The sequence below is a fragment of the Panthera leo genome, chromosome B1 (genome assembly GCF_018350215.1).
Source record: "Panthera leo isolate Ple1 chromosome B1, P.leo_Ple1_pat1.1, whole genome shotgun sequence".
Taxonomy (NCBI): Eukaryota; Metazoa; Chordata; class Mammalia; order Carnivora; family Felidae; genus Panthera; species Panthera leo.
This window is the reverse complement of record NC_056682.1, coordinates 125,164,377-126,158,083: the sequence shown is the minus strand read 5'-3', so window position 1 is coordinate 126,158,083 and position 993,707 is coordinate 125,164,377. Positions and strand designations below refer to the sequence as shown.

Sequence of the window (993,707 nt, the reverse complement as noted above, 5' to 3'; positions counted from 1 at the left end):
TTTCACGCTTTAATCAACCGGTACGTTCAGGGTTAACTCATCCCAATCTCATTAGTTAACTTTTCTATAACTAGATAGGCTCATCTATTCCTCATTTGTTTATTGATTTGAGTCAGATTTTTTTTTCCAAGTGTATAAAGTTAAGAGGAATGTTTCTGTTGCAGGCTGTATATTGGAAATAAAAGGCAAATTCAAGTCTATTTGCTCACAGTATATTAAACTCCAGAAGCCAAACTTATAAGGGCATCAAGTCCGCATTTGACATTTTAATAGCTGCTGTTTGGTTTCTATCAATCACGTCATTGCACATTAAAATGCACCAACAAAATAAGAGATCTGTCATTCCTTCGTTAAGAAACAGTAATCCAGTACAAGATTTATAGGCTTAAGACTCAACAGTGTGTGTTCACAATAAATCCCCATTCAGTGCTCAAACCAGAAACAAGCCTCCCTGTCGTTCGGTGTTTTCTGTTCAAAATGTCCCCAATATAAGATTATCAAAGGTTTTCTTCCAGAACTACGTATAAAATCCTTTTTGCCAGCAAAAGCTTAATTTAGGTTGGCGGCTTCCCTTTTTGAGTATTCTCAGACAAGATCTTGGTTCTATCAGAAACACATAGGTACTGATGTATTATTAGCGGGCCTGGTGTTAATTAGGGAGAATTACCAGAAATAGTTTGCTTCGTGGGAATTTATTACAGAATCACACTTGACTGATGGCAGAATAGGAGTTGCTGAGAGAGAGCAGCTCCCACTCGTAACCACTAATTAATAGGGTGCCAAAATTCCGCAGAGGGGGTCTCATCCCAAGGGTGGGAGCCTCCCGGGGAAAACGGTTCCTTTGCAGTATTTAAAATTTAAAAGAGGAAAGGGGCTAGGACACATGGCTACCCAACAGAAATCTCAGACTGATACGGTTTTGTGTCGTACTTATGAATGAGAGCATTTAACTCAGGAAGCGCCAAGCCCAAAAGTTTGTCAAAGACTCCCTTCCCCTCCAAAAGTCAGAAGTAGCCTGTGTGTTTCTTCTCCTAAGGAGATATGCAAAGGTATTTTTAGTGTGGCAAGCATCTGATTACTCAACTGTTTGCTTTACGAGGAAAATCTGGAACAAACCATTTGTCTACGGTATTATATTACTGAACATTTACTCTTTATTCCATGATTTAGAGGCTGAGTAGGTGGCAAGATTACATCAATGATTAATAAGAAAGGTGTGGCTTCCACACCTTGAACCCAGAGTTGAGGAGAAACAAGGTGTGTTTAGTGATCGGCACTAAGGGCAGAGCACTGGGGGAGCCCTGGTAAATGAAAGTTGGCCAAGAAGGCCATTCTTTTCCCTGTGCTTGTAACTGCGTGTAATCACATACAATAAAGCTTGGAGCCATTGCTTAGTGTAGAAGAATAAAGCATTTCCATGTCAGAAAACCTGATCACTGACCTCAGGGAGAAAAATAAAACAATTTGTAATTCACAGAGAGTAGAGTTTTCGATTTCTCTTCAGGCAGTATAGTTCCCAGGGAAAATGACTTCTGTGCCGGGTCCGTGGATTGATTGACATGGTCTCTAATGCATCTGTGTTTCAAAGGAAAAAGTTTCTGGTTAATAATTGGGTTTCAAATTAGTTTTTCATGTTCTAATTGTCACATTTGCTTTCTAGTTCAAATATACTTAGGTTTATTTTTTCTCCCCCCGCCCTCTTCTTTTTCTCTGCTTGTACAGCACACATAGCTGGTGCCATTCTAAGCACTTGCTAAAAAATACCATTGTTTGTTTAAAGAATTTTAGTAGACTATAATATCTTCAGAGCTGTCTTTTGATTACACCCCCCCACCCCCACCCCGGTGTATCACTGATAAGCCAAACTTCCCTTGGTAAATAGGAAAGTAGTAACTTGAACTCCGGTGACCCATCATACCAATATTAATTTTTGTGTAAATAGAAGTCTTTGCTTAGGTGACCATTATTGATGTTATCTGATCCCAGAAGTTGTCTCTTATTCCTGTCTACTTGAGAATCCTTACAATCTCAAGCCTCCTTAGTTGAATGAAGTGGAGAGCAGACAAACCCATGGAGCTTTCCAAGTATGAACTTAGAAATATAAGTTAAAGTAATTCTAGCTTTATCAACTGAAACCTATCATTTATTCTGCCCTGTTAAGTTATTACACTCCTGCTTAATAGTTCTCTGGTACCATAATAAATGCTTTAGATAAAAATGAGCTCCACAAACAAGTTGAGAGGCACCAAAGTGAACCCAGGACTTCTGCCCCAAGGAAAGATATAAATCAATGATGTGACTCTATGAGTTTGCTTGTGCCTCAATATCCAAGGAGGTTCTGGATGATCTTTAACAATATCAACAAAGTATACATTGTGGAGAGTATAAGTTCATGCTTGAGGGGAAAGTGTGTTGATTACGCCTGGTGGATCAGACTGGGTCCAATCAGAAGACTGAAATCACACCTAACTTAGCAGGAGAGAGAACTCCAAGGGTATCCCAACATAGAGAGGACCCGAGGAAGAACAGATTTCCAATGAGCACCCTTCCCCATGGCTGGACATCAGATTTTGTTGAAGAAAGTGTGGTCGCAGGCCACTGAATGGCAGATAAATTCTCTGGTTGCTGAAGCCAACCAACGCTGTTCCTAGGTTGCCAGGAGCAAGAAAAAAATCCTCCAGAATGCAGGAAAGCCAAGGTTAGCTTTCCACGGTTTAGTGCGTGGGTGTGCGCAGAGAGCTGAGGGCTGCGGTGGCCTAGAATACACAGTACCCAAATCAAGAGGGTGGCAGCAAGGTGGTCGCTGGGCCTGGGCCAGGGATGTGAAGTCACCGAAAGACTGTGCATTCTGGAAGCACAGCCGGGGCAGAGCTCCAGCAGATGTCCCCACACACACGCACCGTGGATGAAGCATGCAGCTGGAGCAAGGAAAAGCAACACGCAGCACTTGGAACCAGAGAGACAAGCCCCTGGCTTCTGCAATATTCCTGTAGTTTCCTTGGCTGACAGTTGACAAAGCTTAACACTGCTCGCCGTGAAGGAACAATGCTTAGAGAGTCCAGTTCACTGTCATAGAACGGGATCTGAAAGCTGAATTTGGAACTGAAAACAAATTGATAATAGGCACATCTGGGTACAAATTAAAACTTTATGTTCTTCACTAAACCCAAACCTCCATTATCCAGAACCTGAATTGTATATTCTTGCTGAACTGGAAACCTAAACAACAAACTTCTCGTCCCTTATTGTCAAAAATCTTACAAGAATTAAATATGCAAAGTAAATATAATGTAGCATTGATTGTGTTTTTCAAAGCCTACCCCTAAACATCCAATGTAATGGACGCTCTGAATATTTAAGAGATTTGTTGGATGTATACTAAGATATAACCAAGGGATTTTTTTTTGTTTCCTACAGTTAAAAGTGACTAAAACATTCTTTTTAAAAAATGTTTATTTTATTGTTAACACAGACTGAAAGAGCTGAGTGGGAGAGAGAGAGAGAGAGAAGAGAGAGAGAGAGAGAGAGAGAGAGAGAGAATCCAAAGCAGGCTCCATGCTGTCAGCACAGAACCTGGTGCACGGCTTGATCTCACAAACAGTAAGATCAGGACCTGAGCTGAAACCAAGAGTCAGATGCTTAACCAACCGAACCATATAATTTTTGTACTTTGTACCTGTTATACTGGGTTACGCTAATTCACTCCAAGATTCTAATAACTGGAGAAACTGAGAGTCAAGTCTTTTTAACCCAAGTACTAGAGAAGGGCAAATGAACACTCAGAGAAATAATTCTCTAAAAATAAGCAGTTACTAAGTGACAAATCTCACACTTTAGACTTTCGACTAGGTTAGAGAGAACATTTACTATTTCATCCACATTGTCTTAGAGTCCCTCTTATCAATAAGGGGCAATTCTCATATATACAGTTGGTAAAAGGTGGGTTTAAGTGTTACTTAACTTAGATAGAATATGTAAAACTTCAAAGCCACATCAGTCTGACTTGTACACTTGCCCGCCACACAGATGCCAATATTTGGGAGGTTTGCGATTGGACCATCTGCTTTTCAAAGGTATTTGGGCTATGGCAGCCCTCTCTGCAATGGGCCTTTTGCTGTTCTTTGTGCTTTGGCTACGTTTCCAAGAAGCACAAGAATAATGAGAGTGGGTCTGAGGTGTAGGTAACACCCAACGTGGTACCAAACAAATGAGAAGGCCGTCGGGAATGCAGTTCAGATGGCTTCGACACACAAAGGTCGACAATACCTATTTATAAGATGTTGGAAAGCGAGTCAGGATGGCCGGCACCCAGTTCTCTGTGTGACAAAGTTAGTTCCAGGCTGTGAGTGTGGAGCATGAAGAGTGGAAAAGGTGAGACCTTGGTGAGAAACTGTACATATGTCCAATTATGCTGACAAGGCTGCCTAAGATTCTTTTTTTTTTTTTTTTTTTTGGCTCAATTGAAATAAAATCTCTCTGCTCTTTGGTAATGTCAGGCACCACTGCTAAGTCCACTAAAGCATAGCTGAAAAATCCAACTGCCCTCACATCTGTTTTGCATGACCTTTCAATCATCAGCAAATACTTGTGCCACTAGGAGTGGAAGTCTGGGTAGGATATGGCTCTGTGACTTTCTAGGCTATCACTATGGAAAACATATTGAAACAAAATTCACGCATGCCATGCGCCGTGCCCAGAAATTATAGACTTGTCTGGGTGGTGTTAAGGTTTTGACCTATCAAGAGTGCTCACACCTGCTTCTTACATTCAAGTTGTTAATCCTTTGTTCAGAAAATGAGACATATTATGAAATATGTGAATGGACTTTTATGGTTTAAGACTTAAGCGTTTAGGCTCTTAAACTGGTTCAAACTAAAATAACGTTGATGAAATAGCGTCTTTTAGACTTGTAACGATTACATTTATTACACAGCAGAAACCTGTGTGACTTAACTTTCAGATTCTTTGGGAAGTATAACTTGGTTACAGGGCTCGCTTGAGTTCCAGGTTGCAACAAAGTGTTCTGAAAGCAAAAGAGAGGGGGGGAAAGTTACTAAAGCATCTTGAAAGGATTGTAATAAAATTCACTCTCATACAAATTACAATGGGAAGCCAATGGGAACTGTGTGAATTCAGTTCATCTCAAGACCAACCTGAGCAAAGTATACGTGTCAAGTGCTTAAAGAGAGAAGACTGCTTAGGTGGTGCACAGGCACTGGCATTGACAGACCTATGTGAGTGTCAATATCAATACCCTCAGGTTGAACTTGCAATAGGTTTATACAGGCAGGCTAGTCATTTGGATCACCTCCAAATCAGTGGTGTTGCATTTTTTTTAGTTTATTTATTTATTTTGAGAGACAGAGGGGTGAGGGGAAAGAGAGAGAGAGAGAGCAGGGAAGGGGCAGAGAGAGAGGGGGAGAGAGAATCCCAAGCAGGCTCCTGGCTGGCTGTCAGCACAGAACCCGATGCGGGGCTCAAACTCAGGAACCATGAGATCATGACCTGAGCCAATATCCAGAGTTGGATACTTGACCAACTGAGATACCCAGGCTTCCCATTTTTTTGTTATTTTTATTCAACATTTAATACAGAGGGAAGGCTGAGCATTTTGGCAGGAAAAGAAGAGGTGTAGAATCCTTGGAAGCAGACCCATTTAAATGCTCTGACCCATTTAGCTCTCGCTCATGCTCATCCACCCCACTCAGCAAAGAAGTCCTGAGGCTGGAGTCAGCTGGTGTTACTCCAGAATCTCCCTTAGGAGTCTCCATCCCTGACTGTAAGCTGGGTAGCAAAGTATCCCATCAATCCCCATGAAGTCCTGTCCTCAAGAATTGCCCTAGTAAATTATCACTTTCTCTCATAATGTTTCCTACAATGTTTTAGAGCTTCTCGTGGATTGGCAGCACCTAGGGCAATTGACCAGTAGACCAACTTCTTTGACTGGTGTTTCCTCACTTAAGAACCTTCAAATCTTAGAGAAGCGACAGAACTCGTTGGAGCCTGTGTTGTTGTTTTTTCATCAGTGTGCCCTTTCACCCTCTAGGATAGTTCTCCAGTGTCTTAGAGAATTGTCACAATGCTTAAATGAGATTGTGTATGCGAACATCCAGCCCTACAAACAACCTATCCAGCCTCTTCTCTAGGAGACAGTAAGAAATATTACTCAAAAAACGGATTCAAATTGTTAATCCTTGGTTCAGAAAATGAGACCTATTATCAACATGTGAATGAGTGATTAGCTTAAATTTTCAGCCATACAAAATAAATTTGAGAATCTCTATGAACTGTCTCAGAAATTTGCGATGCACATTTAAGCTGAGTAGTCTTGCCATGAAAAATAAAAACAATTAAGTTTTAACTATGTACTTCCTAAATATGTCTGACCCTTTTATTTAAAGAAAATCTATTCTTTAAACCTTATTCTACAGAATGCAATTTGGGAAATACTGGTTTACCCTTTCTCTTTTTTTTTTAGAGTAAATGTCCTGAGTTGTGCTTGTCTTCGCATTTTAGCCCGTTGGTTTTCAAACTTTACTGAGCATCAGAATCTTCTGGAGGGCTGTTGAAACTAGATTGTTGAGCCCAAACCCACAGTTTCCGATTTAGTTGGTCTAGAGCAGGGCAAAAAATCTGCATTTCGGCCAAGTTCCTAGGTGAAGCTGATCCTGCTGGTCTGGAGACCACCTTGGGGGAAGCATCTGTTCTGGTTCTAGATCAGTGCTTCTGACCTTAATCTGCAAGTGACCTGAGGATCTTGAGATTATGATTTGGTAGGACTGAAATGGAGCCGGTGAACATGCAGTTTTGATAAGCTTCCGGTGGATGCCACTGACGCCGTTGGTCCCCAGACCAACATACTTTGGAGGAGGAGAGGTGAGGCTTCAGAGACTACTGGTAGAAACCAACATTTTTCTCACTTCTTCTTGGGTCTGAAATCAGAGACTCATGCTTCAGTTTCTGAAAATTAGATGCATGAAAATATATCTACGTGGGGAGTTTTGCTGATTTCTTTCATCCTTCTTCCTCTCCAGGATTGGTCTGGCGCTCATGGAAAGCTGAGCAGACACAGTGTCCCACACAGATGTGGCTGGTGCCTGAGCTGGAGCACCGAATGCCGGCACTGGCTGGGCACGCTTACAAACGGAGTGAGTAAATCTCAGATGGTAAGTTCATGTTTTTTTCCCCATCATTCCAGATTAGGAGTGTTAATTTTCCTGAACTTTCAAAATAAACTCCAATGTGGGGTGGCGGGTGTGTGGCGGGAGTAAGTTGGAGATTTGCTGCCCTGAGTCAGGAGTAAGGGATTTGGGTGTTTAGCCAGGTTGATTACTAATTATTTCTCTGACCCTGGAAATGGCACTTAACCAATCCTAACCAGACCTTCCTTCTCTATAAAAATTAACTGGATCAGTGGTTTGTACACTTTATTTGTTTTGGTAACTCTCTTTTGAAACATCTTCAGAGCCTCACACATAAAACAGGCAAGAGGCGAGCACTGGGCACTTGAACTTAATTTTTTAGCAGAAATACTCCTAATTTGCAAAACCATCAGAGAGACTCTGGATTCCTCGGGTTTTCAAGAGCGAGATTTGTAAATCATTTAACTGGAAGGCCGCCTAAATTTCTTCCAGTCTGACATGAAACCACCTGTGGGGATTGAAGGTCTGTGCTGATGGATATACATCCATTCACACCCCCTGCAATGACTTCAGCCTCTCCTAAACAATAGTTTGGTTTTTGTTTTTGTGTTTAATCATAATTCATTCCTTCAATGCTTTCCACTCTGAAAGTAAGGAGCAAGTTTGTTTGTTCCCCACCCCCACCCCACCCCCCACCGTTTCAAACTATTGAAAACTACTTCAGTCTGGGAGGGGGAAGGTAAGGGGAAAGGTTGTCTGCAGCCACACAGGGAGGTCTGGGAGTTGCTTTGTTTTCTTAGCTGCGCTGTGCAAATGAACTGAAGGTTTAACACTTAGGTGTTGTTTGAAGATATAATACAACAGAGCCCAGAGTAGGGAGTCCAGGAACCCATGGCCCGGCCTTGCCCAAGGCCCCTCGGTACAGCTGTTCTGAGAGCTGCAAAGCTAAAATTTGTTGCCATGGCTTAGACCCAAACAAACCCATGCCTGTTCTGGTATGTAGATTACGTTCTCCGAGGACAGCCCTGCTCACTCATTTTGTGTCCATCGGTGGGCCGAAGAGGTTTCCACCATTTCTCTGCCGGCTGCCATACTAACTCTGCACTTTGGTATATGATATGGTGCCTTTTCACTTAACAGACACCTTGGTGTTGGAATCGGCCTGTTCCTATAGCTCTTCCCTGGCTATACTGGAACCTCTATCCTCAGGGACTTTGCTGTGGGACCACCTTGCAGGCGTTAATACTTTTCCCACTAAACCTGCTTGGATGGAGGCCAACGTGAATGCTGCTCTCAACAGACTAATGGAGATTCCAGGATACCTTTGGGTTGGTTTGGAGGCAGTGTGGCACAGTATTCCCCCTCTCCTATCAGGGTCGTCCTTCTCCTTCAGCTTCCCATCTCCCCTTGCCCCCCTCCGCCAGTGTTCTGGGAGACGACTCTCCTTTTGGTTTATTCTAGTACAATGGTATTTGAGCTCTTTTAGAGTTCCGTCCATTTCGGAGGACTCAGAAGCAATTTTAAGGGCCAGGAGTTCTCCCAGGAGACAGTAAAATAACATCACTTCTAACTCCATGCAACATAATAAGGAGTTAGAAAATACATACACACGCTTGTGTCAGTAGAAAATAGAATTAGCAAGTGAAAATGGAAAAGTTTACTTTTGTAAGCAGATTATTTTATTTTTAACTTTTTAAAAACATTTATTTATTTGAAAGAGCCAGAGCATGAGGGGGGAGGGGCAGAGAGGGAGACACAGAATCTGAAGCAGGCTCCAGGCTCTGAGCTGTCAGCACACAGCCCGACGCGGGGCTCGAACTCACAAACCATGATATCATGACCTGAGCCGAAGCCGGACGCTCAACCGACTGAGCCACCCAGGCACCCCTACTGATGACACTTAAAAAAAAAAATTTTTATGTTTATTTACTTTTTGAGAGAGTGGGGGGTGGGGGGGCGGACAGAGAGAGAGGGAGGCACAGAATCTGAAGCAGGCTCCAGGCTCTGAGCTGTCAGCACAGAGCCCAATGCAGGGCTTGAACTCATGGACCGTGAAAGCAGATCATTTTAATTAGAACAGCCTCCTGAGCGTGTGCACGCACGTACACACACAGTCTTCCTATGTAACAACAATGATATCAAGTTATTTTCCTGGAAGCTAAGAGAAAGGGGCTGTGGGGTCTGTATGTAAGTTTTACAAGATGCAAATAAGTGTCACTGTGGAAGAGACTCCTGGCCCTGGATTCTTGAAGGAATTTATTGTGTTGATGCTTGTGTGAAAGACCTTGGGTAACAAAATGGCCCATGTTTTTAAACTCTGAACAGGTGGGAAAGACCATCATTTGTATAAAGTCATGTTTTATATAAGTTCTTCCTAAAACATCAAATCTCAGGACTCCTGGGTGGCTCAGTTGGTTAAGCATCTGACTGTTGTTTTCAACTCAGGTCATGATCCCACAGTTTGTTAGATAGAGCCCTGAGCCAGCTGTCAGCACCGAGCCTGCTTGAGGTTCTCTCTCTCTTTCCCTCTCTCTCTGAATCTTGCCCACTCATGCTCTCTCTCTCTCAAAATAAAAAAAAACTTTAAAAATAAAATAAAATTAAGATAAAATAAAATAAAATAAAATAAAATATCAAACCTCATCCCAGAAGACATTTCTGCAGGGGTGTTGAATGAACATGGTCCACATATGTTGGGGCCCCATCCACTCTTTCATACATTTATTTACTAAGAAAATATGTACTGGAGTGCCTAGAATTTACCATGCACCATTTTAGTCACCGGAGATTTAGCACAAGTCTCTACCCTCGGAAAGCTTACATTGTAGTCAGGAGAGACACAATGAATAAGGTAGGAATTGAATATAGAGACTACCAGATGGAAAGTGGAGTGCAATACAGAGGGTGAGAAAAAGGGAATGTAGGTGTGGGTGAAACCCAGACAGGAAGGGCTGGGACGAAGGAGCCAGGTGGATATTCAGGAGAAGGCTGTTCCAGGGAAAGGAAAAGCCTGGCACGTTCAAAGAATAGCCAAGAGTGTGGCTAGAGTAAGTGAGAGAGAGAAAGTAGGGAACACGAAAGGAGGGGATAGGCCAGGCCCCAGAGGTCCTGGTAGGTCTTTTGAAGGACTTTGGCTTTTACTTTAATGACAAATATTAACAAGTTCTTCATGTTGGTGTATATAATTCTCTCCCCCCACCCGCCTCTCTCTCAATCCCCACTCCAGAGGCAGGTCTCCAAAAACTGGTGGACCACATTGCCATGTGTGAATGAAGGAAGGAAGGCTTGAGTGTGTCAGTAGCGTTACTAACCACCTTTGACTTTTACTGTGATTTGCCCACAGGGCAGGGCTTCCTTAACACTCTATTTTCAGCTTATAAGGGAAATTATATAGTTCTCATCTTGATGAAATTTCATCTCTGGACTCCTCTAATTTCCGTAAGACAAAATTGAGTAGTCTCCAATTTTCCTTTCCTTGTTTCTTTCTTATAGTTTCTGGGCCCAGAGGAAGCTCATTCTCACAGGACCAGCCATACTATGAGATAAGCGCTTCACAACCCTATCCTCGAATCAGCTATGAGGCACTGGGAGAGGCTTCTCTCAAGAAGAATTCTCAAGGGCCAGAATGAGTGGGCAGTAGGTGAAATGACCAGACGTTCAGTTGCTGAAGGCACAGGTTAAGTAGAGGTATCTACAGCCACAGGTGACCGGAATAACCCCTGCCTCCTTCCTACAAGCCCCTGAAAAAAAAGTGTGACATTTCACTTGAAACTTTAAATCTGAGACTCTTGTATTTTATTTGTTTCACTGATCGACTTAAAGTGATTCTGACCACTATTCTAGAGACCTGCAAAACTTTGGGGAAATCATATTTTAAAGCCCACCCCAAACCTTTTTGTCCTGGAAAAATAACCACAAGGAAAGTTTAGAAGTAACAGGGAGTCTCTAAAACCTATGGTGGAAGGTGTGTGTGTCAAATGTGCGTGGCTCAGACAGTTAAGTGTCTGGTTGTTGGTTTCAGCTCAGGTCATGATCTCACGGTTTGTGAGTTTCTGTCCTACATTGGGTTCCACACTAAATCTTCTTGGGATTCTCTCTCTCTCTCTCTCTCTCTCTCTCTCTCTGCCCTTTCCCACTGGTGCTCTCCTTCTTTCAAAATAAATGAATAAACTTTTTAAAGTTTTTAAAAGTTAAGAAAAAAATGGTGTAGGGATTCAAAGACTTTGTCCTGGTGTTGGGGAGTTCGTTGCTGGTAGTGGGGGGTGTGAACTGACAGTGTGGCGAGAGCCCTCAGACCTAGTCTAGTAGCATCAATAAAATGACTTCCTTGGCCGCCCTCCTCCATCCAGCCCTTTGCTTGTCTTCTTAAGTTACAGTCCAGCAGGACAACATTCACTTTGTTCTTCAAACTTTTTTTCTGGCCACATAACCAAGTTTTCAAAGTTTTACAGACAGTTCCCTCTAAGCACACACAAGAACGTTTTATTCTCATGACAGTATTTGTTCCTTCTGGACTCAGGGCACGTTGTGTGCGTGTATGGCCGGTTCTGATGGCTGCAGAAGCCAGATGAATAATTAACAGCTGATCATTTATCCCAAATAAGAAAGGCTCACTGCTTTTGTGTCCTCTATTCCCACTGGCCCTGACCAATTAGTCATCGAAATAATCCCCCAAACACTTCTCTCTGTTTCCAGATCACTGCCTGTATGTGACATCATGGGAACTTAGCGCAAATAAATCTCCAGAGAAACCTGTACTGGACAGATATTGAAATGGATTGTTGCAGGAGGGCATTACTTATCTCCTTAGAGGGCAAGCTTTATCACTGAAGCAAGGCTTTGACAAAAAACACTCCTGGGGCTTCCTCGTACCTTGGTGTATCTACTGCATTTCACCATCAAATTTGGACACAGCCCAGAGCAAGATCTTATTAGCAATTCAGAACTAGGGCCATGTTTTGGGGTACAAGAGGAAGCAGCCGTGACAATACACCCTAGCTGTTATTATTGATGTTATTGTTGTTATTTAACCATCAGGGTAGAAGAAAAAGAGGTTCCTGGTTGTGGCTATTAAAATCGTTCCATGTTGGTATTAAAAAAGCCATCATTGAAAACATACCTTTCTTCCTTTTTTTTTTTTTTCAAGGTAGGCTTCACACCCAAAGCAGGGCCCAACATGGGGCTTGAACTCACAACCCTAAGATCAAGACCTGAACTGAGATCAAGAGTCAGATGCTTAACCAACTGAGCCACCCAGGTGCTCCCAAAATACACCTTTTTTCCAAGATTGACTTCTCCTGTGTGTCACTTTTGTATCCTGCAGGGGGACTCTATAGCTCCATCCATGGCATGATGCTTAAACCGGATCAAAATTTGAACCCTGTATAATTTCTGAGCATGGTCTCTTTTCAAAAAAATTTCACTCTTTCTAGTTGAGGTTAGAATTGGAAAATGGGAGTTGATCATTTTTAATACATTCTCTGAAATCCAGAATGAGATAAGGAACAAGAGAGAAAGAGAGAGGGAGAGAGAGAGAGAAAGAAAGAGAAGAAAGAAAAAGAAGATGAAAGAAAGAAAGAAAAAGAAAGATAAAGAAAGAAAGACAGAAAGAAAGAAAGAGAAAGGAAGGAAGGAGAGAAGGAAGGAAAGAGAAAAGAAAAAAGAGTCCTGTTGAAAGCAAAAACAAATGCTTACAGAGGGTAAGGCCGAGAGGTCCCTTCACACTGAACTGGTCTGGAAGGGGGGCATCAGAGAGTTAGACAGAAGTCAGACCTTGAAGTTTCTGCAGAATCCAGGAGAGTGGCCTGCAGAGAAAGAGACACTGGTGGAACACAAAGATGTGCCCAAAGATACCCTCCACCTGGAAGGAATAGGGGAAAGGAGGGGAACCAACCCTTTAACAACTGGAAGGTAGGAACTAGTGACTTTATTTTAAAGCTAGGGGAACTGAGGTACAAAATAGTTAAGTAACTTTTACAAGGTAGCAAGTGACGGAATCAGAACTTGTATCAAGACCTGTCTTTCTTCAAAGCCTGTGTTCTTATGCCCTCATCTTGAAATTAAGAGTGTTGGACTCAGCTGCTGATTCCAAGAACATGACGAAAAGAAAAATGTGTTTGGGGACCCTGAAATAAGTCAGAGCTATGTGACAGAATCTTGACTATCAGAACTTTTATCCAGCGGCCTGCCTGTCAGCTGGAATAGTTGTATGGTCATCAAGTTGTCAAAATTTTAAGTGTTGCCAACTATAAAAATTCTAGGGGCGCCTGAGCATGTGACTTAAGCTCAGGTCATGATCTCATGGTTTGTGAGTTCGAGTCCCACATCAGGTTCGTGGCTGTCAGCACACAGCCTGCTTCAGATCCTCTGTCTCCCTCTCTCTCTTCCTTCTCCCACTCTCTCTTTCTCTCTCTCTCAAAAATAAACATAAAAAATTTATTTAAAACATCCTAGAGATTATACACTCAAAAAGTCAGAATTCTGTCTTGTCTCAAAGATTTCCCAGTGTGGCCCTAAGGTACCGGAGCTGAGCAGCCCCATCCTCTTTTCACGGGCACAGACTTACTCTTGAGCACAGCAGGCCTGTCCCTCCTCTTCATCACCTGCTGGCCCAGCACATGCTCTGGTGACACGTCCCTGATTGAATAATGAAGAGCGACAGTGGGTTCTTAGTAGGAGAATCGGATTAAATAAGAATGTTAAGAAGCAAGAAAAAGGACACAGTGATACATGAACGTAGATCTTTAAACTGGCCACATACGGCACTTTTTGCAATTGTTAATAACCCTTGCTGTTCCCTCACCTCCATTCAAACCTTCCCATCAAGCAAGCTATTCCAGGGAGTAGAGTAGTATTTGACAGCTGAAGTAGCGAGTGAGTGTGTAATATTACTGTTGGGAGGGACTTTAGCAATTGAGGCCAAACCTTGTCTTAAGTTGAGGACAGAAAGGCCCCTCTAGGAAAAGCAATTTTATCCAGGGTTGCGAGGCATAGAGCTGTTCCCTGTTGAATACATGTGAGAAAGTTCGTTTGTTGGTAATGGTACAAAATAATGTAAAAGTGTCAGGTTTTGAGCGAAGGTCCTAATGGAACTATATATTGCATAGGTGAGCTTGATTTTTTAAAAATTCTTTTTCCTCTTTCTAAAATTTTTTTTTAATTTATTTTTTTAATGTTTATTTTTGAGAGAGAGAGACAGAGCGCGAGCAGGGGAGGGACAGAGAGAGAGGGAGACACAGAATCTGAAACAGGCTCCAGGCTCTGAGCTGTCAGCACAGAACCCAATGTGGGGCTCAAACCCACGAACAGTGAGATCATGACCTGAGCCGAAGTTGAACGCTTAGCTGACTGAACCACCCAGGCGCCCCTAAATTATTTTCCCTCTTTATTTTCCATTCAAGAAACATGAAAATCTCATAATCCCTCCTCGGTGGATTTGTACATGGTGGGCTCCCACCACGCAAACCTGTTTGCCTTGAGGTTGTGTCTGAGAATTTGTAGAAGGTTTCAGCACCCCCCTCCCACCCCTACCCCTGCAATTCTTTGACGGAGGGTAAGTTAGCTTAGTCTATATGAGAGCAAACCAGTGGTCTAGAAAATAGAAAATACAGTCAGTCTTTTGGTTCTGAGGCTTTTGGATTTTCTGTAGCATTAACATTTCCAAAAAAAGCAAAATTTAGAGGCTGCCAATTTTTAAACTTTCCACAGATTGACAACTATCATTTGCTATGGAAATCATTACATAAAGAAAGAACACTTTAACATCAAAGAAGTTGAAAGGACACAATCTCAAAATAACTGACCATTTTTCCTGAGCAAAGATGGTTGCCAATGTAGCTCTGACATAAATATATGCATTTGTTTTTATATATATAAATGTTACATATATACATTTGTCTGATCCCGCTCCGAACAAATGAACATTTTAACGTTGTCTGGTATCTGGGAACATTTGTTCTAAACAGCACCCAACTACAAACTGAAATACTTTTATCGCCACTGTGACTGAATTTTGATTATTGCTTTGTTTTCACGTTAAACCATCTGCCAAGGTTTTTCATCTGAAAGAGGCCACGAAAGCCATTCTCACAGCATATTTCTTTGCTTGTAGAAATCAACTTACAGATATGTATAGTCTGAGCTTTGCCCCTTTTGAATACATTCCCAAAACCTTAGAGTCAAGTTGCTGTCTGCCCTGGGTTCTCGAATTCACGGTTCTGTCTGTGGCTGTAGTTTGATTCCTTTTAATACAAGCTGTGCAGTGGAGGTGAATTCTGCTGGCTGGTGGTCATGGGTAAGGCAATTACGAAGTCTGACATTATTCTTGGAATGATTTTAAGCAAAATATCATAGTTCGTCAAAACCTGTCTGCAAAACGCCAACAAGTTAATAGTCATTTATGTACAGAAGGAAAAAATTATGGCTGCCAGACCACCTTCATGTGGGAGATTTGGCCATAAATTTTAAATATCCATTGTGAGAATTATATTATGTGTAAGGAAATCAGCATCCTGCAGTTTTACAAGTGAGCCTAGAAGGGAATAATACACAAAGAGAGATTTAACAAGAAATGTAAGCAGAATAGGCAAATTAGAAGGCATCTCTGGAGCTTCTGGCACCTCCTACCCAGTTTGAGGAAAGGGCACATTTCCTGAAGAGATTTTTTTTGTTGTTTTTTAAGACAAAATGGTGGCAGAAGATCCTGAATGTTTTAAACACTTAAAACTGCTACCAGTTTTGAACACTTTCTCTGTGCTTAAGTGTCTTATGCGGATTATCTGACACAGGCTTCCGAGGAGCCTGTGTCCTACATGAGGTGTAGATACTGATAAAGCTGATGTTTATTGAGAGATTGGTAACGTGCCCAAGATCTCAGCCTGGCAAGGTAGCCTGTATCTGGCCCTTGTATCAAATCCAGAAAAGGCACTAAGGGTAGACAAATTACAGAAATGGGCCCCACTGGGCAAAGGAGTTATAAAAAGATATGTGCCCCTCTGTGTCCCTATAGCCCCCAGGGGAGCTCGGCCACCAGGGCCTCTTAGAGTATAGATTTCATCTTTGTCAAGAAAGTGGTGCCTCTTCTTCACAGCAGGAAGAGCCCTATGCCAGGCATAAGGTTTGATGAGCAGTGGGACGAGTTTTAAGTCCAGTTCTTGCTTACCTGCCCCCCTACCCCCACCCCGTGGCCTTGATGCATGACAAGAGCTGCCCTGGGTTGGTCATGTGGCACAAAGAGCCTGGGAGTCAAACCCAGGCATGGTGACTCTAGAAGCACAGGTCTGGTGTGATTCTCACTCATCTTTAATACCCAGGTCAGCCCAATGGGCAGGTATCTCTGGCATATGTGCCAAGGAGCACAGCCTTGCTTCCTCCTCCTTCCCACCACCATTCTGTCTAGCTGAGCCACATATGCATTTATATCCCAATGTATGCATACATACCCTGAACCCTGCCTTCCTAGAAGTCACGTTCTGAAGACATCACACGTTCGCAAGCAATTGAATAAGCAGTTGATGCCCACAGTAAGTGCTCGTAGAGGGAACATAAAAGAAACCACAAGCACACAGGGCAGGGCACTGGACCCAGACTCAGTATCTGAGAAGACTTCAAGGGCGGCCATGGCTAAACTGGTAACTGGAAGAAGAAGGAGCTAACAGAGAGAAGGGTGTGAGTGGGAGGGTATGATGGAGATGGCAGAGGGGGCCATGGAGGGAAGCATGTGCAGATCTAGATGGTGAAGGACGTTGTGGGTTACATCAAAAGCAATTGGACATTATCCTAGGGCTAAGAGAGACCACTGAATGAATGTTTTGGTTGTTGTTTTGTTTTAATTTTAGAAAGAGACAGAGAATAAGTGGGCGATTGAGGCAGAGGGAGAGAGGGAGATTCTTAAGTAGGCTTCATGCTCACCGTGGAGCCTGACATGGGGCTTGATCCCATGACCCTGGGATCATGACCTGAGCTGAAATCAAGAGTCAGACACTCAACCGACTGAGCCACCCAGGCTCCCCATTGAATGGTTTTGAGCAAAAACATGGTTCTCTCTCAGGTTTGCCTTTTGGAAAACTTACCCTCTAAAACAACAATCCTGTATGTTCATGTAGTCGTGTTTTCATGATTTTAGAACTTTGCCTTTGCTTTGCAGTCATATTGTATAAGATCTTACCTGGCTTTTAATAATTTCAAGTCATTTTCAAAAACGAGTTCTAACCTTCCACTAACACTTAAGTGACTTACTCTGGGTGTCCAGAGTCAATTTGAGCCACCACTCTTCTTCTTCACAGCGTTTTGCACAATTCCATTTGTGACATATTTATTTCTGTGATGTTTTATTTGCTGGCTCCACACTCTGAATGTAAGCTCTGTATAGACAGGGCATTGCCTTGTTCACTCACATAGTAAATATTTAATAAATATTTGTTGAATGAATGAATGTCCCTGGCTAATGGCTATGCTACTCCCTGATATCTAGCAGCTTCCCAGCAGATAGTCCTTGAAAGCTTGAAACGAAGGCATGAACTGTGAAATCCATGTCACCGAATGAGAGTTCACACCAGGCTTTCCGGATGTACAGTTAAAACGATTTAATGTAGCCTTCCCAGAGACTGACATTATATTGTTATTGTAGTTCCTTTTACAGAGTCTCTATCCATTCACAGCCTCACTATGAACAAAGTAGACATTATTAGAGATACTCATCAACCACTGAAAACTAGGGCTTTGGCAGAGGGGTGCCCCACATCCTAAGTTTGGGAGGACCCTGGAACTGGGGCTCTCACAACCCAGAATATCTTAGCATCACTTTACATCTTATGTTTTAGGTTTCATACCAGATTACACATTGGACCTTGTCGATTCAACAAACACTTGCTCAGAACATGTATTTCCAGACATTGAATCAGGTTCTGAATTAATCAGGAGCAGATAGTCAATCTCTAAAATTTTATCTTTATTTTATCTAAAATTATTTTATCTAATTTTATCTAAAATTTTCTTTAAAGATTTTTCTTTAAGATTTTTGTTAGCCTGAAATTTTATAGTTTTCATAAAAGGAAATTATAAACTGCTTAATAAAAGTAAATTTATAAATAGTATCTGAGAGCACACACATTTTCAAACATATCTTTTAATTCCAACAGAATTTAATTTAACTTAGGGACTGGGTGTGCCCTTGGAAATACTTAAAAAGTACACTGCTCCAATTTCAGTGAGTTCAAGGATCCCATCAGCCTCGGGTGCTTGTGGTTTTTATCCAAATCTACTTTCCTCTCCCTTTGAGCCTTGGCAGAAATTGCTTTGGGACTCTTACTAGTAATCATCATGATATATTTAGGGCTCACATTGTAAATGAGACTGCACACACCCTATTCTCCCCTCTACAACTAAATTCCCATAGAATAAGACTCATTTCCTGCTGCTTCTTTCCCAACTGACTTTTGAATAATCAATTTCCCATAAATTCAAAATGAGATGCCAATTTGCCATAAAAATTTTTAAAAGATCCTTCACAGCTGCCTGAACTTGCCTTAGGGCTAGGTTCTATTACAGCCTTTCATTTCCTTTCTTCTCCTTATTGGAGAAGTCTGCCTTCTGCAGTAAGAGCTCTGTTGCTGACAACCAGCACTGAGTGTCTCAACACAAACACTTAGGTCTATGTGCATATTTTGAAAAACTTGAATAGGAAAAAAATTTGAGAATGATCAATGCAACTTAACCTTACCCTCACCCTCACCCCTTAGCACACCTGTTCACACACTCTCTGTGTCTGTCTCTGTTTCTGTCGCTGTCTCTCTCTCTCTCTCTCTCTCTCTCACACACACACACACACACACACACACACAAATATATGAAGAATTCCTTGAAGCTCAGTGCAGAAGTGAAATGCCAGGACAAAAGGATTAATGCCTTTGAGGACATTCATTCCTAGAAGCTCTGAGCTTTGGATAAGCTTGCACACCTTTGCCACAAGAACTACAAACATAAAGTACACTTGAGTGATGAAGTTGTTGTGAACAAACATGCCAGAAATTCTACATCCAATGATGGTTGGTCATCCATTCATTCACTGCACGTATAGGTATTGAGTTCAATAGATATTGTTACATGACCAGAGTTTTCACCCATGGGAAGTAAATGTTAAACACTATAACCACACAGTAACGTAGCTTACTGATTTTACAGAATAAATGGTTCCTGAAATATGACATGAGTTAGATTTTTTTTACAGTTAAGTTGTTAATGCCCTACAGGATTTAATCATTTAATTCTCCTTGCAGTAAATCTTTTTGTATAACCAGGATGTTCTAAAATGGAAGTATTGACACAAGGGTACACAACAGATTAATGGAAACAAACAGAAGGTCCAGATTCAAGTCCAAGAACACATGAAAATTTGATCTATATCAAAGTGGCTTTGCTGATCAGCTGGAGAAAATCATCTTTTCAGTACATGGCACTGCTATTATTGGTTGCCTATATAGGGGGAAAATTAAATTTGTATTTCATACACAAAAATTTATTTCAAGTGTATAAAGATGTAAATGTGAAAAGTACACCTTCAAAAACACTAGTATAAAATATAGGAAGAGGTTTTTTTTATTACTCTAAGTTAAACCATGAGTGGTTTAAAATATCACACAAAAGAAAATATTGATATATATTTTTATTAAAATTAAATAAAAACTAGGTTTATCAGAGAAATTTTTTTTTTAATTTTTTTTTTTTTAACGTTTATTTATTTTTGAGACAGAGAGAGACAGAGTATGAACGGGGGAGGGTCAGAGAGAGGGAGACACAGAATCTGAAACAGGCTCCAGGCTCTGAGTTGTCAGCACAGAGCCCGACGCGGGGGCTCGAACTCACGGACCGCGAGATCATGACCTGACCGGAAGTCGGCTGCTTAACCGACTGAGCCACCCAGGCGCCCCTCAGAGAACATTTTTAAAAGTAAAAAGATAAGCCATAATCTAGGAGAAAACGCTTGCAAAACATAAGTCAACAAATCAACTAGAAAAAATATTATATTTTATACATAGTAGGTATGTAATGGGAAAGAAACATGCATATAATACTATAAAAATACAATTTTAGGGGCTAAATATTTTTCAAAGAGGTTATAGGTATTAAAGTTCTTTTTAAATTGATTTATATATGAATTAAATGAGATATAAATCTTGTTGATCCATTACACATGAAATAATATTTTCGGGGTGCCTGGGTGGCTCAGTCGGTTGAGCGATTGACTTCGGCTCAGGTAATGATCTCACACTCGTGGGTTCGAGCCCCGCATCCGGCTCTGCACTGATAACTAAGAGCCTGGAGTCTGCTTCAGATTCTGTCTCCTGCCCCACTTGCACTCTGTCTCTCTCTTTCTCTTTCTCTCTCTCTCAAAATAAATAAACATAATATTTAAAAAAAAAGAATATTTTCAATTGTGGTTGTGAGAAGCAATTTATAATAAAGATTTAATTCAAATTTACTGGATAGAAAAATCAAAAATTCATTCTAATAGTTGCTACTACCTCTCACTGTTTTGTCCATGTAAGCTTAAATTATTTCTACTGCTGACACAGGGCTTCCTCTTTTCCTTCCTGCAGATTTCTGAGTGCGAGATTGAACAAAGCTGATTCAGGATTCTCAAAACCCCAATTTTACCATAAAGAGCTATAAAAACTATTTTTAATCCCTTTCTATGTGCTTAGCATTGTGCTAAGCATTTCGTATGGATTATCCCTTTTATTTCTTGCAAACCTAGGAGATTGTCACTATTTTTAACAACCCCACTTTACTGATGGAAAAACTGAAACTCAGAAACTAAATAATTTGCTTGCAATTAGATGTCTAGTAAGTTTTATTTTTTAAACAAGTTTAGTCTTGGAGAGTATAAACTCCCATCATTGCATTCTCTGATAGCTTAAAGTGAAGGAAGCAAGAACAGCAGCTAACTGTTGCCTCCTCAGATACATTCGTTTGCTCGATTTGATTTAGTGTCTTTGCAAAACTGCTGATCGGCCGCGAGACACATTGAATTTCTGGTTTACAGCTTTGTTTTACTTGCTTTTTTAAAAAGTAATGCTTTCTAATTTCAAATTACTAATAATGAACCGATGAGCTCCTACAGAAATTTCGTGTCGACCACAAAAAAGGGCAAAAGATAATGGCTTGTTCTGCTCTTCCCTGACTTCCTCAGGTGGGCAATCAAATTGACCTCTTTTAACACTGGGAATTTCACAAAGGAAAAGAGGCTCATTTAATGAGGCGTACTAGATGCAGAAGAATGAGGTGCCATGTGCCTCCCATTTTCCATGTGTTCTCTCCTGAAGTGAGGCTTAGCTCATATACTACTCCAAGTGGTGGCACCTGTTCCTAAGTTATTGAGACTAGTTCATACTGGTTGGGAAATAATCACTGCCCTAAGGCCCGTTGCCCCTTCAGCCCAGTGCCCTCTGTTACCCAGAAGCCTAACCCCACCTGTGTGGGCCCCCTGAACCTTTCTACGAAAAGCAGCCTAAGGGTTGAGGACTGGCACAGCAAGGTACGTATACTGAATCCTTGATCCTGAGCTACCATCAGCATCTATTCCGATCACTTGGTGCCCATGAATTGTTAAATATATATGTTGATCAGCCCCCTTGCCTCTCCCATTCTTGATCTTAAATCCCCTACATTTGGTGATTGATTCAAAGGAGCTAACTGTAGGTTTGAAGTAGAAATTAATGACTATATAAAGAAATAAATGTGGCGTTCTCGTACATTGCTACCGCACAGTCACCAAGACTTACTTCATAGTTAAGATTCCTGTTTCCCACTCGTGCATCTCCATTGACTAAGGCAGTTCAGAAGTGGGGCTCCTTTCATTGCCCTATTTCTTCCTATGACCCATTCAGAAGCAGGATCTTTATTGTTAGCTCAACTGATTTATCTTACTTGGAAAGACATGATTTGCTAGTATACAAAGTTATACCTCTGTGCTGTACCCAGACAATAATTCTTTTATTTATTTATTTATTTAATTTATTAATATAATTTATTGTCAGATTGGTTTCCATACAACACCCAGTGCTCATCCCAACAGGTGCCTTCCTCAATGCCCATCACCCACTTTCCCCTCTCCCCCAACCCCCACCAACCCTCAGTTTGTTCTCTGTATTTAAGAGTCTCTTATGGTTTGCCTCCCTCCCTCTCTGTTTGTAACATTTCCCCCCTTCCCTTCCCTCATGGCCATCTGTTAAGTTTCTCAAGATCCACAGATGAGTGAAAACATATGGTATCTATCTTTCTCTGACTGACTTATTTCACTTAGCATCACACTCTCCAGTTCCATCCACGTTGCTGCAAATGGCAGGATTTCATTCTTTCTCATTGCCAAGTAGTATTCCATTGTATGTATAAACCACATCTTCTTTATCCATTCATCAGTTGATGGGCATTTAGGTTCTTTCCCTAATTTGGCTATTTTTGAAAGTGCTGCCATAAACATTGGGATACAAGTGCCCCTATGCATCAGCACTCCTGTATCCCTTGGGGAGATTCCTAGCAGTGCTAGTGCTGGGTCATAGGGTAGGTCTATTTTTAATTTTTTGAGGAATCTCCACACTGTTTTCCAGAGAGGCTGCACCAGTTTGCATTCCCACCAACAGTGCAAGAGGGTTCCCGTTTCTCCACATCCTCGCCAGCATCTATAGTCTCCTGATTTGTTCATTTTAGCCACTCTGTGAAGTGGTATCTCGATGTGGTTTTGATTTGTATTTTCCTGATGATGAGTGATGTTGAGCATTGTTTCATGTGCCGAGACAATAATCCTTTCACTACTTTTGTAAGATGATCATAGACCGTGTTGTTATGGAAATTCCTCAGTTTCCTGTCTTCACCTCTTATGGTGTAATCATCTTTTTTTTTTTTTTTTTTTAGTAAGGCGTCTCTACAATAAAACAGAAATGAATCAGCTCTAACAGAAGAAGGAGTGGTATTCTAGGATGACAGGGGCCACTTATTGCAGACAAAACTACTGAATGAAAGTTCTAATAGGTTCTAATGGTCCCCAGTCTCACAAGTGAATGAAAACACTCATTTACTGTGTTATGTAATTTTATGTGTCAATTTGGCTAGGCCCCAAATAACAGTCCAGATATTGTTGTGAAGGTATGTTTTAGATGTGATTAACAGTTAAATCAGCAGACTTTGAGTGTGCCACCTCCATGTTGTGGAAATACCTCACCCAATCAGTTGAAGGCCTTAAAAGAAAAGTCTGGGTCCCCTGCAGAGGAAGGAATTCTGCATCCAGTTTGCCTTCTGACTCAAGACTGCATCAACTGTAGCCAGAATTTCCGGCCTATTAACCTGCCTTGCAGATTTGAGATTGGACCCCCCCCCCCCCCACAATTGAGTGAGCCAGTTCCTTAAAATAGATTTCTCTCTCTCTCTCCAATATATCCTATTGGTTCTATTTTTCTGGAGAACCCTGACTACTAATATCCACAGAGAATTTTTTTATTCAAGAAAGAGGATTGCTTTTTAAAAAGTAGTGTCAATTTTTTTAAAGTGTGAAGAATATAATTTCAAGAATATCCAGCAGATTTTAGTTTTTTTTTTTAAGTTTTATTTTGAGAGAGAGAGAGAGAGAGAACAAATGGGGGAAAGGCAGAGAGAGAAAGAGAGAGAGAATCCCAAGCAGGATCTGTGCTGCCAGCACAGAGCCAAACTTGGGGCTCCATCCCAATAACCATGAGACCACGACCTGAGCTGAAATCAAGAGTCGGATGCTCAACCCACTGAGCCACCCAGGCGTCCCAGATTTTAGTTCTTATTATGATGTCAGATGACTTTCCCTGCCTCAAGTGGCCAGGACTAAACTTATTTAACAGTGCAATAAAGCTTAAGTTTTCTGGACAGCCTACCAGCACTGGATTCCATGAACTCTCTTTAAGCAGCAAGAGAGTTGTTCCTGTATATGTTCCTGGTAGCAATTGTGTGGATGCAATCCCTCCCTCCTGCACTGGTTCCCAGATACAAATCACCTCAGAATATCAAAGCCTCTCTAGACTCCCAGTTTTCAGTTCCCAAATACTCCTGGGGCTATTGGTAACATATTCTGCTTGAGCTCCAAGGATTAAGTTTCTCTCCTGGACTTAATGGGTCTGAGAGTGGTATATGGAGGCCAACGACTTACACTGCTGTGTATTTCTCATCACTTACCTTCTCAGGTTCATATTACTGTGCTTCGTCAATACGCAAGTCAATGCAAACCAATCTATGATCATAGTATACTTCTCCAATTATTTAGGCCTCTTTAAAAGTCTTTTAGTAGTTTTATAGATTTCCACATAAAATCCCTATATAGCTTGTGTTATATACACATTTCCAGACCTTAATATGTTTACCATTATTTTATAGGATGTCTTTAAAATTACATTTTCTTACTATTTTGGGGCTTTTGTTTTGTTTTTACTAGTGAAAAAGGATAAAATGATTAGAGTGTTATTCTTTTTCTGTTGGAATATAGGGTGATTTCTTTATTAAATGTTTGGTAGGTGTTTCTGGTTAAGCTAGATGGACCTAGAGGTTTTCCTTTTTTTTCTTATCTTTGGGAAAGAATTTTTGATAATTTGATTTCTTAGCATTATAGAATACGTCGGGTAACTTTTTTTCTCCTGAGTAAATTTTGGTGGGCTACATTTTTCCATAAATGCATTCATTTCATATGTAGTTTTAGGTTCTTGTCATAAAGGGTTTGTTTGTTTGTTTTTGTTTTTGTTTTTTTTGCTTTTTTTTAGAGAGAGAGTGAGAGACAACTCAATCAGAAGATAGGGGCAGAGGGAGAGAGAGAGAGAGAGAGAGAGAGAGAGAGAGAGAGAGAGAGAGAGTCTTAAGGAGGGTCTATATTCAGTACAGAGCCCAACATGGAGCTCAATCCCATAACCATAGGATCATGGCCTGAGCCAAAATCAAGAGTTGGACGCTCAACCAACTGAACCACCCAGGCACCCCATAAAGTTGTTTTTAATATTCTTTCATTTGTTTTTGTTTGCAGATTAGGTGGTAATATCCCATTTTGATTCCTCATAGTCTGTAAGTTGTGTCTTCTCTCACTTTCGTTGATCAAAATCTCACCAGTTGTATCACTACCATGGTTTTTAAAGAACAGGCTTTTGTCTTTGTTGAATCTATTATATACTTTTCTATTTAATTGGTTTTTGCTTTTGCTTTTCTCTCTGTGACTTCTTTTGGATTTATTTAGTTACTTGTTTTCTAACTTCCAGAGATGCATATTTATCTTATTAATTTTTAGTTCGTATTTTTTTCTAATATATATATATATGTGTGTGTGTGTGTGTGTGTGTGTGTGTGTATATACATATATATATTTGAATCCCATATTTCCTTGTTTTATCCATCTATATCTGTCTTCAAAATCTGAGTGTCTTAATGATTTTCCCATTCAAAATACCTTTTTTTTTCCCTGTAAATGTGGTTTTTGTTTTTTAGATTCCACATATAAGTGACATCATATACTCAAAGAGTATTTGTCTTTTTCTGACTTATTTCACTTAGTGTAATACCCTCAAGTTCTGTTCATGTTGTCACAAATGGCAGGATTTCCTTGATGGCTAAATATTTTATTATATATATATATTTATAATATATTACATATTATATAAAATATATTTTTATTATATATAATTTTATTAAATATATTATATGTTACATGTATATATATACATACTATTTATTATCCATTCATTCATTAGTGGGCCCTTAGCTTGTTTCCATGCCTTTGCTACTGTGTAAATAATACTGCCATAAGCATGGGATGCAGATATCTTTTCAAGTTAGTGTTTTTGTACCCATATTCGTACGCAGAAGTAGAATTGCTAGCTCATAGTTCTATTTTTAATTTTTTGGAGGAATCTCCAAAGTTTTCCATAGAGGTGGCCACCATCAATCCACAAGTGTTCCCTTTTCTCCACATCCTTGTTATTATTTTGCCTTTTTGATGATAACTCATACTAACAGGGTGAGGTAATATCTCATTGTGATTTTTGATTTGCATTTACTTGATTAGTGATGTTGAGCACTTTTTCATGTATCCATCAGTCATCTATATTTCTTCTTTGGAAAAGTCTCTATTCTGTTCCTCTGCTCATATTTATTTATTTATTTATTTATTTATTTATTTATGTTTATTTATTTTGAGAGAGAGAGAGAAAGCATGAGTAGGGAAGGGCAGAGAGAGAGAGGGAGAGAGTGAGAATCCTAAGCAGGCTCCAAACTGTGAGCCTGCTGCAGGGCTCAGACCCACAAACTGCTTTTAAAGTAAGATCATGACCTGAGCCCAGGTCAGATGCTTAACTGACTAAGCCACCCAGGTGCCCTATCTTCTGCCCATTATTAAATTAGATTGTTGTTGTTGTTGTTGTTGTTGTTGTTGTTGTTGTTGTTATTGAATTATGGGTTCTTTATATATTTTGGATCTTCACTCCTTATCAGATATGATTTGCAAATATTTTCTTCCATTTGGTGAGTTGCCTGTTCATTACGCTGATGGTTTCTTTGCTGTGCAGCAGATTTTTTTAGTGTCATGTGGCTCCACTTGCTTGCTTTGCTTTTCTTGCCTTTGCTTTTGATGTTAATCCAAAAACTCATTGCCATGACGGATGTTGAAGAGTCTATTCTACATGCTTTCTTCTAAGAGTTTTGTGGTTTCAAGTCTTATGTTCAGGTTTTTAATTCATTTTTGAGTTGATTTTTGTGTATCATGTAAGACAGTGGGTCCAAGTCTAGTTTCATTCTTTTGCATGTAGCTGTGCAGTTTTCCCAATACCATTTATTGCAGAGCCTGTTCTTTTTCCACTGTAGGTTTTTGACTCCTTTATTGTAAATTGATTGGCCATATATGCACAAGTTTACTTCTGGGCTCTCTATTCTGTTCCATTGATCTATGTGTCTGTTTTCTGCCAGTGCCATATTGGTTTGGATTACTATAGCTTTGTGATATAATTTGAAATCAGGAAGTGTGATGCTCCCAGCTTTGTTGTTATTTTTCAAGATTGCTTTCACTATTTGGGGTCTATTGTGGTCCTGTACACATTTTAGGATTGTTCTATTTATGTAAAAAATTTCACTAGAATTTTGATAGGGATTGCACTGAACCTGTAGATTGCTTTGGGTTGTATGAACCTTTTAACAACACTTTCCAATCCACAAGCACAGAATCTTTCCATTTGTGTCATCTTCAGTTTATTTTATCAATGTCTTATAGTTTTCACAGATCCGTCATGTCTTTGGTTAAATTTATTCCTACTTACTCTTTTTATTATTATTCTTTTTATTATTATTATTATTGCTAGAGAGAGACAGAGAGTGAGTGGGTGAGAGGGGCAGAGGGAGAGAGAGAGAATCTTAAGCAGGCTCCCCTCCAACATGGGGCTTGATCCCATGACCCTGGGATCATGACCTGAGCCAAAATCAAGAGTTGGGTGCTCAACTGAGGGAGCCACCCAGATGCTCCTTTTCCTAGTTATTCTTAATGCTATTGCAAATGCAATTAATTTCTTTTTCTGCTAGTTTATTGTTAGTATATAGAAATGCAATTGATTTTTGTATCCTGCAACTTTACTGAATTTACTTACTCTAACAGGTTCTTGGTGGAGTCTTTAGGGTTTTTGGTATATAGTATCATGTCAGTTTTACTTCTTCCTTTCTGCTTTGGAAGTTTTTATTTTTTTGCCTAATTGCTCTGATTAGGACTTCAAATACTTTGTGGAATAAGTGTGGTAAGAGTAGGCATCCTTGTCTTAACCCTGATCTTAGAGGGAAAAGGTTTCAGATTTTCAGTGTTGAGTATGATGTTAGCTGTGGGCATTCAAGATACTCCCCAGTTTGATTTATTCTTTGACTCTTTAAGAAATTTGCTTCTAAGTGATTTATTTTCAAACACTGTAGATTTCAAATTATCTTTGTGCTATTTATTTCTAGCTTAATTGCTAGAATTTATGGTTTGAGAACCTATTCTGTATGATTTCAATTCATTGAAATTTGTTGAGACTTGTCTTATGGCCAAGATATACTTAACATTTGTAAATGTGCCATGTATCATTGAAAAAGATATATATTCTACAAGTTCTTACAGTGTGTGTGTGTATACATATATATGTATATGTATATGATGTGTGATATGATATACATATGATATGTGATCTCTACTAGGTCAAATTTGTTAATTGGGTTGTATAATCTCTTTTAATCTTTAGTTTTTGTTCATTTATTCTGTCAAATTACTCATAAAACTGTCATTTTTACTTTATTTCCCCTTTTAATTCTGTCATTTTGCTTTATGTATATTGAGGCTATATTATGTGGTACCTATAAATTAAAACTGTTAATCTTCCAGGGGAATTAAATATTTTATCTTTATGAAATTATTACCTTTACTTCTAGTACTTCTTTCTTTCTTTCTTTCTTTCTTTCTTTCTTTCTTTCTTTCTTTCTCTCTCTCTCTTCCCCTTCCCCTTCCCCTTCCCCTTCCCCTTCCCCTTCCCCTTCCCCTTCCCCTTCCCCTTCCCCTTCCCCTTCCCCTTCCCCTTCCCCTTCCCCTTCCCCTTCCCCTCCCCTCCCCTTCCCCTCCCCTTCCCCTTCCCCTTCCGCTTCCCTTTCTCCTTTCCCTTCCCCTTCCCCTCCCCCCCTTCCTCTGCCTCCTCCCCTTCCTCCGTAGTACAGTTACACCATCTTGGATACACTGCAAATACAGAGCCACATTAATTTCCCTATATAACCCAGGTGGTGTGAATTTGGACTGCAAATCCATACAAGTGTTGGTTTACCTGTTGTTCAATTTATCCTGAAGATGTTGCCCATTTGCTCCCCAGCTTGTTGTGGGGAGGATTTCCTATGAATGATTCTTTACCCTGTGTGGACCCAGTTCTCTGATTTATTCCCTCTGTCTGGCAAGGCCACTAAAGAAACGTTGGCAAACATGAAACTCTTAAAGGAAGAGGCACTAGCCATATTCCCAAAACTAAACAGATGTTGAAGTGCTTTTTAGTCTTCTATGCTACTTAAGTAAGTTGTGACTTTCATTTGAAAGTAGTTGGAAGAGTAACTGACACAACAGTGGAGTACCTGACAAAACCAATGAGTATAAGTGCTAGGTTTCCTAATTACAGCTACACAATCTTTTAATAAAAATATTTTGTATCACTAGCATGTGGTGAGCTCCGGATTCAAATTCCGAGAGCCTGACTCCAGAGCTTAGGTAAGTTGGATGGATACAAAGGAAAGTTAATCAAAGTAAGACTTCCCCCTCCTGATGGTAGAACATGGTTCTATTTCTAAATAGCATGTGCCCTTCTGGGAACACCGGTTAGAAAGCCAAGATTCTACATCCATCCTAACAATAAAGCCCTCCTTGGTTGAATTCTCTTTTTTGAAAGTCAAGCCTGATTAAAACAACTCATAAATATTAGAGAAATATTTCATATTGTCAGTAAATATTTGAACAAATGATGTGGTCTCTTTAACATTACATAAATATGTCACAAATTAACATTATTTGATTCACCAAGTATATTTATATTCTATGCAATGTGCTGTATTTGAAAGTGATTTCATTTTCTTTGCCTCATTAAGGGCACAATATGTGTTCCCTTTCTAGCTTTGTTCAAAGCAAATAAACTGTGCATCATATTTTTAGGCTTCTGTATTCTTAGGTTTCTGTTAAGGAATTTGAAGGTTTTTTTCCCAATTGTTAATTTTATCCTGAATTAAAACATCCTATCTTCAACCCTCATCTCGCAACATTTATTTTGCTTATAACGCACACCAGTGCAGGTAGGTATCATGTTTGGAATTTAAATACGTTTATTTTCTGATCCATAACTGAGCCATTTTTATAATTTTTCAGTAAGTCTGTCCTTTAGAATTTTCTTGTTTTAATTTTGGGAACTTTGGTACTATTGACTCCTGATCTAATGCTTACAAGAGAATATTTAATGGGTTGGTGGCAGTTTTATTGCCCCTTAAACATTTAATAGGTTTGCCGCATAATTTCTCAATTTCTTATTTGTTTACTTTTTTATATTTTTGGTATAAAATTGAAAACTTATGCTATTGAATTTTATGACATTGGCACAATTTTCCTCCACAGTTGCAGTATATAGTTCCACTATACTCTGATGTCTAGGGGCTAAAATATGAACTTAACAGGACAACATGGCCTTGATCCATAAAGTTTATATTTAGATCACGATTACAAATTAAACTTTTTTTTTTTATTAAACTAATAAGATTGTAGGTTCCTTTTACTTGTCAAATATATTGTCAAATATATATTACAAATGCACTGGCAAAATCTGAAACTGCATTTTATTGTAAGTTTTTAAAGTTCAACACTGGTTTGATCAACTTTGTTTTACTTGCCTAAGTATGTCCTAATGGAAATGGCACCAGGGAGGAAGGCAGGAAATTCAGGTTCTAGTCATAACACTGCCTTTCGTTTAGATGCTCTGTGATCCTAAGCCTCAGTTTGGACGAGGTCAGAGATTTCCAAATTTCTTAAGGCGAACACTCTGTTTACACAAAATCTTACAATATGAAAATCAGAACACACCATCTGGAAAAGGGTGGAATACATGATTTTTATTTAGTTAATTTACAATTTTAGGATACACGGTTTTCTTGATGAAGCAAGTAAATCCTCATGAAACTGGACAGAGACTTTTCAATTGTTTGAGATAACTAGTTTGCATTTCATGACTATTTAATTTACAAGCACAGAAATCATGAGCTTAGGAAGTAACTTTAATTTCGCAGATAGATTTGTGAAAGCTTTCAATGGGTCTGGGTAACCATTGTCATTTCTATTGATATTTATGTTAATAGTTTAGTGAACGTTCTGAAACGGGCAGTGTTCAAAAGTTCATACTTTAAATGAGAATAATCCTGAGTGGTGATACTGTAAAAGGGCTTTTAATCTGGCATTTAGACTTTGTGAGCAAACACGAATATTTTTCTTAAATTCCGTACATGAGAAAGTTCATTTCCATTTCTTCTTTTGGTCCTTTGGGAAACGCTTGGGAGGAACCTGACTGCATATCACAGTTGACTTCAGACAAGCCGTTTCATGCATAATTCAGAACCTACTTTTAAGAGACAGAATGACATTCTGTTATGTTACAGAAAAGCAGAGTGTGAATGTCCACTTTATCTTTTTGTTCTCACTCTCTGCAGTGCAGTTGTGACCAGCACTCACTTATGTCACTGGGTACTTCCTTTTTGGCAACCTAGCCCCAGCCTCCACCTGCCTGAAGCCACTCCCAGCAGGAGGCCCTGGGGCTGCCCTCTCTCTCAGGGAACAGCTCCCTCAACCAAGTGCAGGTTGCCTGGGAGATCTATTCAGGATTTCACTCATAAACCTCTGTACTCCCCTCTCCAGTTCTCTATTTTGAGCACAATTTTTAAGTTTTTGGTACCTACTCTTTTGCGCTGGACATTTCAGGCCTACTCTGGTTCCTTGCTTTGTTTTGAGTGATGCTCCACAGGCCCCAGCTTTGGCCCAGCCTAGACTTGCTCAGGCCTCGTGACCATTGTATTGCCCTTGACCTGACCCTGGGAGAAACAGCTCCATGCCCCTGCCAGCATCCTACACAGGAAAGGAGTCCCTATGGAAGTCCACCGTCCCACTGAATCAGCACCACTATAATTATGACATTTTTTTTCAAGCTGAATGAATTATAAATGAGAAATCAGTTTGTATTTTAAAGTCATTTTATATTGGCTTAGGCAAGAATCCTTTTCGTCTAAAGAAGAAAAGAAACCCCCTTAAGATTATTTTCTTTCTTTCCCTGCTGGTTTCCAAATCCACTAAAATACTATAAAAGCTTGCTTTTCCATGATCATTTGGATGAATCTGACCAAGATTAGGTAACAGTTTTGGAACTTGTTTTGTGTATATACTTAATTAATTAGTACTTAAAATTTTTATTCTTGATGCCTTAATTCGTACAATTGTAAGATGAAAGGATTCATGTAGGTGGGCAAACATCTGAACATATTGGAATAACTATGCCTTAATCTGTTCTTTCATTGTTTGATGAAACATATAAGGCATTTGTGCTCGATAGGATTCCATAAGGGGAAAGTTTGTAATCTAATGAATAGCTCAAAATAATACAAGTTCATACAAATATGTATTTTTTCCCCTTTATGCAGTTATTATATATACTTATATTTGTATTCTTGCAGTAAGGACAAAATTCCTTTTAAATATGTTGTTTTCACTAAATTGTGAAAAGTGTTTTATGGTGTAATTCCACATAAAAGCTTCAGTTCTTACACTGTAAAATATGGTATTATACCTTAAATCCTAAACATTCTTGCTTGTGAGCTGAAAATTAAGAATCAGGATCCAGTCAAGTCCTTTCAATTGCTTTTGGAACAGGTGCTGGGGCAAAGCTGTGAAAACAGAAAGTTGAGCGCCAAGAATTCCCATGGCCTTCAAGAATGGAACAGACAAAACCAAAGGGTGGTCCAACATTCATTGCCAAATGACATAGCTCACTCTAATCACTGTATATTTTGAAAGCAAATGCACTGCAATAACGAAACTTTTTTCCTTTATTTTTATATTTTGAAAAATAGGAACTAAGACAGTTGTGGAAATTCTCTGTGTTGGAAAGAGAAATTTGGGGGAGGGCTCTGAAGCTGCGCCTTTTCATTAGGAAAGCAAAAGAAAGACACAGGTCCCTGTTCCTCATGGTCCTGAGGCTCCCAGGCCTCTGTAGCCTGAGGGTCCTAGCAGCCAGGTAGAATTCTGGGAGAACATGGAGAGGCATCTTGCTGGGCTCCTACACAGCATTCCCCATGTGTGCATTACACTGGGGACTCTGGCCCCTCAAGTGCCCCCATCTTCTAGGAACTGACCTCCCCCTCCTTCCATGCTACTGGAACCCTTGGAGTCTCAAAACTGCAGGGGCTCAGTGGTCAGGAGCCTCCAATCTTTATTTGCTCCTTTGACCAGTCAGTTGGGGTCTTTGGGACTCAATTTCTTTATCTGAACACAGAGAAAATCACAGGGCATGATCAAAGAATGTATACAAATGTACTTTTAAGAGCAAAATTTTTCTGGGCATCTGGGTGGCTCGGTTGGTTAAGCAACCGACTTTGGCTTAGGTCATGATCTCAGGTTGGGTGGGTTCGAGCCTCTTGTGGGGCTCTGTGCTGACAGCTCAGAGCCTGGAGCCTACTTCAGATTCTGTTTCTCCCTCTCTCTCTGTCCCTCCCCTGCTCACTCTCTCTCTCTCTCTCAAAAATAAACATTAAAAAAAAATTTTAAGTACACGTCTGGCAATCTTGAAAAATAATTTATTGGAAAGATATTGAACAACTCACAAAGATTTAAGAAAAAACAAGGATCATACTTGGGTTGCAGCAATGACTGGAGAGTCTCTTCAGGGCACCCATCGAGGTGGTTGAAGTGCAGGGAATGGGCCCAGTGCAAGCTTTTATTTCTTCCTGCCTGGAATAAATGGAAAAGAAGAAACAGCCCAGAGATCTTACTTGTTGGAATGTCATTGTTTCTTTCAACTTTTTATTTTGAAATAATTTAGACTGACAGAAAAGTTGCTCAGTTAGTACAGAGGGTTTCCATGTAGCCTTCACTCAGCCTCCCCTCATATAACCATCTTCTATAGCTCAAGTGCAATTTTCAAAAGCAAGAAATTGACATTAGTGCAATGCTGTCAACCAAACTTCAGACCTTCTTTGGGTTTCACTAGTTTTCTCACTAATGTGTTTTTTCCTCGTCTACAATGCACACATGGTCATGTCTCCTCAGTCTCTGTCAATCTGCCACGTTTCCTCAGTTCATCCTTGTCTTTTGTGACCTTGACACTCTTAAAGAATAATGGTCAATGATTTTGTGGAATGTTTCCCAATTTGGGCTTGTCTGACACTTTCTGGGATTAGCTTGAGGTTATGCTTTTTTGGCAAAGACACCACAGAAGTGATGTACTTTCTAGGTGCATCGTGTCCATTTACATAACGTCAGTTTATCTTCTTACTAGTGATGCTAATTTTGCTCATTTGATTAATGTGGATTCTCCACTATAAAGTTACTGTTTTTCTCCTTGTTATTAAAAACTTATCTTGTGAAGATACACTTTCAGACAATGCAAATACGTTGTTTCTCATTGTGCATTTGCTCACTAAATTGGATATCCGTTGACGGTTCTTGCCTTAGGACAATGTTTGCCTGGTGGTGATTTTCTATTTGTCTTATTCCGTCTCCATTTATTAAGAAGTCCATAATTTCTCAATCAATACTTGGCCTAGGAGTGATAATGATACCATGTTCAGGAAAATATTTTTACTAAAAACAACAATTTGGTTATGGAAATCCAGGCTGAATTACTGAGGCTTCCTACAGTTAATTGCCCCCCAATTAGTGTCTAATCTACTAATTTACTGAACACATCCAACTGTTTTAGCCTTATGAAATTTCATTTAAAAATCATACAGAAGCTGGAAAAATTAGAAAACTATTTTATGACAGTTAAAAGACTTGCATGGCTAGTGTAATTTGGTATGATGAGATAAAAACTACAGAATTAGAAAACTGTTATAAGTGAGAGAATCTTGACTGAATCAGATGATGCTTGTTTAAGTCAGTTAATTGTTCAGGTTGGTTAACATGGTGTTGGAAAAAAGAATTAAATACATGTTAAAAAATAGGGTCCCTTTAAGAAACCAGAGTGCCAAATACAGGAATTGTTCCAGAAGAAGTGGCTTTCAGTGGGCATGAGGGGAGCCTTATGAAATGATTTGCCACCATTTTGATAAAAGCAGAAAGTGCACAGAGGCTCTGAGCTCTAGCCTCTAAGTAAGGAACAGCCCTGGGGGAGAAAAATTAAGAGCCTAGAGTAACCAGAAGGTGTTAAGGAGGCAATAAAACCTTTTCCTCTACATGGCAGCCAGCAACTGGCTGAAGGAGAAGGTGCCAGGGGCCATGAAAAGGTCCAATAACTTGAACCTATGGCATTATTTCAGATCACAAAGTTTAGTTGGTATGACTGATAAACACTGTACATAAAATGAAGAAAATATTCCTAATTTATAGGGTCATGGGGAAAATGAAATAAAATAAAACCCACTTAGTGATGGCTGGTATCCAGTAAACAGTGAATAAATAGTATTCATTTTCACAACAAACATCCATTGAGTCTTCATGTAGTTTTACACTTAACCATTTTGGGCCTCAGTTTTTTATACTCATAAAAGCAATTATACTAATGACTTCTGAAGTGCCTTTTAACTGAAATGCTGTGACTACATTGCCACAGGCAGGGAATTTAAAAAAAAAGAAAAACCCTGCACATTGGATTTTTATAAAGGCTGACCCAGCTGCCTTCATTTATGTATTAAATACTGGCTATGTAGCAGGCTAGAAACTATGCTAGAGGCTAGAAAATTTTTTTTTAAGATTTTATTTATTTATTTATTATTTATTTATTTTTGAGAGAGAGAGAGAAAGCACGAGTGGGGGAGGGGCAGAGGGAGAGAAAGAGCAAGAATCCTAAGTAGGCTCACACTGTCAGCTCGAAGCCCAATGCGAGACTTGAACCTATGTACCATGAGGTCATGACCTGAGCCAAAGTCAGATGCTTAGCTGACTGAGCCACCCAAGTTCCCCTAATGATTTTATTCTTAAGTAACCTCTACACCCAATGTGATGCTTGAACTCACAACCCTGAGATCAAGAGTCACACACTCCACCCCAACTGAGCCAGCCAGGCACCCTAAGGCTAGAATTTTTTTTTTTTTTTTTCCTAAGTAGACTTCATGACCAGCATGAAGCCCAATGCAAGGCTTGAACTCACAAGCCTGAGGTCAAGACCTGAGTCAAGACCAAGAATTAGATGCTTAACCAACTGAGCCACCCAGGGGCCCCAAAGGCTAGCTATTTTTAAACTAAATATACAGCACTCACCGCTGGACGTATGTCAGCCTTATATTCTGTTCTGACAGATGACCATGTAAACAAACTATGAATATGTGATAAAGTAGGATAGTTCAAGAGAGGGATAGTTTTCTCTGTGTGAGTAAAGGCTGGCCTCAGAGAACTGAAGATATGAGATCTGGTCCAAGAAGAGTGAGAAGAAACTTACTGAGCAGGGAATAGTACGCCGCAGGTAGAAGAGTTGGTTTGAACAAAGGCATGAAGGTATAGAAGTGTGTGGTGGTTTCGGGGTGAGCATTATGCTTTGGTGTGTGAAGAGCAAAGTGGTTGAATACAAGTCAAGTTGGAACAAGACTAGAGTTTAACCTCTGTGGGCAACAGGGAGACATTGAACATTTTTAAGTAAAACAGTCACATGATGGGCCAAAGTTTTACAAAGTATTTGTTAGCTAAGTAGAAAATGAAATGAGGGGCGCCTGGGTGGCGCAGTCGGTTAAGCGTCCGACTTCAGCCAGGTCACGATCTCGCGGTCCGTGAGTTCGAGCCCCGCGTCAGGCTCTGGGCTGATGGCTCGGAGCCTGGAGCCTGTTTCCGATTCTGTGTCTCCCTCTCTCTCTGCCCCTCCCCCGTTCATGCTCTGTCTCTCTCTGTCCCAAAAATAAATAAAAAACGTTGAAAAAAAAAAAAAAAGAAAATGAATGGGGAATGATTGGTGGCTGAGAAAACAGTATAAAAGACACTTAAGAGATGCAGGGGAGAAGCAGTGATTTCAACTAGGGCGGGATCCATAGGAATGGAGAGAAATGAAAGGATTCTATACATAGTCTGGAACTATGGTAGCCTCTAGGAGTTCCACATCCATACGATGGCTATCAAAGTATTTATACTAACCTTCTCACTGGAAAGAACTACAAAATGTTGTGCATGTGTCTGTGTTTCTTTAAGAATCAAAATATTGAAAAAAAATGGTAAGGAAATATCAGGCCAAAATCTACCTAGAAGGCAGTAACCAGGAAGGTAAGCAGAGTTGTTATGCTGAACCTAGCTAATTTATCAAGACTTTGTGCAGGGTGAAGGGCAGAAGACAGAGCCTTTCTAATATAAAGCCAGGCACTCTAACAAGTAAATTCCCAATATACTTGGGCTCTCAAAGGATCATGCCAAATGTATAAGGATGTATGAGGCAACTAATAGCAAGCTCACTCTGCTCCTTCCATTTCCCCAACCTCAGGAGATTGTAAGAATTGCATAGAAAGTCATTGAGCAAAGCAGGATATGGGGAAAAATAATAAGGCAATCCCTGAGAAGTTGCGACCACAGCCTTGTTCTAAAAGAATTTATAGGCAAAATTCACATCTTATGGGAGGCCCCCAAGAGTTCAAGCCTTGATTTTAACCTGAAGTGTTCCAGGACCGGCAGCACCCTATATACCTGGCAGTAGATGCAAGTTCCCTATGTGCAACCCCCTACATCCTAGGCTTCACAGATTTCCCACATAAAATCTTTCAAGGGGGGAAAAAAGAGGTAGTTCACAGTCAAAGATAATCAGGTTCACAGGAAACAAGTTACCGTGGGCAGAAATGCGAAACAACAGGCAACAAAAACACCCTTCAAATGTTGATATGAGATGCATATTTTAGTGTAAATATGAGTACAAATTTATGTTTAAAACAAATCCAATTTGAGGAACGAAAAGACAAACTTGAAAATGCCTGCAAGGGAACAAAACTATGTTTTAAATGTCTTAGCAGATTTTACAATGAACCAAACAGAACTAGACAAATTATAGTTGGAACTACAAGCTCAATAGAGAGCTTTAACTGCATCCACTGTTGATGACAGAATTAGTAAAGTTAGGGGTCAAGGAGGGCCTTAGTAAGAGCCAGAGTTTGCAAAGATCTAGGAGAAGGGTATTTCAGGCAGATGGAATAGAATAGAAGAGCAAGGAACCGAGAAGGGAATACGCTTTTGTGTTAGAGGACAGAAAGAAGGCCAGGGGTTTGGAGCATAGTGAAAGGGAGAGAGAAGGTGGGAGAAGCCAAAGCTCAGAGAAGGAGGTAGAGCCCAGAATACATAAGACTTTGGGTGTCCAGACAAAGTCCTGCTCTATGGAGATGGATATTATAAACAACGTGATGGGAACCACTGGAGAAGAGACTTTATGACAGAGTCTGAATTACATTTTAAGAATAGTTTTCTGAGGCGCCTGCGTGGCGCAGTCGGTTAAGCCTCCGACTTCAGCCAGGTCACGATCTCGCGGTCCGTGAGTTCGAGCCCCGCGTCAGGCTCTGGGCTGATGGCTCGGAGCCTGGGCCTGTTTCCGATTCTGTGTCTCCCTCTCTCTCTGCCCCTCCCCCGTTCATGCTCTGTCTCTCTCTGTCCCAAAAATAAATTAAAAACGTTGGAAAAAAAAAAAAAAGAATAGTTTTCTACTATACTGTGGGTAGATTGGATTATAAGGGGATGATAGTGGAAACAGGAAGACCATTTACGATTCTATTGCAATAGAGTCAGTGAGAGAGGAGGGTAGTAGTGATCAGTGTAGAAGATAAATACTTGAATATGTGATTTATGGTCGGGTATTGGAACACACTTCTCTACAGGTGTCTCATATTTCTGCATGTCTTGTAAGAAGGGTCACTGATAGTTTTTGTTTTGGACTATCTTTTCTAGACTATTATCCCTCTGAATAGGGAACAATCTTGGAAAACAGAGGTAGTGTCTTCCTCTGGAGCAAAGGGCAGGCATGCTGATTGGCCATTATAGAAGATTTGAGTTCTCCAAGTTCAAGTTTCTTTCCTGGAAAGTAACCCACTGTGTATGCAAGTGTTACCTGGCCTTCATTGTATTGCTCTATAGGAATTATAGCTTGAGGTGTTGATATAAGAAAGTGTTAATATTCTAGCTATAGTTATTGAGCAATAAACTCCTTGGTCTCCAACTCAAAGTTCTCATGTCTCCTACTAGCATCCACAAAATGGAGGCAGGCTAACTTGGTAGCTTGCAAGTAGGGCAAAACATCAGACCCATCACAGTTCTTGACAAGAGGTCTAGACTTACTGATGAACTGTGCAGTTTGTAGAGATCTAATAAGAAATGAAATATTGTAAGAGGTGAAATCCTGGTAACACTGACTCAAGATAAGGGATTCTTGGAAGTTTATATAAGAAAGGGCCAACCATACGAAGGAGAAATCAGACCCTGGTCAGGGCTATAAGGACAGAATTTTGTATTTGGGAAGATGATTGATAAGATCAAGATAGGACCTCAGTACTAGGAATGTACTGAAATACTACATAGGGTGTCAGAAATTACTTACAGAGAGACCATGAGAAAACCCCAGTTACATGGACTAAGGCATGCAGAGGAAGGAAAAATCACACAAGGGAGAAAAATAAATGAGGCTGAACAATGTGGTAAAATACTAGACAAAGGAGTTAATTTTTTTTTTTTTTGGTAACTTGATTTGGCAGAGTAAAAGTGGAGAGTCAAAGGAACACAATGATCACACTGAGGGAAGAATGTGGCACAGAGCTCTGACCCAGGGACACTGGCCCTGCTTCAGGTGAAAAAGGGGAAGCACCTTAATATTAAGCTATATCAAAGGGGGAGGCAGAAGCTGGCTAAGGCTGTTTAAGCACTTACTGTCTGCCTCAAATCTGGATTGATCTTCGAATTAAGGGTGTGAACTGGGCGGATTATTTGGGGAAGGTGGCTAAGAAAGCCACGGGTATTGGAGGTCACACAAGAATCAGAAAAGTCCTGCTTTGGTGATCCCATTCTCTTATGTAAATGCCTTCATGTTTCTTAGCATTGCATTCCACAGATCTTCCAAATTTGCTTCTCATTCCTACCTTTCACATGCTATAAACGCTTGATAGATACAAAGACTATGTCCTAAGCCCTTTTTGACTGTTTCCAAGACCTCTTTCCCTTATAAAAATTATTAATTGGTTTTGTTAGGAATCTTGCAACAGGAAGTAACAGGTACCCAGCTAGCCATGGCTTAAGCAGTAAAGACATTTGATTATTTCACACAACAGGAAAAGTGACAGTGGGCAGTTGTAATTTCCATGATAATGTGGCTATATCATCAAAGACCCTGGTTCTTCCTCCCTTTCTGTTCTACCGTCTTCTATCCTGGCAACAATTTGGCTGTCACTGTTCCTCATTCAGCTGGTTCAAAGCAGGATAAGATGGTGGCTATAAAAGGCCTTTGTTTCATGAGGCTCAGTCTTTTCACCTGAGAAGAAAACCTGCTTTCCAGAAGCAATGAGCTACCTCTGACATCCCTTTAGCTAGAACTGGGTCCATTTATATTAGCCAAAGCTGGGCCACATGCCTATGCCAGACCACTCTCTAGGAAAAGGAAAGGGGTTACCATTACCATGACTGACCCAGGCCAACATGTCTCCAATTTCACCACACCTTGAAATCACCCTGGGAGACTTAAATACTGATGCCTGAGTCTCCCCTCCAGAGATGCTGATGAATTGTTCTGGGGTATGGCCCAGTCATCAAATTTAAGTTTCTCAGGTGATTCTAATGCACAGCCAAGGTTGACAACTATTACCTAAAACAGTAATCATGATCCCTTAAGAAAGAGCCTAACTTCACAAGTTCAAGGGGTCCTAGCTGCCAACTGAATGAAACTGAGGTAGATAGATGGTTGCTGGTGGCCTCAGATTCATAATTCTTTTCTTTTCTTGTCTTTTCTTTTCTTTTTTCTTCTCTTCTCTTCTCTTCTCTTCTCTTTTCTTTTCTTTTCTTTTTTAGAGAGAGAGAGAGCAGGGGAGAGGGGCAGCAGGAGAGAGAGAGAGAGAGAGAGAGAGAGAGAGAGAGAGAGAGAGAATCTCAAGCAACCTCCAGGCTCAGTGAGGAACCCATCGTGGGACTCCATCTCACGACCCTGGGATCATGACTTGAGCTGAAATCAAGAGTTGGAAGCCCAACTGACTGAGCCACCCAGGTGCCCCTCATAATTATTTTCAACCTAGCCAACCCAATGGAAAAAAGTTCTCTTTGCCAATATTTCCAGTAAAAGCCCCATGGACCTGTCTTTGGGTCTGTGACATCCTTGAGCCAATCATGATTGCCAAAGGGATAGAAAATACTAACAGACCAATCTTGGGTAATGTGCCAGGAAAGGAAATATGCCAATGGAACCAAGTAGACAAGAGGAAAGAGATTGTTCCCTAAAGGAACATATAGCTGCTGTTATTAGAAAAGGCAGAGAGGAAAAAAAGAAAAAAAAACCCAGAGATGTACTAGTCCTCAATATATATTTATTGAACGAATGAAAGAAAGGATATTTACTACTCTTTTCCACTCAGTGAGAAGAGGGAAAAATTTGCACATGTCGCTCATTCAATAGGAGTCCGTTCTTCACAGAGCCTCTTTTGATTCTCAGGACATGTATCTTTGAAATATAATATAGTTTCTCTTCATTTGTTAGATAATTATTTCTAGTCTCAGGCAGTGAACTAACTTCCACTAACTGGATAATGAGGACAGTTGTAGATAGAAGGTAAGAACATGTAGTAGCAAATAAAATGGAGTATTTTGTCCAAGTCCAACCTTCTAATCATGACTGTTTTTAACTGTGCATCTACAATTGTTAAATATCTAGCGTCAGAGAATAGCATACTGCCCGATTATCAATTTTTAGTAAGCGAAAGTATTCTCACTGAAAAGTATGTTCAACCAAACCAAAGTATGACTTTGTTACTGATATGTTTAAAAAAGAAACAAGCAGGTCTTGTTGTGGCTCATTATTCTGCCTTTGTGGTCCCACTGAGCACAGTGTAGCATGGAGTTACAGCCTCTGCAAGTGCTATAGGAATATCACAGGACACATGATGAATAGTCTGAAAGAAAAAAATGTTAGGAGACCGGAAGTGGTTCACTCAATCTATATCTTGACTCTGTGACTCTCCACTTAAGGATGAACTGTTAGCTTTAGGGTAATTGCCCTGCCTGCTGAGTTGTCTCGAGAGTTTCCCAACAGATATTAAAATAACTGTGTTGATAGCAGCACCTTACATGAGGGGGCAATGATATGCATCTTACAAATCTCCAGGAAGGGAGAATGGAGGAAAAAAATCTGGTCTCAAACACCACTTGTGACTTTCAACCCCAGCCAGACTGGGGAAAGAGAAATGTTGATGAGCTCGGTGGTTTTGTTTCTTTTTTGATTTATTTATGTGTCTGATTTTTTTTTCCTTTTTTCAATTTTTTTTTTTTTTTACATCCAAATTAGTTAGCATACAGTGCAACAGTGATTTCAGGAGTATATTCCTTAATGCCCCTTACCCATTTAGCCCGTATGTGTCTGATTTTAGTATAATAGAATATATTCTTGCCGTTTGCATTGGTCAATTGACTCAGAGACAACAGCAAAGGAATTGAGGGTTTCAAGGTTTTGTTTCATTCCAAGTACCTTGAAAGGAAGGATTCCGTAGGGTCAAAGTTTTAGTACTTTCTAGGGGTATTTGTGGGGGGCATGGAGCCATGATGGGTGGTAGGAGAAGAGGCTACCACCATCCCCACACAATGGGGGACGTGGGGATGATTGAATAACAATATGTAAAAGCATCGGGATTGAATTAGGTCTTCAGTCCCTGACATTCTAAAAGTGAATCAGTTAATTCCAACCAAGTAAGTATTACACATAATCCTTTGATTTTATGTGTAGGTGACAGAACCTCAGTTTTACTTATGGTTCTGCTTCCCTCTTTTACTTTTTGTTGGTAATTTAAGAAAGATAAAAGCACACAAGAATATATCGTTTCACATTTCTGCCATCCAGGATTAACAAATCCTCACATATTTTCTTCTTTCTTTCATCCCAATTTTTCTTTCTTTATCTTCATTATTCCTGTTTCATAAAACTGATTTACAATTCATTATAAGGAACTCAAACGGCATGAAAAAGTACACAAGTGAAAGTAAAAAAGTCTAACCCCACACACCCAGAAACATCCATTATTAACATTAGTTGAACATTAGTTGCCATATATCCCTATGCATGTGGGTATGTAGAAATCCTTTTATAAAACTGGAATCATCCCAAAGATGCTGTTAGTAACATAAAAGCAGTTAATTTTACTTGAATGTAAAATAAGAAAGAAAAGCTGAAATGGAAGGGAATGAACCATTCAATGCACGCACACACAGTATACACACACACACACACACACACACCCCTCAGGATATCTTATTTTGTAAACTACGCTAAGTCTAAAAAATAATTTGCAAATAACTTTCTAAAAGTTGACGTGGTCATGATTTTTTAAAAATCTTTTTTAGGAGTACCTGGGTGGCTCAGTTGTTTGAGTGTCTGACTTCAGCTCAGGTCATGATCTCACGGTTTGTGGGTTCAAGTCCCACATCAGGCTCTCTGCTGTCAGCACAGAGTCCGCTTCAGATTCTCTGTTCCCCTCTCTGTCTCTATCCCTCCCCTGTTCACATTCTCTCTCCCTGTCAAAAATAAATAAACATTAAAAAAAATTTGAAAAGAATGATTTAAAAAAAAATCCTTTTTAAATAGTAGGAACCCATCCTTGGTTACAAAAGATGGAACATGAGCGCCCCCACAGGACCTCTTTTTCCCTCTTCACATCCTGATTTTTATTATTTATTTTATTATTTTTACATTGCCTGGGTTTCTGATGTCAACATTCTGTGCTGTAGAACACGTGCCTATTATTTTTGTTTTTAACACATGCCTATTCTTACATATTCTGGATTTACATTTACTTAGTGCTATCTTATCACAACTTTCTTATCTCTATATTCTGTATTTTGAGTTAACTCTTAAAAGGCTAATTTCATTGTCAAGTAATCTTTTTCAGAAGAGCACATATGGCTGTATTCTTAAGTTGAAGGTCTTGACTGCCTGTAATAATTATGTCATGCCTTCCTTTTCCTCAGAACTTGGCAAACATTGCTTCGTTGACTTGTAACATTGAATTTTGCTGTAAATTCGATGGAATCTAGCTGGATTTTCTGAAATTTGTGTGTTTTTTGGGGAGAGAGGTGGTCTGTAACCTGAGGCTCTATAACGTAACTGGGGTGTGGATCAGGCTTAAGATTTCTGTGTCGGGGCATCTGGGTGGCTTGGTTGGTTAAGCGTCTGACTTCGGCTCAGGTCACGATCTCACGGTCTGTGAGTTCGAGCCCCGCATCAGGCTCTGTGCTGACGGCTCAGAGCCTGGAGCCTGTTTCAGATTCTGTGTCTCCCTCTCTCTCTGCCCCTCCCCTGTTCATGCCCTGTCTCTCTCTGTCTCAAAAATAAATAAATGTTAAAAAAAAAATTTAAAAAAAAAGATTTCTGTGTCAAACTTTCCCGAAATTCAGTCTGTATCCTGCAAATATCATTTTTCCTTTATTTTAGAGAAATTTTCTTGTATTATATTACATTGAGGAGATCTTCTATTCTTTTTGTGGGTACTGCTTCAGAGACCTCAATCATCCTTATTCTGAAATTGGCTTCATGTTCCCAAGATATTAATTTTGTCTCATTTGTAGCTGCCATGTTTCTTTTTATCTCACTTTGTTGTACAATCACATCCTTGAGGTCTTTTTAATTATTAGTTTGATATTCTTATTAAGGTAGACAATATAAAGCACTTAGGAGGATTTTTTTTTTTTTTTTTTGGTGTGTTTTTAAATTTTGTATTTTGAAAAATTTTTTTTTCTGGCTGAGTGTTTTTTTGTTTGTTTCGTGTGTGTGTGTGTGTGTGTGTGTGTATGTTTTAATTTGGGAGAGAGCATGAGCGGGGGAGGGGGCAGAGAGAGAATCCCAAGCAGGATCCAGGTGCAATGTGGAGCCCAGCCCAAGGCGGGGCTGGATCCCACGGCCCTAGGATCATGGCCTGAGCTGAAATCAAGAGTCTGCCGCTCAACAGACTGAACCACCCCTCATTTTGTTTTTCTCTTTTGGGTGGTTTGTTCCTTTCCTTTTCCTTCATTTTGTTGATGTTTGGCTTTCTTCCATTTTAATGTCTGTATGTTGCAGAGTTACTGTGCTGTTTCTTTTTGTATTGTTCATGCTTCAATGATGCTCTCCACTCTATTTGCTCTGATAATATATGAGGGATTTCTTATGTTTGTTTTTTTTTTTTCCACATCCCACCTACAGGTTGAGGTTCTCTATGTTCTCACCCTTTCCTTCTGTAACCTAAAGGGATGGTGGGAAATGGGAGACATGTGCGGGCTGGATTAGATGACCTGAGGTCCTAAGATTTTCTTACATATCCTGTACAGAAGAGTTCACTCCAACTAATCAGGACTCAGTACCATTCACACTGGGGAGTACTCCTGGGCTTTGATTTGTTTTCTGTTTCACCCTTTCCTCCTTTTCAGGCCCTTTTCTACTCTTCCTGGGTCAGAAGAGGAATCAGATAATAAAACCAACTCGATTTCCTTTCTTCCATATTTGGAAGTTTTTGTGGGAATTCTCAGATGTTTGTGAACCTACCATCATGGTTTCTGGAAAGCTGACGGCTGGATTCTGAGCCAAGCTGTCTTTTCTCATCGCCTCATTCCAAAATCAGCTGTTTCTTATTGCAATAGATCATGCCTCTTTCCTTATTTGGTGGCTTGATGAGTTTTTCTTTCTGTTGACTCTTTCCATTTGTCTTAAAGTACGAAGGCAAGCTTGAGTAGAATGGATAAAGGCGTGAACTCCTGAGCTACACTGCCTGGCTTCAAGTGTCTGCCACTTGCTTGCTCTGAGACTTGGGGTCAGATGTTTGCTTCAGTGGTGTTGGCTTCCCAATGTGTCAAGTACCTTTCTAAAAGGGTTGTTATTCACTTTAATCAGTTAATGCATGTAAAGCTTGTAGAACAGTCTCTGGCATGTGCTAAACACATAATGAATGTCAGGTAATCTGTTTATTTCTTTATGGCTAACTGTATTGAGTACTCAGCAGTGGAAAATTCTTTTCAATCTCCATCTTCAACCAGCAGTTTTTGATCCTATACTTTAGGTCATCATTTCCTAATCTTTTTAAGTCTCTGACACACCTATAGCCTGACCAAATCGCTCAGTGGGGTGACTCAGAGATCCTATCAACGGGCCTACATTTTTTAGGTACCAACTCAAATCATATGCCCATTTTTTATTTTGTCTTGTCCTTTTCTCAAAAATTTTGTCAAGTGTTAAGAGTGAAGAAATCTCTGTCTTTTAGGAGTTTATGAAGCACTTAACAGTAACTGGGTTATAGTGGGAACCAATCCATGTTTAATGAATAAAGGTATCTAAGAATTACCTCACACTGGGCTGTTTTATGCTCCTCTAAGTGTCATTAGAGGCTCCTTGCTATTTTTTTATGTATTGTGCATGCTGAAAGAACCAGTTTAACTAGTCATCTAGACATCGTCTTTTATTGTGGCATAAGTTAACACGATATATTTTGAAATAGTTATCTTGGCTCTATATTTCAAAATACCTGCCCTCTGCCAATGATTCCTAAATAGTAGGCCCTGCCAGTGTGCCACAACTCGTTTCCACAGAGGCGGTGATATGGATGTCTCCTAGCAGTAGGGCCAGGTCCGGAAAGCTAAAACGGCCTGCTCTCTGGCCTTCTCTGCTTCGCCCTGCAACAATTACCATTTTTGGGGTACGCCATGGTATCGAGTAAGTTGGAGAGGGTGAATCTATGCAGTCAGAGGGGGTAAATTGTGGTGAAAAGGAGGAAACGCTAGATGGACCCATGCACCGTCAGCCCAGAAGACAAGTGATGGGTTTTAAAAGGCCCACAAAACCCCTGAAATTGTGTGCAGAGTTGGTGAGTGTGTATTTGAGGCTAGGCTCTGTAACTTTTACAAAAGCCTCAAAAACAATGTTTTCTAAAGTGTAATTTGAGATTCAGAATCACCTGACAAGAGTATTATTAGAAGTGTAGATTCCCTGGACCCCTCTTACTGAATATTAATTCCTTTAAAATAACTAACGTAAAATCCTTTCCTTGTGTACAAAATATTTGAAATTGTTTTCTGGACACATGTCAGTTATTTTTAAGGTGAGCTTAGGGGAAGTGCTTGTGGAAAAATTGAAAAAACGTCATGGTTTGTGTTTGACAGTAAGCTCTGACTGCAATGATAATGTAGAGTTGACCAGAAGTTAATAAGGTCTCATGCTTCACTAAGTGTATATGTAGAATGAGCGATATAAATTTCCTTTCATTCTTCACAAATTATATCAGGCAGAGGCATATGTTCCCTCTCAGAAACCTTGAATGGAAGTTACAGAAAAACTAATTTCAGATCATATAAAGAATAACTTTCTCTCAAATCTGCTTAATGATGGAATGGGTCATTTTTGGAGAAGGGTTTGCATCTCATGAGAGGGGTTGAACATAAGGGGCTGACTCACTTCCAGGAAGACTGTAGAGGGAATCCAAACATCAGGAGTATCGTGATTCTGCCATTATAATAATTTAACTTGCCCTTCCACCCCAATTTTAAAAAATGTTTTTATTTGACAAAAGTCACACAGACTTATTGCAGAACATTTGAAAAATATAGATCAGCAGGCAGAAAAAAGGATGAAACAACTTTAACTCTATGCCATTCATAGTTTATTGCCTCTAACATTCTATTTGAGTCTTCCAATCTTTCTTATACACATATAAATATATAGATTTTTTTCCACAAAATTTTGTGAAATTAACCTAATAGTTTATAAATTGCCTTTTCACCTAATATTAATAAAAATATTCAATGTTAGTAAATCTTACTTAGAATACAATTTCAATGTCCACCTCTTATTTCATCTTATGGGTAGTCATATGAGAGTAGCCTAATTATTCTCTGATAGTAAATGTTTAACTTTTTTCATATTCTTTGTTATTATAGACAATATCACATAGTTGAAGCTTTGTATATATCTTTTTTCTTAATTTAAATCCAAGTTAGGTAACATATAGTGTAATAATGATTTCAGGAATAGAATTTAGTGATTCATCATCACTTACATATGACACCCAGTGCTCATCCCAACAAGTGCCCTCCTTACTGCCCATCACCCAGTTAGCCCATCCCCCCACCCAACACCCCTCCAGCAACCTTCAGTTTATTCTCTGTATTTAAGAGTCTCTTATGGTTTGTCTCCCTCTGTGTTTTTATCTTATTTTTGCTTCCCTTCCTCTATGTTCATCTGTTTTGTATCTTAAATTCCACATATGAGTGAAGTCATATGATATTTGTCTTTCTCTGGCTAAATTATTTTGCTTAGCATAGTAAACTCTAGTTTCATCCACGTTGTTGTAAATGGCAAGATCTCATTCTTTTTGATCACCTGTTGCTTCCTTATTGGTGTATGGAAATGCAACCGATTTCTGTACATTAATTATATATCCTGCAACTTTGCTGAATTCATGAATCAGTTTTAGCTGTTTTTTTGGTGGAGTCTTTTGGGTTTTCCACATAGAGTATCATGTCTATAAAGAGTGAAAGTTTGACTTCCTCTTTGCCGATTTGGATGCCTTTTATTTCTTTTTGTTTGATTGCTGAGGCTAGGACTTCCGACACTGTGTTGAATAACAGTGGTGAGAGTGGACATCCCTGTCGTGTTCCTGACCTTGGGGGGAAAGCTGTCAGTTTTTCCCCATTGAGGATGATATTAGCTGTGCGCCTTTCATATATGGCCTTTATGATCTTGAGGTATGTTCCTTCTGTCCCTACTTTCTTGAGGGTTTTTATCAAGAAAGGATGCTGTATTTTGTCAAATGCTTTCTCTGCGTCTCTTGAAAGGATCATGTGGTTCTTATCCTTTCTTTTATTAATGTGATGTATCACATTGATTGTTTTATGGATATTGAACCAGCCCTGCATCCCAGGAACAAATCCCACTTGATTGTGGTGAATAATTCTGTTAATGTATTGTTGGATCCAGTTTGCTAGTATCTTGTTGAGAATTTTTTCATCCATGTTCATCAGGGAAATTGGTCTCTAGTTCTCCTTTTTGGTGGGGTCTTTGTCTGGTTTTGGAATCAGGATAATGCTGGCCTCATAGAAAGAGTTTGGAAGTTTTCTTTCCATTTCCATTTTTTGGAAGAGCTTCAAAAGAATGGCTGTTAACTCTTCTTTAAATGTTTGGTAGAATTTCCCTGGAAAGTCATCTGGCCATGGACTCCAGTTTGTTGGGAGGTTTTTTTTATATATATAATTTATTGCCAAGTTGGCTAACATACAGTGTAAACAGTATACTCTTGGTTTTGGAGGTAGATTCCCATGATTCATTGCTTACATACAACATCCAGTGCTCATCCCAACAAGTGCCCTCCTCAAAGCCCATCACCCATTTTCCCCTCTCCCCTGCACTTACCCCCTTCAACCCTCAGTTTGTTCTCTGTATTTAAGAGTCTCTTATGGTTTGCCTCCCTCCCTCTCTGTTTGTAACTATTTTTTTTCTCCTTCCCTTCCCCCATGGTCTTCTGTTAAGTTTCTCAACTTCCACATATGAGTGAAAACATATGATATCTGTCTTTCTCTGACTGACTGATTTCACTTAGCATCATACCCTCCAGTTCCATCCACATTGCTGCAAATGGCAGGATTTCATTCTTTCTCATTGCCAAGTAGTATTCCATTGTATATATAAATCACATCTTCTTTATCCATTCATCAGTTGATGGATATCTGTGCTCTTTCCATAATTTGGCTATTTTTGAAAGCACTGGTATAAACATTGGAGGACATGTGCCCCTATGAATCAGCACTCCTGTATCCTTTGGATAAATTCCCAGTAGTGCTATTGCTGGGTCATAGGGTAGTTCTATTTTTAATTTTCTGAGGAACCTCCACACTGTTTTCCAGAGCAGCTGCACCAGTTTGCATTCCCAACAACAGTGCAAGAGCGTTCCTGTTGGGAGACTTTTGATAACTGATTCAATTTCTTAACTGGTTATGGCGTGTTCAAATTTTCTATTTCTTCCTGTTTCAGTTTGAGTAGTTTACATGTTTCTAGGAATTTGTCCACTTCTTCCAGACTGCCCAATGTGTTGGTGTATAATTGCTCATAATATAATTTTGCTGGTTTGGGCTTTATTTGCTGTTCTTTTTCCAGCTCCTTTAGGTGTAAGGTTAGGTTGTGTATTTGAGACCTTTCTTCCTTCTTTAAGAAGACTAGGATTGCTATATACTTCCCTTTTATAACTGCCTTTGCTGCATCCCAGAGGTTTTGGATTGCTGTGTTTTCATTTTCATTGGCTTCTATGTACTTTTTAATTTTCTCTTTAATTTTTGGTTAACCCATTCATTCTTTAGTAGGAAGTTTTTTAATCTCCAAGTTTTCATGGTCTTTCCAAATTTTTCCTTGTGGTTCCTTCCAATTTCATAGTGTTGTGGTCTGAAAATATGGAAGGTATGCTCTTGTTCTTTTTGTGCTTGTTGAAAGCTGATTTGTGATCCAGTATTCATCTATTCTGGAGAATATTCCATGTGTACTCGAGAAGAATGTGTATTCTGCTGCTTTAGGGTGAAATGTTCTGAATATATCTGTTAAGTCCATGCACTCCAGTGTGTCATTCAGAGCCATTATTTCCTTGTTGGTTTTCTGCTTAGATGATCTGTCCATTGTTGTAAGTGGGATGTTGAAATCCCCTACTATTATGGTATTATTACGAATGAGTTTCTTTATGTTTGTGATTAATTGATTTGTATATTTGGGATCCCTTACGTTGAGGGCATAAATATTTACAATTATTAGATCTTCTTGGTGGATAGACCCCTTAACTATGATATAATGCCCTTCTTCATCTCTTGTTACAGTTTTTATCTTAAAATCTGGTTTGTCTGATATAAGTATGGCTACTCCAGCTTTCTTTTGATGATTATTGAAGCTTTGTATATATCTGTATTGTCTATTGCTGCATTAACAAATTATCTGACACTTAGTGACTTTAAATAACAACAAATACTTACTAATCCTCACATTTTCTGTGAGATTTTAGAGGCATGGCTGGGTGGCTCTGGCTTGGCGTCTTACATAGGTAGCAGGCAAGATGTCAGCCAGGAAGGGGTACCTATGTGTCTCAGTCAATTAAGTGTCCAATTTCTGTTCAGGTCATGATCTCAAGGTTTGTGAGTTTGAGCTCTGTGTCAGGCTCTGTGCTAACAGCTCAGAGCCTGGAGCCTGCTTCAGATTTTGTGTCTCCCTCTCTCTTTGCCCTCCCCTGCTTGTGCTCTGTCTCTCTCTCTCTCAAAAATAAATAAACATTAAAAAAAAGATGTCTTTTACTGTATTATATATATGTATTATATATGTATATGTATTACTGTATTATATATTATATTAATATATATTATATATTATATATACAATATATATAATATATAATATATATTAATATAATATAATATTTATATAAATATATAATAAAATATTACCTATAATCACTATGCTATACATTAGGTCTCCAGAACTTATTCATCTTATAACCAGAAGTATGTACTCTTTGATAAATATCTCCTCGTTTCCCTCACACCTCTCATCCCTGGCAACCACCATTCTAGTCTGAGTTTGGCCTTTTCAGATTCCACATATAAGTGAGATCATATGGTATTTGTCTTTCTCTATCTGACTTCCCTCAGCATAATGTCCTCAAGGTCTATCCATGCTATCACAAATGGCAAAATGTCCATCTTTCTCATGGTTAAATAATATTCCATTGTGAATGTACATACATTTTCTTTACTTAGTCATCCACTGACAGACACTTAAGTTTCTTCTATCTTGATTCAATAAACATGGAAAGGCAGATGTATCTCTTTGTGAACCTTTGGATATGTACCCAGAAGTGGGACTTCTGGATCATATGGTAGCTCTGTTTTTAACTTTTTGAGGAAACTCTGTACTGACTTCCATAGGGGCCATACCAGATACATTCCCATCAAAAGTGCACAAGCATTGTATTTTCTCTGCATGCTCACCAACACTTACTGCTTGTCTTTTGATGATAGCCATCCTAATAGGTGTGAGGCGATATCTCATTATGGTTTTGATTTTGATTTGCATTTCCCTGATGATTAGTAATGTCAAACACCTTTTTATGTAGCCATTGGCCATTTTTGTGTCTCCTTTAGAAAAACATCTATTCAGATTCTCTGCCCATTTTTAAATTAGAGTATTTGTTTTTGCTATCGAGGTGTATGAGTTCTTTATATATTTTGGATATTAACTCCTTATCAGATATATGCCTGACAAATATTTTCTTTCATTTGGTAGGTTATTTTGTTGACCATTTACTTTGCGCTGAAGCTTTTTAGTTTAATATAGTCCCACTTAGTTATTTTTCCTTTTGTTGCCTTTGCTCTGGGTGTCAATCCACAAAATCATCACCATGAGTGACGTCAAGGAGCTTACCCACTATGTTTTCTTCTAGGTTTATGGTTTCAGTTCTTATGTTCAGGTCTTTAACTCATTTTGACTTGACTGTTGTGTGTGGTGTCAGATAGAGGTCCAGTTACTTTTTGTTTTTTGCATGTGGCTTTCCAGTTTCCCCAACACCATTTATTGAAGAGTCATCTGACGTCTTGTCAGAGGCTGAACGCTTGATTTCAATGGCTGACTCTCATGGCTGGCAAATTTTAGTGTTGGAATATGGCAGTAGGCCTCAGTCCCTCCTCACATGGGCCCCTCTACAGGCTGCTTGAGCGTTCTTACAAAATGGCAGCTGGCTTCCATCCCAAAGTGATTGAGAGAAGAAGCAAGACTTTCTAAAGTCAGATAGATAGAGAAAGAAGCTGTTCTTCTTATGGTTTAGACTTAGAATTCACATACCGGTTCTCTTGGAATGCTGTGTCTGTTAGAAGTGAATCCTCACTACATCTGGTTCACATTCAAGGCAAGGAATTAGGCTTCATCTTTTGAAGGGTGGAGTGTTACAAGGTTCTGTGGATACATTTTAAAAACCACCACAACTGACCTTAGGATAAATTCCCAAAGATGGGACTTGAAGGGCTATGGAACATGCTCAGGTTTACACATATTCCTGAATTTTCCTTTCAGGTAACTTGCACTAATTTTACTCCTATAGCAGTATATGTGATTTTTATCTTCCCGAGCACTACAAAAAATTTAGCATTTTCTTTAAAATAGGCCCTCTGTTTGTCCAAAGGTTGCCATTGTCAAAATTAGAAAAAAGTGCCCCTTCTTTGAGCAGGCACTGACCCCTACCAATGTAAAACAGCTAGGCAAGAAGAGTGCAGCTAGACTTGAGCTCTCCCTGGCCTTCTGGGCTGGTAGACCTTGTGCAAGCCACAAGCTTTACAATCAAAATCTCTGGCCCTGTTGAGAGGGCTGGTTGTTGTTGTTGTTCTTGTTGTTTTCCTGAACTAAACTACAGCTCTATCTTTTCCTGCTCATTAAAGCATATTTGATTGTTTTTTCTCATTCTGATCATTGAAGAATGACCTTGTCTAATTTTGGGTTTAAATTTATCATACATACCCGGGGTTTAAAAACTTTGCCACCTTAGGGCACCTGAGTGGGTCAGTTGGTTAAGTGACTGACTCTTGGTTTTTGCTCAGGTCACGATCTCACAGTTTCATGAGTTAGACCCCCATGTTGGGCTCTGTGGTGGCAGCGTGGAGCCTGCTTGGGATTCTCTGTCTCCCTCTCTCTCTGCCTCTCCCCAACTTGCACTGTCTCTGGCTCTCTCAAAATAAAAAAAATAAACTTAAAAAAAACCCAAACACCTTACTTCCTTAACTACTCTACACACATTTTATTCATTTGGGCTGGGTGTCTTTTCTTTTTTCTTTTCTTTCTTTTTTTTTGTTTGTTTTTTATTTTTTTTAACATTTATTTATTTTTGAGACAGAGAGAGACAGAGCATGAATGAGGGAGGAGCAGAGAGAGAGGGAGACACAGAATCGGAAGCAGGCTCCAGGCTCTGGGCCATCAGCCCAGAGCCCGGTGCGGGGCTCGAACTCACGGACCGTGAGATCGTGACCTGAGCTGAAGTCGGACACTCCACCAACTGAGCCACCCAGGCGTCCCTCTTTTTTTTTGTTTTTAAGTTTACATATTTTGAGAGAGAGAGAGAGAAAGAGAAAGAGAGAAAGAGAGCGGCAGAGAGGGAGAGAATCCCAAACAGGCTTTGCGCTATCATTCCAGAGCCAGGTGCAGTCTCGATTTCACAAACCATGAGATCTTGCTCTGAGCTGAAATCAAGAGTCAGATGCTCACGTGACTGAGCCACCCAGGCACCCCTGGGCTGGATTTCTTATCCCTGCTTGCCCTCTGTCTAGCCACCCTCGTAAATAAGGATAGGACTATGTCACCATATTATGACAAAATTGTCGTAGAAGTGGTTTTCCAGTTTGTTACGATGCAAGCAAGATTGTAAAATGCTAACCAGGAAAGTTAAGTACGTACTTATAAGCATCAATTGCCCTTGACCAAATCGACAGTCTCTGCCCTGACCCCGCCCCATCTTCATTTCCTGTAAGGGGAGATGGGATAAACTACAAACCCAGCTATGAATCTTATACCTGCTACAATTTGTCATTTGGATCCTGGCACTTATACTTCATAAAATATACAAGCATATTTATGTCAGTTTACATAAAAATACACAACCTATTCACATGTTTTCTATTTAAAATATTCAAATTATGTTTTTTTGTGCTGCGTAAACCGGGCTATAATTATCATCCATTGTCATACAACCCCCTTTGTTCTCGTACAACATCAAGCATCAGTTTCTTGGTAATTTTTGGCTGTTACTTTTAATTACCATTCATTTCATGTCTTGTTAAGATTGAAAGTTTTGTTTATTAAGTGGTAAAAGAAAGATTTTAAAGTTTTAGAACCTTAACTAATATAAATGTTGATGATATTGTTAGACAATTTGACTGTTTTAAGTGATCTGATCACAGTTGTTTTTTGTATTAAATCGACCATTCAGTTTAATCATAAATAGTAAAACTATTTATGTGGTTAGCATAGTTGAATCCAGAAACATAGTTACTGTTTTTCACCTCCAAAATTTAGGTACAATATTATCATATTCAGTTCCTCATTAAATCTGTACTTGGTGGCAGGTATTAAGAAGCCAGAAGAGGGGTGCCTGGATGGCTCAATCAGTTAAATGCCCAACTCAGGTCATGATCGTGAGTTCAAGCCTGTGCTGACAGCTCAGAGCCTGGAACCTGCTTCGGATCCTGTGTCTCCCTCTCTTTCTCTCTGCCCCTCCCCAGCTCATGCTCTCTCTCTCTCTTTCTCTGAAAAATAAACATTTAAAACAATTAAAAAAAAAAAAAAAAGAAGAAGCCTTCAGCTCAGATTTAGTGCCACGGGAGTCATGGAAAGTATAATTGAAATATTACTTGAAATGTAATTGCTTTTCCATCAGAAAATTTAAAACTGAGGGTCTACTTTTCCAGGTATCAAATATGCATTGAATTTTAAAAAGAGGTGGCAAAGTCACTGACATATAAAATATATCTTTATATCAGACAAATAAAAATGATTTCCACTATCTCAAAAGTGGAAAAGCCAGCTCACTCATAAAAATATATGGTTAGCTCCAATAGATATTTGAATTAAGTAATTTTCATGAAGGGAATAACTTCTAATACGACTAAAACAGAAAGCTTACTAATGGCTTAGAATCCATTCTGAAATAGTCCCCTGTGATCATTAGATTAAGCGAATCTATTTTAATTTTAGTGGAAGTCTCAATTCTCATGATCATCGTTATTATATTGTAAGAAGTATTTCTGACTCTAAGATGTGCCTGTCCTCAGTTGTAAACCTGGACTTTACATCAGTAGAGAGAACAGTGTGAGAAAAAGCTTTAAGTGGGCCAAGAGTTTTGCTGAAATCAATTTCTGGTAAAGTGCTTTCTCATTTATCACCTCTGAAAAGACATTTAACAAAGGGCCTCTGATGTAACTTTTGTCAGAATACCAGGTAAACTGCTCCTTAAGCATTTAGCTGAGTCTAAAGACCGAGCCTTGGGGAGGGAGGGGCGGTCTTCAAACTTTAATCTGTATGAGGAAGTGAATTTATTTTGTTTAAAGTAGCGAGCTGCGTTTTCTTAAATAAAAGTCTGTCACTTAGAGCTTAACAGTCTCATGTCCAGAGTGAGAACTACAGTGTGAGGCATGATCCAAGGGATTAAGATATTTAAAGGTTAAAAAAAAAAAAATCAATGAGCAGAACACTGGAAATAGCCTTTCCAATGCAATAGTGTGAAAGGTTTCATGTGTACTGTGAACCTGGAATATTTGGATCTTGTGGGGGAAAGTTGACTTTGCTGGCAGAGTTTCCTGGGGTTTTCTTTTTCTTGCTGTTTTTAGGTTGTCTTGGTTTGTAGCCCTGAAACTGAACATCAGCGTGAAGTGGAGATTTTAGTATATGTGCTGCCGAAGCGAGCACTAAGTGGAGATTTTATATATGTGGAGAGGAAATCATTTCTATGAGGCATTTTCACAGGTTTTGTTATATTCGTATAAGAGATCAGCGTCCGAGGGCAAAACAAGAATATTTTAAGGGGAGATGACACTTTATTAAATGATCTTAATATTTAAAGTGAAGTTGTTTTGAGGGCAAAATGTATCTGAGGCAGTTCTTCCATTCTCAACATCACCTTTTTGGCAGTAACATCCTGTAGGTAGACCAAATTAGAGGTAGGCAATAAACTGGAACACGAAAGGAAAGATCATGCCTCTACCAAACCTGGCCATACAACCAATGTTTATGGGAGCTTTTTTCTTTTTTTTAATACCACTCGGGATTTGGAAGGGAAAAGAGACAATCTTTTCTGTTTTATGACTTAATGCTGAATGTAGTCAGGAACGAAGAGAGCACCCATGGGGATTTTAGTATTTGTGTTTAAATTAAAATATGAATAGAGCAAGAAAAACCTGAATGTATATCACTCTGTGTGTGAATAATGCCCTCAACCCTCTAGAAGTGGAGGTTTTACAGAATGAGGTAAGCACAGGATAGGATGCTGTATAGAGGGTACGTTTGTCTATGATTACAAAGCTCCAGGGTGAATTGCATTGACTTTTTGTCTTTGGAGTGACCTCCAGAAGTTTGAAAGGAACATCTTATTTGAGTAGGTCTCTCACGGTCTCTACTCCAGCCCCCTTCTTGATTTCTGCTGATTAGAAACTGCTTGAGGGGCTCAAAATGACAACGCTCATAATTTTGCTGAACTGTAGTCTACTGACCTTCTGAACATGGCTGCCGGTAGGTCCATGGAGGACCATATAGGCGATGCCTGGCACCACGTGAGGGAGCACTCTCTCCATGACTCCAATGTGAATGGCTCTTGCTGGAATTGTGCTTCAAGGTGGGCTTTGCTTACACATCTCTTGGATATGAACAAATGGTGCTGTATTCCCTGAGTCTATCATGTGCTGATGGCAAGTATTTTTATGCAGAAATGGGCAAAGTGCTCTTTCCTCTGTGCCCTGACTCACTGGAACACCTAACCACTGAGTAGTACTGCTTGCATCCTGTCCTTTCCAAAAACAGCAGCTTCAGCTTCTGCATACAGACTCTTCAGGCACAAGGCCCAAACAGGTGCAGTGGGACTAAGATGTGAGAAGGGTGGACTGCTGACCTCTTTTCCTAGTTCTAACCCCGTGTTCCCATGAAAAACTTTCATGCAACTCTTAAGGACCCTAGCACATCAAATTATTAGGCAAGTTTGGAATGCTCAATTTCTTCTTTGGGACCAAGCTTGGACCCTTGCTAGAATTCAAGTAAATGAAAAAATGGGTGAGGGACTGGGTTTTGGGTCTATCTTTTCCTATATATATTTCTATTTATTTATTAAAATTAGTTTGTGATGGAAAAATAATAAAGCCTGTATGTGGTGTTAGTTGCTACAGTGGAGTTCGAACCTGAGATCTCCTATTAATGTCTGTTGGAAAGATAAGTTAATTATTCCTGTGTTTTCTATTTATTTAGACCTTCTCTATATGATTGAATGGAAAAAGCTTTGAGTTTGATATAGAATTCCCACAAGTTGCTAACGGATAGGCCATTAAAAGGACAATAGAAGACAACTAAACATACTCTGTAGAGGAATTCTAATAATTTCAGTGTTCTGTTTGGCTTGCTTTAAATGATGGTTACCTAATGGTTTTTAAGGCATCTTTAACATAAAATTAAAATTAGTTTTATTTTTAAAACAAAACCTTGGTTATCTTTAAACTACAGGGAGAACTGTGGTATTGTTTTATTTTTTAAGATTTTATTTTTTATTTTTAATTTATTTTTATTTTTTTGAGACAGAGTGAGTGAGTGTGAGCAGGGAAGGGTGGAGGAGGGGGGAGGGCAGGGAGGGAGACAGAATCCGAAGCAGGCTCTAGGCTCTGAGCTGTTAGCACAGAGCCTGATGAGGGGCTCAAACCCACAAACTGTGAGATCATGACCCGAGCCGAAGTTGGATGCTTAACCAACTGAGCCACCCAGGCTCCCCAAGACTTTATTTTTAAGTAATCTCTACACCCAACATGGGACTGGAACTTACTACCCCAAGATCAAGAGTCACAAACTCCAATGACTGAAGCAGCCAGCTCCCCACACCCCAGTGTTGTTTTTTTGTTTTGTTTTGTTTTGTTTTTACTCAAGGGTGAATTAACAGTTCAAAACAACTTGTTTCCAGAAGCTATAACTCCCTGATGGGAAGTATCAGAGCCTCAAGCCAGAATGCAGTGATCTATATATATACACACACCTACTGAGCCTAAGGTCTTGCATCCAGAAAGTCTGTAGACGCAGGTTATGGAGGATCTGAAGGGATTTTGCTCTCTCATGTAGGCTCTCTTTTAAGCATAGTGGTTCTAACCAGTCTACCGTTTCTTTAATGTCTCCCAGTTTACTGTGGGGTACACCAGTGGAGCTGATTGAAAGCTTTTGAAAAGTACTATTACTGACAAGTCTAAACTCCTTAACCTGTTAACAAGGCCTTAACAATGTGGCCCCAACCTACCATTGCCACTGTTTTCTAACCTCTCTGGCTGTATAGCCTATGCCCCAGCCAACATTAAACTTAACATTATTGCTCATATACTGCATACAGCACACTTCTGTGACCTCATGCTTGCCATTCCTTCTAGAACCTTCTGCCATCTAAAACCTTCTAGAACCTTCTGCCATGTAGAACCATCTGCTCTTCTCCATGTAACATAATCTCATTCATTCTTAGTAATTGACAATCTTTAGGGCTGTTTACAGATGTCCCTTTCTCCTGCTTCCAGGGAAACACTTGGTAGGATTGCTCATCCCATTTTAGATGAAGTCATGTGACTTGCCTTTTCTAATGCATGTGAGCACATGTGCTATGTATCAGCAGAAATTCCCTGGCAGAGATATTGAAAGGGAAGAGAGTTCTTGTGTTCCCTCCCCTGCTCATCTATCAGGAAGGCATGAATTGAGATGCAGTCTCTCATCTGATTACCTAGTGACTATGCTCAGCACCAGTTCTCTGCTAGCCAGAACTAGGTGTATAATGCGCGAAAGATAGAAACTTTTGTGTCGGTGCCAAATTGACAGAAATTTCAGGGGACTTTGCTACCATGGCTTACCCTCTCTGACTGATAAACGAATGTTTGAAGTGGGTTCAGTATCTAGAACCTGTTCCACACGTCTCCTGCAAAGACAGATTAATCACAACAATGCTAGTGCTTCCATAATGCTTTGTACGTGATTGTTACACTACCCACAGTGCAGGTAGTTTTGTTTACGTGACTCTTTTCTCTGTCATACTTTGAACACCCCAAGGGAAAGACCGTATCCTAGTCCCCATTATTATCTTCTCCTGCCTTCCACACTTTCCCATTTTCTGGCATATTGCTTGGCATATGGTTGATATTTAATGAGTTTTTTAAATGAGAAAATGGATAGCAGGAAACCCACTTGCCTCTTATGATTAAAGGAGGTTTTTTTGTTTGTTTGTTTTTAATGGCTCCTTTGTTCAGAGAAAATAAACTCATTATCAGGCCATGCATTTTTTTTTTGCCCATTTAAAGCCAAGAACATATTAAATTTGTTTAAATGTCCATTTTGTCCAAGAAAAAAATCCAAAGGATAAAACTCAGTCATTTTGTTAATAATTTTGAAATATCGGTACCAAAATCTGCATCTAATCGAGTTATCTTATTTCACTCACATTAAGTTAATCATTAATATTAGTTAATCAGTTAATATTGTGGTTGCATATGAATATTTTATTCCTCAGGAAATATGTATTGACTGTGCTGTGTCTAGTACTGTGCTAAACACTGGGGAACACAGACATAAATAAATGGCAATCCCTAACACCAGGGATCTAATAGCCTAGTCAAACAGAGGTATAAACAGGTAATTGAAACACAGTGTAGTATAGGCCATGATTGAGGTACATGCAGGGCATTATTCATGAACACAAAAGCATTAGATCAACTTGAAGAGTATAAATCAGGAGAATGGAATGTCACATTCACAATCCAGCTTTTTCACTCTGGTTGTAAGATGGCTGTTTTTGTACAATGAGGGCCTGACCTTGTGCAATGGTCATAGAATAGAAAGGAGGTAAAATCGGAAGGTCTAAGTGATTGGATGGATGTGGGAGGAAGGGAAGGGAAGAGTCAGAGATGACACCCATATGCTAGTTTGTGTGATTGAATATATGATAGTGCCACAGACTGAGACCACAGGAAGAGCAAAACGTTTAGATGAAAGGTGACAGAATGATTTGGATATGTTGAATTTGAGACATGGGTAGGATATCCAGGGGTCTATAGAGATATAGGTGGGATATCCTGGGATATCTGTATCCTGCAGAAAGTTGAAGATACAAGTCTGAGCCTAAGAGATCTATGTCGGAGATATGGATTTGGAGTTGCCAGCATGTAAAGAGTGGCAGAGGATATTGGAGAAATTCAAGTATACAGTAGACCATAGTTCCCATCAAGGGTGAAGGGAGATACTGCCTCAAAGCGGGATGTTTTTAGTCATCACAGTAATTGGAAATCCTGTAGGCATTTAGTGTCCTACAATGAAAGGACAGTTCTACACAATAAAGAATTACATTCCATATGACTTTTGACTATCCTGCTGGACACTGATGCATGTAAAAGCTTCTTCTATGTCCAGAACCTGACTCCATTTTAAACAGAAGGTTTTGTTTTCATGGTTTCAATATACATTGACCTTTTCCCCCCAAAATAGAACTGCCTGATAAATAATTGCACTGTCTTATGTTTGAAACTTTACCAAGAATCGCTTACTACTTTAGAAAATCATACATTCGGGGCACCTGGGGGGCTCACTTGGTTGAGTGTCTAACTCTTGATTTTGGCTCAGGTCCTAATCTAGGGTCATGGGATTGAGCTCTGTGTCAGGCTCATGCTGAGTGTGGAGCCTGCTTGAGATTCTCTCTCTCTCTCTCTCTCTCTCTCTCTCTCTCTCTCTCTTTCTCTCCCTCTGCCCCTCCCCCCTGCACGTGCTTTCTCTCTCTAAAATAAAATAAAATATAATAAAATAATAAAAATAAAATTATACTGTTGATGACAACATCATGATATTTGAGTTACATAATTAGTATCAATTTACATTGTAATCATCACATTGGTAGTTAGAAATAGGGGTTCGAGAATCTGATTACTGAATGTTGTCTATTTAAAATTTTTTTTGAACATTTATTTATTTTTGAGAGACTGAGAGAGACAGAGCGTGAGCAGGGGAGGGGCAGAGAGCAAGGGAGACACAAAATCCAAAACAGGCTCCAGGCTCTGAGCTGTCAGCACAGAGCCTGATGCAGGGCTCAAACTCACGAACTGTGAGATCATGACCTGAGACGAAGTCGGACGCTTATCTGACTGAGCCACCCAGGCGCCCACGTTGTCTTTTAGTGTAGTTGAATACAAATATTTAAAGTGAAATATGTACTAACTATAAATTATCCTCTTCTCATACTAGAATATTTTACTGAATATTTTGAACACATGTGTTGTATAGATACATTACCAATTAATTTAACTTCAGGCTCATAAATGGGACATCAGATGATATATGTTATAACAAGGGGCACTGGGACTGAGAGATTTAGCAAGCTGTCTCCACATTTCAAAAAGGCCCACAAAGCCTCGTGCTTCTTTCTCAATGGCGGCAGATAAAGGCAACAATTTGTCCTTTATTTTTTAGATTTCCCTGCATGCTTTAAAAAAAAAAAAAATGTCCCTGATGTTGCGTACTCCTGGAGCTTCATAGGGATTGTCTCCTACCCTCTGAAGTATATGCATCTTGCACAGCAGAGACCTCTGTGTCATCTTTAAGTAAGGTTAGGAGTACAGCAGAATCTGAGATTTCCAAGGTTCACTGACTGAGATGTTCCTAATGGGCCTTGCCTCTCAGGGCCCTAAAATCAAGCTGACTTGTCATATTTGAGGATACAAGCTTCTGGACTTCAATCTCTAAGTTTAAAGCCTGATCCTCAGCTTTTTCTGCCCTCTGGCTGCAGGAGCTGAACCTCTTTCTTTACATTCTGCCAAGGATGGTCTCTAACTTTTATTTTATTTTATTTTATTTTATTTTATTTTATTTTATTTTATTTTATTTTTTAACGTTTATTTTTGAGAGAGACCCCCCCCCCCCCCCACACGCACAGCATGAGTGGGGGAGACGCAGAGAGAGAGGGAGACACAGAATCCAAAGCAGGCTCCAGGCTCTGAGCTGTCAGCACAGAGCCCAATACGGGGTTTGAACTCACGAACTGTGAGATCATGGCCTGAGCGGAAACTTGACATTCAAGCGACTGAGCCACCACCCAGGTGCCCGACAATGGATATTTTTGATAGTTCCTGAAGATATTCTATAACATGATTGTGATAGTTGTTACATTGCTATATATATTTGTCAAAACTTACTGCATTCTGTATTTAAATAGGTAAATTTTATTGTATGTGAATTCTTCAATAAAGTTGATTAAGAAATAGTTTCCACTCTTAGAGAAATGGAAAAGAAGCTCCCTATAATACATTTTAATCACAATGGGATACTGAGATGACTTTTCTACCACTAGAAAGGGAATCTCATAGTACAATTAGGTCCTCCATTGCAGAAAGATTAAGTTTCTGGTTCGAGCAAGATAATATAACAACTTGGGATCAATGTTTCTTTAATTGATTTACTATTTCCTCTCTGCTCCTTTTGATTAATTTTTAATATTAATTTTAAACATGACTTACAAAATTTCTAGGAAAATGAACTTCAATAGCACTGAACATGGATACGGTCCATATCCATAAAGTACAAGGGAGTAGAAACAGTGTATTGTATTACAGTCCCAAATAATGACACACGGCCATTTTAATCAGCCATGTTAACACGGGAAGAAATTCCGCATTAATGATATGAAGTCTGGAGTAAGAAGACTCCTTCAGATGTGATTATCTTTTATCTTCGGAGGGTTGGAGTGAGAGTGATTTCAATAAGCAAATTTGTATATTTATTTTCTTAAGTTGTCAAACCCTAAATATTAACTTTATATTATGGCTACAGATAATATCACTTAAAAATCATGTCATTTGGTTTGGAAATACAAAGAGATATGTAGTGAAAATAATCAACTATGGGAATAGATCTTGAAAGCTTTTAATATACAAGAGCAACTAAATTTGGTTTTCTAGAGTATTAGTTAATCCCGGTATTTGAAGTTCTGCTAATAATAAGATAAAATGATTTATTGGGTCTTTCCAAAAATTTATAGTAATAAGATTTTAGATATAACATGCTAAAGTAATGTAGGACCATAAATGATGTATCATGTGCTAAGTTACTGGTTCATTGGAATCTCCCGTGTTTATTTTTTCAGTAACAGAACTATATATCTTACGTATTTGTTTTCCTAGCCTTACTAGAATGCTAGCTATCAATTAATGCCTGTACACTGACTACAGGTGAACAAAATACTCTGTTGGACGTTATTTCAAGACTGGTCATTAGGCACATTGAGGGCAGCTCTTCCAAAATGGAGGTAAGAGTTATTGCCAGGAGAGGCTTTAGATCTGCTCAACAAGAACAGTTAATAGAAAATGAAACTGAGGTCCAGAGAGGTTGTGATTTGTTCAAAGTTATCTAGCCAACCAGATCTAGAATTTAGGACTCCCGCATTCTAGTTCACTTCACTTTCTAATACCTAATACTGGTCCCATGGATTTTGAAATCATCTGATGAGCATTCACTTGTTCAACAGTAAATAAATACTTAATGCACTCCTATTGTATGTCAGGAACTCTCCTAAACACTGGGGATAAAATAGTGAATGGCAAACGTACCCTACTTTAATGAAACTTGGAGTAGAAGCCAATATAGATATGTAAATGGAACAATTACTAAATTTTACTTTATTATAAAATTATTATAGGAAACATTTTTTATTACCCATTCAGTTAATTACTGCGCATTCCAGGCACTTTGCTGCCATTCATACAACCTCATTATGTCTTCACCAAAACTCCCTAAGTAGTTACTGTTACCCTCATTTTTTTGTTTCAAGTTTTTATTTAAATTCTAATTAGTCAACACACAGTGCAATACTGGTTTCAGGAGCAGAATTCAGTGATTCATCACTTACATACAACACCCAGAGCTCATCCCAACAAGTGCCCTCCTTAATACCCATCCCCCATCTAGCCCATCTCCTACCCACCTCCCTCCATCAACACTCAGTTTGTTTTCTATCTTTAAGAGTCTTTCATGGTTTGCCTTCCTTTCTTTTTCCCCCTTTTCCCTATGTTCATCTGTTTTGTTTCTTAAATCCCACATATGAGTGAAATCATATGGTATTTGTCTTTCTCTGACTGATTTGTTTTGAGCAAAACACAATACACTTTAGCTCCATCCACACTCATTGCAAACGACAAGATTTTTAAGGGTGGGGGAGGGATCTTCTGGAGGACGGGTAAATAGCCAAGGGCACTCAGCTCCTTCAATGTCCTTCTCAGAGGGTTCAATCTTCAGGTCAGCACTAGGCACCTGAGTAGTGAAGAGAGCCAGTGGTCTCTGCCTCCAGAGTGTGAACATTCATATAAGCCACCAGTTGTCCTCCCTTCATCCGGAGATCCTGTGTTTTTGTCCTTTCCACCGAGCAAGTTACCATTTTTGTTTTTAGTTTAGTTTTTTATTTGGTTTTGCAAGGTGAGGAAAGAACAGTTGCCTAAATAAGTGGGTAGGGGAGGGAAACTGGGAGTCAGACTGTTCCTTTCATTTATCTATTTTTTAAGTTCATTTATTTTGAGAAAGGAAGAAAGAGTGGGGGAGGGTAGAAAGAGAGGGTGAGAGAGAATCCCAAGCAGGCTCTGCGCTGTCAACTGGGAGACTGACTCGGGGCTCGATTCCACAAACGTGAGATCATGACTGAGCTGAAATCAAGAGTCAGGTGCTTAACAGATTGAGCCACTCAGGTGCCCCAGTCAGACTGCTCCTTAAGCGGACTTTCAACCAGTCTTCACTGAGGCTGTGGTCCTTCTACACCTGATACTCTAGATAACAGTGTGTGTGTACGTGCCCACGATTGTGGTCACTGCAGGTAAACATTGGGTATGTCTAGTTTTTTACAACCAGAAATTAAGAACATATTGTTTTATTTTATTTTATTTTATTTTATTTTATTTTATTTTATTTTATTTTACTTTACTTTATTTTATTTTATTTTATTTTATTTTATTTTATTTTATTTTATTTTATAGAATTGGTGTGCTAGAAGGGCATGAAAATTTTCAAGATTATTGTTACAGTTTGCTCTTTCTATGTTTTCTTAAAGATATCACTACCAATCATGGGATCCTGAAAATATGCTCTGTGTCTTTTCTTCACTTTTAATCTTTAATCTGTGTGTATTTTTGTAACTAAGCCTATTTTTTTCCTTCTTTCCTCTACCTTCCTGCTCACCATCCCCCCCCTCTTTCTTTTCATATGGCTAATCTATGGTTTTACCAGCACTTATTGTAAAGTCCATCTTTTCCCCACTGTTTTCAATGCAAGTTCTATTAGAAATCAAGTTTCCACAAATATACAGGTTTATGGATTTTTCGTTATGTTCCACAGGTTAGTTGGTCTACATTTTCATCACTACCAGACAATACTAGTTAGTGTAACTCTATTAATGCTACTTGGTGGACTACCCCCACACCCCCGCTCTTTCACTTGTTCTTTCTTCTTTACAGTGACTTGGCCTTTTTCACATTCATATACATTTAGAAATGGCATGTCAAGTTCTATGTACCCTGTAATATTTTAAGTCTTGATTAGAGTTGTATTTAATCTATAGATCATCTTGGGAGAAATTAACATTTTTATGATACTGAAGCAATCCATGATCATGGTTTATTTTTAAATCTTTTTTTTTTTTTTTGAAACTTTATAGTCTACTTTGTAAAGATTATTTCAGGATTTATTTCCAGATACTTTATATTTTTATGATGGTATTATAATTGGATTCTTTAAAAAATTACATTTCTAAGGGCACCTGGGTGGCTCAGTCAGTTAAGTGTCTGACTTCAGCTCAGGTCACAATCTTATAGTTGGTGGGTTCCAGCCCTACATCAGGCTCTGTGTTGGCAGCTCAGAGCCTGGAGCCTGCTTCTGATTCTGTGTCTCCCTCTCTCTCTGCTCCTCCCCTGCTTGTGTTTTCTTTCTCTCTCTCAAAAATAAATAAACACTTTAAAAAATTACATTTCTAGGAGCGCCTGCGTGACTCAGTCGGTTAAGCTTTGGACGTAGGCTCAGGTCATGATCTCATGGTTCATGAGTTCAAGTCCCACGTTGGGCTCTCTGTACTGGCAGTGTGGAGCCTGCTTGGAATTCTCTCTCTTTCCCTCTCTCTCTGCTCCTCCCCTGCTCATGCTTTCTCTCTCTCTCAAAATAAATAAATAAAAACTTTATAAATATCACATTTCTATTTGTTGCTGGCATATAGAAATATAATAATTGACTTTTACATATTTACTTTGTATCCATGTATCCACCAGCCTTACTAATCTAAAACTTCTAATTACTAATCTGAAGATTCTTTTGCATTTTTTAAAGTAGGTAATCATAGCATCTGTGAATCACTATGTTTTTCTTTCTTTTCAATTCTCATTCTTTTAATCTTTTCTCTTGCTTTATTCTACTGCCGTAGACCTCTTAGCAGTGTGCATTTTTTTAACTTTAAAAATTAAAAAAAAAATTACTTTTCCTATAAATACCTAAAATTTAGGGTATGATTAACACAAAATCACTGAACCATGATTTCTGATTTCGGAATCTGATTGATTCAGAATTATCCTATTAATTTGGAGGTCCCTATCTAAAAAAAAATTTTTTTTTAACATTTATTTATTTTTGAGACAGAGAGAGACAGAGCATGAGCAGAGGAGGGTCAGAGAGAGAGGGAGACACAGAATCCGAAACAGGTTCCAGGCTCTGAGCTGTCAGCCCAGAGCCCGATGCGGGGCTCAAACTCACGGACCGAGAGATCATGACCTGAGCCGAAGTCGGATGCCCAACCGACTGAGCCACCCAGGCACCCCTGGAGGTCCCTATCTAAAGAGACAATGGTAAATCAAATCGGATATAGCTCAAAAAACCCACATAAACTCCTATCTTTTGTGAATGTAGGAAAGTTGACATAATTTAAAACTCATTTCTAATGAAATTCACTTGACTAAAATATGTCTTTAATATATTTTGAAAAAGCAATATGCTCCTTGAATTCTTCTGTTGTTCCATATTTCTGGAATTTTCAATTGCTTTTCCTCTAAGAGGACTCTTCTCCCTTGCTTCCCATTATGGCTGCTTATCACCTCTTCATTTAGAACTTTTATGTATCCCAGAGGTAGGTATCTGCTTTACCATCACTTCATATGAGAAACCTTCACTGGTCTCCAGATTATATGCAGTCATGGAAATCTGTTCTCCAGAGTTGACGCAAATCTTTATTGTTGACTCAAATCTTTATTGAGGAATTACTGTGTGCTGTTCTAGCACATATGTTTGGGAAGTAAATACCTAATTGTGTAATTCTTTAATTGTTGGCTTCCCTAACAAACCTTAAGCTCCTTGAGTGGTAGGGTCTAGCATATATATCTGGCACATAATAAACATCTAATAAGTATTCATTAAGTGGATAAAGTAATGCATGCAAGAAGTCGTTTCGAAGTTGATAATTAGACTTTAGGCTTCGTGACCTCCGTTAATGCCATAGATTTATTTCACCCTGATTGTTTTTATCCGTGTACCTCAAAATGAAGTCCCTGAGTCAATAGTATCACTATCATCTTGGAGCTTGTAGAAATGCAGGCTCTCAAGAACTCAGAACTACTGAATTTGCATTTTAACAAGACTCCTCAGGTGATGTGAGTGCACATTCCTGTGGGAAGACTTGCTCTCCACGATGCCTGAGGGGTTACCTGATTTAGGATCCTTTCAGAAGTTTAAGACTTCTTAGGCTCTGCCTGATTCTAAAAGACTTGAAAATCCTGCTGCATTCAATTGCTCAGCTGTTGCTAATACATGCTGAATGTCCTGGGAGTTAGGTAAATCTTTTGTTTTCCTGCTCAAAGGACAAGGATTTCCTTCAGGAACACAATCAATCCAGGATGTAGATGATCTTTTTAGAGAGGCCTGAAAAATTTCCTTCCTTTTTTTCACCAAGAAAATGCTGGAAATATTTGGCAGACAGTGAGTTCAAGCTCAGCTCGGTCTGTGTGATACCAGTCTTTTGAAATGAATTAATGTTTGCATTAAGTGGTAGAACGTTGGCAATCTTTGCTGTGTGCTTGCAAATAATGTATATGCTACATTTGTTGAGTGCAAAGTTCTATATATGTTTATCAGATCATGCTTTCAGGTGGTCATGTATTCCAGGCAGTAGGAAGGAGGAAAGTAAAAAAAGGGTTTCTCCAAATTCAGCTCTCTCTAGCCTCACACAACACTTCTGCTTCTATCTACCCCAGTGGCCAGGAATTAGTCCCATCTTATGGGAACCTGGAAGATACAGGCTTTCTCTGAGTGGTGCAGTATGCCCAGGTAGGAACTGGAATTTTGTTTCTGAGGAAGAAAGAGAGGTTAGATATTTGTATGTAACTACTAGCACTTGTGACATGTGCTAAATTCCCTTTCCTCATTAACATGACATTTATGGTTTTTTTTGTTTTGTTTTGTTTTTTTGAGAGAAGACTGGGGAGAGGAGCAGAGGAGAGAGAGAATATCAAGCAGGCTCCATGCTCAACACAGAGCCTGATGCAGGGCTCGATCCCACGACCCTGGGATCATGATTCCAGCCGAAATCAAGAGGCAGATACTCTGCCGAGCCACCCACCGCCCGATGTTTCTATTACTTGTTAGCTGAAACTTGGCTCTTCTAAAAGACACTGCTTCCCCAACAATATTCTCACATAAATGCTGGCTTTCTGTCCCAAAGACCACCCACTGAGGTAGTTCAGGAGGTATGACCTGAACTGCTCTGATTTCCCAGAACTATTTCAAGACCAGTCATTAATTCTCCCTTTTCTTCTAAGACACGTTGTCCACTTAGCCATGCACTATTCAATTACATTATACTTCCTCTCAGAAACTGTCAGCTGCCAAACTCCTAATCCCTGTGCTCAAGTCGCTAAAGACTTGAGTTTCTGAGTCTTCCTCTCCACTCGCATCCTGAGCACGGTATCTTCTAACTTAATGTGCACAACAAAGCGTGGTTTTCAAAGTGCGGTCCAGTGTTCCTGAGGTTCTCAGGGACTTAACTTTTCCAGGGGGTCCATGAAGTCAAAAGTACTTTTGTAATAAATCTAAGATGTTATTTTTCCTTTTCACTGTCACTCACTCACACGTATGTGGTAGAGTTTCCGAGAGGCTACGTGATGTGTGATATTGTAACAGATTGAATGCAGAAACAGATGAGAATCCAGCTGTCTCCTATCAAGCAGCCTTTAGAGGTTCATAATAGGTAAATGGTGGTACTTTTATGTCTAATTTTGTTTTAGAAAAGATATTCTTTCATCAGGATATGTTCTTTATGTTAACATGTAATGGTTTATTATTTTGAAATGAATTAATATATATCTTGTAATTTAAAATTTCTGAATTTAAACTTCTCACACAGTGGATATATATATGAACAAAAATCTTTTTTAGGGACTTCAGCGTTTAAGAGTGTAAAGGTCTCCTGGGACCAAACAGCTTTAGAAATGCTGAGGGAAACAAAAACAAAAATACCATATCTCAGCCTCTAGTTCCTTGCCTTTATTTTTATCATATTTTTAAAGGTTTTTTATTTTTGAGAGAGTAGGGAGGGGCAGAAAGAGAGAGGGACAGAGGATCCAAATCTGGCTCCGTGCTGACAGCAACGAGCCCGATGTGGGGCTTGAACTCATGAACCACAAGATCTGCCCTGAGCTGAAGTCGGATGCTTAACCAACTGAGCCACCCAGGTGCCCCTTCCTTGCCTTTATTGAAGGCATCTTTGCCCTGTAAGAATAGTGGAGGAACGAGGGGCAACCGTTCATGTCTGATCTCCACGTTCAACTGTCCAGTATGCTTATGCTTATGCTTATTTCCTTGTTTTTTTCTGTTTATATATGTAGATTTTAAAGATTGAATGTACCTTAGTTTCAGATGTATGACGTAATAATTCAACAACTCTACACACTATGCTATGCTTCCCGCAAGTGTAGCTACCAAGGTACAGCACAGACAATATAGTCAATGGTATCGTAATAGCGTTGTATGGTGACAGATGGTAGCAACTTCCTTCTTCATATTTCCAATTAGATGTGTCATGGGCCCTTTAGGCTTATCATGTCAAAGCAAAATCTCACCACTTCCTCATCAAACAAGTTCTTCCTCCACTTTTACTGCTTCACAAAAATGGTATCATGATCCACCCAATGTCTTAAGCTGAAAGCTTGAAAGTAATCCTTGCCTTTCTTTCCTCTTAACAATTTACCAGGTTTTGTCATTTGATGCATTTGTCATGTATCTTGCTTTTTGGTGTTCACATTTTTTAATTAAAATTTTTATTGTAACTTAAATTTATTTTTGATACATAATACTGTGTAAGTTTAAGGTATAAGGCAGGTTGATTTGTTTGATTTATATACAGGACTGCAATGTGATTGCCCTTGTACCATTAGCTAAAAACTCATTTCACATCATTAGCATTTCTTTCTTTATGTTGGGAATAATTAAGATCTAGGCTCTTAGCAAGTTTGATGTTTAGAATATTGTTGTCTATAATCACTGTATTGTACTATATGTGAGATCTCTAGGACTTATCTACTAGTTGCAAATTTGTATCCTAAAATAGCATCTCTCCTATCCCAGTCCCCCCACCTCAGCTCCTGGTAACCACCATTTTATTGTTTTTATGGGTTCGTTTTTTTTTTTTTTTTTTTTTAATTCTACATATATGTGATGTCATATACTAGAAATCTTGCCATTTGTGACAACATGGATGGAGCTTGGGGATATTATGCTGGTGAATAAGCCAAAGAGGAATATTGCTAATTTCTTAGTGGCTCTGGAATCTGTCTACTGATCTCTAGCCCCAGTGTCACTACCTTAATTAAGAATACCAACATCTCAGACTCTGATTTGAGTGTCTTCCAAGTGTCTCTTTGCTCCTTTCAAATCTGTACTACAAATCTCACTTGGATTGAATGTTCTGAAACAAGTCTGGTCATGTCACTTCCTCACTAAAACTCTTTTATTGACTTCTCACTTATCTCAAAGTAAAGTATAAAGTCCCCGAGATAATTATAATTTTGTGAACATACATGATTTCCATAAAGCAGATACTATTAGAACCAAATCATCTTTTTTAAAGATAAACCAAGGTGTAGAGAGGTTATATAACATGTCCAATGTATTAGGGAAACAGAACCAGTGTGAATTACAGGATAAGGGATTTATTATAATAGTAGTATATATATGTAGTATTATGAGATATGGGAAAGAAGGTCCTAAATGAGAAACCAGAAGATTAGAAGAATCACCAGCAAGTCAGTAAGAAAAGCCAAGCAGGTCCAGCTACGCAAGTGGGACTGTGAGGGTGACTGGTAGCTAAGTTTCTGGGGGGTATTGTCTCTGTGAATCTGTAGTCAAGACATCCAGTGATTGTCCAGGGCTGCTTTGGGTCAGAAGAGCCAAAGTTGAGGAGAAGAAAAGGACAACCTGATTCCCTCCAGGCAGCTCTGGGTCTTTTCATCACTTTCGACCAAGGTCACCTTGAGAGGGTAATGGCCGCCGCTTTACTTCCACCTACTAAATCTTGCACAGTTTCCTTATCTGGCCAATGCCAACAGAACAATCCAGGGAAGAGGGTATGATATATGCTTCTCAAGATAACCAAGGTGCTAATGGGATGATTCAGCACACCTAAAGTCATCAAGACACAGCTTGTAAGTGCAAACAGGATTTTGCCTCTGTTTCTATAATGGTTTACCTTATTATACCTTCATGATTTGGCTCCTGATTCCTTTGCTCACCTCTGCCTTCTTGATTTCTGTGCTACATCCTCTCCCTCTACTAAACCACCGCTAGGGCTCTGGCTATGAGGTGGCCTCTCTGACTTTTGTGCAAGTGCACTGGAACCCTGCCTTTCCTCATTCTTTGTCTGGCTGACTGTTATTTACCTTTTTGGTCTCAACTAAGCTGTTACTGCCTCCAGAATGACTTTCTTATCCCCTAAAGACTGGTTTAAGCGCTTCTGTGTGATAGGATCTGATGTTTGATGCTATCTTAGGACTCAACACCCACCCTCTATCTGGGCAGAAGCCTGCTGCTCTTGCTCGCTGTTGTATAACCAACACCTCACACGGTGGCTAATAAATCATAAATAACCACAATGTTTAGTAAGTTGTTTAACTCCCTCTTGGGACTATAAACTCAGTTGAGACAAGGAGGTTTGTCTTACCTAATACATCCTCTGTCTGTAACATAATGTCTATATAAGATATGCTGAATTAATGAGGCCAAAAATATTGAGAAAAGCTTAACATTTAGATAATCAATTGAATGTGTTCTTTACCTGGTAAATTAGGTAGACAAAGACCTTGTCAGAATTAACTCGGGAATGAATATTCTTCAGCTCAGTTCATGAGCCTCGTTAATCACTCTTCTCTGTTCATCTCTTCAGGCACAGTTACTAAAGTAAATGTATGCCATGAAATTCTAGGTTATTCTTTCTGGTTTTAGTGACACCACAGTAAAACTGCAACTTCTTTAAAAGATTCAGAGGTTAAGCCAATAATAAAGGATGTGAATAAATTATCATTATTAGAGAATGAGAAAAACACTCTGATTTCCTTTAAAAATTCTTGCTTTTTATGCTGTTAGGCTTGATTACTGGGAGAGCTGCATTTAACAGTTCTGCTTGCTCATGAATTCTGATAAAGTCCAGGGAATGAAGTAATTATGGTCCTCGTTCAGAAGGAGGCTGCAATCCAGATGTAGTACATAGCAAGGTAGAGTTACTAATGTGTTTTCTATGAAAATACACTGGTTTCAATAGGAAAACCAAAGTGAAAGAATATGCTGTACATTAAAGTGAATCCTAAATCTTATAAATCCCTTTGAGGAAAAAAACATGGAGGAGAAAATGACATGCACTAGAGTACGATCTAGGAAAAGACATGTACTGTGTATTAATGGCTATATTGGCATGCCACAGGAGAGCGATAAGAACATTTTTTAAAGATAAAATCAATAGTATTAGCCACTTCAGCTAAACGTGAGAAGATAATCCTTTGAGAGATAGAGGAGAAAGTTTTAGATGATTAGCACATCCAAAGTTTTACTTATTTTAACAAAAATGTTAGTTGATAAATGCAACCGAAAGTGTTAATTAGCAAGTTAATGAATAAAGGTTTGTTTACATTCTTTTAGGATGAATTATTATTTGTTAGTAGAAGACTTTATTTCTCTACGAGTGTCAACACATTCAAGTGTTGGCTGAGCCTGGACGAAAGACGAGATGTTTATAATAAGCACACAATTGTAGAGGTTCAAATGCAGGACTTTTTGTTTAAACAAATGATTATGGCTAAAGTAGAAGTGTAAACAGGGCCATAATTCATGACACATCAATCCTTTTTCCTGCTGCAGCCATTAGTTTTACACCTTACCAGTAACACCCATATGACTGCAACAAAATAGACCATAACTAAAGGATTTGGTAAGACTATGCTTTACAAGAAAACAAAAACAGATACAACATTACGGAAGTCCTGTGAATTGCTGTTTCATGAGTTTCCTATACTCATGGAGCTACACTACACTATGGGGATGTCTGCTATCTGAATCTTCTTTTGCTTCCAAATCTGTTATATTAATGTTGACATATTCTACTTCTGGATTACATAAACTAGTCAAAGGACCTAAATAATATCGGAGTTAATTTTATTTTATTTTATTTTATTTATTTATTTATTTATTTATTTATTTATTTATTTTTGATGTTTATTTATTTTGGAAGGAGAGAGAGAAAGAGTGTAAGGCGGGGGGGCAGAGACAGAGGGAGACACAGAATCCGAAGCAGGCTCCAGGCTCTGAGCTGTCAGCACAGAGCCCAATGCGGGGCTCGAATCTGTAAACCAGGAGATGGTGACCTGAGTGGAAGTCGGAGTCTGAACTGACTGAGCCACCCAGGTGCCCCGATCAGAGTTAATTTTAAAGAAATGGAGATCTTGGTATCAGGCCTTTCCATCTGCTACTGTATCATGACCTAGATTATATGTATGGAACATACTTGAATAGAACCTGGTCATGGTTATATAGAAGTGAATGCTGCTTTTTAATGACATAGCAAAACTTGGGAGTCTTCAATTCAGAGCTCTATTCACTCATGAGTATACCGAGATAAAGTCTTCAAACGGCTATTCATTAATCGGGAAGTAAAGTGGTAATAGCATGGCAAGGAATTCTGAGGTTAATGGCATCTTGGTGTAATTGAGAGTAAAGCTGACTCACTAACTTTGCCAGCTCCCTGTGAGCATCATACACACTCATCATTCTATCCTCTCCTAAGCGGACGTCATCCTGAAGTGTGAAGGTCACTAAAACAATGGCAGCAGCCACAAAAAAGGTATCTTGGTTAATACCTTGGACACCTCTATGTTAATTTCATATATATTACACACTTCTCTGTTTTCACAAGTATTGGGTTCTAAATGCAACATTGTCAGGTTGCTAAGTGTAAAAGTACAATTATCAGTAATTTTGAATTTGAGTTGCAGATACAGTGATAATTCATGTGAAATGTTCTATTGAATGATTTGAAAATCACTAAAAGCCCTCACAGTCATTAACTTTTTGGTCAGTTGTCTCAATGTCTTTCCCCTCAAAAGAGTACAATGATGTGGGCAGCCTAAGGCAGCAACCTCATTAATGAGTGTTCAAACATGAAAGTTGCCTTTCTCCAAGTCGATTTCTCACTGCCCAGATATTTATTCTTCATGCCTTTTTTAAAAGTTCATTTGTTTATTTATTTATTTATTAAAGTTTATTCATTTTTGAGAGAGGGGAGGGGCACAAGTGGGTGAAGGGGAGAGAGGGGAGGAGACACAGAATCCGAAACAGTCTCCAGGCTCTGAGCAGTCAGTCTGACACGGGGTTGGAACCCATGAACCGTGAGATCATGACCTGAGCCGAAGCCAGACACTTAGCCAACTGAGCCACCCCGGGGGGGGGGGGGCCCTTAATTTTTTTTTTTTTTTTAATTTATTTTGAGACAGAGAGTGTGAATAGGGAGGGGCAGAGAGAGAGGGAGAGAGAGAATCCCAAGCAGACTGCTTACTGTCAGCACAGAGCTCAACGTGGGGGTCGAATTCACAAACTGAGATCACAACCTGAACTGAAATCAAGAGTCAGATGGTTAAACTGACTGAGCCACCCAGATACCCCCAGATAATATTCTTCATGCTTGATCACTGTCTTGTGACTTGTTAGCACCATTCAAAATACTGCCAGTGGTTTCTGTATAACATACACAGTAGACTATAGTCACCAATGTACCAGGCTTCTTGTTAGCTTTGAGACCTCTCTTTTAACAGGGCTGGAATCTGAAGGATGATCTGCCCCTATTTCAGGAATCACATTAGAGTATCAGCGTAGTTTAATTTCATGTATTCCTTAATTCTGATATCTATCTATCTCTAATACGTACAGGTCAGAAAACATAGTATGAACTAAAATGGGATTCAAATCACATGATTTATCTATCTGTTAAACATGTATGAATGTCAATTAATATGCTACAGAGTGTGCTGAATGCTGGGGAAACAAAAATGCAAATATGTAGTTTCAACCTAAAGAAGTTTAGCAACAAGGAGAAGAGAAAGATCAAATAAAAACTTAAAATTCAATGTAATTTCAGTGCTTTAAAACCTTCAACAGAAGGAAAGGAGGATGCTAATTAAAATATTTCTTCACTCCCTGGTGATGTTGCAATTTCAATCAGGCACAAACATTTTATCTTTAATATCAAATGATATTGAAAGTCCTCTGTGGTATCTGCGTGATGGCTTTGTCATTAACATTTCAGTCTGGGGCATCGTTACATCCATAGCAATGAAGTAACTTTAAGACAGTGAAACAAATGGTGAAGTATTTTTAATCACTAATTGTATATCTTTTTTTGTTTCACAAAAGAACAATCTTATAAGGTAAGTTCATGGTTCTAGAAAGATCTATCACTAACAGTGACAAGAACAAAATGATAAATTCAGCTAGAAGTATGTAAGTGAATTCATGCATTAGATTGCACTTTTAACTATAGATAAACATATGGTAGTATTCAGAAGATCTAGGGGGATGGTCTGGTTAAGAATGTGAGCTAATATCCTGGGTTTAAATATCCACTCCATCATGTACTAGCTCTGTACCTTACCAAGTTACTTAATATCTCAAAACCTCATTTTTTTTGCATCTGTAAAATGATGGCATTAATAGTATCTGTGATTAAATTAGATAACAAAGTAAATGCTATAGTACCTGGTACATGATAAGCAATGAACAATTAACAGTCATGATTTCTAGGATATTATTGTTCTTGTTATTTCAGTTCACCCTAAATTTTATTTAATCTGATCTATAATAGGAGTGTGTGTGAGAAAAATCAGTCTGTCCTTATTCTGTTTTAAGAACACTTCGTGGGTGAAACAGTAATGTTATGAAATTGATACAGAGTCATGTTAAACATTATTCATTCATTCCTCATAGATTTATCAAATTCTTAGTAAGCGCCAGGTGCCAGTTATTAATTTTGGGTTTTTGTTTTCAAGAAGCTTTCATTTGCATCAGAAAACATCTTGAAATACTCAGTATTCAGATATGGATGCCCTGAAAATCTGACCAGTAATCTTAGCAGTATATAATTGACGATCGTTTTCTATCATTTAGAGATGATAGTTGTTGTGGACTGGATGTTTGTGTCCAACACCCCACCTCTCAAATCCAGACATTGAAATCTTAACCCCTCATGTGATAGTACTAAACAGTTGGGCCTTTGGGAGATAATTAGGTCATGAATGGGATCAGTGCCCTTATAAGGGGATGAAGTAATCAGAGCTTGCTTTTTCTGCCATATGAGGATACAAGAAGAATTCAGTCGTCTGCAACCTGGAAAAGGGTCCTCACCAGAACTGGATCATGCTGGCATCCCGATCCCTGACTCCCAGTCTCTAGAAGTATGAGAAATAAATGTATTGTTTAAGCTATCCACTCTATTGTATTTGCGTTAGAGCAGCCGCATGGACTATGACAATAGCCTTTGGAATTCCTGAGTTGTTGCAAAGCAATTTTACCCCCGAGCCAGTAACTCCCAGTACCTGACCGCAATTCTATCATCTGGGCCCTTCCCATCCCATACCCAACCCAAATTACTACTCAGGTTGGTCTGGCCATTTTGTGCTAGACTCTTGCTTGCCCTGATAGTATAGTAAATAAACTTGCGTGGCTTTTTCCTTCATTAAGGTGTTTTGTTTTTTGTTTTTTTTTTTTTTTTTTTCTGTTTAAAAAGGTTTTTTTTTGTTGTTTCTGTAAATTTTCAACAAACCCCCATGTCTCCTGCTGCCTATACTTCCTATTTATAGAATGTTAATTGTTGTTTCAAGAGACCTTTTTTTTGAGTGGTCATTTCAGTTGAGAGTTTAAAGATGGTTCTAAAATTGGCCTCATTATTCTAACAGCAAAGATATTTAGAGCACCTATTATGTGCTGGGCATTGTGTTATGTGTTAAGAATATTAAAAATTATAAAATAGGAGAGTGGTAATGCAGAAGTGTGGGAAGGAGTGACTAATATGCCTGGAGAAATGAAATGTTTTATGAAAGGAAAGACCTTTGACTAGGGTCTAGAAGGTGAATGTCAGATGATGAAGGGATATTGGTCAGGGGGCCAGATAGTAAAGTAGCCAGGAGAAGTTGTCAAGATGTTTGGCAAGCAGTCTGTCAGTCTGGAGTGTTTGGCAGATTGGCTGGAAAGGGATGTTGAGGCCAGATTATCATGGGCCCCTAAGGTCCCACTGGGATACATGGATTTATTCTGTAGGCAAACGAGAACCCTACAATTTTTTTTAAGCAGATGAGTTGTAATTACATCTTCAATATTTCATGTATTCTGACTTACTATATAAATATCCAGCTCAATTTAATGAATAGTGTTACTTAACAAAATCGCAAATCTGATCTGTGTTAAACAATTCTGCTACCAGAGAGAAAAAAATACATTTTTGAATATAATTTCCTTAAATTTCCTCCTTGATCTTTTTGCTTCCTCGTTCCTGCTATTTTTTGGTACTTGGCGGACTTGTTTTCTCTTTTGGTTCTTTCCTCTTGAGATTTCAATTCTGTCCTTTCCTTTCCACTAATAGTAGCGTGAAATTTGCAGGATTTGTTCAATAGTGCCAAGGAAGGCTGTGGCTTTATTCAGCAGTATGCCCCAGAGATCATCAATTAAGCTATTTTTGTAGTATGGAAATCTATATAGTTTCAATGTTCTAGTATGAATATTTTCACAATATATTGTTTCAATACCTATGATATATTTATAATTAGAAATGTCAACAGGGAATTCTAAAATGTCTTCTTTTAATGTAGTTATAGTCAATATTATTTCTAACATTAACAGTGTTAAATCTCTGTAATTTATAAAAGGCATAATCTCTGAATTCATGAAACAGAAGTTAAATTACTTTTCTCCATGAGCATAAAACAATTCTATAATTTAAGAACATATGATGGAAAGAATAGGCTATTAATAAGAGCCAAAACCCATTTTTTTTTTTTCCAGGTAGTTTCATTGGAGATTTGTTCTTCATGTGTTTTTGCTCTTTAACTTTTCTGTTCTTTTTTCTAGTACAGAAGGAAATAGTTGCTGTATATTTCTTCCTGAGGCACACACTGTAAATATACTGTGAGTCAGGAAAACACAGAAAAGTTCCAAGGTTGGCAAATCATTTTAGAAGGAAAAAGTCATCAGGAACATGAGACTCCAAAGAAACAGATGTAAGAATTACTTTTTATAAGTTGTGTTGCAGAATTTTTTCCTAATCTCCCAGTTTTAGAAAATATGTACGTGTATGGATCAGGATGGTTCAGAAAAAAAGATACTTGGACTTTAGAAATTTAGAAAAAAATTTAAATATTGAAATGACGTTGCCTTCCAATTTCAACGGGATTAATTTATATCAGGCCCTGGATAATTTGGCAACATATAAATAGGTGGATATTAATATCTGCTTAATATCTGTTTTATTAAGAAAAACTGAATAATGTTGACAGCAAAAGAAAGCAAAATCATTTCAGCATTTTTACTTCAGGTTTTTTTCATGACTGTTCCCATTTCAGTTGAGGAATTCTGTTTCTCTTGAGCTTACATAGTGAACAAAATTAATTTGTTATTGAATTGGAATCTGTGTTATTTTTTCCTGTATATAATTACAGTTGTTTTGTATAAATAGAGGACACCAGAAAACAGAGTAGAAGTTTTAGGCCATGAGTTTGGGAGTAATTTGATGCGTATTTTAATTGTGAGACTATGACTGACATGTATCAGAGTGAATGGATAGAAATATGTTCACATTTATTTGTTGAATTTATTTAATTATACATATTAATATCTATATTTAAATGAATTATATTAATGTTGATATTTGTGTTAATATTTTGAATTATTCACATTGACTATTTAAATATAGATGCGGAGAGTAGTAAGGGGTCTTAGAGATTTTTTTAGTCTGTCCGCTCACCCACTGTAGAAACACCTTCTGTAATAGTCACCCTTTACCTCTGCTTGGATACTTGTGATGAGAATCTCACTTCTTTATGATGCAATCCACTATACAACATGAAAAAATCTGATTTTTGAGCTAAACTCACCCATTCCAATCTAGTAAAAGTGGTTGTGTTAAAAAAAAAAAAAGTGGCTGGGGGAGTAGTAAAAGACAGGGAAAGGATCCTCAGGAAGTTCACAACTTGGCAGAGGGCTAGCCAAGGGCATTAAATGCTGACCAGAGAGGGAAATTTTAAAAGCCACAAACCCTATTGCTTCCCATGTTCCTGGCATGGCCAGATCTTCCCCCAGCTGCTACCTTTCCAAGGAGCTCAGGAAACATGAAAAAAAATATAAAGGACACAAGTATTTTGTCTTTTCACACTTTCTAGGATCAGGCTCATGTATTATCTTAGATTAAAAATCTTCAGGTATTTTTGTCTAGTGTCTGTTCACTGGGTACTTAAAAAATGTTCTCACTGGTATAGAGTAGTTTAGTGCACTGAATAAGACTGAGGTCTTGCCTAAGGTTCATATCCTGCCTCTTCTACTTCACAGTATGGCTTTGAACATATTATCTAACTTCTCTGTTCCTTGGTTTCCTCATCTGTAAAATGGGAATGAAATAGTACCTTCTTTATTATGAGACCTCAGTACATTAATATGTGTGAAGTGTTCAGCAGCATGCCTAACACATGGTGATCACTCAATATGGCTCTTATTATAGAAGCTACATATTTCACCAATACTTATACCTTCTTATATTAACAAGTGAGGATTTAAATATTCCAGTTGTTGAGAGATTTAATCTCTTATTTTGTGTATGCAGAGTCAACGCATTAGCAGTGGGTTAAAAGGCAGCCACAGCTGTGTGAATTGTAGGGAAAGAAAGATTTCTTGCTTCTGCTGAAATATTTCTTTAATCTGATTCCCAAAATACCTCAAAAAAGAGACAAGTTTTTATTCCACATTTAGAGAGAAGCAATTTAAAAGCACATGCTCTAGAATGTTACTTAACATAGTATACATTAATTTAGGATAATATATTAATGGTTGTCAGTCCTTTATAGTTTTGAAAGAGGGGAGGCGGGAAAGGGAAAGATGTGGGAGTAAGGATACCAATGAAGAGGAAACAGTTGGAGAAGGGGAGCGGAAAGCCCAGAAGCACGCTCACTGTATTACTTTGTTCCTCAGGCCTGTCCTATTTAGCTGCATGTAAATTCCCCAAGTAGTTTGAGTCTAGCAGAGATGGGCAAATGTCTACCTTAATGGGAAATAAGCCTGTGAATTCTTTGAGAGTCCTCACCTTTGCTGACCTGGTATTCTCTCCTGAGATATCTGGAACTTTTATAGGATTTATTTTTACAATTAGATGAAAAAAAAAAGACATTGTGTTTTTGTTCAAATTTTGTCATTCCACCAAACGGAAACCCTCTCTCCTCTTCTTTTCAATAGCTTCCCCTACCCTGTCGTCCCTCGTGCCTTTAAAAGCACCACCATCCCAGGCTGCAAAGCAGGGAAGCAACGTCTACAACTCTACCTGAAGTGTCTTTCAAGTCTGCTATTGATCTTGGTAGCCATGTCACTATGTTGGTTCAGATCTTCACTCTACACGATTGACTCCTAACTGGTTCTGTGCTTCCATTTCTCCCTCTCTGGGTACCTCTAAATGACCTTCTGAAAACTCCATTCCAGCAATTAACTCTTTGTTTTAAAAATCACTAATGCTTCCCTATCGCCTAACAAGGAAATATCTACGTCGTTAGCATATCTGACAAGGTCATTCCTGAACCTTGCTGAACCTGAGATTCAATCTGCTGCACCTTCTCCTCCTAACTTGGGTAGCAGCACTGAGCTACCAGCTGTTCCCTGGATGCACTCTGCTGTTTTCCATGTTGTTCCCCTCTGCTTAAAATGCTTATTCTGTTTGCAGCTGCCCTTTCATCTCTAAAGACCCTTCAGGACCCTGATGTGACCACTCTGTCATTCCCAGGCAGAATAGCTGCTTTTTCTGTGCTCTAGTAGTTGTGTGTGCATGTATTGATCACTGTGCTTCACAGAATGTTCTAAAAAAAAAAAAAAAAATATATATATATATATATATATATATATATATATATATATTTATATATAATTTGTTTTTTGTCTGTTCTGTAAGTTTCAAAAAGGAATCAACAGGGTTTGAATCTCAAACACCAGTGTGTGGCATGCCATAGGTACTCAATAAATGTTGATTGTTGAATGGCTTATACCTCAGATTCCCCATCCCTGCTAATTTCAATGCTACCTTCTCAGGTCCACTTCACAGTTTCCTTTATGGTGCTCTGATTCTCTCCCATGCAGAGCGCTTTTTTTCCTTTCATGAAAAACTATACAAATTTCTTTATTCCTGTTGGAGAGTTTTTTCTATACCTTATAATTAAAAATATCTCCTTATTTATAAGTTAGCTGAAATAGAATTGTGTCCAGAGATGCCTGTATTCCCTGGATCTGTGTCTTATGTCCAGTAGATGCTTAGGATATTTGCTGAATAGAGTTAAGCCAAGAAAAGCCAATCCTTAGCACATCTTCTGAAAAGATATGCATGACCCAAACACTGCTCCACAATGTCTGGTTTCATTGTGGTTTCTGAGGACAGAAATTCTAAGAGAAAAAAACACGTTTGCCAAATAAAAATTATCAGTAATTCACACAGTACAGGGGATACATTCATTTAGATTTCTTTTCTCTTTAAACCTAGTTAATATCAGGATGGAAATGATAGGAAATTCGACCGAAGACCAGCAAAGTAATTTAGGAGCACAGAGGACTTAAAGTGAGGGTGAATTGAATGGTTTCTATTTTACGATTCTTGGGTACCAAGGACTAGATTATGAAGGTTGAATCAGGAAGGCAAGATGATGTCAATGGCAAACGCTACCTGTTCTGAAAATTTTCTAGTGTTATACTAAACAGACCTTTCTTCTTCCAGTCCAACATCAGGCACCAGAATTCAGTTTAGTCCTGATAATATTATGTATGGTTCAGGTACGTTAGGGGGCAAATATACTTTCACAGGGATCCTAAAATTTCTTTGGGGGAAATGTGTGTGTATTTCACAGACTCATCAGTAAATGCCTGGAGTACCACCTGTTCCTAACTTGGGAGCTGTATAAAATAAATTTATATACAATTGAGTTATTGATGAGTTAAAAAGATACTTAATGTCTAACAACAACAACAACAACAACAAAAACCAATGGGAATAATTTTAGAAAAGGGAGGAGTTGAAAGAAAAAGGTTTGCCAAGACAGGGTAATAAATAGGCAATAGAGACAGATGAAGAAAATTGGAAAAAAGCTAGGTCATGGTGAAATGTCATTAAGTCATTTAAATCACACATTTGGTGATGAAGGAGGAATTATCGGTATATTTACAAGATAGAAAAGTTTTTCAAAAAAAGGAAATTAATTCTGAGGATAGGCAGCTGAAAAGGCCTTGGGAGTTAAAAAAAAAAAAAAAAATTATAAGTCACAAGATATCTCCCTGGGAGACAGAACTGGAAAACCGCTGATTTAAAAAAGTTAACTCTTCTCCCCAAGTCTCCCGAAAGACTGTGGACTAGCTTAATTTATATTTACTTCCGTAGAAAATGTTTCAACACAAAGTTTTCGCAAGGAGACCAGAAAGTAAAGCGGTTACATACTTTTCCAAAATAAACACTACTAATTATAAAATTTCATCAAATATAAATGGAGGGCGTTTTCTTTTCTTTTTCTTTTTCTTTTCTCTCTCTCTTTTTCTTTCTTTCTTTCTTTCTTTCTTTCTTTCTTTCTTTCTTTCTTTCTTTCTTTCTTTCTTTCTTTCACCAGTTTCAAAATATTTGAGGAAAGGAAATAATTCATTTCCCTAGGAGGTCCAACTGTGTGTTTCAGAGTTCCTACACCCCGGCCCAGAAAAGCAGACATAATCGGATGTGTGTGCGTATTTTCTGCGAGGTGCGTCAGCATTTTATCAACTTCTCAAAAGTGTCAGTGGCCCTGAGAAGTTCAAATTCCCGGCACTAGATTGTCTTTGGGAGTCCCTTTCAGCTCTCAATGTACCGTAATCCCACGAATCTTTGTTCTTGTAACCTAGCCTGTTTTGAAACCCCTTCTTCCACACATCTAGGACTGCCATCCAAGTGATGCTCTGCGAAGCGGGCTAAGCTGTGGAAGTTCCCCCTGGACCCGGGGCTGGGGAAGGGCATGAACAGCGCAGCTCCCCGAGTCCGCTCACCACTCCTTACACAGGCAGCGGGGCTGGGGCAGCTCCAAGTGCGCCGAGAAGTGTAATCCCTCCGCTAAGTACTTGGCTCTCAGTCTCCAATCACTAGTGGGAGCTGGAGAGGGCAAGTGAAAAAAAAAAAAAAAAAAAAAAATCCAGAGGCAGCCGAGGAGCGAGAGGAAAAAAAAAAAAAGTCCCGCGGCGGCGGCAGAGCGGCCGCGGCGGCCAGAAGTTGACGGTGCGGCGGGGCGCGGGGCGCGGGGCGCGGAGTTGGCGTGGGGCCTGCGCGGGGCGCCCGGACAGTTGGGGGGCCGCGGGGACAGCGGCGCTCAGGACGCCGGTGCCGGGAGCTCAGCGGCGGGTAAGGCGCGGAGGTGGGGGGGCGGGGTGGGGGGGGGGGCTTGCGCGCGGGCTCGTCCCTGCAAGCGAGCGGGAGGCAGCGGAGCCGGCGTGGGCAGGGGGGCGGCGCGGAGCCGGTGGCGGCGCTGCGGTAAGGAGCCAGCGCGCAGGGGGAGAGGAGGAGAACGTGCAGCGCGGCCGTGGGGCGGCGCGGCGGCGGGCAGCGGGTCACAAGGTGGCCGCCTGGGCTTTGTGCGCGGGCGGCGCTGCCGGGACCCCGAAACCTCGTGCCGGCGCTGGCGGGGAGTTGGGGGCAGAGGCAGCTGCGGGCGGGACACGTGCTCCGGACCGGGGGAAGGAAGGACGCGCCGAGGCGGGGAGTCGGGACCTGCGCACCCAGGGATGGGGCGGGAGGGCGAGCGGAGGGCAGCCCGGGAACGGGGGAAATGGGCGCGAGTCCGGCAGCCTGGGAGGCAGGACCCGCAGACACCCAGCTCGGCCGAGCCACCTGCCTCGGAAGCCTCCCGGGACTGCGCTCTGCGGCGGGAGAAAGTGCGCAGCGGGCTGGTCTGGTGTCGCGGACTCGGCTCTCGGTGTCTGCCGCTGTTGCCTCTTTCCCTCCGTCTCTTTCCCTCTGTCTCTTACTGTGTCTGTTGCGTTCTCAAATGTTTCTCTCTCTCGCGTTCTCTATCTCTGCCTCTCGCCCTCTCCCCACCTCCTCTCTCTGTCTCTCCCTGGGCCTGTTTGTGTGTGTCTCCCTCTCCCCACCCCCTTTTCAGTCTCTGTGTCCCTCCCTTTCTGTCTCCTTATCTTCTTCCCTCTCTGTCTCCTACACTCTTGTCAGTCTTTCTCGTTTGCAGGCTTTCTGCTGCTCGTCTGTCTCTACTTCTGTCTGACTCTCGCTCTCAGCGCTCATCAATCCACTCGTGACCGTGTCTGTCAGGGCCCCATATTTCTGTCTCTCCCTTGCGGGGTTAGGGTTTCAGACATTAGAGAGGATCCTCCGGAAGTTGTCCAGTGTCTTATTCCTTTTGAGCTGCACCACTTCAGCTGGATCCTCGGTCCTTCGCATTTGTTCTCCATAGAATGGGAACTCTGTAGTTTCCGTGAGTTATTAGGAATTGCTCTTTTCTTAGTCACCTTTCCACCAAGGTGAGGTCAGTGACTGAGCAGCCACAGAGGTGCCAGTGAAAGAAAACAGAAGAAGAGAGCCGCTTAATTGCCTCCAACATATAAAGAGAATGTACCAAACGTATCTGCAGTGAAGCAGAACCACCTGAGAAACGTTTCTGAATTGTGGAAAGAAACACAAAGCCTCCAATCATGAGAGGAGTCAGCTAAAAAGTATTTGAAAATAATTTGAAAAGTATTTATGGAAATGTCTTGCTGTACTAAACTGATGCCAACGAATTATCTGTGTTTCTTGCATATATTTTTAGGATCCTAGTGACAACTCTCCTAATTATTGTTTTGGGAAAATTATGAGAAATGTCCTGTGTCAACTGGGACATTTGTTTTTGAGAAAATATTCCCTCTTTGTACTCTTATACCTCTTTACACTCCAGTGATCAAGAAGAATTATTTTTAACTGCAAAGAAAATAGGAAAGGATTTGTCAGTAATTTTAAAACATGAGACCTTCCAGAGATCAATAATTTCTTTGGAAAACTCTCACTGTAAGGACGTTTTGAAGGATATTACATCTTAGTGAAATATGCAAGTTATTACACACTTAGATCATTGTGTGATGCAAAACCAGGTTGTGTGCTGTAAGCAAATCATAGTAGTGATGGTTTTTTATGGGAAACATAGCTGGGAAATTAATTGCTCTGATTTTCACTGTTTTCTTTAGTCATGCATAATGTACCTTTGTTTTTAGCAAAATATGGCCGAGGGCTACAAAACTTGATACAGTGTGTTATTTGTCCAATCTGAATTACCATTTAGAAAACCACCTTTTCCTTTTGCTCACGAGATAGAAGTTGATATGATCTCATTACTCATGTGCTAGGGTCTCCTGATGAGTTTTAATGGCACTGATTTGTGATTTTAAATCAAAATGTTAGCTTTTGGTGAGTTAAAATCCTGATTTATGTCACGTCAGTGAATCATCAGTATTTATAGGGGCTTTGCCACCTTGTCTGCCAGGTGCTGCGTGGTGTTTAGCCCAGGCAGGGTTGTCTGAATTCCCTGTTAGATTATTGTCCCTCAGTGACGTGCTGCCTCTACTTGGGGTGTGTTCACATATGTCCCTCAGAATGTTCCAGTCATTAAATAATATTTATTAAGAGGAAATTGACTTAATTTTTTCCTCGTAAACTTTGAAAACTGTGTGAGATGGCCTGATAAAACATTTTTATACAGTAAATACTGATTTTATTATTTAACAGTGTAAGGTAATTTAAAATGTGATCTCTTTTGGTGCATATAGCAGCTTCCAGCAGTCAACTCGTGTTTATCATCCAAATCTAAAGTCAGTTGTCACCCACTCCAACCTGGCAAATCCCTTCCTAATTTTCCTAAGCCTCCTCATCTCTGCTGCTCCGTTTCTGGGCACACCTCTCATTGTTTCCCTCTCCGCCCTCTGGTTCCTTGCTGGGCTCTTCCACACTGGGCTGTCTTTTCATTGAAATAAAATAGTGTGTCTTTTCTTTCCTTCCCTGAATTTCAGAAGCCCAGTAAAGTACCTGCCCTACGATAGTCAAAAAATCCTTGAAGGGTGATTTGTCTTTAACTTGTGATGCTAATTCTCTGTAGGTGCAGTAGCTCAAAGGAAATGCTATAGTGTGGTGTAATAGATCACAGACGGAGGGATGAGACAGTCTCAGAAAGCATCTCCTCACACACATTAATATTAAAGATGAAGAGGATGAGGCCTAAACAATTTGAAAACCTTGTTCAACAATAGACAATGAAGCCACAGTCCTTTCCCCTGGACTCCTGCTTGCCTTCATTCGCTAGAAGTAAATCCATTACCAGGAGCTAACATTTACTATCTAACCTCTGAAGATTTCTTCCCATGCTGACCAGTGACAGTCATGCGTGAAACTGACCATCTTGCAACAACTGATAATCATTGGTTATACATAATCATGGAGGTAATAGTTGTCTTTCGAACATTGACTTCTAAGTGCATTTATGCGAAGCATTGTGCTGTGTCATCTTGGGCAGACTACTTACTTCTACCTGAATAGAAGATTCACATTCTCTGGATGAAATTTTCTCCTCTGTAAATTTCTGTGCATGTGTTGAGTGGGGGTAGGGAAAAAAGAAAGGAAGTTTGGACCAGATTAGGAGCACTTTTTGAAGTTTTTCTTCAGAGACCACCAGTTTAACTCCCAGAACAACTGCATATTCATCTGTTTTACATATCAGACTTCCCTGTGAACTTTTGTTTGAAAAAAGGCTAACACAGTTTAAAGAAAGCTTCACGACCACTTACTTTTCCAGTCTCTCTTGTGATTCTTGAATTTCATAATCAAGATAATTCCTAGCTTTTAAATCTGGGTATTTGGAGGATGGTTGATAAAGTTATCAGGATAGAAGGAGAAGCTGATTTTTTAAAAAAAGTTTATTTTTGAGAAAGAGAGAGAGGGAGCATGAGTGGGGGTGGGGCAGAGAGAGAGGGAACAGAGAATCCAAAGCAGGCTCTAGTGGGCAGCAGAGAGCCCGGTGCAAGGCTGGAACTCAGGAACCATGACATCATGACCTGAGCCGAAGTCAGACTCAACTGGCTGAGCCACCCAGACGCCCCAGGAGGAGCTGATTTTGCCTGAGAGATACTAATTTCAAGTTCTCATGTGCTGAATTTGATGTGATGGTAGAAATTTAAGTGGAAATGTTGGACTATATAGAGGCACCCAGTATTCCCAGGAGGGAGGGGATAGGGCTAGCAATATGTACTCATACTGAATTTATAATTAAAATTGAAGAAAACTAAAACTTATTAGAGATAGATAAATAAATGAAGGTTTGGGAGTGGACAGGAGGGGCATTTTGTTACTTCTGAGTATTTATTAAGGTCTATAGTATTGAGACAAAAGTAGGGTATTATATAATAATGCACATCAGGCAATAAACTGTTTTCACGATTTTTAGAGTATCTACTTTACATCCTGGTAATCTTAATTAGATTCATTTTACTTAAATGTTTGAGTGCCTCCTCTCTGCCTGGTGTTGTTATACACCTCAGGGATACTGTAGCCATAAGAGACCCCAGGCTTCTGCTGTCGTTGAACTTGCATTCTAGAAAGAGAAAACAACCAGGAGCAAGCACATGAGTAAGACCATTTCCAGGAGTGAAGATTGACATTCGGAAAATAAGACAGGGAGGTATGACAGCACGTGACTCGGGCTATTCTTTATATGGGGTAGCCATGGAAGTCCTTTCTGAGGGTGTCCCTGAATACCAAGAAAGCCAGCACAGTGGAAATCCAGGAGAACTTCCTGGAAGAGGGAATATCAAAGCTGTCTCTAAAGCAGCAGCAAGTTGGGCACACGCTTGTCATTGTGGTTGGACTCAGGCAATTAAAGGAAATGGTAAGAATGAGGTCAGAGAGATAGCCAGGCCCATGTTATGGAGTATTTTATTGAACCACCCTGGAAGATTTTATACAGAGGAGTCAATAAGTATGACTTAGCATGTCTGTAGTGTGAGCGGGGATGTCTCAAGTAAGATGATGAGGGAGGCTATGAGAAGGATCTCGCTGATAGTTCGGTGGTTTGGCCAAGGGTGGAACCCAGAGAAATTGATCAGATGTTGTTCTTATTACTGAATAAGAGTCACTGAGTTGAATCATTTCCCCCATCTTGATCAACATTGCAACAACCCACTGGCTCAATACTTGCTTTTACTCTTACATCCACATTTCATTTCCCACATGTCACCTCCTTACAGCTTCCTTCAAATATCTCCTGGGCTATAAGCGCCTTGACTCAGAGGGTGCAGTATATCCTGGCAAGGTTCTTCAGGGCAGACTCTGGGCTATGCAGGGATGCTGGACAGTTTCAACTAACATCACTTCATTTTACATACAATTTGTGTTCTGGTTACAGAGGAAAGGAAGCAAGTAAGTTAGAATTCCTTTAATCAGGCTTCAGTGGCATTTTTCTCTAGCTCTCAGCTTTGAAAACAGCAATGCTTCTGTAAGAACTTCACTGCGAAGTCCACGTTGTTAGACGTGGATCTCACCCATCCTTGTATCTCAGCCCTTTGCAAAGAATCAGTACATAGGAGGCATTCAGTACATATTTGTGGAATGCTGCTGGATGCAGTCTTCTAGAGGACCTATAGTTTTCACTCAGCTCACTTCAGTTCTCTTGTGTTTCAGCAAGTATATGGCTGCATGTGCCTGCAGCTTTAGAAGGTACTAAGTGGCAAGTTTGGAAATGATTTTTCTGAAGGTTGTATTTCCTTATTGGCTAAAGAAGAAAGAAACAATTCAGGGTATCTCTTCATAACCTTTTCTTGCCTGGCTCTCTTGAGATAAACATTTTAGTCATTTTTATAGCAGTTGCATAGACAGGGACTTAAACAAGTACAGACACATCTGTCACTAGTTAATTTGTTGATTTATGAACCTAAAATGACTCCCAAGGAAGTCTGTAATGATGGTGCCTTTGTCTAAATTAACCTATCAACAGAAATCAGTGACTTTTATCTAACTAATATATTTTACAGCCATCTTAAAAGATACGAAATTATCAGTTCTGTTGTCCAATAGACATTGAGCCATAATAGTACATATAATGAGGGATTATCCCCAAATCCTTCCTCTTATTACTGAATGTAGTGCTCTATTCAAATGGGGTTGCAAACAACTTGGAATCATCTTACTGTATCTAGCAGTTCTTTTCACTGTTTTAATCCTTTTCTGTTAGTCAAGAGGCCACATCTTCTTTTCCTTAACTCTGTTTCCTTACCTCTATTTTGTTAATTTTTTTTTTTTAACGTTTATTTATTTTTGAGACAGAGAGAGACAGAGCATGAACAGGGGAGGGGCAGAGAGAGAGGGAGACACAGAATCTGAAACAGGCTCCAGGCTCTGAGCTGTCAGCACAGAGCCCGACGCGGGGCTCGAACTCACGGCCCGTGAGATCATGACCTGAGCCGAAGTCGGACGCTTAACCGACCAAGCCACCCAGGCGCCCCACCTCTATTTTGTTAATAAAACCTCCTGCAGTATCCCATTGCCTTCTGTGTCAGGAGTGTTCTGTTTGCCTCTCCAGATCCACTTTGAACCCTTCTCCCTTATGCTCTCTGCCTAGGACAATATCTGGGTGAGCTTTTCTGATTTCCAGATGGCTTAGGTCATTGGGGAACCCCAGCAGGAGATTAAGGGGAGAGTGGAGAAGAGGCTCTTAATTTTCTTGGCTCCTTCTCTGCTAGATCAACTTGGGCTGTCTGGGTCCCTGCACTGAAAGGCACTACTTTTCTTAAGGTAGGCTTCCTTCCAGTAATCTCAGAATCTCTGCTTTTACTATCCTGCTTTACTGTACTATCCTTCAGGGTTCTTCTAAACTCCTGTCTGTACCTTAGATAAATCCTCTTATCAACTTATCAGAAGTTGTAAACGGTGTCATTTTCTGTTGATTCAGCTTCTGAAAGCCTCCTTTTTGGAGGCTTCTTGGACTGATAAGAAGAGTTGGCCACCCTTACCTGTATTGGACATCTGCTTTTCACCCCGATTTTTATTCTTCTATTCATGCAACAGTGGCATAGAAAACCTAAGTTGTTGTTATATAAATCTGTCAACAAATTTATTGGTTTAAACACTTTAATTGACAGTCATCTGTTTACCTCCTCTATATGTAATTTGTTTCATTCACTCTTACTCATTCATTAGTACAGTACATATTTACAGAGTCAGTATTTAGGGCCAGGCAGTATGCAAGGCATTGTGGATACCAAAAGGCAGATGTTTACCCTTATGTGGGATGAGGATTGGAAGGGGCAGGAAAAAAAAAACCAAAAAACAAAAAAAAAAATCCCTAAACAATATTTAGAAATGAAGTTGTGATTAAGGCTGTGAAGGAAATTAGAAGGGTGTAGTGGGAGAGAGTAGTAGGAAGAACTCTCACTTTGCTTGAGATCACAAGCAATGGTCAGGGGCTTTTGCTGACCTGCATCTGTTATCCAGGCTCTTTATGTATGAATTTTAGAAGATTTTCCTAAAGTCACAAATAATAAATCTTGGTAGGATAAGTAGAAATTGTAGGTAAACCTACATTTGCTTTATACCATTACTTAAACTTAGTATTATGGTATACATCTATATCCTCTTTAAGAATTTTTTTGTGCATTTTTATGTATTTTTAAATAAAACCAAGGTCACATAGATTATCTTGTTACTTGCATTTTTCACTTAACCAGACATTGACAATACCATTGTACATCAATCTATCATTTTAAAACATAACATTTAATGTATAACCTGATAGTTAATGATCACTGTTGGTTATATTTATTAGGATTTTTGAAAAGTTAGATAAGCATGAAGAAAATGAAAATGACTAATAATCCTACCACAAAAATAGTCTCTCGAAATTAGGAGTCTCTTGGTACTTGAGGGTATAGAAATGGCTTCAGTCAGGGGTGACTGGGTGGCTCAGTGGGTTAAGCATCTGCCTTCAACTGAGATTATGATATCACGGTTCATGGGTTTGAACCCCACATTGGGCTCTGTGCTGACAGTGTGGAGCCTGCTTGGGATTCTCTCTCTCTCCCTCTCCCTCTGCCCCTTTCTGACTCGTGCTTTCTCTCTCTCTCTCTCTCTCGAAATAAATAAATAAACTTAAAAAGAAATGGCTTAAGTTACACAGATTTTTATTTCATCAAAACTCCTTTGAATTATGTCTGATAAAACCAAATGACAACAGAGAGGGAAAACAATGTAATCAAACCTCTTTTATCTAGTAATTCTATTCCAGAAATTTTTAGGCCTAACATCATTGCTAGTTATCTCTATCTTATCACATATTAAATGAAAAATTGGAGTTTGAAGAAGTGTGGGCTATATGACTAATTTAGGAAAGCAACTTACGTATAACAGTAGGTTTTACTTTATTTCATTTCTTTCCTCAGTGTATCCCATGGAACCATGGTTTTGTGAATGTCAGGTGTTTAACTCAAAAAGGATCCCACGGGTGGCAGTGTCCCATTGCTAACTGTGGGGACTCTGGAGTTTGACTGGCTTTGAATCTTGGCTCTATTGCTTATTAGCTGTCTGACTTTGGGCAAATTACTGAACCTTGTTTGTCTCTGCATGATCTGTAAAATGGGGATGACAATAACAGTGATTACTTCATAGGTTTGTTTGAGGTTTAGAATAGTGAATATTTGTAAAGGGTTTAGAACAATGCCAGGCAGGTAGTAAACACCACAGAAGCATTTGATAAGTAAACAAATGATCAAAGAAATGAGGGAATTGCTATTTTCCAACTGCAATACTTCTGTGAACCTGTATTATGCTCCTGTGCCTTGTGGCAGTCCCCCAGGGGGTATTTGAGCACGGGACTTGTATTTTTCCTTGCATATATTCAATGCTAGTATTGAATTAGTATTCCTTAGAACATACTTTGGGAAAAATTGATATAAATAATTTACTAAACATTTCACCAGTCTATTTATTGTCTCCTGAAAGAAAGGAACCATTCTTGTTGCCGGGATATTTTTCCTCTGTCTGTCACACACATCATTCTTGGGTTTTTTTTTTCTTTTCCTTTTTCTTTTTAAAAGTAAAATGAGGGGCACCTGAGTGGCTCAGTTGGTTAAGCGGCTGACTTCGGCTCAGGTCACGATCTCATGGTCCGTGAGTTCGAGCCCCGCGTCGGGCTCTGTGCTGACAGCTCAGAGCCTGGAGCCTGCTTCGGATTCTGTGTCTCCCTCTCTCTCTGCTCCTCTCCTGTTCATGCTCTGTCTCTCTCTGTCTCAAAAATAAATAAACGTTAAAAAAAAAATAAAAGTAAAATGAATATTTTTTTTTACCCAGAGAAAGAATTTTTGCCAGTATACTTGTGAGTATACTCTGGACCTCTGGGACTTACTGAGCCCAAAGTTTACAGTCTATAATATTTTCTAGAAAGCTACTTACTGTTATTTTTTTTCTAACAGCAGAGAATATGTATTCGTTGATGTGAACTTGGGGAATGCAGGAAACTAACAAAATAAAACTCACTCAGGCTTCTACTACACGGAAATAGCCACTCTTGACATTTTGGGTCTTTTTTTTTTCTTTATAAAGTTCGGAGCATAATATAATAGAGTTTTGTGTCTTGCCTTTCTTTTTCACTTGACTTTATGTAATATTCTTAATCCAAGAAACTTGGTGATTTCTGGCTTTCAGATGATTGGTAATCTACATTTCAAAAGAGCTTCCTTCCTTTCTCCCCAAATTCTGTGGCCAGAGACAATATGAAAATAAAATGGTGTATCTAGAATGAGTTTCTCTCTCATTCGGAAATTGGAACCACCTGGTAAGCAGTTGGCAATTCTTTTTAAAAGACCTGGAGTAGGTGACCTCAGGTTGCTTCATTTTTATGAGTCATTCCAGTGTTCCAGCCAGCAGCCAGATGGACGCAGAAGAGTCCGTGACCAGACTGCTTCGGAGGCATTACTTACTCATCCCAAGTGGACTGTGAGTGAACTTATATAATCTTGAGGTTAACTAGGAAATGTTATCCAGGGAAACCTGAGTTATCCAAAACAAATTTATTTAATTTTAAGATGATAACTCTGTTTCTTTCATTTCATGTTGGAGGTAGGGCTCTCATAATATACTAATACAGAGGACAGTGTCTCTCAGTATTTTTTTTTTGTCTTACAATTTTGAGTGGGAAATAATTTTGTATTTATATGGCAGTGTATAGAGACTTGAACAATTCTAACCATTGTAAGTTTTACTCGGTGTACTTCGTAAATGATGGATTTATGCTGTAGTGATTAAAGTGCATCTTGCTCGCTAAGTCCTTTTTCATTCAGAAGTCCTTCCACAATTTTGAATCCTCATCTGACTCAAGATTAAATCAGTCACTCTTTAAAACACTTATCTTTAATATCTTTAGCAAATGAAAATATTTAAACTCTTTTTTAAAGAGGAAAACCATGCTACACTGTTTAATTGAATTAAATTAGCTTTTCATGGAAATTTACCTAGGAGCTGTTTCTGGAACCAATTTGGAAAATGATCTTTGTATTCTGTGGCATTTATGTCTGATTATGTTTTTCTTAGTAATTCTCAGTGGACCTGATTCACTCCTTGCTTCAGTCATCAAACCCTTGTGAGTTTTGTAGGCAAATTAGGCATTTCCTACCCAATAATTATGCATATTTATGGAATAATGTGTGCTTCTTCTTTAGATACAGATGGTGTAAGAAATTGTTAATTCTAGAACTTAAACTTATTTAAATTTTGTCATTTTAGCATTCTGTAGAGTATGTTAAGGCTAAGTCATATATAAACTTCTCCTGAAAAATGTTTCATAGAATGTAAGTTTTGACCCCTTTACTAATAAAAGCAGGTGCTGTTGTTTTGTAAAAATGGCAGATGATCCAAAAGTTCTTAAAAAATCTATTTCCTTGAAACCTTGTGTATTTCAGGCACATCAAAGATTTTGTATACTACATTTTCTGCCTTCTCTTAATGTTGTAATCTGTTGTTTTCCAAAGCCATGTAGAAATTGAAAACTCCTTAGAAAAACTCAGTGTTCAAGTGTTTTAGTTGTAAAACGTATCCTGTGTGATCAGCATTATGGGGACATGTTTTATATACTTTGGTACAAGGACTATAACTTAATGCCTTTATTGCTTGATACTTCATGTGTATAGCACTTTAGAAGTATTAAAAACATATTTAGCTTTTCAAAAAACTTTTGCTGAATCTGCCACAGTCTGGATGTGAGACTTGCAGTTCTTCTGTGCATACACGAATGCTCGTTTGTTTTGTGTTCTGTATACTGTCTGTACCATCCTGCTTTCCCTCCCTCTCCCCTTCTGTTTTTTCTCTTAGTTTCGCTCTTATTTTGAAAGCATCATTTCTTCGGATTACTTTTTCTGAGCCAGAGAGGTTAAAACTTGCTCATTTCTAGGATTCTGAACCTGTAGAGTATTCCCAAGGTCCTTACTAGCTTCACATCCTCTGACTGATTGGAGTTTTGACTAAGCATAATTGACATGACGATTTGATATTCTTCAGACCTAATCTTAAAATACTTTAATATCATAGACTGATAATAGCAGCAAGAGAAATTTCTATCTTGTTATGAAATCACTTATTTAACTATAATTCCACTCGGTGTTTTTATGAAATATCCATGTTTTAAACATTTTAAAAAGTGCATTCTTACAGCTAAAACTAAACATGGCATGGACATATTATACAAAATATATTGTAGGTGTTCTTATATCTAGACAGTTTTTATTCCTTTATACAATCTCTTTGATATACAAAAATCTGTAATTGCATTATATAGACTTTCTCCAGATACTCTCTAGCTTATATATTTTTTGAAATTTCACGTATTTATAATTGTGATTTGAAAGTTATTGTTATATATTAAACATTTTTCTTACAACTCAACTAGTATGCAGCTTGACTTACCATGAGACTGTAAATTCCTTTTTTGGCTCATCTCTCCTAAACCTGGAAGGTATAATGCAGTTTAACAATAATATTTTATATCTTCAGTTTGTGAATAATGTCTTTCTTACAGCTGGAATTATTAAATGTTTATGCAGTGTGAAAGAACTTGATGCGGTATGTGTCAAAGAGATAATTGAGTCTTGCTCTGAGGGGAAAGATGTTTAAAATTACAGATGATACATTACCACAAAATAAATGCTGAGCACAAGTAGACAGAGTATGGGAAAGACAAAATGAGAAGTTGATGAGAACATCTATGAAGTGCCATGTTGACTCAGTCTATTATTCTGTCTTTAGATGATGCATCAGGGGGTGTGTTTTGGGAAGGCTGGGTTGGTGTTCCATGATTTCAGGCTTAAAATTCAGACTTCTATCCTTCAAATACCTTAGTTTTTCTCAATTAAATTCCCCTCTTTTTGAAAATGCTTAGAATTTTTTTAGCTTAACTTCCTGGATTATATTTATATTTCATTTCTCAACCAGATTATGAATTCTCGTTGAAGTATGGCAGCAGTTCCTTAGCTCCATTTTTGCCATGTTCCTACTTTCCGTCATTGTAGAGAGCTTTGACATTGTAGCGAGCCTTGACATTGTAGAGAGCCTTGACATCTGTAATGCTCCCTTGTAGTCTTCACCTTTGTTGGCTGACAGAATGCTGATCTTCCTTGTTTTTTTTTTTTTTTTTTTTTTTTTCCACAAGACTCTCCTGTGGTCAACCTGATCATTTATTTTTATTTGCTTGGATTTTCCTTAGCTTCTAAATATTTTTTTCTCTTCTCTTTTTGGTGAAATTAGAGTTATAATTTCTTCATTCAGCAACTGATATTTTTGGAGTGCTAGGCTGTAGTAGACTAGAACTGCTTGTGGTATTTCAAGTAAAGATGAACTGTAAAGATGAGCTGAAGTTTTAAATGGGATGAGTACCATGATTTTTGTTCTTGAGTGATATTGGTGCCATTGTTAGCTTTGTTGGCCATGGGAACACATTCATGCAGTCTTTTAAGCTCCTTTTTATGATAACTAAGGCCCATTATCCTGAGAAGTATGGTCTGTTACTTCTTCCCCTACATGCCTAACCCTATAGTTTTCCACTTTGACTTTTATTTGATGTTTTCCCCCTAGTAACTCATAAAGTTTTGGAAATCTTGTAGGTTATCCCACTGACTTGGCATTTCATGTACTGGAAAAAGTTAGTGTCTTTTGCAGACCTGGAAAATTTAATCTACATTTCCTCTTTTACATCATTTATAAAGATGTTAAATAAGACCACTTCCAGCACCTTCCCTATTTATAGCTTTCCAGCCAAAGCAATGCCTTTTTTTTTTTTTTTTCACTTTCTTTGTTTCTCCAGCAGAAGTTCATGAAATCCTCTGGGGATACTTTTTTTTTTTTTTTTAAATAACTTTTGTGGTAGTACCTTGTCAAGGGATTCTAAAAAAAATACATGGATTGTATCCACTGGTTTTTCCCTTGAGGCTGCACACATCTTTTAATTTGCTAAGACATAATTACTGTTGAAAAAATTCAGAGCTAGCGCCCCCTCCATTGTTTGCTGAATTCTTCAGTGAAGAATGCTTTAGCATATGTAGACCTCACAACATTGCCAAATTACCAAGAAATAATTATAACACTAATTTAGAGAAATTTGAAAGACGGTGGATAAAAGAGATGAAACTTAGCGTTAATAGGGATGGTTGAAATGCAATTATATATAAACAAAAATTATATATAAGCAAAAAAGGGGGTTACTAGGGTGCCTGGGTGGCTCAGTCAGTTAAGTGTCAAGCTCTTGGTTTTGGCTTAGGTCATGATCTCATGGTTGGTGGGATCGAGCCTGAGTTGGGCTCTGTGCTGGCAGTGGGGATCCTGCTTGAGCTTCTCTCTGTCTCTTTGCCCCTCCTCCCCTGCTTGGGTTGTCTCTGTCTCAAAAATAATTAATTAAAAAAGGTGGGGGGTTATTGTGTCTGAGTCTTTCTTAAGCTCTAGACCATGTTCTAAATAAGTCCATCCTGTTTAAGATAGTAGTGATTGTCATCTCCATGTTACAGGTGAGGAATTTAAGGCACAGTGAAATTCAGGTGTAGGACTTAATCTAGATCCTAATCTATACCTAGCATAGGACCACCTGATTCTAAATCCTTGCTTGAATGTTGAAAACCTCTTAGAGCCGGATGTTGTGTTGGTTATTGATACTACAAAATTACCGTCACTCCGTCCTGGTGGTCTTGGAAAGAGCCTTGGAGAACTTGGAAAGACTCCTGAGGATGGAAGAAGCCTATGCGTAAAAACTCTTTGAGATGGTAATTGTCTGTGGTAGGTGCTGTGAGAGCATAGGAAAAGGCTGATTGTTAAGGAGTTTTCAAGATAGAGACTTCGGTTCTTTTTAGAGATTTTTTTTTTTAATGTTTTTATTTATTTTTGAGACAGAGAGAGACAGAGCATGAATGGGGGAGGGGCAGAGAGAGAGGGAGACACAGAATCGGAAGCAGGCTCCAGGCTCTGAGCCATCAGCCCAGAGCCCGATGCGGGGCTCGAACTCACGGACCGTGAGATTGTGACCTGAGCTGAAGTCAGACGCTTAACCGACTGAGCCACCCAGGCGCCCCGAGACTTCGGTTCTTGATTGTGTTTTGAGAAGAGAGATTGATAAAGAGAAAATTTTGAAAATCTTTGGGAAAACATTTTGAACCTTAAATGGTATAATCTCCTTTTTTTCTCCTTTAAGTTATGGAACATTTCTATACAGAGAGTATGGACACTGCTTTTTAGAGCAAAGTTATCACCTCTTTAGTAAAATTGACTTTGATTTGATCCACACATATTTGTGTATATGTGTGTGTGTGTGTGAGAGAGAGAAATAGATGAGGGGCATTTAACATGGGTTAAATACAGTGACATATTAGTGAATTTGGGAAATCAAATACCTCAAATAATTTGCTGAGAATATAGAGATGCAAATGATGAAAAATCATTTAAAAATCACCAGTTTATCTGAAATGATTGGTTAAATTCAAAACCTGATTTTGAAGGAGGCACCATAACGTATACCTAATAGTAAAGTGGACTCTGGGGTTTGGCAAAAGTTCAGTTGTTGCGAGGGAACAGAAGGTATATACTAAAAACACAATAAAAATCTTCAAGGCGGGGGGTGCGCCTGGGTGGCTTAGTCCGTTAAACATCGAGTCTTGATTTCGGCTCAGGTCAAGATCCCAGGGTCATGGGATTGAGTCCTGCATGGATTCTGCACTGAGTGTGAAGCCTGGTTAAGACTCTCTTTCTCCCTCTGTCTCTGTTCCTCCCTCTCTCTCAAAAACAAAACCAAAAACCTTCAAGGAGAGTTTGGTATTGAAACTCAAGTATATCATTTTTTAAAATATTGAAATGGACTCTAGATCATCATCTATAAAGAGGTATCACCTATATTTTACAACTTCTATTTTGATCTGTCAGAATGCACTAGAGTGAAATGAAATTCCTACAGTGTTTCTCCAGACTGGTTTGCAACCTGCCAGAATGGACGTTATGTGACATGCTTGCTTTCTATCTTCACACACATCTTTTCTAGAAAGAATCATAAAACCTTCCTTATTTGTAGCATAATAGTGTGTGTTTTACGGCAAAATGCAACGGGGTCTCTTGGCTGTGTCCATGGAGTTTAGCTAAGATAGTTTTTAAAGTAAAAAAGAAATCTTTAGTTTCCAAAATAAACCAGATCGAACATGTATTTTGCATGAAGACAGTGCTATGAGGAAAGCAAAATTTAAAATTGATTAAGAGGCATTATAAGTAATTATAAGTAAAATTAAATTTAAAAATTTATTATTATAAGTACTATATATGTGTTAAATGAATACATTTTTGCTAGTCAGTAATCACCATTTGATTTTTCTAAGGAGTATGGAGTATAAATAACACAAAAACATAGTAAGCTATAGTATGATTTATAACAAACATACTAAGCTATAGTATGATTTGTAACAAATAGAAATCTTCCTTAGTGACTCCTTATATTCTAAAATATAATTTTCCCATTATGGAAAATTATATTTATGTTGAACATAAATAATCAGATATTTGCTTCCCTAATGATCCAGATTATTTTAAAATCATGTTACTGGATTTAACGACATGACCTCTGTTCTGTGACCTTGTGTATTTCTGGAGGCTTGTTGTACATGTCAAGGGTATTTCCTTTTATTTGTTTTAATTTTACCTGCCATTTAAATTATTGAATGACCCTTCATAATTTTATTATGAAGCCATATAATAAGGAAGGACCAGTTGATTATTTTTTACTTTAACTTTCATAATCTCATATAATTCCAGTCTTCTTTGTGTTCTCATTTCTCAGGTCAAATAATTCTTGTTTTGCAATTTCTCATCACAGTAATGGATGGGATACACTAATATGTTTCAGTACATTTATTGTTCTCATTTTAGCATTTTACATCTGTTCTCTCTTCTAGGGGAGGAAAACAAGTAGTATGTCGAAAAGAGCACACGACTGGGAGGCAGGAAAGGCCATAATTAGTTTTGGAACCTTAGACTAATCACTTAAATAAAAGACTGGTCAAACTCCGTACGGTCTTTCTGGCTCTGAAATGCTGTGATTCTGTAACCTAAATGGGCAAATCTTATCATACTTAATAATGGTAGTATGGCATTAGTTTCTTTAGAGCAAGGCACCATAACTGTGGCGTGTTTGTATTCCCCCCTGCCCCAGGTGGTATTTGGAATTTCAGAGACAAAAGAGAATGTTCACAGATTAAGTCCTTTCCAAATGTTATCATGTCTGAGATTTTATAGTTCTTTGCATGAGAGACTGATATTTAAAACTCATATGATAATACTGTGCACCATTTTACATGCTTCTATAATTCCTTTCCTCAGGGGTTCCATATAATTTTGGTGAGTAGGAAGTAACTCTACAATCAATATCTTACTCCTTCTTTTGAATTATTTTCTAAGAACTTGAAGGCATTTGTTGAAAAGGTTTTGTTCAGAAGTCAGATTCAGTTCCATGTTTTGACTGTGTTGGATTATAATGGCTAATTTTACTAGAGATAAAATATGCAGAGCATGCCAGCAATGTAAGTTCGTTTTTGTGATTGTAACTTCACTAATCAATGAGATGATTTGTGTGCTTTATTGGTTACCCTTGTTTCTGTGACTCCCTGTACTAAGTATTGTCTTTTAAAATGATTTTTAATAGAAACAGAGACTGAATAGGTTGAGGTGTTCTACAGTTATGCTGGTTGTATGAGAATTTAATGCCCATTCTATTCCTATAATACTCTTTTTTTATATTGTTCTAGGATTGATTTAATGTTCACATTCCTTTAGAACATTTAAGCAACTTGATATAGTGTTATTTTCAAGTTGATTAGTAATTTCCTTTTAAAAACTGTATTTTCATCAGCAATCAACTCTATTATTTTTATATGTGTTAAGGTTTCCGTGGTATTTTCTATATTATCCATATCAAATTTTTAATCCCAGCATGCCTCTCTGAAACCTTTCCCTATAGTATGTCAGTATGTATTGAAAGACCCTGTAGTAACAGGTTCATTACACTTATCAAGCTAAGTAAAATAAAACTGAAAAAACAAAGAGAGACACTGGAAATTCATCTTGGAGCATTTGCTGTTAATCTAAAGCAGGAAGCCTCCACTGAAAACTATAGAGTTGGTTGTTTTACGTGAATTATTGGTTCTTAAGGGAAACAAGATAAAGAAAAAATTGAATTCTTAACAAGTGCTGAAGATGTTCATAGTGAATGAACATTGTGAAATGAGTGAGGGTTCACGATCCTAAAACTCTTAAATCAGAAGTGAGAATGAATATGAAACAGAGTAAGGCAAATCCCCCTTGTATGGACTCTTTTCTTAGAAGTTGGTTTGAAAAAAAAATCGAACTACCTTTACACCCTACATGGATCACTTATCAATTTCTCATACTGGTACTACTCTTGTGTTGTTCCCTTCTTTTGAAACCTGATTCAGAGTTTTTACAAGATATTGTATTTATCCCATTCAACTGGACTCATTTTCTTCCTTCTCTCTGCTTGCACCCTGTTGCTAATTAACTAATTTCGTGAATTGTTAGTGTAAGTGGCATCATTTTTACTGTACTGATTGCCAAAAAGTGTGTTCTGTTCCTCTCTTTCCTCCATATTTCTCAAATATGGAGTTGCTTGTTTAGTGTTGAGTGACTGAATTCTCTGTTTTTATATGGTTCTAATCTTTATTTCTTTGTAATTGTGGAAAATTTCACTTTGAGAATACGTGAGAAGCTTGGGATTTTTAAAAAATGTCATTTGTTTTAAAAACACATTCTGGGACATGAAATAGGAAAAAAATTCTCTTCTCTATTTTAATTAAAGCCAGTGTAGATGTTCGACGCTGAATTTTGGAAGTAGATACCTGGGTTTGTAGGCTGGCTGTCCCACTCAGCATCCTCATCTGTAAAATGGGGATAGTAAGAGAACCTACTAAATAAGGATGCTGGGGGAAGTAAATGGAGAACCTAGAAATCTGCCTGGCATACAATAGTTGTTCAGCAAGTGTTCATTCTTCTTTATTTTAGAGGTCTTTAAGTGGCATTGGCGCAGTAGCTTACTTTATATAAGATTGTTCCGCTAAAAATAGAATGAGGAAAATTTACAAAGTCAATTGATCAATATTTAAGAGAAAGCTTTCTTACAAAATGTTTTCAAATGCAAAATTTTAAGGTCACAGATATTCATATTAAAATATGTGTCTAGTTAGAAACAAGAAGCTCTCAGAAACAAAGTTATTTCCTTCCCTTTTTATTCAATTTGGGATTCTTCCATTTCTATTTCAAATGCTTGCTTCTAACAAGGAGTTCATATAATGAAATAAGAGGATGAATTGTGTGTTTTTATTAATTTGAATGATGTTTTCCCTTGGATGAATTATGAAAAGTCTGGCTAAGTTTAGTATTAGTGGAACTTGAAGAGATGTTAATATTGGGCACGTGTTTAGTTGCATGACATGATCAGTTTACCCTGATCCAGAACCTTAATTAAAGTTTTATTAAACTGTGTAAACCATGATCCAGTTTGGATTTGAAAGTAGATAGACATCTGTTTCAAATATTATTACTACAGTTAGAAATTAATAGCTTTTTTCTCTGAAAGTCTGAATGTTTCCCTTTTGAAACTTGTTTCTGTCTCACTATTCCCTCTATGTTAACATATTTTCGAGATGTTAAGGTTATTTTAAAAATCACATTCATAGTCTTTGTAATATCTGTACTAAGGAAAAGCAGGAAAGTGTTTAGAAGTATTTCATCTAAGAACAATAAAACAAGACTCCTCTTTGTTTTATGTTGAAAGCAGATTTCTATAGTGATGCATCAGAAGCACTTACGAGGGCTTTCTTGATTGAGGACCTTTGTGCTCTGTCCCTCCCTCTCTTGCTTTTGTTCTTTATGAAGTGAGAGCTAATTCTCAGTAAATTTTGGTGTCGTTTTGCTCAGGATAAAGAGCCATCACTTTCTTTTTTCCTTTCTTTGCCTCAATGACAGAAAATTCTTCACCAATTGCATATCTTCAGCTAATTATTGTATATGTGTTTTACCCTCAGTTCTGGAAAGAAATCTTGAACTCATATTTCACTCAGATAACACTTAATGCTATTTAGAGAAAGAACAGCAGAATTTAATTTCCTATTAAACCATGCTCACCAAAATGGGAGGAAACAAAGCTTGTGATATCCCAAAGTTCAGAATCCATTCATTTACTATATTGCTATATTGCTATGTCAGTCAGCAAGAACTGATAATTACATGAACACTTTTGATGGAAACTTTGTAAAATAAAATAGGAAGAGGTCAAAAAGGAAATTGTATTACTTGGAGTCCATTTGTTGCCTTTTTAATATATTTTCTTTGTTCTTACGTATTTTTGGATTTTAAAAAATTGGGAAATTACCATCTTAATTTTGTATTTTATTTTTGCTTAAAATTATGCTGTGGAGTTCTTCTCATGTTATTAAGTATGCTTCCAAGTATTCTAATGACTAGAAAATAATTCATTTGTTTATTTTTTAATTTCTCATCATAAATAATGCTGCAATGAATATCTTTGTGAATAGATTTTTAAATATATGAATATTATGAATGTTACGTGTAACACCAAATTGCTTTCCAATGAAGTCATTCTAATTTATAATCTTACCAGCAGGGTATTTAATTTTACCCATAGATTTAGATGTGTTAATACATATTTCAGTTATATCTGTGAAATCTCCGTAACACTCAGAAAAAGTCAAAACAAAATGTGAAAGACCCAAACAATAAGGTAGTTGGGATATGTGGGAACATGCTTCTTCTTATTTTTATTAAAAAGAGAAAAAGCACAAGTTTTTACTAATACCAATACCGACCATTACTTTTGATACATAATTTCATAAAATTTATTTAAAAAATGTAAATTAACTCCAATTATTATTATTATTATGTTTGAGCATTAATTTGTAACCATAGGAATGATTTAAGGAAAAGGCTATTAATTCGTACACAGATCCCTGAAGTCAAAGGCAGCAGTTACCTCAGGAAAAAAATTTAACCCAAATTCTTAATTGATATGCAAAATATAAGATGGTTTTGTGCTTTGCGGAAGCGCTTTCATATTATAGCAGAGCTACAGAAACTAAGTTGTCTGAGCCCTGCTCTTTTCTTGCTTGAAAAAAATGTATGTTTTTATTTACTTACTTTTTTAATGATTATTTATTTTTGAGAGAGAAAGAACATAAGTGGGGGAGGTGCAGAGAAACAGTGAGACAGAGGATCTGAAAGCAGGCTCCCCGCTGACAGTACTGAGATCACTGTGGGGCTCGAAGTCACCAACCACAAGAACATGACCTGAGCCAAAGTCTGGTGCTTAACCGAGCCACCCAGGGGCCCCCAAAATGTATGTTTTTAAATGAAACATTTCTTCCATATTAAAGGGCACAAACCTATATGTACATTTTAAGGAATAAGAATGAAAGCTTTTACATCTGCTAGTCAGCTTTTGAAAGAAAGTAATCCTTTTAAGCCTCCTATGTACTCCTCAGTCACATTTCGCTCCTTTCCTTCCCATTTGAGTGAACACCACCCTGAGCCTTGTGTTTATTGTTCATCTTTTTAGAGTTTATTTATTTTTTGAGAGAGAGAAAGTGGGAGCAGGGGTAGAAGACAAAGAGAGAGAACCCCAAGCAGGTTCTGCGCTGTCAGCACAGAGCCTGATGTAGGGCTCCATCCCACCAATCATGAGAGCATGACCTGAGCTGAAATTCAGAGTTGGACGCTTAACCACTGGGTCACCCAGGCACCCTATTCGTTTATTTTTCAAAATAATTTTTCCATATGCATGTGTATTTCTAAACTGAATTTTTGAGGTTTGTAAGAGGATCATTCTGTAATTAGTGTTCTGTGTGTTTACTCCCCCTCCCCCCACTCTCAAATTTATGTTTCTAAGATACATCCATGTTGCCTGAAGCTGCATTTCACTTACTTTTATTATGTTGTATTATTCTGAGGTGAATAGACCACAACTTAGTTTCTCATTTGCTTTTTGATGGGTTGTTTCTGGATTTTTGCTATTATAAGGAATGATGTTATGAGTTTCTTGTGTTGTGGTGCACAGCTATAAGGTACTTGGTGATTGCTTGGCCACAGAAAAGGCGCATTGCACAGTTATGAGATCCTGCCACATTGTTTTCATCCTCCCCCCTAGCAGCATATGCTATTTCCTGTTGTGGTACCTCCTAACCTATTCTTGAAGTTATCAGTTTATTAAATATTTACTGATCCATATATAACATGATATAAAGATCATAATTGATTTTTTCTTAATTGATAACGATGAACATATTTTCATGCGTTTTCTTTGTCCATTTGTTCTCTTCCCCTCACGCCACTGCCAACAGTGTGAAATGCCTGTTGATGTTTTTTGCTTATTATCTGTTATGTTGCTTGCTCTTTTCTTAGTGATTTGTACTGATTTTGTTCTTACTGTTTACTGTTTATTGTGAATATTAATTCCTTAATCAGTTAAATGAATTGCAAACATCTCCTGACTTGTAGTTTTGTTTTATCTTTGTATGGTAGTTTTTAATGACAGAGTTTTCAATTTTAATGTGGTCAACATTTTCCTTTATGGTTTATATTTTTTAGTCTTTTGTTTAAATCACCCTTGGCCATCCCAAGGTCATAATGATACTCTCTTACACCCTTATTCTGTCTGCACTTGAATTTTGTTTGTGAGGTGTGAGTTAAGGTCCAGTGTAATTTTATTTCTGTATGTTTAAACTGTTACTCATTCCAGAGTGGTTGTCCACTTATGTCAGCTCTGTTGCATATGCACACACAAGTATATATGTATATCTTCATTTCTGAACCTTAAAATTTTGTTCCATTGCTCTGTTTTTTCTTGTGACAATACTACACTGTCTTAGTTATGAAAGTTTATTGTGTGTCTTGATACCTGTTTGGGTGTGTCCCTTCCTCTTTTTCTTCTTTATGAGAATCTTGGCCCTGTGCTTTGCTCTTCTGTATAAACTTTATAATTTTGCAAGTTTTTGATTGAAATTACAGTTAATTTAAATATGAATTTGGGGAGATGTCATCTTTATGATAGTCTTTTTACTAAGAGATATGGCATATTTCACTATTTTTTAGATAGCTTTTTTATAGCATCTCACTTAGGATATGATATATTCTTTATTGAGATCTGGCACATATTTTGTTAGGTTTGTTCCTAGGTACCTTATTTATTTATTCTTTTTTGCTACTGTAAATAGTATTAATTGTTAATTATGTTTTTTAATTTTTTGTTGAATATATTCCTTGTTGAAATTATATTCCTTACGAATTATTACAGTTTTGATTCCTGCTTTCCAGTCTTAGATATTTGATTTCTTTTTCTTGTCTTAGTGTACTGGCTGAGAACTAGAATATAATATAGAATAGTAGTGATAGTGATTGTACTTTTCTTTTTCTTATAGGGCCTAAGTTTGTCACTGTTACTAGTTAATCTAGGTTTTCTATGTATACTTACCACATTAAATTCTCTTACATTTCTGATATGCTGAGTATTTTATTTTTGTGTATTCATTATAAGTCAGTATTAAATTTTATCAGATTATTTTTCTGCATCCTTGAAACTGTGAGCTTTCCTCCCTTCAGTCTCTTTATATGATGAACTACATTCATTTACTTTATAATGTAAAACTGTTCTTACCTTCTTAGGATAGACTAATTTCATTGTGATATATAATTACTGTCTTAATAAACTGCTAGATAATCCCATTTAGGATTTTTGCATATGTGTTCATAGTAAGATTAGTAAGATTAGTTTTTTTCTTCTATCATCTTTTTTATTCCCAAGCAGCCACTAATCTAATTTCTAGCTCTTTTTTTCTCTTTTAGGCAGTCTGTATAAATGCAGTTATGCAATATGTGATCTTTTGTGACTGGCTTCTTTTATTTAGCATAATGTTTTCAGGGTTCATCCATATTGTGGCATTTATCAATACTTAGTTTCCTTTTATAGCTAGATAATATTCCATTGTATGGATATACCCCATTCAGTAGTTGATGGACATTTGGGTTATTTGCACTTTTAGGCTAATATTTGTAATACTGCTATTAACATGCATGTCCAAGGTCTTGTGTGGGTATGTATTTTCATTTTTCTTGGGTATATACATAGGAGCGGAGTTGCTGGGTCATAGGTAATGCAGTGTTTAACATTTTGAGGAACTTCCAGGAAGTTCCTCAAGGTGATCTCAGCATTTTATATACCCACCATAAGTGTATGAGAGTTCTAGTTTCTGCACCTCTTCATCAACATTTATTATCTTTTTGGGTATAGCCATCCTCATGGGTGTGAAGTGGTATCTCATTGTGGTTTTGTTTTGCATCTTCTTGATGGCTACTGATTTCAAGAATCTTCTCATGCACTTATCTGCCATTTGTGCATCTTATTTGCAGAAATGCCTATGCAGATCGTTGGCCTCTTTTTTAAATTGGGTTATTTACTTAGTGATAAGTGCTCTTTGTATGTTCTAGGTACATATTGCTTCTGTGATTTGCAAATATTTTCTCCCAGTCTCTGGGTTGTTATTTTCACTTTCTTGATGGTGTCCTTAGAAGCAGAAATGTTTTACATTTCAATGTCCAGTTTGTCTATTTTTTCTTTTGTTGTTTGTGCTTTTTGGCGTCATATTAAGAGACCATTGCCTAATCCAAGATCATAAGTATTTCCATCTATGTTTTCTTAAAAGAGTTTCACCCTTGTATTTGAAAGATGGCTTTGGTGGATATAAGATTAATGATTGACTTTTTTTTTTTGAGAGAGAGAGAGAGATTGTGCATGTGTGTGCATGTGCATGTGAGCTGGGGAGGGGCAGAAGGAGAGGGAGAAAGGGAATGTTAAATAGGCTACACACCCAGTGCAGAGTCGGACAGTGGGGCTTGCCAGTGGGGCTTGATCACATGACCTGAGCTAAAATCAAGAGTCAGATGCTTAACTGACTGGCCACCCAGGTGCCTCTTGGTTGACATTTTTAAAAAGCATGTGAATATTATCATTCCAGTGCCTTTGGCTTCCATTGTCTCTGATGAGAAGTTAATCTGATTGCAGTTCTCTTGTGCATGCTAGGTCATTCTTGTTTATTTGCTTTCAGAATAGTCTTTAATTATTTTTACTATGATGTATCTGGGTGTAGACCTCTTTATGTTTATTCTACTTGGAATTTGAGGTTCTTTTTATTTTTTAAAGTTTTTTTTTAACGTTTATTCATTTTTGATAGAGACAGAGTGCAAGTGGGGGGGAGGGGGAGGGGCAGAGAGAGAAGGAGACACAGAATCTGAAGCAGGCTCTGGGCCCTGAGCGGTCAGCAGAGACCCTGATGTGGGGCTCGAACTCACGAACAGTGAGATCACGACCTGAGCTGAGGTCGGATGCTTAACTGACTGAGCCACCCAACTGCCTGGAATTTGAGTTTTTTTGGTTATTGGTTTTAGGTAGATTGAATAGTGTCCCACATTTCTCTAAAGCTCTACTTAATTTTCATTTTTTAAATGTGTTTTTCAGGTTGTGTAATCTTTGCTGTGTCTTAGTTTGCTTACCCTTTCTTCTGCCAGTTTGAGTCTGTTAAGCCCCTCTATTCAGTTTTCCATAACAGTAACTGTACTGATTATCTCCATAACTTCCATTAAAAAAGTTATTTTACAGGAGTGCCTGGGTGGCCCTGGGCCCTGGGATTACAGTGGTTTGGGCAGGTCTTTCTTTACTGTCTCTTTCTTAGATTAATTTGTGTGCCTCTGTTATCACACCTAGCTGTTAGGCTCTACTAATTTTTGAATGATAATTCTGTTGTTTATGATGATGGTGCTCTGGAGCATAAATTTCTTCACAGGTTGGTGTAATACATTTCAAACTACTTTTTAGCTTTTTAGTTTTTGAGGCCAGTGATTGATATTTTTTCTGCCTCTGGAAGGGCTCTTTGCTCTTTCCCTAGTTCTCTTTGGTAAACTAGCTGGCTAGTAGTTTAGCTTATATCTCTCATGGAGCTACCAGCCTCCTCTTAATTGCTTACCACCAGAATGTTTTTTGTTTCTTTCTAGAGCATCGCTTGAACTTCCCTACTACACTCTATGGTTTCAGCTAAACTTAGTGTGTGTGGTAAGAGTTTTGAAGCTCTGTTTTTATGGACTGCTTTATGGATTGGCAAAATCTCTGAGCTATTAATGTGGGGTGTGGGAGGGGACGATGGTCCGCTTCTCTTGGTGTGATACCACTATTTTGCAAGCATGGTGCTGGGCTGAGGTGGTAACCTCTGTTCTTCACATCTTGCCTTTCCTGGTATGGAACCATTGCACCGTGAGTGAGCTGGTGTGAGGGCCTTCGGAGCCCCAAGATCCTCTACCTGCCATGCTCAGTGTAGAGCCTTCACCCTGTGAGTGGGGGTTGGTGGAGGAAGGAAGCACCAATCTCTTAGCTACTTACATAAGGAATTCAGCTATTGCACCTGAGAGCTGGGGGGATGACAAATGCTGGTGGCCTCTCCCTTCCAGTGAGATAGAATGCCTTGAGTGAGGGCTGAGGGGAAGGGGATCCCTGTTTTCTTGGCCATATCCACGTGGAGTGGAGCTTCCCTCAAATTGAGCTGGAGGTGGAGAGAGAGGGGGCAGATTGTGGCTCAGGTGCCACAGGCTGTCAGTGTTCTTACCAAGGCTTGGTATGTTTTTTTGAATAAATGTTTCCTGAATGCATTGTACCCTTTTGACAATTTCCAGAGACTTTAAATGGTTTTTAAAAATTTTTGATTTTTAAGTAATTTTCACCAGTTATGGTTTTGACAGGGAAGTAGGTTTGCAGAGCTCCTCATGTTACTGTTCTGGAAGTGGATTATTGTGAAATTGTTTTTGATTTTTTTACTTTTATTTTCCATGAGACATTTTGGTATCAAAGGTATATTATTAGCCTGTTGGGTGAGATGGAAAATGCAACTTATTTTTCTGTTCTTTGGATGAACTTACTGTTATGGAATGAATGTGTCCCCTTGAAATTCATATGTTGAAACCTTACCCCCTGGTGTGATGGTATTAGTAGGGTGGGAGGGTGGGGCCTTTGGGCAGTGATCCGGATTAGATGAGAACATGAGGGAAGAGCCCTTGAGAATGAGATTGGTGCCCTTAGAAACCTCACAAGAGAGCTTGCTTCCTCTCTCTGCCAGGTGAGACTATAAAGAAGTTGATAGCAGCCTGAAGGAGGGCTCTTACCAGAACTCAGCAGTGCTGGAAATCCAGCCTCCAGGACCCCGAGATGAATTTCTATTGCTTCTAAGCCACCTAGTCTATGGTACTTTGTTACACTAGCCCGAACTGAGACACTTGTATAAGATTAGAATCTTATGTTCCTTGACAGTTTTATAGAACTGTATGAATCATCTGAACCTGTGGGATTAGTTTCAAACTACTGATTATATATGTGGTAGGAGTTTTCTCCTACCAAACTACTCTCCAAACTACTGATTATATATGTGGTAGGAGGTCTTCTATTTTGTCTTGAGTTAGTTTTTTCAAACTTAGAATTTTTTTTTTTTTTTTTTTAGGAATTTGCTCTTTTGTCTAAACTTGAATATATATTGGCATAAACTTTTTACAGGCATACCTTGGAGATATTGTAGGTTCTTTTCCAGACCACTGCAATGAAGCAAGTCAGATGAAAAATTTGGTTTCCATTGCATATAAAAGTAGTACTATACTGTAGTCTATTAAGTGTATAACAGCATTAAGTCTAAAACATCAATGCATATACCTTAATTAAAAATGTTACTGCTAAAAAAATGCTAACCACAATCTGAGCTTTCAGAGTCATAATTATGGATCACAGATACCTATAACAAATATAATAATAATGAGAAAATTTGAAATATTGTGAGAATTACCAGAGTGTGACACAGATATGAAGTGAGCAAATACTGTTGGAAAAATGATGCTGATGTATTTGCTTAATGCAAGAATACCACAAGACTTCAATTTGTAAAAAAAAAAAAACAAAAACAAACAAAAAAAGAAAAAACAACATCTGTGAAATGCAATAAAGCCAGGTATGCCTGTATTGGCTCTAGTTTGTGCCTCCCTAGATTCATTTGGTTCCATGAACCCCTTGGACCTCAGCTGTTTGCCTTACTTTGAATAGCAGCTCACACTATTCCCATGATTGTAAAGCTCTGGCCGTTTTCATCATAACCTCATCTTTGATGCCATAGATCATCTTAGCCTCCTCTTCTGTGCTTTGGAGTAGACTCTGTATAACCTTTGGGGTGGGAGCCACAACAAATTCAAGACTAGGTCTATGTGTACTAGGTCAGCCTTCCCCGGCAGCTGCTTAGGAGGGGCCACATAACATAGCCTGGACACATGGGAATTATCATGCAGTATAAGAGATGCTGACTAATGAGTGATGGGAGATAGGAAGAAGATGGGAGATAAAATGCTTCCATTTTATCTGGAGATGTTTGAAGTGACATTCAGCCAACTGTGATTTCTTAGAAAGCTTTGGCTAGTTTGTTAATGTTATTTTCCTTTGTGTCCTGTATCATTTTCTTTACCCTCCCTCTTCCTTTCCTCTACTCACTAGAAAAAAATAATTGGCATGTAAGCTTGGTCTTAAACTCTGACTTCTAAGGAACAGAAGTAGAAGTAGGTACTTGAAAGGGGGTTTACAGTTTGCTTACTTCTTGGGGGGCTATAATGACTGCTGGTTGTCAGGAAGCCAGCAGAGACCCCCAGCATGCAGTGGCATCACAGGGACTGCAGCTTTCAGCTGTGACTATTTGGTGTGAGGTGTGTGTGAAAGGAAAAATATGTGGCTGTTGCACTTGACACATGGGCATGGATAAGTATAAGGATTTTGATGTTTGGGCAGCATTAGAGCCCTTGAAAAAGAAAAGGATAGGCCCAGGGCACCTGAAAGGGAACTTAAGGCTCACCATGAGAGCCAGAGGGCCTCTCTAGTTGGTTTAAGAGACTCATTTAGGGGCACCGGGGTGTTTCAGTTGGTTAATAAGCATCTGACTCTTGGTTTTGCGTTAGGTCATGATCTGAGATCAAGCCCCATGTCGGGCTTTGCACTGACAGCATGGCGCCTGCTTGGGATTCTCTCTCCCTCTCTTTCTCTCTGTCCCTCCCCTGCTCTCTCTGTTTCTCTCTCAAAATAAATAAATACGCTTAAAAAAATTAAAAAAAAAACATTAAAAAAAAGGATTCATTTCTATATGCACAGACTATACTGTGTTGAAAACCAGGCTCATGATATAATTATAAGGGTAGTAGGGCTATTAAGTAGACTAAGTGTATATTTTGACTGGCCCCCTGTGTCAAATTCAGGACTTTGGTAGAGACATAGTAGGACTCTGTGACAGACCAGGAATGAAGACGTTGGGTAGATGTGTCTGACAGTATTGAACCCTCAAATTTCCCTATATTTCTTAGGGGAAAGTAGCCCTCCCTTTGGAGTCTGTTCAATTCTTACCGGAAGTGTGTACTTTCAGGGATTATGTGAACATTTGTGGGAATAGATCTTGAAGATGTTAAAAAATGGTAAGACGAGGAATATAGAGCACTAATGAGTGAGAATTCATTATTTTATAGGCACTTAACTGTGACTTGGGAGGAAGTATTCTGACCAGGACATGTGGAAATGTCAGAATTTCCTGGCATGTGGTTGAGGAATGGGTCAAAAGTCTTAGTGGGCAGGAATATTAGAAAAGATTTGCTCTGTAAGACTTAAGAAGTCACCATTTATATTCTCTGGGACGTTCCTTTCACCAGGACAGCAAGGAATGCATTGTTGAACTTTCTACTGAATGCCCATCCAACTCTAAGTAGAGTTAGGCACTGAGCTCTTGAAATGGCACTATCCAGACAACCATTGGTGGCAGATGGATTATCATGGACAGCTTTGAAATTGGAAAGGGTAGCAAATTGTTCTTCACGGAATTTATTTATACACACACACACACACATGCACACACACACACACACACACACACACCAGATAGAGGTTTTTTTAAAATTTTTTTCAACGTTTTTTATTTATTTTTGGGACAGAGAGAGACAGAGCATGAACGGGGGAGGGGCAGAGAGAGAGGGAGACACAGAATGGGAAACAGGCTCCAGGCTCCGAGCCATCAGCCCAGAGCCTGACGCGGGGCTCGAACTCACGGACCGCGAGATCGTGACCTGGCTGAAGTCGGACGCTTAACCGACTGCGCCACCCAGGCGCCCCGAGATAGAGGTTTTTTTAATTCCTCTGCCTTCAGAGACCTGGCCAATATCACCATCTGAGTGTTGAATCCACTGGCTGAATGCCTGTTAAGTTAGCATGGTACCTCTTGCTACATTTCCTTGAACTAAGGGACCTGTTTTATACTTGAGTGCATGTTCACAGGATTCACTGGTCTTACCAAGTTTTCCAACACCGCAAAGCATCTGGATAGAAGGATGGAGTAGCCTGTGAAATGGAGGAAAGGTTCAGTGAGAGCAACAGGTCGTGGACAGCTCTGGGGTTGGATGTACTGTATATATGGTGCTGATTTGATAGTGCTGAGTTGGTAACAGATGAAGATAAGTGAAGGAGTGGAAGTTAGATGTTCCTTTTACTCTCAGTCACAATGACCTACGTGCAGACTTGGGGTCTTCTGTGTCTGCAGTCTTAGGCTCTGCTACTGGGTAACAGGGTCTGATTCCTGGAGGGTGGGATGAGGAACACTTTAGACAGAGGACACAACTGACAGGAAGCTGCGGCTGCCATCTGTTAACTTTGGGCTTATGACAGTGCACCAGTGGACATAAAAGAATTATCGGGTGGACCAATTTTGAACACAAGGAGAAATTAACATTACTACCATCTATTGGGTACAAGGAGGGAACCCTAGACTTAGGGAATGCTCTGAGTCATCTTCTGCTGTTTCCATGTCCTATGGTAGCTGTAAATGGACAGTTTAAACAACCACAGCCCAAAAAGGTAAGGCAATTAGAGGCCCAAGCCCCTTGGGAATAAACACATGGGTCACCCCATAAACCCAAACCCCAGACTACCCTGAGCACTGGTCAGGGGTGAAGGAAAACTAAAATGGGAGGTAGAGGAGAGATGATAAAATATAAACGTACAGAACCAGCTACAAATGGCATAGGCTATAACTCAGTTTATTAAAAACACCTTTTCAGTGATTGGCAAGTCACTACATGAAGAATTGGACTTGCACATCTTCTGTTGAAGAAGAGGTAATGGCAGCCTTCTTCTCATATGGATCTGTGTATCTTAGGAGAGTGCAAGTCGCCTTAGTGGCACAAGGGGAGGACTGTATTAAATCCAATTTATGTGCCTTCAGGTCTCCTGGGTGCCTCCTGCCCACGTCTCAGCAGCTTGCTCTTCTACCTCTGCAGTGCAGCCCCAAGATCTCTCCTGTCGCAACTGTGGTGGCCTGTCTCTGCCATCACCTCATCTTTATCACTTCTTGTCTTAGCCTCCTCTGAGGAGATGAGGGCCCCCATATGCCTACCTCCATCAGTCCCAATGGGGCAGGAGTGTCAGTAGCTCCAGCGCTGAGGTGCCACCTGAACACAGAGGCCGTGGCTGCCTGGAAAGCTGCCCACAGGCACCAGGAAGCACATCCTGGAAGCATGACAGAGATAACACCCCGGGGTGGCAAACTTTGCCTAGTGAGAGCTGGGAGATGGGTAGGAGACAGTTGCTCATCTTTCTTTCCTTCAACAGATGGTTCTAAGATGCAGTGGTCCCATCAGACTTTCTGTGCTGTGAAGGATAAAGCTGAATTCAGCAGGTAACTGAGGCGGGAGGAGAGATACCTGCTCTTCCAAACAGAGGGCAGGAGACTCTGTGGTATTATTAAGATGGGAAAGGGCATCCCGTAATTGACCAACTGAAATAGGGCTTTAATCTGAAGCCAAGAGAGTCTATCATGAGTAAAGTATCTAAATCTCATATTTATCATCTGATATCTCTGTTAACTGGTTAGTGGTGGTGTTTGCTTTTTAGTCTAGGCTATGTTAGTTGAATTTTCTTCCTTTCTTTTTTTTTAAATTTTTCAATGTTTATTTATTTTTGAGAGAGAGAGAGAGAGACACGGAGCACAACCAGGGGAGGGGCAGAGAGAGAGGGAGACCCGGAATCCAAAGCAGGCTCCAGGTTCCGAGCTGTCAGCACAAATCCTGATGTGGGACTTGAACTCACGGACTGCAAGATCATGACCTGAGCGGAAGTTGGATGCTTAATCAACTGAGCCACCCAGGCGCCCCTGTTAGTTGAATTTTCTAATTAAACATAACTACTTGAGATACTACTGTAAAAATACAGCTTTTAGATAGTTACGTATAAATTTTGAAGCAAAATTGGTTATGGAAGCATATGCAAGAATATACAACTGTCTATAAGTCAATTCTGCATTTACCTTTTAGAAAATCACTGTCTAAAAGCAATGACATTGTTTAGAGAGTCACAAAAAAGGGAAAACATGATATAACTAATTTCTGATGGAAAGAAACCTTATTGAGACATTAAAAAAACCAGTTTGCATCTCAATTAACATTTAAAAGAAGTAAAAAAAGGTATACCACATCTGAGTGCACTAAAACATTTGGGGACTTAGATGACAATGAGCAGAACTATAGAACATTTTAGACTCAAATTGTGCTATTTGAATTTTATGTTTAGGAAATTCACGTTGCATTTGTGGAAGCAGTGATATTACTTTGCATATTTGGAGGTGGTCAGTAAATTGCTAGGCTAAGTTTACATGAGCTTTTAAAAATGTGCTCTTCTGTAGACATGCTATGTAGTGAATAGTACGTAGGTGAAGTCATGTTTGGAACAGTAGGTCTGACCCTGATTCTACTGAACAGTAAGTTTGGTAAAATTGGAGACTTGTGACTGATGTTTGTGGCATCATCATGTTTCTGAATATACTGAACAACTAGAATTAATATATGTTAAAGAAATCCATGTTCTGAACTTTTCTCAGGTTGTATACAAATAGGAAATAATTCAAGCCTTTCAGAAGAGGTTTTAGAAGATGTTTGTTTTAGGTTGACTGAAGATTAGGACTGAATGAATGGAATAAGGGATGCTATTTAAACATCCCTTTAATTGCTCTTTAATCTTATTAAAGACAGGCTTTAAGGTAACAGAAATTTTCCCCAAATAGGGTACCTTTCTGTGGTTTTGGTTCTTATGTGGTCCATGTGTCTTTATTAGGTTTCCTTGAGTTTCTACTGATTACATAGTTACGATAATTATTTTCCAGTGCTTCTTGAAATTGTGATGTGTGCTGTGAAAAGTAATAACAAAAAATAGCCTCCAAAGTAATTTTTGCTTCTCATTTATCTTAAACCTTGTAATTACAATCAGTTTAATAAGATTTGCCTGTTTATTAAATATTAAATGTAGTGTGAAACTGTATAAAGTATAGTTTGGTCTTTGTCGGAGTACTTAGAGTTCAAGATATATATATATATAATCTATATATAACATATATATATGTATTTTATTTTTTGTAAGAAGTAAATATAATTTAGTTGGAGCCATTATTTCTCTATTTCTAGAATATTTACTTTAAAAGTGCTGAGAATTTTCAGAAACATAACATATTTCTGAAAGTATTTTTTTTAATGTTTAAAAAATTTTTTTTAATGTTTATTTTTGAGAGAGAGAGACAGAGCGCAAGGAGGGGAGGGGCAGAGGGAGAGGGAGACACAGAATCCGAAACAGGCTCCAGGCTCTGGGCTGTCAGCACAGAGCCCGATGCGGGACTTGAACTCGTGGACTGCAGGATAATGGCCTGAGCCAAAGTCAGACGCTAAACCGACTGAGCCACCCAAGTGCCCCTGAAAGTATTTATTTTGCCAGCTGAAGTGGTGTGACTGCAAAATGTGTTATACAGAAGAAATGATACAACAATATTAAATATGAATTCAAAAGTTGTTGGAAATAATTGAAGCAAAAATTGTGACCAACTTTGGGCTTGGTGATAAACATTGAGGTGGATTCACTTTGGTCTGGGGTGGACTATGTAGTATTTCCCAAATTTGCTTAATAGCCAGTCTTTCCTGAGTGGTGGAGGGAGGATGTGTGTACCTTAAAACACATTTCCGGGTCCTTTCTGAAGAGATCCTGATTGAGTAGGGTTGGGATGGAGTCCGTAAGTTTGTGTTCTTAACAAGTACCCTAGATGGTTCTTTCTCACCAAGCATGTTTGGCAAATCCTCACAGGAGTTAAAGAGTTAAACTGGCAGGTAGTGTGTGTTGAGTTGCAGCTGCCACACACAGAGCAGTAATTCTACTGTTTGAGGACTGTTTGCCATGTTAGTGGGTGAATGTATAATATTGATGGTGAGAAACAACTCTAGCCGTATACCTGCATTGTTCCTTCATCATAGTAGCTAGTACTTTTTTAGTATTTAAGATACGGCAGGTATTGTTTGTTTATCACAGCGTTTGTGATTATTATTTGATATATCTCATCTAATTTTATCTCCTTTCTGAGATGAGGAATCTGAGAGCTGTGACTTGACTAGGGTCCAATTGAGTGGGCATGGTATGATTTAAACTCAGGCAGTCCAGTTGCCAGAGTTGGTAATCTTTTTTTTTTTTTAAGCTTATTTATTTATCTTGAGAGAGAGAGAGAGAGGAAGGGGCAGAGAGGTTGAGAGAGAATCCCAAGCAGGCTCTGTGTGGTTAGCACAGAGCCTGACGCAGGGCTCAGTCTCAGGAACCTGAGATCATGACCTGAGCTGAGATCAAGAGTCCGATGCTTGACCGACTGAGCCACCCAGGTGCCCCAGAGTTAGTATTCTGAACCAAAGATTAGGTGCATTGTATGCTTTGATTCCCTTTTCTTTGATAAGAGTTTACAGTTCTGAGATCCTTAACCCCAGCATCCCTGTCATAAGAAAGCAGTTCTGGTAAGAATCAGTGTTAACTATTGGGAGTTTTGTGAAGGGACTATTGCTCTTCCCAGTGAAATGTGCCCTACAGCTCTCAAGGAAGGCTTCAGTACAGAGAGAGTTGCAAGTAGCCTGACATGGTCCTAAAGCATCCCCCATTCTTACAGGTTTCCAAGTAACAGCTTAGAGTTGCACATAAAACCAACACACCGCCATTACCCCCCCAAAAGAATCTCCCATCAGGGCTCCCATGCGTTTTCTCAAGGATAGGCAGCTGAATCCTTGACAAGTGTTTTTACTTACTGACAGACCTTTGGCAGGTTAGGTGCCTCAGTCCTAAGTGATAACTTAGGTGACATCTGCCTGTCAGAGTTGCAGAGTGGGGAGCTTAATCAGGGTGCTGATAATCTGAGGTGTTGACTGGGGGAGGGCAAGAATTGCAGAGTGTAGGTTACCCTTTGAGTCCTTAGGATTATAACTACTGAAGGTTCCTCTTCCCTCATCTACCCCCTCCATGTTTGAAACCAGCATAATGTGTAAACTTCTGGAATCATTATGCTGTATGCCTGAAACTAACGTAACATTGTGTGTCAGCTGTACTCAAAAAAACAAACAAGCAAACAAAAAAACCCACCAGATTGATTCACCTTAGTTATGAGAATCTGTTCACTCATGTTGCATCCAGGCAGGAAGAGAGAAGCTAGGCAGTATCTTCAGTAAGGTATTTGGCTGATGTGAGTCACTGCGGTTTTCATATAAAATTTCCCATCAAGTATCCCAGGCATGTTTTAGTGTAGCTTCTCAGACAACTCCTAATAAAGCTTTTCTCCAATCCAGTTTGAAACAAAAGAGGAACAATGGCTAGCACTCATAATATATTTCTAGAACACGCTTTTTCAATGCAGCCTCCCCACATTCATACCAGGTGAGAACTTGTTCTTGGTTGTTCTTTTCACAGCTGAAAAGAACTTATCTTTGAGATGCCATGCTGGATAGTATTCACACTGGCTACTTTGGATAGTAATTCTGACCCATCCTTTTGCCTCCAAGGAGAGATGACTTTGGGGTATTTGTTTAGACTTTTTAGACAATGGGGAAATGAGAGCCAAGTTAAAAAAAAAAAGAATCTCACTTTTAAGTGATTTAAAATGACTGTATGGGGGGGAGGGGAAGGAAAAAAAAAGTGGGAGAGAGCCAAAGCATAAGAGACTCTTAAAAACTGAGAACAAACTGAGGGTTGATGGGGGGTGGGAGGGAGGGGAGGGTGGGTGATGGGTATTGAGGAGGGCACCTTTTGGGATGAGCACTGGGTGTTGTATGGAAACCAATTTGACAATAAATTTCATATATTGGAAAATAAATAAATAAATAAATTCACCTACAAACTTGAAAAAAAAATAAAATGTATGTTTTTAAATTTATGATTTCTTTGCGTCTGCTGTTTTGAGTCCATTTGATTCAATGGGTGTCACTTTTTCTAAGTGGAATTCAGTAGAATAGTGTAGTATTTATGATTGGAATAAGTATTTTCTGTTTAGGTACAACTGGAGGATGATCCCAGATTTCTCTTGTCATTTGCCTTTTGGTCATCTTCAGCAAAAGGCATTGTTTCATTGCTGTGTCTACAGAAAGAAATTCCAGACTTTTTCAGTACCTCATTGGCTATGTTAAGTCAGGAATCGTCCTTTTACCAAGGTTTTACACATTTATAATCACAGATACTCTTTGTGTAGGAAGAGTTTTTGGATCCAGATGTGAGATTTTATAGTAGTTAGAGTTTATATTTGAAGAGTATTGTGGGAGATGATTTATTATATGCCATTTCAGGGATTAGGAAATAGTCCAAGCATAAAACTTTAAGGATTATTTAGGCATTTTCTTGTGGTGGGAAACAAAACTATTTTAAGTTCTTTTAGTTGTTTTACTATTTCCTTTGGTCAGCAAATGGCCTTTTAGTAAAACAAGACAAGAACTATTAAGCATCTAATAGGAATCCGACACTTTGTTAGCATATATACAGGGAGCCGTGAAGGAGTGAAGTCAGCGTGCCTGGATAGTTGGGTTGGCCCTGCCACTTATTATCTCTGTGACCTCAGGCCAGTCCTCAGCTATCAAATAGAACTATCATATCGTGGACACAATTTGCTTCCTAACTGGGTTGTTTTCAGGATCAAGAGAAGCTGTTTTATTTTAAACTATAAAGTAATGACTTAAAATTAATTGGTAGTATTAATTACTCTTGTGTTTTGATATATCAAAATATATTTGATATCTCAATTCCATGTCCTTGAGGAACTTACAGTTTGTACGAATAGCATTTGTATAAAACGGATAAAAAAGAGGATAGTGTAAAATAGGATATAACCACATGCAGTTCTTTAGCAATTCTGTGTTTATAAGGAGATCAGGAAAAGGAGAGATGCATGTAGGTAGATTAGTCAGAGGAGGTTTGCAGCAGAAGATGGGGTTTGATCTGGATGTTTAAGTGTAGATAGGGCAGAGTGTGATCATGTTGGAAGGAAGGAAGTAGGGAAGCTTATCAACCTGATTTCATTCAGGTGCTGTGGAATTGGAAATTGTCTGCCTTCATATGTCATCCAAAGCTCTACATAGTGGATCCCCATGGTATCTGGGACTCAGCTTACTACTTTTCACATAATAGTTCCTCTTCATGGAATTCTTTCTTCACCCTCTAATCCATGTCCTGTATCTCCTGACTGATGAAGTATCACCATCCTGGTTCCCCTGCTGCATAGGTAAGCTTGCTCTCCTCTGCCTTCCTAGTGCCTTCTGGAGGACTCCATTACTTATGACACTTAGCATTAGCTAGTGTTAGATATGGTGCCATGTGGTTTAAATGTATCATTTCATTTTGTCATTATAACAGCTCCTCAAGTTAGGTATTACTATTATTATCCCCATTTTATAAATAATAATAAAAATCTGTGAGTCTCTGGAAATCCAAATAATTTGTCCAAGGACCTCAAGTTAACAAGACTATGTACCTCTTGAACTAAGCCTATGTACCTCTTCTTCCCAGTGATGGAAAATAGAAAGATACTGTTTTAAAAAATTTTTAAGTTTATTTATTTATTTTGAGAGAGAGAGAGAGAGAGAGAGAGCGAGAGCTTGCAAGTGGGGGAAGGGCAGAGAGAAGGAGAGACGGAATCCCAAGCAGGCTCCAAGTCATTAGTGCAGGTGCCTAATGCAGGGCTCGAACTCATGAACGGTGAGGTGGTGACCTGAGCTGAAATCAAGAGTTGGATGCTTAACCAACTGCACCATCCAGGAGCCCTGAAAGATAATTTTTAAATACTCGATTTTAAGAAGTTTTTGCATGTAGAGAAAACATGAGACAAAAATTGAATTTGGAAACTTTCCCTATTATTTTTTTCCCTACTGGATTTTGCTGGTAAAATGAACTTGATGATTAAATGAATAGAGATAAATGATGTGTTGAGATCATTAAAAGTTAATTATAACTGACTTGGGTTTTCAAGTGTTTTCTCTTTTCACCATGTGAAATTTTATATTATGTAAGCCCAAAGAATTCTTTATTCTGCTTATAGGATTCTGTTATTTCATATAATTTATGAATGAATTAATATATACCAAGGCAGGTAGATTAATTGTTTCAAAGTGATTTTGTTTATTTCCGGCTGGGAGGAACACTTTCCCTGGGGGCAAGGAATGTTTTGTGTTTGGTTGTAGCATTGTAGTCTCCTGCTGTAATTGTGTTGAGAGACAGGTGCCGTAGTCATTGCTTTTACTGGGTTTTTCACTTTCTCCCTTTTCTGTGTTGTTGTTCTGGCTGAACCCCATGTATTTGTGTTGAGGTTGGTCTGGCCTAGAGCTCTGACGCAAGAACTGTTTCCCTTGGCAGCACAGCTTGTGAGAGGCCAGGGGGCTCCAGGAGCCAGGTGAGCTGTGTCACTTTGGGAAGCTCCTCAGTATTGTTTTGCTGTCTATCTGTCTGTCTGTCTGTCTATGTATCTTTTTGAGAGAGAGTGTGAGAGCGTGCAAGTGGGGGAGGGGCAAGGAGACGGGGACAGAGGATCCGAAGCCGGCTCTACACAGACAACAGAGAGCTCCATGTGGGGCTCGAACTCATGGCCTGTGAGATCACGTCCTCAGCCGAAGTTGAATGCTCAACTTCGAATGAGTCACTCAGGTGCCCCTGTGTTTTGTTTTTTAAAGAGATCTTTGTCATCCCAGGAGTTCAGTCATCTAGCCTAAAATTATCTTTGCCCCTGGAGGTCAGTGAAGAGAGAGATCAATGAGGTAAAAATAAAAGACTTTGCGGCAAATGCGGAATTTGAGCTGCACTTTGTGGAATGGTAGGATTTACTTAGGTTGTGTTGCACATAGCGTATGAGTGTATACCTAGAACTGGCACCGTATCGAGGGTCTTAGTGGAAGTTTTGATAGGAGTAGAGGAGAATGTTCATGGGGTCATAAAATTCACTTCTGTTGCAATAGTGTGTGTGTGTAGATGTATAGAGATATATGTACTTCTTGTATACTTGATCTGTACTGTCTAGTTTGGCTCATTGACTCATTGCTTAAGAAGGGGATAAACTATTAAGCTAATCTAGATTAAAAGGTGTTTGAGTCTATAATTTAAACAGTCTCCTTGGGTAATAATATTTCTCTCTAGCAAACATTGCTTATCTCTCAGACCTCTCACCCTTTTTCTTAGTGCTTTTCCAAGATGTGACGAGATGTATGAGATGTACAGGATAGCAGATAGGTAGGGCGGAGTTCTTGACCTTCTGTCCGTTGTCCACTGCCTTTGTCCCTGGGGCCACATCTCTGCTTCCCTGGTTGCTCAGTGCCCTAATGACCTCCAGTGCTCATACTTGTGAGTCATGAACTCATGGTCCATTCATTTTCATTTTTCTTATTGAGTACTCCCTGGCTAACTCCAAACTTCTGCTTGACTTGTGCTGGACCATGAAATCCTTAGAGGTCTGGCTGTGACATCCATTTGGTCATGTCCTGAGCAGTCCACACTGTAGACCTTGTTCCAGAGCTACGTCAGTCTATGGCAGTGATCCTCCTCTGAGAAGCTTCTTGGCCAGACCCTTAGCTAGTGTGGGATGGTCTACACCACACAATAATCTGGCATGTTCAGGAGTGCTGAACATCAGTGACTCCCCTGCCTGCCCGTGAACTATAGATTATTTTGATGTGGCTCTACCCCAAGTAGAGTATCCTAAGGAGCTTGTGATCAGAGTGGACCTGTGAGAAGTTAAGCAGAATTGACATGTATCTACTCCTCTCTGTTTCTTGCTTCTCTCCTGTTTTTTTTTTTTTCTTTTCTATTCTTCTTCCCAGTCTCAGAAATAGGCAGAATTCCACCTTCCTTTTCCTTTTGGATTTTCTTTATATAGGATTCTGTGGTTTAGCTCAGCAAAGATGGCAAAGGAAAGATAAGGGCCTTATGAAATCTTCTCTCAAGATAATTTAATTTACAAAACTCTTGTCTTGATACAATTTGTATTATCTGAATGTTAGTGTATTTCTTCTGTTTTGATCCTTGCATTTGCTGTTCTGTGATAAATCTTAATCTCTCCAAGATGGAAGTTTGGGGCAGATATGGGAAAAGGTCATGTGCTCAAAAGTCTATAAAGGTAAAAAAATGACATTAACACTTCAGAGTGTGTTTGGCGGAAGTGCTAAAAAGTGACTCAGAAAATTGACCTAGGCTTTTTAAATCAGATTTTCCAAACTGTGTACCATAGAGTCAATTAATAGCATGTTTAAAATGATTCCTTCCAAAAGGGATGCATGGATAATGCATCTTGGAGATTCACAACAAATATTAGCTTATTAAAGGTTCTGAAAAGTCCTGCATAAAAAAAAAAATCTTAAGGTGAAGGGAATTAAGAGTACATATATTGTGGTGAGCAGTGAACAGTGTATTGAATTGTTGAATCACTGTGTTGTACACCTGAAATTAATATAACCCTGAATATTAATTATATTGGAATTAGGTAAATTAAAAAAAAGAAAAAAGTATCTTAAAATTTGACTATGAGGCCTAAAAATGTTAAATACCTACCAATTCTTAGGGGAAAACAGTTTTTAACCACGGCTGACCTAAATACAGGGCAGGATCATAGCAATGCCAGTTAGAGCCGAAAAACAAAGAGAAATCAGAGATCTGAATGGCTGTTCATATAGCTTGCTTTGTAATGATTGATTGATTTATTGATTGATTTATTGATTTATTTTGCCAAGGACCATTACTAAGAGAGCTTCTAATGAAGGCATTTTTCAAGGTAAACATATAGTTCAAACCTTTTCATCTAGTATTTACTTTGAATTGAACTCCAGGTAGAAATCATTTTCTTTGGAGCTCTTTTTTGGTTAAGTAGTTTGTATGATGTGGAAATGATTTTGTAACACATATGCCCAAGCGGTAGGTCTTTTAGACCAGCTAGTTAGATCCAGCTAGTTTTCTCTTCCCATTCAGTGTGACTCTGAAATGTCGTTTCACTTGGCTGTAGGCAAACAGATTCACTTGGGATCTCGTCTGTGTCAACTTTCTGCAGAAGAAGAGTATAATACTAACGATATTTCTGTTTTATAAAGTTCTACAATTCACATAGACAGAAATAGCCAGGATGTATATTTGTATGAGGCAATATGCCAACTAATAGTTCTTATTTAGGCATTTTCTGTAATCTACAAAATGAAATAAACATGTGCCTGTTAAAGGAATAGGTTGACTTAGAATTACAGAATTAAAGATATGCAGAACTTTGGAGCCCCAAAAAACTAAGTAGAGAAATGAGGCCCAGAGAAGTTAAATAGTGATTTTAAGATTCTGTAGTGTCCACTAAAATATAATATTACCTTTGTTTGGTAAGGTGAACAATCATTTAACATTTAAGAGGTAACTTTATTTTCGGATAAAATATGACACTTAAACTCAAGGAATCTGATTCCGTTTAAGATCTTAAAACCAAATGCACATTATGGATGCTAAGTCTCCCATTGTCTTTATCTATTTGATTTCCTACAAGGAAGTGTATTTGCAAAACTTCATAAATATGTGAAGAAACAGCCTTGGGTGTTAATTTATTTTGAAAATGGGAGTGTTTTGTTCGGGGTAAATGAAAGCTGCAACTTTGTTGCAGAAGTTTTTTATTCTTCAGTTGGAATGGTTTGTAACGAGCTACAATGGAACATGTTTATAATGTAGTTAGAAATCATAGTTATGCTGTTAGGAATCCTTTTCTTTTTTTTTTTTTCTTCTTTTAAATATTTACTTAGAGTGTGAGCGGGGAGGGGCAGAGAGCGAGGGTGAGAGAAAGAATCCTAAGCAGGCTCTGCACAGTCAGCGTAGAACTTAACGTGGGGCTCGTGAACCGTGAGATCATGACTTGAGCTGAAATCAAGAGTCCAGACGCTTAACCGACTGAGCCATCCAGGCACCCCTGGAAAAACATGGCTTTTAACCTAAAATGCCCTGGGAATGAATAAATCTGTTATATTTTGTCTTAAAATTTATTTTTTATTTTTAAATTTCCATATCCTAATACATAGTAGCAACTGAAAAGTTACATATAGAATGAATGAAAAAAAAATAGAGCTGGAAAATAATAGCCGATAATAGTGTAATAGAAATTTTCCATACAATTAAACACTCTCATTTTCTTATAGTAACATTTATGTAAAATTTTCATTGTCTAGATATAGTGGTAATATATATTGGAATTCACTGCAAGTCAACAAATATTTTTCCACATCTTTTCCACTTTTATAGCATTTAAAAAATTGAAAAAAGTTTAACTCCAGTATAGTTAACTTACAGTGTTACAGTAGTTTCAGGTGTGTAATATAGTAATTCAGCAATTCCATTCCTTACTCCTTGCTCATCATGATAAATGAACTCTTAATCCCCTTTACCTATTTCCCATCTCCCTATGCATCTCCCCCGTGGCAACCATCATTTTGTTCTCTATAGTTAACAGTCTGTTCTTTTTGTTAAAAAAGAGTCTTTTTTTTACTTTGTTCATTTGTTTCTTAAATTCCACGTATGAGTGAAATCATATAGTATCTGTCTTTCTCTGACTAACTGATTTCACTTAGCATTATACCCCCTAGATCCATTGGTGTTGTTGCAAATGGCAAGATTTCATTCATTTTTATGGCCAACTGAAAGTCCACTGAATACACACACACACACACACACACACACACACACACACACACACAGAGTACATTTTCTTTATCCATTTATCTATTAGTGGACACTTGTGTTGCTTCCATAGTTTGGCTATTGTAAATAATGCTGCAATAAACATAGAGGTGCATATATCTCTTCAAATTAGTGTTTCTGTATTCCTTGGGTAAATACCCAATAATGGAATTACTAGATCATATGGTAATTACATTTTTACTTTTCTAAGGAACCTCCATTCTGCTTTCCACAGTGGCTGCACCAGTGTGCATTCCCATCAACAGTAAGTGAGGGTTCCTTCTTCATGGGTTTATTTCTGGGCTCTTTGTTCTACTTGGCATCTATGTGTCTGTTTTTGTGGCAGTACCATAGTGTTTTGATTACTGCAGCCTTGTAATGTATCTCGATATCTGGGATTGTGATACCTCCAGTTTTATTCTTCCTTTTCAGGATTGCTTTGGCTATTCTGGGTCTTTTGTGGTTCCATACAGATTTTAGGATTATTTTTTCTAGTTCTGTGCAAAATGCTTGTTGGTATTTTGAAAGAGATTGCATTAAATTAGTAGATTGCTTTGGGTAATATGGCTATTTTAGCAATATTTGTTCTTCCAGTCCATGAGCATGGAATATCTTTCCATTTGTTTGTGTCGTCTTCAGTTTCTTTCATCAGTGTTTTATGGTTTTCGGAACACAAGCCTTTCCTTTTCTTGGTTATGTTTATTCCTAAGTATTTTATATTTTTGGTGCAGTTGTAAATGAGATTGTTTTCTTAATTTGTCTTTCTGCTGTTTCATTACTGATGTGTATAGACATGCACTGGATTTCTGTTTATTTTGTATTCTGTAACCTTACTGAATTCGTTTAGCAGTTCTAATAGTTTTTTGGTGGAGTCTTTAGGGTTTTCTGTATATAGTATCATGTCATCTGCAAATAGAGACAGTTTTACTTCTTCCTTACCAATTTGGATGCTTTTTATTTCTTTTCCTTGTCTGGTTTCTGCGTCTAAGATTTTTAATACAATGTTGAATAAATGTACTGGAAGTGGACATCCTTGTCTCATTCCTGATCTTAGGGGAAAAGCTCTCTGTTTTTCGCCAGTGAGTATGATGTTAACTGTGGGTTTTTCATACATGGCCTTTATTATGTTGAGGTATGTTCCCTCTTAACCTACTTTGTTGAGGGTTTTTATATGAATGGATGTTGTACTTTTTGGTGAATGCTTTTTCTGCATCTGTTGAGATGACCATGTGTTTTTTATCCTTTCTCTTATGTGCTGTCTCTTATGTTGATTGTTTTGCAAATGTTCAAGCACCCTTGCATTCCAGGAATAAATCCTACTTGATCACAGTGAATGATTTTTTTAAAATGTATTGTTGGGTTCAATTTGATAGTATTTTTTGAGGTTTTTTGCATCTGTATTCATCAGAGGTATTGGCCTGTAGCTCTCTTTTTTTAGAGTCTTTGGTTTTGGTATCAGGGGAATGCTGGCCTCATACAGTGAATTTGTAAGCTTTCCTTCCTTTTCTATTTTTGCAAGAAATACATTTTTTGAGGTGACTTGTAAATGCAATTCAATTTAGCTTTATTCAATAAAACCAATCTCTTATTACATAGATGAAACTTTCTCTTTATTGTGTCGAGTTGATCTTAAGAGAGTGTGTGTAAAATGTAAACTCATGCTGAGTTACGGCACTTTTTTTTTTTTTTTTTAGCAATATTCAATGAATTCAGTCAGTGTTGACAGTGAGTTTATATAAGTCAGGTCCAGAGTTAACATTCCCTTTTTTAAAAGTTTTATTTTTTATCCTAACTGGGAGGCTGAACAGAATTAATTAGTTGGCTCAGTCATTTACTTTGACTATGTACTCCGTTGTTTGTAACATTCTATTAGTTGCAGAACTTTAAACTAGTTAAGCTTAGGGGGGTGGGAGGGAGGGGAGGGTGGGTGATGGGTATTGAGGAGGGCACCTTTTGGGATGAGCGCTGGGTGTTGTATGGAAACCAATTTGACAATAAACTTCATAAAAAATAAAAAAAAAATAAAAAAATAAAAAAAAAAGAATAGGTAAAAAAAAAAAACTAGTTAAGCTTATAGAGATTCTTTCCTCAATAGTAAAATGATCTTAATACCTGTCTCACAGGGTTTTGATGAGGATGAAATGGATCATTTGATATGTTACCTGCCTAGCACAGTGTATGAGGAAGTTACTGGACCAGTAACTAGTCATTTCTTCCTCATTTACCTTCTTTTCTGTTATGTTACTACATTGTAGGACAAAATGGAAACAATTGAGTTGGTTGTGTTTCCAGTGCTTTTAATATGCCCTTTATTACTTCTAGAGTAGCCAGATAATATACAGGACAACTAGTTAAACTTGTATCTCTAATAAACAATGAATAATTTTTTAATATAAATAGCTTATCTCAAATAGTACATGGGACATCTTTGCACTAAAAATTATTTGTATTTACCTGAAATTCGGATTTAACTGAGTATCGTGTATTTTTATTTGCTATATCTGGCAACTTGATTACTACATGTTGAATTTTGCTTTATTAGCAATTGATACTCCTTTTCCTTGTTACATTAAGGACATTACTGTTAAATAACTTTGTAATGAATAGTAAATGTGGAGTTGCTAGTTATTTGTGCATTACAGTGTTATAGTCATGTACATTAAAATAATCAGATTTGATATAAAAATTTGGTATGCACTTTATTATAAATAAATGTGTCTTAATTCCTGAATTAAAAAACCATTGAGAGAAAGAGAAAGGTGAGAATCCAAATAGAAATCGTGAATGTATTTTTGTTCATAATTAAGTAATGAAACAAATCACACTTAGGTAATTGAGAATAATTTAATTTGACTTCAAGGAGTGAAATGTGGGAATAGCAAATCCCTGGAACATGGTAGCCATACCTGGGACATTGTGACTGGAGAGAATAACATATGATGTTTTGTAATATGTGGAGAATAGAAAGCAAATTCAATCTATAGCTACCATTATGTTCAATGGATTTTTGTATATTACTTCAGCATTTGAATAGTAAATAATAAAGAAAACTTAAATTTTTCCATTGCAATCTTGTACTAATAACATTTGTCATTTTCTATTTTGTGGTAATTTGTGATTGTCGCTTTGTAGCATTTCTAAAGTTAAGTGAACATCATACTCATTCCCAGTGCTATTTTAAAAGTTTTTGCATTTTCTTTCCTATACAACCATTGTATACTCAATATTAAAAACTTGGAATTCAAAGAAAATTCGATTCCTTACCCAAAGAAAACTATTGGCATCTTTTTGGTATTTTAGTTTTCATCTTTTTCTGTATACGTATTCTAGATGAGTCACGATTATTATATTATTTTCTAATATGGCAACAGTACATAATTATAATTTAAAAAATTTTAAAACATTTATTTATTTTTGAGAGACAGAGAGAGACAGTGAGCAGGGGAGGGGTAGAGGGAGGGGAAGGCTCAGAATCTGAAGCAGGCTCCAGGCTCTGAGCTGTCAGTACAGAGCCCGATGTGGGTCTCGAACCCACATAATTATAATTTTAGTGGCAACTTAATGTTATATCCTGTTGGTGTGCAGCAGTTTACTCAGCCAGTCTGGTACTTTGAGACATTTACTTTAATCGCAACTTTTAATTAGAAGTAATGTCGAGATGAGCAGTTTTGGCATATGGCTTTTTATATAGTCATTTTGCTTTGGGCTTTTTACTAAAGGTAGAATTTCAATAATCCAAAGAAATACATACACTATACATTATAAGATCCTAGGTAGATATTTTCAAAATTACTGTCTGAAAGGGTTGTGCTTACTTTTGTCGACACTGGCACTGAGAGTTCCTGTTTTGTTCCACCATTTCAGAAGTTTTTGCTTATTTGATAATTTAAAAAATGTGAAGTTTTACATTTCTTTGGTTACTACTCTGGTTGAAACTTTATAAATGCATTTGGCCACTGACTTCTTTTGTTCATTTTACTTTTTATCACATTTTTAAATAAAATTTTAGAGTAGCAGTATGCTGTCGGCTCATGAGAAGAGCTTAATAGATGCTTGTTGCTTGAGTATATAGGTAGAACATCATATAAAACTGTCCTTGGTAAACACTTTCCGGTTTCCCCTTTGCACCATTATAATTTTTAAAAACCCTACGAGTTCGTGTGTAATGAGGTTACTATTACCCTGTGAAGTGTACAGCCCATCAGTTCTTTCATAATGTATAAGCTTCAAGTGATCTCCCTTTCGCGTCTCCAAGGATCGTGCTAACTGTAGTCCGAGTGCAGACGACAAATACCCAATACAACTCTTCTCTTCTCTGGTACTAAATATTCTCACGTGCTTTTCCCCATTCGTGTATTTCCTTCCCTTTTGTGTACACACTGCACAGTTCCTCTCTGCCAAAATGTAGAAAAGGGAAACAGTATTTTGCATGAATAATTTTATCCTTCTCTCTCTGAAACAAATTTGTTTTACTCTTCAGAAACCTGGCCACAAATCTGAAGGACTGAAGAACACCAGTGGAAATGAGTTTATGCATAATGCTAAATACCCATCTGGTCCCTGCCAATGGCCAAGATTTGAGGCAAAAGTATAGCTAACATTTGTTTACCCATAAAGACAGGGAGAGACTCAGGTAGCAGTTGTTTATTTTACTCTAGAACCTGAATTCTTGAACTTTGTGTGTCTGTGCCACCTCTCAGTTCTCTTGCAATTGTGTAAAACCACAGAGGAGCAGGTGAATTTGTAGCTGCTTTGACCCTGGAACAGATTGGCAGTGGACTAAGATCCCAATGGACAGTCTTTTCTGTCTTCTGTGCCTTTAAAATAAAACTCTAAAGGAATAAAGAGAGAGAATTATGTAGGCTGTTGCTATCTATTGACTCTCAAGAAATAGAGCTTTTTGAGCCGTGTCCCCTTGTCATTCTACATGTTGGCATTTATTTGATTCCAAGCCAAAGTATTTTTACTGCTTTGTGTTAAAGAACTGCTATAATTTTTTCAACAGTTGTTGGGCACATACTGTCTTTAATGAGGACCATATTAACTTGATTATATTCAGAATGCTAAGCAATACATGGAAATTTGAAAAACATGTTAACTTACAACACTATATATAGGTATATAACCAAATACTGCCAGTAGTTGAAGAAGTCATTTTGTTTCTGTCTCTTGGAGTAAGCAGTATCTGGTTCCGAGATTAGCACATGAGCGTAAGGGGAGGAAGTATAAATTTGGTGTGTGAATGGGAACTAGCAGTAAATTGTGTTGTGTTATTGTCCCAAGGTCAGGAATACAGCAAGATTGGGACGCAAACCTACATCACACATTTCATCACAGGGACAAAGCAAATGCAATTTGATTTGTATTTTATGAGATGTAGAGCCAAATTAAAAAAAAAAAAGCCTATTCTCAAAATGTATATAGTGTATTTCACAACTAAATCTCTTCTATAAAGATAGAACCTAAACTGTGTGTCTTGAAACTGTTGATGGCATATTTCTTCTCTGGTTTTACTTGCAAAGTATGCAATCCTACCGAGGGGGCATTGTGTCCTTTTTACCCTTGTGTGTTGAGTGGCTACCTCAGTGCCAGGCACATAGTAGGGTAGTTAACTGCTGCTAATTGAATTAGTTTGGCATGATTCTTTCAAGCAGGGGTCAAATTATATTTATTAGCATACAGTTATGTTTCTTTTTTTTTTCAACGTTTTTTGTTTTGTTTTATTTATTTATTTATTTATTTATTTATTTATTTATTTATTTTTGGGACAGAGAGAGACAGAGCATGAACGGGGGAGGGGCAGAGAGAGAGGGAGACACAGAATGGGAAACAGGCTCCAGGCTCCGAGCCATCAGCCCAGAGCCTGACGCGGGGCTCGAACTCACGGACCGCGAGATCGTGACCTGGCTGAAGTCGGACGCTTAACCGACTGCGCCACCCAGACGCCCCCAGTTATGTTTCTTTTATAAATTGTATATAAATTGTGTTTTATAGGCTTTATATATTTTTATATGCTTTACGTATGTATATATAAAGCAGGGATCAAATATCTTACATATAAAAATTATGTATATAATGTATATGTGAAATCCTTTTAGAGTGCATAATATAGTGTTAGGAAAATTGGGTTGATTATAGTTACAAGGAAAAGTCAGATGTTTATATGATTATGAAATGAGAAAAAGAGATCATAATAGAGATGGTTGAATACTTATTAAAGTTCTCAATTTGTTAATTTTCAGACTCAGTGAGGGTAGTTAGATATGATAATGCTAACTTTGCATAACAACGTTATCTCCAAATGGATAGTACTTAACCATTAGAAGAGATGTAAGTTTTTCTTACTCACATAAAGTCCCAAACAGGTTTGGTGACCAGCGGATGCCTCTGTAATTAGTGTTTCAACAACCCATGCTGATCTCATTGCATGGCTCCATCATTTGTCATGTATAGTTTTCGTGGTGCTTATGTGTGCCAAGCCAGCGGAAGGGAGAGAGCAGGGGGATTGCTGCACGTTGGAGGATCTCATGGGTCAGGCCTGGAGGTGCTGCTCGTACTTCTGTTCACAGCCCATTGGCTGGGACTCGTGCCTAGGTCCTCACCTACCTGCAAGGGTTGAGGATACTCTGTAGTCTGTGCCAGACTACAGATAATTACCTACACCCTCGTTTTCTTAAATCACTGTTTGTTTTCGTTTGTGAATAAAATGACTTTAATATGACTATGGTACTTATTATTCCAGGCTGATTATTAAAAGAATTGATGGCTTTTTAGAAAATAAGACTTTTACTGAATATTGGAGTACAGAATTCCTAAATTCAAGAACTGCTTAGCTTTGATACCTTGGTCATGACAACTTTCTCCAGTGCCAAGGAGGGAACCTTTGAATCCAAATATTTTTTCTGTATAAAAGGCCCACCCACAATAGCATTCATTTGCAGAAGGAAATGATTTATTGCTCCCCGTGAATGAGTGCCAAAAAAAGTTTTCGACTGAAATACGGTGCCAGTGTTTCCATATAAACACAATTTTACCATATTCAGAGATGTGGAAATTTATTTTTTTCCATAGAATTTATAGGTTTTGAGAGGTAAAGGGTCCTCATAAAGTTCTTGTACAGTTTGAAATCTTGGAAGTTATTTAATTTTTAAAGTTCAAAAATTAATGTAGAAATGATAGAAACATTATCTAGAGGACATTTAAAGCTCTTTTCTTCCAGGTATGTGGTAATAATCACAATATTTGCTTGCTGGAGGATATTGTTTTATACTATCATTCATTAAACATTTAATGGGCACCAACTGTGTGCTGTGTGATGGGCACACACTGAGTCCCTGGTCCTTAAGAATTTAAAGTCAATGAGGGGAGAGAAGCTGTGACTCCATAAACTCTAACATGTGATCCATTCTGTTAGAGAGGAATTGGTGAAGGAGGAGGAGACTCATGTTTTTGACGGAGTTTGTAAAGTTTTCATAGAGAAGATACCATCTTGGCTTTGGGTAATCAATTGGTATTTGCTTAGAATGTAAAGGAATTAGAGTATTTCAGGCAAAGAATGGCATGGCCAAAATGATGAAAGTTTTGGAGATTCATGATGTGATTAGGATGCTGGGATTAGTTCCAAAATGCTAGAAATTTGGGCAGTTTGGGGAGGGATTGTGGGGTGTGTGCCTTTCCCAGTAGGTTGGACTGGTATTACAGATCATACTGAGGCTTCTGCTTTTCTTTCAGTGGTATTGGGTCGGTATGCAAGTTTTTAATTTGGGCAATAATATAATCAGATGTCTATTTTAGAAAGATAGCTCTGTTGGCTCTGCAAATGATGTGTTAACGTTAAGAAGATCAGAGGCAGTGGAGAGAGAATGAGGGCAGTCATTGGGAGTGGAGAGGCCAGCACAGCAAGGAGAGATGGTCCACAGGTAGAATTGCCAGAAGCTTGTCATCAGGTAGTTTTTGAAAGTGGTGGTTTGGCTGGTCATGAAAAATTGAAAAGATAATGATAGGTAGAACTGAGTGGCATATTCAACCCAAACTTTAATAAATTTCTTGCAAATGCAGTTTATAGACTTTGTATCGTATGTCACATCCAGGGAAACAAAAGTAAACAAAAAGTTGAAGACAACCTTTATTGCTTCTTATTGGGACAATATCTGATGATGATAAGGCTTCCTCGGAACCTTGCTTCATCTCACATAAGGATTTAAAAAAAAATTTTTTTTTAACGTTTATTTTTGAGACAGAGAGAGACAGAGCATGAACGGGGGAGGGTCAGAGAGAGGGAGACACAGAATCTGAAACAGGCTCCAGGTTCTGAGCTGTCAGCACAGAGCCCGACGCGGGGCTCGAACTCACGGACCGCGAGATCATGACCTGAGCCGAAGTTGGCCACTTAACCGACTGAGCCACGCAGGCGCCCCAAGGATTTTAACCATCGTTCTAATTTTATTAACTGATTTGTTAATTACACACATATTTAGGGAGCACCTACATGTACTCAGAGATGATCTTGGTTGTGAAGATAAATTATAGAACTCCTGCCTATGTGAGATTTAAATTCTGTTAAGGGAGACAGATAATATGTTAAATAAACAAGAAAATATGTACAATGGCATGTGATCATAATAGCTATCGAGAAAAAATAAAGCAGGAGAAGGGATGTGGTAGCAGTTGAAGGGTCTCTTATTTACCGGGGGTAGTCAAGGAGGGCCGCTCAGAGAAGGTAACACGAGGAAGCAAGCTATCTGGATTCCTAGGGGGAAGATTTCCAAGTAGTGGGAGCAGCCAGTGCTAAGACTGAGCTGAAAACCCACCAGGCCTACAGCTGGGAAACACTGGGCTTGGCAGTGTGGCTGGAGGGGTTTGACACGGGGAAGGAGATGAGGTCTGAGAGGGAGGCGGACGCCAGATCCCTGGAAACTTGTAGGCTCTTGTTGGGATTTTGCCATTTTCTCAGAATTAAACAGGATGGAGAATTTTGAGTAGAGATGTGGCATCATCTGGCTCAAGTTTTAAAGGGATAGTGTATCGGGTGTTGTGTTGAGAGTAGACTGTAGTGAGCCAAGGTGGGGGGCAGTGAGGAGATAGTTCCGTGGTATGGTGAAGACAGAAGCAGTGGCTTAGACTAGGGGTGGAGGAGGTGGAAGTGAGAAGTCACATGCAAAGCGTGCATGCTGACAGATTGTATGTGTGGGATGAGAGAGAGGAGTCAAGGGGGATGCCAGAGTTTTTGGCCTTTACAACTGGAAGAATGGAGTTGGTGACGCCAAGGTGAGGAAAGCAAGAATGTGGGGTGTAAATATGAGGAGTTTAATTTGGGAGATTTCTAAGTGCTGTGTCTGTATATATATACATGCAGGTGGAAATGCCAAAAAGGGAGTTGCCAAGTATAGACTACCGTGGACGTCTGAGGGTCAGGGTAGAAGTAAGGGTAGAATATATTGTGATTATATCTGGAGCAGAAATAGAGTTCATTTGAAACTGGTTGCAGGTAGGGGCGCCTGGGTAGCTCAGTTGGTTAAGTGTCTGACTTTGGCTCAGGTCATGATCTTGTGGTCTGTGAGCTCGAGCCACGCTTTGGGCTTTGTGCTGACAGCTCAGAGCCTGGAGCCTGCTTCAGATTCTGTCTCCCTTTCTGTCTGCCCCTCCCCCACTCATGCTCTGTCCTCTGTCTCTTTTTCTCAAGAATAAATAAATATTAAAAAAAATAAAACTGCAAATAATCCAAATACCTGTTCGTAAATATTTAAAAAGAGTATAGCATTAAAAAATGAATAAATATGTTCTGAGAAGAAAAAATAGATTGTTTTTACAAGAATGTATTTCTCAGTGACCTTTTTCTGTTTTATTCATAGTATCTTAAAATTATTTTTTAACAGATTTTCACGTTTATAAATCCACAATTTGTAAAAGAGAACTTAAGAGATGGTTTACCTTTAATTTGGGTTCAGAAAGTAAGGTTTCCTAAATCCACAGCATGTTACTGCCATACATAAACATTATGCTTACAAATTGTTTACCTATGTCCTTATTCTGCTTTCCAGTAATAAGAGTTTTTGACAGGATCACACAGTGAGTGCCAAAGAGCAGAATTGCTTCGTTGTTAAGAGCATGGGCTCTGGAACACATTTTGGCTCTGCACTTTATTAGCTGGCTGAGCTTAGGCAAATTACTTACTACCCCTCTGCCTTGTTTTCCTTATTAGTAAACGGGAGATAACACAAGTAAAGGATTATTATGAGGATTAAAGATGTTAATACATATAAAGTCCTTAGAACAGTGTGAGGTATATAGTAAGTGCATAATGCTAGCTGTTATTATCTGCTATTAATTAAATGATTAAGCTAGTACTTATACGGGGCATTCCATATATTGTATATATTTAAACTCTATTTTCTGCACGGATTGTATTTACTGAACGAAATAATAGAATTAGTGGGAAACTAAATTAAAACAATTCATGTGAACTCTGCCACCTCAAATTAATGAGGAGTCTTCATTTCTGTTTTACTTCTTTTCAGATCTGTCACCTTGCATACTTACCATACCCTCTTGTCATTTTTCCATGTTGTAATATGTGGTCATAATGATTGTACATTTTGATGTAACAGAAGTACTTGGTTGTACCTCTTATTGATGGATATTTGGACTGTTATAATCATAAATACTCTTATAATATGAATTCTGCATATTTTCCAGCAAATACTTCTCCTTTATTTGACTTATTTCACTTAATTTTACATATTTCCTGAGGTTATATTCCTAAAACTGGGAATTACTAGGAAAAGGAATATATGCTTTCTGGTTTAGAAACAGGTTGCTAAATTTCTTTCAAAACTGTACATCCTATCCTATTGATGCATAGTCAATATTGCTAATATATTTTTTAATTAAAAAAGGTTTTTTTAATGTTTATTTATTTTTGAGAGAGAGACAGAGTGTGAGCGGGGGAGGGGCAGAGAGAGAGGGAGACACAGAAGCTGAAGCAGGCTCCAGGCTCCGAGATGTCAGCACAGATCCCGATGTAGGGTCTGAACCTACAAACCGTAAGGTCATGACCTGAGCCAAAGTCGGATGCTTAACTGACTGAGCCACCCAGGTGCCCCTTGCAAATATTTTTTATTTTTCTAATTTGGTGGTTATTGGTACTTTTGGCGATATGATTTTTCACTCTGCTAATTTGAGGGAACCTTGTGGTAAAGAACATGGATGCTGCAAATAGTTCATATCCTGGAATCACACTTGACTAGATGTGCAAGCTTGGAAAAGTTACTTATTCTAAGCATCAGTGTACTGGTCTGCAAAGTGTGAAAAATGCCTGCTTAATGTGGTTATTGTAAAGAATAAGTTAGACGATGTGGATAAAAAGAGCATAGTGTCTGATATTTTATAAGGTTATTAATATTACACTGAATTTTCTTCTTGTAGTACTTTTGACTGCTGGTATGATCAGTTATGTTAAAAAGTTTTTTTTTTTTTTAACTTTCTTTTGCGGGGGGTGCCTGGGTGGCTCAGTCGGTTAAGCATCCGACTTCGGCTCAGGTCATGATCTCGCGGTCCGTGAGTTCGAGCCCCACGTCGGGCTCTGTGCTGACAGCTCAGAACCTGGATCCTGTTTCAGATTCTGTGTCTCCCTCTCTCTCTGACTCTCCCCCGTTCATGCTCTGTCTGTCTCAAAAATAAAAATAAATATTTAAAAAAATTAAAGAAAAAAACTTTTTAAAAAAACTTTATTTATTTTTGAGAGACAGAGAGATAGCACAGAGCCCAACGCAGGGCTTGAACCCATGAACCGCAAGATCATGACCTGAGCCAAAGTTGTATTTTCAACCAACTGAGCCACCCAGACGCCCCATGTTAAGCAGTTTTAATGTTTATTTACGTGTGTGTGCGTGCACGCTCGCACATGTGTATTGTCTTTTCAGAGGCCTTAGCCTGTTTTATCCTAAACCATTAGTATGTTTTTCATAGAGTGTAGTATATGTGTTGACATATTTTCTGTTCTTTTGGCATTGTATAGTTTTCTTTGGTGTATTGGTTTTCCTTTCTTTTACTTACATATTATTTAACAGTAAATATGTCATTGCAGCTCCTCATATATCTGATAAATAGTTCTAGTTGATGATGGTATTTATATAATTTGAACTGTGTTATAGAACTCTTCCTTCTGTTTGGACCTTGGTATAAAATGTAAAATATGGATCTAAATTAATATTCCTAAATTTTGGATCATTATTCTTCACTCTGCCATCATTTTTCAATAGCTCAATCTATTTTCTGTGGAAATAAAAAAAAGATAATTTGAAGTGCCTCTTAATAAAAATAGTTATCGCATTGCTTGCTGTATAGTTAATCTTCTAAAAGGTGAATTTTGCGGAAGTTAACAGTTATGTAGCTTTGAAGACTCTGTTTTTAAGGAAAACAAAGTAGTTCAGGCTCATTCCATTCTTAAAGTCTTTAGTTTGAAAAGAAAAAAAAGTGAAGGTAATTTTCTTTCTCCGTGTATGTGTGTGTCTGTGTAAAGATAGCACTTTCACACCTGTAAAGCCTTTTTGAGTGACTGGCTGATAGGGAAGAAAACAATTTAATTCTGAGAAGAATGTACCACAAAATCCCCAGAAAATTTGTTTTCAGATACTGAACTTTTCAAATATCACGTGTCACTTTCATTCACAGTTTCAGAAATTTCCTCTTTTCGTTCTTGGATGAGTTCAGATTCTGACTCCACCGTTTGTTAGGTTTGTGGCCTTTGAGATATTGGCCTTAAGGCCTCAGGTTCTGTTCCTGGTCTGCAGAATGGGAATAGGAATGTCTCCCTTGTAGGTAGGGCTGTTAATTAGCCATAAACTTTTGTTGCATTCAGCTGGTCTTCATTCTGATTGATCAATGCGTACTTGGTTGCCAACATTTGAAAAATCTTCCAGTTTCTAGGGTTACTGTGAGGATGAGAGATTGTGTCTGCTGTATGTTCCTGGGTCAGGGGGATGGTGATGGGAGATAGATGCCCCTCAAGAGAAGGTATCAGGTTCATACAGAAAAACTTCTCGGATGGATCCACCCATTTCCCTCTTCTAACTCCTTCCACTGGGGAGCTTCTCCTACTGATGGAATGTGTTATATGCCTCAAATGCATTGAGATGGAAAAGACTAAAGCCATAATTCTAGGTAGGTGGTTCTTTTTTGTTTTAATTTTTTTTCTTTAATGTTTATTTATTTATTTTTTTTAGAGAGAGAGTGTGAGCAGGGTAGGGGCAGGGCGGAGGGAGACACAGTATCTGCAGCAGGCTCCAGGCTCCGAGCTGTCAGTATGGAGCCTGATGCGGGGTTCAAACTCAGGAACCATGATATCATGCCCTGAGCTGAAGTTGGAGGCTTAACTGACTGAGCCACCCAGGTGCCCCTACGTAGGTGGTTCTTAACTCTTCTCAGGATCACTTGAGATACTTTAAAAATTAAATCAGAAACTGAAATGGGTCTTAGGCATTAGCTTTTTCAATATTAAAAAAAAAATTTTTTTAAATGTTTATTTTTGAGAGGGACAGAGAGAGAGTGAGCAAGCAGGGGAGAGGCAGAGAGAGAGAGAGACATAGAATCAATCCAAAGCACGTTCCAGCTCTGGGCTGTCAGCACAGAGCCTGATGTGGGGCTCGAACTCACAAACCGCGAGATCATGACCTGATTGAAACCAAGAGTCAGACACTTGACTGACTGAGCCACCCAGGCATCCCCAGGCATTAACTTTTTCAAAAGCTCCGCTGATGATTCTGTTGTTAACTTAGGTTTGAGGACATACACTCTGGATTATTTCTCTGTAATAAAACCAGTACTGTTCTTTGTATTCATAGTCTTTTCTGTTTATAAGGACTTTTATGTTTATCCCTGTGGTTGCTTCATTGCAGTACCTTTGTCGGTTTTTTTTTTAATTTATACTCTTAAGTTTTTAGGTTAGTCTTCTAGGCCTCCTCATTTATTCAACAAATAACAATATCTAATAGTTAATATACTGCTAACCTGTGCCAGGCACTGCTCTAAGTCCTTTATGTATGTAACTCATTTGATTACTATGACAACTACTAGGATAGGTATGGTTATCACCCCCATTTTACACATGAGGAACTGGAGGCACAGAGATGCTAAATAGTTTTCCCAGCACTATATAGCTAGTTAGAGGAAGAGCTTGATTTCATTGATGGAGTCTAAGCTTTTGGCTTCTAGGCCATTGTGTCTCTGTAGTTTAACACTTGTTATATACCAGAGACTTGCTATGACTAAAGCAGTGAACAGAACAGATAGAAATCCTATTCTTGGTGGAACATACAGTGAGGTGGAAATTCGTAAGTGTGCTCTTAACTTTAGTCAGGGTCATGTTTTAGGACATGCTTTACCACGAAGCTGTTTCCCTCACCTTATATAATTACTGATAACTATAGTTGTTGAAATAATTGAAATACATAGTTGGAATACATAGCATAGTTGAAAATACATAGTATCCTTACTTCAAGAAATGTTTTATTAATCTTGACTGATCTGGGGAGGGGGGATGAATAAGTGGACGTTTATTGAAGAAAAATACCATGCCCATTCTCTAGCCTTTCTTAGGTCTATTTAATTTTTTCTAGTTTTCTCTTAAATTGAGTTGGCCTTGGGCCAGAGGGTAAAATCTTACAGGTTGAGCTCTCTGAGTTCTCTCAGAGTAAGGGGTCCTTATATATTTTTGCCTCTTTTTCCCCCCATTAGAAAATCTCCAGTATCCAGAATGTTATTAGCACTCCTTCACCTTTACGACTTCTCATTGTGGCCGTCTCATTCTGTCTGAGCCCTGTGAAATGATACAAGTGGCTGAAGAACGAAGCTAATTTGAGCTAAAATACTGCTGACTAGTAATAGCCAAGGAGCTGCCCGTTTTGATACCAGCTGCATTTGGCAGGAGTTTCCGTGTGAGCTCCACAGAAGGAACGATGTGGGAATCCCGGGCTCCGTGGCACAGCCACTGCGAGTATTTTTAGCCCGGGGGCCCTTTCATCACCCCCTCCAGTCATGCCACTTAAACAGCTGCTTACTCCATGTGTGTGTAAACAAGTTCTTCTCCCTCCTCCCCAAGGACCTTGATTTGAGACCCTTATTCAGTCCTTCACAAATATAGCATCGGTTGTGACCTTTTACTCTAATCTGGATGCTCTTGAGATTCTCAAGTACATGCTGACAGAGATTTTATGGGAATATATCAGTATCTGGTTCATGGTGAGAATCAAACCTTTTAACAAGGAGGTCACCCAGTACTGTTCCTTTGGACACAGTTGGTAGTACCCTAACAGTGGAAGAGAATTCACCTCATAAAATTGTGTTTTTTGAAAGGTTGTCTTGAAAACATTTCATTCAGTTGTAGTTAGAGGGGTGCTTTTCTGCCAAAAGGAACAGTTCCTGAAAGAGTCTGGCATTCTGACCTTTTACTCTTTCCTGCTCATTCTCCTAGTTCTCATTCATGAGTAGTGGGTAGTTAAACAAATCTAAATTGCCTAGATTTATTATCGGTCTTTATTACAAAACTGTAAGATCCTTGAAGCCGGGGAAGCCCATCCTGTTCAGTGTATTTTTCCATACCTGCCACAGTGAGTCCATCCAGACCATCATTATATACCTATGGAAAGGTAAGCGAAGCAAGAAAGGATTTTTCTGGGGTGTTGTTAGACCTTGACCGTGTGGAACAGGAATTTTAACCCAGGTGGTTCTATTCAAAGTTTATAGTTCAACTTTATCAAAAAATCAAAATGTTTATAATGACTCAGTAATTCTATACATAACTCAGTGCTCGTTGTGATAAGTGTACTCTGAATCCCCTTCACCTGTTTCACTCATCCCCCCTCCAACCTCCCCTCTGGTAACCATCTGTTTTTTCTCTACATTTAAGAGTCTGTTTTTTGGTTTGTCTACTTTTTTTCTTTTGCTTTGTTTTCTTAAATTCCACATGAATAATGATATATGGTGTTTGTCTTTCTCTGACTTATACCCCCTAGATCCCTACATGTTGCAAATGGCAATATTTCATTCTTTTTTATGGCCAAGTAATATTCCATTGTGTGTGTATGTGTATCACACATCTTTTTCACCAAAAACTCAGTTATTAAATGAATTAAAAGCCACTGGAATAAATACCACCCACAAAAACCCTTTGTTTTCTTAGGGAACATTATAGAGCTTATGACCTGTGATTGACGAGTTGCTGTAACCTGATTGCTGTCTTTCCAGTGGGACTGTAAGCTTCTCAGGGGCAGGGAGAGGTGCTTTGTTTATTCATTGTCAGGACTATGCAGAGTGTTCCATGAACATATGTTTTAAATCTTTTAATGCCTTATGATTAAAACATTTTTTCTTGTAAAGGTACAGTAATGATGTGCATCAACACAACAGAAGCCTTTTCTCTCAGTACTTGAAAGGAGGTCCAAACCTTTTGAAAGGATACTAACTTACTCTTAAGGAGCAGTGGTACATAGGATTCTTAACTCATGTTGTAAAATACAAATAAGAGAGTCACAAATCTAGTAGATGTATTTTCAGTTCTTATAGGTGTTGACAAAATCACAGAGATACCTAATCTAAGTTATACTCAGAAATTTTATGAATTAAAAGAGTTACATGTGAACAGACTAGAAAAAGGAACCTGATTGATTGTACTTTTAGCACTAACTTCAACCAAGTTACATATGCTGCTAAAATTGGAGTGTTAAAAAAATGTGGTATTCACAATAATTAGAATAATGGATTCTAAGAGAGATCATTAGAGCTCACAATGTGCTTTAACTCTTACCAGCTGTGACAGGGCAGGCCCTTGCTATTCCTCAGATTTTGCCTAGCAGCTTTAAAAGAATCTGTTTATAAACTGGAACCAATACTTAAGTGTCACTGGATTAACACTTCAGAATTTCATGTTTACACATATATTTCACAACTCTCTTTAATATGCTTTAAAGCTGTCTGAGACTTATTTATGTGTTACACAGCTATAGTGGGTTCCATAATCTATAGCTACTTTCTTTTGAAATTAAATTTATTGCCACAGAAAATTGTGGCGAAAATAAAGCCAAAAGGTGTTGCAATCTTTTAATTGAAAACATGTATTCTGTAACTAGTAAGCATTAGTAAGCACTAAAGAGGTAGGCATTATTTAGGATTTTTGAAGTTTAATACAAAAATGATTTAAAAATATTATTGGCAAGTTTTCTCAGAATAATTTTATTTAGAATATATACATATATAACAATTTTTTAAACTTAAAACAAATCTAAGCTCTAATCTCAAACAGAACTCATGCGAAAGAGTGAAGGTATGGTTTCAGATAATGTTGGATGGGGTTGCTTCCTGTAAGGATCTTAAAACAGTCAAAATTAATGAGAATTCAGTAAAATAGCACTATACATAAGCTGTTGAAGTCAATTATGTAAAACATTCGAGTACTTACTATGTGCTAGGCATTGTGTGAGGCTGGGCATTATGGATATAGGAATGACCAAGACATATGTGCTAAATTGTATGGATTTAGTTAGAAGTGTAATAAGGACAAGGCTTATAAATGTTTTCTTCTTGTGGCCTGGGTGGGACTGTGTATCAGCAGCCAGTTAAAAACAAAACAAAACCCCAAAAGCCATCTGGGTTGCTTTTGGTGGATTCATGTCACACGCATCTATTTAGGTGTTAGGTAAGTGGATCTTCAACCCTCTCTCCTCCCCCTCTCCAACTGATGAGCTACTCCTTTCTGCGTGCTGGTGCGGAGCTCTGTGGTAGCACCTATTTGACTGTGTGGTGATTGCTTATCTGTCTACATTTTTTACTGGACTGTGAGCTCCAAGAGAGCAGAGACCACTTTTATATTTCCAGTTTAGAACTCCCCACCACATTGAGCATATTTAACTGTGTTTGGATACATGGGTAAATTTATAAGTTGGAAGGAAAGGGGGAAATGAGAGAAGAGACAGGAAAGAGTAAGGAGGAAAATGGATACGGTAGAAGAGAATGAGAAGAGGAAATGTAAGAGAGAACAGGGGATGGCTGGCCACTTCTCTCCAGTTCTCCTCAGATGAGACTAGCTGGAGTCACAGGCAGTGACACATCTGTCCCTGGGGCAGAGGGGAGGGCATGATGGCAGTGGCATTAGAGCCTGCTTTGGGCTGAGGTGAGTTTCTAAGACTTACAGAAACGTCACTTACTGTAGATCCGTACCTAGATGACTAGTTTGGGCGCATTTCAGGAATGGACTTCAAGGTAGGCAGGTGGGGGACCTGTTTTTCCTTTACTTAATGTCCTGAACAGCAGCGTTACCTCATCAGCTACTCAGCCAGTGTGAAGGATACTAATACTTTCTAGACCAGTGTTCTTTCCACAATGCCGTGATGACTTCCCTCTCTGCTCAGCTTTGGATGATGATTGCCTTTGGATGGGAAATGATATTCCTAAGATGCGTGCTTTAGATGAAATTATATTTTTGCCTCCTAGTTAAAAAGCATTTGTGTCAAAAAAGAAATGTTTTCAAGTTAATTTCTGGTATCAACGTTGGCAAACTTTTCCACAGGCTGCCCCTGTTTATGCCAAACCACAGGCTTTCCTGTTAACCAGGAACTGTTTGAAATGCTTAGTTCAAATATTTGGAAGTTATATTGTTATTGAGGTTGTGGTGCCCTTTCTCACTCAGCTCACATTTTCAAAATTTGGAGTGGAGTGGGCAAAGGGGAAGGGGTCCCTTCCTGCTGACGGGCTGATGGGAGAACTGACATAATGGAAAATCAGCTTTGGTTCCCTTCACGTCTGTGCTTCTCTCCTGAAGGGCTGCCGGGTTCTGGGGTGGATGTGTGTGAGCTGTGGGGAAAAGTTGGGGGCTGGTTTTTAGACCTGTGCTTTGGGGAGCCAGTGGCCGGAAAGTGATTCGTAGAGCAGCTAGGAGAGGAGAAAGAAATGGCGGTCACAGATGATGAAGAAAAAAATAAAAAGACCTGAGGTTACATACCAAGAGCCCTTTACTGCGTGCACACAGCCCCACTTCTCTTTATGGCAGAGTACTGGCCCTACGTTTATTTCTTGCAGTTGGTTTCTGCTTCAGATATGGAACAGAGAAAAGGTTAGATTTGCATATCTGAGCAGCCTATAGATTGAAGGACAGTGTATCTTAATGTCCTTTTAGTTTTTAAAGTCTCATTTGGTGTTTACATTTCTTTCAGAATTATAGTGAAGTAAAATCAAATGTATAATTGAGCTCTGAATTCAAGGGTTTAACAGTTTAAACCATTTTTGTTTGGACTTTGATGCATTAATTTAGCACGTACTTAGCCTGATCCTTGCCAGCGTTTTGCCCTGCCTCTGTTCAGGAGGAAACTAAGGAAACCTTCCTCACTATCATTTTTTTCCTTCCTCATGAACTTCTCAGTGAGGTTCCTCCCTCCTCTGTGCTGGTATACTGCTCTGGAGTAGCACTTTATTATGTGCAATGCTAGATTACTCTCCAGTTTCCGTTTTCTACAAAATTTTAGTCATTGAATGTTGTAGGTAGGAGTCCTTGAGTCAGCTAAACTAATGTAAATTGACATTTTATTTCATTGGCTTATCAGAGTAATTTTGCATACAAATGGAAAATTCCAATTCAAACTGACATGAACAAGAAATGAGTTTATAATCTCTCTCTCTCTCTCTCTCTCTCTTTTATCAGCAAAAATGAGTTTATTCAAGAATTGTAGAAACTTACAAGGCAGGATAAGCAGGCTATGGCAAAATCCTAGGCCAGTCTTGGGTTTACAATCTCTGAGGTGGATGTCTAGGTAGGGTGGTGTCAAAGCTGACTGATTCAGACTAGAGGCTCAATGTCATCACAGAGTTTTTGTTTGTTTGTTTTGTTTTTTGTTTGCTGTTGTTCGTCTGCAGTGTCTGACATTCTGTGTTGGCCTCATCCTCTGACTCTTAGCACCACACTCCACCTTCAGATATGAGAACATTTCCGGAAGAATAGATACCATCTTTAATTAGGTCTCTTTCCTAGTATGGAAGGAAGAAACCTTCTCCAGAGGCCCCGCAGCAGTCTTGCCCTGTCTTCTCATTGGCAAGAATTAGGCCACTTGCCTGTTCCTAAACCACCGTTGACAAGGGAAATGGACGATAATGACTGGTTTAGGCTTATTTGTGTTGAAATCAGAGCTGCTACCGTAATACATAAATCTGTGTACAAATGTCAGAGTGCTTTGCTGAATATGGAAGCAAAATGGATTTCATTGCATGTGAATGAAAATAGTTCTGTGGGAAAATAAAAAAAAAATTGTCAAAAAGACACATTACATTTGTGGAGAATTCAAAAAGAAACACCACAACAAAGGAATTTTTTTCTGGTTTTCTAAACTTCGAAACCAGGCATGTGATAACATTTCTTATTTGTTTCAGGCCTTTGCATTACGGCTATTATTTTTTCCCATGCCATTAGTTACTGGGACAGGATTTAAAAGTTTATTTTTAGTTGTGTAAAAATGAGTTTTAAAATTAGTTACATGAAAAAAAAATGAAATCATATTTTATTTCTTATTTTCTTTGATAAATGAATTGACAGGAAGGAGTACTGAATGTAGAACTTAGGTTTTTGAAGGTACGTTGTGAGGCATAAATGACATGTCAGTTAAGTAGTTGTGGACTAACTAGAAGTCTTACATTGGATTTTTGGCTGCAGTCTGTTGGTGGTGTAGTTCATAGTTTGGGAGTAATGTTAAGGTTAACTAAGGGTTGAAGGAATATTGCAGATGTTACTCCTCTCAGTCAAGGGCAGTCATTTGCACACCTGCGGCACTGGGCTCTTCTTTCAACATGCATAAAAACTCACTAGGGGCCAGACTGCTTCCAGATTTACTTCCTGCTTACTTTGTTCTCTTTCCCACTGTGCTTTTCTGCCGTGTCCTTGCTCTCATTTGTTTAAACCTTTTTTGGAGGGAAAGTTGCTCTTGTGGATTTCAGATTTTCTTGTTATATAAAAATTATGGAATCATAGAGATTCCTATGAACATGTTTTTTCTTTTTCTATTCAATTGCTGTTACCATTAGTAAGGTGATTATAAAGGGAACCTAGTAAATGTATTCTTCGGGGACTTACCAATGGAGAAACATCTGGAAAGTTCTGTACAATAATAAAAATGGAAACAGATGCATAATTGCTACCCTGACTTCTGTCAGAAGTCTCTGTTATTAGTAATTTAGGAAAAATTTTATTCTACTACCCCCAAGGAAAGGTAAATATATACTCGTAATATTGTTGAAACTGAAATGAATAATTTTATTTAGTCTTAAGAGATTTCAGTGAAAGATGTTATATTTCCAAGAGTAACAATTTTGCCAATAAAATAGAGGAATTAAAATACAGTAACTTTGATACGACTTGCCAAACAGATGTAAATTCTTTAACTAAAATAATTTATGGGATTAAAATGTAGCATATTACTGTTTTGAAAATGATATAATTATAAAAATAAGCCCCAAATATTGAATTCTAAAGAAATCTGTGAGTTTTTTAGGAAGTAATTTTTCTGGCATGAAATACGATCTAGTTTAGCTCATTAAATGAGTACTATTCCTCAAATGGCATTCTGTGTAATAGGTGTTCTCTTTACCCTATCCGCAGTCTCCTGCTGTGTTTCTCCGAGTAGCAAAAGCATCTCCTTTGGTAGGGAAAGTTTTAAGTGGTAGAACCTCCGTTCTTGATGTAACACATTATGATTATGTTATATAAGGTTTATATTACCCTGTGGAAATATTGGTGATCCTTTTAAATTAAAGTTTGTATAAAGGATTAAACTCTTTTATTGTTAAAAATATTCTTTAATGTTTATTTTTTGAGAGAGAGAGAGAGAGAGACAGAGAGAGCACGCACGCAGGGCAGAGAGAGAGGGAGACACAGAATCTGAAGCAGGCTCCAGCCTCTGAGCTGTCAGCACAGAGCCCGACACGGGGCTCAAACTCACCAACTGTGAGATCATGACCTGAGCCAAAGTCCTGAATGAGCCACCCAGGTGCCTCAAGGATTAAACTCTTTTAAACATACTGTTTGTTTCTGTGCTGTTTCCAAATTGCTGCCTCTCAGTCGCTGATCCACTAGTTCAGTAAATACACGTGGAACACCTACACGGTGCCAGTCACTGGGTTAGGTACCAGAACTGCCAAAAATCTTTTTCCTGATGGAGCTTAAATTCTTTAAATCCTGTTAAACATTCACTGATATGTTCATTTAGAATGGACTCTTTTCTTTCATTTTATTTTTCTAGTAATTCATTTTTGCAGTTCTCATGGCAGCCAGCAGTGCTTGGCTTCTAATATAGCAGTATTTGAATGTACCCATCTGTACTGTAACGTGGAAGATTTAAAATATGTATTTCCCATGCAATTTTTGGGATGAAAAGGAGAAAGAGAAAAGTTCCTCCCTAAAGTGAACAGGATGAGTATGAAAGTTACAGCAAGGCGGTGCAGTGTAATGAGAGACGACTGGAACGTTAGTCAAAAGACATGTCGTCACCCAGTTCCACGAATCGGTGACTCACTTTGCTGCTCCTTTTCTCAGTAAGACAACAGGGTAAGAGTGAAATGCCTCCCGTATCAGCTCCACTCAAGGTGTTTCTAAACACCAGATAAGATCGTGTGTGAGAGGATATTTTGACCTGAACATACTTAAAGTCTTTTATTCCATTGTTTTAAGCATTTTATTAGTAAATGTGAACAGATAAGTTGCATTTGTGGCTTTCAGTAATTCAGATTCAGAGTGATGTTAAATTATGCATTATATGTAGTTAATTGGATTAATGGTTGAAGCACGGTGTGATCTTGATATTTACTTCACACCAAGAGCTACAAAAGTAGCACGGCCAGAAATGGTGCACGTGATTGGTTGAACTGCCTGATCTGAGATTGAGAGACTGTTTTATTTGGATAGGGATCCTTAGTAAGAAGTTGGATTATTTCCAAGGGCAAAATTATTTTCTGCTAAAATATATTTTAAGGGAACAGCTAAAAAGAGTCAAATGAAGATTTTTTTCAGTGTATTCTACAGAGTATAGTGAGATGTTAATGATTTCTCTCTGATTAAAAGATTCCAGGTTTAAATAGTTTTTTTGTTAAAGTAAAAACAGTTAATTTACTGCAGAACTTTTCAGAGATTTTAATATGCTAATGTGTATAGTGAAATCTTTTTAAAAATGTATTAATTTGAGAGAGAGAGGGAGAGAGAAAGAAAGAGAGGGAGAATCTCAGGCAGGCTCCATGCTGACGCAGGGCTCCATCCTGTGACCCTGGGATCTTGACCTGAACCAAAATCAAGAGTTGGATGCTCAACCAACTAAGCCACCCAAGTGCCCTGGTATAGTGAGATCTTAAGAGGTATACAGAATGTGTAGCATTTTCCAACAGTATTTGAGAACAGATATTTTCCCCTCATGAAACATCTCTTCACAGCACACTAGGGCGTTGGATGTTGTGTGGTCCCAAGATCAGCAGCATCACCATCACCCGGGCCCCAACCCAAACCTTTTGAAAAAATCAGATTCACTGATGGTGGGGCCCAGCAGTCTGTAGTTTAACAAGCCTTCCAGGTGATTTTGATGCATGTTAGAACCACTGAACTGAGTTCCTGGAACATACTCTGGAAAATAAAAGCTAATGAACTTAAAATACTCATGCTTTTACAAGAAAGTCACTATTCTTTTCTGAGTAGTGATGTTTAGGTCTCAGGTTGTCATGCAAGGGTGTGTGTGTGTGTATGTGAAAGAATTCATCAAAGAAAAAAAAAAGTAAGTGCATTCTTGCCAAGTAGAATAGGTGTGGTAGAATGTAAAAGGTGTTGAAAGTTAATGATTCAGTATTTAGTAAAAGTGGAGTTGGATTAGCTTTAGAGTATGTATCTGACTTTATATACCACACCCTGACTGCTTCAGATTTATGCTTCTGTAAGTTGAAGAAGTGCATACTTGCACATCGTGGATTAGAAAGTACAATTCCTCAGGATTTTCATTTTCATAAGGTGCTATGCCTTTATTATTATTATTTTTTAATAAAGCATCATGTTTCTCTCAGTTTATTCTAGCAGGTCGTTATGTTGCTTTTGATTTCCTTATGATTCTGCTCTTAGGAAATTACCTCGACAGTTAACTTCTTGGCTGGATAGTAGGGGCTTGGTAGGCACTGTGCTAAGTGCCGAACATACATAGGTACATGCAGTGCTGATCATCACAGAGCTTCTAATGTATGGGAACGTAGAGGCAAGGAAGCAAGTACTGCCTAAAGAGTGAAGTGCTCTGGTAAGGAAGTTCAAGATGCTGAGGAAAAGGAGGGGCACACATTCTGGGCCTTGGGAATTAAGGGAAGTTTTTCAGAGGAAATGTAGAATAAAACATTGTGATGTGATAGTTGCAGTTTATTATATTGCATGGTGATTAACTTGAAAAATAGTGCAGGAATATTCTATGAATATATTTTTTTAAATGTTTATTTTTGAGAGAGTGCAAGTAGGGGAGGGGCAGAGAGAGAGAGCGACAGAGGATCTGAAGTGGGCTCTGAGCTGTCAGCACAGAGCCCAACACGGGACTCAAGCTCACAAACTGTGAGATCATGACCTGAGCCGAGATCAAGTGTCAGGTGCTTAATCCACTGAGCCACCCAGGCACCTCTATTTTTGAATATTTCTAAATTTTGGAGGAGAAAACAGTACTCAGTTTGGAAGCATCTCTTTAAGCTGTAGGCAGTTCATCATGTAGCATAAAATTCAGTGCATTTATCTTTTGTGCATTGAATTGTAGAAAAAACAAAGACTGTAATTATCCTGAATTTTAAAATGATAGGAAGTGAAACTTAATTAAATAAATATGTCATGATGGACTTGTCCAGTCCTGTTCTGATAAATATGTTTAGACTATCATAAGAAAATATTTCTATTAAATAAATTTGCATATTTTTGAGTTATCGTGAATTTCCTTAGAAACCAATAATAAATTATTTGAACATCTTTAAAAGGGAAAATGCCAAATTTAAAGAAAATAGTATTACACATATTTATGACTTCAAACCCTTTTCAGAAATGTTAGTGTGTAAAAACCATGTGTGACTCTATAATTCTATCCATATATGTGTTTACATCTATGTGCTTCAGTGAATATAATTATGTCTCTTCAGATGAATAAGCTATTCATACTGTGTCAAAAAAGCTAGACTTGATTTTAAAATTCTAATGTTTAAAATATTTTTGAGTCACTATTAATTACCTATTAATTATCAGCATCATAGGTAGGATTTGATTCTGTATAGTTTATAATTTTAGATTCTTCTTCCTTTCCTTTTAAAAACTTTTTCAGGTACTGTTATTACTGGGGCTTCCTTTTGGAGAGTTTACCTCTATATAGATATTGCCATAATGTCTAAAATAATAGAGGTGGATATTAATGATGTCAATATAAGTGTGAATTACTTTTTTTTTTTTTTTTTTTGATTTACTACTGGAGGTAAATGATCATCTACTCCAGGCACTGTTATTATTCCAATTAACTTGAGTCCCTTGAGTCAATAGAGGAAGGTTTATCTACACCATGGAGCAGAGGACTTACTTATTTGATTAGGTTGGTCTCAAAAATAAAGGAAGTATAAAAGTCATACTGTATGGGTCACATCCTACTCTGCACTTACACTGAGCCCATCATTTTTAACTTTTCTTTGTGTTAATAGAGGTTTGTCATCTTTAAATGTAGGTACCAGTAGCACCTGCTTCATAGTTTTTTATGAGGATTAAAAAAATTAATACGAAGTCCTTGGAATAGTTCCTAACACATAGTAGATGATCAGTAAATACTAGTAATTATCATGCTTCATTTGACTATCAGTAACCTTTCTCAGGATATAGAAAATATCCTTAACAAGGTCCATAAAATAGTCTTGTTACCTGGCCGCTATCCATTCTCCACGCTTTTGGCCCCTACACTTTCTAAGCTCCTCATCAAATTTGGGAGATTTTGTACCTGCTTGTTATTTGCTCTCCTAAAATGCTTTCTTCGTCATCTTCCCTTGGACAACTGATTGTTTTCTCATGCTTCCAATTTGAATTCAAAAGGCACATCCTTAGCCTAACCTTTGCTGGTATTCCTACCAGCCCTCCACACCCCAGGTTACATGCTGTCCCCTGTTACTAGCTATGTTCCATATAGAATTTTACACTTTATAATGATATATCTGGGTTATTTGTTGTCTATTCTGTAGCATGTTACGGACCCAGAAGTGTTCTTTAGGCACAGAAAAAATATGGGGAGTGTGCATGTGAGGGAGTGAGTGAATTATGAATGAATACATTGCCCTGTATACACTTGGGAACTAAGCATATTTGGGTATTATAAACACAGGCACCACATAATCCTGATCCAAGAGATTAGACATCTGTCATTGTTCTTGAAAGTTGAGAAAGTACATGCTTCACTGTATGCAAGTGTACTTGAGAACTTCCCGTACAGAGTATAATGTTTGGTTTTGGGATGTAAATCTCACCGGCTACTGCTTACGGGGCTGCAAGAGGCACAGTTGTGTCCCTGGCTGTGCATCTGCAGGTGAGCACCCCGAGGCAGTTGCTTGCAGGAAGTCATTGAGAATCAGAACAGGTTGGACTCCAAGGCTGCCGCATGAGTCTTACAAGTACAGATTTGTTTCAGGGGACAGACCAGTTCCTTAGGTTGTAATCAAGGTCTGTGTGGATCTTCCTTTTCTCCTGTCGCAGTTTTTCCTTATACTTGTCCTACTGTCTCCCTACTCTTAGTATGTTTCTCCTTTCTTTTTCCCGCCTTCCTGCAGCTTCCCTGCAACATTGCACACTGGAAAACCTTTGTTTTTTCTCCCCTTTACCTCTTCTTTGAAAAGCTGAGGGTAACCAACCACCTACCTTTGCAACTCCCAAGATTTTGTGTGAATCTCTGAAGGCCTCTACAGTGAAGGCCTTGGCAGTGAAAACCTGATCAAAATTAAACCCATTTAAAGACGTTAAACTTCTGTTTCACCTGGAGCTTAAGGTTTAGTGTAGGACGTGAAATTCTATCGTGTAGAACCTTATGAACCAGAACCAATAAAATGGCTCACCAGAATGGGTGTGTTTTATACTTTCCAGATCACTGATTGTCCAGTACAGAGCATTCAGCATCACCAGCAGTTTGCAGCCCTTCCACATCTTAATTCAGAAGGGGAAGGGGCAGTGCCTACTTCAGATAGTTTGATGGTAAGGGGAGCTCGTCTTCCCACCTGACTGAACCCCAACATTTCTTAAGAGTGAGGCTGTCATTAAAATCACAGAGGACTCTGTGCCGTTTGTTAGGGTTTTTTGTTTGTTTGTTTTGTTTTTTGTTTTTTGAAAATGGGATATAGGGAATAGGGAATAGGGAATAGCTTTTTCTCACCTTGATGAGGCATTGTCTATTTGACAGGCATTCACTTTTGCAGTTTCCTGGCCTGTTTTGGAAGACATGTGGATTTTATTGGTTGTCTGAGTCCCCTTTGATTATGTAGACACTTGTAAAGATCTTTTTGTGGAGCATTTTAATGTTCCATAGAACAGTGGGGGTTATCTTTACAGCAGTTTTTAAAATGTAAGACATACTTTGTTGACATTTTTTTTTTCGCAGCAGTATGCACACAAGATGTTCAACTACAAAGTTATTCCCTATGCATGCTGACACTTTGCCTGGAATTATTTTCTAAAAGAAATGACTTTTAAAAGTGGAATGATCTTCTAGTGATGTTAACAAGTTTTCAGAATTGCAGTAAATTACATCAGTTGGCAAAATATTTTACATTGTCATAGTGATAATGTCTTTGGTGGTTACGGTCAGAAAGATGCAGTAACCTTCTTTTAGATGCCAAGTTATATTGAAGATATTCAAGTATAACTTTTGTAAAACTGTACTATTTCAAGATTTTATCTCCTAATACCTACTAATTATTTAAAAAGCAAGACTACCAACCACTTAAAAGCTATCATGGTTCCTATTGTTGGTAGTTAATTGGGTAGTGATGGAACTAACTGTACGTGAAGTCATTTTCAGTAATGTTTCTTGGTATACATTCTAATCTTTGTGGAATTCCATAATGAGTCACTTAAAGGAGATGACCGCTGGAAAAATTGAAGGAGATTATCACCTACATGTGGTCCTTGAGCATGGATAGATGCTTTTTTAGGGGCTTAGTACAACAGAATATAAAAAATATTTAGCAACTTGATTTAAAATAAAACGATTTAATTTACTGGGTGAATAGGATTTTTAGGTTTTTGTACTTGGTACAAAACTGAAAAGCTGCAAAACCAAGCTTTCTCCTTGTTCCTGTCTCCCAACCACTCAGGTGCCCTTCCCAGAGACGATTGCTGTGACCAGATTCTTGTTCTTCTTCCAGAGTGTATGTGTATTTATGTATATTATATATGTGCATGCATATACACATATCCGTGCTGTACAACAGTGTATAGAGCATACATACCACATATAACATACGTGTCTTTTAAATACAACTTAGAGTAGCTGTATACACTTTGCTTTCAGTTGACAGTAAGTGTTGTCAGGTATTCCATATTAATACATACAAAGCTGCATAGTTCCTTTATTTATTTTTTCTATTAAAAATATTTTTTGAATGTTCATTTTTTGAGAGAGAGAGAGAGAGAGGGACAGAGTACGAGTCGGGGTGGGGTAGAGAAGGAGACACAGAATCCGAAGCAGGCTCCAGGCTCTGAGCTGTCAGCACAGAGCCCAACACGGGGCCGGAACCCACGAACCGTGAGATCATGACCCGAGCCGAAGTCAGATGCTTAAGCCACCCAGGTGCCCTGATTTTTAAATATTTATTTATTTTTGAGAGTGGGGGGGGGGGGAGAGAAAGAATGAGCAGGGGAGGGGCAGAGAGAGAGGAAGACAGAAGATCTCTAGCAGGCTCTGAGCTGTCAGCACAGAGCCTGCTGTGGGGCCCAAACTCACAAACTGCCAGATCGTGACCTGAGCCCCTGAGCTGAAGTGGGATGCTTAACAGACTGAGCCACCTAGGCACCCCAGCATAATTCCTTTAAATGCTGCATATAGTTCTTTTAAGTGTACTGTATGGATATAAAGTGTTTGGGTTTTCCGGTAATTTTTATTTACAGACGACACGTGCATAGAACGGCGGGAACGTCCCCTGGAGCATGGAGACTTTGTACGCCACAGCACTTGTGCTGATTTCCACGCTCAGTACAGTATGTGGTCACGTCTGTGTCCATAGATGCCACCGGTGGCTGTCTCAGCATGCTCTTAAACTTTTACGAAGCTGGCAAAGAAAAGATTCTGCCTCTCTGATGTTTGTTTTGCATTTTTCTTAGGAGAGTTCGGCATCTTTTCATATAGAAACCATTTATGTTTGATTTGATTTGATTTTTATTTTTTGGTCAAATCTTCATTTGTGTTGATTGTGACTAGTTTTCATCAGTTCATCTTTGTTCTTGTTTTTTTTTTAGGAGCTTATTATATTTGTATTTTAATTTGATATATGAGGTTTTTCTTTTGACATAGAAGCATAGGTAACTTTTTCTTTCTTTTTTTTTTTTGCCATTTACTCTGTGCCAAGCACTCTTTAAAATCCTTTAATTTGTTCTCATTAATTTATTTAATCCTCAAAAATTAAAAGTAAAAACCATGAGGAGTTAAGTGCTCAAAATCTCATAGCTACGTTGAGCTTAGGTAGTCTGAACCAAGGCCCACGTTCTAAACTATTATACTGCTAAAATCTGTTTTTCTTACGGGCCAAAAATGTAATGTTTGTGATAATTTTTCAAAAAATTCTAACTTACACGATTTCTTCGTTTTGAAATGGGACACTGATGATTAGTAGGTATCAATTTTAATTATAGTTTTTTTCCCAAATAGAAATACTGATTTAATACTGTAAAGTAAAATCAACAATTATATGTTCTTATGGTTAGAAAAACATTGTATACTTCAGCTTATATATTTGATGAAAGGAATATTAGTCATGAAAGAAAATGATACTGGGTCACTTGGCTAGCTCAGTCAGAAAAGCATGCAACTCTTGATCTCAGGGTTGTGAGTTTGAGCCTCATGTTGGGTGTAAATATTACTAAAAAATAATAAATAAAAACTTAAAAAAAGAAACTGATATCTGAAAGGTGATGTTTACAAACAGTACATTTTGATTTATCTTTTTCAGACAGAAAAAAATAGGAATACTTATTGTGATTGGATTTTAGGTGAGGTGTAAATGTTGGACTATTAGAAATATTTTTGGCATAGCAGAACCCTACGGCAGAATGCGACACATAGATGTGGAATCATGTTTTTATGGGGTTCCCAACTTCAGAAAGATGGGCAAAAAGGCCACAGGCTATTAAATACCTTAGATCTCTATTATTTTTTTCTGGATAAGCCTATTATTATTATTATTATTGTTATTTTAATGTTTATTTATTTTGAGAGAGAGAGAGAGAGAGAGAGAGAGAGAGAGAGAGAGAGAGAATGTGAGCGGGGGAGGGGCAGAGAGAGAGGGAGACACAGAATCCGAAGCAGGCTCCATGCTCAGCACAGAGCCCAACGCGGGGCTTGAACCCATGAACCGTGAGATCATGACGTGAGCCGAAGTTGGACGCTTAACCAACTGAGCCACCCAGGTGCCCTGGGATAATCTTATGATTGACCAAAAGACCTTTTGTGAACAGTTAGTTGTTTTCTGTCTTAAATGTAAAAAAAAATGTTTAAAAAAAACACCTGCTTTTTTTTTACATGCTTGCACTTAAAAGTTTTTTTGCTGTCTCAAAAACAGTATCATTTGCTGTAGGCAAGTTTTCTACTGCGATAGAAATCAGGAAATTGTGTGGGGAGTCACAGAGGCAGGTGGGAAAAGGCTTTGTGGATGAAACGGTGCCTGTGCTAAATCTTGAAAGACGAGGAGGAAGCGGCATGACACAAATAAGGAGACACACACAGAAGCTGCTATGCATTATGTGTCTGAGAGGCTATGCTGGGGTTTGGTGTGGCCGAAGGGCAGGAAAAACACAAGTAAGAGGTGAAATTGGTTGCCTTGGAACAAGGTCGTGAAGTAGAAACATAACGTGAGCGGTGTATATGATTTCAGACTTTTGGTGGAATATTACAAAAGGTTAAAAAAAAAGACACAAAGTTAATTTTATTTTATACAGAAAAGAAAAATTAGATGGGCTTTGGGGCAGAGGTTGTATGATGTGGTTTTATGTATTTATTTTCGATTTGGGAAAGAAGAGACTTAAAAATGCTTTAAGCTATAAGGAAAGATACGGAAGAACAAAATAATTCAAAATGTAGCAGACCAACTGGGGGAGTGTAGAGAGAGAGATTGGTCTTGATGGGCAGAAAGGAGAACATTTCCTATGAAACTAGCAGGAGGAGGAGGAGAAGGGCAGATAAAGATCTCTGTCTTGTTGAAAGTTTGGAAGTGTAGGAAGATTAACAACGCATTTTCAAGTATACCTTTTCAGTAACAAAAATGAAACTTTATGTATGAATGGATACCTCTATTCACTTTTCCCCGTTTATAATAATAATTAGTTTTTCACACTGAAGAAATGGGCTAGGGTTCTCAGGTTCATAGTATATAGATGTCAAAAATGGCATGAGAGAAACCAGTGCAGATTCATTTAAATTTTGGTTTGATGATTCAGGACTGACTGCCATAGACAGGGGCTTGGAAGTTTAAGCGAATTCATAAAGAAAGGGATAGACACAGATTGATGGAAATTCTTAACGTCAAGTACAAAGGAATAGTGAGGGAGAGGAGAAAGAATAGTATGTGGGGTGAGACAGAGGCATTGACTTGAGTAATAGAAAAGATCAATGGGTAATAAAATCTCTGCTCTTTTTCTCTCAATGTTTTTTCAACTTTTACACAAAAAAAATACTATGTTATAGAAAGTGCATCTCAGACTCTCTTAAACAGTGGAAGAAATGTACTGGCTCACAAAATAAAAAAAGGTTCAGGGATATCAGCTTCAGGCAAGGTTTGATCCAGAGGCTCAGGATGTCATTGGGATCCAACTTTGTTTCCTAAAATACTCTGGCCTCTGCCCTGCTCCGCATTTGTACCATCCCCAGGTGGGATGTCCTCATTGCTTCACATCTTCATTCCGTGTTGTCCAGAGTTACAGCCATGTGCATTTACTCCAGAAATTCTAGTGAGAATGCTAAGACTCACTCTGATTAGACTGCAGCTAGATTGCAAATTCCATCCCTGGCCCTGCAATTACATGTAGCCCCATTGGAAACTAGCCCTTACTGGGAAGTAAGAAAACAGACTGATGATACAGTCAGGAGTTCCCACTGGCTAATGGGAAGGGAGAGCAAACACACACCCCTGGGGCCTTGGACAAGTAGCCTGAAGCACAACTTTTAATGTCTCCTGTTTTATATTAAATATTAATTATAATTTTACACTGTCTTCCATAACATGCTTTAGTATAAATCAAAAATTTTCTTAAAATCCTTGAGTAAAATGAATGATTCTAAGCTATTGTTTGACCTGTGTTCAAACCTCCTTTGGTATCAGTAGGTGTTTGTAAACAAGTCTTACATAATCCTAAGCTAACTGTCTTCAATGTAAACACACATTTGATGTGGAAAGAGAACACTGAAAGATATTAAATACCGTATTCTAGATCTATTTTAAGCCGTGAAAATATTGTCCATTTTAAGGATAAGTTTTCCACAATTCGTCTTTATGTACAACTACATATAATCACTGGAATTAACTCCTTCTTAGGTATTGATAACCATAGTAAAAATATCTGAGGATACTTATTTTAAAAACATGCTTTGTGCTTGGGGTCATTAAACTTAGTCTGTGAATGTGTTTTGTAGCTATAATTGTAGGACATTTTAAAAACCAGAATTGAACTCTTCACCCCAGTTTTCTCTGAGGTAATTATAGGATGAAAAATAACTAAGAAAAAAAAATCTATTTATCATCATTAATGAAAGTGTCTCACGGTACTGTTCAATACCTTTTAAATTTAATGATACTTGCATTTTACGCACACACACATACACAAACATAAATACACACTTGTGCTGATCTATTTTTAGGAAATAGAGTTATCCATTTACTCTGATACCTGGATCTTGTATGAGACTTGGATAGTAAAGAAAAACTCTTAATTATTTTCAGGCAGGAATAGGGCTTACTATGTGCCAGCCACCGTTTTAATGTTTAAAATATAATCACATTCACTGCTTACATTAACCCTGAGAAAGTCAAGTTCTAGGGTGATTAAATAACTTGCCCAGCCTTATGCATGCAGCTAGTAAAGAGTCAAGCAGGAGAACCCAGGGAACTAGATTCTAGGGATCATGATCTTTACAGTGTTAAATTCTAGTTTTTAAAAATTAATTAAAAAGGAAACTTTTCCAGTTGTATCTAGGGAAGTTTACTGTGAAAGCAGTTTGTGGTGATACCATTCAGAGTCTTTCCTAGTTTGAAAGTGAACGGCCAACCCTGTGTTTGAGTTCTGGCCTCAGAGTGGGCTGTTTCCTGGAAGCTCACATCTGTGCAATACCTTTTGAAGTCATGCTTCACTGGGTCTTTGATGTGTTTCTTCTTCCAGGTTGCTTTCAGGTGTCTAACTTCAAATGAATGGTTAATGGGGCCATTCTTTACCAATAAAATAGAACTAGGGTTCTTTTATCCTTGTTGTTATGTTGGTCATAATATGGTGTATTGTTAGAGAAGTTTATTTTAACTAATCAGAATATTGAATTATAAGGTTCATCTTTTGGTTATTATTTTCTGTGCCTGTCCGTTCAGTGATAAATTGGAAACTTCCAAAAAATGTTTTTGGAAACACCAGCTGCTGTTCAAAAGAAGTGTGGTGAATGAGTTTCATTTTTGTGTTGGTAATCAACAACTGGGTGAAAGCCTTAAGATTTATTTTCTCTCTGAGCCTCATTGAGATGCATGCAACTTACCTTCACCCTTTTTATTTTGGGGACTTACTTTATGCTTCTGTCAGTTCCATGATGGATTTCCAGTCTTGTTGGGATAGTGAAGAAGGAGCTGGGACTGTAACCCTAAGACCAGAAACTTTGAAGAAATATTAAATACAAACATACCTTTCCATTTTGAATCATTAGTATGATTTGAATAATCACAAATTATTTGAATAATTATTTGAATAATTTCATTGTGGATTGTTTAATTCCACTCATCTTCCTTTGTGGCTTTTTCTTGCCCTGTCCCATTGTCACCCCAGCCCAGCCACCTGTGCTACAGTTATAGGAAACATAAGCTAATCGTAAGGACAATAGGCTTAGTGAGAGGATTTGGGGGTGGTCCAAAGAAAGAATTGAACAGCAAGGCTTTAGAATTGGAGCCACTTGCCAGTTGACCTATGTCTAGACATCCTTCAAGTGGATGACTTCTCTCTGGCCACATTCTCTGTTCACAATTACAGTGTCTGGGAGAAAGTGTGGGAGAGGACCCAAGTTAGTTCCCCACCTGACCCATCTCTGGGACAGAGGGATGGGGTGTACTGTATAGAAGAACTTGCCTCAAAAGACTGTGGGGATGGGGGTGTTGGCCAGGTCTCTCCCTCTCTGCTGTCCCCTGTCTCTCTCCCTCTGGATTCTCTGCACACTCTCAGACATAGGCAGTCTAATTTGATACAGGATTTTGCTCTAGGGAAGAAGGATGTGCTGAAAAAAGGAAGAAGTAATGGCTCTGGATTCCAAATCAATTTCATATTGATCGCTGGATAATTCTCAGTGAGACATGTTTTTCAGTAATCAGGAGTGCAAATTGATAAGATTAATGCCTGTGGCTGAGATAATAGTGGGCCAGAATTTAGAAGGCATGTACTTCACCTATGCCCTTCTTTAGAGAAGATCAAGAGAGGAAGAAAGAGGAAGAATTAGATTAGTAATTGTACTGTTCTTTTGGGTTAGCTTCTTGCAAGACTTCTCTGCTGTCACCAATTAAAATATAGCAAAATAGAATGTTAGCACTAAGGGATGAGAGAGAGAAAATCATTGCAGAATGTTGATAATTAGAAATTTTATAAAATAATATATCACAGATGACATATTTTTTTTAGGGGATTTAACTACATAATTTAAGGAGTAAATGGGTAGAAAGTTATGGGAGAATATTTTTTCTAGGCTCGTTCACTCTTTCTTTCTCTCTCTCTCTCTCTATACTTTTTTTCTTCTTCCCTGAGTGGTTACATGGATTAACTGATATAGTTCATGTCTCCTGCCCTACTCAGTGCTTGGCACATGATAGTTTGAGACAAATATTTGGTCCCTTTCATTTCCTTTTAATTCCTGGCTAGATTATAAAATCTTGGAGGGCAGAAAATTGCCTCACTTAACTTTATATCTTGTTCAGAATCTGGCGGTAATTAAGTACCTTGTGAATACTTACAAGTAGTTGCTTATTGATTTTTATTGAAGTATAGTTAACATACAGTGTTATATTAGTTTTAGGTGTACAATATAATGATTCAGTTATTCTGTACGTTACTCATTGCTCATCATGGTAATTGTACTCTTAACCCCTTTCTCTGTTTCCCCCCACCCACCTTCCCTCTGGCAGCCATCAGTTTGTTCTCTGTATTTAAGAGTCTGTTTTTGGTTTGCTCATTTGTTTTGTTTCTTGCATCGGCATATGACTGAAGTCATAGGGTATTTGTTTTTCTCTGACTTACTTCACTTAGCGTTATACCCTCTAGTTCCATTCATGTTGTTGCAAATGACAAGATCTCATGTTTTTTATGGCTCAGTAATGTTTCATGTATATATGCCTCCTCTTTACTCATTCATCTACTAATGGACCCTTGAATTATCTCCATGTCTTGGCTATTTAATATATTTGAACTTATATCTTTTAATAATTTCACTTCAGCCTCAGAAAGTTGAATTTTAAGGCAGTTCATCATAAATTGTTAAGTTAGAAAAGGTGAGACTGAAAATAAGTAGGAAGTTCTTATTTTAGGAAAGGCTATTTCAAAACTTAGAGGCAGACTCCTATTTGTTTCAATAACAGTCTAAAGTTTCTACTTTATATCCACTGTTTAAGCTTTATAAAACCAATTTCTTAAAGTTTATTTATTTTGAGGGGGAGAGAGAGAGGTGCAGAGAGAGAGAGAGGGAGAGAGAGAGAGAGAGAGAGAGAGAATCCCAAGCACACTCTGCACTAATGGTGTGGAGCCCTGACATAGGGTTTGAACCCACGAACTGTGCGATCATGACCTGAGCTGACATCAAGAGTCAAACGCTTAACTGACTGAGCCACCCAGATGCCTCTATAAAAACAATTTTTAATAAAATTCTACTTAGGTATAAGCAAAAAGTTGGGATCTAGTCCATTTACATGAAATTGTAAGAAGAAATACTGAGTGTTATTATCTGGATTTAATAGAAGCCCAGGATAGAGGCAAGGGATTTGGAAGAATTATTTCCCTCTAGGAATCTGTGCTTAAATCTTGGTTACTTTATGAAGTATATTAGAAAGTGTCTTGCAAATTGCAGGGGAAGTAAGAATAAAAATATTTAATATAGTTGAAGTAAAAAAAATATATATATAGGTGAAGTATTTGGTAAATAAATACACTTCTAGTCTATCTGTCCAAACCTTTCAGGAATTCAAAGAAATGTGAAGATAAATTTCAGTTAAACTCTTTCAGGGAGTCTATGAAAGCCATTTTATTATTTTTTATTATTTAAAAAAAAATTAATGTTTATTTATTTTTGACAGAGAGAGACAGAGACAGAGCATGAGCGGGGGAGGGGCAGAGAGAGAGGGAGACACAGAATCTGAAGCAGGCTCCAGGCTCCAGGCTCCGAGCTGTCAGCACAGAGCCCGATGTGGGGCTCGAACTCACAGACCACGAGATCATGACCTGAGCCGAGGTTGGACGCTCAACCGACTGAGCCACCCAGGTGCCCCTGAAAGCCATTTTAAAGGGGGAATTAAAATTAATTGAATTGAACTTCTGTATATAACAATTCTTCATGATTAATTCCCCAAAGCACCCAATGGAGACAGTTTTCAGTCATGGAAGTACAAAAAAGGGGGAAGATGTTATTTTAAAGAAATAATCACTGCAGTGGTTTTCATATATTAAGAGTGAGGTACCTTTTATTTTATTTTGGGAGAAGACAGTCCTGACAGAGTGAAGAACAAAGGGCAGATGACTCAAGGCAGCAATGTGACCAGTGTGCTTGAAGACCAGTGAGGAAGCCAGTGAGCCTGGAGTGGACTGATCCAAAGGGAGGGTCCTAAGTGGGTATTCAGAGAGGTAACAGATCATGTTCGGGCTTGCAGGCATTCGTAAGGACTTTAGCTTGTATTTTTAGTGATATGGAAAGTCATTGGAATGTTTTAATCAAGTAAGTAACATGAGTTGTCATTGGCTTTAAAAAGATAGTTCTGGCTGCTGCATGGAGAGTAATGTTAGGACAAAAGATAGGACAAGACAGAGACTTGTGGAGTCTATTACAGCAGCCCCAGGTGAGCCAGGGTGGCAGTGGTGGAACTGATGAGAAAAAGTAAAATTCAGAATGTATTATAAAGGGAGAGGTGGAAGAATTTGAATTATGTGTGGGAGATAAATAGACATCAAGAGAAAGTAAAGGATTTTCCCAGATTAAAGGATGAAGTTCCCATTTATGGGGCCGAGGGAGACTGAGATGTGAAAGTGTGGGTGAAACCAGAAGTTCATCTTTGGACATGTTGAGATTTCGATTAAAATGGGTATGTGAGGTGGGGAGTTCAGGAAGGGACCTGGATGGAGATAGAAATTTTGGGTTTCATTAGCATAGAGGTTTTGCCTAAAACCAATAGACGGAATGAGACATTTAGAGATTGAGTGTACATAGAAAAGAAACTTGAAGACTGTTCCTAGAGCACTCTGATGTTTGGAAGTTGGGGATATGAAGAGAGGAACCAGCAAAAGGAGGATTGGGAAATAGTGAGGTAGAAGGGCATTCAGGAGATTATGTGTACCAGGCAGCCATGTGATGAAAATATTTCAAGGAGAAGGAGTTGATAACCTTATTAAATCCTGTTTAAAGTTCAGCAACATATGGGGTGGTCAAGTGATGACCTTGACAGAAGCAGGCGGGAGTTGATGGAAAGCCTGAAGGGTTGGAATTGGAGGTAGCAAGTGTAGACAGTATTCTTGAGGAAAAAACGAGCTGAGGAATGAATGGTATTTGAAGTAGGAAATTAGTCCAAGAGAAGTTCTTGCTTTTGATTTTTTTTTTTTAATGAAAGTAATTCAAGCCTGGGAGTGCTTTAGTGGAGAGATACAAGGCAGGGGACGGGGTGAGGTTAGGTGGGGAACGGCTGTAGTGCTGTTACTGAGTTAGCCACACAAGATGGGATCGGGTGCCAAGATGGGACTGTGGGGCAGGGAGATGGGTGCTTACGTGAGTGCACAGACTGTTTATTCAGATTGGAGGAGAGGCAGTGGAGTGTTGGGGCACAGATAGAGTGGGCAGTTAGGTGTGGTGGTGCATAATAAAGTTTTTAGTTATTTAGTTTCTGTGGGCTATGCTAGGTAAAAGATTGAAAGGTATAGGAATGAGAAGTGAGGAAGGGCTGGAGAGAGAAAGCAGTCCTAGAAACATAGTAAAAGGTCTTCGGTCACTGGAGTTTTACAGCAGCTATTGCCTGTCTCAGGGTATATTGTGTTTGTTCTCTTTGTGTTTGTTCTAACCCTTCAGTCAAAACCTATAGTACATAGAGGATTGTCCCCTGGGTTGCTGCTTTTCCTTCCTCTTAGTTCTTGATAACCATTCCTTCAGGGTCGCCCAGCATCATGAACACAAGGGCTCTTGTGTGCTGCAGACTTTGACCAAAGAGTTGAGGCGATGGAAGGAAATGACAACATAATTCGTCCCATCTTTATTTTGTCTCTTATGCTTCAGAGTGGTTGCTCTTCCTTTTCTGGGCCTTGGATCCCTTTGGTTAATGAGATAGTTTTCAAAATATAAAAAACACTTCTGATATTATTTGTGAGTCTTTATTGTGCCTGAAATAAGCTCCAGTGGCAGGTCATGTAACTACCTTAATTTCAAAGTAGTTAGTAATGTAAACAGCATTTTTACAGATATCGATAATAACTGACATATGATATGAAAATGTTTGTGATTTCCACTGGTGACAAGGTTACCGGTATTGGCACTGTGATTTGTTGCCTACCTTCATAATGAAAGGAAATGCTAAATATCCTTTTGCTAGAGGTTTATAGACACAGAGATGAAATCTCTTCCCCATCCAAGTTGTAGCCTGCTTTCTGTGTGTTCACCCTCCGTGGGTCTGAGGAAGGGTGCAGGAAGTAGTGCTCCTCTTCTGTCTAAGGCTGACCCCACCATCCACAATCTAGCCTTTTATCCCCATTTTCTCTGAGACTTACTCCAAACACATATCCCAGATTGCTTTTATATCCTCATCTCTTTTTCTGCTCATGGGTGTTTCCCTTTTTTCTTGGAATATACTTGCCTTTCCTCTATCTTTCATTTCCTGTGAGAGTAATAGATAGACTTACCTTCCTGGGTGTGGCCAACCCAGTGACTAGCATACTCTCTTTATTTTTTATTTTATTTTTTTAATGTTTATTTATTTATTTTGAGGAGAGAGCGAGAGAGAGAGAGAAACAGAGAGAGAGAGGGAGACAGAATCCCAAGCCAACTCTGCGCTCAGCACAGAGCCCGACGTGGGCCTTGAACCCATGAACTGGGACATCATGACCTGAGCTGAAATGAAGATTCAGACGCTTAACCAACTGAGCCACCCAGGTGCCCTAGGACACTCTCTTTAAATATTAACTGCTGTAGCACTCTCAACAATAGCCAAATTATGGAAAGAGCCTAAATGTCCATCAACTGATGAATGGATAAAGAAATTGTGGTTTATATACACAATGGAGTACTACATAGCAATGAGAAAGAACGAAATATGGCCCTTTGTAGCAACGTGGATGGAACTGGAGAGTGTGATGCTAAGTGAAATAAGCCATACAGAGAAAGACAGATACCATATGTTTTCACTCTTATGTGGATCCTGAGAAACTTAACAGAAACCCATGGGGGAGGGGAAGGAAAAAAAAAAAGAGGTTAGAGTGGAGAGAGCTAAAGCATAAGAGACTCTTAAAAACTGAGAACAAACTGAGGGTTGATGGGGGGTGGGAGGGAGGGGAGGGTTGGTGATGGGTATTGAGGAGGGCACCTTTTGGGATGAGCACTGGGTGTTGTATGGAAACCAATTTGACAATAAACTTCATATATTTAAAAAAATAAAAATAAAAACAATTTTGAGGATAGTATTAAAAAAATATTAACTGCTGTAGAAGGTGATCACTAAAAGTTTGTTAAATAAATAGATGCTTCTGTTTGGAAATTCACAGACTTTTGTATTAGTAAATATTACAGCTGTCTCTGGCTGGTGAAAGGATGATCCTCATAGGACTAATGAACATAGTGCAAACCCCATTGGTAAACTGGTAGAGTAAGAAAATTCATCTGGCAGTCCATGCAAAAGTTAACATCCTCATAGAGGGATATGCTAGATTTCCATATTTAGACAATTTTGATAAGGACGGTTCAAATTGGCACTTGGTCAAACAAGTTCATTGGTTTCCATGAAGTCTGATAAGGATGATAATTTAAAATAATTTATAGGGGTGTCTGAGTGGCTCAGTTAAGCATCCAACTCTTGATTTTGGCTCAAGTCATGATCTCACTGTTGGTCAGTTTGAACCCCGAGTTGGGCTCTGCGTTGATAGCTCAGAGCCTGCTTGGGAGTCTCTCTCTCTCCCCCTCTCTCTGCCCCTTCCCCACTTGTGCTCATGTGCATCCTCTCTCTCAAAAATAAATAAATCTTAAAAAGAAATGATCTATAATTTGCTGAACTTTACGATTTAGTAATATGGTTAACATAAATTCTTTAAGTTGCATGTTTAAAAATATACTTCTGGTTTGAATTTTGCATTAGATTAACATGGACACACAGTATTTTAGATTAAAAGGATAGAATTGAGTGACAATAGAATTTAGTTTTGGAGAAGTATTCAATATTAGTGTTAGAACATATTTCTTATATTTAATCTGAATTTACTTTTATTCTATCATTTCCTGAATTAATTTATTTTCCTCATGCAGTAACTGATATTCTTTGAACACATACTTCTAATTTATATAGCTGTTCATCATATTTTATCTTTTAATGTTTATTCTTTTGTTATTTTTTTCATTAATGAATGGTTACTTGAATTTTTATGTATGTGTTTATGCAGATACTGAGTCAATTGAGGTAACCTAAAGCTGTCACATTAGTGCTTGACATATAATAAGCACTCTACAATAAAAGAAGGAGCCACAAACATACATAAACACAATTATTTTCTCCAACTAGATTATAAACTTTGTGTTAATAACTCTGTGAACATGGGATCTTGTTTGTCTTGTACATCTTCTTCTCCCCAGTGCCTAGCACAGAGTCTGGCCTATAGTAGGTTATTAATAAAAATTTGTTGTGGTGGGTCATATAGATTGGGGACAAAGATGAAGAAAGTAGAGATTATTTCAGTAACTTGTGTTAAGAGTGAACGCATTTCCCCCCTGTTACCTATTTATGCACGGTGACATTAGCATTTCTTACAAATACCAAGGGAGTATGGTTCTTACAGGTAGATCAAGTGTAGGGAGGTACAGAATTTAGTCCAGATGCACTGGCATGGCTGTCTTGGTTCTTTTTGGCCATTTTCCATTCTTCCTGGGTATGTGCAGGCCACATCAGTTGGACAGTGTTTTAAATATCATCTGTGGTCTTCAGTGAGTGTTTGGAAGAAAAGTAATTCAAATTAAGCTGTATAGACAAAAATATGTACACACACACGCACAGATATATATATATATATATATATATGAACATTACTATGTCTAATTTTAAGCAATGACGGAAATTTTAGCATATATTCAATATAAACCATTTACATGTTGAAGAACTTACATAAATCAGTAAGCTATGTTTTAACATTACTAAAAATAAGATATCTTAACATTTAAGATGTTGCTTTTTCTAGTTTCAAATGATAGGTGTGGTAATGAAAGTACATTATTTGGCTTTATGATATTTATGTACTTGCAAGTTTAGTTGGTAATTCAAATATTTTACAGGGTCATGAAAATCAGTAGTATTTTCCTCTTGTAATGACAGGCACCATATTAAAATTATCACGTTCCACATGCCTTATTTTTTTGATCATTGTTGTATTTGTCCTCCTTAAAAGAAAGGGCATAGCAGCTACTACACTATATAAAGGTAATTTTATACTTGCCAATTGATCTTCCCTTGGGGGCTACTGTACTTTTTATAAATAGCTTGCTGACTTCGAAGAAACATACTTCTGTTCTTAGGAACTCATCTGGAAAGGGCATTTCTTTGGGGATATGGAGACCATGTGTGGAATTTCAGCTACAGGGAAAATTCTGGGTTTTAGACAAAGAAATATTGGGTGGTTTAAAATTGAGAGTCCATTTGTGAAAAATCGGTTTGCTTTTAATAGTTCTATTTTGTTTTTAGAGCTTAATACATTATAGACCCATGGTCCCCAGTCTGGAGTGTTCAGACTCCTAGGGACCTGCAATGCAGATTGGTACCAATAGTCATATTACCCTGGTCATAAGTACTGATTTAAAGTAGTGTATGATTGATTTATTAAAAACGAGCAAATGTTTGTTACCTAAAAAGGGTAATTTGTTTACTTTACCAAACTTGGAATTCATGGAGTAAAAGTAACAGAAAGTCCCCTTCGGAGAGATTCATGCCAACTTGAAGCCTCACCGATACAGCTGTCACATATGTGAGATTGTTAACTCCAGAGATTTTTATTGATTGAATTAATAAATTCAGTTGTAAATCTAAGAATTCAAAATACTTAATAGCTGAATTTTACCTTATGGTGAATCTCAAAGTTTGGTAAACTACTTTTCATCCCCCATTACATTTTTGGATGAAAGGTGCAAGTGGTTTTATGATACTTCTGTGACGAGAATATCTGTGGGGGCTGGTGTAGCTTACATATATATGGATGTGTGATGCTGAATCCGTATTTCTTAAAGTAACTTTCATTGTATTTAGATTAAGAGGTACCCAAAATAAGCTCTGCTGTTTTCAGTGCCAGTGTTATTTTTTCTTTTTTTCCTGTTTTTCTCCCTGACTTTGGATGGTGTGGGGAGGAGAGGTCATGGTTAGACCAGCAGCACAGGCCGCCATCAAACTTGAAACGTTCTGAACAGATAGCACACCCCGCCCACCATTTCTTTCACATCACTGTAAAAGCTCCCAAGTTGTTACTTGAAGACTGAATTTTGTACAAGTTCATTTTGAAACATTTTGAACCATTAAAGTATTAAATGAATTACTATAGAATTGCCACAGTTTATGGTACAACTTAGTTTTTAACAAAGCTTTTGTTTATCACATTCTTAAATGGCTGAAGTATGCTGATAAGAAATTTCTCAGTCATTGTGGCGATTTACAGCCCTTTTTTGCGGGAGGTGTTTAAAATACCTAACCTAAATTTTTCTTAATGCAAGTTTAAGTTACTCTTTCTTATTCATTGTGTACTTGAAGGAAAGTAACTGAGTTACTTGTGTTTCCTCTGGGCTGCATTCATATGTTTGGGGTCATCTGTGAAGTTCTTTTCATGCTAGTGCTGTCTTCCTTCAAACCCCATGCTGCCTCGTCTATAACAGTCCTTGAGTATCCTGAAATGATTAAAAAAAAAAAAAATTATTTTGTTACCCTACTGTAAGTCTCTTATGAAGGAGAAATTATATGAAAGTTTTTTATGAAAGACTTTAACAGCTACATTTTCAAAAATAACAATTTCAATATGGAAATGCTTAGGCATGACTGTACCAGGAATAATGAAATGGTAGATTCTTGTACAGACATGTGGCATCACTAAGAAGACCACAGCTACAAATACAAGTTAAAAATATTTGTGTTAGCAATTCAAAAACAAGTGCTTTTAAGATAATGGGTGTGACTGTTTTAAAAAAGTTCTTATTTATTTATTTAAGAGAGATAACAGGGGGAAGGGCAGAGAGAGATGAAGAGAATCCCAAGTAGACTCCATGCTGTCAGCGTGGGCTTGACGTGGGGCCCGATGTGGAGCTCGAACTCATGAACTGCGATATCATAGCTTGAGCTGAAACCAAGAGTCAGATGCTTAACCAACTGAACCATTCATGTACCCTATGTGTCTTTTCTTAACATGTTGATTGCTTTTGACAAAGCTTCGTTTTGCTTGGAGCTTTGTCAGAAGCAATCAACATGTTAACATAGTTGTGTGTTCTTGAAGAATTCATTGCATATTAATTTTTTTCCTAAAATGCTATGTATTTATGTAAAATGGAGTAAGGTTCTAGACTCATATAATTATAAATGTGTACTTCACCCTCATGAGTCTCTAGTCATTCATTCAAAAGGTGTGAGGGACCCGGGGAAATGCTTTGTTTGGAACTCTCCTTTGTGTTGCAGTTGACATAAGTTTCTCAGCCCATAAAAAGCATGTGCAAGCCAAAAATGTGATCACTTATTTTGAAAAAGAGGACAGTCCTAGGTGCTTTTCTTGAGAACCTTTGCTCCAAGCTAAGCTTTTTTTTTCTTTTTTTAACGTTTATTCATTTTTTGAGACAGAGAGAGACAGAGCATGAATGGGGGGAAGGTCAGAGAGAGAGGGGGACACAGAATCTGAAACAGGCTCCAGGCTCTGAGCTGTCAGCACAGAGCCTGACGCGGGGCTCGAACTCACAGACCGCGAGATCATGACCTGAGCTGAAGTCAGATGCCCAACCGACTGAGCCACCCAGGTGCCCCTAAGCTAAGCTTTTAAATATAGGGCCTATTTTCTGATGCATCAGTAGTTTTTGTGTGTGTTTTTTTTTGTTTGTTTGCTTTTTTTGGTTGTTTTTTTCCTCTATTCAGTTTTTCTTATACTTTAATGTAATTGATAAGGACAAGCGATTCAGTTGTTTCTCAGAATCCATCTAAGGTGTCTTGAATGGTGCAAGCTAAAATAATCTCAGTGAGAAAATAAATCTAAGCAAATTATCCGTTGCTAGCAAATCATTGTGGGTGACTACCAAAGACATCCTTTCTTCATCTTCTTTAAGTGGAATCCCATATCATGTAAAGATTGTGTTATTTTAGAATACATGGCGGGGGGGGGGGGGCGGTGATCATGCCAAACATTTATAGAGCACTTATCTAGCAGTTACGTTACTTGCCCTATCTTTTATTTTTAAGTCTTTTAACCATCTGAGGAAGCACACATTATTCATACCTTTATTTTACAAAACAGAAATCAGAGCCATAGAGAGGTTAATTACCTTGCTTAAGGTCACACAACGATTAGGTAGTAGAGCCCGTATTTTATATCAGGTTTCTTTGACTTTACAGCAATTGCTGTTAAGTTTCACTGGTGTTCACATGAATCTTTTCAAAGGTGGATTATAACCATTAAAATGTGTCCAGGACAGACCTTCAGAGAAGCTCTCCCTATCTCTTTTCTAATAACGTATTTATCTACATTTCCTCTTTATTTTCCATTCTTTAGAGTTAGCTAGATGTGTGGGATGTGAAAGTGAGCCATATGTAGAATCTCTACTTGGTGTTATTTAAATGTCAACATGGTAATGAGAAATTGATGGGGCCAAGTACTTCAGACTTGCCAGTATCATGATGTTCATCAGTAATAAGCAAATGAGCGTGGTTAGCCTGTGTGCTCTAGAATGATAGAAAATACAAAAACACTGTCATGTACTTAGCAAAAACTATATGAGTAATAACACCCAGAAAGTAGAGGATAATGCTAATTTTTTTGGTAACCACCTTCAACTTCAACTAACAGGAAAGTCTACTTTTATTCTCCGGGTGCCAGTTACCTGTGAAGAAGAGGAATTTGCATTTCTGCATTGGTGATACTTGTGACTTTGAGATCAACATTGCCTTCTGGTCTCCTGTGTGTTGCATTCTTTTCAGCATTAATAAATTTATTTAAAATAAAGTTATGTTAGTGGATCAAATGAGTTCTTGTGCTTGGCAGTGAAATAATCAGATTCGAACTTATATTTAAAATTTAGAGAGGCTTCCCATTAAAAATAGCATTTGGTTGCATTTGCTGACATAGCCTCTTCTAATTTTCTGCTAAGAGATTAATGAAGACCTAGAAACAAACTCAGTAATGGGGGGAAAAAAAGACTGATACTCAATTGCTAGAAATTTTGATGCATTTCCCCCATCTACAAGGAACTAGACTAGGAAAAACAGGATTATCTAATGAAACTAATCAGTATAAAGTAGCAAATGTAGTTTGCTTCTTTTGTAACATCTGCTTGCTCAGACACCCACGATCTTGAAACATTGAGGAAATGGGGCAGCTCTCCATTTGCTGCAAGGGCGGCTATTTTTCTGAGGAAGCTATAATATTACCATCATTTATGCTTCTGTTCTCGTAGTTTTTCTGTCTGTCCAGCAGCTTTAAGAAGAAAGAAAACAGCAAGAACATTAAAGATTAGGGTAGTGGGAGCTGCAGACCACTGCATCCTGAAAGGAAGATGTCTCCCAGGTAATGGACTCAAAGTGGGAGTGGAGAACCGAATGGTAGGCCTTTTAGATTTCAGGTGATCCTTTTTCAGATTGGCAGTCTGTTAGGAGAAGGTTCCTTTGCCATCCAGAAGACAAGCTTTATATTAATGCCTGATGGCCACTGAGAATTGGACTTTTGACTCTTCCTATGAATCTATATCTCTGCTACAGCACTGTGAAGGGATTTCTATAACCATCCAAGAGCACAGTGAGCCAGGCCAAGCCTTCTTTGGATGGTGGACACTGTCACCAGCACAGGAAGAGGCAACAGAAAACCTGAACACCATTTGATTTGTTAACTGATACTGTACTTCAGGGTAAGGGCCTATCTTTCTGAAAATGCACGAGAAAAGCACATTTTAGGGAGTATTTACAAAACTAGAACATTTAGAAAACAGTTTAACATAACATAAGGTAGTAGGTAGGGTATCTGTGAACCTGCTGCAGACAGCTGCAAGGAGAGAACTAACTCATATTTCAGGCAAGATTGCAGGAAACAAAAAAACTGGGAAAGTGGGATTCAACTCTGCAGAAGAGGCAAGAAGGAAGAATTCATGTTTTGAAGAACTAAATCAATGATGTGAAGAACCAGCTTCAGGAACTTAGATTTCAAAGAAAGATCAAGAATAAAAAACAGATAAAAGATAATAAATATGGGGAAGGAGAACTGAAGTCCAGTCTAGGAAAGATAAATACAAGTGGCTGATAAAAATAAGAAAAAAAAATCAGCCTGTTTTGCAAAGAAATGGAAATAAAAATGAGTTTTCACTTTATGCCAATCAAATTAACTAACATATATTAAACAAGTGAACCCCCCCGTTTTTTTTAAGTTTACTTAATTGGTTTTGAGAGAGAGAAAGAGGGCACATGTGAGCAGCAGACAGAGAGGGAGAGAGAGAATCAATCCAAGCAGGCTCCACGCTCAGTACGGAGTGCAACATGGGTCTTGATCCCACAACTGTGAGATCATGACCTAAGCCAAAATCAAGAGCTGGACGTTCAACTGACTGAGCCACCCAGGCACGCCCAAAATACCCTTTTGATAGAAGCTCAGTGGAAAAGTCCTGTTTGAAATGTATAGTCATTTCGATAGTTTGGTAACATTTTCTTAAAAAGGTTAGTGCTTTATCTAAAGGTTACAATCATGGATATGTGATAAGATTTGCTTATAAGGATAACAAATAGGAAAAATTTTGATAACCTATGAGACAGTTAGTGATAATTTATAGCCCTAAAATCATGGTTTTGAAACTAATGATATGGAAATATCCTTCCAATATAATGTAGTTTCAGTGTATCCCAAGCTGAGAGCTAATAATGAAGAAGGAAGATGTATTTAGTGGGAAGTAAATGTGGAAATATGTTTGCTCTCCAGATGACTTACTTCCCAAATCATTTCTTATGAATTAAGTCCTAGTAAATGTTAGCACCTTATAGGTCTGAGAAAGCTGCCATAGATTTCTGCTAACATTGCCTAAACCTTTTTATACTGTTTTAAATACCACAGAACATTGCTTTTAGTGGAACAGATATTAACATTATATTAACATCTACCAGAAAAATGTTATTTCAATACCAGTTTGGGAAACAATATGTTAAATAAAAAAAAATATATATGTGAAATTGAAGTAAATACACCAAATAATTTAAAATGATCTCTGAATGGTGAAATTGTTATATACTTATATGTCACTCCTAAATTTTTCTTCAACAGGAATTTCTTTAATAAGAATGCAATACCTTTTTTTTAATAGAACGTACAGCAAATGTATTTAAAAAGGAGAAATTTGAAGAATTCTGCCTATAAAATTCAATAGTCATTAGAGGGCATAAAATAGAGCCATTGTGATGGAATTCATGTCGTGATTGTATGCTGTTACAGGATTTTAGAATAGACATTTATTTTTATGTATGTATATATTTTAATGTTTATTTATATTTGAGAGAGTACGAGTGTGGGAGAGGCATAGAGAGAGGAGGGAGGACACAGGATCTGAAAGCAGGCTCCAGGCTCTGAGCTGTCAGCACAGAGCCCTGTGCAGCGCTCGAACCCATGAACTGCAAGATCACAATCTGAGCTGAAGTTGGACGTCTAACCGACTGAGCCACCCAGGCACCCCGGCATTTAGTTTTTAAGGTGTAAGGAGATATTTTGACCAAGTATTCCATCTTGCACAGAATTAGTTCCTCCTTTATTGTGAATGAGTTCCAATAGACCAAAAAAGTAAGTTATCCTGAGCCAAAGTAGAGTGAAAATAGTTGTTGTTTCTTTATTTTGTTTTAATCAGAGAACTGAATACAACCCTTATCTTACTTGTCATTAACCCCAACCAAGTGAAAAATGGGACAGGGAGGTTAGTCCCTGTGATGGTTGAAAGTGTGTGTGTGTGCGAGCCTGTATGCATGCACACACATGTATGTGTGTTTAATCTTTCTTCCTCCTCATTTTCTTCATTTTTTAATACATCAAAGTAGAAGACACTGTAATCCTATCTCTTCAGAGTCTTTCTTCCACCTCTCCCAAATCAACCTAAATTCGTCTAATTATTCACAGATGAGATTAAGTCCAAAAGAATTTTTGTTCGTTGTTGTCCTGTTTCTCTTCTTTGTTTTTCTTATAGAGATGACTACCTTTCTTTTTGTGGCTATGTTAATAGATAAGCATGTTCACATAGTTGGCTATTGCCATAATCATATTATTTTATTAATGCAAGAATTTTAGACTAACAGAAGCAAATCTGGAAGTGATTTAGATCATGGCCTTTTTGAAGAATTTGAATTGTGCCCCCATCAGACTGTGTAGAGCAAGTTACATTGGGAGGTGTGAGAAGTAAGCATCAAGAGGCTATACTTTGTTGGAATGGGTAGTATTCACTGTAAGTTGTAAAGTTGAAAGAAATGCATGTTCTGGTTAATCTTTTTATTAAAAAAACGGCTTTTATATTTCTCAATTATTCAGGTTCACTGTTTTGATTTAAACTGAAGACCATAGCGCACACTGTTAATGCCCTTCCCATGAGGGATGCTTTTATACTGACAAGTCCATAAAGCAGCCTTATTTTATGGACTGTCGTGTGTTTAAGGGCACCCCCACATTAATTTGCTAGGTGAGACATAATTTCAGAATACCTTGTACACATTTATTTGTGGAACATTCAAAGATAGAAAGTACTGGAATACTCATATGGTCAACTCCTGCATTCTTGATTTGGTGAACACTTTGATCAGTGTAGTGTGGCAGTTTTGCAGACGCATCTCAAACCAGGTGGCATAAAGATGATAAACCTTAAAACAACTGGGTTCAGTATACATTTTTTTGTAGAGTTAATATGCAGCAATACTCAGTACTAATACTTAAGATATCTGTGAAAATAACAAAACATTTTTTAGTTATTTTGGCCCAGTCTGTGAGCAAATTATTTAATAAGGGTGTTGTGGTTAGGATTTCAAAAGCAAATCATTTCCATTTTATCATGAAAAATCCTTCTCTTTCTGGGTTTCCAGGCTCTTGGTTAATGATTTGTATTGTGATCAGGGTGGTTTTGGGGATTTTCATCTGTAACTAATTAGAACTTGGTTTTTTGATTTGAAATTCCACCTCCTTGGTTAAACTTCCTAATTGGGCTAAGAGAAGCACTTTTTTTTTTTTTGCCCCTTTTCTCCCTTTACAAATGATTCCCTAACACTTCCTAAACTAAGTGGAAGTACTTCTGATGAAGGTAGAAATTGAAGGTTGAAAGAATTTAATTAACGAGGCAGTTATTTCATTTTGTATATAGATGTTTTTCACCACGGGGAAATCTTTGGTTTCTTTTGGGTACGGAGGAAATAAAGTATGGTCTGAGAATTAGCTGATAAATGCTACAAACTTGAAGAGCCAAAGCTGTATATTTAGAAGCATTTGGAGATCCAGAAATATTCAGATGATGAGCAAATATTATTTCCAAAATAGTCATCAGATATTATAGAATGAGATATACATAATCTCAGGGCAGTTCTTGAAGACAAGGGCCATTTCTTATTTGTTGTTTTAATGCCTAGCTTTTGAATATCAGGTTCACATAATAGGTTTGCTTTAATTTAGATCAAGAAAATTTAAAAACTGAGGCATAAGTATTCATTTGATTAATTGAATTGTTTATATCTATCAGTCTCAGTGTAACCAGGCATATGCCTTTTTTTTTTTTTTTTTAATTTAAGAAGTTGTCTGCTACTTATCGATCTTACTTTCTTTTTTTAATTTTCAGAGGAGTTTGCTCTTCTTCCTGTTAAGCATTTAGGTTACAGCAGATTTGGTTTTATAATAGTTCAAACCAACTTTGGAATTTGGCAGACCTGGATCTTCTTGATTGTAGGCATTTCTGGTGCCATTCCACGCAACAAGAAGTTCTTGGACCAAGTCTACCTAAAGTCCAAGTTCATACATCTGTCTGTTTCATAGATCCCATTCTGTTTCATTCCATTCTGTTCTTTATTCCTTCACATAAGTGTATGTTTTTCACTTCTGGCTTGAGAGTTATAGATAGTATGGTGCAGTGATTATGGGAAAAGGTGCTGCAAATAAAGTGGGTTCAAATCCTGGTTCTGCTCTTTACTAGCTGGATGATCTAGGGTTAAGTTGTTTAATACCTCTGTGTCTCAGTTTCCTCATGTGTAAAGTTGGGATAACAGAATAACTTACCTCTCAGAGCTGTTAGACGATTAAATGTGATAATACATACGAGGTGCTTAGAACAGTGTGTGGTGTGTAACTGAATTCTTTGTCTATCTTTGAAGGCTGATTTGAACTTGATATCACCTGCTTCACCCCAGAGTATTTTCTGACCCAATTTGGTGTTTGTATTCCACTTCAACCAAGGTTGAACTTATCCTTTGGTATGCCTCACCTGCGCCCTTTGAAGTCTTGGGTACTCTCCACACAACCACCTGAATTCTGTCTACCTTGTCAAGCCTCCTGTTCTACCTTTTTCTTATTACCGAGGTAAAGACATGGTGCTTGAACTCACAAAACACATATCACCAACCTAGATTGCAAACTTTGTGACTATAGACAAATAATGATTTTTGATATTCCATAAGTACTCTTTGTTACTGCACAGAGCAAAAAAGTTACCCGGTAAACCCATGCCAGTTGTAAAATTGCAGCTAATCTATTTTCTGAATGAGAAATTTAGAAATGATCTAAATTGATATAAGTGAGCAGACTTCAGCGATTTACAGTTTCATTCATGTGTTAGGAGTAACCCGAGGTCGTTTCACATCGTGTATTCCCTGAGCCTGTTGTTTGAATAAAATAGGATTATCTTAAGCCAAGTGTCAGGCAGGTAGGTAAGCAGTTTGTATTTACTGCTTGTTAGACTTTAGTTATGAGGAAACTATATATTTCAGTGGAGATAGTAATAGTGGTAACTGTGTAGTGCCTGTGTCCACGTAATACCTATCGACCAGTACTTCATCATGGCTGAAAAAGGCTTAAAAAAAAAAAAAGAGGACTTAGAACATTGTAAATTTCAGACACATTTTTTTAATGCAAAATTTTAGTGTAGAAATGGTGCTTCTAGATAGTTGACCGACTCTCTCAGGCTCTGGAGGATATTATTTGGTGCTGGTGACCACAAGAAGTTAAGCAGGACAGTGAAGGACCCTGTTCTTGGCAACATGGAATGGTGAATAACAGTATTAGGATTTTCTTTTCCACAAACATTCTAGGATGTTCAGGCTATTCACAGTGAAACGTGAAGAAGATAGTAGTACTCAGAATTTACTTTGCAGTTGCTATTTGGTTTCTAGTTTAGGTTGTGTATTCTCCTTTAATGTTTCATTTTGACATAATATATTTTAACATGGACTTTTCTTGCAGAGAAACATTTTATGATATAATTTTTCTCAAGTTCTAGGAGACAACGTGGCTGTGTTTTATTTACTCGAATCATTTGTGATGAGAACCAGACTCAAACTTATTTCAGAAATATTGTTAATTATACAAATAAAAGGGGCAGATATCTTTTTGATTCATCTACACATTTCAGAGTTGCTCCATATTACATTCATGAAACCGTTTCTAAATAATCATACAGCATCTTCTAATATTGGTATGTATTTCATACTTGCCCATTAGAAGTTGTATTTAATTACACGACTACACAGTAATGGGTGGTTGTCAGGCAGAATGAGATTTCAGTACATGGTAATGAGGTTAAAGGTAATGGAAGGTAGATTCAAATATACATGATGAATTGTATATTTGAATTGTTTCTATACATATTATAGATTTTAGTTAATATCCTATTGGTATTTATAAAACAAAGAAAAGTAAAGAAAGATAGTAGGTCAGGTTATGTTTTTAGTTTTCAACATTTTTAATGGGCAAAATTCAAGGAATATGTGCTGCAGTAGCAATACTGCAAAGAAACAATTGTCTGTGGTTTAGGTGCCTACCACTGTAATTACTGGAATCCAGTTTTCAGAAGACCTTCTCCCATTTTGGATCTCCTTATGGCAGGTTGAGAATAAATGCTGGCAGGTGGGAAGATGTCAGAATAAAAATCAGAATTAAGGAAGATTGCAATTATTTAAAAAAAGTCAACAGCAAGGTACCCTTTAAAGGATTTGAGGTGTGGGGAAGAATAGAGATAGAGGGAGGATTGGGAAATCATTTTGGATATTAAGGTGACCTGAATCCTATAGGAAGGAAGTGCTTATTAGCTACTGTTTCTGAGCCGTTTTAGTTTTTTGTGTGTTTTTTAGAAATGGATCCTTTATTAAGAGTCAGAGTCTTATTAAAGGACTTAAATTGCACTTATGCAGATAATTTCTTAGAATTTCTTCAAGGTATATTAGGGACTTGACTTCTCTATTATTGCATTTGACAAAAGAGGTATAAGCTCAAGGTGCCTTTTTGTTTTGAAAATATTAGGGCAAGAGGATAAATGTCAACAAAAACTCAAACTTGCCTGATTCCCTTTTAGCCCGTTTACTTAAATCATGCTTAAAATTATAAATAAGGTCAACATGTAAGAAATCAACTTACTACTTTTTTCTATTTAAATACATATTTTTACATTATACATGAGAAAATAGTTTAGTGGTATTTGAGGTTTGTTTTATGATTTACAAACATTACACTTGAATACAATGTGGAGTTTTATTTTTTAAAATTTTTTTTAATGTTCATTTTTGAGAGAGACAGAGTGTGAGTGGGGGAGGGGCAGAGAGAGGGGGAGTCACAGAATCTGAAGCAAGCTCCAGGTTCTGAGGTCGGCACAGAGCCCATCACGGGGCTTGAACCTGCAACTGTGAGATTGTGACCTGAGCTGAAGTCGGATGCTTAACCGACTGAGCAACCCAGGCACCCCCTATAGTGGGGAATTTTAAGGAATGATCAGGTTTTATGGGTATATTCTCTATCAATTCAGAAAAATGTAGATTTTTATTTGTTAAAGCTAGTATAAACATGCAGCATATAGTTCAACACATGAATCTGCTCATGCTGTTTCTTAATATCTTTCAATGGTTCCCATTGTCTTCAAGATGACATCCAGTATCTGTCTTTGAAGCCTCATCTTCATTCGTTTACAGAGCTTGTGTTTTCCCCTCATCTGCTCCCTCTCCCATTTCTAATAAGGATTACGTCACTCTCTATCAACTCAAGCTCTCTACATCTGAATATCCTTGTAGCTTTTCAAAGGCTGACCATTTCTTTTCTTCAACTGCATGAATACAGGTCATGGGCCACCAGCTTTCTGCTTCATATTAACATCCACCTATATTCCCATATAGTCATATTGCCTTCCCTTCTTTCTGAGTGTAAGCCTCCTCTCCAAATTGAAATAATATTCAATGATTTTCTACTTTCACTCTCCCTTTCCCTCTTTCTCTGCTAACTCCTTTTTTTTTTTTTTTTTTTTTTTTATAAACTCTTTTCCCTTAGCAAAACCCTTCTTTGACCCATTGTCAGCTTCTAACTGCTGCCCTAACTCTCCTTCTGGAAAGAACTTGTGTGTGTTCCTGACCACCCATTCATTGTTTATTTCACTGTCTGAAGCTGGAATTGCTTTCACCAAATCACTAATGACTACTGATTTGCCAGATTCCCCAAACACTTGTTTCAGGTGCTGGCATATTCCCTGTATCCAATGAAAATGACACTTTTTATTAATATTATCCTCTCCTCATTTATTTATATGGCTTCCCCTTTGCTAGGTTCTTTTCCTGGCTCTTCCACATGCCTTGTAAATGTGTTCACTGAGGTTCAGAGAAACTGCTTTATCTCTTACTCCAGCATGATTTACTCTTTGGACTGATGCCCCATTCACAAGCACGCCTCAAAACACAGAACAGGTCTCCCACCTTAAGTCTTGACCCTCATTAAAGGCTTCAGTCTTTTTGTTTATTTCATAATACCTCCCAAACTCAGTATGCCCAATTTGAACTCATGATCAGTTCCGTAAAATTTAGTCTTTTTTTGTTGTTGTTGTTATTTATTACCTATAAGTGACATCCCTACACAGGACATTACCAGATATACAAACACTGAAACCAGGAATCTGGGAACAAATCTCTAATTCTTGCTGCCTGTAGTATCTTAATCTTGAGTCTTCTCTTTATTCCTACATTTTATGTCTTGCTTAAATATCATCTCAGTTTTCACCAAGAATAGCCTTAGTGTATCCTCCCTGCCTGCCTCTCAGGCTTTGGCTATCTATATTTTGTTATTTTTGTTTTGTTTTGTTTTGGGGCAAATTGAAAATACTTGTTTATGAACCCTTTGGGACACAAAATTTTTCATAACCTTCAGAAAGTGATTGACACATTGCTCAATACATGTTTATGGTTTAGGTATAATCATTGTAGTTTGGAAGACTAGTTCTAGTTGCATATTGAGATCATAATTTAACAGGATCATGATCTAACAGGATCACGTTTCCTTGGAAGGGACCAAGAAGTATTCTTTGTTTTCAGTGTTGAAGGATAAGCGTGACTTTAACAGTTGTACTTGAGAGAAAGACCATTCTAGGCAGAGGGAAGACCAAACACAAAAACAAAAACAGAAACAAAAAAACAAAAAACCCAACAACAACAACCGAAAAAAACCCACAAAACCCCAAAAAACAAACAACAACAACAACAAAACCCACAATGCTTAATGCCATGATAGTAATAGGCAGGGTAAAAATATTCTTGGAGCATTAGAATCAATGTTTGAATTTATGAGAATACATATGACTTATTATTAACCAAAAGTATTGGATAAGAAGGTATTTATGTTCAACTAGTGACTTTATAGTTTACTCAGACAAATATTTCATTTTAGGGATTCCTGACTTGGCAGACTAGACATGATGGATTGAATGCTGGACTTGAATTTCTTCTGTAACTTCTAATTTCTTGTTCTGCTTGTTTACATAGTGGTATGATTTGCCATGGAGTGATTATTTAAAAGTTAAATGTTAGAGCACTCTGAGGAGTATGCTAAAAATCAGAGACTGTATCTTAAATTTCTCTAGAACCTCTTTTAATTAAAAAAGCTGTAATTTGTCTAAGTTAATTTCTTACTATCTTAGAAACTGGGAATGATAATTTGTGAATTTAATTTTATTTTTTCCATACTGTAAAAGATAAAACCTCCACAGCTTTTCTTTTAAAGTCTGGATTCATTATTCATATATTGTATGAAAACAATTTTATACTTTTTTTCTTCAAACCTTTTTCCTTTATATAACTAAGCACCAGAAGAAAGTCAAATTTTTCCTGTGATGCTAAAATTTCTTCCAGATCACATGTTGAAGTACCCTTTCCTTTTTTCTTTGAGGCCTTTCTTAAGTGATCAAATGTAGACTTTTAAGTATATATGGCCAGCTCTTTAATCTGAACTACTTTGTCTAAATCTGTGCTGTTCAGATAGCATGTATCTTCAGTGTTCAGCTTTGCATCTGGGCTATACTTCAACAGGTATAAAATAGATATATTTTTCTTCCTCTTTTAGATTTGACTGAAATTAGAAGCGTGTTCCATATATATTGTGTGGGTTCAAAAGGCCCGTTTGATTTTGAAATACTCACTTTTACTCATTATAAAATAAATTGTGACTGTTTTTCTAAGTACAAAACCTTTTCCTAACAAATAACATTTTAATTTGTTATTTTCCTTGACCTCATGTGAGCGTTTCTTTTAAAAGTTTAGTTTTTAGGGATGCCTGGGTGGCTCAGTGAGTTGAGCATTCGACTCTTGATTTTGGCTCAGGTCATGATCTCACACTTCATGGGTTCGAGCCCTGGGTCGGACTCTGTGCTGACAGTGCAGAGCCTGATTGCCTGCTTGGGATTCTCTCTCTCCCTCTCTCTCTGCCCCTCCCCTGCTTTCACTCTCTCTGATTCTCTAAATAACTTAAAAAAAAAAAAGTTTAGTTTTTATAGAATGGTACATGTTTTATATATTGTCAGCCTTTATTTTTTCTAAAGGTGCAAAGCCGAATGAGTGATTATAAAGAATAGTAGCACCTCTTTCTCTTTGAGTTCTGATCAGTATTTGTGTAAAGCAGAATATCTTTCAGATTGAATAAATTATTAGTAGTACTTTCAAGTGATATTTAGCAAGCCTTGTGGGTAATAGGGTTGAAAACATGCATTGTGTGTTTCAAAAGTTATGTTACTTACAGAAGCTACAGAGAAATTTAGATTTTAAGGAAAAGAAATTTATCTTATTGTCCTTAATAATAGCCTTTTAAAATTCTATTTTTGTAAACTATGACCAGTCTTAACTAAATTTTTCTTTTAAACCTTTGGATAAAAATTCATGTTATGTGGATTCCTGCAGCATGAACTTAGTGCCGTATTTGGGCTTGTTTTTGTGATTTTCTTCCACTAAATTTGGAATGCTGTCTTGAGGAATAGGTTTTTGGCTTTCAAGGGCCATCATAGTCAAACACTAGTTCTTAATCACTGTGTCTGTGTAGTGTCTTGCTGATGTTGCTCTCAGTGTATTGACTTCCTTTTCTCTCTGTTTCCAGCCAAGATGTTTTGAAATGTTTCAACCAAACAAAAAACTACAGTGTTACCATTTGTGATAGAGAACATCTTTACTTGGTTATGCTATTTGCTGCGTGATGATTATGGAATTACTGTTATAATAGGAACCGTTAACTTTAAGCTTGTGCATGTTTTGGATTAATAGCATCCTTAGTATTTTTTTTCTCTTCTCAGTGCCTTGGCTTGTCTTGTTAGGGAAGGAAAAGAAATGATTTAATGTTTTATCATTTAATTAAACTTTTCTTGAGTATGTGAGAGTAAATTTCAGTTTTTGTTACAATGAGACTTTTGTGTTACCTTTGCATTTGATATTCTTCCAGAAAACATTATCCTCTGTTAGCACAGCAAGTTGATAATTGTTCCACCATACTTAAAGGTCTTGCATTGGATTCTGACCTTACTCTGGGAACTTTTTTCTCTAAAACTGAGATGATGCAAAGAAGGGTAACATGACTCAGTTTGGGATTTCCCATGTCAGCGCTGGAAGGTGTCCTGTGGTAGGCTCTTGAAGAGCAGTTAGGGACAGTGGAAATAGCCTTAGATGAGGGGATGGATAGCCACAGTCCTCAAGTAGACTCTAGTTTACAAGGAGTTTCAGACACTTATCTGTAAATAGTGATGATCTGTGTGTGTGTGACAGAGGTATTCTGTTATCTATTTATTACAGTACATATGAGCTAGGTATTATCCTCATTTTACAAATGAGGAAACCAAGGCTTGGAGAAGTAAGCAGCTTGCCCAAGATCATAAGGTCAGTAAATACAGAGCTGGCATTCATACCCGGGGACTATTTTGACTACAAGACTTGGCTCTTCACTGGCCTGCACTGTGTTCCATGTAAAGGACCATGTGCTTATTGTGAAGATTAAATAAATTAATGTGTATGTCTTTGTAAAGCTGTTATTCCTGGTAGGGAATATATATATATGTATATATATATATATATATACATATATATATATATATACATATATATACATACATATATATATACATATATGTACATATATATACATACATATATATACATACATATATATACATATATATATACATATATATACATACATATATATACATACATATATATATACATATATATATACATATATATATACATACATATATATACATACATATATATATATACATATATATATATATATATGTATATATATATATATTTGGAACTTGGAACTGTTGGTTTTTTCTGCTATTTCAAGGATTGGCATTGACTTCATAATTCTATATGTAAATATTTTCACCTTCAAGATTATTAATATTTGTCAGTGTTCTGCTTGTTGATTTATGATGTATATATATTATTCATATATGTAAACATATATAAATATATATGTATACACACACACACTTCTAAAAAGGGAAGAGAATCTATGTTCTTCCCTTTGTGCTGTGGATTTGTTTTTTTCTGAAAAAAAAAAAAAGTTTTACCTCAGAGTCTTCTTTTTAGGATTTTCTGGACTTCAGGATTTAATAATTTATTATATTACTCACTTATAATTGCATGCTGGAGAATAGGATCTTTAACACTCCACTGTTTTAAAAAAATAGTACAAGGTAAACACATATAAAAAAAAGATTGATTGCTTTAGTAAGGACACTGAATAGTCAAAAACTTTTCAAACAACTTGGTTTACTGTATACACAAGCTATTTTGAGTGTTGTGAATTACTGAAATACTTTAAGACCTTCTCTAGTTTGTATGCATTACTGAAATACCCAAAGGTTTGATTCTGGAATGCTTGAAAAACTTTAAATTGCAAGGAGAAAACCAATGAGTACTTACTCATGTTGTAACACTTTTCTGTAATTTCCCTCAATTTCTGAGGTTGTCCTCTGGTACCTTTTATTCACGTTAGGGATAGATTTTAAGTACTCTTGATTCCAAGTAATTTGTTTAATTGTCTTAATGCTATCTTTATAATGATTTTAAGCTGTGGCACTCTGTGAGCGAGTGCCCAGGGGCTGGATAATTGACATTCAGGCAGTGAGGTCTGCTTTCTCTTACTGGCCTCTTGGCAGCCTCTGTGACCTCACAAGGGCGTTTAAAAAAATCTTTTAACCTCTAGTAGCTTTGAAGGCAAAGCTGTAGGTTATGGTTTGGGAATTCAAAACTGATAATTTAAGTAAAACTGAATGTAAATATTTGTAGACAAAGCCTTCAGGTCTAAGCTAGTTGAAATATCTTCTAAAAGTATCAAGAGTTTTTTCAAAATTATTCTTTACAACTAACATCAGTATAGTATGAAAAGTCTCTATCAATATCACACATTTAGTAATGGTTACAAGTGTTTGTTTGAAATGTAAGTTTTGAAATTCTATTTTTTGATTAAAGTTGAAGTATGTCACAGTATTAACCTTACTTTTCAGATGGGAAATACAGAAATTTCTCCTTTGTCTTTCATAATTAGTATGAATTTGTGAATCTGCTTTCTTATCATATTTAAGATTTATCTTTTATTAACAGTTAAGTGTTTCACATAGCCTCATGTAAATATTCAGCAATAAATGATGATTATTGGTTGCCTAGATAATTACTTATATATGCTTTCTGTGAGCAAAAAACTGAACTTTGGAGGAAGGATGTAAGAGATAATTTTCTTTAAAAATTTTTTTTAATGTTTATTTTTATTTTTGAGAGAGAGAGACAGAGAACAAGCAGGATAGGGGCAAAGAGAGAGGGAGACACAGAATCAGAAGCAGGCTCCAGGATCTGAGCGGTCAGCACAGAGCCTGACACGGGGCTCAAACTCACAAACTGGGAGATCATGACCTGGGCCAAAGTCGGACACTCAACTGACTGAACCACCCAGGAGCCCCAAGAGATAATTTCTAATTTCTCTTCCTAAAACATTTGGAGTGAAAAAATTTTACCTTGATACAATTCAAAGGTAATGTAAGTCCATACTGGCTTTTCTAGGTTATATCTTCATTTTCTAGGTTTTGTAGGTCAAAGGTTTTCTAGGATATGTCTTCATTTATGGGAACCTCAACTGATTAGGTCGCCCATGGGCTCCCTTTGACCCACCTCACGTGTGCCTAGACTGTGTCTAGAAATATTCTATCTGCATTTTATTTGCCTTAAGCCAGCCTTCTGTGGTTAGCATTGAGCAGTCTTGTAACAGTTGTTCCTGATGACATCCTGTCACCTCTGGTCAGTCCAGCCAGAGCTTTATTCTGTTACCAGAGACTTGTCCTTGAGTTCTGACCACCTTACCAAATGATCCTCAATCTACTTTTCTAGTTTCATCTGGGCCACTCTACTCTTCTTTGCCTTTTCACCTGAGTATTTTCTATTCTCCAAACACCTTTGAATAGGTTGGATCTTCTACCTGAACTTTCCTCTCTTTTGCTTTTCTGAATCTTATCTGTACTTCATGACTGAATTCTGACTTCATAACCTCATGTATGTCACTTATTGTCTATGCCTTATTGCCTTAAAAATTGTAATAGAAAACACAACATAAAATTTACCATTGTAACCATTTTTAAATGTACCATTCAGTAGTGTTAAGTATATTTACATTGTTTTGCAGCAGATCGTCACAACTTTGTCATGTTGCACAACTGACACTGTACTTACTAAACAGCGCCCATCTCTGTCCTGTCAACGCGCTAACAACCACCGTTCGATTTTATGCGTTTGACTACTTTCAATAACTCATCTAAGTGGAACAGTACAGGATTTGTCTTTTTGTGACTGGCTTATGTCACTTTGTATAATATCTTCAAGGTTCACCCATGTTGTAGCATGTGACAGCATTTCCTTCTTTTTTAAGGCTGAAAATATTCCATTGTCGGTATATACCAAATTTCATTTATCCCTTCATTTTTCTGTGGGCATTTGGGTTGCTTTCACTTACATGGCTATTGTGGAAAATGCTGCTATTGTGAACATGCATATGCAGATAATTCTTTGAGATCTTGCTTTCAGTTCTTTTGGATATACACCCAGAAGTAAGATTGCTGCTCATATGGCAGTTCTGTTCTATTTTAATTTTTAATGTTTTATTTATTTATTTTGAGGCAGAGAAAGAGAGAGAGAGAGAGAGGAGGGGGAGAGAGTATCCCAAGTAGGCTCTACAACTGTCAGCTTAGAGCCTGATGGCGGGACTTGATCTCATGAATCATGAGATCAAAACCTAAGGCAAAATCAAGAGGTTGGATGCTCAATTGGGGCACCTGCGTGGTTCAGTCAGTTAAGTGGCCAGCCAGCTCAGGTCATGATCTCACAGTTCATGAGTTCGAGTCCTGTGTCAGGCCCTGTGCTGACATCTCAGAGCCCGGAGTCTGCTTTGGATTCTGTGTCTCCCTCTCTCTCTGCCCCTCCCCAGCTGGCACTCTGTCTCTGTCTCTCTCAAAAATAAATAAACATTAAAAAAGAAAAAAAAGACTTGGACATTTAACCGACTGAACCACCCAGGCACCCCTGGTAACTCAATATTAAATTTTTGGGGGACCTGCCATATTGTCTTCTATAGTGGCTGGACTATTTTATATCAGGTGTTCAAATTTCTCCACATCCTCTCTAACATTTAGTTTTAGTTTTTTTTTTAATTGAAGTATAATTGACATATTACATTATATTAGTTTCAGGTGTACAGTATGATGATTTGATATTTGTATATGCTATGAAATGATGACAAGAAACCTAGTTACTATCCATCACCATACAAAGTTACACAAGTTTTTTTTTTTTCCCCTAGTGATGAGAACCTTTAAGATTTACTCTTTTGGCAACTTTCAGAAATACACTATGACATTATTGACTAGAGTCACCATGCTGTATATTACGTCCCCATGACTTACTTATTTTATACCTGGAAGTTTGTACCTTTTCGCCTCTTCATCCGTTTCATCCATCTCCCCCATTCGCCCTTCCTGCTGGCAACCACCATTCTATCACCTCTGTCTATAAGGTTTTTTTTTTAATGTTTATTTTTTATTTTTGAGAAAGGGAGCATGAATGGGGGAGAGGCAGAGAGACAGGGAGACAGAGGATCTGAAGCGGGCTCTACACTGAGAGCAGAGAGCCAGACATGGGGCTCCAACTCATGAACCATGAGATCATGACCTGAGCTGAAGTCAAATGCTTAACCGACTGAGCCACTCAGGCGCCCGTGTTTTGTTTGTTTTTTAAAAAATTCTACATATAGGTTAAATCATATGGTCTTTGACTTGCTCTGTCTTATTTCACTTAGCATAATATCTTCAAGGTCCATACATATTGCTACAAATGGGAAGATTTCATTCATTTTTTAAGGCTGAATAGTATTTCACTGTGTGTGTGTGTGTGTGTGTGTGTGTGTGTGTGTGTGTGTGACATGGGTGTGTATGATATATAATGTATATTATGTAATGTACATTGCATCTTCTTTGTCCATTTATCTGTAGATGAATACTTAGGTTGCTTCCATATCTTGGCTGTTGTAGATAATGCTGCAGGGAACAAAGGGGTACATATATGTTTTATAAGTAGTGTTTTTGTTTTTTTGTTTTGTTTTTTTAATTTTTTTAATATGTATTTTTGAGATTAGAGAAGGAGAGAGAGACAGTGTGTGAGCATGGGAGGGGCAAGAGAGAGGGAGACACAGAATCCGAAGCAGGCTTCAGCCTCGAGCTGTCAGCACAGAGTCCAACACGGGGCTTGAACTCATGAACCATGAGATCATGACCTGAGTCATAGTCAGAGGTTCAACCAACTGAGCCACCCAGGCGTCCCATGTTTTCTTTGTATATATACTCAAGAGTGGAATTTGCTGGGTCATATAATAGTTCTATTTTTAATTCTTCAGGAACCTCTATGCTGTTTGACATAATGGCTATATCAATTTACATTCTACTTTTTGGTGGAGTCTTTAGGGTTTTCTATATATGAAACCATGTTGTTCACAAACAGTGATAGATTTACTTCTTTTTGATTTTGGTGCCTTTTATTTCTTTTTCTTGCCTAATTGTTTTGGCTAGGACTTCTGATTCTATATTGAACAGTAGTGGTGAGAGTGGGCATCCTTGGCTCGTTTCTGATCTTAGAGGAAAGACTTTTATCTTGTTGAATATGATGTTAGCTGTGGGCTTATTAGATGGCTTTTATTATGTTGAGGTATGTACCCTCTATACCCACTGTGATGAGAGTTTTTGTCATAAATGGATGTTTGGTTTTGTCAGTGCTTTTTCTGCATTTGTTGATATGATCATGGGATTTTTATCCTTTATTTTGTTAATGTAGTATATCACTTAGTGTAGTATGTATAGTTAATGTATTAATAGATTTGCAGCTGTTGAACCATCCTTGTATCCCTGAATGAATCCCACTGGATTATCGTGTATTGTTGAATCTTCTTTAATGTATTGTGGAGTTTGGTTTGCTAATATTTTGTTAGGAATTTTTTACATCTGTGTTCATCAGGTATATTGGCTTGTGTTTTTGTTGTTGTTGTTGTTGTTGGTGTGTGTGTGTGTGTGTGTGTGTGTGTGTGTGTGTGTGTTTTGGTGGGGGGTGTCCTTGTCTGGTTTGGGTCCTAGGGTAATGCTAGTCTTATAACATGAGTTTGGAAGCATTCCCTCCTCTTCTGTTTTTGGAAGAGTTTGAGAAGGATAGATATTACATTTTCTTTGAATGTTCAGTAGACTTCATCAGGGAATTGTCTGGTTCTGGACTGTATGTTGGGAGGTTGGGAGGTTTTTGATTTACTGATTCAGTCTCCTGGATAGTCTCTATTTCACTTAGTTTCACTCTGATCTTTGTTATTTCCTTCCTTTTACTAACTTTTGATTTCATTTGTTGTTTTTATAGTTTCTTTAGTGGAAAGTTAAGATTGTTTATTTGAGATGTTTGTTTCTTGATATAGGCTTGTATTGCTATGAACTTCCCTCTCAGAACTATTTTTACTGCTTTCCATAGAGTTTGGTATGTTGTATTTCCATTTTCATTCATCTCAAGGTATTTTTTAATTTCTCCTTTGATTTCTTTATTGACTCATTTGTTGTTCAATAGTATGTTGTTTAACCTCCACATATTTGTGACTTCTCATTTTTCCTATTGTAATCGATTTCTAGTTTCACAACACTGTGGTTGGAAAAGATGCTTGATATAAGTTCAGTCTTAAATTTATTGAGACTTGTTTTGTGGCCTAATATATGATCTGTCTTGGAAATTATTCCACATGTACTTGAGAAGAATGTTTATTCTGTTGCTTTTGGTTGGAACATGCTGTACATATTAAGTTTATCTGGTATCGTGTTGTTTAAGGCCAATTTTTCCTTATTAATTTTCTGTCTGGGTGATTTATTCAATGATTTAAGTGGGTATTAACTCCCTTACTATTGTATGTCTGTCAATTTCTTTCTTTAGATCTGTTAATATTTGCTATATATGTTTAGGTACTCCTATGTTGGGTGCATAAGTATTTATAAATATTATATCCTCTTGTGGGGTTGGGCACTTCATCATCAAAGACCCTTCTTTGTCTTATTGTAGTCTTTAGTTTGTTTGTTTTTTTTAAATAGACTTCACGGCTAGCATGGAGCCCAATGTGGGGCTTGAACTCATGACCGTGAGATCAAGACCTGAGCTGAGATTAAGAGTCGGAACCTTAACTGACTAAACCACCGAGGTGCTCCGACAGTCTTTATTTAAAAGCCTATTTTGTCTGTTATAAGTAAGATACCTCAGCTTTCTTCTGGTTTCTATTTGCATTAAATTTTTTTTCTATTACTTTGCTTTCAGTCTGTATGTGTCCTTATCTCTAAAGTGAGTCTCTTATAGTTCATTTACCTTTAATGTGATTATTGATAGGTATGCACTTATTGCCATTTTGGGAATAGTTTTCTTGTTTTGTAGTTCTTCTCTGTTCCTTTCTTTTTCCCTTGCTCTCTTTCCTTGTGATTTGGTGACTCTTTAGTGTTATGTTTAGATTCCTTTCTCATTATCTTTTGTACTATCTACTATAAGTTTTTGCTTAGTGGTTACCATGCAGCTCACATATAACAGCTATTTATATAGTAGTCTATTTTAAGTTGATAGCAACTTAAGTTTGAATTCATTCTAAAACTCTGCATTTTTACTCCTCCTTCCACCACATTTTATGTTTTTGTGTCACATTTTACAGTTTTTGATTTTGTGTAACCCTTAACTTCATATAGGTATTTTTACCACTTTTCATCTTTTAACTTTCATACTGGCTTTATAAGTGATTAGTCTACTACTTTTGCTAGTGAGGTTTATACTTTCATGTTTTCTGGTTACTAATTAATGCCTTTTTCCTATCTTAAAGACGTCCCTTTAGCATCTCTTATAAGGCCAGTTTAGTGGCGATAAACTCTTTTATCTTTTGCTTATCTGGAAAACTCTTTTATCTGTCCTTTAAACCTGAATGATAACCTTGTCAGGTAGAGTATTATTGTTTGGAAGTTTTTTCCTTTTAGTACTTTGAATATATCGTGCCACTTCCTTCTGGACTATAAAGTTTCTGCTTAAAAATCTGTTGATGATTTTACGGGGGTTCCCTTATCTATAACAAGTTGTTTTTCTCTAGCTGCTAGTAGGATTCTCTCTCTGACTTTTGACATTTTAATTATAATGTATGTTGGTGTGGATCTGTTTGGATTCATCTCTTTTGGAACTTTATGGGATTCTTGGATCTGGATGTCTGTTTCCATCCTCAGGATAGGGAAGTTTTCAGCCATTATTTATTCAAATAAGTTTTCTGTTCTTTCTCCATTTTCCTTCTTGGACCCCTGTAATGTGAATGTTATTCTGCTTCATGTCTCATAGGTCCCTTAGGATAGTTTCACTTTTGAAGTTACCTTTCCTTTTGTTGCCCTGTTTGGGTGAGTTCTACTGCCCTGTCTTCTAGGTCTCTGATCCTTTTCTGTGCTTCATCTGGTCTGTTGTTGAACCCCTCTAGTTTATTTTTCATTTCAGTTATTGTATTCTTCAGTCTATGATTTTTGTCTGGTACTTTCTTATATTTTCTATCTCTTTAAGTTCTCACTGTGTTAATCTATTCTTCTCTCCAGTTTGGTGAGCATCTTTTATGATCATTGTTTTGAACTTTTTATCAGGTAAATTGCTTATGTCTGTTTTGTTAAGATTTTCTTCTGAAGTTTTTATCTTGTTCTTTTGTTTGGAACATATTTCTCTGTTGCCTCATTTTTCTTGACGCTCTGTGTTTGCTTCTATGTATTCAGTGAAATAGCTACCTCCCCCAGTCTTGAAGGGGTTGCCTTGTGTAGATTAACATTGTCATTCAACTTTGCCCTGACTTGGTGATTGTCACAGCAGCCAGATTTATTCTTGATAGGTACCAGTTGTTGAGTGACCTGTCAGTTTTCCAAAGTTCAGGATCTCAGTCACTTTTAAGCTGATTAGAAGCCAGACCCTCTCAGCTAGCAGCTTTTAAAGTGTTCAAATACATAAAGTCCTGTGGGGCCACAGTTGTGAACCCTGCTGTCTTCCAGACCAGGTGATGTGGAGATGTCTGCTGAGCAACAGTTGGAAAAATCAGGGCATCGGATGAGTGTGTAAGCTCCTTTCTGGGAGGTACTGATGACATATAGTGAAACCAAGGGAAAACACAGACAGTGTCTCCTGGCCTACTTTCCCTGAGAGCATCTTCATAGTCTCTAGATATCTGGCAAAACTGAGGCCTGCTCCTTAGGCTGAAATTCCAGGACGAGTAAGTAGTCCTTTTTCACAGATACACTGGGGACGTGTGTCAGTCTGCCATCTGTGCACTGCCCTGGGGGTGGAAGCCTGCAAAGAACTGTCTCTATGATTGTTACAGTCCCAGGGAATCCAGCCCTCCTGGCCACTAGAGCCAGGTGATCAGAGTGTCCCTCATATGGACTATGTGTGCCCTGCTGGCTTTAGCAAGGCAGAGGAAGAACACTAGATTAGAATGTGCCTGCTGGCTTTAACAGGGCAATGGAAGGGTGCAGGGACTGTGTGTGCCCCCAGCACTAACAAGGTAGATGGAGAGAGCAAAAATGGCACCCACCAGTGCTTCTGGCATATGCTTTAAGATTAGCAAATGAATTTCCTTCACATATGGTCCAGGTGATTTTCAAACTGCTGCCTTTATCCTGGGCCCTACGGCAAGTGAGTCTGTGTGTGAGCTCTTTAAGAGCAGGATCTTAGTTCGCTACAGCCTTCTGGGCATAAGCCTTGTTGGTTTTCAGAGAGAGTCATTTTGAGGGCTCATGTCCCCAGTGAAGGTCCCAAGGGTTGGGGTTCCTCATGTGGAGCACAAACCCCTCACTCCATAGGGAGAAGCTCTGGATATGTGAGATCCTTCTCAAGTGTGGGTTGCTCTGCTGGTGTTGGGGTTTTGGTGAGACTGCATCTCTGCTTCTCCTACCTTTCTCAGTGTAGCCCTTTTATTGTTTGTTGTGAAGGAGCTGTAGCTAGTTTTCAGGTGTTTTTCAGAGGGAATTTTTCCATATATAGATATAGATTCAGTGTATCTGTAGGAGGAGGTAAATTCAGGATCTTCCTATGCCTCCATCTTGGGACATCTCTCTTTCCCCCACCCCTGCTTTGTTTTAATAACAACCATCCCAATGGGTGTGAGGTGGTCTATCAATGTGGTTTCAACTTGCATTTCCCTAATGGTTAGTGATGTTGAACATCTTTTCATGTGCTTGTTGGCCAAGTCTTACTATCTTTGGGGAAATGGTTATTCAAGTCTTCTGCCCATCTTTTAATTGTTTTTTTTTTATTTTTTATTGCTGACATGTAGGAATTTTAATATTCTGAATACTAAACCCTTGTCAGATAAATAATTTGCAAATATTTCCTCCCATTTCAGTGTGTCTTTCCACAATGCTGATTGTGTTATATCTTGTGCAAAAGATTTGTAATTTTGGTATGGTTCGATTTGTCTATGCTTTTGTTGCCTGTGCTTGTGGTATCGTATCAAAAAATTCATTGCCAAATCATATCATGAAGCTTTGCCCCTATATTTTTTCCAGGATTTCTTGTTTTTCTTACATTTAGGCCTTTAATCCATTTTGAGTTAATTTTTGTGTAAAGGTCCCACTTCATTCTTTCACGTGCACATACGCAGTTTCCTCAGCACCATTTGAAGAGACTGTCTTTTCCTTACTGAGTAGTGTTGGATCCTTTGTTGAAGATCATTTGACTACATATGTGAAGGTTTATTTCTGAGCTCTTTATTATTATTATTTTTTTTAATTTTACTTATTTTGTGAGAGACAGAGAGCAAGTGAGTGTGAGCATGAGTGGGGTGGGGCAGACAGAGGAAGAGAGAGAGAGAATCCCAAGCAGGCTTAGTGCTCTGCTCTGCACAGAGCCTGATGCTGGGCTCAATCTTACGATGAGATCATGACCTGCTGAGCTCTTCATTCTGTTCCATTAGTTGATATGTCTGTCTGTGTACATTTGTAGTATTGTATTGTGTTTATTAAAAAAAATCCACATATACGTGGACCCGCACAGTTCAAACTTGTGTTGTTCAAAGACCAACTGTACTTACTATCAAGAGGCTCAGCTGGCTGATATTCTGGGATAGTTGAATCCTACAAAATCTATATTCTGTCTGTGTTGGAATTAAAGGAATATAGCTGAATAGTGAAAATGAATTTTCACTACCAAATAAGCAAGTGAAGAAAACTAATTCAAGCAAGTCAGAAAACTTGTCATAATAAAAATACAAAATAAAAATTCTTAGAGATTTTTCTCTAAGAATATAAATAAAGATTCCTTAAAGAGGATAAGACCTATTCAGATATGGTATGAATTAAGATGTTTAACCAATTTCACACAAGCTTTTCTTCGGTGAATTTTTTAAAAAAATTAGTGATCTAGATTCTAAAATGTAAGAGCATAGCATATTTTTAAGGCCTTACTCAGTAAAAGATGTGTTTTTTAACATTTCTGAAAACCCTGCTGAATGGAAGGAAATATGAATATTTTGTTTTGGCTGTCTATGAATTCAGTTCTCTAAGCAAGGAGAATATTTCATGTTTTAAATCATTTCAACATAAATAGGTAAGTTAATGAATGAATGGTTGACGTTCACTTTCTTCAAATTGCATACCTGTAGTGCTCCTTGTCATTGTCAATTCTAGATCATTGGTGTTGTATAGTGGTTTAAAATTCCTGAAATTGACATTGGTTGCTATTAGATATATTCTTATGATATAGTCACGGACATTTCCATCTGGAGACTTGGTTTTTGTTCTCGTGTCCGTCACTGGGTCATGAGCATTCTGTTCCTAGAGAGGGCAGATTACCATTTGGGACTAAGGCATGGAGTTTCTCTGAGGACTCAGTGTTGATGGTGGGAGCTGTCACTCCATCACATTACTAAAACTGAAAAGTTCCTGGGATCAAGCATGCAGTCTTCAGCCTAACAGTATTGTTTGATCAGAACTGCTATTCTTTTGATTTACTGTTACTGTTTAGCCTCCATTCTTTGATGAGGTTTAGGTTTATATGAAAATGGCTGGGGGTACCTGGGTGGCTCAGTTGGTTAAATGTCCCCCTCTTGATTTCTTCTCAGGTCATGATCTCAAGGTTTGTGGGTTCAAGCCCTGCATCCGGCTCTGTGCTGGCAGGGTGGAGCCTGCTTGAGATTCTCAATCTCTCTTTCTCTCTCTGCCCCTCCCCACCCTCTCAAAAATAAATAAATAAACATTAAAAAAAAAAAGGGAAAATGTCTGAAAGACACTGGGCATACTAATCTAAGCCGTGTTCTCTTCCTTTCAGTTTCAGGGAAGGTAACTAGTTTTTCACAGTCAAAAATGATTTTTTCCTGGATTCTCTTTTTAGGGGGAGAGAGCAAAAAAAAAAAGCATCTTATGATTTGGATATTTGTGCTTGATTTTAAGGCTTTGACAAATTAAATATACTACTTGTATTCTTTGACAGACACAAGGGACAGTGTGCTTTTTAGAAAAAGGGATTATTGTGGGAAGATACAAATGAAAGGAAATAATAATTTGCTTTTTGGAAGTTGTAAGATTGGGTAATCCACTCCAAATCAAAATTCCTGGCATATAGTAGGCACTCAGTATTTGTTTGTACAACAAATACATTTTAAATGTAAATTAGACCTTGAGAATTATCTAATCTGCTTCATTAATCACACTGAGGCTAACATTCATCATTGAGTATTAGGCATTTTTGAAACACTCTGACTTTTTACAAGTGAGGGGCTTGAAGTGCAGAGGAAATTAAGTAAGTCATCTAAGGCCAGGATGAAACCTGTTTATCAGTTCATCAGTTACCAGTTACTTACAAAGTTTACTGTGTACTAAAAATATGTTTCTAGGTGAACTGGTCTCACATAGGCATTTCAGGCAAGACTGCCTACTGTATGTCAGCGTTTCAATTTGATGTTCTTTCTGGAGTCATGTGATTTATGTTGATTGTGCCATTTATTAATGAGTTTCGTATGTGATTTGAATGTTCTTAAACTTGTGGTAACTTTAAAACACAGGGTTAGTAGAAAGTAAATCAGCTAATTTCGTATATGGCATCATCATCTCATATGATTTTGTTTTCAAACTATTAAAATGTACTATTTTGTGAATGTAAATCAAGGTCTCATGATTTTGACTTAAACATAGTTGTATTCTAATAAAATTCTATGGTAACTTTATGTATGAAATGGGTTTTATTTTGCTTTGGGGTTATGGGAATCTGGTACTAATTCTGGCGGTCAAGTCACTTTGTTAATTTAATTTATATATTAATTTGTTTGCCTACATAATCTGATAACATTAGAATGGAAGATACTGTTATCTTATTTTTGACCTTATTGGACCACGCAAACATTTTGCTTCTAGTCATCTTTCTTGTTCTGTGTCTCTCTTGTTTATGTGGTTTAGCTGAAAAAACATGTTTCATACCTAACTAGTCTAATTGTAGTTTATACAGTTTTTCCTAGAATGGTATATTGGTAATATAAATACTCACAAAAGACTATGAAAATCTGGCTGTTTTTTAGAAAATGAACTTGGTTAGAAAAATGTTATGGTTCGTGCAGCTTTTATATTTACTCTTAGAAATCTGTGGCTACCCTTTTATTTAAGTAAAATTTTTGCTTTAAATAATATCCCCAAACTATAAGCTGACTGAGAGTTAATCCTTGCTTCTTTTTGGAAAGATGTCAGACATACTTCATATGCTGTCTGTAATTCTGTTACATATAGTACTATATTTTCTCCTGTTTATAAACTAAGAGCTCCAAAGTTAGGGTTTTGAGATGTTATAGTACAAATACACTCTACCCCTCCCAATTTTGTTATGTGTTATCATTGACTGCATTGAATTGGTAAAAGATCACTCACACTTTTCTCACTTTTCTCAAGCCAGTAGATTAAAACAAAGAGCAAGTCAGTTTTATCCCCTTTGTTGGCAGGGTGGAATTGAGCTAACTCTTTCTTAGATGTGAAAGCAAGGGAAGGTCATTTCATGCTTTGTTGATAAAAGTAAGGTCATAGTAATTATTAAGGAGTTTGGATGTTTGTTAGGGATCATTTTTACTTTTTGACATTCTGACTTTGTGGTATGCTGAAGTTAACAGAAAGATAATATATTTTATACGATGAATGGAATGTGCAATTGTTCCTTTAATTATCAGTAAAAACACATAAGATAAGGAAACTGGTATAAATCAACATGACAGAGTGGATGTGGATTTGTTACATAATGAGAAAGTAACTTGTGCCTTTCCTTTGAAATGTTGGCCGGCACTCTTAGTCTTTTCATCAAACATTTACACATTTGGTAATAACCTTTCCCCAAATATTGCTGATATCATCATGATAACATTTTTCAGGTTAATACAAACTAGATTACAAAATTATGCTGTTTTCCAGCAAATCCAATCCATTATACTTTTGGGCTGATAGTTCTAGTTGGCTTCACTCATTTGAGAGGACAAATGGGAAACAGGTGGTGTGGACTTCAGAGGCCTCAACCCTGAGTAGATTGCCACAGACCTTGGTGACTGTTCACTTGGAAACCTTTTCTAACCGGTTTGTCCTGTATGCATAGCTACTTCATATAATGTGCTAGGGTGTTCAAGCCATGTCACAAATGCTTCATATATATTTAGTTTATTCTTTAACATGATTCTTTGAGGACTGCTCTGTTCCCGTTTTATAGATGATAAAACTGAGCACTAGGAGGTTAAGAAAGCTGCCCAAGATTATGTGGCTAGTAGACGGTAGGGCTGCGATTAAATCATGACCCCGTGCTCTTAATCGCTATCCTGTACTGAAGACATACAACATTATTTGGACATTACTCTTTGGCAGTCCCTTGGTTATCACACATCAACTCAGAGCTCTAGCTACAGATCCACATTTGTGGCCAAATCCTACCTTTATGTAAAATTCTGTATTTCACACATATCCCACGATTCTTGACAACCTTTTCAGTCAAAAACAAATACATAAAAATTATGTCTTTGGAAATATCAGTGTAATGACTCTTCTCCAATTTAATGTCCGCAGTTCTGTTCATGTTTGTAGAGATTTAAATTGTTGTAATGACAGGTAAAGATAATATCCAATAAGAGAATATAATTTTAACCTTTTGATTAATGATCGATCATAGTTCCTTGTTTCCTTTTAAAAAATTGTTCTGGAGAATATTTGTGTCATTACTTCATATTTCCTAGAATATTTGCTCAGTATTATAAGATTAATGGTGAGTTCAATGAGGGGAAATCACTGCATAGTTCTTTGAAAGTGAAATATTTAGGAACATGAATTAGATACTTGTTGGAGTGATGAAGCTCATTTTCACAACATGGCTTGTTATACAGGCAGGAAATGTTGGTCCTAAATCTTCTGAATGGAGAATATAGGAGGCCACAGAGCTCTGAAAACCTGTATGTAAGGGCTTTGTAATTTTCAAGATTGCTTTATATTATGCTTCTATTTAAAGGCTCAGAGATGCCAGTAATTGTTTAATTGTTATGTTTTTATAGTTTTCTGTAAAATTATACTCTGCTAAAGGTAAGCTCCCTTCTGTCTGCTCTGTTTCCAAAGATGGCACCATCTATTTGGTGGCAATTAACTGAATGATAGACCGAGTACAGGGAGGAAATAAGGCTCTAAAAGCTTTCAGACCTCTCACCAATTGCACCCAAAGTGAAGAAACACCTCTCTAATGTGAGACAAAGTGTTAGATGAGGAAAAAGTACAGTTTAAAATGAATTAACAACTCTTAAGGATCTGGGGGTCAGAGAATTTGCAAGGCAGTGTAGAGAAAGTGATATCTTAATGCAACTTGAAAAGAGGAAAATAATTTTTTACTGTGTGCCATAGTGAGATTGAGCCAGTTTATTTTCCGTGTGAAGAAAATAAAACCTTAGATCAGAGAAGGTTGTGAACATTGCAAGATAAACTGCTTGATAATAACAATTCAAAGATATACTGTATTTTTCTTAAATCTTTTTACATAACAAATGAGTTGATAGAGTAAAAGTTACACTTCCTAATATGTTTGACTTTAATTTACTTTATCAAAATTTTTAATTCTTTAAATCATTACTAAATATGTTAGTAATGTTTTCAGAAACTTATTTCATATTTATGAGGTTCCATTGCTTGCTTGAAAATGATCATTTTAAAAGACAACATAATTTTAAGTAAGAACGCAGAAACAATGCACTAGGAGAAGTATTATTATCACTGTTTTTTGTCCTATCGATACAACTTTTTTTCTCCTGGGTTCAGTGTTTTAAGGTTAAATTTTCAACATGGTAAAGTCTAGAACCATACATTATGTCCTGGTACTTGACAACCTTCATTGACTTGGATATCTGAATCATGGGATTTTCCTCATGGGGAGAAATGGTGGGGGAGGAAGTCAGAAACCTGGTCTCGATCTGGTGACTGTCTCTTTCCAGAGGTTAGTATCAGGGGCTTGGGGTATGGTGTCACACATCTGCAGTACCAGAGTGAATAGTCTGGAAATGTTTCATCCATTTTTTGATTCATGCTCACAGTTGTTGACGGATTCAGATTTCAGACCCCAAAGGAGAGGGGTCTTTTACTAGGACTTGGGTTGAGATCAGAGAACTAATCAGATGGATTGGCTTCCGGGTTGGAATTTGCTGCTAGTCACTGAAACAGAATAAATCAGAAAAGCCGGGAGAACCCCAGCCTGTGGACTAGGTTCCCATAATTCTGCTGACAGAGAGGGTGCCTATAGGCTTCTTGCCTTAGAAATGAAATATATGATTAATCTAGAGCCCACCCCCAGTACGGAATGCTTTTAACTGTCTGGTTTTGTCAAGATATGCCAGAACAATCAGAGTGGGTTAGTCTGTAAAAATTGAAGTTTTAACTTCATTCATAAAACAGTGATATCAAGAAAAGTAGAAACTGAGAGGCATACATATATTTCCAGAGATACCAACTATCAAATGTATTGAATTTCACATATTTTCTAGAAATATAATATTTAATAGGACAATTAAAGCAATATTTTATTAGTGAAAACAATCCATGCTTACGGTAGAGTTAGCAGAAGGTAATTCTACCACCTCAATATTAGCATTTTTTTTAATGTTTGTTTTATTTTTGAGAGAGAGAGTGAGCGAACAGGGGAGGGGCAGAGAGAGAGGGGAACAGAGGATCTGAAGTGAGCTCTGTGCTGATGGCAGAGAGCCCAATGCAGGGCTTGAACCCAGAAACCAAGAGATCGTGACCTGAGCTGAAGTCAGATGCTTAACAGACTGAGCCACCCAGGTGCCCTTAAACTATTTTTTTTCAAAGCATGCAAGGTGCTGTTAAAGTATGTGTATTTGTCAGTTGCTAAAAAACAGAATTTTCCTAGAAGGAAAGCCTTTCTTTAAAACAGTTGAACTCTGTGTATAGGTGTGATAGGTTCTCATTCAGTAACTGGCAGAATTTCAGACACTACTTAAAAAAATTTTTTGTAACATTTATTTACTTTTGAGGGACAGAGAGATGGAGCATGAGCAGGGGGGGGGGGGTGGGTAAGAGAGGGAGACACAGAATCCAAAGCAGGCTCCAGGCTCCAAGCTGTTTATTAACATAGAGCCTGATGTGGGGCTCGGACACATGAACTGCGAGACCATGACCCGAGCTGAAGTCGGACACTCAGCTGACTGAGCCACCCAGGCGCTCATCAGAGACTACTTTTTAAATCATGGTCATCTCTATTTAGGCACACCTCTTTTTATTGCGTTTTGTGGACGGATATTGTGTTTTTACAAATTGAAGGTTTGTGACAACCCTGTGTGGAGCAAGTCTATCAGTGACATTTTTCCAATAGCATTTGCTCACTTTGTGTCTGTGTCACATTTTGGTACTTGTCGAAGTATTTCCAACTTTTTGACTATTTGTTATGGTGACCTGTGGGCGGTGATCTTTGTTATAACTACTGTAGTTGTATCAGGGCATCATGAACTACACCCATATAAGATGGTACAGTAATCTATAAACGTGTGTGTTCTCTCTGTTCCACCTATCGGCCATTTCCTGTCTCTCTTCCTTTCCATGACCTTCCTATTCTGTGAGACAGAGCAATATAGAAATTAGGCCGGTAAATAACCCTGCAAAGCTTTCCAAGTGTTCAAGTGAAAGGAGGAGTCACAGGTCTCTCACTTTAAATCAAAAGCTAGAAATGATTCATCTTAGGAAGGCATGTCAAAAGCCAAGATAGGCTAAAAACTAAGCCTCTTACACCAAAGTTAACCAAGCTGTGAATGCAGAGGTCAAGTTTTTGAAGGAAATTCAAAGTGCTACTCCAGTGAACGCAGAAATGATACGAAAGCAAAACAGCCTTATTGCTGATACAGAGAAAGTTTTAGTGGTTTGGATAGAAAATTGAACCAGCCCCAACATTCCCTTAAAAACTGAGGCTTGATCCAGGGCAACATCCTAACTCCCTTCAATTCTCTGAAGACTGGAAGAGGTGAGGAAGCTTCAGAAGAAAAGTTGGAAGCTAGCAGAAGTTGGTTCATAAGGTTTAAGGAAAGAAGCTGTCCCCATAACATACAAGTGCAAGATGAAGCAGCAAGTGCTGATGTAGAAGCCGCAGCAAGTTATCCAGAAGATCTACCTCATTCAGGAACGTGGCTACACGAAAGAACAGATTTTCAGTGTAGACAAAACAGACTTCATTGGAAGAAGGTGCCATCTAGGACTTTCATAGCTAGAGAGAAGTCAGTGCTTGCCTTCAAAGCTTCAAAGACCAGGCTGGCCCTTGTTAGGGGCTAATGCAGCTGATGACCTTAAGGTGAAGCCAGTGTTCATTTACCATTATGAAAATTTTATGACCCTGAAGAATTATATTAAATCTGCTCTACTTGTGTTCTGTGAATGGAACAATAGAACCTGCACATTAGTTTGCAACATGATTTACTGAATATTTTAAGCCTACTGAGGCCTACTGCTCAGAGAAAGAGATTCCTTTCAAAATATTACTGCTTATTGATCATGTAACTGGTTCAAGTGCTCTGATGGAGATGTACAATGAGATGGATGTAGTTTTCATCCCTGCTAACACAGCATCTGTTCTGTAGGCCATGGATCTAGGAGTCCTTTTGAATTTGGGTCTTAGTATTTAAGAAATGCATTTCATAAGGTTATGATTGCCATAGATAGTGATTCCTTTGATGGATCTGAGCAATGTCCACAGAGTGTTTCTTGAAGGGATTCACCCTTCTCCTAGGGGGGGCATCGGCCTGAGGGATGGCTCCATAGAGCTCATGGTGCACCAAAGGCTTCTGAAAGATGATGGACGATGGACATGGAGTGGGGTGCTGCTGCTGGAGGAGGGGTTGGGGCTGTGGGTGCAAGGGCACCACCTTGTGCCTCTGGACAAGGTCGAGACCATGGCCACTGGGCACTGGTTTCAGGCAGAGAAAGAGGTCCTGGCCCCACAGGTGGCCCCCTGTGGCACCTGTGGCCCCCTGCTGGCACCCCCTACCATCTGGAAGTTACCCCACACCAGCAGTTGTCAGGGCTGCACTGGGAGCTGCTTTCCTCCGTATGTCTACTCACACTGGCACACTGGGACCAGAAAATATCGCTGCTTTGCTTAGAGCACCAGTTCTCTGTAGGGGAGGATTCCAGCAACCTGAGCTCCTTGGTGACCTTGGATTGGAGAGACCTATTCTCCACCTTCACTGTCACCTACTTTCAGGAGACCATCCTGGCAGCCAACCAGCTCTAGACCAGTGCCTCCAGGCTTAAGTGGACAGCAAACAAGGGCCCGGGCCCCACACCTCAGCCCTCTTCCTCTTGGCTGGACCCTCCTGCCGTCACACTGGAGCCCATGGAAATCTGCATCTTCCTGGTTTCAGTCCAATGGGAAGAGTGTGGCTAGACATGCTGTTGGCATGTCCTTTCGCATGCCTCCCCCTCCTCTTGCTGCTGCCGCCGCCAACAAAAGCTATTAAAATGCTACTACCAAGACTTGGGTCAAGGAAAAAGAAATGGGAGACGGGTAAAAATGTCAATATTAAGGAGAATTTGGAAGAAGCTTATTCTAACCCTTATGAATGATTCTGGGGGGCTCAGTACTTGAGTGGAGGAAGTAACTGCAGATGTGGTAGAAATAGCAAGAGAACTAGAATTAGAAGTGGGGCTTGAAGATGGGACTGAATTGCTACAGTCTCATCATAAAGCTTGAATGGATGAGGATTTGCTTGTTACGGATGAGCAAAGAGTGGTTTCTTGAGATGGTACCTACTCCTGGTGAAGATTGTTGAAATGACAACAAAGGATTTAGTATATTACATAAACTTAGTTGATAAAGCAGCAGCAGGGTTTGAGAAGATGACTCCACTTTTGAAAGAAGTTTTACTGTGGGTAAGATAGTATCACGTGCTACAGAGAGATTTTTTGCGAAAGGAAGAGTCATTAGATGCAGCACACTTTGTTGTCATCATAAGAAACTGCCATAGCTGTTCCAGCCTTCAACAACCACCACTCTGATCAGCCAGCTTCCATCAAATTGAGGCAAAATCCTTCACCAGAAAAAAGATTACAGCTCACTGAAAGCTCAGAGGATGGCTACCATATTTTAACAATAAAGTATTTTTAATTAAGTTAGCACATTTTTAAGAAGCAATGCTGTTGCACACTTAATAGACTGCAGTATTATGGACACATAGCTTTGATATGCACTGTGGAACCAACAGATTCATCTGGCTTGCTTTATTGTGGTGGTCTAGAGCTGAATCTCTAGTATCTCTGAGATGTGCCTATAAATTCAAGGCAGAACAGCCAATTTGCTGTCAATACAATGAATCAAAATAATGTTTTATTTTTAAATTTTTATTATTAGAGAGAGAGAGAGTGAGTAAGTTGGAGGTGGGGGAGGATGGGCAGAGGGGGAGAGGGAGAGAGAATCCCAACCAGGCTCTATGCTCAGTGTGGAGCCCAGTGTGGGGCTCGATCCCACAACCCTGGGATCATGACTTGAGCCAGAGTCAAGAGTCAGGTGCTCAACCGACTGAGCCACCCAGGTGCCCCTCAAAATGATACTTTAATCAACTTTTGATGATAGAAGACCACCCTTTTTTCTTTTACAGGCTTGTGGGTGAAAAAGATGCAACACAAGAATTTGGCAGCGAAAGGAGCTGGGTTCTAGTTATAGGCTCAGGCAAATATTTTAATCTCTCTAGGCCTCCTTTTCTTCAGCAGTAACATAAGTCATTTATTTCACCTCAGCAATGGCTGCGGTCCCTTCCAGCACTAAAAATAATCTTTGTAAAATAGATCAAGATACCCTGAGTAGTTTGTAAGCGCAGTGAAGGACTCTTAAGGGTAAGAAAGTGTCTCAACCTTGGCTCTGCTCCTGACCAAATTTGTGAGGCTCTGAAAAATGCTCTTCTCTTTTCTAAAAGATTACAGTTCAGAACTCTGGATATTCCAGACTCAAAACTGTGTATTTTTATTTTGTTTTATTGTTTTAAGTTTGTTTTTTTATTTTGAGAGAGAGAGCACAAGAGAGAGAATGCATGCACATGGGGAAGGGGCAGAGAGAGAGAGGGAGAGAGAGTCCCAAGCAGGCTCTGCGCCATCATCACAGAGCCCAGTGCAGGGCTGGAACCTACCAACTATGAGATCATGACCTGAGCCAAAGTCAGCCGCTTAACCGACTGAGCCATCCAGGTGTCCATGGACTGTGTATTTTTTGTTTAATATATATTTTATTTTTGAGAGAGAGAGAGAGAGGGACGGGGCATGTGCAGGGGAGGGGCAGAAAGAGAGGGAGACACAGAATCCAAAGCAGGCTGTGCTGATAGCACAGAACCCGATGTGGGGCTCAAACTCATGAACTGTGAGATCATTACCTGAGCTGAAGTCGGATGCCTAACTGACTGAGCCACCCAGGCACCCCTGGACAGTGTATTTTTAAAAAGTTGCTATGTGAAGCCATTGGATAGGTTTGAACTGCTGTCATGAAAAGGGTCCTGTGTTGCTGTCTCTCACTGTTCTTTCTCCTTTGAAGGATTGAGGAGGAGGACCTCTTTCCATGGAATGTTTAATTTAAAAAAATTTTTGTTATAGAGGAAATTTTCTTAATAGCATGCAATGGGAAGTATGATAGTCTTTTCTGACAAGCAAGAACTATTGTATCATCAGATACATGTTTTCATATGGGGACACATATAGCTCTGCTTTATCTTGAAAATAAGTTTAGTTGTCTTCATCAGAGTTTAGTTTCAGGGTGGAGAATAGGAGTAGAGATGTACTAAGATTTAGCTGGAGCTTTGCCAATTTTCCTTTCCCCTTCATTGTTGTTGTTTGTCACAGTTTGCTTTCTACATGTTAGGTAGAACGCACTTAGCATACATTGTTTCATTTTATCTTGTCAACAACTCTTTACAGAAGAGTTGATGTATTTTTTTAAATGTTTCTTTTTGAGAGAGAGATAGAAAAAGAGAGACAGAACATGAATAGGGGAGAGGCAGAGAGAGGGAGACAAAGAATCTGAAGCAGGCTCCAGGCTCCAAGCTGTTAGCACAGAGCCTGATGCAGGACTTGAACCCACAAGCCGTGAGCTAAAGTCGAACGCTTAACCGACTGAACCATCCAGGAGCCCCTGTAGAATTGATATTTTAATTTGTTCCTTTTACAGATGGAGAAGGTCAGAATCAGAGACTTTACCTGTTCCAGGATAACTTTACTAGAATCAGGGTGGGGATTTGAATTTAAGTCATTTTGACTTCGAATACTTTAAAAGATATAGTGTCTGTGGTTTTCAAAAAGGGATTTTCAGACCACAAGCTTCAAGGATTAGAAGTAAAATAAACTGGGGTCACCTGGGTGGCTCAGTCAGTTAAGCGTCGGATTCTTGATTTCAGCTCAGGTGATGATATCATGACCCGACATAAGATCAAGCCCCACATTGGTCTTTGAGCTCTTAGCATGGAACCTGCTTGGGATTCTCTTTCTCCCTCTCTCTCTGCTACTCCCCCACTCAAAATAAATGAACATTTCACAAAATAAACTGGTTTTTTTTTTTAAACAGCACTTATCAGATATGATAATTATAAATATAGGAATTCATACGTTTAAAAAGTTAACATTTTTGCTGTGATTTGGTTGGCAATGCAGTTTGAGTGTATAGATCCTCACCTTCAGATTTGCTTACAGGTAGAATCACAACTGGCACCAGGCAAAATTGTGAGACACAGTGGGCTCTTTCCTCCTTTTCTTTGACCTCCTTGCCCTTCCTGTCATCCCGCCTTCCTCCCTCCCTGCCCCCTCCCATCTTGTCTTCTTCATCTTTTCCCTCCTCTGTCCTCTTCTCCTCCTTTGTCTTTCTCTTTGCCTTCCTCTTTCCTCCTTTCTCCTCCCCATTCTTCTAGTTCCCTTGGGTTTTTAGGCAGCACCCAGTTCCCAGTGCGGGATTCTGTCTTCCAGTCAGCCCTTCCTGGAAATGTTGCATAGAGATGCTGAGAAACTTGGAAAAGAGACTTAGAAAAGTAACTGTGTCCTAGTTCACCTCCCTTCTTCCACCGAAGAAAAAGGAACTGTGTCAGCTGGATTCCAGTCCAGAGCTCTTTCTTTTATAAGGTGATTGTGAATCTGAGGTAGCTTTTTGGGAGACAGTGTCTGTGAATTCTGAAACTATATGCCCTGTCTGTATATATGTTTTCTGGTCCATAACTTCATCAGAGTCTCTAGGGAGTCCGTGTCCAAAAAACAAGACAGAACAAAGTATTCACAAATTCCACATGTTGACATTCTAGGTAGCCTTATCTCATACTTTCTATCTCTTGCACCTAATCAAATATTACTATGATAGCTCATTCCTCAGGGGTTTCTTATTCATAGTGACACACATGCTCATTTATTTGTTTACAACTTTCTTCTGTTTTTACAAAGTATTTGGGATTGTTCATGTAAAACATTAACTTATTAGTAATTTTATTTCTATCCAAGCAGAATACACGTAATATGTATTTATGTATTTTCCTAATACATGTAATGTATTCCTTAATACACTTCATAAGAATTTCATTTAATATACTTAAAAATGATTTCCAGATGTAGGATTCTTCATTGAGGTCTAGTCAGTATATATAAAACCCAGAAAATTTAAGGTACAGAACATAGAATACCTATTTACACTGTATTTATTTTCTTTATAAGTTATTTTTGTGTCATTGTCATTACTGTGCCAAGTTTTAATTCATTACCATGTTTTGAATCCAGAGGTTAAAACTTTGAATGCCTTGAGGCTGGATGGGAATCGAGTGGGTTGAGGGTAGAACAACAGGAATTAGAAAAACTGTGACAAAACCGAGACTAATTGTACTGCCAAAATATTTACATTCACATTGTAGGAAAAATTCTGATAAACAGATATGGACAAGGATAGATATGTGTGACCCCTGTTCTACTCTCTTTGTAGGACTAAACATGTGTCAATAAATTGGGTACATTCGCATTTAAACAATGGTAGCAAAAGGGCGCCTGGGTGGCTCAGTCTTTGACTTCAGCTCAGGTCATGATCTCGTGGTTCGTGAGTTCAAGCCCCGCGTCAGGCTCTGTGTTGACAGCTCAGAGCCTGGAGCCTGCTTCGGATTCTGTGTCTCCCTCTCTCTCTGCCCCTCCCCCCTCTCTTTCTCCTCAAAAAAAAAAAAAAAAAAAAAACATTAAACAAATGAAACTGTGGTAGGAAGAAGCAAATGATTTTTCAGTCATACTTTGAGGAGCATGTGCTTTTTGATCCTTATCTCTGTTCTTCATTGAGCTGAAAGTTCCATGAGTAGATGGGCTAATGAGTCTCCGGAATCTGTCAGAATATTTCGCATATAGTAGGTGTGTTGAAAACATACTTAGCAGTATAGTCATGCTATAATTATTCCTTAAATCTGACTACTGCTATGTATCTCCATCATTGATACCCAGATGTAGGGCGCTGCCTTTCCTAAACCAGTGCTATAAATTATGACCTATTTTCTGATTCTAGTCTTATCCATGTCCATCTGTTGTCCACAATGAAGCCAGTGATCCTTCCAAGGATTCAGAACTAGTGATACAACTCCCCCAGTTAAAAGCCTTTAATAGACTTCCAGTGCCCTTGAGTAGAGTCTTAACTAGCTGCTTACTCTTCTAGCCTCATATAAAAACTGACCTTAAACCAACTAAATAGAGGATCTCCTTAAAACAGATAAGAGTTGTGGCCACTCTAGGTAGGTGTCAGAATTTTACATAACCTTATTCAGGCATAACAGAATTTTTAGACATTCATAAAATAACATCTCATGAAATATCAACTGCAGACTTAAGTTTTATATGTACAGATTGTGGCTTATTGATGACAAAAATGATCCCAGTCCCTCCCTGCTCCTTGTATCTATATCCTCTGCCATGTGATTTTTCAGAGTTTCCTTTTAAGTAGGTAGAGTCTTTCCCCACCTCTTGAACCTGGGCTGGCCTCGTGATTTGCCTCACCTAATAGAGTGTAGTAGAAATATGGGTGTGCCAATTCCCAGATTAAGTCTCAAGAGCCCTTGCTTGCTTTCTCTTCTCTTTTGGAACTCTGCCACTGCCATGACAGCAGGACCTGGAGTGGTGGAAGATGGACTGCCATGTGGAGCACAGCCAAATTGTTAAAAATTTGAGGCTAGCCATTCTAGACTAGCCACCAACCAGCTGACCCTGACACATGTAGGGAGAGCCCTGGTAGGAGACAAGCAGAGCCACCTATCCGTGTGCCTTGACATGCACTTGAGTGAGTGGTCCAGTGGAGACCTGAAGAATCTCCCAGCTGACCTGTAGACTCATGAGCAGTAATTAGTGTTTGGAGCTACTGAGTTTGAGGGTAGTTTATTTTTTTAGCAATAACGACAGATACACAGATACCAGTGCCTTTTCCATCCAGTCACTGACAAGAAGACTCAGTAAAAAGAATCAAATTGAAAACATTGCATGTTTTTTTTTTTAAAGAAAATCATTAGTGATGTTTAGAAGGATCTGACAAACACATCTACCTATTCTTTTTTTTTTTTTTTAACGTTTATTTATTTTTGAGACAGAGAGAGACAGAGCATGAACGGGGGAGGGTCAGAGAGAGAGGGAGACACAGAATCTGAAACAGGCTCCAGGTTCTGAGCTGTCAGCACAGAGCCCAATGCGGGGCTCGAACTCATGGACCGCAAGATCATGACCTGAGCTGAAGTCGGACGCTTAACCGACTGAGCCACCCAGGCACCCCCACATCTACCTATTCTTAAGGATTTGCATAAAAAGGTAGAGTTTGAATATTTTTATTAAAAAAATTTTTTTAAATGTTTATTTTTGAGAGAGACAGAGACAGAATGTGAGTGGGTTAGGACAGAGAGAGAGGGAGGCACAGAATCTGAAGCAGGCTCCAGGCTCCAAGCTGTCAGCACAGAGCCTGATGCGGGGCTCAATCTCACGAGCTGTGAGATCATGACCTGAGCCGAAGTCGGACGCTCAACTAACTGAGCCACCCAGGCGCCCCATGTTTGAATATTTTTCTATTCTGATATGTTTTTAAAACCATAAGGGAATACAAAGTATCTCTTTTTTAACTGGAGCTATTGGAGCTAACAAATTTATTACTGGAGAAGAATATTGTACAGAGAAAATTGCCAAAATGTCTGTTCTGTAGTTTTTGAAGGAAATGTTAAATTCATATAGAAAAGGGACACTTGACTTCCATTATGACAGAATAAATATTTTGAAAAATCAAGACATTTAAAATATATAAAAAGCATAAACTAATAGTAAATATAATTTTTAAATGCATTGCTAAGCTGGCAAGATACAAACGAAAATCTTTAGAGACCAAAAATAAGGAAAACATGAATCTGGAAAAATAACAGAGCTCTGGGTCTGACAGCCCTGGTGACCCAACGCTGTAAGAAGAAATAACACTCTAAGATGAAAAAGCATTACTACTCATAAAACAAGGTCACTACATTTTGGTATGGGATTCAAATATCCTGAAACATACAGTAATTCTTCATTGTATGGATCTAAATGCATGGCTTCATTTTTTTGAAGCTAAAAAAATTAACTGAGCTGCAGGTAGAAGTTGGCAAATGCCAAAGTTGAGGAGATGTGAGTGTAATGGTCTTTGCTATAGGTCGACCAAATCAGATCCCAAATCAGCGAGCATACAAGAGAGTGGAGCTACCCAAATACTACATTTGAATATAATGGCTCTGTGCTGTATACTGCACAGCAAAGCTGTTGAATACACATTTTTTTTTCCAAGTCAAGGAAAACGTTTTAAAAATGGCCATAGACCTTCCAGGTGGCCAAGCACAAGGGAGGGTGTTATGTAAATAACTTCCCCAGATCTCGTCACCGAATGATTTAAATTTACAACCATTAAACCTCTTTGCAGAAGTATACCCTCAATATTACTTGAAGGCAGGGGATGCTGAGATGGCAAAGTAATTGTGAGCCTGGAAGCCCGACACAGTGCTGTCCCTCTCGTCGTGCTCGTGTTGCAGGTTTGCAGCGTACAAATGCAGACTGAGTAAAGCCGTGGAGAGGAAGGAAAGGGGTATGGGCCTGGACCATAAGGAAACATTGGAGAGACCACCACCACAGAGATTAAATACAGCCCAAATCCAAGAACACTGAAAAAGAAACTGGGCAGATCAGAGCAAGACTGTAGGAAAAGGATTTCAGAGAATATTATTTGAAGGGTCAGACCAACAATTTGATGGAACAGGCTTCCAAATGTATAGTTTTTCAGGGAGAAAAAGTAAAAAGGAAAGAAGAGTCCTTTGGTAATTAGATGGTGTAGGAGAAAAGAAGGGAAAGGGGTAGGTTTGGGGCTCTTTTAGAAAGCAAAAGAAAACCATAATCTTGGGGGATCCCACACTTTCCCCTTATCACCAAATCAAATAAATAAATGATCCATGTAAAACAGCTAAAGTACCTGGACCTTGCCAGCCTGACCGAAAAGAGCATCAGAAAATATTCCAGTAACAAAAAGTGAACAAAAGGGAACTAGTATCTATACAGATCTATTGAAGACAATCAGGAAATGAATTTTCATGGAAATCAACAACAAAATCCGCTGGTATTCCACCCCGTTCTGAAAAACCACCAGGAAGCAGAAAAAAAAAAATCTACGTCTGCCCTCCCAACAGTTAAATATATTTAGCAAGTTAAATATATTTAGTTAAATATATACAGTTAAATAAATATATATACAGTTAAATATATTTAGCAAGTATTTAAGTATATGAAAACCCACCTTTAATCAGAAATTTAAGAACCAAAAGCAGAAATGAAAAAAACAAAGAAAAATGAAAAAGTATGTATGTATGGAACTCAAGAAATAAATGAGAGAAAAAGGCAAATTATGTAAAAAATAAAGATACATTGCAAAGCACCCAAGGGAAAATGGACTCAAATGGAAGTTAGTAAGAGGCATCAGGGAAATACAGGGGAAAATGCCAAGAGAATACAAATGACACAAAGCAGCAAAGTGGATCAGAGAGGAAGTAGTGGAAGTGGAAGACAGGCAATGAAGGAAAAATACCTGCATTGTCTGCTTAAGAAGAAAAATAATGTACAAAACCAATATTTAAAACTGAAATCTAAGAAAATCTTTCACAGATAGGAAATGACATTGAAAATGCTTACATGGGAAAATTAGCCCCGAACAATTAGCTCTGAGATTTATCCTGTCCCAAAGATAATGATAAAATTCCCAAGGCCAGTAGGCAAAAAGGGCAAGTAATCTATAAAAGCAAAATAATTAGGCATTAGACTTTCAGAACCAACATATATAAAGAAAGCAAGGCAGCCAAGGTACAGTTTTTATTACACTAAACTAACTGATAGAAAAAGTATGAAGCAAGAATTTTACAGCCAAACTATCCTTCAAATATCAAGGCTTTAGAAAAGCAGTGGGGAATTTTGTACCCATAGGCTCTACCTGAGGATGTCTACCAGAGGATGAACTGTATCAAACCAAATGATGAGCTAGAGGACTGGTAGTGATTATTTTAAAATAAGCAAATATACATGTAAGACTAAAACAAAGGTAGAGGTGAGATATCACAGCTAAAAAAAAAAATTAGAAGAAAGGAAAAGATGATGCTAGGAAATTAAGCTCTTTGTCATGTGGGCAATAGCAATAGCTGGTATTAAAGGTAGTGAAAAAACCCAGCATACTGTAAAAGGTTAAACAAAAAAACAAGACTTCAGGACATTAAAATTGTGCAAGTACAAAGGTAGCCACTCTAACAAAACTACAGTCCTTTGTAAATCTATGCCCAAATGTTAAAAAAAAATTTTTTAACGTTTATTCATTTTTGAGAGACAGAGACAGAGCATGAGAGGGGAAGAGGCAGAGAGAGGGAGACACAGAATCTGAGGCAGGCTCCAGGCTCTGAGCTGTTAGCACAGAGCCCGACACAGGGCTCGAACTCACAGATCGTGAGATCATGATCTGAGCCAAATTTGGACGCTCAACCGACTGAGCCACCCAGGCGCCCCTACCCCCAAATGTTTTAAAATAAAAGAACAAACAGCAAATAAAGTACACATAATTACACAAGAGTATGATACATTCAAGACCAAATATATCAGCCATAATGATAGATGTGAGTGGGGTTAACTCACCGAGTAGAAGAAAAAAAATTTCATTTTGGCAACTAAAACAAAACCCGACTATAGACACACCTAAAAAAGTGTGATTCAGAAAGGTCAAAAATAAAGGATCGACGAAAGTACATTGAGAATAGAGACACAAAAAGAGAGCAGGCCTCCTGATAGACGAAGCAGAGTCCCAGCCTCAAAGTATTAAGCATCACAGAAGATACATTCCAGTGCTAACAGACACAGTCCACAATGAAGTATGTATTTTCCAAATAACTCAGTGGCAACAGCCTTTATGAGATAAAAATCACGAGAGATGCAAGAAGACAGAGTCCATTGCTAATGGGTGACTTCAAAACACTACACTCAGCACAAGACAGATCCAGTAGACAAAAGATTAGTAGGAGATAGGAGATAGACGTTCTAAACAATATCATCAGTAGGGTGGGATTCATGGAGGGGTGTGTGTGTGTGTGTGTGTGTGTGTGTGTGTGTGTGTGTGTGTAAACTGTACACCATGAGAATAGGGATGACACATTCTTCTCAAGTGGCCTGTGACACGTTCATAAAATTGATCACCCATCAGTGAGAAAGAAGACATCGGTTGCTTCCACAAAATAGAAAAATGGCAAATAGCATTTTCTGCTCACTATGCATTAAACCTAGAGTTTCTTAACAAAACCAAAAACACATGAGGAGCTGTGAAGGAAATAGAAATGTTGAACTTCTAGAGAGGAGGCCAGGTGTGTATGCACGAAGTTTGTAGAATGATGCAGGGTGCATCTTCATGGCTTTTGAGACAATACAGTTGGGTTTAAGAGAAACCCTATCACTTAGAAGGAAAAAAAATTAATTTACCACTCCAAATGCTAAATTCAACAAATTGATTTCCCATTTTTCCTCATATGTGCCAAATGCTAGCTCTTTGGAGGTGAAAAAGAAACTCTTTCTTGCCTTGGAGAAACTCCCAGTGGAGGTGGGTAGTTATGATCATTAGTATAGTGGCAGAATTGATGAAGTACTATGGGAAAATACTTGATGTCTAAATTAATATTTGTACAGATTTTTTGCTTGTGGAGGAGCTGGGTGTTCAGAGTAGGCAGAAGGTCCCCAGACCCTGTGCTGTTTTTCTTCTACACCTTGTGTCTTGGATGATGCAAGTCTTGTTTTATAGACTACACAGTAGGCATTCAGTATAGTTAAAACCCGACTAATGATTTTCCTTGGACTCTTTTTGTAGTTTATAAGTACTTTATATCATTTTATTATTTATACTTTTTGCCCATCCTTTAAATAAAGAAGAGATTGGAACCCCACTTCATAGAGTTTTGTGAAGACCTTCGCCTGAATAGATCTTTTCTAAATGCCTCCTCACGGCGATCCCTTCTGTGACTCATTTTGGGCTAGCACTGAGGTGGTCAGTTAAGTCTTGTTTTTGTTTATCATCGTAACTTCCACTTCTTTTAATTACATGAGTTAGATTTGTTTATTTTAGACCACTTAGAAAGTATAAAATGCAAAAAGAAGAAAATATTTTCATTAATTCTGTCACACAGATGAGCCCTTTTCATACTTTGGTCTTATATTCTTCTTGTTCTTTCTCTCCTTCCCATCTTTCCAGCCCTCCTTAGCTCCTTTCTTGCCTCCTATTTCATTTGCACCCTGTACATGTACGTAATTAAAAATATTTTGTGTATCTACTTTTACACATTGTGATGGTGGTACCAGAAGTGATGGTAAGTTATGGGTGGGAGGGTTGAGAATGGCCTTCTTGGAGATGTGACTTCTGAGCTAGGCCTGAGATGACTGGGGAGGATTTTAGATGGCAAAAACGGGGAAGACGATGATGGCAGGGTAAAATCTCTTACTAACGACCCAGGAGCAGGAAAACATAGGCTGTGTTTGGCCAATGCAAGTGGTTGTGACTATATGGTTGTTCATCCTCATAATTAGTGTAAATAATAACACTGATGATACTAAGTGCTTTCTATGGATCAGGCACTGTTCTAAGCACTTGTAAACGTTTACTTTTCCACATTGCGTTATGAATTATGTTACAGATAAGGAGACTAAAGCATAGATTAGTAGTAAGTTGGTCCCAAACAAGTAAGTGATAAAGCTGGGATCAAGACAGAGGAGGGCTGACTGTAAGTTTGTCCTTGCGTCCCTAAGTAAAGTGACAGTGACCCAGTATTTCTAAGCTAGACCCAGTTTCAGATATTTTCTTGGCAGTTTATTTACATGAAACTGAATTGTTTTTTTTTTTTTGGATTTTATTATTAGAAAAGCTATCAATGACAGATCTTTAAGGAAGCCGCTTACTCTAATTTTCTTATGCTGAAAACTTGACATTTTATCAGTATTAAAACCATCGAAATTTTATCATACACAGTACAAAATTGAAATAGGATTAGTTTTAAAAACATCAAAAGTAGGCTTTAGGAGCCTTCTTTTTATTTTTCTTTGAAAAAATTTTTTAAAAAAAGTTTACTTATTTGTTTTGAGAAAGGCAGAGAGAGAGAGAGAGAGAGAGAGAGAGAGAGAAGGAGGGAGGGAGGGAGAGAGAGAATCCCAAGCAGGCTCTGTGCTACTAGCATAGACCCTGATGTGGGGAACTCATAAACCATGAGACCATGACCTGAGCTGAAATCAAGAAGAGTTGGATGCCCAACTGACTGAGCCACCCAGGCACTCCTCTTTTTTGAAAAAAATTTTAAAATCTTATTTATTTTGAGAGAGAAAAAGACTGCACCCACAGGGGAGGCATGAGTGGGAGGGGGAGGGGTGTGGGGAGGCAGAGAGAGAGAATCCCAAGCAGGCCTTGTGCTGTCAGCGCAGAGCAGGGGAAGGACTTGATCTCATGAACCGGGAGATCATGACCTGAACCTAAATCAAGAGTTGGACGCCTAATGGACTGAGCCACCCAGGCTCTCCAGAAGCCTCATTTTCCTTATTTCAAGTGTATATTGGAACCTCAGTGAATGAGAAAGAAATTTATAAAGAAGTCCTTTAATTATGTCAGTATCAGAAGTACTTGTGTGAGATCCAAGAGAGACCTCCCTCCTTATGAGTTTTTATTGTAAATAGTAAACAAGGCTGCTGTTCCAAATGTGTTATCCAAAAGGGAACTTAATAGAGTTTTAATAAAGATACTATATCTCTTGCCTTCCTATATAAATACATATTTTTATTTATTTGAGAGAGAGAGAGACAGCGTACGAGCAGGGGAGAGGTACAGAGGGAGAGGGAAAGGGGGGGGAGAGAGAGAGAGAGAGAGAGAGAGAGAGAGAGAGAGAGAGAGAGAGAGAGAATATCTTAAGCAGGCTCCAAGCTCAGCGCAGGAGCCCGACCCTGGGCTTCATCCCATGACCCTGGGATCATAACCGTAGCTAAAATCAAGAGTCCGATGCTCAACCGACTGAGCCACCCAGGTGCCCTACCTTCCTATATTTTTATCTTTGACTGTGATTAAATTTTTAAAAATAACATTATATACCTAGAATTTATAAATACCTTATACATGATAGTCATTTCTTTCTTATTTTTTTAAAATGTTTATTTTTGAGAGAGAGAGTGAAAGAAAGAGTGTGAGCAGGGGAGGAGCAGAGAGAGGGACACACAGAATCCAAAGCAGGCTCCAGGCTCTAGAGCTGTCAGCACAGAGCCTGACATGGGGCTTGAACTCACAAACTGTGAGGTCGTGACCTGGGCTGAAGTTGGATGCTTAACCAACTGAGCCACCCAGGCACTCCATGTACTGACCCAAACATTCTAAGCCTTACCACAACTCGTCATTATCTCCGTTTTCCAGATGAGGAAATTGAGACTCAGGTTACTAAAATGAAAACAAGTTATGATTGAAATTCAGGTTGCAGCTCATCTGAAGCCCATGCATACATACTCTGCAGTGCCAACGTTCTGGTTCTTTCAGTGCAAAAAGTGGTTATTGGAAAACAAAAAGTTTTGCTCTTTGTTCTGCTGGGAAGAGAGGATAGTCCTGAGCCTCCCCCAGTTTTCCTGTGATGCTGCTGTCCTGCAGAGAGCTTTCCCATACAGAATAACCATAACGTTCCACAGCCTTCATGTTCCAGAAGGGGAAACCTGAGTAGGAGCCGCAGTCTTCTGTAAGCAACAGATGGTTACTGTTTAAATGAGGGTAAACTCTGGATCTCATCTGTGAAGTGACTTTAGGTTTTTGTGGGGTGGGTGGGTTTGGAGGGCTAGTCAAGGGAACAAGCTCATAACAAGATTTAGGAGGAGGAGGAGGAAGAAGTAAACAAACCCGGTTTGTCTGTAGCGTTTTTCACTCTTAGATACTCTTTAATCACAGTCCCATGGCAGGTTGTATTTTTCTGCCCCCTCCTCCACCCCAAACAGAGGGGGAGGAATGAGGGGAGGGCATGGCAGGCTGTTGAAATTTGTAGTGTGTTGGCATCCAGCAAGTGAGTTTTGCTGTGGGGTACGTCCTGTGGCTTGTTTTCTGCCTTCGTGAATAGAGCCTTTCCATCTTTGCCAAGCCTGCAGTTAATGCGGTCAAGGGATTTATTATGAAATGTACTAAATCTTGGCATGGAGCTAATTGCATATAACAAGAAGCGTGCTAGAGGCTTGGACCTGAGAAGTGACACATGCAAAAAGCATTCTCTTTCTGATGCTGCTGAAAGAGGTTTTGTGTAGGGGAATGTCTGCATGTCTGCGCTTATTGCTAATGAGGTAACCCCTCACCCAAAGTGTATTTCTGAGTTACTTGTTAAAATAAATGCAGAGTTCCCTCCCTCCTTCTCTCTCTCTCTCAACAATTGGCAGTTGAAGAATGAATATTTATTAACCCTAACTCCACTTCTGAAACTCTTAATATATCATAAAAAACACATCAGTTAAAATAACCTGATTATCACCTAGAATCATTCTTATGGAAAGGTATAAAAGGCAGCCAGAGAAGTATTAGCTCAGTGGGCCATACCAAGATGCCATAGAGTTGGTGGCTTAAACAACAGAAATTTATTTTCTCATAGTTCTGGAGGCTCAAAGTCTGAGATGAGGGTGCCAGAATGGTTAGTCTCGTGAGGGCTTTCTTTCTGGGTTGCAAATGGCTGTTTTTTTACTGTGTCCTAATTTTGGTGGTTGAGGTGGGCAGCAAGTTGGGCCGATGGAAGGAGAGGAGGTGGGAGAACTTTCTGGTACCTCTTTGTAAGAGTATTAATCCCATCATAAGGGCCCACTGGCTATGGCTTCATCTAAACATAAGTACCCCCCAAAAGCTCCATCTCCAAATACTATCACATTGAGGGTTAGGGGTTCAACATATGAATTGGGGGGGGGGGCACAATTAAGGCCATACCAGAAGTATTTAAAGGAATAGACAAATATTGCATCTTTTTAAGCTCAGTGCATGTCTTTAAAGCATTATTTGTTTTTAAATTTGGTTTAAAAGTAATACTTGAATAATTCAGAAGTTAAAATTGAATATCTTTTATCCTTTCCTATTTTTGTGAAGTTTCGTTGTATGAATTTTTGTAAAGCTTTTGAGATACTTATTTTTATGCTGCTCGTTGCACCCTAATGGATGCACTGTGCATAGTAGGTGCTTAATACTTGTTTGGTACATTAAAAAGATGAACGCTTTTAACATTTTCCCAATGTACATACCACCTACATCTTAATTTACTGACATGTATAGAGATAAGCCAGTTAAGCCCTGTTCAATGAAACCTTTCTTGAATAATATGAGAAACATTTTCCAGCAGATAACTCTCTTCCCTTTTGATAGCAAAAACCAGTTAACCAGGTACATTTAGAAAGTAAATGTAAAGTTATATTCATATCTTCCTAGATTATAGTAATTTTTGTGTGCATGTCAAGGTAGGACCCTGATACTTGAAAAGTAAAGGGAATGATTATATTATGGCTTCCATCACATGGCTAATGCTGATGTTTTTTAGGTTCTAGTGGGTTTTGAAGTGGCAGTAATCCCGAGTTTAAAACAAAACAGTAGTGGCCACCAATTTCAGTCCTGGTGCAGCAGTAAGGAAATTTGAAATGAAAGTGTTTGTAGCATGTAGGGGGGAGAAAAGTAACATTCAGAAATAGAACAGCAAAGAGATTATTTGCATGATGCCTGTAGTACTGCAAATTCATTAATGTCTAGGGCTTACCAGATCAGTTTGAATTTTTATCAAGTGCCAGAACTTGGCATTGATCAGGGTGATAAAAACCCGATGATTTACAGAAAAGGAGTGGTTTGTTTGCTTGTTCGTTCACTCATTCGGCATTGATTTACTGAGGCTCCCCTGTGTTTGAGGCATCATGCCAAGCACTGTGACAGAGGATAGACAGATTGCTGATAGCTTGTACCTTCAAGTACTTAATTTTGTATTTACTTAACTAATACGAAATTGAGTCTCTTCTACGTATACAGCACTGTCCTGCCACTTGGGACTGAAAAAACACACATCATTAAGAATGGTCCTTTTCAAAAAAGCTTGTGTCTCATCTAGGGAAATGCACATAAACACATAATTGCTCTTAGTTATTAAGTTTAATAACTTGAGGTTTGGAGCCAGGTCTAAATAGAGGTTAACATTCAAGAGGAACATATGGCTTTCTAAACCATTCACCAAGGCTGGTGTGTGTTAGCCCAGTAGTTAAGTAGTTGCTGCCCATAGGGTGGTCTGAGAAACAGCAGCGATGTCATTACCTGAGAGAGATTACTGGAAAGGCGGAATCTTAGGCCCCACTCCAGACCTGTTGAATCTGAGCATACATTTTAATAAGCTATCCACGTGATTCATGTACCTGTTGAAGTTTGGGAACCTTCAGTACAAGGTTTGACTCATACTCGTAGTTGTGTAACATCAAATTTTATATGGTCTCAAAGCTGAGCTCTTTTATTTGCCTGTGCGTTCTTTGAACGAGCATTTCATGAACACAAGGACTTATCGAACATGTACCAGGTACTGCATTGGTTGCTGAGGACAAAAAAAAAAGTGTAATTTTTAACCACAGCTAATAGTTAAATAAATTATATGACCTATTAAAGAAGTAATTACGTCAATATAGAGAGTAAAGAAGCTTTAAATAACACATGATGTCTGAACGCAAGGATTTGTCCCAGAGAAGATACGCAAATATCTCTGTCCCAGAGAAGATACGCAGATACCAAATGATACGCAAGGATTTGTCCCAGAGAAGAGGTAGATTCTTTTCTCAGATTTCATTTATCTGTCAACTTTGAGTAGGTGAATTACTAGAAACAGGTTATTGAAAGCTTAAAAATTTTTTTTTAATCTTTATTTTTGAGAGAGAGAGAGAGAGCAGAGGGAGGAACAGAGAGAGAGGGAGACACAGAATCTGAAACAGGCTCCAGGCTCTGAGCTGTCAGCACAGAGCCCAACGCGGGGCTCAAACTCATGGACCATGAGATCGTGACCTGAGCCGAAGTCGGATGCTTAACTGACTGAGCCACCCAGGCGCCCCTGAGTGTACTCTTTCTTAAGGAGATACAATATAATGAGTATTAGAGTTCATTGTTGAGTAATTTTACACTATGAGCCTCAAGTTTTTCATCTGCCAAGTGGGAATGTTAGTTCTGCAAAGATTTTGATGAGGTTATGGGTACAAAAAATTTAGCACTTATGGAGTCTGATAGGTTGTAAGTATTAATGATGATAAGAATGGTTTATTTTTTCTTGACATGTTGCCAATTTATGTTACCAAAAGGAAAATACAGCAGTGTGATATGCTTAAAATAAAAATATTCCTCTATAAGAAATAATAATCCTCTTTCTCATCTAAGACATGAAAAGATTAAAAAATGAGAAATAATGAGTCATAATGCCCAAAAACTGGAAAAAAAAATATTTTCACCTTGAAAAGGAAACTTGGAAACTTAACATTCTTCTTTGGCTTTAGACACTGCACTTTGGTGTTTATGATCAATTCGAGCATAGGATCCCTCTATCTGTAGTACTGGGCCGTTTCAGTCCTTAATGAAGCTTTCCCCAATGCTTTTTAAATACTTGAATAGTCCATTTGTGTGAATTAGACTCTTCATCATGTTATGAGTGGGCGTCCAAAGAAGAAATACATGCATATGTTCTTAGAGAAAATATGACTTCTCTTCTTCTTCTTTTTTTTTTTTCCACAAGTTTGGGAAACACATTGAAGTACCAAGCTAATAAAGAGCAGTTGAGACTTTCTCACATAAACAGAAGTTTAAAGTGGCTTTCTCTAATTGGCGAGGAAGAGATGTTCTTTATTCAGTGCTCAGGAACTTCGTTCACTTGCTGTTCCATAGCTGGAGTCTCACATGACTTCAGGCAAACATTTTTGGTGCCTTTCCATTCCTATAAAATGGCCATCTGAGAACCACCAGTAGAAGGCGAAATGTAAATGGAAGGTATTAATCTGAAGAAAGGTGAGAATGAGGGAGAGAGCCTACTGCTGTGTGGCATAGTCGGGAGTGGATAACAACATAAAGTGGGCTGAGGTACAAAATTTGAGTCCCTCAGTGAAATGTGCTTCTCAAGGTAAACAGTCCATTTTTGTTGTCTTTGGCAGTTCTTGAGAACCTTGTCATGTTAATGTAGTTACTGAAATTGAATTTGGAAATTGTAATGTTACTCTCATATTTCACTTTAAAACAGTGCTGCTAACTCCCACCTTGAAAGGGCGCACATATATCTCATAAGCAGGGCATTGCCAATATTTTAGTAACCCCACAAGAAGGATAGTGAAATGAAATACTGGAAAAGCACAGCCGATCTGCATTTTCTTTTCCCAACTTGCTTGCGATGAGATGCATAATGTAAAAATAAGCCAGTACCAAGTTCTCTTTACAAATGTGCAAAAGGTGCTCCTTGTGTGTCAGGGATCACCCTGGGTCTCTGTGACCTTGGCGACATTTCAGGGATTACATTTTCACATGGGTCAACTGTAGTTGAAAAGTTTCTCCAATGTATTGAGCACAGACCAGCTCTTCTCAAGCAATAAGTATTTATACCTCTTTTTCAACTCTTTTTCCTCACCAAACATAGCCATGATGGCCTTTATAAAAGTGAAAGGCATTGAGAGAGAGAGACAGATGGAGAGATAAATTCTATCATTTACATAGAAATTTCCATATAGTCTCAGGGCAATGTTGTGGTACCTGATTTTGGTTCACATTTGTTCCTTTTTTTTATTTTAAAGGATTAACTCTTTAAGGATTTCCTTTTGAGAATAATTTATATTGCTTGGTGCCCCCAGTGAAATAGTGTAAAAGAGATTTATAAAACAAGATGTGTATTTTCTTTGACATATCTTTTTATCATTTTTCTAATGGGGAAGAGTTGTTGTTTTGACTTTTGGTTATTTGGGAATTATTTGAAGAAAGTAAACTTGTCATATTTCTTCAAACTTGGTAATCTTCAGCACTGAATACTGAGAGACGATGCCAGGTCTTGTGTGCTTTTGTACTGAACATTTTATCATTTTTCTTAAAATGGCTGTATAAAAAAGGGAGTTTTGATCATTACTGAGTTTTAAAAATTTTGTTAAGTCCATGATGAAACTACTGATTTCCTTCTCTTTGTTCTCTAAGGATTAGGCAGAACAGTTGTTCTGTAAGTGCCATGATACAGAAGAGTAATAGTTGAAAATAGTTAATATCAATGTCATAAATCCTTTAATGCAACTTCTCATTGGAGAGATTTGGTAGTATCATGTCCAACTGTTAATGTAAACAAGCATCCTAAAATTCTTTTTTTTTTTCTCTTGGTTTTGCCAGGTGTATAGTTGGTCCAAAACTGAAAATATGTTTGTTCTTGAAAGAAAAATATCCCTCTTAGCTTAGAGTAAGACTGCTTCGAGACCTGTTTATTCAAAGATGGCAGCAGAGACCTGAATAGGCTAAATGCTCTACATTAGAGATCATTGTGTCAGACACAACAGATGCAGCCTGTGGGTGCTTATGTAGTGCCTTCAGTTTTTCTTTGACTTGTAATCAATGAGAAAATTGAAATGTTTTGTCTCTATTTTTCTTTTTTTAAGCAAAAATAGAGTTTAGACTGTTAATTCTAAAAATCAATTCATGAAGAAGGCTCAGCCTGCTATATACTTCAGTTTCGATGTTAAATCATATATTCAGGTTCTTTCAAGCGGTGCTCCATGAGGTGGCTGGATCAAGGGAAATTATCTTGATTTTGGTATCTTAGGGGCAGTTTGCAGATATATATATATCTAATCCATTGGTTAAATTTGAACATAGGGTACTTCAAAGTAATCATTAAAAAATATCCTGGTATTTATGAGGTATATGACTTTTGTCTTTTTTCAAGGGTATCAAAAATATGCTCTATATAGCACTTAATTTTTAAATAAAGCAATCAGAATATTCCCCTAAACCTTTATGTTTCTTTTGTGCTCAGTTACTAGAAATTATCATATGAACATTCTAAAATAGGCAAAAGTGGTTGCATTGTATGCTTAATTACAAGCATACCAATCATCATACCAATTGCATTATGTGCTTAATTAATTGTATGCTTAATTACAAGCATACCAATCATAAAAGGAAAGGAAATTAACTTATATGTGGTTATCTGTAGGGTTTCTTGAGAACGCTTCTAGTTGGCCTGTGAGTTGAGTTCTATTGGTGACCTAAATGTATTTTTCATAAGGTGTTTTGTGACCACTCTCACTAGTGTAACTTTTTAGATGTAACTAGCAATCTTGTTTTTATTAAAAAAGTTTTTTTTAATGTCTATTTATTTTTGAGAGAGAGACAGAGCATGAGTGGGGGAGGGACAGAGAGAGGGAGACACAGAATCTGAAGTAGGCTCCAGGCTCTGAGCTGTTAGCACAGAGCCCAATGCAGGGCTCCAACTTACTGCCTGCGAGATCATGACCTGAGCCGAAGTCAGATGCTCAACCAACTGAGCCACCCAGGCGCCCCTGTAACTAGCAATCTTTTAAGAAGGATAGCATTAGAGACTTTGAACTTGTAGAGATTTTCTTTTAATGTTTATTCATTTTTGAGAGAGACTGTGAGTGGGGGAGGGGCAGAGAGAGAGAGAGAGAGAGAGACAGACAGACAGACAGACAGAGGATCCAAAGGAGGCTGTATCCTGACAGCAGTGAGCCCGATGTGGGGCTAGAACTCATGAACTGTGAAATCATGATCTATGTCAAAGGTGGATGCTCAACCAACTGAACCATCCAGGCACCCCTCAACTTGTAGAGATTTTTATCTAGTCCTGGTTAAAAGCTCTTTGGGGATTTGTAAAAAAATATATCTTCACTAATACTGAAGGAATAAAAATGAATATTTTGTCTATCTTTAGAGGTTTGAAAAAATGTTTATCTTTTTCATATTAATGATATGTTTGTATATATATATATATACACACACACACACGTCTATATATATATATATATATATATATATATATATATACACACACACACACACATATATAGTCATATGTATATATAGCCCATGAGTACAGTATTTTTGACAGTTAAATCTAGACTTGATAATCAAAACATCTGTTCTAGTTTGGGAGTGGAGTAGTTTTAATTGACATTTGATAGTTTTATGTGATTGACCTTTTGATGTTCTGAGTTTGCTGTATCCAAATCTGAAAGTTTAGAATTAGCTCTAATTTGAGCATGATCTTTTTTTTTTCCTACCAGTTATGATTATCATTTATTTGACTATATTCTATTTTAGGAATTTATCAAGCTCAAAACTGGTAAAAAAAAAAAAACCTCTCTTGAGTGTATTTCCACATATAAAATGCCTATGAATTGATTCTACAATCTAGAAGAAAACCATAACTTTGTAACTACAGTACACTTTTTGGCATACTTTAGGTTATATTTCAGAATTTTGCAGGAGTTATTTTTCCATTTGTCCCAATAAGTGAAATTATAGCTGTAAACAAGTATTTGGCAAAAGTGTTGGCTTTTCGACTATTAGAATATACTGTGCAATGATTAAACACCAAAACCAAGATACTATTGTATGGAGATGCTTGGGCCAAGAAATTAATATAAATTATATACTGAATCAAATACAAGTGAGATAGAGAGATGGTACCGACTTGAAAGATTGGGTGTCTCTTGCATATTTTGGGTTATGTGTAGTAGGCAATATATTTATAAAAGTTGGATTTATTTATACCTTGCTCATGAATCTGAAAAGGTTATAGGGAAACCTGAGATATTTTACCTGATAGGATTTCCATACTTAAATATCAGCCAGTCAGAAGGTTTTGAGGCCTCAGTCTTATTTTTTAAAGCTTCCTGAAAAGGAGAACTATCCACTCCCCATGGCTAGGCTTCACTCTGCTGCTGCAACATTGTCTGGAGGGGGGAGATTTAGCTCCCGTCTGAAATGGCACGATGTGGCTTTTGTCCCAGCTCTTCCTGCTTATGTAGGATGACCTTCAGTGGACTCAAAACTTTGCACTTCCAAGTGTAAATAAGTGATAGTAATATCTTTCCCAGCATGACTCACAGAGATTCAAAGTCATTGTAGATGATTGTGATGCATTTGAAGGCATTTGGGAGTTTTGCCTGGTAAGGTATTATTCTTGTATCTTCTAAACATCCAGAAAACTGGAACATTTGTACCTGCCAACGACCCCTTTTTCAGCAGCCCCCACCTTCAAAGTGTCTTGTGTGTTTTAGTAAAACTGTTCAGCAAGATTGAAAGAAGGAAAAAGTCAGCTATAATCTTCTATGTTTTTTCTGGTCTTTTTTCTATGCATTTTAAATAAGAGCAGTAATGTGTATAGTATTTTGCTTGTTGCTTTTTGCATATATTGTTGTAAGGTTTTTTCCAAATTCTTTTTTTTTTTAATGTTTGTTTATTTTTGAGAGAGCACAAGTAGAGGAATGGGAAGAGAGGGGAACAGAGGATCTGAAGCAGGCTCTGTGCTGACAGCAGCAAGCCCAGTGTGGGGCTTGAGCTCATGAATGGCGAGATCATGACCTGAGCCTAACTCGGGCGCTCAATCAACTGAGCCACCCAGGCGCCCCCCAAATTCTTTGTGATCATTATTTTGGATGGATGTATAAGATATCCAGCCAAGGTGATACAATGTGGTTTACTTACCTCTTCTTCTACATTTGGATGTTTAGGTTGTTTCTAGTTTTTTACATCATAGATAAGTGCTGTAAGGAACAGCTGAATCTATAAGATTTGATCTGATTTTGTCATGTGTTCCTAATCCTCATTCTTAGCAGTGGAATTCCTGAATCTAGGGGTAAGAGTACTTTAACGCTCTTCAGAATTACTGAGAAATTACTTTCTTGGGAGACTTTAAATATAGTTTAAAGTTGCCTCCTGGGCTAGGCTTTCTCTTGGCTTTTTACACTTGAAACACTCTTCCTTTCTCTAAGGCCTTGTCCTTTCAAAAACCCTTTCTCAGATTCCTCCCAGCACACTTGAAGAGGAACTCTCATTTTCCCCAAGTGGTGGGGAACCCCTCATCCCCGCTCCATTAATTTAATTTGAAAATTCAATATATTACCCTCTGAGATGATAGCAAACATAGTTTATAGTTTCCTGAGGCTGCTGCAGTAAATTACCATATTTTGGTGGCTTAAAACAACCGAAATTTATTTACCCACAGTTCTGGAGAGCAGAAATCCAAAATCAGTGTCCTAAGTTGAAATCAAGGACTCAGCAGGGCTGCATTTCCTCCAGATGTTCCCAGAGAGAATCCTTTCTTTGCTCTGCCGGCTTCCAGATCTGCTGGCATTCCTGGACTTGTGGCTGCCTCACTCTGATGTCTGCCTCCATGGTCACATCACCTCCTGCTTTTCTGTGTATGTGAAGTCTCCCTCTCCCTCTGTCTTATAAGGACACTTGTGGTGGCATTTAGGGTCTACCTGGGTAATCCAGGATGATCATTTCTTACCATGTAAAGTAATGTTCACAGGTTCTAGGTAATGAGACCTGATATCTTTTGGGGGGGGGGCACCATTTAGGCCCCTCCGGTGATTCATTCCTAAGATCGGTAAGGTTTTGGAATAGTTATTTGGGTTTTTCTTTAAATCTTCTGTATTATTTAGAGCAAAGCAACTGATACTTGCTGGGAAATGATATGGTTGAATATGAAGTGTAACTATGAATATAATGATGTGAAGAGAGCCCCCGTAGTGTTATCTCTCAGTAGTATTATGTGACCTACTAGCAACGGTGGTATATTGGTATTTACTAAGATAAAAGAAGACTTGATGTTTTGTGATGGGCATTTTGCAAACTTTTGATTTGAAATCAACGTGAAATTTCCTAACTCAAATTTATGAAAAATTGAGAAAACTTACTGTGGTCACTATCAAAGTTAATAAAGGTGTTAAAACTTCTCCTTCTGACATGGGAATGTTTGTACTGGAATAATAGGGCATTTTTTCCTCCTATCAGTGCCTTTGATGTCAACTTAAGTTCCCCTGTTTATCTCCACCTGGTGCAGTTAAGGTTGCAGGTGTACATTTATGACGATCTATAGCAGGCACAGAGCTTTCTACTCAAATTGCTACTGTACAGTTCCAGAAAATAGCAGGTTGTCACTTGTAGACTCCCAGTATGAGAGAGAAGCTCAGGGAAAGTGGGAGAAAAAGCAAGGGTTAGAAATAACCTGCCAGTTCTAATCTTTAGAACCTTTGCATAAACAAGATTGGAATGAAAACAGTGTTTTTTAAAAAAAATTTGGAAACTTGTAACATATCCAATCATAACATTCCATGCTGAGTACATGTACACTTTTAGAAAGACACCACACCGTAATGCACTAGGTCCCCAAATCTGCTTCAGTACTGGCTTTGTGTATAACTTAAACTTCAGACGTCAATTGGCTAGATGGTGTATTTTTATATTGCATCCAGTAAAATGGAAAGAAAAGGTAAAATAGCCAGCAAAATATAGTCAGCATTGCAGTATTAAGTTTTAAGAACATTTTACATGTTAATCAGAATGTTAGGTCCTATATTTGTAATACAGAATCATAAAAACACAATTCAAATTTTCACATGTATGTACGAATATTTAGATATTTTCATTGCTTAGTATCAGCTGAATATAACGGACATGTTGTTAAAAGCAAGAGTGGAGTTCTGAGAAAAAGAAAAGTTAACAAAAAAATTTAACTATCCTGATATCCTCAACCTTACTATTTTGTTCAAGAATGCAAATGTCTGTATTCCTGTATTGAGGCAATAGTTGGGACAGCAAGGAAGCTGTTTGTATTATTCGAATAGTAAAAGTATTAAGTCGTTTGCTTCCTAGGGAATGGAAACAATTTTGTTACATTGTTAGGGTAAATCTTGGAATTCAGTTTAGAAAGTAGAGAATGCTTTTAGGCAATTCAAAAGATGCTCCTGGTCCACATCTCTGGTATCTGAAAGATAATTTATAAAGAAACAAACAAACAAAACAAAACAAATCAACAAAAGCCCAGAATAGCTAAAGTAGCCCTTAAATATATGTTCCAAGAGTGTCACATCCCCCCAAGATCTTGTCCAGGGCACATCCATATGAAAAGTATAATGAGATCTTACAACACCAAGGGTCTGAGAGCCTGGAATCCCTTGGGCCCAATGCCAGTTAGGTATACTTTTCTATCCGTGTCTATGTGGAGTGGTTAGGTTCACTATAGCTTGAAACTCACAAGAGTATTCTCTTCTTCCTAGGTACATTGGGCTGGGAAAAGATATAATGTTTTTTAAATTGAACGTGTGGCCCATTGAAGTGGTTATATGACATCAATTTAATGGGTCTCAACTATCAATTAAAATAGAAAATATCAGGGGTGCCTGGGTGGCTCAGTTGGCTAAGTGCCTGACTCTGTTTCCACTCAGGTCATGAACTCACAGTTCGTGGGACTGAGCCCCACGTCAGGCTCCACGCTGACAGCAAGGAGCCTGCCTGGGACTCCCTCCCCCCCACTCACTGTCTGCCCCTCCCTTACTCACACACATGCTCTTTTCTCAAAATAAATAAACTTTAAAAAATAGAAAATGTCAGTGCTTCACTTCCTCATAAGGATGAGCATTGTTTTGTGGCTTTTGTGTTTCTATTCTGCAACATAATGTATAAATCTTCTGATAAACTGTTCTTAGATCTCTCTCATTGGTAGGGATGAAGTGTGTAACATACTGCCAGAGTTTTGTGTTCAGATATTGGGAGGGGTGGAGACTGTATGGCAGCTTATTGTTGCTCATAGATAAATGGGGTGGGAGCAGAAATACAGTGTGTTTAATATGATGAGGAGATTTTTCCTAATATTCTTGACCAGTTTCACTCTCCTAAAATTTATGGACTCAGTCAAGTCAAAAAAGTTGTGTATAATCTAGGAAGTAGAAACTAAAACAGCAACAGAATACAGCTTTATACCATCAAATTGACAAAAAATAACATCTGATATTTTTAACACTGGCCGGAGTGTGGCAAGAGAGGAATTATTTTCTATTATTTTGGGAAGCAATTTGACAAATCTTGGTAAAGTTGAAGATGTGTGTATCTTTGACCTTGCACCTGCCTGTGTGTCTACTCTAGAGGAAGGAACTTTCCTGCCTGTGCACAAGAACACTTGTGCCATGGTGTTCATCGTACCATTCAGAAGGTTGGATGGATGGATGGATGGGTGGATGGATATAGGCAGACTTTATTCTAAATCTAGCTATATACATATATATGAATATAATATAGAAATATGATCTCTGCTCTACTCTTGTTTCATTTCAACAATGGAATGGTTAAGAGGATAACCTGAAATTCTTTGATACTTTTTTTCTTGCTCATTCTCAGTTTACTGTCTGCAACTGTATGCGTGTGCATGCGTGTGCATGCGTGTGTGTGTGTGTACAAAGAAAACAACCTGACATTCACTCCCCTGTTGAGAAACCAAAACCAAAATGAAGTATATTTATGCCATATGCACTGTATAGCATTTGGAGTGAATGAGTTAGATCTTTCTGTACCAATGAAATGCATCCAAAAAACAAGAATACAAAAAAAAAAAAAAAAGAAAAACAGGGAAGATAGAAACAAACTGCAAAGAATTTATATAGTTTAATGCTATTTATGTAAAACTTTGACCCACAAAATATGATAGTATCTATTATATCCAGGCATCCATACTCATTAAAATAAGAAAACCTAAATGAAAATAATACTCTGAAGATTTATTTGAGAGAGAGAGAAGGGATGATACTTTGTAGTACTTGATGATGGTATTTTAGCTGTTATCTGTAGTGTTTTATCTGAAGAAAAAATAAAGATTCTGAAGCAAAATGTGCAAAATATGAAAATTTGGTAAATGTGGCTGGTACACATATGGGTGTTACAGATTTTTTCAACTTTTCTCTTTGAAATATTAATTTAAATTGTCTATTTTTAAAAGGTGGAATCCTTTAATCTTTGAGTTGTAGACTAAGAAATTTGTGGTAATTCTGTATACATTCACATGTAATTTAACATTTTGAAGGAAACTAAGCTGTTTGTTTATCTCAGTGGTCTCATTTGGTCATCGTTGCTACCCTAGGCTTCATTTCAGTGAAGGCATGGTTAGCAGTAACCTGAAAGGCTTTGCCTTTTTCTTCTTGCTTATTCTCAATTCAGCCTCTGCAAACTGTTTAATTCATTCTTTGCTTTCTCATTGTATGTTCACTAGAATGGAAACTCTGTGAGGGCTGGGATTTTGGTCTCTGGCTCTCAAGCATCTATAATAGTTAATGTCTGGCACACAGTAGGGTTCAGTAAGGTTTGGTGCACGAATGAATAAAAGGATAAATGATGAATCTCCAGCTGTGAGTGCTTTTTCACAGCCTGTTAGTTTAAGCATGTAACATGACTGGGGCATGTTACGTGCCTAGTGAATTTACTAGAAGAGACATTATGAGATGCTTCCATATTAATTCATTTTTTACTTGACTCCTGGAACTTGTCAGTTTCTTTCTCAGGATCAGCTTGTCAGCTACCCGTCTGTAAAAGATAAGGACCCAGTTACTCCCACCTTTACCCCCTTATTATACCTCTTACCCCATTTTATACCTTTATGCCTTTTTTTATGCCTTTCTGATAAATTCCTAGTTAAATTTACTGTCCATCTGGACACAGTAAGATGTTTGTTTATACCTGTATCTCTACAGTCTCTTGTGATTTCCACTTTCTGTGTTTGCTTTTTTTTTGTATAGTTGCTATTCTATTATCATGTTTCATATAGTCCTAACAGTATAAACTGCCTCAAAGTTTTTTTTTAAAAAATTAGGATGACATATTATTTCCATAGAAAATTAAATTTCTGTAAAATTGTATTTTGCTCACTTTTTTTTTTTAATGTATTCATTAAAAACATACCTGGTGCCCAATGTTTTTAACAGAATTCAGTTGTGAATTTTATGAAGCAAATACTTATTTAGTGTTATGGGATGAATTGTATCCCCCCAAATTCCCGTTTTCAAGTATTCACTCCTATTACCTCAGAATGTGACTGTATTTGGAGATAAAGTCTTTAGAGGGCTGTTTAACTTAAAATAAGGTCATAAAGGTGATCCTTAATCCAACATGACTGTCTTTTTAAGAAGAGATTAAGACACACTACAGAAGGAACACTATGTGAAGACACAGGGAGATGGTGGCCATCTAAAAGCCAAGGAGGGAGGCCTCAGAAGAAATCAACCCTGCTGACACCTTGATCTTGGACTTCTAGCACCTAGATTGTGATAAAATACATTTCTGTTGTTGAAGCCACTCAGTATGTAGTATTTCTCATGGCAGAAAACTTGAAAACTAATGCACTTGGTATTATCGTTTATTTCGTAAACCTAAATTTTAATACATAATAACCTGTCATTTATATCTAATGGGAATATGGAATCCTTATAATGAAGAAATTAAAGGATGTCATGTGTATATTCTGTACAATAATATTTTGTTTACCTAGTTCTCTATACTTTAAATACAGTGTCATACATCTTCTCATTTGATAGTAATCTGCACTTAGTGACTTGCTTTAAAATACATTCCAGTGCCTGGCAACATTTCAGTATATACATGGCCATATAACTTATAGATACACTGTTGTAATTAGTGTCTATAATAGTGACATTGTGACTAGTACCCTCAGGCACTTTGGCTTCTCAGATTTAATGTTAATTTATTCTCATGTTCTAGGAAGTGGTGAAAATGTATCTTAATATGGTAGCAAACAGGAATTTAGAATATCAGATTAGCTCAAATATCTCATTCCTTGTTTCAGTTAACTGGTAAATACTATTTACCATTGGCTTTGTTGTGAGTAGTTGTGCTGGTTTTAGTTTAGCCACCCAAGTGATTTGTGAATTGGTAGCAAGAGAAATCAAAGATTATAACATTTTGATCAGTGGTGAGCATTCTTTTGCTTCTCACATGAATGATGTGATAATTAGTAAGGCAGACATTATTTTCTTTCATAGTAAGCACGGAGGTAAGTTCTGTGATGTTTTAAGATAGATTATGAAACTTCAGTATGAAAAAGATTGGTTTTGAATCTACTCACTTTTTAGCATTGGTTTGCTTTTATTTTACAACATGGTAAATATCAAGAAGGGCCACCTGGGATTATTGCATTCCTGTGTTTTTTCTCCAATCATCCTTTAAAATTCTCTGTGTATACTTCAAATGCTACAAGAAAATAAAAGCAGTATCTTGTATAAAATAGTCTACCCTCAGTTTTGGGTACTCTGTTTTTATTAACTCAGCTCTAAAAGTTTTGGAATCTTTAATCCCTATTTTCAGTAGACACTGTAAGAATTATTTTGGATAAATTATTTTAAAATAGACTTCTTTACTTAACTGGTGTACTATTTGTGAATTCCTTTACAAACATTGTCCAAAGATGGGGACATTATTTCCACTGATTAAGAGGTCATGGTTGTTAGAATGTCATGAATTTCTCATCTAACCTAATAGCATGAGTTAATTTAAATGAATTTTCTCATTTTTATTCATTAAATAGCAAATTATATTTTTCATTGGACTGCTTTAAACAGACATAGCAAGTTTTCCGTTTTTAATCCTCTTTAGAATATATAGACTTTATTATACCATTTAGTATTACTTCTGTAGAGAGGGCACTGGATTGCTAGTGCAGAGCAGTTAAGACTTTAAAAACTGTAGCTCTTAAAATAAGCTTATGGTTTAAAAACAATGCTCAATAACTAAAAATATAGTTTACATAGGTTCATAAGTGAAAATGGAATATATTTTCTGTTGACTTGGATTTTATGAAAATCAGGCCTCTTCTAACTAATCAGATCTTATATTTACATAACCTTCCTTCAGTTTTCCCCCTTTAATTACCTCCTTTGTATATGTACCCAAAAGGTAGCTGATGTGATCATGTTGCATGTTCTGCATTCCTTTACATTCCTGGCACCTGTGATGCCCAGGGCTACCTGCACAGACTGCCTACCTACCTCTGGCTGCTACAGCTCATTACCTAAGGGCTGATTTTTTTTTTAAATCACAGCCAGGTATAGGTGCATGGGCAGGGCAGCAATGTGTCTCTGATTTTCTTGGCATTTACTCACCTGTCATGATGGAAAGTTTGCGATTTTGGTATTTACTGAGAACGATGGTACGCTTTGCAATTTAAGTGGTAGAGTTCATTTATTTATTTAGTTTTAACTATTCACCCCTGCTTTGTCGCTAATAACAAATTTATTTCCCTTTGGGGAAGTATTGAGCTACAAAGGAATACTAATAGATAATAAAATTAACAAAGTAATTTTGGTGATTTCAGAGAAGTATTTCACAGTTAAGATTTGTTTGTGATATGGGGACTTAGTTTCTGTGAGGCCAAAATTTTTCTCTTCTGAATAGTGTTTGGATGTGATTCACTTTATCTTCAGTGACCCTGCTTTTTCCTGGCTGCTAAAGCTGGGTGACCCTTTCAGATTGATATTTTCTTTCTATAGATATCTTGATGAATCAATCAGTTTCGAGGCAAGTGTAGTTGATTTGGGAACCCACATGGGTAAATGCCTTGAAAACGCCTCCACAGACCAAATTAAAATGGAAACTTTTTTTTTGGTTTTGCTTGATTTTTGTTATTTTTGTTATGTCAGAAAGCCCAGTTCAAATACCAGTGCATTTCAGACCAGACATTTGTGTTTTATATGGGCAAAAATCACATAAAATACTCACACTTGAGGGGCAACAGCCAAAAGCAAAAACATTTCATGACTCACTATTAGTCTTCCTGACTGTTCATCCAAGAAAGACAGATCCTTTCATTTTACATCTCTGGCCTGGATCTATTAAGGTTAAATTAAACACTTGAGGACAATCATATATCTTTTATTTGCAGTTTTTAGAGGATAGCTCACTTTTTGGCTTCTTAATACAAACAAGGTCTTTTGTGTTGTAATTTAGTCAATTAATGGGTTTTATGGAACAACTTTTGAATTATAATCTCTGCCAGGATTATCCCAGCCATAAGAAGTAAGGTATCTCAGTGTTTCACCTGCTGCCACCTGTGAGTTCCTCTCTGCATAATGTTCATGCCATAGCCCTCAGTTTCCAATCAGTAACAATGGGATATGTGATAGAATCATTCACCTGGGGAGGTTTTTCAGAATGAACAACCTAGATGTGTCCTACCTAGATGTACTGCTTTAGAATGTTGGTGGTTGCAGCTGGGCATGTGCAGTTTGGGAAACCTTACTGTGTATTGCGATGCAGTCCTGTGATGAAGAGACATTGATTGGAACCCCTGAAAGTGTGCCCCTGGCAGTACTCCAGGGAAGTTGCACCCGTAAACCTTGAACCAGAGATATTTGTAGTGAAAATTGCACTTTATAGACTGAATCAGAAGATTTCACAGTTTATTGGAATTCCTGAATTTTGTAAGGGTAAATGTAACATACTATTTGGTGTGCCGTGTATTTTAAATACTACATTTGAATTTGGCTTTTGGTCACTTGTTAATTCATGCAACAAGAATCATTTCAGTCTTTTTTGTAGAACATTAGTATCTCATGTCTTCTGGGATGCTCTTCTCTCCTGCTCATCTTTCTGCTCTCAGCTCCTCAGGCTCTCTTGCTTGCTTCTCATACTAAACCTCCTTAAGGTTTATTCAGATCAACTTTCTCTCTCTCTCTCTCTCTCTCTCACACACACACACACACACACACACACACACACACACACACCCCATTATCTGTAATGATAGCACCCTTTCTCAAGGCTCTCTCTACCATCTGTTGTCAATGATCCCCAAATTTTATCTTCAGCTATAATCTTCTTATTGTAGGTAGTAATTCATTTCAGTAGCTCAGTCATGAGTAAAGGGTAGACTGATGGATATCTGCAGATGAAGACAGGACTTTTCATCAAATTTAATGGTGCCTTATTAATGCATTCATGTCAGATATCTTCTTGAAAAGAATTATGAAAAACCTCTATTTGTTTTGTCAATTTCTCCATGTTTATAGTTCTTATCTTCTCATAATCTTACTCTTTGTATTGGTTTTGTACGGCTGCTTATAGAACATTACTGCTAAATTGGTGGCTTAAAGGGCAAAATTAATTTTCTCATAGTTCTGGATTCCAGAAGTCTGAAATCAAGATGTAGGTAGGGCCATGCCTCCCTCTGAAGGTCTAGGAAAGAATCCTTTGTTGCCTTTTCCTGGCTTCTCCTGGCTCCTGGCCAACCTTGGCATCCTTTGGTTTATAGCTGTGGCACTCCAGGCTCTGTCGCCATCTACATATGGGCTTTTTCTCTGTGACTGTCTGGGTGTCCCCTCCTCTTCTTAGAAGGATACACACAATTGGATTTTGGCCCACCATAATCCACTATGACCTAATCTTAATTCTTTCTGCAAAGGCCCTATTTCTAACGTTCTGAGAGGACATGAAGTTTTAGGGAAGAGCAAAAAAACGAAAACAAAAACAAAAACAAAAAAAACCAAAAACAAAACCCACCCATCACTATAGGTTTATCCATACCAAATATCCAACATGAGAGGCAGCTGTCACATAGAGTGCAAAATCTGGAAGATGACCACCAGACTCTCTGCCACTTAGTTGTGTGTGGCTTTGGGCAAGGTACTTAATTTCTGTGTGCCTCAGCCTCCGCATGTGTGAAGTGAGATAATAGTGTCTGTCTCATGAAACCGTTGTAATGATTAAAATAGCCAATGTACTTAAGGTGCCTGGAGTAACGCCTAGCGGATTTGAGCAGTAACTGCTGTCAGGGTCTTGCTTCATAGGCCTGTGAAGGTGCTTTCCAGAAAACTTTCTCCCAGCTGTATTCCTCCATCTCCCTCTGCCTGATCTTACATATTATTTAGTTGTTTCTCCTTCGCACCGTAACCATTTGTGAGGTGTTGCAAGAGGGATACGATAGAGCAGACAGCCTTTGCACACTTTCAGGGTCACTGGTGGACCAGCGCACTCAGGACCCCCTGCATGGCTGAATGACTGGAGGTTGGGGGCCCCATTGTGCCTCCAGATGCCTGTGGTTGCGTGGGATCCCTGGAATGTTAATTAATTTTCATATTTCCCTTTAAGTTGCTTCTGTAGCTGGAACAAAGCATTTCTGAGCTGAGTCCCAAAGTGGCATTCTCATTCACTGACACCCTCAGAGGAGACTGTATTTGAAGCATTCTTGTCAGTTTTAAGAGCCTGTAAAAGGTATTCTAGGTTCACAAAGGTAGTTGAAAATCTGCTCCCAGGTCAAGCACTGGATCTTTGGTGACATATTCACACTAAAGATTCTGGGGTCACTTTAGCCATACAAGGCTGAGATACTTTCATGGCACCTAAGGGACCCTGAGGTAAGGGAAGGTACTCTCGTCTTGCCTCTGAGAACCTTCTGGCCTCAATAGAAGTGATTTCACTTCAAAGCATGCTTCTTTTTATATTATTCTCTGCAGTATTTTTTTTCTCTTAAAATTAAACACACCAAGTATCTCAGGTGGTGGCAGTGGTCCAGGCTTACATTGGGACTCCAGATACATTAGTTGAGGTAAATTCAAGTCTTTTGAATTCTTTTCTGTCATCAGAGACCCAGTGGCAAAAACAAAATGAAACAAAACAAAACAAAACAACATAATCCAGCCAAGTAATTTATATATGTAAGCTCAGGTTATTCAGTTTTGCTTGTAAATATATGTTTTTTAGATGTAATTGCTTATTTCTGTTATATGTTGAAGTTAAAATAGAATATGTCAAATTTCAGATAATTCACTTTAAAAATTTATTGTTGAAGAAGACCACCCACTACATTGACTAATCTAGTACTTAACAACAATCACATATACTGTCTCCTGACTTGTTTTTGGATATTTTATACGTTCTCATTTATTAAAAATAGACTAGTTGCTTTGTACATTGGGAAGAGCTGAGAAAATTACTCACTCATTCATCAGTGGTTATTTAAAGTGTAAATTTTTCACTGGCTTGGTGCCAGCCTCTGAGACTCAAACTTTTGCATAGTGAATCTAGAAGAGAGAATGGATGTGTAGACCATTAAATTACAATATAGTGTGAAAAGGGCAAGAGATGGCAATGGTTAACTCGATCTAGGAACAAGGATGAGAAGGTTGCTAACAGGAGCTGTGTTTTGAAACATGAAGCTTGTTGGCCGATATGAACGAAGAATGTGCCATTCATTGTAAAATCTCATGGTATGTTTAAAAACTACAGGCAGTTTGGTTTTGCGAGAGTTTATGGTGCATGGTTCAGTTTCTAGTAGGTGTGGTCTTTGGTGTAGTTTGTAGAAATTCAGAAAATTTTATTGACCTCATGATACCAAATCATTTGTTCAGATAACATAATATCAAATTATTTAATATTTGCAGAAGTGAATGGAGATTAAGACCTGATAACTGATATCCCAATATTAAAGATTTAAAAACTATTAGATAATGCTACAGTCATGGTATTTTCATCTCCCTTTAGTCCTCCTGGTACATCTGTGTAGTGACATATTACTATTAATAATGAATGGTAGCTCACTGTGGCAATAACTCTTGGTCTTGGCAGTGGTAGGAGGGGATGTTCGCATAGAAGGGTATATTTGCCAAGGTCAGTGTGGTTCTTGTAGCAAATAAATTTCCAAAGACAAATGGATTAACACTCTATTTTTTGTTTCTCACCTATGTAAAGTACAGAGTAAGAGTTTTTGACTGGTGGGGCACCTGGCTGCTCAGTTGACAGGGTGTGTGACTCTTGATCTTGGGGTGGGGGTTCAAGCCCCATGTTGGGCATAGAGATTATAAATAAATAAAAAAAGGAGTTTTTGACTGGTAACAAGGTATTGGGTGGGAGGTTAGGTGAGAGGGAGTGGGCTTGGCTCCATATAGTTGCTCAGGGATCTAGGCTGATGAATGCTTGAATGTTTTCAGCTTGTGGTTTCCAAATTTGTCTTTGGTATCTCCAACCAAGTGCCATATGGGAGAAGTGACAATGTGGAGGAACTCTATCAGATTGATATCTACGTAAGCCCTGAAGTGGCATGCACAACCTCTGCTTATGTTCCCTTGGGGAGAAGTAGCCACAGGGCCCCACCTAAATGCACAGGATGGGGAGTGTAGTCACCTGCGGGACCACTGCTTCTCAGTCACTCAGTGCTATTGAAGATAACCACACATCTTTGGTGGATAGCCAGTGGTCTCTGTGGTCAGGATGTATGAAAATTTCTGGGGGCAGTAAGAGGATTTGAGAAAAATATGCAGCTTGAGAAAGCCCTGCAGGTGATTCTGGTATGTCGTCTAAAGGCATTTTTCTCTCCTCACCTTATTCCAGTACCAGCCAAATGTCTTCCAATGCAGATAAGGCTCCTGAAATTCAGGGAAGATAAGTCTTAGTGTTAAATATTGAATTTTGATTTAGTATTTCATGCATGTCATTCTGATTTTGATTTTTCTTTTTCCTTTGATTTTTCATTATGTGCATGTTTATTTATTTGCTTTTCCTCCCAGTTTTCCTTAAAATTGTTCAGAATTTTCATGACTCTTAGGAAAAATCACTTTTAAATACACTCAGAAATATATATGTATGGCTCTTGGGAGAGCTGCAAATCCTTGGATTCATGAGGATTTGATTCAATTTTTTATTTGAACGTAATCTTAGTTGCAGTTAGTAAAGATTCCATTAAGTAATAATTTGCAAGTAGACAATATACATGTATCATTTAACTCATAAGCAGAGATTGAGTGTTCTTTCTGCTTCCTATCTTCGTTTCAACAACAGATACTGTGATTTCCATTACTAACTTACAGATTTACTTATCTAAGAGGTACTAATGACTCTTCAGATTAGTAACAACAGCAGTAGCAAAAAACTCTTGGAAAGAGATGCAGAATTTCTGTCACTGCTGATAATTTTTTACTTGGAAAAACTCACCTCCTTTTGTTACCTTTACAAGGATCGGGGCCACAGCAGTAAATGAGATTCGTGGTGAGACAGGTTTGAACTATGTTTCCAGTCCTCAGAGAATCATTTGATTTAAATGTGTAGACTTTGCTTTCTCCAGAGGCTCTGTTAAAGAGTGGTAAAGAGATGTGCCAAACAATAGTCTTACCTTCATTCTCACTAATTGGTTCTGTGTGTGTGTGTGTGTGTGTGTGTGTGTGTGTGTGTGTGTGTTAATAGCTAACTATGTTTTAGGTCCTGTGATAGGTGGTGGATGGTGGGTACAAGTGCTCTCGTGGGGTTTACGTTATTACACTACATTTTAGTGTAATACTGTTCAATAGAATTTTCTGTGACTTTGGGAGTGCATGTCTGTGCTGTTCAATGTGGTAGCCACTAGGCACATGTGACCACTGAGCATTTGAAATGCAGTTAGTACAACTGAGGAACTGAGTTCTTTTATTTAGTTATAATTAATTTAAATTTAAATAGCTACATGTGCTGTCTACTGACTATCTTATTGGACAGTGCAAATTTAGAGGAAAATATACATTATTTGAACAGTCACACCACAAAATGTAAAAATGCAATACTAATAAGTAGTGTGAAGGAGACATGTATGATGCTTTCAGACATATGGAGGTTTATTTGGCTTATAGAAGCAAGTCATTAAAGACTTAAGTTTTGCTGATAGAGGTGAAGAGAAGTGGAAAAATTTGAAGGATGAGTAGGGTATAAAATGGACAGGATCTGGTGGTTGGTAAAATGGGTAAAGGTAGGTGGTTTCAAAATTATTTCCAGATTTCTTGCTTATACAACGGAAGATACGGGTGTTATTCATTAAGAGAGAGAACACTGAGAAAGGACCAGGTTTGTAGGTAAAGCAAATGAGCTTGGTTTTGTAATATTGGGTTGAATATATAGGCCTGAAACACAGAATAGAGGTTTGGGCTGGACAAATACCTTTGGTGCTTGAAGTTATGAGCAGGAATGTGCTCACTTAGAAAGAAAGCATTAATTGAGATGATGAGAGGACACAGGACTGAAATGAGGAACTCCAGTGCTTAATGGTGGGGTAAGCATATAAGGAAGAAGGACGATGGATTCTGAGAGAATTGAAGAGTCAATGAACTTGAGGTTCCAATGCAACCTAAGAATTATCTTTGTGGATATAGTTGCATAGTAGGCTTGGAGGAGAGAAGCTGATGGTTTAAGAGGTTTGAATAAATGATTCTTGAGATAAAATTTGGGGAAGATGATAATAAACAAGAGAGAGGTGGTCATGGGGATTAAGGGAAAAAGAGACTGTGCATATTAATTAAAGTCAAAACACATTTAATCTCATTTTGAGTAAAGAAGCTGTCTAAAACTCATTTAATTTCATTTTGAGTAAAAAAGCTGTCTAAAACTCTTATTAAGATTGTTAACATGTATTTCATAATGTGCATATATTTAAGTAGTAATGCATACATTATGTGAAACTCATTTGTTATGGTATATAATAAAGCTAATGATCCCATAATATCACTTAGGTTTTGATCATTTAAATTTGAAGGTTTGCTCTTGAGGGTAACTTCAGAATGATTAGAGATACTTTATTCCATTATTTAAAAAAATTATGTGACCTCCTCAATGTTGGCAGGTACCAATAATAAAATGCCTTGAATTTTGCATTTGTAGCTTTGAAAGTATTATGGTAAATTAAGTCACCTGCCCATGCTTTGAAATCTTTAAAACTGAGTATTTGATCATTCATCTGTCATTGGCATTGACTGTTGCTAGCTGCCCTTTAATTCTTCCCTTCCATTTTGTTAGCTGCCCTTTACTTTTTTCCTTCCATTTTATAATTAATTAAAACCACAACTTGCAAAGAACATGAGTTATTTGAATCCTTCTTTGAAAACAAATGCCTACGTTTTAATACCTTCAGAGAGATTGGTAGTTATCAACACCATTTTGAATCACTCTCTCTGAACCAGTACTCACCCCTTCCCCCATTCTTGCAAAAAGTACACTTAAATTGACCTTTCTAGTTTGGGCTAAGTTGTGAAATATAACTCTAAAATTATTTTAAAAATAATTTGGCTATAATTGTCCAGTTTGACAAACGTTACATCTTCTCTTGACTATAAATAAACATTTTTGAAATCAAGGCACATCTATTAGTATATTAAAGACACCAGTATAAAGAAATGATATAAATGATGGTATAAAGGAAGATACCAACTTTCAGTTATGATTTTATTTGATTATTTCTGTTACTTCACAGTTGTCACTTGTTTGTGTATATATGCAGTTACATTTGATCGTCTTATCAACTACTCCACAAATAATAACAAAAGGTTTTTTTTCCATTTAAATTTATTCTAGAATGAAAGATAGTATTTAATTTTGCTCAGATTTCTGTTGAGACAGTTCTATTAAAATTATACCTGTGTGTGTGTGTGTGTGTGTGTGTGTGTATCTCTGTATATATCGTAGTGCATTAGTAAGAAAGTTCTTTATTCTTATGTTAGCCTCATCTTACATGGTGGATATAGCAAAAGGTTAGTTTTATTATTATTCACAAATCAATGCCACTTATATCTTTAATAAATTGGACATTCTCATGAGCTTACTCTTTGCTGAGTACCTGGCTATTAAAAATATGTCCTTTCCAGTCAGTAGTATTTTAGCCTCTTCTGGATTAAGCCACTTCTGGTTGACTTGTTCTGTTTGGTATAAAATAGTCCATCTTTTATTTTCTCTTAACACTTACCATGTTACTCAGTAACGTGGTATCTGTACCTGTCACAGGGAATTTACTTCTCCTGAGACAATGATTCCACTCAGTAATCTCTCCATCATCAGTTCTCTGCTATTGGGAGCCTGATTTGATTTGAGTCTAGACATGTATAGAGGGGTAACTAGTTCTTTCTGGACTTCTGGGTCAGCAGGTAGATTTGTACCACGGAAACAACTCGGGAACTGAATTCTTAATTTTATCTGCTTCTTAATTTTATTTTATCTATTTACTTTTAGTTTTGAAAACCTCATGTACAACAATCCTGTATCCTGATCCTAGGCCTCTGCTAGCCCACCAACACTCTCAGATGGATGTGCCTCTTAATAAGACCTGTGGGAAGTTCTGAATCCCTGTAAGCCATGCCCAGACTATGGTTACCCAGAAGCACTGTCTTAGGCAGAGTTAACTGTCATCACCTTCTTCTAAGCTGAATAAATATTCCCATGTCATGTAGGTTATGGAGTTGAACTGATAGTTGGTCTTCTCTTAGGGCAATTGATTTCACACTGTTATGCTATGAACTATAATAAGAAATAGATTTAGGGGCACCTGGGTGGCTCAGTTGGTTAAGTGTCCAACTTTGGCTCAGGTCATGATCTCTCAGTTTCTGAGTTTGAGGCCTGTGTCGGGCTCTGTGCGGACAGCTCAGAGCCTGGAGCCTGCTTCAGATTCTGTTTCTGTCTCTCTGCCCCTCCCCCCCCCCCCACATGCTCATGCTCATGCTCACTCTTTCTCACTCTCTCAAATATAAATAAATATTAAAAAATAAAAAGCTCTTAAAAAAAGAAATTTAAAACTAGAGTCCAGCACGGAAGCAAAAGTTCCACAAACCAACACTTACCCTTGCTTTTTGATACAATTTCTTTTCTGTATTATTCTAATAAAGTTTTTAAAATGCTACCTGTGATGTGGTTAATGGATTTGTAATCTAATATGTCTTCACTGACGTTTGGTAAACATTTTAGAGGACTGCAGCCTTCCCCAGGTTATGTCTGAGATGTGAGTCTCTAGGTAAGATAGTCTTTGGTTGCCTTATTGGTTTGCTTACTGGATGTTTTAACAGACACTTTTTTATTTACTCACCACCATCTCCTTTGCCCCCTTCCAAAGGCTTAGGCCAGATAGTCGGATTTTATGGAGGTCACTTACATAGTATCTTCTTGCTCACCATCTGTTTCCTTCCCATCCTCTCCTGTGGCCAAAAGAGGCAGTCTCCTTCTTTCTGTATGTTGGGGACTTCCCCTTGTATCATAGGCTGAGCCATTCTATATTATTATTAAACTCTATGATCCAGTCATTCAGCCCTTGATATGGGAATGGAGATTACCAATAAAAATAGATTGTTTTAGTTTTCTAAAACTGTGACCCCCAGACCATGATTAGGACCATGTTATTACACTAGGAGATACTTTGAGTCATTTTTTTCTACAGTGGAAAAAGCTGGTTTATAAAACTGGGATGATACTGTCATTTTGCTGTCAAATTCTTTAGGCTGTTCTTGGAGAGAATTGTCTTTCAATTGTTTATGAATATTAATAATTCTTTAAACTCTGTATTGGATTATTGTGCCACTAGTAGAAAAAGTGTGTTATTGCAAATTTTCCCTGTCTTTGGGTTCGGAATTTCCAGAAGACTCTTCAAACACAATTTTATATGAGGTTAAAAACATATGTGGTAGATTTATGTATCTTATAATTAGAAATTTGTGCCTTTTGACTCCCTTTGCTCACTACCAACTCCCTGCCTCTGGGAGTCATCAGTATATTTTTTGCATCTATGAGTTTGTTTTTTCTAAGTCCTGGAGGTATAATGTTTAGCATAGTGACTATAGTTAACAATATTACGTATTTGCAAGCTTAAAAGAGAGTAGATCTTAAAAGTTATTATGACAAGAAAAAAAAGTTAGTAACTGTATATGGTGGTGGATATTAACTAAACTTAGTTGTGGTAGTCATTTTGCAATGTATACATATATTAAATCCATAATTATTTTGTCTGTCTAAAACTAATACATTGCATGTCTGTTATATCTCCATTAAAAAGCAGAATCATAAAATCAGATATGGTGGGTACAGTGAAAATAGAGGAAAAAAGATGTTAATTGTGTTTTCTATATTAGTTAAAAGGCATTCTGACAAATTATTTTAAATGTGACAATAAACCCCTCTTTCTAAAGAGCAGTTGTTACAACTTTTTTTTTATAAATGTAAAATACAACCCAGAGTTTTAAAGTTTTTTTTATTGCTTTTTGATTATTTTTATTGAAATGCTTATTGTCTCTTGTTAAATAACTACATTAATTATATAGGTAGGGCCTAGCTTCTCAACTTTTTCCAGAAGAAGCCCCCAGTTTCCACTAAAGGGTTTTATGGGGGCTCCCCACACGTCAAATTTCACATAGCCGGCTGTGTTGGCTTTTTATAAAGGACTTGGATGCAATGCCAAGGCCTCCCACTAATTGTTTTATGGGCCCTGTGTGGGATTTGCATCCCTGACTGGGGAAGCCCCTGTTAAAGGACTGTGGGAGTGAGGAGTTGTCAAACGTACCCAGAAAGAGCTCTGAAAAAACTCCTGGTTAGCTGTGCTGTTGTTGCCAAGGAGCATAAGCAGAGCACAAAACATGCCAAATGCTGACTGATTTTAAACAGTGACCCCTGTTTCAGAGAATACTCACTTCATTACATTTTTGGGAGAAAATCAAATAACTAATAGCTCCATAATTAATTTGAGTGCTCATTTCAGTTTGGCACCAGTAAATTATTGTTTTCCAAGTGGTAAAAAAAAATACAACTAAATATTTTTATGTATTCTTTGAGGGGAGATAACTCATCATGGTTATCGGTGAACATTTAGTCTTGGAGTAATGTGTTCAGAGTTGTGTGCTTTGTTTTGTTTCCCTCTAAAAGGGTTAAGGTAGTATGTTTTACCTACTGTTAACCATTAATTTGCATATATCTACACTAAAAAAAGCAACTTCTAAATTATAAAGGATTGTAGTGGCAGAGTTGAAACTCTTACTTCTTCACCAGGCCCTGACATTGGTTTTTTTTTTTTTTTTTTTTTTTTTGTCTCAAGCAATCTACTTGGCATTCTGAACCTGTCTTTCCTCTAGAGGCTGAAACAAGATATTTTTGAAGTACGGTATGACCTCAGAGAGTGCTGTTAGCTTGTTTAATGTTGACATGTGAACAGAGTTATTAGAGCCACACTTCAGTAGGCCTGGAATAGAAATACTGTATTCTGCAGGAAGATAAGTATTACCTGTCTCCTTGCAGGTTGACAGTGTTAAAATGAAATAGTATATTGAGATTTTTTTTTTTGTAAATTTTGAATTTTCTTTTGGAAGTTGGTGAAGGAGAAAAATAAGTAGAGTTCCCTTTTAGTAACCAAAATACGCTCATCTTTTAAAAAAAGGTTCTTGTGTTTCACCTAAATAGTCTTAGATTAGCAATTCTTTATGAAAAACATTTTTCATTTTCCTTTTATTATCATGTTTCTTGTATATATCTCCAACATGGATATTTCTTCTGTGTGTGGAGTGTGTGTGTGTATGTTTTACTTATTATGCTATTGTAATGTGTAAATCACAAGTAAACCATTATGTATAAAAGCAAAATTAGTTCATTTATGCAAACTACAAAAAGAATTTCAGTAGTCTGTTAATTGTTTTATTAATAAAACTGTTTTGTTGTTGTTGTTGTTGTTGTTGTTGTTTTCTTCAAAGCTGGTTACAAGATTGCAAATCTCAAGCACAGAGGGACCCTTTGTGGAAATTTCCTCATCACTGTGACTCCAGGATATTTTTATCTCAACTTTAATACATGATTACCTTTCTATATAAAATAATTTAGTCAGCCTGCTATTACTTTGTGGGAAACTATTCCTTAAAGCCAGATTTTATCTCTGGATGGTCCCTCGGTATGTCTTTATTTTGAGTAAGAATCAGTTTAATATTATGATCTATATAAAACTAACCTTACTACTATCTATTAAACATAATTGTTAAGCTACCCTTGCAGCTTCCTCTCATGAGCTTAAGTTTGTCTTTGTTATTTAGACACCAAATTATATAATCTTTTAACCATTGCCAACATTTATTCTCTAGGTTGTACTAAACTTTTCCCTTTAGTTTGAGATCTGAAAGACCAATTGCATAGAGTACTGGTCTCTGCTTCTGTGCTGCCATTATATTCTTACATTCCAATAGAACTCACATCAAAAGTGCTATTTCATTGACTCCTTCTCTAATGTGTCTCAACTAATAATCATGCAAGATGTCTTTATGTGTAAACCCATCTTTATACAGCTTTTCTTCATCAGACATCTTAGGTTGTAATTATTCCCTTGAAGATCCTTCTCTGCATTTATTTTAGATGTGGTGGTAAAACTTTAAAATGAAAAAAAAAAAAACCCAAAAAACAAAAACAATGCCAATTCACTATTTAGAATATAGAATACATAGTAGTGTTCTGAATTATTTTTTTAATGTTTATTTATTTTGAGAGAAAGAGAGAGAGAAAGGGGGAGTGAGAGAGAGAGAGGGATTGAATATGGGGTATGGGCAGAGAGAGAGAGGGAGAGAGAGAAGCCCAAGCAAGATCCATCCTGTCAGCACAGAGCCTGATGCGGGGCTCAATCCCATGAACCATGAGATGACCAGAGCTGAAATCAAGACTTGGATGCCTGGTGCCCCGTGAGTTAATATTAACAATTAGCATACATAGTGAAAACTTGGATTGTGAGTAACTTGTTCTGCAAATGTGCTACAAGGTGAGCAAATATTTCCAATAAATTTTAACATATGATCACAACTGAGCCAATGGTTCTTGAAATTCACTTTGATATATGAGTGCTTTAGATTACAAGCATGTTTCCAGAACAAATTATGCTCGCAAACCGAGGTTTTACTGTACTTAATATATTCTCAGTTCCACATGCACTTCATAGTTTTTACCTGAATCTTTTAGCATTAGCATTATTATTCCTGTTTCTAGATGATGATATCAAGTCTTGGGAGAGTTAAGAAACTATCCTATAGTTACTATCAATGAAATTGAATTAAGAATCAAAAAGCTTCCAACAACCAAAAGTCTAGGACAGATGGCTTCACAGGTGAATTCTACCAAACATTTAAAGAAGAGTTAATACTTACTCTTCTCAAGCTGTTCCAAAAAAGAGAAGAAGAAGGAAAGCATCCAAATTCATCCTATGAGGTCAGCGTTACCCTGATACCAAAACCAGATAAACACACTAGAAAAAAAGACAACTATGAGCCAATATCTCTGATGAACATACATGCAAAAATCGTCAACAAAATATTAGCAAACCACATCTAACGATACATTATAGAAGTCATCAATCAAGTGGAATTTATTCTAGGGGTGCAAGGGTGGTTCATTATTTGTAAATCAATGTGATACATCACGATAACAAGAAAAAGGATAAAAAAATATGATCATCTCAATAGATGCAGAAAAAACATTTGACAAAATAAAACATCCATTCCATGATAAAAACTCAATAAAGTAGGTTTAGAGGGAGCATACCTCAGTATAATATAGGCTGTATATGAAAAACCCACAGCTGACAATGATGAAGAACTGAGGTCCTAGCTACAGCAATCAGACAAGAAAAAGAAATTAAAGATACCCAAATTGGCAAAGAAGTAAAACTTTCACTATGTGCAGATGACATAATTCTCTATATGGAAAACCCTGAAGGGGTGCCTAGGTGGCTCAGTTGGTTAAGCATCCGACTTCAGCTCGGGTCATGATCTTGCGGTCCGTGAGTTCGAGCCCTGCATCAGTCTCTGTCCTGACAGCTCAGAGCCCGGAGCCTGTTTCGGATTCTGTGTCTCCTTCTCTGTCTCACCCTCCCCCGTTCATGCTTTGTCTCTCTCTGTCTCAAAAATAAACAAACATTAAAAAAAAAAGAAAACCCTGAAAACTCCACAAAATAATACTACAACTGATAAATGAGATAAATTGCATGATACAAAATTAGTAGAAAGAAATTTTTGCATTTTTATACACTAATAAGTAGCAAAAAGAGAAATTGAGAACAGTCCCATTCATAATTGAACCAAAAATAATAAAGTACCTAGGATTAAACTTAACCAAGGAGGTGAAAAACCTATACTCTGAAAACTGTAAATCACTGATGAAAAAAACTGAAGAGGACACAAGCAACTGGAATCCATGTTCATGGATTGGAAGAACCAATATTGTTAAAAGTGCCCATACTCCCTAAATCAGCCCTCAGATTTAATGCAATTCCTGTTAAAATACCAACAGAATAGGAACAGATAATCCTTAATTTTGTGTGGAACCCACAAAAGACTCTGAATAGCTAACACAGTCTTGAGAAAAAAGAACGAACCTGGAATTATCACAATCTTAGATTTCAGGGTATACTACAAAGCTGTAGTAATCAGAACATTATGGCACTGGTACAAAAATAGTCCCATAGAAGAATGGAACAGAATAGAGAGCCCAGAAATAAACTTATGCATATATGGTCAATAAATATATGACAAAGGAAGTAAGAATATAGAATGGAGAAAAGAATATACAATGGAAAATACCATTCAACAAATGATATTGGGAAAACTGGACAGTTACATGCAAAAGATTGAAACTGGACCACTTTCTTACACCATACACAAAAATAAACTCAAAATGGATTAAGGACCTAAATGTGAAATCTGAAATCATCAAACTCCTAGAAGAAAACACAGGCAGTAATTTCTTTGACATTAGCCATAGAAACATTTTTCTAGATATGTCTCCTCAGGCAAGGGAAACAAAGAAGCAAAATTAAACTATTGGGACTATACCAAGATAAACAGCTTTTGCAAAGCAAAAGAAACCATCAATAAATCAAAAATGCAACCTACTAAATGGGAGAAGACATTTTTTTTTTCAAATGATATATCTGATAAGAAGTTCATATCCAAAATATATAAAGAACCTAGACAACACCAAAAAACATCTGATTAAAAATGGGTAGAGGACCTAAATAGACATTTTTCCGAAGAAGACCTACAGATGACCATAAGACACATGAAAAGATTCTCAACATTATTAATCATCAGGGAAATGTAAATCAAAACTACAGTGAGATACCATTTTCCACCTGTCAGAATGGCTAAAATCAAAAAGACAACAAGTGTTGGTGAGGATGTGGAGAAAAAGGAATCCTCATGTGCTATTGACGGGAATGCAAATTGGTACAGCCACTGTGGAAAACAGTATGGAGTTTCCTCAGAATATTAAAAACAGAAATACTGTAAGATCCAGTAATTTTACTACTGGGTATTTACCCAGAGGAAATGAAAACATTGATTTGAAAAGATACATACACTTCTCTGTTTATTACAACATTATTTACAATAGCCAACATATGGAAGCAACCCAAGTGTCTGTCCATAGATGAATGTGTAAAGAAGATCTGGTACTTATATACAATGGACTATTAGCCATAAAAAAGAATGAGACCCTGCCATTTGCAGCAATGTGGATGGACCTAGAAGTTTTAATGGTAAGCAAAATAAGTCAGAGAAAGATACCATATAATTTTACTCATGTGTGGAATTTAAGAAACAAAACAAAAAAGACAAACATAAACTCTTAAGGGTGCCTGGGTGGCTCAGTCACTTGGGTGTCTGACTTTGGCTCAGGTCATTGTCTTGTGGTCTATGGGTTCAGACCCCACATAGGGCTCTGTGCTGACAGCTCACAGAGCCTGGAGCCTGTTTTAGATTCTGTGTCTCCCTCTCTCTCTGTCTCCCCACTGCCCGTGCTCTGTCTGTCTCTCTCTCAAAAATAAACTTAAAAAAAACCAAAAAACAAAAAACAAAACTCAAGTACAGGGAACAAACTGGTGGTTGCCAGAGGGGAGGTGGATAGGGGGATGGGTAAAATAGATAAAGGGGATTACTATTATACTTATCTTGATGAGTACCGAGCGATGTACAGAATTGTTGGATCTTTATATTGTACACCTGAAACTAGTATAACACTGTGTGGTAATTATATTTTAGTAAATAATTGGTTAGTATGGAGAAAAATAAAATATTAAAGGAATTATTCTGCAAGTAAGCAGGGTTGGGATATGAATGCAGTAGGCTTATGTACTCTGCAATTTTATGTTTATGAAAGCAGTATTGAAATAAAAGGGATTGTTTAGATTTTCCAATTTACCTTTTGGTAATTGGCGTCTGGTTTGCAGATATTACCTTAGGTAACTACTGATAGTAGATATATAGTAATTGTTGAATAAATTCCAAAGCCCTCAATTCAAGTTCTGGCATTTCAACTGGACGCTGATAAATTATTGAAACTTCTTGGACTTAAGCTTTTCAGATAGAAAAATAATGAATTTAGGTGTTGGGAAAACTGGATATTCACATGCAGAAGAATGAAATTGGACGCTTTATCTTATACCATACACAAAAATCAGCTCAGATTGATCTGACTTACAACCCTGAAACTGTAAAACTCCTAGAAGAGAAGATACAGGGGAAAGGCTTCATGAAATTAATATTGACAGTGATTTCATGGACAGGACACAAAATGCACAGGCAGCAAAACCAAAAGTAAACAAGTGAGACTACATCAAACTGAAAGGTTTCTGCACAGCAAAGGAAACAACAGAGGTAAAAGATAACCTGTGGATCAAGAGAAAATATGTGTAAACTATATATCTGATAAGAGTTAATCCCCAAAATATATAAAAACTTTTGCAGCTCAATATCAAAAAAACCTAATAACCCAGTGAAAAAATGAGCTAAGTACTTGAATAGACATTACTCTAAAGAAGACATACACATGGCCCAAAAAATATATGAAAAAATGCTCCATGTCATCAGTCATGGAAATGCAAATCAAAGCCACAATGAGCTGTCACCTCACACCGGTCAGGATGAATATTACCAACGTAAACCACACACACACACACACACACACACACACACACACACACACACGGTGTTGGCAAGAATGTGGAGAAATTGGAAGGCTTGCATGTTGGTGAGAATGCAAAATGGTGCAGCTGCTATGGAAAACCATATGGAGGCTCCTCAAAAAATTAAAAAGAGAACTGCCATATGATCCAGCCATCTCACTTCTGAATTGCAAAGAGGATCTCAAAGAGTTATTAGCATTTTCATGTTCATTGTGGGCACTACTCATAATTACCAAGATGTGGGAACAACCTGAATATCCATCAACAGATGAAAGATACAGAAAATGTGGTATATACATACAATGGAATGTGGTATACACATACAATGGATTATATATACATACAATTCAGTCCTAAAAAAGGAAGGGCCCTCTGCAGCATGTGACTCGATGGATGAATCTTGAGGACATTATGCTTAGTGAAGTAAGCCACTCCCAGAAAGACTAATACTGCATTATTCCACTTACATACACAAAAATAAACTCTGAAATAGTCAAAAGCATAGGATCAAAGAATGGAATGGTGGCTGCCAGGGCTGGAGTAAAGGAAATGGGGAGTTGCTAATCAGCAGGTATAAAGTTTCAGTTAAGCAAGGTGAATAAGCCCTAGAGATCAGTTTTACAATATTATCCCAGTAGTCAACAATACTGTGAAATACACTTAAAATTCAAGAGGGTAAATCTCACATGAAGTGTTTTTACCAAAATGACATGCATTAAAAAAAGAAAAAGAATATGAACCTAGAGAAAAATAACATGTTTACATTAACTGTTCTTTCAGACACAGAGCCGTTTGTTCAAATGAAGTCTTTTTCAGAAGCTGTTTTTATAGAATAGATAAAATCAGACATGTTCTTCTTGGAGATGTAACAGTGGAAGGAGGGAGTGGTGATAAAACTTACTTTGCTCTGTTTGCCCCTACCCCTGGGCAGTTTGATATGCACTAGATTAGGTGATCTTTCAACTCAGAGATAATTTGGGTTCTAAATCTCTTTGACCATGATCTTCTCAAAGGTTTGGCTTACACTTGGACTGGGTCTTAAAAAATAGTATGGAGCTAAAAAACATGAATAAACTACTCCCGAGGGGGAGTTGCTGTCAGCACTCAGTTGTTTCCAATTATTGTAGGATCCACTTTAAAGATGTTATGTCTTCACTAGCATATGCCGTTTTGGGGACTCTTTAATTTTTGGGAGAAATTCCTCTTCCTTCTGAGAATGATTTTCCTTTTCTACCCTTCCCTTAGGCTTTTAAAGCATTTACTTGACACATCTGTATTACTCCTTTTTGGAACAGTAGTTACTCACTTGTTACTTCTGGGACTAGTGAGGAAAGCTGAATTTGAAAATTGCTGAAATGACCCTCTCAGCTGAACTATGTCAGCTGATAATGTATGATGATTTCTTGTTCTTATGTTTCTAGGCAAAACGTCTTGAGCTGCTAAATTGGAGAAAAATTTTAGTTTTTTTTGCTTTACATTTTGCTTTCTCAACATTATAAAATTTGGAGGAGGTGGGGAAAGTATAAGAGTTTATTGGGAGACCTGTGCCTCTACTACCTTAATTTGGAATAGGGGTACTTTGTGGCAGTTTGCTTCTTTTCATGGTAAATATATTCTTGTTTTGCATACTGTAATCTCTCAGAACATTGACTATAAAATAGGGGGGAGGCAAAAGTCTGAGATACAGAATCAGAATGTGTCCCAGACTTGGGTGGTGGGGTGAACTATTTGGCTGCCTCCTCAGCATTCATTTGCCACTTCTACCGACAGCCCGCAATTTCCTTTTGAGTATCCATGAATTTCCAGGAGAGCTGACTTTATTTCCTGTATGTAGTTTCCATTAAGACAATCAATGCATTTCATCCTTCTGGCTGTAGTGATGTATACGGGTTGGGTGTGTGACCTAAGCCAGTTCAATCAAAGTGAATCACAGGGCTATGGTTCAGCATTTTAGAACAACAGTGCTTTCTTTCTTGGTGATTTTGAGCAAGGCAGGTATTGTGCCTCCATAATTGCTGCCCGCTGTTTTGGATAATGAGCTGAAATGGTATAGTGGGGAAATGGGTCCTTGGTTATTTCATTGACCCATTGGATCAAGCCTAACCTGAAGCTTATACTACTTCTTAACTTTTCAGTTATGGGAGCCAGTAAGGCTCCTTTATGTGTAAGTTAGTTTGAATAAATCACTGCCAGTGAATGAGTTTTGCCTGATACATCAAAGCCTTTGGTACTTTTGCCTGGATCTTCCTAATTTCATTTACTTTCCTTAGAAGTAAAATCTCCTGCCTGTTTAGACCTTAGTTCCCTCACCTATTAAGTGAAGAGTTATATTGAACTATACAAAATATATAATTTTTTCTCTCTGCTTCTAAAAAGCATAACTCAAGTCTGTTGTATCAGAAATTTGTTGACTTTCCTCTTCCTATTTAGCAAAATTTATCCTGCTACCATCCAGACCTTAGGAGTGTGGATCTTCTAATACCATGCATAGAATAGCATAAATGGCATTCTTTTAATCAGTTTCACAATCTGATTACCTCTCTTCTTTTTTACCTCAGAAATAATTTTTTCAGAGATGCAAATTTTGAGGAAGAGATGGAAATAGGACTGAGGAAGAGTGACTATCTTCCTGTTAGTCTATAATTGAGAAATAACACATGACTGTAGCAAAGCTAATAATTAATGATGCCAAAGATAAGTGGTCTGCCTCATTATAAATCAGTTAATTTTTCTGTTTTTATTTAAATAACATGCTGGCTTCCCAACTGTAGCCAACCATCAGTCGTCAGTAGTTAAAATAATTATTTGAGAATAGTTTCACAGATCAGTTCAAACCTTTGACCTAGCGGTAGAAAAACAACTCCAAGCAGTTGCCTTAAAGATATGCTAAGTTGATGTCAAATTGACATGTAAGGATAAGCACAGAAGTGCTTCAAGACATGGACAGGTTACTGGGGGGGGATTTTAATAAGAGTTTGGATATTCATGATGACTTTAACCATCTATTCAAAAAGGTAAGCTAAGAATCATGTAGATTTTTAAAGCTGAATGGGTGCCGAAGGTGGTTGGTTGGGGGTATGGTGGTGGTGGGAAATAACTTTTATTGGATCGTGCCAAATGGTGACAGGAAGCAATCAGGGCTTTATAAGAATTCAGTGAATGGTAATTTGCAGCAATCCAGTTTCATGCAGCGAAGATTACCTGCAAGGCACAAATTTAAATTTCTTTTTCTTTCTTTCTTTCTTTGTTTTGTTTTTTTGAAAATGACAGCTTTGATATGTGTGACTCAATGATGAATGACTTCGTGAAATACTACTTATAAAAAATAAGCATGCTCCCCCAGATTGCACTGCAGGACATTTAATGTCTTTTCTTCTGAACAGATGTTTTACAGATTTTGCAAATTTTCTATCAAACTCTTCTTGGTCTTCTCCATGAAGAAAAAAAAATACGTGATTATATTTAAGTCTTATATTGCTCTAATTTTTCTGTTTTGCTTGCTGGTGAGACTTTAGCAACAAGATTTCCTGCATTCTAAAGTATTAACTTAAAGATATCTAAATTTTATAATTTTTATTTAAGGCCAACCATAATATTAGCCTAGAGGAGTTTGCCCTGGGGTTCAGATGCATCTGCCATTTTGAATGGATGCTCCGGGGACCTGTCTTATTTTGTTTCTCTCAAGAACACCTTGTTAAATTTGGTGATCATGTCCAAAGTCAGCAATGCATGCTGAGTTTCGTGAGTTATTTGGCTATACATTGGGTTACATTTTTTTTTTTAAGTTGTCACTATTTTCATTGACTCTTACAGTGTTATATTGATTTATAGTTTGTGTGTGTGTGTGTGTGTGTTGGCTACATTTGCTTTTTGCAGTTAAAAAAATAGTTTAAAATAGTACCTTTGAATGGTGTTCATCAGGTGAAAATTTAGTAGATAAAATTCAGAAAACAGATGACCTCAAATTAACTTAAGTATTGGCTTTTAAAAAACATGCTTAATTTAAAGCACTTCATTTTATTTTCAAACTTAAAGGGGTAATTTTCCCTGTGGTAGAATAATAGGAGTTATTTTAAAAAAGAAATTTTCTGTCTCAAAATTGACCTAGTATTTACTTTCTTTGCTTGAGAGTTATTTGCATGTAATCCATTCATTTAAAGTTCTTAAGTTTCACTGACAATAACTGGTAAACTTGGATGATTTGCACCCAGCCAGCCCCAGTCACAGACTTGATACACTAGAAAAGGACAGTAAGAGCTCTAGTGGACAGATGAGTTTATTCATTCCTTGTGGATCACTGATGAATTAATTTGCTTTCAAATCTGCATCAGTGCATTAATATTTGCAATTAAATTCAGCAACTACTGACAGTGTTGTTACGGTCAGATCATTAGGTGCCTCTAGATGAGAAATAGTTGTGGAACATTTCTTGTTTGTCAAGGAGCCAACGGATTACTAGTGACAAAACACAGAAGCAAAAACAAACAACATTCAAGATGTATTTAGTAACTCTACAAGATATAGGCATTCTGTGAGGGCTCATGGAAGGGCTGGGTCAGAGGTGGGTGGGGAGAAATAAAATCATCATAAAGGATTTGATGTTTGAGATTATTCCTGAAGCATTAAGCAGCCTTTTTGGTGAGAGATGTGGTGAAAGGGGATTCAGTTGGCAGAAATGGCATGAGTAAAGATAGGGAGGTAAGGTAATAAATGTTGGAGAAGTGACGTTTCAGAGTAGTAAGCTTTAAATAGGTTGTGTGTGAAGAAAACTGCCATGCAAGGGGTCTTAAATGCCAGCAGTTAGAATTCTACTTAGGAAGAACTAGCATGCAATCCAGAAGTTGCACAGATAGTAAAGGGCTGAACTGCATCGTGGCAAAAGTAATGGAAAGACGCGAATTCCTGGCACATTCGACTATGTGGAATCTGTTGTATTTGGCAACTGTTTAGACAGAGAGGATGAGGGAGGTTGGCATTAAGGATAATTCCAGCCATCGTTTTGGGGCTGTGTGTCTCTGGAATTTTGGTGATTTTATTAACAGAGATTGGGAAGTCAGAAGGAGGAGCTGTTTATGGATGGAAAACATAGGAATTCGATAAAATGGACTTCACGTGTGCTTTGTTTCCATCGCCCCAGCAGAAAAAGTCTCATCTGGTAATTAGATGTGGTGTGTGTGTATAGACATCTGCAAGTCAGTCATTGTGATTGGTACATGGAGTTCTTTTATAAATTTCTTAGAGTTATATGCAGAAACCTGTAATACTGTGCAAGATGGAAGACCAATTATATTTTATTTTATTTAGTAATTTATTTTTTAAGCTTATTTATTTTTGAGAGAGAGAGAGAGAGAGAGAGAGAGAGCCAGTACATGTTCACATAAGCAGGGGAGGGGCAGAGAAAGAGGGAGAAAATCCTACACAGGTTCTGCACTGTCAGCAAGGAGCCAGACGTAGGGTTTGATCCCCACGAACTGTGAGATCACCACCTGAGCTGAAATCAAGAGTCAGACACTTAACCAAGACACCCAGATGCCCCCAAGACCAATTATATTTTAATTTTGGCAAACTAAAAACAATTCAAAGAGTTGAGATCACAATCTAATTTCTGATTGATTCTTCTGAGACAACACTTCGTGGGTCTACCTCTTACTGTGTTGTCATGCAAATGAAGTGTAAAGCCTGAATTTTTTTCTAGAAGTCCTACTGAAAGACAGGAAGAAAATACTGTTTGGCTAGATGCTGTGTAAATAAACAACTGGCTGTTACTACGGCCTTTTTTGCCTTAGATGTTAAAACATGTTTGGAGGATGTGTAAAACAGGTCTCTACTTTTGCTTTTTGTTTTTTGGTTCATACCAGTTATTTTATCTGCTTATGTCTTTTTTTTTAGCATTTTTATGTACCAGTGTTCTTTGCAAATAGTAACATGCAATTCTTTAATTTTTATAAGCTGTTACATTTCATTAAAATATTTAATGGGCAAGGAGCACCTGGGCGGCTCAGACGGTTAAGCATCCAACTTCAACTCAGGTCACGATTTCACAATTCGTGGTTTCAAGCCCCATGTAGGGCTCTGTGCTGACAGCTCAGAGCCTGGAGCCTGCTTCGGATTCTGTGTCTCCCTCTCTCTCTCTGCCCCCCCCCCCCCCCCCCCCCCCACCGCTTGTGCTCACTCATGTGCTCTCTCTTTCTCAACAAAATAAATAAACATTAAAAAAATTTTTAATGGGTGATATAAGGAGACAGGTGAACTCATAGTAAATATTTCCTGTACCGCAGTTAACGTTCAGTGATTACTTACTAAGTCACACAAAATCTATGGTATAACCTAGTTTGATATTATGTTTGTATTTTATGAGATTTACACTTGATACATTTTCTAAATATTTTAGATAGGGATAAGTATTTCCTTTAGATTCATTAAAAAAATGCCAAAATGATTTGTGACACAACTCAGTGAGTAGTTTTCATAACACATATACTTAAAACCAACCAAAACCAGTGCTGTCTACTAATTTCAAACTGAGAAACATGAAACTTGGCTAAGACAATGCTTTAACAGATTCCTAGATGCTTTACTACAATGAGTGTCCTGGAGTGCTTACCTTCCTTCCCATGAAGTTTTCAGTTGTAGTCCAAGCCATCATTAAACATTTATTTAGTATTGCTTTGGGGGTGCTGTGGCATATTTTAAAAACTTGGACAGGGTGATATTCAGTAGAGAAAAGTAAATTAGAAACATTTGGGACATTTAATAATATGTGCCAGGAGCTATGCAGAACTATTTTCTCTATTCTCACATCACATTTGCTCGTCAGTAACCTCTGTATCACTCTGTTATGGTCTCACTGCTGAAACTGTTTTTTGCAAAGGTCTTTTTCACAAAATCTCTTGGCTGCTTTTTAGTACTATTGCTGTATCTCAGGATCGTTTGAAACTGAGGGGTTCTCTTCATTTTCCTAACCTACTTCTTGCCCCCTGTGCTGCTGCTTCTCAGAGTCTTTTGCAGGTTTCTCTGCTTCCTGTCTCTCTCTGTGGATGCTGTCAGTAGTTTAGTCTGGGGCTTTCTTCTCTGGTCCTTTCAGCCTGGTTCATTCCATTCAATTTCATGACTTCATTGACCAGTACTGAAATACTGATTGTTCTCATAGCTTGTATCCCCAGAACAGGTCTCTCCTCACCATACCAGACCCTCTTGTGAGATTTCTGCTTGTCTCTACTTGGAAAGTAAACAGAAGCTCCGAGTTTGACATGCCCAGATCCTAAACCAAACACATCTTCCCTTCCCCCAACAGACTTGCTTCTCTTTCAGTGTCCTCTCTCTTAGTGAACTTCACCATTATTCTCCCTGTTGCCAAAACTAGAAACTGAGGAATTGTCCAGAATATCCTGACTACTGTCTGTTTTCTCAACTCAGTTTTTAAATCTTGCTGGTTCTGTCTTCTTAGTACTTCTCAAATATATTCTTTCTTTCTTTCTTTCTTTCTTTCTTTCTTTCTTTCTTTCTTTCATTCTTTCATTCAATGTTTATTTTTGAGAGAGAGAGAGAGAAGGGGAGGGGCAGAGATAGAGGGAAACACAGAATTTGAAATAGGCTCCAGGCTCTGAGCTGTCAGTACAGAGCCTGACGCAGGACTCAAACTCATGAACTGCGAGATCATGACCTGAACTGAAGTCGGATGCTTAATTGACTGAGCCATCCAGGCATCCACATCATTCTTTATTTTGATGACTGTAGCCTTAGTTTAGGACCTGAATCACTATACATTCTCTTAACCGGTCTCCCTGGTACCCATTTTGTTCCTTCCATTCTAGGCTCTGTCTTAAAGTCAAAGTGACTTTTGCAAAAATTCATTTTTAAATGGTTCCTCAGATTAAAGTACAAAATCCTTAGTATGGCATATGAGGCTCTTGAATATATGGTTCTGCTTAAATCCTCAGATCTTATATTTCATCACCTGTTGTGTGATTTTGATACCTAGCTGAAGCTTCCACTGAAGCTCGGATCTGTCCTGTTCCGTACTCTTCCAGATGGGCTCTGTCATTTCTTGGTGCTCCTGTGGCACAGTCTGTTGAACTCTAAGGCAGTGCATTGCAATAATTTGTTTTCTTATTCTTTCTTATTGTTATTTTACTTTTAGTATTTAGGGATAAGAGACCATGACATTTTTCCATATATACTTTTACTAATGAGTATTTAGCATATAGCTAGTATATATACAGTGGGAATGTTGAATTAATTTAATGGGTAACCAGACTAAGATCAACAAACCCTACATTTTACTCTCAAGTAGGTCACTGTATAGGTGAGAAGATTTACAAGTACCAATAATTTTTTAAAACAGCCATCAACAAAAAATAGTGTGGTATGAGCTATTAAAATTCATGTTTTCAATTAGGAAATGATTAAATGATAATATCTCAAGAGACTGTCTTTTGAGGATGTATAATAGAATTACAAAGAAAATTTCATGCCATTTAATCGTGTTTCTTTTAAATGAGGTCTTATTGTAACACTTAAGGCATTCAGAGTACTTAGAAAACATTTTTATTGACTCTAAAACTTTACCCTGTCTTTTGTTTTGTCAATTTTATGAGGACTTGAGAAAAGTGAGGCAGGATGTGTTAAATTTCTGGACATCTGTTTGGCTAGCTAGGAAGCATGAGGATCATTGCATATTTTTCTTTTCCTTTCTGAAATTACTATAATTTCAATTATCTAATAAGATTTCACATGATTCTGGCCCCTGACTTTATGCTTTCTAATTATTCACTAATTACAAGAAATACAGTGCTTTTTTCTCTGTCTAAAACAATTTAAGAGGGCTTAATACATTTTTTAAGAACTTGGACCTATTACTTTTATGAACTTTCCAATTTTAAAAAGCCATTGTGACATAATTTTCATCATCATAACGGAGCAAAATATTGTTGAAAAAAAATTAGTGACCCTTCTGACTTTTCAAGTTATAAGTGACCGCATGTCAGAGACTTTATATTGCTTGGAAGAGTCAACATAGTGCATATTAACTCTGTGATTGCAAGGGCAGGCTCTGTTTCATTTGTGTTCGAATCACATCCCTCAGGGTTCTAGAATTGTGAAGGTTGTCTGAAGTGCTGTGTGGGGGCTCTAAGGAGCAGCTGGGCGGGCCGTTGGTGAAGCTCTGCAGCCCTTTCTTGCATTTTCCGCACTCCTGTCATGTCAGCTGCTTTTATCTGTCACCTGTTGGTGTTTTTATTAACATAATATTTAAGGGTGGAAATATTTCTGAAATACCTTGAAAACCATTGGTTCACTTGAGGCAGCTATTCAAGGAAATCACCTTGTTGACACTTGAGAAAATCCATGAATGTAGAAAATGTGCAACATTTCTTTCACTAACTACTGTTTCCATGTATCATCTACAGTGACATTCTCAAAGACACTGGGGGAAAACTGTACATTTAATTTTTTTTTTAAGGTTTATTCATTTTTCAGAGACAGAGAGACAGAGCGTGAGTGGGGGAGGGGCAGAGAGAGAGGAAGACACAGAATCCGAAACAGGCTCCAGGCCCTGATCTGTCAGCACAGAACCCAATGCGGGGCCTGAACTCACGGACGGCGAGATCATGACCTGAGCTGAAGTCGGACGCTCAGCTGACTGAGCCACCCAGGCGCCCCTGTACATTTAAAAGTGCTAGACAAGCAGAGGGTTCTGTCTCATCTGTTTTCCATCAAAGACTTTCAGTCACCACATGGTATTTCCATTGTATGGTCGTTAGAACCTGTGAACCAGGGCCTGAATCGGTTTAAGGGGGAGTGTGAGGTGGAAATTTGGGGGATGGTGGGAAACAGAATTGTAATGCTTCTTAAGAGCAGGGAAAGAGTTGCTGATGTTGCCAGTGTCATGGTGTTCACATCATAATGCTAAGTACTTTTGTGCCAGGAAACTGAAGGATCAGGTCAGAATTTTATAGATTTTGGCCAAAGCCTGTTCCAAGGGAAAAGTAAATGTTTAAAGGTGTTGACCATTGACCTAACTTATTCTTCATTCTTTTGGTCCCTCTTTCTCTCCCCTGCCCCAAATAGGGTTATCCTAGGTGCGAAATCCAGGTCACTACCATAGTAACCACACAAATAGAACACAAAGGAGTGCTGTTTGCTTTAGTTTTGTGGTGGGGGAAGGAAAACTACCCATGGAGATGCTTATAGGTGGCATAGACAGTGGTACAAAAGCATGTCTGTAAGAGATGGGTTGGAATGGACTTTGCCCATAAAATAATTTGTGTCATAAAGAAGCAGAATCTAGGGAGTAACTGCATCTTTTTAAACACTCTGAAAAGTTGGCAGTGTGGATTCAAAATGCTATTTAAAAACTTTCAAAATGACATTTTGGGGGAAACTACAACTGTCAATTTGAAGGATGGGATTCTTTTCAACAGAGCTTATAAAAATATCCATTGCCATATGTGAAGCAGGTTAGGGCAGTTTATCATAAATAGATGAGTTTGTCAAATATATACGTACACACCCTGGTTTTGGCCCCAGAGGAGAAATTCCAGGGCCATCGATAAAGACATATTGTGCATTTTTACAACATGGTTTACAGATAAGTAGACATTTTATTAATACCCATATTAGTAATTTAAGAACAGAGATTAATCATACCTTGGGCAAAAAGTATTGGAGGTTATTGTGATTTGCTGGACTTGGTAGGGTTGGGGGTCTTAGTAAGTGGTTGATGAGAACATCACTCATAAGGGTCTGCCTCACCCTTTCTTCTGCTAATGATTCTGCATGGAGCATGGCCTTCCATAGTGGAAACTTCACTTGATTCAAACTATTGTAGTTGCTACAGTAGCTTCATTTCTAGTTATAAAAGTAGTATGTATTCATAATTAGAATTGTGTTTAGTTCTTCAACCCAGAGATAATCTCTCTGGACACTTTGGTGTATTTTTTTTGTGTGTGAGTATGCACATTATGTACAAAAGGTGTCTGTATGATACCTTTTTTCAATAATGTATATATATATAAATTGGAATCAAACTATACAAATGGTTTTGTCACTGCATTTTTATTTCATTCATTTAACAATTCATTGTGTGCCTGGCCTAATCTAGGGATTTTCTATCCTGTTAAATATTCCTTGAAAGTGTGACATTTAGTAACTTCATATTCCATTATATCATAATTTATTTGACTATCTTTTTATTAGACATTTACATTGTTTCTGGTTTTTTGCTGTCATAAATAATACTAAGTCATTATCTTTTTACCTCTTTATTTTCCTGTTTCAGTATATCTGATTATTTCCTGAAGAAAAAGTCCAAGAAGTATAATTATATTTTAACAATCCTCAATTTAGCGGCACCATATTTGGGGAAAATTTGATGAACTTAAGCTTTTATAGAGCCCAAACGATAGGATATTCAAGAGAACCAGTAAGACAGAGTCTCTGTGATTGCCTTTTCAGTAATCCAGCGTTCTGGATGGATTTTCAGTTGCCTGGACTTTAACATCACTTTAGTGTAGGTATATCAAGGTTCTAACATGGTTCAGTTATCCAGTGTGTAACAGATGTTTGCTATGACAAATAATGTCATTGGAAATGAAGTTATTCATTTCTCATTATTATTTTCAGACATCTGAGACAATCTCAACACCCAGTACTTATGCATAAAACAGCTTTTACACACTTCTGGATCATTGATGCTATAAAAACATTCCACTGTGCCATGACCCTAATGAACAAAAAGAAAAGGAAAAATTTAAGAGAAAAGAAGACTTCTGCACAATGCATAGGTATTCTATCGTTCTGTACGGTCAACGGAGTTTGCTTTTATTGAATTTAAAACCGTGTATGGTATTTGATCCTTTTAGATACACCTTGCAGTAGCTAATGGTTATAAGGTGAAAAAACCAGATAGTTTTCCCTCTCCTTCTCCCACCCCTACCTTTTTCCCTCTACGTGTGTGTGTGCACATGCACATGCGTACTTACACGTTTGATTTTTTTTCAAATATGTGATTTGGTTCATTTAAGTTATTTGTAGCATCCACACATATTTAGTCAAGTGTTTAATCTTCCCATGAAATGCTTCAGAGATTCGTCATATGAAATCATTGGTTTCCCTTTAGTGCTAAGTCATAGCAAATTATCATCTTCGTAGGTTGATTTTGTAGAGTGTTAAATGCTATTTAAGTTTCCCTAGATATGAAGCCATTTATTTTTCTCCTAATCACTTAAAATAGCAAGAACTAATCAACTGGAGTTTTTCTCCTTTTTATGAATACGCCAATCTACTCCTGACTCACGTGCGTGTTTCTGCCTTTAGGTCAGTGGGAACTTTTCCCAGCATGTTTTCTTTTTCCCTTTCATTCCTAATTTCTCTCAGGAACAAATGGCCACATAGTTAGGCATTAGAAACTTGTTGCTGAAGGTGCTAACCTAAACATTAGTGCCAGGATACGACGGAGACTTAATAGACTAATTAATTTGTCTCCTGCACCCCTGACCTGGGAATTACGTACAATGGGCTATACTTACGGAATCAAGGGTCTGGGATCCAGAGTGGAGAAAATGGAAGTTTTGTGTGCTTTATACCTCAACATGCAATTAGTACAGGGTTCTCTTTAGAAAATAGATTTTGAAAATGGGACTTTATTCTGTCACATGTTTTGCAAATGTGATACTGCACAATTCTGTGTACGTTTTTGTTTCAGTTTTCTTCTCTTACATTTTATAGTAGTTCTAAACAAAGCCCTCACAATGATTTGATCCACATATGCTGCTGACCTCCAGAGGAGCCCAGTTACATGGAACACCACAGTTTCTGTTTTATCTATTCCGATGTAGCTGTTCTCATAATGACCACAGTGACTCTTAGGAAAAAAAATCTGAACTTGAAGCTTCGATGACAGTTTAAAGAGTGTTTGCATTATGAATTCCTGACTATGGTAGTCATTCTCCTTTCAGTAAGAAGATTGGTTTTGTTGCCTTTTATATTCCTTTTCTTGCTGCTTCTTCATTTTAAAGGCAGTTTAAATATACTTCAAGAGCAGTTAACGTTTGACTGTCACTGAATGAATGCGCTGGATAGAAGCTGAATTGCATCTGTTCATATTTGCTTGTCATTGTAAGGCTTATGCATCTCTCTGGATCTTGTGAGCTCACCGAGGTACCAAATAAACTCTTTCCTGTTAGGATTATGTTTAGAACAGAGTTTTGATAATTTGGTAGTTTGTGGATTTGGAAGCGTTTACTAGGCCACCAAATGTCAGTTGAGCACATGGCAGGTAATCTTCTGGGCACTGGTGATAAAGTGGGGAACAAGACTGATGGTTCCCGGATCAGTAAACACATAAAGTAAACATAAAGTAAACACAGAGAGTAATAATATAACTCAAGACAAGGCTCCTTCTTATGCACATAGTGGAACAGGGTAAGAGGATAGAGAGTGACTGGAATGTGTGTGAGGTGCTATATTAGCCAGAGTATTTAGGGGATGACTTTCAGGGAGGCTGGATTACAGCTGAGCAGTACATGATGAGTCAGTAGCCTTTGGGTAGATGCTGTTATTGGCAGTCATTTCCTGAAGGAAGATGCAAGGTTTCATAGTCTTCTTGTATAGGCACAATGTGTGGACATAGTAGATCCTCAGAGGATATTGCCAGGACAAACAAAATAAATAGAGATTGGCACATGATTTAAGTGGAAAATGCTCTACCCTTCCAAAGTTATGTTGCCTCCAGTAGTGGAGCGAAAGATTTAGGTTCGGTGTGCTTTTTCTGTTGTTAAAATGTAACATGAGCCTCACGTTGAATTTTTTTTTCTGGCAGTTATTTATTATTTCTCTTACTTTATAGGTTTCAAAGTGGTCAAGTGAGTGAATGTATCTGAAGTGGATGTACCATGTGTAAATCATCAAGCGCATTGTATACTACAAATAGCAGCAGCATATTTAGTGGTTGATAGTCTAAAGCAAGTCAGATTTGCCATGATGGTATACCTCATAGAAATTAAATCATTGATATTAAGGGAAAAACCATAAAATTATTTTGTGTGTCAAGTTACATTGAGGCAATTCACCATATGTCGAACCAGGTCATATAAAGGTTAGTTAGAGCGTTAAAGCAGTAATTCGAATTCCTGGAGGGGGTGGAGGGGCGGTACTAATGAAGGCATGAAGTCAAATGGCATAGGAGCCAAACAGAAAGAAGCAAATGTAGACGGTATTTAATGCCTTTAAGTGAATTTTACTTGTACCCATTTTCAAAAGAAAACCTGATGAACAGGTATGTTTGCAGCCCCTTCACTTTGACAGGTTGGGGGTGGGCAGGGGAGATGGAATTCTGTTATCTCTGAACACATAGTGTTTGAAAGACATTCCAAGATGAGTAGGTAGATAAACATGGTTTCCACTTTAGGCTTTAAAATATTAATCTTGACCTGTTTCTTCTTGCTTATACATTGAGAACTGCAGTTTTAAAGGTAGAAAAAATATTTAATTTATTCCTGAACTAAGAATGGATTTGACTTGCAGTAAAGATTCATGTCAAGTGTTAATTTTGCTCAGAGTTCTATCCTTGGTCCTTATCTCTTCCCATTCAGTTTGTTTTCACCCATACCTGTGCTTTCAGGTGTCACGATTCCATTCCCTGTATCCCTTAGCTCACATCCTTATCATTTCTCAGTTATAATCAAAAACAGCTTCCTGACATCTGCCCATTTTTTCTTCTTTCCAAACTGTCTACCATTTCATTAGCAGAAGGGATATCTGATCCTACCATTCTATCTTCAGTGGCCCCTAGTACCTCCAGGATTATGTCTTGTGGCTTATTGGGTTCTTTCACGTCAAGTTCTTGCCTGCCATTCTGGCCTTGTCACTAATTGCTACCCTTTCTCTACCTATACTTATGGCCTATGAATTTTCTATAGCTCCTCAATTCATCAGTTTGCTCCTTCATTCATGATTCTGTTCCTTCACACTTGCTGTCCTCTCTTTCTTGAATGCCATCCCTACCTCTTCTCTTGTTTAATAGGCAAATTTTTATGTATCCTTTATGATTCTATTTAAAGGAAATATTTCTTTTTTTGTGATACTTTCCCTGGAAGAGGTAGCTACTTCCTTTCTGTCCTTCCATAATGCTTTGACTACATCTCTGATTTGATTCTCAGTTTACACCTTAAAATGTTTTTTGTGGCTCTCTCATAATGCTCTATAGACCTATCACAGACAGATACTGTCTTCTGATTTCTTTTTATCCCCAGCCCTCAGCACACTAACTAGGAGGGGTTGACTTGTCATGTGGTGAGTGAATAAATTGATACCTGCTCAGTATTTTGGCACTATGCTACTTAGAGGTGAAAACAATTGTAAAAATACGATTTAGGTCCTGTCCTCAGTGAAGTTTTGACTTTATTTGGTGGGCAATGTATAGTAAATACATTAAGTAATTAGGGAACACAAGATAAAGAATAGTATATAAATGAATTATTTATATTTTAAAGTCTAAATATTTATGCATATACATACACACGTACATTTACATACTGAGTGGGCAAAGGGCAAGTTATGGGATAGGCCCCATTGACTAGATAAGAGTTTCATGGGATAGTGAGCGAGCTGGGGTTGGAAATGGCACCATGGTGCCACTCATGGGATCTGAGGCATGAACAGTGGTGCAGCTATTGGATTGGTGAGTCCTTTTCCTGCAAATGTTTTGTTTAGCTTATTTTTAGTAAGCCTTAATTTATATAGGTTTAGTATAAAGGAAAAACTGTCATTTTTGTTTGCAAAGGGCCAAATATCAAATAAGAGAAAGGAGAGCAATGAATGAAAGCTGATGTGGGTACTGGGTATGTGTTGGAAAGTGATGAATCCATATGAAGTGAGATCTGGAGTGAATAATGAAGTCTTAGTGCAGATGTCTTGGTATAAAGTGGAATGATTGATGGTTAGAAGAATCGTACTGTGAGAGTAAGAGAAGACTTCTCTTTGGCTGTGCTTGAAGCAGTAGTTGTAAACAGTATTTATTGGGATCAAAGATGTTATGGCTAGTACACTGTTCACCCTAGTGAGGAAAATGAAAAGAAAACCAGAAATAAAAACAAAACCATGCAGACCAGATTCATTAGTTTTCAGATCAACGGTGAGAAAAGGTTTAAATTGAATAGCGCAGGACTGTTTGATAGAAGAGAAAACCAGTGAGAATGTGCAGAAACACATGATTAGCATGTCTACAGAGGCTGGGATCTATAGCCACGATATGCAACTCTACATTTCTCCCTTGCATATCAGTTCCCTGATGGCCCTGAAGTTAATGCTGACCCATCTAGGATATGTGAGGCAGAAAGAGAATGTGGGGAACTCACAGTCGTGTCACTCTTCTCAGTTCCAGAGGTCTCTCTCTGGTCAGCTTCTCTGCACTTTCCATAGTCATCTAATGTGTGTTCTGTAGGTGGTGTCCAGAGTTTTTAGTTCTATTGCCAGGAGAGATAAGAAGAAGTACTTACACTCCATCCTTGTCCAGAATCACTTCGATTTTTAAAAGTCCCTATCAGGTCCTTAGAAATTTAGGATAGGAGCATGTTGAGTTGATAGCTTTTTAAATTTGGGGAGATAGTAACTTCAACATGCTGTGGATTCTGAGACACCAAAGAAAATAATGATAATAATAACTACATTTTCAATATACCAAAACCTCTTTAAAAGTATAATTTCAGTAATACTCTATTTCTTTTTTTTAATTTCTATTTTATTTATTTGTTTTTTTGAGAGAGAGAGAGAAGAGAGTAAGTGTGACCATGTGTGTGCATGAGCAGGGGGAGGAGACAAGGGGAAGAGAGAGAGAAAATCTTAAGCAGGCTCCATGCCCAGAGTGGAGCCCATCATGTAGCCTGACATGGGCCTGACATGGGCCTGATATGAGGCCGACGTGGGTGGGGCTTGATCTCACAATCCTGACATCATGACCTGAGCTGAAATCAAAAGTTGGACGCTTCACCAAGTAAGCCACCCAGGCGCCCCAGGAATACCCTATTTCTGTGACAGCCCTATGTAGCACGGAAACTAGGGCAAAGAGCGGTTTGTGAGCTTGGCCCAAGACTTGAGACAATCTGATACCATAATCCAAACTTTGAATCACTGTGTCCCTTCTACCACTTGACAAATACAGTTTTTCTTTAAGGCCTTGACACTGTACTTTGGGGATCACCAACTTTCAGCAAAGGATTAAGGAAATTGGTGATGGAACTAAATGTTTAAAGTGATAGATTCTTAAGAGAATTCTGGATGTGAGCCAAAAAGAACTATGACTAGAAATTTAAATTTTTCCCACATTGGTCTTTTTACTCTAGAATTAATTTTACAGCTTCTGTAATTACAGAGTAACCCAACACTATGAGTTAACACCAGGGTAATAACCAAACTCTTCAATGTAAATCTAATAGTTCTTGACATTGTGGTGGTCTGTGATGTTATTGGGTTGTCATGAAAACTTAAAAACTACAATTTGAAAGTGGGCTCGAGTGCCCATCGTACTTGCATATTTGGAAATGTTCCTAGACTAATGTGGTACGCGTTTGTGCTTGGTTTTGTCAGGTTTGTGAAATCCACAACTTTGGTACTTAAAGTTGGGTCCGAAGCAACCTGGTAACTAAAATTTGATATCTAGGTGTCGTTTTCTTATTTTTTTCTTAATTCCTTGATAGAAACAATTGTGTAGAAGTGGAATATCACTAGTGCAATTTGGTAATATGTAGCAGAAAATCTCATTTGTTATTTTAGAGCCTTTAGGCGAGTGGTTATATTTTCTGATTTTTATGGTTTGATGTAACTTTTTCCAAATCTTAACCTCAAAATGTCTTGTTTTGGTTTGACACATTTTAAAGCCAAAGCCATTTTAGGATATCTTTGCCTTAGTTGAAGGAAGCCAACAATCATGAAAGTACCTGGCGAATTTCAACAGTATTCTTGTTAGTCAGTGCGGTCAGTGCTTTAACTTGAATTATTTGTTTTGAATCAGATACTATTACAAATTAATCTAATACTACCCTCCCCCCTTTTTTGGTCTAGGAAAAAGGCCAAGAATACTAATACATTTGTGTGTTATTATTATGGTGATATAAAAATCAAACATTTATGAAATAACAAAGCAAGAATTGTTCAAGATACAGTAAGACACTGGGTCTGGTTAATTTTTCCAATCTGACTCTTTATAAGTTCAGGCATTTGCAATATTGCTTAGGGGATTTTTTTTAACATGTCCTAGTCCCTGGGGATAAAAAATTCTGTGGTCTTACTAGAGCTTTAACTTTTTAAAGCCTTTTTTGTTTGTTTGTTTTTATCATGATTGTTGAACATGTGAAGAAATAATATTTACTGAGTAGTATAAAACATACAATCTGTCTTATGGGGTTGCTGGGTGGCTAGTTAATTTAGATTATTACTCACTTTAACATTTCGTTACGTATTGTCAGCTGTGGACTCAGGCCACTGTGGCTGCACTGAATTTGTTCCTCCCTGTTATGCTGAATTGAACATATTACCAAACACTATGACTTCATCCTCTGTTGTCTCCACAATTCACCCCTAAAGTTCATTTTCACTTTTAGAACCCTCTTGAAGGCTTTGTTTTCATCCTTCAGTGACTGGGTTTGGGCACAGACTTTGAACTGATTTCTCTGCTTCAGGTTTTTTTCAACCCCCTGCAGAAAAGTTGCTCTGAATTTTGAGGTACACGATAGTAGGTACAGTATAAGGATGTGGTAAATGCTTATGGGTTGGTTGGGAATGAATTCTCAGAAGTAGAAAGTCAGATAGCTTCATTTGAGTATTGGGACTTTTAATAATGAAACCCTATTTGTTTGGTGGAAAGTCTTAGGAGGTTTAACTAGGTTCTTTCTCCATGCACTTTCTGCATCTTAGTTTACAACTTGCACTGTGGCTTTCCTATAGGTGATTAAATGAAAGAAAAAAGGGCTCATTACTTACTTTGAGTGAGTACTACTTGGTAGTTCAAAATAGTAAAGCCAAAATTATTATTTTCTTTATAGATATTTTCTATTTTTATTTATGAAATATATTTAGACATTTAAAAAGATAAAATGGTGAAAGTTAGCAGGTGGTGTGGACAACATAAACAGGAGAAAATTAGCATTTTATAGGACTTTTCACATTATCTGTGAGATAGTTGAAGTGGTAATGATTCGTTGTGGGGGTCTTATTCAGGGGATTGCGCTGCATTTTCAAGAAGAAGAATAAAACGCAATCTAGTTCTAGCTGTTGCATTTTCATCAAAGTCAGTAAACTTACAGTTGTTGATGCAGAAGAGTGTGCAGTGAAAGTTATGTGAACAGAATATGCTTCTTTTGTTGTGTGTTCAAACATCACTCATCCATTTCCAACAGGTGTTCTGCCAGCTGGGCCCAGAATGTTTCAAGTGATTTAGAATCTATTTCCACACTTACCTTGTAGTGTGGCTGTTTACTGTAAAGTGGGTTCTCTGATTACACAGTTCCTAGGCACAGGCAGGAGGCCCGAGGACAGAAAAGCAAGTCTAATTTGAGGTCTACCTGCATGTGGTCATTGCTTCAGAAGAAGCAAGAAGTGGAAGGACTGGGATTGTTTTATGTGTAGCACTGGTTCTGGTAAATGGGTTTTTCTTTTAGCCTCATGTATTTTGGCATGTATATTTACATTGTGGCAAGAGAATTTAAATGGCATCAGGATATTTTTAATTTTATAGCTGTATGAAGATACAGTGAAAGAGCTTGAATTCCCAGAAATTTTAGAGCCATGTGGCCTTCTTAAATGGAGGAAAAGATATCTCTATTTTGCCCATTCAATGCAGAAGTAAAGATATGTAAGGTCTTTTCTAGCTATAAAGTTATCTGGTTAGTGATCGTAAATGACCTATTGGAAACATTTCAGACATTTCATGAATACTCACACTTTTATCAAGATATGAAGCAAACTTAGAACTTCTGAATATTTATGTGCTTCATGCAACTGAGATTAAACTAGTTTTTGTTTACTTATTATTAATCAAATAAGTCTCAATAGGCAGTAAATTAAGCAAAGCCATTTCTCATGCTGTTTAGGGTTTGCTTTCAGCTGTAAATAATCATGGTTGAAATATCTTATTTCCAAACTTTAGTTATACGTAACTGATACCATGTTTAAATGTCATCTTATAGCTGATATCAAATCGAACTGTCGCTGTCACTATGTGGTGTACTGTTCTTGGACTGAGTTCTAGCTTTAGAGCACAACTGAAGAAATAAGCAAATGCTAAGAAATGTCGCCTTAAAGTTTCACGCATAGGATAGAGTATGTCCATGCACATAAAATGGCCTTATTGGTAATGTTGAGAATATATTTGCCTTCTGTGGGCAAAATGAAACAGATTACAAGCTGCGGAAATACCTAATACTTTGTTTGCATCCACACAGTCCTGTACTGTAGAATTGCTGTCATCTAAGGCCCTGTAGTATCATCCTCCGTCATCAAACCTTCCACTACCGAATTCTGACTCGTCCCTTTTACTTGAAACTTGAAAACAACCATCTCCATCTCAAAGAATAGATGCCAATAGATGCAGTCTGGCACGGTGGTGGAAAGAGCTGGCCCTGGAGCCAATCAGCCTGGATGTGAATTCTTGTTCTTCATTCACTTCGTGTGTGACATTGGTCAAACTACTTGTCCGTTTCTCCATGTCTTCAACTCGAAGTGAGGATAGTAAGAGTACCTACTATCCAGGTTTGTTTAAAGGTTAAGTGAAATAATGTGTGTACGGTGCTTAGGACAGTGCCCTGCCTTGAGCCAGGGGGGCTTTGCTGTCATCCTTGGATGCTTGGTTCTCCCATATCTGATGACTGTAGGTTGAGAAATGCTGTTGTGGGAAAATGGAACTTCCCATGTCATCTTGTCTCATGGTCCTCATTTTAAAGTTAAGGAAACGGAAATTGAGTGTTGTTAAATGACTTGTTCAAGATTAAACAACTACTTAATGGCAGATTTGGGACTAGAATTTAGGCCTTTTTCAGTGTCCTGCATCTGCTCTGTTTTAGTCTCAAGAGTATTCAAATAATTTCAGTAGCTGTAAATTATACATCTGATCTGACGTCCAGAATATCTCTCCTCTCTGATTCAGAATTTCACTCAAATAGTTAAAATGCTCCAAATGTATAGAGTAGAAACTATTTAATATTCATACATTAATAAAATCACTTTAAAAATTCTCACTTGCAAAGTGGTTTGTATGTTTTGTTATAAAAAAAATACCAGGGGCACCTGGGTGGCTCAGTCGGTTGAGCGTCCGACTTCGGCTCAGGTCATGATCACACAGTTCGTGGGTTCGAGCTCCGCATCAGGCTCTGTGCTGACAGCTCAGAGTCTGGAGCCTGCTTTGGATTCTGTGTCTCCTTCTCTCTCTGCTCCTTCCCCACTCACGCTTTGTCTCACTCTGTTTCTCAAAAATAAATAAATGTAAGAAAAAAAAATTTTTAAAAATACCAAAATAGGGAAACTAGACTCCTCTTCCATATCTGCTAGAGTGTGAAACACCTTCACATTTTGTGCCCTAACAAGTGATAGCCGTTTCTTAATACAGATAAGCTCTTAAAATTAATAATGCATTATTGCTTTGTATTTTACTGGGGACCAGGATTCAATTCATCATGCTAAGTAGATATGTATGATAACTGAAGAGAAATTGTTTTATTTGTTTAGATGACCTTGTGTAGTTTCCTTTGAGGGCCTAATGATTTATATTGTAATTTTTGCAGAGCTTTGTGGCTCACAATAGAGTATCAGACAGTGAGATGAGGATGTGCTTTTTCTGTAGTTACAGTAGTGTGATGCTTCCTGAAGGCAGAACTATAAAGAGCCCCTAATTACCTACCCTCAGTGATTGTTTTGTTTTAATGAACTTTTTGCCTTATCGTACCGCTACCTACCATAATGTTTATGGTGCAACCCGTATACCTGCATTGACTGGAGAGATTGAATGGCCTGGCTGTCTGGACATGTAATAGATTCCAGCCTTTTTCCGTGACATCATTATTATAACAGACTTCTTTGAGAATATGAACAGCAGCTGTGCACTTTTGTGAGTTTTACATTATGAACCATAACAACCTTTTCAGCTCTATACAAGTGATAGGGCTGCTTGATGCTAACAAATGAAGCCAAACTCTGAGCTGTGAAACTGTTAACAGATCTAGTAATGACATGGGCCCCGTGTGTGGAACGTTTCATAACACAACAGGGGAAAACGGGTGACTGTCATTTAGCACATCGGCTAAAAGGTTTTTCTTTACCTCTTGTTCGGTGTAACAACTGCGCAGAATCAGTACGGAATTGAAATTTGTGCCAGTAGATGTGGCATATCTTCAGTTGAATTTTATTTTGAAACTTTATCAGATTTTCCATCATACGAGTATTCCATTTTCCAGCCTTTAAATAGAAAAGCATGGATTCTTGGTCCTTGAAGATTAAAAATAAAAATGCTTATTCTTACCATAAAGTTAAGAATCTAATGTAATGTGATGGGGAAAAAGATCTCTTGATTAAACATCTATGGTTTTTTTAAGTTTAGAAAAATACCTATATCTATTTCTAATCATTCTAAGTAAAGCAGAAATCATTTTAGCAGAGAAGTTTACTTATTTTTTTCTAATATAATTTATTGTCAAATTGGCTAACATACAGTGTATAAAGTGTGCTCTTGGTGTTAGGAGTAGATTCCCGTGGTTCATTGCTTCCATACAACACCCAGTGCTCATCCCAACAAGTGTCCTCCTCAGTACCCATCACCCGTTTCCCCTCTCACCCACCTGCCATCAACCCTCAGTTTGTTCTCTGTATTTAAGAGTCTCTTATGGTTAGTCTCCCTCCCTCTCTGTTTGTAACTATTTTTTTCCCCTTCCCTTTCCCCATGGCCTTCTGTTAAGTTTCTCAGGATCCACATATGAGTGAAAACATGTGGTATCTGTCTTTCTCCGACTGACTTCTTTCACTCAGCATAATACTTCCAGTTCAGAGAAGTTTACTCAAAGCCTACCTAAAAAGTACTTTATATGCTATACACCTCGTTAGACTTTTTCTTCTTTAATAATAATTTATTATTATGATTTGTAGTGACAAACTCTATGCCTTCCCTGTTTCTGTCTTCTGCAGTAAAACAATAGCTAATAACTTTGAAAGAATATCTTTTTCTGGGATATTGAAATTTCTGCAGAGTATTTTAAGTACGTGAGATAAAAATTCCTGAGATGGGGACATTTTTAGGAGGATGTATTTTATAATTCCCTATTTCATTATAAATCTAGACTCAGAATAACATTGTCTCACAAATATTCATGTACAATCCTTGCTAAACATAGTGCTGCCATGGAATATTAACGAGTATATCTGAGTTTTTGCTTAGAGCAGCAAACTCTAATTTCCTATATTGTTGTTGTCATCCCTACTTTTCTTTTGAGTGGGGATTAGTTGCTTCTTGTTCAGCAGTGTTAGACTATAAAATGTTTATTTTTTGGTGGGGAGGGGTTGCCTGGGTGGCTCAGTTGGTTAAGCATCTAGCTTGGGACTTTGGCTTGGGTCATGATCTCACTGTTCATGAGGTTGAGCCCCGCATCTGGCTCTGTGCTGACAGCGCTGAGCCTGCTTGGGATTCTGTCACCCTCTCTCCCAGCCCCTCCCCTGCTTGCTCTCTATATAAAATATTTATTTTTCTTTTTCAGATTGCTAGTGAAAACAAAGCCATTGTTTTCATATATCACTTTGTTTGAAGTGAGGGTTTTGTGGGTGAGGCATCTCATACACAGAGGGGAAAAAAAATAGCTGTGAGGAAAGTTCCTGTTAATATAGCTTCTTACAGAAGGCACTAGAGCAAATTTGAAATAAGCTACATATAATTGATTTTTCAGTGGCAAGAATTGAACCTGTGGTATGTACTGTTAATAATAGGTCAAAATTATGAGTTATAGATGATTGATAAATTTATAGTTTTAGCTTCATTCATTAGATTACTTTATCCAGCCAAACAGAAAAACCAGCATGAAATAAATATGCCTTTCCCTTTCAAATTCTGTATTTTGAAATTAGAATTCATAGTTTATGTCATCATATTTTCAAAAGGGTAAATTCAAGAGGACCTGACTGACTTAGTAGGAAAGTTGTGGGGCCATAATACTTATGATTAACTTGAGATTGATTACCATCACTCAAAGATGAGAGATTTAATGGTGTGTATATTGAATAAGTCTGGAAAGAAACTCTAAACACAGCCATTTTGTGAACTCCCTTAACAAGTGATACACTTTAGTTAAGAAAGTTTTAGTTATCCCTCCTCAATTGGCTAAATACTACTTATGTGCTGATCTCGTAGTGAAGGTAGCTTTAACTGGAAAAGTGAAAGATTTGCCAGTGCAAGATTAGAAGTACTGATAGGGAATAGGCCCATCTTAACAAAGAGTCACAGTTCTTTCCAGATGCCTGCTTCTCTGGGCTAATTAGTGACTATCATTCATGTGTATTCATGTTTTTCCTGTTAGATTGTAAGGTCCTTGAGGGCTGGAGCATTTGTTTACTTGCAGCCCTCCATGATCGGGAGCAGACTGGGTGTGTTTACTACAGATGTGTTAACTGAAGGAGTGTACTTGTTAGCCAACCAACCGAGGTTTTGGTATTAGGTCACCTCCCTTTGTGTGATAGGACCAACTGGATAAGTAGCCAAGGGTGGTGTAGTAAGACTTTATCTTCTGGCCTGTATTGGCTCCTTCAGCCTCAGTCCTTCTTGCAATTTCATTCTGTTCCTGGGAAAGAGGCCTCCTCCGACCTGCGCCACTCTGGCTCTTCAGGGCCTTTGTCCTGAAACGTACTTGCCCTTCCCAGGCTTCGCTTTCTTCTCCCAGTACTTAAAATTCAGGTCTACTGTTGTAATTGTTACTACTGCTGGCTGCAGTTTATTCACTGCCCGTATGTATTAAGTCCTTTATCTGTATAAATTATTCAAGTCTCCCACTCCTATATGGATTTTATATTTGGGAAGAAGTGAGTATAGACACGATGTTCACCCATGGCTTTCGGATTCCACACTTCTGCTCTTGGCCTCTTTCTGCTCATAGCTTATTTCCCCCACCAAACCAGGCACTTGCACTCCTTCACTGTAGTTGTGCGCCTATAGTTCAAACCCTTCTAAAGTGCCTTTGTCCACATAAGGTGGTAATTTCCACAGTGACAGCACCAGAATCACGCTGAAAGGCCCTAGAAAACACGCATGTCGAGGAGCATAGACAAGACCTGAAATGAGGAATATGGAGGAAAGACCAGAGCAATGCTAGAGAGAAAGCAAGAGGACACTCACCATGCCTTCAGTCTCTGCCCAGAAGTTCTCAGGTTTCTAAGTCAAATATTGTACTTAGGCACAAAACCAGTTTTTCTGTTGAAACTAAATGAGGAAGTAGGGCTTTTGAGGTACCTGGTCCTTCTCACTTAGAAGCTAAAAACAAAAAGGAGAAGAATGAGGAGCATAAAGAAGAGATGTGGCTTTGTAGTTCCTTTCCTTGAGGAGCTCCTGGCCTTTATTTTAAAAGTTCAAAGGTCCATATAACCTGACTTCTTTCTTAGCTAACTATGTAGTATTGGGCAACTCACAGAACACTCAGAGCTTAAATTCCATCATTTGTAAGTTGGAAAGTTACAGAATCCAGGCTGCACAATAGAATCTCCTGCTCTGCCTTCTTTCTTTCTTTTCTTTCTTCTACAGGTGTCTGGGTTTCAGCCCAGATTTCCTAACTCACAGTCCCTGTTCAGGCTTGTGTAGAGATTGGGAGGTGAGCTGTGCGGGGAGGTAGGCAGTAGCAGACCTTGCTAAGGATGCAGGAGTTGCTTTTAGTCAGTAGGGATACCGTGCAAGTCTTTAAGCAGTTTGTTAGTGTTCTCTGACAACAGTGAATGAAAGGTAGGCCAAACGGATGCCATCAAACAGGTGATTAAACCTGCTTTTATTTTTGAAATAGATTAAATGTATTTGTGAATGAATTGTATTCTGAAAAGAATAAAAGCTGAAGTCAGCTAAGAGACTAGCCTTTTTTTTTTTTTTTCAAGGATAGATTTATATTTCTCATTTGTCTGCAAATGAAAGTTCATTCATTCAGGAATGTGAATTGTGTGCCAGGCAGAAATTATGTTACTTCCTCAGAGAAAATAATTTAATCTTGTGGAGGTGCTGCCTCTATGTAGAATAATTGAAACAGGTTATTTTGAATCAGGAAAAGGAGCCTAGCTAGGTTAGGATTTTTTATTAAAAAATTTTTTTTTTAACGTTTATTTATTTTTGAGACAGAGAGAGACAGAGCGTGAATAGGGGAGGGACAGAGAGAGAGGGATACACAGAATCTGAAACAGGCTCCAGGCTCTGAGCCGTCAGCTCAGAGCCCAACGCGGGGCTCGAACTCATGGACCGCGAGATCATGACCTGAGCCGAAGTCGGACGCTTAACCGACTGAGCCACCCAGGCACCCCAGGATTTTTTTAACTGATAGAAAAGAAATATGCATTAACTATCTCTGCCTCTCATTTATACATTCCTCATATATTGGCATTGAAATAGAACTGTAATTTTTATAAAAATAAAAATTATATTAACCTTTTAAAAGAGAAACATTTGGTTTCATTATCAAGGGCAGAAGAATGTGCCACACACTTCTTAATATCACTTTTGCAGTTTTTGGGTCTAGTCTCCCAATTCCTGCTGGGTAGGAATATTTGGAACAGGGTGCATTTCTTTTCCAGAAATCTTGTTATGGGGAACAAACAAGTCTCATGTAGACTGTGGTTTTAGTATTTGCCATTACATTCCTTTCCTCATTGCTAAAATATTAGTTGGGATTCCCATTTATGGAACATATTTTTACAGTAAGGTAGAGGCATCTGAAGCTAGTTCAGTTTTTACTAGCAGGTGATAGAAAAGAGTGCCTTCTGTGGACTTTCAGTTAATTGGCTTTCATAAAAATCCGAGGTCACCAGGGTAAGCCTCAGATTTATGAAATTTTTACTGAATTGATTGATATTTGCAGGCTTGAGACAGGGTGGTTTAGTTGGGGGGGGGGGGTGGGAAGCAGTTCTGGATTTGTTATCCTGTCTCCAAGAGGCTTACAGATTACTAGACCTTCACCTTAACAATTTACGTAAGTAAATTTCTTAACCAAGACTCACTTTTCTCATTTATGAAAATTGATGTATTTATTCCTGTCTGATGGAGTTACAGAGGAGAAAGTGACTTCTGATAGGTAAGTATCAGACTTAAAGTATTGAATCTTAATAAATGTTATTTCCCCCCTGAGGTTTCCAGCCTCTGTATAGGAGCATGTGCCTATCATGAAGCCAAAAAGTTCTTCTAGGTTTTTGTTTGTTTGTTTGTTTGTTTGTTTGTTTGTTTGAAGAGCAGTTTTAGATTCACAGCCAAATTGAAGGAATAATACAAAGATGTCCTATATGTACCTGCTCCCACACATGCAAAACACCCACTACCAAAAGAGTGGTACGTTTGTTACAACTGATGAATCTACATTGATATGTATAATCGCCAAAGTTCGTAGTTCACATTGCAGTTAACTCCTGATGTTGCATATCCTGTGGGTTTGGGACAAATGTATAATGACACGTATAGTATTGTACTGAGTGTTTTCACTGCCCTAAAAATCCTCTGTGCTCTACCTATTCATCCCTTCCCCTCACTGTCACTGCCCCTCCTCCCCCAATGTCTGACAGTCACTAATCTTTTGACTGTCTCCATAGTTTTGTCTTTTCTAGGATACCACATAGTTGAAATCATAGTCTGTAACATTTTCAAATTGGTTTCTTTCACTTAATATGCACTTAATTTTCCTCCATGTCTTTTCATGTTTCAGAGTTCTTTTCTTTTTTAGCAGTGAGTAATACTCCATTGTCTGGATGTATCACAGTTTATTTATCTGTCTACCTGTTGAAGAACATCTTAATTGCTTATAAAATGTTTTATATTCTTGATTCTTTTTTTCCTAGTTATTTGAGAGGGATTTAAATAGTACAAATGTAAAAGTGATTAGTACAGTCAATTTTATTTTACTTAGTAATTCATTGTTCCTTTGTTTTTCTAAATATTATTCAGGGAATTTACAATATTACAAATGCAAAAATGAAACCACACTGTTTAAAATGGACTCCATGTGACCTAGAAAACTATAAGGCACTCTCATCCCACCCTTTATTCCATATTCCTTGCTTCCCCACAGTTATGGGCTCTAACATTTTGTGTTTGTAAGGGATTTTCTATTTACAGAGTACTTTTATATCTATTAATGAATTTCATCCTATTACAGTTCTATTTTAGGCATTTCTGCGTACAGTTTAGACCCCATCCATTCCTGATGTTGAACCTTCCATTGTTCTTCTCTTTGCTGCTTCTTTAATTTTTCTTTCCTGGAGAAGAGGCTCCCTTTTTCTTGTAATAAACTATTGGTGGGCTTGGCTCTTTGAAACTGTTCTATATGCTCTGGTTTTCAGGAATATCCAGTGGCTTCTTTTCCCATCCAGAACATGGAATTAAATGGGAAATGAGCTAAGATGAACTAAGTTCCCTCATCCTTTCTCTTTCTTTTTTTCTCTTATCAGAACAAACTAGTTTACTCCTCGGATCTCAGGACAAATCTTGTTCGTTACCAGATCTTGACTTTTCTGATTCCGTGTGTAAGTGAAAAGAGACTGTATTTCACATTTGACTGTACAGACTGTGCAGTTTGGGCTTAGCTATTAAGCTTTCTACCCATATAGTACAGATCATATGGTTGCCACATATCACTGCTCAGACTGTGCTCTGCACAACTCCGGGAACTGTAGTCACATACGTTACAGCATGTGAAATGTATGACTTCCTTTACAGGACTGTTATGAGAATTATATGATCTCATAAAGTGCATAGTTTAGGGGCACCTGGGTGACTCAGTTGGTTAGGTATCTGACTCTTGATTTCAGCTCAGGTCATGATCTCACAGTTTGTGGGTTTGAACCCTGCATCAGGCTCTGTGCTGACAGTGTGGAGCCTGCTTGTGATTCTCTCTTCCTCTGTCTCTGCCCTTCCTTCGCTAATGTGCAAGTGCATGCCTGCGTGCTCTCTCTTTCAAAAATAAATACATAAACTTAAAAACAATAAAGAGTGTAGCTTAACATAATGATAAAGAGTATGGACTCAAGAGCCTAAGTTCCTGGAATTACAACTCAGCCCTTCTACTTATTAGCTGTATGATCCTGGGAAAGTCATTTAACTTTTACTAAGCCTCACTTTCCTTATCTTTAAAATAGAAACAACAGTGTTTGCCTCACAAGGATATTTTGAAGATCAAGTATGTTAATATTTATAAAGCACTTAGAATAGTTTCCAGCATATAGTGAATGTCCAATATATGTTAGCTGTTTTTCGTACTGTGTGAAAATTATTTACTCTGGTGTTGATGCTCTTTGGTAGTTTTTAATCATTATGTAAGGCTTATTCTTCACACTTGTGGTCTTTCTCCATTAGGCCTTTCCTAACCTCCTTCATCCTTATCTTTCCTTCTTTAGAGTTTCATGCAGCAGGAATTATATTAGGTATGTGATTTAGCTTGGAACTTTATGCTACTTTATAGTATGTATATTTCTCTTTCTAGTTTAAGCGGAAGGTACTTGAGGGCTGAGACCCTGATCTGTACCTTTAATGTGTTGTCAGCTTTTAGCACCTCTGCCTTGCCTGGGACTGGTGTCAGTTGAAGATCGTCCATTGTCTACCCTTTTCCCCGAAGTGAGTCACTGTCCTCAGAGCTTGAGGCTTGAGAATTAGAAAGGACAGCAGAATTGGTGGATTCATGGTCTCTCCTTTGATTATATAAGGCTAGCATAGACAACAGTGAACAACTGAAAACGTAATTAAATTCTAGGTTATATGTTCCGACTACTAGAAGGCAGCAGGAGTTGAGAAGAGAGCCATGTCTGTAAGAACTGGGTCAGGAAGAAGAAGGCTTTCTGTGGGGGTGTAGCGTCAGTGGAGTTGTCTGTGAGTACATCAGGCTGGACTGGGCCTTCAGGCAGTACTGATAATTTTGATGCTTGTGTTAATACTAAGAGCTAATACTAATATTAATCCTAAGAGCAGTCATTAACACAGCATGCTGTGCTTGGCATTGCTCTTAGTGCTCTACACGTGTTAACACGTTTAATTCTTACAGTGAATCTGTAAGACGGGAACTACTTTTATCCCCCTGTTAAAAATAAAGAATTTGATGTGCCAACAGATTTTATTTAATTGTGATCATGATTACAACTTTTTTTCTTTATTTCACAGTTAGTGAAAGCTTTTACAGTTCCTCAAGATCCGATGTTTTGCAGTTATGTTCCATCATATTTTTTTTAATCTTGGCTTATAATCTTTCTTCTTAAATAAAAGATACTTTTTATGATAGTCCCCTCCTCATAAAAACATAATTATCAACAACAACACAAACAGATAAAAGGCTTTTATGTTTTGGAATGTGGGGTAGCTTATTTTGTAATTTTATAACTAATTCTATAATTTAGGTCAGGACATCAGATTTTAATGGTTTCTTATTTGTCTAATTAAAAACAACTGGTAAAGATCCTCATTTCCAGAGAGAAAAATAACAGAGTATTGAGTTTGCAAAATATTTATGGCGGTAGAGTTCTGGATTTAATTTCTAGCTACTTGGGTGCCAGTAACCTACTAGAATTTGTTTTTTAGCAACTTTGATAGAGTTACTGTGCTCTTGTCAAACTTTGTAACATAAATGGTAGATCATTGACAGATCTCATCAGTAGTTTTTTGGAAGCCCTTTGATGGAAATAGACTTTGATTTTTATTGTGTTGTTTAAGGGAAAAAATAATTTAAATGAATCTATCATTTTTTTCACTCATCAAAGGGACTCTTGCAGTTGGACTTGTTTGTAGCTAGCTCTTTTTCTTGTGAGATGTAGGCTGTATTCCTTGTGACATCAAAGAAAATTGTTCAGTTTCTAATAGAAATAGAAATTATCTAAGAGATAGCTAAAGATGAACAGGCTTGATTGTGATAAAAAGTCTTCCAAATTGTGCATTACTGTGTCTACGCACACGTCATTCAATGATTACTTTTGGCTTATTCATTTGCCAAAATAACAGATAAGCCATCAGTAGGGCAAGTGTTGTTGAGTCCTCTAACTGGGGCTCTATTTCATGTGGGTATTTACCTATCTTTCTTCCTTCTCGTTCACAGATCTTGCTGTGGATTAGTGTTAACAATCCTATGTTTGAGCACGGCTGTGAAACTCGATGCCTCATGTAGGAGGCCTGCCTTCCATGGCGGTATATGAGGTGTGATTATAAAGTGTGAGACTGGTTTCCACTTTATGGACACACTGTGCACACACAGTCTGCCTCTGCTGGGTGTTTTTTTCCTTTTGCAATGTGTTGGTGGGAGAATGTGTATAGGAATTCTTTTTTGGCTCTTCTTTTTTTCCTTTTTCTTACAAGATGGCAGGATGTTTGAAATGAGCTCTTATACCTGCCCTGCTAAGCTTGCTGTTTCACTTGCTCTCCCCCTCTCACCCCTCCATTGTCCGCACTGAAACTTCAGATGAGAAATGTTTTTCTTTGGTCTGCCTTTCTTCTTTTTCTTCAGCTCATCACAGAGATGCTTCGTGGATGATCTTGTGATCATATTATACTCAGGAGGTGATATATAACTTCCAGTTAGTGAATTAATTTCATCAACTCTAAGATATAAGGTATGTTGTTCTGATTTCAGAGATGTAAGTGTGAAAACGTGCCTGTAGTGATGGCAAAATGTTACTATCATAAGATACATTTTTTGCAAGGTTGCTGAAATGTAAAAACAAACGGGTTTTTGCATCATTGAAATATTGGGTCCTGGCTACTGTGGGTTTATCACTCACATCTGATATGAAGTCAGAAGTATATCACGGATAGAGCCAAGACAAACATGTGTGCCAGAATCCATTCTTGGAGCATTTCTGGAAACAACTCTTTTAAATAGGCCATTATTAATTGTCGAACTCGATAACTACATGCATTCTTAAAATACATATGAAAGGAAAGGAAAAAGAAAACAAAAGAAGCTTTCTATTTCTCAGTCCATCACTTCATCATCCGTCAGCATTCTACTGAAGAAGTAGGACTAGCAGTAATAATGTTATCTTTGGATCATTCACACATGGTCAGTCAAACATGGTGTTCAATATCAGGAGCCGTGGAGGAAAACGGGCCGTGGCTCAAGTTTGTGCTAGGGTCTGCTTTGAGACTCAGAGCTCATGACTTCATTTCTTTCAGTTTTGTCAGATAATGACCGCACTTTCCACATAAGTCTGTGTTGATGATTGAATCGTGAATATGAGGAAGACCCTGTACACCATGTCTGGGCATATGGCGGCTATTCGTTTGCTGGGGCCGCCATAGCAACATAACAACACACTGGGTGCTTAGAAGTAGAAATCGATTTTCTCATAGTTTTGGAGGCTGAAAATCCAAGGTCACGGTGCTGGCAGGGACGGGTTTCTTGGAGGCCTCTTTTCCTGCACTCGCAGATGGCCTCCCTCTTGCTGCTTCTTCACGCGCTTATCCCTCTGTGGGCGTGCATCCTTGATGTCGCTCTCTCTGGTGTCCTAATCTCTTCTTGTAAAACCAGCAGTCATATTGGCTTAGGGACCACCCGGCAAGAGCCTTCTTTAAACTTAGTTACTTCTTTAAAGGCCTTATCTCCAAATACAGTCACATCCTGAAGCGCTTCGGGCTTAGACATATTCATTTGTGGGGGAATGAAATTCTGACCGTTCTAGCAGGTCCACATGTTAATTGTTATTAAAAGTGTTTTTTGCTTATATAAGGATTCTCAGGTGGTATCTGGTGTTCAAAGGAGCCACACTAGTGGAGTGAAATAAGAGGACTTGGCTCAGTTTGTCGTGGTTAGGATAGGTCACATGAGAACATTAGAGTTTTAACTAGATGGTGAGGATGCTAGTGTGGGTTTAAGCAAAGGGTCACTTAAAATATGTTTTAGGGGCGCCTGGGTGGCTCGGTCAGTTTAGCATCTGACTTCGGCTCAGGTCATGATCTCACGGTTTGTGGGTTCAGGCCCCGCGTCCGGCTCTTGTGCTGACAGCTCAGAGCCTGGAGCCTGCCTCGGATTCTGTGTCTCTCTCTCCTCTGCCCCTCCCGCCTCGCCCCATCTCTCTTTCTCTCTGTCTCTCTCTCTCTCAAAAATAAATAAACATTAAAAAAATAAAAAATAAATAAAAGATGTTTTAAACATTTAAATAATGTTTAAAATACTGATTTTGGAATGCGCATGGTATAGTTGGAAATATGTGAGGAAGCTGATTTGGCAGGAAAAGAGCTTCACATTTGGAAGTCATGAGAGGTTAAGTGCCTGCAAGATAAGGAGAGAATAGATTTTAGAGTTGCTTGAAAACCAGGCTGTGATTTTTTTTTTTTTAACTCATATTAAATGTTATTGAACTGAAGGGTGACGTGAAAAAAACTTAGGATGGTCATAAACAGTTTTTTACACTATAAATTTCTGTATTTTTTAAAGTTAAAAACCATTTTTTAATGTTTATCTTTTGAGAGAGCATAATTGGGGGAGGGGCAGAGAGACAGGGGACAGAAGATCCAAAGCAGGCTCACTGCTGACAGCAGTGAGCCCGATGTTGGACTTGAATTCATGAACCGTGAGATCATGACCTGAGCTCAAGTCGGATGCTCAACCAACTGAGCCACTCAGGCGTCCCAGTTTCTGTATATTTTTAAAGTGAAAAGTCAGCATATATTCATGTATTACTCATGTACTTAAAACAAATCCCTTTGTAAAAGCATTTGTAATGATCTTGTTAGCAGTCCACGATAGTAGTTAAGACAGTTAGCCTTCCCATAATGCATGTGGAGCATCCCGAAACAGTGTGTTCAAGTGCTCTCCCCTCCCCCAGTCTCTGTGAGAACATTGTGAGGTATGAGGACCCTTCCGAGAACAGTTAGGTTGGACTCATGGTAATCCTTGAGAGAGTCAATAAGCATTTTACAGAAACTCCTGAAAGTTGAATAGTGCTTTGGATTATTAAAATATTTCTTACTTCTCACATTTCTTTTAAATATTTTTACCATTATTATTGTCTGAGCCACATTGGCTATCTTTATAAGGATAGCATTCTTTCTTGGAATGTAATATAAAATTTCATTACAAAATATGTAGTTGCGTTCCATTTCATAAAGTTAATTTACTTCACAGAGCTTTGGAAATGCTTTGGCTAGTGAAGTTTCTGATCTTTGATTATAATGTCAGGTAATAAAAATATTATGTGAGTTGAGATATATCTGAAAGAAAATCTAGGATGGAGAGTATGACTTTATTTGCAACTTGGAAAGTTTTGTGCATTATTTATTGTTTTTGAAATCCCCTTAAGAGAAAAAATAAAAAGATCAATATGACAGATAATGTAAAAATTAGTTTTCATAGATTTAAATGTTAACTGAGTTGTTTGCATGTTTTCAGCGTTGAAGTAGAAGCTTGACAGCTCTTGAATTATTGAGAGTTAGTGTCAACACATGTTGATTTACTGCATGATCCTAAGGACCAACCCCTCTGAACTTGTTAAAATTGTCCGGGAGGCTGAATTTTTATCTCTTTTTGCTAATATGAAGGGCCAGACACTTAATGCACTTTTTTGGTTCATGAAGGCAGTTTGAATCATAAATATTAATCTTCTAAGGAGAGTCAAATTATATCTTAACAAAAGGAAATATTATACCTATATTACCATCTCTAAGTGAAATACCTCTTTATTATAGTAGTAGTAGTAAGACTCTTGCTTACCTTGAACATAATTTCTACAGCATAAATGTCCCATATACTAGACTCTTTAAGAGATCTTTTTCCTCGGACGTTGTTTTTCCGACTCTTTATGTCCATGAACCATTTGCAGGGACACCAGAGTTAAGTGGGGTCAGTTTCTTCTATATTCATCTGTTTTTGGAATAGGTGAATAGGTTCTAATGTTAGAACATAACAAGAGAAAACTCTTTGGCATTCTAAGGCAAATTAGGTCTAAGGGTCTGCTTTAATTTTAAAAACAAAGCTCTACTGTTTCTGTCCAGAAAACCAAATATGTTGGAGTTAAACATGGAAAATGTTTATAGTGTTGTATAGTTTTATTACCTCAGACAGAAGGAAAACAGTTTATTGAGTAACTTTCAGCCAATAAGAAATTTTATACAGGCCAACAATCAAGAGATGAACAGAAAATATTTTCTGGTTTAGGGAGAATGAATGAAAAGGACTTCAGATACTTAGCCATTCACTTTGAAACAAGTGTGATCTCTGTTGGCTTTCATGTGATAGTGTAGAGCTAGCCAAGTAGAAAGGTTTTGTGGGTTACAGAATTGTCCTTAAAGTGAAGGGGCATGCCCTCTTTTACTCTCAGTCATTTGATGGCTGGAACTCTAGCAGATATCTTGAATCGAAGTCACATGTGGAGGATGGCGGAAAAATGATGTAGAAGGCTACTGGGTCTTTTAGGGGTGTGAGGTTGCCCTACCAAACCTCTCTGTTACTTGGGGATCTCGTTTGTGAGAGAGAAATAAACTTCTGTCTTGTTTAAGCTACTGCTATTTAAAAAAAATTTTTTTTTTTTACATTTTATTTATTTTTGAGAGAGAGAGAGAGAGACAGAGCACAAGTAGGGGAGGGCAGAGAGAGAGAGAGGGAGACACAGAATCCGAAGCAGGCTCCAGTCTCCGAGCTGTCAGCACAGAGTCCAACACGGGGCTCGAACCCACAAACCATGAGATCATGACCCTAGCCGAAGTTGTACCCTTAACTGACTGAGCCACCCAGGCATCCCTAAGCTACTGTTATTTTAGGCTTTCTGTCACTCATGGCTGAACATGCTCATGACTGATATACTCTCCCCAGCTGTCTCCGAGTCAGTAAACTATGATCTGTAGGCCACATGGAGACCCACTACCTGTTATGTTACTAAGTTTTATTGGGACACAGACACACCCATTCACTTACATACAGTTTATGACAATGACAGGCAGTGGCTGCTTTTCTGCTACAGTGACAGAACTGGGTAGCTGTATTAGAGACCATGTAGCCCACAAAGCCTAAAGTATTTATGACCTGACCCTTTTTAGAAAAAGAATGGCTCATCTCTCATCCAGTCTATTAATCATTTGGCTGCATTTATTTTTCTTTGAAAGTATCACTTTTATTTTTCTTCTTTACTGATTTGTATGGGTCCTTTACCAGGCTAGACACATTTTCACCTCCTACCTGAACTACTTTGGCTGTCTTATTGTAAACTTCTTTAAATTGTTTGTAAAGTTGTTACTTAACCATTCCATCGGATACACCGTAACATGGTAATTATGCTTTCTTAAACATAGTTCACATTATGTTGCTTCTCTAATCAAAAACTCTCAGTGACTTTCTGTTTCTTGTAGCATCAGGTCATAATATTTTTGCTGGTCTTTTATGATTCTTTATATTCTTGCCCTATGCTAGCATGCCAGCATTATTTCCTATTCATTTGTTAATTCATTCTACATAACTTTTTAAATGCCACCATGTGCTGGGAAACCTAATACAAACCGATAGTTCTAGCTGTCTTTTGCTTGTAAAAATCGCAGCAGCTTCTGATTGGTCTTTTTGCCTCTAGTCTTCTCTATTCTGGTCTTTCTTCCACATTGCTTTCTGGGTGAGTTTTCTGGAATGCAGTTCTGATCATGTCACACTCCTGATTACAACTTGCAGTTAACTCCCCATCGCCTCCGTGGCTGGCTGTGCAGGTTAAATCTCAGTTTGTAGCATGGTATACAGGGCCTTGCCTGGTTTGGCCCTTGCATGGAGGTGCAACTCCCATTTCCTCTTTGTGACAGCCACCTTTTACTTTATCCTTCAGGAGGACTTGCCATTTTTTAAATTTCTTCCCAGTTTCGATTCCTTTTGCACACACGGTGTCTGTCTAAAGTATTCTTCTTTCCTCCCTTGTCCTGCAATAAAGGGTCCTTATTAACCCTTGCTAGGTGAAGCACACATGCCACTTTCACTGTGAGGTGTTCCTGCCCCCTCCTGTGGAGTTCATCACTGCCTTTTTTGTGGTACCTCGAGCCTTGTGCCTACTTTTTATTGACCACTTATATTTGCAGTAGTTGTTGGCTCACACCATCACTTCTGTACTAGACAGTGACTCCTTAGACTGAGGTTTCCCAGTCATATGTTCTCCTTGCGTCTTACAACTTTTTGTCATGCCGGATATCATGGTTGTGTTTTGTATTCCTTTGTGTTGTTTGATTAATGTCCTAGTTCACCACCACCTGACCCGAGGCCAGACGTGCAGCTTTTTGCTCACCATTGAATTTCTCGACGTATAGCTAAGTACCTGGCATACGACACGCACTCAGTACTTGATTGTTGAATGAGTACATTAATTTGTTGAGGGCAAAGCCTTTTTTTTTTTTCTTTCATGTGTGTGTCTGTGTCACGTAGCACAGAACTCAACAATGTCAACTAATCACTAATGAAGCCTTGAAGAGTGCTTTTTTTTTTTTTTAAACACAGAAAAGGCTCTTTTCTTCAAATGAATCTTACCGGAATTCCAATATATAAAAGAGATAAAAATAGAACTGCTGTGTTTAAATACCCTTGCTCTAGTTCCCCGCTGGGCTCCTGAAGTAACTCCACAGAATCCCTGGGCATCACCTCACCGTTAGACAATGGATGGGGAACCACTGTTGGAGTGGAAATAGCATTGGCTGTCATGGCAGGTGTACAGTGTTTTTGATCAAGCCCTGGCTGTAGCTGTGTGACTGGGCAGACCATTTAACTACTCTGGGACTTGGTTTTCTTCGAAAATGAAGGGTTTGTCCTAATGTCCTTGGTGTTTCTTTCCCACTGTGTGTTTGAAAGTTTCAGGTTTATTCTAGCCTTTGGTTCTCACTTAGATATATATTCACTAATTAGAGCACGCTGTCCCTAATGCTAAATTTCTCAAGATCATGCCAACTTCTTTGGCTACTCCTTTGCTTACTGCACCTGCCACACTCACTGTCTACAGCACATAAACTAGAACTTAACATACAGAATTTTCCCAGTACAGAGTTTCCATGCACAAGCATGTTTTAGCTAGTAGACTGGCAAGATATTTGCTTATCTTAAACCACCTAATATTTTCAGACTATCAAGGCATATTCTTTCCAGATGTAAGTTATTTACCTATTGATTGAAACACTTGTAGTGTGTTTTTATTGATCAGTCACTTCAGTTAGCTTTGTCTGCTTAATCTAAAGGACCTTATCTTACACTTCTATGTACCTCTTAACCACTTACTATCTGCTTATTGATTGATCATTTGAAAATAACATACTTGTTTAGTTGCTCAAGTTAAGAGAAATAGAGGAAAATGTGCTTTGGACATTTATTTGGTCCCATTGTAATTCAGATGAGATTGTATTTACTTACACAAGGGGGAGAATTCATTAAAGTCTTCACCATCCATTTCTTACTAGGTAACAGAGCAGAACAGAAGAGAAGACCTGCTCTGTATTCAGACAGATCTGAATTTGAATCAGAGATTTGTCCACCTTAAGTCAAATTAAAACCTACCTGACTTTAGATTCCTACTTTTAAATGGGGTAATGCTTACTTTCTCAAGGTTGTTGTGAAGACTGGTTGAGTAGACACTCCACCAAGGTTTAACTGTTTATGGGATTCCTTATCACTGGGGAAATCTGAGATAAGATCCCTATGGCCAAAGAAAAAAATCTGGGTATTCAAGAGAGTCCATGCAGTTCCATTTATTTTCTGGTCTGGTTATGTAAGGTATTTCAAATTGGAGTTACAGGTGTTTTTTTTTTTTTTTTTTTTTTTTTTATTCAGGCTAATTTTCTCCCAGTTCAAAAATGCTGAAAGAAATTGGAGAAAATACAGAGAATTACTAACTTTGATTAAAGAATGTCCAAATTAAAGACTGACTTTTTTCCTTCTGAATTTATTTGGTGGTATACTGAAGAAGTGTTCTTCTTGGTGAATATGTTTCGAAGAAAATACAGTTTGATTCATAGTGAAAGGGTTAATTGTGTTTGCGTTCTCGTATTTGCATATATGCCCAGGAGTAGTGATATGATGAACACATCTTTAGGCACTGAGCAGCTCTGAACACTATTTAAAGCAATATTTAAAACAACAACCTTGTGATCCAACAAGGGAACATTTGTGGAATTGGAAAAGACAAAGAAACGTTGGAAAAGTAAGTTCACTGGCACACAGGGAAAGCATTAGCCAGCCAAACACTTAGAATGGACACATGGCCACACAGCTGTAGAAAAGAGATTTTGATTCTCTCAACACAAAGTCTTGGCTTTGGACTCCCTAAGTTTAAATATTGACATTTGAAGTGGGATGAAAGTTAATATATGCCATGTTGCAATATCTTTCTCACCACATGTTAAGTGGCAGTAACACAGCCTTGTTGGATAGCTAGTACTCTGTTGTTTCTGATTTACAGCCATGGTCATTTTTCTTGTTCTAGGAATACATTGCATGAGAACACATGTTGAAGCTAAAATTAGCTTCAAAACTACCTACATAAAAGTGAACTCTTCTCATATAACCAACTTATAAATATTTAGATTTTAAAATGGTGTTTAAATATATAGATTTAATTACTATTCTCAAAGAAATTATCAAAAGAATAAAAAAATATAAGCAAAGAAACAAAAACAGCATCAGGAGTAATTACGATGAAAATAGTTCAGTTTAGAACACTTAAGTGTGCATGAGAAAAGCCTAGTGTGAGTTTTGCTGTATGAGAAACCACACGTGTCTACTATTCAAAGGACAAAGAATATAATATACTATAAAGAAAAAATGTAAACTTTTGAAGTGGTCACAATAGTTTTTTCCAACGAGCAATCCAGTACATAGTGGATATTCTTTAAGTGAAGAACTCTTTTCACTGAGGTATATGGAAAATCTCTCAGTAACTGGGTATTCAAGAACCTTTTTGTGGCTCTGTATATATGGCATAAATGTTCTCAAGAGAGTTTGACTTAATTGTCATGCCCAAGAAATTTTTTGCATCTTATTAGCTTTAACTTAAGGTACACATAGGAGTTGAAAACCTCAAGTTTGTTGCCTAAATTTATATTATATACCATCATTGACAAGTATTTTATATGGCAGGTTTATATTGGAAAGGTTTCATGAATACAACCACTGTATCCTAAGAGATGGTGTGACGAAGTTAAGGAGGCAATTCCAGAAGTTCCATGAAGGGAATGAGGGCCCTTGGGGAAATGTTAGTCAGTCTGTAATGAAACAATTATTTATCTTGGGGGGTGATGCATAGAGGCAGAAAAACCAAGTATGTGAGATATTCTTATATGAAACTACTAAGTAGGAAGGAGATAGGAATCCGTGACAAAATGTCTCGGAAGTGGAGATATATTCAAGCTTTGTAAGTTGACAGAAAAATAAGACCATAGATTTAAGGGATAGTTTCCTGATGTTTTCGACTAAGACCAAACCTTTTTAGACCTTCCCTCCACTCTTTGTCTATGTTAAGTAGACACATAAACACCTTTAACATCGTTCTCAGGCACAGTAGTTAATCGTATTTGAATTGAGAAGGCTGCCTAGAGTCAGAGCCATTCAGAAAGTAGGGACCATGATAAATTCAACCTTATTGTTACTGATGATGTACATCAATCACGTTTACTGGAAAGTAATTGTCTGCAATTGCTTTCCATTTACTTTTTAACTTCTTTTATAGAATAGGTTACTTTTTTTTTTTACCATTTTATTTTTTAAATTTACATCCAGTTAGTTGCATATAGTGCAACAATGATTTCAGGAGTAGATTCCTTAGTGCCCCTTACCCATTTAGCTCATCCCCCCTCCCAAAACCCCTCCAGTAACCCTCTGTTTGTTCTCCATATTTGAGAGTTTCTTATGTTTTGTCCCCCTCCCTGTTTTTATATTATTTTTGCTTCCCTTCCCTTATGTTCATCTGTTTTATATCTTAAAGTCCTCCTATCAGTGAAGTCATATGATATTTGTCTTTCTCTGACTAATTTTGCTTAATATAATACCCTCTAGTTCCATCCACGTAGTTGCAAATGGCAAGATTTCATTCTTTTTGATTGCCAAGTAATACTCCATTGTATATATATATACCACATCTTCTTTCTCCATTCATCCATTGATGGACATTTAGACTCTTTCCATACTTTGAATGTTGTTGATAGTGCTGCTATAAACATTGGAGTGCATGTGCCCCTTCGAAACAGTTGTATTCCTTGGATAAATACCTAGTAGTACAATTGATGGGTCGTAGGGTAGTTCTATTTTTAATTTTTTGAGGAATCTCCATACTGTTTTCCAGAGTGGCTGCACAGTTTGCATTCCCACCAGCAGTGCAAAAGGGATCCTCTTTCTCCACATCCTTGCCAACATCTGTTTTTGCCTGAGTTACGAATGTTAGCCATTCTGACAGGTGTGAGGTGGTATCTCATTGTGGTTTTGATTTGTATTTCCCTGATGATGAGTGATGTTGAGCATTTTTTCATGTGTTGGATGGCCATCTGGATGTCTTCTTTGGAGAAGTGTCTATTCATGTCTTTTGCCCATTTTTTTACTGAATTGTTTTTTTGGGTGTTGAGTTTGATAAGTTCTTTATAGATTTGGATGCCCTTTATCTGCTATGTCATTTGCATATATCTTCTCCCATTCTGTCGGTTGCCTTTTAGTTTTGCTGATTGTTTCCTTCGCTGTGCAGAAGCTTTTTATTTTGATGAGGTCCTAGTGATGCATTTTTGCTTTTGTTTCCCTTGCCTCTGGAGACGTGTTGCGTAAGAAGTTGCTGTGGCCAAGATCAAAGAGGTTTTTGCCTGCTTTCTCCTCAAGGATTTTGATGGCTTCCTGTCCTACATTTAGGTCTTTCATCCATTTTGAGTTTATTTTTGTGTATACTGTAAGAAAGTAGCCCAGGTTCATCTTCTTGCATGTTGTTGACCAGTCCTCCTAGCACCACTTGCTGAAGAGACTGTCTTTATTCCATTGGATATTCTTTCCTGCTTTGTCCAAGATTAGTTCGCCATACTTTTGTGGATCCATTTCTGGGTTCTCTATTCTGTTCCATTGATCTGAGTTAGATTTATTCCTGGGTATTTTATGGTTTTTGGTGCAATTGTAAATGGGATCGATTCCTTGATTTCTTTTTCTGTTGACTCATTGTTGGCGTATAGGAATGCAACCAATTTCTGTGCATTGATTTTATATCCTGCAACTTTGCTGAATTCATGAATCAATTCTAGCAGTTTTTTGGTGGAGTCTTGGGTTTTCCATATAGAGTATCATGTCATCTGCAAAGAATGAAAGTTGACCTCCTCCTGGCTATTTGGATGCCATTTATTTCTTTATGTTGTCTTATTGCAGAGGCTAAGACTTCCAATACTATGTTGAATAACAGTGGCAAGAGTGGAGATCCCTGTCTTGTGCCTGACCTTAGAGGGGAAAGCTCTCAGTTTTCCCCATTGAGGATGATATTAACGTTGGGTCTTTCATATATGGCTTTTATGATCTCGAGGTATGCTCCTTATATCTCTACTTTCTTGAGGGTTTTTATCAAGAAAGGATGCTGCATTTTGTCAGATGCTTTCTCTGCATCTGTTGAGAGGATCATGTGGTTCTTGTCCTTTCTTTTATTGGTGTGATGAATTACATTGATTGTTTTGTGGATATTGAACCAGCCCTGAATCCCAGATATAAATCCCAGTTGGTAATGGTGAATAATTTTTTTAATGTATTGTTGGATCCAGTTGGCTAATATCTTGATGAGGATTTTGCATCCATGTTCATCAGGGAAATTGGTCTATAGTTCTCCTTTTTGTGGGGTCTTTGGTTTTGGAATCAAGGTAATGCTGGCTTCATAGAAAGAGTTTGGAAGTTTTCCTTCCATTTCTATTTTTTGGAACAGCTTCAAGGGAATAGGTGTTAACTCTTCCTTAAATGTTTGGTAGAATTCCCCTGGAAAGCCATCTGGCCCTGGACTCTTGTTTTTTGGGAGATTTTTAATTACTAATCCAATTTCTTTACTGGTTATGGGTCTGTTCAAAATTTCTATTTCTCCTAGTTTCAGTTTTGGTAGTTTATTTTATTGGCATATAATTGCTTATAATATTCTCTTATTATTGTTTTTATTTCTGCTGTGTTGGTTGAGATCTCTCCTCTTTCATTCTTGATTTTATTTATTTGGGTCCTTTCCTTTTTCTTTTTGATCAAACTGGCCAGTGGTTTATCAATTTTGTTAATTCTTTCAAAGAACCAGCTTCTGGTTTCATTGATCCGTTCTGTGTTTTTTTTTTTTGTTTTTGTTTTGGTTTCAATAGCATTTATTTCTACTCTAATATTTATTATTTCCTGTCTTCTGCTGTTTTGGGGTTTTATTTGCTGTTTTTTTTCCAGCTTTTTAAGGTGTAAGGTTAGGTTGTGTATCTAAGACCTTTCTTCCTTTTTTAGGAAGGCCTGGATTGCTATATACTTTCCTCTTATGGTCGCCTTTGCTGCATCCCAGAGGTTTTGGGCTGTGGTGTTAATCATTTTCATTGGCTTCCATATACTTTTTAATTTCTTCTTTAACTTCTTGGTTACCCATCCATTCTTTAGTAGGATGTTCATTAGTCTCCAAGTATTTGTACCTTTCCAAATTTTTTCTTGTGGTTGATTTCGAGTTTCATAGTGTTGTGATCTGAAAATATGCATGGTATGATCTCAATCTTTTTGTACTTGTTGAGGGATGATTTGTGTTCTAGTATGTGATCTTTTCTGGAGAACGTTCTATGTTCACTGGAGAAGAATGTATATTCCACTACTTTAGGATGAAATGTTCTGAATATATTTGTTAAGTCCATCTGGTCCAGTGTGTCATTCAAAGCCATTATTTCCTTGTTGATTTTCTGTTTAGATGATCTGTCCATTGTTGTAAGTGGGGTGTTGAAGTCCCCTACTATTATGGTATTATTATCAATGAGTTTCTTTACATTTGTGATCAATTGATTTCTGTATTTAGGTGTGCCACATTTGGAGCATAAATGTTTACAATTGTTAGGTCTTCTTGATAGATAGACCCCTTAATTATGATATAATGCCCTTCTTCATCTCTTGTTACAGTCTTTATTTTAAAGTCTAGATTGTCTGATATAAGTATGGCTACTCCAGCTTTCTTTTGGCAACCATTAGCATGATAGATGGTTCTGCATCCCCCTACTTTCAATCTGAAGGTGTCTTTAGGTCTAAAGTGGGTCTCTTGTAAACAGCATATAGATGGATCTTGTTTTCTTATCCATTGTGTTACCCTATGTCTTTTGATTGGAGCATTGAGTCCATTGATGTTTAGAGTGAGTACTGAAAGATATGAATTTATTGCCATTATGTTTCTTATAGAGTTGGAATTTCTGGTGGTGTTCTCTGGTCCTTTTCAGTCTTTCTTGCTTTCGGTCTTTTTTTTTTTTGTTTTTCCTTCATCTTTTCTTCCCTCAGAGAGTCCCCCTTAAAATTTCTTGCAGGGCTGGTTTAGTGGTCATGAACTTTAATTTTTGTTTGTCTGGGAAATTTTTAATCTCTCCTACTATTTTGAATGACGGCCTTGCTGGATAAAGAATTTTTGGCTGCATATTTTTCTGATTCAATACGCTGAATATGTCCTGCCACTCCTTTCTGGCTTGCCAAGTTTCTGTGGATAGGTCTGCTTGCAAACTTGATCTGTCTTCCCTTGTAGTTAAGGACTTTTTCCTTCCCTTGCTGCTTTCATGATTATTTCCTTGCCTGAGTATTTTGTTAATTTGACTATGATATGCCTTGTTGACGGTCAGTGTGTTGAATCTAATGGGAGTCCTCTGTGCTTCTGGGATTTTGATGTCTGTGTCTTTCTCCAGGTTAGGAAAGTTTTCCGCTATGATTTGCTCACATAACACTTCTACCCCTTTTTCTCCCTCTTCATCTTCTGGGACCCCTTTGATTCTGATGTTGTTCCTTTTTAATGAGCCACTGATTTCTCTAATTCTTAAATTGTGCTCTTTTGCTTTAGTCTCCCTCTTTTTTTCTGATTCATTATTTTCCATAAGTTTGTCCTCTATATCACTGATTAGCTGCTCTGCCTATCCATCCTTGCTGCTGTGGCCTCCATTTGAGATTGCAGCTCAGTTATAGCATTTTTTAAATTTCATCCTGACTAGATTTTACTTCTTTTATCTCTGCATAGAGGGATTCTAATCTATTTCTGACTCCAGCTAGTATTCTTGTTACTGTGATTCTAAATTCTGGTTGAGACATTTTGCTTGTATCTGTGTTTGATTAGGTCCCTGGCTGTCGTTTCTTCCTGCTCTTTCTTTTGGGGTCAGTTCCTTCGTTTCATCACTTTAAAGGAAGAAAAGGAATTAATAAGGTAAAAAAAATTAAAAAATTAAAAACAACACACACAAAAATGAAATAAATGATGCTAGATTCTAGGTCTTTTGGTCTGGGTGTTGAAAGAGCTTGATAGATTCGAGAAAAAAAGGTGGAAAAAGAAAAAGAAAAAAAGGAAAACATTTGAAAATTTGAAAAAGATGAATGCAATGAAATAGAATAAAATGATGAAAATGAAATAGAATTTGAAAAATTTACTGAGAACAAACTGAGGGTTGATGGGGGGTGGGAGGGAGAGGAGGGTGGGTGATGGGTATTGAGGAGGGCTCCTTTTGGGATGAGCACTGGGTGTTGTATGGAAACCAATTTGACAATAAACTTCATATATTGAAAAAAAAAGAAAAATTTACAAAGTAAAAAAAATAGTAGAAAAAATTAAAGAAATATTTTTAATAAAAATTGAAAATAAAAATAAAGTTTTTCTCTTTCTGCATTCAAGAAAAAGAGAAGAAACAAAAAAAATTTTGAATAGATGTCCCAGTGAACAGACTGAAATAGGATTGAAATTACATCATTCTACCCTAGAAGTCAAACAATGAAGCACTTTATAGTCCATAAACTAAGCAGGCGAGAGATCTGTGGTGTTCCTGAAGAGTGAGGTTGGCTCGGTTGGGCGGGGCTTAGTGTAACGGCTCCATTCTCCACTAGATGGTGCTGCTTAGCTTACTGGGGTGGATTGTTGTGGGGCTTGTAGGTGTGTATGTGCATGCATGGGAGGAGCGAAAATGGAGTCACCCAGCTACACAGTCTCTAGTATGGGAACTCTGTTCTCCCTGATCGGCAATTGCACCCCCATCCTTTGTCTCCGGCTTCCATCCACTCCCCGCTTTTACACTGTCGGTGACCAAGCCATCAGGTTGCTAAGCGACACCTCCCTTCTGAGTTTTATCTCAGATGCATCTGTCTTTCCCAACCCCTCATTTCTGAGGGACTGCAGCTTTGACCCGTTCTGACCCTCTATGGGAGGGTCTCACTGAACAATGGCTGGGTGCCAGCCACACCCAGGAATGTTTGCGGGACCTTGCTGTTGCCAATGCCCAGAGCCTGTGGCTGGGTGCCAGCTGGCCCCAGAAAAGGCTCACGCAGTTGTGTAGCAGCAGCGTTTCGGTGATTATGGCAAATCACAACACACATCTGGCACCAGGCTTCACCCTTAATGTCCTTGCTCCCACACCAGTGGATATGGCCCTTCTCCGAGGTCTGCTGGGAACTTTGTCTGTGGGGAGGCTGTACCACCTCTACCAAATGTCCTCCCAGCCTGGGAACCGCCTCTTCCCACGTGGCCCGAGGATCCCCCCGGACTTCACTCTGCTCCTGAGGATTCGCCCTTCCCACCAGAGCACTGCCAGATATCAAGCTGCGGATTTTCAGACTCTGTGCTACCTCTGTTTATAGAGTCTTACTGGAATTTAAACCCTTTCCTTTCTCTTTTCTCCCTTTTTAGTTCAGTCCCTGTAGCTGTTTCCACTTTCCACTTTCTCTCCAGCTGCTTTTGGGGGGGTGCTTTTCCCATACTCTCTCCCCATCTGTGCCCTTTCTCCTCAAGCAAAAACAGCTCCCTGCCTTCCATGGCTTCTTTCTCTCCCATTTACGTCTCCATGCCACGTACCTGCCGAGTTCTGTGGTTCAGGTTGTGCAGATTGTTGTGTTAATCCTCAAATCAGTTTTCTAGGTGTGCAAGATGGTTTAGTGTTGGTGTGGCTTTATGTCTTGGACACAAGATGCAAAAAAAACTTCCATGCTGTTCCGCAATCTTGGCTCCTCCCCTAGAAGAGATAACTTCTATTTGCAAGTGTTTTATCTATGTCAAAGGGATTTTCGTTTAACTATTTAATAAAGTAATAAGAACATTCAAAATTCTGATTGTAGTAGTGTAAGAGCTCAAAATAAATCTGATCCAGAAATTATTAGAGAACTTGTGACATCACATGTAATGCAATAAAGACCATATTCTTCATCTTATTTGGAGAGAGTCTCTGTAAAGGTAGCGATAATAAAATTTTAGTAGTTTAATAAATTTTCCCATTAGCTCTATCAGTATTAGCTATGCTTGTTACTTCACATCCAAGGGAATCTTTTTTTTCCCTTTTTGTCATCTTTGAACTTGCCTGGCAGCTCTCCAGACATCATTACTTAGTAATATGTGCATGGCTCATTATGCTTTGTTTAGAAAGGAAGAGGTACCTAGAGACCAGAGTGATTACACCTTGCTAGTAATGATGGCTCTTCATGTCTCATGTCTCCCTTATTTCTCATGACAAGATCTCTGCAACTGGGAGGAAGAATATTATAATGCTAATGCTAAGCTCTAGGATATGGTGAGTAATTAATAAGAGTTGGTTTTAAAAGCTGTTTTTTTTTTTATGGGTTGCACTGAAATGAAAAAGTGGAAATGCTCTATTGAGTTCTGAGCAAAATACATTTATTTAGAAATTAGATATCCTACTTTATCAGATAGAAGAATGTTACTGAGGAAATTTGCACTGCCTGTTCAGACACTGAAATGCTAGCATGGGGGAATCTTTGAGGAGTGGCAGCCTCATGTAACTTTATATTCTTTTAGTTTCAACTTTAATGTTAAAATTTTATGCTAAAACTTGAAGGCAACTTATGTTGTTGGGCAGGGGGCAGGCACAAGGCCGGTGGGCCTCTGGTGTTGAGGTAGCTCTAGGATCCATCCTGTGTGCAGTCAGTGAGAATTCTAGATCTTTCCTGGTTAGTGAGTTTTACCTCTGGCACATTCTGTTCTTGTCCCTTTGTTCTGTGTTCCCAAGTAATTAGGCCTTTGCTGTATTCTTTGGGCCCCACCTCTACCCTGTACCCCAGTTTCTGCTGCCAAATTTCCCTGATGTTCTACATTTTTTCTCAGCTTCCCTCTGTTACTTGCTTCGTGGATTTTCCAGCAGTTGTTCCTGGCAGTCATGGTTCATCTGTCCATCCCAGGTCTCCTTCGCCGACTACATTCCATCAGTCCTTGAGACTAAGTTCTGATGCTGAGAAGCTTGTTTAGAAGCCTACAGTTCCCAGGCTGCTAGACTAGGCTGTCCATTCTGTTCAAAGCCTGAAAGCCATTGTTTTAACATTGGGTGATACTCTGAGAAAACTCATAGCCCATCATAAAGCCTATTTTTTTTTCCTATTTTATCCTGACAAAGTCCTGATTATTTTTAAAGCATCCTATTTGCTGTTTAGGGTTGGGAGGCTATGTTGTTGCTGGAATAGCAGGATAAGCAGAGCAGAAATATTCCTTTTCTGCTTTAGTTCTCTCCTTTGCACTTATTACTAACATACGATATATTTCACTTTTGAATCTTGTTTATTATTTGTTTTCCCTGCCAGAATGTGGGTGCCATCTGGTCAGGGAATTTTGTCTGCTTTGTTCCCCTCTGTGTCTGCAGGTCTTATAACAGTGCCTGGCACCCAATGTATGCTCAATAAATATTCATAGACTAAAATTCTGACTTTGTCAAATAATTAAGTCTTCAAGTTTAGAAGTCAGCTAAGGAATTAATGGTCTCCGTGTTCTGGTTGCTTTGTGGTTTATATATATAAAGAGTTGTGATATTTAAAAGCTTTCATGAGTTTTTAAATATTTATTATACTTTTAAATGTTTCATTATTTACTTAAGAATTATAATTATAGATTAACTTTTTAGTTACTTGCAGACCAGGATTATGTTTTTGTTATATATGTTGTTTTATTTTTTATAGTCCCTTAAATTCAGGTGTTTTGTTTTATTTCAGTTTGTAAACCCGTTGAAATAAACCATACCTCATTAATTGATCTGAAGACATACTGTGTTAACATATTTTAGAATTACCTAATTTGGGATATATCATAGTGTCATTATATGACAACCACAGTATTTTTTTCCCTCAGTGCTACATAGAATGATGGTGTTGCACATCATATAAATGATGTTTTATATTTGATGAAATATTGTAGTTAGGTTTTGAAGTTTTGGATACTTTTGAGTGTCACCGAAGTGTAATTGTTAGAGTAATTTGTTCCCATTTGGACCACAAAGCTACTGAAAAACCTTCATAAAAACACTTTATAGTGTTCCTTCATATACTTCATATAACTCAGTTACCCTAACAAAGTAAGATTTTGGAGGGGCTTTGGTATTACTTAATATTGGATTAAAGGTCATGATTAATCACCCAGCAGTGATTTCAAGGTGGTATTGCTGACTTCACATATAACAGAAATTTTTCTATTTGCAATTTGACAATTGGAACCAGCTTAGTTGCAGAGATTCAGAGTTTTAGAACTCAACATGGCAGATTGCTGAAGAAATTGGTTCTCCAAGAGCTTCTGGATTAAGGGGCTCTGATGCTGAGAGTGTAGACAGACTTGAACATCGACCCAGGTGTTTCCTAATGCATGACCTGCTGTGTATGGTACATTTATCATCTTTTAAATAAAACGGAGGTGCCCTCTGGAGGCCTAGTCAGTTCTTGATAGCTGGTTAGAATCGTATGTTAAACAAGTATTTGTGGGGAATCTAGATATATCCCATAGGTAGGGAGGCAAGGGACATGAAAACATTGTCAGAGAAACTGTGTAGAGTTGTGAGGTTTTGGAGAAACTATTTGGTGTTTCTGATCACTGATTGACTTTGTGGAAAGTCACCAAACCCCTTTGGGCCTTAGTCTGAGTACTTGTGAAGTGAAAGAACTGGGCCATGGAATATGATAAATAAAAATAACTGTTTTCCCTTTAGGAATGGATGTGTTTTATAGAAAGGTTGTTTGATGTAAGAAAAAAAAAATTATTTGAGTGTCTGTTGGTCAAAGTAGAATGATTACATTGGTGTTTTAACTCAACATGTAACCGAATTAGTCACTGCTAGAATCTAAATCTTACCAAGGTGGTTTGTTATTCTACTTGTCAATTTAGGGAAAAACAATTTAGCCCTCCCCTCTATCCTCTGTGTCAGTTAACTGCAGTGTTAAGTTTCACACGACAAAACATGATGGATAAGTATGTACTATTCTAATTTAATTCAGAGATGCCTCAACTGCAGGCATCAGCTTCGTATCTGTTGAGCTTTCTGGTCTCATTGAGACTGGCACCACAAAGATCAGATTTCGTTACCATTTTTCTCTTATTGCTTATTTATCAATAGACTTACTACTTTCAATATTTAATGTTATGGAATAGTTTGGATTGTTTAATCCAACAAAAGTCAAGTTTTCAAGGCCTCTAATAACTTTTTATGTAAATTCTAATAATGAGACTAACATAAATTTTATTAGCAATAAAATATAATCTAATTAAAAGCACTTGCCGCGATAAAATTGTATGCCAGGATCCAATTAATCTCTTCTAAAACCCTATAGTTTTAAATTAATATAGGTAGGTTCTGTACTTAAAATAGTTCATGTCCTAGACAAATGTGCTATAAATAAAAGACATAGAATATGTTCTTATTTAAAAATAATAATTAAAAAAAATAAGGTTCCTAAATGATTTTAATATCATTTGATTTTCTTTGACAGTGTATTTTATTTGTAGTGATAGTTTGGTGATCATTAATTATAAATTTATCCTCAGAATTATTTAAGAAATTAAAAGAAGTATTCAAATGAACACTGTCACTGTGAAATGTAATATAGTATGTACAGTGTTCTATTAACTCTTTAAAATTCTGCCTTTTTTCTCCTGCAGTAAGTTATGGATAGCGTGAAGTCTTTGAAGAAACTTTGAGTCCTCTTTACAACATATTTTGGGTAGAATTAGGTCCACTTAAAACATATAATTTGTATTTAATGTCTTTTCTCCTCTTGCTGTGACTTTAGATAAGTTGCTTGTTTACTTTTTCTTTAAAAAGGTAACTTTAGAGGCGTCTGGGTGGCTCAGTCAGTTGAGCTTCCGACTTCGGCTCAGGTCATGATCTCACGGTCCGTGAGTTCGAGCCCCGCGTCGGGCTCTGTGCTGACAGCTCAGAGCCTGGAGCCTGTTTCAGATTCTGTGTCTCCCTCTCTCTGACCCTCCCCTGTTCATGCTCTGTTTCTCTCTGTCTCAAAAATAAATAAACGTTAAAAAAAAAATAAAAAAATAAAAAGGTAACTTTATTATGATCTTTTTGAATAGAAAAATAATATCTGCACATTGTGAGAATATTTGGGAAATGTAGACAATAAAAAGAAGAAAATAGATCTATTCATTATCCATCACCTCACATGACCACGAATAACATATTGGTTCCAGTTGCATTACTTATTCTACAGTTACACATACATGCATGTTCATAATAAGTATGTTGCATAAATGTTTTCATTAACTTAGCTTTTTGGTAATATTCAAATGTACCTTGAACATGTCTCAAGTTACTAAATTTTGTTTGAAAATATACTTTCTTTTTTTTTTTATTAAAAAGTGTTTATTTATTTTGAGAGAGACAATGTGAGCAGGGGAGGGATGGAGAGAGAGGGAGACACAGAATCTGAAGCAGGCTCCAGGCTCTGAGCTGTTAGCACAGAGCCCAACGTGGGGCTCAAACTCATGAGTTATGATATCACGACCTGAGCCAAAGTTGAATGCTCAACCAACTAAGCCACATAGGCTCCCCTGAAAATATACTTTCAATAATGCATGATGTTACATCACTGGTCACTTAGGTTTCTTTTGTTTCTTTGTAATAATAAATGTAATTATTTTTTAGTATAAAGACATAGTGGAGGGAGCCAAATTTTGGAGTTAGACATATGCAGATTTCAATTCTAGGTATAATTATTTTTGGATTTGTGACTTTACATTATTTAGTTTTACCATTTAGAAGATGGAGATCATGCTGACCTTGAAGTATTTAAATATTATAAGTAGTATAGTAAAAGCATTTTCATAAGACACAGTTCATAGTAACTGCTAAATAAATATCAGTGTTACAGTAATAACTGATAATTACTACTCTTTCAAGATTACTCAGAATTCACTTACTGAATTAAATTCAGTCTTTGAATTTATGACTTTTCCTTATGATCAACTTCTAAAAATTCCTACCAAAAAGTAAGCATTGACATTTTAAACTGCAGTCATGTATCCAAGTTGCTTTCCAGAATGTTTGTATTACTTCATATTTAGAGATATTGGTGTACAAGTGTGCCTTTCTCTCCACATCCTTGCCATTATTGAATTTTATCAAAACTTATACTGATTGAGTTAGCTGGAAACTCTTAGTGTTGTTTTAAATTTCATTTGTTTTATCACCAGTGGAGTTCAATTATTTTCACGGTTATGGTTCTCTTCTATGAGTTATCTCTATGTGATTTTGCCTATTATTTAGTGTTTTTCTAATCAAGTTGTGTGTACTCTAAAATACATTAGGGCTATTAAAACTTCATTATATTTCTATTTCTTTTAATGTTTATTTGAAAGAGCATGCATGAGTTGGGGAGGGGCAGAGAGAAAGGGAAAGAGAATCCTAAGCAGGCTCTGCATTGTTAGTGCAGAGCCTGATGTGAGACTCAATCTCACAAACCATGAGATCATGACCTGAACTGAATCAAGAGTAGGACGCTTAACCTACTTAGCCACCCAGGTACCTCCATTGTATTTCTAAAAAGATAACTATTCTTATTCTAATATTTATCCTTCATTTTATTTACTAAAAATACTTAGCATGCAGTTTCTGTAGGTGGAATGATTTTTTTCCATTTGAATCTTTATTCAACAGCTTTTACCAACTTTATCTAGCCTTTTTTAGATTATTATTCAGGGCTCCCTATTTTCTGGTCTTCTCATGAATCCCTTCTCCCTTTTCCAACTCTGCCCCCAAATCCCTGATGCAGTCAGATAGACCCATTATCTGCCACTGCAGATTCCATTTATGTTCATATCATATCTTTGCTGTGTCTCTTTTGTTTTGTACCTCTTCTCTGAAGCCTAAGCTAGGCTCTTATGTCTAATATTATACCACAGTTTTGTGTTTTGTTATTTTATTTTATAAATTCTTTTCTTTGTTTCCTCCCTCACTCCCTCATCTCTCTCTCTTTCCCCTTCCTTCCTTCCTTCCTTCCTTCCTTCCTTCCTTCCTCCCTTCCTTCCTTCCTTCCTTCCTTCCCTTCCTTCCTTCCCTTCCTTCCTTCCCTCCTTCCTTCCCTTCCTTCCTTCCCTCCTTTCCTTCCTTCCTTCCCTAATGAGATCAGTATTCCCAGCTGCATTAAAACTTTCTTCAGAATAGGATTTGTGGTTTATACTTTTGTATGTCCCCAAATCTCCTAGCATAGGCAGGGAACACACTAAGCACTTAGCAAACACTTGCTAATTTATAGAACTGCAGACAATTGCCTTCTTCCTCTACCTCCTGCTTCCCCAAATATGCATTTATTTTTACCTATTGATAGAGGAGCTAAGATAAATGAACTACAAACAGTTTGGGACAAATATTTTAGAGTTTGGTGCATTGTTTTCTCAGTTGTGCTCTCGTTCATAGAGATCCCATATATATCAAAAAATACTTCACTGACTCTGAAAAGCCAGCAGACTACACAGGGAGAAAGCTTCCAGATTGCTCTTTAAGGTGTTATAAAGGGTGTTGGGCTACTGCAGGCTCCAGGGTCTCCTTAGTATGTGGGCTCTGGCAAACAGCCAGGTTAGGAGTCAAATATGTCCTTGGCCAACATTGCAGATAGGACCCAGAATATTGCTTTGTTGTGAAAAAGTGCAGAGCTACTGTTGTCCAAGAATCATCCTCAAGGGTTCTCTGAGATTCAAGTCTTTGTTAGAGACTTGGGTAGTTTGATTACTGAATATGTGCATCTTTTAATTTGCCTTTGTTTATTTAATACCTTGAGGTTATATCTCACCTCTTCAGTTTTGTTTAATGATTTCACCTAAAGATTGACAATGTCTATAAAAAGTCTTTGTTTTATTCAAAGTATCTATTCCTGTTTTTAGCAACTGTAATGACACTACCCATATATGACCAAAATAAGACACAATAATTTGTGGTTTTCATTATTATTACCTTTAGCCATATAATCATTCCCATCCATTGTGGCTTAAAACTACAACTATTATCCATCACAGTTTTTGTGGGTCAGGAATTTGTATATGGTATGGTTCTTTGCTCCTGGCTCAGGCTCTTTTCATGCATTTGCAGTCAGATAAGGACTGGAGTTGGGACAGGGGGCGGCTGGAGCACCTGGGGGCTAGTCCAGCATCTCCTTCTTTTCATGTGCTTTTAAGGGCCTGTCTGTGTGGTCTGTCCAGATAGGCTAATTCAGGCTTCTTCACAGCATGGTAGCTTCAAGGCAGTTACACTGCTATCATGGTGGCTGAATGCTTCAAGAGAGTACTGGCAGAGAACACGCCGACGGTTGCCAGAAGCGAGGGGAGTGAGCAGAATGGGTGAAGGGGAGTGGGAGGTACAGACTTCCAGTTACGGAATGAATAAGTCACGGGATGAAAGACGCAGCATAGGGAATATAGTCAATGGTGTTGTAATGATGTTGTGTGGTATGGTGGCAGATGGTAGCTACCTTGTGATGAATGTAGCATAATGTATAAGCTTAGAGAATCACTGTGCTGTGTACCTGAAACCCATGTAACATTTTAGCTCTAGCTGATATAATTCTTAAAAATCTTTAGGTTTTCTTATGTATCAGTTTATAATCCATTCTGTTAGAGGAGCTAAGATGGTGGAGTAGTAGGCTTGCCTGATCCGTCCAACTCACCTAGATAAATATCCAGTCATCCTGAATACCCAATAAATCGATCTGAGGACTGACAGAACAAACTGCACAATTACAGGGAGAGAAGAGGTCACCTCGTGGAAGGTAAGAGGTGCAGAGATGTTATTTGCAGGGAAGCAGATTGCGAGTGCCACTCAGGGGAGGGAGCCCTGGTCATTAAGAGAGGAGAGAGAATACACAGGGGATCATACAGGGAAGACAGTTCTCCAAAGCTGTTGACTGGGAAAGTGAGAGACGTTGATTTTCGTGGGTTTTTACAACCACAGGGCTCAAATACTGGAGTTTTAGAGGTCCATGATGTGGCAGGTGTGGAGCCTGGTGGGTGCTGCAGCGCCGCTATGGAGGAAGAGGGAAGGTAGCCAAGGGGCAGAAGATCCTGGGCTGCACAGAAAGAGCTGGTTCCCCTTCTTGGAGCACATCTGAAAAGTGGCATTGCCTTTCCAGAGACAAAGGAGCTGGCAGGCATCGTTTCTCTCCCCGACCCCTCAGCATAAACTAACCTCAGTAAGCAACACAGTGCCAACAGTGGCGATGTAAACTGCTTACACCGAGCCCCGCCCCCCTTGAGCTCTGCAGGTGCTGCTTTTCCCAGGCAAGTGTACCTGAGAACTAGAGCAGTGGGCCTGTCCCCAGACGACCAGTACCCCCCTCCCCCACCACATACACCACATCTACTGAGCATAGAGTCTGCAAAGCTTCGGTTCTAGTGGAAATAGTATACATCTCTTTTTTATTTTTTTTTTGAAGTTTGTTTATTTACTTTGAGAGACAGAGAGCAGGGGAGGGGCAGAGAAAAGGGGGAAGAGAGAGAGAATCCCAAGCAAGTTCCACACTGTCAACATGAAACCTGATGTGGGGCTTGAACTCACAAACCGTGAGATCATGACCTGAGCTGAAGTCAAGAGTTGGATGCTTAACTGACTGAGCCACCCAGGTGCTCCAGCATCATCAGTTCTCTCTTAACAAGAGCAGAGCACACCTAGTCAAAACTCACCATACCCTGGACAGGGTCAAAACACTCCCCACTGCAGACAGGGGGAAACTCTTCAGAGGACTGACCTGAGGAGGAAGGAGCATCCAAAACACAGTAGCAGAGTGCACAGAGCATACACCAGAGACACTTCCCAAAGTGCCAGGCCCTGAACAGTGTATGACCTCTTGTTTATAAAGCCATTACTCTCAGGATCAGGAAACATAGCAGGCTTTTCTAACACACAGAAGAAGACAGAGATGTAGACAAACTGCCAAATTAGAGGAATTCATCTCAAAAGGAGGAACAAGGAAAGGTCATGGCCAGGGATCTCATTGAAACAGGTATAAGTAATGTGCTTGATCAAGAATTTAAAGCAACAATCATTAGTATAGTAGCTGGCCCTTGATAAAAACATAGAAGACCCCAGGGAGTCCCTTACCATGGAGATAAAAGACCTAAAAACCAGTCAGGCTGAAATTTAAAAAAAATGTTATAACTGAGATATAAAACTGACTGGAGGTAATGGGCACAAGGATGGAAGAAGTGAAGGAATGAATAAGTTATATAGAAGCTAAAATTATGGAAAATAATGAAGCTGAAAGAAGAGGGAAATAAAAATATTGGATCATGAATGTAGACTTGGAGAACCCGGCAACTCCATAAAGCATAATAGCATTCATATCATAGGAGTCACCAGAAGGAGAGGGGAAAAGGGGCAGAAAGTTTAATTGAGCAAATTATAGCTGAAAACTTCCCTAGTCTAGGGAAGGAAAAAAAAATCCAAATCTAGGAGGCACAGAGAACTTGATCAACTTGTTGATCAAAATCAACAAAAGCAGGCCAACACCAAAACATACCATAGTTAAATTTACAAAATATATAGATAAAGAAAAAATACTAATAGGAGAAAGAAAAAAGAAATCCCTAACTTACAAGGGCAAAGTTAGCAGCAGATATTGCCACAGACACTTGACAGGACAGAAGGGAGTGGCATGATATATTCAACATGCTAAATAGGAAAAATATGCAGAATACTCTGGATAGAGTATTCTATCCATAAAGGCTGTCATTCAGAATAAAAGGGGAGATAAAGATTTTCATAGACAAACAAAAGCTTGCAGGTTCATGACCACTAAAACAGCCCTGCAAGAAATGTTAAATGGGACTTTTTAAGTGGGAAAGACAAAAGCAACAAAGACAAGAAAGAAACAGAGAAAATCTCCAGAAACAATTAAATAACAGGTAACACAATGGCACTAAATTCATATCTGTTAGTAATCATTCTGAATGCAAATGGGCTCAATGCTCCAATCAAAAGACATAGGCTATCAGAATGGGAAAAAACAAAAGAAAACAAGACCCATCTGTATACTACCCATAAGAGACTCATTTTAGACCTAAAGACACCTGCAGATGGGAAGTGAAGGAATGGAGAACCATCTATAATGCTAATGGATGTCAAAAGAAAGCCAGAGTGGCCATACTTATATTAGACAAACTAGATTTTAAACCAAAGATTGTAACAAGAGATGAAGAAGGGTGTTACATCATAATAACAAGATCTAACAGTTGTAAATATTTCTGCCCCAAACTTGAGAGCATTCAAATATATAAATCAATTCATAACAAACATAAAGAAACTCATTGATAATAGTACCATAATAGTAGGGGGCTCTAACACCCCACTTACAGCAATAGACAGATTATCTACTCAGAAAATTAACAAGGAAACATTGGCTTTGAATGACACACTAGACCAGATGGAGTTAACAGATATATTCAGAACATTTCATCCTAAAGCAGCAGAATACACGTTCTTTTCGAGTTCACATAGCACAATCTCCAGAATAGGTCACATACTGGGTCATAAGTCAGGCCTCAGTGAGTACAAAAAGATTGAGATCATACCATGCTGATTTTCTGACCACAACACTATAAAACTTGAAGTCAACCACAAGAAAAAAATTTGGAAAGGCCATAAATACATGGAGTTTAAAGAATATCCTACTAAAAAATGAAAAGGCAAACCAGGAAATTAAAGAAGAAGTTAAAAAATACATGGAACAAATTGTAATGAAAACACGTGTCCAAAACCTTTGGGATGCAGCCAAAGCAGTCATAAGAGGGAAGTATGTAGCAATACAAGCGTACTTCTAGAAGCAAGAAAAATCACGAATTCAAAACCTAACCTTACACCTAAAGGAGCTAGAAAAAGAAGAGCAAATGAAAATTAAAGCCAGCAGCAGAAGAAAAATAATAAAGATTAGAGCAGGGGCACTTGGGTGACTTGGTTGAGCATCCGACTTCAGCTTAGGTCATGACCTCATAGTTCGTGGGTTTGAGCCTCACATCAGGCTTTGCACTGACAGTGCAGAACCTGCTTTAGATTCTCTATCTCCCTCTCTCTCTGCTGCTCACCTGCATGTGCACTCTCTCTCTCTCCTTCTCAAAAATAAATTAAGCATTAAAAAAATTAAAAACAAAGATTAGAGCAGAAATAAATGATATATAAACAAACAAAATCCCACAGTGGGACAGATCAATGAGTTGGTTCTTTGAAAGAATTAATACAATTGATAACCAAACTTACCAAAAAGGAAGGAGAAAGGATCCAAATAAATAAAATCATGAATGAGAGAGGAGAGATCCAACCAACACCACAGAAATATAAACAATTCTAAGAGAGTATTATAAAAAATTATATGCCAACAAATTGGGCAATCTGGAAGAAATGGGTAAATGGCTAGAAACATATAAACTACTAAAAGTGAATCAGGAAGGAACAGAAAATTTGAACAGACCAATAACCAGCAAAGGAATTGAATCAGTTATCAAAAATCTCCCAACAAACAAAGGTCTTAGACCAGATGCCTTCCTGGGAGAAATCTACCAAACATTTAGAGAAGAGTTAATACCTGTTTCTCTCAAACTGTTTCAAAGAATAGAAATGGAATGAAAAACTTCCAAATTCATTCTCTGAGGCCAGCATAACCTTGATTTCAAAACCAGACAAAGCCTGCACTACAAAGGACAATTACAGGCCAATATTTCTGATGAATATGGGTGCAGATATTCTCAGGTAGGTACTAGCAAATCAAATCCAAGAGTACATTGAAAGAATTATTTACCACATGATCAAGTGAGATTTATTCCTGGGCTGCAAGGGTGGTTCAATATTCACAGTTCAGTCAGCATCTAACTACATTAAGAAAAGAAATGATAAGAATCATATGATATTATCCTCTCAATAGATGCAGAAAAAGCATTTGACAAAGGACAGCACCCATTCTTGATAAAAACCTTTAACAAAGTAGGGATAGAGGGAACCTAACCTCAGAAAGACCATATATGAAAGACCCCCAGCTAATATAATCCTCAGTGGGGAAAAGCTGTGAGCTTTTCCACTATGGTCAGGAACAAGTCAGGGATATCTACTCTTACCATTGTTTTTTAACATAGAACTAGAAATCCTAACCTCAGAAAATCAGACAACAAAAAGAAATAAAAGGCATCCAAATCAGCAAAGAAGTTGAACATCTTTATAAAAAAATATTTTTAAGTTTATTCATTTTTTGAGTGAGAGAGAGAGACAAAGCATGAGTGAGAGAGGGGCAGAGAGGGAGACAGAATCTGAGCCAGGCTTCAGGCTCTGAGCTGTCAGCCCAGAGCCCAGCCCAGGGATTGAACTCATGAACTGTGAGATCATGACCTGAGGTGAAGTTGGGTGCTCAACCAACTGAGCCACCTAGGTGCTCCTCGAAGTTGAACTTTCAATATTCTCAGAAGACATGATACTCTATGTGGAAACCCAAAAGACTCCCCCGAAAATTGCTCAAGGTGATACATGGAATCAGTAAAGTTTCAGGATACAAAATAATTGTACAGGAATCTGTCGCATTTCTATATACCAATTATGAAGCAGCAGAAAGAGAAATTAAGGAATTGATCCCATTTTCAATTCCATCAAAGCCGTAAGATACTTAGGATTAAAAGTAACCAAAGATGTAAAAGATCTGTATGCTGAAAGCTATAGAACTTATGAAATAAATTGAATATGACACAAAGAAATGGAAAAACATCCCATGGCTCATGGATTCGAAGAACAAATATTGTTAAAATGTCTATATTACTGAAGGCAGTCTGCACATTTAATGCAATCCCTATCAAAATAATACCAGCATATTTTACAGAGCTAGAACAAACAATCCTAAAATGTGTATAGAACCACAGAAGACTCTAAATAGCCAAAGCAGTCTTGAAAAAGAAAAGCAAAGCAGGAGGCATCACAATTCCAGACTCCAAGTTATATTACAAAGCTGTCATGATCAAGACAATATGGCATTAGCACAATATGACATCAGCGGAACAGAATAGAAAACCCAGAAATGAACTCACAACTATATGGTCAACTTCAAGAAAGCAGAAAAGATAATCCAGTGGAAAAAAGACAGTCTTTTCAAATCATGGTGTTGGGAAAACTGGACAGAAACATGCAAAAGAATGAAACTGGGCCACTTTCTTACACCATACACAAAAACAAATTCAAAATAGATGAAAGATCTAAATGTGAGACAGTAAACCATCAAAATCCTGGAGGAGGACACAGGCAGCAACCTCTTTGATGTCAGCCATAGCAGTGTCTTATTAGATATGCCTCCAGAGGCAAGGGAGACAAAAGCAAAACTGAAGTATGGAGACTTCATCAAGGTAAAAGCTTCTGCACAGTGAAGGAAACAATCAACAAAACTAAAAGGCAGCCTACAGAATGGGAGAAGATATTTCCAAATGACAGAATCTGATAAAGAGTTAGTATCCAAAATCTATAAAAAACGTATCAAACTCAACACCCCAAAACCAAATAATCTATTTAAGAAATGGCCAGAAGACATGAATAGACATTTTTCTGAAGACATACAGATGGCCAGGTGACACATGAAAAGATGCTCAACATCACTGATCATCAGAGAAGTACAAATTGAAACCATGAGGAGATAGTACCTCACACCTGTCAGAATGGCCAAAGTTAACAACACAGGAAATAACAACTGTCGGTGAGGATGAGGAGAAGGGGGAATGCTCTTACACTGTTGGTGGGAATGTAAACTGGTGCAGCCACTCTGGAAAACAGTATGGAGGTTCCTCAAAAAGTTAAAAATAGAACTACCCTATGATCCAGCAATTGCACTACTAGGTATTTACCCAAAGGACACAAAAATACTGATCCAAAGGGACACATTCATCCTGGTGTATGTATGTATGTATGTATGTATGTATGTATGTATGTATGTATTTAACATTTATTGATTTTGAGAGAGAGAGAGAGAGAGAGAGAGAGAGAGAACGAACAAGCAGGGGAGGGGCAGAGAGTGGGAGACAAAGAATCCCAAGCAGGCTCTGGGACAAAGAATCCCAAGCAGGCTCTGATGGTGCAGACCATGAGCTCACAAACCATGAGCTCATGACCTGAACTGAAGTCCAGAGTTGGATGCTTAACCGACTGAGCCACCCAGGAGCCCCTGCACCCCTGCACATCCGACAATAGCCAAATTATGGAAAGAGCCCAAATGTCCATTGACTTGTAAGTGGATAAAGAAGTAGTACATACATACAGTGGAATAATATCCAGCCATAAAAGAATGAAATCTTGCCATTTGCAATGACGTGGATGGAGCTAGAGTATATTACGCTAAGTGAAATAAGTCAGAAAGACAAATACTATATGATTTCACTCATATGTGAAATTTAAGAAATGAAACTGATGAACATGGGAAAAAGAGAGGGAAACCATAAAACAGCTTCTTCTTAACTGTAGAGAACAAAATGGGGATTTCTGGAGGGGAAGTGAGTGGGGGGGGATGGGCTAGATGGGTATTAAGGAGGGCACTTGTGATGAGCACTGGGTGTTGTATGTCAGTGAAGAATCACAAAATTCTACTCCTGAAACTAATATTACACTATATGTTAATTAACTGTAATTTATTATTATTATTATTTTTTTTAATTTTTTAAATTTTTTTTTTTTCAACGTTTTTTTATTTATTTTTGGGACAGAGAGAGACAGAGCATGAACGGGGAGGGGCAGAGAGAGAGGGAGACACAGAATCGGAAACAGGCTCCAGGCTCCGAGCCATCAGCCCAGAGCCCGACGCGGGGCTCGAACTCACGGACCGCGAGATCGTGACCTGGCTGAAGTCGGACGCTTAACCGACTGCGCCACCCAGGCGCCCCATAATTAACTGTAATTTAAATAAAATCTTAAAAAAAAGTAATCCACTGTTAGCAAAAGCCACACCCGTAAAATTTTGCATATAATCTCTCCTTTTTCAGGGCTTCCCTATCAGGCTGCAGTTGGATAAACACCCTTAAGATTCCCTGTGTCCAGTTGTTCATCAAAGAAAGTTGGCTACATATGCCTAGAAGATCCTTATAAGGCCTTTTTTTCTGTCTTACAGGACTTATAAGGCACCACCTTAATATTCCTGAGGTGTTAATAAAGAGTACTTTTAATCACACACTTACCTTTATTTGTGGACCAGATCTTTCTGACTACACCTGCATTTTGCTTTTCCTTGAGCCTTGCCATTACTTTGAGACTCTTTTGCTCTCTGAAGTGATAGGGAATGAAAAACAGTTTTGTTTTGGAAACCCAGCAAATCCTGTCTCTTTATAGACCCTCCAAATTTTGCTGAAAAGCAAAAAAATTTTTAACTCACCATTCTCTGTACATCTCTGTACATCTCATGCTAAGTAGCAAAAGGAAGGCAGGCGTTTCTTTCACTATTCTGCTTGAAAATCTCCTTAGCCAGATCTTTGGATATCATTAGGTGCTTTTTTTATTTTCCACATCACTGTGGGCAGCAATATTGCTAAATGTACTGCAGCCATGTAACAAGAGTCTCCTTTTCTGCCTCTTCCAAAAACAAAACACTTATTTCTCTGGAACTCTCACAGTCCAACTCTTTGAGGACTGTTAGTCTTCCACTAATAGTCTCCTTCAGCTTCCATCTACGGTCTGGTCCAAAGACCAATACCGTATGTTTGGGTTTATTTAAAATTTTTAAAATGTTTGTTTATATATTGTTGAGACAGAGAGACAGAATGAGTGGGGGAGGGGCAGAGAGAGAAGGAGACAGAGAATCCCAGGCAGGCCCTGTGCTGTGGACCTCAAACTCACAGAATCGTGAGTTCGGGACCTGAACCAAAACCAAGAGTCAGACTCTCAACCCACTGAGCTACCCAGGCACCTCTGGGTTTATCCAATTTTTTATTATCCCACTTCACACCTGATATTAAAGTGTGTTCCAGTTATGTGTTGCGTTTTGACAAAACTGTAGCTTTATAACTATATAACTTAGCAACTTAAAATAGCAAAGAACAGTGTTCTTACCTGTCTTGCCTGGTATGTGTGTGTCAGCATTTGGGCAGAGCTCCACTAGGTGGTTCTGGCACAGAGTGTTTCATGCCTTTGCAGTCAGATGGGGTCTGGAGCAGGAACAGCAGGGGACTGAAGCAGCTAGGAGCTGTCCATGCACGTCTGTGCTCACTTAGTCTGGAGGCCTCTCTGATTTCCCCACTATGGGGAACTTGGGTCTCTCTTTTACGGCACTGTGTCTGTCCTCTGCATGGTGAGACTGCTAAAATGGCAACTAAAGACTTCAAGAACACAGGTTCTTAGGAGTAAGGGGGGAGTTGAATCACATGTTATCCCCTGGCCTTGAAGCACAGAGGTTCACTTTTACCATAGTCATAAGCTTATCCAGAGTTAAGGAGAAAGAGTTTAGACTTCACCTCTCAAATGGATGTAAGAAGAGCATTTGCTGTGGGCGATACTGTTGTGGGCATTTTTGGAAAATAAAATCTACCACACTCCTTTGTACCCAGCCTTTAGAGGTGAATTCTAAAGTTATAGAATGTGGAAATAGATGTTGTTAGAGATGAAGATAAAACCTTTTGTGTTAAAAAAAAAAAAGAACAAAAACACTTGAGCTGAACATCCTCGGGTTCATCTTCTAGTTTTACTAATTAAACATTCAGTGAATTTCCAGTGATAGCATGTAATGGGATTCTAAATTTGGTGTTTTTCTCTTGGCTAGGCTAAACTTATGATTGTGGGTGGTACATGTTTTAGGGTATATCAAGTTCTCAGACATGCAGAATTTATGAATGGTAATAGTTTTAACTGGCCAGCTATTGAAACCTTGTGTTTTTGTAGCAAAAGAGGAAAAATGTTCTGTAAAAGTGAAGAGAAATCCCATCTCTTCCTAAAATCTAACTCTGCATAAGTACTGACAGATTTTCCCAGTGATTCTTAAAACGGATCTTTTCAAATATCAAGAACCATATGGTTGAGTTTCACAACTGTGAAGAGCGAAGGCTTCATTAAAGGTGATGAGTGTGCAGCTGCTGGCGTCTCCTTTCTTGTTGGCCACAGCAGTTCAGTTTGTCCTGTGTCACTAGATAAGTGAGCCATGTGCGCTTTGGAAAATTTTTCGACAGTTTCAGATATTTTGTCTTTCTGTGCTGGACCCCGTTCACTGCATCTTTTCACTTCGGTTTCTCCTCTGCTTTCAGCAACAACACTATCCAGCTGGTTTTTGTGGGAGAGCCAGGCACGCGGCAGCCTGTGAAAGCCAGCGACCAGAAAACCACTGCCTACGTGAAACACGACCGTATCTTCACAGGGCTATCGAGGACCAGGCTCCATTCAGCCCTCTTAAAAGGGTCAAAGGTGATATAAAATGAATGGATCGTCACAGTTGATTGCAATTACTGTACGTAGGAGAGTACATCACTTTTTAGCCATCAGCCTGGCCCACTGATGATGAAAATTCAGTCTTCACAAGATTGAAGGCAGTGTTACTTAGTGATTTATTAACCATACTTTGAATGATCTTTTAAAATATTTGCAAAGTGTAGCTATAATATAATAAGTTGCAACATAGGGTTGCTTAGTCCGTGTCATAGTCATAATTTTGCCTCAACAGTTTGCCCTCAGGGAAATTTCTCTGCAATGCAGTCTGATTTCCAGCAAGGAGCCTAGTGAAATTGGCAGTAGGCTTGTTCATTTAATTATAACCTGATTTTAAGACTATTGAACTGTCTTTGGAACAAAGGAAGTTTCATCATAGGTACATGGCAAACCTATAAAAGTGGCAAATGATAAAATAATTGGAAAACTGGATTATAAAGTAACAAAAGTAACATGAGGTGAGTAGGTAATTGGAATGCCAGATTTTGATAAAAATATTTTCAGATTATCCCAGTTGACTTCGCATTTTAATTGTGCTGTGAAAGGTAGTAACAGTTTATTTAGCGTGTTTATTCATGACAGTTGTACTTGTCGTTCACTTTATGAAGGAATTAAAATGTCCTATTTATTTATTTGCTTTTTATGCCTTTGTTCTGCCTCTTTCTGGAATGGATCCCCCTTTGCCTCTTATCCTAGAATAATTTCTACTCACCCTATTAAGACTTAGTTCCACTATCAGGGTGCCTGGGTGGCTCAGTCAGTTAAGCATCTGACTGTGGCTCAGATATGATCTCACGGTTTGTGGGTTCGAGCCCCATGTTGGGCTCTGTGCTGACAGCTCGGAGCTTGGAACCTGCTTCAGATTCTGTGTCTCTCTCTGTCCCTCTCCACTCACACTCTCTTTCTCTCTCAAAAATAAATGAATAAACGTTGTAAAAAACAAACAAACCTTAGTTCCACTACCATCAGTACCATTGAATGAGGTACTTGTATCTCTGTATCACTTAGGCATAGCTCTTGCGTTGCTTTTATTACTGTGCATTATAGCATTTAACTGTGTGCTACCTGGAGGCATGAGTTGCGTTTCATTTACTTTTGTATGTTATAGGTGCCTGGAATATTTTAGGTATTCAAAATTGTTTGCGGAAGGAACAAGTGATTGAATGGATTTATGGTTCTATTTTATTTTTCATTTGAGTCTGCAGTCTTTAATCATCAAATCCTCTTTCTCATTGATCCACCCTTCTTGTTTGGAACATAAGGGCGCCTCTCATTTCACATTTTCATGTATTTTTTTTTTTACTTCTCTTTTAGTTTACCAAGGAGGGAGAGAATGGTAGTCAGGGCTTGGAAGTGGCGATGTATATTTGCAGAAGGTCATACCAGCACTGAGCTGTTCTGTCTTATCTTCAGCCTTGGGAGGTTGATAAGTTTTCATTATTCATTCCTTAATTAGATGTTTGCTTAACCCCACAAAGGTTGTGTGAATATGCAAAAATGCATAAAATATAGCTCCTGATTTCAGTTCAGATACTGTCTACAAGAAAAGGGAAACAAGTATGTAATGCAAGTTGGGATTGCTGTGGGTTTTCATAAAGGGACAGAAAGAATGCAAAGGCTGTTCTGAGATAGAGAGATTACCTTGGCTGGCTTTATCAGATAGAGCTTTCCGAAGAAAAGTTTTAGTAGAAGTTGTCAACCCTTTTTACTTACATTCTGTGAATTCCAGGACAAGTAGACTGTGTAGAAAATTTGTCCTTTAGAGGAAAATTGGGGGTAGTATAATATTTACATATGCACTTTTTTTTTTTTTACTTATGCAATTCTTTTTTTTTTTTAATTTTTTTTTTTTTAACATTTATTTTATTTTTGAGACAGAGAGAGACAGAGCATGAATGGGGGAGGGTCAGAGAGAGGGAGACACAGAATCTGAAACAGGCTCCAGGCTCTGGGCTGTCAGCACAGAGCCCGACACGGGGCTTGAACTCACAGACCGCAAGATCATGACCTGAGCCGAAGTCGGCCGCTTAACTGACTGAGCCACCCAGGCGCCCCTACTTACACAATTCTGATGAAGTTTTGTTTTGGGTAGATAAGTAAAGGAATATCCTAAGTTTACCTTCTGTGGAGTGGTTGGATTTTTAAGTAGAACTCCTTCAGCTGCTTAGCCTATATTAATATGTTAATTGAAACTGGAGAAGATGCTGTATCAGTGGAAATCTTAGGACTGTAGCACCACATGATAGTTCAATCAGTTTTTAGCTGCTTGGTTTGCTCTCCTGGAATGTGACCGGGACTTCCTTGCTTTTGCTTTTCTTACAGTTTAATTTAGGTTCCTTAATTTAGGCACAGTTATTGTTAAAAAAAATAAGAATTTAAATTGACCACAAGAGTTGGGAAATGAAACGTTTTACTACTATTAGGGGCTTTATTTTCTACTCAGTGCAGTACAACAAAAGGTATTCGGGTGTGTTTATTTGAACAATAGAAATGTCATCTATATCTGATAAATGTGTCTAAACATTTTAATGTGATGAGTTTCTCAGGTCGCAGCAGTGCTGGTGAATCAACCGCATTTCTCCTTAAAGATTGTTTCTTAACTCAGCTCTAGTAGGTGAAATCTTACAGAATTACGTGCCACAAAATGCTGTACCATTTACAGCAGAGTGGATCATGTGCTCATGTGACCCACACTAGAGGAATCCCATGGTCAGTCTTACAGCTCATCAAAAAGAATAATGTCAGCAAAATTCAGATACTGTTTCAAAGGTTTGTGTATTTGTTTTCCTCACAAGAGATAAGTCATTCACAAAATATAAGCAAATATATTCTAGAATTTACAGGGAGGTGCATAAAATGAATACAGTAGGCATTTCCAAAATAACTAATTTTCAGCTAAATTTAATTTTTATTTAATTTTTACTTTTTAACATTTTTTAATGTTTATTTATTTTTGAAAGAGGGAGAGAGGGAAAATGAGTGAAGAAGAGGCGGGGGGGGGGTGTGGGGGGAATCCAAAGCAGGCTCCAGGCTCTGAGCTGTCAGCACAGAGCCCGACGCAGGGCTTGAACTCGTGAGCCACGAGATCATGACCTGAGCCAAACTTAGATACCCAACTGACTGAGCCATCCAGGTGCCCCACATTTTTAAAGGGAAGTGTTTCAATAATTGCCTTCATTTTTGTTGTTCAAAAGAATTTGCTTCAGGAACTAACATATCTAAGGTGTATTGCTCCTTTTAACGAAATATCCAGGTTGAAATGAAACAGTCTAGGTACATGACAAATTTCAGTTGAAATTTTAATCTTTCAGTAGCTGTTTATGTAATTAGACTAAAATTTAAATTCTTCACCATGGCCTAAATTAGTGCTTCTCCACTGGGACTGCATATCAGAATCACATGGAGAGTTTTAAAGAATACTGATCTCTGGCTTCTACTCCAGTGATTCTGGTTTAATTGGTCTGGGATATTGCAGGATATCTGGATTTTTAAAAGCATCTCAGATAATTCCAGTGTGCAGCACAGTTTAGGAACCACTGATCTGAAACACTACATCATCCAGTCATTGTCTAATTATTGGGCTTTTTTTTTTTTTTTTTTTTTTTTTGGTCAGTTGAATACCAAGGATTCTTTTTATTCAAGTATCTTTTCATCAGCAATTCCTTCTGCCTGGAATACTCTTCCTTCAGATCTTTCTAGGCTGTCTCCTTCTCATCATTAAGGCTTCAGCTCAAAGGATTCTGCTTCAGGCAAGGCTTTTCTTAGTCCCCCTTGCCTAAACTTTTTTCCCCCCAGTATTAATCACATTATTTTGTTTCACTTTTATTATTGCCTTTTTTTTCTTATGAGATGATACCATATTTGTTTGTTAGGTCCCCCCGCCCCCCCGCCACTAGAATGTAAAGTCTATAAGGGCATGTGTGGCATACCTGCTTCACCATCATATTCCTAGCACCTAAAGCCAAGCCTGTCATATAGCTCAATAATTATTATTGCTCCATAAATATTTTTTTAATAAATGGCTGAAAATGCCGATAGAAAAATTCTTATGGGAATATACAAAATTATATCTTTTTTTCTCTTAAAAACCTCAAAACATGGGGTCACATTTTAAAAATTAGAATAAAGCCATAGGATGAAATGAGTTGAAAATGTCACCAGGCAGGAAAAAGGAAACCTAGCAATGTAGCAGCCCCCAGTACTGAGGACTGAAGGTCAGTGGTATTAGGACAGGAATAGTTACACCACTTGAGGCCTTCACTCCATGGCCATACCTTGGGTCTTACCGTCATCCCAAAGTGCCATATATTTGAAATCTTCCTGTATGTTCTGGTTAATTTCTTTTAAGAATTCAGATATCATTTCTTCCTCTAGATGCCTTCCCTGAGCTCAGTCTCCAGGAAGAGTTAGGTTTACTGTGCTTGGCTTGTTTATATCACGGTCATTGCCGTTCACTAGTCTTCTCTCTACTGTCACCAGCTTCTAGCCTTTCTGAGAATAGGGATTGTGTCTGTAGTGCCAAACCCATAACAGGTACTCAGCAACTGTTTTGCTGAATGAAAGCATAAATAAATATGAAATATTGCATAAGAACCATTAGAACTGCTAATGAAAATTATAAAATGGATTTGTCAGCAATATAAGTAAGTTGAAGTAGTCTTTCATAGAATAAAGCAATAAATAAGGGTACTCTAGGCCAACTGGGTGGTGTGATGTTATGCACACTTAGGAAATTAAGAAAACATTGTTGGTGCCAATAAGTCTGAGCATTGGCTTCCAACTGATATGTGGCTTGTCATCTGAACAAGGTTTTCATCACTCACTTGGGACTTTTTATACATTATTTACCCTTTTTGATAAACTTTTTTTCAATAGCTGCTATTCAGATGGATGCATTTTCCAGTAACACCTGATATGCATTTTTAAAATGTAGCTTTTAATTGGTATTGATTGCCAGTAAGCCCAGTGATAACTTTCATTACTGTACTTTGAACTTTGTTGTTCTGCCCAAAAGAAAATGGCAGCAATCTTTTGGGCATATAAATATTTAAAATTCTCTGTGTAGAGGCCCTGTTAGTTCCATGGATACTACTGTCATAATTTTAGCACTTAAATACTCCTTAGGATTGCTGTTTCAGGTAGTATCCTGCTTCAAATCTCTACGTAACTACTATGCATAGTTTACCTAAAGTCTAGATTAGTAGGTCTTTCAAAAGGTAAGTCATGTAGTTGAATGTATTTTCATTAATATTGTGAAATTAGTTATTGTCTCATTTTCTGTGACAAAGGAGATAAAACAGAGAAAGAGGAGTGAATACTCAGGACATAAGTGCTTATCAGGTCCCTCAGATCTTCCTGAAATGCGCAGCATATCACTGCTTTACTGGCTCGCAGCCTGGGAACTGGTATGCACTTTTCCCTTATAGTTTTAGCATTATCAAGTGCAAGCCAAGCAATTTGTCATCTTTCTAGGAAGGAAACACAACAAGCAAGGAGAGGAAGGAGTTAATACCAGAGTCACAGCATGCAATGAAATTTTCCTATTAAGTTTTTTTTTTTTTTTTTTTTTTTGAAAGAGAGAGAATCTTAAGCAGGCTCTGTGCCGAGCACAGAGCCTGACACGGGGTTTGATCTTAACGACTGTGAAATCATGACCTGAACGGACATCAAGAGTAAGACGCTTAACTGACCGAGCCACCCAGGTGCCCCCCAGTTTTCCTTTTAATCTGCATTCTCGAATAGATCCAGTTCTTCACCAGTTTAAATGTTACTTCCTAGAGATAAAGATTTAGAGGTCATCCCAAGAAAATAGACAGAAGTGTGGAAGTACACACATAACATTTCCAGTGGGTGAGCATACAGTTTGGTGTATTAGGAGCGTGTAATACAGGATTTGTGTTGTGGGCAAAGGAGAAATGAAACCGAAAGGGTAATAAGGTCGGTTCGAGATGGCAGAGAGGACTGTATTCTGTGCAGAAAAGTTCAAACCCTCTGTTGTTGGCAAGAGTGCATGTTGACTTTTTCTTTTTTGTGGCAGTGCAGAAAGTTGTTGGAGGAGGAAGGAGAGTGGTGACATGACTAGATTTCAGTATTTAAGGTTATATAAAAGCTAAATCTGAATTTTGGTGGGAACAGAGGGAAGGGAAAAGACAGAGATTTCAAAGATGGGCTCTTCATAGAGGGAGGGAAGCAAACCATAAGAGACTTAACTACAGAGAACAAGCAGGGTTAATGGAAGGAGGTGGGCGGGGGTGGTGGTGAGCTAAATGGGTGATGGGTATTCAAGAGGGCACTTGTGATGAGCACTGGGTGTTGCATGTAAGTAATGAATTACTGAGTTCTAGTCCTGAAACTAATATTATACTATATGTTAACTGACTAGAACTTAAATAAAAATCTGAAAAACAAAATAGCAAAAAACAAAGATATAGTCTTGAGTTTTAGTAACTAAACGGAATTGGGGGAGACCAGAAGTGGAATTTTGAAATTTTAAGTTTGGATGACTGTTATTACCGTGTATGTTCTGTGTATGTGTGTGTTTGCCATTATCGTCAAAAACATATATGCCCCAAACAGGAAGACTTCAGTATTTCCTCTAGGAATTCATGTTTTTTCCACAGAAAAGTAATTTCCACTAGGATATGGCCCCTCTAGTATTATTGAAAAGTACAGTAGTAAGGGTCAAGGGTTAAATGTGAAAAGACCAAATTCAGTTTCTGTCTACACTTCTTTCAAACTTTAACATGTTGGACTCTTCCTTTACCTGCTTTGCACTTAGCTTCCTTATATGTAAAGTAGGGATACTTTCTAATTGGCTCATCTTAATGAACAAATGAGATAACATATGAAAACACGTTTTAAAAATCTGAAGTGCTGGGCACCAGGGTGGCATAGTTGGTTGAATGACCAACTCTTGATTTCAGCTCAGGTCAAGATCTCAGAGTCATGGGATCAAGCCCCATGTTGGGCTCCATCATAGGCATGGAGCCTGCTTAAGATTCTCTCTCTCCTTCTCTCTCTCTCTCTCTCTCTCTCTCTCTGTCTCTCCTTCCCTTCCCCCCTCCCTCTGAACCCTCCACTCTTACATGTGCATGTGTGTGTGCACACGTGCTCTCTCTCTAAAAGACAAAAAAATAATAGAAAGAAAAGTAAAAAACAACAACAAAAACCTGAAGTGCTACATAAGTATGAGTTGTTAGTTTTGTACGTACCATTAAGAGTTGGACAGTAAGAGGTTTTACTTCATCAGCAGGGATCCCTTCATCCCGAGGACATGCTTTGATGTTCCTTTACTCTCCTTCATGTTCTCCATTGAGTTACTTAAGCATCAGGTATTAGTAGCAGTTTGTATATGCTTTTCTAAGCACAAATATTTATACAAAGCCATTTTTTTGATTCTGTGGTTCAGTACGATTATTTTCAAAATAAAAATGTAAGCAGGTTGATTATTAAATTGATGTCTTATTAGCATTATTTCATCTCTTTATTGGATGATGAAAAGAAAACTATAAGGATATTCTTTATTCTTACCTTTCGTACTTTTACCATCCACCTATCCTCAGCTCAGTTCCAGCCCTGTTCTAGGTCAGCATAGGCCAAATACCCAGAAGGAAGCAAATTACAGGAAGGGGGAAAATCACCTCAAAGTGTTCTCCTGTACAGTATTTACCTGTTCCACGGTAGTTTAATGAAATGAAAGCTGACAAAAACTAGAAAGACTGCCTTAGTCCAGGTCACAGTGTGATTTAATTCTCTCTCAGAAATAGGGGCTACTGGGTGGCTCAGTTGGTTAAGCATCTGACTCTCAGTTTCAGCTCAAGTCATGATCTCACAGTTTCATGAGTTTGACCCTACGTCAGGCTCTGTGCTGATGGTGCAGAGCCTGCTTGGGATTCTCTCTCTTCTCACTCTCTGCCCCTCCTCCTACTCACACTGTCTCTAAATAAATAAATACACAAAAAACTTAAAAAAAAAAGGAATGTATATGACAATATTCAGATCCTTTCAAATTCAGAAGTAAAATTAATATTTTTTCATTTTTAGTCTTTTTTTTTCCTTAGTTATTTTTGATACCACTTTTCAAGGAAATTTCAGGTCCTGTCAAGCAGGATAGCCAACAGAAGGAAGCACATTTTATATGACTCACACTAGAGTAGTAGATACCTCATTCATTTCTTGTTTAAAATTAGTTTGCTTTCGGGGCGCCTGGGTGGCTCAGTCGGTTAAGTGTCTGACTTTGGCTCAGGTCATGATCTCACTGTCTGTGGGTTTGAGCCCCGCATCGGGCTCTGTGCTGACAGCTCAGAGCCTGGAGCCTGCTTCGGATTCTGCGTCTCTCTCTCTCTCTGCCCCTCCTCTGCTTGCGCTCTGTCTCTGTCTCTCAATTATAAATAAACATTAAACAATTAAAAAAAATAAAAATAAAAAAATAAAATTAGTTTGCTTTATTGTTTTCTTTTTATTTTCTCTCATTTTTTTGAAATATATTTTGACTAGAAAAAGATGTGGCCTTAACATGAATAATTATATTCCTTAGTTTCATAGTTTATATCTTCCATATGAAAGCAGATTCATCATAGAGCACTAAAATAAACCAGTATTGTTTTTCTTTTCTTTTATGGATGATCAGACTTAATGTGACTGGCTATTTTCATTGCCTGTTAAATTTAATCTTTCAGTGGTATTTTTATAGGCTATTGCCATATGATTAATGAATAATAAAAAAGGTCAGCTTAATTGTGGTTGACAGGTGGTTCCCTCTCCCATTGAGTGAGTTTTTTCTGAATCCTTCCTGGCTGGGGTTTTTCACTCTCTATCGTAAGGAATGTATGGCATTAGCTTGTTTTATGGAACCCTGACCCCAATCTTTCCTACTCTCTCCTTTCAGCTGACTGAAATCCCTCTGGTGTGGGTGATTTCACGACCACCTTCCCTGCTCCTTCCCTGCAGAGGACACTTACGGCTTTCTTGAGATTCCATTTCCACTGCCCAACAAAATATACTGTAATTTTTTCCAGAAATAAGTGTTCTTCTGTTACATTAATATCATGTTGATAATTATAGGTATCTGCATGAATGAAAAGGTCTACTGAATGGGTTGTTCTTGAAAACACTATGAATATCGAGAGATAGCTACATCTTTATGATGAAAGAAAAACCGTTGTTTCAGATGTGGGATAATATCTGTCATTTGGATGTTAGAGCAATTCAGAGATTAATGGAATTAAAAATTCTCATCATCATGAAGATTCTTACTGACATTCTTAAGTTTCCATTTTGGAGTGATAGTAGAAAACTTTGAATTACTGTGAATTAGTTCTCTAGTTTTAGAAAATAAATATTAAAGATATGGTTTTAAGAACTGTACACATTTTAAAAGTAGAAAATTACTGAAATTATATTACAAATATTATGTTAAAAATCACGTTTGAGATTTTCCTCAGTATGATAAAAAATATATATGTGGTTTTAAGAGAAAAACAGAAATACTGATACATAGTTATGAGCTAAGCTATTATTATTAAGCATGAAGAAACATTAATATAGTTTTAATATAGGTCCAATTAGCAACAATGATAGTATAAAAATTAGTTTATATCCATGATGCTTTTCAGCTCTTTGTTATTACCTTATTTTATGAAATATAATTGAGCTTTATTATTTACTCTGGTTATATGTGTTCTATACACTATGAATTTCAAAACAATTTCTATTTATAAATGATAAAATGTTTTAGTTTAGTTGGGCACTAGTTGGTGTGATACCAAATGAAAGTTAAAAAGGACATGCATTCTTTGCTGTGGTTTCCTTGTTTAGTTTGCTTCTTTGCAATTTATATACAACATTGTTCTAGTTGAAAAGAACAAATGATCTGTTTATTAATTGTGCAGTCAATACTTCTCAAAACTAATGATAGATAAGTACTTAAACTAGCAGCAGTAAAGGTTAGTAGACTTGGTTGTAGGGTTAGTAGGTTAGTAGGTTGTGTGACTTTCCTGTGGGCTCCTGGGGGCCTAAAGTATTTATTACTTGGGAACAAAGAACCTTAGAGTTAAAGGTAAGTGACTCTGTGTGATGGGACTCACAGTAGGGCCTATAAAGGAGAAAACAGCCCATCCTTAGCTACTCACTAGGCACAATGTAGAGTCAATTTCCTTTCTCCAGAGTCATTTACATTGAAAGGCACCTATTCCCACAGGTCTTTTTGAAAAATGACAACAAACTTGGATTACTAATATTTTCCTTGTAGACATTTGTCCCTGAGGAGTGTCTCATTCTTTATAGTGTTGGGTATATTTGTAGTATTCATATCTGATTAAGCTTATCAACACATACTTTTAAGTCATTTGCTACTTAATCAATTTTTTGCTTTTTTACCTCTGTCTTCAAAGAAGCATGAAATTAAAGCATTAATATGATTGGATTATAAGTCCAGTTTCTGATGGAGTACTTTATTATTGATCTGATGGAGTACATTATTATGACCAAACTAAAAATATTAAGTAGGTATTTGTCATAATACTAAACAGAGGATTAGTACATTTGCTTTGTAATTGCATTTTTTAAAAAGTTTCTTTTCTTCACTGAAAATTCTATTAGACTGTATAGGAATTCGAACTAAGTTATTTGAAAATTGAAATGATATACCACTAAATCAAGTATTTTTAATTCCTAATCTTTCATTTGTTTATTAGAATATTTATTTCTTTAGCTAATAAGTTACTTGTTATGCCTGTGCCAGGTACAACTTTGCCGAGCACTTGAAAATAAGTTTTAAGTTTTATTTGGTCCTAGTGTTTTCTGAAATTATATTTACTGGAAGTAAAGAGTAAATATCCAAAAAGCCGATAAGCACTAGACAAGATACTCAATTAGTAGTCATTAGGGAAATACAAATTAAAATCACAATGAGATTCTGCTTTATATTTACAAGTATTACTGTAATAAAAAAAAAACAGATAATTGGAACCCTCACCATTGCTGTTGGGGATATAAAATGGTGTAACCACTTTGGAAAACAATTTGACAGTTCTTTAAAATGTTAGATATAAAATTACCACATTACTTAGAAATTTCACTTCTAGGTATTTATCCAAAGATAATGAAAACATATGTTTATGCGGAAGCTTATGCATGAAAGTTCATAGCATTATTCGTAATAACTCAAAAGTGGAAACAGTGCAAATGTTCACCAGCTGATGAATGGATAAGTAAAATGTGTATCTGTGCAATGAAATATTGTTCTGCGAGGCAGAGAAATGAAATACTGATATCCAGTCACACAGGTACTAATTTTAAACTCATTTTATTAATGAGGATACTAAAGTTGCATAACTTACAATGTAACTTGAGAAAGACGAAAATTCAAGTCAGCTTGACTTCAAAACACTCACTTTTATGCCATAACGAGTTGTTTGATTGTGGTGTTAAATCATCACCCTCATCTTTCTTTTCTTAATGGCCAGATTTTTGAAAGAGAGTTTCTATTTCATGTCTCACCTCCCTTGCTTACCTTCTGCCTCCAATGGAGATAGCTCAGCCACTAGTACTCTCTTTTTTTTCATGCCTGCTTTGCTGAAATATAATTCATACACCATAAAATTCACCCTTTGAGGATGGTACCATTCAGAGATCTTTAGTATCAGAGTACTTTCTGAATGTTGTGTGTAATAGGCTCTTTCAACCCCTTCATATTTGATCTTCCCATGGCAGGTGACATTGTCAGCCACTCCCTCTCTACTACTTCATCCTCATCACCCTTTTTCTCATTTTCTCATTGTTCTATTTACATTCATCATTGTTTTACAAGCTTCATGGACTTCTCTTCATTGATCTTTTATTTATTTTTAAAAATTTTTTTGGTAATGTTTTTATTTATTTTTGAGAGACAGAGCATGACTTGGGAAGGGGCAGAGAGAGAGAGGAGGACACAGAATCGGGAACAGGCTCCAGGCTCTGAGCTGTCGGCACAGAGCCTGACGCGGGGCTCAAACTCACGAACCTTGAGATCGTGACTTGAGCTAAAGTTGGATGCTTAACTGACTAAGCCACCCAGGCACCCCTTGACCTGCCTTTTATTTTTTTTTTTTAATTTTTTTTTAACGTTTATTTATTTTTGAGACAGAGAGACAGAGCATGAACGGGGAGGGTCAGAGAGAGGGAGACACAGAATCTGAAACAGGCTCCAGGCTCCGAGCTGTCAGCACAGAGCCCGACACGGGGCTCGAACTCATGGACCGCAAGATCATGACCTGAGCTGAAGTCGGCCGCTTAACCGACTGAGCCACCCGGGTGCCCCTTGACCTGCCTTTTAAATGTTGGTTTGGAGTTACTTACTATTACTGACTTCAGGAGCCACTTATGTTGGTATATGTCTCACAGATTTATGTTTTATTTATTTATATAATGCCTATTTACTGTGCATTTATTCTGTGTGAGATTCATTTTAGGCACATGAAATCTATGTTATTGAACTTAAATTCTATTGGGAAGAAACAGGCAGTGACAATAAGGAAGTTTGCAGTGTTAAATAGTATGGTGGTAGTAGGCTTCACTGAGAGGGTGCCATTTGAAAAGAGATGTGAAGGAGGTGTTTGCCATGAAGCTGTTTGCAAGAACATACCAGGGTGGGAACAGCAAATAGGAGGACACCAAGGGCAAACTTGTCAGGTACATTTAAGGAATAATAGGGGAACAAGTGGCTGGAGCTGAGAAAACGAGGGGGACTGTAGTCAGTGTTGTCAGAGACCGAATGAGAGGCAGATCAAGTAGGGATTTATGGATCATTATAAGAACTTGGACTTTTATTCTGTTTTCTATAGAAGACGAGTATTATCTGATTTTTTTAAAAAAATTTTTAATGTTTATTTTTGACAGCGAGAGAGAGACAGAGCATGAGTGGGGGAGGGACAGAGAGAGAGGGAGACACAGAATCCAAAGCAGGCTCCAGGCTCCGAGCTCTGAACTGTCAGCACAGAGCCCAACACAGGGCTCGAACCCACAAACCACGAGATCGTGACCTGAGCCGAAGTCGGATGCTCTACTGACTGGGCCACCCAGGCGCCTCTGATATCTTTAAGTGACTGCTTTGGCTTCTGTGTTGAGAATAGGTTAATGGTGAAAAAAAGTTTCAAGCAGGAAAACATGAATAGAAGGTTACTGAATTGCTGCAATCTTCATCTTTCCTATATTATAGATTAATATATTTAAGTGCTTACTGACTGTATTCACTTGGCTATAACACAGTTCATCATGTTCAAAGACTAAATGCATCTTCTTTTCTTAGCTCCCTGTTCTTTCTGTAACCTCTGCCTTGACAAAGACCCAACTCCCTGAGGGAGGAGCCACCTTTGACTTTTTCAGGACTTGGCTTTTTAATAGCAGAATAAGGTTCATTGCAAAACGGAAGGAACAGAGATTTTTCCGTATACCCTCTGCCTCTGTGCATGTATAACCTTGCCCATTATCAAGTCCCCACCAGATTGGTCCTTTGTTAAACTGATGAATCTACATTGACATATCATAATCACCAAAGTCTGTAGTTTATAATTCGGTCTTGGTGTTGGACTTGAACAACACATGTATAATGACATGTATCCACTAGTATAAAGTCATACAGAGTTTTTTTTTCCCTAAAAATCCTTTGCGCTTCACCTATTCATCCTTCCTCCACCCCACCTCCGCCCCCCCCCCCCATGTAGATTTTTCTATCTCCATAGTTTGGCCTTCTCCAGAATGTCATATGGGTGGAAATATGTAGTGATATGCATTTAAGGTTCCTTTTTGTCTTTACATGTCTTGATAGGTCACTTCTCTTTATCACTGAATAGTGTTCCTTTGTCTGGATATACCACAGTTTATTTACTTGTCTACTGAAGGACATCCTGATTTTTTCCAAGTTTTGGTAATTATAAATCTCCAAAAACATCCTGTGAAGATTTTTGTGTGGACATTTTTAACTCTTGTGGGTGAATACCAATAAGTGGGATTGCTGGGTGTTGTGATAAGAGTATGTTTAGTTTTATAAGAAGCCACCAAACGGTTTGCCAAAGTGGCTGTGCCATTTTGCATTTTCTCCAGCAATGAATGAAAGTTCCTTTTGTTCTGCATCCTCATTAGCATTTGGTGTTGTCAAGTGTTCCAGATCTTGCAGCATTCTAATAATAGATGTATAGTGGTATCTGATTGTTGTTTTAATTTGCATCTCCTTGATGACATACAGCGTGGAACATCTTTTTTATGTGTTTTTTTGCAAACTGCGTGTCTTCTTCAGTGAGGTATCTGTTATGGTCTTTGGGCCATTTTTAAAAATGCGTTTATTTTCCTATTGCTGAATTTTGGAGTTTTTGTAAACTTTGGTTAACAATCCTTTATCAGATGTGTGTTGAAAATATTTTCTCCTAGCCTATGGCTTATCTTCCATTGTCTTGACATTGTCTTCTGTAGAGTTATTAATTTTATTCAATTTTATTTATTAGAAAAAATTTTTTTAGTTTATTTATTTATTTTGAGAGAGACAGAGACAGCGTAATCAGGGGAGGGGCAGAAAGAGAGGGAGAGGGAGAATCCCATGCAGGCTCTGCACCCTCAACACAGAGCCTGATGCGGGGACCAAACTCATGAAACTATGAGATCATGACCTGGGCCGAAACCAAGAGTCAGATGTTTAACTGACTGAGCCACTCAGGCACCCCAGAGAGTTGTTAATTTTAATGAAATCCAGTTTATGGGTTATTTTTTTCATGGACTGTACTTCTGGTGTTATGTCTAAAAGTCGCTGACATACCCAAAGTAATCTAGATTTTCTCCTATGTTATGTTCTATGAATTCTATAATTTTGCATTAACATTTAGGTCTGAGGTAATTTTTGTGGTGGGTATAAGGCTTTTGTTTTGATTCTTTTTTTTTTTTTTTTTTTGGCACATGGATGTCCAATTGTCCTAGCGCTATTTGTTGAAATAAGTCATACAGAGAAAGACAGATACCATATGTTTTCACTCTTAGTGGATCCTGAGAAACTTAACAGAAGACCATGGGGGAGGGGAAGGAAAAAAAAAAGGTTAGAGAGGGAGGGAGCCAAAACATAAGAGACTCTTAAAAACTGAGAACAAACTGAGGGTTGATGGAGGGTGGGAGGGAGGGGAAAGTGGGTGATGGGCATTGAGGAGGGCACCTGTTGGGATAAGCACTGGGTGTTGTACGGAAATCAATTTGACAATAAATTTCATATTAAAAAAAAAGAAAAGAAAAAAGTGTCTTTGCCACATTTATTGACTTTGTCCCTCTGTCAAAGATCAGTTGACTATATTTGTGTGAGTCTGTTTCTGGGTTTTCTATTTTTTTCCATCGATCTGTTTGTCTGTTCTTTCTCTAACAGTATGTTGTCTTGATTACGGTAGCTTTATAGTAAGTCTTGATAGTGGGTAGTGTCAGCCCTCCAACTTTGTTCTCCTTCAATGTTGGTGTTGACTACTCTGGGTTTTTTGCCTCTCCATATAAACTTTAATATTGGGTTGGCCATATCTACAAAATAATGTCCTGATTGGGGTTGCATTGAATCCGTAAAGTTGGGAAGAATACTTTATCAGTATTGAGTCTTCTCATCCTTAATTCTTCATGTGTTCCTTACCCACCAAATTGAAGATAAAACCCTTTAAGTTCTTCTTAATAGCACATAACAGTTATTTTAATTTTCTCCATTGACTTCCACTGATTACTTTGTTAATCTCTTCTTTTTGCTACCCTATAATACTCAATATCTAGCAGTTCCTTGAGAGAAATGCAGCATACAATTCTTTCATTCCTTTCTGACTTTCTGAAGGTCCTGCTTAGTCCGCTTCCTTGCCTGACCTGGGCAGTGTCTACCCAGTTTTCAAGTGACTGATATAAAGGCAGTATGTGGTACTGGAGTCTGGTCAGACAGATTTGGGCTGAATCCCGGATCTATTAGTTAGATGACTTCAGACCATCCACTTAATAACTCATGTTCTTTATCTTAAAAAAAGGCAAAAGCATACTCATCTATTAGGGTTGTTTTTAAGTGTTAAAGTTAATATTTCTAAGCCCCCCTACTGATGGTAATTGCTTAATAAATAATAATACTTTTTCTAGAACACATGGCTTTCAGGAAGACAAGGGAAGAGATTTAAACTAAAGTCCACAGTTTTTATTAGAGCTTTGTCTTTGTGTTGTACAGTTTTATGGGTTTTGTCAAGTGCATAATGCCATGCATCTACTGTTACATGTCGTCCGGAATGGTTTCACTGCCCTGAAATCTCCTGTGCTTCATTGACTCATCCTGCACCCACCCCAAACTTCTGGTGACCACTGATCTTTTTATTGTCTCTGTAGTTTTTGCCTTGTCCAGAGTAGTGTCATATGGTTGGAATCACACAGTATATAGCCTTTTCAGACCGGTTTCCTTCACTTAACATTTTAATATATGGTTTGATGGAGTCATTGTCCAGATTTTCAGCTTGTACATAAACTCTTTATTAATATTGATCTGGCTAAGAGCAGTGGTTTCTTCATAACAATCTTTCTCTTAAAGTCACACTTTCATCTATCCCAACCTTTACTGTGATGCATTGCCCTGGCGTCATAGAAAACTTAACAATTGTAAAATTTCAGTTAATGCCATAAATTTTTCTCACAGAGAAGTATGATAAACAATAAAAGACTTTTAATTATAAAATATATTGCATAAAAATTCTATGTGGTGGTGAAATTGAAATAAAAGTAAAAAAAATGAAAACAGTAATGTAAAATTTTCAGCTGTTAGAAGATTTTATAAATTTATTATTTAAATGGATAATGGTTTCATTAAATTACTATGGATTTATATTCCATTTAATATCTTTATAACTTTTACTTTAAAATGTCCGTATTTCACCAGAGTAGAAATTAAATTCTCTGCATGTACCTATATCAGCACAGATGAAAAATTGTTCATGTTAACTTGCTAATGTGTGAGTAGTTCCATAGTTTAAAAGTCTTTTAAAGGTCTGTAACCAAAAACAGTTGAAGACTGCTAGCACGATGTATAAAACCCAAGGTTTTAAACCTGGTGTTTAAAACTTTTCATTGCTCTTATCCTTCTCATCCTTTTAAAAAAAATTAACCATTTCCTGTTTCACCTTGTGTGCTCCAGCAAGAAAGACTACTTGAAGTTCTGGATCATGTTTTTTCCTGCCTCTTTGTCTTTATCGTGTTATTCTTTCTGTCTTTGCTTCACTGCCTCCCACCCCTGCTATAATATGCAGAGACCTTGATTGAGAAATCCCCCATTGAACCCCCCGCTCCCCCCCCCCCCCCCCCCCCCCCCCCCCCGTGGAGCTGACTTTGTCTGCCCGGGAGCCGCCAACCAATGCCTCCTGCTCAGACAAAACTGTTGTTTCTCCTCTCTATACTCTCCTAGCCCCCATCCCTCCATCTATCCCACCACATTCCCCAGCCCAGACTGGAGACTGAAGGCTCTCTGAGGTCCCCGCTAGGCACAGGAAGAACGGTTTTTGAATGCATACATGGTTGGCTTAATAAACAGATAAATACATTTTCAATCTTCACATGGGATGAGGTGCGCGTGCTCCAGTACCCCTCACCGCCTCTACTGGTCTTCATCGTCACAAATGCACTGTTTTGTCATTAGCTTGTTTTTCTCTGAACTTGGACTGTAAGGTCCTTGAGAGTAGGAACTGTGTTTTATCTTTGCCTCCCCAACAGCTAGCTATGTACCTCTCCTGAGAGTAAGTTAATTTACTGGGCAAATACTAATTATTGGATGGAACAGAGGTGGATTTTAGTCGTTACAAAGTTAATTCTTGCACATAACTTTTTGCGGGGAGTCAAATTATAAAAGGTCATTTTTGTTTCATGCTGGTTATTTTTCTGGCTTTAATATTTGCCCTTCCTGGTAAGGTTTTCAGTAAAACTTCACATGAAGATAGGATTTTGAACATAAAAATGAGTTTAACAGTCACTCTTGTAATAGAAGGAGCACAGCTTAGGAGCAGTAAGACAAGGACTCTGGTTTTGGCCCTGCGGCAAACTTGTCATGTGACCATGGATAAGTTAACCAGTGTGGGGGGTCGGTTTTCTCATCTGTAAAATGAGTCAGTGACCAGATTATTTCTAAAATTTTCTTTTCTCTTGATTTACTCAAGAAACAAACTTGCAGTAAAGCAAACATATAATTATTCTAGGCAAGAAGAATAGAAAATACAGACTTTAGTTTCTAATTGTTCATACTGTGGACATTATGCGTGATATAGATAGATAATGCTGACCTCATTCATATCACCTGCAAACTATGTAGTGTCATGGCTTCGATTTTGTCCTTAATCTATAAAAATAAAGTAAAATAATTCAAGTTGTCATGATTGAACATTTAAGGGTAGTTAATATAATACGTTGAGTCATATAATTTTCAGATTATATTTTCGCTTCTTTCACCAGATATATTATTCAATCTGATTAAAATGATGGTTTTCAGTGCATTTTTATCATTCTGGAAGTGAACTTACCTGTGTTGAAACATTTTTTTTGTGACTAATTACTCCATCATAGCAGCCTTACTCAATGAGAAGCAATATTAAAAACAATTAAAAAATGCTTTCCTGTGTTTTGGTCATTCATAGTATGTAGTAATTCAGTTTCATAAAGCTTGATTAAATGACATTTAGGTGTAAGTTTTATGAAGGGGTCGAGGTGATGTTGTTTGGCCAAAACAAAGGCAGTATTTCCTTTCTTGTCTTTCACTTCACCCAGCTCTCCCTCCCTGCTTTCTTCACCTGCTTGAGGAAAACTGTTTCTTCAGACAAACCTCATAATTGCCCTTCTGTGCCTGATTTGGGCCTCAGGAAAGGCCCATAGCATCTGTAAAGCTGGCAGCAAAATGGTATTTCCAGGCAGGCACAGGGTTGCCGGGTAGTGAGCCAATCCACAGCTTTGTCTGAGCAGCTGAGAACTTTGCCGGAGTATTACCACGGTGTTCAGTAACACAGACCTGTGCCATGAGCAGCTAGCGTACTGAGCAAGTGTCAGGGTCAATATTTATAGACCACTACGTAGTTGCCTTGCAGAGAGAGAAAGCGAGAGAGAAACACGCACACGGAGGGCAAGGGAAGAAAGACTACAGTGGGGGGGGGACATTCACTTCCAGTATTTTTTCCTAAAAGGATTCTTTTTAACTGTCAGGTTCAGACTTTTGCTGAATCACAACCCTTCACCGCTGAGCAATGACAAGAGAGGAAACAAAAAGTTAAAGGAGCAAGCCTGCCATAAGTGAGGAGGTAAGTAATTAGCCAGTTCAGTCTCGCTTTGACTCGTAAACTCCCTCTCCCTGTTGGCTGCCCTGCATCAGTAGGCAAAGGGCTGTGTGGCATGCTAAAGCCAGTAAGGAGGGGCTGCCAGCTGCTTAAGAATGTTCTCAGTGGCGGTGCAGTTTTGTGTATGGCCCTTAAGGAGGCTGTGGACGATCAGAATACACGCAAGTACGGGGGTTGTGGGAAAGGTTCTCCACCGCTGATCTCATGTCGTGTCCTATCAGCAAGTTTCTGTTTCCTCGTTCTGCCAAACTTGAAGTCTTCTGATTGGTAAAGTCCTGTTTGCTTTCGTATCAGCATTAAAACAGGACTGTGAGTGAGGTTATAGTGATGAGTGGTCTAGAGTTGGAATAGGGGAAAAACTCACATGAACATGTGCAGAAGTAGACGTATCAGTGTATCATCGGTGAATGTGAACGAACAACATGGGTCCTTTCTAAAAGCACGCCCACGTCCATATGACAGTGCACAAAAGTGAATTGAGGACCACCTTTGGGAGCAGAGAGAACAGGGAATGATGAAAAGTTGAGAACAGCCTTCTTAATCCAAGATGCAAAAGACTCCGTGTTTGGCGGGGTTTATCTGTCCAGTCGACTTGTTAGTTGGTTCCTTACAAAAAAGTGATTCCCTATTAAAGTCATTAAATTAACATGTTTTGCTACACACTGGTAGTTTGTTTTCCTTTCAGCACGTTTAGCACTTTGACACGTTTCTCCGTGTGTTCAGAGTGCCGTGGGATGTTCATTTATTTGTCATTGTGTTGTGTATCCCAGATTAACATTAAGGGCAGTGGTGCTCAAGAGGACAGAAATAAATTGTTTTCTATTATTTTCTGATTTAGAACACCCATGCAATTTATAAACTTGTATGTTTTATGTCTACTACGCAGGGCATGGAAAATAAATATGTTGCTTCACTGGAAGTATGGCATTAACTAGGGGAAGCTTATCTACTGACCTAGTGAAAGCTTCCCTGTCGTTGGTTTTTAAATTATGGGACTATAAGCATTAGCATGATATTTAAAATTTTCAGGTTAGGTTATAGATGCTGATTATAGCTCCAAAGGGTTTTCTGTGTTACATATTTAAGTTCAAAACAAAGATAAAACTAAATTTTCTTGCAGGGCTGAAACTATAGGCCAAACGAGATAGAAGGACAAACTAATACTCTGGCACAGATTTCGTGTTAGGGCTAATATTCAGGAACCAGCTAATTCTAACATAGAATAAACCACATCCAGAACAGCAGGTGGAAAAAGTCTAAATGTAAAGTAAATCTATTTTAAGATGAGGACAGTCATTGTGGAATATTACTTTTATTGAATCTCCTATAATTTCTAAAGTAATGCAGAATGTTTCAAAATCAGTTCTCTGAATTCAGAAATATTTTAAGGGTAATCTCATACCTAAATTTAAACTGTATTATAACATTCATTTAGTGCTTGTTTTAGCCTCTGAATCAAGCTTTTCCTATGTCCTTTTCAAGTTCTGCCTACCAGTTTCTTAATGGGTTTGATTTTGGTTTGGACAACAGTATGTTTATTTTGAAAATGCAACCACTGTTGATCTAGAGTGGGCATTTCTCAATTAAAATTTTCTTTGCTACTGCCTTTGGGCAGTATCTTATGATCAAGATTATAATTTCAGTTCTTTATTCAATATCTTTTATTTTTTCACTTTATATATTGTGTAAATACATGATATTACTTTCTTACAGTATTTTTTTTACTGGTTTTATTTTAATTCCTTTTAGTCTTTTGTTCTGAAGTACCCTGTAGAAACTTTGGGCAGAAAACAAGCCAAATAAAATTAGCACAATAAAAAGAAACCAAAGAAAATCGTCCTTTTAACCAAGAAAGCAAATAGAAAAATTGTGACATTGGTTGACAGTGTCTAAAATGGAATATATTTTGGTTGAAGCCTAATTGAGTATTTTAAGACTTGAAATACCTTCTCAATATTAATTTTGGCTTTAATGTCAATCCTGATACTGGTTATTTATCATATTTGTAAACAACATTTTAAATATAGGCATATCATAAAGAAAGACTGTAAGACCTTTCATATCATGTGTTAACTGTCTGTTGAAGTAAGATTAGTGAATTTATTTGAAAGATTACTATTAACCTCCTTTACTACCAGTCTATCTGCTACATTACCCTTAGAAGGATCAATCTCCCACCCCAGTGAACACTTTACTTCCTACTAAAGCCCTTTCTTCCTTGGCTCTCTATTGCTCAATACAGTCTTCTTGGCACAAAGACTCTCTTCTTGATCTACCTGCTACTTTTGTTCTGTATTGATCTTCTGCTATTCTTTCTGGATTGTTTTTCGGACTCTCTTGCTCACCCATGAGTCTTCCCCTTCCCTCTGTTTCATGCTCCAGCAATATTGAACATTGTGTATTTCTCAAAACAATCTGTACTATTTTACTCCTTTCTGGAGTTGTTTATGTTGTTTCTATCTTGAAAACCTTCTTCCTGGTCTTTGCCTTTCAGCTCCAGGCACCTTGCTGGTGGTCCACTGTCAGCTTCTTTGGTTTGGCCTCTTGTATAGACCTCTGTCACAGAACTTTGCAAAGCCTTATAGAACGTTTTGTGCTGCTTTTTTGCACATGAAGTTGTAAGCTACTCGTAGCCAAGTTTTAAACTTTATTCTTTCGTGTTCCTCTAAGACATAGCATTCAATAGACACTCAAGAACTTGAACCAAAGAAAACCTTTATTGTATTTATTTTAAGCCCACTTTTCTTTATAGACTTCTTATTTTAATGTATTTCACAACTTTGATGGACAGCATTGAAGAAAAACCCCTCAAGTAAATGATAAATGCTTTTTAAAGAATAACAATGTGTTAAAAGGTTATTTTGTTTCTCTAAGTGCACCATCACAATAATGTGTGTATGTGTGTTTATCCAGCAAGTAGATACCTGTTGGACCCATAGAGTTATATTTGAATAATAAAGTTCAAAATCATATTGGTTAGCACATACAAATTCAGGATATATAGCTCAAAGATACTGTTGAATTTGATGAAATCTGTCAACAAAAACAGCTAATTGCTGCTCTTACATGTGTGATAAGTTAAATTATGCCCTAGCAAACTGAAGGCAGTGTTATCCCTTCCAAAAGGCCCAGAGAGAATATTTGGAGAGGTTGGGTCCATCCTCATGTACTGTGGAAAATTACAGAGTGGAATGGCTCCCAGTATGACTGATAAAGGTATACTTCCCTACTTTTATCTTCTGTTGTAGAGATAGTTAGGGATTTAAGGAAATAACAGAAAATAGTGGCTTAAAAAGTTTCAAAACTGAAGGGTGATATTCCATTTCAGACAGAAGAATTTGCTCCTCGAAATAGAAATGTTGAAAGAAAAGGATGTCAATGTTTAAAAAAGTAGTAGAGAAATAGCAGCTGTTTCTTTTACTTTCGATACTCAACAGAAATAGAATTTATTTGTCTTTGTATTTTACTTCTCCACCATAGATAGAAAACTTACTTTGTGTGTGAAATATTTTGTATTATCGAAACAAATACAGAGTTTTATGCACAATTTAGAGTAATTCACAACTTTTCTTATTTTGATTTTCACTTCTTAGTATACTCAACAGGCAGTTTTAAGTTTTCACTGCGTTGAAATCTCACAAACCTCTTCCACACATCACATGGGACTCTTTTGTTTGTTTAACCTTGAATTGTATCTGTCTCAGGAATGAAAATAAGATTGATATTTTCATAGGAAAGTTTGGAAGCCTTTTAATTTGCTTGAAATGGACCATAATTCAATGTGGAATTTCTTGTCAGATGTATTTTGCCCACACATGTATAGAGTAGTTAAATCAGTAGAGGAGGTGTCTCGGGAGTGATGGTTGTAAGTTATACGTCTCACTGGTATATCAAGTGATCTTCATATTGTAACACTGGAAGGGTGGGATTGTTTTTTATTTTCTTGTTTTGTTTTGTTTTGTTTTTTGGTCATAGACACAGAAATATATTTAGTGCCCATCAGACAGTGATGAGAGAAACCCAAGCTTGTCTCAGTATTACAAGATTATGGCAAAACAAACCAATAGAAGCAGAAAATACTCCTACCCCTCTAAGAGATTGAACAACTTTGAGGTCGGAGTGAGGCATAAAGGATTTTGCCAGTATGTTAAAGTATTACTATATTATTATTAGCAGCTTTACTTTCCAATCGGAGTTTTTCTGTAGGTACACATGGCATAGGATCCATAGAGCGTGAGAGCAGAAGAATAGATTAATCATGGAAGCTGAACCTTAAAGTTCTTCTACTTCACCTATTTCATTTTATAGATATGGGCAGTTGTGGTACAAAGAGGTCATGTGATTTGTCAAACATCACCTTTTAAAATGGCTAGTTAAGATTTTTATTAAAAAGAAAAAAAGGAGTGGCACCTGGGTGGCTCAGTCGGTTAAACGTCTGACTCTTGATTTTGGCCCAGGTCATGATCTCACAGTTCATAAGATCAGTTTGTGAGATCGAATGCTGTGTTGGGCTCTGCACTAAGTGTGGAGGCTGCTTGGGATTCTTTCTCTCCCTCTCTCTCTGACCCTCCCCTACTGGCACAGGCATGCTTGCTCTCTCTCTCTCTCTCTCTCTCCCTCTCTCTCAAAATAAATAAATAAATATTTTATAAAAAGAAAAAAGAAACGCACACTTATAAGGCCAGTATTTTATCACTGTGGCCTTCCAATCTGCTTATAATTGCTCTATTTTTATTTGTACATTGCATCTAAAGCCCAAGTTGTCATATCTCTGTGTTTTGTTTTGTATTGTATTGTGTTAGACTCCTTTGAATTTTTGCATAACTCCTTAAAGTTAAAGCTAATAACTATTGGTGGGATGTAGTACTTTTCCACTCATAACCATAGCACGTGGGTGTCCTTTCTAGTTTTCCTGATTTTCCCTATTCTCTTTGGTTGTGCCACTAGATTTAAGCTCCATAACTCTTCTCCTTTTCAGTACAACATGGCAGACAATTCTGAGACAAAAGACAGAAACTGCAAAAACAAATTTTTATACTTTGTATCTAAAAGGTTTCTAATAGGGAATATATGGCTATATTTTGTTTTATAACTTTGTATTTAAGTTGCTTATTCTAATTTAAAGATGGAAAAATCTTGATTAAAACAAAAGAACCAGGTGTGATTTTTCACATTACATTGACTTTTATCTGGGACTCTCTTAACAATGTAAACCCTATTAAAGGGACGGGCAAATAGGCTGTGTTGTACCTGTCGTCTTGCAGTAAGACTTGCTCCTCTGTTCTGTCCCCTGCACTTGCAGAGAAGTTGGGGCTTTTTGGGTCCTTTCCTTCTTATTCATATTAAGTTCCTGGGAAAAAATCACTAGTATATTTTAAGTTGAAAGAGTTTGGGGGCAAATACCTAAAGGCTGTTCCCATCCTCAGCCTGTGGTTTCTCTTTCCACCTCCTTCATGGCAAAACCAATATTATCTCTCTTTTCAAACTCTTGCTTGCTAAGAGATTTATAATTTTTAAGTCTTTTCTAAAATGAAAAAGCGATACTTTATATTTTTAATTACTAGTGAACTTGAAGCTGAAGGAATCATTAGTTATTAACATTTTATTCTTTATCATTAACCCATTTATATACTTATTCTTTTTTTCAGAGGCTGTATTTCTCTTACTGGTTTAGAAGAGGGTTTTTTTGTTTGTTTTTTTTTTTATTTTTTTAAAAAATCAAAGGATCTTGCTCTTTTAAAGTTGTTAGTTGTTACTGTTTTCACAGGCGTTTGATTACCTTTTGATTTTCTTATGTTTTGAAATATATATTCAATCTAATGAGTATTTTTCCATCTCCTTTGAAACTTAGAAAACTCTTTTTTATCTAGAAGTAGGAAAAGTATTTTTCTAGATATTTTGGTTTAATTTGTTTAACTGTTAATACTGTGATTCACGAAGAATTTACTAAACAAGTACTTCAGTATTTTGGTTGACTCATTATTCCGCTTTACCACTTTTTGTGAAGTCACCTTTATCTTACACTTTTGTGGTTCACATTTAAATCTTTGTATTACCTCTTAATTTATATTGAATAAAAGTTCATGTTTTTTAAAAAATTTTTGAGTATAGTTGACACATAGTGTTACATTACATTTCAGATGTGTAACGTAAGGATTAAACTTCTCTATGCTTTATGCTGTGCTCACCACAAGTGTAGTTACCATTTGTCACCATATAACGCTCTTACAGTATCATTGACTATGTTCCCTACGCTGTGCCTTTTATCTTTTATTCCTGTGACTTCTTCATTCGATAACTGGGAGCCTGTGTCCTCCACTCCCCATCACCCATTTTGCCCATACCTTAAACACTTTCCCTCTGGCAGCTGACAGTTTGTTCTCTGTATCTATAGGTCTGATTCTGCTTTTTGTTTGTTTGTTCATTTTGTTTTTTACATTCCACAGATGAGTAAAATCACATGATTTTGTGTTTCTCAGTCTGATATATCTCAGCATAATACCCTCTAGGTCCATCCATGTTGTTGTAAATGACAAGATTACATCCTTTAAAAAAATTTTTTTTAATGTTTATTTTTTGAGAGACACAGAGACAGAGCGTGAGCAGGGAAGGGGCAGAGAGAGAGGGAGACACAGAATCTGATGCAGCTTCCAGGCTCTGAGCTGTCAGCACAGAGCCTGACACGGGGCTCAAACCCATAAACCTGAGCTGAAGTCGGATGCTTAACTGACTGAGCCACCCAGGTGCACCTAGATCTCATGGCTGTGTAATATTCGTGTGTGTGTGTGTGTGTGTGTGTGTGTGTGTGTGTGTGTGTAGACATATATTTTCTGTAGACAGACATTTTCCTTAAGCATTCATCTATCAATGAACATGTAGGTTATTTCCATATCTTGGCTATTTTATTTATTTATTTTAAATTTAGATTTTTGTTTTTATTTTAGTATAGTTAGCATACAGTGTTATATTAGTTTCAGGTATACAATATAGTGATTCAGCAATTCTATATATTGCTCATTGCTCATCACTCATCAAGATAAGTGTACTCTTAATCCTCTTCACCTATTTCACTCATTCCCGCCTCCCCTGCCCCCCCAATCAACCTTCCCTCTGATAACCATGAGTTTGTTCTTGATAGTTAACAATCTGTTTTTTAGTTTGTCTCTTTTTTTTCTTTGTTCACTTGTTTTGTTTCTTAAATTCCATACATGAGTGAAATTATATGGTATTTGTCTTTCTCTGATTTATTTTGTTTAGCATTATACTCTCTAGATCTATCCATGTTATCACGAATGGCAAGATTTCATTCTTTTTTATGGCTGAGTAATATTCCATCATATGTACCTATGTGCATATGTGTGTGTTCATCTGTCTATGGACACTTGTGTTACTTTCATAATTTAGCTATTGTAAATAATGCTGCAGTAAATGTACAGAAGCATGTTATCTTTTCAAATTAGTGTTTTTGTGTTCTTTGGGTAAATATGTAGTATTGGAATTATTGGGTCATTTGATATTTCTACTTTTAATTTTTTGAGGAACCTCCACACTGTTTTCCACAGTGGCTGCACCAATTTATATTCCCACCAACAGTGCATGAAGGTTCTTTTTGTTAAATGTGATTTAAGCATTAGAACATGTCAGAATGTTGTCGGATTTAAGTTGCATGCTCCCTGAAATTATTGTAGAAAAGAAGCTTTAAATATATTACTTATATTAAAGCAGATCTAATAAGTTATGATTCTATGTGAGGAGAAATTATGCATTAATAATATTTACCATTTATCAAGTGGTTTCTTGATATTTATCTGGCATTCTCCCAAGACTTTTTAACTAATATGATTTCATTTAATCCTTTTAACACACCTTTGAATGACACATTCTCATCTCCTTTTCGCGGTAAAGAAACTGAGACCCCGAAGTGTAAAGTAGCTTGATACTCACCTAGCTAATAACTGATAGGGTCACAATCTGACTTTGGTCAGATTGGGCCAAAGTCCACCTTTCAAGAAGGCATTCTCAAATAGAGAAATTATGCTTTTTGCCATATATGGTAATAGATGTGAATCTATAGGGGTCAGATAGCAAGAACCTTCCCAACTTGCATCCATTTTTTGAAAAATGAGCTTAGGAACAGTGATTTTCAAAGTATAGAGATAAGTCAATGAAATCAGTGATATGAGGAGCCTTTTATTATTTGGGATTAGCATTGAGGATACCAAAGTTGTAGGATAGACAGAAATAATCTTATAGTTTTAAACCAGTTTGGAAGCAGCTAAAAAAGTCTTTTAACTTCTTCAAATGTTAGTATTTCTAATGGTTTTATTATTTTATTCCATCGCAAGCCAATTTATACTTCAGCTGTCCATCATATGCTGAAGACATAGCACTATTCCCTCCCTCACATACCTGCTCATGACCTTAGCAGGCAAAATGGCAAGGAGCCGCCAGTTCAGCAGGAAACGACTGTTCTGTCTGGGTTCCCATTTCCTTAACTATAAGCTTCATTCAGCGGAGAAATGAGTCTACCTAACTGGCATCCTTTGCTATCATCTCTATTTTAAGTTGCTCAGTTAAGAGACTCAACAGTTGTTGCTGTGGTATAAAGCTTCGGTATTTAAAGCGGGAAAGGAAATTCTAGATATTTTGGCATCATTAGAACTTTGTGCTTGTATACTAAATGATTACCTGGATTGATGTAAAAGAGTATAGCTTACTTTCCTATGGATGGACATACCTCATACATATGGTTTGTGTTTATAGATGTTTGTGTATGTCAATCCATACATAAAAGTTTATATAAAGACATCATTTGAAATCTTAATTGTTTATTATACATTTGGGAACCATGAAGTAATTTGTATTGTTTTCCTCTTTAACCCAAGGCAAACAATTTTGCCTAACAATGATATAGGATTTTTTTTTTTTTTTGCCTTGGATTACTCTGTCCTTTTGTTGATACATTGGTATGTCTGTGGTCAGATATACATAAACTTCATTGGAATTCTGTTTATAGCCCTGTCTGGGAACCGTTGAAAGTAAATTAATTGTATTATTACTTGGAAAATTATGCATGAGTTAGTATTTTTATTAATGAATAGTGTTAAAAAATTTAGGTCATTCACAGTATCCCTCCTTTTTTCAATCATTTTTCTGCTTTTACTATAAAGTTGGTTAGAACTGCACATTGTATAGTTGGAACATAATTCCATATATAATTTCATACTTTAATTCCCCAGATAAATATTTGCTCTTTTTGTATGTAAAACTGACTTCACTAGGAGTCTCTCTTTTACATTACTCTCTATGCCAGTTTCAACTTCACCAGTAAATTTGTCATCATTCACAGTGGTAGTTTAGCTTACTAACCTTGAAATTTATTTCTGTGTTTATTGTCAGAGGCTTGTTGGCAAATCGAACTCGACAATAATAGAGAAGGAAAGCATAATGACCTAGGACACACTGTTCTACTGAAATGATCTACGGTTCTTTGAATGTGTCAATTTTTTTTTATTTGTTTTAAACTAGCCAACATACAATGCATATAACCTTTTGAGTTACTCATTAATACTCTACATGTAATCTTTTAAAATCATTATTGGTGGAAATAGACAATTATTTAGAATGATTTTTTTTTTGTACTGTTGTAGTCTAAAGCAGACTAGTACGGCTTCCAAAGCACAATGTGAGCTTAAAATAAGTCTGCTGAAACCGTGTATTCTTAAGTAAGGGAGCTGGTTTTGTGATCATTTTGAAGTTGTCCTTATACTATATGGTCCCTCTAGTATAAAATAAATTTGATATTTATACTAATATGATTTCAATTTCTTAATAGTCCAAAGTGCATATGATCTGTCCAGAGGTTGAAAATCAATTTTTAAAATTTTGGTTAGATTTTAATAATGAAATATTTAATAACCAAATATGTTTATATGTTAACATATGGTATATGTTTCTGTTTATTAACTATATATTATCAGTGGCATTAATTCATGCTTTTAGAGACATAGAATATACCATCAAACATTTGTCCTCAAACCCTATAAGGCATGTGGAACACACAGATGGCCAATCGTCCTTTGTGCCTCTCTCATACTTACTGAAAGGTTGCTCATTTCTTTTTTTTTTTTTTTTTTTTAACGTTTATTTATTTTTGAGACAGAGAGAGACAAAGCATGAACGGGGGAGGGTCAGAGAGAGGGAGACACAGAATCTGAAACAGGCTCCAGGCTCTGAGCTGTCAGCACAGAGCCTGACGCGGGGCTCGAACTGACGGACTGCGAGATCATGACCTGGGCCGAAGTCGGCCGCTTAACCGACTGAGCCACCCAGGCGCCCCAAGGTTGCTCATTTCTACATGGGGGGCAGTTCAAACAGGCTGACCTGGGATGACCTGGTGGCCAGCACAGAATCATCATACAGCCAGAAGTCAATCATGCAATCAGTCCCCTCTCTGCTTCCCTCCTTGTCCCTCCACCCAACCCTCCACCCTCACCCCTTGTTACCATTTTCCCACTCTTTTTTCTCCCCTCTCCTCTTCCTTTGTTTCCTCGTTATTTTTTATCTTGTTCATAAGTGTCTATTGCATCTCAGCCAATTAGCCATCTATCTATACCAAGATGTTACTGCTTTTCTTTAAACTTCAACAGTTTCTTTATCTGTGGTCTTTCATCTGTCACTCAATTATGTCAGAAAACTCCTTTTTTGGTGCAATTTCAAGGAAATATTTTCTAGTCTTAACAGCAATATTAAATGCTGGGAAGTAAGAGAAACTTCCATCATAAAATGTCAAAGTGCAGTCAGTATGTTTCACAATTTCTGTAAAGTCATTTATTCTCTCATTTTATAACTAATGGTAATTTGGTCAATATTGTACGTTGGATATTTGTACATATGATAACAGTCTTATTTAACCTTGTTATTAAATCTTATTTAACCATAACTCTGTGAGATGGTTTTTATTATCCTTGTTTTAACGATGAGGAAATGGAAATTCAGAGAAGTTAAATAAGCATGCCTAAGATTACACAGCTTGGGAAGTAGGAGATGTGTGACTGGAACCCAGCTCTTTCTGACTCTGAACATCTTATGATATAGTGTATGACTTTCTTTTAAAATAGGTAATTTCTGGGGCGCCTAGGTGACTTCGTCAGTTAAGCGTCTGATTCTTGATTTCAGCTCAGGTCATGATCTCACAGTTTGTGGGATCGAGTCCCACCATCAGGCTCTGCACTGAGCATGGAGTTAGCTTGGGATTCTCTCTCTTCCTCTCTCTCTGCCCCTCCTCTGTGCGCATGCTCTCACTCTCTCTCTGTCAAAATAGGTAACTTCAGTTTTCTACTCCTACAGTTTTCTAGAAGTTGGAGAAGTAGCACAGCAGTGCAAGCTGTTCCCCAATGTGACAGCAGTCCAGACCAGGCAAGGCTCTGTTGATATTTACAAACCAAAAGATTAAATCTTAATTTTAATATATTACTCTCATTTCCTTCACGTCTCTTACTTTTGTAATTCTATCAAAGTTTCTTTCTGCAAAGAGACAACCAAATGACAAAACAAATACTTAGGAAAATACATTCTTCCAAATAAATCCATGTCGTGCTCCAAAATGTTTTTGAGGCTGGTTACATCTTCAGCTGTAATGTATACACTCTTTGATTTCAGTTTGACTCTAACAGACTTTCTCATTAGTTATAAATCACATTGGGACGGCATGAAGTTTTAGATCACACTCTTAAAAAAATAGATATTTTCGTATTGTTTGGAGATGAGTTACTTGTAGAGTAACTTCTTACCTTTGTCTTGCCTGCTTGCTTCTCAGGAGTTTTCTTAGAAACTATGTGAGGCAGGAAATGGCACTTAAACAAATACATTTTATTTTTAGTCAAGTTAAGGATTCTGTTTTTTTTTTTTTTTAAAGAAGAAATGGAAGAAATAAAAACTGTGGATCAAACTGACCTTTGGGAATTATCTGTTGATTTTTTCCATGACTCTCTTAGCCCCATATTTGTAAGATATAATTTAAGATTATAATAAATTTTAATTCATGTTTGTAAAATGTCTTACATACTAAAAACATTTCCACACCCAGTCTTTCTTTTGACGTTTGCTCCCTCAGATGCTTTGAAGCAAGTATATGCATTTTATGAATGGAGACATTAATAATATGTGAGGGTGAGTTGAAGACCCAGACTGAAAAGGCGAGTATTTTGACCTTATCAGAGTAGTTATTAAACTTGATTAGCTTATAGCATATGAAAATGTGAAGAAATAAACATAACATTATGTGATAACCCATCCCAGACATCAATGAGGAGCAGGTGCAGGTCATTTAAGGAAAAAAAAATATGAGAGTGTTAATATTGAGAAAATGTTATGAAGTTAATTTAGTTGTTGCCGAGATTGAGAAAAGAATTTAATATGATTTTAGTGGCAGAGCACCTGTAGTGAGCTTGTGGTGTTACGTGGGAATCTAGTTGAGAACCACTGAATTATCACACAAAAAAGTTCTCAATCAGTATAGAGTGTAATAGTAATATTTTCCTAAAGGTTTTCATAAGCTGTGTTGGTATGTCAATAAAGCGTTTATAAGGAACACAGACCAGTTTAAATAAACTACTGAATGTTGTCTCACACCGTATGGGGTAAAGTGATGACAGCATGACTATGGAGAGTTATGTAAACTATGAGAAAGTCATAAAAATTTGAGTGGAGTGAATTGATCAAATCGGTTTTATTTTCCCTGAACTCTCTCTGTTTCTTCCATCTCTCATCATCTGTAATGATAGACTGTAGGCTTCAGCTTCTTAATGCCTTCATACATGACACACACCACCAGCCATCGATCCTCTCTTCCTTTGAGTCTCAGTGAGCCATGAATCCTAGCTGCCAACATAATCTGCGATAAGCTGTCCATATGGAAAATTAAGATTGATCCCTACTCCCCTCATTTCATAAACAGAAACAAATTCTGTGTGGAAGAAAGACTCAACTGTGAAAAACAATACTTTAAAATATTTGGAAACGGATATGTTTTTTATCTTACAGTAAGACGGGAATTTCTTTGACTTGGTATAAACAGAGCAAACCGTAGAGAAGATTAATAAATTCAACAGCATTAAACTCAAAAGAAGACGTGTTAATCAAAGGACACTGTAAAAGAGTAAGAAAGGCTAAAAATTGGTTTAGTGCATAGAATATATTAAAGATCCTGTGAATCAATAAGAGAAGTAAAATCAGCCAGTATAAACATGAACAGGAGTTAAAATCCAAATAAACATGAAAATTTGCTGAGCCTCCTTAATAATTAGGGAAATATAAGTTAAAGCTAGAATAATATTTTATGGCCACCGTGTTGTTAAAAATATAGAAGTCTGAAATATCCTAAACAGTGTGGATATGAAGCAACAGGAATGCTCATACATTGTAATGGGAATGTGAGTTGGTACAGTAAATTGGGAAGTTGGAATTGAACCAAGTACACTCTTTTCTCAGCACCTACAAGTATGCCCTAGACAAAGTCTTGCTTGTATGCCTCGGGAAATAGGTGCAAGACTTCGTACTGTAGCCTTGTAGAGAAAACAAACAAATAGCATAATAGCAAAAACATAGAAACAAATCTGGAAACAACCCAACAGAGAGCAGACTGGATAATTTAGGCATTATTTGTATATAGTAGAGTTACCGTAATAATGAAAATGAGTGCATCTCACCCTACCTGCCTGAAACCCCAAATCATAATGTTGAATGGAAAAAAAAAAAGCAAGTCACAAATTGCAAAGAGCATGATTTCAATTATGTAAACTTTGATCAGAGGCAAAACTAATATATTTTTGTGGACTCCTTACTTATGTGATCAAGCTATAGGAAAACCAAGGGGAAATATTTTTTTTAAGTTTATTTACTTTGAAAGAGCAAGAGTGAGAGTGGGAGAGGGGGAGAGAGAGAGAGAGAGAGAGAGAGAGAGAGAGAGAATGAATGAATACCAAGGCGGAAGATTAAAACAAAATTGAGGATGTTGAGTGTTTCTAGTTGGAGGGAAGGAGTTGGGTTCAGGAAGGAGCCCAGAGAGCTCGGGTGATATATAAGTGGATAAGTGGATGATCATTAAAAATATTAAAAGTATCATTATTAACAATTATGTGTATTATTTTTCATTGCATACGCTGTACCTTCTATCCCTGTGACTTACTCATTCTATGAGTGGAAGCCTGTATTTCCCACTCCCCTTCACCAATTTGCTCATCCCCAGCTCCCCTCCCCTCTGGAAACTGTCAGTTCTCTGTGTTTATGGTTCTGTTTCTGCTATTTGTTCTGTTTTTCAGATTCCACGTATAAGTGAAGTCATATGGTATTTGTCTTTCTCTTATTACATTTAAATAATACCTTCTATGTCCATTTGTATTGTTGCAAATGGCAAGTTCTCTTTCTTTTTTATGGCTGAATAATGTTCCAGTGTGTGTGTGTGTGTGTGTGTGTGTGTGTGTGTGTGTGTGTGTGTGTGTGTATGTGTATATATATGTATATATATATCTCACATCTTCTTTATCTGTTCATCTATCTCTGGACATGTGTTGCTTTCATATCTTGGTTATTGTAAATAATGATGCAATAAGCATAGGAGTGCATATATATATTTTTGAATTAGTATTTTCATTTTGTTTGAGTAAACACCCAGTAGTGGCATTTCTGTATATTTTATTGTATGGTAGGTAGTGTGGTTTTTAATTTTTTGAGGAACCTCCATACGATTTTTCATAGTGGCTGTACCAATCTACATTCCCACCGACACTGCACGAAGGTTCTTTTTTCTTCACATCCTTGCCAACACTTGCTATTTCTTGTCTTTTTGATTCTAGCCATTCTGACAGATGTGAGGTGATAGCTCCTGGTTTTGATTTGCATTTCCCTGATGTTTAGTGATGTTGAATATCTTTTCATGTGTCTTTTGGCTATATGTATGTCTTCTTTAGAAAAATGTCTGTTCAGTTCCTCTGCCCAGTTTTTAGTCAGATTGTTTGGGGTATGTATGTATGTATGTATGTATGTGTTGAGTTGTACAAGTTCTTATGTGTTGTGGCTATTAGCCCATTTTTAGATATATTTTTTGAAAATACCTTCTCCCATTCAGTAGGTTGCCTTTTTGTTTTGTTGATGGTTTCCTTCACTGTGAAAAAGGTTTTTATTTTGGTGTAGTCCCCATAGTTTATTTTTGCTTTTGTCTCCCTTGCCTGAGGAGACATATCAGTGACAGGACTTTGAATCCCCCTCTCAGGTTTCTTTCTTCCCATAGTATTACTGGAATTCCACAGGGGTTCCCACATTTGTTTACACACAGAACAGGCTGCCTCTGTGAGCCAACACTTTGGCTTTCTCCATGGCTGCCTTTTCTGAATCCAGGCTGCCATTCTCTAGGACCACCATTATCTTGAGCGCCTTCCCACTCCCAGCTGACATAGGCCCCTTCAGTTGGAAGGTGTTACTCCCAATCATTGCTGTTTATCACTATGCTCCAGATATTTTTGTTCATTCATAAAGGTGATCTGTCCCTGACCTCTGGTATTTCCTCCTCTCCAGACTGATTGTCTGCTTGTTCTAGACCCACCAGTCCTCATTACTGCTGGGTCCCTGACAGTGTACTACACTCTTCTGCAAATTGAGAAGAGGGATAACTGCCTTCCTGCTGTTAATTGTTAATTGCTCTTGTTCTGAGGACATACAGCATGTCTGCTTGGGCCCTAAGGTATTACAGGTCTTAAGGGATCATGTTTTCTGGTTTTCCCTCTATGCTAGTGGTGTGCCCATGGATTACTAGGGGTTGCATTCCCATGCATCCAGTTATAACCAGTTCTCCTCCGAATCTCTGGTCTTCTTGCCAAGTCTAACTTGCCACCTCATTCTTTCCCTACCAATCCATTCTCTCTTAAAGGTCCTGAAAATTTGCTTTTAGAAATTCTGCAGTTCTGTTTTAGCTTCAGCCCTGAGATCGACCGATCAATCAATCAATTATTCTCATCTTTCCTTCTTCCCATCCCCCCTTCTCTTTCTCATACACAGATATCATACAACTGTAGATTCGCAGGCATTCAGACACGCTTACACATAACAGGACTCTTTCTGTGGATTGGGTTTGCACTATTTCTGAGGTGGTTCCTCAGGCCCCAGGAAAGTCTGCTGGTGTACTGTGTAGCTGGAGAGAATCGGTGGCCCTAACGTATGTGTACCCACATGTGTCAGCATCTAAACTGAACCCAGCCTGGATCTTATTAAATAGCAACAGTAACTGCAGAAAGCCTCAGTAAGGGTAAGTACAATGTATACATTATTGAATTTAAATTTCATTAAAATCTATGAGGTAGGTTTTGCATCTCCATTGTATGGGTGATGAAACTGAGGCTCAGATTGCATAAATAACCAAAATACACATAGATGGTAACAAGTAGAGCTCTGCCACAAAATAGGGCCACCTGATTTGAAAGCCTGTGCTCTTATCACTAAATTAGATAGAATGTTTCATAACACAGATTAATTTCACTACCTTCTTTAAAATGTGATTTCAGAAACAGCTTCTTATTCTGAATATATCACTGACATAATTATGTATTTTTTTTTGCAAAAATATAATTGGTTGAAAATAATCGCTTTGTGGTGTAATTTATTTTAATGAGAAATGTTCAATTTAAAAAAATTTGTTAATATTTATTTATTTTTGAGACAGAGAGAGACAGAGCATGAATGGGGGAGGGTCAGAGAGAGAGGGAGACACAGAATCTGAAACAGGCTCCAGGCTCTGAGCTGTCAGCACAGAGCCCGATGCGGGGCTTGAACTCAACGGACCGCAAGATCATGACCTGAGCTGAAGTCGGATGCTTAACTGACTGAGCCACCCAGGCGCCCCAAGAAATGTTTAATTTGATGATACTCTACTGAGTTTGATAGTACTATATACCTGAGAATCCATTCTGTAGAAATTGGATATCTTGTCTGCTAAACTGGAATCCTCAGAGGCTGAGGCTGTAGTCTTTCCCTGACCAGTAAAATCTCTTTAGTTAACGTTGAATTACTTTGTCATCAAGAAGAGTGTTAGGCTTTCATGAAATATTGTGATTAAGTGCAATATTTCCATAATTTCTCCCCCTGAATTGTAAGTTGGATATGCTTCTGGATAATAAGTAGTTTTATTTTTTGAGTGTGGATTGTTTTGTAGATTGATTTGGGGAATAATGAGACTGTTCAGGATTCTATGAGAAGAAAGATGAATCTTTACTGTCACATTGTAATAGAAAAAAAAGAAATCACCTGGATGTTTATCCACAGTAGAATATATAAATAACTATATACATAAATAACTGAATAGTTATGCAGTGAAATGAATGTATTAAATGAACTTGAGCTGGGTTTATCAACATGGGTTAATCGTTAAAACATTGAACACAAGTTAGTGATGGACACACGAATATACAATACTTATAGAAAATGTGTAAAAATTCTATAAAATGGTATATGTGGCTTGTGGGGACACACACACACACACACACACACACACACACACACATTAAAGTATACCTGACAGTGATAAATAGCACAATCAGGGTAGTGATCATCTGTAAAAGTAGGAGCAGGGCAATTCTGTTGGGATTGGGTGCATGGGAGTTGTATCAATAATGTTTGCTTCCTTAATCTTGATGATATCTATGTGGTGCTCATTACATGTTCTCTGTCCTTTTGGCATTACTGAAATATTTAATCATAAAAAACCTGAGCAAGTAAAATTTTGACTTTGGGATAGTACAGAAAAATCAATGTGCTCCTCAAAAAAGGTGTTGATGGGGCACTTAGTTTTTTTAAAATAACTCTATTTTTTTTATTTTGTTAAAAAAATGTAACAGAAGACAAAAGTAGGAAGAAGAGAAAAAATGTGGATCACGTGCTTTTCCCTTTCTATTATACTCCATTATGCTGCTGCATACTCCACAAATGGCTTCTGAAATGTCATATTTTCTCAGTTCCCTGAAGCCAACGTCAGTGTATTATTAGCTTTTTGGAGAAGGAGAAGGAGAAATTCTACTGTATTAAAAATACATACATGCATTACAATGATATATATGCATTTTAAGATTCCAATAGATGTAATGCATTAATACTACATATGTGTATGAATATAAATTAACAAAGAATAAATTATCTTTTCCCAAACTCTTGCTGGAACAATTGCTACCTACCCAATAAAACTTGAATTTGCAACAAACCTTCATATCACAGTGGAACCAAGCTCATTTTGCTCGTCTTCATTAAGTTAGTATGGGTTTTTAAAAAAATCATTTGTCAGCTAGCATACTATTTGATTGAAAGCTGTCTAGACTGCTGTTTTAGTGAAGTATGTATTTAGTTAGTGTCAGATTTTTCCTCTGTGACCTAATTACTTGAATATTCCCAAACAGTCCAGCTTTTGTACAAGAACACATTGTTATACTTGTAGCTTTAGTTGCTATTGTTGACAACTGCATTTTCTTTCATTTTAAGGTGAATTTTCTTTCACATATTACTGTTTATCTCATAAAGCATATATGTATGTTTAATGAGGTAGAGTTTCTTCTTCCCAAAGGAGAACATATAGTAGATTGAAGTTGACTTCATGGAATTGAAAAAAATATGATACTTAAGAAGCATTCATAGAGTATGTGGCCGGTTCAAGCATCAGTTTCCAGGATAATCCTGTTCTGTACTTAGATAATTTAATGAGGGAGGTTTAGTAGTTTGATAACGATGGGCTCTGAAGTTAGAGAGCCTGAGCTCTGAGCCTGTCTTCACCTCCAAGGAACTGTATGAACTGTAACAAATTTGTTAACCTTCTGGGTCTTCAATTTCCTCATTTTTCAAGTGGGATTTTTCACTTATGAGGAGTCCCTCTCTCAATATGGAGAATGGGTGAACTAGAGCTGAGCAGCCTAGTCACAGGGAGGGTGTACTATAGCTGACGGAGATCTAATGAGGATTGAGACCTAATGAACTTAAGACAGAGGCACAGGGCTGGGAAATGGGGGCAACTTTTTAAGACTTAAAAAATGTAAATCAAACAGGTTTGAGGGGCAGAGAGAAGGAATGGTGATAGCTATTTTCATGTTGGCTTACCTGGCCAAATGGATGGATACTGGAACAGTTTATCAAAATAGAAAATGTAGGAAGACCGCTTTAGAGGAAGGATGGGTACGTTACATCTCCATGCATAAGTGTAGTCATGTCAGACAGAGAAATTCTTCTCAACTTTCTTTTTTCTTTAAAATTTTTTTTTAACATTTATTTATTTTTGAGAGACACAGAGAGACACAGCATGAGCTGGGGAGGGCAGAGAGAGAGGGAGACACAGAATCTGAAGCAGGCTCCAGGCTCTGAGCTGTTAGCACAGAGAATTCAGCGTGGGCTTGAACCCCCGAACCAATAAGATCATCACCTTAGCCGAAGTCGGATGCTTAACCGACTGAACCACCCAGGCGTCCCTTTTTCCTTTTTTTTTTTAAACTCCTCAACTTTCTTAGAGCTACTGCTTTGTAGCTGTCTCTCCAGATCCATCACTACTTAGAACTGTTGACATACATTCCAGTGGATGTTTGTTCATTGGTGTTTTTTCTGCTCCTGCTGGAGTAGGTCCTTGCTTGCCCTGAAGTGGTCCCCATTCTGTTCCATCCTCAGTATCCAATATTTTTTTTTAACGTTTATTTATTTTTGAGACAGAGAGAGACAGAGCATGAACGGGGGAGGAGCAGAGACAGAGGGAGACACAGAATCGGAAGCAGGCTCCAGGCTCCGGGCCATCAGCCCAGAGCCCGACGCGGGGCTCGAACCCACAGACCGTGAGATCGTGACCTGAGCTGAAGTCGGACGCCCAACCGACTGAGCCACCCAGGCGCCCCAGTATCCAATATTTTGAAACCAGTTCTGTTTAACAACTAACTCCATCAGCTAGGACCTGATTTTGATGATTTTCCCCTTTCTTTTTAGTGTCTTGGTGTCCTTTGCTCTCAGAATCATCCCAGTGTATGCAAAACAAATCCAATATCTTGAATTTCAAAGAGAATGGGCTCGGGGGTCTCAGCTCCACAGAAACTGCTTGGTCATGTGAATAGTCTTTTGACTCCTTTCTTAGACCAGCTCTAATCTCCAGGAAATTGGGATAATCTAATTAGGCAACCAAGAGTTCTAGAACCATTTAATTCAGAGCAATGGTGTACCTTTACCTTAAATGTCTTATGGTAAGAAAACCACTCAATGTTCAGTGATAGCTTAAGGAAGATTTATTCCAGATGAGCTTTGGTGGCCACATAGATCAAAGCCATGTTAGGTTTATTACATATTATGTGATACAAGTGCTAGAGTCACCCTCATCAGGCATCAGGACATAGTATGTATGTTCAGTTTCTCATATTCTGGATATATGCTTTCTATCTTTTAGGAATTACATTTGGATGCAAGTAACAGACACTAGAATTAATGGCAGAAAAAGAGAAGTGTATGTATTTTTTTCATATAAAGAAGTGCAGAGGTAGGCAATCCAGGGAGGGCATAGCAGTTCCATAGACATCAAGGTTCTAGTCTCTTTTTGATTTTCTGCCCCACTAATCTACATTGTGACTTCAAAGACACGTCATGGTTTTGGTGGCTAGTATTGTTCTAGCTGTCACGTCCAATTTCTAGGCAGCAGGAGAAAGGGACAGATCATATGGACAAATCTCCTAGTCAGGTACCTTCTTGTAAGTAGCAATTCATGATATCTCATCTCTGGTTACATTTCACGACTAGCTTTTAATCAGATGACCACATCATGGTTTTTTAGCTGGATATATTGCTGCCCTGAGAAAACAGGATTCTGTTGCCACAAGAAGGGAAGATTGGATAATGGGTGATGACTAGCCTTCTTTGCCTCATGTACTACATAAGATGTTAAGATACTGATCGAAGTATTTCATAAATAAGTAGAACAATGAACATTACTCCTTAGTCAAAGATTTTTTGGTGCAGTTACCCCACTCTGAATGGCCCTGATGGAGACCTTTAATGTTTTCTAGCCATTTAAAAATGAAAACAAAAACAAAAACCCTGCCATTTTATTCTCATAACAAATTAAGATGCATGGCTTCATGAGAAATTTAATAATTATTCCCAGGAATATGTTAGACAATTGAGGAACGTACGGGTTTGACTACAGAAGTCTGTGTCTGGATGTACAAATATATCTAGAACATTAGGTCTGTCAGAGGAAAGGTATATTTTAGACAAAAGGAGAAAGTGAGGCAGTAATTTGTCTAAGGTCACAAGTGAATAACCTGAATTATTTCAATAATTTACAGTATTATTAATTCAAAGGAAATGGATTCTTGATATATTTGAGTCATTCCTAGTCTTAAGCATAACTATTTGACAGAGCCTCTAGGTACTTTGATATGACTGTACCTATGCTGCTTCTAATTAGTATTGATTTTGAATTAATATTATCCCAGGACAGTTATTTTTGGTGCTTTTCCAGCTGTGTAAATACCCTTATTGCATAAACAGACTAAATTTAATCACAGAATTTACTGTGCTGGCAGTATTTACAACTTCATTGTGGACCCAATGTCTTAAACATCTGTCCTTCATTTACTATATCTTAAATATAAACTTTTATAACACACGCCAAATTATAAGTATTTACGCAAAGACGCCATAACATAATAGTGCTTGGAAGAAGGAGCAAATTTCTGAGAAAAGAGTTTAAAAATTAACACAGTTTGGGTTTGTTAATGGTGTCTGTCTCCCACAAAAACAAAGGGGAGCCGATCAGAAATAAGTAAGAAAGCATTTTTAAAAGACCTCCTGGAAGGTTAAACTTTATCATAATATCAAAAATGTTGAAATTAGTTTTTTTTAAGGGGGAGATTTATGTTGTTTTTAAGTGCCTTTGTCTTGATTTAAAAATGATGCAACATTTTCATTAAATAACAAGTTCTTTAACTGGGAAAACATTGTGTGGTCTTTAAGGTAAATTAAGAGGATGTACAGAATAGAGAAACAGATTTAGTAAATCTATGACTTTGAAAAGTTATTTTTCCCACCAAACAGTATCTCTCCACCAAACTCTGTATCTCTCCAATTTGATTATGTAAAAGTCATAGTGTTTTTATAGTTAATTCTTTAGTTTGAGCCCTGCAAGGCTAGTTCCTCATGTATTTCCTCCAACTGATTTAATTTTGGATAAAATTATTTTTATCTGATTTTCCTTTGAGAAAATATGGATATTTGCTTCCTTGGCTGACTTACAGGTCCGGGGGTTGGGGGGGAGGGTACTAAAGGACCCACGTGAATAGGCTTCACAAGTAAGACAGCTGCCCCATGCAGAGATGCCTCCCAGGCTAGTATTTGTGTTCTGGAAGAGGCTGACTGGGAAAACAGGTATGGAGACTCCTCTGCTCCTTAGGATTTACGGATTGGTTTCCCCTATAATATACATGGGAGCGAACAGTGTTCTGAAAGACGAAGAAAATTTTTAAAAATGTAGACTTCTGGAACAGTACTGCTGACACATGGGGAGAAAAGAAAGTAGTGAGGGTAAAGAAGTGATGAACTACAAAAAACATTGTGTGAAGTTATCTCATCTGTTTTACCTGTTATTTGATTGTCTAAAACTAGCATTTTATTGTGCTGTTTATATATTTGTTTTATGTATGTATGTATTCTCTTTCCTAATGAGATTATAGTTGTTGTTGTTGTTGTTTGTTTGTTTTTATGGAAACTACTATCCTTTACTCTTTTGGACTCTCCTATAGCATCTGGCATCATGTGAGACACTGTAAGCCTGAAGATATTTAACTGGATATGAGTGGCAAGTCTGATAAGTAGTGGTTCCTTCATGCAGTGTTTTGAGGATTATAAGGCTGTGTCTGTGTCAGGAGAAGAAAAACTAGAGTGATAAATTAGGCCGGGGTCTCTGTTTTATATATTGCTATATATCTGGAGCTTAGAATGGTGCTTGACAGGTTGGGAGTACTAAATAAATATTTTTTCAGTGAATGAGTAAATCATTCTGCAATACTTGAGAGAGCAAGTAAGAATGGAAGTGTATTTGCTATTCTGTTACTAAATTAACTCTAAAATATCTTCTAATTCTAATCTGTGATTAGTATTAATATTTGTAAATTTAGCAGATATTATATCGGAATCCAAATTCAGAAGCTGCACTATCTTATAATTGTAGAATCTATGCAAGAGATATACAGTCAAACCTGTTAATAATAATTAACTTAATAAAAATAGGGGTTCAACTACGCTGATTTAAGAAACAATGAAAAAAACCTCACCTATATTAACTTGACAAGTCTGTGTAAAGTTTAATATTATGCTAAACTCCTATTAATATTCAATTAGTTAATTGAGTGGCATTCCTCTTCAATTTATATTTCAGTTAATATAGAGTGAAAGTTAATTAACCTGGCTCTGGAATAGGTGTGGGGATGATTGAATTCTGTTTTATGGTAAGGGTAAGATCATACTGGACCATTTATCTGATTATCTGATTTTATCATCATGACATCAAAATTCTAAAAGGGATTTTATGCCTCTTTAAACTCAATCTTTCATATAAAATGGATTCCTGGAAAGTAAGTGATAAGAATTGTAGATTTTTACTACCAGGTTTAATCAATATTCAGATCTCCTGGTTTCATATTGATGCCTTTTTGAAATGTTAGTATTTACCAATGATTTTCCCCCCCAATATTAGTGAAAGAAGAGACTCTGCCAAGAACAAAATGATTCTGTACTACATGGAGTATCATCCAGAAGGGCATGGGGTGGGGTGGGAGTGGGAGGATGTTCGTTTGACCCAATGGGCTTCTTGATACATGAGGCGAAGGAGCAGGGAGAATAATGGTCCTCAAAGTACGCCCCAAGGACCCTTGGGAGGTCTCTAAGAAACTGTTGGACATTTGCAAATTCAAAACTGTTTTATAATAATACTAAGACATTATTTGTCTTTTTTGCTGTGCTGACATTTGCTTTAGTGGTTCAAAAGACAATAGTAGGGAAAACGGCTGGTACCTTAGCACCAACCAAAGGTGGTGGCAACAGGCATTTTACCATTGTGTTCTCCATTGTCACATCCTTGAAGTAAAAAAGAAAAGTGAACATTTAACTTAAAAATGTCCTTGATAAAAAGGTAAAAAATTTCCACTTATTAAATCTCAACCCTTGTGTACATGCCTTTTCAATATTCTGTGTGATGAAATGGAAGTATGCTCTGTGCCTGCCATCGCGCACTGAAGGGCAGTGGTTTTACTCAGGAGTTGTAGTTAAATGAGTTCCTTTTTGATGGATCAGCATCTTTAATTGAAAGAGTGACCAACAAACTGTGACAATTCAGATTTGGACATTTGGTGGAAAATTTTTTTGAAAAGAAAGTGAGCCTGTTGAGGACAATAATGGACAGTATTTGAGCTGCTGATAAAATATGAACTGTTAAGTAAAAATTCAAATAAAAACTTAAATTTTGGAAACCTTGTGATTGCTGCCATGAGCCTTGAGAGTATCCAACTATTTAAAAGCTTTTTTTCATGACACTGGTGTGGATATTAGCAGATGTGATTTTTTGTTTTTGTCATTTCGTAAGGAAATGTGTTAACATTTCAAACTCTGTGGGGGTCAATGAACTGATATTTATATTTTCCAAATGATTAATGCATGATTTTATACAATTATATATGGATAAAAGATCTAGTCAAAGTAAAAGGTAGTAAAATGTATTTTAATGTAACAGAATACAAATATTTCATTGTTATGATTCAGATTCTACATTGCAACGAAACTTAAGAAACTACGATATGTTGGGGGGTGCCTGCGTGGCTCAGTCAGTTAAATGTCCAACTTTGGTTCAAGTCAAGATCTTGTGTTTCGTGGGTTAGAGCCCCACATGGGGATCTCTGCTGTCAGCCCAGAACCCTTATCCAATCATTTGCCTCCCTCTCTCTCTGCCCCTCCCCAATGTGTGCCCATGGGTGCACTCTTGAAAAAACCTACTACATGTTGAGTTTTGGTGTAGTACTAAGGAAGACTTATATCCACATTATCTGAAAAGGCTATTAAAGTATTTCCCCCTTTTCCTTTCTCTTTATCTGTGGGAGACAGGAATGCCTTCACATCAAACGAAATAACATATCATAATATATTGAATGCAGAGGCAGAGTTGAGAATCTTATTTTCCTTTAAGCTAGATACTTACCACCAAATTATTTTTATTTGAAGAAACATGATTTTCATGAAAGCTATTTTTGTGTTACAGTAACATAGTGGATTTATTAGTATTATTTTTAAATGAATATACATCTCATTAAATTTTTTTTTTTGAGAGAGCACACTTGTGCTCAGGTGGGGAGGGGCAGACTGAGAGGGGGAAGGAGAGGGAGAATCCTAAGGAGACTCCACACACAGCACAGAGCCTGATGTGGGCTTGATCTCACCACAGTGAGTTCATGACCTGAGCAGAAATCATGAGTCGGACACTTAACTGACTGAACATCACAGGTGCCCCTCATTTTAATTTTAATAAGGTAAATAAAAAACAAAATAGATGTTAACAAAAATAAACAAAAGTTCTTTTGGGTCCTTAATATTTTTTAAGAATGTAAAGGAATGCTGAGACCAAAATGTTTAATGACACTTCTCTCAACTCTAGATTAGAACAGGTGCCTCTCTACCTATAGAGTGATATTGCTTAATATGTTAGTATTGTCTCAGTACAGTTGTTACCATTTCATTTTTTCATTTGTTGATATATTCAACACGTAATTACTGTGTACCTTCTGTCCTATTAGGTCATGGGAATTATTTCAAGAAAAGATTCTATCCCCTGCTTATTTTTAAGCTTCTCTAAAGCCAGGTCTGAGTGCTATAGTTCTTTTTATTTCCCTAATTACGGTAAAGTTATTTAATATTGGTTTTCTCTTTCCTCTTTTCAACTTTATAGATATGGAAATGTGGCTTGGTATTTGTTTTCATGTTTTTGCCATTTGTTACTAGGATAGAATTTGGCTAATATTTAAACAAGTACACCATTTATCCACTTCCCTTTCTTTCTAGTACGTTTGAAATCATGGAAGAGGTAAATACCTTTCAGCATTTTGTGTATGTGCAATTTTATACAAATGGTAGGGATGAGAGACAAGAAGGGCATGGGAAAGAGAGAGAGATGAAAGTCTTTAACAAGGTGTTTGCAGAGTGTTTTCCAGATCTATCCCTCACTTTTGCAGGGGCAAGGCAAGAGTACAGACAACTGCACAGCATATGTAATCTATTTAAAAGTTCTAAATTAGGCACATATGCTATTTGCTAATTGCTCTTAGCCATCCTTTGGACCTAGGATTGCACACTCTGGTTCTTTGGGAAAAGAGTTCTGAGGTCATGGTCACGTGAAAGGAGGGATGGTAAGGTCCAGAGAGGCCTGTCCTTTGTTACCTTGGATTCCTTGTAGTGGTGAGGCATGCAGCCAAAAAGGGATTGGAGGGGATACCTTTAAAGTGCATACCTCAAGACTAGGACCTTGTTTGTCCATGTCTAAGGGCAAGACTGGTATGGGCCATATATTACTTATATTAGAATCTCCAGCAGTGCTTCTTAAAAATGCAATTTTGTAGACCCCATCCCAGACCTGAATGAATAGAGAGCAATATGGTGCAAAGGTAGGTGTTATGAGTGTCAATAGTCATAGGTTATGTTTTGAGGGATTTTTGGGGGCAGATATATGAGTTTCTGCTTAGCATCAGTTATTTCATTGTGGCTGTTAAAAATGTCTTTCTAAACATTTGATCTAATTTAATTCTCTTAACAACTCTTTGAGGTTTTTATTCCCATGTTTCAGAATGTATTCTGTAATGCCATTGGGGAATTTGAATCTTGAAATGGCCTTAGGATATTCCTTCTCTAATGCCAAGTTCCTACGTATTTTTCACCAGTATGTGCAATTAATAATGTTATGGATTAAATATACTTATGTCTACATCAAAAAGGAAAATACGTTTTGTGAAATGTTAGGCGAATATTGAAGGCCTAGGAGGGGAAATCCCTTCTGAATTTTGAAGAAAATACTATCTTTTTAATAAAATGAATTCACATTAAGCAGAATGAATTTTATTATGCAAGTTAAACCTGAATATTTAATGATGACTTATAAAGTAGTTACTAAAAATGCATGTTAGTAACTTTGTGTGCATGTAACAATATCATCACATGTGCATTATAGTGTTGTTGATAATTTGCATTTGCAGTGCTTTTTCAAAAAATAATTTTCGGGGGCGCCTGGGTGGCGCAGTCGGTTAAGCGTCCGACTTCAGCCAGGTCACGATCTCGCGGTCCGTGAGTTCGAGCCCCGCGTCAGGCTCTGGGCTGATGGCTCGGAGCCTGGAGCCTGTTTCCGATTCTGTGTCTCCCTCTCTCTCTGCCCCTCCCCCGTTCATGCTCTGTCTCTCTCTGTCCCAAAAATAAAAAAAAAAAAAAAAAAAAAAAAAAAAAAAAAAAAAAAAAAAAAAAAAAAAAATTTTCGGTTTCTAGAATAACAATATTGTCTACAGGGGTGCCTGATTGGCTTATTTAGGTTGAGCATCCACTCTTGATTTCGGCTCAGGTCATGATCCCAGGGTCATGGGATGGAGCTCTGTGTCAGGCTCCACGCTGGGCAGGAAGCCTGTTTAAGACTCTTTCTCTCTCTCTCTCTCTTTCTCTCTTTCTCTCTCTCGCTCCCTCTCTCCAACTCTCTCTCCCTGTCTCCTTTTGCCCCTCCCCAGCTCGGGTATGTGTGCTCTCTCTCTCTCAAAAAATAATACTGTCTACAGAGAAGTTATGGATCAAGTTGGGAATTGTATAAAAACACCTATATTGTTTTTGGAAAGTATTGTTTAGAAGGAGTGAATGGTCAAATTTAGAAGTAACTAATAATAGTCCTGTGAAACCAATAATGAAGTCATTTACTAACTTAAAAAAAAATTGTGGTCTCACGCCTAGAAAGTGCTATTTAGTAGCAGGGGTGAGAGGGTGGAGCTAGTTACTGCTAACCATACAGTACTGTAGTTGTTTCCCACAGTTAATATTAACTACTGCAGATTTGTAATTTATAATGTGAAAGCAGTTTAGTCCCTGGGATTACCTGGATTATTTAGTATTTTGCATCTCTGTGAAATACTGAATGGCCGCTTGTTCCTGGAATCGTATGAACTTTTTGGGCAGCTATTTTGGGAATTATTTCATACAACTGAAATGTCTTCCTAATGATACTGTTTCTTTTCTAAAAAGGAATAGCCTAGGATTCAGTTTTGGCTTCCATAGACAAATTAACATAGTGTGGTGAAGAAATGGGGCCCGAACTAGAAGAGTTAATCTTTAAGTTCAGCTTGAGCTGTGTGTGCTGATCCTTTTCTGCTTCTTGTTAATTGGCGCCTCAGACTCCCTACTAATTAATGGGAGAGCATGGGGCAGGTGGCGCCGTTTTATTTTGATAATCCTTGTCATCAATGTCCATGTAATCTTCTTGTTTAATTATAATGAATGTGCATTTGGGGTGCGTGAACTTTTAACAGCTTTTTTTCACTGGAAGTTCACTGGTCAAGGACAGTTTTGCAACTGTCAGATGCTACTACGTATTGCAAACAAAGACACTTGTTTTAGCTTTTTAGTTGTTAATTCACACAAGTGGCAGTCACTAAATGGAGGGGCTGTGTGCTTTTTAAAAACTAGACGGGAATAACTCTAGCCAGAGAAATTAAAGAAATCTGTGCTTCTTTTAATTGTGTGTGTGTGTGTGTGTGTGTGTGTGTGTGTGTGTGTGTGTGTGTGTGTTTGGAGTGAGGGTAAGAAATTTTGTTTAAATAGGGACATTTAATTTTAAGAGTACTTAATGGATAAAAATATTAGAGTAATGTTTTCTCTGGAAGGAAGAGCTGAGGCAGGAAGTCAAAATAAATGGAACTGATTTACTTAAGAATTTGCAAGTTTTAGCTGTGAAATGACCAGATAAATGATTCTCTTGGAGAGTGGATAGCTGTTAGAAAATGCATATTTTGCTCATTTCCATTTTAAAGAGACTGTTCTTGCTTTCAGGTATAAAGATGGGTTTAGGTAAAAATAAATTCAGAGTAGATTTGAAGTTTGGGGACAAGTCTTAAAATTGTGTTCCAAGCAATGCATTATTTATTTGGGGGAAGTGGGAGAAAAGGAGGGAGGAAGAAGTCAAAAAACACCTCCTTGGCTGTTAATACCTTGAAACTTAGTGGAAAGGAAATAACACCCAATTTATACGAACTCCAATGTAAACAAACAGGAGCTATGATGGGAAATAGCACCAGGGCCAATTTATAAGACTTGGTCCATGTTCATTTTTCAGATAAAACTTCCTGTACTTACTCCTACCCATTATGGGCCAGACCAAAACCAAAATAAATCTTCCTCAAATGGTATAGGGAAACATTTTAATTGGGTGATATTTTTGGAAAATCAGAAATCGTTATTTTGCTATTGGTACCTTGATAACATTTCATGTATTATTTCAAAGTGTAAATTTTTATGAACTTGGATGTTAATTATATACTTACAGTTTAATAATGATAACAGTGTTTTGGTATATAATATTTTTGTGTCTAATCAGAGAATCTTGACTTAATTTAAATTTACAGTTAAAATTAAAATCCAGATCTGTGGTCTTCACCTAAATAGGTGGTTCTCCACCTAGAGGCAGATTTCTTCCCTCTCCCCACTCAGGGACATATATCCATGTCTGGAGACGTGTTTGATTTTTACGACCGGGAGGAGGTGCTACTGGCGTTTAATGAGAGAAAATGATGGATGCTGTTAAACATCCTAAAATGCACAGGACAGCCCCCCACAAAAAGAATTATCTGGCCCAAAATATTAATATTGCTGAGATTGAGAGACCTGCCCTACCTAAATGATGCTTTCTACTGATGAAATACTACTGATTTGTAATCTGTGGATTGTGAAGATACTGGAAATTACCTGAAGAAATGCTACATTGAAGGAAACAATCATATGTAGGTATGTAAGTATTGGGTTGTATGGGATTAACTAATATATAACACCTTCCTAATTTTATTTTGTTCTCTCCCTTTCAAATGACAAATTTTTGTCCTGCAGTAAGTGATTCACTATGAGGAGCGATGATTAGTAAACTAAACGGTTAACAAAATCATGGTAATCATTTTGCAATATGTACATATATCAGAAGTGTTATGTTGTACACCTTAAACTAGTACAATGCTGTATCAATTATAGCTCAGTGAAACGGGGAACAAAAGTGTCTCATGGGGGAAATAATCTGAAATCTCAGGGGAAAGAGCAGTTACACATGTGTTGTAGGTTTTTCTCTCAGTATTGACTATATATATTCAAGATAGAAGAAAGCGCAGTGCTTACTTGGCCTGAAAGGAATGCAGTGTGGCCAGGAATGATATATGCCAGATCGCATGCTGCTGTGCTTATATAGCCTGCAACTTCCTTGGTGTGGAATAGCTGTTTGTTAGATGACTTCCTCCTCCTCCTCCTCCTCCTCCTCCTCCTCCTCCTCCTCCTCCTCCTCCTCCTCCTCCTCCTCCTCCTCCTCCTCCTCCTCTTCTTTTTCTTCTTCCTTCTTCCCCTTCTCCTCCTCCTTCTCCTTCTTCTCCTCCTCTTCTTCTTTTTCTTCCTCCTCCTCCTCCTCCTTCTCCTCCTCCTCTTCTTCTTTTTCTTCCTCCTCCTCCTCCTTCTCCTTCTTCTTCACAGAGAGAGAGAGAGAGAGCACAAGGAGGGGAGAGGCAGAGAGAGAGAATCCCAGGTGGGCTTTGCACTGTCAGTGTGGAGACCGATGCAGGACTCAAACTTTGCAAACCCCGAGATCAAGACCTGAGCCGAAACCAAGAGTCACATGCTCAACTGACTGAGCCACCAGGCGCCCCTAGAAATTTTCAGAAAGATTTTAACCTAGCAGCTAAATTCAGGCCTCAGTTCATCTGATTTGAAAAGTTTTTCCTCTTCTTTTATTCCTATGTGATTTTTGTCAACCTGTGATAAGTAGAGAAAGATTTAAACCAGGCATTTATTTATTATCAAAACAAGAGCTTGATTCCAAATTAAACAGTTTAAATTTTATTGGCTCATTATTGTTTTTCTTTAATGATAAGAATGCAACTAAATATATGCTGAGTAGTATATACCAAGTGTCCTTTTTTGGTGTTCTGCTGTTCAAAAGTTGCTAAATCAGTTCTTGTTGACTTCCTTATATCATAGGGAAGATATACAATGTAAAAAATTTAAAGTTATATAATACTTTATGTAATATATGTAAAGCATATGTAAATGATGGCGTGTAAAAATGTTTCTGAACTCACCACTGTACCTAAGAAATTTAACATTAACATTGTTAGTGCTGTTTGAACATTGGCTGAAATAGACATGTTTGCATTTTGAGCTGATCTGTTCTTAGGTATTATTGGCAAAGCATGTTGTATTTAAAGAGCTCAACAGAAAATTAATATATACTAAATATGTGAGAAGTGAGAAAGATTTCGGTTAACCTATATATTCCCCCAAAATAGCTTTCTAAAGAAATGAAAAGTAACTTGTTTGGCACATAATTTAGTAGTTTTTTTTAATGTCTTATTCCCTGGGAGAGGAGAAATGGGACCAGCGCTGAGGCCCGCAGTGCTGTAGGGAACTTGTTGGATGGCAGGAGGCTTTGTCCACAGAAACATGAGGGCTCATTCAGCTTGGTGACTGCAGTATATTTTATAAGGAAACCTATGTCTAAAAATAGATGCTGAATGAAACTTCTTTTAGAGCACAGGGCCATATGGTTGTTAAAGGGCCACTTTGTTTTATTGGAAAGAAAATATGAAAACTCCCCATTTGGAAGCAAGTCTTAGTAGTGACTGTTAGAAAATGTCTTTTTGTGCACTGTTAGTAGTAGGTAAGTATTTCAAAACAGATGTGTTTTCTAACCACATTGATTAAAAAACTACCTTAATTGACATTTCTCAGATTCTGTTACAGTGTACTTTTTTTTTTCTTTTTTCTGAATGATAGTAGCAATCATATATAATCATTGAGCAGGGGTTTTTTTCCTCTGAATTTTGGCAGATGTTTACTATTTGAAACAAAATATGAAATTGAAGAAAACTGTACTAAAGTTCCAGATGAACTTTTATTTAGTCTTTAAAAAATCACATGATATGCCCAGTCCAGAGTTTTAATGTTCTATTCTCTGACAGGAAAATATGTTTATTTCTGTGATGTTTATAAGCACGTGCCCCTATGGAGTCCATTTCTGAGGCAGCAATGCAATTTCTGAAATCTGAGTTTATAAAAATACTTTGAGAATTAAGTTCTAAATGTGACTTTATGAAACCGATACTAAAATAGTATATGTCATACAACTACCACTGTTAGTTTAAATGAATTGGAAAGATGTAATACAAAGTCTGTTTTCAGTATGATAGAGGGAAAGAAAACAACCTGATTTATTCCAGGAAGGAGTGGGTTCTGGATCACCAATAATGTCTTGGAGCTCAGGTTAAATATACACACACACACACACACACACACACACACACACACACACACACACATATATACATATATATATATAGAGAGAGAGAGAGTGAGTGGAAACTACCCTGTTAACTGGTCATACTCTGAGGTTATAATTGAGGAAAACTTGAAATGCTTTCTTTCCTTCCATAAGCACAGTGTATCTTTATAGTAAAATTGCCACTAACTTCATTCTCCTTAATGTGAGAGTATTTCCCATTTCCAATGAAAAGCCCATAGGGCTCAAAATAAATGAAACCTACCATGTTTCCGTTTAAATACACACACACACACACACACACACACACAAAACTTTCCTCCATACTCTTTCTTCTCTCTCCTTAGAGACCTCTGCCTTCTCCTATACAGCATATGACTGCCAGCAAAACTTCTAGTATGGTAAAATGTTTTAAATTTATATGTTCTTTCCAGCTCTTATGCCAGAGACCCTTGAACTTAACTTCAGTTCTAGAAGCAATGATGGCAACCTTCAACACTTACTTCTTTTAAAATGTGTTTATATGCATTTGTGTAATACATTTTCGGGTTCCCTGGCTTTGAAACATATGCCGTAAATGAAACATACCTCTCACACAAAATGTACTGTAATAGATGCATGTTTATACACATGAATGAGAAGTATATTTACAACAGGTTCTAATGTAAGGACTTTAATTTTGTGCAGTATCTTTCACATGTGATATGTCATTTATTCAGTGGGACAATATTGTGTGGCATAAGGGGATTTCCATTTTATGGCAAGAACCAATACTAAGCAGGGTTAATTGCAGGAGGGGGGAGATCTGTGACCCTTAATCTGGGGGAGATCTGTGACCCTTAATCTGAGGCACTTTCCCTCAGACCATACTAAAAATTCTATTTTAAAATCCAGCAAAATGACACAACTTATTAATAGTACTGTTGAATTCAGAATTGCTGAAACTGTCTATAATTTAGCCCACGGGGCCAACACTCTTAGCTACTTGAATAATAATGATTCTTATAGTAGCTAATATTTTAGAGTCCGTATTTGCATACTGCATATTTTTTGTGTAATTTAGGAATATGTAACAACGTATCCATCTTTTTAAAAATTTTATTTTTTATTTTTTAAAATTTACATCCAAATTAGTTAGCATATAGTGAAACAATGATTTCAGGAGTAGATTCCTTAATGCCCCTTACCCATTTAGCCTATCCCCCCTCCCACAACCCCTCCAGCAACCCTCAGTTTGTTCTCCATATTTATGAGTGTCTTCTGTTTTGTCCCCCTCCCTGTTTTTATATTATTTTTGTTTCCCTTCCCTTATGTTCATCTATTTTGTCTCTTAAAGTCCTCATATGAGTGAAGTCATATGATTTTTGTCTTTCTCTGACTAATTTCACTCAGCATAATACCCTCCAGTTCCATACATGTAGTTGTAAATGGCAAGATTTCATTCTTTTTGATTGCCAAGTAATACTCCAGTGTGTGTGTGTGTGTGTGTGTGTGTGTGTGTGTGTGTGTGTATCACATCTTCTTTATCCATTCATCCATCGATGGACATGTGGGCTCTTTCCATACTTTGGCTATTGTGGATAGTGCTGCTATGTTTATTACATGGGGGTGCATGTGTCCCTTCGAAACAGCACACCTGTATCCCATGGGTAAATGCCTAGTAGTGCAACTGCTGGGTCATAGGGTGGTTCTATTTTTACTCTTTTGAAGAACCTCCATACTGTTTTCCAGAGTGGCTGCACCAGCTTGCATTCCCACCAACGATGCAAAGAGATCCTCTTTCTCCACAACCTCGCCAACATCTGTTGTTGCCTGAGTTGTTAATGTTAGCCATTCTGACAGGTGTGAGGTGGTATCTCATTGTGGTTTTGATTTGCATTTCCCTGATGATGAGTGATGTTGAGCATTTTTTCATGTGTCGGTTAGCCATCTGGATTTCTTCTTTGGAGAATTGTCTATTCTTGTCTTTTGCCCATTTCCTCACTGGATTATTTGTTGTTTGGGGGTTGATTTTGATAAGTTCTTATAGATTCAGGATACTAATCCTTTATCTGATATGTCATTTGCAAATATCTTCTCCCATTCTGTCGGTTGCCTTTTAGTTTTGCTGATTGTTTTCTTCACTGTGCAGCAGCTTTTTATTTTGATGAGGTCCCAGTAGTTCATTTTTGCTTTTGTTTCCCTTGCCTCCGGAGACATGTTCAGTAAGAAGTTGCTGCGGGCAAGATCAAAGACGTTTTTGCCTGCTTTCTTCTCAAGGATATTGATGGCTTCCTGTCTTACACTGAGGTCTTTCATCCATTTTGAGTTTATTTTTGTGTATGGTGTAAGAAAGTGGTCTAGGTTCATTCTTCTGCATGTCGCTGTCCAGTTTTCCCAGCACCACTTGTTGAAGAGACTGTCTTTATTCCGTTGGATATTCTTTTGTGCTTTGTCAAAGATTAGTTGGCCATATGTTTGTGGATCCATTTGTGGGTTCTCTATTCTGTTCCATTGACCTGAGTGTCTGTTCCTGTGCCAATACCATACTGTCTTGATGATTACAGCTTTGTAGTATAGCTTGATGTCTGGGATTGTGATGCCTCCTGCTTTGGTTTTCTTTTTCAAGATTGCTTTGGCTATTCAGGGTCCAACTTATCCATCTTGTTTTTAGAAAACTTTCTTTTTCTTTTTGATGATGAGAGATGATTGATCTTGACAATTAAAAATATTTAATACATTTCAGATGAAAATTTTATCCGCTGGGTGAATGTCTCAGCCTTTTGAGGTTTCTCCCACTCCTAGGATTCTACCAACCATCTCTTTCTCAGGTCAGTGTGAGGGAATGCTTAAGAAGCCTCATGGTAATGGGAGAGGGGTATCCCTTCGGCCTCCTTCCTCTGTAACCCACTGTTTCTGCTGCTATGAAGGTTGCCTGCCTGGTTACTCAGTCTGTGGTCCAAGCCATTCCAGAACACAAGGGTTTATTGTATCTGTGAATACAATATGAACACAGATAATCCAGCTTCCTTTGTTCATTCCATAAATGTCAACTGTGCCTTATGTGTTCTAGGCATAGTTATAGATGCTTTGGACATTGCAACTGAGCATAACAAAATATCTGCTTTCAAAGTATCCACATTCAAGAGGAGGTAGACAACAAATACATCAATATGTAGAGAAAGATTATCCAACTAGATAGAAAGAAATGATCTGAAGAAAAAATGAGTTAGAAAAGTTGGTGGTTACTTTTCTTAGAATGGTCATGGAACTGAAATCTAAATAATGGGAATAAGATAGAGGAACAGGTATAAGGACTGTGAAAGGAAATTAGTGGTGTGTTTGAGGGATAGACAGAAAACCAGCATTCAGGGCACATTTTGGAAAAAGGGGGAAAAGATAAGGAAGTGAGGTCAAAGAAGAGGCAGAGGCCAAATTATGAAAGCCAGAGTGATGAGTATGGTTTTGTTTATAACTGGAAGTTTTAAGCAGAGAAGTAATATGTGATTTACACCTCCGTAGATGTCACTTTGGTTGCTGATTGGAGAGCTCAGTTTGTGGCAGGACATAGTGGAATCAATGAGTTAAAGAGGAAACTGTTACACAGCTGTCTGCAAGATACGTGATGGCAACTGGGTCTAGAGTTTTTGCAGTGGTAGTGGTGAGAGTGGTTCTATTTGGGATATATTTTGGATATGGTACTTCCAGGTCATGATATAATGAAATGGATATGAGACCTGAGAGAGAGAGAGGAATTAAGAAAGGCTTAATGATTTGGGAACAGAAAATATTTCTTGTAAGGATTAAAAATGGTTAATGGCTTGCCTTACTGACTGGCTTGGTTGCTTTCTTTCATTGATTCATTCATTCATTTTTGTGCAAGTGTGAGGTATCCTGATACGCTCTGCATTATGGATATTAATTGTTTCCAGAAGTTGCTTCTTCAGTGGGTTCAAATCCACTTAATCAGAGGAGAGGAAGTGGGATGAATTTCGGAGTGGATTTTTAAATTTCAAAGTGATGTTCAGAAATGCCATCTTCATTAGGAATCACTTTTTAAATATCTGTTGTAGAACTATACTCAAAATCTCAGCTCACTGGAATGGTCTTTTAGTATCTTGGTTTACCATGGTTTATCAAGAGAAAGGAAACTGCTCAAATTTGTGCTGTGAATTTGAAGCAGTCTTAATAACCTGTTTTAAGATAGCAGACACAATTGTTAAATATTTGTTTAGGTTTTATTATAACCAGCACAGATTTATGATTGCATTTTTATGTGCCTTGTATAGTCATTATGTATGGTATATCTTAGCTCATTTTATAGAACATAACTTTATGTATTATATGGAGGTAAATATATGAATCTTGTGTAACATTTTCGTCATATAGATGACCTATTTGATTCTGTAATTTTAATCAGAAATTCAGCCCCAAATTATAATATTAGGAACAATCCTAATATTACAGAAAAGTATGGACTTCAGAACACAGTTGTGAAACTGGACCTTTATCAAGTTACAAAGGAACTTTCTGTCCATACTGACTCTGTCCACTTTAAGCATGATTTCTCACCATCTCTTACTCCAGGTATTTTATATCTGATGTTCTCAGTATCGTTACGAGGATTTTTTGTTTTCCTGAAAAAATTTCCCTTTAATGTTCATATAACTGTTAGATAGCATTAGGAGTTTTCCCCAGAATGTCTGTATTATTTTAAAGAAAAATGGTAATTATCATAATTATTCTGAATCTCGTTTGTCTAAAATCTAGTACAGTGTACTGTAGTTATAGATATAAAAAAGTCTGTGCTTTTTAAATATGGATGTCAGATTTTTCTTAATACTTAAAGTTTTCCAGTAGTTCAGGTTCTTGCTTCTTTTTCTGTGGCCAATTAAAAAAAGAGCAGGACTTTTTTAAGGTCAGAAGATCAGCTTGATTTGTTTGTAAAACATAAAAAGAAATACTTGTTTCTAAGACCAGAAAAATCTGTTTTCCGGTTAACTTATTTTTTTATGTTTTGCTTTGTTAAAAAATCAAAAGTAAAGTTAGAAGTAGAAATACCATTTGATTCATGGGTTAATTTATTGGAGTCCTAAATGCTAATTTAGTTACCTGAAGTTATCGGATTAAAAACAGAGGAGGGAAAAAAAAAAAACAAAATTTCTCCATTTCTCATGACCAAATCTTACCTGCTTTTTCCTCGGTATGTGATTCTGAGGGGGAAACCCAGCTTGCTTTAGTATTCATATTTCCTTTGAACTGAATGATAAATGCTGAACCATCATGTCAAGCCTATTCTGAAGATGTCTGGAATAACAATAAACCCTTTGTGATGAAACTAGCACAGGGTAGCTATTTACCAAGTTAAACATCATGAACTTACTTATCTATATTCCAGTGTACTTTAACATCAGCTGTCATCAGCTTATATATTGGGAAAACCTGAGTTAAAATAATTACCATAAATAGAATGTACATATTTTCACTTTGTCTTGTACTTTCATTCCCAGACTGCTCATATAATTAAATTGGTAATGAGATGCCTGCTTTATGTGCACATACACATATATTGTCTAGTATGTTCTATGCTTTTTATTAGGGGTGCTAATAATTAATGATCTTTTATCTGTGTATTACTTTTTACTTCATGGTACTTTTTACTGTGTCAGAGAGATTGTCTTGCAGAGACAAACTTTCCACAGTTGGAGAGCCACCAGAGGAAAGGAAAGCACACTATTATTCAAATGAACTAACTTAATGAAGATCATTTCTTCACTGCAGAGGCAATAGGAAAGCAGGGCCAGAAGCATTTACCCCAGGAGGTTATATATAGGATGATTGGAGACATTCCCAAAGACAATGAGGCACTAGCATTTGTTTAAGAGAAAGGCTATTTCCCTCTGAGGGCTCATGCTGGAATTAACTGGTGTCATTTTGAAGGAGGGTTTTGCTAATTGGCATCTCCCAATTGTATATAATGCCAACACCTTTTTCTATTAATTATTTGCCATAAACATAGCTCAGTAAACCAAAACTCCCTGCAAACTGAAAAAGATTTAAGAGGAACTGTTGCAATTTAATTAGTTTCCAAAAGCCCTATGTGAACTATAACAGTTGGTTGGTATTATTTGTATAATGTTTTGTCGTTTGACGTTGGAGGCATTATGTTCATGTATTGTGGTGATGGCCTGCTGAGTAATTGCAAGGTTCATTATACCACCAAGACTGTCAAGGGCATTTATGGATATTCATGTGCAGTGAACCCTTGAACTTGAACTGGTCATTCTTGTCTCCCATGGCTGGAATTGTGTTTACTCTAAATGGCAGGAGAAACTTTAATTATGAAACCATAAAAGAAGCAAAATTACCTAAGTTTTAAAATGGTAAATGGGCTATTAAGAAATGTACCTGCAGTTTTTCCCCTTTGCTGTAAAAATGTTATCTGTACTCTCAAGGAAACTCATCATAATCCTAACCTTTAAAAAAAATTTGAAGACATACTGCTTGGTAGTAAATCTGTGCTTCCAAAATTGTGTTTTTATGTAAAAAGATACTAGATATCCATTATTTCTACTTTAGGAAATCCATTTATAGGCCAAATATTAAGAAAAATTGAACTTACTAATACGAAGTTAAAAATATCCAAGCATGGTGCATTGATTTGAAAACTTTTGAAAATATGAAAGAAATTTAAGAAGCAGAATTCAAGAAGTATGCATATAAAGTATACATATATATATTTATCAACATTCATCCATATATACATTAATCAACATTTAACTATGTGTCAGTGCTAAAGTATATAACACTCTCTTTATGAGTGTCCTTCCCCTAGACTTTTACGTTCTTGATAATAGAAGCATTTTCTTAATGTATCTTGTCTCATAGTACTCAGCACATGGGTCTTGTTCAATGAGGTTTTATTGAACTGAAGAGAGCTGAGACAAAAGATGGAGTATAAGAGGGTTGTAGTTGGAAGTGGAGAGTTATGTCTGGAACATGGAATGCATGGAGAATGGTGGCAAGAGATGGAATTCGAAAATTAGGTGGGGAAGATGCTTCTGTTCCCAGGTGCTTGGATCATACACAGAGGATGTTATGGGGCACTTGCAGGATTTTAAGCAGCTAATCACACTGAGAGCATGGGAGTGGATGGGAATGGGGCAGGAATAAGAAACCAACTCTGATTTGTCCATGCTGGGATATGGTATCCTTGAAGCCTGGTTTGCACAAAGGTCTTATTGTTTTTTAAGGAAAACACAATTCTTACAAGAAACTTTAATTGTGAGAAACTATACACAACACAAAACTTAATTGTTTTAATCATTTTTAAGTGTTACAGTTCAGTAGTTTTAAGTACATTCACATTGTTGGCCAGTCAATCTCTAGACCTCTGTGTCTTTGCAAAGCTGAAACTCATAGTGTGCTGAGGCAGCTATAATAATACAGTAGACTGAATGACTTCAATAATGGCCATTTATTTTACAGAGTTCAGGAGACCAGAAAGTCCAAGATCTGGGTGCAGGAAGATTTAGTTTCTGGTGAGGGCTCTCTTCCTAACTGGTAGACAGCTGCCTTCTTACTATCCTTACATGGCAGATGAAAAAGAGAACATAAGAGAGCTCACTCTTCTCCTCTTTTTCTCTTCTTGTGAGGCCACTAATCCCATTTTGGAGACCTCACTTTATGGCCTCATGACTTTACCTAAACCTAATTATCTTCCAAAGTCTCCACTTCCAAATGTCATCGCATTGGGGGTTATGGCTTCAACATAAGAATATCACAACAATACTTATTTTTTTGTTACTGACTTAATTCATTTAGCATAATGTCTTTAAGATTCATCCATTTTATAGTATGTATCAGAATTTCCTTCCTATTCAAGGCTGACTAATATTTCATTGTATGTATATACCACATTTTGTTTATCCTTTCATCTTTTGAAGAACATTTGAGTTCCTCCCAGCTGTTGGCTATTGTGAATAATGTTGCTGTGCACATGAGAGTATAAATATTTTTTCAAAACCGTGCTTTCAATTCATTTGGACATACACCCAGAAGTAAAATTGCTAGATTACATGGTAATTCTATTTTTAATCTTTTGAGTAGACTTCCTACTGTTTTCCATAGCAGCTGTATCCTTTTACCTTCCCACCAACGGTGCACAAAGTTTCAATTTCTCCACAACCTTGCCAATACTTGATGATGTTGTTGTTTTGGTAGTAGTCATCCAATTGGGTGTGAGATGATATCTTGTTGTGATTTTGATTTGTATTTCCCTAGTGGATAATTGATTTTGAGTGTCTTTTCATGTCTTATTGGCCTTTTGTATATGTTCTTTGAAGAAAGGTCTGTTCATGTCCTTTGTCTATTTCTTAATTGGGTTGTTTGTTTTTGTAGTTGTCTAGTTAAAGCTATTCTTTATATATTCTGGATAATCCCTTATTAGGTATATGATTTGCAAATTTTCTCTCATTTCAGAGATTGCCTTTTCATGTTGTTGATTGAATCCTTTGCATACAAGTTTTAAATTTTGATGTGACCCAATTTATCTCCTTGATTTATTGCCTGTACTTTTGGTGTCATATCCAATAAATCACTACTAAATGCAATAACATAAAGCTTCTTTTCTATGTGTGTTTGTTTGTTTGTAAGAGTTTTATGGTTTTAGTTCTTACATTTAGGTTTTTTATCCATTTTGAGTTCATTGTTGTATATATTGTAAAGTAAGTGTCCATTTTTTTTAAAATGTGGATACCCGGTTTTCTTAACACCATTTGTTGAAATACCGTCCTTTCCCCATCGAATGGTCTTGTCAACCTCGGTGATGATCTATACGTGCTGCTGAAGCAAAGAGAAAGGGGGACCTTTCCACATAGAGATGAGGGAATGACCTAAAAGAATCTTGGGGAGACACTAGAGACCTTCTAAAAGTCATGGAGGAATAGAATGGTGGGACACTGTCAGATTAAGAGCAAAGAAAGAGGAATCTCACGCACATCCCTCAGCCAGAAAGAACATGCCTGCAATATTTTTGTTTGTTTTTGAAGGATAGCTGAAACGGACAAGAAAGCAGGTGTTAAAAGCATGGACAAAGACAAATGACAGGCACCTTACCTCAAGGAAATGTAACATGTAGTGGGGATGATAGCATGCATAAATGATTCAAATACAGGGGAAAGAATAAATGTCATAGAAGTAATACTGATAAGATGCTGTGGACATTTAGAGGAGAAAACAGTTATTTCTTCTGAGAGGGCCAGTTGGGTCTTGCTGGGTATAGTCATCCAGATTTCTCATTTGAAAGCAACAGAAACCAATTGTGATTCATTTACATAGAAAACACAGTTATTAAGGGGCTCTTTGCTAGTTCATAGCAAATATCGCTCCAGGAAGATATGGGAACCAGGTCTTGAAGAGACACAGCCTAGAACAATAATTAAAATTTCATCTTAGGATTTATCCTGTAATAAGGACACCATTGCCACCACACTTTAGGGTAGTTGCTGACTTAGGCTGTTCCCATCAATGCTGGATCTGGATGTTGCCACTAGTACTGGCCGTGTGGCTGCCCTGCTCCCATCACTGGTCACAGTGAATGCCCTGAGGTCCTTCGCTCCATGTAAAGTTTGGGACAGGTATAGCTATTGGGAGGGCTTCAATCACATACCCGTGTCCTTGCTACAGGATGGGCAAAGAAAGTGAAAATCTGAGTTTTTAAACTTCTGTTTTGGAGAATTCTGCCTCAAACAAATGGGAAGTGCCAATATACAGGAAGTGAGAAGGGGTTAAGGCTAGTTGGCTGCAAAGTATTGTAATATCTGCAGAGTTGAGAGAGGCAAGATTTGCACTGCTGTAGGAGACCTAGTAATAGTTAAACAGGCAGTGGCAGTTGGAAATATGGGGTGGAGGTTCAGAAAAAGATTTAGCTTGGTAGTCAAAGTGGTATTAGCTGAAGCCCTGACATTCTAAGGGAACATGTTTGAAGAAGAGATCTTTGGGGAAGAATCATCACCTATATTTGTGGGAACACAAGAGGAAGAAACTTGGATGTATAGGCCCTCATCATGAAAACCAAAAGAAAAGCTTCCAGTGAGTTCCTAGTAAATTGTATTTATTCAGTTTACTTCTAACTGAATGAGGCCCTTAAGAAGGGAGTGGCTGCAGTGCTCAGTGTTGCTTAGGATGGAATGAATGAAGGCTAAGAACATTTCTTTGAATTTGTTGATCTTTGAAAGAAGAATTTTATTAGAATGCTGGGGGTAGAATCCAGAGGGCTAGAGATTTACAAGGAAGATGTAACTGGGATGACAATAATTGGTGACATCAAGGGTCAGTTGCTTTCGGAAGAGAAAGGTAGAACTTGTGAAAGGAACTACTTTCAAAAAAAGATTTATTGAACACCTACTACATAGTAACTGTTTTAAATGCTTTGAGTATGGAAGTCAGCAAAATGGACAAAGATCAGTGCCCTTGGGATCTTTATGTTCTGCAGGGAGGAGGGGCACCAGGTTGTTAATGAACATAGTAAATAAGTTAATTATAAGTAGTTAGAAGGTGATAAGTGCTGTGGGGTGAAAAAAAGCAGAGTAAGAAAAATTGACTGGATTTATTAAACTTCGCAAGAAACATCTCATTTAGAATGGTGGGAAGTGGATGTCCAGTCGGGTCAGGTAGGGTGGTTGTGGTGGTAAATAGAGCAGCAGGGTAGGCTTTGCTGAGCTGAGACTTGAGACAGGTCTAAAAGGAGATGAAGGAGGATATCTAAGGGAAGAATATTTTAGGCAGACGAATAGGAGATACAAAGCTCTGACCTGGAACACGTGAGGCATGTTGAGGAACAGGATGAGGACACGGGAGAATAGTAGGAAAACAGCCCAATGAGATAATTAGAAGCCAGTTCTTAAAGGAACACTAAGAATTATACACTACTGTAAGGACTTTGTAAGGACATCATAAGCACCTACTCTAGGATTGATAGCTCTTTGATATTTTCTATAGATTACTAAAATGAGGTAATCTACAGGTTCTTACACAGTTCAGAAAAACTTCAAGCTTACTTCGCACAAGCTATTTCTATTTGTATCAACTTCAGAAAGAGATAACGTAGAAACCCACAAAAAGGGATAATGTTCTATAACCAGTGTAAAGTGAAGCAGGATTTTTTTTTATTCAAGGGGCAGAAGGTAAAGTATCATGAATAATTTTATAACTTTTTTTTTGCCTAAATTCCTAGAGTGAGGTAAACATTTGGTGTTGTCAATTTCTGATCATATATATATATATATATATATATATATATATATATATATATACCATTTTAACAAAAAATTGAAAATCTTTTTTTTTTAAACAAGTGTTTCTAAAAGAGTACCTACTTCTTTTGAACTTCCTCTCTCTTCCTTTTTCCTACACATCTTTGGTAGAGGTGCTCATGAGATGTATTGAGGACTTTGAAGTGCTTCCACTATAAACTTTTGGGAGACCTCAGGGTAAAAATGATGGTGACTCTTTGAATCCGATTGGTCCTATTTTTTTTTATTAAAATTAAAAAAAAATTTATTTGAGAGAGAGAGAGAGAGTGTGAGTGAGCATGAATGGGGGAGGGGCAGAGACAGAGAGGGAGATATAGAATCTGAAACAGGCTCCAGGCTCTGAGCTGTCAGCACAGAGCCTGACATGGGGCTCGAACCCAGGAACAGTGAGATCGTGACCTGAGCTGAAGTGAAGTCGGCTGCTCAACCAACTGAGCCACCCAGGTGCCCTGCTGATTGGTCCTCTTAATGAGCTTTAAGTCATCTGGATAAGCATAAGTTTTGTAATTTTGGTTAAGGTTGAATTTGAATGTTTCATTTGGCATAATCCTTAAGGTAACTCACAATTTGCTCAAATTTTTCACTTTTCAGGATATTTGGTAGTTGCAGACCTAACCACTATAATAAGGGGTGACTATAATAAGACATGTAGAATGAGATGATCAGATGAAAGAATGCCTCTGTAACTAAGGCTTTTTATGTTACACAGGAAGAGTGTTACAATTTCATATATTTCCGTTGGACTAGTAGAGAATTGTTTCTGTGTCTAAATATGTCATTGGTTTTATCTTCTATGATCACTAAAGCTCATCCTCTTTACTTCCATCATTTAAGCATCTTCTGTCATGCCATGAACATTTAGTATCCTCTGATTTTGCTGTAATACTCTAGATAGAGCACACAGAAGGAAAGGGTTTCAGTAAGAGTACAGTCTGATTTCACTGTACTGTGACATTTGCTGATAAAACAGTGTCTATACGTGGAGTTTCATTGTATTTATTTATTTTTACAGACCAGTTGTGTGAACATTCACACCAACCCTTTGTCTTGTGAAAATTCTCCATGTATGAAGTCTGTTATAAAGGGCTTCCTGAGATTATCAAAAACTGCTGCTTCTCATAAAAAAAATTAAAACACTAAGCAGCTGTGCTTTATATCTGGGGACAGGTGAAGGAAGAGAAGGGAAACACACACACACACGCACACACACGCACACACACAAACACAGTATGTTTCAGGCATCCTTTTGGTATCAACCATCTGTCATTAGGAAAATATTTCAATATACACAGTTGACTTCTGGCTGGTAGAAGAGAGGAAAGGTTTAACATGTCATGAATCTAAACTGAATATCATGGCATTATTTTTTCTTTTATTAAAAATACTTTCACATGCACATAGATTTTAGATGTCACATTAAGTAAGAAATTGGCTTTCTGTAATCTTTGTAGTTTTCCTATCATCAACTTTTTAAAAATCAAGAGCAAAGTCTACTCAGTATGTAAATCCTATACTGGCAACACTATTGTTGAGGTTTTCTATGGAAAAGCTAGTATATGCTAAGTAAAAGCAAACTGTTTTTCTGTTATGAATGTCTTCTCTTTTACTTTAAGAAACTTTTTCTCATTTGATTCCTCCTATACATAGTTAAGTATTTTCCAAAGAGTGGAAAATAGATTTTCTAAGAGCTATCTTCATATGATGTATTCACTTAAGCATAGACTATTCAAGTGTTTAAATAAGAGCTATACTTTAACTCTTTTTATATTTCTTTTAGGTGTATACTAATGTGTACCTTCCTCATTTCTAAAGTATATTCAGAGGGAGTTACGAGGAAACATACACAAAAAAAATTGATGTTATCATTTCTATTTAAAATTTATTTTCCATTTACTTATTTAATATCACTTCAAGTTGGATTTGGATTAATTTAGGGTATAGTTGACTTTAGGATGAAATAAGAGTAATAGTAATCCTTTTTAAGAAATTGATTTTTTATAGTGGCTAGTATGAATTTCAAATAGTTATTTGAGATTTTGATTTTCCGCTCAGGAATGCTTTAGCTCTAGTTTGATAAAGAAGAAAATGTCCTTCAAACACCTTTGGGATAGACCCTTGGGTAAGTCAGGTTGGTAGCTTCCGTGGTTCATGATTTTCATAGTGTGTGACTCTAATTCTGAGGAGTTCACGGTCACAGTCTTAATAATTACATTACTAGGGTGTATCTGTAGTTATTTAAACAGACAACAAAACTCCTTTCTCACATAGTTGCTTATAAATGGGGCAGAGTAGATCTTCTGGAACTGCCTTCTCATGGTGTGAAGAAAATAGCCTCTTTTGTGGAAACAGACTCAGACTCATCTGACAAGGAGAGGACCACATCATGTGGTTCTGGTGACTTCACACATCGACTTTTTCTTTCTGAGGCTGCAGAGTTGCCTCACTCTTATCTCCTGAGGCACAGGGAGCTCAAGGGAAATAAAACGTCCTTCCTTAGTCCCAAGGCACCTCAAGTCATCTTCGTAACATCACTTGTAAAATACGGTTGATAATACATGCGTTGAAGGGCTGCTGCAAGAGTTAAAAAGAATGCCTACAAGACAGTGCTTTAAATTGATGATAATACATCTGTTTTACTTATGATTATAATTATTCTTATCAATAAAGAATATACATGTTCTAAAGGAGAGGTCCATCTCATTGGATCTGAAACTGCTGACCACTAAATACGTTGCTGTGGCTTCCAGACTGTCTGGTGTTCCTTCCTCTGAACTCACGGGTTTGGGATTCAGGGTATCTGATCCTTCTTTTGCTCCAGTGCTCAGAATTTCTGGCAGTTATGTTCCCTGAGTGAATCTCATCAGCCACCCCCGGCCCCCCCGAGCCTCTGAGGCTTCCATCTACTGAATGGATTATTTCTGCCCTAGTCATTTCTTTCAGAGCAAAAACATATGGGTGCTAGCTAGTGAAGTACTGGTGTCTGATCCTATCAAGACTTAGCGAGTTTCAGACCTTTTTGGCTCAGGCACATGCAGTATATATTTATCTGTAAATGGGAACAATATCGCCTACCACACAGGAAGGTAGTGAGGATTAAATGAGTTAATGTATGTTAGGTACATAGTGTAGTGTCTAACAAACTGTAAAAGCTCACCAAGTGGTATGTATTATTATCATCATTCCATATTCCCTCCAGAAATAACTATATTTGTCTTCCCTGAGTTTCTTGAATGCCAGCTCCTGCCAAGACATTTTCCTCCTGTTCAGTTTTAGTTCCTTGTCTGAGATAATCATATTTGATCAGGTGATGAATTACTCTGTAGTGATTCATGTAAAGAATAACCTCATATTCTATGTATCACCTGATTCCTTAATACCAGGGTACATTTTGACCTTATTAGCCTTTAGTTGAATAATACTGAAACCAGATAATAAACTGGACAGAGTTATGCATATATGGGGTTTTGGAGTCCTGGGGTGGTCTGGAAGTTTGTTTCATTTTGTTTTTATTTTAACTGTAGAAGTTAGCAAATTCACTGCGTTAGTTTTCATTGGTACTTTAATCATGCAAGTTGCCTTTAGTTCTCTTCTTATTCTTTAATGTTAATTGTTTTTTTGAAATTGTGGTTTATATACACAATGGAATACTACTTGGCAATGAGAAGGAATGAAATATGGCCTTTTGTAGCAATGTGGATGGAACTGGAGAGTGTCATGCTAAGTGAAATAAATCATACAGAGAAAGACAGATACCATATGTTTTCACTCTTATGTGGATCCTGAGAAACTTAACAGAAGACCATGGGGGAGGGGAAGGGAAAAAAAGGGAGGGAGGCAAACCATAAGAGACTCTTAAAAACTGAGAACAAACTGAGGGTTGATGGGGGGTGGGAGGGAGGGGAAAGTGGGTGATGGGCATTAAGGAGGGCACCTGTTGGGATGAGCACTGGGTGTTGTATGGAATCCAATTTGACAATAAATTTCATATGAAAAAATGTTAATTGCTTTTTGTGTCTAGTCTTCTTATTTTGTATGCAGGCTGCGCATATCCTCGTTATATTCATGGTCTGACATGAGCTTTTAAAAAAAACTCTGCAATCACTAAGTAAATGATATTGTCATAGATTTAAGATATCATTCTATTCTAAAATTCCACAAAGCATTTTGCTTTGATGGGTTTGGTTGTACTGATGGTCAAATTATACCCTTCAAGTACACAGTGTAACAGTGTTTTAGGAGAATCCAGTTGGGGACTTAGTTGTTCTTTTTCAAAAGCCATCTCAAATCCCCTTAATGAGCTGTTGGGAGTGGCAAGAATAAAAGACCATCAACTGAAAGCTTGTATCAGAAGAGATTGTTATGTCTATCATGTAATATTGGGGCTCTAGCCTGTTAATAATCATATTTGTATTAGGTGAAAAATGGTTTGTGTTGTTGATTAGTGCTTAAATTATATTAAGATATGTTCAGAGTATTTTGTAGCAATGTGTTTCCTCTACTACCTTTATAAATGCCTCAAAAAGGTACCTTTTATATATGATTGTCATAAAAAGTTATATTTTTAATTTTTGAAATATATCCTTAATGAACAATTATTTCAGGAAAAAAAATAGCAGCTTGCTAAAGCCATTGAAACCTGGATTATAACAAAAGTTTTGAAATTTTAAAGCCAGAGGGAGATCTAGTTGTCTCTTTATACTTGTGTGTGAATTTTTTTGTTGCTAGTGGTAACTCTAGAGAATTTTTTTTCGAACAGCACCCTTTTAATAACAATGGTCTCCCCAAATATACTGTGGCATAGCTTTAAACTTTATTAAGTCTGTCTTGCAATCCCCTTCCTCTCCCTGAGTAAATGGAAGAAAAGTTTGGCAGGCTCCATGCTGTGCACTTGATTGATGTCCAGAACATCTGAAGGACTTTTGTGTCCTGCCTGCTCTCCATGAGTGCATAATGTGTGAATACTTAAAGAAGGTCAGCCCTTATCACATGTAATCTAGGCCTGAAAGCAGATCAACAGTGACAGTCATATCCCGTAAGTAAGAACACAAATCATCCTCTACATGCTTTAGACAAGTTGTGGGATATTTTTTCTCTCTTTTTACCCCTTCCCACTCACGGGGGACCTTGGCAGAGCAATGAAAGCAGAGAGAAGACGTGCTCAGAATAATGTGTCACTGTTGGAGGGAGGAAGGGATTGTTTATTTGTAATGATGTGCTGGTCTTTCACTGTGCAGCTTGAAGGGAGCTTCGGGTTGTTGATGACCAGTGATGTGGAATGTGCACAGGAGAACAGGGTGGGGAGGCAGGCAGCCTGAAAGCGGCCGAAGTTGTGGTCTTTATAAACCCCGGAGTCAGGAGAAATGTTTTTGTACACTTGGGTTCTATTGTCCACGTTTTCCCCCATAATGGAGTCACTTTTTATACCATTGTGTGAATGTATCACACAATGTGCGAATGTGCTGAAAATCAGAGTAGTAAGATGCTTTAGCCAGTACAGTTCTGAGTGTACTTTTCTCGTTTGGGTACAACTAGTACAAAAGTTTAAAACATGTTTTCAGGCAAAACTCACTGGAATGGTAGGGACCTAAATTGCTATAGCTTACAAAAGGAAGAAGGAAATAGCTTGTTTTTATGTGCCTGTGTGTTTGAACAGAAGTTTAATTAAAAAGTTAATGTCCTTCCAAACAGTATTAGCAGGGATATTCAAATAATAAAGAAAATAACACTCACCTTATTGTTCTCATCAGGAATAATGAGGATATTGTTACATTTTCTTAGATACAAAGGAATGTATTTTTCATCGTATCATTGAAATCTTTACTCGTTTCTTTGGAAATGTAATCAGCCACAAGGAGCAGTTGTAGCCAGTACACATAATGGAAAAATAAACTGTGAAGATACCTCCTCCAGAAATGAAGGCATGGCTTCCCGTGTATACAGGACAGAAATCACAATATGAGATATGAGGCCCTTCCCACCTCTGCCATCTACTTTTCCATCCTAACGTCTCTGTTCTCCAGGCGTTTCCAGGTTCCCACGTTCTCTGCAAACACTGCTCTTTTTCTTACTCGTGAGTCTCTGTACTGCCCTTTCTCTTTGCTTAGGATTCCTTTGCCCTCCCTTCACTCAGTGAATTCCTACTTCTCTTTGAAGACCTCGTTCGAATGCCTCTCCCCCACAAGTTCAGTCCCCACCCCTGGTCAGAATTCATCTTTGTCCACTGTACTTTCCGTGTTCCTGCAGTTCCCCAGGCGGTTACTGTACTGCATTGTCATTATTTAATTGTATGTTTGTCCTCAACCTACAGGGTCAGTTGTGTCCTGAAGGCAGGTACTGTCTTTTAAGAAATGTTCGTATATCCCATTTACTAGATCCACTTCCCCAAATTCAGTTCAAAACTGTTTATATACATAAAAATCAGGAGGTTTGGGTAGTTTCTATGTAAAAATAAGTCACAAATTGAAACTGTTAGAATAGTAATCTCAAAATTTAAAATGAATTCATATACCTCTGCTGCAATTGTATGAATAGTCAATGAATTAAGTAAAAGTAAATTGACTAAAAACTTGCCTTTGCAGATATAATTTGAATTTTTAAAACCAGATTTAACATGAGACATACTTTGTATTTTTGTTTTAAGGGAGCACAGTGTTTATGATGAGAACAGTTTGGCAAAATGTTACGTTAAATAACGTTGTTAACAGGGATTTTTTTTTTGTCAGGAGGCAGGGGAGTGATTAGTGAGTTTTTTGGAAATTGACCACTTTCTGATATCCTCTTATGTTCTGGGCACCGTATTCAGTAACTAATATTCATTTACTTGTCTAATTTATATAACAGTCTTAAGTCAGGTAATGACCAAACTGTAGAAGAGAGTTTGCATGATTTGGCCACGGTTATACAGATTGCACAACTAGGGTGTCTACATCACGGCACAGGCTCCATGAATCTAGAAAGGGTGGGTCTGTTTAAGAATTGTACAGTTGAGGGGCATCTGGGTGGCTCAGTTAAGCGTCCAACTCTCGATTTCGGCTCAGGTCACGATCTCACATTTGTGCCCCGTGTTGGGCTGTGTGCTGATAGTACACAGCCTGCTTGGGATTCTCTCTTTCCCTCTCTCTCTGCCTCTCCTCTGCTCACTCACTCTCTCAAAAATAAATAAATAAACTTAAACAAAAGAATTCTACAGTTGACAGCAGTGCAAATTGTACTCATGTGGGTAGTCCTCCTTTTCTCTTTCCTTGGTCTTCTCTTGGGTATAGATCTTCAAATTGATACCTTTCTTTTAGCATTCTCTCAGAGAGCTTTCTTTGAAACCTCCTTGGGTGTATACTGTATGTGAGTGGGTTAAGTCATATGCAAGTCTGGGTGGTTTCCCTAAACCAGATTTCTGATCTACGTTATAAGAGTTTCATTAGATCTTTTGAGCCGGGTTGCCTGGAACCTAATTATGCATTTTATAAAACATGCAGCCAGCGTATATTAAACAATAAAGGCAAACTGGAGAGAATTAAGAGGGATACATTTTGAATTTCTTAATATTATCAATGGAAGGAAGAAATCTGTATTTCCACAAGGTTTGACTAAATAGAAACCTCTCCTCACACTTCTCATTTTCACTTCTCACAAAGTTGGAAATTCAGGTTCGGAGACTCATCCTATAGGCTGAAATTTTACACTTTTTTTTTTTTTTACTTCATCAAGCCAGTCACTGTTCAAAAAGCCTTTAGTTATTTATGTAATATATAGTCTAAACTCCATAATCTACGTTCAGAGTCCTGCACAGTCCGGTTCCACTCTGTCTAGGTTTCTCTCCAGCCATTTGCTAATAGGAACTGTCTGCGCCAGTAGGATTTTTCTTCTCATGCTATTACACAAATGAAATATTTAATCCTACCTCTAATCCTTGCTCATATAATTTCTTCCTTTCCGTCTCCTCTGTTGCTATATAAATTCAATTCTTATTTCAGCGTCCAGCTCTCCCTTCAGTTTTTGGCCCAGTCTAATCCATGCCTTACCCTGATTTTCCATCTTTATTCCATTTGAGGACACTTCTTCTTAAAATATGCTACCCTTTTTACGGTTCTCTATTATATAGGTTGCTTTTTTTTTGTCGCATTGTAAACTTCCTGAGTACATTGATTTCAGCGAGCACATACCATAGAGTAAGAAATGGTCGCTGATATGAATTGTTTGAACTGAATTAGGATTCTAAGGTGAGAGCTCTCTCTTTAGGCTTGGAACCATTTTTGGACGCTCATATTGGGGAAATGGAGTGGCAGTGGGAGCTGTCCCACATTTCAGCCATTCGCCCGTCCTCCCAAAGCTCAAGGCTGGGTTCCAAGTTGGCGGTGGAACCATGTTGTGATGTGGCTCTGAGCCGAATAGCAAAGGTTTGAGCAAGAGATTCTGTTGCTTGATTTTTGTCTTCTTTTCCCACATATTACTCTCTGCTCCTGATCACTCCTGTTCATTTTAGTATGCCTCAGTCTCCCTTCTTCGCTCCAAGGGATGTGGATAAATGATACTGAAAGACTACTACCCTCGACTTACAGTTTCCTGGCACGTAAGTTGCATGGTTTCTGTGAAATGCAGAATGTGTAGTTTCTTAAATTTAGGATATCCCAAGGTTACATATATGGTTAAAAGTACTATATTTCTGTTATGTTTTATTTCTCGAAAGTGCGCATTGAAGGTGTTGGATTGATAGTAGTATTTGTAAATTCATAAAAGAGCAGTTGTTGGTTTTCCGAACTAGAGAATAGATTTGAATGGCACCTAGAAAGCTAGTGCTGGGACGTACTCCTGTGTGTAGAGGGCTGCGGTGTCTCTTAAAAATGAGAAGATAGAGATTTTTTTCCAAGAAAATAATTCTTAAAATACCAAGTAAACACATTCTGATGATGTCTGAGATATAAGCATTGACATATGTCTCGATTGGGGTGCCTGGGTGACTCAGTCCGTTAAGCTTCTGACTTCGGTTTGGGTCATGATCTCATGGTTCGTGAGTTCAAGCCCCGAATCGGGCTCTGTGCTGCCAGCTCAGAGCCTGGAGCCTGCTCCAGGTTCTGTGTCTCCCTCTCTCTTTCTGCCCCTCCCCCGCTCACACTCTGTCTTTGTCTCTGTCTCTGTCTCTGTCTCTGTCTCTCTCAAAAATAAGTAAACATTAAAAAAATAAAAAAAGAAATGTGTCTGTTTTCATAATCATAAATTCTTTATCATGTAATGGGATAAATGGGATTTAATAACTACTTCTGTTTGTATCTATGGTGACATTGTATTTTCTACACATACTGTCCATTCATTTGTATTTCTTGCTGTTCTTTCAGTGTTGACAGTTCCCAGAGTCAGAGAAAACAAAATGGCCTTTAAAACAGTTTTAGTGTTAAAAGGTCACTCAAAGTGTCATCGAAGGTGAAATTTTACAAACTGTTCATAGTTGACGATGAGACACAATTATAGTTAAAATCTTAAAACAAATAACTCACGTTAATAAGATCGGTTAGGTTCACAGTACTTTTTTCCTACATAGGAAACGTCAAAGTATAGTCATTAAAAGTAGCTGATTAATGAATAGCTTAACTGAAGTATTTTAACTTGAAATATTCACTAAAGATACTCTTCACATGGGACGCTTTTTTCGTACCTGTGCCCTTGATTCAAAGCCATCTGCTTCATCCTTTAAACAGCCAGGTGAGCAAACTGCCATACGTGTGTTGCAATATCTGTATCATTTCACCAAAGAAAACATTTTTCCCCCCGTGTTTCTGCAATTCCCAGTTAACACTGTAAGCAAGACAAACAGCCTTGACACAAGAAATACACTATTTCATGACAGCAAAGTCTAGATGTGTGTTGCTTTGCAGTCCCGTCCTAACTGCCTGCGAGACCTGGGGGGCTCTGGTGCGGCCAGCGCAGAGCAGATCCCCCGCATGTGCGGGCAGCCGGGTGGGGCTCCTTTCTTAAGAAAACAAGCCAGCTCAGGGTCCCTCACCGCCCTTTGTTGTCCTCCCCACGAGGTGATCAGTTGAAGTCTCTGTGGTGACAGAACCAGTTTGTAACAGGCTTGTCTTTCACGGTCCTGTCTCAGGCTTGCTGGCAGGCTTGCCGAAGCTCTGACAAGAGTGGCAGCAGAGAAGCTTCCGTGAAAGGAGTGAAGGCAAGAAACAGGAGGCTGAAACAGGCGGGTCACATTTACTGCTCTCCTGCTGCAGTGGGTTGGCTGGAAGAACTAAACTGGCAGCTTCACATTTTCTTGCTCATTCTTCTGTCTATGCACACGAGGGGTAAGAAGATCAGTGCCCCACGGTACAGTGCAGACAGGGGGCTGCGTTAATGTCAGGTTTTGTGGCTTTTATCACAGAAGGGAAAGTTTAGGGCAGAAGTGGCTAAACATTCCCAGTCCCCATCCTCCAACTGCTCTGTAATTTTACTACTTTTTCTGTCTGGGCAAAAGCTCTCTAGATAGTGTATTAGGAGGCTTTTAAAGGCATTCAAAGTTTCTGTTTTCTCTAGTAATTAAGAATGAAATCCAGTCCAGTTTGGAACTTTGAATATGAAGTTGATTGTCAACATACTGAAGCAGTTTATATGTGAAGAATTTAAGAAAATGATTCCAGTAAACTTTGTTTTGTTCATTTTAATTTGGATGCTGTTAGATTTTTATAGGTTTAGCTAATTAACTTTGAAGTTCATTACAACTTTTATGTAGAAGCATTGAGTAAATCTCTGGGTTTATAATAGCAATAGTTATAAATTGTGACTATGTCAGATGTTTATCCACATTGAAGAACGGGGGCTTGCTCAGTGATTATTTTGTGGAGAATTATTCCTGTATGAAGTTGACCAAAGGATGGCAATTTTTAAACGTTACTTAAAAGAATTGAAACAAAAGAGTGGTTATAAAAGTAGATGAACTGTTTTCAAGACAGAGGAAAGGTAACGTAATGAAACAACTGTCTGTGATAGTGATTTGCAATGAGGGAGTCATGAGGTGGGAAATGAGGAGAAAGTGGCTATCGAATATGAAGCCAGGCGACAAAGGGAATATGTATGAGATGGAAATGCATTTACAGTTCAACCTCACGTCCTTGTGAATGCATTTTATGGAGCCAGTTTGGCAATACTATTTATTGGAGAAGTATGTATTATCAATTGGCATGTGCTTTTCATTGGCGTTTATACGACTGGTGTTTTCATGATCTCAAATATTCCATGGCACTATGAAAATATTATATGCTGTGTCAGCTCTATGAAAAAAAGCTTTTAATTTCTGGATAAGTGTAATCCCAAGGAGTTTTATGTATTGCTGTGAAGGAACAGTAGGTAGTTCACTTGCCAGATTTGTTAATTTATTTTCTGAAAATTGTTATAATATGGCACCTTCCAGAAAGGAATAGAAAAGCCCCAGGGACACTGTTTCTTAAGAATGTTTCAGGAAGCTCAAGGTATGATACTTGTGAGGTGAAATTCTTATTCCTTTATTCAATCTACTACTATCTCTTGATTGCCTGAGGGTAATTTTTCACTATCTTTTTGCATTTTCCTTGAAAAATGTGAATACCTTAATGCATTATTGGCTTATGTCAATAAAAAGCAGAGACCATATGCTACAGTGTGAATTTTTGAATCATAAATACTAGGCTTAGAATACATCTTAAAATAATACTGTATAACTGTCTTACTTTTCTTGTGAGGGGATTGAAGCCCAGGGACATTCCTTGCCTTCCTCTAGGTAACAGAGTCTTTTAAATTCTCTATGCACAGCTCTTTTGTGTGTGTGTGTGTGTGTGTGTGTGTGTGTGCGCACTTCTACTGATTTCTTCTACAGCACAGTGGTTAAGAATATTAGCTCTGCACTCAGAATGTCTGTGTTTGTATCTTAGCTCTGCCACTCAAATGAGGTATCTTATTAGTACCTCAGTTTTCTCAACTGTAAAATGGGGATAAGAGTAATACTTACCATAGGGTTGATTTGGTTACTAAATGAGTAAGTACATGTAAAGCACTTAGAACAGTGTCTGTAATACCTAATATTTTGGGAGTATCTGTTATTATTCATATTATAATAATAGTTTATGTAGGAATAGGGGACAACCAAGCTGGAAATGTAAATTGAGACATGATCTAAAAAGAATCTGATAACCCATCTTAGTGTAATTAACATACTAAACCCCAATTTGTATTCCCGCCTTTGTCACCAATGAACTTTTAATTTTTTTAAAAGGAATTTCTCTACCCGTAACATTTGATAACAGTTTTACAAACAATAAGCTTCATGGTTTTTATGATTTTGCTCCAATGAAGAAAGAATGTGCTACAGACAGGGACTATTAGTTCAACCAAGAGTAAGCAACTTTGACTATCCAAGTTAAATATTCATTGATGGCTTGTAATGCCTTATGATCATTAATTGTGCATGTCCTTCAGTGGGAATGATGGTCACAAAATTGGTAAACACAAAATACAGACAAATGAAGTGGTCATGATTCTTAAATGAATGACAAAGCCAAAGTTACTGTTCTGAGACCTTAAATTCTTGTTAAAAGTAAATGTATTTCAAAATGACAACTTGAGACTTTTGGAGAATGTGAGCTACTGGCTACTAAAAACATTTTGTTAATTAAACATACGGAAACGTGAAAGTTTTTTGTGGAAGGAATAGGTACAGTACTCCAGTTCTACCATAAATGGAACAAAGCTCTGTAGAGTCACAGTAGGCGGAAAGGAGAATTCTTCTTACTGGACCAGAGTAGCTAGTGTAACTCATCAGCCGAAATCTTATCATTGCTTAAATCTTATCTGAATGTTTTTACTTGAGGAGACACAGGCTTGAGAAAAAGGGAAACAAAAGTACATCTTGGTAGAAGTTTTGAACTTTGTGTTTTTTATATTGGCATGTTGTGATTTCTTTAGGAATGGATTTTTTAAAGCTAGGATCATGAATGTAGAATTGTCTTTTTTTCTAAAAGTGCAGTTATCACCTGTAGTGGTAAAAGTCAGCAGTGTTCACTTCTGGTTGAAATGTTTTATTTTGAGGATTGCACTGTCTATCCCAACCTGCCCCTTTATTTTCAAAACACAGGAGAAAATCACAGGCAATTGTAATGAACGCAGTGCAATGTGTCATTTTGGTCACTACTACTCTTTTTAAGTTCTGCCAAAGGAATTTAGTGAGGTTATAAACGTGATAAATTGACCTTAAAAACTAAAGGACTCTTTCTGTTTATTGTTCTAACACATTGGTGGCAACAGTGTGCCTTTCCTGATGTGGATGGGTCTCATGTTCTGGCATTAAAAAAGGTGAGATTTTTATTTAGCTTCCTGTTATGTATGTGAACATTTCTACGTGTCCCCCTCCCCCCTTCATAAAATCATGGTAATAGATTATTATAGCAGTTAGGTTAAAATCAAAATTGGCAGCCAACTTTTTGTCTTTAGGAGTAATTCTACATCAATAATGAGTTACAGGAAAAAAAGGTGAGATAGGAAGGTAGTAATCAGTTGGTTTTGAATACGGGAAAATCCCCAAACCTAGTGCACAGAAATAAGTCCCAGTCTTCACGGCTCCTATGGCTTTATATAACCAGATTTTACATTCTGCCTTTTCATTGCCAGGTCATTTTCCGTAGGTTTCCTATTATAATATTTACATTTGATCTGGTTGGCATTAACTTAAAATTAAAAAAAAATTATGTTATTAAGTATTTCAACCAAACTTAAGGCACGTAGAGAATACAGTAATGGGAGGCTAACAAACATGGCTGTGAATGTGCGGTTTAAAAATTAGAATGGTAATATTACTGTAGGGCATCAATTTTTGGTAATATTTTTAAGTGAAAAATGATCCTTGTTACCATATGGCAAAATACAGTGAAAATCTGAACTGTTAGACCAACACAGCTGTTAAATGCATCAATGTGGGTCTGTGTTTAAAATGTTTTCTACTACAGCTATTATGCAGCACGTCCAACAATTAATCTTAGGCTATTAATCGGCAGTAACTGCAAGTGGTGAGCATCACAGATGTAAGAAATTTGATCTCTGTAACTTACCTGGAGGAAAGTGGCTAAACTACAGTTCTCAACTGAAATTCTGCAGAGTATATTGGATAATAGATATTCACACAGCTATTGAGTGTAAACTCAAATCCTTTGGCTTTACCTTTGTTATGGGAATTTATACTCACCAGTGGTGGCAACCATATGCATAGGTAAGTCTTGGGTGTGTGTATATAATTTTAATTTTTAACTTGCAAATACATGAAGGCTTCTGGAAGAATAATAGTATTAGATCAGAGATCAGAGTAACTCAAATTAGATGGGGTTTTTTTTTTGTTTTTGTTTTTTTTGTCTCTATAAGCCAGTTGACTCTGAAATGACACTTTTTTTTTCTGAAATAACATTTTACAAATCTTTTATTGTCTTAGAACTGCCAGGAGATATATATATAATATATAATATTATATATTATATATATTATATATATATGACACATATATAATATATATGACATATATATATATATAATGGGATATATATAACATATATATGGGATATATAATATATATATGGGATATATATAATATATATGACATATATATATAATGGGATATATATAACATATATATGGGATATATTACATATATATATGGGATATATAATATATATGGGATATATAAAATATATAGATATATATATTTAAATTTATTTATTTTGAGAGAGGGTGAGAGAGCACGCACAAGTGGGGGAGGGGCAGAGAGGAAGAGAGAATCCCAAGCAGGCTCCTTCCTGTCAGAGCAGAGTTTGACATGGGGCTTAATCCCATGAACCCTGAGATGATGACCTGAGCTGAAATCAAGAGTCAGACACTTAACCAATTGAGCCATTCAGGTGTCCCATGAATGTGTTTTTTGTCCCCTAATTTTACAAATGCAGATCTAATTTTACAATCCATGCAGGACATTGGGAAAGTCCTTAAATAAGAGAAAGTATATTGACAATTGAATTATAGGAAAATTATCCTTATCAGTTAAATTGCCTATCAAGCTTTCTTTTGCAACATTTTAGGTTCAGACGAACTCTTAGGGTCTTGATTATTATACTTTTTTCCATTTGTAAAGTAGTTACTTTTCCCATTTTGGTGGATTTTTTTGTGGAAATGTTAACATTAAAATACCTAAAGGAAATTTTGTGACTGTGCACTCAGGATAACCTTAGTCTTGTTTTTAGATCCTGCCATTTTTTTTCTAATATTACAGAAGCTGTGGCTTTTGGATTAACTAATTTCTCTGCTTTATGTCATCTCTGTCACATTCCTTCAGTAATTAGTTAATTTTTCATATAAAATCATGTTATTAGCATTGATATTTGGGTCACAAAGAACGGAAACTTAAGTAGAGAAGTTGAGTGGAGATACAGAGAAAAGCTAAGGCAAACACAGGCCTCGTGGGACCCAGAGTCCATGAGGGTCTGAGCCTCTATTCATCTGTGACTGAGGTGGTCTCATGGACATTTACCTTCTTCTTTCCTCTGTGTGTCTCTTTCCTTCTTTCTGTTTAGAATTCTTCCATGGTGACGTCTTGCGTTTAGGGTGAAGACCAGATCTTTACATAGCTGGCAAGACTTGGTATCAGTGGGCCCCTGACTCCCAGCTCATCTCCCTAGTCATTGGCCACCATCTTAACACTGTCCCAATCATCCAAACCTTTCATCTTTGCAGGTGCTTCACATAGAGTTTTTCCACAACCTGGAAAGTTCTTTGCTTCTCTGCTCTGCTTATCCATTCTCTTAAATGCCATTAAGGTTTCCTTAGCAATCCAAAATAGATGAGAGCTCCTTGATATAACCCCTCATTGTAAGTTTTATTTTTCCTTTACAGTACATGTCATGACTTATTACATGTCACTCTCCTGCTGGAAGCTCCATTTCTGGGAGGAAAAAGCTATGCCCTTTTTATTTGTTGCTGTGTTTCCAGTGCATAGCACAATGCTTAGCACATAGAGGGTACCACTGTCCTAGGTATACTCATTGTTTTGCACATGACCCTAAATGGTGTCCTTGATATTCCAAGGCCTTTTTGTTGTTGTTGAGTTCTGTAGAGTTAACTAGCTGATCAATGTTTCACTGTCTCTTATTTCCAGTTTCTTTTTGGAGAGACAATTTGATTGGCAGCTGATCCTTGCAGTAATCAAATGTAACCCAGCTGGGGTGTGTGTAGCAATACCAAGATGGGCACCAGACAACAGACCCAGACCCAGACCCTGCTTCCAACAGAGCAGGAGAAGTTTTTCTAGAAGAAGTTTTAGATTAGTTTGACAATCAAAAACAGTTAATATAGCTGCTACTGTCATTTTTAATAGAATAGTGCTTTTTCGCTTATAAGGAATTCCTGTTGGCTACTAAATGGATTAGCTGTATGTTTAGAAAAATTATAAGAAACACTGTATAGTGGGGCGCCTGGGTGGCTCAGTTGGGTAAGTGTCTGACTTCAGCTCAGGTCACAGTCTCACCATTGGTGAGTTCAAGTCCCGTGTCGGGCTCTGTGCTGACAGCTCGGAGCCTGGAGCCTGCTTCGGATTCTGTGTCTCCCTCTCGCCCTCCTCCTCCCCCACTCATACTCTGTCTCTCTCTCAAAAATAAATGAATATTTAAAAAAGCATATTAAAAAAAAGAAACACCTTAATATTTTCATATGAACTTTGGTATCCAGGAAATGGTACTACCAAAAATAATGATCATATATTTCTGTAGTTTTTACAGAATTATTTTAACAGTAAATGAAGGGGTATAACATTTTTATTTTTGCTCTTTAAAAAAAAGATGCCATAGAAAATTTAAGATACAGGTGGTGGCAAAAATAATACATAAAACAAGTAGTGTAATCACTTGGAAGACTAGTTCTGTCAGATTGTTATATATAATTTTCACTCCTTTATTGAAAAAGGTACTTGGTAAACCTTATGTCTCACAAAGAACCTCTTGTAAATTTTGCATAATGATCCCTAAACAGACCACAAATTGTAGGCTAGTGGTATACAGTTTTTTTTTGTTCAGATTCTGAGAATTTAGTGTCTGAAATTATGCTTTTGATCCCATCTGGTGTCTAAAGGAAAATTGACATACATATCTAATTCATGAGGTTTTTCTAAACCTCACAAGTACATGCAGAAAACTGACTTTGGTTCATAGATTTTTGGTTCATAGTATCCTGTAGTACATAATGTCCTATATTTATGTTGGTATCTTCACAATTTTAACGGGGGTTTTACATATAAGGAAACAGTGACTTACGTCACCTGTGTATCATCTACGGATCTTCTGTGATGTGGGAACTTCATTGATGAGATACCAGTTGAGTGGGAGACAATTTAATATAACAAGGCATCTTACGTTCCTTCATTCCTTCAAATATAAGCTATGCCAAGGCCAATAGCAATGGAGCTTCAGAAAATCTGGGGCCAAGTTTGTTTTGCAAACTCGGCATGAAATTATCCTTCTGTTACTATGTTTGTAGAAATATTCATCATCAAACTATGTCTTTGCTGAAGTGTTTAGCTTTATTTTGCTTTCTCTCTAAAGAAAACTAAGACAATATTTTTCTCAACTATGAAAAAATAATGACTTGCCAGTTGTAACTGCGTATCATTTTAATAATCATGCACTTTCTTATGGAGCTAAATCCCCACAGCATGTTTGTCTTGGTTAGAGTTAATAAGCTCAATTGAGTATTGTTTTCACATTCCGTTTGCAAAGTCTTTTTTATGTTTCTATTTTGAAAAAGAAAAAAAAGGTTAATGTTGTAAAAGTAATATGCTGTATTTACCCTTGAACCATTAGCCCATTTGAGTGAGGGCATGTGCAGCGGCTCATTGGAGGAATATTTGAGCGGCTCTCTGAGTTTAATTTCAGCTCTGACATCAGCCGAAGCTATTGAGACCTGTGCAGTGGCCTGGAAAACAACAACAACAAAGAGTTCCGTGTGACATGGTAACAGAGGAAGGGTGGGTGCCACTTAATTGAGGCTGCTCAACAAATTGCCTTTTTACTTCCACACACACACACACACACACACACACGCACACATATGTTTCTTATATGTATGTTTTCATAGGATTATTACAGTTTATTGAAATCAGAGAATATCACTAAATATTTCCTACTTAATTTCCTATGCCCTGAGTGAAAACGTGTTCAAACTGGGGAGTAGTGGGTCTAAAGGAAAAGGACCCTTGTGCTAAATCATGTGATTTCACAGACACATGACATTCTTCCAGTAGGCATTTCTGGAGATTGTTTTTGGCGTGGATTTTATGAACATAATACTAACAGTTTATTCATAACATGCATTTTAGTAGCTATTATGAATATTATTAATCTACCCTACTTAACCTCTTCCATTGAAAAATATAATTTTCTGTCTTTTATTGTTCCGCGGACTTAATGACAAACATCTTGCAAATTAGATTTTCATATATTTCATCTCTTTCTTATGCTCAATTTAATCTATCAAAGCCACACATTGTAGAAGACATCTGGTATTGAGCTTAAGCAGCTGGGTTTCATTTGTAAAGGTTTTGAGCAAATTTTGGTGCTTGCCAACAATAATAGAGCAGTTGGCCAGTGTGTTTTCTTTGTGGCAGCTTGGTGCAGTATGGTAGAAGAGACCCGAATTCAGGATCAGGTGATATTCTGCCTCTTTCTGGCTTAACTGGCGAGACTTGAGGGTTTATGCAGGTGTTTCAGGGAGCGCTGGCTGAAGGCTTGCTCATTGGCTGTTGAAGAGGAATCAGTGGGTGAGCGATGTGCACTCATCCATTTGAGAAACAAGGAGTGTGCAGTTTTCTTGACAGCATGGTTCAGTGTATTTCCTACATCAGAAACACTAAGTCACTTTTAAGATGCTGTTCCCTCTACCCCATCCCAAATCTGCTAACCCACATATTTCAGAACTGAGCCCAGAAAGCTGCAATTGATTGAGCTACCCCAAGGGGTTTGGAACAGACTGGATTGGAGTTAATAAACTTCAGTTCATTCTTTACCTTCAGGTAGAACCTCTACATTCGCTTTTCTGACCCAAAGACAAACCTATTTTATTAGAAGAACTCTTTTATTAATGTGTCCATTTAAAAGGAATTATCAGAATTTGTTTCAAAAGTGGCTTAACCACATACCCAGTTTAGATGTTCTTTCATGAAATGCTGTATTACTGTGACCTATTGCTTAATAAAACAGTTATTCTAGCACTATTAAAATATTGCCCCTAATGATGAAGAAGGGCCAGTAAGACTTAATTTACTTGGAACAATGCATGTATGAACTGAAGGATTTCTGGGAGAGTGAAGCAGACACGAGAATACCAAATTTCCTATTTCTTTCTCAGATATGTTAATTAATCTCTGTCTCTAAAAAGTCACTGGACACCTGATAATTTCCCAGAAATCTTTTGAGTTTGGTTCTGTGAACTCCCCTCAGAAACCACCATATTGTTGTTTGGATGCTCTTGGAGCCTATACCCGCCTCCAATTACATTCACTATGTTATTCCCAATGAAAATAGTTTGTCTTTGTGGCCCATATAGTGGTTTGGGGGACTGTTTATTCTGAACATAAACTAAGTCATTACCCTCTTCTTTGCTTCTGCTAAAAAAAGTTCTCTGCCAGCATTCTTACGACCATAGTTCAGTATTCTTGTTTTGCTGGTTATTAGTTCAGAATTGAGTTTTCCAGACAAACACTTGTGAGTTCCAGGTTAATATGGAAACATAGCCAGGGAATGTGTGGTTGATGGGAGGATTGCCTCTTTGGAAGTTAATAGGTAGTGACGGTCTGTTGTTAAAATGTCGTTAACTGGAAATGTTCTTTTTACCTTATCTTGCTTTGGAAATTAGCACTCAAGATAGTCACTTTAGAGAGCTCTGCCTTGTCTCAGGGACTTGATTTAAAATAAACACATAGACACACACACACACACACACACACACACACACACACACTCCCACTTGAGGTAGGCAAGCAACACCCTAGCAAATACAACATTAAAAGAGGGTAAGAGAAGGGGCAATCCAAATGCTTCAGATCGTCTCATTCCATGATCCCTGTCATGCATGGGCTACATCTGCAGCGTTTTAAAGTTTCTGCAGGAAGCTCAGTAATGCAGCTGTCTCTAATGTACTGTGAACCTTGAAAAGGAATTTCCTTTCAAGTAAGAACGGAAGTAGTTTGTGTGTGGGATGATGGAGCTGAAGGTTTCCTTTAACAGAAAATAAAGTGCCGTTATATAAACAAACATCTATATGACCTAAAGTAAACCCAGCAGAAATATGTGATGCAGGCACCTACATTTTAAAAAGACCCAGTTAATTTTAATGATCTACTTGTGTTTTCTCATTTTTGCAAGTGAGGAAAATGAGGTGCATGGTTGTGAGACGACTTAGCTAAAGTCTCACTATGACTTCTAGAGCCGGAACCAGAATTTAGGATTCCAGTTTTAGTTTGTGTTCTTTTAGGAATGTCATTTAAATCTGACTTTAGGATTGCTATTTAGGCTGAATGTTTAGAAAGTTGAAACAGAGTCTTTGCCACATGCACATTTTATTTAAGAAACAGGTTATGAAAACACACACCACCATCGCCATGAATAAATATTTCAGTGTATGAATGAAACTCAGAACTGATAACTTCTGCTTTGGTTTTCCTATTTATTCTAATAGGAATGCTAGTATGTGAGAGGTACTCTATACTCAACCACATTTAGGCTGTCCCAATTTAGTGCTTATGAAAATGCAAATTTTACTCAGTTCTGAGCTACGGTACCTTACCATCTGAGGTGAGAAGAAGACAAAGTTAGGAATATATTTGTGTAGGCTTTTAGAAAAAATTTGCATCCTGCATTGAAGAATGGAGCATCTTTTTCCCCCTCTTCCTAAGATTTCCTGCAAATGTTAAGCTAGAGATTACTTGTAAAATATCCTGAGTAGCTAGTACTGCAAACAAGAAATGTGATCTCCAGCTTTACACCCTGAGAGTGAGTGCTAACACCTCTACAGATTTATTTCTTAAAGCTAAAATTACAAGGTTATTGTTCCTTTCCATTGTAGGATGTCATTTGTACTGGGATCCTTTAGATTTACACATTTGGTTTTATGGTTTTGGGTAGTTGCTATAGAATGTTTTAGAATAATAGATGAACTGTCTTTACCAGGTAAAATTTCTGTAGCGTTTATCCTAATTTTTCTACCTCTCCATTGGCTGTTTCTCCAGTAATTGTGAATCCAGACTGGGTTTTTGCAAACTGAATGGGAATGTCTGATCATTTGTCCTGTGGCTTTGTTTTGATTCTTGTATTTGCTTCTTAAGGGATTTTAAAGATCTGCTGAGGAGTTCATATCACCTTTTGTATTTCCAAGATACTTGAGCAAAATTACCCTTCAAAAGTTCTGTAATGTTTACTTCTTAGTCTGGATTCTTTGTTTCTTATTCCTGTGGCTTATCTACAAAATGAAAGTGTTTAGGGCTAAAGAAGAGAGTGGCATAGTTATAGTTACCTTAAATACTAATCATCTAATAGACAATCACTAACATATTTCATTTGTGATTTTATAATTCACAAATCCAAGAATACAAATGTCAGCACTCTTATGTTTTAACTTGTGAATGTCTCCTTCTGTAGATGTTAAGCAAAGAGCAAGATAGAGATACTTGTTCTTCTAGATATGAAAACTTACTAAGGTTTTACAGTTTTAGGGCTATAGTCATTACAGTGTGGTTATGGCCTAGGGTCGGCATAGCTGATGCAGCATAATAGAAAGACGTACATATAAGGAAACGATGTAGGTAAAGGGACACATGGAAAACCAGTGGGAAAAGGTATGAAAACCTCACCTGTACCACCTATAAAAATCATCCTAAGTGTGTCAGAAAGCTAAATGGAAAATTCAAAAATGGAAAATGTGTGGAAGAAAATAAGAATAGCTGTTCCAAGTTTGAAACACTTCACATATATTAACTCATTTGAAGTCCACACAATGGGAGATAGGTACTTTCATTATCCTCATTCTATAAAGAAGGAAGCAGGTTCAGAGAAGTGAAATATTTTGTTTCAGATTACAAAGTTCATGCATGGGGGAATCGAGATTCAAGTCAAGACAGCCTGGTTTTTTTGTGTCCGTTTCCATTAGCAGCTATATAATGCCACATCTCTTAGGAGAAAATGTTTGTATGATTTAAAGAAAAAAAAAAGATTTTAGTTCAACAAAGCAAATCACCAACAAGCAAGAGGATCTCCCATACACTGGGAAAGCATGTTGCAAGATGTGTCACTGAGAAATACTTACTGTCAATTTTATGTAAAGGATGTCTTCAAAAATGAGAAAAATACAAAAAAAGTGGCAGAAGACATGAGTAGGCCATCCACAAAGAAGAAGATGGAAACATAAGAAAAGAAGCTAAGTAAATGGAGAAATTCAAGTTAAAATAGTATGCCAGGTTATAGTCAACCGGCAAAATAATTGATACGTTGACATTATCAACCTTTGGCAAAGATGTGGAGAAATGGGAACCCGGCAAAATAATTGACATGTTGAGATTATCAACCTTTGGCAAAGATGTGGAGAAACGGGAACCCTTACCACTATGTTGGAACATAGTTTTAATCATATTGAAGAATGAAATGTCACTTAATGATCTAGGTAGTAATTATATAGAAATATTAATAAGATTAAGCAATAGTTTAAGATGTAACATCAAGAGCATAAGCAATAAAAAGATAATAAAATTGATCTCATCAATTAAATTTCGTGCTTCCAAGTGTATCATCAACAAAGTGAAAAAAGAGCCCACAGAATGGCAGAATACATTTGCAAATTATGTATCTGATAATGGACTTGAGTCCAGATTATATAAAAACTCTTACAAATTAATGGTAAAAAGATCATTAGCTGCACTTAAAAATGGGCCAGGATCTGGACAGATATTTCATACACACACACACACACACACACACACACACACAAGAATATATACAAATGACCAATAATCCCGTTAAATGATGCTAAATACAACTAGTTATCAGTGAAACTCAAATCAAAACCACAGGGGATTGTGCTTCCACTCAGATGGCTCTAAGCAAAAGATAATAACAAGTGTTGGTGAGGCTGTGGAGAAATTGGAACCCTCGTATACTACTTCTGGGATGTAAAATGATACAGCCATTTTGGAAAACAGTCTGGCATTTCCTCAAAGGGTTAAACATTTAGTTACCCTGAGACCCAGAAGTTTCACTCCTAGGTATATATCTTAAACAAAATGAGAACCTAGTGTCCACAAAAAAACTTGTATGTAGATGTTCATAATAGTATCATTAATAATAGACGGAAAGTGAAAACAACCCAACTGTCCATCAGCTGGTGAGTAGATAGAGTGTTGTTTATCTGTATAATAGAATATTATTACTCAGCAGTAAAACCAAATGAAGAACTGATACATGCTATGTGCTATAGTATGAATAAACTTTGAAAACATTATGCTAAATGAAAGAAGCCAGAAGCAAAGACCATATATATATTGTTTTATTTATATGAAAAGTCCAGAATAGGTAAAGCTATACAGATGGAAAGCAGATTGGTAGCCATAATTTGTCTGGGGTGGGGGCTGGGGACAGGAATGGGGAGTGATTGTTAATGGGTATGGTGCTTATTTTGGGGGTAATGAAAGTGTTCTAATACCAGCTTGTGATATGGTTGCACAACTTTGTACCTATACTAAAAAACATTGAATTGAAGATGTTGCATGGGTGAATTTTTTGGCATGTGGATTATATTTCTATAAAGCTCCAAAGTATTCCTAGAAGTGAGAAGTAGCAAAATTAGGATAACGGGGAATAAGGGAAAAAAGGGATTGATACTCATGTGGCTTTCTTCCATAATATTTTATTCTTTAGTGATAAAATCTTTAAGATTTTATAAAACTCAGTTGTAAGAACATAGTATTCTCTAACTTTTTTTGTATATTTGTGGAATTTTATATAACAAAAGAGATAACCAGAAACAAAATTAAGTACATATCCACTCCATCCCCTCGTAGCTAGAAAGCATAATGGGTTTTCCTTTTTCCCTAATAATTAAAGCCTTTGGCTCCAGAAAAGACTCTTTACAAATGAAATATTGAATTAGGGCTCCCATACTGATTATTGTTTGCTTTTTCTGGTATCAATTATAATCATATATTCTCTCTGAAATCCAAATTTTAGTGAGGCAGTTTAGTCATTTTATTAGTTGGTTTATGAGAAAATTCTTTGTGATGAAGAGGTACCATTCATTCTGGTTGAAATCAGATCATTTTTCCTTTGCTAAAAACTTTGCAGGGTAGTCCACCTGCAACCTTGCTTGCTCAATTAAGGGGGAAAAGCTTTCTTCTTGGGACAGCTGCTGTTCATAATCCTGAGTCTGGGCCTTCTGGGAATCTGCTGATTTGCTTCTGAACCTTTATCATGAACTTTCCCTCCGCAGATTACAAGATTGTCTTGGGGGAAAGAGAGCATGTCTATGATCCAGGAGGGCTCATGTCTGAATCAGAGGTGCCCATTACTTTTCTACTTGTTAATGTAGCAGAATCGCCTTTCCTGTCATGGGGTTAGAGTGGTTGGGAAATTGCCCGCACTGACAAGCCCTTCTCAGATAGGAGGAGCTCACAGTCATAACAAAAACATTTTCCCAGAATATTGTTTCATGCTTCTCCCACTCAGGGCCATGACCATTGTTAAGGCGGGAAAATGACCTCAGGGCCTTGAGGTTTGTACATCAGAGTATTAATAACAAGTGATGCTAAAGCTGGACTATAGTTGGGGCAGCATTCAAGTACAGTTGAAATACAGTTGCCCTGGAGAGTACAGGTTAACTAAAAGTTCTGTCTTTTAACTTTAGAGCCCATAGATATAAGAGCAACAGGAATAGTTTAAACAAAATCAAAGGATGGGAAGTTTGTGTGGGGGAGTGGAAATTAGCATCCAAAAACTAGATTGTGACTGGGCAGTGGTTTTCACATTGTGGACCTGTATCAGCATTACATGGGAACCTATTGAAAGTAAATTTTGGTGTCCTACCCCAGATTTACTGAACAAAAACCTCTGGGGATCGGTCCAGAAATCTGTGTTCTGACAAGCCCTCCAGGTTATACTGACGTGGGGCTGAAGTTTGAGAAGCACTGGACTGAATTATGTTGCTTTTTCAATGCCAGGTGAGTAAACTTGAACTTTATCCCATATGCAGTGGGAATTCATGGAAGATTTGTGAGCAGAGTTCTGGAATGATGAGTGTTTTAGTTAGATAGCAGAATCTTCTGCCTTACTTTTCTAGTAAAGGAATTTTAGGTCAGGAAAGTATAAAAATGCCAGTGTCTGGTGATCTGATTTGATCCACACGTCAGAAGAGTATATTAGTTTGTACTTTCTTGTGACTAAACATGAGAGTCATTTAATCATTTAATAGGACTTTGGAAGTTTCAAACAAGTGGTTATTATTCACTGAAAATTATAAAATGATGCTTTCTTTTGTATGCCATTTTAATCCCTAAACTTACAACATTTTGCAGATTTAATAGGACGTAGGTGTACTCTTAAATCCTGAAGATATTATCCACATAATTGTAGAAAATGGCTGAGGGCATTCCCCTGGTCACTTTACTGTGTAATTCTTTTCCCAACTATGTTTTGCATTTTAAGTGTTTTCATTTTTCTCCTTAATCTTGTTATGTATCAGCAACACATGATGTATTGGCATCTTCTGGAATAACACATTTGTTCCAAGTGAAAAGGACTAGGTTTAGAAAATCCAGTCGGCCAAGAAGTTTACCCGACAGACACCTATATGGAATCTAAAACTAATGTGCTCATATTTTCCATCAGAAGTCAAATGAAATGAAGCCAAGAAAGTACTATGAGAAGTTCACTGGTCTCTTCCCTGTATCAATAGCATTAACTAAATATGTCATTTAGTTTTGTAGGTAATAGACATGTTGAAAAAGATCTTTTACCTGTATGTCTGAGATGGGATGGGACCAACTACATAAAATCAGATTATATCATACCTCTCCTTAAGAGTCATTAAGATTTAAAATTCTCAAGGACAATTTTCTTTTACTTCTAGATGGTCTTATTTGTAAGTTTAAATGGAAAATTGGTATTAAAATGCCACAGGAATTTTTACTCTTTAGCAACCTAATCCTATAATATATCCTAGAGCTTATTAGGCTTATTGTCCAGGAGTTAGCTATCTGGGAAAAAGCAGTAGCCTTTTCTGATAGGAATCAGAAAAATTAAGTTTTAATTGTTGGCCTGCTACTAAATACTGATGTGACTTTACACGTAACTTTCAGTGTGTCAGAGGATGAGGTGGTGTATTAAAATATTGAAATAGTATGGAAAGATGGTTTGGGGCATGGATATTGTATCTCTAAAATAAACATATAGTGACTTGGAGAAGCCATTAATTTATTCCTTCATTTATCATACTTCTATTACATACCTAGTGTCTTCCAATGTTGTAATGTGCCCTGTGAACTCAAGGAAAATATTCCCTGGTCGCATTCTGGAGGGGAGGCAGAAAAATACAAAGAATACTTTGGGAACAGATAGATATGTATCTGACTTAAAAGGAGGGATCAGCTGAGTTGGCAACTAAAAAGTTATCTGGGAAAAGAAAAGAAGTAAACAGATTGTAGACGGAGGAACTAACATGACCAAAATCCCAGAGACACCTGAGAGAGTGTGGTGCGGCCAGAGGATTGCCAAGTTGAGCATAACTGCTGGGTTGGAGACTAGAGGTAGTGTGTGGCTAATTGGAGGTTGTAAGCAGGGGATGGAAGCTGAAGGTGTGTGTGGACCCAAGCTAGGAAGCACATACTCTTCCAGTGGATCATATAGCTCCATGACTGACATTTAAGGAGGAAGTAACACAATCCTATTTCCTGTGGTCTTCCCTTTCAGTTAATTGCGGTTCCATCCTTGTAGTTGATTAGGATAAAACCTGTGGTATTATTCTTAGCTTTTCTTTATCTCTCACATAAAACATACAGTCCATTTGGAGATTATTTTCACACTGTCTATACTGTGCACCCCTGGGTACCACTTCAGAATCCTCTTGGAACCACCCCTTACCACTGCCACAGTTGTAGCAACCAGTTCCGTGGAGGCGTGGCCCTGCTTTCTGATGGTGGATTTTGATACTGTCTTACCTCTCAGCCTCTTGCCTTGCAGCCTCTCTGATGTAGCATGGGAGACTCTGGCAGGAGCCATTCTGCACAGCTTGCAAGGAAGGGGCAGCTAGCTACCATGGGCCAGACATGACCGGTGGGGGGGGATAGGAACTGAGAGATGAGCACTTCTTTGTTCCTCAGGACGGATACACTGAAACTCATGTCACAATACCTTTAGTGGGAGTGAACTAGATAACTCATCCTCAGATTGCCATTTTCCCCTTCCCTGTTTCATAGCCTTGGTCCTGCACTCCTGCTTCCTGGGATGACCTTCCCAAATAAACTACTTCTATGCACGCAGTTGTCTTAGGCTCTACCTTCCTGGGAACCTAAGGTTGTGACAGTACCTTCAAAATATATCTTCAGTTGGACCACTTCCCATCACCTCTACTACTACCAGCCATCAAACCTCCATCAATGCCTGCCTTAATTACCACAGCAATTTTCTAACTGGTTTGCTACTTTTTTTTCAATGTTTATTTATTTTTGAGAGCGAGAGAGACAGACAGCATAAGAAGGGGAGAGGCAGAGAGAAAGGGAGACACAGAATCTGAAGCAGGCTCCATCCAGGCTCTGAGCTGTCAGCACAGAGCCTGACGCAGGGCCCAAACTCATGAACCATGAGATCATGACCTGAGCGGATGTCAGATGCTTAACCGACTGAGCCACCCAGGTGCCCCTGGCTCACTACTTTTATTTGTGCCCTATGTAGTCTGATCGTGGGATAGCAAGTGGAGTTAAAGTTTCATCCAACAAGAGGCTCTAGGATCTGACCCCACCTTCACTTCCTACTACTGTTCCTGGTGTTGGATAAGCTGGTACTCTCTGTTCCTCAAGGACTCCAGGGGCACTTTCACCTCAGGGCTCTTGCTTGTTCTTTGCTCTGTTTGGAGCACTCTTCCTCTCCATAGGTCACTCTCTTCACCTTTCCCTTCTCAAAAATTACTTCTGCACTGAGGTATTTCTGACCATCCATTTTAAAATAACAACCACCCCTAGCATATTCTCTCCCCCTTCCCTGCTGCATTTCTCTCCATAGCACCTAGCATAATTAAGATGCTTTCAGGTTTATTTTGATTCTCTCTCCTTTACTCCAGTAGCTATAAACTGTGTCAGGGCAGAGAATTGTGTCTGCTTCTCTCCACTCTTCCATCGTTGGGCCCACAGAGCCTTGATACCTGGTAGGTGCCCAGTAAATAACTGCTGAGTTAAGCAAGTGAACGAATGTGTATTTTAGAAAATGTAATTCTGGATGTAGCGTAAAGATGGTTGAAAGAAGGTGGGGCTAGAGAACAGAAATTAGGAGCTTAGTGTAGGCAACCAGGTAAAAAATGAAGAAGGCCACATTTGTCATCTTTTAACGGCATCAGTGGAGAGTTAAGGAAGGATTACAGAAGCTGTAGGAGAGTAAAATGATTGTGTTGTTGATGGATTGGGTATGATGGATCAGAGAGAGGGAGACCTGTAAGCAGAGTCTCAGGATTTTGGCTTTGGCAGCTGGGATTTCATGGTTATATTTGTCAGAGAGATGCCAAAGATGGAACAGGTGTAGATGGGAAGGCGATACGATGGAGAAACTTCAGGAAGGAGGAAGGACTTAGGATTTAAATATGTTTAGTTTGGTGAATTGGCAAGACCGCTTAGCAGGAAATGAGAGAGATCCAGGAGTCCATTGACTGTGCAGGACTACAGCTCAGAAAAGGGTACTTGGGGATCACTAGTGCCTTGTAAGGCAGTTGTGCCTTGAGGTAGTGACCTCACAAAAATCAAACCAGGAAAAACCATATATTACTCTGTGTTGCTATACGAGCATAGGAGTTCTTAACTGTTGTCTCTATTTCTTTCCTTGACTATTTTAGAAAGACTTAGGAAGAGAAAACCTTGAAAAAAACAAAAGAAAAAAATATATCCTTGATTCATTTTTGTTGGCACATTTTGAAAGAATGAAAAAGGCATTTATCTTAGGATGAAGTGTCTGAGTACCTCTGGAGTACAAAGAATTTACCTTTAGCTTCTTCTGGCCAGCCTCAGACTCTGTGTTTTACTTTCACAGCCATCTTCTTTTATTGAAAACATGTTGAAGTACTTTTTTCCCCTCTTTATTCACCGGAAATGAGTAAGTTCTTTAGTAAAACATCCAGAATGCATGTAATAAAAAAATGTCTAAATGTTTCAAGTAAGATTTCTGGCATATATTTATCTGTTTAGTAATATAAATTTTAAGTGGTTGTGCTCGTCACCAACATTTTTTCATGTATTTTGAAGCTTAGATTTTTGCCAATAGCTTTTATACCTCTGGTGATTTTTATTACCTTACTTAGTAGAGAGTTGAGTGTTTTGAACTGGTCTTTAACCTAGAAATTTATTAAACAATTTGATTTCCCAAGGGGCCAACACTGTTGGAAAAGATTACTATATACAAATCTCTAGGCCAGTAGAGGATAAGAGAGGGGAAAGATACTGCCCAAGGAAATTTATAGAAATGCAAACAAAATCATGTTGTCTGATCTGAGATCTTCTCATAGTTGGTGAGTGCACCTTAGCTTTGGAGGAAATCTTGTTATTTGAATTTAATCCTTGGTATTTAATCTCATGTTGACACTTTGCATTACACTAATAAGATGTTAATGATCTCATAGTCTTAGCTTGCATTGGATACTCACCAGGGTGCCGAGACATTATGGGCTACATTGCCTGTAACTGTCAATAGATACATGCATGAGATCTATCGCTGACAGTGAAATTATGATTCTTCATTAGCTGGAGGAAATTCTGAGAACCACAATTCAGGGGCCCAAGACACTTGGTATTTAATTAAAAGAACATTTGGGGCGCCTGGATGACTCAATCATTTGGTTAAATGTCTGACTCTTGCTTTCAGACCAGGTCATGATCTCAGTTTGTGAGTTCAAGCCCCAGGTAGAGCTCTACTCTACTCTCGGCGCAGAGCCTGCTTGGGATTCTCTGTTTCTCTGCCCTTCCCCTGCTTGCTCTCTCTCTCTCTCTCTCTCTCTCTCCCCCTCTCTCCCTCTCCCTCTCCCTCACTCCCTCCCTCTCAAAGATAAATAAACTTTAAAAAAAACACTTTACTTAAAAGAAGCCTCAGTATTTAAGGAAGCTTTGAAAACTAGAAATAGCTGTATTAGGGTTCTCTGTAGAAAGAGAGCCAAGCCCAAGATCTGTAGTCGGCAAGTTGGAGACCCAGTAGAGCCAGTGGTGTAGTTCCCATCTGAGCAACTGGGCAGGCTTGAGACCTGGAAAGAGCTGATGTTTCACTTGAGTTTGCATGCAGGAAAAACCTGATGTCTCAGCTTGAAGGCAGGGAGAATTCTCTGTTATCTGGGGAAGAGTCAGTTTTTTTTGTCCTATTGAGGTCTTCAGCTGATTGGGTGAGGCCCATTTGTATTAGAGACGGCAATCTGCTTTTTACACAGTCTATCAGTGTCAATGTTAAGCTCATCACAAAACACCCCCCACCCATGGAAATACCAGAATAATGTTTGACCAAATATCTGGGTACCCTATAACTGTGTCATGTTGGCACATAAAATTAACCATTGCAAGAATTTATTTTAAATCTGTACAAATTCATTTAATCAGTAAACATTTTAAACATGCTTTGTGGATTCAGCATAAGGTAAGACATTTTGAGTATCTAAAATAGAAGATAGGAGGCAGATAACCCCTAATAAGACCAAAATAAAGTATTATCAAATCAAGAAAAGCCAAGTTTTTTTAATACTTTCTTATTTATTTATTTTTTAATATATGAAATTTATTGTCAAATTGGTTTCCATACAACACCCAGTGCTCATCCCAAAAGGTGCCCTCCTCAATACCCATCCCCCACCCTCTCCTCCCTCCCACCCCCCATCAACCCTCAGTTTGTTTTCAGTTTTTAACAGTCTCTTATGCTTTGAAAGCCAAGTTTTTTTGATGTTAACATCCACAAAGACATTTCTCATGTATAGTGAAGCAAACTATGTGAGACTAAAATTGAGTTTCTTATTCTGAACTTTAAATTAGTAAGCAGAAATTAAGAGAAGCATATACTTTCTTTTTATTTTTCTTTCCTTTTTAACATTTATTTCACAATGTATATTCATCATGAAGGTGGTAGTATAATAATCGTAAAGTCATGAACCAGTATAAACTTAATCTTTAAAACAGTCATTATCTGGTAGATAATCACAAAAAAATCTTTAGCATTTTTTGCCTCTGAGTTGCATTATTTTATTCTTCTCTCATAATTGTAAGCCACTGTTTTGTGCTATGTGTTTCTGAATTCCAGCAATGTAAAATGTTTTTGTTTATTGGGCATGGTAGGTAAGCAAAATTTTGGTTTCAGTTTTTATTTGAAAAAGCACGAGTGTCCTTATAAACACAATTATTTAGCCACAAAGTGTAGCCTATTAAATAGTCCTTACAAGCATCTAAGGACTCTCTTTATCCCACCTATACCCAGTCCCATGCACATTTCAGCAAGTGAGAAGTACAAGGCAATTGGGGAAATGATTTTAAGAATTTAAAAGTGTAATTTGGATTATTTTGACATTTTAGAGTCAAGTACAAAACAAAAATTATCTGGAGTGCCTGGGTGGCTCAGTCAGTTAAACATCTGACTCTTGGTTTCAGCTTAGATCATGATCTTGCAGCTTCATGGGTTTGAGCCCTGCCTCAGGGTCTGTGCTGGTAGTTCTGAGCCTGCTTGGGATTCTCTCTTTCTCTCCTCTCTCTCTGCCCCTTCCCCACTTGTGCTGCCTCTGTCTGTCTCAAGATAGAGAAATAAACTTTAAAAAAACATGAAAATTATCTGATTATTTATTAAAAAGCATTTAAATGATTTAATAATTCTGAATTTGGCTCATATTGGAAATTACAGACTAGGGATCCTATTAAAAAGCATACCGATTTTCTCAACTTAATATTTATGTCCTACCTTCTCCAAATATGATGGATGTGTTTCTTATTTATGGTTGCCTGATAATGGCAAGGTAGCTACTTTCATAATTCCTAGACTTTGTGGGGATACCTTTATAGAAAACTGTATATTTATCTTTTTTGGTTGAAGACATAAAAATACTAAGAGAAAAGTGGAAAAATTATTGCTGTATATCTGCAAGTAGCAAATACATTTTTTCCTCTTTTCTAGGTGCATTTTTTAGCCTGATTCAGTGAATCAGCTGTGGTGGGTTTTGGAGAGATTTGTTCTCAGTGAGTTAATACTGGACTTGCCAGGCCATTTGTATTTCCTAAGATGACCCTGGGGACACTGGCATTGCCATGGTGTCTTATGGCCATCTCCCTGCTTTGGCACCTAGGAAACATTTAAGGCTATGGTTTTCATCAGGAGAAATCTATCTGTGTGATAATATTCCCTGACTGCTGTATAGGATTGATGTAAAATGTAACAGTTTGGCAAATGCCTTCTTTGAAGACTCAAATCCAGTGTGAAAACATTTTTTTTTTAAATAAAGAAGGTTTGTGGCACTTTCATAATAGCTGGACCTGCCCTGTTGATTTAGATCAAAATCATTTCCTCACATCATCATAGCCATTTTACTGTTCAGTGGTGCAGAAGGCATCGTGAAGAGTTGGTGAAATGCTTTGAATCATTCAGAATTGGATGAAGGATAAAAATGGAAATATCTCCAACCGAGGTGATACTATGGAGAACCTCTTATAGGAGCAAAAATAAAAGTATCTCCACACTAAGAATTTTTTTTTAAGTTTTCTAATGATGTGAACCATTCCGATAAACGTCTAACACAATACTGAATACTTACAGTTCCACTTAATCTTTCTTCATGCTTATTCCATTATGGAGTCTTAACTATTTTCTTTTTGAGCTTTTAGGGAAAGGAAACACAACTTCTCTTGATGTTTAATGAATATTTATGAAGTCCTTTGACTATTAAGGACTCATTAACATTCATTTTAAAGGAAAAGAGTTAAGAACACTTCTAAGGCCAAAGCAGAATATTGTGGCAAGTAGAAACTCACATTTCTGTTTCATTTTTGTGAACTGTAAGTCAGAAATGCTCTGCAAATCAACTGAGATTTGGTCTTTAAAAAATGAATCTAGATAGTAGTTTGAATATAATAGACATGTTTGCTTTTTTACATGATGACTTTACTTTTGTATGGACTATTGTCTTGGTGAGTGTTGTTTTGTTTTGTTTTCTGAAGATACTAGGAAACCCTGCTTTTATATGTCACCTAATGTGTAGATCAGATTTCAGAGTCAAATTTATTATTTTATTTTATTTTATTTTATTTTATTTTATTTTATTTTATTTTTATTTATTGTTTTAATGTTTACTTTTGAGAGAGAGAGAGAGCATGAGCAGGGGAGGGGAAGACAGAGTGGGAGACACAGAATCTGAAGCAGGTTCCAGGCTTTGAGCTGTCAGCACAGAACCCAATGCAGGACTGGAATTCATGGACCTTGAGATCATGACAGGAGCCAAAGTTGGGCATTTAACCGACTGAGCCACCCAGGCGCTCCCCGAGTCAGATTTTTTGTGTTTAAATTTCAGTTTCAACTCTTTCTAGCTTTATGACCTTGAGCAAGTTCTCAGTGCCTCAGTTTCTGCATTGTAATTTAGGGGGAAATGGTGCTACATGACTCATAAGCTCGTTAGACAAATCACCTGAGTTAATACATGAAAAACACTTAGGATCGTGCCTGACACACTGGTTTTCTTGGCCTTGAGAATTTTTTCCTTTCACTTTACACTTCTTTGGCCCTTCGGAAAGGTCTTTGTTTCCCCCTGGCTGAGGTGGTGCAAAAGAATAGTTTGTGAATGAATCTTTACTTCTGATGGGTAGTGTTTTAGTTTACTTTTTTTTTTTTTTTTCAATTTTTCTCCATTCTTTATTCCCAGCACCGCAAGTCCCTGTGTCCTGCCACTTCCAGGTTCCTTGGGCTGCAGTTGTTCTCTTGGTCCAAAGATGACCCACAGAATATAAGAATGCCTTCGATCACTTTCAAAAACATAGGCTTTTATGAATGAGAAATTGCTAAAGTCGAGCTTTTTGAAGCAAGAGCAATTATACCACTTTTGCTGTTACTCCATATAAGTCATTGTTATTTGGTAATGGAAATAAATATGTGGGCATAGAATCAAATAGTGGCCTAGACATGCCTGTTCATCATTGTTTTTAAAATTGTTTTTTAATGTTTATTTATTTTTGAGAGAGAGAGAGCGAGCAGGAGAGGGGCAGAGAGAGAGAGGGAAACAGAATCCGAAGTAGGCTCCAGGCTCCGAGCTGTCAGCACAGAGCCCGATGCGGGGCTCAGATTCACAAACTGCAAGATCATGACCTGAGCCGAAGTCGGACGCTTAGCTAACTGAGCCACCCAGGCACCCCTAATCATTATTTTAAATATGAAATAGAAGTATGTGACCCTGAACATGCCAGATCTGGTCTGAAATAGAAGTATGTGTTGTGATGAGCAGAGAAGTACTAAAGCATCAATTTGTGTATTTCTCTTTCTGTGGGCTTAACATTTGGCAGATATAAGCACTGACCTGGAAACCAAACCTTGGTAGTTCTGTTGATAAATATATTCATCTAAAGAATATCCCCACTTATTCTTAAGTAATTTAGCATCCTACTTTACTCACTATGGGTTGGTCATAAGATTACATTTGTCTTTGTGAAGTACTGAGTTGCTGTTGTTTAAGTCCAAAACTTATCTTTAAAACAAGCTTCACACATTTAATAATAATTAGTCATTATTTCCACTGGAATTTTTACTGCTCTTCTCTCAGTGTATGCAAGGCATTAGATCTATTTCACAGCAACTGCGTAAACTTTCACTTCTAATAATTATTCTCTGTTGGAGAAGTGATTGGTAGATTTATGATTTTTGAGAAGATGCTGATGAATCTTCTGTGACTTATTCTTCAGTGTTTCAGATGCATCATAGGGAGGCTTTATTTTCCCTTGTTATGTGCGCATGATACAGTATTAGTAACGACCCTGATATTATATTATAATCCTTTTACCATTTAATGGCTGTTGTATACATTGGGTATTTACCCCTAGTTTTGATTGATGTTAAATTTGCCTTTACAGTTCTTAGCAATCCAGTCCTCATTTTGGAGTGCAAAGTCTTTAGCTTAGCGAGCACGACTCATTATTTCTGTATTTTCCAGGTAGGCACTCAGCGCATTGGTACTGATGAGTCTGCTTCTTGGTGTATGCCATAATAAGGCTTCTGTCTCCCGGCTCAGTGTAGTCCATAGGTTGCTTCTCCCAGCTGCTGTCAGAACCCCGATGTCCATTTGCTTTCCAGTTGAAGACCGCAAGAGCCACAGCGTCCACGATGTTAAGTTGGCTAATGCAAAGAGAGAATGAAGAGCAGACACAGATGCTGAACTGTGAATGTTCTGTGACTGTAAAACAGGCTTAATTTGTGTGTGTGTGTGTGTGTGTGTGTGTGTGTGTGTGTGTGTGAATAGCAGAATGTTCAGAGAGCATGCAGAAAGGTTTCCTAAGTTGTATGCAGAAATGAAAATGTTCAGCGAATGGGCTTGTCTCTTCCCAAGAGTCCTAACTTAATTTATAACACTCATTTCATTGTATATGTAGTAAAATTTTGGGATGAACTGGTGCTTTGCATGGAGGGACTAGCTTATTTTGTGCTTTGCAGGAATCCAGTTTGACTTCATTAGTAGTGTACTCAAGAAGGTCTTACAGTTAGCTTACCTTTTAGTCCATTATTATAATGGTTATATTTGCTCATATAAACTACTTTGAAAAGTTAGAAAGTAATCTAGTTAAAAAATTTTTTTTAAAGTTTATTCACTTTTGAGAGAGAGTGAGAGACAGAGCATGAGCAGGGAAGGGGCAGAGAGAGAGGGAGACACAGAATCCAAAGCAGGCTCCAGGCTCTGAGCTGTCAGCACAGAGCCCGATGCAGGGCTCAAACTCACAAACTGGGAAATCATGACCTAAGCCGAAGTCAGATGCTTAACTGACTGAGCCACCCAGGCGCCCCTAGTTTTTTGTTTGTTTTTTTAAATATGATTTTATACTTGAAAACTTTCCTTCAAAGATTCACAAAAGCTGAAATCAGAGTTGGATGAATATATGAGCCAGTTCGGATCAAATAATGAAATTCTTTTTAAAAAAAAATTTTTAATGTTTTATTTATTTTGGAGAGACACAGAGAGAGACAGAACACCAGCGGGAGGTGGGCAGGGAAACAGGGGGAGACACAGAATCTGAAACAGGCTCCAGGCTCTGAACTGTCAGAACAGAGCCCAATGTGGGGCTCGAACTTGGAAACAGTGAGATCATGACCTGAGCCAAAGTCAGACAGACACCCAACCGACTGAGCCAACCAGGTGCCCCAGATAATGAAATTCTTGGTCACAAATTTCAGCTAATAATAATCTAGAAATTGTTCACACTTATATGGGGCAAACTCTGCTCAAGGAACTGTTGTAACCATTTTATGTAGATGAATAAGCAAATACTGTTGTTATCCTCATTTTACTGATGAGGAAATGGAGATTCTTGGAGGTATATTGTGAGGTTACACAGCGACTCATATTTCTGTTTGGGCAATGTAACATAGATGGTGAAGGAGATGGATGCTGTTACAGGCTGGAAGATTATTATGAGCAAAGGCATGGGCTTATGGATAACATGGTGAACATAATAAGAGTAAGGTATGGACAGGGAGCAGACCATGGGAGGAGAGAAAGCTGGGAAGATAGGTTGAATCAATTCATGAAGAACCTTGAATGCCTTCTTAAGAACTTTAGAACCATTAGAGTTTTTTGCTTAGCTTTTTGGTTTTGCAAGTTCATGCATGTGTGTTGTTATTTTTAGAAGGCAGCAGTGCAAATAACGGATCATAGAAGTGGGAGAGAGATCAGAGAGTACTGCAGTAGTACTGATTAGGGACAGGGATAAAGAGGATAGAAAGGAGGGACTCCAGCCAATAGCTCATATTTTGCCATAAGGGAACATGGCAGAAATAGGAAAACCCGTCCTTGCTATGGGGGGAAAAGAAACCAAAGCTACACACAGGTGCTGAGGGTGATGATGACTGATCCTTCTTCTCCTCCTCCTCATTATTATTAAGTAGTATCATTATTATTGAGTGATTTGGTTTAAGCAGTTATGAGGAATAGTGAAAAATCTCAGCTCCACCCGAAGACCTTAATTCCAAGCCTTAGGCATTTATAAACATGGGAATAACTGTACCTGCCTTGCTGGGCTGTGGTAAGAATTGTATGAAAACAGGTGAAAGCTCTTGGAACAGTGTTTCACCTCTGGTAAGTACTCTGTAAAGAATAGTGGTATTTCTTTCATTTGTTAATTATTTCAGCCATTATTTATTTGCGTGAAACATACAAAGTACATTATTATTGCCTTTGCAGACAGGAAAGGGTTAATTGATAAGCCACTTTCTACAGTTTTCAGATTGTCTTCATACATTTTAAAGTGAGTGTCCATATTACATGTATATTCTTTTAACTCTATTCCGATTACAAAAGAGGAACTTAGAGTCCAGTGAAGTTATGTAACCAGCTTTGCATGATTCTCTATCAGTGGAAGGGCTAGATTAAATGTGGGCCAGTCGTAAAACTTCATTAACCCTTTATGTGGATGTCACTGAATGCATAGGTGTGTAATTTCTGGATCTGTTTAACACACACATATGCTCATGCGAGCGTCTGGCAAAGTTGAAGATGTTACGAAGATATGAAATATCGTTAGAAAGTAGTAGCTATTGTTACTTAGCAGTTAGTAATAACATGTAAAGTGAACTGAATGTGGCATACGAGCCAGACTGTTTTAAAGATACGTTTATAAGGGGCGCCTGGGTGGCTTGGTCGGTTAAGCGGCCGACTTCGGCTCAGGTCATGATCTCGCGGTCTGTGAGTTCGAGCCCCACGTCGGGCTCTGTGCTGACAGCTCAGAGCCTGGAGCCTGTTTCAGATTCTGTGTCTCCCTCTCTCTCTGCTCCTCCCCTGTTCATGCTCTGTCTCTCTCTGTCTCAAAAATAAATAAACGTTAAAAAAAAAAGATACGTTTGTGGAAAGTTCTCCGAGGCAAAGTTGGTCTGACATACTGAACAACCCCAACTATGAGTAAGTGATATTGGTATTCTTCATGCGACGCATATGTTTCTGTAGGGTCGTTCCTTTGAACGGCGCCATGTTTATCAGCACCCGCAGGAGCCATGCCATGGTAGTGCAATTTCCACATGTCTTTCCTTTTAAACAGTGAAATCCTTTTATAAAACAATTAGAGAGTGGCTAAAATTGACTCCAAATTGGAAGTATGAATTAGTACCAGTAGTTATTACCAGTAACGAATACCAGTAGCTCATTGATCATGCTCGGGAAAACAGACGTAGGTGTTTTTAAGACTATTTCTTAACTAGTGTATACCTTTAAATTGGTGGTGGGTTTTGGTAGTGGCTTTATACCTTATGTAATTGGAGTGAAAGGTGTATCCTTTTCTGTATTGCAAACGTCGCAGTCTTTTCTGTCATGTTTCAAGCCTGGATTTCAATAAAATGAAGTGAACTAACACTTATTGGGCATTTACTTTGTCTCAGTCACTGGCTTTTTGTGCTAAGCGCTTTATACAGTACTTCATTTAATCTGACCAACAGTCATGTGAGAAGTACACATTATTACTTCTGTTTTTAAGATGGAGACACGAAGGTCTAGAGGAACTAATGTATTTTCCCACAGACATAGAGCTACTTAGTTGAGCTGGGCGTGGTCTCAAGCCATGTGCTCCCTTCCGCAAATGCCCCCCAGGTTACACTGGAATTAGAGACAGTATTCAGAATCTTCCTCTCAAACCCAAGTTCCAATGTTATACTCCTCATTCACCCAAAATATAATGTAGTTGAATTGGCTCTGTCAAAGTGTGTATTTGAGTTTTGAAATTGTATGGATAGGGAGCAGAAGGAGTGTCAAAAATTCAGCCGAATTTTTACATTTTGTTTCCGATTTTACCAAATAGCAATCACAGTAGCGCATACACACACACACACACACACACACACACACACACACACACACCTGAGATAACATCGTAATTATAAATATATATGAGATAATTGTGTTTGTATGTTCTCTCATATTAGGTGATCCTTCAAACTTCTGTGATAGAGTAGTTTTTCTCCAGACCCAGCCAACAGAATTTATTGCATGTTTGGGAGGAGCCACACTCTATACTAGACGGTGAGGATATTGTGGTTAACCAATGAGATATAACTCCTACTCTTACGCAGTTTATATTATGGATGGAATATTCTAAATATTTCACCTGAGTGTGAAACAATAGCACATTTCAGACCTCGTACTGAAAAGATACTTTGAGACTGTCTCCATATAGTATTTGTAGGCAAGGGGGAAAAAGTTCTGCTAGGTGTATCCCTTCTTTAAAACCTTTATATGATATAAAATCTGACTTTTCTTAATTCAGAATTGGTTGTTTTCTGCAGAAGTAAAGTAAAACTGATCTATGTTTGGAAATCAGACTTAAACTGAGTTCAAATCAACACACAAACAGATGTAGTGAAAATTAGAGAAAAGCTGGTCTTCCTGTAGTCAACCTTTCAGTGTTCACTTATGAAAAAGACAAAAATCACACACGGCAGAAACAGAAAAATGCTGCCTGGGATGGCTTACAACCCCAAATCAAAGCAAACACACAAAAATAAACCAGGACCGATTAGTGCCACATTTGGAACACTTGTTTTCTCTTTTTGATTACTTTCCTGAGGATGTGAACTTTCTGTATGTGTTTGTTTCACACTCATATTAGTGAATCATTTCTTCAGAAGAGTTTGTCAGCGTTTCATAACTGGAAGCATGTCAGTGGTGCTAGGTCAGTTAAGGTTCTGTACTCTGTGCCATTTAGAGACCAGTGAAGAACATTAAAGCATAAATTGACAGTAATAATTTCTTTCACGGGTATTTGATGTACATAATACTTTTTGTGAGCAATGTGTTTCCAAGTAAACATCTCTGTTTCGATCTCAAAAGAGTCCAGTGTTTATCCATGTTTTCGTAATTGTTTTTCTTTTAAAAATCATCTTATACCCCCTTCTCTTCCACCATCCTTAAAATCTCCTAACTTATCTTAAGATATATATAATTTTACATCTAATTCTGATGACCAGTAGTTGCTCATCCAGTGTGGCAGTTATCAAAGTATGATTTTCAAGCATAATAATAATGTGTATTATTGACATTTGCAATGATGATACAGAAGAAATGCTGGGCAGAGCTGCTGGTAGAATCTTAGCACAAATCAAGACAGGGCACCAAACTGTATTTTATATTCTTCACTGCCATGTACTCACAGTAAAAACAAGCCACCAAACTGTCCAGCCAATGAAACACCAAATCAGCCAACCAAATAAACAGCTACCCAACCAACCAAACACCAAACAGAAAACGCTAGCTTCATCTAATAATATCCTGAATTAAGTCATAAAAATTATTAATTTTATTAAATTCCAACCTCTGAGTAAATGTCTTTTTATATTCTGTGTGACCAAATGTGAGGTATACATAATGAAATGTTTCAGCATACCGAACATTAATGGTGACTTTGAGACTTCTTTCATGAAACACAATTTTTACTAGAAAGAATGACAAACTGTGGTTATTTTTTTTAAATTTTTTTTTTTTTCAATGTTTTTTATTTATTTTTGGGACAGAGAGAGACAGAGCATGAACGGGGGAGGGGCAGAGAGAGAGGGAGACACAGAATCGGAAACAGGCTCCAGGCTCCGAGCCATCAGCCCAGAGCCCGACGCGGGGCTCGAACTCACGGACCGTGAGATCGTGACCTGGCTGAAGTCGGAGGCTTAACCGACTGCGCCACCCAGGCGCCCCCAAACTGTGGTTATTTAGTTATGAGTATTTACAGACATAGTCTCAGAAATGAAGGGAAATAAGCCTGTTACTTCAAGGAAAACAATGAACAGTATTTATTCCTAATGATAAAACTCAAACTTTCAAAAAAAAAAGGACTTTGGAAAGCTTGTATCTGCAGAACTGATCTGCCTAGCTGAGTGAACCAAGATTTTTCTCCAATCAGTGTCCATGTTTTATATTCATACATGTGTAAAAAATCCATTCAAAGTGCACAATAGAAAGTAGACTTTAATTTATCAGAATATGAAAATTTCATTCATAAGGTTTCAGATTCCACATTGCATCTAACTTTTAGAAGACTCCTACTTGTCCAGTTTTTATGTAGTATCAAAGAATAACCACTATTATGTGAAAAGGCTATTAAAATATCCCTCCTTTTCCAGCTATGTGTTTCTGGCTATATAGTCTTCATATATTTCCACCACAACAACATATTGTGACTTATTTAATGCAGAAGGCAGATATCCAACTTCTTCTATTAAGTTAAACATTCAAGAGATTTGAAAAAATGTAAAACAGTGCCACTTTTTGTCACTATTTAAAAAATATATACATGTTAAGGGGTGCCTGGGTGGCTTAGTTGGTTGATACTAGCTCAGGTCATGATCCCAGGGTCATGTTGGGCTCTGCGCTGAGCATGGAGCCTGCTTAAGATTCTTTTGCTCCTTCCGCCCCTCTCCCTTGTTCGTTCTCTCTCTCTCTCTCTCTCTCTCTCTCTCTCAAAAATGTCAAAACAGATTATTATTAAAACAATTTCTTTAATTGCAGCTGACACACAATGTTACACTAGTTTCAGGTGTACAACATAGTGATTCGACAACCCAATATGTTATGCTGTGCTTACCACAAGTGCAGCTACCATCTGTCATCATATGACGCTATTACAATACCATTGACTATATTCCCTGTGCTGTGCCTTTCATCCATATGCTGTGACTTACTCATCCCATAACTGGAAGCCTATGTCACCCACTCCCCTTCACCCGATTTCCCCGTCTCCTCACACCCTTCCTCTCTTGCAACCATAAGTGTGTTCTCCATATTTGTGGGTCTGTCTTCTACTTTTTTAAAACTTGTGCATTTATGTTTTAGATTCTACTTATAGGTGGAATCATGTGATATTTGTCTCTCTCTGTCTGACTTCTGTTACTTAGCAAAATACCATCTAGGTCCATCCATGTCACAAATAAGAAGTGCTCATCCTTTTCTATGGCTGAGTAATATTCCATCATATGTCTTTTTAATCCATCCATCAATTGATGGACACTTAGGTTGTAAGCATCTTGACTGTTGTAAAATAAAATGGGTTCATTATTTTAAAATGAATTACATATATTTAAAAACTATTCAGTTTTAATTTCTAATATGGTTAATATTGAAAACTGTAATTACATGAACAAAAAATTTGGTGTCTTCAATAATTTTTAATAGTGAAAGGGGTCCTGATAACAAGACATTCGAGAACTGCCATCTGGAGGAGTCCTTCTTGCTCTTGGAGACCAGAGCTTCTCTCTTACATTGGTCTGTTTCTCACTTGTTTGTTTTCAGGCAGATCACCTCTCCCATCTCCAGGTCTCTTACTCATAAAATGAGCATTTTGAAGAATACATTATATGAGATTTATAAATAATGGGGTGTAGATAAATGATTACATCTTATTTAATCCTCTCAAAACCTCCTTGAAGTGTAAATATTATTATTATGAAGTATTTGAGACCAAAAGAAATTAAGAATTTGCCTAAGGGCATAACTAATACATGGCGGAACAGGAATTCTTATATTTTATTAATATGATATTTAGTACCCTCTTTTCATGCTGTAGATATGAAAAAAGAATGAAGCAAAGTAGAAGTTACGTAGAACTAGAACGTGCTTGAAGAAGAAGGGAGGTTAGAGAACGTATCATCCTACCGTCTTTTTTTTTTTTTTTTTAAGATTTTATTAAGTGATCTCTACAACCAGTGTGGGGCTCGAACTCACAACCCTGAGATCAAGAGGTTGCATGCTCTACTGATTGAGCCATCCAGGTACCCCTCTTCTTACCATCTTATTTTCCTGGTAAAGTAATTCAGGGTGTATCAAGTACAGTGTTGGGACCCCGAAATTGCTTTGAGCCTGGCAGCATTTTAACATAATTATTGTCGTTCTTACTTAGTCTTTTTTTATTCTTCTTTGTTTGGCCAGACCCAAAGAACTCAAGTATCTTTGGCAAGAATTATGCTTACCCATGTCACATAGATGCTAATGAAAACAAACACAAAAACAGGTGAGAAAGACAGCTTATGGTAAATGACCATAACCCTCTATGACACTGGCTAATACTCATTACTTCTGTTGCAACAAAATTACCAATGCATTTTTTTTTCAGGCTGGAGGAACTCTGTGCATGTTAGAAATTTAGCAGAAGTGATTTAAAATGGGTATATGAGGGCAGACCTGATACTGTGTTAAAGCAAAAAGAACTGAAGGTGTTTGAAACAGGAAAGCGCTTATGATCAAGACCAGACAACCCATCTCCTCAGAGCAGACTAATAAGATTTCAGGATAACACTCCTGGTTTTGGTGACTCGTGGAGAGGAGGGTGTATGGTACTGTACTGGGCATGCTGACGCTTCTGCTTTTCACCTACAACCCAAAGATACCTTACAGAGGATGGAATTAAGGTTTGGTACCATCACTCTGTTATGTGTATTCCTTTTTGCCTTGCTTTACAGCCCCCATTTTATTATTCCTAAGTAGAATTTAAAACAAACTTAATCGATTGAGTTAATAGGCTGTGTCAGAATAAAATTCAACGTTTATTTAAACAGAGTTTGTGTAAATACTAAGCTCAAGAGAAATGAAAGTTGTTTCCAGACTACTCTGTTAGTTTAATTTTGGAAATTCACGACCGCTCTTCATTGTTGGCTGTTTGTCCCGTCATTCCGCCCCCACTCCCGCTGTCTCTAATACAGCATAGCCTCCTGTCAGTCTCTTCAGATCCCTGTGTCAGTAAACTCACTTTTTGCAGACTCACAAGCATAAATAACTTTATATGTATGTGATATTCCCTCAATATGTAAAAGTAAATGTCATCCTTAAAATCTGCCTGAAATTAGGTGGGTGAAGTCAGGAATATCCCTATTTACATCCATACCCCGATTCTGTGTGTGTGTGTGTGTGTGTGTGTGTGTGTGTGTGTGTGTGTGAATGGTTTCCTGTGTTTGTAGCTGGGCAACTTGGATTCATTTTTACTCTTCATGTCCATGACTAGTTACGATCTTAGGCAATGGGAGGTTATATGTCCTTTTCCCAAATTCTTTATTAAGTCAGGATAGAGGTGGAAGTAGTGAGACCTGTTATAGGGTCTGCAGTATTTTGGTTACCAGAGCAACCACTGCTTCTTGCTGCATATGATTCTTTTCTTTAGAAACACCTGTTATCACTCTCTGTTACTCATCCGGGGAATGCAATTATGGGAAAAGCAGTCAGTGTGTGGCACTACCATATTATGGTGTTGACTCAGGGTCATTTCCTTCACACTAAATTTCTAATCTAGACAGGTATGTTTGGCTGAGTCTTTGCTAGTGATGTAGTTCATTCATCGGTCTTCCTTACACAAACATGTCCTGAGAACCTGTGTTTACTGCCGACGCCTTCTTGGTGAATCATCACTGTGCTGGTGTTTTAAATAAACCTCTCTGGACATTATGGAGATTTCCAAGTCAGTAGCATAGCCTGGGCTAGAACTCATGATTCTTACACCTGTTTGGAGTCTAGTTATCCTGTTACACGTGTGACTTGGCCTATTGTAAGAATTGGTGCTTGGTTACGTGTTTTGTATATAAGTTACTACATTTTGATTTAAAGGCACAAGATAAGCACATCAGGTTTTCCTTTCAGGGTTTTTTGCCCTTTCTTTCGTACACTCATTTTCTCTTTGTCCCAAGACCTTTCTTCAGCTGGGCTGATCTAGACTGAGCAAATTACTCCTTGCTTATAACCCAGGCAGGCACGTATGATGGCAAACCATCCTCCGTGAGAGAGACTGTCATCCTGGCTGTGCATCTGGGGCTGTGAGAAGAGGTGAGGACCCAACAGGCATGCTGGGGTGGCTCCCCTGGGATGACAAGCAAGGATGAAAGCTCACGAGCAGGGAGGGGGGTGTGTTGAGTGGAGGGGGACAAACAGGGACATTTTACACCTGGTGTTTTTTATCTCACCGTGAGAGTGGGAAGGAAGAAAAGAGACATCTGGGTCTTTACGAATGTTGAAGTTTTTGAGAAGCCATTGGGGGTTGGGAGACCAAAAAAAAATTGAGAAAGGAAAACAGAAAAGGATCTCAGATCAAAAAGCATATTCTGGTTATGATGCGCACAGGTGTTATATGCAAGTGATGAATCAGTGGATTCTGCTTCTGAAACCAGTATTGCAGTACGTTGTACTGTAAGTGAATTTGAAAAGGAAAAAAAAAGCATATTCTGCACATACACTCGAGTAGAGAGAGCCCTGCTCCTGGTTTCCCCATGCGTTGTAGAATATTGTTCATGAAGGCCTCTGAGTTTGCTGCTACTAAGAAGAAAAGTCAAGCCGAGAAACTTGACGTGTGTAGACATGAAATTTCTAAGTAAGTATATCGACCGCTGTCAACACTGTGGCAGAAGTTGATTGTGCCATGGAGCATCCTGCTCTGAGCATTAGCTCTCGTTTGGGGCATCAGCATTTAGGCATTTGATGATGGTCTTGAGAAGGGGAAAAAGAAAAAAAATGTTTTAAATGTTTTGGTTTTTTGATCCTTAGCTGGGGGAGTTTATTCAGTAGTGAGACATTTTTGAGGTTTGGAAAATTCCAGGAACTTTTGGCAGGAAGAGACAGGTTTTGTGTAACATAATTTGTTACTTGTGGATCCTCACTATGGACACGTGTGGGTTGGGTGTATGAGAGAGAGGGAAGACGAAGGGTTATATAAATACTGAATCTTTTGAGTGACTGTTAATTTGACTGACAGTGAATTTTTAAGTCGAAATTGATGTGATTTTTCTGGGTCGTTAATAAACATAATCAGAAATCTGTCGCTGTTAGGTCATTTTACTGGGAGGTAGAATTTTTCCAATCTTGATTGGAACCTAGTCATTTAATGGCAACAATATCCTTCTGGCCACTCCTTTTTGTAAGAAATTAAGAATGTGTCATGTTTAAGTTGCTGTTTGTCTTTAATAGAGGTTGTGAACCGCCAGGCACACATTTTTTTTTTAGCATAAGCACTGGTAATTTCAGATCTGAAACACTACTGCCATCTTTCTCTTTCTGTCTTGTTACATCCACAGTCAAAATATAGAATGGTTTTCCCAATGCAAAAATGGCCATTAATGTGAACCAGTTATTCGTAAGCATTTGTCACCGATATCCTAACATTCAATCAAGTTTTTTGTGGCTTGTCATAGGTATCATGATATGACATGAACTTACGTCTATTGATATTGGACATTTTATTGTTGTTGAACCTGTTTTATGGTCAGTGAGAGTGGAACAGAAGAAGCGATATTGGAGAAAACATTAAAGGTTTACGAAGAGGCGGTGGTGAGTTTGCTGTTACTAGCAGAGAAGCTTGTGAACAATACTGCTAAGGAATCGATCTAATGAGATTTGGGATGTTTTTAAAAATTAGTCAGCATTAGTGTAATATTCCTGCAGGGAGCATTTGTAATGCCCACAAGAATGTGTTGGTGGAGGGATCAGATTCCAGGCTAACCTTCGGTTGCTTTCAGTAGTTGACATAATGCACACCTGTGTGTTCTCTTCCCTGACCTCAGAACTGTTTTGAAAAGCTTCTGACATCTGGGAGTGTGAAAAAGAGCAGATTTTGATTTGTTTTCTGGCAAGTAGGAAAAGTAAGTTCTAAGTGTAGTGTTTTACCTGTGTATGGTACTTGCAGTGAGGGCCTTGATTTATCTTCTGTCCTTCTAGACAACTGAAGAATAAAACCTCCAAGGTTCTGTGATGGATTTTTTTCTTAAAGCATTTTAATGTGCTGGAGGTAGATACATATATATATATATATATATATATATATATATATATATATATATATATATTTACATAAGAAATGTAAATAAATGTAAAATGGCACCCAGGTTGTATTCCTTTTTCTCAGAAGGAATCATTTAGAAATTACCTCTCCAAATAGTTAAATTTTTTGTGAGTAGGAATAGTGCTGACGAAGAAAACTCATCTAATTCAACTTTACCCTTTATATAGTGATGGGTAAAGCTCCCCTTGATAAACATACATTTATTCAACATTAATATTACTATAAATGCCACTTAAGGGAAAAGATCAATTTATCAGTAAATTTGCTTTGAACTTGAACCACACTGTGATAACTTTGGTAACTGAAGCAGTTGGCATTTTACAATACATTATGATGTATATCTTTACTATTCAAGGTATAAAATAAAATGTTTAATGTTTTTTATGTCAGTGTCCCTGGGACCCTAGATTGATTTTTCTTAAAGTTCACAGCTTTTTCTTTTCAAAATTAAGGTCACTTGGTTTGGCATTAGCAGCTTATTCCTTGAAATCCATTTAATTAAGTAGCTTCTGCTGTTTATCCTAAAATGCAGATAAATGGCTTTCAGCACACTGTTTATAGTTTAATAGTTCCTGAAGTGAGTCAACATTATCTGCTAGCGTCTACATGTCATAACTAATGATCTGTCTGCTTAGACTTTCTTGCTAGTGAGGAGACACTGAACTCAACAAAGGCAAGAGCCTGGCAGAGCTGGAGGGTGGGGGGATTGTTTGGGATGGTGCCTATTGGATAACCCTATTGGTGCTTATTGGTATGAAACTGGAAGAGAACTATGTTACCTTGACCACAATTTTAGCATGCATGAAAGCTGTCACAAAGTGCTGTGTTCTAAAGACTGGGGTGAAAATATTTCAGAAGTATCTGTTAGAGGGATTTGTTTTATTCTAGATCATCTATCTAATTAATAATTAGCACAAGTTGAATCCTATTCTGGTCAGGCTGTTTGACATGATAGAGAATGGGAGTCATCAGCAAATTTTCATATTACTACCAAGTAGCTACTGTGGTTTTAATGATTAAAGCAAATATTTTTTTGTCTGCCAAGAAAGATGGAAAGAAAATAAATAACTTTAATTATTAAGTAATCATTTATCATAAATGCAGCCTATTCATTCTGGAAGAACATCACGCTCTTTCCTTAGGGAAAAGAACAAAACAAAACAAAGAACTTCTATGAGACTTTGCTCCTAGTGAGGATCAACAGGCCTGCTGGCCATACTAGTTCAAGTTGATAAATTTTACCAATCTCTAATTCATTAAACAATAATAATTCTTGCTAGAACTTCCATACTGACTTATTTTCTGGGTTTTTAGTTAGAGAATAGGGCATTGCATAGGTAAACATTGAGAATGGTTCCGTAATAGCTGAAATACCAACTCTTACATTTTGGCGAAATATTTTGTTTGATCTCATATGTTCTTTGTGAATGTGGACAACTTTCTAACTAAACTAAGAGAGGGCCACTGTCCTTTGCTTCCATACTAGTATCACTAGTCTCTGGGAGCACTTTGGTAGTTTAAATAGAACATGAGTAAGTATATATTTCTTACCTCCTTAGTCTGATTCTGAACTTTAAGATCATATACCCAATTTATCAAAATATTTCAGAGCAAAAACATATAACACACATAGATATGTCTCCCTTGTTGTTGATGTAATTTATAATACAGAAACATCTGAAGAAAGAGTTTATGAGAGGTAATTATATTTCATCTAGCATCTGTGTATTCAGATTTTTTTGTTCTTTTTTTTTGGTTGTGTATCATAAGATCTCATACTGATAACTATTTTAAAGAGGAGGAAGGAAACGTTGTGGGCTTAGAATATAATATGTGGGTACATACATTATTAGCATAAATGAGGAGATACAAATTGGATAAAGAAGTGCAAAGGAAGAAAATTTAAAGGTAAGATCAGTAAGCGTTTTCAAAGTCTGGGCCACTGAGTCTACTAGGCTTTATACAATTAAAAAATAAAAATAATAAAATTGCTTTTGGAGAATGTTTTGAAAACTTAAGCCATTTGTTTATCAAAAGAGGGACAGCTTGAGCAGTATCAGGCCAGAATGTTCCAATGTGTGCCATACTCAGATTTAAGATAACACAATCATTGTAATAACATAGCCTCAGTTCAGATCTTTTTTCAGTGTTTCTGCCCAAAAGTCAACAAGATTGTCCTTTGGCAACCTTATTCCTATAAATCAAAGCAAAGGGGATGGTGGTTCAAAATCTCAGCATTATTTTAATGGCCAATTAAGTGTAATTTCAGAAAAAAAAATTTTCCACCTTAAAATATCATCTGTATGTTGCTAGTCATGTACATACCCAGGACCCAATTGAACCATCTTATTTTATTTTGGATGCACAAACTGGATTATGGGAATAGTTTAGGAGAAGGTTAATAGAACATGTTGTGGCATACCTCCTAAATTTTGGTCCTCCTTCAGCTGGCCTCAGAGTGTTACTTGGAACTCTAAATGCACTATTATCTCTAACACACACTCCGAATATAAGTTCTATGACTTGTCAAATTATGATTAGAGGGAATGTTTTTATGGACACATGAATTTTTTTTTTACTCTGCTGTTCCTAATATATATCATAGAGAGTTTGAAATTTTTTTTTTTTTTTTTGTAAACTGCTTGGCTTAGCAGGTAGTAAGTATTTAATCAATGAAAAAAATAAAATATTAAACATTTTCTTTAATGCATATATTTAAATTTCATTTACATTTTAAAATTGGTATATTTTCTTCATTTCATCTCTTCTCGTGTATATAAATGAATTTTTTGTTTTTATTTTTTAACCATCTGCTATTAGGAAAGGGTATCTGTTTTTTGGATAAGTTTTTTAGATTATTTATTTAAAATGGCACAGATAGTAGCCTGGGGGCCAGATGGTTTTGTGTTTATATAAAGTGTAAAAGGAAATGGAGTGTGAGCGTTGGTGTGAGTGAATGGTCAGCAGCCCTTTTATGACTAAAGCACCAGAACAACAACAGAAAGTAACTTCCATTCCACTGTTCGCTACTAGATTTTATGGCTCCTGAGCATAGCGGCCATGTTTTTCTTCATCTCGGTGAAATCAAAGTGCCTTGCAGACAATACATGTCTCTTAAATCAATTTGGACTTACTAGTAATTTCATGCTGGTTAAAATAAATATTTTATGCTCATTTAGCCATAGACGATGAATAAGCCAGTTGTGTCTCAAATGCAGATTTTATATCAAAAATTTTAATAAGCCAAATGATATGGTGGGTTTAATAAAAAGAAAAACTTAAGGGCATGCATTTGGATTTCAGTTTTCCCAACATTTTGAAAGGTTCCAAATTATAAGAGGAATTTGACTTCTAGGATTGGTAAACCTCTTTAAAGAAAGACTTAAAAATGTTTACATAGCTGATGAATCTGTGAAGCTGTGCTTATTTTAAAATAAATTTAAGGGTTGCACATTTAGGTGCCATTCTGAGTGTCAGAAGGGTAGTATCAAAAATAGATTTCTAGATATTTAAATGTCCTATATTTTTCTGCCTTGCTTATAATCAGAGGCAGCTTTTAACCATCTGGAAATGATATATAATACACTGTGGTCAGTGGCTTTTTTTTCTTTTCTTTTTATTTATTTTTTTGATTCTAAGGTTTCCTTTCTCTTTTACCTTTCCACTGTCATATGCCATGTATCCTGAACATAGCTCAATGCCTGACTGGAATAATCTGTCTTGCCAGCTTATAATCAAAGGGAGGACTGAAAAAACAGCTGAGCTGTATTAGGCAGCCACAGTCTGGACTGCATTTCTTAACTGCTGAATAACACATCACAGGTGCAGGATTAGTGCTGCCTACGGTGCTGGTCTTTTTAGTGGAAACCCCTAGCAATTCTGTGCCTCCTCCTCATGTCTCATCCCAGGGAACCTGGCAACGATCTATCAAGCGTACAGAAATCAAAAGTGAGTAGTGGGAGAAGCTTTATATCTTGCAGAGCCTGTTTTTGCCCTCCAAAAAGTGTTAGCAAGACCAGTTAAGCCAATGCCGGCACACACAAAAAAATTAAAAAAATGATAGGATTTATTCTTTCTTGGCATAGACGGTGGAATAGAGCAGTTCAAGGGGTTCAAAATTTTTATGCACAAAAATCACATGTCAAGAAAATGCGGTTTGGCTTAGCCGTCCCAGCAGTGTATATAATTTAGGGTACTTTTAAACTAAAATTTTTACAAATATTTTGTGCGGTATATGTGTTGCAGTGTGGGTGTGTGTGTTTATCCTTCCACACTTTCCAACACTGTCATGGTTAAAATCCAGTGTTGTGGCTGTGTTAACACCTTGTGGTGTAATTTAGTTGTTCGTAGTTGTGACATCGGGAATTCTTCTGTTTGCTCCGACATGTAACTCTAAATTCATAGATTATAAAGGTCAAGGTTGCTTTCTTCCAAGTTGGGTTTTTAGAAAATGCAAAACTGTGTTAAAAGTATGATTTAAATATTGGAACAAATGAATGTTTCGAAACTGTAGTTACTAAATCACTTCCTTTTGATCAAGTAGGTTATGAATTATTTTAGCGAGGTAAATACGCACTCAGAAATGAGGGCAAGTATGTTTTAGTATTCGTGTCAGTTTTGGTATCTAAGAAAGCCTTTTTATGCAGCATAACACATATATGTGAACAAAGTCATGTAGATAGCACTGTAGATTTTGAACAATTGTTTCCTTACAGTTTTTGTCTGAAAACTATGATGGCTTTATAGTACTCAGATTTTGTCTTAATACATTCTGTTGTTGGTTACCATTATTCCATATTGTTTCACCAGGGAGAAACCTTTAAAGTTATTGGTGATGATAGTAGTTGATAATAGTGAATTTTAAGTTAAGATTAAAAAAAAAAAATGTGTATGTATAGTCTCTATGTTTCATGCCTCAAATATTTAAACATTTGAAATAGCAATATATTTGTATTTTTAGGTCAATATGAACCTTAATTAATGTATCCTTAGCAGTTACCCAATTAGAGGTTATAGAAATGATTAGAAACAAAGAGATCCTAAATGCTTTCCAGGTTTTTTCCTTTGGGGAAAAAGAATAGCATGAACATGGTGCTTTGGTTTCTGATCTGTCTGCCTTTAAAACTTTAAAACTTACTCTGTCACTTGTCTCCTTTATAGGAGTCTGTTCAGAGTAGTTTTATACATCAAGCAGTCTTGGCCTTGATGAGGCTGCAGAATAAGTGTTGGTGGGGTGGCAAGTTGAACATCTACTTTGATAAGCTTCAGCATTTGCTGTAGCAGAGCACGGAGAGGAGTCACTGAATAAAACTGTAACGCCTGGTGTGGAAATCTGCCAAGTCCACGTTGATTCTTTGACATTGTTGTCACGGGGGCTGTGGTTCGGTTTCTTTTCCAACAATCTGGTTTTGAACAGAGATAAAATACAGAGACGCTTTTAATTTTTACCTCATCCCATCAGCAGTGATTATGCTATTTTACGGATATAGATTGACGTTTAATTTGTAAACACAGTGGTCACTTGCTTGTCAAGTTCATTATTTCTTATATTGATACTTTTATTAAGATACCTATCACCATGTTGTATTTTTGACTGTTTTCAAAGATTTTTAATTTATGTGAACATTTGGTTGAGTGTCTCTAAGTTCAAAAACATACTAAAAACTGAGGGAAAGGTTAACTGTTGTTCAAAAAGTATACATGTGACGTCCAAAGAGGTGTATTCTGTTACATCAATTATTGTGTTTACTCAGGCTCATAACTCTGCATTAGTTACCTACAAAACACATAAATATAAATATGTATGTTGTCTGTTCACATTTATGTAATATTTAATCTTTTCGTGATTTGCTCAAATCACAATCTAGCATCCCATAAAATAAAATACTTATGTGATTGACGCTTTCACTTTTTATCCAGATGTTTTGGGATTTCTTGGTAGAGCTTTTATGATGTAAAATGTTGAAAACATGATTATCCTACAGAACCTGAGTGATGTGGTAATGTGGATGTGTGAGTATGGTGAAAACAGAAACAATTGCCAGTAAATGGAAACATGTAGAAATATTTTGTGATAAAAGCCCTAGTTCCTGTAGAGAACCAGCACATCGCTAACGTTTTTAAACTAATATGTTTTCTTAACCTACTCAGCAGTGTCAACAATAAACCACTGAAACGAAAACCTGTCAGTATCCCTGGTTTTTGTGCTTATGTTTTCTGTAAGAGATATTGGTTCATTACTGCCACCCATAGTAATCTTCCCTCCTATGCACTCCTTCCTAGGACTTACTTATATTTGACAATTATATGTGGCATTATGACATCTATTTGATTGTTTTCATATACTGTTTTATGGTTTTCCATATGTAGTTGATTTGTCTCACCATGTTCCACATGTAGTCGATTTGTCTCAGCAGCAAGATTGTCATTTTGTTGGGGGCTTTTCAAGGGTTCTGGGCCATTGTGTTACGATGGAATGGATTTAATGATTATTTGCTAAATAATTAATGCACAACAGGAAAAAGGAAAATAAATAATATAGTAGTTAGCTTTGCACAAATTCTCGATGTTTCTTGAACCCAAAACTCTGTATTTTAAAGACTTTTTGCTCACAAGGATGAGTCTAGAAAGAAAGGGAAACTAAAAGTAAGTAAGATGAAGCAAAAGAGAGGAGAATTGAAGAGAAAGGGAAATGCAGGATGAGATAAAGAAGATGGGGAGAGAAGAAAAAGAAAGAAAAATAGAAAATAAAAATGTAGGAGATGAAGGAGTGGGGAAAAGGAACAAAAGAATTGAGGTAGAGAAAGAAGAAGGTGAAGAATGAACATAAAAATTGAAAAATAAGCTTACGCAGCACAGCAAATGACAGTGATGTACTATTATTCGCTCTTTCTACTTGCAAGGAACTATGGCAGGTCTTTCCTGGGAATATCTCATCGAGTCTTTATGGCAAACCAGTGAGTGCCGCTGCTCCTCCATGAAGGCGAAGTGACTAGCAAAGGGCAGAGAGCGAGGGAATAGTGGATATGGGTTTGAACTGTTTTGACTGTTTCATCCTCTGTCTTGGTCAAGGCTGGGCCCGCTGCCTGCTGACCATACCTGATACCGATTTTTCATCTGACATTGCATCCCCCTCTATAGTATTCTCAGGAACTCACCACGGAATCTTACCTTGTCCCTCTCTCCTCTGACTTCTGAGACTCTTGAAGGAAAAAGGCTTCCATGTGCAGATAACATTACAGCTAATAAGAGAAAGTCTACTCTTCCCTTAAAATATATGATTTTGCTTTGGTATTTTTGAATCAGAACTGTATTTGTATTTGATTACTTTTAAGAGTTTAGGCACATATCCCTTTTGTTGATGACTGGGTTTCGTTTTGTTCCTATATATTTTTCCTAAGTCCTTGTTGCAGACAACATAGAAAATTTATTTGAAAATGGCTTCGTACAATAAAAGAGGGTTTGGCAATGAATATTGAGGTCGGGCCTTTGAACTGAATTAGCTTATTAGACAGTAAATTAAGTCACTGAACTGAGTTAAAGGATTCAAGGTTTGAATGAAGACAATAAAAATTAATAAAAATTAGTTATCTATTTAAACCTATTATTTGAGATCACTAAAGTTATTTTAAATTTTTTTTTTCAACGTTTATTTATTTTTGAGACAGAGAGAGACAGAGCATGAACAGGGGAGGGGCAGAGAGAGGGAGACACAGAATCTGAAACAGGCTCCAGGCTCTGAGCGGTCAGCACAGAGCCCGATGCGGGGCTCGAACTCACGGGCAGTGAGATCATGACCTGAGCCGAAGTCGGACGCTTAACCGACCGAGCCACCCAGGCGCCCCGAATTTTAAAGATTAATATTATTTGTAAGCTCTGATTCAAATTTTATCCCTGCTTATCGTAAGCTTTTGTTTTTAACCAATGTATTTTTGTTTGAGAAAGGGAATGGACATTAGTTCACATTATTTATTATCATAACAACATGAAAGGAATAGAATAGGTCATTCCCAAAGCAATACTGGCCAGTTCAATGCTTTCAAATGTTTCTTCACTAATCTTTTCACCCAAGATACTTGAAGTGTAGACTTGTTTGATAGGAATTTCAGTTTCTCTTCTTGCTCCTGCCTGCCCTCTGGTGAAGATGGGGTATAACAGTGAAGACACTTAAAATTTTGTTAATTTTTGAGATAATGCAGAAAGCTAAAAAAGAAAAAGAAATGAAGAAAGAAGAACAAATTACTAGTAGATTCTGTGGCACAAAATAATCAGATGTCATCTGACAGTGAATTTGGAAGAATCTAATCCAATTCTCAGTGCCTTGTGTTTTGCAACTTAAGTGTCCTTAATTATCTATGTTGTTCATAAAGATTGTTCTATGGTTTCATGTGACAGTGGATTCTGCTATTCTCTTCACTATGACGTATGAAACCATCTTTTATATCACAAGCTTAAAACGGTTTTATTTATGATAATCTTGAAGTGATAAGAATGTTACTAAGAAAAAAAATTTAATATAAAATATACTTCAAAATATAATGGATGAATATGGAAGTTAAAATTTATCTCTTGGAAAGTTCTATTGTACATTCATTTTTTACATTTACTTTTATTTTTCTGTGTTTTCTGAGTTTTTGTGAAAATCTTGTTTCATTTTTCTATAAAAATCATGTGGAAGAGTACACAATAATATAAAATAATATAGAAATATTTTTAAATAATTGATTTGTTAAGCATATACATAAAAAATGAGTTATTTTATGGTGTTTATACCAAGCTACATACTAATTGTCCACTGGTTCCAAATAAGTACCTCAAAGAAACTCTTTATAACACTGCCTTATTTCCTAACTTATACAAGAAGAGATACCACAGAAAACTTGTATATAGCTATATATAAATCTATAAAGTAGCTGAAAACATATATAACTGTAATATGTTATATACCTATTATATATGTATATATATATACATATATGTATCAAGATACTCAAGAAAAATAACTTCCTATTTAAACTTTGTAATTCAATGGAAATCACATTATTATATGATGATCATTAGGTTACTTTATGAAGTTTGATTGATTTGCAAGGAATTAATTTGCAAGGAATAAATCTCTCTTAGGTATGAAAATCATAAGGGTTATAAATATAATTTAGTTGTAATTCATTAAGAACACACACACAAACACGTCTTGAACTGATCTTGTGGTTCATTTGCTCTCTAAAGATCTCGTGGTCCTCTGAAAAAATGAGAACTAATTTTAGATTGGTTTTTACAGCCCTACTTTTTATTACCATCATAATTTGGATAGTTAACTACCTTATTAACTGTAATGTAACCAGCTATGTCAAGCAGACAACATCTGAAGTGTCTGGATTCGTACTGTTAGGGCAAAGATTGGTATTAGAGAGACAGACACAGAGGAGAGGGGAGGGTAGGAGGGAGGAAGGAAAGTGAAAAATGGAATGAGCTTCTAAAGAGTAATTTATTCAGTGAGGTATTTACTTCTAAGAAATTTCTAGAAGTCAGGCTTTTCCATTTGCCCCCCTACCCCTACATTTTTCTGTCAGGTTTATTTATAATTCTGTTACTAACTATGAAAGCCATAATTGACTGGAAATCTACTGAGAAGAAATCATCACTTTTGTTGAAATTTTATTCAACTTAAGTAGAAGTCATTCACTATTTAGCTTTCCTTAGTAGAAAAAATTTTTTAATGGTTTCACCTGTTGATTTAGAAAATATGATGTACTAAATTGTACTTAATGTTTCTTTAATGATCATCTTTCAGTTGTTTTCATTGATTATCTTTTATATAAAATTTAACAAATAATCAAGTAAAATGAGGGCCTAATTAACAAAGATCTTACATTATTTGAATTAGCTGACTAAATCAAACACTGTTGTCTCTTAAAGTCTGCCTTTCTCCTTTTTCAAGTGCAGAGATACTAAAAATATAATAAATATAATAAAATATGTAAAATAAAATTTGACAGTTGTCTTAATCAGACATCTAATATTTGGGATAAATCTCCATTATTGCTATTCCTTTGTTCATCTAAATGCTCACATTTATCATATATATATATATGTGTGTGTGTGTGTGTGTGTGTGTGACACACACACACACACACACACACACATATATATCTTTGTCTTTTCTTCTAATTCTTATTTTAGCATTATGATTATCTGGCTAAATTCATGGTTTTATAAAATCATTATTCTTTATATACATATAATTGTGCTTTTTATGCCTTAGTTGCTGCTTCAGATGTTTGAAAATGTCTGGCTTATGTTTGTGAGGCTGGTTTGATTTTGAGCAAATTTAGAATGGCTTTATATGAAAGTGATTTTTTAAATAATTTTTTTCATAATGATAACAGTAGATAAAACAGTCCAGTTTATTACTATCCCTTTTTCTCAAATGGGAACTTGCTATTAAGAAGATCTTAATCAGTAAATAAAAACCTCCCAACATACAAAAGTCCAAGACTAGATGACTTCATTAGTGAATTCTGTCAGACAATTAAAGAAGAATTATTATCAATTCTTCTCAAATTCTTCCAAAAAAACAGAAGAGGAGGGAACACTTTCAAACTAATTTTATGAGGCAGGCAGTAGGACACCACAAGAAAAGAAAATTATGAACCAATATCCCTGATGAACACAGATGCAAAAATCCTCAACAAAATACTTACAAACTGAATACAACAATACATTAAAAGGATAATTCACCGTGATTGAGTGGAATTTATTTCAGGGATACAAAGATGGCTCAACGTCCACAAGTTAATCAGTGTGGTACACCACATTAACAAAAGGAGGAATAAAGATCATATGATCAACTCAAAAGATGCAGGAAAAGCACTTGACAAAAATCAACATCCATTTGTTGATTGCATCAACAAATGCATCAATAAAAAACCTCTTGGTAAAGAAGGTATAGAGAGAACTTACCTCAAATAATAAGGACCATATACAAGAAGCCCATAGCTAAAATTATATTCAGTAATTGAAAAGCTGATAGTTTTTCTTCTAAGATCAGGAATGAGACAAGGATGCCCACTCTCACCTCTTTTATTCAACATAGTATTGGAACTCCTAGCCAGAGTGGTTAGACAAGGAAAAGAAATAAAAGACATCCAAATTGGAAAGAAAGAAGTAAAGACGCCACAATTTGCAGATGATATTGTATGTAGAACACTCTAAGAGCTCAATTAAAAAACATTAGAACTAATAAATGAATTCCAGTAAAGTTGCAGGATATAAATTCAATATACAGAAATCTGGTGTATTTCTATACATTAGTAATGAAATACCAGAAAGAAAAATTAAGAAAACAATCTCATTTACAATTTCATCGAAAGGAGTAAAATAACTAGGAATAAATTTAACGGAAGAGGTGAAAGATCTATATACTAAAAACTGTAAGACATTGGATGGAAGAATTGAAGACACAAACAAATGGAAAGATATTTCATGTTCATGGATTGGAAGAATTGATATTGTAAAAATGTTCATGCTACCCAAATCAATTTACAGATTCATTGCAATCCTCATCAAAATTCAATGGCATGTTTCATAGAAATAGAACATACAATTCTAAAGTATTTATGGAACCATGAAAGACTCGAAATAGCCAAAGCAGTCTTGAGAAAGAAGAACAAAGCTGGAGGTATCATGCTCCCTGATTTCAAACTACAGTTGGTCCTTGCACAATGTGGGGCTTAGGGGTGCTGACCCTCTCCCCACCTACCCCCCCGATAGAGCAAAAAATTCATGTATAACTTTTTACTCCACCCAAACTAATAGCCTGCTGTTGATTAGAAGCCTTAGTGATAACATAAACAGTTGATTAACACGTATCTGTATTTTATATGTATTATATACTATATTCTTATAATAAAGTAAGCTAGAGAAAAGTAAATATTATTAAAATCATAAATAAGAGAAAATACATTTATAATACTGTACTGTATTTATTGAAAAAATCTACATGTAAAATCTGCATAGTTCACACTAATGTTGTTCAAGGGCCAACTGTATATCACAAATTATAGTCATCAAAACAGTATGGTACTGGGCATAGAAACAGACACATAGATCAATAGAACAGAATAGAGAGCCTAGAAATAAACGCATGCATGCATACATGGTCAATTAACTTATGACAAAGGAACCAAGAATATACAATTGGGAAAGATGATTTCTTCAATTAATGCTGTTGGGGAAAATGGACAGCCACATGCAAAAGAATGAAAATGGACCATTGTCTTATATGCAAAAATTAACTCAAAATGGATTGAAACCTTTAACTTAAGACCTATAACCATAAAACCCCTAGAAGAAAACCTAGGCATAGGCTCCTTGACTTTAGTCTTGGCAATGATTTTTTGGATCTGACCCCAAAAGCAAAGGCAGCTAAAGCCAAAAATAAACAAGTGGGACTATATCAAACTGAAAAGCTCCTTCACACAAAAGGAAATCATTGACAAAATAAAAAAAGGAAACATATTGGGGCACCTGACTGTTGGCTCAGTCAGTTAAGCTTCAGACTCTTGATTTAGGTTCAGGTCATGATCTCATGGTTTGTGAATTCAAGCCCAGCATTGGGCTCTGTGCTGACAGGGCAGAGCCTGCTTAGGATTCTCCTCTCTGCCCACCCTCCCTCAGTGAATAAATGAACATTAAAAAAAGGCAACTTGCTGAGTGGGAGAAAATATTTGCAAATCATATATCTGATAAGGTGTTAATATTCAAAACATAATGAACTCATACAACTCAATAGTAAAAAACAAAAATCTGACTTGAAAATGAGCAGAAGATCTGAATAGATGCTTTTCCAAAGAAGACATATAGGTGCCCAACAGGTACATGAAAAGATGTTCAACATTATTAGTCATCAGGGAAATGCAACTCGAAATGAGATTTAACCTCACACCTGTTACACTGGTTGTTATGAAACAAACAGATAAATGCTGGCGAGGATGTGGGGGAAAGGGAACCCTTGTGCCTGTTGTTAGGAATGTAAATTGGTACAGCCACTATGGAAAACAGTATGGAGCCCCCTCAAAAAATGTAATAAAGAACTACCATATGACCCTGCAATTTCACTTCTGGATATTTACCCAAAGAAAATGAAAATACTTAACTTGGAAGATATCTGCACCCCCATGTTCATAGCAGCATTATTTACAATAGCCCAGATATGGAAACAACCTAAGTGTCCATCGATAGATGAATGGATAAAGAATATGTGGTAGATAAATACACACTGGAACATTATTCAGCCATAAAAAAAGGAAATCTTGCCATTTGTGGCAGCATGGATGGATTTTTATGGGTCCATTATATTGAGTGAGGCCATTATATTAAGTGCAATAAGACAGAGAAAGACAAATAACAGATGATCTCACTTATATGTAAAAGCTTATAAAACAATACAAAATACAGCCAGACTCACTGATAACAGAATGGTGGTTGCTAGAGGCAGGGGGTGGGGGTGGGCAAAAGGGGTGAAGGGAGTCGAAAGGCACAAACTTCCAGTTATAAAATAAATAAGTCCTGGGGATTTAATGTGCGGCATGGCAACGGTAGTTAATAATATTTGAAAATTGCTAAGAGAGGAGATCCTAAACGTTTTCATCACAAGAAAAACAAACTAACAAATGTATGGTGACAGATGTTAATTCGACTTACTGTGATGATCTTTTTGCAATATATACAAATATCGAATCATTAGGTTGTACACCTGGAACTTATATAATGTTGAATGTCAATTTTACCTCAAGAAAAAGATCTTATGATTGTTCTTTTTAACAATGTTCTTAGATTTTAAAATGAGTCTAATCAGATTTGATCATTCTGCTGCTGCTGCTGCTGCTTCTCTACCCCCTTGTCTCCTATTAACCTGCAAATTATCACTCAACTATTTTAATTTTATCTCACAATTGGAAATATTATTAATTGTGTGATAATGAATTTCATTTCACAGGGAGTTAAACACACATAGATTAATTGACTCCTACGTAGCACTTGCATACTTTGACATAAATTCCTCCCTTGATTTGATTATTTTGGCAAAAGTAAGTGAAGAACTCTCCACTTGTCTCATTTGCATTTAACTATTAATTTATTTAATAATGCTAATTAAAGAAATCATTTTATCATCTTACCATTTTTAGTTGTTCAGGTTACATTGTATGAATGCAACCATATATGCTTATTCAGGATCTTATCTATTAACTCACTTTTAAAAAAATCCATTTGAGAGAGAGAGAGAGAGAGAGAGAGAGAGAGAGAGAGAGAGAGAATGCAGGAGGGGCAGAGAGAGAGGGTGAGAGAGAGATCCCAAACAGGCTCTGCACTGTCAGGGCAGAGCCCTATGCGGGGTTCAAACTCATGAACAGTGAGATCATGACCTGAGCCGAAATCAAGAGTTTGCTGCTTAACCAACTGAGCCACCCAGGCACCCCTGTTAACTCACTTTATAGAAATGGTAACTTTATTGTGAACTAGCAATACTTCTTTTCTCCTTTTTTTTTTTGTTCTTGTGGAATGTGTTTCTGGTAAGATGGCATATATTCTGACTGCATGTTAGTGTTAAATATTTTAGAAAGATTATGCAGCACTATTTCATTTTCACAATTTTTATAGAAAGTATGTTTCTTAACTGATTTGTCCAGTGTTTGAGAGCCAGGATTTGACTATGAAACTTGCTTGGAGCTAGTGATTCAGGTATCCTTCCATATTCATAACTGAAGTAGTTAACTTAGGATGTTCTACAAAATACCTCAAAATGGATTGTTGATAGCTTGCAATAGAGAATGAGGCACACATGTGTATACAAACACATAAAATACGGTCAACCGTAGTGGATTTAGTGTTACTACCAAGCCAATGTTCATAGGTCCAGTGGTATAGCCATTAATGAAATTTTTCTAGGGATATTTCTTGTTAGTGGATTTTTTTTTTTGGTTTTGATTTTTTGGTTTTTCCTTGTTCACTGATTTCTTTATTCCACATCAGGAGAGAAGACTAATTACTTCCCTATTTTGAACTGAGAAGCAAATTGCAAATGCTTTTAAATAGCTCCAACTACTGGGGCGCCTGGGTGGTTCAGTCGGTTAAGTGTCTGACTCATATGAGATACGTTATTTCAAAACCTGCTGTTTTTTTCTTTTAACATAAAGAGACTGCCTTCTTTTTTCTTGAAGCATCCTCCCAACTTCTCCTGTTTAGTAGGGACTACACCTATTCCTTTTTACATTTTTTTCTTTTGGTATTTTTCTCATATCTCTAAATAAATCATTGTACTACTACCTCTTGATTATTCAACTTTAGGCATTACCTTTGACTTTCCACTTTGGAAGGTTTACCACTCTCTCCCCCATTACATACATATTTCCATCCCCTATGCTATATATATATATATATATATATATATATATATATATATATATATAGGTTAAATGTTAGTTGTTTCTTTATATTCCTGTGTTTCCATCACAAATTCATTTCCAAATTCTCAGTTTAAATTTAAAATACCTGAGTTACTCTGTTAATTTTAACTTTTTGGATCTCTGTCTCCCAGAATTTTTTGACCCGAGTTTAGTCAGACCTGGTTGTTCCTTCTGTCCAGTCATAGATCTTTTCTTTTACTCTCCACCTTTACCTTTATTTTGAGAGTATGCTTCTCTGTTCTCTTGGGTGGGATCGTCTCCTATAGCAGAAATTCTTTTTTTTTCTGTTTTCTTGTTTCACACTTTAATTTGGGCAGAGCATCTCCTCCAATAGCTTCTTGAGAAAGGTGGATGAGAGGTGGAATCTTTGAGACTTTGAAAAATCTTCCGATGCCATTTTCCTTTACTCGTATTTGATTTATAATTTTCCCAGGTATTGATTTCTGGATTTGAAACACTTTTCCCTCAGAATTTTGAAGACATCACCCTATTTTTTACCCTAGTTTCCAGTTTTGCTGTAGAAAGTTCAATGCCACACTTATTTTTCATCGCTTTTATTTCTACCTTTTGTATATATACAATATGTGATATACAAACCCTCCCTTTGTCTCTGGCGTTATAAAATTTTATGATAACATACCTTGGTGTAGGTCTATATGTATGCTCTATGGTTCCTTTCAAACTAGAAAATCATGATTTTCAGTTAATGGGAACTGTACCTGACTTATTTATTTGATGATTTCCTCCCCTCTATTTTCTCAAGCCTCTCTTTCTAGATATATTCAGGTTTTGAATCTCCTGGATCGATGCTTTAATTTAGGGAGCTCTTCCATCTCTGTATTTTGCCTTGTATTGCGGGAAATTTCCTGATCTTTATCTCAGCTCACCGACTGAGATTTTTATTTAGGCAATCATATTTTTAGAGTTCCTTGTTTGTTACTTCCTTTTTGTAGCAACACATTCTTGTTTCACTGATGCAATGTATTTTTTTTATAAAGATGACAGTATTAATTATAGGTTTTTAAAGTTTTTTTCTTCCACTGTATGTTTCTTCCAAGTGGCTTTCTTCTGTGTGTGTGTTTTCAATTTTTGATGTTTGAGGTTTTCTTCATATATCTGGTGACCCTGAATTAGTGGCATATGCATATGAGAATGGATCACTATAAATGCTGACTGCCAACTCTGTTCGTTGGGTAGATTTTGTCACCAGTGGGCCTCACCATAAGACAATATTGCAGGGCTGTCTTGCTGAGAAACTTCTAATATCCCTGTCTTTAGGTATTTTCTTGTTTTTGACCTGGCCAAATTCCTGAGTAAAGAAGAGATAAGCCAGGCTGCATCATGTTCTGGAAGCCATGTAGAGGGAAAGGACGGGAGGAGTCCATAGCCAGTGTAAACGTTCACTGAATGTTTGCAGTAAAGTGGCACCCCTCCCCTCCCCTGTGCTTAGTCTTCTACAGTCCCTCACCTTTAACATTTTTTTTTTGTTTTTAAATTTTCTAGTTTTTTAATTTACATCCAAGTTAGTTAAATTAGTGCAATAATGATTTCAAGAGTAGAATCCAGTGAGTGATTCATCCTCTATGTATAACACCCAGTGCTCATCCCAACAAGTGTTCTCCTTAATGCTCTTTGCCCATTTAGCCCATCCCCCCACCCACAACCCCTCCAGCAACCCTGTTTGTTCTCTGTATTTAAGAGTCTCTTATGTTTTGTTCCCTTCCCTGTTTTTTATTATTTTTGCTTCCCTTCCCCTATGTTCATCTCTTTTGTATCTTAAATTCCACATGAGTGAAGTCATATATTTGTCTTTCTCTGACTAATTTTGCTTAGCATATACCCTCTAGTTCCATCCACATTCAAATGGCAAGATTTCATTCTTTTTGATTGCTGAGTAACACTCCGTCATATATATATGTGTATATGTATATATATGTATATATATGTATATACGTATATATATATATACATATATATATATATACGTATATACATATATATACATATATATACATATACACATATATATATGAAACACTCCATCATATATACATATATATATACACATATATGTATACATATATGTGTGTGTGTGTGTGTATATATATATATATATATATATATATATATATATATATATGGTGAACATATGGGCTCTTTCCATACTTACAGTTCCTCACCTTGATGATAAAACACAAAAATAAGGCATCTCGGTGATATGCATAATAGATTTACTCTTCCAGTCTTTGTTGGGGATGTGGGGGTAGGATGGGTGGAGATGTTGTTACCAGCCTTTGGGAATTAGAGAGGGTAACTGAACTCTACTTCTTTCTTTCTTTCTTTTTAAATTTTTATTTATTTTTGAGAGAGAGAGAGAGAGAGAGAGACAGTGTAAGAGCAGGGAAGGGACAGAGAGAGAGGGATACACAGAATCTGAAACAGGCTCCAGGCTCTGAGCTGTCAGCAGGGAGCCTGATGCGGGACTCGAACTCATGGACTGTGAGATCATGACCTGAGCCAAAGTCGGACGCTTAACCAACTGAGCCACCCAGGTGCCCCAGCTGAACTCTATCTCTAAAAGCAACTGGTGGTACCACTCATGAACCTTTTTGAGCTTAAGTGGTAAAATTGTTTTGCTTCTTGGTTTTTCTCCACCTTAGGCTTAGGAATCAGCATTTTTAGCTTTGTCAGATCAGTTACTGCTTTCCTTCTGCTTACCAGTCTTGTACTGGTCTCTTTTATATTGTAGGCTCAATTTTTTAGCCTTTTTTCTTGTTATTCTAGTGGGATGTCATAATTAAAATACTCTGTGTGGGGCTCCTGGGTGGCTCAGTTGGTTAAGCGTCCGACTTCAGCTCAGGTCATGATCTCCTGGTCCGTGAGATCAAGGCCCGCGTCGGGGTCTGTGCTGACAGCTCAGAGCCTGGAGCCTGTTTCAGATTCTGTGTCTCCCTCTCTCTCTGACCCAACCCCCGTGCATTCTCTGTCTCTCTCTGTCTCAAATATAAATAAATGTTCAATTTTTTTAAGTAAAATACTCTGTGTAATCTGCCCTTTCCAACAAAAGATAACATTTTAATATTTTTCTTGCCGATAAATATACTCCACATCAACATTTTAGTGACTCTCTTTTTAGAGATCTATCTTGTCCCCTGTTGTAAATATGGGCTGTTATAAGCAATATTGCAAAGAACCTCCTTCTAGCTAAAATTCATATGTCTTTAAATAAATTTAAAATGTGAGGAAATTCTGAATCCTTTCTTGAAATGTTTCTTACTAAATGACATCTTATTGCCAGTAGTATGAAGATGTCTCCTTTTCTAATGAAGACCATTCAGTGTAAAGATTCCATTTAGCCACTTTTGCCACCAAATGGGAAATCCTGCCTATGTTTAGTTTACCCTGTATTTTCAGTCTGTGCCTGGATCAGGAAAGGCACCTGATACATGCTTGCTAATTAGACATATGCATAATAAATTAATTTTAATTATTTTGTTTTATAACTTCAAGGAGAAGAGGTCTGGTATGAAGGCAGCAGGGTGTAGTAAGTTTTAAATATCTTATGTTCATCACTTTGAGTTACTTTGCGGTTGCTCAGGTCATAAAGTAGGAAGATTGAGAGCCAGGTTTAAAAAGAAGGAAGCCAGCGTGGCAGGGTGATATATAGGCTTATCTGCACCCAGTGCACCTGGATTGCAAGCAGTGCTGAGGCATTTATGCAGGCGAACTTGTAACAAAGGACTTTAAATATAAGATACTAACATACAATATGTTTGATTTATTTTAGTATTTAAAGATAAGCGTCCTATTGTATAGAGAAAGTATACATCTCTTGCGATAAATTATATGGTTGGATTAAGTAAATATTATTTGCTTAATCTAGTCCCGGGTTTCTCAGAGTGGAGTCTGCACATGATCTGTCTCAGAATCACATGGGATCTTGAATATTCACTTCCCTTGGCTCACCTGAGACCTATGGAATGAGGATTTGGTATGTAACAAACTCCTCATATACACATGGCCATCTACAGGTCTTCTCTAGGCTAAAATATAAGAAACTGTTGGAGAAAGTTAGGTGCACATTTTATATAAATTTGAAGAATCTAATGAATTTAGAATTAATGATTGGAGGAAATGCTGGTAAATTGATTTAACATACTTTATTGCTTTCCCCTTCAATTTTCACTAAGCATTCAGCTAATTATCTTACCATGCAAAAATTATCCCATCTTCTTTTAAAACTCTCATTTTCTGATGGAACCAGTGGCTAGAGGCATTAGTTTGTGGTTTAAGAAATTAACACTTGCATATGTATGCATGTGTATTATTGCTAAACAGAATAGCGATAGTATGCTATTGAGTATATTGCATCTTTGGCCTAGAATTTCAGTGTTTTAACCCAGCATCTTTTAGATAATTTGTTCTAATTTGATTTGTTTTAATTATAAGCAAGCTCAATTTGTGATGAGAGAGATTTTAAATCAAACATTGCTCAGGTTGACCATTTATGCAGTGACGTAGCATGTATGAGAGCTCCTGCCACAATGGCTGAAATATCATAGGTATCAGTTAATGCATGCCTCCTTTTGGAGCTTCATTACTTTTCAAAAGTGGTGGTAAAGAGGAAAAATATGAAAACCATCTTAGTCATAGGTCACCCTGTATTAATGAACCGTCTTACTATTTAAAAAGTAAAAAAAAAATAGATCCTTCCAATAATATTAGCTAACAGTAATATGTTACTACGTGACATATACACTCTAAGCTGTTGACATGAGGTAGGTGGTTGTAATAACCTCCACTTTAATGATAAGTGGAGCACAACGAGATTATTTATAAAGTTATCCAAGGTCAACCAACTGGTAAATAGTAAAGCCTAATTTTGACCTCAGAAAATCTGTCTCTAGAGATCATGTCTACTATTATGTCTTCCATCAAAGATGTACAACCATCGCTACTCTAATAGGAAGACACTTTCCATGTAAAAGCTGATAGGGAAGAGGTATCATTTGATATATATTAGAGATAACTAAGTTTTCACCATCCTACCCAATTTTGAATGTTAAGTATTTCTAATAATTTCTTTAAAAAATACATGATATACCTAAAGTAGAGAGATGGGTAGGAAGGCAGTTTTAGGGACCAGACAATCTGGGTTTAAATGCTTACCTGATGATTTATTAGGTGTGTTCAGATCACGTAAAGTCTTAGTTTTCTCCTCTGCAGATGGGAATGATAATATTTACCCATACTGTTACCATACGGAGTAGAGATAATATATATGCTAGTGTCTCATTGAGCTCTTTGCACTCAAAGACGACTATTCTAATTTAATGTGTAGGATGCTATCTTGAAAGGGTTATGAGAATTTCTGTATTTTATATGAGACATATACAATTGTAATAATTATATGATTTCTAATGTCGAAATCATTAAAACATCTGTTTTAGGGGCGCCTGGGTGGCTCAGTCGGTTAAGCGTCCGACTTCGGCTCAGGTCACGATCTCGCGGTCCGTGGGTTCGAGCCCCACGTCGGGCTCTGGGCTGATGGCTCAGAGCCTGGAGCCTGCTTCTGATTCTGTGTCTCCCTCTCTCTCTGACCCTCCCCCGTTCATGCTCTGTCTCTCTCTGTCTCAAAAATAAATAAACTTAAAAAAAAAATTAAAAAAAAAAACAAAAAACATCTGTTTTATGTTTAAATCTGTAAGTATCATAAATAGCGAATATTTTGTTTAATCTCATTGTTCTTTGGATAGCAGACTTTGGTCTATCCCACAGATACTTAAACTCTTATTCTTTCTTCTTTTCAGCAAACTTACTTGATAACATGCTTTTGCGAAGTTCAGGAAAGTTAAATGTGGGCACCAAGAAAGAGGATGGTGAGAGTACAGCCCCCACCCCTCGTCCAAAGATCTTGCGTTGCAAATGTCACCACCATTGTCCAGAAGACTCAGTCAACAATATTTGCAGGTTGGTCATATAAATTATTTAAATGTAGTTTTAACGGAGAGTCATACTTTTTAAACTACAGAATTGTAGGCTGGTGTTTTCCAAGAACACATTTTGAGGAATAGTGCCTGACTCCATTAACTTACAGGGCAGTGCCTGTGTTTAGAAAAAAATATTAAATTGCATCTTGACCCGAAATGGTGTTCTGGGATTCTTCTCCCTTGCTGCAAACATCACATATGCACATAAACATAGAGCATAGATCCCAGGCTTGGGACAAGTGTCAAGCAGCAAAAGCCAATTGTTTGCCTTCAAAAGACCTTGTCCCCCAAATAAATTCAATAGCAGAGGGTGTCAACTGTCTGATGATTTTTCTTTAACCATTCATCATGTCAGTGGTGGTTGGTCTTATGGAAAGAACACCTGCGTCATTAGGAATATTCACGGACTCTGGGAAGCAGTATAGTGATAGAGCTTACATGAGTCTACCAGATGTCAGGAAAGACATTGTAAGAGTATTGGAGAACTAAACTCCTTAGTGGATAATCATGTTTGTAACAAAACCTTATTTGGAACTGGACTCTAGCTTTGTCTTTCTTACGCATCCTTATGCAGCCACATCCATTTTTCCAAACACCATAGCCTGCATTTACACCCCTCGTGAGGACAACAGTGGGTGGAGAGGCATAGCTAATGAGGCCAGTATGCCTAGGAAGATGTGGCAGAGTAACCAGACAAGTACTGATCTCAAGAGTTAAAATGCCAGAGAAGCAGAATATCCCTTGAGAAGGGTAATGGACCAAATGGGAAAATGGACTCCTAGGTTTGAAGTCCAGGCAGAATACCTAAGTAATCATTTGGGGCCTCATTACCCAGGAAAGAACATGAAGATGAGCTGGATGCTTTTTTTTTCTTCCTGAGGAAGAAAGTGTATCCTGAGATATGCAGCTCAAGAAGTATCTACTAACAGAATGACAGAGAGGAAAGTTTGGTATGCTCATAAATATATATCTCCTTTAATTATCAGAACAACTCAGCATGGTAGGGGATGCTTATTTCTTACCATTAGGTATAAAGAATTCAGGACCCAGGGAGGTCTGTTAACTTGGCTCTTACACGATAGAACAAACTTGGATTACCGAGTCTTGTGCCATGATAAAATGATTCCAGAGCTCAGACAGTATTTCCTGGGAAACACTACCTCTTTGTAGTAAGTGGAAAAAGTATCAGGAAAATGTCAGAGTTTTCTGAAGAAAAAAAAATTATTAGGAGAAAACATATTAGGGGGATACTTTACTATTTTGCCTGGGTCTGTAGTAATTAAGAGTAAATTGTGTCATTGGATTATTGCTTATAATTGATTGCTTATAATTGATTGCTTATAATTGATTGCTTATAATTGATTATTGCTTATAATTGCCATTGATTATATGGGCAGGCTTTCCACAGTTATTCCAACTTTAAATATTTTGTCCTATTTTCCTTATACATCAGTGAAGTGTCCTAAGTTGATTTGGAAGAAAGTTCATTTGGAAGATTTCTTCCAGATTCTCTGTGTGGAAAGGAGCAACTTGGCATGTTCGAAGAAGACTGGTTTTCCTAAAGTGCAGGGAGCAGAAGGAGGTGTGGCAGTAGTTGAGTGTGGACCCGGGAGAGATTACCCATGGCCTGGTCGGCTCTATTAAGGATGTTCGTCTTATTCCTGGAAGCATTGGGAAGCCATTGAGGGGGATTTGTTTAAGCAGGTGTGGCAGTGGGTATTGATGTGGATTTAGGAAGGACAGTTCATGTGAGAGAGAATGATCTTGGACTAGGTTGATGCTGGTGCAAGAATGAGGTACATGTATTGGGGAAATATTTAGAAGGAAAGTTTTATGTTGATGAATTGGATCTAGGAAGGGGCCCAGAGAGGCTTCACCAGTCTGGATGTACATTTATATACACGGTGTAGGCTTTTAATGAAAGAGGACAGAGGGAAATAATCAAGTTCTAATCTGGACATGCTGAGTTTAAGGTTTTTGATAGCTACAAAATGGAGACATCAGAGAGTAGGCCATGGGATATGGATTTGGAGTGAAGATAGGGTTTGGGGAGAGTCTAGAGTGAGTGAGTAGAATGTGAGGCAGTTTTTGCTGTGAAATAAGTGAGCTCAGAATCATAGTAACTTACAACTAAAGACATTTGTCTTTTCATTCCTGGGTCTACAAATGGGCTGCAGCTGTGCTGGGACCTGCTGGATTAGGGTGGACTTGGCATTGGGCTGCTGCTTCACTTCCCGCCTGCTCTACATGTTTGTTCATCCTTCTTGGACCAGAAGCTAACCAGAGCATATTCTTTTTCACTTGACTGTGAGGGAGCAACCTCTTAAAACTTCTGCTTGTCCTCTAACATTCCATTTACCAAATCAAGTGACACAGTCAAGCTCAATGTCAGAGAGAAGCTATGGGTAGAGTGGAGCGTGAAGAATTGAGTACGGTAGTAAAACAATCTGATCGAACAGAGTAGGACTGAGCCTTGAGATGTTTAATGGTTGGGTCAAGGAGGCTCTCCCCACAAGATCCAGAATGAACATGAAACAGTGAGTATGGTGTCATTGAAGCCAAGTTTACCGAGGGAGGAAGTAAGGTCAGCCATGTTAGAAGCTGTCAGAGGTCAAGAGGGTAAGAACTAAAACATGGAGGTCAGATTTATTGACCTTGATAACTGCAGTTTAGAAATACTCATCCCAAAGTCCTGAATTCTTGACCAGCAGCCAACCCCTGAACTGGATCTCAGAAGAGCGAATATTCACTCTTGGGCAAAATGCACATCCTTTTTGCTAACAGGATGTTAACTCCAGTTGAGTCTCCTGTGAACTGAGATCAATCATGTGAGTCACAGGGGCTGCTTTTATTCCTGAGTCCTAAGACCTAGAATAAATTCGGGCGTCCATTCCTCCATTCCCACTATCTACTCTTTGACTTCCAAATCAATACTTCTCACACTATCTCTGGTGAAAGATGCTCCCCACCCAACCCCATAAGTTGCACTGGTATTTTTCTAGAGTACAATAAAAATGAATTACTAGAAAAATAAATATAAAAATATTTGCACCTTGCATGCTCAATTTTTTCCTATTTTTCTGTTATTTAGATCCAAGAGAGCTAAATGTATTACTCTGCAAGTTTCCATTTCTGTATTAACCTCCTCACAGACCAGTAGCAAGCAGTTTGCTGACCTGGAAGGGAACATACTTGGGGTAATATTGCATTAAATCTTGCACTCCTAGGTAAAGGAGTTCTAAAGACAAGGATATGCTTTCTTGAGCTTAGATAAGGGCTTGTCAAAACTGTGTGGCCTGAGGTCTTGTAGGCAGTTCTTAGCCAATTTGGGTATCCTAGGGAGGTCTCCTGCTCATTACCACTCCCATATTCCTGGACAGAATAATCTAAAAAGTGGCCCAGATCAGAAGTATATCATACTTAAAAGAGATTTTGAAATCCCACATAATAATTCAGAAAATATGTGTTAAGTTTAGAGGGTTTTTAATCTCTCTGTGAGTAGCATCAATCACGTTACCCACCAAACACAGAGTCATTCTTGGCCTTGATTCCCATCATGTGTGGGTGTGTCTACTTCCAAAATCCATGCCCTTTCCATTGCTTCACAGCATACATGTTAGAGGATGTTGTGCAAATAAGCTAAATAAAGTATTAGAACCTTTTTTTATATCCATAACTCAAGAAGGGAAGCTGTTATTTTATCTCCCTCAAGATAATACCTATCTTCTAAATATCTTTCCAGCTGTTATGGTACATTGTTAATCCTTCTCATTCCATTTCCAGATTTATTCCCGGGATCTTAGATAATCACTGTATGCCTTGAATGCTTCAAAGTCTCCTGGAATAACTCTTCTTTACATGACTTTCACCCTGCAAAAGTTTTGTATCATTTTGCAGCCTTGTTTGTCTGTTTTTTTCTCTATATAATCTGATCCTGCTTTACACATCCTTTCTTGTTTTACCTGTCTTTTTGCCTCTGATAGTCATTTTTGTTACTACTTACCACCTCTCTCAAGTTCATCCAGGCGGTCACACAAGTGTATCCATTTGTAAAAGTTATTTTTCACTCTTTTTCAGAGATGATTTTAAAGACTTCACCATAGTTAAATACTTACTTGTTAGGTTTGACCGAGAATTCTGCCTGGACAGTTTTCAGGGTTTACAGGTGTAGTAAGTAATTGGATGTTTGCACAAAGGATGTGCAAATGACACCAGGCTGCCTAAATGAGGAATTAGATAAGACCCCAACCGTGCCTTGCGGAGTCACAACGGGAAGAAGGGAAAGGTTAGGGGCTTGTGAGCCTTTTTATAAAGTTTGCATCAACCCAGGACTTTCAGACCTCTTGCTGAATGTGATGGTGTGAGTTTTCCGACAGGCGCTCCTGACCTAAGATCTCAGAGTGTTTAAAGTGCAAGTTGTTCTCGTTTGTTTATACATCTTCCATTGCATCCAGTTTATTCCACCATTGCTCAGACCATCTGAATATTGAGTTTTATGATCTTTAAAAAAATTTTCAGTAGATGTGAGTTAAAACCATCACACTTATGAGAATACGTTCTTCCTTAGAATTTATAATTTAGTTGGTAAAGGCAATGATTTCAGATGCACTTATGAAGATTTTTATAAGGAATAACTCTGCTTTTGTGCTTCTTAGTCATAAATGAGACTGTTAAATGGGCCCATTTGTTGTTGGAGTTAATGGAAAATGAATAGCTCGGAGCTCTTTAAACTTCTACATAGAGAACTGTTGATGATTTTAAAGCAGAGAAGGAAAATGTAAGATTTACCAGGAAGTGCTGTACAGAATTGTTTAGAGTCCAGAGGGAGGGGATGGGCAGGCCTGCTGGAAGGCAATCAGACAAATCTAAGTGAGAGACGAAGAGCATCTGCACAGGTGAGAATATACAAATGCTCGATTCATACAAAAATAGAGACAAATTCAGAAGATCTTGTACCTCATAGAAGAAAATAAACAAAATGCCAAATCACTCGGTATGGCTGCTAGAGAAGGATGTAAGATCATTACACATCCTTTTGTTTTTTAAAAATTTTTAAGTTTATTTATTTTGAGAGGGAGGGAGAAAGAGTGCACATACGAGCGAGCAGGGGAGGGGCAGAGAGAAAAGGAGAGAGAGAATCCCAAGCAGGCTGTGCACAGTCAGCACAGAGCTTGATGCGGGGCTTGAACTCACGAACTGTGAGATCATGACCTGAGCTGAAACTGAGTCGAACACTAACGGACTGAGCCACCCAGGTGCCCCGATAGTTACCCATTTCTGAAGATAAAGTAAAAGTCATTTCTCACATTGCAACTTTATCATTAATGTAACTTCACCTTCCTCCAGTTCAGTGACATCTCGGAGGAAAAATCATAGCAGGGGACCAGTAGTAGCCATATATATTTTACCCTTTATCCCTTACTACTATGGGAATCCATCTGTCTAAGGTGGTAAGGAAAAAACATATAAACTTTAGGATTCCATTACTTTGATAATTACCACCGTTCAACATCCTTCTTTGCTTTTTTTCCCCAATTCAGTAGGAAACACTTCTAGCTTTTGATTTCTGTCTTTACTGCTAGAATTTGAATCACTTGGCTTCTCCTAGGATTGTGGCATTCATAGACTATGAGCTCCTTCAAAGCAAAGGCTACATCTTCCTCACCCTGAGTTCTGGATATCTAACTCTGCCTGGATCATCGTACGCTCAATAAATGTTTGTCAAGTGAACTACTGTTAACAAAGTTGTAAGCAGCTTTCAGCTGTTCTAATTAACTAAAATTTGCATGATTTAAATAGCCGCTTTAAAATTTGTATGTATCTTTGAGTTTATCTGTGACAGAAAACTTTGAAAACTTCTCTTTATTCTCATGAATGTGAAATAGGTATTTTAGAAGATGGAATGTTCTCAAGGACTGATTTAAAATGGACTAAAACCAAACAGTCTTTCTAATCAATTCTAACTGAAACTTAAAAGAAATTTAGGAATTCTAGTATTTCTCCCATACTGACATAAAATTGGCATAAATATTGGGGCACCTGCATGGATCAGTCAGTTGAGCATCCCAACTCATGATTTCGGCTCAGGTCATGATCCCCAGGGTCATGGAATCGAGTCCCACACTGAGCTCCATGCTGAGTGTGGAGCCTGTTTAAGATTCTTTCTCTCTCTCTCTCTCTCTCTCTCTCTCTCTCTCTCTCTCTCTCTCTCCCTCCCCCTCCCTCCCTCCCTCCCTTCTTTCTTCCCCCGTCCCTCTCTTCCACTCATAATCTCTCTCTTTCACTCTCCCTCTGCCTGTCTCTCCCACTCGTGCTCTCTCTCTCTCCCTCAAATTAAAAAAAATGGCATAAATATGGAGAAGCAGTCAGTATTGACAACTGATCGCCTTTGTACGCAGCTGTTTTATTTTGTTCATTGCTCGTCTTTACCTATAACACAGGGGCAGCATTTTTAAAATATTACATCAATGGTCTTTTTTAAAACTTTTCTTTAATGTTTATTTATTTTTGAGAGGGATAGAATGTGAGTGGGGGAGGGGCAGAGAAACAGGGAGACACAGAATCTGAAGTAGGCTCCAGGCTCTGATCTGTCAGCACAGAGCCTAATGTAAGGCTCGAACCCATGGACCACACGATCATGAACTGAGCCGAAGTCGGAAGCTCAGCTGACTGAGCCACCCAGGAGCCTTTTTGTTAAATTCATAATCATTACTGTAACTAAATGATTCATCCTATATCCCTGTATACATCTCAGTACTTTCAGTTTTGTTTAAAATTATTCCTACTTTTGTTTTCTTCATGAGTCTTCATTTCTTCTTAAACACTGTGGGAATGATGAGATAATAATAATCAGTATGCAACCTTTAAAAACTAAGCCTAAACATGGCAGCCAGGCAGCAGAATGTTCAAGTAAGCCCATGGGAGGACTTAATTGCCTTTTGTGACATTCTGCAGCCCTCTCTCAGCAGAGGGAGTTGAACAGCTTTGACTCTGGAACATAGCTTTGTTTACGTTTGTGTTTGCTCAAGAATTGAAAGTTCTCAAGTGATTCTGAAGTTTCTGTAATTGTACTGCTCATTTCCAGTTAGTGTTCCTAACTAGCTGGTAATGTCAATGAGAAGCTTATAAATTTTGCTTTGTTGCAGATAATATGCACTTGAAATGGTTCTCTAACCTTTTTGCTTGTCCTCCAACTAAATATTTGATTTCTGTCTGAATTTATGACTTAGGGGACACTGACTTTTCTCCAGTTTCTCTCCTTCTCCACACCCTGTTTATATTTTTAGTTCTACTCTCTTGCAGACAAGGGAGTATATTTTTAAAGCTTGAATTTACTCTCCCTGATGTTTCTTTACATTTCCCAGGACATTGTAAGAATAACTTGCTAACAGCTTAACCAGCATTTCTTCTTCTTTTTTTTTTTTTTTGATTCTGATGAGTGCCTTTCCATATATTCAGATTTTGAGTAAGGGGAAGTCATAAATAAGGAGAATTTTTTTTTTTGTTTAGATTTAACATATTGTATCACTCTTTCTAGCCCTGTGAATTCCTAATGTCAGAAAATTAAGATGACTTTATTTCTGATAATTCCTGAATTTTACTTGTGATGAGAAAACTAAGTCACACATATGGTTTAAATGGGAAGGAAAGGAATAAAAAAAATCATCTGGGTATTGTTTGCTCATATTGCTTACATTTCTAAGGGACAGCTCTTTTATTTATTGCCTTCAGTGATTACATGCTTTAGATTTTCATAGCAATTTCAGCAAATTGGCTAAAAAGCCCCAAAGAATTGAGAGCAAGGGTTGTTCAGAGGCAGAGTCTGTATTCCACAATAATTTTCATGCATTTGACCTTAGTCAAACAAAGAGATTTACCATCGGCCCTTCCTAGCCATTCATTAGTATATTTGAACTTTGCTGTTCTAGTTCTTATAAACTGAAGTATTTTGGATCACGAGGGTTATAAACCAAGTAAACAGTTCTAAGGGTGTTGATGATAACTGAAGGGCTAATGTACGGCAGAATGCTGCTACCACTAATATAGAATAGACAAATCCACAAATCATGGCTAATGCTGTTCTCAGAGCATTCTTCCTGTGACCTTTCAGGACTACACTGCCATATCTGTCTTGGGCGCTGAGCAAGCATATGTATGAGAAAAAGATGGAGATATAGTTTAGTACTTCATTTCTTAACACACGCAATAGTGGTTGATGACATATATTAGGAGTCACCCTAACTTGTGAAGACAGTAAAGTCTGTTTGTAAATAGTTCTGTATATAATAGTTCTTGTTTTTCAGATTTGGTCCCAGGAGAGGATAGTGGAAAACGTGTGGGGATTTACCAAGAGGTCCTTGATGCAAGGCCTGATTCTGTTACTGTTTGTTCTGCAACCTTGTACAAGTTTATTAAACTCTCTACCTTTAATTTCTCATCTGTAAATAGAAATAGTATTATTTTCCATTGTTGTTGAGAGGATTGCATGAGGTAGAATAAGTGAATGTTGCCTTTAATGTAGAAAACCATGCAGAAATTTAGTTTTTGTTTCTTTGGTTTCCATGATCTTGTTAACAGCCCTTCTTTCTGTTGTCCACCCTCACCGTACCCCCGATCTAAGCCCCACCTGCTTACAACAAAGCCTGATGTTTCTCATGACAGATCAGTCCCAAAGCAGAGGGACCCAGTGGCACAGTCTCAATCACCTTGGTTATGTTGTGCTGATCCCAGCTTCTACCTGTCTTTCTTTTGGTGCCTTAGTGAGAGACAAGTTTGTTTCATTTGGAGCAAATAGAACCAACATAAATGTTCACCTGCGTGGGGTCAAACCTCTGCCTTGCCTCTCACTGTCTGTAAGGCCTTTGAGAAATTGCTCAAGCTCTCTGAGCCTCAGTTCCTTCATATAGAAGGTGAGAAAAATAGTTGTGTTTTTGGATTTGTGCAGGCGATGGAGGACCAAAATGAGTGTGTAGTAATTGGGGTATATGGTTACTAATAGTATATGTTATATGGCAAGTTTATTTCCTTCTTTCTCACAAGTTTCTAGACAGAGAAGATATTACCAAATGTTTTATGATTATTAAATCCAGTTTCATAAAAGAAAGTTTTGGAATTTTCTTAACAGGTTGTAACTTGTAATGATCATTGACTTTCTCCTTGTGTGTAGTAAAACAAATGATTAACATGTTCCTTTCCTTTTCCCCTAGACACACACACACACACACACACACACACACACACACACACTTACTTTGCCTGTTTGGTCTTCAGCACAGATGGATATTGTTTCACAATGATAGAAGAAGATGATTCTGGGATGCCTGTGGTCACTTCTGGATGCCTAGGACTAGAAGGCTCAGATTTTCAGTGCCGGGTAAGGAAGATCACATGCTTCTGCCTTGTAACTTTCATTGCTAGCTTTCAAACAGTTAGGTTTCAAGCTATATAAAAGAATTGTTTTTCTTGCCCACCCTGTTTTTAGTAAGTTGGAAAATAATCTGAAAATTGTCTCATTGGGCCAATCCTCCTTTCGTTTCAGAAGCAAGTATTATTTTTATTTTTGCTGTTAGCTTCTTGCTTAATGACTCTTTAGATCATCCTGCTCAGATTCCAGTTTAGTTAATTGCATTAATGCAAGCCATCTTCCTCAGTTTATAACTATGCACCCTGGTTATTACAAATGCAGTAGTAGTTTTGTTGAAATGCAAAAGCCGCAGTAAGATAATATATGGAAATTTGAGAGAAATTTTCTAATATAAAAAAACATTTTCAGAATGTTTCAGGAAAATTATCAGAATTTTAAGTGAATTCCCTGAATGGTGTTAGTGTCTCAAGTTTTAGATTATGTGACTTTGAGGGGGTGCCTGGGTGGCTCAGTTGGTTAAGCGTCTGACTCTTGATTTCGGCTCAGGTCACGATCTCACAGTTTGTGGGTTCGAGCCCTGTTTCAGGCTCTGTGCTGACAGTGTGGAGCCTGCTTGGTATTCTCTGTCTTCCTCTCTCTCTGCCCCTCCCCTGCTCGAGCTGTCTGTCTCTGTCTGTCTCTCTCTTTCTCTCCAAATAAATAAATAAGCTAAAAAAATTTTAGATTATGTGACTTTGAAATTTAGGGGAACCCCACTCATAGCTGTTTGGGCTCAACTTTAGGACACCCCCATTCCTCATCAGAGAAGATCCATTGAGTGCTGCACAGAGCGGAACGAGTGTAACAAAGACCTGCACCCTACGCTGCCTCCACTGAAGAGTAGAGGTAAGGAGAAGAAAGCTTTGGGGCTGGAAGAGCTTTAGCCACAAAGATAATAAAGACGAGAATTACTCTGCCTTTCCTAAATTAGTGTACCTGATCATTTTCCACTGCTGGGGCAGGGGACCAAGGCAAGATGACGTAATTCAAAGACATGGGCAAGTAGTTCTTGGAAAAGTAGTCGTATGGGGCTTCATGCTTGAGAATCTCGTTTCTTTCACTTGTCACCACTTCCCTGTGAAATCTAGGGGTTCCAGAGCTTGCAGTGTGTTTTAGAAGCATAGAGGAGGGAGACAGGGTTCTATGCCTACCTTGAAGTGTTAATCAGAAGTTATATTTCACTCGAAAACTGCCATTAGGCTAACATGCATTAAAAAAAATAAAAGATTGAATTGGATTATTTGCTGGAAAATTTCCTTTTATCTGTACTAGAGCAGCTAGTTTTTAGCCAAATCATATATCAATATATTGATAGAATGGAGGAGATATCTAGAAAATTTAATTTCAAAACTTCCACATTTAAGTGTCGCTCGTTGCAAAAGACAAATACCGCAGCTGGAAGGGCTTTTTGTTAAAAACTGCTCCCATGTTTCCTTTCTCCTCTTTACTCTCACCACAAAATAGATAATTGGAATTGTCACCGTGTCCTAAAGCCTAAGTCTTATATCAGTGGTTTAAAATGATTTCTCATGATTGATTTTACTTCTTGAGAAAATCTTCCTAACAAAATATACTGACATTTCATGGCTTTGATGATAACATTTTATAACGCTTGTTTCTGCTAAAGCCTAGAAAGCTTTAAAAGATTATTCATAATCATTCACATAAAACATTCACAGACAGATTTTTTATATAGATTGCCAGTCAACATGCTAGGTGTTAGGGATACAGAAATGGATGAAGAAAATTCTTGCTCTCAAGACGTGCACACTGGCCTGTGAGAGAGAAATATGTAAATAATTAAATTGTATTCAGTCAGGAATGTTTTAGTGGAGTCAGATTGTAAAGTGTATTAAGGACACAAACAAGTGAGTGGTTTACTGTGGGGTGGGAGGATGTCAAAAGACCTTCATAGAAGTGACACTTGAACAAGACTGTAAGGATGCATAGGAGATCACTGGATGGATAAGACAGGAATAAAAATTTTAAAAATATTATAATGGCTAACATGAGCCAGGCATGTTCAGTATCACATCATTTAACCCATTTGAGTCCCACAACAATCCTATGAGGTACTTAGACTTACTCCTTGTGTAAAGATAAGGACATTGCAGCACAGAGGGGTCACCTAACTTTCCCAAGGTTGCACCGCCTGTTAGGAGCAGTGACTAAATAGAGGCAGTAGTAAACACAGAGTTTTTGTTTGTAAGGCTTGAGAAGCATTTGCAAAATGCAGGCATAGCAAACAATGTGGTTGGTTGGAGAAAATCTCATAATTAAGTTTTCTAAAGCTTTGTTATTGAAAATAGGTCTGTAGATCAGCTCATCAGTGTCCGTCAGAACTCATTACGCGTGTGGAATCTCTGACCCCACCCCAGACTACAAAATGTATTTTTAAACAATATTCCTCAAATGATTTGTATGCACATTAAAGTTTGGGTAATACTTTTGGTAGAAAAAACACCGCTTGTGTCTCAGCATGCCTTTGACAACACCTTCAAAGAGAAGTCTGCTGATATCAAATTGTGGTCAAGTTCTAAATGTTTGCTTTCTGGTTTTTGTAGCTATTTCCTTGTGAACCAGTTGCAGAAAGTTGGCAGTCTATAGACAACATTTTGAATAGCCCTGGTATAGCGGCTTATGTACTGGGGACAAGGGAGGGAGGAGGGTGAGAAATGGCTGGAAATGAAGGCAGTGGTGCTAGATTTCAGAATCTCTTCCCCCAAGGAGGAAAGGCTTTTCACATGCAAGTGGAAGCAATGTGTCTTAGAACTTGCAATAAGTTTAGGAAAATTCCAACCCTTCTATTGCTGAAAGGGCTGCAGTGCATGTATCGTCCTGTAGATGGAGCCAGATTCTAGTTAGCACTAGGCAGATGAGGGAATTTTCTCTGAGGAGGCTGAGACTTTTAAAATAGTGGAATAAATCTCTGGAGAACTGAGTGAAACGGCTTTGAGTAGAAAGGCAGCAGCATTGAGAAGACAAATCCTTGTTTTAGAGCAGAATGGGAAAGAGGATTCAGGAATGGTTGGTGCATAATACTGAAAATTATGTAAAGTGATAGGCTTGTGTGGAGTTTATTGCTTGAAATTTGAGGATCCCCGGTAGTACCTAGGTGAGTTCTGGGCAGATTCTATCTTACCCTTCTGGTGCAGTCATTCTGGGGTCTAGTAAAAGTCACTGTAGGTAGTGGTCTGAGAGCACTAGCATTTGTAACATAGCTATGCCATAGAGCTGCTGCCTTTTTTTTTTTTTTTTTTTTTTTTTAACCTCCACCATACACTGGCCATGGCCAGTGGTTTAAAAGAAGAGTGGGATGGGACAGGTTCTGAGTGGACACATCCCCCGGGTCCTGGAGACTCATTGCTTAATGGGAAGGGTCATGGTTGGAGGGAGCCAGAGTAGGACCCTTGAAAGCTCAGAGCCCAGGCTGATTTTCTGGCCTAAGAGCCATGGGAATCATCCTCATGATTGTGATATTTGCTAATGAGAATGGAACACTTACTTTGGCTCTTTTCTAAGTACTTTACATATACATAACTACTGAATCCATATATAGTAGATTTATTATAAATCTTTATGTCAAATTGCTAGAAAGCAGAGGCTATGTTATCAAAAGACTAGAAGGCTAAAATATCGAGCTGACCATTTTCGTTGTTGTTGTTCTTGCTTCTTATATAACTGCTCTTCCAAAAAAGTTAAATGATTAACCTCATCGCAAAAGACCTGTATTACTGGGTGCTACATAATAACAAGCTTAGGCAAGGTTCTGTTATTAGAGATTAGAGAAGTACTGAGCATAGGGGTAAAAACCTACAAATAAATTGTCCTTACTAAAAACAAACAAGAAAATCTTTCCTACCTATCCAGAGGTTTCTCAGGCTCTTTTTTTTTTAAACTTAGATACATTCAGCAGGATATTAGAGATACACAATCCCATGCAATAATATTTATCAATGTTTATTTATGTCCTCGAAATTTTATTTGTCATCTTCTCTTTCAAAAAGGAAGATGAAGGACAGCCAGAATACAGCTAAATTCTTTAATGAATGCTGGGTTTCCTTTTGCTTTGTTTATTCGCTTTCAGCCCCAGAAAAGCAGAACACCCCAGGATAACATTCTTTCTCTGGAAGGAGGAAATATGGGAAGTAACTAGATCAAATGCAGCACCTGTATCATAAACACTAAAATATGATCTGGGAAGCCCAGTAACACTGCAGCTGGTGCTAAGGGTAGGAAGAGATGTCTGTTTTGATGGAGAGGCTTAAAGGGAGAGGTCGTGGTGCCCTGCTGTCTGGCTCCCTGTCTGCAGAATTGGTGATCAGGGCACCAGGATGCTGAGAGGAATGATGTGTGTCCAGACTCACAGCATCAGATGGTTTGACCAAGATATTGGGAGTAAAATGCTCTCTTGCAATTGTGTGAAGGCAGGAGAAATTGATGAGGTTTTTTACCCTTACTCCAAATTACTTACTATAGTTACTTATTTTTTAATTCCTTTAAATGAGCACTTAAAGAAGTGAATGGTGTTGAAATGAGCAGAAGCTGTTCCTTTTTTAAATGGGATCCTTTAATTTTGCTTCTATAAAATCAAAGTTATATAATTTTTTGAAATAGATATGTTCATGTGTCTAAATATAGTAATTCCTCATATATACTACATGTATACTTCATAGAAGATGTCTCAGAAATAACATTCTGTTTTGACATATGGTAATCTCAATGTAGTTTAAGTCAAATTATACTACACAATTTTCAGAGTTAAAATGTATCGTATTTCTTTTCTTAGTTAAAAAATATATTCTGAGAAGTTTACAGATTTGTTTTAAAATGCTATTGCTGGGGCACCTGGGTGGCTCAGTTTGTTAAGTGTCAGCTTCAACTTAAGTCATGATCTCATGGTTCCTGGGTCCTGCATCAGGCTCTGTGCTGACAGCTCAGAACCTGGAACCTGCTTCAGATTCTGTGTCTTCCTCTCTCTCTGTCCTCCTCTACTTACACTCTGTCTCCCTCTCTCTCTCTGTCAAAAATAAATAAACATTGAAAAAAAAAAAACTTTAAAAAAAGCTATTGCATAGGTTAGATACTGCCAATTACAAATCAAAGTCTGTAGGTAACAGATATTTAACCAATGGAACATCTTCTTTGTTCTCCACATCACAGATAGATTGAATATATAATAGTGTCAAGAATGCAAAGATGAGTTTCAGAATTTTCCTTCTAATACATATATTATGCCCATGGCAGTATGATCCAATGCATGAGTCTGAGCTAAATTTCTTGCTAGGGAGTAGCTCTAACATCTCTCGAAGTGTTCAGCTCCTAACTGTTTCTAGGTAGCTTTGTATATGAGACAGATGAAAGGAATTTAGAAATAATTAGTCCTTTTCTTTCTCATTGAACACAGTAATCTGGATATAAAAATGATGTCTTCAGAATCTAAAATACAGAGAATAAACTGGGGGTTGCTACAGGGGGAGGGAGTTGGGAGGGTGGGCAGAATAGCTGACCAAGATTAAGAGGCACAAACTTCCAGCTATGAAATATATAAGTCAGGGGCATGAAAAGTACAGCGTGGGAAATTTAGTCAATAATACTGTAATAATGTATGGTGTGCATGGTAATACACCTGTCCTTGTAAGCATAGCTTAATATATAGAACTGCTACATCACTATGTTGTACACCTGAAACTACTGGAACGTTGCATGTCAACTGTACTTAAATTAAAAAAAAATAATAAAATTACCATTAACAAAAATCTGTCTTAACCTGTTGTGCTACCAAGAAGTGTAATTGTAACTATTTTTATTCAGGAAAATAACTAGTAAATTATATCTTTGTCGTTATAGTCCATTTATTTCTAAATGTTACTATAAGAGAGAATCCCAATGTGAGATGTAAGTAAGATACTTTTGCAGTATCCCTTGTTGACCAAAATCCTCTGAAAAAATATACTTTTCAGGCGCTTTGTGCTCTATGAATAGAAAGCTGTCTTTAATTTATCCATGATTATAATTTTGAGAGCCCCAGCAGAGATATCTTTGGGCAGTCTTATTTCCAAGATCTTTCCTAGCGACCTGGTTTTTTCTTCTATGTCTTATTGCAATTAGGAACCATCCTTTGGACTTAAAAAAAAAAAAAAAAAGTCTTGCTGTTTTAAACAGTTGCAAACTGCTTACTTATCAGAGAAAAAACAAGCAGTGACAGAATGCTATTTTGTTAAGAAACCACTGGTGATTCTTACTTGCTTCTAAGAGTGAACCAGACTTCCCTGGAGGGTTCTCCGTTCTACTTCCTTGAGCAGTTGAAGTGACAGCACAGGTAAAACTCTGCTGCCCTAGAGAGAACTGTGTGCTCTGTTCCTTTCCTGATAGGAATCTGGAAGTGTTCGCTTTCCAAGACCCTGGCAGTGACTTGAATGTTTACATTGTTAATGCTCTGAGCACAGGTAATGGCAGATTCAAACATGACCAGCATGACCAACAGAAACAAAAGGTTTATTGATAAGGATCACCTGTTCGTGACAGAAGACAAGGAGGCTGCAGGGGATGGGGTTATTGGGGCAAAGAAAAGGAAAATGGGAGTAATGCTAGCCTTAGAAAGAAAGCACTTGATGGTTAAGGAAAAAATCCCTTAGATCCTTTCTAGTCTCATTGCTCTCATAAATCAGAAATCTAATAAGATGGGCAATAAATACAATGTTCTTACAGTTCAGAGTGTACTCTGCATTTGCATGGAAAGCAAAAGGCAGCGAGGCTGAGTTTCAGTACAATTAATCACTGGAATGAAAAAGTGTTCTGTGTGCATATACTGATAATACATTGTGCTTAAGTAGTTGGTTCTTCTCGTTTTAATTGAGTATCCGGCATTCTCTTGGTTTTCTGCAAGCTCAGGCTTTTTGCTCTTGTTATCCATAAAATTGGAAACACATTTTAAACTAAGTTTCCAGGGACAGTGTTTGCATGTATATGTACCATGGCATTTGTACCTCTGCGTATGTATAAACACAGTGAATTGTGCTCTCACTGGAGTAGTGTTGTGTTCACCTTGGGTTTATTGTTGACTTTGCCCGTAACCTGGTGGAGGGAAATTTGCTACGCAATTCATTGTGTAAAAACCTTGGCCTCTTTGATTTGAAAAGTCCTCAAGTTATTTTCAAGATTTCCTAAGCACCACTTGCCAGACAGTGCATGTGCTACTTTGTATAATTTCTGCTGGTGTTAAAGCCTAAATGGCTTTTTGGACCTGTCCTGCATTGTGGGTCAGGTTCCTGAACATCTTACTCTCTGGACCGTTGGCAGTGTCTCTGAAGTTGTAAATACAAAACTGCATTTCTTTAATGGTCTCTTATTTAGTCTTTTCAGATGCAGACTGCTTCCATTAATATTTTATAAGTAGTGTAGATCATGAATAATTGTTCAGCGTATTTTAGGCTGATGACAAGATTATCAGCCTAGTATGAAGACCTGTGGATTATAGTTTATAACAAAAATCCAAATATTTCAAAGTAAGATTTATTTTCAATTTCTGTATTCATGTTAATTTCCTCATTTTGACAATTTTATTACCATTTTGTAAGACCTTGTCCTTGTCCTTAGGAAGTGCATTCTGAAGTGTTTATGGGTAGGGCATTATGTCTGTAACTTTAGATGATCTTTGCATTATACATACATATGAGTAAATAAACATAAATATGAATACAAATATATATACATATTTATATATACATATTATGTATATATATGCATATATATATGTGTATATATATATGTGTGTGTGTATATATATATATATATATATATATATATATATATAAAGATGGACACACAGACACCCGTACTGAGAGAGCAAGACAATTATAAAACAGGTATGGTAAAATTTTAAAAATGGGAAATCTCTGTGAAGAACATATTCGACTTCTTTGTCCTTACAGGTTTTATATAAGACTGAAATTACTTCAAAATAATTAAAACATATGGTCACACTGATGGTGAAATATAAAGCTTTGTAATATTTTTTAAAGGACATTTTGACAATGTATTTGCAAAGCCTTGAAATATATATTGGTTGAATTAATAACTCTACTTCTGGGAATCTAGATTAAAGAAATCACCATTGACATCTGTCATGATGTACTTGTAAGAGTGTTCACAGGGTTTTGTGTATTTCAGCAAAGGTGTATTAGAGCAAAATCTTCATGGTCTTCTAAATATACAACATCAGAAGATTGACTTCGTCAAAAAATTTTTTTCTTTTAAGATTTTTTTAAAGTTTATTTATTTTTCAGACACACAGAGAGAGACAGAGCACAAACAGGGAGCGGGGGCAGAGGGAGAGGGAGACAGAGAGTCTGAAGCAGGCTCCTGGCTGAGCTGTCAGCACAGAGCCCGACGCGGGGCTTGAACCCACGAGCTGTGAGATCATGACCTGAGCTAAAGTCGGACGCTTAACTGACTGAGCCACCCAGGTGCCCCAGAAGACTGACTTTCTAATCAGGATGTGCCTGCATATATACCATGCAGTGTTTAAAACTTATGTGGAGAAAATTTTTATTGTTTTTGAAAATATTCACAGTATTATTAACGAAAACAATCTAGTTCTGAAGCAACAGTGTTTTGTTTTGTTTTTCTCCAATTTTTCTCTATGGTAAAATACACCATAGAATTTACCATTGTAACTGCTTTTCAGTATACAATCCAGTGGTACTAAATATTTTTGTAATGTTGTACAACTATCAACCTCATCCATCTCCATAGCTCTGTTCATCTTGTAAAACTGAAACTCTGTACGTATTAAACATCAGCTTCCCCCAGCTCCTGGCAACCACCACTATTCTACTCTTTCTCTTTATGATTTTGACTCCTCTAAGTATCTCGTAGAAGTGGAATCATACACAATGTTTGTCTTTAAGTTACTGGCTTATTTCACTTGGTATAATGTCCTTACGAGTCAGCAAATTGTAGCATATATCGTAACACAATAAGGTCGAATAATATTCTGTGTATGTAAGCATGTACCACAGTTTGCTCATCTTTTCACCTGTCAGTGGACAGTTGGGTTTCTTCCACATTTTAGCTATTGTGAATAATGCTGCCACGGACAAGGGTGTATATAATGCCTTCTTGTGAAATAGTTTGCTCGTAAGCTTTTTTTTCTATTCATTGAAATGATACTGCAAAAGCATGTGTTAAATGCTAATAGTAATTTTCCTAAGTAGTGAGATGATGGCGATTTTAGTTATTTCATTAGTTGGTGCTTTTTAGTTTTTATTCATGGACTATGTAATATTTTTAAGTGAAAAAAAAATGTTACATTGGGTGAGATAGGGTCCCCAGGCAAAACATTTAGGTAGCCATACAGTTAAAAGTATAGAGTGCAGTTGGAAAACCTCTTGTTCATAGCAACCAAAGTCATAAATTACAATAATACCCTTAAAAATTAAATAAAAGTAATCACTCTCTCAAGGGAGTATGGTCCCCATAGTAAGAACACTGCTAATTCTGTTACTACATAAGTGCACCTGGTTTTAGGTCAGTTTTCTCAAAATATGTTTCAGAGACTACTTGCATATAAATCATCTGGGATGATTGTAAAAAAATAAAATACTTGGAACAAAAATCTCTGAGGTTACAGTCAGTAAATATGCATTTGTATAAAGCTTTCCAAGTTTAAGAAATCATGCTGTAAGTAAATCTGATTTGTCAAGAACTGCAGTTAAAACAACATGAATAATATTTAATAATTTGTTCTATAAAAGGATCACACAATAATTCTTTGAGTAGAACATACCCATTATTTTAAAATATGATGCAATTTATGGAAAATTTAGCAATGTGGTTTTGAAAGGCATCTTTGTTTGAAGTGGTGCACATCATATCTTCTGTATTTGGCAACTTTTGAGGAATCCTGTTCCCTTGTATCCATCATAAGATGACCGTGTGTTTCATGTACAAAGAATATAGACCAGTTTTTTTATCCAAATTCATGATATGGAACACTCCAGAAATCACACGAGAAAAGCCTGTAAACCCATCAGCTGGATCTGAAATAAAGTTGAACTACCTACTTCTATTTTGGGGGTATTGATCCATTTACATTCATTCATACTCTATACTTCTATTCTGTGTCAAGCCTATTCCTTCCAGAGAGGAGGAAATTCACGCTCTTGAAATAAATGCCTAGGTGAACAATGATTCTTCACAGTAGTTGAACTTATTTAATTTGGAATACGTATATATATATATATATATATATATATATATATATATATGTATGTATTTACTATACAATTATATATATATATTAATATATACAAATATACAAACATATTATTACAAATACAGATATATATTAATACACACGTATATATTTACTATACAATATACAGTATTCTTATCAATTGGCAGATTAAAAGGATCTTTTATATCTTGTATATGGGGCTTAGCAAACGCTTTTAGGAAAGAGTTGCTTCCTAATTTTTAAGTAAAAAATATTCTCCATATTATGGCTCTCTTTCTTTTTAATTTCAGATTTTGTTGATGGACCTATACACCACAAGGCCTTACTTATATCTGTAACTGTCTGTAGTTTGCTATTGGTCCTTATTATTTTATTCTGTTACTTCAGGTAAGTTTCTGACATGTGGATGTAGAATTCTGAGTTTGAAATATGAGCCTCATACGACTGTTCCACCTGTTATTTTTCGCCGTAGCTTTCTTTGACCGAATTAAATCTTAGATTTCCCTGATACTATCAGTTACTTTTGAAAATATTTGTCCTAATGAAGCTGTTAATAGATACCTTCTCATTTCTGTTTCAGACATCAAAGCCACCCAGATAAATTTCACCCTTAGGGAATTTAGGATAGTTAGGGAATTCAGGAGCTACTTGTTACTAAGGTTTGATCATAAGTGAAGAAATGGCCATGTTGAACCTAGAATCATTCTAGTAATTCCTTATTTCCCAAGTTAACAATTTTCCCTTAATACTGAAAAATTTTAAACCACATTTTTATTAGTGATTCAGCTAAAATAAGCTCAGTTATTAAAGTTAAGTGAGAGTTACTTTTTGTTCACTAAGAACTTATTTTCTACTTTGTGAGATATCAAGGACCTTTAAATTTTTATCATTTGCTTTTTGTAACACTCATTTATGATACTGTTCTGCAAATAGGAGTTGATTCAAGTAAATTCATTTCTAATTGGAGGCATAATTATTGACAAGATGTTTCTAAAGTTTAAATTTCTTTCATTTGTCTGTATTATTGCTTTATACATTATCTTAGATGAAGTAGTTTTCTGTTATGTCTTTTGTAAACCCCAAATTTTCAGCTTTAATTAGGGACCTTAAGGGGAGAAATTTTAGGCAATGAGTAGTGGAACCATAGAAAAATATTGAACCCCTGCTGGGAAATAGGCAGTTGAATGGAGAAGAAGAATTATAGATGGTTGAGACCAAGTAAAAACATGTAGCTTACTTAAAAAATAGGTTAGCAAAATAATTATGATTTATATTTTGAAAATCATAACTAAGGGTAATAAATAGTAAGCATGTATCTTGTATTGGTAAAGAAGTACTAGCATTTATCATGTAAGGATAATAAATACTAAAATTTATCTTCTCTTGTGCTAAAATGAAATCTGCTGTGATGACTGTTTTGTTTGCAGTGTTTTACCCATCATTGCAATTCAGTATCTTAAATTATCTTCCTCTGTGCATCTTTAGGTATAAAAGACAAGAAACCAGGCCTCGGTACAGCATTGGGTTAGAACAGGACGAAACGTACATTCCTCCTGGAGAATCCCTGAGAGACTTAATTGAGCAGTCTCAAAGCTCAGGAAGTGGATCAGGCCTCCCTCTGCTGGTATGAGAAGAACATATCCTGAATTTAAAGGAAATGTCTTCTGAGAGGAAATGTCAATAAGTACGGGGTTTCATTTTACTGAAACAGATAGGGTGGTGGACAAAGAGAAGCTCTACACTATCAGTTAGACATCAGATCTCAGATGAAGGGCTTTCTGATAACATTTTGACATATTGGGGGTAAGGTGATTGTTTTTCAGTGTAAGTGTATGGTTACAATCCAGACCCTTAGACATTCTGATAAGGAGCAGATTAGAAAACATTTAAGTATGGAGCCATCTTCCCTCTGCTTTCAGTAAGGATAGTGTTACTGAACTTTGGCCTGGCTTTTGAAGGCAAAAGTATTACAACGAACTGGGATCTGAGTACTTCTCCAGGGGAAGAAGACTGCATTTCAGCTGGAGGGCTTATGTTTCAGGATGAAGTCCTGGCTTTTCCATTCATGAGAGGTATAATTTTCTGATAGTCAACATCGCCAAACTTGAAGAAAACATACAGTGAATCCAAGGCATTTGTTTTAATGAGAAAACATTTGATTCCTTTATAGACCATGCAAAAAAGATTGTTGGGATAGAAAATAACAATTATATATATATACATACATATATATATATATATGTATGTATATATATATATATATATATTTAACAAACTCTTAAGATTGATTTACCTAATCTTTATTGTCTGGTTCTGACTTTGGATATCATATTTACTTGATTGTTTCATGACCTCTTATTGTAGTACTAAAAGTTTTTTTTTAATCTCAAGTCAAGAATTATAACTTTTTTGAGATATAAAAGCTATATGTACTTAATGTATAAAAGTATATATTTCATGTATACGATTTGAAGAGTTTGGGGATAAGTATACATCTGTGAAACCATAACCCTAATTTATGCCATGAGCCTATTCATCATCTCCAAAAGTTTCCTCCTGCCCTCTTGTTATTTTGTTCTTGTTATTTTGTCTTGTTTATTTGTTGTTATTTTTTTTAATGTAAGAACATATAATGTAAGAACTACTCTCTTAGCAAATTAAATTTTTTTTTAATGTTTATTTATTTTTGAGAAGAAAGAGTGCAAGCACAAGTAGAGGAAGAGAAGAGAGAGAGACACACACAGAATCTGAAGCAGGCTCCAGGCTCTGAGCTGTCTGCACAGAGCCCGATGCGGGGCTCGAACCCAAAAACCATGAGATCATGATCTGAGGCTAAGTCAGATCATGGCTTAACTGACTGAGCCAGCCAGGCACCCTCTTAGCAAATTTTTAAGAATACAATACACTACTGTTAATTGTAGGCATTGTGCTGTGCAACAGATCTCCAGGGCTTACTTATTTTGCATAACTGAAACACTTTTCTCTTTGATTAATATGTCCTCTGCAGGTAATAGACCAGACAGAAGATAACTTGTGAGGTAGTCATTATGACCAAACTGATACTACTTAGGATGTAAATATTTATTTTACTGTAGAGGTTTTTATTATCAAATTTACTGTTTTTTTAATTGTTAGAATTTAATATGTAGCAGATATGGTTCTTATATTTTAAAATCTGTATATTATAATTTTTTAAAAGAAAAGTACAAATATGAAAATCCCCTTCAGTATTAATGAATCAGATGTTTATGCTCTTGGAACTGAAACCTATTTGTTTTCCAGTGTTTTCCTCCTTAGAAGTTATAATAAATCTCAAAACTAAAGTACATTTTAAATTTCTGAGTATAATTTAGTGACACTTTTTATCTTTGAGATAAGTTCCTATTCTTTCAAGCATTGCCAATTCCATTAGTACATTCATTAAATTACGAGAAGCTATATTATTGTTAGAAAAGAAGTGCATGCAAAACTGTTTATGTCAGAAAATGTTCTGTAGATTTCCATACACAGTGCTCTGTAACATCTGTAAATTAAATACAAAATTTCTGTAATAAATGTGGGAAGTGTCCTCCCTAGTCAGTAATTTAACTATTTGCGGATTTGTCTCTCAGCTGCTTAGTGCCCTTGGTGCCGCTGTTCCCCCATTTAGAAGTGGAAATACATTGAACATTTCCTTGAATAGCATGTTTGAACTCTTCTGGAGAGTTCCTTATTTACTTCAGGCTGAGTGGCTTAATTGCATGTCAGCAATGCTTTAATTTTTCAATCCTTCGTTTAGAAAACAGCATTAAAAAACAGATTTTATCTTTTTTCCTAAAAGCTTCTAGTCTGATATGGGTGCTGTTAATGCCTCTGGCAATGGTTAGCATGACCTCTTGAATTAATAAAATCATCCATGATGCAAAAACAGAACCGACCCTAGTTGGTAGACATCTCTGGTAGGCATAATGCCCCCCAAAATGTCCTAATCCCTGGAATCTGTTATTTTACGTGGCAAAGGGGACTTAAGGTTGCTAATCAGCTCACCTTGAGATGAGATTATTCTGGATTATCTGGGTGGACTCAGTTGTATTGGTCCTTAAAAGTGTAAACGTATAAAGAAACATTTCAACTTTACTTGATTCAAAGCACATTTCTGCTAAGAATTCATTCCAGTTTTCTGGTCAGATCTTGTGAGAGTTTTGTGTTAGGTTCTTTATATATGCCTCCCAAATTATGTAAATTATCATCAATACTTAGCCATTTCAGTGCATGGAGTTCTTACAGTATTTTCATGTGAGTACAGATGGGCCGCAGATCATATGTAAAGAGACATTTAACCCTTAGACCACTTTCCTCTCATATTTTCTTTCTCTTTGTTTCTACTGCTCTCTCTAGTTCTTTAGAGCTCTCTTCAAGCTTAACTTCCTCTCCAGATCTAACCTGCTCTTTTTCTTCTACCTGTCCATTTTACATTTTCGACTGTGACAATTAACGGTTCCACTTCAGAGTGTAATTTTCAACAATTATTTGCTGCTTCCTTCTTTTTCATTTGTCTTCTGTTTCTTTACATATTTCATACAGTGTTCCGTGGCATTGTATGTCTGAAAATTCCTGTATCTGAAATCTGAAGGGGTTCAATCTACTTGGGTTGTTTTTCTTGACTCTTATTTATAGTGGCTGTTTCTTTTGGTTTTAAGGAATTTATTCTGTGGGATCTTCTTTTCCTGTCTCCCTTCCTTCTCCCCCTTCATTTTCTTTCTTCCCTACCCGCCTCGTCTTGGGAATTTCCTGTATTTCTTTGCGAGGCCAATAATTCATTATAGTTTTTTATTTCTTACATCTTACCACGATCGAGTTGTATGGTGGCAAGTGTTCCTTCAAGGTATCTAATAGCTGGCTGTAGTGGTGGGATGAAAAATATTCTGCAAGTGATTTTCTCTGGAGAGTATTTCTGTTTGTTCTTGCTGGGAGCCATGGGGTGCTACCAACCTCAGGCAAATTTAGTGTCACTCAGTGGTCCCAGCTTAATGCCAAAGCCCTAGGTTCAGTTTCTCTACTTTTAAAGGGGTCAGAGTTTAGATTCCAGATCGCAGTGCTCATGTTATTCTTCACCCAGACAGCAGCTTGGCTTTTGTATGTGCTAATGGTTACTGTTCCCTGCTCTGGTCTCAGCTCTTCCCTCCCTCCTCCTCCCCACCCTCCTCCCTCTACCCTGACCTTCTTACTTGGAGATTTCCTTTATTTCTTTGTGTCCAACAATGCATTGCAATTGTGTTTCATTGTAATTTATCCAAGATCAAGTGTATGGTGGGTGAGTCCTTTCAGAGCGTCCAGTATCCCGCTACAGTAGTGGGAGTGAAAAGTGTTTTTATTCTGCTAGTGACGGTGAACCATTCAGGTTTTTTTCCTCTATGAGAATGATAATAGGTAGAATGAAATATTTAATAATGTAGAAGCAATAATTCAAAAATTCAGAATCCATAATCAATCTCAAAAACATTTAAAAGGGGACAGTATAAAATAATAAATAAATATAAATAATGTGTCTATGTAAAGAAAAACTACTGGCTAAATATATTTTGCATGCAGTAATTGTTTCTTCTCTGGAGGAGGAAAAAAAAAAGATTAAACAAATCTGTAGTGCTGCGAATACACTAACAGTGTGTTTTGGGATTTAACAGGTCCAAAGGACTATAGCTAAGCAGATTCAGATGGTGAAACAGATTGGAAAAGGTCGCTATGGGGAAGTTTGGATGGGAAAGTGGCGTGGCGAAAAGGTAGCTGTGAAAGTGTTCTTCACCACGGAGGAGGCCAGCTGGTTCCGAGAGACAGAAATATATCAGACAGTGTTGATGAGGCATGAAAACATTTTGGGTGAGTCGGTACAGCGGTATTCAGTGTTTCCTAGATTTCCTCTATTTTCTGTTAACATCTGCCTATTAACTCATCTGTCTAGACCTGTGATGAAATATATAGACATTTTCTTCTTGGCCTGAGCCCAAGAACGTCATAAGTTTCTACTGGGAGACCTCACAGGAGGAATGACTAAGCCACTTCTGTGAATGAATAGTGGGCTGGAAATGGAATACTCTCCAATAATTTTTTCTTCAGGGACAGGAAATGCAAATGTAATACCAGAATTTCTTAGGGTTTCTTAGGGATTTGAAGGAGCACATGTTTAAATGTTGTGAAAAGTTAGAGAAGTTTTATCTGTAGGGTGTGTGTGTGTGTGTGTGTGTGTGTGCGCGTATCCAGAGTTTATATTGAGAATTGATTTTTAAAACATTTTCTCAAGTTAGAAGTAATGTACCTGCATCATCCAAGTTGGAAAGAGTATAAGCTAATATGGAGTGTAAGCCCTGACTCCAGACCTGTTTTGTAAACCGTGGCTTATGTATACTATTTACTGTAATATAATAACGTAAATATCAATGACTGACTAGAAAGGGCTCATGTTTTCAGGTACAAACGCTTAATGTTCCTCTACCTCTACTGTTTTGATGGCCTCTGGTTGGTATTCATAATTTAATACTGTCATAGGCATAACCATAAAGCTGAACGAAATACTAAACAAAGACACCTCTGTGACAAGGAATGGTATTTGGGAATATGAATTATTCTTGATAGTATTCAGAAAACACTTGGCTTCAAACCTTTTTGTCTTTCTTCCTTTTAGGGTTCATTGCTGCAGATATCAAAGGGACAGGGTCTTGGACCCAGTTGTACCTAATTACAGACTATCATGAAAACGGTTCCCTCTATGACTATCTGAAGTCCACCACTCTAGATACAAAATCAATGCTGAAGTTAGCCTATTCTGCTGTCAGTGGCTTATGTCATTTACACACTGAAATCTTTAGTACCCAAGGCAAACCGGCAATCGCCCACCGAGATCTGAAAAGTAAGAACATCCTGGTGAAGAAAAACGGAACGTGCTGTATAGCTGACCTGGGCCTGGCCGTCAAATTTATTAGGTTAGTATTAAAGTGAATGAATACACTTTTTAATGATTCTCTTCTATCCCTTTTTTATAGATTGTACATTCTGGCATTTGGTGCTGCTAGGAAATTTAGAGGAGGAACCTTCTTAATTTTGATGTTTCTTTGGAGAGAAAAAGTAGAAACATTAATTTGAAGAAACACGTATTTGTGTCCTGTTGTTTCTGTGCTCCTCGGTGACCTGGCTTCTAGACAGTGTTTACATTAGGTTTGTAGCTGTCATGAAGCTCTTTAGAAAAGAGTACCTAATGTCTGGGATGATTTGGTGAGCATTCTGCATACGTTTGTAGGTAGGAAAAGGTTTTAGTAAAGATCTACATGTTATGTGGTGATAAAGGCCGTGGTTTTTTTTTATCTTATGCAAGAAAGATTGTTTGCATAGCTATGCCATGAGAAATGTTAGAAACTAACAAAGCACGGTCAGCGTTCAGCACTACTGTACCATGACTTAAAGTGACTAACACATAAACCAACATGTGTCATAACACAGTGGTTTCAGACCGCTGGGGCTCCTTGGAGTGACAGCAGCAGCTTGTACAGAGTGGGGAGGAAGAGTACACAGTAAGTGGGGCTCTATTTTGCCCCTAATTAGTGCAGCCCCTTTTATCTTGCAGATGATTTAGTTAGAAGAAATGATTCCTTTGCTTTGAATACAAAACAGAATGAGTTTGCAAACTGCTGGCGTAGAGGGGTCATCATAGAACTAACTACCCTTTTAAAAACTTAATCTAGGTTTAGCCTTTATTAATTCGTTGGATCCTCTCATGGATTTTTTTTTCCCCCAAAGAAGACTTGATAGAATATGGAGAAGGGCACAGTGGAAAAGCCATGGAGATGATGAAATGTTTGGACAATAAAACTCATGAGAAAAGACTAATAGATTGGTATTTTTGTAAAGACTGAGGTGTGACTTAATAATAGGCCCCCAATACAGGAAGGTCTCCACCATTTAGAGGATGGTATTGAAGTTCTCACCTTTAAAATCAAAGCAGGAGGAAATTAAGAACCTCCTGACAACATGAAAAAAATCCCTTCTCTCTTCTGAATTCTTTTTTCTAATCTACAGCCTTTTTTAAGTCTCCTCTACCAAATCAATCAGTCAATCAATCAATCAATCAATCCTATGATGCTTCTCAAATTCCCGGCCTCTCTTCGGTCCTCCCCTGTTAAATTTCTTGAGTTCCATAGAGTAATCTGCTTGCAGAATCCAGTAATTCACAATGTCTTGTGTGATTTTGTGTCTTCTCCCTTCTCTCCTGAGCTCCTGTTTTAAGGGGTACCATTGATCTTTGTCACCAGAAGCCTTTCTTATTGTCATTCCACTGTCCACAGTGTGCAAACCTTTCTTCCTGCTATTTTCTTGATGTGCCTTTATTCCACATTCATTTTCTTTGTCTGTGGGTTCTGTTCTTGGTCTGTCTCTTACATATTTCCCTACTGCTAGATTTCCTGCTGATACCTGCTTTCCTTTCTAGTTCTCAGTTGTGGTTGATCCATTCTAAAATGTGTGGTGCCTGACATTTCCTTTGTTCCTTCAGTTTTTGGTTTGCTCAGTTGAATGGATTCTCTCTCCATGATATTCCCACTAGGACTGAATCCCGTTTGGGTCTTCTACCATTTTTCTAGATTCTGGAGTGAAGCACTTTGTAGTTTTTGTAGTCTTTGTCTTTCCTATTTTTCCATTTTTTTTCCCCTACATGCTGCTGCCAGATTTATTTTCTTGAAACATAATTTTGGACAGCATAATAATTTCATGGTTTCCTATAGCTTTGGGTTCAACTGTAGTATATATTCTGAATGCTTCATTCTTTCTCACACCTTCAGGTGTTTTAACATGTTTTTATCTTTACCTGAGTGCCCAGCATCTCCTCTTTTGTTTGCATAACTACTACTTATCTTTGCAGTTTATTTCTTTGGGACACCTTTTATTATTCCCTTTTAAGTCTGACTTTTAGTTAGTCTTCTGCCCTCCGTGTGACCCTGTGCACGCTGTCATGACATTTCTCATACTCTTGTGCAATACTCATGGACTGCTTGTCTGTTATTCCCAATGAAGACTAAGCTCCATGAAGGTAGATAACATGTTTTTTTTCCTCAAATTTACATCCCTCCTGCCTTTCCTTGGTGCCCATTACACAGGTGCTGCTCCCAAATTTTGTATTAATGGACAGATACACAATCCCTTGTGAACTACAGGTTGAAGAAAAAAAGCATCTGTTCTTAGCTCCAGAGGTCCTACACACTCTGGATTAAATCTACTTTCCTGGTTGTTTTTTTTTTTTTTTTAATGTTTATTTATTTTTGAGAGAGAGAGAGAGAGAGAGATAGAATGGGGGAGGGACAAAGGGAGAGGGGGGTAGAGGATCTGAAATGGGCTCTGTGCTATCAGTATGGAGCCTGATGTGGGTCTTGAACTCATGAACCATGAGATCATAACCTGAGCCAAAGTCGGATGCTCAACCCAATGAGCCACCCGGGTGCCCCTACCTTCCTTGTTTTACGTCCTACAAACCCTCCAGTTTGTATGTGTGCTTTTGCAAAACTGATGTATTTGTTTTCTCCATATGTACTGCATGTTTACTGTGCCTTGCATAGTTTCCAGTCTGAAATGCCCCTGCTTCTTCGTGTACCTTAATCCGGTCTCAGAGCTGCCTTTAAGTCACTTTACCCATCCTCTAGCTAGGAATAATGACATCATCTTTTCTACTCCCTGGTAATTTCCCAGCCCTTGTCTGCCTGATAGTATAAGTATATTAGTACCTGCCTCATCTTGCCTATTTGTCACTGGGCATCTTGAGAGCAGGATCCGTGCCAGATTCATTAATGTATTTCCCATTTGACATGACATAGTGAATTATTTGTTATAGGTATTCCAACATTGTTTTGAAGCAATACATCTTGGCAATATCAGAGTAATTGAGGACTTTTCTTCTCTAAAGATCTTAAAATAGGCAAGGAAAGCGAGTGTTATATTTCTGAAACTCAGCTCTGCTAATATAAGGAGAATAAACTAAATGATCTTTCAAATTTCATGTGAACCCTGATTCCAGGAAGCAGAGGGGAGTGCTTTAAGGGATAATTCAGAGCTCTGTTTGGCATATATTGACTTGTTCATCAAGAGAGGAAGGCTTGAGGACACTGGCTCAGCTGTGAAACCGTGGCTGTTGGAGGCACAAATCTCATGGCTAGAGCAGTTGTGGGCCCATTTACTTTTCTGGACCTCAGTTTCCTTCCATTAAATGGAGGCTGCATTTGATAATTTCAGAGGTCCTTTTCACATTTTATTTTCTGTGTTTCAAAGGAACTTTGCTTTTCTCAATTTTTGAGCTTTACTTTTAAACCTTGTTTTATACATTTCTTTGGTTTCTGGTCTTTTCCTGATTTTCCTATTTTGGGGGCACGTGCACACACAGAGATCGTTAGAGATCTTATTACAAGTGGGGTCAAAGGTAACCCAGTGTGGAGTTCTCAGACTTCATAAGTGAACTTCCTGTGAGAATTTAATATTTACCATGGTCTCTACATGGTAAGTGTTCTCTCAGGCTTTTAAGTAATTTCTGGGAGGTTCCCAAGGAAGTTGAGAGCCACAGAGAGAGTGGACTATGCTTCAGAGATTTCCTGCTCGTATGATTTTTTTTAGGCTGTCTTCATTTTTTTTTTCATGCACTCTCTTGAAAATGACGTAAGTGCTGATGTATTTCTTGCCCAACAGAGACTTAATCCAGGTGATGCTGAAGCAGACATCATCGTAACCCCAAATCTCTCTTGGGAGGACAAAACAATGACATGTGAAATCCCTTAAAGGAACTTATCAATCTTTTCACTTTTTACTTTGGAGGATCAAGCAACCCCACTGGTCCTTCAGTGTCAGAATAATATATTTTCTTAGGGGAAAAAAAATCCTGGTTTGGAACTTCTCTGCTATTAAATTTTAAATAGAAAAACTACAATGGAGATCGGTCTGTAACACGGATCTCCCAGCTGATATTTGTCAACTTGTCCAAATGCAAAGGAGGTGGAGTGACCCAGCCCAGGGGGCACTGCATTTCCTCTGCGTCCTTCTGATGCCATTAGCACTAACCCTGCCTCTGGTTTGTGTACTTAGTGGTATATTTAAAAAGTGCCATGCCTAAATGACTCGTCGGAGTCCGAGAACTCCGCTGATTAGTGGCAGAATCCCTGCTCTCTGTCAGGGTTTTGCAGCCATGTCCACCCTCTTTTGAAGGGTTTTTAGCTTGAAAGTTCTGTTGCTCAGAAATCCTGAGATGTCTCAGGATTTAATTGTAGAAGCATTGAGTCTTTTTGAAAGTGCAGCAGAAAACTGTCCTCATTGGTTAGCATCTGACTGGGCAGAGTTCAGCGTGGCCGGCCAGCACCACTGTTACCTACCAGATGCTGTAGGAAACACCCAGGGATGTGCACAGTCCCTTCCTCTGAAGGCTCAGGAGGGTCTTTCATGCGTTGGGAGGCTGCTTCTGTCTTCCTACCAGGAGGTTCCGGAGGCTCTACTATGTTTCCCGAGTGGTTAATTTCAGATGTCATTTGCAAGCCTCAAGCAAACCATTGGCTTCCCTTACAAGTCTTATGCCTCCTGCCCTTCTTTCATTGTTCTTGGAAGTTCAGTTCTTCTTGTTTATTTATTGTTTTGGAGTAGTTTATTTTCTTTTTCTTTTTTCTTTTGAATTCAGATCCAAGTTAGTTAACATATAGTACAATAATGATTTCAGGAGTAGCCTTTAGTGATTCATCACTTACATGCAACACGCAGTGCTCATCCCCACAAGTGCCCTCCTTCATGCCCATCACCCATCTAGCCCATCTTCCCCACCGCCCCCCCCAGCAACCCTCAGTTTGTTCTCTGTATTTAAGAGTCTCTTATGGTTTGCCTCTCTCTCTGTTTTTATCTTATTTTTGCTTCCCTTCCCTTTTGTTCATCTGTTTTGTTTCCTGAATTCCACATATGAGTGAAGTCCTACGGTATTTATCTTTCTCTGGCTGACTTATTTCACTTAGCATAATACACTCTAGTTCCATCCATGTTTTGCAAATGGCAAGATTTCATTCTTTTTTGATCACTGAATTCTTATTTTTTAAACCCCTTTTTAGATTATTAAAGGTATGCGATGTTTGCTTCTCTTCCTTCCCTATTACCTTTTTATCTCCCTTCTCCCTCTCTCCTTCTTTCATCTCTCTGTTTTAGACACCAGCAACACCCAGCAGAAGACCACCTGCGTGTGACCAAAGGCTTCATGAGCCACAGCCACCTGGTTGGAGCTAACATCTTGATTCCCCAAGCTGGTTTCTCATGGCCACAGTGGGATCTTCATGTCTTTCGTGCACCTCTCCCTTCAGCCGATGGTACAGGGGGAATGTGCACTGTGCCGAACCTGTGGCTTTTTCCTTTACGCAACTCTTCTTGCAAGAATTCCTGCTATGTGTTTATAATTGGGAGGTTTAATGAACCTGAAAAATAGTTAACCCAAAACAAGGTTAAGGCGAAGACTGTGTTTTTAAAAATCTGCTTTATTATACTCTGCCACCAAAATAAAAATCTTTTGCCTGCCCCTGCTCTGGTGCGTCATGGCTGACAGTGTAAGTCGTGCCCTATTCCGCAGTCCCATGCTTTGCCCAGGCTCATCCTCCAGTTCTCTCTGGCTCCTTGCTGGAGGCTCCACTTTGAGCCTCTCTGCATTCACAGGAGCTCCACGGTTCCCTCTGCTGGTTACTTTAAGAACTGCAGTGTGCACGTGCCACTCTGGGTACCAGGGCCAGACCCAGGGGGCCACATACACAGTAGGGAGCGGCACTGTCCATAGACAATAAAACCGATTAAAATCGTCACCGTGCTCCCAAGGTTCTAAACCACGTCAGTAATGAAATCTGTCTCCCAGCAGGTCCTATTGCTTCTCCCGTGTGCCTACTTCATCAGCCCTCCTTGTCACCTTCAGAAGAGGAAAATCTTAGTATTGTATCCTTTCATTGCCTTCTCTTCCCTTCTCTGCTGCCATTGTCTCACACTGTCAGTGTGCCTTGCTGCCCTCTCCCTGCCTAAAGCAGTTGCCTTGAGGACCCTTGATCACTTTGTATCCCCGTTGGATGAGAAGGAGCCACTGAGAGTGTTCGAATGCTGGAAGGTTTGGTCTCCTCTGTAGACCTCTTACACCACCATGCTGCCACTTTCTTTATCCTACCACTGTCATCCAAATGATTTTGGTCAGAAATAGGAAGTTTGTTTTCATGCCTCTTTATGTAGTCCTAGCTGAGGGCATCCTACATTTTGAGAATCAAATAAAATTACACTTCATCAGCCCTAATCCTACTTAATACAGTAGGGAACTCGGTTTCATTCACAGCGCATCTGGGGACCCTAAGGAACTGTTTTCCTCTCTGTCCTATCAGCCTTATATCTTTGATATATGTTCTATATATATGTTTGCTATACCTCCACATAATATAGTGGCTGATTCTTTTCTTTGCCGAACACCGTCAACTCAAGGTTGAAGAGAGCTTTGCTGAGATATGTTGTAGGGCACTGTGTAAAATTTAGTCATAAAATTCATGCCACCATAACATTTTCCTGATCTTTGTTTCCTACAGAAGCTTAACATCTTGTCATGACTCTAGGTCAGAGGGGAGAACCCTTTTTCTCCCTAATTGACTTGCCTCTTTACCCCCAACCTCCCAAATTACTGTTTATTTTTTATTCAGAAAATTTTAGGTGTTTTTATTTAATCCTGTCCCAGCCCACTGTCCCTAAAGTTCATAAAGAAAAATACCCAGTAATGTAAGATTCTAAAACAATTTTTTTTCCTGGAGAGGAAGTTGCCTGACAACCCTTAATTTATTTTGTTCAAAAAAATATATTTATATTTATATTTATATTTAGATATATTTTTTTAAGTTTATTTATTTTGAGAGAGAGAAGGAGAGAGACAGCGTGTACACACATAAGTGGGGGAGGGGCTGAGCGAGAGGGAGAGAAAGAAAGAGTCCCAAACAGGCTCTGAGCTGTCAGTGCAGAGCCTGATGTGGGGCTCGATCCCATGAACTGTGAGATCATGACCTGAGCCAAAATCAAGAGTAGGATGCTTAACCCACTGAGCCACCCAGGTGTGTCATTCAAATTATATTTTTATGTTTTTTCACATTCTACTTAAGCCTGTATCATACTGGTACATTAACAGGGATGAAAGCCAGTGTTGGATCTAGTAGAAGGATTAATTATTAAAGTGTAAGTAAAAATATCTACCCCTGTAGTCCTCTAAACCCAATTTTTCAGTTATGAGCCCTTTGTGCAAATATTTCTAACTCTTCTCCATTGGAAGGCAGGAGAGATCATGTTTTCCTCTACAGTGAACGTGGCACCCATGTTTTTGATGGAATGTTTTTCCTGGTAGAAACTCATCTTCTCTACTTTGGTCCACTTTTGCTCTTCAGAGCCTTATGTTTCCAACCTATCCCTTAATCCTTGAAAGGTACATTTTTCTTGTTCCTTACCCTGCTGAATTCTTTTCCTTTATAATATATTTAATTAAAATATATTTATATATACAGAAAAGTATAAAAAATAATAAGGCACTCATGTAACAATTGTTATAATGTTAACAAAGTTAACAAGTTGCCTTATTTTTATCTGGTCTTTTTGTTTTTTTTTTTAATGCAATGTTGAAGATAGCCCTTTTCATTCTGCTCCCTATTTTATTCCCCTTTACCCGACCCGGAAGTAGCTAGTATCCTGAAGTTGGTATTTATCTTTGCTCTGAGTGAGTTTATGATTTGACCACATGTACGTGTGGCCGCTGCAGCACAGAGGATTCTTTTGTGCATTTAGAGTTCGTTTCTCCGACTCTACCCTCCTTGTACAGTATCTGTCTTTTCTCATGAACTGCCCCTTCATGGAAAAGGAAGCCAGGGAAAGCTGAAGGAGCCCTGACCTTTCCTGTTTCTTTCTTCCTCCTTGACCCCCTCCTTCAGGTACTTTATCCCCTATTCTTACATGCTCTGCATGTAAGAATCTCTACTTACCGCCTCTTTTTCTTCCTGGTCCCCCAGTGTCAATATCCCTGGCTTCTATTTTTGGTCTTGAAGATGAACAAACTTACTTTTTCTCTTCCCTAATTTGGGAGCAGCTAAGATAACGTTACTGAAAACCTGAGAGAGAGCTGCAGTTTAATTACTTTCCAATATAGAAACACTCCTGAGTGAAGAGGGGCTGGAGCTATATATGTCTTGGAGGGTCTGCCCCTTTATAATGTTTGATATGAAGTACTTATAATTGGCGTGTTTGTCATTTAAGTGTAGTGCTGAAGGCATTTGCCATTAGGTTAACAGTAATCTTTTGCAATGTTACTTTGCTTAACAAAATTTTATTTAACCTCTTAGATATTGGTAATGTCTCATTTTATGGTCTATATACAACAGAGATTTTTTAAAAATATTTTTAATGTTTATTTATTTTTGAGAGAGAGAGAGAGAGAGAGAGAGAGAGCATGAGCAGGGGAGGGCAGAGAGAGAGAGAGAGGAAGACCCAGAATGTGAAGCAGGCTCCAGGCTCCGAGCTGTCAGAACAGAGCTCAATGCAGGGCTTGAACTCATGGTCCGTGAGATCATGACCTGAGCTGAAGTCGGACGCTCAACTGACTGAGCCACCCAGGTGCCCCAGAGATTTTTTTATATTTCTCTTTAAAGTATCTATAGCAAAGTTTACTGTGGACTGGCCTTTTCTTTCTTTCAGTTAAAGTGTATTATTTACCAACCATGTGCACAGCCCATTGTGAATGGAGAGGGATCAGGACAATTCTCTTTAGGGCTATGAAATGATTATGGTAGATAGTTAGGGCTCAAGGAGTTTACACTTTTAGGTTGGAAGACAGATACTTATTCAGATATTCTGAGGGAGGGTATCTATTTACATACTACTAGGGAAACACGAAGGGTGGGGAAAGGAAGGAAGAGAGGGGACAGTCGTGCCAAGCCTGCACACTTTTTGGGAATCTGACGGACCAACCAAATCCTTGATTGTATGTTTGTTCAGTGTTTGAGGGAATGAGAGTGTAGAGATGAACTCTGTGTAGTCTACCTATCAGAAATCTTAATTCTGTCATCAAGTGACTATTACCTTTCAGTTTACAATATATTGTCTCCATGTCAGACATTCTGTTAGCCCTTCCTGACCTAGCAAATCCAAATAAAGCACAAGAAGCTAAGAGTAAGAATGGGAAGGAGTTGCCTAAAATCTTTATCAAGTGTGGTCACTATATCTTTGGACCAGATACACTCTTGTGGGGCCCATGATAAGACTGGTCTTGATTTCGTCTCCCAGTCCACGTTCTGGAATATAATTTAGGCCCTTTGCCAGTTTCTTTCCATCTGCAAGCCCCCATGTTTGTTTCTTTGTATAGAAACCAGAATTCTCTACCCAGGCCCACCACTGTCTTCCTCTAATGATTCAAAATCATAAATTAGAACACATTAATGAAGTACCTACTATGTGCTCACAGAAGAGATGTCAGTATAATTAAAAGTGGAATTTTTGTGGCATCTTTGAAATCTGATATTTTTCATTTTATCATTAAGCTGCTTCTTGGCTCACTTTCTTCCAAGTCTATATTACAGACTAATATATATTATATAACATATATATATATATATATATATATATATATATATATATATATGTGTATATATATATATATATGCATGTATATGTAAATTTATTTATTTTCATTTTTAAAAATTTACACTTTAACTTTTATTTTAAAAACAAACAGGCTTTCTCAGAGCAGTAGCTCCTAGAAGATCCTGAGGGGCCTAATGAGAATACTGGTGGCCCATCTGTTGCAATAGCTTTATATTAAGGCTTTTAGCTGGAAATGAATTTAAAATGGTTCTAAGGATGAAGCTTTATGCGTTTTAGTAAATGTTAACAGTTTGGAGATCTGCAGAGAGACATCTGCCACCCTTTAAATTTTCCCAAGTGACACTGCATAGTTTCTGTTGTAGACAGTAAAGATGGAGGCAGGGAGATCAAAGCCACAGGTTCTTTCTGAAAGCCAGTAGTGTTTGGGCAAGTTTGGCGTTATTGCCTGTGACCCAGCCTGATAAATGTGATATTTGCTCTGTGTAACTTCCTCATGGAATAGAAATAACACGTAGCTGCTAGAGAGTCAGTGGAGTGTGATGAAAAGGAGAACACGTTCCCTAGGAATTAGGAGATAGCCGGGTTTAGCCACGATCCCCCGCAAACGGCAGTTTTAACAATGACTTTTTGTGTCTTTTCTGTTTAATAGTTTCTTCACCAAAACTGGGGTTTATTGCTCTTCCTAGCTCCACTAGTGTCTGCTGAGAGAATACTAGTTAACCTCTGATACATGCTTCGGACTGTGCTGGTCGCGATTTTACATACCTCGTCTTGGTTAGTTGTCAGCCTATCAAGCAATAGTAGTTTGACTTTACACATCTCCATTCAGAACTACGGCTGCAGCTCGCAGCACTGAGGCAGTGGTTCCCAAGTGCCATTCTACAGATTGGTGTCCACCCATCGTGAATTTTCTCCCAGTCTATGGGACATCATGGTGAATGGATCACGTCCTGAAATTTTCATTCACCTACTGATACTATGTTCAGTTATTCCTTTCTTCCTTTTATTAAGAAGTACATGTTGTAGATCCTGCTTATCAGAGTAAAACATTTTCAGGTCTTTGTTGGTTCTCTTCCTCCCTCATTTTTTAACTTGTTTGCACCTCTAAAAACCTCGCGACACTTGGTTTTAAAAATACTGTCTCAAACGAACCACCTTGGCATGTGCTCATGCCAATTTTCAGAGCAAAGCTATTAAAATATGAAGGGGAAGAAGATATTTTTAGGCATTTTTAATAGATATATAGCAATTATTCCGAGTGTATATTTGATCCAGTGGCAATGCAACCTTGTATGTTGTAGCTTCACTCTGCCATCTTCGTTGGGTTTTTACGTGTGAATATATAATACAACTCCTGGCAAAACATAAGTTTCAGGGAAACGTTATTCTGTGAAAGGCTATCCCTTCCCACCTTTCGCTAAAACCCTGTTCAGGAATCCCTTCAACTTGTCATTTGTTGGTCCTGCTCAGTGCTGATAGGGCTTTGCTTTCCTTTTTCCTCAGTGATACCAATGAAGTTGACATACCACCCAACACCCGAGTTGGCACCAAACGCTATATGCCCCCAGAAGTGTTGGACGAGAGCTTAAATAGAAATCACTTTCAGTCTTACATTATGGCCGACATGTACAGTTTTGGACTCATCCTCTGGGAGGTTGCTAGGAGATGTGTATCAGGAGGTAAGTAACAGTGATGCTGTTGGATCTACTACAGATCCTTTCTGATCAGAGATCGGAGTTAGCATATTGTCCACGATTGCCTTTTATTTTCCACCTTGTTTCGGTTGATACAGTCACAGTCCCCCCAGTAAGTGATATCTGACGTCTTAGAATCATCTCGGACTGCCTCCTTCCAGCTTCTTGTCACCAACCTGCTGGGCCCCATCCCCCACTCCAATACCCCATTCCTTGTGGCTTCCTCTACGCAGATTAAGGTACAGACAGAAATGTGGGGTGGGACACCCATTCTTAACCTCCCCCCACACTTGACTTTCTATAGTTCTTCTTCATAAAGCAGTTTGAAAACATCAGTTTTTATCAAAAGGAAATGAAAGCATAAGAGTATTACTACTGGTCATGATAAGTTTCCTACAAACAAGGATTCCCTAGTAAGACAACGCAAGACATTGCTAAATATTCAGAGGCATTATTAATGCGTGTAGTATCTCGCTTACTGCTGCATCATCTGTCTTTAAATAGATTCCATCACTTTTTAGGCGAGAAGCTGAATCTTAGGCTCTTCATGATCAAGTACCCTGTTTATGGTTACTCTCATGGCTGTGCTTGGTAAGAGACCGTGCTGCTGCTCATCACGGCCAATTTAAACTCACTTTTGTGAAACCCTGAGTTTGCCCATGCTTCTGAAAGTGTGGAGAACACTTCACTGGGGCTGGGGTTCATTCTCAAACCTGCTGTTTACTATCTGTGAACCTTTGACAAGTTACTCAGCTTGATTCCAGTTCTCTCTTCTTAAGAAGGAGGTGAATTAAAGAGAATTAAAACTTCCTGGTACATCAGTAGCTTTCAATACATGTTAGCTCTTATTTAAAATTTTCATTTTGGTGGGTAGGGGCTTAACTTCTATTTGGATTCATATTTAAATATAGAGGAGAAACAGTTAATCAACAGGCATTTAGATTTTGGTGGAAAGATCACGATGCAATGCCTTCTCATCACTCTGGGAATTCTGAGCCTATTAGAAGCTTAATTTAAAATAGAACACGTTCCGTCTAAAGTGAGAGAACTGCAAAAAGGAAAGTTGACATAGGAAATGTTTCCTAACATTATATACGAAGAAGAAAAGAGCAAACCAAAATAGAAGTTAACTAACTGTGCCTTGGTTCATGATGTATAAAGAGTAGATGAGCCTATTTTTGAATACTATGCTTACACTTACGATAGGTTTGTAGAAGTTGAAGGAGTGGTAAGTAGACTACAAGACTACTTCTCTAATTACGTTTTCCTGAACATCTAAAGCAAACAAGTCCACAGGAAACCTGTATTTGGAAGCCTGTGAGCTGGAACACAGGAGAAATGATTCTCAGCTTAAAAACAAGTTAGCCTTATAAAAACAGCACGGTATTAATTGCTTTACTAGGTCTGTCTTTGCCTATGGAGATTTGAGAGGTACTAAAATGTTGCCTTTTCTCTTTATGAGATTGACATATGTTTGTCAGAGACATTCCAGTCCCAGCTCTGCCCCATACCAACTGTATGGCCTTGGGCAAGGTACTGAATCCCTCAAAACCGACTTTTCTCATCTGGATAATGTGGGTAATAATGCTACCTCACAAACATGTTTATAAAAATTTAATAAGTTATACAGCATACTTACCTACATGCCTGATATCTAGTGGGTTCCTAATAAGTGAGTTTGTTTTCTCTTTCCAGAAAGGCAAACACACACAAAACTCTGTTCTCCAACACTTTCCTTTATGAAGATGGTAGAAGTTTTGGTCTTGTCTTTCTAGTCTAGGGACTATTGGGTGACCTAGATACATCTGGATGTAGGTCTTCTAAACCTGGGAAGAAAAAGAATTTTTGAGGTTTCAGACACCATTAAATGGCAGCTAATATGGAAGTTTTGATAACTTAATTGCATATAAGGAGAAAGAAGGAAGGCCTATAGTTCAAAGATAGACTTTGATTAATTCATAATTTTATGTGGTTGGCTCTGAGTTTGCTGTGGTACATATACTTGCTTACCACCATGTTGATAACGACTCCAACATTAGGCATTGAGGAAAATATGAGATGAATAAGACAGACGTGGCCCTTGCCCTCAAGGTGTTGCCAGAGCCATTGTCTTAAGAATTAGAAAAAGAGGAAGAACTCAAATGAAGTGTGAGCATCCCCTATGCTTTAGACCCTGTGCTTTCAGTATCTCCTATAGAGATGAAACACAATGGAAGGAACTGTTAATGTAGACGACACATACAGTCATGCTCTGTGGTCTCAGCGAGGAACAAGACAGTGAGTTGGAATGGTCTGAGGAAACTGCTGAACCTTCTCGTCCTTTAGGTTTATATATGGGTTTGAGTTTGCAAGAAAGGGCCTAACACAGACTCTTGCTTTTGTCAGAGTAAACCCCAGCGAATTTAATGATGCACTGGATAACCTGCCAACCTGGCGGTATCATCTTGTTCAGATAAAAGCAATTACGCTTCTGTGATAGATGATTCAGGATGGGGAGGAAAGGTGCTCCACATAGAGTGTTCAGAGCAGTATCCTCTAAGGACAGAGGCTGCTGGTAATTATTGTGAGGAATTAATCAGATAGGACTGAAAAGAAGATATAAGTAGCCTGCTTTTCTAAAGGACAAAAGGAATAAGGTAGAAAGTAGATACCAGGAAAAATGAAACGGAATTTCTCACGCTAAGTGCCATTTTCCTAAGATGACATAGATTTGTATCTTAACCCTCCTTTATGCAATACCTCTTTTTTTTCTCAAAGTAATGCATTTCTTAGAGAAAGTTGGGTGAAACAGAAAATTTAAAGGAGAAAATAATTAAAAATCAGACAGTTCTTGCACCTAAAAAATCATGGCTAGTATTTTTAGGTGTGTATAATTTTTTGAATTTTAAGTGCGGAAAAGTGCATTCTTATGATTAAGCAGAAAAATGTAAATCTCCCGTTTTGTTCGAGTAGGACACACTGCCAAATGTATTATGAGATTCATAATCTCATATTGCAATAATAGAAACAGTCCCATATTATGCGGTATGAGTTTGGGAGGTGCCTGCCAAGTTTGCATTGAGATTTAATATAGATTCTTTTTTTAATTTGGCACACAAAACCCTTTATGAAATTGGAAATAAATTTGAGATGCTTGTTTTACTTAGCTTTGGGAAATTAGAAAAAACCTGTAATAACATGTTTCATTAGGTTTTCTATTTATGTTTTTAATTAGATTAAGTGTCATTGGGGCACATGTAGTTTTTCAAGACTTATTTTGCAGTTTTTCAGCCTACACTTGTCTTTAGTACTGACAGAACTTTTTGAGAACGGTTTGTATGTTGGCCGTTTAGGTCTACCTCATAGAAAGTGATGATAATAATAGTTCAAAAACAACTCATATTTTCAGGTATAGTGGAAGAATACCAGCTTCCCTATCACGATCTGGTGCCCAGTGACCCCTCTTACGAGGACATGAGAGAGATCGTGTGCATCAAGAAGCTACGTCCCTCATTCCCCAACCGGTGGAGCAGTGATGAGGTAAGGCTTGAGGTAAACAGGTGGCTATGACCAACTTCTAAATAGACTCTTCTCTTTTTGCTGAAATTCCGTATATTCACTGCAGGAATCCTCCTTCTTTGTTTTGATGGTGACAGAAATGGTGCTTCACTGCAGTCATTTATGTGGAGCTAAGTGTAGTATGTTAAATTACCTGTTTCTTTTCTCCAATTTGCTTTTGCTACTTCTAAACTATATTGAGTGGGTTAACACTTAGCCTGCACAGTGGGTACACATTATTTCACTTGTTTGTGATGTCCTGACATTTGCATAAAGGATGTTCCTTCTGTGTGTGTGTGTGTGTGTGTGTGTGTGTGTGTCTTTGTCTTTAAAGCATCATGATTTTCTCCATGACAAACCAGCCTGCAACAGTCTCTCATCATGAGGAGAGAAAAGATAGGCATCTGCAGAATCTAGTTTTCTTTACACTGAAGGGATACTAGTTGACTTAGTTGAGCTGCCCAACTGTGCCACGGACCTTTGTTAACAGGCCATGATATGATGCAGTCTGAACAAACCCATATTCAGCCTGGCTCTGAGGACACAGTGATGAGACCTGAGCAGGTCTGGAAGGCAGCTCTTCAGAAGGAGGAAGCAAGTTAGGTGGCCTTGCATTTCCTGACTCATCTCCTCCTCCGCTTCCTCTCCATCCACGCTCCAAGCTTGTAAATTCACCAAGTCCTGGAGTGATCGGGCAGGCTGGAACATTCAGAGAGGAGTTTGAAGCATCCCCAGGGGGGAAAAAAAAGTAACCCCCCCAAAACCCACCCCACCAAACATGTACCAAAGCCCATGCCAACAAATGGAAAGAGCACTGTATATAAACTAATTCTTGAATGCTAAATGCATTTAAAAATAATCCTTGGTTCATTGTTTTTGTGTCTCATTACTGAAATGCTAAATAATGCAGATGTTTTCCAATGAGCTATGCAGAAAACTTTATGAGATCCTGGAGTTCTGTTATTTTGAAGGTGGTTACAGGCATTGGTATTATTCAGAATCCCTTCACTGAAGATTTCTAATGAAGTGAAATTGTGCTTTTCAACAGGAAGACCAATAATTGATGTGGCACAGGAGAACACAGGAGAAAGTTTTAGCGAGGCTGTGCACAGGTCATTAATCTTGTTAAATGGTACAGTGCGATGCTCTTATTGTAGCAGACAGCTGTGATTTAGGAATAACCATGTTTGTTTGAATAGTATGGAATTAGATAAAAGATTTAAGCTCATCGAGTGTTATAAACAATGTAGGAGTGTGGAGTGGAACACAGACTCCCTGGGTATTTTTGTATTTGTTTAATACGGACTTCAAAGACACTCTTCTACAATCAGCAAAACCACCTGCTTGCTACTGTCATAAGGAATACATGAAAATGTGTTTTAGTCATTTAGAATTTGTATGAAAAAAGAATTTTTTATGGAATTTTGTCTACATGCTTTTAGGAGTATCTTTTGAAACTATATTTACAGGGTGCCTGGGTGGCTCAGTTGGTTAAGCACCTGAATTTGGCTCAGGTCATGATCTCACGGTTCGTGGGTTCAAGCCCCGAGTTGGGCTCTGTGCTGACAGTTCAGAACCTGGAGCCTGCCTCGGATTCTATGTCTCCCTCTCTCTCTGCCCCTGCCCCCTTGCGCTCGCTCTCTCTCTCTTTTTCTCAAAAATAAACATTAAAAAAATAAAAAATATATATTCAAACTTCTGAAGCCTCAGACCAAAAGCCAGATATGAAATGGCCACCTTGCTGATAATCCCTGTGTCTCGTGTTACTCCAGCTTTCCTTTCCCTTCCCACAGTGTCTGAGGCAGATGGGAAAGCTCATGATGGAATGCTGGGCTCACAATCCTGCATCACGACTGACCGCCCTGCGCGTCAAGAAAACACTAGCCAAAATGTCAGAGTCCCAGGACATTAAACTCTGATTTGAGGGGAAAAAACAAGCATCTCTTGAGAAAGCCAGTAGATACTCTTCTGTTTGTGGGCAGAGCAAAAGATGTTCCAGAAGCATCCACAGTACAAGCCTTGAACACCATCCTGCTTCCCAGTGGGTTCAGCCTCACCTCTCAGGGAGCAGCCTGGACAAAGAGAAGTTCCCAGAAACACGTTCTTACCGTGTCTGTTTGTAGGAGGGAGAAACCGCTTGGGTAACTTGTTCAAGATATGACGCGTGTTGCTTTCTAAGAAAGCCCTGTATTTTGGGATTGCCCTTTTTTTTTCTTCAAAAGATGCTTTAATTTTGCCAAAATAGAACAAATAATGTAGATGTTTTAAGGTTTTTACTATTATAGTTTAATAACAACAAAAGGTCTTCCCAGAAATTCTGCCGGAAGGCAAGTTTTAAAATACCTTTTTCCATTAGTGTAATTTTGTTGCACTCTTCAAACCAAGAGACAGTCTGTGAAGTTGGAGAACACAGAGTGGAACTCCTCTGAAAATCTCCCCGGTTCTGCCTCCTCAGACCACTTTGGCCAGCCCTGAATTTAGGGGCCGCCACAGCAATGTGAATGCACCTGGGTACAGATGCCACCTGTCTGGGACCTCGTTTGGGGGTTCCTGCAGGTGACCCTTCGTAGCTTCAGACAATATGGAACAAATGAAGGTTTCATGTGACTCTGTGAGAAGTAGTAAGTGTTGATGCTTTTCTTTAGAACCACTTTGTGTTTCTGGTTCTTTTAAGGCGTTTCTGTCACGGTAAAATCCTTTCCTTTTCATTAAACACAAACAGAGCTGTTTTTAGGTGCAGAGAACTGACCCATGCATGTTTTTGATCTCTCAAACGAAAGGATCGATATTACATAAAATTGCCATCAGTTTTGTTGTAAACAAGCCTCTTTAAAATAGAGCTAATTTTGCTCCTGTGTTGTAAGAAAAATATGTCAGTAAGGTAGAAGATGAGGCTTGGGGGTGCAAATGGCTTGTCTCTTATCTGTGCAGGAAAGCCCGCCTTAGAAGCACAAGGGAAAGTATGCCTGTCTTATTTTGTATATAGATAATGACAGTTTCTTTTTGTTATTGTCTGTCTCTTTTGTGTCTGAGTGAAGGGAAGGAGAGAAAGCATGTCATATTAATTTAACTAAATTTTAATTTAAAAGTAGAAATATAACCTCCAGAGGGGACAGCAGAAGAGAGCAAGTGGAGGGCACAAAATATTATGGCTGCTGTGATTTATTATTCTAAGATAGATATGGATTGAGCATACTCACCCTAAATGATAGTTTCACGTCTTAAGAGTGCTGACTCAGTTTATTTTATTTTCATGACGTTCAGTTCACTTGTTAATTAATTTATTTATTTTTCTTCTCTGTGGCACTTGTGCAAAGCATCTCCTCACCTACTCGGCTCTGTGGGGTTTGAACTTTTGAGGAACGTGAGTCAGATCATTGACAGGGCCAATATTCCTCAGCAACAGGAACATAAAGCTTAAAATTGTGCACACCCCTCTCACCTGTATCCGTCTACGTTTCCTTACTGTGGTTTTCTTTTGTTTCTTAGAGATTCTGCAGTGTTTAGTAAAGAGTTGGGGAAGTACTTCTTGGTCTTTTTAAACACGACGTTCCTTCCAGAATACTCCAGGGGGCAGTGTTTTATAACACATTTTCACCAGTTGGTGCCTGAAGGATGGAGGGTGTTTGAAAATGTGACAGCTGCATGAAAAATGAGAAAATATTCTCCTCACTTCTGGAGTAGGCCTGCAGCTGGTGACTTGTTCAACCTGAAAACGTCTTAGAGCACAGAGTGGTTGTGAGCTGTGCTTACAGTTGGGGAGAACATCAGGAGAGAGTGTTCTGTAGTCAGCATTCTCTTCCCAGTGCTTTAGAGCCGCGTTTTGTGTGTAACGAAGATTTTCTTAACCCTTGAATAGGAACAAAGTTTGTTTCTGCCAGATTAAAAACACTCGTTTCCAAATAGAATTGTAATCAGAAGGCTGCTTTTAGTGAGATTAAAATCACCTGAATTGCAACCCAAAGGTTCCTTTCCCTTGGGTCACATTGTATCCCCTGTGATAGCTTGGAAGGAATGCGTGCGTACAATGAAGTGTGATAATCATCTGAGCCTTGGAGAGAAACTTCAGTGCCTCTAAATTAGATAATCTACAAACAAATAAGCAAACATTGATGCCCGTTGAGTGGGGACGCAGTTGTGTTTCTTGATTTTCCCTAAATTTAAGCGAGGTTGGGCTTACCTCTTAGATAAAAATGTGTGTTATTTTTGGTAAATTTTTATACATAGGTAACTTCAATCAAAATACTTTGTGGGGAGGTGATGATTTGAAAGTAAACTAGATTTGTAGGGGGGACTTGGTTCCAATGAAGAATGGGAAGAAATTAAAATAGTATCCAAATTTCTTCTATATTATTTGTTTAGTTGTTTTGGAAAAATCTATAGCTTGCTTTCTAATCCTCAACCTGATTTACTCACTATGAACATTTAAAAATTAGTCTTGATATATTTAAAAAGACCCATTTAGTTGTTAGTGTCTTTCAATGAGATAGGCATTTATTTATGAGTAGACTTTTCTTTGTATCTTACCCAAACCCACCTTATTTAGGGAATACTAAATTGTTCTTAAAGGGACTACCTACTCACTTCCAAATCATACTTTCTGATTTTTAAATTTTTAGTAGCTCAGAAATGAATTTTGTTTTTTTCTTTTGTCTTTCAATAGAATAAGTGGGAACCTGAAAATTACTGTAGTCAGTTGTTTCCTTTCAAGACTATTTCAAAGACTAAGATTTTCTTCTAATCACTCCCTCCCCTCCAAGGGAATCCTAAAATATTAGTTGCTAGCTAATGTGAGTTTTGTATGCTAAGATGTTCAGGTTTATAGTTTATGTATGTGTGTATATAGTATATAAATATATATGTATATATAAATATTATGTTCAGTTTGGAGTCTGGCACAACTCCATTATGTGGATTAGAGAGTAAAATATTATGGATGATAAAGTACTAAATGAAACATAATATTTATTTATGAAAGCATGTAGTTGGTTAAGTCACAAGTGACAGTGCTATGAACGTCGTGTATGAGGAGACAGGGCTTGGCCTTGCCAGACAGCACCGCTCACAGGCCACTAGAGACTGTTCTGTTTATTCTTCAAACATAAAGCTTCTTAGAAAACATGCCAAGATTTTGTTTCCAGGGAATTCCTTGACACATTTCGATTGTTGTGTACTCAGGTACAGGAAATACTGAATAACGACAGAATTTCGTGTTCCTAGAGTCATGCATAGTCATTAGACGTTACGGAGGTTTACGCCGTTGGTCTGTTCTGGTTCCTCTTTGTTTGTGAGCGGGAAGGCACTGAAGGCAATTTTTTTTTTTAAACTTGAATAGTTCTGCAGTTATATCTCTTTAGAAAACTCGGTCGCATAGCAGTGGAAATGAAAGAAGTGGCATCAGAAGTGGTTTAATTTAGCAATTATGATTCCTCTTGTAAAACAAAACAAAGAACAATGCCATATTTTTTGGAGAAAAGTTGGCAATATATAAGGGGTTTTGTTGTCTGTTTCAAAAGAAGATTCATTTGTGTTCTTTTGGGGAACCAGTGCCTTATTGAATTTGTATATACTGTAATTATTCAGGACTAGGGAACAAACAATTGTATTTGTTACAAATTGTATATGGCTTTGTTTTAACATTCCCCCCTCCCCCACCACCCCCCCCCCCCCACTGAAATAAAATGGATTCTTTATCCCCTTGGAAAGAACATGTCTGTTATCTTATAGTTGTGCCTTTTTTCCATCTTTGAAAATGTCACATTGTAACAGGCGGGAAGGCAGCCGTGGAAGAAAATGATGCAGGTAAGCTTATGTGTTTGGTGGCGGGAGAGCGAGATAAATGGTCTGATGGCTTCTGTCTTCTCTGTAATTAGGAGGCACAGTCATCTGTTGAGAACGAGAGGCAAGGTAGGGAAGTGAGGGGTTTAGGACAAGTGAGACAGTTTAAAATTGCGCCGTGGAAAATTGCAGCCAGATGGTTACAGGCAGCGCCGAGGGCCCGGTTCGCGGATGGGACTGACCGTGTGGCTTAGCGGCCGAGAGGGTGGGCCTGTGGATTGCCAGGCGGCCTGTGTGGAGCCTCTCATACCCTCAGTTGTGTGACAACAGACCTGTGTGCACCTCACAGAGACTCCTTTTCTGTCCCTTCAAGTTGAGAATAATATTACCTAATGTGTGACGCCATCCTGAAGACGAAGCCCTCCACGCATCCGGCATGAAGTGAGCGCTCAGCCATTGCTGAATATTAGCTGGCGGTACAAAGTCATGGTGCCACTTTCCTGTGTGGTTTCTGTCAGTCCCGAAGCGTAGGCCTGGGGCCTGCAACAAACATTCCCTCAGGGTTGAAGGTTTTCGGGCACATGTAGTCATGGATCATGCAAAACGCGGATCACCACCATCCAGGGAGATGGCTGACGTGGCCCAGAGAAGGGATTGAAGAGGAGGCAGCTGGTGGGTGGAGGGAAACTAGGTCCAAGGAGAGAGAACCCTTCCGGGGTTGGGTGGTGTACCAGCAGTGACAGGGGCTGCAGTCCACATGATGCTTCAGAGAGAGAGCAGCAAGGCTAAGGACGGGCAGGAGGGTGCGATCACAGGAGTGCAGGGATTTAGCTAGTGGACAAGATTATCGATACCGAAAGAAGAACCCAACAGTAAGGCTTTTGGAGAGGTCTTCACGGATCCTGGGGCCCCTGAGGATGGTAGCAGTCTAAGGAAAGGAAGGCTGTGAGGCCAAGTTCTCCAGGGCCACAGGAAAATGGGGGATGGTCTATGAGGGCAGTGAGTCCGGACAGAGGCCGGTCGGGCCTGGTAGGCTGAAGCACAAAGCAGTGGGTTCCATGCAAGGGCCGCGAACGACAAACAACCCATCTTTCCTCCCAGCCGTGACACGTGGGGTATGGAAGAAGGAGGCTATTGCCTTTGTCCCGAAACGGTGTCCCCTTGGACCAGAGAAAGCCCTCTGCAAAGGGAGAGGGAAAGGATTGGGTTATTTCTGCTTGGATTGTGAATCTTGGCAGGTAGGGTAGAAAGTTTAGTTTTGAGGGGATCCGTTGGAGACTGGGTCAGGAGAGAAGCCCGGGATCGTTTGGGCACAGACAGTATAAGAATACTCCCTTAGTTACCAGGGACTCCAAAGTGTTTGTGTGACTGGCTGCATTTAGCCAGCTGCACTTGGGCCAAGGGAATTCATCCCAGCACTGGGATTCAGATCGACTTGGCTCACGTTCCGTGGTTTTCACTTTCTCACTTCTGTGGAAGTATAGAATCTGAGCACCGTTTTCTCCCCTGTATATGGGATAAAAATACCCATCTGCTTAGGGCTCTCATGAGAAGCACATGAGATGAATTTGTGAAGTACGTGAAGGCCCCACCCAGCACGTAGCAGAAGCTTTTCCTCACCGACGTGAGTTCAACAGGATATAAGCTAGCGATGTTTAAAGAATTCACAGTTCACTGTGGGCACACCTCTTCGCCCCTCTCTGTGCCCCACTTCTATATGCTATGGCCATTCATGGGACTTGAAGGGAGATGGGTAGTAAATCCCAGCTCAGGAGAACAGAACCTTCTCTTGGCACAAGTCATTTGTTACAACCCCACTCTTAGAAGGACTTTTGTTTCTGGAAAGTAATTTCTACCCTAGGTTCTGAGCTGCAGGACCTCTGGGACAGAAGAAGGTTCTTTGGTGCCTGTGTGCTGGCCCAGAAGGACAGATACAGTGGGAGGCCAGGCCTTAGAGAGCTCCGTAGTGTCCCCAGCCCAGGTCGCATGTCAGCGCCCTCACAGACTCATTTGGTAGCTCTCATAGGTTCAGCTTTCCCAACAGGGATCCCAGCTGCCAACGCTCCAGAGTAGGGGTCAGTGGACGGCATGGGGGAGTCTTACCACCCTGTGATTTCTTTGAGAAGTACCGTTTGATTCTTTAATTGTATTTTCATCTTTATTTTTTAAGTGTCTGTTTATTTTTGAGGAAGTGCAAGCGGGGGAGGGGCACAGAGAGGGGGGAACAGAGGATCCGAAGCGGGCTCTGTGCTGACAGCAGCGAGCCCGATGCGGGGCTCGAACTCATGAACCTGAGCTGAAGTCAGACGCTCAACCGACTGAGCCACCCGGGTGCCCCTGTATTTTCATCTTTTTGGATGGAGTTGAAATCTCTAGTCCAGCCATAGAACCCACTTCTGCCTTTTCTTTTCCCGAGGTTCCAGTTTTACACACAGTCACTACTTCCTTAGTCCCGACAAGCATTTGAGTTTGTGACCCCAGCTTTAAATCTGTCTGAAGTCACTGTCTCCCAGGCCTCAGGAGGGGGCGTTTTCTCAGCACTGGTACAATTGTCATCCACTCCTGTGATCCCACCTGAGCAGGGGTGGGCAGATTGCAGTCCGTCCAAGGGCACGGCTCCAAGTAGTTCTCTCACTAAGGGAGGAGCCACCTTTGATTCCACTCGTTTCATGGCCATCATCCACCGCACGCTTGGAGCCTTCTGCTGGCTCGCTCTAAAGGGGTGACGGGGTGTCCTGTACCGGTGGCATTTGCCATAGCTCTGGGCATCCTGTGTTACCGGGCTCATCTTTCATGCCCTACCGATTAGCGTAGTTGTTTGCAAACAACTGATTTCATTTAAAATCAGGTCTCTTGGGGTAGAGCCCCATATTCTTTTTATCCACAAGGTCCCCAGGACCTTCTGATGCTGCTCTAAGACTGGTTCTCCCCATTTACTGCTCACCACTATCACCTGGGGCCATTAAAAAGCTCTCGACAACCAGGCTACCCCCTAGACCTATAAAATCAGAACCTCTAGGGTCGGGAGCCAGGTACTAGTGGTGTGTTTGTGTATTTTGAGAGTGAGCTTGAGACGGGGAGGAGAAGAGAGAGGGAGAGAGCGAGAGAGAGGGAATATAAATCTTAAGCGGGCTCCACACTCAGCACGGAGCCCAACACGGGGCTCGGTCTCATGACTGTGGTATCATGACCTGAGCTGAAATCAAGATTATGGCACTTAATCAACTGAGCCACCCAGGCATCTCCAGGCACTAGTGGTTTTTAAAGCTACTCAGGTGATTATAATGTGCAGAGAGGCTTGAGAAACACTGATTCCAGAACCTTCATCCTGTCCCCAAGGGAGGCTGTGATTACCATCCTTGCGGACTCCAAGGGCTTTTGTGTCCGAAAGAAACGCAGGGTGACCCTTCACACAGGAGTGTTTTGTTATGAAGAAACAAAGGAGGTAGCACTCTGTTGCTTATAAATATAATTTATTACCTGTTTAAAAATTCTTTCTTACATTTTGTACATGTTGGCTGACAGAATAAATGCAGGCAATTTACAAACCAAGGGACTGCAGGAAAAATGGGGAGAGGCAGCAGGGAGAGAGAAGAGGCACACCCAGAGCCGGCATCCCTCACCTTCACCACACAGCGGCATGGTGGACGGGATGCCCAGAGAGCACTCCTCCACCAGGGGTTTTCTAGAAAAGGAATTGCATAGAAGATACAGCAAGAGGGAACTCCACAACAACAAAAGAAGTGTTCCGTATCTGAAAAGCCAAAGTTGTGTTGTCGTGTTTCCAAAAGAAAAATGACAAAGCACAAAATCTCAATCCGACACTTCTGCAGTTGAACTGTTCCAAAGGGAACAGCAGGTGGATGACACAGGCTCTTCAACACAGACTGCTGGGGATTTCTCTCTGACAAACACTGCCTGTCTTCTTTAGAAAGAGCGAAGCGGAAGGTCACCAACTTGCTACAGCTCAACGTTAAACTCGGTGAACATGTACAACACTGACACCCAACACACACACACTGATGATATTCCCTGCAATTGGCTGAATGCATTCTGTCTGGAGGGCGAGGGATTCGGTACCAATAGCAGATTGAGGGAAGAGTGAGGGGGAGAACGCAAACCACTCAGCTTGTTCTGATTGCTGTCCTCTTTCTTTCCCAAGGCCTGGAGGGGTACGCACTTGAACTTAAGCCCCTAGGATTACAGGCGTCATATGAGACTTTAAGAGTATAAAAAGGCAAAGGCATTTTCCACTGGCTGTAGATTTCTTGCTCTTTTAAGCTGTTCTAAAACAGGTTTGTTTTAGCCTGGAGAAGATAGCTCACGTCACGATTCTTGGATATTGCCTCACCATCGTGCCGAGGTGCAGAGGTCAATGGCTCATCAACTCCTAGGCTACCGCTCAGAGATACCGGCCTATGATTCACATTCTGAACTCCAGAAATGAGGGTTACTGCACCCTGGGTCAGCGCCATCAGGCTCAACAGCAGCTCTGATAGCCCCAATTCCAACAGATCTTTGGAATTGAAGGATGACACATAGAATTTGAGAATATTTATAATGGGCCCTGAAGTGTGATGGCCTTCGGCAATTTACAATATTGCCGAGGCACAAATCTCAAATGGCATGTTAAGAGGCTGGTATACAGTGCCAAATACTTTGGCTGGTGGGCAGCTGACTGTGTCTCAGGGCAGCTTCCTCGTTGTCTTCTGAACAACTGGTGTACCGGCCACAACTCTTGCGACATTCTGCAGAGATTCCCAACTTTGGATTCTGGAAGATCTCTTCAATCCCCGAGAGTCTAAGTGTATGGCTGGCTGGGAAACAGCCTCTTACCAACAGTGCGTTCTGACGGCTGCTGGGGTTTGTGTACCAGCACATTTGTGGAGTTCCTAGTGGTTTGTCTTGGTGATGCCTCCCTCAGCCATTCTAAAATCGGTCGAGGAGCATATGTTACATTTGGTTGAATGAGCTCATTAGTAATCCCACCACAAATCAATAGGAGGAGGGGACAAGCCTACCGGAAAAGCTGGGAGCCCTGAACTCTTCTGAAGACAGATTTTTTTTTTTAAGTAGGGTTTCTGAAAATGGGGGCAAGCACAAGGCCAGTAAGCCTGAAGGATCAGAAAGTTGTTAGTCTTAGTTCACAGGGAAAACCTACCCAGTGACATACGTTGCCATTCCCCCCTCCCCCCACCCCTGCCTTTGGAAAATAGCAGGTTTTAGGCATGAATTCTGGAAATACTTATGACTCCATTTGGCTAACTTGACCTGTATGGACACAGGTTTAAATTAACATTGGTTGCAATATATTTATTCCCCTTATGACTTATTCCATTGAAAAAAAATCATTAGAGAATGCAAGGGAAATCTTTGAAAGTGATCATTACAGCCAGAGATTATACAAATATATTTCTTAGGGTAGAGAAACAGCACTTCATTGCACAGAGTCAAAGTTCTAAGGATTTCATTCAACATTAGTTCAACAAGGTTAAAAAAAAACACACAAAAACAAAAAACCCAAAGTGTAATAGTTGGTCCTATGAGGCACTCGGAAGGTAAAAAAAATGTCTTATTACCTTGAGATAATAATAAAAATATTTTCCTTATTGGATCTATAAAATCTAATGCTCATTGACCACTATCATCTTTACAAATAATTGGCTTTAAGCAACAACATTCTGATTCACAAAAGCTCCTCTATTCTCAAAGAAGATGGATAAAACCCAGTTTCATTTCAGCTGTTTCCATGGTCATTATTCCCTCATTGGCCCTTGGACTTGTACTGAGGTCTCTATGTGAAACAGATAACTTGTCCAGAGCAACTGCTCAGCAAAAGCTAAAGAAAACTCACATTCAACTTCAAGACTGAAAATTCAACATGTAAACTTCTTCTACATTCTTTACACTTTCTTGCAGGTCCTTATATAGTTTTTATTTGCTTGACCCCATGGGGGCAGACCATATACTGGCAAAGGCTTGTGAATTCTAGGAAGTTAGTGATCACCTTACTGGCTCCCTTCCTCATACGTGGATGACAGAAGTGGACCGAAAGCATATCCGCCGTGTTCCTGACAGTCATACACACGGGGATACAAAGGACGAGAGCCTCGTTTGCTTCTCTCCAGAAGTAAAAAGTCTTGATTCCACCATCTGAATGCTTACTTTGAAGGTATCTAACTTACATGAGAAATAAATATCTTAAAAAAAAAATTACAGAGTATCTAATTTCCAGAGTGTCCTAAACTCAGTCTCCATGACTTCTTCCTAAAGAATGGCTCTACTGTTTAAAGGTTAAGAGAGTAATATCTCTAAAATAATAGTACATATGAAAATGGGCAATGGTTTTACAGTTGAGTATTGGACACCTCACCCAAAATATTGCCCTGCCTTTGAAGAACTCCTCTGAGGATGGGGATTTTTTCCTTGTAGCGGAGGTGAGTGTCCACATTGGTGTCCACACAGTTTGTGAAAAGGCTGTTCTCTGTTACATGTTTGTCATCACCCTGTGTCCAGTTACCAGTACTGAATCCAGTTTTTATTCCTTCCAGATCAGACTAAGGAAATCTGAGTGAATGTGGTGAGAATAAAATGAAAATGGGATGAGACCTCTGCCTTTAGACACCCACATTCAGCAGAAAGGAATCTTCCTTCCAGTCCTGGTTACCAATCACAAATCTCCCTTCCTTAGACACAGTTCTGTCATTTGCATATATAAAACTTATTTGTAAGTGGATTCTTCTTACATTTCCAAAAATAAATATTAGAAAACTAAATGTAGGAGATTTAAAACATCCAAATCTCAATAAAAAATGTAAATGTTAAACATGACAACTCTTCAAAAACTGTTTTATACACAGATTTATTTCTATCATTCCTATTACCCCAAACCAACTTGATACATACTGTGTGTGAAAGAGTTGGTGTACTAGCCTCATAGTGACATGGAATTTTTATGGGTGATTTAAGTAAAGAAGTGTGACAATAAGAAAACTATAGATTTGAAGTGAAAATTTACCCACGTGTGTCCTAAAGATCCTGACTCTTTAGCCATTAATTCCCTGTCAAACAACTTTACGTGAATTTTTATGTGACACTAGGATAGATTGCGTTGTGCACCACTAGATGGCACTATGCACAAATGATAAGTTTCTTTCCCCATCCCAAAGAAGTAATAAGCGCGTCCTTCCTCACAAGCTATATAGAAACCCTAGTAATCAAAGGCAGGACATGTCACATAGAATGATGGAGTGGCTCTCTATGAAATGAACTGTTGAATCTGGACCTTCTAAGTTTGAGAGCAACCTAACTGCTATTATTTTACTCCAAAGGAAAAGGAAATCAGAATTCGTAGGGAAAATTATTGGACATGAATGGTGTGTTGTACGTAAGGGAGTTGGCATTCACTTGATGGGGAACATAACAGGTTCCATGACAGATGAGTACCTCACTTACAAGGAATCAACCACTCTTTCCTTTCCACTAGGCATGGAAGTTCCTTTGAACATCCTTCAGATTTCTAATTCTTGATTTCCACAGATGACAGCTCCCCAAACCAGTATTGATGAGCAATCTTGAGAAGTTATTTCAAACTGAAGTAATGGACAATAGCAATCTTTTGTCCTCCTCTTTGTAAAAAAATATCTATTTAAAAATCTTTTTACGTAGCATACAGTGTTACTGTCTTTTGGTCAAATACGCATTGGTACAAACATTATCCACTGAACTTATTTATTACTGCAATCCCTTCCTTTCACGATAAGTGTAACATGTTTTTATCTATGGTGCAGGGGTGGCCTGAGAGAGACAGGTTATGGAAAATAGGCCCCAAACAGAAGATAAGAAACAAAAACGGTGAGAGAAGAGGCTCCATAACAAGGTATCAGTAGTTCCTCAATGATGAGGATGCCTTGAGGAATCTTGGGCGTACTAAGAAGTCACCAAAATAGAAGAGGAAATATATGGGTAAAGAAGGAGGAAAATATCTAAAATGATTTCTCGTTCAATGCTAGTCAGTAACCTCTATACCTCTAGCCCAAAAGTGAACCACGGCCATGTTTTGAAGGTTCTGATTCATACACATGGGTGCTTGTTGTTCAGTCGTGGCTTGGCTTCTGGGCTGTTGACCCTTTATTTCCCACCTGTTGAATGAATGGAGTCCCTGGGTTAAAACCAAGGGCCTGTGATAATTCTCAGGAAATACCATAGTTTACACAAAGTAGTCGTTTGACTACTTTTTGGTTAATTTTTTTTTTAATTTTAAAAACGTTTGATTAAGACAATAATAGAACATAACTTGCAACGAGTCAGGAAGGCAAGTGGTCCCCAAAGAGGAAAGAAAATGATAATAAAGGGATGCCACCTCTTGGTGAGCAGCACAAAGACGAGGCTGGGAAGCATGACAAACAGGTTACAGGTAAGGATCATCCTCTTCAAAGCTGGAACTATTTGGAAGGCATACTGTAGCCTGGGCAAGAGACTAGCTAGCTCTTTATTGATCCAGGTCAGCGTCCAGTGTGGGCCTCAGACTGATGAATGAGACTGGAGACATCACAGGAAAAGTCTAGCATTTTAGAACCTTGAGAATATCTAATACTTCCACCCTTTCATTGGACACATGGGGAAACTGAGGTCCAGGGAGGTTCAATTACTTTCCCAAGGTAGCACAGCTAGACAATGACAAAGCCAGAATGTGAACTGGTTTTCCGATTGCCAGTTCGGAGGCTGTTCCTCTATGCACACTGCCTCTAAAGTAGACAGAGTACCCTGGGGGAGTCAGTGTGCAATCACATAACTACAATATTCAGTGAACTTTAATAGAGAACGCTTCTTCCAACAAGACTCGGAGGAGAAAGACCTTGCCTGAGCGAGCTGAAAGAAGAGACTGACAAAGCCAGTGAGCACTGACTATCTTTCTGGTGCAGAAGGATGCAAGAAAGATAAAAGGTCAAGGAAGCAAAGCCTTTTAATTACACTGGTGACCACGCCCACCTTATGTGAGAAGAGTGAAGCAGGTCTAGTCAATATCTAAATACTAACAGTACTGCTAACAAAAACAGAAGCTAAAAGAAAATCCTTTTACTAGAATACCTGTAAATACTCATTAATAATAATAATGATAATAATGATACCTTTAAAAAAACACCTCAAATTGCGTATTACAAACACACATGTGGTGAAGAAATGCTTGTTTGTGTGGCTGAACATGAATCACTGTCTTCCCTGCATTGCTACAGCTTTGTTCCCGGAGGGCACCAGATGGGTGCCCTCAAGGAATAAAGAGTCTTAGTTATTTCTCCTTTACACTTAGATTCTCCACCTCCCTGATACAAACAGTAACACTGGTTCTACAAGTTCTAGAAACGGAACACCAATGGAAGGATTATCTGAGACACTTGATGCACACAGTTTGTAGCAAAAGTCTGTGATTTCTCTGTAAATTACTAATCTGAAATAGACACAACAAACCGTCCACAGCTTCAACTTCAAATGATTTAAACAAAAATAGAACGAGCCATGGACAGTGTCCGCATCCCTGTCCAATTTGATGTAAACAACGTTTGTAGAAATTGGGTTTGTTAAGAAAGTTTATCCATATACCTGGATAGCAATAAAAAGCGTTTCCTAGGAAACTGTAAGATCCTGTACCACACAGCATACAGCCCAACTAAGAGGAAAATTAGGTCGATTTCTAAATTCAAGGTACAAATTTACACAATTGTTCTTAACTCCTGTGATGATGTCCGAGTAAAGTGGGCACGTGTATCAGCAGTTGTGTTATGTTTTCCTTCTCTCTCCCGCTTGCAGTCTTGCCTTTGAAACTCATCGGTCTGGGTCCATTCTGGATTTCCTTCTCAACTGCGATGGCCTGGACGGCCACAGACTCCCTGTGCATTGCCGTCCTTCATTTCCAGTCCCAGCACGAGTCAGTACTGCCCTTCCGCTGCTAAAGACACCACTGTCTCATGCCTTCCCATTTCTTCCAGGACAGCCGCCAGCATGCTCAAATTTCCATCTGGGAAGTTCTGTGCTTCCCAGAGATCCAGGATTACGCCAGTCGGGCTCGATTTGGTAGCAAAGTAATTCAAGTACCTGTAATTGGGAATGGGAGAGTGTGCTGAAGGGTGAGATTTACAGACCTATTTTCTCTGTACTAAACCCTTCCGTCTCTCCATTTGTCTTTTAAGTATCCGGGTCCCACTGGAGAAGCTGTGGTTTACAGGGAGCCATCCTAAATAACCAGCACATGCTTAATTAGATCAGCCCCAGACAGGAGATGTGATGTTTAACTTTGTTAACCTCAACTCTGAGTAAGATAATTTAAGAGGCGAGATGTCTACGGGTCATATCCTAAACAGGAAATCAAAACACTTATGTTTTCTTTCCAAGCCAGGCTCTGATCATCTTTGACAGATCATGCCATGTCTTGTGCTTGGTGGTGATGGCAACATTCCACGAAGAAGGGCTCCTGAGGTCTCTTTATAACTCAGTATCAATGCGGTGATTAGCATGTTAATTAAGCATCAAGCATCAGCTCTTGTTCAACCGGAGTTGAGGAACAACAATTACTTTAAGTGAATGGATATATTATTTAGGGCCATTTAGCCCATCAGCTTTGCAAAGTGGATCACAAAACCTGATCCTTGTCTTGTCAGATAAGCCCAGGATATCTCTCAACAAGGTGTCTGTGAGACCAAGATGCAAGATGCAAAGAAGCCACTTAATACGGGTTTGCAGAATGACAAAAAGTAAATAGGTAAAAATAAAAGTAAACAGGTGTATGGGTAGAAAACAACAAAGGTTGCCCTAAGTCTCACGGGCATCAGCCCCGGTGCTCTGTGTCTAACAGAAACAGGAGCCCAGCCATACCCACCTGTCCAGGTTCAGCTTATGGGCCAGCATACGCCAGTCATGACCTCTCGTCTGCGGGGCGTCCAGGCTGCTACAGAGCTTCTGTCTGATAGGTGGAGGGATGCTGAAAGCGCTGGGTCCCGTCACGGTGGTGATGGTGCTCGCTGGGTCCAGCAGAGGCAGATCGATGCCAGTAGGCTCCTGTAGTTTGGGCACAGGAACAACACAGCATTATTTCCAAAGACAAAAGCAATCTCTATTGAACCAATCGACATAATGCCTTGCTTTGCGCAATAAGAAGAGAATGGCCTCTTCCTGTCCGAAAGCCGGGACCTGACCTGGCCGAGAAGAAGAGGTACCTTCTGTGCTGACTTTGCATAGCCTTGAATGTATAGGTTTTCGCTCTGGGCTGGGCTTGGTGGAAGTTCTGGTGGGATTCGATAGCAGCTTTTCTCTCATCCCGTTCAGGATGAAAGAGGGGAGAGGACTATCAATCCTCCTAAAGGTTTAGATTTCAAGAGGGGAGAAATGTTCGAAAGGGCAGTTCTTTGTGAATGAACAGATCTGAGATTAGAAGGCTGGGAGTTCAGAGCTTCTAGAAACTGTCTTGACCCTGAGGGGAATGCCCTGGGCAAATGCCCAAGTAAATTCTCTCTCTAACCTCTGCAGAAGAAGAGTCAGTTCTGCTTTTGTTGAATGAAATGGAACACAGCTCTCCTCCAAATGATATCAAATTAAGACTAATTTTTTACAGAAAATGGTGAACACAGTAGATTGCCTTAGGGCAAGCTGCTAATGGCATCCTCCAATTGCTGTACACCCTTATTTTTGTTCAATCTAATTTTAGGGGAGAAAATCATAAATTGGCTCTTAAAATAGTTTCAGCTCATAAAACAGCACAAATGCAAAATCTGAATTTCATCTGCAGGAGAAACTCTAATCATTTTCTGATCACTTCTGCTGGTTAGGAAAGCAAAAGCAAATGTTGCCTGGGAACTATTAAAGCAATAAAAGAAAATCCACTTAATCTACTTTAAATGTCATCTCTCTCTCCCTCTCTCTCTCAGAGCAGGTAACTCCTTGGTGTACATAATTAGTTGCTGGAGGATAAACTAGACACAGTTTCAGTCATCATGAAGTCTCTGGTGTCTTGCAGAGTGCTTGGCTCAGGGGGTCAGTGCCACCACTGTCCAGAGCCCCCCAAACTGCTCCTGCCCGGTGGGGATCACTGCTGTCTGTGTCCCAGTGTTCAGTGACAGTACGTTCTGTATTCTGGGGCCAACTGCCAAGGCTCACGGCTCGGCTTGTGCAATCCCACTGCACAGGGTCCATCCAGGGGCCGGGAGGGCACATTAGAGCAAAACTTTTTTTTTTTTTTTGCCATAATACACACGATGGGGTTGGCCGCCATCACAGTATTTGGCCTCAAAACCCCAAAACTGACAAACGGAGACTGAGGATTCCATTTGCTCCTCTGTGCTCATTCCAGCACATGCCAGTTAAAAGACTGGTATGAATGAAACACATTAGCAACATGTGGGATTTGGGGTCCCCCAGTGAAGACACGACTTGTAGATCTTTCCCCACATCTGACAGAGTTCCTTCCAAGGGACCCTGAAGACAGAGGAATCCTGACCTCAAGGACACAGGACTTAAAGGAGAGCAGAAGAATGACCCAGGGGCAGGTGATGGTGTTTATCAATGCATTTGTGTTGGGGATTTCTGAACCAAAGGACTTCAACACTCGTATTAGGCAAAAATGATGTATGTATGGGTTGGGAGGTGGAGGGGAAGAGAAATCACGTGGTATTTCCACAGCTTAGTGCCATCACCCGTGCTGAGATCCTGCTTGCTTCCTACCTGGACAGTAACAACAGAGCCTAGAAGGAAATGCCGCATATCCCCAGGTATGACTATCCCTTGTTGGCAGTGAAGATTAAATTTGCGCCTGAAGCAACAAGGAGTATGCTTTGTGTAGCTCAGACTTGCTTCCCCAGAGAGTATGCTTGCGGTTGGCCACATCTCCTTACTGATTACCTGTGGTCTATGCCAGACTAATCTTCCCAAAGTTCCACGCTGATGTTTCTCCCTTTTCTTTCTTATTAAAAAGCCTTAAATGCTCCTCCTACCACATGGAGTCCCGCAGTGAGGGATACCTGTGCCACCTGCCCCCTTGGGTGGTATGAGGCCTGAGGGGTGATGCCTGCATAGTACGGGTCCAGGCCTGACATGCAGTAGGGGCCCCATCCTCCCGTTCTCCCACCACTTCACAGTCCGACCCGGTCTCATGTTGCCTGGACAGAACTCAAACTCTCCTCAGACTGGACCACTCACTCTTCCTAGTGCCTTTTTAAAGGATGGACCTCTGATAGTTCTGCCCTTTCCCTTACTCTTTGCTGGGTAAATCCCTCAAAGTCTGGACCCAAACACATGTTGGGGTACCTCCCCTGAACAAACCCACCGAAAGTCACCAACCTGGGACCTCTTGCAGCACCTTTCCCGGTCCACACATCTGCTCTGGGCAGGTTGGCCATATTTATGTGTTATTTCTTTTGATTTCTTAAATTTCTTGGAGATGAGGGTATTTTTGTCATCCTCAGAATCCCCCTGGTACTCAGCACAGTGCCCTGCACACAGATGCTCCTCAATTCAAATTTGGTGAAATGAAAGAAAACATTTTTCCTCGTACAGAAAGGGGATAAAGGCCCATCCCACAGAGATCCCGACAGAGGCCCAACCCACAGAGTAGTGTGTTATGCATCCTTCCAGGTAAATGTGGCTAATAATACGGCTCTTCTCACCGTTAAATCCTGAAATAAAGGCCAGGTAAAGGCAGGCATGCCTCTCGGGAGGGTTTGTTCATGTATTCTTGTTGTCAACCTTTTCCTGATGAGTAAAAACCGTTACCACTTCATGTGGGCCTTCCAAGTCTGAGTCACCAGCCCTGTCTGCTGTGCCTATTTATTTCTGCATGGATGAAATTAGCCCAATAGGGCACAACTTTTTTGCATCTCTTACCAGATGGCTGACACCAGCCTTGGAGGTAAAAGAAAAATATACATCTATACTTCCGTTTCCATTTCTTCTAGTAACTTCAGTTATTAGTTCTTCCTTTACTTCCAGGTAAGAGTAGAGTTTACTCTTATGGAATGCTTATTACAATAATCGTTTATGATATTGGTACCATCTGTCTCTGATGTTATGATTCCCTTAGTTAGACATACGATTTTTCAACATTAGCCAAACAGCTGCTGTGGGTGACGGCACACATTTTCAGTACTGGGCGGTGGAAATAACGTTCCACTCCCATACTCTGACTCTTCTTCCTAAAGCCACTTAAAAAAAAAATGTTTTCCTGGGGTGCCTGGCTGGCTCAGTCAGTTGAGCATCCGGCTCTTGATTTCAGCCCAGGTCACAATCCCAGGGGCGTGGGATTGAGCCCCGTGTCGGGCTCCACACTGAGCATGGAGCCTGCTTGACATACTCTCTCTCCCTCTGCCCCCTCCCCCATTTGTGCCCTCTCTTTCTTAAAACAAAACAAAACAACAGCAACTAGATTTTCCTAATGATTGTTTAAACGGGTTCTAGAAAACTGAAGAGTAAGTGCATGAGATGAGTACAGCAGACTGATGTACACAAAGATTATTCTAGCAAATGTAGGAAATTATAACTGTTATTATTATCTGGAAATCTGTTAGTAAAACAATTGACTAATACTGCCTCCTCAAGTTCTACCTTTTTCAGGGTTGAAAGCTATGAACTAAAGCAAGGTATGAAAAACCAGCCTGGGAATAAAAGCTATCTCCTTTACCCTGAGGACTAATATTTATTTATTTACTTATTAAGATTTATTTTCCATTCATTTCTTTTTACAGTGGCTGGCAGAGGTTTTATTTTATTATTTTGATAAAAAGGGAATCTAAAGTTTAATTTGATGACAGATGCCACAGCTTGCAGAGGCAGAGTTTACTCAAGAATTCAGTGATCCTAATAGCATCGGTGGGAGCAGTAATGGTGAACATCAACTGAACATGTGCTGTAAGCCAAGTTCTGTTCAGTGCACTTACTACCATTCACTCGTTCCATTCTCACAACAGACCCAAAACTTCATGCTATTATTATATCAATTTACACAGGAGGAAACTGAGGCAAGAGGGGTTAAGTAATGGCCCATATCCCCATGGAACTGTCCATTTGGGAATTTCCTACCAGAGGTCTTTGCATATAGTTACAACTAAATGGAAGGTCTGAAGAGCCTTTAAATTTCCCTCTCTTCTCTACACTACTTTTTCCTCTGGTGTTGATGAATAGCTTCCCTGTTCTTACTCTGCCCATATCCCTCTTAAAAAAAAAAAAAAAAAAGTAAAACCTTTAATTACTTACATTTGGGCATGCATTCATGCCCATACTTTTACTCTTTCAGACATTTTCATTATTAAACCCCATCTCTGTGAGACTAAAGGCTTTGTCTCTCCTTCAGGAATCTCTGGCCAAAGCACCCAGTGAAGAACAACTGTCTGGCTCTTGACATCACCATGGTCTATGTCAAGCACAGCCTGGTCTCCCTGGGGGGCAACAGGTCCTTCCTGACTAGAGAGGCCAAGGGCTATGGCTTTATAAATGACTGCTGGTGACTGCCTTGAGTGGTGGGTGGCTGGGGGGCGGGGGCAGCACATTCCTGGCAAGTCAGCTCATTCTTGGAAGATAGCACTTTGGAACTGCAACCCCAGCCCACCTGCCAGCTAGCTGTGTGACCCTAGGAAGGAGCGCTGTGCGGGAGAAAGGCACCACAAATGGCGCCTTTTCTCTGTTTGGTTACGGTTTGTCAGTCACAGTGTACCCCTACTTGGAGCTTTTGATGAAGATGGGGGCTCAGGGCTCTCCAGATCAATTGTTCAGAGCCGAGCCTTGCTCCTCAACATCAGTACCCAGCCCCACGCGTCTGTCCCCCTCTGTGGGCCGCATGCACCCGCATTCAAATGCTAACCACAGCGGTGGGACTCAGTGACCCAGAAGTAAAAGCAGCAGAGTACCCCATAATACCCAAAGTCATCTGACTCCAGTCATTTCTGACCCTCCCTTGGTTATGTGAGCTTGTGGTCACGCGCGGGCAAAGGCCTCCGAGGCCACAGAAGGGATGGCCTCTCTGAGCTGACCGCCACCAAGTTGCAAAAGAAATCACCTTTCCTCTACGTTGGCACGACAAGGGAAGTCCTTAAGTTGGGCTTACACTATGCAAAACTCTTTTCCCAGCGTGGGGCTGGCGGCCCTGGGGGAGGGGCGCGCCAACAGCTCTCTTTAACTGGCGGCCGCGCCTCGTCCAGCTTTTCATCAGGCCGCGAACGTTCGCACTGAACTGAAAGCAGGCATCAAAGGAGCAGACCTCCTCGCCCCCCTCCCAAATTCCGCGGCCTTTGTTGTCCCTGGAGCTGGGCGGTTATTGAACTCTGCAGACCCGCTGGGCCCAGAAAGTGAAAACACCCTCCGGAGCCAGCAGGGGTGGTGCTGTGTGCCTGGGAGATCGGGCCTGCGCACCGGAGGGCCGGGCGGTTGCCATGGCGCCCTGACACCGAGATCATTCCTTATGAATGTCACCGGGGTCTGTGACTAAAGTTGTTTATGAGTCAAAAGTCTCCCGAAACTACAGCAGGAAGTGATGGCCGAGGCCGGGCAGGCTGTGGGAAAGGAGGCTGGAGCATCCCGGAGCGGACGGGCTCCCCCCTCCTTGGTTTGCTATGGAAGACAGCCCTCAAATGCAACATGGAGCGCGCCACACGGCGCAGGGCCACATTTCATTCGTCACCGCGCGTGACACCGCGAGGGAGAAGCCGTCTTTTAAATCACAGGCCGTCCCGCTGTAGTTTTAAAAATACGACAGTCCTGCGCTTTGTGGTTCAGCAAGCAGCGCGGAGCTGGGCTCCTCGAGGCCCCAGGAAATGTTGCCTTCTGACCATTTGCCTGATTCCTTTTCCTTTGTTCCTCCAGGGTGCAGGGTTTCTACTGTTCAAAAGGAGGACGGGGAGAGTATGGCGCTCCGAGGGGACGCTCTGGGAAAAGTTACTCCGTGTACACGCTGCTTAAATTAAACCTTACACTTGAAATTCAGATCTGTTGTAAAAAGTTAGAACACGATCCTTAAATGCATGTCACTAAATATAAAAGCCTTCTTCCTCCAAAAGGATTTCCTATTATATTCTTTTATATATCTGGCTCCCTGTGTTCATTAAAAATAGTATTCTATTAATAAATAGGACCTACAGGAAGCTTCTCAGGACTTCCCACATGGCCTATGCTGAGATACCTTTATCCTCCACACCCCCTCTCCCTCCCAAGGTCGTTCTTTCCCCTGATTTCAGAGGCAGCCAAGAAAGAGCTTCTTACCTCTGACACGGTGCAGTTTAGCTGGAAGATCTGCCCTTCTCCTTCCACCTGTCGCACGCAGAGTTTGCAAACCAGTTCCACTGTGTTCAGGCTGAATCTTTCCAAGGTGAAAGTGCAGTGGAGGTTTCTTTGAGACCCACTCCATATATGATAAAAAGGAATTTCCTAAAGGGTATACAAACGTTAACCACCAATGAGGGGCTAATACCAAAAGCGACTCTCAGACACTGCATGGCCAAGTCCTTTTCTCAGGATTACAAGTGACCTTATTTCACCCTCACAACAGGCTTAGGGGTAGGGACACTCCAACCCGCTTTTCAGATGAAAAAACTGAGGCCCAGAGATGTTAAATCTACCACCCTCCAATCCCACAGCTAGTAAGTGGCAGAGTTGAGATATGAACCCAGGGGGTCAGCCTCCAGAATCCATTTACCTAACCAGTCTGCACTTCTCTGTCATTTACAAAAGAAGCCATTGTAAGTGATTTTTCAAAAGTTTAGCAATTCCCAAAATAAAACCTACACACTCCAGTCATTGCTCATTAAAAGGAATCCCTGCCGTGGTATTCTGGAGAAAAGCAAAGAAAGTCTAAAGGGTAAACCACTGATCTAGTTCGCTTTCATGCCTATATGCCCCCTCTGCACAGGACAGGGGGGAAAGTCAGAACTCACTGCAAGTGGGAAACTGTGGGCTGCCGATTAGCTGCCACAGAAAATCCTTGGCCTAAAAAGCGCCAAGCCTCTAACAGACATAAATTTTCTAAAATTCTAGACCACCTTAAAGAGCCCATCCTAGAATCTTGTTCCCATAAAGGAAAGAAAAGGTTGATATGTTTAAAAAAAAAAAAAAAAAAAAGGGGGTGGGGGTGGGGGGAGAACAATGGTGGTTAAGAACTAAGGCTCTGGAGCCAAATTCAGTACAAATGCGAACACTCTCCCCTTGCCTATTTGGTGACGTGGGGTGAGATAATCTTTCCGTGCCTCAGTTTCCTTATCTGTGAAAAGGTAAGCGAAAGAGTAGCGTAATCATAGACCTACTGGGGTTGAATGAGATAAACCAAAGTGCAGGAGTGTCTGGAAGATGTTACAAATTCAGCCAGTTCAAGGCTTAGCTTGAACTAATAGCAGATTATCATTATTATTAAAATAGTATTTTCCATTATGATTGCACAAAGGATACAGGTCATAAAAGGGAAATATTTCTGGGGTTTTATGGCAGTTGCAAAATAAGAGAGAGAAGAAAGCAAAGGAAGATATTTAATGAGAAAGTCAAAAGCCTGATCCCTCTACCAAGTGCTGAGTTATACAGAAGGGCCTGGTATGCACCCCTTATGAAAGCTTCAGACTGTTGGCAAGCTAAGAAGTTTGTTTCCCACAGTTTATATTTAAGTACTAGATATATGAGACTAAGAATGAACTAGAAACCTTCCCTTCACTCTTAGTATGTTCACTGACTTATATCAGGAAGTCGCACCCAGCTTAGCTGCAGTGCTGGGGTGTGGGATTGGATTTGCGTGCATGTAGACACGGATTCACAGATTATCCAAGTGTGCCTGCATCTCCTGGGACTGGGTATGAGGCTAGAGATTGCGTTGCACAGCCTCCTGGGAGCTCGGGCTCAGAGATGTGGGGGTAGGGGGGCAATGAACAACCCTTGGAGAGGCCTCTGCTTTCCCCATGTATCCATGCAGTGAGATTTTGGACCAGTATTTTTATGCTCTTATTTAATAAAATCCTGACCACATTTTATTTTCAGGTGCTATTTCCACTTCCAAATTGGTGTTCCTTCCAAGTTTTCAATGTAAATGTATTTTCCTAGCAAGGCTGAGGCCTAATTTGTGTCACATGTGATAACACGGTTCTTCTGGTTTTCCTTATGAAGGCATTTTTGAGGCTGTTCTGGTCAATTCGATATTAGCATTTATTCTGAAAATGAATTGAAATGATGGACTTGGAAGTCCTTTTTACTAAAAATAAAACAATAACAGTACAATTATTTGAAGGAGAAATATGAAAAGAATTCTTTCAAATATTCTATAATATTTTTCAAAAATCCTAAACTCAACACCATTTTAGAGAAACAACTACCGATGCAGGATTAATTTCAAGGAGAGTAATATCTGATTTCTAAATAACTTTAGACCTTTTTCCTTTTTTAAAAATGTTTACTTATGTATTTTTGAGAGACAGAGGAAGGGAGAGAGAGAGAGGGAGAGAACGAACCCCAAGCAGGCTCAGCACTGTCAGCACTGAGCCCAATGCGGGCTTGAACTCATGAACCATGAGATCATGACCTGAACCAAAACCAAGAGTCAGACACAACCAACTGAGCCACCCAGGCACCCCTAGGCTTCTTTCTTGGAGCTGTCTCCAGTCCTTTGGTTCAGCCTGGGAACCTTACCTGATATTTTGCCAGCAATTTGCTTTTCCAGAGGGAATGGGTGATATCGTGAATCGACAGGCGCAGGTTGTGGGTGCTGCCTTTAAAATGAAGAGCCTTAGGTTCTTCTAGGAGCTGTCCTCCCATCTGTCTCTCAAGCTGCAATACCTCCTACAATGACATGCCCAAAGTCAAAAGCAAATTACTGAATCGTATGTCTTCTGCTGGCCGGCCGTCTCATCAAATGCGTAATGTTTCCTCACCGGGCCGCCCCCACACCACAACCAACTGGTACAGACTCCCTCTTCTGCAGCCTGGAGACCCTCCAATTGAAGCCCCTGCCAGTTTGTATGTGACTGGATCCACCTGACCATCAACAATCTACATCATATGCTGTGAAGCAAATTCAGTACAGGCTGCATTTCCCAATGGATGAGTGGAAGATTTAATCAAATCCTGGAAAACAACAATCAGAGCCCCAAATGGGAAGAACTCCAAATGAAAGAAAAAAAGAGGTAGGAATATAGATAAACAGTTGAAGTAAGGAGATTTTCAATAAACTTTTAGGGCAAAGGGCAACCCCCTAGAAAACAAACCCATGTCTTGGACCTGGTAAAACCAGCCAACAAGTAAAGACCTGGAATTCATTTTGGGCATTTTTTCAACTTTTTATAGTTTCTTTACGTACAGAAATAATAACATTTTTTGCTTAAAATTATCCATTGCACACTTCTTGATCATCAAAAATATATATACTCATTATATGTCCTATTAGAGGAAAATATACTAATACAAATTAGGAAAGTCTGTCAGCACCGAATATTGAACTAAAGAGTTACTCAAAGTTGAAAAACAATTGCCTCATCTTTCAAGAACCACGGCTGATCAAAAAATTTGCTATGTAACTTTACTTATGCTATAAAGATGTAACATGAAGACAAATTCTAAATCTACTTCCATTCCTCAAACAAGCTAATGGGAGTTAACGAAGCATTTCCAAGTACAGCTGCAATTATCCAAACAGCAGCAAACCATAAGTTACCAATGAACAAAATATCCTGAGTCTCTGTGGTTGGAACCATCCTGTGTACTTTGCTTCTCTCACGCTTTAAAAGTTTTAGTGACACACATATGTAGGCAATTTGTGATCTTTCTTTCTTCCTTCCTTTTTTTCAGCGTTCAGGAAAATAATGGATTTTATAAAAATATAAATGCAAACCACTAACTTATTTTTTTGGTGACATTTCAGTTGAAAGCATGGGGTTCAAGAACACAGGCGCTCATTCAGGTCCTTCTACGCGCACCTATCAGGCACCTACCGGGGTACCGAGCACAGATGGGTCACAGTGGAAAATTGTGAGGATGGGAACCAGATTGCCCGGAAATACATCCACGTTGCATTTGTTGAATGAATTCTAACCCATGCACATGGAGCCCCATAAGTGCAGAGCTTACCAACATCATTGATTAGCTGTAAATAGCTCATTTCTAGCTGCTTCTTCGTGGTTCTTGGCATCCATCATCTTTGAGCCAGGCCACTATTCTGAACAATGCAAGCTGCTGAAAGGTCCTCTAAGATGTAGGAAATACTAGGATCATGTGGAAAATGGTCTCAGACATGGGTTCCTCTAATTAGTGTTTAATGGAAGAGAAGAGGCAACAGCACGTTGACAGAGAGATGAGCATGGTCCAGCTGCTTCAGAATATTTACATTTAGAGTATTCCACCTTGCTGACTGATGAGTAGCTATTACTTGTGACAGGAGTCTGAGCAGTTGGCCAACTCTCAACCGGTCAAACTTCTACCAGGACACATATGTTGTGCCCTGGCTCTGCTGCACCCACAGCTCGGCGGGCTCCGAGGGTCCCCACTGAGCCACACCAACCTACCCAACCCAGCACTGCACACACGTTCCTCGTGGAACACTTCACCCTCCATTCCTCCACAAGAATCTGGCCATGTGGAAATGAAGACGAATGAGAAAAGTGAGGGTTAATTGCAGTTTCTTCTGCTTCGGCAGCAAGGCATAATGAGCTTATGTTGATCATGTTCGGTGTCTAGTTAGCATAATAGGGAAAGCTGATGTTCCCAGTGAACCTGGCACCTGACAAATTCTAAAGCTAAAATGATGTTTGTTTATAAGCCGTTAGAAGAAAAGAAACATAATTAGAAATCTTTGAGATTACAGTCATGCCAATCAATCAGTTCTAGCTTCTTTCCAGTACACCCTAATTACCTCATCAAGACGTCTAAAGAGCAATCGATAGTAATTATCTGATTACTATAGATCTTCATTATGTCCAAATTATCTCCCTGGGATGTCTAAAAGAAGATGCATTGTATTCTGGGAGGAAATTGTACCCAACAATGTATAATCCACACCCCATTCCTACAATCAACATAGATTGCCAGAGGATATGGAGAACATTATCAGTTTTCTTGGCGGGGAGGACCATTGAAAAAAACCTCAACTGCCTATTGGCCATGACCTTGGAGTCAAGAAATCTAATACCACATTTGAATGCAAAGTCTGGGTTGGAGTCAGCCCAAGAATAAGGCTCAGTCCTTGGTTTCTTTGGCCTTGACCTCAAAAGTCATGTTTAGCGTTCTCACTAGTGGGAAAAGACTGGGCTGGCTTGAGCCTTTCCCCCTCCTCCTCCTTCCTCTTCTTCTTCTTCTTTTTTGAGAGAAAGTACCAAGTAAAATGCCATTTTAAAGATAACAGAGCCAAAGAACACATCTCTACATTCTTAAGCTCTCTGATACAAACAAAGCTGCTGACCTCTCTGGGAGGAACCTAACTTTTTTGCCCTCTTTGATTCGGCATGAACCCTGGTGAAAGATAAACTACCCATCGCAATGTACTCATGCTTAAAGCAGAGGCCTCTCTGACAAGAGACCGCTGGCTCTTCACTGCTACCTCTGGGAGAAATTGGCCCTGGAATAAATGATTCAGTAAGGAATATCCTTACCAACCTTAAATTTAATGTTCCCTGAAACGTAGCAACTGATATCACACTCAGCATGTTTGACTTCAAGGAAACATAACAAAATAAAGGAGAAGACTCAAGAACCAAAGCACAAATTGAAAATATTAAAATGTGAATTAAAGATATTGTATTCAATAAATAAAACAAGTCTTTGGAAACTAAAATCATCTACAACTACATAAGTCAGAGATGACTTAACACAGAGCAAATCCCATATACAGCTGACCCTTGAGCAACACAGATTTGAACTTCAGGTGTTCTCTTACCGATTTTTGGGGGGACAAATGATGAACAGTACTGTAAATGTATTTTCTCTTATGATTTTCTTAATAACATTTTCTTTTCTCTAGCTCACTTTATTGTAAGAATACAGTATGGAAAGCATATAACATACAAAATATGTGTTAATCGCCATTCACGTTACTGGTAAGGTTTCCAGTCAACAGTAGTTAACTTTCGGGGGAGTCAAAAGTTATATGCAGATTTTCAGTTGCACGGGGGTTGTTGCCCATTGCTCTCATATTGTTCAAGGGTCAACTACATAAATTTTGTATCAGAGGGAGAAGAAGCAAGCCCACTTGATACAATGGTCAGGCTTGTGTTCCTATTGTTAAGGTCTTAAGTGTTATAATTTCAGATGTATGACTTAGCAGATCGCAGTTAAAAATATGCTGTAACTTGTATTTCAAAAAGCTTGATTTTCTGTATTCCTTCTGCATGAAATCATTTTGTTATATATATGATACACATAAGTAAGATGACATAAAAATAACAAATGTACGAATCAATAAGATATAGCTTTAGAGTTAAATGCTTTCCTCTCCTTAATCTTCCTGAGAGCATTCATTCAACATCAGTCAAACACACATGCCCTGCCGGGAAGCATGTCAGGCTCTGGGGCACACAGATGAGCCAGTCCCCGACCCTGCCTTATACCACTCACGGCGGGGAGACTGCTATGTAATTGTGTAACCCTAATGGCTGTTGCTTAGCTCTAAGACAGCTTCCAGACTGGATCACAGGTTAGGGTATTTGGACCACAGATTGCCTTTGGATCACAGGTTAGGGTATTTCACCCACCTTAAAAGAGAGCAAGAACAAAATATATTTAAGGTCAAAAGATTTAGTTAGACTTAAGAAAAATACAGTGACCTTGGAAAGAAATGCCATACTAGGAATTAGGATCATCTAGGCTCTTTGCTCTCAGAGATCTAAATGTCATCTTCTTTTACAAAGGTCGTCCCCCCCTCTTAGCAGCACCCTACCTCGGGGCCTTATTTTGGCCCTGGGTGACCACCTGTTGCTCTAATGAGCTTGCTCTGCTTCTAAGAGAAGAGGTCACTTTCTGACTTCTTTGTCACTTCTGTCTCCACCCTGCAACTTGAAAAGACTCTCTCAGGAGTCAGTTATTGGCAGAGGTGTCTCTAGCCCATCTCTCTGCGGGAACACACGCAAGACCCCAGTCGTAAAGCCACCAGGAGCAGGCCCCTGTGCGTGTGAGTCCGTGCCCACCGGGATCTGAGCAGTCCTGCAGCATGGCTGCTTCCTCAGCTCCGTGGCTGCCCAGCGCAGGCTCTTCAGTGGCCCTGAGTGAGGGCTCTATTGATTCAAGGGGCCCGTGAGGGATCGCTCGAAAGGCAGGGACACGAGATTCCACAGTAGAAACAAGCGGCTTGCACAATAACCAATTAAACCAAGACATTATCCATGCCAAGCTATTAGCCTGGGCCACTTAAGAGCCACAATAAATCTAAGCTGTTTTAAAGGCCTGTGCATACGTACAAAGGGAGCATCTCTGGCCTGTACCCAGAGCTCTCCCAGGCTCTTAGCCTTGAGGATCGGCTCTCATTAAGGCCTCACTGGGCAAGGGGAGTGGAAGGAGCCTTACAGCTCCCACACTCTGGTTTTCCTAACCCCAGAATTTTTTGTGCGGCATTATTGCTGGGGCTAGACCACATCTGCCTCCAGGCCACTTGAGTGTCAGTCTCTCAAGGAGCTCACAGGAGAGCCCCCAGGCGACAGAGCTGCTGGCACTGGAGATACTTGAAGCACTTGTTTAAGAATGTGAGAAGTCTCTGCCCGAGGGGACTTTTTGCCAGGAACTGTGTGCAGTGCTGGGGCCCTGGCTCTGCTCCCCACACTCTGTGCTCACCCTCCTCTCACTCAGAAACCTGCCTCTTCTCTCCCCAAGGCTCCCAACCATCCATACCCCCTCCTTTGTTGGAGACACTTGTTTTAGCTTCCAGTTCCTCAAGAAGTGCCATTAGCCATTAGCTCCCCCACCCCTCTCTGTTTTCCCACCTTGCCCTCCTGGCCCTCCTTTCCTTTTCTTATCAGAAATCTTACCAGCTAGAGAACGGAGGAAGCAAGTTATTAAACTCGAAGCTCCTATAACGCATTAACATTTCTTCTGGAAGAAAGAAGGTTGGAAGGAGGTTAAATCAAGGCTTTGTTTTATGTTGTCTGGCTTTGTTCTCTGTATTGTGGGGCTGTGATTTGTCTGTGCACTCTTTACTCTTGGAAACAGAAAGCCTTGAATTGGCTGTGCTTAGTGCTGCGGAGGAAGCCCGGGGACAGCGGCGCTGGGAACCCGAGCACGTGAGCCTTCTACTCCCCAGGTTTTCAGCCCCGGTTGGCCGTGCCACTCTGCAGACAGGGACCCGCACTCCACGTTCTGTCCCCAGCACCCGACCAAGCACTGGAGACTGTGTTGTGCAGTTCAAGACCCGTGCCCCGCCTTCACCACGTTTGCACCGCGTGGGCCAGGGGTCTCGAGGCCCAAACCCAGCAGACCTGCAGCCTGCCCATGCGCTAAACCTCAGAAGACCAACCCTCAAGGGTCGTGCTGGCTTGTGTTTGAGAAAAAAATCACATCTCCGTTCAGACTTCGTGGAACCTGCCTTGCTCCTGTTAATTCTTGAATTCTTTGTGAAGACCTGCCCTTGTCATCGGGGATGAGAAATTCCTCTTTTTGCTACTGAGGCTTTCTCCACGGTCGCCCCCACAGCTGTGGGCCTGCGTGCTTCCCAGCAGAGGCCACAGAGAGCGGCTGTCCTTCTCTGCTGTGCCCTGCCAGCTTTTCGGCCAAGCTGCTCTCTGTTCCCACGTGCTGACTGCTCCTCTGGCCTGCGGGCCTCTGGCTGCGGAGCCCAGTGGGGCACATCCAAGTGTCGGCCACCTCTCCCACCTGCTCGGGTCACCACCGCCTCACTTTACCACCTATTCTTCCTGCGCTCACACCAGGGTGCTGCACTCCTCCCACTGAGTTTGTCTGCCGTACTTCATCCCTCATAATAACGAGGCTGGACTCCCATGACCATGTGCAAACATTTCCCGTCAAGTCACTTGGTTTTCAGGGCTCTGCTTGCTGCTCCCGCAGCTGCTGCTGCCACGGACGCTTGGTCTGAGCTGCCACTTCCAGCCTGCCCAGTCAGGGCACCTTGTGACACTTTTAAAGCAAAACGCCAGAGTGTGGCACTCGAGGAAGTGATGGTGTCCCTTGTCCACCTCTGGGCGTACTTCTAAGGAAAAGGTGATCTCTCACATCTCCGTAATTAGCAATAGAACTTTTTAGGTTGTTCTAGAGCTTCTGAAGTCATCTTGTATTCCTTTGCACCACTGAACATGTTATTCTTTGATTTCTACATTAGTTCCTATTTTTGTAGTAAGAAATTACCATAAACCTAAATGACTCTAAACAACGCACATTTATTACTTTACAGTTGTGTAGATCCAAAGTCTGACCACCAGACCCACTGAGCTAAAAAGTCAAGGTGTTGGTAAGGCTGCCTTCCTTTTTGGAAGCTCTAGGGGAGAATTTGCTTTTTTGTCTTTTCTACCTTCCAGAGACTGACTACATTCTTGGGCTCAGGATCCTCTTCCTCCATCTTCAAAGTCACCACTGGCACATTTCTCTGGTCTCTCCTTCATGGTTATAGCTCCCTTCAACTGTAGCTGAGAGAAGTTTTCCACTTTAAAAAATTTTTTTTTAAAAAAATATTTTATTTATTGGAGCACCTGGGTGTCTCAGTCGGTTAGGCATCTTACTTGGGCTCAGGTCATGATCTCACAGTTGGTGGGTCCAAGTCCCATGTCAAGCTTTGTGCTGACAACTCAGAGCTTGGAGCCTGCTTCACATTCTGTGTGAATTCTGTGTGAATTCTGCCCCTCCCTTGTTCATGCTCCGTCTCTCTCTCTCTCAATAATAAATAAACCATTTAAAAAATTTTAATGGTTTATTATTTTTTGAGGGAGAGAGAGCACGAGTGGGGGAGGGGCAGAGAGACGGAAACAAAAGATCCTAAGCAGGCTCTGTGCTGAGAGCGGCAAGCCCAGCTGGGCTCAAACTCACAAACCTAACTCACAAATCTTGAGATCATGACCTGAGTCGAAGTCGGACACTCAACTGACCAAGCCATTCATTCAGGTGCCCCCTGAAGTTCCCCACTTTTAAGCACCATGTAATTAGATTAGACCCACCCAGAAAATCCAGGATAATCTCTTCATCTTGAAGTTCATACCCTTAATCATATTTGTGACATCCCTTTAGCCATGTAAGGTAACATATTTGTAGGTTCTGAATATTGTGTACAGGTATCTTTGGGGGCCTTTATACTGCCTATAATGACTTTCATCTTCTCTCTCTTTTCTTTCTCTTTCTCAAAAAATAAATTCAATGTGGCAGGTCATTTCTAAAATATATGATAGGGCCAGGGCCCAGTCTCATGAGAAGGTAATTAAGATTCAGTAAATTTAGATTCACCCAAAAGATCCCTGTCCCTAATGGCTGGCCAAATAGCTTGATGACAAACCTGAAACTCATCCCACAATTACATCATGATTAGATTTAATATCTTCACTGAGCCATTATCTTTAAAATACCGTTATATCCAGACGCCCATCTAGGGATAATGAACATCATCAAATATCTGTTTTGTGCTAGGAAATTTAATAACTTTGATCTCCTTGAATCTTGTAAAGGTGCCTGATGTACAGCAAATGACTGTTAAAGAGGTCAAGTTCAATGACCAGAGCCACAGACCTGAGGAGGGGCAGAACCAAGAGACTTAGCCAGCCTCACCCAAGTTTCCCTACCACACCACATTTCCTTCCATACACTTAGCAGAAAGAAAAAAAAAAAAAGAAAAAAGGAAAAACACATTTGTAACTTTATTACATTTTCTGGTATTATCTAATATTTGTGTTACATGTACAAATATGTTAATTTAATTGCATAGGCCAGCATCCTGAAAGTATAAACATGGGTCATGTTAGTTTTGAGGTTGTTTGAAGGAACCGAAAGAAAAGAGAAGGCTAATGGGGCCAATTCAACAGAGGGCCAGCCTTCATAAGCCCAGAAGAGACAGGCTTGAGGTGTTCTGGGTTGTGTGGGGTCACAGCTGCAGTGGAGGGGGCGTCAGAAGGACAGTGGAAGGCACCAGGTTCCAGGATGAAAACAAAAGCTTTTCCAGGATAGTGTCTCCAACTGCAGCCCAAGATACTGAGTATCGCATAGCCCTTGACTAGATTTCCTACTTCCTTTCATTTTCAGTATTTCTTTCATTTTCTCTTCTTTTCCACATAATATGAGAGTTCACAGAGTTTCTATACTAGACCGCAGCCCGAATCGGGGTATGTGAAAGCTGAAGAAATCCCAAGAGTCTATGCCAAATGACTACATGAAGCGAGCAGCTTATGTTAATTTACATATTTGGTCAGAAATTCATTTGTCAAATACATTTGTCAGAAATTCCAGAAGCATCATATGTGGCCCATAATGTATACAAATAACTCTTCTTTTAGGTTCTGAATCTCAGGGTTTAGTATAAATCTCTCAGAAATTGTATTTTCAGAATTGTAATTCAGGACAGTGGGACAGAAATGATTTATTTCCACATAGTTGTGGACTTCTCCGTGTTTTAAAACTTACCCAAATATCATCTTGTTCTCTATTATTTTCTGGTCTTTTAAGAAAAAATTTTTAATGTTTATTTATATTTGAGAAAGAGAGAGTGCAAATGGGGGAGGGGCAGAAAGAGAGGGAGACACAGAATCTGAAGCAGCTCTAGGCTCTGAGTTGTCAGCACAGAGCCTGACATGGGGCTCGAACCCACAAACCGTGAGATCATGGCCTGAGCCAGAGTCAGATGGTTAACAGACTAAGCCACTCAGGTGCCCCTAATTTCTGGTCTTTTGATATGAGGATTTAAGTCTCTGTAAATAATGGGAGGAAAACACCAATATCATTACTTTAATCACGTGAAGAGGAGGGAAACAGAAAAACTGATCTGTGGCCCAACTCAATCTTTGCAATAGACGGGACCTCTCTGTGTGGGCACAGAATTGCCTCTAAGCCATTTTCACAGTTCATAGCATCTTTGTCTCTCTACATGAATTCAACCTGCACATTGCTCTCCCTGTTCCTTTGAGCACTTGCACGGGAGAAAAATCCACCTGAAAGGTACATGAAAGAACCCCCTGTCTCCCAGCAGCCTTGACTTTTACTCTGGGACTCACCTCTAGCATCCTGATTCTCAGCAATGCTTCTGAATTGTTAAACACAGCTTTTAAGCTTCAGGTGACCATTTCTGCTGTGGGCTTAACAAAACTCAGGGAAATTGTCACCAAGGCTACCGAACTCAAAGAGCTAGGTGGGGACATGAAAGGATGCATCAGGGTTGCTTGAGACTGACTGATGTGGTGGTCTCCTTTTTTTTTTTTTTTTTTTTTTGCTCCCCATCCACATAGACAGTATAAGCACATATGATAAAAGAGTGGGAACTAATATTCTAGATATGTTCACTTCCAGACATCCAGCTACAGTTTTCTCTAATAGCTCTCCAGACTGTAGAGTTCTGAACCCCTGAGAATGTCCTCTGCTGAGCTCCCTCTCTGACCCAGTCCAACATTCTGGGAGGGCTTCTGCCATTCAGGAGAAATCCCCAGCACACAGTGGTAGCTATAAGAAAATATCAAGTCTGGGGAGACCCACTTTAGGGCACCATTTGCTGTGCTGGAGATGGACAGGGGTAGAGGAGTTGGATTAAAGCACAAACAAGGAAGCAGAGCTCCTTTTCATCAGAGCCCAGATGGGATAAAGGGAGGTTGAAATAAAAGGTTTGAAGAGTAAAGGACAGGAGCTAAGGGAGTGTCCCTTGAGTGGTGCAGTAGGAGTCGGGTCACTGCAAAGGACGGAAGGGTTGCCATATAATCAGGGACTTGGAGAGAGCAGGGAAGACTTGGAAGAAGCGCTATGTGAAAAGTGGTGAGTCAAGAAGGGATAAATGAAAGGAGTGTGGACAAGCAGAAAGGGAAAGCTTAGGGCAGCCATCTTGAGAGCAGCAGAGACTCAAGCAGAAATCTATCATTTTCAGAGCAACTCAACAACCTGGAGGGAGAATGGGAGGGCTTGTTCAGGGGCAGTCATCTTTAGCTGTGGAATCAGAAAAATCTACTGTAGCTCCAGTTGGCAAGAGATTTAGAGTGCAGGTGAGTTCCCTGGAGATCTGGGTAAGAACAGAGGAGGGTCTGTGAACCAGGCCACCAGAGGAGTTTGAGGGAGGTCTTCCTTAAGAACCAAAGGTGGCCTGCATGCCCTTTGTGTTCGAGAGATGGAAGGTCAGATATTGTGGTCAGAAACATGGAGCTTCGCAGGTGGAGATCTTGGCAGGTGGAGATGTTAATGAGGGTGAAATCCACAGCATGCCTAAACCGGCGGACAGATAATGTGGGATGATGTCAAGGTTACCAGAATAACTTTGGGCAAAAAACTGTGATTAGTGGTGACTTTGAATCTGAGAGATTGATAGGAATAAAATGAGTGGGAAGAAAGACCATGAGGCAGGTACTGCTAGGCTGGAGATAGGTACCAGGAGATTGGGGGCTAAGGAACAGAAATAGGTCATGAGTAACAGAGTAACAGAATGAGAATAGCAGTAGAAAAAGTCAACCCTACGAGCAGAACAATGCCCCAGAAGTGATCATGGGGTAGGAGAAGTACTGGAACTCTTCCTTTATGCCTTGTGGTTACTTAGAGGGTGTGGTCTTCACCATGGAGAATATGAGGGATGCCATGTGATGGGGAAGATCCAGTTGCCCTTAATGTGAGTAGGTGAATGAAGAGTGGAGAGGATGATTCAAAGGGTGTAGGAGAGTTTGTTCTTAGGAGGATTAAAGTTCCAAAAAGATCCATGGAAGTGTTTAGGATAATAGTTCTTAATCTTGGCTGCACAACAGAATAACCCAGGGAGTATTGAAAGAAAAACCCCAATACCCAGACCAATTAGATCAGAGCCTTTGGGTTGGGACCCCAGAGTGAGTCTTTTTTTTTTATTTTTTTTTTAAGTTTATTTATTTCGAGAGAGAGAGCGAGCACTGGAGGGGCAGAGAGAGAGGGACAGAGAGTATCCCAAGCAGGCTCCGCACTGCCAGGATGGAGCCTGATGTGGGGCTCACAAATCATGAGATCATAACCTGAGCCCAAATCAAGAGTCGGACGCTTAACCAACTGAACCACCAGGCACCCCCGGAGCAAGTCTTTTTTTAAAGCTCCCCAACTGATTCCTATATATGTGGGATGCAGAACTACTGACTTAGGAAGGGTGTGAGTGGGGAGCGGGTGGGCCAGCAGCAGGAGGAGGTGTTTGGAAAGGGCGATGCAGAAGAGAGTATTTATGGGCAACAATGGTTACAGAAGCAGGGAGAGGGCAGAGACTGCTGGGGAACACCAGCAGGCAGGGTGCCAAGAAGGCAGAATTCAGGTAACAAAGGGCCTTTCTGAAAATGAGCCCCAAGGTTCCAATTCAAGCGTGGGTGTTAGGCAGTGTTGCTGGGACTGAACTAATTGTCTCTTCAGTATGTTGGATAGACCCTTTACCTATAACTAGGATTTTGGTATTTCTGCATTATTAAAAGGCCATGAGGTGCAAGAAAGCCTTATCCATTATTCATATTTGTTTCAGGCTAAGTGCTGGATCCCCAGCTACTGAGAATTCGTAAATGTCTATTTGGAAAGCACTGACCATGATTCAAACTGCTCTTGGTGTTGTTTTTACTGCTTAATCCTGTTTGTCAATCTTTCTCAGTGTTGACCATTTGCATCTCTTTCCACTAATTAAAACAATTAAAATAGTTTTACTGAATTATTACTTTTTTGGCATGGATTTGCATGTTTCTGTTGGGAAGAAAGGTCAAGAAAGGTCCTAAGTATAAGAACTATGTGTATGAATATAAAATATGTGTATCAAACATTTCAAGTATGATGTAGATCTTCTATGGCATGCTTTTGACAATGGTTTTTCCGAGAATTGTTACAAGACGGGCCTTAATCAGATCCCATGGCTCCCTACAAATAGTTTTCCCCGTGAAAGAATTTAAGCCTAGGATGATTTCCACCCTGACAGTGTGTCAGAAGTATCACATCTGCAAGGAATATAAAAGAACCATAAGTTTCACACTACAGCTGCATGTTCACATCATTTATTCAGCATCAGAAACTCCTACAAGGTCAGCCATCAAAAACATATCCCGTGTCTCATCCCCTCCATGGACCCAACCTGCAACACTCAGGTTTCATGACCCAGAACTACTTTCTGGATGGAAACTCCAGAAGGAAATACTTTGAAATTTCAACAACAACAAAAATTCTTCCCCTGGTTTTTTCCTTGACACATTTTCTCCCACTTCTCCTTTTCCTCCCCTGGGTGCTCATCCTTGAATAGCTCCTCTGCTGGCTTCCCTTCCTCACCCCCGGCAATGGCAGGGCTCCCCTTGGTCTCTGTTTTCTAGGGTGTGGCTCCTCCAACAACCCACATTAGGGGCGAAGCCTAGACTGCAGTCCCCTGCTCAGGTGTGAAGCCTGCTCTCTCCACTCAACAGCTGTGTGACCTAGAGCAAATCGCTTAATTTTTCTGTGCCCTCAATTGAACGTCTGAAAAAATGGGGTTAATGGTATCATACAGGGTTGTTGTGAAGATTAAATGAGTTAATAAACATTTAGAACCATGCCCAGCACATAGGAAGTTGTCAGTAATGCGTGTTATTTTTAACAATGTCGTTTAACGTATCTCTCTGCTCTCCCTTGATAGTCTCCCTGATCACAGGGATGACAAATATGAGTATTGTAGAGTCGGTTCCTGAGTCTCTACTTCAGGGTCTGCTCTCTGTCCAGAGAGTCACACACACATTTCTAACTGTCCCTTGGGCATCTTTGTCCTGATGTCTAATTCATACCTCTAACTCAATATTCCGAAAGTAAAGTCACCAGAGCCACACCCCAAAGCTACCTGCCCCCTAGGTGTGTTACTATTACTGAGAGGCAGACTGGATCTTCTGCTCCATTCATTGCTGGTCACCAGGTCCGACAGGAGTTACTTGAACAGGACCTTCCACACCTGTTCCCCTCTCCTCACTCTTCTGCTATCAGCCCAGATCTACCATGCTTTTCTTCTTGACTCTATCTTTCTGCTGATGTCAGACTAATATTTCTTTTTTTTTTTTTTTTTAAGTTTTATTTATCTATTTTGAGAGAGAGAGTGAGAGAGGGACAGTGGGGGAAGGAAGGGGAGAGACAGAGAATCGTTAGTAGGCTCCACACTGTCATCACAGAGCCTGACTTGGGGCTCGATCTCATGGTTGGTGAGATCATGACCAGAGTGGAAATCAAGAGTTAGATGCTAAATGGACTGAGCCGTCCAGGTGACCCTTCGCACTAATATTTCTAACATATATTTCTGATCATGTCTTTTGTTGGTTTCAATCTCTCCACTTCCTCTCCAATAACTCAAGACACTGAATCGCAACTCCTCTCTCTGGAAGTTGAAGTCCATCTCAATAAAACTCTTACCTGTCATTTGAGGCTTACTGGAAATAATATGCTAGTATGGAACCTGTATTTACTGTCCTGTGTTTCTTCGTGCTGTTCCCTTCACCTAGAAAGTTTGTATTTTTTACCACTATGCTGGTGAAACTCTACCTTTCATTTGGGCCCAATTCAAATGTTAGCTCCTTGTCAGATCTCCTCAAAATAATATAATCCCCTCCCCCCTCCTGAACTCCCACAGAACCTGCATTCATCTATAGCATTTATCAGACTCAGACTTGTCTCCCAGTCCTTGGCAGACTTCTTTTATGCCTCCTTCCAGATCATAACTTCTTCAAAGGCACTTACGATATCCTTTAAAGCTTCAAATGGGATAAAATGAATTGCAATAATAGCACCAGGAATTAAGCTCATTTATTCTGCAAAGCAGCAGCCTGTTGTCAAATGCTAACCCTCTTTCTCACAGTCCTCATAAAAAGAATGGGAAAGCATATAAATGAAGTGGCACACAAGAGGAACATACAGTGTGAGCAATTACGCCAATTCCTTTTATAGGAAGCACACAGCTGAGATAAACATGGAAGCAGATTATTTACCATCTACGTCTCGTTGCCAAATTCTCCTACTTCTTCTAAATTTTTCATTAAAGGAAATCAAGGAAGGTAAACAAAAGTAGCCCTTGGGAGGAATCAGCACAATGGAAAACCACTCATTTATCAGCATGGCCTCAGAGAAATGTTTCTTATTTTTTTTAAACTGCATCTTTTGGGGCCGGATACTTGTGTCTGCGCACTGAGGTGCACAAACACATACACATGGTCTCTGGGTGGGCGCCGCCACACCAAACCTTGGCTTCAGTGCCAAGGGAAAGAAGGAGGGTCAGTCAGGAGAGATTTACCTTCATGGCATCCTGGGTGTCATCCAGACAGTAGACTCGAACACTGTACTCCAGAGACGAGCAGCAGAGTGGTCCAAAGATGGCTAGCTTCAGGCGCTTTGCGGCAGCTTTGGTGGTGGACTGCCCCACCAGGGCGTAGGTGCTTAGGTTCTCTGTGAGGAGGTGGCAAGCCTCTGCATCCAGCTGAATGTAGCAGGGGGTAGTGAAGTTTTCCTCCCCAACCACAACCACATCCTGCAGGACAAGAAGGAAGGAGCTGTGGTTGAGCTACTGTGGGTTCTGCTGGCCGCCATGATGGTGGCCAGTATGGCAGATAGAACAGGACCTCTTCTGCTAAGGTTTGCTCATCCTTTTCTTGTTTTTTTTTTTTTTTTTTGGGGGGGGGGAGTTGTTTTTGTCACTCTCAGGCTTTAATGTAGCTCTTTTTCCATTCTTAATCATTCTCTCCTTTACGTCCCCTTGCCTTCATACTGCCAATATTCTTTATTTCGATGGCCCTCTAGTTAGCGTTTTTGATCTGAGAATCTACCTCACTGGAATCAACATAAAATTCCAAAAGAAATCCATTAGTTATCCTCCTAATTTCAGTGTACCTGAGTTTATTACTTATGTCTGAGAATTTAATGTTTTATTTATTTATTTATTTATTGAGAATGTAATGTTTTAATCTCTAAGTTTCTTATTGTTTCCAAAAGTACTGTTTTATTTCAATGTCATGATAGTGTAATAGGTTTTCCCCCCAAAATCTAGGGGTTTGAAAAGATTTAGAGAGATTAAAGAATTACACAATACCATTCTACTGTGTTCTTCCAAACTCACCCACCAATTACTTTTCAAAAAGATACACTGCTTTTCCTCAATAACCTGGGTTACTGGACTCCACGGAAAGTACAACATAGTAAACTCAATGCCTTTAAGACACATCTCTCTGGTTACAGAGCCTATCCTTCTAGTTTTTGAAAATATTTAGCAAGAAGTAAAAATAAATACAAGTGATGAGTATTGTTAAAACAGTTACTAACTCAACCAAGTTTTGATTTATCTGAATGACTGAGGCCACGGAAGAAATCATCTGAAAGACCAAGTGTAGGACTCATAACCTAAGGGTCATAATTCCGCATGCCTCCCAGGGCAGCCAGGTATTAGGAATAAGTGCGGCAAGTAAGGCAGAAGACAATAGGGAGTGGAGGAGATTCTGGTAAAGCAGAGCACAAGTCTGTCTAAAGAGCTCGGTTCCCACTTGTTTCAGCTCATCACAGCTATGCAGGAATGTAGGCCCAGTGAGAAAACAGCCTGGAATCTTTCAAGACACACTGGAAGTTCAAAGTTTTATGTGAAATTTTCCAACTTTTAATTAATTCAAATTTAAAAGAAAACTTCATATGAGTGAGATAAAATACACATGTGGGCATGATTCTGCCTCTGCACTAGGCTACTTAATCTTCACAGAGGCAGGAACTGTGTCTGCTTTGATTCCCACTATAGCTCAGTGGGCCTGGCTCATGGTGAGCAAATGGGTTTTTGTCCAAAAAATGAATGGCTGTGTCATCATAAATTGAGTCTCAACGATATGAAAGAAGTAGCCGCCTGGGGTGGTTGTTTATTAGTTAGATCTTACAACATCAACTGAGCTATAGTAGGAGTTGGGTTGAATACCATTCATGAAATTATTTCTTCATCTGAACCTGTACTCCAAGATAAAACTTACACTGAACTGGCAAAGAGAGAAATTCAGCACCTTCAGGTTTATTTTAGCCCCGAAAGGACACATGGAAAGAAGTGCTCCCCCCCACCCCCCAGCAAGGTGAGGGTAAGCCTCAAATATCATCCAATGAGCATGTTACAGAAAGCCTCCAGTAAGATACAGTCAGGAATAGATGCTCCACGTCCCTGCCACAGGTATAAGAGTGTATTCTTTTTTTTTTTAAGCATAATTTATTGTCAAATTGGTTTCCATACAACACCCAGTGCTCATCCCAACAAGTGCCCTTCTCCCTGCCCATCATCCACTTTCCCCTCTCCCCCCCCCCCCATCTACCCTTGGTTTGTTTTCAGTCCTTAAGAGTCTCTTATGGTTTGCCTCCCTCCCTCTCTGTAACCCCTCCCCCACTCCCTCCCCCCCTCCCCCTCCCCCATGGTCTTTTGTTACGTTTCTCAAGATCCACATATGAGTGAAAACATATGGTATCTGTCTTGCTCTGCCTGGCTTATTTCACTTAGCATAATACTCTCCAGTTCCATCCACATTGCTGCAAATGGCCAGATTTCATTCTTTCTCATTGCCAAGTAGTATTCCATTGTATATGTAAACCACATCTTCTTTACCATTCATCAGTTGATGGACATTTAGGCTCTTTCCATAATTTGGCTATTGTTGAAAGTGCTGCCATAAACATTGGGGTACATGTGCCCCCATGCATCAGCACTCCTGTATCCCTTGGGGAGATTCATAGCAGTGCTATTGCTGGGTCATAGGGTAGTTCTATTTTTATTTTTTTGAGGAGCCTCCACACTGTTTTCCAGAGCGGCTGCACCAGTTTGCATTCCCACCAAGAGTGCAAGAGGGTTCCTGTTTCTCCACAACCTCACCAGTGTAAGAGTGTATTCTTAAGCATTGCCCTGTTTTACTCTTCTTGTCTCTTTATTTCATTTTATTGTTCTTGCTACTGTTATCATTACTCAAGTCCATAAATAGACATCGTATTAGGGCATTAAACAGAGAATTGTGCACACAGTTTAGGATCACTTGAGATTAAGACGTTGGGATGTTTTTGAGATAAATCATTTCAAGCTTAAATGGAATTGAGGTTAAATCTGGTTAAGTCTGGTCATAACTCAACATAAAGTTTACCCCTAGACTTCAGTCCTGGACTTTCAGCCCTCTGGCAAGGAGTGATCCCATCATGTGGCCAAGGGAACATGACCACAGAAAGGGTATCCCTGGGATACCCTTCTAACTCAAACACTACTTTTCCCTAAAATACTGAAGGCTTGAATCTGAATCTTCACATACATTTTTTTCTGAAAATTTCTTTCCTAAAAGAAAAATACCATAAGTAATCACAATGTATATAATATTTATGGATTGGATATTTTGTAATGGTGACACAAAATACAGTGGTAGCTTTCAAAACTATTAGACATTTTTTGATATATTCCTGAAATATGCTTTCTCAAGAATACTCTAAAATGTGATTTTTAATATGGCTATTTTCCATTTAAACAACAGGTACTGTCTTTCCAAGGGATAATAATGAAAACATGCAAGCTTTTTTTTTTTTTTTTAAGGTATTAGGTATAAAGTGGTCATGGTATAACAAATTCTTTTGCATGTAACTTCAGGTGCTGATGGAAGGATTCTGCTGAAAAGAACAGGATCTGTTTAAGGCACTGTCCTTAACAGGTTGTGATGGCAACAGACACACATAGCCAAGATGTCACAGGTGTTCTTCATTCTAGTGGAGCTTCAGGAATGCATTGTTTTTCTGTTTCCCCAAGTTAAGGTCAGAAGAACTATATTCCGGGTATATGTCTACAATGCCTACCATTTTCTGACCCAGTTGCAATGTTTCTTTACCTGCAAATTTAAATATATATATATATATATATATATATATATATATATATATATATATATATATCCCTTCCCAATACACTGTATGTATGTTCCAAGGGGGACTTGTGCAAGACTCTCAAGTGTACTTTCCTTAGAAGTTAGCCAATGCTTGACCATCATTTTCACTGGGACTACCCATCAGTAGCTAAAGCATTCAAGAACTAGTCTTTCCTTCTTCCTTCCTTCTCACACTCTCTGCCTCTGTCTTTTTGAGTATAAGCTAAAATTCCATTCATGTTCTGCTTTAAAAACAAAAACTTTCCCATAATTACTCCAGTTTATCTAAATGAATTGCTCTTGTGTTCCATCTTTATCCCAACAGAAGCTCACCTCCCACTGCCCCTGTGCTGCCTGGTTCTTGAGCTGTATCTTCCAGTCCTCAGTATTGGGATCTGCACAGTGATGCATAGTGAGGATGACGGGGCGGGTCAGCAGGGCTCCCGGAGGCCCACAGCTCACCACAGGGGTCAAGAGTGTCTGAGTGTCTTCCATGGGTGGCCTAGAAGAAGAGCAGAGATTGGCATGAGTGACATTTCCATAGCATGTATGTACTATGTATTCATTGAGATTTTAGATCTGAAGTTGTGCAAATTGTTTCTTCTTGGGATTTTTGCGGGGGTGGGGGAGGGTGCAGAGGCAGAATTATATGGGAAGATATGTCCTTTATACCAATACTTTCATCTTCAAGACTGGAGAAATTTATGATAACAGTGAATTTGCCAGTGTCTCTTTGATCCCCTTCCCCCAGACACAGACAGACCTGCCTTTGGTAATTTTCTTTGAATTCATGTGCAGATACCTTCAGGATGGAACAGAAAGGAATAGAGTCCTTATGAGGTTACACAACCATCCTTTCTTTTTTTTTTTTTAATTAAAAAATTAACTTTATTTATTTATTTGAGAGAGAGAAGGAGCAATTTATTTATTGAGAGAGAGAAAGAGAGGCAGGGCCAGAGAGAAGGGGAGAGAGAGAAGCCCAAGCAGGCTCTGTGTTGTCAGCTCAAAGTCCAATGTGGGGCTCAATACCATGAACTGTGAGATCATGACATGAGCTGAAATCAAGAGTCAGATGCTCAACTGACTGAGCCAGCCTGATGACCCCACAACCATCTTTTCTGATAATACTTGCCATTACTCTCACAGGGTTTTAAATACTTTTAATTTATTTTTAGGACCTAACTTGAAAAATACTTCAAAAAAAAAAAATCACTTCAGAGTAAGGACACCCTAGAGCTAAATTTCTTCCAGATGACTTTCAGGGATAATTCAGGCTAGTAAAGCAGATTCATTGTTTCACATATGACCAGGCAGAATACAGAACTGTGTTCTATAGTTCTAGAATTTAAAATGAAATATTTCTACTTGTATACTTCATACTCAGAGAATTGGGGTGGAAAGAACCTCAAAGATCTAATTTTTTTTTAATGTTTATTTATTTTTGAGAAAGAGACAGAGTGAGAGCAAGGGAGGGGCAGAGAGAGGGAGACACAGAATCTGAAGCAGGCTCCAGGCTCTGAGCTGTCAGCACAGAGCTCAACGTGGGGCTCGAGCTCACAGACTGTGAGATCATGACCTGAGCTGAAGTTCGACTCTTAGCTGACTGAGCCACCCAAATGCCCCAAAGATCCAAATTCTTTATTTCCACGTTTTTTTTTTTTTAACTTTCTTCAGTCATTTCCCTAACAAGATTGTAATCAACAAATAAATGGATAAATTAACCCAAAGCTGATATGTGAGCAAGTAGTCCCAAAGCATGGGGCAGACTGCCCAAAGTCTTAAAACTAACAAGTGTTAGCGTGGGGACTAACGCCAATGCCTTCTCAACACAATACTCAAAACTACTCTGTCAGAATAGTGTGGATAAGAGATCATGAGCTGAGTGTTTCAGAGGAGGCAGGACCCCTGGGGTCAACAAGCACCACCTTCCATACAAAGTAGGAGCCTGTCTACAATATGCTGGCTTGTGGCTGGTGCTGTAGACACATTCAAAATGGTGCTCCACTACTATTGAGGGTCACCTCACATATTATCGATTCAAACCTACAAAACGTTCTTAGGAGAAATACAATTTGTCTTCCTGATCCTTCTTTCCACATATCTTTGGCCTGCTTTCTCTCCACTTCAGCATAAGAGCCTTTCAAATATTTAGAGATTGCTATGATGCCTCTAGAAAGTCTTCTTTATTTTAGACCAAACATTCTCAGTTTTTTAACTAGAAAAGCATGGTTTCCAGATATCTCCCTATATTTCTACCTTCATCGTTATATAGATGTCCATTGGTGTTCCTATGTCTTCACTAAAGTAAGGCATCTGGAAGTGAATATCATACGCAAGTAGGCAGCATAGCAGGGCTCCTATTTTCCTTGATTTGGAATACATAGTTATATCAATGCCTAACAAAATTGTTGCCTTAGGTTGTTCTCAATCAAATAATTATTTATAAATGTTATTGCAGGCTTGAGTTACAGAGGAAGATGGAGATAATATAAAGCATTTCCTTTATAAAATGAGGCAATGAAGCCCCAAGGAGGATAAGTTATTTGTTAAAGCTAACTACCCTGTGTATTCATAACATGAAAGGCTCTTAGGCTAAGTCTCTACAGTTTTGTGGTTGCAGCAATGGCTTTTGAACATATGTACAGAAATTTACATTTGGTTATTTAATTTCACCTTAACAGTTGCAGAGAAAATTTCAGGGTATGTATTTCTTAACACTGTCTTTTCTCCAAGTATAGGCTATCTCTTCTAGTCTTTCATCCTCTGTAGAACTGATTTGCCTGCCACTTATCTTCTCGTTCCAATCACTGTTGACATTGTAGCACAAGAATAGGGCAAAGATAAAGACCTTTTTAAACATACTACTTGAAACCTCTTTCTAGTCTGACATCAATAATTTGAATTTTCTGGTTTAGCCAAATATAAACCAATTAAAATATACATTGTCCAGTTCATATCTTTCCATTCATTCACGTGGATGTTATAAGGGACATATCAAATTCCTGTATAATTGTGATGGCCACTTGAGAAGGATTTTCCTTTAGGATTTTTTTCCTCATCTATGGTTAATATATGAATATACTACACAATCTAGAAGTTAGCTTAAATCTATGGCCTACCCTAATTTAACACTCAATGAATGACAACAGCTGCTTGATATTTTTATATATAAATATATATACATCTTTAATTTATAATATACACATTTTATATACTGTTGGAAGACAGTTCTCCATGGATCTTTCATGTTTCTGCATGTCTCTTCAAGGCGATTGTATAGCAATCACCTTGGAAGGCAACGATAGTGCTGGTCTCTGGAGTACAAGGCAACCACATCCACTTCCCATTATAAAAAAACCCATGTTCTCCAAGCTCAGAGGTCCTTCCTGGAAGGCACCCACTGAGTGTGTACAGATCATCTGACCCTCTCTGCATCTCCCTTCTGGCACTGGGGTTTTGTGAACTGGCACAAAAACGACAAAACTCTGGACAGTGTTATTGCTGTAACAAACTGTCCTTTGTCTCTGCCCCAGAAGTACTGTGTCATCTATCAACATCCACCAGACTGTGGCAGCCAAGGTAACGTCAAATCTTAGAGTCCTTAGCTCCTGACAAGTATTATCCTCAGTTCTAAGAACTCAATTATACTTTGACATATTTTCTCCTTAATAAAACTGGGCTATCCCTCCCTCCTCTCATTCTAAAATGTCATTAGGATCTCACCAACTTAAGGGTTTTCTTTCTTCCTATTTAGAAAGTAAAAGCAACTTTTATCTCCTTTGTCTTTTAACATCATCTCCATCCTCACTGAATAACAGCACATTTTTATTGAATCTAAAGTTATCCAAGTACTTGAAAATGTACTTTTGGGAATAATAAGGTTATTGGCAGCTTGCGAAGTCTTTATCATCTGCTTCATCCCTTAGTTTTCATTTCCTTTTAATCCAGTTTTTCTTCCTTCATTCCAGTCTGAAATTCATTTTCTTAGTACATGAGTGACGTTTTGGTTTCATTGTGGCATAGCTGATATTATACTATCGGTCCTAAGCGATAACCTTATGCTTGCTAATTCTACTTTTCCTACCATGGCAACAAAACACAACCAAAACAAAAAACAGTGACTACATTTTCGTGAGCACAACTCTTACCTTTTGGTCACAAGAGTACCTTGAGAAGTGGGCATTAAACTTTTAAGGAAGGAGACTTAAGTGGAATCCATTTCAAGTGGTCCTTGCTATATAGTTGGAGATTGGAAACATCTGCCCCTCAGTCTGCTGTTAGCAGCCGGTGCTTGAGGCAGAAAGAGGAGGGGTTCTTCTCATCACTGAGTTGGAACAGAAGGGAGAAGCCTCCCTGCTGGGTTGGGGAGCTGTCAGACCTGTACTGTCTAAGCACACCCCTGGCATGCAATATTGATGGGCACCATTCTTGAGGGAGGGATAGCAAGGGAAGGAAGGGGCAGTAGGTGTCAAAAGAATTTATTAACCCAGTGAGGTGCAAGAATGTAATGAATAGGGAAGTGGTGAAGCGGAATCCATAACAGGGAATGAAAAACAAAGAAGAAATAATAAGAATCTTTTCGTTTTCAAGATGAAAGAAGTGGTGTTGAAATTGGAAACATTTCCAAGCCTATATGGAAGGAGTGATTGAGGGAAGATTAAGATTTAACTCCGTGAAACCAAAGGTCAGAGTGTTTAAATCCACATTAAGCACGAATATTACAATACATAAAACAAAGCTAGTAGAAATTAAATATAAATAAGCCTGATCCATGTTTTTTTGCAACGGGCTTCGCTCCTATATGTCTCATGAGTTATCTGAGATATTTAGTAAACATTCTATAAATATTAACGGCAGATGACATGGAAATGAGCACAAAGCAAAAATTAGCTGCAGAAGCAGCAATTAAGTAGAAATTTAGTAATGAACAATAATTAAAGTTTCAAAGGCTTTTCAAAGTCCAGTGAGGATACTATCATAGGAAATGCTGGATGGGTTCTGAAGCCTCTAGGACAAAGCCCTCAGAGAAGTGTTTTAGTTTCCTGTCAGAGAGATTTTCTCATCCTTTGTTTGCTGTTACCCGTGAGGAGAACTTCTCCTACACAGAAGTGCACAATTTAGAAAACTTTCATAAAAGCAATTGCATTTGCTGCTCATGGCACACCTGCAAGGGAATCAGGATAAGTATGTGTATTACTTCTTTTTCCACAAGAGAAAAATTGAAATCTGGAGACATTCACACACTTGCCTACGGCCTCAAAACTAGTAACAGGCAAAGCTAGATTTCAAACACAAGTGATGTGGTTTCTTTCACACAGTGGTGTATTTTGGGTTACTTATCAGGGTTCAGGGCCTTGAGACTTTTTTTGGTCTATTTGCAAGAGCAAGCCTAAAATTACTTCTTGAAGAGAATCTGTCTCCATCCACCTCTGTGTGGAGACAAGATGCTTTCTAGTAACATGCATGTCTTTTGTCAGGTCCCTCAGGATGACAATCCCACCGCCACCCTCCCCCCCCCCCTCCCCGAGGCTCAGCTGCCTTTTGAAGCACACGGTTTCACATATAACTGGCAACTTGAAATATTTGCACTCTAGGTATCTGACAGGGAATATCTAACTCACTTGCTATCAAAAGCTCAATTGAGCAAAAAAAAATATTTATGGAAGCCACTCTGAAGGGCGTGCCACCATTTCCCCAGACAAGCCAGAATCTATCCCTGGATTAAGCCACAACAGCTAAGTATCGTGCTCTGACTGAATTGATGAGTCCTTGTGGAATTATTTTACTGAATTTATAGTTGGGCCTTATACCATCTACTTACATTGAGGGACACTACCAGGAGTCCTATGAAAACTCACTGCTACTTCAATTTAAGGATGTTGTTAATTGTATTAACAAAAAAATGTCTTCTTTATGTGGAATGAAGGGAGAAATAATTGAGCTTCTCTTGGGCATATTTTTTCCTCATGGACACATGGATTTTATCACTTACTACATTCCCCTCTTGAAAGGTTTGGAATAGTAAATTCATGACCTATTACCAGGAAATATGCTGGGAATGACACCAAATATTTTATACTTTAACTGCTTACCTGACTTTGTTATCTTTTCAAATCTTAATTTTTCTCATTTTCTCAATCTACTTATTTACAAGTTTTTTTTCCCTCCCGTTGAAAAGACTGTATTTTCATAAATCACCTGAAATCATTTCTTTATAAGTAAGACTGCAGTATATGAACACCGTGGAGAGCAGTGAGAAAATAAGATTTACATATGCCTGCACTCCACTCTCTTCCCCCTATACCTGTAGCCTTTTATACGGCTGTATGCTCAAATAAGGACTTGAGGACTCAAAAGAGGAATGTCATTGAGTTCCACTGAGAAATAATAATGTCAAATACTGTTTTACCAACTTCCAAAAACATGTTAAAATAAATCAAAACTTTCTGCTATATGGTTACTTACATAAGAGAATTTTGGCCCGCTATCCTAACATACTACTTTATTATTTATATTCAGTACCTATATATGATAGATAGTTTACATTGCCTCACCACTAACTCGCACCTTGAACTCTTCTTATGCCAACGTCCTGCAGTTGACAAATCCAATGATTTCTTCTTCTTTTTTTTAAAATTTTTTGTTTGTTTGTTTATTTATTTATTTATTTATGAGAAAGAGAGAGAGCAAGCTGGGGAGGGGCAGGGAGAGAGAGCGAGAGAGAAATCCCAAGGAGGCTCCACACTTTCAGGGCAGAACCTGATGTGGGGCTTGAACCTACGAACTGAACTGTGAGATCATGACCTGAGCTGAAACCAAGAGTCAGACGCTTAACTGACTGAACCACCCAGGTGCCCCAATGATTTCTTTTATTCTTCTTTTTCTGTACATTTTAATTTTAAGTATACCTATGTCAACCACTTCTTTCATCTTGAACATCTCTTTACGTTTGATTGTTCTATAATACTTCCAGTCATTCATTCTTTCATTGAAAAATATTCATTGCATAGCCACTCAGTAGAAGCACCACACCAGATGTAAACTCTGTGTTGACCTGCCTTTTCCTTCCACGTTCTATTTCGTTTTGCTCATCACATCCAAACTTTAATAGGAATATTTCCTGAAGCTCTTTCCCCTGGTCTCTACTTTCTGCCTCTGCATTTTTAACCCTCAGAGGATCCACCCACTGGTGACTCCCCATCCACATCTCCGGCGTGAATCCCATATCCCTACCCGCGCACACTGCCCACATTTAGCTCAGAATTTGTCCTTCCTCCTTGAACCACTTGCACTCACAATTTTCCCAGTGCCCAAGGCTTGGTTCCTACACCTATCCTTTGTGTTTCATTACTCTTTTGTGACACTTCTAACCGGTGGTGAAATCTTCTTTCTGAAATATATTTCACTTTCCATCCTCCAGACTCAGGCCTGGTTCTTCCCTTCCCCCTTCACACCTAGTTTATTGCCATAGCCCAACCAGGCAGCCGGCCTACAGGGAGTCTTCCTGTTCCCTCCACCAACTAACTCATCCAGCCTACCTCACCAGATCAATCTTTAAAACGCACTGTTATTCTCTTATTGCTTGGTTGCTCAGAGACCTTCCATGGCTCCCCATGGTTTCCCAAAAAAGTTCTTTTTACCTTCATATGTGGAATGTCTAAGTTGACTTTCTGGCCTTTTGAGAGTATTGCTAAGCAAGGGCAGAATACAGAGAAAAGGGCAATTAACATTGATATTTTTAATTCCAATTATTTTTCAATAAGAAATGACAAAGAGCAAAATTTCAGTCTGAGTCAGACTCATTTTTTTTTTTTTAACTACTACTGGAAACAAGGCAAAAAGGTCCACATTAGTGCCATTAATCATGGAAATTGTATCCACAGGGGAAACAGACGCTTTGTGGCGTCTTCCGAGATGTGTAAAGCTGGAGAGGTAGAAATCATGAGCACGCCCTTACAGCTTTGCTCCCTTGTCAGAGACAGCATGTCCCATTGCTGCAGCTCATTTGGGCTGCTCATCTGCCATTCAGGGTTTTCTCTTAGAGCACATTCAGTAATGATAAGGCCCCCTTGTCATATCCACTCTGCCACACGTAATTAAGTTCACGCCTCCCTTTAGACAGTTCACATCAGCAGATGACCAGCTGGAAAACATCCAGCTGGAAAAATCCCCAGTTTGGGATGCAATAAAGGGAAATCAGGGAGAAAGAAAATGGAGAAAAATGATCAAACTTGTCCTATAAATGACTTGAAGGAACATTCATAGCTCCTGATGCCCTCCCAATGTCTTCCCTGTTAGAAGTTCTGTCTCCGATCGTGTGAGGGCAGAAAGGGTCTTCAGGGAGCAGGAGAAAGAAACTGTGTGTGAGACTGTACCACAGTAAGAAGCAGAGGCCCGGTGCAGTGTCTTGGTGCTATCTGTAAAAGAGGGATGGCATGGGACAGAGCAGAAAAGCTTCGCGGTGAGATCACCTGCCTGAGAATTCGGCCGTCCCTCGGCTTTTGACTGGGAAAAAATTGGCTCTGTGACTTGATTTCCCCGAGCCCTAGTTTTTCGATCTTTAAATTGGAACTCATCACAGGGTTGCAGTGCAGAAATAAATGAAAGTTAAAGTATGGTGAATAAATGGTACCATGTAGTCTATTATTAATATATCCTAAACGACGGAAAATAAGTGACGAGAAGAACTGCTCATTATTTGACACAGTCGTCTTCTTGTGTTTGTTCCTTGTTTCATGGTCTCTCGTGCATGTTTTCTTTTGAGATCTTGAGGTTTCTCTAGCTTCATTTATATAAACAGAACTTCTCTGATGCACACCAAGTTGAACAGAGTAATTCTCTCTGCACCTAACTTCAGGCAGTACGGGTGGCAAGAAATGATTTATAGTTTTTCCTTTTCTTTTGAGTCGAAGGAAAAGGAAAACTCAAAGCAGAAGCGTCTAGCTTTATCAATTTTTTGTTTTCTCTTTCTTTCATCTCATATGCACAATTATTCTTGCCAGGGTGCTGACCGCACCATGGGAAGGAAAACCACACAAGTCACACAATGCACACATCTTTCAGCCTCAGCGCGTCCCTGCAGCACCCCTTAAGGCCTGATTTGCAGCTGAAGATAGCGGTGATTACATGGACAATAAGAGACCCAGACACCTCACTGCTTCGGAGGATAAAGCACAAGCCATCCCTCATTTCTGTTTAAACAAAATGTCCATGTTGGCAAAGGCCTTGAGTGATGGATGTACTTAGTGCAAACCTTGACTTAGGACAAGAGAAAGAAGAAAAAAGTACATAAAGGGATCTTAGAGTTTGCTGATCTTTATTTCTCCTGTTGCAACAGAAGGGCGCTCTCAGGGTCTGTGAATGTTACTTGGCATGGAGAATGAAAAAAAATTTGATGTGAGTAAATACAAGCCTTTTAGTAATTTTCTGTTGCTCAAATTTAAGGCATGAATAATGCTCAAGGAACTTTATCATTTTCTTAGGTTAGTGCTTGTGTAGGTGAAAGGACACCACCCAAGGAAAAAAATGTTGGGGGTCCTCCGGATTATAAACGCCAGTATCTCTACCTGAGAGCATGATAAAAGAGCTTTTCGGCTTTTGAAGAACAAGACTAAAAATGGGTGTTTTTCTGAGGATGAGAGAGGGAAGACAAAAGGTATAATGTGTTATAATGATAAACTAGTTCAACATTTATCACTCATGCTTTGTATCTGGAGCTCAGGGCTGGAGAGCCGATGCCTTTCCCCTTGGGAAAAACAATGATAATTACATGTAAGGATCTTCATTTCAACAAAGTCTTATTTTAAGATCTCAGTGTACTTCAGAAGCATTAATCAGTCAGACCTTAAAGCACTATTTAATACATATGTTTTATGTGGGAACTAACCAAGAGAGACCATTCTTAGATTTGTTAGAGGCCCAGACTGAAAATTGAATTTAGGACATTTAAAGTCCTCTTGTTATTTTTTACTTAAAGTAACTTCATCTTTATGACTATGATACATTCAAAACAAAGCCTTTTGACTCAATCTAATTTCTATCAATCCTAGATGCATTTAGAAAGGCTCAATATGGAGTTTATAAGGGTAAACCTAAAAAGGAGGCTGATAAGGCTTAAGTTAGGGAGAGTTACAAAAAGAAGAACCCGCAGGTTAGAATAAAATGCTAGGCTGACGTGGGGGTGACAGGCCAGAGGTTAAGGGACTTTCTAATCTTTGTGACCTTTAACCCTGTAATGGGGATGGGGTGGATTCCTGAGCCAGGCCACATGAAGCTGATTCTCTGTGTCTATCCACACATCTCTCCAGACAATCTAAGGATCACATTTCTGGCCATTTTTCCAGCTATAATGGCCACATGTCCACTTGAGAAAAGATCTCTGGCCTTCGGCCCATACTCAAGATCTGCACAAGTGTCTGAAGCTTCAAAGATAAAGAGAAGCCGACGTTTTATAGGTCTAGGGAAAAAAGGGTATGCTAGAAGCAGGGCACTCGAGACATGTTGGGTTTATTCTTTCTATTGCACAATTCTCCTCCAGGTCAGACATTGATAAAGTCAAGCGCACCAGAAAAAGCATATTTACCTCATATTTTCTTTCCTGTGTACAGTCACATACATTTCGTAGACTCTCCCTTGGGGAATGGCCCCAGCGGGAATCAGCAAGCTTACTCCTGAATAGCAAAAGAGAAAAGCAGTCACATAAGACCTATGAATCAAAAGGAAACTTCACAGAATGCCTTTGAAGCAAGTGAAAGGGAATGAGGAGATTTTGTGGCCATGCAGCTACAAGCCTGCTTTTTCTCTAAAGACATGTAAATATTCATAGCTGCCCTGCTTTCCGTCCTTATTGGTCTTATTTGTTACCACAGCTCCCTCTGAACTGTTCTGGAATTACTCAAAGGAATGATGTAATTTTTTAAACTCTTGTTTTATTTAAGGAATAGACAGATGGTTTCACTGTTGTTTTCCTTGTAAAATGAGGGGAAAACCAACAACCGCTCTTAAAATTTCAAACAGCTGTAATGATGCATCGTTTCTAATTTAAGAAAAAAAAATCCCCACGAAATTCAAAGTCAGGGAAATGCTAACCTCAATAATATCAAAAAACACTTATTTCTGAAATATCTGGCCGGCATCAGTGTTTTTCCGTAACAGAATAATAATTGGTGGAGAACCTCTTTCATCACACATAACTCTAGAAAACGAACAGACAAACTACGACTAGTTTTTAGTCAACGCAGGTCAGGAGGGTGTTTACTCAGTTGCTAATGGACACCATTTTGTAGGACTAGGGGATCACGCTTTGTTCTAAATTCACTGGGCCTATCGCAGTTCTTTCCCATTTGAGCTTGTATCAGAATCACCTGCAGTGCTTGCTAAAACACAGATTACTGGATCCTGGCATTTTTGACTTATAGGGCCTACCGAAGTTGTACTTCCAGAAAGCTGTAGGGTGATGCCAATGACATGATGCCCGTGGACACACTGTAAGATGCCCGTGGACACACTGTAAGAACCACCAGCCTGCATCACTGCGGGATCATCACAAAGAATAATTCCAGGTGGGCAACAACCTGTAGACACCCGTCTTTGTGATTTTATTCCAATAAATGCAGTTTACTTTCAGCTCACTAAAAACTGACGGAGCATCGCTGTGAGTATGGTGTTTGGCAGTACTGTGAATGCCACGAAGTAAAAGACAGTGTTCCTGTCTTTGAGTAATTTATACTTTAATTAGCAAGGGAATGGAATATGACAAATGAGCACAGGGCAGTAAGGAAACTTGCCCAACCATGTTGGAAAGTCTCAAGAATGAAGAATGGAGAGTTCAGGAGGAATCGTTACTCAGAGGCGTTTGTGTAACCGGTTGGAAATGTTGAGTCACGGCCTTCTCGAGAAGGAAAGTCACATAAAAGCTCAGTGCTGTGGGAAGCGCAATGTCACAATAGGGGACAGGATGGTTTGCTGAAGCACACAGTGGAAGCAGGAAGGCCACATGTGAGGTTACCAACCCTTGGTAGTTTTTTATTTTTCCTAATGGGAGCAATAAAATGTACCTTTATGTTACAGGGATGAGATAAAGCTATGAATGTAAAGTGATAAGAATAATGCCTGATGCAAGTTAGGTAGCTTGTTATAAAGTAATGTATGTAAATCACCAATGCTTAGGACATAGAAAGTATTTAATACATGCAACCTCCCTCCTTTCCACTTAAGAAGCCTTTATAGGGGCGCCTGGGTGGCGCAGTCGGTTAAGCGTCCGACTTCAGCCAGGTCACGATCTCGCGGTCCGTGAGTTCGAGCCCCGCGTCGGGCTCTGGGCTGATGGCTCGGAGCCTGGAACCTGTTTCCGATTCTGTGTCTCCCTCGCTCTCTCTGCCCCTCCCCCGTTCATGCTCTGTCTCTCTCTGTCCCAAAAATAAATAAAAAAAAAAAAAAAGTTGAAAAAAAAAATTAAAAAAAAAAAAAAAAAAAAAAAGAAGCCTTTATAATAATTCATATATGAAAAAGTGACAGGTGTGAAAGTGGGAAGGAAAGGTAGAATCCAACAAATATCATGAAAAAAAACTGCCTTGAGAATATATAATGTTTAAACAATAAAAAACAATAGAGCATATTTTGATCTATCCATCTGATAGACTTTTAGAAATATATTTTAAATCATGATTTTAAAGAGTATACAATAGCATGAGAATTAAAGAGAAAAAGGCGAAAAAAAGCATATATAACGTATAATCTCAGCTACGTAAAATGTATAGATAAAAGGAAAAATGAGATTCCCGTAAGTATTTTAATTTATTAAAATATACTTTTAAAGGTATGGTGTGACAAACTGGCAAGGCATTGAAATAAGGGACTGAATAAGAGAAAGAATCAAAGATGAGTTCATATTCAGATCTGCAGACCAATCGGTTCTGTACATTATTTGGCTGTATGGCTATTTTTACATTATATTATTTTCTTATGCCACATGAGGACTTCAGGTCAATCAAATTGTTTCTTATTGCTGTATTGTCAAAAGAGCTAAGGTAGAGTCACAGAGGAATCCCTTAACCCTCTTATGGCCAATAGATAAAAACCCATTGCTAATACCGATAAATGAATATCAAACATTAATCAAACATTATCAGTCACTAACTTAAATTTACCATTGAAGTCCTTTATGGCACTTATGCTGTAGAAGCAGGTAACTAAATAATAAGCTGAAAACTCAATTATACTACAGATACACACTACACATAATGAGGCTGTGATTCCAAAGAGATTGATCAGAAGAGGGAGCGAGTACCTTACAAATACCTTGAGGTGGAAGATCGTATAATAAAGAGTTAAGTTAATAAATGAAGATTTGATGTCTACTATGATGTTCTCTGATCTCAAAATTAGTATTCTGAAGTATTGCTTCCTACAGTAAATTGGAAGTGAACCAACTAATATGTTTTCTAATTAATTTGTCCTTTTAAAGTGTGATGACAACGGTGAGCACTTCTGGCTTGCCGTTGCCTTCTGAAGCTCTATTAAAAAGAAGGTCAATGACAGTTCCAAATTAAATCTTGGCAGAAAGTTGTGAGTATAATATTTCTAGAGGAAGTGTTTTCCGAGTTGGCTGGAGGAAGATGAATGGTTTCGCTGATTTTGTCTGAAGTAATGTTGATCTACATCAAAAGTAGATTTGGGTTAGATTAGGCTCCAACTAACTTTTCAGGCCTAATGAAAACAAACAGATAAAAAAAAAGATTTGGGTACAAACATACGTTCTCAAGATCTATGTGATTTCAACCTCTAGGAATTACCTGAATTGGGAACAATCAGGTGACCCCCGAGAGAGTTGAAGGTGCCAAATGCAGTACAGGATGGATCCGTCTGCCTTGCTAGACTCTGATTCTTCACGTTGAGCGCCTCATTCTCCAACAAAGATTGGGTCATCTGAGGAGACAGCTTTGATGCAAACTCAGACAGGTCATCTTGAGGGGTGACAGCACCGGAAGTGTTGTACACTTTGATTTTCAGGTTGGGCAGTGGATCCAGAATTGGAGAGTTGGTCATTGGGATTTTGTCTGAGACATCATGCAAGGCATAGACAGGTCCTCTATACATGGCGGCAGCTGATGTGAGGTCTGGGGGTACCACCAGGAGATCTGAGTCAGAAAGAGAAAGGAAGTCCATTTGCATTCTCCATTCAGGTAACTTCTACTAATCAGGCTCACCTTGGTACTTTCTGAGCCAAACACAAATGAACAAATGAATATTCGAGATGTTTAGACTCTAAGGTTCTGTTGAAAACAGGGCAATGAGATAACTACAATCCATTTTTTTATTGGCTACAAATTAGGAGACGAGTTCATTCTGTATTTTGCCTTGAAGTCTACTCATTGTTCCTAAGGTATTTAGCTATTTCAACAGATTGAATTCGAAGACAGTGATCTGCATTCAATGACTTAGGTAATAGTTTTCCTTGTCTATACTGGATTTGAGGTCATCTGTAGACCACTATATTCATAGCTATGCAAGCTGTATTGTCAAAAGGCAAAAAAAAAAAAAAAAAAAAAATGGACGGGGATGTAGGAAATCAGTCAACCAATCTGTGTATTCTTTTAAAGTAAAAGTTTAAAAGTATGACATAGAAACCTTTTAAGACAAAAAAATGATTTGTGCATCTTGTCACCTCTAGTTTGTTATATGAATGAAGTCAACAGAGTAATGACCCTGATTTTGTCTGAAGTAATGTTGACCCAAATCCATGTCTTTATGGAGCTAATGCTCTGGCTAAACTACATGACTTGAAAGTCCGCGATTTTGGCACCACACAGGGATGCTGGTCACATGCATACATCACAGGTGTGGAGTGCAACGTTAACTGACCTTGTCTCGCTGCCTTGATGTTCACAGGCTGAAAGCCTCCATTGAGCGCCGAAGAGTCAATAATATCAGACTCAAAGTCACGATGATTCTTGCGATACACAAATAGGGCCACAACTACAGAAATGGCCAGGCAAACTATCACAGCTATCACAATGCCAACATACAGAGCGACATCATCTGAATCGGGAGCAGCTGGAGAGGACAAGGAAACATTGGACCAACTGCTTAGAGAAATTTCCCACAGATCACATACATATTGTCGGTAATTTTTTCCGACATTTATTGCCTTTTTTATAGGTTAATTTCAAATCTATTTCAAAAGCTATATAAAACGACTGTGGCCTTTCAGTGGAAAATTATCTCTGATTTCTTTTTGTTTCTCACTCTGCATCTACCCACCCACTAATCTATCTTAAATTGGGCAGCATAACAGACCATTTATTAGAAGGCATAAAAAGAAACTGGAACTAAAACCATCCCAACCCATAGGGGAAAAAAAGTTCATTACTAATTTCAGGTGGAAAAGTTTGGAAGGCTGCTTTGAATTCACTGATAGTTCTCTAAAAAAATAAACATCAATATCCTGTTAGAAATATCTGGCATGTTCTGAATCTGTATATTTATTGAATCAGAATATGTTTTTAAGTATCATTCAAGTCAAAAGGTTACTTCCCACAAATAACATTCTTCTCACTTTCCCCTAAATCAGTGAACAGATGGGTGAGAACGGTATATGTAACTAAGCAAAATAAATACTAGGAGCAAACACATTGGATTTTAAAGATGTGCTTTCAGAAGATTTGGAGAGCAGAGGTCATTGTTGATAACACCAGACTTTTGATACAGATTCAGTATTACCTCTGAGAACTATGAGGGTCTCATGGTCTCTGGTCAGCGATTTACATTTAGCCACTTGTTACCGAATCAAAATGTCTGTATGGTGCAGAGTAAGATAAAGGCCTGGTTCAGTGATCATAAAGGTCAGACTACCCTAGAAGGCAATTGAGCATTTGACCAACACAGTGTGCAATCGGTCGGGAGATCTGTTTCTGGGTAAAGCAAGAGGGCAATTCCTATAAATGTTCATCTTGCCTTGGGGGCATAGAACATACTTCGCTCCAACTGCAAAAGGTGATAGAAGCTGATAACTGAAACAAAACGAACAAGATTAAACCTTTCCAGAACCCCACAGACACCTTTAAGTCTCTGTTTTTAGTATTTTGTGACCCACAAAAATTTTCAGCAGAGGTAACCAAAGTTTCTCCACTCACTATAAAAGAGGTGATTTTACACTGGTATTGCAAATAGTCAAGAACAACCTTTTTGTGCTCAATTTTATATACACGTGCAGTTTGGAGGAAGGGAGTTTTCAGATATGTGAGTCCCATGGCCTCCTAAAAGCTGAAGAGCCCCTATTCTGTCCACTACGACTCACAGCCACATAGTTTATGTAGGGGAAATGACTCATCGTTTAGATTGCCAGTGGCTCACCCAAACTCTTGTGTCACGGTTTCTTTGACACGTTGACAGTTTAAAGGGATTCCCTGTTAGAAACTGCTCTCTTTCAGCATTTTGTGTTTAAATATACTCTATGTGAGAGACATTTCTTTTTTAACTATTATCTTTCCCAAAGTTTCCAGAATATCAACTTTTCCATCAACTAAGTCAATATTGACAGATCTTTCCAGAATTCTAGTGACAGCCCAAACACTCTTGGTTGTATGAGCACTGCTTTCCAAGGGCTGACCGGACGTTGCTGCTGGGTAATATCTGAGGTCCTGCAGCAGTATTCTGAACTCCAGCCAGAACATTACATCTAAATCCTTAGGGTTTTACTTTATCAGGCTGTAATTACTTACCCAACATTCGTGCTTCCTAACTCAACAGATCTGCATTTTCTCAACCCTTTACTTTTTAGCATTTGAACCCGGCCCTTTATTAGATCAGCACATTTCATGATATGGTTTGTCAGCTATTGGGACTGAAGCTTTGAATGGTAGACTGATAGATTTTAAAGCTGGCAGAGGCTTGAAATGACCCTTCTTTCTTCTCCTCGGTGGTGAAAATCTAATTTGTTTTTCATGTTAGAATATATTAGGCGCCTATTTCCTGTGTGCACATCTGTGATCTAAAGAAAGGTAAACTTGAACTGGGGGCAATAACGTTAAATGATTATTCAGCAACATAAAAACTAAACATCAAACTTACAAGAAAATCCATATTCATTCTGGGTTCGCTGTTCAGTTGAGATAGGATAAAGGAAACCTTGAAAAGAACAAAAAAATGAAACAAAAATGGGAACAAAATCAAATTAATGAGGGAAACAAAATAAGAAGCATGAAAAATGGTTTAATTAAAAGAAAAGGAAAAGAAACCTGTGGTCCTTTAAAATTCTGGTTCAGTACAGAATTATGATTTTGCATCTCCTGTCTGCTCTGGAGCCTTACCAAGAATTAATAAGTAGGCAGATTGAATTTCAGAGCAAAACTGGTCTCGAGTCACTAACTTTGGAGTGCTTAAAGTCTTTCTTTTATTGAGCATAAACTCTAATGGATCTAATTTATTTCAGACATCAAGGGTCATTAGCATAAGGAAAATCTTTTTTCCTTATCCCTGCCATATGCTTTAATTCCCAGGACATATTCAGTAAGGCTCTAAGCAGTTTTTTCTTTTCTTTTTTTTATTTAATCATAACAGCTTGCTCTTGGTCTAATAGAACTAAAGAAGACCTGTCATCATTGGTCAAAGGTTAAATACCCATTTGCTGAGCTGAGCTGAGCTGAGCTGAGCTGAGCTGAGCTGAGACCACCCTTCCTCCCTCCATCTCAAATCCACCTTTTGGATTTTTGGTTGTTTCTTGTTCCTCCGTTTAATAGGAATCCAATAGGTTTTGCCCAGGGACTGAGCAGTTTCTCAATGCAACGGAAACTGGATGCTTTTTATTTGAAATCACTCAAAAATCAATAGGGCCTAGAGGTTATAAGGTTATTTATTTCAGGGCTTCAGAGGAATAGTGTAAATTGGGAAAAATAAAAACCTCATCTCAACAATAAATGCACAGGTAACACTAGCCTTTTTTATTTTTCTTTCTTTTGAGTATATTCTAAGATATGAAGGAAGATGATGGTGATGATGATGATGATAAAAATAATGTCAAGAAGAAGGCTGGGGAAACATTTTAAAAATGTGGAATACAAATTTAAAACTTTTAATATATAAAAATTTAAAGGTATAACTTATAACTGGTACCTCCAGTTTCCTAATATTTAATATTCTATAACATATGAATTGATCAAATGATACAGCGCCATTTGGATTAATCAAATGAAGATGACACGAATTAAACTTCCTAGTAATGCTCAAGGGCAAAAACTGTAGAGAATCTGCAAGAATCACAATTAATTTGCTCAAAATTAAAGGTCTGTAATGCTCTAATACCAAAGGTAACTCTAAATCGTGCCTTAGGTAGATCTTCTGTAGTTTGCAGAACACTCAGCTCTTATAAGCTATTTACCTATTTGGGGAAGTAATTCAGGAGAAACATGCCGTGCTACCTTAATGAAAGAGAGGTTTGCTGTAGCACAGACAAGTTTGCTCTGAATTAATTTTTAATGCTTTATTTTAGAGCAATGATTGCAACCTCCTACTCAGTTTTATAAATATTATATTTCTTATTCCAGTTGTCTGAGTCCATGTATTAGGTTTGATTTTCATTTTTAAACACTTCTGTCTAGTAATAACCTTTTTCCATTTGTATTCTGTGAACTCAGTAAAAGGACATCTGGGACATATACAGGCACTAGAAGAAAGGTTATTTATTTTGAAACCTAAAGATGTAAGACAATATGAGTTCACTGCTAGCAGAGGAGAGGAGGTAACTGATGTCATCATTCTGGTAGGGAAGGTATTAAGGAGAGGGGTGTCAAAATATTCATTTCTTGCAGATTAGAGGGCCTGGCAACAACTGTAAAATAGGATATCTGGGGATGGTCCGTTGTTCATCTTGAAAATTTTGATCACAATCAGCATGGGCCTGCTGGAGTACGCAGAAGAATTGTATCTGAGAGAGGGAGAACAGAGATATAACATGGTCTGAAATTTCTCCCTGTGAGGCAGTTCTGGGTTTGCCTTGGCTTTTACCTCTACTTCCCAACAGAACGCCTGTTTTTGAAAGCAGACCAAGGAATAATAAATAAGGAACTTTATAATTTTGCTTTTAATCTCAACTTTCCCATATTTATGTAGAGCTGGACAACTCAAAAATATTTTGGTAATTTATGGCATTCATCTGGGACTATATTTCATTCTAGGCACAGAATTGGAACTCATTCATTCATTCATTCACCTAACAAATACTCTTGAAGCCTATTATATACTGGGTTCTATTCTAGGCACGGGGTACAATGACAAACAAAAATGGGAAATGTCCCTGCTTGTGTTCTAGTTTAGCGGAAAATAAGTAAAAATAATAAATAAGATCAACTCAAATGCTGAAAAATTTATTTTAAGAGATAGAAAAAAAGAATGTCATGTGATTGGAGATAAAGGGATGACCACCTTAGGATTTCAGGGAGCAATTTTTTGTTGAAATGGGATTTGAGCTGAAACTTGAACGTGAGAAAGAATCAGCCAAGTTGAAATCATGAGGGACTGATGCTCCTCAAAGAAGGGCCGTGAATGCAGAAGTCCTGACATAAAAATGGAGGGGTGCCTGGGTGGCTCAGTCAGTTGACCATCAGATTCTTGATTTCGGTTCAGGTCATGTTCTCACAGTTTGTGGGATCGAGTCCCATGTTGGGATCTGTGCTGACAGTGCACAGCCTGCTTGGGATCCTCTCTCTCCCTCTCTCTCTGTTCCTCTCTCTCTCTCTTTCAAAATAAAATAAGTAAACATTAAAAAAATGGAGTGGGTGGAGGGAAGCGATTGAAAGGAAAAGGGAGGAGGCAGGCTCAGAGGGGTGAGGGGTAGCCAGGTCCTGTAGGCCTGGTGGGCCAGGATGAGGCATTTTGATTTTATCCTAAATGAAATACAAATCCCATGATCAAATGTAATTTTGAAAAGATTGTTTTGGTTTTCCTATAGGTAATGGAGAGCAAAGGGAGCAAAGTGACAGGGCTTTATGGATGGTTTCTATGACACGTGGCTTGGGAGATGTCTATCAATAGGTGTATCAATATAGTTGATAAAGTGTTTGCTTTGAGGTTGTTCCAAAATAAAATAGAAATTAAGAAAAAAAATGGAAGTCTCACCACTAGTTATTCCTCATAGCCATTTAGGGCCAATCTAGCCAAACTGTTATTTTCCTACATGGGGAAATTTAAAACAGACCAGAGCATTAAGTATACCCACTAATGGTTCAACACCCCAATTTATTCTGTTATGGAAACACTGATAAAGAGTTTTTGGAAGGCAACTCTATAAAACTTTTTCCATCCTTTTCAGAACACTTCTGCAGCTACAGAACTAAAACATCACTTAGGAGGCTGGAAATCAGAAAAGAAGGGGATTACTGTTCCATCCCCTAAACGAGGGGAACACAGAATCACTTTCTAGAGTTTGTTTTTATGCTTCTCCATCTGATCCGTCTCTCACGGAGCAACAGGGGACATTTTCCTCGGCTAATGAGGTGACCCTGCTGAGAGCGGTCCTAGCAATAATGAAAAATAACATCTCTGGCAGAACACAGTGCAAAATAATTGTTTTTCGTGTCCCAATCAACAGCCTGGTTCATAAGTTAGGGATTTCAGTTAACTTTCCTATTACTTGAAAGTAAGGCCATCTGAAAAGGCACCGGAGCTGCTGGCCAAGGCAGTGAAATGGAGCTTTTCATTCTCATGGACTTCAGATTACATCCTCGCTCTGCCGTTTCCTTAGCTGTGAGAGCTTGGTCAAACTGTTTCACTTCTCTACGTATCAGTGTTCTAATCCATGGAAGAGGACACGGATCCTTACTCCCACAGAACTGTGGAAAGGAGAAATGAGACTTGTAAAGGGCTGATACACTGCAAGCAATTGATAAATGACAGCTCTATCAATGTCATTAGGATGTACACTGTAGGAACAGTAAGACTCTAGGTTCTTTTTTTAAGAAAGATTTTTTTTAAATTTTTTATTTATTTTTGAGAGAGCAGGAGACAGAGAGCAAGTGAGCACACACACGCATGCGCGCGCACACACAAATGGGGGAGGGGCAGAGAGAGGGAGACACAGAATCTGAAGCAGGGTCCAGGCTCTGAGCTGTCAGCACAGAGTCCGACGTGGGGCTCGAACCCACGAACTGTGAGATCATGACCTGAGCCAAAGTTGGATGCTTAACTGACTGAGCCACCCAGGCGCCCCAAGACTCTAGGTTCTTAAAGGGATTCTATTTGTAGAGTCAGCTCAGCCCATTATTTAATGAGTGACGTTAGCGAATGTGTTTGAATTGCAGGTTCCCTAGTTATTCCAGAGACAAAGAGCCCAGTTTTTGTGAGAAACCATAAGCAATGCACTTTTTAAAGTAGTGTATAGTCTTTCATGCTCTCCTATGAAAGAGGTTTATGGCCTTTGTGGCTTCTGGCATCCATGCAGTGGCATGTTTCAGAGGCAAATTTCCAGGGCCAGAGTGCAACTTGATGCTAAAACAATTTCTCAACCAGAGGTGGTGCCACTTCTAAAGTGGGGGGGAGGGCGGTGTTTGGAAACGGGGCAGGGCTGGTATGTTTTGGTTGTCATAATGATTAGGGCGTTGTTTATGGTATTTAGTGAGTAAGGGCCAAGGATACTGAATGTCCTGCAATGGGAGGAACAGCCTAAAGAAGAACTGTCTGGAACAAAACTCACCTCCATCGGTAACAACTTCCAAAACCTTCTGTCTTGGACTGAAAGATGGAGCAGAGGCCCCGGGCTCAGGGGAGGATGCAGGACTTGCCCCACTGGTTGTGGGAGCCCGAGTAACTGCACCTAGGGGAAGACACCCCCACAGCAGTGCTTCCGCCATGGGAGATGCTCGTGATCTACGACCTTCTTTTTGTTAAATGTAATTTTAAAGAACATAGATCTTTCAATGGAGAGATTTTCCTGATCTGGGAGAAAAGAGATTAGAAGAAGTCTGATTGTGGAGAGAAACTTTAAGTGAATTCTGAAACTTGAAGCAAGTTGGAAACAGTTTGAAAACCGAAGCAAGAGTAGGATGCTTTTTTTTTTTTTTTTAAATTTTTATTTGTTTTTGTTAGAGAGAGAGAGAAAGCACGTGAATGGGGAGGGGCAGAGAGAAAGGAGACATAGAATCCGAAGCAGGCTCCAGGCTCTGGGCTGTCAGCACAGAGCCCGATGCAAAGCTCGAACCCACAAGCTGTGAGATCATGACCTGAACCGAAGTCAGGACGCTTAACTGTCTGAGCCACCCAAGCGTCCCAATAGTTAGATGTCTTGAAGAGTTAATGAAATGCTCCTTATTCTAGGAAACATCTTGTAATTGCTCAAGACACCATTTTAGGGGTTATTTAGTCCAACCTTTTTCAGATTAGGAAACTGAGTCCCAAAGGTGAGAAGTGATATTTTAAAGTAAGCAGAAGTGTTGAGATTAAAATTTGGCTTCCACTCAATCATCAATTATGTGGACAGTGTGCAAGTTATGCATTGTAAGACTCTCCGTGGCTCCATTCACAGCTGTGTGGGCTGTAGATATGGATTGTTAATATAACGGTTTTCCAGCTGATGGTGGTAAAGTGACTTGGGGAAGGAGTGACTTTTTCTAATTCTCACAAGCTCATCCTCTAAACTAGAGGTGGGGTTGCCCATATTTTTCAGCTGATGTCCAACTATTATAAAAGATGAGAACCCATGCCCAAGTATCTTAAAAAAGGAAGTGAACTTTCCTTGGTTTTATACTGTAGGAAGTAACATCAAGTACTTATCCTTAAGTACATGGCTCATAATCATGTAATAATATGTCTGAACATAGCCTATTTGGTGTGTTTAAATTTGGGAAATTTCAGAAACAAAGCCAGAAACTATACATAAATCTTCATTTCTCAAATAAACAGCAACAGCTTTGATTTTTCTACTCTTTTAAAAAATTTTCTTTTCATGTGATCGAGATAATAGACAAGAGCCAAAATGATGATGAATTTATGATTAGTTTTTTTTAAGAAAGATAATATAAACTGTTTTTATAAGTAGTATACTAAGAGAAAAATTATCAAGCAAATATGCTGATGTGAGAAATGTCAGGACCTCTGAGCATCACCGGACAGATTTAAATTCATCAAAATCAAGACTATGCCCTTTTTTAAAAAAAAATTTTTTAACGTTTATTCATTTTTGAGAGACAGAGAGAGACAGATCATGAGCGGGTAAGGGGCAGAGAAAGAGGGAGACACAGAATTGAAGCAGGCTCCAGGCTCTGAGCCTACAACACAGAGCCCGACGCAGGGCTCGAACCCACAAACCGTGAGATCATGACCTGAGCCGAAGTTGGATGCTCAACTGACTGAGCCACCCAGGCACCCCAAGTCTATGCCCTTTCTAACTCCCAGGAGTTAAAACAGATCATTGATTAGAATTTCCTATCCTAACCCCTTTCTATCTGCATACTAAGGAGCCAGAGCATCAAGTGGTGAAGGGACTTGCCTAACATCACAAGGCTGGTGAACCAGAAAAGCAAGGGGCAGATCCCAGTTCTCCGGCAATAGCCTCAACAGTCTATGTAAGTACTGTCCAGGCATTAATTAGTAAATTCAAATGAGAAGAGACAAGGATGTAATAGAAAAGGGCTTGATATGTTCATGGATTAATTTGCAATTCAGTTGTTGAATGAGGTAATGCTAATTATTTAAACTCTAAAACACCTCTTCATTGGAAACATTATCATCGATATTCATGGGAAAGGCTAAAATAAGATTTTCATGCCTAAATGAAGCAACTTCCAGGCTACACCTTTTGTTTCAAGAGTGGGGCAAGCTAAGAGGCACGCTGAACTTGGGAGTTTCGACTCTGATGTAGTTGGAGAACCATGCTAGAATGATGGAGCTGTTAATGTATGATAATCACATTGTATTTGGCACAAAATGTTACAATAAGTAAATATTTAAAGAAGAAACATCATTCCCTTCAAAAAGATGCCAACAGGAAAAAGGAATAAACACCAATAATTGCAGGGACACTACACATCAGAAGAAAATCATATTTTAAAACAACAAAAGCTGACAACCACCTGCTTCCAGCATCCAAGAGCCCACGTGAAAAAAAAGGTTTAGTACGACCAGAGCCAGATTTGGGTTCTTACCTTGGCCCTTATGCTAACTTGTGGGCTGTTTCAATTCTATGCCTCGATTTCTTCTTTTGCAAAATAGAGTTCTTATTAGAGGATTAGCAAAGGTTTGTAAGGTTATTTGTAAGGTTATTATTTGTAAGGTTATTGTTGTAAGGTTTTTATTATTTGTAAGGTTATTGTTATTTTTAAAATATTTTTATGTTGAGTTTAATTAAATTGAAACAAGTCATTTTGCTTTAGGTTGGTCAGCAGATCCAGTAGCTTGGAGTCAGAAGCAACTTATGCCAGGGCCTGAAGTCAGTACATTAGATGGAAAGTGAATAAAATTAAAATTAACTCTGAAATTTCTTGAAGTTAAAATATATATGATGCAGTAATTTTTTTAATGGTTCAGTAATTTTTATGCCCTCCAAAGTTTGAGAACCCCTGAGCCGGATTTAAGGAACACTCTAAAAGGAAAGCCTAGATGTAGATGTCTGGGAATTAAAACTCTCTCTTCAGATTTGCTATCAAATCTCTAGCCAAAAAGGAGATAGATGGAGTTTTGTAAGGTGTTCTTGCTTGCCCTCAAGATTTTTTCAATATATTTCAGTATGGAGCTGCTTCTATGACCTTAATACATGTAAATAGATTTTATGACATCACCAGGATTAACTAGAATGGAGGATTAATTAATATCTTACAGGGGGGCTATTATGAAAGTTATAAATATGATGCAACTCAATTGTAGTTTATAATATCATTAAGTGTGCTCTATAAAAGTACATGTTTTTAAATCATCAAGTTTCCGGTTAGTTTTAGCATATTTATGTATCTGAAGTATACCAAACCATTTCATAAGCTCTGTCCTCATTTTTACGATCCTAGAATTGGAAAAATCTTTTTTCCCCATGGGTTCTTCCCTCTCCTTGACCTGGCTGCTTGGTCTTTATTTTTGCCAGTGGCTTTACACACAGCCAAGATATGTGATTTTTCTCACATTTCTTCTGATGCGAATGTTCATATTAAAAACCTCAAGGGCCATTCAAAACAAACATGTCCAGATTTTGTTTTTTTCCCTTTTAGGTTGGTTCTTATCTAGCAAGCCCATCAGGACTGCACTAATGATGTCAGAGGTCAGGTCTGTCAAAGACACTCATGGTCATTTATTATAATTTACCACTCTTCTGAGGGTTTATTCATTGACAGGGGCTTAAGGAACTCCAAATAAATGAATACATAAATCCTAGGACATGACAACAAAAATTGAAAAGAACATTTGCTTATCACTGATGTCAGTTATCTAAATTGCCGTGGTAATTCCCTCCCCCAGCCTTACAGGACAGTGCCTCAAGAAACTCATCTGCAGTCCTGTTCCTATGGTAACAACCACGCCCTTCTGAAATTGAACAGCAGGGAATTAACATCTCAGGATGTAAAAGCCTTATCTCATGACTCACAGTAGTTGAAGAAGAAACGTCTGAAATTTCACCCAGCAGTTGAGTAAAATCAAACCCACAGATCAGCTGCCTAAGTGTTTTTAATGCAATAGACCCTATGCTCATCAATGCTTCTGAAGAAGAATAAATTATCAAATTCAAAGGCGATGATGCTGTCTGTAATCTATGGTAGGGGAGACACATCTGACAGAAAAAGTAAAACGAGGAAGAGTCCTGAAGCAAAGAGGCTGATCTGTAGTATACATCACTCTATCTGCTGGATTTTTAGGCAAAAGGAAAACGTAAGCAAAAGCCCTGGCTCTGGACCTTCGTGACCTTGAAGGAATCTACGCTTTGCTGTGGTCATGAAACGTGGCACCCTTCTTGATTCCCTGGAGTTTCCTTTCCATCCTAGAAGCTGAAGACCTTGCACTTGTCCTCTTCCACTGATTTGTTTGGGTCCCCACAGGTGTTCAGCAGGTTTCTGTGGGCTGAACTTTCTAACCACATCCCTGCTTTCAAAAACAGGAAAATGTTTTACCAGAAAGGAAAAACGCTAAAGCAAACCACACTCATGACACCGGAGACGGCAGAGCACTGTGCTGGGCAGCTAGTCCACGTACAGAATATTTATTTGCCAGCTGGGACACCACGCGTATCAAGGATTATACAAGCACAGCTATGACATCAACTGCTTCCAAACTGTAGATAAAAGCACTCACTGTCTGACACTCACATTATGCTTTCCTATCAAATTGCTGTGTTGACAAGAATCTCACTGAAAACTGACTAGTACCTTCTCAAATGCCTGCCGTGGCGGTTATAAACACATCATTCTAAAGTCAAAAAGAGACTATTTGTAAGGTAAAGTATTTCCCCACAATAAATGCACCTAGGATTCTGAAGGTCCTGGTATGCAGTGTGTCCACACCACAATTTACAGAGTTCTGCCACTTTGTCTGTATGTGAGAATTAATGGAAGAGCTGTGTTACATGCAAATTTTTTAATGGGTAGAAAGTGCTAAATTTGCAGACTGCATAACATTTTAATTTCCCAAAGTCAGGGAGTTCACTGGTGCAGACACAATTCTAGGCAGTTCTTATTTGTAAATTGCTATTTTAAATTTGTCTACTGTGCCATAAGCTCTCGTCAGAAAGAAGAAGTAATTCTAAATTCAGATTTGAGCTGTTACACATCCCGATGTGGGACTCCAATCTTCATATGGGATTAAAAACTAAAGTCCATAGCTCCTGCCATGTAATTATCGGAGTATGTTCATAAATATAGATATATAAAACACTACTTCTGGACCAAGCTGCATATATAGTTTTGGATTGCTGTTTTCTTTTCTTTTCTAAAATGTTTATTTATGTATTTTTGAGAGAGAGAGAGCGAATAATTGTGGAGGGGCAAAGAAAGAGAGGGAGACACAGATGTAAAAGCAGGCTCTCTAGGCTCTGGGCTGTCAGCGCAGAGCCTGATGTGGGGCTCTAACCCAGAACCATGAGTTTGCGATCTGAGAGAAGTCAGAGGCTCAGCCGACTGAGCCACCCAGGTGCCCCTGGAGTGCTGTTTTCTAAAGGAAGAGGTAAGCATGGATTAAAGCATTATATGCCAACCATGACAATGTAGATCTTACTACAAATTTATTATAGAGATTATAAAAGTTAAGAGTAATTGTATTTCAACTTCAAAGGTAAATATTGTCATTGACTTATCATTTTTGGAGATTTTCAAGTGCTTTTTTCTTCTTCTGTATTTCTTTTTCTTTCTCTTTGTCCAGTGTTCTCTCAATCTCTCTGTCTCTGTCTCTGTCTCTCTTTCTGTGTCTGAAACCATTTTATATGAATCCCATTTCAAAAATGTACTGCAGAACCAGGGGCTGCTTTTATATAATTTTAGAAATGGTATAAAGAAACCTATATTTGCAGACAGCACAATGGACCTTCCAATACTGCCTTATGAATAACATACAGTATTCTATAGCATTACTAAGTAAAATCAGTGTAATCTGTTAAATTTCTCATATGGAGCATGTGTGTTTAGTTTTTTCAATGGTGAAAAACACACCAAGTCTACCCTTTCTTATTTGATATGATCCATACCATTTAGCATACCTAAGGTCTCCAGTTTTTCTTTTTTTAAAAATTTTTTATCTATTTTTAATGAACAATGAGCTTATAAGCCAAAAAGGTCCAACTTCTTTCTGGAATAATTGATTCTGATGTCTTCCTTAATAATTTATTCCAGTGAAGTAACACAATTTTTGGAAGTTCTTAATTTGAATGTAGGGTCTCCAGGATAGGAACTACTTTTTCATCCCAATGAATGTATATCCAGTGTAACATATACATGATATACGTTACACTTCAGTATCAACTAATGTGTATGGATGGCCTAAAAAATTGAGTGGGGCTTCTGAAATTGCTTAAAGACCATGACCTTGTTTCACAAATGAAATTACACAGCATCACATAATGAATCCAATTCATCAAACAGTTTACGAATAAGTGTGCTTGCAAGGACAGAGTGATATGTATATAATAGGCAACTGGGAAATAATGTAAAACTATAATTCAGTTCCAAATCCCCATGTCTTTGAAATCCTTTTATTTATGCAATTGATTTACTGGCTATAAGTAATTCTTGCCACCCAGGGTTTTATACAACTAGGGTTTTATGTGAGTGTTTTATGCAAATACTATTTTGGTAATCAAATTTGAATTGAATCTAATTTGAAGCAAGGGGACCAATTTTCCAGGACAAGTCAGTGATATTGCTACATCTCAAATCCCAAGATTCCTGCTTCCAGGATCATGCAGTTGGTCTAGCCAATCTTCAACACCTCTTTTTTTTTTTTTTTTTTTAAATCATTTATAATTATAAACATAATGAAAAGCCAAGTATAAAGCAAATGGTGAATAAAAAGCACATTGAAAGAGAAAAAAATTACCTGTAATCTCACTGGCTAAGTATAAATGCATACATTTTATTCATCTTTTTCCTGAGCTAACTTTTACATAGTTATGACTACATGCATGTATAAATCCATATTCTGCCTTTCCATGTTAAGCCATCATGAACATTTTAGTGGCTGTATGATATTCCATGTTATGTAAGTGCTCTAATACTGGATTTTCAGGGTTTGCATTTTTTTTTTACAATAAATTACAAGGAATTTGTAATATATTTGATATATTTGGCATATATCTTCTTAGGTTTTCATATTAATTGCTTAAAATGTATTCATTAAAGTAGGATTACTGGAACAAAGGGTATAAACAATTTATAATTTTTTTTAATATTTATTTTATTATTTTATTTTATTTTATTTTATTTTATTTTATTTAAAAAAATTTTTTTGTTTAACATTTATTCTCTTTTGAGAGTGAGAGAGACAGAGCATGAGCGGGGGAGGGGCAGAGAGAGAGGGAGACACAGAATCCGAAGCAGGCTCCAGGCTCTGAGCTGTCAGCCCAGAGCCCGACGCGGGGCTCAAACTCATGGACTGTGAGATCATGACCTGAGCTGAAGTCGGACGCTCAACCACTGAGCCACCCAGGCACCCTTATTTTTGAGAGAGAGAGAGACAGAGCGTGAACAGGAGAGGAGAAGAGAGAGAGGGAAACATGGAATCTGAAGCAGGCTCCAGGCTCTGAGCTGTCAGCACAGAGCCTGATGCAGGGCTCGAACCCACAGAAATGTGAGATCATGACCTGAGCCTGAAGTCCGATGCTTAACCGACTGAGCCACCCAGGCCCCCCTAGGGTATAAACAGCTCTTAACCCATATTGTCAAGTGGCTTCCCCAAATAATTATAAAAGTTTATATTCCCATTTAACAAAATATAAGAGACTCCACTTCACACATTTGTTAACATTTAGCATTGTTACACCTTTAAAATACTCAATAATCTTATAAGAAACCTCAAAGACTTTGATTAACAATTTCATTTGGCATTGGGGAAACATGTATTTTCTAAAGTGTCTTAAACACAAAACTAGGAATGCGAGAAACAATTTAGAAAACTTGTGATTAATTATTCAATAGAAAATTAAACATTCTAAAAACTATAGAGTCTAAGAAAAACAAAAACCTAAATTAAAACTATGAGTAAAACCAATCTCTGATCTGTATTATTTAGGAATAATGGGAGATGGAAGTGAATCAACAATAGCCCAATTAAATAGTCAACGCTATTGACTGAACATTTTATTTATCTATATATTTTTAATGTTTATTTATTTATTTTCAGAGAGAGAGAGAGAGAGAGAGAGGGCAAGCAGGGTAGGTGCAGAGAGAGAAGAAGACAGAGAATCCCAAGCAGGCTCCACACCAGGAGGAATTGATGTGGGGCTCGAACCCACAAACTTTGAGACCATGATCTGAGCTGAAACCAAGAGCGGGATGTTAACTGACTGAGCCATCCAGGCGCCCCTAACTGAACATTTTAAAATAAAGTTTGAACTATACTCTAAGTTCTACTTCTTATCTTTCATATCTTTATGAATTTAAGTATAATCCAGTATAAAACCAGATTTTCTACTACAATTTTGAACTTCCATTAACAAGTAAATTTATTTTTACTTTGTTTTAATGTTTGTTTATTTATTTATTTTTGAGAGAGAGAGAGAGAGAGAGAGAGAGAGAGAGAGTGCAAGTGGGGGAGGGCCAGAGAGAGAGACACAGAATCCGAAGCAGGCTCCAGGCTCTGAGCTGTCAGCACAGAGCCCAAGGCAGGGCTCAAAGTCACAAACCACAAGATCATGATCTGAGCCAAAGTTGGACGCTTAACCAACTAAGCCAGCCAGGTGCCCCCTTAACAGGTAAATTTAATTCATTTACATTACTACCCTTGATATATGATGATCCTTGGTATATACAGTCTCTTTTTAAATTTTTTAAAAAAATCTTTATTTATTTTTGAGAGAGAGACAGAGTGTGAGCAGGGGAGGAGCTGAGGGGAGGGAGACACAGAATCAGAAGCAGGCTACAGGCCCCGAGCTGTCAGCACAGAGCCCGATGTGGGGTCTGAACTCACAGAACCGCGAGATCATGACCTGAGCCAAAGTTGGATGCTCAACCGACTGAGCCACCCAGGCGCCCCGATACCATCTTAATTATTGTTTTCATTTACCGTATTTTTTCTTTTTTCTTGTTCATTTCCTGCCCTTAAAAGTCTCATTTTGAATTTACGAATTCACCTTTTATCTGTCAGTATTAATATTTTAACTGGTAAACTTGAATCTAACTATATGGAAATTAGAAACATTTAACTTTGATCACACTTTCCCATATGCTGTGTTAATGTTGTCCATAACTTAGTTTCTTATTTTCATTTTATTTTCTGCCCCTTAATTGGTCTCTCTCTTGTTTTTAAAAAATCAATTTCTGTTTACAATATTTTTAGTAGTCTACTCAGTGAGAGTTTGTGAGTAGTAAGCCTTCTCCATCTTGATTGTCTGAAAAGCTTTTTAATTTTGTTTTCTTCAGCAATTTGGATTTTCTCATTCTATTTTACATGTGTTTTTACTTCCCTTTTATAAAATCACTTACTTTATCTTCCCTGTATTCTGAGATGTTTCATAAGCTCTTCATTCCAGTTTACTAATTTTCCCTCCAGCTTTATCTAAAATTGCCTCTGATCCGATTTTTAACCTCCCCCTGAGTTTTAACTTTCAATTATGTTTACCTTTCTAGGCATTCCCTTTGATTTTCCCCCTAATCTGTTTACCCTTTTTTACATATTCTATTCTTGCATTTGTGCTTATATTCCTTTTAAAAATACAGTTTGTGTTTTTCCTTTTATTTACTTTATAATCTCATTCAGATTGTTCTGTGTCCATGTTATGAGAACACTAACTCAACTCTGATGCATGCTCTCTCTTGCAGCAGACTGTTCCCTTGGGTGCTGTGAAACTGTGTATTGTAATCTCATTTTCAGGCTTGGGCTACTTTTGTCATAGACCAATGCACTTGGGTTGTGGGAAAAACTCAACAGAATGGCTTGTTGTTTGCTTCTGCTGGTACCCTAGAAATTTCACCAATTATGTTAATTACTTATCTTTTGTTTTTTAGTCCTTTAGTACTATTGTATCTTAGATTCCGTGGCAGATCTGGGTGTAGTATTGTGGTTTTACTATGGGTTTTATTTAAGTGAAGTCTTAATTTTTATTTTCTCTGCCATGAATTTTCCTGTGGCTTCCCTGGGCTGGTGGGTAAAAAAAAATCTAGTTATTTTTCATGGTGGGAGCAGTCATTTATGCGACCCAGCTTTATTTAGGGCTCTAGCTTTCAACTCTTGGCCTCTGGCTTTTGCAAACCCAGGGCCTCTGCCTCTGTACCAAAACTAAGACTCTAGCTCCCAATCCTTAGGATCCACACCCCTGTCCAATGTCCTTCTGGATTATTCTGGTATCCACTCATGCAGTTACCCCTCTCATTTTGAGTTCCTACTTTATTTTGAGGATTTATCTTTCTTTTGAACTTGACTCATTCTCTCTCACACACATATACAGACACTCCATATGTGTGTATATGTATGTCCTTTAAGTTTTAATATTTTACCTAATATTTCTACATATTTTGAGTCAAAGGTATTTGTATTGATGGAGATGATTAAGGAAGAAATGTGACTGAATATGACTATTTTGAACACATTTCTGAATAAACATTGAGAGTAATATATTGTATATATGCCACATTGTTCTTAAGTATCAATGTGGCTTTTAAAATAAACTACCCTATATTATCTAGGCTTCTGAATTCTACTGATCTCTATTATGCACTCTGAATTTCTCCCACCTAGCTGTGTATGTCTACATATACATATATCTGAATCATCTGTATACACCTTCAACTAGGAATACAATTTCAGAGGTTGTATTGTATACTTTGTTGAGTGGTAACTAGCTTTATTTTGAGATAATATTGCAATATTGTTGAAAGGCTATTAATGCATTGAAGACACTAATTCTCCTAAAGTAAATAAATGCAAAATTATAATTCTTAATTGTCAAGTACAACTTTTTGGCTATCTTTTCTACTTCCAGTCTATTTCTTTCTTTTTAAGTTTATTTATTTTGAGAGAGAGAGAGAAAGTGTGCATGTGTGAACTGGGGATGACCAGAGAGAGAGAGAGAGAGAGGGAGAAAGAGAATCTCAAGCAGGGCTCTGCACTGTCAGCACAGAGCCCCATGCGGGGCTCAATCTCACGAACCAGGAGATCATGACCTGAGTTAAAATCAAGAGTTGGACACTTAACCAACTGAGCCATCCGGGCTCCCCATCCTATTTCTTAATTATAGACCACGTCTCTCTCGCAAGCTTGGTACTTTCACTATTAGAAAACCTTTCTTTTTCAAAATGAGTGCCAAGAGCAGTATTATTTCTTTGCAAGATTTTGGTGCAATGTTATGCCTGAAACACCCAGCTTACTGGTAAGTAGAAACTGTAACTTTCACTCTAGAATACTATAATTACACAGTGTAGCACTATCTTTGTGGTTTTTATCACTGAGGAAATCAATAGTACAGACTGCAATTTTCTGTTGCACTAGAGTAGATAGATATAGGAGAGCAGATGAGTTTGACTTAGTAGGGGCTGTTACTATAGTAAATCAGAATTGTAAAAGGAGATAAACAGGTTTTTTTTATCTGATTTTAACCCAAACACTCAAATGTTTCACTCTAACAAGGGATCTGATAAAATTAAAAAAAAAAAAAAAAAAAAAAAAAGCAAACAACAAAACTCCTCATGTAGCCTTGTTCCTGTTCCTGATTTACATAATCACTTCACTGCCATCATTACTGACAAATACCCAATCATTAAACAAAAGGTTCTATAAATGCCATAGGAAACAAGCTAGATGCTAAAGGGATGCTATGTCATGAAAGTCTTAATTTGAATGTTTCATGTTTGTATTTGACAAATGTCATAATTTCATACGTGTCATTTTGTGTAACCAATTAAAGGCCCCAAGTTCCATCTTTAAGCATCGTATTTCTGGTTAAATAGGTTGCTTTGGGAATTTAAAAATATGCACAATAGAAGCAGTAGGTGTTAAATCACCCAAAGTGGAAATATAGACTTGAGAGAGGGAGAAAAGGAAAGAGATGAGAGAGAGACACACATGGAGAGAGAGTTCAAATATTGCCACCTTTTGATCACATGAATCAATTTGTTCACCACTAAAGGAAGGATATTAAATTATAAAAATATTTAAAAAAAGAATGACGTGGTGTGTGCTATGTTTTTATTTTAATCCTCAACTCAAAGTCACGCCTAGAGGAACAAACCCTGTATCTCTGGATAAATGGTTAGGAAAACAGCTATATTCTTTTCATTCTTGTATTTCTAACACAAACTTGGTGAGATGCACGGTAGCAGTCTGCAAATCATAACCAGAAGCTGTGCTTTATACTCAGCAGCAGCCAGTCCTCAAAGAATGCGACATACTGTGGACAGAAAAAGAAGAAGCCTGTTGGATTTTTATTCTGTGTCAGCAACATAATTACTTATTTGTATTTTAAGTAAGGTTTCTTTTTAAAGGTCCTTTTGTATATAGACCCTGGAAGGTAAACACAATTTCATAAATGTGGCGAAAGTGAAATATTTTATTCTTAAACGACAAACACAAATACATCTACACAAATATATTTGGTTGCCTGTATTCTGCAAGCAATTTGTAATGTGTTATAAGAAATGTCAACATCTGGCCGCTATTAGTTAAGATCCAAGGATAGCACATTGTTTGATCCATTCAGCCGCATAGGCGTGAGATCAGAACAATTCTTAATACCTTACTTCATGGTCATGTAAGATGGTAAATTTTGCACATCTAAGGGCTCCTCCATTAAAGGGGTAAGAGTTTGCAAGTATGGACATCAAACTATCAACTCATTAAGAAAATCTAAGAAACAAAGCCATGAAAACTGGGGGGGGGATATTTCTTCTATAGCACCCATTATATTCCTGGGCCAATCTTCTACACCTGGTTTTAAAATTTTTGTTTTATTAACATTATTTTCTTTGAACGAACATTAACACAAACCTCAAATTTTCAAGGGCTTGTGGACATGTTCCCACCAAGCATTTGTTGTAAATTGGTAAATTGCAGGACCATTTCCTGTCCTTTAGATATATTTTACATTCATGGACACTGGTTCAGTAACGGCCATGAATTAGGAATAAATAGCTTACTTTTTTGAAGTCATGTGATTCTACTATGAGTTGCTTAGGGTGCCCTTTTATGCATTCTAATAAAGCTGAGTAATGGCTCCCAGGTCTGGAAAGAATGATAGTTCCCCCATGGAAATGACTAACTCACTCTTTGCTCATGAGAAAGCAATATTGTGTATGTCATTTGTTAACCGGACAGTTATTATTCATTCAGTTCCTGGGAGATTAGTTCTTTGAATTCTGAGACAGAGCTACTATATTGGTATATTACTGCATTGTTTTTGTTGTTGTTCAGAATTCTTAATTTCTAATATTTCCCTCCGAGAAATTCAAATGGTTAAATATCAGGCCTCCCAACTGCTGTTTGCTCAAATAGACTTACTCTGCATGCACAGCCCATCAGTGCAGTTCTTGGATTGCAAGACGAGGCCATCACAGTCCTTGCCTCCGTTCTTGGGGGCTGGTGCCGTGCACTCCCTCCTGCGCCAGTGTGTGCACTCGGTCCCACAAGTAGACCACTTGCTCCATGAAGTCCACCTGCCATCCACTGTCACACACACACACACACACACACACACACAAAAACCAGCATAAGGTCAGAGGGAGAAGCAGCTGCTTGAGGGGAGAAGGGAGTAGAACTCAAGTATATAAAACGAAACAAAACAGAACAAAACAAAACAACAAAACAGAAAACTGAAGAAAATGTCCCATCAAGGAGTTCTGCATTCATGTCACCTGCTGGCAAGTAAGCACGCTCTACATGCATTGTCAGGGTTCTGAGAACTTTTCTTACTGGGTGTGTGACTGTTTCCTTACTGACCAAGCAAAGGAATGCTTAAAGGGACACACAGAAAGCAAAGTTGTCACCAGGAGCTGGTGAGGACTAGGAGGTACATAAAGGTAGATCATGATGGTGCCCTTTTCTCTATTAAAAGGGAAGCTTTTGGATTTTATATTGAAACTTAGGGGACGTCTTTTTGAACCCAAGATTTCTTTGCACATAGTGTCATGTGGTCAGTGCAAGTAAACCTGTGTAAGGATATGGAGAAGAGGTTGGTACAATGGGGATACATATATCCACCCAATGACCAATCCATCCATCCATCCATCCATCCATCCATCCATCCATCCATTTATCCATCCATATCTATCTATCTATCTATCTATCCATTCTCTATCCATGCCTTACTTTTTTTTTTTTAATTTTTTCATCCAGGCAGCTTGATGCTGTTCTGCAATGCTTTGCTGAAATGACTATATTATTTTCCACTTATTATTTGATGATTCCATTCCATTATTGATGATATATATATTTCTATTTCTATTTTACAATTAATATTTATACAGATTCCTAATTTTTTGCTGTGACTCAGTCATTTATAACTGACTAACTTTCTTTCTAATTTTTGTGTCTGACTTGTCAGTAATTTCAATGATACTAAGCTATCTCTTTTAAAAATATACAACTTAAATCCTAAGTTGAATAAATACATAGTAAGTCTCACTAAAGTCACACTTAAAATTCATTCTTAAGAAATTCTTAAATAAGATAACAATATTGAAAAGTGGTTAAATAAAAAGTTTTCCTGAAATACATAAGTAATTATGATTATCTAGAATTCAATATAAAACAGTGCCAAAAATCATTTATTGAACATCTAATATACACAATATCTTACACCTACATATTCATAAAAATTACATTAATTTTAATAACCTACACAGTTTGGAAAATCTATATGATTTCATATTCAAATTACTGTGTAAATATATTATGTATAATGCGTATGGAGATATAAACATGCCCATATGAAAAAAAATGATGAAAGCATCAATATTTCAATTATACAGAGTTGGCTGTATAAGCAACTCCCAGCTATTTGGAGAAAATACATTTGCTTTGACCTAAGCCAGCCCAAAGTTTACACACACACACACACACACACACACACACACACACACTTCTATCTCAACTCAAAATACTCAGTGCATTTTTAATTGTGGAAGTCAATATCTAGATAAAATATAAGAGACTACAAGGTAAATATTGAAATTTTAAACCTAGCTAAGTGTCAAGATTTGTTACATTAATAAAATCTCTCAAAGGATTCAGTATGGGATACTGTTTGGATATTTGAGAGTGGACACTTGGGAGTATAAAATATAGATTATATTTTTCTACGGTTCATTTCTACAACCCATCTCTGAGAAAGTTTCTTTAAGGGATGAATAAGACAAAAGGTAGGCAAGATAAAGGGACGTAAGGAGATTGTTTCTAAATCATGAAAGCACAAAAAAATAATAAAATAAAATACAAATAAATAATGAAATTGAAATATAACAGCTACCCAAGGAATGCACTAAATTTATGGATTATTTCAAAATAATTTTAGCTTAAATTTTCAATATATCATATAATTAAACATTTTAGTTGATTTTGGTTTTGATTTTGGCAATATTAACTTTAATTTGCCTAAGGATAAAAGCTGGTGACAACATGAGACAGCATCAGAAGATGGTCAGAAGCAGAGGGATGCAATCTTGCTATAGTTGCCACTGCAAATAACTCACAGAAATACACAACCAACATGTACAGATAATAAAGAGCTGACTGCATTGTATTTTCAAAACCCATTAGCCCAGGTGTCACAAAGCTTTGTCTTCTTTTTAATTCATTCCAAATGTTTTATTTGCCCTTGCCCAGAAACTGACACCAAATATCAAATATCTCAGTCTAAAACATATTCTGAATTTTAATTCCAATAATTTCCATGGCTGTCTGAAGATCAAGAGTTGTTATTCCTAAAATATGTGGCTTTCAGGGCTCTCCAAATCCCTTGAATTATAGAATCTATAATCTTGGCTCCAGCAGTTTTGTCCAGTAATAGAGAGGGATCATGTCCGTAAGTGTTTAATCTCACGTTTTATTCTATTTTGCATGTTTGGCTAATAAAGTTAAATACTGTTTGGGAGAAAAATACTTGATTTCTCAGCAGTGTAAGCATTCAATGGTATGATGGATAGAAATAACATTTATCACATATTCAGGTGAATAAGGCTTTGTTTATATCTCCTAAAACAATCCTAAAATGGGAGGATACATTTGGAACGCGAGCACTGTCTTATTTACCTGGGCATAAGGTGGTACAGGCTATTTTCTGCACACTCTGCCCTTCACAGAAGGCACCACCATTGAGTGGTGCTGGGTTGGTGCAGGTCCTTGTGCGTTTCTGATACCCTCGTCCACAGCGGCTATTACACACAGACCACTCTGTCCAGGTGGACCAGCCACCATTTACTGGAAGAAGGTAAATATAAAATTGAATCATTTGTGTGTTCATGCACACAGACACACAAACCATGCACAACACATAGACAAAAAGTCATCTGCTAAGTGACCATAAAACAATCTAAAATTTCAAAGATAGAAGAGACCTTGGGCATCATTTCATTCAGTTTTACTGCATAGCTGAGGAATCTAAGCATAGAGATAAATAAAATGAATTACCAAAATGTACTCACCTACTCAGAAGAGTATATAGAACCGTGTTCTATTTTTCTTGGCTACTGTTCTTAAAAAAAATACATTCCTCTTACCTAATCAAGCTTTAAAAATTATTTTTGACAGCTTATCTCAAATAATAAATGTTTACATCCTTATGCCAAGGTTGCAGGTGGATCTGAAGCATGAGAGCTGAATAAAATCATGTAGCTTTTTCTTAATAGATGATTGATTATTTTTCTTTAGCACATGTAAACTTTACAGCCTTTTAAGGACTTTTGGTCAGTTTCATTAATGCGGTGAACCTCGTTAAAAAATAAAGTCTTATATTGCTAGATTTTAAACTAATTGAGTAGCTATTTGATTGAATTGGCATTTAGTTTATGTAATTGAAATGGACACCTATTCTGTGTGTAAAAGTCAATTATGGTGTTTGATGGAGAGTTCAGTGTATGATTATAAAACCTACATTCTACTGCTATGTTCACTATTTACCGCCGGAGATATCCCTGTAGAAAATACTCTAATATATTTTAGGACTTCCATTATGTGAGTTTAGAGTACATTATTGTAATTAAGCATTTTCTAACAAAAATTATTTGCTGGTAGTTAAAACCTGACGTAACTAGTAGAAGTTAAAACCTGACATAACTAGAACTCCTGATCATAAAGAGAGTGCTGGACACTCAGGCAGCACACAGCTTATATGTGCATATCACACACCCGACATCTCCTCTGCTAGAATCCTATGCAAGACAATGGGAAAAATTATGAATATGTTATACATACATACACAGACAAAAGAATTTTCATGGCAGAGTTATTTTTCTATAAAGATAAATAATTGTAAACAACTGTAATGTTCAACAATAGGAAAAGGGTAAAGTAAACGTATGTTCATGTGACTGACATCTAGGCAGCCATTAAAAAATGGTGCTCTAGAAGTCTATTTAATAATACATGAATATTTGAACATCACGTTTTAAGTAAAAAATATATTTATATCCCTTACTTAAAAAATCTTATCTATGCATAAAAATACCAGTAGTATGCATATCAATCTTTTTAAAAGCTATTTCTGGATGACAAGATGACAGGATTATTGGCATTTTCTTCTCTGACCTTTTCTGTGTTTCCTAAATTTTCTATAACAGATATATATTTGCCATCTCAAAATGATACTAACAAAAATAAATATATACAACACACTCAAAAATGAAATACTCGTTAGATGTACACGTTTTGCTATAAACTTCTGGTGAGCCTAATCTATGAGCCTTGGACGACTTACTTTATGAGGCCATGAAAAGGACAAGCAGATGGTTGATAGGTTGTGTTTCAGTTAGTGTTCCAAAAAGCAACTTAACCTGCTCAGCTTTACAAAACCCAGTGTCATGGAATTGTCATTGTAAACTGCTTCCTAGCATACTGGCAAGCCAATGTTTGGGGTTATAGTATCCATATACTGCTCTGGTAGGATTTTAATGAGAAACAAATAATGATAAGCTCCTAGAGAAAAAAAAAAAAAAAAAGGAATGTGAAAGCCCTAGACTTATACCCTCATTTTACAGACAAGGACATGAGGGTTCCTAGCATCCTGGTCAAGTGGCCAACTGAAGGTCAGTTACTAGAACTAGTCCTAGAGCACAAGTCTCCTGACCCTTAGGGTCCAATGATGTTTTTTGAACTCAAAGTGCCTAAGTTCCATCTGTTTGATTCTTTCTAAAAACCATGTTCAGCTTGCATTTGTAGATATTGAAAGCATGTTATATATAGGGGAAGAGATCTGCATGTATATTAAACATCTATATAACTCATAGAAAGATAGTCCATCATCATTAGTTATCTATGATTGCTACGTGCTGTGATGTGCTCCATTATCTTTTGCACTTTAAATGCTGTTAATCAAGTTGTTCAGCCAGTTTAGAAAAAGATAAAAAGTAGGAATCCTTTCACTGTGACTGAAGAGAGGCAACTACCTACAATTTAACATAGCCATTATCTTGACGAGGAAATTAAATCTCAGAGTATCCAGAGAATTAAAAAATTGTATGTATCTGTCTTGGAATAAAAAGGAAAGATTTAAAGTGTCACAATATACAGCCTCTGGAGCCTCACGTGGTTTCTGTTTCTCATAACTCCCCACAGCATGAGGACATCCATCCAAATGGCAGTATCTACACTAAGTACCACGAGCCAGATACCTGCCAAGGGCTGCCCCTCCTTTGCAGTCACCCAGACGTGAAAGTCCCTGGAATGTCCTTTCACACTGACGCAGCCCTGAAAAGCTTCCTTAAGTTCCAAGTGGTGGTGAGACACAGGCATCTCATTTAAGACGGGGCATACCCTCAAAATACTTCCCAGGGTTGTTTGGTTTCCTCTGACACAATAAATCACCCAGAATGTGAGGACCTACTGTCTGCCCAACACTGTGAGAAATACATAAATACACAGAGCAGTCTCTTGGTCTATAGTGGAGCTTAACACACAGCTGGGGAGATGAAACTCCTCATAAAATGACTGGAAGGCAACTGAGTGCTATACCGCAAAGAGATAAAAGCATCAGACGCTACAGCAAAATTGGGTGTGAAACTGTTGAGTATTTCTGGAGAAATATTAGGTCAAATTGGATATGAGCTGGACTAGAAAGGGCCAGAGAGCGGAAGGGAAGCTTTCCGAAGAAATCATTATGTTGAACTTGCTATGTGGTTAGGATTAGGGCCACTGCATAGCAGTGGTCACCTTCACTCTAACTACCCGCGCCCCCCCCCCCCCGCCCCGAGTGTGTAAAGCAAGTTCCAGGAAGTCAACGTTGTTCTCTGATGTATCTGGGGAACAGGTCAGCCACAATTTACCTGACTAAGCCAAAGCCCACAGAATTGTCAGTGGGCTGACTTAACCATCTTCATCTCCAAACTCACTCTAGATCTGGGTGGTCCAGGGTATGGAGGAGGGGGGCACACTTAGATGGGTGAGCATCTTCTGGCTTTGGTGCAGGCACTCAGGTGGATTTCCTTCACTTTTCCATAAGCTGACTGACCAAGGGCTAGGAATTTCCAAGTCTGGTCTTTCTATGCCTATCAGGGAAGCAGTTAAACCTCACTGCTGAAGCTGCAAGCTGGCAATAGGGATTGAAAATGGGTGATGGGCACTGAGGAGGGCACTTGTTGGGATGAGCACTGGGTGTGGTATGTAAGCAATGAATCACGGGAATCTGCTCCCGAAGTCAAGAGCACACTGTATACACCGTATGTTAGCTAACTTGACAATAAATTATGTTTAAAAAAAGAAAAAGAAAAGAGAAAGGGCCTCTTGCTTGATAGTTTAAATTAAAACGAGAGAAACTGTAGTTTGACATGGACAAGATTGAGACTCCACCAGCTCACCCACCGTAGACTATGACAGTTGCAGTCGTGCTTTTCCTCTTGGCAACAATGTTTTTGGCAACACAAGTATAGTTTGCAGTATCTGAGAGGCGGGCCTGCTTTATGATGAGGTTGTGATCAATAGTAATATAAAAATTCCGATCTTCAACGGGGTCAATTATGTCTTCATTTTTCAACCATTCCACCTAAAGATGCACAAAAGAAATAGGTAAGTACCCAGTACGGCTCCCTCGATGGCTGTCTGTCCTAACCTGTGTTTTAGAATTTGTATGACATTGCTCTGTGCTATGAACTTCAGCAATCCTGGAGGAAGTAACTTTCTGAGGTCATGTGAGGTATCACTCACCTGCCAAACTTGCTGATTCTGTCTGTACTACATTATTCTCAAATGTCAATGAACCAGTTGGGAAATACAATGTTCAAATTGTTTTCACTTTGCCCCGCAGGCAAGAACAGGGAATGTGCACTGCCAAGTTCAGAACCCAATCAAAAATAATAGGCTAAGCATTTCAAACGGAACTCAAACCTTTTGCTATTTGATTTGTTTACTCTTGGCAACTAACTTGCTGCTTTTCACAAAAGAATGTAAAGACTATTAAAAAAGCTCAATAGGCATCTTCGACATCATGTAGCTCTAATAAACCAACATTTGGATGATTTACGTGTAACCTTGCTGAAACATATGGATTAAATTTCCCCGAAAATGCACTTACTTTAAAATGGAGCAAACACATATTTGGAGATGCATTTAAGCCAAAATACTTGAGGAAGAAAAGGTTTTGTACCAACCCTCAATATAATCCAAAGAGCGTATACATCATACTCAAAGCTCTCCTTTTCTGTATCAATAACATCAAATCTTTGACTCATGGTTTGCTTCTGGGGAACCTGACCTAAGACATGACTGTTCAGAACTACTGGACTATTTTTTCCATGAAGATCACATCAGTTTAGCAAAAGCAATATTATGCTTACAGAATGAAAGGAGGGAGATATATCTGTATAAACTGTCCTTATGGAGGATGAACTATTTCTTGTTCCATAAATTGGTGCTGCTGCTGCTGTTTTTGTTTTTTTTCTATGCACAGGATTTTCCATAAAGCAAAACAACACTGATATTTGCCACCCTTAAACTTTTCTTTTGCATCCATGTGGATATGGATACAAGTAATCTTTAGTGGTAGAGAGTCAATAGTGTTGCCATTTTCAAAATCTTAAAGAGTATCTCCAGCACCACAAGAGGTCTGGAAATTAATCTCTAAATCTGTCAGTGGGCTTGACTTTGCACAGCTCTAAATTACATCCAACAGAGGGACTCTAAAATAATGCTCCTCTAATCCTTAGGAAAGAGACCACAATTTAAAGGGAAAAACGTTTAAAAACCAACAACAATCCTGAAATAAACATTTGAGGATGTAGATAAGAGCAACTATTTGTGGTGATATAAATTTTGAAAGGGCAAAACTCTCTTGGTATTTATACTATGGTAGTGAGAAATAGAATCAAATCCATCTAAAACAGTGGAGTTTTAAAACATGCATTTTGTTTTCACATACAGAGACCACATTCAGTCAGGGCCATGCTTGGATATATCTGATCTGAAACTCACACGCTTCTTGACTCGGATTTTCTCAAAATCTGGCCCTATGTGTGTGGTAGTTTGAGCTCACTAGAAGTGCAAGAGGGAAGGGAGCAAAATTCATATAATTATTATCATTGATCATTGAAAGCAGACATTAACTTTCTAATCTAATCTTTATGCCATTCTAGAGAAAGCTTTCCACCTATAGAAGGCACTGTTGGGATCCCCTGAGTTGGTCTTGGATCCCTCCTGAGAGAGAGAGAGAGAGAGAGAGAGAGAGAGAGAGCGCATGCTCTTCATGCTTTTCTTCCAAGGACCCATAATTGCTCTTTCTTTGAAAGATGGCTCTGACATTCGTGGACTCTGAAAGTGCCTAGGGGTTCACAGCACCCCCCTCCCCCTCCCTGTCCCACAACCTCCACCTTAGCCATTGTCTCACAGATGTGAAATATGCTTTGTGTCCAATTGGGGTCAGAATCTGAGCTGCTACCTTCCAGAGTTCCCCTGTGAAATTAGGCTGAAGCTGTCCCCTTGAGATGTCGCCTGCCATCTCTATACACACTTACTGGGCTTCATTTTCTCTCCTGGTGGCTCCACCCAGCTATAAGGTTCTCTCTTCTATGAATGCCCCATTTAAAAAAAAAAAACAAAACAAACCCTCTGCATTCAAATCTTGGTCTCATGGTTTGCTTCTGAAGATTCCAACTATTCTCACAGGAGAACCCATGACTGTTCAAAACTATGGTTTCTTCTGTTTAAATCACATCAGTTAACAACAGTGAGGTTACCCTGATCATAAGTGACATAAAGAGATCCCAAGGGATATTGCAAACTACTTGTATATTTGAAAGTTTATTACATGGAAGAAAAAGAGCAATCTGCACAGTTGACAAGATCTAAGACGACTTCTGTGATTCCTGGGTAAACCAACTTTACTTGCAAATATATCACTCTGCATTTTTCTCAAGTCTCTTGCCAGTGCTGGAACAGTGAGTATGACCTGGGTTTTGATGACCCCTGAGGAACCCCAGACATACTGGAGAGGCCCCCAGGGCCCTGTGGAGGTTACTGCCTTCCTCCCCAACTCTGGATTTAACCAGAGAAGCTCTGCTTTGATCTGTTTTCCTGTTTTCCATACTGGGCTCACTTGTAATGCCTAGTTTAAAGAAACAGAGAGTTCACTCCTGCTAGAAAATAGCTGTAGAAATGAAAAGGTGAGCCATGGGCTCCTCCGGCTTCCGGTACCTTGCCTACCCTCCTGTTCCCTACATTCCAGTACTCGCAGCTGCCACAATGTCCTGCTTTGAGACCACATCTCTACAGGAAGCTCAGGTCATCACCTCCGGCACTGGAATCCTCATGCTGCCCTGCACATCCCCATCTCCCACCCTGAAAAAATATCGACCCCCTATCATGCTGCTTTGCAGTGCAGAAGCAAAATTCTCCAAAATTTCAAACTCTGTTTAGATTATTTTCTCTACTTTTCTCTAACTAAAACTTAGCTCTTTATGATGCTTCTGTTTTGCTTTTTTTTTTTTTTTTTTTATCCTGGAGTTCTCTCTAGTGGTGGATATTTGATTTCCTAAACCCAACACACACTGGGCCGGGGAATCAGAAAGTGCCCTCCTTGTTCTGCACTGTCTTTTCTAGACCATTCTCTCCAAACACCATTGCTTTGAATTTCATGCCATCAGATTATGTCACCCACCTTCTATATTTTTTGTGGTCATTTAAAGACCTCTGGGCTCACAGTCATTTTATGCAGCACAATTTTTCTGTCACAATTTCTAATGATTTTAATAACCACAAACACTTTCAACATTTTGGCCTCTCAATTACATGACCCTCCTTCCTGCCACAGTCTTGGTCTCTAAGACACCCACACTTATAGGCCAGAGACTTTCAATCCTGGTTTCACTGTAGAGTAATTTGGACATTCATAATATATCAATTTTACATCCAATCCGGAGAAATTAAATCTGACCCAGAGCAACTCTGATTCACTGGTCAAGACTGGTCTAGCATCTGTATTTTTGAGACTCCTCAAGGGGCTGTGATTTCCTGCTAGGGTTGAGGAATACCACTCTAGAAGATTGTCTTTCAGATGAGATCCCTGGACAAGAAGCACCCAGGTCACCTGGGAGGCTGACAGAAATGCAGAATCTCAGGTCTGCCTACCCAGACTTACTGAGTCAAAATGTGCATGTGAATAAGAAATTCAAGGATTTATATGCACATTAAAGTCAGAGAACCACTGGCCAGCTCTTGTCCTTACCACTGATTATTAACTGCAAGCCTTCTAAAACTCCGATGCAGTTTCTTTTACCATATTCTCCATCTTTCTGACTTACTCCCTCTCAGACTCCTATTTTGACAAACTTTCACTGGGCCCTACAATCTATTAAACAAAGCGACCTATCTTGGCTGTCATCCCTCTCACGTTCCCTCCTCTCTCTTCACCACTTTTAAATCGAACCGTTTACCTTATCAACAATCCCTTGCATCAGGAGCTCAGCTCTCCCACCCCTCTCCTTTTCTAAGGCGTTCACTTGGCCGCTCTTCCCGACACCACATTCACAGACTTGCAGAGGAATATGGCCGCGCACAGCCACGTTGAGTGGGCTCATCTGAAATTCATGATAACAGAACTCAAATGGGCCCTTAATTCTGCCAAAAAATCGTACTATATTTTCATCATCTGTTCACTGTCCCATCCTCCTAGACAGCTATTTCACACCTTCTCCACTCTCCTTAAACACCACCTCCCTCTCTATCCTCACTTTCAGCTGATGACCACGATTTCTACTTCACTGAAAAAAAGTGACAATCACGAGACAGCTTCCACAGCTCCCACTACTCACCACCCCACCCCTGTTCTGCACCCTCTCTCTTGTTACTGGGTCAGCTCTCTGTGCTCCCACCTGTCACCTCTCATTTGTACTGTGCCTTCCATTCCCTCGTGCCTGGTCAAGGGCAGGCCCCAGCAATTCTCCTCTCTGTCTCTTAAATCATTAATATTCCCTCTACAGGAGCCATCTCCATCAGCATACAGACATACACTTAGAACCCTCCCCACTCGTTTCCGCCTGGAGTCACCCCATGTCTTTGCTCACCTTACAAAACGCCTTGGAATACTTGCTTATAATCACTCTCTTCATTTCCTGTCCTCTTCATCTCTGCTGTATCTACTCTAATGCGCATTCACCTCCACCATTTTGCAGGTACTACTCTCTTCAAAGTCACCAATTACTTTCATTTTGTTAGATATACTGGTGAGGTGACTCAGCAGCAGGTTTGACCCAACTGGTTTCTCCCTCTTCCTCACTTGCTTTCTTGGCCAGGGCACTTTTCCTGGTTTTTGTCTTATCTCACTCCATTCCTCACAGCTTCCTGGAGCGAAGGTCTGTTCCCTTGTGGAGGCTCTGTCCTTGGACCTCTTCTTTTTTTCTGTCTTCTATCTATATTCACTTCCTTGGTGAGCTCATCCAGTCTCATGCAGAGGTCTTCTAAATTTATCTCCAGTCTAGACCCTGGCCTTGAACTCCAGACTCATATATCCAAATGACTTCTTTCAACTGCACTGGGTTGTCTAATAACAACCTCCTGAACTGCACTTCCAACCCTGCTCCTCCCACAGCCTTGCTCATCTTAGTTCATGTCAACTCTATCCTTCCAGTTACCTAAACAAAGCCTCAGACTTGGCCTTGACTCCTCTCTACCTCTCTCTTTGCCCACTGGAAGTCAGGGCAGTATATCAGGATCTGACCACTTCTTGTCCCCTCACCACCACCCTCTTCCAGTTCAAGCCTTCATCATTTCCTTCTTGGATTACTGCAACAATTTCCTGTCTTATCTTTGCTTTCCCTCTTGGCCATCAACATTCAATATTCAACACAATAGAGTGAATGAGCCTGAAACCTTAAGTCGATCGTGCTACACCTCATCTCCAACCCTCCAAAGGCTCCTATCTTGTTTGCTGTCAAAACCAAAGTTCTTATAAAGACCCACTAGGCCCAGCATCACCAGGACCCTTGACCCTTCTGAGATCACCTTGTTCACTTTCTCTATCTGTAGCACGCTGGCTCCTCTGCTAGTCCTCATGCATATCAGTGGTACTCCTGCTTTGGGAATTTTGAGTCTGCTGGTCAATCTGCTTGAAATCACCTTTCCCTTCCCCAGGTATCTGCATAATATGTTCCCTTCTCTTATTTAGTTCTTCAGATGTCACCCTCTCAGTGAGTCATTTCCTGATCAACATTTTTAAAAAATTTTTTAATGTTTATTTTTGAGAGAGAGAGAGAAAGAGAGACCGAGAGATACCACAGAGAGAGATATAGTGTGAGTAGGGGTGGGGGGGAGAGGGACAGAGAGAGAAGGAGACACAGAACTTGAAGCAGGTTCCAGGCTCTGAGCTGTCAGCGCAGAGCCTGATGCAGGGCTTGAACTCAGACTGTGAGATCATGACCTGAGCCAAAGTTGGACACTTAACCGATGGAGCCACCCAGGTGCCTCTCCTGATCAACTTTTAAAACTGCAACATCTCTCTCTGTCTATACTCCCAATCTCTCACCCTCTTTTCTTTATTTTCTCCATGGCACTTCTCACCATTTCATACAGTCTCTATTTCATGTAGCAGTTGTGTCCTCCACCAGAACTTAAGTTCCACAAATTTTGATCTGATTTTTGATCACTGTTACATTCCTGTGGCCTTAAATGATATATAGTGGGTGCTTAGTTGGTATTTGCTGAATGTATGAACAAAACTAACACATGTAGTGAGATCAAGTCTGTTAAATACAGTTTTAAATCTCTATAGAGTGGAGAAATTAATCTTAAATATATTCAATGAGTGCCATTAAATTTTTTAAGTTTATTTATTTTTATTTATTTATTTATTTAGAGAGAGAGTGTGAGTGAGAAGGGGAGGGGCAGAGGGAGAGGGAGAGAGAGAATTCCAAGCAAGCTCCACACTGTTAGTGCAGAGCCTGAAGTGGGGCTTGAACTCATGAACCATGAGATCACAGCCTGAGCCAAAATCAAGAGTTGGACACTCAACTGACTGAGCCACCCAGACACCCATAAATGAGTGTCATTTTAAACATCCCTTCTAAGTAAGTTCTGTAGGGATTAAGAACACACGTTTCTCTTTCCTAAGGTGAAATCTTACAGAGCTGTGCTGGCCTCCAAGCGAACTCACTGGAGAAGTCCTAAGATAGAAGAAGACCTCTAGAATTACGCTAGGAGACCCCCAATGTCTCACTGTCGTTTATGAGTCTGGAAGTGTCCGGTGGCCAGTATGTTTTAACTAAAGTATCTTTGAAAGTAGCATGCTCCTCTAATCCACATTACACCTGTATGTCTGTTGCAGAATTAAAAGAGGGTGTTTGAGTAATTATTGCATACCTTCATCTAGGTGATCATAGTAAACCTGAGCCTAAAATACAACTTCCCAAGAAATTTAATTTTCAATGAACAAAGAGGTAGTAGGCACCTTGTTTTTTCTCAAATGCATTCCACAAACACTGAGTACCGATGTACTAGGCATGGTGGCAAGTGCTGGGGGATAAAGGGACAAGTCAGATAAGTGCAATGTGTGAGAATAATTCTGTTTATCATGAAAGACGCTGAGTCAGGAAGATATATCAATTAAATCTTTACAAATACACCTTTATATTAGCAAAATATATCCTTCTCATGAAGTGTCTCCAGAAGCCACCGCCACCAGATAAAGTGACGGTCTTCATCTGCAGTAATTTCACAGTGAGCCTCCTTACATAAACTGTATGTGAAATACCAAGAAACAGTACAGAATCTCTGGTTGTGCTGAATTTCATTGTATTGAATAGTAATTAATTATATTGTTGCAATGCTATTTATTTGTAAGCTAATCTTGGTTAATTGGGAGTCAGCACTTGGGTCTGGCCTCTGAATTCTGTTCCTATCTTGCTCATTTCAATGTTTCTTGTTGATTTCACTCTGAGATGTGGCTTCCTCCCACCCCTCCCATTTAGCAAACCATCTGATTTATACAAGGGAGAAGTCTTTCTGAGTTGGAAGTTATTTTTAGCTATGTATAAAACATTCAAGAAGAGAGAAAAATAGGTTGTAGTTCAGAAAACAATAAAAGGCTTTGCCCATAAACCATAACTTGTCTTCAGGGCTGCAGTGAGGCAAAGTAGTGTTTCTGTCCTTGTGACTCAGTAACTGCAGTCTTTTCAATAATTTGGGGCACATTTGAAGTCATCGACTCAAGGGTTTATAAAGAAATTGGAATTTATTAACAGGTAATAAAAATAGTTACAAGGCAATGTTAGGATGCCCTATTTGCATATTCTGCTGTTATGTTTCGTGTTGATTAATGCCATTGTGTGCAATTGAAAATCTTACTTTAAGAAGCAGTTTCTAAAGTACCAGCTGAGAGGGTTGCTCTCAAACCAGATTGCGTGGGTTCAAAATTGAACTGTCACTTCGTGTCTCTCTTAAGTTTCTTACCTTAGATGTGCCTCAGGGTCCTCATTTACAAGATGAGGATAATCCTCGAATGCATTCCACAAGGTTTATAAAGATCAAATGAGTTAACAGGGGCACCTGGGTGGCTCAGTTGGTTAGGCGTTCCACTCTGGATTTCAGCCCAGGTCATGATCCCATGGTTCACGAGATCCAGCCCATGTCAGGCTCTGTGCTGACAACATGGGGAGCCTGCTTGGAATTATCTCTCTCCCCCTCCATACTCCTCCCCTGCTTGCGCGTCCGCACATGCTCGCTCGCTTTCTCTCAAAATAAATAAATAAACTTAAAAAATGAGTTAATTACACAAATTACATAGTGTCTGATGTACGGTAAATTCTTAAGTTATTATTAATATCAATTAAGGATATACTTAAAGGAGATAGGACAAAACTCAAACTTCTCTAAAATAACAGCAGAGAAATGGTGTAAATTTAAAAACAAAAAAGAAAATATCTTCATGTCTGAATTCCTTTAGCTTTTTCTGACATTTTCTTTTTTATTGAGACAAAGTCAACTTACCATTAGATTACATCTCTTTAAGACTGTACTAGAAATATATAAATGATTAAGTATTAAATTGGCCAATCTAGTTTGTACGCTAAACCTAAATACATATTTCCATTTAAACCTTGTGAATCCATAACTCTAGAGATGTCATTAGCATGCATGTGCTTTAGAGAAAGTATAACATGGCATTTTAATCAGTCTGTGCAACTAGTATTTTCTAATTCTTTTAGATTAAAAGCAAATCATCACACTACATTAATGTTTTAAAGGTATAACAAGAACAGATTTTTGATAAAAGAAATTTTACCAAGATTAATTTGAGAAATACCCATTACTGTACTTAGTAATAAGGTATAAATCACAGGCAATTTATATATTACTTTTACCTAGACCCAGACCATCCACATGTTTAGAGTTTTGGTTTTTCCTTTAAGTTTCCCAATGCTGTTTCCCTGCTACTTCAAGTTAGTCATCATCACTCATTCTTTTTTTTTAACGTTCAAAATGTTTGTCATTTGTTTTTAAGCCACAGCAACAGCTCAATATAGTACACGATATACAGAGAAAAGACAAAGAATAGTTTAACATCGGCTTTATGAAATTAAGTGGCTCCAGATAGACAACTAGGTTGGTTTCAAGTTTTTGTCTTAAATATTAATATTCTAAAAAAGTAAACTGATTCTTACAGAGTCTAAGGAAATAAATGATTTTTTTAGGCAAATGTTTATTTTATATGAACAATTTGGCCCTCACAACGTGAAAAGAATTTCACACATGTCGACTTAATGAAATAGGCTTTTTTGGCAACACTCTTATTTTTTCTCAGTACCCCATGATATTCATTCTATCCTCTCTTTTTAGTGATAAGATACGTTCTTGTTTTTGCTATCTGGACCTGTAAAGCCCCCAAATTTGAGTATGCGCTGAGAAATTCCAAGGTACCTATTTGTGTGTGTGTGTGTGTGTGTGTGTGTGTGTGTGTGTGTGTGTGTGTGAGACGTGATGAACGGAAACACCCGAGTTACTCCAGGATCTGGGCCCGGGTTGGCCTCTCACTGGTGCTCTACAGGGAAACAGTGTGATCACAGAAAAGAGCCATCAGACCTAACCTCTCTATCATCACTACCCTGCTCACTCTTCTGGGACCAAATACAGGTTCACTTTCAAAGCTAACACTGGGACTGGATGTAGTTTGATTTCAGGGGCATCAGGAAAGCATCCCTGCTCTCAAAAGATGCAGCCCAAAGTTTTGGCAGTGTCTTGAAATGTCTTTAGGAAAGCTAGTTTGTAATCCCACCATTAGAAGGTTCTCTTTACATGCAAATGACCTGAGAAATAACACCTTGATCTAAACCATATAAAGTATTACAAAACTTGGCATATAAACCAAAGGAAAACTCTTTTCAGTTAGGATAAAGAAGAGTTTGAAGGCACGTGGATTTCAAAATGGAATTCAAGTAACCAGCAATATGCAAAATTTTCTATGGGGGTACACAAACAAAAACATGTTTAAGGGGATCTGTGTTTGTATCTTTTTTAAAAAAAAGTTTATTTGAGAGAGAGGGTGGGGGAGAGGGAGAGGGGGGAGAGGGGCAGAGAAAAGGGAGAGAGAGAGAGAATCCCAAGTAGGCTCTGCACTGTCAGTGCAGAGCCCAATGTGGGGCTGGAACTCATGGACTATGAGATCATCACCTGAGCAGAAACCAAGAGTTGGACATTTAACCAACTCAGCCACCCAAGCGGACCTGTATTTGTATCTTTAACTTTCATATACACTCCGTCCTGATACTCATTGTGCTAAAAACTTGTCTCCTGCTTTTCAAACCGAAGCCATCTCTTGCATCCCAATCTTACCTGATACATTGTTGGGGGTGTCAAAGCCTCCAGGGTGGCACAAGTTAGGTGCAAACTAGTTGGGAAGATTAGTGTGGTATTTGAGAGAGTAAGGGACTAAAATCACAGGGTAACAAATCCGTTTGCAAATGAGGTAATCGCAATTCTTGGCATTCATCAAAATTGAGGGAAGGAGGACCTAATATGCCAGCTAATGGGTCACTGAACCTAATAGCTGATAATAGAACACTATCTGATTTAGTGTCTTTACTAGTTTAAAAGACTTTTACAAATTAAGATTCAAGTTTAATAAACAAAAGGAACATCTGGTACAAAATGAAAGATACTTTAAAATATTTTTAACGTGCACATTTTTACCCAACTGCATTCCATCAAATTCCATCCTAATGACACATTCTATGTGCACGCATCCATATGCCGTGACTCACCTGTGTTAAACCTAACTGAACACGCTGGGGTTTATTATTTTTTTTAGGCAACATGGTCTGTGGCAAGGATGTTGAACAAAGTGAGATAGTTCTGTAAAGAGCAATCTTCATATTGTGAGATCTTGTTCAACATTCAACCAAGAAAAGAGAAACAAAAATAAGGTCATCTTACTTTAGGGAAAAATGTTAGCAAACAGGAAAATATGCAAGTTTCCCAGAAGGCATCTGTATCACTTGCAAGACTATTCCCAACTCTGCCTTGCTGAATCCTGTGTTCAGAAGTGGCACTCACTGGTCACTTTTTCCACCTCTTTGACTTTTTGAGGCCCTAGGTCATCAACATATTACTCAATATTTTTGTGATCTTCCTTAATTTAAGCAGATGTCTTCCTTCCTTCCTTCCTTCCTTCCTTCCTTCCTTCCTTCCTTCCTTTTTTAATAGGCCGAATAGGCCCAAAGATAGGAACTCCTCTCAAAGCTCTTCCTTTTTTCTATCAGGTCACCCACAAACATGCACATGTCTTCAGTCCATCCTGAAAACAAACCAACAATGAAATTACTCTAGGACATACCTGCTTTTCCCAGCTATTCTTCCACATTCTCTTTCCCTTTGTGGCTAAACTGTCTTCAGCTCTTCATCTGCCCACCGACCCTTCACTTTAGTGCTGTCTGGATTCACGCTTAGCACCCCAACTGCATTTTCAGAGGCAACCAGCAGCCCCCCTATCTTCCCAGTCCGACAGCACTCTTTCCCTCTGCTACTTTCATGCCATGTAATTATCTGTTCTTTCTCAAACCTCTTTCCCGGGTCCCTTTATTTCATCCACTATGTTTCACATAGTCCTCCGCAGGGTTCTCTCTTTCATTTTCCTCCTTTTAATTTTATGGTAGTGGTCCTCAACTTTGTGCATCAGAATCACCCGGGGAGGTTTTAAGATCTGCTTGCGTCTGGGCCCCACCTGCAGAGATTCTGACTGAATTGGGCTTATGAGGGGCCCAGGCATTGGTGTTTCTCCGAGCTCCTCAGGTGATGTTAATGTACAGCCAGGTTTGCAAACAACTGGCCTATATATACACTGGTGATCTCATTCATTCTCATGGCTGTTCACTCAAAAATCAATCCCTTCAATCCCAGTTTTTGGTAAGCTCCATTCATATTTTCAATGGCTTTCTTGATAACTCCATCTGAATGCTCAACCAATATGAAAAACAAAACATGTGCTGAATTGATCTCAGTATCACCTCACATCATCTATAAGCTTGGTCCTTCTGGTTTTCTTTTCAAATATGGAGCCATTATCCTCTCAATCCTAAACTCGAAGCTTACAGTAATCCTCATAGCTTTCTTCAAAACCATTCTATGAAGTTATGGACGTTACCTAAAATGGTTTTCAAACCTGGCCCCTCTTCTATGTCCCTAAGTTTAAGTACTGTGATGTTATTTTAATTCCAACAATTCTTACTAAAAAGTTAATCTTAAAAATAATAGCTTCAATTAAAATGTTCTCCACCGTGTCATTGTTTCCAGGTTAAAATCCAAACTTGATATGAAATCTTTTACAAGCTGGCCTCAATTACTGCTCTAGCTTCACCTTCATCACTTAGTACCACTCTCTAGGCATACTGAACTTCCTAAAGGTTCCTTAGCATGTGAGCGTCATTAACGTGGCCACTCACTGTATTTTCTGTCACTCTACCCAGAATGCTTTTCTCCTCCTTTTCTGCTGAGAGAACTTTACTCATTCTTCAATATTCACCTCAGAAGACACTTTCATTCTGAAGCCCTTTTTGTCTGTCTTCCTTTAGTGTGCACCTGTAGCAATCTTTTCAAACCATCTATCATACTGTACTGTAATAATCTGTGTAAAGTTTGTGCCTGGGAGTTCTTGAGAGCACGATTACTCATGTGTATATGATATCTCCAATACTGATCAATACTGATACATTTTGAACATCTCTGAATATATATGTTTACTTTTGTGTTCAGAGTATCTATTATAGTACCCTAGCAGAGATGCTCAAAATATATTTATTGTTTATCCAGTGAATATTTGTTGAGTATCTACTATGTGACCTCACTATTTCTGATACCTGGGATGCATCAATAAACCAAAAAGACAAAGTCTACCCTCCAAGTGATTCCCAACAAAGAATACAATATATGAACAAATAAATACACTGGATAGTTTCAGTGGTCCTTAGGGCTGGGGAAAAAAAAAAAAAAAAAAAGAAAAGAAAAGAGTGCTATACAGTGCTTTAGATTAAGAGTCAGAAAACATTTTCTGTGAAGGGACATGTACTAAGTATTTTAGGCTCTGTGGGCCAAGGTCTCTAAACTGTTGGCATAGACAATATGTAAATGAGCATGTAAATAAAACCTTTATTTACAAAAACAGATGGTGGGCTGTATTTGGCCTGCAGGCTATAGTTTGCTGACTCTTTCATTTTAGATGATAGGGAAGGCTTCTCGGTAGAGCCAACTCAGCATTAGAACATGAATTTCTAGAAACAGCCAGTCATCCTGAGCCAGAGTGTTCCAGGTATACAGAAGAGCAATTATAAAAGTCATTGTTTGTGAAGCAGAAATAAAGCCTTCATGACTGAAGTGTGGTGAAAAAAAGAAAGAATGAATACATGAACAGAGGCAAGAATGTGTGCCCATATAGAAAGTAAAATTACTACTGTCAGTGGCAAATTTTTGTAAGGAAGAAGTCCCTTAATTGAGTTATGTAGCCACATTCAGAGAGATGTAACAAAGACATGACTGCACAGGAAAATAAAAGTCAGTAGGATCTACTGAAAATTAGCTATTCATTGAGTATCCATCAAATAGCAACAATGCACTGAGGATTATTGCAGGTGCTAGAAATTAGACAAAATGTGGAATAATTATGACTATTAAAGTTTAAGATGATCACAGTGTTGGATTCTATTGATTCTTAGCAATGCATATACATATTTGATTTCTAGAAGCATAAATATGACTTTGAAGTACTGAGAAGTACTGCTTGTAACAGAACTGAGAGCAGTGCTTTGATAAAACAAACAAACAAACAAACAAAAAAAAAGTGACCTGAGAACATATATATAGAGAGAAGATACCAATTAATTCTATTTTAGGAAAACATTTTGGAAGAAAATTTTGGAAAAAAATTCTGTCACCAAATGAAATATGTTTAAAAATCATTGAGATATTCTAACAAAATGGACCAGAAGTTTGTTCAATTTCTCTTTTGCATTCTAAAATTTTCATTTTTTTGTGAAGTGTGTGTAGATAATAATAACAAATAGCACAAATCAACATGCTTATTCTACCTTTGGAAAATTGATGAGAATGATGTAACACTTTTTAAATAAATGACTTTTCCCCAAAAGACATCTTTGGATATTTTGGATATTTTGGACATCTTTTGGATATTTGGATATTTTGAGATTAGCTCATGAAAATCAATAGAATAGGCCTACACATAATTTGTGTAATTTTAACGAACTAAATTTCCAAAACATAGCCAATAAAACTTGTTTTTGTTACAGGAAAAGATACGGACTTGGGAATTGCCAGACTTGGTTCTGTAGCCAGGCCCTCCCACTTGCCAAGCTTGCAGCCTTGTGAGGCTGGAAGCTCCCAGAAGCACGATCCTCACATGTACAGAGGTAAGGACCTTCCTCCCAGGGCTGTGGGAGGATTTAATGAGATATGGAAGGGAAAGCACCTGGAATTGGGAGGTAGTCATAAATTTAATTTAATTGCTTCTTCACTGAGTTTACCCCAAACAGAACTATATCTCTATAAATGTTTTTTAAATGTTGATGATTCAGTGTTCAATTCTCTATTAAGAAGGACATATCTTTAGGGGCATCCGGGTGGCTCAATCGGTTAAGTGTCCAACTTTGGCTCAGGTCATGATCTTGCAGTTTGTGGGTTTAAGCCACACATCGGGCTCTGTGCTGACAGCTCAGAGCCTGGAGTCTGCTTTGGATTCTGTGTCTCCTTCTCTGTCTGCCCCTCCTCTGCTCAGGCTCTGTCTCTCTCTCTGTCTCTCAAAAATAAATAAACATTATTTTTTTTTTAAAAGGAGGACATATCTTCATATTCATAATACTAATCAGAAAAAAAAAAAAAAACTAAGAGAAATCTTTCAATCTTCCACTGCATAGGGCTATTGGTATTGGTTTATGAGTCTTCATTACTAAAACTCTCCCACTGAGGAAAATTTCCCCTTATTTACAGCCTCAATCCTGCCTAGTGTATGTACCAGAAGAGAGGCCATATTTCTAGCCCTCCTATATGAGAACTGGTTCCCAGCTCTTCTAGAGAGGATAAAATGTTTAGAAATCCCTCCAACAGTTAGATCTTTCAGTTCTATTGATGCCTTCGGTCTGGCAGAGAGTTCTCAAAACCCTGACATGATTTTATTAATGAATATGAGTGATTCCCAATTTGATTATAAGTTTCAGGACTGGAGCATATTGACCCCATATTGTGTGTTCCCAGAAAAGATGTATAAAACTGTCATCCCTTCCTGTGTGTGGTGTGATTTAAGAATCAACTTTTTTTTATGGCTCCTAGATGCACGGTTTTATAGCTTTACTGTTACTGATGTTTTATAAAATTCAGAACTATTGGCTATATAAGTGCTGTGAGGGGGTAAAAAAAAAAAAGGTTTTGCAGCAAAACATGGGGATCATTTTTCAATGGCTCAGGCTTCTACAACCTTTTTTGAACAGCCATTTAAGCATTCAACAACCTCATGTTTCAAATCTCCCCCCTAAAAACTTTATTCTTCAGTTTAAATTTAAGTTTTGATTTATCATCAGCAAAGACAGAGAAAAGTGGATTAACATTCCCAACAGATTATCCATTGATAACTCATAATTAAATATAGGATAAATTATAATCTCTAGTTTAATCTGGACTTCCCATACTCATTTCCCCACCTTTATTCACTCCCCTTATTTATCTTTCTAAATAAGCAGCATAAAAGCTAAGCTACCCAAGACAGGTCCCCAAACTTCTAATGTTAAGAGTATACAAAGTAGGGGAGTCACTTACATAAAATAATTATTTTCCAAACATTATTTATCTTTGGTAATTTTTTTTTATGGTTTACTACTAAAACTGTGTAAAATGGAACCACATTCTTATTTTATTATTAAAAAATAAAACACAAATATTTGGGCAAAATGATGTAATAAAAACAAATCAACAGCCGTGTCCTCCTCACTGTTGCCTTGTCCCTTCCACACCCCTGGGCAAAGAGAATGTATCCCAGGATGATGCACACATCAGGGGCTTTTTAGGAAGGCCTGGCACTAACTAGTATTAGCAATCGCAACGATTTCCAAACAGATTAAATGTTTTCTTTTAGTGGTTCCTGTGTTTTGTTTAAGCAAATCAGTGCCACAGTAAGAAAAAAAAATTACAATCTAAATTCCATTCTTAGTTTCCAACCATTTTTAAAAGAACAATCGTGACAACATATTTGAAACCACAGTAGTAGAGACCTTATCACAACTATGTTGATGTTTTACCTTTAGATAATAAAAGTACACAGTTCGATATTATTAAACATTAGGAACGTGAGCCATATTCGCTAGAGTGTACACACCTTACATTCTGAACTAAACAAAAGGCTTTATGTAAAAGCATACCTAGAATATGCTTTGACTACCTTCAGGAAGACTAATGGATTGGTTTCATATGTCTCTTCTTCATACTGCCAGAATCAACACAAGGGTAGAGGCATTGCTTGCAATAGAAATAATTTGGCTACAACTCCATCTCTGTAAAACCATGCCAAGTATGGAGCCCAAACGCCAGTAGAACAACAATAGAAGCAAAGGAAATTTTTCCATTCATCAGAAAGCTGCAAAGTTAAGGTACATGGAGACAAATAAGCAGAAATTATAACAAATCATAAATCTGATGATTTACATATCTTTACAACAGCTTCAACATAATCCTATAGGCTGAGTTTTGTGATTTCTTTCAGTGTGAGCTTTTATATCAATAAAGCTAAATCCTTTCTGAGAGTTTTAAGTACTTCTACTTAAGAACTTGTTTCTTTTTGTACTTCAGGGTAAACGACATACCTGAATGTTACCAAATAGGGTAATGAAATCAAAGGAAAAAAAAAAGGAAGGATCACTTAAATTGTTTACACAGTTCTTTTTGGAGATAGCAATTTTCTGATCAAAATTAAACTAACAATGAGAGGTGCTCAGCTTTTCCCCCAGAAGCTACTGGCACCCTTTGCCCTTTAGATACATGAACTTGTTAACAGTGTGATTGGCTAAAGAATTGTCTAATCATATATGTCAATAATAAAGAACAAAGCACCTTGCAGTTTTCTCTCCTATTCTACTCCCCTGTGAAAGACAGATGTGTTGTGTCTAATTATTCACTGATTGGTATCGGGAGAAACATTAACATAATTGGCACATTTGTTCTAATTAACAGAGAGAAACTGCCACATGCCACCCAACATGAAAAGTGACTCCAGCAACTATTAGCTAGAAAAACCCTCATCTATCAGAAAGGTTACTCCGTTGAACTCAAACTGGGGCCCCTCGAGTCAGAACACGGAGACTGGAAATGACACAACAGAGTTGTGAAGAGTGTGTACACCTGAGAGGATGGCGATTCAGCCTGGAGTCACTAGATGCAGGTACATTAATCAAACAAATGGGAAAAGCAATTATGGGGTGATTATCAAATGCACACTGAGCCAAGCCAAGCTTCTAGAAAGAGCATTAGCTAGAAGCTGAGAGTCTGCCAAGTTTCACTGACTGGTTTAGAAGTGACAAGTTTGATGGTTTTCCTGTATTTGTTTGTTTTAACCTTGCTCTTTAGACCAGTGGTTCTCCAACTTTGTTGGGTTGCAGAATCACATGGGGAGCTATTAAAAATCTTGATAGCCAGACTGTACCATGTACCAATTCCCAGGTGACCCCAAAGTGCACCCTCGTTTGAGAACCAGTACTGCAGACTGGTTCTAACGTTCTTGTTAAAAATGCAGATTCGGAGTAAGTAGCCTGCGGTGGGGCCTGAAATTCTGCTTTTCTATGAAGTTCCAAGGTCATATCAACAAAGATAATCTATGCATCACACTTTGAGTAGTAGTAAGACCTAGAAAATTCTAAAGGATGACTATAGGTAATACCCTGCTGGATACTTTTACCACCTAGAGTTTGGCTCCAATTGCTCCAGAGTTTGCAATCCCAGAATTATTTTCTTCTGATTTCTTACCCTGGCAACACCTTCTCACCATCTCTTGTAGGTACTTCTTATGACTAAAAACATCTTCATTATACATATACATATACAGATACAGATACATATACATATGCCTCATTATATATCTTCATTATGTTCTTTACCCATAAAAGTTGTGCATAAAAAGTGCCTTAAAATACAAGAAGCAAGAAGCCATTAAAAAAAAAAGTGTGTAAAAGGATGAGAGCTTTCTCCCTCCATCCTACATCTCCCCCACAGCTATTGTGGAGACATTGTTCTAGATGTTCTCTCTGGTCAAGAATAGAAGGCTACTTTGTTTAGGCATTCATTGGCTTGTCAGATTTGCAATAAAATAAGATACTTATTCACTTCTGGGTTGACTACTGTCCAAAATACTCTGTACCTTTCAATAGGTTTGTGAAAGTATGTGTGTTTTTATGCTTTAAAGTGTTGGTCTTTCAAGCATGTTGAAATTATCCTTAGACAATTGTTAAAAAAAAAGCCAAAGAATAAAAAAAACAAGTGGAAAATGTAGTGACATTTTGCTCAGTTTTAACTTCTGCAAAGGGAAAGAATTTGCTAAGAAAGGAATTTGTTTTCCTATTGAGGAAACACTCCCTTAATTGCACATATGTCTGGCTTATTGCTTTTGAGAGCTGAATGTACACAGACCATACTGCGGAGGCAAACTTGTCTTGAAGTCTGAAAACTTCCATTCCTAAAGCCTAAGTTCAACTATGAGAAGATAAAAGCACACCGACCTAATGAACTATTAAATTAACTAACAGCGACAACCACTCAAAATGCCCAGAGTAGAATGACTATATCTAATAATATCTTCCAAGGGAGCAAAATGGCACTGAAATGTCCTTAAAATGCTATTTTTTTTCAGGGCAAAGCAACTATACATTGACTGGTCTATAGATAGTTCCTAACGAGTCTTTACTACAAACTTGCCTTTCAGGATAAGGAATTCTCAGCATTTCTTATTTACCACATAAGAGTGGGACTCTTACTAAGTCTGGCCACCTTTAGAAGTACCGGGGCGCGCCTGGGTGGCTCAGTTGGTTAAGTGTCTAACTTCAGCTCAGGTCATGATCTCATGGTTTGTGGGTTCCAGCCCTGTGTCGGGCTCTGTGCTGACAGCTCAGAGCCTGGAGCCTGCTTTGGATTCTGTGTCTCCCTCCTTCTCTGTCCCTCCCCCCACTTGTGCTCTGTCTCTCTCTCTCTCTCAAAAATAAATAAAAAACACTTTAAAAATTAAAAAAAAAAGTATGGGATTTCTACACTTTCTGGTCACTAGGTTGCCATTTCTCACCCCCAGTGAATTTACCCCCAGTAAATAGTGCCTACGGAGATAATCACTGAAAGAAGTTTCCAAGCAAGAGAACTTACTGAAGAAACAGATACACTTTTCTTAAGAAATAAGGGTAACAGAAATAAAAGATCATTGTGCCTTGTGATTAAAGATACATTCTAGGTCATTGTCTGTTGCCAGTAAGAGAGAGACTGTGTTTGAAAACAGCTGCACTTTAGCATGGAAGATTTTACTTTCTCCTGAAAACATTTTCTAGATCTTATTCATTTTGTAAGAGAAATTTAAAAATCATGTTCAGAAATTTTTATTCCCCCCCAAAAGAATTTTATATTCTGGCAGAAATTAAAATATGTCCTTTATTTCACCATCTCTCTCCATCTCTTTTACTCCCACCTTAAGACAAGCAACCATTTTCTCTTGCTTTAGGTTCAGGCAAGATCCCCTAAATGGGTCCCTGTTTCCATTCTTACACTACTGAAGTCTGTTTTCCATGCAGCAGCAGGAATGATCTTGGAAAGACATATATATATATATATATATATATATATATATATATATATATATATGTCTTTGAAAGACATAGTTATATGCAGAGCTGACCATAAGCCCAGATAACCACGTAAACCAAGTTAAAAATAATAACATTAAACGATGCCAACATCCATTAAAAAAAAACAAACCAGTGAGAATATATATATATATATATATATATATATATATATATATATATACCACAACATGACAATTCCTTACTTAAAATCTCCAGGGGTTTTTCATGCATTCAGAGATCAGTCTAAACTACTCACCATGTCTGTAATTCCACAAAGTCATCCTCCTATAAGTCCACAAAACCCTCCTCAAGGCTTCACTGTGTCTCTGAAACATTGGCCTCTTTTCTTTTTTTAATTTAGTGTTGTTAATGTTTATTTATTTTTGAGAGAGAGAGAGACAGAGTGTGAGCAGGGGGAGGAGCAGAGAGAGAGGGAGACACAGAATCCCAAGTAGTCTCCAAGCTCTGAGGTGTCAGCACAGAGCCCGATGCAGGGCTTGAACTCAGGAACCATGAGATCATGACCCAAACTGAAGTGGGACCCTTAACCAATTGTGCCACCCAGGCGCCCCTATCCCTACACTGGCCTCTTTTTAAATCTAAAGCCACATCAACTCTTTCTCAGGGTATTTTGCTCCCCCTGCATGGAACTTCCTGACCCAAACATTTTTAAAACTGGTTCTTTCCTGTCATTCAGACCTCAGCTCATAGAGTGCCTCCACAGAGATTCTCCTTGGACTCTGAAGTGACTTCCAATCCCCAATAACCATCAACCTCTGAAATATGACCTTGTCTTACTTCTTTTAACTTGCAACTATCTGGCAATTCCTTGGTCATTTATTTCTCTTCTTGTGTAGTCATTTTTTGTTTTGTTTTAACCCGTTAGGGACTTTGGCTGACTTGTATCTCCTGCAACTAGAAGGGTACCCAGCACAGAGGGAAGAAACAATAAATATTTCTTGAATGAATGAATGATTAAAAAACAAAAGCTGCATGCTGTGCTAGAGCTCAAAGGAACCACTATGTATGAGCACGGAGTGAAGCCACAATCTATTATAAGTCCAAAAAAGGTTTATAATTTCTTACTGGCTTTTTTTTAATGGATGTTGGCATCGTTTAATGTTATTATTTTTAACTTGGTTTACGTGGTTATCTGGGCTTATGGTCAGCTCTGCATATAACTATTAAAGGCAGATATTGGAAGAAAAACTTAAGGGGTAACCATAATAAAGAGGTGATGCTGGCAACTGTAGATTGAACCAATACAAAGCTTGCAAGCTGCCTAGTAGTCAGGAAGCCTAATACTTGCGCAAAACTTTTTGCAAGGCTGATAATCAGCTCGCAAAAAAAAAAAAAAAAAAAAAAAAAAAAATCAGCAGCTTGTTGCTACACACGTGCTAGGGGAAAACTCCAACAGATATCACTGAGCGCTGAAAGCAGTCTCTCTCTCCAAATTTGTATTCAAGCCCTTCTTTTCTCTCTTTCGCCTACAAAGGACAGAAAGCACGGCTTGGAAGACAATGCACCTGCATGGAAATGCAGCCACATGAAGTCCCCATTATGAGGGAATGGCAGTGAAACATGCATGCCTCTCATGAAACAAAATGTTCAGCAGCCATATTAATAATCAATTAGATGGCATAGCACCTGATGCTGCACATTTGGCATAGCCTCCAGCTGCCAGCAGCTTTTTGCCCTGGCAGTATTAGCTTTAAAAAAAAAAATCTGTTCCCTGTTTATCAATACTAAACTCAGCAAAATAAGCTATTCTTTTGCATTTCGACCCATATTTTCCCACTTGCTAATTAGAGATGCAAATGTTGATAAATAAGAGGACGGCTTCTAAGCACAACTGGGTCAATAAGTTGAACATTGCACCCTGTGCCTCCAATTAAACTCCTATGAGAAATGGCTCAATTATAATTAGAGAAGCAATTATCCCCTTGTTAAAGGTGATACAAATCACAGGTTTTAGTGAAAAATTCAGTTTTGCTCCTTCCGCCATGCCAGCAAATCTTGTATGCATTGATGTTTTGATCCCAGTACTCTCCAAAAGAGATAATCTGATGAAATAAAGTATCTCTGAGTATATTTCTGGCTCACCATGTGACACAACATTTTGTAGGCATAAACTAAGATGAGAAAGAGGGATTCACTTTACAGAGTGCTGCTATGATACACTGGGACACCCAGCACCCATTCATCAGTGTATTAATTTTCTGGCTTGTTTAGGGAAATGGGGAGGCTTGTCTATTGAAAGGGAGGCAACATACTTTCCCAGAAATGTAACAAAAACATTGTACTTTTGGTGTGGTCCTGGCACGGACCACTAAAATACCATGGGCAATACCATTTTAGAGTGTTTCTGGTGGTTGTTTTCCTTTCTCCCATGTGGTCTACTCTTAATTTTAATATGATTATTATTAACCTGCCCTATTAACTCCTTGAACTAAAGTAGCTTCCAATTGCCCCCCCTTTTTGTCCTTCTGGTCCTAGTGGGTTGGAACTTCACTCTCAGGCTTCAGACTAATGAAACCCCTCACCCCACACTGAGTTCTCTCAATAGGGTTGCAACTTCAGGGGTGACAAACGTCCTTTTTGTGGAAAGTTCCATCTCCGTTTCCTGAAATGTAGCCATATCCAACAGGGACTCTTTCCTTCATTTAATGAAATATAGTTAGAGAATCTACTAAATAGGTTCAGTCTGTGGGTATTAGAGATAAAACATGAGCAAAACCCGTTTGCTCCTTATTTCTTCACAGTTTAGTCAGGCAGGCAGAGGAGTAAACAGATACATTTCAATGCAAGTAGTAGTTGGAGCTATAAAACATCATTGTATATAGGAGCCAATCACATTGGTTCATCCATACCAGGTGTTATGGTATGGCTGAAACAACTCTGTATGTGCTGTTAAAGAACTGAGCGCTCCCCTTCTCCTTCCCAGCACTGGATGGCTCCCTGGACCACCCTATGATTCAGCAGCTGAAGGGTTTACGCCTGATACAGCACAAGGCCTTCAGACTCTGCCTCAGGGCTAAGGAAGTCATACAGTTGTTAAATATCTTAAATAAAATAGATATAAAGAAAGGATATGGCAAGGAGACCAGAGGAGGGAGAGCCAAGGTTAGAGCTCTGGAACCCATATGCTGTATCCTGGGGTGCCCACAACATAATTTTTCTTACCCAAAGCGTCACCATTTGGAGAGATGTGGTATAAGAAATCTGGATTGGCCTCTTCCTCCTCTGAAACTTTGTCACCCTCCTTCCTTTATCCCTGAAAAGGAGAACTACCAAAAGTAGCCTCAGCCCAAATGTCTTCTTTGAAATAAAATATGCAGGCTGATCCAATGTCTTGGGATCATGAGGGCCAAATGGACACCAGTACCTTCAAAAATTAGAGCAAGGACAGCAGCCATGTCATGACTTGCTGTAGGTATTTACATTAACAAGTCATTTGTGAAGTAGATATTTACAATAAATAAGGGCTTTTCCTTGTTTGAAGCTTACAATGTGATCTTCATTTGTAGTATTTATGGACTCTAACCAAAGCCCTGGCTGGAGAACACAAGAGGGCATATTGGTGATTTTTCACAGGACAGAAGCTTCACAGCCCCACAGCACCCAGCATAGGTACAATGTGCTTAGTGGCTATTCTGAATTCCAGAGCTTGAATTTTGTCTTCTGTAAATCAGTAAGTAATCAGATAATAATAATACTAAAAATGGCTGATGTTTCTTGAGCTTTCTACATGGTCCAAGTGATTTATGTGTATCATCTCATCTGAACTCCAAAACTATCTTCTGGATAGATACTATTATTGTTATCTCCATTTTATAATTCAGAAAACATATATACAGAGAATTGAAACACCTTGCCCAAAGTCAAAAAGTTAAAAATGGTTTACACCGAGAGTTCTATGAGGAAATTAGTTTAACATTCTATAATAGAGACCAGAGCCAAAATAGGGGATGATATTAAATGCTATTTATGACCTCAGAAATGCCTATGTTATCTGCATCAAAAGTGATACCACTGTAATTTAAGATTGGTAGAGTTCTCAGGGTGCCTGGGTGGCTCAGTCAGTTAAGCGTCCAACTTTGGCTCAGGTCATGATCTCAGGTTCGTGGGTTTGAACCCTGCGTCGGGCTCTGTGCTGAGAGCTCAGAGCCTGGAGCCTGCTTTGGATTCTGTCTCTGTCTCTCTCTCTCTGTCCCCTCCCCTGCTCATGCTCTGTCTCTCTCTCTCAAATATAAATAAAAACATTAAATTTTTTTTTAACTGGTAGAGTTCTTTAGAAATTTATTGACTTGTATGGGAAGGAAGAAAGTTGTTTCCTCATATTCTACAAAGAATGTACCTGACTACTTGCTCATTGGAGCTAGACACATATAAAACAAACATCAACTGAATTGATCAAACCATGTATCCATTGAGCATTTACCATCTGAGTTTTTCAGAATCACTTGCCTTGGACACAAAAGCAGCACAAATCCTTGCCAGTATACCTTCATGATTGATTTTACTTATGGTAAAATGCAAGAGTTTGATCTTTAAGATCAGCATTTCACTCTAAGCTATATTTATGCTTTTAGATTCTTCAAAAAATTTAAATATTAAATAATGAATGCATTTATGATACAACCAAAATAATTTAATAACACTTTAATTCACCAGGTTACATTTCATTCCTTTCTTTTTTTCATTTATCTGCTCCTCTTAAGCAAATGACTATTGTAATGTGTCCCATTAGGGTATTTATTAGCTTTCTGATCTTGGTGATTCTAAGGGTGTTGGAAAATATCTACCTAGGAGTTTATTAGCCTGCTCTTGAGCAAGACCGTTTGATGTCTGTTCTGACTTCAGAAAAAAAAAAAGGAAAAAATGCATTAAATATAGTTCTTTGAATGTCAAATGGGTATATGATTTTTGAGCTTGCCAAGTGTTAATTGGTCTCTTCCCCACTGATGATACAAATAAAATTCACAGCCAATTAGTTTTCAGTCATGAATCTTTACTCCTTGACAAAGTGAACCACTTTGTTGGAGAGACCAAAAAAAATGAAAAAATTACTAGGATCTCCTCACTGAAAGTCTTTGCAGGGATCAGCAATCTGTAGGAAATGCTGGGTAAAAATGAGGCTGTGGACACGCATGTTACTCAGGACATGTTTTGGTCTTTAAGGTAGTTTGGTGGAGGCCTGCATTTAGAATTTTAAAAATACAATTAAGGAGACAGATGAACGATTGTAATAAGTGAAATAAAATACTGAATAGAGAAGAGTTGCCTCCTTTCATCACAGTAAATCATATTATATATCAGTGTTGGAAGATAAGGTTTTGATGAGCTCAGATAAAACAGATATAATCATGTAAAGTCTCTGATGCAGTGTTAGAAAGTACCACGGAATGCCAGTAACAGGGCAAAAAATAGTTCCCTTCTTGCAAAATAAAACAAAAAGTTTCCTTAAGAACACTACTTTGAGTCTTTGCATTGACACATGGAGAGATATAAATGGCTGTGAGAGAAAAAATGGAGCTGTTTTCTAAGAGCTTTGCCTAAATTTCTTAATTTACTACTTATAATAATTTGCCAAGAGCAATCAGATGTTTAATCTTGTGGTGGTGAGATCAGCTAACTGAGCTGGCTCCCACCTTTTCTTCAACCTTCACAAGACTGAAAAACTAAGAGAAAGCTAATAGTAAGTACACTATTAACTATGAAACGTTTTTTGAACTATATTGTGTCAATATATTATTTTGCAATTTCATACATAAAGGAGAATTCAAGACTTATTTTTACAAAAAAACTAAAAACAAAAAACAAATCAGCTGGCTCATATTCGGGCCCCAATTGCAACAACTAAAAAATGCCTCTTTCCACACATGCAATAAAACAGTGAGAATTCCAAAGGACTCAAAGTAGTTTGGAGGTTAACAAGGACCAACAGGTTAGCACCTATGTATGTCACCTGTCAAACTGAATGTGTTTCTGGGCCCACAGAATACCCAATTAGCTAGGGCAATAGTGTTTGATGCCCATTAGGATGTCTCCTAATAATCATAAAAGGTAACATTTTTGAGAGCTTAGAGTTATTCGTTAACAAATGAAAATACAGTATTAGACAATTTTCCTCAACAAGTATACTCTATGATGGTGAGTGTCTCAAGGAGGGCATGGCACTCCCTTGGGGCCATGTAGGCCTATCCCCCGTAGACAGGCATTTTCAAAGGACACCATATGATTTGGTGCTAATGAAAAACATGGTATATATCTGATTTGTAATACTTTATTAATAGTCAATAGGCTTTGTTTTAGCCAAAAAAAAAAAAAGAAGAAGAGCTTGATGGAAGAAAGCTCATGGTGGGAAACTAATTGACACTTGTTATTTCTCAGACATGTTTTTATTCATGGTACGTAGATATGGCCTTTGGATTACATCACAGAACAGGAAATATACATGTGGGGTGCAGGCTCACAGACACACACACACTCTTCTTACACTTTTTGCATATTATCAAGAACAATAATAAAACCGATGGTACTTTATTAAGTCTTATCACCTCTCCATATGATAAGTGCCAGATAAAATAAAGCAATGTTTCTGGTTTCTTGAAAGAGAATGACAAAATTAAACCGAGCTGCCTGTGGCTTTGTCCAGTGGGGCATTCTAATTGACTCCCGAGTCATTAATCAGTTCCCAATCAATCTATTTTGCCAGCAGCAGGCAGTTAGGACTCCATTACCAGACATTCATCATGCCATACCCTAATTCACTGCACCATTAGCCATGGATTAGGCCTCTGTTAGAATAACTAAATGCCACTTGCTAAATGCAAAGAATTTTTGTTACTCACCTCAGCCACTGGGATCCCTTCAGGTGGTCGACACTGGAGCAAGACTTCCTGTTCCAGGGATACCTCCTTTCCCAGGGGTTCCTGCTCAAATGTCTTCCGTAGATCTGGAAAGCACAGGTAGTAAAATACATGACAAAACTAATAATAATTAACATTTATCCATTTATGGAAAATGCTATAAAAATGTTCCAGTTTAGCATTTTATGTGTCTTTGTATTTTTTTAACCACACCACATGTTGTTAGTACTACACCATAGTTGGGGTTATTATATTCTGTGTGGTGGAAAACATGAAATTCAGAGGCTATTAACTGCTTCTACTTTAATCTTTAATGGAATGCTTTGGAGAACCTAATTTTCAAAATAAGTGAAACTGATTAATTGAATTTCCCTAGTATTGCTTGGTAACCAAATATGGTGATCACATTTTTTATCAAAAGAATCCCATTGTCATGATTCTCACACACACGCAGTCTGTTATGTACATACATATTTTTCTCTTCATAATAGATACTATTAAAGTTGTAATAACTCTGAGATCTTTTCATCAATAACTCAAAAGGAAGTTTTTTGTTTCAGAGGGGAAAACAGAATGCTGGAATCCTGAAAGAATGAACATAGCTTCTTGACATGTCTCAAACACAAGGCAAAGAAAAGAGTAACTATGGGGATGAGTCTACAATATGTAATTATGTAGCCATATGTAATTGTACATATGTAATATGTAATTATGTAGCCATCCTTCAATTAGAAGATTAAATAGTCATTTCTCCCCAAATATACCAACTGTCTAATTACACATTTATATAGTTATAGTTGCTAAAATATGCATTAGACTTTTAAAAATTGTTATAGGTGGAATAAACATGTTAGAAATCAGTTTATCATTTTAGAGCGCCTGGGTACCTCAGTCGGTTAAACATCTGACTCTGGATTTTGGCTTAGGTCATGATCTCACAGTTTGTGAGATCACTGAGCCCCACATCGGGCTCTGTGCTGACAGCGTGGAGCCCACTTGGGATTCTCCCTCACCCTCTCTCTCTCTCTCTCTCTCTCTCTCTGCCCCTCCCCCAGATGCACATATGTGCATGCTCTCTCAAAATAAATAAACATTAAAAAAAACAAACTATTGATTAAAAAAATCAGTTTATTATTTTAAATGCCAAAGTTAAAAAATAAATGATTCCGCCACAGAGCTTTGAAGCAACATTTATATAAACAAAAAAATATATTAAACATTTTATTTCATACACATACAGTTTCATCTCCTTCCAATGAAAAGTTATTGGAATTTTGTCCAGTTGATTTTGATTATAAATTAATGCTTCTATCCTTCCATGTCACATCTTTGATAAAGACTTAAGAATCTAAAAGTACCATTTAAGCCTATTGAACTGTGGTTTGTGAAAACCCAAAGACTCTGGAGGTATATTCCTAATGTCTTTCAAGGAGCTATCAGAAAGCACGATCTGGAAGGAAGCACGGACAGAAAAAAAAATCCATTGTTACAAACTTGCCATTTGTTGAATTTCTCAGCATAAGAAAACCTTCAAAAGCTTAGGGGTTGTGAGAAAATTATGGATATATGTGATCTGAGGTAAGACAAGAGACTTGCCAAACGGTGACAAAATTTCTGTCAGAAGGCCACTTCTGATTTGATTATCAAGAAACTGAGTATATTGCAAAAATAAACACTTAAAATCCACAGTTATTAGAACTTATAAGTTATCGAAATCATGTCTTTATTTTACATGTAAGAAACATATCTTTCAAATTACCGAAAGCCTTACAGCAAAATAACCAATGCTACATTAGAACCTTCTGAGACTTGATTTGTACATATTTTGCTATTACAGACATCCCTTTCATCAGACATCTTTTGGTTAATCTGTGTCCTTCCAACACAAACATTAAAAACTTGTTACTCTCTTCTTCTTTTATTCTCTTTTTTAACTCTTTCTTTTCTTACGTAGTTTCTCTTTGTTTTGGATCTGCATCAAGATAAAAATTTTGGCAAAATGCCAAGTACTAATAAGAATAATAGAAGCGGTGGACAATTTTTATGGGACAAAATGTTCTTGACCAGATATATCTTGTTTATAAAAAAAATCATTCTGAAAAACTTCCATCTGATGTGGGGTAGGGTGAAAAAATAATGACTGGAATTAGTTCTCAAATTTAAGAACCTATCGACTCTCTTGGTTAAATTAATAAGCATATCACAAAATGAGGGCTTAGAATAAGAATGAGGTACGTATGCATCCAAATAGCTAAAACAAATTATTTTAATATTTAGTATTATATTCTTTGGTACACACTTGCTTAAGTGCTTAAGATGATGATGTGTAAGATAAAAAGACTCAAGACTAAAAAGGTAAGCTGACATCTACTTGTGAGAGCCTTTCTGCCATGCTAAGCAATGGCAAGCCCTCAAAAGCTTTTAAGCAAAGGAAGGGGATCAGATATCATACTCCCCTCATTGTGACAGACGTGACAGAGGTGGTGGTAAAGAGACAGAAGGTAGTTAGGAACCCATCTGAGTAGAGTAGGAGGAATGACGGGGTCTTGAACTCGGCTAGTGATAGTGCGGAGGAGGAAGCAGGAGGAGGAAGAGGAGAAGAAAGAAGCAGATTCTGGAAATAAAAAGATCATACATTTCAGAAGACCCAAGTATTTGGAGAGTGCCAGGAGGCAAGAATAATAGTATATTCTTAGCTATTGCAATTGTTAAGATGGTACCATCACTAGATGATATAGTACAGAATTAGAAAGGAAAGTGAAGAGAAAGATAGCAATGTACTTGGTACAGGTTCAGTTTGGTGTGTACAGGATATTCAAATGGAAAGTGCAATAAATCCAGATCATGTGTTCTCAGGCTCAGTACTACTGACATTTGGGACTGGATAATTCTCTGTTGTCAGGTTGTCCTGTGCATAGCAAGATACTTAGCAGCATCCTTGGACATCACCTACTAAAAGCAAGGAGCACCTCTTCCAGCTGTGGTAAAATAAATGCCCACAGACAGATGCCTAATGTCCCCAGTAGGCAAAATCCATCCCAAGTTGAGAAACACTAGAACTTATAAAAAACCTCCTTGTAAGCGATTTGTGCTTTGTTGTCTAGGAGACGACCGAAGCATGGGAAACAGATTACATCACCAGGAGAAAGACTGAGTGCTCAACATACAGGACACCAACATTCAAAAGAAAAGGCTGCCAGCAAAATGACATGGCATGAACAAAGAGGCAAGAGAGAAACCAAACAGACATGTGTCAGAGGAGCCAAGAGGAGAATAACGTTTTAACAAGATGAGAGGCCAACAGGACAAATGCAGGGAAGGATTCAGAAGGGTGAAGAAGCCACTGGTTTGGGACATTTAGGTGAATGGCAAGTGAAAGCCAAGCTGGGTTGAGGGGTGCACGGGAACTGGCAATATGACCATCATGAGAACCTACTGCTCTTTTGCAAAAATTTTATGATGACAGAAGTCAGCAGCACCATTAAGAGGCAATGGGTTTGAATGCAGCATGCTGTAATTCTTAGGATATGGTGTAGTTTTTGGCATGGTTTTCAAATTCCTGCCATATGAAGGCACTTCTTAGGAGGATCCCTGTTTCCTAACTGAGAATGGTGACCACACATCAGAGGCACATCCTTCGAGAGACAGGTTTAACTGAGCCATCGTTGAATACCTTGTAATTATTTCATTTTAATGGTTTGGCTTTAAACTCCATATAAATTTTATGTAATTTCTAAAATGATCTCGCATTTAACCCCCCACGAGGCAATACTTCTTCCTGCAAAATCCTTTTAATTTCTGCCATAAACCCTCTTTTCTAGCTCTCAGATTGTGTAATGAGCATAGAATATATTGTGGTTGTCCAGGAATGCAGCTGCTCACTTCTGGATGCCTCTGCAAGGGGAGGGTGGGTAACGTTTTAAGCATATCCTTTATCATTTGCAAAGATGTGATAGAAGGCAGGCTGGATGCCTTGCAGGCAGAGAGAACACAAGGGTGACGAATGAATAAGCATGAAAAACGGACATTTGTCAGCCAGGAATTAGATGTAAAACAGAACGGTTCAGAATAATGTGGGTATTCCTGTCAGGAAAAGAGATGAATTTCTGCCCTTGGAAGACCTTTAGGATTCTACATTTCTGTTTTCTTTCCATTAGTTCTGCTGATAGTAAAATAAGTATAAAGTCCTTTCATTATAACCTAGATTACTTTTGCAAAGTCAACTTGGCCTACCTCCGATTTAGTCGTTGATTCCAGCGATTAAAAGAAAAACCAGCTTTGTCATATGCATGCATTCTGAGAGATGTTTACTTAAGAGCATGAATATTGGCTTACTAAATCCATACAGCAAAATCCAATTAGCAGATGTAGAATCAGACTTGAAACTATATGGATTTCTATTTACCATTTACACAGTAATCAAAGAAAGCCTTTCAGAACCCCTACATGCATGGGCACATACGACGTCTCATTTTCTATTGTAGAATCTTGACGCTTTCAATGATTTTTTTTCTTTTGCAATATAATACTACTGTGGTTACGAATTATTTATGAAGTGGAATACACTAATTAATGGCATTCTACAAACATGAACTCTGCTTTTTGGCAATGTGGTGAACAGAAATGAAGACTAACTGGGAGTTCGAAGACCGGGCCTTTCCCTTTCCTAATTTCTAAAATAAAAATAAATGTCTGGATGCTTCTGAAGGTCTCTTTTGCTATATAAAAGGGCCAATGACTGACTAGATTAACATTTTAAATATGTGTTTGAGGGGAAAAAGGTTTTCCTGTGTTGAATAAAATACTTCTTGGTTGTGATGGATCTTTAAGGAGCTATACCAATGACTAGTATCTAAAAGAAACAATAGGAGAAATCATTTTTAAATAATAAAGGAGTTGGCGAATCTTTGAAGACAACAGCTTATAATTTTCCCCCAGAACAATTTTCATGGAATTTTTGGATACTTGGATCTATAGGTATAGCTAAGAGAAAACAGGGAAAATGATAGGTTCCAGATGATTCAGTATTAAAAATACCAGAAAGTTCTTTATACAAATCCAAGGAAGCAATCATAAAAGCCAACTAAAATTAAAACTTGGATGATTGTAAATGCATTGAGAATAACTTTGACAAAAGTAATTTTCTGTCTCCATGGAGAGATGGGGAGGGGAACGCCTACCCAAAATAGCATGTAAGAAAGCCCCATCATGTCAATGTGCATATTTATGGAAGGGGCAGAAAATCACATCTCCATCCCTTGAGCATCTCTGCCTGACACTCCAAAAAGGGTGAGTAACGCCTACGACTGAAAAGTCAAGGCTGCACAGGCCATTTTTGAGTATAATGCATCACACTACCATCTAAACACCTGTGAGCCCCACTGATTTTGAAAGGAAACCTAAAGAAAATATCAGCAAGAGATGTCCCTATAGTGTCTGAGTAGGCAGGCTGCTGATACTGGTTTTTTTTTTTTTTTTTAAAGATAATGACTATGTCCTTACTCTAAGTTTTTTTTAATTGTTTATATTTATTAAAAAATATTTATTTCCTCAGCAATATTACTTTGTTGTACAGAAAGATTCATTACAATAAAATATTATTTATTTATTTATTTATTTATTTATTTATTTATTTTTGAATAAAATATTTTTTAAAAGGCAAATCTTGGCAATGTGGTAGACTGACACTATGAAGTCAAGAGTTCTCCATAATTTGGCTATTGTGGATAGCACAGGGTACATGTGCCCCTATGAATCAGCACTCCTGTATCCTTTGGATAAATTTTTAGTACTACTAAGTCGTAGGGTAATTCTATTTTTAATTTTTTGAGGAACCTCTATACTGTTTTCCAGAGTGGCTGCACCAGTTTGCATTCCCACCAACAGTGCAAGAGGGTTGTCCTTTCTCTACATCCTCGCCAACACCTGTTGCTTCCTGAATTGTTAATTTTAGTCACTCTGACTGGTGTAAGGTGGTATCTCAATGTGGTTTTGATTTGTATTTCCCTGATGATGAGTGATGTTGAGTATCTTTTCATGTGTCTCTTAGCCATCTGGATGTCTTCTTTGGAAAAGTGTCTATTCGTATTTTCTTCCCGTATCTTCACTGGACTATTTGTTTTTCGGGTGTTGAGTTAGGTAAGTTCTTTATAGATTTTTGATACTAACCCTTTATCTGATATGTCATTTGCAAATATCTTCTTCCATTCCATTGGTTGCCTTTTAGTTTTGTTGATTGTTTCCTTTGCTGTACAGAAGCTTTTTATATTGATGAGGTCCCAATAGTTCATTTTTGCTTTTATTTTCCTTGCCTTCAGAGACATGTCAAGTAAGAAGTTGCTGCGGCTGAGGTCAAAGAGGTTGTTGCCTGTCTTCTCCTATAGGATTTTGATGATTTCCTGTCTCACATTTAGCTCTTTCATTCATTTTGAATTTATTTTTGTATAAGGTGTGGTGTAAGAAAGTGGTCCAGGTTCATTCTTCTGTATGTTGCTGTCCAGTTCTCTCAACACCATTTGATAAAGAGACTGTCTTTTTTCCATTGGATATTCTTTCCTGCTTTGTCAAAGATTAGTTGGCCATACATTTGAGGGTCCATTTCTGGGCTCTCCATTCTATTCCATTGGTCTATGTGTCTGTTTTTGTGCCAATATCATACTGTGTTGATGATTACAACTTTATAGTACAAGCTTTGTAGTCTGGCATTGTGATGCCTCCAGCTTTGGCTTTCGTTTTCAATATTACTTTGGCTATTGGGGGTCTTTTGTGGTTCCATGAAAATTTTAGGGTTGTTTGTTCTATCTCTGTGAAAAATGCTGGTGCTATTTTTATTGGGATAGCATTGAATGTATAGATTGCTCTGGGCGGCACTGACATTTCAACAATATTTGTTCTTCCAATCCATGAGCATGGAATGACTTTCCATTTCTTTGTGTCTTCAATTTCTTTCATAAGCTTTCTACAGTTTTCAGCATACAGATCTTTTCCCTCTTTGGTTAGATTTATTCCTAGGTATTTTATGGTTCTTGGTGCAACTGTAAATGGGATTGATTCCTTGATATTTCTTTCCGTTGCTTCATTATTGGTGTATAAAATGCAACTGATTGCTGTACATTGATTTTACATCCTGTGACTTGGCTGACTTCACGCATCAAGTTCTAGTGGTTTTTTGGTGGAGTCTTTCAGATTTTCCATGTAGAGTATCATGTCATCTGCAAAAAGTGCAAGTTTGACTTCTTTACCAATTTGGATACATTTTATTTCACTTTGTTTTCTGATTGCTGAGGCTAGGACTTCAAACACTATGTTAAACTATATTGGTGAGGGTGGACATCCCTGTCATATTCCTAATCTCAGGGAGAAAGTTCTCAGTTTTTCCCCATTGAGGATGATATTAGCTGTGGACCTTCCATATATGGCTTTATGATGTTAAGGTATGTTCCTTCTATCCCGACTTTCTTGAGGATTTTTATTAAGAAAGGATGCTATATTTTGTCAAGTTCTTTTTCTGTATCTATTTACAGGATCATCTGGTTCTTACCCTTTCTTCCATTAATGTGATGAAACGTCCATCAACTGATGGATGGATAAAGAAGATGTGGAAGATACATATCTACATCTATATCTGTATCTATAGCTATATCTTTCTATCCATATACATACAATAGAATACTACTTGGCAATGAAAAAGAATGAAATCTTGCCATTTTCAACAATGTGGATGAAACTGGAGGGTATTATGCTAAATGAAATAAGTCAGTCAGAAAAAGACAGATATCATATGTTTTCACTCACATGTGGAATTTGAGAAACTTAACAGAAGACCATAGGGGAAAGTAAGGAAAAATAAGTTACAAACAAAGGAGGCAAAACATAAGAGACTCTTAAATATAGAGAACTAAGGGTTGATGGAGGTGGGGGTTAGGGGAGGTGGGGAAAATGGGAGATGGGCATTGAGGAGGACACTTGTTGGGATGAGCACTGGGTGTTGTGTTTAAATGATGAATTACGGGAATCTAGTCCCGAAGCCAAGACTACACTGCATACACTCTATGTTAGCTAACTTGACAATAAGTTGTTTAAAAAAGAAATATATATCTCCTGCTTTTTTAAAACACCAGGAATTCCTAATTTATATTAGGAAAACTAATGACTGATTTTCCAATAACAAAGCATCCATTACCTAAAAAAAAAAAAAAAAAAAAAAAAAAAAGAATTTTCCAATGGGTAAACTTCAATAGACTATTCTTAAATTCCACAGAATAATAATAAGATAAATGAAATATTGCATTATTACTGTTGGTTGTTTCATTTCTTTTATACCTCATAGAGTTTTATACGTCATAGAGTTTTGTGAATATTAAAAGACATATTGAATGTGAGAAGTTTTCTAAAGATTATAAAGCACAGAACATGTAATAAATGATAATAATTTCTATTATTAATACTCAGAGAGGTCTGGAATGAAAGATTATTACTCATATGAGTAAATTTTCAGCATGTCGTTTTCTTGCATACTTTAGCCATATTGTCTATAAACTATAGTATCTAATATTCCTTATTGTCTTTTGGAATTTAAGGTTTATTGCTATGTTTTTCAAACTTATGTGTCATTTCCCCTTAAAGAGTTATGAAATCAATTTAGGGGATTGAAAAACAACATTAAAGATATGAAACCAAATGAACAGAAAATGCCAAGATGTATCATACATAGCATTGTGTGTGTATATATGTATATACATATACATATACCCACACACAAACACACATATATATCTGTGTGTATTTCTATGTGTAAGAAGACCATGATATAAATATATTTTTTTATTGTAGGTCACTGTGAAAATCTGAAAGTTCTGGGAGGCAAGATAACATTGTAGCTAAGAGCAGAGTCTTTGCATAGAGAAAACTGGGTTCAGAGCCAGCTGTGTGACCTTGAGCACACTGTTTAACCTTTCCTTGCCTTAGTTTCTTTAGCTGAAAAATGGGCATAATAATTACTATATTATAGGTTATATAGGAAGACCTATAAAATCTTAACATTGTGTGTGCCTGGGATATATGTGCCCAAAAGATAATATTCCCCCACCTCACCTTTCCCCACTGTATTAGCAAATTTATTACACTACACAGGTATTAGGTATTATCATTACTAGTCAAAATAAATATAATCAAGTGAGACAAAAAAATTATGAGTGTGACGGACTAATTATTGAAGATGATATTTCACAAAGAGAAATCCAAGGACTGCCATTCTGTGCTTGATAACAATGCAGATTTCATCTCAGGTTGGGCCTTGGAAATCTACACTTTTAAATGGTCCCACAGGTGTGTTTTATACACAGCACTTAAATATGTGAACCACTTAAATATGTGAACCACTTAATGACTGACTGTTGATTATTTATGGAACACCCATGATACATATGGTGCTGGGCTAGATCTTGTAGGCAGCAGGAGGGAGGCTTTGGGAGGTTGTGGAAACCAAGCAAACTTGCTTCTGCAGTGTGGTTCTTACCACCTGGTTCTTAATGGTCCCTCTACTGGTATTTCCAGAGTGTCAGCAGCAGAAAGCTTTTGTATAGGCTGACGGCAGACAGCATCTAGCACAGCTTTTGAAATTTCACATGTATCTAGGGACCACGCAGGTGACAATAAATGATAGAAAGTTAGGCACAGAATTTTTTTTTTTTTTCTTGAAACATGATGCCTACCCGGGCTATCTTTCATTTCTAAATTTTAATAGTGACAAGAATACAAAACCAATCCACTTTACTTTTTGCTCTTGTTACTCAAGCAGTAAGTTGCATGTTGCCAATAAGGAATGCAGACTCGGGCCCACAGGCTCCATATTTCATTGGTAACAGAAGCTGGTAATGCCAGTCATTATGTGAGCTTTTTTTCTAATCCTATAGGTTGTTAACTACTTAAAATTTATCAAGAATTCTTTCGTGGGCCAGTATTTTGAGGGCCGAACCGAGAAGTTGGTAAGCTATATTGGGCCTATGAACTGCCACTTTGAGACGTTGGTCTAGCAAATTCAGTGGTGAGTGTGTCAAAGTTAACTTAATGTTTCTTGCGGCTTCTTTCTTACCTCAGAGACAATCCTCTGGATTTCTCCCCATAGCTCTTCTTCCTTCTGACTCTCAGACGCTTAACCAAGAAACAGACCTTGGTGGGCAGAGCTGTTTCTGCTAGTAGGATTCCATATATAACATTTTCCGAATTCACATTGTATAATTATTAATTTATGTTCCCTTGCGTACTTTCAGAAATAATGTTAGGCAATAAATGTTAGGATTTCAGAATATTAAATAAATGAAAACGGTTCCATTTTAAATAAATGGAAACTATTAGCACATGAGTCAGGAGAAACAAGAGGTTTCTTGATGGCTGGAAAGACATTTTGTAATTATTTCTGTAATTTTTGATGACTACATAGGATAAATATGTTCCCACATTCTTTTCTGAACCAGTGTCTTCATTGTTATGGTTGCTATGTAAACAAAACCCTGAATCTCTTTCAGGTAAGTAGGAACGTGTCCAGAGTGGTTATGATTTCTTCTCAGCTCTTGTTCTTTGGAGTAGAAATAGCAAACGTTCAGCATCAGTGCCTTCCATGACAGTGTAAGTCATTATATTCTTTTCTCTGGAGTCTGGATTTAGCCTCACTTAGCTTCCCCAGCACAGAACCCTGGGAGGTTACAACTAAGCAGGAGTTACCATTCAAGATATGTTGCAATTTGCATTCCCAACTGAGAGTTCACTACACAAAACTTTCTGATACGGGGTGTGTCTGCATAGTTATAGCCATCTTTCTAGCAGATACTACATCACTGTTAAATTTCACTTTATTTTTTTATTTATTAAAAAAAAGGTTTTTTTAATGTTTGCTTGTTTATTTATTCATTTATTTAGAGAGGGAGAGAGACAGAACTCGAGTGGGGGAGGGGCAGAGAGAGAAGGAGACACAGAATCTGAAGCAAGCTCCAGGCTCTGAGCTGTCAGCACAGAGCCTGACGCGGGACTTGAACTCACGAACCACGAGATCTGACCTGAGCCGATGTCAGTCGCTTAGCTAACTGAGCCACCCAGACCCCCTCACTTTATTTTTTTTAATATTTATTTATTGATTTTGAGAGAGGGAGAAAGAGAGAGCACATGAATGGGGGGGGAGCAGTGAGTTCAGAACCTGATCCGGGGCTCAATCTCACAAACCTTAAGATCATGACCTGAGCTGAAATCAAGAGCCAGAGGCCTAACCTACTGAGCCACCCAGGTGCCCCAAGTTTCACTTTAAGAAGATAAAGTAAATAATCCCAGCCAATTAAATGCTATTTTATTTTTTCATTTTAAAAATTCTTTAGGGTCAAATATATCTCGGTGCTTGGTGCTTAGTACATAGGAGATCCTTAAAAAATGTTGAATTAAAATTGATTTCCAAAATAATCTGGTAAACCCGTTTACTGAAGATCTGGAAACAATTTCTCTTATGGTAACTATACAGACTCTTTGAAATTACACAGTTCAACCCCCTTGCTTTATAGATAATACATCTAAAACCCTCAGAGGTTAACTTCCTTGTTCAAGTTCAGCAGCTATTTATAAGCAGGCTACCCCATTATGTAGGTCTGTTGAAGGAGGAGTACTACATAATGCTTGCATTTATTTCTTATAGAAATGACCACAAATTTACTGGCTTAAAATACCCAAAATTTATTTTCCCATAGTCTGGAGGCCAGCAATGTGAAATCAGTTTCACTGGGCCACAATCAAGGAGACAGTAAAGCTGTACTTCCTCCAAAAGTTCTCTGGGAGACTCCAAAGCTTGTCTCTTCCAGATTCCGTGGCTGCCAGCATTCTTGGTTTGTAGCAGCATCGCTCCAGTCTCTGCTTCTGCAATCCCATGACCCCTCCTCTTCTATCTGTGTCAAATCTTTCTCTATCTTTCTCTTATAGGGACCTCTGTGATGGCAGTTAGGGCCCACCTGGATAATCCTGGATAACCTCTCCCTTTCAGGATGGTTAAGCACATCTGCAAAGAGTTCTTTTCCATGTAAGGTAAGGTTTACAGGTTCCAGGGACTAGGACCCTGATGCCTTTGGGACCATTATCCAGCCTACCACAGGGGTTATGAGTGTGCAGCTTGGATCCACCTGCCTGACTTTAATCCTGGTCCTGTGTGTTCAGAGATTTATGTGCTTTTGTTTATTCATCCCTAGAATGAGAATAACTACAGTACTTATCTCACAGGGTTATTGTGAAGATCGAATAAAGTAATACACATAAAAACCCTTAAGAGGACAATGCTATTACCTAAAAGCCCTCTACAAATGTACTCACTCAGATATCCATTCCATCCAGCCCCAGCTGTCAAACTTTGATAGAGTTCCTGCTTATACTGATATTTAATTAAATAATGATTTGTTTATTTACGTATTTATTTATTTCTACCAAGAAGCCATACTCCAAGTATCAGAATTAAGCTTCTTGCCTCCCAGACTGAGCAAGTCTTGACAAAGCAGCTCTCGATCTAGAGAAATTCTGTGCTTAGAAGAGGTCCATGTTGCAGTTACCTGTTATACTTTCTGACCATCTTTTGTACCTTCTGACACAGGTTTGTCTTCGCATCAAGCAAATATAGCTGATTTACTATGATTCACATTTTCATACAATTAATTCTTTTACATGCTGAAAGAACAGAGAGGTGCTGAACCTTTTTTTTTTTTTTTTTACTTTTGAAAAATTTGTTTTAATGTACTTTCAAAGTGCTCCTCTAGTGAATAAGATAATTCTGTGGTCACATATAGTCATAATACTTATGCTCTTAGAAGGAAAAGAAGTATCTTTCTTCCAATAATGATAAAAGGCACTAATTATGTTGTCATAGTAGAGTACCACTTATGCTTAAATCACCAACTCTGGCTGTTAATGGGAAGTAAGTGCTGTGAACTGACCAGTACAGCATATTTTGAGAGAACTAGATTAGTCTTCTGAGCTTTGGACACTTATTAAAAGTAACAAATGCCAACCTTAAGGCCATACAGCCCTAAAAAGTTTGCCATGGTTTTCTTTTTCAGGAATAGATTATCTTATCTTGGCTAGAATTTTTTAAAAAATCATGATTTTTTTTTAATATATATATTTAGCAACTCTTACCATGATTTTTAAATGTAAGGGACACAATGTCTACAAAATATTAGATGAAGTTCTCTTTCCCACTTGCCTGTTCTTCTCAAATATTGTAAAAGATAAAACAAAACAAACAAAAACCAACAAACCAACATAAATAAACTATATGAAGTTTCATCTATAATTGGGTTGAAAAGTCAAGCATTGTCACAAGTGTGTTTAAAATTCAGATTCATGGGGCGCCTGGGTGGCGCAGTCGGTTAAGCGTCCGACTTCAGCCAGGTCACGATCTCGCGGTCCGTGAGTTCGAGCCCCGCGTCGGGCTCTGGGTTGATGGCTCAGAGCCTGGAGCCTGCTTCCGATTCTGTGTCTCCCTCTCTCTCTGCCCCTCCCCCGTTCATGCTCTGTCTCTCTCTGTCCCAAAAATAAATTAAAAAAAAAAAATGTTGAAAATAAAATTCAGATTCACCATTTCCTAAATAAGTGACTTGGTCAAGTGACCTAAGGCTTCCTACTCATAGGACTACTGGGGGCTTATATCAGAGTTTTATTTTGTAACCTATTTTTTAAAAAAGTGATGTTTTTGACAACCCTTAGGAATTTACCGCGAACACTTTCATAATACTTCAATCCAGGGACAGAGGTTGGAATGATCTTTAAGGAAATCAGCTGAAGGATTATCTTGGCAATGTCTTTAGTTTTACCCAGGGATGGCTATCCCTTACTGCACTGAGGTCATTTAATGTCTTTAGTTTTACCCAGGGATGGCTATCCCTTACTGCACTGAGGTCATTTAAACAGAGAAATCCTAAGTGCACAAATTCCCTGCAGAAGGGAAACATAATTTCAGCCATTCTTCTTTATTTCTTGGCTTTGGGGCATTTATAGAATAAACATATTGGTATTCAGTTTTGCTAAAGGGTTTTTTAGAAAATAAATATTTTAGAGCTAGAGCTCCAAATGACATCCATTACAGAGAAGAGGAAGGGAAAAACCCATACAAGCCACTCTTTTATATTCACACTGCATCTTTAGTTTTAGAAAAAAAATGATTATATGCCATCACAATATTTTTTAAGGTATGTCTTAGGGATAAATAATAAGAAACATGCCAACTTTATGGATGAGGAACCAGACATATCAAAAAGTTAAGGCTCTTTTCTCAGAGTACAAAGAAATGAATGCAATGATTGCAGACAAGCTTTTCTTGCAAATAAGCAGTTTAGCCGTAAACTTCCCTTTTCATACAGCATAAAACATTACTTTAATGGCACATTTTAGTCCAGTGGGTTGCCAGCCCTGCCTATAACACATAGATAGCTGATTTCTCCCAAAATGTAACTTATGAGACAGTGTTCTATCAACTGGTCATCTACCTCTCAGAATAAACATGAGCCGTGAATGTCTATGGATTTGTGGGGCCTCTACGAATCTTGGGAATTTCTGTCCAAATACAATAGAAAGTATGTTTGGAAAAACATAGACTGATGAAATCAGGTATGTGTTATAGTTTTTAATCTTCACATGGGGACCACGTGATGAACTATTTAATAAAACAGTTGAGATTTATATGGAACAAGAAGAAATTTATTGTTAAAGATTTCCTTCTCACTATCTAAAAAAAATCTAAATTGTGCAGTTAATCTTCTCTAATTCAAAGTCTGGCCTCTGTGACTTATCATTGGCTCATTAGGGTGCTTAAATGATTGCACAATGGATCATATCAAACCACAGTTCAGAACTGAATGTTAGGAAACAAGCTATTTATTTTGGTGTGCAGGCAAGCCTGCTGGGCTCTATTAAGATACTTGGTTTTAGGCTACCAGATTCTGTCATGGTATAACCTAAGTCTTTCAGAACACCTGGTTCAAGACATGTGTTATTTGGCTAAATAACTATAATTTAGTATAATTTAGTTTTGTTTTCTGCCGAGGAGACAGGTTGGAAATGGAAAAGTAACATATAAGGACACAAGCAATGGCTTCTGTGTATATAAACCAACGCAATAATTCACAAGAGTACATATATTTAATTAAAGATACTGCTCCCCCACACCATAGAAATTTTAATTAATGAATTCCCTTAAGAGACATATTGAGTTCCTCCACTGTGCCAAGCATCACTGTAGGCATTTTGAATTCCTCAGTGAATAAACCCAACAAAAATCTTTGCCTGTGTGGATCTCACTTCCTAAGGGGGTGAGGGAGATAGACCACAACCCGCTAACATAATAAATAAGCAAGTATATAGTAGATGAGAATTCAGTAAGTGCTATGAAGAAAATAAGTTAAGTACAAAAATGTGATGGAGGCTTGCAGGGGGAGCACAGAGGCAATCACTTCAGTCTATCGGATGTCCTTGAATTACTTGGGTGAGAAAACATTTTTACTAAAAGAACATATCATTAGCATTGAATAACATCATCACTTTGTCACATCTTATGCTTTCAGTGTAATTCAATTTCATTCCATTTATTTATGTCTTCAGTTACTTAGCACCAACCATTTGCAAAGCACTATTTTTAGGCATTGGGGCCACAGTGCTAAAGAAAATAAAGTGCCTGATATTGTGCAGCTTATATTCTGGTGGTGGAGACAGTCAACATCAAAGCAAACAAATAATGATGAAGAGAAACACCCTCAAGAAGAAGAAAGCAGGTTTGGGGTTCGAAGAGTGACAGAGTTGGAGTCCGTGGATTTTAGGCAAATTGGTCAGCGTTGACCCCAGTGAAGAGAAATCTGAATGAAAGAAGAAAGTGGGTCCCATTTAAGAGTTGAGGAAGACTCTTCCAGGTGGTAAGGAACAGATATTACAAATAGCTTGTATTTGAAATGAATGTATTGCACTCAGGAAACAAGGAGACTGGTGTGGTTGGAGTAGGCCAAGCAATGGAGAGAGAGAGGAACCCGAGGCCTTATTACACTTCTGCACTAAATAATAGTGAGCTTCTGACATTATGCCTATGGAAAAAAAGACAGTTTTGTGAACTACTACCTGACATAAACATTATTGTCCTCCCCTCTCCTATTTGTACCCAGAGTGTTCATTAAAGCCTGGACTCTGTCCAGCTGGTCAGACCAACTTCTTCATATACCAGCTGTGAACTCAGGCAGGATTTTTAAATCTCCCTTTGTTGTCGGTTTTCTCATCTGTAAAATAGTGATTAGTATACCTGTCACATAGGATTGTTCCAAGGACTGAATGAGCTAGTCCATGTGAGTGTTGGTCAAAAGGTATAGACTTTCGGTTACAAATGAATACGTTCTAGGGATATTTTTCTGCAGCATGGTGACTACAGTTAATCACATTGTATTATGCATTTGAAATTTGCTGAGAGAATCGACTTTAAGTACTTTCACTAAAAAAAAAAAAAAGATAACCATGTAAGGAGAAAAATAAGGTGACTGAAACAGTGTCACCATTTTTATCGTTATTCTATAGTACTTATGTCCAGTACCAGTTGCATGGGGCTATCAAGCAATTGATGTGGGGCTAGTCTTAATGCAGAAGTTCTATAATTGTAAACACATCAGATCTCAAAGATCCTTGGACAATGCTGTTCTGGATAGCATGCTAGACACTACAGACTCATAAATATGAACAAGGCTTGGTCCAAACCCCACAGGTGGTCACAAGGTGGCTCTGATCTCAGGGAAAAGGACAAGGGAGCTATGAGAGACAGCAGAGAGGGCCAACCTAATCCTCCTTAATTCTTCCCAGGAACTATCAAATTCCAATCTGTAGCCAGTGGCCTTTGTGATTTATTGGTTTGCACACAGAATAAAGAAGACATTCTTAGGAACCATCCTGCCACTCCCAGGAAGACGGATTCTCTGTGCACATAAATCCACTGTAACTCCTGAACTGTAGGGGAGGGGTGACCATATGGAGTGTCCCTCCATCCTCAGGCAAGGGGGAAAATTACAATCTAATTGTATGTGAATTGGCAGGGAATTTCGTCCTCTAGGATTGAGAACCAAGGCCTGAGACATGAAGTTGTAAAACAAAAAGATACTGTTTAGTTTTTGATGTTAACTTAGTATTGGTAAGTTTCAAAATGCACAAATAAAGTTTAAATCATTATGTCTGTTGTTATGAACACCTATTATCATTCACTGAGCATTTGTTTTGTGTCTGGCACTATTCCAGATGCTTTACAAGTTTATCCAATTTAATCTTGAAATAACCCTATCATTTGCATTTCACGGTTGATGAAACTAAGGCTCAGAGAGGTTAAGTCATGTGACCAAGGTCATATTAGTAAGTGATGGAACTAGGATTTGAACGTAAGTCAGCCTGGGTCCAAAACTTGTGCTCTAACCAGTCCACTGTGCTACTGACACTATTATCCCTCCCCACTAACAACAACAACAACAAACACATCCCCAACAATCACCACAGCAAAACAGCAGCCTTAGTGAAATCAAGACATATCCCAAAGAATGACAGTGTTTGTTAACATTTTGCCTGAATTATGGTCCTACCTTAATACTAGGAATTTTCCCATTGGCTTTATAAAAAGAGAGGCTGGAAGAAACGACCTAATGAAACTGGTAGCTATCTTACCATAAAGGCTCCTTGGATAGTTACTACAGTGTCCGTTTGAGGTCTCTCAGAAGAAAGTCCTCTCTTTGCAATGGAAGCCACAGCTCCCACATAAGACCCCAGCCCTCCAGAAAATGTGCACGATTCTAGAGCAAGCATGTCATGTTCTCAGCTCATGCCTGGCTAAATTCTAACTCTTAGGTTTCCTTTTTTTGCCCCTCTGTCTTAATTGTGTCGCAAATTGGTTTTATATTTTATATAGTTTGAATAAATAAAATATTATAAGCAGATAAACAGAGCCAATATTCATTCCTGCTTTAGAAACTTCTGAAAATAGAGCTTTTTAATGAAAGAATGATGAGCCTCTCCATCGTATACGTGAGTATACATCTAATTAGGTGAGAGGTAATTGCATCTATTTAACCTTAGCATCACAGTTATCTCTGTCGGAGATAAATTTAAGCTTTAATTGCAGTTTATGTGATGGCCATCTGTCAAATATTACTGGGCAAAGCCCCACAGCTCACTTGAAACAGGGCAAACTAGAAAATTTGCAACTTTGTGCAACATTAGCACAAACTCACATTGTAGGAATCAGCCCTGACAGAGATCACCGAAATTTAACCCCTCCTTTTTTAGCGTCATAAAAATCTACATGAATAAATCTTTACATGTTGGATGGTCATCCTCAGCCACACACATATGAATTCAGTAAAATATGGAAGTACAGGCAAACTGCTCTTCAGTCTTATTGCATGAAGATGAAAAGGTGTTATGGGCAAATTAATCTCTTACTTTGTTTGGTTATTATTTGAAAATGTCAAATTATATTTAGTGAAGTTTGTATAATATGTTGCAAAGAAAGATGGGGTTCTTACAGATATTTAATATTTATGTGGAGAATAGGGACATACATATAGATTGTGTGTGTGATATACATATGACATATACATATATCGTGTACTATGACATGACGTATATATATTTGTATATATATATGAAATTGGCACAAGATATTCATCACTTGGAACTATGCAGTCCTTAAACTTCAGCTTCTAGCCAAGCCAATTTAATATGGAATATAAATTGGCAATTTTAAATATTTATTGTAACTGGTATTAATGAACACATAGCAATGAAAGATAAAGATACAGTCATATCATTGTGTTGCTTTTGATTGTAATTAGAAGCTAACTTTGTTGGGTTTCTTTTATATATATTTATTTATTTTATGGAAAGTGCAAGCGGGGTTGGGCGGAGAGATGGGGATCTGAAGAGGGCTCTGTGCTGACAAGCTGACAGCAGTGAGCCTGATGTAGGGCTCGAACTCACGAACTACAAGATCAGGACCTGAGCCAAAGTGGGACACTCAACCGACTGAGTCACCCAGCTGCCCCTAGAAGCTAATTTTGAATTCATTTAAATATTTGACCAAAACAATTAGTTTCTTATTTCCTTTAAAAATATTTGAAACTACCTTTTTTCTTCATGATTAATAAAGTATTCAAGATTTGTGGCAGATGATTGCAGTGGATATGGGGTATGCTACTGAGACCCCTTTTTAGGACTGATCCCACCCGTTGGGAGTGTTGCCCTCAGCTGCTGAAAGCTGACTTGACCCAGGACACACAATTGGGTAGGGGCCCACATCCATGGACTAGTCTATGTGGAGGAATAAAGCCTCATTGACCCCCTATATCTCATGGTGGGGCAACTCTAAAGGGCCATTTGAGCTCCAGAGCTCTCTATGGGGCCATCCTTTGTCCTGAAGCTCAAGTCCCCCTTCTGCTCAATCCTACTGCCCACATATCTCCACCAGTATTGTCCCAAAGAGTACTCTTCAACACCCTCTCTGTGTGCATGTCCCTATCCCAGAATCTACTTCACAGAGAATCCACAAAAGACAGAGGAAAATCTCCATAGATATGCTCAGAGAGGAAAGATTAATGTATAGCATTTTAATAAACTTCACCGGGAGATTTTTATTAACAGTTTTAATTCAACAAAATTTATTAAACATCTATGATGTTCTAGGCGTTAGGCTAAGCACAAAAGATATAAAGTTAAGCAAAACTGAATTAAGCAGAATTTATCTCAAAGAACTTGCTGGCATGAAACACAGACATTCCAACCAGTGAATATAATTTAATTGAGACAAGCCTTGTGTTAAGAGAATGGGCAAAGTGTTCTGAAGGTATAAGAGAAAGGGATGCCTGTCTCTCTGGAGACCCAGGAGACAGGAAAGAGTTCATGAGGACGTCTGAAACAAACTCTTCAAACATCTCTTGAATCATTCTTTCCTCTCTTTCTCTCACATCTCACATCCAATCTTTCAACAAAAGCTATTACCTCTGCCTTTAAATGTAAAATAGTCCTCCCTGTCCACCATTCTGCTTTCTGAGGTTTAAGTTACCCACTGTCAACTTCAGTCGAGGAGCGGTTGTTCCCTTTTCTGACTTATCATGAGAAGGCTGACAGTAGACTAATACCACATCACGACACCTGTGCTGTTCATCTCCTGACGCAGGCATTTTATCACCTCACATCATCACAAGAAGGAGAAGGACAGCACAATGAGATATTTTGAGACAGTGCATGCTCATAACTTTTATCATAGTATATTGTTATCATTTTTCTTTTTTAAAAAATGTTCATTTATTTTGAGAGAGACAGTGTGAGTGGAGGAGGGGCATAGAGAGAGGGAAAGAGAGTATCCCAAGCAGGTTCCATACTGTCAGTACAGAATCCAATGTGGGGCTTGGACTCAAGAACTGTGAGATAATGACGAGCCAAAATCAAGAGTCGGACGCTTAACCAACTGAGCCACCCAGGCACCCTTATAATTTTTCTCTTTTTTCTTTACTTATTGTTGTTAATCTCTTACTATGCCTAGTTTATAAATTAAACTTTCTCATAGGTATATATAGAAAAAACATAACACGTATAGGGTTTGGTACTATCTGCGGTTTCAGGTATGTACTGAGGTTCTTGGAACACATCTCTCCCCCTCCCCCTCCCCCCTCCCCCCACCCCGGGGGAAGGGAGACTATTGTATCTAGGATCCAGGTTATGCCACTTTCACTGCTGCTTGTCTACGCAAGCTTACCGTCCCTCATAGACACAGCCTCATAACTGGTCTTTGTGCTTCTACTCTTCATCTATTCTAAGCACAAGTCATGATTCTGCTGACATGGAAGTCACATCATGAATTCCTCTGCTGAAAACATTCTAAAGTTCTCTTCTCAAAATAAGAACCAAAGATGTTACACCTACAGTGTCCTGGGCCATCTGCCTAGGATAACCAGCACACTCCTGCCCCAGGGTATTTGTATTTGTGACACTTGCGGCTCCCTCTGCCTAACTCCCCTTCCCCTCCTCCTTCAGGTTTCTTCAACTGTCAGCTTCTTCCAGAGGAATTCCATGACTACCCTCCCTGAGCACAATATACCCCCCTTTCCTGCTTTACTATTTAAAACAATTTTTTTAATGTTTATTTATTTTTGTGATATAGAGCATATGGTGGGGGAGGAACAGAGTCAGGAAGACACAGAATCTGAAGCAGGCTCTAGACTCTGAGCTGTCAGCACAGAGCCTGACACGGGGCTCAAACCCACAAACTGCAAGATCATGACCTGAACTGAAGTCAGGTGCTTAACCCACCCAGGCGCCCCTACTTTTCTCTGTAGCACTTACCATCTGCTCTGTGCCTGATTAGTAGTTGCTTTATTTAGAGTTCGCCCTTGTTTACCTGAAAGTAAACCTCCATGAGGGCAGGGATCATTACATGTTTGCTTTTGGCTCCATACCCAATAGGTACAACTGTCCCAAGAACAGAGTAAAAGCTTACTAAATATTGTTAAATAAATGAATGTTTACAAAAATGAAGGGAAGTAAGAGAAGGATGAAACCCTTCACTGTGAACAGTAGCTGGAAAGCATGGAAATCAAAGTATTTCAAATTTACTGTGACTAAAATGGAAACATTCTTTGTGGTTGACACTGAAAATACAGGTTGCATATATAAACCATGAAATATAGTTGTCAGGGGCCGAACTGTTCACATGTTGACATCCTAACCGTCAGGACTCCAGAATGTGACTTTATTTGGAGATAAGGCCTTTAAAGAGGTGATGAAGTTACAATGAGGCCTTTAGGGTAGCTTTAATCCAATAGGACTCCTGTCTTTATAGGAAGAGAAATGCGGGCCAGGACGGTTGCAGAGGGAAGACAGTGCAAACATGTGGAGACAAGCATCCACGAGCCCAGGAGAGAAGCTTTCAGAGGAGACAGCATTGCTGGCACCTTGATCTCAGATCTGTAGCTTCCAGAACTGTGAGAAGAAGATTTCGGCTGGTTAAGGCACCCAGGCTGTGGTACTCTGTATGCCAGCCCTAGCAGACTCGGACGACGGCATATGGCATTAATGGTAAGGAATTTTTCCTTTATCTCCAAGCTACTGTAACATTTTAGCAGGGAGGGAAGTGATCTGGGCAGAGACCTGAGTTTCAGGAAGATTGCACTGTGGTAATATGGAGGATGGTCTAGAAAAGGGAAATAAGTGGAGCCATTGAGACTAGCTGGGGCGTGTTTGCAATGGTTGGGATCTAGATCAAGTAGGAGGGAAGAGAAGAGGCAGGTACGGAACTGGGAGAACCCTCAGAGCCAAGACTATTGGGACTCAGTGACGTGTTGGGGGGTGATACTGACATCCACCACAAAACAGAATTTAGTCAAATGCAGACATTCAAAAGAGTTCAGATCATATAATTGACATGGATTTCAGTGGTCTCATACTTGAGAAAACTTCTCAGTATGGAACCTTAAGACAGATTAAAGCAGCATTCATTGCTGTTCAAGATGTGAATAGCACTCCTTCAGAAAAGGGGACTGCAAAAAACAGCTGCAGGCTACATCTTTTTCTTAGGGATAATATGTATTAGCATATTTAAAAATCCGAGAATTTTGCAATGAATAAACCTATTTAACTTGGCCCCCAAAAAACTATTTTCCACATTTATTTGATTATGGAATGCTTTTTTGTGAGGCACTTCCTAACCTCTCCCTAAACATGAATACTCTAGAATTTAACACAGTTTGGAAAATAGTGCTGTGTTCTGATGCACTAGAATGGTTCCAAAAATGAATAGAGAAGCTTTGTATGGGTCATTTCTATTTCCAATAACAAAACTAATCAACATTGCCTTAACACACTGGCAGAATAAACTTATTAAAGGAATACAGTTTGGTTTTCCTGTAGCCTAATTATTACCAGATTCAAAAAGAAAATTCAGAATCTTTTGAAAGTACCACTAATTCTTTCACATCCCTAAAGACAAACTAAAAGCGTCTTGAAACAACAACAACCACAACAAAATGGTATCCTGGGGACTTAAGGGGAAAGTGTAGCTCAAATGCAGAAATCTGGGAGTTTTGACTACGGTTCTTTGAATTTAGAGCAGTTACGGTCTACATTTTTCCACATTCCACCGGTTTCTGAAACCCATGTGGCCCGTGTTCCATGACTCACATGCGATGCGCACATAGGCCTTCCTGCTCTTTGTGGTGCCCGCCGAGCTCCAGGCCACACACTGGCACCAGTAATCTTCCGGCCCAAAGAGTTCTTCCACTTGCTGGCGTGAAATTTCAATGCTCACTTCCCGGACAATGAGACCTGCCAAGAGAAAGGAAGACTGAAGTCAGGAAAAGACTAGTGCTAACAAAACTCAAACCATCATACCGTGTATTTCCCCCGAGTGATCCGTCTTGATGCCATAGATCAACACACCAGATACTGTCCCTGTCCACCTGTGATTTTTCCTCTGGCCCCAGTTATTGGACTCTCAACTTTTTCATTTTCTTATTTGCTATTTCAAATCTGCTTTCATCAGAAGATGAAAGTCGAATAGATCTATCACTCCACAAAATTACACCTTTTCTCAAATAGCCTGACAAACATTCACCCTCCACTGAGGTATCTTCCTTGGTTTATTCAAACATGAACTTGAATTTCACATCTCCTAAGGATGGTAACCAAATTATATAGGTTGTGGAAAGATAATCTGTGTGCTGTACATAACCTTACAATAACTAAATCTTCCTAACTCTTCACATGAAATGACAGAGAATAACCTAAAACTATAATCATAAGTATATAAGTCACAAATATATATAAACACATATCACATTTTTTTTATAATATTGTCTGGTACCAAAAAGCTATATACAGTTTTACAACACCTTGTATAGTTTTACAGTAACTAAATCTTCCCCTAACTCTTCACATGACATGAGAATGACCTAAAACTATAATCATAAATGTATATATAAAAATATATATGCCAGGTTTTATTATAATATAAGCTAGTACTTTATAAATATGTGGCAATTATTTAAAACTAAGTTATTTTAATAGTTGCATTTTAGCTATTAAGGCACACTGTTTTCTTTAAAAAATACCAGCCTTAAGTTAACAAATCCCTGCTATTTTATCCAAAGAATGTGTGACTTTAAAGTTTTCATGCACAATATTTTGAAAGCCCAAATGTTTCTCTATAATTGTAATGTAACCAAAATCCTCTGAAAGTGGCTTCCAGCTAAAATGCTCAAATAATTGGATTTTATTTTACAGCATTATATCATCCTAAATAACAAAAAATGAACTAAGAATCTGAGATTATCATTTTAGGAGTATTTATCTTAATGTACCTAAGCCTATTTCTTAGAGTCATTCTGCAATGTGCTTCTTTGCACTGAGCAAGAAGGATCATCTGATCAATGCACATGGACAATTGCCAGTTTGCCTGCACACACTTTCCGTATGAGGTACCTATGGAGAGTATTGGCAGGGGCATCCTGAGGGACTAGAAGAATTTGACTGGGTTAAGTATAAGCACAGTAAGAAAGATTAAATATATTTCTTTGTACTTTCTATTCATGCATGCATTCATTCATTCATTCATTGCACAAATATTTAATATCAATTATGGAAAAGGTATTGCCCTAGGCACTTGTGAATCTCTGATGAGTAAGATAGTCCTTACCCTCAATGAACCTATATTATTGTGCAGAGGGTACATATTAACTACAGATTATACAATTTATTATTTAATTACAACTGTGTTCAATGCTGCAAACAAGAAATATAGTGAAAATGAGAGTGAATAACAAGTGAACTCAACTTAGTACGAAGGATCCAACGTGAGTTAACTTGGTTAAATTATCTAAGGAGAGGGTCGGAAGATATGGGAAGACGCAGGAAAGAGAATGAGGAGATTGAGAACCCAGGAGAAGACAACTGAGCACCAGACACAGAGATGGTGGCATGAGATGAAGCTAGGGAGAAGAAAAAGATCAGTTAATATATATTCTTGTAGACTGGTGGTTCTCAAAGTGTAGCCCCGGAACAGTTTCATCAGCATCACCTGGGAACTTGTTGGAAGTCAAATACTTGGGTCCCACTCCAGACTCAAATTGAGTATGAAACTTTGAGAGTTGAGCCCAGCAATTTTGGTTTAACAAGCACTCCAAGAATTCTGATGCATGCTACAGTTTGAGAACCTCAGCTGCACTCCATGTTCAGAATTTGGGATTTCTTTCTGAAAGTCATGGACATCATCAAAGTGTGTTAAGCATGCAGATGATGTAATCAGATGAGAATGTAAATATAAATATATATGCACACATATATATGTGTATATTTGTGTATATATACACACATCCACATATATATGACTATGTTATGAATATGAAAAACATGAATATTAGGAATTTTTAGTTCCTGAAAGTTATGATTTATTAAACTATTTGCATGACTTCTTGGTATAGGTGACATGAAGAGTACAAGAGTATTCCAAAACTTGTCCTAAAACTGAGACCATGCTCAAATGGGTCAAAGCCCTCAGGAAAAATAAGGAACACTCAGTATAAATGGATGCTGTTCCACTAGGGAAATAAGCAATATTTTCTATCAGGAACTGCAGGGACTTGAGTCATAGAAACAACTAAGTCCTTAGATCCACTCAAGAGCCCCTGAACTGAAATGAAGCCCAGGAAAGTGAATTTTATAAGCCAAGGCAGGGCAAGATCCTGAAGGGGCAACTCTGTGGCCAAAAATGTATTAAATATATTTAAAGTTATTGTTTAAAGTCTTGGAAATTAGTATCCTTTATGCTTATACAGTGATCAGTTTAAAAAATTTTTTAATGTTTATTCATTTTTTTGAGACAGAGAGAGAGAGAGAGAGCGCATCAGTGGGTGAGAGGCAGAGAGAAGGAGACACAGGATCTGAAGCAGGCTCCAGGCTCTGAGCTGTCAGCACAGAGCCTGACATGGGGCTTGAATTCACAAATTGTGAGATCATGACCTGGCCGAAGTCGAACGCTTAATTGACTGAGCCACCCAGGCACCCCCACAGTGGTCAGTTTAAAAAGAATTTTCAAGACACTGGCATATCTAAGTCCCTCACTCCTCTATGAAAAGATCGGTATGTTATTTTAGTCAATGTCTAAATAATAGAACAATCTCCACAGCATAAATCCCAACTTATTAACGAATAATGCTACTTCCCTTCCTCTTTCCTAGTCTCTGCTTAGGCCCTCTCATTTCCTGTCTTACTGCAATTATATTCTCATTTTCTGATATCTAGGAGTTCATGGAAGGATGGCACACAGCTTTCCCCCTCACCTCTGCCCCACCCTTCTTTTTTATTCCACTCTCTGGCATTTAATACTTTTGCCTGTTTTACTTGTTTATACCTTCTCTCTTCATGCAGAAATTCAGTTACTGGAAAGAAAACTCTTCCTTTAAAAGCTGTTGCAGTAAATTTACAGTCACCAAAGGGCTGGTAAACCTGTAGTGTGTATTTCCTTAGAACTATAACGGCTCTTTCCAAAATGCAGGGCAGCAACAAATGGGCTCAGGATATTAAAACCACATACAAATATTTTGTGTCCCAAGATGATAACATCAGGCTTTATTCCCCCTCCTTTTACTTAAAGCAATTACAGGAAACCTAATTAAATGCTAGGGGAACTTCACTAGGGCCACTGTATCCTTCAGCCCAAATAGGCTCATGGATGTTTCTGCTGACCACAAATCTGAGGCCTTTTAAGAAGCCACAGACCGACCCTCCTGCTACAGGGATTATTCATAGTATGAATGTTCTGAATTGTGTGGCTCAGGCTCCCTGTGGGTGCAGGAGTCAAACACACACCGATTTTTGTCTGCAGCTTGATAGACGCCCCATTCAGGAGGAGCTGGATTAATTTGTTGGGTACACTTGTCCTGCCACATGCCCAGAGTTTACATTCCAACTTTTGGTCAACCACACTAGAACAAGAACTGAAGCAGGAAGCCTCTAAACACTTCCAGCTTAGAATTCCCTACAATCAACTGCATTATTCAAGCTCTGAGTTCCTTGGTAATGTACCATCTTTTCATTACCATAGGTAAGTTCTTTACCTACGACATTCTGCTCGTCGGCCCAGAGGCTAGTGGTTTGGCTAAAAGTAGGTAATATCCTTTCTCTTTGAAAGTAAAATTTGAAATCTGCTTGAAGTCTTGAGATGGAAAAAGCAAGCTGCCTTGAAATTTGTAATGCCATCAGCATCACTTCCAAGGCGGGTTGCTTTGAAGAGCATTTGGGAACTTGAAATTGGTTTCAGGTTACTTAAGGATGGGGGTGGAATGCTTCTTTCTACAGATTTACTCAAATACAAATGTGTATTTTCCATCACGTCTGATAAGATCAAAGATTTTCCATCAGCATTCTTCCTTTAATAGTGGCATCTCAAGGATGCATGCTGTTTGAAGTTTGCAGTGATCTGCTTTTATAAGAGGATTTATTGTGGTGTGGGAGCTAGAGTGCAGGCAAGTAATTAGCATGCTATATCAAGAAGTCTTATAATGAATATGAATATGCACTTGCTAATAGGGAATTTCAAATGATTTTAGAAATCCAGATGCAAATGCAACCCTCTTATTGGATCTTTGTGAGGCTATACATGCATATGCAATAAAATCTGGTAAATTATATGTATCCCTTATCTTTAGCATAATTTTAATTTTATAATAGTGGTCAGGCAGCACAAATAGTGTTTTTCTAGAGATTATTATAAAGTGAGCACAAATGCATGACAAATCCTGTTGTATAATTATTTAAAACAGTATCTATATCCCCCCCAGAAGTATAATCTGTAGTACTGTCAACAAACATTAAAAGTCCACTGTTGTCAAAAAGTATGTTATTTAATACTTTTTTATCTCCAGTATCTCCAGCATCCTGCTGTTCATTTATCTCATTTATTAGGTGATACTCCAAAATCATGCATCATCTCAAAAGATTTTTTAAGATGTGGTCATCACAATCTGATCAGGTCCTCTCAAACTATTTCTATTCAGATGTCCCCTCACCTACCCAGACAGGATTTTCCTTTGAAGATGATCCCAAGCCACTTATGCCCAAGTTTCCCCACACTCTACCTGCAGTGGGCCCCTGTAGTTCATAGGGGTTTTCCCTGGTGTGTATCTCATGGTCCTTATATTCCCTGGAGTCAGTGGCCCAGTTCTTCCCAGAGAAATGGGCCCCATCCCACCCACAGCTGAGGCCTCAATAAACTGACTTGGGCTTTCTCTTCCTCATGGATATGGACTGGACAGACCATCTGACTCTCCCAAAACAGACTGACCTTGTTAACAGAAGCCTTTGATCTCTGCTTGGACTTCTTTTTGGCCATTGTTGTTACTAATAATGGCATGGATGAACAGTCTCATCCATTTTTGTTGACTATAAGAGGCCTCTTCCTTTTATCTCTGGAGGTGACCAACCATTATTCCTGCCTCCCCACTCCTTATCCTCTTTGTCTTTTTGTAAACATAAAATTGAAATAAAGAAGTTGTTTCACACAAAACAAACAAACCAACAAAATAAAATGTGGCCATCAAATCCTTGCCTTCTGATACCCCATGTATGTTTCACTAAAAAGCATCCTAACCCCACATTAGACTTAGGTGTTATGTATACCCGAGTTGTAGTTCTCATTCTTCTCAATTACTTTTTCTTTCATACAGCAAAGGGAAGGTTTGAGACATCATGTTGCATAGACCTGGCAATTCGGCTTCCTCCACACTCTCCCTGTTGGGAGAAGAGCTGCAAAGGTCACTCTACCAAATCTCATTATAGTACATTCACAGGACAGAGAGTAGTGGGAAACGCATGAAGTTACAGGTAGGGATGATCTGGGATATATTACAACACTTTATTGAATTAGTGTGGTCTCTTTTTCATGCTTTCTCCCAGAGCTTAATCCTATTAGTTTTCACTAATATGATCTAAACTAAGATACATATCTGTTCTAGATGTCTTAATACAAATTAAATCACACAAAATACCAGCATTATTTAAAAGGATGTCACACCAAAAAACAAAAACAAAAACAAAAAAACAAACACAACAACAAAAAACCCTGACAATTATTTCATCAGCTTGTAATTCTCACTAAAATAATCAAAATATAATAACTTGAAAGGCAGACCTTTACTACCAGGACATAGTTTTATGCTACATGACGTCATCTGACAATCTTTAAACTTCATCAGGAAAAGAAGACACTGTAAACACATAATTCATCAACTTTTCTCTGAAATGTGTTCCTTGGATTTTTTTAATATAATATTTAATATATAAACAGTCCATCTAATTAACTAAAATTACTTTGTATAAATGGAAATTACAACTTACTGGTATATTAGATTTATTATAATTTTGTTAAAGTTACATTTATTATCTTTGTGGTCAAGATGAATTTACAAGTCAAAGAGTAACATGACTGGGACTGAATGGTTCAAGGGATTTGTTTGGAAGCATTTCATACCTAGGTCATTGACTTGACTTCCTTTTTACATGATAATTTCTAGTTACTTGGTTCTGTTTGGCATTCCGTGTCCAGACGACCTGTGTTTTGTTTTGCTATGTTTTGGTTTTGTCTAGAACTGAGAAGAAAATATTTATTGGATGGTGTGTCTGGAGTGGGGAGATTTACGGTGCTTTTAGAAAGCTATGTGACAACCATGGATAAATGCAGCTTACCTTAAAGCTTGAGATGTTAACTGCAAGATGATATTAAAATAGTTATAAATGGTACTTCCTCTGACAACATTAGCACTGCTTTCCCTTTCCTTTGCCGAAGTGTCAGGTTTTAGATGTTACAGGAGAAGCAGTCCTCCTATTTTTGATTAGACTTTCCAACCACCATCAAACTTAGAGCTGTGAGTAATGGTAATTGGAGTGGGGGGTATGCAAAATGCTCTTTCTTACATAAAGAGTGGTAATAAATTGATAGATTAATTCTACTAGTTCTGCCCGATCATTTAATTACTATTCTTAACTTTGGTGATAAAAAAAAAACCTGTTGAATGTCTCTTCCAAGAAGTCTTTCTGAGACCAAAATGGGAGCTGAAAAGTTTTCTCTTTTTTTTCTTTTTTAATTTTTTTTTACATTTATTTATTTTTGAGAGACAGAGAGAGACAGAGCACAAGTAGGGGAGGGGCACAGAGAGAGGGAGATACAGAATCTGAAGCAGTCTCCAGGCTCTGAGCTGTCAGCACAGAGCCTGACGTGGGGCTCGAACCCACAAACCATGAGATCATGACCTGAGCTGAAGTCGGACGCTCAAACAACTGAACCACCCCGACGCCCCTAAAATTTAACTTCTACCTTGTATGTCAATGTTCTTTAGAGTACAAAGAATCAATTTTGTAAAAACATGACAGCAATTTAATTTGGGAGAACACAGAGATAGCAGATACATTACTCTTCTAAATATTTTTTGTGAAACATGAAACTTATTACATATGTATTTGAATGTATATTCCAACATTTTTCTTTAAGGTATAATTCTTAATAATTAAATCATAAGTACATGCATTACTTTTTATTTTTATTTCATGCAAAACATTAGTAATTTCTTTTTTTCTCAACTAAAAACAGTTTTTTAAGTTTATTTATTTTGAGAGGGGGGGAGAGAGAGAAAGAGAGGGAGAGACTGCAAGCAGTGGAAGGGCAGAGAGAGAAGGAGAGAGAGAGAATCCCAACAGGCTCCACACTGTCAGAGCCCCACACAGGGCTTGAACTCACAAACTGTGAGATTATAATTTGAGCCAAAACCAAGAGTTGGTCATTTAACTGAGTGAGCCACCCAGGCACACCTAGTAATTTCAATGGAAGTAATTTTACCACAATTAAAAAAAATCTTGTCCATAAGGGTGGGGAAGAGTGCTGCGTGCGTTCTGCGTGCTGTGCACACAGTGGTAAAGAAGGCAGATACGGTCTCTGTCCTTCACAATTCATTGTGGAGACAGTTCTTGAGCCCCTATTTTATGCACTGTCATTTCCAACGTAGCCATGGAGATGAACTCTTTATGGATCCTTTCTGATTAGTTTACTGTCTAATGCAGGAAACAAATGGGAGTTCACTGAATACAGTGACCCTGTCATATGCATTGCATATGGATCCGCACATTAACTGGCACACATATTTGTCCAGTTAATGTACGTTAAATGAATAAATGTCTTATATATAAATCACATGTAAATTTAATTGTAACTCAGAAAAGTAAAAGTAGCTAAAATTTATTGGGCATCTACCATGTGTCTTGGTTAATCTGCATAATAATCCTTGAGAATGGGTATTATTATAATACAGGTAAAGAGCAGAGGTCAGAATTTAAACAATTTTTCATGCAGCCAATGATTACCAAAATCAAGATTTAGATCCATTATTTATCTGAATCCAATGTTCCTGTTCCTTGCACTATACCAACATTCCCCAAATTGTGTCTCAAAAAAGGGTTCTTTGGTCAAATAAGTTTGGGGATTTCTGTTTACTATGTCTTCCTCTTAGAAACTCAAAATGCTAATCAGCATATTAAAGGCATTGGTCAGAAGTTCTGCCATAAAAAAGTATGTTTAATTTGGACTGCCACCACTTCCTCCAAATTTATTAAACCATATAACCCTACAGTCAACATAAACACAGAGCCCCATATCATCATGTCTTTCAACATAGTTTGGCACTTTCTATATATTTATTTATTGAATAAAAGTAATCTACTATTTGGAAAATTCTGAACCACCCCCCCCTAAATAAAGCTATAGTGAAATAGTTTCACATGGAGAGATCAGGGTAAACATGGGGAAGTGGAATATTTAAGTTTGATGCTGAAGCATGGATTGGGTTTAAAGACTTAGAGAAAAATCAAAGACACTTCAGGAGGATAGAATAGCACAAAGCCAAAGGGCACAGATGAAAAAGCATGGAGCACTACAGGGGAGAAGAGTTTACAGAAACCAACTAAAGAAATAAGGCCATGGAATTAGATAGAAGAGAAATTCATGGAGAGCCTTGATTGGCAGCTGGAGAAGTTTATTCTATGGAGTGGGAACCTATAAAAATGGTAAATTGGTAAAATGATGTTTATTGAAGTGACATATGCTTTAAGGAAAACTAATCTGTCTTGACTAGTAAACAAGACTAATCTGATTTACTTTTAATGGAATTTTAATCATTTTAATTTTAATTATGATTACAAAAATTGTTCTTAGATCTGTGATATTACATCAAGTCCTTAATCTTAAGAGCTTAAAAGGAATATTCTTGGTGAGCCTCTGAAAACACTGTCTGACGATGGAAACTAGCACATATATCCAAAATAATAATTACTCATACTGTTGGGCTTTCATTTTGTACTTATCTCATGTGACTTAGAAGCAAACATTGAGATCAATCACCTCTGGATAGATTGCCACTTACAACAGTTCACACACAGTATACTGAGGACAGCTGTTCACTTGTCTTAAAAGCAATATATTTCATACTCTTTAAAAAATTTTTTTAACGTTTATTTATTTTTGAGAGACAGAGAAAGAGAGACAGAGCATGAGTGGGAGAGGTGCAGAGAGAGACGGAGACACGGAATCTGAAGAAGGCTCCCGGCTCTGAATTGTCAGCACAGTGCCTGATGCAGGGCTCGAAATCATGAGCTGTGAGACCACGACCTAAGCCGAAGTTGGACACTTAACCGACTGAGTCACCCAGGCACCCTGATATATTTCATGTTCTTAAGGAAACCTTTAAACCAAACTAGAAAGGATCATTAAAAAAAATTCAACTCATCCAGGATAATTAATGTTACAACCGGGAGATCAGACAAATATTCACCTAACATACAACAACCTAGTAATTCACTTGGATTAAGAAAATAAATTCTTGTTCAATATTTACTATTTGACTTTTGAAAAGTCCTAAATTCATCAGGCCTTGGTTTCTCAACTTATAAAACAAGATAACTTTTTTGTCTTGTTGGCTTGTTGAGAAAAGAAATGGAATAACAGCTATAAAAGTAATTCAAATCTGTTAAATTATATACATGTAGTATAAAAATAACAATTATTTTGACACTATAACTATATTTTATTCACAAAATTACCATTGGAGGTACTAACATAGATTCAGGGAGGGGAGGAGTACTATGATGGGAAATTATATTAGGCACACACCCAAATGAGAAAGACATGGCTAGTTTTGGAACTTTTCAGCAGATTTGGGACAGTCAGGTCTAGGTGGGGACACCAATCACCCAGGGCAATACAGATCTGGTTCTGATATTTAGAAATGAAGTTTGAACAGCAGGAAGGAATTCTGGTGATTTGCCTTTAAGTTTCTTGTCTTTCAGCCAAGTGACCCAGGATTTTACCAATCCTCTAGGCTTCCCACTATATTAAAGTGTAGATAAAGTAAAGTTATCCTGGTAAGATGAGTGGAAAAGTCTACTTATTTCGGTAACCAGAATGCTTGCTTGGCTCATCTGTTAGAAATTCCTTATATCCATAGTGCATTATGCAGGTGAGACAGGGACATTAAGCAACTGAATGGAAATTACCAGGTAGGTTAGCACGAACTAATTTGGGGCAGAATAAGCAAACTTTTACATTTTAGTGAAGATTTAAAATTGATGAGTGCAATCACACCTTCTAGGTCTTTCTTCACTTACCAACCAGAACACGAGTTCTATAGAGTAGAGATTTGTGTCTGTTACATGCTGTCCCTGTGGCATAGAATAATATTCAGCCTCACATTGTGAGCATACAATGAGTATTTACTGAATAAACAAAAGAAGATTTTTCCTAGTACACTATTACATACTTATTTAAAAGATATATGATTATATCAAAATATTTTTTTTTAATTTTTTCATTTATTTTTGAGGGGAGGGAGGGGCAAAGAGAGAAGGACACACAGAATCTGAAGCAGGCTCCAGGCTCTGAGATATCAGCACAGAGTCCAACGTAGGGCTCGAACTCACAGACCGTGAAATCATGACCTGAGACGAAGTTGGATGCTTAACTGACAGAGCCACCCAGGCACCTCTCCAAATATATTTTAGAGAAAAGGAACTTTCAGTCATGATGGCACTTGTACCTCCTTCCCTAGCCGGAAAGACATCATCAGACACAACTTTGAATTAAACTTTGAACTGGGTTGGCAGTCACACTGAGAATGGAGTGGGAGGAGCAGAGTTTTCATAATGGTTTTTAGGTTCTTCAAAATTATTTATAATAACTGAGTAAACACAGGTCAAGTACCAGTGAAAATATTTTTTCTTTGTCTTTTAAAGAACTCAAATATGCAAGAGTGACTCATTAATTTACAACAAGAAAGTTTAACTTGTGAAATTCCAAGTAGAAATGAAAAATATTAGCATTTCATATTTTCAAGTCAGGAGTAGGTATTTGAATGAACTGCCACTGAAATACCAATTTTCAATTTTAACTTTATATAAGAACTAAGAAATAACTGTATTCTGATATTTTCAAAATATTTCTATATATTCTAAGATCCTTTTTCAAACCATTCTATTATCATTCCAAAAGGAGACATGATTTAATGATTTAATAAAAACAATGAAACCAAGTATAATACACTTAATTTTTTTTTTCCTTTTTTTTTAAATACAGAATGTCTCCTTGTTTTTTTTGTTGAGTCCAAGTTACATATGCTTAGTTTTTGATAAGCTTATAGGTAGAATTCCAGAAAACAATATTGATCCAGATTTGACAATAAAAGCTTATTTGTTTATTTTTAATGTTTATTTGATTTTGAGAGAGAGATACAGAGTGTGAACAGGGGAGGGGCAGAGAGAGAGGGAGGCACAGAATCCAAAGCAGGCTTCAGGCTCTGAGCTGTCAGCAGAGAGCCTGACGCGGAGCTCAAACCCATGAACCACGAGATCATGACCTGAGCCAAAGTCAGACACTTAACTAACTGAGCCACTCAGGCGCCTCCCCTCAAAGCTTATTTTTAATTAATCCTTGGCAATTAAGTTAAGTGAGAGATAACCTTTAGAAAAAGATATGGTTCAAATTCTGTTTTCTCAAGTAGCTAGATGTATGACCTTGGGAAAATTCTTTTACCTCACTAAATGTCATTTTCCTCAACAGGAAAATAGGAATTAAAATTCCTAATTCAATGGGTTCTTATAAGGATTAAATGAGGTGATACATGTGAAGCTCTTTGCAGAGTTTACCCTTAATGCGAGCTAACAAACAAGATTTCCGAAGCTAGAATAATTTATGCTACGCTTTTTACTAAATAACTCTCCTCATGTCAGAGTCTTTACAAAATAAGTCCACTTTTCTGTCACAACAGCCTCCAGGGCTGCTCTCCTACATGAACTTTTCTTAGTGATCCGGACTGCACCCATGTTGAATCTATATCCTCTCAACCATGGCTACTGAGCCACGAGAATAGAGCACAGAGAACACCCACCTGCACTTAAATACCTTGGCTCAGCAGGGCAACATAACTTTCCCTCATAGACCATTGGCCAGAAGTAATCACGTGGCCCTGCGGACCCGCAAGGATGCTAGGATTTGTAGTGTTCCCCTATGTCCAGGAAGGACAGGAGAGCGGGATGGTAGTATTAGAAGTCTTACTACATTATAATTGACAAAGCTACTTCAATAGGAAAAATAAGGTGCTGAGTTTTTAGGAAATCACGATCACACTGAAATATCAGTAATTATCAAGTCAAGTGAAATTTAAAAAAATGTTTTCTGTGGTATGAAAGTCTGTACTGACAGAGGGAGCTCAATGTAGAAAAAAATAGATTAGACCAAAAGGAAGAAAAACAGTTTTGAGGCCTGGCGTGGCTACCGTCATGAGTAACTTTGGGTAGGGCATTAAATTTCTCATTTTCTTAAACTTTAAAGTCTTAGAAGGGGCCACAAAAGCAATTCTGGTCAATGGAATGTGAGTGGAAGATACATGTACCTTTTCTTGGCCATACTGGTGAAGAAGTTTGTGGGTCTCCTCCCTGCTGGCTTTCCCTCCCTGCTGGCTGGTTACTGAAGAACATGAGGCCAGAGAGCACAACAGAACCACAAGAGGAGAGGAGTCTGGGTCCAGAACTGACCAAAGGGAACAGAGCTGCCCTACAAGCAAGGGTACATTCCTGGTAGGTAAACAAATGTACCATTCTATTGTTTTTGAACTATTCTATCTTTGGTGGGGTCTGTTACTGCAGCTTACATGATACAGCCTTAAATGATACAGACTATGAATAATATGGTTGGCACACAGCGGGTTTTTCTTTTTTTTTTTTTTTAATTAAAAAAAATTTTAATGTTTATTTGTTTTTGAGACAGAGAGAGACAGAGCATGAGCAGGGCAGGGGCAGAGAGTGAGGGAGACACAGAATCTGAAGCAGGCTCCAGGCTCCAAGCTGTCAGCAGAGAGTCCGACGCGGGGCTTGAACTCATGGACCGTGAGATCATGACCTGAGCCAAAGTCAGATGCTTAACAGACTGAGCCACCCAGGCACCCCCACAGTGGGTTTTTCTAAATGACTACTAGATAAATGGATGCCAAAAATACTAATCCCACAATGCTTTGGGTCTTTTTTTTTTTTTAAACCAAGATTCAGTGCTTAGCTCCAAATTATTAAAAAAAAATTTTTTTTAATTTGGCAACATCTTGTTGGATATACAGAGAAGAACTTCTATTAATTCTGAGAGTTTTCAAATATCTGAATGTGTGATTTTAATATTATGCTCAAAATGCTATAAACCAGAGCAATTTGCTTAGCATGTAACAAAAATATTATTTTCAGGATGGCACGCTTGCAATCGTTTTCAAAATATCACTTCCAACATCATGTTGAACAAATTGGTGTGAAATACTAGGTTATAATGTTTAATTACCAGTATCATTTCTTTACAGGCAATCTTATTTTGATGTTTTCATAAGAGATAGAAAAACTTAAACTTGAACAGGAGAGTGGCACCTGATTCTGAATATTGTGTGTAACTTGTAATGTACTCATGTCCATTCTGTACCAGCATCACAGAGAAAAAGGAAGAAGAAACAATAATTGTTTCCTACCATGAGCTCCAATTCACTGAGATATTTATGTAACTGCATTAACACTGCCAACTGAACAAAGAACTTCAGTCATGTATCTTTTCATATCTTCAGGCAAAGTTTAATTCCCCTTCCCTTTTTTTATAAATGATTTCCTTCAAAGGATACACACCCTAGTGGATAAACAATCTTCACGGGAGAACATGAAATTTAGCTATCTAATATGCACAGTTCAGTGTCATGAGGTGTGGAATCATAGTAAATAATGTTTTGTGATGACACTAACACTAATAAAGATGATGACATTTTCATGATTAGTCATGTTTTTAGTAAAGGGAAATTAATAGATAGGACTATCCAGTCTGAAAGATACATACAACATGCTGACAAACAAAACTGGGTTTCAGCATAAAATGCATATGTTATATAGATAGTATACGCATACACCTAAATTCACTGTGCATGTTTATATGCATATCTTTCATCTAGTATTTTCTTTTCACCTACAAGTTAGAATGCTTTTACTTCATACTCTATTATAAGCCCATTTAGTCACATTTCTGTCAGATCCCACTTGCATATTCAGTGTTGAATAAATCAGTGGCTAATAAATGTCCTTGAAAATGTGTTTAGAAATAAATAATGAATTGCTGTATCTGATCATAAATGCACATTTTTTTTTGCTCTCAGAATCCTACAAAGAATAGCCTGACCTATTACATAAATATATGGAAAAAGAGAAATAATTATAGGCAATCATGTAAAAGGAGCCTGGTTAACTCTTACTAAATGGATACACTACAGACCAAAAAAATGTTGTCATAACTGTTCAAAAAATTCCACTGCAAAGGAAATACCAAATGAGGATAGGGAGTCAACCTTTTCATCATAAGTGCTTTTTATCACATCTCCATGGGCTTGGGACGCAGGCCCAGCCCCACAGTGTGCAGAACAGCGGGCTGCTCAGAGTTCCAGCCCTACAAGTGTCATCCCCTTGAAGATACCTCTCCAGGTGACCACAGGCACGCTTTCAATTTACGGCAAGATGGTATGACAGGCAGCATGGGAGGACAGCAGCGATGGAAATACAGATCAAGTACAGATAAAAAATATGTCCACCATGGGGCGCCTGGGTGGCTCAGTCGGTTAGGCGTCCGACTTCGGCTCAGGTCATGATCTCGCGGTCCGCGAGTTTGAGCCCCGCGTCGGGCTCTGGGCTGATGGCTCAGAGCCTGGAGCCTGCTTCCAATTCTGTGTCTCCCTCTCTCTCTGCCCCTCCCCCATTCATGTCTGTCTCTCTCTGTCTCAAAAAATAAATAAACGTTAAAAAAAAAATATGTCCACCTTGACAAATACAAATAAGACTTTTCAGTAACAATGTATGGGGAAGTATCTCTTGACAAATGAGAAGAATACAATCGCTTCTTTCTCATTAATACTTTTCACAATCCCCTTCGGATTCCATCCCAACCTCTCTCCACAATCCAGCATGTCTACACATCCTACATCTATACTCACTCAAATAATACAGATTTATGTCCCCTGCACATACCTTATAAATGCCAACCCATCCTTCCTCAAAGCATCTTGCTACTCAGCAGGTTTCAAATTTGTTTTTAAAATCTATTATGTGGGTGATCCTTCAGCAATACTTTGAAGTGCCTTCCCTATTAAAAGTGAAGACAGATCTGGTGTCCTAAGAAGAGAAATAATGATAGCTTATGGCTATGATCTCACATCTTCCTGACTATGAAATAATTGTCTCTGCTTGAAAAAAATAGAACACATATGCCCAAGTAAAGAAAAAAAAAAAGCAAAATCAAAATTTAGGAGGAAAAAGGGACCACATAAAATCTTGCCAAAGGTTCATGCTTTACATAAAGCTGCAGTTGGGACTTTACAAAGGAAATCTCTGCACTTTTTATTTCTGGTTCAGAGGATTTACATGCTCTTTCTAATGATCTGGGCCTTCAGCACTGGGTAATGTCTCCCAGTCCCCAGCTTAGCACTCATGCAAAATTGAAGCACTTTGGAAGCAGTTTAGTAGCTGCAGATGAATCTCAATGTGCAGGAAAAGGCATAATGGCTGTTTAGCACCAGCTAGGAGAAGCTGAGGAAATCAGGGGGAAAAATCTATTGAACTTAAGCCATCTGGGAAGCCAACTGAGAGCGACTGCATTAACAACATGTTTACATCCCCATTGTGTTGCTAGGCCAAGCAAAAGTGTGTGTGTGTGTGTGTGTGTGTGTGTGTGTGTGTGCACGCGCACGCGCACAGAAGAAATGATCAGGTGAAATTCTTGTGATTGTATTGTCTATTTTCATGTGGTTTTGGCAACTGTGCAGGGAAAAGAATTTTCATGAAAAATGTGGCGATGAGAATGTTCAGGTCTCCACGAGACAGGGTGAACTGTTGGAGTGCGGGTGTTGGAAGGATGCTAAGGCATGAGGAAAAGGAGTGAAAAGCAGGAGCCTAGCTGTGTGCTGCGTTTCCTGTATCTGGCCCGCAGTACAACACAACAGATTGGGGGAAGCTGCAGAAAGCCGGGAAAGAACAACCAGGGAATGCTTCTGTTGCCTGTTACATTTCTAGTTAACTCAGAAATACTGGCCAAAGGAGGGGAAACAGCCAGGTAAATGTCATCACTTTCAGCTCCCATCACCCCCATTTGCTGTCTCTATCATCACGACCCTTTTCTTTTCATGGTATTTAATCAACTATTTTTAGAATAGTTTTAGGTTCCTAGGAAAAGTGAGAAGAAGGTGCATATTTCTCCTATACAATCTGCTTCCACACAAGCATAGCCTCCCTTGTTAGTAACATCCTCCACCAGGGTGGCACATAACTGATGAGCCTCCACTGACATGCGATTGTCACCCCAAATCCATAGTTTACATTCAGGTTCACTCTTGATATTGTACATTCTATGGATTTGGACAAAGGTAATGATGTATCCACCTTGATAGTGCTATCCAGAGTAGTTTCACTATCCTACAAATCCTCTACTATCCATCTACTCGTCCCTGTCTCCCCCTACCTGGGAGGCAACCACTGATCTTTTTACCACCTCCATAGTTCTGCCTTTTCCATAATGTCATATAGTTGGAACCATACAGTATATAGGCTTTCAGATTGGCTTCTTTCACTTAGTAATATGCATTTTAAGTTTCCTCCATAGTTTTTCATGCCATGATAGCTCATTTCTTTAAAGTACTGAATCATATTCCATTGTCTGGATGTACCAGTTTGCTTACCCACTCACCTACTAAAGGACATCTCGGACTGCTATAAATATCTGTGTTTTTGTGTGGACATAGGTTTTCAACTTTTCTGGGTAAATATCAAGCTCTGATGGCTGTATCATGCGGAAAGAGTATGTTTAGTTTTGATTTAAAAATGCCAAAATGTCTTCCAAGTGGATGTATTATTTTGTATTCTGACTGACAATGAACGAGAGTTCCTGTTGCTCCACATCTTTGTCAACGTTTGCTGTTGTCATTGTTCTGGATTTTGACCCTCCTAATAGGGGCAGAGTGGTATCTCATATATGTCCCTAATGACATATGCTTATTTGCAGTTCTTGGTGGGATGTCTGTTAAGCTTCATTGTGCTTTTGAACTGTAGCCCCACCCCCTGCCAAAAGATATGCCCACATCTGAATCCCTAGCAAAGGTGAATATTACCTTATTAGGCTAAGAGTCTTTGCAGATGCAATTAAATTAAGGATCTCGAGATCCTAAATTACCCCAGGTGGGTCCCAGTTCCAGTAATAAGTGGACACACAGAGAAGAGAGACACAGAACGGGAGGTGATGTGAGGAAGGAGGCAGAGATTGGAGTGATGCTGCCACAAGCCCAGGAATGCCTGGCAGCCACCAGAAGCTGGAAGAGACAAAGAACAGACCTTTCTCTAGTGACCAGAGGGGGCGCTGCTCTGCAGCATTTCAGACTTCTAGCCTCCAAAACTGAGAGAATAAATGTCTGTTGTTTTAAGCCCCAAATTTTGTGCTAATTTATTGTGGCAGCCCTAGGAAACTAACACAGTGACTAAGGGCATTTACTGTCTACATTCAAAGAATGGATTCAAGATCTGACGGAGCAAAAAGGTGAGGAAAAGCTGTCTGCCATGCAGTGTTTTTCTGGTTTCACAAATGCCCCACAGAGTGGGTGTGGGGAGGTAGCCTTTTAGTCACTAACGTCACTTCATACAGAGGGCATCATTGTCTAGGATCATCAAGACTGTAGCTATAAAAAGAGGCATGCCATTCATTCGCTGCCATTCCTGGAATTGCCTTGTACAGAACATTCCCCTGGGTTTTTCCAGCTAAATTTTAATTCACTCAAGGCTAGAGGTCCCCCCCTCTTCCCTCAGGAGGCTGCAATCCCTCAGTCTGAGAAGTTTAATAGGCAGAGACAGGCAAAAGGATATTGCAGAAAGCAGGGGCTCTCTACCGTGTAACTCTATACCATGGAACTACCAAGGGGTTTCATGAATTTATTCTTGTGATGAGAGGAGAACCCCAGCAAATGGTAAAGCATACTCTTTATTCTCTCTTTTTCCTCATCCCTTTTGCCCCTTTCAGACTGTGATCTCTTCAAGTGCATCAGGTCTTAGTTGTGTCTCTACTCACAGCACCAAGAAAAGTATCTGGGGCATGGATTTTGAACAAAACATGTGTCTCTATACCTCCTCTATGCTGTGCGTTCACAGTAGTGTCTCCTCTTGCCCCACTTCAACCAGGATGTACATTAGCATTTCTACAGAGCTTAAAATTAGTGAACAAAGAATAAGCTATGCCCTGCTCCCAATTAAATCATTCTCTGGGAGGTGGGGCCAGGACATACATGTTTTCAAAAATCCCCCCTGGAGATTGTCAAATGCACCCAGGGTCCACAACTAGAATCCTAATTTTTCCTTGTTGCGCTTACCTTCATGTTCTTGGAGATTTCTCCCAAAGCAGATTTTTAAAATCAGGTTAAACCCTTGATGAAATTAGCAACTAGTCCAAGGCTTCCCTAACCTGAATTGTTTTTCATTGCTAGATATTATACTTCCTATGGGCTGTGTTTGCTTTTTTGCCAGACCCTGATATTTTGCTAATTGTAGCTTTCATTGTATACATGCTGATTTTGTATCTGATTTTGTATCTCCAAATGGTGCTTTTTGGAGGAACTGGAAAGAGTATTTCAACAGGGATAACTCTGGATTGATGACACCTGGGAGAGAAGACTAAAGGGTTCATAGTGAGGAAAGCCCTCTCCCCTCAAGTTTTAGCATTTGATTCTTCCTTGGTTGTGGCATTTTTTAATTAAAAAGTTTTCTCTTGTGTCTTTGAAGATGCCAAAAAAATATGCTGGGGTGAGGAGACAAAAAAACCAGTATCAGAATTTTGAGCTAATTTTGGAGCTAATATTAGATAGTAAGATTTAATGATACAGAGATTCAAATATAACAGATTACAATGTGTGACATCACAGAATAAAAAGGACAACAACCTGGGTCATTATCCCATAATTATCAGCGAGGTTTATTTATATTAGCGCAGTAGGTACCAACACCAAAAAAGTGTATTTTAATTTTGAGCGAAAGCCATGCTTTTTAGAAGCTAACCCTCTCTTCTAAGCTGAAATTGTTTCTTAAACTTCCTTAAACAGGATGCTTAATTCATTTCATGTAACAATCCAAAACTCTGTTCAGTAAGTTTCTTCCTATAAAAATAAAGCATAAGAGACTCTCCTTAAACACCTCACATATTATAGCCAAAGGTGAGATTAAAAATATACTTCAGGTTTTAACACTTGTGCTCTTCTCACTTTGAAGTGAGCATATGAAAACTCAAAGCCACAGCACATGCATTGTTGCTGGGCACATGGCAAAATTGCTATAGCAACAGAATCACTACTTTTACTCCTGAAATGCCCTGATTGGGTAGCAAGTAATCTAGATGAAGAATGGTCCTTGGACTCCTGCTTCTTATTGTAGCCTCTGTGTGGGCTTGGAGATGGGTAGCATTTGATTTAGTTTTTTTTTTCTAAAGTGGGGTAAATACACAGACACAAACACACACATAAATACATATGTATATACATGCATATCTACATGTATATCTACATGTATACACACACACACACACACACACACATTCTTCATTAAATTGTATTAATCAACGCTTTCATTTCAGCTGTGGGAGGACAAAGGAGTAATGCATCACAAGTAACCTTGCCCTAAGCATTAACTGGCAGAGGAGAATTCTTTTGTGTTCGTTGCTTTAAAAACTCTTGCTGTATATGATTTTAGAAAATTTCTGTCTCCCTCTAATGAAATGATAGCTCACTAAAACTGCACTGAAAGACGTAATGTGCTCTTGCCTCTTACTTTGCAATCATGTTTGGGGCCATATCTGTTCAATAAATACATGCTATTAAAATTTTCTATACAGTATGTAACTCAAATAAGAAAAACGTTCCCTGCGGGACAGAATTAAATTAAAATTACATAGTTCCGCATGAAGCCAGGGTGTCTGAAGTATGTGAAGGGTCTACAATATCAATACATGCAAATATTGGAATTGGCTAAAACGAACAAACATTAAGAAATTCACAAAAACAGTAGATGAGACACAAAAGGAACCTAAATAGGTAGTCTGAAATTTTTCAAGCACTCTCTTCTGTTTGTAAGTTAGGAAAAGAATGGAAACAAAACCCAGGTTTCTCTACAGTGAGAGAGCCTGAATCATTCAGGCAGCCGAGACTCATCATCATGCTAGAATGGAGTGGAAGCAACAACTAGAATCTATATTCTGGAACTCTGACCCAAGCATGTATTTGTAATTGCAGCTGGGATTATGTGGGCCATGTTAACTCAGGTGTTTAAAGACTTAAAGTCAATGTGAAATAAGGATGAATCAACTGTGAGCAAAAACAAATGAAGAGTAAGGAAAAATATATATTTCAGGATGATTGAGGTCTCTTGCCAGGGTATCAGACTGACTCCGTGGAAAAGCCTTTGTGTACTACATGGATCCTTACCAATTTTCTATTTTTATTTTGAGGCCAGCCTAACAATGGAAAAAAAAAGTTGCTAGTTTCCGGTACTGAAATGAGTACCTCTGGGAAGGAAATCAAATAAATAATTGGTTTATTTTCCAGAATCATTTACCTTCATTGGCAGACAAATATATTACAGATATAAGGCTCTATTCTTGCTAAGGCAGTACTCCCACTGACTTAATAGAAAATTATAGAATGAAGTTCAAGTAGAGCTTCCAAATTTTATTCACCACTTACTAAAATTTAAACAAAGGCCATATAACTTCATTTTGAAAATGAAATTTTCAAACTCATTCACTCTGTTAATGAGTTATTTTACATAGAGAAAAATAATTGGTATGGTGTGTATACTCAATATGTAAAATAACTCTCCTTACAGAAGATTATGCTATCTTATCAATTCCCCAAATCACCTATTCATGAAATTTCTCAAATAAAAACATCATCAGTATGTCTCACTAAATTTCAGGTACTCAAATTTCATAGGATGAATACCTATAATTCCACAAAACAAACTTTTATTCTCTCCTGTGCTTAGTGCCTTGTGTTATAAAATTCAGAACAGGTACTCAAATTTCGTAGGATGAATACCTATAATTCCACAAAACAAACTTTTATTATCTCCTGTGTTTAGTGCCTTGTGTTATAAAATTCAGAACAGACAGAACTTTACAAAACAGAGGCCATACCATATCATTCCAATCTAATTGAAGAGACAGATATAGATATATACACACACCTACACAGTTACATATGTATATTATGTACATATGTATTACTACATGTGTTTTTATACATACATCACTATATGTGTATATGAAATACATGTTTATATCTTATATATATAACTGTTTAATAAGTAACATAGCATTGTATTATAAGAAATGGACATTTTTTACCTCAAAAATGATTGAATATTGATAATCTCTAATGGTTTAACCTACTACACAACTGGTTTAAACTACATACACAACTCACACTTATGAGTATAATAAATACAGAAGTACAAATAAGAGAAACGTAGACATGTTACATATGACATGAGTTTTACAGAAGGATTCATCACAATATTGCATTTGGGATACTTCTTTAAGCATGAGTAGGATTTTGACAGAAGTAGGATAGGGGAGAGGATGGGGTAATGGTCATTAATTCATACACACATACTTACTGATCACCTACTAAGTACCAATGCCAAGTTAAGGATGGAAGTAGAATAATGAAAAAGATGGACATAATCCTTGATTTCATGGAGCTTACTCTTGGGCTCATAATGTTCAGATGGAAGAGGAGAGGTAACTTGAGAAAGGGAAACATAACTGTCCCTTTGAAGTATCTAACATTATTACTAAGAAGCCAGAAAGTGACCAGATGTGTTTCTAAAGTTCCACATGACTTAAGTAGGACCACTGAGTCAAGATTAACAGAAAATTGATTATAGTCAATTTAATAAAGAGCAAGCCAATAATGGCTTTGGGTTTAAATGGCTGCCATAGTCTCACAACTTAAAGTTTCTATGATTCTAAGACATCAAAATGTAAAGGAAAGAGTGTTTACATTCATTTAATGCAACTTAAACCCCATCTTGTTTCCCTCTGAAAATGTTAAGAGCAGCATATCCTAAATCAAGTCCTGGTATGACATTAAGGGCTCATGATATTTTAACAGAGGTTCTGTGAAAAGCAGTTCAGTTGCCAAATATGATGAGGTTAAAAAAAGTTTGCCACTGTAGAGCTTTCCTGGGACTTTTATAGGAAAATACACTTTATACTTTTCTCCAAAAAGGCCATATAATTACTGTAGTGTTTCCTAACGTATTTGACCACATAGTTTTTGTTGGGTGTTGTTGTGGTTGTTGTTTATTTGTTTTTGTTTTCCCAAATAGCACTTATAAGACACTGGTGGCTCACTGAACATAGCTTAAGAGGAAAAGTCAAATTTTCCCAGTGTCTAGGACATGTGGTAGAAGAGAAACTATTAGAAGAAGGGTAGAGAGTTTGATTGGGGACTGATTATACTGAACTTTTTGAATATAAGACCAAAGAAGATGAGCTTCAATCCACGGACATAGGAAAACCATCATATATTTTAAGAAATGGTATGGTATAATCACTTGGATCTGTGCTTTAGGCCTGTGACGAACTGAAGAATGGTTTGCTGAGGAAAAAGGCTGAAACCAAACAGGAGTTGGAAGTTACCTAAGTAATCTAAGAGGTATATGATAAAGGTCTATATATACCGGGAGAGTTAACAGTGAGAATTAAAAACAGAAGGATGTTTTGTGGGAGAATTCTGAGAAGGAACTGGCAGTAGCTAATGATCACTAGCTGCTGGAGTAAGGGATAAAGCTGACATTTCTATTTTTGGTGACAGGATGGAGAGAAGAGGCATCTGAAATAAGAGTACAAGAGGAGAAAAAAAATTCAATTGTGCCACTTTTGCAACAGATGGGGACCTGAGTGAGCAGTGCATATTTGTAAAAGCTCCTTTTGGAGTAAAGACAAATTCACTTAAATTAGTGCCCTGTTATAGCTTCTCTTCATCAGTTTCTTTTTTTTCTGTTAAGGCTCTCCTTTTTGCTAACTGGCAAAATATTGAAGACCTTCAAGAATAAAAAGAATCAAATCCTAAGCACTGGTTCAAGTTATTCCATTAAAGAACGAGAAAGGTCTTAGATACAGAAAATCTGACATGGGCAAGGAAGGCAGGAGAAAGCATGGAAGATAAATGTCTAGCGGACATTCTGTACTGGATTTTCTTTTCTGGAGAAAATGGAAACATGTATTCACAGATGTTTTTTAGACAACCTGTTCTGTGTTTGGTAGTTATGGCAGAATTTAGGGAGACACTACTGGGTACAAGGACATGAGCAAAGGTTTGGAATCAGACAGCCCTGGGTTTATATCCTTCCTCTGCCATCTCCTAGCTATGTGATTTGAGGCTCATTAGCTTCTTTATCTTGCGAAACCTCAGTATTCCCATTTACAAAAGAAGCCAACAAATGATCTCAGAAGATTATTGTGATATCTAAATAACGTAATACATGTAAGGTATTCAATACAAAGCTTGGAAATTTTTATCATTGTTGTGTTGGTCCTGCTGATAATACTGTGCTAATGTGAGAATATAATTGAAGAGGAAAAGGGAAAATCTTGGGAATTATTAAAATTTCAAACCAAGCAAGGTTTTCTAAACTCCCCTGCTTTTTTGTAGAGGAGAAATATTTGCTTTTCGATGGTATATCTTAGGTACCATGGAAACAAGGGTTGAAAAGACTTCAAGTAAATAGAAAGCATCCAAGCCTGGTTTTTTCTTAAAAATGTAACCATACAATTTTGAGCAGATCAAAATTTCTAAGAAATTCTGATAGAACAGATACTTATTACTAATCAAGAGATTCTGACTATTGAAATTTTCTAAACCACCTAATATATACTGCTTTCCACTTTTATGTTTCTTATATTACATATTTGCAAGAAATGCAAATGTGGTTTAAGTGAAGGAAGGGAAACATTAACCATAATAAATGATCTTTAATCAGTACATTTTGTCATCAGTGGGGTAGTCTTGCTCAGCGAGTACAAGTAATTGTTTGCTTCATGTTTCAGAACTGGAGAGTCTATTTAATGCCTTCATAATTTAAAAAGAAGAATATTGTAAGTTGGAGAAGAAATTTTGTTCTTTTTTTCAGGATTATTGTTTTGTAGTTTCTCAATGTGAAGTTACCTGTGATGGGGATTTTATTGAATGTGGTTGATTTTTCTTAGTTGGAAGGCAATGTATCTGATTCCACTAAACATGCTTCCAAATATTATTATTCTAAGGCAGAGTTATCTATAAAAACAAACTCATTTGCAGTGACTTCTCTCCCTCTTATATCATTTGAGAACCAATTTGATCTTTTAAATGCCAAGACATTTCTCTGATTTGTAATATATTTCAAGACTTGATGTATTCTAACATTTCTTGCTATTAAGCACCACTAACCCCCCCATAAGAGTATAGTCAGACTACATTAAGTGAAGACTTGAAAACCAAAGTTGCAGGTAAATCCAACTTCAGGGAAAAAAGTCCCCCAAACTAAGCATTTCAATTTCAATTCCATTTATAATGCTTCTGATCTCACAGAAAAGCAAAGAGCTCTAATATAAGAAGCCTACAAATATTCCCACAATACTTGTACAGATTGGAGATTTATGATAACAGGCAAAGAGATGCAATAAAATGGTTTGCAGTTTTTTTTTTTCAGGTTTCATTATTTATTATGAAAATAACACATTCATGGGATTGAAGAAAACAAACTATAAAAGAAATCTCCTATCACCCCAGATTTTGAGCTGTCAACTGCTTATTATATATTTCTCCAAAACATGCCAATGCATAGACAAATATATGTGCATCCTTTACATAATGAGGACATATTACATACAGTGTTCTGTACTCTGGTTTTCACTTCAAATTTTATGTGAGAGATTTTTCTACAGCTTCACGTATGGAGAAAGCTCATTATTTAAGAGAAAAAACATCACAGTAGTCCATGTAGGGATGAACAGTTCTCAGTATGCCTCTGCAATAGGGGTGCAATGAACAGCCTTGCATTTCAGTCTTTGTGCTCATTTGGAATTTTATTTTTAAGTCCTAAATTTGTAATTACCAAGTAAAAGGGTATATACATTTAAATATTGGTAGGTATCTTCAAATTGGCCTGGTAAAATCCAAAAGACTGTACCAATTTGCAACCTCATTAATGAAGGATGAAATATTCCCTATCCCATTCCTTTATCAACACTCGATACTGTTTTGATCTTGACACCATCTTAGATGCTTATTTACCAACTTGCATTTCCTTTACTATTCAACCTCTCCCCAATTTTCCATTTGCGTTACTGATATTTTTCTTAAATATACTTTAAGAACCAGTAACATGTTAGTTAAATTACCTCTTTGATTAATATATGTCCACAGACAGGGCGCCTGGGTGGCTCAGTCGGTAAAGCGTCCGACTTCAGCTCAGGTCACGATCCCGGGTCCGTGAGTTCGAGACCCCGCGTCGGGCTCTGGGCTGATGGCTCAGAGCCTGGAGCCCGCTTCGGATTCTGTGTCTCCCTCTCTCTCTGCCCCTCCCCCGTTCATGCTCTGTCTCTCTCTGTCTCAAAAATAAATAAACGTTAAAAAAAAAAAAAAAAAATATATATATATATATATATATATATATATATATATATGTATATATCCACAGATATAATCAAGTGTGTGTGCTTGTCCCTCAGCTTTGTGCTTTTCTTGCTTTGGATATTCAAAATCAGAAAGCTTTCTTATATGATTTCTTAATTTTGCCTTTATTAAAAAGACTTTTGCCCACTACTGAAACCAACCAACCAACCAACCAACCATCCAAACAATTGCCAAAATTTTCTCCTAATGATGTTAATGACGATGATGGTGGTGGTGGTGATGATGATGATAACATTAAGCCCTAACATCAAGAACTTATTGTATTGTAATTAATGAGATAAAATCCAAGATTCATTCATTCATGCATGCATGCATTCATTCATTCATTCAGTTTCCAACTGCCCACCTTGTGTTACATGTTAACACATTGTAAAATGCCTTAACTGAGAATTTCCTGGTCTCTATTTTAATCTATTAATCTGTAGGTCTTATTTTCTGTTCAGCTCAAACTCTTAATTTCTTTAGTTTTATATTTGCAAAGAGTTGGGGTTCCCTCATTATAATACTATTTCAGAACTCTTCCAGCTATTTTTACAAATTACTTTTCATACAACGTTGGTCATCTTAGGATTCATTTATAAATAGCAAACATTTTAAAAATATTGCTTTTCTATCCAAGAACAAGACATGTCTTTCCATTTATTTAATCATGGTATTTTTCCTACTCTGAGTAGAATTTAAAGGCTTTCTTTCTAAAACTCCGCAAATTTTTGTTAGCTTTATACACACATATTTTCTTTTATGTTGTTATTGTAAATGTTATCTTTTATTCCATTATAATTTGAACTGGCCAGACGTACTAAGAAAAGTTGAAGGGTTATATGAATCTTTTATCAGCTGCTTTTCTGTATTCTCTTGATGTTTTTTTCAATTTTTTATTTAAAAATGCATGTTTTCCAGATATACAAAACCAGATGATCTGTCAAAAAATGATTATTTTCCCACTTTCTCTACAATTTTTATATTTTTCAATCATTTGTCTTGTCTATTTGCACAGGTTCGTATGTTAAGAGCATGCCAAATAATACGGTGTCCGAGGGCATCTTTGTCTTTTTCCTAACTTTAAAGGTAATCCACTGTCTCAATGCTGGATTTCTTGTAAAGTTCTGGATGAACATGAAAGACAGCAAGGTCTATGGCATTTTATTCCAACTATCAATCTGAGAGATGTGTAAGTCTAGCAGCTGCCATATTTTAAAAAAAATTTATTTTAATGTTTATGTTTTTCTAAGCACGTGAGAGAGACTGAGCGCACACAGGGGAGGGACAGAGAGGGAGGGAGACACAGAATCCGAAGCAGCTTCAGGCTCCAAGCTGTCAGCACAGAGCCCGACCCGGGGCTTGAACCCACAAACTGTGAGATCGTGACCTGAGCTGAGCTGAAGTCGGAGGCTTAACCGACGGAGCCACCCAGGCACCCCTCACAGCTGCCAGTTCTGCCTTTAGCTCTCATCTGTCCCGTCCTGAATTCGAATGAAAACATGCCACACATTTCCATTTATAAACTGCTTTAGAAGATATTTTTAATAACTGGTATATGCAATACTAATTACTTTTATGTGGAAATAATAGCAAATACAATGTTTTAAGAAGGGAAACGTCTTACTAAAATATATACACCCACACATGCACACATGTGTATCACCATCACACCCACACATGCACACATGTGTATCACCATCACAGCATGAAGCTGGCACAAGAGCTCAATATCAGAGCAGTTTTGGTTTTATTCCTACTCTTCCTATAGAGGCATTTTCATTAATTTAGTAAAGACAAGCCTAAACAGGTTTGTGACTTTCATCTCAGCTTTTGTGATGTCTTTCTTTTTCCTCTTACCATTCAAACTTGTGTGTTTGAAATCTTTACAAGTAAATGAGCTGAAACAAATAAAACTAATTCACTTGAGATTTTGTAGACATCTGGTGGAGTTATTTTCTGAGTAATTAGAATGAGAGGCGGGACAATTCCCTGAAGTAAAGCCACCATACAGTTGGATACCCAGTTATTTCTACAGCCATCAGATGGCATGCGGCAAGCATATTGATTCACAAATTGACAAACAGTTATGTAAAGCTGCCACCTGATTTTCTAAGACCGTTTATGTTATATCAATATATGCACAACCTGCTTTTCTAAAAGATGGCTTTTCTCTGTCCTCTCACAGTCTGCTCCATTTCTTTATGTCCCATCATCTCACTATCCCTTCATGTTGTTAGAGATAGGGAACACAGATGTCCCTCAAGGGCTGGTATCTGCTTGCCCTTGGTTAATCTGACATCTGTACACAAATATGAATCAATTACAATTTGGATTTTGAAAACATGTAACCATTTTGGTAAGTAGAGTTATTTATGAAAGAAAATAAAGATATGTAAATGGTTTCACTTTTGTAATATTTATCACTATTTGGCTTGGAAATGTTGATCAGTGAATTCTTAATATTTCAAATGCATGTCTTAATATTATAAAATCATAGATCTAGAATGGATCTGAAAGTTCAAATTGTTATTCTCACTGCTAGGGAACAAAAGCACTTAAACCACTGTACAAAGATATACATCTTTCCAATTTAAAATAACTCTAGGAGATTCTGTAACTATCTTAAGTCACCCATGGTGGAGTAAAAAATTGCTATCAAGAAAAAAAAATTGCTATCAAGAAAGTTTCCTTTTTAGCCAATCTAAATCCCACAGGTTATTAAAAATCTCCTTTATCATGTCTATGCCTTTAGTATTTTACTGTTAGGGATAACATTTATAGAGCAACAAAGTCAGGTGTTTTCACCATGCCAAGAACAAAGGTATTCTAATCAAGACTCACCCAGATGGTGGCTATCCTTACCACTTCACTTCTTCCTGGATCCCACACTATCACTATTCTCAATCACTCTCAATTTAACTTTACCTAAGAGTTAGATAATTAGGATTTATTTCTATGTATGTATGTATTTTAGAGAGAGAGAGAGCGCGCAAGCATGAGTAGGGGAGAGGGGCAGAGGGAAAGAGAATCTTAAGCAGGTTTCACACTAAGCACTGAGCCCAGGGCAGGGCTCGATCCTACGACACTGGAATCATGACCTAAACCAAAATCAAGAATCGGATGCTTAACTGACTGAGGATTTATTTTTAGATGTAAGTTAAGGATACAGGATACTTCAAAGGTGCAACGTTTGCAAGTTGTTTAAAAATATAAAGGGAAATTATGTATGTGAATTAAGACTTGATAGTCATGTAAACAAATATTACAAACTTATCCTTAGTTGAACATATTCCCCAATCCCGGGATATTTAGACATGACACCAGAATTGACACACAAGTAAAACTCATGTTTTGCTAGGGCATTTGCATCCATCCAGTCTACTTGTTTTCCTCATTTGTCTTTTTAAGCATGAACTATGTCCATTACGCATCGAGTCAAGATGTATCCATACCCTTTTGTTTTGCAGTGCATGGAACAAGACCACCAAATCCCACCCAAACTGATTCAAAACTTTTGCCAAAGGATAGTAACTCCATTTTCATTCTCACAAGTGAAAGCACAGTATGACAACATGCCCAAGTAGTTAGTAAGTACATCCTGAACAGTGGTTCAAATGCAGCGGAAAACTCACCAGAGGTTTCGTCTACTCTCTCATCTACTATGTGGTCCTTCTGATGAACCCATTCACTATTGCACTTGAAGTAGATCTGGGTGGCGGGGCTGGCTTTACAATACAGGTTCACAGGCTTATTCTTCACAATATAAGCTTCTTCGGGCTCAATAAGAAAATGTGGTAGAGGCTCAGGTGGATCGGATGGAAAGGTTTCTGGGAGTTCATGAAAAAAGTCATCATCTGGTAAAACAAGAAGAAAGTGGAAAACATTCAAATCATTGTAGTCACTTGCCATTTACTTGCTATTCATTTAAAAATAGTGACTCATAAATAACTTAATTAGGTACCCGAGCGCCTGCTATGCATCAGGCAGTATGTTAGGCCTACAGACTTGTTGCTCAATTAATGATTTAGATTATTATTCTAATTTTTACACATGAAAAAACTCAACATCAGGAAGGGTAAATATAATGCCCTGAGCATGCAGGTAGTTTGTAAATAGCAGAACTGGGATCAGAACTCAGGTTTGTCTCACTCAGAAAATGTCATCCTCCCAATGTAGTACTACACCTCCCATCACACAGTGTTCCTTCTCCTTGAGAGCTGACAAAAGCAGAAGCAATTGCATTAGAAAAATTCATTTGGGGTGCCTGGGTGGCTCAGTCGGTTAAGCCTCCGACTTCGGCTCAGATCATGATCTCATGGCGCATGAGTTCAAGCCCCGTGTCGGGCTCTGTGCTGACAGGTTGGAGCCTGGAGCCTGCTTCAGATTCAGTCTCCCTCACTCTCTGCCCCTCCCCTGCTTGTGCTCTCTCTCTCTCTCTTAAATATAAATAAACATTAAAAAAATTTAAAAAAAGAAACATTTGTTTCTTTTGAAACATTGAAAAATATAAGGCTCATAGGTAAACCTTAAAATTCTTTGCAAGGAGCTGAGAAGGAATACTAGGAACCTGAATTAGTGATCTTTAAGTTCAGATTCAAAGGTGCCACTGCATGACATAGTCTTTCAAATGAATTCATTCATTCAACCAAAACTATTTGTTGAACTCAGGATTATTCTCAGCTCCAGAAAGCAGCCAATAGGCTGACGGAGTGGAGCCCTGCCAATAGAGTAGAGCCCAGAGTCTAGCAATTCTGTTTGGTCTTATTTAGAAACTATACCTCCAGTATCAGATGTATTAAATGACTAGCTAAACCTGTCCTCATTAGAATATTACTGAGTTATTATCGTGAAGAACAATAGTCAATGGTCTCATTTTTTTTTTATAGCACAGAAAATTGTTAAATATATTGCTCCCACCCTGCTATTTCAACACCACTGAAGAAACAAAACCCCCAAACCACTTAAGATATTTACCCACTTTGAGGTATGTTTTTCATAATTTGGGTTCTGTATGATTCCAAATAAAAATAGAAAAAAATAAAAGTGCCATTAAAAACCTTATTATCATAGTTCACAAGTCAAGGTAAAAAGAGTCTTTCCAATACACTGAAAATAAGTCAGACCTGATATTTTTCTTCCTGTGACAGATAGTGGAGAGCAAAACTATTATTAATTCCATAAGTTGATTAAGCACCCTAGGATAATATGTCGGGTTAACACTGTGAGGTCAAAATTAAAAGTTTTTAAAATTTTTTTCTTTTAATATTTATCTTTTTCAGAGGGTGGGGGGAGGGAAAGAGAGAGAGAGAGAGAGAGAGAGAGAGAGAGAGAGAGAATGAGTGGGGGAGGGGCAGAGAAAGAGGGAGACACAGAATCTGAAGCAGGCTCCAGGCTCTGAGCTGTCAGCACAGAGCCCAACATGGGGATCGAACTCATGACTGTGAGATCATGGCCTGAGCTGAAGTGAAGTCGGATGCTCAACTGACTGAGCCACCCAGGTGCCCCTCAAAATTAAAAGTTTTTGAAAGTACATATATCCAATGGTTGCTCATATGTCACCTTGAAACTCATTTTATAACTCATTCTGGTGTTGCCCTATTTTGCGTGAAGGCCATTAGTAAAATGGACATTTGTCTGTTAAGAAACCTGGCCTGGCACTTTTCTCATCTAGGTCATGGGTAGCTGTCAAATAGTAACCATGTTTGATCTCTGCCAATATGTTGTGCAATGAAAACTGGCTTCACTTACATCACAGACACAACTAGCTTTCAAAGCTCTTCACAATTTTAAATTTCTGACACTGGGATGTAAATGATGCATCCTATAGCTAGCTTTCTTTCTCACTTTACTGCCTTCATTTGCTTTCTTCTGGCAGGGCATCATTTCTGGTTTTTCCATTGTTGAACATCAAGGATCCAAACTGTCAGTTAACTAAAGAATAAACTTGTTTCCATCAATTTCAGCTTCTGTAGTCAATATGCAAGAACACTCAAGACTGCTTAAATAAACACAGTTCAGAAAGGCAAAGGAATAGGGAACTGAGGTATTGACAGATTCATCAACATAAAGCTGATATCTTGAAGGCCTTATTCTCTTATTTCATTTTTCCCCCAATGATCTTATTGTTATATGTGATGATGGACAGTTCTGATTATCAACAGAATGCCACAAAATATCAAACTCAAATTCTGTAAAATGTTAGCTGTTGTTTTTAATTATTATTCATGAAGGCAGAGGATCAATTCATTTTCTTTTTTTACTATTGATGAATACAAAAAGTGTATACACCAATAGTAAAAACTAATTGTGTACACATACAAACATAGTAAAAAAACTGTATACACATGCAAAAACGTATATGTATTTTATAGAAATATTTTTATTTAGGTTTGCAAAATACAAAAAGGTTTTCATTCAGTTATTGTTTCAGAAAGTGAGATTGTTCCTTTAGAAGGAATGATGATTGTGAAATATCAGATGACTGTTTACTACCTTACCTTATTCAATCATGTAGCAAAGTACTTATGTATTCACATCCTACAGAAAGATAGGCACTAAAAATTGATTACCCTTCCTTGCCAAAAGCGTGTATTTCTTCCTTCTGATTATTTTATTGTAAACTACTGGGAAGACTAATGGAAGTTGAGAAAGTCACACATATGTTTTCAACTCAAAAGGGGCCCTGTGAAATGCTGGAAAAAATAGTAATGATGTATTTAAAAAATGTATGGACAACCTAATTTTGTATTTGCTTAATTCTGTGTTTTAAGACAAGAGGATCACTACTAACAAAGTGAAATAATCCTATGACTTGGTTTGAAGTTTCATAAAGTGTTGATTTTTTTAAGGTGTTTGTTACATAACACTTATTGTATTTTATAACAATAGGAAAGATTTCCATCATTTGAAACATTTTCATTATGTGTTAAATTCAGTGTTTCTTTTACGTATCATTGTACTTTCTACATAAACCCTATCTCTTAAATTTGACCTAGGGAGATGCCTTAACCAGCAATATCATATAAGGTTGTTACTATTTCTTATAATACGCATATGGTGTTTAAGTCCATTCCTAGATAAATTCACATCAGGCAATATAGTACATTACTCCTAGTGCTTAATTCTGGAGATGGGAATGGCATTTCTAAAGATAATTTTCAAGACTCTGAGCCAGTAAGATATATATATAATGGGGTAGATTTGACAAAATGGGAATGGACTGATTATCTGTGGGTTCACAAGCTGCTGGGAAATTCTCCTCTTCTGCATTTGCAGCAAGTGGCCTGGATACCATGCCCAACCATGGAAATTGGTCCAGATAACAATCTCTCTAGCATTGGGTTGAGAATGCTAAGACAATACTTTCTTTGGTCCAGGCAAAAAAATGGCAAGTATGAGGATTAATTTCAGAAATTGTCTTTTTATGAAATCTCTTTTTAAATATTTTTCTAGACTAAGTTTTGAAAATCAAACAAGTGAGCCAATTTTCTTCAACCAAAATTATAAAAGAAAACTTCTGACTATTTAAATATCCGGCATGGTTACATCTATATGTATTTAACAAGGAAAAAATAAATGACCATCTTCAAATGCCATGTGTATTTTACAAGGAAAAAAGTAATCATTTCCAAATATCATGTGTATTTAATAAGGAAAAAATGACCATCTTCAAATACCATGTGTATTTTACAAGGAAAAAGTGACCATCTCCAAATACCATGTGTATTTTACAAGGGAAAAATGACCGTTGGTAAATGAACATCTACAAATACCTCTTCATGAAAACTTAGCTCCTCTGGATCATGTATGCATTTGCCTTGCACATATATGGAGAAACCTATTTTTCAGTTTTGGCCACCAGTTTTATGCAATTATTACCAATTTTCAAAGCCAGAAATATATAACAAATGCTTAACACTAGAATGAGAGCTCCTCTGAAGGCAGGAGTTACTGTCATTTTCATTTTTTATTTTCCATTAAGTCTAGCATAATGCCAGGCACATTGTAGGAGGCCAATAAAAATCTTATAAAAGCATAAATATTGTATAAATGGCACCTGCGACCATTCAGAAAAGATTCACAAGGCATTTTTTTTATTGTTTTATTTATTTTTGAGACAGAGAGGGAGACAGAGTGCAAGACGGGGAAGAGCAGAGAGAGAGGAGACACAGAATCCAAAGCAGGCTCCAGGCTCTGAGCTGTCAGCACAGAGCCTGACGCGGGTCTAAAACTCATGAACCATGAGATCATGACCTGAGCCAAAGTCAGACACTTAACCGACTGAGCCACCCAGGTGCCCCAGATTCACAAAGTATTTTAGAGTTTACAGTGTCTCAAATTAATTAACAATACAAGAGGTTGTAACAATAGTAAGATCTACAAACGGGACTGGCTACAAAATTTGTGTGGCCTGGTGCAGAGTGGAAATTTGGGGATCCTCATTAAAAATATATTAAGAATTCTGAAACAACGGCAAATGAGCATCCAACCAAGAATCCTGTGTGACAGCGCAGGTCACATACCCACAAAGTTGGTCGTGTCTACAAATGTCAGTTAACTGAGCATTCCACCTCATGGAAAATCTGAGAATTAAGACTTTGTCTTTATTAATGGATATTTGTTTTAGAACTCATTTGCTATTTTCCAGCTTCTTATCGTGATTAGATGTTTTCTAGAAGAATCACGGCTTTCCAGAGACAGAAACTCAGTCTCCAAAGAAGTCTGCGAGCAAATGTGTTTGCAATGGAGCACAAGGGAAAGCATGTGACTGTATTTGCTCATGGCTTTCCCTTTGGATTACTCCAGTGCCCATTCACAGGCCTGACCCAAAACAAGTCAAATCTCTGCCACACTGAAGCTAAATCTTCCAGGGCACTAGAAGACTGTTTAATACAAGGGAAAAATAAGGTTTGAGATTTTAAAATTTAATACATGGGGATAACAAGGTTTGAGATTCTACCTTGAGTTGGTAGACTGTTTACTGAGATCAGTTGCTGACATGCAATTCATTTTACTATACAAATAAACTAGCTTTCTGATACTATTAAGGTCATGCTACAAAACTGGAAGCTATAAAAGAACAGTTTCTCTTTTCAGCAGGGAGATCAGTGAGTGCATCCTATTACTACTTTTTTTTTTTTAATATAAATATCCAAAGAGCCCTGAAGTCTTCAGGGAGATAATGCGAACTCAATTTGTGAATAGCAACTTCAGACAATGAACTTATTTCTGGCAACATGCCACAGTTATCCCAAATTATGATAGGTTGTATAAAGGCACACCTCAGTTGCTGATATTGACGGCATTATGAAATTTGGGCCATATGACTTGATTAATAAAATTGCTAAACAAGTTTTCTGCATGCAGTTTATTCAAATTAACAAAATAAAATTTCCACAGTTGTTTTTATTCTGTACATTGAATTCACTATTAACTTAAAGCTATAATTGCCATTTCGATTTAGATGTAAGGTTATTATTCATTTTAACCTTCTCTAACACTTAATTTTCCACTCTCTCATTACTCAATAATGATACCGCCATTTTTATCTTGATATCAGGTAAATCTCAATATTTCCTTTTCTGTTATCTCATATAGCCTTTGTTTTTTCATTTATACACAAGAAGAGAAAGCTTTGTACCATGTATTATTTTTATAGACTTTCATTCCACCTAAATCTTGACAGGAAAATATTATGCTATGAACATCAATCTAGGAAGCTTAGGTTGCTGGTTTTATTGCTATGTATCAAGCCTTAATTTTCATCAACTTAATACATAAGTTTCTATATTTCTGAATCATAAGACTTAAACTATTATTGCTTATATCATAAAATATAGGACTATTATCTCTTTGTCTGAGACCTGAAGCGTATTCTTCTGAAATGGAATTTACTTCCAAATGATTCAAGAGCAATTTAAAATGAATGACTGCAAAGCTAATTTTATCTGCATTTGGCTGCCCATCCATCAGAGAGATAATTCATGATATATTACAACAAAAGGCAGCTGAAATTAACTATCTGAATGAGACTCCAGCTTATTTTTAATATTTTGATTAAAATATCCTTTGGAAGACAAAGACTATGGTCTATACTTCATGCAACATATTGATGGATTCATCATTTAAATTTAAGTAGCTGAATATATAATGCCTTAAATGTATTACACAATTTGGAGGTACTGCACGATTCTAACTCCAAAAGAAAAAAAAACTTTCCTTTTTCTTCTTTTAAAGAAATACTTGCAAAATCATGCTGATATATGATTAACGGTGACATGAAGTCAACATGATATTGGCGACACACTTACCTGTGAAACAGAGGCACCTCCTTCTGCCCCAGTTTTATAAGTCTTTATAATCTCTCAATTTTACTAATATAAAATCTTTCCAAGTGTTTTCCTGCCTACAGTCTTTACTTCTGCCATGTAGTCTATACCATGCTTGTAGAAAATGTTTTCAAAAATACCTTTACTCCCTTTTTCAAATAATTTAATAAAGACAACATAAAACCAGGTGGTAAGTTTATTTTTGCTTATCAGATTAGCTAAAAAAAAACAGTGAATGACTGATGAGGAGTTGAGGAAATGTGCATTTGCATATACCGGCTATAGTGTAAATTTGCACCATGGTAGAGAAAAATTGACAATATAAATAAAAATTTAATCTCTGCACACATCCAAATAGGTTATCCCACTTCTTGGAACTTTACATTTTACAGACATAATGGCATATATGTATGTATATAAGTGTGTGTGTGTGTGTGTGTGTGTGTATGGATATATGCATATATATATAATACACACATACACAAAGATGTTCACTGCAGTACTGTTTATTAAAAAATACATGACGGGCACCTGGATGGCTCAGTCAGTTAAGCATGTGCCTGAGGCTCAGGTCATGATCTCGCAGTTCGTGGGTTTGAGCCCCATGTTGGGCTCTGTGCTGGCAGCTCAGAGCCTAGAGCTTGCTTTGGATTCTGTGTCTCCCTCTCTCTCTGTCTCTCCTCCATTCACGCTCTGTCTCTCAAAAAATGAATAAATGTTTAAAAGAATTTTTAAAAAATACATGATATATTTCAACAAAAGCAGCTGGAATTAACTATTCGATGAGAATTATTTGAATGAGAACAACTAACAATCAACTGAGGAATGGTTAAATAATTATTTATGATATATCCTTCTAAGAGAAAACTGTTTTTCCAATTAAAATAAGAAGCATATTTGTCTGTATTAAATTAGAAGGGCATCCATTAGTTAGTTAAGCAAGTAAAGCAAGTTTTTGGCCAATCTGCATAGAATGATGCCACTTCTGGGAACGGATGGAAGGAAGGAAAGAAGGTAGGAAGGAAGGGCACACAATGCCTAGGTGAGTGTTTGACTGAATAACCAGGGACCACAGCTTTTCCAAGTTGACACATCAAACTGGCCATCACGCTTCCCACAACATTGCCATGGTTTCATACCTCTTGCTCATTCTTCAGACATCAGACATCCCTTCTTCTGAAGGCCCTCTCACCTCCAAATCCTGGACCTCAGCCTCTGATATCATCTCCCATCGCTCTCTACTTTTCTTGTTTATTATTTCTTCCCCACTAGAAAGCAAGTTCAGAGCTTTAGGAAAGTGCTTATCTTGATTTGTTTCTGCATAACTGATACCTAGTCCAGTGCCTGGCATGGACAACAGGATTTTAGGTTGTCATTTCCTTTCCATTTGAATTGTCCTGTAAAAAGTTCCTATATGATAAGATAGGAGAATATAGAAATTACTCTATCAACAGAAATAATGGGAAGAAGTCCTTACACAAAATACAACAGAAATACATGTATTTGACAGGTGGTCCCTTGGCATTCATAAGTACAGATCCACTCCCCATATTAAAAAAAAATTAGATCTATCTTCTATGCAAGTATTTATGTCATACATCATGAGGTGCAACAGCCTTGGGCTAAATATATTCCCTCACTAAATAATCAAAGTTGAATCTAAAACATTTTGTGTGTGGAAAATGATATATCTAATTATTGTGCCTCTTCAACTTCCTGGCCTCATTTGGTGCTTGACTTCATTACACAACTCCCTCCTTTTTGAAACTTTCTCCTCTCTTGGGGACTGCACATTAGCACTAGATTGCTTCCCATCCTACCTCTTTGACCTTTCTCCTTCTGCTTTGCTGTTTGAGTGCAGTCAGAAACTTACCAAGTTTCTCTCCTTTAGTCTCTCCCTTGGGCATCTCATCCACAACTCTGGCTTCAATTATCAGATCATGTCACACACACAATCTTCCACTCCACCCCCTTGCTTCTTAAAATCCTTTGATGCCTTTGTATTGACCAAGAATGAAATCAGACTCTTTGCCAAGGCCAATGAGGACCCACCCAAACTGATTGCTGGTGGCCTCTCTGTCTCATTTCTTGTCCTCATGTCCTTTCCTCACCATTCTCGAGACAGACAGACTGGTATTTGTATCTGAACACACCAAACTCAGTCCTACCCTAGAGCATTTGCACAAGCTCTTCATTTAGAAAAGCTCTCTCTCCCTCTTGCCATTTAGGTTTTGTCTCAGTATTTTCTGCCAAAGAGATTCTTGACTACCCAATCTCTCAAACTCTTGATGTGTCTCTTCAAGAACACATCATTCTATTTGATTTCTTCTTACCACCCATCACTCTCAAATTAGCTTGTTTATTCAGTTAGTTGCCTCTTTTCTTTTCCCCCACTACAAAAGTCAAAGCTTTATGGGATTAGAAATTTTATCTGTTTTGTTCAACACTCTACCCTCAGCATCAACATCAGATAAACATCTTCCCTCTAAAACCAGCTTCTCTTTTTGACTCAACTCCTTATTTCTGACTACCATATCATTCTAACAGTCAGAAGCTTGGCGTCCCATCTCCCCATCAGGTCCAATTCATCTACATGTACAATGAATATCAGCTCTATATTGTCTCTCTTACCACCCATCCTTATTCTCCTTTTCACTATCACTGCTCAAATTTAAGTCCTTACTATATTCATATGAATTATTACAAGAGTAATGTTACTGACTTGCCTTGCTCTGGACTTGCTCCTGACCTTCCTCTCTCAATTCCAGCTATACCGCATCTAAATGGAAGGTGGAATCACAATAGCTTCTGCTGGAAACATCGTGTTCAACAGAAAAAGGCCAAAGCTTCACTCAATTTTCAGCTTATTTACCACCATTCCCCCACAGCTAAAATTGGTGATTCTATATTCCACACTAAGGTAGGTTTTTAAATTTTTTCCCCACGTGCACGTATTGCTGTGCACATGATGTCTTATTCCCTACTGACTCTTCAATGCCTATCTCAATACCACTGAAAGATCTATTCTTAGTCCTTCCAGAGATAGCCATTCCTTAGTGTTCAATTGTACAAATCCTTGAACGCGATTTGTGAGTGCCAGTAATTTCTGTATTCCTTATTATAGCCCAGCTCCACCATATATCTAGTAGGCTCTAAAATTTTACTCAGTTGAAGTGAACACACCTAAAATTGATTCCTTGCTTCGAGAACTATGAAAAATATTAATTACTTCTCCATAGTAAAGTATTATGATAACTCAAATTATCTACATGTAACCTGTCTATATCTATACACTTATCAAAAAATCTATATATGTTTTTTAACTATGATGGATATTTTCAAGTATATGAAAAATGATAGAGCAAAGAACCTAAACACCCATAACCCAACTTCCAGAAATTTAACAAGTGTACTCATTTTGTTTCATACACACAAAAATATTTTGTAAGCATTCAGAATTCACATGTAAGGGAAACTAAACATATCAGAGTGTCAGGCTGAGATAGCAAAGAAGACAAATGTCACCAAATTAAGAATAAGAATTAAACAGGAGTGCCTTGGTGGCTCAGTTGGTTAAGCCTCCAACCCCTGATTTCGGCTCAGGTCACGATCTCACGGTTTGTGAGATGGAGTCCCCCATCTGGCTCTGCACTGACAGTGTGGAGTGTGCTTAGGATTCTCTCTCCTTTTCTCTCTGTCCCTCCCCTGTTCGCACACATACTCTCTCTCAAATAAACTTGAGGGAAAAAAAGAATAAGAATTAAATTCAAAATATTGGAAACTATGAAAATAAAATCTATGGCAATATGCATACATTGTTCAGCCATAAAATTAAGACCTAAAATAAAAATTATCGCTAATAACACATACTTTATATTTTTAAAACATAACCATTAAAAATCTATATTTCTCATGCAAATTAGAAATTCTTTTTAGTGACTTTGGAATGAAGAACATATCCCTTAAATTTAGTGAAATAATTAATAATACACCGAATATACACAGTACTCCATAGATCCATAATGAAGTTCATGAATATAGGAAGCTGCAAAGTTAGGAAATCTCGGGGCACCTGGGTGGCTCATTCGGTTAAGCATCCAACTTTGGCTCAGGTCATGATCTAATGATTCGTGAGTTTGAGGCCCACATCAGGCTCTGTGCTGACAGCTCAGAGCCTGCAGCCTGCTTCAGAGTCTGTCTCCCTTTCTCTCTGCCCCTCCCTTGGTCACGCTCTGTCTCTGTCTCTCTCTCAAAAATAAATAAACATTTAAAAAAATGTTAGGAAATCTCTATCTTTCCTAGGATTTCCCCAAGCTACAAAACTAAGAATTGTCTTTGACTCTTTCTCTTTCTCACTGCCAACATAAAAATGATCGAGTCCTACTGATTTTATGGCCTACATGTTTCTTTCATCTGTCTCTTTTTCTATCTCTGATTCCACTGCCATCACCATTTCTTGCTAGAACATTTCAAAGTCTCATAGTTGGTATCCTTGGCCTACCACTGAAAGGCAAGATCTAAGTCACTTCTCTGTTTCCTTTAAGACAAATCCAAGCTCATGAACATGGTATACAAGCTCCTCCATGATCTAATGTGTGCCCACCATTCCACCTTCCTTTCTCAATACTCCATCCCTTGCCCTCTACATTACAAAAACACAGACCATCTACTGTCATCTGGACACAACATGCGGTTTCTACACCTTCTGCTTCAGCGACTCCCCTCTCTTATTTTACCTGCTCCTCCTCAGCCTCTAAGCTCTACTCAACCATAATTTCTTCCAGGAAGTTTTCTGTGTCTTTCCTACTTCTGCCAGCTTAGAACACACCTCTCCCATAACCCTACCATCAACTTTATTGGGGAGAAATATTTATTTCTAACACTGCATTTTAAATTAACTTTGGGACTACTAACTGGATGTTATTCATCATTGTACACGTGGTGCTTATTACACTCTTGGGAACTGAATATACAATTTTTGAATAAATGGGTGCAGGGCTTTCTGTATCCAGGGAAAAACACATGGACTTTGGGTTATCATAATTATGAATTGGGTAATTGCTATGAAAATAGACTTTGGGACCCCACAGATTTGGATTTGAATCTCAGCACCACTTTTTACTAGGTGTATGATTTTTGGCATTTTACCTAATCTCAGTTTCTGTGTCTATCAAATGGATATAGGCAAAGAGATGTGGTGATAGTGTGTGGGGTACATGAAATAAGGCAATAGGAATGATTTTGCATAGAGCTGACCACATATAAGATCTTCACATATGGTAACTATTTGTATTATTTTCTTGTTGTATTATTGTTGTGGATACTAAGCTTGTCTAATTTTCCTAAACACCCTTGAGCACTAGTCACTCTCTGATCTGTCTTCCTGAAGTGTCCTTTCTTTCCTGTGCCTAGTAAACATTAGTTTTTCTTAGTTCACCTTAAGCTTTATCCTCTCCAGGAGGCCATTCTAGACTCTTTTGGTATGGGCTTGTTGCCTTCTCCCTGTGTTAACACTGCACAATATGCATTGCCATAGCATTGCATTTAATGCACAGTGATAGATCACACTGACCTTTTCTGTGCCCCATTACACAGAGCGTTATTTAAATACAATTATGTGTAATTCTTTCATGAATCTGTAGCACCCAGTCATATTTGGTACACAGAAGGACTAAAAGACCGTATTTGTTGAGTAAACTGATGAAAAGGTACAGAAATTCCTAAAACTGTAAGTTTCTAGATTTTTTCAAACATATAAGTGTAGAAGTGAACACTCTTCTATTTCCTGCTTTGTTAAAAAAAAAAAAAAGTTTAGAATTTGTACCAGTGTTCCCTTAAGAGTCTGCATTCTTTCTTGTGGGTAGAGAAAATAGTTTTGTCTCACTGTAGTTTTCCTCTTTTAAAACTGGACATAATTTATAAATGCAATTTCAGAATTTGCTTTCTCATTCCTAATCTCCCTACATAAAAACACCAGTTACTTTATCACTTCTCAAAACACGTTCACTTTCAGGCCCTGAGTTGGAAGAGCCATCAGGAGGTGGTGAAAGGAACACCAGGTCGGGAACCAGGTGTTGGTCCTTGTCACTTTCCCGATGATTTATTGTTTTTTGTAAGTGTGGGTAGGGAGGTAGGTTGATAGGTAGGTCTGTACAGTGTGAACAAAAATCCAAGGTGTGAGTACACCGTACACATAAACAGCAGGGCTTCGAGAGTGAGAGCACTCTAGACGTCTTCTAGGCGAGAAGTCTATGCTTCCATCATGACTGTGTTCAGGACTGTGGGAGGGAGGCCAGGGGTACAGAGGTGGGGGAAAATACAGAGAGAATTCATTTCTTTGTGCCCTGTCTCGCTGGCTGGGTGGCTATACCAGAACCAGGGGGTGGGGAAAACATGGGTGAGTATTGCTTGTGGCTATAGAGAAGTAATTTGCCACATAATTAAATATCCACATACAGTTTTGGTTCAAGTGTCTCATTTTATAGAAGAGGAAACTGAGGCCCAGACAGTTTGAGCAACTTGTCTAAGACTGCATGGCTATTAATTGGCAGGAGTAGACATCCCAGGCCAGTATCAAGATTTCATGGCTCTGGCATATATTTTCTGATTATGTAAGCTCTGTAGCACCATTCCAATACCTCCTTCTAATTCACCTGATAACTTATTTTATCTTCTTATTTTTGAGCTACTGTTTTATTAAAAATTACGTATTTAAAATTTTATTTATTCCAATTGCTAAAATTCTATAATAGAGAAACGTAAAAAAACTGGAAATTCACTCCTCAAGCTCCTTCCCACTCCCCAATTCTAGCAACTGTTGACACTAGTGTGTTTTGTTCTGGACCTTTCTCCATGCAGTTATTTATGTATGTGCAAATGTGTGTGGATATATATATTAAAAATATATATGGACTCATGCTTCATGTCTTTTGTGTTGACTGAGGCTTTTTATAGTAAATTCTCTGCCTTACCAAAGTTGGGGCTGTCATATGCCAACTATGCTCCAACTACTGACCTATAATGTTTAGGTTAAGTTAACATCCAATGTTAAAAATAAAAACAACAACAACTAAAAACCACTGCACATTTATGGTTCTGGTAATGTCTGCATGACACCAAAATTTCTGCACGTGTTTTAAAACGGAAACAAGCATCACAGACTTTAGTACTATCATTGTTATCTTTAGCTCAGATAATTGAATTCTGGATCTGTGTGTCTGTGCACGCGTGCGCGCAGGTGTGCGTCCTTTATAAAAATTATAGTTTCCAAATGGCACGTGATATCATTTCACATTTCATCACTTCACCAGGAAAGGATTAATTCACTTCTTGTGTGAGGGTACTGATTATGAGCCAATATCCCTACTTTTTATCCCTTTTGATGGAGCAAATGACATTCTTCCAAAATTTACTGTTTGGAAAGCTATTATACCCAGTACACTGAAGAAGAGAGTACGGGTATGAATCACCTCCAGCAAGGTACAGGGTTGGTTAATGTTTCCCTTTTTCACCTCCCCTGCCACTGGAAATCACAACACTTGACACTGGGTCACAAAATTATTAAACCTTAAAGTAGCAACACTTCCTTCTCCATGTGAGACCTCACTTCTCCTTGACACTTTACTCCTAAAATCCCTTTAGGCTCCTGGCCTTTTCTCTCTGCCTTTAACCCCCATAACTAATTAAATCTGGACAAGTCTTTGGTGAAAATAGTTTTCCTTCAAAGTTATTCATTCAAAGTTCCCCTGAAGGCATTCTTTGTCATTTTAGCCTAGCCTGCCATCTTTACATGAAGTTGAAAGAGGTAAGCTATTTTTATAAAATAAAAACTCTTTCAAGACCTAAATCTACCTTGATGTTTCAGATAAAGACTAGATTTTGAAATATGACAAATGCTTCAAAACTTTTAGAAGTTTACCAGTAAACAAAAGTTCCTAAGACTCTGGTCTCATTTAAAGAGAGTTAAGCTTAAAAAAAAAATGTACTACTTTATTTGGAAGTACTTTTATTTGGGGTCTATAACTAAATTCTTCAACAAAAGAGGAAAAGGATTAACTCACCAGTATGGTTGAACTTACTCCCAGTAAGTTTGTTTTGGGAATCCTACTGGACCTCAGAATTAAGCAGCACTGTTAATATTGTTATGTATTTAGAAGAAAACAAAAGTGAAGATCAAAGGAATGAAGGAGATAAGACTGGAAATACAGCACTGCTAAAGTATTTTCTCCACTAAGATCAAGTTAAAACTTGCCAAGTAGTGAATTTCTTTAAACCTTCTTATACATTTTACAAATAAACAAAAAATATTACTTTTATTTTGTTTAAAAATATAAAGATCAGACACATACCATTTGTTGTTGATCCAGGGCACTCAGCTCTAGGGCAAAAGACTGAATGAGATTTAATGATGGGCTCCACCATCACTTGCTTAAAGCCAGACACTGTGTCTAAGATGGAAAGGCAGTTTCCTTTATGGAACTATTTTTTAAGTGATTTAATGATCTCATTTTTTAGCTACCCTACAGGATATAACTTTTATAATAAGCTCCTTATGTTTCTCATAGACAAAACATGGATTTTGAAAGTTTGAGTGGCTTTCCCAAGACCATCCATCTGTAAATGGGAGAACTGGGACAAGAATCCAGGTACTTCGGGTTTTGTAAGCCTGAGTGCCTTTTAAGTGGTGTGGCCTCTCACAATGTGAAAACTTTGACTCGTCAAATCACTGTCCATGATTCCCTTACGGCATTCTTGTTAGTAACAACATCAAAACAACCATAAAAATAACAAATTCTTATAAGGCACTTACAAAGGCCAGGTACCCCAGTAAGTACGTTAGACTTAGTCCCTCATGTAAGTCTCCCAACACCATGGATAATATTGTTGTCTCCATTGTAAAGATGAAAAAGCAGAGGCACAAAGAAGTCAACTAGCTAGCCCAGGTCTACACAGCTCATAAGTAGCAGAAATTTCCTTTGCCTAACATTCAACACACACTTAGAGAATCACCTGATGAATAATCAGCTCTGTGCAGCTTCTCAAGGAGGCACCAACATCTATTTATTAGTTACAGGTCAAAATGAGAAATAAACAAATGCTACTTTTTCAATATAAGTGTATACATACTGTATCTGTTAGTCTCTTCATATATCACAATGATATGTTCTTTTTTTTTAATTTTTTTTTTTACATTTATTTATTTTTGAGAGACAGAGAGACAGAGTGTGAGTAGGGGAGAGGCAGAGAGAGAGGGAGACACAGAATCCGAAGCAGGCTCCAGGCTTTCAGCCGTCAGCACAGAGCCCAGCACGGGGCTTGAACCCACAAACCGTGAGATCATGACCTGAGCCGAAGTCGGACGCTTAACCAACTGAGCCACGCAGGCACCCCCACAATGATATGTTCTTAATGCTCTTTTAATTGGTTTACTTTCTAGTTTAGTCAATGAACATATGTAACTGCTTTAAGTCACCTGTAAAAACTATTGTCTATGTTAAAGGAAACAGACTTAGCAAATCATCGTCCACTACATAGAGAGGAATAATAAAACACAATAGGCACAGAATATGTGTAAGCAACCTGAAAATTGTTAACTGCTACAGAATAATGTATTAGCACTGTTAAATTTATTGTCAAATAGTAGTAACAAGCTAAGACAATTTGTAAAAATATGTAAGAAAAATACTTTAAGATATGTAGCGCAACTTGGCTGCAAAATTTAGCCTCTAGCTGTTATTCTCAAGTCAGAAATATCTTAACTTGCATTTTACCCACCTATAAAGTGCTTCTTCAGAATATCATATAAATAATGATCATGAACTAATGTAAACTGAGGCAAAGGAGGGTGATTTGTAGGAAGATAGAGGCTCTGAGGAAACAGCTCTGGCCTCTTTTGTTACAGGAGGTAGATTCTTTGAACAGTATCCATTTTCCTTTGTTCAAGGCCTCTGTTCTATCAGACCTCAGAAAAAGAAATAAGAGTTGACAATCTTTACAAATATAAAGGAGGCAAATGATTTGTGGAAAGGAAGAATAACAAGGTTTCCTCATGTTAAGGAGGTGTTTTATCAGCAATGCACTCATGCCTGGAAAATCTAAGTCTTTGAGCACATGTGGTTATTCTCAGGAAGGCATATCCTCTCTGTGTTCCACTTCAGTAAACTCAGGGAGTGAAAAACCATTCTGTGAATGCAGCTAGTTCATTGACATTAGCAGCATATCATTTTCCCAAAGTTTGAGAGAGCAATGGATTGATTTCAGGGTTCACAGTGGGGCAGGGCAAGACATCACGGCTCACATAGCTTTCGGAAACAATATAAATTCATAGAGCTATTTCAGCGCTTCATGAAGATGTGATAAACTACTGGATTGGGTTACACGTTTCCTCCTGCAGGGACTATTTTATCCATTCCTCTTAGATAAGTCAGGCTGATTTGTTGTTTTCATGCTCTGTTTTTCTTTAAATCTACTTAAATAAGCAGGTTGATTTCAAGGCAGACCCCTAACTCCCTCTTCCTCTGTATGGGTTCAACTCAAGTTCTTGAGAAATCGTTATCCTTTTCATACCTTCCAGGCTGACTGGTATAAAAAGTGAATCAAAAAGTAAACAAAACTAAACTCACATAAATGTGGTCATCAATGACATGCTGTTTTGTGCAAATGTGGACGCAGAATCATGCAGTATTTATGAAAATGGCTCCAAGGCAGTGTGGGCTGTGGTCGGATCCAATGCCTGCGATTCTCTAGAACACATACACATCCCTCAGGCCAAAGTGCCACTTCACTCTCACCAAAACCAGAACCACATCCATATCAAAGCAAATAAATCCTTTCAATAGTCAGGAGAACAGAGAAATGAAGCTATCCGCACTTGATTGTTTCTATTGAAATCACTGCCAATACTTTAGGGAAAACTTCCACTTGCATGATCTGTCGGGAAAATCAAGCTGCCTTTTTTCATAAATTGGGAAATCATGTTGAATCCAACTGAACTAAAGACTCAAGAAAATATTCTCATGACTCTTATGTTCAATTTACGCATTTGCTGCTTCCAGTTCTTCTGTCTTCTCAAATTCCTATGCTACAGGTCTAAAAACAAAATCCTTACCGTTGATTACCTACCAACCTGATACGTTACAGGAATGACTGCATAAGTGAAAGGTCATATGCAAAACATACTGGATTCAGTACCAGTAGACTCACATTGTCAAGACAATGTCCTCTCGGAATCTTACTTTCATCACCTGTTAAATGGAGGATAATGTGGTAGAAACATTTCTTTGCTCATTATCCATTTCTTCTTGTTTTGTGACAGAAACGTTTCCTACACTCTCAGGCCTTATGGTTCAGTTTCCCATTCACTTCCCATCCAGCACATCAGAGATCCCAATCCTGGGACCACAGCTACTGGTCCCAGGTAAGCAAGCCCCCGACTTGAGGCTTGTCATCAAGATGGAATCTTGGATTTTGCTGTACGGAAAGAAAACGATTGCTTAAAGGACTGTTTGCTAGTATGGCATTGTTAGTGGTGACCTTGATGTGGGATGGAAAAAGCAAGCTTGAATGAAACCAACACGGAGAAAGGCAGAACTGAGAGATGCAGCGAAAATCCCTTAAGGTCATCTTTAGGGTCAGTGGATCTGGTGGCAACTGAAGTCAGATGCATCTAACTCTGGGATTTCTGCTACGTGAACCACTAAATTCAGTTTTTTCTTTCAACCTTAAACATGTTTGATTTGGTCTTCTTTCACTTGTCTCCTGATGAGTCCTCACTACATTACAGGGTGAAGTCTGAGCTGACATACCAATATGAATCATACTTGTAAAAAGTTCCTTTTTGTTTAAATATACAAGCAAAAATTCTTGGCTTTACAAAATATATTTTCACTTTCATTCAATTAAATGACTAAGCTTAAAAAAAACGTTTCCTATGCCATGGGCACTCTGCCACAGTTGGGCAATATGAAAAATAAGAAAATAAAACTAGCTCTGTAGGAGTTGACAGGCAAGTAAGGACACAAACATATGTTAAACAAGAATAGGTTACTGTAAAAAAGGTGAAAACTGTGGACTATATAAAATGCAGAGCTACCGTGTCACACAACTCTAGGGGGCGCCATCCACACCATGGTTTATGAAAATGTCATCCCCCTGAGTAATACACAGAAACCCTAGCTCAACCATACACCCCTGTCAGCTGGTAGAGAGGGCCAGCCAAACACTCGCACCAACAGGTATTTTCAGTCTTCCTAATAGCTCTTGGCTGGTGCATTTTGTAATGAACTGATTACTGGCCACTATATTTGAGTTTTTAAGGAGAGTCTGTGACAGACTGCCGGCACCACAGGTTTACCATTCCACAAGCCAGATGCAAATCTCACTGGTCGTCCTTGGCTGTGCTACCATTTGTTAGTGATCAGCTGGCAGAGGCACCACTAAATCAAGCATCTGTAAACATAAAATGTTGTGTCTCGGGATTACAAAGGTCTCTGGGCAGTAGGAGATTCATTGAACATCAGATTCATTATTTGGCAAAACAAGTGGAGCTTTTGGGACTCCAAGGTCGTTGACAACAACGTACTTTCACACTGTTGCCTCAGCGATAATACTTCATTTTAAGTGGTAAAATCAAACTATAAGTAAATTAGTATCCAAATTAAGCCGACAGCTGCATGTTTTGATGGTGATTAATAGGCACTGGACAAAAGAGGTTTTGCTTCTCTCTTGTTCTCAGTTATAAAAGAGAGAGAGAAAAAAAACTAGTTCTTTGATATAATGCCCCTTCTGAAGCAGTGCCAAGGTACTTAGTTCATTGTTCAGTTACAACTACACACACCACCAACAACAAATGTGAGATCTTCAGGGAGATGCTGCTTTTCTTTTCTGGTGAAATAACAGCCACAGCTCCCCCTGCCACTCTAAGTGAGCCCGGAGGCAAACGAGACCGGGCCACCTCTCCTTCACAGGACAAGAGAGCTTCAGCCCCGGGCTTGGGTTGATTGCTCTACTTTATTAGATGTGAAACCTCCGCTCGGTTGAAAGAAGCAACCTGTAACCTGGCATTTGAATCATGCTGGCCAAACTCTTGCAATAAAGTATTGGGATGACAAGTCCATATACATCCACATCCGTATTTATCAGCTTACTAAGACTGCCACTAGCTTGCTGCATGTTCGAAATTACCCGTCTCTGTTGTTCCCAGTCCGACCTGCTGCTGCAGTCCTAACCCACGACGTGAAACTTTCTTAAGTACCCTCTGGCCTGCATGTCGCAAAATGCCCAATGTCTGGAGGCTGAAAGATTTAGCTCTCAGTTGAGCTGGCCAAGTACAATCATGCTTCCCTGGCTCTGACTAATGTGCTGACGTTCAGAGGTGTGGATACGTTCAAGAGTTACACTGTGTTATTGGCATAAGGGCATTATTTAAGTCTCAGTATGATTCAGTATATGGTGCAGTGAGGTAGTTTCAAGTATGTCTACCAAGTATTCCGCTTCTTAATTCCCCGGGATGACTGATATTTTTAACCAATAGTCACTATGACTGTATTTGCAGCCTCGGTTTAGATGCTGAAAGGCTTAGAACCAAACCTGCAGTACTTGTAAAAACGAAGTCAATCCACATGCTGGTTTTATGGAGAAGGTTAATGGAGCTCAGTGACCGGGAGTCTAGGGGCAGGTTTCCAACACGGGTTTAGCACTGTGACTTGGGACATGTATCTTAGTGCTTTCTCTTCATCTGTAAGCTGTTCTAACTACTAAGGTTACTATGAGGATTAACTGAGCTTCTAAATGGAAAGTGCTTACAACAGATCCTGGCATTGAGTACCCACTGAATAAACATGCCATCATTATCATAAATTCATTATCATCATTGCCTTGATGATTTTCCTGCCCTCCTAACTTCCTCAGTGATTTATCTTATCCATTGTGGCTTATGTATTTTTCTAAGCATTGCCAAATTCTTTATCGAGCACAGCACAGTATAAACAAAACAAAGAATATAAATAATTTATTCTTCTAATTTTCTAGCAGAACTAGTGGCCCACTTTGCTTTTATAAGCACATCCTCATTGAAAATTTTATTCCGTAATACTGTTTAAAGATTTCACTCCACAATGCTACTTCTAATGGCTCATACCACATTTAAAAGTGTTCTTCTCAGCGCTCAAATATGAGCTAGAATGTCAAGTGATCTTTCCAAACAGATCAATCTCTAACATACACAGAATTAAAACTGCACATGCCTAAATATCAGTGCATATGAAAAGTTACTGAGAATAAACAAAATAAAAGGCAAGCAGGATAATGAGACTGGGCGGTCTGGGATAAGGTCATTTCTAGAGATCTGAGCCTCAGGGCTCATCTACAGAGCAGTATCTTCTTTCTTATCCGGGGTTTAACTTTTCTCCAAGTAGCTTCCCCCTTGGAATTTCTCCACTCTAAAGAATTTCCTGAGAAGTAATTTTTTTTTTATATATATATCCTAACTATAAGTGATAACATTTTCTTTTTCCATTTGAGGAGAAATAAAATTTGGCTCTACAGAATATCATGGAGCAAATGTGCTACAAAACCACTATCTGGTCCTATCACAAAACAGACCTGGAATTACCTACTTTTCAAAAAGAAAAGTATGAGTTTATAATTTTTAAGAAATGAAGTCAAGGTAAGCATTGTTTTATACTGAGAAAATATACGTGATGTTGAAAACACCAACCAACATTCAAATTACATCTGACCTAAAATTTATTGTAAGAGATGAATCACTATATCCTTTTATCTTAAACCTCTTGAAGAATCTAAACTATCTTAGCATCCAACAATAACAAAGACAACATTTTTCCCCCTGGATTCTTTTAAGTCTTGCAAAATCGCTTCATAGTCTAAAATCTCCCATTTAAATAAAAAATAAAATACTGAACTACTCATACAATTCATTGTAAAATGTAAAAAGGAGCTATTACTGGTAGGACCTTTGTTAATATAAAATGCTAGCCAGAAACCTTATTGTAAAATAATTTGCAAAGTAGTTCATATTAAAACCCTCTGTGATCGTCTTAAATCCAGTTAAAATTGTGTATTTTTTAATTGTTAAACTTACTTTTGTTATATTAAACAGCAGAAATAAGCATTGAGTTTGTTATTTAAATTTTTTTAAATATATATTTATTTTTGAGAGAGAGAGAGAGAGAGACTGCACTAGGGAGGGGCAGAGACAGAGGGAGACACAGAATCCGAAGCAGGCTCCAGGCTTTGAGCTGTCACCACAGAGCCCCAGGTGGGGCTTGAACCCACGTCATGAGATCATGACCTGAACTGAAGTCAGATGCTTAACCGACTGAGCCACCCAGGCTCCCTGAGTTTGTTATTTTTAAATAATAATAACTTTTCTTTGTGAGGCAGTTTATGCCAACACATTTCTATTTACATGCAAGTATAATTTGCAATGATATCAGTCTATAAGGTCCTGAAGAAAGCAGAGAAACATTACAAGCCTTCAAAGGAATTTTAAGTTTAGGAAGTTAAGTTCCTATTAATGTCATGCATTTGACCAGTCATTTAAAGTTCAGAAAACCCTTCACAAACTTACTAATCTATCTTCACTACGACTTTGGTGATCAGGCAGGGAAGGGTTTATTCATCCCCATTTTGTATACAATAATACTGAGGCTCAGAAATCTGAATAACATATCCTCAAGTTATACCTTTGGCCAATGGTAGGTCAGAACTAGAACCCAGGTCTTCTCACTTCTCCTGTCCTTTTTAACACTGCCTTGTGCCACTTTATTTGAATTTAGATGTTCGATTTTCTAAACATTCTACATGTTAAATATCTATACTTAATCCTCTACAATTTTGATCTCCTCTCCTCACAAACCTTATTGGTTCTTCCTGGAATGTGTATATATATATATACACACACACACACATATACATATATATACACATATATACATACATATATATATTGTGTATATATATGTATGTATATATATACACATTATATATATTATGTATCTATATTGTATATGTATATATATACACATTATATATATTATATATATATATATTCACACATTTTTATTTTATTTTATTTTATTTTATTTTATTTTATTTTATTTTATTTTATTTTATTTTTTTGAGAGACAGAGACAGAGAGTGAGTCAGGGAGGGACAGAGAGAGAGGAAGACACAGAATCTGAAGCAGGCCCCAAGCTCTAAGCTGTGAGCACAGAGCCCGGTGTGGGGCTGGAACTCATATACCAGCAGATCATGACCTGAGCTGAAGTTGGATGCTCAACCGACTAAGCCACCCAGGTGCCCCATGGAATATGTTAAGATTAATTATGTCTTCCTGATTATATCCAGACATTTGAACATTATTATTTATTATACTAATTTATCTTTCTTCTGATGTTTACACTTTTTACATAGGTTAATATGAATGACTCACAGATTTTAGTTGTTTCAGGAAAATGGATTACATGGCTTATCATATTTAGCCCATAGTAGGTATTTCAGAAATTCTTTTTGAATTGATCAGCTTCTGTCTATGGAGAACTTTACAGACTGTGTCAGCAATGGAATACAAATAGTATATTCAGAAAATTATTTTACATTATCTTCTCTGGAAATGGCTGACAGATTCATTCTGATGAAAGACAGATACAGTACAGTGAATAGATGCTTTCACAGAAGCATTAGGGCCCATGAAAATAACCCAGACACAGTCTAAATTAGCCTTTGGTGTGCTGACAGCCTGTTCAACATAGTATATGAATACCCCTTTCATGATTTAAAAACATTTTGACGTCTAAAATAACATTAAATCTAGTTACCTGCCATGTATGAAATTATAATATATCATAACTGAGTAGTTCAATTGAATACTGCGGTATTTGGAAAGCAAATTCAATAAGATAATAAGTCTATGTTTATTCCCCTAGACCCACGGAATCTAAGTAAAACAACTTATGTTTTTATAGTATCTTTTTTTAAACTGTCAATTTCAAAACTGTTTACAAATTATAGACTTACTACTACATTTCAGGTCACTTTATGGCATTGGTAAGAGTTACGAATTGATTTAAAAATATAAGTGCATGAAATTAAGAAAAAAAAACAGAAACAAAACAGGCAAAACCATTTCATAGAGCAATATGTTGAAAAGTAGGCCAGCTCTGATGGCTGCCAATGTTTATTTATGATGCACTTCATTAAACCCTTTGACTTTTCCAAGGGCCACCTGTAAACTGGCTATGATTTGTAGGTTTTAGGAATGTGTTCAACTCTCAGCCATTATTCTCCAGACCAGGTGTCTGAGGCATTCCCAAAGCCTGGATAAGTATAAAGACCTAAGCCAGAACTACCCAATACAAATACAATGCAAACCACATAGGCAATTTAAAATTTTCTAGTAGCCATATTACAAAAAGTAAAAAGAAACAAATGGGATTAATTTTAATAACATCTTTTATTTAACCCAATATATGAAAAATATTGTCACCATAACATATAGCCAAGATAAAAATTTGCTGATATTTCACATTCTTTTTTTGTACTAAGCCTATGAAATCCAGTGTATGTTTTATTTACAATTTAGCAATCTCAATTTGAGAGCTAAATTTTCACTGAAATTACTTGATTTGAATTTGGTATTTATAAAATGTATATAGTTCAGTAACTATGGTAAGATCAAGCATTCAAAGCATTCCAAACATACCTAAACATTTTCTAATAACTGAATCCAATACCAGTTTTAAATTTAAATTAATTAAAATTAAATAAAATGAAGAATTCAATTCCTCAGTCATACTAGCAATATTTCAAGTCCTTGGTCATTCAACATAGCTAGAGTTATATATTAAACAGCACAAATCTAGCAGTGGCTGGGTGGCTCAGTTGGTTGAGTATCCCACTCTTGATTTCAGCTCAGGTCATGATCTTACGGGTCCATGATTCCCTGGGGCTCCATCCCATGGGATGGGCCCTATGTCGAGCCCCTTGTCAAGCCCCGCATTGGGAAAGTGGAGGAACCTGCTTGGGATTCTCTCTCTCTCTCTCTCTCTCTCTCTCTCTCAATAAATAAACTTAAAAAATAGCACAAATCTAAACACATAAAAAAAAAAAAAACAACAAAGCTTCAACTGGAACAGCAGGTATAATAAGAGGAAATGAGGATGGCATTCTAGAGGAAGAAAACGAGTAGAATGGTAAGCACCGATAAGGCTGCCTTTTGTAAGCCTAATTAAAAAAAAAAAAATTAGTCCAAGGTTATTCTATTGTTTTTCTGGTTTTCAGAATAGTCCTGAGATTTGTTTATTTGCTGTCCACAAGAGGATACAGGGTACAGTTTTAAGGTTAGAATGGAGCCAATGAGCATCCGTTTCAAAAGCTTTTTATCAGTAAGAAAAGTTTAGTTTAGAGTTGAACTATCCAAGGCATTGGCCACTGGCCACATATGGCTACTGGGCACTTAAAACACTGCTAGTCCAAACTGAGAAGTGATGTCAGTGAAAAATCCATATTGGATTTTAAATTTTTTTTTTTTTTAACATTTATTTATTTTTGACACAGAGAGAGACAGAGCATGAATGGGGGAGGGTCAGAGAGAGGGAGACACAGAATCTGAAACAGGCTCCAGGCTCTGAGCCGTCAGCACAGAGCCCGACGCGGGGCTCAAACCCACGGACCGTGAGATCGTGACCTGAGCCGAAGTCGGACGCTTAGCCGACTGAGCCACCCAGGCGCCCCCATATTGGATTTTAAAGACTTAGTACAAATAAAGGTAAAATGTCTTATTAAAATGCTTCAAGATTGAATGCATATTACAATGATTCTACTTTGGATGTATTAGATTATAAAATTATTAAAGTTACTTTTGCTTATTTCTTTTTATTTTTTTTTTTCAACTTTTTTTTTTTTTTTTTTTTTAAATTTATTTTTGGGACAGAGAGAGACAGAGCATGAACCGGGGAGGGGCAGAGAGAGAGGGAGACACAGAATCGGAAACAGGCTCCAGGCTCCGAGCCATCAGCCCAGAGCCTGACGCGGGGCTCGAACTCACGGACCGCGAGATCGTGACCTGGCTGAAGTCGGAAGCTTAACCGACTGCGCCACCCAGGCGCCCCTTTCTTTTTATTTTTTAATATAGCTACTCAAAATTTAAAATTTCATACGTGGTCACATTATTTTTTTATTGGACAGCACTCTCTAGAAAGAGAGTTTGCATTTGTCTGCTCACAGAGTTGACCCCTGAGGCTGCATTGCTTGGTTTTTGGTTGACTCTGAGCATGTGATTTCTGATTCTCATAGTTGCTCTTTACCAGTATTCTACCAAGAGAAAGCTGCATATTCTTGGCCACACTGGGGCCTTGTGACCTGGTTTCCTGTCGCTTTTGCAAGCAAGTTGGGGTGGACTCCAGGGCCTCCAGGAAAAGGAGGGTTTATCTGTTCTCATATTCAGCTAATTGCTGTTTTGTTCTGTTAACCTTCGTTTGCTCACTTATGTTTGGCAGCTTGATTTGTGCTTTTCATTCCTCAGGAGTTGCAAAAGTAGCAAACTACACCACCCATTGTGGGCGACTGCATGCAAATACCGCGTGCAGTTTTACTTTTTATCACAGTAGGACAAAGGCATTAGAAGAAAAGCACTACATGAATAATTGTATGAATAAAATAATCCCCAGGTTGTTCAAAAGAGTATGTAATTCAAAAGAACATAAAGTTCAAAGTGGGCATTCATTTTATTAATAGGCAGGCAGCGTGTGGAAGGAAAACTGTAGTTTTATTTGTTTTAGTCTTTACATGGTCTACCTGATCATCATACACGTGGTGTGGCCCTGAGGCTTTCGGGGAAGTTGAAAAGATGTTGCACTTCTGCAGCTGCCAGTCATGCTATCCTCTCAGTGGCAAGAAGGACAGAAAAATAGTCTCCGTAGTGTTACACCAAGAGATGCTAAGTGAGTGTGAGAACCTGTGTTGCTTAGGTTGTTTGTACACACACTGTAGTGGCACCTGGAAACTTCAGTTTGGAAAACCTATAAAGTGGAATTATCCTATCAGGTTTCTTGGGAAACTCAACCATGTCTGGCCTCAGCACTCTGTCTTAGAGCTTGGCACTGTCCCCAATTCCTCAATGCAAAGTGACACCGAGGGTGCTTGCTCAGTCTGCTGAGGAGGAGACACCACATCGGATTCCCATTGTCCTTTGTGATTTTTCTGACACCCTCATGGATGCAGAAAGTCTACTTCTGCACCACAAATGCTCTGTTTGGTCCCTGAAAACCATTCAGCCTGTAACTCTTGGGCTCCAATGCAACACGCTCTTGTGTGGCTCATAGAAGGAGGAGCAGACTTTTGTTCTGCCTTGTAACACTGTAGTAATGTAATGTGCCTCTAAGGATCCCACAAAGAAGGCCCTTCAAATATGAAATAGTCAAACCCTATTAAAACACACCATTTAATAATACCATTTATAAGCACAGACTTCCAACAGGAAACATGAAAGGACTGAGTTCTAGGGAATGATTGCCTTGTGGAGGTCCATCAACTTCAGCACTTCCTTTTAAAGGGTTAATAAGGTTGCTCATATGACTGAAAATGGAAAAATACCTAATGTAATGCACCTTTTAAAAAAATGTTAATCTTGCTGATAACTGAGAAGTGGACCAGCAGTTTATGTAAACATTGACTTTAGCACCCCATGTGGGTATCCATGTGTATTTCAAATGCATATAACAACACATTGTCCAGTTTTAAAAAACAATTGGTTTTCTAATTACTAATTCCACTGAATTTCTGGAAGAGTTAAGTTAGGATATTAATTGCATAGTATCTGCCTTTTTCTCTCAGAATTATTTACCTGAAATCGTAATTATAAATAGAAGAGGCATATTCTTGGGAACAGAATACCAAAGGCTTTGATAGACTTGTTTTTCTAATAAAAAAATAGCAAGTGTGGTAGACCTGGACAGGAAAAGAAGGAATACACTCAAGGGACTATGCCTACCACATGTCAATTAACTCATGACTTCAATAATATTAGAGCTGCCATTATTACATATTTGATATTCATTCTTTGCTGCTATGGCTAATATCTTTCATTCATTTAGCTGTCACTCCCCTCTCAGAAAGAATTTCCAAAACTTTGAATTACACAGTGTTACATTTGTTGAGAACCTACTGTGTTCAGGTCCAGTACTTGGCACTTAACCAACATGGCCTTCTTCATGCTTAAATAGTAAACTACTCAAGTATGAGCTTCATGTATAGACAAGGAAACCAAGGGTAAGTGAGGGCAGGTTCCCCAAGGTCACGTGACTTGTATGTGGCTGTACAGAAAACTGAATTCTGTTCTGCCTGACAACAGAGCCTGAGCTCTTTCCACTAAGCTACCCTCCCCCCACTACCATGAAAGGAATTATGCAATGATAAATATGAAATTTTAGAGATATGTTACTACTCATTACCAGTGGACAGAGTACTAATCTAGGAATTCTGCCTGCAGAAGCCCTCAGGCAATTGTTGCCTGGTGACAGAAAATAATGTCAAATCTCTCTGGTGATAGACAAAAGTATATTTCTCATATTTCCTTTCCAGAATTTATAAGATGAAGAATCACAGACATTGATCTAAGCTTTTAATGTCCTAACTTCTATCACTAAACTTACCATTACTCATTTCTATCACTCATTTGTACTGAGCTAACAGACAGACTGTCTTTAGCTGAAAAAGATGTTCCTGAGTTAAAGTTGGGTGCCTGTTACCGACTAGCATTACTGTAGCAATTATCCGTAAGCGACCACTGAGGTTGGATTTTCAAACTTGGTGATACTATAATTTTTTTAAATTGCTTGCGAGAGTACGCTCATTAAACTTAGGATTGATATTAGTGAGCTGAAATTTTAGATTGAATAAGTTTACAGTAACTGTTTATCAACAAATAACTGAAAGTCTTTAATCTCTAAGTCCTTGGCATTACCCTTCGCTTAACTAATGTTCTAAATATAGATGGATAAGAAAAGAACCAATAAAGAAACCACCACACGTTTTCAGTTATACAGAGCACAATAGTTCTATATTTTAGTAACATTTAATAAAGCAACGAAATTGTTATTCATAACTCACCCTCCAACTGTTAACACTAATTTTAAGCAATTTGCAAATAGGTTATCCTAATTATGCAACAGAACAATCTTTAAATCAGTCAGGCAAGAAACGGCATATGGCTGACATTAACTGTGCTATCTCTTCAGTCTGATAACAAACTAAAACACTATTCAGTGAGTAGCCATCTATCTAAATGTTGAATTCTCCATTTATAGCACTCTAAAGGATATTCTTCCAGTAATTCATAATTCATATGCCTCTCTATATATGTGAGTGCATATATTTCTTCTATTATAATAATATTTTATACATATATATTACACTCTTCAAGTAAAATGAGAGGACATTATAAGGAAAAAAGTAAGTTTTGTTTAAGATTATTAAGTTAAGATAAAGAAAAAAGTGAACTTTTGTAGTTATCTCTCTGTCTCAATTATTATTTGAACAGACAATGGATGAGCTTGAAAAGAAGAAATTTAAAAAAAAAGTTTCAAAGTGAAAGGATGTTAAATGCTCAGAACTGTGAGACGGATCCTAGATGGATAACTTACTACTTCATCAATGTTTGATAGCACAATATAGACTGTATGTTACAGGCTATCAAGGAAAATTACTGAAAAGGTTGGAAAAGCAATGCTATCGCTTTAATCAAATCGAAGACTTGAAATTTGAATTAACATTTCAATTTTTGTGATTGTTTGACTTAGGACAGTTGACTTCCTTTTCTTTCCCTGCATAATCTTATTCTCTTCTCTGATCTTAGTTCCAGGACTCATAAATCTGTACCTCTAGACCTCAAGTACAAGTTGCCATCTTGCTAGATGCCCTCACATAAATATGCAAGTTGCATTTCTAAATTCAACATGTCCAAGGTGGCATTTTTATGTCTTTACCATGAGCAAGGTAATTGATATTCATTCAAGTTTGATCTGGTAACCATCAGTCTGACTGTCCTGTGTTTCTTAGCTCAAATATAGAAAATTAAGTATAACTTTTTTTTTTCTTAAGTCAACAAGGTTAGAAACTTAGGAATCAAGTTTAATTCTCCCCTCTGCCTTACTTCTCACAATTACTTCATTTTCAAGTCATTCAGTTGTACCTCGGACATGTTTACAAATCCCATCCCATTTTCCTTTTCCACCAGCTTTCATTTGGCTCCTCATCAACCTCACTCAGACCACCTATCTGTTCTTGCCTGGAACAAAACACCATACTACCTGCATTTGCTTATTTATTTGTTTTTCTAAAATGCAATCTAGTCATATTACCAACTTTCTCCCAAATCCTTTCTTTTCCCCTTTATCCCTGGCATTAAAGTCAATTATCTTTTATCTGCATTCAAAGTCCTTTATAATATAGCGCTGGTCCACTTTTCCAGCCTCATCTGACACCTCTCCCCCTACTCTGGTCCTATAGGACTTTTATTCTTGGCCTTAATCCTTAATCCTTGGCCTGTCATTCTTATCTTTAATCTTCATTGAATTTATAAGGGCAACCTTCCCTCTCCTATTCCACACTTCCAGTTCCTCTGACTTGCTCCACATTTCCTCCCTACAACATCTCTCTCTTCCAACATTTACTCATTTCTCTTTTTATTGTTAATTTCTAACTCCCTGGATTTCAGGCCCTGGCAGAACGAGGACTTTTGTCTGTTTTGCTCATCTATGTATTTGTCATTGAAAATGACTAGAACGGTTTCTAAACTTAGTAAGTATTCAATAAATATCTGCTGACTGAATGAATAAATTCCCTGAAAGAAACTGTGTCTTATTTTGTTTCCAAGGCACCCATGTCCCTCACCTAACTGTTCCTCATTTAGCTGGCAAAAATCTCACCTATCCATAAACTCATGGGCCTGATATTGCCTTCTTTTTGATGGTTTTGATTCCTTAAGGTATATTAATCAGTGCCCATGCCATGACTCCACAGCCCTCAATCCAGCCTAACTTGGGTTATGGTTTGCTATCTCTGTGTTATCACTCTGAGAACCATGTATCTTCTTATCCATCCTGCCTTGCAAACAGTAAAAGCTTAATACATGTTCAGTAACCTGATTGCTTAAACAAAGCTGTAGATGAGACATAAACTGAGTAAATAAAACATGGATTTATCAGCTGGAGTTATGGCAAGGCTATTGTTTTAGGAACATAGGGAAAGGAACAAGGAAAACATAAAGACAAAAGGAGACAAGGTGCTATTGCTTAAACCTGTATTGATTCTTTAGGCAGAAAGAACTAGGAGAGATTGAATGACCTGTATTAAGCCAATAACAGGAACTTTAGAGACTCATTTTAATCGAATACCTTTAGAACAGCTGACATCAATTTTGGATAGACCTAAAAAAACATGCCATCTATGTAAGCAAGACTTCTAGAGTATTAAAATAGTCCTTGGTGTTTTTTTTCCAACTCCCTCCGTCTATCACAGCTTAGCTTGAAAGATCTAACAAAATCACAGCAGAGGAATTTGCTTCAGGCCACCAGCGAATTCTGTGTACTTGAAGACACTACATGGTATGTCAAATGTTAATTAGACAATGAAATAAACCAGAGTTGGCATGAGAAAATAGGCAAGCATTGATTTTCTTTTCACTTTTTATTTATTAAAATGGTATAGAGGAAACAGATAAACCTTCTTGGCTCGATGTTTATAACCAATTTCCTTGTTTTAACAGGGAAATGTGAGTATCATCAAAGGTGAACTGAAAGTCTGTCTGTTTTCAGTAATGCTTTGGTTAAGCAGCTTTTTCCTGGGTACAATACGTTCCTCACCATAATGTCATTTGGTAAATTTTGTGCATGGGTTATATCTTGACAGAAATAGTGTCATAAAGTAATGAAGAAATGGAAAAAAATGAGAAAATCCAGACTACTTAAAAATAGGCGAACACTTTGCATAAGACAGACTTGTCATTGTGCTTCAACATTTGCCGAACCTATAGTTAAAAGAAAGAAAGAAAAATACTTAAGATTAGTGTGTGTGTGTGTGTGTGTGTGTGTGTGTGTATAAAATCGAATGGGATTGGTATTAGAGTCAGGGAAAATCAAGTCCTTTGGTTACTCTAAATAAGGAGGCTGTACCATACTCTGTAGGTTAACAGCCATGTGTCTACATCCAGATTGCCCGACTTCACTATTTAATGTCTGTGTAAATCTGGGCAGGTCACTTAACTTCTCTGTTCCTCTCTTCATTTGAGAATTGGGGATAATCTTACTGCCAATTTCAAAGCATTGTGATGTAGGTTAAGTGATTTAATATGTATAAAGCACTGGAAACACAAGAGCTATATAGTATTTGTTAAATACAATAGCTTTTCATAGAAGGAAGCAAGCTCAAAACCTCATGGCATACAGCATACAGACACTTGAGAAGCAATAAATCAAATGGGTATTTAATTCAGATTTTCACCCAGCATAACATCTGTTCTCTTCCAAATAAAACATTAAAATGCAATAACCCTTACTAACCTTTGGCAATTTAGTTCTAAACGCGATGTTCCGCATTTCTTGGGAAAGGTTCTCAAGGTATGCATCTTTCTAGTTTCTAGCTTACAATGCAACGAGCATTAGAGCCTGGACAATCACACTGTTTTTAATCAATTACTACTTCAATGCAGTGCCTCCCGAACCATTTCCTAAAACATGTAACAACGGTATCACATAATTGTGTAAAACCGAAGATACCCATGCCTGTTGTTTAATGCTAATTTCCTTGAGCTTTCTAAGAAGAATTGCTATTGACTACTTTCATTAGGAAACTATTGACCCTCCTCCAGTGGAGCATCCTGAGAAGAAATTCACTAAATATGCCTCATATTTCATCTCGTGAATATCAAGGTGCAACGGGCACACTGAAAGATATGGCTTATTTAATCCAAAATTAAAATTTTATAGGCTACATTACCTAAAGTAAATTGCTTAATACATTTAGAAGTACAGCTGCTTTCTAAGCGTTTGGCATCCTGTACTTGAGGCCTAAATTAGGTGAACCCACAGACACAAGTGCAGACATAATGGTCTCCATGATATTTCAGATACTGAATCTGGTCCTCCCTCTGCAACCACATACACAAAAACAATTTTGAAACAGGAAGGATGTGCTCTGTCAGGTACCTTTGATTCCAAAGAGATTTCTTCATCTTTCCTCTCCCTTTGTCTACAAAATTGAGAAACACTCAAAAATACTTTACGAGATTGAACGGCCGGCTATTCAAGTTTTTCACCCTTGTTTGGGTACTGCTACACTTTTATTTAAAGGACTCATGCTATATTCAGGAACAGATCCAAGGCACCTTACAGTAAAAATGGATATAAAACACAGCCCTTAAAATAAAGCTGGGCCTAATGTGTGGCTGGCGGTTCGTGAATACGAGGGAGACTTCCTCACTTGGCTTCTAAGCAAAGTATCCAGAAATCAACCTACGATGCTCAGAGGATACAAATATAATAAAAGAGCACTATTTAGATTTCTGTACAGTTGAGTGGAAGAGATGGCACCAGCCTCTAGGCCCTGAGGAAGCTACACCAGCACATGAGAGGGCAGGGAAAGAGAAAAGGGTAGCAGGATTATGCCAGCACTTCTGTCAGCTAAGAGTTGCTAAGAGCTGATTTCTGCAAAACCAGATCAACTGCAATTCAACCGTTTCCTGTGGCATCCTCTGTTACCGATAAAGTACTAGTCGCCATTACCTTTTGTCTAGTCCTACCATAATATCCTCCTTAAAGCTCTCCCTACTTTGACTTGAAACTTCTGAACATGATCATCCTCCAACACCAGAGTGATGTTTTTAAAATATAAATGGACACATGCAACAATAGCATTTACAACCCCCAGTTGGCTTTTGCCATGGCCTAGAATGCCCTATATCTACACAACTTGACACTAGCTTCCCATCCTTCCTAACACACTTTCCCTTTTCACTCTGTTCCAGCTACTCAGGCTTATTTGGTATTCCTCTGACACCTGCCAACAATCTCTTGCTTTAGGATCATTTGTGGTTCCAGCAGATGGGACATTTCTCCTTCCAATCTGCGCTCTCAACTCATCCAGGAGCCCTCTCTACAGTCACTTACCCCAGAAGCCTGCTATCTCCATTCTGTGTCTCCTTATTTACTCCTTCATTCTTTGCAGCCTTTATCTTCACCCAATACTATGGCATATGTTGATCTGTTATGATTTTTATCTAATTCCTCCTTCCAACTATCATAAAAGTGTGTGTTTCCCTGCTGTGTCCTCAGCACCAGCACAGTGACAGGCACATAGTAGGTACTCAATAAACGACTACTAAATAAATGAATGGACCTCTAGTTTCTGGGAAATAAATGGTTTAGCTGTTAGTCTATGGTCTAGGAAATGAAGGACCCTGACTGTTTTTACAAATGTGAAAAAAGGGTGGAATCCTTCCATTAATTCCTCTTTGGCTGTTAAACTGTCAGGCTTCAAAATAAGAAAGCAAGGGTAAATACATTGCTTCCTCTTGGTTTGTGAAGCAATTCTAAATATAAGGAAGTTGTTTTGAATACAATCTCTAATCAAATCACCATAGATAAGACCTGATCTCTAGCTTGTCTCCAACTGTCATTGTTCATTGTTCGGTAAATCCGAAGAATGGGTTTAAATTAGCCCATCAATTATATTATAAGCAGGTATACATGCCAAAACAAACTTGAGAAGTGTGCACTCTAAATTTAAGATGAAAGAAAGGCACCTCTGTGGCTCAGTCAGTTCAAGGTCAGACTCTTGATTTCAGCTCAAGTTGGAATCCCAGGGTTGTGGAATGGAGCCCCGCACTGGGATCTGTGCTGAGCACAGAGCCTGTATAAGATTCTCTCTTTCTCTTTCTCTCTCTCTCTCTTCCTCTGTCCTTCTTCCCCTCTTTCTCAAAAAATAAGATAAAATAAAATAAAATAAAATAAAATAAAATAAAGTAATAAAATAAAAGTCAGAGAAAGAGAATGCCAAAGCAGCATGCCTCAAGAACTCATCTCAATGAATTAGGAAACTAAGCCAAGAAAACAAAGGAAAATAATATTTCAACACAGACCTTCCCCTAACATTTGCGGGACTCAGAAAAAGAGTACAAATGGAGGCCCACATACCACATGTCTAAATATTTCAAGGTTATAAATCAAACTAACAAACTATTAAATAAAATATTCGTTATCCTCTAATCTTGATAAATACACCTTCCAGGGATTTACTGTACGGCTAAATTCTACCATTATCATTCTTTAAGTGCTCTGAGTTCCGTGCTGAGGTCCACAGGGGCCTGGAAGGAGCAGATGTGTTCTGTTTCCACCCCCGGATCCCTTCGTTGTAATGAGCAGCCTTGCAGGCACTCACGTGGCCATCCCTATACACTCATAGAAGTCTGTCCACGACCCTCACCGACAGTTGCCACTTGGCCACCCCTTAAAACTAGGAATTTACATACTGACCGCAAGGTTTGCCTTTTGAGAGGGCAGACCCAGGGATATGGTATATGGGAGGCCTTAGAATCAAGCCAGAACCATTTGAGCAGAGAATACTGAAGTCCTAGTTACCCTCAGTGCAACCTTGACTGGCAGGTGGGGCATAGCTGGGGAAGGGCCAGAGTGGGGACCGTCTAGAGTGCAAGGCCCAGAACAGCAAGCCTCTAGAGCAGGCCTGTTGGAGGTATGGTCAGTACCAGTCAGAGTCTTTCTATTTTTTTTTTTTAATATGAAATTTATTGTCAAATTGGTTTCCATACAACACCCAGTGCTCCTCCCAACAGGTGCCCTCCTCAATGCCCATCACCCACCTTCCCTCCCTCCCACTCCCCATCAACCCTCAGTTTATTTTTTTTTTTAATTTTTTTTTTTAACGTTTATTTATTTTTGAGACAGAGAGAGACAGAGCATGAACGGGGGAGGGGCAGAGAGAGGGAGACACAGAATCTGAAACAGGCTCCAGGCTCTGAGCCATCAGCCCAGAGCCCGACGCGGGGCTCGAACTCACGGACCGCGAGATTGTGACCTGAGCTGAAGTCGGACGCTTAACCAACTGAGCCACCCAGGCGCCTCAACCCTCAGTTTATTCTCAGTTTTTAAGAGCCTCTTATGATTTGGCTCTCTCCCTCATGAAACAGGAAAAGAAGGAAGTAGAAAAGTATGGAAATCAAACAGAATATGTGGGTCATATGAAGCAAATACAGAGTTCAGAAAAAAAAATCACATTATTAATTCTCGGGTAGTTAAAAATATCTTGAGAGCTAAATTATAATAATATAATAGATTGAATTATAGTTCTAAATATTTAAATCAGCACTTAGAGCATTAAAGAGTAGAAATGACATGGCAAATAACATAGATCGGAGTAACATATATGGAAAATACTTAATAGAGAAAGAAGTGAACAGTTCATCCTATTTGTCTTTCCTTCACCCACCTTGCCTAGTGGCTTGTCACATAGTTGACCCTCAATTAACATTTGGGTAAGAAGTAGATGAACAAATACAAAACTAAATTAAAGACATGTGAGAGAAGATGACAGACAAAGAAAGTAAATAATCGGGGTTCTGAATCAACATAAAAATAAATTAGAATTGGTTATTAAGGACATAATTGAATAAAACATTTTAAAACTTAGTTAAAATTAATATGAAGAAACCATAATCACAGTACTTTCTCTTAAGATTCTTTAATTTCAGAGAAAAATGAATTTTCTACACCACCACATAGGGTGAAAAAAACAACAATGGATTATTTTAAATAAAACCATTGTCAAGAAATATACAGATAATCTTTCTGCAATGAAGAAGAAACACAACGATACAATAGTAGGAATGCAAAGGTGATTGTTATAAGGAAAATATGTCAATACAATGTGCTTATCTGAACAAAAATCAAACATAATTAATTCAAGCCAAAAGATATTTGATAACTTTTAATACTCACTCCTAATAAAACCAATAAAACCACTGAAAATAAGATTAGGAGGACAATTTTCTAATAGTAGAGTACCTATTTTACAATGAAAAGCAATTCTCATTGTTCAATTCTCATTGAACAATTTGACAGTGTTCTCAATGTCAAAATTCTCAAGAAAGTCCCTTTAAATCCAGAAACAAAATAAGAGTGCTCACTATTTAATATTATTTTATATTATATAGTATATAATAATTACATTGCTTCATATTTCTTTTATAAAAATATTTTAAAATAAAAGGAATAAGCATAAAAGATATTTGATTCATTAAGTCATTTTTATTAATGCCCTTGAGATTTAAATATATCTTTTTAAAAAATTTGCCTTTGAGATATAAGTCATAAACATGTGCACACACACACACACACACACACACACACTTTTTCAGAGAGAGATGTTTACGCTGCGTCTTGTATTGTTGACCTTTAAGGTGATTCATAGTATCTACTGCAAGAAACAGGTTATCTGATACTAGAGAATAAAAGGAAATAGATTGGTTATAAATTCTGAAATTGTTCCTGTGTTCTACAGGAAAAAGTGAATATGCTGGTGTACCAATATTTATGTCAGTTTAAAACAGGGACAGCTTGAAAACCAGTCATCTATTTATATTTTGAGAAGTTTCCTATTTTAAGAATAAAATAGAGTTTTTATATTTTTATTATGATAACTAAGTTATGAATATATCATTGTGAATCAAATTACAGTTTCTGACATTAGATTAAACTTAATGTGAAATAAGTATAGGCTGCAATTATACAGGGTTTTTCCTTGATGACTTATTTTCTGATTTCTTTTCAAATAAATTAATGTTACTGTCTATAATACACCATACATCCATTATTTTATTGCTAGAAATTCAAATTTAATAATTTAAGCAAGCATTTTTCTTGAAAGGGCAGTTTCTTTTTACAAATGAAAGGAAGAGTCATCATAGCCAGAGGGTACCCGTAGTGTCCCTAGGCCACAGTTTCAGTTGCCTATCTCTTCTAGGGTGTCTTAGGCTAAACCCAATGAAGTCCTAATCATTCTCTACTCAGGCCTCAACTCTGCACAATTCTTTTACATTATACAGAATTTGTATAAGCAAAGCACTGAATCGTAATATTCAGGGAGCTTAATCATTTGCTTGATTATATTCTGGAATGTAATAGCACCCAAGAAAAGGTCAATCAAACAGCTATGACAAAAAGTAGGTAAGGCTTGTTGTGGTGGGAAGGCTGTCTTTAATATTCTTATTTTAAAATCACACTTTTCAATTTTCTGCTTTATAATGAACTGCAGCCAATTACTTCCCATCAACACTGATAAAAAGAGCTGTCCAACTGTTCAACATTTGCTCTACTAATTGAATGATCAATTATTCAAATAAATGATTCTTCCTATCAAACTCCAAGAAAAGTCTTGGACATTGTTCCAGCCCCAGATAAAACACAGTGCGGAGCAACAAAGAGACCAAATCTAGATAGAATTCGAATTGTTTGAGAAAATCCCTCCAATGGGGCTAAGCTTTGGCATCTCATGGATTCTGATCTTTTCTGAGACTGTTAATCTCACCTCCTCACAGTCTGTTTTGCTGATTAATTCTTTGGCAAGTATCACTGTGTTCCTTAAGAACATGCACTTTGTTAGGTAATGGATTTTAATGATTGGTCTAAATGTACTCCTTCCTTGCCAGCAAAGAGAGACTTCTCCCTAAGTTATGTCAGCCCCAAGAGGGCTCTGCAGGGAGTGGGGGTCAGGCAGTGGCAGGGGAATTCTCAGCTGACAGATGGCAGATGTGTTCTGCATTCATGCCCTACATTTAGATGGATTAATAGTAGCTGAAGGTCATTCTGTGGATTTGCTCTTTTAAAGACAAAATAACTTTTAAAAGACTCAGACTGCCTGTGTAAGCAGATACTATCTATAGTGTTCACAGTACTCAGAGATATTCAGAAGGATTCCTTCTCAATAAGTGACAAGCTGTAAAGATACAGATATGCATCCACGCAAGAAGTGCTCACACCAATGGGAACAAATTTCCTCCTCACCCCATAATTACTTTCACACACAGAGTCACACACTATTTTCAGTCATGTCTAAATCCACCTCGTTCACAGAAACACGTGATTTAGTAGTTTGTAGAGACAGTGGCCTTTCATTGGCAGGTCTCACTGTTCCCGAAATTAAGAATATGCTGATGGGAATGAAAATTATGTTTTTTCTTCTTCAGTTCTATTGAGCTATAATTGACATACAGCATGATATATATTTAAGGTGTACAGCATAAAGACTTAAGAAGAAATATAGCTTTTAGAATTCAAATTCGTTTGCAACTGCATCATCTATGTCAAAAGTATACGGTAAATGCAAACTATAACCCACTTGCAGTTAGGGACTAAGAATCAGATTCCCAGAGATGTAATCTACTAATGGGAGGCACATCTACTAAGCAGGGCAGAATTTTATCTCAAATCAGTCTACATTAAAGTACTGATAAAAGCCCATGTAGCTGCAACAATTTTCGTGATATCTTAAGGCTGTTATGGCTGATGACCACTTCAGGAGCTAAAAAAAGTCAAACTCTTTGCATGAACAAACAAACATGGTTTATGTAAATTCCAGTTAGTAATAGCTTCCTGCAGAGAGCTTAAGAGGGATCACTGGAATATAAGCATTATAGTCAGAACTTTGTCCCACTGCCTGTCAATGACTGGCACACCAATAGGTCTCTGATAGTATTTATCGAATGAATGAATGAATGAATGACTCCAGGTAGCTATGACTACTTCAAACTTCATTTAATTGTTCTTCCATAGCTTGAGAGCAAGCATGTGATTTTAAAATCTTACTTAGATTAAAAACCAGAATTTGTAAAAATTTTACATTAGTGACTTCCTATAGATACTAAGCATGATAATTTAGGGTCATCTAAGGTAACTTAGAAATAGGTGACTTACTGACTTTGTATCGTATTTCTAGAGAAACCCTAAATTTTCTTCATAAACCTTAGAATGGTCACCTAATATCTTATTAGTATTTTAAGACTTACCCCGATTGGCCACACGATCATGTTCCTGGTATAAGAACTTGAAAATTATTACTTGTTTTGAAAGTAGAAATAAATATTCATACTGAGGGGAATTTATTGGTTCTGAGACACATAATTTAGAAACTATTTGTGAACAAGGGGGAAAAAGGTAACTGGGGCAAGGAATAGAGAGACAATAAAGAAATAGTCTGATCAATAATAAATAGGATACTAAGAAACACCCCAGAGACTCCATGCCTCCAAGTTCACTTAAGTCTTAACGTACTTTACATTTCAAATCATATCTCACAGAACAAGTGATAGGATTACACTGCTAAATCCATAAGCATTGATTTTTGTCTCAGTCACAGATGCGTGCTGTGCACTATTGGAAAATTTCCTAAATTAGGTTTGTGCTATATGGTGACTACTGTGCAGCAAGCACTATTTCTATAAACTTGCTGAAGTCTTTAATAAGCAGTTATCAAAGCTTTAGAAAACATAAACCACATTAAATTATAAAGAATCCTCTCTGAACCTGCTCATGGATCTTTCTCCATTCTATCATTTTTCATTGTGGTGGAGGCCTTCCTATTTCCCAAGAGGAGTATCCTGCTTTCTAAAAATCACAGCACACATGTGTGAGCTTTCAAAGTGTTTTTAGGAAATATCCCCAGTGGACTCTGGAGAGCTTGCCTTCCGGTCAGAGAAAGAAGAAGCGCTCAAATGGGCTATTATTTTCACTGATAGGTTGACCCCATTCCTTGTGGAATTTTGGATTCAGTTTCACATGATTTCGTTTCACATGGTGGTAGATCAGTGCTCAGTAGCCGTCAGAATCACAACCCCTTGACACTTCTGAGGCAGGATAAGGAAACTTGGGAGAGCACAGAGCCTAAGATAAGGAGGCGATAAGGAGGCGACAAGACTGCAGTGCTGTCTCATGCCTTTGTTGGTTTTGTCACCTATGCCTACAGCAGGGCTGTAAGATGGGGCTAGGAGAGGGATAGGAGCCAGGAATAGTCCCTGGAAGGCTAGTGGCTAGATGACGTAAAGGCACAAGGTATTGTAGCATTGGTCGCTTTATCACTTTGCTCATTCTCCATTAAAAAGCTTTATGAAACATCCTCTTTAGAGCTTCTGTTTTGAAAATTTTCTTTGTTCTTTACTCTATTTTCATGCCCTCTATGTTGACTTAACTCTTTTTGATGGAAAGCAATCATATTTTGTCCCGTTTTCTCAGGCCTTAATTGTTGTTTTAGCTACATTCTCGTACCTAGCTTCTTGCCATGTACTTTCAGTGTATCTTAAAAATTATTTTGATTTTAATGTTTAAAATAACATAGAACATTGAAATTTATTTAAAAATAAAAATCAAGGTTGTCAATTTGGATTTTCTGTCTCATGAACATGGCTATATTTGTATGGAATATAAATAATACATTATAAAGAACACAAGATTACTAATATAATTATAAATACAAATTACTAAGACTTCTTTATTCCTTATGTGACCATCTCTAACATAACTTCTTAAAATTAGTCATAAATTTAAAAAATAAACCTTCACAAACAAAATCATCAGCTTTGCTGTGACGCTATTTTTCTCATCTTTTTTTCTATGGTGACAAACAGTTCCCTTTTGTGAATATCCTGGAGTAAAACCACACTATTTATTCAGAATTCATTAAATGATCATCTCTAATTTCTATGATTAAGCATTTAGCTTCAAATTTTGCATGTAGCTAATAGCACTGAGCCCACTTTAATTAATTTAACCTCATTAAAGAAAGGCTCTCTCTCCCGGGGACCACGTGACAAGTGAAATGTGAAAGTTCGTATTTTGTTCAATTTTCCCATACCCATTTAAAGCCTTCATTGTAATGAATATTTGTTAAGTATGCAATGTATGCTAAAGAGGATTTTATTCGGTATACCGGAAAAGGAAAGAAGATACTAATAACTTAAATAGATTTAAATTCTAATACCTAATATTATTACTGTCATAAATAGATTCTTACTGAGCATTTTATTTTAGGGTCCTGTGTTTTTGAAAAATTTTACTCCACTATCATCAAACCACAGGAAACAACGTGAATTTCTTATGGGCACAGAATGAGACATATGCTTTGCTTCTGAGTGTGAAACACTCATCATTACTGAACATCCATAGTGATTCTAAGAGAGCCACTTTGAAGATCTACATCGTGGAGCTGGATGTGTTGATTGTATATTTCTGTGAAATTATTCATGAAGGTGCTTGAAGTTCATAGCAGATCTGCTGTGAAAGGAAAATACGTGTCTGTGTGTGGGTGCCATGACACTAAAAGAAAATGGAAATGGAAGGAGTTTAAAAAAAACTATTCCTATTCTTCTTATTTCCTCTTTTTAAATAAACATGCCTTTTCTAGCCTTCCCCCAAAAGAAACCACCACCACCACCATAAATGCCTATGACACACTAACTTTGAGTAGTATTAACTCTAACAAAAATTATTAAATTTTGAACATGGCTAAAGCTCAGATATTAGAATGTCAAATTAAATTGTACAACTTAGTTACTTGATACTTTACATCTAAAGTTTGAGTGTTTTATCAATAATGGGGATTTGGAAATACTGCACAAAATGTTACATACACACTTACCAATGACCTAAATGACAACATAAGTGACTAGACATTAAAAAACAAACCCTGTGGGGCGCCTGGGTGGCTCAGTCGGTTACGCGTCCGACTTCGGCTCAGGTCGTGATCTCGCGGTCCATGAGTTCAAGCCCCGCGTCAGGCTCTGTGCTGACTGCTCAGAGCCTGGAGCCTGTTTCGGATTCTGTGTCTCCCTCTCTCTCTGACCCTCCCCCATTCATGCTCTGTCTCTCTCTGTCTCAAAAATAAATAAACGTTAAAAAAAATAATAAAAAAAATAAAAAAAAAACAAACCCTGCTAAAACATTAAATGAAAATCATAAATTTAAAAGGCCATTAAGATATTCAGGCATTAGGGGCTTCTCATAGTGTACGATTATCAGTTTGACAGCGACTGGCTGTTGACCACAATGCTGAATGTAGGTGGGAGTGTATGTGTGCATGAGAGTCAGCTATTCAGGAGCAGCTGTTACTAGAAGAAAAGAGCAAAGCCCAAATGCTAGGGTGCTAAAACAGCCACCTGCAAACTCAGGAGCCCCGGATGAAACTGAGTGAGAATCAGGTGCCCGGGTTTCCCAGCCACACTGCAACTGACCGGATGAAACTGAGTGAGAATCAGGTGCCCGGGTTTCCCAGCCACACTGCAACTGACTCCAGTGAGTTGATTCAGGTCACAGGTGGCCTGTTTCAAAGTCCAGTGGGTGCACTTGGCAAACATAAAGTCCTCTTTACCAGCATTATCATCCCTGACCTGCAGGAATATGTTCTATGTCCAGGTGTTGTGGCACCTGAAGCTTAAAGAATTTGGGAGGCCATGTTAAAAGGAATCATCCAAAATCATGTATAAAAATCTAGATGCAAAGTGAGCATTTTACTTAAAATGAGAAGTCATAATAAATTAAAAATCTGAAAATATGACAAATATTACAAACATCAGAAAATTTAAAAAAAGTAACACTTTTTCTTCTTAACTGCTCGCCACACTTCTATAATGCTTTTTTTTTCTTTGCATTTGTTTTGCTTCCCACTCTTTATGGCTTTTCCATGTGACAAAGGTCTTGCATTTAGTATGTGTTAATCTGACATGTCTCATTTCCCTGAGTTATAATAACAGCCTACAATTGCAAGCTCGTAATCCATTGTCATGTTGGTCTTCGAAATATTTTTCAGTGCTGCTTCCCCTTAGCTTCTTACTCCTGAGCCCAGGTGCTTGGCTCTGCTTTTGATGGTATGCCTGCACTGGTCCAGTTAGTACACCTGTTACAGTGATATACTACCCAGAACATATGACAATGAGCTTGGTTTCATGGTCACCACTGGCTTCTCCCTGTCACAGCTTTGCTGCCTTTCCTGGCCTCACTGTCACTGGCATCTCTGCCTTTCTTACAGAGAGTTGTGATATGGAGTGGTGATCTTGAACCTGAAATCTTTTTTTAAAACAGAATAGAATGGGTGATAACCATAGGGTATGGGAAATAACTCTGTATCCTTCACTTAATATGAAGAAACATTAAAAGTTCATATTCAAAGAGCTCTCCTAATTTGGGAATTACAAGTACGTTTATTTCTTTTTAATCTTTTAACACTTTCTGGCCCACTGTACAAAACAAACTTCCACACAGAAACATAATGTATGTGTTCTTCAAAGATCTTTTCTCTTTGAAGTCATGAACACCATCTTTCATATTTGATTACTTCTAGAATGCTGTATGAGAGAAAATTTACAACTATCTTGTGTCATTTTATATAAATCAGTCTTTTGTGAACAGATTATACCTTAGCTTTTAATCATGCTTATTAATATATGAGCAAACTGACACTCAAAGGCGATTCATAAAGCATAGGTGACCCATCCCCTACTTTGGGCAAATACATGGTATGGAGTCCCCAGGTAGAGTAATCTCCTTTCTGCCCATGCCCCCTTCTGGCAGTTAGATAAACATCCTTACCATCATCTGATTCTAAACTGATTTTCCTACTTAGCCACTGCTTTATCAATGCTTGGCTGAATGTAAAGCTGGAAGTGAGCAACTTCCTCAGGGTGCACTGCTTTTGATGGGTTAGCTGTCAAATGCTCCATTGTCCAAATTACACTTCTACTGTAGATTTCCTGCTAAGAAACAATTTACTGTAGCATTGGGCTATCAGTCTTGTGGGCTGTGTTAGTTTTGGAGGATCAAACTCTGATTAACTTATTGCAGATACACAGCAATTCCTACTGTTGCTTTCCCCAAATTTCCATTTACTGTATTGTTAGCAGGATATGATAATAGAGGCCCTACACAGAAGCATTCCTAGAATAAACAGTAAGCAACGCTATCAAAGCTGCATGCAATATCAAAGCTGAAGATAAGCGTGAAAATAAGAAATAAAAACAGAGAAGAGGATGAAGAAAAAGAAGCTAAATTGTCAACATGTTCTCATATTTTTCTTCTTCCAAAAAAGGACATGCAAATTATCTGAGATACATTATCTAACATAATATAATATATTAGAAGTATATTGAAAGTAAAATAAAGTATATTAGAATATATTAAAATTATACAATGTATATATATATTATATTATATATACATATATATGTGTATATATATATATATACATATATATATATAATATATATATATATATATACTTTTAGCCAGACTTCTTTTCCAAACTGATAAACAGTTATATATGGATAAGCACTCCCTATATGTGCATGCATTTTCTTTATTGTTGTTGTTAAATACATAAAAACAATAGGATGTTACCAATAAATCTCCTTCAGTGATTTAATGTTTTTTCCTTTTGAAAAACTATTCCCATAATAGTCATCCTCAAGATTTCTGTTTGGGAATGTTAAGACTCAATTATCGCTTTACTGATTCAGTACAACTTAATGATGAGTCTGTTTACCTTTTCTACCAGCTTATTTATATAAATACCAAACAACAGCATACCAAGGAGATTTCTATGATAAGGAAAATGCCAGGCTACTTCCTCCTTATTCAATAGAAGGGAGTTGAATACTAGACTTAATTTAATCATTGCATTCAAGACAGGACCAAACATCAGTTCTAATATTGCATTTGTGATAATATTGACATCCATATTTGCTAACTTAATTGAAGCACAACTAGCTTTAATATAAACTTCCCAGTTTTTAATAAGCTGAGACACAGACATTCTCATTACTCTGGAAAATAACTGCACATGTAACCTTTTCATCTTCTCAATAAAACCCACTCATTTCCTCTTCACATCATGATACTCAAATTTTTCTCTGTCATCTTTCACTTAAAAAGAGGTCCAGGGGCATCTGGGTGGCTCAGTCAGTTGAGCTTCTGACTCTTGATTTCAGCTCAGGCCATTATCTCGCAGTTTGTGAGATTGAGCCCTGAGCAGGGCTCTGCGTTGACAGCACAAAGTCTGCTTGGGAGTCTCTCTCCCTCTTTTTGTTCTTCCCCCCAACACCCTCCCTTTTATTCATTTATTTTTTTAAAGAGGAATAGATTCTTTCAAAGTCTTATTTTCCTTTAGTACACTAAACGCTTTTGCAAATAGCATTAACTAATTTACTTCATAAAGCGTAATTTATTGGGGGGTCTGAGTGGCTCAGTAGGTTAGGCGTCTGACTTTGGCTTAGATCATGATCTCACAGTTCATGGGTTTGAGCCTGGTGTCAGGCTCTGTGCTGACAGCTCAGAGCCTGGAACCTGCTTCAGATTCTGTGTCTCCCTCTCTCTCTGCCCCTCCCCAGCTCACACTCTGTCTCTCTCTCTCTCAAAAATAAATAAACATTAAAAAAATTTAAAAAAATAAAGTGTCATTTATTAAATTAGAAGGGTGTGAAAAATGATTTACTCTAAATAAAGTAACTAGAACAGTCTGTTTCAAACTCAAATATTTTATAATAACTAATTAGATATAGCTAAAATATAAATGTAACACATATATGTACATGTAGAAATATATGTATGTATATATTTTTCAACAGACTTTATATGAAAATGTGTCAATGGTAGGGTTAATAAGAGAACTGATTGTTGCCCTAACTTTAAGCCCATCTCTGCCTACTTTTCAACTTCATCCAGGAATTATTTCTTGAGTTAACTATTATGTACTAGGTTCTGTGCTTGGTCTCACAAATACAATGTAGATTCTCTTTCCTTAAAGATTGCACAGTATAACAGAGAGACAAATTGAAAAATAATTACAAATATTGGAATAATAGACAGAAGTAGAAAGCAAAGAGAACAAATTGTGTCTGCAAGGGAAGAGGTCAGAGGAGATATATTTTAGCAGAATCTTGAAAGACCACCTGGTTAGGTGGGCAAGTGGGTAACACACTTGCCATGTTACAGAGGTAGGGCCCTCACTGAGTCATTGTGAGGAAGCACAAGAAGTTGGGTAGAGCTGGAACACAGGCCGGGTATACCTGAGTGTGGATGAAGTCTGGAGAGATGGTAAGGGCCTGCCAGGTAGAAACAAGAAACTTGAATGAATCCTGGCAAGAAGCCACTAAAAAATTTTTTTTAAGAAAGAGTAACAAGTCCTAATTTCCATTTAAAAATAGTTACTCCAATAGCTGTGTGGAAAAAAAATTAGAAGAGGTGGAAGACAGAAAAGAGGATGAGTAAGTAGGAGAATACTGCAAATCTGGTGACATTGTGGAGCCTGTACCAAAAGTGTAGTTTGGGTGAAAATGAGAAAGAAAATTTAAAAGGATCCTTCAAGGTTGAACTGAGAAGATGAGGTCTTTGGTTGGACATGGGTACTGGAGGAGAGGGAAAAGTTAAGAATGAAGTTTTTGACATCGGCTGACTGGTACAACCAATAAATTAGAGAATGTAAGAAAAGGACAGAGTTTAAAAAGGGGGATAATGGAGATGGATTCCCTTATGTTACATCTATGCCCAGATGGAAGACTGGAGCCCTTTAGGAATTGGCAATGGGAGATCTCCTAGAGTGAGGCAAAATGTCTTCAACCATTGGAACAATTATGGATTGCTTGTTTATATCATCTATTGCCTTCGTGCCCCTTAGTGCTTTGTAATTAAAGAAAAGAAAATCTTTCATACTCATAAAGGCTTCATTTTATTTCAAATATGCTCTGAAAATACATACAACTGTGCTATTCATGAATTTTCCCCTATTGAATAGATACGTTGAATTGTTCATACTATAAAAAATCATAGATTACAATTTGCAAAAATGATAGAACATAATGTTGTACTGCTCAATTTCATTTTATTCCTGCAAAAAATTATATTTTCATTAAAATTCATTTTTATCATCACTAAATAAGTACGAACTAAAGTCAAATGACTTTCAATGATGTTTCACAGAACTATAAAACATACAAGGTTTTTAATAGCACAGTGTATTATTCTAGGGTTCTACAATTAAAAGTGTCGGAAGCTTCCATTTTTATTGATAATCAATGAATTGAGTTGATGATTCTCACATTAAAATGAGGAAACAAAAATGTCCTTATTAACTTGTAAATCTTCATATTACAGCAAAATTATTATTTTTGTGGATGGCATCCACACTTTACCTCCAATGCTGGCCAATGGCTGAAGTTCCAATCCCATGATGATAACTTCTAATAGGCAATTTATGTGGATGTCTTCTTGGAACCTCAAATTACACATGTTAAGAAATGCACCTTCCCAGTTTTGTTTTCTATCTTTTTGAGCTCTGGTATATCCAGAATTCTTTTATTTGGCTATATTTTAGTAATGAGGTGAGAAAAAAAAATCAGGCTCTAGTAGGATGACAATTGTTGTATAAGCCAAAACCTAAAAGTTGCTCAGGGGCTGAACCACATTTATACAAAGTTGAAACATCAAAAAACCTCAGTCCTCTCCAACAACAGCTAACATTCTCTCTACATAAAGCATCTGATAATGGTGCCATTGTTCCTGCTGGTACCCATTCTGAAATTTGTCTTGACTCATTTCTAATCATCCATCATAAACTGCAGTGTCTCCTCCTGTAGTTTCTCTAATGTTTCCTCCAGGTAACTTTTAATCCCCCACCTCCCCACCCTTGCACTCTTGTATTATTATAACCAATTTTTAGCTGGTCTCTTTGACGCCACTATTATGCCCAGATACAGTTTCTGCATATACTGTTGGCTAAGCATTCACATGTCCACGTTTTGTCAGTCTTACCTTCTTCTTTACCATAACACTGATCTTTCAAATATTTCTTTCTTCTGAGCACACTTAGCACTGTTGCATAGTTTGAACATCAATGCCTTTGATTTTTCTGAAGTCCTCTGTTCTTTTCTAATGCCTGCTTATCCTTTGACATGCAGATGATTTCTCAGTCTCTCTGATGATGATGTTCTTCCTAACAAATACAAACAAACTTCTGCAGAGCTGTGATTTGCTAATCTGTCTTGAGGACAAGAATGTTGACAGCAGGAGACACCATGACCTCATCCTTGCCTTACTGGGAAGGACAGATGCTGGACCTGTTTTCTCTTCCCACCAAAAAGACCCTTGTCTGTGTTCCTCTTACGCTTAATTTAATATGGCAAGGTATTTTTTTTTCTCTGGACGATCTTCTTGTGGATCTTAATGGATATTCATATGGGTTATAATCTAAGATAAGAAATCTGTACAAAATGTCAACAAAATACAGGGTATATGTATTATCAATGCTTGGGCATGTATGGCAATACTTAAACTAATATAAACTCTAGTCTTCTACCTACACTTCTCTTTCACTCCTCATATAAGTAAAATACGAGATTTCAAGAATTAAATTCAAATCTGAAAGAAAAAATATACATTCTAACTCATAAAGAAAGAATATTTTAAAATGCATTTATGTTCTATATGATACTGTGTCCTATTTGTTTGAAATCGATGTCTTTAAGAATAAACAGTCATATCTCAAATTAAATATCCTGGCATTTTAAATTTTGTGCCAATTTCTGACCTAGTTCTACTTTTAAAATGTAAAAATATAAGTGCTCTGAAATTCCATCCACACACAGAGCTAACAGCTCAATTTTAATGGTTTTAAAAATAATGTCAAATACATTCTAAAACCCTGTGTTTCTGCCATGGCTGACCCAACTAAGAACTTCTGTAACAAGCTTTGTTAAAGAACAAAGTAAGATTTTCTTTTGCCTGTAATAATGCATCTTAAACATCAGTTCCATGTAGGTTTTTACTACATGGAGACCCCCTTCCTGAAATATTTTTACTTGTATTAACCTGATTATCTCAAGGAGTTTGTTGATTAGTGGAAATTGCCTAAATGATCGACTGCTTCTCAAAAGTATGGTAAAGATTCCCAAGTCATATTTCCAAGGCAGTTAGGTAGATAAGTAAAGAACTCTGTTCAAGAGATGAATAGTTCTCCATTTGTTCCAGAGGGTTATTTGTCATATTCAATGAGTAAGCACATTTGCTTTAATACTGAAAATTACCTACCAGAGATGATCTATTTTTATGTAAACACTATAAACATTACATATGCCACATTAATAACAATAATACAGAAAAGAGCTCTGAGAAATAGGAGCCCAGGAACATGAAGAATAACGTAAATTTAAAAGCAACCAACAACAACAATAACAGGACGGCGAAAAAATACCGTAATTTACCAATCTGGCAGTACATAAATTAGTGAATGTACTTTATGATGTTTATCTTTGCTACAATTTTCAGAACATAAAACCATACCTTGATTAAAAGTCTGATCTATTATTCACAGAATCATTTTAGAGAATTTGTTTATAAAGTCCTGTTTCAAAACAGATGCAAATGAGTTATCTTGGAACAGGTAGGAAAAGCACAATTCTTACAAAACTGATGAACAATTCCTTTTGCTTCATGACAGAAAGATCTTGCCCACAGGGGTTAAAACAGTGGTGACTCGATGGCTCAGTCAGAAGACCATAATCTTAATCTCAGGGTCATGAGTTCTAACCCCTTGTTGGGTGTAAAGCTTACTAAAAAAATTAAAAAAAAAAGAAACAAACAATTGAATTGGGGAATGAAGACTGTGACTCTTCACAGTCTAGTATTTATACACTCTGACTATACCTCACCACAGTCACGTATAGCATTTGCTATTCTTCTTAACCTTTGCAGATGGCTTTAGTGTGACAATGCAGTTCTATAGTTCTAGCAGTCTTGTATAGGAATAATTCATATTCTGAGCACTTACTCTGTGTCAGGCATAGGGCTGAGGATATATTCTCATTTGATTCTTTAATATCCCTTTTAAGTAAGTCCTCTTCCTATCTCCATTCTACAAGGAGGAAACTAAGATTCGAAAAGGCAAAGTAGCTTTGCATAAATTCCCATAATTTATAAGTGGTGAAATCATGATACAAATACAACCGATCTGACTCCTGAACCATGCTTTCAATTTCTTTGGTATATTATTTATTTCTATGGCCCCAAAACATTTGTTTTTTTTTTCCTAAAAAAAAATAATAATGGTAACAAATAGACATATATGTTATATAAATAAGTATTTTCTAGAATCTTCCAGTTAGGAATCCATTGTGCAGTTGAACATTTTTTTTTTTCTAAAAATTTGTTGTCAGGTAAAGGAAATGTGGAAAAAAGCTGCCCTAAGCATATTCCATGGATCTCCCAGTTGGCAGTTTGATAGCCCTGTTATTATTCAAAAACACTTGTCCTTAACCATACTAGAGCAATCAAGTGAAACAAAGCAGGTTACACTGAAAGTACTTATAAAGCTGGGGACAGGGTTAGACAAACCCACAAAGCACTCAAAGCTGTTGGAAAGGAAATCTGGCCAATTCAAATACTAACATCACAGTTAAGGCAATTTCCCAACACTTATCTTCCCATCAGTTCTTACAAGGGATGTTTTACTGTTCGATTTGAAAAGGAAAATCTAAGTATTTATAACAGAACATATGTGGAAGATGTTTGCATAACAAAATAAAGCATTAGTCAATGAAATGAGATAAAATAGATTTTTAGATGGATTTTTGCCCCCTTTTACTCCCACATACACAGGGATGGGCTAAAACATGAGCACACACAGTCTTCTAGAACTTTGCTATCCTCTATGGTAGCCACTGGCCACATGTGGCTATTAGGCACTTGAAATGGCTAAACAATGATTAAGTGAATTTTAAATTTGTATTTACATTAATGAATTTAAATTTAAAACTGATTGATACTCAATTCAGTTACTAGAAAATTTTTAGGTATCTTTGGTGCAACTCAGGTAGGTAAATTTACTTTTTCAAATGCAAATTCTATGAAATCAAATACAGATCATGTATTTCCAATGAAAATTTAGCATCTGAGTTGAGATGTGCTGTGAGTATAAATATGCACTGGATTTCAAAGACACTTAAAATGAGAATGTTAAATATCTCATTAATAGTTTTTAAATAGTTTAAAAATGATATTTTAGGGGTGCCTGGGCGGCTTAGTAGGTTAAGCCATCAACTCTTGATTTCAGTTCAGGTCATGATCTTATGGTTTGTGGGTTCAAGTCCCATGTCAGGCTCTACACTGACAGTACAGCATCTGCTTGGGATTATCTCTCTCTCTGTCCCTCTCCTGCTCTCTCCCTCTCTCTCAAAATAAATAAATAAATAAATAAATAAATAAATAAATAAATAAATAGTAAACTTTAAAAAATGATACTTTAGGTATACTGAGTTAAAAATGTTAAGATTAATTTTACCTGAGGGGCGCCTGGGTGGCTCAGTTGGTTAAGCGTCTGACTTTGCCTTAGGTCATGATCTCCCGGTTTGTGAGTTCCAGCCTGGTGTCAGGCTCTGTGCTGACAGCTCAGAGTGTGGACCCTGCTCCAGATTCTGTGTCTCCCTCTGCCCCTCCCCTGCTCATGCTCTGACTCTCTCTGCCTTTCAATAATAAATAAACATTAATTTTTTTTAAAAAAAGATTAATTTTACCTGATTCTTCTTACTTTTTAAAAGTGTGATTATAGGGGCGCCTGGGTGGCTCAGTCGGTTAAGTGGCCGACTTCAGCTCAGGTCATGATCTCGCGGTCCGTGAGTTTGAGCCCCGCGTCAGGCTCTGGGCTGATAGCTCAGAGCCTGGAGCCTGCTTCCAATTCTGTGTCTCCCTCTCTCTCTGCCCCTCCCCCGTTCATGCTCTGTCTCTCTCTGTCTCAAAAATAAATAAAACGTTAAAAAAAAAAATTTTAAAAAAAAGTGTGATTATAAGAAAATTTATAATTACATATGCAGGGCACACTATAGTTCTATTGGATATTATTCTAGATAGTTCTATTGTTTTAGAATTTGCAGGTTTACTGCTTATCTTGAAAATACTTTAAAGGTGTTCCCCAAAACTTATGAAAATACATTATTTTCTTTTTAAAAAAATTTTTTAATGTTTATTTATTTTTGAGAGACAGCGAGTGACAAAGTGCAAGCAGGGTAGGGGCAGAGAGAGGGAGACGTAGAATCTCAAGCAGGCTCCAGGTTCAGAGCTGTCATCACAGAGCCCAATGTGGAGCTTGAACTCACAGACCATGAGATCATGACCTGGGCCGAAGTTGGATGCTTAACCGACTGAGCCACCCAGGCACCCCAAAAAATACATTATTTCTTAATCATAATCTCAGTTCCAGTAGGAAGTATCATTCTTTTTTTTTTTCAGTAGGAAGTATCATTCTTTTTTTTTTCAATGTTTATTTATTTTGACAGAGAGGGAGTGAACGCAAGCAGAAGAGGGGTCAGAGAGAGAGAGGGAGAGTAGGCCCCACACTCAGCATGGAGACTGACAAGGAGCTAGATCTCATGACCATGACGAGATCATGACCTGAGCTGAAATCAAAGTTGGATGCTTAACCAACTGAGCCACCCAGGCACCCCATTAAGAAGTATCATTTTGATTCTTTATTAAGTAGACTCAGCAAAAGATAAATCACCTCAAATAAAAAGAAAACTGAGAGATTCTTTGGGGTGTCTAACTCATTTTTTTTTCTCCAGACACCACTGGTGGTTAAAACCAGGATTGGTTTTAACTAGCTGAAAACTAGCCAGGCACCTTATGCAAGGTACATTTCTAACATGTCTCCAAACAGGCAAACTCCCTAGAACTTCTAATCAGGGGAGTTCGCAACTACAGAAATCTATAGTATTCTCATTCTTGGCTTCTACATTTTCAAAAGAGATAAAGTTACAGCCCTATACTTCTTAATGATCCCAACGGTGTTTATCCTTTGGACTATACTCTACAGGTAAATATAACCAAACCAAACAAACATACAAGTAAGATGGCTCAGTGTGTCCAGAGATCTGAATAGAGGACCAAGTCCTGTGTGACATAAAGCAAAGGTCACTACCTCCTTGGGCCTGTTCCTTTATTTCCCCAATGGAAATGGGGAGATTCATGATCTCCAATGGCTTCTTCTAGCTCTAAAGGTTGGTGGTTCTAAATGGATTCTAAGAAGCTAACTGTTACAGAAGGCTTTCCATTTTCCATAGCACCTTCCATATTTAATTCACAACAACCTGGTGACAGGCTTCTTAGCCCCCTTTAGCCAAGGAGAAATCTGAGGTGCAAAGAAGCTAAATGACCTCCAAATCGACACAGTTTTAGAAGCTTGGTAGCCGGGGACTACAATTAATCTAAATCATTATCCCATATATTATACTGATTGTCATTTTCTGACAATTGCAGAGATTATGCTGAACAATTTTCAGATATTAAATCATTTACAAAAGATGAGCTAGACAGATAACTGTCATTTCTTTCTCTCTAATATATCTTTCACTCTTTCTATGTCTTTCACTGTCAACAGCACCTATTTTATATGTAAACTCTTAAAACTCAGTGAGAATATCTATTAAAGATAGACAAAATGTATTTACTAGATAGTGTCATAACTATTTTAATGATGACAAATCTCTTAACTTTTTTCAACTACCACGTTGTACAAATTATGAAATGAGCCATGCTATTTTTGTAGGGAAAAAAGTATTTTTGATATGTACTGATAATATGTTTACATAGGTTGAAAAATAAATTAAGATTTTTTTTACAGAAATATATCTTGGAGGCCTAAAAGAACTAATTAGCTTAAAAATTTATTCAATTTTCATCCAAGGACCCCCTCCCCCCAAAACTTGGTTCATTATTGAGTAATTAATAGTTATTTCTAACATCATCTGCGAGTCAGTAGAAAACAATTATACAACATAACATTTCTAGGCTAAGAGAAAGCATTTATTCCAGTTAAAATGATTAGCCATTAATTAGTCTAAAAATGTTACACTTTTTTGGCATTATTTATAAAATTGGCAGAGCAATTTTTAAGAGTTTGAATTATCTAAACACTTTACTAATAGACTATTCTACTATAGAAATCTTATCATTGTAAAGTGATTTAAAGTGTCACAAGATGGAAAATAAGAGAATTTTAATTTATCAGATGTTTTAGAAACCAATTCAGCTAAACATATATTACTGGTTCAGAAGGACAGGACTGAGGCCATATTGATTTAACTGTGACTATCTAAAAGTAAAAATCTCCCAGGAGACTATAAATAAGATATATACATTATACATCCCCCCAGGGAAATTCCTTCAGATAAGCATGCACAGTATTAGATGGCCACACATGCACCCTCTAACCTGGAAGCGAAAGAGAAAAGAAACAGAAGGGTTTTCTACCCTTGGGGGAAAACATGATAGCCATTGGTTGAGATTTATTGTATACTGCTCTGTTATGTGTCACTCCATGATACAGTGCAAGGTAGGAGTAGGACAGATGGAGGAGTTAGATGGTTCAGGGGGAATCTCAAAGTCACGTCTGTGACTGCGGACCATGTCTGTGGACCTCAGTGTTACCTTCCCCACCAACATATCAGGAGTTACTATTTTCAAGAGGTCAAAGGATAACACAGAGAATTTTGAATGAAGGTGAATAATGTGAATTTTCCAAGATGGCACTTTTGGGACCAGATCATACTAGCTGGCTGTTGAGCACTGTTGGAGGAATCAACGAGTAAATATTAAGAAAGTAGGTAAGAGACTCTTCCTGTAAAATGCTCATAGTACACACACTATGTGGGCTGGACTGTTAACCCACAGGACATTTACTGCATCTTAAGGTTCTCCTGGAATATTTTCCAAATTAGAATCATTCCAACCGGTACTCTAGACTTCGTTAGGAAGTCTTATTGAGTACCATTAACATTTCCAAATATTTAATTTTTTTCTTCTTAATATTGAAAGAGGATATTATTTCTGTGGTCTAATTACCAACCTCCTACCTCTGAAATATGGATATGGGTGTAATTTTACCAAGTTTATGGGAAGACTATTTAGCATGCTGGTGTTTCCTCTCTGTGATCATTTACTCATTTGAAATGAAAAACCTAAAATGGTAATTTTTCTGATATTTTATTATAGCCAGCTATTCCATAAAGTTCAGAGGTGCTTGTTTTAAAAACAGAATTTAAAAAGCAATTTCTATACAACCGCTTTTTTCAAGAGAGCTTACTATATGTCTCTCCTCTAGGCATCAACCCTGGAGGACAGTTTTGAATGTAAATGAGATTAAAGTTATAATGGTACTCAGTTTTTAAAACCTATTCCCTGATAGTTTTATTAAGAAATAGAAAAAAAACAGGGGCGCCTGGGTGGCTCATTCGGTTAAGCGTCCGACTTCGGCTCAGGTCATGATCTCACGGGGTTGGAGCCCCGTGTCAGGCTCTGGGCTGACAGCTCGGAGCCTGGAGCCTGCTTTAGACTCTGTGTCTCCCTGTCTCTCTGCTCCTCCCCCACTCACACACACACTCTCTCTCTCTCTCAAAAATAAATAAACATTAAAAAAAAAGAAATAGAAATAGAAAAAATGCAGATGTCTGGCTGAGTAGCTAAAGACCTCTGATCTGCAAACCTCTACCGATACTGTTAATGCATTGCCCTTAGTGGTGTGGTGCTTCTGATGTACAGAAGCTCACACTGATCCTGTGAAATAAATCTACTATTTTCTGCAGTATTGTGACTCCATTGGTGTCATTTTAACAGTTAGCTAAGCTTGACTTCTGTACCCAGCTGCTTTCTAGCTATCTGAGACTCCTTTCCACTCCTGAAGCTTCATGAATAATTTGTGAAGGCAACTTCAATCCTACGAAAGCAATTTTTGAAAGGCAGTAATGAAATCCCACAAACTGGGGGAGCTAACTTGCCATTCACCCCTTCTTGTACTATGAATAAAAGTCTAGTTGGAAAGATCCTTGTGGTAGAACAAGGATTGAGCTTTACCTACCCTGACTGCCGAAGGAGGACAACGGTAACTTACAAGAACTAAATAGATAATATAATTAAAGAGTTCATTTTAGCAGCAAAAACAATAAAGTGATATATATTTTTTCTGATATCCAGAGATAGGTGATGAGTTAGGCCTGGAAAGTTCAATGGCGAGAGAGGTACCTCCCAATAGATGTCTTTATATAATTAGAGGGGAGGACAAAATATATAGTCATCATTCTGAACAGATATTTTCTGTACACATTTTTTTCTCATCTGTCATTATCTGGGATTATTTTTATCCTTTGTTAGTGTTATCCGACTATTTGCCAGAAAGTACGTTCTGCAGCAAATGCTGGTTTCAGAGCAATTCAGCAGCACAAGCAGCACTAGAAGAATTGATGAAAAAATGGAATAAGAACTGAAAAAAAAAAAAAACAACTCACTCTCTTCTATTACTGACACCTAAAACAACAGGCTGTGAAAATGGTTTCATTAAAAAATAACAAGCTCATGCTCACCGGGGGATAGATCGGGGCAAACTGAATCAAAAATTCCTCAATCGTTGCTCAAGTAGGTCAACTAGAATTAATTCAAAGGGCAAAGATTCACAGCGAGCCCCCTATTTCCCACCAGTCTGCTTCTTCAGCCCTCCTCCCTGGCCAGGAGGTAAATGGTTTGGAGGAGCCCTCCACGGAGGGCAGGTCTTTTGGCCCGGCCTTTCTTTGTATCAGTATAAAAGTGGCCCTGTGACTCTTAACTATAGAGAATAAACAGATGGTTGCCAGAGGGTGGGGGAGGGTGTGGGTGAAAACAGCTGATGGGAATGAAGAGTACAATTACCTTGATGAGCACTGAGTGATATACAGAATTGTTGCATCCTTACGTTGTACACCTGAAACTAACGTAACACTGTATGCTAACTATACTGGAATTAAAATTAAAAAAAAAGTGGCTCCTAGCCCTGTAGACTACTATAGTGTGAGCTCTACAAGTTGTCTACATTGAAATGCTGACTGCTAATTAGATCCAAAGTTATCTACCTTTTAGCAATATACTTCTGTGATTTTTGTTTTATGTTTTTACCTTACTTTTCCAATAAAGCCATTAATTCGGTTGGATGGTTAAATGCTGGTCTTTGTCATGGTAAAGCTATTTGACTTTTGCACAGATTCAAATAAAGTATGATTAACTTATATATATATATATATATATAACTTATATATAAAGCAATGTTCTTTATTTAAAAAAAAAAATAGAACAAAGTTCCTTTAAACAGAGCTCAAGAAGAAATAGTCCAGGTTAAACCTACAGACTTCTAAGTCTTAATGTCCTCGAAGACCTAAGGGTACAGCTAGCCCAGAGCTGGTCTTTTCTCTTTTGCTGGCATAGCAAAGCTGAAGAGCTCTCTTCTTAAATAAAAGGCAGCATGAGGTTCTAAAGAAAATACAATTCTCATCTATAGTACTGATTGAGGGTTTCACAGTCCGGAGTTTTGCTATTAAAACCATCTCACCAGGGCACCTGGGTGACTCAGCTGGGCAAGCACCTGACTCTTGATTTTGGCTTAGGGTCATGATCTCACGATTCCCGTGGGATTGAGCCCCATGTGGGGCTCTGTGCTGACAATCCGGAGCATGCCTGGGATTCTCTCTCTCCCTGGCTCTCTGCCCCTCTCCCACTTGCAGGCACACATGCACACCCTCTCTCTCTTTTAAAAGTAAATAAATCAACTTAGAAAACAAAACAAATCTCACTTCCTCCCACTCAAAGCAGATCAGAAGTTTCCTGAGGCCCAGGGGTTTACCACAAAGATGAAGGACTGCAGCTATGGAGGAATGATGAGATAATCTGTAAAGCCAAGAGATCATAAAACGTGGCATTCCTTGTTCAAAAAATATTAAAAATTTCAAGACAGCAGCAGCAGAGCCTTAAACTAAGCATGGGGCCTCCTAAGGGTGGCAAGGAATCCTGGTGCACACCTGTGAACCCATCTCTGCTTCTCACTGAGCTGGAATGAACCTGGGGGTAACTTTCCTTTCCAAGCAGGAGTTTCTCTGACTTCATCATCAAGCAACTACTATATTTTTCATAATGAGCCACTGTGGCAGGAGACATAGGAAATAACATGCAGACTACTATAGACAGACAACTGATACCTAGGCAAGGAGTTTCAACTTAGGATAAACTCACAGGATATTCACCTTGGGGTCTGTGCCTTTAGGACCTTGGGAAGAGACAGGAGAGATTCTACTGCATAGAATACACGTCCTGATCCCAGTTACCAGAACACTTGGATTCAGGATCTAGTGCTTGTTAACTGGCTATGTGATCTTGTGTAAGATATTCCAACTCTCTGCATCCCCTTTTTCTCAACTGTAAAGCAAAGGTGTTGGATAAAGGATCCTGAGGATCCCCGGAACACTTACTATGTGTATGAGATGAGAAAAAAGAGAGATGTTCTCTTTATTTATATTCTGTCTATATTTTCTCTATATTCTCTCTATATTTTCTTTTTTCAAAGAGGGAAACATCTCTACTTGTGATGGGCATTTAATTTTATGTGTTTACTTTTTTTTTATTTTTGAGAGAGTGAGAGAGATAAAGCACGAGCAGGGGAGGGACAGAGAGAGAGGAAGAGAAAAAAGCGAGAATCCAAAGCAGGCTCCACGCTGTCATCCCAGAGCCCAATGAGGGCTCGAACTCACAAACCACGAGATCGTGACCTGAGCTGAAGTCAGACGTTTAATACACTGAGCCACCCAGATGCCCCATGGGCATTTAATTTTATAGAAGGATGATGATGATGATGATGATGATGGTATTATGTGCCTAGCTCTAAGTGCTTTATGTATTACATTCAACTAATTTAGTTTACATTTAGCTCATCTGATCTTCATAAACGCTTTATGAGGTAGGTACTATAATTATGCCTATTATACAGGTAAGGGAGTTGAGGCCAAAGGGCTTAAAGACACTGATATTTACTAAGCTTCTACCCTGTGCTAGGATCTATGGCAGAGCCCATGGGGTCAATGCATTCAGACTCAGGGAAGCCAGGAGGCTGAGTGCCAGAGAACGGGCGAGAGAAAAGAGAAAGGCACAAAGTCTTGTGGGTGTTGTCTGGGTGCGCGAGAGAAAAGAGAAAGGCACAAAGTCTTGTGGGTGTTGTCTGGGTGCTCCAAGAAGGAAATGAGTACAGAAGGAAAAAGTAGGGGTTGGACACATGGAAAGTAAGAAGAATTATCTTGAATATAAAATAGGTTCCGTTCATGTTTCTGAGAAATGCAAGTGCTTTACACAAAGTGAGAAAGTCTAACCAATGCCAAGGTTAATCAAATGATATATTTAAACCTTTGCCAATCTGTTATGTTTTCAACTAAACAAGTATGGATATGAGAATTCACACTTGTTTTTCTGTTAATCTCATCCCACCAAATAATGTTTAAATAGTAACATTTGAGAAAAGTTAATAAGAAAACACTTAGGCACCTATAGGATTTAGTTAATTATGCCCTAGACAAAGAACCTATTTCTTTATATCCCTAATTTTTTTATTAGATAGTACAGTAACAATTAGTTTCAAATGAATACCAAATATATTCTTCCCAAGCAGAAAAAAAAGTACATTGGTCAGGATATACAACAAATAGAAACTTAAGTAGCTCTTTTGATATATTTTGTCTGTGTCATCATATGCCTAGGACACAAATGTACCCAATAGGGCCAGTATCCTTAAAACTCAGTTCCTTGGACAAATGTCCACATAGGGAAGAACTAATGTATGAATTTTTACTGGCCTTCAGAATTTGAGACATAGACCTCAGGGAATAAAGCACATTTAAATTAGCTGTGCAAAGCAGAACAGAGATCATCTCCTCGTACAACACCGAGACAACTATCAAAAACATTTCTTTAAAACTCTCATCTATATTTTAGAGCAGCAGTATTATTAATTGTCTGCATTCTGTTCCATCTTCATAATTCAATGTGTCCACTTCTACATCTGTTTCATAAAATTGGCATCTTTATTGTACCCTTGGGACACAATTTCCCAATAAGAACTAGCCAAATGTAACTTTTTTTTTTTTTTTGCTTCCTATGTAAAATGCTACAGTGGATAACATACATCCTTGCTCTCAAAGGGCAGGAAGAAATTTATATCGCTAACCATATGCAAATTGAAACAAAGAATTTCATGACTATAATCAAAACCATTTACCTGGGTCATCAGAATGACTTGGCTAATCAGAAGAAATTATTTCCCCGGAATTTTAATGAAAGGTATCCTGCACTTGTGAGTAATTGGATCTATCCTTCATTTTATCCAAGTCGCAATGAAGAAACCATCATCCCCAGTAGTGATACCAGTCCTGCCCAATTCTGGTGGCCATCCTCTGCAAACTGTCTACCAAATTAGTGAGAATAATAGCAATTCAGAAGTCTAACTTAATTTAATCACTCATTATTCATTCATTCAGCAATTATCTGAGTGTCAGCTAAGCACCAGGCAGTAAGTAACGTTCTACCACAGCAGAGAATTCTCCCTATTGAATGTTTGTATTACCCTATTGTTGACTTGCTAGAACTGTCCATCTGAAAATAAAAGCTTGCATTTTAATTAGTAGTTGAGACAAAGCAATAAATACACACCTCCTGTTTCTTGTTTCTGTTGCACATTACGTATTTCTAGAAGACAATAGGGTATTGATTTGCAACCACGAGTAAACAAGGCATCTGGACTTTGTCTTAATGAGATAAAGTTTAGTATGTGCTTTCTCAGTGGGATGGTTTTTGCTATTTAATTGGTAGCAAAAAACTTCAGCAGTGTGTCCTTTTTCTGCCAACAGTGAATTCTATGCGGGAATGAGGTTGCTGCAGAAGGCGCTCAGATATAAATGCAGCTTTAGAACTAATTAGATAAAAATCACAGGCAAAGGACTGTTTATTACTTGAGCGAAAACTGAAAACATTAGCGTGCTCCATGAATTCCGTGAATAACAAAGGGAAAAATATAGCAATTCACTGAAATCTTCCAAAATAAGGTCAATTTACTTTTAACATGGCATTTATATCACAGGCCTTTCTAATATTGTAGACAAAATTAGGATAACAAATATGAAAGGAAGTATGTCACCTGCGATGTTCCTAAAATAAAAATATAATCACTAAAAAAAAAAAAAGAAAAAAAAAGCAATGCAAGACACAGAGATTACCATGCCAAAAACAATATTCTAAAAATGTTAACTGAGACATGATTAAGTACCATCTACTTTGATTTAAACAGGGCCTTCCCCAGAGACTATCAACGAAACCTTATGAATGACTTCACAAAAAAGTACTGTACTGCATACAGCAGGCAAGGACTCTTTTAAGTTACTGAGGATAAGAAAGAAAAGAGGCAAAATATTGTTTTGCCATTAGTGTTTTCAAAGGGGATCATGACACTTCCCTGCTGAAAACCCTTCAATGGATTCCCACTGCATTTAGGTTAAATGTAAAATCTTCACTATGGCCCAAAGCTCCTTTCTACCTCTCCATGTTCATCTACCCACGCTACATTTCTTACAGGTACACCAGTCTAGTCTTCTTCCACTGTCTCACGTAGGCTTAGTTTTTCCTGCCACAGGGCCTTTGAACTTGCATTCTTCCTATCTGAAGTTCCCTTTCTTCCCTCTTGGATAGCTACTAGGCATTGTCGAGTGGTCAAATGACATTTCTTTAGGCAGCATGCCATGATCATCAAATCTAGAGTACATTTTTATTGTTATCTTCTCTAACACCCAAGTGGCTTCCCTCATTAATCTTTTTTCTTAACCCTGCTCCTTCATAGTTTTTATCAGGAACTAAAATTATGTATAGGAGCAGGATTTTTATTTGTCTTTAATGTATTGGCTTTCCCCATTACAGTATATGTTCCTCAACTATAGGGACTGTGCCTCCATTGTTTATCCCTAGCATGATGCCTCCATATATTCATATATATTTTCTAAAACAAAAGTTAACTTTTCAGTCATTGATTTTGGTTCCTAAGAGATGAAAGTAACCAGTCTTTTACATATAAATAAACTGTACAAGACAAAACTGTTACAGTAGACATACCCTAAACTGATCCCACTGAGTTACACCCTTGTGTAATCTCCTTTCCTTGAGTACAGAAGAAACCTGTGACTTGCTTCTAACTAGCAGCATATGGTAAAGGGGATGGAGTGTCACTCCCACGATTACATTACGTTATGTAAGACTCTGTCTTAGCAGATAGAGGCTCCCCATGTTGGCTTTGATGAAGGAGGCTGCCATGGTCAGAGAGAGGCATATGGCAAATAGCTGTGGGGAGACTATAGGAGCTGAAGGCAGACCTCACAAAGAGCAGCAAGAAAACGTGGCCCTCAGTGCTACAGCCATAAGGAAATGAATGATTCCAACAACCTGAGGGAGCCAAGAAGTGGTTATTCCCCACCCCCCCACCCCCCCACCCCCCGCCCCACTGCCCCCATCAAGTCTCTGATGAGAACCCACACCTGTACTGCAGCCTGGTGAGACCCTGAGCAGAAAATCCAGGTAAACTGTGCTTTGACTCCTTACCTGCAGAAACTGTGAGATAATCAATGCTGCCTTCTTTTTTTTTTCTTGTTTTAAGAGATGATCTTCTTACTAAATAAAATACTTCCCCACCGCCCTTGAGCTAGAATCGTAGACATATTTATATTTCTTTTCTTTTCAACATACCTAATGAATTTTAATTTGTTCCTAAACTAAGTGCCAACCATGTACACTACAGGATGCATAAGTTGGAGAACTCTTTTTGGGGGGCATATTGAAGCTACTGTATGAAATATAAAGTCCAATAACCCAATACAGACCAGATAATAATACAAAGAACTCAATATCTACATTTAGTGCCTCTTCATGAGATTTTTATTCTAGCCTTCAACGCTGAGAGGCTGGATGGAACTGCTGGCTGGTATCAGGGACAGGACAAGCAGGCAAGGGCCCAAGAAAAGTGAGGTTGTTGAATGGATCTGGGCATTGACAGTGTCTGATAGACTTCCCTCTCAGGCCAGGAACAACATTTTGTTCACCTGTGTATGCCCTAGATGCATAGCTGACATTCTTTTTTTTTAAATTTTTTTAAATGTTTTTTTATTTATTTTTGAGACAGAGACAGAGCATGAACAGAGAAGGGTCAGAGAGAGAGGAAGACACAGAATCCGAAGCAGGCTCCAGGCTCTGAGCTGTCAGCACAGAGCCCGACACGGGGCTCGAACTCACGACTGTGAGATCATGACCTGAGCCGAAGTCGGACGCTCAACCGACTGAGCCACCCAGGAGCCCCCATAGCTGACATTCAAGAAATACTGATTTTTAACCGAGAGCCCAAAAGCTATCAGAATATGATAGTGTATGTCAAGGACAGCTTTTTGAAAGTGTTGTCTTATGTTGGTTCTTCAAGATGTAGACAGCAGTTATGAGCAGAGAACCAGAGAAATAGTTCTTCTTCAGTCTTTCTGCAATTTCAGGTACCAGTTACCTAGTTTTTTCCCCTCTAAAGCTGTTCCTAAAAATCTATCATTTGTATTTTTATTCATTTTGTGACATGTCATGCTACTAATGCAACATCTTCATTTAATTTAATTTCTACCTACTTACATATTTTTTTTTCCAGAATGCTTTCTAATCAATACTATTATGCCACTTAAAGACATCATCTATGTTTCACTAAGCTGGTTATTATTTTTTAAATGACTCCTACCCCCTGTATAACATCCCTCAGATGTACATTTCCAGGTTTCTGTCTTCTGCCTGGTCCTGCTGTCCTGGCATGCTAGAAGCTTTGACATGGAAGAAAGAGCTCTGGGCATGGACAAAGAAGACTTATGTTTAAGTCTGAGCCCTGTGATCAAGCACACTTCTCTCAGGGACTTATTTTGTATAATAGGCATAATCATTCTCCATTTGTTTATTTCTTGAAGAGCTGCTTAGCCTTGAGGGGAATAAAAATGCATGCAAATAGTTCCTCCTGTTTCTGATCACACAAGACCAATAGGGGAGAGAAATAAACAGATAATCTAGAAGGCCTTAAAGGGTTATAACACCTAAGTGTCGCAGGTATTTTTACGGATAAAAATAATATGTACAGAATGATTTGCAAGCTGTAAAAACCCTCTGTCACAATATAGAGTATAACAAACATTTACTACCTATTTTGTGATCCCATCCTGTATTTTCCTCCTCTCCACTTCAGTTAGGCAGCTTCTCTAGCTTATTATCTCCACTTAGCTAAATATTTCTAAACCTATTCGAAATTCTGGCTCCTTGGCAGCAATTTCTCCAGAACTCCTAAGACTAAAGACATTGCTCTTCTTTTCTGAAGTTAAAAAAGAATCTAGAGCCTCTGAGACATTTCTTCTGTGGTCCTAACACTGCTCTAGATTTGGGGTTATTCAATTTTTTTACGTATTAGATAAAAATTCTTTAACTTTTAACTTTTTAATTTTCAATTCTTCAACTTTTCAATTTGGTAAGTATAAATTACTTCTACGCACAGGAAGATGTCAAGAACTGTACAGTCATGAGTGGAAATTCTTTTAACTTGCACAGGAGGATGTCAAGAACTGTACAGTCTTGGAGGCAGAAAGAGGGAGTTTTATACAGTGAGCCAATCATTACTAAATGGAAGAAGAGTAAATGCAGTGGGTATTAAAGACATAAGAAGAGAAAAGGTGGCTTCTGGTTGAGGGAATCACATAAGGATTCTCGGAGTAAAGCCTTGAAAGATGCCTGCCAATATTAACAACATTTCCAAAGAGTCACCTGGGAAGGGGACATCTGAGGAAACAACCTAAGCAAAAATGTGTTCATTGAGCAACAGTGAGCATGTTCTCGAACATGTCAGCTTAGCTGAAACACAGCCCTGGTGCAGGAACTGGGATTCACACTTGGGGAGAAGCTCGGTGTGGAGATGAAGAGAAGGCATTTAATTTGACAGACAGTGGGAAGCCACTGAAAGTTTCTGCGTGGCAAAGTCAATAGTGCTTAATAAATATTTACTAAGATTCTTAAAATTACTACCTTGTGAAGTCCTGTTTCCCTTCAGGAGCCATGGTAAATATTTTAGATATAATACTTTTATTGTGGAAACAAAATAAGTATATGCTTTCCATATGCATAACAAGCTACAGACCAATCACTATTTCCCAAGTTCCTTTCTTCTGGCCCAAGTCCATCCCCTTGCATTTCTCTCAATCTCTGTGTGTCACCATTCTGTTCTTCTGTTCTTTGCTGCTCTATGGATCCCTGATTTCAGTGATTTGCTTTAGGTCATAATTAAAGAGGAAACACTGGTGTTTTTCCTCAGTAGTGTTTCTTGAGTCAGCTTTTAAAGTTCTTTCTTGTAATCAATAGGAGGATATTTCCAAAGAAGCCAGCGTGGCTCACAGATAGATCGCTTTCCAGGCATAGAAAGCTACCTTGGGGGAAGGAAACTACTTAGCCTCCTGTGTGGCAAGTACATTAGACATATATAACACAATAATTAAATTGATGAACAGTCAATAGACTCTAAAGGACTGGGAGGAAAAAACAAAAAAGCAGCACATAAACATTCCCCTCCTCCATTTTTAAGAATAGTTTTATTTTGCATCACCAACTAGGAAAACAAATTAATAATGCAACTGTTTACAATTCTGAAGTAGTTTATAATGTCTGCTAATCTCTATAATGCTTCCCCTGGAAGGGGTCTGGTTATACCCCATATTTCATTTAGATCTAACCACTATAGGGAAAAATACATATATTTGGACAGAACTACCCAGACTATGTCAGAAAAAAATTAGTAGCCTTGAGTTATTCTTATTAGCTGCTGGTATTGATGAAGCAACTCACGTGATTCTTCAAGTGACCACTTGGCTAAGCCTTGTTTCATTTCTGACTGTGCTAAATATAAGAAATTACAGCATCCACGTATGACCTTCACTTCTTACATGCACAAGTTTGAGAAGATCATATCACAAGACCATAATGATATCATATGAAGAGGACCAAAGTGGATCCGAGGTTCTAGTCCAATGTCCAGGGATCCAAGGAGTTACATGCCTCTAACTGCTCAGCCATATGATAATGAGCCTCCTAAGTTGTCTGGGACGCTTTAGTTTTCTCATTTATTAAAAGAAGGTCTAGCAGGGGGAATTTGTCTTTATGTTTACTAAGGGTACTCCCAGCTCTAAAATTCCGTGAAACAAAGTTAGTCTATTCTTCCGGAATTCGTCTGTTCTTTACTGGGATGCTATTGATGATTACCATTAGCTGCTTCCTAAGTTTTCAGTCCTCCCAATTACATTGCATATACATATCAAGTGCCAGAAAAAAAATCCTTGCAATCACAAAATTTAAGAAATATGAGGGGTTTAATAATAAGATACCTGGCCTAGATCCTCATTTTAGGTGGAGAAGTTAGATGACTTGCCTGCGTCATACTTTTGCTGTGGATAGAAACAAAGTCCATACCTCCAGTGTCCTTGCCCTGTGCCAATGTTTGCTAAACCTCATTTGCATGTGCCCCATGTTCACAATTTGATATGTGTTCACTATTTATTATTTGTGATTTTTTTTACTGAAATAAATTTATGTTTTTACCTAAGTATATTTATTACACGGAAAATCTGTCCATCATCACAGTAATTGGGAACCAGTATCAACTGCCATGGATAGAAGGCTACTGTAATGTGTAAAATGAACACAAAGCAATGTTTCATCATTAGTTCGATGTTTTTGATTGTCATAAACCTGGGGCCTAAGGCAGACTCTCTTTGCTAAAAATGTGGATTGGCAAATGTTATGATATGCTAGCCAACTAGCAAAAAACTGATTCTCATCTTAATATAGTGAGGTCTGAAAAACAAAAACAGCCCTACTTTCATGCCAGATCAAGGTATGATTCTAAGATTACCTGTCTTCCCAATATCTTGACTTCTAACTCTACTCCTACATGAACAATTTGCTAGTTCTACTTCCCATTTCTCTGCATTCCATCACTCTGCTGCCTACCAGTAGGGATACATCATGCATATCAATGTTAGGCTGGACAACAAGTTCGCCTGCCTCCAGTTAAATTGCTGCATTAACTAGCATGAGCTTCTTGGAGACAATGCCATGAGGCCCAGAACTGTGGCAGGCTTTTCAAAGACCTTGAAATCATCTGAAAAGTCATTGTTTGATTCCATTAGGGCAGCCCTGATCTCATTTCTCTAAAGTGAAACCTGACAACTCTAGTTTAGGCATGGTTTATACGTGATGCAAATAGAGCACACTTGATTCATAGTCCACATTTATCAGAACGCGGCAAAAAAAAAATAGGTTATGTAACCAAAAAAATAGGTCACAACTTCTGACTTTGTTTATTCATAGTCTTTTAAGCCACCTACTTCATTAACAAAGTTTATTCATTCCTTATTTCCATGCTTAAATTTCTGAGTATAATGTATAGAGCAGCTCAAACACTGAGAGATAAAGTGATATGCTCCTGAACAATGAAAGTAAAATTCAAACTATAATGCTTAACATGTTAAGTAAAAGTAATTTACATATGGTTCAAAAGCTGGTTAACCCCAAACTATGTTTTCAGCAATTTCATTATTTAAAAAATATACCCATTCAAAAAAGTAAACATTTGCTTTTATTTATTTAATTTTTTTTTAACGTTTATTTATTTTTGAAGGCGAGAGACAGAGTGCAAGTGGGAGAGGGGCAGAGAGAGAGGGAGACACAGAATCCGAAGCAGGCTTCAGGCTCTGAGCTGTCAGCACAGAGCCTGCTGCAGGGCTCAAACTCACAAACCGTGAGATCATGACCTGAGCCAAAGTCTGACACTCAGCCAACTGAGCCACCAAGGTGCCCCATAAACATTTGCTTTTAAAATGAAAATAACTCAATGATTATAGATGGCAAATTTAACAAAAATGGTGTTAAATGGGCATATTTGAGGGGTTTCATTGTTTATACGTGAATGACTGTAACTTGCTCCCGAAACTCCTCATTCCAATAAAGAAAGAGAAAAGTTACACAAGAACAAAGAGAATGGGAGAGTAGACAATAGAAAATGAAGGTTGTAAAAAATGAAATGAAATATGGAAATAAGATGATGAATTATTAAAAGCTAAGGTTTTAGATAATAAACTTCTTATCTGGAATTCTATATGCAACACAGTATAAGTTGACTATTTGAAGAGAAAAGATATTTTCAGATATAACAAAGGGCACCCAAATTGTCTCCCTCACACCTGTATTCTTAGGAAGACATTGAAGGGTGTGTTTCACCAACACTAGGGGTAAACCATACGAGGGGATGGGAGGCATTGCAAGAGGCAGAGTACCCAGCGAAAGTGACAAGCAGAGCGATTCCCAGGGCATTGGGCAAGGAAATCTTAGGTAGACAGTTGGGCGGCAGGCCCAGCATGGCACCAAGAAAGTTGGAGCTGGGGCAGAGGACAGAGGCTCCAAAGCAACGGGGCCCAAGGGACAGTAGATAGATTACATGAGTGTTTGGCTCTGCTGGAAGGAATTCTAGAATCTGATGGAAGCACTTGGGGACACATCCATGTTAGTAGTTAGAAATCTAAGGAGACAGAGAAACAAAAACAGGGAGACAGAGAGAGCTGCCGAGAGGCAATGATTACTTTCAATAAAAACAGAAAATTGTGCAAGAAAATAAATCTATTCATATGATGATATTTACAAACCACAAGGCTGTAAACAATATTAATTTAACCCAAAACTGTTGCATTCCTCTACTGGAGACACAGAGAAGGGGAGCATCTGAGGTGGAAAAGGAGTTACAATAGAGCTAAATTGCAGTTGGCAATTGCTGTAAGTCAATCATAGATAGCTAAAGATGTTAAGAAATAATAGAACAAATGGTTTAGGAATAATTTATGTAAAAACCAAAAGAAGCAATTAAAAGAGTCAAAAGTGGTTGGCTCAAGGGTTTGAGAGAAATGGATAAGGAATTATTTAACTTTTAAAAATGTCACATTTGACTACTATGAAAATGCATCACATATTTAATTAATCTGCAAATTAAAATAAATGCCTCTACATTGTTAAATGAATTGTTGAATGTGGTTATTGTTAAATGAATTGTTAATTTCTGTAAATATCTCAGATACTTCATATCTGAGTGCAAAATTGCAGCAAGAATATTTCAGTCATAGAATATTCATACTCTTTTAAATATGCATATTTTCTAATCTTGTTTTTAATGGTTTAAGGTGTTTCTGAGACTTCTGAAGAATAAAAATGTTTCCTGTTGTCTGGATAATATTCTGTATACAAGCTACGAAGGATTTTCACTTGTAATCTTCTTTCTCTGTTCTTTATCACACAAATGTATTCAGCCTGTTGTCATTAATGTTTTCCCTTGGAGTGACTCACTCTCAATTGAAAATATTAAAGACAGGATAAACTGTAAAAACTTTTTTGAACTGCTGATCTTCTGCATGTTAGAATTCTAGAGGTTGCCTCTCTCCATGTCAAACCATTTGTTATCAAACATAAAAAGAAGCCAAGTATTTGAAGCACATTATTTGAAATACACTAATTTAACACTGAACTATTTAATAAAAAGCAGAATCAGGCTTGGCTATTTAACAGTGAAACCTGAGTGTTTAGCATATTAAGATATTTCTTATATAAAAAAATTGTCTGGGGGCGCCTGGGTAGCTCAGTTGGTTAAGCATCCGACTTCAGCTCAAGTCATGGTTCTTGAGTTTGAGCCCTCCATCCTCTGATCCTCTATGCCCCCTCTCTCTCTGCGCCTCCTCTGCTTACCCTATCTCTCTGTCTCTATCTCTCCAAAATAAGTAAACGTTACAAAACAATTGTCTGGAAATGTCTCTCTGAGATTCTATCACATATAAGGGTTTACACAGAAGGAAAAGAAAAAAGAAAATGGGACATTTCTAGCTACTTCAAATATGAGAAAGGGACAATCTTCTTTTATAATGTTTAAGTAGGCTACACGGTATAACCTCCCTAAAGATGAGAGGGTTGAGGGTAATAATCCTTATTCTTTTTTGGGTACATGACTTGACCCACATTCACATCATTTGGAGAAATGGACACAGGCTAAAGCAGCTGATGCCAACAGAGTTTCTCAGGACATTAATCCTGGAAAAAGCAGGTGAAGTGGGTAGTTTGACAAATTATTTTTTGAAACGACTGAACTGTATTGAAGATTATTAGAATTCCTTATTTCAAGCCATTGCTAATACTAGTATCTTTACATAGTTCAAAATGCTTTGCAAGAACTTTCTTGTCAGATTAGTTCAACCTCACACAATCATTAAAGGGTTAAATGACACAAGTTATTACCCTCATTCCAATAATGAGGAAACAGACTCAAAAAAAAAAAAAAGTAGCTTCTTTGCTCTTTGTTTAGTTTTTGAAAAAGGAAAAAAATAGGGCTCAGGTCTCCTATCTTTTCCACTATTTTTTTTTCCCCCACTCCATCAGTGATTCCTAAACTGCTGGTCTCAAAATACCTAAGGGACTCAGAATAATTTTAAAGTGTCTAAATCCTTGGGTCTAAATGCAAACCTGGCATTATCTTCAGAAGAATCAATAACATATACTACACATCTGTATACTTCTATTTTTCAAATGTGCATTGGTGTCACTCCAGTAAAGAAAACATACATCTGTGTAAAAGCTCTTTACTGAATTCACAATAGCCTTTTATCTTTGTGTAGTCTTAAATCAATGTAAATTAAAAGTACAACTACTTATTCCGTGGAGTGGGTCAAACCTGTCGGAATAGAGTTTGAAAGCCCCCTGGCTCTCATCCTGCTCTCAGAGAGATCCTCCTTGCTCAGCCAAACTAAACTAGGTGCCCACTTCCCCCACTGTTCTCTATCTCGGCCCCCTTTGCTTTCCATCACAAGCGTCCCCTTTATCTTTTGACTTGTGCTGGAGTCAGCTCTGATCCATCCCTCACTTGCCACAGGAAGTTGTGGTCCCTGGGGAGTGAGCCAGTGTCCCTTTTATTTACTGTGGTGTGCACCTAGCATTGGCCTGGAACCAAAGAGGGGCCCCATCCAGCTCTGGGGACTTCCTATGGAAGGGATGTTGCTACACCCAGCTGGCTTGTGGCTCCAACCTCTGAGAGCAGATGATCACAGCGTAAGTTAAAAAACAAAACAAACAAACAAAAAACCAAAAACACCCATGCCAGTGAAAATGGTGACCGCCATTGATGGGTTTGGGGTATTTTTAGCATGTCATGTCAGTTTCTTCCATATGTTTCATATTTGCTTCCTCATCTGCAGGATGGGTATTGTTCCCCCTACTTTGCAGATGGCACAACTGATTCTCAGAGGAGGCAGTCCCTAGACCCTGGGCTACACCAACAGGTGCTAATGCACCTCTTAATGATATATGCATGTTCGTAAACACAGCCCTAAGCCACTGGGTTGTACTGTCCCTGTTTTCACTCTAAATGCCTGACAGCCCATACTAGGTCACAGTCTCATTGATAAAAAAGAGATTCCATCCAAGGGGTTACCTGTGTTCTCTTACTTTTGTGCAATCATGAAAAGCTCTACTGCTTCTTTAGGATTCAATAGATGTTTCAGGGTTAACTAACCCCCCCACCCCCATTATATTTTCAACTCCTAGAGGAGGGGAAAGAAGAGGGAAGAGAGGCAAGATGTTCACAAAGGGAAGTCTGTGATGCTGAATCAGCCTCAGCTGAAGCGCAGGCAGAACGATGCTGCTACAGCCCAGAGCACATGAAAGAGCCACTTTGTTAGTAATGGGGGACAGTGTTAGGGGACAGGACTGCGTTTAGCTAGAAGAAAGTCAAGCCTCAGGCAGAAATCAGGGCAATTATTGAACAAATCTGGGGGCATCACATTCACTCTGAACACTAAAGAGATGATGGCCTTCTGCTCAGAGGCAAATGACAGCATTCAAATGTGTGTCCCACCCTAATTCAGCCCCCACCTCCTTTACCCAGTGTAAAGAATCAAAGGGAGTTCTCAGTTCAGCCTGGCTCTGCCTCGGGGTTGACAAATGTGAGATCCACCCCTCCTCATCACCACCTGGTTCCCTCTGGACCAGCTAATGGTTCAGAGGGCAGAGGAATAATGCAATTTGTCAGGAAAGCGACAAATGCGGCAATAACAATGTCCACGTAAACCGAGCAAATGCTTGGTTTAATTGTCTCTACAAGTCAACCTTGCAGGAGTTCAGCTGGGAAAACTGATGATCCAAAAGAAATTATTTTCTTATCTTTTATTGAAAATTTCAAGGAAAACACATGCCACGGCCCCTCGGGATAAGCCAGAGAATTGCTGGACAGGGAAGATGGATGTCTTCCAATGTCCTGACACATCTAACTTTAAGATATTGAGGATGCTATCATAACTTTCTGCCTTAAATGTCTTTATTAGAGAAACAAGATTTATGCTTTTGGTCTAGGGGGCAAAAGAAACTTGGATGTCCATAAAGGGTCCTGTGTCAGTCATTCAGCCTATCTGATTAGGGGCACATAGGGCAGAATTTTAAAGAGAAAGTTATCTTCCTTTGGGTGGCCAGGTTTCTCTTCCTTGCAATTCACTTTTATACATTCCCTTGAGCTTTCTGGCACATTACTTTTTTGTTGTTGTTTGTTTCTGTTCAAAGTTCTTGCAAGGAATAGTAATGCTCTAGTTTCCTTATTGTCAAAAATTCATCACACGCATGTTTAACTTTAGCTTCCCTCATATCCACCCATAAATCTAGCACACAAGACGAAAAATACATATATTTTAGATAATTCACATAACGTACATGAACTGTAGTATTGTACAGTAACAACAGTAACATGAAGTATTACACTGAAGGAAATTAGGCAAATGAAAAAGTCACCATTAAATCAGATCTCAATCTCTTCTCTTTATTCAGAAGTTGTAAATCCTCCTAGCTGGCCAAATGATGTCTAGCAGAATATAGCTGGTTATTGAGTTAGACCTTTTCTGATGGCTTTCAGCAGAGCAATCATGGATCCTACACAGTCATTATTTTCCTTCCAACTGGTCCCCTCCTGCCTGTATCCACTGTTACTGCCTTCATTAAGGCCTAACCATTTCAGGCTTTACAATTGCAAGACCTTCCTTGGCTTTCCCTGGCCTCTTGTCCCCAGTCCCTTCCACCAGTTCTCCATAATGTTGTGGAATGTTCTTCTCTAAGCCACAATTCTAATCCGGTCTTAACTGTTTACTCATTGCCTTCAGGATGCTGATGTCAACTGCATAGCTTGGCATAGGGTCCCACATGAGCTTCTTCAGTCTCATCTCTTATTACCCTTCCCTCTCCCAACATCTCATGTTTAAGTCATGCCCAGTGGCTTGCAATTCTTCACCTGTATTGTGCTGTTTTAAGTCTCTTTATATTCATACATATGTTTCCCTCTTCTAAAAACTGCCCTTCTCTTCACCAGGTTAATAACACTTTATACACTATTTGACTCAGCCGGCCCATCAAGCGTTCCTAATGGGATCTGCTTTGCTTTTCTCACACTTTAGTGTAATCTTTTGTTAGCTTTTTCTCCATTTTCTGGACTGTACACTCCTTGAAGGAGCTGACCTTTATCTTCTGGTTGTTTCTCAAGTACCAAGAGTTGTGCCTGGCATGCATTAGCAGACACTTAACAAATATCTGTTGGATACATGAATAGAATAAGAGTATACTGAGCTGAAAGTCACCATATTTGGTATAATATGAGAAATAGTGGGAAGTCACACATCTCCAAAAAAAAAAAAAAAAACCACACACCAAACTACTGAAGCCTGAAAATCTACCATTCATGATTTATTCCGTAAATGATTTATTGCCTTATTCTTGGGAGATTATTCAAATGTAAATACTCATGTGACAGTTAGCACATGATTCACCAACTCCTGACCTTGACTAGGTGTTTAGGTACCCACTGTCACCAGATAGACCTGAGAGCATAAGACTGCAAAATATGGGTGGTAAGAGAATAGGCAATAGCAAGAGGGTGAGGCCAGGTTGTACAGGCAGCAGAGGAGGAAGAACAGAAGTATGTTTATCCACTTCATAATTTTCCTTGGCACTGACTCTTGCCTCCATCTGCACAGCCAGGATTCTCCCTATTTCTTTCACTTATGGGAACTGAACGAAAGCGAGCAGAACATTTTCCTATCATGAGTACAACAAATCTTGGTACAGAATGGAAGAATCCCATGTGCCCCTCTGATAAACCCACCTTCCTTCACCATACTCAGTCCCCCACACTGATATCCAAATGCCCTTTGCAACACTGTAGCTTCCTGCTCTTACACTTCCTTGGTTTGGGGGAGTTATTACTTACTTTGATACACCTGAGGAATATCCTGCTCAGTGTTCTTTTTTGTATGGCCTCTCCTCTGTTTCTAATATCTCTCATAACACCACTTATGCAACTTAACTGGCTTTTGCTTGTGCCCTTTATTTCTCTGCCTACCTCGTCAGTCCTGCTTTCTCAAGGGCCACCCATGGTGGAGTTTGGCCTCCAACCATTTTCCCACAGAGGGCTCCACTCCTTCCCAGAATTGCTATTCATCAACCTCATCATTCAGATTGGATCTAACATCTAATTATTCTGATTATACCACATTTGTGTGGAGGGTCTTATTACCTTTACTGAAGACAATGAGATGCAGAATAATCACAACTGAATTCATTCTCCCATTGGTGGGGACTAAGGTTTTAAAGCTACAAAATTTGGGGAAAGTGTCTTCTAACACTGTCATACACCCCATTTTTGCTCTTATAACAATAATAATTTCTGCATTCAAAACATGTTTCCTCTGAAAAGTAGCAAACTTTTCCTCATAGCTTATGTATGAGTCTATGCAGCATCCAAGGAAGCAGAAAATCAGAAATTTCCTGTCCCTGAGTCATTCTACTGCACAGCTCCCCATTGCAAATCCTGAAAACGTACAGGTGTTCGGTTAACCGCAGAGTGGCTCCCCGTCTCCCTGGTTGTCTTTTTAATCCAAGAGACACAGCCTGCAAGTGGGAAAGATGAGTCCTCACCTTCAGAGGAAAGCTGTTTTCTAATTTGTACTCAGACCCAAATGCATTGTCAAATTTCTCTGTACCTTATTAAATGGTGGAGGCACATTAGACAAATGCCAATTCTTTTTGATCAGATCTACACATCACCTCAAATAGCACACCAAGTTAACTTACTGAAGAGCTCATATGGTTGGTAAGAATTCTGAAATTAAGGAAAGATTTTTTTCATCATTTCTTTAGAATCCCCTCAAATTTCCTTATTCCAGTTTGCACCTTTTCTTTTTTCCAGAATATAGTCTTTTTTAGAGAGGCAGAGTTAAAAAAAAAGGGGGGGGGGCACATAAGATGTAAAGACAGAGGGTCATACAAAGAAATTAGGCCAGTATCCAAAGATCTAACCTGCCTACAAAGTCAACTCTATGCCCCCAACACCTCCATGACTGCTTGTGAGTTTCCCATTACACAAGCTGAGTACGGAACTTGTCTTCCTGTGAACACCATCAGCAGTGATGTGAGTTCTGTGAGGCAAAGGAAGGTATTCCTTGAATTTACTGGCAGATGATGACAAAAAGCAGAGTATAAAAAAATACCTAGCAACTAAGGTGCTTAGATCCAACTATTTTGTATTAAACACGAATGTAGCTCTTATTAGTGTGTGACCATGTGACTGCAAACACTTTTGAGATGTCAGTTTTTCTAACCCCGAGTCTGCATTCTATTCTAATAAAATAAATATATGATAACATGCAAAAGATAATTTAATACTTCTCCATATGAGAATATGAATGCTTATGACCTTATCTACATGATGTACATGGGCAGGTGGAAATTCTTGACCTAATATTTTAAGGTAATTATTTTCAGATGCAGTAAAATGCCTTTGAACTGAAACACATTTTCTTCTAGGAGGTTATATAGTGCAGTGATGAAGAAAAAATGATCTGGATAATTATGCTGAAAATATAAAGAAAAGAATTTTGGAGATTATTGTGACCTTTCTTTTGCAAGTGGGAAATAAAATAAAGCCCAAATCTTCAGTACAATAATATTTACTCATCATATTAAATTCATATAACCTTAAGCCTCTCCCTTGATTATAAATCCATTTGAGCCCTGGCCACCACAGCTAAGAATTTCTCTTTTTTTCTTATCTTTCTGTTACTTTATCCTGATTTATGACAGATCCCATTAACTCTTAGAGGTTGTGCCAGAAGCATGAATATAAAGAAACCCAGTAAATAATTGTTTTAAAATACTAGGAATGAAAAAGTTTAATTAGCCATTAATATTTGTCTCAGGCTTGTCTACCTGTCCTTATACCCTACCTCCTTCTTTGAGTCACAGCTTCAGAGTTCCCAAATACATTAGAACACTGATTCTCAAATTACTTGGCAAAAAAATCGCCAAAATTGCTAAACTTGAAGCCACTAGTCTTAACCTGTCTTAGAAGCCAAATCTTAACTAGTCTTAGAAGCCAAATCTCAGATGGCGCTGAGAGCACAAATGATTTATAACAAACACCCTGACTTTCTCCCAAAACAGATTTCTAACAAAACCAAACATGAAAAAAAAAAAAAAAGCAAGTCAGTGAAAAACAAAATAAATATGCCAAACTGATTATTCATTGATTGAGTTGATATTTATTGAGGGTCTCTTATGTGCGGGTCACTTTTCTAGTCCCTGGGTATTATTTACACATTATGCATAAGGTCAATTTCCTGAATTTAATAGGTTCATTTTTCTTAAGGCAAAGCAGATTATTTTTTTAAATAAGGCTTTTTACATGTATCATAACTTATTTCCAAAACAAACTTGATGATTAACAACTTTGACCAGTGTCCATTATGAGTAATCAGAAAATATGGGATAAAAATGTTGGGTTTATTGCCTGAATTCTGGAAGTACAGGTGCTCAAAGGCAACCCTAAGTGTGACCTTATCATTCTGAAAAGGGACACTTCGAGACCACTTTCCAAATGCTTCAAAAATCACTTTAAGGGGCGCCTGGGTGGCTCCGTCGGTTGAGCGGCCGACTTCGGCTCAGGTCACGATCTTGCTGTCTGCGAGTTCGAACCCTGCATCAGGCTCTGTGCTGACAGCTCAGAGCCTGGAGCCTGTTTCAGATTCTGTGTCTCCCTCTCTCTGACCCTCCCCCGTTCATGCTCTGTCTCTCTCTGTCTCAAAAATGAATAAACGTTAAAAAAAAATTAAAAAAAAAAATTAAAAAAAAATCACTTTAAAATTGTTGGTTTTTTTCTCCAGCAGTATCTGAAAGATAATAATGTCACTTTTCCCCCCAGCCTCAAATTCAACTTCATCAGATTATATAAGTTAAGATTAAAATAGGATAAATCAAGTGAGAGAAAAGGGGTATTTGGAATAAATTTGTTTGCAAATGCCCAGAGGGCAGAAATAGAATGGAAGTTGGAAAGATTTCATTCAATGTAAGGAAAAACCTCTAAGCACTTACTTTGTGGAATGGACCAGCTCATCAGCAGACACAAGAGAAGTATCTGTCAGTGTTTCTGTGGGTGGCACTCAGACTAAGGGGTTTGAAAGATTAGAGGCTAAGGAGGACTTTTTAGAGTGAGGAAGCACCTGAAATGGTGGTATGCGCTGTAATTTCCCTAAAGAAATACGAAGTCTAATTATTTTTTAAAAATTAATTAATTAATTAATTAACTTATTTATTTTAGAGAGAGAGAAGGAGCAGGGGAGAGGAAGAGAGAGAGGGAGAGAGAGAATCCCAAGCAGGCTCTGCACTGTCAGCCCAGAGCCCCATGTGGGCTTGAACTCAGGAACCATGAGATCATGACTTGAGCCGAAATCAAGAATCAGACGCTTAACCAACTGAGTCACCCAGGTGCCCCTAGAAAGTTTAATTTAAGGGAAGTCCATCATCAGTCCATCCTTGAACGGTGTGTGCCTTTAAGAACCAAGTGGAGCACCAAATAATTAGAGACTATCTTGGGGACAATGATTTAAACAAACAAAAAATGAGTGGAGAAGGATGCAGCTATGATGCAAATCTGTATAAGTGCTATTAAATTCTCTGGCTCTAGGGGATAGAAAGAAAAGGCATGAAAATTAAAAAGAGATATAATGTGATTCAGGATAAATGGGATTTTTCTGACAATAGGAACAGTAAGGTCCAGTATGCTTCAATATGCTTATATTAGCATTTCAAAAATAGACTTTCACTTTCAAAACTTCCTTGACATTATTATCAAAATTTCCACAGGCCATATCCACATCACAGGGCAACAGAGCACACTATCTGACATAATTAAATAGCTTTCGCACCTTGAAAAAGAGCTCCGTACATTTATGCAATGTAAAGCTGCTTGAAAGGACCTAGCACCTAGTGGAATGCCTCTTCTATCACAAAGTAAACACTCAATAAAGTTGTATGGAACACACTTATTACAACTACATGAGTGCTTATGATAGCTCAAACTCCTGTAACAGGAATGTAAGAACCATTTAATCTATTGTTTCATTTATTTCTGAGAAGAGCCCTACGAGGTAGATGCTAGGACACCTCTCTTACTGGTGACAGACTGAGGCCAAGCAACCTGCCCAAAGTAAGTACTAGAAACAAGAATTAAACTCGAGTCTGTTTAATGCCAGAAACCACTGAGCTGAGTGATCTCCACACACTTCTGCTCTAGCATATTGTTCTTTATACATTTCACAATGAGCCCCATCAAGACCTCTCCAGTATGAAGAAACTATAGCTCTAACGGCACACAGGAAGAGAAATTGTATATGGAAATGACTTGCCAGGTGGGGATTTAATACATCTTTTTACATAAATTAGCACTGTAAGTCCTGAATGTGCATAAAGTTTAATCATTTGTTTTAAATGTGTCTCCCCCACACGTAGCTCTTTGACCTATATTCTGCTATTTTCATTATTAATAAACTCCCAATGTTTGACATCCTGCACTTGTTGCATAATGATTTTCACATTTAGTGAGCAGGAAAAATCATCCTCTTGATGACCATTTTGTAATTCTCCCTCAAAATGCTTCCTTGGGATGTTGTTCAGATTGATTAAAACTAATTTAGAGGAAAAAGAAGGTAAGCATCCTCAGTTCCTAAGCTAATTAGCACCCTATGAAGTCTCTATAATTGATATAACATTTCTTAGTTGTATTTCATCATTCATATGATGATTATTCGAGAAGTAGAGCCAAGGCAGGAAGGTGCTGGGGACAGCACAAAGAGAAGGAACAGGTGAACATGCATACATAGGACTCAGTCTTTGCTTCTGGCATTATGCCAAGTCCTCCCCCCCAACTCCCCCTAAAAGATATCTGTCATTTTGTCCTAGCTACACCAGTTATTTCCTCTTCTGTGACCTGTTATCAAGCACAATAAAAACAACTAAATATGAACACAGGAAATGCAAAGCGAATGTGACAGAGTGCCCTTAAAAATCCAAGCATGCTCTAACAATGTCATGGAAAGAATTCTGTACACAGTGAACATGTCAGAATAAGCAATACCTGTTTTGTCTTCCATAACATCAACTGCAACAGGTTAGAGATATACATTCAAACATACCCTAAATAAATAATTATGGTTTATCTATGATCTTAGCTAAATGCTTTGTGTATCTGTATGTTTAGCTTTAGCTCCTCAAGAATTATATAATCTTCTATTTAACCCAGTATTTCACTTAAACGCATCTCTCTCTCCTCCAAACTTCTTAGAATGTTTCCATGCTCTAGAATTTCACAACATGGACTTACATTCTTGCCATGGGGCTAATTCTTGGGTACAGTTAAAGCAGCTGACATCTGTCTTCCTTTGCTTCCTTGTCTGCAACTGCACTCCTCCTTCTAGGCTGCCTCTGCCTCCAAGCACCAGATAGTCTCTGGGGGCTTCTTCCCCCAAAGAAAATGACTTAACTGATATTTAATGATCATGAAAAGTGATTAGAGACGTTATTATTACTCCTTCTTCAGTGTGGAGATGTGGTAATTTAGGAAAGAGCAAGAAGTCAACATAGGACACCTGGGTGGCTCAGCCAGTTGAGGGTCTGATTCTTGATTTCAGCTCAGGTCATGATCCTAGGGTTGTGGAATCAAGCTCCACATTGGGATCTGCACTGAGTGTGGAGCTTGTTTGAGATTCTCTCTCTCCCCACCTCTCTTTCCCTCTGCCCCTCCCCCACTTGCACACTCTCTCGCACCTGTTCTCTCTCTCTCTCTCAAATTAAAAAAAAAGAAGAAGAAGAAGAAGAAGAAGACAATGATGACGAAGAAGTCAGCAGAGAACTATGTACTGAATGGGCTGCATCCTCCAAAATCATCTGATAGCCAGTTTCTCCAGTTAGGTGAAGGAGCAGTGAGGACCCAACCCACCTGCCCATGATTGTAGACATGGTCTTATAGCTTTAGTCTTGCTGTAGTGAATGACTTACATGCTTCAAAAACAACTGGGTCTTCCTCTGAAATATCAGTCTGGGGGTTACTGTTCTCTTTCAGAATTCAACTCTAGAACTATACAAGTTTGACTAGAATTGTCACAACAGGAGGTTTTCACTTTGATTTGTTGATAGTTTTTGAAATGAGGAGTTTTATGTGATCTTTTAAGCAATTTTTAGAATAAACCTGGTTGGGAATTTCAAGAAACACAAAAAGAAGAAAGAAGTGATGCAAAAAAAAAAATGCATTACAAATAATCACGCTGTGACTCAAAATGTGTACCTGAATAAGGCTAGCAGGCTGCTGGGTGGAAGTGTGCACAGTAACCTGAGGCCTGTCTTCTATTACAACATGAATATCTGTTACTGAACAAGCACCAGCTGCCCATGGCTCTGACTCTTGACTCTTTATACAAAGAAAAGGTGGTATCAAATAATGCCAGCATTATGGAGCCATAGTAGTTCAGTGTTAACAGGAGGAAATCTTTCTTTTTTAAATGTTTGTTTGTTTATTTATTTATTTATTTATTTATTTATTTATTTATTTAATTTGTGAGAGAGACAGAGTGGGAGCAGGGGAGGTGCAGAGAGAGAGGAGGACAGAGCATCCCAAGTGGCTCTGCACTGACAGCAGAGAACCCAATATGGGGCTCAAATTCACAAACCACAAAATCATGACCAGAACCAAAGTAGGACCCTCAAAAGACTGAGCCACCCAGGCGCCCCAGGAAATGTAAAGTTCTTTAGAAAAATGGGCAATGATTATAAGACAGTCTCCATGCATCACAATTGTAGGCCAACACCAGGAGAATATCTGAGACTGACTCTACCCTTCCCCTCTCCCCTCTCCCCCAGCCCTATCCCTGTCTCCCATGACTTGAGAATGTTTTATGACTGCTCACTTTCTGTATCACTGCCTTTAGTTTGTTTTGGGAGGATCCATCTCATTGGGTGAGACAAAATAATCTCGATATTTTGGACGTCCTCTATTTTTTTCTCATAGAGAGCTATTTGGGATTGAGATAATATAAACAAAAATCTAGACTTCCTCAAAGTCAATATTCTGACAGCTGAAATATTAAGATATCAAATTTGTGAAAAATGATTGATGGTGATAGAGTGAACTATATGCCTGTGGTTTATTGGTCGGTTTCTAAAATACCCCTCAAGCTCACCCAGTTTTATATCAGGGAAATTCAGATGACAAAGCAACCTTGCCATTATATAAACAGCTAAAGAGAAAGTAATTCTTAATTTCTTATGATGATGAAAACCACTAAGAACTCAAATAATTACCTAAAAATCTAGTATTTTACTCCATTTGCCTTGCTGCCCACAGATTCCTTATGATAATATGAATTTCTTTTCTATTAAACCATTTTATCAGTGATCAGAATGAAACCATAATTGATCTTACAGCTTGAGTCTTCTCTTTGACAAAGGCGGATACTAAAAAGAGGAGGTTGTATTCCCTCCAACTCCAGGGAGAATATGCTACGGTTCTCTGCAGCCTAATGCAGCTGGCTGCCAGCAAAGGATTTCTGGTAAATGCTATTTATGCCCACTCAATTAAAGTAAACTGATATTTATTGAGCGCCACTGCACATAAGACAGAGTGTTGCAGTAATGTAGTAATGCAGGCACACCTTACTCTGCAGACCCTCAAACTTTCCTCGTTCAGAGCTCTGCCCCTAGGGAATTCATTCCTAGAATGGTGCTTTTCTAACACATGTTGAACATTTATGAAATACTGACTACTCTGGATGCTTCACTGGATATACTGCAGAATATAAAAAGCCCCAAACAAGAACTCTTGTCCTTAGACCTTAGTTTCTAAAATATAAGCTCAGAATAGCCTAATAGTTCTTATAGAAATTGTTATGTATGGATCATGCCTACAAGAGGTTAAAAGGACTTGGGGTGCCTGGGTGGCTCAGTCAGTTAAGCATCCAACTTCACCTCAGGTCATGATCTCATGGTTCATGAGTTCCAACCCCACATTGGGCTCTCTGCTGTCAGCACAGGGACTGCTTTGGATCCTTTGTCCCCCACCCCCCACCCCTCTCTGCCCCTCCCCTGCTTTATTTTCTTTCTCTCTCTCTCTCTCTCTCTCTCTCTCTCTCCCTCTCTCAATAAATAAACTTTAAAAAAAGGACTTGATATGCAACACAGTATTTCCATAATATTTGGTCGTCTTTTTATGACTAAATGGCATTTTCGACATTTCTGCTTGAGAGGTTCTGAGAATAATTACAAATAATCAAACATAAAAACAAAGCCTTAGTAAGCATTAAAAATTTGTTCACTTATTACGCAGTTACTGTGTGTCTGAAAAAAATATGGATTAGTTTAAATGACAAGTCTTACTTGAACAATATTATAAATCTATACCCTCCAGAATATGATGAAAACTCACTAAAACAAGTACCAAGACTGTATCTACAGGCTCCAATTCCAGTTATTCTTTGTTGTTACATAGATTGGAGATGTCTGATATCAAATCCAAGCTGATTTAGTCTATTTTGTAAGCAGTTTCACTGAGAATGTCAGATATATTTGTGTCAGAGGGGACAAATAAAAACAACAAAAAAATCAATATTTTCATAAGTCTAGAGAGTCAACAAATGTATTTGTCCTAGCTACCAGCACTTGTCTACTTTTATCTTTTAAAAGAGGATTGATAAATATTTCCCAATAAAACTTTATGCAACTATATTTTACTGATTAGTTTCCAGACGTTCAAGTTGATTTAAGCTCATTTACTTGTTCCTTTTGTTTTCCTTTTTTAAAATAAGAGTCTCTTTTAGATTTTATTACAATGAGCTATGATACTAAAAAATCTCAAGAAAACATTGGCTTCCACACAAAGGTCCTATAAACATAGTAGAGAACATTCTAATCTTTCATGGAGGCATCTATATACCATCATTCTGAGAAACATTGAGAGGGTTCAAGAGACCCAAAGAAGGACTAGAAAAGGAAAATTTAAATAATTCAGGCCATGTTTTTAAAAGAGTTTAAATGAATAAAATTCTCCACTGGAGAAGAACAAAAGCTACTTTGATGAAATTCTACAATATTCTATGATTAACACTTGGTATTAGCAAGCCAAATCCCAGGACTTCACTTCAGGTCTACCACCTACGAGATGGTCAGATTTGGGGCCAATTCTCTGAAAGATCTAATTCTCCTCAATCTCTGTAATGTCTCTTTTTACTCTACCTAGGCAAATGTAAGCAACCCTTTTCCCTCTCCAAGTTATCAGGCATGTATTTCCCAAATCACTCCACATCCCCCAAACTTCCCCAGGATCTTTTTGGGACAGACTTCCTGACTCCCAATTACTCTAAAAAAGTCTCTTTACTATCAAATACCACTTTATAACTGTAATGTATTCTTCATAAAAGTAGCGAAAGACCTAATAAACTGTGAAAGATAATGTCCGAATCAACAACACTGCAGACAGACAGAATGAGACAACAGTGGGGTCCTCAACAAGCCCACCTGTCTCTGTTACTCATCTCCCTCCTCCATTTCTGAGATTTACCTGTTTTTCAACAAGCTTAGGAAATATATTAAATTCAACATATTGATTGGACATCTATTTGAATGCTTAGTATCATTTCAGGTACTATGGTAGTTTTAACAAAAAAGATGTTCTTTGCGTTTCTGCTCTTATGTAATATATCTATTATTTGATATTTGACTCAACACAAGAATCAGAAAGTTAAAACTGAAATTGCTTCACACTCACTTCTACCACATACCCTCTTTCACACACACACACACACACACACACACACACACACGCAATGTTAATCGTTAACATAATAGTTTTCATCGGAATATGAAATATAATGGTGTCCGGCAAACAAATGTTTATGAATAATTTAATGTAACTATTTCAGGCCCCGAAGTAACACCCTTTTTATTGTGTTTTCTAAAGCTGTCATTAAGCTTGTTATGCTTCATGTAAGAGTCCCTATCATATCCCCTGTTACGGACTTTATGGTTCCTTTTACTGAAATCCTTCTTCCCTTCTTTATTATGTAGGATTTGGCTGCCTTTTCCTTCACTACCAAGACAGGAAATCAAGTTGATTATGTCCTATGGATCATAACAAGTTCATCTATTTGCACTAGTAGAAGATCTGTGGTAACAGCAAGGGCCAACTGAGCACAACATGTCAGATGTGCTGACTGGTCCCAAGACAGCAGGCAACACGCAACAAAAAAGAGAAGTTCAAGACCTCACTGACGACAACAAGCCACAGCAACAGCTTCCCAGCTGAGTGACATGAAGCCCATAATGGAAACATTACTCGTTTAGGTAGCACACATGAAAGATTAATTTCCTGGATTGTCTGCATTTGCATAGTAATAATAAGTTCATCTTCTTGGCTTGTTCTGGCCTCAATTAGCAATTCTATTGTCATACCTGAGATTTGGGGAAGGAAGCAAAAGAGAAGGCTGTGGAAAATGTCCCTCTGGAAACAGCAACATTAATGGAGCTTATCACTACCATCATTAATTTAATCAAAAACCTTGAGGCAGAGGGCTAGAGCAATCTGTTAAGAAAACATTTTCTAAAATGAGAGTGCTTCCCATTTCAATTAGGGGCTTGCTCTTTTTTTTCTTTCTCTCTGAGATATTCTTTTTCTCTATCTTTCCTCCCCCCCACCCCAGCCCCATTCCCACCACTGATTAGATCTGCAACTGGGGGCTGTATTTTTACTAAGGAATATCTTCTTGCAAATGACAATTCTGCAACAACACCCCTCTCCCTTAACCTTCTTAACTGACTTCTTTTGTTTTAATGACATCTCAATTAGTTGAGACCCACTGTGCCAAAGATAAAGTTCTTGTATCTCGATGAGAGAATACTCTAGAGAAAATGGAGTTTGCTTTACCGTGTGCATGTTAATATGCTATTCCCTTTAATTAGTTTTGCAGATAATGGCTGCGGGTGAATAATCTGCTGTACTCATATGTGTGTTTAACACGTGTGTGGTTAGGTGTGTTTTCTTTCCCAGATACAAAAATGAGAACAACACCAACAAACAAAAACAATGAGGGAGTCACTGAAAATAGGATTCTTGAAAATCAAATCCCTAAGATGATTATAGGCATCATGCATATAATACAGAAATATCAGTCTGCAATTTCAGAATTTTAAATCTGTTGATTTTCAAACCTCAGGAACATTATTATGAAATATATACATAAAGTGGTGGTGGTCTCAGCTCAGTGAGTCTTCTTCCTCCGACCCTCCAGGGAGTAAAATTTACAAATGCAGACAAAATCCTTGGACAAGCCCCACAGGAATGATGAAACTTTCTATATGAAAGAATTACAGTTTCTGCTAGACAGAATTTCCTGAGCTGAAAATCATGCAGATATCTCAATAGAAATATCTCCCTTGGAGTTGGAGAAAACAAAACTGCATTTTGCACGTCTGCGACACTAAAGACAGAGTCCACGGGCATCACCTCCACCTGTGTTCATTGGCAGCTTATTCCAATGGGTGTTTTTATATGGCAAAAGGAACCAAGGTGCCTGCTCCTGGCTCACCTTTCCCAACATAGTTATATTTGAAAAATTTAAATAGGTATAAGTAACACGGAATCATGAGGTCAAAAAATTGCATGTAAGAGATTCCATCTATGGACCACTAGAAGATCTGAAAACGCTTTCACAATAAAATACATTCACAAGACATAAAAGTCTGTTTTATGTTGTTCTTTTCCATTCAAACAATACACTTGAATTTTTTTCTGCCTTAGTTTTCAATATGTAAAATATGTTTGGAAATTGGGGAAGATAAATGACAAAAGACATTTTACAAAGCAGATATATTCCAAAAATATTTTAGGGAGAAATGCCCTTTCAAGTGGAGAGTAGACATTCAAAGGCATGAGTAATCTCCATCTTTTTCTTTAAAAAGTGAAAACTCCTGCCCTCATCAGGGACAGGAGCTGGGACAGCTGCCATACATCTTCAGGGAACCAGGGAAGGTCCCAGGAGGCAGAGGGAGGCACAGGGAGACCTGTCCCAACCATGCGTGATCCCAATGGTGTAAGTTGTTAGTATGTGGTCAGTGCAGTACCTCAACATACTGCACACTTGTAAAGACTTCCACCATGTAAAGAATGTGTGTAAATTAAAGTTTTATGTAATGAAAAAACAAAAGTGAAAACTGTGCCCATTCCTGTATGCCTAAGAAAGATGTAATTTGTACATGTGAGCATTTGTATCGGTACGATTAAGAGCCAGGATACAGTAATTTTAAAGTAAACATTCCCTGACACCTCTAAATCTTCTAAAGTTGAAAACACAAACAACAGTGAAGCAAGCATTTCTGTATAGTTATTGTAGAACAAATAGAATCATGTTCATGGTCTAAGCTAGAAGGTTAACTATACAACAAAATCAATCAGCTTTACAAACATTAAATACTAAATAAAAAGGCCAGCATTAATTCAGATGTTAAACACTGTCATCCCTTACATGAAGGAAAAATTCTAAAGGGCTTTACTTTCTTCTCTTTCTGATTCATGAAATTCTTAATAAATCATATTGGGTGATAATAAACCTGGCAGGTGACTTCTGAAGGTACTAACATAGTACTAAAATAAATCAATAAATACCCTGGAATAGCCCTTACCATACCTCTCCTGCACCCACCCCATACATACATGCCTATCCATAGAAGCCAAAATTGAAATACCCAAACTATTATATAAATATATATATTTTTAATGTATGAAGACTAGGTAATACCAATTTTTCACATACGTCAGGACTTCTGCTTACTGCTTTATTTTATATTAAAGTGCTCAGTCTTCTCTGCAACTTAAGGATAACAACCCTTCTACCTATGATGAAACTGAGGCAATGAAAAGTACAGAAGCTAGAAGGGATCGAACTGGCATCCAAAGCCACACACTTTCAACCAGGAACTATTATATCTCTATGGGAGGGAAGAAGTGGAATATTGTTCAGAAAACTTTAATCAGCTGCATTCTTGTCCATTATAATGACCCTCTGAATCCTATTTTTTCATTAAAAAAAAAGTCTAAATAACCTGAAGTCTCAGATTTCTATGTCACTTTTCAGCTCCAATCTACATAATCCTTCAAATGAAACCCCTCCTCCCCACTCCCAAGGGAAGTTTAGTGTTGAAAGGGCATTTGAAATCCCCAAATCCAGCCTCCCTCCTCCAATTAAGGAAATCCATTCTATGATATCTCTGATTTACAGTGATTTTTCTTCATAACGTCTTCCAATGAAGGGCATGGCCCATAGGTCATGAGATATTCTTAAATGTTTAACTGTTAGAAATATCTTTTTGTCAACATTATCTACCCATAATGTCTAAATATTCACTCACTTCTTTTCTTTTTTGTACCCTTTGCTTTTTATAGAACTTTCCACAAACATAAAACAGGATTAATTTTTAAAGTTTTTAAAAATATAGGAATATGACAAATAAATTTAAAAAACATATAATTCACCCACTGCAAAAATCCACTGAAAAGGATTTCTTAGCAGTTATTTTTGTTTTCAGATTTATTTATTTTGAGAGAGAGAGAGTATGTGTGAGTGGGGGAGGGGCACAGAGAGAAGGAGAGAGAGAATCCCGACCAGGCGCTGCGAGGAGCTTGAACCTAGGAACCATGAGATCATGACGTGAGCAGAAATCAAGAGTTGGATACTTAACCGACTGAGCCACCCAGATGCACCTAATAGTTATTTTAATACATATTTCAACTTTAAAAATTAAACTTTGATATAGTGATTTTTTTTTTTTTAAAGTAAGCTCGAGGCCCAATGTGGGGCTGGAACTCATCACCCCACGTTCAAGAGTCACATGCTCTACCGACTCAGCCAGCCAGGCACCCCAATTTAATGATCTTTTACTCAGCATTATAATGTGAACATTTACCCATGCCATTAACTATTCTTGGTGAATATAATTTTTAAAATTTCTTCAGCTTCTTTATATTTTTAAATTTTTATTATAACTTTAAAGAAGCTGTGAATAATTTATATAGTCCTTCTCATAACTACCAACATTTCCTTTATGTTTCTTCATTTGGTATCATTCATTTCTATACCAAAAGAGGTTAAATATTTGCTTCTATTTTTGTGTGTAAATTTTATTTTATTTTTTTAATATTTCTGTCATCTCTTTAAGCCATCTGCCATTTTTTATTCTGGCATATATTTATATGGTTTGAGGAACCTCACAAATGATATTCTTCTACATAATAGGCCCTAGATGTTTGAAATCTGTGATCATGCCTATCATTTCCTTTCCATACTAATAACAGGTCTTTTCTATGTTGAATGTGATCAACTTCTTTTTTGAAAGGGGTTTGAGTAGTAGTCTACTCTGAATGTTCTCAAATTTGCCAATTTTGTTTGGAAGTGTGATGTTCACAACTGGGCACTTTTTTTTTTTTTAATGTGCAATCAGTATCCATGCATCTTAGGGCAGGGAGTTATAATTCCATAAACGCAGCTAAGATTAAATGGGGTTGTTGGCTACCACATCATAACCTTGGCATGTATTCAACTGGTACTTAACAAAAATCTCCCAGATCTTTTTCACATGAACCACTACTGCCAAGCCCTATTTTCTAAAAATGCTGGCCATTAATCTACAGGGCTTTCATCTACATAGCAGCATATATGCATTTGATATACATTGGGCTTTCAAATGGTGATTGTGCTTCTGATTTAAATGCAATTACCCAGAAACAGAAGGGGAACTCAATGATTGCCTTTGATAAGAGTAATAATGTGGAGCATAGGGTCCCTATTCAGCAATTCTTCCTCATCGACACACTCCCATCTTGCTGCTGCATTGGGAACTCGATGGCCATATAGTGAGCAATGCCTTCATTTAAAACACATACCTATGGTATGATAATAGAGATTTCAAGGAATCCCTTTAAGGATACCAAGAAACAAACTTAAAACTCTCCAGAATAAAAGAGGAGTTTCAGGCACCAAAAGAACTGAACAGACCACTTTTTTTGCAAAGCCCTTTGTGATCTTCTTAAGCCTATCTATTGAGAGTAAAGGTCAAGTGGGCAAACCCAGCAATTCTATTTTCCCACAAAGCTGCTACAGTTTTCTGTCCCCTGACAGCCCCGTCACTAGGAGTCTATTATCTTCCATTCTGCTTCCAGCACCACCCAGATCCTTAACTGGAAACCCACTAAACAGCTCCTTTCTTTCAGGGGTTGACTTTCAGCTTCTTGTAATGGTTCATGTTATACATCTAAAAGCTTTCTTCCCTTGCTCTGTTTGTTTAAGGAGGGCAATTTGAAAAAGCAGAGCCCACCCTAAACAAGCCTTTCACTACTCCTAGACCAAATGCAAGTAAATTTGCTAATGAAGGCCTCTTCTAGTTCATTAGGGGGCATTTTAAAAATAGCATTTAGATGACATGTCTGAAACTGTCTTTAAATATTGTCTTAAGAATTTGATTTCTATTTGAAGGAGCACTTTGCATTTTCTTTTAAATAATAATGATCAAAAACAAACAAACAAAACCTAACTGGAGTTTACTGTCTTTTATCACACAGTCTTGAGGTTATGTCTGCATTCTATCAAGTACTCAGGAAGCAAAAGATTTTTCGTGCCCCAGTACTTGTTTAGGTTGGTAGCTGTTTTCTTGTTCAAGTTTTAATCCAGAACAAAAAATCAAACATGAGGAAATAAAATCTCATTGCTCTGTGTTGACAGCTACTTGGCAGATCAAAAATCAAATCCTCCCATTTTCAAAATTCAGTGGAGAAAAAGGAAAGGGGAAAAATGCATCCTGGCAGGCTCTAAGCTTTCCATTTAAAGGTGTTTTAGTTTGTACACTGATGTGATCAGAGAGGGGCCAAAGAAGTCATATTCACAGCAGCGAAGTCGTCGTATCAGGTTTAAGCTCAAGTTAGCTGTTTTCTTACATTTCAGCACATATTTTCTTGGCATTTCTTGACTGGCAACTTTTGACACACAAGCACACATTTAAACAAACACATATACTTAACCATGAAGAGAAAATAAGTGTGAGTCACCTAATGGAAAACTAATGGTCAAAAGACATGAATATGGGATTTCTTCAGCCTGAAGATCTATGTGTATCTTAGCATTAATTTGTAGAGCAGGACGGTGATATTTACTTATTTATTTAAATTTCATGATACAATGAGTCTGAGCCTGGGTGGCTCAGTCAGTTGAGCGACTGACACTTGATTTACACTCAGGTGGTGATCTTGCAGTCCTGGGATTGAGCCCCACATGGGGCTCTGTGCTGACAACTCAGACCCTGCATGGGATCTACTCTCTCCCCTCTCTCTCTGCCCCTGCCCTGCTCATTCTCTCTCTTGTTGTCTCTCAGAATAAATATAAATAAATAAATAAATAAATAAATAAATAAATACATAAATAAGTAGTTTTCATGATAAAATGTATTCAAAATGAATGATTAAAAAGTGCTTGGTTTACTTTCAGTTACCAAGTAGAAAAGAAATGTGTATAAAAAATACAGGCTACAGGACCCAAATGGCAGAAGTTTAGACCAGATTTTTCCTTTTATCTTTGTCATATGGTATTCTGTTTTTTTTTTTAATCTTTATTTATTTTTGAGATAAAGAGAGAGAGACAGAGTGCGAGTGGGGGAGGAACAGAGTGCAAGGGAGACACAAAATCCAAAGCAGGCTCCAGGCTCTGAGCTGTCAGTGGAGAGCCCAGTGTGGGCCTCAAACTCATGAACCACGAGTTGAGCGGAAGTTGGACGCTTAACTGATTGAGCCACCCAGATGCCCCGTCACATGGCATTATTTTAACCACCATGTGACTGTTCTCTTCCTAAGAATTATGAGACAAAGCCAATGAAGAGAGCAGTTTGAATTATTAGGCATCAGTTACAATCAAATAAGATATATTCAAAAAGCCATTCTTTGTGCATGTTACATTAAGATCTGTTATTTCTGCAGGGTTTCCACCCTTGGAAGTTGTAGTGGAAATGGTAATTGCATTGAAAGCAGCTGTCTTCTTAGGATAACGACAGATGCAAGATTATACAGAGCTCAAGACATGAAAGAACACAGAAATGGTGCTAAGCACACACAACTTACAGGAGTTCTACCAGTGGCTTACAGGATGTTGCCCCAATTCCTTGACTTGGCTACAAGGACTCTATACTCTAATCTCAACCCCCTTCTCCAGCCACACCTTTGTATCATGACTTCTCAACCACTCACACATCATTCTACATCCAGATAGATCCATTTGTGGACCTTGGAAAACACCATTTCCCCCCTAGTCCCCACATCTTTGCATTTGAATTTACTTCTACCTACAATGTCCTCATTCTCCCATCCCCATTAATCCCAACTTCCCGACGAGGTAACTCCCACTCAACCTTCAGTACTCAGTTCAAATCCCAGGGCTGCCACCTTGTTGACTTACGTTCCTTTCCTGTGCGGTTTCGTATCACTTGCTCACCTTCGTAACACTCTGCAGTGGTAGTGCAGAGCACACATTTTCAGAACATGTCCAAGGTTCACATACATTGGAAACTCTTTGGAGAATTGTCAAAACTTAGATTTCTGGGTCCACTCATGGTCCTACTGTATCAAAATCTCTGCTAATGAAGTTGAGAAACATTTAAATAAGTTTCACAGGCAATTCCTACCCCTCTTAGCTTCAGAACCACAAGAGAGGGAAATATATTATTTGGAAAGTGAAAACAGAGATTGAGGTTACTTTTGCTTTTTAAAAAGTTTCAAGAGAATAAGGAGTCAAACATAATAGTTTTTCAATGGGACATAGCCTTTCCATGGTGGTAGAACCATCTGCATGTCTGAAAGTCACAATATTTTAGGTGATGTGTTTTCCTTTTCTAGTCTAGAAAAAATGAAATTGTATCTTAATACATGTCAATTCCATTCCTTCCTGAAAGACACAGAAAAATGACTCCTTTTAAAAATACAGGAGCAGAAACGTGTGTGTGTGTGTGTGTGTGTGTGTGTGTGTGTGTGTGTGTGTGTATTCAAGAGAAGTACTTTTAAAAGAGACATTTTAATTAACCCCAATTTAGTAGACAATGCTGAAACACAGGGGATGTAAGACATTCCTGACCTATAGCTTTTTAGTGATAATGATGATGATAAATGAGGCTACATTCTCCAGTCTAGAAATACTTGCCACAGGCATAATTTCTGAACAACTTGTTTCCCTCACTTCTCACTGCCCTGTATCAAGTAATAATGATGTTAAGCATAAGAACAGAAAACTTAGGGAACCAAATGAAAGATATGTAAAAGGAAATGAATATAAATGAGGTTCTGCAGCTCTGGAGACGTTTTTTTAAAACTCACATTCCAATGAAGATAGTTTAGAAATTGGAATGACCCTCAAGGTTGGTTTTGCAATGAGTATCTGTGTTTCCTGAACAATTTTAGTGTTGTTTCTCAGGTTTTAATTAGCAATGGTGCCACCCTAAGAGGATTCTCAGCAATTTCTTGTAGACTCCAGGCCATTTACTCTCATTATGAAAGGCTGCTTTCCTCGTTTCTGCCTTATCATTGATCTTAGCACAGTCACTAATGCCAACAATCATCTAATTATTTTCTATGTAACACAGAGAATAAAAATAAGTTCCTCTGTAAAAACCTACAATGTATTTTATTTTTTTAATGTCTGATGGCTTTTCAGAAAAAGGGAAATAACCATAGTTTTCTAAATGCTAAACTATTTCTTTATGTGAGTCAAAAACATTGATTTTGGCATGTTGCCTACACCAAGAAAATCACTGCTTTGAAGGCAATGAGTGAGTGACTACTTACACAGAGCTTGTTATAATCTCTCACCCCCTACCTTCTTGGAAAAGCAGAATTCACAGTGGTTGGTCAGAGCCCTGTTTGGGGCTGGGATAGGCCAAGACCACTCAGAAGTTTCTAGAGCCAATTAAATACTCCTGATTTACTGATTTAATAAAGAAACTCTGTCTTCTGACCTCAAAGGGTCAATAAGAACAAACATCAATAAAAGGGAAATGTTTTCATTGAAAACATAGGGAGATCAAGCACAAGGTTTCTAATGTGATTCTGTGATGCACTAATTTATCAGTGGACTGTTCATGGTGGGTAACAACTCATCAAGAAAAAGAGATCTCTGTTCCACAGCCTTCAGACTATGCTACTTAAATTTTTACAATCAGGTTAGATGCCAAACTCCTGAGTAGACCGAGACTCCTGGGCACATTTAACTAACTTTCAGAGAGACAATAGTTCTTTCTTTTATGTTATTTAAGTCAACCACGAACCTGAAAAAAAAAATTAAGTAGCATCTTTTGCTGAGAGCTGATCATGCTAACAGACCTGAGTGTGCTGATTTCCTTTCTGCTACACTGATAGGTGCTGGTGGGCAGTTGAGGATGGATGAGTTCTTGTCTCACGGATTTGTCTTTGTACTTAAAGAAGTATCTCATCAGAATATTTGATAGTTTAAGTGGTATAAAAACATGCAAATAATCCGCAACGTTTTTAAAGCTATGGGATATGCCTACTATCATGAAAGCAGGTACTGTTTCCATTACAATAAAAATTCATAGACAAAGAATCAAATGTAATGTGGTAGAACAATCCTTCCTTTTGGTTGTGGCATTTTGCATGATTATTAAATCTTTCCTTGTTAACAGTTTTTGAGCATTTACTTATTTTTTTCCAAAATTTTATTATGAATATTAATACAAACAAACAGCAAAGTTGAAGGAATTTTATAGTGAGTATCTATGTATCTGTCACCTACATTTTATTAGTAACTTCACTTGTTTGATAGTATTTCTGTACATCTATCCATTTTTGTATCAATCAATCACTTTTTGGATGCACTCCAAAGTAAATTACAGACCCTAGTACACTTTCCCCTAAGTATTTAAATATGAACATCATTCACCAGGGTTTACTATTTGTTTAATTTTTTTAACATGGTATTTACACAAATTAGAATTCATAAACATGAAGTCCAAATTCACAAAGTTTGGACAAACATGCACAACTTCATTCTGACTGAAATCTAAACCCTCTACTGATCATGGTCTGGTTCCAGTCTATTTCTCTAATGGCAACTCCAGTTCCCCAGGCCCAGCTCACTCGTTTCCAGTTGAACAAGCCGTCTTTCCTGCTCAACAACTGAGCCTCTGTTGCCTTCACAGCCCAAGCACAGGTTAATTCTTCTATTTCTGTCCCTCCCCATTCTTCAATTGCCACTTTTAAATATCACCTCCTTGAAAATGCCCTTACTGCTTGCCTTGTGAATTATATCTTCCCAGTTATGCTCTGTATTCGTTCTTATCAAACCTTGAGTTAAACTTTTGCTCAGTTTCTTTTTTTTAAATTTTTTGAAATGTTTATTTATTTTTGAGAGAGAGAGAAACAGAGAAGGAGCAGGGGAGGGGCAGAGAGAGAGGGAGACACAGAATCTGAAGCAGGCTCCAGGCTCTGAGCTGTCAGCAAAAGACCGACGCGTGGCTTGAACTCATGAACCGTGAGATCATAACCTGAGCCGAAGTCGGACGCTTAACCAACTGAGTCACCCAGGCACCCCCTGTTCATACTTTCTTTATGTAATGTCTGTGTACTTCACTAGACCCTTGAGCTCCTGATGGCAGGGACTCTAATTTCTAATTCACTATTTCTCTAACACAGTGAAATATAGCAGGTATACAGCAGGTAACGATTAACTGAATGAAGTACAATCACTTTGTGTGCTTCTTTCTTAGATATCACTTGCTCATTCTACCATAACGTGCCATATTATTTCTTAGCCAATTTGTATGTTTATCTTCTATCTCTTCCTATAGACAATAAGCTTTTGAGTTTTAATTCTTATTCATTCATTCCTATATATTAATTAAGCACCTACTCTATACTAGACCTAACTAAACATTGGGGCATTTAATAGGGAATGAGACAGAAACGTTTCTGTCCTCACCTCACAACAGGAAACAGAAAACAGAATGCAAGAAGAGACACCAAACTTGGATCAGAAGAGTAGGGAAGACTTACCATTGAAAGTAGCCTCCAAGTTGACACCTGGAGTAGATCTTAGCCTTACTATACTTCTTTTTCACACTAAATTCAAGACCACCTTCTCTCTTATGTGTGAACTCCCTTCACTTTTATCAACATGGACTGTGGAGCACTTTTCCCTACTCCGAGAAAGAACTAGTAATAATAAGGTGTCAGAGTGACTCTCACTTGGTTTCTGGCAAGTAAAATCCAGGACAAGTTCAAAGCTATGACTATATTATCTTTCTCCCCAATGGTCTCCTTCTTGAATATCCCACAGTGACTATGAAGTTTCAGCTCAAAGGACTTATTATTTTTCTACTCTGTGCACTGGAGTCTAGCTCCAGAATATGAAAGCACATTGCAAGGGCCACAGAAGCACTGAAGTCTGTCAAAGCCTGTTCCCTTCCAATATTTGTTAACTTTTCTCAGAGCACAGGAACACATCACAGGAGGTTTTTGTCTTGCAGAAAAACACAACAGGAAATAGGATAGGTTGAATACATTTTGCATGTCCCACATTTTCACTTACTCCTTTAAATTCATTCATTCATTAAATGAATAGAGAATCATGTGTTTGTACTGACTGGTTTGGTAAGCACAGATTCCAGAGATAGAAAACAAGAGAGCAGACAAACGAGAGTTTTAAATGTTACATGAACACTCAGTTGTCTTCCTGATTCTGATATCCCTTCCAGGTAAGATGTTATTTCCCAATGCAAAGCAAATTCTAATGAAGGACTCAAGTTGGACAGAGAGGTCGAAGTTTATTCTCGCAAGACAGTAGATGGAAAAATCAAAATGTTGCATATTGATTGCACGGCTGATAGTGACAAAATTGAACAGTCACCTCTTTTCACCATGAGGCTCTTGTCTTCTATGAAAAAGTCAGTGTGCTGAACTTTCAAGTGCACAGTCAGTTCCACTATAGCTCTTGTTTTGAAAATGCAAATCCCCAACACGGAGTAATTTGAGCATGACATAATTTCCCACTTGATTATGCACTATTTTGCATGTAAGAAACAAGAGATGAACACAAAGAACTGTACCTCACTGAACCGAGCCACCTAGGAATACACAAAATCCATGTGCACGTGCACACACACACACACTCTTCAGACATTTGCCAGCTACTTCAGTTTACCCCATGTGTTAGGATCCACACCTGGTGCTGTGGCTTCCTGTCCTTACGAGTTTCAACTCTTCCATAAATAAACTGCTAGTCTCCTTCAAGATAAAGTCCCTATTTATTGTAGCATTTCTTTCTTTCTTTCTTTCTTTCTTTCTTTCTTTCTTTCTTTCAGTAAAATACACACAACGAAATTATAGTTTTAACCATTTTAAGTATACAATTCAACCATTTACATGTTTAAAACTATGCTATCATTATTAGGTTTCCATGTTTATCTGTGTTCATGCCTAATTCAAATGTTGAGTGTTATGCCTCAACCTCATTTTTCCCAGGAGTACTTCTGATGTTTTGTTTTGTTTTGCTTTGCTTTTAAGTAGGCTTCACACCCCGTGCAGAGCCCAGTGCAGGGCCTGAACTCCTGACCCTGAGATCAAGACCTGAGCTGAGATCAAGAGTTGGACACTTAACTGACAGAACCACCAAGGTACCCCAAGGACTTGTGATTTTTATTTCATGGTTTTGCACAGGGAAGTGAATTTTAGGATTACATCTATTGTATCACAGCAGAACCTATTGTACGGTTTCCCCTTGCTATGTGTGATTTTGATGAAGTACCTCTCCACAATTTAAAAGGGCCTGTAGAACATTAAATGCAAATTTAACTTAAAATAATTTTTATTCTAATAATTTCTTGTGATTATCCATTTACAGGATTGATAAAAACTAGGGATATAAGCATTATCATTTCTTTAATGAAAAAAATATCCAATGAGAAAACTAACTGGAGCTATCATTAACTACTAGATTAAAAATAAATACCCACAGTCTGTTTCTCTGAAATGGAGAAAATGCTCCTCGATTACATAATAGTATCTTCAAAAAGTCCCTGAATTATGTTCTTGGAGGTAGACTCTTAAACTTTTTTGAAGCTAGAAAAGGTTCTTCAATATAAGAGGGTGGGGGAAAAAAACACAATTATGAAATTAAAGGTGGACTGGAACCACAGTGATTATTCAGCTGTAACACTGAATAGTGCAAAGATACACAACTAAGTACAGAAACAGCTGTGGATGATTGGTCTAGCTCTTCTTCTAGCATTTCCAGTCAGCCATCTTACTAAAAATGTATAAATGGGTTACTCATGACAAAAGGCCCTAGGCTGTTTCTGTTAATCAACTCTAGAAATAACTCAAGAGTTAAAAGAACACTACTGGTATAACAATATTTTACCAATGTATTCTCGAATAGTGCTAACTGCTCCATAACCAATGGAACTATAGAATTAGCAAACCAGTTAAAGAAGGGTGTGGGGCTGGTGTCCCCATGACATTATGTTCTATTTTTCCAGAACACAGTCAATACTATGATCTTGGAAATAATGATCTTTAATGCAATTTCATGGTTTATGTATTTTCTAGTGTCTATTTTCTATGACAGATGTATCATGGGATTTTCATAATGGTTCAGTGAAGGCAGGAAACATTTTTTTGAAGTGCTCATAAACTCTGAATAAACTGCCTTTAATCAGACTTACGATTTTTGCTTGCCTTTTTCTTTCTTATAAAAAAAAATAGAGACTTAATGTAAAACAGCAGGTCTTAACTTTCTCACTAAGGAAATAAAGGGGAAAAAAACCTGACAGAGCAAATCCAAACCAATTAAACAGAACAGAAACCATTTTAAAATGAATAAAAGTATAGCTGAACATCAAATATAGGTCTAAGATTGATGAGAATAAATTATGCAACTCTAATTGTGAAATTTACATAAGTGTATCATGTCAATTCTAATACATTCATTATATTTTACTAAAATATTATCTAAACTTCATATTTAGTGGTTTAGAATACTGGAACAAGTGGTTTTGCATTATCTTAGTCTTTTGGTATAATCTAAAATTCTCAAGGACTCAAAAATGCAAGACAGTTTAAATTATTAAGGTCAGTATTTTTATTTATTGAAAATTCACAAATCACAGTATTATATAAATTAGGAAATCAAAGCCTGTCTGTATTCTGTGGCATACTGTATTAGGAACCCACAGCATAAAAGAATAAAAAATCTAGAATTTTCTAAGAAATGCTAAATAACTTGTAATAAAGGATATAACTCTTTTCTCAAATATAGGTATGATAAAACAAAAAAATCTATAAAGTAAACTACTGAAAAATTTGAATTAGCACAGATCACCATATTTTGTAGTGGGTAGAGTAGATAATAAGGACCAGTCTAAAGTAAAACTATAATTAGCTTTCCTGCAACCCTGCAACTTAGCAAAGATGTTACTGTATTCAATCACTAGTATGATAACAGCATCAATGACAAGGTCTCACGTGATGCCATATGATTCTGTAATAAAAGCAAAAGCCCAACTAGGAAAACTTTGTAAATTGTTTTGCAGTGTCAAAAGAAATATTATAGAACGGCAGGATCCTTATCAGAGCCCAGGCCTTCAGTGTGATTAATTTCACAATTTAGCTGTAGTTTATTTGGGCGAAAAGATAAAGGCAGAGCTGGGAGTAAACTTTGCACATTCATGCTTCTAAATTCATTAATAATCTGTATGGATTTACTTTTCTATCACTGTAACAAAATTCATAGTAAAAGAAACTTCGCAGCAAAGGAACTCCGTTTACAGACATTGGCACTGTTCTAGTAGATCAGAGTTTTGGAGAAGTCTATCAACATAACTAAAATATCAAATTTGTACTGCTAAAGATCACTATTTTTCACAAGACATTTCTCATAAAGATAGTCCTGGACCTGAACTTGGAGATTCTACACCCACTGCTAGTAATATAAGTGAAAATCAAAAACCATAGCTCCTCTTCTATTAAAACAAGGCTCCGAAAGAACCATGTACCACAATTTAACCGTGCAGGTTAGAAAAATGAATTCCATGGCTTTGGAGTCAAGATAATTGTCTGGGAACAGGTACCCTCTTAATAATTCAACCATGTAAAATCTCTTTTTAAAAATATCTGTAAATGAAATGATAAAAAATATACTAAAAAGTATTGTATGGAGCAAAAATACATTCCTCAAAACAAAAGATAATTTGTAAAAAGTGCTTTTTATATTTTCCCTGATAAGTAATGATAGCAGAAATGCAGTTACCACTCAAACATCCTTAAAAAGATAGATATATTCTTATGATCTGCATTTTGCGTCTGACGAACCTAAGCACACATTATCTGAGATGTGTGGGAACAGAAAATGCTTACCATGTGGATAGCTTCCTAATGAGCTGCTGTTATTGACGGATTTATTTTAAAATTTACGAATAGTAGCACTGGTTTCTGAAGATACTTAGTTTTCTAGGGATGAGCTACAGATACCTTCTCCTTTTCATGTTATCTATGAACCGTGAAGTAAATCAGCAGTTAACTGGGGGCCTGTAGTACTGGGGTCATCTCTAAATGCCGTGTCCTTTCTTCTCCTCATATGAGGATGATACAAGGTAGCTATGTTTTTTATCCTCAAAATCTAAATCCTCAAAAACTCAGATTTCAGTCTCCTTCTGCCCTGTCATGTAGCAAGAAAAATTACACTTCTGGTGCATATTCAAGTTCACAGGCCACAATCAGCTTATGTTTCTTTTACGGGCCCTTGCAATAAGCAGTCCATTATAAATAGTCTTCTTCATCAAAGCTGGCCCCAACAAATACAGATAAATAATGAAACATCCTAAGCTTCTAGAATGTTAAAGATTTATAAGCATGGCTGGCAAGAGTGACGTAAAGAAGGGTTCAGAGGCCATTAGAACCATAAACTCAAGAGGAAAAATCCAAATCATTTAGCAAAAAGAAAAGTGCTATGTGAGCTTTTGTTATTCTTTTTTCCTCTTCTCCTTTCTGTTTTAAGAAAAAAGTTTATTTAACACAACACAGAAAACCCCTTAGTTATCTGATATGCTTGGGGTCATACATATTCTTCTGATAGATGAAATACTTTCAGAAACAAAGTCATTTTTATTTGAACTATTTTTGAAGGAAAACTAGGAAAAGCACTATCATATGTTTCCTTGTTAATGTGTTATGCTGAAAATGCAATTAAACCTTTAAAAAATTTTTAGAGCATCATTCCTTAAAATGTGTTCTATGGAACACTGGTTTTTATAAGTGGGATGTTAATGGTATTTCAGAAAAAAAAATCTTCTGAGGTCAAATAAATTTAGGAGATGCTGATGTCTATGAATTTTCCTAAAACAATGAACATTCTAATTTTCACTGGCTAATTGGGTGGGAAACATAAACCCATATGTTAGAGTGTGCAGTGACCCCACAAGTACCAAGAAATGGAATGTCAATCTTTCTCTTATATCTCATGGCAATACTCCTTCACCAACTCCCCACCAGTAAAGGCTGGAATGTTACCAAGGGGGAGAAAAGAGGATAGTGTGCAGGAAGAGAGGACAAGCCAGGAGTGTACATTTCCATAATATTGACTGTTTTCTCTTATTCAGATTTCTCTCCTGTCTTCCAGCTCTCTATGGTCACAAATTTGGCCATCTGTTGCTGCTTGTTTTCCAATGGCAGTTCTGCCACTTTGATTCTTTGTCTGGCAAGGTAGCTAGCTACCCTCATCTACTTTTGTTGGTATTACTATACACACATTTTAAAATCACAGATAGTCTCACTGTTGTTCTACATGGATAAAGATGCCAGAAAGATATGTAATGGGATAAAAGGAGGCATCAAATTATTTTCAGTGGGAAATGACTTATCTGTGTATTTATTGGCTTTAAAAATTTTTCCCCTACAAAATTGTACTAGAGAAAGGAATGGAAACGAAAAAGAGCCCAGATGAATTCAGTCACATTGAAAAAAGTACTTTGGTCTCTAAGTGTGAGAAATTAAAACAAAACAGCCCAAATTTTTATAATCTTCATCAATAGTCAGTAGGGATAATTCATATCATTTACCATGAAGGGAGGATATTGGATTTTCCCTATTCAATACTCTCATAACTATTTCAAATATTGCTATGTTCATTTTAATTGATAAATAACTCGTTAAGTAAATATGAGTAGAACGCTCTACTTATTTCTTTACAATAAAAAGGCAATAGTGCATATATAATGAATCCCACTTGTATGCAATTTAAGGTGATATATATATATATATATATATATATATATATATATATTTCTAAATGGTAGTAATGGTGATGGTTAAGAAGAGAAAATTAGAATTCCTAACACCTGACACTAAAAAAGATTAAAAAAAAAAAAAAAGAAGAAGGAAGGGAAAGATTCCTGCAGTGCTTGAATAACATTTCACCATGCCTCAGTGAACTTCTGAAAGGAGTTCAGTGAAATGAAATTTTAAGAGTGCTCATCAGCAAACAGCTCTAACATGGTTTTCTTTAATAAACTACACTTAGTGCTTATATCACAATTTTCATCTTCAAGGTACTTTACAAACATTCAGTAGTTTTTAGCACTCTTGAGAATTATGTTGCATTTATATAGAATCACTCATTTTGAAGAACTTAGAAGAATTTCACAAGTTTAAGCCATACTCAGTTGATTAGAAGAGGAAGAAAAACCCTAAGAAAAACTTGTGAGGCCATTGGAAATACACTTGATATAACATTAGAATTTAGAATTCCTGGTATCTGAATTTGATTTTAGACCACACACACACACACACACACACACACACACACACACACACACAAAGGCATTCTTTCATGAAGACAGTTTAAATTCCAGAGTGTTTGAGAAACTGGTTCAAAAATGGATACAAATGGGTTAATTTCAATTTAAAGCCACTAGACTTCATTTCTGTGTTTCATTCTTATGCACTGCCTGAACAGTCAAATATGGCCATCTCATCATTATTCTGCTTAATGAAAGGAAGCAACAGCACTGCTAAATCAAGACATAATATAAAAATCATTCATAATGGACTTCAAATGAATTTATTACTCTTTGTAGTAAATTTAACTTTTAAAACTGTATGTTTCAAAGATAATACTGAAATTGTTTTACATTTAATTAATAGTGCAGGAGAACTCCTTGGTTAGTGGTTAAGAAATCTGTCCAAGGTGTTTTTTTCTTAAATCAATACTTAACTAATAAGGGTATTTCTAAATTACCTTGGCTGGGTGGTATTTGTTAATATGTTATTACTCATTTTTGTTTATCTTCAATAACTGCGAGCCAGTGTTCTAAAGATCTTTAAAAATAAGTATAATTACCATTATACATACATATATATATATATATATATTTGTGTATATATATATTTGTGCATATATATATTATTTTATTTAATGATCTCAGAAAAAATAAGTATTGATATCACAGTGTTATGGATGAATTAAATGATGCACAGCTATGTAACTTACCCAACTAGAATGATATATCTAGATCTACTAATGGTATTGTTAGCATTCAAAGCAGACATTCTGCCTTAGGAGAGTGGACTCTCCAACACTGTTTCAGAATAAAACACTTACATGAAGCCAAGTAGTATAGGTAACCACCTAGACCAACAGATGCCAAGCAGGTAGATAAATGGATAATCCAGCACAGAGAAGAGAGGCAGCCTGGGTAAGTCCCTTCAAAAGCTCAGTTTGGAGAAAGGCTTGTACATTTTACCAGACATGTGACCCTGTGTGCTGTGTCACCTTTTTGGGTCTCATTTACCTTAACTGTACCACTGTATGACTTCCCCGAAAAGAGAGGGAATTAGAAGGTCTTGAAAGTCCCTACTGTTTTTAACAATGTATATATATTTTCTTCTGCCTCTGTCATTGGCACTTGGAAAAATGTTGCTTAGGTAAAATAATAGCAAGCTTACAAAGAATAATTAACAATGCATTCTAAATCATCTGCTAAGTAATGGTCAGTTTGCTAAATAATAAACATATGTGGGGGTGTTCTTTATTTTTCTCTTAGGAGTCCCAGGCATGAGTATGTACACGCATACACACACACTCACACACAAAAATATATATGTATAGCTTCTTCTGGTACATTATACTGGTAAGTCTGACAAGTGCTTCCTAGGCTTAGAAAACATAACAATGAACATGACAGTCCTTGCTCTCAAGGACCTTACACTCCAGTGGAGGGGACGTGTAAAGAAATACGTGAATTGGAGATAGAGTGAGTAGGAAGCTGGTAATATTTCGGTGGGACTGGTTAGGAAAGAACTACCTGTTAAGAATAAGGAAACATTCTGTCAGGGGAATTTTACAAGAAGTGGGAGCAAAAGACTTGAGCTGAGAATCAGCTTGGATAAGCCAAGAGGTAACAAGGAGGCCAGTGTCACACAGGCCAAGAAGAGTTTGGTACATGACCAGATGAGAGGGGCCACTGAGAGGTTAGGGAGGGCTTCAGAGTCCTTCCTTTTTGTTGTTATTTTTCAAGCTCAATTAGAAGCTACTTACAGGGTAATAAACTACTTATTTTTACTGCTCACAGTATGAATTAGTGTTTTAAGTACTACTTCCAAAGACTTCTTAACTCTCAAGAGATTCCTTTGGATGACCTAATGATATCTACCTGCTAGCCTAAATACATTTAGGTTTTAACAGGAACAATCAAAGCAATTGGCCAGTCACCTTTCTCCCTCGGGCCTCTGTAAAACCCATAATCTTTGAGAGTTTAATAAATTTCTCCTTTTGGAACTCACTGAAAACTTGATATTCAATAATATTTCCCTTTTGTTATTTTATTCCTTTATTTTCAGTTTATGCTTTTTTAGAGATACAACATGGAAACTGATGTTTCTATATAGAATTCTACCAACTTTTTTTTTAATGTTTATTTATTTTTGAGAGAGAGAGGGAGACAGAGTGAGAGCAGGGGAGGGGCAGGAGAGAAGGAGACATGGAATCCGAAGCAGGCTCCAGGCTCTAAGCTGTCAGCACAGGGCTCGATGTGGGGCTTGTACTCGTGAACAGCGAGACCATGACCTGAGTTGAAGTCTGATGCTCAACCCACTGAGCCACCCAGTTGCCCCGAGAATTCTACCAACTTAAAAAAAAGTGTAGCAAAGTTTATGTAGCCTGTTTATTTGTTGTCTCGATTTAATATTGTTCTTTATGCCATTTCTGTCATTTCTGTGGGATCATAGAATTTTAAGTCTAAGTGATGTTAACTTTTAGTCTATTCCTTACTGTATGATACAAATACTCTTTCACTAAAGATTAAATCAAGCTAACTTTAGAAAAATTTTAATTAATTCATAAATATTTTATTTCCTATATAATTGTATTTTAATCCATTAAGACTTGATCACCCTTTTCAAATACTGACCAAATGAATTCTTTAGTCTTCAATCATGGTGCTGACTATTAAAGCAGTACATCTCCATATATGCTGAAAATTTACTAAAAGTTTGATAGAACAAAACTTTCTCCATATATTATATTGGAAATGGAGAGACAAGCAACCAAATTAAGGTCAACCTTGTTAACATGGAGTTCCACTGTGAAACCAGCACTGGTTAGATGGAGACCTACTTCTGATTAACCTCCTTTCCCTTTATTTACTATATGTTCTTGGTCCACTGTGGGCCTCAGCAACCCCATTTACACAATGGGGATACCTGCCTGTCTGAAACAGGTAGTCGTAATGGACTGCCCAAGGAAGTCCTTTAGGAACCAGTACAATTACCCAAGAGCACATTAAATGTACCACAGGTTTAAGGAGAATGGTCCTCAGAACTGGAGCAGTGGAATAATAGTTCTTTCCTCCACTGACTGCTGGAACTCGGAGAACAGCTCTGCTCATGTGTCTTAGGGGGATTATCACGACTCTGCAAATCCAAGATTTCACTTCCATTAAAAAATTAACTGAAATATTATATTGAAGCAGTCTTCAATTATATTTAGAAATGTACAGAGAAGCATATAAATAGGCACTGTTGGTAGATTTGTTTTAATGGAACCTTCACTGCAGGATTTAATAACGTTGGAGGAAACTAAACTGACAGCTGTGGAGGCAGAGCCTTGAGTGCGTCACTCCAGAAGGGAAGGAGAGAGTGAATCCAATTTAAAACATGACAAAGCTGTCACCTCACTCAACTTATTTTCATTATTAGTTGCCTTTTGCTCTTCTATTTTTGCAAAGGAGAAGGTTTAGAGACAATTCATGTATCATGTGTATCTCAACTTTCAGGGGATGCTTTGCAAATGAAATTACTAAGGGTTATGCTTTCCCTCCTCACTTACAAATATATATCACTTTCATCCTTACTTTTATCTACTTGATTCCATACGTCCCTCACCTTATTTTCTTAGGTAAACTGATTATAGGGATGGAGTGCCAAGGTGGCTCAGTGAGGTAAGCATCCAACTCTTGATTTCGGCTCAGGTCATGATCTCATGGTCGTGGGATTGCACCTTGTGTCAGGCTCTGTGCTGGGTGTGGAGTCTGCTTAGGATTCTCTCTCTGCCTCTCTCTCTCTGTCCCTCCTCTGCTGGCTCACTCTCTCTCCCTTTCTCCCTCTCTCTCAAAAGAAATAAATAAACTTAAAAAAATTATAGGGATGAATCTTTTTTTTTTTTTTTTCTCTTTTAGGTGATTAAATAACAGTGAAAAAGGGAGGGGGAACAGCTGAATGAAATTTAGGTTTCTGTTTTACTCCATCTGGAATCAAATAGGGCTTTTCTCTATCATCCTGTGGTAGCAACAGTCAGAATGTAAGGTTTTATGTTGTTGTTCATAGTACCCTGTGGAAGACTCAGAACATCAAGTATGCAAATTCAGTAAAATGATACTCTTAGTAATGCTGCTTTATACCATCTAATCAAGCAATCAATCTGTAAATATTTATTGATTTGGCAATTATATGTCTAATACAAAGGGAACCACCTCAGGGCAAAAGGTGTCAAGTTATTGACAATTTTGTTGCTAAGATAAGCCTAAAATCATTATAAAGCAAAAAGTGTATAATAAAGCAATAGATGACTCTTCTGAGCAATCTGAGTTAGAGACAAGAATACATTCTCGAAGAGGTAGGAAATAAGTCTTAAGTCACCTAGTACAGGACAGGCGTTCACTGCTGGAGTGGACGATAGGGCACATTTGGGAGGTGAATCCATTTTACCATTAAGATAATACCATACAAATCACTCATCAGGAATATCAAATTTCTGGAAGATAACAAAAGAACCTGCAAAAAACGGGTTGGGTTTTAGGAAAGTAGATTTTATAAAGTATCTAGAATGAAGGAAGGATACACTTATGAAAGTGCCTAAAACAGATGCTCTCATTCAGAGCCTATCTGTCCTTAAGTAAACAGCAATTGAACTAACAAGTTATTTACGTTAACTTAGTATGGTACAATAGATAAAACATAGTAAATAAGAAGACTAGAGTGCAGGAAGATGTACCCAGGGGGTAAACTGGAAGGTTGTAAAGACAGAAGGAAAAATAAGTCTACAAAATGGTAAATTAGAATCCCCAAATCATTGTCTGAATCCATTTAGGGAAAAATAGCACCCCATATGGTGATACACCCTGAAGGACTACATAGTATAATAATACAAATGCTTATATAAGTAGTTACTCATTACTTAATAAGCTATGCTCAAAATGATGCCTATTTAAGAAAATCTTACATGATGCTTCATATGAGAAGTCAGAATAAATCAAGAATTACTAAATTAAAAAAATCAGTAGGACATGACTTTCATTGTATTTTGTAAAATACACTAACTGGTAAGTTTATAGCATTTACCATATGACCCAGCAATCCACTCTTAGATATTACCCAAGAGAAATGAAAATTTATATTCATACAAAAACCTGTACATAAATACTTGTAGTGATTTTATTCATAATTGCTGAAAACTGTAGGCAGCCTTATCCACTGGTGGGTGGATAAACAAACCATGGTACATCCATGCAATGGAATACTACTCAGGAATGAAATGACACATACTAACCCATGGCTGAATCTCAATAATTAGGCTAAATGAAAGAAACCAGAAAAAGAAGCTACACGTGTTTATGATTATACTTATATGACATTGTGGAACAGTAAACACTATAGGGACAGAAAACAGCCAAGTGTTGCCAGAAGCTGGGAGCAAGGAAAGTAACTGACAAAAAGTGGACATGAAAACATATTTTTGGATGCTGGCTGAGAGTGGCAGATATAGGTTTAAATTTAGGCCTGCCTAATTCCAGATTCACTGACAATGATAAATGTTCTATATCTTGACTGTGCTGGCTACACAACTGTGGTGGTTATGTAATTGAATGGATTTTTCAAAATTCATAGAACTGTAACCTAAATGGGGAGCCTGGGTGGCTCAGGCAGTTAAGCGTCTGTCTCTTGATTTTGGATCAGGTCATGATCTCACGACTCGTGAGTTTGAGACTCGTGTCGGGCTATGTGCTGACAGTGCGGAGACTGCTTGGGATTCTCTCTCTCCCTCTCTCTCTGGCCCTCCCTCATTTGTGCTCTCTCTCTCAAAAATAAATAAAGAAAATAAAAGAATTATAAACAGGGTAATTTTCATTCTATGTAAATTATACCACAATTTTTTTTTTTAAATCAGTTCATTTTCCGGTGTACAAATGGTGAAGCATTAAATATGTCTATTGACTGAATAAGCCTTGGGTGCCACTGTTACTTCTTGGCTACCCATTTTCACTGGATGGTCCTCACTGCATTTCTCTATTATGTCCAATGCACAAAGTTAAGAAGACTGGGAGAAGTTTACCATCATCTGTGCTTATTTCTCTGTTTGACCTAGTCAAGAATGGACTCTACATAAAAATTGTTTTTTAAAGATATTTATAGTACCTTGAATCACAGAAGCAAGATTAAATAAAACAACTTAGTTCCTCTCTAGCTTGTTGAAAATGTTACATTTTATCTAGAAACATTTGCTTAGATTACTCTGAATCTAGTTTATCCAGTAATAGCTGAATAATTAGAGATTAGGTATAGATAGATGATAGATAGATATTCATATAAAATTCAACTACCATGCCAGATTCTTTGAAATATGGATATCTGAATTAAACTCTAGTAAGACACCAAGGCCAAAAATAATAAGTTAACTATTTATTCAGCATTTCCTGTGTATTGCACATTTTACAGAGCTACTTACATATTTTAAGCTTGAAAACTCCCCTATGAGGTAGGTGACCTAATCTGTAGACAAAGAAAGTTATACTAGAAAACGTAACCACTTGTCCAATGACACACAACTAGCTATAGGTTATTATGAGATTAGAATTCACGTATGCCTAACTCTAGGTTCGTTAAGACACAAGGGTAGAAAACTAAAGGCTACCACAAGGCAAACTGCAAAGAATGTTGTAATAGAGGTAAAGGAATATTCAGAAAAAATGAGCTTCTTCCAGGAAGAAGGGACTTGGAGTTAGCCCCTTCTAGGGTGGACACAACTTTGATAAATTAAGGTGAAGAAGGACTTTGCCAGGAGAGGAAGCAACCACTTATGTGAGCACTCTTCCAGCTAATGCAGAATTGTGAGTGTGATTTCTCCTATCGTCAGGATTTTCTCTAACTCAAAAAAAGAGACCTAAACTGGATTTCTGAACACTGTATTATAACTTGTGTGGAAAGAACACAGAGTTGGGGCTGTAGCTCCTCATGCAACACTTGAAAATCTCGTCACCAAGGACAAATCATACGACCTAGTTGAGCCTTAGCTCCCTCATCTGTGAAAGAGGTATAATAACAATATTATCTGTCCGATCTACCTCTTGAGATTGTTTGAGGAACATTAAATTGTATGTAGGAAATACATTTCGAATTCTAATAATAGTATATAATGAAACTATTTAAGGAAAGACTGTCAAAAATGCCATAGCCTGTTTTCCTGGCCTGGCTGGACCAGAAACATAGTGCAAGAAACACTCAAACTCAGTGTGGAGCTGACAGAAAGTGGTGGCAACAGATGCAGACATGTTACAAGGGTGCATAATGTTCAACAGGGTGAGCAAGTGTGCAGCAACGGAATTTTCTACGTATTTCCTTTGATGGATTACAGCTACCAAGAATTCCTGCAGATTTTTAACATAGAACTATGAGATGTAATAACGCCTGGGAAATAACACTTTTACAAAGAAAAGCTGTGGAGATGAACATTTGGTCATTTTATGATTTATATTATTTAAAAAGAAAAAGAAAGACATTTTCAACACTGACACTTTAGACCCGGCAGGACCCAGAGGGAGCAACTGTATGTGGTAACAAGAGGGAAAACCACTGTGACCTGGCCTACCCCTAATGAGCAAATCAACTAAGCCCCCACCTTGATGAAGTTTTCATATCTGGAATTCTATTTATTTACAATGTAGGTACCCAAAAACAAAGAAAGCAGCATTGCCCTTTCCCCAGAATGGTTATGAAGCCATCCCTTAAAATGTCTATGTAGCTATTTTAATTACCATATTTAGAACTAAAGTCCTTTTTTCATTCAACAAATATTTATTGAGTTCCTATTAATTTCCAGGAGCTGGATTAGATCTGGGGCTAACAGCGACTAAGATAAGCATCTTTTTCCTCATAAACTTGGCAGGCCCCCAAAACAAATGCAGTGTAAAGAATATATGTAAAAGTGCCTACAATTCTGCTTGACACATAATACTTAATAAATTTGTAGTGATGAAACTTAATGATATTAACTAATAGTGACTGAATACAATATAAAGACTATATTTGTATCATGAAAGTATGAGAAACTTATAATCCAAGCAGTTAGTTAGGCATCTCTGACAGGGTGTTTGTAGCATTTAGAATTCTCCTTCAATCTCAGTCTGGAAATCTTGCGACTTTGGTGTTTCCAGTGGCAACTGAATCAAATGACACATCTAAATAAATGGATCTACAGAGACCTTATTCAAAATGGCAGGTGTTGCTGATTTCAATGAGGCTTGAAATCCACCATGGCAACTTTAACTTCCCCTACCTACCTACAGTTGAGTAAAGTGATGTTCATTTCCAGAAGAGGAGCGCTGACAGAAACGATGTTACTTCTGAAAAGCAACTGAAACAAACAAACCCACCAGGTTTATCCCATCCTCTCCAAATCCCCCAAAATGCAAAACTGAGACACACTGATGATAAGGCAATAATGGTACACTAATATCACTAATGTACATTATTGGTAGGATAGAGGAATTAGACATTCTTGATAATCATAAATCTACATCAAGAAAATACACACAGGACTCAAGTTTCAGTAATATTTGTTTTTTTAACGTTAAGAAAACATCTTAGCACTTTTGTCTGAAATAAGATCGATGACAAGTAATGAAATACTTATAAAAAGGGTACTGCATTATTTCTCATCTTAGGCAAGCCAGAGAGTAACTACATTTTTCAAGGAAGAATTCTTTCAACAAGGATCTCGTTAGTGCTGTGATAAGCATTGTAATACACTGAGGTAAATATGAAATGTAACTAGTTCAGAAGCTGTATTTATTTTCCATCTTATATGTCGTAAACACTTAAAAATTCTGACAGAATTTCTGTTTTCAACACCAATGTGACATTGATAGCTCTTGAAACATTATTCTCAGTTGTAAGTCAGGAAAAAAATGTGTTGAGGGGAAAATAAGAAAAAGCAACTCCACAATTTGGCAATGATACCTTTAGGCAAATATCTGTGATTTCTTACACATGGTACACCAGTGAAGACAAAGTGGTGCATCATTTTATAACTGTCAGTTCTAAAACTGTGCTTCAATGTTGGATATAATTTGTTTCCATATTTTAATTGTCACCCGGAAGTATCTTTTCCCTCTAAACCTCTAATAAGAAGTTGGTTCACACAAAATGAATGCGCTGTAATACCTTCTTTGAAACCCTGCAGTCAACTCTTTGCGTAAAACTTTCTAATAGAAAAAAAAAATCCCACATTCTTCATTTTCCCTAAAGAGCAGCATGAGATTTCCAATCCTTTGCTTGAACACATAAAATATTAAGAGCCAATTTTCAGCTGCACCTCTGTCACTTCCATTATCATTCTACACGTCCAGAGGTGATAATGGACTCTGTAAATTGCAGTCTTTCTCCATCCCAGACAACTGAGGGTTTCACCAGGGGACGGTTCCACACAAAGGGTGGCCCAGATGTATGTTAATGGCACTGAGCAGTGAGCCGCAGACACCCCCATACAAGATAATGTGATGTGTTACCCAGAGGAAATTCAAAATGAGCAGAAAACAATTTCCTTAGGAATTCAGTAAAATCAACATTGACCTGTTCTTGCCCACAAATCAAACGTGTAGCACTGTCTTCACAGAACCTTGGAAACAGAAGATTAAAATACTCTCCTAATACCCCACCTGTAAGGGAACTGTCTGTCTAACCCAACACAGAATGAAGGCTCATGGACACTGACATTTAAATAATTATGGAAAAGGCTGTTATTTCCCATTGACTTTTTTCAGACATATCATACAGATCTGCCAGTATAAGAAGAATTATCTCCCAACATGAAGTGAAAAAAAGGGTGAGATAAAGGCAAATACTTATCTTATTCATTGCTGAAACAATACCCACCACTCACTATGGTAGGCAATTTGTCTATTAGAAGAAGCAAGCTGTCTTGTATGAAACCGAATGGGGTTAACACGGAGTTTTTAAATGATACTGTTTCCCACTATAGAACACAAAATAAAAACCGTATTTTAGGGAAAATATACAGGAGGAAGTTATTTGGATACAGTTTTGCTCCCCTTTCCATAAGGCACCTATTCTTTTTATTTTGAGAGAGAGAGAAAGAGAGAGAGAGGTAGGGACGGGCACAGAGAGAGGGAGACAGAATCCTAAGCAGGCTTTGCACCATCAGCGCAGAGCGCGATGAGGGCTCGAACCCATGAACTGTGAGATCATGACCTGAGCCAAAATCAAGTCGGATGCTTAACCAACTAAGCCACCCAGGTGCCCCTAGGGCACCTATTCTAATGATAGATCTTACTCGAGTACTGGGTGAATATTCATTGACTGAACCCACTCAATTGAGTACTGATGCTCTGGGCAAGGAAGTGGGGCTAAGGGTGGAAGACAGAGGTTGTATGTACCAAGAAGAAAAGAATGCCTAGACAAAGAAAAGAGACAAAATAATATCAGATTGCTTTGTCCAGATAATTAAGTGTAACTCTTTTTCATATTAGACAATAATACACACACATATAGACAATAATACATATGTAATAGGATACATATATATGTGTGTGTGTGTGTATATGTGTATATATATGTGTGTGTATATATATGCACACATATACATATCATCACTGCATATATGCTAATAAAGCTAAATATTGGATAAACTAAGGTAAGGTCAATTTTAATTCTATAAACACACTTTGGTGCCAATTTTTTATTTTTCAAAGTCCAGAAAAGGCATACCTCAGAAACAACACACACACACACACACACACACACACACACACACACACACAAGGGGGGAAAATCAAAAAGAAGAAAAAAAAAGACAAAAAGGAATCTGGTATAATTATTTCCTCTTTATTATTTTAGGTAAAATATTACCAGTGAGCTATATGTCTTCTCTTCTCCCTTCAACGAGCAGCAAACACTCAAATATTATGAAGATACTGTGCTAAGCACTAGGCTATAGTGATTACAAGCCTCTTAAGGCTGTAATCACTTCAGAAAACAAGCAAGCAAGCATATCACACAATACAGTGTGGAACTTGCTGTGGGAGAGGTACCAAAAGACTTCTTCTGATGATACTTTACGATCTTGTCAGTTTCCAGGACTTCTTAGGATTGTACATCCTTCCCCTCCAAATTTCTTTACTCAAGAAAAATGGGGTATAAAATCAAAGCATACATAGAATTTTAAATTTATAGATACTTATAATTAAAAGCATTGAAATCCAGAATAAGCAAAACCAGAGGTACAGGAAGCATATTAGTGGCTCAGGGGAGTGGGGAGAAGGAGAGAATGGAGAGCTATTATTGGATACAGAGACTTCTAGGGAGATGAAAAGTTTTGAGTGAGAGACACATTATGAATGCAATAAAAGCCACCAAATTATACAGTTTAAAATGGTTAGGGGCGCCTGGGTGGCTCAGTTGGTTGGGCATCCAACTTCGGCTCAGGTCATGATCTCATGGTCCCTGAGTTCCAGCCCCATGTCGGGCTTTGTGCTGACAGCTCAGAGCCTGGAGCCTGTTTCGGATTCTGTGTCTCCCTCTCTCTCTGCCCCTCCCCACTCAAGCTCTGTCTCTGTGTCTCTCAAAAATAAATAAACATTAAAACATTTTTTTATAAATGGTTAATTGTATACTCTGAGAACTTCACCTCAGTTACAAAAAAACAATTGGAATATTTCATTTGAAAAATTGTGGGACAATTCAAAATAGTCATTGTGAGATATCACAAAAAATTAAAGCATCACTCTGTCTCTTCTCTCTGTTTTTCTCTTTCTTACTCTCTATATACAGATTCTCTGAAAAAAAAAATCAGAAAATTTTGATATAACTGGGTAACCATAGCAAAGTTAATGTCTTTGAGATACTTTTCAAGTTCATAAGATTGTAATAATATAGTAGCATAACAGAAGGTACTATGATTACATATGCCAATCTTCTCAAAATCTTTCTTTTCTATGAATTTTTAATGATGCAAGTAATTTTTCAAGGTCATTAAGAGAGCAAGCAGTTATTCAGACATTAAATTTGTTCACAGTTTCTTGGCAGCTTTGTAAGAAAACAAGCAAGTGGGATTTGTGGAGGAGGGAAAATCATGCACTGAAGAAGAGGTGAATTAGAAGCACTATGTAATTAGCTGCAGGTATACTTGACTGACGTTTTAACCTGGCAAAATATATCTTGGTGTTCTTGAACATAGAATTTGACTTCGAATTAATCATTTCCTGGTTGCAACTCATTAATAACGTATACATATATCTTTAAATGTCCATATCTAAAAAATTCATTTCCTAATGATTTCAACATACCAGTATCCAAATATCTGTTAAACATCTATATATAATTTTATAATTAAATCTATGGGAAGGACATTAAGAAATATACATACCAATATTTGCAGTCCAGAATGACATCTTCCTTAAAAAACTGAAAATAACAAGAAATTATATTGCCTCCTTAACATTAAACTATAAAATGGAAATGCAATAGAACAAGAAAGGGGTAGCAAAATGTATATATGTATTAAAAATAGTGTCTCAATCCCTGGAGAAGGTAAAGGACCATTAATCATTCAGGGATCACATTAAAAGGGGAGTCACAGAGGTCAATATTCAAAATATCTTTCAAACATTGTTCAGGAGAGTATGAACTTTGGGCAATAAACTTCAAGAATTTCTTCCCATTGGCAAAGTCATGTCCAGGCAGGAGATAGATGCAGGAGCTTATATTGTTCCTTTTCCATTAGTAAAACCTTTTCAACTGCATTTGGTGTCTACGTGTAATGGCCTAAAGCCATATGATTTATATAATTCTCCTTGTCCTGATTCCAAACAACATGTTATTACTTCTTTTTCCATGCACATTTGCCTACAAAGAGAAAATGCTTTTGTCATACTGACCTTGATATTCTTGTCCTTGAGATATTAGTTCTTACTGTACATGCATAACTTGGCATTCCACATGATTTGATTTCCCATCTATCTAGACTATAGGGTCCGTGGAAGTATTCTACTCCATGGAATGATTATGCTTTTCATTTTAAATTGGAATTTGGGTTTGATATCCCAGTATACCCATGAGAGATAGCTGAATCCACTGGTATCTGACATCACAAGTGTGAGAGCCAGGCTCTAGACGTTAGTTTATTTGCTAAGAGAATGACTGCTGCTCCATGAGGATTGTGGGTGACAGTTGTGGGTTTTATCCCAGAGAGACAACATACAACCCCCTATATTATTGAGTGATTGCACATAGTGGTACCCTTACCCTCAACTTCAGTTGCTGTGTGTATGATGGCAATGATTATAACAAGGCAGTTAAACATGAATTTCAAATATAATATTAACAAATGGGGCAGACCACCAACTATCTAAGCTAGATAAAAATCACAAAATTAAAGTGAAAATCTGCTCAAGTTAAACAAAATTACAAGGTAAATTAGTTTTACATTTAAATTCTCAACGTAAGAAAAAGGTGTGTAAGTAGGATCAGAGGATTGCAGGAAAGTCAGTTGTAGGCATAGAGAGCTCACTGAGTTGAAGGAACTTAACCAAAGCAATGTAGAAACAGACTAATAGGTAAACTCAACTGTCATTAAGTCTGTGCATTATCAGTGACTTTCTTAATTTTTGCATGCAAAAGATAAATTTGGTTCTAGTGTTCAATGCAACCCCTTAAAATGAAGTAAATGGCTTTTCTTAGACTTGATTTTTAGATAAAAGATACTGCCTAATTTTAAAAAATCTTGGAGCCAAAATGTATTAAGGAAGTTACAAATATTCAAAGACTTACCCAAATGTGGACATTAGAAATTTCATGTAGTTTGAAAAAGGTGAAGTTATGTACCTATGTATAAGGAGGAAGGTTTCATTTTTAAAAATATAATTGCATATTCTGTTACATTTAATGGGTGTAACACATTCATTGATAACATATTTAAACAAATACTATTAAAAGATTATATTTCTTGTACAAATATGGGATAGGGATTTATTTTTTTTAGAAAATTAAAAGCAAATGAGAGTATTTTCTAAGTCCGTATTTAAAACCAAAAATATTTAGTATGGGTAAACATAAGCCATAAGATACTATATTCATCTCTAACATCAGTGTGCCAAGAAAATACTCTGCATTTTATATACATGATACTATTGAATGAATTACAAATCACTCAACATAATTTAAAAATGTCTCCACTTACATTTGAAAGTAATCTAAGTAATCTAAGTCATGCTTCTTGACACTGTTTTTCGAGTTTATTCAACTTGAATTCAGAAGCACTAGGAGCACACTCATTTTGTTATTTCCCTTCAAACCTTTTATGCACATGGATTGCGTAAGTAGAGAAAGGAACCACTTTGCATATAGAGCACACGTTTGTGACACACTCTTTGAAAAAATGTTTCTTCAATAAACAAACGAACAAGCGAACTTTGCCTTATTCTTATTATGCATCTGCCAAATTTTGCTGTCAAAGAACAGTGGTGACCATATCAAGCATTCTTACCACTTGAGTCCTTTTCATTTGTCTGGAAAAGGCACAAGAAATAATACTCTAAGGAACCAAGAAGACAATAGCACACAGCTTAAAGGTTTCTGTTCTGCACTGACATTTTCTATGTGTGCATTTAATGCTGTTAATATTTTAGCACATGTGGTAATAGGGTCATACTGATATTTTTATCTATTTATTTCTGAATCCTCAGTCACAAACTTTGGAGAGAGAGAGGTTGCGATTCACAGTGAGACAGAGACAGAAAGAGATTCACTCTGTAAGAGCTGACAGCCCACAAGAAAATGGGGACATCAGTCCTACAACTGAAGGAATTGAATTTACCCAACAACCAAAAGACCTTAGACCTAGGTCTGAGCCCCGGATGGGACTGCAGCACAGACTAACACCTTCATTTCAGCCTGAGGAGACTCTGAACAGAGAAACTTGCTAACCCATTTCTGGAGTTCTCTCCTACAGAACTCAGAAATATCAACAGCTTTCTTTGTGATGCTAACGTAGGGGAATTTATCCTTAGTAGTGAGTCCAAAATCTGCAATCTAGGATCAATTTGTTTCATAAGGAATAGGAGGGGCGCCTGGGTGGCTCAGTCGGTTAAGCGTCTGACTTTGGCTCAGGTCATGATCTCGTGAGTTCAAGCCCCGCGTCAGGCTCTGTGCTGATGGCTCAGAGCCTGGAGCCTGTTTCAGATTCTGTGTCTCCCTCTCTCTCTGACCCTCCCCCGTTCATGCTCTGTCTCTCTCTGTCTCAAAAATAAATAAACATTTAAAAAAATTAAAAAAAAAACTAAAAAAAAAAAAGGAATAGGAAGAAAAAAGTAGATAGCATATATGATATAGCATCCGGTGTCTAAGAATAGTTACTCATGATAAAGATATCTTTGTGTTTTCATCTATATTTTCTTTATGTTTGTTTCTACTCGAACATGTGGGGTGTGTCTGCATTTTACCCCCTCACTTATAACTTTTTAATGACATTGTTTCAATACAACTTACAAGAAAATGAGGCTCCAAATGTTCATTATTAACCTAGGCCAGATTTTGTTTTTAGAGGCTTAGTTGTTTCAAACTAACAAAAAATGGAACCTAGGATACAAATGAACAGGCCTGCCTCATAATATTACATTTGAAAATAGTACCACAATATTTGTTACATTAAAGATTACATTTCTGCGTCTGTTTTGGGCATGAAATAGAGGCCACTGAAATAAAAAGATGGTGTAGAGGATGTCTACATCACAACTTTCTACCAGTAAAGAGCATTTTTTGTTGGATGTGATTTTTCAGTCAGGTGAAAAATAAACATGACATAGAATTTTCCATTATGTCCTTTACATATCAGTTTCTCTTTTCACAGAAGCTAACACAGAATTTTAGTCTGCTTTTTCCATTTCTTCCTTTTTCTTTCTAAAATTACAAAGTTTGTCACTCCTTGTTTCCCTCTCAACCTCAAGATATACAGCCACTTACCAGAGCTAACTGAAGACGGGAAAAACTTTAGGGAGATTGCTTCTAAGGCCTTTCAAAGTTAAAACTCATTTTCTCAGGGTAGGTTGATTATAAAAAATGTACCTTGTCTGTCACACAGATAATTTTGATTTAAATGAATAAAGATATAATTACTATTTTGTACTTTTTTTTTTAAGTAGGTTCCACATCTAGCATGGAGCCCAAACACAGGGCTTAAACTCACAATCCAGAGATCAAGACCTAAGCTGACATCCAGAGTCAGACATTTAACCAACCAAGCCACATAGGTGCCCCTATAATGATTTGTTTTTTTTTTATTGCATTCTTGCTATATAGTCATACACATGTTAATTCCTCTAATCCTCATAATGATTCAATCAGTGCTATGATTACTATTATTTAATAGAATACTTACTGAAGTTCACAGTGGCCCCAAATGTAAATGGTATAGCAGCAATGTATAACCATCAGTTTAACTTTTATCCCAAGATTTTATCTACTAATATATAAATAAATGAATTCTAAAATTACAATTTCCTTTGGCTAGCTCTAAAAATATTTCTGACCTCTCTTATCTTGCAATTCCAGAAAAGTTATGTGGACATTCCTAGCACCTTTTTACTCAGACTCCAATGAACCATGTAGGAATTTTCCTGGGTTGTTTACTCACTACACCTATTTTAATAATAAAAAAAAAACATAAAAGGAAACCTGGGTCCTATTTGAAAGTTTGTCTTCTATTAAAGGCAAAAGTACTACATTGGTTCAGTGTTTTTCTTGTCCCTCTCAACTCCTGAATTTCAAATCCCTAGTCTTTTCCTATATTTAATATAGTAAAATGCACCTGGAATCCAATTCAAGTCCTTCCACAGGCATTGTAATTGTTAATTTATTTTAAGAACTGACTTTGGCTTGTACCTAAAGATTAAAAAAAAATCAAAACATACAGTAATTCAGTAGACTGACACTGTATCGTTCCAGTATCAGTGTATTAAAAGCCCTTAAAGGCCCATTAGGGTATCAGACTATATTGGCTCCAAACCTGCCATTGTCTACTTTCGTTCAATAATGATTATGCACATGTAATTGACTGAGAATATTTGAGATCCATAAGTCACAATATAAATGGACAAAATACAATAAATGTATACAAATAGACTATAATTACAAGTCGCTTCAATGCAATGGATTTGACAAACTTCTTTGTAAACTATAAATATGCTAACAACCATGTGAATGGCTCTGCCCACAGTTTTATCAATGATAATAAAATTGGAGACAGAGTAGTTAATGTGGGCTCCAACTCCTTCTGAAGTAAATGAGGGACTTGAATGTGGCATTAATTCATATTATATTGCAATGATGGTGGACCATGTGATCCCAGGATGTCCTAAAAGAATTTCCTTAAAGGATTCAATATAGAATAGCAATCATTTATTGTGGCAGTATTTATTGCAATACAATGTGTTGAACACATTCATTTCTTTAAATAGTGCAGTTCTCAATTTTGCATGCAATTAGCACTCTTTCAAATATCTTTCTAAGTATTTTTCAATAATTTTCTGTGGATGTAACATATTTATTACTTATTTATGGATTTGGAATTTGTGAGAACTACAATTCATATAACATTAAGTACCTTGCCAATCATTTTAAATAGCAACTCAAGTTACTTTTCACAATAGCCAATGAGTCAAAATATATTAAGGTAGATACTAAATTAAAATTTCATTGTTTCTTGTGAAAATGAATTTTTCTTTGGTTCAAATGTAAGAAAACTGTATTTTTAAAAAGGAGAAAGAGTAACAGGTTACCAGAGAGCCTCTTATCCAGACTGTCCATAGGTAACTACACCTTACAAGCCTGCTTCTAAAACTGCCTGCGTATCAAAATTCAAACTATTTTTGTAAAGTATGAAGTGCATTTGTCATATTTCCATGTGATAAACTTGCTTTTTAAAGAATTCTACTTATACATATGGATATGTAAATATTAAATTTGAAGTAATTACAGTTCTATATTATAATAGTAAACATTTATATCTAGAATATATATTTATAAACATATAATATATAAACACTTATAATAATAACTTTTCTCTGTGGAGTAAGTTAAATAGCAAACGTGATTGTTTCTCTTTTGGCCAACTCACTGTCAACAGTTTATGGATCTTAATTAGAGCTACAAAATCTCTTTTGCCAAATAATGTAATAATGATGGCAGTTATATCCCATCCTATTCATGGGCCCACCCACACTCAATGGGAAAGGATTATTCAGGGTGTTCACACCAGAAGGAAGTATTCCTGTGGGCCACCTTAGACTTCTACTTTCCTTACATGTAGACAAAAGGTGCTTGTTATTCACAAAAATTATGAACAGCATAATATTTTCTACGTAGGCACAATGGATGGCTTTAATATTTCAGATATTTTCTGACATTCTGCTATATCATATTCTGAAAAGTCACATTTTATTATTACAGAAAATATTCATAAATCTTAACGTTAAATTATTGGCAGTGGCTAACTATTCTACCTAGTTAAGTACCCTCTGATGACATAAACAGGTCCTCTGTTTATTCTTTCAGAAAGACTTAAAGGGAAGATTTCTTAATGTAAAACATCTCTTCCTCCAAGAATAGCATAGGCATGAATTTATAATAACTCACATACTGTCAGACTCATTCTTCCCATAAAGTTAAGATGTGGCACAGTCCTTTTCCAATATAGAGCTAAAGGCAAGAATGAGTTGAACTGATGTCAAAAGAGGAAAAATCAGACAAAGAAATCATTGCCTTCTTTGTGATTAAAATACGTATTATAAATATAGTATCATCAAATGCAGGTATAAAAATATTCTCCTAAGCAAAATTATAAATTGTTGGCTCATCCAAAACAATTAAGAAGAGAGAATGCAGTATTTACATTAACTTAAATACCACTTCAGTTTTACCTTTGAAACATTATCTCAAGGTGGTAAATGGGATTCACGGGAGTGTTAAAAACGATACATTCTCACTATTTTCTGCTCAGGTGAATTGTTTCCCGTCACATTATCCTTAGTCTTTTTCTACAAAAAAGAAATCACTAACAACAACTCTGGGTCTTTAATTGGGCAGGTCAACCTTCCAAACGCCATGGCACAGCTCAAACCCGGTGTTTTTCTAATCCCTTGTATGACCCTGCTCTGCCACACAGGGGGATGTCAATCAGAGCTGACGCAGGGGGATAATACTGACCATGCCTGTAATGCTGCTGGTAAAATCAAACTGCTTCCCCAGCTAGCCCCAGATGCCCTTTCATATGAGGAAACTTAGCCAAATAAGAAGAAACATTTCTTCACTTCTTTTGATTTTCTCATTTTTATCTTGTGGTTATATGATTGGCAGTTGGAACTATTTATTGCCTTTGTACTTGTTTACTGATTCCCACAATCCTCTCCTCAATCAACTTGATAGAACCTTGGGGTTTTTTAGGTGAGGGAATAGAGAAAAAAATATGATATGCTGTAATACCATAAAATAGAACCACAATCAAAAATAGCTATTGCTGCTATTTTAACTGTTATTGGATGGGCAAAGTATTTCCTCAATAGTGGCTCGTTTTCCCTCCATGTCTACATAAATACCTTCTGTTTGACATATGTATGTGTACACTTATTACACCACAGTGGATGCACAGTAAATAATTATAAATTTAGACAACGAAAAATGGAAACATGGGACATTCCAACCAGCCACAGAACAAAATGGTACAATGCCCACTATGGATTTATTTATAAATTCAAGAAATATCTATTGAGTGATAAATATGTTCCAGGTACTATATTAGGCACTAGCGATGAAATCATAAGCAAGACCCATTCCCTGCCTATAAAGGCCCTTATCAGCCTAAAAGCATCATAGTGGAGAACACAGTCAACTCAACTTTGAATACAAAACTGAAACCCTCAGGAGTAAGTCCTAGTTCAACGGTAAGTTTCTGTAATCTAGAAACACACGGGAGGCAATTCTGTCTTAAAGGAAAGCCAGGGAAAGCTTTCTGGATGAAATGAGAAGAATTAACATCTGTAATATTTTAAATCCTCCCCAGAAAAAAAATTACAATTATTATTACCATGTTTCCTGGGTTTGTGTGGCAAATTTAAAAACAACTCATGCGGAGGATTTTCTTCCAATGTATTCAAATAATTAATGAATGGCCCACCTCTTGTTGATGAGTATATTCAGGAAACTTAAGTGTGTATTTAAGTGTAGCCTTTGATTTTCCCTATCACTCGATTAAGGTGGATAGTCAAATCACACACCATGAAGTCACCACACTCAGGCACTTGAACGTGAAATAACACACAGTTGATAAACTGTGTTAGGGGTCATGAAGGGGTGAAGGGCTTGAGGCTGCTCTGCTAGTCTTCAACTCTTTGAGGGTGGCACCGTCTTTGATCTGTCTGCCTTTTAAAGAAGGAAACCCGGAAATATCTCCGATGATCATTTGATGTGTTTCTGGTGAGGCACGGAGTCCTCCAGCCGCCACCCTCAAATGTGCCGTGCTCTCCCACTGGCTAAACTCTGGGCTTTTATGTTGGAGAAAAACCAGGCTTCCAGTCACACAGAGGCTAAAGAAAGGGCTGATGAAACAGGTCAGTGATTGGATTGCCAACCAGGCTGCAGGATCAAACTGCAACCTTTGCAAGGAACAAGTGGTCCCAGGGACTATGGAGCAGCTAAATGTGTAGAAGCATCGTTAACAAGTGAGAACAAGCGGCTGCTGTTGCCAGGAGGAATGGTGCTCAGGAAGATGGAGGGGCAGGAGAGGTCTCGGCTTAGGAAGACACCGGGCTCTCCTAACTTAAAAGGCAAGAAGCCCACCCATGGTGAACACAGAATAAGGCACCAGAAGAGGCTGAAGCTCAGACAACAAACCATGAGGTGGAAGGATGCACACACCCATTCTAAGCAGGAAAGTGAAGCACAGAGCAGAGGGCAGAGCTGGAAGCCTAAGAAGTCACAGTACTGGAAAACCCTCCAAGTAAAAACCATGAGTAACCTGCATTATGTACATGGCTTGGGAGGCAGAGAGGGTACAGGGGTTTACGAAAATGTGGGCTATGGTAACACTCAGGTTACTGCAAATGCAAATCTCTGCCTGTGCCTTACAGCAACATTTCCACGCATTTAACTTATAATTCATTTACTCAGCAGACCTATGTTGATTCTTCATTTTTTTCAAATATTTATTTATTTGATATATAGAGAGAGACAGAGAGAGAGAGAGAGACAGAGACAGAGAGAGAGGCAGAGAGAGAGGGAGACAGAAGATCCCAAGCAGGCTTTGCACTGTCAGCACAGAGCTCGATGTGGGACTTGAACTCGAGAATTGCAAGAGCATGACCTGAGCTGAAGTCAGAAGCTTAACCGACTGAGCCACCCAGTACCCCCAACTCTTCATTTTCAAACTACATTGTTGGGTTCTCCATACACAGAGATGAATAAGAAGCAAGTCCTACCCACTGGGGACAGTCTAGGGAGGGAAAAAGATATGTGAACAAAATGGAGGTTTCTATCCTAAGTATTTTTAAACTCTATGACTATATTATTAAATTATTAATATCCAGTTAATAATAGATTAAGGAGCATTTTAACAAAATGATTGCTAATCCTTACTGTAAATAAGCTTTCTCAAGAAGTGCAAGATGAAATATATTAATGTAAGTACCCTTAAATAAGCTGAAAATACGAGCTTATGTAGAGAGCAATACAAATTAAGTTAGCATTCATAAGGTACCATTTTTATCAAATTGCCCAATATGCCAAATTCGATACCAAATATCAAAAAGTGTTAGATATGTGGATGACAAGAAGCTTCTCATTTTTGTGACCCAGTCATATCTAGTTGGAAAGGATTGATACTGAACTACAACATCAGGTTCATCTGCAAAGCTTTCAAGCTCTGTGTTGGTTTACTTGTAAGGAAAAATATTTGGTGAAGGCGAGGTCAGCCTGCTGAGAGGAGCCACAAGGGGTAGCAGTGGCAGACCGGGTAATAACGAATTGGTTACTACGGAAATGAAATTGTTACTGTTTCGTTTTTGTCACTTTTTACAATTGATTCATGTGCTGCATCTGGCATTTTAATCTTAGCATTTGAGAGCCATTCCATCTTCCTTTAAGACATGAGAATTAGTCAAAGACAGGTAAAAAGGACAAGGATTGAGCACAGCATCATTAAGAAGAGTCTGATTAGAGAAGTTTCTTCCCGAACCTTAGGAATTGTTATTTGACAGTGATCTGCATGGTATGTGAAAGCGTTTTTTAAGCTAGGAAAGGAAGAGAATCTAAAATAGTGCTATTTTAAAATCTTAACTTATGAACATAATCACCTGTGCTCACACATTCCACTAGAAGGTATAATTAAACATAAGGTAACATTTCACTAATAATACTACCAAAGTCAAAGACGCACTTCTTAATTATAAATAATTCATCATCATTTTGTAATTGAAATAATTTATGGGAATTATTTGTTTGAATTTCTTTTTTTTAATTTTTTAAAAAAAAATTTTTTTTCTTAATGGTTTTATTTATTTTTGAGACAGAGAGAGACAGAGCATGAGCAGGGAAGGGGCAGAGAGAGAGGGAGACACAGAATTGGAAGCAGGCTCCAGGCTCTGAGACATCAGCACAGAGCCCGATATGGGGCTCGAACTCACAGACTGTGAGATCATGACCTGAGGCGAAGTCGGACGCTCAACCAACTGAGCCACCCAGGCGCCCCTGAATTTCTCTTTATACATTACTGTCTTATTTTCTTACCATGAGCATGAAAACATTTCCAAATAGTTTTTTGTTTCAGCCTGGGTCTATTGAGGGTTTCTTACTACTAATCTTTTGTAGAAGTTGTGAAACTAAAAAAAAAAAAAAAAAAAAAAAAAAAAAAAAAAAAATTAAAAATAAATAAATAAAAGAATCATTTTCAGAACTTAGAAAATTGACTACTTTCCTGAATGAGGTTAAGTGCTACATTTCAACCTTGGGCAAAGTAAGTGAACCTGAAGAGTTCTACTGTTCAAATGAAATACCATAATTGGGTATTAAATAATGAAAAGGAAATTCTTTCAGAGCTTTTCACAGAGAGATAATCCAGGCTGAGCATCTGTCCCCAGCGATAGTGAGAACCATGTGATGGCCTGACATCCTACTATGAAGACACATAGTTCCAAAGGAAGATGGTACGGGTCACCAGCAGGCTATGTTAAGTAAACAATAAAAAATTTAAAACGAACAGCCACAAAGACTTAGAAACACTCATGAGTGGAAATGGATAAGTTATTTTGAAGTCAGTCCCTACATCAACCATTTCTGTCAGGGGATAGCTTCTCATGCCACACTGAAGCCCAAAACTTCCATCTCCCAAAAAATGAAGGAAGAGGCTGAACTGAAAACTGTCTATCAACACGCTTTAATGTAGATAATTACCCAAATTCTCTGACGCAGTAACAGGAGATTAGAATACCTGGTCTCTGAAGCACCTCTGAACTCTATATGAATCAGGGCTCCTGGGTGGCTTAGTCTGTGAAGCACCCAACTCTTGGTTTCAGCTCGGGTCATGATGTCACAGTTCATGAGTTCGAACCCCATGTTGGGCTCCATGCTGATAGTGCAGAGCCTGCTTGGGATTCTCTCTCTCTTTCTCTCTCTCTGCCCCTCCTTGCTTGTTCTCTCTCTCTCTCTCTCTCTCTCTCTCTCTCTCACACACACACACACACACAATAAATAAATAAATTTTAAAAAATAAAAATAAAAAAATAAAAGTATATGAATCATTGTGGTACACCATGCCATCATGTGGATTTCACAAAAAATGTTCTAGCTCCATCATATATACTGCCTTTTCTTCCATGTAAAAAGGAAGGCAAACAGTCTTTCTCTTACACCCATCCTTTCTGAACACATTTAGTGGTTCTTTAAGGTAGATCTGCACTATCATTTTGGGTAACATGTGGGATGGATAAAAATGAATATTCTGTAGTGTATTTTAGGATCTACAGCAATTTATATCCTAGAAATTAGAAAACCTAATGGTGACAAATATATATAAATGGACCCAAAGTACCAAGGATTAAAAAAAAAAAAAAGCAATGGTTTGGATTTGCACAGTTTATTTCCTTTCTAATTTCAGGACCAGAGCTACAAATGAGTGTTTTCTCCCATGTTTCAGGGCATGTACCAATCTTCCTCTACTTGGTGCCTCTTCACAAGTACTCAGGGCTTCTCTTTACCATATTTTGACTATAATATTGGACTTCCCCAAATCTCACCCTACCTTTTCTTAGGTGCCAAGAAGATAATCAAGTAAACTGGGTTATTCCCAATGGGTCTGTATCAGGGCAACGGCTATAAGTGTGTGTTTCAAAAATAAATTTTTACTTATAAACTGAAAACTTCAGCTGAGAGACAAGGAAAGGTATTTTGAAGATTTCCAAATAAGTATAACTGTGTCTAAACTAAATCTTTGCAAATGATAAGTTAAGGTTTTGACATCCTTAGCTCAGTGAATATTTTAATTAATTCATTTAATAAACATCTATAGAGTGCCTATGCTATGCTGAACAACAGCCTAGTGCTGGCGACACTGCCTTGAACAAAACAGGCAAAAATCTTGGCTTTTATGGAGCTCAAAATCTAGTAAAGGTAATAGACAATAAATAAGATATATAAGAATAATCTACATATAATATACTACACAGAAACTACACATAAGTTGGACAGGAATTAGGAGAAAAATTGGGACACTTAAAACATTTAGAGATAATGTTTAAAATTAAAGGGAACAGGAGTGCCTGGCGGCTCAGTCAGTTAAGTGGCTGACTCTTCATGATCTCACGGTTCATGAGTTTGAGCCCTGCATCCAGGTCCGCACTAACAATGAGAAGCCTGTTTGGGATTCTCTCTCTCCCTCTCTCTCTACCCTTCCCCCGCTTGCATGTGTTCTCTCTCCCAAAATAAATAAACTTAAAAAAATAAATAATAAATAAAAATAAAAGGAATAAACCCATTTAATTCTATTTTCCCTTAGGTAACATTATTGAAAACAGAGCAAGAAGAATAAAATATTGGCAGTAAAACTTTAAATGTTTAGAAAATGTATTCCAACCTTTGGAGACATTGATTAATTAATTCTATAGATTTTCAGCACCTACTAGTACCTGCCAGAATCTATGTTTGGGCTGAACTATGGATACAAGGGTAAATAAGATTAAAAAAAAATCTCAACGCTCAAAGGAAACTCATACTATTTATACGTTTAAAAGCCATTAATAAATCTCATTATAGTGTTAATTTCAGCGACTAGAGATATTTTCTGTCTTAATAAACAAATGGTTTTAAGATATGTTCCTTGGTGCTCCTCCCTAACTGCATTTTAATTGAGTGTGGACTGGTTGTAGTGACTCACTTCTAATGAACAGAATAAGGTGGATGGGAAGGTGTAGATCTTTACAGAGTGGGTTGTAAAAGGCAGTGTGGTTCCCTGCTTGCCCTCGTGCTCTCTGTGAGATCACTTGCTCTGTGGAAACCAGTTGTCATGTTAGGATACTCAAGTCATGATAAGCGAGTACACAAAACAAAGGAAGGCAATTTCATAATAGGTTTTGAGATGGTTCAGATATTTATCAAATTTTATGCTTAATAAACATTTATTACTACAGTAGGAAAATAAACAACATTCTGGTTTGCTAAATATTTTAAGAAGATGATAAAGAAAACTTATTTCCACCAAGTGCAAATTACACTACGGTCTATTTGCTTAGCAAGGCAGAAATTACTAATTATTCTTTCTAAATTGCAAGGACATGCACTCTTAAAAAAAAGAAAAAACAAGTATGAAATATTTAATCTCTCAACAAGATAGATTAATAGTGCTGAAAAAGTTCTAGCTATCTATTGTGAGTGTCGGGAAGCACTATAATATTTTTATTCTTATCAAAGAAGAGATACAAAGATGGAAACCATTATCCAAGTAAAATAAACCCAAACTAGAAAATTTAAAAATATCCATCATACAACTTCTTAAATTTAAGTACAGGAAAAAGGACTGAAACTTAAAACTGATTATTTTAATGAAGGCCAAGAGAAGGAGAGGGACGCACAGCAAGCCAGGAGTGAGGAGGCTGAAATTAAAGGCAGAAAAAAAGACTTTCCTTGGAAATGGTGATTTTGGTTTAAATTTGGATGAATAAAAATAATAGAAGTATATTATAACTATAAATAAATAAAGGCCTCAAGTGTCTGTTAAATCTAAAAAAATCTAACTCTGCAGAAAATAGGAACCACAGAGCATATTTTGCATATTTTCTATTTATTTCTTTAAGAATAAGTGTACATCTCATTATTTACAAACCTATTCAAACTTTCCAAAGCCCTTGGAATTTGAAAGCCTGCACACATATCAAAATATCTGCTGAAGGAATATCAAACAAGACTTAATAAAAAAACCAAAATGGAAAATATTTCGTAGCTTCCACTTACTGGCTTTGCTGTAACGGTCTGTCATAGATGCATTATTAAAGAAAAAAAATAGTTTCCACGCTAACGTACTTTAATTAATCCGCAAAAGTGTAAATTAAATTCCTATGATGGAGTGAAAATCCTTTCATTTCACATTTCCATCATGAGTTCTACTTTTCTAATTAACGTTTCCAAAATACTCTTATATGAAGTAAGTTCTAAAGTATTTATCTGTCTTTTTTTTTTTTTTTTTGCCAAGATCCCTCAGATATGCAGATAGTGAGGGATAAACGACTATTCATGTTTCCACTATATTACTTTTAAGCTACGGATGCAATGCCAAGTTGTGTTTTTTAGGTGATAGCTTTGTCTTATTATTCTCCATATATTTAAATATCGTATGTGTCTGAGTGAGGACATGGAGACTAAAGAATGGAAACCCAAAATGAATGGCTCATTTTATCCTTTGGAGCATCATTTCACTGCAGCCTATTCCTTGTGCTGAGCCCCATGATACACATATAAATTCACCTTTCAATCATTTGTGTGGGTTAATGACACTGAGTAATAGCACATTAGCAAAGTGCCATTCCAGACACCAGCCAGGCATGCCAAACAGATAATCTGACAATCGTTTCAGATTCATTTTCCACGAACAGAAACACTGTTCAGGCTTATTAACTAGCAAATCTGCATAAGGCAGTGCGTAGAGCACAGAGCCTCCATTAAAAGTAGCAATCTATCTCATTAATGTAATTTACAAGGGATATTTGGCCCATTCTATTGTTGTAAAATTTAAAAAAAAAATACGTTCCTGTTCAACAAAGCTGTCGTTTATCTGTAGCAAATTCTGATCATGTCCTTTACGCTTTACTGAAATAAAAAGATCATAAATTGTTTAATAAGAAAACCGTTACTCAAATATCATATATTTTGCTGCCATCAGAACAGAGCATTTGGAATTTAACTTCTAATATGTTCCTCGAAATATAAACTGATGATAGGCTCACCTGATGGTAATTAGTTCCAAATCTTCTATTTTTTGTGTTTCGACTTTCTATTCACCTTAAAACTTCATTTGCCTTAAAACTTCCCCTTGGAACAAGCGATCAGAGACCTGCTGTACTGCAAATATCTGCAACCTGATTTTAATAAAGATACACTTGCCTAAGATTTCTGCCTTATCTCCATCTGTGGTAACCGGGGATTCTGTTTTACTTTTACATCTGTGAATGGGAAGTTCATCTGTGAATACTGAAGTCTTCATTATACAGCTGAGCACTATATTTCCTTTTGGACTCTTGAGGGCTTGTTTCTTCTTTATGCTTTATGAACAATGTGTTGTATCCTTCTCTCTTTTTACTGAGAAATTTCCCTGCATTTATCTTCAGATTTTGCGATAAGAGCAAATTCCATTTAGAATTCATCTGTCTTTAACAAAGGTTTAATTTTCTTTCATGTTTTCCTGATACAGGTGTAACTTTACATTAAATTGAGGTGACCCATTGTTAAGTATTCATTTTCAAAAAAGCTATCAAAAGATGAAGTCTTATCAAGATGGTCACATACACGCAGATTTTCAAAGGCAGTGACCTATGCCGAAATTACTCAAGAAATATTAAGTCTCTGCTCCTCTATAGCATATTCCACGTCTAATATCATTTGTATTGAAAACTTTCACGGGGGGAAGACAGTAGCCATGACAGACTTAATTATGAGAGAGTAAGGTCAGCATGGAGTTTCAGATTGGCAGAATTCTGGAAGGGAAATGTTTGTTAGGATAATAGTTCCCACCTGACAATCTGTTTCTTTTCAAGGTCCAACTCCTTTACATAGATCACAGGGTTTTTCAACCCTGGTAGGCTACAATCACACAACACACTTTTCCTCAGCCTTCAATTTTCTCTGTGTTGAAGACAGTGATATTTCATATAATCAAATTCCTTGCTTATATCACCTAAGTCGTCAATGATAAATTCTTCCTTCAATGTTTCTGGACTCGATGTTTTCCTTTCATTCAGAAACCATTAGTGTTATTATTTTTTCCCACTTTGTTTATATCGCACAAAAATGTGCTTGCATTCCGCAGAGTTGATTTGCCTTCTGTGACTGGCCCTCTGCCACAAAGTTGAGATGCAATCAAACAGGGCTTCACGCACACACACACACACGCTCACATGCGTGCACACACATGCACACACACACTTTGTTCATATAGTTAAGAAAAAAAAAGACATGGAACGACTGGAAAGAAACTGAAACCTTAAAGACCAGAAATGTACAAAAAAAAATACCTGGTATGTAAGCAAAAGTATAAAATAAAAATAACGTATAATAAAAAATCCCGGGGAAATACATGGATTATAACATAGAGCTCAATAAATTTCACAAATTGACCCCATCTGCCTATCCAGCACCAGATTAAGAAAGGGAAGCTTACGGGAATCACAGCAGCTCCCTTGTGCTGTTTTCTAAGCACCACATATCAGCCCCAAGGGTCGCTACTATTCTGACTTCTTCCACCACAGATTAGCTCTTCCTGGTTTGTAACATTTTATGTTTGTTTTACAATGCCTTGATATTTAATGCATGTTGGTACACCTATATCACCAAACACATTTCTGATGAAGGAGTTTCCACCTTTTTGTCTTTCCCACAGCCTGCTTTGCACTTTAACACACAGCTCCATCTGGGAGTCATCTTGGGTTTCTACCTCCTGCCCTGTATACTTGCAGCTTAGGGGAAATGTCTCTGCTTTCCTGAAGATGAAGGCGTAATCTAATTTTAAATTAAGAAGTGTCTTTATATTCTCCTCTGGAAACGGACTTAAAGATGAGAAACTCTAGGGACCCCTTGAAGGATCCACAATCACAGGCAACATGTGAGAACATAGACTCTGAATCAGAGACGCACTTGGGGTCTTGCTTTAGTGATTCTCCCATCTGCACTCCAATCTCCCAATCTATAAAGAGGAAGTGATACTGACACCCAGTTTGAAGGGCTGCTCAGAGAACTAAGTGATGGCATATAGGAAATACATAAGGGGCGTTGATGAACCTCCTTTACTTGCTAGGTCCTTTCTTTTTACTTCCGTGACATTCAGAATACTAAAAAAACAAACAAACAAAAAAACAAGAAAACATACAGCATGTCTTGCTCCTAGGTAACCTGCATGGTCAGTATTAATTTTTTATGTGACTAAGTTATCTTTTTGTTTTAATTTTTTCTACATCCCATTTGTTTTGTTTGCCTTTTCATTTTCAGTGATATCAAAATATTTCAAAAAATATGGCTTTTTGCCATAAATAAAAGCTTTTTGCATGATCAAGGCAACTAAGTTTACTGTCCTTTAAACTCACAAAAGAATTTTAAAAATCAGTTCTCCCACACTAAAACAAACCCATCCGGAGACCTGAGAACTTATGGTTAGCCATCGTGTGTCAGCTTTTCCTGTCTTTTAGCAAAACAAGTTTTTACAAAATTTATCTTTCTTTCTTAACCCTGAAACAAAATTATTACCAGCTTCTTCATTCTCTGTTTGGCAGCAAGCTCTCTAAGGATAACAAGAAAGTCCCCAGTACATTCCTCAGAGGAATAAAAAGTGCTTTTAAACATTCACATAATTATACCAGCTACATATCGTTTCCCTGCATTACGACGCACTATCAAGTACTGGCCAACTTTCCTAGTCAGGTAAGCAAATACGTCTGAATGAAGAACATGTAAGGCACTGTAATAACTTTAATATTCAGTAACTTGAGTCAGTGTGTCCAACTATTTACTTCAAATATATCATTCCATCTAACTCCATTTCTTGGCCTTGCCCTTTAAACACATCTTTTCTAGAATTAGAGACCTTCCCTCTAGGCTCATGGCAGATTGCTCCAGTAATGAGCCCTATTTTCAGCTGTTAGTCATGCTCTCTTTCTTCAGATCTCTGATACATGGATTAGCTCCTCAGTAAATATTTCTGTTTGAAAGCTGCTGGTCTCCACTCTTTGTAAAGTCTTAAAAGGCCTGGCATCTACCAACCCCACAGGGTACTTTGCAGTTGTAAAAAGGAATGTCACAGGTTGGAGATGACAGACAGTGAGCTATTTTCTTTTCCCCTGAAGATGATGGTAGAGGGCAACGACACATTACACAAATTACATTAAATCTAACATAACCAAGTGAAATATAACTTTTTAGACCTGGGGTGTCCGTTAATTTTGTCAGAGAATATTTCCTTCATCTCCATTGCCTTTTCTAAATTAAAAAACAAATTCATACATTGATATAGTTTCTAAAATGCTACAATTTCTTCATATGCTGTTAGGAATTGTATATCTCACGTTAACCAAAATTAAAAAAAATCATATGAAATCAAAATTGCACAAGCTGAAAGGAGCTAATATAAAGAGAAGGACCAAGTTCTAGGACAAGGACATTTCTCGTGGGAACTTGGGCAACTTTCTCACATCCTTGTTCATAAAATAAGAACAGTAAGATGTAAACTTCAATTTGTCATGAAGATTCAGCAATGGCTTATTTATCCTTTGCTTTAATTATATAAATATTATTTGTTACTAAATTTGGAGCTTAAAACTCTCATACATGTGCCATTCTTGATTTTAAATATTCTATCCCAATATCTTTCTATGTACACTCTTTCTTGCCATATGTCTCCATTTTTGGTTAAAAAACTAAGATCACTGTTCCTGTGTGGGCTTATATGACATGGAATTTTAGACCACTGGAAAGATCCTTTAGTGTGTTATTAAAGATGATGCCACAAGCAAGAGATATGTTTTGTATATTTACATATGGGAAAGACAGGCAGTTACCCTTAAAATGAATGACTGCAAAGCCCTATAATCAAGGCATAAGACAAAGAAATTAATGTTTTGCAGAGATACTCCTCAGGCTTGTTTTCCTAATGCAACTCCATAAGGTCGGAGAAAATTCCTTTAAACAAACTGTCTTCTGCTTCCTAAAGTTGTCACGCAAGACTAGAGTTTTAATTAACTTTCAACAAGCCCAATCTGAACTCAGAGGTGATACATTTAGAGGACCCCTGAGTTGTCTAACCATCGCAGCCTAGGGAGTGTTTAGGAAACAGTCAACCACTGACAGACTTTGTGAAACAATGGTAGAGGTAAGAAACTTAGAAGTTACCCCAGAGGAGCAGCTAAGAGACCCAGAAATTGGCATTTACTTGACAAAGGGCAGACACTACAATCTAAGGCGGTAGATGGGGCCTCTGGACAATATCGGGCAGCACAGGACACTTCCTATGCAAAAGGCAGCTCAACGGTGATTTATGGAATCAGGGGTTTTCAATCCTGGCTGCCTGTTAGAATCACCTGGGGGGCTTTCACCAAACACAGATGCCAGGCTCACCCCAGTGAATCCGGATTCAATCATTCTGGCTGGCAGACCTAGGATGAGTATGTTTGAAAGCTCTCCTAGCTGATACTAATGTCTTGTCAGGATTGAGATCTCATAGTGTAAACCACAGCAAAGGTTAGAAACTGTGTTATCATTTGTGCGAACAGTTTCTTCCCCTCAGTTACCTAAATGTGTATTTAAAACAATATAGAGGTTCAGAACATAACTACAATACCCAGTGGAAGGTCTGAAATGCTAAACGAACTATCTTTCACAGACATAAAAGTCCTCATATTCATATAGGTTAACTTAGTTTATAAGGGACCCAAGAATGTAAATGAATTTTTCATCTAGAAGCTCCCCCCCCCCACTCCAAAAAAGTAATTTACTTTAATGGGTATGAAGGTTAATTTTATGTGTCAACTGGATTGGGCCAAGGAGTGCCATTATTTGGTTAAATATTATGCTGGATTTGTTTTCAAGGGTGTTTCTGGTTGAGATTAACATCTGAATGTTAAACTGGTTAGCCTTCCCCGATGTCAGAGGGCCTCACCCACTCTTGTGAAGCCCTGAATAGAACAAAAAGGCTGAATAAGGGAGAATTCACCCATTCTGCCCATCTTGGAGCTGGGACATCAGGCTATTCAGACTTGGACTGGAACTTGTATCACTGACTTTCTCGCTTTTCAAACCTTCAGATTCAGACTGGAATATTACTATCAGCTCTTCTGGGTGTCCAGCTTACTGACTGCAGATCTGCGGACTTCTCAGCCTTTATAATCACATGAGCCAATTCTTTATAATAAATCTCTTTTTATATATATTGGTTCTGTTTCCCCGGAGAACTCTGACATACAGTGGGGCTTCAGTTGATTATTTTTGAAATAGTTATTACTGTAGGAAACACTTGCCTAAAAACACTGGTTTCCATATGCTCAGAAATGAACGATAAACGTTATCATTTGCATGCACATACGATGGAAGCTCGCTGGGAATTTTCTCAAAGACCACCCCCTGTCATTTTTCTGCCATTGCACACATACTGCTTGATGTGCCTCAGATGAAAAAGAGGGGCGAGGGGGATGTTAAGATGACCACAATGGAACTCACTGAACAGCAGCAGGGAGTTCTAGCAGTTCCCACAAACGAGCCCATCGCTGCCGTATTTTCAAGACCTCCTGCTAATAGTAGATTCCTGGGTTTTGGTTCTGGTATATTAGACTGTCCACTGGCAAAGAACTCAAGTTCCATTCAGGCATAATAAATCATCAGTCTCACACGAGCAAATAATTCACCCAGACTCTGTTCTGTCTTCCCTTCTTTGACAGTTCATCTCCTGTCAAGTGAACTAGAAAGGATATTAATATTCTTCTTTTTGCAACTATTAACGTCAGATCACCACTTTTCCCATTATGTTATTAACTTTTTCTCTTTATTTTATAAATACCCACTCTTTAACTCTACCAATATAAACGTGCCTATTGTAGGTGTATTTTTCTTTGCTTGTCGTGTTGGTAAGGCAACTGCCCACTAGAAATCTTAAACATAATTATAATTTTAAGTTGCTAGAATCTGACTTTAGTATAAAAAATAAGCTTTTCTCAATTCAAATATCAGATATGGTCCTATTCTAAGAATGATTAAAATGAAAGGAAGAAACAGACCCATGTATGGTACTATATTCTATTTTTTAGTTCAATGTGACTCAGAAGTCACCCTGACCATCAACCTAAACCAGGCCTCTGCTGACCTGCAGGTTCCTTCTCCTTGACACGATCTCTGAATAAAGCAACTATAAACCAGGGTTGGCTGAAATCTCTCATTTTAACTATTTCCAACCTGGACCTCATTAAACATGGGGCAAGTCCTTGTCTGACTAATTTTAGCAAAACCTCAGAAACAAGGTAAAAAAGAAAGGAAAATAAAAAGAGAACATGGTTCTTGAAGAATAATACATGACGAACACGTTAACTATAGAGAGGAATGAGAATCAATACAGTTCTTAGGAGTGAAGTTCATTCCTTCATTCATGTTCTAACATGTCAGGCGCCATTTCAGGCATTGGGGTTAAAATGATAGAGTAAACAGTACTTGCCATTTTGTAGTTTACATTTTAGTATGAAGAGACAATAAATTGACAAAATCAACAGTATATTTACCAGTATATTAAAGAATGGTAGGGGCGTCTGGGTGGCTCATTCAGTTAAGTATCTGACTTTGGCTTGGGTCATGATCTCGCGGTTCATGAGTTCGAGCCCCGCATTCGGCTCTGTGCTAACAGCTAGGAGCCTGGAGACAGCTTTGGATTCTTTGAGTCCCTCTCTCTGTCCCTCCCCTGCTCACACTCACTCTCTCTCTCTCTCTCTCTCTCTCTCAAAAACAAATAAAACATTAAATTTTTTTTTTTTTTAAATAATGGTTAAGTGCTATGGAGAATAATAAAACAGGGTGATGAAGAGGGGTCTCTCTGGTAAAGAGGCATACAGGAGGGTATATACACAGGCAGGTATATGTTTGGGTTTGTGATTCATAGTAAGGATATTGGTTTTTCCTCTGAATGAAATAGGGAACCATTCATTGATTTCCAGAAGAGAAGGAACATGATCAGAGACATCACAACGATCATTTCTGCTGCTCTGTTGAGACTGTCTTGTAGCAAGGAGGGGTGTGAATCTTCTAAACTTGTGTGAAAGATACCATGAGTGCGCAGCAGTTTCTGCTTCCCCTTCTTCTGCCTGGACTTACAAAGGGGTACATTTCCCAGCCCCTCTGCAGTCAGGTGGGGCCACAGGCCTGGTGTTGGATGAAGAAACGTGAGCAGTATTGACACATGTGTCACTGCCATGCTGAGGCTTCAGGATTCTCCAGTCTCTCTCTTCCTCTACTTTTCAGCTAGCAACATTGTGAATGGCACAGCAGCTGGCAGCCTGGATCTGAGTGACTACAAGAAGCTCTCCCCAGACCCTTTAATCTCGCCAGCATAAAGTAGACATGTGTGAACAAGATATGTCAAGTTTTTTGGTATTAAGCCCCTGAGGTTTGAAGAACTGAGAGCTACCACTCAAAAGCCTACTCTGTTCTGATGAAATCAGCTACTTAGGAGGCTATTATAGTAACTCAGTCCAGGGATGACAGTAGCTTGGACTAAGGTGAAAGGACAGGAGGTGAGATTTTGGATAAAATTTGACGGTAAAAACCAAACCATTTGACAAATTCCTGTTATCTTTATAACAAATTACTTTTAAACCTCAAAACACTTTCCAAATTTTTGTCCTTGGTTATAAATTGTTTAACAAATGACAAATATAACCACTTAAGCATATATAATCTCTTTGGGCTGATATGACATGTAACATAACGACTTTAAAATGGTCTCAAAACAAATGCAATGTGAAGATATGACATTTATATTCTGCCTTGCTGTCTTTAGTATGATCCTATATTTTGAGAAAATATGTAAATTTCTGTAACGGAACATGGTATTTTATTAATTACATGTTTTGCCAACAATTTCCAATAAAAAGACATATGATTTTAAAAAAAGCTCATGCACTATGAACTGCATTGGAAATTCCTAGGAATTATACTAAGATGGAATATGACAATGTCTATTACAGTGACACTAAATGAGGTAGGCTTAAAATTGTATCTCAAGTTAAAGATATGCATAGGGGCACCTGGGTGGCTTAGCAGGTTGAGTGTCTGACTCTCGGTTTTGCCTCAGGTCATAATCTCACAGTTCTTGAGTAAGCCCTGCATTGGGCTCTACGCTGACAATGAGGAGCCTGCTTGGGAGTCTCTCTTTCCAACTCTCTCTCTGACCCTCCCCCACTTGTGCTCTTTCTCTCTCAAAGTAAATAAATAAACATTTAAAAAAATAATTATATGCATAAAATTAAATACCATAAACTATTTATTCACAAACATGTAGTAAGAAAACAAAGATGTATGAGAACCTGTCTAGGCACTTGTGTCATGATAAATTAAAATGATTACTGATTTTTCTAAGATCAATGCCTATTGCCCCAAGTAATCCATTCTGTAGTGTTTTTTTTTTTTTTTAAATTTTTTTTCAATATTTTTTATTTATTTTTGGGACAGAGAGAGACAGAGCATGAACGGGGGAGGGGCAGAGAGAGAGGGAGACACAGAATCGGAAACAGGCTCCAGGCTCCGAGCCATCAGCCCAGAGCCTGACGCGGGGCTCGAACTCACGGACCGCGAGATCGTGACCTGGCTGAAGTCGGACGCTTAACCGACTGCGCCACCCAGGCGCCCCGATTCTGTAGTGTTTTTAAAAATACCATGTATAAGGACCCTCATATGGCCCCAAGAAAAATTAACAGAGTCATATTATATAATATAGACTCCCTCCTCACAAATTAGTAAAATACTTCATATTTGCTTTGTGTGTTTCACAACACAGTACTTGAAAACTGAATGATTATCATATTGATGACTGTAATGTGGTCCTAAATGAATACTGGTCAGATATATAATAAATCTTGATTTTTAGTTATTCTTACAGGGGAAAGGAAAAGAAGATATCATTTTGATCAAAACTGGTCATTTTCTCTTACAATTTTTTGTGACATTAAATCTCAGCTATGATTTTGAAAGGGTCCAGGTTATCAGGTAGGGTTCTGTAAACTGTATTTCTGCTGCATCCAGATGGTCACTTTTATGAGTAATACTAGTAACAGAATAATCACAGGTTCAATGATTCATTTAATCATACCATCCTCCAATATCTTTTCCATTAAGAATATTGTGATAGTTCAGAGAATGTTAGATAACATCATTTTATAAATTTATTTTAAAATGAATTAAAGCATCTTTCTGATAAACATCAGGTTATTTAAGGGGCAACTTTTGCTGAAAATTTTTACTGATTTAATCAACTTTGATTTAAAAAAAAAAAAAAAAAATCAGGCTTACCTTTCCAGTTTCTGACTTGTTCAAGTTCAATATGTCAAATATGCATAAAAAATAAAATGTGTAATTTCAGAATTTATAGCCATTACAGAAGTTTTTATAACTTTAACTTTAATGTACAAAATGTTCCTGAAAATACTGCATACTCACCACTGACAATATCCCCTTTGTCTAAGTTTTAGACTATACGTAAATATCATTTTCTAGGCTATCATTTCCTAACCTATAAAATACAAACATTCATCATCCACAGTCCGTTTCTTTCCCCTCTAACATTCTTTGACTCCAAATCATTGTCACGTCAACACTCTTTGACATGCCTTCTTCACATTCCTACTGCCACTGCCTCCACTCAGGCTCTCATCATCCTACACCTGAATAACGCAGTGGCTCCCAAGTATACGGTGTTCTTAGCTCCAGTCTAGATTCATCCCCACCAGCTTCCACGTTGCTATCAGAGTTATCATTCTCAAATGCAAATCTGATGATATGAGTTACTCCTTGGCTTAAAAAGAGTTTAAATATTGCTTCTTCCAGATCTTGGAAGAATCCAGATGGTCCTGGATCCCACCACCTGATTTGGATGCTCCTCCACCATGACCTTGGCCCCAAAGCATTTCTTTTTTATAGAACTTATTGCAGCATACTATGATGATTGATTTATTGCCCTATTTCCCATTAGGCTCCTTAAAAGTAAGTAAAACTTTTGATTTGGGATCCTTTGTGTTTAGTACATTGCTTTATTCTTAATGGTGAACAGTATGTGCTTGCTGAATAAACAAAGGAGTGAATGAATAGGCATCTCTAATATCTGAATGCAAGGTTTTATTAAAGGACTGAGGTAGCATATTCTCTAAGACTCTATAAATATTTATTCCCATTTGAAAATATGCCCATAAATCTCTAGCACATATTTTGCCACTAGAGATACAAAAGGGAAATGGTATATAAACACTAAACTTTGTAGTACACTTTTTAATATTCACACATAAAATCACTCAAAGTAAAACGTTGCCATTTGCCTAATTCATTCTATTTAGACAAAGAAACCAGACTGGTTAGATTTATGATACGGTTAAACGTGCTATGTATTGATTTACACTATTACAAATACTTATTACGTTCCACCAAAGTTTTTGGTTTTAAGAAAGAAACTACAAATGTTAAGTGATATATTAGAGAACTCCCGCCTACCACATCTTAGTTATTTTAAATGGAATCTAAATTTGGGGTCCAAATTAAGAGAATATATATAAGTTCCACACAGCATAATTTAGAACAGGAAGTTTCCCTGGTAACCACATATAAGTTGGCAAGCAGCAAAAGAAACTATAGCCTTAGGTTCCTTGTTAAAAAAAAAAAAAAAAAAAAAAAAAAAGGAAGTATACTTTATGACCCTGAATTCGTTATTGGTTAACTCCTTCCTCCTGGGCTGTGGTATAATTTTAGGTTTGTCTTTTTCATTTAAGTCAACTGCTTACAAGTAGGTTGAAGACAATTTCAGTAAATCCCATCCCATTTTCTTCAAAACTTTTCGGATGTTTTATATTAGGACTAACCGTGGTGATAACCTTTCTTTTTCCTTTGGTTAATACACTGGTCCAATCAATAAAGCAATCTTTAGCCTCCTTCAGTCAAACTACACTGAGCCCAATTGACTTTTCTACTCTCTATTCTAGAAATGCTCTGGAAATAACCATTAAGTCAATGGCAGGAATACTGATGCTAAATTTACTTCTTAAATGTATTTCTGTAAACATAAATAGAGAAGTCTGAAAACAATGTTGTGTTGAATGCAATATACTACCACTATTATTCATAACATTATTATTTATAATAACAATTAAACAGGAAAAATATTCTAAAGAGAATTTTGCATTAGTTTACTTGATATAAATATAAGAAAAGAAACAGACAGATGGATTACATTTTATATGCTCCCTAACGACACTAATCTAGGTCTTCCTACCATGTTTTAGCAGATTTTTAAAGAAATTTTTCTTAAGATCAAACAGTGCACTACATTCATAGCGTCTGAAGGTTAGTTCTTTGTTAAGAGGCACTCCTAACATGCTTTTAAGTACTTTAATGTCAGTTCTTTGGTATCTGTGATTCATAGCAACCAATACTCTAATTATTATATATGATTTAGGGAGAAAAATGCATGTACAGGCAAATTCTACCATTTACAACAGGAACTCATAACACAAATTAATGGTAGCACATGCCCCTTAGTGGTTAATATAACATTTACAAAAGCTTTTTGTTAACTGTAGCAATACTCTGAAACTCCGGGGCCATCTGGAAATAATTCTATTCACAGTCTCAGGAGAAGGCAAGAGTTGTTAGCACGGAATATTTCAAATATTTAGATAACTTTAGATAACGATAACGTTAGAGAAAGTAGTAGCTCGTTGTCACATGGGTATGCCTGCTCTCCAGCTTTCCAAGGTATCCTCTGAAAGGGAAGGATCAGTTAGAGCAATGAGAATTTGACCAAACCATGCTGGTTGGCAGATGCTTATTTCTTCTCTGCAATGTTAAAAACTGACTTATGCACAAAGGGGATAAAGGTATAACAATGTAATAGAAAGGAAAGAAGTCAGGGAAAAAAGGAAGGGCGGGAGGGAGAGGAGAAATAATAAGACATAGACTTTTCAAGACCTAAGAAGTTATAATCGAGTGATATAATACAGATGCCTGTTAAGAAAGCATAGTCACTGGATTTCCGGTGACAGGACATTTCAAGTAGAAGAATCCAAAGCTCTAAGGTGGACAGTGCACTGGCATTCTGAAGGGACAGAATGAATGCAAGCAGAGCTCCATAGGAGATGGTGACGTACACGGTCAGAAAATGAGAAGTGCAGGGGCGTCTGGGCGGCTCAGTTGGTTGGGCAACTGACTTCGGCCCAGGTTGTGATCTCCCGCTTTGTGGGTTCACGCCCCACATCTGGCTCTGTGCTGACAGCTTGGAGCCTGCTTCAGATTCTGTGTCTCCCTCTCTCTCTGCCCCTCCCCTGCTCACACTCTCTCTGTCTCCCAAAAATAAATAAATATTAAAAAAAAAAAAAAAAGAAAGGAAAATGAGAAGTGGGGATAAGATGCACAGGGTGAAGAAAGGAGGAGGAAAATACGATTTCACATCAGTCAAAGAAATATTTTGAGAAGATAAAAAGGGTTCCTTGCTCCAATTCATATAGAGCAAGTTACTGATAATCCTTACAGAAGTAACTAAAAGGAAAAAGGCATTAAAAACATGACAATGCTAAATATTTTGAACTTTTCAAGACATTCCTGACAATAAACTTCCTAAAGTTCATACCAAAATAAGCATTCGACCACATTTTATTGCTTATCTGACTTGCTGATCCCACTGTGAACTTTTAATTAATTTATAAAAGGAGCCCCTACATTAATTTATTCTAATCATTATAAAATAATTAACATTTTGACTATGACTCAGATTCTGCATGTCTGTATCTATGAAATAAAACGTAACTAACACTTATATTGGATTCATCATCTGTGTTTTAGTGAGTGACCTTACTGCTTCAATAAAACCTTACTGAAATGTCAGCATAACCACAAATATAAAAGGAAAAGAAAATTACCATTCAGTAGTTATCTCTCCATAATCGTAATACTGAAAGAAAAAATTTCGTTTCTGAAAATATTTAACCTTTTGTCATATTGATTAAGAGAATATCTAAGAAATAATTCATTAAGTCTCTGAAGTTTTTAATTTGTTCTAAAGGGTAAATAACAAAACACTTTACAAGGTAAAATTTTCTGCAAATACAAAGTGCTTTAAATTGAACACCTACTGACTTAGTATATACTCAGGCATGTCTCATTTCACTGTAGTAGATCAGGCTTGTAATTTTTATATGTTTTCTGTTTTTCTCACTAGACGAAAGGGTCTTCATGGCAGGGACTATGTTTACCTTAATTCTCCAATGCTTAGCTCATGAAATAAAGTTGAAACCTAAGTAGAAACCCTGGTAAATGAACAAATGAAATGGCAGGTAGTAGCACAAAAGTGAGATAAAAGGAATACACAAATTCCCTCCTTTCTAAGTTTCTAATATTGGCAAATAAAACATTTTCAAGGACTGGTCCAAAAGTGTATGTATAGTATGTATGTATATGTGTATGTACATATGTATGTGGGGGGGGGGGTGTAGGTGGGGGGGGTGTAGGTGAGTGTATTAGTCATGTGTATGAAACATGGAAGGAAATGTAAACATGTTCATTATTTAACTGGAGACTGACAGAATAATCACAGGCACAAATGGCGATCTCTTCAGCCAGTACTGCATTGCCACTTCAAAGACAGAAAAGGGACAGGGTTCTGTAGAAGTGATTATATGCACTGACTAATAAAGAATGCAGGATTTAGGATAAGAAACTGAGTTAGGCAAAGCGGCCAATTATTTGTTATTTTAATGAACATTTTAAAGATCTACATATAGAAAGCTGCCTACCCGTAAATGGACAAGTCAGCAAAATAGTCGTTCTATTTCTGGGACAATTCATTCTGTTTACTGTAAAGCTATGATAGAGAAGACCACTGGCCAGGTACAAAGAATGTATACACAAACGCTGATTCATTCACTCATTGTGAACCCCTTTACCAAACTGTAGGGTTAGAAATGATAATCATTACTACATAAGATAGATCCCAAGATCAAATGAGGTTTTTTTTTTATTTGAAAGCTCCATAAATCATAAATATTGAAACTTGTTAATGTTGTGTTCCAAATAAGATGATTTTATTTCTGCATTTTGTTTTCTTCCGTTTTTTTTTACTAAAACATTCCTGAGACATTTACTGCTTTGTTCTACTCTCAAACAGAAATTGCCATTTGAATATCAATATGTGTCCAAACACTAAAATGGGATTGTCACTGGCACTGATTAGCAAACATCAAGATTAGCCAGAAAATTTTGGCTTATCTCAAAATGTACCTTTAAGATGAAGAAAATATACCAAAACCCTTAAAATTAGTATATTAATGTTCTAGTTACTATTTAGTGTGCAAAATTTTATAGGATTCTGTGGTTGTGTCTGTGTGTGTGAGGGGGAGTGTGTAATTGTGAGGAAGAGAAAGGATATGGATGACAGAAATAAATAATGTAACATGGGATAGATTTCCCATTTCAACAGACTGTTGAAATAAGAATGCATAGGGTTTTTTGGATGAATTATACTTTAATTTTATGCTTAGCCACACTATTTTAATAAAGTACTCTTTTCTTGCACTATCTGAATAGCCAAGATGATGATAGTTCAAGACTCTATGTTGGTTTCTATCATGTTTCTCCCATTTATTGCAATTAAAAAAAAAATCAAACTAACACTTTACACCACTTTGTTGTATAATTTAAAAAGCTGTTTCTACTTCCTGTTACGTTTAATGTGTAATCAATTTAGCAGAAACCATCCATGGTTACTGAGCTATCCTCTTCCAGCATTACAAACCTGAACTATCTGCCCTTTATTTTTATGATAATCTCTCTCAGGATATATATCAGATAGCTTAAAGGTTTTGCCTTTATGTCTCCTTGCACATTAAACACTTTTAACCCTGTTAAGATTAAACAATGTATTTTATTCCATGTAGAAAAAAAATCTAAAATTTGATCATTTATCTCTGTTTCACACACACACAAAATTTCAACTTCACCTTTAATGGAGATTAGGCTACTAGTGGAGTGGCTTGTGGTGAAGGCTACTATTGTTCTAACATAAATTCATTACCTGATGAGATAAACAGAGTAAATTCTTACAAATGCAATGTTCAGCTTAATAGGATGGACTTTTCAACTAATTGAGGTGAGATTTTTAGGTTTAACTCCTCATCTATGTATTAAAGCAGTTGTCTAAGGTCCCCTATTGGATAACATTTGGCTAGTGAGGCACACTTATTGGTAGTGTGCATTTCTTTTAAATTACATTGCTTTTAAATTAATAAACAACCCCGATTTTTAATCAGTTCAGACAACTCATGTCAATTAGAGAATAGCTCAAAAATCATTATTAAACTTTTATTTTATGTTTGGATATATGTCATAGAGAAATTATAGTGCATTTGACATATTGGGGGACAGCTCTAAATTAACCAACATGATTACAAAGTAATACAAGCTTAATCCCAAATCAGAATAAAGATAATAATTACAATATAAATTCAAGTAAATGTGAAACGATCATAGGCTGGAGTTGTTAGGGGTGAGATGTGTCCAGAACTAAAAGCTCAGACTATAACAGAGTTAAAAAGAAGGTGGAAGGAGTTCCACACCAAGAGTAAGGATATATCTTCAAAGGAGGAAATCACAAAACCTCTTTGGAAAACTGTGAATACACCAATCCAATTGTAATGCAATATTCATGGCTGGAAACATGGTAGAAAATATGTTAGAAACAGACTGAATTTCAAACTAAGGTGTTACCATGTACACTATTTTTAAAGAGGGTTTTCTCAAATCTTTATCCAGCAATGCATTTTTTTTAGTCAGTAAGTGGAAACAATAGATAGTGAACTTTATTAAACCTTAACAATTTTTTTTAATCTGGGGGAAAATCAATAGTAGTACAAGGTGAAAAATAAATACATTGCCTGTTTTTCAATAAATCTTTCTTTTAAATTTTTAAATTGTGCTTAGCTATTCATTTGTAACTATGTGCTATTGGACAAAAGTTGTCCAGTTTTTTTAGGCAACCAGTAACTGGGTCAAGAATTTTTAAAATGTTGACGTAAGTTTGCTCCACATTCCTGCTTATTTCAGAGAGCTTTGTAAATTATCAATTTGTTAACCCAAAGTTAAGATGGCTGGCTAATCAACACTATTCCAACCCAAAGGCCAATCTTAGTATTAATAAACAATCTCAAGGGAAATAATAGATAGTAAATCTCCATTACTATTCCCAGTTAATATTTTATTTCAATTACAATGTCATTTCTTTAGGTTTTAAAAATTGAATCTACCAAAAATGTCAAATATGTAGCACATTTTATAATTAAATTTTTTTTTTTAACATTTATTTATTTTTGAGACGGGGAGAGACAGAGCATGAGCAGGGGAGGGTCAGAGAGAGAGGGAGACACAGAATCCAAAACAGGCTCCAGGCTCTGAGCTGTCAGCCCAGAGCCCAATGCAGGGCTCGAACTCACAGACCGCGAGATCATGACCTGAGCCAAAGTTGGACGCCCAACCGACGGAGCCACCCAAGCACCCCAGCACATTTTATAATAAATAAAAACTAGGATATGAAAATTCAATACAGAGATATAAAACTGTAGGAGTCAGTTATTTCAACTCACTCTGCAGTTCTTAAAAATGTTCCCCAGATTAAAAAGGGCAAGAAAGAAAAATCAGTTATATGATCGGTGAGTAACAACAACAACAAAAAGATTGGCTGACTATATCGTTAAATCATTGGCTTAAGGAGTGGTGCTATTTGGTGAATGTACAAGCACAAATCAAATGATTTGAAACCATTTACATTTTAAAAACAGCAAAACATTTATAATTTAATGACAATGTCAAGGGGAGTCTGTATGTTAAGATATTCAACCAGTATAAGAAGAATCGCATCTCGTGACTGATTCAAAGATTTCAGAAACTGTAAAAACATTACTTACCGATGAGGTTTTTCAGCTGTTAAAAATTAAACCAAAGAAATCCCATAATTTGCTTAGGGCCTTAGAGATTTTTTTTTTTCAGATCTCATTGCCACCCTCCCTTAAGTATAGCTAACAGAATTCAATGCTTTTATCAAAGAAAGTATATGGAATGCCCCTCAAAGGGTACGTCTGTTTAGAACACCTTCCTACATTTAATGAAATTTCTCAAAACTGGAGATGTAAAATTTAGATACACAAAAGCAAATTCGGTGGAGGAAGGAGGGTGTCTTCTGTTTCTAAGAGGTAATGTTAAGTTAAAACTTACTAAACTAAATTTTAGCTAAAATTAAAACTTACTTATTTTAAAATCCAATTTAAAATGAAGATGTTCATATAATGTATTTATACGCTCAAAATGTAGAACTGATACAATTTTTTAAAGTCAGAACCTATTATGAATGTCTTCATTAATTTTAGCACCTGGAAGTAATTTCATTATTATCTTTCTTAAATTTGATTGGAAAAATTAATTGGGGAAAACTTGACTTCATTATAAATTTGAATATTTAATATTTATATAGAGATATTTGGAAATTGGATTTATACAAGGTGTTTGTCCAAATGTAATGAAAGTGACTCAGTAATATATACTTGTGCATATCACTTATGTAGGCATTTCTAATTATTTTTAATGGAAGTCATCTAGTCATTAAGCTGGAAACAGTTTTTCTATTTTCCCCCAATGTGTCATATCCATTTTCATTTTCCTTGTTTCAGAAAAGCTACTGCTCTCAATTCTTCTTTTTCTGCATAAAACCTTATTCTCTCAGCCTAACTGAAAAGAAGACAGTAACACATTTCCCACTCCCCTCTCTAAGGGATGTTCTTAACAGTAGGATATTCTTTTTATCATCTGTAACCTTTGCCAGATTTAAGACAGACAGTGTAAAGATCAGGTTCTGCTGTCTATAAAGGCTGCCCTGAAATTGACAAAACTGTTGTCTTTAATGCCAGAAGGGAAGAGTTTGTCAATTTCAAGATGAAATTAAGCACTGATCTTTTTCTGGCATTGATAAAACCTTTGAGGAAAAGGGTGGATATTATATGGAGTTGAGTTGAGATCCACATATTTATAATAAAGAGATACTAATTGATATGTACTTATAAAGATCCTGCTAGCTTTACATATATTACTTCTGTGGACCTTCACAACAATCTCAGTAAATCAGGATACAGGTTATAATCTGTACTTTATGCACAGGAAGCTGAGATTCCAGCACATTAAATGGCTACCCAAGTTTAAACAGCTGTTAATGGCACACTTAGGATTTAAAATCCAGAATTTTGGCTCTAAAACTCCTATTCTTTCACTGGGCAAATCAGTCTCTTCATTTATAAATTATGAATTTAATGGAAATCTCTTTGTTGACCACAGTAACAAAAACAACATAAAAGGCCAAAAAGGAGGAGGAGCTCTAATGTAAAGATTAACCAAACTTCAAACACATGAAAAGGGTCCAGATTCCTGGCAATGCTCTATTCATATGAAGAAATCAGAAATTATTCAGGAACATAATAGTAATAGTAACACTTTTCATTTGTATAGGACTTTGCACTTTTCAAGGCATTTTACATACATTATCCCGTTTATATTGCACATAAGAGCAATTCAATAAATGCTAAAGAATTTTTTCTTTCTTTCTTTTTTTTTTTTTTTTTTTTGAGACTGTGGGCACAAGTTGGGGGAGGGGCAGAGGGAGAGGGAGAGAAAGAATCTTAAGCAGACTCCACGCCCAGCACTGAGCCCATGCACTGAGCACTGGGGCTCAAATAATGAAGCATGAAATTATGCCCTGATCGAAATCAGGAGTCAAACACCTAACCCACTGAGCCCCAGGCACCCTCGTTAAATAGTTTTTTTAATGGGAATGATTACAACTAGAGAACTGAAAATCCAAGTACTAGAAGATGATACTATTCTGGAGAAAAACAGTATTGGCCATTCAACACAATTTTTTGCATAAATATTTACTTATCTATTTAGCAGCAGAGTGACATTCATGTGGCATTAGTGCTACGTCTAGAGTTTAGTTCTTTCTTGATTTTTCAAAGGAGATATTTAGGGAACCTCAGAAATTAGGATTTAAGGGCATTTTCAAACTACTGAATAATCCAGATTGGCTAAGAAGAGATATTTTAGTATCTGGTAAGAAATCAAAAGTATTGACTGTATTTCAAACTGTACCATACCTGAATATTGTGATGTTAAGTATCTGAAAAATACTGAATGAGAAATAGTTATAGGTTGTTTTAATTTTATTAGGGAATTATTAACTGCCCATCCTCAGTCCATTTGTAAGCCTTAACCTAAAATATTTTAAAGTGTGCTACTAACAAAAGAATTATCTTTAGATCTAGTTTTAAAATAGAGATATTTTTCATAGCCAGGAAAACCCTATCTGATCAAGTGACATAAATATTGGGCACTAAAGGACAACAGGCATTGAGAACAAGTACAAGGAATAATATTTAAAATTATATGTTAAGATATAAATGCATATTGACATATTCATGTAGGCATTTATTAGAAATTATATTCATTAATTCTAGGCTCATTCCACAAACTGTATTTAATGGGCTTTAAGAAAGACCCGTATTTATTCAACAATCATTCACTGGGATTTATTTAGTGAACACTATGGGACAATCACTGTGCTTGATCCGGGAGACCATACTCATGTGGAAATCACTAATGGTTTCCAAGGGCTGTAAACAAATTGTAAGGCTTAATGTAATAAGTATAAACTCATAGCACAAAAGGCATACATGTGACACAAATAATAATTAATATTCTCCACACTCATTTATCATGCAACCATTGGATTCATTTATTATTTAAAAATAATACTTATGAGTAATATAATTATAATGGTATTGAGGAAAGTTTAGAAAGAATAGCAAAGGGAAAAAACATAATATAAAAACTATTTTCATCTTCCATGTTTTTCCCCGGTCTTTTAAAATATATGTATTTTACTGTGTCCTACATTTTTATTTACTCCCTCATAAGCATTTTTGTATAGTCCCACATAATTTTATGATAAGCTTTTAAGTTGTTACATAATATTCTATTTTGTGAGCAGATATTATATCATAATCATGGCGTGCATAATGCAAAGACCACAATCTTGCAAATCTCGCGAATCTGGGCTAAGATTTAGATAATTGTTCCAGTACCATTTCACTAGTCTGTTTTCTTATCTGTGACATACGAATGATAACATGTACCTTTCAGGCTTTCCAACCATCAGAGAGACTATTAACGTAGAAAGCACCTATAGCAGATGCTACAACTCAGTAGAGAAGAAATGGCAGCTGTTGTTTATTATTTCCTGAATGTTGTAGAATTATATGACAATGTTTTGAATAATTATTTCTTTTAGATTATTTCCTCAGTTCCACCCACAACTTTGCCTATCACTTATAATGATCCCTGAATTTCTTATTTTCTAACCTCAAATCACGAATTTTTATGGTAGTTATTTTGGCAAAGGGAAAAATGTTTCAAGGAGCCGTAAGCAAAGAAGAGAAAGACTAGCGCATTTTTAAGTTCAGCTATGACAAGTATTACATAAAAAGAGAAGCATTCTACTCTAAAAATATCAAATGAGATACTATTTGTCAAAGTGCTGTAAAAGTTTCAATGTATACACAAATGTGAGCTAATACTATCATTTACTTATAGTATTTTTTATTCACTGATTGGTTGTAGCTCAAACTTTGAGCCAATCTCTTCCATGTGTAGGAAAAAAAAAAGGTAGAAAATCCCTTCTGTGATATCATTTTATTCCACCCAAAATGTTTTCAAATCTGGAAATATATTTTTTGAAGGTCATGTATTATTGTTTTTTTTTATTTTTTTAAAAAAATTTTTTTTAACGTTTATTTATTTTTGAGACAGAGAGAGACAGAGCATGAACGGGGGAGGGTCAGAGAGAGGGAGACACAGAATCCAAAACAGACTGCAGGCCCTGAGCTGTCAGCACAGAGCCCGATGCAGGGCTCGAACTCACGGACCGCCAGATCATGACCTGCGCCGAAGTCGGCTGCTTTACCGACTGAGCCACCCAGGCTCCCCAAAGGTCATGTATTATTGTAACTGAGTTCAGATTTTACCTTTAAATACTTTATTCTGGAGTTGATTTATATGAAATGTAACGTAGAACTTCATGAAGTCTCTAAGGTGGGGAAAAACATAATTACTTAACTGCTGATACTTTGCTATCTTTTGCTACAGAGTATCTATTGTCCCATTCAAATAAAAATGCATTTCTTCACGATTAGAGATGAAAAAAGTGCAAATTTACAACATTCTATATGCGTAGAGTGTTTTGATAATGAAACCTCTTTCCCCTCATGGAAATCAAGAAAAGGAAAGTTTATCAAGAACCAGGTGAAATACACTCAGGCGAGAAAAATATTCTCAGGCATTCAGCTTTCAAATATACTTCTTGGGGCACCTGAGTGGCTTAATCGGTTAGGCATCCAACTCTTGATTTCGGCTCAGGTCATGATCTCATGGTTCATGTGTCGGCCCTGTGTCAGGCTCCGCGCTAACAGCACAGTGGTATTAGCCCAGAGCCTACTAGGGATTCCCTGTCTCCCTCTGCCCCTCCCCTGCTCACGCACGCTCTCTCTCAAAATAAATACATAAAATTTAAAAAATAAAATAAAATACGCTTTTTCTAGATCCCATTTATGTTATTCCCAACATGAAAAAAAAAATCCAGTGATTTTCAGAGTTCAAAGTGGGAGGAATATTATGGATACAATAGGTGGAGGTTGAAAAGTCGGCTTCATACCTTTGGGCAACTGGGGACCCGGCCGCTGTCCCCATCGGGAATGTTTTGAAGGCCAACAAACCGCTCAACCACTGTCTTCTCTTTATAAATAATTCCCACAGACTCTGGCGAAGGGTGGATGTGACTTTCAGCTTCATTATGGTTTCTTGAGAGTGTTCTCAGGTCCTGCTTCTGCACCAGTGGCCTATGTCTCTGTGGGAAATCCTAGTGATCTCTGGGAGTGCTTACAAGAACAGGCAGCATGGGGGTTTTCTTCCCTGGAAACCTTACTCCTGCGTACTTTTCATGCAATCAATCAGGAAGGAAAGGTCAACAGACAGCTTTCAAATAACTGATTCACTTAACTTCTGCCAGTGATTTGGGACAGAGAAGTGAAGTTGTGGAGAGATAAAGGCAGGAGAACCCCACTCAATCACAGGAAAACCTAAACTTTAAATCTTATGAGGAGACTAGACACATTCCAGTGAGCTCCCTCCCCTCAGCTACAGACATTTGCCAAAGCCATTAAGGTAAGTCTACACTGATGTCTAGTTAGAGGTTGGTGGTATGTGTGTGCACATATGGAAGGTGGGAGCACTGAGGAGGAAAAAACAGGAGTAAAAGGACAGCCGTTCACTGTGATTAACAGGACAAGACAGGGCCATGTTTCAGAAAGGTTAACTGGCTACATCCTAGGCCATTAAGTGCAGACCTGGATTTCAGAAACCAGAAGGCACATGAGCATGACTCCCCCTATCCTCTGAACACTTAATACACCTTTCGTGTCTGACTCATTAATTGCTGAAGCACTCTGATGGCAGTCTGGAAAACCAGCGAACATGGAGACTCACTACAAACGATATAAACACTGGAGATTTATTTTGTTTCTGGAGCAGTCAATCCTTTCAAAGCTGGTTCATGGAAGCGCAGTAAAATTTTCTTTTTAATAGAAAATAAATTTAATTTCCATTTTGGTTCCATTCTTAGCACCTTATCTTTCCACGAAGAGTATTTGTGAAGGGTTCTCCAGTTGCAAAAGAGTTAGGAGTTTCTACAAGTCCCATCCTACCCATTTAGTTTCCTCCCAGATAATAAATTTCATGATGACAAGGACGATGAGTGCTTCATCATCCGGTCTACTATGGTGGATCTGGGGCTTATAGCCCAATGACTGGCCCATATGAAGTCTTAAAGAAGCTGGCTAATGAATGGATGCCACATTAAAGCTTTTTTTTCCTAAACTCTCTATGCTTATTTCATTGGTCATGTTTCTATGGGTTACTTTTGATTTGGCATCGAAATAATGTAATGAGTACCCTTGATCCAAGGTTCCTCAGCTGGATAAACAACAACTTGCTCTTATTTTGATTAAGGAGAGCCATTACATGTTTTTCCTCAAGCTATTAGTCTACTAGGAACATGCTGTAATTTATAAGCCCTATCAAAACTTTCTCTTTAATGAAATGAATAGGAAATTAATGCAGTCAGGCAGAAAGCTCTTTTAGCTAATAGTGTTTAGCACTTTCTTCTTTGAAATACTAGAGAGCAATTTTCATTTACTGGTTATTTAAGGAGGGAAAATTCAGTCCCACGGATATCACCTAGATTGGGTTTATGTATAAGCGTGGTATACCCTCCCTTGGGCAAGCCATGTGCTAAAACATGGAAAAATAAATGTTCCAGCTTTCTAACACTAACAGCAATTATAAATGGTATTACATGACCACTGGCAAATGAACTCTTAGAATAACACTATTTCCAATGTGTCAATAAATATTTGTAGAATTTAGGTACCATACTCATAGGCATTAAAAAAAAGACGTGATTCTATTTTTTGCCTTTGACACAGAGGTACAAATTAATGTACTTATTTTAGTTCTTAGAAAGCATTTTGTGTTTGAAATATTGAAATAGATGACAGTACAATTAGATTTAATTTTTTTCATGTTTATTTATATTTGTGTGAGAGAGAGAAAGAGAAGAGAGAGTGCGAGCAGGGGAGGGGCAGAGAGAGAGGGGGACAAGGATCTGAAGCGGGCTCTGTGCTGACAGCAGAGAGCCCAATGAGTAAGCCGAAGTCAGATGCTTAACTCACTGAGCCACCCAGGTGCCACAGATTTTAATTTTTAAAGATAAATATGCAATTTCCTCTGTTCTGTGTGGGCCTCTCTTTAACAGAAGGACTAGCTGGAGGCATATTTCACTGGCTCAGAACTCTGAGAATCAGACCAGTATTTAGAACTTTTATTGTCAGAAACTAGTATCAGTCATTCCATAAATAGAGTATTTACATACAATTTTACTATTTACTTAAGAAAAGTTGAAAGGAGTTCGCTAAGAAGGCTAAGCGTCCCCATTTGCAATGTACTTCTTATTACTAATTCGTTTAAACCGTTTCATATCGGAAAGTCATTTCTGGCCTATCAACTATTAGTATTATTACACACTAAAGAGTATAGAAAGCTTAATTATTGATATGGAATTAATAAATTCCTTGATACATAGATAGCTGAAATAAAATAATTTTGAAGTAAAATAGCTTTCAAAATAATAAGCTATCACTTGTATAAATATTGAAAAAGTAAATCAGAATCCTAAGAACATGCATAGGATCAAGGATCCTTTTGTCCATTATAAGCCCTTTTGCAGAATTCAGCTTTGAGGCAGTTTTGAATTTCACATCTGATTCTACCTTTGAAAATATTCTCACAGTGATGAATGACCTTTTCCATGTAAAACGGGTTTTGAAATAGACGTACAGTTACCAAAGCTTCTTTCCTCTTATGTTGGAAATGTTTATTTCTTTATTGGAAGCCTGTGGTGATGCAGCCACAGAAAAATGCTACCATAAAAATAGAAAGATTTATTGTCCCTCAATTTATAAAAAATGTCAAGTAAAAACTACAAATGAATCCAGCTCTTACATGGATTAATCAGGTTTCTGAGAAGTAGCCATTTTTTTTTTAATTCAAAAAATGTGGTTCATTAGTTTGAATATTCATTTTGAAATTCTAACCATGGTGTTGTAGTCATGCTTCATTACTAGTTTTGACACAAATTAATGAGCATTTACACCTGATATTTTACTGATGAAAATAGTACTTTTCCTAGTTTGGTTGGTTGTTTTATGACATTGGATTTCCATCAGCCCTGATCACCTTGTGAAAACTTTGGATTAGAACTTTGTTAGAAATGTAACAAAAATAATTCTCATATAAGCATTTCTAACACTTACACATAATTATAGTCACATGGCATAATTACAGAACCGTTATATGACAAAGCCTAATGTTCAGCCCAGGCTTGACATATTATGGACAGCACTCGGTAGATGTCAGTCACCATTTTTATCATTATTAAATAGAAGTGGACATTTACAGAGTATGAAGTTCTTAATAAAGTTGTTCCCTATAACTTCTTTTTAGGGCAAAGCATAGACTTTAGTGCAGTTATTTTGAATATTTGGGGCTAGAAAATATTAACAGAACCTTTATTATCTCTGCCCTGCCAAGACTCCCACACATCTCCTGTCTCAGATTTGCAAAAGATGTTTTCCTAGATTATGACTAGCTTTACATTCCCTCTTCCTTAAAAAAAATCTTTTGACTTTTATTAATATTCCCCCAATATATGCCATATCTTAACTTCTTACTGAGGAAAAAAGTTTAATTCATATGTCTTTAATTATCTTCAAATTTGTAATTATTGAATAATATATCTAATTTTTCCCTTTCTTAACATTAATAAGTTGACAGTCATTCTGATATTTACTCTAATTTACTGTCTACTAGAGTCATTTGACATAATTCTTCCAATGCAATGAATTCAGTTTCTTTTTTCTAATATTGTTTGGCTGCTATTAGGACACAAACCTTCTGAAAGTTATTGAAGTATAGAAGCCAAATGAAATAAAAATGTCAGCAAATTTATTAAGAGACACTAAAATAATAGAATAGTAGCCCTATGATTTATGTACTTCTTATTTCTGCTCTTTTTACTTGCAGAATATGCAAAACCATCTAACCAACTGCTTTAAAAAAGCATAAAATAGCCCCCCCCTTACCCCCCACCACTCCTCTAAATTCTTTACTGTCGCTAGACATTTAACACTGCTTCTATCCTCTCCCATTTCATTTTGCTTATACTCGGTGGAAATTTTTCACTGGTATCCTCAGTGTAACAAAGACACTTCAGTTTCAGAGACCTGTGGCATTTTCTTCTCTTTCACCTCAGTCCCTGATTATCACTTCATATCAACCCAAGAGGAACTTCAAATTAATGTCATTAATCAATCACCACTATCCAATACCGCTAAAAACCCTGAAAATCTACTTCCTACAGTTTTTACAATGTGTGATTTTATCTTAACTCTGATCACATTATACAGTAAAACAAGACTTCTGTTCTTGAAGCCCCACCGACATTTTCTATGAAATAATGAACATTCAATGGATGGTAATACAAGATGGCACTTCCTGGTTCTCAGCTCCTGAGAAAGGTTCTCCTTTTTTCTCTGCCTTAATGCACTTGGGCTTAGTCCCCTTTCTTACTGCAAACAGCATTCCTCTCTGAGCAAATTTCCCTACCACTCAGTTCCAAATATAGCACAAAATAAACGTAAACTTTTAGCATTTCTTTAGCCTCCTGTCTTCAAATCCCCAGTTGTCCATTTGGGGCACCTATCATTTCCTCTTGACCCTAAGACTGTGGCAAATATATATAAAGAATGTACACACTTCTTACACAAATCACATCTTTGTGAATCATATCTTACTTCTTAGTAGTACTCTTGAAAAAAATTAGCATGAATTATAATCATGGCCATGAAATTGAATAGCATAGGGAGTAGTTCATTACTGATTCTATTATTTAAAGGTGAATAGAAATTTTTTTAAATGGGAGAAAAACATACATTGCTTGAAGTCTACAAACAGTAACAAAACTGAGCTGTGGTTTCAAAAAAGATGCTGACACATTAGAACAGGGAGTGAAAAATCAAACCTTGTGCCAAAATCAAATTAACGGCTCTTTAAAAAATGTTTTTTTGTGTGAAGATATTATATGTGAGCATATGTGTACAATACCCACACTTATATGAATCACTGACTTATGATATTATACATTCCCGTTTAAATTTCAGGGTGGTTTCTTCATGATCTTAAGATATCTCATTCTCACTTGTTTACAAATCCTTCCAATAATTTCTATATTACTTGAATTACTCAAATTCAACTAGTCTAAAACTCAGAGGATTAGCCTATTTATCCAAATATTCCTGTTATTCTCTTAAAAAATAAAAATAACAATATTAGATATGACAGGAAATCAAAGACAAAAATCAAATATTCACTTCTCAATTTCAGGGTTTTGCTTTCTCCTTCAATTGGTCCATTGTCAGAATTTTATTTTAATTATTCATTAACAGAGAACAATTTATCGATTAAGAACAGTAGCAAATGAACAACTTAAGGCCCCCAAAGTGTTACCACCCTAGTACAGGTCAATAGAACTAGGCAAACAAGAGGCCAATTCAAGAGCTCCTGCCCAATTTCCTTCCACAGCCGGGTCTTTATGAGCAAGCAGTCATGGAAAAGATCCTAGAAAAATAAACTGTGGAAACATTTCAGCAACTTAATTGAGATTTTGCAAGGCTCTCAAAGCCTGCATTGTTATAGCCCACTCTCATCAAAGACCATGATTCAGCTTTAGAAATGGTGCTATTCAAACCCTGCCGTATTAGCCATATATCTTAGGAATTTACTTCCTAATTATGCAGTATGCCTTATAAACACTTTTTTTTTGTTCTGTCATTGGGTGACATAATATTTTAAACAAGTAAAGCAAATTAGTTTGATCATTATTATGAAAAGTTCTTCCTCAACACGTGTCAAATTTAGGTTATGGGAGCACGTTGCATTTTTGTTCTAGAAACTTCAGTGATCGCCAGATGAATTTATCACTTACTATGCTGTTGGGGGTGGGAATATGTGCATGCATAACCTTATATCTAAAAGCAAAACTTCTGGCCTTCAATCTGAAATACAAGGGATGTCAAAAAGGCAATACCATAGCTTCTGCAAAGAGTGAGAGACTATGCCTTCTGAAAAGAGAAAATACTAAGGTCTCAGCTCTGATTTGGTCTCTGCCTCTGAGGAAGTCCAAGAGTGGATTCAAAGAACATAAGACTAAATTCATTTCAATGGTGAAGGAAGAGTAAGTCTGAAGTGCCATTTTCAGGTGAGTGCTGACAGAAGATGAAGGTTTGTGCTGATATGTGTCCTTTCTCCTAATATCTGACAAAAAGAAAAGGATAAGGAGTATGTTTCACTTACTGACTTCACCTAATTTTTATCCTCATTATAAATTCATCCTGATTTTAACAAGAGGCTAAATTTATTTTTTTGACCTTCCCAGGAAATGTACTCAAAGTCGTCAAGACTCTGTTATATGAAAATAATACAAAATAATTTGGAAGGAAAATCACGAGGTAGTTGCAGGATATTCAACTCTGGGACAATAAGTTCAGAGCAATGGTGCTCTGAGAGTATTTGTATTTAGGATGCTGTTTTTATCTGCCTCAGATGAGTAATTATCCTAAATTACTACATTTGACTGAGGCCCAATAGTACAGCACATTCCAGTCAAAATATGTCACCAAACCACCAACATTGCATGATGGTTTTTGCCCCTAGGTGATAGTGATGTTAACCATAATACTCAGTAGTAATTTATCCTGTCACTCACACACTTTAAAGTTGCTATTTTGAATGGTCTTCAATGTAATAACATATTACGTGTTACTTTACATTTTTTTTTTTTTTTAATCCAGCATGTCGAGTAAGGCTAATTGCTACAGAGGGAAAGAAGACCTAACAAAATGACCATGTAGTCAGCCTAGACAGATGGTAAATCTAGGAAAAATTAATCAAAAACCACATCACCAAACTGAGTTTTTAAAATAGCTGCAGCATATTAATAAGAAGAATGAAATAGAATAAAATGTTTGCTTATGAATATGGCAATAATAGTATACAACATATATCTGGCTTTCTTCCATGATTATTGTCTTCTAATGCCTTCACTCTTTGATTCTGAAGGCAAGTATACCATTAAGTGTAATACAAGTAAGGTATGAGTGACCTAAAAAAATGAATGGTCTATGTATATACAAAATACATATACACTAGATGATTAGAAACTGCATTCTAAGCAGATTGAAAATCATAATTTTATTTCGAAGTCCAGGGTAGGAACTTAATAAATATTTGACGACTTAATAAATGTGATGCATTTTTAAGTTTTTACTCTCATGAATTTGAGATTATCAAACATACCAAAAAATACTGGAGAATCATCATTTTCCTTTCTTCTTGTCATACAGAACACATTGATTGACAGATACAAAGGAAAGTGATTATCTATTTAAGCTGACTAAAGAAAATGAGCTAATGATACACCAACAGATAATGAGGATAGATAAAGGACAGCTGGTAACTCTGGAATGACTGAGATCTTTCTAATGACAGTCAAACAGAGCAGCCCAATGAAATGACTTAACCCTTCCTCCCTCATTCTGGCTCTCTCTTTCTCTCTCTCTCTTTTGTCCTCTTTAACAGTGTTGAGGGTCCTCACTTCAAATGTCTTTTTCTATTTAGCTTCTGTAACATTAGGGTTTCCGTTTTCTAAAAATTCTTAATTTCCTTCTCTGATTTTTTCTTCTTTCACGGACATGTAACAGTGAACATATCTAAAGACCCCTTTCTCTAACCTCAGCATTTCTTATCTCATACTTGGCCTTCAAAACTCATACTATCTCCTAGTCTCAACCCTCCCCATGGTGCTAATTACTCCAATTCCCTGTGTACAGACATTTCTCCCTCTTTTTGTAAAAATAATTATTTTTTCTTTTCTCCCTCCTAATATGCAATCACATAATTCTAGGATGCTGACATCATTCCCAGCTAAAAGTCTTTACAATTCAGGCTCATCATTTTCCCCTATGACTGTTCCTTCTGTATAAGTTTCTCAGTTTTGTCAATGGTACCACAGTCTCTTCTCATCTTCCCATTGTGTTCAAAATGCTGCAATCAGCTGTAACTGACACAGGTACCCTCGCTTCCCGGGATCAATGTAAAGTCATCAATTAAATCAAAATGTTTACCATTAATGTTTCCTTCTTAGAATCTTTAAATTTCACCCCTTCTTGTCCATTACCACTACCATCACATTAGTTAAAGATGTTAGGTTTACTGCAAGAACCTCCTGACCAATTTTTCTTCCAGTCTCCTCCTTGGATCCATCCTCCATATGATTCCAATTTCCCTATACAATGCTGCCTTTTACCATAGGAAAGGGTTTAAAGGCAAAGATTCTGGAATCATACCGGGAACGCAATCACACTTGGGAATTAATGCACACCAGCTCCAACTTTCACCAGGTTACTATTCGTGTGAAAGCTACTTAACATTTTGTTGCCTTACATCTTCCTACAACATAGGGTTGTTGAGAGACATAAATCGGTTCATATGAGTAGAGCACTTAGAGAAGTTTCCAAGACACGAGCTCAATAAATGATGGCCTCTGTTTTTTGTCTTTTTGGATTTTATTTTTTGCCATTATCACCTTCCTCATTAAAAACTTTTAAAAGTTTCCTATACACTATATGAAAAAGCCCAAATCTCTTAACTTAGCAGTTAGGTTCTATGTAGTCTGGCCCTAGGTTAATGGGCGAGATTAAATGGACAGTATTTGCCAATATGAATTCTCTGGTCCAGTCAAGTTGAACTAATAAAACATACTTCGAAATTATGTTTCCATTCTTACTATGACTCATGGTGTTCCTCTCTTCCCTTATTGTGTTTCCTTTTCTCTCCACCTTTACCATGTTACTCATTCCTCAATGTCTTACTCAAGTCTTGTTTGCTCCCAAAGAGGATAGACCAGATAGAATTTCTTGCAGCCCAAAGTTTCTAAAAAAAAGGGTTCCTCACACAGAGGAATGTTATAACGTTACTAATGCACAGTAATGTTTAATTGGCTCTGAAAAGTCCTAGGAGAAACAACTATTTTTAACTGTTCCCAATTTATTTGAAGATGAAATTATTTTCCTTCTAGAAACTATTAGAAATCTGGACATGAATATTCCAGAGTCAGGAACAGAATTGACAATCTTTTTATTTTAATTTTAACTTTTTATTTATTTTTTTTTTAATGTTTCTTCATCTTTGAGAGAAAGAGAGTATGAGGGAGCGAGGGGCAGAGAGAGAGGGAGTCACATATTTTTTTAAAATTTTTTAAATGTTTATTTATTTTTGAGGGAGAGAGAGATAGACAGAAAGAGATAGAGCATGAGCCGGGGGAGGGGCAGAGAGGGAGACACAGAATCTGAAGCAGCTCCAGGCTCTGAGCTGTCAGGACAGAGCCCGATGGAGGGCTTGAACTCACAAACCATGAGATCATGACCTGAGCCAAAGTCAGATGCTCAACCAACTGAGCCATCCAGCCGCCCCAAAATCTCTTAATTTTTAAACTGTGTTATATCCCCAATATCTTACTATTATTCTAAATTTCAAAAGTGAATTTAAGTAAATCCTAGAGAACTGAGAGTGTAGAAACTTAATTTTCAATCAGGTCAAAGAATCCACATATTATACCCCTGGAATAACAATAAAAAATGTTTAATAACACCAAATTAAGTTTACATTTGACTTAATGACACTATTATCAATTAAAAACTTTGGAAGCCCAGAGACAGATTTTTTGAAAGGCTTTTTTTTTTTAGCAATCATAAAAAGACCCATATTTTTGGTGTAATTATAACGTTGTATCTGATGGCAGTTAGTCAAAGAAGTATAATCCAATGCTGATTAAAGTTTTATTTTAAGCTTCCTTATTCGTGGATTGATTTCTTACAGACTCTTAGTCTATAATTCTGTGCTTTCTTGCAGACATTTCAGCCTCCAACTTCTAATTTGTGGGCCCTGCCTTGTAGCCAGAGAAAGTTAATCTTTTTTTCATTACATAAACTATAAACTGAAGCGAAGAAAGGAAAGAAGATGCTGATACAAATAAAAGGAAGAGGTTTAATAAGAAGTTGAGGATTAGCATCCAGTATTTTAAATATCTGATTCAGGGGCCCCTGGTGGCTCAGTCAGTTGAGTGGCCAACTCTTGATTTTAGCTCAGGTCATGATCCTAGGGTTGTGGCATGGAGCGCCATGTCAGGCTGAGCGTGGAGACTGCTTAAGATTTTCTTTCTTTCTCTGGGCACCTGAGTAGCTCAGTCAGTTGAGCGTCTGACTTCAGCTCAGGTCATGATCTCACGGTTCGTGGTTCGAGCGCCACATCAGGCTCTGCGCTCACAGCTCAGAGCCTGGGGCTGCTTCAGATTCTGTGTCTCCCTCTCTTTCTCTCTGCCCCTCCCCCGCTCACTCTCTCTCTCTCTCTCTCTCTCTCTCAAAAAAATAAACATTAAAAAAATTAAATAAAAAAGAAATTATTAGAAAAAAAAAACTAAGTATATATTAATCATCTACATGAGTATCAAAATGGTCCACAGCTTTTTAAGTAGTTATAATCAGAATATTACAAAAGAAGAGTGCTTTTGCATTTAATGTCTATAATTACTATGCTCTGTTAGATAGATTTGTTTTTCCATCTGCGAAATATTTGATTCTTGCAAGACCATTTAAACTCTGTATTTTATGTAAGGTACAATAAATTGGAAGCGTACCTAAAATTTAATAATATCAGGTTTAAGATACCAATGTCTCACATAAAATATATGCATCTTTCCAAAGGGTAAAGTTCTATTATTTCTGGTTTCCCAAATTCTCCCTGACATGTTTCACTGCAAAAGTTCTAACATGGACAGAAGAAAACTCCATTGGACATATATTTACAAAAAACAAAAATCCCCCTAGCATTCACTTATCGTACTTTATATTATCAAGCAAATGTTCATCTTTTAAAAGCTAGGCTGAGGCTTTATTTTCCGATTTCACTGAAACAGACCACTAGAGGGCAAGCAACACTCTGATCTCAGTTATAAAAGAGGAAATGGATATAGCTCCTTAAAGTAACTAGTATATAACTAGTTTTTATACTTTTACTCTTCCATTCAGCAACTATTTTTTCCAGTGCTTACTGTGTGCCAGACACTGAGAATCCAGAATTAAAGCAATCAAATATGGTTCTCTCTCTACCCTTGAGTCTCTCTTTCTCCCTCTACACATATGCATATATATTTGAAAAATCATTTTTATAAATTCCTTCAGTGTTTCTTTCCTTCTTAATTTCTTACCTTTAAAATTGTATTATAAATACAGTGTGCTATAGCAAAATCAGATACTGAGACTTCACCAGACAAGCTCTTAGCAGAGTCATTTATACATCTCTAATAGCGAAAATCAAATCAAGGAGCAGCTTTGGATATAAAGTACACTAATAAATAAAATCTATAGCTCATAGAATGTTCTACAACCCTGTCCAAAATTTGACTCAGCATTTTCCTAACTCAGTTTTTCCCTTCTTTTATTAGATGGCCCAGTATTGTTACACAAAGAGAAAAGTGGTGGGGCAGTTGTCAGAGACAATTAAAGTCTTCTCCAGGTCCCCATTAGCCAGTGCCCTGAGAAACAGGCTGAATGATTTCATAATTTCTGTTGAATATAAAAGGACACTGATACCCTGGGGATATTGATCCAGAAAGACAGAAAGAATAGCTGGGAAGCTTTCAGCGATAGAGAAGTTAATGATTTTGTGATTCACCCAAGAGAAAATCCTTACAACCTTTGATAATTGCAAGACAGAGCGTGCCACTGCTGACCCCGTCAAATTAGCAGGAGCTAAGAGTTCCATGGTAGAAGCCAAACCCAAATGCCACAGAAGAGACTTTAGCCATACTCACATAGTTTTAATTGTGTTTGTAGGTGTGTGTTTTCTGCAACAGGATACTGCTTTTCATCACGGTTAATCTCAGGGTCAAAACGTTTTCTAACCTTAACACTTTCATGGCAAGCTAGATACACCAGGTATGCTCCGCCAGCCAAATGACTAAGGGAAACGGAAGCCACTTCTCTTCCATGGGCCACAAATAAGGCACACAGAACTAATGTTACGAGTGTTAAACATTTAACTAATTAAACCACATAGGAGGAAAAAAAAGCCCATGATATAGAAATTGGTAGAGAGATGTTTAACCAACTGGCAATAGTCTGTATCTGTTTCACTAGTGGTTTCTTCACATAATATTTATACTGATTCGTACCTTCAGAAGATATTTGCAGAGCTCCTATTCAGGTTCCTCGGGTACAGCAGGAACTAGACCTGTCTACATTCTAGAAAGAGAAACTCCACTGTCCCTGCTAGATACAAAGACACAAAGTTGATTCATGCAATAGGAAAACTGATAAAAATAGAAAATATAGGCCATGACTGGGGAAGTGAAGAGAGGGAAGTTTTCTTCTTAAGAGTTGGGAGCAGGGTAACATCCTGGGCACTGTCTGGAAGAAGATCGCTTTGTCACGATCACCTTGTTTGGGAAGAAACTCGAGGGATGAATGAGGAATATCTGTTAGACAAGTGGACAGCAGCACACCAGGCACCAGGCACGCAAACGGAGCGTGGAAATAAAAATGAGGCTAGACAAATTTTCAAGTCAGAGCCAAAAGAATGTCTACCAAGTGTGACGGTAAGAATTGTTAAGATTTTCAGAACTGAAAGGGACCTTAGAGACCATTTAGTCCAACCCTGGCACCAGATATTAGTTATAGCCTTCTCAGGTACTTGCTAAATGAATGAATCCCTTCTCTTTGCAAACAGGGAAACTGAGACCCAAGAATGTATGGATCCTGTAATTTCCAACAGAGTGTTTACTGAATTTGTGAATTGTGACTTCTCGATTTGTCCTTCCTACTGGACCAGATGGCCCAGCGCATGGTTTTACTTTAGTCCTCTATCAGCTTCTGGGAGGCTTTGAGGTTCAGACGAGGAGGTTACATGTTTTTATTTGGAAGGACCAGGTGCTGCTGGAGTTTTCCTTGGCGCTCTGAATGTTTGATATCTGCTGTGCACTTTTTTCCTTTGCAAAAGGCAAATAATTATTTAATGTCAAAAGGGAGGGGGAAAGGAGACAGGACCCAAATGTGAAGGGCCCAACATGCCCCATGCCAACAGGAACTGTGACATAATAAAGCTGGTGATAAGGGACCATTTAAAGATTTTAAGCAAAGACAAGCTTGAACATGAGAAGGGAACACGTGAAAAAAATTAAAAATATATATGAAAAAATCATTATTTTTGGATTTCACTTGCAAAAACAACAACAACAACAACAACAACAACAACAACAACAAGCACAACAATAAACAAAAACCAAAACCCAAAAAGAACTCTGATGAAGGGATGAAGAATGGATTTTGGAGTCAGGCAGTTGCTTCTCCACTTATAGATCAGGATATAAACAGAAAAACAGAATAGACTATTTTCAAACAAGCATGGAGAATTTCTCATTCACAGATAGCAACCGTCTTACTCTCTTTCCCCCAAAACTAGTAAGGGAAACTAAGCATCATTCTAAAATGAGTTTATGTATTAAATAAAGCAGTGAGAGAACTACAACTTACATGCACAAAATCCTTGGTCATTCAAGCCACCCAGGGAGAAAACTTTCACAGACATAACTGAATGATTTAAGCACATTTAAATCGATACCTGCTTACCTATAACAATAAAATCTAAAATTGACCGTTTTGCACATTTCACAAAATTTCGCCTTTTTCACATTTCACATTTTTCACATTTCATATTTTCAAAGATTCTCTACCTGAATTATATTTGTTTAGTTAATGACTATGATAAATTAGATTTTCAACTCTTTCGTGTCAGGTTCATGGAAACAAGCTCAGGTATTTGCTACTATTATTTAAAAGTAATTTTTGGGCTCCACAGCACTGGTCTTGTAAAAGCAATTTAAAAAAAAAAATTAGGTTAACTGGAAAATCAAAACAGAAATGCCATTTTTTAGGTAATAAAAATCATTTCTCAGAAGTGCTGACCCAGTAATATAGTCAACATTTTTAAGGACATAAAAATCCTTGACAAATTAATTAATTTACCTGATAGATGGTGTATATATGTTCTTCACTCTCAGCAAACATGTCCCTCTGGGGGGGAAAAATACTATTTTCTTGATAGAGGTTAGCATCATGCCTCCACAAGTGGTTTGACAAACCCAGTTCTTGTCATGGTGCTAAATATGTAAATCACTCTGAATGACCGAGGCTAAAAGCAAAGTGACAGTTGACTCTGAGGCCATTAACCATGGATCACATCCCGGCATGTAATGCAATTATATGGCAGGAAACAACTAATGTGGGCTGCCTCTGGTGGGAGAAAGGCGAAAATATTGAATTTTTCTTTGTAATCTATTTACATCCTGCAATGGGGGCATTAGTCAGATTAAGGTTCAGAATGCCAGTCACACACAGGTCCAGTGTGCTAAGTGGTACCTCCATTCATAACGTGATAAGAAGGCAACGGTTACAGCAACACATACATGATGATCCCACTGAGTCAGCAGGCAGTATTCTCTGATAAACTTCCCTTTCTGTTACATCATGTCAGGATATAGACATCATTTAGATATTGAAAGATCTGCCAGCGCTACGTATCGACACTAGTTTTCCTTTTCCCTCAAGTAGACAAATTATGTTGAATTTTAATAGCAATTCATGTTCATTTCTCACCAAGTTCAAACTTAATATATTATCAAGACACATGAACCAAAAGTATGAAAATGTACATCTCCTAAAATACTTTATTTTTATAGCTGAATATATTAGATCACACTAAATTTAAGACAGGAACAGGCAGTGTTGGGTGGGGGTACTAAGGCAACAGCTTCAGAACAGCTTAGCAAATCCCTTTGGAATATTCCAGGAGTTAGAAAATTCAAGCCTAATATGTTTTTCTTGGATACTCAAGTATTGCCAATCATCATGACAAACCACTTAACTTGTTCCTCCCCGTTTCCCAAAGGAGTTTTCTGAGAGTAACAGTATTGCCAGTCTCAGTACCCTTTTCTTCATTTTTCCATGGTCTCTTTTACTAGACAGTATTTATATAATTGTTCAAAAATTATAGATACTGTATAATAACTCAAGATCAAATCTGTTACAGATAAGCTTGATTAACTAAGAAGTAACTCAACTAGCAAAATAGGAATTTGTATCTCATAGGAATTTGTATTAAGGGAAGAAGAAAAAGAATTTGTATTCCAAATTAAGTACAAACACAAATCCAGACACTTAAAAAAAATATGCGTGCCTCCCACTCTCTCTGTCCCTCTCCTGCTTGCACTCTGTCTCTCTCCCTCTCAAAAATAAATAAACATCAAAAACAATTTTTGAAAAAAAAAGGGGGGGTGCCTGGGTGGCTCAGTCGGTTAAGTGTCCGACTTTGGCACAGGTCATGATCTTGCGGCTCATGGGTTCAAGCCCTGCATCAGGTTCTCTGTGCTGACAGCTCAGAGCCTGGAGCCCACTTCAGATTCTGTGTCTCCCTCGCTCTCTGTACCTCTCCAGCTTGCACTCTGTCTCTCTCCCTCTCAAAAATAAACATTAAAAACAATTTTTGAAAAAAAAATATGCATGACCTCAGTATGCTTTGACTAATTTCCAAACGTTTTAGTTCTATTGGCCTTTGCAGTGGATGGGAATTCTTTTTATGCTGGGTTAATTCTTAGAGTCTTCTAAGTGTCAAATAACCTCCCCTAAGAAGCCTTCCTTGAAAACCTCCACAAGCTCTCATACATTTCCCTAATTAACTGTATCTTTCCTTCAAGGTGCTTACCACAATTACAATTAAATAATTTTCTGTATCATTCTTCTCTCTTACACCAGGCTAGATGTTCTATGAGGGCAAGAACCACACATCAGTTTTATTTACACTAAATCTTTAGATATAAGAAAGGTGCAGGCAAACAAACAGTAAGAATTCAATAAACATTTATAGAATGAATTAACATATGAATGGTGATGTATTCCTTATTATTTCCCCTTTTAATAATATACTATCTTAAATGTATCCAATTTCTTGTTTCTGAAGCAAGCAATTGGTACATGTAAACTATATGGTTCTAACAACTTCTTGAGGTATTCCTTTGATTTGCATAGAAGACTAAAAGATAACTTATAATATATAGATGATAAGAAAATAGTCCATTGCTTTACATAAGTAAAATGGAAAGCTAACAATGATTTAAAAGCAGCATCGAAAATATCTCACTTCTTAAGCAATATATATTTTAATATACATGCAATTAATTTACTAACTGCAATTCAATCCCTAATCATAGTGCATTCACAGAACACGTTTCTTCCACATACATCATCTCAGTAAATTATCACAAGGGTCTTAGGGTGAGGAGTTATTACCTTTGTTTTACAGACACACAAACTGAGTTTCAGAATGTTAAGGATCCTGCCTAAATTTTAACAGCTGGTAGGTGATACTGGCAGGATGGAATCTGCACAGTCTTACATTCTTTTTTTTTTTTTTTTCAGTTTATTTATTTATTTTGTGAGAGACAGAGACAGAGAAAGAGAGAGAGAGAGAGAGAGAACATGTGTGCGCCTGGCTGTGGGGCAGAGAGGGAGCGAGAACCCCAAGCAGGCTCCGCACTATCAGCTCAGAGCCCCATGCGGGGCTCAAACTCACAATGTGAATCATGACCTGAGCTGAAGTCCAATGCTCAACCCACTGAGCCACCCAGGCACCCCAAGCACAGACTTATATTCTGAATAAAATCCCAATGACAGAATTATTTGTTTGTTTGTTTGTTTAATTTTAATCCAGGTTAGTGAACATATAGTGTAATAACGGTACCAGGAACAGAATTTAGTGATCCATCACTTACATATAATACCCAGTGCTCATATTAACAAATGCCCTCCTTAATGCCCATCCAATGACAGGATTCTAAGAGTATTCCACAGCTTGGCCCTTAAAGTAAGATATCTGTGCTTCGGATCTTAGGTTCTCCTTGGTGAGCTGAAGTGTTTGTTAGCCAAATAAAAGGGATAATTGAAACCTTCTAAAATTTTCCTTTATGATAGAGAAATAAATGAATGTTAAGCATGAATAATGCAGTTAAGTAGCTTTAATCATCTACTATGCATAGCCAATAGTCAACAGATGTTCAACACAGATTTAATGGGAAAAAAAAAAAAACACAACATATATAATAGGATTTTTTTTTTAAATAATGCACCTTAAAGTGAAGGTCGATTTTCACTCAAAAAAAATCAATTTCAGCAATTCTTACTTTTAGAGATCACATTTTCCTATTCTAGAGCTATATGGTGACTTCAGCCAAGTGAAACTTGGCAGTCTAAACAGTATGTATAGATGTTGCAAAATTTTTATAAACATTAACCAAACAATCTGTAATTGATGTGGTTTTGTGCATGTTTACATATTAATTTTAGAGTACATGTATATATGCACATGTTACATTTTATATTACAGTTTGTAAACTGTGTCCACATAGGACTGTTCAAGTAAAAAATTAAGTAACTGTAACTGTACATATGCTTTTGCTGGATCACCCATGCAGAAACATCTTCCTTTTTTTTTTTTTTCAGTACTATAGTAGTAACATTTATAGTTTCAAACCTAATCTTTAAAAAGAATTCTTTTATAGTCATTTAATTTGAATTAAAATAAAATTAAAAATGAGACATATTTGATACTCAACTAAAACATGACATCTTGAATTGTTCCCAAAATATAGCTCCTCACAGAAAATTCTTGAATGTGAATCTTAGACTGGGTGTTCTGGATGTGAAGCAAATGAAAACAGTACTGATAGGATTAGAATATTCTATAGTTTGGAATATCCTTCATTCATTCAACTTTGGTTGAGAACTGAGTTGGGTACTGAGCACTGAGTATGTGATGAAGACTAAAAACACACATGGCCCTTAGTTTTAGTGAAACTGCTGAAACTTGGGCCAATATTTCAGATTATAGGGTCCAGTGTCTTTTTTCTAAGACCTCTGGTCAGTAGACAGAATGTGTATGGAAACAAATGTGTATGAATACCCAGTGGTGGTCAGCTACCCTGTCCAGAGCAGGCACATGGCCCCTTGGAGTGGAGAGAGGGATGGATTTACAGAATCTCTCTCTGCTCCCAAAGCCTTCCCAAGTATTGCCTCTAAGTCCTATGCCCCTGTAATCAAAGTAGCATGCTCATCAGTCTGGATAATCGTTGTTACTTCAATGTCTGCATCTGGTGTTTATTATCTTGGAGAGCCAAGCAACAGAAGGCTTCATTTCAACCATGCATTTCAAAAACCTCTTCTTGGAATGACACTTTCTGTGTGCCCTAAAGGACCTACAGTGCATGCCAAGTGACTGTGTTCCCCATGGTACATACACATGGAGAGCACTACGAAAAGAGAACTGAAGGTGCCCAGGATAGAGGTGTAGAGGCAGCATGAGGTAATGAAAGAATGTAAGAAGGGGAAGGATGTATTCACGGCTCAGTCACTGCCGATCAGTTTTGTCCTCTGCAAATTGGGGGATAAGATCCTTTTCTCCTTACTCAAAGACTAAGTATGAAGGTTAAATGCAATAACACATAAATGTCTTTATAAACTGGAGAGCTAGATACAAACAACTATTAATAATGGAAATACGAAAGTATATAATGAAAATACAATAATGCAAGACACTATTTATTATCTTCTTCCTTATAACTCACTCAGAAAATTCTTGCTTCTCCCAAATATAATGCTTTCTTCTTTGAAGGCTGTTGTTCATTTATGCTTTATCCTGTGAATTAGGGGTTTCTAAGCCTGTATGACCTTCCATTGGGAGTCACACTGACTAGATATGAATATTTGATTACCTGAGGTGGGGTGGCTAGAACGCACTATAAAAAGGACAAAGAAGTTGTTTCAGCCATATCTCTCTCTCTCTCTCTCTCTCTCTCTCACACACACACACACACACACACACGCACATCTAAAACACTGAAACAACACAGGCACTTGAAACAAAACAAAAAAGAAGGATAGCCATGATACAGTGCTCCGCTCCTAAAAATATGATAAAGACAACAATTTTGACAATGAAACTACAAATTCAGTACCACAAGGATACACTCTTCCAGGTTGGGATTATTCTATTTCTATTCCTGTAAAGGACAAGGGAAATATTTTATGGTCCTGAGAAGCTGGAATTGAGGCACAGTATACAAAAAGGGATACCATTAAGAAGAGACATCTGGTCATTTTGGCACGATCATATTTCTGCTACGGAGGGCAAATACATTCTTTATGAGAATGTGCCATTGATTACATACTCTGCATTTTAGCACTGTTTCTAAACATACTGTAAATCATGTTAAGTAACTCATTGAGTCTCTGATTTAGCTTTTTTTTTCCTCCAGCAGAAAGATAATGTTTGCTCCAAAAAAGAATAAACCAGTAGGCAAATCACATTTATAAACTCTGCAAGTGACATGAGTGACGTTAAAACATCTGGGAGATGTTAGAGACTGCATTAACTCTAATCGTGGATCACATTATGGCAGAATGTTTTTTCCCCTAATGAGGAGAAAAGACTGAGATAGTGTATGTGTTACTCAACATAACCCTGGAGTCCTTGTCCCAGAACTGATAAAGTACCAGAGAGAAGGCCTTGCCCCACCAGATTTCCAGAACTAAGGCTACACAATCTCCTTTATGTTTGGCTTACGTGTCACTGGTGACAGTGTCTGAAAAAACAAGGCCCATTTTCTCACTCCAAATAAATCACAGACTATCCAGCCCCTAATATTTATACTGAACAAGAAGGGGATCCTTTCCTCTTTCTTCCAGCCACACTCCATTTATCTGTTAATTGACTAACCTAAGAAGAGGTCGCTGCAGACAAGACTCCTTATACAAAGATAAGATTTAAACTCCGCAAACTATATAACATACATGGAAAAACCTGATTTAGTACTTATGCTACAAAATATAATTAAAATATTTAAAAAATATTTTGACTTTAAATATGCATGTTTGTAGAGAAAATTATATGAAGATCCCACATCAGGTATATAAATATGGAGGAAAGCCTAGGAAATTAACTCCAACGACAGTAGTTCCCTTTGGAAGAGCTGTGTTTGTTGTGTTCAATAGGCAGGACAATCACTTCACTTTAAAATGTCTTTTTAGCCACTTAGTCTTTAACAATTCTATTTCTGGGGGCGCCTGGGTGGCGCAGTCGGTTAAGCGTCCGACTTCAGCCAGGTCACGATCTCGCGGTCCGTGAGTTCGAGCCCCGCGTCAGGCTCTGGGCTGATGGCTCGGAGCCTGTTTCCGATTCTGTGTCTCCCTCTCTCTCTGCCCCTCCCCCGTTCATGCTCTGTCTCTCTCTGTCCCAAAAATAAATAAAAAACGTTGAAAAAAAAAATTAAAAAAAAAAAAAAAAACAATTCTATTTCTGTTTCATTTGTTTCAAGCAATCAAATACCTATTTTGTGTAGGGTTTACTGAGTCAAAGAATGAGTAAAATATGACTCTCCCTTTGATAAAGAGGTTGCTTTCCTAAGCTATAAGTTCTTAAAACTAAACTCATGTAATTTTTTAAAGGAGGTATGAATGAGGAGCTAGGGAGAAATGTAATTTAATATTTAAAAATATATTTGCAACACAAAAAACACTGACTTGGGTCCCTTAGTGCCAGAGGATTAGAGAGGTTGGTTCATGGTATTATTTCCAAAAGTTCCTTATTTGAAATTCATCTTGAAGCTGAGAGAGAGAAAGAGAGAGACAGAGAATTTGATTAGAGAAAGAGTTCCTATTTTCTAGGGGATCACACTTTGGGAAACATGGCTTCAAAGTTAAATCAACATTTGGGAAATGTTGCTTCAGGACGCAGAGGAAAAGGAGTTAAAGAAAATTTGATGATGGTGCTTGGGTTCATTGTTAAGCTGCAAGCAGCTGGTTAAGGAAAAAAAAAATCTGGGAGAGTGGTAACTGACACCTGAACCCACTCAGCAGTGGGCTTGGGTGCGTGGATTCAGAGCAGGGCAGCATGGGTCTGAATCCCCCAGAGAAATAAGAATCCATTTGGAGGGAGAAATCAGAGATCTCCCTTCAGGCCATCACACCACCCTATCATTCCAGAGTGATTAAATGATTCCCTCTCCCATTATAGGCCATAGGATAGACTTAAGAGTATTTCAACATCACTAGCATTACCATTACTTAAAAACCCAGTAACCCAAAATATTGTTGCACTTACTAATTCAGGAAACCTCAACAGAAAAGCAAACATGAATACATACACGCCCACCCACACTTCCTTTTTGGGGGGGGAGGAGGGCTTAAGTGTTGACAGAGGCAGTATTTTGACTGGAACTCACAGTAGTGAAGTACAATCAACTTACCTACCCAACTGCCTCACACCAAATGGTTGCCTACGTCAATACAAGTGATAGAATTAATTATGGGAGCATTCATTAAATGTTTTAATTGTCCAGAAAGCATAAGGGAACAAAAAGAGGAGACTTTTTGTGAATTCTCATTTATTCCATGTCTGCCCTACTTACCTTCAAAACTAAATTGCAAACATAGCTGAAGGTATTTTTGTCGTGCATAACTGTGAATGCCTGCATCTTTAATAGAAATGATTTATAAAGAGGTTTTGGAACATGCTGACTTTATAATGAAGCTCTACTCCCAGAGGAGTCATTAACCCAGACATTACTAGTGCCCACACCACTGGGAATCATACAAAACTGTTCTTTGAGCAACGCCAGGATGGATTCTTAGCCTTTCAAACAAGCTGAAGTATACAGGAATCTCTATCAATCCCCCAAAACATTGAGAGGGATGAAGAAACTGAGGCTCAAAAAGGTAAAATGACTTTCCCAAAGTCACAGAGCTTCTCGGGTCTCAAGATAACCCAAACTAGAAAGACATCTTTAGATCTCTTTTCAGATAACACTACCACCACATATAAAATGAGACACATATTTGTAGGGGCTCCTGGGTGGCTCATTAGTTGGTTAAGCATCCGACTTTGGCTCAGGTCATGATCTCAAGGTTCGCTGTCCCCTTCTCTCTGCCCCTCCCCCACTACCTCTCTCTCTCTCTCTCTCTCTCTCTCTCTTTCTCTCTCTTTCTCTCTCTCTCTCTCTCAAAAATAAGCATTTTTAAAAACTTAAAAATATATTTATTTGTGGATGTATCACTGTTTTCTTGTGTCACTCCTCAGATATTCCTATTAATACAGGACAAAAAGAAAGGAGTTATCTCAAGTAAGATCTAAACTTAAATCAAGAGAAAAATTCAAGCCTTATCTTTTTCATTCTTTATGATTGATTGACTCACTATTTGTGGAGGTTATATTAGTTACTATAACAAACTCCCAAATCCACAATGGTGAAAATATGGTAGGAGTTTATACCTGAACTCTGATATAAATACTTTGATCTGAAGAGATTTTCACTATCTCTTTGGATAAGTGACTAAAAATGAAACAACAAGAAACAGATTTCTGGACTCACTAGGGAAGCTGCACTTAAAACACTTTTTTAGAAACATTTTGAAGTATATGCTCCTTTTTGATAATTGTGCAACTACATAGCCTTATTACATAATGATTCTCCCCCCTGTCTTTGTACCACTAGTAGAAACATCGGTGGGAAAAATGTGAAGAAAGGTACTGAGATCATCATCAATTTTCCAAAATACCTGACAAAAAACATAGGCTCTAGAAAGAAATATACACATATTTTTTAAAGTTCCTATCCATTTTTATGTATCACAGAGTAAAAGGCAAACAAAATGAATTAAAATTATGAAAAAGCAAACATAATTTTCTATTTAATTCTATCATTCAATTTGGTCTTGGCATGGTGAATGAGAAAACTGGCAGTTACAAATTGTGTAATTCAACTTAATAAATATCAAACTGAAAATAAATGTCAAAAAATGTGCATTTTTTTTCTGAAGAAAAAAAAGACCAAATCCTTCCAGTAATTTATTTCTGGATTGATTTAATAGTATATGCTAAATCATACTCAATTTTCCCAGATCATCTACAAATATGTCCCTAGCTGAGCAGCTACATGTAAAAAAGAGATATTGTTTAAGCATTTTATAAAGGTATAGTTTTCATATTTGATTTCCAAATATTAAGTTGTATGTAAAATAATGTTTGGAAAACACCTTCTCTATAGAAGAATTAAAACAAATGAACAAACAAAAACAACTCTAAACTGTTATACATTGGTACCCTACAAATAGCCAGGGGCTTTAAATAATCATTTTTAAAGTAAATGTTAATATTTCTTTCAATAAAAATAGATAAGGCTGGATAAAACCGATTCTTAAAGAAGATGAGACAGACAGAGACAGAGAGCAAAAACATCCCCATGTGTATGAGGGAAGGAGTGGGAGAGGGTGAGACCAAGTAAGCCTAGAAAAGAGGGAAAAGAAAGGGTGAAGAGAGAAAGAGAGGCTTTATTAAAATTATAACAATTTAACCTTTATGAAGAAATCATTAACATGAAAAACCACCTACTAAAAAAATAATTTTTTTAGCCCATGGTGAATAGAAAGTGTCCTGAGTTTTCAATTAGTTTCTTAAAGTTCAGAGTTGAGAGTCAACCTCCAAAACCTCAGTGGATCCTGTCATCAACGTTAACCTTCAATACAAAGGGCTATTGCAATCCCCAGCAGGGTTCTTAAAATCACTACAGTATTTTCATCTTAACCTCTTCTTTCTTTTTCTCCTAACCGTGAATTTGTGTCTACATTGGAGACTGCTGGTGAGAATATCCTGTATTCTTAGCCATATGTTCTCATAATTGTTCTATTTAAAGACTCCAAAGTCTTCTATAGTTTCTGGTTTTGGAAAACCCACAGGGACCAGAGCAAACAGCGAGAAATTAAAAGGGCCCTGACTTGTAGGCACATTTTCTAGCAAATTGCAATGTAGTCCAACAACACTGCCGGGTACTTCAACATCTATCTTTGCCTGGATTATCCTATGCAAGTGAGAGAAGCAGACTAGGGTAGAGGAGGAGCTAGGCAAAAATCTGCTCTCAGTTATTGTCAGGACTCAGCCTCTTGGAAGGGGAACAGAAGCTGCCCCACGGTTTTGTTCCCACCTTGAGGAAACCTACCAGGCAAGGCAGCTCCTGGTTCAGCCAAAGGTAATTCTTTGGAAAAAGGGGAAGCTGTGAGCATTTAACTACCAATACCACAGCAGCTGGGGAGGCACACACTGGGCCAGCGAAGGAGATCAAGAGAGAGAACCAAGAGTATCCAAGGCAGTGGCCCTTCTTTAGAGATCTCCTATCACCTCTCATTTGACATAACTGATCATCTCTGTATGTAGCAGAAACAGACGTTAGGACAGATGAAAAGTTATGATTATAATTGGAATGAAATATGGCTGTGCAATGGATTGGGGTATACCTGTGAAAGAATGCATGGTTACACTGTAGAGAGAGAGTGACAGAGAGAATAATGATAAAAATATTAGAAATTAATTCTCAGCGGTGCCTGGGTGGCTCAGTCGGTTCAGCGTCCAATTCTTGATTTCAGCTCAGGTCATGATCTTGTGGTTCCATGAGATCGAGCCCTGCATGAGACTCTGTGCTGAGAGTGAGAAGAGCTTGCTTGGGATTCTCTCCAACACTCTCTGCCCCTCCCCCACTTGCACACAAGCACGCGTGCTCTCTCTCTCTCTCAAAATAAATAAACTTAAAAAAAAGAAATTACTTTTCAAAAATTATCCCACTAGTTTCACTAAACTGAAAAAGATCCTCCTGTATTCAAATTTGAAGGAACAAAATAGTAACAATTCATTTTAATAATTGCATATAAAAGGATTACTATTAAAAAAAATCAAATTACTATTAAAAAAGAGTCAATTAGAGTTCCAATTCCAAATACATACTATATCAAATTGAAACAACGTTCCCTTTAGGAATAAAAGTCAAAGGTATCAGTGTCCTAATAAAGTTTTTTAAAGCCTTAGTTTAATCTCTATTGCAAGTATACAAATAATTAATTCATTTTTTCCAGAAGAAAAATAACAAGAAATATATGTCAACCCAACTAGGAGCCAAACAAATAAGCAGTTGAAAATTCATTATACCACAGATCTGACTTAAAGTCTTGAAATTATCACACTCCATCGTTTAAAATAATTGTTAGTTTGGAGGCACCTGGGTGGCTCACTCGGTTAAGCATCCAACTTTGGCTCACATCATGATCTCACGGTCCGTGAGTTGGAGCCTTGAGTTGGGCTCTGTGCTGACAGCTCAGAGCCTGAAGCCTGCTTCAGATTCTGTGTCTCCCTCTCTGTCTCTCTGCCCCTTCCCTGCTCATGCTGGCTTTCTCTCTCTCTCTCAAAAATAAACATTAAAAAAGTAATTACAAAGTAAAGAAAAATAAAATAATCATTGTTTATATAGCTGACCTTATCATGCTTTATTCAAATACTACTGTTCACCTCCCGAGTACATACACAGTGCTTTTTATGCAACGGTAATTCAATAAGCCTTTGAAAGCTGAACTGCAATGGACTTTGGAAAACTGAAAGGTTCACCAGTAGCTTTAATTCAAACGGTGATGGGGCTGGACCATCATAGAGGCTTAAGAGAGTGAGGGTGTTTAGGCTTCAATCCTTAGCTCTGCATTTAGCTGCTGGGCTTTTGGTAAATGATTTCCAACAAGTAGAGCCTCAGTTTCCTCATCTTCAGCACTTCTCCGGCTGTTGAGAGGATTAAAAGAGGTAATGCACAAACACTACCTTGCAAGCTGTAAGCAACAGGGCCTAGGGCTATTGCTGCACTTCGGGAGAGGAGACAGGACTGCAACTGCAGTGGAGGTTGCACTCCGGCCGGCAGCTGGCAAATGTCCACCTGCATTCAAGTTTTCTTTGGCCTGCCCTGCCTGGGAAATTTCCAATAAAAACTGAGATTTCTGGCTTTTCTTGACACATTGGAAGCTCTTACCATATCAGGCCCATCCTCCTGCAGTAGGGACCTGGAGCCTTCTATGTCAGGCAGGACACTTATTCTTGGTTTGCCATAGTCCCCAGCAGTATCTGTCACCCTCCACTCAGCCCACATATGCACATAAACTCACTGGTCCCAGTAGGCATTGGAGCTGGTGGCGGTTGGGCTTGCCAAGGAAGAGTAAGACTCAGAGGCATGAAAAATAAATCTGCATGGGGGCAGCTGAAGATGCAGTGCTGCGTGGTGGAAAGCAGCTGGATCCGGGAGCCAGGGGACATGAGTTGTAGTCCCAGTTCTGCAGTAACACCTGTGTGAACTCTGGGCTCTATAGGGGTCTGTTTCCTCATCTGTAAAATATATGTTCTGGGTAGGTCAAGTTTCTGAACACAAGGCAAGTCAGTTCCCCATCTGGGTTTCAGCTTCTCATGTGTTCCTTTTTTTAAAAATGATGCCAAATTAGTGGGTCACTGAAGCCTGGCTGAATTAGAGAAAGCCCTCCCTCCACATGCCCCTGTCAAAAAAAGAAACATTGCACACAGAGTTGATGGAATACATTTGGAAGCTCAAATGCCAAAAGGAAGTATAATATACATAATAGTAGCAATTTTGAGAATGCCCTCCCCTGTGTTGCTGGCCTTATGCATTAGTTCTGACTGAGTAAATACAACTAATTGTTTCCCCAAGTTTATTCTTGCTAAAATATAGATGCAGGTTCAAGTACTGCAATAAATTAGATCTGCTTTATTCTTCTTCTTAAGCAAAATTCCAACCTTATCCTCTTACAATTGTAAAACTGCATTTTGAAACTCAATGACTATCGGCATTTGATCATTATTTATTCTTTTTGTGTTTTTTATTATGGAAAATTTTAATAAAATGACCTCTGTAAATTCCCCAAGATAAAAACTTGTGAAATATATGTAGCTCAAAAAGGTATCACCAAAATTCTCATCCAAAATAAGCACTTAAAAAAAAAAACCTTATGTAAATTTCCTATCGGTGAGCTAAAACCATTTATAAAAACAAACACACATATAGCAAATATATCTTGCCAATGTCCAAAATACTTGTTTGGAAATATTACTTCTTTTCAGTCCAAAATTACATTTTCAGTCCTCTCAGCTGAATTTCTATATGCTCTGAAGTAGAAACCAACTAAGACAAGTAAATCAACTTACAGAAGGTTACTCTCAAGATTTTCTGTGTTTTGTGTTCTGTTGTTGAGTAGCTAAGGGCTGCCCATAATGAACATGTTGATAGAGCCTCCCAAAGGGGATGACCATTTGGTGACAATTCCCAGTAATAAAATGACAACCAATAAGAATGGCAGAAAACCGGGTAAGATCAACGCTGGCAAAATATATTCTAGGATTAAAAAAAAATCTTGACTTCCACTACCTTCACAAATAATTAATCTTTTATTGGAAGCAAACTGTTTCACTTCCTACAATACCTTGCAAACAGGCTTCAGGAAAGAATGTAAGCATGAGGCACAAGAATTTGACAGGGCAACAAAGTAGCTGTTCGGGTTACTCAGCTATTCTCTTCAACCTAGCACCAAAGGATAATAACTTTTAAAAGACATAAAGTAAACTATATTTAATCTTAAAACCACTGCGAATACAAACTCACTTTTTTTCCTAGTGATTTAAAAGGTACTGCAGGATCTCAGAGTCCTTTTCCTAGGGTGATTATTCATCCCATTTACTTAGGACAAACCCAGTTTATGACTGTCATCCAGGAATACTTTTAATAGCTTTCCCATTCACTCACAAAAATGACCTAATTTAGGCAATAATTATGTGGCCTCCCTATCTCTGGGTCACTATAATGCATCCAATCTTCTGTTCAACACACTGCAGATAAATGGAGAAGTTAGTTCAATGATAAGACTGAATCTGATGAAGAAATGCTCTAAAAAAAGAGTTTATAATACTAAATATAAATGAACATATTTCTACATAAATTTTAGTGAAGGTACATTCTAAATTTGGGTTTGTTAATCAATGAAAAAATTAATGAAGAATGGTCAGAAATAGGTTAAGATAACTAAACTAATCAGTGATACTAGCACAAATGTGTTACTTAAAATATCTATGAAGTTTTAAATTTGTGTGTTAAAATCATAATTAAAGCTCGACGTAAATAATCACCGCTAATGAACAAAATCCCAAATGTTGTATAATGGAGTAATTCAAGTTAAAAAAAAAAAGTGGACTTTGAGCCCCAAATGGACCTCTCCTTCTCCAAAGTAGAATATTCTCACAATATGTCATTTTTGCACTGTTAGACTCTCTGAAACTACATATATGGGTTGGAAAATGATCCTAAGATAGTTATGTTACCAACATTACAAACTAACAATAAAAAAGAAAAGAATAATTATTTGTATTAATTCCCTCATAAACAGAAATAGCTGAGAGTTCATTTGTAGTTTTTTTTTTTAAAGAATATGTAGTACTAAAAAAAACAAGAATAGGAACCAAAACATGTCTTTAATACAGGCACGATATCATAGCTTTTTAGAATAAAGTTTCATATCAAATAACATTTAAAAATCAATTAAAACTCTACAAATTCAAATAAATAAAATCAAATGACAAAAATTGGCTAACCTCAAGTCTAGCAATGTGATCAATTTCAATTCCAAGTATTTTAATAACTAATGATAAAAACACATCACACTCACATAAATATACAAAATAGAGCAGTATTTTTTAAATTTTACACCACTTAGGACTTAACATATTTTTCTTGTCTTTGACATTGTTTTATTCTAACTACATAACTTGTATTTATTGAGAAATAATAAGTTAACTAACTTCTATTTATAAAGTTTATTTTGAGGGGGGGGCATGCATTACACGCATGCGAATGCAAGGGAGGGCCAGAGAGAGGGAGAATCTTAAGCAGGCTCTGCATTGTCAGCACAGAGCTCCACACAGGGCTCAAACCCATGAACTCTGAGATCAAGACTTCAGCGAAATCAAGAATCAGATGCTTCACCGACTGAGCCACCCAGGCGACCCTTATGTTGTGACTTTTAATCACCAAGATATATAATTGCACATAGGGCTTCTGATCAGTGTTACCAAATTGAGTTAATAAATTTAAATTAAAGAAAGACCCCTTAGTCTGATTTCTTAAGCGGTGAGACCTTGGGATTTTTTAAATATTGGAGTAGCTCTCACTCGCCAAATCTTTCTTCATGATCTTCAAGTTGGCACACACAGAGATATTAATCTCAATATATTTTATATATATACATTTAACATAGTAAAGCATATATATTATTATATTAAACATATAACATAATTGTCATATACTTTAGGAAAAAGGAATTGTCTATTTTCATAGACTTAAAATTAGTGGGTCAAACAAGAAGAACAGCATTTGCTAAAAGATATGAAGAGTTCATCTGAGAGAATATGGAGTGATTTTCCTAGCAATCTAAAATATGAAGTTTCCTTATATGTATTTTTTTAAAGTTTATTTATTTATTTTTGAGAGAGAGAGAACACAAGCTGGGGGTGGTGGTGGGAGAGACAATAGAGAGGGAGGGAGATACAGCATCCAAAGCAGGCTCCAGGCTCCGAGCTGTCAGCACAGAGCTGGATGCGGGGCTTGAACTCACAAACTGTGAGATCATGACCTGAGCCCAAGTTGGACGCTTAACAGACTGAGCCACACAGACGCCCCTCCTTATATGTATTTTTAATCCAATCATTTCGGAAACCTAAATAAGATCCTACCACATGCATGGCTGCAATACTATCCTGCAAAATCACTTTGCACTCTTCTCGCATTCTTCCCACCTTTCTGTTTTCACATTTCTAAAACTGGAAAATACCAGAGCTTCAGAAATATTCACTGGCATCACATACACTGTTTACCCTAGGAATCCTGTTCATCTCTCCAAATGACAAAAGGCATGAGAAAAAGTTAAAAAGCCTTTACTAAAGGGAGAACTACAACGTAAGAACATTATAGCTCCCAAATTTATGACACTATCAAATCTTGAATCCATATCTATCAATTATCTAATTGTCTATAGTTTCACATTTATTTGTCAAAGACGTAAAGCAAAACATTTTTATGTTTTTAGTTTAAAATCTAACTTTGATTATTGTTCATAAAAATCCCTCTGGTCCTTCCAATTTGGAGGTACATGATGAAGTTTAGAGACTTTTAGAAATGTCTACAATTGTCTTTGAAGTAGTTGTACAGGTGGGCTTATGCTTAATTCTATCCATTATCTCACCCAGAGGGATTCCTGCGAGAGGTCCCCCTCCCCTTCACGTATCCTTTACAGAGAAGGGGAAATATCTAACATAGCAATCCTCTACCTTCAAGCACTGACATCATTTCATAAACATCAGAACGCCAAGGAGACCATTACTCAATATCCAAACAAGTTGTGAAACATGTAAAACTGTATTTAAAAGGAGACAACAAACCTGCCCGACTTGACAAACTCAAACTCTTGCTGAGAGATGCGGTAATGTCTGGCCTAAAGTAGCTTAGCTACAGAGTATGTAATAAAACTGCTAAATTTGGATTGGAGGGTCATTTTGCACTGTGAAATGTAATGTAGCCCTGAGAGAGAAAAGGCAAAGAGGGACTCAAGAAATCAGAGACCAGGTCTCTGTAACTCCTCACTTCAAGGCAAAGACAAGTGCTGTTCATAGGAGAAGCCAGAGGGAAGAACTCTCAAAATTGAAAGGGAAAGAAAATGGGAAAAAGGGAAGAGAGAATAGAATCTTGTACAGCAATAACAAAACATCTTCAGTGGCCTCGAAGTTAAGTGAGAGTAGCACTTTAAAGGGAATGAGAGACATTGATTTATTCTTTTCTCAAAATTAGCTAAGTTTATCCCAGCAGAAAGTTATAGCACCAAATCACATGTATCTCCTTTTATCTCTTTCAAAATATTTTTAGTTTGTTATGTCAATTTTCCAACTTTTCCTGCAGTATTTTATCTTCCTAACAAGATTTTAAGTTTCTTAAAGACAGGTACCATATGTCTGTGGCGCCTGGGTGGCTCAGTCGGTTAAGAGTCTGACTTCGGCTCAGGTCATGATCTCTGGGTTCATGAGTTCCATCCCCACATAGGGCTCTGTGCTGACAGCTCAGAGACTGGAACCTGCTTCGGATTCTGTGTCTCCCTCTCTCTCTGCCCCTCCCCAGCTCATGCTTGCTCTCTCTCTCTCTCCTTCAAAAATAAATAAACATTAAAAAGAATAATAGTAAAATAAAAGAATTATCTATTCCATTTACCTCTGTGGGGATAGAGTAATGAATACTTCCTAACTGAAGACTTATTCTCAGATGTGCTACACTTTTTTCTCCACAGAAATGCTAACCTGAACCATGATTTGAGAGAATACACTACATGTTAAAATAGAAATATATTCTAACTTCTGCCTCTACCAGTTCTTGTCACATCTTTCTCTTCATGTAAATTTTAAATTTCACTAGTGGGAATGCGGGCAACCATTTGGATGCATTATTCCACCTACGTCAACTGCAGACCCTTGCATCAGGCTTAGTTTAATCTACCTGATAATCTGAAGAAAACCCCAAATCAGTCACCGTATGAAGATAAACTACAGATCATAAAAACAGTGTCCCTCTCTTTTTTTTTATTCATCTGTTTTTCAATAATTCTTGAATCTCTCTTCCATACTTGGTGTCCACTCTGAATAAGAACGGAGACCCTCTACAACTCGCATATATATTTTTAGATGGAGTTATCTTAAGTATAATGCATCCAATGTGACTTAAATTTATTTCAATTTAGCTACAGAGATCTTTTCCTTCACATTTTTGAGGGCTGGTCTGTCTTGGTAAATTTCCAGAATAAATCTTATGTCTTCCTTTTAAGTAGGGCAAGATCCTGACATACAACAACTGTGGAAAGCTGAAGGCATTTCTGGCAAGGGCAGTGAATGACTGACTTATCCATTTGTTTTTATAGTTATAAATATATGGTTACATTGGGCAGGAAAACAAATATTCCCCAAAATACGTGGTAAGCACATGAGAGAATGAATGGGCTCATAAGATATGTCATGATTTTCTCTCTCCATTAGAAGATGTTTAGTTCCATGAAGTTCATTTACTCCCATTACAACAACAACAAAACAAAAAACAAAAAAACAAAACAAAACAAAAAAACAAAAAAAGAAAAACGACAACAACAACAAAACCACACACACAGCCGAAGTGTATGCTTACTTGGAAAAGAAAGAAAAAGAAAACTCTCCACAAATGTAAACCACCATGCTGGCATTATGTTTTGTTGGGTTTCTTAGTCTATCTATGCCTCCCCAAATAGAATTTCTTGTAAGTTAATATAAACCATAGGTAAGATGAGAGAAAATATTGAAATAATAGCACACTATCAAAACATCTTAGTTACATACATTTCTTAAAAGGGAGCTGGCATTAAAAATCCATACTTAATGTTTCTTTTATAACTTGATTACATTTTTTTTAAATATTTATTTTTATTTATTTTGTTGGGGGGACAGAGAGAGAGAAGAGAGAGAATCCCAAGCAGACTCCATGCTGTCAGTGCAGAGCCCGAGGCAGGGCTCGATCCCACAAACCATTAGATCATGACCTGAGCTAAAATTAAGAGTTGGCCACTTAATCGACTGAGCCACCCAGGCCTCCCACTCTTGATTACTAGCTTTTATTGTCTATATTATATTGTATGGGCCATTATTCTAAGTACCACTTAGAATGGATGATATTTTATTTCTTTTAGAAACAGGTGATAATAAAAAAGGTTAACAGTGAAAGGTGAAATTTGTATCAATTTACAAATGTATAATAAATTAATATACCGTAAACTAGTAAAACATTAAGTGTATTGAAAGTTTGGGATTCCATTAAGTACAGAGTTTCCTCGGTTTTTATTCCTTAACTTACAAGTGACAATGGAGAAAACTGTTAGCTTATGTAATTGAAATAAAATTTTTTGGTTATATAGCTTCATGAAATTAATGATTTGATGTCCTTTGAGGCCATGAAAATGTGTTTTAAAAAGAAACTAATTTTTCATTCATTCATCATGTGATAAATTATAGTAAGTATGTGCTACTTATTAAAATAGAGAGCAAGAGGGGCGCCTGGGTGGCTCGGTCAGTTAAGCGTCCGAATTCGGCTCAGGTCATGATCTCACGGTCCGTGAGTTCGAGCCCCGCGTTGGGCTCTGTGCTGACAGCTCAGAGCCTGGAGCCTGCTTCAGATTCTGTGTCTCCCTCTCTCTGACCCTCCCCCATTCATGCTCTGTCTCTCTGTCTCAAAAATAAATAAACATTAAAAAAAAGTTTTTAAAAAAAATAAATAAAATAGAGAGCAAGAGCAAAGCTTTTGTTTACAACTTAAATATACCTTTTAATAATAAAAAAAGTCTAATGTTAAATCATCCCTTTTCTGAAAATGGAGTCAAATCTTATTTAGACTTCATATCTTTAGGCATATGAAAGAAGTGTTTTAGGCATATGAAAGAGGTTAATTTGCATAAAAGGAATTTATTTCATTTTCTACTGTTTACAAAATAATATTCTTTTAATACTGCTTTTGAGTCCGTTTTTATTTAGATGTCATTTGGTCTAAATTGACAGTCCTGAAGTCTTTCCTAAAGTCATATTTGCCCTTTAAACATCTCTGTGGCATTCCATTATGGGCACCTGCTGCTGATAATTACATGTCTGTCTCCTAACCACTTCCTCTGCTTTATGTCAAGGCAAGATTCAGGCTGCTTGATTACAAACAACTACCAGTTAAAGACCACTGAACAGCTCTCTGCGGTAATTATTCAGGACAAGTTGGGTCTGTGTTTACCAAAGTCTTAACGAAAAAGCAGCAGTTACTTGTTATAATTTCCTCTTTGCTGGCAATGTAGCATAATCCATAACATGTTTTGGTCACCTTTAAAAGTGCCTACGAGAATATCTGATTCAATAATGCTATATATAATGATACATTTCACTATACTATTTTCTAGTCTAAAAACCAAAATATCCTGGCCAAAGATAATAGGCTGTGGTCCCACCAAAAGAACTGTGAGATAATAGTCAATTACAGGGAAACAGCTAGACTGAATATGCACTCCAAAACAGACTTATTTTTGTTGAATCTGGGCCACTCTACCCCCACCCCCCATCACAAAGTCCTCCCCACCACCTCATATTCATACTATTATACTGCTTTGTCTGGATGTTTGCATCTCCCGCCTCAAACTCTTATATTGAAATCCTAACTCCCAAAGATGATGGTATTCCGGGTGAGGGCCTTTGAGAGATACTTTGGTTATGAGAGTGGAGTGTTCATGAATGGGATTAGTGTTCTTAAACAAGAGATCCCTCACAGATCCCTCACCCTTTCCACCACGTGAGGACACAGAGAGAAGATAGCCAACTATGAACCAGCAGGTAGGTTCTTACCCATGTGACCATCATGGTGCCTTGATCTTAGATTCCCGGCCTCCAGAACTGTGAGAAATGAATTTATATTGCGTATAAGTCACGCAGTCTGTGGTATTTTGCTTTAGCAGCCTGAACAGACTAAGACGCATACAAGAGGCTTGTTCACTTTATAATGAAAAGAACAAAAAATACCACCCTATAGGGCAATTTTCCACACAACAATAATCCTAACATAAAACAACTGCATCACGTGATAGCACAATCAATTTATTTAGCAGTATTCCCTATGCCAGAACTCTACAATTAAATCATCAGAAAGGTTCTCAGGGGGTTCTCAGGTGCTATTTTGCTCGTAGACCTTTGTAACTCCTCAGTCTGTGTTTAGGTAACTTGATGCGACCAGGTAGTCAGACTGCCTACCCATCAACTGACTGAGGTTTATTTCCTTCAACCATAAGAGAATCCAACTTCTTCGCTATTTAATAGCCCCAAATTATAGGGCGGACAATACGAAGGTAGGAATGGACTTCTGAAGATAGGTAAGGAGTGTGGCCTCTCAGGTAGCATCTAAGAGATGGTGAACTTTCACTCACAAGACTTTTCTCACTTTCCACCTATCGACTTCAGATTCAGCTCACTGTCCGGTAGTTCTTAGAAGTGGATGATGAAGAGAACCCGGAAAGTCCCCCACTAACTCCATCACCATGAGTCGTCACCAAAAGCCGCTCTAAGATGTGTTATTTATGCATGGACAAAATATGTCTTCATCCAACATCATCCAAAAGATCTCGATCATATGTTGGAGATTCCATGAGGAACGCAGTTCCTGTCCTCCTCATGCCATCATGCTAGCTGGGGATGCAGGAAAAAGAAACGAGTGCTACAATGGGATGTGAAGGGGAGCTTCACAAGGGAATAAAGATCTAAACCGAGATGAAGATGGAACCAAAATCAGCCAGGGGAAGGAATGGAACATAAGGAATGAGCAGCACTGTTGACAGCAAAGGAAAGAACCACGATGCTCACTCACTGCCAGCTTGCTAACAAACCCTGAAGGATGTTCCCTCATCTAGCTGCACTGCAACATCTGTGCCAGATTTGGGGAAGGTGCACAGCCTGAGGAGACTATAACCATGGAGGCATTTCAGTAATGAAGGCAGAGGCCTAAGAACAAATATGTCTGTCAGCATGTTAAAAACTTCAGATTGGGCTCTAGACACAGTGAAAAGCCACCAAAGGATTTTAAGACAAAGAGCTCTATTGATGACATTTGTTAGGATTTGCCTGGCACCTATGTGGGGGACAGCTGAGAGTGGGGTAGGACAAGAAGCAAGGAGAACCTACCTCAGTGATCTAGTTGGAGAAATGGACACATTTGAAATATATTTAGGTAACATATGTCATCTTTTATACTACAACATCATTAAAGGGTTGACATGTCAAAGTGTTTGTAAATATCTAAATATAGGAGACTCTGTGAAATAAGTTAAGTTTTGTTAAATAATAATTTGTTGGGGCGCCTGGGTGGCTCAGTCGGTTAAGCATCCGACTTCAGCTCAGGTCATGATCTCGCGGTCCGTGAGTTCGAGCCCCGCGTCGGGCTCTGGGTGGATGGCTCAGAGCCTGGAGCCTGCTTCCGATTCTGTGTTTCCCTCTTTCTCTGACCCTCCCCCATTCATGCTCTGTCTCTCTCTGTCTCAAAAATAAATAAACTTAAAAAAAATAATAATAATTTGTTATAACAACTTGGCTTTCTGAATTGCTCCCATCCCCACCACCCCTCAATAAAACAGTAGCAAGGAAACACGAATTCTGGCACAAAATATTTTTCATATAAACTTAAAAAGCCCTCATTTCTCACACAACAGAACTTCCTAAGATAGTTTAATGTTCAGAAAATTAGAGTTTTGAAGATCAGTTTGTGTTTATTAAAAAACAAAACAAAACAAAACAAAAAAACAGATATAGCCTAGAAGAAGGAGTTATAAATACAGTCTCACCTTTTCTTGTGATTGCAAATTTTCCCCCTGGAAATCTTTAAAGGAAACTACTATAAACCAAATGCTACACACATCAAAACAAAACAAAAACAAATAAGCAGGTTAATCAATCATTAAAAACATTCTAGGTTGCTTCTGTTGGGTTCTTTAAATGGAATAAGATCCTATAAATATAAAAGGTTTTTATAATTATGCAGGGACTAAACCACATTGTTGATTCTAGAATTCTTGTTATTTTTCCCTTTACAAAGTTGGATGTTTTCCTACAGTACTGCACTTGGGAAAGTGAGGGAGGATGGTTAGTGTTAAAAAATAAAAGTATTAAACTTTGCTTTTCGGTCAAAGAAAATTACAAAGGAATCAGTGTTCTACAGGGTCTATCTAAAGTGTTTACTGTGTGTGTATCATTTTGGTGTGGTGAATGAGTTATTCTTGTTTGTTTAGTTAATGCATGTATTATATTCTATTTGTTAAAGGTCCACAATTGCATTATTTTGGGTTATGTTTGGGTTATGTTCTTCCTGTTAAATTTGACACTTTTTTATGAAAAAAAAAGGGGTTTTATGTTTTGTCTTATTTTAGTTTAACACTGAAGCATTTTAAAGAATATAAAACACAATTGGAGTTTCTGGGTGGCTCAAGTAGCCGGACGCTTGATCTAAGCTCAGTTCATGTCACGATTTGTGACTTCGAGCCCAGGCTTGGGCTCTGTGTCTGCTTGGGATTCTGTCTCTCCCTCACTGCTCCCCTACCACTTGCTCTCTCTTTCTCCCTCCCTCTCTCTCTCTCTCTCTCTCTCAAAATAAGTAAACTAAAAAAAAGAGAGAATATAAAGCACAAGAACAATTGTTTTTATTCCTCTAGAAAGAATTTAAATGTTAGCCAAAAGTAAAGAATTTGCTTTTGTTTTTTCTGGTTTTTTAACCTATATTTGTCTTTACAAGTAAAGTCAATTATAGTGGAAAAAAGTATAAACTGTTTTTTCATTGAGGTTTACTCAGTACTAGTTTTAATGGAATATATTCTAAATTCAGAATTTTGCGCAGGAAAAAAGATACCATATTAACTTGATTGTCCATAAAACTGACACAAACGTGCTGACTTTCCAAAAAGTTTTCATGTAAAATTAAAATTTCATAACTGAGTATAAAAGTCTCATTTCAAAATCTACCGATTTCTTTCTTTCTTTCTTTCTTTCTTTCTTTCTTTCTTTCTTTCTTTCTTTCTTTTTTTTTTACAGAGCACAAGTGGGGAAGGGGCAGAGAGAGAGGGAGACACAGAATCTGAAACAGGCTCCAGGCTCCCAACTGTCAGCACAGAGCCCGAAGTGGGGCTCGAACTCACAAAATGGGAGATCATGACCTGAGCCGAAGTCGAACGCTTAACCGCTTGAGCCACCCAGGTGTCCCTCAAAATCTACCAATTTCTTATAAGAATTTTACCTGTGACATTTTTTCTGTGGCTTCACCTGGCATTTTTCCTCCTGATGGTACTCCCTACTGAGTGCAATCCTCTCATTCTTGTGATACATTTAATTATTTTCATAGTAGTGCCAGATGAAAGTTGTTGGATAGCATAGGCTTACATCATGAAAATGCAAGAGGTCCCAGGCACTGTTCTCAGTTCTTTGCTTTTGATAACTGTTAATCCTCACAATTCTATGGTGCAAATAAGATTATTATTCTGATATTCTACTTGCAAATGTGGAGTGAAACTAAGAGGTTTTTAACTTGGACGCAATTTTCAAGCTTAAGAGTTTAGCAGTTCATTCCTCTTTACCACAAGATTTACATAAGAGCTTCCATTAGTATTTCCCTAGCACAGTTACCACAGGAATAGTCTTGGTTGTAGCCATTAATATTTTTTCGATGGATGTTGATTAATTTCCTATGTCAGGTGATTACCGAGTCCACACGTAGGCATACATCTAACATGGTTTTAATTCTCTGACACTTGGGGCGCCTGGGTGGCTCAGTCGGTTGAGCATCCAACTTCAGCTCAGGTCATGATCTCATGGTTCATGGGTTCGAGCCCCGCGTCAGGCTCTGTGTTGACAGCTCAGAGCCTGGAGCCTGCTTCTGATTCTGTGTCTCCCTCTCTCTCTCTCTCTCTCTGCCCCTCCTCTGCTTGAGCTCTGACTCTCTATTTCTCAAAAATAAATAAACATTCCAAAATAAAAAACAAAAAATGCTTATATGAAAATCTGTGAATAAAAAAGAGATCTCTGCCACCCCGTCGTGATTAAACAGTAGTCCTCTTTTTTTTCATGTTTCTTTTCTTTTCATTGTCAAGCAATGTAGGTTGATGTGAGATTTTTTTTTTAATCATATAGAGAAAAATTGACCATTTTTAAAAAAATAAATGAACAAATGATGCGATGCCTCAGGTTTGACTAAAATTTATAAATAAATGTCTCAGTGTAGACTTAAATAAATTTATAAATAATTCTCAAATTTATAAACAAATTGGTGAATAATTCTGAGTACTAAGAGTCTGATGAGAACCCAAATGACCATGTGAAAATATACATAAAGCTTATGCTCAAGTGATTGAAGTTATAAGCTTAATCAGGGCTCTCCATTGTTGCCTGCACAGTGTTTCACTAATGGTCCGATAATGGGGGTTCGGCATGGAGGTTCTTGTAATACTTTATAGTTGTGTGAGCATGACAGCCACTGATAATCACTGCCCTGTTCTCCACTCACACACTAGATTACTGAGCAACCCTCACGCTTCATCTCCACAATGGGCTCACAGTTGCAGAACACGGTCTTGGAAAATTCTCTTAAGATGACTTGCGAAAGATTCTTGGATTCTAACATAATTTGCAGTAAAACCTCTTGTCTTTCAGATGCTTAAATGGAGATTAGAAGATATCCCAAAGATGGAAACAATGGGGTAGGGGGTGTATAAAATGGACATTTTAACTTTTGATTTCATGGCAGGCAACATCACATTGCTTTTAAAAATAGTACCATAATCATTACCTTAAAATATTACCACAGAGGAAATTATACCTCTGGTTTCACTTTTTCCCTTGTTTTCTTCCCTCAATCACCTTGTGTCTTCCCCAGCTCCATTTATACACATAACAGTGCCTCAGGGAGGGGGCTTCCTGTAGTTTCAAAGTACACTGAAAAACTAAACACTGAGGTTAACAGTTTAAAAAAAAAAATCACTTCACTTAAAATGAATATCTCAAAGTAGTGCACATTAATATGTGCTTCTAAGGAAACAACTCTTTCTGGATGTCAGCTTAAGCTTCTCCATATGAATTTTCTCAGACTTCCTTTTAAAACCATCCCAACCATTTATTATCTTCTCGTTATATAGACTGTTACTTTTGTTTCATCACAAATCTTTGCCTGTTTATTAGCAGCCCTGCCACTGCTATCGGATGACATTTGTTTTACTTAATGTATGTAGTTTTAGGGGAAAAAAATATAGAACTGCTATTACTGCATTATATGAAAAAATTCCCATGTACATTTAGCTGACAGTGCATCAGCTGCTATTTAAACTGGGCTTAGCTAATGGACTTTTAATGTCAGAGGGGTTACGTGCAGTTACTGGCTATTAGCAGAAATGGCTCCTTTCTATAAAAATCACTTTTCCTCAAGTGTGTTGTTTGAGCATTCCTTTCCCTAATTTAGTGACTGTCACTGAATGCAAAACAAACTCAAGGACTCTGGAATCCGCTGTTATCTTTAAGACCCTCTTTTTAATCTTGCAATTCAGCATTAAACAGGCAACCACCCTCATTAGCATTTAGACTTGTAATCACAAAACTTTGTGAGGTATTCTTATTTATTTTGCCATTCTTAGCAGAATACTACATATTTCGCTATGAGAACCCCACATCATCCAAGAATGTATGATACGTATGACAGAGGTCGTACAAAAAATATTCTGAACCCTAGCATTTATTTATATTTTTAAAACTCTAGTTCAGAAACACCAAGTGATGTGAAAATGTATGGCACAAATTACTACGTATTCACATGTTGATGCGTCATATAAATATTTATATATTAATCTGCATTGAATACAATACTGAATATAAGCAAGGAAGCATAACTACCCCTCTATCTGGAGTGAAATTCTGTATATTCTTTCGGTAGTAACAACCCTTCCCCCCCTCAACTAACTTTATCTTAGTTCATTCGAATAACTTTCTTTTTTTAAAAAATATAATTTACTGTCAAATTGGCTTCCATACAACACCCAGTGCTCATCCCAACAGGTGACTTCCTCAATGCCCATCACCCACTTTCCCCTCTCCCCCACCCCCCATCAACCTTCAGTTTGTTCTCTGTATTTAAGAGTCTCTTATGGTTTGCCTCCCTCCCTCTGTTTTTTTCCCCCTTCCTTTCCCCAAGGACTTCTGTTAAGTTTCTCAACATTCACATATGAGTGAAAACATACGATACCTGCTTTCTCTGACTGACTTATTTCACTTAGCATAATACCCTTCAGTTCCATCTATGTTGCTGCAAATGGCATGATTTTATTTTTTCTCATTGCCAAGTAGTATTCCATTGTATATGTAAACCACATCTTCTTTATCCATTCGTCAGTTAATTTGAATAACTTTCAACGGATATAATGGAGATACCTGGAAATCAAGTCACCTGTACAGCTTTGAAGAGAATCCAAGAAAATCAAATATTCTGCAGCCTAGAAACATAACTCCATATTTGATTAAGAAGTTGAAACAAATCATCACTGAATTCAGAGAAGGGCCACATAACTGACCTCTCCTTCAACCAGTCCACAAAAGACGTCACCCGAGGCAAAGTGCTTACCACGGAAATGATGTCGCTTCTAAAGAGTACCCAGAGAGGGACTCTTGCGTGTGGATGAAGGATTTTACCCACGTATGCATAGAAGTTATTGTCCTCCCTTGGTCAACAAATGATAGTCTGCTGAGTAAGAAACAAGGGGAATTTCTCAACACGTTGAAATAAGCCAGTGAAAGTGGGGAAGACAAGAGACAACTTGTCTCTATGGATAAGCCACTGAGCAAATGAGAGCCATCTCTAGTGGACACTATGCAAATGACTTAGCACCTGGCAGAGAGGAAGGAACTTGTTGCAGATAAGTAGAGTGTAATTTTTTTTCAGTTATAAAGCAGTGATTACATTTGATTCCCTAGTCAATGACTACCTTTATGAATTTGTTTTATAAGCAAAATAAGTTTTGTTTACATTGTTTGATAGGTTCTGTTTCCTCTCTAAAGATATTGCCAAGCCTATTCGAAAACACTCTCATAAGACAAAAATAGTTATACACACACACACACACACACACACACACACACACAATTTGTGCCAGCTTATATATATGCTCACAGGGAATTACTGAACTATATCTGTCTATTCCTTGTAACTCTTCATTTCGCTAAGAGTCTGCCTGGAAATAACCTCCTAGGAAATAATTTTAGAGTTATATAATTCAATAAAAAGGGACGTGTGTCTTTCATATTATCGTCATTTCGAATAAATCCAACAAACTGATTACCCCCACCCCTACTGGGAAAACACATCTATTGCTAACACTTTTCCTAGTACTCCTCTTTACTTTTTTTTAGTTCTGTTATAGTCAGTAAGCTATAACTTTCTTCACTGTGATCCTTCTGAGTCTACATAAATGTATGCATGTACATGTAAATCTAAACAAAAATAAATACCTACGTTCACCAATAAATAAAGAAATATACTGGCAATACCTTTTAAATGTACCATCATGATATTAAAGATAAAATTCCAATTAAGCAAATTCTTCTGTGGAAGAGAGGTCCTCAAGAATGCCTACATAATTCTAAAAAGGCTTGTGTACCTGAGATTTAAAACAAAATGTTGGTATTCTTATTAATGGTAATATTTAACAGAAAGTTTCAGGAAATGAGAGCACATTGTATAATGACCACTAAAGGATTAATTATATATTCGACTGTCAGTAGAATATACTGCCAGATGCCATGTATCAGTATATCACTAATTAAGTCTAGATTTCTCAAGCAAGCACATCCCGCTCAAAGAGGTCCAAAGGAAATCTAAACATAACTTTTTTCAAGAACACACCTTTTAAGTACTTTCCAAGTTCTTCTGCTACGTTAACTGAAATGGGTGCTGACCAAGACGCTTATTTAGATAAAAGTTGCAAGTCAGGGGGACTGTTGAATAATATTACGATGAAATACTGATCTGAGGTCTCTATTCCGGATAGCAAAAATAATAAATCATTTGAACCTGCCTGTTTTCCCTCAGCTTCTGAGAGTGGTTACTGAAACGGGCTTCTGTTTTCCACCAAGCTGCAAGCTCTGCGGTGATGGCTGTGGTAGTCTGGCAGGGAAATGTCTTAGGCTCTTTCAATCCTCGAGTTTGATCCCTAATACATTTTAAAGCTTATATCCTGTCATCATCTTATGGAGATCCAGAAGGAAGAAGGAAAGTTGCTAAAGAAAACGACAGGCGTAATTACCGTTTTATTTAGAATGACTTCAAGATTGCTGCTTGCTCAACTTGAGCACTTCCGCTGGGTGGCCACGATGTTTGTCACTGGTAAACTCTTTATTCAGTGGAAGACAGAATATATCATTTTCCCTTTATCAAAAGCTAAATTAAAATGTCAACATATTTCATACAGACATAATCCTCAAAGTGAAATGACCATTATTTACTATATCTTCCCAATCATAAAGTTTTTGTTGTGGTAGCAATTTGGTTATTTACTTGGTTTGGATCAGATATGATACAGGGCTCTGAAAATCACACAGAACTCAACAGCAGTGCTTTTGTCACTGACTAGGGTTTCCACTTTCCTGCAAAAGTTAGAGGATACCACTTGTTAAAGAGTACTCTTTGATCTAGTTCTAGAAAGGATTTTTTTTAGGCTCCTGAAATTCCAAAAAGTTAAGAGAGAAGATTTAAAATATTTAATTTGATTACAAGTAATACACTTGCAACTCAGCAATTGGAATTATCTAAAATTATTCCCTTTAGCTTTAATTTTATACATGAATATAATTCACTGTGCCTATGGTTATGAGTGGATATTCTTATACCACACACCCTATCATGTTGCACTAAACTTCCATGGTCTAAGAGAATATACATTATGAATCAATTTAAAATGACGACATTTCTATGCAAATGGCATACTTCTGTACTACTCTTTTATATTACTATACGCACGAATTTTCTTGAATTTTGAAAAACACTTTCATTTCCATTCATGGACATATTTGCCCTTATAACTGGGCAGCAGATATATTTTAATATGCCAACACTAATCTGTTTTTTTATTGGAAAGGAATGCTCATATGTAAGGTTTTTTGTCTGAACAGAAAAAACAAAAAAATATATAGTTGTGTTCAGGCAGTTCATGATTAAATAATCGATTAAGACATTGACTAAAACTGAGAAATGTTAGCATTCATCAATAAACGTGTTAAATGTGCTGAGGGACTTTCTGTTGTTTAACAACCTTAGAGGAAAACATAATACGTGTTTATCTACATGAGGCATTTTTATGGCTTTCATAATTGCTGAGAAATGAAACTAGCCACAGGATCCAAATGACAATGATTAATGAAGGTAACACTCCTATCTTCACAGCATTTTAAAATAAATAAGACTGGTGAGTCTGGAGTTAAATCTGATTAATCAATATCATCTGTTAACTTGATTATTTTGGGCCTTCATATTTAGAATGAGAGAACTCTATTTAGGATGAGAGAACACCTGGTTCCCCTCACTCTCACATTCCCCTACCACACTGCAAGGAGATATGGTTTGTCATTTAATTAAAAGAGGGCATTCTCCAAACATTGGAATTTTCAGATATTAGACATCACTTTTGCCACACAAAGCACTTTTGCTCACTGCTAATAAAAGGTATACTGACATTAAGGGTAAAGAGCTGAATATTTGGCACTTCTAAAGCTATAGTTCACTTTCTAAATTGTAACTTCGATTAAATGAACATTGCCATAACTTTAACACTATGAACTCCGTGTAGAAGGTTAGACATGTTTTAAGTACCTCTAACATCTGGAGGCATTCTGTGTATTTCAAAACTTCATTATATAATCCTAAGGTAGCAACTTTTGTGGCAGCAGGAATCCCCCAAATGAAAAACCACATTACACCTTCAACCAAAAACTCCTTTTAAAGATCTGAAATTATGGCACAATGTTTTCTAACATTTTGTTTATAAAGAATCAAAATACTGTCAACATAATCGATGTATTAGGTTTTCAAGAAAAGGCAAAAATTCTCTTGAGAGCTCTAATCAGGTAGAGAGGATAAAAAAAAAAGTTTACTATCTCTGATCCTGTTAGCTTATAAAATTATTACCAAAAATGTTTTTATTACAATCTCCATAAATGTGGGGATGACAAATATTTAAAATAAGAAAAACTATGAATTATTCAAATATTAATTTTCTTTTTAAGACCTAGAAAAAAGGAAAGAGTAGTGTTTTAATATTACTCAAGACAAACTTACTCCACTTTAAAGTAAGTCATATAAAAATAGCACTGAGTTTCTGTGAGTTTCTGTTCTAGTGCAAATATCCCTGAACTATGCAATACTGGGACAATACCTGAGGTGTCGGTTTCACCTAGCCCTCTTCCACAAATAACATAAAGCAATACCAAATCCAGATAAAATATGAAATCAAAGAAGAGTCCATACATAACTTCAAGAAGTTAGGATAACAAAGATAGCAAGTGAGAAATCTGGGGATCTGTAAGTGTAGAATAGGCAATCAAAAATTAAAAGTAGCATGAAAATACTATAGGAGAAAGATCTGTTTTAACTCTAAGTAACACAAAATTCCCCACAAATCTCTAGTGTTATCATAAAAGTTTGTCAGAAAACAACATTTCCACTAAACATGAAGAAATAGCAGTAACCATTAAATGATGAGAAGTAATTAAATGTAAAATTTCAAAATATGTTATCTAGATTATCCAGGTTGTTCTAAATTATGATACTAAACTTTCTATGCAAATACAATTCGAACGTATGAAAAGTCCTGGTGAATGTGCCTTCAAGTCAACCTATTTTTCTATATGTTTCTTTGTGTTGTTTCAATATGCATTCAATTATGTTCTTTAGACTATTCACCTTCGCCTATTTTTTTTAAAGAAAAAACCTACTGACATTTGTATAAAGGGTTGATTTTCCCTAAACCCTTATCTGAAAACCTGGGACTTGGCATGTTTTTTTTTCCCCACAAAAGTATTCATGGATTTACGAAAAGTTATCTTTCCATATTCATTGTAAAGATAGAAAGTCAGGGGTAGAGCTTGCAGCCAGGACTTAACAGGCGGTGACTCAACATGTCATTTTTAGAACTGGCATTAGGTTAATTTTCCCAGAGAGAGCAGAAAGGAAGAAACGGGGTTATGAAGGGAGAGAGCTTCCCCCAGACTGTTCAAGGAACCATGCACGTCACTGTCCAGGAGTTTGCAGTGATCTATTTTGGAACATCACCTCAGACAGCTTCATTTGTTGCTTTTGGGGAAGCAGTGTCTGCAGCAATCCCGTCTGAGTTCAGAATCATTGGCCTTGAGTTTCTTTAACTTCTAGATTTCTTTGCCAGTGGTTTACAGAGTTAAAAAGCCAAAGAATAATACTTTCTGTGGGCCAGGCATGGCTCTAAACAAGTCACATGTATTGGCTCATTCAATCATAACAGGACTTATAGTATGTATTATCTTCACTTTACATCTGTGGAAACTGAGGCACAGATGAAGGGAATTAACTCACCCATGGCCACACAACTAGGGGGTGGGAGAAGCAGGATTAGGAGACGTTGATCAGCTAACCCGAAGAATGGGCACATAGCACTAACAGCCCCTTAGCTTGTGCCTCCCCAAAACCAGACCAAACGTGCATTAAATCTAAGTAAGATTTAATATCAATAAGACAACTGCAATGCACATTTTGCATAAGAACATCCCACTTCAAACCGAACTGCCATCCTTAAGCTCTTCTGGATAGAATTTTTGGAAACTCCACTACCACTGCCCCTAGAACTCTAGCCTGACTTATGTTTGCAATCGTTGATACTTGATTCCAAAAAGTACTATACCTATGCTCACTGTTACTTTTCAGACAGTGAGTTATAATTATATGCTTATAAGTCTGTCTTCCTTGAAGGCTGAAACGGTATCTCTTGACTCTGTTTCCCTAACAAATAGCACTGTCTGGGGCATAATATGGGCACAACGACTGTTTGTTAAGAACTGCACTCTCTCATGCACTCTCCAAATGAGCTAATAGGTTTCTAATTTGTGGGGAAATGTGAACAGGTTTGTTTTTAACTGCCACAAATACAAAAGTCAAACTGAAAAAAAAAAGCAGGTTAAAATTGCAAGGCATGGCGGCTATGGCTCAATCCCCACCCCTACTGTCTTCCCCATTATCTTCTTGAAGTGGTTGCAGCCTGTAATTTTAATGTTTCTTCTGAGAGTGACTCCCTCTGCTGCTCCAGCAAAGCCATGACCTAAATCAGAAAAGTGCTAAATGCAGTTAAGGCCTAATAGAGCACACTCTGGCTGTTAGCACTAATTGGAGAAGGTAGCATACATTAGAGAACAGTTATTTTTAAGTCTCAACAATAATTTTAAATAAGCTAGGAGGGTTTGCCTCTATAGAGCTCACGCCTCCTTTATGTTTTTAGAGGGTCTGCTTTAAGATCAGTATGAATTTTGATCAGGACTCCGGGCTCCCAGACTAAAACGGGAGATATCCCAGGAACTTGTCTTGTTGAACCCTGAATCCCCAGGATCCAGAATACAGAAGGAAAAGAAATTAATGAATGTTAACAATCTAATAGATCTTCATTCTTTGCAAGTACTTGAAAAGTTTGTCCTCTGAAGCGTTTTAAGCATTTCTTAAGGTAGAATGCCCGAAATTGTTTTTTTTCTAAACAAAAGTAAACTAGCCTACTCTTTCTTTTTGAAAATTCCAAATGTGATTTTATGTATTTACTCTGCTCCTGTACATGGAGAAAATACATTTTTTAACTGTAATGAAATTCAGTTATCCTTCATGCCAATTGTCTAGCTCCCCAAAGCCAATATGCATAAATGCATGAAGGTAATTTCTACCCTTTTGTAGGAAGAAGTATAGTATTTGCTTTAAAAAAAACATTATAAAGTAACTGACAGTAATATCAAATATTCCTAATATGATTAGAGTCTTCACTGATTTTCTGTTCTGAGTTTGGTGATGTTAACACTCATAACACTAGTTGGTGCTAGATAAGCAGAATATCGATGCTATGTAATCCAGAAATAAATGCATTTCTATAACAGGAGGGCACTAACTCTGAGGTACACTGATCAAATACATACCACACACCACACACACACTCACACACACTTACACACTTTTCCTAGTAGAATCTTTCATTCTTGGAAGTCAGAAATGACACAAATTCCCTGGAGCTAAGAGTTTCCGGCAATCCTGAATGAAACAATTAAGGCATAGCCAGAAAGGAGAAAGTTGTGGCCTAAAGCCTGGAGAATCTCCCAAGGATCTAAATAAAATGCCAGTTGTCTTTATGCAAACCACAGTTACAAAACACAGGACACTTGCAAATAATACCTATTATGCTTTTTTGTTTTAAATCTTAAACATCTGTTGTTTTTTTGGCAATTTGTGAAGACATACATATTTTCTAAAACTTCTCATTTTTCTAGTACTTCTCTAACAGAATAAATCTCATCCACATTGTCAAGTACTTAAATTAACTCTCTCATCTTAATTGCATATGTACTTCCATTCATAAAAAAATAGTTCATTTCCATCTTCAAGTGTTCAACACATGAAAATCAGACCTTGAGGAAGCAACATTGTCTTAGGTTTCCCCGGTGTTCTAGTCCAAAGACAGAGGCGAAAGAAGAAATTAGAAGGAAAAGGAGGTCTGACTGCCAGACCAATATAAAAGTATGCTTCTGAGAAGAAAGTGTAATAGTAGTTCAACAGTAAACAGGCTGGGGAAATGGATTAGAATGATGGTGATTGCAGCTGATAGAGTTTGGTGCTTTCTACATTTTAATACCTAACCGACAACACAGGAAGAGCTGGTGTCCTGAAACATGGAGGATGACAAAGATAAAAGTAGTCTATAGCGTCTTTCTAGACCACAAGATTCAAACATAAGCATGTTCACCAGGCACCGAAATAACTAAACTACATGGAGAACACCACTGAAATGCACATACCCACGAGGATACATTTTATTTTCCCATTTAAGATTAGAGGAGCAGGTTCAGTCTTGGATTACCTGATCTGTCAGAAAAGTGCAAGTGCCACATGCCCGCTCAGCCTGTCTTGAGCATCTTTTTCTTTTAATCTCTCTCCCTTCTTTCAATATTAATCCACTTACAATCTCCTGTGTGATGATCTTTATTGATCTTTTTTTTCCTACCCAGTCTTTTTAATTTGGCTGTAGTAAGCTCTCGGCAAGAATCCTAGATCTCCTGTTTGGCATCTTGGGGGACTTTAACTTGTCCTTTTCCCAAACAGGTCTCCCATCGTCCAGTCCCCGCCATCGCCCCTTGAGCCCCACCCCGTGGCTGGGTCCTTTGTGCGCCCAATAACAGTAGTCGAATCCCACAAGGGCGTCTCGGTGTTGATTCCACGACTATTCATCAGGTTGTTCACTTAAACTTCCAAACACCCCTCTCTAAACACCCTTGGCTGCTACCCAGAGAACTTCCTACCAATTTCAAGAAACCTACAACAAGTTCCCATGATTCTCCAGAAGACTCCCTTGTAAAATGGACAGATGGGCTCTGGGAGTTTGCATAAGAAAACCAGGACAGAACCTCGGGGATGGGAGGCATCTGGTAAGAAGGGAAGGAAGGATTTATGAGCGTGGCTACTTAGCTAGGCAAGGGCAAAATTTACTCCCCAAGTAGCAATCGCTAATTCACAAAGCCTCGCTAATCACTTACCTCCTCGTGCGGACCACACTCGCTAACGCTCAGCGCTCCCCTCCACCTCCAACGCCCTCTCCCCCAGTGCCTTCGCAGATCAGAGGGCATGCAGTCGGGAACCTCCAGAGTGTCAGAGCCACAGAGCAACGCCGGGGGAGTTGAGGCGAACGCCGCACCTCCTCTGCTCTCCAAATTTGGAAAGGAGTGTAACCGAGAGGATGGGATCCCTGAATCACCTCCGAATGCTGCAAACGCTTCCTCCACCCCCACCCTACCGAAAAACAGCTGCCTCCCCTGAGCCAGCGACCACCAGAGAACTGGTCGAAAAGACCGAGGTGGGCGCTCGGCTGGGCCAGAAGGTTGGGGGCCCAGGTGACCCGAAACACACCCCAGAGGGGGCAAACGTTGGCTCTTTCCTCTCCGTCTCCCTTCCAGTCCGCTTCCTGGGCTCGGAAGGCTTGAAGCTGCCGCTACCACTTCAAACCCGGGGGACACGAAGGGAGCTTGGCAATCAGCCCCCGCGCCTCCCCTCCTTCTTCATCCACCCTCAACTCCTGACCGCTCCTCTCCCCACCCCTGTTTTGCCCAAGGCCCCGAACACTTATTTTAAAGCTCAGACGCGTTAAATTAAAATGTCAGAGTTATAAACTGGCCCGTTTCCCCGGGGGAGTTTCGTATTTGGTTTGAACAACCAGTCCGTTTCCCCCAGAGCTCTTGGGTTTTAAGTTTCTCCATAGCTTACTGGGAGGGAGACACGGAAAGGGTAAGAGTGTGGAGGCGTGCACGGCCCGGTGTCTGCCGCAGGCTGGGTGGCGGGTCCGGGTTGCGCTGTGCATGTCCACAGCGCCCCAAGCAGCAGCAGAGTGGCACCGGCGCTGGTGGGTCCTCGGCGGTAATGGACACATTTCCTTAGCTGAACGCCCTTCGGCGTCTAGCGTGCTCAGAGACTCCCTGAAGATCCCGCAACCCCAGATGTGGCTCAGCGCGGGGAGCCTCTGCGCATCGCGGTGCACCCATGGCATACCACACAGCCACCCGCACCAAGAGTCTCTCCAAACCTCCGTGTGTACAATATGCCACAACGTGTGAATGTGGAGCGGAAAGTGCGAAAGATACGCAAGGCGCCCACATGCCCAGAGACTGATGCGTGTCCACACCCCGAGCGTCCCTGGTCCATCCGTGCCCATCTTGGAAGATGGATTAAAAATAATGAAGCTTCTTGACTAGTTGGGAAAGTGGAATGTAAGCTGATTTCCAGTTGGGAGCAAGGAGGCGATTTAAGGAAGCCAGGAGAACTGGGGAGGAGGAGAGGAAGGAGGGGAGGAAGAAGCGAAGGGAGGTGGCTGCAGAGCTTGGCGGACCCTCTTACCTTGAGCGGCCGAGCCGGTACCGCTGGCACTGAGCAGGGCCAGGGCAGGTAGCACGAGCATTTGCAGCACGTATCCCAGTCCCAGTCCGCAGCGGGCCGCTGTCGCCGGGAGACCTTTCCTCATCGTCGACAGAGGTGTGCCGGGCGGAACCACACGGAGAGACGCGCCAACAGCGGAAAACCCCACTGGGAAGCAGGAGAATCCGTGCACCACGAAGCAGTCCGAAGAAATAATGATAACCAAGAGCCACACTCCACTTTCTCCAAGGGCAGGAGCCAAAAGGGGGTGGAGAGGAGACGCTGAGGAGGAGTTTGGCGGTCCCTCTTTCCCTGTGCCTTCTAACTGGCGGCTCCGCGAGCGGCTGCTCTGCCCCCACTTGGGAAGTCCGGGGAGGCGCAAGGCGGCCACCTCGCCGCTGCCCCCAGCAGCAGGAGCAGCCGCAGCTCCGCCGCGCGCCGAGCCTGGACTGCTCTCCGGGTCCCCTCTTCAGTGCCGAACACACACAGGCAAGGGGGTGGGGGGAGGTGGAGGAGGGAGAGGAAGCGAGAAGTGGGAGGAGGTGGGAGCTGAGGGAGGGAGTTGGGCACAGTGAGGCTCTCTGGTCTCCAATCTCAGTTAGCTCACGCCGGCGGAGAGACGTCCAGGCTGCCGCTGCTGGGTGGCCAAGGAGAGTCACTTCCTAGCGTGGGGCGCACGGGCGCGCAGAGGCGCTCGCCACGGAGGCGTGGAGGGCACAGCCCAACTCCGCTGGGGGGTAAGCGGCGGCGGGAGCGCGCCCGCCCGCGTTATGTAAGCAAGGATTGGAGGGAGATGCGCGCCCAGCGCCGGAGGTGGAGACCGGCTGTTGGTTCACCCGCGGAAGCCGGGCGAGAGAAACCTGAGGGCAGAGGCGGCTGCGGAGAGTGGGAGCGCGCCTGCCTCCCGCGGTGCGCCAGACTCGGACTCCAAGAGCGCAGCGGGCGCGCCCCGAGCCTCTTGGCTGTGTCCACTGGAGCTCAGCCTGCCGCCTGCCAGCTTCTCCACGGCGCCGGCAAAGCCTGAGCCAGACTCCCCAGGACTGGACTCGCTCTACGACTTGGGGTCTTGTGATTGATTAAGCTGGGTGCGGGCTCAAGTTGAAGTGCTGCGTGGTGGGGAAGAAGGCAAGAAGATTTGCAGCGTCCCACCCCGCTGCAATCCTGGGGTTGTCAGCGCCACTCAGACTGCTTTATGTTCTGGGTGCCCATGACTTCTCCGTAGTGGAACAGAAACTAAAAGCTAAAGGAAAACTCATTCTTCAATAGAGCTTTATTTGCGTGCATCCTGGTGGCTGGCAATGTTGAGTATGTAAAGGGTGGTGAGACGATGCCTGATACTGAAACTCCCAGAAACGATGCACAACAAAATTTGTAGGTACTCACTTAAAGTGATGGTGGAAACTATGACATATTTTCCAAATTCCTAACGGTGTAAGAACTCAAACTGATGCTATGCATTTTTATACTTTCCCCCCATTTATTTATTTATTTATTTATTTATTTATTTATTTATTTGGAAAGACTAGCCTGGGTAGTTAGGTTTTGGATCCCTGTTGCAATGATGACGGAAGAATGTAAGAATGGGTGGAAAAAATGACAGGCTAGACAAAAGGAAAAGTGGATGAATTAAAAGGTCGATACACATTGGCAAGTCCAACATTCTGGGGAGAATGAAACCTCTTCCTAAGATTAGTACACTCCTAAACTAATAATAAATAAGATATCATGGAAATTTTAAGCTCTTGGTGCCAAGGGGGCAATGTGTAAACACACACACAGGCAGGAAGCTTGAGATCTCACTTTGTTATCCTGGACAGGTCAGGTAAACTGCATGTCTCAGTTTTTTCATCTATGAAATATTTCATTACATGGCTTTAAAGTTCTTTTCAGTGCTGGCATTCCATGATTCTGCCTGCCAACCTCCATCTAAACCTTTAGCCAGTAAGACCTGTCTTGGATGAGTCTGATAGATCTGAAAAGGTCATACTTGGCAAAGACATTGACAAATCTGGCCATTTTTTCCCCCTGTGGAGGTGCTGCCCGTCATGCTAAAATCTCTCCTTTACCCTCTTCACTTTCCCTTACCCATACCAGATACCAGGATCTTTTGGTAAGAGGGTAGGTTCTGACTCCAGACTGTCTGGATTCAATTCTTAGCATTTCTTATGACTAGCTGACAGATATTGAACAATAAAACTAGGTGCCTCGGTTTCTGTATCTATAAGATAGGTCTAGTACCAGTAACTCTCTTATAGGGCTTTGTGAGAAATCAAGGAGTTCAAGATATGTGAAGCACCTGACACGAAATTGTTAGCTACTATTCTTGCCATTGATGAAAGAGCTTCATCAGCTGCATGCTATCTAGATAAGTGCTGTCCAACAGAACTTTCTGCAGTGAGGAACATGTTCATATTTATGCTCTCCAAAATGATAATCATTAGACACATGTGGCTATTGAGCACTTGCAATGTGGCTAGTACAAATCTGGTATTTTAATGTAATTTATTAATTTAATTTTAATAGGCACATGGCTAGTGGCAACTATGATGGACAGTGCAGCTAGGCAGCTTATGCCCATTATTTATTTTGAGGATTATATCACCAGAAGGAGCTGTGATTATATTTCATATCTGTCTTTACAATTTTTCCAGGAAGGACAGCAGCTTAGATACTAAGAAATCCTCACATATACTATCATTGTAGTAACATCTGAAAGTTTTTTTTGCTTACTCATTTACAATTTTATTGCTTATCTTTTCTAGCTAGCATTTAACTCTTGTAAGGCAGAGACTTTGCCTTGTTCATCATTTCATCCCCGGCTCCTAACACAGAGCCCATATATAGTTGGTGCTCAATCAATATTGATTGATTGATTGATTGATTGATTGTCATAAAGTTTCAATAGGGAAGAATCCTCAAAGTCTAGTTAGTTAAATAGAATTAAATTGTTATGCAATCCTGTTTGGGACACTGAAGTGCTCAAAGATACTGCATGGAATTAATTCTTTGAAAGAAAGAGGAAGAGACAAGAAGGAAAAAGTAGTTCAATACTGAAATTCAGCCTAAAGAGGGCAGGAGAATGGTTTGAGACGTGGCATGTAGAAATGAGATGGAAAACAGAGTGGGGAGTAAGAGCATAAGAACAAGGACAGGAAAAATACCAGCAGATGCATCAGCCTTATTAAGCAGGTGAGTTTTCTACAATCTATGGTTGCAGATGGAACTTACCTTGTGTATCAACATTCTGCCTGTTTTTTTTTTTTCTTTATGAAATAGATAATGCAGTGTTTCATAGGCTTCTGAGCATTGGATTATTAACTTACTTCACTTAGATCTGGGCTCAAATGTCACTGCTTAGAGACCTTCTCTGACCAACAACCTAAAATAGCATATATCTTTTAACACTCAATTGAATTCACTTGCTTTGATTTTCTACATAGCAGTCCTTCTATATAAACATATATATGTACATGTATATATGTCTTCATAAATATATGTGTATGTGTCTATGTGTATACATATGTGTGTATATGTGTGTCTGTGTGTATGCCTATGTTTTTGTGTATATGTATGTTTGCGTACTCCCCAACAGAATGGAGGATCCTGAAGGGGAGGAATTTTTTTCCTAGTACTTTAACCACTCTATATTCAGAACCTAGAAAACTGCCTGGCACATAATAGGTGGTCAATAAATGTTTATTGAATATTGAATGGAAGGATGAGAGCCAATGAATTTTAAAACCAACCTAAGTCCTTGATTAAAACTTCTTTTTTTCCTCCAAGAAAAAATTTCAGATTATGAACAGGCTTTTCTAATTGTTGAATAAAATCAAGTTTGGGCAAATTTTTACCAAAAATGAATTTAAATATGACTTTTTCCAGGTTGGACTACTGCAGGTGTTTGAGGAACAAACATGAAATTCATCGCATTTTGAAAAATAAAAAGCTTCATTTAAATCCATGTACAAGGGCTTCCTTTTTCTTGGCTGCAGTGAGTGGAGAATTAACTCTGGGATAATAAATCCCAGTGACAGGTGCTAATGGGAATTAAACATGCAAATCCCTTGCATATCCCTCCAGAAATCTACACCAAGAAAGTATGCTATTTAGCATGTAGACTGCTTAGTTATAATATTATTTTCTGTAAACTAGTATGTGAATGTTTCCAGCCTAAGGCTTAGGGACATTGAAAACAATAGAAAATATATTTTAATTATAGAAATATTTTCTTTCATTTTATTCTCTCATGTGTAATTCCCCACTTTTTGTATTTTTATGTGTATTTAAAAACAAATAATCATACCAGAGATATTATTAACTGGCAACATAGAAGAAGGAGGATTTTAGTGAATATAAATAAGACGGTGATGAGAAAACTTTTCTTAACTAGGAGTTGGAAAAATACTCAGGTAAAATTACTGATGACATCAACTAAAAGGAGCCAGATGGTCCAGATTCAGTTGAGCCAATCCTCCTTCTCTGCCTCAGCCCACAGAAAGGAAGTTGGCCTGCCATAAGCCTATACACTCTGGGACCTTATGCTTTATGGTAATTGTATTAGATAAGACCCTTTTGGTTGCGAGTGGTAGAAACCCAACTTAAACCAGCTTAAGCAAAAAGGAGAAGTCATTGCCTTTCATAATTCAAAAGCCATGGATACAAATGTCTATATTAGTAATGACTAACACTTATTGATCACTTAGTGTGTCAGATTCAATTCTGAGCTCTTTTATGTGTGCTATCTCATTTAACCCTCATACCTCAGAGATATTGTGAGTTCAGTTCTAGACAACTGCGAGAAAGCAAATATAGAAATAAAGTGAGTTGAATGAATTTTTTGGTTGCCCAGTGCGTATAAAAGTTATGTTTACATTATACTATAGTCTATTATATGTGCAAAAGCATTATGTCTAAAAGCAACAATGTATATACCATAATTTTAAAAATCCTTTATTGCTAAGAAACGCTAACCATCATCTGAGCTTTTAGTGAGTCATACTCACTGATCATAGATCACCACTAACAAGTATAATAATACTGAAAATTTTGAAATATTGCAAGAATTACCAAAATGCGACACAGAGACATGAAATGAGCAAATGCTGTTGGAAAAATTGAGCCAATAGTTTTGCTTACCGCAGTATTGCCACAAATCTTCAGTTAAGAAAAAAAAAAGACCCGCAATACCTGCAAAGCACAATAAAGTGAAGCACAATAATGTGTATTGTACTTGTATTATTATCTCCATTTTATACATGAGGAAACAGAATGGCTAGTCAATGGCTAGTCAATTTTGCCCAGAAGACTATTCTTTAGTCCACTGGAGTGTATTTACTGAGCTTCGAGAAGTGTATAGTACTGAAATAGTATCTTTCCCTCAAGGAGTTTATAGTTGGGGTATAGAGATAACATTTACAAGAGACAAACAGACAAACGAAAAAAGAAACAAAAAAATGAAGAAAGATAACATGAAAGACTGAGAAGGGAGAAAGGAAAGAGAGAAAAGAAAGAATAAGGATACAAGGAACAAAAGTAGGAAGGCAAAAAGAAAAGAAGAAAGGGAACCAAAGAATAAATGAAGAGAAGGAAATAAAATCCCGTATGATTTCTGCATTTGTGTCCTGTACTTTAATTGCTCTAAGGAAGAGAAAACGATGAATGGCTCAAAGTTAGAAGGAAAATAATATGATATGTAACTCAGAAGATTACTAGGGATAGGTATAATAATTGCTTATTAGAGCTTTCAAATACCGCACTTTATTTTAAATTTATCTACCAAATTGGACTCTGGTGGTTTCTCTTGTGTTATAGATTGAAGACATAAGATACTTTATGGAATGGTGGGAAGATTCTGAATCAGGAAACATGGATTTAAGTTTCTATTTATCTAATATATTTGCTCACATAGTCTTGTAACTTCTTTATACTTTAATTTTTTAGTTATACAAAATGGGAAAAATATGAACACATAAAGTTGTCCTGAAGATGAAATGTGTGTAAAAGTGCTTTGTAATGTGTCTATGCTTAGGACATTATTGTGATAGGATATGTTCAATATTGTCTATTGTACTTAATTTGCATAATCATCTAAAGAATAGCACTAGTGGTATGGCTCTCTATACATGAATTATACCACCCTAGTGTAAACTTGGAGCTGTTCTCAGTATGTCCCTCCCTTCTGCCCACATTACCTATTCAATTACTAAATCCATCCCATTATACTACTTGAAGGTCTCCAGGACCTACTCCATTATCTCCAGCCCCACAGACACACAATGTATTGGCAAGTTCCCCAATGGTCTCTTGTAATTACTTCCTTGGTAGCTACTCTGCCCTCACATTCCAATCCATGCTCTCTGCACACCCTAAAATGACCTTCTAGAATGCAAATATTATCATTTTACGGTCCTAAAAACCTGTTTATTAATTCCTCATTGCCTTAGGCCCTCTTTCCCAAAGTCCATTATGGGGAACTCCTGTCCTTAAAAAACAGAGTCCTGGAGTAAACATAGTTGCTGGGATTGCATTGTTCCGATTCTTTGCTCCTTTCCTGTTAAGAGAATTGACTTTTGTCTTTGCTGTCTCACTCTCCATAGGTGGGATGGATTTACCTGCTTCACCAATGGTGGCTTAGCCACAAGACTGGCTTTTGCCAGCGAATGTGGGCAGAAACTAAAGTGTGCCAATTCCTTTCATTGTTTACTTCTACTTGTTTTCATGTGCTCCTGTCACTAGTCATTAGAATAACATTTCCTAGGTAACCATCAGTCCAAGGTGGATGAGAGACACGTGGAGAGATGTGGAGCCTGGAGCCTGGTGCCTGCTTAATGGAGTTGCAGTAGACCCAATGACACATGAGCAAGAAGAAAAAAAAAAAACCTACATGTTTCTTCAGCTACTGAGATCTGGGGTGATTTTTAATGCAGCGTTATCACAGCAAGAGGTGTCTGATATGCATGGTGTAAGAAATCGTGTCCTCAGATGAAGTTCAAGATAAATCAGATGATAATCTCCCCTGTAGTGCTAATAAGCTAGTAGAGTATAAGACAGACTAGAGACCTACATAGAGTGATTCTGAGAAGTGCAGCGGGAGAGGTATGCCTACATGGCTGATGGAGATAAGAGGAAAGGGCACTTACTTCAAACTGAAATGACCAGCAGAGTCTTAAATGATACTACATCAGGCCTGAACCTTGAAGGGTAAATAGAATTTGCGTTAGCTAAGTTGCAGAGGATGGCATTCTAGATGGAAGAAACAACTGGGGCAAAAGAAGGAAAGAAGAGTGGAACATGTATGTCAAGTACTGAGTGACTTATTTTGGAGCACAGACAGCAGTATAGCATTATATTTAAAGCTACTACAAATTATAATTACCAAAAATTCTGTTAACAATTTTGAACACTCATTGGGCAGATAGATAGATAGATATAGATATAGATATAGATATAGATATAGATATAGATAGATGATATAGATATAGACATTCATTTAATACACACAATAGTATACATGAAGTAGGTATTATTACTATCTTCATTTTAAGCACAAGTGAGGAAATCAATGCTTAGTAGAGTTGAGTGACTTACCTAGCTGTAATAGTGTCAGATTTAGATTTGAATTCAAGTTTGTTTAGATGCAGGCAAATACCACAAGGTAAATTTGGAAAGGAAGATAGAACTAATTTTTGGAAGGCTTTTCATGGTTTGCTATGTGGATTAGCCTACAGTATGGGGATACCAGAAAGCTACCAAAGGGTTTTAGGCAATGAGATGCTACCATGACAATGTCTTGCATCAATGTGTAAAACTGACTGAAGAGGGGAGAAAAATCACAAAATTTATTCCCCAAATCAAGATGAGAAGCACTGAGACTGGAAACATAACTAGTAGTAGACAGATAGCAAGTGAAGAGGACATATACACAACATTCAAGTGGGATGGTGGTTACTAATTCTAGAACACAGGATGAAAAATTTATAGTATTAAATATTCATGATATAATTAAAAATAAACTATGTAACCCTGAAAAGCTACTTGCAATAGTAAACTACCTTCAACTTAATTAAAGGCATTAATGAATTAGAAATAAGATTTAAAGGGTGAGGAGGATACATTAATTTCTTAGGACTACTTGTGTTCACTGGAACTTGAAATGGCTTGTTCAAGCAATATTGTAATGATGCAGCAATATTTTGCTTATATAACCATATTTATTTTTTCCATAGTCCCTAACATTGTGTCTGGCACAGAAAAGGTAATCAACAAACATGTTAAAAAACAAATACATAAGAAATTCTTATAATATGTAACCTAAAATAGTTCTTACAGATTAGAAATCTTTTACTTTCTATTTTTTCTGAATTTAGTTGCAAGTTCGTTGTTAGAAATGTGTAGTACTTTATTTTATAGAAATATGCCATAATTATGGTCTAGAATTCAGCCTACAAAATCCTATTAAACATGTGTAAGGAAAACACTGATATTACAGAATATATAATTCAGTCAAACAATTTATAATTAAACAAAACGTGGTATTTATACTTATTGTATAAATTACGGAGAGAGAGGAAGAAAATGTAAAATATTAGTGAGATTTCTGTTACTCTCATATTTCCAACAACTGTCAATAATGAAACCGTCCCTTCTACTTCATGTCTAATTTCAACTGGAAACAGGGAGACTTTATTTTCCTTAACATAGATGTTACATTAGTGCTAACTAGCCTTATCTTAATCATGATTGCTTTTTTCTTTGGTTTGTTTTAGTAATATATTGAACAAAGAAGAGAGAAAAGGAAATACATTTTTTGTCTTATAGAATTGAGGAAAATAAATAAAAAAACATAGGGCAAGAAAGAGTAAAACAATTTGAGAGTATTCCATAAGTATGTTAAATAGAACCCTGTGAAACAAAAGTTAAGAAGAATGAGATCAAGTTAACAGTGAGGAAGCAACAATGGTTCAGATTATCACCCATATGGTCTACCAGCCTGGTATTACAGAGTAAGATCAGTGGGCAACAAAGCATTACGATTTATGAGAAAATTACAAGTTAGGTACTCTTAAGAATAAAGCCTTTAAAATTACTTTCTTGCTTGTTGACATATGTTGCTTGTCTAGACTTTGAGCTTCTCCGAAGGATTTTACTCTACTGTAGTATTTGAATCATCAACACTACCTACTCCAATGCCTAACTCTTAGAGGACCCTGGCTGCATAATGAAAAAAATAAACAAACAAACAAATGAGTAAATGATACAATAAATGTATGTGTATTTTAATTTAACAAATGACATTTTTATTGTCTTTTGCTGTTTTATATTTTTGTGAAACCAGGAAAATCTCTTGATGATTATGAGTTTCAAAGGTAAATTTTACCTTGCATTTCTGACACCAGTGAGGTCAAAGAGGACCTCATCCTTCATCTATTGTTTTTGTTTGTTTGCTTGTTCATTTTTGTTTTGTTTTGGTTTTGTCTGCTGACATGTTGCTTTTTAAAAATACAACGAGACCATTTACAGGCAATGGTTTACTTCTCATTTTGTTAACTACTTCATCCAAAGACTACACACAGCAGCGGTTATAGATTAGGAAGAATCTATTGAAGAAATTTGTGATTGTAGGAGATAGAGCCAACTAACTTGAAGAAAATGTATTTGAATACCTGAGAATGCTGAAATCTCCCAAGAATATTTAAAATAAGTTATCTGAGGAGAGTGTTGATATCTAGAGACAGGTACTGGAAACTCACATGCCCTTGGCATGGTCAACTTCCGTTCTCCCAAGAATTAAATCTATCTCCCTTCCTCCCTCCCTCCTTCCCTCCTTCCCTCCTCCCTCTGTCCCTCCTTCCCTTCCTTCCTTCCTTCCTTCCTTCCTTCCTTCCTTCCTTCCTCTTTCTTCTTTCTTTCTCCCTTTCTTTCTTTCTTTCTTTCTTTCTTTCTTTCTTTCTTTCTGAGAGAGTGAGGGAGGGGCAAAGGGAGAAGAAGAGAGAGAATCTTAAACAGGCTCCATACTCAGCACAGAGCCTGACATGGGGCTAGATGCAGGGCTTGATCTCAAGACAGTGAGATTGTGACCTGAGCAGATCAAGAGTTGGACACCTATCTGACTGAGACACCCAAGTGCTCCAAGAATTAAATCTTTTGTCTGGTCACAGCCTATTACCTGGGAAATTGATATCTTCAAGTCTCTTTGCATTGCTCATTATCTTTACTCTACCTGAAATATCCTTTCTTACAAGTAGACTAACCATTCTTTAAAGTCCAGTTCAGGGGCGCCTGGGTGGCTCACTTGGTTAAGCATCCAACTTCAGCTCAGGTCACGATCTCACGGTCCGTGAGTTCGAGCCCCGCGTCGGGCTGTGGGCTGATGATAGCCCAGAGCCTGGAGCCTGCTTCTGATTCTGTGTCTCCCTCTCTCTCTGACCCTCCCCCGTTCATGCTCTGTTTCTCTCTGTCTCAAAAATAAGTAAACGTTAAAAAAAAATAAAAAAAAAATAAAGTCCAGTTCAAATGCTCATCCAGGTATAAAGTTTTCCCTGAGCCCTACAGTTGGAAGTAGTTAGCCCTTCTCTGATGCCTGCATACTTTTATATCACCTTCTATCAGTATCTCTATAAATATATGGCTTATTTCTATTAATAGAAATTTATATGGCATGTATGACTTGAGTTTGGTTCTGAGACACTTTGGATTCTTTAACAACAGCTAACTTGGTCAACATATAGTAAGAGTATAATCTTTTTAAATGTGTTAATGAGCTCTTCTCTTTTGCCTTTCAATTAACAGAATAGACTTCCTATTCATTTAACAAGGGAAGAAGGGAAAGATGAAGGTAGTGGGCACATCTATGGTTTGGGCAGAAAGTACATAAGAAAAAGAATTCATATTTAGTTTTTGATTTCCAAGATAGAATTTCCATGTCTGTGGACAATGAGTTTAAAAAGTAGATTATGTAGTATAGAAAAGATGCCACTTCTAATTAAGATGGAGGTCATTAAACTCGATGATTTAGAGGTTATAATACACAGAAGTGAAAAGCCCAGAAGACCAACTCTCATTATGTATTTCTCCAGGTATTGTGGCAAAAAGCAGAAACAGAAAGGAAGAGGAAGGAAGTCAAGCAATTTTTTTTCTTTCATTTTCCATGAGATCTACTTATGAGGGAAGAGAGTATAGAAATCCTATGGGATAAGAGGAGGATATAGCACAATCATCTTACATCAACGTAATACGCCTCAGTGGAAAAAAATTTAAAAAGAGAAACTTCATTCTGAAGGCAATTTTGTGTGCGAGAAGCATTCAGGATGCCCTTAATGAAAACAAAAACAAAACAAAACAAAACAAAAAACAAAAAATACATAATAGCACTGATTTGAAAGATATGGTAAATTCAATGATACTCATTCTGGGAGGCCATGGGCCATGGTGGGAATCATTGTGCTCTGCAGAGCCAACAGGACTCAACATGAGGATGAGCCACAGAGCATCAGTGGACCTTGACAGTCAAGTGTTTCAGAACCCTCACCCTTTAGTGAAAGTGCCTGGGTTCTAGGTTCCTGCTGTGCCGCTCACTAACTTTGTGACCTTAGAAAATTCCCTAAGGGGGTACCTGGGTGGCTCAGTTGGTTAAACATCTGACTTTGGCTCAGGTCATGATCTCACGGCTCATGAGTTCCAGCCCCGTGTCGGGCTCTGTGCTGACAGCTCAGAGCCTGGAGCCTACTTTGGATTCTGTCTCCCTCTCTCTCTGCCCCTCCCCAGCTCACACTCTGTCTGTCCATCTGTCTCTCTTTCTCAAAAGTAGATAAACATTAAAAAAAGTTTTTTTTAAAGAAAATTCCCTAAGTATTGCATCAGTATTCTTATCTATAATTGGGATAGTAATAGTAACTGTCTTATAATGTTGTAAGAGGTGAACAAATTAATTCACATAAAGCACTAATAACCATGTGTGGGTTTGAGTAAACATTAATGTTAGCTCTATTAAAAATTATTATTATTATATTTCAGGAAATAAGCATCTGCTGTCAAAGAAGTTTCAGAAATCTTTCAGTCATTTCACAGATATAAATACTTGTGTATTAAATATCTTTGTAATATTTAGAATATTTTAATTCCGTAAATACCATAATGTGTTATCTCCATTCATATGCATATTTTTCTTTAAAAAAATGAAACATTGTAATTTATGAATATTTAGTTAAAAAAGTCAACAGTATTCCATAACTCAAAAACGCGGCAAGATCATACTAGAATAAAATGTTTCAATTACGTTATTATAAAAACTTGAGCAGCGTATGTGTTTATGTTTGTACCTTATGTTCACAAAGTCAAGATAACGCTTGCAGCAAAGGAGTCCTCAAAGGTCAGTTCTGTGGAGAATAGAACAATATCTACAAATTTTCACAATGTTTTTTAAAGGGAAAAAATACACTCGAGGGAATGTGACACAGTTGTCATAGGAATTTAAGGAATGGGAAACGTGTGTATCATATAAATGGCTTTTAGTGCTCCTTGTGATACCAAGTTAGTGTTATCCACCATGCTTTTCTAATAGTGGTAGTTGATTTGAGCTGAGTCGGCCACACCCTTTTACTTCTACAAATGCTTGCACCTGTGAAAATCTCACCGGATGAAGCTTAAATTTATGAAAAACCCTCAGAATGAAACTTACTGACCTATATGAGTATGACCTATATGAGTATTTAAAGTAGCAATTTTCATCTCATTAGTATAAGGGGCTAACTGAGTGAATATATCACACAGGAAATATAGACATATTCATTTTTTAACATGTCAGCATTCAGTTGAAAGATTGTCATTGATGTATGTTTCAGGGTCCCTCCTGTCCCCTTCCTCCCTCCCCCCCCCCCCCTCCCTGCGCTTCTATACGTGTTAGAGGCTCATGTGTAAAAACCTGCCCTTTTGGAGATAAAAATGCCTATTTGTAAGTGAACAGATGGTGTTGCTCAAGTTCAGAGACACATCTTAGGCAGAATCTCAGGGGGAGGAGGGGCTGTGGGGAGAGGAGGGCTAGTGTAGTTTGAAAAGGCTTCCTGGGTGATTCTGATAGCCTCCCACCTCGCCCCCACTGTGCAGCACTGATTTAAAGCTTAAAGATACATAAATGTCATGTTAACGCTGATTTGAGCTGCAGAGTAAAAAATGAACTCTTTTCATTTTCTGGTAGAAACTTGTCTGATTGCATTTCTTTGCATTTTATGTCATAATTTTCAAAGCCTGAAGCTCCCAACAATATCTTAAAATTGACTCATTTTAAAACTTGTGATTAGTGCAAATACTACATTATTTCCGTTTGTATGATGGTACTAAATAGCAGGTCCCACGTGGTCATTCAAAGAGCATTTCTATTTTGGGTAAGTTTCCATGTATAAAGGTCACAATAAAAACAGATCACACATATGTGGCATTATAATGTAAGCAATGACATTCACAAGTATTATTAGTGGAACCATTGAAGTAAAGTTTGAGATTTAGAATAATTAAAATAATTACAGCTAAAACTACCTTTGAAGAAGCCTTAAGTCAATCATGAAGAATACTATATATTTTATGTATATGAATTTGCTCAGTAATTCCTACACATGCTAAAAGTCAAGATTTTCTTGTTAAACTCTTAAGGAAAAGGAGGCAAAAGTCTGTTTGCAGATGTCTGAGCATTTAAACCATTATGACCTTCAGGTGGTTATTAAATGCAAAGAAGTTATGGATGCTGAGGAGAAGTGCCAGAAAGTTGCCTTGATCTCCCTCAGGGGTAAAAACCTTTGCTACACCCAAAAGGAGTTGCTTGTGTGCCCCGGGAGGCACTGAAGTTTCCCATTCATGGGAGGGTGGAAGGATAACTCCATTTGCTTTGTTTAGATAATGTTGAAATCAGATGAATTTGGAAGACCTAAGGAGAAGAAATTGTCAGCATTGGATGAGTAGGCTCCTGGAAAAGTTGTGTTAGGAGTTGGGGTTTGATGAGACAATGGATACCAGAGCCCTTCTCGCCCATTTCTAAGCTCGCCTATTTCCTGGACAGGGACCGTACGTGTAAAGAGAGAAAAAGATGAAGTGTGAACCATGCCAGAATCCATGAGAATCCTGGGGCATAGAAAATCTAGCTCATCTTTGAGGGCAGGCCTGCAGAGAGGCCCAATGCCACTTGTCTAGCAATGATCTCTGCATTTTGTGTTTGCCTTGTGAGGCAACTTGCCCTGATTTTCAAGGTTACTAGTCAGTATGCAGTGGTGATGGTGGTGAATTGTTTGTGTGTATGTGTAGAGGGTGTGTCAGCCAGCTCATTCTTCTGGGATTCAGGCCAAATGCTTCTCTGTCACTAGCTTCCTAGTAGGTCACATACACAAATGCATGCGTGAACACACACACACACACACACACACACACACACACACCCCGACAGACTCCCAATTTCCTTCTCACATTTTTAATCTCTTATACTGGGTCCTTCTACTGCCCATTTTTCTTACTAGTTCAGTCTTTTTCTTTCTACATTTCCCTCCTTTTCGGCTGTCTTTTTAAAGAGCCAAAGCATGACTGAGTTTTCTATCATGATTAGAACTATACTCTAGGGAGTATAATTTTGCAAATAAGGAAACTGAGCTCCAGAATGTCAAATTAACCTGTCCGAATCAAGACAGTTTAATGATGGACTCAATACCAATAACCATGTCTTCTAATTTCTGGCCATATTGGAAAAAATTGTGGAATAGGAAATAAATGATTAATAAGTTCCACTTTTGATATTTACTAGCTATATGATTTTGGGCAAGTTACCTAACCTGACAAAGAAAACTTTGGTTTACTTATCTTTAGCTAGGGAATGATGAAACCTGAATAAATAGAGTTGTAATGAAGCATCATTATATGCATGGCTATAAGATGACTTGTATAATGCACAGAATATGTCCATTAAGCGCACCATAAATTCGATTTTCCCACCAAGTCCAATGCTTTTTTATTATGTCACATGATCTTGCCATATCCCTTTCAGTTCACTCTTATCTCTTCTGCAATATTACTCTTATTTATTTATTTATTTATTTATTTATTTATTTATTTATTATTTTGTATTGTTTCACTGGCTTTTGTCCCATTCAAGTGTCTATACTCAGAATTCCAAAGCTAGAGAAAACTTTTCCAAATCAGCTAGCGGCAGCTTCCTTCCTATCTGCCCCGGCTTGTCTGAAGATTGGCCGATGGAATGTCCTGTACCGTCAGGCCTTACTGGGGTCTTCTGCACATCTGAAAGCTGAGGTGAGGTAGCTGTGGCGGTTCCCCTCCTGCAAGTGTTGGGAGTCTCTGAACCCCAGGCAGGACTTGACATTTGCCTGTAGCATCATCATAGGAGTTCTGCTGTTCCCTGGCCACTGGCAGAAAGCACAGAGCTTAGCAGGTAGCCAGGGAATATTTATAAAATATATAAAGGCATATGTGATTGTATGAATATACAAGTCCTCACATCCCTGTCTAAGCAGGGTGGAGAACAAGGGTTTCTGCGCAGGAATCAGTGTCTCGCCTCTGGTGCTCTACTTCCGGGCCCTTCTGCATAGAATTTTGGAACAACAGGCCCTCTGAATACCTTGAACCAGCTACCTCCTTAGCCCCTCCTCATTCTGTTTACCTCATAAAAGGCCAAGATACTAAGGTGTAGTCGGTCCTTTATAAGGACTCTGTCAGATTTAAGGGTAGAGGAGAGGGTGACATTTTCAGGACATTTCTGACCACTTTCTCCTGAGTCTTCCCCTCCCTGCTCCCAGCCTCCACATGAGACCACTTCATCCTGGAGTTTTTTCTCAGGCTGCCATCTATATCCTCTCATAGGTTTAACATTTTGACCTACGCATAGACAACGGCCTATTTCCCTCAAAACAGTTGAGACCGTATGACATTTTGAAAGCAGCTTTGCTTACTTTATAAGGAAGTACAAAATATAATACAAAGAGCAGGTAAAGAGTCGTGTTTCAAAATTGTAGGTTTTTATCCCTTCTGGATGGTGCTGCTTTGACTTTGTAAGCATCTTGTTTAACTTCATGCCCTCCTGGGTCCCTGACGGATTCATCAGATACCATCTTTTCTCCTGACGCATGTGGGGACACCTAGACATCTCTTTCCATTCAAGTTCACATATAGAAAACTGCACCCTGACTCCTTTATACCATCTAACTCTGTACAAACCTCCAGTCCCCAAACTATGACTTCTATAGTTAATGGCCAGACTGTGGGGCGTGAAGCAATGTATGATCTCATTCTCCTTCTTCAGAAGATCTGTTTAGCCTACCTTGCATGCTTTTCTGATTTACTTAAGATAACTTTTTGTCTCACATGAGCAGAAGAAAGCTTGTTAATGTCCAATTGTTTCCTGTTAAATTATTATTCATCTGCTAAATCAGCTTAGTTATTATGTCTGAAATAATCACAGTCCCGAGAGAGAGAGGGAGAGAGGAAAAAAGGGAGAGAGAGAGAGAGAGAGAGAATCACTCCTTCCCTGGGCATATTATTTACTTGCGAATCTATGCCCACTTCATTAGTGTCAAGACACTGAGGATAGCTTTCATGATTTTGAGCTGTGTATGCTCAGATGCTAGCCCAATTCCTGCCGGGGTGGGATCCCCCAAAATACTACAGTCCTCGATTTATACGATAGCCTACATATATACCAATCCTGACATCCACCCATTTGAGACCTGCACAGGTTTAATAACAGAAGGATCACATGCTCCAATTCATCCTATATAATTATGTATTTCTTCTATTTTAGATCACCTGGGTCTGGTGTTAACTCCGGCCTTTCGACTCTCATGCACCCTCCGCACAAAAACGGCAGCTCTGGTATCAGACCCCTTCCTTGACCATAGAGATTTTTCATATTGGGCATACTAGTCAATGCTATCTGTATTTTATCAGTTCTAATTTTGGCCAGACTTCCAATTTATATAATCTTCCAAGATAAATCTTGAGTTAGGAGACTGTATTCCTCCATTAACTCAGGGATAAAGATGAGGATCTGGCAAACAGATAACACGGAAGGACATTAAGAAGAAATGGTTTGCCTCTTCTTTAAAAAGAGCAGAGCAAGACAATTTGTAAAATTAGACCGAGTCAATTAAAAGGATAACAACCTGTAGATCAAAGATATTTCAAGCTTGGCAGGGATCTTTCATTTTCACTACAACTTCTTGCCCCCAAAGTCTCAGACCTCCTCCATCATCAACTACCTGAAGAGGGCGCCCACCTCCATTTCCACTGTGGATCACATTTTCTTGTTTATTTCATCACACTCCCCACCACAAGACTTCTCTATCTTCTCTAAATGAAAACTCCATGAAATCAAGGATCTTTCTGTCTTATTCTCCACTGATTCGATAGTGCCTCTCACAGTGCCCGACACATAATAGACACCCAGTAACTACTTAAATGACCAAATGAAAAATTGTTACCTTTTAAGAATCTGCAATTTAAAATTCCCAATTTTCTCTTAGTCTACCCTGAGTTATTAAATATTTATAACTATTAAATATCAGGATATTGGCAATAATTTCATATTTCCTTTTGATAAAAAATATATGAAATACCAGCTTACCTTTGTGAATGCTATTTTTTAAAAAATCTCATTTAAAATAGAATATTTTAGGATGTGGCTGAGTTTTGATAACATCTCAAATAGAGATAACAGAAGAAAAAAATCCTACTGTAATTTTTGTGATAAGGACCATATTAGAGTGAGAACTGCCCTCAGGGAAATTATGTACTTGGACAATAACAGCCTCAGTGAATACATTTAGCAGAATACATACCAGTGGCTTAAATGCCGATATAAATGGAGTGTTGCACTCCACACATTAATCATCCATGCTTCGGTGTCTGCTTAAGTGGATGATGCCCCATATTTAAAATGCCATATTCAAATGTATTATTGTTCAAATTGAAGAAAATAAAAAAAGTTCTAATATTGGAATTAGTACTGAGATGCAAGACATTCTAATTTACTTAATAAAATTAATAGCTTGCTTCCTCATTTTCTGTAATAAAGATATTTTCAAAGCAGCGAGAATAGAAAAGTGTACATTTTTAAAAGAAATTAAAATCAAGACAGATGATAAATCATCTAGATGCCTTCCATTAGCACTGTCTATGTGAAGACAAATTAAATCCTAAAGCAGGGAAGGATGCATATACATATATAGATGTGTAAACTCTTGTGATAGTTGGTGAATTCATATAAGTGGTGGAGATGGCATAAGGCTGGAAGACTGATACAATACTTTCCAAACAAGAAAAAAGATAAATTCCACATTTCATTGTGGTAAGCTTATATCAATCCAGGGAAAAATTCCAGGTCAGATAATCTATGAGCTTTTTTATAAGGTAAGGTCTACTAGTGGCTAGTATGAGTCTTTAAGAAAACATTGCATTTAGGGTGTTTGGGCAGCTAAGTTGGTTAAGCATCTGGCTTCGGCTCAGGTCAAGATCTCACGGTTAATGAGTTCGAGCTCCCTGTTGGGCTCTATGCTGACAGCTCAGGCCTGGAGCCTGCTTCAGGTTGTCTGTCTCTCTCAGTCTCTGTCTCTGTCTCTGTCTCTCTCTCCGCCCTTCCGCCTGCTCACACTCTGTCTGTCTGTCTCTCTCTAAAATAAATAAACATTAAATAAAAAAAAAGAAAACTTTACATTTTTTTAATGTTTATTTATTTATTTTTTTTTTTTTTGAGAGAGAGTGCGAGTGGGGGAGAGGCAGAGAGAAAGGGAGACACAGACTCAGAAGTGGGCTTCAGGTTCTGAGCTGTCAGCACAGAGCCCGATGCGGGGCTCAAACTCATGGACAGAGAGATCATGACCTGAGCTGAAGTTGGACACCTAACCGACTGAGCCACCCAGGCACACCAGAAAATTTTACATTTAATCAACACCTTTTTCTTTTTGGACAGTTGTGTTACAGATTAGCTTAAGGGAATGCCATAGATATAAGGTTTCTTTTTCTCTGATATGGATTTGGACAAGATGTTAAAATGTGACATATATAATAAGTAAATAGAACAATTATGATTAGCGTTATTAATAAAAACAAAATCTACTCAACGAATGTTGTTAGTTTCCAGTGATTGTAGAATTGGATCCTCCTGACACGGAATGGTAAGGGTCTGTGTTTAGGTATGGGAGGAGTGAAGTCTTGCCTTAAAAATATAGACTACTTCTCCAGAATGTTAGTTCTGGTTAAAATCATTTGAGACAGAGGGGTGCCTGGGTGGGTCAGTCAGTTTAGCATCAGACTTTTGATCTAGGCTCACGGTTCATGAGATCGAGCCCCCAATCTGGCTTTGCACTGCCTAATTGGGATTCTCTCTCTCCTTCTCTCTCTGCCCCTCCCCTGCTCACTCTATCTCTTCCTCTCTCTCAAAATAAATAAATAAACATTAAAAAAATGAGTAAAATAAAATAATTTGAGGCAGAGTCCTCAAGATGGTGTGGCACACGTTACCATTGTGCTTAGTTACACCGTTCTCCAGAATCTCTTTCTCCACACTCCTGCCTCTTCTCTACTATGAGAGTATCCTGGACATTAAACCCTTGATTGAAGAGTGTCTCACACATGGAAGACATTAACAGCAATAGCTATTAATATTTCTCAAGATTGTTTTAGAATGGATTGTTTTGCTAATGGAATTCTGGAATATACCAAGGTCTTCAAACTTTCATAAGTACCAAAAACAGAGATTAACTTGAGTAAGCATATCTGTATCTAATCTGGTTTCTTTTGCCACTCCCTTCTTTGCAAATGTCCTTCTCTCACTTCACAAACAAAAGTTATACTTCTCCTCCATTCTGCGTTGCTGCAGCCCCTGTTGAATTGTCTTCGTGTAGAAGCCCCACTCACAGCACTAAATAAGATGACATTGACAAATTCTGGTGTTTGTACAGAGGAAGTAAATGAATCTAATAACAGTACCAAATCCATTTGCAAACCATATGGTTTCTAATTCTTTGCTTTCAACAAAATTGAAAGAGTACCTAATTGATTTGCTATTTGATGATAGATCAAATAGATTAGAATTGATAGTGAACCCTATCTTATTCTAGCAATAAATAATGTTCATCCCTGGATACACAAATTAATTAGGGAATAAAACTGCATTCATCTCATTAAGAGATGCAGTTCTAATAGAAATTTGCTCTCTATGTATAATAATTATTACAAAACGTGTAATATATTCCTGTGGTATTACTCATGTTTGTACTACAAATAATTGTAACTCAATCTAAAATAAATTTTTCAACACTTGAAAGCCTTGTAGTCACAGAGAATATTTTTAAATTTAATTTTAATTTGCATAAATATTTTATTCTAGAGAATTATAATGTGAGATCAATAAAAAACAAAACCTAATGATTTATTACACTTTAGTAAAATTTTCTGGGTGAATGGAATGGATATATGAATTCAAGAGAAAAGTCATGATGTTTTTTGATTGGTTACAAGTTTTCATGTATTTTTTAAGTGTGATTAAAAAAGCAAGGGTAAATCTGCGATGATATTTGGATTCCCTTTGTACATTTTAACATGACAAAAACTTCTTTAATTTCAATAATTACAACATGCTAGAAAATTGCAACAATTTAAGTTTTTAGGAAGAAATTAAACAGATAAAAATTATGTGAAGGAGTATATCAGCTTTCAGAATTCCTGGTACTTAAATATTGAAGCAAAAGTTTGAATGCTGTTGGACCAGTTCCGATATATTTACAGGATGCTTCTGATCCACAATAAAAGGAAAATGTATTCAACTAATAAAAATTACAACCCAGAAATGAAGATTAATATAAATGGATTGAGCCTCAAGTGATCATCCGGTTCAGTTTTTAGGTGACTGTGCAGATGGTATGCTTTTTCTTGAATTTTATGAGCTGAGACTTATTTATTGTACAAATTAATAATTGTTCTACCACACGGACGTGTTATGTGGAGAGAACCTGCTGTGAATATGAATCTGAATTTAATTACATTCAGTGTTTATCTATTGAAAAACTAATAACTGTCCAGCCTATCATAAAATGAATAAATATAATTACCAGTTCAAAAAATATACGCACCTATGAAAATGTACATATATTATATACTTATATATAGTATTTTTATATTATTACATATTATTATGATGTTACATGTATATTATTACACATTGCTTTTTGTTAAATTATATGATACATATATACAATAGATGTTAAATTGCTTGTTAGGATAATATATTATTTATGTGGAGTAGGTACTGAGTAAAAATTGTCAATGTAAAATAAATGTTCGTTTTATGATAAATAATGATGTATATTTTCCCTATGCAGTCTTCTGTGTTTATTCCTATCAGTTCCTTTAAAAAATTCATGCAAGTTCTATGCGTGTATTATTAGAAGATCCAAGAAGATCTTGATGCAAAGTAATACATTTCAAAATTAAAAATTTCTTAACATTTCCTCAAATTATATTTATTATACCAGTGTTAATATTTGTAGCAGTAATTATAATTGAATAGTAGATATTATAGATTATAATGGATTCTTATTTGGTTAGATTCCATAATTAACAGCCTACTCAATTATCCCATAGCAATTAGACTCTAGTACATCTGATATAATGGCTAGAACAAATTATTTATATCTTGGTTGAAAAACTACAAACAGATGAAAATGGCAGCTGCCCTTAATAATTGGATATGATTTTGTTTTATGTTTTAAATACATTGTTAGATTTTTACTGAAGTGCTCATTAAATGAGACAAAATAGCCATCCTAGTGTGGTTTGTATTATTATCCTAATTAAAATTGACAAAGTTCTCAATTTCAAATTATTTTTCAGAAAACAGATGTGCATTCTTTGGATGGGTCACATTTTATATAAAGAGGACTTGATTTACAATTACAACATTATCTATACTTCTATATGAAAATCAGACTAGAAGTATTTGAGTTTAAATTAAGTGCTTTGAGATCCTGCCTGGAAATTAGAAATTTATAATTGCTGGTTTTTATCAATGGAAGTATAATATGGCAAATATCATATATTTTTCTGATCATGTTTTCACTATGAAAATCTTGAGGTTCATATTGGGGCTGGACACAATCCTGCAGATGGAAGCATGAGTTGCGAATGAGGAGATCCCAATTTAGACATGTCACTGATCCCAGTCAGTTTTAGCTTTTTTTACGTGTTTAAAGATGATGCTCAGATCATGGGAAACAACAAACCCATTGCACACAACTGTAGTCAAATCACAACTGTAGTAATACGTTGACTCCTTGCCTGATACATTAAAAAAAAAAATAGTATGTTTGTGTACCTATACAGTCTGGTGCTTCCCAAATGGAGGTACATATGTGAGAAGAATTGGCAAGGTGGGATGCGTCCAGGAGAAGGCATTAGGATTGGAAAAGTCTAGAAAGCATGTCATGTGGAAGCAACTGAATACTCAACAGTAGACCCAACAGAGCTATCTTTAAATATTTAAACAACTTTGAAATAATAAAGGGGTTATATATTTTTTCCCTATATTGCCCCAGAAATCAGAATTAGGATCAATAGTGGAAAGGAAAAGAATATAGAGTTTCATCTTGTCACAGAATTACTTTTAAAGCCTTCTGTGGCAATGGAATAAATTGCCTCACATGATAGTGGGTTACTCATGGTGGAGTTTCCTAAAGCTGATCATCTTGTAGAAACTTTGTAAAACAGATTAAACCCTAAGATATCTATATACTTAAGGTTTGTACAGTACTCTTAAGTTTCTTTTAAAAATTAAAAAAAAATGGGGTGCCCGAATGGCTCAGTAGGTTGGCCATCTGACTCTTAGTTTCTGCTTAGGTCATGATTCCTGGGTCATGGGAATGAGCCCTGCCTCATGCTCCGTGCTGAGCGTGGAGCCTGCTTAAGATTCTCTCACTCTCTGTCTCTGTCTCTCTCTCTGTCTCCCTCTGCCCCTCTCCCACTCTTGCAGGCTCTCTCCCTCTCTCTAAAAAAAAAAAAAAAAAAAAAAAAAAAAAAAAAAAAAAAAAAAAGGAAAAATAAATAAAAATAATAAAAATAAATAAATTTTTAAAAGTTTAAAATTCAGTGTTTCACACATGGATTATTTAGCAAATCTCTCTTTACTTTTATGAGGTGACAAGAGAGTTTTAATTTTGAATGCACTTTCATTCATGCAATTAACAAATGTTTATAAAGTGTTACTTTGTGTCAGGTGTGGTGTTAAGTCCTGGGGTAGAGTGGAGAGCCAAACTAGACACAGTGCCAGCCTCACAGAGGTCAAGAGATTAGTAGGGGCAGACATCACTCAATAGTCATATAAACACATGGCAATTACAAACTTTGATAAGTGGTATGGAGAAAGTGGATAGTACTTTGTGACCTTATATACAAGTTATAAGCTTCTTTCCATTTCACCATTACCATCTAGGGCAGTCCATGTAATTTCTTACCTGGAGTACCACAGACTACTGACTGAATCCCCTGCTACCAGTCATGATACCCTCTAAACCTTTCTCAGTCCATAAATATAATTTCCTCAAAATGCAGATCAGATCATGACTCCACCCTGCCTGAATCCCTGCAATGCTTCTGATTGCTCTAAAGATAAATAATACCATTCTTTTTTTTTTTTTAAGTGTATTTATTTATTTTTGAGAGAGAGTACAGTGGGGTAGGGGCAGAGAGAGAGAGGAAGACAGGAGACAGAGAATCCCAAGCAAGTTCCATGCTGTCAGCACAAAGCCCAACAAGGGGCTTGAACTCACAAACCATTAGATTATGACCTGAGCCTAAATCAAGAGTCAAACACTTAACTGACTGACTCACCCAGGTTCCCCTAAATACTACCATCTTTAACTTGGCCTGAAAAAAATTTTATACTATAGCCTATTTCTACCTCCAAGGTATCTGTAATTATTTTCCCCACTTTCTATATTCCAGCTGCTCTGAGGATTTTCAGAACATTACTCATTATCTTCTGCCCCAGGACCTTGGTACATGCTGTTCTCTCTCCTTGCTAAACTCTTCACCCCTTTTCCTTCACCTAGATAAATTCATCAAATATAAACTCACATGTGGCCTTCTTATACACAATCATAGGTCATTCATTCATTTGCTCAGCAAATATTAAGCCCTTATTATGCACCAAGTATTATTCTAGGTGTTTGGATTATACAAACTAAGAAAACAGAGAGACTTGCCCTTGAGGGAGAATAAACAATGATTCTTGCTAGTTTATACCCAACTTAAAAAATTGAGCCATTATCTACAGGCTTAGATAACATCATTATTTCACTGGGTATATAACTGTATTCTTACAGATTTTTCCATGTTAAGGTTTTTTCTAATAACTCCTATAAATGAAAGGTTGGATAGAAAATTATATAAAAAATGGTTGTTTGTACATATAATACTCTATATTTATAATATATAGAGGTCTTGGTTCATTTCATGTCCTATGATCTCATAGCTTAGTTCATAATATACTAGTATATGTATATAGTTATACATGTATATTTTATGCATATGTATTATGTATGTTATATATGGAAACACAAGGAGACTATATACTATCCTCCTTGGAAGGATGCAAACTAATATTTTATCTTAAAAGTATTAATGACTTTGTTCTAAATTAGTTTTAATATTTTAGAAATCAAACTTAAGATCTTATAGAAAACAATGATAAAATTTACTTCTTTCAAAGCATTGGTCATTCATTAATCAATTGGTAATTTCAGAAAGCCTTTATTTCATCACATTTTATTTAGTGTCAGGCATGAAAGGAGATTTTCACCAATTAGGAAACCTCTTCACTGGTCTGAGGAATTCATCGTCCACCTAGAGAGACAACATAAATGAAACAATATGAAGCAGTATATCCACAAAGTACAACAAAGTATAGTAAAAATTGAACATAAAAAAGAAAACACAGAAACTTTTCCTCACCCCAATTATTTTCAATGTATTTCCTTATTCAGCAAGATATAAGCAATACAGCCATGAATTTATGTTACATCAGATAAAATTCACTAGCTAGACTGTGATTTCTGGTAAGAAATAACTGCTAACTAGTGTTTTGTATTAAACAAACTGTAGAAGTAGAGACCTGGAAATCCTTAGGAAACTTCTGGGGGCACTGGATTGTGATTATATTCTCTTACGATCAGGATATCTTGGCTTGAAGGCACTCCAAGTTATGGATCTTAGGGAAAAATAACAGCTCAGTGCGAGTTTCTCCTTTGTAGCTCACCGAGATTAGGAAAAAGGGCAAAGGCAGCTGAATGCATTTATAGCTGCTTGGAAAGTAGCTGTGTCAGTGGAGGCAACTGCCAGATAGGATCTCACAGCAGTAATTGTAACTTTGCTTTCTTCCGTCTCCCGATTGTGGCGAGAGCTGAGAATTTAGAGCAATGGATTGGGAAAATACCATGAAATGAAAGGACCATTGGTCTGGATAAAGCTACAGTCAGTAAAAATGGAAAATAAACTTCCATGCATTTGGCCTTTAGCGGCCTCAGAGACTTCAAATAACATTTTACCAAATTGCTTTTGAGTCCTTCATAGTTGTAATGCTTTTTCTTTGGGTCACTTGATAGTTTAAAATCTGTGATCAGGTGTGAGATAGGATAAAAGGGTATAGGATATATATATATATATATATATATATATATATATATATATATGGGGTTTTTTTCCCCTTAAATGCCACTTAATCCAATAAAATTTAGGCCAAGGGGACACACTAATTTAAAAAGTTATTGTCAATTTCCACTGTGGATGATACGGATAATTTTTGTAGTCTAAAAAGTTTTTTATTTGGTTCGGGGTTGGCCAAAACAACCTTGTTTTCACTGGTCTATATATTGTTTTCATAGGGCCCAATCCTATTAGTCAAAGAAGTTAACATTACTCCGGGATTCAGGTATTATTTATGCCAGATGGCTTTGTACGTAGGGCACACAGTTTAAAAGGGTGCACTCTGTAATATTAAATGATATGAAAAATGAATGCTGAGAACGGAATTTAAATTTGAAAAAACTAACATGCTGACAATTGACAAATAGCCCAATTAACATTACAGACATTTTACCAAGTTGAAAAATGAAAAGCAAAGAAACAAAAATTTATTTGTAATAAAAGTAAAGCTTAGAAATTTATAAAAATCAGGGATTTTTTTCTTTTTTATGAAAGTGGCAGGATTATTTTTCTAAATTGCTTACTTATGGTTCTTTAAGGAGAGTACAGTATATGTGATTAACTGCCTAATGATTTAGGCGAGTTATTGGAAAGATTTCATATAAACTGAATATTTATGTCTTGAATCACTCTGTGCCATTTGATCAGTCTCTTAAGTCTCTGGGAGCAGAGGCTCATTGCTAAAGTCTCAGGGGCTGGACAAGTGTGAACACACAACAGACACATAGACCCTCAAGACAGTTTTGTTGGATGTGTGGATAAAGGTCCCAACAAGAAAATGAACACAGAAAGCAAAATGTGACTCTGAATATGGAAACATTCTGGATAGAACTCAGTGAAATTGAGTTCAGGATGCTGAAAGCAAAGTTTTACTAAACTGATCATATAACACGAATGGAAGATGTTAGAATTCTCCCAAACAGTTTCTACCATCATCTCTATAGGAAAACAAGAAACAATTTTTAAAAAATCTTGAAAGATGAACTTAAAATCACTTTCATATCCTCAATGGTAAGATTATATAAAGGAAAATATTTTTAAAATAGAAGGAGCACACCACTGCTGTTTATTATTTTGCTTTGTTTTGTTTTGGAAAATTACCCCTTGGTTGAAAAAGTGAGCAAAAGACAGAAGTGAAAAGGTAGTGAATACACAGCAAAACCACCATATAACATAGTTGGGGTTTTTAATTTTTTCATCAAAATTTCTTGCTAAAGAATAATTTGTTCATTTCCTTCCTCCCTCCCTCCCTCCCTCCTTCCCTTCTTCCCCCCTTCCCTCCTTCCCTCCTTCCTTCCTTCCTTCTTTCCATTTCTTTTCTCCTTCCCACCTCTCTGCCTTCTTTCATCTTCTTTCCCCTTTCCTTCCTTTCTGTCAAACCTTAGGCAAATGGAAGCTATATACAAGGACTCAAACATCTATTTTGAGATTTGAACAGGCTTAAGGGACTTTTGAGGGGAACTACTCACTTTAACAGATGCTAAGGATATGGGCCAAGAAAATATAGGGATTTTGAAATAAAGGAGACCCTGAAAGATCCCATCCCCCCTGTCTTTCTTCACTTGCTCATTCCTTTCAAAGTATCTTTCCTATCACACTTTTACACTATTTCTGAAGCATCTACCATGCATGTTATATACCTTCCTCAATTTTCCACATTTTCATGGTCTTTCAGCTACTTTCACTGAATAGAGAATACATTAATTGTTTCAATAAGTTTATCTAAATCTCTAAAAAGTGTATCATAAAAAATGTAATATTAATAAGTCTAATGTTAAGTTATGAAATATTGCTTCTTGTTTGTCACATGTCTCAGAGTCATGTGCCTCAGTAATTCTTTAATTCACGAGTAACACTTTCTTCTAGAGAATAATACCAGACATTGTAGAAAACATCAGATTGTGTCTCCACTTGTTGGCACTGGCTAGCTTTCCTAGAAGTGCAGCCCTTGAGAGCCTGATTCCTTGAAATGACCTTACAGCATGGGAAGACAAGGATCAATTCTCCTTCTGTCACTAAGAGTCTGCTAAGGATTATACCTGACTATGGTGGTGCCAACTCTTTTAAAAAACTAAAAGGTTACCGCAGTTAAATGATATTAGACCTGGGTGCCAGATTCTTCAAAGCAGATTCATCTGCAAAATCAATATGGACACAAGACATTTATTGCATTATTTCATTATACATCCATACCTCAAACATTTAACATGTTGCAGGAATAATACTTTGAGCTCTTTTAATTTTTTTTTAATGTTTATTTATTTTTGAGAGACAGAATGAGTAGGGGAGGGGCAGTGAGAGAGGGAGACATAGAACATGAAACAGGCTCCAGGCTCTGAGCTGTCAGCACAGAGCCCAACATGGGGCTTGAACTCATGAGCCATGAGATCATGACCTGAGCCAAAGTTGGATGCTTAACCAACTGAGCCACCCAGGTGCCCCAAGGAATAATACTTTGAGCTCTTAAACCTTAACCAATGTAAAAGCAGGGACCCACAGAAAATTAAATCTCCAGTGAACCAATAAATCAAGTTGTATTATTTTTGTCCTTGGTTATTCCAATGACTCCATGAAAAGAAAAGAAGCTAATAAAAATATTACTTAAAATGCAAATTAAATTTCAAAAAAATGCACTACCAAATAATACAAGTACTTTAGAAAAATCACTGACGATACAAAAACTTCAATTATGTGGGATATCCTGGTTGGTTTAACCAAAAAAAAAAAAAAAAAAAAAAAAAAAAAAGTGAAGGGAGAGCATAAGACTTCTAGAAGGAGACTTTAGGAAATATATTGATTTGAGGTAGTTCATTCCTGGCAATTTCCAGCCTTTTGTGAAATAGGTCATAGATCAATTATATGGTAATGAGGTGGTATTAATAAAGGAGGTTTGAGGGTTAAAAGGGTAGTGTGAGTAGTGAAGTCTGACTAGTACAAATATTGTCTTATGGGGTTAAGATAGGTGAGATACTAACGAGCAATAATCTGTGAAGCACAACCATAGACTGGATAAATGTGTATTTTGTTTTGCCTTGCCCATTAAATTCATGGTTAAATAATCCCAAATGCCTAAATAAAGGATAAAATATCTATCACCTGAATATTAAACTTTATAAAGCATCTCTATTCACAACAGACGATTTTCTGGATTACCAATGTTTATCTAGTATGGGCATGAATTTGGTTAGCAAGTCATGGAAAAATAAAAGCAACAATCCCCACATGTATTGCATCGTGCTTTATATAAAAATATTCACTAGGGTATATTCAATTATTTAAACTTTACTCCATAGGTTTGTCTAAATATTTGAGTTGCATAAAACTTTTCCCCCCAATATTTCTTACTTAAATAATATTGAAAAATATGTCCTGTCAATCAGGTAGAATTTTTAGGAACTGTTTAATGATCCAATTTAGTTGTATTATTAAATATTTTTATTATATAAAAACATTACTAATGCCCCTCCCCACATTCTAAAAATCCAAATTCAGTGATTTAGAATTACTAAGCCACTCCTATATGTCAGTTACCATACTAATATATATAAATATATATTTGTCAAATACATACATAGATATATACATGTGAATAAATTCAATGAAAATATACTCAATTAAAAAAAACAAAGAAAATATACTCAATAGATCAGATTTTTATCTATGTTGATTTTTCAGGAGAATACACAGAAAAATAAATAGATCTTAGAAAATTAGATTTTTGCACCCTATTTTAATAATAATATTTATTAAATTTTATTAAATAATAATAATGATGATAACAATATTTCTAGTATAAGATCCAGGGTCAATATATATTCAGAAAATTTCCTCAACTTTTATTTATATTTATTAATTTGTTTATTTATTTAATTTTTAAAGTTTACTTATTTTAAGAAAGAGAGAGAGTGGGAGAGGGAGAGATAGAGAATCCCAATTATGCTCCACACTGCCAGTGCATAACCCGAGGTGGGGCTTGAACTCACGAACCATGAGATCATGACCTGAACCAAAACTGAGTCGGACACTCAACTCACTGAGACACCCAGGCACCCCTGTACTTATATATTTTAATTCAATTTGATGCCTGCACTAAACTTTTAGAATATTCAAATCTATCAAAGTATCCTTTTTCCTGAATATTACAACAAAGAGAGAGACATTATCTTCCTATAAGTCTTATCCCCATGAAAAAAATATATTGCAAGCTAATGAAAAGAGATAAGAATATTTTTAAGAATAGCAGTGTTGCTACTGTGGGTTGAAAACGAGCAAAAAGGAACTTCCCTTTTGTGGGCAATAAAGCCCATGTTTGTATGGTGAAACAGTACTAATATTTGTTTTGCTAAAAGCCAGATTTACTATGTAATTTTAGATGACCAACAACTTGTATTAAACATGCTTTTATGAGCAGCATATTACATCCACCAAAAGTAACTTCTTTTTCTATTTGGAGATGCTTGGGACTCTTGCAAAAGTGAAGATGCATAAACCAAATGACTCAACTCTGTGAGGCCCGAGCTCTATATTGTGAAAGCTAACTAAGTAATAATCTTGCTCTTGATTGAATTAAATATGTTTAAAGTTATCTGTAGCAGTCTGTTTATTGTGGCCTTCATTCAAACGTGAAATACTTTGTGTGGCAACCACGCGGAAGTTGACTTGCCTAATTGCACGGGAAGGCACTGGAATGCTGCAGTCTTTGCGTAATCAAATCATGTCATCCCTCTCCAGTGTATATTGCACAGAGAAACAATTAAGAAACAGAATGTGAGTCTGGCAGGGAAAGATCATGAGATTACGTGATTATGAAACTTGTTTTCTAGTATTCTACCACATCGGTGACTCACAGAACGAATTCAGTAAGAAACACGTCATAGGAGGATATCCAGAAGTAAGTTTATAATTGCTCAGAAGCTTGAATGTCTTTGCTTCCTCATGACTTTAAATTTGTTATTTTGGTCTCCCTTCTTTACTGAGACCCATTGTATTGAAATCAAGGCTCAATCAGTATGTACTTTCAGGAAGTGAAAGGAGATCTATTGGTGTGGGTTGTAAAGCTGGTTGTCCCCTAGAGATAATAAGCACAGTGATCCGTGAATACTGAGAGGAAGAACGTATAAGCAAGATAAACCAAACCAAACATTTCTATGACAACTCTACAGAACCAAAATTATATAATGAATCATTAGGTTTCCTTGAGAATTTCTAAAATGCTAGGTCATGTTAATTTTTTTTTTTTTTTTTAATACAGAAGTAAAAATGAATTTTTGAGGTAGGGGCTTCATTTTGTTAAATTCCCCCACATCACAAATTCTCTACTCACCCTTCCACACCCAGCCCTACCCCCCCAGACCCTACTCCTGTGCCCCTTCAAATGCTTATTATTTTTATTATTCATTTCAAACATCAATTCACCTTTAGATCTTTCATGGAATTTTTTTTCCACACATGCTTTGAGCCCTCTTTAAGAGCCAAGCACGATGCTACATGCTTTATAAAAGTTAATCTATTTACTCCCTAGAAAACACTCTGAGGTTGATAATATCCTGTTTCATGAATGAGGAAACTGGGACTTAGGGAGATTAGATTGCCCAAGCCCATGCACCAGAAATTGTTGAAGTCAGGAATTGACCTCAAGTGAGCCAGACTCTAAAACTTATACACTTACTGAAGTAGGAAAGCTAAAGGGATGCCATTTTAGAAAGGCTTCATCTCTGCTGTTTTTTTGGTTAGGCCTCATTTACTCATGTTCTGTATTTTGGCTCTTAATAAACCAAAGAAGCTACTTTCCCACTTCGAGGGGGAAGCCAGAAAGTTAATCATTCTCTGACTTTTGTTTTAAGCACCAAACATCTGCCAACACCTAAGAAGAGCCAGATCCTTAACATGTTCTAGGACATTAGCTTCAAACAAACCTCAGCCGACAATGGCATCAATACCCCCTACCTTCAGTAATTTTTGGCATAACACCTACTGTTCACTGGACACTCACCTTTGATTGAACCCTACCATGGATTCCTGAAGAAACATGTACCCTAGACTCTTTTCCAATATACACCCCCAGCCCCAAGCAACGAGAAGATTCATTCTCCTTTCCTTTCCGAGTCTCCCAGACACTCCGTCTGTTATTCTCTGTCACCCTATTCAATAAAATCTGTTTTCATTTTCTCCAGCTCACATTTGATTTCTATCCTGCAGAACCCAACCCTCTTGGCTGGTCCTGTGGGACTCTCCCCTGGGTTCTCAGACTCAGGCTGCCTGCATCACTACCAGTACATACACTTCTACAATTTAATTCTCCAGGCTTTGTCCAAGAGAAATTCACGTTACTTCATGGCAGCATTCAGATGAGTCACTTGTGTAGCCTGGAAATGCTTTCTAAGTGCACTGAATGAACTCTCTGTAGGAGATGAAATGATTACGGGCATGGAAATCTCAGGTTTAAGTCCTGCTTGTGCACTTTACTTAAGTCTCTGTGTTTCCGTTTACTCATCAATATGGGGATAATTATATTCACCTCAGGGGCCATCGTGAAGATTGTGTGATATCGCATGTGATGGTATCCAGCACATATAAGGACAAGTTTTTAAAATGGATGATTACGCTATTATGAGGAACAGAGTCCTGCACTAAATAGGAAAGAAAAATGGATAGAGTTTAAAATCTAATTGAGGAGACAAAAAGACCAATATAAAAATGATTTTGGGACAGTTGTAATGCATGTTACAAATTATGCAATGAAATGTATACATACTCCTAAATGACTAAGAATAAAGCAATAAGAGGAAGATTAGGCATGTACGGAAAGATTTCTGGGAGCAGGTGTGTTGCCATATGTCAAAGTGCAGTAGTACTTGAGAGAGCATGAGAGGAAAAGGAGAGGCATGGGGGGCACTAAGGCGGAACTGAAGGTTCAACCGAAATATAATGTTGAGGTGTTTCTGTTTCATCTATCCTCCAAATAAAATAATTGCTAATATTTGTTTAGTGCTTGCTAGATTCCAGACTCGGTTATAAAAACTTTGTGCTTACTCAGTCCTCACAACAACTATATGAGGGAGGTGCTACTCTTGGTTCCTTTTCACAGATGAGGAAACTGAGGCACCGTGATGCTGATTGCCTCACCCAGCATCATACATCTAGTGAGCAGCAGATCCAGAATGCCAAATCCAGGATTTCCAACGCAGCCACTCTGGTTCCAGAGCCTAAGGAGCATCTAAAGAGGCGTTCGGCATGTGCCTGGATATAACCATTAGAAGGGTGTGCTGAGGAACATGGCTTAACATGAAAAAGAAGAAAGCGTTATGACTTGTTATGTCAGTTGAGGGTCAGGCTCCAATGTTTCCTGTTTAATTCTTAAGAATCAGAGGATCTGAAACATGCCTTTGAGATGTAAACTATGCAAGGATTGACTAGGAGTTTTGCTGCAGAAAGGGATAAGCATATTGGATTTAAAGACTAACTCTCACCTCAGAAACAAGCAGTCCCGTAGAACAGTGCAGACATAAGGGGGTGAGCAGGAGGTGCAAATCTCATTACACAAGTCCAAATTGACAGGAGTCAGGATAAAACTTGGGAAGGAATTCAGAGGGCAGAAAGACTTCCCCCAAGATTTAGTAAGGAGATACAGCTGGAAGTTTTCAGGAAATAGGAAAGAATGGAGGATACAGAAGCAAGGCACCATCTTGAAAACCCCAAAGTTTTCAATTTGAGTAGCAGCTGAAATAGAAATGCAATCATGGGGCACCTGGGTGGCTCAGTCTGTAAGCGTCCAACTTCAGATCAGCTCATGATCTCACGGTTCGGGAGTTTGAGCCTCACATTGGGCTCTGTGCTGACAGCCCGGAGCCTGGAGCCTGCTTCGGATTCTGTGTCTCCTTCTCTCTCTGCTCCTCCCCCACTCATACTCTGTCTCTCTCTCAAAAATAAATAAACATTAAAAAAAATTAAAAAAAAAAGAAATGCAATCAGTATTAATCAAAATTAAGAAGGTACAAAAATTAAGGTGAAATGGAGATTTATTTTTCATAACATTGAGGTAGAATATGGCATTCACCTATGGCATGCATTGTCTCTCTGAACAATTTTTATATCAGTGTCAAGCGTTTCCAAATGCAAACTTTAATGAATTACTTGTTGATAAAATAGGAGTCATAAAAATGCTTCAAAGAGCATAAGAAGGAGACACTGACTTTATTTAAAGTGAAAAAAATAAGGCTCATGTGTAACAATGATCATACTAAGCTGTGCATGTATTTTATGTATATGTATATTATGTTATATAAAACTATGTATACATTATATATAATATGGTGACCAGCTTATCATCTCCAATGAAAGTAGAATGAGAAAATTAGAAGGGAGGTATTAAAGACAAGATCTGGATGTTATAAAAAGTTGCTTCTTTATACGTATATCATTGGAAATGGAATTTGTATCTGGCTGAAATATTTTAATACATGTCAGGGGGACTGATTTGTCATATTCTTTTTGTTAAGTTTTGCAGGTCTGGTTCCACTGACTTTCTTCTTGTCACCACCTCATAGCTACAATATAAAACAACTGCCCCACAAGGCTTGAGCTTGGAGAACCCAGGGGCCTCCTAAGTTCATGTCAATGAGTTATCTAAGCCTTTGACCTTAGAGAAGTCTCAGTCTCTATCTCCACTGCTTGGTGGCCTTGCTTGGCAGAAGGTAGACAAGTGGTAAGGAGATGCTGAAGCTCACAGAATCCAGAAATCTTCATGGAATCTTCATGGAATGACTTCTTTGGGTTCACACTTGTGATCAGGGCCTGATTCCTGCTTGAGAATCAAAAGGTTGTCATAAAATTCATGTTTTGTTGCCTTCTTTTTTTTTTTTATGTCATGAAATCTCCACACGGTATTGAAGTTTAGGGATGATGAGGGGTTCATGAGGTCTGTAGCCAACGGCCAGGAAAGAATTCTTGAAGACATTTTTGGTGCAAAAAGGTGATTTTTTTAAAGCCTAGGGGACAGGACCCATGGGCAGTAAGAGCTGCACTGGGATCGTGATGGGTAACTCATAAACCCTTAGGTTGGGAGGGGGTCGAAGATAGAATAAGTCTCTAAACAATTTTGTAAGCAAGGTTTCCAGGACCTTGAGAGACCAGCTGTTGCTAGGGAAACTGCCATTTATTACCGTTTAATAAAACCGCAATCATGAGACCCTTCGGATGTATATAGGAAGGCCATAAGCTTAGAGTATGATTGCCAGCATACATCTTGGGGCAGTTGAGATAAAAGAAGTGGATTTACAGGATCCTCAAAGTTGGGATAATGTTAAGCTAAGAATCCATTTACCCCCAGCACAGTGGTATCATGGAGGCAGCTGAGTTCCTAGAGGAGGTCACTCTGCCGGTTTCAAAAACTTGTCAGTGGGCTGTAGGCAGTGAGGGAATTTAATTTTTCACTTGCCTTAGTTTCCCACATCACCATGGCAAGCACTTAAACCCCTTTACTTTGTTCTTGGGTAGCCAGGAGTGTCCCAGGAATATCACACATATTCCACTGTGGTGGGGTGGGGGAGTGCTGTGCCAGCCTGTATTTTGCCCTCAGCTTGCCCATGCTCCCTCATCAGTATTATCAAGTCCTACCCATGCTTTCAGTAGAACCAACTCAAATGGACAGCTAAGAGAGTACCTCAGGTCCTCTCTGTCCAATCAACAACCTCAAATTGATTTGGTTTGAATTTTGTTTGGTTTTATTATTTTTTTTTAACCTTTATTAATTTTTTAAGAGACAGAGACAGACAGACCATGAGTGGGGGAGGAGCAGAGAGAGAGGAAGACACAGAACCCGAAGCAGGCTCCAGGCTCTGAGCTGTCATCACAGAGCCCAACACATGGCTCAAACTCAGGAATCGTGAGATCATGACCTGAGCCAAAGTTGAATGCTGAACCAAATGAGCCACCGAGGCACCCCGTGATTTTTATTTAGTTTTTTAATGTGTGATCTAGTTTGTATTTTGGATGTAAGATTGAATTTCCTCCTTCGATTGTCTTTTCATACACATAATGTTACGTGAACTGATTTTATTTTTTTAAGTTTCTTTTTCTTTTTTTTCTTTTTTTAATTTAATTTTTTATTTTTAAAAATTTACATCCAAATTAGTTAGCATATAGTGAAACAATGATTTCAGGAGTAGATTCCTTAGTGCCCCTTACCCATTTAGCCCATCTCCCCTCCCACAACCCCTCCAGCAACCCTCAGTTTGTTCCCCGTATTTATGAGTGTCTTCTGTTTTGTCCCCCTCCCTGTTTTTATATTATTTTTGTTTCCCTTCCCTTATGTTCATCTATTTTGTCTCTTAAAGTCCTCATATGAGTGAAGTCATATGATTTTTGTCTTTCTCTGACTAATTTCACTTAGCATAATACCCTCCAGTTCCATCCATGTAGTTGCAAATGGCAAGATTTCATTCTTCTTGATTGCTGAGTAATACTCCATTGTATATATATACCACGTCTTCTTTATGCATTCATCCATCAATGGACATTTGGGCTCTTTCCATACTTTGGCTATTGTTGATAGTGCTGCTATAAACATGGGGGTGCATGTGTCCCTTCGCAGCAGCACACCTGTATCCTGTGGATAAATGCCTAGTAGTGCAATTGCTGGGTAATAGGGTAGTTCTATTTTTAGTTTTTTGAGGAACCTCCATACTGTTTTCCAGAGTGGCTGCACCAACTTGCATTCCCACCAACAATGCAAAAGAGATCTTCTTTCTCCACATCCTCGCCAACATCTGTTGTTGCCCAAGTTGTTAATGTTAGCCATTCTGACAGGTGTGAAGTGGTATCTCATTGTGGTTTTGATTTGTATTTCCCTGATGATGAGTGATGTGGAGCATTTTTTCATGTGTCGGTTGGCCATCTGGATGTCTGCTTTGGAGAAGTGTCTATTCATGTCTTTTGCCCATTTCTTCACTGGATTATTTGTTCTTTGGGTGTTGAGTTTGATAAGTTCTTTATAGATTTTGGATACTAACCCTTTATCTGATATGTCTTTTGCAAATATCTGCTCCCATTCTGTTGGTTGCCTTTTAGTTTTGTTGATTGTTTCCTTCTCTGTGCAGAAGCTTTTTATTTTGATGAGGTTCCAGTAGTTCATTTTTGCTTTTGTTTCCCTTGACTCCGGAGACGTGTTGAGTAAGAAGTCGCTGCAGCCAAGATCAAAGAGGTTTTTGCCTGCTTTCTCCTCGAGGATTTTGATGGCTTCCTGTCTTACATTGATGTCTTCAATCCATTTTGAGTTTATTTTTGTGTATGGTGTAAGAAAGTGGTCCAGGTTCATTCTTCTGCATGTCACTGTCCAGTTTTCCCAGCACCACTTGCTGAAGAGACTGTCTTTATTCCATTGGATATTCTTTCCTGCTTTATCAAAGATTAGTTGGCCATACGTTTGTGGGTCCATTTCTGGGTTCTCTATTCTGTTCCACTGATCTGAGTGTCTTTTCTTGTGCCAGTACCATACTGTCTTGTGATTACAGCTTTGTAGTATAGCTTGAAGTCTGGGATTGTGATGCCTTCTGCTTTGGTTTTCTTTTGCAAGATCACTTTGGCTATTCCGGGTCTTTTCTGGTTCCATAGAAATTTTAGAATTATTTGCTCTAGCTCTTGAAGAATGCTGGTGTTATTTTGATAGGGATTGCATTGAATATGTAGATTGCTTTGGGTAGTATTGACATTTTAACAATATTTGTTCTTCCTATCCAGGAGCATGGAATCTTTTTCCATTTTGTTGTGTCTTCCTCAATTTCTTTCAAAAGCTTTCTATAGTTTTCAGTGTACAGATTTTTCACCTCTTTGGTTAGATTTATTCCTACGTATTTTATGTTTTTTGTGCAACTGTAAATGGGATTGATTCCTTGATTTCTCTTTCTGTCGCTTCGTTGTTGGTGTATAGGAATGCAACTGGTTTCTGTGCATTGATTTTATATCCTGCAACTTTGCTGAATTCATGAATCAATTCTAGCAGTTTTTTGGTGGAATCTTTTGGGTTTTCCATATAGAGTATCATGTCATCTATGAAGAGTGAAAGTTTGACCTCCTCCTCGCTGATTTGGATGCCTACTGTTTCTTTGTGTTGTCTGATTGCAGAGGCTAAGACTTCCAATACTATGTTGAATAACAGTGGCGAGAGTGGACATCCCTGTCTTTTTCCTGACCTTAGGGGGAAAGCTCTCAGTTTTTCACCATTGTGGATGATATTAGTGTTGGGTCATTCATATATGGCTTTTATGATCTCGAGGTATGCTCCTTATATCCCTACTTTCTTCAGGGTTTATATCCCTACTTTCTTGAGGGTTCTTATCAAGAAAGATGCTGTATTTTGCCAAATGCTTTCTCCGCATCTATTGAGAGGATCATATGGTTCCTGTCCTTTCTTTTATTGATGTAATGAATCACATTAATTGTTTTGCAAATATTGAATCAGTCCTGCATCCCAGGTATAAATCCCACTTGGTCGTGGGGTGAATAATTTTTTTAATGTATTGTTGGATCCGGTTGGCTAATATCTTGTTGAGGATTTTTGTCTCCATGTTCATCAGGAAAATTGGTCTATAGTTCTCCTTTTTAGTGGGGTCTTTGTCTGGTTTTAGAATCAAGGTAATGCTGGCTTCATAGAGAGTTTGAAAGTTTTCCTTCCATTTCTATTTTTGGGAACAGCTAAAAGAGAATAGGTGTTAACTCTTCCTTAAATGTTTGGTAGAATTCCCCTGGAAAGCCATCTGGCCCTGGACTCTTGTTTTTTGGCAGATTTTTTGGTTACTAATTCGATTTCCTTACTTGTTATGGGTCTGTTCAAATTTTCTATTTCTTCCTGTTTCAGTTTTGGTAGTGTATATGTTTCTAGGAATTTGTCCATTTCTTCCAGATTGCCCATTTTATTGGCATATAATTGCTCATAACATTCTTTTATTATTGTTTTTACTTCTTCTGTGTTGGTTGTGATCTCTCCTCTTTCATTCTTGATTTTATTTATTTGGGTCCTTTCCTTTTTCTCTTTGATCAAACTGGATAGTGGTTTATCAATTTGGTTAATTCTTTCAAAGAACCAGCTTCTGGTTTCATTGATCTGTTCTGTTTTTTTTTTTTTTTTTTTTTTTTTTTGTTTCAATAGTATTAATTTCTGCTCTAATCTTTGTTATGTCCTGTCTTCTGCTGTTTTGGGGTTTTATTTACTGTTCTTTTCCCAGCTTTCTAAGGTGTAAGGTTAGGTTGTGTATCTAAGATCTTTCTTCCTTTTTTAGGAACGCCTGTATTGCTATATACTTTCCTCTTATGACTGCCTTTGCTGCGTCCCAGAGGTTTGGGGTTGTGGTGTTATCATTTTCATTGACTTCCTATACTTTTTAATTTCCTCTTTAACTGCTTGGTTAGCCCATTCATTCTTTAGTAGGATGTTCTTTAGTCTCCAAGTATTTGTTACCTTTCCAAATTTTTTCTTGTGGTTGATGTTGAGTTTCATAGTGTTGTGGACTGAAAATATGCACAGTATGATCTTGATATTTTTGTACTTACTTAGGGCTGAATTGTGTCTCAGTATATGGTCTATTCTGGGGAATGTTCCATGTGCACTGGAGAAGAATGTATATTCTGCTGCTTTAGGATGAAATGTTCTGAATATATCTGTTAAGTCCATCTGGTCCAGTGTGTCATTCAAAGCCATTGTTTCCTAGTTGATTCTTTGATTACATGATCTGTCCTTTACTGTGAGTGGGGTGTTGAAGTCTCCTACGATTATGGTATTACTATCAATGAGTTTCTTTATGTTTGTGATTCATCGATTTATATATTTGGGTTCCTCCACATTTGGCACATAAATGTTTACAATTGTTAGTTCTTCTTGGTGGATAGACCCCTTGATTATGATATAATGTCCTTCTGCATCTTTTGATACAGTCTTTATTTTAAAGTCTAGATTGTCTGATATAAGTATGGCTACTCCGGCTTTCTTTTGTTGACCATTAGTATGATAGATGGTTCTGCATCCCTTTATTTTCAATCTGAAGGTGTCTTTAGGTCTAAAGTGGGTCTCTTGTAAACAGCATATAGATGGATCTTGTTTTCTTATCCATTCTGTTACCCTATGTGTTTTGATTGGAGCATTGAGTCTATTGACATTTAGAGTGAGTACTGAAAGATATGAATTTATTGCCATTATGTTGCTTGTGGAGTTGGAGTTTCTGGTGATGTTCTCTGGTCCTTCCTAATCTTTGTTGCTTTTGGTATTTTTATTATCTATCTATCTATCTATTTATTTATATTTCATCTTTTCTCCCCTCAGACAGTCCCCTTTAAAATTTCTTGCAGGGCTGGTTTAGTGTTCACCAACTTCTTTAATTTTTGTTTGTCTGGGAAACTTTTATCTCATTCTATTTTGAATGACAGGCTTGCTGGATAAAGAATTCTTGGTTGCATATTTTTCTGATTCATCACAGTGAATATATCCTGCCACTCCTTTCTGGCCTGCCAAGTTTCTGTGGATAGGTCTGCTGCAAACCTGATCTGTCTTCCCTTGTAGGTTAGGGCCTTTTTTTCTCTTGCTGTTTTCATGATTCTCTCCTTGCCTGAGTATTTTGTGAATTTGACTATGATACACCTTGTTGATGGTCGTTTTTTGTTGAGTCTAATATGCTTCCTGGATTTTGATGTCTGTCTTTCCCCACGTTAGGAAAATTTTCCACTATGATTTGCTCACATAACCCTTGTACCCCTATTTTTCTGTCTTCCTCTTCTGGGACCCCTATGATTCTGATGTTGTTCCTTTTTAATGAGTCACTGATTTCTCTGATTCTTAAATCATGCTCTTTTGCCTTCATCTCCCTATTTTTTTCTGCTTCATTATTCTCTATATCGCTGATTCTCTGTTCTGCCTTATCCATCCTTGCCGCCGCTGCATCCATCTGTGATTGCAGCTCAATTATAGAATTTTTTAATTTCATTCTATTTTTTACTTCTTTTATCTCTGCAGAAAGGGATTCTAATCTATTTTCAACTCCAGCTAGTATTCTTATTGTCGTGATTCTAAATTCTGGTTCAGACATCTTGCTTGTATCTCTGTTAGTTAAATCCCTGGCTGTCGTTTCTTCATGCTCTTTCTTTTTGGGTGAATTCCTTCATTTTGTCATTTTGAAGGGAGGAAAGGAATTAATGAGGTACAAAAATTAAAATAAAAAAAATTAAAATTAAAAAAATATTAAAATTAAAAAAGTAAACACACACACACACAAATCAAATAAATGATGCTAGATTCTAGGTGTGTTTTGGTCTGGGTGTTGAAAGTGATTTGACAGATTAGAGAAAAAAAAGGGGGGGAGAAAAAAGGGAAATCGTTTGAGAATTTGAAAAATGAATACACTGAAGTAGACTAAAATGAGATGATGGGAATAAAATGGAATTTGAAAAAATATACACAAAAGTAAAGAATAAAGTAGAAAAAAAATTAAAGAAAATTAATAAAAATTAAAAATAAATTTGCATCTTTCCTTTTTCTGTATTCAAGAAAAGAAATGAAAAAGAGAAAAAAGATAAAAAAAAGAAAGAAAAAAAGGAAATCATTTGGAAATTTGAAAAAGTGAATATACTGTTGTAGACTAAAAATAAAATGATGGAAGTAAATAGAATTTGAAAAAATTTACATAAAAGCAAAAAATATAGTAAAAAATTAAAGAAAAATATTTTTAATAGAAATTGAAAGTAAAAATGCAGTTTTTCTCTTTCTGCATTCAAGAAAAAGAAAATAAACGAAAAAGAGAAAAAAGAAAAAGAAAAAAGAAAAAAGGGAAATAGTTTGAAAATTTGAAAAGGTGAATACACTGAAGTAGACTAAAATAAAATGATGGAAGTAAAATAGAATTTGAAAAAATTTACACAAAAGTAAAAAAATATAGTAATAAAATTAAAGAAAAATATTTTTAATAAAAATTGAAAATAAAAATGAATTTTTTCTCTTTCTTTATTCAAGAAATAGAAGTGTAAAAGAGGGGAAAAAAAAGAAAGAAAATTGAATAGATGGAACCTGCTAACAGATTGAAGTAGCACTGAAATTACTTGTTTTCCCCTAGAAGTCAGTCTATGTAGCACTTTATAGTCCATAAACTAAGCCAGCGGTGAGACTTGTGTTCTTGAGAGTGAAGTAGGCCCAGCTGGGCGGGGCTCAGTGTAATGGCTCCGTTCTCCACTAGATGGCGCTGCTAGCCTACTGGGGTGGATTGCTGCTGCGCTTGTCAGGTGCATATGCGCATGCGCGGGAGCGGTGAAACTACCGCCAGCCCAGCTACCCAGTCTGTTGTTGATCAGCAATCGTGCACCTGTTCTCTGTCTTCAGCTCTCGTCCTCTCCCTGCTTTTTTACTCTCCGGGACCAGGCCTCAGGCAGTACCTCTCTCCCGAATTTTGTCTCAGATGCGGCTGTTTTCCCCGGCCCCTTACTTCCGAAGGACTGTGGCTTTGACCCGCTCCGCCCCTCTGCCGGAGGGTCTCACCGAGCAATGGCCGAATGAGCAATGGCCGAATGTCTGATGCACCCAGGAACGCTGTCCGGATCCTGCTGCTGCCGGTGCCCCGAGACTGCGGCCAGATGCCAGCCTGCCCCAGAAAAAGTTCGCAAGATAGTGTAGCAGCAGCGTTTCAGGGATTATGGAAAATCAGAACACACACCTGCCACCAGGCTTCACCCTTAAAGACGTTGTCCCAGCACCAGTGAATGTGGCCGCCTGCTGGGGTCTGCTGGGACCAGGTGGCTTCAGTCTCTACCAAATGTCCTTCCAGCAGTGGAACCACTTTTCCCTGTGTGGTCTGAGAACTTCCCGGACCCACTCTGTTCCTGGGGATTCGCCCTTCCCACCAGAGCACCACCAGGTATCGAGCTGCAGAGTTGCAGCCTTTGCGCTCCCCTTGTTTACAGTCTTAATGGAATTTAAACCGTCTTCTTTCTCTTTTCTCCCTTTTTAGTTTAGTCCCTGCAGCTGTTTCCAATTTTTCATTTTCTCTCCAGCTTCTTTTGGGGTGGGGTGCATTTCCTGTATTCTCCCCTCCCCAGTCTCCATCCTCTCTCTGCTCACAAAAGCACCTCCCTCCCTGCACCTTTTTGCTCCCCAAGTTCACATCTCCACGCCGTGTACCTGCTGAATTCTGTGGTTCAGGTTGTGCAGATTGTTGTGTTAATCCTCCAATCAGTTTTCTAGGTGTGCAGGATGGTTTAGTGTTGGTCTGGCTGTATTTCATTGACGCAAGACACACAAAAAACTTCCATGCTGTTCCGGTATCTTGGCTCCTCTCCTAAGTTTATTTTTGTTTATTTTAAGATAAATATAGAAAGCAAGCAGGGGAGAGGCAAAGGGAGAGAGAAAATACCAAGCAGGCTCCGTGCTGTCAGAGCAGAGCCCAACACGGGGCCTGAACTCACCAGTCGTGAGATTATGACCTGAGCTGAAATCAAGAGTTGGATGCTTAATCGACTAAGTCACCCAAGCACCCCAAGTGAACTGATTTTAAAGGGTGACTGTTGTGGGTAGGTTGGTAGAGAACCGCTCAGGGTATTGGAGGTCCGCTTGTGCATAGAGCCAACATCAACTGTACAAACCCTCAGCTTTCCGATCAGCTCTGCAGGGGCCAAACTCGTAGCTTAAGAGACTTGGATATTGCCAGTGATCCGCAAGTTATCACTGCTTAGAACCATGCTGAACTGTATGAGACTGAAGTTAAGTGGTGTCAATATTAAATGATCCTCATGCATCCTAGTATTTATTCACTATGTTCCCAACTTAAAATGAATAAACTATATTATAACTGTATGAGTTTTAAAGGCACTTCTTAATTTTATTTCTCTTCTTTTACTTAACCAGTCTTAATTTGGAGGATAAGTGTTGACCAATCTGGAGAGTAAAATGCATAATGAAATGTTAGCATGATAAGGGCAGGGATATTATGTCTGCTTGTATACTGTTGTACTGCCGGCTGAACATTGCCTGGCATTTAGCAGAAAAGCAGTAAAACTTATTTTATAAATGAAGACTTTGTTTTGATTAAAATACAGACTTTTGAATAAAAACATTGAGAATTATGTATATACCAGAAAATCCATATATGTGTGTGTGTGTATGCACATCTCTTCTGGTAGACTCAACATATTCCTAAACACTACAATAATGATTATGTAACAATTTCTATTTATTATAGATTTATGACTACTGTGTTATTATTTTAACTCCCAGTATGTCAGTGTCTTGCCAGGGGAGTTAGAGTAGCCCCGATTCATGTTTTGTTTTTTTTTTTAATTTAAAAATTTTTTTTTCTGCATATGTCTGAGAGCAATTAGAATTCTCTGCTCTTTTCTAGCTTTTTACTGCCTCCAAATCTGATTTCAAAACCCCTCCTGGAAGACCTGGTTAATTTTAATAGAGGATAGTGCAGGGAAGAAAGATCAGGGTATAGGTGAAACAAAATGTAGCTAGCTAGGGATAGCTGGCCTCTTGAGAAATAACATATTGGTGATTGACTGAGATCACACAGAACTCTTTGACTGTATTGGTAGACAGGGAAGAAGAGAAACAAGAATCCCTTAATGTGAAGAACTTGAACTGATGTTTATAAATTATCTGCACAAAGCTCTGTACTTTCTGGTTTATTATTGCTTCAATATGTTTGATGGAGTAAGGCATTCTACATGTATAAATTTTTTTTAACGCTTATTCATTTTTTGAGAGACAGAGACAGAGTGTGAGTGGGGGAGGGGCAGAGAGGGAGGGAGACGCAGAATCCGGTGCAGGCTCCAGGCTCTGAACTGACAGCACAGAGCCCGACATGGGTCTCGAACTCATGGACCAAGAGATCTTGACCTGAGCCTTTCCCTTTCCCTTTCTTTTTCCCTTTCCCTTTCCTTTCTTTCTCCCTCCTTCCCCCACCCCTGTTTCCTTCCCTCCCTCCCATCTTTCCTAGATGTTCAGAGCAAATTGTATGACAGGCATTGAATATTTTAGTGAGAGCATCCAGCTTTTCTTTTTCATGTAGTATAAAAGCCACATTACTACCTGGGACTCTGTGTTCAGTGTTAGTTACATGGTACCACAGAGCAGAATCACATTCTCAGAAAAGTTTACCTCAGATGGAATCATCAGCAAGAAACTCTGAACTAAGGAGTGATATGTTTTTCTGTTCTTTATGCTATATACCTTTGCAACCTTTAAGAATATAATAAATTCTAAAAATTATATTTGGCCTTCTCTAAAAGAGGAAAATTGATGTTCCTTTTCGCTTTTCTTTCAGAGTAAGAGATAATGTCTTCAGGGAGAAAAATCCAAAGGCAAAGATCTTTCACCTAATAACTCATTGAAGGTACATGGCCTTTTTAATATACTTGTCTTTTTTATCTGTGGTTGACATCCACCTCACTGGGTCACTAGGGCCTGCTTTTGATGCTAAGAGCCTTCTTCCATGAAACAGAAATGGAAATTACTCCTCAAAAGCAAAAAGAATGCCCCGTCCCCCAAATAATACAAGGAAAATTTTTTACTGACATGTGAAAAGGGTTACTTTTCTCCACTATTCACAAAAGGGAACAGATGCACTAATATAAAAAACAAATATTCACCCAGACAGAAAATTATACTTTAAGTAGGAAAAAAGCATGTGACTTAAACAGTTTAATTATGCAAAGATTAGATATTTCTCCAGCAAATCTGAACACCAAGCTTCCTCAAAAATTGTGTCGTTTTTAATAGCATTTGGAAGATTTCATTGTTGAATATATACCCTGGGTTGTTGAAAAGGGAAAAATGGAGAACAAACATGGCTGAGCACTCAGCGGGCCAGCCAGACCACGTAATTGTTACAAACTACAAGTGCATAGGACAAGGGCTTCCATAAATTTAACAATGGAACTCTGTTTCCAAAAAAAAGCTTCTTTTTGTTGTTGTTGTTGTTCTGGTTAACTCTGTAGTTTCTGAATACTGACTGATGTCCTTAATACTTTTTAAAGCAAACCACAGAGTCTCTAAATAAGAGTTTATTTTATCCTGAAAAAACAGCTTTTATAAAAGAGATTAAATACATGCAATTTCATAAAACATGATTTAAGAAAAAAAATTTAAACTTAGAATGGATGTAGGTATCTGGATGTGAAATATAGGTATAGGAATGAAGCCAGGAAGCCCAGGTATCTGTTTTTCACTCCAGTGAATTTTGTCCTCAGGAGACAAATTCTATGGCCCTGTGGGTCAAAAATTCCCTGATGTCTACTAAGGTCTGATAGGGTGATGATCCCATTCTGCTCAACTCTATTGAACTGTGACTGTTATTTGAAAAGTGTCCTGAACTAGAGCTCCTCAGACTAAACTTCATCAAAATAATCATACCTATAAGGATGTAATGTTCCTTCTTTCATTTTTCTTTCTCACATTTCTTATTAATTTAAAATTTTAATTATCTCCATCAATTACTGGAGAATTCTACTAGGGACTTTTCTGAGTTTTTCCCAACTCTGGCCTTGGGCCTTTGCTGGGCCAAATGAGTTTGCTTCCTGGTGGGATTCCTGGAAAAGGACAAGCATCAGCCATTTAATTTGTATGTGCCGGTTTCAGTGCTTGTAATAATCTGAAAGCTGTGGGAAAGATCCATGCCCTTAAATCAGACTCAATGGCCTGCGTGTTTTGTACTTGGTCCAATGGCATTGGCCCACCACCTGCTCCCTGAACTACAAAAGAGTGGGGTGAGTGAGATGTAGAAGGTCCGGGGTTCTAGAAAATGTGTGTAATTATTTTCCAGTGCTATCTGAGGATTCTTGGGGATGCTTCTGTAGTTCCCTCAACCTTGGCAAGCACAAATTCAAAATGACGAAATTGATAACAAATGTAGGGCTATTTTTGAAGCAATCGCTGGAAGTCAGTAAAATCCCAATGACAATTGAATTTTACTTATTATTGTTCATTACTAGGTAGTCTTTTAATAGGTTGGCAAAGTCTGGACAAGCAATAGATTCATGTAATGTTCATATATTTTATATATTATTCCATAAAAATTTATTTTCTTGCCTTTATCTTAATAAAATTTAAAGTAAAATAATCAAGTTTAAATTAGTTTTTGTAACTTATTGCTACTACTAATATTAGTAGTAGTTCATATTAAATAATTGCATGTAGCTCAAATTAAAAATTTCATTTCTACCAGAAAATATGATTTGATCTTGATTTGAGACCATCAGTATATTTCCTTTACTCTGCTAATAAATTTTATCTTTGTTAAATTGTTTCTAATGGTAGTAATAAAATTTAGTCAGCATTCCCTAATGTGTCTGAGAGTCATTGTGAGATCAGATAAGATACATGTTTCATCAAGTTCTGCCACCTTTGGGCAGATCTGGAAAATATATAATCTTGAATTGTTCAAAACATGATTGTTGCTATTGTCATAATTACACCCATGTTTCCTTGTGACAATTTCAAACCATAAGCCATGTTTGGCGTAGAGACAAAACTATTCCAGTTTATAGGTCCTTTCTTTTGAACCATTGTGCAATTATCTTTAAAATCAAAGCCTAAAACTGAAAGCTGTTTTCTCAGTTTATTTCATTCAAAACATATACTTTTTCATTATTTAGAAAACCAGTGTGAATCTCTTTAACTTTTACTTCTATATTTTTATCTGGTAGTTTCATAGTTTATATGGTAAATACTCGTTCAAAATGATTTTTTTTTCTTTACCAACTAGTTGAATTATGTACTATTCCTTTTCTACTTTAGGTATGACTCATTCTCTCACTTTCATGTCCTTTTCATTAATAATAGCATTTTGAATTATCTCTTCTAGATAGTTATCATTTGTTTTAATAATTTTATCTGTCTTCATATTTGGTCATTCTACTATCATATTTCTCAATAATTTCTATTAAAACTAGTCATTTTCCAAAAATACTGTACCACTCTCACCACAAAAGCACTATGGTGCTCAGCCAGATTTTGAGTAAGTATTATGCATCTTTTAAGAACAACATTGCCATGTTCTATATCGGCAATTACTTGTCTGGGTTGAATGCTATTGATTTCTTACTGGTTAGTCATTCTTTTCCCCCCTCGTTCTGGTAATTGCTTGTATTTGTGTATTTCTGTGCAAGTGAGATTTCCTGTTTTATTCTTTTGTCAGTTTAAATGTTTACAGTCATAGATGTATCCCAAAGTTGATCTTCCAAATGGTTGTGAAAAGGTAATAGTGGGAACAAAATATTTTGCTTTTGAATTTAGAATAGGAAAACCTATTTCTCTGGAAGGAGAAAGGAATGGGGAACTATGGTTTAATAGGTACAGAACTTCAGTCTGAAGTGATGAAAAGGTTTTGGAGATGGATGGTTATGAGGGGTGCACAATATTGTGAATGCATTTAATGTCCCTGAGCCATCCACTTCAAAATGCATAAAATGGTAAATATGTGTATTTTACCCCAATTTTTCAAAAGCTGATTTCTGCAGTTTATTTCTTCATTTGAAATAATTTTGGCATAAATTTAAATATAAATTACCAAGATAATAGGAAGGAAAATTTTGATAATAAATTTAATAGGACTATGTTTTGTTAGAAATATTATCATGTTCTCAGAATGAATATGATTGCCATTTTCCAGAATTATCATTCAATAAACATATCAAATGATAAAAACTTTTGTTTTTTCTTGCCCAATTTACCAACTTCATTAATATAAGTTTTTTGCATGTATACTGACGGGCAATCCAGAGTTGCATTTGTTGGTTCTGAGTGGTAAATTAGGTACGACTAATTCTCTTTTTCTTTCTCATTGTTTTGATCATTAATTACATCATCCAGTAAATAATACAATATTTCCGATTTCATTTGACCTATTCAAGTTGAAAATTAGAAGGTAAATAATAAATTTTTATACTTGTGTAATGATTATTTTTATTATTTTGATTAATGACTAAATCATCATTAAACATTTAGTAATATTCCAAATGTGGATTTTATATATCGTATTTGACAGAAGTATATTCATTTTTATTGTTAGCATTTAAAAAAAGTTTAAGCAGACCAATTCTTTGTACATTTCCTATTTTTCTCCTGTTCACATTTTTAAATTTTTGAGTTCTGTTTATATACCTTCTATCCCTTTTTTTTTTTTAACGTTATTTTATTTTTGTTTTTAATTTATTTTTGAGAGAGACAGAGAAAGAGTGCGAGCTGGAGAGGGGCAGAGAGATAGTGAGACAGAGAATCCGAAGCAGGCTCCAGGCTCTGAGCTGTCAGCACAGGGCCCCACGTAGGACGCGAACTCATGAACTGGGAGATCATGACCCAAGCTGAGGTCAGCCGCTCAACTGACTGAGCCACCCAGGCGCCCCATATATACCTTCTATTTCTATCATGATCCTGACTTGTAATCAAATCACAATGATCTAAATGTTTAAAAAATATAGCACAATTGCATTTAAAGCGTTCAAAATTGAATATATTTTGTCAAAAATGTAAACATTAAATTTCAAAAAGTTAAAATTATATCCCATATATTTGTTGGTTACTTTGTCAATAATATTTGATTGTAGCAATTAGGAGACAGTACCCTGAAACAATGGAGTTCTATCCTAGAGGGAGCAGGCTGTACTTGAACCTATTTACTCTGCCAGTCAGAATAATTAGTCTTGGAATCAAAGCTTCATATGGAAATGCCTCTTCTCATTATTAAATCTTACAACCCACTCACAGAATTTCTTTACTTTCATTCCATGCAACTTGGAGTTATGTTGGTTCGGAGCTTTTAGTTTCCAAAAGAGGGTGCCTCCAACCAGACACCATGACAAGAGGTCCATTGAATTGGGCTATTATGTAGCCATTATGGACTTTTCATGGCTTTAAATCAATAGAAGAAGAAGATGTGGGTAGATGTCACTCTAATGGATGTGGTGATAATGATCAAGAAGAAATTGGTATTCTCCTTTATAATGAGAGCATAGTGGACTAGACCAGGAACCCTGTGAATTCCCTGAGATGCCTTTTATTATTCCCATGTCAAATAGTAAAAGCAAATGAAAAACTACACCAAAGGAAAAAAAGAGGTAGGAACACTGAGTATTCAAATTCAAAGAACCCCAACAAGTCAAGGTTTTGGCGGGGAGCAAAGGTGATATATAATGGGTAGTGAAAAAAGGATAATCGTGGCCTTATGGCTAATTATTGAAATGAAGGATTTAAACTCTAAGCATATTATTCCATGATTTTTATGTGTGTATGTCATCTTATTGTTTTATATAAGGCTGGTTGGTGTTGTTTAATTTTTCAGTTTAGTCTTTAAATTACAGACTATTCAGGTAGAAATGTGACTTTTTTAAGGAGGTATTAATAATTCCCAGAGATGGATACTGTAATTGTCACACAGTCTCCCACAGTACATACATAGAGAAACAATGACTGTTTACATGTCTCACCTTTTAGAGTAAAGTGATGGTTTTGTTTAAGGAAGAGATGTATTTTGTAGGCAAAAAAAAAAAAAAAAAAGGTTGTTATTGTTACATGGGAGTTCAAACCTATGCAGAAGATAGATGTTGAGTAGTCAAGGGGCATGAATTACGGAAGTTACTAAGTTTTTTATTCTCTGCTTCGAAAACACCCTTGTCTATGTTATACTGAGACTATGTTATACTGAGACTAGGCCTTGGAAAACTACATTTCTTCATTGCCAGTTGGCTCCCTGTTACTCTCTTCCAATTGGGGGAACTAGAGGAAGACTGGAAAGCAAGAGGAAGGAGAAGGGTTAGACTCCCTTATGGTATTACTTCCTCTTCCTGTCACAGTCTCTCTGGGAATGGTTTTGCACCCTGGCAGGGGCTGTTGATTTCACTAACCTTACAGGAATGTGCAGCTCTTCTAAAAAAATCAGGAGAGGACACAAGCCAATCCCTAAATGGCAAGTCTGTTCAAGCCATCTTTGAACATCTTTATTTTCCTGACTTAGTTCCTGTGATCTAAATAAGAAAAAAAAAAGACCACTAGGCAACCAGTTAGAAAAAAAAAAGCCAAATAACTTCCATATTTATCTCATAAAAAATCTCTTAGGCTGTCAGCAACTCAGAACTCATTGCTTCCATAGCCTTGAGTTACCCAGCTTGCAGGTGATAGACTTACAATAAACTCATAATTCTGCTTTGTTTTATTAAGTATGCAGTGTTTACCTGTGACCCAAAGACATTATAGATCATCTGTAGTATAATGAGATACTACAGTGTTTACTAGATTTTATTTTTAAGACCTCATCATCTTTTTTGGTCTTTTCTTGACCTTTATTTAATCATTTCTCCTTTATTTGCCAAGCATCGTTTCTCTTTCCCAAACTCTTCTTTACTTTTTGATTTTACTCTTTCTCTCTCCCAAATTTTATTTTTGCAAATTTCCATGACATAACCAATACAAGGTACCTTTCATGAGAAGTCCCCTTCATTCTTGTCAAGCAGTGCTCTTTTGTTGACCCATTTTTCAAAGGAGTATATGACTTATTTGCAGTTTTCACAGTTCCAAAGATCACTTTACAATACACTCAGTATGTATTTACTGGGATTGATTTCTTCCTCAAGGGTCTGTATTTCAAAGATCAGTTTTCTCCATGAGTCACAGCCTTTGAAATTCTCAAGTACAATTAATTATACTGTTTTTGGTACTGGCCTTAAGTAGAGTAGATAATTTTGAGGCTTCACTAGGGGCCCCCAAGGTCCTTTCCACTGTGCAAAAGAGTTAAAAGTCTACTCCTAAAGTGATGACAACTTGAGATTACAGCTGTTGTCACATCATAGTTACTTGCTTCCCACCCCATGGATCTGGCCTCCTCAGTTTGAGCGTGCTATGAGGTGTGGCCTCTGAATAGAAAGCAAATATAGAAGTCTTCCATTCTCTTTATTCCCACGTTATGGAGGCCTCTTGCAACAAAAAGAAAACAGGATTCCCTGATTCTCAGATATCCAGTGTAAAAAAAGTCGCCAAAAAATTGAATTTTTCCTCATAACTGAGTCTCTTCTCCATTTCTCAGACAAAACATCCTGGCAGGGAGTATGTCCTGATTACCAAAATCTTGTCATCTTTCTGTCTTGGGCATGCCCAGGTATTTATTGTGATGTAGTACTTCATGTCAGAGCTCTCTGGCCTAGAGTTAGCCTAGAGATAATATTTAATTTTCATAAAAATATTTATCTTATTTGTTTGTTTATGTATTTATTGAGAGAGAGAGAGAGAGAGCACCTGAGCAGGAGAGAGGGGCAGAGGGAGAGGGAGAGAGATAATATCAAGCAAGCTCCATGCCCAGTGTTGAGCCCAATGTGGGAATCGATTTCACAACCCTGGGATCATGACCTGAGCTGCAATCGAGAGTTGGCCTCTTAACTGACTGATCCACCCAGGTGCCCCCCAAATTTTTATCATATTAAAATATTTCTAAAATGTAGTATAATTTCTATTTTCAAACTTCAAAATCTTATCCTCTTTTTCATTGTATACTCCAAAATTAATACCTATTCATCGTTAATCCTCTGATATGTCTACATTTCATATTCTAGGCTAATCAAAGAGAATTAAAATGCATTAATTAATGCGAAGACCATACTAGGTTAAATATATTAGGAAACAATAATATAAAATTGAGCACACATATTAGACTAGAGCAAACACACATACTTTCCAGGCATTTTACCAAAGTCATTTTTTTTTCAGTATAATATAGAACTTAATGGAATGTAGTCCAAAGGAAATCTTACCATCTTTATTTATGCAAATAAGCCACTGAAATAGAATATACCAATATCCTCCATCAGAGTCGTTATTTAAAAAAAAAACCAGTATTGAACTTCTGCTTCCTTATAACTTTTGTGTAGTCATATATTTTCTGTACCATTTGATTATGTCAGAATGGTTAAATATGTCTGATGATTCTGAAGCCATCTTAAAATCTTCACAGAAAAATTGCAAAGTATAATTTTTAAGATTTTGTTGATAAAACACTATTCACATGTGGAAAAGTCTATAATATATCACTTTATTCTCAAGGTGTATGCAACAGTCAAGTTTCCTGTGGAGAAACTTAAAGGACATGGAACATATATTATTTGAAAATATAATTTCCCTTTTCACCCGTGTCCCCAGTACAGTTGAAAATCACTGATGTTGTTGTCATTTGGTTGGTGTATCTCACATTTATTTTTAAAATCAACAATTGGAAATGCCTTTAAAGTCTCATGTATTTAAATAAAAGTTGTCTGAGTTTGGACTCGATATTTGGGCATATGACAGGGATAATAATGACCCTACCTTAGAAATAACAGGTATCATATTCTCACACTGATAGTAATAAACCCTAAGGAGAAGCCAACTATTCTATCCAAATCACCTATACATCAAAAAGTATGCTTTCATGGCTCAAAATCAGACATATTTTTTTATAAATGTGTTTTACAAATTCTGTCACATAAGCCAAGGCTTTGCTTCATGCTGATGACATTGATGCGATGTTTCCAGCTCATCTTGGAAGCCCATAATCTGTTCTTTGTCGATTTTCTCTTGCTCTAACTCATGACACAACTTTGAGGATAATAATGAACTACAACTTAAAATTAATCAATTTAAGCCCCCAACTGAATCATTTGTTTCTTCCAGACATTGGAGATATGAATAGGACTGAAGTTTAGGAAGTTTATCGTTAAAAAAGACATGTAGAATTAAACATTTAGGAAGTTTACTCATTTGTATCAGGAAATGGATACAGGCAGTAGTCTCTTTGAGACCTAAATTATTCACTTAAAGACAGGTAGACAGAAGACAAGTTAAAACTTTCAGGTTCTAGAGTAATAGTTCCTATATTGTTGTTATGTACTTTCAACTACACGCATGTCATGTATTCTTAAAGAAATTAGGTAACTTTTCTCACACCCTTTTAAGTTGTAGTAAGTCCTTTGGAATTGAATTTTAGCAGGCAATATATTAAAGTGTTTAAAAATTTTGTTTTTTAATGCAATGTAAACATGGGTTTTAGAACAGCATCTTTACCAATTACTCATTTTATAATCTTGGGTAAGTAAAAATTTTTCTATTTTGCCATTTCCTCACTTATAACTTCAGGTACCAATACCAGCATCACAGAGTTGGTTAAGTATTAAAGAAGATAATGAGAGTGGAGACCCTGGCTCAGAGTAATGACTCAATAAGTGGTAGTTATCATTGTAATTATTTTTGTTAGCCCTACAGAGTTTTTCTAGAGAGGAAAATTAAAGAAAAGCAAGCAAACAGCACCAACAGAATGTCAGTTGTACTTGAAAATGTACTGAACCTGGGGTGCCTGGGTGACTCAGTCGGTTAAGTGTTTGACTTCAGCTCAGGTCATGATCTGGCGGTTTGTGAGTTCGAGCCCCGTGTTGGGCTCTGTGCTGACAGCTCGGAGCCTGGAGCCCGCTTCGGATTCCGTGTCTCCCTCTCTCTCCGCCTCTCCCCTGCTTACATTCTGTCTCTCTCTATCTCTCACGAAAATAAATAGGCACTAAAATTTTTTTTAAAAAAAGTACTGAACTAAAGTCAGAAGACATGAGTGCCAGTTTGGACTCCAACAAGAATTTACAGATTCAGTCAATGACTCTAAAAATCAATTAAAGTGGAACTTTGTTTTTCTTCCTTATTTGTAGAATGAAATGATATTTGAATCCCCAACTCAGTTAGTTGTAAAAATAAGCAGCTAACGTACATTACAAAGTATCAATGGCCATCATATTTCATCTCAAGTAGAAAAAATTACTGTAACTGATATGAAATCAGTTATATTACCAGTGTTTTAAAATTATAAAGTAGCAGCATCTGGATGGGTTAGTCGGTTGAGTGTCTGACTTGATTTTGGCTCAGGTCATCATCGCATGGTTTGTGAGTTTGATTGTGCAAACATGAGGTACCTGGGTGCTCAGTCAGTTGGGTGTCTGACTTCGGTTCAGGTCATGATATCACGGTTTGTGGGTTTGAGCCCCGTGTCAGGCTCTCTGCTGTCAGCACAGAGCCTGCTTTGGATCCTCTGTCTCCCTCTCTTTCTGCCCCTCCCCCACTCACAATCTCCCTCTATCTCTCAAAAATAAATGAACATTAAAAAAAAAAAGAATTGTTCAAGCATCAGAACAATCTAATTTCACAACATTTTAATCAGTCTCCAAGAAAACCCTGTACCCATAAGCAGGTACTCCCTGTAACTCCTCAGAGCCCCAGCCCTAGGCGATCACTAGTCTATATTCTTTATGACTTGCTTTTTACTTATCACTGTGCTTCTGAAATTTATATATTTTGATGTAAGTAGTATTATTTTATTTTCATTGTTGATTTTCTTTTTGTTTGCTTAATCTATCAGCCACTGGATGAGATATATTTAAATCTCTACCTATAATGGTTGATTTTTAATTTTGAAACCATGTTATGAAAGGCATACACATTTAGGATTATTAGATTCCCAGTGATTTGAAAGTTTTATTTTCATATAGTGATCAATATCTTCTGAAGTACTCTTTATCTTAAACCCTCCTTTATTTGATATTAATAGGGCTGTATCAACTTTTTTTCTGACTAGTGTTTGCATGTATATCTTTCCCTATACTTTTACTTATGACCTGGGTGTGCCTCTTATAAAGAATATATTGGCTGGTATTTGTCAGATTTTGAAAAAGAGAGATTTTTCTCTTTTAGAGAACTTAAGAGTAGAGATTTAATCAATTTATAGGTGTATACAAATGGTTGTGTGTGTATTTACATATATTTATCTTCAGTTTTCTAGTCTGGCCTGTGTTAGTTTAAGTGGTCAATAGACAACATAATAAAAAGGATTTATTCTTTTCGGTTTTCTTTATTCTTTATTCTTTGGGGTTGATGTACTAGCCTTTGCTGAACATACTTTTATATCTCAGCAAAGCAGGTGTCTAATCAAGGAAGCCCTAATGGTATTAGTTTAGTTAATCCACTTCCCAATTTAATCTCAAAATTGAAGTCCTGAATATAAACGTTTCATAAACTAGAAGCAACACCATTTCTAGTACTTTCCTGTAAACTCTGGAACAGTACAATGAAACAAATTTAAGCTGTCTACGCAACTTTTTAGAGGCAAAATGTGGGAGAGCTAGAAGCCAAGTGTAAGTATTAATAATACAAACATTTATGTTTGACTATAAATGCTATTTTAAGCTACTGTTCCAGACTTCTGAGTAAAACTCAGATTGTGTAAACAAAAATGGAAGTTTCAGAATGCAAGCTGGAATACACACTCTTAAATACACATAATTAAAACTCATTTTCCAAGGAATTTGAATCCAAATAGTTTCATTGAAGAACAATTTCTACAGGTAAATAGGTGTCCTGGAGTCAGACAGATCTGAGTTAGAGCCTAGAGACATCCTTTATGACTCTTTGGGCATTGTTGCCTTCTTTTCCATGTCTGTAAAATGGGGACTGTAATGATATTTATCTCATGAGTTCAGTATTTTTATTTTTTTGAAAAAAACTACTCATTATGTCTTATTTTACTAAAAGTTTATTGAATATCAACTGAGTACCAAACATGCCACTAACTGCTTGTCTTGAGTTATGGATTTAATCTCATACAAATGTATAGGTGTGTGCCATTATTATCTCTGTTATCAGATCAGGAAACAGCTGGGATTGGAACCTTAGTATCTCTAATTTCTTCAGTGTTATGCAATGTTATCTCATAATATGAGGGTATAATCTTGTTTTCTTCCTGCTCCCAGAAACTCTTCAAATAGCTTTTCTTTTACTGCTAATTATAGGCATTTCCTAAAATCCCTGCCCTTAATCCTTTTATTCCTTGTCTTACAATCTCATCTACATCTATGTTTTCAGGTTCATCTTTACTGATTCTTAAATTTCTATCTCCAGTCTTTGTAATTTGAATTTTATTTTATTTTCAACTACCTACTGAAGAGAATTGCCTTGATGTCTTCACACCTCAAACTCATTATGTCGAAATGTAAACTCCTCATCTTTCCTTTCAAAACTTATTCCTTCCTCTGGCTGGAATATTGTTATTTTCCAAATAAGTTGAAATTCAAACTTAAGAATTTTTTTTTTTTACCTGTTATTCTTTGAGACTACTATTTAGCCAGTTATACGCCCGCCTTTATAGCCTCCTCTGGTGTATTTCCTACTTCTCCTCTGCTTTTAGTCGTTCTGTCTATTCTGGCTTATAACATTATTACCTGGGCTAACCTCAGCAGCTCTTGACTGATCTCCCTCACCTACTGGCTTCTCTCCTTCTGATCCCATCTATATAAAACCTCCAAATGGATTTTCCTAGAGCCAATCTCTAATCATTCAGATAAAATTACAAAACAACAAAAGCAACCCACTGAAACTATGGAGTTGTATTACCTGGTAACTTTATATCACTATTTTAAGAGGCCTCTTCTAAACTATTGATATCATTCATAATTTGATGCATGCTACTCTTTTCCTTTTCAGGCTAGTCGTCCACAGTGTCTGTTTCTTCATTTTCTGGTTTTTTTTTTTGTTTTGTTTTTTCTGAAGTATACTACTCTGCGGATAAGCTAGACTATTTCCATTTCTTAAACATGTTTTTGAAAAATGTCACGTGACATCTAATTCTGCTCTTTGTCTCTCCACCTTTCTCCATTACCTAGTCCCACTCAAGTACAATATCTGACACTACCCCCTCCCTTTTAAGAGAAGGTGTATGTCTTTTATGAAATTTCATACAGTCTACTTCATTTGTTTTGTGTGGACATGTCCTATCTCACCTATTAAACTCTATTCAAACTCTGCTCCATTAAATTGTGATAGAGACTAGAACTAACACTTAATGGGACTCCTATGGAGCAGGCAAGGCACCTTCTCAAGAGCAATGCGAAATGGCATTCACTTCAATTATAGATAAGGGGGCCAAGAAAGATCTAATAACCACTGGTGTCTTGAATTCCATTTTGATAAAATTCTAGTAAATTTTTATCTCAAGGCCAAGTTTCCATGTATTAAAGGAAGAATGATTCCTTAGGTCTTGACATGACACATTTGTTTCCTTTTTGACTTTTTACAACAGAGACATTTGCAGTGGTGAGATTGGACTATGACTGAAAATTTACCTATTTGACTTTGTTCTAATTTTTCTCAGGACTACTATGGAGTGACTTTTTGCCCTTACATATAACAGTTCTAAATTCAATGAGGAAGATATTTACAGTTCTGTAAATATCACTTTGGCATTTTACATTTTGTATGAGAGAGATTTTTACATTGCAGTTCATAGCACAGTTTGAGGTTTTTAAATGCCAGCTAGACACATTGAAAACACCAAGTTTTAAATTCAACATTGAGAAATTTGCAGAACTTTTAGGGGTTGCTGTGGGGAGTGAAGATGGCATTTGACAAAAGAACACAGGACTCCAGCTTATTTATGTATTGGTTCACAGGAGAATGGATGGGATAACATTTGAATAAGAGAAGGAGGGGAGGCTCTGTACTTTAGTTCCTTTATATTCTACTTACATGATCACATGGAACATTAGACAATGGATAGGAATCAAAATAGAGACCCCCATGGAAATGACAATTTCTATATATCTTCATAAATTGTGAAGAATGGTGGTATTCATTGCAGATGTGGATCATACCAGTCCATTTCCTAATCTAGAAAGAACAACAAATTCAGAAAAAAATAAGTTTTTACGACAGACGTTTGGACACTCAGCATGGCTTAAGACTTTTCTCAAATTTTGGTTGCAATATAATCACTCTTGTTGACATATTAGTGATAAGTACATTATACAAATAGCTTTTATCTATCACATAGAGATCGTTTCTATGTTATTTTTGGAATTTAAATGTCAATAGTTATGGCAGCTCTAAGCAGGCTGCTGATGTTGACATGGAAATGTTGATAATTAAAGTCTCCTCATACTAGCAGTTTTATCGTTCCTACCATCACTGAGTTAAATGATTTACTTTCAACTGTAATTGTTTCTCCAGCTATTCTTCATTGTTTTCCCCAAACAGTGTGATATAAGATCCAAAACACACAAAATAAAACAAACAAAAACTCTGCTTAACTGGCTGATGCTGACATTTGGCCTTTTGTCAGAAAGCAGCCTTGATTAAAAACAACTGAAAGGCATTTTTGGTGAGCACTCTGACTTAGAATAAATATATCTCAATAAGTTAATACCTTTATGTTTCGCAGTTGGCTCTAAGAGGAGACAGCCAGGGTGATATTTGTGTTCATTATACATAGATGAAAAAGTGATTTTTTTTTTAAAGTTTGATTTCAAGCTAACAGAAATTCACTACTAATCATGTGGAATTTCACTGCGGTGATTTATCACTGTGCATTCATATATGTGGTGAGTTGGTTTTGAAACAAGAAAATCTCACGGAAACTCTAAGGCATTCTTTTTTGAGGCTATTAGCAAGTTAATTGAGAAGCTGTAGCACGGAAACTACTCTCATGGGTCTTCTACCCACTCTTTAGTTGTTCCCTGGGTTATTTCATTCTTAACCGTGGCTTCAACCATCACCTACACACTGCAAAATTCCAGCTAAGATTTTATATCATGCTCTGTCTTGAGCTCCAAACTTCTGTATCTAATTACTATACTGTTTTAGTTATCTATTGCTGTGTGACAGATTACCCCCAAAGTTAATGACATAAAACAGCAGACACATTTTATCTCATATTTTCTGTGGGTCAGGAATCTAGGATCACTTAGCTGGGTCTTGTGGCTCATGATCTCTCACAGGGTTGCAATCCAGGTATAAGCCTTGACTATGGCCTCATCTAAAGGCTCAACTGGAGGAGAATTTGTTTGCAAGAGCACTGTCATGATTATTTGGATGATTCACTTCCTTGCAAGCTGTTGGCTTGAGACGTCTCTCAGTTTCTTGCCCCATAAGTAAGCCTCTCCACTGGGCAACTTACAGTTTGGCAGCTGGCTTCTCTCAGAGTGGAGGAGTAAAAAGACGTCAGGCAAGAAGCCAGCGTTTTCATAACCCAGTCTTAGAAATGTCAATCCATTACTTTTGCCATATATTGTCATCATTAGAAGTCAGTCATTTGGTCCAGTTCCTCTCCAGTGAGGGGATTTCTAAAGGCCATGAGTACTAGGAAGTGAAGCACTGGGGCCATCTTAGACGTAGCTTACCATACATACCATCCGAACACTTCCTTCCGGTATTTCCTAGGCACTTGAAACTGTCTGTCCAGAACTGACTCCGCTGACATTGCACCCAAACCTGCTTCTTCTCCTGTGATCTCTATCTTGAATAGGGGTCGAAGATTGTCATCTATACAGTTTCTCTGTGTGTGTACTTGTGTTTTGTATGCATGTTTATTCAAATTATTAACAATTATTATTGTTATTATTATTGGGGTACCTAGGTGGCTTAGTCTGTTATGAATCTGACTCTTGATCTTAGCTCAGTTCTTGATCTCAGGATCCTGAGTTCAAGTCTTGCATTGGGCTCTGCGCTTGGCATGAAGCCTACTTAAAAAAATTATTATTATTAATATTATGTGAAGGGCTAGTCTATGTAAGCTTATGTACTAGTTGTTACTAGTTGAGAGATCTTGGAGCCAGAGTGCATTGGGAAGGGAACATAATCTGGGTGTGTAATTCCAGAAGACTTCATGTTTAATGAATTTTTATGTGAAAGATCAAATATCTCTACTCCTTTTCTATTTGGCCTGTCCTTTTTCACAAATGTATGGCACAATCATATCTGGCCTCTTTACTCATGTTGCTTTCACTCTCATGTCAGGTGCAAGCCGGCTGTCCTCACATTTAATGCCCTGCTGTCCTTCCACTTGGTGATGCTGTATAAAACTTGCCTGTCCAGCACACTGCTGTGGAATTTCAGTGGGAAGAATGAACCAAGGGAGAGTGCATCCAATTTGCATTAGTGCCTTCTGTCAAGTCCAGCTCTCATATTTTCAAATTAGAAAGATCAAAATCTCCCCTAATTGCTTCCTTGTGTTCTCAAGCAAAGTAGTCACGGCACCTCTTGGACCCAAATGCACTATATATATAGTAGTTATTTCTCATTTAAATCTTGGGGGGAATATGGGTGATATTTTCAAGTGCTGAGTCTTATTTTTATATTTTATTGATAATTTCCTTTGGGATCTGAAATGGTTTGGAGGAGAGGTGAATTAGAAGTCTGGGTTCAATTTGCTATTTTATAGTATTTTTTTAAACCTCTTCCTTATCTTGCCAACAAAATTTGATTCTATTATATAATCTATTCTATTATAGGCTTAATAACATCTTGAAAAATTTTCCTGCCAAAAATGGTTATCTGCAAGTTTCTCCTTCTTCAAACATTTGTTTGTCCTTCCCAAAGAACTCTAGTAGATTACTGAGAACTAACGTTGTCTTGATCTCAATAGGTTGCATTTCTGAAAATAACACTACGCCTGTAACTTCTTTGCTGTGGAGATAAAGTTAATTTAATTGCATGTGATCTGTTGCTTTTTCTGGAAGCTTTCTGAGAATTGGGGCACATCTTGGCAAGCCTCTGGTTTTCTGAAAGTTGCTACTTACACAACCAAGGTTATGAATATTAATCTGTTTTATACAATATATATACTTATGGTTTTTTCAAAATTTTGGTTGGAGATGCAGTTTTTATACTTTTACTAGTTCATCAACTAATGTACAGCAACAGTGTCTGTATCTATTCTCCTTTATTTCTTGTCTGTTAGAAGATTATTTCAGGCTGAAATGCTCAGGAAACTCTTTTCAATAAATACCAAAACAGAGTTTATGGACTCTTTGCTATTTCCTTGTCATCCTTGAGCATAAATTTGGTACCATAAAGATAAAATGGCCCCAGTGATCCCAGCTTTATATTTATTTGGAGAGTATTTTTCTCCCAAACTGTATGCCACATGAGAAGTAGCAACGAGGGGCACCTAAATGTTCACACCCATCTTTCTATTCTCTATTGGTTGTAAAATTTTCTTTAGATGGTCGGAGTGACACTTCATTTTTCCCTTAATACATGCTTAACAGTTTTTTTGCGGGGGGGGGGATTCTCTTTTTTGAAATTGAGTAAACATGTCATGGATATCAATTACATCAAGATCTTGACTTGCTGCCAACTATTTCAAACATTGATTTTGCTTTTATGCCTCTAGTATATGTCTAGAAGCATTTGTCTATATTTTCTGGTTTGGCATTCCTGCCACTTCCTATACTTGTCAGTTGTCTGAGCCATTTCGTGGATTACTTTGCTGTCCCCATTTTTCTCAAGTACATCATCAACTCACAACAGACAACCTTTGCAAGGCTAGTGTCAATCTGAGTGTTTTTGCTGTTTTGCAGCCGTCCTTTACCACATTACTGTATAAAGGTATGAAAATTACTTTTGCCAACATTGTGTATTTCAGTGCGAATAGACTGGTTACATTTTTATTCATACTCTCTTTTTTCCTTCAGTGAGTACTTCCATTCATTATAGGAACATTTCCGTGGCTCAGGTTAAATTTCAAATGTGTTGTCAGCACTTTCAGGCAGTAACCACTGTGTTTCCCAGTCAATTCACTCTCACAAAGCTGATGACTGCTTTTTATTTCATTGACAATATGCACACAATGAGAAGAAAACTTATTTATCTTCCTGCCACTAAATTGACCAGATGCATATACATGTGTCTGTGTAGTCTATCTTCTTCCTGCTACAAGGCATCTGATAGTTCTACTCTTTTCGAGGGCACTATACTTGTGTTTGATCCCATTCATTTTCCTCTACTCAAAGATGTCTGCCCTTATAAATTTATCACCCCTTTTGCATCACCAAGTTTTTCCTATTAAGGGATTATTCCCACTAACCTGCAAACATAATATAATATTTTTCAACTGAAGCAAACAACATACACATGATGATAAAGGGATGATAACTTGCCATTTTGCAATGATTCAAGTTTTATTTCCATCGGGCACTTTAAAATTAAACATGTTACCAGCACATATGCATTAACAGTGTCCCTTGATGTAATCTCATGGCACCAACTTTTTCTATGCACCAGATACACAAATTGTAAATGGAGGCCTTACTCTGTTATAAGGAAGATATAAGATTGACCCCCAAATACATTTATATTAATTCTCAGATTATCATTAAAAGGAAAATATATTTAAAATTCAAAGAATTCATAGATTCCTGAATCTAAAATTTGAGTTTGAGAAAAAATTTTTAATATAAAAAGAAGGTAGAAGATTAACTCTGATGCTTGGTCAGTAATAAATGTGCATTTATTTGCTGTGAGTGTCCTTTGAGCTCTTCTTCCTCATGGATATAGAGAAAGAGGACCAATCACGGACTTGCATATTTTGGAGCTAGCCAAATGTTTTCAGATATTTCTATTACCAATGTCTGGTATTAAAGTGACCTTTTTATACATCTTAGGTTGTGATTGTCACTAATACTATAATCCTTCAAGGAGAATTGACTTTATGATCTCTCAACTAAGTGCAGTGATCAGTATGATATACTAGATAAAGCAGAGAAGACAGAGTACAGTACTGGAGTCAGGAGACTGAGTGTATCCAGGCTTTCTGCCCTCTGCAAAATTGTTTTCCTCCTCTGCAGGTTGACAGGAGTGGATTTGATATCCATATGGTCTATTTGGCTCTGAAAATCAAGGGAGTATTTGGGGGGACCAAAAATTATTAGAACGAACCTTTTTTGAGCTCTTCTAGTTACATTTCAAGGGACTATTACAAATTCTTAATATGGATTATGTAATTTAATCCTCACAATAGTCCTTTGAATTTTTGTACCATTACTATCACAGATAAAGACACTGACACACAAAAGACTAATTAAAGTGCCCAAAGGCTTTTTGTTAGTAATTGGTGGAGCTGAGATTTAAACCTAGGCCATTTGACACAAAAGCTGAGTGAGGATCTCTTACCCACCTCACAAGACTGTCTCTTAAAGAGTGGGTAAATTTGTATAGTGAACTATAATATAAGTAGAATGAAATGTTCTTTAATAAAGATCTGTGGTGGAGTTAAAATTTGAAATTTTATTAACCTGGTAATTTCCTCACTCTCTATCCTCTTACTCCTAAGAGGAAAGCATTGCTTCAAGTCAATGGTTACATAGAAAACAAAGAACAATGAGTTACATTTTTGGATTTTGAATATCTAAATTGGCTTTCTAATCTCATAACAAGGTAATTAGACTTTTGAGCTGGACATTATGATATTTAAGAGGCAGGGTATTTGAATTTCAAATGGTTAAGCTCCTAAGAGTGTTAAAATAAAGTTCATGTTCTTAGTAAATTTAAAAGGGCAGACATGAGAGCAAGTCTATCCCTCACTCAGGAATTAGGTAGAGTAGCCTTGACAGGGAAGGAAAGTCTGAAAAGAAGTAAGAGAGAACATTGGAAAAGGGATCTATGACCTATTCTCCTGGGTCTGAAAGTCTTGGGGGAGGGAGCAAGTGATAGAAGCCTCAGATAATCCTTCTATGAAATTGAAGAATAGTAGAAATGAGGGTTGTTTTTTTTTTTTTGGCTGGAACACTAGGTGTTGTCAGCTTCTCAGAAGATCCTCATTGAATGGGAGTATCAATGAAATGGACATCTAGAGTGAATATGTCTTCACAGAAATGTAGAGGGTCTGAGGAAAATTTTACACATTTCCTGAGATTATGTCAATGGGGAAGAACACTGCATTTTTCCTGTGCTGTCACAGAGTCTTGTGGAAGTTAGGACTCAAGTTAGTAGACTCAAGTTAAGGATAAAGAGAATGCAGAATGGAAGGACAGCAACCAGAGGGACCAGGAAAGATGAATGATAACCAGATGTCAGAAGAAATAAAAAAGTCTCATTCAATGTGGAGGAGGTCTTAGGATAAGAAATAACTGACTTCCCAATTACCATGTAAAGATCCTAGGAAATTAAATATGTCCCATTAGAAAAAAAAAAAAAAAGAAAGAAAGAGATGTAGAATCTTGAACCCACTGATGTTTTGGTGATTAAGTTAAATCTATTGTGTTTGAGAAACTGCATGGGAAAAACTGGAGTTGACTAAATTAAGTTTTCTGTCATTGTGTAGGAGAGGGGCTTGAAATCGACACAAGTTCAGTTTGGAAAATATAAAACAGCTAAATATCTCTTGCTAATCCAGATAAGTAGACGAACAACATCATAGTAAAGAAGGAATACTACATTGAGAAATTAAGGAAAATTTCTCAGAGGACTTGGGTTCTGAGTTGAACCTTGAAATAATTTGAGTAACATTAAGCTAAAAATATGGGAGAGAGGCAGGGATAAAGACTGTACACCAGCTGCAGACAATATACACACAGTTGTGAAAATTATTGGTGTTTCCAGGGACCAGTGTGACTGGGGCATAGGAGTTTTGGAGGGTATAGTGGGATATATAACAAGAAAAGTAGGTCAGTGGTTAATCATATATGGAAAAGAATGCTATTCTTATTGGTTTGGATGCTTTAGTAGCTGTAGACAATAAAAGGCTGTTGAAGGGTTTTGAGTAGGGAAGAGATATACATTACTGGCATTTTAATAAGTTACTCTTTTAAGCCCCACGCCTGTTTATCCAATTTCCTATCTGACATTCCTCCTTTCATGTCTCACAGACAGGTAAAACTCAACCAGTTTAAGGGTAAATTCTTGAGTTTCAAATATTCTCTTCTTGTTCCAGGAAAAGGTACTCTCTGCCCCGTAGGTGCTTTTGGCATAATGCCCTTGTTCCTGTTACCCTTTATATTAATCTTTTTTTCTATTTTGCCAATACTTCTAGCAAAACAAATTTGAATTATGCACCCTTCTCTTCATCTCTGCTGCCATTACTTGTGGTCCAAGTCACCAACAGCCATCCCTCAATCCCTGCAATTGACTCTAACCTTCTCATCTTCCACTCTTGTCTCCTCCAATCCACTCTGCCAATTGCAACAAAAATAAAATAATATTTCTAAAACAAAGGGAAGATCACTTTTTACTTAATTCCTTCAATCAATCCTCATCACCCTTAGAACAAAATCCCAATGTTAATGACAGTGACATCTCTTGCCTCTTCTTACTTTTAATCTTCAGCCATTCTGGCTTTCTTCTAGTCCCTGAAATGAATTAAACTTTTTCCTGGATGATGGCATTTTTACTTCTCTTTCAACTCTTTTTTTGCACATCCTTTGGTTTCAATTAATATCATTTCTAGAGAATTTTGTGTTGAATCTCAGTCAAGTCAAATTAAGACCTTGTTTCGGGGCTTCTGGCTCAGTTGGTTAAGCGTCTGACTTCAGCTCAGGTCATGATCTCATGGCTTATTGAGTTCAAGCCCTGAGTCAGGCTGTGTGCTGACAGCTCAGAGCTGGAGCCTGCATCGGATTCTGTGTCTCTGTCTCTCTCTGATTCTCCCGCACTAGCACTCTGTCTGTCTCTCTCTCAAAAATAACCTAGCATTAAAAAACAGACCTTGTTTTAACTCTCATCACATCATTTCCTTTTTTACACCACAATTTTAATTGATGTATTTATTTATTTGATTATGTGTTTACTAATTGGCTCCCCTGCTAGACTCTAAGCCCCACTATGGTATCAATTCTATTCTTTGCTCAATCACCAGCTGCTAGCCCAGTGGACTGGCACAAGGTAGATTCTTCTTAAATTTGTTGAATACGTGAATAAATGGATGGCAATCAATGATATGAAAGCCAGATGTCAAGTTTGAGGAAAGAGAATCTGTTTTAAAACTTAGTAATAAAGATAATGAAAGTTGGAAATGAAGGCAGTTGTAAATTACAGAAAAAACAAAGATAGAAAGTTACCACTTTCATATCCTGAAGTAGGTGGTTATAGACTAGTATAGCAGTTCCACACTCATCAGATTCCTAAATGCCATTTGTTTTACTGCCCTGCTTTCCTAAGAATGGCACTGTTTGTGTTTAGATGGCCACACAAATTCTACCAATAGGTCTACATCACTGGACAGTAGAGAAATGGAATGGGTGGCAAAGCGCAAACCTCCTCTCATTAAAAAAGATTTCCCAGAAGTCCCAGGAAACACTTCTTTGTACATCTTGTTGGCCAAATATTAAGTGGTCATACCTCGTTTCAAAGGGACTAAGAATATGGTTTCTCCGTGACAACTGGGAATCTGTTACCAAGAAAGAAGGATAGAACGAGATGGTGTGTGAGTTTAGGGAGTTAGCACTCTTTGCCATATGGAGGTTACATGAAAATAGAGAGAGTGGAGCAAATACACGCCACCTAACTGACTAGATGTGCTCTGCTCTATCTCCTTTCAAGAGTGAGAAAAAAGGAGGTCAGTGAGAATGAATATCCACACCTGCATACTTTGCTACTGCCCGTCACCCTGATCCCTTAAGGCTCATTCTGGTCAACAAATGGTTTCACTTATACTGACATTTTCAACAAAAACTTCATTTGAACTGAAACTTTGTGAGGAATTCACAAAACATCCTTAATATGCTTAAGCAGTTTTCACAGTGTAAATATTTAAGGCAAATATATCCAAATATATAAATACCGACTGTCCCATCTTTCTTGTAAATAAATCCAAACATATCATTGGGGGCAGTGAAAAGTCAGCTATCTTTGTTCAGATGTTGTTTAGCATATCCCCTAGATGCAATGGAAAACATTTTGGGGATGTTTTGCTGATCCTTTTTGCTAATCCTTTTTACCATTGTGTAATGTTTCAAAATTTGGAGGTCTAATCCTGCTAATGGGAAATGTGTCCAAGGAAACTCTCCTCTGTATAAATGTGTTTTACTCACAGAAAAAAAATTTAAAATGTGAAAAAAGGTGCAATATAGGCTTTGTGTTTCATTATGCCTTGTTTCAACTAAATAGCATTCTGTTCTTACAAAATATCTGTACAATGTATAGAGGTTCATCGTTCGATCATGTCTGGTGTTTTTTGTTTTCGCCAGCTTTGGGACTTTCTATTTAGTAATAACTTCTCATCTCAGATACGAGCTTTTGTCAAAATTCTATCACGCTGAAGTATAGTAACATCTTGATGTGGTACTCACTCACTGTCATAACACCATGGTAATAACAACAGTAAATCAACTAATGAATGAATGGTCAATTATGTAATACTTATAGAAGTGTAGGCAGCAATCTGGGTATTTGATACACATTATCTAATTTAAAATGATCGGTGATTATTTTCATATTTCATTGCTGAAGAAACAAAGTTCAAAGATATTAAGCATTATTTCTAAAACTACAAAGATCACAGAATCAGGCTAAGTCTGCATGGCTGAGGTCTATGTTACCCTGCTATAGATTAGGGGCATCTTAGCCTGAAGTCCTCTTACTCTTGATGGACATTTGTCTTGATGAACATTACATTTACTTAAAAACCTGGGAGACATAACTAAAGAGATCTGGCTAATCTGTGTGTTTGCTTGGGTGGCTTGGGTCTACAATTCCATTAGTCCTTATAAAAAATTCTTCACCTGAACCCCACAGTGGGCTCAAAAATATGCTTCAAAGTGTTTGTAAACATCCTAAAATTTTATACATTTATTTAGAGGCAGTGTTCTTAGTGTTTATCAGATTTTTACAAGGACCTGTGATTTCTAAACACCTAAAACTCTAGAAAAATCAGTAAATATTCAGAATGATGAACATGACAAACTAGTAAGAAATGGGTTCATATGTATTCCTTTGTAATACAACACTACTCTTTTAAAGAAGCCCGAGTGGGTGAGTAGGTGAGACTTGTTGAAATATATCCACTACTGCAAATTGCTATAGGAAGAAGTTTGGATCAATATTCACTAGAAGCTTGTTGCTCTATTGGAAGTTACAGGGTGTGTCATAAGAACACAGGAACAGATATGAAGACTAACTTCTACTTGGGCTCAGACTTTTCCATCTCTGAGTTTGAGGTAAGTTTCTAAATAGCCCTATTCCACACTTTTCTCATCTGTTAAAAAAGAAATTGCAATGATGGTATAAGCCTTGTCTAGCCAATAGGGGCAGATGAAATAATACTTATAACAAACACCATAATTATTAACAGTGAATTGAATCTCTGAACTTCTCTATTTCCTTCTGGGTTTTATAATGACAGAGGAGGCAAGTCACTTCAGCGATCTGGGACTTCAATTCCTCCTAGAAAAGTGAATACTGTCTTTCTGCCTCCCAGAAGCAGTGTTTGAAATGGCAGTTACAACTAAGTGGTATTCAAAGGTTTTGTCTTCAGTGAAGCCTGCCTATCCGAAATAGCATCAAATTCATTAATTCACCAAAGAAGCAGATGCTTAAATGAGAGTCCTGAACTAGATACTTGAACTGGATGCTTACATTGGAAATGGGATTAGGATAGTAAACTAGATGCATTAGTTGAGTTGTTTAATTCAATAGATAAATAAATTAAATAATTCAACAGTTTGCATAATTCAATAGTTTCTTCTTCCCCATGATCCATCCTTCACTGCCTGATGTTATATAACCTATCCATTTGTTTCTCTGTCTGTTGTTTCTCTGCCACACTACAATGGAAAATCTATGAAGTCTAGGGTTTTGTTTTGGTATTTGCAGTACCTAGAATAGTGTCTAGAATGTAGTAGGTATTAGCAAATATTATAGTATGAATGTTGGATAATTTACATGTACAAAAATGCTTTGATAAGATTGAGGCAAAATATATTACCACTTACATGCAGAATATTATTACATCTCCCTGACTTGTTTGTTTCTCTATTACTATTATTTTTTCTTGTGATCTTTTCCTTTATTCCCACTCTTGATGGGTTCCCTCTTATTTTCTTATTACTGCTATCACAAATCTTCTCCTTCATCTCTGTTGTGCCCTGTCATGTCACTGCTGCAAGAATGACACATGAGCCAGAACTATGTGGTGACATGGCTCAAGCTCTGGTTGTCAATCATGTGTGAACATCCTGATTCTGTCACTTACTAGCTGTGTGTCCTGGGACAACCTGATTAACCTTTTTAAGCCTTAGTATTTATAATCTGTAAAATATATTTTTCAATTCAGAAGAGAGCAAGAGATAAAGAAAAATAAGAAATAGGGAATCATCAAATGTATCTTGACTGGACAGCAGGGACTAGAAAATATTTTAAAAAAAAGTGATCACAGTAATAGCCTTCATGACAATTAGCAAAAGGAGTGAATTTTGAGGTAGTGACATGAATTTCAGTCAGATTTAAGATTTAGCAGCAGCTTTTGTAACTGAAAAAAGCTGTTACATCCATCAGTGACTATACTAATTACCCCTTCTGTGGTTGTTCTTACTATTTGGACTTTAACAAATGCCCTAAATATGTGTGTGTTTTGGGGGAACATTTGACTACATTCTGAAACGCATCAGGAGCTCCTATGTGGGCAGAGACACAGACTGTTGGGGCCATATGGGCCTGTGGACTTTAAGTAGAGTAGCATACTAAGAAACCTTCTCAAAGTATTTCTTCCATCCAAAAACTCCTACTTGGTGCATATTCCTCCTTCAAACCACAGCACATAAGTCATTTCATGCTGAGTGCTCCAAACTTTCTCAATAGGAAGGTGAAATATGAAGATATGTGGGATAATTTGGGAGGAAATCAAATTATTACAGATGCTATTCTAGTAAACAACTCTGATGGGGACAGAAAGTCCTGGTCAGTTGTGTGCCAAGGTGGAGTTAACTTCTCACTTTTGAATATTAATCAAGCATATTTTATGGAAGTCTTTTGGGATGATAGGTCCTAAATGCTGGATGGGCGTCTGGAGTGGTAGAATTAAAAAGAGCTAGGAAAATGTTACTGGTATTGGGTGAGTCTAGGAATGTGATCTTCCTGCATGAGTTGTAACACGATGCCCATTTCACCATATAGACTCTATGGATTTTAGCAGGACAGATGGCAAAAATGAATAATCTTTCTTTTTCCTTTTTGACCTGTTTTGATATGTACACATCATGGTAGGTACACATGGGCCTTGATTCAGTTTATATACATAGAAAACAAACTAAGAAAGGCACAAATTTAGGTTGTTTGGTTATGAAGGTGAAAAAGAAGGCTGCATTTACCTGCATGCATATCTGTACCTGTGTAGGTAATTTGTCTCGAAGTGACAGTAAAATTACAATTGGTTTGCATTGCCAAAATATAGGTCTGTGCCATTTTTTTGGTCACAGAGTAGTGGAAAAAGGCTGCAAAGTCTGTTGACCTGTGGGAGTGTGCCAGTTACTATGGATGCCTTGCCCATATTTCTTCAGCACTCACCATTTGTGTTTGCTGAATCTGTATGGATTCTGACTCTGAACACTGAGTTTGGTTTCTCAGCTTTTTGTGGGTCTAGATGAAGTGCCTGGTTGTTCACATTTCCAGGAGTAGACCTGAACCAATGATGGACAGAGTTGAAGGGTCAAAACCCCATTGGCCTCGCCCCTTTTGGGGCAAGTCTCCAAGAAGTCCCCAACAGGGCTGAGGCCAACTGTGCATCAGGCCGTGATAATCGACTCATTGACACACTCTGTATAAATTTCCTCTCCTTTATTTCAGTACTTATGCTTCCTGGGATCACTTCCCAAATAAACGATTCCACTCAAATCATTTTAGTCTGCTCTTTTCCCGCAGGGAAACTAACCTAAGCCAGAGAGTCATGAAAAGATATAGAAGCATTGTGGTTATTGTATGATCGGAAAGACCATATTGAATGTCAGAGAGAATAATTTATGGATAAGAGTAGACCATATTCACTTGTTCAGTTATTCATCCATTCCCCTATTCATTCACTCATCATCTACTTGGTGAGAGCCTGCAATGTGCCCACAATCAAGGTAGACTTGTAATGATGAATAATAGTTGGATTCCATTTGTAAGGAGCTTACAGTAACTGAAATATCAGGCCTTTTAAAGGCTGAGACTATTTCAAAGTTTTTCATCCTGTCCCAGGAACCAAACCCTAAATTAACAAGATAGAATAAGGAATATTTGCTAATTCCTCATTTATATGAGAATAAAGCTTTTTTAATGTATATTTATTTTTTGGATAGAGAGAGAGAGAGAGAAAGAGAGAGAGAGAGGCAGAGAGAGGGAGACAGAAGATCCAAAGCAGGCTCTATATGTGAGTGCAAAGCCCTATTTGGGGCTCGAACTCATGAACTGTGAGATCATGACCTGAGCTGAAATCAAGATTTGGCCACTTAACTAACTGACTGAGCCACCTAGGCACCCCATGAATAAAGTTTCAAAAATAAGCACAGGGCAGAACTAAAACGGGGCTCTGTTTGCCTGCTTAGACTACCATTTTTGTTTCAGATGTAAAGGGAAATTATTGCCATACTGACTTTCCACTCAGCTCATAAGGGTGTCGTTAGTGAATCCTTTTGTGTGTGTGTGTGTGTGTGTGTGTGTGTATTCCCTGGGTTTAAGATGCTCCATGAGTACAAGGCGTTATTTTCGCAACTCTTAGCATATTTTTTCTTAAAAATCACAGTTTTTGTTTAAAGTGGCATGTAGGAGGGTTTTAGAAAACACATTTTATTCCCACTCTCTTGTTCTGTTCTCTCAGTACCATCTGGTACAAGGGAGGGCCTCGCTAATTGACACTAATGACTGGGAGATCCATTGCAAATTACTGAATTTTGTAGATTAGCAAACATGATTACAAAAATCAAGGAGTCTGCATTGAACTAATATACTTTGTTGAGAACTAAGAAAAAAATTTAAACACATTATTAGAGCTTAATCTTTTAATATAAATAGATACTTTATAGGGGTTGACTGTGCTGTTAGGGAACACTGGAACATAATGTTCTGTGGAAGAAATTAGTTGCAATTGAAAAAAGAAAATTTCCTCAGACTTTATGCTTTTTCTGAACTCTACCAATATCCACACAACACATGAATCGAGCCTAAGGTAGCTTTATCCCATAAGAATCTTAGAGGTCATCCAGTATCATTTGACCCAATGCAGGAAATGCACAGAGATTATTTGTGTATGTGTGTCTCTTTATGTTGTGTCTTATTGCTTTATAATAACACTGCTTATGTTAATGGAAATTTTGTGATTTGTAAACATTTTAAATGTCAGCTGGTGAGGCTCTTAATGTTTATTATTCTCAATTCCCATTCCTGTGTTATCCTTGCTCTTTATCAGGCAACAGAATCTTTCCCTTCCTCCTACACACCAGTGTAAATAGTTTAACACACACAACCCATATATGCATACAACTTTCTTAGGCCCAGCTGTGTGTGCCTTCTGCATCCTTCAGGATTCAAACAACAAGAGGGGTGACAGGAGGAGGAAGGGAGGAGGGGGAGAGACAATGAATGTAGAAGAGACAGTCACAACATAGATAATTTAGAGATCTTGTTTTCTCGCCTGAGGTATTGAACTATACAATACTGTGTACTGTAATGCCACACTAGCATTATCAGCTTTTCAAATAAAAAACTCTTTGAGATCAAGTTGAAGTATGGAATTTTGAAGTCCAGAGCTGTTTCTCTGACCTATCTTCTTTTCTGATCACAAAGCAACTGGGATGAAAAAGGTCACAGTGTCATTTCTGTCACTGTACTACAGTCAAAGGCTGGTAGGAAGGCTATGCCCAGTGGAGGTGGTCAAGGAGTAATCCCATGTTCCCTCTCCAGCTAACTGCACTACACGACATCCTCCTGGCTGGCAGGTGCTGAAAAGTCAAGGCTTCCAGAACTAGAACAGGAGGAGCAAAGGAGGTACATCTGATTGTGTGATTGACTTAAGAGAAATAATGTCATCTATCACTTTAAAAAAGCCAGGGTGTTATTTAAGACGTTGCTTATTTTTCGTTGTCTAGGTTTCCTCTAATGCAAGCTCTTAGTGCACACTTCTTTCTCTAAAATAAGTGATCTTTACAAATTAAAATTTAAAAAGTATAAAAGCAGTTATAAAATTTACTTTATTCTGGTGTGTTTACAATTCAATTAGCCATCTATTAATCTTATTACAAGAAGGAAACTAAGAAAGAATGCAAATACATAACACAATTTTCCTTTTTTTTTCTTGCTGAATCTTTTGTAATCAAATTCTGCTGAACTTTCTCATTTCTTACTGAGCAAGTTGGAAAAGATTAGGAGAGATTATCTTAGACTTAGATATTAGGTGGATTTAGCTTTTTTTTCCCTCTTCATTTTAATTCTTGAGAGACTTTCTCTAATGTCGTACTCTCTTTTCTGCTGTTTTAAACACTGTCAATATTTTTGTTTGAAGGCTGATTTGCAGAGAGAATATCGTGAAACTTGAAACTCCTAAAAGTATTTTAAATCATGAAATATAACTGACTTAGTCACTGAAGGGGTTGTACTTATAATAACTAAAACCTCACATATTTTTCTGGCAAATATGTATGCTTAGACTTATTAAAATTAATCCAGAGAAATATTTTGATAAAAAGGCATCATTCATTCATGCTCCCTAAAAACAAACGAAATAAAGCAAAATGTAATAATTTTTAAGCCTTTAGTATGTACAAAGATCTGCAATAGAAGCAAAAAAAGTCAATCTGCATATGAATGGGTAGAATAATGATATTTTTCTATAGTTTCCAGCACACAATGTATCCACTTCACTTCATGCTTTTTTCTTTTTTCTTTTTTTTTAGTTTATGTTGGTTCATTTAACTGAAAGAATTGGGAAAATCACAAAACAAAAGAGGGGTTAATTGCCTATTCTTGCATCAGAAATACTTGGCAGCTTGTGGTAGCACTGAATTGAATAGAAAATACACTAAGAATTGGGGGATACAGCCTTTAAAAACTATGGTGAATGTGGATGTGTATCAAAATCTCAGGAAAGAAAAAGGAATCACTGGTGCACCAACCACTAAAAGGAAAAAAGTCAGGGAGAAACGCTCTAATCTCTTTTACTACAGCGCGTATTCTCTTGATATGAATAGATAAATTGGTAAAGGAGGAAATGATTCTGGGTGCTGTTTGGTTCTCCTGTCTCTGCTGCAGTTGAAAAGCAGGCATTTCTAAGAACTTGAGAGGCATTTCTCAGCAGTCACCATAATGTTTACCCTCAGGGATTTGGGCCCAACAACTTCAGCAACCAAATTGGCTTAAAGACATTTCATCTCAAAAGGTCTCTGTCATGTTCAAAAAGAGCAAATCATCTTTAATCTACTGTTTAAATTGAAAGTGAAAGACAGTAGACATTAACCTGAGGTCTCCACTCCAGTCTCATTGCACAATTGCATTAAAATGCCCTGGTTAGGATGACAGTCTATAACAACACTCAGTGCTGCTGCTTTCAAATATTAATCATTCTCTTTGTAGACCTCAATGCTGGAATGCAAGTGAAGACACATTATAGCAAATGCAGGTGATAATAGGGGCATTCCACTTGAGCCTTGGGAAATGTTCTAAGCAATGGGGAAAAATATTGGGACTGGAAAAAGACTTAAATAATTGTATAGTCAGGGACAGTTGCTGTCCTGGGTGGCTCAGTTGTTTAGGCATCTGACTTTGGCTCAGGTCATGATCTCACAGTTCGTGAGTTCGAGCCCTGCGTTGGGCTCTGTGCTGACAGCTCAGAGCCTGGAGGCTGCTTCGGATTGTGTGTCTCCCTCTCTCTCTCTCTCTCTGCCTTCCCCTGCCCATGCTCTGTCTCTCTCTCTCAAAAATAAATAAACATTAAAATTTTTTTAATAATTGTATAGTCAGACTACTCCATACTTAGGCAACACAGATCGTCTGTTTCAGATTCTCTAATGTAAGTATGTTATTCCCACTTCGAAGATAAAAACACTGAGACTCACATTTCTCTTTGTTATAACTTGTTGCATTAATATTCTCAGTAAAATAGAACCCAATTGAAGAGAAGATGAAATAAATCACCTAGGAATACACAGAAATTAATATCTGAGCCACGCTAATAACTTTGAGCTCTTCAGTCTCAGGTTTTGTTTAATCTGTCATGTCCTACCGCTTCTTCCTTTTAATTCGCCATGAATTCTTCTAAAAGGACTGTGTTTCAGTTCAAGATGTTAGCCAGAGCAGTGTTTCTGAAACTATGCGGGTATAAAATTGGGTCACGGTACAATGTGAGGCATATGGCACCAGGATATCCGGTGGCAAAGGTGGGGGGCTGCTTGTGTGGTGCTGTGAGGTTCACTGCCATCATGATCTTCTTACCAACTTGTGTCAGCAGCTGCCAGCATTTGTAACATCAGCCACTTTGATTGTAGCTATATATTCAACGTCATCCAAGACTCTCAAATAAATCACTCCTTAGACAAAGGTAAAGAGTCCCAAGGGAAGAGATACAGCCTCAATGGCAGTCATTTGAAACCTTGGGGCTTCTCTGGCTTTGAGCCCTCGTTTGTAATGACCAGTCTCCAAACTTCCAGTCACTTGTAGTATAGAAGGAAGAACATGGGCTGTAGTTTCAGTTACGCAGTTGTACTTGACAATTTTCTTAATCTCTCCGAGACTTGTTTGTTTTATAGGTAAAACCACATTTCATAAAATCCAGTTTACAAGGTTGCTTTGAAGACTTAATATTACAGTGCTCCTGACACAGTCCCTGATAGAGTGAAGCTCGCTAAATGTTTGTTATTTATTGCTTTCTCTTTTTATTTGCCGTGACTGTACCTGGGTCTGAATGCATATGTGGTGGTGGCCAAGGCTGTGATTTCTTTCAGGCAGTATCTTCAAAATGCCTGGAACATGGTAGGAACTCAGGAGATGAGATGCCTCATCTCCTAATAGCTTCTCCTTGTTCACAATGTTCCACGCACACAGGCCTGCCCCTTTTACTTGCCTCGTTCAAGCTCCTTCCTGCATCATTTTACAGCTACTCTTTTCTTTGCCAGGTCCTTCAGCTCTTCATATGGTGGACTCCTTCTTGCCATTTGGGTACCAGTTAATGGTCTACCTCTTTGATGAAACCTTCTTAGTCATAGTCATATATACACAGCTTCCTCCTAAGCAAAGAGTCTTTTCCAGGCCCCAATCCTCTGTGTGATCTTTCAGGCCAAACCACAGACAGTTACAGAACATTGTCTGACAAACTTCATGAACTAGAGGTAGGGGATTGCCTTCTGCACACCATAGTCAGTGCATTGCAATTTTCTAGAGCAAGTTGTAGTCAAGACTTATCTCCCCGCCTGAATGGGCCAAACATTATCATCCTCTCATATCACCTCTGCATTCCTAGCCCAGCCTCCTCCTTTTGAAGTCTTTTTTATTGCAGACCTTGGGTCATGCACACATATTTTGACTCAACATCTTTCTCTCCCCAGCCCTTCTCCTACTCCCTCCTTTCAGTCCATGGATCTATAAAGAGAAAGGAGTCTTTTGTATGGGGCCCCTTTTCAGTGAGATGATTCCCCCATTTGTGCTTCATCCATCTGATCTTTGTCATATGTTGTTATATGGGGAAAAATGGAACATTGGTGGGCTGGTGCTTGTTTTTGGCTTTTGTTTACACTGTTACAGTAAGTGAATAAAGACTTGATTGTTACTCTGTTTGGCTCTTTGTCCTAACTGACCACCTCCATACTTGACTGCTTGACACTAAGAACTCATCACTATTTGAAATTATATTCTTTGTTTGGTGGTCTTGTTTATTGTCTCCATTTCTGACCTGAGTGCAAGCTATATTATTCAAGGGACTTTGCCTGCTCAATCTATTGCTATACCTGCAGTACCTAGAAGAGTATCTGGTATATACTAGGTTTTCAATAAAAATATGAATACTGAATAAATGGCAGCCACCTGCCTTGTAAACTACTTCATCTGGGCTCTTCCCAGCAGGCAAATATATGTTCATCATACTTTTCACAAAGACAGATATAATATTAAAGTCTTTAATACCAGTTCTCAGCTCTTCATTTTCCTGATGTAAGATCTATGTTATACAGTATCTATATTCCCCTCACCTAGATCTTTATCCATTGCCTCTGGTAACACCACTTGAAATAACATTCCCTATAACTTATTATGGTCTATGCTTATAATTTACTTGCCTTGTCTGCTGACTGCTAGGACATTCGTCAGTTGCTTGTTAATTGTGTCCTAGTTTTAACAAAAATTTTTGAGAGAGAGAGAGAGAGAAAGAGAGCAAGGTGAAGAGAAGGGTACAGGAAGTGAGAGAGAGAGAGAGAGAGAGAGAGAGATTGAGAATCCAAAGCAGGTCCACTCTGAGCAGGGCTCAATCTCATGACCCTGAGATCGTGACCTGAGCTAAAATCAGGAATTGGATGTTCAACTGACTGAGCCACCCAGATGCCCCGATTGTGTCTCTTATTAAATATCCCTTCTGTATAGGACTTTCCTCCCCCGTGTCCTGGTAATCCTATAGTTGACTCATGTCACTTGTTAGAAAAGGATGTTAAACTCTAAAATAAGAATCAGCAAATTATGGGCAATGGGTCATATCCAGCATGTGGCCTATTTTATATACTTCTGGGGCTAAGAATAGATTTTACATTTTTTTAAAGGATTGTTAAAAAAAGGAATATAGGATAGAGACAGTATGTGGCCAATAAGGTCTAAAATATTTGCTATCTGGACCTTTGCAGGAAAAGATCACTGAACCATGCTCTAAAATATATCCAGCCAGCTCCAGTGGTGCTGACACCCACAGATCCACTTGCTATCAGCTAAAAGGTTGCACCGATATGGCCAACTAACCTTCAAAGAAGGCTATTTCCTTAATTATGGGAGGAATTAGCACTACTGCCCTGGCTTCTGTATTAGGGATTTAATCTTTTCAAAGTGACTTCCTTATATAAATATGGGGACCAAGTATTATTTGCTGCTTCACAAACAGTAAGCAAACCCTACTGTGTATTGTACCTGTTCTTCTAATCAGACCAGACAGTTTGAGGCCTCCTTTGGACTTGATAGTACAGGCTTATGACCTTATTTCTCTTCACCTTAGGCCCCGGTGCAATTATTCACATCAGATTACTAGGGAGTTTATAGAAGATGATTACTAAAATAAATGGTACTGAGATAATTTTCTAAATTCATGTTGGCAATTAGAAGAGTGGGCCAAGGTGGGAAGTCAAGAGAATGGTAAAACCAAAAGAGCCAACTTCCTAAGGCACATTCTTCAGAAATACAAAACTGGGTAGACCTCCACTGAATTTTGGAGGTCTGGAAAAGGAGTTTACTGCCTTTAGAGAGTGTAGAAGTATCCTTTTGGGTGCAGAGTAGTGACCTGCACCATTCAACAAATATTCATTGAACATCTACTGTTTACCAGGCTCTATTCTAGATAACAGAAATCAAACAGTGACAAAATAATGATTTTATCTTGACCCATTCTTTTAGCATGGTAGACTGGCATTTGTCCAGTGGCAGAAGGTGTTGTGAAGGTGAGCAAAGTAGAATAAGAGAGGTAGGAAGAGTCAGAGAGAGGGAGTGTTGCTTTTTTTAAAATATATTAAATTTATTGTCAAATTGGTTTCCATATAACACCCAGTGCTCATCCCAAAAGATGCCCTCTTCAATGTCCATCACCCACCCTCCCCTCCTTCCCCCCCCCCCCCATCAACCCTCAGTTTGTTCTCAGTTTTTAAGAGTCTCTTATGCTTTGGCTCTCTCCCACTCTAAAGAGTGTTGCTTTTTTACATGGAGAGTTTAAGAAAAGCCTGACTGATGAGATGAAAGAGAGCAGAGAGAAGAAGCAAGTGTGAGAGTTGATATTGGGACAAGAATTTCATGTGAAAGGAACTGCAAAAACCAAGACACTAAGGTGGTGGTGAGGTTGGTCTTGTTCAGAGAATAGAAAGGATGTCAGTGTCACTGAGCAGAGGAAGAAGGGGAGGGTGGAGAAAGCAAAGTCAGAGAGGAAAGCAGGGAACCACATCTGAAGGATCTTATTGCCTTTTATTCTGAATATGATAGGAAGTGACTGGGAGCTTTTAACATGGGAATGGAATGATCTGATTTAGATTTTAAAAGAATGGTTGAGACTTATCTCTTTGGAGAATACATCTGGGGAGAGGGCAAGATAAATACTGGGATTTTAGCTCAAAGGCCATTTCGGTATTCCCAGAAATGATGAAGGTCAGGACAAGTGTGGTGGCAGTAGTCAGTAAGGAATGGTTAGAAACATACTATATTTTGAAGCTATAGCTGATATGTTTTTTGATGGATTGGCTACGAGGTATGAGAGAAAGAAAGAGTCAACAATGACTTCAGAGATTTTGTTCAGAACAAGTGGAATGATAAAGTTGACATTTGCTGAGTCGATAAAGAAGGTTTGGTGGGATAAATCAGAAGTTTGCTTCAGGATTTGCTAATTTTGAGATACCTATTGGACACGTAAGTGGAGATGTGGAAGAAACAGATGGATGTATACGTCGGAGAGAGGTCTAGGCTAGGGATACGTAGTTAAGGATTGTTGTTTTATACTTTATACTTAAAGACATGGAATGGAATGAGTTCCCCCAGTGACTCAGTATCTTTAGAGAAGAGTACATATCAGAGAACCCACCTATGGGTTGTAGATATAGAGGATGTAGAGGAAGAAATAGAAGAGACTGAGAAGGAGCAGCCAGTAAAGTAGTGGAAGAAGAAAACAGATGTAGGTGTCAGAAACTGTGAAGAGAATAAGTATGACTGATACTGTCAAGTTCTCTTAATATGGAGTAAAATGAACATTGGCTTTAGCAATGTAGCAGACACAATAACCTTTGGTGGAGAAGGGGGAAGATGGGATTGGTTCAACAGAGAGTGAGAGAAGAGAGTGTAGAGCCAACTCCTTTCCTGAGTAAATTACTCTTTAAAGGAATTTTATGATGAAGTGTCATAAGAGAACTTGGCTAGCAACTAGAAGGCAAATATCTTCAAGGGCAACAGTTTTAAAGAAAGATATTTTAGTACATTTAGATGCTGATGGCAATGAGTAGTAAAGGAAGTATCTTAAAAAGTGGAAAAAAAAGGGGACAGTGGCTGGAATGGTGTCTCTGAATACATGGTACCCAGACATGGAAGGGATTGACCTGGAGAAGTGCATGGAGGGTGCCTCCATGACAAAATGAGAAATATAGCTAGACTATAAAATGTGGCAGTAAGAGTGGGTGGAGGCTCTTCTGATTGCTTCTATTTTCTCAGTGAAATAGGAACCAAGGTAATCTACGAAGAAAGAGGATGGGAGAGAAAATACTGCAGTCTCCTAGAGTGACTGCAGAACAACTGTGAGCTAGGTAAAGTCCAGGTTGAAAGCTGGGGCCAGGTCAGGAGACAGGACATGGTAGCTGCTTATGAGGCTATAGTTCTACAGGCAACGTAGAGCAGAAGCCCAAAGGTGTTACTCCTGTCATGAGGCGTCAGACCACCATTAAGCTTCAGATTTGGGTGATGCTACAGAATGAACTAGGCAAGCATGGACAAGCATGAACATTTTTATGCAACCTCAGTTCTCCATTGAATACTAGAAAATAGCACCTATGTCGATTTCGAAAGGCCTCAGAACAACACCTGTGAGTCTGGAGTGGTTGTTGATTCCTGTAACGCATGGAAGTCGGTCAATTTTACTGTCTTCTTCTTTATGAGGATTGAACCCGGGGGTATGAACACTGGCAGCAGTGTGAAAAGCGTGGGGAAAAATATGTAGGTGGTAAGTAATTGATTATCTTTCAAGCCTTACATTTCCTGTGTTATTTAAATGGAGCATCAAATCCTGTAAAACAAAAGAATTTAGGGCGACCAAGTAAGATCTTAGCACTTCCGTGAAACTTCTTACTTTAATTGGTTTTACAGTTAAGCTTTCTAGACCCAGTCTAGTCATCTGTCTGGGACCCATGTTAATAATTTGCCTGGGGTTTTGCAAAATTAATGAAAATGTATTAAATGCTTCCTGGTTAACATCACCACTTCATTGTTGGTTGTTCAGTTATATTCTTAAGACATGGATGTAGAAATTAAACGTATGCTTAGTTTTATCTACAAATACTTTTATCATCATTGTGGCTTTATATTTATAGTGTCACAACTCGAGAATTGGAACAGCATGGTGCTTCAACCATTCTTTTAAGTAAATTTTATGGACAAGAGGAAATTTTTTAAATGCTAGAGTATTTATCTACTGTATTATGTCTTAAATTTGTACTCTATGACCTTTTTTTATTTCATTTACAATTGTGTTAAAATGAGACTTTTTCTCTTGTAACATTTTTAAGTATTAGAAAAGCCTTCATACTCCGTGGGCTCTAAAGATCAATCTGTAACATTTAATAGATGTATTGCAAGTACAAAAGGCATATTCTCATCAAACTCTTGATATGGAATTTCCCTGCATTTTATAGCTTTTAATTTTATTTTCTCATTGCCCGGTAAGAATGTTGTTCAAGGTTAGACTTTGTTTTTCCATGGTTTCTATACTCAGTATATTGATATTTGGATTAGAGAGGCATTTGTTACATGGCTAGTAACATGTAAGATTTAATCAGGAGTAGTCATTAGTTCACAATTGATTCTGATGCACACCAAAATCAACCAAAGCTTCCAATTAAATTTTACCTTAAAAATCATAGTAGATATATTATAAATCTATCGGCTGCTGTCTACCACAGAACCAAGTCATATGGGGAGAAATCTTGGACTGGAGCACCTTGTATATGTTACTTAGCCAACCAGACTCTTAGTCTCTTCTTCTGTACATTGAGGAAATAAATGAGATGACTTTGTAGTCTAAGTTTCCCTGACTCTAAGATTGCATGGATTCATTAGAAGTCACATTAAGTCCGCACATTTATTTTTTTATTTTTTATTTTTTTGTTTTTTTTTAATTTTTTTTTCAACGTTTTTTATTTATTTTTGGGACAGAGAGAGACAGAGCATGAACGGGGGAGGGGCAGAGAGAGAGGGAGACACAGAATCGGAAACAGGCTCCAGGCTTCGAGCCATCAGCCCAGAGCCCGACGCGGGGCTCTAACTCACGGACCGCGAGATCGTGACCTGGCTGAAGTCGGACGCTTGACCGACTGCGCCACCCAGGCGCCCCAAGTCCGCACATTTAAAAGAAAGGTATCTAATATAAGAGGTGTCTCTAGGTAAACAAGACCAACATTTCCTATACAATTAAATGTTTCTTAGTACTCTCCTCTTGCCATTTCTATCATTTTATTTGTGAAACTAAGCATCTGGACTTTTTCATTGGCTTCCAAGTTGGTTTTTGTGATGTCTATTCTGCCTTCCAAGAACAGGGTGATCATTCATTCATTCATTCATTCAATAAATAGTTATTAAGTCTAGGATTTTCCAAGCACTATTTTGCCTCAGCAGATATAAAAATGAACAAAATGGAAAAAAGAAACCACTTTTTTTTTATGGAGCTTAGATTCCAGTGAAGAAAAAAAGATTATAATAAACCAGGAAAATATATCTGTGTTGGATAGTCATAAGCAGAATGAGGAAAATAAGCAGGGTTGAAATTTAAGGAAAACTGGGGTTTCCCTGGGGGTATAATTTTAAATTAGGATGATCAGGAAAGTCCCACTGAAAAAAAACGACTTTTTGACTGAGACTGGCCGAGCATTTACTGTGAATATCACATTTAATGTGTCACAAAATGTCGCCATAAGGCACTTGCAAGAGAAGGAAAAAAAATGTAGAAATACGAACTCAAAATTCAAGGAAATTAGAGTCAAGTGGAGGAGATGAACGGATAAAGCATCCAGTAAATAAAAGAGACGTCTATAATATAATACCCAAAATATGAGTCCAGATTCTTTGTCACTTTCCAGTTGTGTGGCCTGGAAAAATTACTTAAAATTGCTAAACTTAAGTGTGTTCATCTATAAAATTGAGATTATAACCCACGTCTGTGTCCTCAAATATGTACAAAGTTCAAATGTGCTTGAACATTTGTTTGTTTCTCATAGACTTAATGTGGTAGCCAGCATATAATGAGTGGGCCCTTAATATGTGTTCAACGATTAAATAAAAGAACAATAAATTATTTTCTGAGAAGTGGTTTTTGTTTTACTGTTTCACCCATTATACAAAAACAGAATATTTTTATGGTAAACCTTGGTTAAGCCTTTTAAATTTATGCTTCTATTTCGAATTATCTGAGCTATAAAATAATCTGAGCACAGCAGCAACTGTGAATGGAAAACAAAACCAGTCTTATTAACAACACTGATTAAAATGTTAAATCTTTGCTCTGTAAATATAAGTTTCTATGAACAAAAATAAATGTTAACATTAAATCTGCAGTTATTTTTGTTAACCTCAAGGCTCCCCCGGGGGCATGGAAGAGTGTTCTTTCACAAAACGAATGAGTCTATTTCCTTGTGCTACACAGGAAGGTTTTAATTTTGATGCCAGTGAACGACATCCCTGGTACCTAGGTAACAGCTGTTTACATACCAGATTGGAGCTGGCGATTCAAATCATTTGCAGATAGAGTAAAATAAGCCATGCCTCCTTTTATGCTGAATTTGACTTAATCAAAAACATCAATCAATTTCCTACTGCAAAAGAGGTAACATGAAAAGAATACAATATAAGTATTCCATGTTTATTTTGCTACTCAGCCATGTAGATTGAATACAGAGACACACTACATAGTATAACACAGGCAAAATGATGTTACTTTTGATCGCACATTATCACATCTTTTAGTATATTTAAATTAAATTAAGAGCCATGTTTAAGACTGCATAAAAAGCAGCAATTCTTCCATGACATTTCTATACCTAGTCCATTTCCAAAATGGTAAACTGGATACAAATAAAGCCAGGAAAATTGTTTCTGATGCATCTTAGCTTTTGCATCAAAAAATATTGAAATAAGCACTTAAGGCAAATAGTTATCTTTCAAGCTATAGTACCTTTTTTCCTCCTCACAAATCCATCAGCTTTTGAAGAGGAGTAAGACATTCATTTGAAAACAGAGGTCATATCTGAAAAAAGACAGTGCACGCATGACTAACGAAATCCTCTCATTCATGAGAAAAATTTTATTTAAATTTCAAATCAGTAGTGAACCTTAACCAAACACTTTTTGACCAGGAAAGAAAATGAACTCTGTATTACTATGGAGAGAGTTTGTGAAGCATAACATGTGATAGATCTTTATCTTTCTTATGACCTTGCTTACCATTTGAAGGTGCCATAGGTCATGAAAAAGTACAGCACAACTCATAATGTTTAATTCACTTTATTAGTACTCCTCATTCTGTGTGGCACCAAATAAGTAATCTCTGAAGACAATCACAATAATTTCATTACTCTTAAACAAATCCTTGTATTACATACAGGGAAATACTTCTTTGATGTTTAAAAACAAACTTTAATGTAAGTTGTTAGCAAACAAATATAAATCATATTGAATCACAGAAATTAACTATTCTTTGTTTCCAAGCATGGGGCAGAGCTAATGTCACTTTAACTCTTTATATCCAGCATTTTTTTCCCCAAGATTAGCTGGCCATCTTTGATTTTTTCTTATATGTATTATAAAATTGGCGTGGCAAAGTACTTGTAAAAATACATTATACAAAACTAAAGTTAGTAGGTTACTTGGGAAATAAAAAGAAAGATATTATTAGAAATGGAGGTTATTGAAGTTTTCAGTCTGACTGTGACTTTGAATTAACCTCTGCAGACAAAATTTGACACTGTAAGAAACACAAAAAGGTAGTCATTTTAATATTTTCAGGTTCTGGATATTAAACATTTTATGGGTTAGATAATTAATCATATTTTTTACTTTCTATCAAATGACTGGTATTGTGCATGGCTTGCTATCCTGGAAAAATTTGTACTGAGGCCACTGACAATGTGGTTTGGACATATTTTCCTATGGATTACATCAAACTCACAAAACTACCAACATCCTAATAACAAATACAACATATCACTGGAGAATATTAAAATATGACTTGTTGGAAGTGTTCTGGAGGCAGAGAGCCATAAATACCATACATTTTCCACGTATAATTTCTGAGGCAGAATCAGGCATATAGAACACAAAATACATTATTTATTGATGCAGTGGATATAGGAGGACTTGGCTTATATTTGAAGGCAAGAGGACTTCCTAAAAATTTTTTAATGTTTATTTTTGAGAGAGAGAGAGAGAGAGAGAGAGAGAGAGAATGGTGGAGGGGCAGAGAGAGAGGGAGTCACAGAATCTGAAGCAGGCCCCAGGATCTGAGCTCTGAGCTCTCAGCACAGAGCCCAACGCAGGGCCCGAACCCACTAGCCATGAGATCACGGCCTGAGCTGAAGTCAGCCACCCAACCAACTGAGCCACCCAGGCACCCCGAGGACTTCTTAATATTTAACCCCCAATTAGGTGGGATTCTTCCCATAGGGACTTCTCAGAAGAGCAGAGTGGAGTGAAAATATTCTTGGTATGAGTTTGTCCCCCTATGAGAAAGAGAAACAGAAAGATGGAATTGCAAGTACTCAGTATCTCCTTAGTTCATGCTTGTTAGAAAAATCATTCCACCTGAGATGGAGTCAGAATTTGGATAGAGAGGGCAAGAATATTAACCAGTGAAGGCTGTCTCCACATGCAATGAAATATGAGGATAAACAGGCTAACCCTCGCTCCACCTAAAACATATCGGATATGGAATTACGGAGCCAAAGAAAAAATGGTAGACAATGAATTTGTGACTAAAATTGCAATTTTAATCAATTGCTCCTTTAATCAGTCAAGGAATTCTCATGAGCAAAGGATAATGCTTTAAACAGATGTGTGCTTTATACAGAGCTGGAGCTCAATAAATAATTGTATAATTAATAAAAGAATGAAATAAAAGTTCCAACTATACATAAAAATCAAAGTCAAAGTAAATTGAGTTAATTTGGTACCAATTCCAGTTATCTTTGTTTAGGGGTTGGAAAAAGAAAATGAAAAAGAAAACAAGCAATATTCAGATCTCCAATTTGCCTTGTTATGTATTTAATATCTTCATTACTTTTGCAGTAGATGGCAAAAAATGGCCTCAACTCTTCCCTGCTTCCTGTATCCAGTCTTTGTCATCTAATTTTGCGGTGTTCTGGGGCTGACCATGTGGCCTGTTTGGGTCAGTAGGACATAGCAAACATGACCAAACAGAAGCTGGAAAAGTGCTTGAAGGAATAAGCTTGACCTCTCTCTTACCTTGTTGCCATCACCATGCCTGGTCTAGAAAGTGCTGGCATGTAAGAAATGTGTAGTAGAGTCAAATTATCCCAGTTGTCCCATCTGAGGCCTGCCTAGGTAAGTCCAATGTCAATAAAGTGAGTACAACAAAATTCAGCGGATCCAACTGGAAAGCAACCCAGGCACTTGGGCATTGAAAGTTTATTGTTGCTTGCCACTGAGGATTTATGGTTCTTTTTATACAGCATTATAGCAGCAGTAGATAAATGATGTAGCTTCTTTCCATGCTCTTTTCCTCCTTTTCTCTATCCTTCATTCTTCCTTCCTTCAGTGATAAATTAAAATTTATTCATCATATGCTGTGTGCTAAGCACTATGCAAAGAACTGGAGATGCAAGGATAATGAGGCCTTAACCCAATCACTTTATCTTTATCTCTACAATCCCTGTCAATTTTCTCTCTACAATCCATGCTCTCTTATGACTATCAAAATCAATAGGCTATAAAATTAAGCGACTATCTGCAGCCAAGTATAATTTTGTTAATTGTTGAATTCAAAGCCCTTTGAGCATCTAAATAATAATAGACAGTGCTTAGTCATTACTTTTATTGTTGGCTCTAGCCTCATGTCCTAAAGCCTGGGCAAAAAGCCATGTGCAAATCTGTAAGGTTGTTGGTGTCTGAAGTGCATGGAAAAAAACCGGATACTTTAGTAAAGATACTTTAATCATGGGAGTTGCCAGGAAGAAACTGGCATTATGTGAGATGTGATGGCATAACTATTAATACTAAATGTCATACTTTTAATATCACATCTAAAACATACAGATTAATATTTTAATTAAAATCTTTTATTATAAAGACTAATACAAAGGGATTATATAAAATTATAATGTATATTATATAACATGTAATAATTTTAAATAAAATTATGATATTTCTATAAAAATAATATAATTTAATGCCATATGCCTTTTAACCCAGACTCAATAATTATCAATTTAAGGACCATTTCGTTCTATCTATATCCATATTTATCTTTCTAGATTTCATTTTGAAGCAAATCCCAGTCAGTATATAATTTTATCCAGAAATAATCAGTACATATACCTAAAAGACAAAGTCTTAAAAACAATACCATTACCACACTAAAAAAATAAACTTCTTAATATTAGCAAACTCCATAGTTTGTGTTCAAATATTGCCAGTTGTCTCAAATTGTTCAAATCAAAAGACAAAAAGATTTCACACATTGTAATTGGTAGATATGTTTTTTATGTCTCTCAGTTTTAAATGATTGTTTTTATTTCCTTTGCAATTTATATGTTAAAAAACAGAGTCATTTGTTGGAGTTCATGACATTTTGAATTTTGCTGTGGAATCATACAGCGTATCTCTCTGACTCTTGTATTTCCTGAAACCTGGAGGTTTAGATCTATGGATCTAATCATATTTAGATTATATTTCCTTGCAAAAATACTTCAGGGTAGTTTTATGTATTTCCATGAGGAAGCACTGATGCCTCTCTAACATGTATTAATTGTCTAAATCCATCAACTCATTAAGGACTGCAAAATGGTGGTATTCTAATTATATCTCTTTCACTTGGTAACAAGCTAAAACATAATTATGAGGAAAAACTTCTCAAGACATATTTGGTTACCCTGGGATTCCGTTGGTACAGGACAAGGTGGATAAATTCATTCTGTATTAATCAGCTTTCAAAATAATGAATTGGTAACCTTGCATCTTCCAAAGGTGAACAATGACTTTTCTTTCTTTTCCCCCTTTGTATTCTTTCTCTTTTTTTTTAAGAACCTTAATGACCTACATATTTAATCATATTTTATGTATTTTAATTCATTGGTCAACGGGAGATCTTTTTTTTTCATTTATTTTTTTTTGAGAGAGGAGTGAGGCAGTGCGTGAGTGGGGGAGGGGCAGAGAGAGAGGTAGACACAGAATCCAAAGCAGGCTCTAGGCTCCAAGCTGTCAGCACAGAGCCTGACTCGGGGTTCAAACCCACAAACCGTGAGATCATGGCCTAAACCGACGTCAATGCTCAACCAACTGACCTACCCAGGCGCCCCAGTGGGAGATCTTTCAAACTGGCTATTGAGTCCTTTTAATTAAACACCAATAGTCTTTGATACCTTCTTTTACTTTCTGGTTAACAAAATATTATAGACTTATCTTGTACATTTTCTTCCCTAGAAATGGAATCAGATACTTCTTCAAGGAGCCCCTGACACCTTTGTATGGGAAATTATATTAGAGTCTAAGCACTGGTGGCAAGGAAGTTCACCATAGTTTCTAGGCCTTTTCAATGGGAGAGCTAACAAATACATATGTGATACTTAATGACTTCATTTAGGCTTTTTGAATTCAAATTTAGGACCAACTGAATTAGAATTGGATACATAACTTTATAGATCTTGTATCTGCATCTTCTATCAACCAATGCTGAAAATTCACTTTCCCTATGACTCCAACATAATTACTCTTCGGCTTTATTCTACATGAAACATTTAACACTACCAATACTATATCAGTAAAACCCTGTCAGCACTGCCACCAACAATTTGATCACATATAAAAGTTTGAAATTATTTTTTTCAGTGTTTAAAATATATGTCACTCAGGAATATATAGCCAAATTTTTATGTTTAGTAATTTGAAATAGTTCCTCTCTTTGGTTATGCCAGAAATGCAGTAAATAATTAGAATATGTAAATATTTAAAATTAAACCTCAGATTTCAAGATATTTCTATGTCATTTAAATTTTCCATCATAATTATTTAAATTATTTTCATTATTTTAAAATCACATTCACAAACAAGATGTAGTGATTAGTCTCCAAAATGGCCCTTAAAGATCTTTGCTTCCTGGTATTCATGCCCTTGTATAGTTACCCAAGGTTAATCAGTATGACCAATAACATACTTTGAAAGTGATGATGTGTGACTTCTAAGGATAGGTCATAAAAGACATTGTGGCTTCAGCCTTCATCTTTTGAATCACTCATGGGGAGAAACCAACCACCATGTCTAATGCATTTCTCAATTCTTTGTTAAAGGGTGCATCCTTTGGGCCCTCTCAAGTAATGGAGTGTTAGTGTGCAGTTGCATATAATAGATCTACTTTCACATGTGTCTTCGTAAGCCTTCTGATTCCCCCTTCCACATTATACAAAAGGAAATCAACTTTGTTCAATATAGGCTACTCTCAAATCCATGCTTTAGTTTAAAGCCACTTGCTAGAGCTGCTTTTATTGCTGGAGCCACCATATGAAATCCAGTCTGCGATAAGATGTACATCCATATCAATCAATTTTTGCTAATTTTTGCCATGATCAAAAATTAAATTCTGTCCTCTGTGGTTTAACACTCATAGAATTCATTATCACCCTCATATATTTCCCAAAGTTTCTGGTGATATAAATTAACAAAATGTTATAATCACTTTGAGTATAAACCATCTTCTTAGACTTCACTCTTGTTTCCTTCAAGCCTACTAACTCTGACATGAAATATAAATCTAGAGGCATTAATGGGTGGTTTGGGTAGGTATTGAAGTGCACAGCATTTCTTTCCATGTTACTGCCTCAGTAAGTGTATTGCATGGTCTTCAAGTGAGGAGAGCTGCTTTTCTCAGACACCAGAGGAAGTGAATCTTTTGCTGGTAAAGAAGACTTAGAAAAACTAGTGAATTCAGGATGTTCGGCATTAATCAAATTCACCCATGTGTTTCCATTCCAAATCCCAGTGTCCCAATCTTTTCCAATCAGTGCTCTAACTTTCAGTTAGAAATCTGTAAGTTCAACTTATATGTACTTTTTCAATTGCATAATTACATGTTGGGTCTTATATTCAGCAGGGTTTGCTCTGTGGCTGCAAGAATGATTCCATTAGGTCTGCACATATATATATATATATATATATACATATATATATAAGTTGGCTGCTTAACCCATTGAGCCACCCAGGCACCCCTATGACCACTGTCCTTTTAATGAGAGACTGGGCTTTGGGAACACTGAAGTTTTAGAATATCACATAGGGAAAAAGGTAACTCTAAAACATGAATCATTAATAATAATAATAATAATAATAATAATTAATAAACTTTAAAACTAAAAAAATATAAGATAGATACTTCATATACATTGTCTCACAGAATTCTCAGTACTCTGAAAACTGGGTGTTATAATCCCCAAATTAAAGAAAGTGAGACTCAGAGAGGTGAAGATCTTGTCCATAGACACACAGGAAATAAATGACAGAGCAAAGATCCAAACAATTTTATAGTATTTCAAAGCTTTGTTCCTTCTTTCTATATAGTTCTGCTATCTCAATTCAGGATTAGACATGAAGTATTTCCCAATACATTTATCATCCCATGTGAAGAAACCACACATCTCCCATTTCAATGAGAGTAGGTTAAGGAACGTCTGAGGCAAGCTGACTAGACTCATTCTGTCTGTGTGGAGAAATCTAGGCATCTGTGTGGTGAAAAAGAAAAAGAGTGACTAAAAAATGTGGTAAAAATTGAGAATTGACCTTGCATTTCTGTAGGTTTAAGTGACCAGTATGTTTATACCTCTTTCTAATTACTTAGATGTGATTCTTTGGGCAAAGTTTGCCAGTATATGCCATGCCAAAATGGCTACGGGGCCTTTCAAAGAACAAGTAATTGATGTTGACTTGCAAAGCCTTGAAACCAGCATAAAGCTTCTACATTCGATAATGAACAGAAACATAAAGAACCTAGTGATGAGTGACTCCTCCATTCTTGATATGATTGATTATGGGAGTCACAAGTGATGTGGGGGTGATCACTAAATGGACTAGCCTCAAGGAAAGAAGTCCTTTGTCCAAGAAGATGAGTCTAGGAAGGGGTTATAGCACTGCAAAGATGAATTATGGCTTGGGTTAGGAGGTGATAAATGAGATCCTTCTGTTGGTATTCAGTGGAGTCCAGTGACTATTCAAGATGCTTAGGGAATGTAACTGCTTCAGGAGTTAGAGAACTGTTTTTAAGTACTTTGGTTGACACGCCATTCCTGTATCTCCTTAGGAATAGCAAATTTACTACAATTTCTTAATTAAAGTCCTGGTGTCATCTGCATATCACAATTTTGTTCTTTCGGTCTCTCTCCAATTCATCCTCCCAGGATTACATATGGACTCTTTCTGAAGAAGAAAATAAATACTAATATTTCAAAAATTGGCCATGTAAAATTGTGAAAGATTGATTCATACCTATATTTGTTTTGCTATAGCATAAACATTGTAAAATTTTACCACGTCCACTTCTAAGATTTTCCATTAATGGAAGGATGACTAATTTTGGTTTATGCTTATGAAATTTGTTAAGTGTGCAAACTACTCTTATGTCCTGTCCTTGTCCACAATCCCTGCCCCCCACACTACTGCCCATGACCCTCAGACCTGGGACACAGGGTTCTGTTCTTTCTGCTTCCCTCTGCCGCAAGGGGTTTGCTCATCTGTCACATTTAGTAGACACTGAGGGACTCTGTCCAACTCTGGAAACAAGGCAGCTCCCTTCGCTCCTTCTTGAGGTTTAAGCTAAAATTGTTGGAATGACCTTATCCTCATTCAGAACTAACTCGCTTTTGACTTCTCAGTGTGATGAAAACTGTCAGAAGATATCTTAAAAAGTTTCTCCTATCACAGACCTGCTTCTTCTCTTCTTCTTCACTTTTCTTTCTGCCGTCAAGCCTCTTCAACCACATGCGTGGCCCTCCTGAAATTTCCAGCTGAATTTCCTGAATTTGCTTGAGCTGTTAATTGAGGCTTCGGGACTTTAAAAAGCAAACAAGCATGTATTTTCCTTTCTTATTTTCATTCTTAAGTAGTGCAAGGTGGGATACTTTCATCTTTTTATCTGGGGTAGACCAAATTAAAATAAAATGAAGAGCTAACCATCAGAAGTGGTTGTCGATTTAAGGGAAAATAAAGAAAATCTAACTGCGTGCAAATCACTGTGCCATACACGTTTCCTCATGCTTAAAGCAGACTTAGCTTTGTGGGCTAGCTGTCACATCTTTTAGGGTAATCAAAAAGACAGGAGACCAGATCAGAATCTCTGAAGGCTATTAAGCTTTTTGTTAATTTCTATTCTTCATGGATGGATGGGAGAGAAATTATGGGGCAAGATGATGAGAAAACCCATTAACAGTTTGTTACTTCAAGAAGCAGAAAAATAACAGCAAGGTAGTCATGTTCTGAGTAGTTTCATAATTAAATCAGCAAGATGAAACTTCAACAAAATAAAATTTAGGTCTTTAGAGAAGATAATTTTCACTTCTACTACCATTATGTATTCTCATACTAACTGAAGATGTTGTTGAAGAAAGAGTTCATTTTTTTAATTCTTTTCTTCTTCATGAGCTTGGATTTAAGAGAAGTGGATATAATTTTTGGCAGTACGTGTGTGTGTGTGTGACTTTGGAGTAGTGTTGAATTTTTTGGTCCTTCAGTTAAATACACCAACATTAAAATGGGGATAATAAGGGGCGCCTATCTCAGTCAGTTATGTGTCTGACTCTTGGTTTCGGCTTAGGTCATGATCTCACGAACTGTGAGATCCAGCCCCAGTTTGGACCCTCCAGACTATCAGTAGAGCCTGCTTGGGAGTCTCTCTTCCTTTCTCTCTGCCCACCCCTTCATTTGTAAATGACTAAAAATGTAAAGATCAAGAATTTCTTTTACTCCATTATATTATAAAACTTTAAGTATATTGCATTTTGTGTTTGCACTATACAGAACTCTAAACTCCACTCAGGTTCAAACATAAGGGAAAATATTTATTATACAGTATAGGCAAGAGTTCCATGATGAATAAGAAAGTTAATATAAAATAAAATTATTCACACTTTTAATGTTATGTGATTAAAAGAGCAAAGCATTTGGTAAAAATAAAAAAAAAAGATATATCAGTATTACTCTTTTTACTATAGCCTGCCATTACGTCTCTACAGCCTCTTTTCTGAAATGTTTCACATTCAAAATTTTAAAGCCCAATTTAATTGGAAGAAATTTCAACCACAATTTTCTCAAGAGAGTTGTTTTCCTCTAAATTGTAGCTTTTACCCTTTATTGGATCAGTGATCCGGTCTGGTATCCATTGAAAGTAGTGATTCCTCTGCCTGGGTAAAACTCAATGTCAATCAAGGGTCCTCACTGAAAACAACTAAGTCAACTCTGGGTGGCTCATGCAGAAACATGATTTACTAAAGGCTTACAGGGAACTCACTGAATCTTTGGGTGGGTCAGAAAATTAAGCTTGGGGGCTATGCAATCCAGAACAATGCCTTAAACACACTACAGATCATTGTTGCTCATTTAGGGTGTGTAGATCCGACACTGGATACTACTGAAGGAAACTTGACTTCAGCTGCCTTTGGAAACTAGAGTCAGTTGATGCTCTCTTTGCCACAGAGTTTTGATACCTCTGTAAATGAGCATCATGGGCCAGGAAAGTGCCTGGTGAGAGCCAGTGAGTCTGAGCCCATCAGTGCCTAGATGGCAGGAGAAGCTGAAGAAGTATCCTCTTTTATTTGTTCATTGATTCGGCCAGTAACACATAAGATCTACTATGTCTAGTAGGCACTGGGAAGTCATAAAGAATAACAAAGAAATAGTCTGTGGATTTGACAAAGTTTCTGAGAAGCCTCAAGATGATTGTGGCTGAGTCAAAAGAATTTTATAAAAACTGTCTCTAAAGGTATTTGACATTGTTGGAAAAAGCTGTAGGGCTGCTTTGGGAAAACAAACTAGAGTAGAGGCAATAAAAAACCAGTGATATCACCCATACATCTACAACAGAAAATGGGAAATCCTATGAAAAGGGTAGGAAAAAGCCCACAAAGTAGTAATAAGGGAATCATTTTTTAAATGAAATTAAACAATGAATTAACTCACAAAGAAAAATTATAATTAGGCAAAATTAGAAATAGGTGTATGTGCGTGAGTGTGTGTGTGTGTGTGTGTGTGTGTGTGTGTGTGTGTAGTCTCAAGAACCAAGTAATGAGTTGCAACCTGTATTAGCTCAGGTTGCCATAATAAAATAGCACAGACTAGGTGGTTTAAACAACAGAAATATATTTCTAATACTTTTGGAGGCTAGATGTTCTAGACTGAGGTCTAGCAGGGTGGGTTCAGTTTCTGTTGAAAGCTCTCTTGCTGGCTTGCAGGCAGCTACCTTCTTGTTGTATCCTTGTGTGGCCATTCCTCTAAGTGTACACAGAGAAACAGAGAGACAGAGAGAGTGCTCTGGAGTCTCTTTTGATAAGGACACTAATCCCATTGGATCAGGGCCTCTACCCCATGGCTTCATTTAAAGTTACTTACTTCCTTCTAGGCCTTATTTCCAAATACAGTCACACTGGGAGTTAAGGCTTCAACATTTGAATTTTGAGAAGACACGATTCAGTCCACAGCAAATTTTAAACATATTTTATGTAATGGTGATGATATTTTATGATTTCAGTGATTTTGTGGCTAAGCATTTTAACACAAATACATGTCAATACATGTCATTGTGAAATATGTGAAAGCAGTTTTATATATATGTGTGAAATGTTCTATGTTTATAGTACATTTCGGTTTAAATTCACAGCATTTATTCAATAACCATTGTTTACAATAGCTACAAGCTAGTCATTTTTGGTACCCACTAATCACTGAATGCACATAATAAGCTAATACCACTTTATAAATTTAAGTGGGATTAAAAATTGTCTTTGGGAAACCACTTCCAATCATGGGAACCCAGTGAGTAAGATGTAATAAAACATGACTTTTATTTTATTTTATTTTATTTTAGTCTCAGGGATTTCTTGAGAACTCTAAGCCAAGGAACTTGCTTATAATTGGGATATTATTATATAAGTCTGGGACTTACAGAGGACTAGAGGAACACTTTGAATTTATGGATAACGAAATTTCTTGGGAACTCTGAAAAGGACTACCTGATTTAGGATTTGCCAACAATCTTTATTTAAGAACTGTATACCTATGTACACACAATCTTAAGAGAATATTTGCCTTTAATTGCCATGATGAACCCATCCATTCTGAGGGAGGAGTAGCAGTAGGAAAACTTGCTTACTAATCCTACAATCTTCAATACACTACTCAAAACCTAATACTTGTTGAAGGAAGGGCTATAGTAGTAATTGCTCTGAGAACTATAACTCTACTCGACTGTTTAATCTGGCCATGCTGTAGACTTAAAGTGCCTTTGATATAATGTCTTAAGGTAATTTTAAATTCCAAATCTGCCTTAATACAGCAAAAAGACATAATTCAGTATTAAAAATAAATAAAAAGGCAACCAAACAGATATGCAAACAAAAATCTATGCCACATTTATCAGAAATTGCGAACAAGAGCACTCATTATAATGATGTCAGTCTTAGTGTACAGATCTATCTTCCCCTGAGAGAGTACTTGTATATTTTAAATTATAATGGTCTCATACCATTTCTTCCCTCCCCTCACCTAGTTTGGAATGTAAAATCTTAAGTAAATTTCATTTGTTTGATAATATTATATTTTATTTAGATATCCCTAAAGGTTGATAGATAATTCTTGTTTGCCTATGGCTAGGGATTTGTTTTGATGATAGTATATATTTATTTCCTTGAGATAACACCTACTTTTCCCCGTTTGGAGCAGAAAGTCCCCATTGTACAAATTGCTTTCATCAAGGGATTTATTTACTTATTTCATGGGCATTTTTATTATGGAAAATTCTCTGAACTAGAGCAAGTGTTGCCCATGATGTATTATGAACATAGTGGACAGAGATAGACAGACGAGCCAAGTTTTAACAGATCATGAACATGGATTCAATAATGTTGAATAAATAATAATTTTCTACCAGGCCTTGGAAACTATAGGTTTATCGTTTGCAAAATGATGAATATCATTAATGATACTTTTAAGCAGGATTAACTTTTTTATTGGAGAGGGGTTTTTGGAATAATAAAGTGAAGCTATCAGTTTAATTTCTACTCATTTTACCATAAATATTTTATCTTAAACCTTTACCTGAAAGGTTAATTTGGCTTTTCATTTAGATAGCTAAGTAATAATCTTATTATATAATAGTGGTATTTATTAATTTTCAATGACAAAGGGGAAGCTTTTAATAAAACATGAACCTGTCAATATTCCTGATTATCCCAAGTAATAAAGAGAGGCTTTTGGTTCTATTACTAAGGTACACAATCAATTGGAAGATAATAAAATTAATAAACACTACCTGAATTTTAAATATATTTCATCTATAGTAAAGTTTACATTAACATTTTTGTTTATAATATTGATTTAACTTATTAAACACTATACATTGCAGGAGAATTAGCATACATCTTAATATTCATCCCAGTAGTGTGATTAAGATTTTAGAATAAGCCCCTAAAATTGAAATGTTTGTGTGGTCATTCTTTCACAGTTCTCATACCTATTTTTTGTTGAGATATTTGATAACCAAAACAATTGTCCCCAGAGATGTCCACACACAAATCTTTGGAACTTTTGAGTATGTTGCATTATTTGGCAAAGGAAAATAAAAGTCATGGATTGGATTAAAGTTACTAATCAGCTGACGTTAACCTGGGTAATGCACCCTGGATTATTGGATTGGATTTTGTCCAGTGTAATCACAAATATTTTTAAATGTGGAGGGGGGAACTAGAAGAGGAGGTCAGAGTGATTCTATGTAAGAAGGACTTGACTCACCGTTTCTGGTTTTGAAGGTGGAGAAAGTGGCCACTAGCTAAGGAATTTAGGTGGTCTCTAGAAGCTAGAAAAAGTAGGAAATTGATCCTCTCTATGACATTCAATTTTATGCCCACCATCACCAAACCATACGATTATTAACACTAACAGTTCAGATCATCACTTTTAATATTTATTTACATTAAAGAATTTTTTTATCCTAGAGAATTAACTAAAGATTAATTCATAGCTCCCCATTTCTGGTGACAGAAAAAACTGTAAATGAAAAAACTTCACACCGATATAGCACTTTATATTCTCAATGAGTCAAGTGATTAATTAAATCTTAACACTCTTATGAAGGAGATTGGGTATTTTTATAAATGAGAAATATTACAGCAAAAGTCTTAAATCAAGTCATTCTCATTGTCCAGGAATACATGCCTCCCAAATTAAAGATTTCTTACAGGGAAAATTACTAAAATTTTTTCCCTAGAAGATAATAAGTAATACTATAAAATATATTTCTATACTAAATTTCTTAAAAAATGTGATAAATTTATGAGTAGAAAGAAGTTAAAGAATATGTAAAATACTGTGTGTAAATGTGTGTGTGTATAAAATTTTTAAGTGCAGTTAGAAAATATGAATGAGGCTCTATGAAGCATTAGTTCTGTGCAATTATGATAGATTCCCTTCCCCAGCTCCTAGTCTTGTTTTCTGATCCAACTATATTAACTCCAGACTAAAAATAAACCTCTTTAATGTATTGTTGTTTAAGTGTAAATTAAAATTAAAAAATATATATAATAGCAAAAAATATATGTTTAATGTATTATGTTGAGATTTTAAGGAACAAACTATAACTTGAACACATCTTAGCATTTTTCTAGAAGGACTGCAGTAGCTCTTCTGAGAGAAATCATCCCATCTTTTTAAAAGAAACTTACGTAGTAACTAAAAAAAGGCATTTAATTATGATCTGGGGAGCCAGGCAACCATGTACTATGAATCCCATTTGGTTACAGGATAAGAAACATTTGTTGATTTTATAAAAATCAAAAAGAAAGAAAAGAAAAAGAAAAGTCACTAGTAATTCTGTTATTATCTCCCTAAATACTACTTCTAATAAGGACAGATTTCCTTCTAGTTGTTCCTCTTTCTTCCCAATGTAGCTGCCATGTGGATCAAGCATATCTTGTGGGATATAATCACAAAACGTATTTATTCTTGTCTTCTCCTGTCTTTTTGCATTTATTCTGTCGACTCATTCTTCTCCTAGTCCTAGTTCTTTTCCTAGGTGGAATTTAGGACAAGTCCCCAGGCTTATCTAGTCACTTTCAGATAACAAAATATTCTCCAAATAGTAATTAATATTTTCACTGATGTGATATTCAATATTTTAACCTCATTCAAAATACTAGGTATTTCACCCTTCTCAGCTTGGGCTCACTGTAGGTTAGGCAACTGCAGGAGGAGAGAGAGGTGCTTTCTTCTTTGTCCCTGACTGATATCTTTGTCCATCCTTCTTCATCTTGTCAATCACAATATTTGACCCCTGCAGGGGAGTGGGAGAGGCAAGAAGAAATGAAGGGAGTTAGGCACTTTTTTATTTGACTAATACTGTTCAGAGCTGAAATGTGCTCATTGAGCATGGAGATGTTTAAAACTATTCTCTCATGGGCTACTTTTTTGTGTTCTTTGGAGACTGCTTTGCATCACACCTCTGCCTAATGGGAGTCGTCATATGCAGTTTCCTTGACCGGGTTATGGCCTCTCCCTCTTGCTTTCTTTGCCTGGTTTTCAGTGTTTTACTGCTACATAAGCTCTCTCTCACTGTTGGGATTCCATTGTCCCTCTGGGTGGCAATCCTTGGCAAGATCAATGCAAGCCCAACAGGCTATCTCTCACTTGAGACCCAAGTGTGGTTCCTTAGAAATACTTTGTCAGGACAATCTTGGGGAAGCAAGCAGACAGCAGTGCAGAAGCACTTCTTCCCTTAGAAGATAAACTTGTTAGAAAATTACTCATCCTCAAATTTCTCAGACTCATTCAGACATCTGTCCACCATGTACACCAACTGCAGGTGACAAGTATTAACCTCCTTGGTTAGTTTTCTCTTTGTCCTCTGTCTTTAGTTGAGGTGAAGGGAAACTTGCACTCATTTTCCTTTCTTGGGGAAGAGAGTGGATGAATGCCAAGCACAGCAGCACACCAAATGCTCCAGCCAACTCTTTCCATCTTCTACTTTCTCTCTTGATGTGAATGAGAGGGTTGAAACAAGTGGTTTTCCACAACCTCCTTTTGCAAGTTCTACATGATGGTTTCACAGTTCATTTGGGAATGTAGCATCTATTTTCTTGAAGCTTGGCAGAAAATAAAATATTTTTATTTTAATATTGTATTACACGAGCTTTAAAAAATGAACAGGGGTGCCTGGGTGGCTCAGTTGACTGAGTGTCTGACTCTTGATCTCACCTCAGGTCAATGATCTCACGGTTCTTGGGATCAAGCCTGACCTCGGGCTCCGTGCTTCTAGCAGGGAGCCTGCTTGGGATTCTCTCCCTCCCTCTCTTTCTGCCCCTGCCCTGCTCTCATGCTCTCCCCTCTCTTTCTCTCAAAATAAATAAATAAACTTAAAAAAAAGCACATTTATGTGTACTAATTAAATGTATAGTTTTCTTAACAATCTTGTGGTTGAATTGTGTATCATGCTTTATTTGATTAAGTTCTAAACACTTGCCATTTTCTACATGTTATTTGAAAACAGAATTTTAACAGCTGTATACTATTTAATAGCACAAATATACTATCAATTATTCAATAATCTTCCATTGTAGGACATCCACGTGAAATCTGATTTTTAGTATTATGTATTACATTATAATGAACATGATTTTGTCAACTTTTCTTTCTAAAAGGGTATAAAAATTTATATTCTCACCGGTACTACTTAAGAAAGTTCATTTTTGATAAGCTTGACCACATTTTTTTTTCAATTTAATATGTAAAAATGGTATTTTATTGATTTTTCCATTTGCATTTATTTAAGTGAAATTGAAATGTTTTTGCATGATTATTTTTCTTTTTCCCTATTTGATATGCTGTGTCTCTTAACAGGTGGGTTTATTTTCCATTAGTTTTATATCTATATTGACTTTTAACATGTCATTTTATAACTTCTGGTTGTAATCCTTTTCCTTTCTTTTCTATTTGTCTACGTATCTTTTACTTCTTTTGGCTTGAGAAAGCTTTTTTTGTTTCCCCTCCTTTAATCCTTGACTGTCTTCAGCTATAGACTGTAGTTGTTCTTTTAGAGGTTATCCTAATATAAAATCTTCACCAAAATTTCTTTTAAACAAGGCCTATATTAAATTAGTAACTCTTTCTCCTGAATAATACACCTAATTTAAGAAAATTTACATGCCTAGTGAACAGTCCTTTATCACATTCTCCTAAATTTATACTCTCCTAAAATGTTGTACCAAGATTTATTTAAATACAACAATATGTTTGAACAAAAGATGGTGGTTTACTGGATTCTGCTAGTTTCAAATTTGTCTTACTAATGGCATCTTCTAGTAGTTTTTCATGAAAGAATGTGAATGTCGAGCCCTTTAGGTTATCATCAGACAATAAAAATACAATACAAACCACAAATGGGAGCCCCATATGTAATCTTCTATTTTGTAGTAGCCACACTAAACAAAAGATGAAATTAATTTCAATTTTAATATTTTATTTAATTTAATCCAATATATCCAAAATACTATCATTTCAACATATAGGTAACAAAAATGTTAATGGAATATTTTACACTTTCTTTTACTAGGTCTTTGAGATTCAAGGTGCATTGTATACATGTAGCACATGTCCACGCAGAGTAGATTTCAAGTGCCTGATAGCCACATACGACATGTGTGTGTATTGGACAGAGCAGTTCTACGTCTTCAAAAGGCCTTAATTTTAAATACCTAAAATGAGAACAGTCTCATATATATGCCTATTATTACACTCTACTGAACAAAGAACATTTGATTGCTCTTTCTCCTTCCCTGATATTCTAAGTTTCCCTCTGTTATTTCCTTTCTGATCAAAGAACTTCCATTAGCCACACAGTTAGTCTGGTTTGCTGGCAGTAAATCATTTTAGTTATCTTAACCTGAAATGTCTTTATTTCCTCTTCATTCCTGAGGTATACAGAAATTTGTTCTGAGTTGAAATTCTTTCAGCACTTGAAAATGTTTTGCCAGTTCCTTCTGGCCTTCACGGTTTCAGATGAGAAGTCCACTATCATTGGATTTGTTGTTCCTTTATAGGTAATGTGTCATATTGTATTAGCTGTTTTCAAGATTATTTTTCTTTATTTTTAGTTTTCAAAAATCAGATTATGATGCTGTTTGGTGTGGTTTTCTAGTTAAAAAAATTTTTTTTAACATTTATTCACTTTTGAGAGACAGAGGCAGAGTGTGAGCACGAGAGGGGCAGAGAGAGAGAGAGGGAGACACAGACTCCAAAGGAGGCTCCAGGCTTCGAGCTATCAGCACAGAGCCTGATGCAGGGATCGAACTCAGGACCCCAAGATTATGACCTTAGCTGAGGTCGGACACTAACCAACTGAGCCACCCAGGCGCCTTGATGTTCTAGTTTTTAAAATTTATTAATCTTCTTGAAAATGAAGGTTTGTACCTCTTGCCAAATTTGGATATTTTCAGTCATGACTTCAAATATTTTTTGGGATGGACACATTTTTCTCTTTTTCTGGGACATTAATAACATAACTTTTAGTTCTTTTTTATTGTCTACATGTCCCTGAAGATTTGTTCATTTTTTAATTTTCAATCTATTTTCTTTCTGTTGTTCAGATTGGGTAATTTTTATTGATTAGTCTTCAAATTGATTGATTCTTTCTTCTGTCATCTCTATTCTACTAAACTGCATATCCAGTGAAATTTTTATTTTGTTTTTTGTGTTTTTTTATTCTAATTTCCATTTGGTTCTTCTTTATATTTTTAACCTTCTAATGTTTTGTTGAAATTTTCTATTCTTTATCCTTGTTTCAATAGTGTTTGTAATTGCTCATTGAAGTATTTTTACGTGGCTACATTGAAATCCTTGTCAGATGATTCTGACAGTTGATTTGCCTTGGGGTTGATGTCTATTATGTTTTTGTATGCCAGTTGTGATTTTCCTGGTTGTTGGTATGCCAAGTGTTTTTCAAATATACCCTGGACATTTTGGGCATTATGGTATTAGGCCTTGGATCATATTTAAATCTTCTGTCTTATCAGGAAGTCACTGTGTTTAGGTTCAACATAAAAGTTCTGGCCTACGTTTGTGGTTCCAATGGTAATTTAGTTTTCCATCTTTGCAGTGTTAATCTGTTCTGTTTTGTTTGTGTGTACTCAGGGGCTAGTCAGAAAGCCTCAGTGCTTTTCTGAACAGTTGCCCAGCTCTTGAATATTTTATAATGCTAAATCTGGTCAGTTTCTCATATGAATTCCTCAGACATCAGCCTAGGACTTCACATATAGGTTTAAAGAATCACTTTCACGAGCTCCCTCTCTCAACACTCTAGTTGGGATGGGAGGGAGTTTCTCCTGCCAGTGCAGGGTGGTGGTATAGGTCCTCCCTTTGGCCTCCACTGATACAAGCATGATTGGGGTAGTGTAATGCCACCTGCTAAGGCTGGGCAAGGATTGTCAGCCCAGGCTCTCCAATTGGCCCCTGATGACATCCCAAGGGGAGGGGAGGAGCTCTGAGAGAAGGGAGGGGTGGTGATGGTGAGGTGGTGACAGCATGTTTTTCCTCGTGGTGTTGGCTGAAGAAGGTTTCTATCTTCCAGGTTGCTGTTTTCTTGATTCTTTGGCTGGAGAGAGAAGTCTTTTCTTGGGCTTTTTTTTTTTGTCTGTATCTTTTGGCCTTTCTGGGTGCCAGCTTCTTCAGCCCCCAAATGTTGCATTTCCATTCAGTATACATATTTATTTAAAAAGGTCTGTAATCTAATAGCTAATCAAGTTAAAGAATCTTAGTTGACATAAAAATAATGACCTTTTACAGTAAAATTCTGGTTTATTAATTTGGTAACTGTTCTTCCCAGATAAGGAGTGATTCTCATTTAATTAGTTTTCCTACTCAATAATAAAGTCTTAATACTAAAAGTAAAATTCAAAACTTGAAAATAATTCATTACAATATTTAATCTTTCAAATGCTTCAACAATTTGAAAGAAATGATAAGGATTATTCAGGGCTTATGCTGTTTAGAGGATTCAATGATGTTTAATCATGTTCTACTAGAGTTAATATTACATGTGAATGAATGGACTTGTTTATCAGAAGACTTTATGCCTGATACTGCAGGCATTTTCACACTGTTACAAAGATGTTTAAGATGTTTCAAACATGTGTTCATGAATCACTTACATGTTTTTAAGATTTTTGGATATCCCTAAAAATTGCACATAATTTAAAAAAAGGTGTAATACATTCTCACATATTTAAGACTTAGACTAATAGATTATTTTGCAGACTTTTGAAAGTTATTTTATGCATAACAGTTGCCTCCTGGTAATGTGTACAAATATATTTTTTGAATTTGTAGTATTATTTAGCATAGGTACTCTTATAGTCCTGACAGAGCTGTTCTAGGTCTTCATGTAAATATAGGACAAATATTTGATATTTGATATAAAATATTTGATATTTCTTAAATATAGGAAAATGTATTTAAGCAATTAAATCTTTTATAAACATATTAGGTATCAGAAGAAATATTTTGGTTATTTTGTTTGCCTATACAAATTGTCTGATGTGATACTTCAAATGTACACATTTTCAATTAATGCATTCGTTAAAATGAGTAAAAAATTTACGTGTGCAATGCTTTTCAGTACTTTAAATAGTCTGAGGTTTTGATAGTTGTGCTAAAGGAGGTGGTATAGAATTATGACCAGCAAGCTTTGTTCTCAGCCCAGTTCCATGACTGACTTACTGCCATCATCAAATTATTCCTTAGAGCTGTATGAGGACCCTGGTATGGGACCTCTCACTTTCAAAAACACATGTTGTTGTCTCAAAAGCATTATGCATGCCTTAAAAAATGAATATTATAAAATACAGGGAATTATATTCTTTAAAATTTTTTTATTATTTATTTATTTTGAGAGAGAGAGAGAGAGAGAGAGAGAGAGAGTGAGAGGCAAGCCCACACAAGCGGGGGAGGGGCAGAGAGCGGGAGAGAGAGAATCCCAAGCAGGCTCTGTACTGTCAGTGCAGAGCCCAGTGAGGAACTCCATCTTACAAATCGTGAGATCATGACCTGAGCTGAAATCAAGAGTTGGACCCTTAACTGACTGAGCAACCGAGGCACCTTGGGGAATCATGTTTTTAAGTGATTAAGATTTCTGGAGGAAAAGGAAATATATGCTCTCACATCTAAGATAGTCTTCAGGGATTCAGTCACCATGTGTGGGGACAGAAGCAGTACAATTCTGTTCTGATAGCAGTAATGAGGTGGGAGATATATCCAACACAGGCCAGTTAATGTAGAAGTTGCAATACAGGGAGCCTCTGCCTCAACTTCCAAAACATCAATACATCAAAAATGATGCCTAAAATCATGTTGCATATGAGAACTATAGCTGTTCATGGTCCAGCAATACCCAAATTAACATTTAGAGTCTATCACTAGGTATCAGGTCATTTGTTTGGGAATGTATAAGGTGTCATATTCTAGAACTGTTGAGGAATGCCATTTGATTTTACCTCCGATTCATATTTAGTCACATCTCTAGTGATATTGCAAGGGATATTTCAGTATGGAGATGATATAAAACTCTTTACTTCTCAACAACAGAGACTTCATTTGTATTTTTGGCCTCATGAATCTTGTGTTTGAAGATATTTTCTCTAGCAAATCACCAGATGAACTTGCAGACATTTATTTATTAAACAAATAATGTCGATTGCCTACCATAAACCAAACACTCTTCTAGTTCCTGCAGACACAGTTCTTTTCCTGGAGCTAAACATATTTTCTCATTTCATAGTAATAAAAATATAAGCAAATTTCTAACTGAGTTTCTGGTTATCGAATAAAAACCAAGGTTATTATAATGGCTTTATATAACACAAGCAAAAGCAAAATATATTGGTGTCTTGCTTTCCTTCTTTAGCTTGTATATCTTATGTTTCTAAATTTTGAAAATAGCCCAATGTCCTTTCATTAGTAAGTCCAGAACCTGATGAGAATAGAGTATACCTGTGATGCAGTTGCCTTGTAGCTTGAAACTCTGTTGATTTTTATTTTTAAAATTTTAATGTTTGTTTATTTCTGAGAGAGAGAGAGAGAGAGAGAGAGAATGTGAGCAGAGGAGGGTCAGAGGGAGAGGAAGACACAGACACAGAATCTGAAGCAGGCTCCAGGCTCTGAGTTGTCTGCACAGAGCCTACTGTGGGGTTAGAAATCACAAACCACAAGATCACGATCTGAGCCAAAGTCAAACGCTTAACTGACTGAGCCACCCAGGTGCCCCAAAGCTCTGCTGATTTTAAACAGTTATATAATTTGACAGAATTTTATCTTGATCTGTTCTATATTTGTTTTGTTACATAGATGCCGTATTTGCCTAAGTCCTCCAGGGAATGTGATTGGACACAGGCTCTACAACTCTAAAATTGCTCGTGTCAATATCTGTCTTATATTTTCCCTTCCTACTTTTCACTATATTGTGGACTTTTAAATACTATTCCTATTTTTTCAAATTTTAATAAAATATAGTATACGTAGGGATTGTGTGCATGTAATTATTGTATTATGAGATTCTCAAGGACAAAACTGTACAGGATGTGTGTGTGTGTGTGTGTGTGTGTGCGCGTGTGCACTAAAGATATTCAACAAAACTCTGTCTTTACTCTGAACATTTCCCAAAGAAGTATTGTTTGTTTAAATCCTCTTGACTGAGATTTATGTCGCTGTTGTACAAAATCCATTAAAAAAAATTTTATATATAATAAAAAAGTAGTGGCCTTCAAAATCATATAGCCTAACCTCTATTTTCAATTTTTCCCCCAAATTTCTTAATTTCATCTATCTTTTTATTGTATCTTTGCAATTCATAAATATAATTTTGACAAACCACTTTTTAATATACTATCTTAGTGTTATGGAAGGTTGAATTTTGGGGGTCCCCAGTGACAAAGGACCCTTGATAGTTATGGCGTTGTGAGTCCCCTCTCATAACAATGCCAGGCATGGCCATGTGACTATCCCTGGTCAATGAAACATTAATATTAAGCATTATGTTTTCCTCTTGGAATATTTTAATTGGGTTCCAGATACCATAATATATGAGGAGTATCAAGTAGCCATATGGGGTGGTCCACATGTACAAGAACAGGGGCCCCTGAATGACTGTCTCAGTTGTCAACTATGTGAATGAAACCATTTGTACCTCTTACTTTGTCCAGGAGCCTACCTGATAGCACACTGTAGGGGAGGAAAAATTCCTTCTGAACAAAAATTCACTTCTGAACAAGTGATTGGAGCAGAAAGTTTTTATACCTTTTAGACAGAGAAATGGTAAATTTGTGAAACAACAAAGGGTTTGGGGCTCAGAAAAGTAAGTTCTGAGGTGATAACTAGGAAGATACATGGTGGGGTGTGATACTATTGGAAGATAAGAGATATTTTAGCAAGTTTGTTTGTACAGACCCATTTCAGTGTTGACTCCAAGTGTCTTGGTGATAAGGATGTTATTGTCTTGCTGGTAAAGAAAGGGCACTTTTCCATGTGAAATTTCATGGGTTGTTTTAGCCAGAAAAGGGGGAGGTCAGAAAGTCCTTCCTGCATTTGCTGTTTATTGAAAGTGCCTTCAGCTGAAAATAATCTGTATACCAAAGTGGCATATTTCAGGGTGGCATATCCTGAACTCCTTCAACATGAAGCAGAGGGAATTCATGGTCAATCCACCAACCCATAGAACGAATCACGAATAATAATAAATTTCTATTATTTTAACCCACTGGGTTGTAGAGTAGTTTGTTACCGAACCAAATAACCAAAATATGGCATTTCCCAGTTTTTTTCCATAGCTGGATTTTAGTTCTTCAGAGCACCTATAGCATGGCTACCAAGCCAAAATATTTCAAAATGCAATATATGCTTTAGACAAAAACAAAAATGAAAAAGAAATGGCTTATTCCCAAAAGGTAAGCTTATAATTTAGTAGGAAACCTATGGCATATGTATATCAATTTGAGGATGAAAGTGATATTTCCTGAGAATTTGAGAGGTAAAGGACTATGATGGTTGAAAGATGAGTGATGATGTCACAGAGGTTGCCATGTGTGGTTGCTGTGAGAATATACCACTCCTCTCCTGCTGAGGCAAAGAAACTTTCATAAAACTGTTGCAGTAAGCTTCTCTTCGTATGTGATTCTCCTTCCTTCTACCTTTCCTTCACATGTTTCTGACTTACATGTCTTTGCCTTCTTCTTTTTCATCTTTAGCTTTCACAGACCTTCTTGCAAAAATGCAAAAAAAAAATGTTTTGCATATATAATTACATCTTGGAGTTTGTTTCTCAGAAAAACAGAACTAACACACCATGTGTATTGAGCCTTTAAAAGCAGAATTTGAACACCTTGAAGAGGAATGGCATTCAAGGCAACAGAAATAATGAAAGTCTTGAAAGAGAGAAAGCTTGAGGACTCATATGCAGAGCAAAATTTGACAAGAGCATAATGAATAGGAAGAGGAGTCAAAGGAATAAGACAAGAAAAATAGGTTTTGGTCTTCAATGCAAAGCAAAAAAGTTTGGACTTCGGAATAGATAAAGGGGAGGCATGGGAAGATTTTCCATGTCCAAGGGAGTGACATGACCTGAGTAGTACTTTAGGAAAAGTAATCTGCAGCAGGCTGAATTAGGAGATAACAGATGCAGAGTTGAATTAGACTGTTATAGTCTCCTGTTTCTTCCAGTCAAGTAGGGAGTCAAATAAGAGGTCCAGCTTGTTAACCAGTGGAAAAATTGGCACAACCTTGGCATAAGGAATAATAATGGCAATGGTAATATCCTTATATTTCTACAATCCTCTGGAATTTATAAAAAGGTTTTTATATACATTTAATCTTGTCACAAATTTAGAGAGTTTCTTTAATCTCCATTTTGTAGAAGAGGAAAGAAACTAAAGTTCAGAGACAGGGAAAGATGATGTAATTTAGTTACAGCTGAGTTTATAGATAGCAAAGCCATGACTTAAGACCAGATCTTCTAATTCCAGGCCTCTGGCTCTTTATGGTCATACCAAGTTTTAAATCTGTGAAAGACATGGAGATAAAGTGAGTTAGCTAATAGAGATATTAGAACTTATGGGGAGAATTTAAGGTTAAAGATGGTTCTTTGGGATCCATGTCTAAAGAAAAGTTGTGGGGGGGGGCGCCTGGGTGGTTCAGTCAGTGGAGCATCCTACTTTGGCTCAGGTCATGATCTCACCATTCATGAATTCGAGCCCCACGTTGGGCTCTTTGTGGACAGCTCAGAGCCTGGAGCCTGTGTCTCCCTTTCACTCTCTTCCTCCCCCACTTGCACTCTGTCTCTCTCTCTCAAAAATAAATAAACATTAAAAAAAAGAAAGAAGGAAAGAAAGAAAGAAAGAAAGAAAGAAAGAAAGAAAGAAAGAGAGAAAAAGAAAAAATTTGGGGGACTCCATGGGAGTTGATGGGAAGAGTATTAGTGAGAAAAGAGTAGCCTGAAAGTTCGCATGAAAATTGTAGTTCAATACTTAAGCAGTTGGATGAGGATCATGATGGGGGTACTAATTCTGGCCTATTCTTTTGAGATGTGCAAATCCTCTACAGGAGGACTCTGAATTGAGGCTTTCATACTGTCTTGGCCGAACATTTCACAGAGTTGTGTTGCAGTAAGATTATCTTCCCACATGATTCTCCTTCCTTCTACCAACAAAAAACCAAATTCTCCTTTCTTCTACGAAACAACTACTCATTGAATAGCTACCACTTACCAGCCTAAGATAAAGAGTAAGAAAAATAGACAAAAATGGCCTACATCAAGAAGCTTATGGCCCAGAGATGTTAAAGAAATAGGCTGAAGATTTTTAACAGTCATTAATGAGAGGACTGGTTTGACTATCTAGTTACTATGACCACGCATTATATTTAGTCACAGGGAGAGAGGTATGCCTTCACTTCACTGTAAAATGAAGCTGCATCTCTTATTTTTGCTATTATGCAGTATTCAATTTACAGGCATAAAAACCACTCTTGTATTCTTGATTGGAAAATGTGAAAGCAATTTACCTTTGATGAGTTAATGTACAGCCCCCAGTATATATATTCTTATAAACGTACACAGCTTTTTGGGATTTACGAAAAACCATATCTGTCTCAGGATATGCAAAATTTGCCTCGGTGTATTTTTGATGACTTGAAGACCTATAATCATAAAGCAGATTTTTTTTATTACAGGATAATGAATATGGTTGTTGTCTTTTATAGAATGCTGTTTCTTGGACCTTTGTTTCTATGTTCTTACTGCTTTCCATCCTACCCAGACATATTTTCAGACCCAAACAAGTAGGAGCAAAAGTATTTAAACCCTATTCATAATTAACTATTTTGCTTATGAGAAATGAATCACTTAGATTTAGGTCATCAGATATTCTCTTTTACTCTCCACAATTTTTTTTTTGAGAAATTACAGCTTTGGATATGCTCTCCAAATTCTCCTGTGACAAACAAGAAGATATATTCTTTGGAATTATTGAATCTCCTTTTTTTATTATCATTATTTTTAAGTTTATTTCTTTATTTATTTTGAGAGAGAGAGAGAGAGTGAGTGCAGGGGAGAGGCAGAGAGAGAGGGAGAGATGGAGAATCCCAAGCAGGCTCCACATCATCAGCACGGACCCGAAGTGGGGCTCAAACCCACAAACTGAGATTGTGACCTGAGTTGAAAGCAAGAGTTTGGCATTTAACGGACTGAGCCACCCAGGTGCTCCAGAATTACTGAATTCCTAAATTGTTTAGGTTCGTGATTTCAAATACAGAAAGGCATCCATCTGTGTAACACACATACATGTACATACATACACACATGTACTGTACAGACAGGCATATTCCTCTTCTACCATAAAGCTGAGTTTGCAGTCAGTATTTTCTGCAAGTTAAATAAATCACACACACACACACTAACACACACACACACACACACACACACACACACACACACACAAGTTCTATGTACCAATCTGAAATTATGGCTTCAAATAGTAAATGCTATAAAAACCTTAATTGCAGGGGCATTAATGGGAGCTTCTATAATGGGAGGAAACTGTCCCCTGAATAATGTCTCTCCAGAGAGACTTGCTGACTACGTACCTGCTTCCAAAAGTGGAAGCAGTACTTGTACTTCGTTTCATCCCCTCAACCTTAAAACTGCTGAGAGTCCTCACTCTTCTCGTTTTGATATATCTCTTCTATGAGTGACAAGTATATACATGAGATAATAAAATGTGTTACAATAGTCTGCTTGGCAGTGTTTTTGCTGATGTATTAATTCATTTCCTTTCACGTGCTATATCACCATCATGTCTAACTAGATTTTATGTGAGGGCTCACTGAAGTGAAAATCAAGCCAATGAATCGTTTAATATGAACTAATGAAAACCAGATATAAAGGGCTTTAGTAACTGTTTTGGAGCTTTAATTGTCAAGTGGATGTAAATGCTGAGCACTACTAAGTAAAGGACAGTAATGAAGAAACTGGGATCACTTTGTGGTAATTGGTTTAATTAAATAGTCATGTAAGCAGTGATGTCCTAGATGAAGCCACCCAGACAGGAAGGAGGAAATGTTTTCTCCAAGATAGGAGAGGAACTTTGAAGGAAAAGGGCACACCATTATGTTGACTCGTCTTTGCCATGGTTTGAGAGAAAATCATTATTGGTACGTCAGAGCCATTTCTATGAAGTTCACTTTGTTCAGAGAAATCCACAAGGATATTTATAATTAAAACAAAATAGAAACAAAATATTTCAAAATTTCTGTTGTTTGTCTATGGTACTGGTATGATAAATTTGTGGGTTGCCATGCAATTGGTTGTATGATGAGTAAAGAGGCACTATAATGAAAGCTATAATTACACACATAGGCTGTTCCTGGATTTTAAAAAAAGAATTTTTATTGTATTAAAATAGTCATTGTCTGTAATAGCTGATTCGGGTAAAGGAGATCAGTGGGTGTTAAGACCATGGAGTGAAAGGTTTTTAGGAATAGCATATTGGTAGGATGCCAAAGTATCATCCAACAGATAATTTACTAAATACAATTTACTAAGTACTTTATATTGAAGATATCTATAGATCACAGCCTCAAATAGTAATCTAATTTGGCATCATAACTGGTATTGCTCCTTGATATGGTATAATAATGAATATAAAACATCACTTATGTCATATTTGTGCCAAAATATTTGCACTGAATTTAATCACGAAGAAACAATGACAAATCCAGAATTTAGAGCACTCTGCAATTACCCTGGATGCTAAACCAAAGACCAAAAACCGAAACCAAAATGCAAACCAATCCCATGATGTCACAAAAAACAAAACCGAACAAAAATTCCAAAAAATGAAAAAAGGCACCATTCTACCTTGAAAGAAATAACATCAAAGGCAGTGATTGATTCTTCTTAGATAAGAAAAAATAAAACAGATTATACAATACTTATTTGGGGGAAAATTGACCTATATAGTGTATTTTGTGTAGTATTACATGAATATTGACTTGTCTACTATGTAATGGTGTTGTGGTAATGTACTGATTGTCTTATTCTTAGGATTTATATGCTGAAGTAGCACTTAAATGTCACGATGTCTGCAACTTTCTGTCAAGTGGTTCATAACAAGAGAAAAAAGGGAAGGATAAAGCAAATGTGGCAAAACGTATACAGTTTGATTAACATATCTGAAGAGTAGGTGAGTGTTCATTGCACTAACGTTTCAAATTGTCTGTAGATTTAATATCCTCAAGAGAAAAAACTGGGAAGATTGGCATGACATATGGCTTTTTTTAGTTAGAGAGGAGTGTATTTGGAGCCTGCTGAATAGGTACACGCTAAGAAGAATTTAAGTCCCCTTACTACCAAGTATTATTAACTCTGCTATTTAAACAGTTATATATTGATAAATTAGATATTCAGAGTGGCAATTATTTTCTGAGAAGTCCTAACCCAAATTTCCCATGAAATAAGATTCAGTGATGTCAATTGTTTTGCTCCCTATCACAACTAGGAATTACACTTAGCTTTCCTTTTTAAAATTTTTTTTAAACGTTTGTTTATTTTTGAGAGACAGAGATCGAGGGAGCAGGGAAGGGCAGAGAGAGAGGGAGACACAGAATCCGAAGCAGGCTCCGGGCTCTGAGCTGTCAGCACTGAGCCCGACGTGGGGCTCAAACTCACCAGCGTGAGATCGTGACCTGAGCTGAAGTCTGATGCTCAACCAACTGAACCACCCACGCACCTCTACATTTAGCTTTCTTAAATTATACAGATAAAAAATATTAAAGAGATTAATTATTGAATCTCTGTAATTTAGATCAAGAAAATTTTATCTCTGCACATTTTAGAGAATGTCGAAAAAAAAAAAACAACCCTCATTCTTAAAAAGACATATTCACATACATTTTCTAATAGGAGCATTTAAACAGGTTTAGAAAATGAATAAATGAGTCATTTAGTTATTTTGTTCACAGCATTTATTTGACACATTATGTTTATTAATTTTATTTCCCTTATTTTTGTAAATAGATTCTTTTAGATGTTTGTCAACAATCATGCATAAAAATGATGTTAAGAGCATATAACCACCTCCTTTTTCATGGCAAGTCTTTTCAATGTAACTCTTTAGTACATGGAAAAATTTTTGTGCTTATATACACAACCTCTTAAACAGTTAGTATTGATGACCATAGAATTGCAAATATCCATTAAGCTGTTTCTCAAAATAGTGAAGTGCCTCAGTGTGGAAGCGGCTTTTAATTTGAGTCTGATTACAGGAACTTTATGCTTTGCTAACCTAGCTCATTATCATAAGTGATCTGGGAGAATCCCAGGAATGTAAAGATGGTGTAATGTCAGGAGATGGATTAAATACCTCCTCCGCAGCTAGTGTTCCAGTCCGGCACAATCATCTCTCACCTGGCATATTGCTATTGCATCCGAACTGGGTCCCCTTCATCCCTCCTGCACTTTTCAGTCGCTTCCCACCACAGTGATTCTGTTAGAACTAGTTCAGAACATGTTGTTCATCTACATGAAACCCTCCAATGCCTCTTTACCTATTTCACAGTAAAAGCTGAAGCTTCTCCTGTGGCCTGCAAGGCAGACCATCTGCCCCTGGTTAGCTTCCTGACCTGGTATCCTACCAGGTTCCTTCCTTCTCATTCTTCTTCAGTCATTGTGGCCCACCATGTTGCTTTCTGAGCGTACCAGAATGCTTCTGCTTCAGGACTTTTGCATTTCCTATTTTTGCTGCCTGGAACATTGTTCTCCAAGATACCCCCATGGCTCATTCTCTTCCTTTTTTTTTTTTTTCCTAGCTGTTATTCAATGTCAGTTTTCTTCACGACCCCTCATGCTAGTGTTATATGGGTCGAATGGTGTCCTCTGGAAAAAAAAAATACATGTGGAAGTCCTAATACTCAGTACCTCAGAAAGGTGTTCTAATTTGGAAATAGGATCATTATAGATGGAATTAGTTGAGGTGAGGTCATCCTGGAGTAGAGTGGACACAGAATCCGATATGACTGGTGTCCTTACAAGGAAACCATGTGAACTCAGAGAGGACAACATGTGACCATGAAGGTGAGGCTGGAGCAATCCAGCCGCAAGCCTAGGAATGTGGAAGATGGCCGGCATCGCACCGGAGGCCAGGTATGAAGAGGCAAGGAAAATCTCCCTGACAGGTTTCAGAAGGAATGTGGCCCTGCGGACACCTCGATTTCAGACTTCTAGTCTCCAGCGCTGTGAGACAATCAATTTCTGTTGTGTTAAGACATCTGGGTTGTGGTGCTTTGTCCCAGCCTAGGAAGCAAATAGAGCTGCCCTCTCTGCAATTGGAATTCTTGGAATTTCCCGTCCCCTCAACCTGCTTTAATTTTTGCCTTACCACGTGACATCATCTAACTTACCATATTCTACTTATTTATATTATATATATATTTTTGCCTTGCTACCCACAAACCCTATCCCATGTGCCTGCAGTCATGAGGCCAGCGTTTTTTTCTCTTCTCTTTGTTGCTCTCTCCTTAGCACTTGCAATAGTTCTTGATGCTGTACAGAGCCTCAGAAAATATCTCTCGACCGAAGCAATGAAGATATGAATGAATGAGGGAATGAGCCAGGTAATTTGCTTCGTCTCCATGGGGAAGAGTAAGGGGTGTTTCAAAATGACATGAGTGTTTTGGAAAATTGTTCCACTTACTGCATAAAATATTGTAAGTGGAAAGAAGCATTTCCTCTTATAAAATATTACACAGCAATTAAATGTAATTTTTGAAGAGTTTAAATGACATGAGAAATTCTTACTGTTTTATAAAAAATGCAATTTGTGAAATAGTTTCTACAATATAATCAGAGCTGTAAAACAGACACTGGTGAATAAAGAAGAGACTAGAGGAAATATTCTAAATTTCTAAGGATGGTGTTTTTACTTGGTGACACTATTTGTGATTATTATTTTTTTTTATTATTCTGAAACTTCTGTACATTATGAAATTTAGGTAATTATAATTGACTTTTAAAAAATGCTTTTATTTACCTCAGTTAGCTTCATGGCTGCCTGTGACTTTACATAATATCAGGAACGAATTCAGGAGTGAAGATCTGACAATTCTGTGGTGAACATCCAAAACCATACCACAGAACTAAGCCACTAAAGTTGCCACTGTTTCTGCCACGTTCAGTAAGTTTAAAAACAGAAGCTTCCACCACACATATCTGCTCAGAACCTTGCTACCCTGACTCCTCCAGTCCTTTAGCCAGATGATGCTGAAGTTAGAAGCTCCTTGTTGAATCAGGGAACCACAACAGATTCAAGAACCTCAAACTTTTAACCACAATCTACAACAACAAAAGAGACATGATATATCCTGCCTCTATCTTCTTGTTAATTTTAATTAAAGTTTCCTGTATGTGATCTGATTGGCAGTGCCTAAATTATACTCAGGTTGCTAACTGCAAGGGAGATTGGGAAATGTTGTTTTAATTTCTACTACCTCTGTGTATTAGAAGTTAATTGGAATGCATAGTGATTGACCATTAGATACAAAATAACTACTCATAATGGAGACAGTGGTTTTTGTACTCTAATTTCTAATGTATATCCATGGTGAATAGGATATCCGATATATGGGCAATGGTGAAATAGAAAATAAGACATGGTTAGGAATTACTCTCAATTAAAGAAACTTTCTTTAGCTCTTTGATTCATGGTAAGTGGAAAATGTCTTCCCTGATATCAATATTGTGAAGGAGATCCAAATTGCTTTCAGAGAATGTATAGGAGTATAATTTAATGAAATTGAAGAACAAGTTATTGTTGGCTATTTTCATTCGTTATATGGCCAATTTTTTAGACTTTCATTTTTCAGTATGCAAAATTTTTCCTTCTCCCTCATGAAGATGAAACTAGGCGAAATACATACATTTGGTCGGACGGGGACTTAATTTAATCATGAGTTTTTTTTTTTTTTTTTTAAACAGTTTTTAGGCTGTAATACAAGAGCAGTGAAGTCCCTAGAATAATAGAAATCAGGCTTATGATAAATGGGTTCAGGCTCTCATTATGGATGGAGGAAAGCTAGGAATCATTGCGACAGATGGGGTAGATAGCCTTACAATACTCTACCCACAGAAGTGTTAAAGACCCTTTGTCATTTATGAATACAGGGGGAAAACAGAGGTAAACCAAAGTAACTATATTCTAGCTCTTCCCCTACTACCTCACCTCATTTGCCCTCAATAATCTTTTGTCTTGACAATGTAACTAGTTGGCAGACTGGCCAACAATAGGCCACCTTTAGTATGTTCAAAGAAAGTGCAGCATTGGGATTTCATTTAATTCATTCCTATTTTCGTAATCTTTATTTGTTAGTTGAACGTTCGTTAGGCCTCCCAGGCAGCCTATCAATGTGGAAAATCAGAAAATATTGGCAACTTATGGCAAATAAATTTTACACTAAATATAAATTTCTTCTATGCATGAGTGACTGGTGCGTTTATGATATGAAGGACTGCCTTTATTTTAAGAAGGTGCTTCATGGGGATGCCTGGGTGGCTCAGTGGGTTAAACGTTTGACTCTAGATTCCAGTTCAGGTCATGATCTCATGGTTCATGAGTTCGAGCCCTGTGTCGGGCTCTGAGCTGAAGGTGCAGAGCCTGCTTGGGATTCTCTCCCTCCCCCCCTGCCCCGCCGCTCCCTCAGCAACCCCCCCCCCCGTAAATAAATAAATAAACTTAAAAAATATTTTAAAAAAGAAGGGGCTCCATGAAATAAGGAAAGACCTCAAGAGTTAATAAGAAGTTTGAACTTTATGAAGCAGGGAGTGATAGAATTAGAGCTAATTTTTGAAACAAGTAGAAATGTGACTGCAGCCTGAGTAACCAGTTAATCAGGGCTTGGGTCCCAAAAAACATCACACAGTGCCACATTCTGAGTTTCCCAAATAACACAGTGGGTCATGTAATGAATGAAAACAAATTGATATCCAGAACCACTCTGTTTTCTGCTTAATACTTTCTATTCCTCTCTCTTGCTTTCTTTCACAGTTCTTCACTTCATCCTACTTCTTACCCCTCAGCCATCCATCTGCCTTATGCACCAGTTTAATGAAAATATAGGCCCTCTTGGGCTTTTGCTCTGTCTCCCTCCAGACACAAATTTTACCTTTGTCTCTTGACAAGGAGAACTCTGGACTAATTATTTAGGAACGATTTTCCACTGTTGTTTCACATTTCTATGTGTCTGGTGAACATTGCACCCAGTGCCCTTTGTTTTGGACTGTCTTTTCGCATAGGTTTGTACAGCCAATCTCCTTGGAAGCCTCTGATAGTGTCTTCCTCCAGAGCAGAGGGCAAGTTTGCTTATAGCCTTGGGATATAGAGATAGTGTCTTCCTCTAAAACGAAGAGCAAAGTAGACAGGTTTAGTGTCCATTATAAAAAAATTCAATTTTCTTGAGTTCAGGATTCCACTCATGTAAAGCAATTCACATTTGCAGGTATCCATCTAGGCTTTCTGTGTCACCTCATGGATTCAGGGGCAAAAGGAATCCAAGTAAACATGATGCTGCTCATGCTGTTTCTTGCACTGTGAGCAGTGCTGTTCTGTGTCTCACCCAGGAAGCTGCTATCTTTTCCAGCATCCTTGAGACCATGGCAGGCTAATTTTTTAGCTTACAAGGAATATGAAATCTCATACTGTTCATTGCTTTTTTCCCCCTGTCTTAGACTTTAACAGTTTTATTGAGACATAATTCACCATTTTCAAGTTTACAATTCAAAATTTTTTATTGAGTTGTACAACGATCAACACAATCTAATTTTAAAACGTTTTTATCACCTCGATAGTAGGAAACTCTGTATCCTTTACCTAGCACCATGCAATCTTCCTATCCCTTGCTCCAGTCTAATCTTTGTCTCTTTATGTTTTTCTATTGTGGACTCTTAATAGAAATTGAATCATAAATATATACATGTTTTCAAGATTCATGCATTTAGTGCTGTTTATCAATACTTTATTCCTCTATATTGCCAAATAATATTATGTTGTGTGGCTATGTCAACTTTATTTATCTATTCTTTAGTTGATGGATGCTTGAAGTCGTTCGATTCTTTGGCTGCTATTAATAAAGCTGCACATTTATGTACAAGGTTTTGCATGAAAATATGCTTTCATTTCCCTTGTGAATATACCCAGGAGTGGAATTGCTATGCTTAGGGTAACTCTGTGCTTAACATTTTGAGGAACTGGTGGGAAATTTTCTAAAACAACTGCACAAAGTTGCGTTTCCACCAGCAAGTTATGAGGAATCATTTCTCCATATTAATGCCAACACATGCTATTTTCTATTTTTTAAATAAAATATTATAGTTCTCCTAGAGTGTGAAATGGCATCGTGGTTTTGATTTACATTTGTCTAATGATATTGAGTATCTTTTCACGTTCTTACTGGCCGATTTTAATTGAGTTATTTGACTTTTTATTATGAAATTATATTTTATATTTCTAGTTCTGAGTACTTATCAGCTATATAATTTGCTGATAATTTTTCCCATTCTATGGATTATCTTTTCACTTTCTTGACGGTGTTCTTAGGAGCCTCAAACTTTTAATTTTAGTTAAGTCTAGTTAATTTTTAATTTTGTTACTTATCCTTTTGGTATCATATCTAAGAAGACTTTGTCTTGCACAAGGTAATGAATATTTTTTCCCATTGTTCCAGACTCATTCTTTACCCCTTACATTTAAATCTATGCTCCCTCTTTATTTTTATTAACTTTTTTGACTTATAGTTTACTTTGTCTGCGATTAGGGTAGCTACTTTAGTTTTCCTATGATTGCTGTTTTCATGATATAATTTTGCTTTCTTTTGTTTCTAGCCTGTTTGTAACTTGGAATCTAAAGTGTATTTTCTATACAGCATATAGGGGGATGGATCTTAATATTTTTTATTGTCTGACGAACTTTCTTTTGATTGGATTAATTAATTCACATTTAGTGTTATCAATAAAATTGAATTTACGTTTGCCATTTTATATTTTTCAATGTCTTGTGTGTTTTTTGCTCCTCTGTTTCTACTTTACTGCTTTGCTTCTCATTATTTTGTAGTATAGTATTTTTTTTACTTTAATGATTTTTTTTAACCTGCATTACTTGGGAGTTATTTTCTTAGTGGTTGCTCTAAGGCTCACCACAAGTATCTTCACTCATCAAAGTCTGCTACAGATTTACATTAACTTAATTCCAGTAATATATAGAATGCTACTCCTATCTAGTTCTATTTCTTCCTCTCCCTTTTTGTGTTATGATTGCACATCTATCATCTATCTATCTACATAATGATATCTATATGTTGCAAACTCCTAAATGCATTGATATAATTAGTTATATAAAACTACATATACACACATATGTATTTGCATGTCTTTGAAGCTGATTAAAGAAAAGAGAGCAAGTATATATTTAAATTTATTGTTACATTTACCTTATTATTTACCATTGTGGGTTCTACTTATTTTCTTGTAATTTAAGTGGCTTTCTGGTGTCATTTCCTTACTTTTTAAAAATTTATTTCTACCCATATTTTTATGCTACTTTTGTTATATATTTGTATATTTATAGGTCCCACAAATTTTTATATATATTGTTTTATACAAGTACTTTTCAAATCGGTTAAGAGAAACAAGGAGGATATGCATAAATACTGTCTTTTATAATGACATAATTACCTTTGATAGCAGTTTTAATTTTTCATGCAGATTTTAATTACTATCTGGAATTGCTTGCCTTCAGACTACAGTATACTTTTCCTTTTTCCTTTTTGTTTTTAAGTGTTTATTTATTTTTGAGAGAGAGAGGGAGAGAGAAAGAGCATGAGCAGGTGAGTGGCAAAGAGAAAGAGGGGGACAGATGATCTGAAGCAGGCTCCATGCTGACAGTAGTGAACCCAGTGCGTGGCTCAAACTTACAAACCGTGAGATCATGACCCGAGCCAAAGTTGGTTGCTCAACTGACTGAACCACCCAGGTGTCCAATACTTTTAGTTTTTCTTTTAGTGAAGGTCTGCTAGCAACAAATTCTCTCCATTTTTGTTTATCTGAGAAAGTCTTTTTTGTAATTTTTAATGTTTCTGTAATTTATTTTTGAGAGAGAGAGAGAGCAAGAATGAGTGAACAGGGGAGGGACAGAGAGAGAGGAGGACAGAGGATCTGAAGCAGGCTCTGTGTTGACAGCAGAGAGCCTGATGGGGGACTCGAAATCATGAAATTATGACCTGAGCCAAAGTTTGACGCTTAAGCAACTGAGCCGTACAGGTACCTCAGAAAATCCTTATTTTGCCTTCTATTTTGAAAGATAGTTTTCTAGATATAAAGTCTCCAATTCACAGGTGACTCCCTTTCCCCTAAGCACTTTGAATATATCATTCCTATAGCCTGTGACTTCCATTGTTTCTGACAAGTTAGCTATTAATAGTATTGGGTTTATTTTGGAGGTAATGAATAATTTTTTTGCTGCTGCTTTCAAGATTTTCTTTTTGTATTTGGACTTCCACATTTTTACTGTGATATATCTGGGTGTAGATCAATTTATGTTTATCCTACTTGGAATTCATTGAGCTTCTTGGATATGTGGATTGTTTTTCATCAATTTTTCTTCCAATTTGGGAAAATTTTACCCATTCTTTAAGTATTTTTCTTCTGTCTCCTTCTCCTTCCCCCCGGTACTCTCGTTATGCATATGTGAGCATGCTTAATGGTGTCTCACATTTTCTGAAGCTCTGTTCACTTTTCTTTGTCTTATTCTCTCTGTTCTTCAAATTGCATAATTTCTATTAATCTATCTTCAAGTTCATAGATTCTTTCTTCTGCCAGCTCCAATCTAATTTTGAATCACCATAATGACTTTCTGTTTCTGTTATTTTAATTAAAAACTCCAGAATTTCCATTTGTTCACTTTTAAAAAATAATTTCTTTTTCTTAATACTCTCTTTAATGAAACCTTGTCATCAGACTTCCATAACTTCTTTAAACATGATTTCCTTTAGTTTTTAAACTTATTTATAATTGCTTTGAAGTCTTTGTTAAGTCCACCTACTGGAACTCTTCAGAGATACTTACTATTGCTTGCTATCTCCCTCCCTTTGTATGGGTCATGCTTTCTTGTTCTTTGCATATCATGGAATTTTTGTTGTTGTTGTTGTTGTTGTTGTTGTTGTTGTTGTTGTTGTTGAAAACTGGGCTTTTAGATACGATAGTCACTGTGGATAATTTTCATATTCTCCTGTCAGAGACTTGTTTTTATTCTTTCTTTTAATTTATTTAGTGACCTAGTTAGTCTGTTTTGGTGGAGTCTATTTTCCTTGCAGTGTGCAGCCTTTGATGTTACTCCTCAGCATGTGGAATAATGTTGGCAAGTGACCAATGTTTTTGGGATAACAGTGGTTTCCAAAGCCGTCTTTAACTGTCTCTTTCTCTCACCTCTCTGTTACCCTGTCTGCCTTTGTTGACATTACACCTGGCTGTTAGCTTCCACTAACTGACTGATGATGATGACATTTGCTGACTGCGTGCCCATTCTTCTTCCTATGCATAGGTCAGAACTCACAGTGACTTACAGTTGTTCCCTGGCATTAGACACAATAGGGAAGATTTTATTTATAAGACTTTATTTCAGGGCATATTTATTTATTTTTAAAACTTACTGCTTTTCTGAAAGTTTAAGTTTCAATGATGGGAGAGTTTCCACATACTGAAGCAATTTTGCTCTCTGGTACAGAAAGCTTTCAAGTATATATATTAGAAACTGCACTAGCTATACTTGGTCTTTGGAGGAACACATTTTAGCAATAGAAGTACAATTTGGTAGCAGCTAAGGGAATGTCATTTTAGCTCTAAGTTACTATAAGTACCACTTGGTCTGTTGGAGAAGTACTCTCTGGAGAAAAATTTGCTATTTTACCTGTACTAAATGCTTAATGTTTTTAAAAGGTTCACTGTGCATTTATTCAAGATTAATTTAGAGTAATGATTGCAATGCATCCAATCCTTCTCTGGATGACAGAGTTTGAAGGGTTTTTTTTTTTTTGTTTTTTATTTTTCTTCCCCTCAAGAATGTTTTATTGTCCTACATAATTACCAGTTCTTTGCTAAACCTTTTCTGTTACAGGTAGGAAATAATACTTTGGATGTTTTCAGTTCTTCTCATTAAAATCATTGACGAACAAACCCTAAGCATATGGCATATTACATGCATTTACGTGTTCTTCAGAGTATGCACAGTTATTTTTTTCTGACATATACCATTTGTTTATTATTATTATTTTTTTATTATTGTTATATTAACAGGCTTGAAAATACACTGTTTTTTGTTAAGCGTTAAGTGAACTAGTTTGAATATGCGAGTAGAAGTTCTAGCTAAAAGAAAAAAAAGCAGGCATTTTCTGTAAAACATTTTAATTATCAGAAAAATGTTTACTTTTCAAGGAGGAAAACATTTTATTAAGAATTATCAAATTACAAGAAAATGATCAAACTACTGAAATTTTACTTTTAGCTGTGTGTAGTAAGTAGTCTGAGTTGCATTGGGATATATTCTGGAGAAAACATACTTATGGAACCACCTATGTCAAATTAGCATTGAGAATTTGTTTAAAATGTAGCAAAGACTTCTGAGGTCTGTTAGTGACATTTTGCTGTTCTTTACACGAAAGTCTTTTTTCTTGCTTAGGTACGAACACTCACAACAGCAAAAACATCCTAAATCCCTCCCTATTCTAGTGGCAATGAAAATAAACAACACTTATTATGATAAATAATAAACAGAAGAAACATTTTTATTTTCAGAAAAACCAATGTTGTAGTTGACTAAGAATCAACAAAATAAATTACTTCCTCAGATCTGTTTTTTTCTTTCCTGTTACACTAAATGTTTCCACAATCTGTCCACTTCCCATGTCAGAATTTTAAAATTATTCTCATTTTTTCCTTAAACCCCACATGTATTCAATCAGTTATTAAAGCTGTCAGTTGCATATTAAAATTTTGTTTTAATGTTTATTAATGTTTACTTATTTATTTTGAGGGAGATAAAGGGAGAGGGTGAGGGCAAGCATGCGCAGGAGGGGGTCAGAGAGGGAGGGAGAGAGAGAGAATCCCAAGCCGACTGCACGCTGTCAGTGCAGAACCTGACGCAGGACTCAACCCATGAACTGTGAGATCATGACCTGAGCCAAAATCAAGAGTTGGATGCTTAACCAATTGGGCCACCCAGGTACCCCTTTATATTTGTAATACTCTCGAATCTATATCTTCTTTCTCTACTGTCATTGTCTTGGCTCCTGTGTTACTATCTCTCAGCTAGCTTATCATGACAATGGTCCCTTCCTGATCTCCTGGCTTCCAGATGTCTCCACATGAATCATTTGCCAGAGGGACATTTATAAAACATCTGTATCATTTTCTGGCTTTAAAACAGTCTACAGTTCCCTGGTACCTTCATGATTAACACACAGTTCCTTGGCGTGGCATGCAAGGCCCTTCATGACCCATACTCATCCTTTCTAGTTTCATCATATTTCCATGCATTATTCTTCAATCTACAAATCATTTCCAACTCTCTGATTTTGCCTTTTTAAAAAAATTGTCTTCTCTTCCCCTTCCTGTCAGTCTTCCCTCCTTCCCTTTCTCTGTCTCTATCTCCCTTTCTTCCTCCCTTGTGAAAATATTATCTTCTCTGACAATGGCCTTTGTGCTCAATCCTCACCTGCCTAATTCCTAGATTGGCATATCATGTGGCTATCCCACCAGTTTTTCACTAAAGTATTTTACTTTCCACACTCAGAGTGATGTTTCTGAAACACTAGTATCACTCCCCTAAGTTATGGCATGCACTTCTAAATTACTGTAGCCCTCTGTGTGTTTACCATTTCGAAGTCAAACACATGGCTCTGAACTTCTTCAGGGCTAGAATTATGTTTTGCAAATGTTTTCATCAGTCATTCTAATTCAATACCTGAAACATTGTTGGGGCACAATACATGTTTAATAAGCATGCTACTTCTTAACATATTTTCTGTTAGAAAAAAAAAGAAGTTAGCTCTTTCAGATGTAATCAGAAGTTTTTGAGGAAATCACAAAATACAACATCAATAAATATGACTGCATAAAAATATTAATCCTTGACCTACAGTCTCTCTAAAGAAAACACAGACACACACACACAAGTATGGAAAACATTACTGAAATAGAAGCAATAAATGGATCTTGTGTTTATATGCAGAACTCTGATGGGCCAACTTCAATGACTTGGAAGGCTATCAAAGTTCTCCTTCATTTCTGGTGGAATATTAGCCATAGGTCTTGGTCTTAAGGATTCATGTCAGCCCTTTGTGTTTGTTTTCATTTGTTCTTCAGTGGAAAGTTTGGAGAGATTCTAGAGAGATGGCAGCCAAAAATAATTTTAAACTAACAGGAGCTGATTCTGTTATCTTCTTTTTGTTTAATTGTTCCCATGGATCCGTGTATAATCCCAGAATATGACAGTTACCAGATTATAATATAGTTAGTGCTTTTCTTCTCCACCATTGAAGGCACATGCTTCATTAATCTCTTTATCTTTTGTGCCTGGCCCAGAGATTGGAGTTTATAAGATATTCCAAGGTGTGGGCGCCTGGGTGGCTCAGTCGGTTAAGTGTCCGACTTCAGCTCAGGTCATGATCTCGCGGTTCGTGGGTTCGAGCCCCACATCAGGCTCTGTGCTGACACCTCGGAGCCTGGAGCCTGCTTCGGATTCTGTGTCTTCCTTTCTTTCTGCCCCTCCCACCTTGTGCTCTGTCTCTGTCTCTGTCTCTCTCAGAAATAAATAAAAACATTAAAGAAAAAAGATATTCCAAGGTGTTTTGAATGAATGAATGGATTTTCTAGTTTGCCTGATATAATGTGGTGATTTATAGTATGCTTGCAAATTTTGATTATAAAAAAAAGTCCATACACACTTAGCCATTTATTCTGTTTTGTCTGTTTCAGATGATTAAGCCCTAAGGGAAAAGTCACAGGGATGAGTCAGCATTTTACGTGTAGTAGGCCCACTGTAACACCCCTGTAAATCCCTCTAAACAGGATTGTCTTAGTAAATGATACATATTCATTTTAAAAAGGGAGGGAGGCAAACCACAAGAGAGTCTTAAATACAGAGAACAAATTGAGGGTGGATGGGGGAATCAGGGAGAGGGGGAAATAGGTGATGGGTATTGAAGACGGCACTTGTTGGGATGAGCACTGGGTGTTGTATGTAAGCCCATTTGACAACAAATTATATTGATAAGATAAAATTAAAAAAAGAAATCAAGATATACTAAAAATAAATAAAAAATAAATAACAAAACAAAAAAGTGAGCAATAAATCACTTTTAGCATATCAAATTCCACTAAAGATTCAAATTACTATATATTATCAAATAAAATCCTAAGTAATTTATATCAAATTAAAAATTGTTAGCCCCTAAATGCTTCTTAATCAAGGTAATCTATTTGCAAGATTTGGCTAATAGGTTGACTTTGGATTGTGTTGTAGTGAAAATTGTATCTTGGAAAAATAATTTTATCAGGTTGGTAAACTATTTAGCCATGTTTCTGCAGGTATTACTTTGAAAGATATAAGAGAGTGTTTTATATTCAGTCTTATGATAATCTATGGAGTTGATCATGTTGAGATACCCGCTACAAAAAGACAGTTCCATCAGTGTGTCACCTGCTAGTTTCTAAGCATAAGAGAAATACAATCATGTGATTGATTAGTAGCTGTGTTACAGGTTGAATTGTGCCTCCCCTCCCCCAAAAGATATGTTGGAATACTTACATGCAGCACCTCAGAATGTGACCTTATCTGGAATAGGGTCTTTTGAGAGGTAACTAAGTCAATATGAGATCATTAGGGTTGGATCTAGTCCAATATGACTCATATCTTTTAAAAAGGGCAAATTTGGACAGACATGCATATAGGAGAATGCTGTGTGAAGATGAAGACAGAGAATGTGGTGACGTATCTGTAAGCCAAGCAGTACCAAAGATTGTCAGCAAACCACAGAAACAAGGACAGAGGCAAGGAACAGATTCTCCTTCACAGCCTTTAGAAGACACTAACCCGAGGCGCCTGGGTGGCTCAGTCACTTAAACACCGGAATCTTGTTTTCAGCTCAGGTCATGATCTTGTGTTCTGTGAGTTCAAGTTCCACATCAGGTTCTGCACTGACAGTGTGGAGCCTACTTGGGATTCTCTCTCTCTCTTTCTCTCTTTCTCTCTTTCTCTCTTTCTCTCTCTCTCTCTCTCTCTCTCTCAATAAATAAATAAATAAGCTTTAAAAAATATATTAAAGAAAAAGAAGGCACTAATCCTGCCAACACCCTGATCTTGGCTTTCCAACGTCCATAACTGTGAGACAATAAATTTCTGTTGTTTAAGGCACATAGTTGGCAATACTTGGTTATAGCAGTCCTTGGAAACTAATAAACAGTAAATCCCAAGTAATGAATGGCACATACCATTTGTTCATAGATAATACTCTGTATTAGTTCAGGCCCTCTGAGAAACAGATGCCAAGAAGGGATTAAATGTCCAAGGTGTTTTAGTAGGAGAAATGCTGGTATGAAGGATTAGGGAAGGAGCTAGGTAAGCCACAACACCTGAGCAGGGCCTGGAGAGTCATCTGATAACTGTGTAAATCTGACACTACATGAAAAGAAGATGGAAAGATGATAGGCAGACGTATCTTAGATTGCCTTGCAGTCTAAGGAAGGCTCAGTTTGGCAAAGCCATAGTGGTATCTTAGGGTCAAAGTCAACTGTTAGAGATATGTTGGGTTTTCCAGTAACACGTTAGCCTTAGTATCCCTGTCATATTCATTTACTGATTCTGAACAGCTGAGGGAGGCATACACTAGGCTTAAATGAGGCGATGGATTTCCAAATGTAGCCTGGGGTTCCAAATGTAGCCACTCCCTGAAGGGAGAGGTCTGGAAGGCCCATTCTCATGGACCCCCAAAATGCTGTTCAAGTGACTCAAGAACATACAGAACTCAATCCTTGAAAGAAAATGAATCGAATGTAAATATCTGTATAAGAATAGAAAAATTCAACCATGCAGAATATAGTTTAGGGAAGAATAGGTTGTGAAAATGAATCAATCCTGACATGTAAAGACTCAACACAAAAGAAGCTTTTATTGCTTCCAAGGCAGTTTAGTGATAAGAAACTCGGGAGTATGGGTGAAGAGACTGCTTTTCTCTGCTCCACATAGACAATGACAGACACAATTAACAGTAATCTACAATCCTAAATATGTGGCTTTCTAATTTTCCCTGGGGCAGGGATTGAGGTCATCATCCCAGTTAGCCAGAAGAGGAAATATGTGGAGAGTTATGTATATGGGAGATTTTTATGGTGAAGGTCTTGAAATGGCACATGTTTTTTCCACTTGCTTTCCATTGGCTAAAACTCAGCCACTTGACTCAACCCAATTGCAAAGTAGACTGACAAACATATTTGAGCTATGTGCTTAGGAAAAGAGGAGAATGGATCCTGGTGTACATCTGGCCATCTCTACTGTACTTGGAAGTGATCTAATTTCCAAGTATGTATACATCCAATCATGTATTTTGGCATTCAATAAAAAGAATTCTAAAGGATTAACTGAAATTCTTAGTTTTTATCCAGCTGTTTGGCATTATGCAAGTACAGAAAATAGTCATTCACTAATGCTTTTAGGATTAAAGGTACCTACAATATTTGGATACATACTATTGTAACATAAAGTAAATAACTTAAGCATACACTAAGAGGATAATTACAATTTTATGTTTCATAATTCAATAATTTCCCCCCCAGTTTTTACAAATAGAAAATGCAATTAAGTGTTCTAGAAATAGACTTAACAGATGGTCCAAATGAAAATGTATGGAGGTGGATAAATCCGACATGTTGAATCAGTCCTATAAATAAATCCCCTTTCAGTTGAGTTTTACAGGTTTCTAAGAGCATATTTTCAGGCTCATCTTTTTTTGGATTATCTGTATTCTACGTATGTATGCATTCATAGGCTTGTAATAAAGTTATAGAGAGCTGAAGGAGTACAAATTATATTTTAGTAGCAAAACAGTAAAACAATAATTAGGAATAAATAAGGACTAATTATCAGTCATATTACTCTTTGTAGAAAAACAATATTAACCAAATGCAGATAAGTATCAGAGTTCACAATGTTATTTGCTTATCTAGTTCTCCTGAACCCTACCCTATCCTTGCCCTACTGTGCACAGTAATGATTCTGCCACTGGTAGACAGCCCCACCTTTCCCAGGACAGTGCTGAATGAACACAGGCTGAAATAAAGCCTGGCAATTCTTAGCATGATACATATTTTCAGACAGACCTAGATTGGAAGTGCAACTGTACTACTAATTAGATGTATGCCCTTGGAAAATTGACAGGTTCCTCAGACTCTCTAAACCTCAATTTCTTTATGTGTAAAATGGGAATGAAGACACCTCCTCCTACATTTTCTGTAGGGAATAAATGAGATAATCTATGCTTAGTGGTTATCACAAAACTGATGTATGGTTACTGTTCCATCATGTTAGAATTATCTCTATTATTTACACACACACATGCACACACACACACACACACACACACACCATTTACCCTAGTTAATGGTGTTAATGGTGTCCAAACAACAGTTCTTAGTTTAGACTGAAATGTTTGACAATTTCATTGACCATGCAGTGTTTCATCTACATTATCAAATGCTGATCCCTAAATATACTGTAGGAGTTTGATCCCTCTGTTTAGTCTGGGGTTGGGGCTTAGATTTCACAGAGGTCTCCTCAGTTTTTGTCTTAAGCCCCGGAAAACCAGCTAGTGTCCCGCTCTCATGCTTCATTTATATGAAACTTTTTGGAGGTTGGACTAAATTCATTGCTTTTTCCTCCTTATTTTACCAGTGGTTCCAATAATCTACCTTACTCCTTGCTGGTCAGCCAGATTTGCATCTCAGAGAGGGCTGCCAATGGACTGCATTTACCAAGGCCCAACTTTTGAGGCTGCTTTGATTTTATTTGATTTTTTAATTTTATGATTATTTTTTAAAACCTTCCTCTGACTTGCTTGCCCTGCCTTCAGTGTGCCGTGTCATCACCCCAGTGTCTTCCACACAGCTTGGCCATTCTTCCCCTTTGCGTAAGAGATATGACACTTTCAAAGTAAATTATTTATATCTGTTATAAATAATTATTTTATTTTTATGATCACTATTTTTTTCTGAGGTAATTTTATATACTGTTTTTAAAATCTGTATATCCGATTTAGCAACAGCTGATGCATAAGAGTCAATTCATAGGATAAAAGATGATAAATTCATACCTTTGTTTATCCCATGTTTTGATGGTTACATGATTATATTCCAGTTTTGATATTTTGATATAATTTTTGATGAAAAGTTGAGTTGGAAAAACCAAAATGGCATGCAATTTTCCATTTAGGGCTTCCCCCCCCCAAATTTCATATATATTCATATATAAAATATAAAATACATATGAAAACATACATATTCATATATATATATGAAATATATACGAAGACATATATTTTAATATATACAAATATATATGAATATAAATATATATATTTAAATAAGAATACATCTGTCCTTTTATATAGTAAATTTATTTTAACATCACTCCACTTTGAAACTACTCACATTTTAATTATTAACTCAAGGGGAAAATTCTGCCTTAATGCAAATATTTTTTTGCATCATATGAGTATTAATTCTTTTATCTGATCATTCATTGTTTCATTTCATTACCCTGTGCCAAGATATCATATTTGATGTTGGTTTTTCAAAAAAAAGAATAAGACAGATACTGTCCATATTTTCAGATCATACACTCTTGCAGCCCATGAAGCTAAAATAATTATCTTTAAGTGGAACACATTTCATCTGTGAGATCGTTCATTCTTTCATTACGTAATTACTGAACATGTATCCATGCTACATACACTGACTGTTTCCTGGGTTGCTGGAACACAGTAGCCAATAAGAAAATCAATTATTACCACCTTCTAAACCCACCTTAGACAAAATCAAATTGTTGTCTTATATGCAGTGGAATTCAGAATATACAACCTCAGCCCTATAGAAACAGGGCATCAGAGAGATGGGAGGAGGGCTGGGTCTTCCAGGGATTTTTCTGCTGCAGTGTCTCTGTATGACTCTTCCTCCTCCCTATCATCTCCATTCTTCTACTTCCTGGGATTTAGGATGAAATGGCAAAATCAGGTTCTATTCCAAACTCAGTTCCTCTCCAGCCATTTTGGTATAGTGAAGCAGTGAACTCAATAAAGCAAATGCCTGCTTCGTCTTTTTCTGCAAATGCTATAAGCTTGAATGGAAAGGAAGTCCTGCCTATGTAAAAAAAAAAACATCTCATCTCCTGGATTGCCATTATGAACCTATGAAGTGATAATAACTCCTTTTTGAACTGCTTTCTAAGTATTAAGAAATAAAAAAAAATTTAATTGTCCTTGATTATTATATAATCCTTAGGCTACTCATTAAACTCAAATAAATGGGAACACTAATCTCAAAGATTGTAACTAATCTCAAGGATTATAACACTAATCTCAATTCTTATATGAATTGTTTAGGGTGTCAACAAATTAGGACCCCGATGCTCTTAAAATGGACTTTGTTTTAAAGGGGTCAGTCAGAATCATGCAAAGGATAATGCTGTATTATTAGAACTTAATAATGATGTCAAGAACTAAGAGACACAGCTCCAGCTATTTGAAAACTTTTCTTCACAACTGGAAGCATTTGTCCATATAATTCCAAATCTGTGAAAGTTTCAATTTTAGCTACCTACAAATAATTTAGATTCTCAACTTGTCACTTAATTTTCTATAAAATTCACATTGGAAAAACCAGTAAAATTTTGATATTCACTGATGGGGGGAGGGTGAGGTGAATTTCACCCTTAGAAAAATAAGGTAATATTTAACTAAATTTGACCATTAATGATATCACATGTTAGATTCTGATATTGGAATGTTATATTATTTTTTCAACTCTGGTCTCACTATAAGTTAGGGATGTGCATTTTTATACCAATTATAAGATTATTGTGCATATATTTTCCTCCATTCAATTTGACTGCAAATCAGTGCAGCAGATCCAATGACAAAATGGTATAGAATGTCCCTTACACTCTTTCCTTCTCCCTCTTTCCCTTTCTTCTTCCCTTCCTCCTTCCTTCCCTCCCTCCTTCATTAGTTTGTTCCTTCTTTCCTTCCTTCTTCCTTCCTTCTTTCCTTCCTTCCTTCACCCTCCCTTTCTCCCTCCCTTCCTTCCTCCCTTCCTTCTTTCCTCTTTCTTTCTTAGAATTGTTCTCATGCATTATAATTGTTCTCTAATAATTAATATTTGTTATAAGGATATAAGATTAAATAAGGATGACCTTTTGGCTCATACTTTTAATTTAGAACTCATTGCTAGGTCAAGATGAAAGCTGGACCTCATCACTGACAGATTTCAGGAGTGTGTGACATTATGTCTCTTAAAGATTTCATCTCATGTACTGTGTTTCTACCATAGATGACATAGCTTTCAGCTTGAATTATGTGGGGGGAGAGAGGAAAGGAATAATTCAGATTAAGCCTTAAAGAAAATCTAAGGTTGAGCATAGCACTCAGCAGAAAAATGGTCCCATTAGCTTCTGCATGGGCTGCTTCCTAGACTACACATACAGTAGGGTTTTATTTGACTCCTTGTCTCCAGGCATCTTTCCTTTAACTTAGAATGAATAATTACTGCTGCTTTTAAGACTTTTAAAGAGAAATCACAAAAAATACCATTTTTCTTTTTATAACTGTGTAGAGAAACAAATGGAAGACAACAAAGCTCTTTAAGGCAATGACTTAAATTAACTACGCTGGACAGACCCCAGTGCTATTCAGAAAAATAGACAAGGAAAAGGATTCAAATTCTCTTTAAATTCAGCAGGAAAAACCCCTCAAAATACTCTATAATCATAAAATATTTCTCTGTTAACATTGCAAGAAAAGTACTTCTTTCCTGGGCTATTAATTTTATAATTATATAATGAGTTAAGAAAGAGAAAATTACATGCATATATACATATATGCATAATTATATATGCCACATAGATGTATGCAGTAGTCCTCCACTTATCTGTGAGGGAAATGTTCCAAGATTCACAGTGGATACCTGAAACTATAGATACTACTCAACCCTATATATACTATGTTTTTCCCTATACATACATACTTCTGATAAAGTTTAGTTTATAAATTAGGCACAGTAAGAGATTAACAGCCATAACTACTAACAAAATAGAACAATTACAGTAATATAATGTAAACATGTCTTGCGAATGCTGTCTCTTTTTCTAATTTTCCCTCTCAAAATATCTTACTGTACTGCACTCACCCTTCTTCTTGTGATCATGAGATGATAAAATGCCTCTGTGATGAGAGGAAGTGAGGTGTGATGTTGTCTTAGGCTATGATTGACCTTCTCACTATACATCAGAAGGAGAATCATCCATTTCTGGCCTAGTGATTGACCTCAAGTATCTGAAATCATGGAAAGCAAAATGGCAGATAAGAGGCAACTACTATATACATATATTATACATGCACACGAGTACACACTTTCATACATCTGTGAATTTATCATGATTTTCTCCGTGTTTCACTACAGTAACACACTGAAATTGTAGCAGCATCAGCATAGAGAATATCATTAAGTCATCCAATATATTCCCTTGCTGAAGACAAGTTGGTGTCTATAGAATATTTTCCAATCTTTTGCCACTTCATGGTTAAATCATTCAGCCACAGGGACTTCATGGATTTCCTTTGAAAGAGTGTTCCATAGGCTGAGACATTTGTGTACAGGGATTTTATCATTTAAGATGATTATTACCTTCATATCTATCAAGAGAGATTGTAATTATAAGAGCATCCTAGCTGATCATATTCTGTTTGTTGTACCTACCAAGTTGTTTACACAGTTTCACTCTAAAACACCTGGCTTGCTGGTTAGTCATGCTCTGAGATTTGGGTAAATTATTAGTCAAATAATTTTTTTATTTAGCTTCAAAAGAAAGCCTTATTTTGGAAATCTTTCAGCTCCTGATGTCCAGAAATCCCCATACCATTCAGTGGTTATGGGGTCCTAAGTGTGGGAGCCAACTCTCAACGAGATCTTTATCCCTTATGGTAGCCAGTGTAGAAAGGAGGTACTTCATGAAGCAATTATTGAATTAAATCCAAAACTTGTCTTCTTGGGCTGAATTTCTATTGAAAATATAGCACTTGCAGTCAGAATTTCAAAGAGCAGATGTGTTTATTCCTAAAAATGGGCTCTTCTGTTAGATTCCAGTTAGATTGTCTCCTACATCAGGTATTATATCATTGCTTGCTATATAGGGTATTACCTTAATAA

General features: G+C 37.7%; 2 protein-coding genes and 1 long non-coding RNA gene across 6 annotated transcripts; 1 reads left to right on the top strand and 2 right to left on the bottom strand.

Annotated features, from left to right (window-relative positions):
* The first annotated feature begins 84,914 nt into the window (after nt 1–84,914).
* BMPR1B (bone morphogenetic protein receptor type 1B) lies at nt 84,915–497,230 on the top strand. 4 transcript variants are annotated; one of them, XM_042935858.1, is made up of 13 exons: nt 84,915–84,965; nt 317,993–318,149; nt 337,365–337,459; nt 449,902–450,061; nt 459,352–459,454; nt 460,228–460,330; nt 470,015–470,111; nt 471,210–471,348; nt 475,388–475,580; nt 476,383–476,680; nt 487,848–488,023; nt 491,427–491,557; nt 493,369–497,230. In XM_042935858.1, the coding sequence occupies exons 4-13, from the start codon at nt 449,919–449,921 to the stop codon at nt 493,492–493,494; spliced, it is 1,509 nt and encodes a 502-aa protein (XP_042791792.1). In that variant the 5' UTR covers nt 84,915–84,965; nt 317,993–318,149; nt 337,365–337,459; nt 449,902–449,918; the 3' UTR covers nt 493,495–497,230. The 4 variants fall into 4 exon arrangements, with proteins under 4 accessions (XP_042791792.1, XP_042791791.1, XP_042791793.1 ...); XM_042935857.1 differs by lacking the exon at nt 84,915–84,965 and adding an exon at nt 85,040–85,094; XM_042935859.1 differs by lacking the exons at nt 84,915–84,965; nt 317,993–318,149 and having other exon boundaries at nt 337,202–337,459.
* Nucleotides 168,919–186,963, bottom strand: LOC122218031. Its single transcript, XR_006201806.1, has 3 exons — nt 186,787–186,963; nt 170,949–171,065; nt 168,919–169,122 (listed from the first exon to the last, which is right to left on the bottom strand). It is a non-coding gene; the product is annotated as an uncharacterized LOC122218031 (long non-coding RNA).
* Nucleotides 497,231–504,210: 6,980 nt separating the features above from the next.
* UNC5C (unc-5 netrin receptor C) lies at nt 504,211–659,004 on the bottom strand. The gene is made up of 17 exons (XM_042936698.1): nt 658,956–659,004; nt 656,739–656,960; nt 626,951–627,094; nt 603,731–603,834; nt 576,895–577,075; nt 573,133–573,300; nt 570,385–570,549; nt 552,355–552,411; nt 550,147–550,338; nt 549,078–549,422; nt 545,867–545,954; nt 535,618–535,786; nt 531,672–531,905; nt 516,986–517,135; nt 514,586–514,750; nt 508,227–508,405; nt 504,211–507,445 (listed from the first exon to the last, which is right to left on the bottom strand). The coding sequence occupies exons 1-17, from the start codon at nt 659,002–659,004 to the stop codon at nt 507,280–507,282; spliced, it is 2,778 nt and encodes a 925-aa protein (XP_042792632.1). The 3' UTR covers nt 504,211–507,279.
* Nucleotides 659,005–993,707: the final 334,703 nt, after the last annotated feature.

Excerpts from the sequence above, each read along its gene's own strand:
- BMPR1B (XM_042935858.1), top strand. The coding sequence starts at position 449,919 with ATGCTTTTGCGAAGTTCAGGAAAGTTAAATGTGGGCACCAAGAAAGAG. Across the intron at positions 460,331-470,014 it reads GCCTCCACTGAAGAGTAGAG|ATTTTGTTGATGGACCTATA; the intron begins GTAAGGAGAAGA and ends TTTTAATTTCAG. Across the intron at positions 476,681-487,847 it reads CTGGCCGTCAAATTTATTAG|TGATACCAATGAAGTTGACA; the intron begins GTTAGTATTAAA and ends CTTTTTCCTCAG.
- UNC5C (XM_042936698.1), bottom strand. The coding sequence starts at position 659,004 with ATGGAAAAACCAGAAATGATGCCCTGCCAGAAGAAAGCAAATGAAGGC. Across the intron at positions 603,835-626,950 it reads GGCCTATGTGCGCATCGCAT|ATCTACGGAAGACATTTGAG; the intron begins GTGAGTCATGGA and ends TGTGCTTTCCAG. Across the intron at positions 517,136-531,671 it reads ACACCCAGGATGCCATGAAG|GAGGTATTGCAGCTTGAGAG; the intron begins GTAAATCTCTCC and ends ATGTCATTGTAG.